The 1,153,433-nt window shown below is 37.9% G+C and overlaps 3 protein-coding genes across 14 annotated transcripts; 1 reads left to right on the plus strand and 2 right to left on the minus strand.

Annotated features, from left to right (window-relative positions):
* Positions 1-735: 735 nt before the first annotated feature.
* PRMT9 (protein arginine methyltransferase 9) lies at positions 736-54,790 on the minus strand. Of its 2 annotated transcripts, XM_072621200.1 has the most exons (12): positions 54,485-54,790; positions 51,945-52,093; positions 49,421-49,657; positions 48,869-49,036; positions 44,184-44,286; positions 39,865-39,971; positions 35,231-35,423; positions 34,135-34,318; positions 26,867-27,581; positions 13,118-13,271; positions 2,551-2,673; positions 736-1,465 (listed from the first exon to the last, which is right to left on the minus strand). In XM_072621200.1, exons 1-12 carry the CDS (start codon positions 54,656-54,658, stop codon positions 1,250-1,252), a joined length of 2,523 nt encoding a protein of 840 aa, XP_072477301.1. In that variant the 5' UTR covers positions 54,659-54,790; the 3' UTR covers positions 736-1,249. The 2 variants fall into 2 exon arrangements, with proteins under 2 accessions (XP_072477301.1, XP_072477302.1); XM_072621201.1 differs by lacking the exons at positions 49,421-49,657; positions 51,945-52,093; positions 54,485-54,790 and having other exon boundaries at positions 44,184-44,251; positions 48,869-49,021.
* A 44,465-nt stretch (positions 54,791-99,255) lies between these two features.
* ARHGAP10 (Rho GTPase activating protein 10) lies at positions 99,256-464,243 on the plus strand. Of its 3 annotated transcripts, none has more exons than XM_072621216.1 (23): positions 99,256-99,936; positions 207,952-208,047; positions 208,739-208,800; positions 240,164-240,235; positions 253,995-254,096; positions 261,548-261,658; positions 265,088-265,192; positions 272,235-272,364; positions 275,536-275,642; positions 277,222-277,316; positions 293,313-293,394; positions 299,875-299,917; positions 301,918-301,983; positions 326,159-326,233; positions 334,939-335,026; positions 342,679-342,737; positions 349,669-349,774; positions 351,765-351,924; positions 391,163-391,313; positions 427,092-427,251; positions 454,508-454,660; positions 456,368-456,459; positions 463,371-464,243. In XM_072621216.1, exons 1-23 carry the CDS (start codon positions 99,783-99,785, stop codon positions 463,457-463,459), a joined length of 2,358 nt encoding a protein of 785 aa, XP_072477317.1. In that variant the 5' UTR covers positions 99,256-99,782; the 3' UTR covers positions 463,460-464,243. The 3 variants fall into 3 exon arrangements, with proteins under 3 accessions (XP_072477317.1, XP_072477318.1, XP_072477319.1); XM_072621217.1 differs by lacking the exon at positions 99,256-99,936 and adding an exon at positions 100,100-100,560; XM_072621218.1 differs by lacking the exons at positions 99,256-99,936; positions 207,952-208,047; positions 208,739-208,800; positions 240,164-240,235; positions 253,995-254,096 and adding an exon at positions 261,140-261,363.
* Positions 464,244-474,224: 9,981 nt separating this feature from the next.
* NR3C2 (nuclear receptor subfamily 3 group C member 2) lies at positions 474,225-873,748 on the minus strand. 9 transcript variants are annotated; one of them, XM_072621209.1, is made up of 9 exons: positions 873,662-873,748; positions 865,121-866,906; positions 653,447-653,598; positions 581,430-581,546; positions 547,677-548,021; positions 545,965-546,109; positions 519,285-519,415; positions 514,732-514,889; positions 474,225-475,366 (listed from the first exon to the last, which is right to left on the minus strand). In XM_072621209.1, exons 2-9 carry the CDS (start codon positions 866,902-866,904, stop codon positions 475,211-475,213), a joined length of 2,988 nt encoding a protein of 995 aa, XP_072477310.1. In that variant the 5' UTR covers positions 866,905-866,906; positions 873,662-873,748; the 3' UTR covers positions 474,225-475,210. The 9 variants fall into 9 exon arrangements, with proteins under 9 accessions (XP_072477310.1, XP_072477312.1, XP_072477307.1 ...); XM_072621211.1 differs by lacking the exon at positions 873,662-873,748 and adding an exon at positions 873,517-873,587; XM_072621206.1 differs by lacking the exon at positions 873,662-873,748 and adding an exon at positions 872,919-873,139.
* Positions 873,749-1,153,433: the final 279,685 nt, after the last annotated feature.

The following is a 1,153,433-nucleotide window of genomic DNA, read 5'->3' on the forward strand; positions in this document are numbered from 1 at the left end:
CTTGTGGTAGAACTTTCTAAACTCACATTGAACTGATCAGCCAATCGAACACATTGTACCTTGACCCCAACATCATGATATAATTGGTCCTCTCTGAGTATGAAAGATGAACAAGAACATATTCACATTAAACCATCCACTTCAAGAAATGGACCTATCCTTTTATTGTTCTTCTTGGTTTGGACCTACATAAATCCTTTTTTCCACATGTCAATATGCCTGAATCTATTTTTTTTTCAGATCAATATAACCCAGTTCCTTCCATTGCTTTTTGGCTGTTTTTCAGAAGTTTCTGTTCATTCTGGTTCATGGTTATTATGTTCAGTATATTTTTATATATTTTTGACAGTGCTGCTGTAAGTCTTACATGAAAGAAAGTGGCTACATGTATAATAATGCCTTCTCCAGAAGTTAGGGATTTAAAAATTAAATCCTATTATCAACTTGCTTTGTATATTATCTCTTTCTCTATAAACTGAGAAATGTAGAAATAGTTCCAGTTGAGTCTTTCATTTACTTGGGACCTGACTTATTGCTTTGTTTCCTCAAAGATTTCTTTCCCCAAATGGATCTGGCTTGAATTATAATAATTAAAATTAATTTGCAACTCTCCACACACACTTTCAGAAGTAGGCTGAAAGAGACAAGGAAACCAATGTGGGAGTTACACATTGCTACAGATACTGAGAATGTCAAAGAGAAGATGGCAATTGAACTTGACTTGCAATGTATCACTTTTCTTCTTTAGAAAATGTCTTTATTAAAAAAGATAAATGATAACCCTCTCCTTGATATCTAACAGATTCAAAATCATAAAGGATAAAGATGCTTCAAAATGCTAACGGGTTTTTTTTTGCTGTTCATAAATATATTGAGATAAATGATGATGTTTTATACAGATACCTTCTCATTTTTATAGGTTTTAGATAAAATCAATCTAAGGAGAAAAATGCTTACAAATGCAGTTCACACAAACTGAAAGGTAGTAAAATCAAACAATAGAAAAATGAACAGTTTCCTTTAGTCCTAACAAGGTTTACTAATTAGGCAAGACTCAACTGACAGGAAGCAAGGCAGCAGCAATACTTTATAACAACGTTACCCTATAATCCAAAAGCTTTTAAATAAAAAGAATTTATTTCTGTGTATTTTTCTAAAAACATATTAGATGGGCTATTACAATGAATGATTTTTTTCAATCATTTTTATGAAATACAAACTCACTAATAACTGCTTAACTATAGGCTTTTCACTGTTTCACTGTGATGCTAATATTGCTTTTGTGGTGCTGAATGCTGAGGACAACCTCTTGTCCAATTTCAACTGAGATGGGGTTATCTAATACAACAGCAGCTTGTTTCCAGTGTGAGGTTTCACTTGATGTATCCAGGCTAATCTCTTCATCAAGATACACATGATACCAGAATGGAATGGCAGTCACTTGTCCAGATTTACAAATCTGCACCTAAAAAGTTTAAATTTTAAAAAATTGTAATAGTTTAAGAAATGAAAAGTCCTAATATATAATTCTCAGGATATCAAAAATAATTTTGAATTGGTATACTTTGATTTTTTCTTAGTTATCAACTTAAAAATACAAAAGTCATTAAAATGCTTACAATTTTAATGAGTTACAAGAATGAAAAATGAACTAAGCCATAGTTATTGGCTAGATGAGGAAGGCAATCAGCTAGAGGGAAAGAGAGTGACTGCAATAAGGGCAAAGTTCTTTACATTTTTAAAATTAATACACATTTTCAATGCAAGAAAATTCTACCCTTCATGGCAGGCTAGAAATTTACTTTCTATAATTCTCACAGGTCATAGTGAAAGTTCAAAGCCTACAGTAGTAGACAAGTGAACAGTAAACATACTATGCAGCCACTTCTAAAATCAATTAGGATGGGGTAGGGATGGGAGAAGGGATACAATTTTCAGACCTTAATAATATATACAGATGTCTATGACAAAGAATATACTGCATCATTAATTAAGATTAATATCAGTACAAATTGTATGTTCATAATTATATTTTCAATTAGGCTTGTAACAGAAGAAATAACATCAATCACCTGTAAAATATATAAAATGTATATTCTCCCTTGGAGGGCAGGGGAAGAAGCCAGAAAGGGATATGATAAGGACTGAATTTCCCTATTTCACATGGCCAGAAGTGTGGCAGCTATTCACAGGCCCAATCCCAATGCTAATCCAGTAAGGTAGTTTTAATCTGTTCCATTTTTCTGCCCCTCCCCAGAGAGCTTGGTTGGCCCTCCATGCCCAGAGTGTCAGTGATTTTAGCAAGGATATCCAATTGGCTTTAACCCTATTCCAGCTCAAGAACTGAGTTCAAATGACCCACCAGCCTCACAGCCTCCTCTAGCAGTACAGTTTTGTGCCACCACACTCAGTACATTTCCCCCCACACAGAAAACAATACTATCCAATAGAGATGCTTTTTAAGATATTATTCTGCAAAGCAACTAAACCTGGAAAATGAAATCAAGTTTCTGAACAAAACAAGCAGTGACTTAGTTATGCTGTCCTTACCTTCACTTCTCTGTTAGAATTGTTCAAATACGGATTCATCAGATCTAATCTTAGCAGTTCAGTTGGCTTGCTTAAAGGAATACAGGGCAAAGTAGAAAGGTCCAAAAATACCCGTACAGGAACCTATAAAAAGAATATTGAAATTCCAAGAAATGAACATAATAGCCTTCAGTTATGAGAAAGATTTACTATTACCTTAAAGAAATTTAAAGATTTGGAGGGCAAAGCCAAGACAGTGGAGTAGAAGCATTGACCTGCTCCAGCTCTCCCCCCAAAGCCCTTAAAATACCTATAAAAAATGACTCTAAACAAATTCTAGAAGCAGAAGTCACAAAATGATGCCAAGGACAGCTTCAAAGGTCAGTGAGAAAGCTCTTTCCCCTGGGTGAGAGGGGAAAGTGGTCTGGTCCCAGCCCCAGGGCAGCAGCAGCCATTGGCACAGCAGGTATGTATGTATGTATGTATGTATGTATGTATGTATGTATGTATGTATGTATATGTGTGTTGTGCATATGTGTAGGCATGTATATGTATATTTGTATATGTATGTGTGTATATATATGTGTGTGTATACACACACACACACACACACACATACACATAGAGGGCACAGGGTGAGCTGAATATGAAGGGAGAATACCTAAAAAATAAAATTTACTGGTGAGTGGAATGTACTAGGAGTAATAGAAAGGGAGAGGTAGAACGTAGTAAAGCATCTCACATACGAGAGGCATGAATGCGTTTTACAATGTGGAAGGCGGGGAGATGAAATTGAATAAGTGAACCTTACTCTCATGGGATTTGGCTTAAGGAGGGAAAAATACACACTCAATTGAGTATAGAAATCTATCTAACTCTGTAGGAAGGCAAGGGGGAAAGGGATAGGAGAGAGAAGATAACAGAAGGGACAGCAAATTGGGGAAAGGGATAATCAGAAGCAAATACTATTGTGGGGGGACAGGCCAAGGGAGAGAATGGAATAAATGGAAGGCAGGACAGGACAGAGGGAAATGTGGTTGGTCTTTCGTAACCTAACTATTATAGAAGTGTTTTGCATGGCTACACATGTATGACCTATGTAGAATTGCTTGCTTTCTCAATGAAAGTGGGTAGAAAGGGAGGAATGAGAAAATATAGAATTCAAAACTTTAAAAATGCATGTTAAAAATTGGTTTTGCATGCAATTAGAAAATAAGATGTACAGGCAATGGGGTATAGAAATATATTTTGCCCTACAGGAAAAAGGAGAGGAAGGGAATGAAAGAAGGGTGTTGATGGGAGGACAGACTGGGGGAAGAGGAAGATGGAGTGCATGCTGTCCTGGGGTGGGGGATGGGGAGAGATGGGCAGAAAATTTGGAATTCAAATTCTTGTGTAAGTGAATGTTGAAAACTGAAAAATAAACTATATATTAAAATTAAGAAACTTAAACACTTGGATAAAAGGGTATAATTTGGCAATCAATAGCACCAAAACTTGGTATCCATAAACTCTGCTGGTCTGGCATGCATACTTTAAAGGAAGCCAACTTTATAATTAGAAGGCCAAGCAAAGAGGATAATTTTATACCAATAAGATATATTGCCAAATGTTTATCAATTAAACATTTCTTCAGAAGGTAAAAATCAATAGGTGGCTGTCACTACCCTGAACCTATTCCTTTAAAAAAAAATTAACAGCCTTGGAAATCCACTATTTATTGTCCCAGGCTTCCTTTTCAATCCAATTTCCTAGGTCCACTAAGACAATGAAGAAAAGGAACAGATGGGTAAAAAGGAATATTTTCTATTAATTTACTCCCTATGTAGCCCTTAGTAAAGTAACTTACATCTATTTCCCAAAGGGAATATTAATATTAACCTATTGCAAAATTAGCATCATACTGTAAATTATTGGTACCTTTTTAAGCAATGTTAAGATTGGGGATGAAGGGAGTGGAAGAGAATCTTTCTATTTTGGCTTGAAGAAATAGTATACCATCTCTCTACTTTAGCTACCATAACCTCCTTCCTTCTCACCCAATTATGGGGCACCATCAACAACAATGCGGTAAACATTTATTAGGGACCCACTATGATAAGTGCTCCATAAGATGCAAAGATAAGGAATACACTAGGTCTACCTCCACAGAATCTAGAAGTACGAAATATGTAAAATAACTACAAACCAGCAGGACTAATCTCCAGATTCAAGTGAAAAGTCAAGTTCTGATCCAAAGACTTGCCTATCCTAACCTCTTTCATTCTCCTTCAAGGAGACACAAAAATAGCATTTTGGGCCTTCCCTATTACACTTCTCAAAATCCACTTAAATAAACACTACAAGGAATCCTCCCTCCTCCCACAGAACAGCAGTCTCTTTCACCATTTCCCCCCTTTCTTATAACCCTAGCTCAGTTATCTCAAGAGAATCATTTAATTTCCTTCACTTTATTTTTACAAGACTGTAAAAGACCATGGTTAATGAAGGGTAAGAGTGATGCCTGTGAAGGATATCTGCAACAAGAAAAAGGAAAGCCAGACATTTTGCAGTGGGCCTTAGATAACAGTAAAGAACTAGAATGCCCTCAATCTCTAAAAACCCTTGAGTGTCCTGAAGGGCTTCTTGGAATCAAAGTCTGCATCTTCTTTCTTCTCATATTCCTGATTAAGCATGTTTTTCCTTCACTTATTAATAATGTGATAACATTAACTTCTATAATTTTTCACTGTTGACATATATTTGGTTAAAATATTACTTTTTGTGGCTGGTATGGGCCTTTTATGATCACTTTTTTTTAATGATTGTTGATTGATTCTTAATAGTATTGTATTTTTTTCCAATTATATATAAAAACAATTAACATTTATTTGTAACAAATTTTGCATTCCAAATTTTCTCCCTCCTTTCTTTCCCTACTCCCTCCCTAAAAAGGGGGTAAGAATTTTAAATAAGTTATATATGCATAACATAACAAATATGTAAAGCATATTTCCACATTAGTCATATTGTGAAAGAAGCAAACTAAAATAAAAAAAGTAGAAAAGATAAAGCAAATGAAAACTGTACGCTTTCATCTGCATTCCGACGCCATCAGCACTGTCTTCAGATAGGGATAGCATTTTCCATCATGAATCCTCTTGGAATTCTCTTGGATAATTGTATTGCTGAGAAGAGTTAGGTGTATCAAAACTGATCATCACACAATGTTGCTGCTACCATGTACAATGTTCTCCTGGTTCTGCTCACTTTACTTTGCATCAGTTCACGTAAGTCTTTCCAGGTTTTTCTGAAATCCGCCTGCTCATCATTTTTTAACAGCATTCCATTACATTCATATACCACAACTTGCTTATTCATTCCTCAATGGATGGGCATTCCCTTGATTACCAATTCTTGGTCGTTAAAAAGAGCTGCTATAAATACTTTTGTGCATATAGGTCCTTTTTCCCTTTTTATGATCTCTTTGGGATACAGACCTAGTAGTGGTATTGCTGGATCAAAGGGTATGCACAGTTTGATTGACCTTTGGGCATAGTTCCAAATTGTTCTTCAGAGTGGCGGGATTATATTAGTGTCCCAATTTTCCCACATCCTCTCCAATATTTATCATTTCCCTTTCCTGTCATGTTAGCCAATCTGATAGGTGTGAGGTGATACCTCAGAATTGTTTCAAATTGCATTTCTCTAATCACTAGTAATTTAGAGTATTTTTTTCATATGACTATAGATAGCTTTAATTTCTTCCTCTGAAAACTGCTCATTTACATCCACTGATCATTTATCAATTGGGAAATGACTCTTATAAATTTGACTCAGTTCTCTATGTATCTGAGATATGAGGTCTTTATCAGAAAAATTTGCTGTAAAAATTGTTTCTCAGCTTTCTATTTTCCTTCTAATCTTGCATGTATTACTTTTGCTTATGTAAAACCTTTTAAATTTAATATAATCAAAATTATCCATTTTAAATCCTATAATGCTCTCTATCTCGTTTGGAGACAAATTCTTCCTTTATCCATTGTTCTAACAGGCAAATTATTCTTTGTTCTCCTAATTTACTTATGTTATCCCTCTTTATGTCTAAATCATGTATCCATTTTGACCTTACCTTGGTATACAGTGCAAGATACTGGTCTATACATAGTTTCTACCATACTGTTTTCCAATGTTCCCAACAACTTTTTGTCAAATAGTGAGTTCTTATCCCAAAAGCTGAGGTCTTTGGGTTTATCAAATACTAGATTACTGTGGTCATTTACTGTGTTTTGTGTACCTAATCTACTCCACTCATCTACCACTCTGTTTTTTAGTCAGTATCAGTTTTGATGGTTGCTGTTTTATAATAGTTTGATATCTGGTACAGCTAAGCCACATTTCTTGGCATTTTTTCCCCATTAATTCCCTTGAGATGTTCTTGATCTTTTGTTCTTTCAGATGAATTTTGTTATGATTTTTTCTAGTTCCATAGTTTTTTGGTAGTTTAATATGGCACTGAATAAATTAATTTAGGTAGAATTGTCATTTTCATTATATTGGCTCAATCTACTTATAAGCAACTTATATTTTTCCAATTGTTTAGAGCGTGGACTTGCGTAAAGCGTTTTGTAATTGTGTTCATATAGTTCCTGGGTTTCTCTTGGCAGGTAGACTCCCAAGTATTTTATATTTTATATTGTCTACAGTTATTTTAAACAAAATTTCTCCTATCTTTTGCTGCTGGGCTTTGTTGGTATTATAGGGAAATACTGATGATTTATTTAGTTTTATTTTATATTCTGCAACTTTGCTAAAATTGTTAATTATTTCAAGTGGCACAGTAGTAGATCCTGGTGACATATTGTTGTAATCTCCTTGCTGGTACTTCATTTCAAATTTTTGCATCAGCACTCATTAGGGAAACTGTTCTATAGTTTTCTTTGTTTTGGCTCTTCCTGCTTTAGGTATCAATACCATATTTGTGTTGTAAAAGGAATTTGGTAGGCCTCCTTCCTCACATATTTTCCCAAAGAGTTTATATGGTATTGGATTGTTCTTTAAATGTTTGGTAGAATTCATGAATCCATCTGGATAGGGGGATTTTTTCTTATAGAGCTCATTGATAGTTTTGTTCAATTTCTTTTTCTAAAATGGGGTTAAGTATTCCACTTCCTCTTCTGTTAATCTGGGGAATTAATATTTTTGTAAATATTTGTCCATTTCATTTAGATTGTCAGATTTATTGGAATATGGTTGGTCAAAATAGCTTTTATTGTTTTTAATTTCCTCTTTGGTCATGAATTTACCCTTTTAATTTCTGATACTGGCAAATTGGTGTTCTTTTTCAAAACCAAATTAACCAGTGGTTTATCTGTTTTGTTGTGTTTCTTTTTCATAAAACCAGCTTTGTTTGGTGTGGTTTTCTTCAATTTTATTAATCTCTCCCTTGATTTTTCACGACTTTTAATTTGGTATTTAATTAAGAGATTTTTAATTTCTTCTTTTTCTAGCTTTTTTAGATGCATGCCCAAATCACTGATGTGGTCTTTTTCTATTTTATAGAGGTAAGCATTTAAAAATATAAAATTTCCACTAAGTACTGCTTAGGCTGCATTGTATGAATTGTGGTATGTTGTCTCATTATTTTTGTATGTATTACGTATATGTAATTTATATTGCATCTCAATATAAAATGGATGCATTAATATTTCTACCTTTGACTGTGAGGTTTTTATGCCCTAATACATGGTCAATTTTTGTGCAGGTGCCATATGCCACTGAAAAAAGGCATATTCCTTCATATCTCCATTCAATTTTCTCCAAGGGTGTATCGTATCTTACTTTTCTGAAATTCCGTTCATCTCAACTTCTTTCTTGTTTCTTTTGTGTTTTTTTTTGTGTGATTTATCTAGTTCTAAGAAAGTGAAGTTGAGGTCCCCCACTAGTATAGCTTTACTATTTCCTCCTATAACTCATTTAACTTCTTTAGAAACTTGGTTGCTATACCATTTGGTTCATATACGTTTAGTATTACTACTAATTCATTGTCTTATGGAACATTTTAGCAAGATGTAGTTTACTTCTTTGTCTGTTTTAATTAGATCTACTTTTGTTTTTGCTTTGTCTGAGGTCATGATTGCTACCCCTGCCCTTTTTATTTTAGCTGAAGCATTATATATTCTGCTTCTTTCACCTTTACTATGTATGTGTCTCTCTCTACCACAAATGTATTTCTTATAAATAACATATTGTAGGATTCTGGTTTTTAATCCACTCTGCTATACTCTTTCATTTTATGGGTGAATTTATCCCATTCATACTGACAGGATTACTATATATTTCCCTCCATCCTATTTTTCCCATTTATATTTTTCTGTCTCCTTTCACCCTGTCTATCCTAACCCGTATTTTGCTTCTGACCACCACCCTCCCTCAATGTGCCCTCCCCTTTTTCCTTGTCCCTCTCCCCTCCTACTTACCTATATGGTTACATAGACTTCTATAAGCAATTAAGTGTGTTATATTATTCTCTTTGAGCCAAATCCAATGACAGTAAGATTCGGCAATATTAATAACTACCACCCCCCATTTCTTTTTCTAGTTTTTTTCTACTTCTCTTTTTTTAAAATCCTTTTTGAGTTCTTCCAGGAAGACTGGTCTGAGATCAATTCATATTTCTTTTTGAGGCTTCACATGTAGATAATTTAACAGTGTTATCATCTTCTAAGTTTGTTTTGATCTTCCCTGTTACCACAGTAGCTTTCTACAGTCATGGCTTTTTTTGTTTCTTGCTTATTTTCCTATTAAAGTTGAACTCTGCGCTTGGGATACAGAAGGCACTGTCCAAGGCTTCTTGTGCTTGGGGTGGGACAAGAGGTGGGGGGCTACAGGGTCTCAGTTGCTGATCTGTGCTGAGGCCTCCTCCTGGCTTGCTCAGACACTGCCTGCATTGGGCTGCACTCTCCTTATACCTAAATGAGACAGACCTTTCCTTCAATTTAAGTTATCTTGGGCTGGAAAGCTGTTTCACCCTGTCTTTTTATGGGTTCTGTCACTCCAGAATTCATTCTGAGGCATGATTTAAAGTTGTTTCAAGCGAAATTGGGAAGAGCTCAGGTAACTTCCTGCCTTTTCTCTGCCATTGTGGTTCCACTCCCTCCCCTTGCCATTACTTGTAGCACTGTTTCTTTAGAAAAATACACTTAAGTACTGAGCACCTGATTAGCAACGTTTGGCAACACAAAACCTTTGTCAAATTTGGAAACTGCTAATTAAAGAGCAAACAGCAACGTATACACAGTGACTATAAACGTGTCAACAAGGAGAGCAGCAGCAAAATCTGGTGCAATAAACACATTAAAGGAAAACATTCAGAAGGGAAAAGGTTACAAAAGGGGAGGTCTATGTATTGTCTTATCAAAGTTACTTGCTGTTTTTGTTAATTAACTATAAAAAAACAAGTTTATAGTTTCAAGAATAATTTTTAAATTCTTGTGCATCTGAATTTAGGGTTTTTTTGTATTTTTTACACTGACTTTAGTTGTAAAATTATTCAGTGCACGAGGTCATTTAAACAGAAATGGGAAATAATCTATAAGCAAAACACTCAAAAAATTATTTTCTTTGGGAAAACATTCTGGTTAACTGAGTAGTAGGTGTTTTCCATAAAAACAAAAGCTTTTAAGCTATGAAATGGGATCCCAGTTCTTATGTGGGTGTATATACACACACACACACACACACGTTTCTTTCATTTTTTCATTCATTAGATTCTATTTGATTGATTCTTGATGTCTCACAGAGTTATTAGTTTCTATTCGCCCAATTCTAATTTTTAATAGATTGTTTTCTTCAGTTAACTTTCACATCTCCTTTTCCATCTGTCCAATTGTTCCTTTTAAAGTTATTTTCTCTAGTTAGTTTTTGTACTTCCTTTTCCATTTGTCCAGTTTTCCAAGATAGGTTTTGTGCTTCCTTTCCCATTTGTCCAATTTTCCTTTTAAATTCTTCCGTCATTTCTTTATTCATATTTTTAAAATCATTGGTCAATTTTTCTTCTACTTTTCTAATATGACTTTCAAAATCCTTCTTGAGCTCTTCCAAGAATGCTTTTTGGGCTTGAGACCAGTTCATATTCCCTGCTCAAGTTTCAGATGGGAGTACACTCTCAATGCCAATGACCTCTTTGGTTTTCATGTTTTGGTCCTTGTCCCAGTATTAAGGTTCTACGGTCTTTTCTTTCCTGATTTGCTTCTTGCTTATGATGATCACCCTTTTCCTGGCTTTTAAAGTGGATCTCTGCTTCAAGGGCAGAGGGAGCTCTTTCACAGTTCTTCTGCTTAGAACTTGAGGCTTTTTGTATTGTAGTCTCTGGTTCTTTCATCTAGAAGCTAAAATGCTGCACCTTACCTGGTGCTGAGATGGCTGGTGTGTCAAAGCAGAGGCCAAGAGAAGTCTTTCTGAGTTTCGTCAGAATTACCCTGGAGCTCACTGCATTAAGTGTGGGGGAAGGGTGATCTGGCCACAGCAAGTCTCCTCTCCTGAGCTAGAGCATAGGCAAGCTCCCCAGGGTTGGTGAACCCCTTCTGCGCTACTATCTTCCTGATTCCCCTGGCTGTGCTGAGGCACATCTGGGGTCTTGGTGTTGGTGATTATGTGCTCCACCCCCCAGGGGACTCAGGATCTCCTCCCAGTTCCCTGAGGTGGGGCTGTCGGGGACAGCTACAGTCCTACACCAGTTCCCTTCAGCCACAGCAAGAGGGACCCCCACTTTGCAATTTTCCTAGCCTCACGGGCTAAAAGACTGTTTATCCCTTCAGCTGCTCCCACTGTTCCAGGATTTTTCTTGGGGAAATGTTCTCTGGGTTTTTCAAACACAACAATGGGAGGGGGATAGCATTTACAGATTACTCTGACATCTTGGTTCCTGGAAGCTCAAGTAGGTGACTTACAGACATTTTATCTGAGGTCTGATAGTCTCAGGAGCGGCTGCTGAAGTTACTTGGGGTTCTGCGGTTCTCTCTCACTCAGTTCCACTGGACTTCCATCCTAGGCTGATATGTTTGAGAATCTGCAGTGCTGTTGCTTCTTCAGATTGCCCAGGGCTTCCTGTTCAGCTTTGCTATGGAAAGGTCTGCGCTGGTACAGCCTGTGTGCTGTGCACTCCTCTAGCCCCATGCAACAGATCATTTCCATCGACCTTGCAGGCTCTTATGCACTGGAAATCTGCCACACTCTGCCTCCCATCATATTCTGCCACTCTAAAATTTGTTCAGGTTCTCTTTTTAGAGGTATCTGAAGGTGTTTGCCTTAGAGCTAAGGTGAATACTTGCTCTCACTCCACCATCGTGGCTCCACCCCAACACACATTTGTGCATGTGTATGTGTGCGCACGCGTGTGTGTCTGTGGCTTATTTCACTTTTTTTAATCAACTAAAAATAAATGAGCCACACTGGTATAGAGGGTAGAGAGCCAGGAAGGCTTGAGTTCAAGATTCACCTCTGACACATCATGGCTAAGCATGACCCTCATCAAATCACCTAACCTTTCAGTACCACAGGGAAATTCTCTAAAATTCTAACTTACAAAGCAAGTATAGAGCAGGTACAGATCTGTATTGATAAAGTGTTCCTCCAATAAGTTCCTAACAATGATGAAATCAAAAGTCAAGTGAAAAAAGATGAAAAAGGGTCATAGATTTTGAGCTGGAAGGGACCTCCCAGTCATTTGAGTCCAACCCCCTTCATTTTGCACCTATGAGGAAGCAGAGGCCCAAAGATGCAAGTTGAGAGGTGGAGTTGAAAGTTCTCTGACTGCAGAGCCAACACTTTCTTCATACTCAGTACACTTTGCAATGAGCTTGTAGGACTTGTTTCCCAAAATTTTTTTTATACATCAGATCAATAGTAACTTGCTCTAGTAATTCAGATCCCTGGGTCTAAAGGATAAACTGGTTAAATGAAACCAGAGACAGTAACACAAATTGAAATTAGTTAATGGAAATTTTCTATGTATGTTTACCAACTAAGTTAACCTGCACCATTTCATAATAATTTCATAGTTTGCAAAATCACAATGTTAAAAAAAAAAAGACAACAATAAAACCCTATAGAACCTGAGTTAATTAGTTAGAACCTTAATTAAAAAGTTGTATGTTGTTTTTTTTCCCTGATATTATGCTGTCACAGGAACCCCGATTGTTCTACACTCAAAAATGGACTGAGTGAAATCTTTGGAAAAAAAAATAAAAGCTTCAGAAATTACTTTAAAGTGCTTTACCTGTGGGGATTGTATTTTAATGACCTTGAAGCTAGAAATTTCACAGAACCTCCAGGTACAAAGTTACGGTTGAAAGCAAAACCAGAAAACTAAGTTTGCTACTGTGTCTCCTTGTTCTCTCTTCTCAGTCTTGTTCAAATACCAACAAAAATTCTCTTTCCTGTAGGAAACATGTTGTTTCCTTAAAACAGATGATCCATAGAGCACCTAAATGGTTTCTAAGGAATACTGATGTTGATGACTGGGAGCTGACAGTATCTTTTTTCTCAAGTCCTGATTTATCAGAAATCTAGGTTTTAAAATTTAAAAAAAAAATAACAAGAATCCTACCTGGAACTGGTTAATAAAAGGTGCAATATTCAATCCAAGAGTTGGCTCAGTCCCTTGAACAGCATTCTCTTCAACCAGAGTCTGTGATTCCACAAGCATCCCCAACATTAGGACATACTGAGGAAAGATTTTGCCTCCAGACTGTAATAAGCATCTATAAAAGGTAGAAATTTTGAAAGCATAATTGAACTACTGACATATATTTGTAAAAACAACAAGGAAGCATGAGTGTGTGAACTTCAGAACTGTCTGCTGTTCAATGTGGAAGAAAAACAGTACAAGTCAGTCCTATATCTACATCTAAGAGCGGATACAAAGAACATCACCAGGTAACTTCAGCCTGCCTGAATTCTACACTAACATCAACTGTGTAACCATGGAACTAAAATTAGCACCGAGTGCCTCAAGTATTAATATCCTGCTCAATAAACTCTGGGCCAATCACCAAGGTATTCCAATCAGCTCTAGAGACAATGTACCCCAAATTGTGGGGCGTAATGAATTTGCATGGAGGAGGGAGAGGAAGGCCCTTGCCTGACCAAGTTTCCTAGGCCCATCCACAAGGATGAAAGAGGGTTATGTGACCGGAACAGGTGAGCCAATTTAAGGTGAGAGTAGAAACTGAGGAAATGCAGACTTACTAGATGCTAGAAGAAATAATAATGGGAATAATATATATTTCTTTAAATAGGAATTACCTAAATTGGATGGGAACTTCCTTCAAACTCTCCAAATTAAGGATGATTTTATTCTATTTAGAAATTAGCATTGTTTTATAGTCTCTTACATGCTAAATTTCTTCTGAAAGAAAAATTGCCAGTGACCAAAATCTTTGACTAATGAAATACAGAACAATTATAACAAAAGCAAATTTTGAAGAAAATTATAAACAGTCTAACAGAACTATCACCTCATTGCTAGTGGCTAGAAGATAATCCCAAAACATTTATTTTGCTATTTGTATAATACAAATAGGATGGAGGTCATTCTGGGTTTCCTACAGCTATGCCAGTTTGCAGGTCTTTCACCAAGCTAAAAAGGCTTCAAATAGGCTGAGCCAAAGCCTGTGTATCTCTGTCAACTGCTAAGAAATTTAGTGAGGTTTTGGTGAGATACTTCATCAGAATCTCAGCTGGTGGGTAATGAATTTTATTTATGCTACAACAAATCATTAAGGCCACTGGCAAAAGAAAACTAGACTGATGAAATCAAATATTTAGTTCTTATAAGTATAATACAATGGCAGAAAGAAGATGGTCCTAACTTCACATCATTATGAATTAAGTTTTACATATGCAGTGGCAAGTGGTGATGGTTCTTGGAATGAAGATGGGAATTTGATTTAAAAAAACAGCTTGTACAGAAGTCTTTTCATTTATTTATTTATTTATTTTCAGTGTTCTGCAATCACTATCATATAACTTAGACATTTTCCCCCCTCCCTGAGACGGCATATAATTTTATATAGGTTCTACACTTATATTCCTATTAAATACATTTTCACTATAGTCATGTTGTGTAGAAGAATTAAAATGAATGGGCAAAATCATATAACAAACCAAAACATAATACAAAAGAAAATGATCTGTTACATTCTGCAATTGAATTCCATAGTTCTTTCTCTGGATGTGGAAGGCATTTTGCCTTAAAAGACCATTGGGGATTTTTTTTAAGTCCTTGATTGTAATGAAGTTCCAAGTCTACCAGAAAAAACTCTCGCACACTGTGGTCATTGCTGTGCACAAAGTTCTCCTGGTTCTGTTCCTTTCACTCAGCATCAAATCATATAAGTCCTTCCAGGCCTCTCTGAAGTCTTCCTGTTCATCATTTCTTATAGCACAACAGTATTCCATTACATTCATATACCACAACTTGTTCAGTCATTCCCCAATTGATGGGCATCCCCTTGACTTCCAGTTTTTGGCCACCACAAAGAGTGCAGCTATAATTACTTTTGTACAGGTGGGACCCTTTCTCATTTTTATGATCTCTTGGAGATACAGTACTAGAAGTGATATTGCTGGGTCAAAGGGCATGCATATTTTTGTAGTCCTTTGGGCATGGTTCCAAATTGCTCTCCAGAATGGCTGGATCAGCTCACAGCTCCACCAACAATGAATCAGTGTTCCAACTCTCCCACATCCTCGCCAACATTTATCATCTTCCTGTTCTGTAATATTTGCCAATCTGATAGGTGTGATGTGGTACCTCAGAGTTGTTTTGATATGCATCTCTTTAATCAATAGTGATTTAGAGTATTTTTTCAGATGACTATAGATATCTTTAATTTCTTCCTCTGAAAACTGCCTGTTCAAATCCTTTGACCATTTATCAATTGGGGAATGACTTGTATTTTTGTACATTTGACTCAGTTCTCTATGTATTTTAGAAATGAGGTCTTCATCATAGAAACAAGCTGCAAAAATTCTTTCCCAGTTTTCTGCATCCCTCCTACTCTTGGTTGCATTGGGTTTGGTTGTGCAAAAACTTTTCAATTTAATGTAATCAAAATTATTAATCTTGAACTTCATAATGCTATCTCTTCTTTAGTCAAAAATTCTTCCTTTCTCCATAAATCCGATACACTATTCCTTGCTCCATCAACTTGTCCATAGTTTCAATCTTTATACCTAGATCATGTACCCATTTGGACTTTATTCTTGTGGACAGTGTCAGGAATTGGTCTATGCCTAGTTTCCACCATAACGTTATCCAGTTTTTCCAGCAAGTTTTGTCAAACATTGAGTTCTTATCCCAGAAGCTGGGGTCCTTGGGTTTTTCAAACAGTAGATTGCTAAATTCATTGCTTATGTGTCTTGAGTCCCTAGCCTATTCCATTTGTCTACCCTTCTGTTTCTTAGTACCAAGTGGTTTTGATAACTACTGCTTTATAATACAATTTGAGATCTTGTAGCACTAGGTCACCTTCCCTAGCATTTCTTTTCATTAGTCCCCTTGATATTATGGACCTTTTGTTCTTTCAGATGAATTTTGATATTAATTTTTCCAGCTCTAGAAAATAACTATCTGATAATTTTGATTGGTATAGCACTTAATAACTAAATTAATTTAGGTAGAATTGTCATTTTTATTATATTAGCTCAGCCTACCCATGAGCAACTGATGTTTTTCCACTTACTTAGATCTGACTTTATTTGTGTGAAGTGTTTTGTAATTGTGTTCATATAGTCCCTGGGTTTGTTTTGGCAGGTAAACTCCCAAGTATCTTATAGTATCTACCCTAGCTTTAAATGGGATTTCTCTTTCCATCTCTTGCTGTTGGGCTTTGAAATGCAGATTTGTGTGGGTTTATTTTGTAACCTGCAACTCTGCCAAAGTTGTTTATTATTTCAAGTAGTTTTTTCCTTGAATCTCTGGGATTCTCTAAGTATATCATCATATCATCTGCAAAGAGTGATAACTTAGTTTCTTTTCTGCCTATTCTACTTTCTTCAATTTCTTTATCTTCTCTAATTGCTAAAGCTAACATTTCTAATACCATATAGAATAACAGTGGTGATAATGGACATCTGTGTTTCACCCCTGATCTTATTGTTAATACATCTAGCTTATCTTCATTGCTTATAATGGTTGCTGAAAGTTTTAAGTAGATACTGCTTAATATTTTATGGAAAGTTCCCTTTATTCCTATGCTCTCCAGTGTTTTTAATAGGAATGAGCGTTCTATTTTGTCAAAAGCTTTTTCTACAGTTATTGAGATAATCATGCGGTTTCTGTTAGTTTTGTACTTGATATGATCGATAATGCTAATAGCTTTCCTAATATTGAACCAGCCCTGCATTCTTGGTATGAATCCTATCTGATCATAATGTATTATTCTCATGATGAGCTGCTGTAGTCTTTTTGCTAAAATCTTATTTAAAATTTTTGCAACTATATTCATTAGACAAACTGGTCTATAATTTTCATTCGCTGCTTTTTCTCTTCCTGGTTTAGGTACCAAAACTATATCTTTATCACAAAAAGAATTTGGGAGGACTCCTTCCCCAATTTTCCCAAATAGTCTATATAATGTTGGAATTAACTGTTGTTTAAATGTCTGATAGAATTCACTTGTAAATCCATCAGGCCCTGGAGACTTTTTCCCAAGGAATTCACTGATGGCTTGCTCAATTTCTTTCTCTGAGATGGGGTTAAGTATTCAACTTTCTCTTCTGTTAATCTGGGCAACTTATATTTTTTAAAATACTCATCCATCTCATTTAGATTGTCGAATTTATGGGCATAAGTTGGGAAAAGTAATTTCTAATTATTGTTTTAATTTCCCCCTCATTGGAGGTGAGTGCACCCCTTTCATTTTTGATATTGGTAATTTGGTTTTTTTTTTTAATCAAATTGACCAAAGGTTTATCAATTTTATTAGTTTTTTCATTAAACCAACTATTAGTTTTATTTATTAGTTCAATAGTTTTCTTAATTTCAATTTTATTAATCTCTCCTTTGCTTTCCCGTATTTCTAATTTGGTATTTACTTGGGAGATTTTCAATTTGTTCTTTTTCTAGCTTTTTCTGCTGCATGCCCAATTCATGGATCTCTTCTTTCTCTATTTTATTCATGTAGGCACTCGAAGATATAAAACTTCCCCTAAGAACTGCTTTTGCAGTATCCCATAAGATTTGGTACGTTGTCTCATTATCATTCTCTTGAATGAAGTTGCTGATTGTTTCTCTGATTTGTTGTTTAACCCACTCCTTTAGGATTAGATTATTCAGTTTCCAATTTTTGGTTTATCTTTCCATGGCCTTTTATTCCATATAATTTTTACTGCATTATGATCTGAGAAGGATGCATTCACTATCTCTGCCTTTCTGCACTAGAGTATGAGGTTTTTATGCCCTAGAACATGGTCCATTTTTGTATACATGCCATGTACCACTGAGAAAAAGGTATATTCCTTTCTACCCCCATTCAATTTTCTCCAGAGATCTATCATATCTACCTTATCCAGAGTTTTATTCACCTCCTTAAATTCTTTCTTGTTTAAGGTTAGATTTATCAAGTTCAAAGAGGGGGAGGTTGAGGTCTCCCACTAGTATAGCTTTACTGTCTACTTCTTCCTGCAACTCCCCCAACCTCTCCTCTAAGAATCTGGATGCTATGCCACTTGGAGCATACATGTTTAGTAATGATATTGCTTCATTGTCTATGGTGCCTTTTAGCAGGATATAGTTTCCTTCCTTATCTGTTTTGATTAGATCTATTTCTGTTTTTGCTTTGTCTGAGATTAGGATTGCTACCCCTGCTTTTCTAACATCAGCTGAAGTACAATATATTCTGCTCCAACCTTTTGCCTTTACCCTGTGCATATCCCCGTTTCAAATGTGTTTCTTATAAACAACATATTGTTGGATTATGGCTTTTAATCCATTCTGCTATCCATCTCCATTTTATGGAAGAGTTCATTCCATTCACAGTTATGATTACAATCTGTGTCTTTCCCTCCATCCTCTTTCCTACCGTTTGTGCTTTTAGTTCTCTCATCTCCCTTCCCCTCCTCAATAGTTTTCACTTTTGACTACCTCCTGCAGTCTTTCCTTCCTTCTTTCAGCCCCTCTCCCTTTTACTCCCATCTACCCTTACTATTTTTTCCCTTCCTTTTAGCTTCCCCTCCTCTTTCTTCCCCCTTCTCTTCCTACTGCCTATAGAACTAGTCAGCTTTGCATACTTGTTTATTGTTCCCTCCTTAAACCAAATCAGACAAGAGTACCTTCTCAAACAATGCTCATCTCCCTCCCCCTCTATTATAATTTTGTACTTCTTCCTGTGATGTAATTTACCATTTTCTGCTTCCTCCTTTTCACATCTCCTGTTACAATCCCTTCGCATGCTTGAATCACATTATCACATCATTACTTTATTCCTGTTCTCTCCATCTACGTATATCCCTTTTATATTTCATAATAGCTGTACAATTCTCAAGATTAGCAAGTATCATCTTCCCTTATATGGAGGTAAACAGGTTGCCCAAACTGTTTAACAAATTTTTCTTTTCCCCTCTTTACCTTTTTAAGCCTCTTTTGAGACCTGTGTTTGAAGACTGAATTTTCTATTGAGTTCTGGCCTTTTTTGTCAGGAAGGTCTGGAAATCCCTTATTTCATTGAATGTCCAATCTCCTTGCCTGAAATGTTATGCTGAACTTTGCTGGGTAATTGATTCTTGGTTGTAATTCCAGCTCCTTTGCCTTATGGAATACTAATTCTAATCCCTCCGATCTTTTTATGTAGAAGCTGCAACGTCCTGTATGATCCTGACTGTAGCTCCTCGATATTTGAATGGTTTCTTTCTGGCTGCCTGTAGTATTTCCTCCTTCACTTGATAGTTCTGGAATTTGGCAACCATACTTCTTGGTGTTTTTAGTTTGGGATCGTTTTCAGGAGGTGAATGGTGGATTCTTTCGATGACTATTTTGCCCTCGGTATCTAGCACTTCTGGGCAGTTTTCCTTGATAATTTCTTGGAAGATATTGTCCAGAGTCTTTTTTTCATCATGGTTTTCTGGCAGGCCAGTAATTCTTAAATTTTCTCTCCTGGATCTATTTTCCAGTTCAGTTGTTTTTCCAATGAGATATTTTACATTTTCTTCTAACTTTTCATTCTTTAGATTTTTGTCTGACTCTTCATGTTTCATAGAATCACTAGTTTCTACTTGCCCAATTCTAATTTTTATCAAGTTGTTTTCTTCAGTTAACTTTTACATCTCCTTTTCCATTTGTCCAGTTATTCCTTTTAAGGAATTATTTTCTCCAGTTAGTGTTTGTACTTCCTTTTCCATTTGTCCAAGTTTCCCAGTTAGGTTTTGTGCTTCCTTTTCCATTTGCTCAATTTTCCTTTTTAAAGAGCTGTTCTCTTCACAGAATTCCTTTTTCATACTTTTAAAATCATTGCCCAATTTCTCTTCTATTTCCTTCTTCAGTTGTTCCAGGAGAGCTCTTTGTCCCTGCAAGCAGTTCATAGTCCATTCTGAAGTTTCAGATGGGAGTACAGTCTCAATACTGACCTCTCTGGTATTCATGTTTTGGTCCTTGTCCTCATAGGAAGATTCTATGGTCTTTTTCCTTCTTGCTTTGCTTCTTCTTACTCGTAATGATGACACTTTGTGTATTGTGGTCTCTGGTTCTTTCAGCTAGAAGTTGGAGAACCTGGTGTTGAGCTGGCTGGTGTAAGAAAGCAAAGAGCAGGTATCTTTTTTTTCTTTTTGTGTCTCTACGGATTAGCCCTGGGGCTAGCTTGCTAAGTGTGGGGGAGGGATGGTCTGGTCATGGGAGATCCCCTCAGCTGAGCTGGAGCAAAGGCAAGCTCAGTGCTTGGTGATCCTGGCTGCCTTCCCGTTTCCCCTGGAGTGCTGTGGCACACCTGGGTCCTAGTGCAAGGCTCCACCCCCCTGGATTCCAGATCTCCTCTAGGTTGGTATGCAAAGGTACGGCTGTTGCCACAGTAAGAGGAATATTTCTAGCCTCAGGTACTGTGAGACTGTTTGCCCTTTCTGCTGATCCCAGCAATTCACGATTTTTCTGGGGAAATATTTTATGATTCTTTCAAGGTCAACAAGGGGAGGGGAAAGAGAGCATTTACTGATCACTCCACCATTTTGGCTCCCAGAAGTTCAAGTAGCTGACTTACTAACAGTTAATCTGCAAGCTGATAGTCTCAGGAGCAGCTGAGGCTGATACCTGGGACTCAGCAGCTGTCACTCACTCAGCTCCTCTGGTCTCCCACCCTGGGCTGCCACTCTGTCTTTCCGCTGTGCTGCCCTGCTGGTGCCTCAGGCCTCCCCGGGACTTTCCTGCTTGACTGTGCCATGGGCAGGACGCACTGTGCTGTATGCTGTGGGTTCTTCCACACCAGTGGAACAGATCCTTCCTGTCAACCTTCCAGTCTATCCTGGTCTGTGAATCTGCCACATCTGGTCTCCTATTGGATTCTGCACCTCCAAAATTTGGTCAGATTCTCTTTTTAGAGGTATCTGAAGGAGTCTGTCTAAGAGCTTAGGCGAGTAGTTGCTCTCACTCCACCATCTTGGCTCCCCAAAAGTCTTTTTTTTTAGCTTAACTAAGGAAGTCTAGGCAAGGAAATGGAACTCTGATAAAAGAATAAAGTAAGAAAATAAAAGTAATGGGTACAGAGAACTATGGAAAGATTTGTATGAACTAATAGAGAGTAATGTCACGGGAAAAATTTATACAATGACTACAACACAGTAAGCCACAAACAATTGGCTGACTTAAAAACTCTAATCAATGCAATGACCAATCATGACTTCAGGAGATAGTTGATAATGAAGCATGGTACCCGAATCCTGACATAAAGATGATGGACGAATGGTACAAAATAAGATACACATTTTTAGACATGGCCAACTGGGTATTTGTTTGCTTCACTAGGATCATTTGTCACAAAGGATGGTTTTGGTAGTTTTGTCTTTTTGGTAAATAGTGAAATGGTGGAGAGTAAGTAAGAAAGGGGGAGAAGTGATAATGGATCAAAAAAGTTTCAAATTACAAAAAATGTTAAAAAGATAAAAATAAATAAGATTAAAATCCCCCCCACCCTAATCAATCTTTACATATATAGAGGAAAAAAAGGTTGGGTAAGTTTTTATTTCCATGAATAGTCTCAAGTTTTTTGCATATAAAGTCACATCCCAGTTAATAGGTATATTTACCTAATGGTGGGGATCCTATGGCCTCAAGGCCACATGTCACCCTCTAGGTCCTCAAGTACGGCCCTTTGACTGAATCTAAACTTCTTCAGTCATCCACCCGAGTCCTAGACACTAGTCCCTCCAACCAGATGATGTCAACTCAAAATTTGCCTACCAATCATCAGATAAAAGAAAAGATATAGATAAATTCAAAATAATTGTATACATATTAATTATTGCTAACAGGTTGTTACTTCAACTCTACTAAGTAATTCTGTTTCTAATGACTACACTGTTTTTCACCTAAATGTCTAATTTCAGGGGACTCTGAAGTTCTCTATCTGTCTGATACTATGGAAAAAGTCCTGATAGGCAGTTTAACATTTTATTTTATGATATCTCTTTCAAAATGTGTTGACACTGCTTGCTAGATTAAAGATGTGGTATTCATAAAATTCCCAGATCCTAAAAATGTAGAATTGGGAGATCAAACAAAACACACTTTAAGATAATTGACACAAGTGCCAAGAAATTTGTTTTGAGCAGTTTCACTCTATAAATACTTTAATTTCCAGTCAGCTAGAAAAATTTATTAAACCACAATGCTGCATTTCCCTAAACAGGCATTTTCATGGCACAGATATATTAAATTTTCAATGATTAATCCTCCTGGCTCCTTACAAAACTGAGAATCTCACCTTCTTACTCATTAAATAAACATAAGCAAAAGACATCTTACACCTGAGTATTTTTCTGAACTGAGCTGACAAAAGTTCTGAATCTCTAGATAGGTAACACTCAAGATGTAATTTTAATACCCTCATAAATCACTAGCATGGCCAAGCCAATTTAGTGAAAGAACTGTTTGATTTCTTGAAACAGAACCAGTATAATACAATATGCTAAAACTTCACTAAATGCATCAGAACAAATAAAAGTATCTGCTAAAATGTAATGATTCATTTTATGGGGGAAAAAAATCAATCTAACTTTTCTTGGGAGTACAGACAGCATTGAAATAGACTATCCTCAAAGCTTCCTGTGGTTTATCTACATCTAAAGATATAACTCACGACTGCCACAAGAGGGTGCCATTCCATGAATTTAAGGAAAGAAAGCATAAAAGGAGAATGACCCACTTAAATATTCTGTAACAAGAAAGAGAACTGTAAATCAGCTAACCCACAAATAATTGGCTGAAGCTGTTGTCAAAGACTGAACTGACAGAAAGATCTCCATAAAAAACTCTAAGCACTGAAACAAAAAATGAATGAAGAACTAGTAAATATGTCTAGCCATAGTTCTACCCAGGAAGTCGATAGAAAATCCTTAAAATGTGCATTCCACATTATTTCCAAGTTAAAATATCCCAGAAGCCATTCACGGTCTCAATGTTCTACTAAGCTAAGTAATGTTCTTTAGCTGTGTCCAGATGATATAATCTAAAAAAAACTTCCATGTCTGTTTAGTTTTGCTGGCATCAAGAGTGTTTTGTTGCTGCTCATACCACTGCTGTTGCCAGACTCCTCAAAGGAATCCTTTGCAAGGCCAAATGTTGCTTCAGAGCCATCTGTGCCTTTGATGGTGAAAATATGTTCTAACTCCGAAGTCTACCCATAAATGGCCAAAGTTTGAAAAAAGAGAAACTCTTTTATGGAAGTGGAGGGAGGCTGGATTTGTACCATCACTTCTCCCTAAATATAATGCCATTCTTCCCCCTTCCCTTTTTCAGAAAGCTTAAGTAAGGCAACTGAGAATCTTAAGTGAGAAAATCTTTCACTTCACTGCACACAAAATCCATGAGAAGATAAGAAGGCAGGGGAGGACAGGGCCAGAAAGTGATCAGGGCACTCAGGAAACAATGTAATGGATAATGGATATGAAACATACCTCTGAGGATAGTTGGTTATGAACTACCTTGGTTCCTCATACATTCATTCCCTTTTATCTGGTTTCTTCCATATGCCAAACTCTGACCTTTATAAAATCTTTATGAGAATGATCTATACACATATCAAGATTATTCTGGGTGAAAATACAAGAAGTGAACAAATGAAGGCTTTTCGCAAACAATTTTATACAACAGACCATAGCTTCACAGTCACACAATGCTCTGAAAAATGTTAATGAAGGTAAGACCCTACTGTGTTTACTGCTGGCTGATAATAGAAAAAGCACTCTTACTAAGTCGAATCTTGAGTGTTCTCCACCAAGCGTATCCTAGATGTATCTGAAGATCATACAGGATTCCCTGACAGACACACCCAGAGAAATTGCTTTATTCAACTGACCCCTGACTTTCAATATCAAACAAAACAGCAAAGAGGAAGATGTAAACTTGCCAACACAGAAGATGTTGCCACAGTAATGGAGAACACTCTGTGCAGAGTCCAAACCAAAGAGGGGTTAGGTCCTCCAGATGCTTCTCTTTGCCATACAGATTGCTGCAAGACAGAATACTATACAACCTTCTCAATGAGATTCACAACCTTTCAAAAGAGATTAAGCTAACAATCCACAAAAGAAAATAAAAATGAATCAAGAATATATATTATCCATACTACGATACACAATTAGACTGTAACCCATTTAGGCAATCTACTGTGATATTTATCTATATTTACAGGCACTGACTATTAGCTAAGCCCCTAAATGAACAGGAAGAAGAGCGCAGGCTGAGCTGAACTTGCAAAATTGCACAGCATTCTCAACGATTCCAAGCTGCTCCCTTTTTAACACTGTTATTCTTCCAGTGACACTACACAGCAACAAATCATGCAGCGTCACATGCACAAGGATGGAAACTGCAGGTGACCCAAAGAACAGTGAAGGAACGTACACTGAATCGCATCAACGACCATGTAAATATGCACGTACAAGATGGCATAAGAGTTCGTTCTAGTTCCTTCTGATCAGAAAAGGAAGAGAGCCAGCTATAAAAAGAGTAAGAGAGAGAAGAGAGAGCCAGTCAAGTGCTGCATTTTTGCCCAGAGATTTTGAGAAGATGGAGGAAGGCCTCCTCCAAAACTTTGGTTACATCTTCTACACAGGATTTACAAAAGGACAAGAATCATACAGAACGAAAAGCATGGATGTGTGGTGACTTGTCTGTATTACTAAAAAAAAAAACCAATCCATAGAATCCTGAATTTACTAAATTAATGAAATATCTTGTTTCCATGACTATTACTGGGTCATTTATTTTATTAAGGTATGATTTTCAAACACTAACGTGTCATTCAATTTGACAAGTATTTACTGAGCATGTAAGATGTGTGAAACCAGAAAAGGCATTTTTGGGAACTGCCCTCGAGGAACAGTCATGGGAAGTAAGACAGGTAACTGAAAGTTAAAATACGACAAGTGAAAAGGAGAACTACAAACCCCATACCATGACAGATCGGAGGAGAATACTCAAAAAATGGTCCTTAATTAAGGAAAACATTAACTTTACTAACATCTGGTAGATTAAATTTATTTTATACACCCTCTCAGGTCCAGAAGCAAACATTATTTACCCAAGACCCTGCAATGAAAAATTTACAAGGTAAAAAACAACAAACATATCTACAAGTAGCAGAGAAAACCATCAAGTTGTACTCTATCTACTGTAGCCAACCACACAAACTGTACTTTCTCCTAGCATAATCAATCACTCATACAGGACAACCCACCTGCTTCAAAATTCTCCCTCTATCCCCACCCTCACCCCCATAATATCTAACCTGTAGAAATTCCTTTCCAATATTTTTTATTATATTACTTAATGCAAGACATGACTAAAAAATGAAGATACTAATAAACATACCAGAACTTATGTGTTCCAACAAGTGCTACACTGGCTGAGTAGTCAACTTGGAGACTATATTTATAATAATAGTATTGTTCACTAACATTTTGAGAGCTACCTTCAATGCTAAGTTTATGGGGCCACCAAAAAAAAATCAGTCTCACAAAGCTTATTAATAGTGAATATTAGAAATTCAAATTTGTATTTATGGTGCTTTACAATTAACAAAGCTCTCTCAATCCGCTATGAGATAAGTAGTACACCAAACTATCTAGTTTGACTATCTATTTTCACCAGTCTTCACTCTGAATGACTTTCGGCTAGTTCCAAAAAAATCAAGCCCACTATCAGAATCTTGAAATTTGCAACACCAACAATCACCACTAGATTGTGTTGCAGTCTTCCGAAGGCAACTACAAAAGAAGAGTTCCAAAATGTCTCACAGCATAACTGGAGTAACCATATGGCTTGGTAAGGCAACTACACTGAAGGGTACAGTATATTTTGAGGGGTTTTTTTCTGGCACTTTCACCATTTCTTCCTTCCTTCAATTCATCTGTCTTTTGCTAATCAAAGTCATTTCTCCAACCTGTACTCTACATTTTCTGCAAGAATTCCAAGTGACTATGAAATCCTTACATTTTAAACATATTTCCTCCTATTATACCTTGTCCAAAAGAAATTGCCCAAATTAAGTATTCCTGTTCTTTCAAATCTAACTAAAAGAACTCTAGGACCTAAAGGTTTACTCAACTTTCTATTTTCAATGCCAGAAAGGAAAGTCAAGTTTTCTTTAAGTGATTAGCCTTCCTCCTCCCCCACATAAGACAAATCATGGTCACAACAGAGCAGCCCTTAAGACCTTGGACTGTACTACAGCCTAGCAAAGAGGGATTTTCACCCCTTAATACAGCTTTAAGTGGGTTTTTTACACATCTGAAGTATAGAAAAAAAAATCAGATCATCGCTACACGCTCTGCACTTTGAACCTACATTCCAACACTGTCACTAGAGACTATCCAACTGCTATTCTCTTCTATGGACTTTCCCATCTACCAATAAGAAGTTTCCTTCAAAAGAGAATTTCTGTTTAACAAAAGATATTACCTTAGTAGGGAAAGCAAAGATAAGAACCCTGTCAAAGAGAAAAACATGATAAGAGTCTGTAATTTTCCATGTACACAAAACATTAAGACTCATTTTCATGGTCAACAAAAGTGCTCTGTTAGTTGTTGAGGATCACATGTGCAGACAAAAGTGCTTTCTTAGGAAAATATCACCTATGTTGTACACTACCTGGATATTGCTGCTTTTTCCATCATATCCTGTTGAATAAGGCCAGATGTCTCAATGACATCCAAGATGATAATGCTCCAGAGTTTGTCTGATTTTGGTCTCTGCAGAACTGCACAGTCATCTTCCACACGTCTCAACCAAAATTCAAGTGTGTCTCTAGGAAAGTGGTTGGCTTCAGAAATGAGGTCAAGAGTGAGACGGTGCTGTTCTTTCTCCACAGAACTGTATGGCTTTACCAGCCCCAGTGTCCCGGCAATTATGGGCAGAATAGAAAAGCCCTCAGACACATCTAACACATAAAAAGGGTCAGGGGTGATGTCGAGGGAATTTCTATCTTGTGAATTTCCAGAGTTCATCTGACCACCAAGCCCTTCAACATCCATCTGCTTATTTGGGGTCAATGATGTCAGCACTTTGCTCATGGCAGCTTTAAATCCTTCATGATAGGGAACATTGTTAAGCAAAGCTATTTCTGTGGATTCCAATGTGCATGTCTGCCTGATTTCATCTGGTTTACTGGTTTGAAGGCTAGCCAGGGCACTACAGAGTTCAGCTTCACTGCCTAAAACAAGAGATTCTTCCTCATTTTTGTTGGAACCTCTCTCAACATCCATTCCATGATCAGCATTTAAAATATGAATATTCTGGATTCTCAGGTAACAGTCCTGGCAGGAAACTTCCATCATCACATGGTCTCCAGGCTTCACAAAATAATCTTCAATAGGATCAGGAGTGGGAGGGAAGAGGGTGGAGAGAGAGAAATGTATTAATAATTTAAATTAAAAAGTCTATGTGAGGTTGATAGAATTTGAAAATAAAATTAGAGGATATTATGCATTATCATATTACTTTAAAGCAGAACGAAACAGATGTATCTACCTTCAACGGGCTTATAATTTACCTGGCAAATATGCTTTATAAATTGTAAAGTACCAAACATATGAGACTTTAATGATCAACAGGAAGATATAAAAGAGTTAAATAACGAGAGGAGAATAGGTTAGGTTCTCGGAAGAGGCAGAATCTGAGTCTGACCTTCACTTCAACAAACATTAAGTGATTACTGCATACAAGGCACTGCAGCAGACTCTAACAAAAGAAACAAATATCCTCTGGCCTCAAAGAGCTTCTATTCCACTGGGAAGGTACACCAGGTAGATGGATAAATAAATATTAAATACCTCCAAAGCATATGAATATACATACAAAGTAATTTCAAGAGACAACAAGCAGTCTCCTGTAGGATGTAAAGCCTGAACTGTGCTCTGAAGAAAGTCAAGGTGAGGAGGTAGGGTTTCCTGGATGTAGGGAACTAACTGTAAAAGTGCAGAGGAAAGAGATGCAATGCCAAGAATGGAAAACTGCAAGAAGGATGGTTTGACTAAGACAGAAAGCTTGTGGCTCAGAACTGGAAAGGTGGGAGCCAATCTAAAAGCTCTACAATTCATCCAAGAGCCAACAGGCAGCCACTAAGAATTCTTTAGTAGAAGAAATGCAGAAATTGATGATTTCAGGGAGACTTGAAAGAATGCTATGAACTAATGCAGAGTGGAGTGAACAGAAACAACGATTTATATAATAACATCAATCTTATTAAAATGAACAATTCTGAGAACTTTTAACGAACTGAGCAGAAACAGAACATTTTATATGATAACAATACTAAAAAGAAATAACTACAAAAGCTGTACAAACTATGATCAATACCACGATCATTCCTGATTCCAGCTTTCAGAGGAAAATGGAGAGGGAGAGGGGAAGCAATGCCTGCCCCTTAAGTCACTAAACAGAGGCTTCTACCAGAAATTGGCTATACACAGGGGGAAGAAAGACCTTATTTTCTTTGAGTATCTCTACTTATTGTGATATGCCCTAGAGGCCACGAGTCCCACAGAACAAAAGTGAAGAGGCTTCTCAAAGGGATGTGGCAGATAAGGCTAAAAAGGTATTTTGGTGTCTGATTCTGAAGGAATCAAATACCAGGCTAAGAAGCCTGACTTTTTGTTTTTCCTACATGCACCAAGGAACATTTCTGAGTAGGAAAATCACATGATAAAAATTTACTGAAAGCATATTAAGCAGATGAGAATGAATTGAAAAGAAAAGAAAATGGATAAAGACTAATTAAGAGGCTACTTTTTAAAAGCCTGTGCTAAAGTAGTGGCACTGGGAAGTGCAAGAAAGGGATAAATGAAAAAAAGAAATATGGGCTGACTAGAAAATGAGTGAGGGTAAAGACTGAAAAAAGAATCCAAGATACCCAGTCTGAATGACAGAGAATGGTAGTAACAAATTGAGTTTAAAGTAATGGTAGGACAGCTAAATGGAAATGTCTAGCAGATAGGAGATGCTGGGTTAAAGCTCAGGACAAAGTTAAGGGTGAGAGATACAAATTCAGGAAGCACTCTCCTCTAAGTGTTATTTGAAGCCACGAGCACGGAGATAAAGTCTCACAAAGAGAAACATAGAGAAGAACCAAGGACCAATGGTTAAGCCTCAAGGAACACTCATTTTAAAGGAACCTAATAAAAAAAAAACCAGTTACCAAAAGGAAAACTAGGATGTTAAAGAATTACTAAAGCTGAGGAGGCAGGAAAGACTCTCAAGAAGGGATTGATAATACATAAAAAACATGGTCCTTTAGTGGAGGTGTTTAGAACCCAGTTAACGAGTCACAGCCCCAGTCAATCACACTTCCAATCCAAACCTCTAGAAAATCTGAGCCCTTGGTCAATGATTTGATCATGTGATGACTGTGCAGATGATTCCACTCAACCAATTAACATCTGACTAGCAGCCACTGAATCAGTAGCATATTCATATATGAAAGATAGCACCTACCTAAATGTGGTTCAGAATTTACTATAAACCACTCAAAATAGTCCCTCATTTACTACACTCACTCTAGAGAAGCAGGAAAGGCTAATCACTTTCTGAGTTTATTCTCAGTCCCTAGAGTTTGCCCTATTCTTTTCCCACCAAAAAGCTTGTTACTTGGTGACAGGGTAGATGACATTTGGAGTCAGGTTGTCCTGAACGAATTCAGGGGGCTGAGGTTCTCCTAGTCAAGAGGGTTTTATTGACTAAAAACAGTGGGCTAGTACTCAGAAGCACCAGCAGTTTAAGAAAAGATAGAGGCTTGCTTTTATACCTATGTTTTGCACACTCAGCTCGAGGTAGGGTATGCTCCTAGTGGGCAGTTAACCACAGGGAAGGTTGTCAAGATGGGGGAAGCAGGTGTGTAAAGGCAGGCAGAAAAGGGGAAGTAGGTGTGTTGGGTATTTACAAAACAGTTGAGGGATGAGGTCACATAACAGAGAACTTAACTTGCAACATTCAAGAATATAGGCACAAACTATAAGGGTTAGCAATTTACACAAAAAATAACAAGATTTTCTTGTCGACAGATAGAGCCCACTGTCACTAGGCAGATTTAGATTTAGGCAAAGCTCTCATTGTTTCCAGGCAGAAGTCAGCCTCATCACATGGCACTTGTTTTGAGTCATGTTGACTTGAGTCTGTTCTTATAATAAAAATGCCAATATTATCTAAATTAATTTGTAGACTAAACCAATCAAATACCAAAAAGACACTTTAGAGAGCTATAAAAAAAGAACAAATGATTCACTTCAAGGAATAAAATGTCTAGCATCTGTAAGTTAGAATGTAAGTTCCGGAGGGTGGGAGTTTTTTGCCCTTCTTTGTTTCAAAAGGCTTAGCATGGTACTTGTCTCACAATAAAACTTGCTTGTTGAGTAACTTGTTGAGTATCAGGGAAAATAATGAAAAAGAATGGCTTCAAATTATACTGTAAAACAATGATCATCAAAACTATTTGGTACTGGTTAGAAAAGTAGATGAGTGGGACAAACATCTTTCCCAAACCCTACAAAAATCTGAATCTGACAGGGAAATAAATAAGTTAACATTTATATTATTCCACATCAAGGTTGAGATACTGAACTTTGCAAGGCAGGTATGTAACTGATGATTTTATGTACCATATATTTTATGTAGAATCAAAATAACAGACCTAAAAGGGAACTTTTGAGATGATGGACGGTTTGAGATGAATATTCTCCTAACATTCTAGGAGACCAGAGGTAGGATGAAAGAGAGTCTCACTCAAACAAGAAGTCCTCTTCCTCAAATCAGGACCATCAACACGAACTAAATCACTGATACCTTCTTTCTCCACTCAGTTTCTTTGGGCTACAACTCCATTTATCCTACAAGTATTTATTAAGTATCTACTATATAGTTAGAACTGGGGCTATACATATGGGTGGGTGGAGACTAGAGATCCTTTGCTCAGAGCTTACATGGGAGGGGAAGGAAAGGGGTGGGCACCACTGGACAAGCCTGGAAAGGTAGGCTGGAGCCAGGGATCTAAATGTCAAACAGAAGAGTTTGTTTCTTTTCCGAAAGCATAGGTTCTTCACCAGAAGAAACCCAAAGGGTCTACGTATAGATTTCAGGATATTCTTGAACTTGGATGGAAAAAAACACAAAACAAAACCTTTAACTGAGATTTTCTAATTTCTTCAATTATAATTTTTAAAAAACAATAAGAACCATTATTCCATGGAGTCTATAGGTTTCACCAGGCTGCCAAAGGGCTCCAGAACACACACACACACAAGAAGATTAAGCAACTTTGTCCTAGAGGGATGGTCTGATGGGGAAGTATAAACTAGAAAACCTAGCTGATGAAAAAAAAAAAAAAGATTTAAAAAAAAATTTTAAGTTAAAAAATTCAGGTTGAAAAATTTCCAAGTTCCATACTGTTTATTATTTATGAATTTATTATAATGCTTTATTTATTGACAGCATATTAATTCAAGAAAGATTAGTTTATTTTTAAATGTTTTCCAGCAAAACTACTGGGAAATGGATATTAGTCCACAAAAAGTTAATTTGTTCTTAAATATGCTTTATTGTGTAAACAATGGTAAATATTAATTTACAATTTATAAGAAGAAAAAAGATGTTAGTAAAACTGAAACAAACTCATATAAAAACTTAATTTCAACAGAACTATGCAGTTTTGCTGATTATTGCCAATAAAGGGATCATCTTTCATAGGCGAAACTTTTAAGAAAACAACGCAAGGAGCAAGTAAGGTGATGCAGTGGATAGAGCACTGGCCCTGGAGTCTGGAGGACATGAGTTCAAATCGAGCCTCAGAAGCTTGACACTTACTAGATGTGTGACTCTTGGCAAGTCACTTAATCCTAAATACCTCACCAAAAAAAAAGATTTCAGGTAAAGAAAATAAAAAGAACCATTAAAAGACTTTTTACTCTGGCTCTTAAAATGTCTTTCCCTAAGACTGAAAAAATTAGGAAAATAAAAATAGAAAAAGGAGTCTACATAATATAATTTATCAATCTATCTTTTACTAAGATTAAGGTCTTCAGCTGTGTCCAATTTCCCTCTTTTGTCCTCCTTCAAATCTTAAACTTCTCTATCTTTACCTATTACTTTTTTTAACCTTTATCTTTATTCTTCTCCAGTCTGAAAAGGAGGGGGCAGGGACGGGGTGTAATGGTAATTTAAATGGGAAGATCTTTCCCATTCATTAATAGGCCCATGTGATCTGCTTAAATCACAAAGAAGCCTAAGTCACATATGGTGGGAAGAGCTTGCTGAATGAGTGGAACAGGAAGGGCGAAGCAGAACTGAGAGGAAGTTATTGAGAGCAAGCAGAACTGAGGGAGAGAGAGGAGGCAGACAGCTAGGCTCCTGAGTGTGTGGGTGTTTGTTTGTTTGTGGGAAGGGGGGGTGAAGCTTGGAAATGCTTTTATCTCCTGCTGTGATGATGTGTATTGACTTCTAGGCTACTATGACAGATTTGGCTTTCTGGTGTCTGAATAAATGTTTTTCTTCTGCCTTCTATAAGTAAAGTCTGTTATACTTCGTGATTCTGAACTACACCAACATATTCATAGTTGCCCCTCAGTGCTGTGAATATTGCCTGGGCGACATAGGACAAATGCAACCTGGTGTTCTAGCCAAGGGAAGGTACACTCCATGGCCAAAAGCTACCTTTTTTTCCTTTGGGTTTACTGGCTACATTTCTTGCTCAAAAATCAAGGCTTAAACCCAATTCACACTGGAGCTCATAGACTGGACAACAAGTCCCTAGCACAGAGTAAATGTAATAACTAAATAGTAATTGTTTCTCTTTCACCCAGGAACCCTGAGGGTCTTTCCCTCCCAGTTTGAATTTTTTTTTTTAAAGGGGCAATCCCTTGAGTAACTTAAAGAAGACTGTTCACTGAATGGGTGTATCTCACTCAAAGTGAAAATGTGGTAAGACCTTAGGCTGAAAAGGTCAGGGTCTCCCAGTGCATCCTGGGCCATCTCCAGTTGTCCTGATGAATATCAGGCCACTGGACCCAGATGGCTCAGGGGACGAAAGTGAGGCTGGTGACCTTGCACAGCCCTCCCTCACTCAAATCAAAGTCAAGTGCAAGTCATGTCATCATCTTGATGTCATGGTCCTCTTCGACAACAAAGGGTAAACACAACAACAATTGCTTGGGCGATGGGGGGGTGAATCTTCTCACCAAAGCCCTCTTCCACTTCTGTTCTTGATCATACCTCATTCTCCTCCTCCCCCTCTAGCATACTCCCTCAGTCATTCCCATCTTTAATCTCTCCTGCTTATAATTATGTTCAGATCTCCCTTACGTCCCCCTAACCTTCCCTTAACTTATCATAATTAAAAGGGGGAAAAAACCTAGGGGAAAGGTAGGCAAACTGGAGAAGTGAAGAGAGGCTGTGGGAAAAGAGTATCATCAAAGCAATTTATGCAAAACCACCACTGAGGACAAAGCACTGAATTAAAAGAAGAAAGAAAGAAAAGGACTTTTAAAGAAATAAAGAAATATAAAATTATTAAACTCATGAATTTACACATGAACAGACTAAACAATCCAATAAAACAAAAAAGAAGGCAGCAGGTTTCAGACAGGACTTGAACCCAAGTCCTCCTGTCTTTGCAGCTAATTGTTTATCAACTAGCTGTCCTTAAAATGAAACGTCATAACTCACTGAAAGCCAGAGTGCTTCAACTTTACTTTTAGTACACAGGTGAAAATAAAATTGTATAAACTGCTGAAAGGTAAAATAAAACTCCCTCTCCTGAGTGAGGTTACATTAAACTATGACTTTCCTCTTCTTCCAACTCCTCCCTTCTCCCCTGCCATCATCAAAGGATCCAGACTAAAGCAAACCCATCATAAAGCAAACTAAACACACACCTGGGAGGTTCTGCACAGGGTAGACAGCTTGTTCCCAACATGTCTCTTCATGAGGACTTGTTGATAAACTGTGTTCATCATCAAGTTGAAGCACAAACCAAACTATGATGGCATCTAGCACTCCTTCCTGAATAACAGGAATACTTATCTGATGAGACTTTTTGGTTGCAAGGCTTTTTAGTTCCTAATTAAGAAAAGGAATAAAAAAGCTATTAGATTTACTATGTACACAAATATATGGAAGTTTACATATATTCACACACTTATAACTAAGTCCACCCAAGTATTATTTCACTATCTTCACACTCATTTTATCAGCATGTCCTGATCAAGCATTAAATTCTCTAAATTTTAAGGTAGTATATTCAGTATATGTGAATACAGACAGGAACTAGGATTCTGCTAATATTCCCAGTGTCGGAACATTTCCCCCCAACATCCATCACAACCCATTCACAGCCTAGGAAACCCACTGAGTTGCCTAACATATGAAGAGTAAAACCTGCCCATAGTCATTTAGCTACTAACGTCTCAGAATATGAAAACAAAGCTCCCTAATTAAGGTCAGCACTACATTATGATGCCTCACCAAAACACAGCATAATGCAAAAGAAAGAGCACTAGAATAGGAATCGAAACCTGAGTTCTTAGTCTTAACTTTCCATACACTATTTTCAGCCTACAGTGAGGTAATGTCAGAAGAAATCACTAAAATAATGGCTGTGATTTATGTGCAGAATATAAATCAATAATGAGTAAATACATAGAAAAAAATATAAAGAGATTTATTCTTCATTATGGAGCCTGGGATATGTATATAGTTTCAGAGTAAAAAGAAACAGGAAATGAGAGAAATTGATATAATAATCAGAACATATCTTTCTCAGCTCTACTCTTAAACTAGGATTAAAAAATGCATCAAATTTAGTGTTGTTTAATCACAAAATTATTTTAAATGGATCAAATTTATAAGACCACACTATATATTTATTATTTGATAATCTCTAGAACTTTAGATGATAACATAAAATTTTAGTGACTATAAAGTAAATTTTAAAATAGCAATAATAATCTAATAATCCAAGGAGTTGTTTACCTGAAGATTATTGAAATCTACTGTCATAGTTTCAAAGGACTGTGTTAGAGGTAAATAGCCCCCAGGAACTCGACTCATTTTTTCAGTTGTATAAGGTTCAACTGTTTCTTCAGAATCTACAGAAGAATATGCTGGACTCTGAAATTTCACAGATGCTGGTAAATGAACACCAGCAACATCCTGAACACCTAGCCTGGTGAGGAGAGGGGGAAAAAGGCAACATTTATATTTTTGTAACCCATCAGGCAAATCCAGCACTGAGTCTTAAAAAATAACCCAACAACAACTGTTGACAAGACCATATGATGAAATCAATTGAAAAGCTTTTAAAAAACAGGCATCTTGTATCAGACCTTAAAACTGTATTATAAGATGAGAGCATTGTTGAGGGATAAAAAGGGTAATTTCAATCATTTCAATTTAAAATTTTCTTGTTTAAATAAAACCTGTGTAACCAAGAATAAAAGGAATACAGAAAACTGGGTTTTATTAACAAGGCAAAATTAAGCAAATATAAAACTACCTGTTTCACAAATAACACACAGGAGGCACTGGAGTTCTCTGTCTCCAGCCTCTAAAAGGTTCATTCTTGATCTGGTCAGTCAGGTAGACAGCTTCGGAGGGGTTAAATCTTAGTTTATTCTAGTTTAGTCTTCTCAAATGGTTGCTGGGAGAACCAGCTCCTAGAGCATTCCCTAATCACCCTTCTTGTAGGGGCCAGCGAGAAGGAGAGACAACTATCCCTACACCTCGATGCGGTCATTCGAGACAGGCACAGCTTGCACGCTCCCCTCAATCCTCTCAAGCCTCAATGGAGACCAGCTGAGGAACACACAGATTCCCCTATGGGTTTGTGGTTTTCCCCATGGATTTCCCTCTCACTGCCCAAAGCCCACTTGCTTTTATAGAGCAATGAGATAAAGAAGGCATCTTGCCAACAATTAACCTCACAGGTTAACTTTAGCAATATCATCATTCTACACAAGTGTATTAAGTATTACGTTATGTCACCTCTTCTCTCACAGCACAGCCTCAGTAGGATTGTCTACTATCTAGAATCCTTGAGATTATTCTGGGAGTTGTTATCAAACACTTGGAAACTAGACATTCCTATGGCCACGGATCCTGAGAAACTATGGAAAGGATAACAAAATCCTCCTTACATACATAAAAACCTAATGTAAGGTAAAATGACTTTATCAGAGGCAGTTAGTGTTAAGGGGAAATGTCATAAATATGCCATTGGTCAAATGATTTTATAATACTTTACAAGGGAATTTGACTGTAATGTACCACAATGGGTCCAAATATGGAACATACATTTTCCCACTGCACTCATGCAGTTTGCCCTTTCTCATCCTTAATATAAGACTAGCCCATTTCCCTTTTTGGTCATACAAGTCCTTAATAATTTATTTTATTCAATCTCCTGATGCCTAGTCACTGGTGGCAATATATTTGACTCCTTTCATTGCCCTTTGGATCAATTTTAATTCTGATTCTTCCAAAATAAGGATGGTGCATATTCTGCAGCATAAAGTATCAATGAGGAATATTGGTTTTTAAAAATGGGATTTCATGGCAATATGTAGTCTGGTATCACTGAAAAGCACTATAAATTTTCTGTAATGCAATGCAGCTTGATTTCTTCCCCTTACTTAATTTTGCCTCATACACACATACACTATCTGGTTATGAATGACAGAGTAACTAACTCAATAGGCTTCTCATATGGCTAAAAAGTTCATAGAACTCTGGAGGTCCTTCAGTCTACATCCCCTCCCGTTTACAGATGAAGAAATGACTTGTCCAAGGTAACACAGGTAAGCAGTAAAGCTGAGATTTGAATAGCTTCAATTTCTCTAATATTCAATCTAGTACCTCGGGGAAAACTTTTTTTCCACATATTTCTTTTTTTCCAGAGTGGATAATTAAGACATCTCTATTACATTACTATGGAAATCTGATAATGGTCCCAGGGTTTAATGTATATAATACAATGAACAAGTATTTAGAGCCCCTTACTCTTGATCTGAACTATGAAGGAGGAATTTTCCACATTAGTGAATGTACATGTGCATGTGTGTGTATTCCTACTACACACCTTGTTACATCTGTAGTTGCAATTGTCAGTCATGTGATTTTAATGTCTGTGTGACATAAATATTCTTTGAAGAGAGATTTTAAGACTGAATTTTAAGTTGAAATCTTTTGAAACTGAATAATAAACAACATAAAAAGTAAGATTTTTATCTTCCCTACACAATTCAGTTTTGTGACAATAAAAAGATATCATCTGTGAAACCATTTGTTGCCTATTTTCTACTCTGGAGGTAGGCACTGCCCGTTGGCATAAAACACTGAGAGAAATGAGAAAGCAGGAATACAGACCAATCATTTCTGATGCCTCCCTAATCAGAGCCTTGGACCTGCAGTTAGAAGATCAAATCCTGGTTCTGATATTTACCTTGTATGGCCTTGGGTAAGTCACTTGCCCTCAGGGCCTGAAAGTCTATACAATAAGGAAGTTGTGCCAGACGATCTTTAAGGGCCATCCCAGCTATCCCTAGTGGCTATAAAAACCGTAGTGTTTTCAGCAGACTTCTTCCTTACATCAGATCCAGCTCCTCTTCCATACTTCTTAACAACCACTGTTAATTCCTCACATCAGGTAACTGAAGTACTAATTCTAAAAATAGGGTGTTCTCCACTACTGTTTATAATTAAAATTTATTAATACAGAAATATTGGCAGATGCTTTGCATTTGACACACTAGGAATATATTCCATTTTTATCCCCTCCTAAGTTTCTTTCAAGACTTGGTTCCAATGTCACCTCCTAGACCAGACCTATCTAGACCCCTCCAGGTGCTAGCCCCATTCTGAAAATTACTCTGTGTATATACACACACTTGTGTATATTTTGTACTTACTTGTGTACAAGTTGTTTTCCCCAAGAGAACATAAGCTTTTTGAGGTCAGGGTCTATTCTGCTTTGGTATTAGCACTCGCAGTGACTGGAATACAGTTGGCATTTGATAAAGGCTTGCTGAATGAACAAATCTAAAATGCTCTCGAGTTGATCTGTGTTAACTAAATTTTACGGAAGCTCTCTGCAGGCTCATTTTCCCAACTACTTTTCAACATGCTGTGAAGTGACATTGATTAGTCTTTCATTCCCACCCCAATAAATATTTTGCAAGAGTTTTTTCTCTAAACTGACCCTGCCTTAGTTTGCCACGTTTCTCCATCAGATAGGGAGATTCAATGTTTGTTGCCTTAGGCAGCTGTGGATTCTTTCGGCCTTTTCATGTTTCGCATTGGTTAAACTTCTCTAAGGAACAGTGTTAGCAATTTTATCTATTTTCCATTTTTTTCAGTTGACAGCTTGCTTCAGTACAACGTCCTTTCATATCTCTTTTTTTTCTCCTATTTTGGCACTTTTTTTTACTTTTGCTCTTATTAATGATCTTTCTGTACACAGACAGCCAATTCTGAAAAAATTATTAAGTTATTAACCAACTATTTGCTACATATTTGAAGAAAAAGGCAATTTGTATGTTGCTTTTGGTGCTTCCTGTATCCAGCACCTTCAGATTCTAATCTTGAAAAGGAAGTATTCATATTATGCAAGCATGATACTTCTAGGTGGTCTATAAGCCTTTAGCACTAACAACCACACATTTCAGATTAACACAACTATCATGAAAAGGCCATAAACCAAATATACAGAAAGTTAACACAGAAAGGTGAAAAAAGGGTTTGAGTCACGTTCATTTTTAAAATATTTTTAACTTTTACAGTGAAAATCTGCTAAGAAGCTAACTAAGAGAGCTGAGGCAACTTGTACAATATCACACAAGAAGCAAGTGACTGAAGAAGTAAAGGCTGGTCTTTCTGATTCCCAAGACTGTAAATACACTAACAACTACAGCTTCCTCTATGAAAAGAAAGAAAAAAAACCAAGCCAAAACTCACAAGAGAACTTCTCTCAGTGCTTGGGGCCCTCAGCACCCTTCGGCTACGTTTCTTTTGGGTTCTCCATTTTAGGGAAGGGCCTAAGCTGGCCATCCTTCATTCCTCTGCAGGCTCTGCTTCCAATTCTCCAGACTTTTCCACCATAACACCTTCTTCTCTCCTATCCCACCCTCCCCTTTTTCAGCTCCCAGGTGTGTTGTCTTCCCGAGCGAGAATGTAAGCTCCTTGGGGGCAGGGAACAGCTTTCTTTTTGCTTATATTTGTATCCTTTATCCCTCAGCACAGTGCTTGACACATAATAATAAATGCTTAATAAATATTTGTTGCCTGCCTGCTAAACACAGTAGAACTTCAGACAACCTTGGAATAAAACACAGAGAAAATCCATGTCTTCAAAAATCTAAATTTTGCTCTATCCTGATAAATGATAAGGATTTTAAGTAAGACCCTAGTCTTCATTATAGATGCTTGGTTGTCTATTTATCTTTGTTGAATGTTATTTATCATAATTTTTTAAAAATCTTGGGTAAAGCAAACATGGAAACTGGAAGTTCACATAAGAATCATATTTACAGGCACAGGGAATTATTAATTTTTAAAGTATATATTTAAATGACTCATTTTTTCCCTAAACCAACTCAAAAAAAATCATTCACCTGTGATGTCTTCGTATCTCTGCACACTGTACTGCCATCCCAAATACAACGGCACCTGCAGGTATGACTTGTCCATATTCTTCACAATTACCATCTTTACCCTTAGGCTGAAAATGTAAATAAAACTTTTAGTCTATGAATACATATCAGAACACAAGTATCATTAGTTTATCTTATATTGTGAATACTAATTTTATTACTCATGATGAATATTGCAATGAATTCTCAATCTTTCATTAAACATTTTCAAGCCAAATTATACCCGTCTATCAATAAAACTTGGTCAATTTTTTTACAGAATGTAAAATTTTGGATTCCTACTACTCTATTCATAACCTGCAGACCTAGACTCTAAGTAATCATCATTTCAACTCCACTCTCCACCTACAGCTCTGGTTGGGAACATGACACCCCTCCCAGGACAAGCTGATTATATCTAATCTCATCACCTGGTTGCTAACTCCAGCTTTGACTACCACTTCCCTCAACCCCTTCTCCCCTCAGACAGGAGAGCTGAAGAGGGGAATACTAGATTCTGTCCAAAGTTGTCCTTTATAAAGGGCAGAAATGGACTACTAGGTCACTCCACTTTCCATCTGCATCTCTGTCTGGTTTTAAAAGCACAGAACAGAATGTCCCTTCTGCCCCATGCCAGGTACCCTTTGGCATTCCCTGTTTCCCCCCTACTGCTTTCCAGCTTCCTTTTATGTGCTGTCTTCCCCCATTAGATCGTAAGGGCCTAGAGACTACCTTTCTTTTTATTATTTGTATCTCCAGCACTTAGCACAGTGACTGGCACTTATTAGGCCCTTAAATAAAGGTTTATTGAATTGAACTGAATTTAAACCAGATCCAAAGCTGAGAGGGTAGGAGACCTCTGAAAAATGAATATAACTCTGGCAACTGCAACGGAGGCTACCAGGACAAAGGTGTCTAAACAGTACTTTGGGATCTGAAGTATTCCTTGATCAATCTCAAGTTGATACCAACCATGCCTTCCTCATCATTTTGCTGGGATCCTTAGCAGGGAAGGGAGCTATGTTTTGAAGTCTCCACATTTCTTGCCCCTTATCCCCTCCTCTTACTATTCCATAGATGGGATGATCTCAAGACTTTAAAAAAATAAACAATTTCTCTTCATAATAAAGTCAGACATCTTTGGTTTAGGAAATAACATCATTCGTAAATCTGTCATATGACATGAAAGATGGCAAAGTATGGTCTTTCTGAATTAGGAGCCAAAAAACCAAACCATTTCAGTCCTGAATCATCCATTCAATAGCTGTGACCTTTGGCATGTCACAACCCCTCTGGGGGACATCTGTTTCCTTATCAAACAGGGATGACATCAATTCTCATTACCTAATATACAGGGGTTGTTAGAAGAACAAATAAGTTAATCCCCACATGAGTACATTGGATCTAAAAGGAGCTATAAGTTTAAGCTATCATTTTCATTCATAAACTAAAAACTCACGCACCTCATAGAACAAGGGGTCTCTGAGTAAGTGTTTTCTGAAATTAAAACACACACAAACACACAACTACTGGGTTTGGATTTGTAAGGACTTTTTCAGACTTAATTTTCTTAATTTTAAAACCATATTGAATTATATGATATATATATATATATATATATATATACATTTTAGTTTATGCTTTGCAATTAATAAAACTATTAACAAGTAACCAAGTCATTCTACTTTGTAACAACAAAGTCTTAGTCTTGTACAGAAAAAAAAAATTAAGCACATGAGGTAAATATTTATGCTTAGCAAGGGAAATGCTAATACTTAAAAGAGTACAGCACAAGGGTGAAAGATTATTTTGACAAGTAGAATTTTTGAAAATTCAAATGAATATCTTATAATTTTCAAGAATATAAGCTATAAGGGCCATAGATACTTTAATAAAACAGGGAAAAACTAGATCAAAATGGTTAAAAAGTCAGAAGGAAGCAGAAACAACCTCTACCTTCAGTTGATAATTTCCCAAGACTTTTTTTTTTTATTATTATAAAAAATTTGCCAGAGGCAGAAAAGATAGGATAGTATTATATCAGATTATCTAAAACAGTCAAATTGTCCTTTAAGATGAAAGTAGGGAACTTACAGATCCAAAACACTTTAGAACCTAAGCTTAATTTAATTTAATTCTGCTCTGGCCCAGAAAATCAGTTTCTCCTAAGGCAATTTATTGTAGTTATCTCAGTCAAGACAAAACTTAAAAGGTCTAAAAACAACAGGTAGTTGAATGAAATAGCGGTTAACCAACAAATTATACTTTCATAGGGTGGTGACCACACTCTGAAAACTATTGCTCATGTGACAAGAATAGTTTTCTAGCAATTCAATATCTATTATAATATTCTCTGTCCCTTTGTCACTCTTAAGTGCTACCTATGTGTTTTTCTTTCCCTCTCTGTGGGTACAATGACTGTGGCATGCAGCTATAAACCTCTTTATCCCCTTTCCTTTATCACTCTTTATATCCTTTCCCTCTCCTTCAATTAGTATAGATATAGAATCAAAATATGCTTTGTAATATTAACTTGTATTTGAAAATAGTTTCATGTTCCCTGTCATAATTTTAACATGAACTTCGACTTTTTACATGTCTCTTCTCACTTTATCTTTCTGTCCAGCCCTACAAAAGAAAATACAGTAAGCTGCTTTGCTTCCATGTGACCCTCATGGAAAGAAGGTCCTTCTCTGCCCCTACCTGAAGATCATACTTTAAGGTCACTGCTCAGTGATCAACATTCCCAATCACACTTCCAGACACCAAGTCTAAACACCCTTAGCTCATAAATTCTAGACAACATTACTTTTTGTTTCTGTAATTTCAAAATGGAAACTACGGTTATTTCAACAAATACATTTATATAACTCCCTTCATTCATACAAATGGATCTGAACAAAATTTTTCACCCTAACATCCTTCATGGTAGAGAAATGACAACTATGAACAGTGCAGAGACATTCTTTCACTTACGCAGAAACAAATCATTCTTGCCAAGGTCCAAATCACATAAAGAGGTGAAGTTAAATTCATTTAAACTAGCCTCAACACTTCTATACCTCCAAGATCTCACTGATGTGAGTACTTCCTCCAAAAGCATACCTTGCATCCTATCCAGTGACCTACAACAGTAGTTCTCAAAGTTCTGGATCTCAGTACTCCTTTACACTCTTAAAAATTAAAAATCCCTCCCCCCAAGAGTTCTTGTTTATGTGGGATATATATATATTAATATTTACTATATTTGAAACTAAAACATCTTAATATTTTGTGAAAATAGTTTTAACCTTGTGGATCCCCTGAAAGGGTTTATCCCCAGGCCACACTTTGGGAATCACTGATCAGAGCACTAAAACCAACACCAAAAAAGTACCCACAATCTTTAAAAGCTGATGCTGAATATACAGTGTACTGAAATATGGGAATATCCTGCAAAATGTTGCCGTGACTGATGCTGTTTCATATCATTAATATCATTAACATGTTATATTCAAACTCCATATTGTCAAGACTTCACTCAGTCAATCAACTAAGATGCCAATCAGATAGCTGGTGACTATCACCCCTGTGTAAATTACCAACTGATTGTGACTGATTAATGTTCCATACATAACACTGTTCCTATGAGACTAACTTCTCCCTATCAATAGTTTTTTGCCTAGCGTATTGCTCTTATAGAACCAACTAAAGGTTAGGCAATGTAGGCCTATGATGAATTATAATAAGCAATGCTACCAGAATTTAAATATTCCCTTTGTTTACGTGTGTGTGTGTGTGTGTGTGTGTGTGTGTGTGTGAACACTTCCATAGCATGGAAGTGTTCTAGCTATTCCAAAACAAAATAAAGTGTTCAGTCAATCAACAAGCATTTATTAACTGCCTACTATGTGCCAGGCACTGTGAGAGACTCCAGAGGCTTTTAGACAAAATGTTTTTAAATTACAGTGTTCCCTCATTCAAGTTTTTAGGACAATTAAGTCTTACACAAGTGTTTTTTAGAATGTGGAATCCTAATACTTATCTGTGTGCTTACATATTGACATATATGTACATATGTAAAAAAATATATACATATAAAGACACACATATATACAAATAAACATTTAAAATAATATTTTGAAGTACCTAGCCACTTTAAGTTTTAACAAAACAATGCGAACACAGAAAGAAAATGATCTGAATTTTAAATTAAATTTTTAAAAGTTCTCACCATAAATTTAAAAAAATCTAAATATGCATACATATGCTTACATAAGTCTATCATTTCTAACCTATTCAAGAATTTTCATGCTGCTTACCTTTGGTTGCAAAAGTAAACGTTCCCAGGCATGAATCAAGCTCTCCACAATCCCTTCTCCAAACAAACCTGCATCGACAGTTTCTGTTACAACTAGGGAAACTCTATAGAATGATTTTTTAAAGATACATGTAAGTTTTTTAAATGATACATTTAAAATATATGTGTGTGCTTATCTATCTTAAATTAAGTGCCATTACTGCTACAAATTAAGAATGAATTTCTTTCGTTAAAAATTGTATAATTTTTTTTATAATTAAGGCACTTAAACATTTCTCTAAAATTTGGTTTAATACTTTAAAATATGCTTCCAAAGTAGCACTAATGACATAGAATGTATGCCCCATTCCCAAATACACATTTTAATATTGACAGTACAATTAAGAAATCAATCACCACCCAACATTTTCCAATTATTAATGGAATTATCCAATTTAATACTATAAATTGAAGAAATCACATTGACATTATTATTATACTGACCAAAAGAATTTCTTAAATCCTTGAGAAATGTGATAAGTTCTATTCCTAGATATTTTTCTGAAACTCAGAATAATCATCATAGCTATTTATAATAACATTTTAAGATTTATAAAGCCACAACAATCCTGTGAGGTGGTAACACCTTTTTATTATTCCATTTTATAAATAAAGAAACTGGCTCAAAGAGCATGACAGTCATACATTCAGTAACGGCCAGTGCTATATATATAAATATGTTTATGTTTATAGATGTAAATGTTTCTCCCCCAAAACAGAAGTCTTTCAGAGCCAGGGTCATTACTTCTTTTATCCTTGGCACACAGGAGACACTCAATATTTGTTCATTGACTCAATGGCTTTATTGTACCTTTCCAACCTTACTTCACCTTACTCTTCTTAGAACACACTAAAATACAGCCCCCTGGCTTTCTTTCTGTTCCTTACTAGAACTAGCAATCTTCACCCCACCTCTCTGAGGGCCCTTCAAGGCTTGGCTCCAACACCATCTTCTACACAAATCTTTTCCTGATAACCCAGCGGCCTAGTGTATCACTCTCAAAATCACCTTGCATTGATCATATAAATATCTATGTACTTGTTATCTCGTTTTTCTTTGTATTTCCAATACCTAACAGTGCCTGGCACATAGGTGGCACTTGACAAATGCCTGTTAACTGACTGATGTGCCCCAAAGCAACAAGAACTAGCATTTCATAGGATATTGGGCTATTGAGTAGTGAAGTGTTTGTAACAAGTATATGCAAAAATGCTGCCTGAAAATAGCTGCATCTTATACACCAATATGAATAGTTAGAAAAATTGTATGAAGAAATTGCAAAGGCCTTCCAAATTAAATCAACAAACATATACTGAGACATTTAGTTACTTTATTGCAAAGGTAGGAATAAGTTAAAGATTACAAGAAAGATACTAGAAAACATAGGACAGGAATAAGAGATAAAAGAGGGAGCCATTCCACAACTGCATTGTCAGAGGACATGACAGCAAGTTTTCAAAGAAACTGAAGCTATCACTAGCCATGTAAAATTTCCCCCCCAACTCACGAATAATTATGGAAATGCAAATCAAAGCAATTCCAAGATTCAACCTCACACCCTTAGATTGGCAATGATGACAAAACTGGAAAATTAAAAATGTTGGAGAAGCTGTGGGAAAACAGGCATATTACTAAACTTTTATTAGAGCTGTGAATTGATATAACCATTCAGGAAAGCAATCTACAGCTATGCCCCCCAAATCATTAAACTTTGCATACCTGTAGGCCTAGCAATACCACTACTAGGCCTATACCTTAGAGATCAAAGAGAAAAAAGAGACACACCACACACATCCACACCCACACACACACACACCCACACACACACACACCAGCTACTTTGTTAGTAAGAAACAACTGAAATTAAGGGGACACCTATCAAATGAGGAATAGTCCCACCCTGATCAACAAATCATCCATACATCTGTCAATTCAAGGGCCCTGTAAGAACAGCACTAGAAGAGAAAAAGACCTGGGAGGGCATAGGATCCAACACCCTCATATTACAGAAGAGAAAAGTGAGCGACAACGCAGTTAAATGACCTGCCCAGTCACACAGCTGGTGAGATCTGAACTCAGGTCTTCCTGATTCCAGGCCTGGTGCCCTATCTACCCCACCAGTGGTTTTCAAACTTTTTGGTTTCAGGACTCATTCAGACTCTGAAAAATTACTGAGGACCTACCCCTACTCCCAAAGAGCTTTTGTCTACATGGATTACAGGTATGCACATTTACCATATTGGAAACTAAAATGTCTTTATATTGTTATGAAAACAGTTTTTACCTCAAAGACTCCCTGAAAGATCCCCTGAGGCTCCAGGGGCCTCACGGGTCAAGAAGCCACTTACTGAAAACCTTTGCACTACACCATGTTACCTCTCATGTCTGTAGACTTGTTTTAAAGAACACTAAAAGTGAAAGGCAGCTAGGTGGTACAGTGGATGGGAAGATTCATCTTCCTGAGTTCAAAGCTGGTTTCAGACGTTAACTAGCTATGTGACCCTGAACAAACCACTCAATCCTGTTTCCCTCAGTTTCCTCATCTGTAAAATGACCTAGCATCTTTGCTACTCTAGTGAAAGAATCCACCAAATTGGGTCACAAAGAGTCAGAAAAACTAAACTAAAATAATAAACTAAACTAACCAACAATAACAAAAAGAGAAATAATATCTCCCCACCAAACACATACAGGGAATGATTAAGGGTCTGAGAGGAAACATGATCCAGTTGAAAGAGGGACTATCTTAAAGATCTGGGTTTAAGTCCTTCCTCTGACACATATGAGATGAATGACCATGTGTAAGTCCTCTGAGTGTTCTGGTATACTCTCTAAGGCTGTAAGTTACAAATGAGTTGATCTGAATTATCAGTGGAGGCAATTTTCAAACCAGGAATTATCTCAACAGATAAAATCATAGATCTCGACCCTGATTCGTTCCCCAAATCCCTCCCCCCAAATTAGGGTCCTAAAACTATGCTAAAAATTACAACATGCTTGAACCTACCTTTCCAAGTTTATCATATATTACTCCCCTTCACATATTAGAAAGCCTTGTCAAACTGAACTTCTTTTTATTCCTCATACATAATGTTCCATCTCCAATCTCCAGGCCTTCACACAACCTGTTCCTCACATCAAGAACAAATGCCCTCCAAGGACAACTCCCTCTCTTCAGACCCCAGCTTAAACATCACATTCCCTGATCTCCCTAGTTGCCTCTTCCTCAAGTTGTGATGTATTTGTGTATGTTTTGCACATATATAGACAAGAACAACAAAATGTAAGCTCCCTGAAGGCAGGGACTATTTCCTAAGTGTTTTAGTTTTCCCAGCACCAAGCCTAGTTCCTGGTATGTACCAGGTACTAAATAAATATTTGAGGATTGATATCACAAAGTATGTATCTCTTTTACTAGGTAAGATGACCTTTATAATTCACATACGACAAAGAATCAATACTCTATCTACCCAAATGTTTTCCACAACTATTCAAACCAATACGTGCTTTAAAACTTCCTTTACGGAACAACTACTGGCAATGCAGAGACAATGAAGGACATTAATTTACACAAAGGATATAAGAAACTTTCATCAGATTTTTATTAATAGTTACCAAAGGTTATCAAATTTTATAATAATTTTTTAACTAAATATTTAGGAAGATGCTCAATCAGGATATACAAAGCCAAATCGAATAAAATTATATGATTGAATATAAATTCCTCAAGTGCTAGGTCTTAGTGCTTCAGCAGCAATAAGAATGGACACATTAGTCAAAAATTCACTTCTCTACTTCCTCTAGGATAAAACAGAGGTGAGGCTACAGTTTAACAGCAAGAACCCTAACGGACAGCTCTGACAGACTACCTAGAGTCCTAGAACCTCACCTCCAGCAACTGCACAGTGCCTAGTACGTAGTAGGCATTTAATAAATGCTTACCGACTGACTCATCTGAAAAATATAGTGGCAGGACGCTATAGGAAGACTAATGGCTGAATGGACCATAATAGCAATCATCTAGTCTAACTCTCTCATTTTTCCAAATGAGAAAACTGAGGTGAGAAATTTTAGCTCACGTTTACAAAGCAATTCCCTCACAATAATCTTGTGAAGGAGGTAAAACCTATGAGGACCTATGAAAGTAAAAGAGTAAAGACTAAAACTCAAAACTCATGACTCCCACTACACTAAATCTTATATGTATAGATCAAAGCAAGTTAATGTATGACCAGGACAGGATTACAACGGACAGTTAGGCTAAAACTAGGCTATTTTCAAAGGACCCAGAAGACCTAGATTAGAAAGCAATCACATCTTCCTCTAAGGTCACTCTAGAAGTGACCTTAGGAATTTACAAGATTTCATCAGTTTTCCCATTCAGAGCTTGTTCTTAGATAAACAAGACGGGAGGTGTTAATTCACACGACTTTAAAAAAGAAAGATAAGATTTCTCCTCAAAACCTTTACACAACAATCCAATGAACTTGTTCTCATAAAGCACAGCTTTCTACCTATATTGTTCTTTCTTTTCTTAAATAGTTATTTCTGTTTACTCGGAACTTAAACCAAGATTATTTTCACAACTTAACTTTCAAAAATCAGATCGTGATTTAAAAGGTGTTACAGAACATGCAAGACAATACCTCTCAGGAATGTGCTTAGGAACATCTATATCCAGAGACTTCATATGTAATAGTGTGATCCCTGTTTCCATCTTATTTGCTGCTACTATGTCACGAGAGAGCTCATACATGGTCTTGGACAGCTCACAAGCATAGACACGGTGTGCACCAGCATTTTTAGCAAACATGCTGTAAGGGAAGAAAAAAATCAAGCAACAAAAATTAGTTTTCTTTTCAAAATAAGGGAATTACACTATTTAAGAAGAGGACATGACTGCTTCTCCTTTAATTTTGAGCTTATTTTATAAACTTGGCTTTATTTTGTATTTTTTAAATAAAATCTCTGGCCATCAATGATAATAATTAAACAAGTCAGTTTGAAACCATGAAAGTTAGGACAACAATATATCAGAGATAATAACTAGGTAACACAAAAGAAATGTTCTTAAGATGATAATTCCAAAATCCAAAAGCAGTTAACAATAGTATTTTTCTAAAGAAAAAATAGATCTCATTCTTGATTGAACATAAAGTTTAAAGGATAACAAGAATCTACACGTACTGATGACAAACCTTAGTATTCCAGTTCCTGCTCCAATATCCAGGACAGTTTTGCACCCCAAGCGAACAACCTTCTGGATTGCTGAACGGTAAGTCATATTCCTCTTGATGTCATTAAGCATGATAAAGTGCCAGCGTTCCACCAGCCAATTTGCAACACGATAAAAATTCTCTTTTGCATCAGTGTAGTCAGGATTTAGCTTTACTGCTTTGTGGAAGTAGCCAGCTGCTTCATCTCTAAAGCCCATTCTACCAATAAAAAATGATAAACAGAAAATATTTAGCTATCTACTTTTAGCTCTACACTCATACCCCCTCGGTATCTGGAAAGCCCTCCCTACTCCATTCCAAATCCTACCCTTCAAGGCCTACCTTCTTCATGAAACTTTCCCTGGCTCCTACAAGCCCTAGCTATCTATCCCTTTGCTAATTCTTCCAATCATACTTAAATTTATACCAAAAATTTAAAATTAGATTTTATGATGCTATTTATTGCTATTTCACATATTAATCTTGTCTCCACAAGTAGTTAGCCATTAATATCAAGGCCTACATCATTGTCTCTCATGTTATCCTCAGTACCCAAGCACAATTCTAAGAAACCAGTATTGTACAATTGAGTAATCAATACTCACTGACTGCTGGATAAGGCAAATGATATGAATAAACACCACCCCCAAACAACCATGACTGAAGTGGAAACGATCCCCTTCTCAATAACTCCATATCTCTGCTTCAATTAACCTTGATAAAGTAACCAAATCATCACTCAGTTTTATGATGTAGCTGCAAAGTTAATTAAAAATAAAAAGGAACCTACATCAGAGCTGTAAAAAACAACATTAAGTTTATAGTAGACTATAATATTACAGCTTTGGGGAAAAAATAATTTATTAAGTTGTGGCACAGAATCATGGAACTTTAGGCAGAACTACAAGAGACCTTAGAGATCATGTAGTCCAAGAGGGTTCTTAACCTGGAATCTATAAACTTAAAAAAATATTTTTTACAACCACTTCAATATAATTAGTTTCTCTTTTAATATTATGGATTTCATTTTATGCATCTAAAAACACTATTCTGAAGAGTTGGTCACCAACCAGATTGCCAAAAGAGTCCATGCCACACAAAAAGGTACACTCTAATGTAGTTCAATGTCTTCTTTTACAGAAAAAGACACTGACATTCAGAGTCACTGATTTACCCATGCAATACAACAATGTCTTCAATTCAGGTTTTCTGCCTCCAAGTACAGGAGAATGCCACAGATACTTCTTTTTAAATTAAATCCACCCAAACTCTGCTTGACAACTAGAGAGATCCTTTAGATAATAATGCTACTGGCATGTGAGTAAACTAAATATTTCTAAACTGTTTTAAAAAGCATTTCCTTTCATATCTTCTTTGCACTATTAATTTTCTGGCTTAACAAATCCTTTTCTTCCAGAAAAAAGCTAAGGCAAACTTCAGCTAAGATAATCATCAATTACTACAAATTCTAAATTAGTGAAGCATAAATAATGGATTTTTGGGGGGGGGGGGAAGTCACAATAAAATTCTTGAAACCAGCACAAAAATTTTATTCCTCTTTAATTCTTATGGTGGCTGTGACAATTCACACTAACAAAAACTGACAATTAGGAGCCTGTGCTTCTATTCTAGTTTTCAAAGATTAATTGATCTTGGAATTTAACAGAATCACGTGATTATACCATCATTACATGTTTACAATATAGAATAATATGTTTAAAACTTCAATTTTAAATAAAGTCAGAAGGGCAAAAATATAATCTTAAGTGAACTTAAAATGAGTCCAATTTAGTTTAAAATACATATATTTAAAATTTTTAATAATTCAATCTCATTTAAATGGAAAACTATTCCAACAGCTATAGGGTAAGATATTGTTTATTGGTGCATACTTTATTTACTTAATGGCTTATTTCGGCCAACAATTCAGTTTTACTTAATGGTTTGTTCCTAATAAGAAATCTTACTCAGTGTTCTTAGCCCTTTCTACCTCCCTCAGACCACTCTCTACCCTAAGAAGGAAGTACTGTTTAACAATCCCTCGCCCACCCTACTCCCAAAATAACCAAACATCAACATGTAATTCCTGGATAGATGAAAGAAGGTTTCCCTTCCTTGGAAGTGTTCAAGTGCTGTGGGGTAAATTAGAGAGGTAATTCCATTGCATAGGTTAGACTAGATGAGGGTTGTAATTCCTTCCTACTCTAATTATGTGATTCTGGTTCTCATCCCTCCCCCACTCCCCATCGAGAGAATCAGGCAATTACCTTCCCACACCTCCACGTCCCCATGTACTCTCAAATCTTTCAAATTCAAAAGTAGTAAGTTAATTTTTTTTTTTAACTCCTGGACCAAAAGTTAAAGGTCTCAGTGAAACCACAAGTGGAAAAACAGTAATCATTATACTACACCCAAAGCATTCTCTTCTTCAGCTGTTTTGACTACATTAATAATTCAACAAAACTTCTATACATCTGAACAAAGCCATGCTTTTGAAATAACAAACCTGAACAGATGTTCCCCTATGCTGTTACATATCACTTCGTCATCAGGAAAAAGTTCCAAGGCCTGCTCATAGCAACCAAATAAGTCTTGTACTCGATTCAGAGAATCCAGTTCTTCTGCCCATCTGAGGAGGGTATACTGAAAAGTTTCCTTTTCAAAAGAGGAAAAATATACATCAGTAAAAGAAAGACCATGTATAATGTCAAATCTAGAATTTCAGGGAATTCAAATATAATTAATGAAAGCACCACCTTAAATTCCACTCCCTCAAAAAGCTTCTCACAAATAAATGGAAATATGATTCAGTTCTCTAACTACAGTTATGAATGTACACCCCACACAGATTACAACAATGGAAACTGGAAAACTACACAGAGGTACAAGTGTTACATGTGTATTCCATTTCCTTAGTCTCATGTCTATCTAAGATAAAATCATAGATTTAGAGTTCAAAGAAACTGCAGAGGCCATCTAATCCAGCCCCTCATTTTGAAGCAGAGGAATTAAGGCCCAGAGACAGTTAAGTGATATTTACCCAGGTTACACAGGTAGTAAAATAGTAGAACCAGCATTTGTGTTACCACTAAATACCAAACATAAATATTAACTATTGTCTGCCCAGATGAGAGTATTTAAAATAATTTTGTTATTCTGTACTTTGCAAAAAACACTATCACTTGCCCCACCTAACCCCTCTGAAATTTAAAAAACAACAAATCCTCTCGTTTCAAATGAGTATACTCAAGCAAAATAAATCCAAATAAATCCACACATTAGACTTGACTCAAACTTATTCTGCATCTAACGTCCACCACTTCTTTCAAAATGCAAGTAAAGTAGCCTGCATTACCATCAGTCCTCTGGGGTGGGGTTGCTATTGATCAGTGTTCTTAAACTTTTCAAAGTTGTTTTTCTTTACAATGTTAAGAAATACCGTATAAATTATTTTCCTACTTCTGCTCACATAACTCTATGTTGGTTTATACCAGACTTTCCGTTTCTCTATATCCATCCCTTCTATAATTTCTTACGACAAAGTAATATTCCACTACATTCTAAAATTCTACATTCTAAAATTTGTTCAGTCACTCCCCAAATGAAGGGCAACTCCTTACTGTTCAGTGAAAACTACCCTATTAATGAATCAGTGTTCCATTTTTATACTTCAGTGGTCTTCACAGAATCATTTGTATTTTAAGACATGAAAAGTGATTTCGCATGTTTTGTATTTACCTGTGTATGCTTTCCCCAGGCAAAACGTAATCCACCTGAGAACAGGGCCTCTCATTTTTGTCTTTGTACCTCTATTACCTGGCACACAGCACTTAATAAACACTTGCTAAATTGAACTGAAAGTTCTACCCTCTGCCTTATAATATCACATAATATATATTACATATAAAATTTATATAATATTATATAAATTCTAAAAGATTAAGCCAACAGACCTCAAAAGGTCTTCCAAGCTGGAAAAGCTTTCAAGACAGACCTAGCAACTGATTGTGTACCTCATCTTAGGACCAACCTAGCTAAGTTGCAAGTGCATTCCCTGGAGGCTGGGGACCATATGATGAAACTTTCTGGCCACAAATCAGGGTAAGGTATGAAGTGCACACATAGGTGAGATGACAGATCTGTTTAATTACCAAATTTGTGTTCAATGTTTTTAATCAAGGCTAAATCTTAAAAAACTTTAAATTTTATATCACACAAAGACATCTGCTTTTATGTTCATGATGAGGAACCAAATTTGTTTTTAGGGAGAAATCTCTTATTTTTTACTATGCTTTGTTTCATCCACTCAAGGTGGATTTTTCACTGCAGATGTGGGAAAAAATGAACGTGTATGTATCTTATTGAACCAGATCTTACTACAGAAACTGTTACAGTAGGAGGTGACAGTTTGCTCTGTGTCAGTTTCACAAAACAGTGTATAACCCAGAAGCGCACTCTGCGTGGCTGCCAGTTTTAAAACTGGGGCTACGGTGTACACCCGAAATAACCGTGTGAATGTGCATTTTTGATTCTTTTTAGTGAGCATGGTACAGCAGACCAGTGGAGGGCAGGCTTGGGGTTGAAGTCTTCTCTCAGACACACACTTGCTGTGTTATATAACCCTACCAGACTTAAAACTTCATGAGGGCAAAGACAAGAGGCTATCCCAAGATGACTGGGGGAGGGGGTGTCTGCGCTGCGGACATGGACGACCCCTCCAGCAAAGGCAAAGTGGGAGACGTAACTAGTAATGGATCCGTTCAAACGGATCTATTACGGGAGCGGAGAAGGGCCTTGGGCCGTCTAATACAATCCTCTGCCTTTTACATCTAAGGAAGCCGAGGCCCAGCGGCGTGAAGTCACTTGTCCACGGTCTCAGGCCAGCACGACTCTAACTCCAGTAGGCAGAGAACGCTTCCTCGGCCCCCCGGCACCGGGAGAGGGACGGAGGGAGGGCCCTGAGGCCTCCGAGGCCCGGGGGGCGCCCCGAGGGCTGGCAGCACCACGAGCAGGCCCGGCGGGCGGAGCGGCCGGCCCGGCGCTCACCTTGACGTCGTCCCGCAGCTCGGGGGCCAGGCTGAGCACGAGCAGGTAGTGCGCGTAGGCCGTGCCGAAGTCCTGGCCGGCCACGCAGTGCTGCGCGCTCTGCAGCGAGCGGGACACCAGCTCGGCCCTGCCGGTCTCCCGCCCGCCCCGGCCCCCGCCCCGCGAGCGCGGCATGCTCGGAATCCCACGGAGAGGAGGTCGGGGTCAAGGTCGAGGTCGAGGCCCTTCTGGTCCTCCGCGGAGACCTTCCGACTTCCGGCTGGCCCAGAAGAAAGGGACAGAGCGAAAACGGAAAACGCAAAACAGAGGCACTTCCGGCGTCGGCGCCAACGTCCGTTTCGCTTACGTAATACGCACGCTACGCTCCCACAACGCGGAGGGGGCGTGTGTTGCTTCCCAGCTCTGGCGAGGCGGCCGGCCGACCCCTTCAGGACGGTCGCGCTTGCGCGTTGCACAGGCAGCCGCCGCGGCCTCTCCTTTCCCAAAGCCTCTCCCCGTCTTCCAGTGCGCATGCTCCCCTCCAGAGTCTGGCAGGTTCCTCGTGCCTTTGCCCCTGGTCTAGGAACATCCTCACTGCGCATGCGTAGCTCCAGTGTTTAGGTACGGCACGTGCCTCTGACTCCTTACCCCGCCCCTCTGCCTTTACTGGTCATACAGGCTCCGCCCAGGCGTCTTGTTGGAGTCTTGGCTGGACTCCAGCTCTCTGGCTTCCTTTGGGGGCTAATAAGGCGTGAATATGGATGGCCACTTTGGAGGACCGAGGGCAGGAGTGTGCTGGAGCTGGCGATTACGGTTCCGAGAAATCCGGTTGTAAAATTGTCAGTTTCAGCATTTACACCTAGGAACCGAGGAAGAGTTACAAATCAGGGCGTGACGTATTATTTTGTCACTTACCTAGGTTTATCTAGGTAAGGAAAATGTTAATCATGAAAATTGAACTTCAAGGTGTGTCAGGAGAGCTGGTGGTTAACCATGCATCACCTGACAGCTCTGAAGACCTAACTGTGTGCTGAGCGCCGTTGCCTCAGGGAAGTTTTGCACATTTGAGTTTGGTGCCTGAAAGAAAGTTACTAGTTAACTAGTTACAGTATGGCATGTAACTGTAACAGAATACTCTAAGAAACGATCAGGGAGACAATTTCATAGAAATTTGGGAAGGCTTGTAAGAACTGAGAAGTGAGCAGAAAAGGAGCATTTTATACATTGTATCTATATGTGTGTGTATTTATATGCATTGTATATGTGTGTATATTTATATACATGTATGTACACACGCACATATATACACGTTATAAAGACAATTAGAAATAAACTTAAGAACTCCTGAAATTCCTCGTTGGCTTATACCCTGAAGGAAACTGACAGATACTTAGCAACATCTGCAGAAAGTCCGTTTCTGGGCTAGCAACCACTGGAAAGGAGGTGGCTCATCAGTGGGGGACAGCTGGACAAGTGGGACGTACAGTTATGGTAGACTACTATTGTGCTGTACGAAATAAGAAAGGAGATGGTTCAGAGAAATCTGGGAAGACCTGTATAAACTGATGCAAAGTCAAGACAATGAAATATTTTTTGCAGAAATGGACCTAAATAATTGGACAAACATTAATTGCTCATGTGTAAGTTGAACTAATAAAATAGTATGATACTACTACCTATGTTAATTTACTTTTTCAATGCTGTACCAATTCAACACCCAAATAATATTTTATAGAACAGAAGTATTTTAAAACAATTATAAAGCAGTAGTCATTAACATTTTAAAACTGGTTTTAAAAATTGGTCATTAGGAAGATTAGGTATACAACAGACAAAAGTAAACACAGTAGCATCATGCTTGATAAATTTAAAGACCCCAGTTACTGAGGGAAGGACTCACTCTTTGACAAAAATTATCAGGAAAACTTGACAGCAGCCTGGTGGAAATTAGATTTACACTAACATCTCCTACCATATATTTCCAAATGGTAACATGACTTAAGCATTAAAAAAAAAACACATTATCATATCATGAGATATATCATAAACAAATTAGAGGAAAAAGGAAGAAATTATCTTTCAGATTTATACCCAGAAGAAGAGTTAATGACTAAACAAGTGATAGAAAGGATCATACAAGGTAAAATAGTCAATTGTGATTATATAATATTAAAAGGTTTGCACAAACCCAGTGCAGCTAAAATTAGGGTAACAAGTTACTAGGAAAAAAATACAGGAAGTGTCTCTGATAAAGGTATTATTTTCAAAATGTACAGGGAACTGATTTAAATTTATAAGAACAACAGCCATTACCTAGTTATTAAAGACTATGAACAAGCAGTTTTCTGAGTAGGAAATTCAAGTTTTCAGCATCTATGTGAAAAAAAAATTCCAAATCACTATTAAGTAGATGAATGCAAATTAAAGCAACTTATATCTCTCAGATTGGCAAACTTGACAAAAATGGAAAATAACAGTTTAGAGAGATTGTGGGAGAAATGGCACATTAATACACTGTTGGTGGAGCTATGAAATTGGTCTAACTATTCAAGAAAGCAATTTGGAACCATACCCAAAAACTGTAAATGATACCCCACAATGCCACTACTCTGTATCTGTGATATACTGATATAGGGAAATTACCTTGACCTTTCTGTGGTTCTATAACTGGAGACTTAAGAACTCTAAACAACATAATGACAGATCACAATTCCAGAGGACCCATGATGCTCACCTATTAATAAAGAGGTTATAGATTCAAGGTACAGATTAAGAAATATTTTTTAGGCATAACCAATGCAGAAATTTGTTTTACTTGCCAATGTATATTTGTTACAAGGAATTTTGTTTTCTTTTTTTCATTGCAGGCAAGGGCAAATGGTATCAGACTTTTGTTAATTAAAAAAAATACTCTTTAATTTTAAAAAGGGAAAAAATAGATCCTGAACTCAAGGAATTTACATTCTAATGTGGGACAACCACATGTAAATAATTAGGTAAACACGAGATATGTATATGCATTGAAAAAGAAGGCAGTCTGAGAGGGGAAAGGACTAGCAGCCAGGAAAAATAGGAAAGACCTGCTTGAGCTGGGTCTTGAAAGAAACCAGTGAAACTAAGAAGAGGAGATGCAGGACCAGAATATTCTTAGTATGGCAGACAGCCAGTGCAGACAGTTACAGAGAAAGGAGATAATGTGTTATAGTCAGAGAATTGGAAATAGGCCACTGGGATCACAGAGGAATTAAAGAAGGGGTGGGGAACCTGCAGCCTCCAGGCCACATGTGGCCCTCTGTAATGTTAATGGAATGGTAAGATCTTTCCTGCCCATTAATAAGCCTATGTGATCTGCTTTGAGCTCGGGTTCTCCTGACTGCTACGATGGAGCCTGAGTCACATGGAGCCCATGGTGGGAGGAGTTTGCTGATTGGGTAGAGCAGAAAGTAAGAGTAAGCAGAGCTGGGAGAGAGTGAGGCAGAGGTGAGGCAGAGCAGCTAGTGTGAGTGAGAGAGGGAAGAATTTTGCCTAGGAGAGCTTGTTTGTGGGGAGGCCTAATGAAAGGAAGGCGTGGTGATGTTGGTGCTTACTGGATTGGTGATGTATATAAACTTCTTTCTTACCATGATGGCTTTGGCTTTCTGGTATCTGAATAAATATCTTGGTTTGATCTTTGAGGAAGAGAGTTATTTATATTTTGGAATTTACGTGCATATTCATAGTGACTGCTATAAGTATCGCATTGGCATTGTACCCTCTATGTCCTTGGGCACAGCCTTTAGATTGAGTCCAAGTTTTACAAAACAAATGCTTTTATTAAGGAGATTTGTTCTGTGAAGTTTGGATTCAGTCAAAGGGCTGTACTTCAGAATCTAGAGACCTTGAAGTGACAAGTTCCCTACCCCTAGATTAAGGCATAAGAAAATAGGAAAAGTAGTAAGAGGCCAGGTGATAAAGAACTTTAAATGTTAAAAAAAAGAGAGAGGGAGGTTATGTTTGATTCTAGAAGTAACGGAACCACTGGATATCACTGAACAGGGACAAAGCATAGGCAGACATATGCTTTAGAAAAATTGCCTTGATGTTTTACATGACTGCACATGTATAACCTTTATCAAATTGCTTGCCTTCTCAATGATAGGGGAAGAAAGAGAGAATGAGAATGAATTTGGAACTCAAAATTGTAAAAAAAATGAAGGTTAAAGATTGTTTTTACATGTAATTGGGGAAAAATGTTAAAAAATTTTTAAAAGAAAAGAAAAAAGTTACTTTGACAGGTAAGTGGAGAATGAATTGGAGTGAAGAGAGACTTGGTTAAGGAGATTAATTAGAAAACTATTAGAAGTCAAGACATGATGAGGATATATATACAAGACGTTATAAAGATTGAAATAACAAGATTTTGCAGTGTATCAGGGATGTGGATGAGTAGAAGTGAGGAATTAAAGGACCCAAGTGATTGAGGATGGTGATCCCCAACTGTTCAGAGATGCTTGAGGATCATAGTTCACATAATAAACACTTAATAAATGTTTACCATTTGAATGTGGGAAAAGTATTTTGAAAAACTTAAGGCTGCCATACAAACATGGCTGTACTTGTGGTATATATCTTAGTGAAATAGTTTATACTCATTCACTTTCTAAGCATGATTAAGAACAGCTTATTGTTAATAACCATGAATCTATCTTTGGTATGGGTTTTTCAATAAAGTTTTTCAGTAATGTAGTAGAAAAAAATAAGAAGAAAAATATTAGCTCATTTCTCTGGCAGCTAGTTGAGGCAGTGGAAAGATTATTAGACTTGGAGTCAGGAAGACTTGAATTCCAAACTTTCCTCAGATACTTACTAGCTTTATGGCCCTGGACAAGTTACTTAACTTTTGTCTGCCTCAGTTTCCTCATCTGTAAAATGAGGATAATAATAGCACCTAGTTAATAAGATTAGAGGGATTAAATGAGATAATACACACAAAGCATTTATGTAAAATCTATTTATATTAATATATTTCTCTAGTGCTTTAAGATTTACAAAGCATTTTCCAAACAGGACCCTAGTGAGACAGGTAGCAATTTGTAGGGCATGAAAGTGTGTGGTGAGAGGAAGAGATTAAATTAGACTGCTCAAGTTCAAATTTTTCATCAACTCAATATTTATGTGCCAGCTGCCCTATTTTTTCCTGCCTGGAGAAAACAAGATTATGTTGTTTACTTACTACTCCTCTGATTTAAGAAGATGAGTATTCTCAAGGAAAATTATGTTCACAGCAATCAGAACTGACAGGAACAAAATGAGAACACCATGATTTAAGCATTGTGCAAGTGTAGGAGGCAGCAACATAAGTGTAGTGCAGGAATTCAGGATAATTCAACCCTTAACTTGAAGTATTGCAAAGTAAAGGTTCAGGGTAATCCACAGGGCACTAGGACTAACTGCCAGAGACATGAAAGTAGTTAAAAGGCATCTGTTTTAGTTTGCTCCCTCTCCCTCCCTGGATCCCTGCCTTGTTGTGGCAGAGGGGCTTGCATAGCTTAATGAAACTATGAGCTATACCATGCAGGGTTACCCAAGACAGATCTTAGTGGGAAGTTCTGACAAAAGGTGATCCCCTGGAGAAGGAAATGGCAAATCATTCCAATACCTTTGCTCAAGAAAATCCCATGGATAATACTAAAATGATGAAAGAGATGACATTGTAAGATGAGCCGCTTAGGTCAGGTGTCCAATATACTACTAGTGAAGAGGGGAGGACAACTACTAGTTGCTCTAGTACTAATGAAGCAGTTGAGCCAAAGTGAAAACGTAACTCAATTGCAGATACTTCTACTGATGAAAGGAAAGTTCAGTGCTGGATGTGGTCAAAAAGGAGATGGGAAGATCAAAAGCCAATATCTTGACTGTCAGTGAACTTAAATGGAAGGGAATGGGTGAATTTAATTCAGATGGGCATTACATATACAAGAATCCCTTAGAAGATATGGAGTAATCTTCAGTCAGTAAAAGGGTGAGAAAAGCAGTACTGGGGTATAATCTTAAAAATGACAAATGATATTGGTTCAAATACCAGGCAAACCATTCAACATCATAATAACAGAAGTCTGTCCTTCAACCACTGATACTGATGAGACCAAAGTTGGTCAATTCTATGAAGACCTAAAACATCTTCCAGAAATTATACCAAAAAAAGATGTCACATTCAACATAGAGGACTAAAATGCTAAAGTGGGAAATCAAAAGATAATTGGAATAACAATTCTAATGGAAGGCAAGTTTGGCCTTTGAGTACAAAATGAAGCAGAGCAGAGACTAATAGAGCTTTGTCAAGGTAACTTGCAGGTCATGACCCCTTTTTTTTCAATAACCTCAAACTCTACACATGGACATCACCAGATGGATGGTAGGTAGAGGGGAAAAGAAATAGAAGGACTATCCAGTTTTATATTCTTGGGCTCAAAGATCACCACAGATAACTTCAGCCATGATATTTAAAAAGATGCCTGCTCTTTGGAAGGAAGACTATGGCAAGTTTGGGCAGCATACTGAAAAACAGAAACAGCCTCTTGCCAACAAAGGTCCCAATGGTCAAAGCTATCATTTTTCCAGTGTGATGTATGGTTGGGAGAGCTGGACTATACAGAAATCTGAGTGCCACAGAATTGATGCTTTCGAATTGTGATGCTGGAGAAGACTTTTGAGAGTTCATCAGTCAGCAAAGTCAAATCAATCAGTAAATTGACTTCAGGAAATCAATATATGCCATTTATTAGAAAGTCAAATACTGAAACTGAAACTTAAATACTTTGACCACATAATGAGAAGACAGGATTCATTGGAAAAGACCCTGGTGTTGGGAAGATTGAAGACAGAAGGAAAAGGGAAAGGCAGAGGGTGAGATGGATAGATAATATTATGAAATAAATGAAGATGAACTTGGACAGACTTTGAGAGATAGCAGAGGATAGAAAGACCTGGTGTGCTATGGTCCTTGGAGTCATGAAGAATCAGATGAAACTGAAGGACAACATATTGTAGTCCAAGTATCAAGTAAGCCTGGGAGAGTTCCTGCTTAAAGAAAACCAAATAACATTCTTAAGACATATTTATCTGAGGAACTCATGCCAGGTGTGGCTGTGATTCACAGAAGAACTCAAATACTCCTTAGATAGTGGTCTGACTCACAAAAGTGCTATTAACACTCTATTAGAGTCAGAGGTCACCTTGCAGCAATAATTCAGCATAATTTCATAATAATTTCAGTTAAAGTAGATTAGTAAAGAAAGCTCACAGCTCTGGAAAATGAAGGCCAGAAGATTACATCAGCAGATCTGTATAGATATAGCAAGTAGCTGCTTTAGAATTAGGGAGATATTTCATCTGAGATGCAACCCTAGGACTGTGAGTTGCCTGGGAGGCACAAGTTTCATTTTCCATCTTTTCCTGGGAATAGTATGTATGAGAAGGAATACTCCTGTGTATAAGGGGTGGGTGGGCAGGGGAGAGAAGTCCCATGCTATTTAACTTGCTGAAAGACAGTATGGTATAGTGGATAGAGCTTTGGAGTCAAAAAACGTGGGTTCAAGTTCCCTCTATCTCTGTCACCAAGGACAAATCACTTAACCTCCCAGGCAACTCTAAGTTAAAGATGAGTTGGGAATTTCCATATTGGTAGTTCTTAACATTAGTGAAATCACAAGTGCAGATTAAAACAATTTTTTTAACCTTGTTATCCTATTTAATTAAATGTCTTTGCTTTGAATTGGTTGATTGGTCTGTGTTAAAGGGAAACCACAGATGAAGGCTTGGATGCTACCATTTTGAATAAATGCTAACCCAAAAAGTGCCCTGAGTTAAATATCTGCTGTATTGTGTTTATTATATCCATAGCAAAAATGTTGAGAGGCAGCATGGCATAGTGAATAGAACACCAACCTTGGAGCCAGGAAGATCTGGATTCAAGTCTACCTCTGCTGAAAGAACCATTTGATTTTTCAGTACTCTGGGCAGTTTTCTAAGACTTGTAGTTGCTAAACCATCTTAGTAGAAGGAGCTTCCTAATTGGAGACTAATCTGTAACAAGTAAGTCACAGATCCAGTCCCAATCCCTGTCCTACTACATGCTCTGGATTAACGCAAAAATGAACAAGACACAGTACAGTCACTATCCTCAAGATGCTGCTGTCATACACTTACAATACCCATGTAAGAAGTGTCCTCATGAGTGACATTCTCTTTGAGTGAGTTAGGAGTCACTACTTCATAAATACATCCTATCCTGGCTCTTAGGAAACCAAACAACGTCTTAGGAAACTAAACCAGATGTGATGAAGCTAGCAGAGTAGCATAGAGAAAACCAGCTATTTGGAATCCTTGGCTGCCTTAGCCTTTTTCCAAAGGCAGGCAGCCCTCTTCTGGCTCTGTTCACTTGAAGTGATTTCCCTACTTTTCTAATGCAGAGAAAGAAAAGTCAAAGCTTAATATGTGGTTTCTTACATTTCATTGACATCATTCTTTGTGTCAGTGGCATAACTTTACATTTCTAAGTTTTTTGTTTTTTGTTCATATAATGGCGGACTGGCCAAGGAGGGCCCATTCCTAGGAACACTTACAAAGGACCCACCTAAGTGTTTGGTGAGCCTGCCTCTGAGAGTTCGTGATGATGTGGAGTGGAGGGGCCCAAATCTTCACGTTGGAGTATATGTACGTAATCTCTATTTGCTATCCACTTAATGATGGTTCACATAGTCGGTTTTCAAGTCCACAAAGCCCTGAAGAGTGACTCACTTGAACCAGCACAACACTGGATCAATTCTGAGATGACATGCTGTAAAAGCACTTACCCTGACATACACAGGAGGGCTGCTGTACAGGTTCTTAGATCTGCTTTTCTAAAAGGAAAGCAGATTTGAGGGGTCAATAATCTACTTTAATCAAACACATATATCATTCACTTAGTTCAGGGGAAAAAGTCAGCACCCTGGACTTCAGAGAAAGTACAAAGGAATAATAATCAACAAACAGGGCTTCCAGCTGTCTGATCGTAAGCAATACATACATCACAGATCAACAGAGAGATCCAACTGTATGACCATTACATATATAGTGACCAGAGAGAGAAACACCAACGTCTGGGTTTTCAAGACCAGGGAACTCCATAGCAGCTGCCCAGAGTCTCCTCTGGCCAAACAAACACTTTCAACAAGTAATACTCTGAGGTAAGGTTTTACTTTGGGTCTTACTGGCTCTGATTGGTTCCAGAAGGGGCTGTTTTGTAAACGACTCACCCTGCATGAACAGGTTTTGCCTACTTATCCCGACGTAACTGATCTTGAACTGAATGGCTCTCTCCCTTGTATTCAAACTCAGTAAGCATTTATTTAGTACCTACTGTGTGCCAGCCACTGTACTAAGCACAGGGGATATGAAAGGCAAAAAATGAAAAGAATCCCCTTCAAGGTGCTTGCTTACATTTTAGGGGAGAAATAATATGTATGTATGTGTGCATATATATACACAGAATATTCAAAATATATAAAAAATCAATACATAAATACAAGATAATTCTTTCAAGGAGGAAGACACTGGAAGCAGGGGAGAGTATTAGGAAAGGCCTCATACAGAAGGTGGCCTTTTACCTGAGATTTGAAGGCAATTAAGCATTCTAAGAGGCGGAGCTGGGAAGGTGGTACATTCTAGATATCATGAAATTGTATGAGGAACAACAATGAGGACGTTTTTGGTTGAACTACAGAGTCCATGAAAGAAGAAAACAAGCATTTATTAAAGCCCCTGCTATGTGCCAGGCACTGTGCTAGGCATATCTCATCTGCTCCTCACAACAGCCCTGGGAAGTAGGTGCTATTATTATCCCCATTTTACAGATGAGGAAACTGAGACAGACAGGGATGAAGTGACTTGCCCAGAGTCACACAGCTAGCAAGTGTCTGAGGGCACATTTGAACTCAGACTTCCTGATCACCATTGTGCTACCTACTGGTTTTCTTTATGTTTCCATTTAACTTTAAATTTTCTTGATGTTAAATTGGGTTTTCTTTATGTTTAAATTAAACTTGTAATGCTTTGTTGGTTGAAATAATCATGCAATCTTTCCAATTGAAAAAATGTACTATATTTTCAATTATTTCAAGTTTTCTCGCTTAATTTTTCCATCTCATCTCCACTTCTTAATTTTGAGGAGGAAACATAACTGTTTTCCTCTGGGGACTACAATTGTCAACAGCAACGATCTCACTCAAATTCTGTCGAAGTTTACTCATTTCTATTAGCTAGAGGGTTGTTTCCATTTCCTGCAGTTCTTTGTAAAGCAAAACAAAACAAAATGTGGTGTGGTGCTCCTGGGGCTTTCACAAACAAAGAAAAGCCTTATTGCCACAGTCAGCCAGAAGGATTACTCTTCTTCCCTGACACCTTTTAAATCCCTGGTAATGATGCATTTGAAGTGTTTTCCAATAGGTAATAAAGGCTAAGTGGAATATTCCATTGTACTCTCCCACTTCCGGAGAAAGTTTGGTTTTTTTGTCTTTGTTAGAGGAAATAAAGCAGATTCTAAATAGATTAGGTGCTCATACAAGTCTGAGCTAATTACTGGGGGATGGGGGAGGTAAACAAATAACAGCCTGATTGACCCAATAAGCATGGTCCTCAGACTGAGGCAGTCAGTCAGCTGATCAGGTGGGCTTCTACTTTCTTTCCCCATTCCTAGGCCTGTCTGAAACTAGCTGGAGTTTCTGTCCTTTCTTCTGGTTTGATTTGGAAACCTAGAGACATGGATACGGCAAGTCATAGCTCATTTGCTCCCACCCGTTGTGTCCAGGCTCTTCCCCTGCCTTCTCCCATAGATGAAGACAAGTACTCTCAGTTTGTTCTCAGTTTCCCACTTGGAGACAAATTTCCTCCACTGGGGCAAAGTCTCTACTGCCTGTTCCTAGTTCTAGCTCTACCTCCCATCAAGTTTCAGTGACACCTCTTAGGGCTAAATTGGCTAACTTGTAGGACCTCTGCTTCCCCCTGCTTGTTACCCGTATATTGTTCGATCAGTCAATTTGGCCTACTATGTGCCAGGTACAGTGCAGAGCACTCTACATTTGGGTATAGATCTCTGAGACCATAAACTGCATTTTTTAGTCCTTTATTGAAATGTTTTTCCCTTGAGAATTTCTGACCATCTCTGTCTATTAAAGCTGCTCTTTCTTTGTATCTAGCCTTGACGCTCCAAGAACCTTCTTGAAGAGGATGCATTTGCATGCAGCTCTGTTCACCAGTGCTCACCTAAGGCTGCCATGGTTCTCTTGGTCCCAGTTTTGTTCCTTGTTTCTGTAGGCCACTACTTCCAGTGGGCCTTGTCACTGAAACCCAAATATCTTCTGCAAGCTCTGAGAGGAGAGAATTCTCACGACCTTCTAACCAGGCTGATAGAAACAAGAAAAGAATCCAGGAGCACTTGAATCAAATGAAATCAGGAGACGTGGCTGTGCAAAGTAAAGCTAGATGACTGGGTCGTGCTTTAGTGCCCTTTTATCCAGGGACCCATTAGGAAGGGTCAGAACACAGACCTATACCCATGTGTAAGAAACAAGTGTCTCACCAGGAACTCCACATGGCTGATAGTGAATTCAGCAAGAACTTTTATTTAATGTTCTTTTACAAGTAGGCACACCCTTGCAGTGCAAAAACAGTCTTTTATCTTCCTGCCCCAAATGCAAATCCCTCTCCTGGTTCCCCATTGGTTGGGTGCTGCAGGGTTTACAGACTATCTGAAAGGCCTAAGCTCCCCCCAACATCTCTGCCCTGTTTACATTTCCCACATTTCAGTGCCCCCTCATCCTTATTTTCTTTCTTTATTTGGTAAAAGAATGACATACCCTAAATACTTTTTAGAGCAATCCCAACTCAGGATGTCTGCATCTCTTAGATTTATGATCTCCATGTGTTTAACCGTAGCATGAAAAAGGAATTTTCTCGGTTGATACTAGAGTTGAGAAAGTGTCCATTGAAAATACAACCCAAGTTATCTCTGTTTCCTTTACCATTCATACTAACATTAGAAAAGTCCCATGTGCCTCATCCTAATGGAGCTTCACCTGGCCTTGTAGCTGTTGACATAGGAAAAGATATTCTCTGGATTTATTCAGAGAACTAAAAAAGGAATGTCTGCTCTCAAGTGTGCTGATAAGTCAGAAGCAACATGCCCAACTACATTTTCTACAACCAGTTTATTTTCTGCACTAGCCTTAAGTAACCAATAAATGACTTTCTGACAGGGATGACTCCTTAGGCTTTGCAAATCAGGTATCACATGACTTCTGTGGAAACAAAAATTTAATCATTCCTTACACATGCATGCTCCACGCTGATTAGTTAGCTGTAATAATTCACAAAGTCAATCAAAATACTTCATATTAAATTAATCAGTTTTGTTATACTCAGACATCCACATTTGAATTGCACAGAAAGCTAAGAAAAACATTCTTCTCAATGGATTTTAAAGGTAGAGACAACTGCTCTCCACTTGCTCTCTTCTGAACACATGGTATGGGATTATGACAGCTTTCACATCAATATCCTGCTAAAAAAGAATAGTATTTCTCTCACTTCCTTCTGCTAACTATACTGACTGCTCACACATGGCACCAAGATCATGTGTTTGGCTAGGTAAATTGGAGACTGGTTCTCAAGGCTTTATCAGCCTCTTCTGCTGTCTGTTTCTTTCTCTGAATACAGGTGACTGAACAGTGATTCAGAGATGGACATTTTGTCCTTGGCAACAATCTCATACATCAAGAGGTTGTGACTCTTCTACCTCAGTGTTGGTTGCCCAGGAAGAGGTGATCTATGAAATAGCTTCCCAGAGGAGAAGATGATGAACCCAAGCTATGCTGTGCCTTGCCAGAAGATATGAACATTGAGGTTAGTCTCAGTAACGGAATAATGGCCAATGCGATACCCATAGTAGCCTCTATGAATATGAATGCATATTTCCAGGGTAAATTCGCAAAGTATAATAAACTCTCTTCCTCAAAGGCAAAACCCATATATTTATTTGGGACATCATTAGAATACCAAGAGATAAGATTTAACAGGGTACTTATCACTAATTCAGGGAGGGCCAACATCTTAAACCTTCCTTCTGTTAGGCCTCTCCACAAAAACAAGTTCCCCTAAACTAATTCCTCCTTCCACCCACTCACAGGTTGCTTTTCTCTCTCTCTGTTCTGCCTGCTCTCTCTCTCTGTTCTGCCTGCTCTCACTCTCTGCTCCTACTCTCTCTCTTTCTCCTCCTTGGGCAAGCTCCTCCCAGTCTGAGCTCCATGTGACCACAGGCTCCATGTAATCACAGATTCCACATCTTAGACTGATTAACAGGCAGGGAAGATCTTCCTATTCTATGAACATTACAGATGGGTGGTCCTGTTTTATGCCTGTAGGTCACCAAGAAGCTTCTTTAATGACCAAAAGATTTCATCCGTACCTCTGTGGGGATGGTTTTGCCTTTTAGGGAAAGCACCAGCCTAATCTACATGGGGCTAGGGACAAACCCCAGCAGATGGTGATTGTTCTACACCATGATTGTTCACCTTTAAGGTAATCAGCCTTTTTCTTAAGCCCCAAATTCCATCACAGAGATTTTGGTGTATTAGAGTCCTGGATTTGGAGTCAGGAGACCTTACCAATTATGTAATCCTGGGCAAGTCACTTCCTTTCTCTGAACCTCAATTTTGCCACCTGTATGGACATGATACATTCACTGGGTTCCTTTTACATTGTTGTGAAGAAAGCACCTTTTAAAGCATTTTTGTAAAGCAAACAGGAGTGCCTGCTGTACAGATTCTTAGATCTGATTTTCTAAAAGTAAAGGAGCTTTTGAGGGGTCAGCAATCACTTTAATCAAGCACATATATCATTCACTTAATTCAGGGGGAAAAGTCAGCACTGTAGACTTCAGAGAAAATACAAAGAAATAATCAATAGACATGGCTTCCAACTTCTGATTGTAAGCAATACATACATCACAGATCAACAGACAGATTCAACTATATGATCATTCCATACATACATAGTTACCAGAGAGAGAAGCACCAACATCTGGGTTTTCAAAGCCAGGGGCTCCTTAAGGGCTGCCCAGAGTCTCATCTGGCCAAACAAACTCTTCCAATGAGTAAGCCTCAAAGTAAAACCTCACCTCAGAGGATTCATACACTTTTTCAGAGCCAGGGGGCATCACAATCCTTGAGAATCAGTATCTCATTAGATATACTTGAGGCCTATTAATGGGCCTAGATCTAATTGATATTACATGATCTTAGGCTTTATTGACAGGCATGGTGTTCAGAACATAAGAAGTAATATTAATTCCCTTGTGCTATTCCCTGGTTTAAGACAAGGGTCCCAAAAACTAGAACTCTAACTTAGGAACACTTTGCTACTTTGTCCAGGTTTAGTGTAGCCTAGTTTGGGTAATTAATTCTCCCAGCCACAGTTCTAAGTCAACCAGTGAAATACTCTTTATTTACAGACTATGTCAGCTACAACAATTCAATAGTAAAAGCATTTAATTAGCACTTAAAACAATGTGAATTATGAGGGAATTAAACTGTAGAGTTACTGTTTGCCATCATACACAAATGAGTACTATCCCTGTATCAAATCCAAGGGGATCATACTTTAATTTTCTCCTTCCCTCCTCCTTAATTCCCATTAACCTACAGCAGAGAGGATGAAGTAGCTTTAGAACTCAAGGCTTAATGATAAAAAGCTTCGAATTCAGTGCTATCTGCTTCATATAATCCTGTGGTCTTCTCTGGGATAATTTGGGATCTGCTGAAACCTTTCCATTTGACCCTAGTATCATATAGCTTTTATTGGGACTTCTGGGTTTAAAGAGGACATGACCACAGCACTCCAGGTATTCCTTCTACTATCTCTACTCTGATCTGGGTCTTCTACAGCCTTCTTCCCTATTTGGGTCGTTCCCATGGTTCTGGCAGTCCCTCTTTGTAAACTTCCATCAATCAAAATCTTTTTTACCTAGTGATGCCACCACTCTGAGGCCATATGCAGGTGTTTTGGGAGATCTTCCCTTGGGAATTTCTCCCAAAGATCTATGTTCTCAGGTTACTTAAGCATCATTGGAAATTAAGTCCTGGAGATATTTTTTCCCCTCAGGCTACTATATACTTGAATTATCATATTCAGTTCTGGTTGCCACATTTTAGAAAGGACTTTAACCAGCTGAAAACCAGAGGAGGCTAACCAGGATAATTGGAAAAGGGACTCCAAGCCCTACACACATCAGTACAATGGAAGCTGTTTGAGGACAGTGACTGTTTTTTTCTTTTGTACCCACAGCACCTGGTCCAGTCCTCTCCACATTTCAGGTGCTTAGTAAATGGCAATAGAAAGGAATTTAAATGAAAGAATTGTTTAGCCTGGAAAAGAGATAAGATACCTTTCTTCAAGTACCTGAAGATCTTTCCTGTGGAAGACAGATGAGATTTGCTCTCTTTGAGAATAGCTGGATGGCAAATCATTGAACATGCTGTAAAGGGAATTCCTGTTCAGTTATGGGTTGGACTAGGTCATCTCCAATATTCCTTTCTATTTCTGATGAAATTCTACAATTCTGCAATCTCTCAGCCTTAAAGCACTAGAGGAATGCTAGGTATTACAATATAGAATTCCAGTGATAAATGCCAAGAATACCCAATCTTTAAGCAAACATTCATGGTGATATTTAGGAATCGTATTTATGATACTTTTTATCTCTCATGCGGAGCCAATAGAGGTGGCAGCTGGGTGTAGTGGATGGAGTATTAATTAAGATTTGTAGGCACGAAGACTTCAGTTCAAATCTTTCCTCTTAACACTAGTTGTATGACCTTGGATGAGTCATTTTCTCTGAGCCTCAGTACCTTGCTTACAAAGTGAGGAAGGTAGACCAGATGATCTCTGGGGTATCTTTCAGTTCTGTGAGAAACGTACTTATTCTAAAAAGGACAACATCTGTTGTGAAGTCAGGAAAGGTTTTATTAATTTTTACATTCATTCCTGAGTGAATGAACAGGTAGTTCCTAATGGACTACTATGCCTGCTTTAGACAAATGTGAGGTTTATATGCCCTGCTTTCAATTCAAATTTCCCACCTGCTTCCCATTGGCCAGCATTCTAGGGTTCACTAAACACCCCCCATGGGTCTACACTGCTGCCACATTCCTCATTTTCTTTATAGAATTACATGATATAAATTCTTTTAAAGGAATTCATTTAATTGATGTACAATCTTTCTAGTGTCGACCTGAAAGTTTGGTTAAAGAGGCAAACAAGCTAGGTGATATCATAACTGAATAGATGGTAAATAGAATAAGATAAAGAGAGTTGACAAAGTGTCAACTGAAATTACAACTGTGTGTTTTCTTTACCATTAACATGCCATAGCATAGCATGTGTCCATAAAATATTAGGATTTGGAAAAAGTGCCATTATTCAAGATAGTATCTTGGATTAAGAGTCTCATCCTTAATGGTCATAAACAGAAGAAAATCTTTTTAAGTCAGGCCTTGTTGACATAGGACATGAGTTTACTCAGAGAACAAAGAAGCTGTTAGGTCCAGACTGTCCACAGATATTATAGATATTACATATTTTCTGTGGAAACATAAGTTCAATTCATCTCTTACAATCCTCAGTCTATTATCAACTGAGACTAAAGCTTTTATTTAACTATCTTAGTATTCCAGTTCCCTTTTCACATGATTTTCAGCATATACTTTTTGTATTCTGAGGAACAAGAAAACCTCATGGCTGTGGGGAACCACAGATGACTAGAAATTAGATGTCACTGTGGTTGTCTTTCATCATATTCTTGCTGGTTTGTCAAGGGACCACACATACTACACAAGGAAGAAAAACCAACTGAAGTGTCTTCTTGGGCACATTCCCAGCCTGTAGAAGTTGGAGGCAAAGCAGGACTGATCCTCAGGCTCTGGGGAGAGAACTAGCCAATGAACGGGAGTATTCTGAGAATAAGTGAAGGATGAGATCCCTTCCTTCTTCCAAGAATCTTTCACTGTGTGCTTAGTTTTAGGGAAATGGACCATTTGTCTGTTCCCCATTCTCATTCTGCTCTGTCCTGTCTCCTTGCTTTTGTTCACAATGTCCTCTATGACTGGAATGTGCTCCTTCCAATCTCTCTTTGATGAAGTCCCTGCATTTCTTCAAGGTTTTCTTCTGGTGATTCTTCCTTTCAATCTCTCCAAGGCAGATCAACCCTGATCCAGTGCCTTCTCTTCCTCTGGCCAAGGAGTACAGAAAAGGTGCAATAAAAAACTTGAGAGAAAAAAATCCCACCTAGTAGAAGGATGGGTGAGGATCAAGGAAGGTTTCATGGAGAAAGTGTCAGCTAGTTGTGTTTTAAAATGTGACCCATGGTCCAGAATCCCAATCCTGGATTTAACATGGATTGAGGTAACTCTTGGAAAACTCACAGATCAATTCTTGCTTCCTTTGCCCCATCTATATAGTTTTTCAGACCTTACCAAAATGAAATACACAAATTTAGATTTTTAAAAGCATATTTAATCAAAGCAGGATGCATAAAATCAAAACAGTGACTTAAATAGCAACATTTTCATTACCTAAATGGCTGTCCTCCTCTTCATGTCTCACTAGCCAGCTCTCTAGTTAATCCCCACCCCAGTGTAGAGGAAGTTACTCAGTTTCACAGCCCAGAAATTGCAAGTCAGCATCATGCTTTACCTGTCTATATGTAGAACACAGTCTAGAAACTGCTAGTATTATCCCCATTGTGGCTCCCTGGAGTATATGGTCTAGCAAGCACTAATATTTCTTCAAACACTCCAACATTTGCCCCCTGGTCTCCAGTTGCCTCAGCCATGTTTCCACCACCAGGCACATGCCTTTCCTCTTCACCCCAATTCTCCAAGACTTTTAAAAATATAGTAGTACCTCATTCTGGGAGACATTTCAATCCTGTGGGATCACAATATACTCTTAGCCAAGAAACCTTCAGTAGATTGAGCTCTCCTCAGCCCTGACGTATTCTGAGATCACTGAGGTCTTGTGCAGAGTATAGTTACAAAAAGAAAGGAGGAACTACAACACGCTAGGTTAAAGTCCATTCCAGATTCTCATCTGTGAATGAGAGTACTGGACTGGGTGATCTGTGAAGGGGGCATCTAGCTCTAAATCCATGATCTTCTAGGGAATAGTGCTTACCCAAAGATATGGAAACAGCAAAGGGAAGGATGAGAAAAGGGAATGGAGAATTGATCTATTTTGACTAGAATGGATAAAATAGTATGAAATATATTGGAAACATTGCACATAAAGGAATAAACATTTATATAGCACTTACTGTATGCTAGGCACTATGCTGAGCACTTTAGAAATATCTCATTTAATCTTCCCAACATATTCCAGACACAAGGCTGAGCACTTTAGAAATATTTGATCCTTGAAGGTTAATGGTGTCATTATCCCCATTTTATAGTTGAGGAAACTGAGACAGAAGTTAAAGTGATGTGGCCAGGTGTCTGAGGATAGATTTAAACTCGAGTCTTCCTGACTACCCCATGGCCTGACACTAGGTACTGGGTCACCTACCTGCCTTGGCAACTGAACTTGAATGCCAGATTCAGGAGTTTATACTTTACTTGGTAAGCAATTATTGTATGGAATAGCTATTTTTGTACATATCAAGTTTTATAAGCTTTATGTAAGCTTTATAAAAGACTCCTGTCTTTTATAAACTTTTATACACCCCCCCTTCTCTCCCAATCACCAGGCTTGGCACACAATTGGTACTTAATAAATGTTAGTTAAATTGAATTGATAAAGTCTTTAGGATAACCAGCATGAATTTTGAAATGAATTGAATTCAAATGTAATTTGAAGGTAGCATGAATAATAATAATATAAAAAAGCTTGGAGAAAGAAGCAAAGAAGATTATTTGTATTTTAGTGAGTTCTTTTGAACAGAATATTTCAGAGCTTCCTCTTATCTAGCGTTCGGATTCAGACCATATGTTTGGTTATAGTGACAGAAGGGAGGACCAGACCGGATGTTGTTTTGAGGCAGATGGGAATAGCACAGAGTGATTCAATGGCAAATTATTTTGTTTCTCGTTGATGTACAATAATAACGTAAATATGTCATTTAAATCCATTTTTTCCCTAGGGCTTGCAAGTAAGTGTTCACATCACTTACCTTCAGGGATAAAGCAAAGTTAACTGACATTTTTATAGAACCCCTAAGTTTTCAGTGCTTTTTACATATGTCATCTCTTTTGAAGTCTCACAACTACCCTTGGAAGTGTAAGCATTATCATGTCCATTGCAGACATGAGGAAACTGGGGTAAAGAGAGTAATGTGTCCCGAGTCATACAAATATTAAGTGTCAGAGGTGGGATGGATTCCAACCTAGATCTTCAAGAATTCAAGGCCAGCATATTCCCTAAAGTACCTAATAATCAGAAAAAGTCTAGCGAATTGGCCCCCTGACAGAGAAAACTCAAAGGCCAAATATTTGTCTGGTAACACCTCATGACTTGTTTTTCTCTCGAGAGTAACAGAGTGCAGCACTAAAAATGAGATATCAGAGGAATGGTATGAAATGAATTACGTTATAGCAACGTTAACTGCCCTCTAAAGAGAACAGTCCGGCAGAGGAAAATCCAGTGGGATTTGTGCTATTACACCATATCAGGATGTTTTTATTAGACAGTGCATTCTGTTTTAGCCATAACATTCCTTAATAATAAGACCCGATATTTACATGGTGCTTGAAGGCTTCAAAATTGCCCCACAGAGTAGGTGTTGTTATTATTCCCATTTTGTACATGAAGAAACTGAGATGGAGAAATGTTTAGGAACTTGTCCATGGTCTAGTAAACATTACTACTAGTGAGGATTTGAGGTGGGATTTGAATATAGGGCTTCCTGACTCCAAGTCCAATGTCTGATCCACTGGTTTCATTGCCTTTCACTGAGGAACATCCATTCAGCAGTTTATACATGTCATATTTTGTCATAATATTTATGAGTTTTATTTTTATTAATAATAAGCATTTATAATACTTGCAAAATGTTTCACAGTAAATTGGTCTTCAAGATATCTCACTGATGGATGACAGTACAGATGAGGGAACAGATTAAGAGATTTGTTTTAGGTCACACCGTAACCTGTTGGCAGCCAGAAGAACAGAAGCCATATGGGCATATAAAAAATAACATCTTAAAAGTGACATACTTTTTGTTTTCTCTAGCCTATCTGATATCATCATGTGCCAAACTAATAAACACATTGAAATATGTTACAGAATAGTATGGTATTCTTGAATCTTTTAAAGCATTTTTTAATAGAAATTCTTCACTGATTTCTAAGGATATGAAAAAGGATTAAGAGATTTATGGGAACGAGAACAATCAAATGATCTCAGAATACTATTTAAAAAATCCTAAATATTTTCATAGAATGTAAAAGTAGAGGAGCCTTAGAGGCTAACTAGTCTAATTCTTTTTTACACAGAGGCAGGTAGGTGGTGCGGTAGATAGAGGAAAGCACTTGAAAGCCTGAAGACCTCAGTAAAAATCTTGCCTCAGTTAATTAACTGTGTAACCCTGGGTAAGTCACTTAGCCACTGTCTGCCTCAGTTTCCTACTCTGTAAAAAAGAGATAAAAATTGCACCCAATTCCCTGGGTGGTTCTGAGGATAAAATGAGGTAATATTTATAACGCATTTTGTAAACCTTAGGATGCATTATATACGTGTTAACTGTTATATGAAGAAGCTAGAGTGGAATAGGACAGATAACTTGCCTACAGTCTTACAACTAGATAGTGTCAGAGATGGAACTAAATTCATCTCTTCTGATTCCTAAGCGAGTGCTTTTTCCACTGGATACAGCATTGTATTAGCTTTACCCACGCTACGTACTTGTAATAAGGCATTCCCAATGAGGTGTAGCTGTCAGTGTCTGAGTCCAGGAAAGTTCTGGAAGACCTTCCAGAGACTTAAGAAAGGCACAACACCTGACTATTTACGTGCATATAAGAGAACCTCAGGTTTTTCTATTTTCCAGTGACCCTGAGGAAAAACTTTTGCTAAGAAACCACTCAAGCTGGAGATGAAGAATGAAAAAGGTCCTCGACTCCAGGTTTCCTGGAACATGTTAGAGAGTAATAGTGCATGAGGGCTGTCCACCTGGCACCCGTGGGCAGGGAACACAACAGAGGTAATCAGATCAGGGGGGCAGCTATGTGGTGCAGTGGATAGAGCACCAGTGCAGGAGTTAGCAGGACCTGAGTTCAAACCTCACCTCAGACACTTGACACTCTCTAGCTGTGTGACCTTGCGCAAGTCACTTAATCCCAATTGCCTCATCGTGGGTCATCTTCAGTCATCCAGATGAATATCTGCTCACTGGATTCAGATGGCTCTGGAGGAGAAGTGAGGCTGGTGACCTGCACAGCCCTCCCTCATTCAAAACTAAGTCAAGTGCAAGTCACGTCATCATTTCTCTGATGACATGGTCTTCTTTGGCAATGAAGGACGAACACACACAAGCAGATCAGGAGCAGAAGCAAGGTGTTAAATAGGGGAGAATGAGGGCTGAGAGTGGATATGCACCCAGGAGCAGAATGGGGCAGGCCAGAGGGATGGAGAGATAGCAGGTTGGGTTGAACTAGCAGACTCTGTGTTATGGAGGTGAGCAAAGTCCAGGCCACAGCTACTTTCTCCTCCTTTGCTTCTCTGGAGCCCTATTTATCTGACCTCTTTACCTCCCATTTTGGTAGATGGGAGGAGGTATGAGGGATGAGGAGGAAAGGAAAAATTCCACTTTAGAAACAATTTTCATGACAACCTGCTATATTTTGAGCATTTATTTTTTCTTGCTACTGTTACTAATGCCTTATATGACCATCAATAGTGATTTTGTCTAAGAAGGTTGGGAGAGAAAAGCTTGCCCATAGAAGAAGAGATTTCCCCACTTTTCTCTGGAGTTAGGGTAAGCTCATTAGAGAAAGTTCTTGTACTTTTTGTAATTTCTAAGAATTTTCCAGAATATGTTCCTTAGACTGTATTTGAACTCAGAGAGGCAGCTAAGAAGGAAATGAACCTTTGAGCAGAGAGGGTAAGAACTGGTTTGACTCTCCTCTGGCATTTTGCTGGCTATCTTGCTAGGTATTAAATAATCTCCAACACACTTCTTCATTCTACCTTTTAAATGGTGCCTTCTCCTTTCCCTTACAAATTCTAATAATGTCTGAGGCCAGGTAGCTGATCCTCATTGGTAGAAGCCCCAGGATGTCAGAATTCTGTGAGATTCAAAGATTGATCCAGGAGGGGCAGGTTACTTTGAAATAGAAGACAGCATCGAAGTTGGGGGGGCGGGGTACAGAACAGAAGGAAGCATTAATACTAGTGCCAGAACAAGGCAGTGAAAGAAAGCCTGCTTGCTAATTTCAGAGAATAAGCCAACAGAGACAAGCTTCTGTTACGACTGGAAAGAGGCCTTTTGGTTGGGTTAGGAAAACAATAGAGGCCACGTGTGCGAGTCTGTGGTAGCCTCCACAAACCCCGAATCTTGTTAGAATCCTGATGATTCTGAGCCAACGGTGCAAAGCCTTCACCTACGAACCAATGCCCTTGTTAGTTACTGACACTAAACTGAGAACAGGCAGGAGAATAAAAGATTCCCTCTTTCCTCACCTCATCGTCCCAGATCCCACAGGAATAGTTTTCCAACCTTCATGAGTTGGAGCTGCACTGATCCCTGTGGAAGTTTGTACTTACGTTGTGCATGGGGTGAAGGAAGCAGAAAAAAAATTTGTGGTATGTGTTTTTTTTTTCCCTATGAGTTACATTGCTATTCTAACTCAGCTAAATTGGCTTCTATTTTATTTGTGGATCTTTTAGGGTTTGTAAATAGAGCTCATTTGATGGTGGCTTAATTTGTGACATCTTCTGCTATGAATTTAACATATTTTATATATACATATATACATTTATATATGTGTATATATATGTATACACATGCACACACAATATATATATTGTGTATAACATATTTGGTTATATAGAATATATGTGTTATGTTATATATAATATATATGTATAATATATATAATATATATTGTGTGTAATATGTATTATATGTGTGTGTATATATATATATATATATATATACATAAACCCAAGTGGGTCACAAAGTGTCAGATATAACCACTTAACAATAACAACAACAAACTTGTTTTAGTGAAGTTAATAATGTAGTGTAGTTGGAATCAGAAGACTTGGTTCAAATCCTACCTTAGATACATATTAGCTGTACGACTCTGTACAAACCCTTTTTCCTTCTGCCTCAGTTTCCTCATCTGTAAAATGAGGATCCTTCCAATTCTGAGATCCTTTGAGATTAACAATGAAGGCATGGTAGTGGAATTGCCCCTGATTTCCACTAATTCAATATTAGATGTTTAACCTTGGACCTATAAACTATCAGAAAACTTGGCAATTAGAATGTTTAACTGAAGTTAAAAAACAATGGCAACCAGTTACTTACTGAAGATAAATTATTCTGCTTAATCTTGCTTCTTTATTTATTGGCTGTGGTGTGTGGGGGCATGGAAGGGAGGGGGCTGAGTGGAGAAGGGATAAGTGGAATGTTTCAGTGGAAAGAAAGCTTCAGTCAAGTAAAAAAAAAAAGCTTGCAGCCTCTTGCTCCTCTATAGAGTGTAAATAGAGACCGAGCATTTATTGAAGAAGCTAGAGATCTGTTTATTTTGCAATTATCAAAGAGGGAGAGGGACCTATTTCACTAGAGTAAGGCCTTGTTTTTTGTTTGTTTGTTGTTTCAATCAGTAAAGAATATTCATTAACCACCTACTCTGGGCAAGGAAATATTTGGAGTTGTGCCCCTGAGCAGGGCTGTTTACTGATGACTAGCCATTGTTATAGTCTGAGCATCATTTGTATAGCTTGCCCAGATTTTGGACTAATTTCCTTAAAACTCTCATGTATGACCTCAAAAGGTCACCTTCCCTAGTTTAACAGCTATTGATACGATTCAACATGAAAAATTTAAGCTGTTTAGATTTGACTCAAAATCTTGGTAGAAACCAAGCAATTTCAGTTCAAGGCATTGGACATTTGCTTTGTATCTACTTACCCATACTACAAAAATTATGCTCAAAAACTGATTAAATAAAGCGTTTTACCGTATTTCTTTTATGAGACAAATAGCATATTAATACCTAAACCTGAGAAGTGTAATACCTAAATCAGAGACAGAGAACTATATGCCACAGAATATGCAGAAATGTTCAATAAAATCGTTGCAAAAAGATTGGAGCTAATATGCCTCCCCCAAAGTCAATATGACCAAGATGAATTTATACCAAGTATTCAAAGATGTTTCAACATTAGAAAAAAGTAAAATAATCATTTCAACATTAGAAAAAAGTAAAATAATCAGTCATTGTACAAGTCTCCATGCTTTCAGGTTCTAGGAATAATAGAATAGGTTTCTAGACTTAACAAAATACCATTTCTGCTTTCAAGGAGTTTATATTCTAATAGAGAGATCCAGTTAAGTACAGAAATAAGGAAATCCACGGTAAGGTAAAGAGGAAAGAGGATACTCACAACTAGAAAATAACTTTCCATATTCCTGAGGGGATAGCTTTTTAATTTGAATATCTTAAGTATTTAAATTATGGGAGTAATCAAAAAGGACAGAGTTTGTCTGAAATTAGGGAATCATACCTTTTCTATAGTGGTGTAATAGAATAAAGAATTGCAATATTTCCTTCTTTTTGAGCACATTTATCCAGGTAAATCTAGGATTTATCTGTTAATTCTGTTATTGGTCATAATATTTCAAGCTGATAGCTTCCATTCCTTTTCTCCAATACCACATTTCCCTATTCCCACCAAAAGGGCAAGGGAACTTCAATTTGTTCTTAGTGAAAGCTCAGCTAGTCTGAGTGAACTAGTCTGAGTTCCTAAGACCTCGTTTGCAGAGGTTGCACTTTGGTAATACTGCTTATGTTACGTAAGCCAGGTCATTGGTTTTGTACTCTTAATTTTGTAACTGATGTCCCACTAAATTTACACGATCCCATCCATCGAATGTGTGGGTTTTTAATGGCAGACTCATGCTACATGGCAGCACTGTGTAATCAAAGCTGTATGTGTCACTACAAAGCTGCCATTTTTATTTATGGCCAATTAATGTTAGTTGCTTTTTTCCTCCAAGTTTTCAAATGTATTTACATATTTTAAAAATATATATTCCTAAAAATTAAAAACAGAACAAGAAAAACAACAAGATAGTACCCTCATGACTTGCATTTTGTAGTTTTCCAGGACCTTGGTGCTGCATTCCATTTCACTGTCTGTTAACTAGGTTTCCTGTCATTTCAACCCAGCTTCTTTTCTCCTCATCTTGTAAGCTCTTTTAATGCCACTAAATAAAAAATTATAATCAGATGGAAAGAAAGACACCCTTCATTCAGTGTCAATGACTTTCTTATAATACCCTTTTGATGTTAAATGGAACAACATAGTCATTTAAACTTACTTCTTGGCTTCTTACAAAGTGAAACAATTCAAAGAAGTAAAATAAGAAGGCATTGGTCCTGGGAAGAACAAGATATATTGCAGGGCAGATCTTTTTTATTTGTCTCCTATTCAGTGACTTTGTTTATTCAGAGAAACCTGGAAAGACTTGTATGAACTGATGCAAAATGAAATGAGCAGAACCAGAAGAACAGTTTGTACAATAACAACAACATAGAAAAAGAAAACTTTGCAAGACTTAAGAACTCTGAACAACACAATAGCCAACCATAGTTTCAGAGTCAGAACATGGTATTATTCCTTTCTAAGTGAAGGACTCAGACTGAGAGTGAGACATATAATTTTGGAGATGACTGTATGTCAGTGTTTTTGCTTAACTATATGTGTACATAGGACATACATGTATATATAACATATAAAATGTCTTGTATATTATGTATGCATATGTTTTTATTTGCTTATTTGTTTTTATTTGTTTTCCAACAGCATAGGGGGAGAAGAAAATATGGATTTTTATTAACTGAAAAAATAAAATAATTTTTTAATTCATCAAAATTGGAAAAAAATCAGTTATCTTTTTTGAACCTTGATCATATCTGGTTTGTCAGATATTTTTTCAGATTCTTCAGAGAAGGTGCTGACCTGAATGGCTAGAAAGAGTCTCCTCATCTGGGAGGTGCCAATGAAGGTGCAACCATAGGTCCAGCGCCTATGCCAATTGCACGAAAGGTGACATCATACAATGATTATTATCAAGTTTGTGTTTTAAGACACTTCAGATAAGCTACTGTTTTATTTATTTGCTTAGGGTTTGTCTTATATTTTGCCTTTTCTTCTCAGAGAGGATGCTTTGATACTCTGGGTGGGACCAAAGTGCATGGTACAGGGCACAGGGTAGGCACTCAATCCTCTACCCAGAATTTTGTGCTCTACATCTAAAGTAGAGTGGATTTTTTTTCATTGTCATCATCATAGAAGTGACTTAGAAGGAAAGAAAGAATTAAGAAATGCAGGTGGCATGGAGAATGGTCATTTTTTTCTTTTCTCGCTCTTCACCTTTGCCTCTTGACTCCCCTGGCCTCCTTCAAGTCTCAGTTCAACTCACTCCTTCTTCTAGGAGACTTTTCCTGGTCCTCTTTACAGCTAGTGCCTTCCCCCAAAGATGACTTTCTGTTTACGCGATATCTATCTTTCACATAGAGAGCTGTATGCATATTGTCTCTTCATCAGATTGTGAGCCCCTTGAGGGACAGTGTTGTCCAAGGTCACACAGCTATCAGGTATCTGAGAGGAGATTTAAACCAGGGTCTTCCAGGCTTCACGTCTCATTCTCCATCTTTACCACATCCTTGCTTCCTCCCATTTTAATGGAATCCCAGAGGTAAAAGTGTAGAAAGAAAAAAAATGGAAACACGTAGAATGCCTTGAACAGATCTTGAAATGTGACTTTCAAGCCTTCCTCTTCAATCCACCACCATATGGCTTAAAAACGGAATATTTGGAGCCGACCCTACGCAGTGACTTGATATCTTTTCAGTTTAAACAAAGAAAAGGAGGTCTTGGGAAATTCTTAACAGTCACTGTGTAATTGCCTCAACTCAATCTAATCTGATGGCAGTTTAAGAGGCCTAGATTCCTGAACGAATTAAGGGATCATGTCTCCATTTAGAAAATGAACTGTGAAAGAGGTGCTTTTTGGCCACTGCATATTCATGATTAGAATGACCTATTTTACAAATGGGTAGGCTAAATGATTTTTACAGTCTTATAAAGGAGCAGGCCAAATTTACCAGTCTGCTCATATCCGGTCACTCTTGACACTGCTGGCTGTCAGGAGGAAGCAAGGGCTGGGCATCTTACAATCAACCAGCCCTAAGCTGGAGTTACCATGCCTAGAGGATGTCACCTCCCATTTACCCTGTATATGTCCGGTATGTACAGATGCTTGGGTGCCCTCTCCTTCATTAGACTTTGAACTCAGTGAGGGCAGAGACTTTCTTTGTATTTCTAGTTCCTGGTACACAGTAAGCACTTACTAAGTGCTGGTTGACAGGGATCACTTCTAGTTAGACAGCAGAAGATACATAATTTGGGAACCAGACTAACAGGCCAGTGCTATCAGAGAATTTTGAGAGAGGAATAACTTCAGAAATGATCAAACCTGCCACCTCTCTCTCTCCCAGATGTAGAGAAGTAGCTAATGGTGACCAATTTTGTCAAGGGCTGCTCTCTCAACAATAAATTTAGCAGTATGAAAGTTTCTTAATAAAATGCCACCATGGCAAGAATAAAACACAGGGCGAATAAGTCCTTGACTCGTTAGCAGTTTTTATGTAACGTGCTGGGATAGTTTCCAAGCTGGTCTTTCTGATGCCACTTTCTTACTATGGCACGACTGAAGGAATCTTCCTAATACATCACCATACTTCAGATAGTTAAATAGTACTTCAGAGGTTTATAAAGTGATTTACATCTCTTGTATTTCTTCATTATTTGATCTGCTAAGAAGTCCAACAGCGAGAGAGCTGGTCTCAGAGTCAGGACATGTACTGGCTGTGTGATCCTGGGTGATTTACTTTAACCTCTCAGTGTTCCCATCAATTCTCTCAGAATACAAATGGTAGCCAGTATGCCCATCTGTATTTATTTGAGAAAGTTCCTCATGGAGAGTTTGTTATAACAATGAAGTCACAAGTTTTGAGGAAAAAAATTGGACCTCACAGGACTGGCCAAAGAGGTCCCAGTCCTTTGAGTATGCTTGGGTTTGCTGTTTCTAATAGGTTTTACAGAAGGCAATCTTCCCTGCCTGTTTCCAATCCAACGTGTGGTAGGATATCTACTTCTAGCTATGAGTGACTGAGGAGTTGGCATTATTAGGAGCTGACAGAGTCTTCTAATTGGTTGAAGAGCTAGAAGGACTGATGACTGACAAGCTGCTAAGATGGAACTGAATGTGCATTCAAAGGTTAGAATGGAAGATCTCTCTGGTATTTTCCTTGGCTGCTTTTGAGGGAGGAAGATTTCTTTGAGTAGCTGGGAGTGGAAGGGTAGGGATCTGCTAGCTACCCTCCATCCCGCCATTAGTGCCCTGTTTCTTTTGGGTTTATTCTTTTCTGATCTTCAATATATGAGTATTCAGAGATAGGAGTGTTCAGGTCACATAAAATCCATCAAAGTCTATCAAAACATTACAGGGCTGTGATGTAATCCTTGAAAGGAGTCAGCCCGGCTGAGTGATCACTGATACTATGCCCAAAAGTGAACTTGGTGAACTCTACAAAGGCAGAAAGGAGGCTGGATCTAGAAGTCCCATTGAATCCCTTCACCTTACTTCTTCACTTCATGGATACTTCACTACTTTTGTACCTTAAATTTGTTTCCACTCTCCCCAAGGACTGTGTACAAGGGGAGAATATGTTCCCTCCCTCAATTTTTTGGGGGGATTATTTAATAACTATGGTTCATGCTATGCCATCTTAGTAACTATCCTCCTGTTGATGTCAAATGGTTGATGGGTATTGAGGAGCTTGTAAGTCATAGAAAACACAGCCTGGCAGAATTAACACCGGTCCTTGGGAGGAGAAATACTATTCTCCTGTCTGGGAATAGGTTCATAATAACTTAAAATCTGTAGCCAGTGCAAGTTGAAAGAGTGAACTGAGGGAAGTGGAGGAGGAAGAAGCTGGTACAGTGGAAAGGACATTGCCACTTCCTACTTGCAGGACTCTAATCTTACTGATAAATTAGTTTAACTCCTATGGGAATCACTTTCTTGTAAAATGACTGGGTTAGACTAGAGTGGAGTGGGGAACCTGCAGCCTTGGGGCCACATGTGGCCCTTTAGGTCCTCAAGTGCTGCCCTTTGACTGAATCCAAACTTCACAGAATAAATCCCCTTAATGAAAGGATTTGTTCTGTAAAACCTACACTCAGTCAAAAGGCCACACCTGAGGACCTAGAAGGACCCCCTCCCTGGAATGGTTGCTGAGGTTCATTTCAGCTCTAAAGTCTGTGATTCTGTGACACAAGTCATTTGCCATAGGTCAAGAGGTAGCAAATGGAAAGAACTTTCAAGACAGAGGACCTGGGCTTTCTTTTTCTTATGCTACCACTGTGACCTTTGGTAAGTCATTTAATTTTGCTGGCCCTCATTTCCCTCATCTGTATCAGGATGGGGTTGGACCAGCTGGCTTCCATGGTTTCTTCTAGTTCTTGATGCTCTAAGTACACAGTTTCAGTCAGAAGCTTTTGTGGTAGGATTCAAGGTAGACAATCCCAATTCCAAATCTACCATGATGTCTTTGCTCAAAAATGTTCACTGTTTCCCGTTATCTGCTGAATGAAGTATAAACACTTAGAAATGTAAAGCCTTTCACAATTTGACTCCATCTTGCATTTTCAACGTTGTTCACATTCCAAGATGGCTTGTGATAGCTACCCTCTCCCCATCTCTTTCCTTTTGCTTGGAAGCACCAATGGGCAGCTTGAAGCCAGTCTTGTTCATTTTGGCAAGTTTTCTTGAAAGATATTCTGGAATGTGATGTTATTTTTATCTTTTTTCCCCTTTAATTTCATTTAGTATTTTATTTTTCCCCAGTTATATGTAAAAACAATTTTTAATATTCATTTTTAAAGCTTTGAGTTCCAAATTCTCTCTCTGTCTCTTTTAAAAATAGTTGTAGTTTGTCAGTAATCTGGAGGTTTTTCTGTTCCAACAAGCTCCAGGTCTGTTGGGCTACATATTTCCCAGTTTTCTCAATAGTTCAGTTATTTTGCTATTACGCATATTCCAGGTTGTCTGCATTGTCTATAGTTCTATTTGACACTGTAGCCAATCTGTTATTGCTTTTTCTATTGATTCTCTCAAATGTTTCCATTATCATTCCTTATGGAGAATTGTCAGCTGATATTGGTATTTTTCTTTGTCGTTTCATCCTGATCTTTAAAAAAATAGTATTTAACTGTATTCGTTCTACCTTCAATATCTTCTGTGACTTTTTTTTGTCTCTTTATGAACTCTTTTATTTGCTCTTGTGACTTTATCAGTGTTAAGTTTTACTTGATTTTTTTAAAAAATATGTCACAAGAGGCAATGTAGTACAATGTGGAAAGATTTAGTACGATGGATTTGTAGTCAAAGGATCAGGATTTAAATTCTAGCTTTGCTATTTACTACCTACGTGACCTTGGACAAGTCACTTACACTTTCTGGGCCTCAGTTTCCTAATCTGCAAAATGATAGAGGAAGGGGAGACTAGATGACTTCTGAGGTTCATTCTTAAATCTTATATCCCAATTGCCTGGAAAATAGTAGGCATTTAAGAAATCTGTATTAATTGAAATCTAAGATCATTTATTTTTAGGATATCTCTTGGATATCATATATTGTTTTTTTCCCCTCCTTTTTGTTGCCTCTTGTTAATCCTTTAAGTTGATCTGTAGGATATTTGAAACATTGGTACCCTGCTTTGCTGATTTTCTGTTTTGATTTTTATTTTCTTTTTTTTTTTCCTGGTATTTTAATTTCCCTTTGATGTTTTCTGTTTCTATTTTCCTGAGGGACATGTGAAAAGCCTGGTTTTCTATGAGCCTTTCTATCATCATGTCTAGAAAAACCATATGCTTTGACTGTTACCATCATATTGTATTCCTATTTACACTGCAGTCAGTCACTTTTTAATATTGTTTTACTTCTTTTCCTTTTTAGTAGTGTTTATGTTGAAAGTTCTTTGTGTGTGTGTGTGTGTGTGTGTGTGTGTGTGTGTGTGTGTGCGCGCGCTCGCGCGGGTGGGTGTCATAGACTCCTTTTGGCAGTTTGAGAAAGCCTATGGAACTCTTGTCAGAACAATGCCTGTCATCTGACAGGCAAAATATTCCATGTTCCCTTAATTTGCTTATAATATCGCCATTTATGTCTAAATCACGTACCCATTTTGACCTTATCTTAATTTAGGGTGTGAGATGTTGGTCTATACCTAGTTTGTGCCAAATTGCTTTCCAGTATTTTTGCCCAGTGTTGAATTCTTACCAAAACCTTGGATCTTTAGGTTTATGAAACACTAGATTGCTGTGGTCATTCACTACTGTGTATTGTATACCTAACCATCTGTTTCATAGCCAATACCAGATTTTAATACAGTTGTATTTGTTGCTGTTGTTGTGTTCATCCTTCATTGCCAAAGAAGACCATGCCATCAGAGCAGTGATGATATGACTTGCACTTGACTTTGTTTTTGAGGGAGGGAGGGCTGTGCAGGTCAGCAGTCTCACTTCTCCATAGCCATCTGAATCCAGTGACCAGATATTCATCAGGATGACTGGAGATGACTCAGGATGCACTGGGAGACCTTGGCCCCTTTAGGGGAAGATCTATGCAGGTACTCACTTAGGGTGAGGTAATGCTCATTCAGTGAATAGGACTGTTTAAGAAGTAGCCAGGGCATGGCCCTTTTATTGAGGCAAAGAAAAAGGAAGACATTACAGTGCAGTTGATTTAAGGTTTTGGGAAAGGAAAGGAAAGGAAAGGAAAGGAAAGGAAAGGAAAGGAAAGGAAAGGAAAGGAAAGGAAAGGAAAGGAAAGGAAAGGAAAGGAAAGGAAAGGAAGGGAAAGGAGAAAGGAGAAAGGAATCTAGACAGTAAAACCCAAGTCAACTGGGCATCTTCTGGTCATCCAAATTTACTTTCATTTGGAGAGGAGAAGGACGAGGAGGGGGAGACAGACAGGAGAGGAGCAGCTGAGGTACCCTGCTAGCTGGGTCCCCATTCAGGCAGCTGCGTCTACTCACAGGTTGTGTTCATCCCTCGTTGCCAAAGAAGACCATGCCACCAGAGAAATAATGACATGAATTATACTTGACTTCATTTTGAGTGAGGGAGGGCTATGCAAGGTTACCAGCCTCACTTCTCCTCCAGAGTCATTTGAATTCAGTTGTATTTGTAATACAGTTGGAGACCTAGTACTGCTAGACCACCTTCCTTTACCTGTACAGCCTTCTTGGTCTGATACTTCTTGGCTTTGACATCCATGATAGACACCAAGATATTTTATTTCATCTTCTTCAAAACTGACTGAATGATCTGGGATCATTTATTTATTCTAACAGCATTCTCATGAGGCCAAAGTCTCTCAGGTCCCCCAAAGGAGAAGGATGTTTAGATTTTCTTCTTTTCATGTCTTTGGATACCCTTCTTGACTTTTAGAGCCTTGAACTTGAACTTTTCTCTTGAGGTGCAGTCAGGGGTGGGGAGGAATACCATTTTCCTTCTTTGGCTTTTGGATCATTTTGGTGAAGCTTAGTTATTTCTTTTTCTTTTTTTATTCTTGATCCTATATTTGAATGCATTTATGGATGGTAAGCAGTTAACACAAAGTTCACTCATTTTTTTAAAGAAAATCAATGGATAGGTTGTCTTGTAGAAGAAGGATGTTGTTCTTTGGGGTCCCAAAGGGCAGGATTGGAAGCAACAGTTCTTGCAGTTGAGGCTTGATCTCAGAAAAAAAACTTGCAAACAATTAGAGATATCTGAAAGCTGGGCTGCCTCATGAAGTGTCCAGAAACTTGGTCCACATATTACTCTTGAATCCTAAAGGCAACTAAGTTGGCAATGGAGCTGGCCAGGAGTATGACAGCAAAGAAGGCCCACACTGACACCATGATTTTGCTGGTTGTGCCTTTTGGGTTCTGAACTGGTACAGAGTTGTTAAATACCAGCCCCCATAGCAACCAAACAGAGAAGTTTGAGAAGTTGTCAGTGGGACTCTCATAGTCTGGTTCTACTAATACATGCAAGAAGATTGGAGTAAGTCCTGTGTGTAACTTCCCTGAAACAATGTCATCCCCAAGTAAGAAAGATGACTCTCCTCTAATGACTATGAAATCCTTTCCTCCTCCTGCTTTGTGGATCTCAGAACCTCCAAAGTCAGGAGCATAGGGCTCCTCTCTTCTGATTCTTAATGAGAGAATGAAGCCTCCCTAAAGCATCTTCTCCTAGCATTCATAGGCATCAGCTAGAGAATCCTCTACATAAATACTTACCCCTCTTTTTGCCTGTGGTACTTTTCAGAAGACAGAATAGAGAGGAGAACAGAAACTGAGTACAGAAAGTGGTGGGGATTGATATGGGAAGAATGATTCCCTGATCAATGAGTTTTGACCCCAGAAGCTGAAGGAGGAACCTTACTACCCAGTTTATCATGGGCAGATGTAAAAAAATACATATTTTAAAAAATTATTCATGTTAATAATAAACACAATAATAATAAAGAGCTTCCTATTGCTCCATCCTCATAATGGCTTATACTGACATAGATAAAATAAATTATCTCACTGAAGGCTCAGAGTAGGTCTGTAAGGTGTGTAAGTCATGTATTAATATCTTCATTTTATCAGTATCAATCAACAAAATGAAACTCAAGATCACATGAAGTATAAACTTTAGACTTAGCTCTTGTGACTAAGTCCCATGTTCTTTATGCTACCCCACACTATCTGTTGTATTTACTTTCTTATTTGTTTTGTTTCTGAAATGTTATTATCATATGCCAGGAAAACACTGAAAACTTGTTTTTAAGTTAGTATATGTTCTTTGCTATTAGCTTTTTCACAATTTGTTTTTGATAACTAATTCTATTTATAGTACCTAGCTTGACTGCAAGGGACTAGTCCCTAGAGGTAGGGGGGAGGCTAATGGCCTTCTTTTGTTTGTTTTTTAAATTTATTTATTTTATCTTTATTTTGTGGAATAAAACAGGTATTTATATAACATAATTTTTTAAAAGATGATTGCTCATGAAACTGCAAATCTATTATGTACAACTTGCTATTCTCTTAAATATATAATAAAGTTATGTAAATTAAAAAAAAGAAAATCCATGTAATTTACTAGAGACAGTTAAGCAGTTATCAACTTTAACTGGTTTCCCCCACACATCAAATACATGCTCTGTTGAATATTTTTAGAGAATAGCCTAGTTTAGTAGTGTCAAACAAATAGAAATGAGCGCCACTAAAGCATATATAAAGATCTTGGTGGACCACATGTTGACTTAGAAAACCATATATTTATATATGTTTTTACTATTATGAACACATCAGCATTAAAATTAGATAACATTTCATTTTGATCTAGTTTGGACCATAGTTGGGAGTACTGTAGGTCACCTGTTTGACAACTCAGGCCTATTATGTCTATCCTTGAGCTGGGTTGAATCCTTGCCAGAAAAAACTCTGGGAAGAAACCCTAGTGTTCCAGTGATATAAGCCATCTCCCTGTGGAACCCTGTCTAGAAGAAGACAGAAACTGCCAGGGGGTTGGGGAGAGGCTCTTGGAATTGTGGTGGGCTCCTCTGCATAGAATGACTGTCCTTTGAATGAAAGACTTTAAAATATTAACTAGGGTACTCAGGACACCTTACTTTTCTTATCTTTTCCTATATGGCAGCTTTTGGCTTTTGTTTATCTAGATTTGCCTAGTCAAGGTTTGTTGGAGCTTCTTTTCGCATATTCACCTTTGAGCTTTCTCCCAATTGGTCTCACATACTTTTACTTTCTCATGTGATATTGCTTTTCCTCCATTATACCAAATTAATTATCTCCCAGCATTTAAATATCACATGAAATCCTACCATAGTCATGGAGTCTTTTTGGATTGATCAAAGAAAATCAGTTTGATTGCTGTCATTTCTATACAGGCAGCCTATTGTTTTCTTTTCTCCTTATTCCTACTCAATTATGTATTAATCCTTCTCCCCAGTCTCTTACTTAAAATCACTTACCGGTGACCTGCATATAAGTCCAATAAAAAGTTCAGTGGTTATTCATGCATTTTTATTGCATGGCTGTATGCCATTTATTTTCTTTTATAAGACACAATGTTGGTGTAGTTGATAGTGAGTTGACATTGAAGATAGGAAGGGTTGGGTTCAAGTTCGGCCTTTGATAAATACTAGTTGTGTGACCTTAGGTAAACTATTTAATATCTAGATTTCCTAGGTAACTGTCTATGACAAGACACTGATGAATTGCAAGTAGAATGACCTGGGAGTAATCTCTACACTCTGTTCTTAGGTTAGCACAGATGAGTGGCTTCTGTCATAAGAGTTCATATTCCCAAGAGTCCATCCTTGGGATGGAGAAGCCTTCATTCAGCAAAACTGCACCCTCAGACAGAGAGTCATATATGTATGTGTGTGTGTGAGTGTGTGTAGATAGATAGATAGTGCCATATATCAAATAACTAGGTAATATCAATTAGCTTTTACAAAGGTATACTTACTGAGATGATATAGCATGAGCTAAAGTATAAAAATCTTCCAAAAATAGAAGTAACCCCTCCCCCAAAAAGAACAAATATAAGGCAGGGATAGGGAACCTGGTGCCTCAAGGCCACATGTGACCCTTTAGGTCCTCAAATGCATTCATTCCTAGAGGGCCACATGTGGCCTTGAGGTCACAAGTTCCCCACCTCTGGCTAAACATAGGGGAAAACCTCCTAAAAGTTAAGTTTATGGAAAAGAGAAACGTGCTACCTGGGAAGGAAACACACGACCCTCACTTGGGGGTCTCCAAGCAAAATCTAGATGAACATTTGTCAGTCATGTTGCAAAGGAGGTTTGCTGTTCAGATATAAATAGGGATTGCATGGATTTGAAGGCCTACAAGGTCCTGTCAAACTCTGAAATTCATTCATTCTGTATTTAAACTTTGCTTGCTTTTTTGCGTCTGACTATTTGGTTCCTACAGTCCTGAAGTTTAAAGTGGAAGGATCTCTCCTTCGCTTCAGGGACCGGATTATTGGGTTAGTTTGCTGCTCGGCTGGCTCAAACAGGTTACTCCTCAGGGCTATCTCCTCACAAGAAGATTCTGCTGTAGAATCTAACTTGCTGAACCTTCACTGTATCTTCCGATGTTTAGAATCTCACGCTGTCATACCTTCTCTTGTTCCATCTCCAGATCATTCACCAAGGATCAGGAAAGAATACAGAGCCAGAAATAGGAATAGTGCCATATATTCCTGCCTGGTAGGAAGATAAGGCGGCTGACTGGTAACTCTGTCCTTCAGTTTTGTGCAGCTCTGACTCAGATCCAATTCACATCAAGCCAAGACATCACCCCTTGATGTCACTGGTCCTCTTTGAAAGGTGAACACCAACTAGGAGAGAGAGTTCTTTGGTTCATTTGAGCCTTTTGTATGCATACTCAGTTCTGGCTTAGCAGCCAGTCACAAGGCTTTTCATTATCATGCAGTAACCAATAGAAACAGTCATAGAATACCTGTGCATGCTCTGAGCCTGTCAAGTCAAGTCAAGAATTTACCTGCCTACTATGTTGCAGGCACTGTGCCAGGAGAGAAAGGGCCTTTTCCTCACACAGTTTTGGAAATACCCTCACCAAACCTCCACATGCAGGCAGAGTATGTGATCTAAGGACGAGGCTGATCCCCCATGACACATCAGATTTCAGTGCTCATAAGTGTTTCAAAACTTGTGTTATACTATAGAATTGGATTGCAGAATGAAGCAGAATATTTTCTTTTGTGTTATGTTTTATTCTATTTTGTTTTGTTTTATGGTTTCTCCCATTCATTTTAATTCTTCTTGTAACATGACTAAGGTGAAAATGTATTCAATAGAATGTATGTGTAGAATCTATATAAGGTTGCACATTGTCGGGGAGGGAGTGGGAAGGAAGGGGAAAAAAATCTAAAGATATATGAAAGTGATTGTAAAAAATTGAAAACAAATAAAATAATTTAAAATAAAAAAAACCTCATGTTCAAAAAAGAATTCCTGATCTTTCCTCTCAAAATTCATACCTCTTAGACATCTCTCTCTTACTATCAAGGGCACTATCATCCTTTCAGATACACAGGCTTATAACCTTGGTGTAATCCTTAACTCTACTCTCACTTAACTCATGCGTTTAATCTTTTTATTTATACATCCACAATATTTCACATAGCTATACCCTCCTTTCTACTCACACAACCACCATGATAGCTCAGGCCCTCGTCACTTTTTTTAAAATAAGTTTTAATTGAGATTTTCTGTCTCTTATTCTTATTTTCTGTTTCTTATCCCATATATCCTTTTCCTCCCTTAGAAGAGGATTTCTTCCCTCAGAGAGCCATCCCATATAACAAACAGTATTTTTATAGAGAAAAAGAAGTCAACACAACCGACTGACACATCCAAAAATATGTGCAGTGGATCTCTCACCTCCACGAAGGGGGAAGTTGAGGATGTCTTCTCATATGTCTTCATCTACATTTTCCATATTTTTTGGTGTGTCACTGTTCTCTCCATGGACATTGACATATTGTTTTCTTGGCTCTGTTTACTTCACTTGGCATCATTTTGTGTAGATCTTTCCATGTTTCTCTCTATTCATCACACACAACTTTTCTTAAATCACAGTGTATTCCATTACCTTCATGTGCTGTTTAGCCATTCCCTGTCTGATCCTCATCACTTCTTGTCTGAATATTATAATGCCCTCTCTGCTCTAAGTCTCTCCCTATTACAATCTATCCTCCACACAGTCACCAAAGCGATTTGCCTTTAGTACAGTTCTGACCATGTTATCCAATAATTCATTGTGCTCCAGTGACTTCCTATTACTTGTAGGACCAATGATAAATTCCTTTGGCATTTCAAACCCTCCTCAACCCGGCTTTTTCCTGACTTTTCTGTCTTTTTACATATTATTTGCTTCTAAGCACTCTATGGTTTAGCCATTATGACTTATTTGCTGCTTCTCCAACATAGCCCTCTAGCTTCCATTTTTGTACCTTTGCATTGACTCTCCCTTGCCTGAAATACACTCTCTTCTCACTACCAGCTGTTGGAAAATCTGGTTTATGTCAAATAGCCGGCTTAAATGCCATTTTGTCCATGAAGTCTTTCTATGATTCCCCCCAGTGCCTACTGCCTTCCCTTGAAGAACTGCGCCCAGCAGATGGTAGTAGAGAGTAGTTCAGTGACCAGATATGCTTGGCAGAGACAACACGCTATTCAGACAGGACACTTTGCACAAAGATAACTTGCCCTTAAGAGACAATACATCCATTGAAAAGCTATAAAGAGCAAGGTGATGATATGGTCATTTAACAGTCCTGAAGCTCATAAGGCATAAGTGGCCCTGTTGTGGGTATGCCCTGTCCTACGTGGTCTTTGGTCATTCATTCTCTACTTGTGTGCCCCCATTGATGGGTTTCATTCATGTCTGTTCAGTGTTTGTGTTTTATCTTTCATTGGTGGCATGAGAACCTGTGGCAGAGTATCATTCTTGCATGCATGCAGGGTTCTTTTCTTATTATGGTTGGTTAAATATCTTGTTTTGAACCAATATAAGTATATTGATGGTAGTGTGATATTGGTCAGAAGCTGTGGTTTTGAGTGGCCACTAACCCACAGAGTGCCTGAAACAGGTGATAGGTTTGTTAGAGTCAACATATGAAGACGAGTATATCAAGTCATGTGTCACTCAGGGGTTCCCTTTACCAATGAAATCACAGGTCTAGTTATTCCTTGAAATTAGATACTGCTCATTAACATTTATTTCTACTTTTTTTCTCCCACGGTTGCTCCAGAGATTCTACACTTTTTGTTCTTCTAAATGAATTTTAAAATGATTTTGCCATATCCTATAAAGCAACTTTTTGGCAATCTTATTGGCATAACAGTAAATTTACAAGTTAAATACTACTATAATTGTTATTATATTGGCTTTGTCCAAACATGAATAATGAATATTTCTCCAATAATCAGTCTTCTTTTGTTACAGTAAAGATTTTCATAGCTATATTTATTCCTACTTTCACCCCAATCAAACCAATATATTACTTTTCATTCAAATCACTACATAAAATTTTAATATTAAATACAAGGGGTCAGGAAAGTATCCCATTTCTGTATTAGACTTTACAAATTAACATATATCTGTGATTACACGATTATGAATATTCCCTTCACTGGCACAGATTGCAATTTCTTTCATTTCTGCAAATGTTGTCCATATGCTTTTCTAGTAGGCAGGCACAAAGGGAGCAATTTTTAGGATTTCATTTCCGAAGATTCTTACATTTGGAGAGCATTGCTTGTGGGAGAAATTCCCAGAATTCTGTTTCCTAAGAGTCTGTGCATTTTGATACAAGGGGATTGCATCATGAGGCAAGGAGTCTTCCCTGATGTAGGAGTCTTCTCAGAGGTAGGTTTACTAAGTAGAGAGGGAAGGGGGTGGGTATGAAAGAGAGAACCACAAACTTCAATATCTCTGTGACATTAAGCAAGGGAACTCAGAAGACAACCAAAGTGTTTCTGAACCCATGGGTGTTGGTACTATCTTGATGACCCTATGAAGCAAGCCAAAATGAATGCCTACACCAGAAAGGCTTTAACAGACTCTCATGTGAGTTATGAGAAGTAGAGAGTGAGATGGAGTAGTGAATGAATGAAAAAACATTTATTAAGCACTTATTTGCTAAGCATTGTGTTAAGTGATGGGCATACAGATACAAAAGTGGGCAACAAAAATACCCTTAAGAAATCTATATTCTAATAGTGATAAGGAATAAATTTGTGATTTCATTGATATAGGGAACTCCCAGGTGAGGAAACTCCCTGTAGCAGCGCAGGTTGGTATCTTCTCCAGCAACTTAGTTTTAGAGTTGTCTGGCGCACTGAAAGGTTGAGACTTACCCAGTTATGTTGACTCTGCTTGACCCCATTAGGTGAAGATACTGGAGTGGTTTGCCATTTCCTTCCCCAGCTGATTTTACAGATGAGGAATTGAGGCAAATAGGGTAAAGTGACTTGCCCAAGATCACACAGCTAGTGTCTGAGGCCAGATTTGAACTCAGATGAGTTTTACTGACTTCAGGCCTGGCACACTAGCAACTATGTTGCCAAGCTGCCCAAAGGTTACATATCCTGTGTGTATTAGTAGCAAGACTTGAACGCAGATCTTTTTCAGTTTAAGGTTAACTCAACATTCACTATGCAATGATGCTCCCATACACTGTATTAGTGGGATACAATATAAATAGGTGACCAGGGAAAGGCATTTGGTCCAGAACATTACAGGAATGGTGAATGAGGCCATGAGTGGGAAGTCACTACCCTACTTCCAGGAACAATGGCAGAGTTGATTTTATCATGCTTGTACCACTGAGGCCTTCTTGAAATAGTTGGTCATGTGAGACACATGCCAATCAGGACAGCAGCACCCCACAGTCAAAGTTGTGGAGATGGAAGGGTTCAAAGTTCTGGGGAATGACTGCAGACCTGGACAGCTGGTCAGAGAATGGCCAGAGAGGAAAGAAAGGCTGCGGCTCTTACAGGTGAAAATGTTTAACTTTGATGCAAATCAGGCTACAGATGATCAATCAATAAACTTTTATTAAGAACCTACTGTGAGCCAGATGTTTCATTAGGCACTGGGGTTAAAAAAGACAGGAAACAGTTCCTGTCCTCAAGAAGCTTATAGTCTATCTGGGGAAACAACATAGAAATCCTTTCCCAGTGATGCTTGAATGATGTGAAAAAGATTATATTCGTTTGGGTATGGGAGATTACATGCCCCTATTACTTCACTTTCCCATGTTTAATACCTTACGATTTGACTTATGGGCCCTGTCTCATCTTTCAGTACAATGACCACAAGGCCTGAGTTTAGGAATTCCAAGTCTGTTCTGAAAAGTGGGACTTGGGCCAAATGGAAATAGTTTTAAATTTTTATTGATGTCTTTTGCTTTTATACCATCTATTTTTTCAAATCAGAATAGTTATTGTTATGCAACTACCCCATATGGAAACTGGTTATACTCTTTGACTATATAATCCAGCTATTGGGCATATACCTCAAAAGTTAAAGACACAAATTAAAAAGTCCCATGTATACCAAAATATTAATAACAGCACTTTTTAGGGAGTAGCGAAAATTGGAAGCAAAGTAGGTATTCATTGACTGGGGAATGATTGTTCAAATTGTTTTACAAAAATGTAATGGAAGATTGGTTGGTTAGGTGGTGCAGGGGATAGAGCACCAGACCTGGTGTCAAGACTTGATTTCAAATATGCTCTCAGATATTTAATTAGATGTGTGACCCTGGGTAAGGCAGTTAACCCAGTTGACCTCAGTTTCCTCATCTGTAAAATGAGCTGGAGAAGGAAATGGCAAACTACTCTAGTATCTTCGTCAAGAAAAACTCACATGGGGTTATGAAGAATCAGACACAACTGAACATTTCCTCTCTAGTCTTGGCTTTTATGTATCTTTCTTTCCCTCTTTGTTTCTTTTCACATTAGTGACAGATCACATAGCAGCTAACATTTACATAGCACTTTTCATGTGCCAAGCACATTTTACAAACCATTTTACAATTATTATCTCACTTGATCCTCCTGATAACCCTAAGAAGTAGTTTTTGTTATCCTCAGTTTACATATGAGGAAACTGAGGCAAAAAATGTTTGAGCAACTTGCCCTGGATCACACACTTAGTATGTCTAAGGCTAGATTTGAACTGAGGTCTTCTTGACTGCAGGCCCAGCTCTCTGTGCACTATGGAACCACCTAGTTACCAAGTCACACTGTTGTGCTTTCAGTCTACTAAAATTCTTGAATCTTTTTTTTCAGATTAACTGCCGTTTAGCCATAGCCATAGTCATACGTTTCTAATTGTATAATTTTGACCATGATTTTTGAGCCCTTGTAAGATTTTAACCTCAATCTTTACTGAATTTCTTTTTATTATGTTCTAGTCTCTTGTTCTAGCCTGTAGAAATCATGTTGGAGTCTGACTTTGTCACATCTAATATATTGTTCCTTTTCATAGCTTTGTGTCATCTATGCCTTTCTACCTTGTCTCTGATTAAAAAAGAAAGTTCAATGAGACAGAGCAAAGCACAAATCCCTGGAGCACTCCACAGAGACCTCCTGGACAGCTGAAAAGTTGAAATTGAAATATTGCTAATTGCTCTTTGGTATTTGGCCATTCAACTGGTTCCAAAGCACCTAAATGTGAAATTTTGTTAAAGTGCTTTGCTATCTTCATGTACAGGTTAGGATCTAACTTCAGTATTTTCCTTTTCTACCTTCTAGTAATCCTGTCCAACAGGAAATGAGTTTAGTCTGTCATATCCTAATCTTTTTGATCTCAACAGAAAAACCATTTCATCAAGATATAAAAGCCATAAGAAATGGGTAGAAGTCCCGCATTGGAGTCAGTCATTCAGTGAGTAAGCGGCTTTCAAAAATATTGGTCCAATGTCTTTATTTTTCCATTTTAATTATGATAAATAGTATTTTATTTTTTCTAATTACATGTAAAGATAGTTTTCAATATTCATCTTTTATAAGATTTTGAGTTCCAATTTTTTCTCCCTCCCATATCCTTCCCCAAGATGGCAAGCATGTAAACATATTTCCACATTAGTCATTTTGTGAAAAAAGAAACAGAATAAAGGGGAAAGACATAAAAAAAATCATATGCTTTGATCTGCATTCAGACTCCATAGATCTTTTTCTGGATGTGGATAACATTTTCTGCCATGAGTCCTTTGGAATTGTCTTGGATCATTGTTCAATAAGTATTTATTAAGTGCCTACACCACGGCACTACACCATAGTGTAAGCACTACAGACACAAAAAGAGGCAAAAGGTAATCTCTGCCCATAAGTGAGGCCCTCATAAAGTTAGGAAACCCTGAATTCAGATCTTGCTGGAGACATACCAGCTGTGTAACCCTGTTTTGTGACAGGCAAATCTATAAGACTACAAATTATAGAAGACTTCCCATTCTATGGAGTTCCCCACTCTGATGAAATCATTAGTCCAGAAAAAAAAATATGCTTCTGGTGATAGTTTGGTTTTAAGTCATGACACACTGCAGGCTCTGAAGAAGTGAAGTTGGAAGTCATTCAAAATGCAGTGGAAAGTTACATGGTAGGAATGGGTGAGCTACTTTGTTGGTGAATTTCACTGGAGTAGAGGATGATGTGGCCCTTGTTTTCCTAGTACCTAGTACAAGGTCTGGGTCATAGTAGGTGCTTCAGAAATGCTTGTTAATTGATGGATGGATCAGAGAAATACATGATTGATAAAGGAGTTGGGCTAAATCATGTAACAAGAATGACGAATAGCCAGTATGAGGTCTATGTGCTCCACGAGTGTCCATCAATGTCAAGAGGTTCAAAGGAAAAGCCTCCAAGCTGGTTTTTCCACGGAGGAGTTAAGGAAAGACATGGACAAGACTCATGTGGAATGGGAAATCAAGGATCCGGTTGCTTTCTGTGTCCTAAGTAGGGAAACCCACATAAATGACACCACAGATCCATGTGCAAGCACAGGGGATACCAGGTCAAAAATGAAACTCAGACTTCAAGGAGATTATAGTCTAGTGAGAAACATCAGAAAAGTAAATGCAGGAAAATTTCAGGAGTGGGAGAGCAGCAAGAATTGGGGGAACCTGAGAAAGGCTTCTTTGGGATAGGAGGTGGTTTCTAAGTTGTGGAGTTGAGGGAGTGCATTTCAGATAGCTGTGCCGAGGCAGGAGACGCAGCAGTTCAGGGAACATCCAGGTGGTCAGTTTTTCTATAATTTATGATGTGTGTACTCGTAGGCACCTTAGTTTCCCCATAAAAAGAATGAGCGGGTTCCATGTTATCTCTAAGGTTCCTTTCAGTTCCAAATTTTAGGATCATAAGTCACAAAACAAAACAGGTACAGGTCTCTGCCCTGAAGAGCTTGCAGTTCAACAAAATGGAGATTGAAGAAAGAAATGCAATTTTAAAAATGGTTAAAAATGTAAATAGTAATAATAATATAATAAAAACAAGACAAAGGAGTCCACGTTCAGCCCCAAGATGAATCCAGCAGTGTTTTCCTTTCGCATATTAGGCAGCTTCCAAGCTCTGCAGAGCATTGGCCAGGGATCAGTTACTGCTAGCAGACTCATCTTTCCTCTTTCCCCATTCCCTTTATCAGGGGTTGAGTCTGGGTGAGGCACCATAAAGGGAACAGACTGAGAAGACAGGACTCGGGGGGAGGGAGGCGAGTACCTCGCCAGGAGGGGAGGAGTAGGGCGGAGGGGGCTCAGTTTGTACTAGGAAAGGAATGAAGAGGAAGGATCGGAAGGAAGGGGAGGAGCAGACAGCAGGCTCCAAAGGGAGAAGGTTTGGGCAGCTGGAGGAGGGCGGGGAGAGAGAGAGACAGAGAGAGTGAGCAAAGCCCGGAGGAGAAGAACGCCAGGAGCCAGGAGTCAGGAGCGCCGAGCTCTCCAGAGGTGGGCGGAGCCCTGCTGCTGGAGAAGAGGCGGTGTCTGGGGGGTGAGGTGGAGCTAAGAGGGCTGGAGGTTCTGGCGGAGGCTGACGGGATCTGGCCAGTGTATTTCTCTCCCTCCTTCCTTTGCCTCCTTTTTGCTTTCTTGACTTGGTGTCGGAGTTTTCCGCGGGAGATGCCCCGGCTGGGCGCGCAGCGCGGACCAGGGTGCTAGCAGCGCGCTCGCCCTCCCGCTCGTCTGGGGCGAGGTGCCCACGGACGGGGCTGTCTCTCCGCCCGTGGTCCTTTCTCCTCTGCTCAGCCGCACATACCTGGCCGCGGCCTCGGAGCTGCAAGTCCCCACGAGGGGAGTCCCAGGGGCTGAGCTCGGCACCAGTTAGCCAGCTTTCCCGGGCACCCCGCGTGCCGGGGCAAGCGTCTGCATCATGGGGCTGCAACCCTTGGAGTTCAGTGACTGCTACCTGGACAGCCCGTGGTTCCGGGAGAGGATTCGTGCCCATGAAGCGGAGCTGGAGAAGACCAACAAGTTCATTAAAGAGTTGCTCAAGGACGGGAAAAACCTCATAGCTGCCACCAAAAGTAAGCCTTGGGGAACGCCTGTGGTCCCAGAGGACGGGAGGGGAGAGGGCTTTGTCCGGCGTCTTCGAGGCTTGGCTTGTGGACTCCTTAGCACTCTTTGCACCGAGTCCTGCCAGGGGCGCCCCGGCTTTGCCAGTCAGTGCCCTGGAGAGGCCGCGTAGAGCTCCAAGGTGGAAGCTGCGGGACCCGGAGCGGGGCCGGGGCGGGCGGACACGTACGCACAGTTGTTCATACAGATCCCGCGGCTGCGGATCGGGGTTTGTCGGGACTCGGCAGCCAGGCAGAAAGTGAGGCCCGGGGATAGGGCTGATGTGCGCTGCTGCCAGCGATTGCTCTGCATTTTTTCTTCCAGCAGCCCAAAGGAGCGACTTCTTCTCTCTGAGTTGTTTTTTTTTTCCAGCAGAAGTGAGGAAACCTTCCCCTTTATCTCCTCCACCCACTCGGCTTGGTATGAATGTGTGGCCCCGTCCGGAGCCAGCATCCGCCTGGCCTCCTCGGGGCCTCGGCCGCTTTCACTGTCTAAATTTCAAATCCAAGTTGAGTGTCTTCTGCTTTTTGAATGGAGACAGAAACGTGAAGAGTGTGCTGTGGCCCTGTCCGCCACCTCGTTGTATGTTACACACGGTGCGTTTTGTTACAGTGTAGCAGAGCTTCAGGAGCTCTGGAATGGGGGATTCCGTATTTGCTTCCTTTCCTTCTTCTCCCTGATCTTCCTTCTCCTTTTCCTTCTTCCAGTAGTTCTGTATTGGCCCAATACTGATGTCTAAACAAGAAGACGCCGCAACCAACTTTCATTTCTCCTCCCACTGTCTTTTTTCTTCCTATGCTTATTCTGTTAGAACAGTGTAAGGGCTCTGAGGTTCTAGAAGCGAGAGCAGTGCATGTTCAATGGCCATTCCAGATTTCAATTGCAAGTACGGAATTCTCTTTCTCCTCCCCCTCAGTTTTATCGCTCTTAAATTTTCAGACCTAAGTGGTAGTAGGGCAGCAGTGGGATCACATTTAAAGTCGGAAGGAACCTTCAGATGGTCCAAGACAATCCCTTCATTTTACAAATTGGGAAGTTGAGGCACAAAGAGATGAAAGTGATTGCCTAAGAGGATTTTTAGAAAGTCTTCTGTGGCAATTCAGTTCAATTCAAGAAGGATTTATTGAGTTTTCCATAAGCTCAGAAAAATGATTTGGACTCTAATGGGACATACCATGGTTGTTTGGGGAGCCTGCCCTCCAGGTCAGCAGCTAGTTCCCTGTAGAGCAGACAAAAAACTCCTACCCAAATAACTATAATACAAAATAGAATAAAATAAGTGCACAAGAAATGGGCTAGGAGATTTCAGAGGCTGGTTCCTTCCAACTCCTGATCTCTACTCAGACACTTAAGAAACATTTATTAAGTGCCTGCTACATTTCAGGAACTTTACTGGGTAGGGGGGAGGAAGAGGGGCCTGTTGGGAATACACATACACAAGTGAGAATCCATGCCCTAAAATTTTTCATTTTACTAGGGGAATAACTGTTTACAGATAACTGTTTTGTTCAGTCCCTTTTTGTTCAGATAGCTTCATGACCTCATTGGGGGATTTCTTGGCAGAAGTGTTTTGCCTTTTTCTTCTCCAATTCATTTTACAGATGAGGAAACTGAGGCAGACAGGGTTAAGTAACTTGTTTAGGGTCACACATGTAGAAAATGTCTGGGGACAGATTTGAACTGGGGTCTTCTTGACTCCAGGCCTGGAACTCTGTCCACTTTGCCACCTAGCTGCACATGGGTGAGTAAATGCAGGTTATTTACAGAATAAATACTTAGTGATTGGTTAGTGCTGATAACTGGGGAAATCGGTGAAAACTACCAGAAGGAGGTGATACTTGAGTAAGCCTTGAGGTAGATAAGGGTTTCAGGAGGCAGAGATGTGGAAGGAGACATCTGTGCAAAGGACTGGAGGTGCAAAATGGAAATATGTGTAAGGAAGAACAGTAGACCAGTTTGACTGGATTAGAAAGTGTGTGAGGGAGAGTTATGTTTAATCTTCCTGGAAGGATAGACTGGAACCAGGTTGTGATGGGCTTTAAATGCCCATCTGAAAGAGTTTGCATTTTATCCTGGAGACAAGGAAGAGCCATTGAAGATTCTTGAGCAGAGGAGGAATGTGACCAAGCCTATAATTTAGGAATATCAAGCTTGCAGCTGTGGGTAGGAGAGATTGGATATAGGTAGACCAGTGGAGGCTATTGGAGTAATCTAAGTGAGAGATGATAAGGACCAGGACTAGGGAGGTTGTGGTATGAGTAAGGAAGGTGTGATGCAGCAGATATTGAGAAGGTGGAACCCACAAGACTTAGACATTGTTTGGCTTTGGGGTGAGGGAGAGTTGAGGATGACTCCTAGTTTAAGAACCTGGGTGCCTGGAAAAAAGTGTTGCTGCAGCAAAACAGGGAAGATAAGAAGCTGAATGGACATATAGGGGAAGACTTCATGGAAGAGAGTCGTTGAGCTAGCTTTGGAAGGAAGGGTGGGTAGAATTTCAGCTGGGGTGGATGGGGAAGGCATTCCAGAAGTAAAGAACATTTGGAACAAAGCAGCTAGATAAAACACTAGGCCTGGATTCAGGAACACCTCAGACACTAACTATATGACCCTGGACAAATCACTTAATCTCTCTATGCCTCAGTTTCCTCATCTGTAAAGTGGGGCTAAATAATAGCACCTACTGCCTAGGAGCAAATGAAATAATATTTATAAAGTGCTTGGCACTAGTAAGGGCTATATAAACGTTAGTAGTTATTATTAACCAAGGCTCAGAGACAAAAAAGCACAGAACTTAAGGGACTGGACACAATCTAAAGGGAGGAATAAGATGCTAAATCCGATAAGGTAGGTTGGGGCCAGGTTGTAACCTGGCTAAGGAGTTTGAGCTGCAGAGATAATGGCGGAATCTGTGAAAAGTTTCTGAGCGACTGAATCAACTATAAATGAGGAAGATTTGCTCTGGTAGCTCTCTGTAGGATAGATTAGAGTGGGCAGAGGCCAGGTTCTATAGCAGTGGTAGTACGTAGGCCAGGTTTGAGGGAGAGAAGCTTGTGAGTGCACGACCAGAGGTGATGTTAGTTGCCATGTAAAGGCAGAGAATGAGAATGATAATGCTGAGTGTACATTAAAGAGGAGGATCCCCTAACTTCTAGACCTGGCACACCTGGGAGCACTCACAAGAAATAACAAGGATGTTAGGAGGCAGGTTTTATTTTGGGGTAAGGACAGTGACTGTGAATGTGTTGAACTTGAGGTGCTAGTCTAGAAATGTGGGCTTGGACCTTAGGCAGCTAGGTGACAGCAGTGGATAAAGCACTGGGTTTGGAATCAATAAGACTCATGTTCATGAGTTCAAATCTAACCTTAGACACGTACTGGCTGTGTGACCCTGGACATGTCACTTCACCCTGTTTGTCTCAGTTCCTCATCTGTAAAATGAGAAGGAAATGGCAAACTACTCCCAAATGGGGTCACAAGGGATCAGACATGACTGAACAACAGCAAATCTCAGGAGAGGTCTGAGCTGGAAACTGTGGAGGTGATAGAAACATTTCCTAAGTGTTTCTTGACTCCATCTTCTTTTTGGGGGGCAGTAGGGGGGAAGGCAAGACAATTGGGGTTAAGTGACTTGCCCAAGGTCACACAGCTAGTAAGTGTCAAGTATCTGAGGCTGAATTTGAACTCGGGTTCTCCTGACTCCAGGGCAGATACTCTCCATCTTTTTATTTCCATTGCAACCAACCCCAAATAGACTCTTGTTACCACCCATCTGTGTTATTTTAGAACCTGTGTTATTTTAGAACCTTCATTTTCAAGTCTTCTCTCCTTTTACTTTTATCTCCTTTCATCCATGTTTCACAGTTTTTTTGCCAGAAAAATCTTCCTTAGATCTAGGCATGTTACTCTTCAGAAATTTTCTGTGGCTCCTTATTATCTAGTAAGTAACACTTACAGTCTTCTGCCTGGCATGAGAGTTTCCCTAAGATTGGAGGGTTGCTATTATTGCCTGAACTACCCTTAGGGAATGTGGTGCTGCGACTTAATGTGGTAACTTTTGATCACCTCAAACTCATTATTATCCTTGTCAAACTCAGTGGTGATGAGAGGGGACAGGTGTACAGATAGTGGTAAAACTGAGAGGCAGCAGAAAAGGAACTTGGTCTGCAGAAAGGTGTTGAGGAAAGCGCAGAGCCCAGTGTGGGAAGTCCCTTGGGAGGTGAGACAGGAGCAGGGCAGCTCCTGAGGAGGTGTGAAGTAGGCACACGGCAAAGCCAGTTTGGCCAGGGAGAGGCAGGTATTTGTGAGGGCACATCGGTACTCCTGCCAACAGGATGCACACCTCTTTATGACTTCAGCAGCCTGTGTGGCTCTGGCTGGACAGCTGTCAGGATTCCCCAGTAGGATGTGATTTTGGTTGAAATCATCAGCTCACACAGCTCATGCTCTTGGCATCTACATTCCTTACTATAAGAACCATTACTTTCAAGGGATTATGTTTAGGGTCCCAACCCTGAAGCAGTTTCCTCTCTTCCTGTTGAACTTCTCTGTAATTGAGACAGAAGCACATCCTTAGCATAGAAGCCTTTGGGGACTATTAGGCTGGACTCACTTGGGTCCACCCCTGTGTAAAAGGTATCCATACCTACAGTGTTTACTTCTGATTCCCAAGCAAGTGGAAAGAGTATGAAACTGTAAGACAGGAGACCAGCACCCCCTTAACTCTTTCCTCAGAACTAGCTGTGTGATCTTGGGCAGCAGCTGCTTAAATCTTTTCTGACCCTAGGGTCATAGATGTAGGTCTGGAAGGATCGATCCTTGTAGATCATCTAGTTCAGTCTCCTTCATTTTACAGAGCTGGAAACTAAGACCTAGAGAGGGAATGTAAACTTGGCTAAGGTCTCCTAGGCAGCAGAATTTGAACTCCAGACTCTCATTCATTCTAATACTTTGCTGCTGCTACTTTCCAGTTTCTTCTGATCTGCCTTAAGGGATGATAAAGGAGCAGAGAATTTGAAACCACTTGTTGCATGGGGGGAACATGGCCCATTGGAAATTGGTTAAGTCTAAAGGTCAGCAAGCCAGCAGATTCTTTTTGTAATTTGTGGGAGTTGAGGGAATAGATTTCTGAGAGGCCTGAGGAGGCAGAATAAATTAGTTGTCATTGGTTATTAAGTTCTATCATTAAAGCATACCCTTACTATAACCTTTAATATTTGGCATTTCCTTTTTTGCAAAGGAAAATGGTATATTATGCATATTTATCTATTATCTATTACTTTGATATAAAGTGCCCAACAATTAGTATCTTCTGATTTGGGGGTTATTCATTTACTTTTGACTTGGTACTTCTTCATTCAAAAAGGCAGTGAGCTGGAAGGGAAGGAATACTGTGTTAGTTGGAAGATGTGACTTCGAATCCTGATTCTGACACCTAGTATTTGTATGACACTGGACAGGTTATTTAATCCTTTTAACTCCTTTGGGCTCCAGTTTCCTCATCTCTAAAATCTGGAGCTTGCAATAGATGAAGTGAAAGCTCCTTCTGAGCTCTAAATTTGTCCCTCTGTCACCTCTATGAGAAACCTTTCTTGATTCTCTCCACCCCTTCCCGTCACCTGTTAGTATTCTGTCCCACCAACTGTGTCCAAAGTGCTCTCTGTTCAGGGAGATGAGAAGTTGGGCCTTGACCTCATTGAGTTTTACAGTTTTATTAGGGAACAGGAGGAGGGGGAGAAACCACAGAAACATAGCCACCCTTGGAATAGAGAGGCAGTATGGTGTAGTGGGTGTAGCATCTGCTGCAAAGCCAGGAAGCCCCCCTCTGAGCCACGCTGGCTGACTGGATGATCCTGGGTGAGTTGTTTAAATTCTGGGTGTTCTAAGGAACTCCAACAGGACTAGAAATTGCAGTGAAGATCATGACCCGAATGGGTAGAGACTCCCTTCACCTGAAAGGCCCCCCCAAATCAGTGTAATTATAGGCCCACTACTCATCCCTATTGTAATATGTGTAACATAGCTTTGTGAGACTAGAGGGAGGATAATCACATGTATGTATATATTCTTAGACAGGTTCAGAATCAGGAGACCTGGATATAAGAAAGAAGGGAAAACTCAACTGTCTGATTAAAAAACTGCAAACTCCTTTAGTTACTTTGGCTTCTACTAGACTTACCACTCCCCGCTCTGGTGGCTTCCTGCTGAAATATGTTTTAAAAATTAGCCAGTACCTAATTGATTTTGAATGTGTGCTGGAGAAAATGGTTTGTCACAGGTGTCTGAGGAAATTTGAAGCCCCATTATCCTCCCAGCTGATCTGATTGGATAGGAAAACCAATTAGCCAGATAAAAGTCCATCAGTCAGCACATTTATTGAGCACCTGTTATCAGCAAAGTACAGTACTGTGCTAGGAACACAAGACAGGGGCCTGACCCTTGAGGTTGTCATCTAGCTGAGGAGACAAGACTTAGGCTTACAATTTAAACTCCAATTCAAGACCATAAATGGTTATAGTTAAATAAATGCCTTAGGAGTTTCATGAGGACTGGACTGCTTGAGAAAGGGTTCATGGAAATGCTGGATCTTGAAACCATGGATGGAGAGGAGATTCCAGCTGGTAGGAGGATATATGGGGATGAACCAAGGATCTTAGTCCAGATCTGGAATGGAAGGTTGAGGTTGGATGCACTTGGGATAGAACAGGAGAGGGAGGATGGTGGATGATACAAGTTGTGGGGGTAGGTTTGGTGTAGGTCATGCAGGTCCTTGAACAACTAAAGATTTTGGACTCTGATATTCTTCAGTAGCTCCCCACAGCCTAAAGGTGGATGTTTTTATTTATTTTTTCTTCAGATCAGAAATTGACATGGTGAAATAACTCCTAATCAAATGATTAAGTACCTTCTATGTGCCAGGCACTGTGCTAAGTACCAGGGATATAAAAAGAGGCAAAAGACAGTCCAAATACCATAGAAAGAGAGACAGAGAGATTCAGGATAAATAGGAAGTAATTAAAAGAAGGAAAGCACTGAAATGAGAAGTCTTCCTTTTAGGGAAGGCTTTCTGTATGATTTAAACAACTCCTATGGTACTTAGTAAGTTAGTTTGGGCACATATGTGATCGAGACCCCCTTTGCACTGCCACTATTCTGGTCCAGTTCTCACCATCTCACACCTGAATTTCTGCTTGGTCATCTTGCAGCAAGTCTTTCCTCCGCTCCACTCACTTGTCTGCTACCTTCTAAAGTGTAGGCGTGACCATGTTCTACTCTAGTCAGTAAACTCTGTCTGGCTCCTTATTACTGCCAGGATCAAATATAAAATTATCTGCCTGCCTTTTAAAACCCTTCCTCCCTTTCCATGTTTTCTACTTTACTTTCCTTAATATACTTTATAATTCAGGGCCACTGACCCTGGTCCTTGTTCCTCATTGTTTCATTTCCTGACAGTGGACATTTTCATTGGCTGTCCCTCATGCCTAGGATTCTTTATTTCTTTGTTTTCTGCCTTCTAACTTCCTTTAAGTCTCAGCCAAAATCCCACTTTCTGCAAGAAGCCTTTCAAGGGCCTCCCTAATCTTTTTTTTAAAATAATTATTTTATTTGTTTTCAGTGTTCTACAGTCACTTCCATATCGCTTAGACTTTTTCTCTCCCTCCCCCTCCTTTCCCCCTCCCTCCCTACTCCCACCCTGAGACGGTGTGCAATCTACACATACATTCCTATTAAATACAATTTCACCTTAGTGCTATTGAATAGAAAAATTAAAATGAATGGGAGAAACCATAAAACAAAACAAAACATAACACAAAAGAAAATGGTCTACTTCATTCTGCGATCCAATTCCATAGTTCTTTCTCTGGATGTGGAAGGCATTTTGTCTCAAAAGACCATTGGGAATTTTTTAGGTCTTTGCATTGCTATGAAGGACTGAGTCTACCAGAAAAATTCCTCACACACTGTGGTTGTTGGTGTACAAAGTTCTCCTGACTTTGCTCCCTTCACTCAGCATCGATTCATATATGCCCTTCCAGGCCTCTCTAAAGTCTTCCTATTCATCATTTCTTATAGCATGGTAGTATTCAGTTACATTCATATACCACAACTTGTTCAGTCATTCCCCAATTGATGGGCATCCCCTTGATTTCCAGTTTTTGGCCACCACAAAGAGAGCTACTATAAATATTTTTGTACATGTGGGACTCTTTCCCATTTCTATGATCTCTTTGGGATACAGTCTTAGAAGTGATATTGCTGGGTCAAAGGGTATGCACATTTTTGTAACCCTTTGGACATAGTTCCAAATTGCTCTCCAGAATGGTTGGATCAGCTCACAGCTCTACCAGCAGTGAATTAGTGTTCCCGCTCTCCCATACCCTCTCCAGCATTGATCATCTACCTGTTTTGTCATGTTAACCAATCTGATAGGTGTGATGTGGTACCTCAGAGTTGTTTTGATTTGCATCTCTCTAATCAATAGTGATTTAGAGCGTTTTTTCATATGACTATAGATAGCTTTAATTTCTTCCTCTGAAAACTGCCTGTTCATATCCTTTGACCATTTATCAATTGGGGAATGACTTGTATTCTTGTACATTTGACTCAGGGGCCTCCTTAAACTTTGAGTCTTCTTTCTGAGATTATCTCCTATTTTTCCTTTCTCATACAGGAAGGAAGGAGGGAAGGAAGGAAGGACATCTAATCTGAAATTGGGCAGGATTCAACAGAAAGAATGCTGTCTGGATATTATGAGAAAATAAGAATACAAAGAAAGACATAGGAAAATCAATGAAAACCAGAACTGATGAGATTTAGAGATTGATTTTGTCTACTACAACCTAAGTACGCAAAGACTAGAGCCTTGAACAAATCAACAAGCATCTATTAAGCTCCTACTAAGTGCACCTATGAAGTGCTGGCCATAGGAAAAAAAAACAGTCCCTACTCTCAAGGGTCTCATAATACAACACAGGAGACAATATGTTAAAAAAAAAAAACTACGTACAAATACAGTATGAGAAAGGATTCCTTCCTTCCTTCCTTCTTTCTTTCCCTTCCTCCCTCCCTCCTTCCCTCTTTTCCCCCTTCCCTCCTTCCCAGGAAGGGAGGGTGTTACTTCCCTCTGAGTATGTCAAAAGGCCTAGCCTAAAAGGGCCAAGGTCTCCCATTGCCTCCTAGACTATCTTCAGTCATCCTGATGAATATCTGCTAACTGGATCCAGATGGCTCAGGAGGAGAAGTGAGGCTGATGACCTGCGCAGCCCTCCCTCACTCAAAACTGAAGTCAAGAGCAAGTCATGTCGTCATTTCTGTGATGTCATGGTCCTCTTCAAAAAGGAAGGGTACACGCGACAACAATAAGTTCAATTACAGATCCTTGTGCAAATATGACATTACAAAAACATAAGGCATGAGATGGAATTTTCTGGTAACTTAGTTGTTCCTGAAGGACAATGTTTTCTGTCCCTATTGAAGGAAAAAAAATTTGATTCATGATCTTAATACTTTAGTACCTATGTTAGACTTTTTCTTGGAATGATTTTTTGATCCCATTCTGTCAAATGAAGATTTTTGTTTGGCACTGTCCCTTTTTGTCTTTATATCCTCAGCAGTTAGCACAGGGTTTGGCACATAGTAGGCACTTAATGAATATTTGCTGGTTGTTTATCTGCCTTTCAGTTTTAATTGTTTTAAAAAAAGGCACTTGGGTGCTTCTGGAAATCCTTGTGAAGAAGTTTTTTAAAATTTGTTTTTGCTTTGGAATTAAGTGGGATTTAAGAGCTCTAAGATTCTAAAGAAACTATTTCTTTTTCCATGAGGGTGACCTATTTCACTTTTTGGACAGCTTCTACTAGGTTTTTTCTTTTCCTTAAATATACCTTACAGTAAATAACCCTTCTCTCCTTTTTTTTAAAATCAAAACAGAAGAACGTGGGAGTCTTTGAGAAATCCTTAGTTTATAATCCAAGGTAAGAAGCATTCCCCTGATCTGCTAGTATAGTGACTCAAACAAGCATGGCTTGTTGTTGCTGAAGTCATGCAGGCTTTTGGTGATTGTTATTTCATTTTCGAGGTTTGTTTACTAGCAATCTGTTTAATAATATGTTCAAGAATTGTGCCAGGAACCAAAAGTCAGTCACTGGCCTATAGTGAATTCCATTCTCTCCCCTTTTTTTGAAAATGGGATACTGTTTGTCTCTTTCCAGGCTTGTAGCAACTTTCCCACACCCATCATCCCCCATTCCCCAACACCTCTCAGATGACTTAGTACACGTCTACCATTGATTTTAGTTCCTGGGTCAGATAACCTGAACTAGCCATGGGCAGCTGGATTCTGTCTTACAGTCTCCTCTGCTTATCTTGATGGCAGTTAGAGATTCTTGTTTTGCCTTTCCAATACAGAAATTATTATAATGGGCAAAGAAAACAGAAGTGAAAGAAGAGATGAGAAATTCTATGCTCAGTTTTGCCATCTCTGCTGCCGGCTATCATGGTTCCATCCACCTTGGATTCTGGACCTTGCTTTTCACCCTGGTATCTCAAGCAAACAGAACCCCAACAAAAACCAAATCGTTGTGTTGTCCTTGGCTTCCTAGCCTTCTTCATTTTAAACTTTAGTACTTGTGGACGTTATTCTTTCAGGAAAATGCTATGCTTTCTCTGTCATTTTCCATTCCCTACTCATTCTTGTACCTTTTTAAAAATGGAAATTGATGAACAGAATTCTCTTCATAATATGGTGCTGATGAGAAACTGGGCTGTTGCTACATGTGTATATTCATTCTGTAATAAGCATATTTTAAGTACCAGTGCTGTGTGCAGTATAATTAAAGATGGCACCACCACATCTTTATCATTTGTATTGCCAGTGGATGTTGAATAAATTAAGTGAATAAATTAAAAACTCATATGAAGCAAATCCAATAAAATTCTATTTAAGAGTCATTTATAGATGGAACTTTTCTCTAGATGGAAAACAATGATTGTGTTAATTCTGTTGATAATGTCATGTTCGCCTAGTACTTTTTGGTTATCTCTGCTTCTTAGATAAGGCAACTGAGGCTTTCTGATTTGCCCCTATTCCCACAACTAGGAAGGCAGTAAAGCATAGCGGATTTCTCAGATTTCTCTGAGGCTCAGTTTTCTCATCTATAAAATCGGAGAATTAGTTTAGATGCTCTACCAGGATTTTTTCCAGATCTAGGTTCTATAATTATAGTAGCAAAGCCTCAATTCAAACCCAGGATTTATGACTTCACGGCCACTACCATCACACATCTCATCCTTGGTAATGAGGTGTTATTATAGTATTTAGAGCTGGAAGGGGTCTTAGAGGTTACTTCGTTCCAACTCCCTCATCTCATGGATGAGAAAACAGACCAAGAAAGGGTAAATGTGTAAAGCCTCAAGGTCACTCAGAGGTTCCTAAGGCCAGAGTTACTGGCCCAGTTTCTGGAAGCAAGTAGAAAGCTATTTTTTGGCATCACTAAAGGGAATAAGAAGTAAACAGAGGATTCACACTCTGGTCCTCTGACTCCAGATCTAGGACCCTTTCTATTATATCATGTAATAGGCAATTTCAGTTATATGAAATTAAAGAGCCTTTGTATATACTAGGCATTTGAAATGAGATTTTTTTGTGGGTGTAACCATTGCATTAAATAATTGATTAAAGACAGATATCTAAGATACGTAGGGAATCCATACAATTGGATAAGGCTAAGAGTCATTCTCTAGTAGCTAGGTGAGCAGAAGATGTGAATAAACAATTTTTAGAAGATAAAATGCAATTGATCAACACCATATTGAAAGATTGCTCCAAATCACTAATAATAAGAGAATGTGGGGTCATCTAGCTCCAAATTCTACATTCTTTCCATAATATCACAGAGAAAATTAAATACCCAACTGCTCTTTTGTTTCTTAACACTTTTTTTACCCAAGGAAATAATTGCAAACCTCCACCATGTATCTCCTGATTACCTGGAATCTTGGACTGTGTGGACCTCCTCTAGGTAAGATGGTTTTGTTTTGAAGTATCAGGTCTGGTATGAACATGCTCTTTGCTGTTATATGATGATGGAGGAAATGCCAGTTTTGAAGACTTTGTACTATAGGTAGTTTCCATTTTAAAGTGATTTTATTTAGTGATTCATACAGCATTCTGTCAGTTACACCCATTTACCAGTACTTTTTTCAGGGGACTGGGCTGAACACAAATTTTGGAGGTCAATAGCTTGACTAACTGACTTGCCATCATTTTTCTTACTTGGTTTTGTTTTGTTTTCAGTGAGTTCCTTGTCTCTTCCTCCATCTTTCTATCCCTCCTTTCTCTCAGACTCTATCTGACTTCTTTGCTTTGCAAACTGAATTCCCAGGGTTCATTATGACTTCTGGTTTCTATCTTGCCTCACACGCCCACTTTTGGGGAATCTTCGAAATTTGTAAACTTTCTATGATGTGACTGGGTTGTCTAGGTGATTGGAATATACTTGCAACTACTGTGAAAGATGATGGAGGGGAAAAAAATCAAGGGGGGATATCCGAAGAAGCATTGAGTCCTTTCATTCCCTGGTTAATGAATGTTTGAGTACCTCAATAAATGTTGGTTTAGTTGGAACATGTTTGTTGAGTGAATACCTTGTACATGTAGTCTGTAATATCAAGGACATTTTGTGGACACCAGCCAGATGCATGAGCTTGTTGACCCAATTTGGGTGCATGTGTGTGGGAAAAGTTATCTTTTGAGACTTACTACCCTAAGCTAATATTTAAGCCTAGCTATGAGTAGTACTACAGGGCAAAGAAGTAGACAAATCATTGGGAATTTTTGAAGGCTCTTGGATGAAATCATTGGAGAATCCTGAAGGGAGAATCATTTGTTCTGGGGGAGGTTGTCCCTAGAATTCAACGCTGATTTCTAAGGATAGCTCAATCTGAATGGAATCATGACTGATATTAAAATTAGCTAATTCCAGGGAGCTGTTGAAGCCAGTCTGTGAGCTGATCAGCAACGGCCTGTCCTTAAAGAACAGAGTGAAGGTTAATCCTTGTTTTGAGGTGCCTTGATAAAAAATTAAATTCGCTGAGCAAACGGTGCTTACTCTGTCCCTTGTATCACATAAGAACAAATGAGTAAAACTGTCCCACATTTTTTCAGAGGCAGGATTTAAGGAAATGGATGTCACGGTGGTATGAATTGGGCAGGGTAAGCACCTGTACTGATGCTTACTGGAGAGGACAGTGACATTGAGGAAAAAGGTCAGTGAAGCAACAGCTTTGTATCAGGTTCTCAAAAAAGCCACCAGGCCCCTCCTAAGTCACCCAAAAGGCTACTCGGGCACTTGTGAGAGTCTCCTTCCAAGATAAAGCTTTCTGAGTTTTGTCTTTACGGTAAGTAGACAGGATTAATGAAGATGATGAAATGTGGATGTAGTTTGCACTGGAAAGATTGTAGGAAGTTTATTCCATTAATACATTGTTGGCAGAGTTGTGAATAGGTTTGTCTCTTCTGGAAATCAATTTGTAATTTATGTATGTGTGTGTGTGTGTGTGCGCGCTTGCGCGTGTGTATGTGACGGTACTTTTCAAACCCTTTATTGAACTTATAAATATATAGTCCGAGGAAGTTAAAAAGAGAAAGGTCCCGTATATACCAAAGTGTTCACAGCAGCATTTTTTGGTGGTAGTAAAAACACATTGAAAATAAAGTAGGAACCTAATGATATGTTTTGTGTGAAGCAGGGGCTTCTTTATATCAGTCATGACTGTGTTCATATTGAGGGTGATTGCATTGTAAGAAATGGTGATTATGAGGAATTCAGAGAAACACAAGAAGTCTGCATGAACTGATTTAGACCCAAGAAAGCAGAGCCACAGGAACAATGTGTCTAGTCACTGTTGTTCAGTCGTATCTTAACTCTTTGTGACTCCATTCTCATGTAGCACACCTCCACTGTCCATGGGGTTTTCTTGGCAAAGATAACAGGAGTGGTTTCAAGGCAAGCTGAGGTTAAATGACTTGCCCAAGGTCATACAGCTAGTAAAGGCCTGAGACCTGGTTTGAACTCTGGTCTTCCTGACTCCATGACCGGCGCTCTGGGCACTAAGCCATATAGCTGTCCCATGTTATCACTACAGTAATGTAAATGAAAAAGTTAATCTTGAGGCCTGGGTCTCTGGTTAAATATGGTGACCAGTCTTGGTTCCAGCTGACAGATAATTAAAACCCTGTTTCCTCATCTCGGTAGAGATTGCCTTTTCAGAATTTTGCACTTACTGGATCCTACTGGGTCCATGCTCAGTTTGGCTTTGTTTCATTGTTTTTCATTGTCTCGAGGAGGATCCTGTGAGTTTGAATGAGGGGTATGTAATTGGGAAATGACTAGTATGAGAAAATCAGAATAAATAATGATACCTACTTTCTGTATTCAGGACTTGAATAAAATTGATGGTCTAGAATCCTGAAGTAAGAGAACCTTTGACTTGGCATTATTTTAGTTTTTATGGGATTGGTTATTGTACTTACACTTAATGTGTATATATACTTAATGTGTATACAGGCTTTAGAAAGCTTTACGCCGGCAAGCCCACAGTTTTATAGTCCATTACAATGTGTGCAGCCATTTCCATAAAATTTTGGGCCTTTCTTGAGTAGCATAACCCTCTATTACAATATTGTTTGGAAAATCACCTCACTTCATTCTAAAGCGTCTGTTTCAGGAATCTAAATTGTCTGAAAGATTTGTGGCTTAGGGATTTCTAGAAGGACTAGCACTGTTGTTAACATTTGCAAATATGCTGACGATGGACAGCCAAGAAGCATCAGAGATTTGGTGTCAGACCTGAATTCAAATCCCTCCTCAGATCTTGCTGGCTGTGAGTCTTTGGGCAACCCGCTTAAGTTTATTTTCTCCAGCTGTCAAATGGGAATAAATAATAACACCTACTTCCCATGGGGATTGAGAGGAGCAACTGAGATAATTTATGGAAAGGGGCTAGTAAAGGATGGTGTCATATAACCGTTCCAATCTAAAAAGTCTTTCCTAGGATAAATAATTCAATTTAACCTGATGGTGGTGTGTATTTTTTCTAATAGTCTATTTGTCTCTGAAGTATGGTTATTTTGCTGTCTCTCACATGCCCCTGGGTATTCGCATGTGTCCAAATAAATGTTCAACCTCTTCACTTTCAACTCGTGGAATCCCTCACTCCCTTTAAAGGGTCAGGCTAGTTTTCTACATGAAAATGATCCTGTTTCTCAAGTTATTAGTGCCCCCCCCCCCCTCCCCCAGTTACTCTGAAGTAATAATAGCTAGCATTTATATAGCACCTACCATGTGCCAGACTCTGCTCTGAATACTTTACAAATATTATCTCAGTTCATCCTCACATCTCTGGGAGGTCAGTGCTTCTAATGATCCCCATTTTGCAGATGAGGAAATTGAAGCAATTACTCTGGGTTCTCACAACTGAGGTGGAATTTGACTTTGGGTGTTCTTGACTCCAAACCCAGTTCTCTTTCTACTGTGCCTTCTAGCTATAATCTGTGTACATCGTTATGTTCCTCCTGGACAATGTAAACTTGAGTGTAGAGACTGATTTCTTCTTTCTCTTCATAGCTCCAGTGCCTGGCATACAGTAGGTGCTTAATAAATGCCTAACAAAATGAATGAAAAATTTTACTTTATGTAAGCTTGTTGTCTAGAAGTTTAAGTAATAGATGCAACCCACCTCTTCATTTGGCGGAGAAGATTTGTGTAGGAGTCATTTGTTGTTATTTTGTTGTTTTCAGTTGTGTCCAACTCTTCTTGACCTCATGTGGGGTTTTCTTGGCAGAGATAATGGACTGGTTTGCTGTTTCCTTTCTTCAACTCATTTGAGGGACTTGCCCAGGGTTGCCCAGCTGGTAAGTGTATGAGGCTGGGTTTGAATTTAGGAAAATGAGTTCTCTTGATTCCATGCCTGGCTTTCTATCTACTTGCACTAGTAGGATTCATATCCTTTACTATTGTGTGAGCAACATATATCATATCTTGTATATCATGTCTTAATTCATCTTTGTTTGTGTTTGTGTCCAGAATCTACTTCTGGTCTGACCAAGGTTCTCTACTGGAGACACTTATGCTCCCTTCATAAGAACATGATTACATCAAATTAATTAAAGAAACATAGGTTAAGTTCTGGGGTGGGCTGTGGGGGATATACAGATAAAATCATCTATTCTCAAGGGTTTATAATCTGCCAGGAGAAATAAAATGCAAATAATTCATGGAAAATAGAATATGAGAAACATACGTAGGGAAGACACGATGTGCCAGGAAAAAGTAGGGGAAGGAGAGATTGTTTTTGCTGTTCATTCACGGCTGATTCTTCATGATCCCTCTTTCTTGGCAAAGGTACTAGAATAGTTTGCCAGTTCCTCCTCTAGCTCATTTTACAGCTGAGAAAATGAGGCAGAAAGGGTTAAGTAACTTGCCCAGGATTACACAGCTGTAAGTGTCTGGGGTGAGATTTGAACTCGGGTCTTCTTTCCTAAGGTCTGATACCCACAACTGAATGCACCTTTCTTTTTTTTTCCATTGAAACCTCTTAGTTCCAAAAAGTTTTAGCATTTGAAGGGGAGGGTGAAGATGATGTTCATAAGGACAGAATTATGTTATGTTACCTGGTGGCGTCCTTATGTTAGATAAAAATCTTTTTCTGTCAGTGGTTGGCATCTCTTAACTGGCTGCTTTTTAAACCACTTAAAAGCCATGGCCTATTTTATTTAATTACCCTGACAGGATGATATTTATATGCTTAGCAAGGTGGTGCTTCGTGTTGGGAAAGTTTTGGCATGTGGTTCTTCCTTTCTAAACAAACAAATTCACCCCCCTCTTTTTGTGTGATGGGAATGCCATCTTTGTATGGTGTGGTTGCCATTGCTAGAAGGAACTGTCAAGGTTGAATTCTTTTGTTCTCGGCCTGCCTTTTGCTTCCTGAGAAAGCTGTTTTTCTCGCTTGCCACTTGAAGATTTCAACAGGAAAGGGTCCTTTCTGCTCCCTCGTTGACTCATTCTCATCCTTGTTGGAGCAGGGATTTGAACCCTGGTGGTCAAACTCTGACCCAGAGGGGCAGCTGCCCAGCCTGTTTTGGCTTTCGTTTGGCTCATTTAGGAGGAGGAGTGAAGGATGTGTGGACGGGAGACAAATCATGGGAATCAGCGCCATCCATCCATGGTCTGAGTACCTGACTCCTCACTTTCTGTCCTCATAGTTCTCAGTGAGTCCTTAGTGCTTACTTTCCAAATTAACTTCTTCTTACCTATCTTTCAAATGAGATAATACGATGTAAAAGTGCTTTGCAAACCTTCAGATGCTGCATAAATGCTAGCTGTTATTAGGTTATATATATTTTATGTATTGTTATTTAGCTTTGTCTTGAGGCAGCAAGGTGGTACATTAGATAGTGTTGGATTGGGAATCAAGAAGATTTGAGTTCACTCAGTAGTTGTGCGACCCTGGGCAAGTCATTTAACCTCTGCTTGCTTGTTTCCTTAGTTGTAAAATGAGGATAGTAATAGTAGCCTATCTCCCAGAGTTGTGATGATTAAGTGAGATAATATTTGTAAAAGGTTTAATACAATGCCTGGCACTTAGTAGGAATAATACTTATTATTATCCTTGATGTTCCTATGCATATCCTTCCCTACCCCCACGCATCCAAATAAGACAGGCTTGATGAGCACTGGGAGCAGGGATGTTTGTTTCTTGCCTTGCAACATTCAAAGCAACACAACTGAATTTGTGATTTAGTTGACTTAGGGAGCTCCCAGTAAGGAAGCCTTCTTTCAGTACAGAGTGACACCTGCTCTGCCAGCAGCCTGACTGGCCTGGGGCATTGGGAAGTTAAGCAACTTGCTTAGGGGCCCCTGCCAAGTATGTGTCAGAGGCAGGACTCCAACCAATGCGTTTCTGTCTCTAAGGCCAGCTCTTCTCCTCTCTGCTATGCTGTCTCTCACATATCTGCCTTGCCCATGGTCGGGTTGAATTGCCCATCGTTGGGCACTTAGTAAGTGTTGAACAGAGCTGTGGACCTTATCTGCAGTGGGACCGGGAAGGGACTGCTGTCTTTCAGTTAAGTAGCCTTATCTTTGTGCTGAGAAGCCTGCTCATCATGAGGTTTTGAAGTCATGAGTAGTTACTGAATTGATCAACATTCCGAAGCCTTTCTGTATTTCAAATTTAAAATTCAATATTCTGGTGTTGTTTTCCTTTATATTGCTTTTCTGGTTCTGCTTTCTTTGCTTGCATCCATTCACACAAGCCTCTCTAAGATTCTTGGACTTGTTCCTTGTGACTATAATGTGACATTGCTGGCCTATTTTACAGTTTCTTCATCTGTTCTCCAGCCTTTGGGCACCCTCCAGTTCTTTACTGCCATAAAAGTTGAGTGTTGTTTGTACTAGAGCATGCTAAACATTCCCAGAGATGTTTCCTTCATTGTAAACTAAACACTTTAGTTCTCATGTGATCCAAGGGAGGAAAAAAACCAATAAAGAAGCTTGGCTTTTAGGGTAAGATTGTCTTCTTTTAAAATCATCCTTTTAAAATTCACAAACAAACAAAAACTGTCAAGAAAAGGCAGCTTGAGCCCTGCCCTCAAGGGGCTCACCTTGTGCTAGGGCAAGAACTCCTTTGTTCTTGAACAGGACGAAAATGACCTCACTGTGTTAGAGTCAAGGTGTGGTATGTGTCTGTGGCTGCTCAGACTACTGTGAGCTTTACCACAGGCCAGGCATAAACAGTCCACATGAACGTTTGGGATGGATTCTCTAAATTTGGGCATCTCACATTTCTTTGGAGCTACTATTCTGCTTTGCTCATAGAGCACAGCCCCTTACAAGAACTGAAAGAGACCTTCTAATAGAAGGATCTAGAGTAGATCATCTCATCTCATCTAATCTAATCTAGTCTTACTTCTGTGATGGGGGAGTTGATGTCTAGAGACAGGAAGCACCTCGTCCGAGATCTCACAGTCTGTTAAATGTTCTCCATCTACTTCTGTGAGCTCTTCCACCCCCTGGCAACATTCTCAAAAGATGCATCCGCAGTGATCCAAAACCCACGTTGCTTAGCTGCCAATAAAGGAGTGACTCTGCCAGAGGGATGGGGATGGGCTGCTGTGTTTTAGGCCTGGGGCTGATCATTGCAAGGCCACAAGCAGTTAGAACCTGACTCTGCTTCCTTTTACTTTTGGCCGTTTGGTTCTCATTTACTGCTTGAGGGAAATGTACCAGAGATGAAAGAAGGAAATCAAAGTGAAAAGTCCTTACAAGGAACATTAATGATAAGATTCTCTGTTGTGAGACCTTTGCTCAGCTACCAAGACGCATGTTTGTTTAGTTTCTTTGTTTTTCACTTTGCATAATGTAGCAGATTTAAATTTTTATGTTCTTTTTTAAAAGATAAAAATAACTTCATCAGTGTACGATGTAGTAACATTTTATTTTAAAAATTCTTCTAAGAGTTCTCTGGGAGGGGGAGGGATATGGGGAGAAATCTAGGGGATTAAAAAAGATAGCGGTATGAATCTATTAAAACAATTTTTATTGATATCTTGTTTCTACATTATCATCATTTCGCAATATAAATCCTCCCCTCTCTCACACAGAAAGGGATCCCTTATGTCAAAGCATTCCTCCTATTGTGCCTCTGGTCATATTTACAATATAAATGGGGACCTCCCTGCCAGGATTGTTGTGAGGACCGGAGGTGATAATTGAATAGCACTTGACTCAGTTTCCTCATGAGTTGGGCTGACTCATAGTTGCCAGAAGAATTAAATGTAAACCTTGTTTTGCTTTTACATCTTGTTAAAATAGCAATTCAATCAAAGCTGCTTGGTTCCTTAGTACGTTTTAATAAATTTCAAAGAATAAAGCAGAGTGATAATTAATAATACTAAAACCAGCAGTGATCTTGCCTAATGCTACTTCTAGTTTTGGCCAAATGAAGCCTGAAGATCGCAAATCAGATGCCTGTACCCTGAGGGAGAAGCAGGCAGCAGAATGTGCTAGGCAGGTCAAAGCAGCATCACCATGATGACCACAGTCTGCCCTCAGAACCCAGCCCACAAAAGAAAGCCTTGGCACTAAAGACTTTGGCATCATCCAGTGATTCAGTATCAGAAACTGACATGCTTTTGTCAGTAGAGATAACGTTAAAGAAGATGCGTTACCATCTGTTTTGTCCCTGCCCTCTAAAGACCATGGGATCTTTGTACCTGACTTGAGACTTAAACCTCTTTTATGTGTTGTTGAGAATGTTAGAGCCTTGAGAGCAAAGACTGGTGTGTTTTTTCTCCTTGTATCCCAGGGTTTTGCAGAATGCTTTGCTCTTTGTGTTTAATACATGCTTTTTCATTCATTATTTTTGGGGGGAGGGTTTGGATGTGGGTCAGTCAAACAATTCAATTTTTTGTTGTTGTTCCCCTCTCTTCTACTTTTTGACACCAGTAAGTTTGAAACAGTGAAGAAACGCTAACATTCAAATCACTCACTACTTGTTAGCTATAATTTAAAAAGGTTGGTTAGCAAGGTGATAAGGTAGGTGGTTGGTGGTTCGGTGGATAGAAGCAGCAAAACTCATCTCCCTGAGTTCAAATCCAGCCTTAGACACTTACTAGTTGTGTGACCCTGGGCAAGTCACTTACTCTTGTTTGCCTTACTTTTTTCATCTGTAAAATGAGCTGGGCCAGGGAATGGCAAACCATTTCACTTTCTTTGCTAAGAAAACCCCAAATGGGGTCATGAAGAGTTGGACATGACTGAAAACGATTGAAGAACAGCAGGATGATGAGAACTGCTGATGGAATAGGCAGAAATCTGTTATCTGTGCTATTTTATCCCCACTGCCTCAGATCCATAAGACTGACACAATGGTAATGAGGAAATGCTATGGAAAAGGAAAATGAGATTAATTGCATTTCATTAAAGAAAACAGTATTTCAGTCATTCTAGCATGAATTTTTATAATTCAAAGGAGTATGAAAAACCAATATGAGAGGAGTATGTGTGATTTGAGAATATGTAAATCTTTTTAGAGGGATTTTAGAGGTCCACAGTGGCATAGTGGAGAGAGAACTGGCCTTAGAGTCAGAACTGGGTCCAGATCCTGTTTCTGTCCCATATTAGCTGTGTGACCATGGGCAAGCTCCTTATCCTTTTCATGCCCCACGGTCTAGGCCATGAGGGAACTCTTATGTTACAGAGCAGCTGGTGATCTACATTTATGAAGACAGTCTCCATAACATAAATTCCCTGGGCAAATAAAATCATAGGTTAGGACTGAAAACAATTAGAGGATGTCTCTAATTCTAAACTTTTGTTTAGAATTAAACTAACTCTGGATTAGTACTCTCTGGGTTCATCAACAAAATTTCCAACCCAGAAAGTGGGTGTTGTTATTTTCTAGAAAGAAAACCAGTACCCAAGTTCTAGATGTGGTTCTCTCTATTGGCTGTGTGACCTTGGGCAGTTTGAATTCTCTGAGCCAGAAGAATTAAATGTAAACCTTGTTTTGCTTTTATTTCTTGTTAAAATATTTAAATATTAAACTCTTAACACTGAGCATCAGTACAATCAACCAAAGTTGCATGGTACTTTATTACATTTTAATTAATTTCAAAATATAAAGTATAACATTTTAGTGACTACTTTTGAGTACCTGTTTTGGTTCTTTGTCCATTCTCATTCATTTTTTCCTCTTAGACAGTCATTGTGTATACTTTATCTCCTGGTTCTGCTTTATTTCACTTTGCTTTATTTCATAAAAGCCTTTCCAGATTTCCTTGTACTTCTCATACTTTTCCAGCTTTCATGTACTGTGAATACATCATTGTACAACAACTTATTAAGCCATTCTCCTATTGGACATTTAGGTTGACATAAGGACTTTTTTTTTGACTATTAAAAGTAATGTTGCTATAATACTCTTTGAATAGATGATTGTTTCTGATAGTATTTCAAAAGTGTAATCCCATCTACAGAATTATTTGGGGAAAGGGCATGATTTTTGTTCTACTGCCAGATTTTTGCCAAAAAGATTCTACAAGATTGTTATTCTACAGGTAGTAAATGAATGTGCCTGCTTTTCCACAACCCACCAGCATCGCCTTTTACTTTTGCCTGTTTGATGATTGTGAGTCATTTTAGCTAAGCAGTAAGTCTGTCCTGATATTGAAGGCTCACCACAGTCTGGGCCCACCTACGTTACTAGCTTTCCTTTATACTGAGTCCCTTTAAGAATAGCTGGTCTTTTATTTTTTTCCCCAACCTATTTTCTTTAATTTCCCCCACACTCCTCCATTTGCACCACTGAAAATACTCCCTTCAGAGTCTAACTGAAGTCTTATCTTCTTCATGAAGCCATCCGTGTCTACTTATAAATAATTATAAGAAATAATTTATTGATAAATCTTACTCTCTATCCCATCCCCCCATTTAATATAGCATTTTGAATCTTCTTGTCATTATGACTGTCTTGGACCATGATGGTCCACTTACATGTCTTATCCCCCCCTATTAGATTACTAGTTCTTTGAGGATAGGGCAGTGCATTATGGGCAGTGCATTATTGCATTTTTATCCCCTTAATGCCTAGCCCATTGCCTTGAAAATATTAAATGCCTAATAAATGTTTGAATTGAAATGACTACTAAGGTCCTGTCTAGTTCTAAAATTCTAAAATACTCTATAGGAAATACATTGGGAACTGGGGTGTGGTTGGGATGTTTCTTCTTTTGTACAAGATCATCTCCAGTTTAGATTGGATTGTCCATTAGATCATGAGCTCTTTGAAGGCAGGGACAGGTTTTATTTTACCTCTTTTTGAATTCCCGGCTAGATCTATAGAGCTGGCACATAGTAGGTGCTTAATAAATGTTTATTGATTAAGGTTAATGACACTTAAAAAATACTCTTCTGTAGGCAGCAAAGGAACCCTGGACTCTGTAATCCTGAGGTCTCATCCTGGCTCCGCCAATTCTTCTACTAACTATGACAACCTAGATTAAGAATTTCATTGTCTTGCTCTCTTTTCTTAGAATAGGAAATTGGGTTAGAATGAACAAGACTTTGAAATAATTCCAGTTTTCATTTTCCGTAGCTTTGAAGTATACATAGTGCTTTCCCTCCCTCACAGCTGTATGGCAGATAAGTAAGGCAAGTATTAATTGTCTTCATTTTACAAATGAGGAAACTGAGACTGCATGATTTACCTGTGATCACACAGTGGATTGGTGTCAGAGGTAGAATCTGAACCCAAGTCTCCTGACTGTAAGCCTAGTACTCTATCCCCTGGACCACACTGTTCTGGAATAGTGTTTTTAAGTAACGTTAGATTGGAGTTCTTCTGGTTTAAAAAAAAAAAAAGACTAGAACAAAAGTTAACTATTTACTAATGCTTTTCCTTTTTTCTAGGTAATAATAAATAAACATTATTCTGAGAAGAAATTCTTAGATAGGAAAAGGTTTGATTTTTACATATGAGAATAAATCTTAAAATGCTCTGCTGTATAGTTCAATTTACTGTAGGTCTTAGCTGGAAGAAAGTAAGTATTAATCAAACACCTACAATGTGCCAGGAATTTTGCTAAATACTTTTACAACTATTATATCAGCTATTTCATTTTATCCTTACAACAAACCCTAAAAAGTAAATATTATTATTACCTGAATTTTATAGTTAAGGAAACTGAGAGGAGTCACCCAGCCAGTGACTGAACCAGAACTGATCCATTTCCATACAGGATTGCATAGGATAATAGATGTAGTGCTAGACAGGGACTTCAGAGGGTGTCCAATCCAGCAACCTCATATTTATAGATGAGGAAGCTGAGACCTGAGAAGGGTCAGTTACTTGAGGCTGAGTGGTCTGTAATTACTGTCCTTCTATTCCAGAGCCTGTGAGGTTTCCATTACACTGAACCATGGCTTCCTTCCAAGCTGTTTAGTAAATTATTGAATTAATGAAAGTTAATTATTGAATTAATGAAAGAACTGGCAATCTCTGGGGTATTTTATGGAATCCTTGATGGCTTGACAATTACTCTTATACCCCTGAAGTGTTGACCCTGGGTAAAAGTTCTGTGTTGTTGTTGAGTTGCGTCTGACTCTTTGTCACCCCACTTGGGGTTTTCTTGGCAGAGATACTGGAGTTTTCAATTTCATTTTTTAGCTCATTTTACAGATGAGGAAACTGAGGCAAACAGGGTTAAGTGACTTGCCTGCTAGGATCATATAGCAAGTGCGGGTCTAAGGCCAGATTTGAACTCAAGAAGATGAGTGAGTCTGCCAGACTCTAGACCTGTTGTTCTATCTTCTGTACCATCTAGCTGCCCAAGGAGAGACATATCTCATTCTAAAATGTTGGTGTTTAATTTGATGGTCTCTAAGATCACTTCCAACTCTAAATCTGATACTATGCCTTATTGGGAATTTCTGCTGCTTTGAATGTGAATTTCTTTACTTGATCTTGGAGAGATGAAATGACCTTTGGGAATTGAATCTTTTTTTTCCTTTTAATTTTTATTGACATCACCTTCATTTCTGAATATATCCCCACCCTCTTCTCTTGTAAACAAAGAATGAGAAAAGAAAGGCAGCCAAGGCCTGGGAGTCAGGTAGAGCTGGGTTCAAATCCCACCACTGGCACCCATGGTTGTATGACCTTGGACAACTCACTTAACTTCTCAGAGACCCAGGAAACACTCTAAGACCTGGATTCTTAACCTTTGCTTGTCATGGACCCCTGTGGCAGTCTGTTGAGACCTGTGACCTCTTCTCAGAATGATTTGAAATGCATAAAATAAATAGGGTTACGAAAGAGCTCAATTATATTGAAATGCAGTTAACAAAATATGTTAGTCGAATCTTTTAGTAGAGGAGGTTGAAATATTAATTTTATCTTTATCCAGGCTTTTTAAAGAAATGGTTTTCTTTTTTTTTTGCTTTTTATTTTTTTAAAAAAGCTTCCTTTAGAAGAACTAAAGTCTGTTTCTATTAAGGAGGCAGTCTTGGTATGGTAAAAGCAATTCTGGTTCTGAAGTCAAAGGTCCTGGATTCAAATCCCACCTCTGACACTTAATGATCCATGTGACCTTGGACAAGCAATTGACGTTCCAGTTTCTTCATCTATAAAATGAGGGAGTTTGTCTAAATAGCTTCTGAGATTCCTTCCAGCCATAGTTCTCCCTTTAGATTTTACAACATATATTGAAAGGCTTTTGTAGTAAAGGTTTTAATAAAATATTTGAATGTATTGATTTTTGTTGCAAGAGGAGTGATCTCATTTCTGGGAGTCATTGTTCATTAATCAGTTAGCCAATAAGCATTTATTGTCTTTAGTTTGTTCAAAGTACTCTGCTAAGTGCTAGGGATACAAGGAAAAAATGGGTTTGTATCTGTGAAGCTCTGAAATGGATGATCTTACTAACTGAAAGAAGTGATTGAAGTTTTCTGAGAAACTGGCTTAGTTTATGCAAATGAGGCAGGTGATGAACATCCCCCAGCTAACAGGATGTATCTCTTAACCACAGTTAACAGTTTCTCCTATCATATAAGAAGGATCAGGGGCAATGTCTGTTTTCAGCGTCTACGTGACTACTTTATCTTCAAAAATTCTCCCTTATAACTTGTACTCTGCTAGCCTTGTTCCTCCCTAAGATACTTCTGAAGTATGAGATTATTAGATTATGTAGAGTCATGGTACCGTAGTTAAAAAAAAAAAAGACTGAATTTGGATTGAAGAGAGGCTTGGGTTTGAATATTATTTTCTAACACTTATTAGTTGTGTAACAACCGTGGGTGTATGGGGTGTTCCAGGGACTAGCAGTTCGTAAGGGCTGCTGAGCCTTTTTCAGGGCTGCTCATTCACTTTTGATGTACACTTTCACCCAACTTTCACTTGTGGCTCTAAGAGGCTGTGGCATGCACAGTGGCCACGCTGAAGTAAACCATCTTTGCCATTGGGTTAAACCAGGTTGACAGGCCTGAAACTCATCAGTTAGTGAGTGGGGGGGGGGGGTCTACCTCAAGCATGTGAAGACTTACCCTGGTGGAGTGGGTGGATAAGAACTGTTTGTTCCAGCAGCCAAGAAGGTGGCTGAAGCAGGTGCTATCCAGTACTTAGTGCTTGGTCAGACACCGAAGACACCAATGTAACCCACTTGATCCCCCCCCATTGCCATTTGTCTTGAGAAAATGAAGCTGATGACTGTGTAATTTTGCCTCACTTGAATCCAGTTCACAAGAAAGTCAAGACATCACCTGTGATGCCATTGGATCTCTTTGAAAAATCAGGATGAACAAACTTGGATGACCTCTTTGACCCTCCGTTTTGTCATCTGTAAAATGGAGAAAATACATGTAGTTTTTCCCTCATAGACATGTGAAACTCATGTGTAAAGAATATATTTAAAATGCTTTGTAAACCTTAAAATGCTATATGTAGGTCAGTTATTATTTAACCTAACTGCTATAGAAGGGAAAAATATTATTCTGATTTGATTGCATTTCTTGTTTACATGTGTTTTGGTAAAAAAAGAGGACTTTGTTAGCTTGAAATTAGAGCATTAAATTTAAATGAGTGGCTTTTGATCTGTTTTCCATTACTTTGCTAAGGAATTAGAGACATGAAGTTTTAAATGAGGTCTTCTCTTTTTTATTTTAATGTTTATTTGTATGAATCAAGTAATTTTGTAATCTAAGACTTGTTTCAGTTGTATTGGGTCTGTGGGAAGATAGCTCAAGTCTTCCTTGAAGCTTTCTGAGAGGTGAAAATCTTATTTCAGAATGTTCCAGGCATACCTTGTTTTGCATTATGAGACAGAGCCCCTGAGTCCAAATCCTGACTTGCTGCAGACTCTCTACTTGTGTGTCTCTGGGCTAGCTTCCCTGGCCCTCGGCATCCCTACCCGTAAAATGAGGGAGTTGGATCTGGTGCTTTCCAAAGATCCTTTCCTTAAAATCTTTTGATCTGCAAGTTGGAAAATTAAGGGATGGAAGGATGCTTTTTTCTTAGTAAATGCTGAAGTGTTTTTTTTTTTTTACTTGCTGTTTCTATGGAGTTATTTGCCTCTACAATCATCTGACATGTACCAAGATACTGATTTGTCATGAAAGTAAGCTACCTGACTTTGAAAGCTCATTTACTTGATTCTTCTTCTATTCCTAACCCTTAATACATTGTTGGTTATTGTTCAGTTGTGTCTGACTCTTTGTGGCCCCATTTGGGGTTTTTTTGGCAGAGATACTGTAGTGGTTTGCCCTTTCCTTCCCTAGCTCATTTTGCAGATGAAGAAACTGAGGCAAACAGGGTTAAGTGACCTCCCCAAGGTCACACTGCTAGTAAGTGTCTGAGGCTGAATTTGAACTCAGGTCTTCTTGATTCCAGACCTAGCATTCTATCTATGGTACCACCTAGCTTGTCCCTCCTGCATAGCAGGCACTTAGCAAATGTCTGTGGCAGGCGTCTTTAACCTTTTGGACCCCTTTTGCAGCTTGGTGAATCTCATGTTCCCCTTCTTAGAATAATGTTTTTTAATGCATAAGATATGTTACATAGGTTTGTAAAGGAAACCAATTATATTGAAATACAATTGTCATCCGTATATATTCTTGTAATCTCTTCTACCAGAGAGACTAAGTCAAGTGGTTCGCTTGAGCTCAGGAGTTTTAAGCTTCAGTAGTACTACCAATGAGGTGTCCTTATGATGTCTGGTACCAATATGGGGGCGATTGGGAATGAGTGGCTACTCAGTTGCTAGGGATGGATGAGTTGGCCTGGCTTGGAAATGGAGCAGGTCAAAGCTGCTGGGCTGATCAGTAGTGTGATTGAGCCCATGAGCAGCCACTGTACTTCTGGCCAGGAGAGATAGGGAGGCTTGATCTCCAAAATAAACAAACAATAATGATAATTTAAAAAAAATTCACAGACCCCTTGATCTTTGGGATGTAGACCATATCTGCCAATAAATAGGGCCAGAGCTGTTTTGCATTTTGTGTGACTTAGTTTTTAGATATTAACCTCTCATGTAAATGTGTGTATACATATATGAATATATACATATATATATAAATCTACATCCATATATGTATAAGGCATTCTGACATTCTAGAATCTGCAAAACTCTTTTAAGGAAATTCTGTATTTATTTTCCAGGAATCATGAGAAAATTAAAGTTTTCCTTTAAGCTATTAGAAGGACATAGGAAAGGAAGTAATTTCCAAGTGACTTGGAATAGTATAACCTCAGGCCTGTAATATGATTTTTCAGTAAGAAAATGTTGGACAGGATGGTTCTTTTAGTTAAAACAGAATTTTAAAAGGGGTTATGATTATTTAAACAGCTGTTTTTTAAATTTCTGGCCCCTGGGGCCAAGTGACTTGGATCTGTACCTAGAGTCTTTATGATTTACCGCTACCCTATGCAACTTGGATAACTAGCCCAACTCTTGCATGATTTATATCATTTTACTGACTCCATTGAAATGGTTAAGTCTGTCTTTGCCCGAGGAATGGCAGTGCGACGGGTCGGGTTTGTAGTGAGGCCGGGGAAGGTGTTTGCTTCAGTCATTATTCTTATTACTGGCTCGGTCTACTTTACAATCTTTTTGTAACTTTATTCTTCTTTGGGGAACTTTTTGGCATCTGGATAATTCTTCTCCCTACCCCCTTCAGCAGTGATATTCACTTTATTATTTGTATTTATCACATCCAGTTGACATTTCTGGCTAACATACTCCTAAGTGACAAAGATCTATAGTTATGATAGAGAGATTTGGTCCTAGGTAACGGAGTCTCTGATGCTGGCCGAGTGCTTGTAGAAGGATATGAGTATCTCTTTTCCAATGGACATCAGACTCACATGGAAGGGAGAGACCTTTCTGCTGAGTTATGTAAACCAAAGGGCAGATTTGGCATCCTGGCAGCAGAACCACAGTGGTTTCCTTTCTTTGCCATAAGATTGTAGCATTTGGCTAATCAAAAGAAAGTCTTATGCCTTTTCAGTAAACCTTTGTGCCCTCTCTCTCTCCCCAGTGGAATCCTCCCTTGTGAAAGGAATAAGCATTTTTATAATGTCTACTATGTACTTCGTGCTGGAAGCAGGGGCTATTATTATCCCCATTTTACACTGAGTGCAGGGAAGTCTTTCATATAACATCTTTTGTAGTGACTTTTTTTCACAATATCAATTCATGCATCTGAAGCGAAACTTGGACTTTTTTGTAAACTTTCCACTAACCAGTGTGGACATAAAAGTAATATAATATTTTTAAAAGTGTCTTTCTCTTGATTTTTGAAACTCTGGTGCATTCACACTATTTTGAAAAAAGCTGGTACATGTCAATTATTTACCATGAGAGAAATGTATCATTTTATGGTTATATGAGTGGCATGGTTTAATGAAATACAAACTCTTTAAGCCAGATTTTGGAGTGGAAACAACTGCATATAGAAGAGGGTTAGAGCATGCGTTATATTTTTTAAATAGCATTTTGAATATTAGTCCTCCTGCCCAGCACCAGCCCATAAATGGATTCCACAGGGGGTGCTAGTATGGCTTCTGATTGCCTTCATATGTCTAGAAGCTTGTTAGCTTCTCACAGCTGTTCATCTGCCTCATAAAGGTTTTCTCTGTTACACTGCAGACTTCCACAAGGGAAGGGCTGTCTAATTCGCTTTTTACCAGATAGTGTCTAACTCATAATACCACCTGCAGAGTATTACTTTTAAAAATATGCGTATTTGTAATGAAGAAGATAAAGGCCTTAAACACAGGGCAGAGAACCAGGGGATATTGGGCTCTGTACACTTAAGTTGATCATATGGGGAGAAGCATGATCTTAAGGGAGGGCGAGGTTTGAAAGCTTGTAACTTCGTTCAAAGACAGTGAGAGCCTGTGACAACCAGCGGTAGAGAAAGCAGAGTGATTCGTTAATTGTCCTTCAGGTGTCTTGCAGCTCTTAAGTCGTTATGCTCTTTGTGACCCGATGGACCATAGCACACCAGTATTGTCCATGGGGTTCTCGTGGCAAAGATACTGGAGTGGTTTGTCATTTCCTTGATTAAGGCAAATGGAAGTTTAGTGACTTGCCTTGGGCTACTCAGCCTAACTGTCTCAGATCAGATTTGAGCTCAAGCCTTTGTGACTCCAAACCCAGGGCTTTGTCCACTGAGCCGTCTAGCTACCTCTTAGGCAAGCAGAAGTTCAATGACTTGCCCAGGGTCACACAGCTAGTAAATGTCGGAGGATGGATCTGAACTCAGGCCTTTGTGACTCTAAGCCTTATGCTCTACCCACTGAACCATCCAGCTACCCCTTTTGAGGGACTTAGTCTTACATATTTTACTAATGGTAAACTTAGTTACTTCAGAGTGATTCAGTTCAGTATAGTATGCTGTACCAGGCAGGGAGTCTTCTAAGATAAAGATAACCACAGCCTCTGTCCTCAAGGAGGTCGGAGTGTAGCAAGGGAGGTTACAAGAAAATCATGGATACTGTATAAACTAAACTGTATATAAACTCTGTTGCTAAACTATCACAGTGATTTCCATAAAGAACTAGTTACCTCCCGTACTCCATAAACTCCAGCGGTTCCATATCAGCCCTAGGATCAAATATGAAATCCTCTCAAAGCCTTTTATGACCTGCCCCCTCCTCCATTTTTCCAGTCTTCTGATACTGTCTCACATCCTCTTCAGTTCCGAAACTCCAGCCTCCTTCTTGTTCCCTGCTCAAAACATTTCACCTCATTCTGATCATCTTGTGCCTGGAATACTCTCCCTCCTCATCTCTGCCTCCTGACTTCCTTCAAGTCCCAGCTAAACTCCCACCTTCTACAGAAAGCCTTTCCCCATTCCTCTTAATTCTAGTGCCTTTCCTCTGCTGATTATTTCCAAGGATTTATCCTGTATGTCGTTTATTTATTTGGACATTGTTGTTGGCACATTATTATCCCCCAACACTCCTGAGCAGAGATTTCAGTTTTCTTCGTATTCTTGGGGCTTAGGAAGTTCTTGGCACGTGGTAGTAAGCTTAATGTTGATTGAATTCCTGACACAGGTGGAAAGCATAAGTGATGGTATTTGAAGCCATGGTCTCTGACTTTCAACTCCGGGTATTTTCTTGCTCAACCATGATGCCTCCTATACGCTTTGATTTCATTGCTGGAAATATAACATGAGAATATTGACAAAAATAATAACAAAAATGTTTTTACATATCATATTTAAGCATTTTTGTAATTCCTCAAACCCTAAGAGCAATTAAATACCCAATAACATGGGATTGGTTGAGTAATGTGATAGATGAATGGAATGGAGCGCTGTAATATAATTAAGCTATGGAGGCATAAGAAATATAGAAAGGATTGGAAAGGTCATTATGAAATAATGCTAATATGAAGAAAGTGGGATCAGAGAAAGTGAGGATGGTCTAACAATGATCACGTAAGAGAAAAAGAAGAGAAACGAATGGACAAACAAGGAAATTTGGATGGGGACTTACGGGAGAATGACTGAAAAGGCATTAAAAGCAATTCATTTAAATAGTTGCAAGTAAATCTAATTTGTGGTATTGCTTTTTACTATTAAATATGTATTTAATAAGACAAAGGCACAAGGTAGGGTAATATGGAGGATCATCACTATTGTTCTTAGATAAGGAAGGATGTCAGTTTTTATATGTCTCATAGAAAAATAAATACTAGAAGCAGAGAGAATTTGCCGACTTATAGATATCTGAGAAACTCAGGACTGAAGAAGCGACAGAAATTTCTTAAGACAAAAGAATATAAGAAAAATCCTCATGTAGTATTAGTAATTTCAGAAACAACCCTCTTCTTAAATTTAAAACAACAAAACCCATAACAAGCTAATTCTATTTTAGGAACTAGTTCCTCTGAAAAGAATGATGTGTCAAGATTTTCCTTCTGTAGCATGCATATATTTATTTATGCCTGAGTTGGGTGGGAATATCAGTCCAGAGACTTCTTGTTTCTTTGTAAATCTTTGGTTGATTTTTTTTTTTTTTTTAGAAATTGCAAGAAATGAGCATTTGTAAGCAGAAGGACCTCTGGCCTTAGGAACATTGCAATGTAATAAGCTTAGGGAAAGGAGAGGATTCTATTGGAAATTATATTATGGCTTAGTGCATTTCCTATCCATTGATGGTTTTCATTTTAGTTATTTATATGAATGTAGGATGTTTAAGCCCTTCATCGTAAGAATCAGAGTTCTTCGAGGGAAGGGATTCTTTAATGTACTCTCTATAGAGCCTGATTCCATCACTTAAATGCAGGCTTAACAACCATTTTTAAAAAATTATGTGTTAAAATCTAGTTAGATCTAGGCTGGAGACCGTTTTGACATGAATAGTTGTGTTACTGGGTGACTGTCTCAGCTTCAGTTTCCATATCTGTAAAATGAACGTGGTGACATTTATGTTACCTACTCCATAGGACTTTTATGTGGAAATGGCTTATCATTAAAGGAATATGTGAATGTTTCTACAGAGTCTTAGTCCAACATCTGTGGCATGGAGGTGATGCTAAGACTAGAGAATCTTCACGTGTGGCACCAGTAACCAGCCGAGGGCCAGACTAGATAATGATAGAGAGGCACATCACCATAGACTGGCCACCAGATGATGGGGATGATTTTTTTTTTTGCCGTGGCAACCCATGAAATGAAGAAAAATAAAAACGGCCCTCTCACCTGTTTGACTCTCTTGCTTTTCTGAAGTAATGGTGGCTGGTAGGAAATAGGATAGTGTGTGCTTAGAATCAAACAATTTTTAGCTAATCAGTAAACTTTAATTATTGGTAGTCTAAATTCTTCTCCATTGACCCAGTGGACATATTATTGAAGGAACTGAATCCTATCCATCTTGATGTTCTTTTTTTAAAAATTAATTTATTTGTTTTCAATTTTCTATAGTCACTTCCATAATTCTTAATTTTTCTCCCCTTTCCCCTCCCTTCCTGAGACAGCATGCAATCTTATGTGGGTTCTACACATACATTCTTATTAAACACATTTTCACATTAGTCATGCTGTATAGAAGAATTGAAATGCATCTTGACCTTCTTACTCTTAACCAAACCAGAAGGAAGTTACAACTAAAGAGAAAGATAGCTCATATCTTCATCCCTAAAGAAGAAAAAAAAGGCATTAGAGGGACTTTAATCATATACACAGAAGATGGAAAGAACATTATTTTATGGCACATTTGGTCATCATTTATTGCTGTGCTCTTAAGTATTTGCTGTGATGCTGCAAGTGGTAGAGAAAGTCTAGGAAGAATTTAGAAGAGACTCCAAATCATAGTACCGTATATTGTGATACTTGGTGACTTCCTTACAAAGGAGGAAAAAGATGGGGGAAGCGTGGTTCAAGAAGAAAAGAAATGAGAGATCAAAAAGTTGTAGATTGCACAGAAACTTTGTCTCTATATCAAGAACACTTTTATCAAGAACGAAGTGCTTAGTAGAGGGCCTGATAATGTTGTTGTTGTGTTTGTTCTTAGCAGAGGGCCTTGTATTCACCCTTCAAAGAATACCATGCCAGCAGACAAATGATGACATGACTTGCACTTTACTTTGTTTTAAGTGAGGGAGGGCTGTGCAGGTCACCAGCCTCACTTCTACCCCAGAGCCATCTGAATCCAGTGACCAGATATTCATCAGGATGACTGGAGATGGCCCAGGATGCAGTGGGAGAGCTTGGCCACTTTAGGCCAAGGTCTATTTAGGTATTGACTTAGGGTGAGTTAATGCCCATTCAGTGAATAGGTCTATTTAAGAAGTAGTCAGAGGATGGCCGCTTTAATGAGGCAAAGGAAAATAAACCTAATACCGACATAAGGCACTTAATAATTGCATGTTGATTTGGTGGGAGCTTTGGTGAAACACCCAATAATTCCATAAAAAAATGAATATTGGTTATATTTTAAAAGATAAGAGAAGAGTTTTATTATTGAAATGTGTATTATCTCTCATTTGGCTATCTTTGTACAATCAGACAGTATAGATGGGACAAAAAATTGAGCCCAGAATTGAACAGGATGAGGAGAACATGCTGAATTGTTTCTGGAAAATAGCAGAGCTCCTTCATTGATCCAAATATGGACAAAGGCCATTATTTTAAACACTAACATGCTGTGTATTAGACCATGGAACACCTTGACTTCTAAAGAATTATAAAAGAATTATCAAGCAGAGGAGAAGACATCTCCAGGCGTCCTCGTCTGTATTTTGCAGATGGAACCAGATGGCTCCAGGGGACAAAGTGAGGCTGATGACTTTGCACAGTCCTCTTTCACTTAAATCCAGTTCACTTGCCAGTCATGGCATCACCTTCCTGATGTCATGGTCCTCTTTGAGAATGAAGGATAGGCAACAGCAAGCAGATGAAAATGGATAGGTACATGGTACATGTGTGTAGGCTACAACACATAACCATCGAGGATCTCTGAGGAAAGGGAGTAAAAGATTCCATCAAGAAAATGTGTGAGAAGAAGAGAAAATGGTCTGGTCATATGGCAAGAATGAGGAACGATGGATGGACCCACCAGCCTTAGTGATATAAGCACAAATGGAGGATAGGAATAGGCAGACATGTCTGTGTGGTTGGAGGGAACTCTTGTGTGGGATGGCTCGGATCCCTACTTAAATTAATTACTCAGAGGCCTCTCAAAGTGATGACAGAAAGCTTATTTATTCGATTCTCAAGAAGCGGGACAATCCTGCACCAGTTCACCTGGAGTAGGAAAGCCGAAGACAAAGGAGAAGCAGTGACATTTATAGACCCTAACGCAAGACCCACCTCCCTTCGCTGACCATTATCCTCATTGGCTGAGAATATGATCTTACATTCTAGACGTCAAATCTAAGACATTGAAGAATTATGTAAGTTTCATCCAATCATTGAGACCCTAATGTACTACACAGTTTTATATCCTTATATGGAATTATTCCACTCTAAAAATATTGTAACCTTGAGCCTCTCGGTCTTACCTCACCCCTGGGAGAAGAATTACAATCTGAGAAGTCTTCACTAAACCTATCCCACTCACTCTCAAATCAATGAGTTCATAAATATCCACTTGATTGAGTATATGATTTTGAACTGCATTATTTCAAGTTCTCATTATTCATACCACTGTCATGCCTTCCAACCAGAAGGAAATAGACTGTATGGGCTTTATCCCTTTATCCCTTTATCCCTTTTATTCCTCTTCCCCCTAAGGCTAAATAGAGGCCATGGACTTTTTTGTTTTACAAATCATTTCCCCCAGACTTTGGGAGGAACTTCAGTCACTGAACCACACACATCTTCCTTGTTAATGACTCAGGGCCTTACTCATCTGGAATGACTTCCCTCTTATATATATATACACACACACACACACACATATATATATATATATATATATATATATATATATATATATGTGTGTGTATACATATATATGTATATATATACACACATAAATACATGTGTCTCTGTGTGTGTATATATATGTATGTATATACACACATAAATACATATGTGTCTGTATGTGTGTGTATATATATGTATGTATATATATAAATTCATGTCTCTGTTTCTTTCTTCACAACTTATCTCTTCTAAGAAGGCTTCATTGAGTAACTCCCTAAGTAGCCTGATGGCCCAGTTAGCAAAAAACAAAAGAGAAATATATAAACCCCTCCCCAAAGCATTGGAAGAAGCAAATTCTTAAGTTGTTCATTAATTGATAATCAGGTGATTTAGGTGTTTAGCAAGTCCCCCTTTTCCTATCATTCATGGACTGTTCACTGATACCATCTTTGGACTGGCTGTTTCACTTAGATCTTGGAGGAATAGGGAAGTGCTGTTTTTACGCATAATGGGTGGGACTCTCCATACCAGAGATGTGATAGTTCCTGGGTGGCTGCTAGCCCTTTGTGGAAACTATATGAAACAGAAAAGAATGCAGTAGAGTCTGTCAGGCTTAAGCTGTTTAGCCTGAAATTGGGAGCCATGTTGCTTGTCTCTGTGTGTTCTACAATATTCCTGTTTGGACAGTGCAGAGATTCACCCCACCCCAGTACCTTTGGGTTGTTTGTTTCATTTTTGTGTGTTCAAGTGGTTGATTGTACACACTTGGGTGTGGTAAGTAACCAAATTAAATTAAAACCGAGTGAGATGATGGCAACATAGTTTTCCCTGGAAATTTCTCCAGTTGTAAATATGAGGTCTTAACTATCTGTGACAGGCAGTGGGAGGGTATTACAGTTGCAGTCAGAGAGAGATGGTTGTTCAAACATGCACTCTTTTTTTTTCTAGCTGTACGATCTTGGGCAAGTCACTTGAATTCTCTGTGCCTCAGTTTCCTCATCTGTCTTATGAACATCATAACACTTGGCCTATCTCACAGAACTGCTGTGAGAAAAACACTTGGAAAACTTTTAAAGCTTTGTAGCGATGAATTGTTTTTCCTCTGCCTTATCCAAGGACCAAGTAGAAGAGGCAGTGCTGGGCTGTGTAAGGAGTGTTCTAATCTCAGTCTTGGGTGAGTGACCTTGAACTGGCTACTTATGTGCCTCAATTTCCCCATCTGTAAAATGAGGTTAGACTAGCTGATCTACAAAGCCGTTTCCTGCTCTGAAATTCTATGATTCATCAGATGATGGGAATTCATAGTAGAAGCTGGAATCATTTTATAATCATTTTTCTATGTAATTGGGTTCCTTTTTGTTTCAGGTTTAACTTCAACCTCTATAAAGTACAGTTATACAAGTTCTAGATGCAAATATGCTGCAGTATCTGGGAAAATCTCTCATGTGGACTGTGATAACTGGATCTTGGGTTACCTAATTAAGAGATACTTTTTAAGCTCTATGAAGACATCATTGAGACATCAATTCCACACAAACAATTGATATGCAAACTACAAATCATTCTTCTGTATGCCTTTAAGCAGGAGATTTCTAGAAATATTTCTCCACAGTTGTAGTCATCATAAATGCAATGATAATGAAAGACATCTTAGTTTACACTAATTCCTGTAAGCTTCTGCTTAGTTTGAATGTGATTCTAACACCTCCAGGAAACCTTTCCTGGGCTGCCCATCCTGACTCAGTTTTTCATAGCATTTTGCTTGAGTCTCTTCACTGGTACTTAACACAGGCTGCTTTCTCTCCTGGCTATTTGTTTAATGTGATGATGTATTTAGTGCTAGAAGGGATCTTTTAGAGGTTATCTAGTTCAGCCCTGTCATTTAATTTAATTAATTTCCTTAAAAGATTGGGTCTCTTCATGCCCACCTGGCTGGGAATTCAGAAGTCCTCACAAACCCTGTCCCTTTTTAGTCAGCATAGGCCCTTTGACCTGCTCTATTTCTGACCTGGACCCTAACCCCCCTCCCATCCTGAGATGCCCTCTTTGGGGGCTCATCATATACTTAGTATGAACATTCCATTAGCTTAGCTCAGAACTCCTGAGCTCAAGAGTTCCACCAACCTCATCTTCCTGATTATCAGGGACTACAAGTGTGGGTAACCACACTGACCCCCATTTTCTGAGCCCAGAGACCTTGGATGTCTTGACCAAGGATTAGGTAGCAGAGCTGATATTTGAACTCAGGTCCCTAGACTTCCAATCTATCCCTCTTTCCATTGCATTATAAGGCTTTTGAGTGGACTCTGTGATTCTGAGCCTATCATGATGCCTTGTTATCTAGTGGGCTGTATGTAACAGGAGGATTTTGTATCCATTTTAGAGTTTAGTTTCTCAGGATCCACAGTGATGGCAATGTCTAATTTCCAGGTGTTAGGTAACTCCCAGAATAACTCCAAGGATTCTAGAGATTAATTCCTAGAATCATAGTGACAGACAGTCCTATTGCCACTGCACCGTGAGATATGGGAGTGATGTAACTGATATTTACTATGCTTGCACAGAATGACGATATTGCTTAAGTTAACCTGTGAGGCCATTGTTGGCAAGATGCCTTCTTTATCTGTTGCCCTATAAAAGCAAGTGGGTACTGGTCAGTGAGTGGGCAGTCCATAGGGGAACTTATTTGGAATTTGGGTTATGCATAGAGGAATGCATATACCTGCCTCAGTCAGCCCCCATTGAAGCTTGAAGGGATTTAAGGGAGTACACAAGCTGTGCCAATCTAAATTAATCCCATGGAGATGTAGGGGTAGTTGCTACCTCCTCCCCTTCTTCACACTGACCCCTACAAGAAGGGGTTAGGGAATGGTGTAGGAGTTGGTGCTCCCATTATCAACTAATCCTCTTGAGAAGACTAGACTAGAATAAAGTAAGATTACTAACCTCTTGGAAGCTGTCTGTCTTCCTGTCCTTCTGTCTGACCAGATCAAGAATGAACCTGTTAGAGGCTGGAGTCCATAAACTCCAGTGCTTCCTGTGTGTGAAACATGGACATTCCATAAATGTTTGTGGAATGATACATACTTATGATTATGGAATTAGATATACTTATATATATGTGTCTCTGTGGTTCAGCGGTGGTGGTGGTGTAGTAGTAGTGGTGTAGTAGTAGTGGTGTATAGTAGTAGTAGTGGTGTAGTAGTAGTAGTAGTTGTTAGCACAAATTATCTATCATCACTGAGGCTCATAAATGCTGGGAGGCTCATAGAATGAGTGCTAGAAGGCACCTTTTGGAGGAGATCTAATTTAACCTTCATAATTTACTGAGGAAGAAACAGGCCCAGAGACATGAAGTTACCTGCCCAAGGTAACTTAAATCTAGTTCTGCATAAACTCTAAGGTGTTTATTAAGGATGAATTATTGTTATTCTAGCCTTTCCTTCTAAATGTTTGTATGTGACTCTGTGGACTTGGCATCTTATTTCTGGCCTGGATCATGAAGTTTTGCTTTAACTTCTAAATACTGTCATGCTGAAGGTCTAAGAAGGTGAGCATCCTTGCATCTGCAAAAACAGAGGGAGTCAATGGTGATGTTGTGGTTGCTTTGTCTGTGTCCCTGTTGGTGTCTTCCTCCTGTGTGCTCCCAACCTCCCCCTTCTTTTCCCCACAGTTCTGACTTAGAGATTGGCTTGGGTGATTACAGGCTTCTGTCTCCAGGCTTGTTTACTCTTAGGCACTTACTTGTGAAGGTGGGGCCTCAGTCAGTTCAACAAACAATTTTTGAGTACTATTATGTATAAAGCATTGGACTTAGCATTTATAGGGGACAGAGAGGTGACTTAATCCCTTCTCTAAAGGAATTTAGGATCTGAGGTTAGCAGGGCTAGGGGAGAAGAGAGGAAAATAAACTAAATATACATAAAACTCTAAAACAAATGATTTTAATATTTATTTGGTGCTTTTTTGATACCATATTCATTTTCCAATATTGCTCTTTTCCCCTCCATAGAACTCTCACCTTATAACAAAGAAAAGCCATCAAGTAAAATTAGCTGCTAAGTGCGTGCAACATTCTGTGTCTACAATATGCCTACACTCTACCAAGAGGAATGTTTCATCTTGGGTTCTTTGGCCTAAAGTTGGCCATTCATTCAGTTGGATTTATTTTGCCCGTGAGTGTTGTTTCTGTTTCCATTATTGTGGTCATTGTGTATATTCTCCTTTCTTTGCTCATATAAATCTTTTGGTCCTTTGAATTCTTTGACTTCTTGTATTGAAATGATAGTTCTTCATATCTACAAACTTTTATTAAGCACTGATTATGTGTAACGAATTGTGCTGGATGCTAGGAACAGATTTCAAGTGCAAAACCATCCCTGTCCAAACGGATTCCTGTTCCAGTTTGTTCAGCCACCCTCCAAAGGATGGGCACCCTTTCTTCTTCTTTTTCTTATTCTCTGTCTTTTTCTTCCTTCCTTCTTATTCCTTCCTCCTCCTCCTTCCTTCCTCCTTCTTTTGCTAATACAGCAGTTGTTGCCAACAATACAGATTTTGTTGCCAGGGCAAAGGAAAGATCCAGAGGAAATACCATTAGAAATTCTAAATGGAAATGATGGCTGCCAGCTGGAGAAGATTCAGGGAGGGCTTAGGGCAGGAGGTAATATCAAGAGTTATGTCTCGAAAGAGCAGGAGGATGTCTAAGAGGAAACTAAGACCTAGAGAGATGTAGTGACCTGTCCGAGGTAACTGACGTTCTGCATAAACTCTATAAAGTGCTTAATAAATGGGAGCTGTTGTTCTTGCGTCTTTTCATTCTAGCTGTTTACATGTTCATTGGACCTTTGCTTTCTGGGCTAGATCCCCATGACTTCTGTTTTCCCTCCTGAAAGAACACCATCTTGAGGGTCTGTGGAGATGAGCATCCTTGTGTCTGCAGAAATAGATGTTTGGGTGAGGTGGATGTTGTCTTACGGTTTTCTTTGTGTGAAAAGCAGAGATGAATAAGATGTAATCCCTTATAATCTATTAGGTAGAATAAGATTAAGAAACAAGTAATGGAATCCAGTTCATAAAGGGGAAAAGATTCAGTTATGAAATAATTGTTCTGATGTTCTGGTTCTGGTTGTGAAAAGGGGAAAAAGACTGAGCAAAGATGGCTTCCTTTTTCCTCCTGTGATCTTCTTCCCTTACTTGGATTGCCCTGTCCTGCCTCATATCCGGCTTTTAAGGTCCAACTCAAATACCACCTCTTCCATCAGACCTTTTCTCACTACTTTAACTAGCACCGATTGTTCAATTCTCTGGTTTCTGGGGAAACACATTTGTACTTAAATGGTCATTGTGACTTCATTTTGTCTTCTGGTCATCCTGGGCCATCTCCAGTCATCCTGATGAACATCTGGCCACTGGACCTAGATGACCCTGGAGGAGAAAGTGAGGCTGGCAACCTTGCACAGCCCTCCCTCACTCAAATCAAAGTCAACTGCGAATCATGTCATCATTTCCCTGATGTCACGGTCCTCTTTGAAAATGAAGGACTAACCTAAGAACACAACTTTTTGGTCAATAGCTGTGTCCACTTCTCTGTCTTCCATCATGCCTGTCAACTTCTAGGCATTTGCTAGTCTCTCTAACAGCTTCTTGAGTTAGTTTATCAGAACAAGCTCAATGAGTTGGTGTTAGTCAACAGCTTTCCTGGCACTTTGACATCCTGATTGAGACAGTGCTGAACTGAGTTTTGGGTGTGGTTAAGTGAGACTGACTAGTGACAGAGACAGGAAGATCTGGTTTTGAATCCACCTCTGAAACTCACTAGAGGTTTTCACACTTATTAGAGGTTTAGACAGGTGTGTGGGGCAACCATTTGGGCAGTAAGACCCTAAGTTATTGGTGGCTGCTGAAATCACTGGTTCTTGAAAGGATGGAGGGAATATCTTCCTAAGGCCCTATAGCAGAGAATAGATTCAGAGGAAAAAAAGCATGTCCATGAAGATTGGCAGAGCTCTACCACATATTCTTATGGGAGAAATCAGTATTGTCTTTTAAAAATGCTTTCAATAAGTTTTCTTGATAGGCTCTGGTTGTCCCTGCCCCCATCCAATAGAGCCCTCCTTGTAACAAACAAAGATGGTTAAGTAAAGCCAGCTGATGGCATGTCTGGCAGTACAGCCCCCATGGTCTCCCAGCCTCTCCACTGCCAGGAGGGACATGCTGATCCATTTTTTCTCCAGCGTGGATTGGAACAGTTCTTTTGCCTTACTCTGCATTTTAGTGTTGATATTGTGGCCACTGTCATGTCATTCTCTGTTGCCCCTCTTTGCACAAGAGCACCGGAAGTTTTTCCGCAGGTGAGGAAGGGGGCTCCTGGCTAGAAGAGGTATGGGCCAGTTCTCCAGTCTTTTCTGGCTTGGGAATTCTGATGTTAGTTGTTGATTATTCCAACCAAAAGAATTGCAGGTCCTAAGTCCAGGGTCACATGGGGTTGAATGAAGAGTGAGGAGAAGGCACAGAAGCTGTGGGAATCCTGTTGTTATTCGACCTGCAGGTTGGGTGCCAGGTAGCCTTGCCAAGGCTTGTGTGTTAGCGGGGATTTTGGCTTTTGGCTTTTTGTCCCCGGCAGCTAACATGGTACCTAGCACATAGCAGCTCCTCTGTGTGTCATTTCAAGCCCTTTACAAGCTGACTCCATCCTAGCTTTCCACCCTTGTTAAACATTACCCCCTTCCTGTCTTCTGTGGTCTAGCTTCCTTTAATGTTCAGCTCAAGCACCACCCTCTTTCTGCACTGAGGTCTTTAATGGGACCCCTAACAGGTGTAATGCCTTCTCTCCAAGGTGACCTTGTATTTGCTTTGTGTAGACCTATATATGGGACAGCTAGGTGGTGTGGTGGATGGGGCACTGGTGCTAAAGTCAGGAGGACCTGAGTTCAAGTCCAACTTCAGACACTTAGTAGTTTGTGACCCTGGACAAGTCACCTAACCTTCTTTGCCTCAGTTCTTCTGTTAAATGAACTGGGAAGGAAATGGAAAACCACTCCAGTATCTCTACCAAGAAAACCCCAAATGGGGTCAAGAACAGGATTAAAACAACTCAACCACAGAAACATGTACCCACATAGATGTGTGTTATATTCTCTCACATAATACAAATTCCTTGAGGGTAGGGACTGTTTTGCTTTTATTTTCTTGGAGCTAATAAATGCTTGTTGACCCAATGAACGAAAAAACATTTAAGTGATTAGTAGGAGACTGAACTCTGAAGATACAAATAGAAAAACTAAATGATTCCTGTTGTTAGGAATGTAATTCCAGGAGTTAACATATGGGTTATTAGGTTCATCATCAAGGCAGATGGCAGTGCCCAGGGGTGGGAAGGGTGTAGTGGTACAATAAAGGTTCTTAATTGGATTGAAGAGTAGACGGTGAGACAGTACAACTCCATCGAACTTGAATGTGTTAGGGATTCACTGTTCCTCCTTGAATTGACTAGGTGGTTATTATTTTGAGAGACTGGAGCGGGAGTTCTTAATCTTTTTTGGTATAATGGAGCCTTTGGACCTTCTGGTGAAATCTATGGACTCTTTCTCAAATTCATGTTTTTAAATGCATTACAAAATATATAGGATTGCAAAGGAAAGACATTGAAATATTGTTATAAAAATAATTTGAAAAACTAAGTTCCCACATTCCAGGTTAAGAATCCCGGGGTCAGATGAAAGGCTTTTGACCAAACAAATTTTCTCCTTAGCCTTTCCTGCCAGAATTTTCCAGCATTAGAGATTCTCTTCTTGCTCTGGAAGATCTGCTGCCGCATCCCAACCTGCTAGTAGAAATCTTTTGAGTTGCTATACCTTTAAAAAAATAAAGTGAAATTATCACTTAGTATCGCAACCTTTTGGTAATGACCCTTTTCAAAGGAGATATAGGGACGCTGGTATTTGTAGGACAGGCCTGTACTGAAGGCCTTGCAGCTTCTGGGTACTTGGCAGCACTCCTACACTGTTGGCTTAGCCTTGGAAAACCCAGGGTCACCTCTGCAGCACATGAATGAAAGCATTAGAGAGTCTTTTCTCCAGAAGTGAAATCCCTATTAAAATACATCTCTCACCCCAAAGAGGAGCACAAAGCACCACCATGAGGGAGGTGGGGGCTTAGTTGGGCTTCAGAGACTAGTCTTTCCCACTTGTTAGTTTTGCCTGACAGAATTTCCCATTGAAGATTGGAGTGCTGGCTACTGGTCAGTTAATCAATATTTGTTGTGTGTTCTTCCTTCATGGCTGAAGAAGACCATGCCATCAGAGAAATAATGACATGACTTGCTCTTGACTTTGTTTTGAGTGAGGGAGGGCTGTGCAGGTCACCACTCTTACTTCTCCTCCAGAAGCATCTGAATCCAGTGACCAGATATTCATCAGGATGACTGGAGATGACCCAGGATGGGGCAATGAGGATTAAGTAACTTGCCCAAGGTCACACAGCTAGTGAATGTCGAGTGTCTGAGGTGAGATTTGAACTCAGGTCCTCCTGACTCCTGCAATGCTGCTCTATCCACTGCACCACCTAGCTGCCCCAATATTTGTTGACTACCTGCTGGGTATAAAACTGGGTGCTTGACATTTGGTATGGGAATATTGAGAAAGAGAAGAGGATGGCAGACAGGGAAAAACATCAGAAATATGTGAATAGTTAGATCATAGTTAACTAATGGTATAAGATGATAGAGGTGATTACACAGGGCGATGTGTGAGTAATTGCTAAGTAAGTCCATGCAATAAGATCATAGGATCATGGTTCTGAGCCAAAAGGGGTCTGAGGCCATCTAGTCCAACCCCTTTCTTTATTTTTTAAAAATTTTGCATTTAATAAAGCCCAAAAAAAGAAAAGGATCCATATACATAAAATTTAAAAAGAGAATTACATACACAAATGAGAATCCTTATTAGATATGTGTGTATACATATGCACATGTATAAATGTGTGTACACTCACATATATGTGTATGTATGCATGTTATGAAGTCTTTCCCATCATGTCCTACTCTTCTTGATGCCATCTTGGCAGAGATACTGGAGTGGTTTGCCATTTCTTTCTCTAGCTCATCTGCTAGATGAGGAAATGCAATTAAACAGAGTTAAGTGACTTATTCAGGGTCACATAGCTAAAGCGTGTCTGAGACTGGATTTGAACACAATTCTTCTAGACTCCAGTCTCCCAGCATTCTACCCAGTGTGACACCCATATGTATAATATGTGTGTATATATATATATAAAATGCATGTATACACATATATTCTCTCTTTCAATTCATCATATTATTTAAAAGCTACCCTGCTGGTTTCTTTATGAACTTAATTTGTTCTCCTCTGTGCATTTAAAAAAGTACTTCAACGACCTCCTTTCTTTTCTTTTTCTTTCTTTTTTGATAACTTTACCCGATGCTTCCAGCTCCCCTGTAAATCTCCTTTTACCCCACTTTAAAACAACAGCCCAGTCCTTGTAACCAACAAGCACATTCAAGCAAAACAAATTCACACATTTGCTGTAGCTAATTCTCAGCCTTGAGCCCACCATTGTCTGTGCGGAAGTGGGTAGCATGCTTCCTCGTGGCTGCTCATTGCATTAATCAGTGTTCTTCAGCCTGTCAGAGTTACTTTTCTTTACAGTGTTGCTACTGTAAAAATTATTTCTTTATTCTCCTCACTTCACTCTGCATCACTTCATAGGACTCTTCCCAGGTTTCTCCGAAGCCATTACCTTTAGTCATTTCTTGCAGCAGAGTTTATACACTTATAATTCGTATATTATGGAATTATGGAATTCACATTCCATTCATTCTGCAATTCATGAGCACTCTCTTTGTTTCCAGTTATTTGCTACAACAAAAAGAGCTGATGTAAATATTTTTGTACAAAAGAATCCCTTTCCTTTTTCTTTCTTAGTTTCTCTTTGATATGGTCCCAAATTGCTTTCCAGAGTGTCTGCAAGAATTCACAGCTTCATCAACAATGCTCCAGCGTGCCTACAACCCTCTCATTTTACAGGAGAGGAGGCCTAATTGCTGAGACTTTTAGTAACTCACCAGTCTTCATGCAGGTAATGAGTTTTGGAGATGGAATTACTGTCCCAGTCTTTTGATTTCAATTAAGTGGATTCCCTCCTCCCATTCTCCATTGCCTCTTTCATTTTGAAGGATGTGGAGAATTTATTGGGGAAAAAAGGAAGATGGACAGAGAAGAAGAAAAAGCATTCTAGGGTGGACAATGACATTAACAGAATCATAGATTTATAGTTGGAAGGGACCTCACAAATTATCTAATTATGTCATCTAAAAGATCAAGAAACTTGTCTAGTTAACTTAAGTGACAGTATGAACAAAGGAATAAAAAGTATGACATTTTGGGAGGGTCATTGAGTCAACAGTTTGGCCAGAGTGGATGGTTTGTGTAAAGCCATGATGCTAAATTAAGTTGAAACCAGATTGAGGAGGTTCTGAAATACTAGAGAAAGGTTTGAATTTTCTCCTTGGCCAGTGAATTGAACCATTGAAGGTTGACTACCTTAGAAACTTTAGTATCCAAGGACTCATAACTGGTCCTGGAAACAAGGTCAGCAAGCAAGGTCAAGAGTAGATGAAGCCTCATAGGTATATGGAAAAATGGTCATTTTTATTATGAACTTGTTTTGGGCCATCTTTCAGGGCTTGTGGATGCTTGTGAGACAGCAGCCCTGCAGGTGTGGCACTGAATTCAGAGCTAAGAACATTTGATTGAAATACCTCCGTGGAATAGATGATCATTTTGGTTAATTTTTTAAGCACTTTATGACCCAGACACACATTGTGTGTGTTACCATGTCTTAAAGAAGACCTCAACCCAACTCCAGTTGCACAAGAAATATGTTCCACTGTGGGGTGTATGAAGACACTTTGGATCCTATGTAGCTGGTGTTGCTTTTGTGCTGCTTGTTGATCCTGCTTTCAAAAGTTTTGACAATTAGGCTTGAGCAGAGAATCTTATAGTTGAAGTCATCATCTGATATCAATTCCTAGACCTCTCAGCTGTATATCACTGTGATGTCAGTGTTACGTCACATTTCAAGATAATTCTAACATGTAGATGTCTCTTTACAGTTTGCAGAGTGCCTTCCAGACATTTCGTTTGAAGTAGCTAAGCTCCAGATGTGTTATCCCCATTTCACAGATGGGTGGCAACTGAAGTTTTGAGTTGCTACTGTTGTTTTTGTGGCTTTGAGAAGGCAAACTTCAGAACTGACATGAATCAATCCAAAAGTATTTATTAAGCACCTTCTATGTGCCAGGCATCAGGGACATAAGTGCACAGGATGAGGAACTTAAATTCTGGTGGAGGAGGCAAGAGGTGCATATAAAATTATATACAGCATAAATATAAAATGAACGAATATAAATATGCATCATGGAATCTTAAGGTAAACCTTCAAAACCTCCGGGACAGTCAGGAAAGATTTTTGAAATGCCTCCAATGTGCTAAGTGATTGGGGATGCAAAGAAAGGTCAGAGATACTAGTTAAGTACATGGTTGTTTGAGAAGGGAGGGCATTAGCAGTTGGGAGGCTCAGAAGAACATGGTGCTAGACATGACTGCCCTTTGTTTTGGAGATTAGCAGTAGCTCTCCATAATACGAATAATTATTCAATATCATTGAACAGAGATGCTAGGATAAGGGCAGGATTATAGCCTAGGAAGTATGTCATCATTTCCCCATAAAATAGGGGTGCAAGCCGCAGATGAATATGGGTATTGTGCTTTTCAATGTATCCCTTATAGGCAACAGAGATGTCATTTCTAGCAGCTGAAATGAAATATTATAAATGTTCTGATTTCATGTGATTTGATCAAAATTTGTTGCTTGGAGGAAAATAAAGCCTTAGTTTGAATGAGCTGTTGCCTTTCATTTTTGTTAATTCACACATGCACACAAATTATGAAGGTTCTCCTTATGTGAAGACTATGACTTTGATAAAACAAAAACAAAACGTCACTCAATCCAGAGTGTATAAGAGTGTATAAGTGTATAAGAGTATAAGGGCAAAGTTACAGCTGTGCCTGGCAGTTTGAGACTGACCTAGATCTCCTTACATTCTTAGAATATATCCCAGGTTGTGAGAGACAACATAGAGGGTCGGATGGATCTGCGGTTTGACTTCCTGGGATAATTCTTATAGTCTTAGGTTGCTATGGAAAAATACATGATCCAAGTCAAAGATAAAAGTGGTTTTGAAAACAATTATTCTGTGTACTTGGAAGCTCATCCACTTTGCTCTTCTCTAAGGTTGGAGTAGGTCATAGGATCATAGATTTAGAACTGGGAGGGACCTTAAAGATTATCTTGTCTGGCGAGTGACTTGCCCAAGAGCACATACTAAGTGACAGTAAGGATTTGTGCTCAGCTCCATCTCTTAAAATGATTTTTCCATGACATTCTGTGACTTCAGGAGAATTTTTTTTTAAAAAGGTACTAATTAAAAATTCAGTTCATAGGTATTCAAAAGACTTGTTAGTTTATTTGATAAAAAAAAAACACACCATATTTTTCTCACAAGAGCATTGCTAGTTCTCTTGTCTGTAGGGGTTTCTCTTAGTAATCATCAGGCCTTTCCAATAGCTTCCCCCTGTGTCATGGGGTTACTAAGTGTGGCTGCCAATGGGAGCATGGTTTCCTGAAACCTATTCTTAGTGTGGTGAAGTGCAGCTGTTGCCATCACTTAGGCTTGGGAGGCGCAGGGTGGGCGGAACTGATTAGGATTCCAGAATCAGTAAGGAGAGGCAGTTTGGTGGAGCACATGTGGAATTTGCTTGAACAGGTTTCTCCAGCCCTGTTTTAATGTTGGTGATTTCCCCATAGTGTTTCCTTCAGCCCTCCATTCAAATGAAGATTCTAAAGTCTAGTTTGCAGCCATGAGAGGCACTTCATATGCAAATTAAGACAGGACAAAAAAATGTTCCTTCCATATTAAAATCTTTTTTTAGTTATAATTATTTTGTCATTTCCCCCTCCCCCCTTTAAGCTACAAAACATATTTCTTTTTATTCACTCAGTTTAGACAGGTTCTTTACCTTCCCCCTGCCCCATGGCTTTTATAGGAATTTGCCAAATATCTGAAACATTTTACAGTAGAATTATCTCCTAGAAATTAAAAAAAAATCTGTATGGGGGTAGTCTGCTGTTCGATAGTTATATTTTGAGGATGTTTTACATTCAAAAATTCAGTTGGACAACAAACGTCTTACTGTGTGCTGTGCACTATGCTAAACACTGGGAATACAGATAAGGCAATAATGTGGTTCTTTCCCCTTAAAAGAGATCATATTCTTTTAGGGGTTGCTAAAAAAAAAACTGCTTCCCTCAGTTTCCCCAGTTGTAAAATGGAATAATAATGACACCTCTCTGAGCTCTTATGAGGACAGAGAACATCTGTTTAGGTTAGGACTGGATATATGCATATGGGAATGATCTGCCTCAAGATGATCGCTGAACCCATGGAAACTTGCCAAGTTAGATAGTGTATATTAAAGAGAACAGAGGGTCCAGGATTCACCTTGAATTAGAGGACCTGGTTTTGAATCCCCTTTCTTCTGCCCACTCCCTATGTAACAGTGGGCAAGTCACAGGCAAATAACCTCTCTGGGAGTCAGTTTCCTCATTTGTAAAATGAAGTGGACTAGATGACCTACAGGGACTTTTCCCATGATGTGCAGCCATGCAGACTGTCACATCGATACTTGCATGCAAGTCCTATTCTATGACCCCTCATGGTGTGGATGAAGCCAAGCTCCTGAAGGCTGTGCCAATGGAGTAGGAGCTTCATATCTTTACTTTGTGGCATCTGCTGCCCTCTTTCCCCTACTGGGACAGAATTGCCTTCTGTTCTCTGATCTGAAATTTGAGGACCATTGGCTAATTCCTAGGGATAGAGCAATAGATGGATTTTTTTCTTCTTCAAGTAGTCCATCTTGTGTGATAGAATGTGTTTGTGTGCATCAAAACTTAGGTAGAGAGAGTAGTCTGGGATTAAGATGCCAACAGGGCCCTTTGTGGACCCTCCTAGCTTTAGAGTGATTATCAATAGTAACTAACTGTCGCTGTTTCCCTCCCAACCTGATATCTATGTGGGGTGGTTTGCATGAATCTCAGACTGGAAGATAAAAATTCTGAAATGGTTCAGACTGAAAAAAAAAAAACCCAAACCCAGTCCTTTCCTCTTTTCTTCTCTCTCTCTTAACTTTGCTTTCTCCATTTTATAGTAAATATGTTTAGCTTTTGAACTCAGTACCTTCTCTCCATCCTCCTCCTGTATTTGCTAAGTTTTTTTTCCATATTTGCTTAGTTTTAGGGAATTACTGTACTACCCATGAGTTAGAGTGCTTTTTATTTCTTGTACAACATTGTTCTCCTTTCAAATAATACTTTCCCATGACATTTCTAATTTATTTTTGTTAGAGTTTAGGGAAGAAGCAGAGATGAAATGCATATTTGACTATTATGTAGCCATAATAAGTTGTACAAATGTGAGAGAAGAGATCCACAGTGCATGAAAGACAATATGATAAAAAGCTGGTCTTGGAGTCTTTAAAATCTCCATTCAAGTCATATTGGCTGTGTGACCTTGGGCAAGTCACTTGATCTCTTAATGCTATGTGGTACTTTTAGTAGTACAAAGCAGATGGGTGAATAGAGCATTGGGCTTGGAGTCAGGAAGGAAATGGCAAACCACTCCATTATCTCTGCCAAGAAAACCACAGATGGGGTCATGAAGAGTCGCACCACTGAAAAGCTGAATAACAACGACATAAGTAGTAGTTGTAGTAATAGTTGTGGTAATAATAATCATAATTATAGCCAGCCTGTATATCTAGTTTAATTCATTTGATCCTCACAACAACCCAATGAGGTACACATCATTATTATGTCTGTTTTACAGATGAAGAGACTTAGGCTGCCAGAGGTTCAGTGACTTGGCCAGAATCACTTGTAAGTGTCTAAGGCAGGATTTGCACTTAGATTTTCCTGACTCTAGGTCCAATGCTCTATCTACTACTCCACATAGCTGCTTCTAGTCAACTGTAGTGAGGTCTAAACCTACAAACTGCAGAGAAGGTGTTGACTTGCATAAGTAGAAGGAATGTCCCCATTTAGGAGTTCCTTGTGTCAGTGCAATCAAAGATCCAGTCCATCTGTGTCCTACTTTAATCAGATCATGTCTCGAGTAGTGGGTTCAGGTGTAGGCACCAAAATGAATGTTGATAAACTGGAGAACATTCAGTGAAGGGTAATTGGAATGTCACAGAATAAGGATTATTGTGAGGTATCCTGGGAGTCAGGAAGACCTGGGTACTTTGACTCTGTAACCCAGGGCAAATTTTAACCTAAGTGCTCTAGACCACTCTCTGCGTTGGTAGAGAATGTTCCTGTCTTGGGATTTCCTCTTATGGAAGTTGCAGATACAGTTAAAACAGCAACAACCCACTATCCTTCCAAAACCTGTATCAGAGCTGAGACAAGACATCTGTGTTCTTCAGTCTCCTTTTCATCCTTCATATTTGCTGCTAGCTTCTTCCCAAGGATCTCCAGTTAGTTGTCTTTATATAGAGGAGGTGAGAAGTCTGGTGGGGAATCTAAACTCTTTTTTCCCCATTCGTCTTAATTTCTGTGGATATATATGTTGAGTTTATGAGTGCATGTGTGGCATTACTAGAAGGAGAATTAGGAGAGGTGGCAGAGGGAGAAGGGTTAATATGGGCTAATAGCAGGAATTCCTGCCCCTTCCTTTTGTGAAACTCACTCCAAGGGATCGCTTTTTACCCATTATTTTTAAGTGTCTTTGTGTCTGGGTTTAAGATCCATTGAGGGGACTGGTGCTAACAATCAGTTGTTGACTCCAAACTGATTAATTACTTTCAGAAATCAACAAGGGTTGTTGAGTTGGCAGTAGGGTTCTGAGCATCCCAGTCATGCTATTGCCATGCATTCACATCTCCAACTCACACATTCTAAAAGAGTGGAGAAGGAGCGAGGGAGCTCCCTCCATTAGTCTTTCGAGGATGGGGTAGATTTTATTTAGAGATGTTGTCTTTCTGGACTTATCTGCAACCTGCCTGGCCACTACACTCTACTGCTTGGAAGTTCAGGGATAGAGATCATTCAGAAGTCAGCTGGGTTGGTCCCCATGCCTGATCTGTTGAAGACATTTGAAGTCTGTTCAGTTGCCCCAGAAGAGAAGCTTATTCTGACCCTGATTTCCAGGTCCCTTGTGCTGTTTTACTGCTTGATCTGAGTCCAGTTCTATATAAAAGTATAAAAGTTCTATATAAAACTACTTTGATGCATCAGATTAGGAGAGAGGTCCATTTTTGCTAAGAGGCAAAAATGCTTCTGAGTTAGGCTTGGTAATAGATTCTTGTTATATCCCTACTCAAAAATTTTCAGTGTCTCTCTCTAGCCTCTAGGATAAATGATAGATTCCTCAACCCGATTCTTATAGCCCTCCTTAGGCTGATTATTACCAACCTTTCTGATCTAACTTTATATGATTTTCCCTCATGTACTCTATATTGTAGCTAAACTGGAATGCTGTTCCTGGATATGCCATCTACATAGTGTACTACGTTTTTGCCTATATCTTTGCTGTGTGCCTGGAATGTAACCCTCTTTAACCTTTTAGGATACTTACTGCACACCTCAGTTCATTATACTACATATTTCTGCTGCGTATGGAATGTCTGCTTTCACATTCTCTTGAGACTGTAGCCACATGGAGATTTTTTTCTTTCCGTGGTCAGACCAGGTTGCTCCTTGAGGACAAAGACTGCCTTTCTTTTTATTAATTGTATCCCAGTGCTTAGTACATAGTAAGTGCTTAATAAATACCAACTGGATTGAAATAGATCTCACTGGCAGCGGAAGATGTTGGAATAAGGATGGTGAATAATTTTCTCATTGAAGATTTTTATGACAGTCTGAGCCTTCTTCCCTTTCTCTTCCCCTCCCATTAACAGGAAAGAGGAAAGAGACTGACATTTTGTAGGTTCAGTGAATGAGAAAGCCTGTCACTACATAGTGTGTGTGGGGTTACAAAAAAGAGGACCTCCCCAGTCAGAAGGAGATATCATATGTTAAGAGAGTGGTAGTCAGGGAGGGGAGCCTCTGTCTGGAATTGTGAGCAGAACCTTGGGCAAACTAATTTTTTTTCTCTTTCCTTTGGCAGTATTGATTAGATTAATGTTTCCAGAGCAAGAAGTAGAAAGTGGATGGAGAGGAAAGGGGAGGTTATATTTGCTTGGGCAGATGGCAAGATATCTGGGGTATGTGCTTGTGAAGCAAGCTCTGGGGATAGTTGAATATCATGTTAGTTGAGTTTACGCTCACCAGTTAGGACATTTCAGCTCCAGGCTATTTTGCCATAGTTGCTGGAGATTTCTGAAAAGTGCTGTTCTGGGTGGCGCCAGCAGTAGTGATGGAGGTTCTGGGGGGAGAGGGCAACAGTAGGGCAGATATCTTGGGTAAATAAATGTTTCTTTATTAAACCCCAGTTATGAGTCAGACACTGCTCTAGGAGCTGAGGATACAGAGATAAGAAGCAATTTGTGCCCTCAAGGAATTTGTCCCCTTTTGGGAAAAATAGAACACTCTGTTAGCTCAGATCTCTTACTCTATATGAAATTGTTGCATTTTTGGTAGACACTTCTCCCCTATCTCACCACCCTCCCTAAGTTTCAGTGGTTTGTGAAGGATAACCTTTTAGGGGAAAATGAGACAGTTTCATAGATATTTAAGGGTCCCTCACTGTTGGGAAATTGTGATGTTTTGCATTGACAATTGAATTAAGATCATTTTAGTTAGGCAGAAATGTTAGGTTACAGTTTCTTTTTCTTTCTGTTTTTAAACTCGTCCCACATGTAGAACCTAAATGTTGCCTGACATAAGACTGCTTCTTGCCAGAAATACTAATAGTATTGCTCTGAATCACTGTGCTTCTATGCCGGGTCATGTGTTTGGGGAAGTCTTTCAAATGCCTGCCTTGAACTTTACTTTTTTCTTTTAAAAAGATTTTTCAACATTCATTTAAAAATTCTGAGTTTCAAATTCTCCTTCCTTTGAGCTCCTCCCCTACGCATTGAGAAGGCAAGCAGTACTATAACGTCATCGTTATGCATTCGAAGTCTTGCAGTACGTTTCCTTATTAGCCATGTTGCCAAAAAGAGTAAGAAAAATAAAAGTGGAAAAATATGCTTTAATCTGCACTCAGAGTTCATCAGTAGTCTGAATGTGGATGGTATTTTTCATCACAAATCCTTTGGAATTGTCTTGGGTCATTGACTTGATCAGAGTAGCCAAGTCTTTCACAGTTGACCATCATTACAATACTGTTGTTACTGTGTACAGTGTTCTCCTCATTTCACTCTGCATCATTCCAGTCTTCCCAGGTTTTTCTGAAACCATTCACTTCATAGTATCCTATCATAATCACATACCACAACTTGTTCAGCTGTTTCCCAATTGATGAGCATCCCCTCAGTTTCTAGTTCTTTGCCACCACAAAGAGCTATTATATTTTTTGTATATATGGGTCCTTTTCCTTTTTCTTTGATCTCTTTGACATGTGGACCCAGTAGCGGTATTGCTGGGTCAAGTTTTACAACCCTTTGGGTTGTAAATTTCTTGAACATGTATGAATGACAAAGAAGGGGATTCACCTAACTGATCTTTGAGATCCTGTCCAGCTTTAACTCTATACTCCTATAAGTTTTATACACTTGTCATTGAAACTACCAAACTACTAAACAATAACTCTTTTTAAAATTTACATAAACAAGGAAATAATGCACAGAACAAGTCCTTCCCATTCTATCTTACATGCATTTCCTAAGTAAGTACAGTTGCCTTTAAAAGTGATGTTCAAGCAATTTGGTATTGTGTCAGCCTCTTGGAGTACAGGAACACAAACCAAACAGATCTCATCCAAAAGGTGCTTGCATTCTGCTGAGAAAAATTGGCTCAGAAAAGTAAAATGACTTACCTAAGGTCACACTGCTAGTATTAAGCAAAGGTGAGATTGGAACAAAGGCTTTCTGACTGAAAAACCAGCACTTTGTCCTGGGAATCCTTTTCTAAGGATGATTTTTTTAAATCTTTTTTTTTTTAATGCTAAGGATTATTTGATGATCAGGTTAATTCTAAGCATGTTGAGAATGATATGATTATCTACTGATGTGTTTCCAGAGAAATTTTGAAAAACAAAACTAGAAAAGAAGCTGGCAGGCCATGTTTGGGCAGCTAATTGGTTCAGTAGAAAGAGAGCTGGACCTGGAGTCTGCAAGATTCATCTTCCTGAATTTAAATCTGGCCTCAGTCACTTAGTAGCTGTGTGACCCTGGACAAGTCACTCAACCCTGTTTGTCTCAGTTTCCTCATCTGTAAAATGAGCTGGAGAAGGAAATGACAAATCATTCTAGCATCTCTGCCTGGAAAACCTCAAATGGGTTCACAGAGAGTTGGACATGACTGAACAACAATAACCAAAAGCCGTATCTAGGGGACAAAAGCAAACCTAAGTTATCTGAAACAAGTTAATCCCACAGCTATTTACCTAGCACCATTTTTGGATGTGGAGATTTTGAGCAGAGATCCCAGTTGTAGGGAATATGCAGAAGGATCACATGTTGAGGTTCATAATCTATGGGGGAAATAAGGTCATTTCATGTGAATAATGAATGACAGGTAAGTGGTATATATGAGGGGGTAGGAGATCATATGAGGGTGATATCCTTTTGGGGCTTGGAAGGTTGTGTAGGATTTAGAGAGTTGAAGAAGACAGCTTTCCACTTTAAGAAATTACATAATTCCTCACAAAGGTGAGAAAGTATTATGCCTGTATGGAGGAACTTGGCAGCTGGATGCATTTTTGTTGTAGATGTAGGTGATGTAAGGTTGGAAAAGAAAGTTAAGGAAAGGCTTTGAATAGTCAAGTAACAGTCTGGATTTCATCACAAATTGAAGCTTCAGTGTCTCCCTGTCTCCTGCATGGTAAAACACAAAATCTTCCGTTGGATGGCTATTTAGTCCTCTTTACAGTCAGGAAGCAGGATTAGATTAGATTAGAAAAGTTAATATGGCAGAACAGTTAGTATGGCAGGGAAGTATACTACTCTATATATACTGAATTTGAGGTTGGTTGAGTATAGCTTTTATCAGGGAAGATGTTTGAAGGACATCCCATGTATTTCTCAGATGTAGAATCATAGGGTCCAATTCTGGAAGGGATGGTAGAGGTCATTGAATCCCACCCCCTCATTTTGCTAGTGACGAAAGTGAGGACCAGAATTCCTTGCTTGCACATGGTCTCACAAGCACTAGTTTAAGGAGCTAGTGATAGACCTGCATCTTCTCCACGTGTCCTATTCTTTGCATTTCAGCACCCTGCTTGAGAAGTTGAAGGATCTTGAAGCAGTCTGGTTCAGCCCCCCCTTTTATAGCTAAGAAACTGAAGTCAAGAAAGATTGAATGATTTCCTCCAGGCCAACACAGATAGTGAAAGCCTTGATACCAGCATTTTTCACATTCTTTATTTCTGCTGTTTCTGTCAGTTGCTTCTTATGTAAAACGGTGAGCTCCTAGAGCAGGGTAGGGAACCTGTGGCCTTCTAGGTCCTCTGGTGTGGCCTTTTTACTGAGTTTCACAGATGAAATTTTGATTCAGCCAAAGGGCCACACTGGAGGACCTAGAGGACCACATTGTGGCCTTGAGGCAGTAGATTCCCTACCCCTTTCTAGAGTGTAGGGACTGTTTTTTACCTTTCTTTGTATTCCCACTACTTAACACAATATCTGGCATATAGTAAATAGACCTATATCCCAAAGAGATTTTTTAAAAAAAGGACCATTACATGCACATGTGTGTGCATGTGTTTGTGCATCTGAATATCTACATATCTCTATATAGCTATATGTATCTCAGCTCTTTTTGTAGTGGCAAAGAATTCAAAACTAAGGGGGTATCTATCATTGTTTGAGTAAGTGAACACATTACGGTATAAGAGTATAATAATAGAATACTGTTGTGCTATAAGGAATAATGCAAGGAATATTTCAGAGAAATCTAGGAAGATTTGTGAGAACTGATGCAGAGTAAAGAGAGCAGAATTGGGGGAACAATTTAGTTAACAACACTGTAAAGACAAACGACTTTGAAGATCTAAAAACGCTATAATCAGTGCAGTGACCAATCACAATTACCTATTACTGATGACAAAGCATGCTGCCCACTTGACTGAAAGGTGGATTTGGCCAACACAGAAATTTGTTTTGCTTGTTTATGCATGTGTGTTGCAAGGTTTGTTTTCTTTTTTTCTTTTCCAGTTCGGGAAGAGAAAATAAATGCTTGTTAAGTTGGAAAAAACAAACAAACAAACAAACCCCAAACAACTTTATCAACTGATCATTATTGCTTGAACTTAAAATCACCAGTAGACTCTTTGGTGAATCTACAAGGTTTGTGCCTTTTGATCAAGAAACGATGAAGAAAGCAAAAAGCTATTTATAACCATCAGTGGTAAATCTGCCATATGTTGGTATAGCCCCTTGGAAGTCCTATATGGATAAGATCAGGTATGATAAATTTGTTGTTTAGAGGAGGAAAAAAATTGAGCTCTGTATCCTGAGGAAGTCCCTGGTAGCTTGTTGCCCAAGAGAGTTGTAAAGTTCAAATATCAGGTGTGTTTTACTAGATGGAGCTTGCATGAATGGATTCATCTGTTAGTGATTCAGAAAACCTGTGTTGTTGTTGAAATGACAATTATAGTTGTTTCTTAATGGAATGCCTGGGATGTTTTTCAGTTCATTTCAAGTATTTATCACGTTGTTATTGTGCTTCAAGGACAAAAAAAAGCAAAACTCTCTGGCCTCAGGGAGCTTACCTGGAGGAGATAAGCCAATACAATCAAGAAGTGACAAGTGCTAACAACTGGGAGGAATGAGGAAAGGTTTCTTGTAAGAGGTGGCACTGAATTATTCTTTGAAGGGAGTTGAGATGGCAGTGTATTCTAGGCATAAGTTATGAGAAATATTTCATAAACCACAAACGTTTTTATCATCCATAAGTCTTAGAGAATCCTTCAATAGAGGTCAGCTTTACCACTTAACAGTCATCATTGCTACAGAATGCCATTTTGTGGAAATAGTTTTGTGTCAAAAAAAATGTAGCTTTCCCACCTCAGCAATAACATCTAAGACTGCTTTAAGAATGGCAGGAGTGGATTATTCAGCACATGTATTCAGGGAGCTTGTGTTACCTTTCTGTGGTAACTGGCTCAGCCGCTAGTAATAGCTGAATCCAGCATGCTAGTCATATGTCTGAGAAGGGGATTACCAGCTGTGAATGTGCTCCAACATGCTTGGAGGGCCAGTCCTGTTGGCTCATTAGGAAAGAAGAAAGCTTCGTGGTTAGTGCAAAAGCACACCTGGCCCTTAACAGCTCTGCTCTGCTGTTGTGATAAAAAGAACAAAGTGAGACTTATTTTTGTTCTGCTAAATTAACACTACCCACTAGACAGCTATGAATGGCAGCGCATCTTAAATTCTAGATAGCCCCTAGTTTGTGAAAAAGATATCCTAGTTTTTCCATATTGATTATGACCCAGAAACAAATCAGAGTTGATTCATTTAGCTCCTAAATTGTTTGTGACAGAGAAAATTATCCAGGTTGATGGATAAGAGTGTCTGCATTTTGGAGCAGACATATATAATAGTGGTCAATTTAAAAATAGAATAGCAGTGTTAGACTTTGATTTCAGGTTTCCTCATCTTCCAGCCACAGCTTAGAGAGCCATCTCTTGGTCTGCCCTAATTTCAGGCATTCTTCCTTTTTTATATCTTGGTGTCTCCTTTCTCTTCTCTAGTATTGTAATTAGCATACCTTAACCCAGTCTCCTGGTGTCCTATCCAAGGCACTGGGGGAATGAATGTTAGCTCCCTTTGGATACCAGTTCTTTAAGATTTAGTCATGGATTCTTTCAGATAACTGGCCCTCTGTGACCCCAAGTATCCAGTATATCCTCAGCGCGATTCCCATTTCCATTTAGAGAGAGATAGGGTGTGTGTATATGTGTGTGTGTGTGTGTGTGTGTGTCTGTGTGTATATGACAAAATAAGAAACTATGTTATTGCCCCACGAAAGACCTTTCTCAAAGAGTTGCCTTGTGTTCTTGAGAAGGGCTTCTTATCCTGAGATCCAGGTAGTCCCAAGGGGTCTTTGACTACTATGCTAAATCATTTTTGATGTTAAAGATTTTAAAACAAAAAATCTCAGTATAAACAAGGTGATTATCTTGTCAGATATCACTTATTTCACAGGAAGACCAAGGGGTCTCTGGATAGATTTCAATGGAGTTTTATAAACTTGGATAGGAAAGAGATTACATATTTGCTTTTATTAATTCCTTAAGTTAGGAATGTTGGTGACAGTCAATGGTGGTATTTAGCAGTACCTGTGACTCTATAGATGTCTTCTTATCATATTGCCCTCAACTGCAAAGCGAGCATCTAGGGGTGCAGTGGATAGAGCACCAGGCCTGGAGTGAGGGAAAACTCATCTTTCTGAATTCAAATTTGACTTCAGGCACTTACTAGCTGTGTGACCCTGGGCAAGTCACTTAACCCTGTTTGCCTCAGTTTCCTCATCTGTGAAATGAGTTGGAGAAGGAAATGGGACATCACTCTAATGTCTTTGCCAAGAAAACCCCATGTAGGCTCACAAAGAGTTAGACATGACTGAAAGGAGTGAATAGCAGCAAAAATTGTATGTGACCAATCTTCCTGCCTGCAAATTGTATTTCTATCTAATTGGTTTCCTTGGTAATCCTCGTATTTTATGTACCCCTTCTGAAAATGGGTCCAATGGCTCCATCAAGATAGTCAAAGAGGTCCGTTACACCAAAAGGTCAAGAACCTCTGATCTAGAGAAAAGGTATCAGACATACTCTACCCCACACCCCTACCTTAAACTAGATTAAAATGTAATTGGGGGGGTGGAGCCAAGATGGCGGAGTAGAAAGATGCACATACACGTAGCTCTGAACCCACAACCCATAGAACAACTAAAAAGAAGTAACTCATAGCAAATTCTGCACCCAGAGGCCATAGAACATTGGAGCGAGGGAGATTTCTGTTCCGGAGAGACCTGCAAACCTCTTGCAAAAGGTCCTTCGTGCTGCGGACTGGGCGCCGGGACTGGGAGCTGAGTACAGCCCTGCCACAGCCGCGGCACCGAGAGGAACAGATCCGAGCGGGCTTCAGGGACGGGATCTCCAGCGGCCGCACAAGTCCCTCCACCCACAGGTGACGGGGGTCGGTGAGAGAGTCTCTTTGGCGGGTCGAGGGGGGAGTGGGGTGCCCCCATGGCTCGGGCCCCCTCGGGAGACAGAAGCTGAGGGGCAGCGGCAGACCGGGGCTCCCCAAGCAGGCAGGAGCCTGGATCCATTGTTGAAGGTCTGTGCATAAACTCCCTGAGGGAACTGAGCCTGAGAGGTGGCCCTGCCCCGACCTGACCACCTGAACTTAATCTCACACTGAATAGCAGCCCTGCCCCCGCCAAAAGCCCTAAGGCTGGGAAGCAGCATTTGAATCTCAGACCCCAAACGCTGGCTGGGAGGATCAGGAGGCGAGGTGGGTGTGAGGAAAATATTCAGAGGTCAAGTCACTGGCTGGGAAAATGCCCAGAAAAGGGAAAAGAAATAAGACTATAGAAGGTTACTTTCTTGGTGAACAGGCATTTCCTCCCTTCCTTTCTGATGAGGAAGAACAATGCTTACCATCAGGCAAAGACACAGAAATAAAGGCTTCTGTGTCCCAGCCCACCCAATGGGCTCAGGCCATGGAAGAGCTCAAAAAGAATTTTGAAAATCAAGTTAGAGAGGTGGAGGAAAAGCTGGGAAGAGAAATGAGAGACATGAAGTCAAAGCATGAACAGCAAATCAGCTCCCTGCTAAAGGAGACCCAAAAAAATGTTGAAGAAAATAACATCTTGAAAACTAGCCTAACTCAATTGGCAAAAGAGGTTCAAAAAGCCAACGAGGAGAAGAATGCTTTCAAAAGCAGAATTAGCCAAATGGAAAAGGAGATTCAAAAGCTCACTGAAGAAAATAGTTCTTTCAAAATTAGAATGGCACAGATGGAGGCTAAGGACTTTATGAGAAAGCAAGGAATCACAGAACAAAGCCAGAAGAATGGAAAAATGGAAGATAATGTGAAATATCTCACTGGAAAAACAACTGACCTGGAAAATAGATCCAGGAGAGACAATTTAAAAATTATGGGACTACCTGAAAGCCATGATCAAAAGAAGAGCCTAGACATCATCTTTCATGAAATTATCAAGGAAAACTGCCCCGAGATTCTAGAACCAGAGGGCAAAATAAATATTCAAGGAATCCACAGAACACCCCCTGAAAGAGATCCAAAAAGAGAAACTCCTAGGAACATTGTGGCCAAATTCCAGAGTTCCCAGGTCAAGGAGAAAATATTGCAAGCAGCTAGAAAGAAACAATTCAAGTATTGTGGAAATGCAATCAGGATAACACAAGACCTAGCAGCTTCTACATTAAGGGATCAAAGGGCATGGAATAGGATATTCCAGAAGTCAAAGGAACTAGGACTAAAACCAAGAATCACCTACCCAGCAAAACTGAGTATAATACTTCAGGGGAAAAATTGGTCTTTCAATGAAAGAGAGGATTTCCAAGCATTCTTGATGAAAAGACCAGAGCTGAAAAGAAAATTTGACTTTCAAACACAAGAATGAAGAGAACCATGAAAAGGTGAACAGCAAGGAGAAGTCAAAAGGGACTTACTAAAGTTGAACTGTTTACATTCCTACATGGAAAGACAATATTTGTAACTCTTGAAACATTTCAGTATCTGGGTACTGGGTGGGATTACACACACACACATGCACACACGCACACATACATAGAGACGGAGTGCACAGAATGAATTGAAGAGGATGGGATCATATCTTAAAAAAAAATGAAATCAAGCAGTGAGAGAGAAAGATATTGGGAGGAGAAAGGGAGAAATTGAATGGGGCAAATTATCTCTCATAAAAGAGGCAAGCAAAAGACTCATTAGTGGAGGGAAAAAGAGGGGAGGTGAGAGAAAAACATGAAGTCTACTCGCATCACATTCCACTAAAGGAAAGAATAAAATGCACACTCATTTTGGTATGAAAACCTATCTTACAATACAGGAAAGTGGGGGATAAGGGGATAAGCAGGGTGGGGGGGATGATAGAAGGGAGGGCATGGGGAGGAGAGTGCAATTTGAGGTCGACACTCATGGGGAGGGATAGGATCAAAAGAGAATAGAAGTAATGGGGGACAGGATAGGATGGAGGGAAATACAGTTAGTCCTATACAACACAACTATTATGGAAATCATTTGCAAAACTACACAGATTTGGCCTATATTGAATTGCTTGCCTTCCAAAGGGAAGGGGTGGAGAGGGAGGGAGGTAAAGAAGTTGGAACTCAAAGTGTTAGGATCAACTGTCGAGTAATGTTCTTGCCACTAGGAAATAAGAAATACAGGTAAAGGGGTATAGAAAGCTATCTGGCCCTATAGGACAAAAGAGAAGACAGAGACAAGGGCAGAGAGGGATGATGGAAGAGAGAGCAGATTGGTCATAGCGGCAATTAGAATGCTTGGTGTTTGGGGTGGGGGGAGGGGATAAAAGGGGAGAAAATTTGTAACCCAAAATTTTGTGAAAATGAATGTTAAAAGTTAAATTAAAAAAAATGTAATTGGGAAATATTTAACAAACAAAAGACAATATAATAGAACATCCATAATTTTAATCCATAATTTCTAAAACAATATGCAGCCACAGGAATTCTTCTGTAGGGTTTTGTGGCTGTTTCTCTTTGAATTTTTCACCAGTGCTGTAGAGGTGGCAATGCCTACTCTTTAAAGAAGACACAAAATACACAGTATCCCAAGAGTCTTAGTATATTTTAAGCTTTAGTTGCTTAAAATAGCTTACTCTGCTAAGAATTTGGAACGCTTTCTATATGGTAGCCATTGATAGATACCTTTTCCCTTAATACTATGTTGAGTAAGTCATGACTTGTCAGTGAATGATTGATTCTCAGTGACCTTTTGGCATTAGTAACACTATTATGCAAAATAATTTTTGACCTTAAAGTTTCTAAAACAAAAAATATCTTGGTTAAGGGAGAATATTCTCTTGTTGGATATCAGTTGTCTCATAGGAATATAAGACATAGAGCTGGAAAGAACCTTAGAAATCACCTACTTCATGGGTTCCCTTTAAATGAAAAAATATGCTGTGAACCACCAGGGTAATTTATTAAGCTGGCAATGATACTCTGCAGTTTTTTACTGCTTAAGGTGCTATTAAAAGATTTTTTTTTTTAGTACCAACTCCTTAAATCAGAATTAGGGTTAGAAACCCCCTGCAAGTTCACCAACCACTAAGTGGAAATTTCTGATCTGCCTTAAACATGTCATTTTATAGATGAAGAAACCAATGCTTGGAAAACTTAAGTGACTTGCTGACCATCAGAGAACTAGAGAATTCAAGGGTCACTGTAAGAACCCAAATGCAGTTTCCAAATCCAGTGCTTTTTATTTTGTTGCCAAAAAATTGTTATTTTGTTGCCTTTTTTGTATCTCCATTGCTGAACACAGTGTGTGGCACCTAGTAGGAGCTCAGTAAACAGTTATTGAGTGATTTTTACTTAATCCTTTTGGAGTCCATATCTCTATGTATTTAAGAATTTGTGAGTAAGGCTTTATAAAAGAATCATGAATAACATTTGTAGAAAACACTTTTAAATTTGTAAAGAGCTTTATCTCTACTGAGCCTTTCAATAACCTTGTAAAATAGCCACTTAGAAATATAATTATCCTCTTTTTCATTTGGGGAAACAGAGGCTCAGAGAGGTGAAATCACTTATCTGTGATCACGGAGAGGCTAAGCATCCATGCTGGTACTCCAGTCAAGCTTTCTGAATCTAAGTTTAGAACTATACCTCTTCTCCATTTTCCTGCTTTCAACATTTTACCCCTAATTTTATCCTATCGAAGGAACTTCTGAAAAACAGGATGAACTCTTACAGGCTGAGTGAGGAACCTGTGGAGATGTATACTATATCAGCTGGATTAATTGTAATCATAGTTGACTTCTAGTATTTCATAGTTTCCAAAACACTTTACATTGTCTCATTTTGTCCTCGTGAAAACCCCCTGAAGTAGGTAGTGCAGTTCTTGTTATACCTAACGTCCAAGCCCAGAGAGGTTAAAAGACTGTTTTGTTCTCAAGGTTTCATGGATAGAAAGAGGCAGAGGCAGATTTTGAGCCCATGGCTTCTGGCTCTAAAATGAAAGCTGTTCATCATTCTCCCAAGCGCATTCCTTTGAATTGGGTGGAGTTGGAGTAATTCAAACTGAGATATGTGGAGTTTGAAAAGTGGTCGGAGCATATGTTATTAAAAAAAAAACTTTAGGCTGTGAGGGGCATGATGAGGCTAGCCTTCAGGGAGCATCATTTTAGCAGCTGCATACTATGAAATGATAACCAAGTCCTGGATTAATATTGTGATTCCTAAAGAAACCTGAGTAGACCAAGTCAGGGAGACCGCATTTGAAAAGAATAACCTTTGTGGAGGCCTGGGAAATTGGAAGGGCTGAGATTCCGGGGAAAAGAGGGCAAACTTCTGCCTGAGAGCAGCATTATGAGAACTGGACATTTCAACTCCAGTTAAATGGCTTTCTAGGACCCCTGAGTGATTCTTCAAAAGAAACAAAAGCCTGAAAAAATGAACTCAAAAGGCAATTGGTCACAAACATTTCTAGGCTAGTTTTTCTCCTCCTTTTTTCCCATTATCATCTTATTCCCTTAGGCCAAATAGTTTCCATGCATTGTAGCAAGAGGAAAACACCCTTAGAATAGTTTGGTCCCATGGGAGATGGAAAGAAGGCAAACATGGGGAATGTTACAGAAGGAAAATTAAGGGAAAGATAGTGTTGACTGCAAAACATGGTTTGGGTAGGCTTAAATTAGTTGTGTGTATTATGGGATGACACAAATGGGGAGTTTGTTTATTCTTTGGTTGTGTCTGTGTGTCAGGGTGTCTCTTCTGTACTTTCATACTCCATTTTGAAAGGTCAAGAGAGTGACGTCCAAATCTTATTTGGTTGGAGTGGGAAGAACTCTGTGGGCAACTGATCTCCTGGAATCTTATGTTTTCACTGTGACCTTTCTCTATGTCTAATAGGTTTTTTTTTGGCCATTGCTGTTGATGATTTCCCGCTTGAGTTCCTTACTGTTTAAAGTTTCTTATGTGATTTCTCCTTTTCCACTCTTTGGCACCACTTTACCTGAAACCCTTGTTACTTTCATAGTCTCTTTTTCAGCTGAGCTCCTCACGTCCAGTCCTTTTGTCTCTTTCAGTCCATTCTATGGGCAGCTGCCACCAGATGCACCAGATGAATCTTTTTTCTTTTTTTTTTTTTAGTGAGACTTTTTAATACCCTGGTCACTTCTCCAAACCCTTCTCTTTATCAAAAAACAAGACAAAATTAAAAAAACACCCTTCTTTCATAACCAAGAAAATCATTTAAGTAAGACAAATTAATTTAGCCACTGAATCTGACATCACATGTAGCTCTGTGTGCCAGTAGACACTCTCTATTGAAAAGAGGAAAATGTGTTCCTTCAGTAGTCTGGAACTAAGATTAGACATTGTGAATCATCTGAATTCTGATGTTTCCTAGTAACATTTCTATATACATTATTATGATTGTGTATATTTTACTTCATGAGCTTCCTGCTTCACAGAGTTTGTCACTTATTTGCTTAGAAAATAAAATAAAAAAAAATGGGTAGATTCTCCCAGCCCGAGTGATGGAGCTCAGGTTCCTTTACCTGGCATTTGCGGTCCTCGGGGATTTGTCCACCTGATATTTTTTTTCAGGTTCTTCTGCCTGTGCCCTCCCCCCGACCAAGTTAAGTTTAGGAAATATGGAGAAGCTGGAAAATGGTGTTTTTTGTTTTTAATCTCACAGTCCTTACCATCATAGCATCATAGCCGTACCCACGTAGGGTTATACCTGCAGGATAGTTCAAAGCCTGGGATAAATCTCAGGGGATGCTTGGGTCTAGGTGCAGGGGTGGGGAACCTTTGTCATCTAGGTCCTCATGTGAGGCCATTTGACAAAGATTTGTTCTATTAAGTTTGGATTTGATCAGAGGGCTGCACTTGAGGACCTAGCAGGCCACATGTGGCCTTGAGGCTGCAGGTTGCCCACCCCTGCGCCTTTTTCTCAGCCTCCAGATCCTTTGAGTCTTGTCTTTGAAAATTGTCTTTTTCCTGGTCCATATTCTGCATTTCTGTATTTGTGACTGGCAGCGAGCCCTCCAGGCTTTGAGCTGCCCTATATGCATATAAACGTTCAAGGCTCTAACTGCATGGTAATATTCATTAAGTATTAAAAAAAACTGCAGGAAAAATCTGTGGAAGCATCAGCACAGACATTTATTACATATAATGTCATCTTCATTGCATTAGAGCTGGAAGAGACGTCAAGGATTATCTGCACCGATGACCTTTATGATGGTGGTCACAGATGAGAGGGAGTAGGATAGGAGAAGGAGCAGAGACAGAATGAATATGATTATGTCTGTAAACGTACCCATGAATAGATCTGTTTGTCTTAATTACCCAAAACTATTGATTGCGCCGTTGCTTCCTGAATGCAATTCAGATTCCATGGGCAGCATTTCAGACTCCCTGTAATCTGTTACTGCCTACACACTCTCTGCTTCAATCAAAGTGATTATTCCAGTATGTTCCATACACACCCTACACTCACATTTTTGGGTATTTTTTTACTTGAATCCAAAGTCCTTAGTTTATTTGGTTCCTTCAGGCAGATTTCCAGCATTCTAACTGTGCAGTCCAATATAAATTAACGTTTCCTGGGTCAGCTTGTTGCTGTGTGGGTGCAGATATGTTCTCTATCCCATTTTCAAGATACCTAGATGTTATATTTGTTTCTATCTGTATTGCCTGTGTTCAACCGTCTCCTTCAGTTTGTTTCACATAGTTCCCTTGCCTTGGAATATATTCCCCAACCTTTCTTCCTTCCCACATCAGTCCTGACCTTTCTCCAAGACCTTTGTACTTGGATCCTTAGGTGTCTAGTACAAGGCTTGGTAGCATTCAGCCAGCATTTAAGCGCTGTTGGACATGCTTTTTTTTTGGAATAGAAAGACAAATAAAGAGTCCCTGCTCCCCAGGAGCTCACATTCTAATGGGGGGGAGGGAGGTACGTAATAACTATGTACACTCATACAAGATATACAGGAAAGATGAAATGTATTCTCAGAGGGAAGGTACTACCAGGTGAGGGGGGGAGAAGGGAATGGGAAGACCCAACCAGAAGGATCTCCTGCTAAAAGGTAAAACTTGAGCTGAGTTTTTGAAGGAATTCAGGGAAGCCAATAGGGGAAGTTGAGAAGGAGAGCGATATTCCAAGAATGGGTGACTGTGAAAAACCTTGGAAGGAGTAGGGAAATGGAAAGCTGTGTTTAAGGTATAAAAAGTGGGTCAATATAGCTGGATCTTAGAGTGCATGGAGGGCAATAAAGTGTAAGGCAACTGGAAAGGTAGATTGTGAAGGGCTTTTAAGGCACTTAATAATTATTATTTGAATTCATCCTTTATGTATACGTGTGTGCTGGCATATATAATGGGTGTACATATGCTAGAGTTCCAAGTTTAAATTGTCAGAAGACTATTCCCCAAAGAACTGACACAATTAAGTCTTTATCATAAAGGTGGGTTTCGATGTCAAGATTATTTTCTGCTGCTTTCTGATTACTTTTAAGCATCTCTTGCACCCTCTTCCTCAGTGACCCTGTGACCAACAACAGGAGACAGCAGAGAGCAGTGATCCACTCTCAGTTCTGTGTATTGGAGAAGGTCCATCCTGGGGAGTTAACGATCAGTTAGGGACCAGCATCTAAAAAAGCATCATTTCAGAGTCAAGCCTTTTGTTTTCTCTGTTTCATTGGCAAGAATGAGGAAGGGTAAATAGTGCCATTGTGAAATATTTGTAAGGAGGTATAATTACCAGTGCTGGGGTAATTTCTCCTGCCAGCAGAGTAGCTCTGATACCTTTTTTTTAAAACCATGCTTGAAAAATCATTATTCATTCACTGAAAATGACATCTTGAAAGTCATTCTATAAGACTATTTGCTTCTATTATCAAGAAACTGATTAAATTGCCACATATCAGTTCCTAGAAAGCATGGACCTCATTATGTTCTCTATGTCCTGTACAGGACTTTGGTCATTTTTCTGGATGATTGATCAATAATGCCAATATTTGTAGATATTAATGCATGGAAAACATTTTATGTAGGCTGTTGAATTTGAGCCTCATGCAAATTGAAATAGATTCTACAGGTAGTATTTATCCTTATTTTACACGTGGGGATGTTAAGAAGTCACACACTTTTAGCCACAAGTAAAATCCTAGAGTAGGTAGGATTTGAAAGTAGGTCTTCTGGATTCTATGTTTACTGTTCCTGCTACCCCTCCTTAATACATAGTGACACCATATAATCCTTCCAGCTTCCACTAACTTTTTGCCATTTATGATATGCAAGCCTAGCTGAGACCAGTGAAAACTGCAAGGTGGTGACTGAAAAATTGATACTTCAGAGAGACCAATTTCACTGTTCTTGGGGAGGTGCCATTATATATATAAAAAAAATATGCACACACATATATGTGTGTATATGTACATACCTATATTATAATACAATCACATACAACCTTTATATATACATATATACATACTATATACATGTATACATGCATGAATATATGTATCTTTTCTCTTCCAGTCTTGAGAATCTTAAGATAGTTTTGGTAGACAAACCCAAATCTGGCATAGTAACATTAGACAAAATGATCGTCAGTCTATAGCACTGAGGAAGGGGACCAGTTTTGAAATAAAAATGAAAAGATACATGTGAGCCATTGTTGAAAGGTGTTAAATTCCAGACCAATTAGTCTGTATGTCATCCTTGTCAATAGGGAGTCATTAAAACTTTTTGATTGGGGAAGGGATGTGGTCAGATGGTTTTGGCTGTTCCTTTGGGGAATGGGTTGGAAAGGGTAGAGACTGGAAGTAGAGGAACCAGTAAATACAAGTAAGATATTGGGGAGAGTGACTTCGTAATGGTTATCAGAAGTTTTTGGTAGAAAACGTTTGCCTTTGCTGGTATTCCAAAGATGAATTGTAGGATTTTGGAGCTTTGTGGGGTTTGGAAATTAGTTCCACTTTCTCATTTTATGGATGAAGTAATTGAAGCAAAGTGATTTGTCCAAAGTTACCTAGTTAGTTAGAGGAAAAAGCAGGACTGGAACCAGATCTCTTCAGTTTCACTACAGTGTTTTTTTACTGTGCTGAAGTGATTTACCAGTATACCTGGGGTTTTTTTGTGCTTGTTGACAAAACTATCAGTTGGGAATTGTCTGTATGGTCATTTGCTGTCTGGTCTTTTCACTCCTGTTAGACTCTTTCTGATCTCATTTGGGGTTTTCTTGGCAAAGATACTGGAGTGATTTCCCATTTCCATCTCCAGCTCATTTTACAGATGAGGAAACTGAGGCAAACAGTTAAGTGACTTGCCCAGGGTCACATAGCTGGATTTAAACTCAGGCCTTCCTGATTCTAGGCCTGGCACTTACGCCATCTGGCTTGATGATGTGGTAGTAGATATTTTTTAAGTACCTACTATGTGTTGAACATTATATGAAGCATTGAAAAAATTATAGTATATGAAGCATATGGTAAATGCTTCCATCCTGTCTCTCCCTCATGGTGCCTTGTTGATTCAGCTATGTTCTATGGTTGACAAATGGTTGTAGAGTGAAGGAGGGCTAGTTAATACTGGTAAGTAGTGTGAGGAAGGGCGAATTCATAATGGTGGCCAGAGATTTTTGGCAGAAAATGTTTGGGTCCAATTGATTAGTTCCCAAAGTTAAATAATGGGTAAGGAAAGAATTTTGAAGATATATATCAATATTTATCTGTATCTACATAATTATAGATATATAACTCTTTACCTATATATAAACACGCACAATACTACACATAGTACAATCTACAAGAAATTTGAAGTTATATGTTTTGAGAAAGTCAAATATATGTTTATGATAAACTTCTTTACTTGCCAATGAAAATTAAAATTTATTTGAAAAAAAGAAAGACAGAAGTTCTTGAAAATTTGGGCTCTCTTGTCAGCTCAGAGGAGTCATGATTCAAAGATCTGCAAGTTAGCAAGGAAGTGCCAATGAGACTGTGTCTAATATTAGGGATTTATGAATGGTAACAAGAGATACTTGTTGGTAGCAATTAAAAGGGTGTTCTCTTAATCGGCAGAAAGTCTGCTTATCCCAGTAATGCAGCATCCGATGGGTTATCTAGATGTCCATTATATCATCAGTTATTACTCATACTCAAAGATATTCTAATGAGAGATTACATACATACACAGGCTTAAAATATTTAAAGAGGAACAGCTTAATGATTTGACTTTTGTTTCCCTTGGCCCCCTACGCAGGTTTAAGATTTTTCTCATTTGAATATTTTGTAAAGTTATTTCTAGGCTTGAATGATTCATTAAAATAATGTTGCTACAGTAATAGCATAGGGAAGGAGAGCATTGGAATAGGAGAAAGAAGAATAAGTAATATAATATATATTAAGTAATAAATATATGTAAGTAATAAATATAAAGTTCCAGGAGAGTGTATTTTAATGCACTTAGAATTTTTTAGTAGTTCCATGTTCTAAATTGTACTTTTAAAAAAATATCCTTGAATTCTGGGCAGTTTATTTATTCTTCCATTCATAGGTGAATAAAAATACTGTATATGTTTGAAAAGATATCAAACCAGAAATCTTTTTTGGAATGAAGAGGGTAATTAATACAGAAACATTTTTATAAAGTGAGTCATTGTTACTCAGTTAACATTTCAGTGGTTGTAGTTTTGTAATTATAGCTATCCTATTAACAGGATTGCCTATTTGCATCTGAGAAGACTTTTCTTCCCAGGTGATGTATGAATTCTGCTGGCATACTTCTCAGTTCCCTTTAGGAAATCCACAGCATAACCATCCATGTGTTGTTCCCTTCCCCGAAGATTATGCTCCAAACCAAAAACACATAATAGAGTCATTTCTGAATCAGCTGTCTATGTATAGTTAGACCCCACACTGGTTTTAGCAACTATCAAAAATCAATACTCATTTCAAATTCTAATCTGACTCATTAAAGTATTGTCAAAAAGTGGGAAATGGATAAAAGAATGGATGACAACACAGATTATCACCGCTGTAATTTTTTAAAAAAGAAGCAAGGATGAGGAGACCGAAAGAACATAGAAACTACCCTAGCCAAAAACCAGTTGATCTCCTTGCCAAAGATAGATCTGTGGCCACCAAGGGCTGCACTGGTTTAGGATAAAAATGGGAGGAATTTTTTTTTAAAACTAGTATTATGACATAAACAAGGTTACATAGGTGATGGAAAAGGAAAATGAAAGAAAGTTGAGGGAATGATCCAACTGAATCAGATTGTCTTAAGGGCATTTAAGAATGAAACTGTCAGGGGCAGCTAGGTGGCACATTACGTCAGATAGAGCACCAGCCTAGAGTCAGGAGAACCTGAGTTCAAATCCAGCCTCAGACATTAGCAGTGTCACCAAATCGCTTAACCTTGAATTCCCTCCCCCACCCCAAAATGAAACTGGCAGGAAGACAACAGACAAAAATCTATAAATATCTCTATTTTTGCTCCTTAAGATTCACAAATTGAAATATTATAAGACATCACCTGGAATCACTTAATTGGAGGGATATTTTTCAAAGGAATGTGTCTGTTTAAAAAGTCCTTTTGAGAAGTAAAAGCATCTTTCAGAGGAGGGAATGAAATGTACAACTCCACTTAGACTGAGAGATAGGGAGTGCGTTTAGGGATGGGGTGGCGGTAAGGATCTCAAAAAGTTACCCATGCCTTCCGTTCCCTTCATCCCTCCCAAAATACCTTCAAAGGCTCATTACTGTCTCTAGGATAAAATAAAAAATTCTTGCTCTGGTATTTAGAGCTGGCTGCAATTCCCTTCCCACTTGCTTTCTTAGTATTATTTTATATTAGTGACCTTCATTTATTCTTCATTTCACACTGTTCTCTAGTAATATATTTCATCTCCATCTTCTAGGTTTTAGACTTTTCCCCCCTTTATATTACAAACCTATTTCCCTCCCCACTTTTCAGAGATTCCTTGTAACAAAATACCTAAGGAAAGCAAACAGTTTATTGACCTTATCTGAAAGTTCATGCAACATTTTACCTCTGTAGCACCCCCCCCATTTATTTTTTTTTAAAATTAAAGGAAATCTATTTTTCTCCACCCCCTCACCTCATTAAAAAAGGAAAAAAAACCAGATTCTTTGTGACAAATATACAGTCAAGGAAAGCAAATTCCTTCATTGCTTGTGTAGAAGACTATATGTTTAATACACGCACATATATTTACGTATGTAGGTGTCATTCTGTACTCTGATTCTGTCCTCTCTCTGTCAGAGGTTAGATATTAAGTTTAATGATCAATCCTCTGGAATCATGTGTAATCACTGGATTGATCAGAGTTCTTACAGTTTTCAAAAATTGTTTTTGCAGTGTTTGTTACTATATACATTGTTCTGTTTCTGCTTATTTCATTCCTTATCAGTTCATGAAAGTCTTCAGAATTGTTCATTTTTATAATATTGTTATTGTATAAATTATTCTTATGTGTTTGCTCACTTTACTCTGTGTTAGTTCACATAAGTCTTTTCATGTCCCTTTGAAATTATTTATGTGTTTCTTACAGTATAATAGTAGTCCATGACATTCATAGACCACAGTTCAGTTAGCCATTCCTCAGTGGCTAAATGTCCCTTCTTACGTTTTTGTACGGATGAGATCTTTTCCTATTTCTTTGAACTGTTTTGGGATGTAGATGTGCCTGTGGCTTCTCTAGTTCCAAGGGCATGTAATGTTAAGTAACTCTTTGGGAATAATTCCAGATTGCTTTCCAGAATGGTTATTCCTATTTACAGGTCTGCCATCAGTGCATCAAAAAGTGCCTGTTTTCCCATTGCTTCTCTAGCATTTATCATTATCTTTTTTTTCATTTTTGCCACCTGGATGAGTATGAGGTAAACTCTTACATTTATTTTAATATGTACTTTTTTGAAAATTAATGATTTGGAGCATTTTAAAAAATATGACTGTAGATAGGATGGGTTTCTTTCCTTAAGAACTACCTGTTCATATTCTTAGGCCATGTATATGCACTTTTAGGTGATGACTTATTTTTTAAAAAAACAAATTTGAATCAATTTCTTATATATTTTAGAAATAAGATCTTTGTCAGAGAAATTTACTGATTTCCCCACTTGTTTTCCCTTTTAATCTTAGCTTGATTGGATTTTTTTGGTACAATTTTGTAATTTGATGTAATCACTTTATATTCTGTGGTACTCTTTGTTCTGTGTTTGGGTTATGAACATTTCTCCTTTGTAAACCTTATAGGTTATTTTTCCATGCTCTTCTTATTTGTTTATGATGGCGCCTTTTTATGTAGGTCATATATTCATTTGGAGCTTATCTTGGTACATGGTGTGAGTTATTGCTTCAAATCTAATTTTTTCACATTAGTTTTTGTTACATAGTAAGCCCATATCTTGGTAGCTGAGGTGATTGTATTTATAGAACAGTAGACTGTGTGATGCCTTTGTTTCTTCATATGTTGTATGAACAATCCATTCCACAAATTAATCTGTTTTTCCTAACCAGTATCACATTGTTTTGAGAATTACTGACTTGTAGTATAGTTTAAGATCTGAAACTGTTAGACTCCTTTTTTTCTACTTGTTTTCATTATTTACCTTCAGATTTTTTTCACCTTTTTGGCTTTTGAATAAATTTACTTTTTATTCTGTCTAGTTCTATAAAGTCATTCTTCATTTGTTTGGCATGGCATTGAATAAAAAAAAATAAGTGTTATTATGCTAATTGATCCTACCCATCAGTAATGAATATTTTCCCAATGCATCTATTAAATTTAATCTAGTATTAATTTATTAGAGACATCTAGTAAAAATAACTACTTTTCCCTGTGGCCCTCACATTTAATGCATTTAATAGATGCATTAGTTTCTAATTTGCCTTTATTTCTGTAAAGGGTGGTTTGGAGTTATATTTATATAATTCTTATGTGGACCTTGGTTAGGAGCGTGTGTGCGTGTGCGTGCACATGTGTGCGCATGTGTACGTATGTATATATGTGCGTATATACATACAAATATATACATATGTCTTCTATAGTAATTTTAAATGGAATTTCTCTATCTTTTCTTGCTGAATTTTATTGATATTTTATATAGAAATGTTGATGATTTTTGTGGATTTTATATTTCACAAATTTATTGAAGTTATTGTTTCAGCTAATTGTTTGGTTGACCCTTGAGGATACTTTAAGTATTTTGTCTTTCACAAAAAATGATAGTTTTGTTTTTTCTTTACCCCTGCTTATTCCATTATTTTTTTTTCTTATCTTATTGCTACATCCCACAATTTTGGTGTCATGTCAGATAGAAGTGACATATCCTTGTTTTTACCCCCTGACTTTCTTGGAATCTGTTTTATCTCTTACTACATAAAATGACTGGTTTAGTTTTAGATATATGCTACTTACTATTTTAAGGAAAGGTCCATCTTTTATGTTTTTTCATGTTTTTTTGTTTTACAAATGGGTGTTGTATTTTCTCAAAAGCTTTTTTCTGCATCTGTTGACATAGACTTTTTTAAATAAGTGGCTTCTCATTAATGCAGCACAGAATGTAAGTGGCAATACACAAATGTTTTCAGAATCCCTGCCATTAATTAGCACCTTGTACCCCCTTCAGATTTCTTGCATTACTTAGTAGTTACCTACTTTTCTAAATATTGCATCCCCTTTTAACTGATTGTAAGTTTTTTTGAAGGCAAGAATTATTATTTAGCATAGTGCTTTCCACATAGTAGAAACTTACGTGTTGGTTGAATTGAATTGAACAAGATCTTGTCAGACAAAGGGAAGAAAGCAGGTGTCCTGGCATATTCTAAAGATGTACTTTTGTGAGGTTGAATAAATCATATATGACATTAGTGAAGCCAAACTTGATTAGCAGGTTATTTTTAATTGTGAGGGCCCCTGGGAAAAGTAGTTATTTTTACTAGATGCCTCTAGTAAATTAATACTAGATTAATTTTAATAGATGCATTAGTTTCTAATTTTAAAGCAGATGTGTTAAACATTAGAATTTAATTTTTAATTTTAGGGTGAAATGTCCTTTTCCTCATTCTGGTAAAAGCTGTTTTGTTTTCATTCTGTCTGACTCAGAAGGTCAGAGTGTTTTTGTAGACTAAAAAATAATCCTATCTGTTCAACACTCTAATGGGATAATTAGCAAGGCTGGATTATCTTAAAGGAAGACTGGTAGAAAATTCCAGTAGTCTGTCACTGTGACTAGCCCCAGAAAGCCTCCCTCCTCTTATTATGTTCTTTTTGTTCCTCCTATTTTATTTAGTTTTCCTCTCTTAAAAATAATCTTGAAAAGTGGCATTTAAATTTTACAAGTGCAATCAATCTTTCTATTATCTTTTTTACTTATCAATCTTTCTTATACGGATTCCTTCTGTTTACTCTATCGATCTTTTCTTTATGTATCACCTCATCTGACATCATATATCAAAAATAAGTTAAGCAAAAAGGACTGGCAGTGCCCTTCTCTGACAGTGTCCCCCACCCGTGGCCTGAGAGGAGGCAGGGAGCATGTGTTTCTGGAACCAAGCTTGTTCATTGCAGCTATTCTGAGTTTAAGTGCTGTTTTTCTTACTCCTTTTATAGTTATTATGTATCTTATTCTTGCAGTTCTGGTTATATTGTACTTCATCGATTCATATGAGTTACCATGTCTCTTTGAACTAATATATGTTATTTCCTGTGTCAAAATAATATTCCGTTGCATTCATCTGCCACCATTTGTTAAGTTAATTCTTCAATTAATGGACACTCACTCCCCCTCTTTCCCCTTTTCGAACTTCTGTACGGAATGCTGCTATGATGATTTTACTATATCTGTAGGACCGTTGTTTCTGTCGTTGATCTCCTTGTCTCCAGTAATAGGACAATCGATTATTTTTTCCTTTCTGCTCTAGCAGGAAACAAAGCAGTTTTCTACCAAGTTAATAATAATGACGATGATAATAATAATAGCTAGCATTTACATAGCATTTTAAAGTTTGTAAAGCACTTTACAAATATTGTCTCAGTGGATGCTCACATCAACATGGGAGGTAGCTGCCATTATTATCCCCTTTTTATACAAGAAGAAACTGAGACCGATGGAGTTCCAGTTATTTTTTTCCCCCTGGGCCACATAGCTAATAAGTATTTGAGGTTGGATTTGAACTCTGGACTTCTTGACTCTAGGTTGAGCCATCTAAACTACAAGTGTCATCATGTTATAAAAGGAGCATGTAAGTCTAAAATATCCACTTTTGTGTCCTTAATCAAACTTGAAACTCAAAACTTAAGCCTACCCAGCAGTTAATCCACATTTGTTCATCAAGCATTTATTAAAACACAATATTTGAGGTATGTTGCTAAGTGCTGGAGATACAGAGAAAAAGACAAAGTATTCCTTATCCACATCAAGTTTAACATTCTACTGGAATAATGAACACATTGCTTGGCACATGGTGGGTTATTTAGTTCATTGGATCATAGAATTATAGCTTTAGAGCTTGAAGGGATGTTGGAAGTAAAGTAGGCCAATCCTCTCATTTTACCGATGAGGATATGGAAAGCTAGATGGTCGGTCCTTATTGTTTCCTAAACAAATCAAGTTTCATGCTCCCAAATACAGAGGAATGGATTGGAAGTCATAGAATGTTAATTAGAAGGGAACTTTAGAAGTCCTTTGGTCTAGCCTCCTCATTTTATAGGTGAGAAAACTGAGGTGGAGAAAGGTCAGGTGATTTGTCCAGGGCTGCAAAGCAGAAAGTGAACTGGAACTCAAGTCTCTTGATTCTTACTCTAATAAAATATTTACTGTTCCTTGCCAAGTCAAGTTCATGAGAAATCACAGATATGTTTCTGTTATAGGTAGGATGGCACTACTCTTGAGTTTCAGGTAATGTTGGTAACAATTGGAGATCTGCCCTCCAGATTCAAAGTATTTTATCAGAGAACAGAAAGAAATGCAGCCTTCCATAAAACTGACTAGTAGGGGTGGGATGTCTCTTTCTTAACTGTGCCGCAAAGCTTTGAGTAATGAATCTTAACTGGAGAGAGAAATAAATGTATGTTCCAAATAGGTTTGGTAGGTGTAGTGGCTTAGAATCAGTAATACTTGTCTTCAAATCAGATAATTACTAGCTGTGTGACCCTATTTGCCTCAGTTTCCTCATTTGTAAAATGAGCTGGGGAAATGGCAAACACCTCTGGTATTTTTGCCAAGAAAACCCCAAATGGGGTTACAAAGAGTTGGGCATGACTGAGAAAAGACTGAACAGCAATAAATTGTAGGAAGTTTTCCCTTGCCCAAAGAAAGTTATAGCTATCACTGGTTATTATCATAGAGGGGTGTTTCTTTGACACTCCTCTTTATGTGACATCAAAGGGAAGTAGAGAGTGTAATTAAGATTGGTAGCCCCACCTGCACAAATAAAATCACTACCTGGCATTCATACAGAGCCTTCCTTTTCATCATTGAATCTTGGTGTGCTCCATAGACATCAGTTAATTCCCCCAACATTGCTTTGTGAAGAAACTGAGAAACCCAGAAGTTAACTGCTTCTTATGTGCTTTTGTTTTTTTTATTTCTTTGTCAAGGGTTGCACACTAAAAAAGGAATGTCAGAATCAGGTCTGAATCTGAACACCTTGGGAAATGTGGGATCAAAGTCAATAGCTTTTAGGCAGGACAGAAGGTTCTGTTGGCCCTGTGCGACAGGAAGCCCGTTACTGCTTGTTGCATGGATAAATAAGAGAGGTTTTTATGGAGCTGGATACGTCTTCAGTGGCATTGCCCAAGGTTCACATGGAAGACTGCAAAAGAGAAGGAATCTGTTTTTGCAGTAGCGCTGTCCCTTCTTCTATCCCATATTATGGTTTTTATACTTAGATCCTTGAGTGTTTCTCTAGCACTTGCAGTGTACTTAAGCACCTTCATAACAATTCTTCTCTTCCATATTTCTTTCTTAAACTCACTTTCATGTGAAAATGAGGGATTCTCTTAGTTACTTTGGACACAGACATTCTCTTCCATTTTACTCCTGTGGGATCTTAAGCAAGTCATGTAAACCCTGTGGGTCATATTCTCTCATGTGTGAAATTAGGGGCTTGGCCTGGGTGGCCTAAAAGGTCCTTTCTGGTTCAGTCTATGGTCCTTCAGTCCTCAGATGGTGCTTATGGAAATGTATTTCTTGGAAGTTTTCCTGCATAATTTCACATTGTTTCTCAGAATTGTAGGACTAATTCACAACTTCATTAAAAATGTATCAATATACTTGTCTTCCCATAGTATCTCTATCAGGAATGATTTTTATTTTTTGTCTTCTTTGACAGTTGATGGGTGTGAGGTAAAACCTCACTTGTTTTGATTTGCATTTCTTCTATCAATGCTTTGGAACATTTCCTTTCCCATCCTCCATAGTTGGTGAAACTTTGCATTTTCTTTTGGAAAACAATTTATTTGTATCTTTTGACTACTTTTCTATTGTGCTATCTCTCTATTTGGGCACTTAGCTATTGACCACTATCTGTTGGGTTATCTGTCTCGTGCATTTATCTATAAAAGTGTGATCTTCTATATTTGCATAAATTTTCTCCGAACTTTAACTATCAGATTTTTGGGGGAGGCAATCCGGGTTAAGTGACTTGCTTACTGGTCACGTAGCTATTAAGTGTCTGAGGCTGATATCAGACTTTTATCAGAGATATTTTCTAGAAAGTTTTTACCCCATTTAAAGTTTTAAGTTTTAATTATTTCTCTTCTAACTTCATTGACTTTGTTTTTAGAAAACCTTATAAATTTTGTATAATTAAATGGTCTATTTTATCTTTCTTTTATGATTCTTTATTTGGTTAATAATTTTCCTTCACATACCACATCACACCTATCAGATTCACTAACATCATAAAACAGGAAAATGATAAATGTTGGAGAAGATGTGGAATAGCCGGAACACTAATTCATTGTTGATGGACCTGAGAGCTGATCCAACCATTCTGGAGAGCAATTTGGAACTATGCCCAAAGAGCTACAAAAATGTGCATACCCTTTGACCCAGCAATACTGTTTCTAGGGCTTTATCCCAAAGAGATCATAAAAATGGGAAAAGGACCCACATGTACAAAAATATTTATAGTAGCTCTTTTTTGTGGTGGCCAAGAACTGGAAAGTGAGGGGATGCCCATCAATGGGGGAATGACTGAGCAAATTGTGGTATATGAATATAATGGAATATCATTGTACTATAAGAAATGGTGAACAGTTAGACTTCAGAAAAACCTGAAAAGTCTTATATGAACTGATGCTGAGGGAAGTGAGCAGAACCAGGAGAACATTATCACAGTAACAGCCACAGTGTGCAAGGACTGATCTTGATGGACTTAGCAATGCAAGGACCTAAAACATTTACAAAGAACTCATGATGCGAAATGCCATTCACATCCAGAAAAGGAACTATGGAGTTGAAACACAGAATGAAGCTAGATTATTTTCTTTTTTGTTATGTTGTATTTTGTTTTTCTCATTGTTTCTCCCATTCGTTCTAATTCTTCTATGCAACATAACTAATGTGAAAATGTTTTTAATGGGAATGTATGTATAGAGCCCATATAAGATTGCATGCTGTCTTGGGGAAGGAGGAAGGATGGAGGGGCAAAAAAACTTACGGAAGTGAATGTTGAAAACTGAAAACTAATAAATTTGGGAAAAAATAAAAAAAAATATAAAAAAAGAATTTTCCTTCACCCATGGATCTGAAAAGTACTTCCTTTGGTTCTCTAACTGTTGAAATTGATGTGACCTTTTTTTACAATTAAGTTTTTTTTTTTATATATTTAGAAGTTTGTGTTTAGGTTTATCAAGCGCTGGGCTTCTGTGTTTGATTGACTTTGAGTCTTGCTTACCCAATCTTTCACCTTGAAGTTTTAATGAAGGAAAAGTAGTAGCCTTAAGGAGGTCACACAGGTGTAATACAAGACACTGAAATTATTAATAATAGGAGCACAAAGCAGCCTAACCTGCTGTCTGGAATCTGGGCTTCAGAAATTAGCGCTAATTAGATCACCTTTTCCAACTTCTCTTCTTTTAGTTGCTCTAATTTAAATAATTCAGTAAATGTGGAGACCAGGGCCACAGGTTTCTCATCCCTGGTGTAGACTAACCAAAAGTACAGTTGACAGTGGAATGTTTTCTTCTCTAACATCAATGTTTGTTGTTTAGTTAAACCCGTGTTCTCTGATTGCTTCTGAAATCAGTGTCTGTGTCTTGACTGCTGTTCAGTCCCGAGACTTTTTCATTTTCCGTTCTCTTGTTTGGTCCCTTTCACTTACTGAGATTGGGTAAGGTCAAGGCGTGGTATACATCTCTCTTGTTTTTAAGCGTGTAATTTATAGGAATTCTCCCTTGTAGTTCCTCCGGGCTTTGGCAGACCATGCTATTTTAACATCAACAGTGTGGATGGGGAGGAAAATGTGTCTTTGCCTTATCAGGCTCTGGAAAAATAAACTAAAACTTAACTGTGCCTTTGGAAACATGCCAGCTGCTCTTGTGCTCCAAGCAGTCTGACTCTTTTCTTTCCTTCCTTTTACTGACTCTTTGCTTTCTGAGGACTTCAGGTGTTGTAGCTTGGTGAACAGTTGAAGTATGTTAACAAATTCCTTGGAAAGGAATCTTTGGACTGGTGTTCATAAGACTTTAATGGCCCACCCAGATTTATGGTGGTCATCACCTGTTATTTAGTTCTCTGTATTTCCCTGACTGTTGTGTGTTTCTGGATTTGGAACAAAAGATACTGATATTTATCTTGATAAGAACAATAATAAAAGTTTTGGTTTTTTTTTTTTAAGGCAGCGTTGTATAGTGGGGGAAAAACAACCTACTGTCTGTAAAGTCAGAGTGTTTGGGTTCAAATCCTACCCCTGACTTTGGTCGTCTCTTAATTTTATAGACCCTCAGTTTCCTCTACCATAAAATAAAGAACTTAGAATAGGTGGACCTCTGAAGGTGTATCTAGTTTCAGATTTATGGTCCTGTGAACTTGGATGTTTAATTTACAATCTGTGGACACATTTGAGGAATAATAATGATACTGCTACCACCAACTGCTAATGTTTAAGTGGCTCTTTAAAATTTGAAAAGTCTTTAACATGATCTCATCTCAGCGTCACAACAGCCTGGTGAGGTGGCCTTTTTATTATTGTATAGGTAGCAGGACTAAAGCTTAGAGAAGTGACAATAACAATACCTAGCATTTGTCCTTTTATCCTTTCAATTTTGCAAAGCACCTTTCAAACATTTTCTCAGCTGACCTTCATTAAAAACATCGTGAAGTCAGTACTCTTATTATCCTCACTTTACAGATAGGAAAACTGAGACCGAGAGTGACCTAGGGGTCATATAGCTAGTAAGTATCTGGGGAAGCGTTGAAACTAAGATTTTCTTGACTGCAAGTCTGACCCTCTGATCCCTGGGCTATAACAGAGTTGTCTCTAGGTGTGACCTTGGCTTTGGTACCACAGCTAGCAAGTGACAGAAGCAGGATTGGAATCCAGGTTTCCCTGATTACAAGTCCAGCACTCTTTCCCCTGTGCCATGATGTCACCATCATTTGATATTATAGCATTTGGGGGCCTTCTGAATTATTTTTCATGCACATGAATGTAGGCTTTATGGATAACTTGGAGAAAACTTTTTATGGATTGAGAGGGTGAACTTCTTCATTCATTCATACATGTGTTCAGCATCCAATCAACCAGTGTTTATTAGATGCTTAACATATGCAGCTAGGTGACACAGTGGATAGAGTGCTGGGCCTAGAATCAGGAAGACTCATCTTTACAAGTTCAAATATGGCCTCAGACATTTACTAGCTGTGTGATCCTGGGTTTGCCTCAGTTATTCCATTTGTAAAATGAGCTGGAGAAGAAAATGGTAAACCACTCTTGTCTCCGACAAGAAAATCCCAAATGGTGTCATGAAGAAGCAAACGTGACTGAAAACCATCAGGAAAAACATCATATGTAAAGCATTTTGTTAGACACTGAGAAGAAAAAAGTTTAGAGAAGACATAGTCTCCGCCCTCATAAAGCTTCCTTCATGAAACCTTGAGATATGTTTTATATTAGCTGCCTTTCCACACTTAAACACATTGGAGATCCTTGGACCTAGTCAAAGAAGTAGTAATATATTAAATCCCCATGGTACTGTAGAGTGATGCCTGGACCTGGAGTCAGAGGATCTGGGTTTAAATTTTGATTCTGCTACTTGCTAGTATTATAACCTTGGACAAGTCACAGAAACCCTTATGGGTCTTGGTTTCTTGATTTCTGTTTGTTTGTTTTTTAATCACCCAGTCCTTGTACATAATGGGACTTAATAAATGTTCATTGTCTTGGGACTATTGAAGGTGCTTGTGAGCATAAAGAAAATTCATTTGGCTTGTGTGTGTGCTCGTGTGTGCATGTACATGTGTGCATGTGTGTGTTTCTTCCAAGGAAGGAAATGTATTACATACACACACACACACACACACACACACACACACACACACACACACACACACACACACACACACACACCCACCCCTCCACATCTGCATTTATTTACTAAGATATTTCTTTCACTGGATTATTTCTCCCTGCTAGTTTGGAAGAGAAAAAAATTTCCCAATCCTGCCTTCCGGTAACTCTTTTTGGCTATTAGGCAGCAAACAAATGGTACATTGGAAGTGACTCCTGTATTTTACTGAAATCTGACAGTACAGCAACTGAGTTGAATCTATCTGATGTAGTATTCTGTGAGAATCTCCCAGTAGCATCTTCTTATGGACAGTGGATAAATACTGTCATTCATTCCTAAAAATAACGTTTAAAAGATCACCAAAGATCTCCTTTTGAAGTGAGATGCTAACTTCTCAGTCCTTTTTCTCTGTTAAAAAAATATATTTTTGAGGTTTCAGCACTGTTAACCTGTTTCAGTTGCTTCTGTGATGCTCACTTTGAGACCTCTCCTCTCTTCTTAGATGTCCTGTGACCATTTGTCAAAGCTTCCTTCTCTGTCTGCTGCTCTTCTCTGTCTAAACATGGTTTCTTAGAAAGCAGGTAATTTCTTTGTCATGGCTTTAGTCATTACTTCTATATTGGTAACACCCACATTTATATCTCAAATCCAGCAACTTGGTTGTATTTCGTTCTGATGTTGCCAGCTTCCTGCTTGACATTCCCACCTCTGTGTCCCCAGCTCCCTCAGACTCAACATGGTGAAAGATGTACCCATTATTTTCCCCTCTATTATAGGCTTTATTTCCTGACTTCCCTATTTTTTTTCTGGTCACCCAGACTGGAAACCTTGTAATCATCTTTGACTCATTTTTCTCTTTCATTTCCTTTATTGTGGGTGTTCTTATCTGGGGTCCATGAACTTTTAAAATAATTGTAGTTTGATAACTATATTTCAATAACCGGTCCTTCTTAGTCTTTTTTATTTTATTGTGTGCATTTCACAACATTATTCTGAAGTTTCACTTCACTACCAAAGGGGAATCCAGGCACACAAAAGATGAAGAATGCCAGCTCTTTCATTAGTCCATCCCTAGGTTTTGGAATTGCTCTCATCTCTCTTTTCTGTCTTCTCCTTTCTACATCTTATGCCTGGATTATTTTGCAAAACCATAGGATTTAGAGGTATAGGGACCTAGAGAGCTACTAGTTTAGCTTCCCCCCACTCCAGATGAGAAAAGTGAAACTGAGATTGAAGTGACTTGCTTAGGAGCTGGGGACTTGAATTAGGATCTAATGGCTTAAAACACAATTCTTTATTGTACTTCTAGGCTGTGGGGTATGTATGTGTATATATATGTTTCTTTTTATTTTTTGCTTCATTTTAATAGCATTGAAGAATTTCCAGTTTTTAGCTTTTTTTTCTTTTTTCTTTTTACTTTGTAAATTTCTGGTTCCTTAAAGAAGTTGAATATAATTAGTTCCTGGGTGTCACCTATAACACCAGCCCGCTGGAGAGGCTGAAACTAGTGGATCACTAGAGCTTGGGAGTTCCATTGGAATAAGCAAATCAAGTGTCCTTATAAATTCTAGGAGCAATATGGTGGTGGGGTTAGGGGATGGGGAAGGGAACCAGGATGCTTAAGTAAGGACAAAACCGTCCAGGTTGGAATTGGAATAAGAGGCCAAAACTTCCATGCAATGGGATGCTATTACCTGTGAGTGACTGTTGAACTAATAGGACAGGATAGAGAAATCCAGTCTCCAAAATATAGATTATACTAGTTTTACATTTTGTCATCTAAGTGGTGCAGTGGATAGAATGCTGGGCTGGAATCAGGAAGATCTGAGTTCAGTTCTGCCATCAGACATTTACTAGCTGTATGATCATGGGCAAGTCACCTAACCCTGTTTGCCTCATTTTCCTCATCTGTAAAATAAGCTGAAGTAGGAAATAGCAAACCACACCAGTAACTTTGCCAAGAAAACTCCAAATGGAATCAGGAAGAGTCTGATACAACTGAATGATAGGAAATTTTATGTTTGCCTTTGCTGACTACTCAATGTCTCCTGGAGCATGGTGGGACTGAACCTTATTTATCAGTTTAGTCTGTATAAAAGAGAAGTCAGACTTTCAGTGCTGCCAGGAGGGATTATTATCCTTGAAGGCTTCTGACTGGAGGCCTTGGGTGGAAAGGACAAAGGGGCACTTGGATCTGATAGCAGGCATACCTGGCAGCTAACAGTTGGAGCTGCCTGAAAAGGGAATGGACCCTTGTACTGAAGTCCTCAAGCCAAGACTGGATTACCTGTTGACCATGTTTTAGAGGGAATTCCTATTCAGGTACAGGTGGGACTAAATCACAGGCTCTTAACGCATGTGTGTGCATGTTTGTGTGTGTGTGCGTGCGCATGTGTGTGTGTGTGGAGGGGGTGTGTGTGTGTGTGGATGTAACTCATACCTCTTCCATTTTGGGGGAAGGGCTAGGGGAGAGGGCTTTGAAAAAACAATCTTGGTCTTATCAGAAACTCCTTTCAAGACTCTGGACTTTTTCCTGGTCAAGCGAAAAGAATGAAAGACATTGCTCATTGTGTTTGGGATAGAGAAGCTGTTTAGAATCTCTTTTCCACCCTTGCTGACCTCCCTCCCCAAGCTTCATTTCAGTCCTTTTCCTCATCTTTCTCCCTCTTCTATTCTGGGATCAGGGATTGTTGGATGTCCCCTGCTGATGGATGGTAAGGGGAACAGTTAATCGTCCAGCAGCTGCCTAGTCCTTCTTCCCCTGGGCTAATAAGGGTCCCAAGCCCCAAGTTGAAATGTGAAGGGAATAGAAATCCTAGGTCTAAAAATCACTTTCTCTTTGACTTTAGCAGATACAGACTCAGTCTAGCAAATATACAGTGAAGACTTCATTGAGATATCTTTTCTAAGGAAACTTAGAGGTCATCCTGCAACCTTTGATCCAATGTTGGAATTTGATGCCTCATGTCCTGGGCAGATGCTTGAGTACAGGCTAGTTGACCTCTCCCAGTGAGAGGAAACTCACCGTCTCATAAGGCAGTTTGTATGCAGGAGGAATGGTTATTTCTTCCCCATATTGAACAGAAATGTGCCTTCATCTGTTGTGGAGGTCTTTCTGTGTAGCATAGGTTTTGAACCCTTTCTTTAAATGCTGGCTCTCCTATTCTAACTAAATATTTCATTCAGTTTGACACTTGGGGTTCAAGCCTCATCTTTGCCATGTAGATTCTGGACCAAATGCTTAACTTCTCAGCCCTCTACACTAGAGGGATTCAGTCTCCTCCTTACTCCTAGTAAGTACTATTAAACCAGATTACAGTGTAATTGGGAGATATTTAGCAAAATAAATAAAAATATAGAAGAGCAAAGATGAGTAGCAAAGTGGTACCTGGCAGGGTGGAGTGGTGGGGCCTGGAGTGAGGAGAACTCATCTTCCTGAGTTTGGTTCTGGCTTCAGAGGCTTATTAGCTCTAACACCCTGGGCAAGTCACTTAACCTTGTTTTCCTCAGTTTCCTTATCTGTCTAATGAGCTGGAGTAGGAAATGGCAAACCACTCCAGTATTTTTGCCAAGAAATTCCCAGATGGGGTCACAAAGAGTCAGACATGACAGAAACAATTCAACAAGAAGAAAGATAATATTAATATGTGCTTTCCTAAATCAATATGTGTCCTGCACAGATCCTTATGTAAGGTTTGGTGGCCCCTATTTCTGTTAGAGTTTGCCACCTACTGCTTTAGGCAGCAGTAAAACTCAGTTTCAGAAAAGGTACCACCCTGCATTAATAGAGGGAGTTTCCTCACCTGAGAGTTCCCTGTACCAGTGAAATCACAGGTCCAGCTCCTAATCCTAGCCTATAATTTTCTCTTTATTTTTTATAAGCCTTTATTATGTTCTAATAATAAGGTAGTATGAATGGCTTATTTTTATTACAATCTTAAAATATAAATTAAAATATTAAAACCACCTGTCACTAAAATAATAAAATAAGACTTTTATACTATAAAAAGTATTGTGATATGTTTAAAAAAAGTTTTTCATTTTATCATTAGTTTCTTATTTGCCTTTTTAGAGATGTTAGATTTTTATAAAATTGCAGACTAAGAGGACAATCTTCTTTAATCTTGGTGCCTAGAGGCTGTACGATTTGACCCATCACTGAGGGCAAGAGCCTGAATGGACTCTGCTTTGCTCCTGTTTGGTAAGAAAGGTCTTTGACAGTTTCACTTTGTTCCCAGAGGCATTGCTGATGCATTTCTTTGTAAATCACAGGTAGTGGAAAGGTGTGGCATGGCCTTCTTAGACTGTAAGCTCTAGGGCAAGGACAGTCTCTTATTTAAACTTTGTCTCCTCATATTCCCTAGCACAGTGCTCAGTGTAAAAGTAAGTACCTAGTAACTTACTTTGGCCCCCACACCTTTGGGTGTTACAATGGCTCATTCTTAGAGACTATCTCAAGACCTCATTCCTTCCTGAATTTCTTTAATGGTCCTAGATTATCACAGGCAGCCCCTATAAATGCGTACAAGTGGACTTTATAAGGAAGGGAACCTGTGCTCTGAAGTTCCATATCCCTGGCATGCAGATAGATACACTCTGGTAGCTAGCTCATGACTTCTAGCTGAAGGCTGTGTGCTAAAGCAGACAGCAAAATGAGAAGCTCCTAGTCAGACCATTTCAGAACACTAGATATATTCTAACTCTGTTGAATTGTATTCTTTTATTTTTAAAACCCTTAATATAACATATTAGTCTCGATTTTTGAAATTGTACATATTTGTGACTTAAAAATGTGTAAACTAATACTAGAGACCCCACGATCTATGAGGATAATGTCTTTGAACTGCTAGCATCATTTTATGCGTAGTCCAGATTTCACCTTCCCTGGGAAGCTTTTCCTGACCCCTCCAGTATCTGACACTCCCTCCTCCTGTAATTACTTTGTGTTCATATCAAAATGATCTTAAACACATGATAACCCCCACACACCACCTGATCTTCTTCTCAAAGGACGGTTCTGGCTGCCCTCCCTTGGACTTGTCAATGTCCTGCTTAGCTATGATGCTCAGAACTGAATCCAGTACTCCAAATGAAGTTGTGTGAGGGTGCTGTATGATACTGGGAGTGTATTATCTCCTTATGCCTTGTAGATAGTCTTCTCTTAATGTAGGCCAGTATTGAGTTAGTGTTCCTGGAGCCTACGTCACACTGTTGATGCATGTTAAGCACTCTGTTCCTCAAAGTCCATCTTTTTTCAGAACTACTGTGTAACCACTTCTCCCTTGCCTTATGTTCGTGAAATTGATTTTTCTTTTGTACCCAAGCATAAGACTTACATTCACTGGTGATGAATTTCATTTTATTAGTTTCAACTCCTTATTATTATATCACCTCCTTTATTAGTTTTAACTACCTTAGCCAGATGGTTTTGGATCCCAACTGTGTCATTGATTGTGCTACACAATCCAGCTACACCTCCTTGCTGTGTCATCTGCAGATTTGGTGTTTACGCCATGCATGCCTTGTCCAAAAACTATATCACACACAGCTCAGCCTAGATCCCAGGGATATTGAAAAGGGGCCATCCCGCCATGCTGACATTGAGCCATTAAGAACTATACTTTGAGTCTGTCCTTCCAACTAATTCTAAATTCAGCCATGTTACTGTCAAATCCATATTCTCCTCAAGAATAGGAAAATATGCTTTGTCAAATGCTTTCCTCAGATCCAGTCAAACTATATCCAGAGTATTCCACTCCTTTACTAGTTTAGTAATCCTGTCAAAAAAGGAGATGAGTTTAGTCTGGCGGCGTGACCTATTCTTGATGTAGCTGACATGCTTATATTTCCTTTTCTAGATTTTTTCCAGTCATTTTTTTAATGGTCCATTTCAGAATGGAAGCCAAGTTTACTGGTTCTGTAGTTTGGAGACCTTTTTCTTCCATTAAAAAAAACAACTAGGAGATATACATTTGACCATCTTCAGTCTTGTGGTACCTCTCATTTCCATGATCTTTTCAGAAACCTCTTGGTATGGCTCAAAAGTCACATCTGTCAGTTCTTTCCCTATCTGGGATGTTGTTCATCTGGGTCAGGTGTTTCCCTCAATAGACTGTAAGTTCCTTAAGGGTGGATATGGTTTCATATTATATCTTTTTAAATACCCAGTGCCTAACCCCTAGTAAGCACTTTATAAATGCTTTTTGAATGAATGGATGCTTCATTGAAAACTACTTTTAGCCTTCAGATGACACGAGATACCAGCTCCTGTGATTTCTGAGTCCTTGAACTTCATATTCAGTGTTTCCTTCCCTCCCTCATTGTGTGTACGGCACTAAGTCCACATGACCTCGCCTTATGTTGTTTTCCATGCTGGGAATGTCCTCCCTTTCCTCTTTGCCAGTCCAAACCTAACCCATTCTTTAAGGCTTAGGTCAGTTCTTGACTCCTAAGTGATATCTTTCCTGACTGCTTCAGTCCACACTGTTCTTTCCCTTTGTGAACTCTTGTAGAATTTACAGTTGGTGCCACATAGTTCAAATTTAATTATATTTATATAGGAAGCATCAAACAGGGTGGCTTGAGAGCTTTCAGGAGATCAGCATCACACCTGGTGTGGGCAGCTTGGTAGCAGGAGTATTGGATTTGGAGTGAAGGGACCTAGGTCTGCATCCTTCTTCATAACTCCGTGTAACTTTGGGCAAATCACTTATCTCCTGGGGCCTCAATTTTCCCATCTGTAAAATGAAGGGAGTTGGAGGAGAGAACCTCTAACATTCCTTTCCAGCTTTAAATCTCCAAAGGTATCACCTGAACTAAGTCTGTTTTCTTCAGTTGTTGATGCATTACTTCTACTCTTGCTACATAGGCATGTACCTGTTTGGTGGGAGAGGACATACCATGCCTCCTCAGAGAGAGTTGCTTTAGTGACTGATTGATTCACTTTACAGAATGAAGGCTTTTGCTCTGGAGTTACTCAGTTCCCTGTCCATGTAGGGCTTTGAGAGGATGCTAGGTGACCCTTGGGGCTTTTGTGGAGAGGATTCTTTCTAGGTATAGGTTGGAGTCGATGGCCTTAGAGGTCTCTTCCAACTTTGAGATTCTGTGATTCTGTTCCAGGAAAATAAATCTAAAAACTCTAGGGAGAGATGAGCAGAGTTGTTTTTTCCTTTTGTTAGCAACTGTAAGTCCCTACTAATATTTACTCTGGGCTTTAAGTGTATACTTGTGGTTAACCCCAGAGTTCCTCCTGTCAGTGTCCCTCTGTGGGTGGTTTTGTTTCCTCCCCACCCCACTCCCCTTCATCTCTCTCTCTCTCTCTCTGCCTGGTTATTTGGGAGACCACTTTGTTTGCCAGGTTACTCACCCTGTTCAGTGGCAACATACTCAAATAATAGAATGTATTGATCAATTGGCTTAGTGTCACTAACGGATTTATGGAAGCTTGGGATTCTTTTATGCCCATGACTTCTAGCTCTGAGATTACCCAACTGTTCCCTCGTCATAAAGAGGAACAGGAACCAGAACCCTGCTCATTCCCCAGAGATTTGTAAGCTGGACTTTCTCAGCATCCATGCCAAGAGGCTCCAAAGGTGAATGCTGGGGATGGGAAAGGCTTAACCTTAGAGACCTGAAGAAATTTTCATTGGGGATCTTGTGTTTTGCTCAGTGTCAATGAGCATTCCAAGTATTGAGTAGGGGCCCATACTGAAGAATGAATGTGGCCAGAAGGTATTATTGTTATCCCAGCTTCTACTGAAAAAATGACTCATCTATTATATTTACGTATGTGTATATGAAGGAGTAAAAAGTGACAATTGCTATTTTTTTACTTTGTGTCTTCTGAGAGAGCCTAAAGAACTGTGAAATCTTGGTATTTTGTATTAAAAATGGAGAACTGCTTTACACTGTATCTAGGAATCAAAGTGAAATTTGGTGTGAATATGTGTGCATGTGTATTTATATGTAATATATCTCAGCTAAAATCCCGTCTTCTACTGGAAGCCTTCTCTGATTCCTCTTAATTCTTGTGCCTTTCCTTTGATGATTACTTTTCTATTTATCCCATAAAAATCTTTTTTGTACATATTTGTTTCCTGCTTGTCTCCTGCATCAGATTGTGAATTCCTCAGGTGCAGGGACTGTCTTTTACCTCTCTTTGTATCTCCATCACTTAGCAGAGTGCCTGACTGATGTGTGTGTATATGTGTGTGCGCGCATGTGTGTGTATACACGTGCATATATAGATAGAATAATTATAGATGGTATTTATATAACATATATATATGTTTATATATATTTGCTAGCCATTGTGCTATTTTAAAGATATTATTTAATTCTCACAACCCTGAGAGGCTGGTGCTATTATTATCCCAATTTTGTAGCTGAGGAAAATGAGGCCAGCAGGTTGAGTGACTTGCCTCAGTTTCCCCGCCAGTGGCCTTGAGTCACACAGCTAGTGTGTGTCTGAGGCTGGATTTGAACTCAGGTTTTCCTGCCTCCAGGCACAGTGCTGTCCATTTGCTGCAGCACCTAGCAGCAGAGATGCTGGGGACCTTCCTTGTTTCATCACAACAATTCTATCAGTGAAACTCTGGTTGTCTGTGATTATCCTTTGCTCATCCCATGTGACCAGCTCATCTTTAAAAAACAGATAAATCATTAAGTTCTTTGATGTCATCCATAACTGGCCCTCCCTTTGCCTTCTCAATGAGCCTAATTTTCAGTTCTTTGGAGACTGTCAGCCATAAAGCATTTCTTTGCAAATCTTGCCTCTTTCAATCAATCCCACCTCCCTGCTGCCCCCACCCCTCACCTCCTCACCACTGACTTAATTCTGAACTCCAGACTTGAGTCAGCCCAGAGGTAGACTGAGCACTGATTTTTGTGCCCCTAAGCTGGTTAATCTTTAAGAGGGTGAGGGGTTACTGGTTCAGTGTTTGGCCATTCATCAAATTCAGTTTTTGGTCCCAAGATTATTTGTTTAGTTCTGTGGTGAAATCTACCAAGACAGTTAGTTATTTGCTCACTTTGGAGCTGGATTGCTTCCTTCCCTCCTCTGAGTATGGCCCTTTCTGTTTGGATAATTGTCACACATCACAGGACAGCATTGTACCATTTTATGTTGGAGGATTTTTGATTTGTGTCCAAGAGACTTGGATTAGTGTAACTGCTATTTCTTTAGCTTGAGTCTTGATCAAAAGATTTAAAGGTCTTAGAGTCTGTACCATGTGATGAACTGCAGTGTTGAGGAATGTCAGGGGCAGGTTTGGATGTGTAGAAATGAGCAGCGGGTTGGGATGAGCTGGTTGATTAGGTTTCTACATGCAAAAACGATGATCATCTGTGTTCTGGAATTTCTGAATTTGGCAGTCACACTTTGCAAAGAGGTAAAGTATTCAGATTTTTTTGAATGATGGTAGTGTTTACATATATATGCATATATATATATATATATATATATATATATATGATTTATCACTTTTCTTTTCTAATTGAGCCTAATGTCATAGGTGACGGGATTGTTTCATGACTATTTTGCTTTGAGAAGCTGGAGTGAGGAGCTCTCGGCAAGAGCTAGCCTGCCCTTTTGGTCTTACGGGTTCTGGAGTCATCTTTGTACTGAAGGGATTGATCCTTAAGATTGTTTTATGTATGAGTTAAATACCATGGCTGATTTGAGTGTATATGTAGTTCAAAAAAGTTTGTAGGCCAGAGATCATCTTTTTTTTTTTTAAACAGTGGAGGAAATTGAGACTTATAGAGGCTCTGTGATTTACCCAAGATTACACAGCTAATAAATAGAAAAGCCAAGATTTGAAACCAGATTTAATTGCACACTGGTAATGAATTCAAAATCTGAACTCAGAACTATTAGTAGGAGGAAGCTTTGGTTTTCTGAATTGAAGTGAAGAGGGAGGGGAAGGCAGTTAATTGGGAGAAATAGGAAGAACCATTTAAAAAAATTTTACAGGGAATCTGCCATCCCCATTATGCTAGCAAATTGGTGTGGACCTGCCAGAATACTTGTAATTTTCCTTTTAGTGTGAATTTGTGAAAATAGTGAGGGAATTTGGGTTAGGAGGAGCTGGCTTATCAGAGTCTATTTCCATGTCTTTCTCCCTGTGTGACTTTGGGCAAATCAGCTAACCTCACTCAGCCTCAGTTGCTGACTTGTAAAATGAGATAACGGTACCTAGGGATAACCATATCATACTCTTCAGGGTCATTGTCAGCATCATAGGACCATAGGTTTTGATCTGGATGGACCAGGTTGAGTCGATCAAGTCTAAACCCCTCATTTTCAGATGAGGTGACTGAGACCCAGACTTTCCCAAGGTCACATAGCTACTACCATGTCTAAAGTAGAATCCAACCTCAGATCTTCCTGACTCTAATCACATGCTTTTCCCACCACAACACTCTTCCTTTCTAGTCTTTGAGAGCCGGGAGACACCTTTGTGACTAATAAGATAAAATATGTACTGATTTTAAACTTTAGATTGTGATTTCTGCCAATGCAGGGTCTGTAATCAGTCTACCAACCACTACTTATTAAGTAGTTCCTAAGTGCCAGGTTACAGGTATAAAGAAAGAAGCCCTGAACTCTAGAAGTTTCCATTCAACAAAGATAGAATAGAAACGTATATATCATAAATATAAAATGATAGAGACAAATTATATTCAAGGTGGTTTGGGAGGAGGGCACTAGCAGTTGGGAGAATGGGATCAGATGGTATTTGATTTGCATCAAAGGAAGAGAAGGGACCCTGTGCAATGAATGGAAAAGAGTGAGAACATTCCAGACATGGGGGTTGGCCATTGTGAAGGTACAGAGTGTCACCAATGGCGAACAGAGAGGGAGAAGGCCAGTTTGGCTGGATTATAGAATGTGTGAGTCTAGAAAGAGAAGTTGAGATGGAGTTGGGTCAGATTTTAACCTCTAGACATAGTTCATATTTTATCCTAGAGGCAATTGAAAGACACGAGTTGAATCTCTAGGATCAGCATGTTTCCCCTAGTAGAATATAAACTTCTTGAGGACAAATACTGTTATTTATTTTTTGGCTCACAGCTATATGCTGTGCCCAACGTATAGAGTAGGTAGGCACTTAATAAATGCTTATTTAATTCATTTAAATTGAAAAAGATTATGGGAAACAGCATTTTTTGAATGCTTCTGCCTTTGTTATGTATTAAACGCTCAAAGGACTTTTTTGTTTTGTGATACAAAAGAAACAGAAATAATTGCCTTGTCCTCAAAGGAGAAACAGACAGAAGAGTCCTGGAAAGTAGATAAACAATAGATAGAATAGTCAGCAAGTGCAGATGCATGTCTAGTGCAAGCTCCATTCTGCCCTAGGAGATGAGTGACTGGTTGTGTGGCACAAGCACTGATGTGTAAGTCACAGAACCATGAGCCATGATTAATCTAGATGTCGGTTGGCATCTAGCTATTAAAATTTATAATCTTAGTTTTGCTACTTGGCAGTGCCTCTCACTTGAAGAAATTCACTCGTCTTTCTTACCCATATTTTCTGGGTACCATTTTTGAAGGATTTACTCCAGTTCTAAAAATGCAAAGGTATATTTAAATGGATTTTGAAATCCCCACAATTTTTAGCATTGCAAGCAAATGTGTTTGTTTAGACCTGGAGCAGTTTTCACTGGATTTTGCTCCCCTCTCCCCCCATCCAGAGCCTGTAGAAGGAAATAGCAAACTCAAAGGTCCTTTTTGAGAGAAATAAATCTCTGAGGTCCCGGAGATCCTCAGATGAGAGAGGACAATTTTAATTCAGATGTAGTATTTTTCTAATTAATTAGCATTTTATCAGTCTATAGTTTTGAATTTTAGAATATCATAATATATTGCAATGTTTTTCTTAATATATTTAATGATCCTATTTCACATTAGAGTTTTTAAATTATGAACTTGTTTTCTAAATATTTTGATAATTATATTTCAGTATAATTGGTTTGCTTTATCATCCTATGTATATTGTTGTATTCATTTTATTTTATTTTATTTATTTATTTTTTTTTAAATTTAACTTTTAACATTTATTTTCACAAAATTTTGGGTTACAAATTTTCTCCCCTTTTATCCCCTCCTCCCCCAAACACCAAGCATTCTAATTGCCCCTATGACCAATCTGCTCTCTCTTCTATCCTCCCTCTCTGCCCTTGTCTCCGTCTTCTCTTTTGTCCTGTAGGGCCAGATAGCTTTCTTTACCCCTTAACCTGTATTTCTTATTTCCTAGTGGTAAGAACATTACAGTTGATCCTAACACTTTGAGTTCCAACTTCTTTAGCTCCCTCCCTCTCCATCCCTTCCCTTTGGAGGACAAGCAATTCAATATAGGCCAAATCTGTGTAGTTTTGCAAATGATTTCCATACTAGTTGTGTTGTATAGGACTAACTATATTTCCTCCATCCTATCCTGTCCCCCATTACTTCTATTCTCTTTTGATCCTTTCCCTCCCCATGAGTGTCGACCTCGGATTGCATGCCCTCCCCATGCCCTCCCCTCTATCCTCCCCCCCACCCTGCTTGTGCCCTTGTCCCCCACTCTCCTGTATTGTGAGATAAGTTTTCCTATCAAAATGAGTGTGCATTTTATTCTTTCCTTTAGTGGAATGTGATGAGAGTAGACCTCATGTTTTTCTCTTGCCTCCCCTCTTTATCCCTCCACTAATAAGTCTTTTGCTTGCCTCTTTTATGAGAGATAATTTGCCCCATTCAATTTCTCCCTTTCTCCTCCCAATATTTCTCTCTCACTGCTTGATTTCATTTTTTTTTTTAAGATATGATCCCATCCTCTTCAATTCACTCTGTGCACTCTGTCTCTATGTATGTGTGCGTGTGTGCATGTGTGTGTGTGTACTCCCACCCAGTACCCAGATACTGAAATGTTTCAAGAGTTACAAATATTGTCTTTCCATGTAGGAATGTAAACAGTTCAACTTTAGTAAGTCCCTTATGACTTCTCTTTGCTGTTCACCTTTTCATGGTTCTCTTCATTCTTGTGTTTGAAAGTCAAATTTTCTTTTCAGCTCTGGTCTTTTCATCAAGAAAATTTGAAAGTCCTCTATTTCATTGAAAGACCATTTTTTCCCCTGAAGTATTATACTCAGTTTTGCTGGGTAGGTGATTCTTGGTTTTAGTCCTAGTTCCTTTGACTTCTGGAATATCCTATTCCATTCCCTTCGATCCCTTAATGTAGAAGCTGCTAGGTCTTGTGTTATCCTGATTGCATTTCCACAATACTTGAATTGTTTCTTTCTAGCTGCTTGCAATATTTTCTCCTTGACCTGGGAACTCTGGAATTTGGCCACAATGTTCCTAGGAGTTTCTCTTTTTGGATCTCTTTCATGCGGTGTTCTGTGGATTCCTTGAATATTTATTTTGCCCTCTGGTTCTAGAATCTCAGGGCAGTTTTCCTTGATAATTTCATGGAAGATGATGTCTAGGCTCTTCTTTTGATCATGGTTTTCAGGTAGTCCCATAATTTTTACATTGTCTCTCCTGAATCTATTTTCCAGGTCAGTTGTTTTTCCAATAAGATATTTCACATTATCTTCCATTTTTCGAATCTGCGCGGTATGTTCTGTGATATCTGTCTTTCTCACAAAGTCCTTAGCGTCCATCTGTACCATTCCAGTTTTGAAAGATCTATTTTCTTCAGTGAGCTTTTGAATCTCTTTTTCCATTTGGCTAATTCTGCTTTTGAAAGCATTCTTCTCCTCATTGGCCTTTTGCACCTCTTTTGCCAATTGAGTTAGGCTAGTTTTCAAAGTGTTAATTTCTTCAACATTTTTTTGGTTCTCCTTTAGCAGGGAGCTGATCTGCTTTTCATGCTTCTCTTTCATCCCTCTCATTTCTCTTCCCAGTTTTTCCTCCACCTCTCTAACTTGATTTTCAAAATTCTTTTTGAGCTCTTCCATGGCCTGAGCCCATTGGGTGGGCTGGGACACAGAAGCCTTGATTTCTGTGTCTTTGCCTGATGGTAAGCATTGTTCTTCCTCATCAGAAAGGAAGGGAGGAAATGTCTGTTCTCCAAGAAAGTAGCCTTCAATAGTTTTATTTCTTTTCCCTTTTCTGGGCATTCTCCCCAGCCAGTGACTTGACCTCTGAATATTCTCCTCATACCCACCTCGCCTCCTGGTCCTCCCAGCCAGCGTTTGGGGACTGAGATTCAAATGCTGCTTCCCGCCTTAGGGCTTTTGGCGGGGGCAGGGCTGCTATTCAGTGTGAGAATTAAGTTCAGGTGGTCAGGTCAGGGCAGGGCCGCCTCTCAGGCTCAGTTCCCTCAGGGGGTTTATGTACAGACCTTCCACAATGGATCCAGGCTCCTGCCTGCTTGGGGAGCCCCTGTCTGCAGCCGCCTCTCAGCTTCTATCTCCCGGGGGGACCCGAGCCATGGGGGCACCCCACTCCCCTCTCGACCTGCCAAAGAGACTCTCTCACCGACCCCAGTCACCTGTGGGTGGAGGTGCCGCCACTGGAGATCCCGTCCCTGAAGCCTGCTCGGATCTGTACCTCTCGGAGCCACGGCCGCCGCAGGTCTGGGCTGGGCTCCGCATCTGCAGGGCGACGGACCTTTTGCGAGAGGTTTGCAGGTCCCTCTGTGGGTGGAGGGACCCGCGTGGCCGCTGGAGATCCCGTCCCCGTAGCCAGCTCAGATCTTTTCCTCACGGTGTCGCGGCCGCTGCAGGGCTGCCCTCTGCGCCCAGTCCGCAGCACGAAGGACCCCCCCGAGAGGTTTGCAGGTCTCTCCGGAACAGAAATCTCCCTCGCTCCAATATTCTGTGGCCTCTGGGTGCAGAATTCACCGTGAGTTGGTCCCCTCTAGCTGTTCTGTGGGTTGTGGGTTCAGAGCTATGTGTATGTACGTCTTTCTACTCTGCCATCTTTATTATTTTATTCATTTAAATGCCTTATTCTTGAAGGCATTTGAAGGCATCATCAGACTGCCAAAGGGGGTCTATGCTGTAAAAAAAGTTTAAGAATCCCTACATACTATTGATTCCAAATTGCTGGATCCATTGTCTTTTTCTTAATTCTCATTTTCTTGACTCCCCTGTAGCATTGTTACTCTTCCTACTTAACCCTTTTTCCTCCCTTTGCTTCTGGTGCTTTCTGTACCTCATTTGATCACCGCTTTGCTTCCCTGGACCTTCTCCTCATCGCTTAATATGGGAATTCCCCAAGGTTCTGTCCTTGGCCTTCTTTCCTGCTTTCTCTCACTGGACATTCTAATTCGTTTTTCAGCCAATTCAGCCAATCTCTCCATGTGAATGATTTCCCATCCATATCTCCAATCCTGACTACTTTTGAGGGGGTATCCAGACATATGTCTTTACCTTTCTGAAAGGCATTTCCACCTGGATGTTCCACCAACATTTTAAGTGGTGGAACCTTATCCGAAAGTGAACTTGAGGCACCTTATTGCAGTGGAAAGGTTATTGAATTTGGAATTGGGAGCAACCTGGGCTGTAACTTTGCCTTTGACATGTATCTGCGTGACCACAGGTAATTCAGTTCAATATGACAAACATTTTTTAGGATTCTGTTACCTGCCATGCAGAGACATAAATGATAATGATTCCTGGCCCCAAGGAGCACGCATTCTATCAAGAAGGGGTACATATAGGCACAAAAATAGAATATGCTCAAAGCAAAGGTAAGGTCCTTCTGTGAAAGGACAATGTTGATCAGTGGTAAGATCAAGAAGGGCCTTTCAAAGGGGCTACATGTAGGATAAGCCTTTAACGGACCTAGTGATTATAAGAGGCCAAAATGAGGAGAGAGGGCATACAAAGCAGAGGAATGGTCTGTGCAAAGACATGAAAATAGGAGATTGAGCGTTGCATATAGTGAGCATCATATCGGTTAGTTTGTGCATGAGTTGGAAATGGAAAGTCAATTTGGAGCCAGATTGTGAAAAAGTGGTGGAATTCCAGAAAATTTTTAATCTGATGGGCATTAGGGAGCCCTGAAGCAAGCCTCTTGAGCAAGAGAGTAACATGGTCAGACCTGTTCTGTAGAAATCAGATATCGTTTGAGCAGCACTGTGGAGGATCATCTCTCTGAGTTTGTTTCTTTTTCTCATAAAATGGGCTAATCATAACTGTACAACTTACCTTGGCAGGGTTGTGGTAAGAATCCAGTAGGTATATATAATGTACAAAAGTCCTGGGATTGGCAGCATCCTTCAGATATGTGATCCTGCTTCTAGCCCAGTCCTCATAGTCATCATCTGGGGGAGCAGCCCCTGTTGAAAAAGAATCAGTCCTTCCCACCAAAAATTGCCTCACATGCGGTGGGGTTAGGTAAGCCAGCCTGTTTAAAACAGCAAACAGAACTCCCTGAGGGAGAGAAAGCAGGCAGCTTGGGCTAGGGAAATCAAATCCCCATCACTGTCTTGACCACAGTCTCTCTTTAGATTTAGATAGAGACAATCTGGGACCTGGAACCCTGGAACTTTGGGAAGAACTGTACTTCCAGTCCAGTGCCCATAGTCATTCTCCTGGAAAGCAAATCCTATGGATTGTACAACCTGACAGCCACTCCCATTGGTGCAACAGCTATAGCTGCGGAAGACCTGGAAAAATTCTGGTCACTTAAGTCCCTGTCCCTGTCGAATATTCAGTATTGGAAATCTGGATGATCTTATATAGTATCTGTGCAAATGGTATTAAAGAAGAGGTATTCTTACCTGCTTTGCTGCTGCACTCTAACCCTGGGATCTTTCCATGTGATTTGAGCTGAAATTTCCTGTCTGTGTTATCTTCCCAGTTAGGATGTGAGCAACTTGACAGGAAGGGGGCTGCCTTTCTACTTGGTATCTGTGGTGCTTAGCACATCAAAAGCACTTAATAGATGCTTTATTAATTTTTTTATTTGTAAAATCTTAACATGGTATATATCCATCTCCAGTTGTCCTGACCTAGGGCTTGCCACTGGACTCAGATGACTCTGGAGGAGTGAGGCTGATAACTTTAAATCCTGCCTCACTTAAATCCAATTCACTTGCAAGTTAATACGTTGCCCTTCTGAAGTCATTGGTCCTCTTTGAGAAGGAAGGATGAACCACAATGACAGTTGCCATGACCATTATTGTCCTCAGTCTCTTGCACAGTGCTAAATACACCGTTAAGCATTTGTTAATAGTATATTGAATTTTAATCCCAAATATGTTCTTGTGAGTAGGTGGAATATATTCCATGATATTGCCCATTTTCTCCTTGTTAACTGAATCAGTAGCAAGATCCCTGATCTTTGTTATTCAGTTCTGGGGCCAAAGTACCATGTCACTAGGGCTAGCTGAAGCCATGTTTTCCAATGCCCAAAAAGCATGCAGAGAAGCTAGAGAGAGAAATTTTTTTTCTTATTTCCAACACCCAGTCTCAGGAATTTTGGTTCCTTTAAAGGTGTCTTTCAAAAGCCTGTCTTCTCCGCAAAGCTTCCTTTGTTTCAAGGCTGGAAATCAATATCCACACGTTTGCCTGTTTTACCTCACTGCAGCGTCTTCAGTTGGTTGATATCTGAGTGATAATGGCCTCCCATACTACCTTTATGTTCAGCAATTCCACTGAAGCAATTATTGATCTTTATTCAGTGCACTGTTAGACATTGGGAATATACTCAGAAGAGCCCATGGTCTCATCACTTTAGATATTCTGTCCAGTAAGCTTAGTTACAGCACATCCATACTTCAAGGGAGCTCCCCAGCCCCCGAACTTAAGTCCTGCTTCATATTAGATGGTGATGGCATTGTTATTGAGAGGACACATAGCACGGTTTTCCAGGAGTTGAGATGGGCTTCCATGATTAATGGTCTTTGTGATCATGAAGACAATTCTAAATCATGATGAAAATGAGCAGTTTCAGTTCTTGGAACTGTGCCCTACAGATCAAAAGTGCCAGGTTAGATTAAATCATGGTGATAGACATTATTTTAAAAAATACAATAGCTTTGTGAGTTGCTTTGAATATCTTCCTGGGTAAAGATTTGCACAGCTAAGATCCAGTAAAATATTGGTGGTGGTTATTGTCCTGGCTATAAGATGGTAAAACATGTGGAGACATAATTTCGATAGTAGATCTTCCCAACTGCCAGAGAAGCATTCGGTTTTTGCTGGAGCAGAAGACAGAGGGTGACACATCATAGCGTAGTGAAGAGAGGACTGAAATCCTTTTCCATGTGTGAACCTCTCAGTCTCAGTGTCTTCATCTATAAAATGGATCATTCTTGCACTTCTGTTTTATAGAGTCATTGTGAGAGTCAAATGAGGTCATGTCTCTGAAGCTCTGTGTACATCTTAAAGTGCGATCAGTTAGTGGTTTTTGTTTGTTATTAGCAATAACATGACATATCTCCTGAGATAGCATATCCTCAGAAAATCAGAATTGAAGGTTAGTTACCGAAGTGTATACTTTGTATATCTTAAGTAAATTTTGAGATTAATACAGTTATAGGGATTGTAGTCACACTTACTTATTAGATTTATCTTTCATGGAGAGAAGCTTATCTGAAGATAATAGAGAGCCATACCTTATAATTATTACCCCTATTATCAAGAATTTATATTTTTAAGATAATTTTTACTACCTTGCTCTATTACTTATTCCCTATTAAAAAACAATTTTGAATCTTTATACACTTTGTTGCCCTCATGTTAGAGAAATTGTATGAGAGAAGTTGAGAAACTTGTTTTGGGTCACTGAGAATCTGGAACAGAGGTGTCAAAACTCCCTAGTGCAAACTGAGCTGAATTAAAATATAATTGGGAAATATTTAGCAAAATAAATAATAATATAGAACAACCTAGATGATATTAATTTGTGTTCTAATTTGGTCTAAATTGGTATTAAACTCTTAGAAACAGGGCCCACTAAACCACTATACCTAATGATTCCTGTGGGCCGCATATTGACTTTGCAAACTGCATGTTAATATTATCTGTGTTTTATTGTGTCTTTGTTTTGTCAGATATTTTCCCGTTTACATTTTGGTTTGGGCAGCATGTACAACGAACACATTAATGTTCCCTCAGGGACTTTTTTCAGGACTTAATATAGTGGGGTGGCTGGCATTTATGAGATGGTCCAACAAGCAGTTGTCCAGAGCTAGGCTAGGCCCTCCTCCACAGAAGAGGAAGAAGTGGGTTCGGCCCTGATCCTATAGAGCAGAGGTCAACAAACAATGGCCCGTGGGCCCAGTCTGGCCTGTTGACTCTTTCTATATGGCCAATGGGCTGTGAATGGTATTCTCTTTCCGACTCCAAGCCCAAGCCCCCAGCTGCCTACATAAAATGCAAATGAATTCAGAATTGTGGAACACAAATAAAGTTGTAAAACCATTATCTTCCTCTTGTACAGATAGAATCTTGGAATGAAATGTAGTTTGGGCCTTACCCTGTGGAGCTTTCTTAGTTGTTCATGTTCTTAGAACTGTCAGTTTTCCTTTAACTAAGGATATTGTATATTGATTAGGCCTCCTTGGAGGAAAGAGCAAATTAAAAAAGGTGAGAGAAGAGAAAGATGGAGGATGTAAAAATTTGGTCAAAGTAGTTATAAGATCAGTATAATAACTAGGAATTTTTGTATGTGGAGCCAGTGGCATGAAAGGTGCCATTAGGGGTGTGTGTGTGTGTGTGTGTATGTGTGTGTATGTGGTTGTGGGTGTGTAGGCAGGCCCTTTGTGGGGGGGAGGCAGAGACAAGGGTACACCACAACATTATTTTTTGGAAGATTACCTGTCTGCCAGGAGCCCAACCCTTTTTCAACTAAGCCATTTGTCAACATTCTACTTTAGCTATTATTCTGGATCATTGGGTGCTGAAATCAGGGGATCCTTCACATATGGCATTGAAAGCATCTGACTGCAGGAGAATGGGGCTGGAATTAGTAACTCTTAAAATAAACAAATGCTTTTGGGTAGGGGAATGGCTGAAAGAGAGCTTAAGCTAATTTACTTCCTTTCCTCCCCCCCAAAAAAATCACCTTAAAATATGTTACAATTGCAAAGGACCCTTAGGAATCATCTTGTCCAACTCTTTAATTTTACAGCCTCAGGGGCCCTCTAATTACTGTCTTTAGAATTAATAAAGGTTGAATGAGAATAAAGAGAGTAATGAGAGAAATAGTAGAAGGTATTATGAGGGGAAGGAACTTGTTCTAAAAAGCAAAGGTGGGGGGAACAGTTGAAAATTCTTGATTTTTTAAAAATCACCCCAAGGATAGAAGAATGCTGGATTTGAGGTCAGAAAGACCTGGGTTCAAATCCTACATCAGACATTTACTAGATCATGACTAAGTAATTCACTTACCAGTGCTTTTGTTTCCTTATCTATAAAACAGAGGGTTTTGACCTAATATAAATAACAGCTAATAATAATTTGTCCTAAGGTACTTTGAGACTCTCCATCTATGATTCTGTAATCCCCCCTTTCTAATTTCATGTAATCAGAATTAGCTGTTTTATTTTTTGTAAATTTAATATGTAAATTTACCCATTGGGATTGATTGATATTAGCATCAGTCCAACCATAACTATGAAAGGTACCTTGCGGTTTTCTTCTATTTTTTTTTTTATGGTCTGACCTTCAGTTTTCATGTTGAGTATCTGTTTTGAGCTTATTGTGGTATATGGTAGAAGATGTTGGTCTAAATCTAATTTCTGCCAGTCAGTATTTACCTAAGCACCTACTATGTGTCAAGCACTGTGATACTGTTCTGGGGATACACAGGAAGGCAAAAGAGTGTCCCTGCTTTCATGGGGTTTCCAGTCTGCTTTCCAGTTTTCCTTGCAGATAAGAGATAGGAGAAGGAGTTCTTCTCCCAATAAACATGTAGTGTCAGGTTGATCCAACACTGGGCTATTGAGGTCAGTGCCTTCTGATTCTGGCTCCAGTCTGCTCCAGTAACTTACTTTGCTTTTTATTGTTTTATCCAGGACCAAATATTTTTGATGTTCACTGCGTATAGTATATTTGATGTCTGCATTTCTTTCTCTTAGTTACGTTGTTTAAAGAAGAGGTGGTGTAATGATGTAAAGTTACTATGTTTTCTAGTGTAACGTAATGAATGTTTTATTACTTCCCCCTTCTTTTTCATTTGGGTATTTGGGGCAGTCATTGTTTTCAGTTTTTTTAAAAGCCTTCTCAGTCACATGAAGTATTAGTAAAACAAAACCAAATACGAGTCATACAAGACTTCCTTGTGCTGTGCTGTGAGAGGAGGCGTTGGGCTTTCGTCTCCACTTAGAGAAGGTGGGAGATGGCAGCATTTGCTTGAGCCTGGCATTTGTGATTTATCAAGTTCCTCCTCTGTAAAATAAAGGCTTTGGAGGCTAGAGAGCACTTCCAGCTGTAAATCCATGGTCCTCTGCTTATGGACGCAGCATCCGAAGTAGCTTTCAGCTGTATATCTCAGCTGAAAGATCCAGCAACCAGCAACCGCAGAGCTCCCATGGGAGTAAGGGAAAGGAAGGAATAAGTAGTTATTTAGCACCTCCTATGACAGGTACTGTGCTAATTAAGCACTTTATAAATATTTTCTCATTTGATCCTCACAACAGCTCTTGAGGTGGGTGCTGTTATTATCATTTTATATTTGAGAAAGCTGAAGCAAACGAGGTTAATCTACTTTCCTGGAGTCACATGACTGGGACGTGTCAGAGAACAGATTTGAACTCAGGTCTTGTGCTGGCTAGCTGCCATATTCTTCTAAGATCAGTAGACTGTTGAGCTTTTGTTGTTCAGTAGTGTCCAACTCTTTGAAACCCCATTTGGGATTTTCTTGGAAACGATACTGGAGTGGTTTACCATTTCCTTCTCTAGTTGGTTTTACAGATGAGGAAACTGAGGCAAACAGGTTAAAGTGACTTGCCCAGCTTACATAGCTAGTAAGTGACTCAGTCCAGATTTGAACTCAGTAAAATGAATCTTCCTGATTCCAGGCTCAGTACTCTATCCACTTTGCCATCTGGCTGATCCTGATGGTTCCTGAAAACTCAAGGTTACTTTGCTTTGTTAAAAGGTTATGAAGTAAAGACCTCTGGTTGATTGAGTTGGAGCTTTTTCTGTCTCCAGTAATGGTGTGTTGTGTAGTACACACTACAATTCAAACTCTTCCTTGGTTTTCATGAAAAAGAAAACTTGACAGTCATGGGACTGAATGAAACATGTAACAGAATCTCAACTTGGCATGTCTTCACTCCTGACCTTTATACTTGATTTTAAGGGACTGACCCACGAGGATGGTGGGTGATTCCTTCCAAGATATTTCCTCTTCTTTGTAAATCAGATAGATTGTTTTCTGAAGCACTCGATTATGTTTCTTTTTTTAATAATTAATTTGCTTTCAGTTTTCAACAATCACTTCCATAAGTTTTAAATTTTTCTCCCTCTCCCTCTCCATGACAGCATGCAATCTTTTGTATGTTCTCCACATACATTCTTTTTTTTTTTTTAATTTTTAACATTTATTTTCACACAATTTTGGGTTACAAATTTTCTCCCCTTTTATCCCCTCCCCCCCCCCAAACCCGAGCTTTCTAATTGCCCCTGTGACCTATCTGCTCTCTCCTCTATCCTCCCTCCCTGCCCTTGTCTCCGTCTTCTCTTTTGTCCTGTAGGGCCAGATAGCTTTCTTGACCCCTTAACCTGTATTTCTTGTTACCCAGTGGTAAGAACATTACATTTGGTCCTAACACTTTGAGTTCCAACTTCTTTAGCTCCCTCCCTCTCCACCCCTTCCCCTTGGAAGGCAGGCAATTCAATATAGGCCATATCTGTTTAGTTTTGCAAATGATTTCCATACTAGTTGTGTTGTTCAGGACTAACTATTATTTCCCTCCATCCTATCCTGTCCCCCTTTACTTCTATTTTCTTATGGTCCTTTCCCTCCCCATGAGTGTCGACCTCGGATTGCATTCCCTCCCCATGCCCTCCCCTCCATCCTCCCCCCACCCTGCTTGTGCCCCTGTCCCCCACTCTTCTGTATTATGAGATAGGTTTTCCTATCAAAATGAGTGTGCATTATATTCTTTCCTTTAGTGGAATGTGATGAGAGTAGACCTCATGTTTTTCTCTTGCCTCCCCTCTTTATCCCACCACTAATAAGTCTTTTGCTTGCCTCTTTTATGAGAGATAATTTGCCCCATATAACTTCTCCCTTTCTCCTCCCAATATTTCTCTCTCACTGCTTGATTTCATTTTTTTTTAAGATATGATCCCATCCTCTTCAATTCACTCTGTGCACTCTGTCTCTATGTATGTGTGCGTGTGTGCATGTGTGTGTGTGTGTACTCCCACCCAGTGCCCAGATACTGAAATGTTTCAAGAGTTATAAATATTGTCTTTCCATGTAGGAATGTAAACAGTTCAACTTTAGTAAGTCCCTTATGACTTCTCTTTGCTGTTCACCTTTTCATGGTTCTCTTCATTCTTGTGTTAGAAAGTCAAATTTTCTTTCCAGCTCTGGTCTTTTCATCAGGAAAATTTAAAAGTCCTCTATTTCATTGAAGACCATTTTTTCTCCTGAAGTATTATACTCAGTTTTGCTGGGTAGGTGATTCTTGGCTTCAGTCCTAGTTCCTTTGACTTCTGGAATATCCTATTCCATTCCCTTCTATCCCTCAATGTAGAGGGTGCCAGATCTTGTGCTATCCTGATTGTATTTCCACAATACTTGAATTGTTTCTTTCTAGCTGCTTGCAATATTTTCTCTTTCACCTGGGAATTCTGGAATTTGGCCACAATGCTCCTAGGAGTTTCTCTTTTTGGATCTCTTTCATGCGGTGTTCTGCGGATTCCTTGAATATTTATTTTGCCTTCTGGTTCTAGAATCTCAGGGCAGTTTTCCTTGATAATTTCATGGAAGATGATGTCTAGGCTCTTCTTTTGATCATGGTTTTCAGGTAGTCCCAGAATTTTTACATTGTCTCTCCTGATTCTATTTTCCAGGTCAGTTGTTTTTCCAATAAGATATTTCACATTATCTTCCATTTTTCGAATCTGCGCGGTATGTTCTGAGATATCTGTCTTTCTCATAAAGTCCTTAGCGTCCATCCGTACCATTCCAGTTTTGAAAGATCTATTTTCTTCAGTGAGCTTTTGAATCTCCTTTTCCATTTGGTTAATTCTGCTTTTGAAAGCATTCTTCTCCTCATTGGCCCCTTGCACCTCCCTTGCCAACTGAGTTAGGCTAGTTCTCAAGGTGCCAATTTCTTCAAGATTTTTCTGGTTCTCCTTTAGCAGGGAGCTGATCTGCTTTTCATGCTTCTCCCTCATCCCTCTCATTTCCCTTCCCAGTCTTTCCTCCACCTCTCTAACTTGATTTTCAAAATTCCTCTTGAGCTCTTCCATGGCCCGAGCCCATTGGGTGGGCTGGGACACAGAATCCTCGATTTCTGTGTCTTTGCCTGATGGCAAGCATTGTTCCTCCCCATCAGAAAGGAAGGGAGGAAGTGTCTTTTCTCCGATAAAGTACCCTTCAATAGTTTTATTTCTTTTCCCTTTTCTTGGCATTTTCTCCAACCAGTGGCCTGACCTCTGAATGTTCTCCTCACACCCACCTCGCCTCCTGGTCCTCCCAGCCAGCGTTTGAGGACTGAGATTCAAATGCTGCTTCCCGCCTTAGGGTTTTTGGCGGGGGCAGGGCTGTTATTCAGTGTTAAATTAGGCTCAGGTGTTGAGGTCAGGGGCAGGGCCGCCTCTCTGGCTCAGTTCCCTCAGGGGGTTTATGCACAGACCTTCCACAATGGATCCAGGTTCCTGCCTGCTTGGGGAGCCCCCCGTCCGCAGCCGCCTCTCAGCCCCCACCTCCCAGAGGGGCCCGAGCCATGGAGGCACCCCGCTCCCCTCTCAACCTGCCAAAGAGACTCTCTCACCCACCCCCGTCAGTCACCTGTTGGTGGGGGGGCTTGTGCCACCGCTGAAGATCCCGCCTCTGGAGCCCTCTCAGATCTGTGCCTCTCGGAGCTGTGACCGCCGCCGCAGGTCCGGGCTGGGCTCCGCGTCTGCAGCGCAACGGACCTTTTGCGAGAGGTTTGCAGGTCCCTCTGTGGGTGGGGGGACCCGCGTGGCCGCTGGAGATCCCGTCCCCATAGCCCTCTCGGATCTCCTCCCCTCGGTGTCGCGGCAGTGGCAGGGCCGCACTCCGCTCCCCGTCCCAGCGCCCAGTCCGCGGCGCGAAGGACCCCCTGCGAGAGGTCCGCAGGTCTCTCCGGAGCAGAAATCTCCCTCGCTCCAATACTCCGTGGTCTCTGGGTGCAGAATTCGCCCTGGCTTGGTCCCCTCTAGCCGTTCTGTGGTTTGTGGGTTCGGAGCTATGTGTATGTGCGTCTTTCTACTTCGCCATCTTCTCCACATACATTCTTAATAAACAAACACATTTTCACATTTCAGTTATGTTTCTTAAGCATACTTTCTGGTACATAGCAAATGTTTAATACATGCATATGGTCTGACTTATTCTTTATGTGGAAGGTCTCAGTGGTGCTCCATGTTTCTGGTATAATAAATTTGCTAAAGACCTGGATTTGAATTGAGTATCAATCATAATTTTTTCTTCTTTTAGATCTGTCTTTGGCCCAGAGGAAATTTGCCCATTCACTAAGAGACTTCAAATTTGAGTTCATTGGTGATGCTGAGACTGATGATGAGCGATGTATAGGTATGTCAGCACAGTAGGGGAATAGTTAAATTGTGTACTCATGTTAATTGGTACATGTCATTAATTGATGCTTGATTAATGCAGTGGAATACTACTATGCAGTTAGAATTGAGAAATATAAGTAATATAGGAAAATATAGAGAAAACTGGATTAGGTAATGGTGAATGAAAAAAAGCCAGCCTGGGAGATATATCAATCATATGAACTACAAACATACGAGAGGAAATATGAATAAGAGTAATGGACAAAGAATCCTTACGTAAAACACAATAAAATAGAATTCAGACTGTTTTATGGTATCAGTTTCATTTTTTAATTGTGAATAGTTACAAAATGAGGAGCTACTGTTGCATAGTGTCTAGAGAGTTAGTCTTGGAATCAGGAAGACCAAGGTTCCAGTCCTTTCTCTGACCCATAATGACTTGGTGGCCCTTAGCAAATCACTGCCTCCTAGCAGCTGTCTGTGACTGCTAAGTTTTAGAGCACATCTCCATCTGTATTGGTAGGAGGTGTTCCCCTTATTAGGAGTTTCAGTACCAGTGATATCACAGGTCCAAGGCCCAGAAGAAAGTTACAAAGTAAGTTTAGTCAATCATATTTGTGTTCAATTTTGTTTGCAATATTGTGTTGACAAATTCTCTTGTTTTTTTCTTTCTTAATTAAACAAGCTGCTTCTCTTTACCTTTGTAGATGCTTCACTCCGAGAGTTTTCAAACTTCCTAAGGAATTTGGAAGAACAGAGAGAAATCATGGTGAGTTAGAGATGAGAGTGATCAGTCAGGATGCTAAATGTTGGAGATTTGGGTTTCAATTTTTTTTTTAACAGAAATAATTTGCTTCATTTTATTATCAGAGAGTCAGTATACCTATGTAGTGGGGCAGAAACAAGAAAGATCTAGGTTCTAGTTTTGGGGGGCTTGTCAGGAATGACTTGCTGTGTGACTTTGGTCTGGTCACTTACCCTCTCTGAGGCTCCAGGGTCTCATCTGTAAAATAAGAGGGTCTGAAGTAATGTTTATTGTATTATTAATACTATCAAATATAATATATACATATAAATAAAATATAAAAATAATTTTAAAGATAGTAGGAGCTGCTGCTGAGACATGACTTTGAATAGTTGGGATTTTTTTCCCCATGTGTCCTTTGTTCTTTCTGTTCCTTGAGGAACTGGATGTTCTTATCCTGTTCTAATAGAATTACCTTAACTTACGTTTATGTAACAATTCAAGGTTTATAAAGTGGTTTATTATTAGAAGTAGTTGTAAAGGGAGGCATGTGTGTGTGTGTGTGTGTGTATGTGTGTGTGTGTGATGCCTTTGCAAAGACTATAAATGGCAATGATACTGTAATGGGCAGTTCTGTTCTTTAGCATTGAGGCAGAGGATAAACAATGGAGATGTGTGGTAGAAGACTGATAGAAACAAAAAGGGCCTTTTTGGAACAATGCAAAGAACGCTGGTGGGAGGGGGAACAAGCTAGGATAGAATACTGGATCTGGAGTCAGGAAGACGGGAGTTCAAATTTGACCTTGGATTCTTACCAGCTGTGTGACCCCGGGAAAGTCATTTAACTGTTTGCCTCTGTTTCTTCATCTGTAAAATGAGCTGGAGAAGGAAATGGCAGACCACTCCAGTATGTCTGCCAAGAAAACCTGAAGTGGGGTCACAAAGAGTCAACAACAACAAAAAAGAACATTGGATTTGGAGTCATAGGGTCTGGGTTCAAATCCTGACTCTACCATTCATTACCTGTTTGACTTTTGGCAAATTGTTCCACATTTCTGAGCTAGTTTTCTCATTTGTAAGGGTCTTTCCACCCTAACTGTATGACCTTATCATCCTGAGTTTCCAAAGGAATAGGAGGCACATAGTCTTGGTGTGGGTCTTTATGTAATTACAAAATTATTTTACCTTTCTTTTTTTTTTTTCTGGGTAGAAATGATTCCTTTATCTAGATTACTATTTTTAAAAAAAATTTCTTTATTTATTTTTTAATGTTCTACAATCACTACCAAAAAACTTAGATTTTTACTCCCCCACGTACCCCGCACCACCCCCCTCCCTCCCCTAGACGCCATACAATTCTATATAGGATCTACATATACTTTCCTATTGAATACGTTTTCACTATAGTCTTGCTATGTAGACGAACTAAAATAAATGGAAGAAATCATATAACAAGTCAAAACATAATACACACACACATATACAAACATGATCTGCTACATTCTGCAGATGAATTCCATATTTCTTTCTCTGAGTGTGGAAGACATTTTGTCTTAGAAAACCATTGGGAATAATTATTTTTTTTAAGTTCTTGCATTATTACGAAGTTCCAAGTCTACCAGAAAAAACTCTCGCACACTGTGGTCGTTGCTGTGCGCAAAGTTCTCCTGGTTCTGCTCCTTTCGCTCAGCATGAGATCATATAAGTCCTTCCAGGCCTCTCTGAAGTCTTCTTGTTCATCATTTCTTATGGCACAATAGTACTCCATTACATTCATATTCCACAACTTATTCAGCCTTTCCCCAGTTGATGGGCATCCCCTTGATTTCCAGTTCTTGGCCACCACAGAGAGTACTGCTATAAATAGTTTTGTATATGTGGGACCCTTTACCATTTTTATGATCTCTTGGGGATACAGTCCTAGTAGCAATATTGCTGGGTCAAAGGGTATGCACATTTTTGTTGCCCTTTGGGCATAGTTCCAAATTGCTCTCCAGAATGGTTGGATTGAGCTCACAGCTCCACCAACAATGAATTAGTGTTCCAACTCTCCCACATCCTCTCCAACATTTATCATTTTCCTGTTCTGTCATGTTTGCCAATCTTATAGGTGTGATGTGGTATCTCAGAGTTGTTTTGATTTGCATCTCTCTAATCAAAAGTAATTTAGAGCATTTTTTCATATGATTATAGATATTTTTAATTTCCTCCTCTGAAAATTGCCTATTTATATCCTTTGACCATTTTATCAATTGGGGAATGACTTGTATTGTTATACATTTGACTGAGTTCTCTATATATTCCAGAAATGAGGCCTTTATTCCCAAGATTAGCTGTAAAAATTCTTTCCCAATTTACTACATCCCTCTGAATTTTGGTTGCATTGGGTTTGGTTGTGCAAAACTTTTCAGTTTAAGGTAATCAAAGTTATCCATCTTGCTTTTCATAATGCTTTCTATCTCTTCTTTAGTAAAAAATTCTTCCCTTCTCCATAAATCTGATAAATACACTGTTTCTTGCTCCTCCAGTTTGTTCATGGTATCAATCTTTATACTTGGATCGTGTACCCATTTGGACTTTATTCTTGTGTATGATGTCTTTACCTTTCTTTAATAAAAGCATCTGCTATCTTGTAGATACTCTGTAAGCATGAGGGATGCAAAACACAAAAATGAGAGTCCCTGCCCTCAAGGATATTAGATTCTGTTGGTAGAAACAACATGTGCACATGCAATTAATATGGATATGAATTGGACCTGTGGATTTCCCTTGCATAGGGAATTTTTGGTGGGGAAACTCTACCAATGCAGGTTGGCACCTCGGCAATTTATAGTCTTAGTGAGCTGTGCATGGTCTTTAGAGATTAAGTAAGTGACATGCTCAGGGTCACCCAGATAGCGTGTCAGACATGGGACTTGAATCCCAGGCTTCCATGCTTCAGGACATTCAAGATAATTTTATGGGGAAGGAAGGTACTTACAAAGAGGGATCAGAGAAAGGCTTCATGTAGAAGTTGTTTGAGTTGAGCTTTAAAGGAAACAAGGGATTCTGAGAGGTGGAGATGATAAGGAAGGGTGTTCTAGGCCAGAGGGGTAGCTTGACCAAAGGTCTAGAGGCTGGAGAGGGATCATCAATGGTGAAGAACAGTGGGAAGGTCAGTTTAACTGTCCTGAAGAGTGCATGAGGGGGAGTAATACCTAAGTTAGAAAAGATCGTTTGGAGTTTGTGAGGGACTTTACATTTCAAACAGCTGGTTTTTTTGTTTTTTTTTGTTTTAATCTAATACAGAATCACTGGAGTTTATCGATCTGAGGAGTGAAGTGGTTAAACTTATATTTTAGGAAAATAATGTTGGTAGCCATGAGGAGGATAAACTGGAATGAAGAGAGACTTAACACTAGGGAAACTGTTAATAGGATCTCCTAATCTCTCTGGTGAGAGATCGTAGCCTGAAGTAGGGTGTGGTTGTGGAGAGAGTAGAGAAGAGACCAATGGATTATTATTTCTCTTTGGGTTAGTGAAAGCAAGTGATTAGGAACCAGAATGAATTGTAAAATTCCATTAGTGCGTGTGTAGCTTCTCAGTTAATCTCCAGTTCCTTTCTTAGAAACTTGGACACACAGACAAATGTTTGTCTGTCAGACTGCAAAATCACAGGACTCTTTGGCTGTGCAAAAATACTATTCTGTTGTTGTCTTTCTTGACTTTACCTGTTTTTAATTTTATGTTTCTTGAGGTGAATGAGCTAGGTCAAGAAATTAGAAAGGGAAGAACAAGCCTGCAGGGTTACTTCTGGTCTATCTGATATGGCCAGGTGGATGGAATTATTGTTAGCTTACGTACCTATTTACATCCTGGCTATGAAGGTTGCTGGCCTGGTTTTCTGATTTCGAGACATCTGGGTGAGAAGTTCAGGGATTTAGTTACAGAAGTGATGTGATCCATCAAAAGATGATGCCTACAGAATGTCATGAGCTTCTAGAGAGGGATGGCATAGCCTACATGGGGCTCATAAAGTACAAAGGGATCTCAAAGGTCAACTTGTACCAAGCCAACTTGTACCTGAAGCATCCATCCCAGACAAGTCAACATCACAATGGCGTGTCGGGGTGAAGGTCCTAGCAGTTGGAGCAGGGAGGGGAAATCAGGAAAGACTTCACGTAGAGGGTGACCCTTCAACTGAATTTTCATAGTGATTCTATTAGATGGAGGTGAGTGGGGAGGATATTCTAGGAATCGTGGTTAAACTTGTACAAAAACATGGAGATTTGGGGGACAGGTTCACAAGGCCTGTAAGTGTCTTAAGGCCAAATTTGAACTCAGGTCTTACTGACGTCAGATCCAGCTGTCCATTCACCATACTAATTATGCTTTTAAAAAGGAGTCTGCAGCAAAACATGCTGAGGAGGAAGATGAGAGTATTATAGCATGAGGGTCCAGGGAGAAGAGGTCCAGAAATGGTCAGCTCAAAGGCTGCACATGTCAAAGAGGATAAAGATGGAGAAAAGGCAGTTCAGTGATGATTCTTCTCATGGAATTTGCTTTTAGTGCCATTATCAACAAAAACTACTGTCTTAAGAAGGTTGCTTCCTCCCCACCTCTCAGCCACTCTGATAATGCTAAAATCCCAGACCAAGTTTATTTCTGTTTTGACACGTTCCCACTAAGTTACCATTTTGTTTCTGCAAATCATCAGCATTTAGTTAAGGCTGATCAGACCACGCATTCCCCATGGCCAAAATCAGTTTTCAACTTTTATAGGAGGATGCAAAACACCTTGTAACATAAATGTCATTGATGACAACACAAACGAGCATTGATGAAACATTTGTGCTTGGTTCTTAGGATAAAAGTACAAGGAATGGGAAACAATCTTTCCTCTCCAGGAATTCACATCCTCTCAGTAGATACAGCATGAACATATATAACTATGTGCAGAAGACATAGAAAATAAATGCAAAGTGGACCAAAGAAATGCCCATTAAATAGAAGTCCCAAATCTCCCATTTCCATGCTTTGCCAGTTTACATCTAAGGGAAGTAATGAGTGAGGTTAGTCATACAAGAGTACATACTGTACTCTTGAACTTGGGCGACAGTCCAAGAATTTAAGGACTTCCAAAATAGTACTCTGGTGATTCGGATGCTATTTTAAAAGAACTTCATTGGGTATTCCTCTACCCCCTTTCATAAGGCTATTTTTTCCCTGCTGAAAAGATTGTTGGAAGTTTTTGATCAGCTATTTCTGGGATATGGCAAATAGCGATCCTTGCCTGGGAACCAGGGAGCTAGAAATTCCTAGGCATTTACATGAGGAGGAGGGAGAAGGCAGTAAACAGGAAAAAAAAATTGTCAGGAGAGAGAAGTAGAGATTGAAGTCCTCATGTATTTCTGCACACACTATCCTTTCCTCCCTCTCACTCTCTTCACTTCCCCCAACTCTTTCCATAACCAGGATATAGATGTAGTGATCTGAGGACTGGCCACTGACTGCCCCTATTCTCACACAGCGTTCAGGCTTCACAATATCCTTTGGAGAATGTATTCCCTTGCTTTTCCAGAAATTCTTTCCCTCCACCAAACCCTCCTACCCAACATCAAGGCTGCCCTTGGCCTTAAATTAATATAATGAAATGATTATTATTTGCCAGTATTAAAAGTCCGAGAGAAGTCACACAGAATACAGCCCCTTGGCATTTTCTAAAAATTAATTAATTAATTTGTTTTCCATTTTCTACAGTCACTTCCATATAGCTTAGATTTTTCCCCCCTTCCTCCCACACTTTCCCCCTCCCTCCCTCTTCCTCCCTCCTCCCTCCCTGAGATGATATGCTTCATTCTGTGATCCAATTCCATAGTTCTTTCATTGGATATGGAAGGCCACGGGGCTAGACGCAGGGATGCAGATGTTAAAAACAACTCCAAAACAAACTAGGCCTTTCCAGGCTCTCCCAACTGCTAATGCCTCTCCCCTCCAAGATCAGCTTATGTTTTCTGTATGTGTCTGGTATATACTTGTCAATGGGTGCTTTGTATCCTCCAATTCCAATATAAGCTTCTTGAGGGCAGGGAATAAAATTTTTTTCCTTTATATTTATGTAGTCTATCATAAGAACTAATAAATGCTTATTACTTGAAAGGGATAAAATCTTAAAAATGTTTGCTGTGACAGCAGATACACAGAGGCCGTGTTCAGTGCTTCTGAGTAGTGTTGAAGCTGATTAAGATGCTCTTGGGAGATATTTAACAAAATAAAAATATGATGGAACAGATTACATTTGAAAGCTAAGTCAACATGCAGCCTTCACATTTGTGTCCTTCTTTCTATAAAGATCATAGATCTAGAGCTGCAAAGGGCCTCAAAGGCCATCTGGTCCAGTCCCTTTATTTTACAGCTGAGGAAATGGAAGCCCGCAGAGGTTAACTGATTTGTCCAAGGTCATATAAGAAGTAAGTGTGGCAGGTGAGCCTTGAGTTCAGATCGTCTTACTCCTGGTTGATGTGATTTCCCTTCTTTATTTCAAGTCTCTGGTGGACTGGGATATCCCCATCTTAGGAGGGAAGGAAATGAGCATTTATTAAGTGCCTCCTGTGTACTGGGCCTTGTACTAAGAACTTTTACATATATCTCATTTGATGAGACAGGTGCTGTTATGGTCTCTGTTGTATAGATGAAGACACTGAGGCGGGCAGGTCAGTGGCTTTGCCGAGGTTTGTGCAGCTAGTAATGCTTAGGATAGCTGACATTTAAATAGCTCTTTGTAATGACTATCTCATTTGACTCTCACAACAGCTCTAAAGGAGGTGCTCTTATTATCTCCGTTTTACAGATGGGAAAAATGAGACAAAAGGGGTTACCTGACGTTCCCGGGGCCACACAGCTAGTGTCTGAGGCCAAATTTGAACTTGCGTCTGCTTGATTCCAGCTCTATCCGTTGCCTCCTCTAGCTGCCTCCAAAGGGCAGTGATTGTCCACTTTTCCTGAGTTTCTATAATCTTAGTTTTTGTCCCTCCCCACCCCCAAACACCTCTCTTACTTCCAAAATGTTGAAAGACATTGATTTTTAAAATGAAAGTGAACTTTAAAAGTTCATTTGTAAATTTGTGAATTTTACAATTTTATAATATTCTTTAAGATAATGAAAGATAGATAAGGTGATCCAATATAGAAGCACGTGTGTATATAATGCGTTAATGTTTACGAAGTGTTTTATTTGCATAATCTCCTTGGTTCTGCAGAATATCATAGTAACAACAGTACATGTATATAGTGCTTATTATAGGTGCTATGCATTTACATGTTTATGTAACATATTAGTATATTTATTTTCTATTTACATATTTTATATATAACAAATATATACTATAAGACAAATAATAAAATAAATCTATTATATAACATATAATTTATATATTTATACATTTCTCTCATTTGTGAGATATTACTATAATACTGTAATATATAATGCAATATTATTGTTGCAGTTTTACAGGTGAGGAAATTAAAACTGAGAGAGATGAATGACTTGGCCGGGGTCACATAGCTAGAAAGTGGTATGTGTATTCTTGACTGTTCTGGTCTCCATGTGTAATGGTTACTTTAGGGCTAACTTCCTTCACCTTTAAGATGTATCCTTTGAAATTTCCTGTCCCTTTAAATTTAACAGTGACTCTTGGCTAATTACAAGGCAGGCATCTCTTTAAATTCTTGAAAGGTTTGAGCTTTTCTTTCTAAAGGGGCTTCCGTTTGTGATGTCTTGGTGGTTAATTAAATCTGCTTGCATTGGGCTCCGTTCGTGCCTGTTATTTATTTAATGTCTGTCAAATTTAAGTCTCCAGTTGCATTAAAGGATCATACTTGTAGTTTAGTTTTTCCACAAGTGTGAATTTCCACTCGATGCAAAGTACAAGTGTGAGCGTCCGTAGAATAGACTGAAAGCATCACTAGTCTTGCATCTGGAAAGGCCCTTAGAGGGTCATCTAACCCAGCCTTTCTGAATACAGACGAGGAAGCAGAGGCCTGGAGATCAGTGCCTTGACCGAGGTCAGCTGTGACCCAAGACTCCTACTTCCAATTCAGCAGTCTCACCATTGCACCATGTAGTTACTCTGTTTCTTCAACGGATATATTTTTAAATGATTTTTTTCTTCAATTAAGAAACATTTTCTTTCCCTCTAGCCTCTCATTCTTGAGATAAAATATTATAAAATCAAAACCCTTATTCCAAGCAAAACATTGGAGGGGGTGCTAGCAGACAGGCATATTAACACACTAAGGTATGTCCTTCCATTTGGATTCTGGAAAACAATTTCTAACTCCTCTCTCAAAGGCACTAAAGCTGTGCACAACATTATCACTGCTAGGCTTCTCAAAACTAGTTAGTTTAGTTTTGTCTAGTCATTAATTTGTCTTCTTTAGTACTGTGTTAATCACTAGGGTTACTAAAAAATATCAGAGGAAGAGGACTTATATGCATAAAAGTAATTATTCCAGTTCTTTTAGTAGTTGTAAAGAACTGGATTTTAAGAGGATGATCAATTGGGAAATGGTATTGTGCTAGAAGAAATGATGAAAGGAATAGTTTCAAAGAAACCTGGAAAGCATCTGCAAATCGTGTGTGAAGTAAGCAGAACCCATATGTACAATCACAGTTTAATAAAGACAACTAACTTTGAAAGACTTAAGAACACTCATCAGTGCAATACCCTGCCGTGGTTACTGGGGACCAGATATGAGACACACACTCATCTTTTAACAGACAGGTGTTAGATTCTGGATGCAGAATTTCATGCACACACACATACATATATATACACACACACATATATACATACATATATATACACATACTATATATATATACACACACACACATATACATATACACATATGAATATGGATATGGACATGACCAATAAGAGATGTACTTTGCACGTTTGTTACAAGGGTGGTTGTTGAGGGAAATGAGATAGAGAGAAAGCAAATTAAATTTGAAAAACCTTCAAGTTAGCTGGAATGCAAGACATATTTTCACCAGTGTTATACCTGGTGACTACATTCCCCATATCATGTTATCTCTTAGCCTTTGCACTGGGTGTTTCCCATGCCTGGAATGCTCTTCCTCCTCAGTTCTGCCTTTTGGAATCCATAGTTTCCTTTTAAACAAATTATAAATCAGAGCAGTTTTTTTTTTTTTAGTAATGAGCCATTTTGAATTTTTTCAGCAGTTTTCCACATTTTATGTTGAGTTTCATTGACTTAAATGTCCAGCAGCCATCAATGGAGACTTCCTTTCTTGAACTGACACTTAAATTGTGATAAAATAGTTTTTCTATTAAAAATTTAGATAGTATTTTTGGGGGGGATGTTTTTTCAGTTCTTTAATTTAAAAAAATCACCTGAATTTGGAACTGTGCCCAAAGGGCTACAAAACTGTATACCTTTTGATCCAGAGATACCACTGCTAGGTCTGTATCCCAAAGAGAGCATAAAAAAAGGGAAAAGGACCCACATGTGCAAACATCTTTGTAGCAGTTGTTTTTTTTTTTTTGTGGTAACCAAGAACTTTGAGGGGATGCCCATCAATTGAGGAATGGCTGAGCAAATTGTAGTATATGAATGTAATGGAATACTGTTGTGCTCTAAGAAATGATGAGCAGACAGACCAGAAAAACTTGGGAAGGCTTATATGAACTGATGCTGAGTAAAATGAGCCGAACCGGGAGAGCATTGTTCACATTAACAGCAACGTTGTGTGATGACCAACTTTGATAGACTTTTCAGCAATGCAGGTCTACACAATATATGGCTTGGGGGCCACTTCAGGGGGCCAGGGAAAAATGTAGGGTTGTCTCTTCGAACTTGCCTGTTTGTCATATAAATCTGTTTCTAGTCTAACCTACCAAGGCTGGAAGAATTTTGACTGCTACCTACTGCCAAATTTTGTTCAAAAGTCTCATGAGTCCAAAAGACTCATGATAGAAAATGCTGTCCACATCCAGAGAAAGAGCTGTGGCGTCTGAATGCAGATCAAAGTAGATACTATTTTCTCTCTCTCTTTTGTTTTTTTCTTTCTTGTGGTTTTTCCCCTTTGCTCTGATTCTTCTTTCACAACATGACTAATGAGGAAATATATTTAATATGATTGTACATATATAGCTTATATCAGATTGCATGCTGTCTTGGGGAGGAGAGAGAGCTGGGAGGAGGAAAAATTTAGAACTTAAATTCTTATAAAAATGAATGTTGAAAACGAAAAGTAAATAAATTGGGGGAAATTTTTTTTTAAATCACCTCCCTAAAACCCCAGAGATAATTGTTACCATCAACCTGAGAGGGTTCCCAGGAGGTTGTTTGTCTCTGACATCCTGCTGAACAGACAGACAGACATCTTACCCTCCCATGGTCCATCAAGTTCATGTCACTGGGCTTCCAAGGACCCTTCACCTACTTCTGTCATCCTTTTGGTAGCTCCTCAGTTTCTTCCTGCCGTGTTCCACTTTCCTCCTGCTAGTGAAACTTACCTTTCCTGTTTTTCATTCTCTCAGGGCCTTTTTCTCTGGGCCTTCCAAGCCAACTAATCTGTTAGCTTTATCTGTACCAGTGGGACGAGAAGAGATCTTTCTCCTCTCCCAGCTGACGTGCAATACAAGGTGGTGTAGAAGAAACTGAATCGCTTGTACATTACTTTGCTCCACCTACCCTGAGATCCAGCTCAGCTGACCTTAGCAGTTCTTCTACATACAGCTTCCCTTCCCTCCTCAATAACTATTCACCAACTGTCTCCTATGCAGGAAAAATGCTTTCCCTCTTCGCCTTCATCACTGAGAATGTCTGGCTTGTTTCATGGCCCAGTTCTGGTGCAATCAGTCCTTCACGTGAAACCTTTGCTGCCTTTCCAAGTTGCTAGTGCCTTCTCTTCCAAATCATCCCACATCTCCTTTATGTATATCTCTATATGGTGTCCTGAAAAGCTTCAGTGCAGTTTTAAGCTTAAAATGGCACTGAGACTTTTGGGACACACATTGTTCTCTCCCCAATCCCTTTGTCTTGCTATACACCAACCTCCTTGAGGACTCAGGAGTTGTTTCCTCCATGCCTAACGCGATATCTGGCACAGAACATGGGCTTAATAAATACTTGCTGGCGGATTGATAGGGCATTGTAGGAGGTAGAAGATATGAGAATGAGATGGAGAGGGATATAGCTCTACTAAGCCCTTAAGCGTGGTGCTGAGGACAAAGTAGGTGCTTAATAAATGCTGAGACAGCGGGATCTGCTATCTTGTGTGGAGTTGATTTTCAGTCTTGCCTGACTCCTTGTGGCTCCTGTTGGAGTTTTCTTGGCAAAGACGCTGGAGTGTTGGCTGTTCCCCTTTCCAGCTCCTTTTACAGCTGAAGAAGAAACTGAAACAGAGGGAGGTTAAGTGATTTTTCTGGAGTCAGTGTCAGAGGCTGGATTTTAATTTGGGTCTTCCACACTCCAGGTCCAGTGCTCCATGTCATCTAGCTATCTACAGTGATATTCGCATTACCTTCCCGACTGGGTTATCAGGAGGGAATTTTATAAATCTTAAAGTGCCTGTATAAACATACATTTCACCTGGATGTATATATATGTACATGCGTGTGTGTATGTTGCTGTATGTGTGTATATATATATGTATATATATGTATATGTGTGTGTGGTGGGAGATAGGGACCAGACCTGGTATTTCTTTGGTATAGGGAACTCCCAGAGGAGGAAAATCCCTCTACCAATGCAGTGGCAACTTTTTTTTTTCAATTTATGGTCATGGAGAGTTGCAATTGACTTACTCAGGGTTATGAAGCCGCAAAATGTCTGAAGTGGGACGGGCAATTCAAGAGCTGTAAATAATAAAGGGATTTGAGTTACCAAACAGATGAGATATTAGGGGGAAAGGTGGCATTTGAATTGGGGAGGGCATTTCAGACATGCATAGGGAAGCCTTTGAAAAAGGCTATTGAGGGTGCAGCTACATGGTGCAGTGGATTGGATAGAGCCACTGGCCCTAGAGTCAGGAAGACCTGAGTTCAAATCTGGTCTCAGACACTAGCTTTGTGACCCTGGGTAAATCACTTAACCACAATTATCTCAAAAAATGAGGAAAAAAACACTCCAGAGGCTGGAGGACTCATTTTGTGTTCAGGCTGTAGAATTTGACCTGAGCATTGCATTTATTAAGGGTAGTAGTAGGAGTTGAGGCTAGGTTGGATGGCTTCAGGTTGGAGAGGCCTTTGACAGCGGTTAGAACTTAATTTGGTAAGTGATAAGGAACCACTGAGGATAGTTAAATGAGAAAGGACTGAATGGGATGGAGAGACTTCTGACATCCGTATGAAAGAGAAGAGTGAAGCATTTATTTATCGAGCTCACATGGGCTAAATTCTAATTTTCAGAAGGAACCTGATTTTCAAAAAATAAGTTTTGTTAGTGTGTGGGTGCTGGTGTGTGGGGGTGAGGTGGGGAGATGTTGTGGAGATCAACTGCCTCCTTTTTCTCATTCCTGCATGTAAATATTGTCTGCCTAGCTCCCCCTTCGCAGAGGGATTAGGAGAAGTATATTTTAGAGTTAGAAAAGACAATTTTGCCTTTTTTCTGATTGTTGACCTTGGGAACTCAGATGTTTCAGTCAATAGTGATTTATTGGGTAACTACTTATATGTATGTATGTAGTAGGGTATAATTTCCATGCTTCTCTTTTAATCTAAAATGAAACATATACTTTAATAAGTGTGATATAATAAGGAATATCATTTTTATAGGCACTGTAAGGTTTGCAAAACACTTGACAAATAGTATCTCATTTTCCCCACATAGTTCTTATATGTGGCCGTTGTTACTCTCATTTTATAAGCAGGGAAGTTGAATAGACGCATGTTAAATACCTTTTCAAAGGTGACATAGCTAATAAGCATTTGAGGTTCCAATGTGAACTTCGGTCCCCCTGACTGCAGGCCCAGTGCTTTGTCTACCATACCCCCTTGCTGCCTTACAGTAAACGGACTTCTCACTTCGGAAATCTTATTGAACTATTTATCCCTTCTTCCTCCACGCTCTTAAATTGTTATTCATTTTTAACAAAAGAAATCCAAATTTGGTAAGGAAGCAGATTGTAATAGGATTTCCTTAGAACTTTCCCCCCATAGTTCAATTTTAAAACTGAAGAACAGTACGCTGACATGGAGACTGAAAACCTGGGATGGAGCTTTATAATGGTGGGAAAGTCTTGCTCTTTGAGCCTCAATCTCCTTACCTGTAAAATGGGGGAAATAATATCATCTGCTTTGTCATAGCGTAGTGGATAGGGGCCTTAGAATCAGGAACCCTGGATTCTAATCCTACCTTTGGTCCATACTGCCTTTGGCTCCCTGACTTAACCTCCCGGGTTATTCTCTCAAGAACAGGTGCCAACCTGCATTGATAGAGGGAGTTACCTCATTGGGAGTTCCTTGTTATAGACCAATAAAAACTTAAATCTGGCTAAAAACACTCACCTACTTCAAAGGGTTGTTGTGAAGAGAGTGCTTTGTTAATTCATGTCCAGAGTTAAGACTTCTAAGTAATGATAATAGTAGGTCTGATAGTAATAAATAGTAGAGGGGTTGAGGAGTCATGTAGTAAAATACTTACTGTTGACAAAGCTTTAAATAAAGAGGTTGAGAATATTACAGAATTTAATCTATAGCTAGGGAATTTTTTCTTCTCTCTCTCTCTCTCTCTCTCTCTCCCTCTCTCTCTCTCTCCCTCTCTCTCTCTCCCTCTCTCTCTCTCTCCCTCTCTCTCTCTCTCTCTCTCTCTTCTCCCCTCTTCCCCACCTTTCCCATTCCCTCCCTCCCTCAGTGTTCTGTATTTGACAAACATTATCTAACATGAGTATTTCTGTATACCCAGAAATATAGAAAAAAGGGTTGTACCTGCAAATCTATATTATGTACAACTTACATCTTAAAAGAATGTTATAAATTAAATGGTTTTGTTTCAATGTTATCTTTATCTTTCTCCACAGAACCTTCTGTTCTTTTCTAGCATTAAAAACATGCCACAATAACTCTTTTTTCCATTTTTGGGAAAATATCCTTCTGTCTAGTCTCTTACTTTCTCACCCCCACCCCCACCATTTTTTTCCATAGAAACTTCAAGGGTCTGACCCAACCTTTTAGAAGTATAGTTTATGGCCCTACTCTCCATAGGGCTTAAATAAATCTCAATGTTCTAATGACAAATTTGTCCCCAAAATGGAATCTAGACCCTTTGTAAAGCTTGACCAAGGTTCACGTCTTGGGATAGATCCACTTTGAGAGTATAGCACTACTTCCACTTGGTTAGTTAAGTTACATTTTGATTTCAGAATTATTGAAGGGGAGGGTGCAGAGTTAGTGCAGCTTTTCATAATGTTTTTATGAGAGTTAGGACAAAAATTGAAGTTCAGGGCAGGGGGAGACCAGATGCTAGAAGATGCTGCCTGATCATGAGCCATGGCTATTACTTTAGTAGAGGGAGAAGGATAGAATGAAAATAGACCTTTATTTGGTGTTTGAGACTACATTTACATTCTGATCCTGCCACTTTGGGAAAGACATTTAACTTCTGAGGATCCCGGTTTCTTCCCTGGTAAAATGAAGACTGGTTCTAAGGTTTCTTCTAGCTCTAAATAAATTCTTTCTAGTCACAGACTGGAAGATCAGAGCAGACTCTTAAGACCTTGCATTGCTGGGGCCACTGGAATGAAAACCAGAAGTGGGTCTTTTTAAAGAGTAAAATCTCTTAAAGGAGATGATGATCTGAATCAGGGAGAGAGAAGATGTATTATTCATCGACTGGATACATTTAGGACTAAATTCTACAGCAATAAATTTGGCACTTCTCATTGGATGTTATTAAGACTCTCTTAAGATTTTATCAGAAACTTCTCTGCTGATATTTATGGATTATAGGTACATTATTAAATCTTAAACTCCAGTCTATTTGGTTTTATAAAATGGATTAACACTTCTGTATTATGTTAAAGCTAAAAATAATCTAATAGTGGAATTTATTTATCCTCCTCTAAAGAACTCTGTCCTCACCTAAATCCAGTATGTTTCTTTTCTTTTCATATTAATGATGGGAAAATTGTCATCAGTTGTGTCCAACTCTCTGTGACCCATTTGGGGTTTTATTGGCAGAGATACTGGAGTGGTTTGCCATTTCCTTCTCCAGCTTATTTTGCAGATGAGGAAACTGAGGCAAACAGGGTTAAGTGACTTACCCAGGGTCACAAACCAGTCAGTAAGTGTCTGAGACCAGATTTGAGCTTGGGTCCTCCTGACTCTAGGTCTAACACTCTATCCACTGTGCCCCCTTGCTGTCCTCTTATTTTTATAGATGAAGAAAACAAAGCCTAGGGAGGTTACGAGACTTTGTATGAGGTCATAAAGGTAGTAAGTATCAGAGGTAAGATTTGAACCTAGTACCTGTGATTTGAGATGCAACACACTTTCCCATGGTTATTATAGTAGAGGTCGACTTTCTGAGTTCTGAACTTTCCTTGTAATTCTTTGGCTGTTATTATAGAGACCCTGCCCTGTTATTCAGGGAACATTTGGAGTAGATGAATTTGCCTCTTCTCATTCCTTTTTAGAAGAAATTATTATCTTGAGTATAACTTTAGCCTGGATTAGAATGGGAACTGTCATGGGGACCGTGAGAATTCTTCTTAGCTCTCAGGTTACACATTCATTAGGGATCTGGAGGATTCTATTCTAATGGATGCTTTAAGTTTTGAACTACTTGGAGGTTAGCCATAGTTCCTTAAATTCAGGAGGAGGATTGATGTGGTTAAATTGTAACCCCTCCTGAATATTTCTAAACATGTATTTGGTACAAATCATAGCTAGTTAAATGATTGTTGTTCAGTTGTGTCTGACTCTTTGTGACCCCAAAGATACTGGAATGGCTTGTCATTTCCTTCTCCAGCTTATTTTACAGATGAGGAAACTGAGGCAATCAGGATTAAGTGACTTGGCCAGGGTCACACATATGTGTGATATTTGGAGACTTTTCTTTCAATTACTTGGTCACTGAAGTAGAATGAGTTAATGTGTACAAAATATTTAGTAAATCTAGCACTTTGAATATATTTTTTCTCATTTGACCTTTATAGTAACCCTGTGAAACTTAAGTGTTAGGGGTATTGTTCTCCCTATTTTATAGATGAATGAATAAGCACTTGTCAACCACTTATTGTATGCCAGGTACTGTCATAAGAAAGCAAGATGCAAATAGAAAAGCTGCAGAGTTCAGTCTGTCTCTCAAGGAGCTCACAGTCGGTACATAATAAGTGTTTGTTGATTGAGATAAGGTTTTAATTTAAAATTTATATATTCCTTGTTTTCTGTTGATATGTGTCCCAAAAGTTTTAATGCAATTTTGAACTATTAAACATAAATTAATAGAACGTAAAAAACAGATTGTTCATAAAGTTGCAGTTGTCTCTTACATAACAGCTTTCTTTTCTTTTTAAAACATGTGATGAATTCAACATATAACTTTCTGAACTCACATTGCTAGAAGCATTCAACCAGAGGTGAGAGGATTCATTAGATTGTAGAAGAGAAGACTTCTGCGTTGTGGCTATAAAGAGAGAACTCCTTATCTGTGATTCTCTCTGGTCCTGCTTCACTTTTGTGTACTTTAAAATCAATACTTCAATGACTCTCTTTTATTTCTCTTTTTTCCTGAACTATCCTATCTCCTAGTACAGGGTGTAGAACCTGGGACCTTAAGGCCACATTTGGCCTTTTACGTCCTTGGGTGCGTCTTTTTGATTGAGTCCAAGTTTTGCAGAACAAATCTGTTGTTTGTTTGTTTTTTAACTTTCTTTAACCCTTTAATGTTTTTTCAAATTGACATCATTTCTTTTTTTTTTAGTTTTCAACATTCACTTCCATAAGATTTTTGAGTTCCCAATTTTTTCACCTCCCTGCACCCCAAGACGGTGTGTAATTTGAATAAATCTTTTTGTTAAGGGGATTCTGTGAAGTTTGGATTCAGTCAAAGGGCCCCACTTGAGGACCACATGGGGCCTTGAGGTGGCAGGTTCCCCACGCCTGCCCTGGTACCTCTCATCTTCTCTACCTCCTCACCCCACCACTGGAAAAAGAAAAAGAAAAAGAAAAGAAAGCCCTTGTGTCAGTTAGTGCATAGCAAAACAAATGTTCACGTTGTCCATGTCCGGAATGTGTGCCTCTCTCTGTATCTCAATACCATTGCATTTCAGGCAGGAGGTGGGGAACGTGTTGATTGGTCATCAATTGATCAAAATTTGCTATAATACTTAAAATGGCCTATATAATTAGTGGTTATTATTAGATTAGGATATTTTCTTATTCTTTTAATTCATAAAAACATAATATTTTTATTTTCTCCCATTCTCATGCTTACACCCTGCCCCCCCCCCCAAATGTTGTACCATATAGGGGGGAAAAAACTCATGGGCTATATCATTCATATATGCTATTGGGGTCCCTGAATCATGAGTTATTCTTGAATTAAAGGTGGTACAGTGACTAGATCACCAGCTCTGGCATCAGGACAAACTGTATTCAAATTTGACCTCAGACATTTACTGGCTGTGTGATCCTGGGCAAGTCCCTTAACTTTTGTTTACCTCTGTTTCCCAAGGTGTAAAATGGGAAATATAATAGCACCTACCTCCCAGGGTTGTTGTGAGAAACCAATAAGAGAACAATTGTAAAGCACTTAGTGCAGGGCCTGACACATAGTAGGTGCTTAATAAATGCATGTTTTCTTTCTTTCATGAACTCTCCGGTTCAACCCAAATGCACTTACTTGTTGTTCCTCATAAGTGACAACTCCACCTTACATATTTGTGGTGTCCAGATTGCACCCCCTTCTCAGCCCCACCTCTCAGAATGCTTAGTTGCCTTGAAATCTCAGGGAAAAGGCCACATTCTACATGAGGCCTCTTCTCTTTCTCCTCTTCCAGCACTGATCCCCACACACATACCTGGAATCATACAACCTTAGCGTTGCAGTGGGCCAGAGAGGTGCTGTAGTCTACCCTCCTTCCTAAAACAGGAGTCCCCTCATTTCCATTCTGCCAATGGAGTCACCTGTGGTTGACTGCTTCCAGCAGTGGAAGCTTGCTGTGCACACAGGGTCGCCCGCTGCATTGTGGTACTCCCTTCTTCTCAAAGGTCCGCCCCTCATTCAGCTGGATGTTCTGCCGTTCTTTTGCCCATCTTCAGCCTTGAACTTCCCTGCGCCGTACCTATTTTCTGCTACTGCTTTCTACTGTGTCTTCCTGAATTCCTCCAACCTACCTTCCAGTCTTATGTCGGATGACTCTCCCTTTGCATTTTCTCCATTCCAGCCTAACTGAACTACTAACTTCTCTCTACATTCAGTATTCTCCCACTTTGGTGCGTTTATCCGAGCTGTCCCCATGCCTGGACTGTACTCTGTCTTCACCTCTGCTTCCTAGGTGGCTTACTCAGCCCAGTTGCCAGGCATCACACTAAGGTACTTCTGGTGCAAAGATAACAATGAAGTGCTCCCTGCAGTCAAGGAGCTTATAGTTGAATAGAGGGGCAATGTGTGTATATAGATAGGCATATACAGAATAGATGTAAGATAACTTTGCAAGGGAAGGCTCTAGGAGCTGGAGGGAGTAAGATAGGATTAAGGGAAAAGGGGGTGCTTCTGCTAAGTCTGGACAGAAACCAGGGATTTTAAACTGTGGAAGAGGGGAGGCGAGAGGGCAGCCCAGACTTGAGCAGCAGCTTGGCAAAGGCAAGCAGATCTCGAAGCCTTTTTCACATGAACTGTTAAAACAGGTCCTTCCTATCCTCTACTTGTACAGTTGAGCCTTTGGACCCAATTGTAGGACATTCCATGAATCTCCATTAAATTTCTTTTTGTTAGTTTTGTCCTGTTGTCCCAGACTATTGAGGTTTAAAAAAATGTTGATTGTGACATCTAAAGTATTTGCTATCCCTACTAGCTTTTTTTCCCTTCCATTCTTCTTTCTTTTCTTTTCAGCCTGTACATTTGATGTGTATCTCTCTTAGGTCTTCATTCAAGTTGTTGATCTGTTGACTAGGACAGAGTTTATTGGTACAGAGCCCTGGACTACTAGAAACCTCTCCAGGTTGACATTAATCCTTTAATCCTATTTGGGTTAGGTTTCTCATCCAGTCACCTCTTAATTTCCTGGAGGCTGGTCCCCGCCAAAAGAAGAACTGAAGAATTTCCAGGATGGAGATCCACAGCTTTTACAAGGTCATATCTAAAGACTTCTAAAGAGATCATTTTTGGCTTCTACCAATTTGAAATCATTGATTGACAATGTTCCAATGTTAGATGAATGCTTTTCTCAACATCGATCCATATTTCTTTGAAGTTAGATGATTATATGGCAACTTTGTGAAATTAGGTAACCATTATTCCTGTGTGTAAGAGTTTTTGCTATTTCACCCTTCTCTCCACACCAGGCATTTTCTCTGGCTATCCCCTGTACTTGTACTGCTCTCTCTCTCTACTCCAGCTACTGACCTTCTTGGTGTCCTTTAAATCCCAGGTAAAACCCCACCTTCTATTGGAAAGCTTCTCCAACTCCTCTTAATTTTAATGCCTTCCTTCTGTTAATTATTTCCCATTTATCTTGTGCCTATGCATATTTTCTCCCTCATTAGATTGCAAGTTTCTTGAGGACAGGGATTGTTTCCTGACATACCCTCCCCCTTTTTATCACCAGCACTTAGCACAGTACCTGGCACATAGTTAGAATTGATAGATATTGATTAATTGGTCTTCACTCTTGTGTGATGAGCATGAATTTGCTTCTGATGAAGAAGACAATTGTTTAGGTGTTTTTTTAAAAAAAGCTCTTAGAGAATCATTCTCCAAGTCAGATCTGAACAACTGAAAAAAATATTAATTGCTCATGGATAGGCCAAGCCAACATAATAAAAGTGATGGTTCTGCAAAAATTAATTTACTTATTTAGTGCCATGTCAATCAAACTATTCAAAATTACTTTTAACTGGAAAAAATAATAAAATTCATCTTGAAGAGCAAAAGGTGAAGAACATCAAGGGAATAAATGAAAAAAACAGATGAAGGGAGGTGTCCTCACCACACCAAATCACAAACTATATTATAAAGTGGTAATCATCTGATACTGACTGAGAAATAGAATGGTGGATCAGTGGAGTAGATTAGGTACACAGTAGTCAATGACCATAGTAATTTAGTGTTTGATAAACCTGAAGAGCCAAGCTTTTGGGACAAGAACTCACTATTTGACAAAAACTACTAGGAAAACTGAAAAGCAGTTTGACAGAAAGTAGTTATAGAGCAATATCTCAAACTGCATAGTAAGATAGGGTCAAAATGGGTGCATTATTTAGACATAAAGGGTGATACCATAGAAAAGTTAGGGTAGCATGGAATAGTATGCCTGTCAGATCTATGGAGAAGGGAAGAATTTATTACATAACAAAAGACAGAGAGCTTAACAACATGTAAAATGGATAAGCTTGATAGCATTTGCACAAACAAAACCAGTGCAGCCAAGGTTAGAAGGAAATCAGAAAACTGTGGTGAAAATTTATAGCAAGTTTCTCTTCTAAATTTTTAATTTCTCAAATATGTGGAGAACTGATTCAAATTTATGAGAATACAAGTCATTCCTCAATTGATAAATGGTCAAAGGATATTAAGAGGAAGTTTTTAGATGAAGAAATCAAAGACATGCATAGTCATATGAAAAGATGTTCTAAATCAATATTGCTTGGAGAAATACAGATTAAAACAACTCCGAGGTACCACTTTGGACCTATCAGATTGGATAATATAATAGAAAAGGAAAATGACAAATATTGAAGGGAATGTGGGAAAATTGGGACACTGGTAGAGTTGTGAACTGATCCAGTCATTCTGGAGAGCAATTTGGAACTATGCTCACTTTGACTCAGCAATACCACTACTAGGTTTGTATCCTAAAGAAGTAAAAAAGGAAAAAGGACGTACTTGTATAAAAATATTTATAGCAGTTCTTTTTGTGGTGGCAAAGAATTGGAAATTGAGGGAATGTCCATCAGTTGGGGAATGACTGGACAAGTTATGGTATATGATTGTGATGGAGTACTGTTGTTCTATAAGAAACAGTAAGCAGAGTGGTTTCAGAAAAATCTGGAAGGTCTTATGTGAACTGATATAAAGTGAACTTGTACATAGTACAAAGAGAGCTGTACAGAGTAATAACAATATTGTATGATGCTTAACTGAATGAGTTAGCTATTCTCAGCCATATAGTGATCTAAGACTGAAGTATTTCTGATGAAAAATGCTGTTCACCTCCAGAGAAACAACTGATGGAGGCAGATCGAAGCATACTTTTAAAAAATTTTAGTTTTTGTCTGTTTTCTTTTACAACATGACTATTATGAAATACATTTTTTCATGACTGCCCATATATAATCTGTATCAAATTACTTATCTCTTCAAATAGGGGGGAGTGTTGTGAGGGAGGGAGAGAATTTGGAACTCACAATTTTAAAAAAGGCTAAAAATGGTTTACACATGAAATTGGAAAAAATAATATTAAAAAAGGAAAACTCATTCCCAATGCATTTTATAATTCTTTTTTGGTGTGTATATATACACATATATACACATGTATGTCTATATACACACACATATATATAATATGCATAATATGTATTAGATATTATATATGTGTGTACATTTTTTCTTATATGAAATGAGGGATTTTATGGATTCTACTATTTTGACAGAAATACAAGGAAAAATCATCATGGGTGTTCATGTGTCATGTTGGCTTCAACATCATTTACCTGGGTGATAGATTTATTACTTATTAAATTACTATGGTCATGTGTGGAATAAAGTGTGTAGAAATATAATTCTATTTAAGAATAGTGAGGTAATCACAAAAAAGAGCTCATGTGAGAAGTGTTACTCATGTAATTACTCATTCTAACAATATGTAATTTTGTAGCTAATTAGAGTATGATAATAAAGCATACATATAAAGCAAAAAAGTTATAATTCCTAAAAGACAGTGGAATTGAATTAACTTGCTCAAGGTCATAGACACAATTAATGATTGCTTTTAATATCAGTTTTTTCCCTCTGTCCGACCTAGTTCTTGAGCTTGTTATTACATAGCACAACTTTATCTTATCTACAGTGTAAATATGTGCTGAGTTATTCTCAACTTTTTATGCATTTAAAAAGTTATTAAAGTTGTTTTTACCCTCGTCTACTCTGAGCTTGTAGAGCAAGCTAATATGATCTTTGTTTTTTGTGTAGGAGAAATAGTGTGAAAAGGAGCTTCTAGATTGTTTGGCAGTAAGTATTATCTCTTGTTCTATAATTGGCCATGTTAAAGAGAAGCTCCAAGATAGTCTTAACTCTTTGACCTTCCTGTAACAGTTCTTGGTTTTTAGACATTTGATCATTTTGTTTACATGACAGATTTCTGTGTATCTCTTCTGAGTCATAGAATGGCAGGTTTTGCTTTGGTGGAAGCTTTGTGACGGAGCTGTCCAGAATCCGACTTGGTTGGTGGTGGGTTCTCCCTCATTGGATGTCTTCAGATAGAGACTGGATATCCACTTGTTGGAGATGTTATAGAGGATTTTTGATCACGTTGAACTATATGACTTCTCAATAATCTTCTAAGCCTTTCAGAATTTTACAGTGATTGATAAGAAGGCACATAAGGTTGAGTTTTAATGTTTTTGTTTTTTTTCCCCTTAATGTAGTGAAGGCTAATTGATTCGTGGTCTTTCTGTTTTCCCACTTTTCTGTTTCTTTATGTAAACCTGTTATTTAAGATACAATGTATGTATCAGAAATTTCTTTTACTCCTTTCCCACACCAGTTGTATCCCTCTGGGTAGACAAAAATAGCATTAAATTATTTCTGTATACCAGACAAGTGTAATGACCTATAATTGCTCTTGTGTAATACTGGGTCTTTGTGGAAAGGCCATGTATAATTTTGTGAGCCATTGTTTAAAAAGCATGGTTTAGGATAGAGAACTCTTTCTGAAGAGAGGAGTTCCAAGGTTCCTGTGCATGAGACACAATTGTGGACTTTATCTCCTTCCAGCTGTGGACTGCATCTCACTTATGTATAATGGATGCATTTCACTTAAAGAACATTTGGAGTTCTAGGTCAGGCATTTTAGGCACTTTTGCCCATCCTTTATAACAAACAAACAAAAGTCACCCCTCTTTTCTCCTGTTGTTTCCTTGGTCCTGTCCTAAACTGATTTTTTCTCACCTTCTCCTTTCCTCCTCCCCCGTTCAACTCAGTTCATCTCTGGTTTCCACAAGGTTCAAGTTCATGGAAATCGAAGATAGAACACGTTAGCTTTCTCTTCTCCGTCTGCTTTCCCTCCTTTGGAGATATTGTCACTCTCATTTCACCGTCATGTGAAATGATTTTTACATCATTTTAACAAATACTTATTAAGTGACTGTTGTTTGTACTTTACTTGCCACTGCAGGAGATATAAAGTTTAAATTAACTTGACCCTTGTGCTCCCAGAATTTGTAATGTAGTATGTGTGTATAGGGGGCGGCTAGGTGGCACGGTGGATGTAAAGCACTAGTCCTGGAATCAGGAAGACCTGAGTTCAAATCTGGCCTCAGATACTAGCTATGCAGTCCTGGGCAAGTTACTTAAACTTGTCTCCCTCAGTTTCCTCATCTGTAAAGTGAATTGGAGAAGGAAATGGCAAACTACTCCAGTGTCTTTGTCAAGAAAACCTCAAATGGGGTCATGGAGAGTCAGACAGGACTGAAACAGCTGAACCACAAAAGTGTGTGTATAGGATATGACACATACATGATTAACTGTAGTCCAAAATAATGTATGACAGATGAGTACGACAGGCACAGGCTAAATGCTGTGTGTGGCTTGAGGGAATGTGTCATCAGTTCAATGGTCCAGCATTTATTAAGAACTGGGGAGTGTGGTAGATGAGCAGGATACAAATATAGAATTGAGAGCCTCTTCCTCTAAGCAGTTCAGATTCTAATAAAACAAGGGTTCCTAACATTTTTTTGGGACATTCTGATGAGTTCTAATGCTCTTTTTGTTTGTTACCAAATTCATAATTCAAGGAAATGCTCATTTAGAGGTTAGTGAAGATTAGGATGTACATTTTTCCCACATCTAAGTGTATATATCCATAACACCAATCTCTAAGGATATCCCTCCAATATTAAGATCCCCTGTAGTAGAGGGAGATAATACATTCAGATATATGAAATATAAAAAAAAAAACCACAGTGATTGAGAAGGGCACTAAATCTGGGGTAATTAGAAAAACCAAGAAATGGGACTGGGCCAGAACTTTGAAGCGATCTAAAAGTTCCATGAAACTGTGAGGCGATGAGAAAGAGCATTCCACACGTAGGAGACAGCCTGTGCAAAAACTCCAGGTCAGGAATGGAAGGTCAGGTCCAGGTATGACTGCAGCCTAGTCAGGTATAATCAACCTGTAATAGCTAGCATTTACAAAGTTTTTTAAGGTTTGTAAAGCACTTTACAGATATCTCATTTGACCCTAACAACAACCCTGGCAAGTAGGTGCAGTTATCATCTCCATTTTACAGATGAGGAACATAAGGCAGACAGAGGCTAAGTGAGGTTGCTTATGGTCACAGAATATATCAGAATCAGGGTCTGAACTCAGGTCTTCCTGACTCCAGGTTCATCGCTCCACTCACTGTGCCATCCAAGTGACTGATGAGGCTGATCGTGAAGGTCTATAAATGAGGAGGAAGACTTTGAATAAAGGAGTTTGGTTTAACCTAACGGCCAATTGGGAGCCACTGAATCATCTTAAAAGGAGAGTGGCACCAGACCTATGTTTTAGGAATATCACTTTGGCAACTATAGGGCACATGGTTTGGAGAAGGGAGAAACTGGATGCAGGGAGATCAATTTGGAGGTTACTGACTCATGGGTCAGGGAAGGATTTGAGGGACATGACATTTGTTTTGGGCTTTAAAAGTAAATTACTCATTGAAAAAGTTGGAATCAGGGACTAGTACAGATAGGGAATAGGGGGAGCTGAGGTTTGGACAAGTAGGATGCCACTAGATTTTGGAGAACCTAGAATGCTAATAGCAAGCCTTCCAGCATGGGAAAGGTGAGGGGTTAGCAACAGAAATGGAGAAGGAGCAGTATGAGTGGTCATTTCACTTAGTTATATAACTTAAGGAAGTCTAGACCTTTCTACATGCTATGCAGAATTTCTGACCCTTTCCATCTGCTTTGCAGCTGAACTTTCTTTTATGAGCCGCAGGTCCCCATTTGTACTGTGAGCTGCTTGAGAACTTGTCTCATTGTTTTCAATTTGTATTTGCAGAGTTTGGCACAAAATAAATGCTTAATAAGTGTTCATTCATTCATTCATTCATTCAGAACCAGTAGAGGGTGGTGGAGAACCAGTAGAGGCCAAGGAAAGTAAGAGATCTAGAAATGGAGAACAGTCATCACTGTAACTTTTTTACAGAAGAAAAATAGGATAAGGATTGAGAAAATAAGTCATTAGATTTGATGATTAGAAAAGGCTAGTCTTTAGAGAGCTATTTCACTAAAAAGGTGTGGAAAGAAGCCCCAGTTGTTCAGGGCATAAGGAGAGAGTGAAAGGAACATGAAATGGAAGCCTGGAGTATGGACAACTTTTTAAGCAAGTATGGTACCAGAGAAATGTGGACAGTGGCTGTATAAGTTTGAAAGATCAACATAAAGCTTTTAAAAAATAATTATTGGGGATACCTGAGCGTATGCACACATACATACACAGGAAAGGAGAGGTTGAAGATGCATGAGAAGAAAGTGATGATGGCTAGAAAGTTTTATTGGAGACAGGTAGAGCATGGATAGAATGATTAGCCTTATGAGGCTTTTTTAAAATTTTAAAATAATAATATTTTATTTTTTCCCCAGTTACATGTAAAAACAATTTTTAACATTTCTTTTTTTAGTTTTGAGTTCCAAATTCCACTCTTTCTCCTCTCCCCCCCTACTTGAGATGATTAACATTCTGATATAAGTTATACAAGTATAGTCTGTAAAACATTTCCATATCAGTCATTTTGTGCAAGAAAGCAAAAGAACAAAGAATGTGAAAAGTAATTATGCTTCCATCTATATTCAGACGGCATCAGTTCTTTCTCTAGGGGTGGATAGCATTTTTCATCATGAGCTGTTTGGGATTGTCTTGGATCATTGTAGATTAGCTAAATCATTCACAGTTGATTATTGTGCAGTATTGCTGTTACCGTATACAGTGTTCTTCTGGTTCTGCTCACTTCACTCTGTATCAGTTCATGTAAGTCTTACCAGGTTTTTCTGAAATCATAGTGCTCACCATTTCTTATAGCACAATAATATTCCATTCCAATCATATATCACAACTAGTTCAGCCATTCACCATTTGATGGACATCCTCTCAATTTCTAATTCTTAGCTACTACAAAAAGAGCTGCTTAGCAGTCTTTTTATTTTTCTCTCTCTGTAAAAGACAGAAAGGAAGAGATAATGGGTATGCATAAATTTGGAATTGTTTATTGTCTTGGGTTCAGTCCTTGAGATAGTTAATTCTCCTGGATGGAAGAAAGTGGTAAGAAGTATATATAGACAGTTCTTACTTTTCATAAATTCACATTATGTGAATTTCTTCATGTGAAGAATTCTGAAAAAAATCCAAATGAACATTCTGAATGAGGATCTGAATGAGCTACAAAGATTGCAGAACAAAAAAAGGAAACTTCTGAGTTCAAGGTTGATCCAGAAAGCTTCACAATGAAAACAGTTGGCAGAAGCCATTTCATCGAGTGAATACTTTTTTTTGTATTGACAAGATGGATCCAAATATTTTAAGAGTTTTAAAAGTTCAGTGACTAGTTGAAGGTAATATTGTTTGCAATTTTCAGATTTATGAGGAAACAAAGAGAACCACTGTCCAAACATCTCTTGATAGCTACAGAAAAAAAAGTGGCATTGCCAACTACTAGTGATAAAGACTAGGTGCCGTCACACTCTTGTTAAGGTGACTCAGTGGCTCCCCATTGTCTTTAGATTAAAACAGACTCCCTTGTTTAAAGTCTTCCTCCTCATTTAAAGCGCATCACAATCAGTCTTCAAATAGTTGGGTGTCACAGTGGATGGAACACTGGATCTGGAGTCAGGAAGACCTGAGTTTAAATCCTGCTTCTGATACATCTTAGTAGCTATGTGACCCTTTCTTCCCTTCTCCTCTTCTTCCTTCCTTCCTTCCTTCCTTCCTTCCTTCCTTCCTTCCTTCCTTCCTTCCTTCCTTCCTTCCTTCCTTCCTTCCTTCCTTCCTTCCTTCTCTTTCCATTCTTTTCACCTTCTTTTTCTTCTTTCTTTTCTGTCCTTCCTTCCACCCTTTTCCTCCTTTTCTCCTTTCCTTCCTCCCCCTCTCTCCACCCCTCCATGATTTCGTTGGTTGAGGGTACTGTTGATGAGGAATTCCCCTCTGCAAATGCATCTTGGCTCCTGTTCTGTAACCTCTATCCTTAGAGAGTCTCTTGGTGCCCTGAGAGATTGTATCATTTGCCCAGGGTCACACAGCTGCCATGTGTCAGACGGCAGGAAATGAACCCAGGACTTCCTGACTTCCCTATCCACTCCACTAGGCTACCTCTGTGCTCAGAATGGAGGGGGTGGTGGAAGCTGTCACAGCCCTTAAGGAACTTTAATTTGTTAGTAATAGGCAGATTTTTAAGTACTTCAAGGACTTGTGGTTTCATTAGGGAGGGCAATCTTCCCCAACCCAAGATCCAAAACTGTCTTCACTTCAGTAGATTTGCCCCAGCTGCCAACATGATAGGTTTTTCCAAACATAGCTGGGGAGAGGGGGTGGTACTTGGATGACAGGCAGACGCCCTGGGACCTGCCAGAGCTGATGCTGTACAGGTACAGTCTTCAAGAACTCTGGCTCATGTGCGTGCCACAAGGAACTTGCTGAGCTCTTTACTGGAGGAAGAGGAAGATGAAAATGGCTTAAACATAAAGATGATGAGTCCTTCAGATATTAAGCATTCTAAGAATTGTCATTCATTGTATCAGAGCTGGAAGGGAATGCAGAGGCCATCTGGTTCAACTCCCTTATTTTACAAGTTAGGAAACTGAGACCCAGGGAGGACAGGTGACTTGTGAAAATTCCCTCAGTAGTGAGGGCTGTTGGTGAGAGCTGGTCAGCATTCCTTTTTCTCATCTTTTCTGGCCCTACTGTTGCCTCTCTGCTTAACGTCGTTATCACTTACTCCCTTCCTTAACTGTGCTTTTTTTGCTCTCTCCTCTTTTTAAATCATTATGTAATTTTTGCAATAGTTTTATTGTGATTTAAAAAAAAACAGTCATTTCTGATATGCTGCATCCCACACACAGGGCTGAACAAAGTTCGTGTAACAAAGAAACACACTATAACAAAGCCAGCTAACTTATGCAATATCCTAACAGCACATGCAATGTTCTGTAGCCTTAGCCCTTCCTACTAACTCCTGTCAAGAGGACAGCAGCTAAGGTTGTCAGAGCCTGGACCAAAATCCAGGTCTGCTGAATCGTAATACAAAGTGTGTGTGTGTGTGTGTGTGTGTGTGTGTGTGTGTGTGTGTGTGTGTGTGTGTGTGTGTGTGTGGTATACTGCAACATTTCAGAGACATTGTGAACAATTCAGTGTGTGTGTATGTGTATCTTTACATACACACACTCATATATCCAAGTGGGGAAAATTAGACTTTCAAGTTTTTAATTCTTGCAGATGAATCTGAGGCAGGATTCCAATTTGAATCTGCCCGACTTCATCCGTATTCACTGTGCTACTTATCTGCCCCTAGATATTGGGATTTACTGGGGGACTTAGCACCCCTCTCATTGTGAGAGGCACTGTAGTTGAGGTGATAGGGTGTTTGGTCTTGGAGTCAGGATGACCCAAGTTCAAATCTCACTTTTGACATTAGCAGTATGACCATAGGCAAGCTGCCTAACTTGTGGAAGTCTTCCTTTATTGGTTAATGATTACACCTTAGAGTTTAGCACAGTGCCTGGGGCATTTTTGTTCAGTTGTGTCTGACTCTTTCATTTGGTGAAAACAGCCATTTGGTGTTTTCTTGGCAAAGATACTGGAGTGGTTTGTCATTTCCTTCTCCAGCTCATTGAGGAAACCGAGGCATAAAAGGTTAAGTGACTTGCTCAGGGACACACAGCTAATAAGTATCTGAGGCTGGATTAGAACTCTTGAAGATGAGTCTTCCTGCCTCCAGGCCTGGCACTCTATCCACTGTGTCACCTTGATGACTGGAGCATAGTAAGTACTTAATAAATGCTCCTTGATTTGACATGATGGTACCTTACTTCATAAGTTTGAGGGGCTTGTATGAGATGAGGTTTGTTTGATGCTTTGCAAACTTTAAGGTGCTGTATGGTGTAAGTAATAGTATTAATATTAATGACGTTAATGATAATTTTAATCTCATCTGCCTCAGCTGCTTGAATGGTAAAAATAACATTTAATTTTAAAATTGATTTTGTTAATGTTATTAGTTCAGCAACTTGGCAGCAAGTCAGTCATGGTCCAAGGAAGGTACGTTACTGGCAGCATCCAACAGGCAAGGTTCCTATCTTTCTAGAGTGCTGTGACCTCCACAGAAGTTTTATTATCTTTCTGGTTTTCTGAGAAAACCACCAAAAAACAAAAACAAGCCCTCTGCTAAATTAGGACTCGAGAATCTAGGAAAGGTTACAGAGAGCAAGGATAGGTATAAATCATTGTTCACATGAGGATGAATTTCTGATAAGTTTTGTTTGTAAATTGAATCATATCTTAAGTATCTAACAGGATCTGGCTCTGCCTTTGTCCCTTTAATTCTCTGGGTGATGCGCATCATTTTGGGCAAGGTCCACAAGTTGAGATTACTGGGAGATGCTATTCTGGGGCCAACCTTTTTCCCATATAAGTTTTTTCCTTTTGATGTTGTAAGCTGAGGGTGCAGTGTGACATAACCCTCCTCTCCCCACCAACCACATAATGTTTTTGGTGTATTAATATCTTCTGCTAACCTTAGAAATAGCCATGCTTTGGTAATAGGCATAAGGAATGGCCATGTGATTTTATTGTAGGAAATTCTCTAAGACTGTTAAGTTACCGAGAAGATGATGACTTGCATTGTTAGAAGGTGTTTACTCTTTGGGAGAGTTTGCTTACACCAAAGAAACCCGCAGTCCAGTGCTGATAATACATACTTTTCTAGTACTTGGGAGTTTGCCAAGTACTTTACACATGTTCTCATACGAGCCTTACCACAGTCCTGTTGGTACTGCAGCTCCTGTTTATCATCTGCACTTTCAAAGACGAGGAAACTGAGTTACTTGGGGCTACTTGCCCAAGGTTATCCAGGTAGTAAGTCTCAGAGCTGGAATTTGAATTCAGGTCTTCCTGACTCCTGGTTCAGCCCTCAATGCACCATGCTAGATTCTTTCTTGATATATTATAAAGTATTTATTGGTCAAAAACTAGTTGTGCTACTTATTGTCTGTGTGACCTTGGGCAAGTCACTAAACTTCTGGGTTCAGTTTCTTCATCTGCAAAATGTCTAGATCAGTGGAGTCAAACTCAAATAGAAAGGAGGCCACTAATCTGTGCATGAGGATCCCTAAAGGCCACACGTTGACTTAGTTTTTAAATGTAATATTCTGTTTTACTTTTTTCTTAATTTTTTATTTTGTTATTCATTTTGTATCTTTGTTCATTTGTTAAATATTTCTCAATTATATTTTAATCTGATATGGGCCATAAAAAATAAAATACAATAGAATATTTGTTGGGTAGAATGGGCAGTTGTATTAACCAATGAATCTTGTGGGTTCCGACTTCAGCCACAATTATAGGCCTATAGATAATTTAATCTGATTACCAAAAAAGGAATGTGGTAAATTTAAATTTTGGGGGGGAGAAAATCTCAAACAGAAGTGTTTTGTTGATATAGGTGATAGACCCCTTTGTTATGAGAGAGATGGCTCTCTGAGTCCTCCCTTGAAGAAAGGAGAGAGAAATATTGCATATTTTAGTCAAGTTTCCCCCCACTCTTGTCTTCCTTCACCACTCTTAAAAAAGTTCTGGTGCTTTCTGAAGTGGAGAAGGGATCAGTTTGTTGGCAGGATGAGATGAAGCTTTAATTATGTTACTCACTTGAGCTTGGGGTGGGGTGGATGGAAATGTAATGCTCACTTTTTCCTCCGTGGGAATCTAACACTCTGCCCTTTTGTTATCACCCTTGTTCTCTAGGCATTAAGTGTAACGGAGACCCTGATTAAGCCTTTGGAAAAATTCAGGAAAGAGAAGCTTGGAGCTGTAAAGGTTTGTTCCTTGTTGGAGTGTACTTGTAAACAGAACTTGTCTTGCTGTTTCATAATGCTGGTTTACCTACGTTTGGAAACTTGGAGAGCTCCTCCTTTACAGTTTGTGGGAATTTCCTTCCTTTGGGGTAAATATGAGTGCAAATGCAGATTCCTGGGAAGGATGGTCAAAATCTCTATTGTTTAGAGCCCTGTGCATTTGCTTTAAACTGAACACTTAAACCTGGAGTTGGGTGTTTTGGTTAAATTCTCAATGTACGGCACTGTAGTCATGTAGAGGACTGGACTTGGAGCTGAGAGGACCTTGTTTTAACTTGTCTGACCCTTACCAGCTGTGTGGCTTTAGATGTTATTTAACCCTGTTAGGGCAAGTGCCTTTTTTCGACTTACCCTTCTAAAGTTATGCCCCATAAACTCTGTGGGTAAAGAGAATTTCCATACGGACAGTACCTCCACACTAATGTGTATGTATATGTATATGTAGACGTAGACGCAGACATATATGTATGTATATGTTGTGTATGTGTATATGTATATATGTGTATATATACACACATTTATCTCACATATTTTAAAATTACATACATGCATCTCTAGATCCATTATATATTTGGCTTTCATGGGATAACATTGTTTTTTACACCATAATGATTTCTCATGTTCATTTCCCCAGATTTTATAATCAGGTTTTATACAGGTAGATTTTATGTATAGATCTCTTCATTCACAACAGGTATTCTTATTTCAGTCTATGAATTGAATTTTTTCTTCTTTTTAAATTAGAACTTAAATGAAAAGTTCTGTTTCAAAACTGAAGACTCAAGAGTGACTTTTAAAAGATGAATGTATCTCATTATGTCTGTCATTCATTTAATTAACTTCTTTTTTTCTGTACTTTCATTTATAGGATCATAGGTTAGATTTAGAGCTAGAAAGAATGGTGGAGGGTATTCAGTCCAATCCTTTCATTTTACTGAAATGATGCCCAGTAGAGGTAAAGGGACTTGCCCAAGGTCCCATAGATGGTAAGTGGAACAGATAGGATTTGTACTCATAACTTGTTTCCAAGTTGGTTGTTTTTTTTCCACAATAATATCTCTGATATATTTGTCTTCTGTCTTTCACTCCTTTTGCCAAATACGCCTGGTCTCCCTTCACTGAGAAAGTTAATACTTGTCAAGAAGTATCACAGAGCCCTTTACAAAATAAACAATTCTGTTTGGATGCTACACCTGGCTCCCTGTTTTCTCCCTTACTTATTTACTTACTTACTCAGTTTTCCCTCTGACTGCCTTCCTCCACAGGTTAGAGCTAGTTCACAGAGCCCTTTTGTCTACTTTGGCCTCTGAGTGAATAGTGAGTCTCCTCATTGATTCTTTCTCCAGTAAGAAAGCTAGTTTACCAGGGGAGTTGATGATGGGGTGAGAATGGGGGTACTTTATTGCTAAAATACCCTACAGTAATTCTCACATTAGAACCTCTGTGGAATTGTTGTTTACCTTCTTAAAGTAAATAAGATTGTTCCCGGGAACCAGAGATAGCCTGAGAATTCGGATATTGAATTGCTTTGTGAAGCCAAATACCTTTTCATTTGTTTAGAAAAAAAATCTTGTTTTGTTTCTGGCTAATTGACCTGTTTTGAACCCTTAAAACCTGACTTAGAACTGAGAGGTACTTTAGAGGACATATAGCCAAAACTTCGATTTGACAGATGAGGAAATTGAGGTCTAGAGAGGGCATGTGTCTTGGCCAAGCTCACATAGGTCATGTCAGAACCAGAACAAACTAATGTTTCCTGGTCCCAGTTCATTGCTGCACCCATTTCTTTCCATCACATCCCAAAATATCTGACCAAACATTCAATTTTCACATGAGGATTAAATGATTTTGGCAACGGAAGAGGGATGGAGGGTAGGTAAACAGATGATCTTATTGGAGTTTTTCCACACAAGAATATCAGCATTTCTAGTCATCCCCTTCCCTCCCCTTTGTCCCATCTAGTATCGTTATTCCCTTTTTTAGACTAAGGCTATTTTCTACCATCTGTTTCAGTTCTGTTTAATCATGATTTCTTCCATTCCTGGAGCCACAGTCATGTACATAAGCTTGGCTTTTTCTGACTTTGAATTGCTAAGTGATTTCTGTTAATGGGATATTGTCAAGATTTAAAAAAAAGCCATTAAACACAAAAGCAGAAATCTCTAAATCCCTCCACCCTTTAAACTCATTTCAGCAAACATTTATTAAATGTCTGTTATGTGGAGAACATCATGCCAAGTCCTGGAGGGAATAGAAATTCTAGACAAGTTAATAGTGCCTACCCTCATGGAACTTACAATCTTATTAGGAGAATGTATAAATCTACCCAAAGAAATATGATACAGAATAATGTAAGATAAGCACACAAGAAGGGAATAAATAACTCACATTTGAATAGAGTTCTAAGGTCATGGGATCCTCGGTCAGTCTAGAGGTGGACATCTAGGTCAGCCCCCTCATTTTACAAGTGAGGAAGTTTATATTCAAGGAAAAGTGTCTCATAGTAGATATTAGAGGCCAGACTTGAGTCTGGTTTTGCTGACATCAGGGTCAATGCCGTCCCCACTGTATGACATTTACCTTTTCTCAAAACAACACTGGGAGATAGATATGGAAGTCCTATTTTGCTTATTTTATGGATGAGAAAATAGACTGGACTAAATGATTTGTCTGGGGTTCCATAGTTACTAATTGTTTAATCGTGGGTTGGAGTCGATGTCTCCAAGTCCAGTTCTCTTTCCATTATGCCATGATGTGTACATAAGATCCTTTGAAAGATTTGTAAGGGAGAAAGATTGTTACCAAGATGGCATAGGGATCAGGGATTGCCTTGAAGAAGCAGTATTCAGGCCTTAAAGAATGGATAGGATTTTGACAGGTATAGGTAGAAGGTTATTCTAGGCATGGGGAAACAGCATGCCAGAAGCATAGGGTTGATGAAACTTGGACTCTATATGTTGGGATGAGAACAGGATTATAGTATGTGCTAGACCAAGTAAAAGGAGGAGGAGGATGAGAGAGGTAGATTGTGGAAGTCTTTGAATGCCAGGTTAGCTGGTCTGAATTTTGTTCCATGGACCTTAGGGAACCATCAAAAGGTTTTGAGAGAGGGGTGACTTCCCAATATCTGTCAGTCATCAAGCTTTATTATGTACTTACTTTGTGCTGGGCTCTGTGCTGAAGCATGAGGATCTAAGAGAAGTCAAAACAGCAGGCCCTACCTTCTGGGAGCTCACATCCTGATGGAGGAGACAACATAGAAGCCACCACATATGTAAAGATGCAGTGTAAATGGGAAATAATTTCCAAAGGAAGGCCCCAGCAGTGGGGTGACATAGGTCTAGGAAAGGCCTCTTGCAGAAGGTGGGATTTGAGCTGAGTGTTGGAGGAAGTCATGAGGTGTGGAGGTGAGGAGGGAAGATATTCCAGGCATGGGACACAGCTAGTTGGGAGATGGAGAGCAAGAGAGGACCCCTGGTCACTGGATCATTTTATTATTTATTTACACTTACATACATACATACATACATACACACACACACATATATACATATGCATATATAGAACATACATTTATATGAATACATATGAATAAACTACATCTGTGCATAATAAAACCTAATCTTCTAGTGCTATAAGGAATATGTTAGGTTTTAAGTTTCTGTAAGATATCTAACGGGCAGCTAGATGGTGCAGTGGATAGAGCACCAGTGCAGGAGTCAGGAGGACCTGAGTTCAAATCTCACCTCAGACACCTGACACTCACTAGCTGTGTGACCTTAGGCAAGTCACTTAATCCCAGTTGTCCCATCTTGGGTCATCTTCAGTCATCCTGATGAATATCTGGTCACTGGATTCAGATGGCTCTGGAGAAGTGAGGCTGGTGACCTGCACAGCCCTCCCTCATTCAAAACAAAATCAAGTGCAGGTCATGTCATTATTTCTCTGATGGCATGGTCTTCTTCGGCAATGAAGGACGAACACACACACAAGACATCTAATGTGAAGCTATCTAGTAGGCAGACAGAAATTTGGAGTCATAGCTCAGTTTGAAGCTTTTGATAGGATTTTGGGAGGAGTTATCTACGTAGAAGTGATGATTGAAATCAGAGGAATGGATAGGCTTGCCAAGGAAGACAATTCAAGGGAGGTACGGAACATGGAAGTGTTGATGGTCACTTGGCTTGTGTAAATTGTTCCCCCATACACCACCACCAGGAGACATTGACCAGAGCCTGTCGAGCTTTCCAAGTGACACATCATCTTTAAACACTTGAGTTAGAACCGTAAGGTCGATTGGTCCTCTCCATTCCTTCAGTAGCTGTTTTCCTCCTGGGCTTATTGTGTCTCTGTCAGCCTCTCACATGCCTCATTTTGGTCATCTCTAAGTACTATACATGACACAGTATACAGCCCTATCCTTTCCTCATCTGGGAGTCTCATCTCTGACCAGTGTAGATAGAGTCCTGCCCAGGATTTGGTCCTCAGTCCTGACCCATTGAAGTATTGTAGAAAGATCTCTGGATTTGAAGTCAGTTTAAACCCTAGCTCTCTCATTAACCTAATTGCATCTATCACTTTGACCTTTAAGCCTTTTTCTTCTCATCTGTAAAATGGGAGTAAAATAAATCTTGTACTGTATGCCTTACAAGGATATTATACATTTGTAAGATAGGATATAAATGGTTTTTTTTTTCAATCAAACCAGTGCTTTATGGAACATCCATTCTGGCACAGGCAAACTCCCTTATATTCTCAACTTTCTTCACAAGCTTTGTGTCCATTTCTTATTGTTTCTTTGATGATAATTCTTTCTTTGTAAGTTACTCCAATATAGGAGGCTACCCCCTTACCTCACATCCTGAGGACTAGGGACTTGTTCACTCATGCTGCTTGTAGACAGTCTCCTTTCCTCCAGGACATTCACCCGCCTTCCTCTTCTGACATCATCCTTGGGCAGTTATCATCTACTTTGATTATCCATCTCGGACCCTGACTTCATATCTCCTTAGCCAGCACAGTAATATAATTCAAAAGTGTTAGATTTGGAGTCAGGAAGTACAGTTCTGCCTCAGACATTTACTGGTTGTGTGACTTTGGGCAGGTCATCTAACCCTTCTTTGCCTCAGTTTCCTCATCTGTAAAATGTGGATAATAATAGCACCAATCTCCCTGTTTTGAGGATCAGATGAGATTAGAATTGCAAAGTTCCTAGCACAGTGCTTGGCACATAGTAAGCACTATATAAATTTTAGTTATCATCATCATCTCCCAGTACTCTAACACTGACCATGCCTTGGAACTCACTATCATAGGCCTGTAGATTTAGAATTTTGAGAGGTACCCTAGGAGTCATCCTGTCCAGTCTTCTCATTTTACAGATGAGAATTTTAAGTGACTTGTTTAGGATTGCACAGTGTGGCAGAATTTGTATCTTGTTCTTCATGCTCTAGATCCAGCATTTTGACTCATGGTGCCATGTTGTTTTCCCTTGGATTTGTTCTACCTTTTAATGTTTCCATCTGAAATTTTCCTCTCTGACCACAGTCCCTGTAGTGCTACCTATCACAGTAAGTTTAATTCAGTAGACATTCTAGTGTGGAAGACTCTATGCTTAGTATTGGGGATATAAGGACTGAATCAATGAAAGCCAGTTTCTGCCTTCTTTATCTTCATCCCTGCCTCTAGCTTTTACCTTTTGGTCCTCCCTTCTCTCACTAGTCTTGAGGTTTTCCTGGGCATGATTCTAAAGAATCAGCTATTTCAGTACTTTTGTTCATATCCTATAACATTAGTCCCCTTTGACTTCCTCCATGTCAGTTAAACATATTACAACTAGAGCTGGAAGGAAACTTGGAGATCACTAACCTGACCTCTTCATTTTACAGAAGAGGAAACTGAGGCCCAGGGAGATTAAGTGACTTTGCCAAGGTGACATAGGTAAGAAGTGGCCTATGTCTAGAGTCAGCACTGATTACTGCCTTTCCCTGTTTGAGGATGCTCATGCCAGCTGCTTTTTCTTTTTCTTTCATTTTTTAAATGAATTTATTTTTAGTTTTTAACATTCACTTCTGTAAGTTTTAAATTTTCTCGGACTCCCTTCCTTCCCCCCTCCACAAGATGGCCTGCAATGAATTTGTTGTACAGAAGAATTAGAATGGATGGAAGAACCCATGAAAAAGAAAAAACAAAACAGACAATACAAAAAAAAGAGAGGGAGCAAATAGTCTATTTTGATCTTCCTTCAGACTGCATGGTTCTTTCTCTGGGTGTGGATGGCATTTTCCACCACGAGTCCCTTGCAGTTGTTTTAGGTCCTTGCATTGCTGAGAAAAGCTAAGTCTCCAGCTTCTCTTTCTGCTCCAGGCTTGCCCAGCGTTGCTGGGGAAAAATCATGAAGCCGTCCCCATCGGCCCCACTACTAATGTATGCTGTTGTCACCAGTGACATTTACATTTGCTTGCTGTTTAACCTCTGCTGGGCCCTCACTGCTGCTCAGCAAACTGTGTCCCATCACTGCATGAAGTGCAGATGGAAAGAAGGAGTAATTATATCTCAGACTTTGGAACCCTGTGCCAAAACACAGTGGCATTTGTCCTATAGCATTCCATGGGTGAGAGCAAGTATTTCTGCTTCACTTAGTGGGCGGGATATTGTCCCTTGGCTAAATTCTTTGTTTCCAAAGACTTGATGTCATCGGTTACTTTCCCAATCCTACCCTTATTAATTTCATTTTCATGCATACATAATACTTTCATTGAATTGGTCAAGTGTTTTGTTTGCTGATGTCAGTGTCCCTGGGTTCTCCGATTCTGTGCTACACCGGAAATTGACTGAGAGAATACACATCTTTAAATGATTTCCACTAATTACTGAGCTATAGGGGTCATGAATTTGCTTAGAAAGTCATGCTAAGTCTTGCTAATTTTATTTACTTTTAAATTTTGTTTTTTCAATTAACAGAAATCTGTTTATTCCTACTCCTCTCCTATTGGGAAAAGAAAAAAACAAAGGGAAATCAAGACCCTCGTAACAAATGTGCTTAACCAAGAGAAACTAATTCCTACATTAGCCATATTCAATAAATAATGTTACATTCTGTAGCTTGAGTTCATTATCTGTCTGTTAGAAGGTGGATAGCATGTTACCTCATCCATCCTTTAGAATCCCAGTTGGTTAGACAATTTTATTTTACTCAGGTGAGCAGCCATGAGAGAAAACTTACCTTTATGTCAATTTTTAATGTGTGCTTGATAAAGTTGACAAAGACAGTGACATTAAAAAAGGTAGTAAGATATTTATGATGATGGTAACAATAGCGAGCATTCATGCAGCACTTTAAAGTCTGCAGAGTATATTGCGTACATGATCTCATTTCATCCTAACAGCAACCTTGGGTGGTGGGTGTTATGTTATCCTCATTTACAGATGAGGAAACTGAGGCAGAGAAAGGTGAAGTGATTTGCCCAGCATCACAGACATCAGGTCAGCAAGTATTTATTAAGAGCTTATTATGTATCTGGCAGAGTGCTGAGCACTGGGAATGTAAATTCAGGTATTGCAAGGGGGTGTCATGTGTGGCTCAAAGGGAGACAGGAATAGATCCATCTGTAGTATCTCATCTCCACTACCTTCTCCAAGTGTGACTTTAATTACTGCAGGGAGAGCCAATAGGAGGTTGGAATGGTCATTGGCTAGCCATTTTGCACTCCTCAGAAAGAGGGGGTACAGGGCTAGAATTTTATCTATATGTTCACTTATGTACTGCTAGTCTAGGGATATAGTGTTCGGGTTCAAATTACACTCCTAACAGTGAAATACTTATTAAGAAGGACCCAAGCGTAATGTCCATAAAATGGTTCAAGTTGTGTCTTGTTAATGTTAAGTGGCAGGAGGTCAGAGAGACCCCATTCCATCACCTGTCTGTCCCCTTCACTAGCTTCTTTCCTTTTGCACAGGACCCTGCCTACAGGGGTAGGGAGATGCCACTCCTTCCTCCTTTGTCCTCTCCCAGCCTGGCATGCCTTCAGGGATAGGAGAGAAATGATACTCCATCAGCTTCCTTCACTAGTCTGGTGTCTGAGCTTCTGAAAACCCTGAGAGGACACCACCCTGAGGCCAAACTTGCAGAGATGTTAACCTTCTTGAAGTCATTAGGAAATGATTAACAAACTCCTACTTGGTTACAGCCCAGAGATTCTGAACCCCATCTGTCATTATACAAATTCCCTTTTCTTCCCTCACTGCCCATTCCTTTCAAGCCCCTGCAGGCTTAATGTCCCACTCTAAAGATGCCTAGGCTTTCCATTTGGAATATGAGCTCCATGGGTAACAAAGTTGCTTTCATTTTACATCTTTTCCTTTTTCACTCCTTTCATATTTTGGCTTTCACCAAGACCTGACTCCCTCCTGATGACAGAGCCTGTCTAGTCAAACTCTTTAGCCCTAGTTGCACTTTCATAAATGTTCCCCATTTCCCTGGTTGAGGTGGAAAAGTTGGAGTATTCTTTGCTCCCCATTGTTAGCTCAGGCTCTCCCTCTACCACAGCCCTCCCTCCCTCAAATCAAAGTCAAGTGCAAGTCATGTCATCATCTTGATGTCATTGTCCTCTTGGAGAGCAAAGGACAAACACAGCAAGAGAAACCTCTCCTGATTTGAGGTTCGCTCTTTCTATATCTCTGCTTCTCAGTCAGAATTTTGGTAGTTGTTGTCTACTGATTGGCAAGACACTCCCCTTTCTTTATTAATATATTTTTATTTATTTCATTAAATATTTCCCAATTACATGTAAAGTTTTCTAACCTTTTTAAAATTTTGAGATCCATATTATGTCTCTGCCTCCTTTCCTTCTTTGAGAAGACAAGCAATTTGATACTGATTATATATATGTAAAACATTTCCATATTAAGTCATGATGTAAAATAAAATGTAGACCGAAAAAGAAAATAAAAAAGTCAGCTTCAATTGGCTTTCAGAGTTCATTAGTTCTCTTTCTGGAGGTGGTTAGCATTTTTCATTGTGGGTCTTTTGGAATTGTTTTGGATCGTTATCTTGATTGTAGTAGCTAAGTCTCTTGCAGTTGATCATCCTTATAATATTGCTGTTACTGTGTACAGTGTTTTCCTGGTTCTGCTCATTTCACTTTGCATGAGTTCATATAAATTATCCCAGATTTTTCTGAAACCAGCCTGCTCATCATTTCTTTTTTTCTTTTTTGGGGAGAAGGAGGAAAGACTCAGTGAAAGTCATTTATTCTTCCTTCCATCCATCCATCCATCCATCCATCCATCCATCCATCCATCCATCCATGTTACTTTTTGAGTTCTGAACTGTCTCCCTCCCAAGCCTGCATTAGAGAAGTCCAACATTTGACATAGATATATATGTAAAACCATACAATAGGTACTTCCATGTATCAGTTCTTTCTCTGGAGGTGGATAGCAGCTTCCTTTATGAATCCTTTGTAGTTGATTTGAATATTCATATATATTACTCAGAATGGCTTAGTCATTCACAGTTACTCTTTAAATGATTCACTTTTCATTATTTTATGCAAGTTTTCTCATATTTTTGTAAAGTCAGTCTGTTTATCATTTCTTATAGTGCCATAGTATTCCATCACAATCGTGTATCACAACTTGTTCAGCCGTTTCCCAATTGATGGGTATCTCCTCAATTTACAATTCTTTGCCACTACCAAAAAAACCTTACTATAAATATTTTTGTACCAACAGGTCCATTCCCCTTTTCTTTGTTATCTTTGGGATACACACCTAGTAGTGCTATTTTTGAGTCAAAGAGTATGCATCGTTTTGTTTTATAGCCCCTTGGGCTTAGTTCCAAATTGTTCTCCAGAATGGTAGGGCCAGTTCACAACTCCACCAGCAGTGCATTAGTGTCCCAATTTTCCCATATCCCCTCCAGCATTTGTCATTTACCTTTTCTGTCATGTTAGCCAATATGATGAAACAATACAAGTAGAGAAATAAAGACCAACAGACAGGACTCTGGTTGCCTGAATCAAAGCAGTATTGCTATACACTTTACATACATCCCTGAATCGAGAGAACCTTTGCATCTGAGCAATCTGGGATCTGAACATACAGCTACTCAGAGTTGGAATCACAAGGTCCTCTCATAAATGAGCCCCAAAGCAAATATACTCACCTGAGAGTATTTGTACACTTCTCAGAGTATATTTCCACTTCTGAGAGCCAGAAGGCATCACAGCCTTCTTGACTCAGTGCTTAATTAGAAGTTGGCGAAAGATGTGAAAGCCTTCCTTACAAGCAAGTCTCCCCTAGGCAAGTTTCCCTTAAGCTCCAGATGAGGCCTATTAATAGGCGGGGAAGATCTTAAATCCCATTATCATTACAATGTCCTATAGATATCTTAAACTCAGCATGTCCAAAATTGAACTCATTATCCTTTTCCTCAAATCTTGCTTTCTTCCTAATCTCTCTTGTTATTTTTCAGGCTTGTGGCTTAGGTGACATTCTAAATTCCCCATTCTTATCTTCCTGCATATCCAGTCTCTTGCTGAGGTCTATCAGTTTTACCTTAGTAATATCTATTGTCCAAGCCCCCTTCTCTGTTCTGATGCTGTGACCACTCTGATACAGGCTCTCGTTCCCTTATGCCTGGACTGTTTCAGTAGCTTGCCGGTCATCCTGTCTACCCCAAGTCTTTTCTCTCTTTAATTCATCTCTCACCCGTGTCGTCCTAAAATGTAGATCTGACCTTGTCACCTCCCTTCCATTTAGCACAGTGCCTGTCGCATCGTAGGAGCTTAATAAATGCTTTTCCCCCTTATTTCCTTCCCTATTCCTCTCCTTCCCCATTGTTAGATAAAGAAATAAAGAGAAAAAATAGGACTAAAATCCAGAAATTGGCTAGCACACGAAAGAGAAATCAATCCAGGAAAGGTTGGAATAGCTTTTTATTTTGAGTTAGGAAAGTAGAAGATTGAAAATAAGGAAGAGAATGTTCTGTATTCCTGGAAATGTTATAAGATGGGTTAAAGTCAAAGGAATGTTTTGAAAACATGAGGAACACAACACCCTCCTTGGTGTTTGATAAATGTTTATTAAAACTAATAATAAGTTGTACAGAGCAAGCAACTGTAGGGAAGGCCTGTCTGTGTATTTTAACAGTTCACTTTCTTATTCTGTTTTCCCTTAAAGGGGTCACATTTAACTAAAATCCTAATGCTGTCTCTGGGCAATACCTGGATAATTTTTGTAACTGTATCAATAGTCAGTACACATTTGGAAGTGTCACTAAACATTTGGACATTCTGTCCTCTGGCTTCACGTATTGCAGAAAATATCAAAGGCGAGATCAAGAGGGAAGGATGGCTTAGGGTTCATCAATCAAGAGACTGTGCATCCTGCAGTCCTCAGGATCTTTACACATGACCTAGAGCTGCTCACACTTCTAGGGCCTGTTGTCTGAGCTGCTGGTGCACCAGACAGACCTCTGCTGAATTCTTGAGACTAACGAGCCTTTTCCCTTGCTCTACAACTGATCTGTTTCATGTCGTCTCCCTCAATTAGAGAGGGAGTTTTTTGAGAATATGGCTTGTCCTTTTTTTTTTTTTTTTAAATTTCCTAATTGTATTTTAGGTACTTGGCACAGCTCTTGCTCACAGTAAGCACTTTATAAATGCTTTTTAATTTATTCATTAATTCACTTGTTCCTATATTTGGGTGTACTGTTAACTGTATTGCAAGGACATTTCAGGGCTAGTAGCCTCAGAGGCAAGATTCCTTCCTTAACACTTCTTAGAACAGGATGCTCAGTCTGAATATCGGGCAACAAGGTAAGATTGAATTGCTAAATTATAAGTTGTAAGTGGAAGGAGATCTGAGGAAATTGTGGACCCTTTGTATGTTTGTATGCAGTTGTGGTGTCTCAGTGGATAGAACACCTAACCTAACATCTTCCTGAATTCAAATCTGGTCTCAGACACAAGTTGTGGGACCCTGAGCAAGTCACTTAACCCTATTTGCCTGTTTCCTCATCTATAAAATGAGCTGGACAACTGCCCCAATATCTCTGCCAAGAAAACCTCAAATGGGATCACACAGAATCAGATGTAACTGAAAAAACAACTGAACAACATCAACTGTGTTCTCACCTGACTTTTATGAGAGTAATTTTTAAAAAATGTTTCCTATAACTTTTTCACTTTTTTGAAACATATCTGTACGGTGCTTTATTTTTTGTTAAATATTTAATTTATATTATTTCATTTGAACTTCATAGCAGCTTTGGAAAGTTAGGGACTTGAGGTATTAATCATCATCCCTTTTGTGTAAATGAGGAAGTGAGAGAGGACAGGTCACACGTAACCAATAAAATCACTTTTCATTTTAAATCAATCTTATTTTTGTTTCCTATCTGCACAAAGTTTGTTTTTGTTAATGTAAGGTCCAGGGCAGGGTCTTTGAATCCCCAGTGTTCAGTACTTAATAAATAGTGTTGATTGACTGTTGATTATAATGTACAGTAAATTCATTTTTACATGGTGTGAGGACCATAAGAGCAGAGGAGGCACTGTGGGGTTCAGAGTCTAAGAAACGTTGAGTCCAAATTCTATCTCTGCTTATTACTTCTTGCATGACCCTTGAACAATCATGACTCTCTATGGTCTCCAGTTTCTTAATCTGTAAATTGAAAGGGCTGCACTATATGGCCCCTAGGGTCTAGTCTTGTCTGTCCTGAATTTTGTGATTTTGTAAGTAGAACAGAACCTCATTTTTTTGTTCGTATTTGAAGTTATCTGTAATTTTGTTGGTGTTGGAACATTCATGTCTCCAATAACAGAATGTGAGCCCACTGTATTTTCAAAACTGGTCTTTAGTAGTTATTTGGCATCTACATATCACTTTAAAGTTTATTAAATGCTTTAAAAATATTATCTTAATTGATTCACACAATAACTCATTGGGGTAGGTACTGTTCTTATCCACATTTTACAGATGAGCAAACAGAGGCAAAGAGGTTACGTCGCTTTCCTAGAGCCACACAGTTTGTAGGTATCTGAGGCAGGATTTAAGCTCAGATCTTCCTGAGTCCAGGCCCATTGTTCTTTCTATTACAACCCATGGCTACCTAAATTGATAATGCCCTAAAATTTCTTCATCCCATTCGCTGAGGCAAGTTTGGTAGCAATCCTTTCTGACTTAGCTAAACAGGTCCTTGGATGATGGATATACAACTTGTCACCTGGTCCGTTCTCTGAAAGCCCTTTGAGCTTTGGTAGCTCCTGTGAAATCTTAGACTCTATTGCCAAATCTTGAAGAATTTAGTGTCACCTCTATGCCACACTGAAATATCATGGTCAGGTTTAAGTGGAAGGAAGGTGAACTGATAAACACCATTGGTTAACATGTAAAAAGAAGCCTCCTTAAAGAATAGTAAGACATTCAGTTCTAGAGTTGTTGGTGATAGATTATCCAAGACTTCAGTAAAAATAAATATTCTCCAAATGATTTGCAGCAACCTTCATCATCTTTGGTCATGCTTTATTTTTAGATATTTTACATTTCTAGTTCTGTGGTGGATTGGATTGTTTTTTTTTAAAATTACTTATTTGTCCTCATCTCTCTCTCTCTCTCTCTCTCTCTCTCTCTCTCTCTCTCTCTCTCTCTCTCTCTCTCTCTCTCTCTCTCCCCCTCCCTCTCCTCTTTCTCTCTCTCTCTCTTCTTATTTATAGGAGGAAAAAAAGAAGTTTGACAAAGAGACAGAAAAGAACTATAGCCTTTTGGATAAGCATTTGAACCTTTCAGCTAAAAAGAAAGATGCTCATTTGCAAGAGGTATTTATTTCTTCATTTCTTTCCCAGGGTATTCCGAGAACTAAACAAACTTTATGAGTCTGTTATTTCTGTGTGTGATTTTTCTTTTCAAAATAAAATAAACCTTTCCCAGTGCTTAGAACTATAAATGTGTAGATGATACGAAAACTTCAGGCTGTCATTAATGAGTCATCACCAGGGACAGAAAAAGAGGAATGTCTTTTTCAGGGGAAAGAGGACGCCACATAAATCTGTAGAACATTTTGTGCTTAACCCTGCCAGTACTTATGTACGTTTACAAAGAAGGAAAATACTGGTTATGCTGGGTGTTTTTCAAAATAAAAATAAATTTAGAGGCCATTAGGTTGAAAGAAAAGATACAATGATGTTTTATGAAATGGCCCAGTAAACAGCCTCTCAAGATGTGTTTATAAGGAAATCAACCTAAAATGCTCCAAATTCCAGTGCCTTCCTTCAGCTAATTATTTCTTATTTATCTTATATTTAGCTTGTCTTGTGTATATTGGTTGGCATGTTATCTCCCCTGTTAGAGTGTAAGCTCCTTGAGGGCAGGGAGATGTCTTTTGTGTCTTTTTATATCCCTAGTGCTTAGCACAATGCCTGACCCATAGTACGTACTTAATAAATGTTTATTGATTGATTAATAGAATGATTTTTAGGATTCAAGAGCTATAGCCACTAAGAAAAAATATTCTTTTTAAAAAATTTAAGAGTTATATGAATATTCTTTTGTATATCATGTACCAGTCATGGCACAGCTGTCGATTTTCTCTAGCTTTCAAGACACTCCTTCCATCGCTGATGGCTTACGTCTGTTTTTGGGTGAAGCTCTAACCCAGAGGATATTTCTCTTTGCATTTCTTGATGCTCATGTGACCTGATGCCCTTTTTGGATCATTGCTGGAGTCTGTGTGATAGAGCTGGGCTTGTCTGTATTAATTGTCGTGGTGCCATCTTTACCTGAAGTCTCTGAGAACATTCGTCTTTCATGATTAACTAGAACAGGAGGAGCAATAACTAGTATTTCGGGTGCTAGTCATGAGAAATTCTCCATGACCTGAAGCCCAAGGCAGCAGCCAGAATTAAGTGAAGCTTTTAGGGGAATAAAAACTAACCTCTGTTTTTGTTTCTACCATTTTCTTTTCATCTTCCAAGTCATCTCTATTTTCTCTTTTCATGTTTTAGTGTTTGACTTTGAAATCTGGGGAGCTGCCAAAGGGTTCAAAGATAGTTCCCCATTAAGAGATAAAGCTAAAACAATTTCCATCATCTGGAGGGAGTTTTTGTGTTTCTCCCCTCCTCCTTCCCTTTGGAAAGATTTGGTAAGGGTATGTATTAGAAGTATGTTTTTAAAAAGTTTTTAGTACTTATATAGAAAAAAATTTGCTCATAGTTTTTGTTTCTTCCTTTTCCCCTTTGAAAGATTGTTAGAGCATGTATTGGAAATACTTTTTAAAAACGTTTTTTCCACTTAAATGGAAAAAGAAAAAAAATACTAATGCTTTTGATTTCTTACCTGATCATTGTTTCCCACTGCCTCTTTGACAGATTTGGTTAGAATGTGTATTGGAAATATTTTTCTTAAATTTTTGAATACTTCAATGGGAAAAAACAGAAGATATTTTACTAATGTTTTTGATTTCTTGCTCAATAATTGTTTCCCCTGTCACTTAAGATTTGGTTAGAATGTGCATCATAAATATTTTTCTTAAACCTTTCAAACACTTAAATAAACATTTTTTGTACTAATACCTTTTAATTTTTTTCTATTAATTGCTTCCTCATTTCATGCTTCATTTTTTTGTGTGGGGATCGAACTCGAGATTTCACTGGTATGGAGAACCAATTCCCAGTGAAGAAATTCCTTCTCTTTGAATTTCTTAATCATAGAGAATTTCCTGGGGGCACCAAGAGGGGAAGCGACTTGCTCACTGTCACATGACTCCTATGTGTCAGAAATGGCATTGGAAGCCAATTTTTCCTGACTCTGAAGCCAACTGGTGAGCATCAATTCCATAACAACCAAGTTGTTTTGCTTCCCTAAGGGGAAATTTTTTTTCTTTTGGAATTTCCAGAAAGACATCGAGAACGAATCTCAGCTCTCCCAGTTATTGCCAGTTACATAACCTCTCTGTCCTTCCAGGTAAAATGAAAGGGTTGGAGCGTCCTTGACTAAAGTCCCTTTCAACTCTCAGTGTAGCCTTGTTTGATCCTGTCCCCACTGTAGGTGCACCTAAGTGTTATTTGTCAAGTGGTGCTCTTTGTGTTTGTATAAAACTCAGTTGTAACTTGAATTTTAGAAAATCTATCAAATGAGGAAATCCAGTGAGCTGTCAAATCTCCAGCTTCTTCACCAGCAATTTTTTTCTAAAGGGGTGCAAAACCTTGTATCATATGATTCTCCAGAAAATGTAGAGAAGTTGCTGGTTGTCATCATTTACAGCTTAAATATCGGGCTTTAAGTTTCTTGGCAGACTTTCAAGTCCCCCTCAGGGGTTCTTTCTAACTTTTGTCAGCTCTTTTTTTTTTTTTTGAAAGCACCATAAATAATGTATGAGAAGATGTAGACTAGATGTTTCTTAGACTTGTTGGAGACAAAGGCCATATTTAAAGACTAAGGAAATAACTCTTAGTTTTCTTCCTTTTGATATGTATCATTTTTATATTTATACATACACATTCCATCAACACGCTTTCTTTTAAAATACCAAGATGATAAGATGTATTTAGGCATACTCGGCCTAATTTCTCAAGGTTTCATTTTTGTGACATAAGTGACTTCCTTGGAATGAAGGACCTCAGAGGGTATTGAATAATCTGCTTGTTTGACGGAAACCTGGAAAGGTTTGTTAACTTCCCTCATGGGATGAGGGGAGATGAAGTGGCATGGCCAGAATTTAAACCTAAATCCTGACTCAGTTAATCCCTGGTTTGTTCCAGGGAATGAAGTGCACAGCACTTCCCAACTCTCAACATACACTGTGTAAACCAAATGTATATGTATACCTTAATTTGGGAAAGAAAAAATTCATGTCTGTGTTTATATAGATGCTTAGATCAGAATTCTGAAGTTCTATCATGGGAGTATAAAGCACCAAGAGCCTGTGCCCAGACATTCTCATTTTGAAAAGTTTCTATGCCCATTCTACAGACATTGGAAACTATTTGTAGTCATTCAATTGAGTTTTAGAATTGTATTTTAATCATCTTCAATACAATATAATTTAGTCGTACTGCCAAAGAAATTCTGACTATTATTACCTGTGTGCAATTTAATTCTTATAAATTATAATGTGAAAAAATATCTTCACCCACAGTAACAAAAGAGATGATTACAAAAAGATTTTAAAACAAATGAGTTAATAGCTTTCCTCACCTTAGTCTCAGCAGTATTTTCACTCCCCTCCCCCTGCCATGCTTCCTCAATAACGTAAGTTGATTTACTTGAAATGAGTTGAACAAGAACAGGAATAACTTGGATTAAAAGTGAAAAAGCCCATTCTCTTTATCCTGTTATTTTCATTAGTGCATTTTAAAGTAGATGCTTATTATTTCATAACTCAGATATTGTCTCCCATAATAATTTGTGCTTTATGAAAAAATATTATTATTGATCAGTCTCTTTTCAGCATCATACAATATACACTCTTTGCACATGCCTAGCCAACTAGTCCCTAATGACTTAAATGACTTGTGTTTTAAAAGTTAATGTGAGTCATTTGAGACTGAGAATGTATTTTCTCAAGGAAGCAGTGTTGTAGGTGGGGTTAATAGCCTCATCATTATTAGCATTTTGTTTTTGTCAGGAAATATCGAGAGCCCGTCTCCTACTTTCTGCCTTGGCCTCAGCTTCTACTTTCCTCTCCCTGCACATCAGATAGTGGCAACAAGACTTTTCCTCTGTTTTAAGCCTGTTTTGGTGGTTCCTTTGGCAGGATCTCTGACTGAGTTGAACTGGACTTGGGAGGTGGTTTGTTCCAGGGAATGAAGAACTGTGTGTGTGTTGGGCTGGTATCACTACCAGGGATATGGCTTAGTCAGCTAAGTGGCTCAGTGGATAAAGTTGGACTTAGACTAAGGAAGACCTGAGTTCACATCCTGTCTTAGACGCTTACTAGGTGTTTGGCCCTGGATAGGTCAGTTAGCCTCTCTCTACCTCAGTTTCCTCGCTGTGAAATGGGGATAAAATACGAACCTCCCTCACAGTGTTTGTGGGAAGATTAAATGAGGTATGTAAAGTGCTTTATAAACCTTAAAGCATAAATAAATGCTTAGTATTAGTTTTTGTTCATATATCAGTCACTTCTTTGGTATATCCAGAGAAGCTAAAGGACAGGCAGATTGATCAAGAGGAATTGGGAGAGTATTAGATGGAAGAAGAGGAAAAAAGAAGGGTCAGACCTATTGCTCAGGGCAGAGAGATTAATGGCAGCTGATGGATAAGAGAAAGAAAACATCTGTTCACATGCTATTATGCTTCCATCTTCTCTGTCAGGAGCAATATCCTCCATACTAGGAAGGGCAATGCTGGCACTCAGAATGGTTGCCGACGATGGCAAGAGAGAACCTGGCCACTTGTTGGATAGAGGGCTGAACTGGAGTCAGGAAAACCTCAGTCAGTAGCCTTAGGCAAGTCCCTTAGCATTTGTCTGCCTCGGTTTCCTCACCTGTGCAATGGGGATAATAATAAAAACACTCCTTTTGTAGGGTCCTTGAGGGGATGAAATGAGATATTATTTGTTAAAGGTTTTGTAGTTAATGCATGCTTGTTGAATCAGTGAGTCAGAGAAATGTCTATAATCAGAGAAATATTTATTAAGCACCTCCTGTATGCCCGGCACCGTGCTAAGTACTTTACTAATAATCCCTCATTTTATTCTCACAACAGCCCTGGGAGTTAGATTATTATTGTATTATTTTGTATCAGTATCAAATTATATATTATGCTATGCTATATTATACTATGCTGTACTATAGTATACATTATACTGTACCATACCATTATCATATTATACTGTATTATACTATATTATACTATATAATTCTGTGTTATACTACACTATATTATACTATACTGTACTTTATGATACTGTACTGTATTATACTGTATTGTATTGTACCTCCATTGTACAGCTGAAAAAACTGAGGTAGGCACAGGGTGAGTGTTCTGCCCAGAGTCCCACAGGTAACAGATGTCTGAGGCCAGATTTGAACTCTGGCCCTCGTGTCTCCAGGTCAGAGCTCTGTCCACTGTAGCCACCAAGGTGCTTTGGCAGTAGCATCATCATCTGACTCCAAAGGTCTGCAGCGTGATGTGGCTGTCTAAAACATGAATGTGATCCCTGGATGCACTGAATTGGAGAATGGTGTCTAGAACAGTCAGTTGACATTGGAGGGGCCCAGGTCAGACTAACCCTGGAATACTGGATTTTGTTTTGGGTATCACTTTGCATTTCAGTTTAGCATTTACTAAGAGCCAATTATGGGCAAGGTACTGTACTCATATATATATATATAAGATATATTCAGAATAATAACCATCAAAGCTATCTGATACTGGCTAAGAGACAGAATGGTGGATCAGTGGAATAGATTAGGTGCACAAGACACAGTGGTAAATGACCATAGTAATCTAGTGTTTGATAAACCCAAAGACTCCAGCTTCTGGGATAGAAACTCACTATTTGACAAAAACTGCTGGGAAAACAGTATGACAAAGAAGGTTTGGATCAACATGCGCCATATACCAAAATAAGGTCAAAATGGGTCAAAATGATTTAGACATGAAGGGTGATAGCATAAGCAAATTAGGAAGAAATTACCTGTCAGATCTATGGAGGAGGGAAGAATTTATGAGCAAATGAGATAAAGAGCATTATGAAATGTAAACTGGATAATTTGATTATGTCAAATGAAAAAGATTTTGCACAAACATAACCAATATAATGAATATTAGAAGGAAATCAGAAAGCTGGGAAACAATTTTTACAGCAGACCTCTCTGATAAAGGCCTCAGTATTCAAATATATAGAGAACTGAATCAAATTTGTAAGAATACAAGTCATTCTCCAATTGATAGATGGTCAAAGGATATATGCAGGAAGTTTTCAGACAAAGAAATAATAGCTGTCTAGAGTTATATGAAAAAATGTTACAAATCATTATTGATTAGAGAAATTCAAATTAAAACAACTCTGAGATACCACCTCCTTCCTATCAGATTGAGTAATTGACAGAAAAGGAAAATGAACATTGGAGGGGATGTGAGAAAATTGGAAGATTAATGCATTGTTGGAGTTGTGAACTGATCCAGCCATTCTGGAAAGCAATGTGGAGCTGTGCTCAGAGGGCAAGCAAACTCTGCATACCCTTTGACTCAGCAATAGCGCTACTAGGTCTGTATCCCAAAGAAATTTTAAAAAGGGGAAGAGGGAGTAGAAAGGACCTGTATATATGAAAATATTTATAGCAGCTCTTTTTGTGGCAAAGAATTGGAGGGGATGGATTTCAATTGGAGAGTGGCTGAATGGTATATGAATGGAATATTATTGTGCTATAAGAAATGATGAGCAGGTAGATTTCAGGAAAACATGGAAAGACTTACATGAATTGATACAAAGTGAAATGAGCATTGTACACACCGTCATAGCAGTATTGTAAAAGGATCACCTATGGATGACTTAGCTATTCCCAGCAATAGAACGGTCTAAGACAATTCCAAAAGACTCGAGGAAAAATACTTTTCATATCCAGAGAAGAACTGATGCAACCTGAATGCAAATTGCAGCATATTATTTTCACTTTATTTGTGTGGATGTATTTTTCTTTGTGTCTGTTTCTTCTTTCACAATGTGACTAATATGGAAATATGTTTTACATGATTGCTTACATACGGCCTATTTCAAATTCCTTACCATCTTAGGGAGGGAGAGGGAAGGAAGGGAAGGAGAAAATGTGGAACTCAAAAAATTTTCAAATGAGTGTTAGAATTTATCTTTATATGCAATTAGAAAAATAAAATACTATGAAAATGATATGTGCAGACTAGAAGGGAAATAATCTCCCAAGTCAGTCACAGCAGGGGGGAGTGAAGGAGGACCAGATGTCTGGGAGTTCACTCATCCTTCGGCAGAGCCTTATTTGCCCACAAGTGGATTATAACTGGGACAGTGCCATCGCAACCACTCCCTGGCATCCCTCACTCTTTTCCACACCCAGGCTAGCTTTGCTAAAAGAAGCTTTGTCTTCAGAGCATTGGTTAATTGAGGTATGTGATTTTCACGTTTACAGAAGGACTGGGTGTTTTATTTATAAGACTGTTTCTCTGATGCCTGGAGGCTTCTTGTTCAGTCTTTAAGAAAAAAAAGCCCCGTATAGTCAGTCCACCTTATCATATGGAGAACATCTTTCCAGCGCCTGTAATTTTACCCATCTGCATTCTTTGAATACAGGCAGACATCCAAGTGGAACAGAATCGAAAACACTTCTATGAGTTGTCTCTCGAATATGTGTGCAAGCTTCAAGAAATCCAAGAAAGAAAAAAGTTTGAGTTTGTGGAACCGGTAAGCATATGTAAATATATGTATATATATATACATATATGCATGTATATTTACATTTTGGTAAATTAATTTTTATTGCTATCTTAATTTTACATTATCTACATTTTCCAGTATGGGTAGCTAGGTGGCATAGTGGATAGAGTGCTAAGCCTGGAGTCAGTCATCTTCCTAAATTCAAATCTGGCCTCAGATACGCACTAGCTGTGTGACCCTAGGCATGTCATTTAACTCTATTTGCCTCAGTTGTAAAATGTAAAATGAACTGGAGAAAGATGGCAAATCACTCCAGTATCTGTCAAGAAAACCCCAAATGGGGTCACAAAGAGGTGGACAGAATTGAAACAGCTGGACAAGAGCAAAAGAGAGAAATAATATCCCTCCTGTCCTCCTCCCCACTCCATTCTCCTCCTCTTCCCCCTTCCTTGCCTCCCCTCCCATTCTCTGTTTGAGTTTTGACATCACTATTCTAGGCAGCTCTCTCAAATTGTAAGCTGATGGAGCTTCCTTACCATGGAGTTCCCTGCACCAGTGACATCACAGGTTCTATTCCTATCACCATCCCTCCTCACGTGATAGTAACACTAGGATCCCAACTGTATAGCAGGAAGGGATCTTTGGGGACATTGATTCCAGCACCTTAATTTTTCAGATTAAGGAGAGTGAGACCCAGAGAAATTAAGTGAGCTGCCCCTGGGACATACAGGTAAAAGTGGCAGAGCCAGGCAGAGCCTCCTCCCTGATTCTCCCCACTGCACCATTTTGTGTCATTGAGAGATTGTCACATTGAGAAAAATCCTAATTGTTGATTATATGTTGACATTAGACTCTGGTCAGCGCAGGGACCAAAACTAATTTTGACCTTGTTTGTCCCATTGGGAGCAAATGTGTACGTCATTGATAGGAGCAACAAGGACGCTCCTATGTGCCAGGGTTGATCACCTTGAGCCAGGTGAAATCATTGGCTCTCAATCAGATCTGACTTTCCTTTGCTTCCCAAACATAGGCTTCCTTCAAGAGTCCTTGACTGATTTCAAATGGGGCAGATCACTGCCTGAATCTTACTGCCCTGCGTGCGCTTTGGACAGTGTTTCCAAAGTCAAGGTCCAATCAAATAAATGCCTAATATGCACTTGCTGTGTGCCAGGCATTGTGGCAAACCCTGGGCATACAGTTAATAATTTAAAAAAAGACAGTCCTTGCCCTCAAGAATCTTACAATGGAAAAAGAGATAGCATTTAAAAGGAGGCAGGAAAGGAGTGAGAGGAATACCGGGAAGTACCCTGGTGTGTTGTTATAAGTTGTTTTCAGTCCTCTCTGTGACCCCATTTAGGGTTTTCTTGGCAAAGATCCTGTGGTAGCTTGCCATTTTATTCTCCAACTCGTTCTACAGATGAGGAAACAGAGGCAAACAGATTAAAGTGACTTTCCCAGGGTCCCATAGTGTCTGAGGCTGGATTTGAACTCAGTCCTTCCTAGCTCTAGGTCCGTTTTGCCATCTAGCTGCCCTGGTGTGGCTGCATCTGTTTTTGTGGAGTTGAAACCAAGTGGGGCAGCAGGTGCAAAGTGGAACGGAAGGTAGGTAAGAGTTTTCATAGTGCCATTGGTCTACATTTGGAAGGGACCTTGCCAAGGTTAAGTGGCCTGCCTGACTTTCTGACAGGCAGTAAGCAAGCATCATAGGAAAGGTTTAAGCCCAGAGTATCTGACTCAAGAGTTTGTATTCTTTGGACTGTATTTGACTGGAGATGGAACTGGCTGAATTACCTTTCACAGGAGAGACCATGATCCATGGAAGGAACAGAAAAGAGTGTAGAGGAGAAGGGGAAGGTAGCAGCACTATTAGTGGAAGTAGCATTGAAGTACCTTGGAAATCTAGAGGGTTTAAGTCCTGGCTTTGCCACTAACTGATTTATGACATAGAAGGGGCAACTTGGTGGTGCCACAGCACGCAGAGTGCTAGGTCTGGTGTTGGAAAGATTCATCTTACCAAGTTCAAATCTGGCCTCAGACACTAGCTGTGTGACCCTGGCAAGTCACTTAGTCCTGTTTGCCTCAGCTTCCTCATCTGTAAAATGAACTGGAGAAGGAAATGGCAAACCACTCCAGTATCTTTGCCAAGAAAACCCTAAATGGGGTCATGAAGAGTTGGACATGACTGAAATGACTGAACAATAACTGAAATTTATGACTTTGAGCAAGTAATTTAAACTCCTGGGGCCTCAGTTTCTTTATCTGTAAAATTATAGTATTGGGTCATCGAATTTATAGAGCTCCTTTCACATTTAAGGTCTGTGATCTCTTCTAGCCCCCTCATTTTACAAATGAAGGCATTGAGGTTCAAGACAGGTGATGGCTTCTTCAAGGTCTAGGACTAGATTTCAGATTTTCTGACCTTCTGTGACTCTCTGTCCTTTTTATCATTGACTTAGCATTCTGAAGATTTGACAAGTCCAATAGAAGTTAGAGGTATGAATAGTTCATAGCCTTAAAACAACTTTTCCAGGCAGTTTCCATAGGTATTATCCCAGTTTTTTAGGTGAGGGAAATGTTATTATATTCAAAGATGATGAATGACTTGCTAGTTAGCTTCATATGGTTGGTAAATGTTGGAGGCAGGGTTAGTATTCAGGTATTCCTAACTCTTCAAGAACCCCATCTGAGACTATCCTTTGGACAATAAGGAGTTTTTAGGTCTGGTCCAATTATTTTCAGCTAGAGGTAGCTTGGCCCAATGTCTAGAGAGCAGACCTCAATGCTAGGAGGACATGAATTTCAGTCCCGCTCAGAATCCAGTGGATGTGACCCTAAGCATATCCTTTAAGCCATTTCCATGCCCTCTAAGGCTATAAGTTGCAGACAAGGTACAGAGCTATGGTGGTAGAGAGTTACTTTAACAGGGAGATCTCTGCCAATAAAACCTCAGGATAAGTCCCCATTCCTTTTTTGAAAAAAATAAAATAATGGGTCAGTTGGGGATGGTAGAAGGAAACAAAAGGATTTGAGAGAGGAAATCTGATTCTTCTATGCAATGTCTTTATTTCTTGATAACTTTAAAAAATATAGGTTTGTTTTTGTTTTTTTTTTTACTATTTCTTTCCCCTCACTCCCTTTGAACTCTGTCTTCAACTCTAATCAGAAGAACTCAAAACATGATCACATCTGGCAGGGTATGTGGCATTCTGTAACTGTATTCCCCCTCTTCTCAGGTGGCTTGTTTTATCATTAATTTTAGCATTAGCATTGTTTTCCTGCATGTCCTTGGATGTATCTTCTTTAGTAAAAAGCCAATTTTACTAAAATTCCCAAATTGTGTGGGTTTCCTTCCTGTGCTAATGAAGCCTGGTTTTTTTTTTTTGGGGTGTGTGTGTGTGTGTGTGTGTGTGTGTGTGTGTGTGTGTGTGTGTGTGTGTGTGTGTGTGTTTGCCACAGATGCTGTCATTCTTCCAAGGAATGTTCACCTTCTATCATCAGGGCCATGAACTTGCTAAAGACTTCAACCACTACAAGATGGAGCTTCAGATCAACATTCAGAATGTAAGCCTTATCCATTAAATAGATGCTTGGAATTTTCACTAATAAGACATGCATGGCTTCTTAAAAATGTGTATTTGTGCCATTTTATTGTATAAATATGAATGTAATGTCAACGCACTGGCCTAGACTATTTCTAAGTACTATGTGGAAATTTTGAGGACACACTGCCATCTTCTGGGTAGTCCGTGGTATAACATAAAGCTGTTGTATAGTAGCTGAGGGTTAAGCAAACTCTGACACCTAGTGGTGTCCAGTAATATTCCTAGGAATACTTTGAACTTTAAATGGTTGCCCTGGTTTTATATTTAGTGTTATGAAAAAAATTGCCTGTTAGTTGGCCCATTTATTTGGAGATCATTAAAATATATTGAGCTACTTCCCAGTCTCTTTAGACTATCTGTCTATCCCAAGTACAGTCTTTTTATTCAATTTTCAATTCAAATTAATGAGATGCTGGGGATGGAAATGTAAATAATGAAGCAGTCCTTATTCCTAAGGAGACAACAGGTACAGACATAAGTATATGCAGATTAATTGTGAAGAGTGTGAATACTTGTAAATAGTTGTAAGGACAGTAAAATACAAAGTAGTTAATTTTAAAGTAGAGAGGGAGGATGCACTCTAGTAAGTGAGGGGATTAGGAGAAGCTTCATGTAAAAAGCAGTATGTGGGCTGCATCTTTTTAAAAAATAATTTATTTATTTCAACATCTACTTCCATAAGTTTTAAATTGGCCTCCCTCCCCTTCTCCATCCCCAAGGTTGCATCCAATCTGATATAGGCTCTACGTATACATTCTTATTAAACATATTTTCACATTAGTCATGTTATGTATTAGAATTAGAATGAGTGGGAGGAGCCATGAGAAAGGAAAAACAAAAAAAGAGCAAATAGCCTGCTTAGATCTGCATTCAGACTCTCTGGATATGGATGGCATTTCTCATTACGAGTTGCTTTAGGTCATTTCATTGCTAAGAAGAGCTAAGTCATTGTACAACATGGCTCTTACTATGCACAATGTTCTACCCATTCTGCTCCAGTCACTCAGCATCAGTTCATTAAAGTCTTTTCAGGATTTTCTGAAGTTTTCCTGTTCATCATTTCTAATAGCACAATAGTATTCCATCACATTCATATACATGACTTATTGAGCCATTCCCCAACAGATAGGCATTCCCTTAATTTCTAGGTCTTGGCCACCACCAGAAGAGCTGCTATAACTATTTTTTTATATGTGGGTCCTTTCCCCATTTTTATGATCTCTTTGGGATACAGCTATGGGCTGTATCTAAACAAAAGAGAGGTACTCTGTAAGGTGGAGGTAAGGAAAAATAGGCATTGTAAAAGGAGATTTTACATGAGGGACAGAGGGAAGTTCGGTTTGGTTGGCTTGGAGTAATGTCCAGCAAGGCTGGAATGATGGTTTGAATATAGATTTGTTTTTTAGCTAATCCTAAGGCAATAGGAAAATTGATCAGGAGAGTAACGGAGTCAGATCTGCCCTTAAGGAACATGACCTTGGTAGCAGTGTGTAGGAAGGATGGGAACTGGGAGAGACTTAAGGCAGGGAACCCAGTTGGTAAGCTGTGTTCCAGAATTAAGGTGGTAGCTTTGTGGATACAGAGAAGGGTTTGGGTGCTAGAGATGTTATGAGAAAATAGAAAGTAGCGAGATTTGGCAACTGATTAGATGGATGGGGTGAGGGAAAGGGAGGTAATGCAAGGTCATGTCAAGAGCGTGGATATGGGAAACTGGAGGCATAATCATAACTTTGAAAACTTAAAAGAGGATTTGGGGAGAAAATAATGAGTTTAATTTTGGACTTTTGAGTTTAAACTGTCTAATATTTATAGTTTGAATGCCTAATGGGACTAGATATTCAAATTTGGGAGTCATCCATATCGAGATGAAAGTTAAGCCTGTGGGACCTGATGGAAGTTATTTCATGAGAGCATTGGATCAACGAGTAGGCATTTGAGCAGGGGAAGGTCACTTTCATTTTTTAAATTTAAGATGTAACTTCATATGAAATATGATCATAAAGGAATGTGACCTTTAAAAAATCCCCAGCAACACTGTAACTGAGATACTTCAGGGGAGTTATGATTTCATTGATGGTGGGTATCTCTTCTGGTCATGTACATCCTGACTCATTCATGCCTGTCTGTCTTGTGCAACTCTTACCCACGCACTCTTCTCTGAGTCCCTAAATGACCCCCTGAGGATCCATCTTACGCTGTAGTTAAACCAAGATGCTGAGTACCATTCTTGTTTGCTTTTGACTTAGGAAGCATTTATTTAGCACTTACTGTATCCTGGTACTACTAGCTGCTGGGTACAAAGAAAGGTAAACAAGGTGGCCAACTCATCTTCTTTCTTCAATTTAAATCTTACCTTTGATACCTGTTAGATGTGTGAACTGAGGACAAGTCATTTAATCCCCTCTAAAATGGGTCTGAGAATAAATACCTTTATGATGTAGTGGATCATGTCAGCTTTTTAGTTAGGAAGTCCCAGGTTCAAACCCTCATCCTGACCTGTTAACTGTGTATCTCTGGGCAAGACATTTAATTTCTTTATGCTCCCAGGCAGCTTTCAAAGACTATTGGTTGGAGAGTTCAACTGATAACGTAAAACCCCACCCCCCTGGAGCCCCTACGAACCTCCCTCATAGAGTTTTTATGAGGATCGGTGAAGAGATATAAAATACTTTCAAACTTTAAGATATTTGAGGTGATGTTATTGTAATTCCTAGAACATAATTTGCAGCCTACGTAATTATGGACTTTTCCCTTTAAGATACGTTGGCATGGCAGGGAAAACTGTGCTGTGTCATGGACTCTAGGCCACGGTTGTATCCATCCAGAGTGATATGGAACTTCTCAGGCGGTGAAGTGGTAGATAGACAGGGAGATGTGTCAGGAGAATCTCAGTTCAAATCCTGCTTTAGATACTAGCTGTGTGACTCTGAGCAAGTCGCTTGACCTCTCTCAGCCTTGGTTTCCTCATCCGTCAAAGGAGTGTGTTAGACTCAGTGGCATCTAAGTTCCCTTCCAGCTTCTCTCACTTGTAGGCCAGCTACTGATTTTTGTATAATCTAGCAAGGTGATTAAATTTCAGCGTGTGACAGATGCATGGTTTATGTCATCCTCCATTTTCAAAGCTGTTGAAAGGCATTGCAGAGGAATTAGTAACTAGACAGTTGCTCGGTGGTAGTAAATCTGGTGTTTTTTGAGCTTCCGTTGCAATATTGCTTGGGTGTGGGCTGCTAGTTATGTAAGGTGGGTTAAGGTGAGTAGTGAAGTTGAGGAAAGGAGAGGAGGGTAAGAAATTGGAAGGTCCTGGGGTTGGAGAAACAAAGAGGGAAATGGGTTGAAAAATGGAGAGAGGTCAGGAGGGAAAGATTGGGGAGAGAAAGGAAGAAGAATAAGAAAGGGAGGGTGGTGCTGCATTCTGGCCTTCTTTGTGACCAGAGGAACTTAGTCCTTTTTTTTTTTTTTTTAAAGTTAGGAATTGATTTAAAATCCCCTTACATAGGTTGTTCATTTGTTTTATAATAGGCCTTTACAAATTAGTTTCCTTTCCAATATTGCTTTTATCAGGCCTATAGAAATGTACCATTCCTGTGATAAGCTTCCTGTGACAGTCTACTGTGGGAGGAGGGAGGGGAAAATGCATAGTAGTAATTTTTCACTTGAAGTTTGTCACAGTTTTTTATCAGCGGTTCTTCCATGAATTAAATTTAACTCAACAAACCTTTGTTAAATGACTGATGTACAATGCATTAGGCTTCCTGCTAAGGATACAGAGATTAAAAAACAGCCAAGTCCCTGCCCTCAAGGAATCTCAAATTTATGAAGGAAAACCGTTTGATCCAACAAGCATTGTGAAGTGCCTGTGATGTACTGAGGAGAATACAAAAAGAATTCCTGCCTTTAAAGATATTAGAGCTGTAGAACCAGGACCCACCGAGACTCTGAACTTGTAGCAGATTGGTCGGATCTAGAAGTATGACCCAAGAAGAGACCTTGTCTTTCTCTTGACTAATTTTGTCCCAACCCTGGAGTTTATTTAAAGGGGAATGTTTAAAATACACACAAGCTATCCCTCAATTTGTCGCTTCCTCAGATCTAAAGAACAGGGAAAGGCCCTATGTGGGAGTTACTTGTTAAACTGAGTCTTAGTATGGGGATCGCTGGCTTCCAAGGGGCAGAGAGGTAAGGAGTGAGGGATTCTGTAGGTATGGGAATGGGGACGGGGACAGTGATACAGATGAATGGGGGCACTGAGGCAAGAGATGAAATATAATATATTAGAAATAGCAAAGAAGTCAGTTTTCTGAAACAAGGAATTTGTGAGGTGTTAGTATGGTAGAGTTAGTCAGGAAAGATGGGTTAAAGCCAGATTGTGAAGGGCTTTCAATGCCAAAGTGAGGCTAGTGTTTGTTGCTAGGACTTACTAGAGCTTCTTGAGTAGTTCGGACCGACTTGTATCTTATGTTGACAGCTGTGTGGAGGATAGAATGAGAGATTAATACAAATAAATAAAATCTGAGGTAGCATGTGATAAGTGCAGAGGAGAGGTCTTGGCATGGCCAGCCTTGTAAGAAATTTGAGGAGGTAAGGGAATCACTGAGTTTTGGAGATTATGGAAGACAGACATACAGAGTAAGAGACAGACAGAGAATATATATGTCTGTATATACATATACATAATATATGCTGTGTACACACACACACACACACACACACACACACACACTTCAGTTAAGTCTTAAACGATGAGAAACATTTCTGAAGGTGGTGCTGAGGACATAGGATGTGGGGATAATAGCCTGTAATAATTCATAGAGGTCGGAAGTGATAGGACAAGAACTCAAAGTCTAGCTTAGGAGCCACATTGGGGAAGGGGGTATTAATAAGGTTCTTATAATTTCCTGCCAGACTTCAGAGGTAATTCTTTTATCCTATAGGCAATACTTTTATCCTATCCTATAGGCAGAGAGGTACCATTGAAAATCAGGGTTGACATGACATATTTAAGCTTGTTTAAATAAGAGGACTGTTTTTTTTAGCTGTGAAAAGGATTGGATAGTAAAGAGACTTGAGGTAGGATAGATGGGTTGGGAAACTATTATAATGGTCTGGTTGAGAAGTAGTGTGGGTCTGGGCTAGGAATGAGACCAATGAATGGGTAAGAGGGAGTGGAGGTGAGAGGTAATATAGGATCCACCTGCCCTGACAATCAGTTCAAATGTGGAAAGTGATAGAGGAGAGAGATTCAAAAATAATTGATTGCCTTGGGATAGTGCTATTAACAGAAATAGAGAAGTTTTGAGGAATGGATCCATTTAAAGAATAAGATAATGAACCCAATTTTGAACGTACTATGTTTGAAGTATTGTCAGGATGTCTAGGTGGACATGTCCCTCAGGCAATTGAAAATGTGTTACTAGCACTGAAAAGATAACTTGTGACTGGATACATAGATTGGTTAATCCTCTGCATAAAGGTAATGAATGAAACTATGGGAATACATGAACTTGTCAGAAGAGAGTGTATAGAGAAGGAAAGGGATGAAGGCTGAGGACCATACTTTGGGGGATATTTTCATGTGGATAGATAAAGGAGGGAGATGAGCCCATGGAGAAAAATGAGAAAAAGTGGTCAGTCCTCTCTTCTTGTAAGAGGATAAGAAGGATGTGGTATCATGGAAACCAATTTACATTTTTCTCTGGTTCTTTGCTTATAGCTGTTTTAGCAACTTTGTTTTCTTTTGAGTTTGTATATTTATTTTTACTGTCACCATAGTAGCTTTTTATGGTCAAGTTCTTTTGTTTTTTGTGGTTGTTTGGTCATTTTTCTTCCCTGTTTCTTGATTTGGAACTTTATGTTAATATTAGACTTTCTTCTCAGCTTGGGTGGCAGGGGAAAGAGGCTCTCTCAAGCCACAGGGTTTTTTTTCACTGCTGTTTTCAGAGCTAGTTCTGGGAGTTTGGAAGTTTTTGGTTCTCCCAAGGTGACCTGATTTGAGGAGAGGTGTGGTCACTGCTTTCTTGGTCTGTAATCTGGTCCTTACCCAGAAAAGGCCTTTGATCCCTTGGAATTGCAATCAGCACTTCTCCTTGAGCCCCTCTTCCCTTGGGACCAGAAAGGGTACTGCCCCTCTGGGCTTTCTCTCCCTCTTAACCAAAAGGGTTCCCTTCTTGAACCATGACCCAGAAGTGGAGTAGCCAAACAATGTCTGGTCCTGTGTCCAGTGCTAGCACAGGATTCCCCTGTAATCAGTTGCCAGGGCTCCTGACTTGAGAGCTCCCAAAGCTGCTGCTGTTTCTCTCACCATCACCCAGTTCCACCACTGATATTTCATCCACATGGGCTCCAGGCCAACCTTCTCCCCCTGTCACAGATAACCTTTCTAACCTCCTAAGTTTTCTTGGTCTGGAAGAATGTCTCACTCTGACCTTTCATTGACTCTGCCACTCCAGAATTCAATTTGAAGTGTTATTTTCAAAGTTGTTTGTAAGGGAAGGTTGGGAGAACTCAGTTTTCTCTCCTCCGCCATCTTGCATTTTTATATTCCTTGCATTTAAACTCAACTTATTATTTCCATGTTTGCAAATACCCCTTTATTCCATATCCCACATGAACTAAATATAATCTATTTTTTTTTGAGTGGGTGGAAACATTTGTATGTGGGCTTTGTGGCTTAACTATTGGCTTAAGACTTGATTGATTTTTACTGTGTCTGGCACCTAATGCTAGTGACTATGCATTTGGCAATACAGCCATATACAGCTTTAAAAAACCTTACGACCGTTAGTTTTTGGCTTCCTTTCCTCTGTTATTTAGCTTTCAGATTTTTTTTTCCTTTCAACAAGAAACACCATAAAGATGATCTAAAAGATGAAGGATAGATGAATAAATGTACAGAGGACCTGATTAAAACCTTTGCTTTTCCAGAGAATTGATCTTGGTTTTTCCGTTTTGCTCCAAATGCCAACATTTAAAGTCTCTTAATGTTTGCCTTTCCTTCATTTTAGACAAGGAATCGTTTTGAAGGCACCAGGTCTGAAGTGGAAGATCTCATGAATAAAATCAGACAGAATCCCAAGGAGCATAAGAGAGCAAGCCAGTTTGCGGTGGAAGGCTACCTCTATGTCCAGGAAAAGAGTAAGAGGATCGCCAAGCTGAACTTTAATATGATGAGTTCTTGTGGAATTCTCTTTTACCCATCTCTGCCCCCAATACCAGCTTACCTAAAAAAAGTCTCTGATCTAGTCACATAAAGGGTAGGATGAGAGGCTTTCCAAGGTACCTTCGGGCTCTGTCCAATGATCGAGTGACTTGTTTTTATAGGTAATGTGTTTGAATATTTGAGCCTTTCTCTCTATCGTTTGTCTTTACCCCCTTCCTATCCTAGTAGTACGAAAAATAGCCCAAGGATAAATCGGTTAATAGATTGATAGAACATTTATTGAGCACACACTCTTTGTTTTTTAGGCATTAGAGATATGAAAACAAGTAAACAAGAGAGCCTCTAGGCTCCAGAACTTACATTCTGAGCTAGGAGGAGGTGGCAAGTGGGATGGGTTAGTGGATGTGGGTGTGCTCCATGTGCTAGGATGACTCAGAAGTCGTTTGGAAGTAACCTCCCTTTCCCTTTTTTTGGAGACTGAGTCCCCCTACCTTACCTAGGTTGAGGACCATTATGGGTCCAACCCCATTCTTGATCATCTAGGGAGCTTTGACCTGCTCTGTTTGTGATGTGGGTCAGTTTGCCTTACCTAAGGCATTCTGTCCATTCCTGTGGGCTTACCATGTTGATACCAGATTTGGTGAGAATGTTTGATTTGCCTAGCCAACTTCAGCTAAGAACTCCTGAGCTCAAGCAGTCCACCAGCCTGTCACCTACTCCCAGGATGTGTTACCATTCCAGGCATTCTGTTCCAAATAGCATCCTACCTTATTTCCCACGAAATGGCAAGACTGTACTCACTATACCTGTGTTTCTGTGATGTGGTTCGTTTATGAGTTGGAGATTCAGAAATCTCCAGATCCAATCAGATCTTAACTGCTGAGTATCATTTAACTGCTGAGATCAGAGCCTTCCTTCTTCACCTATGAAACTGATTGCTGGTGGTACAAGACAAATGAGGGAAGCATGAGAATGTTCCTTATTTACAGTCTCTCCCTCTCCTCCTGTTGACTGTAATCAGAGCAGCTCACAAACCTTCCTTTCACTTACCATTTATGACTGATTTGTAGCACTTCAGTTTAACTGACCAATTTAACAGCGTAGAAGACTCCAGAGGCAGTTAAATATCCACCACACTTTGGATGAAATATCAAACTGATGTAGGGAAACTATCTCATCAACTAGCAAGTGCCACTTTTCTTTCATTTGCAGATATTTAGATTCAGATTGAGTTTTGCAGTCAGGTTGGCCGAGTTGTGCAGTTTTTGGGGAAAAAAGTCTCCAAGGAATCAATCACAGTCTTTTGAAAAGCCATTGATGATCTATCTTGATGAAGCTGTCATGTCTAGTGAATTTATGTGAAGAGTCTGAAAATCCAGGGTGTGTAAATCAGAACTTTTAAAACTTTTAGAAGCAAGGGACCAGATGATCAAGAGTGAGAAAAGTTCTTGTAGGTTCCCTTTGGCCTTAAAAGACTTAATAGGAATTAGACTAAAATGATGTTCTAAGTGCCTTATTCTTAGATTTTCTTTTGTAGTGGGGAGAGAGCATCACCAGTTCCTAGCTGTCATTGGTCTACATATGGCCTCTTAGGTGCTCTGATGTATGTGCTGTATTAGAGTGTGAAAGTATTGTTTTCAGAAGGCACAAAAAAGGACGCTGGGTTCCAGAAGGAACCAGTTCAGTCTCATGATGATTTTTATTTTTTTCTTATACTTGCCACATTATCCTTCATCTTTAGTTCTGGATTTTTTTAATATGTAGAGGTAGTTGTTGATGTTCATCCTTCATTTTTGAGAGTGGCATTATTGGTGATGTCTTGACTTGCTCTTGAATTAAATTTAAGCAAGGTGGAATTGGGCAAAATCATCATCCTTTCTCTTCCTGAATCATCAAAGTCCAACAGCAGGACAAAAGTCAGGATGACTTGTCCAAAATGCGGTGGATGACCTTAGTGTCTTAGATGCCTGCTTCAGCCATCTTTATGGCTGTTGGAAAAATTTGTTCTTATCCAGTGTATATCTTACCCAGATCAGAAACTGTTAAATATGTATGTGTTAAAGCTATATATGTGTGTACAATATATATGTGTTAAAGATAAAATGAGATAATATTTGTAAAATGCTTTGCAAACTTTTTTCCCTCTGAGGCAGTTGGGGTTAAGTGACTTGCCCAGAGTCACACAACTAGTAAGTGTCAAGTGTTTGAGGCTGGTTTGAATGCAGGTCCTCCTGACTCCAGGGCTGGAGTTCTATCCATTGTGCCTCCTTGATAACCTTAAAATACTGTATAGATGCTGGTGGTTATTACTTTTATCATTCTAGATTTAAAACTCTGATCCATATAATTTCACAATAAAGACCACACATTATAAAATCATCCAGTTGAAATATTCATAGACCTCAAGAACTCAAGGCAAAGAGAAGAGAACTACTTTCAGTTTATATAAAGTATTTGATTAATAGTTATTAAATTATTTTTAAACCTGGTCCTTAAATGAATATATGTTGCTGAACGAATACCTAATGAGGTGTGCTCTACTGCTGTTATTTTCTTAGTGTAGGATATTCCTACAATTGAACTTCTCTCCAGTGGTACAGATTGACCCTTCATCTGTATCTTAGCAACGAAAGGTTTAAGTGATTCACCCATAGCCACACCGCCTGGGATGCATCAGTATATATTGAATCCTGGCCCTCTGGACTCCAAGGCCCTCCATTTGTATTCACCATATCTAGTTCCCTCTCCTTCTGATGGTTTTTGGCATTATTCACTGTCAAGTCAAGTCCTTGCATGGTCCTACACTTGCCTGGTAGTGTTGGGGTTAAAGAGAACAATGTTACATTTACTGTAAATATTTTTTCCCCTCAAAGATATCAAATATAAATGAGAATAAAATCCAGAGTGCATTTCAAAGGAGAAGAGCTTGACTCATTCACTTGTATGGGCAATATTGCTGACATATTTGAGAATGCTCCTTCCCCTCCCTTCCTTCCCCTCCCTTCCTTTCCCTTCCTTTCCCTTCCCTTCCCTTCCCTTCCCTTCCCTTCCCTTCCCTTCCCTTCCCTTCCCTTCCCTTCCCTTCCCTTCCCTTCCCTTGTTTTCTTTCATCATTTTAAAAGGATAAAACTGTTCTTTTGCTTCAGGGCCTGCTCCATTTGGCTCCAGCTGGGTTAAACACTACTGCATGTATAGGAAAGCGGCAAAGAAGTTTACCATGATTCCATTTGAACATCGATCAGGGGGCAAGATTGTAAGTATATTGTTATACTTCACAAAGAAAAGTGAAACGTGTGGGGAGGGTGATACAACCCATCTGTAATCCCTTTCTAGTTGGCATTGGTAAGCGATGCCCGATGCATTGTCGTCACTGGAATACAATGTAGGGAAAAATTTTGAAGGCCTAAGGAGAAGAGAGCTGATTGTGTTTTTGGGTAATGAATCCTGAGTGGTAGTGGGGAACACTAAAGGAACTGTATTCTGACTCTTAAAAAAAAGACTAGGTTGAGAAGAATGGATTTTAGTTTACCAGATATTTAAGCAGCTAATGTGTGGCAGCAGTTTTGAAAGGTGTGAGGGAGACAGAGGTGAAAAATGATACCATTCCTCACAATCGAGGAACCTAAAGCCTAAAAAAGGAATATAAGATGTAAGTAAATACATATAATCGAAAATAGTGTGATAGAAGTGAAGGAGAGATCTGTGTAAAGTCCTATAAGAAAATTTTAGGTGGAAGATTCTGTGTGTGTTTGTCCTTCGTTGCTGAAGAAGACCATGGTTTTCATCATCAGAGATCAGAGAAATAATGACATAACTTGCACTTGACTTTGTTTTAAGTGAGGGAGGTCACTGTGCAGGTCACCAGCCTCACTTCTCCTCCAGAGCCATCTGAATCCAGTGACCAGATATTCATCAGGATGACTGGAGATGACCCAGGATGAGGCAATTGGGGTTAAGTGACTTGCCAAAGATCACACAGCTAGTGACTGTCAGGTGTCTGAGATGAGATTTGAACTCAAGTCCTCCTGATTCCTGCACTGGGCCTCTATCCACTGCACCACCTAGCTACCCCAGGTGGAAGATTTCCTTTAGATAGAAGAATCAGGAAATACTTCGTAGAGATAAGGATACCTGAAGGCTGGACTTAGAAGGAAAATCAGGGTTTCAGTAGGTGGAGAGAAAGACAGAGTACTCCAGGCAAAAGGAGAGCCTTGCAAGAAGGCAGTAGAATGTAGGATGGGAGTAGGGAAATCCTAATAGTCCAGTTTTGAGAGAGAGAAAATGAGAACTGGGGGAAAAAAATCAGTTCATGCTAAATTGGGGTGGCCCTTAAATGCCAAGCTAAGGGAACCCCTAAAATTTTTGAGCAGGGGTTGAAATTGTTTATACATTAAGCAGCTTTATCAAAGGAGGCATTGGAGAAGGGAGAGTATAGAGGCAGATAGGTCAATAAGGTGGTGATTGGAATGCTCTAGAGAGAGGTAGGGTGCTGAACTAGGGTAGTGGTTTTAAGAATAGATAGAAAGAGTTGAAGAATGTTTCCGAGGTAGAATCTCATAGGATTTGGCATCTCATTGGATGTTGGTCAGATTAAAATGGAAAGAGTTCAAGATGAGGTGAGATTGGGAATCTAAGTGAGTGGGAAGGAGGGAGGGACACTAAGAGAAATAGCCACATTGGACAGAAGTGATTTTTGAGAGGATGGGGAAGACATGTTCAGGAAAAATGTGTAGCTTTGTTTTCTGATATAGGTCATTGTCTTAGTTATAGTTGGTTTCTTTTGAAATTTCATATTTTGATTCTAAGAATACTTTCCCTCCTCATTATAACAGGGTGATGGAGAAGTCTTCTCTTTGAAAGAATGTACCAAAAGGCATACTGACTCCATTGACAGACGGTTCTGTTTTGATGTGGAAGCAGCAGACAAGTAAGTTATCTAAATTACAGGACATGCTAAAAAGAGCATTTCACTTTCTTTGATACCAGAGAAACATCCATGATTGTGTCATTTTTATTCTTAATAGTTATGTATGAGAGAGAGCCTGCTCTGGGGGATAGAGAACCTCATCCAGAAATGGGGTCAAGTGCTACTTTTGGATATTTACTGGTTGTGTGACCCTAGACAAATCATGTCACTTTTCACTGTTCCAGACAGCACACCATAATTGTAGAGTTGATGCCAGTCTGCTTTGGTAAAGGGGGGGTGATTCATTGAGAATTCTCTAGACTAGAGGTATCAAACACATGGCCCATGCCCTACATGTGATCTTCAGTATTCCCTACTTTTGTCTGAACCAAACTAAAATGTAATTGAGAAATATTTAACCAATTAAATAAAAATACAATAAAATACACACATTCTAAAACTTGGTCAATATATGGACTGCACAGATCCTTATGTGTCTCCAGAGTAGTGGTTCTCATTTCTCCTTTCATTTGACATCATTGCTATAAACTAGAGATTCTTAACCAGGAATGCATAGAATATGGATCTTTTGCAGGGGATCTGAGAACTTGCATGGGGAAAAAATACATCTTCATTTTCACTAACATCTAACTGAAATTTAGCATTTCTTTAATTTTTGAAAAGCATTACTCTGAGAGGGGGTTCATAGCTTTCCCCAGATTTCCAAAGGAGTTAAGTTAATAGTCCAGTGAATCGCACATCTGTTCCAATATGGTTTTTTTTCTCTCTGGTTGTAACATTGGATCTAACCTTACTGTGGACCTGGATGGAACGTGTTGTCCTGGATGCCCTTCTAGCTGAGGAAGGAGAGCCTAGTCCCCAGCTTTGCCATAGGGTTACTGCTTTTCCAGCCACTGTCTGAGACCATCCGATTATCTTTTAGAGAGTTTATAATTTCTATCAATTAAGGGGAATTCCCACCTTGGCTTCATCACTGCCCCTTGAAATATAAAACATACATTGTAGCCCAATCCCTTTGGCTGTGAAAAACCATTAGGAACTTCCACTTGAGACATATGCATTCATTTCCCAGCATCTCTGTATTCACAGTGATGTTGATTAGCAGGAGATCAATTTAGGCAAAGTTTGGAGCTGTCCCTTTGTGGATTTTAATGCGTGTTCCTATGTAGGAAGCTTTTGATATTGGCAGGATTGTGATTGCTGGTGCATCATGTTACTAAACCAGCCTGTGCTTCCTTTCCAGCTAATGTGGTATATACTTTGCTACTACACGCTTGTGACTTTTACATGTGGTAACTTAAAATAGTTCCCTGCTAATTTATACCCTTGATTTTAGCCCTTTTATCAGTGCATATAAGGCAGCACTTGGTCTTCTGGCTATGAAGAGCCTCTTTTCCAGTACATAGACTTGCCAAATTCTTAGGGTGCTCTTATATCGTAAACTCTTAGCCACTGGAAATGAGACCATTCAATTTATATTTTGCTCTCAGAAGAGACCTTAGCTTCAACAGGAGACTGTTGTCTAGTTTTGGGACATTTGATTGCTCATAGTACCTTTTATAAAAAGGATAGAGGAAGTGAAAACTGAACTAAATCTGGCTGCTTTGGAATTCACTTGTAGTTATTGTCAATATCGTGTACTTGGATGTCATTACTGGACAATTTGCTTCTCCAAGACATTCCCATTAGTGATGGATGAACAGGGTTATCTTTAGATACAGATGACAGTGTGTTAGTAGAATCACAGATTTTAGAATTACACAAGCTCCAAGAGACTGCTCTGATCGTCTGAGTTCATTTTATTTATATTTAATTTGATTTGAACTTATAACCTCAGCCGACCAAGGAACTATTAACCTCATTTATAATTCAGTTAAATTCAACAGGCATTTATTCTAAAGATGTGTAGATTAAAATTGAATATCATTATGTAGTTGTCTACACCTTGTCAGTGATTCATCCTTTTCCCTTTTGTTCATTGTTTGCTCTCCTATCTCCCATATCTATATATACTTTCCCATTGATATGGTTGTAAACAATATGTATGGGGATCTAGGTAGCACAGTGGATAGATTGCTGGGCCTGGAGTTGAGAAGGCTCATCTTCCTGAGTTCAAATCTGGCCTCAGACACTTACTAGCTGTGTGACCTTGGGCAAATCCCTTAAGCTGTAGAAGAAAATGGCAAACCACCCCAGTGTCTTTGCTAAGAAGACCCCAGATGGGGTCATGAAGAGTCAGACACAACTGAAAAAAGGTACAGCAACAACAAATTCAACATGTATACAAACCTCTTCCTTTCATAGATGAGGAAAAAGAGTTCTAGGAATATGACGTGGTTTTCCAAAGATCACATAGCTAGTGAGTAGCCTAGCCATGGCTGGGTCTGAGGCTTTCTGACTCATCCTTTGTATCTTTTTATTTGCTTGAAAGACAGTGTCCCCTAATGGATAGAGAGTTAAAGTCAGATGTGAGAAGGTCAAGGTTCACATTCTACTTCTGATGCTGTGTAAAGCTGGGCAGGCCATTTCCTTTCTGTTGGCTTCATTTTCCCCTCTGTAAAATCTGGATAATAATATCCATAGCAGAAGCAGTCCGATATAGAATTGATCACACACACACACACACACACACAATCACATATGTGTGCACATGTGTGTATATATACACACACATATCTCTCTATATGACAGATTATATATATAATATATAATTATAATATTACATTATAATATATGTTATATATAATATATTATATTATAATAATATATTATCACATATTTATATATTATATACATATTATATGCATATTATATGCATATAATATATAATAATATATTATATATAATTATAAATAATAGATAATTATTTATATTATATAGAATTATAATATGATATAGTATATCATATATTATGTATAATACATGTAATTATTATATATATGTATATAAAATCTGTCATATACAGAGATGACCTTGGAGTCAAGATGACTTGTATCTGAGGTCTTACTTCCAAAAAAATACTTTCTATACAACTCGCTTGACCTCAGCGTCCCAGGCATCTAAAACACCCATCTTGATTGAAAGAGGGAGAGGGAGTTTCTTCACTGGCATTTTTGTATGCCAGTGAAATTAAAGGTCCAATGCTCTGTAAAAACACACCTGTAGCACTTCGTTCTTGGGGTCATTGGACAGCAGTAACAAATGAGATAATTCAAAGTGCTTTAGAAACCTTGAAATGTAATAAAAAGGGTCTGCTGTTACTATCATCCATATACCTGGTGGTTTTTGGTAACAGAATTGTGGGGAGAGGGGAGGTTGGATTTTAGCTATTCATGTGGTTCTTATTCCAAGTTACTCAGAGTAATTAAGAGTCACAGGATCATAAAACTGAGACTTGGAAGAGACTTTGGAGACCATCTCATCTAATATTCCAATTCTGTGGATGAGGACAATGGTGTCCATTCATTCAGTCCATTCAGTGACCATTTGTCATGTACCTGTTATGTGGTAGATACTGTGGGAAGCATTGGAGACAAAGATAAAAGCAACTTCCTGTAGTCTTACCCATCCAGGTGCTGACAGTGCCATGTTTTGTTTACGTGAATAAATGCCTTGCCCATTGTCTCCATTGTTCTGTGGTCACAAGACTGCAGATTTAGAGCTGGCAGTGACTTTAGAGGTCATCTCATCTCCCCATTCTCTCCCCCCGCCATTTTACTGTTGAAAAATTGGAGGACTGGAGAATGGAAGTGACTTTTCCCAAGGCTACAGAAGTAGAAAAGCAAGCTGGAATTGAAGCTTAAATTCTAAGACATCAGGAATCTCTTCCACATATCCTCTCGAGGTCATTGTCATGTGATCATTGGGATGTGCTTAAATAAGAGCAAAATTAGTACATAGCGTCTGCACAGTCAGATTTACACATCCATCTGTTAAGCCTTGAAACAGCTGACTGTTTCATAGATATAATTTTTAAGTAAGTGTGCCTCGCCTTCCTTTTTTTTTTTGCTTGTCTTCAGTTTTTGTTCTCAAGTTCTTGGTGTTGGTGAACATTTCAGTCTATTGCTGTAAGAAGGATTTATTTTTGTTTTGTTTTTAACCTGAAAAATGTGAACAAGACGTGGAGTTAGTGGCTAATGTTTGGTTTATCTTACTGTAAGTTCCACAAAGCCAGGGATTGTGTCCCATATCATTCTCTCCCAGTGTCTTGTACTCTGTAAATACCATACTTGAATACTTGGAAAAATCACTTTGATTCTGTAACATTTGCCCACATGTCATATTCAGATACTGCTCAGAAAAAAAGACTAAACTTGTTGCATTAATACAGGGAACTCTCTCTACCAATTTTTACCTTCTCTTCAACTTACTGATCTCAAGTGTTGTTTCATGGACACAGAGAAGTTAAGTGACTTTTCTAGGGTAACACTGCCAGTAGATATCAGCTCGATGATCAACTAGGATGATTAAATGTGAATGGAGGTAGCAGCAGTCAAAGGTGAAAGATGCTATGGAAGCAATAAGGAAGAAAAGAAATGTTTATTACCTGGCTGTTCTGTGCCAGGCACTGTGCTAAACACCTTACAAATAGTACATAACATATAACAACTCTGGGAGGACTTTACCATTATTATCTGCGTTTTTCAGTTGAGAAAGCTGAGATAAACATAAGTTAGGTGACTTGCCCAGGCTCACATAGTAGCAATGTCTCAGGCTAGATTTAAATTCTCATCTTCCTGATTCCAAGCCCAGCAGTCTATCCACTAAGAGTTGACTAGACTTGATCACTGATTAGACCTAAAATGGAAAGAGAGTGATGAGTTTGAGATGATTCTTAAGTTATGATCCCGTGTGATTGGAATAATGGCTGTCCTGCCCTTGACAGAAGAAGGGAAGTTTTGGAAAGAAAGATACTAAAAATGGTTTTGGATTTAAATCCAGTTTTTTTGTGTGCTGCGTTATTCCTCCATCTCCCAGTGAGATCTTGCGTAATGCTTGTGACCCAGATGTGTAGTTAGTGTAGTAGATTTTAAGACATAAAGGATCTTGGGATTTGTTTAGTCCAGAAGTTTGTGCCAGATACTCCTTTGGCAATCTTCCCACAAAGATGTTTTAAAATGCACAAAACAAAGTGCATAAGATTACAAAGTAAACGCAGGTAGATTGAAAGAGTTAACTAAATACTTTTGTAAAAGAATTTATAGACCACAGGTTAGGAGCCTCTCATCTAGCCTAATCCCTTCAATTGAGATGTGAAGAAAATGAGATCCACAGACATAAAGTAATTTTTTTTTTCAGATGCAAACCAAAGATTTAAACTCGGTCTTCTGACTTCACATGCTGTGCTGTTTCCACTATACCATGCTGCTCCTTCTTGTTAGTTAATATTATTTTTTGAAATTTCCAAGTTGCCTGCCTTCCTCCCAGTTCTCTCAACAGCTGATCACATTTCTCCTTATTTTATTACAACGGTGGCTGCCAGCTGCTACTCAACGCTCCTTGCTTGTACTTGACTTCTTTTCATTTCAGAGTACCCAACCTTCTCGAGAAGGCCTCTGGAGTCGTGTCATCTTTCTGTGTATTTTCTTGACTGCAATTCTCTGCTAACTCTTTGAGTCTCCCTTTGAATATTCATGGATCCTCTCCCACTGATTCCCTTCTGTGGGGCTGTATCCAGCACATATTGCCCTTTTGCCATATTTTGTTAGCGTAATAATTTTCAGCAACAACCAAAAAAGCTCATTGGTTATTATTGCAAGATGAGTACCCAGAGCAAATGTGAGACATGGAAAAGACGCTCCAAAAGCAGATTAGAGTGAGAATATTTGTTTCCCTGGGTATTGTAGGATTTCTTTAGTGGATTTTTCTTCCTTCAGAGTTTGTCTAATAGCAAGCATTTGTTAGATAGTAATGATTAGCTTCTATTTCATTTTAGGGTTTGCAGAATGCTTTACATGTTATCTCATTTGATTATCACTAACTACCCTAGGAAGTAGCTGTAATTTTCATCTGCACTTTACCAATGTGGAAATTGAGGCACATGGAGGTTAAGTCTGTTGTCCAGAGTCCTGGTGCTTAGGTGTTTAGGCAGGATGTGAACTCTTATCTTTCTTACTCCAAGAACAGTTCTGGGTCTAATATGCTACCTGGCTGTCTTAATGGATAGGTAGCTAAGGAATGCAGTTTTGGAGGGCCAAGACTATATGACTTAATTGTCTTTGTAACCTCCCAGTGCTCACCCAGTGCTAATGAATAAATGGAGTTTATGAATGAGTGAATACCTAAGTATTTAAATTGATATGCAGTCTCTTGTGTAAGGTTCTCCCTTGTGCATGGAAATCTCACCTTTTCATCTCGGATGAGTTTGTTCATATTCTCTGATAAATCTTCCACTGGGGACCTGTCATTTCTTGTGGGCACTAGGGCAGTGCTCAGAATTTGCAACTGTTATCTTTTCCTTGACCAGCTCACCTGTCATAGGCTTAAGCACTGAACCTGTGATCTCATAAGATTGGGAACTCCAGATGGAGGAAACTCCCTTTACCATTCAGATTGCCACCTTTTTGCAACTCATCCTCTCAGATAGTTGCTTAGAGGTTACATGACTTGCCTAGGGTCATACAGTCAGTAGGTGTCAGAGACTTGAACCACTCTTTCCTGTTGGATACACTCTCCCTTCAGGGATATTCTGTTAAACTCCTCTTGGGTTTCTTACTTTTCAGATTCCTCTCCTTTGCTAAATCATCATCTAAATCACGACCCTGAATTACGGCTTTATGCCAAGCCTTTGCCCTTGTCCATAGCGCCAGTGGTAAAATGCTCATGGAATTGCGAGAATTGTGTGATTCTTATAAATGTGATAAAATATCTTATGTGTGATTCTTAACACTTCTGCCTTCCTTTCCACCAACATGCATCCTTCATGGCAGAAAGAAAGGTGGGCTGCAAAGGACCAAAGATTATTTCTCCTATGAGGGTGTGTGTGTTGTGTGTGTGTGCATGTGTGTGTTTTATACCTAGCTCCTTTCCTTCATGGAAATAATAGGGGTAATTACATTATTAGAACCAACATTCTTTACTACTGAACCCAGAATAAATTGTGGCCCTGAGGGCTTAGTATTTTCGGACAAGGACAAACCTTCCCAGGCTGATCCTATGTAACGATTTGTCAAGGCAGCATAGCTCAGTCTGTATTTCTGAATTCTAAGCACAGGCACATGAGTGGATTTGATGGTTGTTTGGGCTATCACTAATATCTTTCCACATTATCAACACCATAAGACAAGGTATACTCTCCATTCTTTTCAGTCCTCAGAAATGAGAGTACTTCTCCCTCCCGTTACCCCATTCTGCTCCAGGGAGAATTACTATTTAGATTCTCAGATTGTTTACACTTTTCAAACAGTATTCCCTGCACAGCTGGGAATGCTGTGGTGCAGGCTATGGGCGCACTGTACTGTGTTGTCTTACATGAGCAGAGAGTTGCGTTAATGGAATATGCCTCATATTAGGAATATCAGCTCAAATATCTGTAAATTGGATTTTCATCAAGATAATATCAGTGCTGAATTTCCAAATGTGCCTCCCCTTCCATACACACAGTTATAATTTTGCATAATAATGATTCCCATGGGATTGATTTTTTTTTAATAAAATGTCTAAAAAGTTGGAGACTTCAAAGGATGAATTTTTCCTTAGGGTAATTCATTTTGATGAATAATTCTGCACTCTTCTTTCTTCCCCACTCATTTCCTTTGAAGTGTGAATTCCACAGTCAACAGGTTAAGTACAAAGTCTCAATAGAATGGACTACTGAGGTTGTTGGATCTCAATACAATTGACTATTCTTGGTCAAGTCACTTTAACTCATCTGTAAAATGGGGGTTTTGGACAAAGATCCCCTGCACTTCAAGATTTCTGATCCTGTGATGATATTCCAGGTTACTAAGCCACTCTCATAACAAGTTCTAATTAAGAAAATTGTGATCACATATTGCTCAGTTTCAAGATTTCAAGGACTGTGTCACAATTTTTTTCCATCAAGTAGATGGTAACTTCTCTAAATGTTAAATGACAGTCTTTAGAGAGATCCTGTGGCTGGAATATTGATCGCTATGGCCAACCTCTTTAAATTTAGTTTTGTTCTTATTGAGCCATCTTTCAGTCACTTCCAACTCTTCATGACCCCATTTAGGGTTTTCTTAGCAAAGATACTGGAGTGATTGCCATTCACTTTTCCAACTCGTTTTATAGGTGAGGAAAGTGAGGCAAACCCAGGATCACACGGTACGTGTGTGTAGTACATTTCTGAGTCTGGAGATGAACTCAGGAAGATGAGTCTTCCTGACTCTAAACCCAGTGTTCTATCCACCGTACCACCTTGCTGCCCATTAAATTTAGTTAGGCTTGGCCTTTTGGGCCAGACATACAGTTAGTTACCATGCCTATACTTAGAGCATTTCTGGCCCAGTGCAGGTCCTTTTAGAGCCTGCAAATCATTTTGATGACCTTTGAGAATGCAGGGCCACCTCCACGCGACAAGGAGGCATCAATGGGAGACTTTAGAGAATGTGATCTAAATTAAAAAGTGAACACTCAGACCTCTTCTTCCCATGATTCATTTATTTTGAATAGATTACAAATTGTAGTTGTCATAGTAGAGCTAAATTGTACTTGTTTCCACATCAAAGATGGATTTCTGTTGCATAATCAGACTGTATTACATATACACTTGTATGATTTATTTCATCAACTCATACTGTGTCATTGGCTTTCATCTGAGTACTGGCTGTGTCCTCATCATCGTCGTCATCATCGTCATCCGGTTTTTGTCTTGCTTTGATATTTAACTACTGCCACATATGGTGGTAACTTTATCCCAAATTACTAGCTGTAGTTCCTTCTCTCCCCACCTCCCTACACCAGGGAGAATTAGTATTTAGAGCGGGCTTTTTAAACTTTTTCCACTCTTGATCCCTTCAGTGCCTTTTAAACTGTAGACTGAGACCATATGGGGTCTCGATCCACAGTTTAAGAAGCACTGATTAGAGTCCCAGATCCTTTACACTTTTCTTTTTTTTTTTTTCATGGAATAAAAGGATTTATATAACTGGAAATATTTTAGTCCAGAGAAAAGAAGATTTAGGGGTGAGGATGGGATATGATGGCTAGAGCAACAAGTCCTGAAGAGTTATCATTAGCAGTTCTCCAAAAAAAATGCACCTAGGACACACTTTTAAGTTTAATCTCCATTTTAAACATTTTCTCCATCACTTTATTGTCTACAAATCAATAATCAACAAAATAATAAATCAATCCCTCCCCAATTTGTAAGTTTGTTGATTTCTAAGATGTGAATGCTCCTGCTGAAGATTTAACAGTTGGCTCTCACAAGCTGGGTCGATCTGGCTTCAGCACACCCCAGTTCTCATGCAGTCACAGGATTAGATCTATTTTGTTTTTGTGAAGCCTTCTCCCTCTCCATCTCCTCATAGAAACAGAAGCAATAAGTGGAAATTAAAGAGAGGCAGATTTAGGACTGACATAAGGAAAAACTTCCTAATAAATAGTGTTGTGCAAGGCAGGATGAACTAACTGCCTTGAGAGATACTCAATTTCCCAATGCTGACAATCTTAAAGCAGAGGCAAGTGGAGCACTCTGAAGGGAACATGGCAGATAAGATTCCTGTTCAGCTACATCTAGATAAAATAATTTCTCAGGCCCTTCCAACTCAGAGATATTACGGTTCTTTGATTCCTATTTATGCTCTGTTTGAGAGATGACTTATTCTTCAAAATTATAGGAAATTGACAGCAATAGAAAAACATTGCATAATTAGTGTAAATAAACACTAAAAGTTAAACGGGTACCATGGGTACCAAATCACTGGTATTCTTTAAAGACTTTGAGAGGTTTATTAACCCTTATTGTCCTTGGTTAAGGCTATTTATGCCAACTTGGAGTTCTCTGTTCAGTATCAAGTAGATTTATCCCCTTGGCAGGGATTTATTGGAGTGGTTTTGGTATGGTAGAACTATGTGGGCCTCAGAGTTAGAAGACTCATGTTAGCATCCCTTATTGTGGAGCAGTCACAAATTCTTTTTTTTTTTTGTTATTAATTTATTTAACTTTTAATATTCATTTCCACAAAATTTTGGGTTCCACATTTTCTCCCCTTTTGTCCCCTCCCCCCACCCCAAAACACCGAGCGTTCTAATTGTCCCTGTCTGCCAATCTGCCCTCCCTCCCTCCCCACCCCTTCCCTTTGGAAGGCAAGCAATTCAGTATAGGCCAGATCTGTGTAGTTTTGCAAATGACTTCCATAATAGTAGTGTTGTGTAAGAACTAATTATATTTCCCTCCATCCTATCCTGTCCCCCATTACTTCTGTTCTCTCTTTTGATCCTGTCCCTCCCCATGAGTGCTGACCTCAAATTGCTCCCTCCTCCCCATGCCCCCCCCCCCCGCCCTGCTTATCCCCTTATCCCCCACTTTCCTGTATTGTAAGATAGGTTTTCATACCAAAATGACTGTGCATTTTATTCCTTCCTTTAGTGGAATGTGATGAGAGTAAACTTCATGTTTTTCTCTCACCTCCCTTCTTTTTCCCTTCACTAAAAAGTCTTTTGCTTGCCTCTTTTATGAGAGATAATTTGCCCCATTCCATTTCTCCCTTTCTCCTCCCAATATATTTCTCTCTCACTGCTTGATTTCATTTTTTTTTTTTAAGATATGATCCCCTCCTCTTCAGTTCACTCTGTGCACTCTGTCTCTATGTGTGTGAGCGTGTGTGTGTGCATGTGTGTGTGTGTTATCCCACCCTGTACCCAGATGCTGAATAGTTTCAAGAGTTACAAATATTGTCTTTCCATGTAGGAATGTAAACAGTTCAACTTTTGCAAAGTCCCTTATGACTTCTCTTTGCTATTTACTTTTTCATGCTTCTCTTCATTCTTGTGTTTGAAAGTCAAATTTTCTTTTCAGCTCTGGTCTTTTCATCAAGAATGCTTGAAAGTCCTCTATTTCATTGAAAGACCAATTTTTCCCCTGAAGTATTATATTCAGTTTTGCTGGGTAGGTAATTCTTGGTTTTAGTCCTAGTTCCTTTGACTTCTGGAATATCCTATTCCATGCCCTTCGATTCCTTAATGTGGAAGCTGCTAGATCTTGTGTTATCCTGATTGTATTTCCACAATACTTGAATTGTTTCTTTCTAGCTGCTTGCAATATTTTCTCCTTGATCTGGGAACTCTGGAATTTGGCCACAATGTTCCTAGGAGTTTCTCTTTTTGGATCTCTTTCAGGCGGCGATCTGTGGATTCCTTGAATATTTATTTTGCCCTCTGGTTCTAGAATCTCAGGGCAGTTTTCCTTGATAATTTTGTGAAAGATGATGTCTAGGCTCTTTTTTTGATCCTGGCTTTCAGGTAGGCCCATAATTTTTAAATTGTCTCTCCTGGATTTATTCTCCAGGTCAGTTGTTTTTCCAATGAGATATTTCACATTATCTTCCATTTTTTTCATTCTTTTTGTTTTGTTTTGTGATTTCTTGCTTTCTCATAAAGTCATTAGCCTCCATCTGTTCCATTCTAATTTTGAAAGAACTATTTTCTTCAGTGAGCTTTTGATTCTCCTTTTCCATTTGGCTAATTCTGCTTTTGAAAGCATTCTTCTCCTCCTTGGCTTATTGAACCTCCTTTGCCAATTGAGTAAGCCTATTTTTCAGGGTGTTATTTTCTTCCGCATTTTTTGGGTCTCCTTTAGCAGGGTGCTGATTTGTTGTTCATACTTTGCTTGCAAGTCTTTTATTACTCTTCCCAGTTTTTCCTCCACCTCTCTATCATGATTTTGAAAATTGTTTGGGCTCTTTAAGACCTTTTCCCAGAACTGATCCCATTGAGTGGGCTGGGATGTAGAAGCACTGACTTCCGTGTCTTCCCCTGATGGTGAGCACCGCTCTTCCTCATCAGAAGGGAGGGGAGGAGAAACCTGCTCACCGAGAAAGTAACCCTCAATAGTCTTGGTTTTTTTCCCTTTTCTGGGCATTTTCCCAGCCAGTGACTTGAGCTCTGAATATTCTCCTCACCCCCACCTCGCCTCCGGATCCTCCCAGCCCGTGCTTGGGGGTCTGAGAATCAAATGCTGCTCCCAGCCTTGGGGCTTCAGCAGGGGCAGGGCTGCTATTCAGTGTGAGATCAAGTTCAGCTGCCCGGGTCGGGGCAGGGCCGCCTCACGGGCTCAGTTCCCTCAGGGGGTTTATGCAGAGACCTTCAACAATGGATCCGGGCTCCTGCCTGCTTGGGGAGCCCCGGTATGCTCCCGCCTCTGCTGTTGCCTTCCGAGGGGGCCTGAGTATGGGGGCACCCCACTCCCCTCTCGACCCACCAAAGAGACCTTCTCACCCACCCCAGTCACCTGTGGGTGGAGAGACCCGCGTGGCCGCTGGAGATCCCGTCCCTGAAGCCCGCTCGGATCTTTTCCTCTCAGTGCCACAGCCGCGGCAGGGCTGTACTCAGCTCCCAGTCCCGGCGCCCAGTCCGCGGTGCGAAGGACCTTTTGAGAGAGATTTGCAGGTCTCTCTGGAACAGAAATCTCCCTCGCTCCAATTTTCTGTGGCCTCTGGGTGCAGAATTCGCCGTGAGTTACTTATTTGTAGATGTTCTATGGGTTGTGGGTTCGGAGCTATGTGTATGTGCGTCTTTCTACTCCGCCTTCTTGGCTCCACCCCCCTCCTTTACACTTTTCAAAATTAGTACCTCCCAAATTTTAAATGACGAGGTTACCCTCTTTTCTTCTAACCAATCCCATCTTGTATTTATGTTTGTCCCGTCAGTGGCCATAATCCAGGACATTCACTTATCACAAATTTCTTAAGTTTTAAGTTTGTCTTTAGGTCAGAGAGTGACCTTTATGTATGTAAAAAACACATTTACACCAACCACCATGGGCATCTTCTTCAGGGAGCAGAGAGTGGAAATAAAAATTGTGGGCAGTCAGGAAAGTTGAAAATTAAAGAAAGCCACATTGAAACTCTGATGCTCATTCTTCAGCTATCCTTGATTAACTTGTGGAAATTCCTCCTTTGTGAACATTAGAATTTCAGGCCAGCCTCCACCTTAGCCTGCTCTATGTTACCTGTACCATTTCATCACAAAAATGTGAATGGAAAACCAATCTCATGGGATATAAAAAAGGGATATGAAATTTCTTTGGCACGCTTTCTTATTTTTTTCTAATAATTTTTGGAATTGACCTGATATCCAGAGTCTGTCAATCTGTGTATCTTGTCATCATTTTCTTTTGGTACTCAATCCTGTTTCGATTTGCTGGGTGCCAGTTGCTATATTTTGCTCATTTTAAAGTTCCTTTGGACAAAAAAAAATGTATTCTAGACCTAATTTTCTTTTGTAATTTTCATTTTGCCAAGAGCCACTACAACGGTGGGGGTAATTAGGGTATTACTCTAGGTTGCTGAATTCAGAGGGCATTGATAACACTTGGAGTCCTTGAGTACAGTGGGAACAAATGAGCTTAATACACCTAATTAGCAAGATTATTATTATAGCAAGATATATTAATTAGTTAAAAGAAGAAGCTATTGGAGCACATTTCCTCTACCCCCTAATGCATCCTCACAGGGGCCATAGTATTCCTTCCACACTACTGGGAAGCTTCCTGGGGCCTCTCCAACTCTGTCTGAATTGAATTTGTATTTGAAGTCCTGTGGACATTTTGTACTATCTGCCCAGCACGTTTTGTACTGTTTGTCCAATCACATGTCACCAGAGAATCTGACTAAAATGCCATCTCTCATCCTTTATTTTACTATGCTTTGAAGTCTGATTCAGTCCTATATGGGGAAGAAAATCATAACGTTTTGGGGAAATTTCCTTTCTAGATTAATTTATCTGCCATCCAAGATGCTATATGGTAACATTCTCTGCACTATGAGTCTCCACATGTAAATAGTCTAATTTCATGTTCTCATTTAATTGACGTGAAGAAAAATGTTCTTTCCTGTAATTATAATGAACTCCCCTGAGCCTGGTGTGGCTTACTCTGAATAAGGGCCAGAATTTAAAAATCTAAGGCAAGTGCTTTTTAGCCTAGTTTGATGGGCTAAATATTTTGCTTTCCTGCTATCTTCCCAAAGGACCCTATGAGCTACAGAACTGGAGGTGGTTAAACTCTCTATTTTCAGATGTATGATGCCAAAGTAATGTTTTGAGTAGAGTCCAAACAATTTGAGAAATTTTTTAAAAAGTAGGTGTGAGTCTAAAAAAGTGAGAGAAATGAAAACAGCAATAACGACTAAAAATCTGTAATGTCTTTAAAGGATTTTATTTGTATTTACTCACTTGATCTTTTCAACAGTCCTATGAGGTTGGCACTACAGGCTTTATCACCCATTTTATAGATGAGTCAAGTTAGGGTAAAGGTCTTTGCTTGTGGCCACACAGCTATTAAATATAAGAGACAATTCGAACCCTGCCCTTTTCTGACTCTGTCTTATTATACTGCAAAAACATTCCCTATTGGTGAATGATGTTTGGCATGGACAAATGGAGATCTGCAAATAGATGTTGCTGTGCGGTCTGGAGTCACAAAATTATATAACAATTCCTAATACTGGTTTCTTAATTAACCTTGCACCAATAACTTAACCTTTTTATACTTCAGCATCATTGTCTGTGATATGTGGATGAGTATTGATAGAACAACTTGAAAATCCAGTTGAAGAGATTTTCAAGATTAAAATCATTCTCTGAGAATGTCTGTGATTATTGGCCCACAGTGCCATTCGCAAAATTCACCTTTATTGTGGTATTATTCAGAATTGAAAAGGGACTGAAGCAGTATTACATAAATAGGAACTTTGTGAAGAGCCAGGAGGGCAGAACTGATAAAGGGCCTGATTTGGTGTTGGAAAGACTTGACTTCTAAGTCCTGTCTCTGACACATACTCACTTAGTAACCCTGAGTAAATCACTTAAAACTTCCAGTGCTCCAGGAAGCCATGTTAAAGATGAACTATGTCTCTACATTGGTGGAAGCAACTTCCACCCAAAGGAAAGGAAAAAACACAGCTAAAACATAGTCTTTATCAATGGAAAATCAGTTTAGTTTCACCATCTTTCATCTTAATTTGGCATTTTCTCTTGTCCTTTTATTGTAGATTTCTTTGTTACTACTATTGGTAACTCAGCTCCTCCTCTGCTGTCTGCTCCCCCTCCCCTTCCTTCTCCTCTCCAAAGGAAGGTAAATTTGAATGACCAGAAGATGCCCAGTTAACTTGGGTTTTACTGGCTAGATTCCTTCCCTTCCCTTCCCTTCCCTTCCCTTCCCTTCCCTTCCCTTCCCTTCCCTTCCCTTCCCTTCCCTTCCCTTCCCTTCCCTTCCCCTTCCCCTTCCCCTTCCCCTTCCCCTTCCCTTTCCCCTTCCCCTTCCCCTTCCCCTTTCCCTTTCCTTTTCCTTTTTCCTTTCCCTTTCCTTTGTCTTCCATTGCATCCTGGGTGTCATCTCCAGTCATCTTGATGAATATCTGGTCACTGGATTCAGATGACTCTGGAGGAGAAGTGAGGCTGGTGACCTGCACAGCCCTCCCTCACTCAAAACAAAGTCAAGTACAAGTCATGTCATCATTTCTCTGATGGCGTGGTCTTCTTTGGCAACAAAGGACGAACACAACAACAACAAAACAAGATTTCTTTGTGAGATAGTTTCATTTTTCTCTTTTGATAAAGTAAACAAAAAAGATGTCTCATTATTTGAAAAGTAAATCATAAGTGATGATAAGGATTCTCCTCACCTCCCACTCCTCAGCCTTTTCCAATCACTGGAATCACCAGGCAGACTTTCCTTCCATTTGTGGATGGACTTGGTCTAGAAGAAAGCAGTTTGACTTGGCCGTGGTGACCAGGGGCTGTGAGGACGGCTCTTTTTACTTCTCAGTGACTAATATGCTTTTGTTCCTTTTTTTCCTTCTTCATTTTCAGACCTGGAATTCCTGTGACTATGCAGGCATTTTCAGAAGAAGAAAGGAAGCAGTGGATGGAAGCTCTGGGAGGAAAAGAAGCTGTAAGGATTTATCAGTGGCTCCGTGAAAAATACTTCCAAGTGCTAGAGAGTTACCTCTAGTTACTTTTACTTTATTCTTATTTCTCTATTTTTCTTTCTCTCTCTCTCTCTCTCTCTCTCTCTCTCTCTCTCTCTCTCTCTCCTCTCCTCTCCTCTCCTCTCCTCTCCTCTCCTCTCCTCTCCTCTCTTCTTCTCTCTCTCTCTCTCTCTCTCTCTGTATGTGTCCTGTTTGAAGACTATAACTGAGTCTTGGGGGGGATGGGCATTATTCCTAGTTATGTGTGAGTGCTGTTGATGTGATGGGCTTGGCTCAGTCATCCACCTTTTCCTTGCTAGATTTGGGTTGTACGCTCCATTTTAGGAAGAACACAATAAAACTGGAGAGCGTGTAGAAGTGGGCAACCAGGATGGCAAAGGGTCTGAAGTTTGTCAATTGAGGATAGATTGAAGGAACTGAAGGGGCACAGCTAGGTGGCACAATGGATAGAGCACCAGGCTGAAGTCAGGAAGACTCCTCTTCTTGAATTCAAATTCAAATTCAGCCTCAGACACAATTAGCTGTGACCCTGGGCAAGTCACTTCACCTCTTGCCTCATTTTCTTCATCTCTAAAGTGAATTGGGAAGGAAATGGCAAACCACTCCAGTATCTTTGCCAAAAAAAATCCCAAATGGGGTTATGAAGAGTTGGACATGACTGAAATATGACTCAACAGTGCAACAGTGAACGAAACTAAGAATGATGAGCTTATTTTTTTCTGCTCAGCTTCTGGGGGTAGAACTAGGAAAAGTGGGTATAAGTTACAAAGAGACAAATTTTGGTTTGATGTAAGGAAGAGACCAATTAAATGATAAAATAATTTAAAAGGGGAATGAGCTGCTTTGGTTAGAGCAGGTTCTCCCTCCTAAGAGAGCTTGAAGGGAAAGCTGAAGGACCACGGGTGACTGCTGTCATTATGTAGAATGATTTATTAGAAACAAGCCCGATAGAATGTGTTATGGCTTTATATAATTCACATGACTTTAGAAATTCACGTGGTCTGAACTTGAGGTTATCCATAAAATTACCAGTTCAACACAGCTATCACCTGTGAATATTACTATTATTGTTGTTATCATTAACGCCATCATTATTACCAATATCTCAACTGATTCTTACTCGTTCATGTGACATTATATACTGTGTATAACCTCTAAGATTCTCAGCTCAGGTCCTGATTCTGTAGTCTATGAGAGTGGATAAATCAGTTGATAGCTTCATGCTGTCTTCACATCTCCCATTGCAGTTTTCTGTGGACTTATAAAGAATGGATTTTGGGATAGATAGACTGGCAGAGTTTAGAAATGAGAAAGGAGCATCGTTTAGTGTTAAGAAAGTGGAGTATGCAGAAATGACCTGTTGAATTAATGTGGCATTTCTTATCTCAGGCATGGGGAAAAAGACAGCTGGATAAAAGAGAGCAGAGAGTGATTAGTAGGATGAGCTCCTTGAAAACTGTGAACAGGACCTTAGTGTTACGTATGAGTTGACTGCTGCCCTGTGTAGCATCTTAGGAGGAGAGTGCCATGACCAAGACAATAAAGAAGAAGAATTCTTGTTATTTTTTGTGTTATTGGATGGAAGAGGCTGATCAGGGAGAAAGGTTCTGCAGAACCAGTCGAAAGCCTTCGGATCCTGGACCAGTGTGATTATTATGGATGGACATGGTCAATTTTAGGAAATATCTGGAGGGAGGGCTACCGTCAACAGATTTTGATACATAGGAGATATATTAGAAAGGGTCGAGAGCACCCCCAAGTTTATAACTAGGTGGCTTAGTAAATCGAATGCTAAATTTAGAGTCAGGAAAACATGATTTCAAATCCTGTCTCAGACACTGCCTAGTTGTTTAACTCTGGTCCCATCACTCCGTCTCTCTTAGTTTCTTCATCTGTGAATTGGGAATACTAAAAGCACTTGATTCACAGGATTGTTATGAGGATCAAATGGGATAACACATGTAAGGTTTTTACAAACCTTATAGTGTTATATAAATAACACTCCATCATCATTTAGAGGACGAAATGCATAGTGACACCATTGAACTTTTCATCAAGGAGGAGATAACTGGTCAAGTCAGCAAGCATTGATTAAGCACTGACTGAGTGCCAGGCCCTCTGCTAAGTACTGGGTAGATGTGACAGGGGAGAGATTTACCTGCCTCTGAGCAGTTTTATCCTTGTATGGCTTATTTTCATAGGAGCCTTACTTATTATAGCTATTTCTGATGTCTGTGCTTTATTTCTTCATGCAGAAGATGTTTATTAATTACATTGTTAAAAAAGTTCATTCCCACCAATCTACTTCGCCCTATCTTTGTAAATGTACTGGAAGTGATCACTAATTTACTAAAACAAAGGCCACCACCAGCATACAACAAACAGAGAAAATTCATACTGTTCCCACTTTCTGTCATTTGTTCAGTAGGAATATATTAGTTATGACTCTGGGCAATCACATTCACTTCTCTACCAATATTGATTAGCTCTTTCTCTGAAATTTATTAGTCAGTTGCTGTCCATAGCATGGTAAGGTTAAGAAGCTTGCTCAGGGTCACACAGCTAACACATGTTGAAGGTGCTTTGTACTTTGTTGTTGAGTTGTTTCAGTTGTATCTGAGTCTTTGTGATCCATTTTGATGTTTTCTTGGCAAAGTTACTGGAGTGGTTTGCCATTTCCTTCTCCAGCTCATTTTACAGATGAGGAAACTGAGGCAGACAGGGTGAAATGACTTGCTCAGTGTCCACAGGTAGTAGGTGTCTGAGAACAGATTTGAACTCATGAGGATGAATCTTCATAATTCCAAATCCAGTGCTGTATTAGTGTTATAGGATTTAGAGATGGAAGAGGACAGTCTAGTTCTCCTTCTCCTTTTACAGATAAAAAAACTAAGTCCTATGGACACAGAGTGGTTGGCCTATTTTTTAGTGCTTGTGGGTATTATCTGAAAATAATGGAAAATGTAAGTGGAAAAAGCTCTGGTCATTAAGAATAGTGGAATGTCATCCTGGATCAATATGAAGACAACAGGGTGTGGTAGAAGGGGCCAGACCTGGAACCCACATCTCCTAAGTACTGTATTTGTTGGATTTTGGGGAATTCCCTTCCCCTCCTGAATCCTTAGTCTTCTCATCTGGAGAATGATGGCATTAGAGGAATTACAGGATCAGAGAGCTATAACTTTTAGGGACCCTGGAGGCTGTCAAGTTCAGACTTTTCATCTTATAGGTGAGGACCTGAGGGTCAGGGCGGTTACACATGTAGTCAGTGTCAGAGGTGAGATTTGGAACCTCATTCTCTGATTCCAGAGCCAGTGTTGTTTCCCCATTACCAGGCTGGTAGAAAGTGGAAAGAACATGGAAATTGAAATCAGAAGGCCTGGTTGAACTTGAGCAAGTGTCTTCTCCCCTATGGTCCTCAGATCCCTCATTTCTAAAATGGGGTCTTGGACTGGATCATTCCTGCTCATAGTCCTATGACTAGATTCATTCATTGATATGTGTACTTGAGAACTTCAGTGTTAGCATTGGTAAATGAGTCCTCTCTCCACTGTCTGTTTGTTCTTAATATGCCCTTGAGGTTTTTAGTGAGGTCGAGAGGGACTGATCTTTTCTTTGACAACACCACATGTAACTGAGATTCCAAAGCAAGCCACTAATCCTCTATTGTCAAGGTAAAGCTAAGACTATGGGCATCTCTCCCCAGTGAATAAAGAGGTCTATTTAAAAGTCATTTTACATAGAGAAGCTTACCTGCTGCATCCCTGGGAAATCAATTTGTCACCAGTGGCACTGTGACCTTGAGATACCTAGCCTGACTTTTCTTTCAGAGTAAATAGTAAAGCCCAGAGATAAGCGAACATCAGCAAGACCTCCAAATATTAAAAGTCCTGCTAGCTATTTGTGTGAGGAAGCATAGGCAGGGCATGTTTGTAAAGGTAGTGTGCCTGTAGAATAATGAGCCAGTGGCCAAAGATCTTTAAGTTGCTTCCTAGAGTCAGAATTCTCCTATTTCAGATGGAATTATATAAATTATGTTGTCCTTGGGTGAGAGATACCATTCCATTCTTGGTGTAGCCAGAAAAAGAGCTCTGTTCTAGGACTCCAGTGAGAATTTTCTTGATCACACTTCTGCCAGACTACTTGATGATAGCCCAGTTCTGTTGTCAGGAGATGTTTCTGCCTTCGCTGTTCAGGGTAGGAAGAATAACTGGACCTGGAGCAGAGAAAATGCTGAAGGACAGTGTGAAGGAGGGAAAGGAAAATTGGATGCACTTATGGGATCAGAATCATAGGCTTAAAAGGTTTAGAGCTGGGAGCAACCTAAGTGAAGTAACACAGCTGGTGTTACTGAGCCTGAGATGAGATTTGAATAAACAACTTTCAGACTCCGGTTCTGATGCCCTGTCTACTCTGTTCTTGCGTCTTCTAATTCTAGAAAATCAGAGGTGAGAAGGACCCCAGGCCTTCTAGTCAAGCGCTTATTTGGGGAAAAGATCCCTTCTACAAAAGACTTGAGAAGTTATATTTTAGCTACTTTTTGCTCCAAGGGGAAGGAATCTACTATCTCCTGAGGCCGTCCATTCTACTTACAGTGAGATAAGGATGGGGACTGGACCTTGGATTTTCATTGGTATTGGAAGTTCCTTACATGAAAAAACTCCCTCTACTAATATAGATTAGCCCCTTCTCTGCAATTTATCAGTCAGTCATTTGCTGTCCTTAGCATGGTAAGGTTAAGAAATTTGCTCAGGGTCATACAGCCAACACATGTTGAAGGTGCTTTGTACTTTATTGTTGTTGAGTTGTTTCAGTTGTATCTGACTCTTTGGGACTGTTTTGAGGTTTTCTTGCCATTTCCTCCTCCAGCTCATTTAACAGATGAGAAAACTGAGGCAGACAGGGTGAAGTGACTTGCCCAGGGTCCACAGCTAGAAGGTATCTGAGAACAGATTTGAATTCATGAGGATGAGTCTTCCTGATTCCAAATCCAGTGCTGTATGCACTGTGGCACCACCTTGCTGCTCCACTTTGCACTTAGTAGGTACGAAATAAATGCTTAGTGATAGGTTGACCTTTGCAAGAGATGCCATCCAGCTGTTTGAGCCATGGTCAATCAGTCAGCAAGTATTTATTATGTTCTAGAACCTGTGTTAAGTGCTGGAGATAGAAAAAAAAGACCAAAAAAAAAAAAATCCCTGCCCTTAAGGAGCTTACATTGGGGAAAGAAACACACAACAACTTGTAAATAAATAGACACAACCAATGATGAAGATCACTGCCTATCTCCAAACAGAGATGTGAGAATTAATTTTACCAAATGAAACACACCTTTTTGGATGTATCCAAAAAGAGAATTTGTTTTGACTATGCATTTGTTACGAGGGTTTTGTTTTTGATTTTTTAATGCCAGTGGTGTGTGTGTGTAGTGCCAACACAATATTCACAGTGCCTATGGTGGCTATGAATATGCCAGTATAATTCTGAATCACAAAATATAATAGACTCTGCACATGGAAGACAGAACCAATACATTTCTTCAAACACCAATAAGCCAAATCCAAACACCAGAAAGCCAAATCCATCATAGCAACAAAGAAATTGATACACATTAACAATGCAGGAGGCACCACTATCCCCAAGCCTTCCTACAAACGAACACTCACAGCTCACTGCTTGCTTCCTCTCTCTCCCTCAGCTCTAGCTGCTGTATCCAACTTCTTCTCAGCTCTGTTCCACCCATTCGGCAAGCTCCTCCTACCACAGACTCATGTATCTCAGTCTTCCATGTGACTCAAGAAGGTCACATGGGTCTATTAATGGAGGGGACAGATCTTCCCATTATGCAAAAAAAAAAATACATTAGTAATACATGATGAGTGAAAGAATACAATGCATATAAACTGAAAGAAAATACTTGAAAATGACTATTTACATACTAGACATATGCATGTTATCTTAGAGGGGAAGGCACTAGCAGTGCAGGGAACTGGGAAAGTGATCTCAGAGGGGAAGACACTAGGCCCCTTGCAGACAGAAGCTGAGACCTGAAGAAAGTCAATGAAAGTAAGAGGTGGGAGTTAAAGGCTCTTTGCATGAATATTTCAGATTTGCAAAACCTTTGACTTGGTCTGTAAGATTCATTATCAAATCCCACACTACCCACCTTTCTCTCAGGTCTTGTTGCTGCTTGCTTTATGTGGAGATCAAAGTGAGGGTTATAAAGCTGCCTTACATAGAGCTGTATGCTGTCTAAAGCATTGACTAAAGCAATTTGCCTTTTTGTGCATGGTTTTGGCTCTGTTGACCTTCTGCTGCTTCATCTGTAGCCATCCTTACTGATAAAAAAAGGAGCTATGTCTTTATTGTGTTTGCTCAATATGGACCCATGACTGAAGTATTTTTCCTGTTTCTTTTTCTTTTTTTTTTAAATATATGTTTAGCTGCTTCCCAGTTTGAACCGAGCCAACTTAAGACGGGAAGGAGGTAAGTGCTAAATCTTGTTTGCTCTTCATTGTCTGAATACACAGGGCTCATTATTGCCTCTAAAATGTGGCTCATGCTCTTCTCCTTTCCTCTTTACTTACCTGGTTTCTACCCAAGTTGCTAGGGCTTGACTCAGGTTCTTATTGGCTACTATTTCCCACTTGGACCTCCTTTGCCTCTGAAATAGTACTCACTGTCTGGACCAACCATTTTGACATTTCATTATATTCTGTTTTGCATTATTCCTTCACAGTCAGAAGTGTATCTGTTTTAAATGTTATCTTCTCAAAGAGAATTATCAGCTCCCAGATGACCAAGGTCCATGAGTAAGACTTTTTTGGTATCTTTTTCCACTCCCCACACAGAGTCTAGGCACAGAGTGGATATTCAGATATCTTGAGGAAGAGGGAATGTGTCTTTCAATTAAAATAACAACAAACCACCAAACTAAAAATGAATATTATACTAAACCATGTCATCTAGAATGGGACGTCTCCATACAAACAGTGTGCTCAGCTGAGAGAGAGAAATGTGAACAGTGATATTGATTGATTGTGTACTCTTGATTTAGCAACTGGGAATTGTTTGCAGATTTCATTTTAAATATGATTGTTGTAAGATTGGAAGGTGTTTAAAGTGTGAATGACTGAATTTTGAACTTGGAGAGTTTCCATGTTCTGCTGCATAATCAACATAAAAAGTTCCATGTTCAGATGAGCCTTCCACCCTGAACGGGATTGAGATGCATCAAATTGCTTCAGTTCACAGGTTTATTATAGTGGGTTCTCTGATCGTTATATCACTTATTCATTCAACAGCTCTGTATTCTGTATCTTCTAGGGATTGGTTTGAGGGGATGGGGCCACATACAAAGATGAATAAAACGCAGTGTTTTCCAGTTATGAACTTAAGAATCTCTGTGACATGAACATTTCTAATTGTCATTTTGAAGAACAGAGCCTTCTCATGTGAATGGGATAGTAATGGTTCATGACCAATTTATATGTTTTGGCACTCTGAAATGATAGTAGACAATGGGTGGGCTAATTATCCCTGCTGACCCCCTCATTAAATCCCCAGCCAGGTCTGCATGGTGGAGAAACCTACAATGAAAACCCCACATGGATCCCGACCCATGTGCCAGGCTTTGATTTTTAAGTACTGAGATGAAATGCTGATGCCTTATTGTATTACTGTCTTATTATCTATTTAATAGATGGGGAGTGGCTGCCCATACCCACCTGTGCTGATTTGCTCAGAATCTTTAGGACTGATCTCAGTTGGGACACAAAATGTACTCTCCTTTGTAAAGACAAATGCTTATGTTGAAGGAAAGGAGATTATTGGCATATTCTAGATTATCCATATATCTAGATATACTTGTCATATTTAGATTATTGTAACCTGCCTATCAAATGATTTTTAGATTTAGTATTAAAATGATTTAAAAAATTTAGAAAAGTGATATGAAACATGACTTCCATAACATGAGCTTTTATTTAAAAAAATTCAGACAACTTGCTTTTCTGAGCCAACTTTATGATTTGCAAAATTGAGAAAAAAGATGAATGATATTTGCCCCTGAACCACATTGAGGGCATGGCTTTTTTTTTTAGGAACATTTAACATGCTCATTTTCTTCTCCTAATTTTCTCCAGAGCTCTTGTTGGAATTTTGTACAAAATATACTCAGCCATTCGGGGATAAGTTTTTCTTGAAGAGTTTTTTATCTATTTGTTTTTCAGTGTGGAAGAAGATGGATGCTCAGTTAACAACCTTCTTTAGCATTTTAAGTTGTTGTTAACAGTAAATATACTGTTATTCTGAATGTGTGCTTCAGTGAATATACTAAGATCATCAGCGTAGATCACTGTTGTAGCTCAACATGTGGCCTTTAAAAAAGAAATGGTTCCGTCAAAATGAGCCCAGATGTTATTTTTCCAGCTTTGTAGGGAGGAAAATGTGTATAATTCATGATGTGCTTAACATTTTCCTTTTAGGTGCACAACTGGATAAGATTGGATTCACAATTCTCAGAAAATGCATCCGTGCAGTTGAAACCCGAGGTAACATGACTGTGTGCCTGATTCTTTTATTCATTAAAGGATATGCGTATTTAAAAGATCTGATATGCATTGAGAATGCACTCTGTTTTTGTAAAGGACAGGGAATATTGATTTAAATGCGTCAGAGTAGATGGAATAAATAGGCAAGTGTCCTTGACTGCAAGGCTGAGAGTCATGGGGGACTATACTCTCCCAAGACCACTGAATCTGATTCAGTGAACAGTGGAAATACATATGGTGGGGGGTCATCAGGCAATATATAACAAATGAGGGGCTGCAAAGCATCCAAGTGAAGATGTCATCAAAGAAATGTCAGATCAGAAAAGAAGATGGACTGATCTTGGGATGAGAGTGAAGACTTGGCATTTGACCTTGATGAAAGAAAAGGATTTTAAAAGGTGGTGATGATGGAAGAACCATTCTCAGGTTTAGGACCTGTTGTGTGCACATGTGTAGAGACTAGAGAGGCAGAATGGGACTGGGGCATGGTGAGCAATATGAAGGGAAACCAAATAAGTAGTGTTGAAAGATTATTTTGGGTCACCATAGTTTTTAGCTACCAGTATGTAATCTGCTTTTATACTCCTCCCTGTACTCTTAAAAAAAAAAAAAAAACACTCTCTCCCACCATCCATGGGAACGCCTGGATTCTCTACGCTATAAGAAGGTCCTTGTACTTTGTCCACCATGTAAGCAAACTGAGGGAATCCAAACATTTGGCCATTGTGAAATTGACTGTTTTGGAAAGGCCTGCTTCATTAGAGGTTGAAGTCCTATTTGTCCAGAGACTTTGCAGGGTAGGGATAAGCAGAATGTTTGACTTACTCCCGTATTGTACATCCCTGTTCCTCTGGACTTAGAAAACATCACAGGGGACAGGCAGACAGTCAGATTTTCTGTGAAACCAAGCCTTTGTCATAAAGCCAAGACTGCCACCTGTGAAATTAGAATGCTGATAATGGACATACAAGTTGCTTTGTGATTTGGGTACATGCCCATTCACAAGAAAACCCCAAATTTCAGAAAGCCTTTTCTTTCTGACTCTTTAAGGAGCGATACAGGCTGAAGAATTTTCATTCATTTCTGGCTGCATAGGATAGGACAATACAACTTTCCTTTCCTTTCCCTGGTCTTATCAGATTTCTGTAAAGTTTTAAACCAGTTTTCAGATGCTAATCACAATGCAGTCTTCATTTCTGTTGTTGTGGTTCACAGCTAGTAAATGGACAGATTTTCATCTTCTCCTTTGTATGTGTTTGTTTTTCAGTTAAAAATGAAAAGGACATCCTTCTCCAAAGGGGACTTTTATACTTTCTAGTTAAAAGTTTATGTATATAGAGATAAAGTACCTCCTTCTCTTGCGCCTCCTTATGGGTGTGTACATTTTATCAGAGGACAGTATGTCTTGCAATGACTAGACATAAGTAAGTTTGTGTACCATTTGGGGATTTTTTTTTTTAGAGAAAAATACATTTTTACAAATCTCTTATGAGATGTTTATTTTTTTAAAAAACAAATATGTTTTCCTTCTCCATCCTTCTGATTCCAAAGTTTTTTTTTCTTGTTACAATAAGCTGTTGCTTTTGATAGAAAGAGAGGGAACAATGGGTAACAAGGGAAGGAATTAAACCCCTACTATGTGCCAGGCACTGTGCTAGGTATTTTACAAGCATTATCTTACTGAATCCTCAAAATTATTGTGAGTACGGATGTAGTAAGAAGATGGGAGAGAAGAGTTCATGACTAGGTAGTAATCCCTTTTAAAATGTGAAAGACCTTAAAGGACAGCCAGTCATTCACTTGTCCTACAACTTTGAAATGTCTTTCTGGTGTCCCCATTCCCCCCACCCTGTTCAGCAGTGTCATGGCCATTCTCCATCGTGTGTTATGCTTCTGTAAATTTCATTCTCGGCCTCAGTCCTAGTGCGCCCTTTTTCTTTCATCACCAGAGTCGTTTATTGAGTGTCACCTGTATGCTGTTCTGTGCATGCTAGCCCTGTGTATTGAAATAATTCTAATTCTAATTACCCTGATTATTCCCTTTCCTAGTACTTTTTTATAATAATATGGCATCATAGAGCCATAGATTTACTGAGGTGCAGGGGTCCTCAGAGGCTCTCTAGTCTAAGCTTACTTTACAGATGAAGTCTCTAAATGCCCAGAGAAGTTAGGTGATTTGCCCATGGTTGCATAGGAGACAACGCTTAATTTATTAAATTCTTACTATTTAGCTTCTTCTATCAGTGCAATGAAATATAGTCTGATGGATTGGGGGATGATAGCCTTTGTAGTCAGGGACACCTGGATTTAAGTCCTGCCTTTGATTCACATTTGTTGTATATGACTAGGCAAGTCCCTTAAACTCGATGCCACAGACATCTCTCTAATAGAAGTTATAGACAAATTTTTCATTTGCATCAAAAGAAGGAGTTCAGTATTAAAATGTATGTTACAAAACTGTGTTAAGAACAGTGAATTGGATTGTTGTCAGATTGGAGGATAGCTGGGGCCAGCTGGAGAAAGCTGTTAGGTAAGCCTTGATTGAACAGAAAAGAAGAGTAGGGTTTGGCAGGAGGGAGGAAGGAGGTCATCCCTTTTATTTTCAGATAGTATTGGACAAGTCACTTGATCTCTATAGGTCTCTGTTTATCTACTAAATGTTTGGAGTAGTGGAAAGAACATTGGATCTGGAGACAAAGGATCTGAGTTTAGATTTTAACATTGCAATTTATTAATTTTGTACCTATGAATGAATGAACAACTTATTAAGTACTTTCTATATGTCACGCTCTGTACTGGGGATACAAATAGGACAAGCTAGCTTGTGTTTTGTAACCCTCATTTCACCCTTGCTTTGACATTGCTGTGGGTCTAGACCCACAGAGCTTGTGGTAGGGGAGGAGGGGAGAGAAAAGGGAGAAATGTGGAGGAAAGGGGCTACCTATGAAGAGTAATGGGAAGAGGAAAAAAATGTGGGAGTCACAAAAAGTGTGGTTAGATGTGGGTGAACCATGGTTTGAAGGTCCAAGAAACCAAGGACATTCATGTCAACAAGGAACCAGTATTTATCAAGCATTATATTATACTGGTCATTGTTCTAAGAACTGGGAATACAAAGAAAGGCAAACTAACTTCTGCCATCAAGAAGCTCACAGTTTTATGAAGGGAACAACATGCAAACAACTATGTATAAATATCAATAAATTGGAGATAATCTCAGTGGGAAGGTACTAATGTTATGGAAGGCTCCTTGCAGAAGGTAGGCTTATAGTGGAAGCTTGAAAGAAGGCAGAGGTGAGGTGGGAACAAATTCCAGTGAAAATGCCTGGAATCCGAAGATGGAGTGTCTTGTTTGAAGGACAATAAGACCATTGTCTCTGTATTGTAGATCACGTGCAGGTGAATAAGGTGTAAGAAGACTGGAAAGAGCCATGTTATGCAGGGCTTTAAAAGATTGGATCCTGGAGTCAATAGGGAGCCACTGGAGTTTATTGAGCTGGGTTGGGGGCTGAAGAGGTCAAACCTACACGTTGACAGCTTTGTGGAGGTTGTACTGGACTGGAGGGAGACCAACAGGCAGACTATTGTAATAGTTAAGATGTAAAGTCATGAGGGTCAGCACCAGAGTTGAGGCAGTGCTGAAGGAGACTATGGAATATATTTACAGAGGAGTTTTTCAAGATGGAATCAACAGGACTTAGCAGCAGATTGAGTTGAGGATGACACCTAGGTTGCAAGTGGGCTGACTGCGAGGATGGTGGTGCTCTTGACAGTAACTCGAAAGTTTGAAAGAGGGATAGGGTTTTGGGGGAAAGATAAATGAGTTTGAGCCTGTTGAATTTAAAATGTGTACAAGTATTAAGATATTTTTGTTTCATGTTAGAGTTCATGAGGCAAATTTCAAGCCACTCTGGTTATTCTAACTCTCTTCCACTTCTACCATACTTATTCACTCCCTTGTCTTTCATCAACTCCTTTCTTTAAATGTACCTCTTAGTACTCACAGTCTGCTTTGTCCTAAGTGGTTTTTCCTTTTGTGTTTTATTTTCCTCTTTTACATAATTAGATTTTACTTTATCTTAAAGACACCCAATCCTCTGCAGCCTTCCTCCTTCTAAGCCTTGTGTATGTTGTTCCTTCAGACTCTGGGAGGAGCGTGTGGTGTCCGTGGTGTCTGCCTTCTCCTAGTTCTTGATTGTTCCATCTTTCTTGGACACTATCCCCAGCCTCAACTGCTTAGATGCTTCATTGTTATTCGTACTGCTAGCCGAGATCCCTTGTCCTGGTAACCTTTAGCTGCATCTGCCCTGTTGAGTTAAGACTGTGAATCACCCTCATGCTTGCCTTTACCACTTTCCTTCCTCTATATCTCATCAGGCATGAGTTTCCCTTCCCTGTTGTCCTTCCTCTATTTCCCTAAATATAGATCTTCAAATCTATCTTCTCTTTTTTCTTCCTTCTTTCAGAGGAATTTTTTTTTCCTTCTCCTTTCCATAGCCCATAAATTTGTGTTTTGGTCTTACCCTCTCCCACTTATATCAGAAAATCAAAAAATTCTTTGTCTTTTTTCAGTTTCATTCTCTTCTCCATCACCTGTTTCTTTGTTTTTTAAAGATGATACAAGGTCCTCTGTCTTTGAAAAAAAATTATGTCCCTGTAGCACTCTCCAGACAGTATTCAGTTTCTGTTTTCTTCTTTTGGTCAAGATTTTTGAATGAGGTTTTCATTTTCTCATCACATTTAACTTGCTATACTCTGCCTCCTCCCCCATTCAGTTTGCTGAACATTCTCTTTCACATGTTAATTGACACATGTTAGTTTTTCCTTGGTCTTCTCTCTCCTTGATCTTTCAGCATACAAAACTATTAATTGTCCCTTCCTTCTTTGAAACTCCTTCTTCCTTTAGCTTATATGAAAATACGTTTCTGTTTTTCCTTCTGTTTTTCTGACCAGTCCTATCTTCTTTGTGTTCCTTTTTTCCTTCTCACTCTCTACACATGAGCTTCTCCCAAGGTTCAGTTCTCTGCTCCTTGTTTATCCCTCTCAGGTATCTTGGCCATTCCAGTGACCTGACATAGATAATTGATGCCCAGTTCTCTGTCTCTAAGCTTCAGATTTTTCCTAAGTTTTTGTCCTCTATTTCTAACTTCCATTTTTGCATGATTGGTTTGCTTTAATATGAAATTGAGCATATCTCAAACTGAACTTATCTCCCATCTCCCCATCTTCCCATTTCTTTTGGAAAATCACATTAGACTCCTTTCTATTGCTTCATTTGCCGTGTCCAGTAGGATCCAGTAAACACTGACCAAGTATTTGATATGTGGAAAGCATTGTGCTGAGAGATAGGAATACAAAGATGAAACCAGAAATCAGAAATGTAAGCTACTGCCTCCCTCCAGTAGCGTACATTGTCTTCAGGAGATGCAACATGGAAATGTGTGTGTGTGTGTGCATGTGCATGTGTGTGTTGTGGAGAGAGAGAACATGTAGCAATTAGAGAGATGAACAGAGATATCCCTAAAGAAATGAAGGAAGAAACGAGGTCATGGGGGCTGATTCCTTTCATTCCACAGTAGGAAATTAAAGACCCAGAGACATTAAACAGTTTGCACAGAGTTTCACAGGCACTTAAATGGTGGAGCTAGTAGTTGAACCTGAGTCCTGTAATTCCGTATCCTACACACTGAGAGGCAAGTCTGGGAAGAAATGTGACTCATACTTAATTAAAGCTACAGATTCTAAGGTGAGGAGAAAGTATATTTCAGGCAAATGGAATACCTTGGCACCAGTTTGGAGGTGGGAAATGGAATGTCATGTATAAAGAATATTAAGTAGGCCACTTTGGCTGGACTCTGAAATATATAAAGGGAAGTAATGTTTAATAAACCTGCAAAGGCCTTCTGTAGTCAGATCATACATGGCTTTCTATGGCAAACACAAGGGTTTATATTTTGTTCTAGAGGCAACAGGGAGTCATTGAAGGAGAGTGTGTGTGTGTGTGTGTGTGTGTGTGTGTGTGTGTGCGTGTGTGTGTGTGTGCGTGTGTGTATACAGAAAGACCACTTGGCTACCTCAGTAACCCAGGCATAAGGTGATACATATGAAGATATATAATATTTTAAATATATATAATATATATATTATAAAATAATATATTATAGAGATATACATTATATAATAACATATTAAGGGACATAAGTATATAATATATTCCATAAATACACATATTTTATATAGCCTAGGCTATAAGGTGCTACATAGAAACATATATAATATATATTTATATAATAAATGCAAACTTATACATTCATGTAATAAATGTATATTTATATAATAGATATTTTGTATCATGTTTATACATTTTATGTTATGAGGTGGTATCGAGAAATAGATTATACAATACATGCAGTATTAAATATCTATCCTATATATGTGTACACACATATATACACATGTATACACATATAGACACACATGTATGTACCCATGTACATATGAGCTATTGCAGTGGCCTTCGGATTGGTCTTTCTGCATCCAATCTCTTCTTCCAATTCATATTACTCTACTACTACTTTAACTATTTTTAAAAAGAGTGATTGTGTAAGAAAGAACGACAGTATTCTGTCAAATATTTCTTAAGCTCCTCCCTTCCTGCTCAGAATCTGCATTGCTTGCTAGATCAAGTTAAAAAGCCTTAGCATTCAAGGCTCATCCCGCTCTGAGCCTGTTCGTACCTCTCAGCTTTCCTTCCATGACCTTTCAGAAGTCTCCTGATGTCCTCCTTTCTTTACAGGCATGCCTCCCAGGGTGTAAGAGTTGGAATTATAGGGCCCACATTCAGCTACTGGCTCTACCATTTATTTAATTGCCTGTGTAACTTTGGGCAAATCATTTAATGTCTCCGGTGAATTCCCTATTGTAGAATAAAAGGAGTCAGACCTCATGACCTTCAAGGTACCTTCTGGCTCTGTGGGTCATCCTATCATCCCATTCCATGTGCTTCCTCCAGCCTTGTCTTCCCCTTTTCAAGTCCTACCCATGTTGCAAGACCCAGCTCACACCCTTCTCCTCTAGGGAAGCATTTATTGTCCAAATTGCTCCTTTGATATTGAAGTTAGCCTTTTTGGAATTGTTTAATTATTCATATTGTGAAAGACAAACAAGCTACGTATTTAGCTAGAGTGTGTGAGACACAAACAAGCCCTGGATTTAGTTAGAGTCTGTGAGACACAGTTATTAACATAGCTGCAGTTTGCTCAGAAACAGATTTTGACCAACAGTTTCTCCTGCTAACCAGAAAACCCTCCTACTTAAGCCATATTCAGGTCATCCGTAGTAGTCTTTGCTTGGCAATCAATCTATCAACAAACATATTTAGCACCTCCTATGTGCTAAGCCCTTGAGATAAAAAAATAAAATGTGAAGCATTCCTTAACCTCAAGGCATTTATATTCTAACAGAAACAAAAATAATCATGGAACAGAAGATGCAGAAATTCTCCAGCAACAACCTCCCCACCTCCCCCCCAAAATACAGCTTTCAGTAAAGATTTTTGAATTCTTTTGCAGGGTGAATGGTGGTCATGTGGGCATGCCCTTGAGGGAAATTTGTCTTCTCAAAAACTGAAGCTACTGCCTTTCTTGCTGTGGTCAGTCAAACTGTGAGCAAAAGATACTCTCTGAATTTTGACAACCATAAAACTAAGGTTGAGTCTGAGATTCAAGTGGAGACCAAGGACACCGTGACAGCATTAGTCCTCAATTTTAAATACACAACAGATACCTTAGTAATTTAGGTTTCCCACTTTTCATAGGCCTGCCTTATTTTTACTTTTTGGTGGTGGTGATGGTATTTAATTGTATCAAACTGTTTTGGATCTCATTTGCGGTTTTCTTGGCAGAGATACTAGGGTGGTTTGCCATGTCCTTATCCTGCTCATTTTACAAATGAGAAACGGAGGCAAGCAAGGTTAAGTGATTTGCCTGGGGTCACACAGTAAGTATCTGAGGCTGGATTTGAACTCACAAAGATCAGTCTCCCTGACTCCAAGACCAGCGGTGTATTACTTTGCCACCTAGCTGCCCCTTAATTTTACTCCTAAGTTTTAAACTGCCCGCTAGGGAGCCAGGGATCCAATCTTGTCATTGATTCTATCTTCCTTAGCAAGTAGTGTTGAAATCTTGTTCAATAAAGACTTGTTTTTTGAGTAATTATTCAGATTGTTGTGTAATAATATGTAGCACACCCAATTATAATATAGAAATGATTTCCAGATCCAGTTCCAGTCCAAACCACCCCCCCATCAAGAAATTGGCTTGTAAATATCTTCCCTTGTGATGTATAATTTTTGTTATGAAATATATAAATATGTAAATGTTATGAAATATACAAATTTTATATATAAATATATAAAATATAAATCAATGCAATTGATATGTATATACTATATATGATAATAGCTATACTTTTGATATTATATTCATATAGCACTTGAGTAAATTCATTATCCATATTGAATAATTCATGGTTAATTATTCAGTAATTGATATTGAATTGTTCAGTTATTCAGTATTCAATTATTTAATATTCATAGCATTTGAGTGAGATGGGAACGTGAGTATTATTATCCCCATTATACAGATTAGGATGCAGAGGCTCCAGAGAGTATGACTTTATTACTTGGGGTCACGTGGCACCCAACTTATTAGTGGCAGGGCTAAAATTCAAACCTTCACAAGGTCTTTCAGTTACACCAGAAGTGAAACCCATCAAATAGTGAAGTCAGTAACTGTCTCTCTACTTCCAGACCCAGCAATCACCAGGCTTTATAAAAAGTGTATCTGGGACTGGGTTTGAGCTCTTTCGATCTTTATTTTGTGATCTTTCCATGATAATGATAAAACGTAATGTCTCTGGGGAAGTTTCAGGATTTGGAGGGCATTCTCGATATTTCTAGGCATACCCCTCCTGCCCTACCTCCAAGACCAGGAAATTGTAGTCGCCTGGAAGTGCAGGCACCTGGTCAATTTGATGTGCATTCATTGGAAAGTATGCAAAAATACGTCTCTTTATGGCTGTTAAAACAAACAAACAAATGCACATCTTCACAGAAATTAAATTTGTTATGCCTCTTGTTTATGAAGTTTATCTCTTTTAGAAAATCTTCCATATGTAAAGAATTTGAATATCCACTTTCATTTCTAGGGTATGGAATTAAAATGTTTGTCTGGGCAAGCTGTCAACTATCAAATGCAGAATTTAAATTAAATTCAAATGAATTGATGAGATAAGACTAGAAAGTCCCATAACAGTAGAAGTTAGGATGATCTTTGCGTACCCTAAGTCTCCAGAGCTAGGCTTCCTTCTTTTTTCAAAAGGAGAGCCTTCAGTAATTTTTAAAAATATTTTGGAATTTGCTTACAGACTTGTCTCCCTCTCAAATACTTCTGTCCTGGGTAGAAGCTCAAGGTGAATGCTGATGGAGAATTATCTCTTAGTCTCAATATTTATCATTTTTTTAAAAGACATTTAAACTGAACTTGTAACATATTTTACTATGATTACACATTAATCTTAAGTTGCCCAAGGGCAAATTACATGCGAAATCAGGAAAATAAAGGACAGCTGTCTCCTGAGATTCACTGTCTCTGGAGTCCATTTTCCCTCTATAAGTCTTTTTAAAAAATCATCAGACTAGGTGTGAGGTGAGTGTGGGTGGAAATAGAGGACAGTCTTATGTGGGTGGAAACTGAGAAGAGTCTTATAGTGTCTGCAAAAATGCAAATGTAAAACAGATAACCAATCCTGGCAAGTCATGAAGTGAATATTCATTTTCTCTGGTAGTTTTGCTTTCTTTAAAAAAAAAAAAAAGTCTGAAAAGCCTTTAACTTTCATACAGGTTCCTGCGGCAAATTGACAGCAAAGAAACCTTCTCTATTGTTGTAATTCTCTGACAATCCCTGAGATTGTGGTTTGTGATTACAGTCAACTCTGATGTGTGGGGGCTGGTTTTATTTGGGTGTGGATTTTCTAGGCTCCATCCTAAGTCCCTTTTCTGTCTCCTACTGCTTCCCATTTTTTTCTACCTCTTGAGTTCTTTAGAAGGTGTATAAGGAGAGAGAAAGATAATAGGGCTGCATGTAGTCATTACATGAAACTATCTTGTTACTTGGTGTGATTGAAGTGGGAGGAGGATGACAACTGTATGATTTCAGAAAGCTCTAGTTCTGTATTTAGAAAGGAAAAAAAGTGCCGATTTCACATGCCACTGAATTCCAGGATTTAGAAACTGGGTGTGTAACCAGAAAAAGGTGCTTTCAAACTCTGGTATTGAGAGGCCAAAGGAGGTAAACCTGTCCATTGAGGTGAGCCGTGACAGAAAAATCAGTGTTATTTTTAAATTGCCAATATTGGTTACTAACCTGGGTATAGCTAAATTCTTCTTTCACAATCGTTTATGTTACTGGTGGTGCTGGAATTGTGTAAGGAAATAACCCAAGTCTCTCATTTACCTGTTGCTTAAAAGTTTTACTGAAGCCTTTTCATACTTTGCTGTTACTTTATCAATACATCTTTCTCCTCCTGCCATCCCAAATGGAATCCTCTCTTGTTAGTGTCTGCAAAACAAGAACTCAACTAAGCAAAACAACTCGACCTAACTCTGTAGTGGAAAAGAGTGCTGGATTTTCAACTTGACCGAGGAGAATTTCCTTAACTATCCTCAATTATTCATCCTACTCAGTGGCCTCTAAGTTACCTTTCACCCTTGAATTGATGATCCTGTAAGAACATCAGTAATTATCTTCATCTGTCCTTCATGACCTCCCTAATGAAGGAAATGCATTTTACTATCGGTTTTCTGGGATACAGAATAAACATTATATATAATCTGTGATCTGATGGACTTTGATGTGGTTTTAATTCTATTATATTCATTTTGTTTTGTGGTTCTCCTGGTTCTTATTTCTTCACTATGTTAGTTCATACACAGTTGATCATGTTTCTCTCAATTCTTCATATTTAGAAATTTGTCTAACTTTAGAGCTGATTCCTATCCAATATTTCATTGTATTTGATACCACCCTTCGTTCAGTCATTCCTTAATTAATAAACATCCACTCTCACCACCATTGTTTTTGCTACCATAGAGAATATTTTAGCCTGTGTAGGACCTTTCTGCCCCCAGCTTCCTTGAGGTATATACCTAGGAGTGAAATCACTAGGTCAAAGAGAATAGACAATTAAGCAACTTTTCTTGTTCATTTCAAAGCAATTTCTAAAATATCTGGGCCAGCTCACAGGGCATCAGTGCAGCAGTGTATTTTCAAAGCCAAAATCCAGTCAACATTTCTCACCCATTACCTTGATCATTTCCCCAGCCTGAGATACTAAACAAACAGTAGCATTAAGTGGTTTATTTGAAACTCAGCATTCCCTTTCTCAGCTTCCAATTGAAGTGTTCTTGAGCATTGAAATAATCAAAAGGCAATTAACAAAAGGGGGAGACCAAAGAAAAGTAGTAAATGGTATATGTAATCTCGGTGTGTATAACCTGTGCTTTTATAACTCAAGGTGAAGTGTACCATACAAAATTGTTTTTCAGTACTTGACTGATGCTGCTGGCTTTAGGCAGACATGGAGACAGATGGCAGCAGTGAGACATGGTTCTAGAGTTCCTCATTTGTAACTGGTATGGTCTTAATAGAACTAATGGAAAGAAATCCTAAGAAGGGCAGCAGTTTGGGTTTACCCTGAGGTTGGGACAGGCTCATGTTGGCTTCTCTTAGCTTTGTTTCCTGGTAAAGTGTATTTGTCAAGTTTTGTTGACTGCTTTACAAACACAAATGGAAAAGATTGACCTCAGTCATAGAAATCCTCCTCTTTCCCACCATTGATCTGATTTGACGGGTGATCCCTTCTTTCTCTGCTCCCATATATTGGATGGAAGCATTTCTTGATGGCGCCCTTCCTCAGACATCTGCCTTACTCATTCAACCTCACATTCCCTAAACCATGAGAAGTCAGCCTCAAGACTCTTGGCTTACGAAGCATCTAGTCTCTGTTCCTTCCTCATTCCTGTTTTGATTTCTATAGCTGGACAAAGCAGTCTGACGTGAAGATTATAGGATCATATTTCTGTAGTTAAAGGACTTAGTCCTTCCCTTTGACCCTCTAAAGTGAGGATGCTTAACCAGAAGTCCATAGACCCCAGCTAGATCTGTGGAGATTTCAGGTTGTTTCTCAAGTCAAATGGAAAAAAAAAAGATTTTTACTTTATTTACTTATTCATTCATTCATTCATTCACTCACTCATTCATTTTTTTATGCCATTTATTTATTTGTTTGCTTATTTCACTAAACTCTATTGAAACTGAGCATTTCCTTTAGCTATTTATAATCATTATTTGATGAAAGATCCATAGGCTTCCCTAGATTGCCAAAGGCTACATGGAAGGAAGAAAGAATTTATTAAGAACTACTACAATTCAGAAACTGTGCTAAGCACTCTACAAACATCTTAATTGATCATCATGAGAAATAGATGCTTTCATTATCCCCATTTTACAGTTGAGGAAACTGAGGCATACAGTCTAAATGACTTGCTCATAGTCATGAGGCAGGATTTGAAATCAGTTCTTTCTGACTCTAGCCTCATCAGTTTATCCACTCAGCCAGGGGTGGGGAACCTGTGGCCTTGGGGCTGTAGGTTCCCCACCCCTGCCTAAGCCATCTCACTCTAAACCTTGGGAATATCTTGACTCCTTCTAACACATCTTCCATGTGCCAAATTCTGTTGATGTTTCCCTCCAGGGACACTATCCAGTTGCCTCGTGGCTTAAACAAGTTAGAAGTCTCTCATCTGTGTAATCACCAACCACAACTATATTAATGTGTTTAGAATCTTATAGCTTAAAAGAAGCTTATAGTTCTGTTGCATCCTTTGAAGAAAGAAATGAGGAAGCTAAGATATTAAACAGATGGAGATCACTTGGGATGGCAATAAGATGATGCACTCTGTATTTAGATCTAGAACCTGTGGGATAGGTAAGTAGATTGACCACATAACTTTACAGATGAGGAAACTGAGGCCAAAAGAAATTATGCAAATTTCCTAAGGTTGCACAGATAATGCATGGATTGAACACAAAGATTCAAAACAGGTTTTGCTTAATTTAAGATTGAAACTGTTTTGAGGGCAGTGACTAGTAATTTTTATGCCTGAGATAAAAAAAAAAAACCAAACTTAAATTATGTCCCTAATTCTTTTTTTCGGTCTCGGGGTGGGGGATAGTAGAGACCCTGGAACACTTCATGGTTATTTTTGAAAGTAACTACTCTTTGAGTAGATGCCAGGGGCAAAGCCGGCCCTGTAAGAAGTTCACTAAGGTTTCTTGTCTCCAGAGTCCGAGGTAACAGAGGAAGTCACCACCTAGAGGCATTGGTAGATTCATATTTTAACTAATTTTTGCTAAGTAGGTATTAAGCTCAATTGATTTTCCTTTTCCTGAAGAACTGGAAGTGTGATTACAAATTGTCCAAATTTTGGCATCCTTGGTAAGAGCTTTGATCACTCCACCTACTTAGAACTATTTACAAGCTCCTACTATTTAATAATGCTTATATTTTTAGTAATCTTCCTTCCTTCCTTCCTTCCTTCCTTCCTTCCTTCCTTCCTTCCTTCCTTCCTTCCTTCCTTCCTTCCTTCCTTCCTTCTCTTCTTCCTCTTTCCTCTTTTTTTAAAAATAGTGCTTAGTATGCTATCAGTGCTAAATAAAAAGAACTGATTCTCTTTCCTAACTACAGAGATGGTTCAAATAAAATAGGGTGTTCATAAGGATGAGTGATAGCTCTTTTGATCTGTCAAAAGTTAATCATTTTTGGTTTCAGTGCCTTACCATTACTGCTGATTTAATCTCATTGTACTTTTTTTTTTAACCTAAAATTTGAAAAGCTGTAAAGTGTTAATGAAAATGGAAGGGCATGTGTGCTCTATGTACCTGTATTAATATTTATTTTTCTATATCCTAGTGATGCCAAATCATCTGTGAAATCTGTAACATATACATTCAAAACCAAAAATATACTGCAGTTTTTGTTATATTTATTTTTAATTAATCTTCACTATCATTATATTAGTTCAGCCTGTGACCTGATCAGAATAATTAAAATTTCTTTTCTATTCATTGAGTTATCACTTTTATATGATATAGTATTCTTGGCTTCTCTTTTATAGCTGTTCCTCAACTCTTTTCCTACAGTGATTACTTATCATCCTTTTCCGTTTTATCTTACTTTCAAAAATCTTTCCAGCAATTAAATCAGTTAATTTTATAATTACAAACAGATACTTTGAATGCTGATTAATATTTATATATGCATGCATATTTGTGTGTTTGTACATTGCATAGGCCGTAGGGGAGGGGTTGTCTTTGCAATGCCTATGAAACGTGTAAAACTATATATGTATATCTGTATATGTGTGTACATATACATATACACACATACATATATATATACATGTGTGTACACACACCAGTGTTATATCTATAGTCCAAATATACAATGGATATATGCATATGCATACATTTAAGTACTTATTTTAAATGTCAGATTTTTCTCAAGAACATGAATATTTCTTTAATTAGTATGAATATTAATGCTCTTAAAATGTTGACATGGATTTGGAAGGAAAGGCAAAGTGCTGACCTAAAGTAAAACTGGTGTAAGTTTCAGTTTTACGAAATCATAGAATGTAATGCTTTATTTCTAGTACAGTGCTGCAAAAATCCTTTACCATAACTTTATTGGTGTCAAAACCAAAAAAAATTATGACCTTTAGGCCAACTTCATTTCCTTATTAACTTTTCAGACATTTCTTCCCCTTTATTCCTTAATTGTACACGTATCATTCTGATGGTGTCGTTTCTCAGTGACTCCTCATCCCTCTTTAGTCAACTTCCCTCCTGGCTAAGCAGTCCTACTCATATTTTCTAAATATTCTCTGCCTGGTATTTTCCTTTGGGTTTGGGCATTTCCCCAAATTAGGGGGAGGCTGCCCCTCCCCCTAATCTCCCCATTGAAATTAATTTATTTTTACAACTGAGGCAGAGAAGAGGCTTCTGCTCTAGCAACATTTTTGGAGCTCAGGAGTTCAGGTCCTTTGACTGCCAAGTCCAGTACTCATCATAGTGCATTGTGATATCAGTCTGTTTGGATTTGGGCCACTTCTCTCTCTGTTTGGGACCTGTTTGGAGGCAGGCAATGCAGACCACAGCAGTTTCAAAGATTGAGGGTATAGGCAAGTAGGGTAGGAGCTAAGGAGTTCGTGAGATGAAGGGCTCTTGACTTTCTCACCTCTCCCACCAATTCTCCTTTCCAGCCTCTTCCCACACCCAAGCCTATCGCACTTAACAACTTATCTCTTTTTCAAAGAGCAGCAAAGTCTTTCTGGTCATCCTACCTTGCATCATGTAGCAAGTCATGTCAGTTTGTCTAGTCGGTTTCAGTCCATTGCCCTTTAAGTATTTTTGCCGTTTTGCTTATTTCTAGTGTTTTTAGTAATTATTGAAGTAGAGTTCTATGGAAGACTTTTTCAGTTCTAACTTGTCTAGAATCTCCTTCCTGAAACCCAATCCAATTTCTTCAGACCTTGTTCTTATAGTTCTAAACTACTAAATCCTTGTTATTTTGATTTGGTTTGAAATTAATTTTAGCAATGTGTGCTTAGCACTCTGTGGTAGGCCAAAAAAAAAAATCCAAAATGTTGAAGACCAGAATCTTTGTGCTTAATGTAGCTTTTACTGTCATAGGAAGGACGCAATGAGAATTAGAAACAGCAGGGTGCAATTGAGAATGATATTGACAGTTTGAGATAGTGGATAAAAATATAGGACTTGATGTCAGGAAAAATCCGGGTTTATATTCAATCTGTGACATTTACTAACTGTGCATGGGCAAGTCACTCTCCAAGCTTCTGTTAACTTATGTTTAAAATTGGGATTAATAGTTGTAATATCTGTCCCCAAAGGACTATGGCAAGTGTCAAGGGAGATAATGTATGCAAACTGCTTTGCAAACTTGCAAGCATTGTGCATGTATCAGTTGTTGTTATGTGGTATATTGTAGATGATAAGTTCCATAGGAATTCAGAGAAGAAAATCAGGGACTCAGGGAAGGCTTTTTTTGGTGGGGTAGGGCAGTGGTTAAGGGTAGGATTTGAATGAATGGGCAGTTAGGTGGCTCAGTGAATAGAGCTCTGGCCTGAAGTCAGAAGTTCACCTTTGAGTTCAAATCTGACCCTGGACAAGTCACTTTACCTTCTTTGCCTCAGTTTCCTCATCTGTAAAAATGAGCTGGAGAAGGAAATGTCAAATCACTCCAGTATCTCTGCCAAGAAAACCCCAAATGGAATCATGAAGAGTCAGATGCAAGTGAAACAATTTACAACAAAAACAAAAAAGGACTTGAATGAAGTCCACTTAGGTTGGTGGACATTCTTGGGAGGATATACAGCAAGAAGAGAGGTTAGACTGGAGTGTTTTTTTATATCTGGGGCAGGGGTGGGGAAGAGGGAGTATGGAAGATCTGACTGGGTAGAGGGCTTGTGTTAGAGAAGAGTGTTAGCTGGGTAAGATGGAACCTATGGCTGACAGGGGTCCTAAATGATCAATTGCTCTCTCCATAATTACCAGTGATCTCTAATTACCAAATCTGATGGCTCGTTTTCAGCTCTCCTCCTTCTCAACTTCTCTGCAGTGTTTGAAACTGTTGACCTTTCCTTTTTGCTTTCTGGGTTTTTGTGACACTGATTTTTCTTAATTCTCCTCCTACTTACCGACCACTCTTTTCAGTGTTTGTTGATTCATCATTCATATGATGACCCCTGACTTTGAGTGTGTCCCAGGGCTCAGTTTTGAGCCTTCTAATCTCTCTACATTCTTTCACTTGGTGACTAAATCAGCTCCCAAGGGTTTAATTATTTCTATGAAGAGGACTCTCAAGTCTATGAATCCAAGCCTAGCCTCTCTCCTGAGCTCCAGTCACATATCTCCAACTGCCTATTAAATATTTCAAATTGGATGTCCCATAGGTATATCCAAACCATTATATCCACACTGAATTCATTCTGTTTACATCCTCTTTAATGTTTCCTAACTGTCTAGTCACCAGGTTTTCAACCTTGGCTTATTTCCCTTCTCTCATTCTTCTCACCCTACATATCCAATTTATTGCCAACTCTTGCCATTTTTACCCTCATGAACCCCTCTCTTTTCTCACCTGCCCACAACTCTCATTCAGGTATTTATCACCTCTCACGTGGTGATGGCCATCACCTTCTAAATTGGTCCCTTTGTCTCAAGTCTGTGCTTTGCTTGGAGCTATCCTGAACACATCTGTCAGAATGAATTTTTTTAAAGTTTACACCTGCCCATGTCACTCTCCTACTCCATAAACTCCAGAGGTTCTCTGTTGCCTCTGGGATCAGATATAAGCTATGCTCTTTGACTTTTAAAACCCTTCCCTACTTGCCCACAATTTTCTTTATATATTTCTCCCTTTCCTGCGTGCTGCCCATCTAACCAAACTGAATTTCTTGTTTATTGAACAGGATGCTCCATCTTCGGCCTGAGTACCTTTACACAGTTTGTCACCTAGGCCTCCCTCTTTACCTCTGTTTCTTAGAATCCCTTGTTTTCCTTCGTTACAGGCAGCTAGGTGGCTCAGTGGATAGAGCACTGAACTTGAAGTCAGGAAGACCTGAAGTTCCAATCTGGCCTCACATACTTAACTAGCTCACCCTACTGCCTCCATACTATATTTGAGTGTTGTAGAACTTTCAATCTTCCTGTGTTATCAAAGAACCTCAAACCAAGAAACTGTAGAGGAAAGCATACTTTCTGTAGCTGGGCAAGTGACCCTGGGCAATCCCCTTAAGTCTGTTTGCCTCAGTTTTCTCCACCGTAAAATGAGCTGGAGGAGGAAATGGCAAACCACTCCAGTATCTGCCCAGAAAACCCCAAATGAGGTCAGGAAAAGTTAGACAAAACCACGCAGCAAAACAGCAAATGACCCTGGGCAAACTTATAACCTCTATCCATCTTAATTTCCTTATCTGTAAAATCGGGATAATAACAATGCTTATCTCAAAAGGTTCTTGTGAGGATCATTTGACTGCCTTGACTTCCTTTAAGTCTCCACTAAAACTCTATCTCCCTTACCCAACCTCACTTAATTGCCTTGCCTTCCCTCTTGTTAATCATTTAGCTTGCTTTGTATATATTGTTTACATTTCCTTCTCCATTAGATTATAAGCTCCTTGAGGGAAGGGACTGTCTTTTGCCTCTTTTTGCACAGTACTTACACATAGTTGACACTTAATTGAATTGAATTGGAGGTATTTGTAAAATACTTAGTACAGTGCCTGGCACATAGTAGGCCCACATAAATGTTAAATCCTTTCCCTTCTCCCTTCCCTGTAAAACTCTGATCAAATGCTAGCTTCTATATGAAAACTTTCCTGAACTTCAACTTTTCACACCCCCTTCCTCCCAAGCTGCTAGTGTTTCTTCCTCTCCAAAATTTACATTTTTATTTTGTGTAACATATGCACATGCAGTTTCCCCTGATTGAGTACAAACTCCTTGAGAGCAGAGATCTTTTCATTTGAAAAAATTTTTTTTGTATCTCCAGTGTTTTGCAAGTAATAGGTGCTTAATAAATGCTGATTGATCAGTGGCTCCAGGATTTTAGATTTTTATTCAATAGGTGATAAAGAATGATTGTCAGTTCATGTTCAGGAAGATTACATATTGTCGCAGTATCTTAGCATGCTTATTTTGGTAGTGCTGTGCAGGTCTGGAGAAGCTGGGAGAAATGGGTTGGTGTTGGAGGATGTTGTCAGGACTTCTGTGGCATATATCTATGGGCCTGTAGTTCTCCTTGTCCAGGTTCTGGATCTGTACATTCATAGCTACAGAAAGTATGCTTTCCTCTATAGTTTCTTGGTCCGAGGTTCTTTGATAATACAGGAAGACTGAAAGTTCTATAACACTCAAATATAGTATGGAGGCAGTGTGGTTCAGTGGAAAGAGCTTTGGACTGTGCCTCCGTTTCATTATCTGGAAAATGACTGAGTTGGACTACATGACCTCCAGTGTAGTTCCCAGTTCTTTGATCCTGTGCTTTTTAAATAACATTTCCAGATTGCTGTTGTAAGTGGTTTATTTAAATTTCATTAAAAAGTAAAAACCATGTTGAGCTGCATTAATTCCCCCCAGCACCTCTCATTATGCATTAGCAATTAACTTTGCTTCTCTCAGCCTGATGAATTTGAACTTGATCAATTATCTGATAGTAATTACCAGCACAGTGATTATTATTGCAAAAGTAACATCCTTGTTTCAATAATACAGGTATTTTAGATGTTTTTTCACAGCAGCGCAATTTGTTTGACTGTGCAACGTGACTTAGAGATTTGACTTCTTTCATTCTGATCAAGTTATTTTAAGTTCCTCATGTTGGGGGCCCCTTTCTCTAAATTTTCTCAAAAGCACTTTAAGACTTTTAAAATTTTAAACTGTCAACAAATTGTATCTATAGGAATAAATTAGGGTCCTTTGTTTTCTCTTCTTTTTACAAAATGGATGTCTTAAAAAAAAAAAAACCCTGGCCTTCCCTGATAGGCTCCTGTCCTTCATTCAACACTCTCTTGTAATTTAGAAAAAGCGAAGTAAAAAAAGTTCAGAGCAGCTGTATTGGACGGTGTATGTGTCATCCTCTAATCCCTCCTCCTGTCTCCTGAGAGATTTTCATCATTTGTTCTCTTAGAACCAGGACAATTGCAGGTAGTCTTAGCTTGTCTACACTTGTGTTCTCTTCCTGTACTTTAGTGTAGACGTTGCGTATTTTGTTCTTCCGGGTCTCACTCTGCATCTGTTTGTAGAAGTCTTCTCATGTTTCTCTGAATTCCTCGTGTTTGTTATGTCTTCCTACACACAGTGTTATTCCATTGCATTCCTATACCACCATTTATTCATTAATATTCAGTTACTTGGTGCTCATTTGGTTTCTAGTTGTTGTTTTTTTTTTTTTTACCACAGGATGTGATGCCACAAATATTTTGTTGTATTCTCCACTCTTAACCTAGTTTCCGAAAGCTTAATCTCCTGCCCATTGACCATCTGTTTGTATTTAAAACAAAACAAAACTCTTAGCTTGTCCTGGCTTGCACATCATTTCAGAGACTCTGACTTTTTTCAGAGACATAAGCAGAGCAATAGATTAGCTTCCTTTGTCCTGGTTCTGTGAATTTTAGTGAAGTAATTGAAAGAGATAGAGGGGAAAAAAACCCAGTTGTGACCCTGGAGAAATGGGAGCTTGTGTGACATGGACACGCTCAGTAAAACGTAAGAAAAGAAGACAATAGTTATGTTTGTAAGGAAGTAACACAAGGGAGGAGAAATTATCTAAATTACCTAAACCAATTCTTCTTATTTTGGAAAGGTTAAGGGTTAAATGTACCATCACCTACCTTGCCAGGCAGCCTTGGTGTTTTTGTTAGAGATGACATCAGCCTCTTAGAAAATAAATGTGCTGCTTAAAAGCTGCCAATCTTTAGAAAAGTAAAAATAGGAAGTTATTTTTGACTTTAATTTTTTTTCCAGTTGCCTCTTTTTTTTCCCTGTTGTACTTTGAGTTGCTTGCTTTTTGGTTAGAGATGGTGGCAGCTTCCATGATGTGGTTCAGTTAAGCCGAAATTTGAGGTGTCTTTAAAGTGTTAGCATTTCTCAGTGGGAATGTTGTGTAAATATTCTTGAAGAAGCATTATGGCTCCTTTTTGGACTTGAAAGAATTTGTGTTTGGGTGTTCTTGGGAGGTGACTTTGATTCTTCTCTGTTCTACTCTGTGGATATTCTCGTGGGAGTTATCCATACAATGACTTCTCCTAGTTCACTAGTTTATAAATCCCAACATCCCCTCAACTTTTTCAAAATCAGATTTTATTTACAAGAGAGCGTAGTAACAAATTGTCTATAGATTGTGTGTGATCTGAGATATTAATAATCCTTGCCTATGGGCCTTGGTTTAGTTTTTGATATAACATGTGGGATGACATGGGAAAAGTGGGATGTTATAAAGGACAGAGAAGGTTGGCCTCAGAATTGGGATAAATGAGATGAATTCCTTCTCTGGCACATGTGACTGAGCAAACGCAGTCACCCCTTCAATCTTTTCAGGCACTTAAGTTGTAGAGCAGGGTCTGATCTGCACTGGTAGAGGTGATGAGGTTCAGGGGTATGCTGGGGACTCCGAAATACTGACACACTGAGTCCTGTTCAAATGAATTCCACACAAGCTTTCTTAAAGCCAGAGAAAAACAAAGTTCATTAAAGATTCGCCATACTGGGTTGACTCTTAAAGGAGCCTAAGCATTTGTAACGCTTGTATTCACAAGGGGGCCAGATAGAATCTCAGCTAGACAGTGTGTGCTGGATTGAATCTGAGTGCCTTCATGGAGGTGAGGTGGACCTTAAATACAGAAAAAGACTGAGGGAAGAATCCAGGTACTACCAACTAGTCTGGGGCCCCAGGAATGGTCTTGATGGGGCAGTATGGGAATGACTGATACCCTGGGGTGAATACAGATAGACTCTATGGGACTGGCTGGTAATAGGATCAAAGGGAGGAATATCAAAAGAATGCTAAATAGGAGATGGGGAGTATCTGGCCTGACAGAAATGGAAGGGGAATCCAAGGAGTTCTCTGAAAAGCTAGACTTTCCGCGAATCCTTCAGACAAATGGGACAAAAGCCCTCCTGATCCAAGGGGAGAAGGTCTTAGCTTGGGCTTGTACCTCATCAGAAGTAGTTTTCACATGCAGAGCTTGGCACATAATAGGTGCTTAGTAAATGATTTTTGAGTGTCTGACATCAGGGATTCTATCTACATCCTAATGAAATTGTAGGTCCAGTCTCCTTCCCAAAGTAGTAGACATATTATTACCCGTTGGATAGAGGGCTAGCTTCATTGTCAGGAAGACCTGTTCCAAAGTCTTACCTTATATTGACTTTGTGATCATGGACATATCAATGAACCTTTTAAGGGCCCCAAAGAACTCTTTAAGGTAGCACTTGAACTGAGGCATGAAGGAAACCAGAGATCCTATGACAGCGAGGGGAGGAGGAATTTCAAACATAAAGGACAACTGGTCCCAAGGCTAGAGAAGGAAGATGAAAAGTTGTATGGTTTGATTGCAGAGTATATGTATGGAGGAGGATGAGAGAACTAAAGAACCAGGCTGCAGAGAGATTTAAATGCCAAACAAAGGAGCTTTTATTTGTTGTTAGAGGTAATAGGGAGCCCCTGGAGGTCACGGAATATGGGAGTGACTCTTTCAAACCTTCATTTTAGTAAATCACTTTGGCAGCTGTGTGGAAGCTGAATTAGGGTTGAGAGGGGCTTGAGCTAAAAATAGGGAGAGAGAAGAAGAGAGCTGATTATTGCAGGAGTCCAGGTGAGAAGTGATGAGGTTCTGAACTAGGGTGTTAGCTGGAAGGAGGTGGACGTGAAATGCAGGTAGAAATGACAAGCTTTGGCAGCTGGCTGAATATCTGGGGGTGGGGGGGAGTTAAGAGTTGAGAATGACACCAATTTTCAGACCTGCTTGACAGGAAGTATGAAGTGCCCTTGACAGTAATATAGAAATGGAGTGGGTTTGGGGTAAACAATAATGAATTCTGTTTCAGTTATGTTGAGTTTGAGATGCCTACAGGATGATCACTTTGGAATGGGCAGTTGACATTTGGTGATATGGGACTGAGGTCATGAGACATACTAGGGTCGATCTATGGATCTGGAAGTTGTTGGCATAAAGAGGGGAGGGACCAGAGATGAACCTAGGGTATTCCCCTGTTTAGTGGGAATGATCTCTATAATGAGGGAGCAAAGAAGATGAAAGATAGGAAAACCAAGAGAGGGAGAGTGTCCCCAAAACTCAGAGAGGAGAGTATCTCAGAGGGTAGGATCATCACCAGTGTTATATAATGCAGAGGTCAAGAAGGATGAGGATTTAGAAGAGGCCATTAGATTGATCAGGTAAGAGATCATTGATAACTATAAAGCGAGAAGTTTAATTTGAGTGATGTGGTTGTAAATTAGACTACTGTTGGTCAGAAGGGAGTGAGAGGAGAGGAAGTGAAGGTAGTGACGATAGATTTTTCAAAGAATTTGTCCTAAAGAAGGGAGGAGAGCTCAAGCAAACGTGGTAAGAATTTAGTAGTAAGAATTTTTAAAAGTTGAGGAGATGTGGTCTAATGGTAGGGACCATCTGTTGGAGAATACAGGATGGCTGTTGATTACACTATCCTCAGGAGTGCACATTCACTTTAGCAAGAAGAGCCATGTACTCCTTAGAAACAAAAGAGGAGGAAATGGTGTGGGATAATATCAAGGGGGTTTGTTGTTGTTCTTGTGTTCGCCCTTCATTGCCGAAGAAGACCATGCCATCAGAGAGATAATGACATGACTTGCACTTGACTTTGGTTTGAGTGAGGGAGGGCTGTGCAGGTCACCAGCCTCACTTCTCCTCCTGAGCCATCTGAATCCAGTGACCAGATATTCATCAGGATGACTGGAGATGACCCAGGATGCACTGGGAGACCTTGGCCCCTTTAGGCCAAGGCCTATTGAGGCACTCACTTAGGGTGAGGTAATACCCATTCAGTGAATAGACCTGTTTAAGAAGTAGTCAAGGGACAGCCCCTTTAATGAGGCAAAGAAAAATACCTCAGGCTGGGAGGGAAACCACAACAGTTACTATTGATAATCACTCTTAAGCCAGGAGGGTCCCTGAAAACAGCCCTTAAGTGGAGCTTGGGCAGGAGCCTAATGTTGTCCAATCTATGGGCTTATGATATCAAGGAGGAAGATGAGGAGAAAGGATGAATCATTTTTTAAAAATAGGAGGTGATTTTCCTATCACAGTTTATGGCCCAGTACTATTGCTAGACAGCTGTTTTCATCACATGCCTTGTTTTCAGAGACTTGACAAAGTTTTGCTAGTGTTTGATGTTCTGGAATTAATTATTTAGCGATGGAAGTGTTTTGGTCTTTTAAAAATGTAGAGAGATTATATAATATATTCTTGCTAACTTGTTTTTTGTCTCCCATTTAGGTATAAATGATCAAGGACTGTACAGAGTTGTGGGGGTGAGTTCAAAGGTCCAGAGACTTCTGAGTGTGTTGATGGGTATGCCTCTTTTATAATCCTTTTTTTTTTTTTTTTACCATGCATTATTTGTTTCTATTCATTTAATTTTGTAATATCTTCTATGGTCATAGAATTTGTATTTGCAAAGTCATTCATTACTCCTAGAGTCTAGGCACATTTATTCCTGATCAGTGATGTATTGGTTACTAGAGGGAAGTATTAATGTTTATATCAATGGAGTATTTTCCCTGCTCCTTCACCTTTTAGGTTAGAAGACTAATTTGGGTCCATGGGTTAGGTGCCTTCCTTCCCTTCCCTGTTGTACCAAAATAACAGGATCTTAGGATTCTAGATTTCAGGTTGATAGGGACGTTAAGGAGCCATGTAGTCTAGTTCTTCATTTTACAGAGGAAGAGCTAAAGGCCAAAGTGTTCCAAGGTTTTTTGGTAAGGGACAGGAGTGCCATTTGAACTCGGTACCTTGACTCTAAATCTGTTACTCTCTAGTGCACCATGCTTTCTCTCTGAGTTGGTAGCCTTAGATCCAGAAGGTCCAACCTTCTCATTTCACAGATGAGGAAAGTGAAGGCTAGAGGCGTTAAACAACCTGTCCAAGGTCACACAGTAGTAGAGGTGGGATCTGAACCCAGGACTCTGACCTTCCATATGGAAATTCATTGCTGCCCAGCATCCCAGGCTCTAATATCTGCCTGGTTTCCAGATTGCCTGGCCAGAGTCCTCACAGTACATGAAGTTCGACAAGACCTCTGGGATTAGTTCATTTTTATGGAGCTTCCAAACCTGTCACTCCGACAGCAAGGGGCTGATTCTTGGGGCTTCATTGGTATTCAGAGTGGCTTGTATGCAGTTTGCACCAGGCTCTTCTCCAGATCCAAGCACGCTCCATCTGTGCTGATAACACGGTGTTCTTTGGCACGGTAGGCTAGAGGAAACCAGAAAGTGAATTCATTTTATTACCTAAGACATTATGTGAATGACAAAGTGCTTTTTATATTAGATGCCACTGTCAATTCAATGCCACCTGTACGACCACCCTCCTGCCCACCCTCCCCCTTCCCCACCTCCTTAAACAGGCTGTCTCTTCTGGAGTGATGATAAGGCATAAGGCTTGAGGGCCTATGTGTCACATCAATCTGTCATAATGACCTTGCTAAATATTAATTTATATGATATCTCACTTTAATTAATCAATATTAACAACGCCCTCAGGTATTCTGTCAGTGCATTTAAATCTGCCTGCATTGTACAGACTTGTAGCAAAGATTCTGTGGGAGGATGCTTCACCCAAGAGGAGTGAAAAAGTACCCAGCACCTTATAGATAACGTTGGTCGTGTTGCATGAAAAATATCATAAGCAACAGTCTTTTTTTTTCCCCTGAGGCTTTCAACACAAGGTAGACTTACTTGTCCTCCAGTTGGACAGTTGTGTTACAATAATGTGCTGTCTGCTTTCGGGGGCTGTTTTCATTTTTGGATTCTCTGGTCTGACTTGGGCATACGGTTTTGGCAGGCTGGTGTTCCCCGTTTACCATCAGCGGTCTCCAAATTAAATAGAACTCAGGTTGCCAGTGGTTCAGTAGCAGCTGGAAGAGTTTAATGGGGATTTCAGCATCTGCTTTTGCTTAATTTTAAAATTAGAAACACTTTTTCCTCATTTCTAAGATTTGTGTTCTAAGGATTCAAAGTGGAAGATTATACTGGTATCAAAACAGAAAGAAATGTTGGACAAAAAACATGCCACTGAGACCCAGAGGTTCCTAGTCTCCCCCTGTTTTCGGTTTGGCCAGCATTTATTAAGCACCATCTGTATGCAAGTCGCTCTCTGCCTAGGCAGTGGATTAAATCCGTCACAATAACCTCAGCAGGTTTTATTACTTAGTTCCTCATGTTCAAGTATGGTCTGAACAAAGATTTCTTTTCAGTCTCCCAGGAGTGTCAAGTTGTCACAAAATCTGTGATTAATTTCTCTCTGTCTCCCTAACCTCCCTTGGCCATATCATTTCCTCATATGAAGCACCCTCAAGAGCAGTGTGTAGCTTATCAGGTATTTTGGTGTGGTAGTGGGCAGTGTTAGTGTGTGTATGCCTTTGCCATCCCTAATAATCCTCCACAAATTGGGTAAGTGAAGAAACTTTATTGTTTTTGAGCTACAGAGTTGTGAAGCCAGAAACCAAAGGGATGACACAAGACTCCGTCATGCTATTGGAGAAACTTTTCGTTAACCTCATTCTTCAAATGGCAAAGATGTTAGGGAGTCAGTGTAGTAACAGGAAGCAGGCTAGATTAGGTTGCTTTTAGTTGACATTATGTGTCTCTTTAAAATTTACAAAGTTTATCACATAGATTATCTTCATTGAGCCTCATAGTGACTCTGGGAGTCACCATTTTTCAGATGAGGAAACCAAGGCTAAGATAAGTTAAGCACCTTGCTCAGGGTTACATAGCTAGTGAGTATCAAAGACAGGATTTAAAAGTTGTTGCTGGTGTTGGATCCTTTTTGACTGTGTGACCTGTGGGTCATAGCATGTCAAGGAAGTCTCTGGAGTATTCTTGGCAAAGATACAGGGTTGGTTTGCTATTTTATTCTCTAATGGATTAAGACAAACAGAGGTTAAGTGACTTGCCCAGGATCACACAGCTAGTAAGTGTCCGAGGTGGATCTGAACTCAGGTTCCAGGCTCAGCACGCTATCCACTGTGCCACCTTGCAGCCTCCAAGGACTTGTAAATAGGTCTTCCTAAATCCAGATTCACTGGGCAACACAGTTACATTGGACATTTCCATACTTCTTTAAGGTTTGGAAAGTGCTTTCCATGTATTATCTGACTTAATCTTCATAACAGACCTGTGAGATATGTGCTACTATTATCCCATTTTACAGATGAGGAAATTAGGACCCAAAGGCTTAAATGTCTTGTTTATTGTCACAAAACTAGCACATATCTAAAATGGGACTTAAATAAGATCTCCTACTTCTAAGTCCAATGTTTTTGCCACTTTGCTATTCTGTTTTCATTTAGGACTGTGGGAAAAATATAGGTTCCTTAGTATTTGGGAAGCATTAACATTAGAAGAATTTGTTTTCAGGTTGAACTAAAGTCCTTACCATTGTATTGATTAAGAATTCTTGTTCAGTTGTTTTTCAATCATATCCAACTTTTCTTGAACCCGATTTGGGGTTTTCTTGGCAAAGATACTAGAGTGGTTTGCCATTTCCTTCTCCACTTAATTTTACAGATGAGGAAACTGAGGCAAATGGTTAAATGGCTTGCCCAGGGTCACACAGCTAGTAAGTGTCTAAGGGCAGATTTGAACTCAGGAATTTCTGACTCCAGGCTCAGCGCTCTATCCACTGAGCCATCTAGCTGCCTCTCAAAATAAACTCATGTATTAATATATCTGCTATCTAATTTCAGTTCCTTAGGATTTCTTTTCCCTTTTACTTCTCTCCAGTAGATATTAGTGGATTTATTTTCTCCTTGACTCCCACTGATTCCCACCAATTCCCTTCATCATGTGCATCTTTTTGAATTTATTTTATTTTAAGTAAAAAGTTGTGGAGAGGAGTACCAGTCAGATTATTGGCTTTTAACCCTAAACTAAGCAAAGAATTATACACTGACCAAATTAATCTTGATGAATTTGTCTGTGATCTTTATGACACTATGCCATTGTATTTTTGGACATTTCTTCCTTTAAAATATGATTTCAAGTTTGCATTTTCACAGTGGATATTATTTGTTTGTTGTTAGAATGTTTTTTTTTTCTTTGAAGAAACACACAGTTTTCACCAGTTATTTAATGAGACATAGATAAACCACATGGCCGTATGCATCTCATAAAAGTGAAGTATTTTATTTAGTTTCCTTTTTATTCCTAATAACCAGCTTATACCCATTGAGAGTGCTTACCATTTTACTTAGGTCTGACTCCTGACTCTTTCAGCATAAGTTATTGTATTTGCATATAGCTTAGTTTAAATGTTTTAGGTGCCTTGGGTACCATATATGAATACTTACAGTAATTTATAGATGGAGAGGAATGCTGAATTTACTTATATGTCCCTGATGGCCCTTGTATATGTTTCCTCATTTACATTTTTAGAATAAAATCAGGAGAAATATCTGTTTCTCTCATCTCCACTTTATTTTTTAACTGCCCCTTTCTCCCCTATTTAAAACAGCAATTGCTGTTCTTGGTAGCCTTCTATAAAGGTAAAGTTGTCGAACTGCTTGCCAGTAGTTGGGGAGAAGGATAGAAGTGAGGGGAGGGAAAGGAGAAAAGTAGCTGGACCCCATTCATTACTCAATTTCTACCCAACTTACTCAGTACTCTCTCCCACTTTGTCTTTGTTCCTTCTTCTCCTGAATAGGCTGTTCCATTCCCTTGGTTGCTACCACAAACAATTCTGTTGTCATGAGTAAGACTGGGGGTGGCAGTAACTGCCTGGTCCTTCATCTCTCTCATTGAAGACGACTGAGCCTTAGATATGAACATCCCCTTCTATTTGCTTTCACATCATCCCCTGTTCCCTTTTCCCTCACATCTGCTTCTCCTACATCCTCACTTGAAACCCATGTTTATTCTAAATACTGAACCATTTGCCGAGAAAAGAAATATTAGCTCTTTGTAGCTCTCAGTGAGTCACCATTTTTGGTAAATGTGAAAATGAGAAGAATGATAAAGTAGAGTAAGAATAAGATGCTTGAGTAATAAATATATTTCTTCCTCTTCATTTCTCTTCTCCTCTTCCTCCCTTTGGCTTGAAAAAAAATCAAGGAAGAGTTTTGGTGAGAAGGTACAAACTTATGTGACAAAATAAAATAATAGCATGCATCCTGGTGAATTCTGTGTGTTTCTAAAACTGAGGGGCAGAAAGTTTAGGATGGATTTTTTTTTGGAGGGGGGAATAGAAAAGATGCTATAAAGAAAAGCCAAAGTAATTTAGCGGAGGTTCTTTATTTAAAAAGAATGACCCTGCTTACTTTTAAAAATCCCAGCCCCAGATATAGCAGAGGTGAAATATAGCAGTGGGCTTTGGAAGAAACCCCAGCTGACTCATATCTGAGGTTTTGGATCATAAAGCTTGTTTTTCTAATACCTCAAGTCAGTGGCCTTCTTGAGTTCTTCAGGATGGGATAAATGTCAATGGTGGCTGTGATCGGAGACGGCTACATAGGCAGAGTAATCATACAATCTCCACATCCCTTGGAATGATCATGTTAATTACAAGCATGGAACTAGTTCTCAGATATGCTCAGTTTGAGGACCTGCAAATTGATTTGTCGTGCGTATTATTTTAGTTTCCTCCTTCTTCTTTTAAGTTGGGGTTCTCTTCAAGAAATGGAATGAGATCATTTTTCTCTCTTTTTTTTGAAAAAGCAAAACATACTTTCTGAGTGATTGCTTAGAATGTATTTCAAAGCTTCCAAATATGTTATCAACAAATTCCACCTAGCCAAATGCAGCCTCTTACTGTAAAGGAGAGATGGTAATGATTGAGTTATTTGAAAACAGTGAAAATTTAATAGTGGATTAGCAGCATAGATACCATGTAGTCATTAGCTGCTGATGTGACAGCTGCTTTTTATTCCAGGAAGTCAAGAGGAAGGCTTATTTTTTCCATAGAAATACCATGGTTCTCAAAACCAAACAGAAAGATAACTTCTTAGCTGAACATCATATAAAAGATTCCTTTTTAGAAACTTTTTTGGACCTTGAGATGGTGATTTGCTGGTAGCTAGCTGATTGAAAGTGTTATCTGACTTGTATGTTAAAATGAGATTTAAATAATTGATTTAATGAGAGGGAGAATATTCAGTTACAGAAGTAATTGGTTGGCAAAGCCTTTAGAACAGAATTATTTAGTCCTAGTTATAAAGGACTGCACCTTCAATCAGGGGGCTTAATTTGATTTTTTAAATGTATCTCTGGTGTGTCTGACAAGCTCAGTAACAAATGAGTTCTGAATTGTATGAACTGATCAAAGATGTAATCAGTGTCAATTACCATTGTTGTATTTTATTGCATATTGCTTGTCAGTTGCTGGAATCCAGAAAGGCTGAAGTGCTTTAAACAGTCACTGGAGTCATGAGCAGTTGACCTTATGTGTATGATATTTTGGCTGTAAAACAATCATCACTTCCTGTTTCATTTCACTTTCGAAATGCCAAGGCATGACATTGAGTGGGTATCCTTTCAGTTTTGCCCCAAGACCAAAACCCTCTTCCATTTCTGTAGTATTCTTTCTTTACCCTGCAGAAGTCTTGTTTTCCCTATATTCCATCAGTTAAAAAAAACATATAAAATGATTTGGTTTCTTTGAAACCAAAAATATTGTCAAAAAAAAATCAAAAAGTTAATATTTTTGTTAGCTCATCAGATTGTGTGAAGCACTTGATAGATCTCTCATTTCATCCTCACAACAACTTTTTGAGGTGGATATTATAAGGAATTATTATTACTCCTTTTTTACAGATGAGGACCCTAAGGCTAACTGAGGTTAATGAGTTCCTTATGGCCGCACAGCTAATAAATGTCAAAGACAGGTTTTGAACCCTGGTCCTCCTAAGTACAAGTCCAGCAGTCTTTAGGGGAAAAATGTCATTTCTTTCATGGAATTCTGTTTCCCTCGATGAGACAACAATGTAGGAGATAAGTTTGCTGGTTCTCAGTAGGCTACTTGTCATCTCTCCCCGTGGCTCAGTTAATATTCACTTTCAGCTTTATCTACACACCCAGTAGCGTGACGACAGCCTGGTATAATTTGTACTTACACATTTTAATGAAAAAAATTACTGCTATGGAGTTGTGACATTCTCTTTTGTCCTCCTTCATTTCTACCTTTATTTTCATTTGCTGTTGGGTTATTTTCCCCCAGACTTAATTTATTTGTGTTGTTTATTGCCATGGATGTCTTTTTATTCAAAACTCAAAAGGTTTATATAAAAGAACATTTATTTTTTTGGGGGGGGGTGATGGGTCGAGCACACACTTCATTAAAGTTCATTAAAGGAAGAGCCAGTTTAATCATGCCACTCATAAAACAAATTAGATAATGAATGATGACAAAATGTGATGTAGGGTGGGGAGGAATATAAATTTGATTTCCAGTGTGGTAGGTACTCAAAAATGTTTATTGCATGAACGAGTAGCAGTAACATTAATATGGAAATAACAGGTATGGTGGTGCATGCCTGTAATTGCTGTTACCAGGGGAGACTGAGCCTGGTGAGTCACTTGAGGAGTTCAGAGCTGCCCAAAGAGCTAAAGCAAACAGGTGTTGTCATTAAGTCCAGAGCCAAATATGGTGAGCTCCTGGGAGTAGGGGGCAATCAGATGGCCCAAGAAAAGGTAAACTGATGCAGGTCAGTCATAATTTCTGTACCAGTCAGTGGTAGGGTCCTGGAATGCTGGGTGAGGTAGGAAGACCTATTTTCATAAGAAAAAAATGGAAATAGCAACACTTGTAAAAACTGTTTTGGGTGATGTCCAGATCTCTGATAGATTTAGTTCTAGAAAGGACCTCAGATGTTTGATCACCTCATTTCATCAAGATCACCCTCTCATTTTACTGATGAGGAAACTAAGCCCCAAAGAGATTAAGGGTTACATAGATAATGAATGATTGAGCAAGGATATGGAGCCAGGTTCTCTGGCATCAAATCCAGTGCTTTGTGTACTGTCCCATGTTACTTCATCCCTCACGCAGTACATATCAGCAACTTGTCTGTTACGGTGGGTCTCAGAGAATTGCCTGGGGAAAGGTGGAGATAAGGCAGGTCACCCAACCAGTAAATGTCAGAGGGGTTTTGCACCCTGGTTTTCCTGATTCTAATGTTGGCACACTATGATGCCATACTGTCTCTTGTTACAGGGACTTTATTGGCTTATATATAGATGGAAGCATTGCCTTATCTACGATCCATTTGTCTTAAAGTCCTCAAAAAAGAAGAGTGGTCTATGGAATGGGTTGTGCTCTAAACTACAGAATCAAGTTCTCCTCATGTGTTTGCTGTTGAGTAGATGACGTACAGAAAGGCTGTGTTCTCTTTACTTGAGTTTCCCATCAGGTTACCAGGGATGGGAACTTTAATGCCACCTCTCTGAGTGGCTTTCTCAGATAAAAACAGTTCATATAAACACACTATATTCTTTTGGCCACAGTCATTGTTAGTGCATTTCTCCATAAAAGGAAAGTTGCTTTAGTTGACAGTTGTCAGTCTATGAAAGGTCCTAGAGTCATAGATTTAGACTTGAAAAGGACTTTAGAATCCATTCAGTCAGCTCCCTCATTTTACGGATGAAGAACTGGGATCCAGAGAGGTTAATTTAATTCTCTGAGATCTTTGCATAGAATGTAGTAGAGATAGGATTTGAACTTAGGTCTGAAGACTTCTTTATCCATTCTTTTCACTGTAATACAGTGGCTAAATCATTCCTATTTTCCTCTTTCATCTTGTGTTTAGTGTCAGTGACCACCCTCTTCCTTCAGATAACTTGGTAACACTAGTCTAAATTTTACCTGTGATGCTATTACTAAGAGGTTTTTAATAATTCATATCTTATACCCTGTTAAGAATTGATATTTAATGCATTTGTAGTTGAATAGGGAGTTAACTACTATGACTTTAGTCTTATAAGAATTGATGATTTATGCTCTGGTACGGAGTTTCTCTGGTTCTATGAAGTTTAACTTTTTTCATTTCTATTTTTGCTCATTAGATGCCAAAACATGTAATGAAGTGGACCTTGAAAATTCCTTGGATTGGGAAGTGAAGACTATAACGAGTGCTCTAAAACAGTATTTGAGGTAAGCTGGAGATTCGAACTTCAGTTGGAATGGATGGATTTTTTGGGAAATGGAATATTAACTGTGTGGAAGCCAGTGCTGTATGTGGACTTCAAGATGAAATTTAAGAAAAGTTCATGCATATGTTCTGTTTCATGAAACTTTCCTAAGTTAAAATTAAGTTTTGGTCAGGCTTCAAGTGTTCAGAAAGTTGATGGAGAACTCATTCTGGGGAAGACTAAGTCTTGCCTGTCAGTGCTGTGACACTTAGTGATTTATTTTCCTAAAGACAGATGGATATATAAAGTTGAGGTTATAGGAAGTAATGAGGATGGGTCAGTGAATTCACTGAATCTGGGAGAGACTCATGGAGAGTTTAAGAAGAGTTGTGTATTTTCCCTTCATTTATCTAAATTATCCCCCTCTTCCTAGCTATTTTAACATTGGAGTCTATGCCAAGCCTCAACACTTAAGTGTGTCCTCATGGGGGGAAAGAAAACATTGATTTTTTTGCCTGATAATTAAACGGATTTTTCCGCACATAATTGGCTTTTAAATCATTCTTCATGTCAAAATCAGAGCACCTGTCATGTGACTTGAGTTACTGCCAACAACAAGAGTTCAGAAAGGAAGGTGGGACCTCTTGAGATTTTTCAAATGTTGCTTTTAGAACTTGGGAACGCCCAAATTATGTTTGTAAATTAAACATCAAAGCTCAGGGTTTTTACTGACTTAAAACACGGAGAGGAGAACCACGTAACCACCATGGGTGTGTGAAGCCGCTAGAACTTTTCCGCACAAAACTGAGAAGGAACTTTGATTTGATAAGCTTTCTCAACACAGTTGAGCTTCATAGCCTGTGCACAAAATGTCAAAAGAATGGGAAGAAAGGAAAAGAGAGTAGAAATGTGGGATTTAAAGAGGAAAAACTCTATTTTGTTAAATAATTTTTCTAATTGGAGACAAAGTTATGGGGAAAAACACATAAATTTTTTATGAGCTGAGTTGCTTTAAAAAAGAGAGCTGTAATTCAGTAGGATTAGGTTTACGATTATGGAATTAGCCTGTACATATGCAGCCTGGGGCAGAAGGAGAAATAAGAGAATAGAAGGGCTGAGAATTATGATCATGGTCCACACCCTGTGGTCAGAATAGGGCCTCATGATTTTGTAAAAAATAATGTTATTAATGTTATTTTAAAACAGGCTTTATATTTCTCTCCAAGTAGATAGAACTTTTGATTTTGCTAGGCATAGTTTTTTAAAAGACTCAATTATTGAATTCAGATGCCTTAAAAGCATTGATAGTTTAAAGGAGTACAGGTCACGACTATTTTTTGGAGATTTCTCTGTAAGTAACCTGTGAACTAGAGGCTGTTTGGCATACTACTTAAAAGCCTGAGCACAATGGCATCAGGAAACTGTGGGTTCGAATCCATCCTCTTATGTAAATTTGGTAGCTGAATGACCAGAGGCACATCATTTAACCTTGATGTGCCTCAGGTAACACTTTAGAATCTACATCCTGAAACACAGGTTGTAATCTGTATTAGTGGAGGGAATTACCATATTAGGAACTTCTCATACTAACAGAAGCAGTGATACTTTTTTTTCCCCCTTGGATTTCAGTAACCTATGGTCTATGTTATCATTGTTATCACTAAGTTGTAGATAGTTGGCCTTGGACCATACCAACACACCCAGTACTTTCAGGATTCTGTTATACAATCATGTAAGTGCTTCATTTAAATGATAGACATGATCATAATTATTCTGGAGCCATCATCCAGATAATAGCAATGGTAGTGCTGGTGGTGGTGGTGGTGGTGATAGTAGTGGTAGTAATATTACTAATACTAGAAGTACCAGCAGTAATCACAAATAAATAAATAATAAATAACTAAAAGTAATAATAAATAAAAGTAGAAATAATAAATAAATACAGCTTGGGGTAGTTGATAGAGATCCAGCTTCAGTCATAAATAACTTGGCTCAAGTTCTACTTCTGACATATAAATCACAACCTTTTCTGGGAAATTCTCTTATAAGACTACAAATTGAAGAGAAGGTGCCAGTTAGCTTTAGTAGAGGGAGTTTCTTCACCTGGAAATTCCCCATACCAGTAGTCCTGAAAATATTCTTTTCAAGGTCCTATGATGCCTCTTTTTCGATGTTTGTTGCAATGTAATTTTTTTAAAATAAATTTTTATCGATGTTTTTTGTTTTTTACATCACCATAGTTTCCCCTAGTATCCCTTCTCTTCCCAACCTCCCAGAGAGCCATCCTGTCTAGCAAATACTATTTCTTAGAGATGGAAAAAAGAAAAAGAGGAGGAAAAAATTCAGCACAAACCTAACAATAGACTGGAAAAATCCAAAGTAGGATACTGAATGGGCCTGTCATGTCAAACAGCTTATTGGGAGCATCCTCTCCTAGAGTCCCCTGGAGTCCCCAAGATCTTTCCATGGAGTTCATGACATCAAAATTCTTTTCATAATAATATTAGGATGTTTTAATTCCTAGTACAGTAAATATCAGTAAGTATAATCCACATCAAAGTCCCTGGAGTCATTTTTAAGAACCTAAAGGATTTCTGAAACCAAAATGTTTGAGAACTACTGGTACCATGTCAGTGATATCATAACTCTTGTACCTATGCCTATCCCTACGACAGGAAAAAGAGGTTCCTGGTCATGTAAAGCAGGAGCTGGTCCGTGTTGGTAAGAGGGAGCTGGCTTACTCTGAGACTTGGAGTCCCCTGTACCAAAGCAAGCAAAAAGATTGATTAAAAATAATAAGAAATATTTCCATAGTGCCATATGATTTTGCATGAGATTTGACTCCCATTGACCTTGTGGAGCAGATAGTACAGATATTCTCAGCTCCATTTTGTAGGTGAGAATCTTAAGGTCCGAGAATCTTAAACCACATTTATGGTTGTACAGTAAGTGTTGGATTCAAGACTTGATCCCAAGTACTGTGACTTGCCAGTTAAGTACTCTTTCTACTATCCCAGGCTGCCTCTGCTACCAGGGTATATGTGCAAGCATGGCCGAAGATGTAAACAAATAGAAGCAAACTAGCTATTATAATTTTCCAAGTTTACTGGGTGAACGTTTTCAATTATTATTAATTTCCTTGCTCCACTGGTATTAAAAATCCTTTGCTTTTTTGTTTCTCTCCCTTGTTTCTTGTTAGAGAAGATTACAGTTGAAACCAAAGGATCGTTTTAGTTATTGCCACCTATTTGCTGTCTAGCTCATGGTACTCTGTGATATACAGCTTGGCCTCCGACCGTTGTTACTCCTTCCAACATTATTTTCATTATCTTACTTTGACCTGTTAGGTTTCATGTTGTTTTGAACAATTAGCATAGAGGAAGCATTTGTCTGGGTGAGTTTCATCTCTTTTCACTCCTACATATATAGATTACGGATAGTTAGATACAATGAAGTGTTCAGTATAGATATGATGTCTCTCCTTGAGAAGATTGCCCATGTCTTGGTTACTTTGAAAAATCTACTTTCAAAACGCTCTGCTTAGTGTCAGCTCTCTTTTCCTGGCATTATTTATAGCTGAGATAACTGTAGTTAGAATTAGCCATTGCTGACAAGTTTTCTGGTGAGACCCTGCAGAGGACACAGTTGAGTTTGCTTGTCCACTTTCATTTTGCCTGTGGAGTTTTTGCCTAAGAAAATGAGTTCAGCCGATAAAAATGTCGGTGTAGTCATTCAAGGGAATGAATGTGGATTCTGTTGGGAAAGCCATTCCCCCCCAGCCCATGTCACCTCGCCCTCCTCTGATGCCACAAGCATCTCAGCCAGAAAAAGCCCACCTTAACTTGGAAACCACATACCAAAATAAAAGAGAGTCCAAGAGCTCAGAGAAGGAAAAGGATGTGGTTCGTCCTGTGCCTCCTCTTTCCCCTCCTGGGTTCAGAGCCCTTTCCCCACCCCTCTACTCGGTTACAGTCATCAGGTGCCAACTGTTTCATTTCTTATTAGACTATAAATTCCACTTTCAGCAGTGTATAAATTATAAAAGATTTCCACTGTACGGGAAATGGGGGTTTGTAGGAATGAGGGAATGAAAAAGGATTAAGTGACAGGCGTTAGACTAAGTGGGAAATGTACAAATTGGATAGGAGTTCTTACTCTACGAGAGGTTACATTGGAATAGGGATAGGACATGAAGTCTCTTGCTGGGCCAGGCAGTACACATAATGACACAAGGAGGCTCATTTGCAGTTACTCTCACCAGTCATCTGGGTTGAGCTTCTTAGGGCAGGATATCCCCAGATAAGTGGCTTAACTTTTCCAGATGCTGGAGGGACCAGATTCTTAAGGTCCAGCCTGGTTGTGAAGGGTGGGAGCCCAGGTGGAGGATCATAAAGTATTCTTTTCACTGTCCTATAGTGCCTCCCTTTTCATGTTTGTTGTAATGTATTTTTTTAAAATAAGCTTTATGGATGTCTTTTTTTTTTTTTACATCACCATAGTCCCCTAGCATCCCTTTCCTTCCCCACTTCCCAGAGATCCATCCCATATAATAAATACTATTTCTTAAAGATGAAAAAAAAGGAGGAAGATATCAGCACAAACCTAACAATACATTGGAAAAATCCCAAAAGGTGCACCGTGGGACACTCACTGGGCCTGTCATCTCCTCAAAGGGCTTATTTCCTTGCCTAGCTTTTCTTTCTAGCCATGCTTATTCTTTTTAATTGGTTGCAATGGAATTTTACCTGTGGTCTGATTCTGTCTCCCTCATCCCCACTTGTGACTGATAGGATATGTTACCTGTCCTACAAATCAGAGGGTAGATTCTCAGTCTTATTCTACATCCTGTTGTAATAGGATGATGTGATCCAGAAGCATATTGGGAGGGAAGTCGGGGGATGCCGTCAAACAGCAAGTGGAAAGTCTATTTATAACAGTTGGCATTTTGATTTGAGCTGCCCCAGCATTAGAAGTCTTTATTATGCATGATGTAAAAGCGGTTACTGTGATCTTATGTTCTAGGTTGCACACTCTGTGGAAAAAGTGGTGAATATGTTTCATCAGCACTGGAATTAAAACCCTCCTGGTGCTGTCTGCCCCCTGTTTCCCTCAAACCTCCTCGTTTTTTCTGTTAGTATTTTCTAGCTCTTCTTACACAAGAATGTACCTTTTCTTAACTATTTCTTGTCTGCTTATTCTGAAAGAACATAGTATCAGTAGAGTGTGATAGTAATAACAATAATTAATAATAATAATGGCATTTATTTAGCACTTTAAGGTCTCCACTATGCCTTACAAGTATGATCTCATTTGATCCCCATAACCATCTTGTGAGGTAGATGCTTTATTATCCCCATTTTACTGAGGAAGATACAGGTTCAGTGACTTCTCAGGGTCACACAGCCTGATTCGAACTTGACTCTTCCTGACCTCAGGCTCAGTGCTTTATCTGCTGTGTCATGTAGCTGCATGTAATATAAGCTCTTGGGGGGCAAGGATTATGTAATTTCTTTAGATAGCATGATACCTTGCATATAGTAGAGATAGGGATGGGAAATGGACCTGTGATTTCTTTGGCATGAGGGACCCCCAGTTTCCAGGTGAGGAAACTCCTTCTAACATTTTTTTTGGGCACTTTCTCTTTAGCCTCTAGTCTTCATGATTTGCTTAGGGCATTTTGAACCTAAAAACTTGTCTCTAGGGTTACAGTGTGTGTGTGTGTGTGTGTGTGTGTGTGTGTGTGTGTGTGTGTGTGTGTGTGTGTGTGTGTGTGTGTGTAGAAACTTGAACCCAGGTCTTATTTGCCATACCGCTTCTTGCAAATGCCCAGAAGTCAGGGAGACTTCTCTTCCTATGTTCAAATCCAGCCCCAGATACTTACTAGCTGTGTGATCCCGGGAAAATCACTTAACTCTGTTTGCCTCAGTTTCCTCATCTGTAAAATGACCTGGCAAATCACTCCAGTATCTTTGCCAAGAAAACCTCAAATGGGGTCATGAGGAGTTGGACATGACTGAAAAATGACTAATGTTTGTTGATGTGAATTCCAGGGTTTATGAATTTTTTCTCTATGTTTAAACTCTTCCTTTCCTCATGAATTAGAGGCTCTGAATAATGTTTTATAGGCTAAATGAGTAGGCATCATGGTATATAGCTAACATATAGAAAGTGCTCTATGCTTTATTAAAGCACTTGACTCACTTTACATGGTACAGGACTGCCCAACATGGTGTGCCCACATCAAAGAAGGAGAGGTGCTCTGGGAGCAAAGCACAATTTCAGCAGCACAAAAGAAACATGAGATGTACAGATTTAGAGACATCTCCACTCCAGAGGTTCATGTGGACCATTTGTGCCTGACCTGTAATAGAGCCTTCCTGGCTCGTAGTAGTCTGATCAGCCACAGTGGGACACACTGTGTCTAGACCCTGATATGGTGATGTCATTTTGGTCCTCTTTGACAATGAAGGACAACAGTCAACGAGCATCTTTCATATTTGATCCTCACAATATCCCTGTGAGGTATAGGGTAGTTATTATTATTAGCATCGTACCATTTTACAAGTGGGGAAACTGAGGCATAGAACGATTAAATGACTTGTCTGGTGTCACACAGTAAGTTACTGAGTCAGGATTCACACTCAGGTCTTCATGACTTCAGGTCCATTGTGCCTCCTAGAGTCTCCATAGTAGGTATAGCACTGTATTTGGAATGGGTTCAAATCTTGCCTCTCATAGGTGCTAACTGGGTGATACTGGACTTCACTGACCTCTTTCAGCCTCAGTTTTCTTATCTGTAAAAATGAGATGGTTGGATTAGATGACCTTATAGCTTTAAACTAATGGTCTTGTGTCCTATATAATATGTATGTTAAGGTGATGGGCAGGTAGAAGGGACACAGGTGAGAGAGAAGGAGGCAAGAAGCTAGTGGCTTTCCTTTAATAGTGATGTAAGCTTTAGAAGGTGCTCCTAATATTAATGATAAGAGATTCACTGAGGTTTTACATTAGTTTGAAAGAGAAAGAGGAAATGGGGCGGTTTGAGCCCTTTGCCTCCAGCAGAGGGAAAGCCATTCTTGTGGCCATTTTGTATTTTTTGGTTAGGAGTACAGGAAGTGAATGTTTTTGAATTTTTGCCATTACTAGTATTTTTTGCTTTCTTTTATTATTTTAATGCACCCAATTCAAGAATTTTATACGTCTCTTCAAAGCAATTTGTGAAAAGGAAGAAAATACTGCTTCTTTTGATTTCTTTAAACATCTCATTTTTTAATATCTTTGCGTAATTATCTGTAGATAGATTTGAAATGCCATTTCACTATCATTGTCCAGAATGCTCATTTTTTCCTCCTAATTTCTAATCTTTCTAAAAACAGTTTTGGGTTGGTAATCTGTCCTATTTATCAATTTATGCTTTTTTTAAAAAAACAAATCCGTTTATTCTAAATTATCTTCACCAAAATTGATTGTCTGGTATCATTGGTTTAATTTAGGCAGGAATTTGCCAGTCGTTAGCTTTTGTATGGCACTTCACACAAATAACTCTTAATAAGGTGAACCATTTGAATTGGGCATCCTAGCCATTGAAAACCTTTTCTGTAATAAACCCAGAGATATCTGTTGTATGTGAGGTTGCTTTTGGTTACTTGATGTCCTTTTATTTGTTTTTAACAGAAGTCTTCCAGAGCCCCTTATGACATACGATTTGCATGGAGAGTTCATCATTCCTGCCAGTAAGTACTTGTAAGCATTCAGTCATTCAACAGGCATTTATTGAGTAGCTAGTGAGAGCCTTCGAGTCATAGAGACAAAAACCAAAAGAGCAGACCAGTCCCTACCCTCAGTAAGCTTATGTTTTATTGGGCAAAGAAACATTGGCATAGATGAAAATTAGTACAGAGTGTTTTTGTTGGTATGGGAAAGTCTTGCATGGATCAGAAAGAAAGACTCCCTGTAGGAGGTGGTGGTTTACACAAACTGTTTTCCCCATGGATTATGCTCTATGAGCACCTAAAAAAAAGAAGAGCCTAGGTGGAATTTAACAAATGCCCTACGTAGTATATTGAGTGAAGAGTGTTCATGGTTTAAGAAAAATAGTTGATACTTGTGTGGAAGAAATTAGCCTGTTATGATATACTACAGATCAGCATAGGAATCTCCTATTATTTTGTGAGGATTAATTTTATTTTTAAAAAACAGTTGTATGTGTAAAAGCATCTATCAGGGAGAATAATATAGAAGGAGACAGGTGAATTTGCAGGGTTCCATTACTCTATATTCTATTTCCATCCTGGGAATTCTTGGATTAGTTTTTTTTTATTACTTTGCACCCCTCCTGTGGACATTGGATGAGTGCTTAACAGTCACCCTGGCCACTGGAAGAAGATTAGTGTTAATAGCTTCATAGATTAAGGAAACTGAGGCCTAACATAGACAAGTAACAGACCAGATAGCTTAACACTAGCTGTAGAATTCAAGACCCCAGCTCTCCAAGTGCCCTGAAGTTTGAAGGGCACTGAAAAACTCACAAGTGATTGTTCAGGCATGTGGGATTACCCTGGAGATGAAAGGGGGTCATGAGAAATTTTGGAAGAGAAAAGCGAGTAAGTTGAGTGTGTTCTCATACAAAACTTGTCTATCTGTAATTTCATTTCATGTGAAAAATACCAGCAGCATATACACATTTTCCTACCAGGCCCCCTGCTCACAGTATCCGAAACACTAGGGATCCATAGAACTAAATCTGCAGGCTTGCTTTGGTGTTATTTTTGTTTCCTAGCATAATATCCTCCCGAGCTTTTTGACTAAGTCTTCCTGTTACCCAAACCTCACTTCAGAAGAGCTCCTTCAAGTTCTCTTTGTGAGGTTTGCATCCAGGTCAAGCCCCAAGGTTCCTGGTATATTACAGTAGGAAAGGAATTCGCCAGCCTCATTAGAATGTACCACTTAAAATAGATGTTTGAACAAGGTAGGAATATAGTTCTGTTTGGCCATGTGTTTCCACATGGGAATTGAGGGTTTTGGGAGAGAAGTTGTAGGAGGGAGAGGAGGGAGAGTTCTCTTGGAAGAAATTCCAACACATGGTTGGTCGTTTTGATTTTCTACCCTGTGGCACTTTTGGCAAACCAGGCGAATAGAAAATTCAACTTGACTTGGAAGAGAGTGGTTCTGTCTTGTTTGCCTTAGAGACTGGAAAGAGCAGAAGGGCACCAGGTCTGGTCCATCATACTTTGGGAGTTGAAAAAAGAATGGTCACAGGGCAAAGCTTGGAGTTACCAGGAGCTCCATATGTTAATTGTGAGCAAGGCTTGTCCACTTCTTTGTTTTGGGTGACCTCAGAACAGTTAGTTTGCTGTGCTTTCCATAGATAAAGCATCCTCAAAGGTTAGATCCCATGAGGGGTAGTTAAGTGAGGATGATAGTCTAAATGACGGATTACAAGAATTCTCCTGTAGGAGTCTTTGGCATGCTCATAGAGAGACATTATACAAGTGCATCGACCTCCCAGAACTTGATTCAATTCAGCAAGTCCTTGTGAAACACTTACCATGTGTAAGGCTTTGTGCTGGGTGTTGGCAGTATAAAGAACAGAAGAGGAACAGCCTTTGACCTTTATGGAGCTTACTTTCTCTTGGTGGATAAAACATTTACTTGGATGAGCAAGTGTGAGATAATTTGAAGAGCTCGCTTAACTAGGAGAGATCTGGGGAAAAAAAATTCCTCTGTGAGAAGGCTTCTTATCTTTTTATGTGTCATGGCTTCCAGCTTGGCATTCTAGGAAAGCCAACAGACCCCTTCTCAGGAGGATTTTTTTTAATGCATAAAATAAAACACACAAAATGACAAGGAAAGCAATTATATTGAAATACAGTTGTCAAAACATTTGAAAAAAATAAGTCTACAGATCTCAAGTTAAGAACCTTCTGCTTTAGGAGGTGACCCCTTCTTTGAGACATAAATTTTTAAAAAATTGATATCTTTTGACCTGTCCCTGAATCTTAAAAGGAGCTAAATCTTCTAAGAAGTACAGAGGAAAAGGAGTATATTTCTAGTGTTTCAATTTCCTGTGCATACTGGGAGATGGGAAGCCAAGTTCACAGAACAGAAAACAGGCCAGTTTGGCTGAAACATTGCGTGTGAAGGGGAGAGTAATGTGAGAGAAGGTTTAGAGCTGGGTGGGCTAGAAAGATCAAGCTGAAGAGGTTATGTTTTGTCTTAACTGCGATGAGAGCTGCTAGAGGCCCTTGATCTGGCTGGTGACCTGAGCTTTTGGAACATTATTTTAGTTTCTGTGGGAGATCCTTTCCATCTCCCGAAGTTCTGTGATTGTGAGAAAAGCTTCTCCCACCGACTTTTTGGTGACATTTTAAAGGAGACTGCAGGCTGATTGGAAGAGCAATAAGGCCAGGAAATGAAATCTCATTTCCAGTCTCAAAGAAGCACTCTCCCTAGTGTAGTATTTGGCATGGATTTATAACTAAGAGGAGTTATGGTTGGAATGATATCTCTCATAAACTTTTTAACAAGAAAAACCACGCGCGTTAGCAGTATAGTTTAACGGGCGAAATTTAGAAAGCAACCTCTGATTTTAAATGTTGGTGTTCATCTATTTGAATTATTTTTTGTGATAGCCATCTTGTCTCTTCTTACCCTTCATGCTTGTACACTTTTTAAAAAAATTCTTGAGTGTATATATGTATATATATGTATATAATACACATATAATATACAATGTATAATATCGTAATAAGACATATTATACTATATTATGCTATAATATATTATATGTAATATACAAAGTATTATATAATAATGTAATAATTTTCCATATATACATACACATATATTCAGACTGTGTTTACTCAGTGAATGAAACAGTGACTGTCATTGGCTGGGCAAAATTGGCAAGAGCATCATCACCTTTTACAGAGTTTTAAAAAATTTAAAGTTAAGCTTGATCAGTCTTTTTTTCACTTAGTTATGGAGACCATCTTATTGTGCTGAAGGTTCCATTAGCCCAGCCAAGGGAATAGACACTGTCTGATGTCTCCACAGCCTTCTTGGCCATTCGTGGCCACGTCCAGTCAGTTCTTTTGGTGTTGAGATCATGTCCGCTCTCAGAGTTCCAAAAGATTCTCTTGGATCTCTCCCCAAACCTCCTCTTTTCTCCTCTGTCTCCTCAGTACACAGATGCATGCACACACACACATACACACACATGTACATGCATGCACGCCCACACATGCACACACAGAGAAGTCTGGAGCTTTAGATGAGAATCTGAGAATTGCTTTGTGTATCGTTCTTCGTCTCAATATGATCAACATTTCTTTCTGTCTTTTCTGACACCATGAAAAAGAAAATAAATTATCCACTTATTTGTCTTAAAAAATACTGGAACCTAGTGCCAATTGGTGGGGATGAGGAGTAGTTTTGTTTAATTTCACTCTTTTGGGAGGGTGGATCTTGGATGGTGTAGAAACTTCTACGAATATTGGTTAAAGAAATCTACGCAGGTTGTCCCAGAAATCTTGGTTCATTGTTAAGCTTTAATAACTTAAAACCTCACTAAGACTTTTGGAACACCTTGTGTTTGAAAGGTTGGTCATGTGGAATTTCATGGACTTGGGGGAGAGGAAGGAGAGAGGCCCCAAATTAGAACCAGTGAATGGAAGTTACAAAGAGGTAGTTGTTAACTCAAGTAGAAGCTTGACTTGTTCAAATGAATTTCCCTTCCTTGGAAAGGAGTGAGTTTCCTGACACTGGAGATGTTCAAGGAGAAGCTATGTAACCAAAAACTTATTCCTCAGTGGATTAATTAATCTGATGAGGTTCCCTTCTAACTTTGTACTTCTTGGTTAGCTGTGTCCAAATTTCTCTTGAAGGAAGAAAGAAAAGAAACCAACATTTGATAAGTGCCTAATATGTGACAGGAACTCTGCTGAGTGCTTCTAAAATGTCATCTCATTTGAACCTCATTTAAGTGAGGAAGGTGGAGACCATGTATGTCTTAGTATTGGGCAATGCTGGTATCCTGCTCCAAGTTCTCCTTCTCCTCCTTCTCATACACAGATAGAAGCACAATTAATGCTTTGGAAGATTTTATTTTTTTACTATTAAAATAATAAAAACATTACTGGCACAATAAATCTAGGAAGCTCCAGGAATGGAGTCTTCTGGATATGTGTTAGTATAGATGCCATATGTGTATTGTATGCCTTCAAAAAATTGACAAATAAAATAGGTTTAACACTAAACCTATATACTTCACTATTTCAGGAGACACACTGTTTTATTGATTTGTTAATTATATACCATACATGTAATGTGCACCTGCAAAAAATGGACAGATTATATCTGTTTAATGCTAAACCTATATACTTCAGCATTTCAGGAGAGACACAATTTCATTGCTTCACTTTGTCTATCCAGGGAAACAGATGAATACCTCTTCTGTGCCTTGGTTGATAAGTCCTCATGGAGTCAGCTTTTTGTGGTGAACCTCTCTCTGAGACCTGTAACTGTCCTAGGGTGGGCCAAGGTGGTCTTCGTAAGCAACTGCCATCTCTCCCCATCTTTTTTTTTTTTTTTTTTTACCCCAGGCAAAATCAGTGTAGGTTGTGGCTTTGCCTTCCAAGAGTAGTCTAGGTTCACCCCGGGTCCATATTTTAAACCTTTCCAGCTTGGTATGAGCACCTTTGAGAGCCTGTTTCTGCATGACACCCATGAGCCATGTTGAGATAAGATAAAATCAATCTGAAAGGGAAGTCAGGTGCCAGCTATTCATTTTACAAATGAAGCAACTATGTCTCAGGGAGGTTGTCACTCTCTTAAGGTTAAACCAGTGATAAGCAATTAGAATGGAGGGGAAAAGTAGACAGAACATAATTCAGTGCATTTTTGTTTAAGAAGGAGGACCTTTTAGTGACTCAGGTAGCATTGTGAGAATCTTTTATATTGTAATGGCAAGCTCTAGAAACAGAAGGTTAAGGATAATTAAAATGCCAACTTTAAGTCTAAATTGTTTTCCCCAATAGGTGGAAAAAACTGGTATATACGAAAGCATTTCGAGGGAAGGAGGAGGTGACTCTTGTAAAAAGTTAATTTTTAATTATTTTTCAATGAATCATATCCATAGTGTGTATAGTGAATATGTGGGTATTATCCCATCTTATGTTTTTAATGAATAAGTAATTTGAAATTTACATATATCAGATATACATGTAAATTAACAATTGATAAGGAAATATATATGGATGAAATGTACCTTCTTTGCCCAATTTTTCAGATTTGTTTGTAACTGTAGTACATGGAATTTCATATTTCTGTAGTATTTGGGGGGATTTTTTTCAGTCCATCTTATGAGTTCTTTTAAAAAAAAAAAGTCATCACTCTGAAGGACAACAGTTTATAACAGCTGCTTAAGCCTCGCTCCCCTCAGGTTTCTCAACATCTATTTAACATGTGACACTCTTGTGCACAGAGTGGCTGATTTCACTCCAGATTGAGAATTTATTTGTTGATATTTCTTTTTTTAATGACTCAACTGCTCTGTTAATTTTACTGTTGTAGCCAGGGATGAATTAAGCTTATTTCTAAGTTGTATTTATTCATTTGGTGTGTCTTGACATGTTCCATGATAGCCTTACTGGTAGATGCCAAGGAAAAAGAACCTTGGGTTTTTGGAGTCTAGAATCTTGGGTTCAAACTCCCTTCTCTGCAATTTCTTATCCAGTTGCCATCTATGTGATCTGGAGAAGTCATTTGGCCTTCCTCTGCCTTAATTTCCTCACTTGTAAAATGATGGTTTGGACCTGGTTAATTTCTATTTAACTACCATTTACTTGTATTTTAAAAGTTTTTTTCCTACATACTAGGTGGTTGGGATGTAAAGAAAGAAATGAAATAGCTTCTGCCCTCGGGGAGCTTATATTCTTCTCTGAGGAAATAGCATGTTAAAGCACTGATAAACCCCTCAGGGCCCTTCCAGCTCTCAGTCTGTGATCCTCTGAATTGGTTGGTTAATCCATGTATAATGATAGCCCCTACCTTATAGGGCTATTATGAGGCTATAATGAAATGCTTTGGAGAAAGTGCTTTGCAAACCCTCAGGAGCTCTAGAAGTGTCATGTTATTATTATTGACTTTAACCTTCCTGAGACCCAGTGTGATATCCTAGGGGAATTTTGGAAGGGAGTGATGTGCTACGCTGTCAGCAGGTCCTAAGTCTTGGTAGAGGCTGATTAGTGCAGAAGGAGCAAGAGGATATTCCTTTGTTGCTTTTGTCTTTCATATCTTGGACCAGTGATCGAGGCATGAGATTTCAGCCTACTTCTGATCAGAAACTAAGTATGTGCAGCAAAAGGGAAAAAATGGCAGCAGCTGTCTTTTAAAAATATAACCTGGAGGGGGGAAGGCACTGGTTTTCAATTCCTCCCTCCTTCCCCATCACCCTGCATTTACTGCACAGTACAAGGAGGGGCGTGATTTCAACCATGGTAGTAGAAGAGAGCAGGATCAGTTTGAATAGTTAAGAAACAACTTCATATCTTCCCCATTTGGAAATAACCTAATGTGGAAAACAAAACTGGTGCATGCGATGTTGATTTTAGGGGTATTTTTGGTCTGGTATATTTTTACTGACTATCTTATTTATTTTTCAAGAGTGTGGCAGCCCAGAATCTCGAGTCAATGCTATCCATTTCCTGGTCCACAGACTCCCAGAGAAAAATAAAGAAATGTTGGACATTTTGGTGAAACACTTAACCAAGTAAGCCCCTTCTTCTTCTTTTTTAATTTTGAAATTCCTTTTCTCCGTGTGTTGTAGGAGATGGATTGTGATCCTGGTGAGCTGTGTTTGTAGCAAGTAGAACTGTGGCTGATGTACACAGTACCAGGAATCAAACCTGTAAAAGCAGGCTGGAAGTGTGACTCACAGTGTGTGTTTTGGAGAAGAGTGCTGAAATCTAATATTTCATGAATTTGTATAATTATTTACTTAAGGACATTGCCAGCAACATAGGGTTTGGTTTGAAGGTAGGAAAAGGAATAGGATACTTTTTTCCTCCTTGACTGATTCAGACTGACTGAGGCATAAAGACTTCTTAGCAGTTTAGGTTAGTTTTACACCTGCATAAGTACAGGCTGAAGTATATGGCATTGAACATTTCCAGTCCAGTTAGGAAAAGTTTCTCCAAGGGACCCCAGTTTTTCTTTGTCTTATTCTGTTATCATAATTACTACTCCTGCTACTCAATACTCTGAATAAATAAGCTAAATGTAATGTAAATCAGCAAATAAAACCTTTAAATTTGATTAAAATGATGAGAGTATGAAATTTAACATTAGAAGAGTAGTATTAGAAAGTAGCTCAGTATCTGGTTAGACCAGTACATTTGCAATCAGAGATGTGGGCTTTGCACCTTACCCACCTGTGTGACCTTGGGCAAGTCACAATCTACTTCTGTAGGGTCTTTAAAATGAGGGAGTTGGACCAGATCATTTCTTAGATTCCTTCCAGTTATAAATCAGTGGCCGTAAGAAAAATAACACTTCACTTGTTCTCTGTCCTTTCTGAATCTTCTGCAGTCTTAGCAGTTTTCTTCCTTTTGTTCCTTAAAATATGTCTCTAGTCACTATATATATTCTCATCCTGCTAATCTTGTACTATGTTGTTTTAAGTCTTTCCATATGTCTTTGCGTTCTTCACATTTGTTCTTTTTCATTACAAAGGAGTATCTTGTACCATTGTCATCTGTAATTTTTTCACCCCAGTTTTATTTGTCATCTTTAAACAATATAAAATTTGATGGAGATGTTAACGTGAGTGACTTAGAAACATGAATTTTTAGATCTGGAAGAGACCTTAGAAATAATCTGCTCTAGGAATTCTTCATCTTTTTTGTGGGTTCCCTCTGAGAGTTTAGTGAAGCCTCTGGACCCCTTCTCCAAAAGGTTTTTTAAATGTATGAATGAAATAAGACTACAAAGGAAACCGATTATATTGAAATTATAGTTGTCTGTCTGTCCATCTATCTGTCTATCTGTCTATAGATATGTGTATCTATGCATATTATGCTGAAATTATAGTTATCAAATATATATATAAATCATATCTGTATGTATATTGAACTATGTAACATTAAATATGTAACTGAAATTATAGTTATCATAATATGTATAGATACATACATGTATCTATGTTTATATATAGGTACACACATGTATCTGTATGTGTGTGTATATATTATATTTTATATGTGTATATATTGTTCTATTATACATACATTATATATGTGTGTGTGTGTGTATATATATATATGTATATATTTACAAACATACCAAGTTCATGCATCCCAGGTTAAGAACCTCTGATCTCATCCAACTCCCTCATTTTACTGGGAAAGTAATTTTACTCCAATTTGCATAGCCACTTAGTTCAGAATTCAGACTTTTAGATAAATACCCTCTAAAACTTGTATGTGACTCCATTAGATCATAGATATGGGAAGAGATCTTCTGGTCCTGTTCTTACATTTGATCAAAGTGGAATCCCAGTGAGGTTAAGGGGTGTACTTGAGGTTATACAACTTGCAAGGCTCAGAGTGGGGATTTGAACTCATGTTCTTTGCCTCCAGATCAGGCCATTTTCCAAGAGTTCCGTGAATGTTGGTGTTAAATGTGAAAACACATTCTGCATTCCAAGATGATGGCAGCTTGAATTTTTTTTTCTTTTTTCTTTCTCCTTTTGTCACAATAAGTGTTTCAAACCATGCTAAGCAAAATCTCATGACAGTTGCCAACCTGGGAGTGGTGTTTGGACCAACACTGATGAGGCCACAGGAAGAAACGGTTGCTGCCATTATGGACTTGAAGTTTCAGAATATTGTAGTGGAAATCCTTATAGAAAACCATGAAAAGGTAACAAACTTTAATCAATTGTTTTTTCTCCCGGACCAGAGAAATGCAGTTAAATATATTCTAGCTCTTTGGTTAAAAGACGATGCTGAATCATTTTACAATGTAAACACTTTGCACTGGGTACTTGGATTTGTCCTCCATCTCCAGTCACCAGCACTGCATGTGCAGAGGACTTGGCATATTTGTCAGTCATCTAATGGTGATACAAACGGGGGTGATACAAACGGGGCTGGGCTGGAGCCTGCCCCAGTGGGCCTTTTGTTAAATTTTCAGTGCGAGCGTTGACATCTCAGAAATGGACAAATGCTGCAAATCAAGCCTTGATTTCTTGTTTTGTTGATTTCTAGACTTTAAAAAAGTGATGGAGAAAATGTTAATAATGCAGATTAAACCTAGAAGTGTGTTGTGCACATGGAGATTTAGTTGTGAAATCTTTACCAGCACATTCTCGTTCTTACACGTTGTGTAATGTTTATTGGCTTGTGACTATTGTCATATAACCGTATTCTGCCTCAGTTTCCTCATCTGTAAAATGGGGGTACTGATGCTTGCTCTATCTACCTTATAGGTAGTTGTGAAGAAAGTGTTTTACAAACCTTCAAGTGCTGTTTTAAAGAGAACTGGTATTATCATCATTTTTGATGTTATGCTGAGACACTGAGGGAGGTTATAAAAGCTACTTTTGTGTTGACCTCAAAAATTGAATGTCTCTCTTATTATTTTGATATGGTCCTGCCTAAAGTCAGGGAATAGACGAGGTGACCCCCAAGATCCCTTGTGATCCTAAGATGTTAGGATTCCATAATCACACCATTATGGACTGTGCAGTGTTGGCATGGTGGATGGCCTTACTACAGCTCGACCAAATGTTAGCCAACTCAGCTTTCTCATAAGGTTTTTGTTGTTGTTTTTTTTTTTTTTGAGATATCCATGCAAGATTCCTTTCTGACTCAGGAATTTCAGTGGCTAGTGTCCTTGTTTAAATTGGATGACTGTCAGTATAAAATGGGGAGCCAGTGACCATGTCAATGTGTGTCTGTGGTGGTCATTGTAGATTTTCCCATACCCCTCCCTCAAAGGTGACTGTTCTCTTTCCCTCCCCTGCCTTTCCTTTCTTTTTCAAAATAAATTTTGCATCTGTTCATATAGCCGTTGCAGGAGAAAGCACATGGGTAATGGAAAACAATTTATTCTTAAGCAAAATAATGTGGGGTTCTTTTGGTTTTAGAAATTTTTCTTTACATAGATTGAATAAGCTTTTCTATAGACCTACATTTTGCTACTTCTGCTTATACAAATTATGTATAAGTATCCAATAGATTTGTGATTTTGAATGTAGGGAACTTTCTCCAGTGATGCAGGGCTCAACCTGTCCATGAATTAGCCAATAAATTGCAAGAAGTTGCATGAAGAACATGGTGTAGTGATGTGGCTTAGGGTCACCCACTAATAGGTGCCCAAGAAAGAAGTTAAATATAAATTTCTGCCTCTGTGTACCACCATTCTATCTACTATGGCTCACCACTCCAAGAGCTTATTTAATCTTTCATTTCAGAGTAAAGTTTCAAAAGAAAGGGAAAATATAAAGAAACATAAGCAATAAAGTTAAGGCAGCCCATATTGAAGTCTAAAATTAGAACACAAATTAGTCTTATTATATTCACTGCATAACAGTGCCCTTGCTAATAGTTTCTTTTTCTCCTCAGAAGAAACCAGTTTTAAGTAAGTAAAGGAGCAGCCTCACAGGTTCTCTTGTGTCCAGTGGTCTTAGTCACTGCCTGAGTGCCGACCATTTGCACCATTTTCCAGATCAGCACTTCCTTATGTGAATTCTGAATTCTCCTCAGAAAAAATGGAGATGAAAATCTGTACTGTGAAATTTTAGTGGCTAAAGAAGGGCTTTGGTTATTTTCTTTAGCCCAGTTGTAAAAATAGCTTGGTGATCAGCCTAGGAGATTTCACTCCACAACCAGTCATGAATCTCTGCCTCCCTTTATGGTGCTGTCAAACTGTCATTAAACCTCATTAGTGCGCACGAAGCTGTTGAGACAGCTCTGGTGGACGATAGCTGCTATTCATTTGTAGAAAGAGAAATAATTAGGCTACAGGCTTTGAGATGCTGGTACAGTAGCTCAGCCATCATTCGATTAAATCCCAATTAAGGAACTTTAATGCAATATATTTGTGAAAAATATTGGCTCTGGGGCTTGCCCTTGGATAAAAGGATCACAGCTTAATGTAGCACCCTTCTTTCCTTCCTTCGTTCCTTCGTTCCTTCGTTCCTTCGTTCCTTCGTTCCTTCGTTCCTTCCTTCCTTCCTTCCTTCCTTCCTTCCTTCCTTCCTTCCTTCCTTCCTTCCTTCCTTCCTTCCTTCCTTCCTTCCATCCTTCCATCCTTCCTCCCTTCCTTCCTCTCTTTGTTTCTCTTTCTTTCTTCTACCTTCCTCCCTCCTTCCTTTCCCTTCCTTTCCTTCCTCTCTTCCTTTCTTTCCTTCCTCTCCCTTTTTCCTTTCTCTTTTCCTAATTTTATTCTTGGCAGAGAAATCCATATTTTTCAACTAGGAAGTAAATACCACCTTTACCTTTTGACAGATCTTACAAGTGTTTCCAAATGGCAATGAGGAGCTAATTAAATAATCATAGTATATGTGCCAGTAGGCTTGCTCATACAGTCCAGAAACTAAGCAGAGAAATTTCCATTTCGCATCTCTTAACTGCTGTAGCTGTTTATGACTAGAAAATTGATATTAAAGAACTATGGGTTGTAGGAAAAAAAACCAAGTGGAGTGGAGTGTTGTAAATGTAAAGCCTCAAAAGACTGTCAGAACCGATAGGTTCTGTGGATGCTAGTAGGCTGGGAAATATTCCGTATGCTGATGTCTTCAAGAGTTGCTGTATGGAAGAGGGGTTGGCTTCATCAATTTTGCCCCAGAGGGATGAAAAATGGGTAGAAGTTGAAGAGAGGTTGATTGATGTTTTAAGTAAACAAGAACTTGCTAACAGTTAGAGGCATCTAGCAGTGGAATGTATTACTCTGGATAGTGGTGGCTCTCTCTCCCCTTCCTGTCTTCCCCATTAGAGGTCTTTGAGCAGAGGCTGGGGACCATTTGACCAATTGTGTTGTAGAGGGCATTCTTTTGTGGCTATGGGTTTCGTTAGCTGGTCTCAAACAATCATTTAGCTACTAAATTTCTGTGTTTCTGAGTTATAGTCAATTCTATAGGTTTTACTCAATATTTTGTTAGAAGTGAAGATATGAGATCAGGAACTTTTTTTTTTATGTGAGTTGGTAAAAATATAGGGAAATGACTGTGGCATAAAAGTCAAAAGGTAGAAGTAATCCCTTCAATAAAATTAACCAAAACTAATGTGTGTTTGGGGCTGAGAATGGAGAGAGAGAGGGTAACACACTCACCTGGAAGGCCACCGCCATCCTTTTCTAGTCTCAGGTATCTTAGCATTTTTTTCCCTCAGTGTTTCACTGTTCTTAATTCTTTCTCTTCCTTCTTTTTTTTGTTTGTCGTTTCTTTCTTCTCTTCTTCCACCTCCTGTTCTTGCTGTTCTTTTCTCAACAAAGTCTTAACTCTGTGGATTCTTTTGAGAGAAGACAGTTTACTGTGACAATGGTAAGTTGTGAGTATTGTACAAGAAAACTTCTCATGACCTTGGTGACGGGAGGCATGGGTTTCCTTGTACTCCAATTTATAATCAGTGTTACAGGTGCCTTAGACTTTGGATTAAAAGAGAGAGAGAGAACAATGGAGTTTTGTTTATGAACTGTTCAAAGAAAATGAAAAAAATTGCAACAGAGAGGGACAAAATATCAAGGAGAAATGGTAAAAATAAAATGGAGAGAGAACACCCCTTCCCCCCTACCCCTGGAATTAGAAAAGAAAAACCTGAGAGGAGGGAAAGAGGCCAGAGCCCTGCAGAGGCAAAGATGAGGGGAGAGAGAGAGAGAGAAAGAGAGAGAGAGAGAGAGAGAGAGAGAGAGAGAGAGAGAGAGAGAGAGAATGAGAATATGAGAACACAGACAGAAAGAAGGAAGAAGTCTTTCTTTCCTTTTGTTTTTGTTCCTTCCAACAATTATGGAAAATGTGAACTCTAGCTGGGAAAAGCACTAAAGAAAGAGATGGTAATTGAAAAAAATATATAATTAAAAGTAACAACTCTAGATGAATTTTGAGCTTGAAAAAGATCTCAAACTATTTTGCAAATGTTTAAGGTTTGGTAAAATCCAAAGCACAATTTACCCTAACTCCTTTCCCATTTTTATTAAATCCACATGTACTTTGGAAGAAACTTAATCCATATGTTTTGGTTTCATTTATACATAACACATTAAGATCTTGTTTTACAAGAACTATCAGAGGGCCAAAAACATTTTCGAGGTCTTTCTTTCCTTTGCAAACCAGGAAATTGTGTGTGTCCCAGGAGAAAACAATACCTTGAACCCCTAGGGATTTTGAATTTGGCCAGAAACTCAGAATCCATGAAGTTTACATGAGTTCTTTTCTCGGCAGAGTACATCTTGCACACCCTGACTGTGCAGCATAATCAAGTGTCTGATGAACTGAGAATATATTTCTACAGAAGTCAATGACCAGAAAGCTGGACTTGGAATCAGGAAGTTCCAAATTCAGATCTTGTCACCAGCATTACTGGCTGTGTGGTCATAGACACATGATTTAACCTTTATAAGGCTATCTCTGTAAAATAGGAATGATAATACCTATGGGACCTACTGTACAAGGTTTTTGTGAAGATCCAGTGAGGTAGCACATGTCAAGTCCTTCCCATACCTTAAAATGCTGTGTCAATACCAGTTATTGTTATTTTTTATCACACCTGGATTTTTCCTTACACTTTATAAAACAAATGAAAAAGGCAAGCCTTTATTGGGGAGTTAACTTTTTCTATTTATTTTGAGTTACATTGGTTGAGGGCAGTTAGGTGCCATAGTGTCTTTAGCACTGGAGTCAGGAAGACCTGAATTGAAATCCAGACTCAGGGCACCCACTAGCTGCGTGACTCTGGGCAAGTCATTGAACCATGTTTTCCACAGTTTCCTTATCTGTAAAATGAGCTGGAGAAGGAAATGGCAAACCATTCATTCCAGTGTCTTTTCCAAAAAAAATCCAGGGTTGCAGAGAGTTGGACATACTGAAATGACTGAACAGCAAAAAATATCACTTGGTTCCTTTTGTATTTTATACCATGGTTATTTCCTAGTATACTCTGCCCCTACCCCATTCACTAGTAACAAAAAGAAATTCAGACAAATCAACAAAATGACCAAGTTGAACAGTGCATGTGACCCTCCTCTCCCAGAATGCCCTGCCTCTTTACTGGAAGGGAGGATGTTTCATTGTCTGTTCTCCAGATCCAGGTTGCTTTGAGTTGTCACTCTGGAGTGTTGTTTTTGTTTACCGTACTATATTCCTTATATTATCGTTCTCCTGGTTCTGTTTACTTCTCAGTGATGTTTTTAAAAAGCATCGACTGGAGAGTATGATGTCAGATTTAGATTTGGGAGGGATCTTAGATATCTTCTATTCCAAACCCACATTTTAGAGGTGGGGAAACTAGGCACCAGAGAAGGGCTTAAGCAACTTGCCCAGAGTCAAACAGGTGACAAGATAGAAATGTGATCTAAACTTGGGTCTTCTGATTTCAAATCCAGCACTCTTTCACTGAGTTAGTGAGTTAGCACCTTCCTCTCCTTCTTTTTTTGTCTTCAGTGAGAATTAAAGTTCATATCACTGTTCATTAGTGATGATCCCAAGGCTTCCCCCTGAATAGTGAAAGAGAGGATATGAAGCTACATAAACATTGTAATTTATGGAAAGTGTCAGTGTGGTCTTGTTGCTGAAGGGTTGGACCTGGATTCAGATTCTGATACTTACAAGGACAATCAGTTTCCTCATCCTGCTATTTCCTCCAGTTGTTACCCAATGGAAAGATCTCTGAATTGGGAGTCAAAGAGTGGAGGTTCAAACCCTTACTACTTGTGTGAGCTGGAGCAGGTCATCTAACTACTTTGGGTCTAAGCTTCCTTATCTGTAAAATGAGTCAGTATTTTCCACTCATGACCCCTTTAGTGCTTCTTAAACTGGGGCTCATGACCTGCAGTTTAAGAAGTGCTGAATTGTCTCTGAAATTCTGTCTCTTCATCTGTGATCCCACAATCTGGAGTAACGTTTTTCGTAGGGTTGTTGTGAGCACCAAATGAGATAATGTGCATAAAGCCGTTTGCAAACCTTAAAGTACTATCAAAATTATGATTAGGATTATTTATGGTCTATAATTTTTTAAAATAGATACTTCTTATATCATGCGTATATGGTTTCATTAACCAGAAGACCTTATAGGTAAATGGGAGAGGGCTCTTTCTTTCTTCCTTCCTTCCTTCCTTCCTTCCTTCCTTCCTTCCTTCCTTCCTTCCTTCCTTTCTCTCTCTCTTCTTTCCTTCCTTCCTTCCCTCCTTCTTTTCTTGCTTCCTTCCTTCTTCCACTCCCTTCCTTTTTGGGTGCTGTTTTCATGGTCAGATTGTTAGGTATTTAAATATTTTAATTGGATTTTTTGATACAGTATTCAAAATATGGTGCTATAGATTGACCTCAACTTTGGGTAATGAATGTTCCAGGCTGCTTGTCTCCATCTGTCACTGCAGTTTCAGTATTTTTGTGTGATAGTCAGCAGCTTTGGAAATTTCAGTTGTTACAGTTCTTGTGTGCATCTCTCAATCCTGAGATGATAATGAAAGCAGTGCATAATTTTTTCATATTCATTTCAATCTGACAAGCATTTATTTAGTACCTCTCTGTACAGGATATTATGTTAAGCTGCAGAAAGTAGACATGCACATATATGTGCATATGCACACACACTCAATTCTGGACCTCAAGGGACTTACATTCATTTGGAGAGATGAAACTTGTAAATAGATAAGTTTGTTTGCAAATGCATGGTTGTTGGAAGATGAGGAAGGAGCACTGATAACTAGGGAGATGGGAAAGGCTTCCTGAAGGAATCAGTGCATTGATTGATTGAAGAAAACAAGAGGCTTTAGAAGGTGCTGATGTAAGGAGGGCATATATTTCTACATCTCTTGCCGGGGATTCAAAGCACTCTACTAAAATAAACACTATGTGAAGAATGCAGAGGTGGCAAGAAATTATACCATATTAATGATGAGATTTTCAAAATCAAAGCTCTTTTAGAAAAGATTTTGTTGTGGCTCTTCTCCTGTTCCTTCCTCTCCTCTCCCCAATCCTCCCACCCCCTCCCCTATTGCTGTTAGGTTAGACTAGCCTGAATTCTCCTTGATACCACGAAGCAAACACTGGATAGCCAAGAAAGCGTTAAGCCTAAAGAGTATTGACTTGAGCACTTGACCCTGCACTCTCCTTTCTTGCTTGGGAGATGGCAGGCCCCCGAGCAAAAGCCCCAGGAGTGCAGAACGAGAGGAGGCTTCTGCCGGAACTGAAGGAAATCCTTGCTGACTCAGGGTGCAGAAGGAGATAGATGTTTTTTTGTACATGGAGCCATGTGTGAAATTTGTTTTTCTTGACTTTGCATATTTGTTAGCAGGGTTTTGTTTTTCTTTTCTTTTTTTTTTCTAATGAGGAGGGGAGGTAGGAGAGAGAGAAAATAGATTGTTGTTAATTGAAAAAAAATTAAATTAAAAATAAACGTCGCTGTCATTTCCCAGTAACTCCCCCCTCCAAATACCCACACTACTCTTGTGTGACAAAGACATGTCAAGCAAACCGAATCAACTCACTGGCTGTATCTAATGATGTATGCCTCATTCTGCACCTGTACCTGTATTCTGCTACCTCTCTGAAAAGAGGCCAGAGACACGTTAGGCCTCTGTTAGACCTCTGCAGTCACCACTGGTCATTTCATCGATCAGGGTTCTCTTGTCTTCCATCATGATTTCTTTTAAACTACTGTGATGGTCGGGTGAGTTGTTCTCCCGTTTCTACTTCATTTTTTCTGCATACTGAAGGGAAAAATGAGACAATTCCATCCTACAGACATTAATTAGGAAACTTCTTTGGGCTAGGCCCTTGAAATAAAAAGATAAAATGAAAAATAGTCTCTTCCCTCAAAGGGCTTACCTTCTGGCAGATTTTTTTGGCAGCTTAATCAAGGTCTTTCTTAGCAAGAAAGGGTGTTTACAACCCAGGCATCCAGCTTTATTTTACAGTTCTTTTTTCAGCAGATGCTTCTTTGCACACAGTTATGCCTCCTCCTATTATAGAAGGAGGGAAGGTGAGAAAGGGATCTCTGTTTCTAACCATGTGTCCCACACAAGCTCCAGAATATGAAATCACACTCACCTGCAGAGGGCTTAACAACTTGGAATGGCTTGACAATCATTAACCTTTGGAAAGCCTAGTGGAACTATGCTCTGCCCAGCCCTGATGAACGTGAGGGAAAATCTGACTTCACAGAACATGTCATAAATTGCTTATGCCTGTTGTTCAGCAATGTGCAATAGCCCTAAGAGGGGCCAGGTTTGTGTGGGATATTGCAACACCAGGAATTCTGAGTGAGAGTATGTGGAGGTTCCGTCAGAATCCATCACTCCAAACAGCAGAAGGTCCCTGGGCTCAGGGCCCCACTGACAGGAGGAGGGCTGTCATTTTCACACGAGACACAACAGATTTAATTCCTGGGCAAGCTTCTTTCCATCAGGAATCAGCAACTTAGTGCTTTCAAAAGTCTTTTTTTTTTAAAGAGAGAAAGAGAATGGAGAGCAGTTGTCAAATAGACTAGCCTGAATTCTCCTTGATACCACGGAGCAGACACCAGGTTGCCAAGCAACAGCACTGTCGATTTTCAGATGTGGGAAAATAAATCTCTTTTTAAAAAAAATTCAGGAAGCTTTATGTTACCTTAGTGAGCGACTCTGCAGTATAGAAGTCACTGCCCCATAGCCAGTGTTTTGACAAAGGCCCAGCTATTTCCCCCGCCACCCCCCAAGAATTTGCAGGAAAGATGGCTCCTTTGGCCTCTCTCTGTAATCTTCTTTTGCAGTCATGTTCATCTCAGTAAGCCCTTATGTTTTCTGGGGCTTCGAAAAATGGGGCTGTGAGCAGTTAGAAATCGGAAAGCATTCTGAATGTTCTTTAGAGAGAAGCTGAATCATGAGCCAGTAGCATCTTCTTCTTTATTTCTGCATAAAAATAAAAGCAAATTCTTCTCTTTACCAAACCAGGAATCCTACTTTCTCAGAGATGAAGTATTGTGCTCCTGGAGAAGAGAAATCTTAATGGGGGATATTCAGGCAGTCTTCCAGCACTGTTGGATGGACAGTATAGGGTAACAGATTTAAAATCTACTTGAAGAAGAGTTCTTAAATTTTCTAGCTGTTTCATAGAGGTATTAGAGCCAGTTAGGTGGCTCAGTGGATGGAACACTAGACCTGGAGTCAGGAAGATGTGAGTTGAAATCTTGCCTCAGATTCTTATTAGCTATATGACTTGGACAATTCAGTTAACCCCTGACTCCCCCAGTTTCATCATCTGTAAAATGGGGATAATAATAGCATCTATCTCCCAGAGTTGTACTGAGGATCTAATGAAATAATATTTGTAAAGTGCTTTGCAAACCTTAAGACACTATATAAATGCTAACTATTATTATTAGGAATAAGCTGCCTTGGTGTGGTGGAGATCAGATAGTGTTGCTGGAGCTGTTGAGGAAGTGGTTGGTTATTTGATTATTTGTTAAGAATTTTGTAAAGGTTATTCATAAAGGAGCATTATATAATGAAAAGAGTCCTGGTTCTGGAGTTAGAGGATATGGGTTCACTACTTGTGTGACTGAAATTTAACCTCTCTGACCCTCACTTTGCTTACCTCTGAAATCAAGGAGCTATACTTGTTGACTTCTGAAGTCCCTTCCCGCTCTATAAATTTCTGATCCTTTGGTTTGGGCAGAAGTTGACTAAATGGCTTCTGAGGTCACTTCAATTAAAAGCAGTTATCACTTGGTGTGGTGGTGTGTGGTGGTATATGCTGGTAGTCACCGCTGTAGGGAGACTGAGGCTGGTGGATCTCATGAGTTCTGGAGGTCTGAGTTGTGGTAGGGCCGTATACTGTCTAGAGTCTGCACCAAGTCTGTTACCAATATGGTAAGCCTCTGAGAGTGGAACACAACTAGGATGCCTAACAAAGTATTGAGATTGCAGGAACTACATGAACACAACTACAAAACACTTCACACAGATAGCATCAGATCTAAACAAATGGAAAAATATTAATTGCTCGTGGGTAGGCTGAGCCAATATAATAAAATGACAGTTCTACCTAAATTAATCTATTTCTTCAGTGCCATAACAATCAGACTACCAAAGCTAGAAAAAAAATCATTACAAAACTCAACAGGAAGAACAAAAGGTCAAACATATCAAAGGAATTAATGAAAAAAAATGTGAAGGGAGGTGTTGTAGCCCTACCAGATCTCAGACAGTAAAGTGGTCATTACCAAAGCCTTCTAATACTGGCTAAGAAACAGAGTGGTGGATCAGGGGAATAGATTAGTTATACAAAACATTTATAGTAAATGACCATAGTAATCCAGACTTTTGAAACAAAAACTCTCTTGTTTTTGTTACAAAAACTGGGAAAACTAGAAAATATTACTGCAGAAACTAGGTATCGAGCAGCATCTCACACCCTGTACCAAGATAAGGTCAAAATGGGTACATGATTTTACACATAAAGGATTATACTGTAAGCATATTAGTAGTGGAGGGAATAGTTTACCTGTCAGATCTGTGGATAAGGGAAGAATTTGGGACCAAAAATATATAGAGAACATTGCAACATGTAAAATAGATAATATTGATTATATTAAATTTTAAAAATTTTGCACAAACAAAATCAATGCAACCAAAACTAGAACAGAAAAATTAAAAAAGCAATTTTTGCACAAGTATTTCTGATAAAAGCCCCATTTCTCAAAATATATAGAGAATTGATTCAAAATTTATAAGAATCCAAGTCATTCCCCAATTGATAACTGGCCAAAAGATAGGAACAGGTAATTTTCAGACAAAGAAATCAAAACTATCACTATTGATTAGAAAAAAGCAAATTAAAACAACTTTGAGGTACTACCTCACACGTATCAGATTAGCTAATATGACAGAAAAAGAAAATGACATATATTGAAGAGGATGTACAAAAATCCGGACACTAATGAATTGTTGGTGGAGTTGTGAACTAATCCAACCATTCTGGAGAGCAATTTGGAAAGAAGCCCAAAGAACAAATCAAACTGTGCATACCTATTGCTATGTCTGTATCCCAAAGAGATTTTTAAAAATGGGAAAAGGACCTACTCACACAAAAATATTTATAGCATCTCTTTTTTGTGATGACAAGAATTGGAAATTGAAGGGATGCCCATCAATTGGGGAATGGTTGAACAAGTTAAGGTATATGATTGTCATGGAGTATTATTGTGCCATACAAAATGTCAATTAGGATGATTTCATAAAAATCCAGAAACGCTTACATGAAGTGATGTAGAGTGAAGTGAGTAGAACCAGGAGACTCTTGTACACAGAAACAATAGGATTATATGATGAAGAATTAGCGATTCTTAGCAATACATTGATCCTTGACAATCTCAAAGGACCCATGATGAAAAATGCTATCTACCTCCAGAGAAAGAACTGATGTCTGAATACAGACTGAAGCATACTATTTTTCCTTCCTTCCTTCCTTCCTTCCTTCCTTCCTTCCTTCCTTCCTTCCTTCCTTCCTTCCTTCCTTCCTTCCTCCCTTCCTTCCTTCCTTTCTTCCTTTTTTCCTCCTTTCCTTCCTGTCTTCTTGGACAAAATGACTCATGTGGAAATGTTTTACCTAATTGCACATGTGTAACATACATAAGATTGTTTAGCATCTTGTGGGGGGAGGGAAGGAGAGGCAGAATTTGGACCCTCAACACTTTAAAAAATGTTAAAAACTTTTAACATGTAATTGAGTAATAAAATAAAATGCTGAGATTGGCCAGTGAATGGCTGCTGCAGTTAGGACTGGGGCAAGATGGGGAGACTCAGTTAAAAAAAACAAACCACAAACATGAAACAGTTACTGCGTTCCCACTATATTTAAGGATGGTAGATGTAAAGACAAAAATGAAGCCCTTTCTGCCTTCAAAGGTCCTGTGTTCTACTGAAAGAAGCCTTTTGAATATTAAGATCCTATACTTGATTATTTCATCTGATCATAGTGCTGTCTTCTGGGGAAAAGCAGAAAAAGTCTAATTTCCCCCGCCCCTTCTGCATGGAATGGTCTGTAAGAGTTGTCTAGCTGAGCAATCAGAAAATGTGATGAGGTGCTTCAAAAGCAATAGTGAGTTTCCCACAGGATCATAAGGAAAGATAGCTTAGAAATGATCGAGTCTAACTTCCTCTCATTTACATAGAAGGTGTTTAAGCCAGAATCCTGTAGGGAGAATTCTTACTTAGGTGTGGGTCACCCCTCACAAGTCCAGAAATTCTATGCGTCAGTGATCATCCTTATCTTGGACTTGAAGACGTATATCCCTTTCTCAGTTTACTTCCTTTTACATTCTTTTGTAATGGGAGGAGGCTGTGTATATTTGGATGCTAGTCATCTATGTGACCCTTGTGTCACACACACATGTCTGGGGCATGAAGGGTTCATATTTCTTTATGGGGATGTCACATTTCTTCTGGCTCAGGCTACCACCCAGAAACCCGAGAAGATCTCAGCTTTGGACAGTCCATTCAGCTGGCACAGACTCCCATTTATAATGGCAATAGCTGTAGCAACAGGAAGTTTGGTTGATAGAAAAGGAAAAAAACAACAAACATCATATTTTGCAAAAGAAAAAAACAAAAAACTAATTACAGTCACCCAATGGTTTGAGAGCCAGTAGCATAGACTTTGCACATCATAAAACACAATGTAGATGCTAGCTGTACTTTTCTTTCAGAGAGCAGAACTAGGTCAATGAATGGAAGTTATACTTCCTAATAATTAGAATAGTAATGAAGTGGTCTATTTTGTTAGGTAATGAGCTTCTATTGCTAGAGGTATTTAAGCAGAGATTGGATGACTGTCTCTCTGGGGTGCTCTGGAAGGGATGCTTGCTGTACATGGATGTCGGACTAGGTGGCCTTCTAAGAAAACCGCTGATCCCCCAATTCTATGCTACTGTCAGCCACCTTGAGGTTAGCATTACTGAAACCTTATTCTAATCTTGAAGCCCCTTCAACTACTTAGCATGAGGTTTGGAAATCAGTCAATCAAGAAGTTTTTTTTATTAAATGCTTATTATGTCCTAGGTCCTGTGCTAAGCACTGGGGAGAAAAAAAACACAGCAGTTTCTTTCATGCACTCTAATGGAGGAGTCCCTCTCTGTCTTGTCCCTTCTCATCCCTTCTCTTCCAGAGGCCACATAAAAGTAGAAGTCATCCTGCCTTGGAGGCCAGATCTCCAACCACTGCGTTGTGATTTTGATATTGTAGGTGCTTCATAAATGTTTGGCAGGTTGAATTGAATAGTCAAGATGATCCAAGCTCCAGTACTCCTAAGGCAGCTTGGGGAAGGCAGAGTTCAGAATCCTCTGTTCAGGTGAGGCTTTGAAATCTTTGCAGAAAACAGTTCATCAGTAGAGTAGGACCAAATGCCTTCCAGTCACTCTTCCCCATCAGATTCTCCTGTTTTCTGAAGTATAAAATGATGCAGTGACTTCCTGTGGCCTCCCCCTTTAGCAGCATGTTCAGATAATCTTGTCTTGTAGTGGGGATTTGAATCCTCAGAAAAAAAGCCTTATATAGGTAAACAACATGCGGAATTTTTACCATGTTGAAAAGGGAGTAGGCTTCTTTGTTGTTGCAGAGGGTGGAATGAGAGCTAATAGGTGGAATTTATAACCATTCTAACAATTGACTGGACAGACTTCCTGTTCCCAGAAGTGTCCAAGTGGAGTAAACGTGACCATATGTCAGGGAGGTTATAGGAACCAGAATCTTGCCTTGCATGGGAGCTTGGGTTAGGTGACCTCTGCAGTGCCTTCCAAATTCTTTGACCAAGTCTTCTTTGTGAAATAAATCCTAAGACCAGGAAATCAACAAGTCACAAAGTAAAAGTATACCTATGTAGCTTTTTAATTAAAATCGAGAATGTTTACTCTAGTTCTGTAAAATCAATTGAAATGTACTGTACATAATTTACAGAAGGTCCAGTTGATCTATAAAGAATTAATAGTCCCATGGATTACAACTCATTTATCAAAATATGGTCTTTCTAAAACTCATGTGCTTGCTCTAGGGAATATTTAATTAGTAATAATTTCGCATCTCTTCTTAGAATATAGGAGGCCTTCCTTTTCCCATGTGGTTTGAATAGCACATCTCTCTTTTCTTAAAAAATGTTTTTATCAATATCTTTGTTTTTTCGGTAGTTATATTTTACAGCATATCCTTCTCTTTTTGTCCTAGAAAGTCATTCTTTATAACAGAGAATAAAAAGGGAAAAGGTCAGCAAAACTAACTAACATATTGAAAAAGTCTGCAGTATGCAGTGCCCATTACCCATGGTCCTGCAACTGCAAAGAAATGTGAAGGTTAGGGGTCTAGGGAGCTTGAATCAAAAGCTTCATTTTCTCTGGATAAAATTCCCTATAGCAAGCAGAAACATTCATCCTGGTAACCTTGGAATGATGCTCCAATTTTCTCAAATTTGGGGTCATTCTTCCCCACTGTCATTTTTAAAAAATCACCATTGTGGTATAACTACATATTTGAAAAATTTGTAAAAAATTTTTTTTGAAAAAAATATTCGAAGTCCTTTAGTCAGTAGGGTTTTGGAGAGCTGGCATCTTTTGGATTTACTCTTTTTGTGTGTCTTTGATTTGTTCTTTCCATCCTTGGATCATTTCAAGGCGACTCTTGAAGGGCAAAATAACCTATAAAAGGTCACTCTGGAGGATTGGTGCACAAAGATGGAGAAATAGGTTGTTTGTCTCTAGAGCATCCTCAGGACTTGCCCCTCAGCTGATGGTGCCATCTTCCAGTCCCCCTTAACTTGTTTCTCTGCATCAGTATCACATTTGGGTCTCCTTTATGAAAATCAGCATACCTTAATAGGTTGTCTAGAAAAGCAGGATTGCCTGTATAAATGCTCATTGTAATTCTTTCTTCCTCTTCTTTTCCCTCTTCCTTTCCCTTTTAGAAATTCCAATATCCTTTAAGAAAGAGCCTGCCAGTTGATGACTGTTGTCACTCCCGTTGTTGGTATTCAGTGTGTAAGAGAAGAAATAATCAAATGCTTTTTCTACCCTGGTTAATAATAGGGTAGGAGAAATCCTCCAAGGCTGATTGTCTCAAATGACCACTTTTCTTGGGCTCTTTTTGGCTCATGCTTCTCCCTCACATGGTTCACTTTTGACATGGAACCCAAATGGAAACTTTTTTGGAACCTAACTCCTAGTTGAAATGCCTCAAAATACCTGTCTCCACTCTCATCTTCTCGCTGTTCTTTCTTTTTCTTGTTTTTGCCCCACAGTTCTTCCCTCCTTTTTCTTTTTTACTGCCCATCTTTCTCCTCAGTTAACTTTTCATGTTTGAGGCAGCGAGGTGGGGCAATGGTCAGAGTATTGGAATTGGGGTCAGAAATGATGCCTGGGTTCAAATCCTGGCCAAGTCACTTAAACTTTTTTTTGCCACATAACCTTTTTTTATCTGCAAGATGGAGACAGCACCTCCCTCCTAGGGTTTGTTGTGAAGATAAAATGATATAATATATGTAAAACACCAGGCAACCTTAAAGTGTCATATAAATGCTAGCTGCTATCTTTAGCTATTAAGCATTCCAGTCTCCCTGGAGTCCCATAAAGAAACCTATGCTCTCTTGTGCTGTCATTTGGTTATTAGTGTCTAGGTGGCAGTGTGGTGTAGTGGAAAGAACTCTGGATACCAAGGCCCATGATGCAGGATCAGATTCTCATTTACCTATAAAACCTTTGGAAAGTTGCCTTCCTTCTCTCATCTTTAGAGTGCTGAACAACATGATAGTTAAGGTTCCTTGCAACTCTTCTTTGGAATGTTTCTGTTTTGATGATGGTTAGCAGCAGAAGGCCCAGAGATAATGAAATTAAGCTACATAAAGCAAACAGCTGGAGAAGATACAGATTGTAGATAATGTATGGTTCCTGTCACATGGACTTTAGAATCTAGGAGACCAATAAGATACCAAAGAGATAACAATGCATGACATTATCTGGCACACATACGATGAGTGACAAAACAGATGCTGCTCCCAGGTCATAGCTATCCAGTTGGAAGGTCACACGGTCCAGCCCTCTGTATCACCGTCTCTTTCCTTCTGACCCTGCTCCCCACAGCGCTGATGAGTCAGACAGTCAGTCAGTCAGTCATGCATTTTTTAAGGACTCTCTGTGTGCCAGGTACTGTGCTAAGTGCTGGGAATACAAACACAGGCAGGCAGAAAAATAGTCCTTATCCTCTAAATGCTTACTTTTTAATGGGAGAAGACTTGACCAGGATAACCACTCCACATTACCTTGTCCTACCACATCCTTCCCTGCTAGTGCTTAGATGGCTTTGTAGTTGAAGGTGCAGGTATGGGAGATAACATAAATCTTGCCTGACTATTTCATGTAGGTGGCAAACAGTCCCCATGTTAGTCAATAAGCATTTATTAAGTGCCTACTATGTGCCAGGCACTGTGTTGGATTGGGCCTCGTAGGATCATGGAAACAGTTTAGGGTAATCCATGCTGGGCAGGAATCTTCCCTACAATAACTCCAAGTGATCATCCATACCATGAGGTAATGGAGTGCCATGCAAAGAACACCAGCTTTGGAATCAGGAAACTTAAATTCAAATCTCACTTCTGATTGTTACTATTTAAATGACCTTGGGTATTCTGGGCTTCAGCGTCCCCATCTGTAAGAAGAAGGAATTGGACTACATGACCCCTGAAGCCCTTTGGAGTTCTGCATATATAAATTGGCCATATGAGGCGAGACTATAAGGGCTGGATGGTTCTAAATGTATCCAGACTTTACTAAGGAGCAAGAAAGATGGATTTAACAATAGTATGAAGGATTCATGCACCAAAGGAGAGATTAGAGTTGGGAAGACCTCTAAGGGGACAGAGATATTATAATATTTGAGTCATCTGTTAATAAGAACCTATGCCAAGGTGGTGGTATAACTGCCATAGAGGGGGATTTGACAGAAGTTGATGACTGGTTGGCTGTAAGAAGTGAGAAAGAAGGAAGATCTGATAACCTCAAGTTTGGGGTTGAGACAGCTTGAGACAAGGTGGGGTAGGAGAGCCATCACATAGTTATATAGCATATTCATTGAACCCAGCCTGCCTCAATTTAATACATAAATTAATGGACCTCTTGACCAAAAACAAGGTCCTTTCTGAATGAATCTCAGGTGCAGCCATAGTTCTGGGGGAAAAAATGTTCCTCTCAAAGCCACTTAAGACCTGAGTAGGTTGTATTATTCCAAGAATCCCACCAAGAGCTTTGTAAATTCTTTTTCTATCTCATAGTTAGATAGATGAGATGACACCTTATAAAAAACTATTATGGAAGGAGCACTGGCCTTGGTGTCAGGAAATTTGGGTCCAAATCTCAGCTCTGCCACTTAGCTCATATGACCTTGTGAGTGTCACTGTCCTCATCTGTAAAACGAGGATCATATTTGTCCTTACTACGTCAGAGTCATTGTGAGGAAACGTGAGCAGCTTCAGTAGTAGGTCAGATTGATTCCATGTCTTTTCCATGCATTGTCTCTTTGGTCCTCTTGGCAATGTTGTAAATGAGGACCATCATTTCACAGATGAGGAAAATCTAGAACTTAGACACCTAATAAGATTTTCCAGAGGTCACCCAGGGAGTAGATGTTTGAGGTGAGATGCAAACTCCCAGATTTCCTGTGTTCTATCCACTAAGGTCTGCCATGTTGCCAATCCCATTACAGAGCAGAATGAGAAGTTCACAGGAGATAGAGACACTATATACTCTTTGCCTGTTCCTTTGAGCTTGGAGGCAAGGGAGTCATTGCTAGATTTAGAGGTCTTTTCCTCAATATGAATAAACAATGTATAACTGCTGTTTATTCTTTCTTTCGGCATTTACTGGACACCGATCTGCCTTGTGTATCACACTGTGAGAGAACACCGAAGAACAGGGAGCATCTGCCTCCAGAAACTTACTGTTGAGTTGAGGAGATGGACACCCGGGAATCGGATCACAAAGGGACATAGCTTGTCAGTAAATTCTTTATTGCATGACAGCACCGTTGTCTGGGCTACTTACCGCCTTTGCAGGCATGGCGCGGGCAAGCTTTTTACACAAATTCGACACCATGTTTACTTAGTAGCAGCCATTGGCTGGCTCCAGTTAGAAGTAGAATTGGCAGAGAAGTGCTTATGTGTGTCTGTCAGAATCTGTGGGAGTAACGCCGGAAATCCTTGTGTTTGGTTTTTGAAGGTCAGAGGCTTTCTCTAGTCCCCCAAACCACGCATACCAGGGAAGAGTTGTGGGCCTTAGAAAATTCTTCTTATTAATTATTGCACAGCTGGTCTGCTGTTTGTAATTATTATTACTCATTCTTAATTATCCCAAGTGCACATGGGCTACAATCTGTATATTATGCCAGGCCGTGTCTCTGAAGCAATTGGGTGATTAGGCATGTAAATGGTGTCTAATCCTCTATAGATGATAGAGATTCTGTATATGTTTATGTAATGAAGACAAAACAAACGAATTTGCCAGCATGCCTACTTTTCCCTCTTTGTCTGTTTTGCCTTTATAGCTGAAAAATGGAGTTTTCTAGGTTTTAGTTCAATTCAAGAAGCTTTTATAAAGGACCTACCATGTGGGGAGATCTGTGCTAGGGGCTGGAAACACAAAGATCAAAGGTATTGTGCTGGCTGTTGTGGGTTCAGAGACAAAAATGAAATCATCCCTGTTCTTGAGCAGCAGTAGACCAGGAGTTCTCAACACTTCCTGGTTTCTGTACTCTGTGGTTTTCAGTAGATCTTACTGTGCCCCTTTTCAGTGTGAATATGAGCTAAATCCTGGAGTTCACTATGCATGTAAGTGGGAGAAATAAAATAAGGATTAATTATCCATAAAGAAAAATTACTCCTGTGACAAATTTCTTATACCCTGTGTGGTAGTACCTGAGGTTAGAAATCTTTCTCCCAGGAGAATAAAAACATTTAAAGAGATCAATAAAATGTGAGGAGGGAGAGAATACCAGTAACTAAGGGAAGCAGGAAAGACATCCTGTAGGAGTCAGCACTTGAGATGAGTTTTGAAAGCCCATTTGGATATAATTTTTCTTGCTATGTATTTTATTCCTAAGCAGAAAAGAAGAGTGAAAACTTTTTTTCCCACTAGGAAAATGAAATCAACAAACACCTGATTACTATTGAATAGCAATTTCATTTTGCTTGAAGTGGAAGAACAGTTTAGGTGATTAATCAGTACTTCTATAACTTCTAAGTAACTTCTATAATATATAAAAGGTATTAGGATTCCCTGAAAGAGCCGCATTTAGGACACAGAATATATAGTATTATATAGGTATAGTGGAGAGACTGGAGTTTCAAGTCCAGAAGATCTGCATTCAGTCAGACTTCTGCTTTTTACTGCTCTCTGTGTGTCCTTGGGTTACGTACTTGACCTCTCCAGCCTAGAGTTCCCTTAATTGTAAAATAAAGAGGTTTGGACCAGGGTCTGGTGGTTCTCAATGTGTGTTTGAGGACCGCTGAGAGTCTGTGAGGTCAAAACTCTTTTTCACAAGAATACTATGATGTTTTAACATCTAATATGGTCAGTATTAAGAGATACAACCCAAATCAAAGCTCTTTGGGGTCCTTAATAGATTTTTAAGAGTATAAAGGTACTCTACTAGCAAAAAGTTTGAGAACCCCTATACTAGTAGATAGAAGAGATCCAGATGTCCCTCCCAGGTTCACACCTGTGATTCCTATGATCCACAGATTTGGATAGGAAGTTAGGTGGCCCAGTGGATAGAGTGCCATGCCTGGAGTCAGGAAGACCTGAGTTCACATCTGGCCTCACACACTTCCTCGAGACCCCAGACAAGTCACTTAACCCTGTTTGCCTCAGTTTCTTCATCTGTAAAATGAGCTGGAGAAAGAAATGCAAACCACTGCAGTATCTTTGCCAAGAAAACCCTAAATGGGGTCACGACTGAACAACAATTCCTTTCAGTAATGATTGTCTTATTTCAAATCACTGGTGTCAGCATTTCTACGTCTATGTCTCCCAATTGAGGCTTTTTGGGGATCCGCATTCCCAGCATTGAAGTCTGCTGTACTCTAGTAGCAAAAAATAACCAGGAATAGAGAAGTCCCCAGAAAAAAATAAAATGAGGAAAACCTACCTTAACTTCTCTTTGTAGTACTTTTAGGACTAGCCATTAATCTAGGTGAAATAGATTTTAGGATCTTTTCGTGTCCTATAAAAGTATGTGGCATGGAAAAAATTTTGTAAGAGGCAGTCTTCTTCGGGAATATGTAGCTGACAACTGTTTTTGGTTATCAATATAAGTATTGATATAAGTATCCACATAGGTTATTAGAGTCATGTTGAAAAAAAAACAACAGCTCTGTTTAGCATGAAGGAAAGACTTCCAGATTAAGAAATATTTTATTAAGCACCCTTCTAAGAAGCATGATAATAATAACTGTAGTATTCTCGAGACTTAAAGAGGCAGAGAAAACGTGTTTTATTGGCAGAGGCCTGTTATTCTGTGTGCCCTGGTAAACTTCGCATGTATCCCAACCCATTTTGTGAGGAATAATCCCTTTATGTGTACTAACCAATGACTGCTGAGTATCTGGTGAAAGATATCCAGTTGATGAGAAAACCCCTTTCTACCAATCCTTAGTCTTTACTCATTTGGCAAAATAATTTGACCAAAATTAATAAATTTGATGACAGCCTCAGACCTCATGGTGGCTTCTGATTTTTCTAGCTAAGTGATTATTTTCTACTTCCTCTCCAGTCTCTAAATGTGTTGGGTATAGGATATTTGTACAGTTAAAAATATTTAAGGAAGGAATTTGGCATTAATATAAAAAAACTAAAAATGACTATAAATACCTTTAGCAAAGGCTCTTCTTTTGTAGGACGAAGTAACTGGAAACAAAGTACGTGCCCATCGTTTGGGGAATGGCCAAGTAAACTGTGGTACAGGAATGTGGTATACTATTACAGAGCAATAGGAAATGCTAAATATAAAGAATGTTGGAACAGTTAGATGTAAAGTGAATTAAGCAGAACCAGGAAAACAGTTTATACATTGACAATAATAGAAGTGGGAAGAAACAACAACCAAAACTCTAGATACTAGTTAATTAAAAGGAGCAAATTTCTTCCCAAAGAAAAGAGGTTAAAATGTACTTTTCTCTCTTTTTGACTTCAAGTGGGGTACTCTTGGTATAGAACAATGTATATACTATTAGACCCAACTAATATATTGCTTATTATTGATCAGTCATATCTGACTCTTTATGACCCCATTTGGGGTTTTCGTGGTGAAGATACTGAGTTTGTTTGCCATGTCCTTCTCCAGCTTATTTGACAGATGAGAAAACTGAGGCAAACAGGGTTAAGTTTCTTGCCTAGAGTCACAGATAAGCAGTAAATGTCTGACTCTAGATTTGAATTCGAGTCATCCTGCCACCAGGCCCAGCGCACTATCTGCTGCACCACGCAGCTGCCCAGTAATACGTGGCTTAGTTTTGTCAGATTGTTTTATTTTCCCTTCTTTATGAGGCATGACTTCCTGTGAAGGGTGGAAGGAGTAATCATATATCTAGAAGTAAAGGTCCTGTTAAAATACATCCATTTTTTAAAAAGAAAACTAAACCAGAAAAAAACAAAGTAGTGCCCACAGATAAGAAAGGCTGCATAAGTTGGAGAAAAGAGCAGTGGAGCGGAAGTGGAGACAGACTTAAATCCTTATCCTTTAGTGTTTGTGTGCCCACTGGCAAGTCACCTGCCCTCTCTGATCCCCTTCCTCCTTATCTGCAAAATGGGGATAGTAATAGTCCGTACTTGATTGGGTTATTCTGTGCATCGAAACCACATAAATGGCCTTCCTTAAAATGGTCTTCCTTCATAATCCTGGTACTTAATTTAGCACAGTGCCTGGCACATAAGTAGGGCTCAACAAATGTCTGTCATATTATTATTTGTGAAGAGACAGCCAAAGAGAGAGAGATGCACACACACACACACACACATTCTTCTCTTGGCTTCTGAAAAACAAGTATTGGAACAAGGCAAGGGCACAAAGAAGGGGGCAGAGATGCCTTCTTTTACTAGAAAGGCTAACATCATGGAGGAGATACAGACTTGGAGAAGTGGCAGCAAGTCCTGGTGACTAGGGATGCAGCCTCAAAGTCTGGGAAATTTGGGCTCAGGTCATCGTTCTGCTATTGCCCAGTGACCCTCCCTGTGAGTCATGTAACATCTTGCTGCCCCATGCGACTCTGACTAGAAGTCCCAGATGAGTTCCCACACCAAGAATTCCCCCCAGTGAAATCCTAGTCTTGATCCAAATAAAAGAAGAAAATCAACTTGTGCAGGCACTCTGAAGAAATCAGAGACAACCTTCTGGTGTATAAATGATCGCGTTGAGGGATGTACTCCTTGGGGTGTAAGAATGTCCTAAATAGAACTTGATTCCCAGCTTGGTCAGAGTGTCTCTGGCCCTTGCTTAGGGGAAAGGGCGACCTGACCAGCTGAAGGAAGTGTCAGGTCAGCCTACTGGGTGTGTGCCAGTGGGGCTGGGGATGGGTGTGGAGACAATGATTCATTATGCTCATGGAGCTGAGAATAACCCCTTCAACTGCCTTACCTTGTTTGTTCTTGTCAGCCCTCATTGTACAGTACGCACACTAAAGGCCAGACACTTGAGAGTACAGAGAGGTTTATTACTGTCCTTAAATACATCTCAGCTGTCAGTCTCCAAACACTGTCTCTCCCCGCACCATTTGTCTTACCCTCAACAAACTTTTGTTTGTGTGTGTATATTCTGGATGATAATAAATGAGTAGGTTGTACTTGGTTAAGATTCTGTTCCTAAACGACTGGTTTGCTGGTCTGGTTGAAGGCTGCTTTCCTTGTTGGGGGCCATCTGAAATGATTTTTGTTCAGCCTTCAGATCCAGTAATTGCTGTTTAACTGTGCCAGAGTAAGGGCAGCTGACTCTCACTGATACTCCAGACAGTGGCAGTGATGGGCATGAGATCAGGGTGAGAGAAGGACAACACTGCAGAAACTCTAAATGATTTCAACTTAAGCTTAGAGTAATGGAAAGCGGCTGAAAAAGGAGTGAGGAGGAGGTAGTGTGGTACAATAGTAGGGGTGTTGGAAATGAGACAAGAGAAACCTAGGTTCTGACTCCCCTGATGCCAGAAACCTTGGGCAAATCCCCCACAGAATCAGAGTTGGAAGGGACCTCAGAGGATGCCGAGTCCAATGCCTTCATTTTACAGGGAATGAACTTGAAGCCTGGAGTGTTGAAGTGATTTGCCAAAAGCCACATGGGTGGCAAAACCAGGATTTGGACAGGACTTCTACTGGCAGAGTCATGGCTCATTCTACATTGGCAGCTGAGCCTTAGCTTTTCCACCTGTAAAATGGGGATTACTTTAGTAACCTCACAGGACTGCTTGGAGACTCAGATGAGATACTGCATGCAAATCACTTTGTACACCTTGAAGGCTAGCTCTTCCTCCTGTATGGGAGGGCAAGTGCAGCTCCTTGGAATGAATGACTCAGTGAATTTGGAAATTCCATTTTGTGGAGTTGTGTAATATAAGGGAAACTTGAGTTTTGTACAGTTTGGAGAAGAGGAAGATATGGTGCCCCTTGTACTTGGTCAACTAGAGGTGAATTTAAGATTTGTAGGATATCAGCTCCTTGAGAGCAGATCCTATTTTATCTTGTCTTTGTTGTCCCAGAGCCTGATTCAGTAACTGGCTTAGTTAACATTGTTGTTGGTTCAGTTGTGTCCAACTCTTTGTTACCCCTTTGAGGTTTTCTTGGCAGAGATGCAGGAGTGGTTTGCCATTTCCTTCTCCAAGTCATTTTACAGATGAGGAAACTGAGACCAATAGGGTTAAACGTCTTGTCCAGGTTCAAGCAGCTAAAAAGTGTCTGAGGCCAGATTTGAATTCAGGAAGATGAGTTTTCCACACCTTAGGCCTGACATTCTGTCCATTCTGCCACTTAGTTTGCCTCTGTAATAATAAGTAAAGTCTATAAATTCAGCCGCTGGATGGTGCAGAAGACAGAATTTGGGGCCTGGAGTCAGGAAGACTCATTTTCACGACTTCAAATCCAGCCTCAGCCACTTAGTAACTGTGTGACCCTGGGCAAGTCATTTATCCTGTTTGCCTCAGTTTTCTCACCTGTAAAATGAACTTGAGAAAGAAGTGGTAAACCACTCCAGCGTCTTTGCCTAGAAAACCCCAAACATGGTCACAGAGAGTTGGACACTCCTGAAACAACTAAATCACAAAACATTGGCATGGTGCCTACTACGTGTCTCATTTGATCCTCACAATAAGTCTGGGAGGTTGGTGCTATTATTACCCCCATTTTGCAGATGAGGAAACTGAGGCAAACAGGTGTTTTTTTTTTTTTTGTTTGTTTGTTTTAAGTGACTTGCCCAAGGTCATGCAGCTAATAAGTATATGAGGCTGAATTTGAATTCTGCTCTTTTTGACTCCAGGCTCTGTGTTCCTTCTACTGGACCACCTAGCTACCTACTTCCCATCACAATAATCGCACCCACCTTGGAGGGCTCTCCTACAACTCAGCATATGGATGTAGGATGTATGTTCTAGGATAATGTATGTAAACTTTAAAGTGCTGCGTAAATGTCAGTTGTTATTGTCATGACTGTTACGAAGCATACAGGTAAAGTGTGTGCCGAGCATCGCAACAGGATGGTTGAAGTGACTCACTGGGGCAAGGAATAAGTACTTTGTTTCAAGATCTCATTGATGCACGTAGTTTAAAAAAAAAAAGAATTCGTCAGAGTGTCAGAAGGAATTGGATCTTAGGGTTTCTACTCCAGTCTGAGCACCGAGATCTCAGTGTTTTATCCTGACATGTTGATTTTTCTTCCCAGTGAAACAAATGAACCTGAGACAGCTCATCATCTCCCTGTTAGTTGTGATTGGGAACATTTGTGTCAGGAAGTGCTCAGATGCTGGGGCAAGTCCTCCAGAGAGGAAGCCACCTTCTTGGCATGTGGCCTAGAGCTTCCGGAATCAGCCAAATCAGCAAGTTCTAGATTCCCGAGGGAGCCAAGAATCCATGTGTTAACCTTTGGTGCTTGTGCTGTTCATTTGTAGGCTTAGTGGCTGGCACAGCTTCGTGTTTCTTTGGCTTGGACATTCCGGTGTATTCACGGCTTAGAGCCGGTCTGATTCTGCAGAAGGAGCATTAGGGCTCATGATGAATGAACTGTGCCTATGTTGGGCATATCTTGAGTTGGAGAGGGGTGGGGGTGAAAGCTTTGACTGAAGGCTCTAAAAATGTGGGCAGGGATTTTTCTTGAGTCCTGTACTAGAATCGTTTCAACGTGGAGAGTGACAACTAGAAGGGGGTGTGTGGGTGTGATTGGGACCCTGAGAGAAGGGAGAAAGTGACTAAGTATGGAGGAGGAGGAGAGCCTAGCAAATAGGGTCAGGAATGAGCTAGGAATGAGCTAGGAGCTACTGGAATCTGACCTAAGGGGAGGCTTGCACTTATCAGAAGCAGAAGTCACTGCTCAGATTTAGCCGGTAGGGTGACTTGACTCTAGTTAAATCACCAGATGAAAATATCTATATTCTTAATGCTAATAATAGTTGATATTTACATGACGTTTAATGATTTGTAAAATGCATCATGTGCACTGTCATGTGGGTTCCACAACTGACACAAGGTTTTTGAGAGGACGGTGGGAAGGGCAGGGCATGGGCTCTTGAGTATAGGGAATGGTTAGTGTGGAAGTGTCTTCCACCAGATCAGGAACTTATCTTCAGTTAAAAGCCTTAGAGAGTTGTCTCAGCATCTGAGAGCTAAACTGGGACATTTCACGGCCATGTAGTATTTGTCAGAGGCAGGCCCCAAACCCAGCTCCAAGACTGACTGACTATCTACTGGGTTTTTGTACCTCAGCTCCTGCAATAAAGTATAAGTATTTCCAGCCCCCTTTTTTTCCAAATAAAGAAATCAAGACTGAGATAGAGCCAGGCAAATGTCCGAGGCAGAATTTGAACTTGGCTTTGCTTAAATCCAGTTCTGTGCCTCCTATACCAAGATTGTTTAAGTTGGTCTATCCCCCGAAGTTTCATTTAACGTTTTTATCCTCCCTAAGTTCTAACTTTGTATAAAGTGATATCAGCCATGTTTACGGCATAGATAAATTTTTGTCAGTCTCATTTTTTTTGGTGGTTTATAAATTTTCCTTTAATAACTTAAAATCTGTTCTAATATTTTTGGGATAACCTTTATTTTGTTGGATCACCATGGTAACGAATTTCTTAGTGACTAAGCCACAAGTGTTGAACCTTTCTTTAGCTAGACTGGTCAGTAGGCACTGTCTCTATCACCAGGACCACATAAGACATCTTTCTAGGTTGGTTGGACCTACTAGAGCTTGTACTGTCTTGGCATGGACCCCAAGAGCCAGGGCCACCTCCATACCCTGATCTCTAATTCAGAATATCTAAAGAGAAAAAAGTCTCATTCGTCTTCTCGAGTAAGGACCTACGCTTCTTTCTTTTACAGTGAACCAGGCCTTCCCTGTAAGGAGACAGGAATGTTCCTTATCTCATTCCTCCTCTACTGGGATTTTAGTTCAGAACTGATCCTACCTCCCAGAGCTGTTGTAAGGATCAGTGAGGTAATACTTGTAAGGCCGTTAGCACTGGGTCCTTAGAAGACACTCTATAAACGCCAGCAAAATGATTTTTGTTGTTATTACCTAGTAATTACAAAGTATATTTACTGTAGTCATTTTAAGTGGGAGGGAGGATAGTAATAATTAGGCTCATATTTAGGAGGTTCCTGTAGGAAGGCAGGGGGAACAGGAAGTGGGCCATGGAGTGGAGGGAGGGATTCAAAAAGAAAAAGTCAAATACCACCAATTGGGAGAGAGAGAGAAGGTATGAGCCTTGGATTTACATCCTAGTCCTGTCAGCCTTGGGCCAATAACCTGCCTTTTTGGAACCAACGCCCAGCATATAGTAGGCACTTAATAAATAATGGTTTGGCCTTCTTGGATTTGTACAGTCCAGACAGGCAAGTCCTTACAGTGCGGAGAGCAGTTTGAAATAGTCATGACTTTGGAGGCAAAGCAGGGTTTTGAATCATGCCTGGGAGTTTTTAAAAGAGAGAAACATTCTTCTTGGCTCTTAGACTGTGAACTCCTTCCGAGGAGGACCTGGGTTGCTTTGTTGTTTTGGTTTTTGGTGGATTTTTTTTTTTTGCCTCTCTTTGTATTGGCAGCATTTACATAGTAAAGGACACAGATTGAATCTTTAATAAATTCTCGTTGATTGACCAAGAAACAGCCTGTGAGAGAACTGAGAAGAGGTAGGGAGGAGATTCATCCAGAATATAAGGAGTCATCCTAGAAAAGATTCGGGGGGGGGGGGAAGGGAAGAGGGTTCTTAGGTGAAAGGAGAAACTGAGTGAACTAATGCTGCATGTCCTACAGGTGTCTTAGGACAGAGGATTCCAGCCAAAGCTACCCCTTGTGTCTCTTTTTCAAGTACTGAGGGCATTTCCCACAGAAGATCTGTGCTTTCCCCAAATTCCCCTCCATGTCCTTATCCAGTGATAAACATCATCATATACTCCATTCATCTCCTTTAAAAGTTTCCTGTAACCTCATTTTGCTTCAAATAAAGAGAGGCTAGCTAAGGAGGAGCCACAGAAACACAAGAAATTTAAATTGGAGCAGAAAGCCAGACTTCTGTCTTAATGTTTATGAATATTCCTGGGGGCTCCAGGCTACTGTAATTGTAACTTTTCATCTGATATAAACCCCATAAACCAATGGAAAATGAGATCACGTTGACCTGAGGGACATTATATTGCCCAGAGGCTAAAAGTGAGCTGACACCCCTAATAGGGTGTGACTAATTGAATTTACAGTCTGTGAGACTGAAAGTGGGAGGAGTCGGGCAAGGCCTTGGTGTGAGATTCGGCTCCACACCTTTCTCTAAAGAAGCAGAAGGAATTCAGTGCCTTCTGAAGCAGGGCCTGGCAGGTGTTGGAAAGGCTTGTCGATTCATTTTGTAAACTTCTTTAGCTTAAATAGCAAGGATTTGACTAGAAGATTTCTATGGTCCTATATTAAAGTTCCTTTTTTTTTGGTCTTAACCGAAGTCTTAAGTCTTTTTTTGTCTTAACTGAATATATTGCTTAAAAGCAATATATTTTTAAAGTCTGTTCAGTCATTCAGTTGTGTTCAACTCTTTATGACCCTGTTGACCTCTGTCCATGGATTCTTCTTAGCAAAGATGTGGTTTGTCATTCCTTTTCCAGTGAAGAACTAATCCACTGGCAAACATAGGTTAAGGGACTTGCCCAAGGTCACACAGCTAGGAAGATTCTGAGGCTGGATCTGAACTCAGGTCTTTGTGATTCTGAATCCAGGACTTTGTCCAATACTCCACCTAGCTGCCTCCAATTTTAAAGCTATTGAACCAGAAACTCTGCTTACCATTTCTCAAACATTTACCAAATTTTCTACTTTCTGAGGTGGCCCAGTAGATAGAGTGCTGGGCCTAGAGTCAGGAAGTCTCCTCTTCCTGAATTCAAATCCAGCCTCAGACACTTACTAGCTGTGTGATCCTGGGCAAGTGACTCAGCCCTGTTTGCTTCAGTGTTCTCATCTGTCAAATGAGCTGGAGAAGGAAATGGCAGAGCACTCCAGTATCTCTCCCAAGAAAATACCAAATGGAATTACCCAGTTGGATACAACTGAAGCAAAAGCAGCCCATATCATCTACATGGATGGAAGGTGCTTTGGCCCACTGATGCCATTACCTGCCTGTTGGAATCCTATACATCCTTTATGGCAGAGTTCAAATGCTATCTTAATACAATGGAAAGAGCACTGACTTTGGAGTCAGAGAACCTGGGTTCAAATCTAGCCTCTGATACTTCCTATCTATGTGACCTTGGGCAGGCCACTTTCTTAGGCCACAGTTTCCTCATCTGTAACATGAGCAGCTTGGAATATGGCTTCCAACTTTACATCTATGATGTGGCTGTGATACCTGCAAAAGAACCCACTGAAAAGAGACTAGGTTGGCTGTCCAGTGGCCAGCCTAACATGTTTGAAGAGGACTCTCCAACAAGATGGCCCCAGGGTAATGGATTTGATGATGTAGCAATTCATGAAGACCCTTTACTAATTTATAGAGGGATTATAATCTGTGTTGGCAGAGGGACCGCCTATTCAATGGAAATTACCACTGAACCAGAGCAAAATCAGTGTTTTCATTTGCAGTCCAGGTGGTTATTTTAGCTAAACCCTCTTCATCAGATCTGCTGGCAGTCTGATGGAGAATGTGTCCACAGAGCTGCTAATTCAACCAAAGATAATTGTCGAAAGCTCCATAAGAACAATACACACTTTAGCTAAACCCCGAGGTTATCCTGTAGTTCTGAGGTTTGAACTACTAAATGGAATCAGATCATTATTTCTTAAAGTGATTGCCTTGCATCATACTTGGCAAGTCAAAACTTCTCCAAGTGGAGCTGCACAGTGTTGGGGAGTGAGTGGATAGTGACACTGGAGACCCTGGGGCTGAAAATAGTATTCAGTAATTCTTCCATCATTCTTTTCCCTAAAGAAGGCAGACAATTTCACTTCTTGCCTGTTCAATCTCTTCCATTCCCTTCTCTTTCTCTTTTTTCCCCCTTCCCACAGTCAACCAAGAAGAGAAATGCCTGTTGTTGAAAAGGAGATTTTTTTTGTTTGGGCTTTTCACCCTGATTGAGGAGGCAAAACTCAGGGCAAAGGGAGTTAAAAGGAGTTTATCATTAAGTAGATCAAGGTCGACTGGCTAGTTACTGGAGAGCACCAGTGGCTTCAAGGTGGGACCAGCTTTTGTTGATAACTTTCCTAATGAAAGACAGGGTTGGGCCCTTGTATCTCAGGTCTTCCCTTAGGTCACAAGTTTGTGACAGTTTTCAGGTCCATACAAGTAGGGGGTATCTTGACTACGTGACAAATGGCAGAGACTTGGTGAAACATGCCCCCAACACTGATTGACAGGCAGGTCTGGGAACAATGGTTCACCGAGTCAGCATGACTTTCAGTAATTTAATCCAATTTAAGTTAAATCTGTGTTTGGTCACAGTACCTCTCATGTTATTACATAAACCATAGCTAAGGTAGGGGCAGCTCGGTGGCATAGTAGATAGAGGACTAGGACTGGAGTTGGAAGGACTCCTTTTCTTGAGTTCAAATCCAGCCTCTAGCTGTGTGATCCTGGGCAAGTGACTTAACCCTGTTTGCCTCGGTGTTCTCATCTGTCAAATGATCTGGAGAAGGAAATGGCAAAGCACTCCAGTATCTTTCCCAAGAAAACCCCAAACGAGCTCACAAAGAGTTGGACGCAACTGAAAATGACTAAACAGCAGCACCATAGCTGAGGTATACTATTATCAGAGAGAATCAGTTTCTGGGAAGTGATTGAGTATTCCTGGACAAAAATATGATTCAATTGAGCAAAAGGGTATTAAGTACTGATTAAGTGCTAGGTGGGGGATAGAAAGATGAAATTAAATACTCCCTGCTCCAAACAAACATGTTTTACTGGGGGATACAGAATTGGATATAGATAAATATAAAGTAATATCATGATAGAGAAGGCGCTACTGGGTGCCCTAATGAGAAAAGCCTTCTACTGGAAGTGAACCTCGAAGGCAGGAACACTAGGGATTTTTAGAGGCAGATTAAAAGTATTTCAAGCATATGGCCCAACTTCTGCAAGAGGGGGAACGGTCTTAGAGGAAAGGAACCAGTCCAAAGCATTTATTAAGCACCTGATATGTGCTGGGTATTAGACACACCCAAAACAAAGTCCCTGCCCTCAAAGGGCTTACATTTTAATATAAACATCGTTTGGGGGAATTCAGTCAATTAGTAATTATGCAGTATGCTAAGCACTGGGCTAAAATCTGGGAATACAAAGAAAGGCAAAAAATAATCCCTATTAGTGAGTAAAATGGGGATTGTAGAAGGATGCAGAAGTAGGGAATGGTGTTTGAAGGTGCTTTATTATTTTATTTTATTTTTCAAATCTAGCAACTGACTACCCTGATTCCCTGGAGTTGGAAGATGGAGAGGTTGGTAGCCATAGGATAGGATTCCCATATGACTACCATACATGACATACCAGTGATATGCTTGTAAAGTTGGTTTAACAACCAGCTCCTTCAAAGTTTGTGTCACTTTTTAATTTAATATGTAATATTGATATCTTCTCCATTACTTTCTTAAGTTTAGACCAAAGTTTGGGCATGTTGTGGCCTCTAAACCAAATCTAGTCGTCTGATTACTTTTATAATAGTCTGTTAACAAAGACTAATTTTTGTATTTCTTCACTACAATAATATTTATGAATATAAAAAAATCATTTATTTTTGCCTTGCCAGACCTTTCAGAAGCAGACATTAGGCATAACCCTCAACATTGTTTGCTGACCTCTACTCTCAACAGTCACTAAAAGAGTAAATCGTACCTTGATTTGCAATGTTGGTGGATTTATGAGGTGTAAAGGGTTCCATTGAAAATTTAACAATTGGCCTCTCTGGGCCCCACCCTGGATCCAACCCTGCCAGGTCTTCTGAAAGCAGAGGGTAGCATTGAAAGATTGGAGATTGGTCTGAGATTGGAGGCCCTACTCTTCAGCGAGACTCTGATGGCAAGAGATCTGGTGCCTGAGGCATGGTTCTCTTAGAGGTGAGGGCTGAGTGGCTGAGTCTCAGTTCCTGCAGGGGAATGGCATGATCTGAGACTTTGGTCTTGGATGAGTTTGATAATAGAAGTGAGAAACTTGGTGTCTAGTTCTGGGCCTCGATTAGATCTGGACCATTTTTGCTCTACTTCTGTATCAGTACATCATAAGCCAGGAAACAGTACTAGGAGACCTAGGGCCCATATGTTGAGTTGGGGATGGGGATGTGGTGATAGTAACTAGGGTGTCCACTCACAACTGACAGCAGTAACATCCCAGTTCTAACAGTAGTGACAAGCAGAAGCCCCCTTGTTTGCTTCTCTGGGTCTTTGGGCATTTGTCTCATTGGTGGGCACTTTAAACTACAGGACCTGCTTGAAGAAAATGTTAACAATTATGACTGAATCCTATAGATCCTTTCTTGGCCTTATCTAAAGAGATGTTATCTCTTTTGTTGCACTTGTAGAATTTATAGCATCTCACAGTGGTACCAGATTTCTGTTTGTGTTAGCACTGCTAGGAGAACATGTGAATAAGCTCTTCTTCCTCAGTGGATGTCCCGTGGTAGGGCTCTACAAATGTTGTTTGCTTTTTCTTGGCTGCCTGGCTTTATATTTTCTTGCTCTTTAGTATGCTGATGGAGCATAACATTTATACGCAACATGAAAAGATGTGCCTTGATATCCAGTGATGTTTAAGATAAGTATATCCACACAAAGAATATCCAAACCAGTATGAAAGACCAGCTGTCGGAGAGACACAGAGATTCATATGCCTGTGTCCAAAAACGTTTTTTAGAGTGCACAGATCTGTGCCATTTTGAAAGACAGCACAAATCATAGCGATTCCAAGAGCACAGGATGAACTGCAGGTTTGGCTTCCTCTCTCAGGCAGCAGAAGAGAGGTCTTTTCGTAAAAGATTGTGTTGCTTCATCTAATTCAAAATTATGTATGTTTCAAATAAAAAAAGCCAACAAAGGCAGCTCTGGGAGAATAGAGCTGACCCCAAAGCACAATTTTGACTACAAATAAATAACACATGACTTTAGAACTTAGATATCAACCCATGTTAATGATGTCTTAGGCCATTTCTGCCTATGTTACAAAATTCAGTTTAGAATTGCAAACAGCAGTGAGTATTATGTTCTGAAATTCCCATGTATTTAAAGAAGATTGAAAAAAAGAATTTATGTGTAATTCTTGGCTTGACCGTTTGATAATTCTTAGGTCTAAAATAGATGATAGAAATTTATTTTGCCAAGGACTGGCCTTTAAAAAAACCCAGCAACTGCTCATTGACATGTTTACTGTTACTGAAATGAAGAAATGCTTGCTTAAAATTATTTACCACTAGTTGCTCTATTTGGATTGGACTCCTTCATCATCATGCATTCTAGACAGTATTCTCCATTTCCTTATGACCTTTGCCCACTGGTATGGTGAGGGACAGTTGTCCTCAGGATCCTATTTTCATTACCTTTCTCCTGACCCCTGAGGATCAGGACTTCTTCTGGTGAGGTTTTGGCATGATAGGAAGGAACCTTGACTGTGTTAATGGGAAGCCATCCTTGTGGAAATAAGTTGAAGGCTTATTTATGAGCTAAATGAATTATTACTTTCTATCAAAATTTCTGTTTACCTAGTAGAGGAAGGGCAGAACTGTCTGATTTCTTTTTTGCAGTGGGAGTGGGGTGGGAATGTGGAAGGGGAGATGAAGTTCATGTGTGAGCAAAATGGAGAGAAGAAGTGAATTTCTCAACCAACCTGGCATTTGTAATTTGTTATGAGAATTCATCTGGATGCCATCTCAGTCATTTGAGTGACTGATAAAATTTTGTGTTGTGGGAATTGAAAGGGATCCCTGGTAACTAGTATTTTTGGAAAAACTTATACCTAATTAGAGGTTCAGAAGAGAAAGAAGATTATTTCGGTTCTTTGAATATTATTTTTCAGTGTTTTAGCATTGACTTGTGTCAGTGCTAAATGTGGAGGACCTTCAAATGAATGATATTTAAGAGATCCACCCCTTTTAGGCTGAGCCTGGAGCTCTGAGCTAGAGATGACCCAGAAGGCTCTAAGCCCTTGCAGTGAGGCGATGGGTCTCTGAAATAGAACCCAGGTTCCTTCTAATGAGGCAGTTAAACTAGATGGTCTGAGGTCTTTGGCAGCTCTCAATCTGTCATCCTGTGAACTCTGAGGAGGAGTTCATTAGCTTTCTACCTAATCCTCCTGCTCCAGGTGTCTAGCCTTACAGTCTTCAAGGGATCATGAGGTGACTAGAACATGCTTAGGGACTGGTCTCCATGTGGTAACGCCTTTGTTATCATTTTCAGTACTTTAGGACTGCATATACACATACATATTATATATGCATGTGTTGTATAATAATACACATATATTCCTCTCTCTGTATACATACAAATAATGTATAAATATGTTTTCTCTTGTTTCTATACACATATGCATATGTATTGTTTAACACACATATATTCCCCCCTCTGTATGCTGTGATATTTTAAAAGTTTGAGAGACATAGTTTCTAGTTAACTTAATCATTTTATTAATAAGGCTAGCAGGTTATTAATAACAGAAGTCAGTGGCACTCTAGAATGCCAAAAACCCCTCCTGGCAGTAGGCTCAGAGTTCATCTGCCCTTCGAAGGGTGAGTGTTCTTGAAAGTGGTAATCAGCTCTGATTGGTTAACAATTAATGAGAGAATGAATATTACAATGAGAGGTGGCGTATATTTCAATGAGAGTCTTGAGGTAAGTGACTTTGATCACTCAAGGCTTGGTCTAAGAATCTTATCTATTTACATATCAGGTAAGAAAAGGGAGAATCCGCATTTTCCCAGATCTGTCTAAAGAAATAGAATGAGAAGGAATCCATCCATTAGCCTAAACTTAGGATTTCTGGGTAAGTCTTTGAGAAAGATTTCCTGCACTGGTTGGTTTCTGGATGAGGAAATAGTAAAGGGGAAAAGCCTTCATCATAATTCAATAATTAGTTATTAATACAAGGGAGAAATAATAATTTCTCTCAAAACATACATATAATATTTAAATACACAAACATGTTATGTGTATATATACACGTATGTATTGTATAACACACATTCCCCCATATGCACACATAATATATAACTATATAAAACACATGTGTTGAGGTACACAGGGCATCCTGTGTTGTTGGGGTACACGGGGTATCCTGTGTTGTTTGGGTACACCAGAATGATGAGGAATAGATGTGTGGTTTCCAGTGACTTGAATGAAGTAGCTCAGACTGTCTCTAAGTTAAAGGCATTTATTGGGGCGAAGCTCCCTGTGGGAGGCAGAGCACTGAGCCACGTTGTGTGTCTGGTCTGTATATAGTTTAACAAGACTGGGCGAGGGGGGAAGTTTAAGAAAATGGCAGAGGGCACCAGAGAAGGGACGGGGACTGTTGCTCAGGAACGTCAGGTAATTGGGGGTTGCTTTGTAAGAGCTCACAGATAAGTCCATGGTGGGGGGCTTCAGTGTATCGTCTTCTTGATCACTTTTCTGTCTGGTCACATCCTCCATCTTACCTTACATCTCACATCCTGCTTGCTCCATCTGCCTCGAGTGCCCCTTTCTATCTCATCATGTGTATTATATGTATATGTGAATATTCATATACACATACATAGTAATTGTGTAACATTTATTTCTGTATGTATGTATGTGTACATGTATAATATAGACTGTGTAAAATGTACATGTATATGTGCATATTTATATGTACTTATGTATGTGTGATACACACTTCTCCCTCCCTGCACACACACACACATACACACACGTATGCACGCACACATGCACATATGTATGTCAGCACCCTCTTTGTGACTTTTAGGATTCTGTAGTTGTCCTGGGCACTGACAGGTTGACTAACTTGCCTATGCTCATGTGAAAGTGTCAAAGGCAGGACTTGACCTGAAAGCCAGATCTCTCTCTACTCACTGCACCACACTACCTCTTTAAGGATAATTGGTTTCATTGGATGGTTGGTTCTTAGACCACGAAACTCTTCAATGCTTTTGAAGGGGCCCTGTGAGACTCTCTATAGACCTTTGTAGCTCTCCTGGTGATGAGTCTCCCTAGAGGCTCAGTCTTCTGCAGGAGACATTATCACTTTCTCAAAACTTTTCTCATTGGCAGGTTCAACCAGTTTTTGTGCGTTATTAGCATGACTTTTGAAGACTCAGTCACCCCAATTCCCTTGAGTAATATTTTAGTGGAGAATTGTTTTTCTAGGGAGAGAGAATCCAGTGGCAGTTTTTTTGGTTATGATTTTTCTAATGTTTTTAAGTTTTGGGTTATGGATTATTTCATTTCTCCTCAAAACTTTACCCAGGGCATGTTGTCTGATTTGTAGAGGGTCAAAAATAATGAATCAAGGAGATATTTCAAATGTCAACACATCATAGTCCCAGTGAGATTTTCCTTTTAGCGCATCCTTTACCTACCACATCTCCTCCTTCTGATTTCCCAGCTCTCTTCTCTCCACCTAATTACTTTCTTAATTGTTTCTTCTCAAATCTTTTCCAATTTGATCAAAGGCAAAAAGGAATAAATACAGATGTGGACAGCAGCCGAGGCAGCCGAGAACCTTTGAGACTGCTAAGTAGGTTGCTATTTACCAGAGAGCTGAACTGATGCATACGCCAACAGATTCCCTGGAAATCTGGTGTTGGGCTAGCATTTGGAGTCCCAAATTAATTTTTCACCAGCAAATATTTGTCCACAGAAATTTAAACCATTCTTAATGAGTTGACACATAAGGGGGCAGTATGGTACTATTTGCAAATACCTTCTGTTGAAATAATATTTTATATTTATTTGGGTATGATAGATTTTGTGCAAAAACATATAGGCTCTGTTCAATTAAAAGTTTTCCGAGGCGCCAGTTGTTACCTTCGTTATCTGCTGTCTGGAAACAATAGTCCTTCCTTGTTCATTACTGGGCAGCTTTCTTGATTGGCTTGCATAAATTTGTTCTAGTGCAAGAACCTCTCCATTCAGGGCCTTGAATTCGGAGTTCTGCATTTATGACAAGTTAGCCAGCTTCTGCTGCCACCTGAGGCATGTTCACTCTCGAGGAAATGCAGTATCTGTTGTGTGGTCGTTTTAAATATGTGATTATCCAGTGTTTTCCATTGAAGACTGAAGTCTTTTCAAGGCTGTTCTTTGCAAAACTCTGTGGGTCAGAAGGTTTCCCAGCCCTGGTTTCTGGGAGCCATTGATGTTTCATTATCAATCATCTGTGTCTTCTCTTGAGAATACAGCTTTGCTTTTTTCTCCAAAGAATTGCCAGCAAAGAAACACCATGTTTTAATTAATGTTGCTATGCTGAGGAAGGAATGAAATTAGAGATAAATCATGGTGCTAAAATTGTAGAGTTCATAAACATGAGGGAAAATGCTCAAGGAGGAATTTGCTTGATTCTTCTGTGAGTCTTAAATGGATAAATTTTTTTTGGGGGGGAAGGTGCCGTATGGGATGCGAACTGGGCTTGTGAGTTCATTGGCAGTTAAGGAACTTCTGGTGAGGAAAGTCCTAGTGTAGACTGGCACCATCTCTGCAATTTTATAATATTAGAGAATTATCTGGGGCACTGTGAGGTTCTATGTAGCCTGTATGAATTGCAGCTAGTGACCTAATTGGATGGCAGGTGTTCTGTACATTACTGTCTGCTCTCCCTCAAGTGGATTAATGAAGTGTGCAAAATTTAAAATAATGTCTAATACAAATGAAGATGTACTTTAAGTGGGGAAACGTCCTAAAAACAGGCTCATTCAAAATGTGACTAATTTTGAGGAGTAATCCTATAGCTAAAGTCAAGATGGAGGTTCTAATATGGTTGGTTGCTGCCCTTGAAGAGGATCAAAATGACATTGCCTTATAAAGTGAAATTTCAGTGTGTCTGACTGTGGCTGATCAGACCAATACAAGCTCGGAATGCTCTACCACAGGTTGGGCACACATAGTCCCTGTGAAAATTTGGGGTGGATATTCCAGATTTGTACATCCTGCGTGTTCTTTGTGCTGTCATAATTCTGCTTTGCTCAAAGAGCACAGCACCTTTTATTATGTGGGCACGCCATGCTGAGCGGTCCTGTGCCAGTGTCTCCCATGTTGTACAGTCAAATCCAAAGTTCTTGAGAGAGACCTTGAGAGGTTCTAATATATAGTAAGTAAAACGTTGGCATATTGGTGTGTGTAAGTGTAAGGAGTGTTGCACGGGGCAGTTCTGCAATTAACTTTATGATAGAATATAAGCTCTTTGGAAGCAGGAATGCTTTTATTCCTTGTATTTCAATCCATGGTACCTGGCACATAGAAGGTCCTAATATGTGCTTACTGATGGAGCAAGCATCCTTTTACCATAAAGAGAATAGACATACTTGCAGAGTATGGCAATCTCCTAATTGATTGCCAGTTGACTGGTGCCCCTAAAATTGGTTGACTAGGGCTCTCAGTAGGATGGATTTTTTTGTGTGAGAACTCAGCCCTTTGCAATGGCCTGTAAAAATGAACTTTCTAAACTGCTCTCTCCCTCTTCACCTTTTCCCTGTCCAGAGCAAGCAGTAGAATGCATCAGCCTCCTCTGTTAGCTTTCTTTTATAAACAGACACAGAGAGATTCTTCCTCTGACCAGAGGCCTTCTTTCTAATAGTCTACTTAGTCAGTTATCTTATGGGCAGCTCCAAAGAACTTGTCCTTTTAACAAAGAACCAGCAGTCGTGTCCATATTTCATAATGGAGAGAAGTGTAATAGTCAAATTGATTGGTAGTACTCCCCTAATCAACCTGTACAACTGGATTATTCAATTTCTTTTTGGAAAAGGGAAATGGGAGTGACCCATAGATAGCAGAAATATTGTACATATTTGCATTTGGGGTTAATTTCTTTGAAGAACAGTTAATGTACATGTATTGTTTTTGTTTGTTTAATTTTAATTGATTAGGATTTTGATTTTTGTTTCCTTCTTTAAGTAAGACCCAAGGCAAATTCCCAAAACTTGAAGAAATGGATTGTTGGCTCTGCCTCCCCTTGAATGAAATCCAGAACAAATGTTGTTTGATGATGACTTATAGTTGAATTACATACAGGTTTGGGGTAAATAATTAGTGTCTTTTATGTTTTTGATCATAGATTTTCAGGACCACGCCCGATGCCACCCTCCCTGAACCAGTTGCTATGTCAGCATCTCCTCCAAATGCTCCACCAAGGCAATCGAAGAGACAGGGGCAGCGTAATAAAAGACCTGTAGCTGTATACAATCTTTGTCTTGAGCTGGAAGACGGTAAGATGTTCATCACATTACTTGATAGCATTGCAGATTGTATGGTCATCATGACCATCTCAAGTAATTTTCCTTGTATTTTCATTTCTTTCTCCCCCTATCCTACCCTTGTTATATTTAGAAAGCCACTTTAATTGAAAGGATTGGGGAAAATTAGGGGCATCTTATCTCCTTCTTTTCGTCCTCTCCTTTTCTCTTCTTTCCTAACTTCTTTCCTTCCTTCCTAACTTCCTTCCTTTCTAACTTCCTTCTTTCCTTTCTTTTCTTCAGCTATCATTTAGATTTTTTTTTGGAAGATAGGCATGTGATGTCCATTGAGATTACACAACCAAGAAATAAATGGAGAAAGAAGTAGAATGAACAACCTGATTTTTCACTTGGAGCTAGAAGGGACCTGATCTTAGAAATCATATAGTTCATCTTATTTTGCAAATAAGGAAACAGGCACAGAGAAAGTGATTTACCCAGGGACTCCCAATACTCAGTGGTAGAGACAGCTAGAATTCAAGCAGATCTCTATTAGGAAGCCTAATGCTTCATTTCAGGATTCAGGTCATTGTTACCTTTATATGGATGAAGGGAGCTGACCACCCTTATTTGAATACTTTGGGTATTTGATTTCATCAGTGTGGGAGCTCCTTCCATGTGTTCTGCCTGCATCTCCTTATCTTCTCATAAATCTCTCATGGAGAATCCATCCAACCCATAGGAAAACAGTGCTACTATTGTATCTTATTTGCATTAAGCATAACTGAGTAGAGCATTATTGTTCTGGTCTGTTCCGAAGACAGAAGAAGCAGAATCACAGAACTGGAGAGTTAGAAGTGACCTCTTTGACCATCTAGTCTAACTCATACCTTCAAGGTTATCTTTCCAGTAATATATGTCCGATAAATATTCAGAGGTATCTACTGTGACCTCATTGTGAAAGACTCAATGGGTTGCCCCAATGACCTTCTTTGGTTGTCCCTCCCTCTTGCCTCCTTGGATATCTCTAATTAAGCCATGTGGTCTTTCTTTGACTTCTTTTACAAAGCATAGACCCAGGATGAACTCCTTACTGCCATGGGCTGAAGTTCATTGTATCTGACTGTCAGAACTCTGTGGTCAGTGGGGTGTTGCATGCATAGTACCTTATACCTCTTATTCATTTCCAGAAAGGGCTGTGATGGTTTTGTCTGCAGGGCTGTTTTTAGGAGCCCTCTGATGTGTTTTTCTTAGATGGGTAATTAGTCTTCAGTTTCACTGATGTTCTACTTCCTACCTTTTGAATGCTATTTTTCATATTTGCAAGACTCTGAGCTCATGTGACTATGAAAATATTTGATTGCCGTCCATGGGTAGGAAGGGCTGAGGATGAAAACCAGTGTGTTATTATTGGACTTCACAGTAAGGCGCTATTTAATCACCTGTCTCCATTTTACTGAAGATGCAAAGCTCACCACCCCTGCAGCAAACACAAGTTACAAAAGCCTTCAGTATTACTGAATGAGACAGCTGACTCTGTGGCATGTCTTCAAGAGAACTCAACACATCTTCTTTACTTTAGCATCCTGGGGAGATGAGATGTTGTGTTTCAACAGTTAACTTAAGCAAAGATAAATAGAATTTTTTAAAGGGTGTGAGCATTGCTGCAAAGTCTTGATTTTTCAGAAGACTTATACTTACCGTTGTTTATTACTGGATCCATAGTCTAACCAACGTGTGAATTTCCCTCAGTGGATGCTTATCCCAATCCCGATCCATGCCTTCTTGTCCTATGTAACTTTGTTGTTAGATGGGTTTTCCATAGATGGTAAGCCTAGAAGGTTGAAAGCTTTTAAAAGTTAAATTTTTTTTCAAAGAGATAGCATTGGTGGTTGTTATTTAGTTTTAGTCAAGTCTGTCTCTTCATGGCCTCATTTGGGATTTTCTTGGCAGATATAATGGAGTGGCTTGCCATTTTCTTCTTCAGCTCATTTTGTAGATGGGGAAACTGAGGCAAGCAGGATTAAATGATTTGTGCAGGGTCACACAGCTCGTTAGTGTCTAAGGCTGGATTTGAACTCTGATCTTCCTGATTCCAGCATTGAAAATTTGAACTACTTGGTTTTCTTCAATTTTTATTTCCATCCAACACTGGTAAACGTTTTAAAAAAATATTAGCTTTTGAGGGAAAGAGTAGTTTGAATTTACATTTGTGGGGGGTGGGGAAATTTAAGAATCTGAAGTTGGACCGTAGGAGGACTCCAAAGGAATGACAATCTGTAAGTGATTCCGCCTTGAGTAGATATCTTTTTATGAAAGCCGCACCAAACAACAGAAACGTCGAGCAATAAAATGTTATCTGCTCTTAAAGCCATGTGTTTGAAGTATTTTGGAGAATATCGAGCAGGACCTAATCTGATACACACACACACACACACACACACACACACACACATGTATGTGTACCGATGTGCAGATTGACAGATATTGGAAGAAATGGTCCAGCGGCGTGAAGCCAATGCCATCTGGCAGAGCGGGCCAATGTCTTCGTTGCTGAAGCGGTCCGAGCGTTTCCTGTGGCAACATTTCAGATCTGCGTCCAACCACAAATATTCCAATTTTCAGGTGATATCACTTTTCTAACAATAAGGTCATTTTGTTTCAAAGAAAGAAAACTGTTGCCAAATATTTATCTGCTTGAATCTCTCTTGGCATTTTTATTATTTAGCTGGTGTTTGTTCCCTTTTTTTCTTTTGCTTTGCTAAGATCATTTTATTGACTCTTCTTGACAAGCAGTATTAGGAGAGGAGTCATTTGCCAGACGAAGAAATTGAGGCCAGACGGGCACAGTAACTTGCAGCATTATTGCTAGAGCCAGCCTAGCCTGGGATCTCTTTTTCCATTGTTTTGGCAATGGAGTCATCTCTCTCTTTGACATGAAAGGATGCTAACATAAAGTAGTGAATTACATTATGAAATGAAGAGAAATCACTTTCAAACTCTTTCATTTTAGATCACGTAGGCTATCTGTGTATTTACTGTGCCAGAGTTGGTTTGGAGTCATTCAGTAGGACAGTTGATAATCTTGAAATCCTTGATGAGTGTTTGTACTGTCAGTTGTCTTTGATGCCTCTTAATTACAAGAATTACTTATCAAGCGGCTACATGTTATGCTCAGATACGTTTATGGTTCTGTGGCCTAAGTATGAGGGTTGAAGATTGAAATTCTTTTGTAGACCTTTTTTAGGTTTTCTTTGTTCATATCTTTCTGAAATTATTTCTTCCTAAAAGATGCCTCCAGTGTGCTGGAGACCTTCTTTTATTGTGTTTTCTTCTTTTACCTCAGACACTTTTTAGTGACCCCAGGCAGGTCACTTCACCCTTTTTGCCTCAGTTTCCTCATCTGTAAAATGAGCTGGAGAAGGAAGTGGCAAACCACTCCAGTATAGTATCATCTCAGACTATTTTGAGATCCTAGCTTTTGATTAGAAATCCCTTTTTATTTTTTAGACTATCTATAGGACATCTTCTATGACACCAGCCCATGTTAGAATAACGTATATTTACTTGTTTGTGTCCTTGATTGAGGTCTGTATTCAGTGACTGATTAAATAAAATTCTCTGCAGTCAAAAAGGCCCTTGAGGACAGGGATGGTTTTGGCCTTTGCTTGTATTTCCAGCACTTAGTACAGTGCCTAACATGTAGTAGGCACTTAAATTCTTGTTGACTCGATTGTCAGATTTACATACATAGGAGATGCTTTGAGGAGAAGCATATGCCAAGCCAGACTGTTTTTAGGAAATCAATAAGCAGTAGGTATAATACGGTCATAATTAGGTTGTCTGTACGTCTAAGTCGGTTATGTGACTGTGATACGTTGTTTGCCATAGAAAAACTGGTTTCAATTTTTTCACCCAGGTACATAGACCATGCTCAGGTTTTATGAAGGTAAGAAAAGAAGTATTTAGTTCAGTTGTCACTAATGTTTCCTTAAGTCACTTAAAACAATTCTGCAAAGATATCTTCTGTCGTTTCCCCCATTCTTTTGGAGGCCTGTCTCTGAGAAGTTTTGTAAATCGGCTCCCGAGAACCTTTAAACATGGCTTTTTGTGATGTTTGCCTACCATTGTCATTAACTCCAAAGGGCAAGGTCACCAGAAGTGTTCTAACAAGCGCTGTTTTTTATTGGCTTTCTGCTTGTACAGTGTGAACCAATTCCACCACCCCCTTTATCTTCAGCCACCATCTGGTCACTTAGCTACAACCTTTGGTTTCATTTGTAATGATCATGTTAATATAGTTCACTTCTGGGCAGAGATGTCAGCTTCTTGGTTGTTGGAAAAAGATCATCTGCGTTAAAAGGGTCATGGTTGTTTGTGGATGATTTCAAAACCATGGGATCTATTTTTTTTTTTTGCCTTTGTGCAGTTTACTGTAGTGGGATGGAAAGGGATAAGAGAAGACCAAGAGTCTTTTTGTGCTTTTATCTATTTTGCATTATCACAGCCCCCAAATTCTTTACATGGTGGCCAATTTGGTAGTGACCCTCTCTCTTCCTAGTTTGGTTGTGGAACAGCAGAGACATAGTTTGTCTTTGCGGGAGGGAGGAGGCAGTCCTGTATTTGAAGCCATTGTAACCTGGCAAACTCTTATAACAAGGATTGTGTTCCATCTGAACGGTTTTCAGGAACCCCGAGTTGTCTTCACACCACAATGAAATATTGGAATGGGACTTTTATGGAAGGGTAAATGATAAATCATTAAGAGAAGAAAAAAATACGTAAATGAAAATGTCCTCTATTCCCCTCATTATCATTAGGAAGAGATATTAAAAGACCAGTTAGGGGGACAAAAGTATCAAGTGGAGATTTGAAATTTCATCAAGATTTGTTGAGGGAGAGATTAAAAAAAAACTAGCTGAAGCTATCACTTAGCATGACAAAAAACCGGGCTTAGTAGCAGTGAGTCATCAGAGTAGTTAAAAATCTATTTTTGTCAACTGAGCCTTAAATATATATTCTAATAGCCTAATTGTCTACTAATCTAATCAACCCAAAAGTTTCCAACAGCTGTTTTACTATATATGTTTTTAGTTGTTGGTTTTGTTTTTTTTTTTTGGTATTTGGGGCTGGGGAAAATCATTTATTTTATGTTTACTAATTTGGGTTAATTAGCCAATGTGTTATAACTATTTTTATTAGATTGTGTCCATTGTGTACATGAGTATGAAAGACATTTATGCTGGAATACCATCTCTTACTGAAAATAGTCCAAGTTGAGGATTGGGGAGCCTTCTTCAAGGCTTAGATGTGTGAAATCCAAGAAATATATCACAAATATGTTTATAAATAAAATAGTAGTTATATATCCTTCTGTGCTCTGAGGACAAATATGGGGTGACATTTAAAAAATTTGGTATTTATTAAGTGATCTGCTTGTGGAATATATTTCTGTCTTGAAAAGCATGCAAGTGTGCAGAATCTAGTGACAATAGGCCATATTAAAAAGCAACTAGAGTTTCATCTTGGACTGAAAAAAGCTAAAGGATCAGTAGGAAATTTTTGGAGTCAGCTCTTTAACTGTTCACCAGCCAAGGCGAGTAGAAGAGCATGAGCACTACTCTGTGACTTGCAAGTCCCAAAACTGAAATTTTTTATTCTTTTTAAAAATGAAATGTTAGTGTCAATTACTAATACAAACACGTATACTTGCTTAATGACTATATTTAATTTACTTGATTTCAATACATAAATTATCATAACACTTTAAAAAAAAATTATCATAACTTCTCTCTCTCTAAGTCCCCAATTAGATTTTCTGTCCATTCTCTTTCCCCTTTCCTCCTAAAAGTCGTTAGTATATGTTACATTCTTGGGGGTTTTTCCCATAAAGATCTTCTCCGATCTTTTTCTTCCTCCTATTTGTCCATCTTAATTCCTACATAGTGTGCTATGACATTAACACACCCTAGTTAATCGTTCCCATATTGTTAGGCATTTAGATTGTTTCAAGCTTTTTTGTTTTGTTTCTACAGTTTGACTTACTGTCGTATTAGTGACTGTTCCAAACCTTTTCATCTCTCCTCACAAAAACTCAATATATCCCAAATTAAACTCATTGTATTTCTTCCTATCCCTTCTGAATTTCTCTATTACTGATGGTTACTCAGACTTGCAACCAAGACATCATCTTCAATTCCTTCCTTCCCTGTGCCCTCATATTTAATATTTTGCCCAGTTCTCTCAATTTCACCTTTTCTGCATCTCCTATACACGTTTCTCTAGTTATAGGCAGCTGGGTGGCAAGGTTGCTGGGCCTGGAGTCGGAAGGACCTAAGTCAAAATCCTGCCTCATTTATTTTGTGACTTTGGACAAATTGACTAACCTCTGTTTGCCTCAGTTTCTTCAACTGTAAAGATGGATATACTAATAGCAGGGTAGTTGTCAGGATTAGATGAAATAATATTTGCAAAGTACTTAGCACAGTGCCTGGCGCATGGTAAGTATTATATAAATACTGTTGCTGCTGCTGCTGCTGCTACTCAGACCACCGAGTAAAGGAACTCCTCATCTTATTCCTGGACTACTACAATAGCTTTCTTATTGGTTTCCCTGCTCCAAGCCATCTCCCACTTAGCTGCCAAGTTGATCCTCCTAAAAACCAGGTCCTCCTTGGTAACCTCCAGTAGCTCCCTATTATCTCCAGCATCAGACAGAAAATCTGGCTTTTGAAGTCCTTCACTCTGGTGCCTTGCTAGTCAGTTAAGTCAGTTAACATTTATTAAGGACCTACTGTGTGTTATCCACTGTGATAAGGAAATAAATACCAAAGGAGAAAGACAATCTCCATCCTCAAAGTATTTACATTCAAATGTAGGAAGATAGCATACTAAAGAAAGGAGGAAGTGTGGTGCAGCCACCCCAACATGGCAGACATGATGGAGCAGTCAGTCAGAGAAGCCTTAAAGTAGTGCATGCAAGTGAGATACCCTGGCTGATCTCTCTCCTTAAGTAGAGTTCATGTGCCCATCCCCCAGTCAAGAAAGGTAGAGAGTAGTGATGAGGTGGCATACCAAGGCTGATGCATTCTTCTTCTACTTTACTCCTTTCCATAGGGGCAACTAGGTGGTGCAGTAGATAGAGCAGCAGTGCAGGAGTCAGGAGGACCTGAGTTCAAATCTCACCTCAGACACTTGACACTCACTAGCTGTGTGACCTTGGGCAAGTCACTTAACCCCACTTGCCTCATCCTGGGTCATCTCCAGTCATCCTGATGAAGATCTGGTCACTGGATTCAGATGGCTCTGGAGGAGAAGTGAGGCTGGTAACCTGCACAGCCCTCTCTCATTCCAAACAAAGTCAAATACAAGTCATGTCGTTATTTCTTTGATGGCATACTCTTCTTCGGCTATAAAGGACGAACGCACACACATACTCCTTTCCATATATTCTGGCTTTTTTGCTATTCCTATCAAACAATGTTCCATCTCTTGACTTCCTGTCTTTTAACTGGCTGTCCCTGTGTCTAGAAAGCTCTCCCTCCTTGTCTCCACTTCCTGGCTTCCATGGCTTCCTTCAAAACTCAGCTGAAATCCTACCTTCCATAAGAAGCGTTTCCCATAGCCCTTTCCTGCCTTCTCTCTGAGATTGCCTCCAGTTTGCATAGTATATTTACGTGCATGTACTTGGTGTTGGGTCTCTGCCATCAGAACGTAAGCCCCAGCACATACCCTAGTTCTTGGCCCATGGTAAGCACTTAACAAATGCTTGTTGCTTTACTTGCAATTATACTTCACTTGCAATTATGTACAATGCACTGGGGAAAGACATTTTCCTTCGCTATTGTTTCTGAAAACATTGACAGATCATATTTCTAATAATAGAAAAAGTCAAAGGGTATAATCACTTTTATTGGTCTTATTTGTGTAGCCACATTGTCTCCAGAATCTAGAATTTATGACACCAGCACCGAATACATACACCTATTTTTCTCCAATCTTTCAGTCAAATTCCACTGATATTATTTTTTGTCAATTTGATGGATTTGAGATGCTATATTAAAGTTATCTTTATTTTCATCTCTTTGATTATAGGGATGAAGTGGAACATTATTTCATGCGGCTATTAATAAATGAATTTTCCTCCTTTGAAAATGGTCTTCATGTCTTTCAACTATGAGTTGGAAATAGTGAGGTTTCGATTATTCCTTAAAATTTTTAAGTATCAAGTTTTTATTTATTAAACTTACCATAAATACTTTGTTCAAGCATTCTTTTTTTGTCTATTTTTATTTGTGTGAAGTTTAAAAAGTAATACATTTTGGTAACTCTATCTTGTTTCTAATAATTTCTTCTATTTTTAAATTTCAAAAAATTCATTACCCCTGAGTGATAGTGAATGCATTCTATTTTGTACTATTTAATTTTAATTAACTTGAATATATGGCACGTGGTGTGGATCCAAATTCCTTCACTGTCAAAGTGATGTGCGGTGTTCAATAACAATAATAAATAAATAATAATAAATCTTTTCCCTAATTTTTATTTTCCAAACCTTGTCAAACCCTGATTTTTTTTTACTTATTTAGTTGGATGTCTGGTATATCAGTTTCTATCCATTGATCTATTTCTCCCTGTAACAGATGGTTTTGCAGCATGTTTGAAAGCTCATGACCCCCTTCTTCAGTTTTCTGTTTAACCATATCCCTTAGCAGTCTTGCCAGCTTGTTTTTCCATATAAGCTTCAGTATGATTTTGGCTTTCTATGAAGAAGAAATGGAAAAGAAAAGAATGGGGGTAGTTATGATTTTTATTCTTGTATCCAGAACTTTTATTTTTTTTAAAAATGATGTCCAACAACTTGGTTGGGCCAAAGAAATTGTTTCTCTCTCTTTGGTGAGGGTTCTTCATGGATGTTTAAATATTAATTTATGGCACTTTCTGATAGAATATTCATCTTTTTTGTAAATGGAGGTTAGGTGATTATCAAGAATTTAGAAAATATTGTGACTACTCCAGAGATTTTTATTTCTGGTTAATGTGAACTCAGCTACCATAATGAAGTATATTTACCGTGGTATAGCAGTTATTAAATCTTTGGCGTCACTTATATTTTGCTCTGTTTTTTTTTTATTCCCCTGCTCATGAGGCTTCCATGGCTCCTTGTTTTATCTAGGATAAGATACACACCCCTCTGTGGCATTTAAAGCCCTTTACAATCCGACTCCTTACTATTGTGCTAGCTCGATATTCTGTCCTTGTTCTTCATACTTTCTCCATTCCTGCTCACTGTTCCCCATATGCAACATTCCGTCTTCTGCCTCCATGCATTTCTGTTGTCTGTGCCCACTGCCTGCACTGCTGTTCTTTCTCATCTCTGACTCCCTTTAAGATTACTCACGTGCCACTTCTTGGCCAATGCCACTTAACCGCACCATTTATTAATGTTCTACTCCAATCTTTGAATTAAAAAACAATGTATAAACTTTGTGTTATGATTTAAACACTTTGTTTATACTATGTATAAACTTTATAAATTTACAGAGTAACTTTGCATAGTTTTTGTATTTGTTTATCTTTTCCAGTAGAATATAAGCCCCTTGTGAGGCTTGTGTCATTGTGTGTGTGTGTGTGTGTGTGTGTGTGTGTGTGTGTGTGTGTGTGGTGTGTATTGGAATCCCACAGCACCTAGCATAATTCCTTGCTTAAATTGGATGCCAAGGAATTCTGGCTGAATGGAATCCCTTTTTCCGGAGACACCATTCTAGTCAATAGCACTTACTATTCTCCCAAACTCCAGAGCAGAGGAGAAGTTGATTCAATGTATTATTGTAAAATAGTATTTATGGAGGCACCCAAATACATGTTGATAGCGTGTGAGCCACTAACAGAGAGATGATTTAAAAAAAAAAGAAGCTGATTTCTTCACATCCCATTCTCGTTTTACTATTTTATTTTTAATTGGTAAGCGCATGTTGAGGTGACATGACTAGAGGAAAATTTCATATGCATGTAATGTTTATACATATCACAAATGTATATTCCTAGAACCTGTTCCTTTAAAATATAAGCTGCTATATAGTAGTAACTGCAAGTTTCCCCAATACCTAGCAAATTCAAGTGACTAATGGAGGTGGAATGAATTTTTCTTATATTTCAGCCACATAAATCACAAATTCCTGAAGAATCTATGATCTTATCAATGAAGGAAAACTTATTCATCTAGACAGATTGCAGCCTGTCTGTGGTAGAGAACTGAGATAAGGTAGGTTAGCTTGTCGTAGGTCATAAAACTAGTGAGTGGCAGAGATGGCAGTTGAACCCGTTTTCTTGAATCCAGGTCCAGAATTCACTCTATTCACTATACCCTCCAAAGGTGGGGGAAAAGGGAAAACTTAGCTTTTGCATTCTGAAATAAATCCCCCTTCTCTGTAAACATTAACCAAATGGCATAGACATAACAAGAAATTAGCAAGTGAGGTTTTGTTACCATTTTATATTGTGTAGTATGTTGCTTAGAATTGCAGGGTGCTTATCCTCACTTGTATTGATTATTAGAATCACTGAGTTTTGGGGCTCAAAGAACCCTAGATATCATTTAGTTTAAACTAGAGGTAGGGAACCTGTGGTCTCAAGGCCTTCTAGGTCCTTGATTATAACCTTTTGATTGAGTCCAAGTTTTATAGAACAAATCCTTTTATTAAGGGAATTTATACTGTGAAGTTTGGATTCAGTCAAAGAACCACTCTTGAGGACCTAGAGGGTCACACATGACCGTGAGGCCTCAGGTTCCCCATCCCTGGTTAAACCCTTCATTTTAGAAGTAAACAGATTGCCTTGGAATTCAGACTATCCTCTAGTTAGCAAGTCAGATTATTCAAAATTTTATTAAACATCTGAACCAGCTAGGGAATCATAGCTTTCAATTACAACTCCTACAGCTTAAGGATGCAAAAGAAAATTTTAAACAATATGCATCAAACATTAAAAGAAGAGAGTGTGTGGGAAAGGACAGTATGTCCATTAAGTTCAGGCTTTGTAGAAGATCATAACTGGAGCATCTTGTCTTTGCTGAAGCAAGGGAAAAGAACAGGGTGAGACAAAGTCAGACCCTTAAATGTCACCTAACGGTTATTTAGATTAAGATGAGGTCAAGGGAAGGGGAGGTATGGGTCCAGAGTAACTTTAGTAGCTAGTGACATTTCAGGATTAGAACTGAGCTCTCTTATTCTAGACCTGGGAGCTGTTCACACTCACCACACTTAACTCGATTTGGGATGTTATTAAGATTATTAGAGTTGGCTGCTTCAGTGGCCACCTAGTTCAACCCTCATGTAAAAAGAAGGGTTCTATTTATGATGACCCTATAGTATAGCCAGTAATTGATCATCCCCCCTTTGCTTAAAGACCTCCAATGAAAAGGAACTTCAAAGGTTAACTCATTACACATTGGGATAGTTCTAGTGTTGGCTCCCTTTGCATCTGTTCTCTCTGGCTGTCCCCCATTCCTGAAATGCTGTCCCTCCTCCTCTCTAAGTCCCACCTAAAATCCCACCTCCTGCAGGAAGCCTTCTCTACTCTTCTTAATTCTAGTACCTTCCCTCTGTCAGTTATTTTCTATTTATCTTGTATATAGCATACTTTACACACATGTATTTGTTTGTGCATTGTTTCCCCCATTAGAGCATAAGCTCCTTGAAGGCAGGCTCAGGGTCCACCTTTTGCCTCTTTTTGTATCCCCAGTACATAGCACAGTGTCTGACACATAGTAGGCACTTAATAAATATTTATTGAATTGAGTTGAATTAGTTGTGCTCCTTGGGGCCAATCAGAGCAAATGTAATCTTCCTTCTAATTGACTTCCCTTAAAATGCTTGAAAACAATTGTCAAATCTCTCCTTAGCATTCTCTTTTCCAGAATGAATGTTACCTGTTCTATTTTATTTTGTTTTGTTTTAATGTCCTCCAAATTTATTTATTTGTTTTCAGTTTTCAGCCACCACTTCCATAAGTTTTAAATTTTCTCCCCCTCCCTCTCCCCTCCCTTCCCAAGATGGCATGCAGTCTTATGTGGGCTCTACACATGCATTCTTATTAAACACATTTTCACATTAGTCATGTTGCATAGAAGAATTACAATGAATGGGAGAAAGCATGAATAAGACTAAACAAAACCAAACATAACAAAAGAGAAACTGAGTCTGCTTCATTCTGTGTTCTGACTCCATAGTTTTCTTTCTGGATGTGGATGGCATTTTGCATCATGAGTCCTCTGGGAATGTTTTAGGTTCTTGCATTGCTGTGAAGGGCTGAGTGTATCAGAAACAGTCCTCACACACTGTGGTTGTTACTATGTGTGATATTCTCCTGGCTCTGCTCATTTCAGTCAGCATTGGTTCGTATATGTCTTTCCAGGTATTTCTGAAGTCCTCTTGTTCGTCATTTCTTATAGCACAATAGTATCATTACCTGTTTTATAAACTAACTTCTCATGATATGTACCACAAACATGGATCATCTAAAAAAGTTTGACATGAGGTTTACAACTGCTTACGCGAGTTTCTCATACAGTTCAGGAGGCAGCTGGTAGTTGTATTTTTTAAAATTAATTTGACAACATTCATTTCCACAAAATTTTGAGTTCCAAATTTTCTCCCCATCTCTCCCCTCCTCCCACCTCAAAGTGCTGAGCATTCTAATTACCATATTGCCAATCTGCCCTCCCTTGCCTTATCCCTATCTTCTCTTTTGTCCTGTAGGGCAAGATAAATTTCTATACCCCATTATCTGGATTTCTTGTTTCCCAGTTGTATGCAAGAACAATACTCAACAGTTGTTGCTGAAACTTTGAGTTCCAACTTCTCCTCCTTCCTCCCTCCCCACCCATCCCCATTGGGAAGGCAAACAATTCAATATAGGCTATACATGTGTAATTTTGCAAATGATTTCCATAATAGTCATGTTGTGTAAGACTAACTATATTTCCCTCCATCCTATCCTGCCCCCCATTTCTTCTGTTCTCTGATTTGACCTTGTCCCTGCCCAAGAGTGTTGACTTCTAATTGGTCCCTTCTCCCATTGCCCTCCCTTCCATCATCCCCCTCCCCCCCCACTTATCCCCTTCTACCCCACTTTCTTGTATTATAAGATAGGTTTTCATACCAAAATGAGTGTGCATTTTATTCCTTCCTTGAGTCAAATATGATGAGAATAAACTTCATGTTTTCCCTCTCACCTCCCCTCTTTTTCCATCCATTGCAAAGGCTTTTTCTTGCCTCTTTTATGAGAAATAGTTTGCCCCATTCCATTTCTCCCTTTCTCCTCCCAATATATTCCTCTCTTACCCTTTAATTTCATTTTTAAGATATGATCCCTTCCTATTCAACTTGCCCTGTGCTCTGTGTGTGTGTGTGTGTGTGTGTGTGTGTATAATCCCATCAACTACCCAGATAATGAAAAAAATTTCAAGAGTTACAAATATTGTCTTTCCATGTGGAAATGTAAACAGGTCAACTTTAGTAAGTCCCTTATGATTTCTCTTTCCTGTTTACCTTTTCATGCTTTTCTTGATTCTTGTGTTTGAAAGACAAATTTTCTATTCAGCTGTGATCTTTTCATCAAGAATCCTTGAAAGTCCTCTATTTCATTGAAAGACCATTTTTTCCCCTGAAGTATTATATTCAGTTTTGCTGAGTAGGTGATTCTTGGTTTTAGTCCTATTTCCTTTGACTTCTGGAATATCATATTCCACGTCCTTTGATCCCATTAATGTAGAAGCCACTAGATCTTGTGTTATCCTGATTGTATTTCCACAATACTCAAATTGTTTCTTCTAGCTGCTTGCAATATTTTCTCCTTGACCTGGTAACTCTGGAATTTGGCAACAATGTTCCTAGGAGTTTCTCTTTTTGGATCTCTTTCAGGAGGTGATCAGTGAATTCTGTCAGTATTTATTTTACCCTCTGATTCTAGAATATCAGGGCAGTTTTCCTTGATCATTTCATGAAAGATGATGTCTAGGCTCTTTTTTGGTCATGACTTTCAGGTAGCCTATAATTTTTAAATTGTCTCTCTAGGATCTATTTTCCAGGTCAGTTGTTTTTCCAATGAGATATTTCACATTATCTTCCATTTTTTCATTCTTTTGGTTTTGTTTTGTGATTTCCTGGTTTCTCATAAAGTCATTAGCCTCTATCTGTTCTATTCTAATTTTGAAAAAACTGTTTTCTTCAGTGAGCTTTTGAACCTCCTTTTCCATTTGGCTAATTCTGCTTTTGAAAGCATTCTTCTTCTCATTGGCTTTTTGAACCTCTTTTGCCAATTGAGTTAGCCTATTTTTAAAGGTTTTATTTTCTTCAGCATTTTTTTGTGTCTCCTTTAGCAAGTTGTTGACCTGCTTTTCACGCTTTTCTTGCATCTCTCTCATTTGTCTTCCCAATTTTTCCTGCACCTCTCTTACTTGATTTTCAAATCCTTTTTGAGCTCTTCCATGGCCTGAGAGCATTGAATATTTATTTTGGGATATTTAATTTGGGATACAGAAGGCTTGACTTTTATGTCTTTCCATGATGGGTAAGCATTATTCTTCCTTATCTGAAAAGATGGGAGAAGATATCTGTTCACCAAGAAAGTAACTTTCTATAGTCTTATTTTTTTCCCTTTTTTGGGCATTTTCCCAACCAATTACTTGACTTTTGGGTCCTTTGTCAAGAGTAGGGTATACTCTGGGGATCTGTAAGATCTCAGTTCCTCTAAGGTGGCACAGTCAATCATGTACACTGTTCTGGGAGCAACCAGAAACTTTTGTGCCCAGAATCTGTGAGTGGTAGAGTTTCCTCTCCACAACCACATGGCCTCTAGTTCCACCAAGCCAGCACTGGGAGCTGAGATTCAGATAGGCTGCTCAGTTCCCCCAGGAGCTTTAGATAGGGTCAGGGTCAGGGCCAGGGCCACCATTCAGTATGAGATAAAGATCAGCTGCTCAATTCCTCCAGGAGCATTAGGTGGGGGCAGGGCCTCCACACAGGGCTGAAGTAAAAATCAGCTGCTCATTTCCCCCAGAGGTTTTACCATGCAACAATGGATGTGGGCTGCTGTGGGAGCTGCTGTCATCCCATGAGGCCTCTGCTGCCGCCTGAGGCCAGAGCTATGGGAAGATCCTGTTCCCTTCTCGGCCAGCTGAAAAAACCCTCTCACTGACCTTTGGCGCCTATAGGTTGAGGGATCTGCAAACCACCTACTGCTGCTGGGGATTCTGCCTCCAAAGCCTGCTTGTGTCCTTCTCTCAGCACTGTGCTGCTAGGCCAAGGCTGGGCTGGGCTCTGCTCCCCATCTGGTGTGATAGACCTTTCCCATTGGCCTTTCAGGTCACCTTGGGCTGGAAATCTCTTCCACTCCTTTGTTCTGTGACTTTTGCTACTCTAGAATTTGTTGAGGGTCTTTCTTTACAGGTATTTTATGGGCTGTGGGGGAAGAGCATCTCTCTACTCTGCCATCTTGGCTCCGCTCCTGTCTCCCCCCTGGAGTTTTATTAATGTAGTTTGCTGCCAGCTTTCATTCCTGGTTGACATTTCACCTGCAACGCCATGCTTTTTGGTCATTGAGTTAAATGCATAGGAGTAAGCACAGGTTCTGCCTAGCAAATGGTTCCTTTCTGATATATGCTATGACCAGAATGAGCCAGATTAGCCAGGAAGAGCTCATTCCTTCCTGAGGTCATGGACATTTTCTTTGTTTTTGTTGTGTGATTCTGCTCTGATGTAGATCATTTTCTATAGTTTGAGAATTGTAAATGGTACATACTTAGGTTATCTCTGTGAACTAATTCCACTGACTCAATCAGCAAGCATTTATTAAGTTGTTACTCTGTGTTGTATAAAAATGAAAATGTATTTTTAAGGCATGGTACTTTTTTTTTTCCAGGGAAAATATGAATGAGAAATTGGAATAATTAGGAAACAGTGGTAGTACAGTGACTAGCACATACTTTATACGTCTAATGGAGCAAAGCAATGTTTTCGTCTAATTATCTTAGTATTACTAGAAATGAGGAAAAAAATAAATAGAACTCATTTCATTAACATAGGGGATAAGACTTTGTCATCATTAAGAATTTGGTGTTTTCTGCTTTTTTTTTTTTTTAAATATGTATATATTTAGAGGAGAAGGACCTCACTGGACACATAATTACGCCACTCCTGATATTCATACAACATTGGGCACAAGTGTGGGTAATACAGAAATAGATTCTGTTCAGGGTGCTGACTCTGTGCAGGGTGAAACCATTGCTGCCTTCAGGGAGCTGACATTGCACTGAGAAGAGTTAGCTTGTTTAAGAAAACAGAAAGTAATTTGAGGAGAAAGAGAACAAAGACTCAGTGGTCACTAGTGAGGTCTGGGAAGGCTTTCCAAAGGAGCTAGGGACATGAGCTGGGAAATGAAATAAGATGAGGACTCTGTGAGGTAGAAATAAAGGAAGAATGTAATCTAGACGTGGCATATTCACAGTGGCAAGAGATGTAATGTTGAATGTTAGGAACAACTAGTTGCCCAGTTTGGCTGGAACCTAGAGGACTTGCAGGGGAGTAATGTGAGGTAGATAGATTGTAATTAGATTATGGAGGGCTTATGATGCCAGGTTGAAGTTTTATATTTATTCTTAGAGGCGAGATGGAGCCACTGAAGAGTCTTGAGCAGTGCAGTGGTATAATGAAAGGCCCATATGTAGGACGTCTTTATCTGTCAAGAGTATCCAGGATTAATTTTGGACAGCAACCTGGATTCAGAGAGATCTCCCAGAACACTAGAAGAGTAACCTAGGTGTGAAGTAGTAGCAGCAGCTTGATCTGGGTGTGTCATCACTGAAAATAGAGAAAAAGAGATGGACATAACATATAGGAGAAATTGACAGTTGTTTATAGATCAGAGAGAGTTAAAGCAGAATTGACCATTTGAAAGTGACTAGTCAATATGGAGGATTCAGTTTTTCTAATAACCACATAGATAATTCCCCAAATGAAGGCCAGAATACCAAACATTCTTTGTAAGGGCAATAAATAAAATTGTGAACATTTTTAATTCTTAATCTCCTTACTTTTGCCACAGGACCTTTTCTTGAATCTGCAATTATTTGGCGGCTTTAGGGAATAATAATGAAAATTATAATTCACATTTATCTAACCCATTACATAAAATCCTGTGAAGTAGGCATTACAAACATAATTATTCCCCTTATATAGATCAGGAAACCTAAGCTTACAGAAATTACATGACCCAGTGTCAAATGGCTGATAAGTATTTATCTCCAAGTCCTGTGTTATTTGGGTAGTGGCCCTTGATGATGTGACCTTCCCCAATCCCTCCCAGCACATACATGCACACTTTTCTAATTTCAGTCTTCTTATGGCATTGGCTTTTATAACGATCTGGAAGGTAAGTTCAGGAATATATGATTATCAACATGATACATGTTAGTGGAAAGAATGCCTTACAGAGCGGGATGGAGCTGATATCTTAAGAGCTCTTCACTTCTGGTACAAGACCGCTATCCTTTTCAGAAAAGCTGTTCATAAGAAAACTTTTTTCCCGTCCTATCCTAACACATTCTTGCATGGACACATCTCAAACACGGTTTGACAACCTAAAAATCATTAACTCTGGTGGTGAAAATCATTGATATATGCCTCCTTTCATGCCACTTATGGGTGTGTTAACCTCCGTCTGCGAAGAAAATTCTTTGGAAAGCGATTCATGAAAGAGTCTGCTCTGGCCAATGGGTGTTTTCGTTCCCTAACATTATAACAGTGGGGATACAAGATTGGGATTGAGATTAGGGTTCCAGTAATTCTACAAATAATGTATTCAGAATGTCATCTTAGAATAATCCTTTCAATTTGTCATAAAAGCGCCACAGTGAACTGATAAGCTTTCGTCTCTCCCTCTGTCTCCTTTGCTCCCTGTCCCTGACCCCTTTCTTTTTTTTTTTTCTTTTTCCTTTTCTTGGTAGAGGCTCAGAGATACAAGGTCTAGAGCTGGGGTGTGTTAGAGCCAGCTTGAAGCACAGAGCTGATTGATATATCTTCTTAGGAAGCATGTACACTTTGGAAATTGGCAAGTGCTGCAAATTAGTTTGATTTGTTCCTTGTTGATTTCTAGAGTTAAGGAAGTAGAGAATTTACTTAACAAGAGTATACTTGTTAGTATTTCCTGCCTCTTTTCCCCACCTCTCTTTCAGCCCCCCAATCATTGACTAGCATACCTATCTAGTGTAATATAGTCACTTCTTCAACACTAAGGCCTCTAATAATCTCTTCAGAAAAAAACAGGATTATTATTTAATGGATTCATCATTAATAGAGTTGGCAGTAGTTAGTTTAATAGTCTGATATACTGAAAAGAGCAATAGATTTGGAGTCAGAGGTCCTGGGGTCAAATCCTAGTTCTGTTGCTTACTTAAATATACATGACCTTGGACAAGTCATCTCAGTGAACCTACATAAAATGAAGGGGTTAGAATTGATTTCCAAGGTCCAGCCAAGTTTCAAATCTCTGAGTATTTATGGTGCAGTACAAAGTGTGCTGGATAGGGCATCAGAGGCCCTGGATTGGGAACCTGGCTCTGCCATTTACCATCTTGGGTGAACCATCTATCTACTTTCTGCCTCAGTTGTCTCCTTTGTAAAAGGAGGAAGTTAGACTAGATATCAGTGTCAAACTCAAATAGAAGTAAGGATGCTAAACTGTACCTAAAGATCCCTGTGGCTAGAACATTGACTTCGAAATGTGGTTTCCTATATTCTGTTGTATTTTTTTTTGTTAAATATTTCCCAATATTTTAATCTGGTTCCCCTAGACAGTGCTCTTTCAGGCCATGATGTTTGACACCTCTGGAGTAGATGAGCCAAAATCCTTTCTAGCACTAAATTTATGGTCCTATGCAAACACTGATTCAAAAATGAGGAGTCACAGAAGGCTTTAAGGGGAGCTAGGTGGTGCGGTGGATAGAATGCCGGGCCTAGAGTTAGGAAGACTCGTCTTAATGAGTTCAAATCCAGCCTCAGAAATTCAGTAGCTGTATCAAGTCACTGAGTAAGTCACTTAAGCCCATTTGCCTCAGGTTCCTTGTCTGTCAAATGAGTTAGAGAAGGAAATGGAAAATCATTCCAGTATCTTTGCCAAGAAAACCCAAAATGGGTCATGAAGAGTCAGACTCAACTGAAAACAACTGAACCACAAAAGATGACTTCGGTCTTGATGAGTGGAGACAGAATCCACCTTACTGACATCCCAAATGCACCCAAGTCATGAAATCTAGCTCTTTCTAAGTTTGCTTTTGGGATAGTGAGACAAGTGAATTCAAAGGGAATTCTGCTGTTAAAATGGCATCCTAGCATTCCCATGACATCTCACCAGAGGCCTTCTCCAAGGCTTTGTCTCAGTGAGCCACAAGACTCAACTCACATGGGGTGCAACAACACTGTGCGTGTTCTTGACTGAACCTATCCATGTGGGATGAGCTTTTTTTTTGTTTTCTTTTTCAAAAGAAAAAAAAAAGAATCTCACTGAACTCTTTTCAAAACCATAAATATCAACTCTTTTCATGATGAAAAGAAGTTCATGGAATGTAATTAAAATTTAGTACCAGGAAAAAAATCTTGGAAGATTTGATTCCTGTGGCATGTGTATGTTTTCTTCCCTTCCCATAGCATTTATTTTAATTTGTAGTTCAGAATTCAAGCAGCTGTCATTCTCTCTACAGCCCTCTTTGAAACTTTGACTGTGTAGGAGGTAAGCTGGGCTGTCTAAGAAACATTTCACCAAACCAGCTGAAGGGGTGATTTATCCTGAATTCATTGAAATGTTTAAGGCTGTCAGGAGCAAATAGTTTGGTTGGTGGCTTTTGGAAGACAGATTGACAAGTGGCAACATTTAAGAAGGGATGTGATGCCTTAATAAAGCTAATCACAAATTCTGCCCTCTGTGGTATAGAGAAAACTTCCCTGATCATTATGAAAATTATTGCGTCGTTGACATATTGAAATTGCATTTCATTGATTCCACATTCCTGACTAGCTCCTTAATAGTAGATGAATAAGAAAGTAATAAGTTTAGTGCTGGAAAGGAATTTAGATCTCCTCTACTAACCCACATTTATACAGATAAAAGAAGGTGAATCCACAGCAGTGAAATCATTTGACCAAGGTTACAGATTTTGGAAATGACAGATGAAGGAGTTTGAACTTAAGTCTTCAAATTCATAATCCACTGGTGATTCAAAAACTATACAAGATTGATTCAGCATTCGAAATTATGCTTTCTGCATGGTCCTTTCTAAATGGATCTCTGCCCATAATAGGGACAGCTGTTAAGTTACTGCTGTGAGTATGCAGGGCCAGCAGGAAGAGAGTAGATGGTTCTCATCTTTGGTTGAAACATTGCTATATTGGAAATGGCCATGTAATAGGCCACATTTTTCACAAAAAACATCTTAAGTAAAAGATGTGGAAATGTGTAGGGCTAGATAGCCTGGAAAAAGATCTGAGGGGTTTTAGTGGCTCACAAACTTAGCATAAGTTTGCAGTGTGATGAAGTGGCCAAGAAAGAGAATGCATTTTTGATGGTCCAGAGAATCGTCATGTCCAAGAAGAAGGAGGGGGCATAGTCCTGCTATACTGTGTCAGAAAGCATATGACATATTCCATAGTCTCCTTAACTCTGTACCCAGAGAAGGGAAGCTTCATATCATGTCTTCTCCTGGACAAAGATTGGTCAGTGCATTTAATTTGTCTTGTTTTAGTATTCTTTTGATTTACATGATCCTAGTCATTTTCTATTTTGGATTTTTGACTCATGGCTTCATGCTGAATTAATTTATCACCATCTTCCCTTGTTTCTATAAATTCCTCACATTGGTTATTTCTTATGTTGTGATAAGAATATAGGTATCATATATTCTTATCCATTCCATTAATGTTATATACTGCAATTTATTCATCCGTCCCCTGAATGGCAGACATCCATGTGGTTTCCAGTTTGGTTTTTTTTGCTACCACTGAGACTTCTATTTTCAATAAGCATTTATTAAGTTCTTACTATATGCCAGATAATGTGCTAAGCTCTGGGCATACAGCTAATAAAAAGGAAGACAGTCCCTGCCTTTATGGATCTTATCATCTGATAGGGGAGAAAATACACTAAAGGAGGCAAGAAAGCTGTGGTGGGGGAAGAGATGGGACACCAGTTGCTACCTGGCATGGGGGCATCTTGTTTTGTGGAATTCAAACCATGTAGAGTAGCAGGTGCATCCAACCATGCTCACTATAAAGACAGATATTGGGAGAAGTTTGGTACTCCACTTTCCAGCCGGAGGAATGAGTAGTGTCAGTCAAGGCTAGATTTAGTAGCATACTGCTGAGTTTGGCAGTGGTGAGCTTTTCCTAGGAGGGGCATTTTGTTGTGGAAAGGTAAAACTCAGTTCCTTTTTTTTTTTGTAATAAAAAAAGCATATTTCTTTTGGTGGGGGGCGGAGTGAAGATTGAGTTAAACCATAGATTTTGATGAGTTAATGTGCAAATGAATCAATCAGGGATACATCCAATTTCTTTCAAGTCATTATTAGTATTATTATTTTAATCAAGGATCGAGCCTGGAAATTATCCACTCTATAACCAGGATGCTTGAAAAATAGGAGACATTTCTGGAAGTCAAAATAAAGCTGCAGTGACTGTTCCCTAATCGACAGCGGCTGACCTGCCATGATGTACCTTGGCATCTCACTTATTTCTGTGCACAATTTGGTATCTTTTAGGATTGCTTCATCTTTTTTTCTAATTACAAAAGCTAGTTAAGTATTCACAGAATTTTTCTCACCATCCTTTACAAATCCTTTGCATCCATGAATAGTAACATGCCTCATATTTTTATGACATTTATACATTTCAAAGTATGTTGTATCAGTTACTCTCATTTTCCGTTTCTTACAAATTGTGTGCACACATTTTAACATTCTCCCCATCCTGCGGCTCAAAAATTAATTTGTATTTTGTATTTACTTCTGTTATACATGTTGTTTTCCTCAGGTAGAAGGTAAACTCATTGAAGGCAGAAGCTGTTTTTATCTTGGTGTGCACAATGCCAGTAGCATAAAGGAGGCTTAGTAAATTCTTGTGAATATGTTTAATAATTAGTGTTTAATACTTACCTTTTTTTTTGTGCATCAGTATGGGCAGCTGGGTGGTACAGTGGATAGTGCCAGGGCCTGGAGGCAGGAAAGCTCATCTCCCTGAGTTCAAATCTGGCCTCAGACATATATTAACTGTGTGACTTTGGGCAAGTCACTTAATCCTCTTTGCCTCAGTTTCCTTATCTGCAAAATGAGCTGGAGAAGGCAATGACAAACTACTTTAGTATCTTTGCCAAGAAAACACCAAATAGGATCGTAAAGAGTGTGATGCCACTGCATAAGAACTGAACAATGCAAGTGAATTATGCAACTGTTTATTAAGCATTTATGTTAAGTACCAGGCTATACAAAGACAGTAACAGAAGTCTCTGCTTCCTCTGAGTTTATATATCTTACTTGGAGTCAAGAAGATGGGGTGTGTGTATGTGTGTGTGTGTGTGTGTGTGTGTGTGTGTGTGTGTGTATGAATGTGAAACAACGTCAACACAGATAAATAAATACAACGTGATTTCATCAGGGAGAGCTGACTAGAAACTGGGGAGAATCAGGAAATGCAGGAAAGAGGCCATGATCCAAATGAGCTTTGTCATCCACAACTCTGCTGAGCTTGATGCAATCAGAAGGTGGCTGTCTGAAGAGCAAATGTAGAAGTGACACTTTTTCACCTTGTTTGTTTGTACAGTTGCATGATGTGCATTTGAGGGGCAGAAGACTGGATAAATTTCTCTCTGCATTCCATTGCTACCCTTTCGTTCTTGTTTATTGGCATTTCATTGAGATGGATTGACAGATCCTAATGTCAGTGATGATCAGACTTGATAATTAGAAAAATTTCCCTCTGCAGTTGTACTAAATCAGTCTTTGATCTATGGAACTTCTTGAATATATAGTTTCTCTTTTCCTTGAGTTTTCTGATTTGGGAACATTTGAAGCTGCAATGATCTCCCTCTGCTTTCTTTAACTCATTAATGCAAGTTCCTCTTAATAAACATAGCACATAGTTGATGTTTATTTTTTTTCTTTCAGAAATAGTCTAATGGATCTTTGATCTTATCACTGTGGGTACTCCTTCTAGAGGGACAAATCCCAATTCATTCATCCGTGTCCATCTTAGGTGATTCTCATTTGTGTCTTCGCATACATTTTCCATGGGGAAGGGCACCAAAAAATGTTTTGCTTTCTTCACATTTCCAGAATAGCAGTGAAATTTTTGGTCTCTTCCTTATACCCTATCAGGATCATGGGAGCCTAGATTTAGACCTGGCCACAAAGTTCTTTTAGTCCAGCCTCTGAATTTTATAGATAAAGGAACTGAGACCTTTGGAAATTAAAAGACTTTCCCAAGACCACACTGCTAATCAGTAGTAGATCTAGGATTTGAACATAGGTCCTTTAACTGCAAGGTCAACATGTTCCTTTACTTTGTCATCCTGCCTCTTCTTTTCAACTCCTACGTTTTTTTCTAATTAATTATTTTTATAATAAAAACATTTATTTTCTCTCCTTTATTGTGTTGTGTTTGTCCATCATTCTCGAAGAGGACCATGACATCAAGATGATGACATGACTTGCCATTGACTTTGATTTGAGTGAGGGAGGGCCGTGCAAGGTCACCAGCCTCACTTTCTCCTCTGGAGCCATCTTGGTCCAGTGGCCAGATATTCATCAGGGAGACTGGAGATGGCCCAGGATGCAATGGGAGACCCTGGCCATTTTAGGCTATCTCCTTGATACTTACCATTTCAATTGAGTAATAACAGATAAAGAGAAAAGAAAAAGAAAACTCTCAACAAATGTTTGTTGATAAACCAAATTCCTACTTTGGCCATGTCCTGTAGTGTACATTTCATTTAGCGTTTTAAATCTGTCACCTTTCTGACATGCTTGGTCTTTCAGTCCCTGCAGTCATGGTTTGTCATTGCACCAATCTGAGTTCCCAAGTCCTTCAAAGTTATTTTTCTTCACAATATCTGTCACTGTATGAATGATCCCTCTGGTTCTGCTCCCTTCACCTTGACTCTGTTGATATGTATCCTCCCAATTGACTCTGAAAGTGTTTGTTGGGTCATTTCTTATGGCATAACACATTCTATTTCAATCTTATACCACAATTTCTTCAACTATTCCTTAAGAGGTGGATACCTTCTTAATATTTATTTTTCTACAAGGATGAAAAGAGCTGCTCACATATTGTTCATTTTGGTTTTTTTTTTTTTGTACTGATTTTCTTTGTTCAGGGTGTGTTGCAGCTCTGTGTTCCTTACTGGGTGCCATCCCTTTTGGGTGATTCTTGATCTCAGTTCTGTTACTCACAGTGATAGAGTATCTGAAGGCTATTGGTATCAAAATCTGATAGGTCTTTGTTTCAGAGAAAATCTTGAAATGACTAAAACTTTTTAAGGTTTATAATTATAAAAAAAAACCACTTCCAGAATGATTTTAAGTGGCACTCATCTCTTGTGGTAATAACATTTGGTGAATTTTAACATAGGTATCACAGTTTTGTAATACAAAGTAAGAAACTGGGCTTTGGATTCCATGCACTTAGATCAGAATGAGCAAATAATTTCCAAATTGGGTATTACTGATATCAGCAAACTTCTGTTAAGCATCTATGCTGTCCCAGGTGCTCTGTTAGGTTTCAGATACAAGCACAAAAAATGAAGCAATCCATGCTCTTAAGAAGCTAACATTTCTAATGAAGGAGTTGTTGGTGTTGTTTGGTCATGTCTAACTCTTCATTGTTCCATTTGGGGTTTTCTTGGGAAAGATATTGGAGTGGTTTTCCATTTCCTTCTCAAACTAATTTTACAGGTGAGGGAACGGAGGCAAACAGGGTGAAGTGACTTGCCCAGGATCGCACAGCTAGTAAGTGTCTGGGGCTGGATTTGAACTCAGGCCTTCTTGACTTCAGGCCTGGCACTATCCGCTGTATCACCTTCCTGCCCCAATGAAGGAGACAAGGCCACATATGTATGTGTGTGTATGTATATGTGTATCCTTTTGTGTATATATATATATATATATAAAATATATAAATTATATTTTCAAGCACAAAGATACATATATATATGTGCAACATAAATATAAAGTGAATATAAACATATACAAAATAAATACAGAGCAGTTGGGGGGGGGTCCTACCTGGAGTAGGGGGAGAAGATCAGGAAAAGCTTCATACAGAAAATAGTCCCTGAGCTGCACCTTGGAAAAAGACAGGTACTCTATATGTGATGGAGGGAAGGGGAAAGTACACTCTAGGTGTGGGAGCTGAATGTGGCAAAGGCATGGAGTGACCTGTGTGAGGAACAGAGCAGGCCCAGTAACGGGGTTGCAGAGTGTGGGAGTAGGAGTAATACCCTAGGAATCTGGAAAGACAGATTGGAGTCAGGTGTAAAGTGTTTTAAAGCCAAACAGAGGACTTTATGTTGTAACCTAGAGAACATAGGGAGTCTTTAGAGGTGGTGGAGTAGTAGAATCCCATGAAAATCTGTATGTGGAGAAAATAACTTTGCCAGCTCTTTGTTGGATAGACTGGAGTGGGGAGACAACAGGTGAGATAGTTGAGATGGACCGGCATGATTAGTGCAAGGCTTCATTGGTGAAATTTGAGCTATATGTCAAGGACCAGGGATGATTTGGAAAGGCAGAAGAGCAGTCATTTAGGGACCATGGGGTGGTGAGAGGGTATGAGGTGAGGTAAGAGAAACGTCTTAGGGTTAATATGAGTGTGGTGCATGGGTGGAACCCTAGACTGACTGCAGTGGAAGGTGTCTTTTCCCCCTCCTTTTTGTCATTTGTCTTTTAAAAGAATGGGAGAAAATGCATAGATCAATTTGCTTAGCGTCATTTGCTTAGGTCGGAGCCATATTGGGAAGGGCCTTGACTAGCCAAGAAGAGGAAATGATTGAGATGTGCGTGCAATGTAGGAGAAAAACCACCATGCGTAAGCCAGGAGTCTCGGCTCTGTCCCTTTCTAGCTGTTTGTCTCTAGACGATTCATGTAGCTCCTCTGAACTTTTTCCTCAGCTGTAAAAAGGGGATGATACTTGCACTCCCTATTTCATAGGGGTTGACTTTTGGAGGAGGGTTGAGAGCTAGGGGTGTGATGCATCTTTTTCTTTCTGAATAGTTGATCCCATATCCTTTAGGATCAAGCCACATTCCATGACCCCTTCTTTGGAGAACACTGTTATAGTAACAACAACACCAGGTTTGGAGCCAGGGAAACCTGAATTCAAATTCTGCTTCTGACGTTTACTGCCTTTGTGACTCAGTGGGCATCGTTTAATCTCTCCGTTCCCCTAGGCTCTTCCTTAGGACTTAACTACTAAATGGATGGATGACGGAAAGACTTTTCACCTTTTTCCTTTGAAGTGAGTTCTCACTGGGACTTGCTCATGCTGAGGAAATCACAGATCTTTCTAGCATGCCTCCTTGGAGACCATGGACTTGTTAGAATTTCCAGATATTCTGGTCATCATTTCGTAGGACACCCCTCCCCCCACCCCCGTCTGATCTCTGCTGAAGTCTTTAGTCAAAGATTTCCACTACACGATGGAAGGACATGGGACAGAAAAGTTGCAGAAGGGGGTGACTTGAGCAGTGGCCTTCCTGGTTTTAGTTGAATAGCAGTTGTGATGACCATTTTCCAATCGCTCTATCATTAGGGCAAAACATGCTCCTTTACAATGGCTCATTAAATTAAAAAGTACACTTAGATTGCTTGAAATTGTAATGAACGGTCACAGTCTCCACAGGTCAGCTTGGAAAACAGAATTCCTAATTTAATATTTTCTAAGTGGCTTATTATTTCAGAAGGGTATGGAAGATCACCATTTGATTCAGCCTTTGAGTTTCTATTTGGAAACCTAAAGTCCAGTCTTCAAATATATTGACCCTTGACTCTGCTAATGGTATAAATGTTCTGTTTGGCAGTATAAGGAAATTTGCTCTGACTTTTGTTAATGGTGCAACAATATGGCCCCATTCATACCATTATTGAATTGCCAGAGACAGCCATTGCCCTTGGCAGTCAAGGTGGTTTTTGTAGCTGTAATATGTTGTCCATTAGCTGCTACTGATGTAGTAATATGGTCTCTCCATCACATTGCATGATTCTCTTCAACTAAAGTGGTATTATAACCCAACAGATTGACCTGTCATATCTTTTCTTGTAGTCTACTTTAGCTCTTCCTTGTGTTTGCTAGGGATGGTCACCATATTTAATTTTTGCCCATCAAAGGTCACAAGACTGTGTTATGGATCATAGATTTATCACCACCAGTCCTTTTCCTTTGGCAGGAGGGCACTGAGGCCTGCCCCAGTTAAGTGACTTGTCCAAAGTCACACAGGTAGTATTGAACAAGAACAGTTGTTCAATAAGCTACTTTTTTGTTTTCCTTTGAAACATTGTTACTTTCTTTTCATTTCCTTAATCCCCCAAATTGTAATTTATGATTCATCAAGGACTTTTTTTATCTTATTCAATTTGCCCAGGGAGATGTTCTCCTTCAGTTTGGTGTTTGTCTCAATGAGATGAGGGGTTATATGCTTTGAATAGTAAACCTGTAAAATTCAATTTTTAAAAAAAATCATTAAAAAGGAAGAAAAAACTCATGAAATTCAGGCTACCATCTCTTAGGCCAGATTTCAGATAAAAGACATTTTATTTCTAGTTGAAATAGTTTTCTCTTGCATGTGATTGTCTTTAATCTGTTAGCCATTTACCTTCATTATGTGTCTCCTGTTTTGAGAGGGTGAGATGAAATGAGGTGGGCTTTCTTGCCGTACCCCAGCCTCACCCTCCCGTCACTGCCAGTAGAGCTGTGAATTGGGGTAAGTGGGACATGGGGACCTTTTCCTTGCACTTGGTAATTCTATTCTGTTTCCCAGTACACCTCCCACTACTGAGAAACATAATTAGCTTTGTCTCCTTAATGGGCAGTGACAGTTCTAATTTCTTTCCTCCTTTTTCCCTTCTAATATAAGCCAAAGAGAGTGTTTGTCTCTGATTGAAGACTTGAGTCCATTATCAAATAGTTCAGTTTTCCGCATGAACTCCCAGGCTTCCATTGACTGCCCTGTGGGGGACAAAAGGAGCTTCCTTTGCCTTGTAGGATTGCATTGGGAAAAAACCAGAACAATTATACTTAGCACATTATCCTGAGAAAAGTTATGTTATGTTCTCTTTAATTCATTTTTATTCGGTGAGCACTTATTTGCTAGAGTCAGGAAGACTTATCTTCTTGAATTAAAATGTGACCTCAGACACTTACTAGCTGGGTGACCCTGGGCAAGTCACTTTACCCTGTTTGCCTCAGTTTCCTCATCTGCAAAATGAACGAGAAGGAAATGATTTCACAAGCCACCCTGGTATCTTTGCCAAGAAAACCCCAGATGGGGTCACGAAGAGTCAGACAGGACTGAAAAGACTGACCAACAGCAACACATATAGATACTGTATTTGGCACAAAAAAGAGTCCCTGCCTTCTAGGAACCTTTATGCCAGTGGGAGGAGATAACCTGAATACAACTGAGTAAATAGAACATCTCAGGGGAGGAATGCTAGCTAAAAAGTGTGAGAGTTAGAAAGGCTGTTTGTAGAAGGGAGCCTGTGAGCTGAGCCTTGAAGGAAGAATTTTAAAGGACTGGAGTAGGGGAGGGGAGGTCATTCCAGGCATCAGATGGAGATGTAAGGTGGTGTGAGGAACATGAAGATCAAAGTGGGAAAGAAAGCAATGGAGAAGAGGGTGGTTGTGGGAAGGGAGATGGGCACCAGATGACTAAGAGCTAGAAGATTCGTGGAAGGGATGGACTGGTGGCAGCTGTGGGGAGGATAGATTAAGGAAAGGGGAGAAACTAGAAAGAGGGATGTTTATTCTGAAACGTATTAGAGAGACCTGACAAGGATGCCTATGTACTTTTTCAGAGGATAATGAGGGCTTGAACTAGAGAGTGCCATTGTGAATGGAGGAAAAGGGGCAGATGTGAGACATATTGTAGAGATAGAATCAAGCAGATTTGGCAGCTGATCGTGTATGGGGGGTGAAGGAGTAGGAATCTATTAAGTACCTGCTATGTGAAGGGTGCCATCAGTCTTGACCCTGTTTGGTGTTTTCTTGGAAGAGATACTGGAGTGGTTTGGCATTTCCTTCTCCAGCTCATTTTACAGATGAAGAAACTGAGGCAAATAGGGTTAAGTGACTTGCTCAGGGTCACCCAGCTAGTAAGTGTCTTAGACCAGATTTGAACTCAGGAAGATGAGTCTGATTCCAAGCTCAGCACTCTATCCACTCTACCTCTTAGTTGGCCAGGTTACTATGCTAAGTACATTGCAAATATCTCCTTTGATCCTAACACAACCTTGGGAGGTTGGTATTATTTTTATCCCTATTTTACAGTTGAGAAAAATGAGACTGACAGAGGTTAACTTGGCCAGGGTCACACAGCTAGTAAGTGTCGGGAGGCTGCCTTGGGTCTCAGGTCTTCCTGACTCTACGCCCAGTGCTGTATCCACCACCCTATGAGCTTTGAGTTTTCCATTTTTTTTCTCTTTGTAGCCTTAATGTTTCCCACATAGTAGGTACTTAATCAATGTTTGTTGATCATTTAAAGAATGGGAATAGGTTGGGCATTTAACAAAAACTCACCTGGAGTCTTAGGTGGGATTAAAGCCTGGCACATAGTAGTGACTTACTAAATTTTTTATTGAATTGAATTCTCCTCAATCCTGTGAAATGTGTTGGAAATATTACTATACCCATTTTACAAAAGGCAAAATTAATTCTGAAAGAGATTAAGTAGCTTTTCCAAAGTCATGCTGACAGACTCTAGATGTGGAACTTCCTCCCTGATCGTGTGTTCCAGATAGCTCTGTCTGTTCTTCTCTTTGACCCCTCCTGGGAGAAGACTTTGCTTTCCCTTTGTTTCTTTCACAGGTAGTTTCCTTCTGCTGAGTAGATGCTGTGTGATGAATAAGGTTCTGTTTGATGCGCTGAATTCAGTGTTCTCTTTACCATCAACATCTGCAGGGTGTTGGAACTCAAGAGATCCTAATGATGATGGCTGAATGAAAAAAGGGACAGTACTGGGAGTCTCAGTAGCTTTCCTACCCCATATCTGTGGGTTCTTGGGCAGTTCATCGTTGGGCTGTTTATTGGAATTCACAGCTGTGTGACTCTGAGCAAGTCAGCAAACCTGTTTTGGCCTGAGTTTCCTATAAGAAGATGCGTATTAATGGCCTTTAAGGTCTCTTCCAACTCTAGCAGGAAGAGATGATGTGTAGGTACAGAGGATTCATGTAAAAGAGATACTACAAGAGAATTGGGGTGGGGAGGAGAGGGACAACTCAATGAGGCAGTTTTATGGAATAGGAGAAGTCAGGGCACGGGCTGGGTGACCTTGGGCAGGTCACTCCATGTGTTTTAGCCTCACTTTTCTCATGTGTGAAAAAGAGGTCAAAGTCTGTGATTCTGTGATAAACCACTGCTGTGATGTGGAACGCTCTGACAAAATGGAGCAGGCTTTGGAGAGGAGTAAGGCCTTGGGGCCAGGCCTGGAGAGGGACAGCCTATAAAACACCTCCGTTTTTCAGGGCTGGTGTTTGTTAGGAATGGGCTTCCATGCTTGAGACCTGTCCATGACGGGCCAGCCCCCACAACAGCCTTTTCCTTTCCGGAAGCTGAATTTGGCCTTCCATGCCCTGCTGTTGGAGCTGTCAGAAAAGCATCATCAATGCCCTCAGTGGTTGTTAGTGTAGAATGTCAGTAGAATGGAGGATCGGTGTCCTTAAGTCATAGTTCTAGAGCTGGAAGGAACTGTAAAGCTTCATCTTATACATGAGGAAACTAAGGCTGAGTACCCAAGGTCACATAGCCAGTGCCTCGATTCCCCCTATTTCACAAAATTGTGTTGCTGTTTTTAAATCCAGAAATCCCCTAGTGTTCTGAGTGAAATTTTAAAAAAAGACCTATTTAGGTTTTTTTAATTCTAATTTGATTGTTTTTAAAGGACTTAGTACCAGAAATGGTAAATGATTGTCATTATTTTGGGTTTTATGTATACACACACGTATATATATGTATATATGTGTACATATACACACATATATGTGTGTGCTTGCATATATATGTATACATACATACATAACATAGAAATGCACACACATGTATATATATGTGTATATATGTATATATTATATTATATGTGGGCATATAGGTGCATGCATATATGTGTGTATGTATAGGCATGTGTAAGTGTATATATGTATTTGTGTGTATAGTCATGCACACAAATACATGCATCTCCTCACCCCCAAGGATTTTGATGTTTTCTTGGATTCTGTGCCTGTGTCCAGTCTGTATTAATTCCTACACGGCAGAAAGGAAACTACATTGTCTTCACTTAGAAAGTACATTGGGAGCCATCTTTCTGCTTGGTCTGTCTGCATACATCTCTGTACTTCTGCAGATGGCATTTTCACTTGGTGGCTTCTGATGGCTGAGGTTTGGCAGGAGGAGACATCCTCCTAATAGAACATGATTTAAGATGCTGAATGACAGTCAGTGCTGCTGCATCAGTATGCTGGGGAACTGCATGGGGTGGGGGTAGGGGTGGATTGGGCGGGGGAATGTGGAGTAGGACTTAGCATATCTCATTTTTGAAGCATCCAGGCCGCTCTGCTTCCCATGAGCTCCTGTTTGCTTCTGACGGGCTCCTCCTTGGCTGGAATGAGACAGTGACTTAGTAGGTCCTGGCCCTCATGTTCGCTGCTTGTGCTGGGTCGTGCCCTGCAGACAGGGAAGGCAGCATCTAAAGATTAATGGAGGCCGGCTCCCATCCCACTGAAAGCCAGGAGCTGCTGTTGGAAGGCGCAGCATCTGGCTAGATTACGTCTGACTCATACTTGAGGTTAGCACTGCTCTGCCTCAAAAACCCATTGGGTTTTGTTGCATCTGGCCAAGTCATCCCGAGTGGCCTCAGCTGAACAGCTGTACTGCAGGTGAATGTGGAGATTATGTGCTCCTGTTCTGTTCTGTGTCCTGAGGAAGTCCAACTGTCCTGATTCCTGAGGGAGGGGGAGGAGAGGCCTGAGAATGTGATATTTTCTGCCTGTTCCTCTTTGGTGCCCTTTAGTGAGGGAGAGAATTAAAAAAAAAAGACCACTGGCTAAGGCTGAGCTGTCACAAAGCAGAGCAGGATTTTCATTCCCCGCTGGGTGGACCACGTTCAAAAAAGAAAATAAATCAGAAGGAATCCTAGCGGTGGTCAATCAGTGGGTTCTGGTTCATTTGCCTGAAAATTGGCTCTTTTGTTGGGGAGTTGAATTACACCAGTTAGCTAAAGTATCTTGTGGTGAAGGGCTGTGGAAAAAATGACTGTTGTTGGGGGAATCACCCTCTTGTTTCTGCCTGTGGTGGTGATGTCCTGAGATGAATTTCAGGGCTTTTCATGGGTGACTTCCACCAATAATGCCCTTTCCATTCATTGAGTCTTTCTCCTGCACCCTAACTTATTAAAAAAATTACCTCAAGCCATATTCAGCCCTTCTTTCTCCTGGAGTCAATATCACTCTTCAGAGCAGAGCTCATCTAAGCCTTAATCCTTCTCTAGTGTCTTTGGTGATCTCTAGTCTTGAGATCAGTTGGCATATGCTTCATTTCTCTTGTGTGTGTGTTCCCAATGAATGTAAGCTTCTCGAGTAGGGACTGTTTTATTTTGTCTTTGTATCCTTGGCACCCAGTCCCCATGCCCTACAAATTGTGGATGTTTAATAAAATGGTTATTGGATCCAGTTGGGAGCGTTCACCTTGATCCCACTGCCTCACTGTCTCCAGGCAGACTCTATTTTCTTTATCCTCCTCTTCTTTGGACCAGACTTGTAGTTCCATGTGATATAGAGAACTCTCATCCATGCGCATGTGCCCCTGCTACATAACAACAACTTAACAACAAAAAAATGATAATGAAGAGTAACTAGGGTTTATATAATGCCCACTCTGTGTCAGGCATTGTGCTTCATAAAAAGGACCTCCTTTGGTCCTCACAACAATGAGGTATATGCTCTGTTTTATAGTTAAAGAAACTGAGAACAGGCAAGGGTGGAGTAATTTGCCTGAGGCCAAACAGCTAGTGAGTGTCTGAGGCAGAATTTGAATTCGAGTCTCTTTGACTTCAGGACCAGCAATCTCTGTATTCTGCCACCTTAGTGAATGTCCTGAAACAGTGAAAGGTTAAGTGACCTACCCAGGATCACACAGCCAGCGTGTGTCTGAGGCAGAACTGGAATCTGGTTCTTACATGAGCAAGGCTAGATTTCTATCAACCAATGCTACCTGGACACACCAGAACCTTTTTTTCTCCCAGCATGAACCAGTTTAGAAGAGCTAAATGTTAAATTTCAGTTAAATTTCATTTACATCTCAGCCAATGCTAAGTGAAACAAGAGCTTGATTCTTGTCTTTTTCATTTATATATTATATATATACATATATATGTATATATATATATATATATATATATATATATGTGCACACACTGAAAAGAAGATGGAGAGAATGTTAATGTAGATTAAACTTAAAAGTGAATTGCAAGCACATATTTTGGGGGGGGGGTGGTAGAAGAGCCAGCTGTTGAGCATTTACCATCACCCCTTGGCCTGAATTCTACTACTCATCACTTAAAAACGATTCCATGAGTTCTCTTTTCCAAGATTTTCTGTTCTAGTTGTGCATCTAGTGTTAGTTCCGCCATGGTTGGCCATGTGGTGCCTCTGTCATTGATAAGTTAGGTCTTTTCTTGTTTCACTGGTGGTTAGGCTGGGGGAATCTGACAAGTATTAGGGACGTACAGAATTTGAGTCCAGCGCTGGTTGAAACCAGGACAGGAGACTGAGTCAGAGTCCCTTGTGGTCCTTTGGAACATGAGCATGTTAGGATCTAACTTCATTTAGTGTCCAGTATTTTTTTCTTCATCTCATCAGTGAAGTTTGATTCCATGTCTGTTTTTTTGTGGTCATGGGCTTTGCTATTCCTGGATGCTCTGTAACCATGACCCAGGTCTAGGCAGATATGTTTCTCCCTACCTGACTTTGTGGCTTACCAGGTGAGATACTTAGATTGTGAATCAGGCTTAAAACTGATTTCAAACTTATCAAACCTGTGCTGAAAAAGTATTTACATAGTATGACATCATTAACTCAGCACAGTGCTAGTTCTTTGTGTTTTCTGAATAAACAAGAAGGGAGGAGAACTGTGAATTTAGATCAGCGTTCAGAGTCCTGTGAGACTGTTTTAAAGGTTGTGGTGGTTGCAAGAATGTCTGGGAATCAATCTCCAAATTTCCTGGCCAAGTCCCTTTCCCCTCCTTGCAGGATGCTGACTCTCAATATCCTTCTCCTCATCACCCCTGCTAGAGGGACCCCAGAAACTCTTTTCTACCATGACCTGCAGGCCCATTCCCACTTCCCAATGGTTTTCCTGAGAGGCAGACCCCAAGGTGCATTCTGAAGACTCCTGGCCTTGGCATCATCCCTGTTGTTCTCTTTTCGAACTTCCAGGCCTTTCTGTCTACCCTGCAATTCACCTCTTCCACATGTGTCATCACTGAGTCAGTGAACATTAATTAAGCACCTACTATATGCCAGGCAGTATGCTGAGTCCTGAAGATAGAAAGAAAGACAAAAGGCAGTCCTTGAGGAGCTCTTAGTTTAATGGATGATCTTTTCCCCTTTTTGCTTGAGAGCAGAAGCTGACTTCTAAGTATGCAGCAAGCTGTATCCCTCACACTTAGCACTGTGGTTGCCACATAGTACGCGTTTAATAAATGCTTTTTTGTTTATTTAGAGAGCAGAATAGTTGCAATAAAAATAAAGAAAGGAAAACAACTGATTGATTTGTTTCCCATTCTGAGTTCTTTACTCCAGCCCATAGCGTATATAAATAATCCTAAATATTTTTAATACAATGATCCTCTTTGAGCACATGCATCTTGAAAATACTTTTCAGTTTGGATTAAACTTTCCTTCCTAGTCGTTATAGTAGCCTAGACTTTTCTAACATCCTTCCTTAGTGTTCTCAGAGAAATAAGAGATTTACTTTGGAACTTTTCGTGATTGAGAGGTGGATTGAGGGTCTAAGATGAAAACTATGAACATGGCGTGCCTTATGATTTCTTAATGTAATTGTATACATATGTATGATCTGGGAGTAGCTTGGACAGCCATCAGGCAACAAGGAAATGAAGGTCAGGCCGCAAGAATGCTTCTCTCTCCTCTGTTGTCCATGAGGTTTTCATTGGCCTGTAGCTATTGTATTCTTATGAATTGGAGTATCATTGTGGCCACTGAAAAGACCACATTGTTTTTATCTGATTGGATTTTGATTAGCATTTTATCTTGTGAGAGAATACTTCTTCCTTTGCGATTTCAGATGGTTTATTTTAGGAGTCTTTGGTTTCAAAAACAACCACCACCATTTAAGACAGGAGACCCAAATAGTCACAGCCTGAATTATAAATGTAATTTTAAGATGAAGTTTGATTGACTAATCAAGTAACGCTGATTGTTCGTGGTGTGCCTTTTTTTAAAATAGCATTTCTTTAAATCCTCATCTCCCTTTTATTTCTCCTAGCTGACAATCCTAGCCCTCCCAAAGAGGACACCCCAACGGGCAGCCTCGACTCACTTTCTTCACACTCTCCTACACCTGCCATTTTGAGTAGTTCTCCAGGACCAGAAAAAAACCACCTCCTTACAGATGGAGGAGAATTGGTGGACTGGGCATCTAACCAGTAAGTAATAATTTCTCTGTTTGAGGATACGAAAGTGAAGGAAGGATAACCAAGTTTAAATTTGTTCTTTAAATGAGATCAAAGAATGAACAAAAAGTCCTGCATGTATAGAAGTATTTATAAAAGTTCTTTTGGGGGCAACAAAGATATAAAAACTGAAGGGGGATGCCTATGAGTTGGGGCATGGCTAACCAAGTTGTGATATCTGAGTATATTGCAGTATGATTTTGCTCTAAGAAATAATAAAGGGGGCAGTTTCATAAGACTTACATGAATTGGAGCACAGTGAAGTGAGTATATCCAGGAGAACAGTTTATAATATGATGACAGCACTGTCAAAATGAACAGTTCCAAAAGACCTAAAAATTCTGATCAGTGAGACGATCAGCTGTAATTCTAGAGGATTTAGAAATATGCTACCCATTGCTTGACAAAGACGTTAAGGGACCCACGACGCCAAATGAGACACATTTTTGGATAACTTGGAAGCTTATTTTGCATGACTAGGCCTCTTTCTTTCTTCCTTTTTCTTTCTTTTTCTTTCTTTTTCTTTGTTACTTTGTTTCATTCTTTCTTTTTTTCTTTCTTTCTTCCGTCCTTCCTTTCTTCCTTCCTTCCTGTGGATGGGAAAGAAAATAAATGCTTGTTAATTGAAAAAAATATCATTAAAAACAGTCAAAATTTGGGAGTTATCAGACTGAAGATGACTTCATTAGGTTTGTTTTTAACTTTCCTTGGTACCAGTTGTACTCTCCAACAAGGGAGAGAAATTTGAAAAAGAGTTTTTTTGGATGGTTTTCCCAATATCCTTGGGGAGAAAAAGGATCCAAGTCGGTATGAGGTTAGAGTGTGCATGGGAGGTTCGGGTCATAAGAGGAAAACTTTTGTTCTAGTCCGCTTAAGATGTTCTCTTGTCAGATGTGCAAAGTAATTGTGAAAGTAGGATGTATATGTTTCTGACTGAACTGATCCTAAGACACTCATCTTAGGGAGGTTTGTACACTGAGGGCCATCAAGCCCTGTTGATAAATTTTAGGGGTTCCATGAATTTGGATATGAAAAAAAATACATCTTCATTTTTCAACTTCCAACTGAAATTTATTATTTTCTTCAATTACATAAAAAGATTATTCTTAGAAGGGGGCCTTAAACTTCACTAAGACTGCCAAAGCTTCATAACACAGAAAGTGTTAATAGCATGTGCTTTTCATTATTGGTATTTTTAGTGATTGCTGGCTTCTCCCCTGTTTAATCTCTTGTTATAATAGATAGTTGAGAATTGGCTGTTGAAATATCTGATCTAATTTTCAATGACTTGGCTCACTTTTTAGGCCAGACATACAGATGAGCTTAGTTAAGTGAGGGTTATACTATGGGGAATGTCTGACCATTTAGGGGAACTATATTTGCCTAGTGATCTCTTACCTAGGAAACAAGAATCTTTTCTTTTAACAGCTGTTAGAGGAGACCAGAGGGGACCTTGGAAAGTTAACACAAAAAGCCTCATGTTATAAGGCTTTCTCTGGCCTCTTGGAGTTAAATTTCACCTTACCAATGGAAAAGGAGAATGTATCTTATGCTTCTCAAACTTGACTTATTTTTTCCCTCAGATGCTTGCTACATCCATATATGAGCATTGTGGCATAGGTATGTGAGACGCTGGTGAAAATTTGGTAGGCAGATTCATCTACCCATTCAGCATGCAAGCAGCCTTGCCTTCTAGTTAACAGTAGAAAAGCTGGAATGTAAGAAAACTTCAAAAGACCACATGGCATCAATTGCAGTGCATTTTTAAGAAATCTCAATAAACCCTTGATCTTACCATCACCTGCAAATGTTGTACTCATACAATCAAATTCCAGATTTTATCCACTTTTTATCTCACTTTTCTTTGTTGCCTCACCGTTCTTTATTCTTACCGTGACTCTTTTCCTTCCACCTCTCAGTGTCTTTTGGGCCATCTTTCCAGCTATGACTTTGAGATATTCCCTTCCCACTCCTTGGCTTTACACTGTCCTCTACTCTCAAGTCTCTTGTCCTCCTATCCAGTGGTTTGGTCTCGCCTCACCAGACTCCACCCCCTACTTAGGTGTGGCTGAACAGTACCCTAGGAAGCATCAACCAAGTCTGATACAGATGAACGAGATCTCCTCTCAGCTGGCTCCTAAGCTGGCAAGTCAGTTCTTTTCCTCTTTCTTGATTTACTCTTTATCCCATTTCCCACAACAGATATTTTTAAGCCTTTTCTTTTTTCCTTAAGGCTTTTGGACTGTCTTCTAGGACTTCACTATATACTGTAGTGAGAAAAGAGAGAACATCCCCTGTCAAGTCTCAGACCCCCGTCCCCGCTGCCTACAAACAGGTTTACTAACAGGCTTCCCCATCTTCCTTGCTTGACCTTGGCTTCTTGTCCAGAGAGCATTCTGCATCTCTTTTTAATGGCTACATGAGCTCTGTCTGCTTCCTCTCCCCCAGCAGTCTGGATTCTGACCTCATTTCTCTATTGAAGTTACTTGCTCCAAAGCCAGCACTCCTTCATTCTGATGGCTTTTTCTCAATCTGCATACTTCCTGACATTTCTACAGTGTCTGATGCTGTGGTCTGTCTTCCCCTCCTGTTTATTTCTTCTCTGATACTGACTTCTCTTTGTTCTCCTTTCATTGCCTTCTCTTTTTCTTGGAAGGTGTGTTCCTCAAGGCTCTGGCCTGGGCCCTCTTTTCTGCTTTCCAGGATTTTATCTTAATTGAACCTCCCCCAAGTGTAGTTGTCAACAATGTACTGACAGTTCCAAAAAGTCTACTGTAGTCTCTCTCCTGAGTGAGATCTCCAGCCCTGTTATCACCAACTGTCTGCTGGCCCATTTGGGAATGGAATTCCCATAGGCATCTCAAACTCAGCTTGGCCAAAATGGAACTTATTGTCCTCCTTCCTTTTCTCCTAACTTGCCTATTTTTATCAGGTGCCACCAATGTCCTAGTTCCCAAGATTCATAGCTCTCAGTCATATAAAGCCTTCATTCACTCTCTTTTCCTTCCATATCCAGTCTTTTTGATTCTACATTCATATATCCCATCTGCCCTCTTCTCTCTTCCCTCAGCTCTTACAGAGACTGCTGCAGTATTCTCCCTTATTTGCCTTCCTGCTTTGAGCCTCCCCACCCCGAATCCGTCTTTACACAGCTCCCAGAATGCTGTTCCCAAAGCACAGACCTGACTAGATCACTCCTCTGCCCAGGAATCTCATGTGACGCAGGGCAAGTCATTTAACCTCTGTCTTCCTCAGTTTCCTCATCCGTAAAATGGGGGAAATGATGGTACCTACTTCCCAGGGTTGCTGTGAGGATCTAATGAGATAATAATTGTAAAGAGATTATTAACACTGTCTGGCACATAGTTAACCCTAGATAAATGTTAGATAGTGTCATTGTTAGATATTATTATTAGGGATTATTGTTAGATATTGTTAGGTATTATCATTAGATATTATTATCAGGTATTATTGTGAGATATTATTATTAAGTTTTATTGTTAGATATTATTGTTAAGTATTATTGTTAGATATTATTATTAGGTATTTTTGTTATTGATTATTTGTGAGACTCCTGTGACAGGCCATGTGGTATAGTGGTTAGAAGGTTGACCTTCAAGTCTGGAAAACCTAGGTTTGTGGCCTGCTCCAGAAGCAGACGTGCTGTGTGGCAGTGGGTAAGTCATTTAACTTTCTTAATGCCCCATGTGCCTAAGACAATAAACTACAGAGGAGAAGGAAATGCCATTGGTAGAAATTTCTGTAGCAGATCTTCCCTAAACCAGTGAAACCATCGTTCCAGATGTTGCTCCAGTCTCTCCCCCTAGGTTGCTCAGTGGTTAGAGGGTGGGGCCTGGAGTCAGGAAGACTCCCCTTCCTGAGTTCAAATCCAGCCTCACATACTTCTAGCTGGGTAACCTTGAGCAAGTCACTTAACTATGTTTACCTCAGTTTCCTCAACTGGAAAATGAGCTGGAGAAAGAAATGACAACTCCAGTGGCTTTGCCAAAACCTCGAATGGGGTCATGATGAGTTGGGCACAACTGAAAAAGATGGAACAACAGCATATACACACACTCATATACATATACATATGTATATATACATATACATTATTTATAAATATATACACAATCACACACACTTACACATACACATATGCATATGTGTGTAAATATATTGATAGATGAATGATATATAAATATATAACATTTTATGTAAATTTATTTGTAGAAAAATATAGTATTTATCTGTAAATATAATATAGATTTATATGGATAATGAGTAATAGATTTATGGTGGATAACATGTTTGAATCTTATTTCAGATACTTTAAAATATTTCATTTTAATTTTTATTTTCAGTTCCAAATATGCTTATATTTGGAACTGAAATACTCCCACATATTTATAGATGCATGTATTCTGGTGCATGTGGGTGGTGCAGTGGATAGAGGGTCAGGTCTGGAGTCAGGAAAATCTGAGTTCAAATCTAGCCTCACATACTTTCTAGCTGTGTGATGCTGGGCAAGTCTCTTCACCCTGTTTGTCTCAGTTTCTTGGTCTGTAAAATGAGCTGGAGAAAGGAAATGCAAAACCACTCCAGTATCTTTGCCAATAAAACCCCAAATGTGGAGTCACAAAGAATCAGAGACAACTAAAGTGGCTGAACAGTAACAAAATATGTATATACACATGCACATTTATGCTTAAACATACGTGTGTATATATATATATATATATATATATATGTATACACACACACGCATTCAAGTACTGGCCAAAGACAGAATAAGATACAATTTTAACCCCTCAGGGAACCTTTATTTATTGATCTGAAAAATTTAACAGGAATGAATATGGATCTTTTCACGTCTTTTTCTTGATCTCTTGATGTAATCATAAGATTTTGTTGTTTTGTTAAAATATGGTCAGTTATATTAATAATTTTTCCAATATTGAACCAGCCCTTCATTGCCAGTATAAATTCAACTTGGTTATAGTTGACCTGAAAATTAAAAAAAGATCTAACTCTAAGACTAATTTGGATCTAAAATATGTAATTAAACCATCCAGGTAATAATTTTTACTCCAGATTGTTCCTAGATTTAGAGCTGGAAAGGGATTTGGAAGGTCATCTATCCAACCTCTTTACTTTCCTGATAAGAATTTCATCCCTCATTTGAGGACGTATGGGTAGGAATTGGCTGAGTCTGCCTATGAACTGACTCCCAATTCCGTGTCCTTTTCATGAAGCCTCATTGCCTCTTGAATTCTCCAGTGGACCTGTGATCTTACTGTGGTGCATTTTTCCTTTAGTGATGCAGATGGTCACCTATCTATGCCTTAACATCCTATGAGACTGTTGTCTATGTACTGCCCAGGATTCTTCACAGGGGATTCTATTTGATGCACTGGGGACCTTCTTCGCATTCTCTCCATGTTGCCTATGGAATCCCAAGTGGAATCCCAAATCTCTTCATCATTCATCCGCCACTCTTGTTACATATGTTTGTGGGCATTATTGTCACATATCCCGTGTCTACAAAAGTCATGTATCTACTGTACATGTAGATTACACATGATTCATTTAAAACTACATTTGCTGTTCTGAATTTTTTTAAAAAATCTTTCACAGAGATTGTCAGTTGGATAGAGAGTTAGTCAGTTAGGTGGTGTAGAGGATAATATGTTTTATTTGGAGTCAGGAAGACTTGAGTTTGAATCTTAGACATTTTTAAAAAAAATTTCTTAAATTTTCAGTGCCTCCCTCTCTCTCTCTTTCTCTTTTTCTTCCTCCCTCCCTCCCCCCAATTTAGAAGCAAAAAAATGTGATAACCATGTGAAATCATGCAAAATATTTCCATATTAGCCATGTTATAGCAAGAAAAAAAGAGCAAGAAAAATAAACATAGAAAACACATAAGATGTGTCAGTCTGTATACAGAGTCCATCTTCCTCAGGCACTATATAGTCATGCGACCCTGGAAAAATCAACTTAAATTTCTCTCTCAGCCTCAGTTTCTTGGGAATAATAATACGACCTAATTGTAAGGTTTTTTTGAGGCTCGAAGGAGATACTGTGTGCCAAGCCCCTTTTAAGCCTTGAAGCACTGTATAAAGGACTGTTATTATTGTTACCACCCTCTTACACTAAAAGCTCAGTGTAGTAGTACCTGACAACAGGGAGCAGGGTACGAGCATTTTCATCATGGGAGAGAATTTAGCCTCTTTTGGTTTGGAGGTGAAGCCAATAGTGCTTGGTGGTGCTGCGTGTTTTTTCTTCCCCTGCTGTTGGTCAGTGGAGAACACTACTGTTAGGGATCTTCGGACCTTCAGCAGAAGGTGACAAGTGTATTATCACCAGAGTTCAGTTCTCAAAATGTTCACGCCTGAAACAGAGAGATCTCGGTAATTTTTGATCATAAATCAAACTCTAAGTGAATTCTCTGGTTTCCTCTTCATTCACATCTTAAAACGTCATGGAAAACGGCAACCCTGAGAGGCCAGAAGGACTTGGGAGGGGTGAAGAGGAGGGAAAGGTGGATGGAACCAAATCAGACAAGAGAGACTTCATGTATGCTTTGGATACTCTTCCACTATGACAATTGGATTGCTTTTTGTGCTTTGGACATAATTCATCTGAGTCCCTGCGAGTATATATTATTTTTTTGTGTTCTGAAGAATTAGGTATAGGTATATTGGAATCTAGGGCAGCTAGGTGGCACAGTGGATAGAATGCTGGTCCTGGAGTCAGGAAAACTCATCTTTTGAGTTCAAGTCTGGCTTCAGACATTTACCAGCTGTGTGATCCTGGGCAAGTCACTTTACCCTGTTTGCCTCAGTTTCCTCATCTGCCAAATTTCCTTGAGAAAGAAATGGCAAACCACTTCAGTATTTTTGCCATGAAAACCCCAAATGGTGTCACAGAGAGCTGGACAAGAGAGAAAAATGATGAACCGAATGTGTTGGAATCTTGGCTTATCATGGCTCTGGGAAGGGTCTTTCCACTTGAAGATACATAGATATGTTTTCCAGAATGATGTGAGATGATTGCTTTCTTCTAGATCTTGAAGCGGCATCCCGAGGAACATAGCTTGTTAGATGCATTTCTCCTCTGGAGAAAGGCCATATGGACTTTTACAGTGCTACAACAACCCTGGAACATTTAGAAACATTTCCCCATTTAGAAATACCTGGACCTCCTCCCCAACCCCTCTCAGGTATTTCTTTTGGCCTCCCAACATTTCTGGGGTCCCTTAGTAGAAACATTTCCTCAGAAGATCATGCCTTTTTTGTCCCTTTCAGGGAATACTAAAATGGCTTTTTCGTCAAGGTGGTCCATTGCTCCACATCATCTTTTTACTATTTTCTTGTTGGAGGTGAGGAAGGACTTCCAAGGAGAAAAGCCAGTTAATGTGACCATACAAAACTTTGCAATATCTTTTTGAGTCAGCAATAAAGTCTGAATTTAATCCCTTAGCATAACATGGAAGATACAACCCACACGCCTGTGCTAAATTGGAGCATATCCATTTTCCCAAGTCTCCTAGAATTTCTCTGCTGAGGACCCTTCCTTCATTCCTTGATGCTCAGATTCTTTCCATTTACCAACCTCTTGAGTCCCTGGAAAGCCCCATATTATAGATTTCACATTCCAGGCAATCTATACCTATTGCCTGCTCTTACTCAGCACTTATTTCCTTCTTAAGTCTCTCTAATTTGGCATGCATCCTCACTGTGCTGTAAAATCTCCACCCTTCAAGGTCAACTTGACCTCTTTCTTGCTAATTCCCACAGAGTTTTCTCAGTTCTTTTTTTTCCTTCCTTCTGTAGCATTGGACACAAGCCCACCTTAAAATCTCTTTCTTAGGCCTTCCTGAAACTAAACTATCCTGATTTTCCTTCCATCGCTAAGTAATCCTTTTGATTCACCTTAGTTACTTTTCCTTATTCTATAACTAGTTCTCCCTCTCCACCCTCACAATTTTCAGTAGTTTCTTCCTCAGACCACTTTCTCTTACTGCTTCAGCTGTCACCTGTCAGCTCTATGCAGTGGACACCCAGATTTTATCTCCAGCCCTGACCTTACAACTGGACTGCATGACCATTTGGGCATCCTATGGTCATTTCAAGCTTAATGTCTGATACGGAGCTCAGATGCTCCCCCAGACCTCTTCAGACTTTGCTATTTCTGCCAGTAGTAGCAGCATTCTTCTCCTACTCACCCATGTTTGCAACTTTGGTACCAACTTTGAGTCTTTCTACCATATCCCTTCCATTTTTTCTTACTACCTCTTAGACCTACATCACTCTTTAAAGTTCAGCTGCCCCCACTCCAGTTCAGGACACTCTCACTGGTTTCTTTACATTCCCTCTTTTCTCCACTCTGGTTCATCCTATGTTCCACCACCCAATGGATATCTCTAAAGTATTACTTTCATAATGTCACTCCTCTGTTCAGAGAGCTTTCTTAGGGTCCTTAGTCTTGTATTCAAGGCCCTCCCCAACAGGGAATCATCCTGTTTGTTCTCCTAACCTCATTTCTTGGCAATCATTGAACATAAAAGGCACCCTTTTGCATCCACACCTTTGCACTTTGTATTATAAGTTCATTGAGAACAGGGAGAGTCTTTTTCCTTGCTTTGTGTCCCCAACATTTAGTACAGATCCTAACTTTTGATCTATGCTTAATAAATGTTTATTGAATAATACTGCTTCTACTGCCAGCTATGCCCTCCTAGTTTTCTTCCATTTCTACAAATCTCACTTATCCTTCAGGACCCATTACGAGTCCCATATCTTCCATGAAACCTTCAGTGAAAGTCCAGTCCACAGGGAGCTGTCCTTCCTGTGTGACCTTGGGCAGATCACAGCCTCTCTGAGGCCATTTCCATTGCTGTAAAATAGGTAAGTCACAGATTGTTATAATTGAACATGTGATTGATATTCTCATTCTCTCTCTCTCTCTCTCTGTCTCTCTCTCTCTGTCTCTCCCTCTCTCTCCCTCTCCCTCCCTCTCCCTCTGTCTCTCTCTCTCTCAACAGTTGGGCAATTTTTGCTGTTTGATTGGGTATTTTGAGTAGATCTAGGCAGTAAACAGTCATGTTGAGACTATTCCCAAAGTATTTACGAATAATGTTTGCTTTCCTTGTTTATCTAAGACAGTGTCCCATACAGATAATCGCTTTCTGATCTTGAGTATTTACCGTCTCAATTCGGTTGTACTTCTTTCTTGGGTTTCCACAAAAGTTCTTCCCCAGTGCTTTTCTGGGGTGTTGTGGAAATCCTGTGTTCTTTAAGGCTACATCACCGGAGTACAGGCTGATAAAAGGGACCCAGTGACATACTGTGTGTTTACTGAATGAGAAGTCGAGTCTCCAGAGGCTCATCATCAGAAGGCTGAGCACCAGCAGATGGACACTTTGAGCCACTCTGACACACGAAATTGGGCAAACTCCAAATTCCTGTGGAGTAGCTTTTTGCTTTCCCGGTAACAGCGGCAGAGTCGTGTAAAATGGGCCTGAGGAGGAATCCCAGTTTTGTAGATTATCTTCAGGCATTAAGTTAGTCATTGGAACTCTTTTAACGTGATCGTTTTCTGATGATCATATAGATGACACTTTGTTAAAGGCATCAAACTGCATCCGTGTTGACATTCTTATTAGAAATGCAACCAGAAAAAATATGGAAGACAAAAGGAAAGGCAACTCACAGGTAACTCTTGGGAGAAGAGAATAAAAGAAGTTGGTGGACTTGGTTTACCTGGTTAATCCAAAAAAATTCATTTCCTGGGATACTGAGTCACCTCATTTTGCACTATCAGCAAACTCTATCTCCTATAAAGAGACTGAAACTTATACCCAACATCCAGTGCTGAAGATGAGGAAGTAGAGAAGTTCTGTGAAGCACTTGAGAAAACTCATAAGCCAAGTTCACAGATTTTGTATCTTCAATGCAAAAGTAGGTATGGGAAAGGAGAGTAAAAACTGTTGGGGGTAGGAGTTTGGGATCCAGAAATGTAATAGGTCAAAGGCTTGCATGTCATGTAAGAGTATCAGACCTGTATGCTGTGAATAATTTCCAAAAATGGGTGTGAGCTATGAATCATCTGAAGAAGATTGACTAATGACAGGAAATGCCTTGTTATTGACGTTGAGAATGATTTCAAAACCAGCTGCGTATGTGTAGTCATGTCATTGACTGATAAAAGCAAAGGTCAATTAGAAGTAAAGATAAAGATCAGCCAGTAAGCGCCTAATATGTGCCAGATGCAAAGTATCCCTAGGAACCATTGAGAAAAGACAGAAGTGAGACAGTGTCTGCCTTCAACAAGCTTATTTTTCTAATGGGAAAGACAGCATGTACTTGTGTAAGTTTATACAGAATACGTAAAAAGTGAATCCAACATTTGGAGAAAGAATGACCTAGTAGTTGGCTAGATGAGAAAAGACTTTTCTGTAGAAGAATGTGCTTGAGCTAAGAAGTGAAGGAAACCAGGGATTTGGAGAAACAGAGGTGATGAAGAAGGACGTGTGTGTGTGTGTGTGTGTGTGTGTGTGTGTGTGTGTGTGTGTGCAAAGTCATGGAGACAGGACATGATATATTGTGTGTGAAACAGCAGTTAAGGCAGTATGACTGGATCACAGAGTTCTTGGACAGGAGCAGGCTGGTAAGGTAGGAAAGATCCAGGTTATTAAGGATTTTGGTGCTAGAAAAGTTTACATTTGATCCCAGAAGTAATAAGGCACCATTGGAGTTTTAACATGGGAGCAAGGTGGGGTTGACATAGATCTGTGCTTTAGTAGCTCTGTGTGGGATGGATTAGAAAGAATGGAAGCACAGAGAAGGCTGCCACAGCGATCCAGGTGAAAGGGGATGAGGGCTTCGTTTAGACCAATGTCTTTGACTGGAGAGGAGAAGTCTACGAGAAATGTTGGTTTGGTGATTGGACAAATATGTGGGGCGAGTAAGAGAGAGGACCTGAAAATAATTCTGGCATCGTATAAACCTAGGTGATGGGAAGAATGTCAGCAGTTGTGGCAGATGATAAGGACGTTAGGAAGTGAAGTTAGTTAGGGGGTAGGGGGGAAGAATGTAATGAATTCTCTTTTATACATGTTTTATTTGAGATGCCTATGGATCATCTCTTTGGAATGTTGAATGGGAAGTTGGTGGTGCAAGACTGGAGAGAGACTGGGACTGGATATGTAGACTGGGAGATTTTTTTTAGCGTAGACACAGAGACACTACATGTGGGTCCTTACAGCAGCTCCAGACTGTTGACTTAACAGAAGATGGATAAAAGAAAAACCCACTGCAGAGTGAGGGAGGTGATAATCCTTGTATTTGTTGTATTCAGAGAATACTTGAATATTGTATTTTAATATATGGGTACCACATTTTAGGGAAGGTGTGGATAAATTGGAGAATATCAGTAGAAAGGTGAAGAAGATTGTAAAGGACTCAAGATCATTCTGTAAGAGCATCATCCAATAGAACTGAGGATAATTAGGAGTAGAGCAGACAGTGGAAAAGAGGGAAGTGTGATGACTATTCACAAATATGTATAAGACCATAGTTTCAGTGCTGGAAAGGACCTTACGAGGCATCATGTCTAACTTTCCTCCAACCCTTTCCATTTTATAGATGAGGAAACTAAGTTAGAGATTAAGTGACATGTTAACAAGTTTACCCAGGTGTAAGAGTCTGAGGAAGGATTGAAGCTCAGATCTTTCTCACTCCAAGTCTACTGGCCTATCTAGTAGACTATGTGGGCTCTCATTTCAGGACATATCGTGAAGAAATTCTTACTTCTAGATAACAGAACCAGGAACAGTGAGAAGTCACATGGGGGCAAGTAGAGGCTTTTGATATAAAGGTAAAACTTCTTAGAATGAGATTTATCTTAAATGGAATTGGGTTTCCTCAGGACGTAGGAGTCTTCTCCTTACTACACAGGTGCTCAAGCAAAGGCTGGTTGACCACTAGTCAAAGTTTTGTTGTTCAGGTGGGAGCTGTATCTTACCACCTCTGAAATTCTTTACAGCTATGAGATTCTAAAGAAGTTTAACCAAACAAACTACCCAAAATGAGGAGGCCTGGAGAGCCTCAAAACCATTTTAACCAGTTAATACTTGTCTGTTTGACAAACAGACATAGAGAAGCTAAAGAGTACATAGGTTTAGATCACCAGCTAATTTACAAAACTATATGCAGGATGATGACCAATTGAGGAGGGAATGAGCGGACAGTCTTGCTTGAGAAACATTTAAGCCAGGTTGTCTCCAAATATTTGCAGGGGAAGCTGGAAGAAAGATGGTAAAAAAGACATGAAGTAGGACAGACCTGATGTTGTTTCCATGGCAATGTATCTCAGTAATGAAGGTGGACCTACCACCTTGCCACCTAATGTACCACAAGAACAAATGGGAAGGGCCCTTAAGAAGATTTCACCAGTTGCTTTATAGGAGAAATCTGTGCTGGAGGCAACTCCATTTTAAAGCTTTTCTGGGATTGATTTTTCAAAATATCTCATTGAGGGGAAGATTTCAAATTAATAGACTGATTCATTGAACAGATGTTCACTAGGAAAGAAAAGAGAGGTGATTAAGAATAACTATGGACTGATAAACGTATTTTCCCATCCATATAAAACATTTATGTAAGTGATTATATGCATGAATTGATAGGATCTCAGATGAAATTGTGACTATCCACGAGACCATCCCTGATGAAATGGGATTGCATAAGTTTTCATAGACAAAATTCTGCAGCCAACTGTGTCTTCAGTCAAAGAACCAAGAGGTGTAGAATATGTAGGAGTTTACTATATCTTTTGATTTTTTAAATTTAATATAGCAAAATGTATCTTTAATATAAAATATTAAATGATAAAATATTCTCTTACATTTGGAACGACAGAGATAAATTCATTTAACTGTCGGCTGGGTCTCAGCATTAAGTTAAGACGTAAAATAGCTATAGTAAGTCCACGAACAAGCATTTATTAAGTGTTCCAGGTTCCTGCTCTCAGGGAACTTTAGTTCTAATGGGAGAAGGCACATTGTAAAAGGAAGCTGAAAGGGGAGGGAGAAATGTAGCACCCAGGCAAGAGTCCATAACTCAGTCTGGAGAGAAGTGGAAGACATGACTGGCCTGTGCACCTTCTGTAAATGAAGGTGCAGGGAGGAGCAGCCCATCCGAGGGAGAGGCTGCAAGGACAGAGGGGACTTCCAGTGTGTGGATGCCAAGACTGGAGTGAGCTTCCATGGTGTTGATGTTCTGGGGCATGGAGGAAGAAGGTCGCAGTGCAGTCTAGAAGGGAATGAAGATGTCCCCTCAGCTAAGGTGTTGGGGAGTGTCATGGAAGAATACTACCCAGAGTCCAAAAAGGAATTCTCTTTTTATGTTAAGGTTCACCAAGTGTTCTCATTCACCCATGGTATAATTGATCTCTTCCCCAACACTACAGTACTTCTTTGCCTCATTAAAGGGGCCATCCCCTGACTACTTCTTAAACAGGCCTATTCACTGTATGGGCCTTACCTCACCCTAAGTGAGTACCTGAATAGGGCTTGGCCTAAAGGGGCCAAGGTCTCCCACTGCATCCTGGGCCATCACCAGTCATCCTGATGAATATCTGGTCACTGGACCCAAGTGGCTCAGGAGGAGAAAATGAGGCTAGTGACCTTGCACAGCCTCCCTCACTCAAAACAAAGTCAAGTGTAAGTCAAGTCATGCTTTCGGCAGTGAAGGATGAACACAACAACAGCCACCACACAACAATGCTTCCTCAGAGAACAATAATAATGCAAAAAGAAATTGGTCTAACCCTCCACATCAGAAAACCCAAAGTGAATTTTAAGTTGCTTACAGTGCCCAAATTCTAACCTGCAGCTGGGTGTGTAGAGCCTGTGTGCATGGTGGATAAAACACTTGCTTTGGATTCAGAAATGCCATCTCCAATACTGAGTAGCTGTGTGACTCTGAGAAAGTCACATAACTTTTCTGTGCCTCAGGTAGCTCCCTAGAACTCCGTTGTTTCCCTGTCAAGTCCTGGATGGGCTTCAGTCTCTTTTGGTTGTGAAAGTTCCCCACAATGATGAGATCACAGCTCCTTTTCTAATAAGCTAGCATTTTCATAGTGCTTACTAGGTTTATCCTCAAACAACCCTGATAGGTAGGTAATGTTATTATCCCCATTTTGCACATGAGGAAATTGAGGCAAGAAGAGGTTAAATTATTTACCCACTGTCATGTGCTTGAAGATGGACTTTAAATTCTTTGTTCTTAATTTTATGATTAGATTTATCTAGTTCTGAGAGAGGTAAATTAAAGTCCGTATTTAAGTCATTTTACTTTTCCTTTAAGAATTTGGATGCTATGCCATTTTGTGCATATATTTTCTGTTTTCCATATTTTCTTGTAACAAAATGTAGATTCCTTGGTCATTTCTTTTCATTAGGCCTAATTTTGCTTTGTCTAAAATCTTGATTGCTACTGTGTATGTCTGTTTTAAGTGTGTTTCTTGTAAACAACATATTATTGGATTCTGATTTATGATCCATTCTGCTGTTTCTTTTTTATGTGAGTTCATCCCATTCACTTTCACAAGTATGATTCCTAATTGTGTATTTCCCTCCATCTTATTTTCTTCCATCAATCCTTCTCTTTCTCATTCCTGTGGATTCTCTGTCTCTCTTCCATCCCTCCTAAAAAAATCTGTTTTGCTTCTGTCTACTGCCTTCTTTAACATGCCCTTCCTCTCATTCCTCTTGCGCCTATCTCTTCTCCTCTTACCTCTGTCTTGGATAAGATGGATTTCTATACCCAATTGAGTGTGAGAGTGTGTGTGTGTGTGTGTGTGTGTGTGTTTGTGTATTCTTACTTCTCTGAATGAGTACAGATAAGAGTCAGGTTCAACTGTTTATTGCTCCCTCTTTTTTCTCTCCATTGTAACACTCTTCCTTTTACACACCTTTTATTTGAGATAATTTCCCCCATTTTTTCTCTTCCCCCCCTTTTCTCTCACTGCATCTCCGTTTTTCACCCCTCCATTTTTCTTTTGAGATCATCCCAACATAATAGGCTTACTCCTATGCCTCTTTCTAAGTAGACTCCTAACTGCCCTAATGATGATAATGTTCTTGGGAATAATATGTATTATCTGCCCATTTGGAAATGTAAACTATTTAATTTTATTAAATTCTTCATGTTTTCTCACTCTTGTTTACTTTTTATGCCTCACTCAAGTCTTATGCCTAAATGTCAAGTTTTCTATTCAGCTCTGATCTTTTAATCAGGAGTGTCTTGAAGTCTTCTATTTCATTAAATATTCATTTTTCCCCTATAGAATTAGACACAGTTTTTCTCAGTAGGTTATTCTTCGTTTTAATCCTAGCTCCATTACCTTCCAAAATAACATATTCCAAACTCTCTGCTTCTTTAATGTAGTAGCTGCTAAATCTTGTGTGATCCTGACTATGGCACTACAGTATTTGAATAGTTTCTTTTAGGCTGCTTGCAACATTTTCTTCTTGACCTGGGAGCTCTGGAATTTGGCTATAACATTCCTGGGAGTTTTCATTGTGAGATCTCTTTCAGGAAGTTACAAATGAATTCTTTCAGTTTCTATTTTGCGTTCTGATTCTAAGGTATCTGGGAAGTTTTCCTTTATAATTTCTTGAAATATAATACCTAGACTCTTTTTTAAATCATGGATTTCGGGGAATCCAAAAAATTTTAAATTATCCCTCCTTGATCTCATTGATTGTTTTTCCCATGAGATACTTAATATTTTCTTCTAATTTTTTATTCTCTTAATTTTGTTTTATTATTTCTTGATGTCTAATGAAATCATTGGCTTCCACTTTACCAATTTTAATTTTTAATGAATTTTTTTTAGTGAGGTTTTATACCTTTTTTATTCTACTTGGCCAATTCTGCTTTTTAAGGAGTTATTTTCTTCACTGAGGTTTTGTACCTTTTTTTTTTTTTTTTTAACCATTTGTTCAATTCTGTTTTTTAAGGAATTATTCAGTATTTTTGTTCCTCTTTTACCAAGCTATTAATTTTTTTTACAAAATATTCTTGTATTACTCTCATTTCCTTTCCTAAGTTTTCCTCTAATGCTCTTACTTGATTCAAAATTTTTTTTGCTGTTATTTAAAAACAACAACAACAATAACTCTCTTTAGCTCTTCTAGGAATTCTTGTTGGATTTGTGTCCAATCTGTACTTTTTCCTTTGAGGTTTTCCTTTTATTTGTTTTTAATCATTGTCTTTTGAGTTTATGTCTTGAGCTTCTCTGCCACCATAGCAGGTTGTTTTTGTTGCTTTGTTATTTTTCCATCTGCTTTTTGATTTTGAACTTCAGTGTTGTTACCTTGCTGAGGTCCTGACCAGCTCCCATCTCACTGCTGTAGACATCTCTTTCTGCCTTTTCAAGTTGTTCTGGGCTAGAAAAATATCTCACACTTAGACCTTTTGCTGGTTACGCTGCTTTAGAATTTTATTTGGTGCATTATTTTAACATTATTTAGAGGAGAATGTTGGGAAAATTTGACTAGAATGCCCCCTTTACTGTTGGCCTTCACTCTCTTAATGGGAAAACCTGTTGTATTAATTAGAGTATTGTAATTTCCCCAAGAAGATGTTAATGAGGTTTTGTGTAGGGGCTGTAACAGTACATAGAGAGGAAGGTGTAGAAAGAAGAAAAACCAGAAACATCTTTTCATTAGCACAGAGAGGTTTGAGGAAGCATTGTGCTCTGGTGCAAGGAATGCTGGATTTGTAGGCAAGAGGACTGAGTTTAAATCCCAGCTCTCTTACTTACTAGTTTTTTGACTCTGGGCAAGTCACTTGAAGTTTCTCAGCCTTATTCCAATGACTGTGCTTTGCTGAGTATAAGATGGGTCCGGTTCTACCAAGTGGGGAAGGCTCTTCAGCCTTTCTTGGACAGATGATGAAGTGTTGCTTGGCCTATGGCAGTCCAGAGCTGCCTTCAGTACTGTTTGGCCCTTCCTCGAGGATGATGGTTGGAGTGATGGGAAAGGTGGCAGAATGTGTAAAGAATCCTTGTTTTTAGATGGTCTGTGCATGTGAAATGGTACTTTAAATGTGAAATCTTTTTCTAACAACTAGGCAGTTGATATACTCCTCACAGTCCCAAGCTACATCCAGTGACATGGTTGGTATTCATGGAACTAGTAGATTGAAAACAATAAATAGCAAAGATGGCTCTTCCTTCTCTTCTGAGGGGTGAGAAAGGGAGTAGGTGGTGTGTTTCTCATTGTGTGGCATGATGGAAACACTGTTGTGTTAGCGTTAGTAGGACTAGTGTTTGACTCCTGGATCAGGCACTTTGTAGACTCTTTGACCTTGGCTAAAACACTTCCCTGTTTTGTTCTTCATTTCCCGCTCTGTAAAAGGATGGGGCTTGACCTCATGACTTCTAAGGTCCCTTCTAGCTCATTTTCTCATTCACACAAAGGAGATTATCCTATTTGTGCTGCCTACCTCACTGGCTTGTTCTGTTAACGGAAAGTGCTAGACTTTATGTATGCCTTATCCTGATCAGGAACGGTGTAGACTGCTGCTGTTCCATGAGAGGTTTGATTCTCAGCTGTCTCTTGAGTGCTAGCAAAGCTTTCCAAACTTACTGTGGATCACCCACGTGGTGATGTCTTAGAACCGCTGCTTCTTTTCTTTCCCACCTTTTGTTTGTGTTGTGGGAGCCTTCACCCAGTTTGTCCTGTCCACGTGGTCATTGGTTCAAGAGGTGAAAGGCATAGAGCATTCTTATTTCTTATCTCCTGGCACTTGCATCTTGGTGAATGCATGCAGTCTAATTCTGGGTTTGCTTTGCTTGCCTCCCTTTTTTGTCATTCTTAGGAATTTTTTTTTTGGAGGGAGAGGAGTGGAGCAGTGACCCCTCCCCCCAAATATGGCATTTTAAAACTGTGTGTGTGTGTGAGAGAGAGAGGGGGGGAGGGAGGGGGCATAATAATTTACATACTTTGATTGGAATACACACACAAGGTTATCAATAATTTAAAGACCTTGGTTTCAGTGTACACACACACACACGTACACACACACACACACACATTATTAATTGACTTTAGCCTTGGCCTTTTCTCAGTCAACTTTTCATCAATGTAATTTTTTTGGTTGTTTTATTTTGTACTATTTCCCCGTTACCTTTTTCTTTATTCCATGTAATGAAGGAAGAATGTAACTGATCAATTTGTCATCCTGGAATGTCAGTACCACTTCTTACCTGCAGTCCCTCACCTCCCTACTGATGTACTTCATCATTTATGTATCGGAACCAAATTTGATCATGGCGGGACATCTGATTTTGGCTGCTTTTGTGCATTGTTGTCCTTTATTATTGTCATCATTCTATAGAATTTTCCTGGTTCTACTCTCTTCATTTTGCATTACCCCAGCCAAGGTTTTCCACAGTTTTTCTCCCCATTTGTCTCCATTAGGAACCATCTTACTTTGATGCCATTATGTTAAAAAATTAATTAATTAATTTTTAGTTTTTGGTAGTCACTTCCACTTCTCTCAGTTTTAGAGGATCTAAAGAGGCTGGCCAGGGGATTTTCACAGCAGAACTTTATAGACTTTTATAGTTGACCAGTCAGCAGTTAACCATTGAGCACTTGCTGCTTTCCTTGGTTGATTCTTCTGATGCCTGGGAAGTGTGGGCTCCTTCATGGCTGGCAGTTTGTCACTTGTACTTTACAGCCTATTTTTGGTTTATCAGTGACCCTTTCTTAGCACCCACATTCTTTGGGTTATATCCCTCATGTTATTTTTCCCCTTTTGGCATGGATGCTCTTGGACATTTGATAAAGGAGAGCATAAGTTAAATCTGGTACTGCCCGAAGGAAACAGCAGCCAAGGTCTGATTCCTAACCTTTTAGCCCTGTGGTTTTACCATGCTTAGTGCTACCTACTTCTCAAGCATTCTTAAACATGGGAGTCAGAGAGAGAGAATACAATAGAATCAGGGTCTTCTGGGTCACGATGCGGACTGAAAATTCTCCAAAAGAAGAGAGAGGGTCATAGGATCATAGATATAGGGTGACGGGGACTTTAGAAGCCATCATATCTAACACTGCCATTTTATAGATGACGAAACTAAAGCACAGAGAGGAAATGACTTTCCCAAGGCCACACTGCCAGTAGGTGTCTGAATCCAAGTCTTCCCAATTCCAGGTTCTTTCAGAAGTGTCTGATCCACACCACACACTACAGTTGCTCCCTTAGCCCAAGCCCTCACCTTTGCCTTCCAGTCTTTTCATCTCTCATGGAACCAGCATATATTTTGGCCAACAGAACCACTCCTCCCTAGCTGTGGAGGAACTCGCTGATGGCATGCATTTGAGCAGAGGCATGCCATACTATACAGATCCACAATATTTCTTTTTATCTTTTATTGACATTTTCAAACACTTTTGCCGAGGACAGCTGCTCTAGACTTATGCTGCACATTTTCCAGACTGGCATGAAAGATCATTATACTTATATGTTAGCTTCTGCTTAGAGACTTTACAAGGGAGGTTTTAAAAATGTCTATTCTAAGTTCTGGTTTTTTATTTGATGCCCATATCTTCTCACAGTATTTCAATAGTTAGCTTTTTAAAAAATGTGATCAGTCACAATATTTAGGGCATCTCTCTTAAAATATGATGGAGAATTTGAGCCATTCAGTTCATGAAGTGTTAAGTACCAGCTATGTGCTAGGTAATGTGAAACAAAGACAAAAAGGAAACAGGGCCTGCCCTTAAGAAGTTTATGTTCTACTGGGGTTATATGACTTTGTGTTGTTCAGTCATTTTTCAGTCATGTCTGACTCTCTGAGATCCCATTTGGGGTTTTCTTGGCAAAGATTCGGGAGTGGTTTGCCATTTCCTTCTCTAGCTCACTTGACAGATGAGGAAACTAAGGCAAACAGGGTTAAGTGACTTGCCCAGGATCACACAGCCAGGAAGTATCTGAGGCCAGATTTGAAACTCATCAGGATGAGTCTTCCTGACTCCTGGCCAAGGACTCTATCCACTGTACCACTTACAAAAATAATCTAAGGTATTTTCAAGTAGAAGAGATTCTGATAACTGGGGGTATGGACATGGTATGTGATCTTAGCTTTTCTCCCTATCCCTTCTTGAAGTGTATTCCATCCTCCCTCCCCACACCACCACAAATATGGCTGTTGCAGAATTCTTATGTACAACACTGTTGTTGTTGTGTTCGTCCTTTGTTGTGGAAGAAGACCACGCCATCAGAGAAATGATGACATGACTTGCACTTGACTTTGTTTTGAGTGAGGGAGGGCTGTGCAGGTCACCAGCCTCACTTCTCCAGAGACATCTGTACAGAACTGACACCTGCCGCTTAACCTGCCTCCATTGCCAGAAAGTTTGTTCACATTCATGAAGTATGTGGGCAGTGTGATGGAGTGGATGGAAAGCTCTCCTTGATTCCAGGAACAGTTGGGTTCTAGTCCCATCTCTTACATCTACTGATCATGGGCAAGACAGTCAAATGTTTCCATGCTCCAGGGCAGGCAACTGTGTTCAGACTCTAATTTTTGGAGAAAATGCTGAATGTGCATTGGTTAGGGAGAGTTTCCTTTACCAATGAAACCACAAGTCTAGACCTCACCTCTTTCCCTGGAGATCATTGTTTGGATCAGAAGGAACAAATACGTGTGGCTGATGTGTGTGTTTTTTTTCAAAGCAGCTCTGTGAAGTGTGCATAGATGTTGCCCCTTCTGTAATTTCTTTTCTGAAATGAGCTGCTGCCTTTTTTTAGTGTGTACATGCACATGTGTGCACACATACATGTACACACACAGACACAGACACACACACACACCCTTCCTCTTTTACTTTCTCCCTGGAGACAAGCAGCTCTGTTTTAGCCGTGTTACCTTAGGAACGGTCTGATGAATAGACAATAAAATCGTTTCTGGAGTTTGTCTCGGAATATCTGCCCCAAAACCTTAGATTATTTCCCGTGCAGTGCTCTCGTTTGTCTTTTCTGCCCCATATTGATGATGCCATGCGCTGCCATTTCTTCTCAGAGAAGATGCTTATGTCAGGTCTCTGTCCCCTGCCCAGGATGGTTTGTTTTCATTTCAGTCTTTAGGAAAGAGGATTCCTTCAGTCCTTCCAAAATTTGAAAAATGCCGAAGAGCAAATGGATATGTTAACGGTCCCCTTATTTATTTACTTCTTGGTAAATGTGGTTTTGTAATCTTTCTAAAAAAGCACCTCCTTTTTCAGTCAACAGAGCATTGTAGCATGGCTTTTAAGAAGCTTGTGGCCCTTCAGCTGTTATTTTTTTAATTGACCGTCAATTCAGGTTGAAATAAAATCAGTGGGTTTTACCGGTGCCAGCTCTGGTCATTCAAGCATTCTTTATACCTGGGTTCCAGGAAGGCAGTGTGAATATTGATTAAAAGTTGTACATTCAAAGTCCTTTACAAGCTACCCGCCAGTCTCTCTTCTTCTTACACCCTCTTTCCTTCCATGGACTTTGATCTGGTGATGCTGGCTTTATTGTTAAGATTCTCCATCTTCCTGGGCATTTACACCATCTATCACCCAGGCCTGGAATGCCTTGGGCATTTACATCATCTATCACCCAGGCCCAGAATTCCCTCCCTCATCTCTGCCTCCAGGCTTCCTTGACTTCCCTCCTGTCCCAGATAAAATTCCACCTTCTACAAGATGGAGTTTTTCCTGATCCCCTTTAATGCTGGTCCCTTGTCTCCACTGATTACCTCCAGTATGTATCTTGTTTGTACGTAGTGGTCTCCATGTTGTTTCTGCCACTAGACTGTGGGTCCCCTTGAGGACAGGGACTTTCTTTTGCCTTTCTTAAGTGCCTAGAACATGGCAGACACTTTAATAGACACTGATTGACTGGCTGATTAAGGACCTACTGTGTGAAGTGCATAAGATGCTTGGGGGAGGTGCTGTGGAGATGAGTCAAGAATCCCTGACTTCTTAATGCTTCAGTAGCTTAGTAGGAGGATGGCCCTAGGGGCTATACCATATTATATGATACATGCACTGGATACTTTCAAAACAAAGTACTAGGGTAGGTCTGTGAGGGGAGTTGACCACTAAGGGCTCAGAGAAGGCTTGTAGAGAATGTGACATTTGAAAAGGACTTTTTAAAGGAGAGAGAGGAGTTTAAAAACTGAAAATGAGGAGGGAGGGCATTTCAGGTACTGGGTGCTCTTGATTATGTAGAGATTAATTAATATATTTATACTTTATGTTACTTTGTAATAGTGGCATTAAGGTAAGATGATTTACCATTCAAGAAAAATGGAGGAAAAGTATGGGGTGGCAAAGGAGATCACGGGAGATAAAAGCCTTGCATCATGAGGATCCAGGTTGCTAGATGAACTGTGAGGGTGAATATTGAAGCCCCTCAGGATAACACAGGGGATGGAAGGGAAAGGAGGAATATGACCAGGTGTTCAGGGCTTATTGAGAAGGTTGGGAGGAGGCCTCAGAAAGGCTGGGTGACAGCAAGAGAGACAGAGTGAGTGTGGTCTAGGTGAATCAATGGACCACAAGAGGAAGGATGATTTGAGGGATCATGGTAGATCTTGGGGAACAGCTATTATATCTTTGCTTATTTCTGGACTTTGGAGTCTGAGAGTATGGGAAGAGGTGTGAATGTTAGGAGAGCAGATTTCAAGGAAATGGTAAACCCGAGGAGAGCCAGGTTGATGTTAAAAAGGAGGTAGTAGAGGGCATTTTGCTTGAAAAGGTATAGGACATGTGGAGTTTACGGAGACTCGGATAGAGGAGTGATGATTTCTTGGTGAATAAGATTGGATGGGGACTCCTGGAGGGTGAGAGTGAGAATTTGTTTGCCTCTAAATCAGTGAACCAACAGGGCAGGAACATGTCAAGGGATTTTTCCCTGGGCCAGAACTAAGCTTTATGGAAGTGATTGTAGAGCATTAAAAATAAATAAAATGAATATATTAAAAAAAGATTTGCAGATATAACTTCATTTGAGCTTCAGAGAAGTCCTGTGAGGTAGGCATTATTCTTACCCCATTTCACAGACAGGGAAATGGACACAGAAGTCAAATGACTTGAATAAGGTCAGCTAGTAAGTTAGTCTGAGGTGGGATATAAACTTGGTCCTCCCTGACTCCACCATAACACTAACCACTAGGCCACCCAGCTGCCTCCACCAGGATTTGCTCTGAGGTGTTCCATGGCTCCTTGACTGAGGGACGAGGCCCTCTGGGCTCTACATCCTAGGTTTCCAGTCTCTGGAAGAATGGCTTTAGAATAAATGTTAAACTTCACCAGATTGGATGAGAGATGTCTCCTCCAGGGTTCCTTGTGGCTGCTTGAATGAAGGGAGCAAGGTCACAGAATCCCAGCAGTTTAGATTTGGGTGGGGCTTCATTGTCCATCTAGTGTCCCCCTCACTCCATAATGCAAAAGAATTCTTCATGACAGCATATCTGACAGGTGGTCATCTGGCCCCAGCTTAAAGACCTCTGGGGAGGGGAGCCCACTGTCTCTCAAGGCAGCTCACGGTTGGGTAGCACTAATTTATATCCTAGCCCTGATTAGTGTGAATAGTGAATCCCGTGGGCAAAATCCCACCCAAATTATAATTATATAAAATATGGTAACTGGTTCCAGTTGAAGGGAGATATATAGTGTGAATTCAAATAATGTGACCGCTTCAAAGGGATTCACTGTTCGCACCATTTGGGACATATTAATGGAGCACCTAGGTAGCAGAGTAGAGAGAGTGCTGGGTCAGTCATGAGGAAAACCTGACTTTAGTTTTGGCCTCAGACATTTACTAACTGTAACTTTGGGCAAATCACTTCACCCTGTTTGCCTCAGTTTCCTTCTCTGTAAAATGAGCTGGAGAAGGAAATGGCCAACCACTCCAGGATCTTTGCCAAGGAAACCCCAAATGGGGCCATGATGAGCAGGAACGACAAGCTATATTAATTAGATCTTCCTCATATAAAGCCTAGTGAGTATAACCTGTCCTCTTCATATGCTTGTAGACAACTGTCATGTGCTCCTTGAGTCTTCCAAGCTAAACATCCTCATTTCCTTCACTTGATCCTTATATCATGTGGAATCAAGGGCTACTCCTCCCCCTTCCCACTGTTGTGCATTTTCTTTGTCTGTATTATATATTTATTCTCTGCACATGTGTCTCTTTTGCAGCAGAATATAAACTTCTCAAAGACAGGGGAGCTTTTATTTTTAATCTTTGTGTTTCTAGTGTCTGACACAGACTAAGTGATTAGTAAATTCTTGATGAATCCATTGGACCCTCGCTGATGGCCCTGGGAGGGAGCTGTGCTACAAGTATTGGTTCTTCCCATTTGAGAAAGGAAGATACTGCAGTATGATGAAGTGACTTCCCCAAGGTCACTTGGTGGGAGGGACAAAGTGTCAAGGGTCTAATTTCACCTCCAAGCTCTTTCTGTTCTATAAAAGTTGCCTCTCAATGATGGGAAGATTAATCAGGGAATGTAAGGGCAAAACTCCCTAGATCTTTCCTTTGAAAGGCCCTTATAAATATAACCTCTCCTGTTTTATTTTCATGCCTTATCTGTCCTCCCTCCAGGCAGATGGATGGCTGTTATTGAATCCCTGGACTCTTTCTGACTTGGAAAAACAGATAGGAGGTGTGTTAGAACAACTCCTCCTCTTCTCTGAGGAGTGCCTGGGATAACTGCTGGGAGGCATGAGGGCTATTGTTTGACCTGAAATTTCAGCTCAGATCATCCCTTCCTATTTCCACTAATTTAATTTCCTTTTCCTTTTAGTAAGTCAACACTAAGGAATCACTAGCTCTGGCCATCCCAGGATTTAGTAGCTGGTGATACAGCTCACCTTTAAATTAATGGCATTCTTTGCTTTGAGTGAAATCCCTTTTATTGGTTATGAGTGTGTGGCTGAATGGGGAAATAAATAAGGTATTCAAAGAATAAGATGATGGATGGAAGAATACGTTTTGGCTTTTACCTGCCTGCCTCTGTGTAGCAAATGTCCTTTAAGTCTATAAGGAAGGCAGTGTGGAGTTTTGGTTAGTGGGCCAGCTTTAGAGCCAGGAATTTCTGGGTTCAAGTCGAACTTTTCCCATTTTTCCTTTATGACTTTGAGAGAGAAACTAAACTCATGAGACACATTCTTTATCTGTAAAATGAGGTTGGACTACTCCCCATCAGTTGTTGTGGGTGAAAAATCATTCAGTCCCCTGGTCATGAGGCGGTATATGTAAAACACCCTGCATGTGGAGGCCAGCACAGCTTCAATCTGTCTTTCCGAGTTCAGCATTACTCTCTCTGAAGGTGGATACCATTTTTCATCACAGATCCTTTGGCACTGTCTTAGATCATCGTCCTGATCGGAGTAGCTAAGTCTTTGACAGCTGATCGTCTTTACAATATTGCTGAACTGTGTACAGCATTCTCCTGGTTCTTCTCACTTTGCTCTCCATGAGTTCATAAAATTCTTCCTTGGGTTTTCTGAAACCATCCTGCTCATTGTTTCTTACAGCACAGGAACATTCCGTCACAGTCATGTACCACAACTGGTTCAGCCATTCCCCAGGGGATGGCATCCCCTTGATTTTCCAGTTCTTTGCCACTACAAAAAGAGCTGCCATAAATATGTTTATTCAGTTAGCTCTTTTTCTCTTTTCTTTTTTTTTGGGGGGATTGAGACTTGACATTGCTGAGTCAAAGGGTATAGTGTGTTTCATAACTCTTTCAGCGTAGCTCCAAATTATTCTCCAGAATGGTTGGACTACCATCATCCTTATTTTACAGATGAGGAAACCAAGGAATATCAAGCTTCATTACTACTTAATTGATTGGTTTAATTATGGAGGACCTTGAAAGTCTGAAGAAGGAATGTAGACTAGTTTAGTAAATATACAAAGCCATGGTTCTTAAGGAGAGGATTGGCCTAGTAAAAGCTATGTTGAAAGAAGGGCTATGGGCATCAGACTGAATGTAGTAGGGTCTGAAAGACCAGGAGACCAGGTTAAGAGGCTGTCCCAGTAGCTAAGGCATGGAGTAAATGACCTAGGACTCTACGGTGTCATGATAGGGGGAATGTAGGGAAGTGACAAATATATGAGACCATTGGGGAGAGACTTGGTACCATATTGGGCTTAGGGATGGTGGGAAAGGATGAATGCAGAACTCTGAACCTGAAAAAAAATGACCTTTTTTCACCAGGTAAAACGGACAAGTGGGTCTAGGCAGCTGAGTTTGATGGGAAGGTGATGAGTTTGACTGTGACCCTTTGGGGTTGGGTTTGAGGTTAAGGGAAAAGGACAACCAGTCTTGGGTCTTTTAATGCCACCTGGGTAGAGTTTAAGAAAAAAACACTTCCACTTGGTAATTATTTATTGAATGACTGGTGTGCACCGATTGGTTCTCTCGGAGTGGTCAAAAGAATGTCTTTTACAAATTGAACATTCTATGGAATATTTAATTTCTGGTGTTAATTTGTTCCTCCTTTGGGTAATTTTACCATGGGCCCCTCTCAGGCAAATGCCAGTCTTTGTCCTTTTCTAATGGTGATCTAAATGCTCGATCATCAAAAGTGGGAGACCAAGTGAGAAAATAGAGGGGAAAGGATTTGGAAAGTTAACAGTGCTAAACGTTTGACTTCAGGGAACTGTAGATGAGGGCCTGGTCTGGGAAGAGCGGCCTCTGAAATTCTGGTAAATTATTGATTTGTACACTTGAGAAAATTCAGATGGGTTATTTTAAAAACTACATTTTATGGATAGCTATTGTGTTTATATCATCTTAATTTCCCTCTGTATTCCCTCCCCACCCCCTTCCCAAAGGGAAGAGATGTTTCTTAGACCCATGGGATTTTATTTCTTTAAATCACTCCTGGGATGCCACCATCTTTGGCTTACCCAAGCAAGTTCAGTCTTCACTGAGATTCACTGGCATAAGGGAATCTGGTTCTTTAGTGTGGTATCTCAAGGAGAACTCTATGATGTTAGGAAATGCAGAATAAGGAGGATGAGTGGGGCTTGGAAGGCCAGTCAAGTTTTGCCATAGTTGTGCCCCATTTGGAGATAGGCCTGGCATCATTCCAGCCAGGTGGGTTTCTATCATCACCTGTTGAACATTCTGTAAATCCTGCCTTTCACTCTTTTGCCCTTAGACCAAGTCAGGCCCGCCCTCCCATGGTCCAGTGGCTAAACCCACAGTCTCCTACAAGCCTGAGTGCCAACGCAGCTGCAGTCCCTTCATCACCGATGTCACCGTCCTTCTCCTTCTCCCCTTCTGCCACTGTGGCTGACAAGCCAACAGAAAGGTGTGTTGGACAGCCTGTGTTTGGGGCATATTAAAGGGCAGAAATTAATGAATGTGGCTTCATTATGGGTGTTCTGCCAAGTGGTTTCTTCCCAACAAACTCTGAAAGTATGTAGTAGTGTGGGGATTGTTCTCTCCTTTTTACTGGAGCCCAGTTAAGTAACTTAACCAAGGCTAAGTTGACATTCAAAGCCAAACCTTTGACTGTAAGACTTAAGCTTTAGGTTCCCTGGTCCTCCTGTGAGGAAGAGGTAGCCCAAGGTCAGCTTTTCGGACCTGGATCTCTTTCAGCTTCATGCTTAGTACCTATTCAGGAACCCTTTCCTTGAGTTAATCTCCCTCAGATGGGAGTATCCTCATGGTGCTCTGCTAATACTGTGATTCCAAGCTTCTCAGTGACGTGACCTTACTGTGTTTTAGCATCTCATGAATTTTCCCTGCCTCTCATTGTCTCAGATTATTTTTCATATGACTTTCTTACATTGCAAGGCCAGTAAACTTGAGACCCATAGATGGGGGATGAGGGGAGGATGAGAGGGGAAAAAATCCCATTTCTTTAGCAGCAGCTGTGTGCCAGGCAAAGTGTTAAACACTTTACCACTAGTATCTGATTTGATCCTCACAATGAGCCTCAGAAGTAGGTGCTATTATTAGTTAGAGTTTGGAAAACCTGAGGCACACACAGGTTAAGGGAGTTGCCCATGGCCAGTAAGGCTGAATTTGAACTCAGTTCTCCTGATTCCAGGCCCAGCACCCTATCCACTGTGCTGCCTACCTGCCACTGGGAGGGTCGGTGTCTTGCTCGGAGTCCCACAACCATTATGTGTCAGGAGGAAAACTCGAACCCATATCCTACTGCTCCTGAGGCTAGCTGTCTTTTCCCACTATAGCTACGTTGCTTTTTAGTTTTCAAGCACGTAAACTTGAACCCCAGAGAGGGCATCAGTTCCCTCTCCAGCAGAGCCAGCAGTGGAAAGGAAGTCCCTGACCTTTCCTTAAGTGATTTTTCTCCCTCTCTGGTATGCTCACATAGCTGCCCCCTTTGGCTACTTACTATTTAGCCCAGTGAGCTTGGAGCCTGGCCTTCCTCCAGCTCTGTCCCCAGTTTGGAGTCCATCCCCGGGATGCTCTTTTCCCTGGAGATCCCATGGGATGCTCTGTCAGACCATGAAAGGCCATCCTGCCCCTGCCTCCCCCAGCCACTCTGCAAGAAAGTCTTTTGAAATAAGGCAGACCGAGGCAGTAGATGAGGCCCCTTGCTTCTCCTGGGGCTCAGGGAGTAGATTTCCCTCTCAGACAGACCTGCATTAGGGACTCCTCACTGAGAGACTGAAGTGTGTATCAGTCTCTCTCCCTTTCTCTGCCTTCTGTTTCCCTAATAGATAAACTGAAACACTTAAGAAGTCAATCTCCCCTGTGGTTTTCACAATACAGGATGATAGGGGGAGAGCAGCCCACTGAAAGCCAGTGAGGCAAGGAGAGAGGGGAGGGAGGAGCTCCCTGAGGTGAAGGTTTGGGTTTGAAACCCATCATTGACTAGAGAAGCAGACACTGTGGCTTGTCCTGATGTCCCTTCCTTTCCCTTCCCTGCCCTTTTGGTTTGGGAGGAACATGCCTGCTGAAAGCTTTGGGGGGGGGGGGGGGGGAGACTCTGCTTCCCAGGGCCTCCTTGTCTGATCCGTCTGTCCCTCCAATGCTTGCTTTGCAGCGTTTTCAGTCGGAAGGCTCGGGCCGTCTACCCATGCGAGGCAGAGCACAGTTCTGAGTTGTCATTTGAAATCGGAGCAGTTTTTGAAGATGGTAAGTATGAGCAGGAGCTGCTCATTACGGACTCTGTTCTGCTGGCTCAAAACGAGTATAACACCTGGTAAGGAACACAGGCATAGGATGGCAGACTGAAATCTCTGAAAGATCCCCAAAGCCATGGAGGCCAACCTGCTTGTTATACAGAAGAGGAAACTGAAGCCTGGAGGAGTTAAATGACCTGTCTAGAATCACACAGGTAGTAAGCCTCTGAGGTCTCCCTGACTTAAAGTCTGGTACTTCAGTCACTGTCCCACAGTATCTCCACCAGAAAGGCAGGATGGTGAGGTGGAAAACCTGTGGGATTCTGAATTATGGCATGTGGGCTCAAACCTGCCCCTGCCACTTGGGCTAATCCTTTGACTTCCTAAGGACTGAGTTTGCCATCGGACAGTATTAAGGACTTTGGCAGGGAGAACTTTCTTTTCTGGGTCTTTAGGGGCAGGGCCCTTTGCTAGATTGGATTCCCATAAAGGTTGCTTCCCTGGATGAAAGCTACAGGGGCAGCAGCATAGGGGACTGGCAAGCTGCTGCTCTTGGTGTTCTCAGGCTAACCTGCCCACCAGTGGCCACTGGTACGGGGGTGGTGAGCCCCATCTTCACAGGGATGTTCATACGCACATACCCTGAGACAGTCAACATATGGATTCTTTGGAGATTGTGGTTTTCCAGATTATGTACCCATATAGCATCCTTAGGAGGGATGAGGATATTAAAATATTTGGTTTTTTCATATGATGGCAGCACAGAATTTTTGACCTAGAAGGGCCCTCCAGGGACATCTAATCCAACACCTACCTGAGACATATAATTATATTATGTGATTTATAAAGTATAAGTATTAGATATTATATATGGCATATTATTATTTATTAAAATTTGTGAATGTATTCAATCATTAAATAATACTATGATAAAGCAATGATAGTAATTCTGATAGCAATGACTAAACTTGTAAAGGAACCCATTCCACTTTGAGATTTACCTCTAATAGGAAGATTTCCCAACAGACATCAGACGTACATGCACCTCTTTTAACGTTCCCCTCACTGCTCCTAGGATCCATTTGGGACTGTAGAATGCATGTAGCTTCCCAGATAGAATCCAGCCTACTGTCTTCCTCTTACATTCTGGGCCCCATTCAGCGGCCATCTGCAGTACCCAGTCTCAGATCTCTGTTCTGATGGACACTCTGTAGACTGACCATCTTCTGTATTCAGCACAGTGGACCTTTTTTCGTTCATTTAGTTCTTTCTCTGTGGCCCTAGACCAGGCACTTAATACATTTTTGTTGAATTGGATATAACAATACTTTGGTAGTCCTTTTCATGGGTTATTTACTGGAAATGTTCCTCAGTGGTTCAAATCCCTGTGATTTCATTAGTGTGCCTCCTCTGTAGACCGTAGGAGACTCCTGGTCCTTTCAGAAAGCAGTTTCCCTAAATGCTTCGACCAAAAAAGTCACCTGAGGTGGCAAGTCATTTCTTCAACCTCTCTGGTCTTATCCAGCCATGGCTTTAAATGACAGATTGATAATTAATTTCTGTGCCTATTCTTGCCACCCTGTAGGACCTGCTAAGGGTCTGTGGGCACAGGCTTTGAGAGCCCAGGGCTCCCCACTTCAGGCACCCAGAAGCCAGTGGAGTAGCGCGTTAGTGCTGGAGTGAAAATTGTCTACTTTGATCCTTACTGAATCAAACTCCACAAACTCTTTTGGGTTCGAGCCTCTTCATTCAGTGTCTCAAAAAAGGTGAAATGTTCCTGATAGGTTTTAGTGCCTGTCTCTTTAGTTGTGTTGACATGATGTCAGGATACTCAAGTGTCTACAGGTATCCTAGGAACTAATTCCCATTTGCTTGCTTCATTTTTCTGTCTCCATAGTCTTAAGTTAGTATAATCTTAATGGTGTGGGAACCACAAGTGTGAGAACTCCCTTTGCCAATAGAGAACAAAACTGTCCTAAAGCCTTATAGCCTTGCAGAGTAGCCCGAGGCTCAGAAGTGCTAAGTGATCGTCCCCTACTCATAGAACTATGAAGTGGCAGTGGCAGTCTTCCCACCTGAGTCCAATGCTGTCCACTCACTATACCATGCTATATTATATACTGTATATATATATATATATATATATATATGTACTATACCTCACAAGCCTAAATTCCCTTTATTACTTCAGATTTACTTGGTACTGATTTAGCCATGAAAAGTGCCATGCTTCAGGAAATCGAGCTTGAAGGTGATTTCCCACTGTCCTGCATTACGTGTTTCTCACATGTTTGAACAGTGAGCCCAATCCTAGCTACAGGTCATGGCATATTTGGTGCTTTGCCTACAGATGGAGGGCACACATTTTCATGGGAGTGTTTGATCTGATGTTCATGCACAGGAGTCTTCAGAAGGTTCCTTCTCTGGTCCAGTGTGTGCCCTTTAAAAAAAAAAATTCCCTGCACTCATGCAGAAATGCATCTGTTACTGTGGTAACAGTGATGCTGTCTGTGAGTAGCACTTTGGGTAAGAGCAGTAAGTGGCATGAGGATGGTGGTGAGATCAGTTTTCATTGCTTGTGGAAACCATAGGCAGCAAGCATCCTGGTTGACTTGGCCAGCCTGGATGTATTTGGAGAAAGTGTGAGTGTGTGTGTATGAGTGTGTGTGTGAAGTCTATTCAAGAAAATGCAGACACATACCACAGCTGTCTGTGGCAGGCAGGGTTAGCCATGGCAGCATCTAGATGTTTGTTTTTAAGAGCTGTGGATCACACATGCATCCGCCAGGTCATTGTTTGTTGAGTGATGCAGAAAGTAGAGGTCATGGGATCAGAGGTTGAAAGCTGAAAGTGTTTTCAGAGACCACTGAGTCCCGACCCCATTATTTGACAGATGAGGAAACATTAGGTACAGAACGGTCAAGTGCTTTGGCCATCATCACAGTTAGTGTCTGAGGTAGGACTGAACCCAGGTCTTAACCCCCAAGTCCAGTGCTTTACAAGGTTGGTATTTTGGGAGGGATTTTTTGTTTCTAAGGTAGAAGATACATCGTTCATATAAAGGTAGAAAGTGTTGTCAGAAGGTAACTGATTAAGAAGTTCCTTTTTTAGGAGCTAGAGGAAGCTAGAGGCAGCTATCTAGTGGATAGAGCACTAGTCCCAGAATCAGGAGGGCTAGAGTTCAAATCCAACCTCAGATACTTAGTAGTTGTATGACCCTGGGCCAGTCACTTAACCTCTGTTTGCCTGAATTCCCTCAACTGTAAAATGGGAATCATTATGGTACCTTTCTCCCAGGGTTGTTGTAAATGAAATTATATTTGTGAAGCATTTAGCACATAGTAGGTGCTTCAAAAATGAACATTTCCTTTCTTCCTCTACCCATGGAAATTGGTACTGCAGCTAAAATCTTAGAGATTTGCTTGGGGACATTGAGAGGCCATGTGATATACGTAGGACCACACGGTAGGTGTTAGAGGGAAGATCTGAACCCAGGACTGATTCTGAGGCTGGCCCTGTCTTCACTCTTCCAGGCTCTTACAAAGCAGGAGACACTGACAGTGGGGAATTTTGATGTGGTCCTATTGAACTCGTTTGAAAAGTGGTTCATCTTTCATAACTTGTAACACTGGAGACAGGATCATTGGGTTTATTTAGTCAGATCTTTAAATATATGAAATTTCATCATGTAGTAAATGGCCTAAGAAGGGATTTATGTTACTGGAAAGCATTAGTTCTGGGACCTCTGGAGATTGAGTCCCCCTGAGATTCCCAGGATCCTTCCTTCAGAAGGCTAATGGAGTTGCCAGGATTTCAGTATTTTTGAGAGGTAGACAGGAATGGAGAGTGCTTCCATTAGTTTACCTACTAAAGAACTAGCCAAATCCTCTCCCTTGAGGACAGGTGTCTCTAAGCTTGGGATAAGGTAGAAGGGGCAGAGGGGTGCTGGATGGGACCTTAGAGGTCCCATAAACTCTAATACCCTGAATTTATAGATCAGAAAACTGAGGCCCAGGTTTGTGGAGTGACTCACTTTAGGTCACACAAGTATGAAGAAGCAGTGTTGGGACCTTATTCAAAGCCTTTGGACACCAGATAGGTAGAAATAGGCAGAAAATGAGGTGCTAAGAGCAAAGGTTGAGGAAGGACAAGGCAATGACAGGGAACCAAGGAAATTATTTTTGTCAGAGGGGAAAAAACACAGTAAGTGTTAGCGGAAGAGTCTTCCCGTGTTCAGAGTGCTAACCTGGTGTCTCCAGCCTCTACGTTGAGAATCAGGCTTGAGAAAAGACTGTGGCTAAGTTTTAATAAAATGAGGAAGAAATGTACAACTTTACACTTAAATTCCAAAATAATTAAATTCATAAGTACACGATGGAGGATGTTTGGTTAGATATATCTAGCATTTTGTCTGGGGTTAAAAATTTAAAAAAAAATCTGAGGTGCTTTAGTAAACTATAAGGTTGGTAAGATTCAACAGAGCTGTATAAGCTAGAGCCAGAATGGGTTCTAGAGGTCATGCAGTGTAACCCGCTCATTTTAGACATGAGGAAATTGAGGCCTAGCGAAATTAAGTGATTTTCCTTAGGCCCCAGTGACTCCAAATACAGCTCTACGTAATCTCCCTTTAAAACCTGTTGCCATCGTAGGATGCATTAAGTGAGACTCAGTGTCCAGCATTAAGGAAGTGATTGTCCCATCTTCTCTGCTGTTGTTGGGCATCATCTGAGGGACGATGTTCAGTTCTGTGGGATACGGTACTTTGGGAAGGATACTGAGCTGGAGTGTCCAGAGGAGGGCAGTTTGGAAGGCGAAGGTCCTTGGTATCATCCCCTCTGAGCTTCAGTTACTCATCTGATGAATTCTGATGGTTAGGGAACTGCTTCTTGACCTCTCTCTCATCTTCCACCCACTACTTCTGGTTCTGCCCTCGAGCGTCAGACAGAATAAATCCAATCTCTTCCCCATGGCCGCCTATCAGATACTCGCAGACCACCATCATATTCACTTTGCCACAGCCTTCTTTTCTTGAAGCTAACCTCAAGTCCTATCACTGATCCTCCTACAGGTCAGGAGGTCAAGGCCTTGCACTGTCCTGTCCACGTTTCTCTGGATTATCTTCAAGATTATCTATGTTCTTCTTAAACTGTGAGCACAGAGCTTCTGATGGAGTCTAATGTGGGCAGAATACATGGTACTCTCACCTGGAGTCCTGGAAGTGTGCCCCTCTTAGTGTAGCCCCCAATTACATTTCCCTCATTTGGCCACACACTGACTCATACTTAAGTTTGCAGCGTACTTCAGCTCCCAGCTATTCTTCAGGCGAATTATAGTCGTCCCATGCCTCCTACGTCCTATACTTGTCAAGTTGATTTTTAAAAATCATATGTAAGAATTTCATTTTATTAGATTTAGCTGTCCTTCCCTCCCTCCTCCATGTCATCTGTGCCATCTCTACCTTTATCCAGGATTTTAATAAAATATTAAGCAGCATAGGATCAAGTACAGATCTCTGGGGTCCTCCACTGGAGACCTCTCATCATGTTGACCCTGAACCATTAATGATTTTTCTGAGTTTAATCATTCCACAGTTCCAAATTAATCCGATTGTATTATCCGGTCCACATTTCTCCATCTTTTCCATAAAAGTCACTTTGGATGCTTTGTCCAAGGCCTTGTTTTACTTTAGCAACAACGTTGTAAAAATAAATGCCTTTGGAAGATTAATTCTTCCAACTCTGATTAATGTGATGACCAGCTATAATTCCAGGAGACCAATGCTGCAGCTTATTGCCCTCTCCTAACAGAGAGGCGGTGGACTTGATGCAGAGTAAGATGGATGTTTTTGGACAAAGTCAGTGCTGGAATTTGTTTTGCTCGACTACACACTTTTATTATGTTTTTGTTTTCCGTTTGCACCCCCAGTTTATGAGAGGAAGGAGAGAAAATAAGTGCTTGTTAGTTGGAAAAAAAAAATGAAAACCTACCTTAATGGCCGGCGCAGCATCTCTCTGATCTCCCAGCTAAATAAACCCTGTCCAAAGAGCGAATAAGGTCATTCTGGCATGACCTCTTCTTTCCAGAGCCATATTGGCTCCATGTAGTCTAATAACCATTTCTTTCTCTCTTTCCTGATGAAGTACAGAATTTCCCTAGCAATTAAGGTTAAGTTCATTTGCCCATAGTTTGTTGACTTCGTTCTGTTCCCTCTGTTAAAAAAATCAGGATGGTATTTGTGCCCCTCCAGCCTTGTGACATCTCTTGTTTCCCACAATCTTGCAATATTTTGTGCACCAGTCCTTACTGGGCCCCAGCTTGGTGATCATCACACCACTTAATTTATAGCTGTAACTCCTGACTCAGAACTACTAGACTGGGCTGGGGGTTCCCTGCCCATTTTCTGTCCAACTTAATAAATGCACTTGATGTTGACCCACCTGCCACCAATGGCTCTAGGGAACTTTGGATGGCAAGGTCAGGCCCTGGTTCTGCCTTTATGGAATTTTCTGGAGGAATCTTTTAAAGTACCACCACCATGGTAAAGAAGAAAACTTGAAGCTAGCACGTATAGGGAGCATTTATTAAGCACTTACTGTGTGCCCAGCACCATGTTTGAATGTGATCTTTGCCACTTCCTGCGTGCATGACCTTGAGCGAGTTACCCAATGTTTCTGGGCCTCATACTGCTCATCTATAAAATAAATAAGGGGGACTGGATGAGATTTTCTTCTCGACATTCCTAGCAGTTAACCCTGTACCTGACACATAATAGGAACTTAAAACTTATTGAATGAATGACTGGTAAGGTCTTTTCCAGTTTGGAAGCTTTGATGCCATGATCCTCCTACATTAGGGACACAGGAATATGAATGTTTTAGGCATCTTGGTAAAGATGTTCTGTTTTTTTTCCCTCTTCCTTTTCAGTTCAAACTTCAAGGGAACCTGGCTGGCTAGAAGGAACTCTGAATGGCAAGAGAGGACTGATCCCACAAAACTATGTCAAGCTGCTTTAGTTCACAGCCTGCAGACATCGACAAACTGTCCATGGTATCCATGGACTCTCCTTAGGGTTGCTTTGCCCCACTTGGGGTGGGAGGAAGATGCTTATGTGACCAGGAACACGCAGTGAAACTGTCAAGACAAGAATTCAGATCCCTGCTTTGAACTTAATTGGGGTGGGATATTAGTGGGTGGGATAGGGGAGGGAAGGGTAGGTGAGAATGGGACTATTTAGTGTTTTGGATGGGTGAAGAATGACTGCCTGAGTGTCTGGCTGTCCTTATCTGGTCCTGAACCATTATGGCAGTTTGTTTTTAATGACCCTGCCTCTGAATGGGAAGGTAGTGGTCTTGTTGGACTGGGCCTCTTTACACCAACTGCTGGCCACCCCTACCTGGGATGCAGAAGAATCACTTTCTTTACAGTGCCTCTGCAAATTTGCATGGTGGCCATTCGCCATCCTAGGCATGGTCACATTACCAAGACGTCTCTCGGTTCTGCCAAAGAAAGGCTTTGGTCAGTGCGGCCTGAAGCTGGATTTGATGAGCTGCCACCAAGCTGATGAATCCGTGCTGAACCAGGGGAAAGCAGAGAGGGCATCTGCAGGCCTGACTCAGGATCAGGCACCTTTTCCTGATGGAGGCAGGCTTTCTCAATCACTTCCCCTACACAGGGTACACATTTGTTTATGGCAAGCTTCACTATATCTCATGGATCTCATTTGTACACGGAACTGTCCTCCCCCCCACCCCCCCAAAAAATCTCTGTAAATGAAATAAAATTTAATTTACTCTTGGATCTGCCTGTCACGATGTGGAGAGAGAACTTGGAATTCATTATCCTTGTAATGTTTTATGAACCCAAAGCCCTATTGACTGAATTCATTTTTTCTCTGGGATTGGCACTAGCTCCTGCTTAGAAATTGTAAACATGGAGCCCTGCTCCTGCTCCCCAGGGAGTAGGTGGGATGGAAGAATTCCTCAGGAACAGCTGGCATGTTACCGGCAGCCTCCCCCAGTGCTGCTTAACAATTTTCCTGAGCCCCCTGCAGCCCCAGTTTTCCTCCCAGGCTCATTGGCCTGGGAGGAAATAAAGGAGTGGGAACAGATCTGTTTGACCATGCCATTAGCACTTTTCTCCCTGTCTCCTTAATGAGTCCAAAACCAACTTTCCGGATTCGTTTCAGGATGTCTTGTGTTCTTACCAGTCCACCTCCTCTTCCCCCCTCTCCTCTTCATCTTAGATTCTTCCTGTCCTTCCTCAAAGCTAATCTTGTCATCCAGGGTAAGCCAGGGTTGAGCCTGAGAGGGGCAGTTGGGAGACACTGTCCAGTAGCTCATGCGCTTTCACCTTTACCTTGACTCTCCGCGTACCACGTGGTAAGGGGCTTGAAGAGTCACACTTCTAACCATGGCAGTGAGAGCAACAAGTCGGAATCTAAACACCTCAGACGCATGTGAAACCACGGTGGAAATGGCTCTTCCACCTGTGTCCCTAACTCCTCAGGAACATTCCTTTCCTGTTGGGCCTCTGAAGCCACTGATGCTCACTGAACCTGAACCCTTCCCCCATTCATGTCTGAAAGCCTTTCGTTGCAAAGGCAGAGTCAGATCTGAAATGTCTTCTGTTCAGCTTAGCCTTACAGAGCCGGCACAAATGATCTCCAGATGCTTTCAGCAGCGGCTGCCTCGGTCTAGCTCCCAGAGTCCAAGTGGACCACTTCCAAGCCCCAAGCTTACTCTCTGCGAGGTAGTGAGCGTCTCCCATCCTCCAGCCACCCCAGGACAAAAGTACTCATGCGCTTCATGGTGTGGCTTCATCTCTTGGGGTTTCCGAACCTTCAGATCCTACAACAGGGTCTAAGCCTTGGACGCAGGTAAGTTTAGCTGTTTAACAGTTTCATTCTGCCCTAAAACGTGGTTGGAACAGCCTTTCCTGAAAGGCTGGGCTGTTCTGCTGGAGTCATGATTTATCAGCTTTGCAGTCACTTCATATATACTGTGAAGGTTTTGTAATACAGGCCAATTCACAGGAGAGGAAAGAAACATATCAAAAAGAATTGAATAACAGAGAAATTCTGTGTAACTTATTTTCTTTTAAATGCTTTCCAGTTGTCAGGAAGAGAAGCCAATCAGCATTTTACTGTAAGTATAAGCAGCGCTGTGGAACCAGGAAGGACTGCCTGGCTTCATGGAGTTAGTATTGTAGACAGCCAGGACAGCAGAGTCATAATACGGCTGCCACATTGGGGGAACTGAGCCATGGTAGTGATCTTAACTTATAATCGCCTTCTTTTCGACGTTGGTGAATTTCAGCCCATACCCCCATCTCAGAGAAGTTGGAAACTATGATTTGTTGTCCTACAGCCTGTGCCCTGCTTTAGAGGATGCTACTAGAGTAAGTTGGATTTTTTGTGTCATGGATCCCTTTGGCAATCTGATGAAGTCTATGAATGCTCAGAATTAATGTATAAAATAATCTATGTAGAATTACAAAGGAAACCCACTTACTGAAAGGGAGTCATCAGAATATTAAAAATCCAGGTTCAGAACCCCATTTCTGGAGTTCTTGTCCTGCACTGGATAAGAAGACACCTGAGACTATCTAGACCAAACTCTTCCTACCCAATGTATTCTAGAAAATCTCTAAGAATTGTTCAGTCAAATTCTGATTGAACAGTCTGCTCAGCAATGGGGGAAGCTCACCGAATGGCTTGGCATATGATGACCTTCCCAGTATTTTTTGACAATAATCATCTCATCCTTTGTTTTCTGTTCCCTAGGCGAAACAACAGTTTCTTCAATTTTTCATCATAGAATGTGGCTTCTGGATGGCTCTCCATCACTCTCCTCTGGATGCATTTCAGTTGGTCAAGTGTCTTTCAAGCATGGCACCCAGCACCATACACAGTCATCTGACTAGCCCAGACTATATGACCCTCGGTTTCTGTTACTAAACTTTAAGATTGCACTAATTTTTTTAAACATCTTCAAAATGCTATTTTCTTATTTTGAGCTCGTAGATACCCACAAATCCCAGGTCTTTTTTTACACATAAAACCATCCCTGTGATCTCCTACAATCCTTAATAGATTATGAATTTCTTGAGGGTGAGAACTATGTTTTTCATATTTGTCTCTTCGGACCCAAGCATGGTACCTTAGATGTGACAGGCCCTCAAATATTTGAATTTAATCTTATTTTTGTTGAATTGGTTTTTTCACCCCAAATGTGACTATTCCTAGTCAACATTTTTTTGTTAGCTTCAGTCCAGACTTGGAGCCTATCTGTTTGAATGTAGCTTATCATCTGTATTAATGACCCTCTGTCTCACCCTTGTGCCTGGGAGTGTGCTAGTAAATGTTTAACAACCAGTTTTCCAGGAAAAATGCATAGGATACCCTTTTCTGTTTAATCTTCATTATTAACAATTTCCCCATCACTTCAAAACAATAAATCAAGGTCTGATTTTGTTCCCTTTTTCTGATTTTTTACTGAAAACCTAACAATGAGTTTTATTCCAGCTGGCTAGAGTACATCCCTGCTTATGTCACCTCTAGATAAATTATCGATAAGCTCACTTTCATATGATGAGTCCTTTGGGTATGCAGTGTAGGTGACTCTAGAGAGAGGACAAATACAATTGTCCAATGAAAAGTATTAATTTACATGGTAAAAACAATTCAGTGTAAGGTTTTTAAATTAATGGACAAGTCTAACATTTGTAAAAGAAAATACAAAGTTGGTTTTTGAAATCAACTTCAGGGAATATTAATGTTACAGAGAGTCAAAATTTTTGGATATCATCCATTGCTGGGAAAGGTGATTCTTAGTCCATGATCCATAATATCAATTTATTATGTTGATGAGATTTCCACATGTGACAGTGGAGTGGAAAAGGGCTCAGCTTAATACAGTGGGCAGATCTGAGCCAGAGAACCTAGATTTCCACCCCAACTCTTCCAGTTACTGTTTCTGGGTTGCTTAGGCCTTCTGGACCTCAGTTTCCTCATTTGTAAAAACAGGTTGTGGGACTGCGTGGCTTGAAAGGTTCATTGCAGTTCTACATGTGAGTTAGGTGATGAGTTCCTACGTAAGAGAAGCCAAGAGTAAGAAAAAGGTAGTAATTCAGTGCTTATGGTCGTTACAGCTTCAAACATGGCAGCTCAAGTTGAACTAGCACCTCTCTACCTTTCCTTTCTATGGTCCTAGAAGCTGCATTGCCATTTTGAAATCCCGCAATGTTAGCCAAGTCATGACAAGCCAATAGAGTTGGCCATGATTATCATCTTTTATATGCACCAAGTGCTTCACAGCATACACAGTGCTCCCCTCTGCTCTTTCCTGTGCCTCCAACTCAACAGCTCTGAGAAGTACAGCCCCCAGTATCATTTACATCGGTTTCCTGTTGTATAACATAGCACAAGCTTTGACCTCCATTTCACAAGTGAGGAAATTGAAGCTCAGAGAGGTTACCCCAGTCAGGCAGCTCTAGGAAGTGTTAGAAGCAGTTAAGTTTTTGAAAGTGAGTTAATCATGCTATACGAATTGTTCTTGTGGTCAACCCCATGGTAGAAAGTGTTGGGGGGAGGGAGGAGGGGTTGTTGTTCAGTCACTTTTCAGTCATGTGTGACTCTTTGTGACCTCATTTGGGGTTTTCTTGGCAAAGATACAGTAGTGGTTTACCATTTCCTTCTCCAGCTCATTTTACAGATGAGGAAACTGAGACAGACAGAGTTAAGTGACTTCTCCAGAGTCATACAAGGAGTGAGTGTCTTAGGCCAGATTTGAACTCAGGAAGAGGAGTCTTCCAGACTCCAGGACTAGAATTCTATGCACTGCACCCCCTAGCTGCCCCCATGGGGCCAGTTGGGGGTGGGGAGCCAATAGGGTACTTCAAAACAACAGTAAGAATTACTGAGTCTTATTCTCCTACTTTTCCCTACGTCCCCCACCCCAAACCCCCATTGTGGTCTAGGATATTAATTTTTAGGCAGTGAAAAGATTAGCAGCCACTGAATTCTATATTTTCTTGAACTGAGTGGTCACATTCATTTTTCAAGGATTAGTTTGATGGTGTCTGTGGGGCTAAGTCATTCGAGGTCCATGAGTATTTAGTCGGACCCTGGGCTCTGCTGCCCCAGTCTGGAGTTCCATCTTCCCTCTGTGTTCATTGGATAAGCAGCTAGTACCCTCTGTCCCAGCCTTGTGCGTAAGAGTGTGCTGGGAAATGTTTAACAATCAATCTTCCCAGGGAAAAATGCACACAATACACTTTTCTGTTTGATCTTTTTTTTAAACTTCTTCTGTTTAATTTTTCATTATTAACAATTTCCCCATCACTTTAAGTCTAGAAAAAATTCAAAACAATAAATCAAGGCCTGCTTTTGTTCCCTTTGCTTGATTTCTGAGGTGTAAGTGCTTACACTGAAAATCTAACAATTAACTTGACTGGAGTAAGTGCTGCAGTTAGCAGCAGCTCTGGGCCTGTTTGGAGGCCAGTGGAGCGCTACGGCTCGTTTAGCCTTTCTGTAACAGTGCTGGCCTGGAGTGTCCTGATGGACTGTCTCAATTCTGCGAAACGTTCAAATTCTCCCTCTGTATAGGTCTGTTTACCTGCAAAACAGAACATGCTGCACAACATCCTGACAGAGCTGGGCAGCTGCAGTGTGTGTGTGTGTGTGTGTGTGTGTGTGTGTGTGTGTGTGTGTGTGTGTGTGTGTGTGTGTGTGTGTGTGTGTGTGTGTGTGTGTGTGTGTGTGTGTGTGTGTGTGTGTGTGTGTGTGTGTGTGTCTGTCTGAGACTTGTGCTTGGGGTCATTTTTCACTTTATTAAAACCTTTTACTTATTTTGCTGGGAACCAGACCATCTACATCAATTCTTTCAGTTTTGTTACCACACTACCCCAACACTGGTACCTTTTCCTCTCTTGAGTGCCTTCATCTATTAGAATATAAGTTCCTTGAGAGCAGGCACTGTCTTATTCGCTTTTACTTGTATACCAAGTGTTTCTTTAATGTTCTATTTCTATCTAGTCTTCCTGGTTTTCTCTAGCTGATTTTCTTCTTGTGTAGCCTTCATGTACTCAGTCATTTCCCATGGACTCCAAACATATCTTGGCCCTCCCTATTGAATTTCATAGTTTTCTTTGGCCCTTCAGCCCATCTTCTGAATCTCCTGCTTCTACTTCCTCATATCCATTGCCACCATTTATCATGTGATGCTTCATCCCAGAATGGAGGTGATTCTTGGTTTGATAAAGTTATGTCAATTAAATGCAAGCTCTAACAGATGCTTGTAACCATACTGAAAAAGCTTCTGGGGACAGGGGGAAGTCAGCCATGGGCATTGTCTACTGTCCACGAACCAGACTAGTCTGGGCCAGAGAGCCTGGTTACTGGATAATACATTGTAGCCACAGAAATCCATGAACATTGCCTTCTGTAGAGTAGAGGGAACTCTCTGTATATAAAATCACAGCTTCTCAAAGTCCTGAGTAGGATCCCCTGACTGACATGCTTTTGTTCAGGCATTTTCAGTGATGTCTGACTCTTCGTGACCCCGTTTGAGGTTTTCTTGGCAAAGATACTGGACACAGCTAGAAAACATCTGAGGCCAGATTTGAACTCGGGAAGCGGAGTCTTCCAGTTTTCAGGTCCAGGGCTCTGTGATCTCATCTTAATTGTTCCCTCACTCATGCAAACCCTCTAAGTGATGCTGCTTGGTTGATGTCACGAAAACATTCTTGGGTACCATACCCATGCCTCTTTTCTCATTCTCTTTTGGATCTTCTTCCAGAAGCCTGTTCTTAGCTTGTTCTCTGGCTGGTTCCTCTGGGGTAGGGAGCACTTCCACATGACATACTGAAGCTTCACCACCCTCCTCATAAGGCTACTTTAATTTACTGCTGTCTCAGTTTCTTTGTGTGTAGCTGATATAGAATACTGAAATGGCTGTAGTGATAAAGTATTCAACTTTCTGGTTTAAAGGCTTTGATAGCTAATATTTCTTATAACAAGACCAGGACAACTTTAAAATATTTTTTTCCCTTCCTGGAATAGATTTCAAGGACCTCTCAATTCCTTGACTAGGCTTTAGATAGGTAGCTTCAGAATACATCATTGTGAATGGCTGCAGTTCACATGCTACACTTTGTTGGTGGCAGGAATAATCTCCCTTTCCTTAAATGTTCGGGTAGCATAATGTACATTTAGTGTATAGTATCCTACCCATTGGATACACATGGAAGATGGTGGGGGAGAGTGGTGTCGACATTCTACTCTAGGACCAAAGGACTAGAAGGGTCCCTAGAGTTTAGTGATTTTATAGATAAGGAATATGAGGTTCAGAGATGCCCAAGGTCACATAGAGCCATCAAGTAGGAAAGGCAGAATGTGAACCCACATCCACATAATTTAAAATCCAGCACTCTTTCTAGTATGTTGTCATGTTTCTATCCCTATATTAAAGAGATGTCCAGAAAAGCAGACTCTTTAGTGCCCAACATTTCAAAGCTGACATAATGGGGAAAACTCATCCTCATTGCTAATCTTAATTCTTAATGAGGCTTGATCTGTTCTCCAGACTGAAAACACCACTCCTTTGTCCTCCATTTCCCTCCATCTGCACGCTGAAATTAGTTTACTCACTTCTAATCCTGATGCAGTCAGGCACTCTTCTTTTTTCATCGTCCTGGGGTCCTCTGAAAAGAGGAGCTCTTTAAAGGAGATACGATTGCTACCATCACACAGAACATCTCAGAACCTTGAATGGATAGGTTTTGCATTTCACTTGATTTTTAAGTATGTTCTCCATTTCTCAAATTTAATCCTCTGTACACTGATGGATCTCAATTTGAGGGAAAGCCCAGCAAAATAAGGTAATACTTTTGGCCCTAAAATGGATTTCTTGGGTTAAAAATAATTTCTCCCATTTCCCAGAAATGTCATTTTACAAGGGAAAAAGGTGACTGTGGCTTTAGGTTAAGGGATGGCCTCTTAGAAAAGTCAAGATCAGATCTTTCATGAGAATGACTGTCCAAGTCCTGGCAGAGACAGCACAAGGGATTAAGTTTGAGAGTGACCATACCTTGTATCTTTGGGCATGAAGAACAATGTTGGTGGGATTCCTATGCCCAGTGCTTAAAAAAAGGCATTATTCTGGCTATTTGTATCCAAGGTAATTTTTTAAAACCTGGGTAACTGCCCCAGCCATCCACTTCACTTTGGATATAGAGACACATGCTTGAAGTTCTGATGGCTTGGTCTACCCTGAGGAATGGAAATAAACATAGTTTTAATGACTTAATTTTGCTTAGAATGGCATCCAAAGAAATTATTGTACTAAATATCTGGCTAAGTTCACATTAAAGTGCTAGAAATACTTGTATTTTAATCGAGGTACTTTTTGCACAACTTCTCAAAAAGCATATCCTGGCTAACACGAACGGAAAGGACAAATAATTTCTATTTACTTAAAGAGCTTTAAAGTCTTAATTAGATGTGCATCACTGTGTATATTATGTGTGTCTATACAATGGAATGTAGCTGGCTGTTTCACTGTCAAGGATCCACCATATCACTCCTTCTTAAAACACTCAGTTATCTGGAACTCTGGCTTTTGTATTTAAAAAAAAAAAAACCTTTGTACATGCATGTCCTTTATTTAAAAAAATTTTTTTCTAAAAAAGAAAGCTCAACAACAAAATTATTCTAAAAGGAGCACTAGCTCTGAGAATGCCTTTAATTAAGAAGCTGATGAGGCAACTCCTCTTTAGAAAGGGGCTTTAGCCCTGAGTCTTCCTTTCCCAGCTCCATGGTCTTGTGATTTGTTGGGAGATGGCTGCTGCAGTTCTCATCGAACTACGTGATATTTATTAATTTCTAGGAATCAGATGCCAGTTTCTTCTGTATTTTAATTTGCTTATTGTACTTGAAATGTTCCCTTGTCCATTTTGATGGAAGAAATAGAAGGGAGGGGTCTGAAGAGACACATTTCTTGTCAGTCACAAAAGTTTTTGAGTGAATGCATTGTGGAGAACTCAAAAGTGGCAGGCAGTGTGGGACCCCCAAGCCCTGTTAAGGTAAGTGAATGTGCTACAGCTACATCTTACTGCTTGGAAGATGGCAGCTTCCCAAAATAGAAGATAACATATGGCCTATTATAACTTATTTCAACTTGGGCATATCGCAGGAGATCTGAGAGTCAGAATTCTGCGGGATGTTATATTTGTGTGTTTCCACAAACATCCAAATGAACTCTTTCAAAACAACAGGTGATTAAAGTAAAGGATTTATTGTAATCTGCTTACAGTCGTTTGCAAAGACAGACATACGTTTTTGCATAAAGATATAAATTGCTTTTTTAAACTAATTTAGTGTGTTTTTTTTAATTCTATGAAGAAGTTTCAGTGAATTATGAATTGTACCAAACCAAGATTTTTAAGAGCCATATGGTACAAAAATAAGAGCAAACAGACAATTTGGACTGGGACAAGCATTCAACAGTGAGTTTAGAATATGGCTTTGCTGTTTAATCAAGCAAAGTTACCTGGAGACAGAAAAAGCCAGTAACTTTGTTAATACAAAAAGCTGATGCAGACTGTATTCATCCCAATTCCAATTCTGTAAAAATTAAGTCTGAACTAAAAAGCGGCATTTGTATCCATCTCTTTTCCAGAAATCCCCAGTCTGCATGCTGCGTATTTATCACCTTCCACGGTGGCTTTCATATTGCTGTGCATGTCAGTTTGTAGTTAAAAATCAGTTGATTAAATTAAATTCCTGAAATTGCAAAGTATGTAAGAAGACCCTTCCCTCTTGAGTACAGCTTTCATACGTTTCCCATTGCATAAGGCAGATGTCATCTAAACAGACCAGGGTCATGTTGTCATGGGTGAATGTGCTCCCAGAAGCTTGTGCCTGATGGGCCTGCAGTGAAAGGGTGGTGAGAGTGGAATGCTGCATTCTCAGGGACCTCGGCTCCCTCCCTCGGGTGTTAGCTGGGAGAGTTTGGAGAAATGGATGTGATTTCCATGAGTAAGTTAGTACTTACGTTAATCATTACTCTTGGAAAGATTCCTTTGGCCTCTACTCTCAGCAGTTTATCTTGTGAAATCAGACTGTTACCTCTGACCCCATACATGCTCATGTATACTTCTAGGCTGCAGAGAGACCTGAGCCTGAACCAGATGAATTGAGTTGAACTTTTGGTGTTTTCATTTGTTGGTAGGAGCTGTGGTTTCATTACAGAAGGCTTTAGAAGATTTACATTTTGAAGATGTCAGCCCCACCAGTGATCTACCAGTCTCAACCTCGTGCCAATTCCAATCTGGTGAGATCCTCCCTCTCAGGACGTATGATCCCTTGACCTTCCCCTACATCAGAAGCAGGAAGAGGAACCGATAAGAGGTTGCCTGCATTTTCTCCCAAAGAAACATAAAATAGATGTAAAGCAACCTTTAAACCACGCTTCCCCCGCAGTCCCAACATCATACGACTTACTTTTGCTTGTGGATGAGAAAAGAGGCAGATTCTCCCTACAGCCCTAAAGCTGCCAAGGCTCTTGAGCCCCTTGTCTGATGTGTCTTGTTAAATGAAACCTTCATGAAGCTGTAAACAACTCAACAACGTACCTTGGGGAAGGCGGAAGCTGGAGTCCTAAAGTGTACTCAGCTCACAGGTACTTGCAAATGGCAGACAAAAGGGGAAACAGAATACAGAAGAATAGAAAAGCTTAAAGACAACTGAAAAACTGTGGTTATTTACAACAGACACTGTAAAATGGTAAATCTTCTATGATGCTAAAAAAAGGCACAGCTTTCCCTTTCTTAAATACACTGTAAACGCTTCATTAGGCATGCAGAACATTTCACTTTACAAAAAAAAATTACCTTGTTTGTTTAGACAAAGATAGTACTTAAATAGTCTCCAGCAAAATAGAATTCTTTCAAAAATACTTTCCCATTCATCCTATTAACCATTAAAGATTTTTTTTTATGTGTCTCATTTACAAAAGTTCCTTACACCTTATTTCAGGTCCTTCACAATTTATACATACAGTAATATACAGTACAGCAAAAGACTGCGAAAAATTATTTGTAAAGCCAGCACAATAGATAATATAAATGGAAACTGAGGCATTTGTTTTAACATCTTATCCACTTAATTAAATAATAAATGGACACCGAAGGGTGCATCCACTAGTGATGGAGGATAACATGGGAGAACAAATGCCCCAGGTAGGGAGGCGATTATTCCACACCAAATGTTCCATTATTACACAAGAGGAGTCTGTATATGTTTTTTCTCTTTTTTGTTTTTTTAAATAAGAAAAAGAATATTAATGCCCCATATTTGACTGTACGTTTTATGTGCAAACCAAGGGTAAGCTTTAAAAAGTTCATTAGTCCTTGAACCCTTTTACAACAAGCAAACAATACCAGAAACTACATGGCATATTTAAAACTTCCATCTGTTAAAATATCAAAATCAAAGAGTTATTGACTAGATATGGCTTTTCATCCAGAGGAACGGGATCATTTTCTAAGCACTGAGGGTAAGGAGAAGAGCTCTTAAATCATCCGGTTCTTGCCAAATCCATGTCGAACGGCTTTCCAGTCCCCAAACCCTTGACGTGATTTTAAACTTGAAAAACTGCTGAACTGTGAATCATCGCACATTAAAAATGTGATTTCTTGGGTCCTTCATGGGTGTGGAATAACACAGGGAAACTTAAGGCAAAGTTCTTCCATTAAGACATTTTCTGTCACTTCCTGTGGAAGTACAGGGGCTTGGCATTCCCCGATTCCACCTTTGGTAGCTGGTCACTAATGATCTCTACCAGCATTGCTGGGAACTCCACTTTCAGGGCCTGTGACTCTCGGAAGGTATAGAAGCAGAATTCCAACAAGTCACTCACCAGCTACAATACAAAGACAGAGGAGAAAAGGAAGTAAGCCATACTTCAAGGTAAAATACAAATAGACATCCAGGGATTTTATTTTTAAATGTTACACAATTCCGCCTGATTAAATTTTACCAGTTTGTCCTTGGATGGAGGAAGGACAGCCGGCTACAACCAAACTCAGCAATTTTGTCATGTTTAAAATGGAAAAAAAGCTACAAAATAGATAGAGTATAATTAATTGAAATATAGATTAATAAAGCCAGTAGTTACACAGCTATTATAAACCTCATATTCAAATTTACAATGCAAAAATCAACATATTTCTGAAAAAAGATAAAAGTGTAACAGGAAGATGTTTAAAACATAAATAAAAATATGACAGATATTGTTAATTTGTGATTTTCTCAGTCACTCTGCAGCTTGCAAGGGATCTTTTTATTTGAGTCTGACCCCAATGACATATGTCATCATCATGAGCCCTCTTTGGGTCTCAGTTTCCAAATCTATAAAAGGAGGAGATGGGTTCTCATAGCCTATGATGAGACTCCCATAAAAGTCTAAAATTTCCTAGAAAAAGTATCCTTAAAAGCATCTACTTTATGGCTCTTTATCCTTTTGAGTTCTCAAACTGAGGTTTGGATTTAGGATGAGAGGATACAGGTTTATGTGTAACCTTGAGCCCTTCATGAGGCCTGTTTCTCCATTTACAAAATGCTACCGCTGATTTGATGATGCTATGAATCTTCATGCAGATACGTGCTGGAGTATCACAAGTCATTATTCCCCTCAAGGGCTGATTCACAGGAAATGGTTTCACTTGAACTCAGGCTTGAAACTGGTGTGTGTGAGAAGTAATGGTGCCAAGGTTACTAAGGAAAGTAGTGTGGACAGAAAATGATCTATTCACAACCTGACTTAACCATGTCCAATGGGCAAAACCATTAAGAACTTCCATTTCTGTAAGGAGGCATACGAAAGTGACAATGGCACCATGCTCTGGCTGTTAAGAACCTCGTTAATTTTGGGTTTCCAAAACTGGCTTTTTGGTTAAGGAACCATTCAAGACATATTCCTTTCTTCTAGCTTTAAGGTTCCACTGCTACTCTGCATTGCTGGTGTCTAAGACCTTTTGGATTAGGGACTCCCATCCCCTATATGTCAAGTAAAAAAGCAAAAAAATATAATTAGCAACTCCTAGGAAGAATTTATCACCCAACAGCACTACCCTCCCAGTTCTCCCATACTTTAACTACTACCTTCAGGTAGCAGTGCTAATTAGAGCAGGGCTGAATCCTTTATCAATCAGAAACAATCATCTTTCCACATGCTGGACATTCAGTCATGTTAAATAAAGCCTGTCCCCTTAATGAGTTTATCATTTTAAAGAGACAAAATTATCAAAAAGCAGTTGTTCAAATACTGCTGTCCAATATTATGACAAACATGACCTCTTTCCCCGAATACAAATGGCCAAATTTAATTCCCTCTCAATGATTTCTCAAGAGGTCTATTGACTTTCCTGTAACATGTAAATGAATATGTTTCATACTCATAAGATTCAATTTGAAAAAGCACTTAAGAGAGATCATCTACTTCAGTGTTTCTGAAACTGTGTTCTGTAGAACCTAGGGTATTCACAAAGCAGCCCAGAGGGGTAGCATAAACAAACAGCTTACAAGGTTCATAGATTCTAGAATGTTCATAGCTTCTAGGTAATTTCTGTACTAAAGCTTATTATGGACAGTTGGGTAAAATCGGTGAAGTCTGAAGAGACAAATACATAATAGTGTTAATAACTAAGATTGATGAACCTTAATTCAAGTACCAGATATGGAAGAAATGCAAATTCATGTCCAATGATGCTGATGGTGGGAAAGTATTGAGACAATGATTGTGCTAATAATAAGCACTTCACAAAATTATGTCATGTGATCCTCACAACAATCCTGAGTGATAAATGCTGTTTATCCTTTTTTTACAGTTGTGGAAACTGAGGCAAAAAGTTTAAGTGATTTATCCAAGATCACACAGCTAGTAGGTATCTGAGGACAAATTTAAACTCAGATCTTCTGATTCCCGGCCCAACACTCTATCCCCCTGCATTACCTAGCTGTTGGTGTGCAGTTTATACTACCAAATTTTGGGAAAAGACCATAATTCTAGAAGAATTACAAAATAATATATAACTGGATAATGGGGGAAAACCCTCAAAATTTTAAAATGAATTTTTTGATGGACTGAAATAACTCCCCCCAAATATTGGAAGTCACACTGTGACTGAAAAAGAACTTTGTCATTTTCGAAGCATGTTTCTACCAAGGTACAGTTTTGAAGTTTTCAGTTCTCAACCAGGTCAGAGTTATGCATGTCTAGAGACTATCCCTGTAACTTCAATGAACTACCTCCGGATACGTGCTGTTGGATTGTTTGTGGATGGCTCAAGACAAGTCCATCAACATTATGGGGAATTCTAATTCAGAATACATGTTCTATTAATGATGGATAAAGCCCAAACAAGATTCAAATGTAACTGGGAAATGTTTCACAAAATAAATAAAAATACAACATGGATAATGTTATTTTGTGCTTTTTTTTCTTCAAATAAACAAGTGGCCTGCAGGGATCAGTTTCTATTTGAGCTGGATCCCACTGGTGTAGACAACAGATAATCTATAAAGTTTAAGTTTTCTACTTGGCTCTAAAAGATATCGTGAAGTTTGTCTGAGTAGTCTTTTACTCTTTTGGTCTCACAAATAGGGCACACAGCATCAGCAAGGATCCCATCCTAGCCTGACTCATGTAGAGAGACATCAATGTGCCAATGGATATTGAGTGGGAAGCATCCCTTGTTAGAAGACAGCTATTTGAGCTGTCTGCTTTTCTGGCTCTTTGGTTTTGCCAGAGCTGTTTTACTGCCCTATCTCTTTTGTAGAGTTCTCACTTGTCCTTCAAGACAGCTCCATTGCTTCCACTTCCATATAAGTGGGGCACGGGAGAATGAAGTTTGGACTCAGAAACCCAAAGCCTCTGCTCTCATTCCCCCAGTAGTCATCACTTCAGTTTCCGCTTCTATAAAATGGGGCTAACATTTGAACTCTCCCTGCACACAGAAAGTTGTATTATATAAATGTGAGCTATTGCTCAAGCAGGTCTTCCTTGTGACTTCTCCCTCTTCTCTACCATCACTCATCACATAGCATGTTGGGACATATTTCATGGTAGGAACCAGCTTTCCTTGACTTCGTAGTTGTATCCAAGGGAGTTGCCTGAGGTGGAAAGTGGTTCAGTGACTCGTCTGGGGCTGCACAGCTAATATCTCGTGGGTGGTCCTGACTCCCAGTGCAGCAATCTATCGTGCTTGTTTGATAGTAATTATGGTTTGAATTATTCTTTTTATTTGAATTTTTACTTTACTTAAATAAGATTCATATTGGGATATTTTTCTCTCACATCCATTCCCTTCATACCACAACGGCCCTAAATGCAAATTACTGCAATAGAGGCCTCCTCATGGGTTCCCTAGAGTCAATCTCTCCTTTTTCTAATCATTCTTTCAAACAGCTGCCAGACTGACATTCCTCAAGTACAAGTTGCTCCCCTCTGCCTCTAGAACAAAATCCATATATTTCTGTTTGGGAATTCAAGGACTTCCCACGTTGGCTCCAGCCTTCCTTTCCAGCCTACATCTAGCCCAACTAGCCTCCCTGCTGTTCCTCCTTCACCTCCAGTACCCTTCAAGGTGCATTGCCTAAAAGCCTCCTCTCCACTAAAACCATTTGGAATTTATTTCTACATTTGCATATCTGTAAACAGTGACAATGTGGTATACTGGAAAGAACATTTGCTTTTAAGTCAGAGAACTTGGGTCCACATCTCAGCTTTGCCATCCATTTTTCTGGGCCTCAGCTTCAATATCTGTAACTCTGTTATCCCAGGCTATATCCCTCTGGTAGAATATTTAAGTTTCCCCAGACAAGGGTTCTCACTTTTGCATGTACAACCATACTGTACATTACATTTCTCATGCATGGCATATTTTATGTGCTTAATAAAAAAACCCTGTTGATTAGATGCATTAAAGAATTCAAGGGAGTTAGGTGAATTCTTCTGCTTTAGTGGCATGTAAGTAAATATTCAAAAAATACTTAATGTAAATAAACACTTTCCCCCCGGCCCTTGCTCAGCATTCTCCATCAGTACTAAACCTTGTCCATGTTTAATGCTGTCCATTTATTTAGCGTTTATTCATTTTCCTTCACCACTTACATTATGTCTGCCTTCCTCCTGCCCAAGAACTTAAAACGGGTAATGCTCTGGCCACTTTTCAGATTTTAAAATTTCAAATCATCATGTATTGTAGTGAGGAAGGAGCTGAGGCAGATGGTTCTAGTGCCCCGAACCAAAACCCTTACCCCATCTTCCTGCCACCTGGATGCCTTCAGTGCCATGAGACGAACGGGGGTTGGGCGGGGGGGAGAGTGAAGCAACAGCATTGATTTCCGCAGTCCTTTACAGGCAGATACCAATTTGAGAAGGCAAACAGGAGCGCTAATTATAATCAGCAACGATACAGTATCATTAGACATCATAGAAAGATGTAGATTTCTGTCTTCTAACTCTACAAAACGCATCTGCTTGAATCCAAGGGAAAGTCAGGCAAAGCCCCACGCATGACTTATCTCAGGCTGATGGGCGCCAGCTGGTGCTAAGTCAGAAGAGCCCGGGCAAGGTCACAGTGCAGAGCTGTGGCACTTGGCATGTTCGAACAAATGAGAGTATCGAGGCTCTAATTAGTACATTTCCACCACTGCGATTCATTCAATCATTGCTCCCGATGGCCATGCACAGCTGGCATCCCCCACCCTCCCGTCTGTGGCTGCTGCTGTACTGAAGACACACTGGAGTCTAAATGATAAGCAGGGACCCCCAGGACCCGCGCCTGGGTAGGATGCTGCCAAATGCCACAGATTTGGGGTGAAGGCTGCTCTTTGCTTAACAGTTATGTTGCATAATCATTTAGACCATGACAGATCATCAGACTTCTTAAAACAATCTCACTGAAGCCTGGCCACAAACGTTTGGTATGTTGTACTAATTTCTCTGAAATGATCTGCTATTTCCAAAATCTGCACAAAATTAGGATTGATTCTTTGGATAAGATGAATCAGAGATGGGGAAAGGAAAAGATAGGGGGACAACTTTATTTTTAAAAGGCCAGAAATTTTGCCAGATTTATTTTGGAGGGTTTGGAAGAATTTTTAAAATAGTTCTAATATTCTCCTTTAGCCAGATAAGGCCTAATATTATTCATTCCCACTGGTCCACAAATAGCATTCTGAAACATTTGAAAATGGCTTGCGATAATTAAAGTTTTAATTAATAATCTCATTAATCTCAGAGCTCTACAGTCCAATGTCATATGAAAGTGGTATTTATCTTCTTGGTGAGGTTTGCTTGTCTGTACTAATGAACCAAGGAAGATCTGAGAAGTTCACAAAAAAGCCTACAACCTTATTTTCAGTGTCAGCTATTATTTCCTTTAAACATTTGATCATAAAGATAAACTTGAGCAAGAACCAAGGCCTCAATGGGATCTGACTGGGACCTATTGCTACAACTGTAGACCTGACTGGTTTTTGTTTGTGAGCATGCATTCTAGTGGGGAAACCAGGTGGCGCCATAGAGCACTGGACCTGGACTCAAGAAGACTCTTCTTTCTGAGTTCAAATCTGACCTCAGACACCCACTGGCTGTGTGACACTAGGCAAGTCATTTAACCCTGTGTGCCTCAGTTTCCTCATCTGTAAAATGAACTGGAGAAGGAAATGACAAACTACTGTAGTATCTCTGCAAAGAAAATCCCAAATGGGGTCACAGAGAATCAGACACTACTGAAAAATGACAACATATATTTTAGGAGACAAACTTAAAGTGTCACCATTTCTTCCCAAATGTTGAGGGGAAAAACATACAAGAAAGAATGCTGCTTACTAACAGATATGAAAAAGAGGGAAAGATAAAAATGCTATGACATTTCTTGGTAACATATCCAAAATGGACTATAACGAAGCTGACTGCCTTCAGAGAATAAGCTCCACCTGATCTGTAGTTTCTCTTTAGAAACGTGCCTGAGTTTATGAGTTACCTTGCCTATGTTTAATGCAAGGATGAATTTAAATTAAAACAGTAACTGGGGCTAAAGAGATGGCTAACTAGACACTTGCCTTAATCCCTACTAATTCTTTAAACCAACACACACCTCAAAGAAGCATCATGTACTAAATAAAATATAATACTGCAGATAAATATGGGGGCCAAAAAAAAGAGAAAACCCCAGCTGGGTTAAAAAACAATGGAAAAAAGCTAATTCTTAAATTCAGTCAGCCTCCCTCACACTCCAACCTCCACAGTCCCATCAAAGAGACCCAAAAATACTGAAGTGGAGGGAAATCTCTTGGAAGAAAAGCAAAAGACACTTTTTAAAAACATGATTTCTAATAGTAGCCAACGCCGTTGCTCGAAGTCCAAATGCACACAATTTAAGGATTACAACTTCCCTAAAAGAACATGATCAAACAAACTTGAACACTGCAATGAAGGAAACACACACACACACACACACACACACACACACACACACACACAGTACCTACTGAAAGAATCCAGATAGCCTTCCAAATAAAGCAAAACAAAAATGCTTCAAACTTCAAGATATGGTAGTTAAATATAAGAATTCTAACCGCTAAATTCTGCAAGTGGCCGAGAGAAATGCTTTCACGTATAAGAAAAGGAAATCTGAGTAACAATATTGTTTCACGTCTGCTAGATATGACAGAAGAGAATAAGGATTGCAAACAGCAAAGAAGTTCAAACTGCAACTCAAAGGAGAGATTTGTAGTTTTTTTTCTCCCCAAGAATGCTCTTTTTACACACATCTCAAACAACAGAAGCATAAGAGGGGTAGATAATTGCCAAGGAAATAATAAATATTGAAATATATTACCCCATGTTTATTGGTTATCTCTTTAAAAAAAACAACTAAGAAGTACGAGGTGGAATTAAGATGTAGAAGTGAAAAGTCAAAACCTCTCCTATGGAAGGACCACAGAAAACACCACACAGAATTCTGAGCAGGAAAGCCAAAAACATGTCATAGACAGTTATAGGTTGCCATCTCAGGGCAGCTTAGGAGGACAGAAAGAGAAGTCTGAGGAAGCCAAGGTAGGAGCTGGCTAGAGAGTGGCACAGCAGAAGTGGTAAGGGGCCTGAACACCTGATCTAAAAGAGATCTCAGGGTCTCTACCTGGGTAAGGTACAGAGTGCAAACCAAGAGAGGAGTGAGTGATAAGACTTCTCCCTGGATCACAACACTTTGGAGGCATCCAAAACTTACACTCCTCCAGATCAAACTGTGAAACATAAAAGGACATAACAGAAGCTCAGGCCAGACATCCACCCTCTCCTGCCCCTGATGACATGAGTGGAGCCCAACCAACAGACCAAAATTGTGGGATTCAGTTAATGCAGTCCTTATGGGGAAATTTTATATCTCTAAACACAACTCAATCAAAGGAGAGATTAACAAATTGAAAGTTAAAAAAAGCACTGAATTAATGAATAAAATATGGAGTTGATTTTGTGAAAAAATTAATAAAATAAACAACTGGCTCATTCAATTAAAAGGAAGAAAACAAAATTACCAATATAAAAAAAGTGAAATTAAAGCAATTTTAGGAGCCATTTTGTCCAATTTCATGCCATCAAAACTAATAATCTAAATAAATGAATGAATATCTACAAAAATATTAATTGCCCAGATTAACAGATGAGGAAATAGAGAATATTTAAATAACCCTATCTTAGAAAAAGAAAGTGAATTGGCCATAAATTAGTTCCTTAAGGAAAAATAAAGCAAAACAAACCCAGGACCAGACAGATTTACAGGCAAATTTTATCAAACATTAGAAGAACAATTAATTCAAATACTATACAAACTTTGAAAAAATAGGCAAGGAAGGAGCCCTACCAAATTCCTTCTAAGACATAAATATAGTTTTGATACATAAACCAGGAAGAACAGAATACAGAAACAAAACTATAGACCAATTGCTCTAATAAATCCTGGTGCAAAAATTTTAAATTAAATACTAACAAAGAGATGACAGCAATCTATTACAATAACTATACACTAGGACCAGGTTGGATTTATTCCAGGAATGCAGGGCTGGTTCAAACTCTAAGCATAAGTGATCACATCAATAACTACAACCATCATATTCGTAGATGCATAAAAAGCTTTTGACAAAATACAATGTCCATTTAAAACATCAGAAAGCATAGGAATAAATGGGTCTTTTAAAAATTATAACTAGCATCTGCCTAAAACCAAGAGAAAGCATTATCTAGAATGAGGACAAATTAGAAGCCTTTCCAATAAGATTGGCGCAAAGCAAGGATATCTATTATCAACATCATTATGCAATATTTTACTAGAAATGCTAGCTACAGCAATCAGGTAAGAAACAGGAGATTGAAGGAAGGAGTAGAAGCAAAAAGCTATCCTTTTTGCAGATGATATTACGGTTTACTTAGAGAATCAATTAAAAAATTAGATAAAATAATAAACAACTTTAGCAAATGTTCAGGATATAAAATAAACCTATATAAATTATCAGCAGTTCTGATATTACCAACAAAACCCAGCAGGAACAGATAAATTTAAAATAACTGCAGCCAGTATAAATTACTGGAGATTTTACACATACAAAAACTCTATGAACACAACTACAAAATACTCTTTACACAAAGAGAGATCTACACAACTGAAGAAATGTTCATTGATCAATGGAATGGATTTAGTACACAATATTGCAAAAGCAAATAGCCCAGTAACCCAGTCAACTCTGATAAACTTAAAGAACCCAGCTATTGGGGCAAGAACTCACTATGTGACAAAAACTGCCAGGAAAACTGAAAAGCAGTCTGTCAGTAGTAAGGCATAGACTAAAATATTTCACACCATGCACCAAGATAAGCTCAATGATTTAGGCAAAAATGGTGATGTAGAAAATTGAAAGAGCATGCAACAAAATTATCTTTCAACTCAATGGGAAGAGGTTATGATCCAACAAGAGACAGGGAGGTAAGAAGGTATTTTTATTTCCAATGAAAAAGTTTTTGTACAAACAAATCCAAAGCAGTAAACTGGGGGAAATTTTGACATCAAGTTTCTCTCATAAAGGCCTCATTTCTCAAATATGTAGGGAACTATATAGGGAAGCAAAAATATATAAAAGCAAAATATATAAAAAGAGCCCTTTCCCAAATGACAAGTGGTCAAAGGTTACGAACAGGCAGTATTCATATGAAAAATGCTCTAAATAACTCATAATTAGAGAAATACAAATGAAAACAACTCTAAGGTATTACCCCACACTCCTCAGATTGGCTAATAATAAGTAAAGAAAAATGACAAATGCTGGAGGATAAGGAAAAATATACACACTAATGCAATCTTGGTATGAAGATGTGAACTGATCCAACCATTCTAGAGAAGAATCAGGAACTATGCCCAAAGAGCTATAAAACTAATATACGCTTTGACCCAGCAATACCACCACTGGGTCAGTGCCCCAAAGAAATTTTTTAGAAAAGGAAGAAGACCCATATGTATAATATATTTATGGCAGCTTATTTTTCATGGTGACAAAGACTTAGAAACTAAGAGGATGCTCATTAACTGGGTAATGACTAAACTAGTTATTGTATATTATTGTGATATAATATTAGTATGCTGTAAGAAAGGTATGATTTCAGAAAAATCCTGGAATGAGCTGATGGAAAGTGAAGTAAGAACTAGGCATTGTATAAAGTACCAGAAATAAGGATAATGTGAAATTCTTAGCACTTCTAACTGATCAACAATGATCCAAGATGTTTCCAAAGGATGCAAGACGAAAAATGCTATCCACCTCCAGATAGTGAACTGATGAACTCAGACGGCAGATGGAAGCACATTTTTTCTCTTCTTTTATTTTTCTTGCTCTATTTATTTATTTGCAACAAGGCTCATGTGGATATGTTTTGTATGACTTCATATGTAAAATGGGTATCCTATTTCTTGCCTTCTCAATGAGTTGTGTGTGGAGGAAAGAATGTGGAACTCAAAATAAAATAAAGAAAAATACAAGAAACTGATATATGGAGTAAATAAAACACAAAAGAAAAAAGATATCATTAAGAGAAAAAACACATACCCTCAAACACAACAGATAATTCTGTAAACAGAATTTAAAAAAACAGAAGGTAACATAGAGGCATATAACTGAAGTATCATGGACTCATTGCCCTAATGCCCCAATAGATGAATAAATGAAATTTCAGAGTCAAAAGTGAATTATAGGGATGCAAGTGATTTCTGTGCCCCTTTTAAGTCCATGGGTAAGAAGAATAATTATGAGCATAAGGCGTAGAAACAGGTTTTGTGATTTGGTAAACAGTAGTTCCAACCCTGAGGCATTGCTTCAATCAACATTATTTCCTTGAAGACCTGTTATTTTTAAAGAATGGGGCACAACAATAAAAAAGGAATGAAAGATCTCTAAAGGAAATGATATGGAAATCAGTTAGAAAAGTCATCTTATATCTAGTATTTCTGAAGGTTTAACTCTGAGGAAAACAAAAGAGATTTAAAAAGAAATAAGGATACTGACTACAAATTAGAAAAGAAAATTTGAGAACGGACAGTAAAAAGAGAATTAATGAGAACAAAGCAAGTAATTTTTTAAATAAAAAGGTACAAAAACACTATATCAAAAAAGTAAATAAAACATGTATGCCCTTGGACTCTGTAATGATCAGTATCCGTATGTATCAGTAGGCATCCACCCCAAAGAGATCAAAGAAAGGTGTGAAGGACCTATGCGCACAAAAATATTTATAGTGCCGCTTGTGTTTTTAGCAAAGAATTGAAAACTAAGGGATACCCATCAATCTGGGGAATGGCTAAATAAATTACAGGTAAAAGAAGATAATGCAATATAATGGGCTCTATGAAATGACAAAAAGGACAGATTCAGAGAATCCTGGAAAAATATGCAGGACATAATCCTCAGTGAAATACGCAAAACCAGGAGGACAGTTACGTAATAGTCATAACACTGTAAAGAAACATCAGAGAGAAAAATATGGCAAAAAATGATGCCAGGAAAAAAGAGGTTTGTGATTTTATATGCGATCTTTTTATATGGAAACTCACATTTGTGTTTATCAAGTTCAGAGTCAAAAAATAAAAATTATTTCTAAAAGAGACAAAAAACACAATAAATATAAGAAATTGAAGGGGTGGAGAAGAGAATGCATTTGGAACTGAGATGAGGGGAAAAAGAAAGGCATAATTAAATAACGAAGTAAATAAAAGAAAGAAAAATCATTAATTTAAACAGTGCTCTAGAACTAAGGAAAAGGTTGACAAATGGGAGTGGGGAGCAAAGAGCAAAAGAAAACCTGTGGGAATGGGTTGCATCAAAGTAATTTAAGCAAATTCATATCCCTAAGAGGATCAGATGAGTCAACTGATAAAAATTTTTCTCTTTCTACTATCTTTTATTTTCGTTCACTTACAGATTAAAAAAAATACAATGTGTGAATTTATGTAGCTTATTCCTTCAAGGTATTCTTAAAATTCTGATACTTTTTAAGGATAAAAAAGGAAGGAAATTGAAACAAACTCTAAACTAAAAAAAGAACACTTAGAGACACAGATGGAGAGAAAAACAAACCTAACTCTCATAACTTTAAATGTGAATGGACTAAATGGAAAAGAATCTAAAAGCCCACAATCACTTATTTACAAAAGCAAAAACACTGCATCTAAAAAGCAAAGACTCGAAATTGACAAAAAGACTCAACTGACTCAAAATGAGAGGCTGGAAAACAAAATTTACTATGCATCACGAAAAAATAAAAAAACCCAAACAAACCAGGAATGGTAACCAAGTTATCAAAACAAAACAAAAATAAGCACAGTATCAAGAGATAAGGAAATTAGATTATGTTTAAAAAATAAACAATAAATATAAAAATATATGGCATGCCATCTTAATTCATAAAAGAAAATTTAATAGAAATGTAAAAAGATAAGTAACACGGATGACAGGAGACTTTAATATTTTTCTCAGATATATGCAAACCTAAAAGAAAGGTGAACAAGAAAGAAAATACAGAACTGAATAAACTTGGAGAATTAAGAGCTACAATTTATGGCATTTTCTGAGGGGACCATTAGACAGTATCCATATTTCTAGGCTTTACTTGGCAGTTTCACAAAAAGAAATCACATTTTATGGCACAGAGAATTTGAAGATAAATTTAAAAAAGGAGAAACACTGAACATCCTTTACAGATCATAACATAATAAAACTAGATATCCATAGTGGACATACAAGCAAAAGAAACACATCTAAATGGTGACCTAATAATGAAATCCTAAATAATCACAGAAATGATTACTAGCTATGTGAAACATAATGATGATTATGAGACATATAAAAGGAAGTATCATTCAAAATTGCTGAAAAATACATAAAATATCCTTAATCCACAAAAGCTCACTCAATTCTCACTGCCTAGGTAAAAACGGTTCTTAAAGAAATAAGGAAAAAAGTTAATATCTGAAGAGAAATTCAGAGCTAATAGACGGGGTATGTCAATATCATAAAAATAGCAATACTACTTCTAACTACTGCTAACTAGCAAAGTTAACTTACAGTTTTAATCATACATACTCATCACATTACTGAAGTGGTAACTTTACAGAACTAAAGAAAACAAAACAAAATTCACTTAGAAGGATAAAGGTTCTAGAAAATCAAGATAAATAATAAAAAGTTATTAATGAAATAGAAACTACTTCTAGACCTCAAACTCTGTCATAAAATAATCATCATCTAAGTCATCTGTTACTGGATAAAAAATAAAAAGTAGATAAGTGGAACAGAGTACGTACACAAGGAAGAATCAGAAATAACTGATCTCTATAAGCAAGATATGATAAACCCTAAAACATAAGTTTCTTAGGAAAGAACTCTCCAATTGATAAGACTGACTGGGAAAAGTGGAAACATTCGGCAGAAATTAGGTTTAGAGCATTATCTTATTCCAGACACTACAATGAATAAAAATGACCTAAATATTAAAGCTCATTCTATATAAAATTAAAAGAGAGAATAAGCATTTCACAGTTAGAAACAGAAGCTGAATTCTTAAATAAGAGACAGAGGTGATTATAAAAGTTAACACAGATAACTGTGATTACATGGAATTAAAAAGCCTTTGCAGAAACAAAATTAAGGCGACTAAGGATAAGAAAGGAATTGGTCCAATTGGAAAAAATATTTGAATCATATATCTCTAATAATGGCTTGATATCCAAAGTATATACAGAAAGAAGACATATTTGACCAACATTTTCTAACAGGTAAGTGATGAAAAGATATAAACAACCAGTTCTCAAAAGAATCACAATATTTTAACAGCATTATAAAAAGATGTTCCAGTTCACTCATAATACAAGAAATGCAAATCAAAGCATCCTTGAGGTTTCACCTCACACCCAGCAAATCGGCAAAGATGATAACGGAAGAGAACAGTTAATGTTGGAAGGGTTGTGGAAAGAGTTTCCACTAATGCAGTGTTGATGGATGTGCACATTGGTTTAACCATTCTGAAAAGCAATTCAGCATTAGGTGAAATGACTGACTAAAATTTCCACACCCTCTGACTAAAGACTGCACTTCTAGGCTCCCTATACACCAAAATACTTATAGTAGGATTTTTTTTTGGGGGGGGGGGGTTGCAGCAAGGAAGTGGAAACAAAGTAGATCACCATTAATTGGAGAATGGCTAAACAAATTGTGGTACATAAAAATGAATGAGTATTACTGTGCTGTATAAAACAATGAATATGATGAATACAGAGAAGCAGGAAAAGACTTCTATGAACTGATACAAAATGAAGTAGGAAGAACCAGGAAAAAACATATAGATGTATATATCAGAATACATATGTAACATACATGTATACATCTAAACATATATACAGACATGTATGTAAACACACACACCATAACAATATAGATGGGGAAAAACCAACAAAACAATAAAAAATGAATAGTCCCAAAGAAGAGAAATGAGAAAACGCCTGTAGAGACTGCAAACTATGGGTACATGACAACACATATAACATGAGACTTGTTTGATCTGGCAATTACTTTTGCTGATTCTTTTTTCTTTCTTTTGTTGCTTATTATAATAGATACTTTTCTGGGAGGAGGCAAGAGGGGGACATTGTGGAAAATGTCAATGATGTAAAAACAAAAGATACTGATTAAATTTACTATGAAAAAGACATTTATGTTATAGCAAAAAGCACAATGGATCTGAAGTCAGAGGACCTATGTTTAACCCCTACCTCTGCCACTGTGCAATCTTGGCCAATGCCAATTCACTTCTCTTGGCCTCAGTTTCCTTATGAAGGTGTTAGACTTTGTGGCTTCTGATGGTCCTTCCTAGTATCTTAATACTGTCTTGGTTGTTAACATATTATCACAGTGAAAACACCCATCCTTAATTCATTTGATTAATCAGTAAATTGTAAAAATGGAAAGATAAAAATACCATCAGCCAAAGTTACACTTTTACATCAGTTTGCTTAACTATTCTTAGGAAATATTCTTTTTTAGGGAAGTTTGTTGATGTGTTTGTGGGAAAATGTCCACTGTCAAAACAAAATATATAAATAAAATAAATAAAAACCAAACCAAAAAAAACAATGCTTACTTTCCCCTAATTTGACAGACTGCCTTTGCATAGTATGGGGTTCAGACACTTAGTCAACTGAAGATCACGAGGCTTGACATAATGAAGCCTGACCCCAAGTTTTTGCAAATTATTTCTCAAAAGTTATTTGCTGAGTTCTCAAATCTCATAACCAAAGCAGTCCCTCTTCAAATCTAAGTTTAGTCTACGAAAGGCATCAGAGATGGCACAAGCCTCCAGTGTAGAGAACAACGTCATGCCTAAGAAACAGAACATCTTCACTGCTGCTCTTTAGAAAGATCTGGAATCAGTAGGACTCACCAACTAATTGGATGAAGGAGAGAAGACAGTCAAAGAAGATCCCCTTTCAAGTCTTTCTGGTTGGGAATATGGCAATAGTATCAATAGAAATAGAAAACTTAACTTAGGCTTTTGGTGTTCAGTTGTCGAATTCATTTTTCAACTTATTGCTAGAAGGACATCCAACTAGAGATGTTCACATGCAGGACTGCAATTCAGAGGAGAGCATATGGATTTTGGAATCACTTTGACATCATATAGCATGCAAGCACCTTGAGGATGGGACTCTTTGATCTTTGTATTCTCTATGCCTAGCACGGTGACTGGCACATCACTGGCACTTAATAAATACTAATAGATTGACTGATCTGAACTGTGATGACATGTGAAGTCATGGGAGTGAATGAGATAACCAAGGAAGCGTGAATGAGTTGAAAAGGTGAGGCCAAAGCCTTGGGGAACATCTACCTACATTTGGTGTTAGGTCACAGGACTACAAAACAAAACAAAAAAACAAAACCAAGAACAGCAGCTCTTAACCCTCAGGGAGAATACATTCTAATAGGAAAGATAACATTATAAATATGGGTGGAGGTGTATGATACATACAAGACAACCATAGGGAAGCACCAAGTTTGGGAACTAGGAGAAGCTCCTTGCAGAAGATGGCACTTGAGTTGCCCTAAAGGACATGACAGAGTCCTTGAAGCAGTGATAAGGAGAGAGTGCACCATTCCAGTCTGTGAAAGGGCAGCTAGGGCAAAAGTGTGGTGATAGCGCATGCTACACGAGGAACAATACAGAATACATGGTAGGTGTCCCCTTCTCTGCATCACACAGCTACCATCTTAGTTCAGACTCTCATGTTCTAACTATCTCCCTGTTTTCAGTTTCTTCCTCTCGAATCTATCCTTCTCAAAACAGCCATCCTGATGTTCATATATAATCATGATATTAACCTTTGGTGGTTCGCTATTTCCAACATTAATAACTTATCATGAATGTTCAGATCAATCAATCAGTTTTCAAGATGACTAGAAAGGAAAGAAGTGGTCCGATTATAAAGAGCTTTATATTTCTACCAGAGGAGTTTCTATTTTATTCTAGATTAACAGCAAGGCCACAGAGTTACTAAGGAGGAGATGTGACATGGGTAGACCTATGCTTTGAGAAACTCACTTTGGCAGTTGTGTGGAAGACGGATGAGGAGAGGTGAGACTGTACATGTACAAGACTACTGAAACAGCCCAAGTGATGAGGGCCTGTACTAGGGTGGCGGCTGTGTGAGTAGAGAAGGGAATGGATATGAGGGGTGTTATGGAGACAGAAAAGACAAGATTAATGTCAGGTTACTGTTGTGAGATTTATTTATGAATCATATTTCTCATGCAGGCATAATTCTTAAGAAAATTTAAATGATATAAATCAATTACTGCAACGAGGAAGCCAAGCCTAGGAATCACCCAGCCAGCAAATTCTTGACCTCTTTGCCAGGTGTTGCTATGGGGGAACCAAGGGCAATGCTGGTTTAGAATATAATGTTGTTAGTAAAATCTTTCAGAGAAGGATGATGAAAGATTATGAGCAGCATTGACCTCCCAAAAGAGAAGGAAGTGGTAGAAGGAAACACACTTACAGCTTAGAAAAATACCCTATGAAGTCAGATCATCCTGAATATAAACGACAACAAATAGATAAAAAGCACGTAAAAACAGGTGAAGATTTCTACAACAAAACTGTATTTCCATCAATCATCCCATCTGGACTCTAATATAACCTTTCTCAAAATGCTGCATGAGAAAATACAAATGACCCTTAAGAAAATGAAAATGGGCAAAGCAGACAGATTAGATCAAGCACTCAAAAAGAAAGCTATGTGCTGGAGGGAGACAAATGTATGCCACGGGGCACTGATTCTCAAGATATCTGACAGAGGGCAGGCTCCTCAAAGGCTCAGAAAACAAAAATAAAAAACCCATTAAATCTTATTAATACCCCTCCCCAATAAGCAACTACTGACCCATATGCCTATTCTATAAAATTTTTCTTATGCATCTCTATGTATTTTCCATGAGAAACCTATCCAGGATATCCTTGATGAGGTATGAGAAGGGACAAACATGCTTTCACAAAATACTTCCTATAGCAAATGTGTTTACAGTCATACAACTGATGGAAAGATTCAGAGGATCTAAGATCCCACTGTGCTTATTGACTACACAAAAAGCAGCTGAGTTCTAGAGCAACCTGCTATCTTCATTCCTCCAACAAAGGATTCCATGTCAAAATCACGCAGAATTCTCTAAAAAATGTAACCACAGAAACTGACAACTCTCTAATAATTAAGATTAACAGAAGTACAAAATGACTCAGAGACATGTCCTCACCAAAGGTGTTTGCCTGTGTCATGGGGGATATAGGTCAATAAGCAATGGCTCTATGCGATGTGAATAGCTAGAAGGTAACCGCCAGCATCTCGGGTGCACCCCTATTGAAGAACTCATGGGAGAGATGAACAAGAGTTGCACAGCTGATAAGCAGCCCTCGCTGATCAGATCACAGACCTACTGGGGAACTTTATACAAAGGTGTTGAATTTGGCGCTGGTGATCCGAAGACAGAAATGAATGTTATCTGTCCTCTGGAAGCCTTTATTCTATGGGAGAGTCAACAGTGTCAAATACAGCAGAAAGTCTATGCGAATGAGGAGCACATAAATTTTTAATGCACCTGGTGCTCAGTGTCACAATCACAACTGAAATATGGGGTTTGGTTTTTGATCTGTGATTTCCCTGGCATAAGGAATTCCCAGGGAGGAAACTTCCTTTGCTAATGCTGGTCTCTGGAACTTACAGACATAGAGAGTTGTCTAGAACATGGAATGGTTAAATGACTTGCCCGGGGTCACAGAGCCAGAGGCAAGATTCGAACTCAGATCTTCATGATTTTAAAGTTAGCTCCATCTCTACTATACCATGCTGTTTCTCAATATAGAAGACTCATGCCAAATTTCTTAAAAGTCAACATCAATCTAGGGTGTGTGAAAAGTAAAAATCACTTCTTTCTACAACATGCAATAAGAATGCTGTGCTAAGCAAAATGGATGAAATTTCTTTTTATATGTATCATTTTTGGTAGTTAAATTTATTTAATTTCTACTTGTGTTTCAGTTTCCTTGTATTGCCAGCTTTGCTCGAGATCAGAGCTCCACCTCCTTGTGAATAAGGTCTATTGTACATGTGAAACACACAAAGCAAAATGACAGAATGGAAAAAAAGAAAGCAGAGCTTAAAGATAAAGGGATAATTAGGACAATGCTGAACAAAGAAAACCTAATGAAAGGGTTGGGTTGGAAATGCATTGGCATGTTACCGTATATAGAAGTATGAACTTTCTCTAATTTTGTTTTCAATATTTCTAGATTCTCCCTGGAAACATGCACTGAATTCAGCGCAGTACAAATCTGAACTGATATATGTTTACAGGTTATCACCTTTCAATATCAGGTAAGATTTTACACAGAATCATGAAATCCTTATTTCAACTCACTCCAAAAGCAAAATAACTTACAATTGGCAATGAGTTTAGACACAGTTTATGTCAGAGAAATCTGAGATCCTTTATTGACCCAACGACAGAGAAAACTGACCTTGGTGACCTGGATTTGGGCATGAAAAGGACTTTCAGAAGTATTATAAAAGATGCTTTGATCTTAAATTAAATACAGGGGGGACTCTTGCACAGTGTGGGGAAGCTGTGCAAAATGACCTTTATAACCACTTCCATCTAACATCTTGTTACTTTACAAAATACCAAACATCATTCTTGAAGGACCTCTGCTGTCCCTATCTTTAATGACTTATTCTCAGTGTCTTGACTGATAATTCTCACATTTCAAGTATGGTAAAAAACCCTCAGTTTCTTTCTCTACATCACCTCTTATCCTGGACACTTTCTATCCTCACCACGTTTTTGACAATCTCTCTCATGTCTGGGCTATTGGCCCCTTCAACCAACCTCTTTTACCTTCATCTTAAAACCTCACTATTAAAAGCATCCTTCTAACCTTTTACTTAACCATGTCACTTCTCTTCTCAAAACCTTTCGCTGCCGACTTTCTGCATCAAATTATTCATCAGTGTTGAGGCTCTTTCACCATCTACTTGACTGACACGGTTCCTTATTTCCCTCAATTCTCATCTTCCTTAGCTTCAAAAATAAAACTCTTCCTCTTTCAGTTTCATCTATTGCTTCTTCCCTTCTTTTCTCAGTACCTATATAAGTCTTCATGCTTCTCTTCATTCTCATTGCATTGCAAAACACATGTAAAAGGTTTATTTTACAGTAAAGATGGATACCAGGTGCCATCTCTCTCTCTCAGAGAACATGAGCAAACAGGTATACAAGGAAACATGTTCAAGTGGAACAGGAGGTTAGTAGCCTGAATTTTCTCTGCTACTGTCAAACTCTGAGACCTGAGAAAGCACACTTGAATCAACTACCTTATTTTCTCAATCTCTAAAAAGAGAACACCACCACCTCTATTTCCTACTTCACAGGGATGTTAGAATGATACTAAAGTACTTTAGGTTCTTAAAGGGAGAACACAATTATATAAATCCAAGGTTATATCATGTTATTGTTATGCTAAAGAGACAGAGTTGTTAGACACTGACATGAATTTGTAAAAAGCTTCCTTGCAGATACCTAAAAGAATGTAATTTATAGTGGTGGAGAGTTCCTTATTGGGCATACCAAGAAAGCACAGGTCAGTAGGGAGGGACTATGTATCTACTCTAAGACTGAGCTACATTCTTGTCCAGAGGCTTGGTGCAGATGACCTCAACAGGGCTTTTATGACTCTAATTCTATAATCAGTTTTTTTCTTTCAGGAATTCTTCCCAGTGATATAACTCAAACAGGAATAAAGTACAGATGCTAATTAGGAGTCTATTGATACCACCCACAAAGTAAAGGAAACAAAACCAGCTTCTTAAGTGGTTTTTTCACCCTGTGAATTTCTTCTTAGGGTAGATCTTTTTCATGAATTAGCCATAAGAAGTCTCCCAACATTCTTCTGGTACATGTAGAATTGACATTCACCACCAACAGGAGGGTAAAAAAATGACATGTGAAAGAGGAAGTACAAGACTGCCATTTAAAATACGATATGTACATATGTACATATATGTACAAATGCAACATGCCCATATGTATATGAGTATGTATTTCCCCACTTCAAGAAATGATGTCTAAAAACTCTCTTGAAAATGTTTTAGATAGGTTCAACCAGGCAGCCAGTCCAACTCCCTAGTTAAGTCTGCTAAAGAAGGGTACAGCCATAGGTAGAAGGAAGATTGGAGAATGGTAGTGGTGCAGAGACGCTTAGATGAACATAGAAGTTAATTAGAGCCAAAATTAAATCTATAAGCCAAAATGAAAGGTTAAGAAGGGCTATGAAAATATTAACATTAATGAATAAGACAGGCTCAGCTTTTCATCTATTACTTTCACCACTGACACTGAAGCATTTATTTCAAAGATCTAAAAAGGTATATTAACATCTTTATAGAGATTCCACAAATTCCTTGGCTTGGGGCCATTGTAAAATTTGTCTTTCTACCAATCTATGGAAAGAATTTGTTGGGCAAATTAAAAGTATAAGAATGTTAAGTATTAAACCTGATTAAGAGACACAAAACTGTGTAACAAATCATTACAATTATTTATTCCTTATTCATTATCCCTTAATGGTGAATATCAAGAATTCAGGGGAACATGTAAAGACTTATATGAACAAATAAAGTATGAGAAAGACAGGACCAGGAAAATATTATACACAGTGAGCACAACAACGCTGTAAATGATAACACCACAAGCCATCAGAATTCAGATGAGAAAAAGAGGTTTTACATATATGTATGTATGTGTATGTATGTATGTATGTATGTGTACACACACACACACACACACACACACACACACGGGGTTCCAAAGGTCATCTGATGAAATTTCTCCTCTAGGTAGAGAGATGGCATACTATAGGTATGGAATACTGCATTGTCAGGCAGAGTCACTGTGTTAACTGATTCTGCTCAATTGTTTTATTTATTATAGAGGAAGACAGTGTTGGTGATGGGAGAGGCAGGCAACCACCACTGGAACATGATGACGGTGTAAACAAGCCACTAGTAAAACATTTTAAAATGATTATCTCTCCATTTCAACAAGAATCTTAAAAACAGGTAGTTCTAAATTTTTAAGGCTTTGCCTTCTTACCACTTGGTTCACCGCTGCCAACACTTCAAATCTGATGAGTTTACTCACTGGTTTGTAAGTGTCTATCTATAGCAGGAACCCATGGAGGCGGCAAATCAAGGAGTCAGTAGAAGACAAGAGGTGATTATACATGAGATGGTCCTGCTGGCTGATGTTCAGTTCCTGAGCCTGATATATATCCAACAAGGTGGTAATATCACCAAGGTGAAAGGCTCTGCTTGCACGTCCTCCCCGAACTTCCACACATAATTTGCTACTTGCCCTTTGGCGACTTCTGTTCCCTTTCATGGCTGACCTTAATATTAGTTGGGGATCAGAACACCAGAGAACAGAGATAACATAAATAAGAGGACTAGACTTAAGAAGTTCCTGATCGCTGAATTTGACGAAGAAGTCCTTAGTGATGGCTTCTGATATTTAGACCTTATCACAGCTATTTTTTTTAAAAGAATGATCCTAAATTTGAGTCTGCTCTAATGTCAATGGCACAATGGCCTTTACTAGTTACAAGAAATGTCATTCCAATAAAGAGCATGAGTTGAAACCTCCTTAAACTTTTTATTTAAACAGTTTAGTACTGGAATTTAAAAATGCCTCCAAGGGCCAAGCTGTGACAATTGATATGGTGCATTTCCTAAATCCACAGAGCAAAGAAAATAGAGATAGTAGGATGAAAAATTTTATTTCAGAGCTACTAAAAAACCAAACGCATCAACTGGCACGTCTGGTCCTCTTAGCGTTAAAAAGAAACATAAGTCAGTTGGTCAGTCAGTCACTACACATTTATTAAGCACCTACTTTGTCTTAGGCACTGTACTAGGTGATTGGAGAAAGAAAAAAGGCAGTTTCTACTCTCAAGGACCTCACAATTTTAGTAGAGGAGACAACATGTAAACAACTGTGCACAAAAATCTAAAGACAAGATAAATTGGAGATAATCGATAGAGGGAAGGCACTCGGTAGAATGAAGGGGGGATCAGGAAAGGCTTCCCAAAGAAGGTGGGATTTTAGTTGGGATTAGAAGGAAGCCAGGAGGCAGAGATGAAGGGAGAATTCCAGTCCTGGGGAGAGTCAGTAGAAATGCCTGGAGTCTGGAGATGGGCTGTTGTGTTCAAGGAATGACAAGGGGGCCAGTGTCACTTGATCAGAGACAATGTGAAGGGGAATAAGGTATAGAAGACTGGAGAGGCAGAGAGGGAATAACCAGTTTTATAGTGTCTACTATATGGCAGGCATTGTGCTAAGTACTTTACAATTATTATCTCCTTTGAATCTCACAACAACTCTAGGAGCTGGTGCTATTATTATCCCCATCTCACAGCTGAAGAAACTGAGGCAAATAGAAATTAAGTAGCTTGGCCAGGGTCACATAGCTAGTAAGGGTCTGACACTTGATTTGAACTCAGATCTTCCTGATTCCAGGTCCAGTGTTCTATGCTCTGTGCCATAGAAAAGGGACAATTTGCAAAGGCCTTTGAAAATCAAGCAGAAGTTTTTTACTTTTGATCTTAGAGATAAAAGGGAAACTACTGTAGTTTATTAAGTAGAGAAGTGTGTTATGAGAGAGAGAGAGACAGAGAGACAAAGACAGAGAGACAGAGACAGAGACAGATAGAGACAGAAAGACAGATAAGGGAAGAAAGCTAGAAGGGATAGATGGAGAAAGCATAGGCATGTTTATAGGCTGTAGGGAAGCAATGAGGAAAGACTGAATATAAGTGAGAGAGTGGGTATACTTGAGAGGACAATAAATTCCATCTAAATTCTAAGGAGGCAAAACGATTAAATGTTTAACAGCTATTAACTATAACTGACACAACTGCTTTAGAAAGGTCACATTTAATATATATATTAAGAAGTCCTTAGTGATGGCTTCTGATATTTAGACCTTACATATATGTATATATACATATATATGTATACATATATGTATACATATATATGTAATATGTGCACACCTTATAGAACATTGGGTAGATTCTCTGGGGAAGATTTTGGGGAGAAAATGGATGAGAAGTGGACAGAATGAGAAAGAATATATGGAACATGATTCACACTAGTGGAGGAAAATCTAAATAGTGATGAGGACCTAAATTTCAGGAAGTATTAAAACATATACACATTTTTATTTCATAGATCTGCGGGCAGCAATGTCCTAACATTGCCCCCTCTCCATCCCTCCTGTCCTATGCAAGCTGCACTAGGTTTTACCCAAGGCATGCAATTGTCTTAGAGATGTGGTTCACTGAGGGGACTAATGCCTCGGACTATTGATGTAGCTTCCTGGTCACTTATGTACAAGACAGTCAGGACATAAGGAACTTCCTTTTCCCCTCCATCTGAGGATTCAGGGTAGACCAGCAAAACCAACACGATGGAGTGGGAAGCTGCGCTCACCTGAATCAATATTTTATCCTTGATGAACATACTTCTCCTGCAACTACATTTTGCTAACTAGTAAACGGATTATAAGTGTTTCATCTAATTTTATTCTTGTACTTGAATTACCAGCTTGAATCTGGTCCAGCTATTAAAACTGATCTTGCCCCCAACAGGCTGGGACATCGGGACCCCTTTTATAATCAAATGGACATACTTACATGTACCTTAATATTACTGAGAGGGCAGCTAGATGGCAAAGTGGGTAGAGTGCTGGGCCTAGATTCAGAAGGACTCATTTTCCTAAGTTCAGATCTGGCCTCGGACACTAGCTATGTTTCCTTACTCTGCTTGCCTCAGTTTCCTTATCTGTAAAATGAGTTGGAGAAGGAAATGGCAAACCACTCCAGTATTTTTTCCAAGAAAATCCCAAATGGAGTCGTGAAGAGTCAGACATGACTGAAATGACTGAACAACAAAATTTTTATTGAGATAGTGTAGTACAGTGAAAGGAACATTGAACAAGAAATCCTGAGACCTGGGTACTAATCCTGAATTAGCCAGTAATTAGTCATGGAACCTTGGACAAATAGGAACCTCTCTGGGAGTTTCCTACCTATAAAATGACAGGATGAAACTGTATGATTTCCAATGTTACTTTCAACTTGAGTTCTATAACTCTAAAATTCTATGGCCTAGAGAATAATTTTACTAATTTAAATAGAAGATTATAATTGCAGCTTGGCTTTCATGAAGTATTACTGCTTATATCTATTATGTTTTTGATATGAGTGTTGAAAAGTAAAACCTCCAATTATAATATTGTTCCTATGGGAAACTATGATCTACTTTAAGTCAATTCACTTTGTGAGATCCCAGGAATACATTTTTTTCAAAAAGCACATATTGTCTATATTTGAAGGCAATGAAAGATTTTTTAAAAAATACCCTAAGATTTTATCCTGGTTTGGATAGGCCTTCCCATCATTTGAATTATACTCTATGAATTGAACTAATTTGACTCATAATTAAGCTTAGATCCCTTCCTCCAAACTTCAACAACTTATCTCATATCTGGGTTCTTTCTTTGATTCACAAGGACGTACTTTCAATGTTCAGACCTTCGTTATTCTCAATTTAACTCTTTCTAAAGCCCCCTAAATGATCTCAATTCTAGTTACTCTCTCTCTCCCCTCTTCAAATCTATCCTCCACAAAACTACAAAATTCATATTCCTTAAGACATGATCCTGTTCCTCCTCTGCTTAAAAAATCTGTCGTAGGGAATCCTGAGAACATGGCAAAATGAGACATAATTTAGGATACAGTTATTCCACTAAATCACATAAACAAAGAACCCTAAATGCTGCAAAAATCAGTAATTATATGAAGAAGAAAAATGACAAGACTGTGCAGAAGTGCAGTGTTGGCTATAAGTATTTAGTACTGCATGAGAAGAAAGAGGAAACCAGTAAATATATGAGAAAGATAGCAAAAGCTTCTCAAATCCTCCCTTCTTTAACTCCCAGTAATTATCTTCGGGAACCTTTAGGTAAATTTGCTCCTGAATAGGTTAGACTGTAAATAGAAGGAAAATACTTCATCGAGAAGGGTAGAGTTCACAAAAGTAGGAATGTGAAAGGCAACCAGAATAGCTTTTTGATAGCTTCCTGCAACTGGTCATTCTCACCCCTGGAAGGTCACGGATTTCATCCAAATCTGGTGGTACACATCAACACAACTTCAACAATGACTGGCAGAAGGGCACAATGGGCTGGGTTCATGGAAGAGAAAGTAATGGTGGCACGAAACATGCTGATAGTAAGCAAAACAAGAAAAATAAGTGAAATGATTGCCAAGGACAAATAAAAGTTAACTGAGAAGAAATGAGCATTGGAAGACAAAAACTATCTCAATGAACAAGTACTCTGCAATAAATGAAACACAGTAAAAAAAATCCAAAGGAAGGAATTGCAACAAACTCTGTAAAGCCCCCAGAAATGATAATGGAGCCATTACAAGAAAACTGAGAACAGTTCAGTAGGACAACTGAAGAATTAAATGGAAATGTAAAACAAATAAGGATAGAAATGAGAGCTTTTAAGGAAAATAGCAATAAGGGGGCACCAGAGACAGGAGTATATTCTTTGAATGAATGTCTTCCAGGAAGCTCTACCATACATCAGAATTGATATTCTGATATATTCAGCATAGTATCATTCACAAACAGGAATATCTGGAGTATCCACCCTCAGGAAATTCCTCTTCAACTTAAGCTTTGGGCTGGACCTCCACCATCACAGTAGTGAACACCATGGATCAACAAACATCCCTTCCTTACATATTAATAATTAAAGGGTAATTTAGCAAGTTTATTTCTGTTATTCTTTTTAAAGAAATATTTAATCATTTTAATGCACAGGGGTGAGACTTTGTTGGAAGAAAGCTCTTAAGGCAGCGTTTTATTCTTTCAAATCAAATGCATTTAAGAAAATTAGTAAATAATAAACACACTGGACTTTTGCATTCTCTACATTTTTCAGGCAATTATATGATAGTAAAACTATAGTTTACCATCAGGAATATTACTTGGTAAAGTCTGCATTTTCATCATCGAGGATGGCCTTTAATATGTAATTATTCCCATAAAAATTTATTATGAGAATGTAAAATATAAGTATTGATATTTTTAATCACCTTTTTGATTTAGTATTAATAAAGTCTGAGATTACTTCCATGCCTTCAGCATGATTCTTCTGTATGTAAGCTTGGTCTACTGTGGCTGTTTTTCTCATTTTTGTTTCTTTTAGTGCCACTTCTACTTCTTCTATAAAAAAAGATAAGACTGATGTTAAGAAATGACACTACTGTCCTTGATGGTGAAAAGAATTGATTATAAAAGGCAATCTTTGCAGATCTTTTCCATTTTTGCTGTTTACTGTCTTCCTTCCATTGCATTCTTAAATGCACCTGGGATGACTTAGTTGAGTCTCTCACCAAGATTTCTTTAAATAGGTTTTATCCCCTCTCTCTTATTTCTGTTTTCTGAGATGATAGTTCTTAATCTTTCAACACACTTCTTTATATGATTTTACTAACATATCTATATTTTAAATTCATGCTGTCTTTTGATGATATCTCTCTCCATGTAGTAATTAAGTTATACATTTACTGATTAAGGTGCTTTAGGCTCTTCTGATTTACAGCATTTAGATGTATCTTCAAAATTATGATAATCTATGTCTGTGTCCTTTCTCCTATCCACAATCCATTTTTCATTATCAATAACTTAAGTGAACAGATCAGGATTGAGTTAGTTCAATTACCTGCTATATTCTTTCTTCTTCTTTATTTTTTCCTCAAGTGGCATATGAATTCTGATCTTTGTAAAAAGTGAGATGCCTGAAGTACACAGACAACTGATTTAGGAATGATTTTCACAGTAACAATAAATTGTTTTCTATGTGTTCTTACACATGATTTCACACAAGGGTTACAATTTTCTGCCATACAGGTTTGACATTTTCACTTGTTCCATCTGTTTTACTATATCCTCAAAGTTTTCATTTGGTCATAAGAGCCAACACTGAAGTACAAGAAAAGGCAGAGTCTAAGTATCCTGATTATGATAACCACAGAGACCAGAAGAAAAGAGATATGGAAAGTCTGAAGTCTGGTTACACCTGGCTTAAGTCTTCATGGGTTTTATTCATGTCTGTACCAATTCTCCTACTTGACCCCACATTCTTATTCATACCACCAGATATGGAACTCTACATCTTTTAAATCCTTCCTAATATGGGACATTCCATTTCTTAATGTAAGGTCTACATGCCTGAAATCAATCACTCAGTTATGTGTCATAGTTTCTTCATATTCTAAACAGATTTTCTTTCTATGTGGCTGAGAACAGTACATATATAATAAATGATTTTTGTTTGTTGAAAAAAAGAGAATGGAAAACAAATTAGCAACTCTTAACAGAAATACAAAAGAAAAGATCTGGAAAAATAGAAGGCAAATAGAGAAACAAAAATTTTAAAAACTGTAGAACTAATAAAACTAAGAGATTCTAGGCATTTTTTTAGAAAAACATACCAAACAATAAACCATTAGATAATAATCTTATAATAATCCTAACCCTAACTCTCCATCTTCAAACAGATTGGTATTATATGTTCATTTGTGTGCATGTTGTATACCAACCCAAAAGAATGTAGACTACTTGAGAGTAGGGTCTTTGTTTTTGTCTTTGCATACCAATTTTTATATATGATAGGTGCTTAATAATTTTGATTCCAACTTAATACTTCAAAGTTAGTTGTTAAGCCAATCTGCAATTTCTTTCGGTATTGGGAGAAGTTGTTTGACCTAGTTAGGTGATTTAGGTTCAGCAAGGTCAGCTAAATGTCATTTTAATTTATTGATCAGGTTATGTGTTTAAAACTTCAATTTTAAGGAATCAGACTGAATGAAATGGCAATTAATACAATTTTCTACTATCTAAGGTGCTAAATCACACTAAATACTGCTAAATTTTCATCTCAAAGCCATAATATAGAAAAACAACAAGAATCATAGTAGAAAATAATGTTTATTGCCTATTCTTCCAGGATTCTTAATAAATGCTACTATATAGATTAAATCAAGTGCTTTCAAAGATGTATTTACCCTTTCAAGGTGTATCTGGTGTTGTAAAAGTACTTCTCCTTCTTCTCCAAGAAGACTTTTAGATGGAGAGACGGCAGGGCACTATGCAGAAATACATGTGGAATGTGGCAATTAAATTCAGCAACTATGTACTTCTCAAACTATGTACTTCAGCAACACAGAAGGGCATGATTTCAACTTTCTTAGAACAGGAGACAGCAGATGGAACAAGATCATCCCTGGAGTCCTGTCTAGGTCTGCACCCTAGGATCCTCTAGTCAAAATTTCACAAGATGCTGTAGGTCCAATAACCTTATTTTTGTAATCATTTACTGAAGGGATTTTAATCTCTTTGAAATCTGTTTATTTTATCACAAGGATTTCCATATACTCTTGCGCTGTTAACAGTTCTCCAATAGTTACAGGTCAAAGAAGGGGTCAGAGTAGATTGCACCTGTCAAATGATTGTAGCTGCTGATAAGAAAAGCAGAAATCTGCATGGCCACTGGAAGAGGAAGAATGTTGCAAATGTACAGATCTGTTCGCAGATAGAAAGAAGGATTAAACTGAAATTTTAAAACATCAACAAGGCCATTCCACTGTGGTGCCAATAGTTACATGTTGTTTTGTCCTCAATAGTGTTGATTTCGTATTTATCTATCCATAGTCTTTCACCCAAGTTTACCTTGGAATTAGAGACATCTATTTTAAAGATGAGCTTAGGGATGCAGGGCAGAGCTAAATTGAAGTGAATGGAAAAGAAGCCATGTAGCATTAGAAACACATTCCATGTGGACAAGCCAAAAACCTCATTTTAAATAATCTCTGAGATGGTTCAATGGGGAGGAGGAAGAGAAAGGAAGAACTCAATTACAATATTATGATCACTTCTGCTACCAATAACATGTTAAGCATGAGGTAAAGTAAGAAGCTGGGAGGTAGTCTGGGCAAGACCTGAAGAAGTTGGGATCTGAGATGAGCCTTTGAAGCTCTATAGAAAAACAAAGAGGTCAAGGAAGCAGGGGGGGAGGAACATTCCAGGCATGGGGATTGTACAGCAAGTACAAAAGGCACAAAGACAACAGATGAAGCATTGTGTGGGAGAAATGGCAAATAGGGTGGTATATCTGGCTTATAGAGTATACGAAAAGGAGTAAAGTATAAAACTGCAAAGGTAGAAGGGGTCAGGTTGTGTTGTCATTCAGTTGTTTCAATCATGGCCAAGTCTTTGTGATTCCATTTGGCAAAGATTCTGCAGGGGTCTGCCATTTCCTTCTCCAACTCAAGCTACAGATGAGGAAACCGAGGCAAACAGAGTTAAGTGACTTGCCCAAGGTCACATAGCTGGTTCATGTCTGAAGCCAGATTTGAACTCATGAAGATGAATCTTCCTGACTTCAGGCCCAGCGGTCTATCCACTGCACTATTTAATTGCCTCTAAAGATGGTGGAATTTATATTTGATCCTAGAGCCACAGGAATTGTTTGGTTTTTTTTTTGTGTGTGTATGTGCGTGTGTACGTGCATGTGTGTGACAGAGCAGGGAGACAGAAAGACAGAGAGACAGAGACAGAAAGAGACAGAGAGAGAGGGAAAGAAGCAGACCAATACTTTTAGCAAAATTATTTGGCCATTGGGTGGAGGACAGATTGGAGAAGGGAGAAATGATACAGGGACAGCAATTAGGAGGCCACTTATATGGTCCAGACAAGAGGTGATAAGGACCTAAACTAAGGTAGCATCCCTGTGAGTGATGAAAAAAGAACTTATATGGGAGAAGTTACACAAGTAGAAATGACAAGATTTTGTCAATGGATTAGACATATGGAGTGAGTCCCATAGAGGAGCAAAAGAAGACACCAAGGTTTTGAACACAGAAGACTGTGGGAGGATGGTACTGTCTGGTGGTAGGGAAATTTGAGAGAATTGGGGGAAAAGATAATAAGTTCTATCTTGAAAGTGTCTGACTTGAAATGTGTAAAAGGCATTTGGTGGTGTGAGGCTATAGCTGGGAAACATCTTCATGGAGATGATAACTGAACTGAACAAAGCCATGATACCAGAGGAGATCATCAAATGAACAAGCATAGGGGAAAAAGAGACGAGGCCACAATACAGAGTCTTAGGGGACACCTAGGGTTAGAGGAAGTGATATGGATGAAGATCCTACATAGGAAACTGAGGAAGAGTGGTTGAACAGATAGGAGGAGATCCAGATAGCAGTGACAAGAAAACAGAGAGGAGGAGAGCATGATTAACAGTCTCAAAGGCTGCAAAGAAAAATGAGGGCAGGGAAAAAGCCAATGGATCTGGCAATTAGACAATAAGAGGTGATGCTGACCAAGTCATTTCACCTTGACGAGCTTCAGTTCTCTCATTTATAAAAGAGATCTAAATAAGACTCTGTAAGGCTGCTGTGAGGAAAGCCCTTGGATGTTTCTACAGCACTGGGCAAATGTGAGCTATTTTTCTCATTATCCTTTGGTGATTATTTTTCTTCACTACCCCAAGACTTGTTCTCTCCAAACCTCGGGTTTTAGTCGCTCAGGATAACTTCAGTCACATAATGCTGGAGGATATTTACAACATGTGACTGAGATGACAGACTCCAATACTTTCAGACACTGAAAAATAATCTCTGTTATGAGAAGTGCCAGGTTATTAAAACCATCTCTTCACCAAATATACAGTGAAAAACAATTTAGCTGTTACCAGGATATGAGAATAGATTAGAAGTGAATGGGAAGCACCAGATACAATTAAAGTTACTTATACTTAGCTAAAGGTCTACTAGTTTAATTCTGTGGTGACACTGACAAATTATCAATTTGGTAAAGAGAGTTGAAGTAACTTGAAAAATATCACACTTAACTCTATGGTGAGTCACAGGTTCATCCTCTCCCAGTTGGAGTATTGTCCTAGTTATTTCAACATAAGTGAAATCTGATGAGCTACTGTGGTCCAAGTTTCAAACATTTACACTCAACGCCTTCAATATGGATGACTGTCATCTGGCAAAGCCTGCGGACCCCCTTCTCAGAAAAAAAAGAATGCTTTCAAATGCATCAGAATATACAGGATTACAGAAGAAACCAATTATCTTCAAACACAATTATTAAAAAAAGACACATGCTAGTTCTGACAGGTTTATATCGAGGTGTATAAAAAGGGTCAGTAGTTATTAATACTATCTTGTTTATATTTGGCAATAATAAGATTTTTCAAATATAGTTTTTAAAAAGGAAAACAAATTCATAAACCCAGGGTGAGAACCACTGACCTAACTGTCTGGAAGACCATAATTTGCTAACCAATGCTTTCCCCCCATCCCCACCTTAACATTTTTAAGTGTCAAATAGATTTTCCAACATACTCTTTAGGGGGAAAAAACCCAAAGACATAGAGCCAATTCCTTTCACACATATTTCATTTCTCTCAGATGATAACCTTTTGAAACGAGTTTTTTAAATTTTAAACAGAAACTTCAATGCAGCCTCTACAGTTAGAGTGCAAAGGGTTTTATTATAATTAATCTGTGCTAATGAAAGCACCACTGATTTCATGGACCAAAGAAATGTGACTCTTTGCCAACATTCATTTATTTATTTTAAAAGCCATTATAGACTGAATTGTATCTCTGACACATATTGGCTCTGTGACCCTGGGCAAGTCACTTAGCTTCTCAGTTAAGGAGAGTCAAAGAGTTATTAGTTTCTTAGAAACCTCTTTAAGATGATAAATTGCAGAGAAGGTGCTAACCTGCATTGGTAAATAGAGATTCCTCACCTGGGAGTTCCTTATAGGAATAAAATCATAGTTTCAATCCCTATCCCAATAGACTCATAAAATGTTAGATGTGGAAGAAGTCTACCAAGCAGATCATTTTGTTCAGCACCTTTGTTTTTGTGTTTTGTCCTTTTTTCCCCGAAGAAGGCCACGACATCAAGGTGATGATATGACTTGCAGTTGACTTTGATTTGGGTGAAGGAGGGCTGTGCAAAGTCACCAACCTCACTTTCTTCTCCTGAGCCATCCGGGTGCAGTGACCTGATATTCATCAGGACAACTGGAAATGGCCCAGAATACAAGGTGAGACCCTGGCCCTCTCAGGCTAAGGTCCTATAGCATTCTCACTTTGAGTGAGATACACCCATTCAATGAACAGACTTCTTTAAGTAGTTGCTCAAGGAATGGCTCCTTTAATAAAAAAAATCAAACTGGGAGAAGGCCCTCAGGGTTCCTGGGTAAAAGAGAAACAATTACTGTTTTACAGATGAGGAAACTGAGGTCAGAGAAAATTGACTTTTCCACAATTAGTCAACTAGTTAATGGCACTGGTCTCTTGGCTTCTAATCTAGAGATTTTTTTTCCCAAAGCACCATATTTTTGAAGAGGCAGACTTTCTTAAAGTTATATGTGCCTCAAAAGATATGATTTTTAAAAACTTACTTCATGCTTAAGAATCCTATTTCGTCGCGCATGGTCCTGCAAGGGGAAAAGTTGCAGAGGCCTGCTAACAATTCAGTTCAGCAGAATCTGTATAGTATGACCTTGAACTGTCCTCCATACAGGGGACAGTGCCAGAGCTGGGTATTTTATTACAAAGCACAAAATAATCTTATTTTGATATTACCTGAACAATAAAAAGAGAGAGAAATTTCTCTCCACTCAATGAGTCAGTTTTGCCAACTTTTAAGAAAGGCTTTGATAACCTTCCTAACCAAAAATTCTTAGCTTACCATATCAGTCATCCATGGCTGTCATCTATCTGGCCACCTGCCATTTTCCAAGCATAAAATATTATTTAATCTCCTTATCTAATTAAAAAATAGCTTACATACATCCCCAATTGAATTTTAACTATTTTAGAATATTCTGGTATTTACCAAGTAGGAAGAGTTAAGTGATTTACAAAATCTTCAAATAAAGGTCTAGAAGACCTACAATTTTTTGTGTGTGTGTGTTCAATTATGTTGGATTTATTTCTTCTTAAATGGCTAGTTAATTCTTTGCTGCTCTATACTTGCAAAGTAGAGCTTTATTTCCCATCACTGAACTGACACCTAAATGATATCAGGAAAGAGCATGGCATGGGGCCAAAAGTTCTGAGGTCAAATCGAGATTCTGCTTTCCACATCATCTTGGCCAAGTCATTTGGTCTCTTGGAAACTTTGCTCCCTCATCTGAAAATGGGGTTAACATTTGTACTACCAATCTCATAGGGCTGTTTTGGGTAAAGTGCATAGTTGTGGAAATATGAACTATTATTATTTGAGAGTGTAAAGACCCTGAAAGTGAGAACCACATGTGTGCTGTCCAAGGTAAGGAAGAGGTAGAGGGGAAGAAGCATGGTGAGGTGAACAGAGCTGATTTGGATTCAATATCAGCATTCAAATCTTTGCTCTACTACATAATATTTGTGTGATTTTGGCTGACTCATTTAATTTCATTGTATTTAAATTTCCTCATTTGCAAAATATGAGAGCATTATCAATTCAACTTAAGTGATTTATTAAGTGTCTACCATTTATTCACAAGGTCCTGTCAGATCCTGGGGATTCAAAGACATCACACAGTCCCTGCCTTCAAGGGGTTTTCATGATTCCCAAAGTTATAAGTTACAAGATCTATGATCAGAGGTACTTTGAGATGGCGTAGAGAACACCCCTCTAGAAACTCAGAAGACAGTATTTCCAAGATGAGCTTGCATCTCAACCTAAGGATTTTTTTTTGTTTTTTTACATCACCTAAATTTTCCTTCTTCCCCTTAACCCCAAATTTTAAGAGAGTCATCCCTTAAGGACAAAGAAATTTAAAAAATAAAAATGAGGAAGGAGTGAAAAAAATCATCAAAGTTGATTAAAATAGCAACAAAATAAGACATTATAGTCAATGGTCCACATCCACGGATCTCTCTACCTCCTAACTACGTCTGCAAAGGAACGAGGAAAGGTATCTTCTCATATCTCTTCTTTGAGGTCAAATCCTCAACTACTAATTTTGCAAAATTCATTTTATTGTTTTATTTTCCCACGTATATTGCCATAGTATCTGTGTATGTTGCTTTCCTGGATCTGTTTACTTCACTGTGCATTGCTTTATTGACATTTTCCTATTTCTTTGTATTTATCATGCTCATTGTTTCCTACAGCACAGTAATATTCCCTTACACTTAAGTATCACAATTTATTTAACCATTTCTCAATCAGTGGGCATTTGCTTTGTTTCTGTTTCTTCAATACTACAAAAAGAACTTTAAATATTTTAGTGTATATGAAACCATTCTTTTTGTCATTGACTATACTAGAATATAGGCATAGGAGTTGAATCTACGGATCAAAGAGTGTGGACACATTAGTGACTTTATTTGCATAATTCTAAACTGCTTTTCAGAATAGTTATAGAGAGCCAATAATCATATCTTAAAGTAAACCGACTATAAGGCAGGATGAACCAAACTTGCGACTTAAATTTTTATCATTTGGTATGCAGCAGAAAATTCTTAAAGTAGACTTGTGACTCATCTCAAGTCTACCTGCAGTATAATCATTATTAAAATCATCATACTGCAAGCCACAACTTCATAAGAAACCATTAACCAAATGAGCACTGAGAAATTTCAATAATTGAATAAAGGCTCTGGCTTGCTTACAGCATAAACCTTGAATGACTCTCTCTACTGCTCGCTAACTGTGTCACTGAAACTTACAACTTCATTGTCTCCACGTACATCCATAACTCTTCCCTGCACTCCAGAGGTACTGTGCCAGTTTCCCCTCACCCCCTCCCAGAAGGGACATCCTAACTCAGAGATTTCAGCCTATGGTAAAATTATTTCAGTTGCTAAGTACCGCCTTCAGGAATTATTCAGCAAAAAGATCCTCTCAAGTCAGGCAGAAAATGGCAACTGAGTCAAGCATCAGGCACCAGCGGCTCCTGCCCTGTGGCCTCGGGGTAGGCTAACGGAACTGAATGATAACATGCTGAAACAAAATCCCTCATAAACAAAAATCTGTTCAGAATCAGTTATGTTGAGGCTGACTTAAAATTTTGTTTTGAGAATTGCTAAACATGCATTTAACTTTCATACAAAACCAAGTTTTTGCTGACTTCAAGATGTAGGTTCCCTCCCCCACACGAAACAACACATTCCAGAAGATGTCAGGAAAGATCTGAATGAAGCTTTGGCTAGCATCTGTTTCTAATGTTCCTAACTGTTCATTTTCTGATCACCAGCATAACACAGCCCAACGTAAAGCAAGCAGCTTGTCTCTCCCTCTAGATGTCTACAGTGGGCAAAGTGATAGAGCAGAAAAGAGCATTCTTTACGCCACTGACTAGCTGTGTGACCCTGGGCTAATCATATTACCTCTAGGAGACTCCCACCGGTACATTAGTAAAATGGGGGTGGGAGTGGAATCGCACCTGATGGTCTTTTAGATATAGACTGCTGATAATATTGCCTGAATATACAGTTGCTAGAATGTTGGGCCTCAATCATACATATTCTTTTGCCTTTCTTGTATTATTCTCCATTTTATATAATTCTCCGTAAGTATTGTCTCTACAACCTGAGTGGAAACTCCTAGAGGAGAGAGGTCTGTGTCACCCATTTCATTTTAATCCAATGTTGGATGTATGGTAGCTTTTGTAATAAAACTTACTGAAATGGTTTAAATTATAAGGATATATTTATGGAGGAAAACAATTGTAGTAGAAATAGGATTTATATTTATTATCACTTGATTTTGTTGTTTTTCCTTCATTTTCTAAGGGTACCAATAGACCAAAAGACAGGGTGATGTCTTAATTCAAGAGTGAATTGGATTTAAGTGAAGTAGAGCTGCAAAAAGTTGTCAGCCACACTCTCTCTTCCAGTCATCAAGGTCCAGTGGAAAGACTGAAGTCAGGACAACTGGCGGTGGCCCAGGGTGCTGTGGATGCCTCAACGTCTAACCAAGCTCCAAGGGCTCCACAGAACCTGCTGCAGCTGCCTTCGTGGCTGTTGGAACAAATTGTTCTCATCTGCCCATTCTGCCAGGGGAAGTATTCACATGCTTGGGGTAGATATCCCCCTAACTCACTGACAGGCTTGAGGCCTGTGGGTTACCCTCAACCTGGTTTAGCCAGTTTGCTGAGGCAGTTTTAGCGGGGTGTGGTTGCTGCACATGTGACAGTTTCTTGGGAGTCACATGTGAGAGCTAGGTGAATCAAGTGGACACCAAAGGTGGATAAGCAGTCCTGAAAAAGTTTTGGTGAGCCCTCACATCAGAGGTGTTAGCTCTCCCTGTACCACCCAAACTCCCCTATTACCACTTAGTACTTACTAATTATACTAGCCACTCAACAGAGAATATAAAAGAAATAGAACCTGCCTTCTGTGAAAAAATAAAAGTAGCTAATGGTCTCATTAGAATTGTGATTTTTATAGCCAGGAAAATCAAATCTCATCCCTAGAGTTAGAAAATGGTAACTGTATGTCAGAGGTATTTTACCAAACTAATATTGATGATGTTTTAAACATGATACACACATAGATTATAAATCACGCTTGTGAGAACAACTATTTTCTGCTTTTGAACTTTCGGGAAAAAAAGATGGATATTTAGAGGCTTTGTTACAGCTGTCAGATTTCAAAAGTACTTTGTATAGAGCGTCTCAGACAAGTCTCTAAACAACACTGTGAGATGGGTTCTACAGGGGTATTATATGAGATTTATGGAGGAAGAATTGAGGCTGAGAGAGGTTATGTGACTCATTTATGACCACATAGCTGGATTCCGTGATCATATACAAACCCTAAGGTCTCGCAGATTCTAAGTCTCCTGTTCTATTTAACAAAGCTTTGAGCTGCTGTGACTCAATCAAATCCTTGATCCGGGCTTTTCTGAGAATTTTACCTGTGCTCCCTTGACCACTTTTCTGCACATATAGGTACTTACTATATGGGAAAAGGGATGAAAGTACCAAACTTTGTGTTCAGACACAGCTAGAAAGCCTAAATTTCTTTCTCTTGTATGTTATTTAGGCAGAAACTTGCATAGTCCAAGAACTTTTCATGTTGTGTAGCTCTAAGCTTCCACAGAGACAATTCCACATGTGATGATTCCTATTCTCTTCCAAAGCTGTAAGCAGTTGCAATACTGAGAAAGGAGGATCCTTAGAAAAGTCCCTTTAGGCTTGCACTGTATTTCCCCATACTCCGGCTGTATGGGGAAATAAATAGGGACTCAAGACGTCATCAGGTCACTTAGAAGACCAAATGTATTTTTGTTTCCTTAAAATGACTTGGATTTGAAAATGAGGTAGCTCTCTTTACTTGTCCTAATTCATTTCACAGAAACAGGAATTACGACATGCTAATTCTTGAATACACAAATTCTCTAAGAGCTAGGGTCTAGGAGGGAACTACAATTCTCAACTCCTGTGACTAGTTTAATTAAATGCAAAATTGCCACTGTATATCATTTATTAATATATTAAGTGGCTCTAAGAACACAGTGATATTTAGCTAGAGGTATGTGGTTGACCTTTATGTTACACTTCTGTGCTGACACCAAGAGAGAATCAATTTTTGAACAATGAACTCATTCTAAGATACACTAAAAGGAATGGTAGTGTCATCTACAACCAGAAAACTCCCATAACTAGACAATCTATTGTTTAAACAACATTCTGACTGAACAACATTACTTTTCCCTTTATTGACTTTCATATGAAAACAAAAATGTGCTATGGAGAGAAAAATTTATTTTCTTCCAGAAAGCTGTTTGTCATCATCTAGCCATAAAATCCTCCACAAAATCATATTCTCTAGAAAATAAGACACTCAATAATTATTAAACTTTTTTATTACAGAATACATATTCCTGGCATTGTAATCATGTCATGTACTAAGTTGAGAGGAAGCAAAGATCTACGTGAAGTACCCTTGAATCTCTGGCATAAACCTCTTGAAATGACATGTTTCACCACTCACTGAAATCGTCTCCCTGGCACAAGCAAAGGAAAAACTGCTCTCTAAAGGAAAAACTATTAGTAATAATTCTCCATGCCTTTCTTTAAGCTTATCAATGTTTTAAAGGACAAAAAAACCTCTGTGAAAAAATTCCTTACATAAATAATATTAACAGTTTGTCAAAAGATCTGAAATGAATCTTAAAAAAGATTCCAAGATTTCACCAATAGGAAAAATGAAATGAGTATATCTGTGCACAATTTCAAAAAGTCACAAGCTAAGGATCAGCCCATAAAATAAAACAAAAATCTTATATTTAATGCCACCCTGTTATATAAAGTGAATTATCTTAACCTGTATTCAGCTATTCCAGAAAAATAAAACTCCTGACACCTGCACATGTGACATCAGAAAGGAATCAAAATACACAAATCAACCTTCCTACTTCCAGAAGACAAAGAAAGCAGTCACTCTAACAAGTGAACATAGGATTCAAAATCTGGCAAAAAATTGAGGTGATATAAGTTGGCTCCAAACCATTAACAATGTTTTTTCAAAGATTGAGTTATAAGATTAACAGTTGCCAGAGCATCAACTATTTATTCAATGTTAAAGCAAACATTTTTATTAACAAAATGCTCCCTAAATTGCAAATAAAAAATGTGAAATTTGATCCAACACCTGTAGCAAATGGGAAGGAGGTCCATGACCAAGAGCACTCTGTGGGTCTGAACACTGTGGAGCGTTCTCTGATCTTGTTCTAAAGTGAACAAAACCGCACCCATGCTGTCAACGTGCTTGCTTTCTTCTTCAAATTTACTGAAATGAAAATTTCTTAATCAGCATTTAGCACTTCGGAATAAAAAAGTCTATTCCTACATGAAAATTTTTAAGCTTGATTCTTCTACAAGGGATTCAAATATCTTCAATATTTTAAGATAGCAGTAACAGATCACTACCACATGGTTGTTTTAAAAGTCAATTAATGAACCAAACTTACATCATGCATGGAGTCCAGTAGCTTAGTCAGCTGATAGAATCTTTGCCAGCTTTGCCCAGAGTTACTTGGACATTTTGTCACCATTTTCCGCAGCTCTTTGATGTAATTTGTCCTCATTTCTTCAAAAGCAACTTGGCTTTTGAGGCCATCCTTGGGAACTGTGTTGAAAAAACACGGATATGATAAAACATTACACTACTTTATAATTTAACAAGTTAATGTATATAAAACATTAATTAATGCATATAAATATTCTAAAATCTCTGGGCACTCATTTTAGATGAACTGAATATTATGAATGTTATTTTAGAATAAACATAATTAGATATTTAAAGATTCACATACTGGCAATTATAAATGACATACAAGAGTACTGCACTAAAATCACATCGTTATTCCTTACCTTCAAAGCATTTTACAAATTCTTGCTACTTAACTGTGCCAACACTTCAGAGGTTAAAAATTCTAGTTGACCTATCAAACCCTACCTCCAAGAGACAAGCTTATATTTCCACAGCGTTCCCTTTCCATTTAGTGATTGATCTCATGATGTATGGAAGTGTGCTGCAATCTCTCATAAAGACATATTTTAGCAATCTTAAGAACTGGCAAGAGGTAAAGTCACACGAAGAGGGTTTGGTGGGGTGGGGGTGTGGATGGGGTGAACCAGAAGGTCTTTTTTCTAAGGCAAAATTTAATGATCCAAAAAACTTAAAAATGATAGGATGGTACACCTTTGTCAAAGTTTAGAATATAGTGGTTTTTTGTCTATTTTTACAAAATGGTTTGTATTTAAAGTGAAATGCCTCATTTTAAGTGTGATTTGTTATCATGATGTCATCATTTGGGTGAAGTTCTGAGTTCTAAAAGTGACTCACTGCTGGTTTATACGTATGCACTTACTCAAATTTGAAGACCCATTGCAAATTCACATGTATTCTCAAATATATGCTAAAGACAAGGAGAATTTTTGAACAGACGTGATGGTGGTCAGGCATACCACAAAATTTCCAAATAAAATCAGTATCTTGAATATATACTGCAAATGTATTTATGACACTGTTAATGATTTCATCCTTGTATTTAAGAACACGATGCTTTTGATTGCTGGTTAGGGTTAATTCATATCCTGCCAGTGAGAGGTGGGGAGAAAATGTGGATAAATGCATTATTAGCACCTGCCCATATTGCTGATGGATTTATGATCAATAGTTTTAAAACCTGGCCATAAAAATTCATACTTTCAAAAATAAATTCTCTATTTCTTTAAGTTGTTCAGTCAACAAGCATTTGTTAACAACATATCCATCAGTTTTGCAGTTACTACAGAAAAGTAAAAATGCAGGATGCTGGCTGACTAAAACTGTGAATTCAATTTCTATCCAGAATTATAAAATTAGGTCCAACCTTCAGAAGAGCACTAGGAAGTTGTGCAAATCAAATACTAATATAAAAAGAATCTTTAGGTCTAAATCACACATGTCCATAGTGAAGCTTATTTCTTCATATTATAAAATTCCACTAAGGAACTCCATAGCTTTCCTTCATAGTACATTAAATGTAACATCACCTGGAGCGAAGAGGGAAAACCTTACATTTTATTAGAGGCTTTGTAGTGTCTTTTTGGTCATTAATGCTTGGCAAATCTGCTTAGATCAAATTGGGCAGTCTTCTTAAGCCTTCAGATTCTTATGTTTGTTTTACTCTGATTCTGAAGTTATTAAACTTTATGCCAACTACTCCTACTTATGAAAAGCAGTATGGTATACGGGGACAGAGTGTTCAGTCTCAGGAAGCCCTGCGCTTGAGTCCCGCCTCTGACACATCCTGGCTGACTGACATTTGGGCAGATCACTTGGGTCCCAGGCAACTCTTTATGACTATGAGTTGCAGAGCAGGTGCTGATATGCAGTGGAAAGGAGAGTCTCCTCACTGGGAATTGCCTGTACCCATGAAATCACAGGTCTGGTCTCCCTCCCACTCCCATTATTACTTTTATTTTATTGCTAAAACTAAAATGTATCCTATTTCTCAGCCAGATTTTTCCAAAAATTGAAATAAACCCATAAATAAAGAGGACTCAAGCAAAACATCACACTTTGGATGTCAGCCCAGAGTTCTGATTTTACTTATTAAATGCAGCAGGGCTCGCTCTTGGAAATCTTCCAAAAATCTATGGGCTGGAGAAGAGCAGAGAAGAAAAACTTGAGATGTAAAATCTTTCTTCTACATGCAGAAGGAGCAAAATGATGTCATCATCAATAAAATGCTCCTAAATATATTTTATATTGCCTAGGAGGTATATGATTTCAGTATCCCCAAATCAGGAAAAGTTTTCATGCTTTTGTCCATAGGTTATGATGAGAAACTTAGGGAAACTTTTATTGCCATTTATTTTCCTTTATCTAAAAATTGTGACACTTAAATATTGGAGAAAAGAAAACAAACGCATCATCTATTCTTGACTGAATCAGTTTATATGAGAAAGTAGGACTAGACAACTTGCTGAGACTAAATAGTCTAGGTCAAGGAATAAAGACACATCACGCACACTGAAATTCACTGCAAATTCAGTTAATCTATAATGCTGGCATATTTTTCCAAAACCTGCCTTGTTACCGGAGGTTAAATTAGAAATGAATCAATGAACCAGAGAGGTGGAAGAAGCAGCCTGAGTGAGAGAGGGAGAGAGAGGGAGAGAGAGGGAGAGAGAGAGAGAGAGAGAGAGAGAGAGAGAGAGAGAGAGAGAGAGAGAGAGAGAGAGAGAGAGAGAGAGTTTGTGTCTCAGAGAGGAGGTAATTGGGAGGGTGTAATCTTAAACTCTCTCAAATCAACATGAATCACAGTTTTAAGACTTTAGCAGCACAACTACATATCTTGAAATAAAAAGTCTGCAAGATTACTGCATTACCATGTACAGTCTAAATAACACAAAGTTTGAGTGTAGAAGTCAGAAGACCATCTGTCCTTGAGGTTGATGTGAAAGGGCTGGATTTGGAACCAGAGAATCTGAGTTCAAATGCTAACTGTGCACTTACTGTGACCTTGGGCAAGTCACTTAATCTCTGGGACTCTTTCCCTTCTCTAAAATGAGAGGTTTGGACCAGATGACCTCTCAGGGCGCCTTTTTACTCTAAGTCTATAAAAGAGACCTCAAGGTCAATTTAGTCCCATGGTTCTTAAACTTTTTGGTCTCATGACCCTTTTACAATTTTAAAAGTAATTGAGGAACCCTAGAAAATTTTGTTACCGTGGGTTATTTCTCTTGAGATTTACCATATTAAAAGTTAAAACTGATACATTTAAAAATTTATTGATCCATTAAAATAACTCCATCACATATTAACAAATAACATATTTTTAATGAAAATATTTTTTCCAAAAGAAAAAATGAAAAAAGTGGCAACTTTTTATATCTTTTTGTGAATCCCTTTAATGTCTACCTTAGCAGCTGGATTCTCATATCTACTTCTTCATTTAGTCTATTGTGATATGTAACTTTGGCTGAGGTATATGAAGAAAATCTGACCTCACACAGTTATGTAACTGGAAAAGGGAGGAGTGTTTTAATAGATAAACAATGTCTTAGTACTACGATAATAGGTCTGCCCTCGTTGTTGTTCAGGCATGTCCCACTTTTTGTGACTCTGTGGACCATAGGATGCCATACTGTCCATGGGGTTTTATTGCCAAAGATACTGGATTGGTTTGCCATTTCCTTCTCCAAGGGATTAAGGCAAAGAAAATATTAAGTGACTTGCCCAAGGGCACACAGCTAATAAATGTCTGAGGCTGGTTTTGAACTCTGGTCTTCCTGACTCCAGGTTCAGTGCTCTGTCCACTGAGCCACCTATCTGCCTCAAGATCTCATAGACCCCCGAAAGGATCTCATGGACCCATAAGTGGACCACACCTAGAGAACCACTGATTAAGTCCAATTGTCCATTCTACAGATGAAGAAACTAAGGACCAGAGGGGAAGTGATTGCTCCAAGGTTACAGAGTAAGTGACTGCTATTGGGAGACTGCAACAAGTTACATGAGATGCAGAGAGAGGGTAAGCTGTGGATCCAACTTTGGATCCAACTCAGTGATAAGATCTCTTTTCTGAGCTCTAGTCCAGCAACAATGGCCCACTGAACATCATGAGTTAGATGTACCACAGAGATCTCAAACATAACAAATCCTAAACTGCCCTCATTATCCTTCTAAATTTCCCTATTTCTGTTGAGGATGCCACAATAATAAATCACCCCAAGTCTGCAAGTCTATGTCACCTTCCCCTCCTCACTTTGAAATATGCCACTACTACATGCTGCCTCTCATTTGCCTCTTTATACTTTTAGCTTTTTAAACAAAATTTAATTAAGGGAAATGCCTAGTTCATAAATTTGGTTTCATGCTACTGAAGTTATACAACTCAGTACAAGAGTAACTTAATCCTGGCGCAAATTAAACCTTTTCCCACCTAATTCTTGTAAGCAATTAGAATACTGCATTAAAGTGAAGACAAAAAGAAATTAAGCAAAAGTCCTGGGATGGACATCAATTTACTTGTGCTCAGGAGCAGCAACACTTTCATTATGGTATACTCTTCAAATGTAAGCTGTAGACGAACAAACTGAAGGCTGATTTGGTGCATCCCTTGGCACAGTTCATACATGGCAGACTGACGCATCTTCTCTCTGCAAAAGAAAAGAGGAAAAACGTCCTGGGAATTTAGTCTTCATTATAAAACCCAGAATAGCAGGCCAAAATGTAACTGGCCAAGATAATGTCATAAATGAGATCTGAGTCAGAGTTTCTCTTCCTGTCTCAATATAGAGCAGATGAATCTTTTGCTGACAGGAGCGACATTGTTTAAGAGAAAATTCTTTGCCATCATTCTTTTAAAGACAAAAAATGGTGGTGACATCTCTTCCTAGGCTTTGAGACAGCATTGGAACTCCTAAAATCATTCTTCCTCAACTAATGCAGTTATTTTAGCTTATGTTGAGCACTATTAACTTACTGAGGTTCTCATTAACCATTAAAAGTGGGCTGCTGAGATGGTCTTGTAGGATGAAAATGTTGGGGCAATTGCAACAAGTTTCAGATTGGGTCTAATTAAGCCCCATGTTTTGGATCAAATTAAATAGTAAATTCTCCTTTCTACATTCTAGTCCTACATCAACAATGGTTGGCCCATTGGACATTCTGAAATGGATGTACACAGCATGTCCAAAGCTGACATCGTTTTTCTTTTTCTACTCTTGCCTTGTCCTGAGGAGAGCACCAACACATTAGGGCACCTAGGTTCACAACCTCTGTGTCACTTTCAGATATGCCACATACTCAGTCAAATCATATCATTTCTATCTCCATTACACTTCTCACAAATCATTTTCACCACTGCAGCATCTCTGCAAAGCTCCTTCCCTTTATTCAAATTCAGGCCCTTATCACTGCTCATTTAGAGTCCTGCAATATAATCTCCTAACTGGTTTTCCTGCCTCAGTTCTCTGCCCACACCTACTCATCCTTCACATAGCAAACAGAGATTTTCCTAAAGTGCAAGTCTGATTATGCATTTCAAATCTCTTGACCATCACATCAACTCCAGTGTTTCTGACACTAGCATCAAATAAAAACTGTTTATATCTGTGTCACTTTAAGTTCTTTCCAGCTGGACCACATTCTTCTTTTCCAGTCTTATCAAATGCTACTACCCTCTATGAGCTCAAAAGCACAGCCAAACTAGCTTTCTTCCTATTTATTCCTTCCACTCAACATTCCCAGTTCCATCTCCATGACTTTGCCTTGGCTATCCACCAGGACTAGGATGTATTCCCTTTCTACCTACACTTCCTAATTTTTCCTTTCCTCCACCCTCCTGCCAGGGCCTCTCCTCCAAGATTACCTTGTACTAATCTAAACACATGTACATTCTCACCCCTGATAAATGGAAAGCTTTTTTAAGGGCAGGGGCTATTTTGCTGTTGTCCCTGTAACTCTCAAACTAGAAAAATGACAGATATGGCTGGTCCTTGTTAATAGCTTTGCATGGATTTAAACTGTCTACTCTATTTCTTGTTACTTATATTTAATATCTCCCTAATCCCTTTGATGATCCAAGGTTTCATTGTGAATGGCAGAATAAGGTAAAAGATGCTGACAAGTAAGGAAAGTTGCAATGCAGTAGTTGATGAAAAAGAAAGGAATCAGAAGATCTATGTTTAAGTATTTTAAGAAGTTGTGACATCTTATATAAATCACTTCACATCCCTAGGTCTTAGTTTTCTCATATATAAAATGAAGAAGTTGAACTAGATCAGGTGTTTTTAACCTATTCTGAAATATGAATCCCTCTGGCTCTGCTGTGAAACCTATGAACTTCTCAGAATAGTGTTTTAAAATACGTAAAATAAAAGGCACAGAATTCATAATGGAAATCAAACCTATGAACTTCTCAGAATAGCATTTTTGAATATGTAAAATAAAAGACAGGATTAATATTGGAAATCAAACCTATGGACTTCTCAGAACAGTGTTTTTAAATATGTAAAATAAAAGACACAGGATTAATAATGGAAATCACTTTGTCAGTCTCTCCCTGTATCTCAAACAAGCTCAAAAACTTCAAGTTAAGAACCCTTGGACTAGATGATCTAAACTGAATTCTGGAAAATAGGTAAAATTTTATGGTGCAGTTTATAAAAATAAAACTAAATCTATGACCACAGCAGATTTATGGCCTATATTACAAAGAAATTGAGAGATCAGTGTAGCAAGACATCTGCCTATTAAAGAAAGTAGAAGGTCTGAAAAAGAAAGAAGGCAACTCTCTGCTTCTGAATGATCAACAATGGCTTCCCCCCAACATGGCACCCATTCTTAAATCTGTCATTTTATGCTTTGGAAATACTGTGCTCACTTTTGCTGATTTATGTATATACATCAAGTTATTTGATACATACACAATACAATAAAGATAAATCAGGGAATGAGAATTAATTACTTCTTACTGGATGGATATGTACCACAGCAGCTGGAAATGTACCTCCAAAGAAAAGAGCTGGAGGCACTGGTGAGTGGATATTATTTAGTATTTTAAACTACCCTGCCCCTCATCCTTATTTCACTTTCCTCTTCTTATGTTAATAAAAACTGAAAGCCTGTACTAGCCTGAAGGCATATGTTAACAACAGCTTTAGAATTTAAGCTCCAAGAGTAGAAATTTTATCTTTTTTTCTAATCAATTTTTGAAATAACATACAGGTCCAAGATCATAAAGAATATTTTAAACAGATAATATCTGATGAAATTTTAGGAAAAGCAAAGGAAAGACCAACTGGAAATATGGAAATACACTAATGTCATGTACTTTGATGGTGTTTTTCTTGGTCAGGAAAAAACTGGTCTCTGAAGTCCTTGAAATATTGAGATGGGCTCCTACATAAAGCAGCTTAATAAGTTTGGTGAAAGGCTTTGGTTAACTGTCTTTATGTATTAATGGAAATAACTGAATATATATGCATGTCCAAAATTAGAATTTATGGGCTAAGATCCTTAGCCTTTCCATATGATGCTCCCCACACACAAAATGGACAAGGCTACAAAACCTCAGCCCTTACAGCTGATTCCCACAAACCTCATCGTTATGTCTGAGTAAATGGAACATTGTGTTGCATGGTCAGTAGAACAGATGGTCCCTGTCTCTAGTATGTTATGTTTTTATTTCACTTTTTAGAAAATAGTATGCACATAGTCTCATGGCTTATGATAAAAATGACCTCAATTTAAATGCTGAAGTCAATCCAGCTTACTGCTTCTGACATTTTAAAAAGCAGTCTGCTGGATTTTTCTTTTATTGATGAAGCAAAGCATGTCTGAAGGAGAACCATTACGCTCATTTGAGTTTTTATCATGGTATTATCCCTGATGGTGTTTACTTCATCCATTCACAGCAAGGGCAGGATCCTGGACTTTACTTCCAGGAATCACTTGTGGAGGTAATTTTATATTTCCCTTTACCGGGCTAATACACAAAAAGAAAGATTTGTTATCCAATAGTCTCTATGACATGCACACTATTAACATTGTGCTATATAATTCAACTACTACCTAAAAGCTAATTCAATTTTTGGCAATCACTTTAATTGGGATTTCTTTAAACTAATATTTTTTCCCTGACTACATGTGAAAATAATTTTAAACATTTTTTTAAAAAAAGTTTTGAGTCCAAATTCTATCCCTCTCTCCTCTCCTAACTAAGCCAGTGAGCAACCATTAATGTAGGCTATCTATGTGCTATCATGTAAGGGATATATTTTTAAAGAATTGCAATATATCTTTAGCACCAGAATTTCCATTGACCTTAAAGGGTATGATATATAAAGAAATAACACGTAACAATCTGGAAACCTAAAAGGGGTGAGAATCACAATTACAGGAGAATCATAACATAGGTAGGATAGTGAGTTGAACTTGGAGTCAGGAAAACCTGAGTTTGAATTTTGCTTCAGACACACTTAGCAGTTGTGTGACTCTGGGTAAGTCAATTACCTTCTCTCAGTCTCAGTTTCCTCCTTTGTATATTAAGGATAGCACTTATCCTGCAGGATTGTTGTGAGGATCCAATGAAATGGGTGACGTGCTTTGCAAATCTAACGCTAGATATATGCCATACCATCGACATTGCAGACAGCCTTCATGTATTAATATTAAGGTCTTATCTATATGTTACACCATTTTTGTGAAACAGCTTTTCCTACAGTATGGATCTTTCTAGTATTTATATCTGTAGCATGGGGTATCTGTTCATGTGGATTAGGGTTAGAAGAGAGTTAGCTGTAGCCTCCTTTAACAGGATCATGGGCTTTGAAAGTGGGATAGATCGCAGAGATCATCTACTCTAAACTTCTTATAAACAAACAGGAGCTATAAAACTTCAGGCTTCTAAGATATTTTGTGGGCGAGCAATCATATGACAAACTGATTCTTTGTATTACCAAAATTAGTTTTAAGTTAAAATTGCAAGAACACATCCGTTGCATAAAGAAAGGTGCAACCCATGGATACTAAATAATAAAACAGACATTTAACATCAGTGACTTAGCAACTAACATCTCACTGAGTCCAACTCCCTCATCTTTCAGACAATGAAACTGAGGCCCAGAGAAAAATGAAGTGATCTGCCCGAGGTCACATAAATTGTAAGGAGCAATGCCAGGAATCTCTACCCACTGCTTCTATTAAAAAACTTAATTATCCATGCCAATAATGGGATACCTGGCATGGATGGATGAAAATCATAGGTCACCTACCAGCTGTGTTAGGATGAGGGGCCTATTCTCTATAGCACAATGTCTGGTTTCATGTTCAGTGTCCATGACACCTCAGTACCTTGGGGCTACGGGCTAATAAGGATGTGAAGTTAGAATTATGAATAAAACGAATTGACTTGACTGATTATACTCATGTATTTCTTAGGATTTGCTACACACCCCCATGTAGTTCACATTAACATTTTATAAAACTGATTTTTAAAACTGAACCAACAAGCAGGCTCACGTAAATTTATTTAAAAATACCTTATAAGGATTTTTATAGGGGAAAAGGGGCCACCGCAGGTGTCTGGTGAATAAATACATTATCAAATTAGATAATGTATGTAGGTAGAGGTTTTGTAAATCTTAAAAGTGCTTTATAAATATCATCTATTATCGTCATCATAATGTCTCTCTTTCTCCTGTACCCTGCAGAAAACCACTACTATAAATGATTGTTTTATTTGCCTGTGTTTCCTGAGTGCGTAGGTGGGGTATGCTCGTGCAGGCCTCAGGTGGTCATAGCCTCAGCTGCAAGCTCAGATACCTTTTTATGAATCTTTAGGACACGGGCTGTTGGAACTCATAGTTAGAAGGGGGATGACGGAACAAATAATTAATCCTAAGACTTTTTCTTATAAAATAAGGATCTCTATTATGTTCCTCCAACGGCTTACGCACTAACAAGTAGAGGGGAAGATGACATTCTCTGTTGTTCCAGACTTAGAATTAGGATCAGAGAGTATAAATGGAATTATAAGGGAAAAACTTTTTTAATGTTGGGTTGTTCAAATGCTGGAACAGGCTTCCTTAAAAAGTGGACCGCTTAGAGGGTTCAGGAAGAGGTTGGATGTTACAGAGTTGATTCCTGTATGGAATGAAATGTCAAATTTGATCAGGGCTTCTCCATTGCTTTCATGTCATGGACCCCTTGGGCAGTCTGGTGAGACTAAAGAAACCCTTCTCTCAACAATATTTTTAAATGACTGAAGGAAATGCTAAATTTGTTGGACATTAATGAAGAGAGAATTTCTCCATCCAAGTTCATGGACTCCCTCAACTCTATCCAGAGACACCATGGGGGTACATGGACCTCAGGTTAAGATACCCCACCATTTCAAAGATCCTATGTTTGTCAGGGTAGCTGATGATGCAGTGGATAAAATATCAGGCCTGGAATCAGGAAGACTCATCTTCCTGAGTTCAAATCTGGACTCAAGACACTTAAGAGCTGTGTGACTCTGGGCAAGTCACTTAACCCTATTTACCTTAGTTTCTTTATCTGTCAGATGAACTAGAGAAGGAAATGGCAAATCACTGCAGTATCTTTGCCAAGAAAACCCCAAATGGGTCACAAAGATCACGCAAGACTGAACAACACTTTGGGCACCTAAGCGGCACAGTGCTTAGAGAACTGAGCCTGGAGTCAGGAAGATCTGGTCTCAGATACTTATTAGCTGTGTGACTCTGAGCAAGTCATTTCACTTTGTCTGCCTCAGTTTTCTCATCTGTAAAATCAGCTGGAAAAAGAAATGGCAAACTACTCCTCTATTTTTGCCAAGAAAACCCCAAATGGGGTTATGGAAAGTTGGTCACAACTGAAAAATGACTAAAAGCAAGAATTCAAGACTAGATTAATTTATACCACTTTTTTAATGGGAAAAAACCTAGTTCATTCTTAAAATGTACTGACTGCTAACTTTAAAAGAAATGAATTTTTATTACTTCAGAGAATACTCTCCCACAAAATATATATATATATATATATATATATATATATATATATATATATATGTAAATTCCTCCCTCAGAGAATGCCATTTCTCCCTGTCATACTTTCGGTCTAGAGTTTTACTTCATCTAATACTTGAAGTAGAGAATTTGAGAAACGATGGCAGTTTCCTTTCTGTTTCAGGGGGTAAGTAGCTCATAAGGAGACCTGGGAACATGTAGCTATTCTAAGTCTTGCTTTCTACAACTTTAAGTACATTATTTAATTTCAGTTAACTGTCTCCCTTGTAAAGATGGGCAGTTTGAAGGGTCCTTAACATGGTGTTTCTGAAATAAGCACAAGATTTAACATTGCTTCCTTTGAATAATTCCCTGATCACAGAAAGACAGACTGCTATTATGAGAAGGGGTGGAAGTATATATTTTTCTTCAATTAATTACAAATAATGCCCCAAAATGCAATAGTCAATTTCTTTCCAGTACTAATTCTAATTTACTGGAATTTAATTTGAAATTTGGTTTTAGGTTGTGCCAAAGAAGTGCTTTTGCTCCATCCTTTACTATACCTCAGATGTCAGCAGTTAGTGGGGGGGGGAGAGTGTGGCTATTTTCACAGATTTACAAGTCTTTTTTTTAAGTTCAGATGATTGGTTCATGCTAAGACTATACACAGGGACCACAGTCTCATTAACTACTTTTGATCACGCATAGTTTTTTTGTTTGAGATATGCCTCTTAAAAGCTTTTAAAATCTGAATAACTTAAGAGTATAAATCTACTTTGATCTAGAAAGGATGATTTTATACTCTAATTCGGGACACTCTAAAAAGAACCCTTTGTGTCACAGATTGTGATAATCATTCACCACAAAGCAGACCTCTTTTGGCCCACTGTGAACAATTACATCACTTGCCATTCCTTAGGATCTAAACCATATTATAATTCCTTCCTCACCCCTTCAAGGTGTCTAGTTTCTACCTTTCGATAGTGTTGAAACATCACTACGTCAAACCTCTCCACATGCACAGACATACACTGAGTAATATTTCAAATGAACACCCAAGATATTTGCTCTATTTCCACACTAAACTTTTCTGATACTCCACGTGCTGAGATGAAATAGCCAATAAATGTGGTTGAGGAATAGACTGGATTACCCCACTGCCATCCTGAAATCCTTAGGGAGTCTCATGATCCTAAGGTTGTTGGGTTAGTAACACTAAACTTTTTTTTCTCTAACCAATAAATGTATAATCCTTTCAGCTGTCTGTGCTCACTGCCTAACATTGGCAATTACATTCACAGATCACAGACACAAACATGGAAGGCACCTTAGAATGCTATCAAGTCCAAACATATTATTTTACAGCTTAGGAAATGGAGGCACAGAGAGGATAAATGACTTGCCCAGGGTAAGCAATTGAGTCTATATTTGAACCCAGATAACTCCAGTGCCCTATCTACTATGCCATCTTTCCTCTATAAATGCTGCCTTCACTCATGGCCGGTGTCCCTCCTCCTCCTCATCTTCTTTTTCCTCTCTCTCTCCTGACTTCTCTCTCTCCTCATCTCCTCTATTGGGGTACCCTTCCCGCACTCTTTCCATCTTCCCTTTAACTATTGTCTTTCTCCATTATTATATAAGATTCCTAGGGTTTGGGGGACTGTTTTCTTTGCTTATATGTGTATGAAATGCCCTAAACACAGTAAGTGCTTAATAAATTCATATTTTTCTCTCTCTGTGGTACACATTATGAGTGAATTTTATTCATTCTGAACTTCTATAAACTAATCCTTTGCCAACTATTTTGTTTGTGTCAGAGAAAAAGGAACTAGGAAAAAGAAAATCACTTCAAATACTCAGCTCAAATTCTAGGGATAACATGCCTCCTATCAACAATAGCTGATAGGAAACAAAGGCAGACAAAAGTTTATGACGATAATAAAGTAGTTACTCTTCCAGAGCCTTGCATATGAAACAGAAATTTCAGTAACTACATGTGAAGTAAATAAGAAGAGAAGGGATAGGGGAACTTTTTTTTCTCTAGAAGTTCTTCCCCTAGGCAGTCAAAGGCAACTTTATTTAGTTGTTCTGAAGAGACCAGACTATCTAGTTGTGCTTTTTTTTCCTGGAGAGATATTCAACATGGTGGAAAAGTTCCAAATAAATACAAAAGTCATTTGAAAATACACTAGAATTCCATGTTATGGCCAGAAATAGTCACAGGAAGAAGAAAGCAAAAAAGGGAAAGGTAAAGAAGGGATGGGACATGAAAGAAAAGTCGAATGGGCAGAGAAAGAAGGTCCAAAGAGACCTATAGCCCCAGAGAAGAAGACGCACACAGGAGAAAAAGAGGGAGAATGTAAAAAGAAAAGACCCCTCAAGTTTTAGAGTGAGGTCTATACACACGTACATATGCACATATAGGTATATAATCACATAAACATTTGCTCTCTCTCTGTAGTGTTTATATATCAATATAGCCTGTCACTGCTTCCTGCTTCCTAGGACTAGTCTTCAGTATTACTGGATTTAATTAATCATTTAGGACCTATGATGTGTAATTTGCTTAGCTATCACATTCCTCCTTTCTGGGTGCCACTGCTCATAAGATAGCCTTGCCTAGAAGGCTCTCCCCCTTCCACTCCGCTCATGCAAGCTTTAATCCACCCTGTCCTTGCCTCACCTAACTACTCACACCTGCAGTACTTTCTCCCCTTCTTTTCAACTCCTGAAGCACTTTGAACCTTCACCACATATTTTGCATTCTTAAATAAGATTTTGCCTTAAATAAGACATGCAATTTTACCACGCTACATAGTGTTTAGCTGGAAGGGACCTCAGAGATCATTTCCTTCAGCCTCCTAACTTTAAAGATGAGATACACTGACATTCATAGAGGCTTAATGACTTGCCCAAGGTCACACAGGTAGTAAATAAAAGAGCAGGAATCTGAACCTAGACCTTTTGACTTCAATCCAACATTTTTTTATTGCACCACAAAAATTTCTTCATAGTATTAGGTCCTCAGTCTTTTTGTGAATTGACTTTTGAAATGCTAATTGCATGGTTAACTACTACTCATAGACACTCAGTGGTTCAATAGCTTTAATTCTTTTTGTTGAGTTGTTTAAGTGACGCCCAAATTTTCATGACTCCATTTGGGGTTTTCTTGGCAAAGACACAGGAGTAGTTTGCCATTTCCTTCTCCAGTTCAAGTTACAAATGAGGAAATTGAGGCATCACATGGCTAATAAGCATCTGAGGCTGGATTTGAACTCAGGAAAGACTCATCTTCCTCACTCCAGGCTGGCACTTTATCCACAACACCACCTAGATGTGCCATCTTTAATTCTACAGCAGATTTAGTTATCTATAAGGACTGATGTGTTGGAGGATTGAGGATAGGGGAGAGAGATATAACTTTGACAAACTGTAAATGCCACATAAATGAGCAGTTAGTTATTCAGCTTGATTTCCTTTGATGGCTATAAAGACATAATACTTGTATCATCTTGATCTTAGTTTATAATTATAGTTTATAACTATATAAACCTGTAAGAGACGACATGGTGCAACGGAACATTAGCCTAACAGCTAGGGAGACCTGGGTTCAAGACCTATCTCTGCCACATTCACTGTCTGACTCTGGGCAAGTCTTTTACCCTCTCAGGGCTCTGCTCCAGGCCACACTCCGAGACTATAAATTACAAACATGGTGTCAACTTGCCTTGGTAGACAGAAATTCTGCATCCAGGAGTTGCCTACACCAATGAAATCACAGGTCCAGGCTCAATCCCCATCAGTATATAAGTGGCTGGAGAAATCTTTTTCATAATTGCTTACTCTTTTTTCCACTAAGTTTTTCTTATCTCAGGAAAAACTTGGACAACATGAATAATTTAAGAAAAACAAATTTCTCTCCATCAATTCTCAGCATATTGAGTGATAAATAATGAAACATGTTATGGAAAAGGCATTTGATGGACTCCTTTGATTTACCTTTTAATTCATTTTATCTTTAAGATGAAGAGATCAAGGTCATTGATAACTTAATTACAGTTTCTTTAAAAAGGTATCCTGGCATCAAGGACACATCTTTTAAGGAGAATACATCTTTACTCTTTTCAAATTTTTATTTTTTTCCCCTAAATAGAGTGTTATCTTTGTCTAACTATCCACAATAAAGCTTGGACAGGTTTTCTGAGTGACTGCTATTAAATCTCACAGAATTAAATTCATATGGAGTTAGAGAGCACAGGCCATTTGCAGTATTGTACTTGTTTTTATTTTATTTCATAGGGTACTAAGAGTTATCTAGCATCATTAAATCTTTGGAAGAGCCTCAAGTACACGACTGAACATACCATATGATTAAGAGTTAATCACACATAGCGATACTCTTTGTATCTAATTTTTTCTCTGTTAGCATAAATCTGCAATATTAAATCCATCTTATTAAGCTAAAATGCTGAGCCTCAAAGACATTTTGTGAAAATAACACATATTTGTCTTCCCACAGGGATATGTGTATCACGTGAATCTGTGAACCAATCAATACTTATATATGTTTCAATCCTCTATCTTGTATATAACCACTTTCTCTGAGAAATTTGCTATAAAATTTTTCTTTCCTAACTATTCCCCTTCAAATTCTAACAGCACTGATTTAGTGCAAAAGTTTTTCAATTTTATCTTATCAAATTTGCCCATTTTCTCACTTAGGACCATCTCTATCCCTTGTTTGGTCAAGACTTCTCCCCCTATCCATAGTTATTTCTCTAATTTGTTTATAAGACTTTAAAAAATCTTGTTTATGTGTGCATTTGGAATTTATTACAGACCATGGGATGACATGTTACTTTAAAACTAATTTCTAAAATCTTGCTTTTTAGTGTTCCCCAGTAGTTTAATCAAATATTAAATCCTTACCCCAACAGTTGGGGTCTTTGGGTTTACTGAACACTGTTACCATGGTTTGATTGTTTCTGTGACTTGCTTACCTAATCCATTTCATTGATCAATTAACAGAATTTTTAACCAGTATATCAAATGGTTATTACTACTCTGCAATACCGTCTATGATCTGGTGCTGCTCATTCCCCCTTTCTTTTCCTTTAAATTCTTTAGCTTTTGTTGTTTCAAGTGAATTGGTACTATTCTGTCGAATCCTATCCATGGTTACCACCTGGGATAGCACAACAGCTGGGTCTGCTCCCACCTTGGCTTCTCTTCTCCTCTTTTAGATTATCTATAATTTACTCTGTATACATCTAGTATGTATGTAATTATTTATATCTCATCTCTCTCAAACAGAACATGAGCTCCTTGAGGACAGGGACTATTTTGTTTTGTTTTTGCCTTTCCTTGTATCCATAGCATTTAGCACAGTGCTTGGTAGACTAAACAAAAAGCTGCAGTTCACGGACTGCTGATTGCTTTGAAGTTATTTCAATTTTTAAAATTTAGTTTCCAGAGTTAAGTAAATCATTGTATCAATCAATGGGTCAGGGACTCTTTTCCCCTATGCTTATTCCCTCAATTTCTTAATCTTGTCTTATTGTTAGAGCTGCTATGGCAGCAACGGACATCTTAGTTTCACCTGCGATTTATTTGAAAGGCTTTAACAATTATCCATCACAGATTTATGCAAGCTCTTATTTCTACACACACACACACACACACACACACACACACACACACACACACACACGCACACACACACGCCACTTACTCTATTAAGATCCAATAATTACTATGTTTTAAATTAAACATACATATTGTATTTTTGTGAAGTTTCATGTACGTCTATTAATGCAAACTTTTTTTTTCTTTTTGAATATGGTATTTAATAGTGAACTAAACCTGCATTCTTGGCTTAATTGTTTTTAATATTTTGCAATAGCCTCTTTGCTGATATTTTATGTAAATATTTTTTGCATCAATATTCATGAGAAACATCAGCCTATAGGTTTTTTTCTTTCTTTTTATCTTGCCATGGTTTAGGTATCAAGACCTTATTTGAAAATTGTTCTTTCAATGTTGGACATAATTCACTTGTAAATCCAATTGGTCTTCGAGTTTTGTTTTTCCACTTCAGAGTTCCTTTACAATATCTATTTCTTTTTCTATTCATTTGGATATTTTATATTTTAATAAATATTCATCCACTTCATTGATCAGTTTTATTGGTATATCACAGGACAAAATAACATCTAATAATTTTCAAATTTGAATATGATCATCTGTTTTTCCTTGATATTTCTGTAATTAAATTAACTAGATGTTTTTTATCAGTTTAAAAACCAGTTGCATTTATCAATTCAATATTTTCTCCCAGTTTTGTCATGTTTTTGATTCTCATGATTCCATTTTTCTGATTTTCATAATTCTATATTTGGAATTTACCTGAGTTTTAAATATTTTAGTTTCTTTAGCTTCATATCCAATTCATTTTTTGTTCTTTCTCTGTCTGTCTCTCTCTTTCTCTCTCTCACACACACACATCTTTTTAAATTTCATTTTTCTCTTCATTTCTTGTAGTATTAATCGTTAAGTCATTCTATTTTTCTGAGGTTCTGTTGGTACATATTGTGAAATTACTCTTTTGAATTCACTTCCTCAGCTTCTCTTTAGTATTTCTTCATTATATCTGAAGTTTTCTTTGTTATACATATCCCTACTCTCAATTTCTGTATTGTGACTTTGTGCCAGGGCAAGACTTCCCATCCTCCTATGTTTCTGAATGGGGTGGATAAATCCTATTCATGTTTCCTCTGCAATCTGAAGGTTGCTGTCACTAATTTTGGATGGGTGGCTTCTGCTACTGTGTCTTGGTGGTCCAACAGTCCTCAAATCTGTCTCCATATCTGAGCAATTACCAGCCAGGAGTTGGCTCCATCTTCTGAGAAGCTTGCCTGACTCTGACCAGTTGTTAGAGATCAGCTGATCCGAAGTCTCCCGGAGGAACCTCTGACTTACAGAGAGTGTGCTGCTCTGAGGCCAAGCCAGATCTCTCCTTCTTTGACTCTTACTGGCTTCTAGAAGGCTCCCAGAAGTACATATTTTTCCAAACCCCCCCATTTCTCTTCACAATGACCCATGGAAGACTGACTCTATCCAGCTACCTCCAGGCCTCATTAATTAGACATTGAGTTGGCTTCTGAAAACTTCCCACATACATTCTCACTCACAGCCTTCTGGCTGTCTTCTTATATTGTCTCCTTTTACCTAAGAACCCTAAAGGTCTTCTTCCCCTTCCAGTTTGATTTTTTTCTTTTATTAAAAGGGGCCATCCCTTGAGTAACTACTTAAAGAAGTCTATTTGTTGAATGGTTGTATCTCAGTCAAAGTGAGAATATGATAAGACCTTAGCCTAAAATGACCAAGGTCCCACATTGTATCCTGAGCCTTCTCCAGTTGTCCTGATGAATATCAGGCCACTAGACCCAGATGGCTCAGGAGAAGTAAGCGAGGTTGGTGACCTTGCACAGCCCTCCCTCATTCAAATCAAAATCAACTATAAGTCATGTCATCATCTTGCTGTCATGGTCCTCTTCAAGAATGAAGGACAAACACAACCTGTATTGTCCTGCACCAAATGAATGAATTTATTGTTATTTACTTTTGGCTGTACTGATCACTGTTTCAATTAACATCTCTGTTGGGCTTTTTTGTCTGAGGAAACTGGGCTGGCTACAAAATTTTGCATTTATTAAGCAATAATTAAGTGTCACATAATGTGCTAGGATCTAAGGATACAAATAAAGACACAAAAACCAAAAAACAAACACCGCCCCCCCCCCCCAACAAAACAAACAAAACAAACCAGCCTCGGCTCTTAAGAAGCTCACAGTCTAATGGGGAAGATGCCATGAAAACAAGAAACATACAAGATAAAGTAGACATAATCAACAGCATTTTAGCCAACAGAGTTACCTTTCATAAGGGACTTTGGGTTAACTTTAACGAGATATTGTATTAGTAAATCTATGCACAGTGTGGTAAAGTATTTGTATGTCAACTTAGGAAATAGTTTAAATTTCATAAATTCAAGGTCTGTTTTGACATAACAGAAACCAAAGTGAAGATTGGCTATCAACTGGATTCACTGACACTTTGACAAATTCTGTAATTATATTTAATTAGTGGCATCCTGGGGCAGCTAGATGGCACAGTGGATAGAGTGCTGGGCCTGGAAACAGGACAACAGCTTTGTGAGTTCAAATCCTGCTGGAGTGATCCTGGGCAAGCCACTTAAATTTGTTTGCCTCAGTTGCCTCATTTGTAAAATGAACTTGAAAAGAAAATGGCAAACTACTCCATTATCTTTGTCAAGAAAACACCAAATGGGGTAAAGAAACATCAGACACAACTGAACACACACTGGTATAGTCAGAATGTTAACCTACTGAAAGCAACAATTGTCTGGACAATAATTAATGGCTTTGATTTCTGTAATAGAATTCTGTAACAGAATACATATTCCTTTCATTACATGATGAACTCACTACAAGTTAATACAGTAATAACCGGTTGTAGTAAGAACATGTTAGTAATATAGGATGCTTTAACCATGATACAAAGATCATTAATTCTTATAGTAATTTCCCCTCACCCTGAAATGATTAAATATTCACGTAATTGCAGTACTTTTTCCTTACCACTGTTACTACTGAAATCAGAACGCTGGGAAATAGCTAAATATCTAAGGGTCATACAAAGGTAACTGTGTTCTTATTCTGTATTACATTATTTTAATGGTTTCAGGTTCCATGAAAATCCCATGGAAGAGTGTTGGACACATAAAACAAAGTGGGTGAATTTGCACTGTTTAACTAGGAAAATATACAGTATTCATTAACAGATTCCTTTTACAACTAAGCACAGTAGGGAACCACTTGAACTCAGTTCTATTGTTTTCCTATAGTATGAGGACCAGGTTTGATTTAAGGATCACTAAGCTATAGTGCCTTAAAAAAATTTTTTTTAAAGTTCATAGGAACATAGTCTTAGAGCTAGAAGGTTCCACAGTAGCTATTCATGGCACAAAATCTCTAAATCACAGAACAGGTTTTTTTTTTTCTTTTTTCTTCTTCCCCAAAATAAATCATAGTGAAAGCTAGGGGTCCTGAATGGGGGCGATCAGAACTGAAAAACTTGGATTCAATGCACTTTTAGTACTGAGCTCAGACTTAGGAAGACCTGAATTTGAATTTGGCCTTAGACGCTAATAGGCTTCGTGACCCTGGGCAAGTCATTTAACCTCACCCAGCCTCAGTTTTCTCATCCACAATGAGAGATAATAAAAACACCTCTATTACAGGTTCTTATGAGATGAAAAGAGTGAACTAAAATGCTTTGTGAAACTTATAAATGTTCCCTATAAAGACAATGATTTACTCTGAATTTAGTGTTTGGGGACTCTTAAACATGGCAGCCCTTAGAGAACTTTCTAAAAGCAACCAAGAGCTGAATGAACATTTTGTTTTCAGGATATGTCTACACATTAGTTGGTCAGGCAGAATTCAAATAAAAACTTATTTTTCTTTAAAGACTGAAAATTCCTTGGTTAGGTTGAGTTTTTCCACATTTTATACAGTTGCTTTACCACCACTCAAGAGTATATAAGAAGTGAAATCAACATCCAATAATAGTTAAGTCAGTTATACTATTAAACAAGAACTACCGGGAAAATCGGAAAGCAGTTTAGTGGAAGCAGTTATTTATACTCCCTCCCACAATAAACTTGAAATATAAAAGATCACATTGTTAAAAAAATAGAGAAGACAACATAGTACCTTTTGATTTAATTTAAAAAATTTATCTTTAAGAGCCACAGGTAGGAAGTCAACAAATTTGATATTATTAAAAACGTTTTTACACAAACGTAATAAATGAAAGTATGAGACTGTTAAGTGGAAGAATTTGCTTCAAATCCTCTATAAAAGTCTAAATGACACAAATATATATGACTAACAGCAATTTCCTATGGATAAGTTATCAAAGGATAGAAACAAAAATTTTTATCTTGTTTTTCCTGATGCTGTATTTTTCATCGTCTCAACTGGCTGTATGTTCCTTGGATGTGTTGAGAACAATATCCAAATCCACTCCTCATCCAAATTAGGTTAGCTTCCTTGGAAGTCTCCCTATACCTTAATGGCTCAGGTGGCTAAGGCTCAAAGTCCACCCCCAACCCCAAATTAAGGCCAGATTCCTGGTAGTCTCTAGTCACAGACATAAAATGGCTGGGCCATCTCTAGACATTGACACTGGAACCAGATGGCTCTGGAGAGAGTGAGGCTGGTGACTTTGCACAGCCCTCCCTCCCTCAAATCCAATTCAACTTAAAGTCATGTCATCATCTCCCTGATGTCATGGTCCTCTTCAAGAACTAAGGGCAAACCACAACCACAAAACATTAAATGACTTACCCACATAGAGGAAGGGGCCCTTTAGGCTCAGCAGATGTCCGCTCCCTAGCCTGATGGTCAGATATGTCAAGCGAAAGTTGTTCAGTCATTTCAGTTGTGGCTGACTGTGAACCCATTTGGGTTTTTCATGGCAAAGATACTGACATTTTTCTCTGACTCATTTTACAGAAGACGAAACTGAATTGCACAGAGTTAAGTGACTTGCTCAGGGTCACAAAACTAGTAAGTGTTTGAATCCAGATTAGAACTTGGGAAAATGAGTCTTCCCAACACCCACTGTGGCACTCTATCCACTGCACCACAGAGCTGTCCCCCATATGGAAGTAAAGGGCCAAATATACTCAAGCTAAGTTCTGTGCCATAGTAATAATTATTATTATATGTATGTATATTAAGGTTTATTACATATTCATACACTAAGGTTTACAAAGTGCTTTACAAATATCTCATTTCATCCCTGCTGAATATTTTTTTTCCGTGACATGGCTAAATAAATCTTTGTTTTTAGATTATAGAATGATCCATCAGAGTCCCATTTCATTGTAACACCTAACCTAAACAATCCAAGGACTGCCTTGAATCAGGTCTACTCATTAAACTGGGCAAAACATTTAACCTCTCACTGCTCTAGCAAATTCCTTAAGACTACCTATTGTGAAGTAATTTGAAGGAGATTCCTCATGTTGGGACTCCCCGTATCAGTGAAATTACCAGCCTAGTTTCTATCCTGTTTTTACATCCTATTCATTTCTGAATATATCCCTGTATCTACTGGGGGAGACAAGGAGGGTGGTAGAAATGATTGTGAAACTTCAAGAAAAAGGAATCAATAAAATGTAATAAAAAATAATTAGTTGAGTCAGCCCTTCCATTCCAAAAACTGTAGAAGTCTTTACACTTGGACACCCACAGTAAAGCCTGCAAGTAATCGAACAAGAAAGATTTTAATTTTACCTTTACTCTCCCAACAAGTTCTGGAATCAATGTGGGAATTATGGAAGGCTACTTGAGATTCTAAAAGACTGGTAGACTAAAACACACTTTCAATTTCAAAATACTTAGAATGAGTTAGCAGAAGTACAGTGAAAATGATTTTTAGGGAGAGGTAGGGATTATGTTGGAGAATATAGTTTAAAAAATTAATTATACGCTTATATGAAGATTCTAATATATGTTTTGAATGGATAAGTGAATTGAATACTGTCAGTGATCTCTGACAATCTTTTCAAAGCAAATTTAAATAGTTAATAATTATATGAATGTTAATGATTTTGAGTTTCATAGAAGAAAGGTTCCATATGCTGAAGTGCTCACTATACCCTAATTTGGGGCAAAATATTTAAAGAAAAAAAGGTTTTTTTGTATCGTTCTCCCCAATTTCCCTCTCCTACTTTAATATAATAAATACAGCCCCTAGAGGCACCTTTTTGGGAGTTTTAAAAATATCAACTAGTTTCATCTTTGAAGAAAGACAAAATATCCAGCAATTCCTTGATCATAATACTATTGTGATGTTTTTCAATATACTAATATGTCTATTAACAGAAAGAATGAATTTCAATGACACTTTTTGTTTAGAATTTCATTATTATGGTAGCCATAAAATAAAAGGCGCAAGGATGTGTTCCAGCATGTTAAAGGGTCTTATGATACAAAAATATTACTAAAAACTAACTAAAATGGAATGGAATCCCTAAGGCAAAGGAAGGGAACTTTCACATAAGGACAGGCTGGATTGCAGGCCCTAGCAGAAGGTGGCAACAAGATTCCTTTTTCTTCAGCAATTCCTGGGAACAGGCCAGGACCCCAATAGCTGCAGCCTGGCTAGTTCGTATCTGATCTCCCTTCCCTCTAATGTGAACGGGGGCTATTTGGGGTGAAGTTGTGACTTAAAGGGTCTTTCTGCCCCCTTAAAATCTCCTCCCTGAAATTCTTTTCAAGAACTTTTATTTCACTGTTAGTGACAAAAAGCTTAACATGCTGATTATGTTGCTGGTTGAAACATAATTATCCTAAAAGCTGATATTCAGTCAATAAGGGTAAATGATGAATATTTTTAGTTTCCCTTACTCTGATAGGAGAAGATGCAGGTGAATGTGGAAATATTTGTGGGGAGTAAAGACCTTATATTTGTGGTCCCTACTCACAGGATAAGCCTTGGCACTCAAGCCCTGGGTGAGGAAGCGCTGTTTTCCAAATAGGATGTAGTAGATTTGTTCCTTCAGTATGGATCCAGCAAACATATTGTTAAGCACCTATTATGCATGTAGTCCAGAGCTAGGTGCTGGGCAGGCACATAAAGGTGAAAAATAAAGCAAATTAAAAATAAAAGTTTTATAGTTATCCCAACACCTTCTTTTTCCTGAAGTCTGTACAAAATACTTCATTTGCTGGTAATAAAGTCCTTGAGAGTAGGACTCTATTTATTTTGTCTTTGTGCTTGTGGCACAATGACGCATTAATAATTAAGTACTTAAGAAATCTTTGTTATTTGTATGTTAAATTGGAGTCCCTATAGGGGAGGGGGGGAATGCTCTTGGGTTAACAAACCAGATGTCCCCTAGGAGTTGGAAGAGAAGAAAATAAGAGAAGAAGCAACGTGGAGAATCACCGAGCAATCGATTTTTGTTAGGCTCCAAGCAACATGTGTCAATGGAAAGAACACTGGACAGGAAACCACAAGACCATTCAGGTCTAGTCTTAGCTCCACTGCTAATCAGCCTTTGAACAGTTTACCTTAGATTTCTCTGTCTTCATCTATAAAGTAGGGAAGGATGCTTGCTTAGGTGCTTTCCCTTTCAATGCTAAGATTATGATTCTACGGGGGGCAAGAGAGGAGAAGGGTATAGAGTCTTTAAGGAGAAGAAGATATCACCAGTGGGTAGGGAAGGGTATCGAAATGGGAAACTGTTGACACAGAAAACAAATTTCAAAGATGACAGAACTTTACCTAGTTTCTTTCTTTCTTTCTTTCTTTTTTTGCAGGCAACTGAGGTTAAGTGACTTGTCCAAGGTCACATAACTAGCAAGTGTCTGAATCCAGATTTGAATTCAGGTCCCCTTGACTCTAGGGCCCATCTTCTAGCCATTGCACCATCTGGCTGCCCAAATGGGTAAATAGATGTATTTGAAGATATTTTTGTCATAAGAAGCTTGCCTGTCTTGTAGGATTTATACTACTACCTTGAAAGATTTATGATATCCTCAGTGTGATAAATTCCTTCACAGGTACAAATGAAAATCCCTCCCTACTATTTTATCCTGTTAGATTTTAAATCCCCATTTCCCCCACTAATCCTACTTAAAATAGTTATACAATTAGTGGAAGGTCTTCCTCTTGTTCTTTGGGCATTCCTTCAGTATCTTTTAATACCGTACCTACTTGTAGATTGTCCATGAATCAGAGGGCAATGGGAAGATACCCTGGGAGCATCATCAAACTGAACTACATTGTCCAAGATGATTTGTGTATAAGAAGTGTCATTAAAATATAATTAAAGGATTATTACTAGAAAAGGAGGCAGGATTGTCAAGCTGTAGGAATAGGGATGCGTTTATAAAATTTTGTAGTGTTAGCTGTTTTTAGCATGTATTTCATTATAAAGAAGTTCTCAGAAAGATTTGCTGAGGTATCACTCAGCTCTCTCATTAGCGAAGACTTTTCACAAAAAGTCAAATGCCAGGGCAAACCAAGTACTAAAAGTTCAACAAAGTAGCAGACAGCTGTGTCCCACTGGCCAGAATGGGCAGAGGGGAAAGACAAGCCAGGTCTCACCACTCTCCATCTGCATCCAGCTGTCTCTTGGCTCTTTGTCTCTGCCTTCCCTTCCCCCCACCAAACCACTTTCTCTGGGCTCTGGGTACTGAATTTTGGGTAAGAAATCATGCTCATTATCCAGGTGGCTGGTGGTTTCCTTGAATGTTTTTCTGAGGTTCTTTAGTGAGTCACTGAGGCTGCCCCAGCTTCGTTTTCCTTCTCCTGCAATACACACGCTTTAAACTTTTTTTGAAAGGAAGGACTCTAAGTTTTTGTCATCTTTGTATCCTCAGCAACTAGAATAGGTTCTGGTACACTGTAGGTACTTAGTAAATGTTTGTTGAATTAAAATACAAAACATGAAAAGAAAGGTCTAAATGTAATCTTTGACTTGGCAAAGTAAAGGCTTTGCAAATTATTTTGCATTGGCTCCCTCTCTCAAAAAAGCTGGCACATAGACTTTCACATAGTTTCCATTATAATTCTTTGAATCATTTTACAAAAGCCAAACAAGGGCAAGGGACCAACTCCCAGAGGTCTGCATGGGCTCTCCTTACTCTATTTCAGGATGAAAATATCAAGTACAAACTGGAGGTGGTAATAGACTTGAATGAATATAAAATTTATCAAATCATTTGCCACTGTTAATATGTGAAACAAAAAAGTTTAATTTCACCTGTATGGACTAAATCCTCATTACTATGACATAAATTTAAGTACCAAAAAAATCAGAGAATTCTCAGGTTAAGATTCTTATAGTAACTAAAATATATTAGACTGGACAGAAGGAAGAAACATTTCTTGATCCATTAAAGGGAACCCTGTGAACTTCAAAATTATTAGAAATTTATCTGGCCTTCCTCTTGGTTTCTCACAAAAAGGGTTAAATAATATCACTTTTAATTTCACGATAGAAAATATCATGTTATCATAGTTCCACAGTTGTAAGGGAACTGGATTCCATCACAAACATACCAAAACCCCATTAAAATCATTCTAAACACTGTAGAGAATTTAGTCTTTTGGACTGGAAATTTGTATGGCTGGTTTCTGTCCACAGCTGTATATAGCTGGAAAGGTTGGACAGCTGTTTAGGAATTAAAAGGCTTGTTATTGGTTTTTCTTTTGTTTTGTTTTTACCCTCCAACACACAAAACAAAGTTTCACAAAGGTGTTATTTTAAAAATTACAGATAAGGTATTGTTTCACTTTTAATGTTTGGTTTCCCTGGAGTTCATAACAACTCATGTATTTGTATAGCATTTTCTTCACAATGCTGACGTATGTAATACAAATTTTATTATCTTCATTTTACAGAGGAAAAAACTCAGAGATGTTAAGTGAATTGCTTAAGGTCGTATGGTAACCAAATTTGAACCAAGGTTCCTGCTGTCCCCAAGCTCAATATTCTTTCTCACTACATCAAGATGTTTTATCGTTTTTGAATAATACTTTGTTATTCTAAAATTTGAAATCTAAGTAGAAAACATTTTTAGGATAGACCATCTAAAATTCAAAAGAATTTAAAGAAGAAGAAAGCCAAAGCATAATAGGGCAAAATCATGTACTCTGAAAAATGTCTTAATGAACATGAATGCTTCATCCCATTTAACATTATTTTATATACTCACGTGTTATACATATTTTACATATGTACATATGTATGTATGTGTATGTGTGTATGTATGTATGTATATCTATATCTTGTAAGCCTTTTTTGGACTACAGGATTATGATACCCTTGGAATGTCCCCTCTCAGACAATATCTCATCCAGCTATTTTGTGAGGTATTTCTTTTGTGCTCTGGATGTAGCTTGAAAGAATCCCAGATTTTAACTTCAGAGATCATTTAGTCCAACCCAAGCTAAAAGGTGAATCTCTTTTTATAACATTTTGAACACACAGTCATCCAGTTTCTACTTTAAGAGTCTGTGCATGGAAGAAGTCAGCCACTACAACTCTCAAGAAAGCCCATGCGGCTAATCATCAGGAGATTTTAAAAGTCTGTCTTTTTTGTAGAGTCAATCTATTCCCTAGCACAGCAGTGCTGATTTTTGGAACCAAGAGGAGTAAGTCATATCCTCTTTGGCATGATATCCCTTCAACAGTCTGAAGAAAGTGGTCATATTTCCTTTAAGCCTTCTCTATTCTAGACTAATTTCTACCAGTTCGTTCAAATGATACTTGAATGTAATGAATTCAAATCCCCTAATCATCCTGGTCACCATATCCTTCCTAAAATGTATTGTCAAAAACTAAATGCAGGACTCCAGAAGAGAACCTAACGTCTTTATTCTGGATGTTACATAACTACGAGCACATCCTAAGACTGAGTTAGCTTTTCTGAATGTCTCATCATGCTGCTACCATCACAAGAAAATAGAAAATTCATAAGTTAATTAAATGACTTGCCCAGAGACAAAAAGCCAGTCTTTACCAGAGGTGAGACTTAAACCCACATGAACCTGGCTTTAAAGTTGGATGCTCTAATCCTACACACAGGGCATCTCGTTCCTAGATTCTGCATGTGCTAGATATCATGTCTTTCATATAGTAAATATTCAATAAATATTTGTTGATATGATTTGACCTAAATGAAAGAGATATTGCAGTAAGCAAATATGATCAATGAATACCTCGAACCAAGAAAATCTAGTCAATTAGACTGGGTCACTTTTAGACTTTGTTCTCTTCATCTGAAGACAGAGTTTTGAAAACAGTTTGAAAATCAATAATTTGTTTAAGTTCCAGTGTTTTGAAAATGTCTAAGAATAAAGCTTAATGAGCTCTACTTATATCACATCATACTTTTTTTAAAAAGTTAATTTATTTTTAGTTTTCAACATTCACTTCCATAAGATTTTGAGTTCTAACTTTTCTCCCCCTCCTTACATTACTTTTTTTTTTAAGAGTCATGGACTAAGACAAGAATTCATAACCTTTTTGTACCATGGGTCCCTTTGGTTAATATTGCAAAATGGCAATACTCATTTTCAGAGTACTGCTTTTAATTCATAAAATAAGACACATAAGATTACAAGGAAACCAATTATGTACTGAAATACCAAATTCATGGACCCCTTCCCCCAAATTTATTCATAGATAGACCTGACTGGGGATACTAAGTTAAGATGTCTAATTAGACAATTTTTCTTTTTCTCTGCTTCTACTCGATTTCTATCAGTTGCCAACCAACTACCACCTAGAGCTCTGGCAAGTCAGCCTAGCTGGCAGTGGAACACCCTGGCAGAGACAGGAGGAAACATGTTCTAGACAAGTCAAACCACTACAATTTCCACCCACCACCCTGACCACCATCTCCTTAGACCCTGTGAAGCAGCCTAGGCCCCTGAACCCAAAAGCCTTGGGAATAGCAATGACTCCCAATCCATCATATCTCCTCTCAGTTCAGTATTTGTGGCCATCAAACAGGGGAGAATCTTCCTTATGACCACCAACAATAACTGCTGGTCAATTGCTACCAACCTGTGCATAATCTCAAGGAGCCCTAGAGGTGGTAGAATCCCCCCAGACTACTGGTCCAGCTTTTCTTCCAGTCCTTATGGCCATCATCTGGGGAGGCAACTTCTCTGGGGAATGGGCCAGCAATCTGCACTAACAACCAACTGCCACTCATGGATCAGGTGAACCAGCCTCCCTGGAATAGCAGGGCACCCTGAACAAGGGACAAGTGCCAGCTTGTGTCAGGCAGGTGAAAGCACCACAACCTTGATAAAGTTCTCTCCTCAAACCTCCAACAGCTTGGAAATAGCAATGCCCAGTGCTCATCCATCATCCCAGGGAGCAACTTCTGTGGAGACACAGCCTAGAAACTACTCTTACAGCCATAGCTACTGAAGACCCACAAAAGAAAGTTCCTGTCACCAAAGCGCTTGGCACTGACAAATGGTTCAACATCAGAAACTGATTTTTATCAGTAGAAATGACATTCACGAAGTATCACTACCATCTGCTTTGCTGCGGAACCCTAAGAACCATGGGGCCTTTCCACGTGACTTCTAGCAGAAACCTTCCAGATGAACTGTCTCCCCCATTATAATGTGAGCCATCTGAAAGCAGAGACTGTCTGACTTTCTTTTTTGCTTCCCTGGCACCTGGCATGGTGATTTTACACGGTAAGCACTTAATAAATGCTTATTTCATTTGTTCATTCATTCACTCAATAATCATTTTCTCCACTGATTTTAGAAACAAAAGGATACAGAAAAACCATAACTTTTCATGTCTTTCTGTTTCTCATCTTTTTGTGTTTTCTTCGAGAGGACTTCAACAAGATACTGTCCAGCTACCAAGGTTTGGGAGTTTCTCAACTTCACAAAATTTTAAGCATTTTTTTCAGCTGCTAATAACCCTCCCAAAGATAGCTCTTGCCACAACAGTCCTCACCATTGTCAAATGATATAACATCAGAAATAGATATGACTTTATAAATGGAAAGGATATCACCTAACATACATTATTATCTTTACTACTGCATCCCAATATTCTCAAGCCTTTCCATCCTACATTTAGCTAAAATGTCTTATATATGTTATCTAAACTATTAGAATATGAGCTTCTTGAGAACAGGGATGCTTTTGTATTTGTTATCTCCAGTGCTTGGCACACAGTAAGCATTTAATAAATTTGTTAATAAACTTAATAATACACACTAAACTTTTTATTCTTTCATTGAATACTCTTTAGTTCATGAGTGTCTTTGGCTTTATGAACAATTAAAAAGGAAAACATGTTAATTAAAATCAAAAGAGACATAAAAATAAACCAAATAACATCAAAGGTGACATTTTGATGGCACTGATATCTTACTGTGGGATATAAAGGCATGATAATGATCACTGATAATCACTTTTTCCTTTCAATTTACAGAAGCTATTTAAGAAATTTTACTATTCAATGGCAGTTAATTTGTGCTGTAAGCTAAACAAAACTCAGTGAAAATGTCCATTTCGGCCATCAGCATATGGTTATCTCTTGTTCATTCATTCACCATACAACCAGTGCTGAAGCTGGCTGTCTCTTAATTTTATTTCACATTTTTGAGAACAGGTATATATCATGTAAATAACAGTCATTCTTATCAGTAAGCTCCCAAAAGGCAGGTACAAATAAGAGTAATCAACTGATGGCTGTAATCCTATTCTGATATAAGGGTATAAAATGGTAGAAAATTCAGAATTGATGCTATTTGCTTGTTTTTAATCCTTTGTGTTCTCTTTTATCAACAATCCTTCTCCCTTTAGTTTTCTATCCTAACAAATACACTATTTTCATACCTCTAGAGAAAGCCATCTGTTAGGATAAAGCTGTGGCACTATCATAATTCAAATACTCCTTTTCTTTTTAAGTGTTTCTTGACCCTACAATTATAGAGAAATACCACTGGATATAAACATAAATGAAATTTGCTAATGTGGCATACAAACAATACTAAAATGTGAACTTAAAATAGGAGAAAATGCAAAGCCAAGGAAGAATCCATTATGATTCTTTCAATCTCTTTTAATGCATCATAAAACTGAGAATGTTTCACTACAGAAAAACATTTTGGCTTCTTTTATGATTTCAAAGAAGGATAATTATGATTGTCATGAAAACACATTGAGCAGCTGTATACTGTTAACAAAAGAGCCATTATATGAATGCTTATAAAAACTGGCCATTTAAACATTCAGATTTCCTAGAAATTAGATATTCTTCTCCAATAGAGTAGATACCAAAAAAAGACTGTTTTCTACTAATTGTGGCTGTGTATCAGTCATATTTCAGAGCCAAATAGACCATCCTTATTTTGGGACCACTGCCACATACTTAGAAGTGTACATTATATCATTTTGTTAAAAGTAGTTTCATGTCCTCAATTTAAAAAAAATACCTGGGTCAGTAGAATTTTTCTCAGCTATATTTGCTTAAAAATTACAAAGAGTGTAATGAAGAATTACTGAGTTTGTTATGTGATAGCTAATTAATAGATACTTACTCGTTAAAGACTAGATCTGGGGCGAAATAGAGAAATTGGCTGTTCGTATGTTTGTAAGATCTCCAGCTCAAGGCAAATGATGACAGACACATCCAAGAATACTGGATTAGGGTAATTTGGTCCTCAAGAGGCAAATTTTTGAATCCTGGAGAAAAGAACAATTAATCATAGTACTGCACTTGACAGTTCACATGCTGTCCATGATGAAACAAGATGCCCCAAAGGCTCCTTTACCACTCAATTCAGTTCACCAAGTCTTGAAGAAATATTATCTACGTGGTCAATGCTGAATTGGTTTTTAACATCTTCAGCTATTGTGGGCAGTAAAATCTAAGTGGAACTTAACTGGGGTGGTTCAGTTTGGCTACTGGTTCAAAATACTCTTTTTTCTCCCTACTTTTAAAACTGATAAATCTTGAAAATTCTCTCATACCCTAACTATTTAGTGATGTGTACAATTGCTAAACTCAAAATGCATTTGTGATCAAGATCCCACAAAATTCAATATCACTGTATCCATTTTATACACTAAAAACAAGCCTTACTTATTACTTTTCTCTAAATCTGAACAAGAGATTTGATTCTTGATGGAACTATGAAGTAAAAATCAGTTGTTTTTGGTGTACCCCCTTCTTCTTTGCAGTGCTTCTCTGTCCTTTTTTATTTTCTTGATATCACCTTTCAATCCCACGTTCCACTTCCCCTTTTATAACACACACACACACACACACTTCATGCTGCTTTGACAGGGCAGTACCCCAACCTCTACCTCTGAACCTATCCTGATCCTATTCTTTATTTATCCTACCTCAATTCTGCAGGACACTGTTCTCAGTTTGATGACAACCTGAGCAGAAATGCTTTTGAATAACTGGATGTATTTTTTAATTTAACTTTTATTCCAAACTTAATAAACACTAAATAAAATGAGCATTTACATACATGTTATGGAAGACTAGAGGATTGTACATGGAATTGCATGTCTCTATTACAGAGCTGCTTTTCTTTTTAAGTATAAAATAAAATCAATATATAACTTTCAAAGCTGTTCTGCCTGTCTGTGATTCTTTCTGGCCTTCTTACTGCACTTTTCTCTCTCTTTTTTTGTGGGGGTGGGGGAAGGGGACCCTACCTTTAGTTTCCTTCTCCCTATCACCTCTCCTCTGTTGTAGAAAAAGGAAAACAAAACCCCTGTGACAAACCATGATTCCAGAGTACAAAGAAACAAACATATTATTCACCTTCTGACAGATGATATATTCAAGATGCAGGATGACTCATACATTTCTGGACACGGCCAATTTGGAAATTTGTTTTTCTTGACTATATTTATTTGTTACAGGTGGAACTTTTCATGTTTCTTAATTATACTTTACAAGGCTGCTGCCTGCACAGACTATACATGGAGTTCTTTTTCACCTATGGGCTGTACTTACTCATTGGTAGGATTCTCCATTCTTAAAGTAAATATTTTTTACCTCGTTTATCTTTACAAGAACATACTTTCCATCCATTTTCATCATCAACCCAAGGGGTGTGTCTGTGTATCTCTATGAATGAAGATATCCCATCTTTATTAAGTTGAAATTCACACTAGCTATATCTTTTTCAAAATGAAAATCTGATAGGAATAAAAATAAAACTAAACCCATATCTATGGACAGATATTATGTAGTAAAGACTGAAAATCACATAATAAAGTAAAATCCTACCTGGTAGTACCTTTGCCCACTTTACTACTTGAATCATCTGCTTGCCAGCCAGGCGATTTAAGGTAGAGAGCAAGTTCTCTGCCGTATCTGGTTTGGAGCTGTCATAGCCTGCATATACAACTTCTGGTTCAATGCTTTCAAGGATCATAGAAGGAGAAGGCGTCAGTGCTCGTGATATTGTGGAGAGCTGAGGAACAAGCGCTGTATTAACAGAGGGTTCTTTTACTGGTGCAATATATGTCGTTCCTTCCTCTGGGCTCTGGGGAGGTGGTGGCGGAGCCTGTTGTGGAGGCTGTTGTTCTTCATGGATCCCTTTCAACTTTCCTAATTTCTTTGACTTTCGAGCTGAAAGCAGAAAGATCTTGTTACGAAAGGTAGAGGGGAGTTTCATCTGTAATAATTCTAAGATGCTCAAATTAGGATGTAAGAAATAAAAATATTAAAACAAATAAACCAATGAAGCACATATAATGAGAAAAAGAGGTGAAACATTCGCCTAACAGAGGTAAGGGGTAACAGATGTACCCTAGGTGCTGTATCAGTGCCCACAAAGCACAAAGACCTAGAAGAGAGCCTCCATTATACTGGATAGATCCTCTGTGGAAGATCTAAGGGATTTAATGACAGGTATTTATTTGTGGGTTGCATTCTATATCAGGCAGAGGGAAGTCAAAGATTCGCCAAGTGTCAAAATAACAAGGTGAATCCAATTAATGCTTACTCTAAGACTTACCACTTGAATACAGAGATTTAAAGCATACATCTACCATCAGACCTCACGTTATAACAGTGTGGAAGCTATCTCTTTAAAGTTTAGAGACAATATGTGACAAAGCTGAGAACTATGGGCTTTCAATGACACAGGCTCTTGGGAACGAACTGAGCACAGCATAGAGTTAACAAATTAAATACATGATAAATGAAAGATATAATCAAAACACCTCCTGAGAGCCAACAATTTCTACATTCTCTATTAAACTTAGAATTAAGAACAAAGACAAAAATGGCATATGTTGTGCTTCTTGCTCACTCTGATGAACCTTCCCTAAATCTCCCTTGATTTTCCTGAGTAAAGACACAGACAATTATCAGGATGTACTTGATTAAATCCTGTAGTTATTTTTCTCCCATACTGTTTTTCTTGTTTCCTTGACTACACCAAAAGCTTCTGAAAAGCAGGGATGAAGTGTTCTACTTTTACAAATGCCTCAATCCACCCAGGAAAATATTTTAATCACATCATATAATAAAAAAGTTTTTATCGAGTGGATGACCGTCAAAGGGGTCCAAGCCAGACAACATGCAAGAAGAAGAAATGAATGCAAAGACCTCATAAGGTACAAAATGGAGAGTCCAATTAACGCATCTACAGAAGTTCTTAATGCAGGAGAAAATTAAGGTCCTGTTCAGAGTAATGTATGATACTCAACCTTCTAACTACACTCGAAAATGCATTCTTTAGTCTCTAGGCTTTCCATCTGGGACAATTTAAATACCAAATTCATTTCTATTTACTGAACAGAGTAGATAAATGCTATGCTGAAATGCAATGTCATTTCAGGTATTTTAGAAGGCAAATATTTGAAAACATAGAATCAACACATCTTATGGCATTTCCCCCTTGTTCATACTACTTCAAAGGTTGTACATATGACTCTGGAATCATATGGAGCCAAGGGACCATGGGATACTGTACATTCTTGCTCTAGCTCAGAGTTCTTAACCTGAAGTTGTGGGTTTTTAAAAAATATTTTGATAACTTCATTTCAGTACAATTGGTTTTCTTTGTAATGCATCTGAATGCACGCATTTGAAATCATTATTTTGAGAAGGGGACCATGACACAAAACAAGGTAAGAACCCTGCTTTAGTTATTTATTCTTAGTCAGAGAACCCCAAACTCTTGAGGAACTGTAGAACCTCTGAGTTCACTTCATCCTCTGATGGTGAGCTTGATACATGAGTTCTGTGATCTATGAAGTTCCTTAACTTCCTACGGATTACAGTTACTTGAATAACAATTAGAAAAAAGGGCAGACATATTAGAATTATGGCTATATATATATATTTATGTATATATGTGTATATGTGTGTGTATATATGTATATTAGTATTTTAGTATGTATTTTAGTAATTCAGGAAAACTGGGATTAGTCTGAATTATCAAAAATTCTGAATCATAAAATGTTTTTAAAAGAAAATAAATGATTCCGCTTGAAGATATACTGTAACTGAAATAACAAAAAATGCTTGAAATTGCTATAGGGAACAAAGCAGGGCCTATAATCGGTTTAACAATCTTAAACAATAGGCAGTTTCTAAAATAATAGAAACACGTTTTTGTCAAGTGATTCAACATTCTTACAAATCTTATTTGCACAGTTAATTTGCCTAACAAATCCTTCCCACCTCCAAAAATGAAGTTTACTTTAGTTGCCAACAAATTCCATCACTATTATCATCATCACTCACTTTTATGTAGTGCTTCCTATGTGCCTGGCACTGTGCTAAGCGCTTTAGAATCATTATCTCATCTGATCGTCACGAAAGGCCTAGAAATCAGGAGCTATTATTATGATCCCTATTTTATGTATGAGGAAACTGAGGCAAACATAGGTGAAGTGATTTGACCAGGGTCACTCAGCTACAAAGGATCTGAGGGTATATTTAAACTCAGGTCTGGTGCTCTTGTCTGCTGCGTCATCTGGCTGCCCATATATTAAAGCCTGAATAAATGAGACTGTGCTATATTTATTTTTTAAAACCATAACACTCTCTATTCTTATAAAGATTAAAGAAATCTAGTTCATAAAAATCTCACTCCTTCCAGGATTTACAGCAAATAGCAAAACTGAGTATAACTTGCCTGAAGATAAGTACTTGACAGTAATGTTTTTAAAACTTTCATTTATAATAACTAATATTTATACAGCATCTACTATGTGCCCAGCATCGTGCTACAGGTTAAATTATTTTTCTCACTTGATTATTTCATATCAAATTACATTGGTATTAGTGTATTATAGGATATATACTATATAAATGTTATATTACATTTTATATTAAAATTATTTGCATATAATTTGAATTTGTTTAAGCTGTTTGTTGTGGAAGTTTTTCTTTTTTGTTTTCAACTTGTACATTAGAGGGACCAAGTATGTCATGTGATGCAAAAATTTACCTGGGGCTTTGAGGCATTCTTAAATTCCAGTTTACTTAGATCTTCATTTACATATACACACAAAAAAAGTTTAGAAGATTCTGTGAAGATGAAGCTCATATTTACAAAAGTCTTTATGAGATCTTTTACCTACAGTTGGACTGGACTTCAAAGGTAGGGTCCAACCCTCTCATTTATAGATGAGGAAACTCAGCCCCAAGGAGGTTATACAAGGGTATAAGGGTCAGAGGCAGCATTTGATCCCAGGTCCCTTGACTCCAGAGCCAGTGTTTTTTTTTAATCAATATAATATGCTGCATGTAAAATTTATGACCTATATTTATAGAGCAAACAAAAGAGAAAACTGGGAAGTTTTTAATTTCTCAGTTATATTTAACTTTATGAAATACTTTTCTGAATACAATTGTGGTATTTAATAATGAGGTGATAATCCATATTTATTTATTTATAATTTATTTGTATTTTCTATAGCTCTCTTCTACCATCTCTTATGCTCTCCAGATACTGTTTGCTCCTGAGGGATGAAAAGTACATTAGTAATTATCCTTACACTGTCCCAAGTAGACTTTTAAAAATGCCATTAAATTTATGAACCTCCTCTATTATGAGGATAGTCAGGAATCAAAATTGTGCTGAAATAGGTACGTAGTCAAAGTCTCCTGAACCGACTTGCTATTATGTATGCAAATATAGTAAAATAATCTTATAAATTTTTCATTTTTGTCTAGGGAAATATCTAATTGTAATTCATGGTTCACAGTCTTCCAAAGGCTCTAGACTTACTCAGACAGGGTTTGCCTGGGAGCTGATCCCGAGAGTCAATTTATCTTTTTGGTTCATTGCCCCTACTAATAGTGACCCCAAGATTCAAGATATATAGCAAAGTTTAGGTTTTTTCCAAATGTGGGTAAAATGGATAACCAGCTCCATCTAGTAAAAGCATTTGTAGTACCAAATGTACGTCAAGCATAGGACAGCCTTTGTTTCACAAAAGCCTATTCAAAGAACTCAGGAGTTTACTGAGATATATAAAAACACATAAAGAACTTAAGTAGTCCATCATATTACTAGGGAAGGGAACTATTTTTGGAACTGTCAATAGGTCACATTAGGATAAAACCTCTTTCTCTTACAAACTTATTTCCTGAAGCCTCATTCTACCACCTGGTGGTTTAGAAATCACCCCTTTCCCTCCACCCATCAGCTTGGACATCAAAAATAGTTTGTGTGTGCTGAACAAGTAATCACATTCCCACTGGAAATATAATCTTAGTAGGTCACTGGCTTTGAGCTCCACATAGGAATGTGAAGCTGGACTAACTTCTTTCTCCAAGAGACACAATGCATCAAGAAACCTGTTGCTTTGTCCAAACATCTATATCTTCAAACTCTTATACTTGGGTACCCTCGAATTCTTAAGTTACCTAGGAGATAGCTTCCAACCTGGTGTTTCCTAGGACATCTCCCTTCTTTGTGTAGAAGACTAAATTTCATTATCAAACTGTCCAGAAAATTAAAAATCCCTCCTTCTTTACATAGGAAATTGTTGTTTAGGAACACTGCCTATGATCCTCTCAGGTCACAGGCAACCTCATGTTTACCTCTGCCCTAAGCTATCATCAAATTTTCCTCAAGGGGACTGTGTATGAAGTCATAAACACTCTTAGTTTGAGTCAGCATGGTGCCCACCTCTGCCATGCACTCCTATGACAAGTTAAAACCAAGGGCTCCCAGAGATGAAGCATGGGTCCACTCTGTCCCCATCTCTAAATAAACAACAAACAACCTCATCATCAGTGCTTTGCTGTCCACAGGCAGGGCAGTCAGGGAAAAGTGTAGAGAAAGAGAAAGAGTCAAATAGAAACACAGATGTTAGAGAAGCAGAAGACAGGTGGTTTCTTGGCTTATTTTTAATATACAATGGGGAAGGGGCCACTCCTTGAAGATAGTCCATCACCATGAGCAGCAGTTAGCTTATCATCTTGAGTACCCTGAGTCCTACCAGCAAGGTATTCAGGGCAGGGCTTGCTCACATTCCAAGAGGAAGCGTTTCTATAAAAACCAATCTCCTATGATCTTGTCAAAGAGACTGGGGAATTTCAATAGACCTGATACTCCCCTGAAAGGCTCCATTACATAATGGTCCAAGCACCACAGAATTTGGAGTTTACAGGTGATCTGGGCCAAATTCCTCATTCTGCAGATAAGGAAAGCATGGCCCAGGGAGCCGAAGACACCCATAATCAACCCTGCCAGCAACTGGTACAGCAAGGTCATCAATCTACTGTGACTGTACATCCAGAGTTTTAACTTATTTACATGTTCCTTCTGAACTCTTTTGTGAATTTATTTTGATTTTATTGCTATTATTATCATAGTTTCACTTAGCATGTATATGTACATATATATTATATGTAAGAATCTGTGTATGTACACATACACTATACACACACATATAGGAGGATGAGAGAGAGAAAGAAAGAGAGAAAAAGAGAGAGAGAGAGAGAGAGAGAAAGAGAGAGAGAGAGAGAGAGAAAGAATAGTAATTGAGGTTAAGTGACTTGCCCAGGGTCACACAGCTAGTAAGTATCTGAGGCTAGATTTGAGATCAAGTCCTCCCAGCTCAGAGACAGCGCTCTATCCATTGGGCCAGCGAGCTGGCCCCCACTTAGCATTTATATTTAGCTCACACATGTAGAACTAGAAAAGACCTCAGAGGTTATCATCTAGTCCAGCCCTTTCATTTTTAGATAAGGAAACTGAAGGCCAACATGGTTTAAGTGACCAATTCACAGTCACACAGTGTAAGCAGCAGAGCCAGGATCCTCGGACGCTGGATCCAGCACTTTTCCTTCCTATTGAATCATTTTGTTTTCATTTTACTTTCTTTACTAAGTGCTCTGTATATATGTCTTCCCATATTTCTTTGCATTCTTCATATTTACAATTAAAAATAATTAAATGTTTTACTGGTGTTCTTTTTACACTGTTCTCACTTCCACTGACTCTCCATTCTGCTTAATACCCATTCCTGTACACGAGCCCTCCCTGATAAAAAAGGGAGTTAAAAAGAATAAATCCATCAACTGGCCATGCCTGGCCCCTCTGAGGTCACTCTACACCCACAGTCCATCTCTCTCCATTATAAGAAGGCCTCACCGTCACCTCACTGATAATTTCTTCATTGTTTATGCTAAATTGTTTTTCTAAATTCCCAGTTCTTATGCTTAAAAACAAGTGCATACTAATTCTTTTAAAAGTCTATTCTCTTATTAGTCTCTTTTTTTTGGCTCCTGTTTTAAAAGCTGGATTAGCTTAAAATAAAAATATATAGAGAGAATGACCATCTAGCTACACCTACTTTTCTGGTCACAAATGTCCCAAGAATGCTTATTTTACCTAAAGTATAAAGAAATTCCAGGACTTATCACCATTTGCTGTGTGTCACTAAATTAATACTAAGTGAATCCAAAATTTTATGGAGCAGCTTATTGCTGTTCATTCATTTCAGTTGTATCTGACTCTTCATGACCCCAGTTAGAGGTTTCTTAGCAAAGATGATGAAATGATTTGCCATGCCCTTCTCCAGTGAATTAGGGCAGAGGTTAAATGACAGGGTTACACAGTTATTAAGCACCTGAAGCCATACGTGAACTCCAGTCTTTCTGACTCTTAACTTCTAACATTCTATCCAATTGAGCCAGCGAGCTGCCATCTAATCATGTTCCTGTCCAACTCATTGTCCATTTGTAGCATCTATCCTAGATATGCCTACTATTCCATCCAACTGCATATCATAATATTGTCAATAGATATTTCTTATCCACTTGGTCTTTCTATGTGGATTGTTGGGCCCAACTCTACTGAATGATTACAGATATCTAGGGATTTATGCAATTCGCACAATCTCATCTATAAATAGGAGCAGTCGGAGTGCCTCATAATCTGTAGAGAATTTCTCTTCAAGTTGGACTCTGCGCTGTATCTCCTTCATTATAATGGCAAAATTTTGGGGGGTGCAGGTCTCTTTGTGTTATCCCTCTCTTAAGATCACAATATAAATTATAATACTAATTAAGAAAGCTAGTTAATGAGATAAATTCTTTCATACTATTTACATTTATCATTTAAAATGTTTATATTTATTATCTCAAAGTGTTTAATAAGTAAAAATAATAGTTCAGTTTCATATTTAATATTTCTTGTTCTTTGTATATTGAAATGGTCATGTTTGTTGATATTTAAAGTCATAATAAGCAAGAAAATTAAATGATTTAATTATTAATATGATTAATAACCAGAATGAAACCAAAGGCATCACTTTATTTATGGTAGGACAGCTGAGATAGAATAAGTCAGGAAAACAAAAATAGTTGAATTTCACTTATAAATTGTTATAACTGGTCAAATAGGAAAATCTCACTAATTAAGGAAAACCAAAGGAAATCCTGTCTGAATTTGTAATAAAGAAAAAAAAAAGTTGAAAGCTGCTGACACATCGTCCTAAATTACTGTGCATTTATTTTGCATTCAGTTTGTATTTACTTATATATTACTTACACAATATTTACTTATATATGAATCTTTTCCCAACTACCTGACATAAGCACCTTCAGGTGAATGACTATTTCAGTTTTTTCCTTTATAATCATAGGGCATATCAATGTGTCTGGCAAGAGAAGCATTTAATAAATACTTGTTGATTTACTGATTATTGAATGAAGGATTATAGAGGCTGCTTCCTTTTGTAATTATCCACAAATCCTGGCTTAGGGTTTTGTACACTATCAGTTTGTAACTGTGTGAGAATCTACCCTTTAAAGTTCATGGTGCTCACAATTGTATTATATAGTGCTTTCAGAACTAGGTCTTATACTTGATGGGATACATAAAGCTTAGAGAAAGATAAAAAGTTACCTTAAAAAAACAACAAAACAATTCTCCTATGAGCAAAAGCTGAAGGAACTGTGCTGATTTATTCTAGAGAAGAAGAAATGAGGAATATCATGATAATTTCCTAAAGCATGAAAAGATACAGAACAATTGCTATTATATACTTGTTCCCTATTCCACTTGAGGATATCATGAGAAGTAAAAGATTGAAACTACAGTAAATGGAATTTAGCACAGACATTATGAGAATTTCCTCTAAGTTCTTTGGAATGCAGTATTCTAAGACACTAGAATACATTACCATTAATAAGAAAACTCTCACTGGAAACATTTAAGAAAAACAAAAGGTAGGAAAGATGGTTTGAATGTATTCCTATCTTACAGTAGGGGAATATAAGTAAAAGAGTTTTAGGGAACTGGGATGAATGAATGAATAAGCACTTATTAAGCACCTACTACTATGCTGGTGCCTTCCCTCTGCTACTCATCTCTAGTCTGTCTTGTATATATTCTGTTTGTATAAAGTTGCATGTCGTCTCCCTAGCTAGACTGTGAGCTTATTGTCATCAGGGACTAATTTTTTTTCTTGCTTTCCTTTATTATCTCCAGTGCTTAGCACTGTGCCTGGAATATAAAAAGCATTTAATAAAGGCTTATTGACTCATTGTACAACAGTAGGTTTTAAGAGCTACAAATGCAAAAGTGAGAAAATCCCTTAAAAGAGTTTATTATTGTTGTGATGAAGGATACAACACCTGTGATGGTACTGAGTCAAGGGAAGACATCTTCCATCTGGGGAGTTGTGAACTTTCACAATAGCAGTGGTAGTAAGCGTTTGAGCCAAAGCAAAAGGTGGAAAGTGGGTAATGGGATACTTCTGTGGCAAGATGACTGGACAGGTCCTGGTTTCCTGGTAGATTCCTAGATGTTAAGTGTTGTTTGGGTTGGACAGTTGGGTAGATACAGTAGATTAGGTGAGTTTTCACTTACTCACCCATCGGGATAATTCAGTTCTGGGGCAGGAGTCATGATCTCTGGATGTCTGCCTGAAGACTGGAAAGTCACTGCTCCATTTAAACATAGAGGAGGGAGGGGGGTAATATCAGAGTCGTAGTGGCAAGATAACCAAATAGGATCCCGGTCTTCTGGTGGATGGCATGATATTGGATAAAAAAAAAAGACCAGTTCCAAAACAACAGCGATTTTTTCCAAATAAGAGGGTGTATGCATTGTGTGTGTATGCTATACCCATATAAACTACAGGAGAAGGTATAGTTATATACAATTAGCACAGAGACCTTCCTTTTCAACAGGATAATTATGAAAGATATATAAAATTGGGACTGGAGACCCTGAAAAGTTAAATATGCTGTAATAAAAACCTTGTTCAATAGACAAATCTCACAATCAGGAAGAGATGTCATCATTTGAACATTACTTCTTACATAGTGGGTCCACTTGGTCCACTCTTAATTGGCTGTGGATTTGCAGGGAGGAGAAAGGGAAATTTAAAAAACAACCACTACCCTGAAATAATCCTATCATTTTACTTATAATGGAAATGGAGGTTTTTCCACGTGGTAATTCTTGTGCTGACTATCCTTGGCAAATCATATACCTTTTCCCTACCTCAGCTGTGTCTCTGAATAACAGGAATGAATCTAAAAGTTAAAAAAAAAAATTGATTTGCTTTTATAAGGGAGGATTTTCTGGGAGGCAAGATGGTAGAAGATAAAAGGGGAAATACATACAATATAAAAACAAAAGATATCAATATTAACATAAAAATAAGATATTAATTGATTAAAAGATAAAATCATTTTTTTAAATTTTAATTCATTTCCATGAACCCAGTACAATATAAAAAGATTCAAGATAAAACCATGAATTTCCATTTCACACTTACTTTTTTTGAAAAACTAATAAACAAATACGACACGTTGTCTTCAGCTACCCTATTTTTATGTCTTTCCAAGTTTCCTTCTGTTCTCTGTTGTGTGCTTTTTTCCCCCTCCCTCCTTCCCTCTCTATACCATCCTAGAGAAGGCTATCATTAGATATAATTAAGTGTATGTATGTGTGCGTGTGCATGCATGTGTGTGTGTAAAACCATATCATACATACTTGTATTTATGAGTTCTTTTCTCTGAATGTGGACAGCATCTTCTTTCATAGGTCCTTTGTAGTTGATCCGAGTATTCACAATACTCAAAATGACTCAGCTGTTCAAAGTCGTTCTTAGAACAATCCTGCTGTTACTGTGTTCAACTTTCTCTTGATTCTACTCATTAAAATCTATTTTTTTAAAAAGATTCTTATACTTTTAATAGTGGGTTGAAGAATAAACATAGAAATCAATTTGCAAAATTTAAGTCTTTCCACAATCTGGCTCCAACTTATCTTTATATAATGATTTTACATTATTCACTGTATTTTAGAATTACAAATCTAGATCCTGAAGGGACCTCAGAGAGATCTATTCTAATGCTCCCATTTTATAGGTGGTGGTTTGTCCTTGGTTTCTGAAGAAAACCAGGACACCAGGGAGGTGTTGCCATGACTAGAAAGTGAATTAGATATAAATGAGGCAGGGCTGTGAGGAGTCACCAGCCTCACCTTCTGCTCTGGAGTCGTCTAGATTCAGTGGCGAGATAAAGATCAGGATGAGGAACCTGAAGTCCAGGAAGGTTGATTAGCCTAAGGCCAGGCAGGCAGGAGGTATTAGAGGGGAGATTACAACCCTGGGTCTTAACTGTAGTGGCAGAGCTCCTTCTACTGTACCATGGTGGGCTCTAGCCAAACAGGATTACTAATTGCTTTTTGAAATCTGTATTCCACCTATGTGCATCCTGCAGAGGTTGTAGTAACTCAAGCCTGAAATGCTTTTTGCTGTCTTTTCTCCACCTTGCAGAGTCTGTCTCTCTCTTTAAGGCTTGGCTCTGATGCCTTCTCTTCCACTATATTTTCCCTCCTCACCACAGTTGCTTATACCTACCATGCTCTCCAAAGGCCTTGTGCTTTTTGATGGATGGTGTATCTTCTGGTACCATGTAAGCTCTGTAGGGGCATGGTCTCTTTTGTTTTTTTGTCTTTGTATCTTCATTTCCTAGCACAGTACTTTGCACATAGTAGGCACCTGACAAATATTTGTTCAACCAAATACAACTTCTCAGAATGTAGGTTTTGAAGTGTTTTAACCACATGGACAATCAGACTGAAATAAACTTCTGAAAGCTGAATTAATCTTTCCCCCCACACTAAATATATAACTGGTTTCATACCCTCAAAATTATGTAGAAGTCTGTTTTGCTCAGATTTGGCTAGGGCATACAGATATATAGGAAAATATAAGAATATTATGAGTTAAGAGTCTGAGAAGAAATTTCTTGAAATGGCAAAACATGGGACAGAGTGAGCCTCAGTAAATTACAGATGATAACCCCCTTGGGTGGGGCTTTGAGGATTACAGGAGGCCATGTCTGGACTTTAAGTTGGAAGTGGCAGCTTCCCAGAGCACAAGAGATGCTTACTCTGTCACAACCAATAGAACCATGGCTATCTTCACCAAAAAACATTCAACCCCCTCCTTCTACAGCTCTGTGATTCTTTACTTTGGTAGAAGTCTTAGTCTAGGCCTATTTCTCTCCTTCTTAGACGAATTCTCCGACGTTTTTATATACCCTCCTACCCTCCTTTGTTTTCTGTGATTTTCACTTTCTCCCAAAACAACATTTACCAGGTACACAGCCCACTGTCCTTTCTACTGCAACTGAGCAAAATATGCAATGTAGGAAACCATAATAATCAGCACATTTTGTTATATAAAACTCACCAAGACATAAGAGGTTTTTTTATCTCCAATTTGCTTCTTTTCCCTAAGATAATGCCAGTTTTTTGATTATTTAAATGTTACCCGGTTTGTGGATCATACAGGTCTTTTTCTTCTCCTTGCTAGTTTTGAAAGCAGGGGAATCCAGATTTGTAAACTATCCTGTTTGCAATTATGAAGGGTTTACGGGAAAGAAAGGAAATAGGGAAGGAAAGAGACCTTGCCACTCTGTGCTACTGTAAAGTTTCTGTGTTATTCTTTTTGTCAGATAGCTCTACATCAGTAAACAAACATTTATTAAACACATATTATGTGCCCAGCACTGTGCTAAGTACTAGGGACACATAAAGGATACAACCACTTCCCTCAAGGAGTTCATATTCTAATGTCTCATTAACACAGATAAGTAAATTGTCTAAAAAGAGAAATCAGCACTCTAAAGGGGGAAAAGACACTAAAAAATCAACATGGCACAAACTGCTCCTCCTAGAGAATATTTATTCTCAAGCTTGATCTGTGTATATATGCAAAAGTTCCAGATGTTAACGTGACATTCTTAAAAATTAAAAAACAAGAAATGTGAAAATTGTGTCCACTAAGGGAGGTACCTCTGTTCTAGTCAAAAGGTTAATTCTTCTAAAAGATAATGGGTCTGCTTTCTGAGGAATATGCTAGAGAAGAGAATTTATTATATAAGGTACACTCTCATTAGGTATGCATGGTAAACAGTCTCATTAAGAATGTTGTATGAAGATACATTACTGTTCAAACAAGGTCAAAGGGGTGAATAAGGCAAGAGAAAGAGGCAGTGAACTGGAAAATATATTACCTAGCTTATTTTTACTGTGCCTTTCATGTTCAATCAGTCAGCTTAACAGGGTTAGCTTGTTCAGAACTCACCAAACACCAAGAAAAGCCCTTGACTTGAAGGTATGCAATAATAAAGAGAAACTACATGTGAGTAGCAAATCAGTGTAGAAATGACCTTCTGTAGACAAATATAATATGTGAAAATATTGATTTATATAACAGACAAATTAGGGTATTTAGTCCTTAAAAATAATGTTTATTAAAAACAGCATAAAATCACTCTAACTAATGACTTTTCTAAGTATAATTTATTTTTTAAATTAAGTTCATTTCTTTTCAGTTAACAAATATTAATTATTTTCCCTTCTACCCCTCCACACAAAAGAAGAAATCCTGATAACAAAAAGGTAGAATCAAGCAAAAACCAAGTCATAGCAATTAGGTAGAGTCAAGTAAAGCTCTCCCATTGGCCATGTCCCAAAAATGTATCTCGAGTCCATTACCTCTGTCAGGATGTGGGGAGCACATGTAATTGTCAGTGCTTTGGAGCTGCAGTTTATTATTGAAGGTAGATTTCTCAGGTTTTGGTGTGTTTTATATATAAAATATATTGATAATAACTTCATTTATCCACAGCCTTCAAGGGACATTCCAATGTTTTCCTCCTTTTCCAATCCATTTAATTTTCTCGGCAGCGTGCAGCCTTCATGCTTGGATTTCCCGATTCCCTGTCCAATGGCCCAAATACACTGGCTTTATGTTCAGATGATGTTTTTTCAGACTTAAATCTTGTGGATAAACAAAGGATCAACATCAATCATTAGAAAGGAAAAGTGAAAGGATATTGGTGAAGTAAATGTTTTTGAAAAACTATTTTTCTATATATTTTTTCCACTTACAATATTTCACAAAGTCTCTGAGTTGGAAAATACCTTCAGGGGCCATCTTGTCTAATCACTACCCAAACAAGGATCGCCTCTACAACATGTCTGATAAAGGGTCATTAAGTTTTCAGCTTGGGACAGTGAGTCAGAATTGACAGCCTCCCAAATCAGCCCATTCCACCAGATACAGTAGACTGTTGGGAATCTTGTCTTTCCAATCAAGTTTACATTTGCCTCTTTGCAGCCTCCCCTAGTGCACTGTGCTTTTTCCTCTATGCCCAGCAGAAGTCTAATGCAAGTGACAACCTGTCAAATACTGGAAGACAGTTACCTTCCTTCTACAAGATAAAAATACCTAGTTCCTTCTACCTAGAACGTGATTCTTGAGGCCTTCCACTATCCTCTAGTTATTCTTCAAGCTCATCCACGTCCTTGCTAAAGGAATAATAATTTTTCCCATCTGTAACAGCTTAGATTTCCATCTAAAATTGTTTATTCTTCCAGTTCTGAAATTGCGGTTTAAATGAGCACGTTCAGGCAACACTTAGAAGCAGTTTCATTTTAGTCTGAATCATCAAATGAATCTGTGATGTCACCGATTTGGAAGTTTCTTCTAATGACATTGATCATGTCAGATGCATGACCACTCGTGCGTGATTCTTGTCCATGGCATATTAAGTACACGCAATGTGCCTGATGTCTTCCTTGCTTTCTTCGGACATCCTGAGAATACCAACGAAGCCCACAGGCTATCCACCAATGACCCTGTCTTCTGCATCATTATTTCTGCTCAAACGTTTCTCAGACAGCAACTCTTGCACCAGCTCTTCTTCAAAGTTACCTATCTGTCGAGGGCCAGCTAGGTGGTGCAGTGGATAGAGAACCAGTGCAGGAGTCAGGAGGACCTGAGTTCAAATCTCACCTCAGACACTTGACACTCACTAGCTGTGTGACCTTCGGCAAGTCACTTAACCCCAATTGCCTCATCCTGGGTCATCTCTAGTCATCCTGATGCATATCTGGTCACTGGATGCAGATGGCTCTGGAGGAAAAGTGAGGCTGCTGGCCTACACAGCCCTCCCTCACTCAAAACAAAGTCAAGTGCAAGTCATGTCATCATTTTTCTGATGGTATCGTCTTCTTTGGCAACAAAGAACCAACACACTTATCTGTCATATGTTGTCAACTGATAGCCATTCTGTACATCCACACTGTCTCTGCATGATACTTGGGTGACTCAGAAACTATGAATTTCAATGAATAATTCTTGATTCTTCAGGGACTACAGAGTTCCATGACTCATACCATGCAACAAATATGGTAGAACATTGGTACTAAAAAGATGGAAGAAGTAAATAGATACACAAAGAGCTTAGTCTAACCATCCACAAAGGAAAAACCAAGTGGATGAAGCATGTCTGTTGCCCCAAGTATGCCACACAATTAGATAACCTCTTGAGCTTGTGTGAATGTGTATGTGTGTATGCTGGATTAGTAAGACAAACTAGATTTAATGAGGTAATGGAACCTCAGAATTAAATACAGCGTACTTTCTATATGCTTCCCAGATGAGGAAAGCTTAGGTGCTATTTAGATTTTATCAGAATAAATTTTTAGTATCAGTAAGGTTCTTCTCTTTTAAAACACAACCAGCCATTCTAAATAATGAATTAGACAATTTTTGTGAATGGATCAAAATTTCTGGGAGAAGTTTAGGGTTATTAAAATAACTTCTTTTTCTTGAAGATAATGTAGCCTACCCTTCTACTCCTATTTTAATCTGAGTTCAACTCATTATCCATTTTGTATCATCATAATGCATACATAATGATATATGTGCATGCATACACATGTGGATGTATATATATATGTATATACACAAGCATATATAGATAAGCATATATATTTACAAATATATGTAAAATCAAAAATATTCAAAAGGGAAAAATATATTTATATGTTAACATCAATATATGAAAGAAATTAGTTTAACAAATGAATTACTTAATAGGGTGCCACTATTCAAAAGAAAAATATTTTTTAAAGCCTGAGGAATTGTGAAATATAAAAGTCTGAAGTCTAAATTTAAACAGATACAATTCCAGGATTTTTTTCCACTGATATTATTATAGTCTGAGGCTAAATTCATAACTATTAATAATCATTCATGCACATATTAGTGAATCTAACCCCATCCTACTCTCTCTCACCAAATACAAACCCCATACTGAGATCTCCTCAAGACAGAAATTGAAATGATCTGAAAGTTCCCAAGGACAACTTAACCCCTAAGTTCTCTGAAGGAACATCTAAGAAAACACTTATTTTCTGGGTTTGTTCCTCATTTGCTACCTTGATGCTTCTAGCTTGGGGTGAGTTAAAGTAAAATTTTGTCTACTAATGTGGTGTATTAACTGGATAACCTTCTGATCTCACCTTAATGGATACAGGGTTACTGCTGAAGAATTACACCCTAACTGCCTGGAATCAGAGAAGGCTGTCATCACAGCCAAGTCAAAATAGGTCTAAAAACAAAATAAAGTAAAACATGATTGAGCAGCAAATTTTATTTATAACGTTGGCTTCTACTTTTCATTTGCTATTATGACTTGGGTCACTCAGAAAACAATACAGCACTGAGTTCAAACAACTTCCTGAAAAGACCTTGCCATTTCAATTTTCAAAATTTACTTGACAGTTTTCTTCTTGAATTACATAAAAAGTACAAGTAGAAATATAGCAAAAGTCTGATTAAAAAACCATTTTTTCTTTTTAAATAAAAATGAAATTCTTAATGAAATGCTTTTTAACTTTTAGTCAACACTTGTAACCTTGGTTATCCCATTTTGCTCTTTGAAGTTGAAGTAGCGGCAACCAAAGAATACTCTCCAACAAGTCCTCCGTGTCCAAAGAGATACAGAAGAGTGAAAATAGGAGGTATACAGCAGTGATGTCAAAATCAAATAGAAATAGGGGTCATTAAACCATACATGAGGATCCCTGTGGGTCACATATTGACTTAGAAAACCACATATTCTGTGCTTTATTTGTTTTCTTAAATATTTCCCAATTACATTTTAATCTGTTTTGGGCTATGGGAATGCTGTGAGCTATGTGCCTGACACTTTTGGTCTAAAGGAATGGGGATGGAAATATGCTTATTTTATACTTAACAGATGGCTAAAGGGTCCCTCTTTGAAATTATTGCTATGGAACTCAGAATTTATGTTAATAGCAATAAGGTGAACACTTCAAACCAAAACAAAACATTGACACTGAAGTCAATCAAGTCTAAATAATTAAAGTCCTAATCAAGTCAACTACAGCACGACCAAAGTTGGACCACTATTTTTAAAACAAAGACAAAAATGCCACCCCTATCCCTACTTATCTGTTTATGTTTTAAAAGCAGGTATCCTTTCATTTAAGGCAAGCACTGCTAGATAATCATCACTGTTATAATATTCTCATGTAAGTATCACTACATGAATGGACAATGTCTCTAATCAACAAAGCGAATTGACAGCATTTTTGATAATGAGAATTTCATCCTAGAGGGATGGCTGCCCACAAACAACGCATAAGATATGTGATGACTCAATGCCAATTGTGCATTATTCGCTCTTTGATGGAGCCAGTTTCTGCTATGTTCTTCAAGCTGCTAGAACATATTGTTCTATGTTACATACTACATAAAACATTTTTTGCTGCCAACTCTTATGACTAAGGAGCGATGCTACAGGCTCTTAGCTTGCCCCCTGGAGAATGTTATTTAATATGATTCCGAGATCCACAGAATTAGCCGTACAAACCTCCCCCCAAACCCTGGATAGTAACATACTCCATTCATGATGTAAATGACCCAGAGAAACTATACTATTGGGATGTACTGTATTCTACTTACATATTTCAGTGTTATAATTATATATTGAATGTCAACTTGCAACTTCATGTCATTCATCTTTCAGAGTAACCCACAAAATTTCGATTAAATGCCATAATTATGATGCTGATGGTACATAATCTATGTCTCAGATGTATATTAAGAAGGTGAGTACTACAGAATAAACTAGGATGGTAGTACTTAGAACCTTGAAGAACAACTGTTCAAATCTCATTTTATAAAGAAGAAAATGGGCAGTTGGAGGGGTTAAGTGACAGTACCTAGCTGTTTAGCAGGTACACAGGGCTTGTGCATGTGCTATCTAAATAGTGGCGAGGTGGCACAGTGGATAGAGTACCAAGTGTGAAGTCAGGAAAACTCATCTTCCCCAGTTCAAATCTGGCCTTAGACACTTACTGTGTGACCCTCGACAAGTCACTAAACCCTGTTTGCCAGTTTCTTAATCTGTAAAATCATCTGGAGAAGGAAATAGAAAATCACTCCAGTATCTTTGCCAAGAAAACCCCAAATGGAGTCATGAAGATACAGACACAATTGAAAGGACTGAAAAGGGCTATATCTTTCTGCACTGAGAGGATGCCCTAAGGAAAGAATGGTCTTGAGAAAGGGATCTAACAATTGCTTTATATCACTTTACATAAAAATCCATAAGCATTTAATCATTAAAATTCAGATCTAAAATAACTACCAATAAGATATATTCTTAGGTATCAAAGTATTATAAATTGAATATATTCTGGTGCAACCTAAACAATAGTAGAACCTGATTTTAAAAAAGCACAGCGGATAAGACTTAATAAGTATTGTCTGCCTGACTACAATTTTAGGGCTCCTGCCATCTTAGAAAGGATGCTAGAGTTCAGGTTTGGCATGGTAGAGTGGATAGGAGGCTGCATTGAGGTCTGGAATATCTGAGTTAAGATCTTGCCTCCAACATATATTGGCTGGTAATGCGAGCCTGGAAAAGTTACTACACATCTTGATGCTCAAAGAAGCATATAGATAGAAGATATTGGTAGACATTTCCTTACTTAGTGATTCTCTGTATGATTAAATCACTGGTCCAGTCCTTATTGTTTAGCTATTTTAAATTTATGCCTCTCTAAAGAAATTACTAAAGTTAAATGCATTTAAAACTAGATACAAGGGATATTACGGTTAAACTTGAGATCACTTAGTGAGGTAGCAAAAAAAAAAAAAAACGAGTAAAAAGTTAAAGTATAGACTACAAAAAAACAAACAAAACAATTAGCATAGAATTTCAGAAGGGTAGGGATAGAGAACCTGAAGGAAGAAAGATTTTCTTTTTAAAGAATTAAAATGAATAAAGATGAATTTTAAAAATAGTATATGATAGAGAAAGTCTTTGTTGGTGGTGTGGTGGTTGGTGGTTATAGGAATGAGCAAGAAAAATCATGAATATGCTTTCCAAATAAAGAACAAAAATTACACAGGTATATTAAGAAGCACTGAAATTTATTTTAAGTCCTGAAATACAGTCTCAATATAGAAAAGAAGTTTTTATGCATAATTCCTAGAAGATGCATAGATGTTAAAAAAAATCTACACATACACACACACATGCCCATCTGGACTGCAAAATACTAGAAAATGTTTCTAATGTTACACTTTTAAATTATATGTGTATGTATGTTATGTATGCATATGTACAAAGACACTTTTAAAATATAAATACATATAGAGATATAACATTACACTTTTAAACTCTTAATATATATTTCATAGAATAATAACATCATAAATTCAGGGATAGAAGGGACCTCTGAGGTCATCTAGTCCAAAATTTCTATTTTACTGGTAAAGAAACTGAGGCTCAAACAGGTAAGTAATTTAAATGCATACAATTTGGGCACATTTAAAGAGTACCAGGAGACACAACCAATTTCATAATGTGATATTAGCCTATAAAAGAGAGGCTAGCTTGGAACAGATTATTTCAAAAGCTAAAAGACACAGGCTTACAACCAAGAATTTCTCACTTGGCAAAAGTGAGGATAATCTTATGAGGGTGGCAGGGGAGGGGATAATGGAGATTAAATGAAATAAAACACTTCCAAGTATTCATGGTGAAGAGGCCAGAGTTGAATAGATATTTTCAAATGCAAACAAAGGAGTCAAAAGAAGCCCAGAAATCTAAATACTTTTGAGCAACTAGGAGGATCTTTATGGTGATAAAAGGGGAGAAGAAATGAGTTTCCCCTCAGAATTCTGTCTTTGACGGTCATAAAGGAAATAAATATGACAAGGCCTAGGAAAAGCACTTTTCTTATATTTTGATATTTTTAAGAGAAAAAGAGGGAAGGAAAAAAGCAACATATAAGGGAAGAAAGGAGGAAAGGGAAATTAAACTTACCATCTCATCTAATTAGGACATGTGAACAGACTACGCAAACATTGAGAAGGAGGTTAGGAGGGGCAAAGTAAATAAGAATCATCTGAACTAGATGATTTATTTAAACCAAAGGAAGGTTGAGCACACATACACTTTGGTGTACAAATCTATTAAACTAAAGAGGGAATAAGACAAGGACAGGGAAAAGAGAGAGGGGGTGAGTACAGAATATAGATTTAAGTCATAAGAAAAACAAACTCCATTTTAGAGAGTGGATCATTAAGAGGGGAAAGAATAAATGAAAAAATATTTTTAAAAGATGGAATAGAAGTAAATCACATTAAATATAGATGAATGGGTTAAGAATGTTCCTCTCTTATCACCCTCTTCTTTTTAAAGAGGGATATGGTTTCAAACTAGGGTTATAATACTTTCTCTATACTCTGCCCTCATCAGAACACATAATTGAAAGACAGTGGAAAAGTTATTTCACCTTTCCAAACCACAGTATCCTCACCTATAAAATGGGTTACCATTACATGCACTACCTACTTCACAGGGTTGTTCTGAAGAAAGCATTTTGCAAACCTTAATCAAAGTAAACTCACATTTCTAAAGTGCTCTCCTAAAGGAAAAAGTGGCCCTGTCTTTTGTTATAATTCTACCTTCTCCAGTCTCTATCACGAAAGAGGTGTGTGTTCGTCCTTCATTGCTGAAGAAGACCATGCCATTGGAGAAATGATGACATGACTTGCACTTGACTTTGTTTTGAGTGAGGGAGGGCTGCGTAGGTCACCGGCCTCGCTTGTCCTCCAGAGCCATCTGAATCCAGTGACCAGATACTCATCAGGATGACTGGAGATGACCCAGGATGAGGCAATTGGGGTTAAGTGCCTTGCCCAAGGTCACACAGTTAGTGAGTGTCAAGCATCTGAGGTGAGGTTTGGACTCAAGTCCTTCTGACTCCTGCACTGGTGCTCTATCCACTGCACCACCTAGCTGTCCCTCACAGAAGAGGTATCTAATAGTAGATATCTAATAAATGCTGAGTAGATTAATGAAATATTCTGAGTGGATTAAAATGATAAAAAGTCATTTTTACTTTGAAATTATTTTTATTCTGTTTCCCTGTATTTTAACGAACAATTATATTGTGAAATATTTTGAAGCTCAGTCATAATTTTATTTAATATATAATAATTCAATGGAAGAGTAACAGTGGAATCACTGAACTGAAAAAGAAAGTCTCAGCTTTAATCTTTATTTAATCTAGACTGAAAACTCCTTGAAGACATGGATTACATCTTCATCGTTGATACTTTCTGCCTCTAGGGCATTTGTGACTTTTAAAATGTTTTATTAGCTGTAATGATCATAATAAACGCCACAGTGCTTATCAGTTATATTTAAAGTCATTACTTACAATGACATTTAAAGCTGGTTAGTTTTTTGGGGGATGAATCATGGGTGTCAAATAAAAGCTAATTTCCAAGGACAAATTTATAAAGATGTGTAGGTTGGAAATGAAAATGTAGAATACATTAGCTTATAACAGCTTTCTAGGATACTCCTCCCCCATAAGGAACCATATACCACATGCTAATTAGTGGTTTCCTCTTAAAATCAAAATGAAACTTTTTTGGATAAGGAATTTGAATGAAAAATTGCAAAGTGCATAAAGATTATTTCCTCATTTAGTATTTTAGGAAAAGTAGTGAAAATGACACTGTGATTTGACCATTTCTATTTTTAATATATCAAGCAGCCTGTGAACTTTCATCAATCCCAGGAGAAACTGACTTCTGACAGTATTTTAAATGAACATGCAATATGAAAAGAATTTTTAGCATTAACCAAAGAAATGATACTTCTGCTGGCAGCCAGTCTTCCACAAGGATCTGTGAGATGTTTCTTCACTTTATGTTTCTGTATTTACTATTTTCATATCATTCATTGAAATCAAGTATTTAATGGCTTATAATTGATGTTATGAAGATCATTCTAACTCATATAAAGATGCAGTTTATGATCTTTCTCCCTCTTTTTTTTTTTACGCTCTTAGCAGAAGAAAAGAGGTCTGGTTGATACCCATTCCCTAGTGCCACCCTCCCCTCTCCATCCAGCATGCTACTTCCTCTTAATTGACTTTTCTGTTCCAATTAATTTGAAAATATGAACAATCATTATTTATCAATGTGACCTGGCTGTTAAGAGAGTGAAAAATGATTTGACTGACCAAGGTGAGATTTTTTTCAATTATGCACAAATAAAGGAGATCATATTTGACTGTCTCTGCTGAAGACATTCCATTTAGATCTCTCTCAAAAGAATTTGATCTTATTAGGTTAAGTTAAAAAAAGAAATTAAATACTATGATTTCTGGAATTTGAAAATCTTAGGGTTGAAAGGGACCACAGAGATCATCTAGTTCAATCCAGAGCAAAAACAGGAATCCCTTTGAAAACATTACCTACAATTAGGGGCTCATTCAGTGTTTCATTGAGCATCTCCAGAATACTTTCCCAAGACATTCCCACTCTACTTTTTGATAACTTTAATTAACCATAGTAACAATAATGTAAATAAAAATATTAAAAAAAAATAACAATTTCCATTTCTTTTTCAAAAGTTAAGATCTGAATTAATTACAATAAAAATTCCTTCAACAAAAACAAAAGCCTTATACCTGGAATTTGGAAGAATGAATATAAGATGCTAACTACTAACTAGAGATAATGAACATAATGATTGTGGTACTAAATAAGCAATTAAACCTTAAACCAGAAAATCCAAAACATTAAAAAAAACTCACCTCAAAATGAAAAACCCAAAGCAAATATAACTCTAGCTAGATGATGGTGTTACTCTGACAGTATCATTCCAATAAGTAGAGCAGAGATTCAATAGTTCAACCAATTACATCAGCAATTAATAAAAAGGTAGGAAACTATTCCTTTTTGCTAACTCTATTAACTACTGAAGTGAAATAAAACCACAGTATTTTTTGTCTTGTTTAAAATGCTGGAGTAATACTCATTTGGGGCTGAAAAAAAGAGGGCAAGAAGATTGGATTGGATTGCCTGTAGAAAATGCAATATTCTTTTAATGACCACAAACTTCTCCCAGAAAAAAAGAAAGCCCACTTTTTTAACATCAATATTGTTCACATGTTAAAAGAATAGGTGCAAGACTTGGAATACTATGGTATCCAAAGAACTGAGAATGAATATCACTCACAAGGTGCATGCTGTGTGTGAATATACTGTAATACATTACAAAGTGGGAATTACAGACTTGAAGGGGGATAAAAGATGTCATTAAGGAAATGGATGACCAGAAAATGGTGGTCTGCTGATGTTTTGAATGTGAGGAATAATTGATGGATAGCCCATGTACTCTACTGACTTCCTCAAGCTGTCAAGAACAGGGGGCTTTTTAATTTAATATGTTAAGAAGTCATAATACCAACAGACCAAAACCAGAAGAGAAAATGAGCAGTTTAGAGGAGAACAACCAAATAGTTCAGGAAGCTGAAATCTTTTAGAATGCACTAAAATGCATTTCTAGGACGTGTTCCTTCTTGTATTTTATATATGTACTCAGTAAGTTCTAGCAAAGATGATAATAGTACCTTTTATCTGTATCATATTTTCCAATTTTCAAACTACTTTTATTAAATGCATTATGTCATTTTATTCTCAGCAGAGACTTGTGAAATAATTAAGGCAAATATTTGTCCACCAGAGTGGACTCAGCCATCCCTTGTGATCAGTTCAGAGTTTTCTACTCTCTCCTTATCACACTTCTTGAAGATGCGAGTATAAAAACCTACCAAAAGAGTCAATGTTTTTCATCAAGTAAGTGGACTAGCCTTTTAAAATTTTAAAGTAAAAATAAGTGAGCATACAATCAGATGCAAATTTCCTAAGCTAATTAATGTTAAATTTCTCATTAGTATTTACATTTATTCTGTTTAATTTCCTAATGTAATCTACTTTATGGCTCTAAATTTAAATGGAAGAGATGAAACTATGATCTATTTTTTCACTTGCAAATTAGATCAATTTGAGAAATAAGAAAGATGGTTAAAAATCCAAGTATAAAAATGAACTTTTCCTGAAATAAATCTTGAACAATCATTTAAAAATTCTAGACATTAGTGGCCTTCCTTCCCTGCACTTCCACCCTAACCCTAATTATGACAGTTCTATGAAGTTAATTCTGAGGATTTTCCTGAGGCAACCCTAAAGGAAGTTCTAAGAAAAGACAATGGACAAAACCCTGCTAATAATTTCATTTTTCATAAGATAGAGGACAATCTGTAGAAAATTGCTGACCTGACCAACAAAAAGGAAGTGGCAGTTCAAATTGATAAAATAGCAACCTTGGGAGAAATTGGCTCCAGTGGTGTAGAATTTATATTAAGAGAGATATATCAGGCAAGCCTTTAGGAGAAGAGATCACAAACTCAGAGAAAAAGATAAGCATGATAACACAGCCCAAGTCTTTAATAGCAAAGCTGATTCTATTGATGACACAATTTCAAACTATTTTGATAAAGAAAGGGAGGAGGCATTTAAACGGTCATGCAGAACATCATCTGCTGAGTTCAAATTCTTAGGTACTGAATCCATAGTATTTCCAAACTGCTACAGAAAAGTCAAGTTTGGAATGAGACAAAGCTTGCAAAAAAAAATGCTACGAACAACAACAAAGAGCCTTTAAAAATGTTCTGCATTGTACAATGAGTAAAGTAAGGAGGAGATGTCCACTGCTATGAGAATAAAGAATTTAACTGCGGACATCAGCTGATGTCATTGGATTTATAAATGAGATATTATACAGTTTAGAAAAACAAACCTCAAAACCAGATTGAATACCTCCAAGCATCTGTGGAATATATTGATTGTTCAGAAATTTTTCTGATAGTTATGTCTGGTCATCACTAGTAGAAACAAGTTAATATGCAAAATGAAAAAAAAAGGAGGGATATGTAAAAATAATTCAATCCATAACTCTGTAATAAACATTTTAGGACAATAAGATATGTTGAGCTCCATCCCCATTTCCTAATCCCTTCGATCTGAGAGCATAAGCACGGAACTTGCTGGTGCTGCTTCCTAAGCCATGGAACATAAGTCTGGGCAAGGAGTACCTATCAAACTAGTGATAATTATAATCACAACCTCACCATTTGGCTTCTTTGTTTCTAACAAACTGATTTCATGGAAATGTGGATTCTAGATTTGGCATTTTTCTTCAAATCCTTTCAGATGCACTTGAACATTTCTTAATTACAATCCTCAGGTAACCTGAGTTTTAGAGATTAACTCCTATGACTTTAGTCAAATTGCTAATGTCTTTGGACCCAACTTTCTGCATATAAAAAATGAAGAAACTGTACTAAATGATCTCCAAATTTCCTTCTAGTCCTATGATTTCAACTTCACAAAAATTTATTTGATATCAGTGTAAAAATCACTGTCCTAGGTGCTAGAGATATGGATGTCCTTCCAATGATTCAGATACCATCTATCTCTGTCCATTTGGGAGATAACTTGTTGTAAAAGAGCTTATTATAAGACAGCATTTTGCCTAATTAAGTCAAATGTTTTTTTATGGTCAAACTAAACTAATTAGTTTAGTTTACCAAATTAAAGGTATGGTAAGATTTTATATTCCCTATATTTCTCAGATCACTGTGAAATAGTCAATATGTCTTTTTTTTTTATGGTGCCAATTTTAAATAATTTTTATTCTCCAGGACAAGAATGGCATTTCCGCTTGTTTACAGTACTGATAAAGTGCAATGTTGTTCACTTCTCTCCCTCTATATACATTCAAGTATTCAGAATGCTCAGATTTACACAGTAGCTTAAATATTACTTTTAAACTGCTACTGTCTTGGCTACAGATTTTGAGTCCTTCAATTTTTGGAAAGCTGTGTGGAATGCTCTCTCTTCTGTTGTTTAGCCCACCTCTTCAATGGTGGGTCCAGAAGAAGCACCTCCAGATGGGGCTGCTCCACCACCTGGGAACCCACCAGGCATGCCTCCTGGCATGTGCCCCCTGCACTCTGGTACAGCTTGGTAATGATGGGATTGCAGATTTTCTCCAATTTTTTCTGCCGATGCTCAGATTCTTCCTTCTCAGCAGTCTGGTTCTTATCCAGCCAGTTGACTATTTCATTACATTTGTCAAGGATCTTCTGTTTGTCTTCATCACCAATTTTGCCTTGCAGTCTTTCATCCTCCATGGTAGCCTTCATGTTGAAAGCATAAGATTCAAGAGAATTCTTGGAAGATGCCTTGTCTCTCTGGTTCTCATCCTCAGCCTCCTGGACCTACTGTCAATGTCTTCCTTGCTCAGACATCCTTTATCATTGGTGATGGTGATCTTGTTCTCCTTGCCTGTGCTCTTATCCACAGCAGAAGCATTGAGAATGCCATTTGCATCAATGTCAACTGTGACTTCAATCTGAGTGCTGGGGAGATTCCTGTGAGCTCAAATTTGCCAAGCGGGTTGTTATCCTTTGTCATTGCTCTCTCACCTTCATAAACCTGAATAAGCATACCAGGCTGGTTGTCTGCATAGGTGGTAAAGGTCTGTGTCTGCTTGGTGGGGATGGTGGTATTACATTTGATCAGAACAGTCATAACTCCACCAGCAGTTTCAATTCCAAGGGAAAGAGAAGTGACATCCAACAGCAACAAGTCCTGCACATTCTCAGATATATCTCCAGACAAAATGGTAGCCTGGACAGCTGCACCATAAGCAACAGCCTCATCAGGATTAAAACTCTTGTTGAGCTCATTGCCATTGAAGAAGTCTTGCAGAAGCTTCTGGATTTTGGGAATTTGAGTGGAATCACCCACCAGGACAATGTCATGAATATGTGATTTATCTAGCTTGGCATCTCTTAAAACCTTTTCCACCAGGTCCAGTGTGCTATGGAAGAGATCAGCATTCAGTTCTTTGAAACAGATTTGGGTGGCTGATGTATAGAAGTTGATACCCTCATAGAGGGAGTCAATCTCAATGCTGGCCTGAGTACTAGAGAAAAGGGTGAGTTTTACACATTCACAAGTGGTGTGAAAATGGCAAACAACCCTCTTGTTCTCATTGATGCCCTTCCTGTGCTTTCACTTGAACTCGGCAATGAAATGGTTGACCATTTGGTTGTCAAAGTCCTCCCCACTCAGGTGGGTGTCCCCAGCCGTGGACTTGACCTCAAAGATGTCATCTTCGATGGTAAGAATGAAGACATCAAAAAGTATCACCTCCAAGGTCAAAGATCAACACATTTCTCTCGGCACCAACCTTTTTGTCGAAGCTATAAGCAGTAGCAGCAGGAGTTGGCTCACTGATGATTCAGAGTACACTCAGACCATCGATGGTTCCAGCATCTTTGGTGGCCTGACACTGAGAATTGTTGAAAAAGGCTGGTACTGTGACTATGGCATTTGTGACAGTCTTCCCAAGGTAAGCTTCAGCAATTTCTTTCATCTTGGTCAAGACCATAGAAGATACTTTTTCTGGATAGAAACTTTTGGCATCCCCACTGTACTCCACTTGAACTTTAGGCCTCCCCGTGTCATTAAAAAGGCCAGTGTTTTATATCTGACTGTACAACTGCATCATCAAATCTGCAACCAATCAGACATTTGGCATCAAAAATTGTGTTGATGGGGCTCATTGCAACTTGATTCTTTGCAGCATCACCAATTAAACATTCTGTGTTGGTGAAGGCGACATAGCTAGGGGTGGTCCTGTTTCCTTGGTCATTAGCAATGATCTCCACTTTCCCATGTTGGAGTACCCACACAGAAGTAAGTGGTGCCAAGATCAATGCCAACTATAGGTCCCTTTGACATGGTCCTGGGCAGTCAGAGGTCACAGCTGACCACTGTGGAGAAAGATGGACTGCTGCTGCATAGAGTAGCCAAGACGTCTACTGTTGACTATCACTAGCGAAAGAATACTACTTCTCTACTAATATCCAGGATATGTTTGATTCTTGTATAGATGATTTTCAAAGACTTTGTACAGACAGGATAGAAACATATAGGCCAGCAGATACTAATGTTCTCTAGGTCCCTTTTTCCTAACCTTTGATCAGTAGAAGTAAAAATTTTTAAAAGCCCAATTAGCAAGAATAGTAACAATAAGAAAACAATAAAGATACGCCATTGAATCAAACTAATCTTTAATTATCTAAAGAGTTAACTGAGAATCAAAATTGGGAAAACAGAAATGACAAACCAACTATAATTTCATCCAGAAGATTAACCAAGATAAATTAATTGCTACAGCACTGAACCTAGAACATGCCTTACTCCCTAAACATCTGATTTACTTGCCAAACAGAGGGAGATGGCTGCCAGGGGTAACATTAGATTAGAATACGAACTCATTTATAAAAACTTACCTAGAAGGATAATGGAAAACAATGAGCAGTGTCATCACAACTAAGAAAAGCAGTAAAGAGTAAAACCTACTTAAAGATGTCTTAATAAGATAGCAACTCAACAAAGTCATCTCATGGATTTTCAAGGATGAAAAAGGAAGGACTCCAAACACATTAAAAATGGAGATTTCCAAAAATGATTTCAAACCACTACACTTGGATCCTAATACTACAGGTCCAGATGTACATATGGAGAAAGTAGAAATTTTACACACACACACACACACACACACACACACACACACACACACACACACACAAAGATGAGAAAAACAGCTAGATTGGACCCAGCATAATATAGAGAGGAAATGTGCACTGGCAGTAGCAAAATTGTCAGAACAGGAACCAAAATACGTGGTTTCTCAAGGAGGTGAAAATACAAAAGAAATGGAAAAAAAAATCTTGGACCTCATCTCACTACCAGATTATGTCAAATATGAAGCTAGCTTTGCTTCACAGAGAATATATCATTCTAGGGGGAACAACCTGTATATGGATAAGGAGAATTTAAGGAAATCTGAAGCATGGGAAAATGCTAACAACTATGGGGCTCACGGAAGGCTTCGTAGAGAAAAATGACAATTGAGCTGAAACCTGAATGAGGATGAAGGCTGCGAAGAGGAGACAACAAGGATTACATTTCAGGCATGAAGATTTTTCTGGTCAGTAAATGACACTAATTTGCATGATTAATTTGTATCACTTTGCATTATTTTCAAGATCTTGGAATAATGCTGGAAATGAGCCTACATTATTTAAAATGATAACAATTTAAAAAGTAATCTTTGAAACTTTTTTTCCCATGATTTAAAATAGCAATTACCTTTCTAATGATCTTCTTGATAATCTTAGTCAGAGTAAAGCTTTCCAGAAAGTCATATTGCAAATCACACAGAAAGCCACTACTGGTTGTACTTTGTTGACTTTCACATAGGAGGATAGTTCCCATTTTTATGTATATCAAATCTTGAAGAAATATGTTTGAAAAAATGTAATTTGTATTAATATGGTATTCAATCTTTCTAACATTGCATTTGGAGACTGAAAATTTATAGTTTTCTACTCTTATATAAAAGTTACATTTTCTATTTTGTGCTCTCTATCCTAGACACAATTTAAGCGTGACTACTCTGAGATTTTATTTATTTTAAGCCCACAAGCTTGAGGGTGGGGATAGGAAAGAGGAAACTAAGTAAAGAATAGGGACTTATTCACAAAAATCACTATACTTGGGTTTTTTTAAACACCCACAGATACCACAGACTACTGAAGGATTTCCTTAAGTGAATTTTAAGATAAGAAAAAAAATGTGTCTTTGACTGGCTTTTCAGTATTAAATGAAGTTTCTCCCTAGGGACCAAGCTATGTTTTCTCTTACTAGAATTTTTTTTTTTTGCAAGAACTGGCCACACCAATAATTTCCAGCAAACACAGAGGTACTTTTCTTCAGTTAACAAATTTCTTTCCAATTTGTTGCTTTGCTTACGATACTCCTGTTCTTTTGCCCGTGCTGAATGTTTTGCATGTTCAGTTCTAAGGACCGATAGTATATGAGCCTCCTAAGAGGCAAGTTACTGATGGAGTTATTCAAAATTTATTTGCTAAGTGCTTACTATTGTGCCACGCACCTAATTTAAAACTGGTAGAGATAAGACATGTTCCCTGTCCTCATGGAGATTATAGTCTAACAGAAAGCTATTTAAATAGGTAGTCATAGTGAACAATAATACACGATAAGTATATTAGAAGGGTGCAAAGCAATATCATGTTGAGTCTAAGGATCAAATGAGAGATTATTTGTTAAAAGCACTTAACGAAGTGCCTAATACATTAAAAATGTTTATATCTTCTTTTCCTTTCCCTAAGGGTGAAAAGGTTTTAACCAACAGAGGAAAGATCAGGTTACTGAGGAGATAGGAATTTGAAGTTAGACTTTAAAAAATTGATAGGAATTGGGGAAAAGAGGAAAGTGAAATTCTAATATAGGGAACAGCGTGAACAGAAGCATAGAGAAGAAAAGTACGAGCTATGTTTTGGCAACATTGGTATTTTAATTTGGCTGGAGTACAGAAGACATGGAAGGTATTTAAAAAGATTGGAGAATTGGGGCGTGTGTCAGACTGAGGGGCTTTTACACATGAAAACGCAACGCTTATCTAGATAAGAAGTGAGTATGATGTAGGTAAAGTTTTCATTAGAAGGCTCAATGTCACTCTAAGACAGGGTTTCTTAACTTGGGGTATGTGAACTTTTAAAAAAAAATTTATTTTCCCCCAATTACATGTAAGAGTAAATTTTAACATTCATCTTTTAAAATTTTGAATTCCAAATTCTCTCCCTCTCCTTTCCCCCACCCCTGCTTTCCTGAGATGGTAAATAATCTGATATAGGTTATACATGTGTAATCATGTAAAATATATTTCCATATTAGTCATTTTGTGGAAGAAAAGTAGGATAGAAAGAAAGAAATAATGAAAGAAAGAGAAAAATAGTATGTTTGTCTGTATTCAGACTCCATCAGTTCTTTCTCTGGAAGAGGATATCATTTTTCATCATGAGTTTTTTGGAATTGTCTTGAATCACTGTATTGCTGAGAGTTGATTATCATACAATATTCCTCTTACTGTATACAATGTTCTGCTGGTTTTGCTCAATTCAATCTACATCAGTTGATGTAAGTCTGTCCAGATCTTTCTGAAATCATCCTGATTATCATTTCTTATAGCATAATACTATTCCATTATTATCGTATACCACAACTTGTTCAGTCATTCCTCAACTGATGGACGTCCTACCAGTTTCCAATTCTTAGCCACCACAAAAAGAGCTGTTATAAATACCCTTGTACAAATAGGTTGCTTCTCCCCCCTTTTTTGGGAACTTTTTGGGTCTTATTAGTGGTTATGCTGGATTAAAAGGCATGTACAGTTTAATAGGCCTTTGGGATTTGAGCTTGGTCTTTTAAGAAGATATTCTTAATACTGTTTTTCAATGTAATTGGTTTCCCTTGTAATCTTAAGTATTTTGTTTTATGCATTAAAAATATTCACCTGAGAAGAGGTCTATGACACAAAAATGCTTAACTGCCACTGTTTAAAGAGGCTTCTCCCAATAAATGTTCAATTTAACAAATGTTTATTAAATTTACTTATATAATTCTATTATGAAATAGATGTGCTTATATCTATACATATATAATTAAATAAGCTTCATAATATTGTAATATGTTTCTCTTTTCTCTCTACTTAATTCTTCCTCATTCATCAGAATCAAGGGGATAGACTGTTAAGGGGAACATATTTTGAGTTGGAAGGCAAAGGTGAGCAACGGGAAAGAGTGGTGAGAATAACTTCTCACTGTCCCACTTCAAGCTCTGGAAAGGACATTTTATATTTATCCTGTTCTCTATCTTGCACCACTAGAAAAGCCATGTTAAATAAAATACTCAATTCCCATTCCCCTTTGGCCTATATCCCAAGAGCGATGTGAGCCAGACCAAAGTAAACCTTTGAAGGGGAAAGGCAACCTACAGTAGAGGTTGGGAGGCAATATTCAAATAGAAATAGAAGGGGAATCTAATCTACATTTTTTCATTTTTTCTAAATGGTCAAAAATATTCTGTATTAAAGAAATGAACTTTATTCTACTACTTCCAGCAATTTTTTTCTTCTAGGCACAAACTAAAAATAATAAAAGTGAAGTTACAATATATACCACAAGTTTTCTGTAAAAAATTAAAGAAAAATTACGCTTTTACCCACAAAAGCATATTACTGAATTACTGTCATCAACACATGCAATACGCAAAGGTGAAACAGGTCTTCAATATGATTGAATTTTATTACCATAGACACTACCCAGGAAAACTGCCATAATAGAACTTGTTACTTCTATTTTCAATTTCTAAAGAATTTCTGTATATGATATAAAGTTTAAATAGACTGATACGACCCATAATAAATACAGTGTCTTTTGAAAGCAGCATTTGAAATGTTCTTTCATTTTCAATATTCAGAATAATTCATGTTCATAGGAACAAAGAAAATATTTTTCTTCAATGAGATTGATGACCACTTAAAAATCAAGATAGTTTTATACATATATGTACACACTGTATGTGTATTAAATATATTTCATACATATATGTGTATATATTTGTGTATATGTGTATGTATAGGGAAAATCAAGTAGATGAAGAACTGTCTACTGTTTAGACAGGTAGTGTCAAATTCAAATAAAAATTAATCCCTGAGGGCCATAGACTGACTTCGAAAGCCTTAAATTAATAGCCTTTCTTGGACTCTTAGCTTTTAATATTCTCTCTCTTCAAATTTACTTCTGTTTACTTATATACTTTCTCTTATATTTACTTATATCTACAAATACCATATCTAAATTCCTTGAAGACAGGAACTACTCCATTTTTTTGTCTCTGAATTTCAGACTTAGAAGAGTGCTTTCTATACAAAAAGTGCTTAAAAAATAGATTCAGAATAAATAGATCAGAAAAGTCACAAGAAAAGGTTCTGATATATTTTCTCACCTTCATATTAAGTCTAATTTTTCTTAGCTATCTGTGTCACCATAGGATCATCTTTTAACTTTCATCAACTCTATCCTTTAACTTTTTTTTTTACATCTTTAAGATAAGTACATTGGAATAGATAATATTTAAAGTCCCCCTTTAGCTTTAAATTCAATGATTATAGGATAATTTAAAAAAGAAAACTAAAAGTCTATACCTAGCAAATGTTTGAATTAAAAGACAGACTCTAATATAGATAAGAAAAAATACTTTCTCAGAAATTAATTTCTATGTAGCTCATTTCCCACTCTTTATTTTTAATCGCAGAGTCAAGTGAAATCCTTTCTAGTAGAACCTATTACCCAAACCACAAAACCTAAGCCATGTACAGAAACCAACATCAAATTACATGAATTTTAAATCAAACACTAATCTAAACCCCACTTATTGCTAACTGTAGACGCAAGTTAAAAATCAACCTGCATATTATAGCTGCCACTGATACAATTTGGAAATATAATTCTTAAAATGTGTTTTAAGCATTGTAGAAGTCTTGTGCTATATATGTGTTTGCATTTCTACAAGTAATATATGTGTGTGTACTTTAAAAACTTTCTAGCTTAATTCAGACCATATGAGTTCAAAAAATAGGCTTAGTGTTCATATTATAAACATCAGCAATGTTACTGTGCCAAACATATCTTAAAACTGCCAATCATTTATACTAAACCCTCACTCTACACATTTTTTAAAAACACAAAACACCTATTTCCTCAAAATAATTTAGAATTTAAAAAGAATTATTTAATCTTTGTGTACTTTTTTGCACCTTAAATGTGAAGCACAGAAAAGCACTAGATAATTCTTATTCATTTTTCTTATTAAAATTTAAAATATTAATACTTACCACCTAAATTCATTCCAGCTTGTAGACATTTCTGAAGTCTGCAGGCAGGACAATTCTTCCTTCGAATTTTGTCAATAATACAGTCATTTCTTCCAGCACATAAGTAATTGTGTTGCCCTGAATCAAGAAAATAAAAATCATGAAAATAAATTTTAAAAATTTCCATTGTCATTTGAAAATATATGATTCTCAGTTTAATCAGAAATCAGTTCAATTCAATTCAAATTGTGAATGGAAATTGAAATTGAGATATCTCAATTCCTGAAAACTCTTTCTAAAATAAGCAGAAGTAACAATATAAGGATGGTCTTTTTCATCCAGAATGTGATCTCCAAGGCAGCTTGATAAGCCAGTAGGCTAGTCCTGGAGATAGGAAGACCTGAGTTCAAATCCAGTCTCCAAGACTTATTAGCTCTGTAACCCTGGGCAGGGTCTCCTGTCTGCTTCAGTTTCCCCATCTGCAAAATGTGGATAATAACAGCCTACCTCTAATGGTAGTTGTGAGCATGAAGAGATGCTATCTATAAAGTACTTTGCAAACTTTAAAACGCTATAAAAATTCTAGCTATCATTATTATTATTAGGAATTTATTTTAACATTCATAATAGTATGATATGGATGTAAGATATTTCAACTTTTTCAGTTTTTAATGATAATATAAGTATCAATAATTCTTGAGTATTATAGTAATTCAGATAGAGATGGCACCTAGATCCTCAAAGTTGGAATTCTAGGAAAGCTGCACTGACTCTTTAAGTTCACTACAAAATATTTATTCAGAACCTCCAACAATGTAAATAAAGGTCCAATTGCATTATATATGTATGTGTATCCATTTTATGCAACTATTTTACAAAATTTTAAATTCATGGAATTAAGATGCAACATGATGCCCGGGAAAGAGTAATGGTGGTAATCAGAGGACAAAGGTTCACAGTCTACTAACCAGTCTGGGTTTTAGTTTCCTCATCTAATAGGAGGCAGTATTTGCCAGGAAAACCAAACCACCACTTCCACCTTGATGATCATCTCCCTTCAGATCCTGGTGGACACAGCCCAGGGTCCTAAACCCAAAAGCCTTGGGAATAGTAATGCTTCCCATTTAGTGTATGAGTCTATCATCCTGGCAAGCCATTCTGGTGGAGAGACAGCCTGGCAAACTGTGCCTGCAGGTGCCATAGCCACAGTTACTAAAGAACCGGAAAGGAAAGTTCTTGCTGCCAAAATCCTGATTTTATCAGTGGAAATTACATTGAAGACTCATTAACATCTGCTTTGCCACTCTACCCTAAGGACTATAAGATTTTTCCATCTGACTTACAGATGAAACTTTCCATGTGTTGTTATCTCTCTCATTAGCATGTATTTCAGTGTCAAGGACCTATAGGATAAAGTGTAAAATTTTATTATATATTGCAAATACCTCTGAAAAAAGGAAGAGCTAAGCCACAGAAGCTATAAGGACTGAATTAAGGGGTCTAAAATTTAAAAGAAAAAAAAAGCACAGAATTTCAGAATTGGAAGACCTCAGGAGCATGGTCTTCATTCTGCTTTCTGTATCTATACTGAATACGTTTTAATCCTTCAGCTTTTCAAATACATATGCCTCTTAAATTCACTTCTACAGGTTGAATACTCCCAGTATTCTCAAGTGATATGGTTCCAAGTGTCCTTGCTCTGTAGTTATTTCTATGGACCTGCCATCATTAAAATGTGGCCTTTTGCTACAGAAGATACTCTAAGTTGCGATTAGAATGAGATTATCACCCTGCCGATGTTTCTTGTAGTCAGATCGGACTGCTGATTTCTACTGAGTTTGCAATCACCTCTATGTTTTCTTACAAACTGCTCTCTAACCATATTTTTGGCAGGGCTTTTTGTTTATGCCTACTGCATGGGACTCTTAGATTTGGCTGGTTTTTGCCCAGTCAGGACTGAAGGGACAAGTGAGAAAATGAGAAAGCATCCATTCCTCTCCAGGCTGCACTGCTTACTCATCTCCACAAGACTGTCTTCATCCTACTCCCCTTCTCAGCTCCCTTCTATGTATTATCTTCCCCCACTAAAAAGTAAGCTTCCTGAAGGCAAAGACTATCTTTTTTCTCACAATGCCTGCACATTTAACAAATGCTTCTTGGCTTGTCTTGATTTATTAAGCACCTACTCTACTATGTACCAAGTATATACATGTACATGGTGCCAAGTATATAAGTAAATATAAAAATGAGACAGTACCTGACCTCAAAAAGTTGATATTCTAAGAGAGGGACACAACATGTATCAAGGACTGGTGTATAGGGGAGATTAGTTCTGGGAACAGAGAATGCTGAATGGATCTGTAGAGCAGTGCAAAATGACTGAAAAGCTTCCTTTCTGACCAATACAAGAGGTGAAGGAAGCATGTATAGAAAGGTGGGGGGACAGGAAAGATGGGGATAGTACAGACCAGAAGGCAAGATACTCCTTCCCTCAGCATCCTTACCCTGTCATTCTTCAAAACTCTATACCAATGCCTTCTTAGTTTACTCTCTTTCTTAACTGAGATCATCTACAAATCCCAGAGGGCTACATGGCCAATGTAAGGTTCATCTAGTGGTACACTTAGAAAGCCAACCACAGTATGAAGATAAATCATTTTATTGCTTCATTAAAGCAAAAACACGAAAATAATGACATGTACATGTATGTAGCCTATTTAGTATAGTACATTTGATTATAACAATTTTGGGGGGCGTTTTGTTTTATAAGGTGCTGCTCACCTAACCTAAGTAGGGAATGTGTTTTTGGTGGTGACATAGTGATTCTGATAGAATTGTACTGACCCATACATACTTTCTGGTTTCTTCCTCTATTTGACCAGTAGTCTGAATCTATGAGACAGATAAGAGTAAGGGATGCCATTTGTGAATATGAAGTAAAGTCAAGCTAAGGGACTGAATCTATAATCAGAGCCTCATTAACATTTTTTTCTCCAGGAAACTGAACTAATTGGCTCTACTTCTGTTGTGTAAGAATCCTTCAGTATAATGGTGATGCAGCTGTAATAGGATTCTACCTGTATCATCTTTGATTTTTTTCATCTAAAAACAGCTAAAAACCAACATAGATGGCTCATGAGTTTCAATAGTCTTATTCTAGTGACTTACAGAAGATAGCTGATAATTCTATAGTGTTTTAAGGCATAATACTAGACTGTGCTTATCACTTAAAATGATTATTTCACTTCTAGTTTCTGTTAATTATCTATAATTACAATTGTAGTACTTCAGATAATATTATGCACACTAAATTCTGCACTCTAGCACAGAGTGAATGTAAATACTAAATAGTAACTGCTTCTCTTTTGGCAGGATCCCTAAGGGTCTTCCTTTCCCAGTTAGATTTTTTTTTTTTTATTAAAGTGGCCATCCCTTTAGTAACTACTTAAAGAGGTCTATTCACTGAATGGGCATATCTCACTCTAAGTGAGAATCTGAAAAGACCTTAGCATAAAATGGCCAGGGTGTATCTCATTAGGTGTATCTGTAAGCACCCCAACATACAAAAGGAGACCTGCTATCACAGGTTCTTAGATCTGCATTCATAAAAGAAAAACAACTTTCAAGGGGTTAACAATTACTTTAATCAAGCACATATATCATTCCTTTAGGCAAGTTCATATATCACTCAGTTCAGCACCCTGAATTTCAAAGAAAATACAGAGAAATCAAAAGATCAACAGACATGGCTTCTTTTGCCTGAATTCAACAGACAATTGGGGGTCCAACTGTCTGACCATCTTACCAAAGAGAGAAGCATGACATCTGGGTTCTCAAAGCTGGGGGGGCACCTTAGCGGCTTCCCAGAGTCCTCATCTGGCTTTCAAACCTTCTCAGAAAAACTAAGCCCCAAAGTAAAACCTCACCCTCAGAGTATTTATACCTTTTTTAGAGCCAGAGGGCATCCCAACCCTTGAGAACCAGTGCCTCATTAACAAAAACTGTGGGTGTTCCTGCAAATCTTCCCTAATCAAACTCTCCTTACTGGGTGGGGAAGATCTTTAATCACATTGACAATACAAATACATATACCGTTTCTAGTTAAAGAAACTCTTATTTCTGTACTTTACTCCCAGTAAAGATTCTTGATTGATAAAGGCAAGATTCAGACACTTGATTATACACAAACAAAAAACAACAAAAGATCCTATTTAGATGGCCATTACATTAGGCCACTGGACCCAGATGGCACTGGAGGAAAAAGTGAGGCTGGCGACCTTGCACAGCTCTCCATCACTGAAAAAAAAGTCTACTGCAAGTCATATCACCATCTCCCTGATGTCATGGTCCTCTTTGAGAATGAAGGACAAACACAACAATGTACCTTAAAGCTGTGCTAAAAAGTGGAAAGAATGCTAGATTTATGGTTAGAGGCCTTAGGATTGAGCCCTTTTCCTGTTTGTCACTGTTCAGTCATGTCCAACTCTTTGTGACCCCATCTGGGATTTTTTGGCAAAGATACTGGAGTGGTTTTCTATTTCCTGTTTCTATACCCTTGACTGAATCATTTCTCTTTTAAGTTTCAGTTTTCTCACCTATAAAATTGAATATACTAGTACTACCTTCCTCACAGAGTTGGGAAGATCAAATGATATAATCAATCAATAAGCATTTATCAAGCACCTACTATAAGCCAGCTACTTTGTGGGCTCTGAGGATACACAATAATAATAATAAACAATATATACTTTCAAGGAATTCACAGTCTATCAGGGAAGAATATGTGTACAGATATAAGTATATTTAGCATAAATACAAGGCAGTTAAGGAAGCGAAGGACCCTTGCAGTTGCCAAGATCAGGAAAGTTTCCTGAAGAAGCTCAAATGGCTTTTCAAAAGAAGGAGTTGTCTCAGCTTTGAGTTGGCTATGGAGAAAGGACTCAGGTCTTGAGCACTTATGCCTCTTGCATAATATAGTGAAGGGCAGGGATAGGGAGGGGGAGAAATTTCCTCCCTCCCTAAGCCCCAAATGTGGCAGTGTTGTCCAGTGGTAGAAGCACACGTGGCTATAGGAACTGTGACTGAATTCATCCTGAAGTAGAAAATAATTCAAGTACACTGCTATGAGACCTTCTGGGTTGAGAAATTCAAGAAGAAAAAGATAGCTTGACAACTGGATTTAGGATTCTGCTGCTTGGGAGATAGCAGACATCAGAATAAAGATCTCTTCTGGTTCTCCTACCTATCAGACCACTCTTCTCAAGTCTCCTTTGCTGGATCCTCTTCTAGGTAATACCCATAGCCTCCCTACCCTACAAAGGTTCTATCCTGGAGGTTCTTCTATTTTCTCTATATAGTACTATGCTTGTATCTCACTCAAAATGAGAATCTGATAAGATCTTAGCCTAAAATGACCAAGGTCTCCCATTGCATCCTGGGCTACCTCCAGTCATCCAGTCTGATGAATATCAGGTCACTGGATTCAGATGGCTTTGGAGGAGAAAGTGAAACTGGTGACCTTGCACAGCCCTCCCTCACTCAAATCAAAGTCATCAAGTTGTATCACCATTGTGATTTCATGGTCCTCTTGGAGAACAAAGGACAAATACCTTTGAGTAGCAGCTCCTGCTCCTCCTCTCCTCTCTTTCCTTGCCTGGGGTACTCTACCTAGGGGAAGGTATACTTCCATGGCCAAAAACTGCTTTTTTTCCTTTGGGTTTACTGTTTAGATTCTTGCTCAAAGAAAAAGCCTGAAACCCAATTTACTCTGGAGCTCATACACTGGACAACAGGTCCTCACCCACCCAACAGAGAGTGAACATAAATACTAAATAGTAATGTTTCTCTTCCACCCAGTAACTCTGAGGGTCTTGCTGTCACAGTATGTTTGTTTGTTTGTTTGTTTGTTTTTTATTTAAAAGGGGCCATCCCTTGAGAAACTACTTAAAGAGGCCTATTCATTGAATGGTGTATCTCACTCAAAATGAGAATCTGGTAAGACGTTAGCCTAAAATGGCCAACGTCCCAAATTATATCTTGGGCCATCTCCAGCCATCCTGATGAGTATCAGGCCATTGGACTCAGATGTGTCTGAGGAGAAAGTGAGGCTAGTGACCTTGCACAGCCCTCCTTCACTCAAATCCAAGTCAACTGCAAGTCATGCCATCATCTTGATGTCATGGTCCTCTTCGAAAACAAAGGACAAACACAACAACCAACAACTAACTATTCTTGGTGATCTTATCAGCTTTCATGGACTTAATTAACACCTCTATGTTGATGATTTTCAAACCTACCTATCACCCACTCTACCTAGGACCTCTAGACTCCTATCTCAACAATTTTCAGAAATCTCAAACTGGATGTTCAACAGACATCTTAAAATCAATATGTCTAAAATAGAACTCATTATCTTTTTCCGTAAAACCTCCCCCACAAACTTCCATATTGCTATTAAAGACACCACCATCTTCCCAGTTCCTCAGTTTCACACCTAGGTGTCATCTTAGATTTCTCCTTATGTCTTCTTCCCCCCACACCATTCGGTCTGTTGCCAAGGCTGTGGATTTCATCTTCCAATGTCTCTCATATTCTCCCTTCTCTTCTGCCACTGCCCTTGTGTAGAACATCATCACCTCATACCTGGACTATTGCAACAGTTTGCTGTGGCGGGGGTTGGGTGGGGAGGAGAGAAATTCCTACCTAAGTCTCTTCCCACTCCAACAAATCTTCCATTCAGTCACCAAAGCGACTGCCCTAAAGTGCAGGTCTGATCATGCCATCCCTCTACTCAATAAACTCCAGGGACTCCCAAATGGCTCCAGAATAACATATAAAATGCTCTGCTCAACTGCCTCCTCCGACCTTCTAATCTTCTTACAATTTACTTCTCCCCACTAGGTACTCTGATTTAGTGACACTAGCCTCCTGGCTGTTCCACAAACAAGACACTCCATCCTTCAGCTCTGGGTATTTTCTCTGGCTATCCCCCCTGCCTAGAATGTTCTCCCTCTTTACTCAGACCACTGACCTCCCTGGTGACCTCCCTGGCTTCCTTTCAGTTACAACTAAAGTCCCACCTTTGACAGCAAGCCTCTCCTAACTCTGCTTAATTCCAATGCCCTCTCTCTATCATTTCTTGTTTATTCTGTAGATAATTTGCTTTGTACATATTTATTTGCATGAGTTCCTTAGCTTCTTGAGGACAGGCACTGTCTTTTGTCTCTTTTTGCATCCCCATTGTTTAGCATACAGCATGGCACTGAGTAGGTGCTAAATGCTTATTGAATGATTGATAAGACTCCAAGAGGGCAGAAGTAAAAGGCTTGCAGATTTAAGGTAAGGGTTTGGGGTCTTTCTGAAAAAGCTCGGTCAGAAGCTGGAGGCAGAAGAGACTATTCAGCTGGCAAAGCAATACATACAGCAGAACACCTTTTGCCTGGTGAGAATCAGGTTCATATACCTGCTTGTGCTAAAACTACTGGAAAAAATAAGAGGGAGAGGAGTCTTAAGGACAGGACTGTCTTGTGGATATGGGAAATAATAAGATCACAACCAATGCAACATTTCAAATAATTTACATATTTTCTCATTCAGGAAAATTAAAAGAAAATTACATTTGTACCAAAATGTCAGGAATATACATTAAGTTATTTAAAATTAATTCTTTAAAAAAATGGGGAGAGAAATGCAGTTATCATTATTCTGATTTACAGCCCATCAGTATACACAGCACAATGACTTAAATTTAAGTAGCACTCTAAGATCTAATGTTTTCCTCACAACCATGAAATGAAGCAGCTAGGAGAGACATAGTGGGTAGAGCACTGGACCTGGAATCTGTAAAACTTAAGTTTAACTCAAGTCTCAGACTATTAATAGCTGTGTGATTCTGGACAAGTCAACTACCCACTGCCTGCCTCAGTTTTCTTATCTGTAAAGTGTAAATAATAAAAGTACTTACTTCTTTGGGTTGCTGTGAGGACCAAATGAGATATTTATAAACTTTGCAAACTAGATTCCAAGGAACAGTCTCAAAGAGGTTGACTAAACTGTCCTTGGTGACCCAGAAATTAAGTGCTAAAGCTAGGATTTCCATCTAGTCTCTCTGGCTCCAAGACTCGTAAGATCCATAACTCTGTTTTTTCTCAAACCCTCCAATACTTCTGGTTGGTACTTTAAGAAAAACAGGATTTCACTGGAGAGGGAACTCTCCACATAACTCTAGGTCATAAACTTTCCACCCATTAGAGAATGATATTTATTATTGTTATTATTTATAATGACCTTAAGACAGCCTGGTTCTTAGATGACAGACATACAATCTGAACCTCCTCCATAGCTTCTCAGGGCTGGCCAGGTCTTCTATATGAGTGACATCACTTTTGAGAACCAGAGATCACATCTATGCCATCATAAGGCATTGGGACTTTAGCGGTATATATAACATATATATATATACATAGGTCTCAACCCTGAAAGATACAAATGCCGACTCCATTTTACCAATATACACATGTCAGATGGTTGTAGCCCCTGTCCAAACAACTTGAGTAAAGAGGGAAAAAAGAGTAGACTGCTAAGAACGGAGGTTTAGAGAAAGCCCTGAGTTAGAAAAGGAAAAGAGCAAAGGAAGTCAGGAAGAAAGAAGAAAATCAGTAGGCTACAGAAGTGGGATTATCCTTGTTATACTTGATCCTGGAGGGCAGAACAAGAAGTAATAGGTGGAAATTGCGGAAATCTCATCTGGAGATTTCTACTCAATATGAGAAAAAACTTCTGAACCATGAGAGCTGTCCAAAAGTAAAACGAGCTGCTTTCTGAGGCAGAGTCCCTTATCCCTAAAAAAAACAGAAGTGGAAAATAGATGGTTGTTGCTAAGGACATCATAAGAATATTCTTGCTCAGGTATAGTTTTATTTCAAGAACTTTGATGCTCCTTCTAATCCTGAGTGTCTATGATTCAGGTCCCAACCCTGATCTCTGGCTTCAAGCTGAGACCCCAAAACCTGATCTTGCGCTTGTGCCTTCTAAAAGCTCCTTGAAAGCAGGGATCTTCTCAATATTTTAATTCTCGGCACCTAGCACACAGTGTCTGGCACACAGTAGGAACTTAATAAATGCTGTTAAACTCATTGATTGGTTGGCTGCCCAGGTCCTTGTGGCATCAAAAATCCCTGACCTAGCTCCCTATTATTGGAGTTCCTGGAACTTGTGATCCAGGGAAATGCTATGATCCCAGGAACTGTAGACGTCTAAAACACCACAGCTCATGCCTATTGGTGATATGAAATACCTTTCTAGTGTTTTGTTTTTTTCCTGTTAAAATACTCTACTGTTTTCTTTCCTCCTGGAATAACCTTGCCAAAGAATTTTAATCATTATATCTTATCAACTATCATCTAAAGCCTTACTTTCATGGTTACTAGGTTATGTGAAATGTAATTATTTTCCCAGATCCCTGTTTTGCAAGATGCTAAATGAAAAATAAGCTAACACATTTAAGATTTTACAATCTAATGCTATCTGTATTGTATATTTTGTGAAAGTCATCATACCTTATAAATCTCACGATAACATATAAATGGGGTAGAAAAATATGCTTTTCAGTAAGGAATCAAAAGTTGAGGTTGCTGCTGGTTTTCTTTTTAAGTAGGAACTCTTCACTAGATTATCCATAAGATACTCAGCAAGGTCCACAATTAAAGTGTGGCACAAACATTCTTGTTTCTAAAAGAACTGCGCATTTTTCCGAGTAAGAAATACAGTTTTCCCAACCCTTTTAAAAATTAATTTATATTTCCTTTTCATTTTTAAAGGTCCATTTGTTGTGCTGCTAAAGGACTTTTTTTTAAATAGTTGACAACCGCCCAGCAACAGCAGCCTATGTTTGCAGTCACTATTTTGGGCGACATCACATGTCAATTACATAACCTTGTTTCACTGCTCTTGAACTGGTTGGAGCAACCAGGGGGACAGAGGAAGGCAGTCCTACCAAATTCTGCAGTGCAGATTCTGATAGACAATATTCCGTCATCCGCAACCCAACACCCACCTCCTGCACCCCCTTACCAAGAATACTGCACCTCTAGTAAGTGAGTCTCTGACAAGGAGTAGTTATTCATTGTTAGAGCCAACTAAAACATTTTATAATTAACTTCCTCTGCTCAGTTTAAACCAGTCCAGTCTGCCCATAATAAAAGCAATGAACAATGATCTCTTGCTGCTGAGTTTATGAGTGAGCCTGAGACATGAAAAATGCATCCTTCAGAGGTATACACCACTTTTCTTTAAACAAAAAATCTTTGGCATTTAGGGTTTTAATGATCTCAAGATTCATTTTAGAAGTTAACATCTGATGACGCATTTTTTTTTCTCTAAGTTTTCAAAAGTTCTTTCCAAGTGGGCAAAAATGGAATTTTCATATGGACATTCTTGTTATTTTGATGTGGTGCTGTTTATTTTGACATCTTTTAAATCACTAAAGTTTAAGCTGAAAAAGTCATGATAATTAAATATTCCAAGCCATTCTATATATAAGAGTAAAAGGAAAAGAAAATATTTCACAAAGGCAAGATACCACTAAGGTATTTAACCTTGGAAATATTTATTATGGTATGCAACAAGGAAAAACATCAAGGAACAAGGAAAATTTTTCAGGTGGAAACAGTTAAGCCCTAGAACATTAAATGGTAGTCACTTGTTTAATGTTCTTAGAACATTGTACTTCACTGTAACAAGACCTCAGCTATCTAAGGGAATTCAAGTCACTACTATTAAGAAAACAGAATGCATCAGACAGTCACAAGATGCTTAGACCACCAGAGGCCAACCAACAATGATGAAACCATGACACACCAACAGTTGCGGAAATAAGGAGATCTGTCTCAGGACTGCAGCCCCAGAATGAGAAATAGGAGTCGTAGCTGATGATGTTACTCATTGACCAGAATGAGGTTTCTCTGGAACTCAATTTCTTCATTTACAAAATGGGGGTATATCGGGGTGGGGGACCTGCAGCCTCAGCCACATGTGGCCCTCTAGGTCCTCAAGTGTGACCCTTTGACTGAATCCAAACTTCACAGTTTAGTAAAAGGATTTGTTCAGCAAATTTGGATTCAGTCAAAGGACTGCACTTTAGGACCTAGAGGGTCACATGTGGCTTCAAGGCTGCAGGTTCCCCACCCCTGGTAGATAGTCTATAATGTCCTTTCTAGCTATAATGTTCTGAGACCCAGGAATGAAAAAGCAACCAAGAGGATACTACAGTGATTAATTTCATCTTAAATGAGTCCAAGGTTGTCTAAAATATAATTTCTGGTGGATTAAATGAAACATGGATTAATGACAGACAGGAAAGGTAGCTGTCCTGTGCAGAAATACATCCTTATCCCTATGTAAGATGCTAAGAATTACAAAGCTAGTGTCTTAGCTAGGAAAGACAGTAGCAGATTAAGGAATTTACCTTCCTTAAAATGCTTCTCAGATGACAGCACTGATAAGTGAAGAAAGGAGAATGTCACATATACAATCTATTATGCATGGATACTTCAATGTATTTTAAACTTCAAGCTAATTTTGATATTTCAAATGGCTAAAATACCAACTATCAAGTGGAAAAGAGCTCAAACTATAGAAATCTTGACAAAATGTCCCTCAAAAAAACCCATTTCAACCTCAAAATTTTTCATCAGGCCACAAAAGTCTGTCCAACTATTCTGTACATCTGTTCTTTAGGAAAAAACATCATTTATTTATTTTTAGTTTTCAACAGTCACTTTTATAAGATTTTGAGTTCTAAATTTTCTCCAACCCTCCTCCCCAAAATGGCATACAATCTGATACAGGCTACACATGTATGATCATATTAAACATATTTTCACTTTAGTAATGCTGCAAAAGAAGAATCAGAACAAAAGGGAAAACTATGAAAAAAAAGCAACGAAAAAAAGATAATTTTATGCTTCAATCTGCATTCAGATTACATAGTTCTTTCTCTGGATGTGGATACTTTCCTTTACAAGTCTTTTGGAAGTGATTTAGATCACTGTCTTGCTGAGAAGGGCTAAGTCTAGCAAAATCTGTCATCACACACTGTGGCTGTTACAGCATATGATGTTCTCCTGGTTCTGCTCACTTCACTTATCCTCAGTTCAGCAAGTCTTTAGAAAAAAAAACAAACAACTCTTTACCTGGTTCTGTAAACTTAATTAAAAATATTTTGCTAACTTTCAATGTAATTGAATTCCTTTGTAATCTATGTATTTTATTAGATGTATTTAAAAATATTATTCTGGAAAAGGGTTCACAGACTTCACCAGAAGGGGATCCATGACACAGAAAAGGTTAAGAACTTAGGCTCAAAAAGAATTGTAATAACTTTAATTGTAATAACTGTTTTCAAGCAGATGGAAATTATATGAAAAATCTTCTAGAAAAATAATTTTAAATCCTCTCCTACCCCTAATTTCTAAATATGCTTAATGAAAAATTTTCAGTCTGCTAGAATATGAAATGACTAGGAAATATGGGAAATTATAGCTAACATTTTTATAGCACTTTAAAGTTTGCAGAGTTCTTTGTAAGTTTACTCATCTGATCCTCACAACAACCCTGTGAGGGAGGTACTATTTTTATCGCCATTTTACAGATAAGGAAACTTAGTCACCGAGAGGTCAGTACTTGCCAGGATCACACAGCTAACGAGGGTTTAAAGCAGAATTCAAACTCGGATCTTCCTGATTTCATATCCCATATATTATCCATTATGTCACCTGTGTCTCCCTATGTGTTTATGTGGATGTGTTCTTATTTTTGGTACTAGTCATCAGTGGGATGCAGAGGCAGAATGAAAACAGCTATAATGACAGCTAATATTTACACAGTGCTTCCTATGTGTACTACCTCATGCTAGATGGACAGAAGACCACAACCTAGATCCATATTGGTTTCCTCCCCCCATATATGAATATGGGGGTCCTCATTAAGCCCTTTGGTAGCAGTAGCGGCTAATGGCTAAAAGGTATTCTCCCTTTCCTCAAAGCCTGATGGTAAAAATCCCTCTCTGAAATAGCAACTACTACCAGTAATGTTCAGAAATAATGAGAACTGACAAAGAACAACTACAGAATATCTCATTTGAGCCTCAACAATCTGGTGAGAGGAGTCATACAGGTATCTACATTTTACAGATAAGGAAACTCATGACTTGTCCATGGTCACAAAACTAATAAGTGTCAAAGATAGGATCTAAACCAAGAACTCCTACTCTCAATCCAGTTTGAAGCCCTAAGTAGAAAGCAATATTCATCTTGCCAAGGCACATTATATCTTATAGAAGAGATGAATGATCAGGAAGTTAAAAGTGTTACTCCCCTCCTTATAAGCTTTCAGAATCTTTCTAACAATTATATAAGGGTGGGGAAGCCTGGGTGTGGATCTGGCTCAGACTTGGACCTTTATGTAGATAAATTACTAAGCCTCAGTTTTTTCATTTGTAAAATGGTGATGATTGTTTCACTCCTACATTGTGAGAAAATTAAAATTAAAATGCTGTATCATACCCTTTACCTCAAGGGGATTTTTAAATCACTTTTGCTCACTTATTCTGTTATGTTCCATTCACCTGTCCCTTTTTCCTCTTATTTCACTACCAATTCTTAGAGCTATTCCAGTTTCCCAATGCCACTGTGTTGACTGTGCCAGACTCAATTTAACAGCTTAGAAAGCAGCTGTGCTTACTTATTCCAACATTAAACTAGGTCCAAAGGGCACCCCTTTAAACCTCGTTGACTACAGTGTGAAATATCATATACGTACCTAGTACTCAATAAATAGTTAGTGAATTAATTCAAAGAAAATACAGAAATGATGTGAGAAGATCTGATCGCACTTGTACGAATATGAAGGCAAGAACTGCACTGTAATTAATGCTTTACATCATGACCATATGAAGTAGGATGGGGGTAAACAAAATACAGCTTGTAAGGCCAGAAATAGCCCTGTTTTTCCCAGCTCTGTATTCCATTTGTCAAAATAATGGTGTCTAACATTTGTCAGACACCAGTAATGTCTAGACAGTGAGACTGAACCAACCATTTTTCAGATGATTCAGGGTTTTTTTCACTCACAAAATGGGCAAACATAAAGCAATTTAGCATTGTTTATCTAATTCTATCATTAAAAGGTTTACTTTGAATTAACTGATATTTCAGTCATTTAAATGATAGAATTGGTTTAACCAATTTTAAAGTCATCACTCTAATTTTACTCAGGGATCTTATAATCAGTCATCTTTGTCTTCTTGATAGGACTGTGTATATAGTGGTAATAATTAATTGTTGTGAAGAGAGAAGACAGTCTTCTAAACCTTAAACAGTAAGTTTAAGGTGTTACTGAATAAAGTGACATGTCATGTAGCAACTTCTTCAATTTACTAAAAACAAATAAAGCTATTAATTCTGTCTATACACTAAGGCCAACATCAAACAACATTAAAGGGAAGTCATGGTATAATAGAATACTAATAGTCAAACTCAGAGGGTGGCCACCATACTAGGTTATTTCCAACTTCCAGCACAACACCTTATATATTTCAATATTCGAAGGATCTGTGACTGGCCAATATGAGATTTTCCCTCACCAAAACAGATGACAACTCCATTCTGTCTTAGGAGATTTTTCCCTTAGAATGTGGTGGCTTAAAAAATTAATTTCCCTGTGGCCAACATGGCAATAAGCCTTTCCAATGTTGTTAGCCTAGTCTTCTGACAAAGAAATAGTTGGTCACTGGGAAAGTACACAAAGTATTCCCTGGTTAGTTATGACTAATTAAAGTTTGTACTTAGTTGACAAAGTGAGGGTCATGTTCCATATAATAATGAGACCAGTGAATTCAACTAGCGCAAGAGTAGTTAAACATCCATCAAGATTTTCTAGATTGACAACTTACTCCACTTTTCCTCTAGAATCACTGCCCACCTCCTGAGACTGAGTTAGAAAGCTAAGCAAATACTTTCAGGGTAACATGTGGAAGTCAGAGTTAATCTGCTCTTTGGATCAATCCCACCTTTGGAGAAAATGGCAACTCTGAGCTCAGTGGTTTGCATATTCCAAAATCCAAAGTTTTAAATGCCTTCTCTATATCCCTGAGGTAGAAATTGAGTTTTTAAGGAATGGTAGGACCTGGATGAACTACTGAGATTAGGGAAACTAAGTCAGATACAATTATGAGGAAAGGACAGTACAACAATACTTCTATTAGTGGAGACTCCAAGTTTTGCTTATCCACACTTTATGATCAGAAAACATTACTAAAGAAAAATAATATAGGAAACATAGGACATCTTTGTAGTGTATTCCTAATTTCTTGAAAGAAGCTACCATACTTTAAATTTTTCAAACCATAGGAATCAGCCTGAATGGCATGAAGGATAGGAAAGGGTAGATCAAAGGGGTTGAATAACTCTCATGACAGTTGTCCAGTCCAGTGATTCAAAAGCTATTCACAGACAAGACTGGGAAAACTAATCCCCCCCACCCCCAAATCTTCTTCAACTAGGCAAATTATGCTCACAGAAGTTTTATTTTATGAGGATGTATTCATCAAATCTTTCTGTATAATATTTTTGTATTATATAATTGGCTTTGTGTGGCCAATGGAAAGAATAAGAAAATTAATGAGTCTAGATGTAGAGTCCTTAACATTTTCTGTACCATGGATCCCTTTGGTGGTCTGGTGAATCCTCTGGACCCCTTCTCAAAATAATGGCTTTGAATGCAGAAATAAAATACATAGATTACAAAGGAAACCAATAATACTGAAATTCACAGATTCTCTTATATTTATCCACAGCGCCTTTGGAGGTCCTGGTTATGAACCCTTGGTCTAGATGAAGAAGATAAGCATGGTTTGAAAATATTTTAATAGTACATATTATCAAAAAACCAAATTATGGATACCCACTTATTCCCCTTAAAATGTGACATTTAATAAGTCAATAAAGTAGAAGGATTAATTTGAAGCATCCCATGAAGTCAGAGAAAAGTTAGAAAATTATATTGGTGAGTCATTTTTATTTGCTGAAGTTCATAGGACATCAAAGAGGAAAAAGTATCATTTCAACTTTGATTGACTTAATTGTTCAAAAAAAATGTTAAAGAAAAAGCATAAAACATATGTTTATACTTCTTTGAGAAGTAGGGTAAACTGTAAGGTATACAAACTGACCCTTGATATACTTGATGATGTTTGATATTATATGTTCAATAAAGATTAAAATAAGTTTTCCATTTCAATATTTACAATATCCTATAGTGAATATATCCATCTTATGTAAAATTAAAGCAATGCATTATGCAGTATTTCAAAATCATATGATCTCTCATACATACTCAACCTATAAGTCAATGTAATCTTACAATATAAGGAAAAAAATACATCAAGTTTCAGTCAGTCACTCTGCCTAAAATATCTTAAATTATTTAAAGGGAGTTCTGATTAAAGTTAAAATGAAATCCTCCTCAATAAGGGCATACAAGGTTTCTAGGATTTATGCAAATGAGTTTTTGTAATCCAATTCCAGACTGGTCTCAATGGTATTCATTACATTTCATGAAAGTCCATAGACCCCATGTTCTCGAACTCTAACATGGCAGGGGTGGGGATGAGTAGAAGGCTATTTATTGCTAGATTGGTAGGCAGTGAGTATCTTGACTGATTGAACTGAAATCTTTCTAATAATTAACAAAAGTAAGCTTTAACAACTCTCTGCATCTAACTCATACAGCTTAGTGGTCAAGAATATGAAAGCATTTCAGGACTGGAGGATAAACTTTAAGGAAAGCATAATCAAGTGACAAGTCTTTTTTGTACATAAAGCCATGTGCAAATTACCAAACAAAAGCAAAATAATAAAATATATTCACTTACAAAACAAACCTTTCAACTTTTTATATCTTTAAAAAAAGCTTCAATATTGAATGACTACATCTTCCAATCATTTATTTTACATGTTTTGGCATTCAGTTCATAAGATTTTGAGACATATTCTAAAATATTTTATGAAACCACACTTTCATCACATTGGATATTAAAAGCTCATTTTTCAAAGGCTGTCTTTGATTAGAACCCAAAGGCTTTCAATGGATTTAAAATCAGTAGAGTTCACAAACCATTGATGCACTTTTAAAAAATTTCTACCTCTTAGATAAATTTTATAACCTTTCATAATGCATAGCACTGTAAAATTTGTGTTGTATGGAATACTCTCCATATCCATTTGCGAATTTCTGTAAATTCAAAAAACAATTCTGCTTCTCAGTATGTGGGGTGCATGTTTCCATGAACTCAGAAATAGTTCATCAGTTCTTTATGCTATTTTTTATGTTAGACCAGGCTTTACCTTGTACTTTTTACATCTCATTCCGTTTTGTTATGGGTTTGAACTGCTTTATTTTTCCACACTAATAGTGGCTCTAATATATCTAACAATCATTGAAGTGTACTCTTTAAGAGAGATAATATAAATTGTTTAAAAATACATACATTAAAAACCACAACAGAAGAGAACAATGAATATGCATAATAAAGAATAAATATAAAGAAAAAAAAATAATTGGAGTGGGGGGATACTAAAGTCAGAAAAATTACAAACAGCCTCGTAAAGGAGGTGATTTTTCACTAAAACAACAGAATGCTATAAAACAGGACACTGTTATGCTATTTCAAAAGACGCTTATTCAGCTCTCTATATACCTGGTTCCACATTCTAATGCTGACAAAGATAATCTATTATAAAATGACATCATACCTAAGAAAGATGTCGATGAGGACAAGTTTTCATAGGATAAACTTAGGAAGGAGGAGGAATTGCCCTTAATTTTCTTTAGCTGAAACTGTCAAAGACATGAATTTAGAAAAACACTGAATTTCACTCACATGATCTAATAAATCACATATAAGTTGTGAAAATTCCAGTTTGGCTTCTTGAGATAATTAAGAGTGCTTTTTAAAAAGACTTTCAATGACTGTCCTTTAGAAGTTGCAAACACAGCAAAATATATCAATATAAGCACCATGTGAAAAATCTGATGAACAAAAAGTATCCTATTGAGGAAATGAGATGAACAGCATGACAGTTTAACAGCAGCTTCATCTAGAGCCTGCAATCCTAATGATTTTGAAAGTCAATATTAATTGGCTTTTTAACTTAAACTGGGCCAAATATCTAACACACCGCTGTTGTTTTCTGTATCTCTAACCCTACCCACAGAATGGACATCTATTACTTTGTGAGAAACAAAAATACTGATTTTCCATGAGAATATGTTAAAAATATCTGACGTTTTTAGGTATCTGCAGCTCATTATATTATTGGATTTTAGAATTTGGTTCAAATACAGAGAAAACAGAAGCTCATCAAAGACCAGGTTGATGGAAGGTATCTTGCTCAAAGTCAAAATGGAAGAACAATTCCTAATAGAGGGTGAGGTTTTCCATATACTCTTGTTTTTGATGATTACATCCAGCCCTAAGACATTATAAGACTTTTCATAAAAAAAAAAAATCCATAGCAAGTCAAGAGATCTCCTTTGTCTTCTCCTATTAGCCATTCATGTGGAATAATTTTGATTCAACTCTGATTTCTTGGATAAAAAAATGATTATCTGATTTCATCTGTGAGATCTATGCTTGAAGTACTAATTCATTCATGTAACATTTTAGGATATGTTGCTTTCCATTTTTGGCATTAAAGTGCTTATTAATTTATTTTTAAAAATAACAGTAATGTGACTGGTATAGACTTTTGGAAAGTTTGCAGATATGAGATATTTTGAGATTTGCAAATCAAGGGGGATAATACTTGTAAAGCTCTCAGCACAATGCCTGGAACACAGTTAAGTACTTAATAAATGCTTGCTGCCTTCCTTCCTCTTCTCTTATGTTTAATTATGAATTCTAATTCTTAATTTCCTAGAAACCATCCAGTGTATAGAACAACTTTATTTTGATATTTTGATTGTCTTTGGTAACTCAGAAATACTGCAGATGTTTCCATGAAGGAGAAAGATTGTCAATGTGGTGCACAAATACACTTATGGGTTAAGGGAGATATATCCTATGAGTTGCTTTGTCCAAACAAACTCTGCAATTCAGTGATACTTGCCTCCTGATGTTTCTCACTCAAGATTTCTTATACAAGTTTCTCCCAATCCATCTCTAATCTCTTGGAGTTTTCACTGATCATCCACTCTGTCTGGAATGCTCTCCCTCTTCATCTCTGACTTTGGATTTCCCTTTTTGTTGTCAGTCATTCAGTCATGTCTGGCTCTTTGTGATCTCATGGACCATAGCACTCCAGGCCTTTTTATCTTCCACTATTTCTCAAAGTCTGTCCAAGTTCATGTTTGTTGTTTCAATGACATTATCTATGCATCTCATCTTCTATCCTCTCCTTTTCCTTCTGACTTTAATTTTTCCCAACATCAGGGTCTTTCCCAATGAACCCCATCTTCTCATTATGTGGCCAAAGTATTTAAACTTCAGTTTCAGTATTTGTCCTTCCAATGAATAGCCTGAATTAGTTTAAGCACTGATTGATTTTACCTCCTTGCTGTCCAAGAGACTCTCAAAAGTCTTCTCCAGGACTACAATTCGAAAGGACGGTACTCAGCTTTCCTTATAATCCAACTCTCAGAGCCATACATTACTACTGGAAAAAACATAGTTTTGATTACATGGATCTTTGCTGGCAAGATGATATCTCTGCTTTTTAGTATGCTGTCTGAATCTGCCACAGCTTTCCTTCAAAGGAGAAAATATCTTTTAACTTCATGGCTGCAGTCACTGTCTGCGATGATCTTTGAGCCTGGGAATAAAAAATCTGACACTGCTTCCATTTCTTTTCGATTTGCCAGGAGGTGGTAGAAGGAGACAAGATCTTAGTTGTTTGCCCCTCATGTTAAGTTTCAGGCCAGCTGTTATATTCACCTCTGTGTTTCTGATTTTGGAGGAGGGGGGGTTTCTTAATTAAAATCTTTTTGGGTTTCTCTTCCTCTTTTAAGTCAGTACTTTGTCCCTATTATGAGTTTTACTTAATCTATTTTGAGTCAATCCAATTTCCATAAGCTCTCTTCTCCATTTTCAACTTCTGCCCCACCTGTTTATGAATTCTATCCATAATTTTTTAGTTTTACTTATTTTACTGACTTCTTTTAATTTATTTAGTCAGCTAATTCTTCCTCTCTTTTCCTCCTCCCCTTAGTTAAGTGATTAAGTAAAAATTCCTCCTCTTCTCCCTAACATCATTTTCTTACTATTTTTTAAGTAGTTCATATAAAATCAAGGACTCTGACATACACAGGAGGGCCTGCTATCACAGGTTCTTTGATCTGCTTTTCTAAAAGGAAAGCAACTTGAGGGATCAACAATCACCTTAATCAAGCACATGTATCATTTACTTAGTTCAGGGGAAAAAGTCAGCATCCTGAACTTCAGAGAAAATACAGAGAAATCAAGATCAACAGAGAGTGATTCCAGCTGCCTTACACATAAGCACTACATACATCACAGATCAACAGATAGATAACTGTCTGACTGTACATACAGAGTTACCAGAGACAGAAGCACCAACATCTGGGTTTTCAAAGCCTGGGGACTCCTAAGTGGCTGCCCAGAGTCTCATCTGGCCAGACAAACACTTCCAATCAGTAAGCCCCAAAGTAAAACCTCATCTCATAGTACTTATACAGTTTTCAGAGTCACAGTGCATCACAACCCTTGAGAAGCAGTGCTTTACTACAAAATTAACAAAAGGTATGGACCTCCCCTAACCAAGCTTCCCTTAATGGGCAGGCCCATTAATGGGTGGAGAAGGTCTTTATGTGGGCTTTCATTACTTGATTAATGGTCTGTAGTCTTATTTCTTCCATCTTCAGATTCTTCATGTTCTTCATGGAATTAGTTCTTCCAAAAGCCGATATAAGAGTTCCAATTTCTAATCAATTTCAATATAATTGTCTTTGTAGATCAAGTTTCTGTCATCTTTCTTTTTTTTTTTTTTTGTGCCTCACTCTTGAGTATCATTTCATGATATAAATATAAATGAAGACTCAGTGCCCTATGGTAGAAATTTCTCTTTATATCACTGTCATTTAAGAACATATCCCTTCCCAATCCCTTACCTAGCATGTCATCCTTTGTAACATAAAGTACATATGAAGAAAAAAAGACACCAGTAAAACTAATCAATACATCAACTGAGTCTGATAATATATAGAATACACTCCTCCCTCGCAACAAACAAGCACAGCCAAACAAAACAAATCACACTGTTTAAGACAGAAAATGTATGCCTCATTACACCACTTTACTGCTGAGAGAACAAGAGACATTCTCCATAATCAGTCCTCTGAAGCTACTATGTGGACCAGAGTGCTGAGTTCTTTCAATATCGTTTTACTTTATATCATTAAGGGATTCATGGAGTCTGTTCACTTAGCTGTTCTTGCAAGCCTTCTCAAATTTCTCCACATTCATTATATTCATTACTTTTCATGGCAAAATAATACTGATATTTCATTACTTTCATATACCATGATTTTTACAATTTATTCATCCATTCACCAATCAATGGGAAACCACTTTACTTCCACTTTTTGCTAGTACAGAAAGTTCAGCTTCACATATTTTTTGTGGAATAGGACCTTTCCATCTGTCTCTGACTTTTCTGGCTAATTCCTGAGTCACAGGGTAATTTTACAGTTCAATGATTTTTAAAATATATTTTCACATTGCAAAAAAAAAAAAGAAGCCTTAACATATATCTTAAAATCATACACTTTAAGGGTTGGTTTGATTCTTATACTACTTTGTGCATATTCTTGGAAAAATCAAAAATTCCAACTCTATCCCTCTTTAAATTTCTAACCCAAGTTAGAAGTGCTAGAAAAGTTTTAAACTAGAAAGTAATGACGCATTTTACTCCTAGTTCTGATACGTACCATCATGACTTTCTGGTAAGTTTTTTAAATTCCCTAATCTTTAATATATTATAAATACTATTTGTTCTACTTACATAAATAGATAAAATAAGACATTACACATAAAAGTGCCTTGGACAAAGATGATATATTACGCAAAGCTATTATCATCATTTTACCACAGTCTCTGAAAAAGGTGAGCTGCAATATTCTACTTGACTGATTCTGTACCTATAAATTAATTTCTATTTCCTACACATGGCTGGATGCTAGATCTTTGTACAAATTATGTTTTGGTTTTAATTCAACTGTATTTAAGCCTTGAAGAGTTTTGGAAATATACAGCTTGCATAAAAACACCATATTGTATCAAATAAAGCTGAATTAAAACATTTATTCATATCTTCTATAGATAAAAAGGAAGTTGTTTTAACAGCCAAATCTTACCTGGATAAGATCTTATATCTACACCCAAAAGTGTAATTTACAAATAAACATATGACATCTTTTATTTGAAGATGGTGCTATAAACCTACCATCAAAGGGACATTTGCTATAAATTGTCTACAAGCCCTATTCCCCCTGTACCACAGAACCATCCATAGTCTCATATTCAACTCCAATTTGCATTTGCAAAATGGCTAGCTAAGGCCATGACAGCAGCTTGTTGCCATGGTGAAAAAAGAAAGCTAAATGACCCATATGGGGACTGAACCCATGAGATTAACCGAACTATTATTATACATGGTTGACTTTAACATGAAAAGAACAGAAAGCTTCATTCTTTTTGTAAAGAAAGGCCACTTTTCATTTCCCTAAAGTCTTGAGACTATTTTGGCAGGAAAAGGGGGACAGAAAAGCCTCTGAACTTAGTAAGAATGGGGCATACAAAAACTGGTTTTGAGCTCCTTGAAGTAAGGTTTCAAGATCTCCAGTAGACTAATCTGCTAGTTGAGGGCTTTTTATATAGAATATAATGAGTTTAAGTAAGGCATTAAAGAACTGCCAGAAGAACACTGATGGTAGTATGGTTGAGAAGAGGACTAAGATAAAAGTAAGTAGGAATGGACAGTAATAATAGTAGTTTTTTTTTTTAAACAGTTGCAGAAAATATCAGTTAGATTATATAAATATCCAAGACGTCTTTCTTCTTGGACTCAGTAAGAAACTCCCCTACAGAAGTACTGCTAACTGAGAACATCATAGAGGATTATAATCATTCTGCCTTCTTAAATTCATGCCACAGTATGATATAAAAAGTAAGCCTTGAAAAAGAAAATGTAAAAATATAATAGCTTTAAAGCTTAAATGAATAACGCAGGCTATTTAGAAAACATATCCACTTACAATTCTGGCTGTATCACAATCACTTTTGGTAAAACTCTTTTTTAAAAGAACATTCAAGCAGTCTAAGAAAACTAGGCCCATTCCCAGAGAGGAAGACGGGGATATACAAACTGCCGAAGTACAAATCCTGAAGTGAAACTACTTGACCCAAACATTTTTTGCCAAGCTCTGACTGTGTCATATTTAGCTGCTCAAAAGTCATTAGATACAAAAGTGCCTGGGTTCACTCATGCTAGATAGGGTATGGACCTTTAGGTATTCCCTAGATTCTTCCAGACACAGTAAGGTCAAACCTATTTTCATAACGATACTGAGATATTATCTGCCTATTAAAATAACATCCCTCTTACAATTATATATTTGTGTGAGGTCAAGTTTTCTTCATATACCTCAGCAAAGACAACATATTGCAACAGATTCAATGAAGCAGATATGAGAATCTAGTTGTCTTTTAAGTCAAGAATTAAAGAGATTTACAAAAATATGTAAAAGCAACGCCACTTTTCTAAATCATTTGTAAATATAGTTTTTTCATAAAAATGTCATTTCTGTTATGTAATAGGTTTATTACTGTTAGTTTTCAATTAATTATAATTCATCACTTTCAATTTCTAACATGGTATATACCAAAAGATAGAATCCACATGAACAAAAACTCTTTGGGGTATCGAACAATTTTTATGTGTGCATGAATATATGTGTATATGTGCGTGCGTATGTATGTATGTATGTATGTATACAGAAACTTTTCCACATCTTTACAGCTGACAGATACTAGCAGTGCCTAAAAGTTCTGACGATCTTGGAATTCTTAAAGATGGTTCATTTTGCAAAATTTGAAGGTTACCTTTGAAAAAAATCCAGATATTCAATGACATTTTAAAATAACTTTCTTTACTTAAATTGGTTTGAGGTGAACTACTCTTCCACACCTTTCCAACCCCCAAAATATAAATATATATAATATATGCACATATATCATACACACATTTATAAAACACCTCTCCTTAATCACCACTTTCTAAAATATGTTGTCTCCTCATTAGGATGCAACCTCCTTGAGGAAGGGATTGTCATGCCTTGGTATCCTCAATGCTGGTCACGTAGCAAGAGCTTAATAAATGTTATTCTTTCATTCATACAAAGTTTTTTTTAAGAAGCAGAAAAGAGGGATTATTCTCAGAGGGAAAAATTAAGTCACTATAAAATGTGATAGTACAAAATGAGGGGCAAAAGATGAGAGACACGTCTTTAATACTGACTAATAAATAATTTATTAATTCTTATTAAATTTATAGTTCAACCTAAGAGTTCTTGACTCATGTGCCCTGTCTTATTATCAGAAAATTAGTTATGAATCTTGGAGCATTAGCATCTACCAACAACTTTGCTATTATGAAGTTACAACACAAATTCATACTGTTTCTTCTTATCACACAATCAATACCTCTTCCCCTACCAGATAAAAAAACTATAAAGCTGCCCTTTCTTGCCCCTTTTGCAACAGCTCTCTTGTTGAAAGGCAGTATATATACATAAATAGTCAATGGAGTAGATTTTAATAGACTCTGAGGTTCCTAAGACTAGACTAGTCAGAATTTATTGTTGCTATGCTTCCAAGTACATAGCTGTAAATAATTTCTTTTCTTTTGTGTAAAAAAATCCAAATATTCAATAGCATATTTTGAAATATCTTTATTTACTTATGTTGGTTTGAAGTAAACTAATCTTGTCCTTTCCTCTGTCCTTTCCCCTTCCACACCTTTCCAAGGCCAAATTATCACCTGAGTTGCAGACACTCAAAGCAAGCCATTCCCTTATAGTCACTGTCCTTTGAAATGTATTTTCATGGAAATACCTCTCTACTGAGCATACTAGCTGGCACTGCCTTTTCTTTTCAAAATTCATTTTTGAAACAAGGTTTATTTTTTGATGAAATGTGGAAGCTTTTCGACATCTTTATAGCTGACAGACATTAGTAATGCCTAAAAAGTTCCTAAAATTAAGACATTCCTGGAATTCTTAAGGAAAGACCATTCTGCAATACTTGAAGGTTGCATCTGAAACTAGTACATTAAATATTCTTTTGTTTCTTTCTCTCTAATTGGATCTTAGTGGGTATGTACATAGCTGGCAACTAACAATCACCACCAGTACTACCACCATTATCATCACTGCTAACAAAATAATAACCCAAATGCTCAAAAAATATAAGATTATATAAGTTTAACCACGATTCACAAGACTCAGTCTGAAGACATCTGGTATTTTTAGAAAGCTTCAGTAGCCCAGCAGGGGGCAAGACTATCTAAGTTACATTTATCAAAATAAGAAACTCCTCAGTAATTGCCATTGTTTTGTTTTCTTTTTTTAACCAAATATTTTATCCATGTGAAATTAACATCAAATTTAACATTTAGAACCTTGTAATTTAAGTGTCCAAATATTATTCATTTTGATTTCAGCTAATATTTATTTTCATCACATACAGAACAATCACTATTTGTTGTAGGGGCAACATTCCAATTTACAAAGTTATTAGAAGGTTTCATAACTTATTAAATATTAATAAATAATTCTGAAGATTTAAAAATCCATAATATTATAATGATTTCAATCATGCAATTATTACAAAGTAGCTTTGGGAGTGATGTTTTAAAAAGTTTTAGATAATTTAATGAAGACCTACAACTGAAAAGAACTTGTCACCACAATAAACAACAAATTCTGGATTTCAGAATGCAAACAAATTTAAGAGCGAAGAAAAGAAAATTTTGCTTAAAATCAATTCTTTTTGGAAAATATATTTTATTATAATCTTCTTAGGTATTAAGAGAAAGCCAAATAAACAAGGCATTGCTTTCCATGCCTAGTGGATTTACTCCCAATCTTATACCCATTCATTTCTAATCAACATTTATATTTAAAAGTACCTACCACATTACAATGCACTACAGAGGAGGTTGTCATACAAGGACAAAAAAATGAAGAAAAAATAACAAACCAGTCCCTTCCCTAATGAAACTGATGTTCTACCATTTAACCTACATTTTAGTAAGCAAAGAATCTGTGTAAGGCTTTAAGCTTTTGACTTGTTATTCCATCACCTAGCACTTATTCCTCAACTAGCACATATTAAGTACCTACTATGTACTAAGGCACTATGTTAAATATTACTTAGAACATGTGCATTATGTAAACATAATACTAGGATTGGTTCACTTATTTTCTTTTTTTCCCCCAGGGATCCTCCACTCTTTGAAAAATTACTAGTAAAAAACAGGTATACTGTGCCAACAGTATACTTTGATACATGGATTAAAATGAAATACGTCACAATAGATAGTCCAAACACATGTATTCACAGCCTAAAGCAGTGTAACGATGACCCCACAAAGAGTAAAAATTGCAACAAAACCTAAGGGAAATCTTTTTGTTGTTTTATGTGCAAGGATAGTGATTATTAGCATTTTAAAAGTTAGACTGAAATTCATAATATTAAAATATAGGACATTAATATAAAGAGTTTTAGACTAAGATTTGTGCTTACCAAAAGCACTTCTTAAAACTGCATTATTTACCTCTAATAAATGGAAAAAAATATATTATATTGTATGTTAATAATAAACTAGAGAAATTATACCTGAATGTTTTTAAGACCTAGTTGGGGGGAAAAGTGATATATAAATGCTACAAAAAATGTTTTTTGGCTACTAAACCCAAAGACATTATAGAATTTAGTGAAATAGAGAGGAAAGAACACTCTACTGGGTGTCACAAGACCTCAACTCTATTTCTAGAGTTCATTCATTTATTCATTCAGGATCCATTTGTTAAGTACCTCCTGCCTGCAAAGCCAAGTTCTACCACTGACTAGTTTTGTGATCTTAGGCAAATCAATCTCTAGGCCTTTAACCCCTCATAGGTAAAATAAGGGAATTAAAATAGACATCCAACTTAAAAAAAAAAGGTCAAGAATTCTATTACTGGCATAATATTTTAAATACTGAATGCCAAGGTGTTATACACTAATGCTTATACTTGTATCCACTAGACACAAAGACAAGCTAACCAATTTTTAAGAAAGATGCATAGGTACTTAAATACAATAACTAAATATAACTTTCTTCCCTGATCATTATAACCAGGGTTTGTTGTCCCAAGAATAAAATGTTATTTTCTTCTCTTGATGGATAACTACAACTGTTATTGAAAAGAGCTTTTTATTTTGATTCATTTAGAAAAAATTCTACCATAATTTTAAGTGTCCTACAGGAATCACAAATCAATGACTATGTGAAACAAGGGTGTTAATTTCAGGTACACTGACTAAGGGTGTTCAGTTACTTTTGTGCATAACCTGTATATGAAGGAGAATGCAGAGCTAACGAGTTATCTAAAATTCCACCAAGCACAAAATTTGGTGCAGTCACTGATGGAAATAACCAAGCTTAGATTATTTCTCATAATTCTTCTCCCCAAAGCCAGAAAGTTATTTTCCACTAGTTGATTTTTACCACCAGATTGCAACTATAAATCCAAAACATCTTCTGTTGACTTGGGTCATCTGTAAGAAAGTGGGAAGGTTGACAATAACCATCCATGATGATGTTACTAAAAAGCAAAAATAGTTTTGCCTCCTTCAGAGCAGGAAAGGACTGGGTAGTAAAAGATAGCAAGAGTGAGTTGCCAAAGGTGTCAATTGCTTCCCCTCCCCAATTTACCCTAATCAAAAAGAAACAGAATACAAGACAAAATAAATGGCAATTTCAACACAGTAAAAAAAAAGCAGATGCTCCAAGATTTTTCACACTGTATCAAGGTCATCATCAATGATGAATTATGCCAAATCATGGGACACAATTCAAAAAGTGAAGATAGTCATTCAAAAAAAAAACTATCAAAAATGATTTATTATTATTAGTTAGTTAGTGTGACGAAGGCTTTGTTCAAGAGAATCCATTCTTCCCTTTTCACACTAATAATGGCAAGTTACCTTGCTTACGTGGACCAGTAGATAGAGTACTGCATCTGAAGTCAGGAAGACCCGACATCCAATCTAGTCTTAGATCCATTCTAACCCTGTGACCCTGAGCAAGACGCTCAACCTCTGCTTTTCTGTTTGCTCATCTGTAAAATGGAGACAACAGCTTCTTCATCCCAGTAAATGTGAGAATGAAATGAAAGCTGCAAAGTCCTTGGCAAACCTTAAAGCGCTATATTAATGCTAGCAATCATTATTAAATTAATATGATGAACAAACTCAGCTAAACCGAGGCTCACGTGCCTCAACAGATATTCACTGAGTAGTAGCCATAAGAGGCAAAACAGCTGGATACAATGGTATAAGATGAGGAAGACTCGCTGACAGCTTTCAGGAGACAGAGGACGTAGATAGATTTATTTTTACAGAAAATCATTACTTATAACTTCAGAAGAATAAAGAACGTGTTACTTCTGGCTAGTAGGGCACTGTCCTTGCTTTTAAGATTACATTCTAATGGAATGAAACAACACAGAAAATTAAATTTGAAGGACATACAGAGTCATTTCCAAGGAGAGGGCACTAGCACCTGGAAACAGGCTTCCTGCAACAGGGGAAGATGAGTTGAATTGTGAAGGAAGATAGAGATTCTATGAGGCAGAGGGAAGCAGGGAGGGCATTCCAGTCATGGGAGTGGGGGGAGGCAGTCTGAGGAAAAGTTAAGAGATAAAATGTCATGTGTGAGGAGCCACAAATAGGCCAATTTGGCTGGAAAGTTGTTTCCATGAAAGAAAAAAAAACATACAATAAGCTAAGAGAAGTAAGCTGGAGTCAAACTGTGAACAGCTTTAAAAGACAAAATTTTTATCCTTGATTCAAGAAGGAAATATGAAGCATCTTAGGCATAAGGAGTGACACAGTCAGATCTGTAACTTATAAATATTAATATTACACTTCAGTAGGTGGATTGAGACAAGATAGGAGAGCCATAGGGGCTGGGAAGCCAACTGGGAGGTTATTTTTAACAGTCTTGGTGAGAGGTGATAAACTGGTTGTATGAGTGGAGGAAGAGAAATGGAAGTGAAGTGTATTGTGGAATTAGAAGTGATAAGATCTGGTAACTCTGGATGAGAGGATTGAAGGAATCTGATTATACCCTCTACAGAAATTAAGGGCTACAAAAATATGCATACCCTTTGACCCGGAAATATCGCTTCTAGAACTGTATCCCCAAGAGATTATAAAACTGGGAAAGGGTCCCACATGTACAAAAGTATTTATAGCAACTCTCTTTGTGGTGGCCAAGAACTGGACATCAAGGGGATGCCCATCAATTGGGGAATGACTGAACTAGTTGTGGTACATGAATATAATGGAATACTACGGCACCATAAGAAATGATGAGCAAGATTTCAGAGAAGCCTGGAAGGACCTATATGAACTGATGCTGAGTGAAATGAGCAGAACCAGGAGAACTTTGTACACAGTAACAACCCCAGTGTATGAAGAATTTTTCTGGTAGATTTAGCCCTCCATAGCAATGCAAGGACCTAAAACATTCCGAAAGGACTCTTGAGGCAAAATGCCATCTACATCCAGAGAAAGAACTGTAGAAATGGAACACAGAATGAAGCAGAATATTTTCTCCTGTGATAGGTTTTGGTGTATTTTTTTCTCATAATTTCCTCCATTTTAATTCCTTTATACAACATGACTAATGTGAAAATGTGCTTAATAAGAATGTATGTATAGAAACCATATAAGATTGCATGCTGTCTTGGGGAGGGAGTGGAGAGAGAGAATATCTAAAGCTTATGAAAGTGATTGTAGAAAACAGAAAACAAGTTAACAAAAAAAACAAAAAAAGAACATGCCTTAGATTTATAGGGTAAGGCAGGAATGTTCTATTACACACACACAAACACACGTTACTATTATATTCATTAAATGTTTTTGGTTTGAATTATAAAAAAAAAAATAGGACCAGGGGAGTTTCATCACTGGGTCCTCTGGAATCAAGATCATCATTGTTTTTACAGTTATAAGAAGATATTTTCAAAGGTGTTCGTTTTTAGATTTTATTGTATACTGTATTTCACTGCATAATCATCACCACTGAGTAACTGTCGCACCCTGTCTTTTCCCCAGTCCAAAAACTGATTTATAACCTTTCATTGTATAATCATCACATGGTATAATCCTGTTCATCATGCCACTTAAAAGGTAAACAGAACAGTAATGTATTCATCAGTGGCATATGGATATGCAGTTCTCTCTTTCGCACTGTGAGCTGTGAGCCCAGAATTCTCAGAGCATGAACATTGTCAGTATTCAATTTTAATGTATATTCATTCACAAGTATTCTGTCCATCCTAATCTTGCACCAGACAGTTTAGTAATAAATGATTTTTAAGGAATACTGGCACAATTTTTTAAAAAAATGCTTCATATAATGGTTGTACCACATTTTTTTTTTTTGGCAAAAACTTTGTCATAAAATTTGTGGTGATTCTACAGTGAAATGTGATAATTTGTTCTCCTGGTCCTCCTCATTTCACATCAGTTTATACATCATTAAGCCTGTAAATTTTTATAACATCGATGTTGTAGAATAAATTGTCTGGTTCTACTCCACTCATGCTGCATTAGTTCAAACAACTTTTCAGAAAATCTCTTTGAAATCATCTAATTCTTTATTTCTTAAAGCATAATGGAATTTCATAACAAAAGAGGAAAAGATCTTTTACGTATGTATATGTGTGTGTATGTATATACGAGCATGTGTGTATACATACACACATATGGTGGCACAAAATTTCAAACTAAAGGGAATAACTTTCAGGTGGGTAATACAGTAGATGATTACACTGTGGCGGATGAATGTGCCATAGTTATTGTGTATAAGCAGTGATATATTTAACTTACATGAGGAAAACATGGCTGGAACAGAGTGCAATGTGATAGAAAGAGACCTAGATTTGCAGTCCTGAGACTTTGATCTGAACTTTGGCTCTGTTACTTTCTATGTGATCTTGGACAGATCAATTAAGGTCTCAGAGGCTGTTTCCTCATATGTAAACTGAAGAGTTAGCCCAGCGATTCTGTATATTTCTGTCATTATGTACACAGTTCACATGTAAGCAATTCAATATTAGTAGAACACAAGGGAAGTGATTGTCTGCCATACTGTTTATCAAAAGCCCTTGCATGCTACATTATGTGTATCTATATTAAAAACTAAGTTGACTGATATGATAAATGATGGTAAAATTTTTCAGGTACTATGGTAGGTGACTACTTTGCCAGGAGTATGACATTTATATGTGTTTTTTAATTCTTTCTTTTCCTTAGCCTTCTTTGATCTCTCTCCTTTTCTCAAACATGCCCTCAACTGAAAGCATCCTTTCCTCTATCCAATACACCCAGAGCATTTCATCCAGATCGCCCCTTTGCTTTTATCATAGGAACATAAATCTAGAATTGGGATGGATTTCAGAGGCTCTCTAGTCTAACTCCTATTATTTTATAGATGAAAAATTCATGCCCAAGAAGGATAAGCAACTTGTTCTACTTCATGTTAGACTTATCTTTCCTTGTATCATTGTCATATGTGTGTGCATAACTTCACAAAGCACTTTATATGCATTATTTCATTTGATCTTAAGTAATATCTTACTTTTGTGAGGTAGATACTATTATTATTACCCCTATTTTGCTGATGGAGAAATAGTTGAAAACAGCTTTCTTGAGGAGAGGTGCTGTGTTTTTGCCTTTCTTTGTGTCCATAGTACTTAGAACAATGTCTGACATAGGGTTGGCACTTAGTAAATGCCTGTTGACTGAGTGCCTGCATCTCTCTGCACAAAGATGTACACACGCAGTAGGTGTTTAACAAATGCTTGCTAAATGAATATTAGAAAATTGTATTTTATTTTCTCAAAATGAGTAGAGAAGGCAATAAAATATTCTCAAAAATAACCCCTTTGCCAAGAAACATGACAGTCCATGTGTAACATTTTATAACAAATGCAGCAATTTTGAGTAATGAAAGTAATTGATTATGTAAGAAAAGTAATAATGATAGAATTTGCTGAAATGTAGGTCTGATGCGAAAAGTAAAGGGTTCTTGTTAATTTGGTCATTTGAAAGGTAAGTATTGATAGCTGCTATTAATTATCCTGGACTCAGGGCTGAAGACTATGCCTGGAATGAACTACAAAAGACATGGAAATTTTTCAAAGATGCTATTCCTATTTGGTTGTAGGATTATATTTTTAATGAAGCTTGGGTTCAAAAAAATTACATTTTAATGCTAATTTGTTATTTAAATGAACTTGGTATATCAACAAAGCATATCATCTTGAGTTTGAGCATAAAGAAAAAGTGTAAATTCATTATCTCACTGCCAGATATCAGCTCTATACATGAGTGATTATTTTCACTGATGAACAACCTTTGTGGATGACCACTGAAGCTGCAAAAATCATGCCATGATCTAAATGTGCTAGTCAGAGACTTTGCTAAAGAGATGTCTGAAAGAATTTAGAACAAGAAATTACTAAGAATGAAGCTCTTTTAATAATTACTGATGAACAATAGCAGATAAGAGACAAAAACAGTAATGCAAATGTTGTAGTAAATAGCATTTCTGCAGAAAACTTTAAATATAATTTCATTCATTCACAAAATGGATGTTTAGTAAAATGAATTACTAAATTAGAGAGTTATAATTTTGTAAGATTATAAATTCAAAAATAAGAAAAACATTCGCAGGCTCTGGGTTCAGAAAATGTGGCCACAATGAAAATAGCTTATAATAATAACTGACATATTTAATATAATATGTATTTATGTTTTGCAAAATACTTTAAATATATTTGACATAATTTGATCAAGAAACATAGGCACTGCTTATTTAAAGAAGATGTTGTTTCTCAGCCTGGAGCTCTTTCAAATGCCTTAATAAAGTCTCTTAAGAGGATTTGGCGGCCAAAGGTTCCTCATCTTGCAGCCAGTCTGATGACAAGTTTCTCCATAAAAGAAGAAAGGTCCTTGAAAGAGAAATGTAATTTATTGCCAGTCTTGCATTTGAAACCCTTCTCTCTTGGAGATGCCTGTCAGAACTTGTGCTCTGTTAACTTAATCTTCAAGAACAAAATCACAGATATTCACTCAATAAGCACTTATTTTTAAAATAATTAATTTATTTTTAGCTAACATTCTCTTCCACACAATTCTGAGTTTTGAATTTTATGCCCTGCTTTATTCTCTTCCCTCCCCAAGATGGAGTGTAATCTGATAGAGGCTCTACTTATAAATTTTTATTAAATTTACTTTCACATTAGCCATAATGTAAAGAAGTTAGAATGAATAAGAGGAAACACAAGAAAGAAGAAGGAAAATAATAAAAGAAAAGGAGAGCAAATAGTATGCTTCCATCTGCATTCGACTCCAAAATTCTTTCTCTGGATGTAGATAGCATTTTCCATCATTAGTCTTTTGTAGTTTTCTTAGACCTTTGCATTGCTGGGAAGGGCTAAGTCTGTCAAGGTCACTCATCACAAAATATGGCTGTTACTGTGTGAAATGCTCTCCTGGATCTGCTCATTTCACTCTGCATCAGAACAAGTCTTTCCAAGTTTTTCTGAAGTCCCTCTGGCTCATCATTTTTTATAGCAAAATAGTATTCAATTACATTCATATACAAGAACTTGTTCAGCCATTCCCCAAATGATAGACATCCCCTCAAATTTCCAATTCTTTGCTACTACAAAAAGAGCTGCTATAAATATTTTTTTACATGTCGGTCCTTTTCCCTTTTGTATGATTTCTTTGAGATACAAGTGTAGAAAAGGTATTGCTGGTTCAATGTGTGTGCACAATTTTATAGCCCTTTTGGCATAATTCCAAATTGTTCTCCAGAATGGTTAGATGAATTGACATCTCCAACAATCACTAGTGTTTCAATTTTCCCACATCTTCACCAACATTTACCATTTTCTGCTTTGTCATGTTAGTCAATGTAAAATTGTGATGTGGTATCTCAGTCATTTTAATTTGAATTTCTCTAATTAACAGTGATTTGGGGCATTTTTTCATATAATTAAAGATAGCTTTAATTTTGTCACTTGAAAATTGTCTGTTCATAATCTTTGAGCATTTACCAATTGGGGAATGACTTGTATTCTAATAAATTAGACTCAGTTCTCTATGTATTTTAGAAATGAGGCCTTTATCAGAGACACTGGCTGTAAAAGTTGTTCCCCAGCTTTCTGCTTCCTTTCTTAGTTGCATTGGCTTTGTCTGCCCAAAAACTTTTCAATTTTATATAATCAAAATCATCCATTTTGCACTTCATAATGTTCTCTATCTCTTGTTTGGTCATAAATTCTTCCCTTCTCCATAGATATGGCAGAGAAACTATTCCTTGCTCTCCTAGTTTGCTTATAGTATCAGTCGTTATAACTAACTCATGTACCCATTCTGACTTTATCTTGGTATAGGGTGTAAGATGTTGGTCTCTGCCTAGTTTCTGCCATACTATTTTCCAGTTTTCCCAGCAGTTTTTGTTAAATAGTGAGTTCTTATGCCAGAAGCTGGAGTCTTTGAGTTTATCAAACAGTAGACCACTATAGTCATTAACTGCTGTGTCTTGAATACCTAACCTATTCCACTGATCCACCATTCTATTTCGTAAGTCAGTACCAACTAGCTTTGATGATCGATGCTTTAAAATACAATTTAAGATCTGGTACAGCTAGGCTACCTTCCCTTGCATTTCATTTCACTAATTTCCCTGATATTCTGAACCTTTTGTTCTTTCAGATGAATTCTGTTATTGTTTTCTCTAACTCTATAAAATAATATTTTTTTTTGTTAACTTGATTGGTATGGCACTGAATAAGTCATTTAAGCAGAATTGTCATTTTTATTGTACTCAGCCTACTCATTAGCTACAAATATTTTTCCAATTGTTTAGATCTGACTTTCTTTGTATGAAAATGTTTTGTAATTGTGTTCATATAGTTCCTGCATTCATTTTGGCAGACAGACTTCCAAATATTTTTTAATGTTTATGGTAACTTTAAATGGAATTTCCCTCTTGCTGTTGGACATCGTTAATTATACAGGGAAATGCCAATGATTTATGTGGGTTCACTTTATATCTTGCAACTCTGCTATTGTTTATTATTTAAAGCAATTTTTAACTTGAGTCTCCAAGTATACCATCATATCACCTGCAAGAGTGAGAACTTTGTTTCTTCTTTGCCTATTCTAATTCCTTCAATTTCTTTTTCTTCTCTTATTGCTAAACCTAACATTTCTAGTACAATACTGAATAATAGCGGTGGTAATGGACATCCTTGCTTCACCTCTGATTTTACTGGAAATTCTTCCAGCTTATCCCCATTACATATAATGCTTGCTGATGGTTTTAGATAGATGCTATCATTTTAAGGAAGACTCCACTTATTCCTATTCTCTTGTTTATTAACAGAAATGGGTGTTGTACTTTGTCAAATGCTTTTTCTCCATATACTGAGGCAATCAAATTATGTTAATTTTGTTGTTGATATGGCTAATTATAATGATGATTTTCCTAATACTGAACCAGTCCTGCATTTCCAGTACAAAATCTACTTGGTCATCATGTATTATTCTCATGATAAATTGCTGTAATTTCTTTGCTAATATTATTTTGAAATTTTTTACACTTATATTCATTAGGAAAATTGGTCTATAATTTTCCTTCTCTGATTTTGCTCTTCCTGGTTTAGGTATCAGCACCATATTTGTAACACAGAAATAATTCAGTGGGAGTCCTTCATCTATTTTCCCAAATACTTTCTATAGTATTGGAATTAGTTGTTATTTAAATGTTTGATAGAATTCACTTGTAAATCCATCTGGCCCTGGCTATCTCTTCTTGGGGAGTTCATTGATAGCTTGTTCATTTTCTTTTTCTGAAATGAGGTTATTTAAGTATTTTGTTTACTCTTCTGCTAATCTCAACAATTTACAATTTTTGTAAATATTCATCCATTTCAGTAAGATCGCATCATATTTGTTGGCATACAGTTGTGCAAAATAGCTCCTAATTATTGTTTTGATTTCCTCTTCGTTGGTGGTGAATTCACCCTTTTTATTTCTGATGCTAGTAATTTGGTTTTCTTCATTTTTTAAATCAAATTAACCAAAGGATCATCTATTTTTTTTTCACAAAACCAGCTCTTAGTTTTATTTGTTTGATAGTTTTCTTAATTTCAAATTTATTAATCTCTCCTTTGCTTTTCAGAATTTTTAATTTGGTATTTAGTTGGGGGGGATTTTCAATTTGTTCCTTTTCTAGCTTTTTTAGTTGCATGCCCAATTCATTGATCTCTTCTTTCTCTATTTTATTCATTAAACATTTAGAGATATAAAACTTCCCCTAAGAACCATTTTTACTGCATCCTATAAGTTTTGATATGCTGTCTCATTATTGTCAATCTCCTGGATGAAGTTACTGATTGTTTCTATGATTTGTTGTTTGACCTACTCATTCTTTAGGATTCAATTATTTAGATTCTAATTAAATTTTAGTCTATCTTTTCCATGGCCCTTTATCACATGTAATTTTTATTGCATCATCATCTGAAAAGGATGCATTTAATCTTTCTGCCTTTTTGCACTGAATTGTGAGGTTTTTATGCCCTAATACATAGTCAATTTTTGTGTGGATGCCACTGAGAAAAAGGCATCTTCCTTCCTATCCCCATTCAATTTCTCCAGAGATCAACTATATCTAACTTTTCTAAACTTCTAATCATCTTCTTCTTTCTGGTTTATTTTTATGGTTAGATTTATCTAGTTCTGAGAGGGGGAGGTTGAGGTCCCCCACTAGTTTAGTTTTTTATCTATTTCTTCCTACAGCTCCCTTAAGTTCTCCTCTAAGAATTTGGATGCTATACCACTTGGTGCATATATGTTTAGTATTGATATTACTCCACTGTCTATGGTACCTTTTAGTATGATGTAGTTCCCTTCCTTATGTCTTTTAATTAAATCTATTTTTGCTTCTGCTTTTTCTGAGGTCAGGATTGCTACCTTTATTTTTTTTTTTACTTTAGCTGAAGCATAATACATTCTGCTCCAGCCTTTTACCTTTACTCTCTCTGTATCCCTCTGCTTCAAATGTATTTTTTGTAAACAACATATTGCAGGATTATGGTTCTCAATCCATTCTGCTATCTGTTTCCACTTTATGAGAGAGTTCATCCCATTCACAGTTATGATTACTGTCTCTCTCCATCCTATTTTTCCTGTTTATGCTTTTCTCTCTCCTTTCTCCCTTTCCCTCCTCACTAGAGTTTTGCTTTCAACCACAGCCTCCTTCAGTCTGCCCCTCTTTCTATTAGTTCCCTCCCTTATCTTCCCCTTTACCCTTACTACTTCTTCCCTCCCTTCTATCCACACCCTCCCTTTTCTTTCCCCTTTCCCCTCCTACTTCCTATAGGGTAAGTTGGACTTCTATACCTAAGTGATTATGTTATTTCCTCATTAAGCCAAATCTGATGAGAGTGAAGTTCAAACAATGCTCATCTCCTTTCCTTTTTTCCCTCTACTATAATATGTTTTTGTGCCTTTTCATGTGATGCAATTTACACCAGTCTGCCTCCTTCTTTCCTCTTCTCCCAGTGCAATCCCTTTTCATCACTCAGACTTTTTATCTTCACATCACAGTCAGCTTGTATCTACGCTCTCTGTCTACGTCTCTTTTAAATGGTGCAATAACAATACAGTTCTCAAGAGTTACAAGTGTCATTTTCCCTTTTAGGGATGTAAATAGCTTGTCCTTCTTTCCTGTTTACCTTTTGCATGCCTCTCCTGAGTCCTGTATTTGAAGATCAAATTTCTGCTGAGCTCTGGTCTTTTCATTACTAAGTTTTGATAGTCCCATATTTTCTTCAACGTCCATCTCCTACTCTGAATGATCATGCTCAATTCTGCTCTGTAGTTGATCCTTGGTTGTAATCCAAGCTCTTCTGTGTTATGGAATATTCTGTTTCATGCCTTCTGATTTTTTCATGTAGAAGCTGCAAGATCTTGTGTTGACTGTGGTTCTATTTTAAATGGTTTCTTTTTGGCTGCTTGCAGTATTTTCATTTTGACCTGATAATTTTGGAATTTGGCTAGAATATTCCTTGCTGTTTTCAGCAAGTATATCTTTCAGGAGGTGATTGGTGTATTCTTTCCAGGACTATTTTACCTTCTGGTTCTAGGACCTCAGGGTGACTTTTTTTGATGATTTCCTAAAAGATGCTATCCAGGCTCTTTTTTCATCATGGCTTTGAGGTGATTCAATAATTTTTAAATTGTCTCTCCTGGATCTATTTTCCAGATCAGTTGTTTCACTAATGAGGTATTTTTACATTTTCTTCTATTTTCTCTTTCTTTTATTTCCGTTTGTCTGATTCTTGATGTCTCATAGAGTCATTAGCTTCCATGTGCCAAATTCTAATTTTTAAGGAATTGTTTTCTTCTATTAGGATTTGTATCTCCTTTTCCATTTAACCCATTTTACTCCGTAAGGAGTTCTTCTCTTTAGTGAATTTTTGTGCTTCCTTTCTCATTTGTACAATTCTACTTTTTAAGGACTTGCTTTCTACAGTTAATTTTTGTCCTTCCTTTTCCAAGCTATTTACTCTCTCTTGCATATCTCTCATTTCTTTTCCCATTTTTTCCTTCTACCTCTTATTTATCTTTTAAAATCTTTCTTGAGCTCTTCTAAGAAGGTTTTTTGGCTTGGGACCAGTTCATATTTCCCTTTGAGGTTTCAGATATGGGTATATTGATGATGACGTCCTTTTCCAAATTTGTGTCTTGATTTTCCCTGTCCCGACAATAAAAATCTATGGTCATTGTTCATTTCTGCTTTTTGCTCATGGTATTTGCTTAATTCCTGGCTTTTAGAGTTAAGCCCCCTTGCTGGAGGTGCAGGGGGAACCAACCCACGCTTCTTTTGCTGGTTGCCCAGCACCTGGTGACTGGTTTTGTGTGTTGAGGCCTCACAAGCTGGCAGCCAGAGACTGTAGGGGTCTAGCAGCATACCTGGTACTGAGCTGTGGTCAGCAACACTGGAGCTCTTAGGATGGGATGGGGAGTTTGGCCCCTGGAGGACTCTTGCTCACATCGATCTTGCACTGACTCCTGCTCACCCAGACTTTGCACTCAAACGTTTGACTGCTGGAGGATGTCTGCCTGCTGCCTGGATCTGTGCTTCCTGGAGAACTGGGAGAACACTGGTGGCTTTCCGAGCTGACATCTGCTGGTTCCCTTGCCTGTACTGAGGCACTTGGGTAGTCCTGATGTTGGTACTTGCCTGCTCCACCACCCTGGAACTCAGGATCTCCCCCTGGTTTGCTGAAGTGGGGCTTGCCACTGGTTTGCTGGAATGACTCCCATTCTGTGCTGCTGCTCCCCCTTCCCTAGAGTGAGAGGGGCTTTTCTCATTAGTTCCCCAAGCTTCCTGGGCTACAAGACTGCTGTGCTCTGTCTTTCTCCTGGCTCAGCTATTCCAAGGATATTCCTCTGGCAATGTTTTCTGGGTTTTCAGAGTCAATAGGAAAGGGTGAGAGAAACTTATCTCTTACTCTACCATGTTGGCTCCTAGAAGTGGAACCTCAACAGGCATTTATTAAGCAATTACTATATGTTATATGGGAGCACTGGGCTAGACAATGGTGATGCAAATACAAAGTTCATATACAAAACAGCACCAAAACTGGAACACTAGATTAAGATGGAGAATAACTATAGAACTTAACCACTAAATTCTTAAAACTATCACATAGGAAAAAATGCTGACCATATTAACTTTTTAAATTAGATTATAAGATGTCTGATTGATGATAGCCCTGGTTATAAAATGTGCTATATACTACACTTCTCAATCCACAATAAGGAAAATCAATACATTGTATTTAAACATTTTTATGTTTGAATATTATTAGAAAAGAAAATAAGAAAGAAAGAAATAGATATTAACAAGGGGCTCCCAGTAAGTATTGAACTGTGAAAGGAAGTAAGGCGTTACAAGGAGAAAATGTAAGACAATTCCTTATCATTGGTATTTCCATATCTTGTATGCTTTGTACCTTTTTTACTGGGAGGAAAAGCATGCACCTCCAGCTGGCTAACAAGACACCACATCTCTTGGCTCTGGGCATTCTCTCTGGCTGTCCTTCATGGTGGGAAGACTTTTCCTCCTCTAACTACTGACCTCCAGAATCCCACCTTCTAGAAGAAGCCTCTGCCAACATTCTTATACCATTCAGGTGTTGGGCAGCAAACCCTGGTAAGATAAGGTACCAGACCCTGAGGTTCTCTCTCAAGCTGAACTTCCAAGTGTATGTTTACCTAAAAGCCTATTTTACCAAGAACTCGCAAAAGTGTGCACAAATACTCATAGAGGTAAGAAGTGGTATAAGGACACTCTCAAGGTCTCTCTGAAGAACATCAGTATCAATTTGTGAGATATGGGTGATGCTGGCATTGGATCCCTCAGCATGGTATACCTGTTTCAAAGAAGGTCCTATGCTCTATGAGTAAAGCAAAATCACAGTAGCACAAAGAAAATGTGAGATGTGCAAAGCTAGAGACACCTCCATCCCAAATGTTCAGGCAGACTGTCACACCCAACCTGGGGAAGAGCCTTCTAAGCTCATATTGAACTGTTCAGCTACAGTTAAACACATTATATATTGATCCCAACATTATGATATCATTGGTCCTCTTGGAGTACAAAAGACAAACAATAGCCAACCCTCTTAATTCCAGTTTTTCTTAAAGGAAAGGCTCCCTAAAGGGACCAAGGTCTCCCACTGCATCCTAGGTCATCTCCAGTCATCCTGATGAGTATCTGGTCACTGGATTCAGATGGCTCTGGAGGAGAAGTGAGGCTGGTGACCTGCCCAGCCCTCCCTCACTCAAAACAAAGTCAAGTGCAAGTCATGTCGTCATGTCTCTGATGGTGTGGTCTTCAGCAACGAAGGATGAATACAATCCTTTTTATCCTATACATAGCTTACTTTGTATATATTTATCTGCATTTTCTCTCTCTCATGAGATTATAAATTCCTTGAGGAAAGAGACCGTCTTCTGCTTCTTTTTGTACCTCCGCTCTCTAGCACAACGTCTGGCACACAGCAGGCACTTAATATACGTTTAATGACTGAATGATTAACTGACTGAATTTTTGTTCAATGCTATAAAATGAGACAATAACACGTATTTGACTTGGATGTGGTAATTTATTAAATTTTTATTTGTGGCCATCTTATATAGTAGAGTGAATTATGCTAGATTTGGAAGTCAGAAAGACCTGAATTAAAATGATAGCTCAAGCAATTCCTAGCTGTGAGATGTCAGCCTCAGTTTTTTCATCTACAAAGTGGGAATCATAATAGCAAAAATTTCATTGAGTTGTTACATTACATGAGAGAATGCATGTAAAGAACCATGTAAATGAAAACTGTAATAACTACTATTTCTACCACAATTTAGTATTTAACACACATGATTTATCTTATATCTTCCCCAACGTCTGACAGAGTGCCTTGCACATAAAAGGGATTGAAGAAATGTTTGTGGAAAGGAAGTGATAGGTGATGATGACCTGTGAAGGGATTTTATACTAGTTATAGGATAATGACATGAGTCAAAAGCTCCAAAATTCCTTTTTTCTCTTCATGGTCATAGTATTTTGGTACTGACCCAGAACTCCAATGTTCAGTGTTATCTTTGACAACTCCTTATATCTAATCAGTAGTTATCTTATGATACCACCTTCAAAATCACTTCAAAATAACATCCACCGGAAAAGAATTATTTTAATGTAAATGAGATCTATTTCTTAGAGATCACAGAATCCAACCATTTTGTTTTAAAGAAGGATCCACTGAGACCCTGAAAGATAAAGTGATTTTTACACAGGCTCAAAAAACTGGTTAAAGGCAGAAGTAGCATTTGAACTAGTTGATTTTCAGAGCCAGTCTTTCACTGAGTCATACTGTCTTTCACGCGGGGCTTAAAATTGGTTCTTTACCAAAAAAACTGTAGCAAGTAATTCATACCTGTTGAAGGGAGACAATATGGTGAAGTATAAAGATCACTGGATTTAGAGTTAAGATCTGGGTTTAAAGCTGGCTCTTCACTGGTTAATTGTGTAAGTTTAGGTAAGAATTTCACATTTCTGAGGCAAAATTTCCTTATTGGTAAAATGAAGGGGATTGGACTAGTTAGTCACTAAGACCTTCTGCTGCTTTAAATCTATGGACCTATGATATTTACTGTCAATGAACTACACAACAAAAGAAAAGTCATATGAAAAGTAACTTTCATCTTTATCTTATAAAGTAATTTAAGATTCAAGAACTGTAAGGTCTAAGTGGGTAGAGAGCTAGCCTTAGAGTCTGATTTCTAGTATTGACTTTGAAATATACTAGTTCTGTGACCACAGGACAAGTTATTTAACTTATCAGTGCCTCTATACATTACAAATTTTAGAAGTACATCAGTGAGGGAGTTTCCAACAGGTAATTCCTGTTCCCTAAAATGACTGCATCACACATCCCAACTCTCCACTCTGCTAACCCCAACACATATTCTCTTTTTCTCTGTCAGACTCTGTCTCTGTCACTTCCTCTCTGTCTCTGTCTTTGTCTTTGTCTCTCCCAACAAGTATTTTTAAAGTACCTCTATGTGCTAGGAATATGCTAGAAATGAGGACTCCAACAACAGGAAAAAAAAAAAGAGTTTCTGCCTTCAGTGAGCTTATATTCTATACAAGGGTGACAATATGCACACACACACGATGATATGTATGCATCTATATATATAAATATATTATGGGTGTAAGTGTGTATATATATACATATGTGTATAAAATACAAAGTAACAAAATTAGCAGCTGAAGTGAGGAATGGAGTACGGGAATAGTACATGGAGAGAGGGGCAAGTTCATAAGTAAGCTTCTATGGTATAGCTCCAGCCTCAGCAGAAGAGCACAGCTTAAGTTCCTACTTCTAGCCCAGTCTGAAGCTTACAAAGAAAAATCTAAGGCAGCAATCCCAGGGATTTAAGTTTGAAGTTCTGTCATGGAATCAGCAAAACCTTCTAAGTGGCTGGTAGTGGCTAAGTCCAGCAGCAGTTTACTATTGCTCAGACTCAAATCCATGTCGGGAACTTGCAAAGCTTAGACTATGTTGGCAGTGATCCGATTAGCCCTGGATTAGGCAACTCTGGGAGTACTGATAGCTTGCAGGGACCCCGTCTGAGCTATTCCTAAGATAATGGAATAACACAATACTTAATATACTAAGAAAGCATTCACGGGACCCATTCAGAGAAGGGCACAGAGACCCACCAAACATCAAGACCAAATCAGGAAGTAGGCTGGATGAATGAGCAAACCAAAAAAGAACCTCACCACAAAAAGCTATTATGGTGACATGGATACATAAGACACAAACCCAGAAGATAATAATTTCAAAATGCCTATAAGCAAAATCTCAAAGTAAAATAAAGTTTTGGCACAAATTTAATTAGATTTCCTGGAAGAAATGAAGCAAGAATTTTAAAAAGAATTAAAAATGTGTTTATAAATTCTGTTTGCCTCAGTTTCCTCATTTATCAAATGAGAATAATAATAGCACCTACCTCTCAGGGTTGTTATGAGGATCAAATGAGATAATATTTGTAAAGTGTCTAGCAGTAAGCACTATGTGAATATTAGAGATCATTATATATAAATATATTTTATATATTTATAAATATATATATAAATATGAATATGTTTTTATTTTTCTTCTGTTCTCATTTCTGGGGAATGATGGGATGGAAGAATAACTAAATTTTTGCTGATTGAAAAAAAATTTCATTTTAAAAAGAAAAAGTATTTTTAAAGGCTTACCCCCTGCCCCCCACCAAAAGAGATCACAACTTCTCAGTGCTTCATCTCCTCATCTACAAAATGAATAAACAAATTTGATGGCTTTTAAGGTCTCTTCCAGGTTTCAATCAATGATTCAATGGCTCTAGACCACAGATGATTTGAATATATTTTTGTTGAACCAATGAACATACTAGGTAGAGATAGCTCCTGAAATATTCAAGGGTCCACCCAGTCTTTCACACTGGTGCCTGAGTAACTGTTTGTTTCTGATATTCCAGGAACAATATACATTTACATGTATTTACATATAAATATATTTTTATTTCTTCTTGATTACTACTACACAGTTAAAAGGTCTATATGGTTCTACAATGATTGAGTGGCTGGGGTAGGATGGATAAGAAAGGAAAGTGTTTGGATCCAGGTTTAGGGAAAAAGTGTTTGTCTAGGGGTTAACTCAGCTCTTAATTTTCTGCCAGCTTGGTAAGTAAAGTACATTTGAAACCCGCTGAAGTCTTTTCCTTCAGAGACCACAAGTATCAGTTGTTTAGGCAGCACCTTGCCATGAGGTTCAGGGTTCTCCATTTACTCATCTCTTTTGTCACTTGGGCTGGTTTTTTGTTTCTATATTGGTGACCATCTGAAGGAGAGCAAATAGTTTTCACCTTTGTCTTCCTTCTTCTGAAGATGGGTCAGTCTGCAAACTTAAAGCTTACAAGCTCTTTCTGAAGGGAATAAGCTTTATATATGGATCAGCCAAGGTTTTTCACATGCTTTAGTGGCCACGAATATAGGGATTGGGACTGGACCTGTGATACCACTGGTAGTTCCCAGGTGAAGTAACGACCTTTTATCAAGGCAGGTCAGCACCTAATTCTGTAACTTACATAGAGAGTTTTTTAGAGTACTATAGGTTAACTGACCTGCTCAGGTTCATATAGCCAGTATAAGACTGTCAGCTCTCAGATTCAGGTCTCCTTGGCTGAGAGGCCAGCTCTCTATCCACTAGTTTTCAATTCACCCTGTATTTATCCACATATCTACACATGCACATATATAGTATATATATGTATATATACACATACATACATATATGTATATATACACATACATACATATATGTATATATACATATATATACATATATATATGTATGCATTCTAGAGAGATGAATTTTCTCTAGTGTTTTTGGTATAAACAAAATGCATGTGCCCATATTGCCACTTACTAGTAACACTTTTTAATAACTTTGTAATCAGCTTTTGTGGTATTTTTGTATGGATACATATAACTGTAAGAGGTGATGTGTCATGGGGAATAAACAATCAGCCTTGATGCCAGAAGGACCTGGGGCTGAGTCCTGATTCTGACACGTAGTGGCTGATTAATCCTCGGTAACTTTTGTGCTCCAGGAAACTCTGTAAGACTATAAATTGCAGAGAAGGTGATGCCTGCATGAATAAAGGGAATTTTCTCACTTTGGACTTCCCTATACCAAGGAAACTGCAGGTCCAGTCCCTACACTATTCCGTACATATAATGGTGATGCACCTGCATATAAAATTGTTGCATGTAACATTGTTTCTAAAATTTGTGTTTTGAGGAAAGATAAGAAAAACAACCTTTTTCTTTTTATTTCAGCAGGACATCAAATCCCATATTATGAATTTTTTTGTTTTGTTCTAGAACATCAGATGCAGAGTTGGAAAAAAAATTCTATTTTTCTAGCCATTACACACCAGATATATACTGAGATTACACAAATAAATGCCTTTTACATTGCAATAACTATGCCAACAATACTCTGTAAAATCTCTCCCATATGAGGATAATATCAATTTATTCTTAAAATAGCAGCAACATTCTTAAACACCTCACAAATTATGAAATACAGCATGATTCTTGCTGGTGCACATGAGAAGCCCACAATAAACTGCTCTACTAAAGGAAAAAAGAAACTATTAGTGTCAGTATTTCACAGGATCCCAGTAACCACAGAGATTTATAGTTCAAAAGGACTCTAGAGGCTATCCAGACCAATCTCGTCATTTTAGAGACAAAGAAAATGAGACACAGAAAGATAAGTGAGTTGTCTACAGTCACACAGCCAGTCTGAGACAGCATTTGAATCCAGGTTTTCCTGATTTCAAGTCCAGTGCTCTAATTGCTACAGCATGCTGCCTTTATGACAGGAGGGAATCACTTGTGCGCATGCATATACATACCCTTGTTTTTATTCAGTTGACAAAGTTTATTTACTCACCTTATACTGGAATGTTTAATCGCATGAATGGTAGTCAAATTTTCTCCTTAACCAGGAGGGAACAAGACAGGGAGAGAGGGAGACAAAGGGGGTGGGAGAGAAGGAGGGGAAGAAAAAGGATAGGAGGGGAGGGAAGGGGAAAGGAGGTGGAAAGAGAAAGAGGGAAGGGAGGGAGACAGCTTTGTGAAAAGAGGGAAAGAGTCTAAGAATCAGGCAAAGCTTGATGAGTATACTGGACTAGGACAAGCAGAGTAGATGAGAAGATGAGTAAGGTGTGCTCTGTCAGATGCATCATAGAATCAAAGGTCCACATGGGATTATCTGTTGCAATCCTCTTAACTTTTCTGATAAGAAAGATGAGTGCCAGAGAATTCAGCTGATTTACCCATGTCCACAAAACTACTAAGAAAAGGATCTAGTTAAAACTCAGGTCCTCTGACTCAAGATTCAAACTCTTTCTATTTTATTGGGATGCTACTCATCCAAGCAACCTGAAATAAAGGCATTCTCTACTATGTGGAATAGATTTCATTTCTATAAAGCAAAACTCTGTATATCAACCGCAAATTTCCCCATCTATTTCCATTAAGATATTTGGGATTTATTCTTGGAAGCCGTTAAAAACCTAACGAAGAGAAAAAAGGTAGAAAAGGAAGAGATAAGGAGGTATTAAGGCCATTCCACATTTTTTTCCATTAATTTTCCTGCTACTATTTTCCACTAATAGGAGTAATGATTTCTCCACCACTTTAAGTTAACAAATCATTTTTGGTATGGCAACCCTAGGAAGTAAATGACAGAGGTATTGTCATCATCTCCATTTTCAAGAAGGAACTTAATGGAGACTGCAGAGCGCAATGAAAGATCACAAGTTTTGGAGTCAGGTGATTTGGATTTGAATCCTCAGCTTTGCTACTTCTTACCTATATGATTTTAGTTACCGCTAACAACTTAGTATTCATTCTAAGCCTTAGTTTTCACATTTGTAAAATTAAAGAGTTGAACCAGATAACCTCTAAAGTTCTATCAAGCTCTTCTGAAACCTTGACGCTAGGACTGAAATCAAAAGTGTTCTGACTTCACAGCCAGCACTTCACCCCCACTATACACAGATTCATCCATGGTGGGTGTTATCTAGGGAGTTATTTTTCATCATACAACACTTCTCCTACAAGCATCATTACTCAAGTCAAAACTAAACAGCACTCATTACTGCAATACCCTCCTGGGGATCTGGTTCATGTTTTTCCTTTAAAAAAAAAGCAGAAAATACATTTTTAAAAACAATCCAAGTTAAAAAAAATCAAATGTGCTATGATGTTGTTTCCACATCACATTAAGAGACATGGCTCCTAAAAAGCAACACATGTACATCATTTACTGCATCTGTGAACTGTGAGTAATTCTCCCTTTCATTTATTCTCCAACAAACTTTGCTGCCTGTATAAGCAAATATGTTAACTTCAAGCAGTTGCTCAACAGTTTTGATCTTTTGAACTGTAAGAACACTTAGATAGATGAAGCATTCTATAAAATGCACAAACAAAATCATGCTATTTAAGTGACTGAAACAAAAGAGATGTGATTGAATGAAAGCTGCCACTCAGTCACAGGGCACCACCTCTTACAAGCAAGAGAAAGGTGAGTGAAGGCTGGTATTCATTAATCAATGAACAGGAACCTCACTTTCTCACCCCTACCAAGCACTACCACTAAGCAAATTATTACTACTGCCATGGAGCTGAGAATAAGGCTAATTTTATTTTTATTTCACTGCCATAGCTACTAGCACTTTAAAAAGTGTTTACACCATTGAGCTAAAATTGTTTGAAAGGTTTATGTGAGCAATTCTCTCTCTCTCCTGGGGAGGTACAGCTAAGGCACCTCATTGTATACAATAAGACATTAGCTATCATTTAAAGTTTAAAGAACATAATGTATTACTTCAGCAAATGTAGAGTTCTACCTAGTGGGTGGAACCCACCTCTTTACCATTCAGAGTGACTTTCCTTAACTGATACCCTGCTGACCCCAAAAGGGAAAAGAATGGCCACACAAGTGACCTGGCAGATAATGAAGTTAAGTTTTTCAAGTTTCTTAAGTCAGTGTATGAAGTATCTGAAGGTCAGGAAAAAAGATACATCTATTTTTATTGTTTACTATGTTTATCTTTTGGATCAATTTATGGAAATAATATACTTTTTAATTAACATTTTTCTCTAGATTGAACCATTACCAACTTAGTTTATTTACTCTTGATACAAAATTATAAAGGAGAGGCAGAGTGAAGAGGAGACAGCTATTAAAGAGACTGAATTCTGCCCAATCTATTCAAAAGGCACTTATTTAAGCAACTCTTGAAGGCTAGGCACCAGCTACTGCAAAGACTGACGAAAGGGAAAATAGGTCCTGCCCTCAAGGGGCAGCAACTGATAGAAAAGCAAATGCATGCTAGATGCAAAGTAACAGGGTGGGAAAAAAGCACTAGCAAGTAAGAGGACCAGAAGAGATCTCAAGTAGAATGTGCCACTTCAACGGAAATTTCCAGGTAATAAGGGGTCAACAGTGAGAAGGAATATGGCTCATGCAGAGGAATGCATCTATGAGATGGATTTTCTTGCATTCTTAGAGAATAACAAAAGGTTAGTCTTGGCAGAATGTAAAATGTATTGAAGGAGAAAAATGTTCAATAAGACTAGTTCAAGTTAGTTGGAGACAGGTTTCCAAGGATTTTAAATACTAGAGTAGTTTCTATTTTCTCTAAGAGGTCATAGGAGACATTGGAGCTTCTTGAGCAGGGAAAGTGGCAGAGTCATATCCGTGCTTCAGAAATATCGATTTGATGGCTACATGGAGAATGGACTGGAGAAGGGTCAGGGTTTAAGCTTCTCTATGATTTCCACCCATGGCTCCTAATTCTGCCTTCTGGGGACAGACACATCAAATCTACTCCCTCTTCCACAGAAAGACCCTTCAAATACCCGAAGCCTGTTAGGGCTCTAGTACCCTAGGCTAAACAGCCCTAGTTCTTTCAAGTGATCCTGATGGTAACCCTGCCTTCAGTGTACTCAACATTCTGTTAACCTTCCTTTGGAAGTGCTCCAGCTTAAAATGAGAATGGAGGAGAACTGAGAAGCTAAAATCGCAGAACTGAGGACTATGCTTCCTAGACGGTCTGACTAGGACAGAGCATAACATAATTATTAACTATATTATTTGAGCCTGTGGTATCTCCAAAGATTGCGCTATCTTTTTTTTTTTGCCTATCTTGTTATGCTGTTGACGAATATGGAGTTTATTGCTTGATAAAACCTCCAGATTTTTTTTCCAGAGGAACTATTTTCAAGTATGCCTACCCATCCTATATTTGTCGATATTATTTTTTGAATCCAAATATAAGACTTCACATTTATGCCTCTTAAATATGTTTGATTTGGTACATTTTTATACATAATTCGATCCTTGTGTCTCCAGCATAGTGCCTGGGACATAATAGGTGCTTAATATTTTTTGACTTTGTGTCATTTGTAATTTGATAAACATACTACCTAAGTTTTCACCAAAATTTTTGACAAAAATGTGCTGACAGGTGAGATCTGGAATCACTCCATTAGAGATCCTTTAATCACTATTCATTCTTTGCTTCTGACATTAAAAAAATCCTTAATCCATTTAAACTGTGTGCTATTATCCAACCCAAACTTCTTCAACTTCTCTACAAGATTAGTGTGAAAGAGAGCCAAATTCTTTGCTGAAAACAAGGTATATTAAGTCTACGGCATGTACCTGATCTATCACTTAGGTAATCCTGTGACAAAAGGAATGAAGTTAGTCTGGAATAATTTGATCTTCATGAAGCTTTTTTTTTAATGTTAACCCTTTCTTTAATAAATTGTCACAAATCATCCCTTTAATAATATATTCTAAAAATGTTTCAAGAATCAAAATCAAGTTCATTGATCTATAATTTGAAGACCTTACCTCTCTTCTTTTTTTTTTTTTTGGATAAAGAAAAATTTGGCTGTCTTCGGTCTTGTAGCACTGTCTTTTTTTACCCAACTTTTCAAAGCTGACACAGGTTCAACAGTGACATTTGCTATTCCTTTCAAAGCTCTGGGCTGCTGTTTGTCCAACTGCAGTAGCCTGAATTAGCATAATTCTTTACAACTTTGATTTCTATTCCTTCTTACTGATTTCTGTTTGTTCTTAGCTGTCCAAAGATCATTTTTCTTCAAAGAGAAAACAGAAAAAAATAACATACTTCAAGTTTTTCCTTATCACTGTCATCTGCTATGATTATCTAAGCCATCCCAAGAAGTGAACCTATCCCCTTTTTTAAAAAATCTTTTCTTGCTCTTAACACAAATTTAAAAAATCCAAGTTGGCTGTTATGCATCTACCTAGGAATCGTGGGTCAGAGATATAGAAAAGGAATGGTCTGACCAATGAACCAAGGGAATTGTTGGGTGTCAGGGGGGCAAAGATTCCAGGGCTGCTTGGATAAATTATCTCTTTTCTTGCTAGCATATGCCTATGATTTTTTTTTGAGAGGGTGATAAAAAAAGGACAAAGTATTTTATTTCAAAATGAGAGGAAAAGAGGCCTAAAATGTATTGCCTGCATAAGTTGCTAAATCTCTAACAGACAGTCTTTTAGGTTGGCACCAATTACCATTTGTAAAGCAATACAGCCATAATATGCCAAAAGAAAGCTTTATTAAAGGGAAAACAAGCATTTTGAATCAAGAAAATTATAGTAATCTAGTTAAATAATAATAATTTGCATTCATATATTACTTTAAGGTTTAAAAAGCACTTTAGCAACAGTCTTGGGAAGTAGTAGCGCAAGAGTGTTATCTGCATTTTACAGATAAGAAAACAGGATCAATGACTATATCTAGATATATCAAGATATATCTATACCTCTCTCTCTCTCTCTCTCTCTCTCTCTCTCTCTCTCTCTCTCTCTCTCTCTCTCTCTGTATATATATATAATTTGCTCATGACTACACAGCTAATGTATCTGTGACAGGATTTAAACCTTGATCTCTTTGCTTCCATATCCAGTGAGGCACTGATTGGCTCTGTGTTGTTTAAAAGGCAGAATCAGAGACAACAAATGGAAAATATATAAGGAAACACATTAAGTAAGAAACCGAGTTATCACTAGAATGACAAAGAATCAGCCTTTCTGTCAGGTAGTAGATCCAAGCAGAGGCTGGAAGAACATCTACTGGATATCTAAGAAAAGGAATTTTTCTATTAGGGAAGAATTTGAAACATATGAAATATCTAAAAGAACCCCTTCCATCCCTTTCCACCAGAGAATTATATTATTCTCTATGAATTTTTAAAAAATGAATAGTATAAAATGAGATCAGTAAATTAAGCTTCATTACACTAAGCCTAGAAGTAGAGAAAATTTTACTTTAGACTGGCAAATGGAAAAGGCTAAAATAACCTATTTCACATATCATGACGCTGTTCTATCTTCTCCTTTCTACATAGTCATGTTTCATGAAAGTGAGTTAATGTACCTTATTCTCAAATTACAAATGTATGTGAATAAGCCATACTACAACAAAATTATTTTGTATTACAGAGATGATCATAAATTCTGTTCTGTAAACTACAAATCATTCACTGAAAAGACAATTATTAACTATATATAATCTATACATAAATTTAAAAAATTATCTTGGTATTTTCAGTAAATATTTTGCATTGAATTAATTTCTACAAACTAGGGTTTTAATTTATTATTTGGTTCTTTTAATAATTATTTGGTTCTCTTAAGTCCATGAGGATTTAAAAACTCTATCATCTTATTCAGTTACTTACTGCTCAAAGAAAAAAAATAAAATCTAATTTACATTCAGAAATAAGAAAAGAGATAAACATTTGTTTTTACTTCAGGCACACAAGTAATTGCACAATACTCATTATAAATTGCTCAATGCCTTAAATCAAAAAATGTTCTTCAGAGATATGTTCATTTTCCGATTTTTTCTCTAAGAAAAAAATAAGTTTTTACAGCTTAAATGAATATTAACTATCTGCTTAAGGTGGTTTTTTTCCTGTTTCTGTCTTCTCACTGTTGGTCAAATAGCTCTACTTTCTACTAAAGCAATTTACTAAAAATTCATATTCATATTCAAAATTTAAGAAAAAAACTGAGTTCAACAACGAGAAAGGAAACTGAATTAAGCCAAAAAGACCTTCTAGAGATTTTTTTGAACCTTCAGAGGTGCCTTCCACTTCACTGCAAAGTTTTGATAGCTGAGAAAAACCTCTATTTTCTTTAGTAGATGACCATTAAAATACTACAGAAGACTATAAAAAAAATCAATACTTATGCAAGTTCTATGTAAAATTTATTTTCTTTTCTCCTAGATTTTTACTGTAAGCATTAGGTGCTGTAGCAGAATGGAGAGAGTGCTAGATTGTGAGGAAGGAACACTTTCAGTTGAAATCTTGCCTCAGATCCTTATCAACTGTACAAGTTGTGCAAGTCCCTCAACTGATGTCAGCCTCAGTTTCCTCATCTGTAAAATGGATGGTATAATGATGGCAGCTATCTCTCAGGATTGTTGTCAGGTACGTAGGAGATAATATATGTAAAATACTTTATAAACTTTAAAGCTCTATTAATGTTATTAACAATAATATTAGCTTATTATTTCTTCTTAACTCAGTTCACAAGATTCTAAGATCATAAATTCAGAACCCAAAAAGAACTTAAGAGGAATTTAGTCCAAGGCTTTCTTTCTATGGACGAGGAAACTGAGCCCCAGAGAGGTTAAGTGTTTGCCAAGGTTCTGTGAGAGAAAGAAGACAAGGGCCTGTGCCCATTTTCTGTTACTTATCTCTAATACCATCTCTGGGCCTCTGTTTTCTCATCTATTAAATAAGCAGTTTGGAATAGATGACCTTCGAGGGTATTCCTAATCTAAATCTATGATCCCAGGAATTGAATTTAGTCCTCCTTACTATTAGCTCTGATCTTATTTTTACTATGATTTCTACTTTTACATAACTTCAGGTCATATTTATCAGCACTTATGTCATCTCAGTAATTTATGACCGAAAATGAGAAGATACTATACAGCAAGAAAAGTGAAAGGCAACCGACCATGACTTAATTAGGCATTGGTCTGCAGATGAAGTGCTTCGACAGAAAGGAAAAAAAAGACAGAAAGGGAAAATGTCACATCATCTTGACAACCTAAGCACAACATCCTTCTGATGTTTAAGGGTAGCTATAGAAGAATGAGAAAATGTGCACGCTCTCTCTCCCTCATTCTCACTCTCTCTTCTCTCTCTCTCATTCTTCTCTCTCTCACTCTTCCTCTCCCTCACTCTTTTTTTTTCTCTCTCTCCCTCACTCTCTCTTCTCTCTCTCTCTTTTCTTTTTCTCTCTCCACTCTTTCTCTCACTCTCTTCTCTCTCTCTCTCGCTCTCTCTCTCTCTCTGTCTCTCTCTCTCTCTCCCTCCCCCCACCCCCTTAATTCTCTGCATTGGTAGTTTTGGTACTTAAGTCCAAAGAGCTGCTTCCTATTATTTTTGAGTCTCAAAGAGACAAGAAGAATGAATCCACCTAAATACTGCACCAAAGAGGTTAAATTCCAGGAAAGTTACCATTACTCAGATCCTGGAACTTAACCTCTTTGGTCTAACAATTGTTCTTCAATCATTTCAGTAATATCCAACTACTCCATTTGAAGTTTTCCTGGCAAAGATATTAGAGTGGTCTGCCATTTCCTTATCCAATGTATTTTACAGATGAGGAAACTGAATCAAAAAAGTTAAAGTGACTTGCCCAGGTTCACACAACTAGTAAGTGTGAGGCCAGATTTGAACTCAAAAAGATAAATCATCCTAACTACAGGCCCAGCACTCTATCCACTGCACCACATAGCTGCCCTTGGTCCAACAATTTGTAGCAGTCAAATGAAGAGCAAATATAGAGTCAAAGAACTTGGGTTAAAATCCTGTATCCTGCAATCACTACCTTTGTGATCTTGGTGCACTTATCTCTCTGAGCATCAGAGCTTCTTATCTATCTATCTATCTATCTGTCTATCTATCTATCTATCTATCTATCTACCTATTTATCAATAGCATCCTATCTATAAAATGTGGGGCTTAAAAATAAAGAAAATGAACTAGATCACTTCTGAGATCCTTTTGAACTATAAATGTGTAATCCTGCTAAAGGTTAGTTTATTTCTATGCCATAAGGAAACATCAGAGAAGGCCTTTAGCAAAGAAGATACCACTAATCATATCATTTTTCAACTAAATTAAAAACAAACTTTAATTATGATACTGCTATTTATGACTTGTGTGACCCTCGACAGTGTATCATCTCTCTGGGCTTTAGTTGTTTCATTTATAAAATAAGTATATTGGAAAAAATAATCTAAGATACTTCTATATCTAAATCTTACCATCTCAATATCCATACTCTATTAAGAAATGAGGTCTGTTGATCAAATTACTTCTCGTGCATAATGCAAAAAATGAGTTGTGAATTCAAACCTCAGGCATAACACCTAGACATTTAGCTTAGAACTTAAAATAGTCTAATATCTTGCAAACAGAGGCTAAATAGACAGTCTAGCTCTCTAGCCATTTAAAACTCAATTCTGATGATCTATTAGCTTTCTTCTCTTTCCTCTGATTCCAAACTGGCAGAAGAAATGCAAGAAGATATTACTAGTATATATGAGTGGGAGGAAGAGATTTTTGGCCTGTCTCAAAATATCTATCATTTCAATTAAATTCAACACATATTTATTCTATTTATGTACAGGCCTATCCAGGGCACATCTGATTTCCCAAATACCTCTGATTATAAGACAAAGATCTTATATATAAAATAATTTGATAGGGGGCGGAGCCAACATGGCGGAGTAGAAAGACGCACATACACATAGCTCTGAACCCACAACCCATAGAATGGCTACAAGGAAGTAACTCACGGCGAATTCCGCACCCAGAGGCCACGGAACATTGGAGTGAGGGAGATTTCTGTTCCAGAGAGACCTGCAAACCTCTCGCGGGGGGGTCCTTCACGCTGCGGACTGGGCGCCGGGACTGGGAGCTGAGTGCAGCCCTGCCGCGGCCGCGGCACCGAGAGGAAAAGATCCGAGCAGGCTTCACAGACAGGATCTCCAGCGGCCACGCGGGTCCCTCCACCCACAGAGGGATCTGCAAACCTCTCGCAAAAGGTCCGTCGCGCTGCAGACACAAAGCCCAGCCCAGACCTGCTGCAGCCACGGCTGCGGCACCGAGAGAAACAGATCCGAGCAGGCTTCAGGGACGGGATCACCAGCGGCCGCACAAGTCCCTCCACCCACAGGTGACAGGGGTGGGTGAGAGAGTCTCTTTGGCGGGTCGAGAGGGGAGTGGGGTGCCCCCATAATTCAGGCCCCCCCCCCCCGGGAGGTAGAAGCTGAGAGGCGGCTGCAGACAGGGGCTCCCCAAGCGGGCGGGAGCCTGAATCCATTGCGGAAGGTCTGTGCATAAACCCCCTGAGGGAACTGAGCCTGAGAGGTGGCCCTGCCCCGACCTCAGCACCAGAACATAATCTCATACTGAATAGTAGCCCTGCTCCCGCCAAAAGCCTTGAGGCTGGAAGCAGCATTTGAATCTCAGACCACAAACACGGGCTGGGAGGATCAGGAGGTAAGGTGGGTGTGAGGAAAATATTCAGAGGTCAAGTCACTGGCTGGGAAAATGCCCAGAAAAGGGAAAAGAAATAAGACTATAGAAGGTTACTTTCTTGGCGAACAGGCATTTCCTCCCTTCCTTTCTGATGAGGAAGAACAATGCTTACCATCAGGCAAAGACACAGAAATCAAGGCTTCTGTGTCCCAGCCCACCCAATGGGCTCAGGCCATGGAAGAGCTCAAAAAGAATTTTGAAAATCAAGTTAGAGAGGTGGAGGAAAAGCTGGGAAGAGAAATGAGAAACATGAAGTCAAAGCATGAACAGCAGATCAGCTCCCTGCTAAGGGAGACCCAAAAAAATGTTGAAGAAATTAACACCTTGAAAACTAGCCTAACTCAATTGGCAAAAGAGGTTCAAAAAGCAAATGAGGAGAAGAATGCTTTCAAAAGCAGAATTAGCCAAATGGAAAAGGAGATTCAAAAGCTCACTGAAGAAAATAGTTCTTTCAAAATTAGAATGGCACAGATGGAGGCTAATGACTTTATGCAAAACCAAGAAATCACAGAACAAAGAGAGAAGAATGGAAAAATGGAAGATAATGTGAAATATCTCATTGGAAAAACAACAGACCTGGAAAATAGATCCAGGAGAGACAATTTAAAAATTATGGGACTACCTGAAAGCCATGATCAAAAGAAGAGCCTAGACATCATCTTTCATGAAATTATCAAGGAAAACTGCCCTGAGATTCTAGAACCAGAGGGCAAAATAAATATTCAAGGAATCCACAGAACACCGCCTGAAAGAGATCCAAAAAGAGAAACTCCTAGGAACATTGTGGCCAAATTCCAGAGTTCCCAGGTCAAGGAGAAAATACTGCAGGCAGCTAGAAAGAAACAATTCAAGTATTGTGGAAATACAATCAGGATAACACAAGATCTAGCAGCCTCTACATTAAGGGATCGAAGGGCATGGAACAGTATATTCCAGAAGTCAAAGGAACTAGGACTAAAACCAAGAATCACCTACCCAGAAAAACTGACTATAATACTTCAGGGGAAAAAATGGTCTTTCAATGAAATAGAGGATTTCCAAGCATTCTTGATGAAAAGACCAGAGCTGAAAAGAAAATTTGACTTTCAAACACAAGAATGAAGAGAACCATGAAAAGGTGAACAGCAAAGTGAAGTCATAAGGGACTTACTAAAGCTGAACTATTTACATTCCTACATGGAAAGACAATATTTGTAACTCTTGAAACATTTCAGTATCTGGGTACTGGGTGGGATTACACATGCACACACGCTCACATACATAGAGACAGAGTGCACAGAGTGAATTGAATAGGATGGGATCATATCTTTAAAACAAAATGAAATCAAGCAGTGAGAGAGAAATATATTGGGAAGAGAAAGGGAGAAATTGAATGGGGCAAATTATCTCTCATAAAAGAGGCAATCAAAAGACTCATTAGTGGAGGGATAAAGAGGGGAGGTGAGAGAAAAACATGAAGTCTACTCTCATCACATTCCACTAAAGAAAAGAATAAAGTGCACACTCATTTTGGCAGGAAAACCTATCTCACAATACAGGAAAGTGGGGGATAAGGGGACAAGCAGGGTGGGGGGGATGATAGAAGGGAGGGCATGAGGAGGAGAGTGCAATTCGAGGTCGACACTCATGGGGAGGGATAGGATCAAAAGAGAATAGAAGTAATGGGGGACAGGATAGGATGGAGGGAAATATAGTTAGTCCTATACAACACAACTATTATGGAAGTCATTTGCAAAACTACACAGATATGGCCTATATTGAATTGCTTGCCTTCCAAAGGGAAGGGGTGGGGAGGGAGGGAGGAAGAGAAGTTGGAACTCAAAGTGTTAGGATCAACTGTCGAGTAATGTTCTTGCCACTAGGAAATAAGAAAAACAGGTAAAGGGGTATAGAAAGCTATCTGCCCCTACAGGACAAAAGAGAAGATGGAGACAAGGGCAGAGAGGGATGATAGAAGAGAGAGCAGATTGGTCATAGGGGCAATTAGAATGCTTGGTGTTTGGGGGGGGAGGGGATAAAAGGGGAGAAAATTTGTAACCCAAAATTTTGTGAAAATGAATGTTAAAAGTTAAATAAATAAATTTAATAATAAAAAAAAATAAAAAAAAATAAAATAATTTGATAAAACAAATTTCATAAAATATTTCTTAAAATCTGCTTTAAGATCATATCAATATAAAAAATGACAAAAATCATATGATTACCTCAATAGGTACAGAAAAAGATTTTGAAAAATACAACTCATTCCTATTAAAAACTCCAGAAAGTCTAGGAATAGATGGAGCTTTCCTTAAAATAAGTAGCTTCTATCTAAAACCATCAGCAAGCATTATCTGTAATAGGAATAAGTTAGAAGCCTTCCCAGTAAGATCATGGGTGAAGCGAGGATGTCCATTATCACCACTATTATTTAATATCGTACTAGATATGCTAGCTATAATAATAAGGGAAGAAAAAGAATTTGAAGGTATTAGAATAGGCAATGAGGAATCAATTCTATCACTCTTTGCAGAAGATCTGATGGCATATTTAAAGCATCTTGGAGAATCAACTAAAAAGCTAGTTGAAATAATTAAGAACTTCAGCAAAGTTGCAGGATATGAAATAAACCCACATAAATCATCAGCATTTCTATATACTACAAACAATGTCCAGCAGGAAGAGACAGAAAGAGAAATGCAATTTAAAATGACTGCAGACAATATAAAATACTTGGGAGGTCTAAATACTCAAACACAGAAATTATATGAATACTATTACAAGACACTTGTCACACAAATAAAGTCAGATCTAAATAACTGGAGAAATAGTAATTACTAATGGGTAGGCTGAGCCAATATAATAAAAACTCCAATTTCATCTAAATCAATTTATCTATTCAGTACCATATCAAACTACCCAAAAATTATTTTAAAGAGCTAGAAAAAAATCATTAAAAATTATCTAAAAGAAGAAAAGCTCAGGAATTTTAAGGGAATCAATAAAAAAATTACAAAGGAAGGTAGCCTAGCTGGACCAGATCTCAAACTATATTATATATAGTGATAATCATGAAAACAGTATTGTACCGGCTAAGAAACAGAGTGGTAGACTAGTGGAATAGATTAGGTACATAATACACAGTAGTAAATGACCATTGTAATCTAATGTTTGACAAAATCAAAGAACCAACCTTTGGGGAAAACAATTCACTATTTGATAAAACAACTGCTGGGAAAAATGGTAACAGTTTGGTAGAAACTAGGCAAAGACCATCATCTCATACCATATATCAAGATCATCTCAAAATGGAAACATGATTTAGACATAAAGGGTGATGTCACGAGCAAATCAGGGGAGCATGGAACAGTTTACCTTTGAAATCTATGGCTAAGGGAAGAATTTATGACCAAACAAGAGATAATATTATGAGATGTAAAATGAATAATTTCGAATACTTTTAATTAGAAAGGTTTTGTACAAACAAAAGCAAATTGGCCAAGATTAGAAGGAAAACAGGAAAAGTTTCTCTGATAAAGGTTCATTTCTCAAATATATAGAGACCTGCATCAAATGTATAAGAACATGAGCCATTCCCCAACTGATAAGTGGTCAAAGAATACGAATATACAGTTTTAAGGAGAAATAAATCTATCTATAGTAATGTGAAAAAATGGCCTATATCATTACTGATTAGAGAAACACACATTAAAACAACCCTAAGGTACCACGTCACACCTATCAGACTGGCTGATATGACAAAAACGGAAAATGACAAATGCTGGAGAAGTTGTGGATAAATTGGAACACTAATGTACTTATGGTGAACTTGGAACTGATCCATCCATTCTGGATGGCAACATGGAACAGTGTCCCTTCATCCAGCAACACCACAACTAGGTCTGTGTCCCAAAGAGGTCAAAGAAAAAGAAAAAGGTCCTATATGTATAAAAATACACACAGAAGCTCTTTTTGCGGTGGGCAAGAACTGGAAACTGAGGGATGCCCATCAATTGGGGAATGGCTGAACAAATTGTGGCATATAATTGTAATGGAATATTACCGTGCTCTAAGAAATGATAAGCAGGATGATTTCAGAAAACCTGGAAAGACTTACATCAACTGATGTAAAGTGAAGTAAGAGAAACCAGGAGAACATTGTACACAGTAACAGTAATATTGTACGATGATCCACTGTGAATGACTTTTAGCTCTTCTCAGCAATACAATGATGCAAGACAAAGGACTCATGATGAAAAATGCTATCCACCTCCAGAGAAAGGACTGATGGCATCTGAATGAAGATTGAAGCATAGTATTTGTCACTTTCTCCACTTCTGGCAAGATTTCTTTTTGGTCTTCATTTTCTTTCACAACAAAATTAATATGGAACTATCTTTTGCATGATTGCACATTTATAGCCTATGTAAAATTGCTTATGGCCTCAAGGAGGGAGGGAAAGAATGTGGAAGTAAAAAAAATGAATATCAAAAATCATTTTTACATACAATTTGGAAAAATAATGTGAACTGATGCAAAGTGAAGTGAGCAGAGGTAGGAGATCATTGTACATAGTAACAGCAATACTTTATGATGATCAACTGTGAATGACTTAGCTCTTCTCAGCAATGCAACGATCCAAGACAATTCTGAAGAACTTATGATGAAAAATGCTATCCATCTCCAGAGAAAACTTATGAAATCTGAATGCAGATCAAAGCATACTTTTAAAATTTTCTTTGTTTTTGTTGGTTTTTCTTTTCTTTTTTGTCTTTCTCTTTTGCAATATGGCTTACACGGAAATATGGTTCACATCTATATCAAAGTGCTTGTCTTTTCAAGGGGGAGGACAGGGAAAGAGAGAATTTGGAAAATTTTGAAAAATTATAAAAATCAAATGTTAAAATTGTATTTACACGGAATTGAGAAAAAATAAAATAAAAACATTATTCATAAAATTCTGTCTGATGCACTTCAATGTTATGTAAGTGTTTTAAGAAGATTGATTCTTTTATCTTACATCCGTAAGCAGATAATTTCTCACATTCCTCATTTGTCTTCACTCTCTGAGGTATGTAAGTTCAAAAGTTGATGTCTCTTGACTACAACTTTGTGGTCAATAGTTTCCAAGCAGAAGTGTATATTAAAGATTTTTTCATTAGCGATAGCCTCCCAGCAAAATGAAAACATTGCTATAAGAGAATTGAGAGTTGAATTCAAGTGACAGTCTACTACTGCTCTTTAGATCTGTATTTGGCCCCTGGTACTGGGATTGAGGATGGAGCAGAGAAATTGTGAGTACCTTTTACAATTCTAAATTACACTAGAAAATTTCAGCACTGAATGGATCCAAAGTAGTTTCCCCACCCTCAATCACTAAATAGCAATAACCTTACTATGAAATGTGATGGCAGGAGAGGAGCTCTAGTTAAATTTAGAAGTACACCATGCAAATATCTTTTCTAGGGATGTGTAAAAAAAAAGAACATATTAGATTCCCTCTCCCCCTCAATTACAGCACTTCCTCAGGTATGAGAGCTGAACTTGGAGTCTAAGCTTTGAAATAAAGAAAAAAAATCATTAGAAATGCCTTTCTTGTAAAGAGAAACATCTAATAGTATGCAGGAATTTCTTTGGCTTGGAACACTGGCAGGTTTTTTATTTGCTTCTTGTTAAAACATTAATGCTTTTCAGCTTTTCCAATCATTAACAGTTTCATCTTATGGCTCCCTATGGAGTTACAAGCTGATAAAATTGTTCAGTACTCCTCAAACAAAGAGCTACCATCAGAGAGGCTTCTCAATAAAAGCTGCGGAAGGGGCCTGTTCTATCACCTGATGCTTTCCCCCAATCTTTCAATTGTCTTATGCTTGCTACTTAGAAAGTAATTCCCAGACAGCTATAGCAGTAACAGAAAGCATTCTACCTACAACTAAGACTAAACTACTGTAAAACTTTATTACTTTTAATTAATGCAATCCCCAACTGTGCTAAATCACTCTTCTAACTCTTAAAGGAAATACTTCCATGTAAGGAATTCCTGTTCCAGCATCTGATATCACAGTCCTCAGACTGTTTCTGAACATGCAAGTCAATAGTTTTCTTGCACTCTCCTGCTACAGCCCTTCTGTAGCATGAAACCCTGTCTTCAGGGTATTCTTTCTGGATTTGTGGCCAACACTTCAAATACATGACCAAAACTGACTCCTCTCTTCATTCCCTACATCTTCCATGTCATCATATTCTGTTAGTTCTCCTTTCAGGGTCAGTCTTTTCTTGTCCATTTCCACTACCATCATCCTAGGTCAGGCACTTATTTCACATTAGGACACTGCGACAGCTGTCACTTTGGTCTTCCCACTTTTGTTGATTTGTATTTTTCTAATTCAACTCAACACAGTTGTTCCAGATTGTCCATTCAGTCTTTTTCAGTCATGTCTACTTCTTCATCACCCCATCTGGGGTCTTCTTCACAAAGATACTGGAGTGGTTTTCCATTTCTTTCTCCAGCTCATTGGACAGATTAGGAAACTGAGGCAAACAGGGTGAAGTGACTTGCCCAAGGTCACACAGCTGGTAAGTGTTTGAGGCCAGATTTGAACTCAGGAAGATGTACATTCCTGACTCCAGGCCCTGCACTCTATCCACTGCAGTACCACCTACCTACCTGTTCCAGATTCATTTTCCTAAAATATTACTTTCTTTCTATTACTCCCTTAGGTTTCTACAAAGACTCCTCTCTTTCTAAAAATAAACTGAAAACTTTTCATTCAAACATTCAAGGCCTCTCATAATCTGGATCCTCTTTACCCATACAAAGCTCTCTTTTCAACACCCACTGTTGCTACAGCCAGAATGATTACTATTCAGTCTTACGTACAACCAGACTTTCCCTCAAGGAGTATCACCAAAATCACAAGGACTGGAGGGGTCAGCTACATTGTTGTTACATTATTTCCAATGAATCCTAACTGCATCAAGGCAATCCTTTTACACTGTTCCTCTAATAATTCACTATCTGTCTCACCAGAGTTACTAATCAAAGCATTTCAACCTTCTTTGAACTTTCCAAGCACCCTTCTCCTCAACAAAGTGCATGGCTTCACATTTAATAAAAAAATTGTGACCATTATATTAGAACACCTTCTTCTCTCCTGCTCTGCATCTTATATCACTTGGATGTTCCCCCACTCTGTGCTCCCACTTGGTTTACCCTTGTGTCACAAGAAAAGGTGGTCTTTTTCCTTGCCAAGGCAACCCTCGTCCATCTTCTCAAACATACTGGTCCCTCTATCTTACTCCTCTCATGTTCAAACTTTCCCTTTCTACTGGCTGTCTACAAACATGTTATTCCTATCTTTAAAAAATCCTCACTTGATCCAACCATTGCTGCTAGTTATCACTCTAAATCTTTCTTCCTTCACATAATTAAACTTGAAAAAGCTTCCAACTTCATCATTCAAGTGACTGAAGCTTCTCTCTCTAAAGTTGCCAGTGATCTCCTAATCACCAAATCGAAGGACCTTTTCTCAGTCCTGATTCTTCTTGATCTCTATGCAAGCCTTGAACTCCACAGACCACTCTCTTTCTCCTCTTCTTTTTTTCTCTCTCTTATATTGCTTTCTCCTTGTTCTCCTTCCACGTGTCTGACCACTCTTTTTCACAGCCTCTTTTACAAGATCTTCCTCTACCTCACACTCACTCATCAGAGTATTTCTCCATTGGACCATCCGTTGCCCTTTTATACTCTGCTTTGAGAACGCATCATCTTCCTTGGAGTCAACTGTGATTTTTATGGGGATGACTCAGAGATCTATTGCTCCAACCTCTCTCTTCATCTCTTGTCATGTTCACTGGACTTCTCCAACTGGATGTCCTGTAGCCATTTCAAAATGAACATGTCTAAAATGGAACTCATCTTCTTCTCCCCTCCTCTTAATACTCTCTGTTTTTTAACTTTCCTAATATTATCAAGGACACCATTTCTTCAAGGACTCTGATTTCTTCAAGTTCTCAAACTCATTCTTGACTCTTCACTTTCATTCAACCCACCTATCCATTTTGTTACCCAGAGCTGTCATGGCTACTTTCACAACATCTCTCATAATATTTAATTACAAATTGGTCAACCACGTATAAGCCCTAATCACCTTATGTCTTGAATACTGAAAGAGCCTGCTGGTTGGCCTCCCAGTTGAAAATCTTTCCCCACTCCAGTCCATTTTCCACTTGGCTGATCTTCTTCAAGTGCGGACCTGATTACATCACTACCCTATTCAACAAACTCCATTACCCCCCACTCCCGCCACCAACCCCATTACTTCTATGATAAAGTATAAAATCTTCTATTTGGCTTTTAAAGTCCTTCACAATCTGGCAACTGTTAAATTTTCTAGTCTTATATTTTACACTTATCCAGCTCCAGTGGGCTGCCCATCTTGTTTGAATGCAAACTGTACACTTGCCAAAAAGACTATTTTATGGAGAACTCACACAGAGCAAGCACTCACATAGTGATCAGAAGAAGTGATACAAAGACACTCTCAAAGTCTCTCTTAAGAACTTTGGAACTCATTGTTAGACATGGAAGACACTAGGATAGAAGTGCTCAGCACTGTGTGCCCTCGTCAGAGAAGGTGCCATACTCTATCAGCAAAGCAGGATTGAAGTAGCTCAAAAGAAACAAACGATACACAGATACAGGGAATCCAGCCCAAATGTTCACATGGTCTTATCAGCCATAGTTGACTTGACTCTAGCATAGTGATGTCATTTTGGTCCTATTCAAGAATGAATAACCAATTCACATACTTTAACATCCAATAAATAACACTGGTTTTCTTGCTGCTCATTTCACAAGTCACTCTATCTTTTGACTTGGTATCTTTTCACTAGCTGTCCCCAGTCCTTGCCTTAAGAACTACTCCTAGCAACTGTTAACCTTCCCTCTGTGACTATCTCCCATTTATACTGTATATGCCTTCTATGTATATGGTTGCTGCATAGAGAATGAATTTGGAAGTCTTTATAAAGTCAAGACAAATAGGATTATGCTATAAAGGCCCATTATAGTCATCTAGTCCAACCATTCCCTTCATTTTTACATAGGAGGGCATAACTTTAGAGAGGTAAGGAGACTTAGATGGTCCTGCAAGAATAAATAGCAAAGATAATATTTGATTCCAAGACTTCTGTTTATAAAAATTTTGTTAGCTAAAAAAGGATTTTTATTTACATTACGTATAATATTACAAAAGATAATATTAAGTTGAAGCAGTTGAGAAAAATATTCTTATAAGTAGGAAACAACTTTGTAAATAACTTAATTGTGTTGTTGGTACATCTTTATTAAATTTCAAGCAATGCTTCCCACAGTAAGTGTACATTAATTGAGAGTTTTAAGCTATGGAGAGGCTCTTCAGGAAATAGTAATTTGCTTTAAGCAAATACTTTCTCATTCCAAAGTATTCCCCAATAATTTATTTCCCAAACTTGCTTTATACTTCACAACAGAAAAATTAACTTGACTCCAAAAATCAGGCAAATCCCATGGACAATTATAATCAACAAACATTTCTTGATGTCAGGAGAAAACAAGGGAGAAGCATTCAGCGTGTTGAGTGGATGCCTGGTGGTGAACTGATAAGAGGACACAGATAAAAATGGCACAGGATGGGCTGTGATCTGCTTTATTAAAGGGAACTTCTGACTCCGTAAGATCATTGATCCACTTGACTAGTGGAACGCTTAAGTATTTCTTGAAGTCCTAGATATGGAATCAGAGGACTTGGTTTCAAATGTTCTGCCAATCACTGCCTATATGATACTGGACTATCTTTAGAGTTCTCAGTTTTCTTACCAGCAAAAATGAAGGACTGGACTCAATGATATTTCTGATCCTTTCATGCTTTAAATCTAAGATTCTAAGCACTATTTACATGATACTTTTCCTGACTGGTGCAAAATAAGGCTCAGTAACATCATAATGTTAATGAAATAGCACAATAATCTAGATTATGATCATCTAGAAATATTCCTTAGCTTTGAGGAGGAAGAATCAGATTACAAGAAAATAAGCATATATAAATTCCTTAATTAAAATATTTAAAGTATGAAGTGCTTAAGACATGTAAAGCACCATCACCATGCTGGTCACTAACAACACAAAAATGAAAAATGAAATAGCACATTCTCTCAAAGAGGTTAGACTCATTTGGGGGGAAGGTAGACTGGGTATGTATACACAAATAAATCGAAGGTAAAATGTGATAGGGAAGAGAGAGTGGCAAACTGCTCCAGAAAAAATGTACGAAGGGAGAGACTGCTTCCAGCTAAAGGAAAATTAGAGAAGGATTCATGGAAGATATGGTTTCTTAAAGGAAAAGAAGAATTTCAATAGGCAGAAAAAAGAAAGGGGTGTGTATCCAAGAAACAGCTTGTGCCAATGCAAGAAAGTGACAAAGGAAAAGCTAAATGTTCAATTTGGTTGGGATATAGATTGAAGTATGGTATAATGTGAAAAATAAGATGGACCCAGGCTCTGAAAGGCACTAAATCAAGGATTAGGGATCGATATTATATTATACAGGTAAGAGGTAGTCATTAAAGGTATTTCAGCAAGAGAGTTCCAGAGTTAGACCTGTGCATTAGGAAGATTTTTGGATATTTTTGTGAAGGATAAATTGAGTAGGTAAAGGGCTGGAGGCAGGAAAACAAGTTACAACTCATCCCAGTGACAGTCAGTGAATCAATAAACACTTATTAAGCACCTACTGTGTGCTAGGTACTGTGATAAGACTGGGCACATAAAGAAAGGTAAAAGACAGCCCCTGTTCTCAAGAAGTTTGTAGTCTAATGAGGGTCATAATATCTGAATCACTACGAATTAGCATGTAGGAATATGAGTGAAAATGAAGGAATATATGTGAAAGACACTGGCAACTGATGAAGTATGGGAAGTGAAGGGGAAGAAAGAGTTAAAAATGATATAATGTTAGAGCTCATGTGACAGATAATCGAATCCAATTTCCTTATTTTTCATGGGAAGGAAACTAAGTCTTAGAGATGAAAAATCCTCAAAGTGCCATAGATAATGAGTGGCAGAACTCAGATTTCATCCCCTCTCTTTAAAGTCCAAGTTCAGTGCTCTTTGTACCATACTCCCTCAAGGTTTTTAATACTGGGCCACTGGGAATGAAGATATCATCAATAGAAATGAGAAGCTCGGAGATGGTGCAGAGCAAAGAAAAAGAGGAAGAGTTTTGTTTCAGATATGCCGAGTTAGTAGTATGGATAGGGACACTGAGGTACATGTGCCCAGCAGGCAAATGGAGATGGAGAATTAGTGTTCTGGGCTAATTGGCGCTGGATACATATACATATATTTGAATTTGGTGTTGGCTCTCAGAAGTGACATATAAAAATAACAACTTGCCTGATGTCACTATCCATTCAGGCTAATTTCCTATACCTTTCACATATACAAAGCAATAAAATCATAATTGATGGTCAGAATGTTAACTATGAGGCACTATGAGAGACTTTATGATCAATGTACTTATTAAGGCAGGAAAGTGACTGATGTCTTAGTTAAGGAAAAAATTAAATGAGTCCTGGGGATTCTAGATAATTAATGGTTATGGTTGGAATACCAATTTTATATGATGAAAATCCATCCAAGGACACAAACTTCTTAAAAGATGTGTTGCTCTGGACCACTTAAACAACTAGGCTCTATTTCAACGTCTAAATGCATCCTGCACAATTTATATACTTTGGAGTTACAGAAAGAAGAATAAATGGTCTAAAAAAGAGAATAAAAGTAAACAAAGGATAAAATGTGAGGCTGTAAACCTTAAATCATAAAATCAATAACCTTTGAAATTACAAGGAATACTAACTTAAAACAAAAAAAAAGCTTATCAGAATAAACAATAAAGTTTTATATATAATTAATCCTTTTAAGGAATTAATGACCCAACTGAAGAAGAACGAACTCATGGAGAGAAAAAAGTTCTAAGATACTTCCAAAACTGAAAAACTGACCATATGAAGGGTGTGGCACCAAGTGATGAAGTGTCAGGCTGCTGGAGAAGTCTCAAAATCTCATTAACTTGAAAGTGATTTTCTAGCACAGAGACAAAAACTATACAGAGATTCTAACTATTGAAAAGGTGGCTACTTAAGCTATCAAAGAAGTGAGTAATTAGAAAATATCAGATTCATTCTAGAAAAATTTCTGGTATAAAAAAAACATATCAGAATGTATCACAGATGTTTCAAGTGCAAACTGCAAACACAAATTAATCTTTACTTCATCTGGTCATAATAGAAGGGACAGTGAAAATAACACTTGTAATTTAAATGTGTTAATTGCTGCTGAATGCCCTTGAATCCCAAAGAGGCTATTTGGCCTACTAGAATTGAGATATATAGATACAGATATAATGTATACTCTTAGCATAAGGTTCAGTTTTTCACAATTTGGCCTCAATCTACTTTTCCAGCTTCATTCCTTGCACATGAAGCTCTTTACTGTTTCCATGTTTTTCCAGTAACTGTCCTTCCCCATGAAATGTGCTCCTTCACTTCTATTTGTCCAAATCCCAGACACCCTTCAAGCCTGAGCTAAAAAGACAATGGTCTTCTCCACAAAGCCTTCCTTGACCTTTCCAACCAACAGCAACTTCCTTCCCCTAAGCTATCTTGTATTTATTTTGAATATCTGTCTATGCATATGTGTACATCTATGTGAATATATATATATATATATATATATATATATATATATATATACATGTGTGTGTTGTGCATTTATTCTATATACAGTTTCATATGTATGGGTTACCATCCTTAAGGGAATGTAAGTTCTTCACAAGTAGGGAATAAAGTCATTTTCATCTTTGGTATCACCAGGGCCTAACACATGCCATATAGAAAGAACTTAATCAATTCCTATTGATTGACTGATAAATGTTTAATAAATGTCTGTAGAATTTGAGTCTTGCAGAACTGGTGAGTCATAATGACTCAAAATTCATCAAATCATTTCCCTTTTTTATTTATTCTGTAAAACAGAAATTTATTCTACTGTGTTGTCCATGCGGTTTTTATTAATTAGACCTGGGTTCAAGTTGTGGGGCTGCAACTATGATGCTGAATAAGGCAATTAATAAGAAATTTCTATTAGACTCATGAAACTGAACCCTTTTAGCTCTAAAAACTTATGCCTTAATGATGATCTCATGAGCAGGTACCTACATATTTTTTATCATCACGCAGTACCATTCTGAGTTTTTAAAAATGAATGTCTTAATATGATTTCAATATTTAGTTTCTCTATTTTGCAGAATAATTTTTGTATCTTCAACCTCAAACACCTGTGTGACAACACTACTTATAGTATCTGACTCAAACAGGAAGGGCTTCTCTCTGGATGCATTATGGTCCACAGAATAATCATCTCATCTCATTACTGACATATTAGTCATGTCATCTTATCTACTGAAAAACTCTAGGGTTACATTTAAAAAATTAGACTATTGTGGAATAAATCTTCTAATTCTATAAATGAAGTTGATCTAGAAACAACTGAGGTGGTATTATGGAAAAATTCGAATATAGAGAAGGGGTAGACTTGACTAATACATGACTCTTAAAACTCTGCAACTAAACACATATCTGAGAAAGTCCTTGGATTAATTACATATCTTGATAAAGAAATAGTGACTTCATGTCAGAGCTTTGTAAATTTCTTTCACTCAGTCTCAGAAGAAAGTATCTAAGCATGGAAACTGACATGGAAATATGACACCTTACTGGGATTTGGATACTATAGCCTTTCAGGCCCATGTCATGTAAGCAAATTCATGTGACTTTAAAACACAATGGACTCTCATCTGTCTCCCTATTAAAACTTTTATTTCTAGTGGTGGCTGTATCTGAGAGAGGCTGTATCTGTACAGACTGAGTACAAATGTTGAAAACTGTGCTATAAAATAGAATTTTATATTTATCCAATACCATTCATTCAAGGTGATCAAAGTGAATTTCATATTTAACTTAGCCCAGGATTTGGCTATAAAGTGGACATTAAACAAGCTGGGTTCTGATTATATCATGAACACATATTTGCCTTGTGGCCTGGGGGAAGTCATTTAATCTCTCTGTATTTCATTTTATCTATAAGTATTTTAGGAAAGAATATTTTTCTAGACTAATCAGCTTTTTAAAACATTGGTTAATGCTTTTTCTTTTTATGCCACATTTATTTCCAAACATCTTCCTTCTCTCCAAAAAGCTCTTGTAACAAACATTAGAATAGAAAGATGGCATTTAAGCAAAAGCAACATGTGGACCACATCTGTTGTATATGCCATATTCCACACCATAACCCCCACCTCTGCAATGAAGTGAAGGAGACACATTTTTTTCAAATGTATCCACAGGAACAGGAAACGGAGAAAAAGAAATAGGGTATTGTCAAAGATATACTTTCAACAGAAAATTCAACCTCAAAACACTGGAAAAGTTTCATCATAAATTTTCCTCATGCATCAAAGGGCATCACTGTGTTGCCCCCTCTTTGAACTCAAGATTAAACAAGTAAATTCTGTCTAGTCTCTAAAGAGGCAATGTATTTCCTTGAGAACTCTACGAAAAATAATGATTCAAAAGGTCTTAATGTATATATCTCCTTAGAGAAGACACGCTATAATTGTACAGCCATGCTTCTATTAATCATAATATATGTTTTCATCAACAGTTAGAAACATTATTTGATCATTCTTTTATAAAGATCAGTCATCAATCTTGTGCTAATTATCAAGTAACACCCATGACTTGGAAATGAGAAAATCAGAATAAGCAAACAGGGTTTTAAGAATATTATTTCTCCTTGATAAAATGGAGACAGCTCAGTAATGTGAAGAGTGCCATTTTGGATTCAGAAGAACCTTCATTTGAAGCCCAGCCCTACCACTTGCTGCATGACCATGATGACTTACTAATTTTTTTGGAGCTTAGTTTCCTCCTGCAAAATGAGGGAGTTGGATTAGACCACCTTTCAGGTCCCATCCAGTGATAATTCTATGATACTATCACCTGATTTCCTCTTGTTCTAAATCCAGAATCTAAGATTATTTTCAATACTAACCTATCAGAGTTAGTTCTTACCAGGCATTTTACCTGAGGCAGCCCTTGAAGAAACAACTAGATAATTAAGAAAAAAAGAAATATTTATGATCATCCAAACATGCACTTGGACTCTGGAACTTATCAAACTACTTTATATGAAATATGGGCTTTTATCCATTTTCATTTGCCTCTAAAAAACTTAATAAAGTCTCTTCCACCTTCACTGTCCTGATGATCTCCCAGTTCTTTCAGTGGAGTGGTAGTCACACTCTAGAGAATATGTTTGCTGATTAAATGCAATAAGTTTTGACTTTTAAAATACATGTAGTACAGAAAGAGCAGCTTTAAAACACTATGAGAATTTAATTACTGGCATGGTCATATTCAAATAATATCCCATTCACTCAAGATGTACTTGAAGTGAAATGCATTTCTCAAATTTTTCAAATGGCCTGAGAAAACCAGAAGAAATACTTTTGACTGGCTGATCAAAGTTAACAGTTCAAAAGTTTGTCCTTTATATAAGAACTGTTCAATAGGAAACCTCCAGGTGTATTTCAGATAAGACACTATTATTATTCATTGCTGACAAAACAAAAATATTCTAAAGGCTTTTCAATAATGCTAAAGAATTTCCTGTACAAATATTTTATAAAAGAGAAAAAATAGTAGAAAGGGAACACCCACAGGAACATTTACCTTCCACTGCTCTTTTGAAGAAAACTTTGCAGCTACCACAGGTCACCACTCCATAATGACATCCCGAAGCTTCATCCCCACACACCAAACAAATTTTAGAAGGTCTTGAGGATGTAGTAGAAACACTTCGTAAAGAAGAACTGTAAGAACAAAACAAGATTAAGATTATATGAAATGTAACATTATGGCATAATTGTGTGAAGGAGATAATGTGTACATTAGGTCTAGGAGGGACAATATGATGTTTTGAAAAGAGGTCTAAATACAACCCCTTCAAAGGGGTTGTGAAAACACTGAGCTGTGTTTTCCTCACTTTTTATCATCTAGTTCACAAAATTGTTGTGAGAATCACATGAGAGTAGATAAAAAGTGCTCTGAAAACCTTAAAGTTCTACATAATTGTAAGCTGCTATTATTAGTTGGTAGTTTGGGCTTTCTCAATAGTGAATTATAAAGTCAGAAGCATTCCCCAGTTACTACAGAAGAGAGGAACAGAACCTTGTATTGCCAGGTTTGAGAGAGGTCACTAAAAAGGGCTGGACTATCACTTTCCTGGGGTGGATGGGAGACAGACTGGCAGGAAGGTTTGGAAAGAGAGGAAAATACAGGAAACAAGGCTCAAATTTAAAACAGTATAGAGAAGGTTAAACATTGTGGTCTGTTCACAGTGAACCTAACTGTGGTATGCTCACGCTGAACACACTAAACATTTTGCTTATATTTTAATTTTGTCTAGTCAGTTCAGTCAACAGTAATTTGTTAGGCACTTACTAAGAGCCAATCATTTGTATAATTGTATGAAGCAGATTAAATCATAGTTTTATGAGGTGCTCAACATTTCTCACATTTTCTTCTTATAACATTACAATGTTTAGTTTGCTCAAAGAGGAACTCCTGCACAGGAATTTTATATAAGCATAAATTAAACGTCCAAATTCACAATAGAAATCTCAAATTCACATTTAAAATTCAGCCCATCACACAGTCCATTTGTTCCAGCTTCCTTATTTCTGTTGATGACAAAAGTCTTAAAATCTTAGGAGTCACCCGATTCCCTCTACAGCACTACTTCCATCCAATCAAATCCCAATTCTTGTCAATTCTATGACCACAGTTTTACTTTCATTTTTTTATTTATTTCTACTCATACTACTATTGACTTAGTTCAAACTCTCATTTATCTAGGTTAATTTAATATCCTCCTAACTCATTTCACTGCCTTGAATTTCTCCTTTCTTCAACTTCATTCAGATGCCAAAATAATCTTCTGTCATTCTCTTAATCCTTTAGTGACTTCTCAATGCCAACAGAATGAAAGCTTTAGCTCGGTACTTAAGGTTCTCCACAATCAGGATCAAACCTATCTATTCAGCCTTATTTTATATTCTATATTTCCCTCAAACCTTGGCTGTTATTACACCTCATTCTCTTACACATCTCATTCGCATAGACCATACGTCATGCCTAGCTAGTCCTCCCATCCTCTCTGCCACTTGAAATCTTTTAACTCTCACTTCTAATGCAGATAAACCTATGTATCCAGTACTCAGCTGTCTGCAAAGGCATCTCAATATATCTAAAACAGAAATCAATGCTTTTTCTCTTGCATTCTCACTTACTTAATTTTGTCAAGGATACCACCTCATTTCTACTAGTTGCTATTTCACTTTTTAAATATCCCTCCCCTCCCTCTCTACTCATGCCATAATTATCCTAGTTCAGGCTTTCATCACTTCTCACTTGAACTTCTGCAGTGGTCTCCTAATAATCTCTCAAATGAGATAATATTTATAAAGTGCTAAACATAGCACCTGGTACATAGTAGGCACTATAATAAAAGTTTATTCCATCCCCACAAATACATCTCATGTCAACAATTCTCTCCCTATAATCCATTCTCCAAATGGCTGCCAAATTGATATTTTGAGGGTGTTGGTCTGACAATGTCACTTTGCTGCTAAAGAAGCCTTGGTAGTTTGCTCTCTGTGGCCTTTAGGAAAATATGAAATCCAATGCTGAGCATTTAAGCCCCTTTACAATTTGGCTCTGGACTTGTTTTCTGCCATGATTACATATTATTCCTTCTCACACACTCTGCACTTCCCTAACCTTGCCTAGGTACTGATGAATAGAAGGCTCTCTCTCGTAACCCTTATGTTTCTTCAAGATTAATCTCATGGGATCCATCTTTCAAAAGACCCTTCTTGATTTCCCCAATCATTAGAGCCTCCTCCAATCCATACCCACTTATCTAGTAAATATCTCACAGTAACTCCAGTTTACATAGTATATTCTCTACAACAAAACTAAGTTTCTTCAAAGTATGGAATATGTCACTTTTTAATCTATGCTCTCAGATCCTAGCATAGTAACAAACACATAGGGAGAGATTAATAACAACTCCTTTTTGATTGATTTCTCTTTAAATCCCAGGTTAGGTACTAACTTCAGCCATGAGTCTTCTCAGGTGACCTTCACAGATTCTTAGCACTTTATCTAGATCCTGCCTTTGGCTTTTACCATATTCCACCTGATAGAATACTTTATGTCTTGTCAGACCCATTGGACTATCTGTTTTCTGAAGGTGGAGATTGACCATCTTTTTTTATTTACCTGTAGCACCTAGCCCAGTGACTTGCAGGTGTGGTTACTGAATAAATATGACTGAATTGAATTAAAACGTCACAATTTTACCGTTGACCTTTACTTTGGACTTGGATACTTGAGAATATCAGACTCTGGTTACCAAATAAACCAGTTTATACTGTCTTTACCAAAAAAAAAATTCTACTCCATTAGAGTAATTTTGTTGTTCTACTGGGATAATTGTAATTATAATGGAATCTGACTTATACTTCAATATTATGAGAATAAAAAAACTAGACAACTCATTTCTAAAATATATAGAGAACTCAGTCAAATTTATAAGAATACAAGTAATTCCCCAATTGATAAATGATCAAAGGATATGAACAGGCAATTTTCAGAAGAAAAAATTAAAGCTATCTGTAGTCATATGAAAAAAATACTCTAAATCACTAGTGATTAGAGAAATGCAAATCAAAACAACTCTGAGGTACCACAACACCTCTCTCAGATTGGCAAACATGACAAAATAGGAAAACGATAAATGTTGGAGAAGATGTCAGAAAGTTGGAACACTAATTCATTGTGGAACTGTGAGCTGATCCAACCATTCTGGAGAGCAATTTGGAACTATATTCAAAGGGCTATGAAAATGTGCATACCATTTGACCCAGCAATACCACTTCTAGGGCTGTATCCCAAAGAGATCATAAAAATGGGAAAAGGACCCACATGTACAAAAATATTTATAGTAGTTCTTTCTGTGGTAGCCAAGAACTGGAAATCAAGGGGATCCCCATCAATTGGGGAATGGCTGAACAAGTTGTGATATACGAATATAATGGAATACTATTGTGCCATAAGAAATGCTAACAGGTGGACTTCAGAAAAATCTGGAAAGACTTATATGAACTGAAGTGAAGTGAGCAGAGCCAGGAGAACATTATACACAGTAACAGTCACAGTGTGCAAGGGCTCTTTCTGATACAGTTGGCCCTTCACAGCAATCCGAGCACCTAAGACATTTCCAAAGAACTCTTGAGAAAAACGCCCATCTACATCCAGACAAAGAACTCTGGAGTCAGAACGCAGAATGAAGCATACTATTTTCTCCTTCATTGTGTTTTGTTTTCTTTTTCTCGTGGTTTCTCTCAATTGTTTTAATTCTTCTATGCAACATGACTGATGTGAAAATGTGTTTAATAGGAATGTATGTGTAGAGCCCATATAAGATTTCACACCATCTTAGAGGTGGGGGGGAGATATATTGGAACTTAAGGAAGTGATTGCTGAAAGCTGAAAACAAATAAATTAATAAATCTGGGGGCAAAAATCGAAATGTTTGGCTCCACCAAAAAAAAAAAAAAAAACCAAACCAAACAATTAAACAATTTACTTACAGTGAAGAGATTGTCATATACATTGCATTCAAAGGATGAAACATAAGAAGGTAAAATGAATACTTGTTCAATTAAATAGATTAGGCCATATGAACCGCACCTTCCCACTCCCTCCACCTACTTATAACTTCTAACGACGGAATAGCAGTGTTTGGTTCTTTACTTTGAAATCATACTCCTAATCTAATTATTTTAGAACACAAGTTTATAGAAGGCAGACGGTGCTAATGAGGCCAGGGTTACAGGTTCAATTCCCATATGGTTTATTTAGCTTGGCACAGTAAAAACTGTTCTATGACCACAAACTGTACTCCGAAGCTCAATCAGCTGTCTTACAAATATAAATCATTATTCACAAGGGAGACTGGGCAACAGTGTGACTAGCTCAACACAACCCATCACCATTCTAAAAAACAAAAAATTCAAAAGTATAGTATTTGTTGACACTGAGTCAGGTAAATTGTGCTTACATATGAAGAACAGCATGCATTGTAGGCTGCATGTTTTAAATAAATGTATTTATACATTTTAAGGGAAAATAGGTTTAAAATTTATTAATATATTAGGCATTTCTTTCAAAAATATCATAAACCCTTCATAAGTATTTTATGTATCAACATTAACTATTACATAAAATTCATGGTCTGTTTATAGTGTATTTGGGTCTTGTACTAGAGAAAAGAACAAGCCTAAGATAGAGATGCTAGAAGGTACATTTTAAATGATGTAAGATTTCCTGACAAAAGTTTTATCTGGAGCATAGTTTATATTTTAATGAAAATATACAGTAAAACAATTAACTGGTGATCACTACTTTCTCTGGGACAAAACTTATTACTATAAACATGCCACTCTACCCTCAAATAACTATAGGTTATTACCCTGAATCCTGTTATCAATAACTAAGACTACTGCCTATTTCAAATTTATGTCTATGAAAAAATAACATTCTATTTTAACTATCAGTTTCTAATAACAAATGCTCAAAATTGATGATTTTTCTAATGTTTTCCCCAACAAATATGATTTTATATCAACCTGTTTCTACTTTCCTAGAGTTCCATTGGTACAAGCTCTCCCTTTCCATCAATGCAGATCACAACCTTACAAGGCTACAAAGAGTGTGAAAAGTCATGCCAGCGTTTTTCTTCTTGTGGGTATAGCTGAAAAAGTTGTGTTTTGGTCAGTAGTTTATACAATAAAAATAAAGAACTTTATATTCCATATAAAAGGATCAGGAGAGGCAAAAAAAATGTTATAATGAAGACTGGAAATAACAAAAAAATTCAATTTTTTTTTACACTTTTTCACTTTTAGTCCTGGTTCGGCTACAGATGAACCATTAGGTTGACTCTGATCACTTAGCTGGCCAACCTTCTCTAAACACTAGTTTTTCCATCTGTTTTAATAAGTAACAACAACAATAGCTAAAAATAAATAAATATTTACATAATACTTCAAAGTTTGCAAAGGGTTTTATTTACGTAATAAGTGTGGAATATATCTGATGTGGACCCAAGAACAACTTCTGTCCCATCTTCAGTGTCTCTAGCTTCTTCCCTCCTGTCTACAAATCTCTTTAGGTGTCCCACAGCCCTTCTATCATCTCAAATTATTATCCTACATTTGTTCTTCCTTTCACAGCAAACTTCTAGGAATTGTTACACACTCAGAGTCTCAACTTCCTTATGCCACATACACTTCTCAACCCTTTATTTTTTTTAAATTAATTTGGCCTTAAAAGTCCATTGAGAATTTTTTTAAGTCCTTACATTGCAATAATGCTTCAAGATCCACACCTCTACTGTACTATTCTATCCAAGGTCACCAACAATCTCTTAACTGCAAAGTACAATAAATAGCCTCTACATATCCTGCCACTGCTGACCACCCATTTTCCCTGGATACCTTTTCCTCCCTTTCTTTCTTTCACTCTGTTCTCTCTTGGTTCTTCTACCTGTCTGAACATTCTTCCTATTTTCCTTTGCTGGTCTCTCTCCCTCCTTATCTCCATCTCCTGACTTCCTTCAAATCTCAGCGAAAGTGTTGTTGTTGACTCATCTTTCAGTCATATTTGACTCTTCATGGCCTCTTTTGGCATCTGCTTGGCAAAGACACTGAAATGGTTTGCCATTTCTTTCCCAGCTTGTTTTACAGATGAGAAAACTGAGGCAAGCAGAGTTAAGTGACTTGCCTAGGGATACAGAGCTTCCTGACTCCAGTCAAAGTGCTCTGTTCTCTGCACTACATAGCAGCCCCCATTAAGTTAGGGTCCAATTTTCTTTAAAAAAAAGAAAAAAAAACACCTTTCCCCGGTTTTTCTTAATCTTAATGTCTTCTTTCTGAGATTATCTACAATTTACCCTGTATAGATCCTGTTTAAACATATCTGTTTTCAGAATGTTTCCTCTCAGACTGTTAGGTTGCTTGAGAGTACAGATGTTTTTTTGCCTTTCTTGGCACAATGCCTGGTACGTAGGAGGCGTTTAATGAATGGGAGCTGAGCGACTGACCACTCTGTCTATATGCTCCCCAAAGTGGTTTTATTACTTTCTATGATTTCAATTATCATCGCTACCTTTTTCTTTCATGAATTAGAGTCATCAGTTGCTTGCTATTATTTTATCTGAAGTTCTCATCATCACATCAAGTGTAACATATTCAAAACAAAACTTATTTTCTTCCCCTTTTACCCTTTTACTCCTTCAAACTTCTTCATTCCTACTGGAGGCATAATTTTCCCATTTAGTCAACCAGATAGGAGTCATCTTTAGTTCTTCTCTCTCCCTCTTCTCATACCCAAACTATTGCCAAGTTGTATAAGTTCTACCCTATAATATGTCATTCGTGTAGGTCCCTTTAATTATATTTACACGGCCACTTATCTGTCCTGGACAATTGCTGTAGCCTCCTAATCGGTTTTCCTGCTTAAATTCTACTGGTTTAACAAGGTTTAGAAGCACATTAATTCATTATTGTAAACATCCAGTGAAAGCCACTCACACACTATACTGTATAAACATGTATGGAATACTAAAAAATCAAAAACAGATTCTATGTACAACATACCAATGTTTAAAAGCAACTTAAGTGAAATGCATCCTTCCCAAATCATAAAACTGAAGAACTCTTTTAGCCAATCTTTTTCCTTGTGTTTTAAGTAAACTTGTTTGGCCATATTTAACCTGAAATAACTAGTTCTAATTTTACTATTATGTTATTTAGTGTGTACTATTTTAAAATACAGACACGTCTTTTTCAATGCTAAATGATTCATTAGTGCTTTGAGATAGTTCATCACTAACCAGATTTCTTCTTTTTTCACAGTAATTCATAATGCATATAGGCACTAAATACAGGTTATAACCTCACTTGGATGAATAAAGTCACACCTAAAGTTATCTGGCAGCCACAGAAGATACTTTCTAAGTTGAAAGAGATAAATAGTGCAGGAAATTGAAATTTTAAAGAACAATTACTAGTCATTTCCTTCCTGGGTTACTCTTTTTCATCATTTTTAATATAATAGTAGTAAAACCACAGTTCAGCACAGTTTATGCCATTAATAAAATTTGGCAGAGAAACACTGCTTAATGAAGTACTATCTGGCTATGAGGTATCTAATTTCTAGGCACAAGATCTTACTTAAATAAATCTAATTTACCTCCAAAAGAGAACCATTTTCTTTTAAAACCAAAACACTACCCTATACTTGAAATACAGTTTAAACACAGTAAAAAATTTCTGAAGTAGAACAAAAAAGAAGGGAAAAACAAGAACAAACAGCGTAGGAACTGTTTGTATTTCCAGGGTTAGAAACTAAGACTTCTATGTCCATTACTAGACCTTATTTGAAATGATACCAATCTTCAATAAGTAGGAAGTCTTCATTTAACAACCACAGAAATTCTTTGGTCAAAGATAAAAATCATTTGTTGTGTCTAAGTCAGCATCTGACTGAAATTTTTGCTATTATTAGGATAAAGAGTCAAACAGAGGAGCTAAACAGCTACTATCTATTCAGTAATTATTTCTATAAACACTGAGTGCCTGGTATGTACAAGGAGGTGGTGGGGATGAGAAGTATAGATGCACTTTCTAAAAAATCTCAAAGAGTAGATGGGTGGAGAGAGAGATTTTGGAACTCAAGATTTAGAAAAAAAATGAATGTTAAAAATTGTTTTTACATATAATTGGGGAAAAAATAAGATTATTAAATAAATGTCTAAAAAACCCAAATTCATTATTTATTTATTTAAAGCAATCTTTTCTTTTTATATGTTGAGTTACAAATTCTGTCCCTCCCCAACTCACTGAGAAGCAAGGAATACATCAATTACATGTGTGAAATTATGTAAGATATTTCCATATTAGCCATATTGTCAAAAGAAAAAGAAAACTATACTTTAATTTGTAGTTACTTTATCAGTTTTCTCTCTGGAGGGGGATAGCATTTTTTCTATCATGAGTACCTTAGAACTGTCTTGGATCACTGTATCAAGTAGTCAAGTTTTTCACAAATTGGTCATCATTACAACACTGCTATTTCTGTACACAATGATCCCCTGGTTCTTTTCACTTCACTTTACACCAGTTCATAGAGGTCCTGCTATGTTTTTTATGAAACCACTATCCTTTTATTTCATCTAGGGCAATATTACTCCATCACAATCATATGCCATAAACTCTTCAGCCATTCTCCAAGTGATGAGCATCCCCTCAATTTCTAATTCTTTGTCATCACAAAAAGAGCTGCTATAAATACAATTGTACATATAGGTCCTTTCACTTTTTTACCTTTACGAGGTACAGACCTAATAGTGATATTTCTGGGTATGATAATATGCACAGCTTTATACCCTTAGGGCTTAGTTCTAAATTATTTTCCAGAATGACTGGACCAGTTCACCACTCCACCAACAGTTTGTGGACCTATTTTCCTTCATCCCCTCCAGCATTTGTCATTTATGATAAGTATAAAGTAATACTTCAGAACTGTTTAATTTTCATTTCTCTCATCAACAGTGATTTAGAGCACTCTTTCTTATGACTATAAACAGCCTTGCTTTCTGCAAATTTCTTAATTATATTCTTTGACCATTTATCAACTGGGGAATGATTCTTATTTTTATAAATTTGACTTAATTTTCTCTATATTTGAGAAATGGGGCCTTTATCAGAGAAACCTGTAAAAATTTTTGATATTACTTCATTGTCTATAGGATGTTATAAGCAAAATGTAGTTTCCCTGATTATCTCTTTCAATTTGGTCTATTTTCGCTTTGAGATCATAATTGCTACCCCTGTTTTACAAGTTCAGCTAAAACATATTAAATTCTACTCCAGCCCTTTATTTTAAATCTGTGTATGTGTCTCTTTGTTTCAAGTGCATTCCCTGTGAACCACATATTACTGGATTCTGGCTTCTAATCCATTCCGCTACCTGCTTCCATCTGATGAGTGACCTCATCCCATTCACCTCCATGGTTAAGATTATTATGCATTTCTCTCTATCCTGTTTTATTCTGTTTAATCTTCTCCCTCTTTTCATCTTATTCTTCAAAAGCCTGTTTTGCTTTTGACCACTATCGCCTTTAATCTGGCATCCCTTTTATCAGTCCCCCCCCCCAAAAAAACTCTTATCCTCTTCCCCTACTATCTCCCTATTGGAGAAGAGATTTCCATATGTCGGAGTCTGTGTATTCTTCCTTCTTTGAAGCACTTCTAATGAGAGTGAGCTTTAAACACTGCAAATGTTCAAACTGGAATCTAGATTTCTGCCTTTTGAATATTGTTTTCTCCTATTCTATCACCTGCTCAGAGTGAAGAAGGTAAGAATGGGAACTTGAATATGATAAAAACTTGGGAGACAACTATGATCAAAACCTTTCATAACCTAGCTCTCTGCTACTTTTTCGGTCTTCTTACACTTTAATCGCTGCCATGTACTCTTCCAATCAGTGACTTTGGTCTCCTTGCTGCTCTACCAACAACACTGTCTCTCTGCTCTAGGGACTCTCTCTGCCTGTTTCCTATGCCAACAATATTCTCCCTCCTCATCTTCCCTAGAATTTCCTTGGAATTCCAGCCAAAATCCCATCTTCTACAAGATGCTTTTTTAAACCCGTCTTAATTCTAGTGCCTTCCGTCTTTTAATTATTTCCTATTTATCCAGTATATTTTTATCCAATATATAGCTTATCTACATATATTTGTCTCCCCCACTAGACTATGAACACCTTAAGGACAGTGCCTGTTTTTGTATCTCTAGCGTTTGGGACAGTATCTGGCACATGGTAAACAATATTAAATAATTGTGCTAACTGAATGCAGGGAGTAAAAAAAATGTTATCTAGTAAAAGGAGGAATCAGTTAATATTAGAAACATGTTGTCAGTAGACCTAATCAACACCATTTAACAATTTTCTACAACATTCTATATCTCAGAAAGATTTTTGGCTGATTGATCTGATTTGATTTTCTTTTTGTCACTTAGTCAACAAGCATTTATTAAATGTTTAATATGGACCAGACACTGTGAAAAAGTTTGGGGAAACACAGAAAGACAAAAATGATCCCTGCCTTCAAGAAGTTCCCATTTTAACACAAGAGACAAGTATGAAAAACAAACTGCTATAAAACAAGTTATATCCAGAATAGACAGAATAGAATCTCAAAAGAGAAGATATGAAAAGGACTGGGAAAACACTAAGAGCAAGGTAGATGTTGAGCAGAATTTGGAAGGAAGCCAGGCAAACTAAATGGTGAAGGCAAGTAGAAAGAGCCCTACTAGCCTGGTAGACAACCAGTGTGAAGATGGGAGTGTCTTGTGTGAAGACCAAGGAGGTCAATTATTCAGCATGTTGAGGGGGAAATAAAGAGTATTAAGACATAAAAGGTAAGAAGGGGACAAGTTTTAGAAAGCCAAATAGAGGACTTTATTATTTGTTTTGCTTGACTAAACATAATTTTTTTTTCTCCCAATGTTTTTGGGGAGGTATGGGATTTGGGGGGAGAATAAATTCTTGTTAACTCAAAGTAAAGTATAACACAGAAAGCACTGACTATAGCAGAAGGTTAGGGGCAAAAAGGAGAGTTGCCAAATTCAAAGCAGCTTTATGATACTGAATATTGTTAGCCAACAGATACTAATAAAGATACTACACCATGCTGACCTCCAGTTTTTTAAATACAAAAAAGAGACTTTATTTGAAAATGATGAAAAATATTAATCTAATGAGAGATGAAATAGATTGTGAAACAAAGGAAATGTCATATTTCAAAAAATTAACTAGAGAATATTCAGAAATAGATAAACTATAACTCTTTTCACTGAAGCTTATAATGAAAATATAAAATGTAATCTTCATCTAACTGGTAAAGGAGGTTAAAATAAATTAAGAAAAGGGGGTTGTTTTGCATATGTAAGGTACTGCCCCTCTTGAATGCAAAGTGTTTCCTGAAAGGCGCACAGGAAAACACATTTGTATAAAGAAAAATGATAAAAATCAACTTGTGAAGAAACACAGGCTCTCAGAATAAAATAATGAGAAGAGACACAGGATATTCTGAGGACTAGATTAATAAATGCCTCTCAGATAAAATACTGAAAGGACTTAAAGTCATAGTAAGGAATAGAATAAAAATGTCTACAGGGTATTATGGTCCTAATTATACTGAAATAATTACAATAATAATACTGTTTGTTTCTGGAGCTTTGAAGTTTGTAACTAATAAACGATAACTCAAACAACTATTTGATGACTATGGGAAAATTACATGTAGATTACTGTACTCATTCTTAATAGAAAGATAGATTTCTTGAGTTTTACATCATAAGATAAAGAAGACTAGTGACCACCAGGAAGCCCTGATTTGAAGGACTGGGCAATATAAGAAGCTAGAGAAGAAGATGGAAAGGGATGGGGTTAAAAAAAATAGTTTCAAGAAGGAAGAAGGAGAAGAAAAGAAAAAGAAAAAAGAAGAAAAAGGAAGAGGAAGAGAAAAAAAGAAAGTAAAAGGGGAGGTTAATAAAAGTAAGCTGAACAGAGGAGGAATCACAAGGAACAGCAGAGAAAGTTATACAGCTGACTTTAACTGTACACAGCTATGATGCTGAGAGCCTGCTGACCGGAAGACAGGCATTGCTTTGCCTTCTGGCTGGCAGAAAGGGTTGGTCAGCTGAGAGAATTCTTCAGCTGCTGTGCTAACTGGAGAGAGCTGAACTCTGACGTAATGTACTGAACCATCTAGCTTATTGGTCTGTAAAAGCATCTACAGACTAAGACAGGGTACCCTCTGAGTGACTGGTTGCTTTCTATTCTCTATGTTTAAGAGGAGAAACAGGGGGTGGGGAATAAGCTTTGTATGAGTTTTTTCTGTGAGCCGTGCTTATTAGAAAAGAAATTTTGTACTAGAAGCTCAAGGGAAAAAAAGCAAAATTCTACTGAGTGAAGAAGACCTGGGTGGGCTTCACTGGATTATCCTGAGAGCCAACCTAATGAGCTTTGCATTTCTTTAGCTTAAGGGAGCTACTTGTAACTGAATAAATAAGATATTGATTCTTTTCTAATAGAATACAACACTTTCTCAGCACCTTGTGAAAGGTAACAGTGACCTAAAAGAATTCAGTTTAATTGGCTCAAGAGCATCAGAGCCTTGCGCAGCAAAAGAATGTTTGAGGAGCAGAAGGGGAGCATCTGGAAGAGAAGCAGTTTTGCATGGTCCAATTTGTTTCTGAAGAGACCAATGACATCAAGACATGCTGTCCAGAGTTGAGTTTCCCTTGGCTCATGAATTTTCCCATTCATGTATGTAACTGCTAAGTTTCTACAAGTATATGCTCATTTTCCACCACGTATTCCACATGCATTAATGGGACGGTATAACAAGGTTAATGGTTGAACTACAATGTTCTGATTATTCCTGTTTCTCTTTTTTTGAGTAAATTTTATGATTATAATTGATTTTGCTTTATTATTTAAATATCATTTGAATGAACAAGTAGCGGCACATGATTATGATGGAATATCACCATGCTACAAGAAATGGACTCGATGATCTTAGAAGAACATGGGAAGACTTGCACAAAATAATGAAGAAAGAAATGAGCACAGTCAAGAGAATGCTGTATGCAGTATGCAGTAATAGCAATATTTTAAAAGAATGACTTTGAGCAGGATCTAAGAACTCCAAAAGACTCATGACGGAAAATGCTATCTACGTCCAGAGAAAGAACTCTGGAGTCTGAATGTGGATGGAAGCATAATATTTGCTCTCCTTTTCTTTTGTTGTTTTGTTTTCTTTCTCTTTCTTGTGGTTCCTCCTGTTAGCTCTAATTCCTCTTTACTTCATAACTAATAAGAAAATATGTTTGATATGAATGCATAAGTAGAGCCTATATCAGATTGCATGCCTTCTTGAGATGGGGAGAGAAAATCTGAAACTCAAAACCTTTTGGAATTGAATGTTGAAAACTAGAAATTAATTAATTTTTAAAAAAGAATGATTGAGCAAATAAGTTATTTCTGTCTGTTATAAATATCCAAATTAACTGTAAAGGACACACAAAAAAGGCCTAGCTGCATCCAGAGAAGGAAATGATAAATAGTTATGTACAGAATAATTTTACATACATGTGTATACACACATATGTGTCTAATGGTAGTCATCTGTAGGGTAAGAGGGAGGGCAAAAAGGGGAAAAAAGAAATTTACATGATAATTTTATTGCATATTTGAAAGGAAAAGCAAGTTGTGCGTAGTAGATTTGCAGTTTAATGTGCAATCATTTTTTTATTGTACTATATTATGGAAATGTTTGTTTGATTCCATAAATTAAAAATAAAATGAATTGTTAAAAAGTCATTGCTTCATTTTTATTGATTTTGTTCATACGAGAAGTACTAAGATGGACGCTAAAGATCATAATAATGAGCAGTAGAAATATATCTTCCCTATCCCGTTACACACACCCAAGGCTAACTCTAGAACTCTACAACAGAGTTTAAGTAAGTGCTTTGTGATCTATCCCAATTTGTGACCCCCAGACATACTGATATGAGTTTATATTGGGTGAATAAGTCAGACCACAGAGTGAAATTGAGGGTCCATGCTTGGGCTACATATGGAATTTCTATGGAATGACAAAGATAAAATCAGATGTCACTATTATTACCATTGTCTAAGTGTTTTCATAATGTCCCCTTCTGGAAAGTAGCTATAAAGATGATGATCCAAATATATGCCTTAATAGCAAACCACCATCAAAAAAGAAAAGGGCAGTTTTGCATTTAAAATTAATTTTCAATTATAAGAAGCTACTTAACAAGAGAATTAAGAAAACTCCTAAATTAAGTTGAATATCATAATTAGTTACGTAGGTAGAATGATTTTTTTAAAAATACTACAAAATGAGACAATATATCAAAAGTGTTTTATATTTAAAACCAAACCAACTAAAACAAAGATAGAACAGTAAAGGTTGCCACTCCAGCCCGCAAGATACAGGAAGTAAAATAGGCCTAGAAAAGCTGAGCTTTATTTTGGTATAAAATGAAGGAATATATCCTGAACCTGAGAAAATGAAGTACACGAAAATCAGATGTTAAAACATTGGGACCACACTAGCAAAGGATCAGGAGATGGGGAAGACATCAAAAGAGAAATAAAGTGACACATTGGGTTAAAAGTTACTTTGGATCCAGAGAGTACACAGAGGCAAGGCAAAATATTAGGCAAAGAGCTAAAACATGGAGAAGTAAGAGATCAGAACAAGACAATGAGTCAAGACAAGATAAGCCATCTGGAGCGTAGACACAGAGACAGTGCGTAAGAGGAAACTCAAAACCCTACTGGAAATAGGACCCTCTCATAAGATTTCTTACTGAGCTAAGTGGGGTCCACTCAAGTCCTGCAATGCAGCAGTCTGGTAGATAGAGATAAAAAAGAGCTGAAATATGTAAGTAGTGTGATAGGAACACAGGTTTAAAGAGAATAATTGATCATCTACATAGAGTCAGATAATAAGGAAGGTGAGAAAAAAATAAATCTGTTAAAAAGAAATCAGGTCACTGAAATCAGTAAAACTTTCAGAATATGGTAAGTATTTTGGGGGTAACTTCTGTTAAGAACAGATGGCGTTCAAAAAGACAACTGGCAAATGACTTAGCAGATTACTGGGAAGGTGGCTTGTATAGTCTGGTCAGAAGAGTTATCTAAAAACGGCATACATTGGAAGAAAGATGCTAAAAAAGTTTAAAGAAAGGAACAAGGAAACTGACTACAAATGAATTTTGGGCAGAGGGAAAATAACTCTGAAGTTCAAAGGTTTTTGTTAGAGGATTGTCATTTCATTATGTTTGGGTTTTATGAACAGAAAAATGCTTGTCTAATTATGGGAGGATATGAACACATCAAAATGGAACAGCAGGAGAGATGCTTATGAAGAGGTAGTTGGATGATAAAAATGGACTTAAGGGGATTTAATTAACAGATAATCATTTGAAAATCAATGCTTTCAAATTAAATTAATAAAATTATCTGATAACAATAGAAACCAAAAGTAGGAAAAAGAATTTTTTAGGTCAATTGCTCCATCTCACTAAAGGCATTAAATGTAAAACTTTTTAGAAGGATTTCATTCAAGCAGCCATCATTTTTCAATTAGCAATAAAGAAGTGATCAGCAAGAGCTGAGGCAAACTCAAAAAGAAGTCAAATGCTACCCTAAATGCTATACCAGAATAGAAGGAATAAAATTTCATCTCTTTATTCAGAATCCTCTAAGCAATAAGGGAAAACACAAATTGCAGATTGTAATAGATCATTTACATAATATTTTACAGTCATAAAATCACTTTACATATATTAGTAAGTTTGATCTTCTCAACCACTATGTAAATTAGGTAGAACTAGCATTATATCCTCTTTCCTTTAGATAAGAGAGAGTTAAAGTTCAGAAGAGTTAAGTGAATTATGTAAGGTCCCACATCTAGTCCAGCCTGTCTTCTGTTTCTGAATTGTGTGCTTTTTTCATGCTGCAAAAACTTTACATGAGATTTTTAACAATATTCTAATTTATTTTATAACCAATCAATATAGACAGGAATAGAATTATATCTTCTATGGGTCATTTTGCTCACAGAACCATAGGAACTCTAACCCAGAAAGTAGAAATCATCTAATTCAACCGATACCTGAAGAGTTCTATATACCTGGAGTTCCTTAATTCTCTAATTCTATAACACACCCTTCCTCCCTCAAAGCAAAGTCAAGTGCAAGTCATGTCATCATTTCTCTGATGGCATGGTCTTCTTCGGCAACGAAGGACAAACACACACACAATTCTATAATACACTGAACAAATGACCATGCAGCCTTTGCTTTACTAGAAGGAGCTTCCACTATCCCATTGTATTACCAAGGCAATATTCACAGCAAGGGCCACTATGAATATGTGCGTATAGTTCTGAATCACAAAGTATGACAGACTCTTCATATAGAAGGCAGAGAAAAGTATTTATTCAGACACCAGAAAGCCAAATCCCAACAGGAGAAAGCCAAATCCATCCTAGTAACCAAGAAATCAATACACATTAACACTGCAGGGGGCAAAGTCACTTCCAAGCCTTCCCTAGCCTCCACCTTTCCACAAATAAACACCCAAGAGCTTAGCTGTGCCTGTATCCTCTCTCCTTAGCCCTAACTGCTCTCACCAACTTCCAGGTCTGCTCCTTCTTTCCTGTTCCACCCTTTCAACAAGGTCCTCCCAACACATATGAATTAGGCTTCCATCTGATTTAAGCAGGTCACCTGGGCCTATCAGTGAATGGTAAAGATCTTCCCATTTAAATTACCATCACACCTGTAAAGTTTATTTTCCTTTGGAGAATGCTGTAAAGAAATTTTTTCCGAATATCAAGCCTAAATGTACCTTTTTGCAACTTCTAAAACACTGTTCTGATTTCTGGGGCCATGCAGACATGTCAAACAATAGTCATTCAATTATATGAAATTAGTTATCTTGGCCTTCTGTGTTAAACTTTTGTTTTTCAGTTGTTTGAATCATGTCTGACTATGTGATCCCATCTGGGGTTTTCTTGGCAAAGATACTGGAGTGGTCTGCCATTTCCTTCTCCAGCTCATTTTACAGATGAGGAAACTGAGGCAAACAAGATAAAGTGACTTGCCCAGGGTCACACTGCTAGTAAGTGTCTGAGGCTGGATTTGAACTCACAAAGATGAGTCTTCCTGACTCCAGGCTCAGCACTCCATTTGCTGCATCACCTAGCTGAAACTGGGCCCTCCTTAGATAGAGCTCTGGGTCTGGAGTCAGGAAGACCTGAGTTCAAATCTGCTCTACTCACTGCGCCACCATCCTAGTCACCCATGATAAGGCTAACATTCTCACTTGCTAAAACTTCACACGGGATGTTTGAAGTCATTTTGGTTGTCTCCCTTTAGATATTCTCTAGATAATTAAACAATTCTCTTTCCAATATGTGATGCCCAGAACTGAAAGGGATATTCTAGAAGTGCTTACACCAGAGCACAGATGCATTACTGCCTCCCTAGCGCTGGATATTATGCTTCTCTTAATTCTGCCTACGACTGCATTAACTTTTGTGGTTGTAATATGCACAGATGAATATGCACTGTGAACGTGCAATCCACCTAAATTCCCACATCTTTTTCAAACGAATTATCTAGTCACATCTCCCTCGTGTCATTAATTTTCTGAACCTTTCAAAATTTCACCTTATTGAAATTAGACTAATGTTCAAGCCTGTTAAGATTCCTCCAATGAGGAGTCATTATATACAATGCCATATAAAATGGAGATCTGGGATTCTGGGGCAATTTTCTCTTTGGCTCCTATGACAATATGCTTCTAGTTAGTTTCAAAGTTTCTCTGAATTACGGATCACGTAGATTTACACAAGCTCTTATTAGCCTGGAGGCCTAGCCACCATTTTAACGTGGTTTCCATAGGAAACCATATTCATGAGGCAAGTAGATGGTCTAATAGATAGAGTGCTGGACCTGGACTCAAGTGTTCAGATCTGTCCTGAGACAATTCCTAGATAACTGTGTGACCTTGGGCAGGTCACGTAAACACTGTTTACTTCAGTTTCCTCAACTGCAAAGTAGAAACAGGTAATAGCACTGTCTCCCAGGATTATTGTAAGGATCACGACTTTCCCCATGGCAGTTTTGATATATCGCAGGCTGCCATAAGAAATTAAATGGGAATTTGGAGGGAATTTTGTGGGAGCCACAGCACAGATGGCATGTGAAGGCCAGCAGATGACACAGAGTCAAATAATTCAAATTTGACAATAAGGTACTATAAGGACCCCATAAAAGAAAAAGAAAAAATTCAGACTTCTTCTCCGGCATGAAAGGAGAACCAAACATTTTATGCAGTTTTCCAGACTGCAGGGACACCACATCCTTAACTCCCACAATGTGGAAGGCATAACTGCATTTATAAAGTGTGTAGAGCAGTACTTGGCACATATTAGGAAACAAACGCTAGCTATCATTATTATCATTACTACTGCTTTAAACAATCAACTGATAGATAAATATTTAGCATATAACTTCTTCAAACATTGGGATCTTCCTTTTTGCCAGAAAGGCTTATGAAACTTGAGGGAAAACATAAGCTTATTGGCAACTTCTAGCAACACTGTGCCAGAAGATGAAATTAATAACTTTGATGGATCCTGATTTTGTTAATATCACCATACCTTTCACTAGCAGAAATAGGAACTCATCCACACCTTATCAGCTGGTGTGATTATTGTCCATGTTTTTCCATAAATCATCCACTGATGATATAACCAAAGGCAGAAGGTCATTATAGCCTGGTTGTTTTTCATATGAAAAGAAACAGAAGTTACTTGTATTGAAAGGAAATTATTCCTTCATATCTTTGATGATAACCTGGCTTATCTTTTTTTAAAAATCTATTTGAAGGCAAGGACGATGTTTCATGTAAACTCTGCATCTCACCAATGCCTTGCATACATTCTTTTGCAAGGGCTACTGTGTTTGTATTTACACACACACACACACACACACACACACACACACACGTACACCCTCAGCATTAACCATAAATACAGGCATGATAGGTGCATTGTTCACCTTTTCTTTTGCTACTAATTTTACTCTAAAATTGATAGGTAGATGATGAGAGCCAATAGGAAGAGAGGTTGTACAAATATTTGACTATGTACTTATATTCTCAAGACCAGACCACAGACTTCTGCCTCAGGCGTTCCCAATTATTTGGATATCTATTATTTTATCAACTCAGTCCAGACATTTCTACCCTTTGGGTTCCAACTTCATATATTTTGCAAAACTCCCTTAACCAGCTTAGCTCTGGCCCACCCACAGACCAATAACTATTCTTTATAATTGTAAGAACTGCTCAGATGAATAAAATGTAAAGGTATCTAAGAATGTTACTAAAGTCATAGTAATTAGTTCATCTTGTATTTTCTTAGTGTGTTTGGTTTGGCAAGGTGGAGAGCCTCATCTTCTTTCATTCCTACATATTTCCCAATAAGGGAAAAAGGACTGATACCTACAATTAACTAACAAACAACCCACAGAATGCCTGAATTCACCCTGATACAGAACCCTGATAGAGCATGTGGTAGTACAGAAAGCGGATGTTTCAAAAGGAAACAAAACTTATTTTTCTTTTCTAATTATGTGTACGAAGAGGCAGTGATAGAGAATAGGAAAAAATTCACAATACAACCTCACTAGTTGAAATGGATGTTGGGAAAAAAAGTTTAAGCTTACAAATTAAAGAACTGACTTCCAGAATTTCACTCTAAGAAATGCGGCGTTATTACTACTTTGAAACAGAGAAAATGAGAATTAGAACTTTCCCAATCTACAAGTTATATTTGGACAAAAGAATTATTCTAATGGGTTCAGAAATCCATATTTGTACCAAACATTATTGTTATAAACTTTACTTAGCTCAAAAAATACACAGCAATCAGTACAATAAGCAAAAATATCTTTTACAAATGGAAAAGGTTTTTTATCTTAAGCATATATGAATCACTATTTTGCAAATGTATGTGGATATTGTAACCAAAAAAAAGAGATTCATTTAAAAGCACTGAATAGTAGCATTTTTATCTTGTATTTTGTCAATCAATGGATATTACTTACATTTACAATTATGTACTTACTATACCTATCATTTGAGAGTAAACAAAATTTATTTTTATATTAGAAACAAAAGTTGTCACACTCAGGATCAGAAATATGAGTCCATTATAATACAAATGACTCACTTAACCCTGTTTGCCTCTGTTTCTTCTTCTGTAAAAAATGAGTTCGAGAAGGAAATGGCAAATCACTCCTGTATTTTTGTCAAGAAAAGTCCAAATGGGGTCACAGTCAGACACAACTAAAACAACGGAACAACAAAAACTAACAAATAAAATAAAATTAATTTTAAAAAATTAAGTTCAGCGCACTGAGTTTAGCATTGGGGAATACCAAGATTAAGATAGTACATGTTCTTATGGAAATTAGGAGTGCAAAAAGGTATCATATGTTTTTTAACTGCCACCTTTTAGTGATCACAGCCAAAGCCATTGGCTCAGCCATCGTCTCTTTAATTCCCATGTACACGTATTCATATATACACACACATATATACATATACGCATACGCACACGCACACACACACACACATATATAGAGGCAACATGGCATTGTGGATGGAGAGATGGTCTCAAAGTCAGGAAGATCCAAGTTAAAGTCAGGCTTCTACAATATTCTGGCTATGTGACTTTGGGCAAATAAATAATTTAAACTCTCAATCTAAGACTAAAGCGCAAGTAAGTTAAGAATATTCATTATTAGAAGTTCCTCACACATACCAAATGATACGACCAGTAAAAATACATCTCTAGTCTTCATCTCTCTCAGGGTCTCAGGTCCCACATCACCATCTTCATCTGAATTAACAGGACTCATTTATTGAATTACAGTTTATAAAGAAACTTAGAGAAGATAAAAGCAGAGATAATTAATACGATAACTATGAGAGTATAGTGTCAGGCATGCTAATACTAAAAGCTCACTGTGAGCTAAGATTAAAAAGGAAACTAAGGACAATAAAAAGATTTTGCCCCGTAAAATCTTTATTGGGAGAAAAATAAAGACCAAAAAAAAATGTTAGAGTTGGCTCAGCATTGATGTAATCACAACTGATATTAAACAGAAAAGCAAAGCAGCTCAATTCTAATTTTGATCCTTTGTCTGCCAGAATGGCAGCATTGGAAATGACAGAAAAAACAGGTGTAATAAGAAGACATCAAAGATAAGTAAGGAGACAGTAAGAAAGCATCTAGTTATCCTGGATTAAGTCATACGATCCAGATGAAAAATTTTCTCAGGCACTGAGAAAGGCAAATGTGATTTCTGAATCACAGTCAGTAACAGACAAAAGATTATTTAAAAAAAAAAAACCCAAAAAGTACTACAAGACTAGAAGAGGAGCAAATGTTTTAATTTTCCAAAAAGAAAAGAACAGGGTCTGTAAATTTTAGGCAACTGAACTTAACTGAGTCTTGGAAAAATTCTAGGATCAGTCATTGATGAAATGATTTCTTAAGATCTAAAAAGGGAAGCCAGCATAATTTCATCAAGAACAGACATTGTCTTTTTTGATAAGGTTACTTAATGGGTTAAAGAAGGTAGTGCTGGAGACATGGTTTTCCTACATTGTTTCAGAGCATTGAAACCACAGAATTCTTGTAAAGATGGGGAAATATTCACTAGACAATAAAGCAATCAGTTAGATTCAGAATTAGTTGAATGGTAAGGATTGGAGTAATACTTAAATATGTCATGTCAAAATGGCAGGAGGTTTTCAGTGGACCACTGTGGGGGATCTATAATTGATACAATGTTTTTTTTTTAAATTTTTATTAATATTTTAAAGGCACAGACAGGAAGCTTGTCAAATCTGCCCATAATATGAGATTGGAAAGAGTGGAATGACAGTCAAGATAGAAAAAGTTCTTGACAGGATACAGTACTGAGCTAAATGAATCTAAAAAGGAAAAGTTCAATGAAGATAAGTGAAAACTCTTACACCTGAGTTTAAAAAAAAATTTGGCTACATAAATTCAGGATGTGGGAGGTATGGAGAGACAGCAGTTTGACCACAAAAGTTCTGGAAGATTAAGCAAGATTGCAAACTCCAAATAAGTCAGTAGTGTATTAATGAATTGCTGGGATTTGAACTCACATCTTCAAATTCCAAATCGAGCACACTCTTTCCATTGTACCACTCTGCTTGTTATGGTACCTGTCTTTACTAATAGTGAAGACTGTTAATAGTGCTTACATTTTGATCATGACTGCATAAAAAGTTTAAATGTCTTGAAAGATTGTCAGGACAACCAGAAAAACCTTAAGTTCAAGTGGTTTATTGTTTTTCAGCTGAAATGTATTTGCATTCATACATTGCTTCACCTTCCTCTTAAGATAAGTCAAGCACTAAAAGAAATTTACCTTTTTCTTCTAACAATTATATAAGATTTTCAAAATGTTAGTTTAAAAAATTACAAAACTAAGTCATCTACAAAAAATGAAAATATAATAATCTTATTATTTAGACCGATTAACTCAGTGTGTTTGTGTGTGTGTACATATATATATTTCACATTTTAGCCAATCAGTTTAAATTAAGTCATTAATGTTATGAATAATGATATTCAATCCTAACAAGTAGATTATAACCCATCTATGACTTTTTATCTTATACAATTATTGTCTATACCTTCTCATGAATTCACCATGGGGGATTTCTCCCTTTTTAGGACATCATGATGATATCAGTCAACACCTGGGTTATCTACCTTTCATTCCTCATTGTGTGACTAGCCTGTTTTCCTTCCAATCACACATTTGGTGATGATATGTTTTTTACTCCTACTCTTCTCCAAAGCCATTCACTGGCTGCATTTTGCATTTATTTCACATTCATTACAAACCTATTTTAGGTCTATTGTTCTCTGTGTGATATTCATTTATAATTCTTCAAAGACTAACTGCAAGTGACTGTGTCACCTGCAAGGGCAGGAATGCTGGATTAGCCAAAAGCAAGTCACTCTAAAGGAGAGACAGGAGAGCGGCATGTTGTCAAGCAAGTGGAAACCCCACTTTTCCAGCCAATACCTCCCTTTAGATTCTGATGGAGACAGCCCAGGACCTTGAAGCTAAGAGCCTTGGGAACAGCAATGCTTTCAGCCCAGTGCCCTCAGCCATCATCCTAGGGAGCAACTGCTATGGAAATGTAGCTTGGCTTCTATAGCTGCTGTAGCCAGAGCTACTGAAGACTCTGAAAATAAAATTCTTGTTGCCCCTTGGCTTTGCCAAATGGTTCAACATCAGAAATTGATACGAGTTTATCAGTGGCAAAAACATTCCAATTTCACTTGCAGTGGAAACCTTCCCTATGTACTGTCCCGTTGCATCGTGATGCTTCACCATGAGAGCAGGTATTTACTTTTCTATTTGCATCCCCAGGACTGAGTATAGTGTTTTGCATCACTTAATGAATGTTTTTAAAATTAATTAACTGATCATTTAGAATCTTCATAAAAAGTTGGGCCTTTGTTTCTGAGAGAAACCTGGGGTCATTTAAGGAATTTCATAATTTCCTAAAGGCATTCCAGCTTGCTCATCTCCTGTTCAATGGTCAACTCATTACCTATCTGTATTGTCTGTTCCAAACAAGCTCCCTAAATTGTATGCATGCCACAATCTGGGCAATAGCCAGACAAGTCAGTGAATAAGCATTTATTAAATGTCTATAGTCTTCATCTACATGGTCTGTCTTGAATGGATAATCACAACAAACTTTTAAGTGACTATGTATCACTTCCAGGAGGCTTTGCAGTGTTCTGTAGCTTCATATAACCAATACTATGTCATTCACAAACATGAGCATCTGGAAGATCTCAATATCCATCTTCAGCTTGAACTGGGTTCTATACTGCCTCTATTATACTAGAAAGCACCTCTAGCAAACTTTTATCTTTCTCTTTTATGTTTTGCATGATGTTTGAAAATCAGAAGATTGCTGAAAAGGGTTCTCCCCACCCAATTAAATTTTTTGAGGATTCTTAAATGATTATGATGTATGGATAGATGCCATCTTATTGAAAGTTTTTGATATGATATTTTGCTTTGCTGAATCAAATGTTTTTTGATAATCAATAGGGAATAAGGACAAAGGAATCTTGTATCTCTACATTTTCCAGCTAATTGTGAGAATGGTAAAAATGTAACCCATGGCAGAATGTCACTTATCAAAGCCTGCTTGTTCTCTAATACGCTCATTGAGGATGACCTCAATTTGCATATCAATGATTCTAATAAAGATTATATACAGATGAGAGAATAGATAATTAAGTCAGTAACTGATATTTTCTCAGTCAACTTTTTTTTTTTTTTGCATTAATAAGGTCTGAAGCTTTTTCCTACCGTATGGTATCTTCACCTCCTTTAAGTATTTTGTGACCACATGACTCAATAACATCAAAAATGGGTCACCTACAGTTCAGATTTTCTTTAGGTTGAATCTTGCCATTTCCCCCACTCTCTGTTCTATTTTGGTGTCATCTCCACCTTCCATATAAACACATCTAGGAATAAATTTTTAGAGCCCTAATGTGGTGGGTTTTTTGTCCTTGATGATGAAAATTGTTTGGCAGAAAAATCACTGCAGATCTTTCCATTTTTTGTTCTATTTGTTTTCAACTTTCCATTTCTACGCGAAGGCGTCTTCTGGATAACTCTGCCTAGTTGAATTTCTTGGGAAGTTTTCTTTAAACTTGGCTTTATTCCTCACTATCATAATAATCTTCATGAGATTTTAAAAATGATTTATATAAAATATAAACTAGCCAACTAATGTGGACTTTGGCTTCCACCTCTCTACTTCTCTCTCTCTCTCCCCTGTGTTGGCAAGTGACGTGTTTGCTCACAAAGTTGCCTTTTAGATTCCCTTCATCTCCTTTTCAGAGAAATAGATTTATATTGGTTAATCTTCTGTATTAAAAATTAGACTCTGTTGATGTCACTCCTGCTCTATGTTACCATTTTTATCAATTGCTTCTCTAACATTAGAGAAGCATGAGCTGCATCAATTAATGCAAAAACATAATTTTTCTTCAAAATAAAAACATTTTATTCTACTATCTGTATTCTCCTTACTGTACAGACATAAATGTCTTATGTCTATATACACAAATATGGTCCTTTAAAGTATTCTTAAATTCTGGTCCTTCTAGTGTTCATGATATGGTTGTTTTGATTATATGCTCAATCTTTTCCTCACTATTATTCTTTATTACTGCTTTTCACTAATTTTCACTAATTGACTTTGTTCTAACAAGTCAATGATAAGATTGTACACAAATAGTAGTGTGCAACAATGAGCTATTTCCTGTATGTTAAAATGCAATAAATTTCATTTTTGTAGTATTATTCAGTGTTTGCAATGTCTACTTTTTACAAATTCTTTTCCTGAAAGTGTTCATGATTTAAAGGCAAGAGGCTATAGATAGTCTATGAATCCTCTCTCTTCCCTTCTTCCTGACCAATGTCTTTCCAATGTCTACTTTTCAATATCCTCAAGTATTTCCATCTTTGTAAAGTCACCAAGCATCAAAATGTATGGTTATTTAATTACACAAGCTACAAATATTCATCAAGAGTAGTCTGATAAAAGATAACCAAATTTCCCATGAAATAATGTTTCTAGTTGACTTTCAGTGTAAAGTAAAGCAAACTCTATTACTCCTTTGCCTCTCTCCAAGCAGTACCTGTGACCTATTCTTCCACTTAGCTATAACTTTTTTCCTTTTATAGTTTGATTTAGAAATAATATCCAGATTGATATGACTTATAACCTCCAGCAGTATGTCCATTCACTATTCACTGGCTAAGGATATAAAATTTAGAGTGCCAACAATTATGCTAAAATTTATAGGTGGCCTAAAAAGCTGGATTTCATAACCATCTGTTTTACTATTTCATGCAACCACCATCCATCCCTATAGAAGCAGAAGGGAACCACACAGGACTAAGCACTATTTTACATTTTCCTTAGGTTTAAATAAATTGACATAACAAAATAATTTTTTCACTAAGTGGCCCTCTGATTCAATTTATTATAGAGAAAATAATAATGTTCATAATAATTATACAAACTCAAAATGGCCACATTTGTGGTACATTGAGTTACCTAAAGGACATGTCTATGGCTTATTCAGTCATATGCTATATATTCAACAAGAGAACTTTATAATCTTGATATATGTATATATATATATATATATATATATATATATATATATATATATATATATGGGAGGAAAAAAGGTTAAAGGAATTTCAACACTCAGTTCTTCAAAGGAAAACTCTCTAAAATTTCTGAGACCAGGAAGCAGAGCTAAAGGCAAATTTTTCTGCATTAATATGGTAATTGTCACTGATAACCTCTCCCAATTCTACAAATGCTTTCCTAAATGTTATTTTAAATACAACCTAAATTATAAAATCTTATATTTTCATTTTTTATATTAATTCACATGTTATTTGTGCTAGAAGGATGTTCATTATAGAGGCAACCTAAGATAGGCTACAAAGTTATGCTGCAGCAATGATTCAACAAAAATCTCAGAAACTTAGGTTCTAGTCCAAGACCTTTCACAAGCTAACTGTTGTCATTTGACATCTCCAGTGACTCATCTGCAAAATGAGGCCAATAAGATAATTTTCCAGGTTCAAAATTCCACTTTTCATGTTCCTGTGTAGTAGTTTCTATAGGAAGGATGAATTTAGATAATATAGATTTTCCACAATCCATTCTGCTGGATGGTTAAAGCAGTGAAAATGATGTTTATACGGAAAACTTCAAGAAAACTTCAGATACTATTGTAACTGATAACAGGGAAGATAATGTGAAATCTGCACTATAAATAGGAGAAAATCATATGTTTATTTTTGTCAATAAGAAGAATGGTGTTGCTTGCTTGTTTTTGGACAAATTAGATGAAATATGATACAGTGGGAAAATCAAGAGTCTAAGAGGTTTCATTTCTGTCTTGGCTTTATTATTAACTATGTGCCTTTGGACAGGTCGCTTTACCTGTCTACATCTCAGTTTTCTCACTTGGAAAATGAGAGAGGTTAACTTGATATGTTTGAAGTAACTTCAAACTGAGAAATTCTGTAATCTTGTGAAAGAACTGGGAAACATATTTTGCATATGATCCTTCCACGGTCAAGACATCCTACCTCACTGTCAAAAAGCATCAATGTTTACACTGTTCTTAAAAACTGTCATGCCAGAAGAGATTAGCAAACACCAGAATGCCAAACCTATTTTGGAGCAAGTATGTTCATAGGTGTTATGCAGCCATTAAATCATTTCTAAAGTCTATCTTCATGAGCCCTCTCCTGGGTTACAGCTTAGAACAAAAGCAAATTCAAAGAGTTCATCTCGGGTTATACCCGAGTCCTGAGGTCCTGTATTATCTGGGGTGAGAAGTTCTCTTCCCTTACCTCCACAGGTGATAGCAAAAAAACAGAAGAAAAAAAATGTAGAAGCGCCCATACCAACAATGTGTTAGTATAGATGGTCCAACTCATGATGGGCAGCAAGCAAATCTATAGGCTCACAGGCTCATAGATTTAGTGCTAGAAGGGACTTCAGAGGTCACTGAGTTCAATGTCCTTAGTTTATAAACTGAGGACCAAGGAAGTTAAATAACTTGCCCTAAAACACACAATTATGTGTTAAATCAGAATCCAGTGTCCCATACGTCATACCACACCACAGTGCCTAGAAGTGGGAAGGGAAAGCAGTTGAATCAATTGCTTAACTGAACTGACCAATTAGGTTAACTTACTGGGTAAGGATAGGAGATAGATCTGATATAGGTAGGAATTAAAGATTCACCTAACCTGTTTACACACACACACACACACACACACACACACACACACACAATACCTCAGATCTCAAAAGCATAATACTTTTCCAAAATTAATGTTTTCACAAACTTTAGAATACATTTTTGTTTGGGGGAAGGAAAAAGGGATAGAGAAAGCTATGAATGTGTATCTCCATATATGAAGAGTATAAGAAAGAAGCTATCTCTTTTTATCACCTGATAACCTATCACCTCTAATTTATGGGATGCAGTAAAATCCAACACCACATGATATGTCCATTCTTACTATATATCCTCAACAGAAGTTCAAGGGGTCCAAAGGAAAGAAAGCACTTTTCCAAAATGAAAAGCCTTCACAGAACATTTATTAAGTAGTCAAAATGCTTCTGCTCTATTCAGTGAATTCTTATTCTGCATCTGTATTTCCTCTTGCCTTCATGGCAGAATACTAATTTCAACTCATTTAAATGAAAGAGCCACATAATATGATCTCTCTTGTTTAAATTAAACAAAAAAAATAGATAAGAGCATGTAAAAAGATTCTCACAGAGGGTTCTTAATCATTGCTTTCCATTTTTTAACAAAGAATTACTACATGTGCATAGTCAACAATTTTCTTTTTAACGTTTTTTAGGATTCTGATCATAGCTGTTACTACTATTTCTAACTCTGTACATCTTACGCTAGTTTCCACAAGCCCCTTATTAAAAGAACTGGAAAGGCTTCCTATCTGATGCTTTGCCAAACACTGTCCCATTGGACACAATGCAATAATCCCACATTCAGGTTATTAGCTTGATGCATATCATTCAGCAAGCTGTCTTAGAATTTTACTGATCATCAGCTGGTAATTCTGAATTGCTTCCTTAGCCATGGCTTTTAGAATTACATAATTAACCAACATTAGCTTTATGTTTCAAACACAATGGCAGCCTACTCACTTATTCTTGGAAGTACACTCCAGTGAACAGGAGTGGGCCCAGTGTTAGAATGTCAACTGAAACTGTCAAAGTTTACCCTGTAAAGTTACTATATGTCTTACTACAATTAAAATCTAGAGCAGATGTAAAAAAATATCAATGAAAATCCTGCATAAAAAATTAGTTTAAGCCCCATGACAGTCTTATTTCAAAGCAATATTCCATATACAACTTCTACGTATTACAAAATAAACTTGGACGTCCCTTGAAATTTCTTATAATACTATCTGAGATACAATGAACCATAAAGTGCTTAATGAATTTCAATTAGTTAATTGAGATCATTTATGCAATGCTTGATAATTATAAAACATGATATAGATTAAAGTATATACTATTATGTAGTGGTAACATAAAAATGTAAACCTCTGCATAGCCACGTAATTGATATTGACATGGTATACATCAGTTTAAAAGTTAAAATATACTTCAGAGCAAAAAATGGAAAGACCCTAAGGGACAGGGCTCCTGAGTACAACACATGTCTTTTATAGATGAGGAAACTAAAAAATCATAGAAACAAAATGGCAAATGTCACACAGGTAAAGATGGCAAAATTGAGATTTGAATCTAAATCTTCCAACTTCCAATCTCTCCACCATTATCATGATGTTGGCTAAGAAAATTTTCTCTATTAAATGCAGGTTGGTGCCTTCTCTGCAATTTTTTATCATAGAGAATTGTGGGAGCACAAAATAATCTTCCACAATTACCCTTCCTTCCACAGGTACCTGTGACCAGAAGGGTCACAGGTGGGATTGGAGTACAGGTTTTCCTTCTTCTGCGACTCCTCTCTACTTATTACATCACTTCTCTAATGCTGTTGAAATGACTTAAATGCAATAACTCAAATCCATATACAGTAGGCACTTGATGCTTTTGACTAATGCTTATGTTAGTAAACTTAAAATTGTTTAGCCCCTAGTCATGTTTAATTAATTCATACAATGTGGATTGTGGCAACAATAATGTAGATGGGCCATCCATTCCATGAAAGTAAATTCATTATTTTAGAAATATAATTTCTCATGGCATTAATATATTTATTTACTTTCAAAAAATTCCCATTTTTATCCTGAAATTTTTACTCTTAAAAAGAGGAGAGAATTATCTAACTACCTAGATCTTAGTCTATTCCTGGCCTCTACAACTTCATTAATATCAACAGTCTGACCTACTTAAATGAAAGAAGAGTTAAGTTACCCAGGGTTGCCCAGTAATTAGTTGCAAAGTTAATTTGGCTAGATGTCCTAAAATTTCTTCCTTCCTTTACCAATTCTCTGTTTTTGCTTTTGTTTGCTTTTAAGTGAAAGCATTTTTAAGCTAAGTTTTTACGTACTGGAGAAGGGGGCAGGAAGAGAAATTTGAAAGTAATTGAAGGGTTGTATTTATGTTTGGATATCTTTATATTTCAAGTTCAAGTTTCTGCTTAGTGCCTCTGGTTAAGGTAAAGGAGAATTAAGAGGCTTCTCCTTCACTTGGTGATCTTCCCATATCGCCGACACAGTTGGATAAATATGGAGTGGGGGGTGGATGTAATGAGCAGGTGGTGCAACACACTTAGTGAAGGAGAGGGAAACATGTTGACTGTGGGATGTAAGTCAACTGGTTAAAAAATATAGAAAAGTTTTGATTGTTACATTCCCTCACCCTAGTGAACAGTAACACAGATATTCTTTTAATTTCATTTTTGCCTGCATGGCAAAGATGTGTCCATTTTTAATGAAGGAAACATCTACGACAGTGGTTATTTCTTCAAAGGTTACATGTGATGGTGCACATGTGGGTCTGGGAAGGAAGCAAAGATTATCTGGGAAAACAACATTTCTTAATTTTCTTCTCACAAGGTGGGAGGGGAATCATGAGTATTGCAATTCACAGCCTTGGTTAAGTAATTCCATTTTTTAAAGTGTCTTCACTATCTTAAGGGACACACAACAGCTTTTAGGCACAGAGATGATTTTTGCTGTTTGTTGTTCAGTCGTGTCGGACTCTTTGTGACCTCATTTGGGTTTTTCTTGGCAGAGATACTGGAGTGGCTTGCGCAGAAGATAGAACGCCGTGCCTAGATTCAGAAAGACTCATCTTCCTGAGTTCAAAAGCGCCCTCAGAAATATATAAACTAAGCGACCTTGGGCAAGTGATTTAACCCGGTTTGCCTCAGTTTCCTCATCTTTAAAATAAGCTGGAGAAGGAAATGGCAAAGCATTCCAGTATCTCTGCCAAGAAAAACCCAAATGGGGTCGGGAAGAATAGGACATGGCTGAAATGACAGCAGAAATGATAGTTGTATTTTAATCCAACATTCTCTTCTCCCTATTTTCTCTACTCTCACCCCCAGACCCCTCAGAAAAGGCGGAGAGACAGAACAAAGCAAACAATCTTTTCAACTCGGACTCTTTCTTCGTGGCACTGGAAATATGAAAAAACTTCCATAATCACCCTCCTTCCAACAGGCACCTGTAACCAGCAGGCAGTTTCTCCAAAGGACAAATTCCTAACCTACTTCTTGACTTTCAAAAGATTTCATGAATCTGACTGTGCCTATAGGGAAATAATAAGTAAAATTACATAAATTTATTCTGTTCTCATTACTATTTGCAAAAGACAAAAATATACATAACACACTAATTTTCAGCTCCATTCTTTTTCTTTTCATTCCTGTAATGACCTTCATTACAGGTATACAAATAACCATAATAAAAGGTATAATATGCAAGTATAATTAAAAAGGTAGAAAGTTCAATGTAAGTTCAGGTGTGGAGAGAGGGGACTAGAAAAGGCAAAACTAGGGGGAAAGGGCATGTATTATTTATTTTAGATATTAGATTCTAAGCCATTCTTCTGTCTCGCATTTCAACCTTTTCCATTACCAAAAGTCTTCTTTTTAAAACATTTAATACATTGATGGAGCTAACGTTAGACGTTTGTTATGTGCATTTTACAAAAAAAATTGCACATTTAAGTTTTACTTGAATATATTTAGTAATTATAGTTATATACACTATTGGTAACATCATGGAAAAGTCCTATCATTTTTACTGCTAAATAATATGGAAGTGGCAATGAGGAGTGAATAACACCTGGCTTTAGGACTCTGCTCTGCTGGGACTTCTCTGTGTCACTGGCCAAGTCACTCAGCTCCTTCTGACATTATTTTCATCATAATAGAATGGGAATTCAACAAATTCAATTAGGCAACATTTATTAATATGCAAGGCACTATTCTAGGTACTGAGGATACAAAGATGAAACATGACACCTATCTTGTCTCATAGTGTTGTAAAAGCCAAATGGATCCACAACATGGAAAAGAAACACGTTTTGATATTATGCACAATCTTATAGAACACCTAATCAACAAGGTACAGAAAAGTGATAGACTTAGAGTCTGAACACCTGAGTTAAAATCCTGCCTCTAATACATACTATTAACCATGGATAATCACTTAACTCTCATAGTCTCTCAGTTTCCTCACCTGTAAAATGGAGATAATAATACCTTTTCAGTACAGGGACATTTTAAGGTTTACATGCAATTATTATGTAAAGTGATTTGCAAAGCCTAAAATACTTTATCAGTGGCAAGTATTGTTTATTTATTAATTTCTAGATATCATTTCAATAACTTTTTAATCACATGAAACAGGGTAGCATAGAACAACACTTTGGAGTCAGGAGAGACCTGGGTTGAAATCCTGCCCCTAATCCTGGGTAGCCACGCATGACCATCTGAGCCTTAATTTCCTCCTCTACAAAATGAAGGTAATACTATTTGCAGCTCCTACCCCACAGAGCAGTTACAAAGATCAAGTGAGAATTTATGTACAATCTTTCTAAAACCTACACTATGTAAATGAGTTATCTGTCTATTCCATTTAGCTCTTCAAATTGACCTACTCTTCTTAATTTCATTTTATTAACTACAAACCACTACACAAATTATTATTTAAAATCTCTGTTCTGTAACAGTACAAAAATAATTCAATATTTCTTTAACTTGTTTTTTATTGTTTTGCTAAAAATGTCATTTGTTGTTTCCCTTTTTCTAAATAAAAAAACTTTGGATAACGTTCAAATCTATAGTCTTGTAATTCATTTTTTTCCCAAATGCAGCTGTTTATGTTTAAAGAAATAAAAACTGTAAATGTCTTTCTCCAAATACTTTTAAAATGTATTATAGTTACTAATCTTGTTCTTTGTTTTGACAAACCATTTATATCTCTTATTATTATCAATATTTCAACATGCTATTGAACTTTAGTCAATTAAACTCAATCCCTGCCTATAAGGCACATTTTATTCAGTTCCCACTATTATTTACATATAGTTAAGAGCTTTAGTCTCTCTCCTACCATTTGTTTTCTTTGACCTGTGCTATATAATCTAAGCAATGTTTAGCTACGTTCCTTTTCAATTTCTTAACATTTTAAAAATAAGCTCAAAATACTGGATTTCCATTCAGCAAATGTGGCTGCTCTGACACATTTTGCTTTGCCTTATTTCCTCCTCAATGTATACTAAAATTATTTCATTGACAATTTCCTTTGAAATTTCCCCTATTTTTCTGAATTTTTCTCTTGTTGTCTTAGTTATTTGCCTGGAAGGGTTCCCTACAACATCATGTAGTACCATTGTTTTTCAGTTGAATTTCATTGTATTCAGCCAATAAATGACTTTTTGTATAAAAAAATAGATTTCACCTAGGTACAAATCACAAGAAACTACTTCTGTGTCCAGATTTATTTCTGATAAATTCTTTAAATAAACATGAGTTTAAACACACCAGATATTCAATGAATAATTATGAATTTCGTTCGTATTATAATAACTTGTTAAGGGGTAAAATATGAAGTATAGCATAAATAGTGTGGAAACACTAATGAAAAGTCAAAAAGAAGAATGAAATATACAAAGCCTTCAACTCACAAGACAATACAAAGTATTCATTATTCAATTTCCCCCAGGTTAAGGGACCAAGTTTTGTTTTGGTCCAGACATGTGGTTTCATTTGTTGTAGGAAACTCCCTTCACCAATGCAGATCAGTAACTGTTATGTAACTTACAGTCTCAGCGAGCTGCCTGGAACACAGAATTCAAGGGATTGCCAGAAGTGTCAGAAGTGAGACCTGAATCTAGGTCTTCCTAATTCAAAGCCTGGTTCTCTATCCATTATTCTCCCTTCTTATTACCACTGGGTAGGGAATCTAAAATTCTAATATAATGAAAATATTTACTAACATTCTGACCAATTAAAAATTAATCTAAGCCAAAACATACCACCCACTAACATCCCTCAGGAAAGACGGGTTGTGATCTGAATTATTAGAGGGAACGTCTTACGTTTCTTTTATTATCCTCTTTATTTTTTTTTTTAATCTTGAAATGTGTTTGTTGATGATATCTAAATTCACAATAGAAAAGGATTTTTTTTTTAGGGCTTAAGAAGGACTCTGAGATTGTGAAAAAGGGTTAGCTGATACTGTAGTTCCTTCGGCATAAATAATGAAATTTGTGGGAGTACAAATTTAAGGCAAGTTTCTTTACCCTATTGGAAAAGACTTCCTACCTGGCATCATTTCATTACTTACAATGGCTTTCCAAGTCTTTTCACACTTAGGATACAGTCTTTTGATTGAGTGAGATTTTCTAGCCTAATTAAGACTTAAGATTGAGTAGGGAGGTTTTCACTCCACGCTTTCAAATGTAAGATAACATACTGATTTTTAGTTTCATTTTTTTCAAGATCAAGCCCCAAATTTAATCTTCCTCCCTATTTACTATGAATTATTAGTCCACATTTTGAATTAATTCACTTGAATTAGCTTTTGCCTGGTCCTCTGATAACAAGGACCTACTGTGTATAAACTGTTGTTATACATAAGCAAGGCAAATATTCATGAGTCTATTTAAGACAGCTGCTATCCAGGTTTTTTTTCAGTCGTGTCTGACTCTGTGACCCCTGGGATTGGGATTTTCCTGGTAAAGATACTGAAATGGTTTGCCATTTCCTTTTCCAGTTCATTTTACAGGTGAGGAAACTGAGGCAAACAGCGTTAAGTGATTTGCCCAGGGTCACACAGCTAGTAAGTATCTGAAGCCAGATTTGAACTCAGAAAGATGAGTCTTCCTGCCTCCAGGTCTAGCGCTCTGCGCACTATGGCGTCGTCTAGCTGTCCCTATTTAAGAGTAATGACTACAAAACTTAATGCAACCTTAGGACTGTCATCTTAGTTTTATCAGCCTGGTCTAAACTGAGCAGCAACAAGCTAAGGTGTTCCGCAAAAATGGCCAATGTACCGTTAATTTTGCCACTGGAACAGCCATTGTATCTGTACTTCTTTGGTTCCAAGTCCACTACCTAGTTCCTTTCTCATTTCATTTTTAATTGTTCACCAAGCTATACCATGGATTCCCCCATCATGCCCACCCTTCCTATCTCCCCTCCAGCCACCCACCTTTTTCAGTGTTGACTTTCCCAGAATGTAACATGGATTGTCTTTCTTTTTTATTTGTATTTGTATCTCCAGGTGTTAGCACAGAGCTTGGAACATCCTAAGTCCTTAATGATTAATAAATGCTTGTTGACTACCTGTTAGATCTAGACTATTTTAACAGCCTGCTAATTGGTTTTTCCTGTCTCCATTTTATCTCCTATCAAGTCCATTATTTGCCAAAATAATCTTCTTAAAGCACAGATTTATTCACCAGACATATGAAGTTCCAATAGGTCTCTAAGATAAAATACAAATGCCTTAGCTTAAAATTTAATGCACTTCAGTCTGGTTCTAATCTGTTTTTCCATACTTATACTCCATTTCTCCCCTTAATATGCTCTGTTTTCCAAACAATGATGTTTCCTGAATTCATGTGATTTCCCATTTTTGTGTCTTTGCATAGAATATATATATGTTGTTCTTGGAACATACCCTTTCACCTCTGCCTCTCAGAATCCTTAGCCTCTATCAAGGATCATATGAAGTACTATTTCCAATTAGAAAATCATTCCTGATCCTCAGACTTGCTAGTCCTATCAATCACATTTTATTCACTTATCACTATAAATGTTACATCTTCCCTCCTCACAAGTAAAATGTAAAAATTTTGAATGCAAATACTTTTTTTGTTTTGTATTTGTATTTTTACTTATACAGCTCATAGTAGGTGCTTAATAAATGTTTGTGAATTGAAATGGCTGACATGCTTCAAATGGAAAGGAAGCCTTAGAACTGGGTCTTTTTGATCATACAGCAGAAAATCCCAAATGTCTCTACACAACAGCTCCCGGAAATCTTTGGGCTGCTCAATGCCGTTCCCAGAATTTGGCAAACTGTGCAAGCCTGCATGGTCAATCAATATTAATGATAGGCCATTAAGGGTGTGGACTGAGGAACAGAAGCGATACAATGTGCCAACAAGCACCAAAACTATTCAGGGGATGACAAAAAGCAAACAAGGTAAAAAACTCTCAAACGGAAACTTTTAATGTTCCTATAGTTAAAGTGATTTGAAAAGCACCAAAGCCTGGATAAGATCAATGAAAAGTATACCCAGCACAGCGGGTCAATATCCTAAGATGCAGAAGGAAAAGAATATTAAAAAAAAAAAAAAGATTTTGGTATTTCAATTGTAGGATTTCTGAATCCTTCCACTGCACATTTAATGGAAAATGAAAACTTTTCATGGAAATTTACCACTTCTTGAATTGTGACTTCATTTAGGGCCCAAGTACTTTTAGAGGGATAAAATTTCAATCTTATAGCAAAAATCAAAGGGAAAAGATTTGATAAGCAGAAACTCATTTTATAGGCAGCTTCAAAAATGCATCTATTTTTTTACCCTAAGTAAAATCAGTACTTTAGTAAGATAATCATCTCAACAGTGAACAAAAAATGTATATTGATTTGGAGTTTTGAAAGAATGTATGATATGAAACTAGTTTAATAATTAACTTCTCATTTTCAAATTGTGTCAAGGTCTTCTGACACAATATTTGTTCTCTTGCCATACATTTTTCTTTTATTGGATGTGTACATGTTTTTTTAATAAATAATCATAAATATTTTATTTTCTGCTTTCCTTATACAAATGATCAGATATACAAAGCAATCATGCTATTGAATAACAATGTCAAAACATTATAGGCAGAGAATAAGCATTAAATATTGGCCACAAAAACTTGAATCACATTTGTCAATTTATGGGGACAGAAATTCAGTTATCAACTTAAAAACTCAAATTTCATTCTTTAAGACAATAAATTTCTACCAGATCCACTGTCATTTTAAATAATTTTCTTTTAAATAAGTATTTCTCATCAAAACACATTATGAAAATTCTCAATTTACATAATTGTACATAAAGATTATGACCTAGGAAAGGTTTAAAAAAAATAAGAAAATAAAACTCAGGCTTTATGGTGGTAGCTACCAACTTATTCATTACCAACTTATGATGACCTCAACTGAGTCCTCGTAACTACACAGTCATCTTTTCATTCATCTTTGATTTAATGCTCTTGTTTTGATTTTGTCTTTTCATATCTATCACCACCCATTAATTCACCCCCCTAGAAGAGAAGCCCTTCATTGTAACAAATGAGTCAACACACTGGCCATGTCTAAAAATGTATACTTCATTTTGTACCTCTAGCCTTTTCAGTTCTCTGACAAGATATGGGTTGTCATGTTTTATCATCAGTCTTGTAAAGTTATGATTGGCCAGTGGGTTGATCAGAGTTCTACAATCCAAAGATGTTTCTCTACATTGTATAGTTATTATTAAAGTTTTACCTCTTTTCGGCTCATTTCTTTCTACATTAATTCATACAAGTCTTTAAATGTTCTCAGAATTAATCACATTTTTTGTATCTTACAAGTTGGCCTTTTTTCTTTCAAAACATGACTTGACCATGTAATTTTCTGAAAACCTTAAAACCATTTTGCTGAATTACTTCATTTCCCCCTCCTCTATTAACTCAATAATTCACTATATCCTAACTTATCATCTCATTGTTCTCTCAAATCTCAGAAAATAAGGTAACCTTTCTCCTTGCCAAATGGACATATGTATCAGAGACAAGGGAAAAACCCAAGCCTTCCTTGGTTGGAGGCAGATTACTATCTACTATGCAGCTCTCATAGACATTTTTTGAAAATATATTATTCTTTTCTTTAAAATTTTTTGGGGAGGCAATTAGGGTTTAGTGACTTGCCCAGGGTCAAATGGTTAGTAAGTTTCTGAGGCCGAATTTGAACTCAAGTCCTCCTGACTCTTTATAGCTGCCCATAAAAACACATTTTTCAAGAGAGACAAAAATCTGTGGCCAAAGGAAAGACGATTTATGTTTAAATTTCAAGAATCACTAATCATATGTTTCAGTTCTCATTTTAAGATTTAAGTATCTAGTTTATGAAGGCACAATGGTGTTATGTATGATCTGAGACATTACAGGAAGTACTAATACTAATGAAATCACTGATCATTTGAATTATTTTGATAATTATCTCAACTTTGTTTTACCTGTATGTAGAGAATCAAACAGTTACTTTATTTTGCTTGCTTACTTAAAATGTGTCCAGCGCCGTATTCACCTTGTTTTCACTGCAGTGGTTTTTAAAAACCATAAACAACAGCTACTTCTACCTTTTTCCCTCTGTTTTCTGCTTCAATTTACTATCTAAGCTTTTACTGACTTAACATCTTGAATGCCTCACCAACATGAAGTTTACTTGATTCTCTTCTAAACCCTGCAACTGGAGATAAAAATAGTCATTTGTACCCGTGGTAGACGTTTATTATAGCCTTCCTTACGTTTCCTCCTCCCTTCCCCCAATAACAATAACAAAAAATCAAGACCTAAATATGAATTAGCAGTATGACAAATGGGCAACAGAACTGCAAGTTAGAAATATTACGTATTTGAATAAAAAGTCTAAATCAGTATCAGTGCACAAGCAATTCTCAATATTTCCACTGGAGATAGGGGGTTCACATATACAAATAATTTTCTTTTAAATGAACCATGAAGCTAACAGTTTATGTGAAATGGACTATTTAAGCCTATTTCTACATACCAGACAAATAAGACAACTTTATGTTCTTTTCTCCTTTTAAACACGAATTAATTCTTGTCTTTGAGGGTTTGCCTTTAAGGTGACAATGGAAGTGCTACAAAAGCTACTTTTAGAGAAAGTAGTATTAAAATATATTCATTGTGACCTCTAATTGCATTGCTATGAAATATCTTTATTACGATTAGTACTAATTAGATACTTAGTAACCTGCCATATGCTTTCTCATCTCTATATATGTCGTAGACAACCTTTGGCCTAGAATCTCTTTCTTCTGATCTCTCTCTCTCTCTCTCAAATACTATGTATTCTTACTTATTTATATACTCTCTGGTCTCTGATAGTGCTTTGTACCTGTCTCACATGCAATTTATCTCATCCTCATTTCTCCTGTTGGAGGAGGGTAGATGTACATATGACTGTATCCCATTTATAAATTTAAAGTAAGGGACCACATTAAACTCTGTATCCCTCACAATACCTTGCAGAGAGAATGACAGTCAAAAAGAAAAAAAGCTAAAAATCGGCATCTTCTTTATTCCTATCCTTCGCTTTCCCTATCTTCACCATTACGAACATTTCAGTATTCTCTGAGAATTCAACATGCAACTACCTTACAAATAGATTCTTAAGTCTTCCTCCTGGCCAGAAGAGGAATAATCCATAAAGACAGCAAGTACAGAAGTAGAAAGACCAGCTCAGCTTAGTAGCTTACAAAGTCTTTATTTACAACTGACTATTATAGTAAGAACTGGAAATGTTTATTATCGTCATTCTACAGATGAGGAAAATTATGGCTAAGAGGTTAAACTACTCTGTCTACTTTTATGTAGTGTGTGTCAGAACTGGAACTCAAATTGGAGTCTTCTAACTTCAACTGCTCCTTCCACTCTACCACAAGGGTGTTGTAGAAAATCTTTTATTGGTATAAAAGGTGATACTGGAGAGTGGAGAATAAGACAGAAATTAAATAGATTTGGGGTTGAGAAGAAAAGGATCTTAGAATTTTCCATGTCTTACCAAGTCATATGAAGCCTTTCTAGGGGCCCAGGAAAGTCATAAATCATAATTTAAATCAAATGCCAAAAATTATCTCTTTCCTTAAAAGGATATAGCAAGACATTCTTCATTCCCATTGTTTTGAAACATTACTTTGAAAATTGTCAAGTGACATTTTTCTCTTTAAGAGTATCACCATTTCCCATTTAGCAAATATGCTTTGCTTATCTGTGTGCCAGAGTCTCTTATGATGCTATCACATTTCTGGGAAAAGACCCAGAAAATAGTATTCGCAGTTTTCCACTATTTCTTAAGGCCTATGGAAATTCTAAAATGAGGGATTAAAAAAAACAAAATAAGTTTTTTTTTAAATTACAGATAAGGAGAAACTAGTATTTCACATAAAGAAGGAAAAACTGACAAGCAAATAGCTGGCTTTTTTCTTCAGGTTATGCTACCTGGGAATATTTCATAAAAACTTATATTCTTTCTTTCCCTATACAATGATCATAATCACATAGCAATTTACATCAAATATTTTACTTCATCAGAAAGTTGTATTTTGTTTTTCAATGATTTGACTTCTTTGTATCTTTAATTTACTATAAAATAAGCAAATCAATTAAAAATAAGTATTATTAATAATGACATTTTCCAACAACTGAACCAAGGAAGACTTTGAATCTACTTCTCTTCTTATATTATGCCCAGAAATAACATCATGAAGAAAGATACAACATATTTACAAAACCAATTTTTTGATTCTGAGCTACTTGAAATCTCAAAAAGATTGAAAAATGTGATAAAAGTTTTGTCAGAGGTAGTGACTATACCTAAGAACCACCCTAAATAATTACTTTAATTGATCACAAATATCTATAACAATATTTTCCCCTTGACTATTTGTTCTATTAAACTTTAAGATAAAATACTCCGCTGTTTTAATTTTGGGTGACACTGATAAGGTTCCCACATTAAAAGCCTAAATTCTTACACCAGGGGAAAATAAAGCTAATAGGTAATTAATTTGTCTTTGCATTGTTCAAATATCAATCATATGTGAGTACACACATATATATTCATACAGATACATACTTCCACAGATATATTATTCTCAAGATATTTTTAATAGATCTGAGAAAGTTAGACACATGGCTCTACAGCCTAGAAACTCTCTCAATCAGCAAAAAAAAAAAAAAAAATCATATTTTTGTCAATCAGAGAAGTAGCAGTTAAGGGAAGTACAAACTTATACCATAAATGTCTTCTGAAAATTTATAGAAGACTATGAAATATTTTAAGTATGATGAATTCACAAAATAGTAAAGAGAAGAAAACAAGTCTCTTAAGGAGTCTGGCATGAGATCCAATCAAGTCAGATCACCATAACAGTAGAACTGATGATTTATTAAGAGCCTACTGAGTTCCAGTATGTGCTAAAGAGACAAATAATGAAATAATCCTTACTCTGGGAGAGCTTAAATTCCCATAAATATTTAGATGAAACTTCAAAGATGACAGTAAACAAACTAAAATTGATCCAATACCCTCATTTACAAGTGATGGAATTGAGTCCAGGAGAAGTTAACTGGCCTGTCCACTATTGCATAGTAAGCCACAATTTGATACTAAATCCTTTACCATGATAATGAAAATACCACATTTGGCCTTTATCACGTCAGTTTCCAAGGTGATACATATCTGAACATGTGATAATGGAGCCAAAGATGGCAAAGGCAACTGGACCAGACCTGTGGAGATGAAAAAGCTGTGCTAGATGAAACATGAAACTCAATGAAAGCACCAAGTGACTGAATTCCAAACTATCTGAAAGACTTATGAAAGTTAATAGAATAAAGACAAAAGAAAAATCTAATAAATATAGGGTTTTCTAAGCAAGTTCTATGATTTTTTTTACTGGAGGAAGAGTTGGGGTGACATAAAACTGTATGAGAATAACATGACATAAAACGACTCCCCAACCAAAGATCACAATAGTGCTGGGAAGGGAGGGCAACAGTTTTTAGTCTCAGGAATGTCAAACTCATTACACAGTATGCCTTGTAATTTATTGTTTGGAAAAGGTTATTCTTCAAAAGATAATATTTCCTATTCACTTTTATCTATACCCTATGATATATTCTATGATAAAAAAATACAAATTAAGAATATAGTCCCCACTGTAGAAATGTTTTAAAAAGTTATCTACCCACAAGAAGAAAAGATACTGAATGTTCAGGAAAGATTTGACAATGTTGTTACCCCAAAAAGGGGAGGCTTATTGAGAGAATATTAATAACTATAGGCCCATGTGTATGGTCAGTGTTACTGACATAAGGACACATGTATATTCAATTCAGTAAACATTAAAGTGCTGTCTACGGGCAAGACATTGTACAAACACTGTATAAATACAGATATGGCATAGACGTGGCTCTAAAGGAGCTTATAGCCTAATGGGAAAGGATATATGAAATAACTCTGGTACAAAGGAGAGTAAGAAAAAAGCAAGTTGCTATGAGAAACTTAGAAGAAAGTACCATTTTGGCCTTGGTGAAGAAGGGTTCATGGAGCAGGTAGAGTCTGAGTTGTGCCTTGAAGGAAGTAAATGAATTCAAAGGACTGTTAAGGAGGTGAGAGAGAAGGATGGGATCCACTGCAAGAATGAGGCAGCTCATGAATAAAATTATGGAGATCATCAGAGGGATAAAGAAAGCACACTGTATATCATATATATAATGTAATTTATTTAATATAATAGTACACTTAATGGAATACATAGCATGTATCTATATACTATATATATAGACATGTATATATACATATATGTTTACATGCATTTATATGTAACATATGTTTATATATTCCCACATATTTTTATAGGAATAATATGAAAACATTTTAAAGGTAGGTTAGATTAACATTACAAGAAGCCTTGAATGTCATGATCAGCTGTTTGTATTTTATGCAGATGGTAACTGGGAGTCAGTGAGGAGGAGTGACCTAATCAGGGCAGTACATTAAGAATATTTCCTTCGCAGTCTCATACAAAAGTATGATATAGGATGAGAGACAATACAAAGATAAGAAGATCAGCTAGATGGCTGCTATGGTAGAGGCATGTGAGAAGAAGATGCCAAAAAAGTTGCTTGCAGTGGAAACTAGAAAGAGTATACAAATACAAGAAAGTATTAGAGGCTAAAACCGTAAGACTTGACAACTGATTGGATATAAAGGGCTGGGAGTGAAAGCACAAAGATTAAAGATGGTACTAAATTTATGATTGTGGGTTACTGGGAATATGGTAGTACCGGCAACAGCAATGGTGAGGTTAGAGTCAGCAAACAGGATTAGTGCTAGGGCAAAGAAGCTAGAGCTACAAAAATGCCAATGAATTTAACAATCATTAAGTGATATGTGATCTTTGAGAATGTATTTTCAGAAAAGCATAGGTAGATGAACTAGAATACTACCAATTTTTTTGACTAGATGGTCACTAAGGTACCTTCTGGATCTAAATATATAATCCTAAGAATATAAGGATTTAAGTAGTGGGGAAGTGGAGAAGATGTGTGTAGACTATTCCTTCTACAAGGGGAGTCACTTGCCCTTGCCTCAGTTTCCTCAGTAAAATGACAGGAACTAGAGTGGATAATTTCTATAATCTTTCTGGTTCTTAAATTCTATGACTTAACTTCTTCTGAGGAACAGTAAATACAGAGCCAGGTTCAGAGTAAGGAAGACTGAGGTTCTTTTGACACTTACTGGCTAGGTTACCTTGGGCAAGTAACTTTAACCTCTCAATGACTTAAAAGTCTTAAGTTACAGAATAGTTGTAGGTCTGCACTAGTAGAGGGGAGTTTACTTACTAAGAATTCCCTATATTAATATAATCATAGGTCAGGATAAAAAATAAACATGGTGGCAAAGCTTGTGTGCAATAATGTTACTAATTTTTCTCATAGTACAGTAAGCAAAGGGCAGCAATCTATAGGAAATGGGTCAGGACATTGAGTAACTACAGAATAAAAGTTTCCAGATAGTCTGTGGAGTCAAGGATAAAACTCCACAACTCAAAGAAAACCACTGCCATAGAATAAGATAAATCAGGAGGGTTGAGGTCTATGCAGTCAGCATCCAGGTCCATCAAACAAGAACTGAAAAGGTATCCAAGGTCAGAGAAGCAAGCAGACTGCTAGAAAAGAAAAAACCCAGAGGAACTAAAGGAGGAGGCAAATAAACATAGAAAAATCTTAACACTGAGATATGCTTATTCCTAAGGATAAAAAACCAGCTGGGATAATCTGAAAAGGATGTGCATTCTGGTGAAAGCCTTGAGTGAAAGTGGTCTTTGTATGACACCCTACCGTGTTGGAAAGGAGGAGGCGCAGCAAAGCAAGGTAACCACAAAAGTGAAGGAAGGTGGTATCTCGCTACTGTGGATCAGAGGCCAGGTAAACAGTACAGCTGAGAGAAGAGACATAAACACTGTAGAGGAAGATAAGGTGGGATGTCTAAAGTTCATGCGAGCAGTTAATAACCAAGAAATACACAGGAACTAAAGAAACAGACCAGGGTTCACAGAAACAAAAAGCAAAATGGGACACCACTTTTTACTTCTCATTTATCTTCCTTTCCCCACTCTTAATTTTCTCTCTCCCCAGCTTCTGAACTGTAGAAAGCCAATGCACAGAGGCTGAAGGGAGTGAATCACATTCCAGATGGGGAGTTTAGATAACACACCAGTTTACAGAATAATCTGCATGGCAGCCCTGACATAGGGGCACCATACAACCCATTTTTCCCTTTCTGTTGCTTCCATTGGACAGCTGGCATGCTTCTAGGTAGTGAAAGCTGGAAGACTACTTGTTAAGGATTTGAAGAAAGGATTTTTGGTAAGGTACAGATTATAGTAGATGGCCTTAGAGGTTCCTTCCAAATGAGATTCTGAGATTCCATAATGTAATTAATAAAACAAATGTTTATAAATATCACATCAATCATAGGAGTTAGACTTGAAAGACACTTAAGAAATTAACAAGTCCAGTCCGAAAATGAAGACCAGAGAGGTCAAGTTACATGTCCAAAGCTGAAATTTAAACCCAGGTACTGGACTGCAAATTCCGGGTTCTTTTCATAATACCATACTACAATGCGTTAATATTTCTCAGCATATACTTTTTCTTTGAATTTTATGAACATTTATTAAGGATCAAATATGTCCAATGTGTTATGCTACCACCCAAAAATATTTAAATGATTGATTCCAAATCTAATTTCATTCTTTTCTTTTCTAGTCAATCTCATTATCTCCTAGGGTTTAAAGTGACACTTGTGTAACAAAGAACACTGAAGCTGGTTATTGTAATACTGGAATTAGTGTAATCAGAATGAAGAGGTTCCTCATACTTCTTTCTGTTTACCATTCCTTGCTTTCCTCCCCAAATGGTGGGCCCCACACAAATTAACTAAAGATAAAAACTATTACAGTCACAAAAGAAAATCAAATGGCCTGTTTTACATTTCAGAACATCTGATTTAACTGATCTAATGATTAGATACTTCAAAGTGAGTCAGAATTTCTAAATTTCTCTATGATATCTAATAACAAGAGTTTGGGTACCAGGCATTGCGCTAGGGAGGCAGAAACATATAACTCCTGCCACATTGATTTCAACAAGTTCAAGCATCACCCAGCTGGCAAAACTGCATGTCTAACTGTTCCCCAAACTCAACACTGCCTGCAAGCCATCCCTTATACCAAGGATGCTTTCTTGTACAGAAATAAGTCATCACAAGACATTTCTATGGAATTCTTTTCCTCCTTCAAAAATGTGTTCTCTCATCGTCCAGAAGCCAAAAATTAAACTGCTTTAACAATGTTAGTTGATCACACATCATACAAGCAAAAAAGATATGCTGGTTACCCTACAAATGACAAAGTAAATTACATTAAGAAGTTATGCTAAAGAATGCTCTCAGAAAAACCTAGGCACTTACATGAACTGATGCAGAGTGAAATGAGCAGTACCAGGAAAAAACACTGTGTACAGTAGCAGCAAAATTATATGATGAGCACCTTGTGAATGTTTCAGCTATTTTCAGAAATCCAATGATCCAAGACAATTCTGAAGGATTTATAATGAAAAATGTCATTCACCTCCAAAGAAAAGGATTCTGAATGCAGATCAAAGCATCCTTTTTCTTTATTTTTCTTGGGGTCATTTTGTCTATGTTTTCTTTTACAACATGACTGATATGGAAATATGTTTTGCATAACTGCATGTGTATAACCTATATCAAATTGTCTGCCTTCTCAATAAGGTGATGGAGAGAATTTGGAACTCAAGAATTCTAAAAAAGAATGTTAAAAAATGCATTTACATATAATTGGGGAAAAATAAAATGTTAAATTAAAAAAATTATGCTAATCTTGCATACTATACTGCATATAACAGTCATCAAAAAACAGATATTTTTTCTTCATACTTAACTTCCAGTCTGAGTGATCCACACAACCATGTAATGATTAAACATCCAAAGAAGTTCCATTTCAATGTCTCATCTTGATATAGAAGTGACTCTGGATACTCAAAACCTATGCTAGAGTATGCCAAGTCATAAAGGTTTGTCAAAATATTACCAAGGATTTTAGAGCTTAGAGATCATTCAGTTCAACCCTCAGTTTTAAAAAACAAAAAAACTGAGATCAAGAAAGATAAAGTTATTTGCATAATGTCATATGTGTAAGAAAAAGCAAAGTTGGGATTTCAATCCAGGTCCCTTCATTCCATAAAGCAGCCCTCTTTTTATGACATTATGTTGCTTCTGGGACTATACTACATTTGTAATACATATCCAACATCATACTACATATTTGTTGTCTGTACCTAACCAATCTGGTTAAGTATAGGAAGGTTCAGCACCAGAAAGTTAAACATCAGGTACTGAGTTTTGACCCACTGAGATCAGACACAGCAATTGTTAAGTAAAATTTAATGAAAAAATCAACTTTCCTTCTCCATTTCCAGTGTTCTCTCTTATTATCCACAAGGGAGAGGTTCAGAGTCACTTATATTGACCTAACAGAGTCTTAGACAATATAGTCACCTCAGAGATTCCCTGTGAGGTCACCAGTAATGAGCTGAATGCCAGTGGTAAAATGACCACTCTGGCCCGCATGTGGCAAACCTGTGCAATTGTCCCTTTCTGAGCTGCATCACCTGAAACTGCCTCTTGTTTCTAAAGACACTACTGCTCTTGTTCTAATGTGACTGATGTAGTTTTTAATTACCCATGGACCTTTCACTGAGGTAGTGGTCTTATGGTGGAACTCTAAGGACTTTGATACTTAGTACAAGGACATTTACTTGACAGCCAGTCAGTGATTCCCTTAGCAATATCTTCCTTATACCCAATTTTCCTACTATACAATTGTTTGATTGCTGCTTTTCGTTGAAGTTAGCTTGATTTTAAGACTACATAATTCAAGAAGATATTACTTATTCAAACTGTGCCTTGAGCACTGGGAATGTAGTAAGTAGGGGGAAATCAGTCAACTCTGCATTTTGAGAAACAGGACTGCTTCTACAAGCAGAAAGAATAAAAGGTGACAGAAATTTCATGTTTTCTCTCCTTCTGCTACTCTTGATTTGGTATCAGAAACAGAGAATCTGCATGTGACAGATTCATTCCGTGACATGGTTACTTTTAGCACAGAACTTGCTATTTCTACATAATACCACTTTCCCCTAATTTAAATATTTATATTTGTTTCAAAAAAACCTCTTATCTTCCGACTTCGTAGTTGAATGTGGGTTATGAAGGTAAGACATGGACTTTTTGGCATTTGGAGATATTAACATTATATTAAAGTTCATTGAATGGTTTAAAAAATGAATTCAGTGGCAAAAGCTTTGCTTTGGGTATAATAGTGTGCCAGGCCTAGAGGCCTGTGTGGGCTACCCGAGTCTTCTTACCTCACCTCCGAGGTCTTCGGTTGGCCAAAATCGGATGCTCATATGAGAGAAAGGACGTTCCAGAGTCGAACAAGGGTTGAGCTTTATTTCAGGGTCTCGGTTACAAGTGCAGGGGGTTCTTCCTTAGGAGGAAGAGGGGGAGATTTCCTAAGGAGGCTAAGATCTTAAGGGATTGGAAGTAGAAGTACAAGCAGGGAGAGAGGGGGAGGGGAGAGAGGAAAGAAGAAAAGCGGAGCCTACTGTCCTCTTGGCTCCTCACGTGCTAAGAGAGCTTTCAGGCTTCCTCAATCCTACTTAACCTTCAGCCACACAGTTTGCATCTGAATACCGTGCTGTTAGATAACAATAGTGTGCCCAGATCCGGGATGACCTCGAGGGCAGGGAGACTCCACCCATCACGTATCTCCCGGGGAGAGGTGGAAATACCCAAGCTAGCCGAGCTAGCTCAGTCTGACCTTCTCGAATCCCCGCTGTTCATGGAGGGCCTCGTAAGACTCTAAGATTTAGAAGTCCCACTTTTACCCGCCCGAGACCGTCCACATGGATTTGAACTTCCAATCCCAACAATAGTGTGTATAGTTTATACTAGACATAGGAAAACAGAATTGAAGGGTTTGCTTATGATGATTAGGGAACCATTTCTACTTTCTAGTTTATTCATTTCTGAAATTCTGTGTATATATATGTATACTGAAAATGTATATATCCTTTAAAATATACACATACATATGTATGTGTGCATGTATATATGTGTATATGTGTGTGTGTGTGTGTTTGCACCGAACTCTAAGTTGCCTTTAGCAAAGTTCCTGACTTAATAACTGCTAACTGACAAATAAATATTTTCTTATTTGATTCTCCTAATCCCATAAAGTAAACTGTACAGTCAGTGGTATCCTTATTTTACAGATGAAGAAACTAATTTCTCAAAGATCACAAGCTGAGCTCTGAACACAGGTATCCCACAGGGATGCCTCTCTAGAGACATCTAGACAGGACTTTGTGGGTATGTGGGTGTGACCTGCAACAACTATTTCCCACTTCACTGAAGTCCTATTCAGAATCTTCACTGTCTCAGAGACACAGAGTTTCAGAAGTACTGATCTGAGTCACTGAAAAGGAGTGAGAATGGTGACCCCAGTAGGGGGCACCTGAAGAGATGTAGTGATGAAGAGGGTTACTCCTAAGAACCCAAGAGAAGCTGAATGTAACTGCTTAGGGGTCTTTCTCTGACAATCCAGAGTGAGGGTTAGTGAGCCAGACTAGAGAGTGAGTATCCCAGACCTTGTCCAAATGGTTACGCTGTCGACCCTGTGCACCTTACATTAGCACTATTCTCCTAATCACCTAGACTTGAATCTTTACTCTAATTCCTTCCTCTCCTTTGCTCCCACAATCCAATTAACTGCAAAGTAGTGTTATTTTTTTCTGTCCCATCTTCTCATATCTAACTCTTCCTTTCCATTTCCAAAGCCAATGTCCAAGTTCATGGCTGGGTTAAGTGTTTCTAATTCTTCCTTTCCATCCCTTGTAATGTCAAGTGCAAGTCATGTCATCATATCTCTGATGGCATGGTCTTCTTCGTCAACGAAGGACAAACACCAATGTTAATGTAAGGTTGATGGTGGTTGGGTGGAAGAGGTAAAGATATTCCCTGTCCTTTAATAGGTCTCAAGTGAAGCCCCTTAAGGAACGCTTGATTAGAGGAGACTTGTTTTGTAGGACACCTTTTGTTTCTAATGAGGCACTGGGTCACCAGGGTCCTGCCCTCTGGCTCTGAAAAGTATATATATACTCTGAGAAGAGGTTTTACTTTGGGGCTTACTCTTTGGAAGAAGGTTCATGTGCCAGATGAGACTCTGGGGAGCCATTAAGAAGGCCCCCCAGCTTTGAAAACCCAGATGCTGGTGCTTCTCTGTCTGATAACTATATATGTATGTAATGGTCAGACAGTTGGATCTGTCTGTTGATCTGTGATGCATGTATTGCTTATAGTAAGACAGTTGGAAGCTCTGTCTGTTGGTCTTTATTTCTCTGCTTTTATTTTCTCTGTTGGTGAATATAATTAAAGAAGATTGTTGACCCTTCAAGAGTTGTTTTCCTTTCAGAAAAACAGATTGAAGAACCTGTGCAGCAGGCCGTCCTGTGTATGCCGGGGTGCTTGCTGCTACATTCCTAAAGCCAATGGCATTGTAAATGATATATGATGAGGTTCAGTGTTTCTAACTCTTCCTTTCCGTTCCCAAAGCCAATGGCATAGTCTGTGGCTGGGTTTAGTGTTTCCAGTTTCTCCCTACTCCATTCTGTTCTACACAATGCTGTCAGATTAATGTCCCTAAAACTGTGATCATGTCATTATGAACGGCTTTCATCACCCTAATGAACAAAGTCCAAACACTCAGGCTTCTTCTGAACAATTCTGTACAATTCACCTGTCCCTCTTTGTCTCCCATTACTCTCCCACTTCAACTACATGGTTTAGGCAATCTGGACTATGCATTTCCACCATCCTTTTTCTTGCCTCAATTCCTGTGGTTTAGTTTATTCTGCCTGGTATGGCCTTTTTACCCAATCCTAACCATAAAATTTCTAGCCAGTCTTGATGACTGAGCCCAAACACCATATCTTCCATGATGCTTTACTGGAAATGATCGCTTCTGTCTATTCAAAAAATACTCAGTTTATATCACCTATATGGTGTTTAACACACATTGCCCTGAAGGCACCTTTGAGTCACCCATTCTATATATCTATTGAACCTAGTAGACTACTTTCCCGTAGCAGGTGCTAAAAAACAAATTTGTTAAATGAATAAATAAATCACAGTTTTAAATTAAATAATGAGAAAATGTTTAGAGAGATATTTAGCTTATGTGATATTATGCTACTACTTTTATAAACATGAAAATATGAGTGTAGAATAAGTTCATTTAAAACTACACTGTTTGCTCTTTTTTATTCCTCTTCTCATAAAACTTTTATCCCATAATCTACATTAAGTCTTTAAAAAGATCACACCTCCCCAGCCTTCTCTGAAAGTCTGCAGGATAAATGCATAGGAGTTACAGAAAACAGTCATTTCCAGAGGCATTTGTTCACTTTCACCCAGGGAAGACTATACATGCAAATTCCCTTTGGATTCATGAAGAGAAACAGAACACGATAATGCATGCTTGAAGCTATTAACACATTTTTAAAGAGATTTTAGTATATGGAAAAATGGGAATGCTTCAAATGGCATGTGTCAAATCCAGCAGTAAGGAAAAATTGTTACTGAAAATAAATAGCTAATATAAAATAGTTAAGTTTTCATGTAGAAATATTCATGGGAGGAGAGAGGACAATGATTACAAAATATGTCAGCAAATGAAGACTCATTCTTTGGTCATTTTGTTTTCTTTATGAATTAATTTCATATGATATAAACATACACACACAAGCATATATATGTAGATTTATGTGTATATATATACCTATATACATACATACATACATACATACATATTTAAATCTACACACATACACAAATATGAAGTTAATTTCACACTACTGGGGGAGGGAGGAAGGAAAGGTTTTGTAAAAACAATTATGAAGGATACAAGGATATTCCTTTCCTGATTTTTTTATCTCAAGGAGTTGTAAGAAGTCAATAAACAACATTTATTAAGCAATTACTATGCATTAGGATCTATGCTAAGCACTTGAGATAGAAAGGCAAAAAATTCAGTACCTTTCCTCAAGAGGTGTGTTTTTAAGTCCATTTAGTTAAAATTTTCCAGTCGACTTACCTTAACAAAATGGGAAACAATGAAAGTAACAAAAACAGAAGTATATAACAAGATGTATAGTGTGTAAATAAAAGTTGACCCCAGGGAAAAGGTGTTGTAAATAGGGGGAGGGGAAGAAGGAGAGTGGGAAAGACCTCTTTCAGAAAACAGAATTTGAAATGAGTCTAGAAGGGAGCCAGGAGGTAGAGGTAAAGAATAAGAATCTCCTTCCTAGAAAATTTACTAAAAATCAGCAAAGTAGGAACGCCCCAATTTAATTTTTTTCTTGTTCAGTGACATCCAATTCTTCAAGGACCTACTTATTTGAGGTTTTCTTGGTAAAGATACTGGAGTGGTTTGCATTTCCTTCCCCAGCCCATTTTACAGATAAGGAAACTGAGGAAAACAGGGTGAATTGACTAGCCCAGGGTCACAAAGCTAGTATCTGAAGCTGGATTAGAGCTCAGGTCATCCTAGCTCTAGGTTTGGTACTCTACATTGTGCTATCTAGTGGCCCCATTTAATTTATGATTTAATGTAGTCAGGGTATTAAACGAAACAAAGGAATACCAAAACCTTAAATTTCCTCTTTTGAAATATTTTCCGAATACTTTAAGATAAAGAATTTCAGATCAAATCTCAGATTTATTACTTTGCTTGAATGTAAAGTCATAAATCTCACTTCTGAGACATCACTGGGGCAGCTAGGTGGTGCAGGGGATAGACTGCCCAGCCTAAGTCAGGAAAACTCATCTTTCCGAGTTCAAATCTGGTGTCAGATACTTACTAGCTGTGTGACCCTGGCCAAGTCACTTAACCTTGTCTGCCTCAGTTTCCTCATCTATAAAATGAGCTGGAGGAGGAAATGGAAAACCACTTCAGTATCTTTGCCAAGAAAAGCCCAAATGGGGTCACAAAGAGTTGGACATAAAGCTAATCCTATTCTGGAAAAACTTTCCATTTAAAAAGAGAAAGTGGTGCCATTTTAATATTTAGCTTCTTTCACTTAGAAAGGGTCAGATTACTATTTCTACAACACAGAAAATCAAAACTATTCTTAAATGGGAAGCTGGAAGGAAATTACTTTAAAATTCCTGAGATAGATAATGATCATTTTAATGAAAACTGTAGCAATGGTTTTTTAAAAAATGAAAACATTTTAGATAAATGAATTTTAGTCTTCTGAGAGAAAAATGTGTCTTCTTGGATCTTTTGCTCTAACATGATATATCTGCAGGAAATACTTTTAAACACAGATATTTGCTATTAGGAAAGGCAGTGCTGAATAATAGATCTAGACACACAGCCAGTCTCGAATGTAGGAGAACCTGGGTTCAAATTCACTTTTGAAATATACTGATTACATGACCCTGGGCAAGTCATGTAACCAACTCTCTATGACTTAAATTGCAATATAGTTGCAGATCTGCACTGATAGAGGGAATTCCTTATACCAATGACATTACAGGAAAAAAAGGAAAAATAAAACCCATTCCATGATACGAACTGTACTTAATTTCACTGTTCTATAAATCAATAAATCCAATATACACATTCACACTTACAGATTTAACTTAATTTAATTTAAAATATTAAAAAATCTTGAATTCATGTTACTCTTTGTCACTGCTGCTACCACTACTAAAGCAGTGTCAGTTTTTATAGCTTGTTGTTGCTCATTTGTTTCCAAATAGTGTCCAACTCTTCATGACGCCATCTTGGATTTTATTGGCAAAGATATTGGAGTGGTTTGTCATTTCCTTCTCCAGCTCATTTACAGATAAGGAAACTCATTTACAGATAAGTTAATGACTTACCCACTTCCTTGTAGCTAGTGGCTTACTTATAGCTAGTGTCTGAACCTGGATTTGAACTTGGGTCTTCCTACTACAGGCCCAATGCTCTATCCTCTGAGCCACCTAGCTGCCCAATTATTAAAGTACTTGGAGCCTAAAAAAATGAGAATATGCTCTATTTTTTAAAAAGTAAGTCAACTGGAAAATTTAACACAATATACCGAATTTTGCTTAATGAGTAAATCTGGGGAAATATATTCTCCATAATGAGGAAAATCTATAAAGTTTTCTACTATAAACGAAAAGGCATAAATTATAAACCTTCCTAGTGAACAAAAATGGAAATTTATCATAATTCTGCTGGAGTTAGAAGGAAAATCAAAGCCCTTCATTTGCAAATGAACAAACGAAAGCCCACAATTTAAACTACTTGCTCCAGATCAGTGGCAGACCTCAGACAAGAGCCCCCAACCTACTGGCTTCCAAGAGACAACTGTTCACTTACCACTATCTTAGCATCCTTGGAGCTTTTGCATTATTTTCATTCTATTGATTAGAAGAAAGGAAAAGCAATTCTGCCAACGCAAAAGCTGCAAAGTCACCGTTTAGTACAAATAACACACAGGATGTTTTCCCCAAGAGATTACCGGGACAGTATGGGAAGATGCCATCATTAGGACTTAGAGGAGCTTAGATGCTTAACATATATTCCAATAACACCAAAAATGTATCAGAAGAAAGAAGACCAAAGAGAAATTACTATAAACTCCTCTGTCCAAACCAAGACTGCATGAAAAGACTTCCAGAATCCTGCAGAAGTTCCAAGCAAAGACAAGCTAAGTATACACTTGGCAAAACATGCAAGCAGTGTAAGGCACCTAGTGGGATAAAGGGTTAGAATAGCCCATGGGAAGATGAAGCCATAGGATGCAAGCAGCCCCAAGTGAGGGATAACAGGAGACAAGACCAGACTAGTGCCAAGGTACCAAAGCTCCCAGGCAACCCTGCCTGAAATACAGGGGGAGACATGCGGCTCTACAAAGCTCTTCCCAAGTCACAGATGGAGACAGGTCCACACTGCCCAGGAAGCTCTGCCTAAGAAATAACAGGAGATAGGGCATAATGCCTTACTGGAGCACAGTAGGAGGTAAGGACAGATCAGCACTGAGGCAGCCCAACATTCAGACAGTCCAAGTTCCAGCAGGCGAAAGAGCCAGCGAGGCACTTGAGAGGAGAAGTACAAGGCACCCTGTAAGTGATCAATTATCAGCACAGTCGGCACCTTGTATAGGGCCTTCCAGGATTATAACACAGAAAAGGAGAAACTCAAGATTTGGAACCGTGCAAGGAAAAAACAGAGGAGACTCTAAGGCTAAAAAGAACCTAAGTTGGGCCACAAGGAGATGGAGTCAAAACTCAGGAATTCCTGCAAAAGGTATGACTCAATCTTAGCTGAGAACCAAGCAGGGCCTGCCCAGACCAGCAAAGATTATTTTAAAAATTGCTTTTCTTACATTACTAGATCACAAATCTTTTGAGAGCAAAAGATTGGTTTTTTTAAAAATTCTTCAGTGAATCAGAAGGAAGCAGAGCGTGATCCAAGAGTAAAGCAAAAGTCCAGAAACTGTAATTTAAGGTGTGAATCAGAAGAGGAAAATGAGGAACAAAAGAAGGAAACGCTATAGAATGAGAAATACAAGAGGTAAACGCCAAAGATGAGAGTAAATCTGTAAGTTCAAAGAGAGCTTTAAGTAATAACAACATCAATAAAGAGGAGAATTAGGAAAAGAATTAGAAGAATTAAGAGGAGAAAGAAGATGGAAAGGAGAAGAAGAGAAAAAGGAGAAGGAAATGGCGAAGGAGATGAAGAAGGAGGAGAAGAAGGAAAAAGAGGAGAAGGAGGAGGAGGATTAACTATTATATGTTACTTTTAAAGTGCTTCACAAATATTATCTCAATTTATCCTCATGACAATTTAAGACGCAGGTGCTATTATTACCCTCTTTTTACATATGAAGAAACTGAGGCAGACAAAAGTTAAGTGACTTAGAGTCACAGCTAGTAAATGTCTAAGGCAGGATTTGAATCCACATCTTCCTGTCTCCAAATGCTAGGACTCCATTCACTGCATTAACTCACTGCCTCAGAGAAAAGAACATTCCGGCCACAAGAATTACATGAAAGAACAACTAGGGAGGAAATAATGACAAAGAGAATTAATAACTTATAATAAATGATGATAAACCTTACCTTCAAATTGAAATCCTTCAAAATGAAAACAGAGGCCAAAGAGAAGCAACATAAGCATGGAAGAAGCAAGAATATTGAAATGAAATCAAACAAGGAAAAAAACAGGAGAAAATTTAGTACATATAATATTTAAAAATACACTGATGTCCAAAATTGATCAAAAATTATTAATCTAAAAATCACTGAAGTAATTGAAAAAAATAATAAAAAACAGACAGAAACCTGGATGCCAGATTTTTTAAAAATCATAAATGAAAACTGCCTGTACCAGAGGACAAAAAATACAAAAGAAGGAATTAATTGTATTAATGCAGCCATAAAGAAAGAGTTCAAGTACCAAGAAGTCATGGTATCACATAAAATTTGGCAGCCGCCAGTCAAGAGAAGAGAACTGGAAATGCCATACTCCAAAAGGCAAAATATAAAGGATCACAACCAAAAATAACCCATCAAACAAAACGGAGTATAATCTTAGATGGTGAAAAATGAACCTTTAAAGAAATTGAGGGAACAAACCTCACAGAAGTGAGGGACAGAAGATGCATTAGGAGATACACATTTTTAGATATAGTTAATGAAGGACTCCGTTTTGCTCAACTATGTATAATTGTTTAATGGGTTTTACTCTGATATAGAAAGCTTTACAAAAAAGAGCTTCAAAGTTCTTGTGTAATTTACTTTTTCTATTTTACTATGTATACAGAAATATTTCATTTGGTAAGTTCAAAATTTAGAAATTGGGGGTAGAGAGGAAGGAAAAGAATTTGGAATTCAGAGTTTTAAAAACTATTTTTATAGGTAACTGGAGAAAAAAATACTAAATAAAAATTTTTAAAAATAAAGGCTGCAAATATCTAATAAAAAATTTAGAAATCAAAAAGAAAACTAAGAGATTATCTGAAATTTATCTGCTTACTTACTGAAACATTTCTGCCAGCTAAAAGATATGGTCACCATGCATTCCCTCTAAAGTGGATAACACTTTATTTATACCTCTTGTGTAGAACTTAACCTAAATTACGATTATTTTAAAAATTTCTTTTCTTCCATTACTAGACCATAAATCCTTTGAAACCAAAGGATTGGGTTTTTTTTTTTAATTCTTCAGTGAATCAGAAGCTGAGTATCTATTTGACTGAATGAATCTTTCACCTTTCAAAAGAGTGATAAGTCTATTTAATGGCAGGAAGTTGAACATTAAAGTTGGAATTATCATTAAGCAAGCAAAGTAGTTTCATTTCTTGCTTCATTTTTATAAGTCATAACTTGATAGAATTACAAAATAAAACACAAAAATTAAGTTTACTTTAATTAACTGTATTCTTTCTCCACAGGGAGACCAAAAAGGCTCATCTCAAATAGAGAAACGTCAAGAGAATTTTCTATTTTCCCAAATTCTAAATAGGTGGCTTCTAAACTCATATAAAGTTAATGCATAATTTTGTCCTAAAAAAATCTTCAAAATACTTTTTAAAAAATGGCAGCACATACACTTTTTAAGAAAAACAAAGCAATAGCAACAGCAGAATTATTAGATTTCCCTTCTCTCCACTTTCCATTGGAGTAAATGGACTCAGATAATGGGTAATATTTCTTTACAACTTTGTCCTTCAAAAGTATGAATGAATTAAAGCATTCTTATAAACAATATTTGAAATATTCTTAATTCACATGTTAGTTCCCAAAGGTAGACAACAGAAATAGTTGCAACAACAACAACAAAAAAATCAAAGCCACAGCAATTTTCTTTGTTGACATCTAGCTTTTAAAATTTTCTTTCAAGGCATTTTTTTCCTTGTGGTAAAATGACCTACAATGAATATTTCTGACATTTGAAACAAATTCTCATTATGATTACTGGATTACTGAATAACAAGGCAATTAGAGTTTAAAATACATCTGAAGCTTCCCAAAGAAGAATTAATTATTTAAAATCATAATACTTAATCAAAATACAAAAGGACAAATTTTTAAGAGATGAAAACTTGGAAAAAAGGGAATGGCAACCTTTTTTTTTAAGTCAACATTCTATTTTTAGAGATAAATTTTTGTGTTATGTCTAAGTTCGTTAATGATTTTTTGTTCTATTACAGTTCCTAGCCTACTTGTTTTAATGGGTAGTGAACAAGCTTTCTCTCTAAGAGGTATTGTAGTGTCAATACAGACAATTATTCAGATATTTTAGGCAAATAATTTATGTAAACAAAGAGGAAACTCTCAGATCACGACTTGGGACAACCCAAATTTACCAGGTTATTTAATTATTCAACATTCTACCTCAATTTAAAGTATGCCTTAGATCTTAATATGAACCTTATTTCTAAAGAGTATCAAATATTCTAAACTCTTTTGAAAAGTAGTAAGAGAAATTGCTTAACAATATAAATTAAATCAAAATGAATGCAAAAATGTATTTAATAAATATTACATGTAAAAAGAAAGCCTGTCAGATCTGATTCCTACCCATGAGGAGTTTAATCTATCTTGTGTTAGAGTATGTGTATACAACAAGATAAAAATAAAACAAAATTAAATATGGTAACCGATTACTAGGATTATCCAACTTATGAATGAATGAGTTATATTTGAGAACTATAGTAAGAAACCAATTTAAAGTATATGTTTAGAACTTGAAATATATTGTTTCCCATAGAACAAATATTACAAATGTTGGCAAGATTCTCAAGGCAGACAACAAATCTATTAAATTCATAATAATCCCTGAAGGGGACTATTGTGTTAAATAAGAGTATATGATCTACGTCACCTCTACATAGCATTCCTTCCAACTCAGAGATTTCTATTATTTTATATTCTTACTAATGGCATTATAGAACCCAACTGCTGTGTATAATACTGTTCTTAGAAAAATGTGTTCTGAGTTTCAGTTTGAGATGTCAGAATAACACTTACTTTTTCTTGCCCCCACCCCTCATGCCTCACCTCTAGCATGGATCATTCAACCTTTTTCTTACCTTTTTCATGCACCAGGAATGGGAATGGGGCTGACTCTCCAAGCTGTGGAGAGGAGTTTCAGCAGGACAGAGATTAACACGGGGGACATATACTAATTGTTCAAAAGGTTTGAAAGACAGAGAAGCTCTGAAGGAAATCTGAAGCCCAAACTCCTAAGAGGATTGAGAAATGATAAGATAGCCAGTCTTAGAGAAGAGGTGGTAGATAGGAAAAGAGAAAAGAAAGGGAAAGCCTAAGCTACCACAACAAGGGAGAAAGAGGACTTCTTAAGACCACCTGCTATTCCTTGGTAGCTAATGATGTAAATAAATTGGATGTACCTAAGCCAAGGACAGACTATATTTCAGAGAAGAGCTTTGTATATAGCTTCATTTTATATAAGACTTCAAGGATCTGTGATTTTTTCCTTAATTCCCTCCACTGTGGCCTTGGTTAAAAAAAAAAGGTCTCTTTAAACTTAGGCAGATCTTCAGATGACAGATTGTTATATTTAAACCAGGAAAGACTCCATGTGGAAGCTGGCATTTGAGCTGAGTGCAGGAAATCTCAAGTTCTAAGAGGTGGGAACTTAGAAGTACATTTCAGACAAGTCCAGAGATAACCTGCGCAACGGAGTGCTGTGTGTGAGTGGTAGCAAGACGCTTATTTGGCTGGACCATAAACGACAGGAGAGGGATTAATGCATAAGAAGGCAGGAAACTTAGGTTGAAATTAGGTTTTAAGAGGCTTTCAGTGTAAAATAGAGGAGTTTTCATTAGACTCCTGAGGTAAAAGGGTGCCACTGGAGTTCACTGAGTATCAGAGCCATGCAGTTAGATTTGTTCTTTGGGAAAATGGATTGAGAAAAGACTTATAACAGAAAGACCAATCTGGAGGTCACTGTAATAATCCATTTGATCCATGATAAGGATGTGCATTAGGATTGTAAAACACAGAAATAATATCATTTCTCTAATCACAAACCATCACAAAGTTTACACTTCCAATATTAATCAGAATTAATGCCAGATAAAATATGATGGGCAATCAAATGAAGGCAAACAAGGTCCTTTGGGATCATCAATGAGATTCAAAATAGGAACTGAAGGAAAACACATACCAGCAGAAAACAAAATGAAACAGACCTCACCCTTTCAAGACTCATACCCTTTTCAAGACTTTTTTAGTGCTATAAATACTTCCAAGTTATGGACTATCATTGTATCATAAGATACCTGTTGAGACTTATAAGGTTTGCTGCAGAATGAAGTAAGTATAATCAAGAAAAAAAACCACACACAAACATACGTATATACATGAATACACAATGACTACAATGTCATTGGAACTGAATGCAGAGGAACAATAATAACCAAGTTTGAACTAGAAATTGAAAAAATTTTCCATCCTTCATTGCAGAAATGGGAGCCTAGGAAAGTAGAATACTGCGTATGCTTTTAGATGGGGTTAAAATATTGGCTTTACTAAACTGTTTTCTTCTGTTTAGAAATCTCTGCTACAACAGATCTCATACATTTCAAAATGAACATAATGTAAAAGCAAAAAGGCAACAGTAATAAATAAAATAATTCCAAAGTATTAAGTACAAAGCAGTTAATAGGATTTTCCCCCCTTCCCTTTTTCTTTTTCAGGAAGGGAAAAGGGAGTTGATAGGATCAAAGATTTAGAACTGGAAGAGAGCTGAGAGGTTTTACTGGTCCCCATATAAAACTGTTTACATAGATTTGTGTTGATTTAGCTTTTCTTCTTTCCTACAAGTGTTACATTGTTCAAAAAATAATTTTAAATAATGTCTCTGAAAGATTGGAAACAGCAGGACTACAAGGCATTTCCATTTATTAAATGTTTTGTGTTTTATATGATTTTTATTAAATTCTATATAGCATATGGTATGCTTCTTATTAAATAATGTCACATTAACTTAAGTAAGTTTTCCATGAAGTGAATATAATTCAACATGCTACAACAAGCATTTGTACAGGGCAAAATAATTTAATCATCATACTTTCCAAATTGTTACTTTCTTGCTTCAGGGTTTCATTTAGTACTAAACTTCAAAGAAATCCATAAAAAAGTAGATGAATGGCATATGTCTTTTGTCTGAGATCAGTACAAAAATTTTTTAAAACACATTTTAAAAGATTCATTGTTAGGGTATTGTTGGTTGCAAGGAACAAATGTGTTATTTCCTACAAAATATCAATTTGTAATCATTATCATTTATTAAACACCTAGTGTATACAGAGCACTGGAATGCAAAATGGTATTGAGAGTATCAGCTATTAAAGTTTAAAACTACAGTAAGGACATCTGTATAAGACAGGATAACTGACCTTAAGAGGCTTACGGTCTCCTTGGAAAGAAAAGATACACAGAAGCATTTGTTAAAAAGATAATAAAAGAAACAATACACTATTTGGCAAAAGATAGGTACAAATAAAAAAAATATTTTCCACATCATTGCTTTTTGCTTGAATAGCTCTGTTCATGTTTCTCCTTTTCTCAAAATTCTCTGAAGACTACCTAGTGAAAACAGTTCAAAGTTCTCTGGCGGGCATTGATTGTTCCCCATAATTTGGCAGAAACCTACCTTCCTAGTCTTATCTTCTACCACTCCCTTCCACATAGCTCTACCCACTTCTCAAGGTTGATTACTGTCTCCTTAACACACTTTGTGGCCTCTGTGAATTTCATGACACCACTCAGTAAAGTCAATTCTGCTACAGCATATTTCTAAAAATCACAAATTTGTTCCAACAGGATGATATATTAGGTAACATTTTGAGTAAAACATAAATTTCAAGTTTGCTTCTGAGATTGTTACCTTTTTGTGCGTCACTGATGAGGTTTTTGAGCTCTGTGCCTATAATCTCATTTTCCCCAGTTTTTACATACCACAGTGTTCTGGGAATTCATATGTCACATTACAGGAGATCTGATTATAGAACTGGAATATCCCTGTGCCCAACTCTGGACTTCCTAGTCAGGCTTTAAAGTGCATATCAAAGACCACCAAAGATGTCTTCCCTAACACCTCCCCTTCCCCTTCACATCAGTAACAATCTTTCTTCCCCTTGCATAATTTATACTTTACACCTCTCTAATGAACTAATCTATTTTGGGGTACTAAAATAACCGATGCCAAGGTTATGTTGTCCAAACAGATAATAACCACCATAAGGACTGAATGTATCTTGGCTAAATATTGCATCTCATTCAGTGCCTAATATACGGTAAACATTTAATAAGATGTTTGTTGACTTGGGAGTGAATGCACATTAGAAAAAGCACAACTGTGGTGTAAGAAAGGCAAACGAGTCCTCACTTGGGGCTAAGTAAAGTCTTAAGGGAAGAAAAATATTTCAGGTTGGGGGTGAGGACAAAGATCACATTCTTGGCAGTGGAAACGACTTGTTTACAGATATAGCGGTCAGAAAGAAACGTATCCTGAAAATAATTGGTCCAGTTTATCTGGGAAGTAGACATAGGCAGGGAGAGAAGAATACATGATCTAGAGGTCAAATCCATGTGACTTAGCAATAAACCGCATGCAGGAAGTGAAGGGCAAGGGAAGGTTTGAATGATTTTTCAAAATTGAATGACTAGGAGAATGGTGATTCCCCCAGGAGAAACTGGCAAGTTGGGAAGAGGGAAAGTGGAGGGGAAAGTGAAAGATAATGAGTAACAAGTTAGGTTATTACATGATATCAATCTGAAGATATCCAGTAGAAAGGTGCTTACATCAGAATGGAGCTCAGAAGAGAGGCTGGGAATTATCTGCTTTTGAGACAATGGCAGTCATTAAGATCAAGATCATCAAAAGAGTGAGTGCAGTGAGGAAAGAGAAGCTGAACCAGAACAGAACCTTGGAATATACTTACACTAAAGTCATGTGAGCTGGATGATAATACATCAAAGGAGACTGAGAAGGAAAAGGGAGAACAGGGAGAAAGTATCGAGGAGAAAGTGATATCCAATACAGAATTCAAGAAGAATGAGAAAAAAATCATTTAGTTTAGCAATTAAGAGGCTGTTGGTAACTTTGGAGAAAACATTTGCTATCAAAATTTGGAGTCTGAAGCCAGACTGCAGAAGGTTAAGAAGTGATTGTGAGGTGAGAAAATGTAGAGACCTAACAAGGCCACTTTTCTACAGGAGTCTAGTTGGGAAAAGGAGAGATATAAATGGTCTGAAAGAATAAGTGTTAAGTGAAGGTGTTCCTATTCCTCTCCTGCCCCACAAGCTAGGAGAGACCTAAATATATTCATAAAAAGCAGAAAAGGATCCAGTGGGAAAGGAGAAAGAAAATGTTTAAAAAGAAAGAGAGAATGATCAAAAAGACAAGCTCTTGGAAAACAGAGGTAAAGGAATCCAGGGCACAAAAATAAGGACTTTAGGCTTAGAAAAGGGGAGAGGCATCTTTCAGCAAGAGGTGAGAGCAAAAAAGAGGGAGAGCCAAGGGGAGAATGCAGAGGGAAGGTGAGCATCTACTAAAGCATGTTGTAACTGTTTCTATGTACATGCAAAGCGTATCAGTTATAATTCATTTAGAGTTATAATCCTTAATTTTCCATTCCCTAACATTTGTCACAATGATGCTTACTTTAAAAGTCTGAAAAAGATTAATGCCATTTGGCATGTTTAATATATACAAGTTCATTTCAGCACATGAATGAATTTTAAAGTAGATGCTTAAAATCAGTCACCATATTGCTTCAGTAGCCTTCTGTTTGCCATTTTGTGAAACTAAGCTTTCTTCAGTGTGTTTTATTTTCTAATTTTGTTTCAATGGCATGTTCCTTTGTTCTACCCAACATTCTTCTGTCTTACTTGATATTCATTTTTTCTTTTACTTTTCCTGCTTCATTGAGTAGACCAATAAACAGCATGAGAACTTAAGATCACTGATCTAGAGATAGAAAGGCCCTCAGAAGTCACATTGTACAGCCATAGTCACACTGTATGATGATCAACTATGAATAACTTAGCTTTTCTCAGCAATATCCAAGGCAATTCCAAAGGACTCATAATGAAGAATGCTACCTCCAGAGAAAGAAGTGATAGAGTTAGAATGCAAATCCAACATACTGTTTTCACTGAGTGTGTTTTCTTTTCGTCTGTTTCTTCTTTTACAACGTGACTGATGTAGAAACATATTTTACATGATTGCACATACATAACCTATATCAAATTGCTTACTACCTTAGAGAGTGGTGTGTGAGAGAAGGAGGGAGAAAATTTGGAACTCAAAACTTAAAAAAATGAATGTTAAAATTGCCTTTACATGTAATTGGAAAAATAAAATACTATTTTTAAAAAGTCAGTTAGTCCAAATCCCTTTTTAATGGATGAAGAAATTGAGGCCTAGGGAGGACCAGTGACTTGACCAAGGTAACAGACAGTGTTAGGTGGGATTTAAACCCAGGTCACTGACTCCACGGCAAGTGGTCTGTTCATTGTCCCATGCTCTCAGTATGGATCTACATCTCATCAAAGTGTTAGATAGACACACACACACGCACACATACGCACACACACACATTCCATATACATACACCCACGCACGCACATCATACAAAGACTTTGAAAAACCTGCAAGAACAGCAACTATGAGCCCTTCTTGCTAGCACAACTTAACAATTCTCAGGATAATAGTTACAAGGAATCTGTAATGCATTTCTAACAGAAAAAGGGGATTTAGAGGCAGGTACAGATCCCTCTTTACAGAAACCACCAACATCCATGAATGGACTGATTCACTGTCCTTTTTAAAAATAACAATAATATACTGTACAATCAATGAAAGTGCATGGAACAGCATTATCATTTCCATATAAAATTTTATAATACGTACTAAAGGGAAAGGGACCTATGTTTTTTTTTAAATGGCTACAATGAAGACAAAGAAGAATCTGTTTCAAGCGTCTGTGTGTGTGCGTGGTGGGGGGGGTTAATCATTAACCACAACAACCCCATCTTTAGTAGACTCTGCTCTGATCTATACCTACTGTACTGTTATACAATAATTGTTTTACATGATGACACTGAGATACTTTAAGATCACATGGTGCCTTGGGAATTAAGTTGTGTTAACTGTTGTACTACAGTCTATATAACATGGCATTTGTTCATCAAATATTAATTGAGCACCTCTGAACCCCAGTTTTGTGTTAGTATCTACAACACAGGGCTGTTGTAAGGATCAAATAAAAGAATATAGATTAAGTGTTTTGCAAACTTAAACCACCACATAAATGTTAGCTATTATTACTAGGTGCAAAAGCCTTGGAGCTAAATTCATACATAATATTGGAACAAACTTGAAGGTTTTACTCAAAGCCAAGGTATGTTCTGCTAAATAAGTACTTACTTCTTCAACACTTCAAGGATCTGTGATTTCACGATTTCATGTGGGAGCTGCCTCTAGTGATGGAGATTCCAGTCCTCTACAGCTGAAGGGATGGTCTTTAAGAGTTTGATCACCAAGGAGCCAACTGAACTAGGGTGGGCTCTGCCATGAGATCCAAAGCTTTTCTAACTCAATTTTGAATGTGTATATTATGAATTCTTTGAAAAGTGGTTAGCCATGTATATCCTTGGTTATACAGAGTATTCAACTGACTCAAACTCAAATTCCACAATCTTTTTGGATAAATACTAACATTTAATATGCACAGTACATTGGAATCTTAGTTTACTGATGCATAAGAAACAGCAATATTAAAGTAACTGGAGGTTTTTTTTAATATGGAAATTCCCAAGGTAGCATAATTGCTATCAATGAGAAAACTCAAATACCAGAAATTCTGAAGTCCTTTTCTAAAAAAAAAAAAAACTGCCTACTATAATGTGAAAAAAGTCTCTACCCATCTAAAGTCACACACAAATTCTGAAATTTCAAAAACACATCATCCTACTATCATAGAATTAGAGTTGTAAAGGATCTTAATGGCAATCAGATCCAATATTATTTTACAGATGACAAACTGAGGTCTAAGGAAGTAAAATCACTTGCCCAAGGTCACACAGATATCATTGAATCAAATTAACACTCAATTAGCACTCCAATGAAAAAGTAAGAAGCTAATATAGAAAATCACCAAGCCATAGTACAAACTGGCACTGAGAAAAGAAAAACACAGAAATTAAGACCTTACTTAAAACGTACTTGATTAAGGAAAATACAAACCTTACATTTGTCCATAAAGCAATTAAAAGTCTTAATATTCACAAAAGTTTTGTGAAGCATCAGTTTACTTGTCATCTTGATCTTTTAAAAAATTCAACATTGTAATGTTAGATATGGGTAAACTTTGCCAAATTTGTTATATAAAGGGCTAAAAAAAATCTACGTTGGGGTGCAAACATAGATTTCTGAGAAATCTTGCTTTTTCTCACTTGAACCGAAAGCTCTCCAACAAAAGACTTCCTGCTTTGGAAAATACGTTGCATTTTCATGAAAACTATGTCTGTTTTGTCGATAATGCAAAGGAAAAGAATCCAACAGGCAAGCTGTATTTTCATACCTACAAGAATTAAATGCTTTGTACTACTGAGCTAACCAGAAATTTTAGTTACAGGTATTAAGTATACAAATAAAGTGTTATATGGACATCTTTTGTTCTGACAAATAGAATAATGGTACATAACATCATTTGTAGTAAGAGTTCACATTTGGGGTAAAATTATCTGAGTATTATATCAAACAAACATTGAGTTATATATTTGAATCAATGCAGCAAACATCTATTAAGTGTATATTATATGAAAGGCACCAAAGTAGGGAAAGGGGAATTCAAAAACAATACCAAAATAATGTCTGACTTCAGGGAATTTACATTCTACTGGAGAAAAGTGACATGTACACAGATATTAAATGAATTATACTTTTAAAATGTCAGAACAATAAACAAGCTAAGTTTCTAGATGTGCTAATTTTAAAAATTAAATTTCTTATAAAAATGACTGATCTTCCTTTTAAAATGCACATATACCTATATTTTTAAGTTTTTAAAATAAGTATTCTTACAATATATATTTTTAATAATTCAATTACTTAGGAAGAAAAAAATCTTAAAATATGCTGTATATTTAACCAGTCCAAAGAATCTTCTATACATCAAAGGTTCCTAACTTTTCTTGTGTCATTCATAGACACTGTCTTTAAAAGTACTATTCTGCAAAACAATGTCCAACTACTTTCTTACTATAATGAATTACAGTTTCATGTTCTTAGATGACATTTTCCTTAAAGAAAGAAACTAATGTGATTAGATCCTAGTATTCATATTTTAAAAATAATTTAAAGTTATCAAATTATTCTTTATAAAGGGGTATATATTGCCAGCTGTTGAGGAAAAAAACATTTTATTTTGTTTTCATATAAATCTTAAATTTGTCTCAAATTTATAGTTTGAATATGGATATGCACCCATGTTTTTTAAAAGCAATGGTAGCTGGCAAAGATAAAATTTTTAAAGTTTTTCCTTTTTTAAAAAAAAATAGCTAAATTATATGTTAAAAATCTCTTTTTACAATTTCTAATTTAGGTGGGAGAGTATCTCCAAGGAAGGGACATTTCTACAGTCAGGTATAGATTGGGGACTATTGGCAAATACCTATTTTCCCCACAATTTTGGTTTTTATTTTATTGGGCAAACATTCAGAATACTGAAAAAACTAAGTTGGAAAGTTTGTTTTAGATTTGACTATGATTGGTTAGAACCCAAGGAGATGTTCAATTGTAAGTTTTCTGTTTATGACTCTACCCCATGTAATTGGGATGCTTCACATATGCTAATTATATATGCATATATATGTGTACACACATATATACATACATATACACACTCACAAAGAAAGACTGTTCAACTGCACATAGTAATTTCAGGTTCTAAATGCCCAAACCACTAAATGAAAATCTTTAAAAAAGAAGATTTTTTTAAAAAAGAATTGCTGTCTATGTATAGCAAAGAGGAAAGCGAGGAAGGTCAGGAAGAACAAAAACTTATTTCATACAAAAATACTGCAAATATTTACAAAGTACTATTAGATTCAGACATTTAAAAATATTATTACTCTGACTTTACTGTAAAATGACAAAAACTGTAGATATTGTTTAAGGTCAATTTTTCTGCAGAAAAAGTCATTTTATCACATGAAATAAATTCATCAGTAGGGTAAAAATTTTGAGGTCTATATCATAATCACTAACGAGAAGCAGCTTATTAGTAGTGAGAATTTTTAAGCAGTTTGAAAAGGGAAGGGGTAATGTTCATCTACTAACCTCACTCTAAAGTGATATAAAGGGAAAAAAAATAAAGTTGAGTACTGATCTTGAAATTAAATCTTAACACCAAATAGTTACAATTTCAAAAAATATACCAGCCCTGGCCTTGCCCTCTTTCCCCAAATGGTGTTAATGCCATCAAGGTCATTCTTTTCCACTTTTCAAACTCAGAGCTGGTGACACCACAGGATTGAATGGTATTCCTGGAACTGTAGGACTAGAAAAGACTTCAAAGCCATTTGGTCCAACGCAAACAGTACCATAAGACCCTGGGGAGGGGAAAAACTACACTGAACACAACACACCTTGGAACAATAAGCATTTCCTCAGGACACTATGATGCTGCATTTTGGACCTTGGACTTCTCCAGGGCTCTGCAGTTTGCAAGCAGTTTTCAGAGCCTCGAGTGGCTTAGCTTGAGCTAAATAAAGTCAGAGTACAATGGCAACGTGAAGTTGAGAGGACAGCTACTAGAGAAAGAAAGGGAGATGTGGTGTGATACTAATGTATTTGTTTGGGAGGACAGTAGCTTGGTGGGGAGAAATGCTGCTCAGTTTTCACACTCTTACTGTGAGCACCAACTGGCTACAAAGTTATAGGTCTCTGGCTCAGAAAATTTAGCGGCTAACTAGAAATGTTGCCTAGAAGAAACCTGAGAGGTCATTTAGTCTAAACTACTTGTTTTACAGATTAAGAAACTGAGGCCCAAAGATTGGCAGAGCTGAGATTTAATCCAAGATAACGCATCTGCTTTTCAAACACACATTTGTCTGATAAGTTTTGCTTCTCTATTACATTCATCTCTCAGCCTACACCTCCTACCTCCCAGAAATCCAGTTTTTATATTAAAGAACATAAAGGGGGTGAGGGAGAGACAGAGTTCAGCAAAATTAAGCAACATATAAAAAAGGTCTAGTAATCCATGCAATATTCCTTACTTACAATCTCTCACTTCTGCAAAGAAGATGAGGGAGATTTTCTCATTTTTTTTCTTTGGGACCAACTTGGATCACTATAATTTGGCAGAATTTAGTTTTCCATTGCTTCACTGTTACTGTTCTTTCCACTTATACTATTGGAGTCCCTGAGTACTTTGCTTTCCTGATTCAGCTTATTTCAAGTTGCATCAACTTATCTAAGTTTCCCCATGCTTCTTCATATTCATCAAATTCATAATTTCTGATAGTAAAGAAATATACCATTACATTTATGTACCACAACTTAAGTCATTTCCCAAGGAAGAGGCAACTACTTTGTTTCCTGTTCTTTGCTACTACAAAAAAGTATTACTGCAACAAGTTGGGTATGTGTGGGACTTCTGTTTTTGTCACAGACCTTGGCATATGCATAACAGGATTATCTGATCAGGGTACGGCCATTTTAGCTACTTTTCTTCACATAATTCCGATTGCTTTCTAGAATAACCACACCAGTTCATCCTGCATTAGTGTGCCTGACTTTTCACAACTTCTCCACAACTGACCATTTTCATCTCCTTTTTTAATGTATTATTTCCTTGCCTCCACTTCCTAGACTCCTTGGTTCCTTCAAAGGTCATCTCAAATGCCACTCCTTCATGAAGCAAAGCTCTTTCTGCTCCTCTTAGCTCCCACTGCCTACTCAGTCCCCAAACCCACCAAATTACCTTGCATTTAGTCTTTATACATTTATATCCCTAACAGAAGGCAAGCTTCTAGAGGAGAGGAATTGTTTCACTTTTGCATTCTCAGCCCCTTATAGAGCTTCTGGAACATAGCTGTCACTTATGCTTATGGATGGATAATTCTTGATTTTAAATATGAGAAATAAATTTGTCCCTAAACACTTTTCATATATTATTTAACCCCCTTTTAGTTTTTCCTTAGGAATTCTTAAAAACAGTTCACTATTTTGCAGCAAGGCAGATAATTCTACCGGACTAAATTCAGTTCAAACATTTATTAAAAGTATTAAATTTTGGAGTTGCAAAGAACTGGAAATTGAAGGTGTGCCTATAATGGAGGGAGGGCTAAACAAATTATGTTATGTGAATATAATGGAAAGTCAATGTGTTGTTTTATAAGAAATGAAGAAAAAGATTGTTTCAGAGAAACCATGGAAGACTTGTACGAACTGATTTAGAGTAAAGTAAGCAAAACCAGGAGAACAAGTTATACGTTAATATTATAAAAATAAGACAATTTTACAAGGCTTAAAAGCTCTAATTACTGCAGTGGCCAGCCATGATACCATAGGACTGACGATGAAGAATTCTAGTTATATTTACAGAGACATGATAGACTAAATATGCAAAATAAGATACATATTTTTGGACATGGCCAGTCAAGGTGTTTCATTTGCTTGGTTATGTGTTTTTGTTACAAGAGTTTTATTTTAATTTTCTTTTCATGGGAGGGGGGAGTTATGACAACTATAAAAAAGTTAGGTGACGAAAAAAATTAATCCAAAAGTAAAGAAAAATGCATATATTCACTGTCAAATTGAAAAAAAAATAAATTGGGACATTTAGTTTAAAATGCAATTATGAACTCCAAAAGATACTACTAATCATTAGTGGTAAAATACTAAAAAAACAGAAAAATTACTGAAATAGATCAATAGCACTTAAATAGTGCTTTTCATTTTCAAAGTACAACAATTAACTAATTAATACTAATGAAAGCATGCTAATGAACACAGTGTTGAATTTGCACTCAGTGAACATTTATACACTAGACAGGCTGCGGTCTTTCAGTTTATGAGGGCTCACACACCTGACATGAACTACACTTTAAATTCACCACTGGGCCCTGTATAGTCCCAATGAAGTAACAAGCACTGTTTCATGGATTTATACCTCAGTGTTCCACACATGTTCCAGCAGTCTGAACTCTTTCTCCCTACCCACCAAGTTACGAGGGTCCCTGAGCCTCCTGAGTAAGTCAAATAGATCCCAGTTTACACTCTGAAGCAATTTTTCAATGCAGGCAGTCTTTTTTTAAGATTGCTCTTAGTATTTATCTTTTTTCCCCTGATTTTGCCATTAAAAAAAACTGAATAATTCACATGTACTTTTAAAAATCTCAAGCACTTCTAAAACTCAGAGTAGTGAAGCAGAAAAAGTACTGGGCTTGAAATAAAAAGACCTGAATTCAGGTCATCCCAATTCTATCCCTAATAATTATATTACCTTAAACAAGCCAAACTCATTAAGTAACAGCTTCCATATCCACAAAATGAGCAACTCCTTGGGATGGAGTGATGATATAAGACAGTAGAGAAGTATCCTCAAAGCAGAAATTGGTTCCTTAGCTTAATCAACCTAAAGTATTCCCCTCAAAGTGATAAAACACCCTCAAATTGTCATCACAGGCTAAGGAGAAAAGCAACTATACAATCTGTTTCAAAACAAAATAGAAACAAAGATAAGGCAAAAAACAGCTTTAGCATCTCACAAAGATTTCCAGGCTACTTTGGCCTCAATATTTGCCCTACATCTTTCCTAAAGTTTTGGCTTTTTAGTATGCCTTTGTATGTTCACAATCATGTTCTCCCATGTCACACTGTCTCTCTTAACAACTGTAATCAAATAAATATGGTCAAATGAAGACTGTTTAATAATTATGATAGCCCTAATGTATCTATCTATTCATTTTAAGGAGGAAGAGGTGGAATTTGGGATACAAAACATTTTAGTTTTAATTATCATTAAGTAGTAGGTTCCCCCATCTGAGGAGAAAGAAAGGCAAGAAACAGGAAACTGTTCATCTGTATAGAACTAGGAAATTAATTATCAAAATAAACAGAAGAGTAATTTTACATAACTACTAAAATATACCCATATACCAAGAAATTATTGGGAAAATCTAAAACACCAAAAGCATTTAATACAGACAAAACATTTGTAGAAATCGTAAAAACTGAAATTGATTATCTAAAAGTAAAATGCAATTATCTTTTAGCAAGTCACTTAACTTTGAGCCTTAACTCTATTATCTACAATACAGGAATAAAAACTGTACTACATTAAGTATATGCTATTATTATTTGAGGATAATCATCTGGAAGTTTCTCAAATTATTTGAAACCCTTCTGAAATCTTACCTTGTAAGTTTTTTCATTAAGAGGACTACCTTGCTTTTCACACCCCCTTATTTTCAGCCAGTTTACTTTACCTTACACTTTGTCATCTCTATCAGGACAAACCTTTATTAGAAATAGCCAAACTAATTTTGGATGGTTGTCATGAGTTTACATAAAATCTACTGAAATATGCATTTCAAAACACATTTGACCTTTATAATTTCAATTTTATAATGTTACCTGAGATGAATTTTCCAATAAGTGCATTAACTTGGCATGTGTGAAATTAAAGTTTCATGAAATATAATTTGAAGATTTTATGAAATATCATCTCCAGTGTACTCCTCCATTTTGCTTCCCATCTCAATACACTGGTCACAGAGTTCATCCATATAATCACACAAGATGGTCAGAGCATTCTTCAAATATAAATAGGTCACTTAATAGCAAATGTTAATTCATTCTTACAATGGCTGAGTCGAGATTTTTTTCATTATTTGTTTCTGTACCAATAAATATATAATCTTCAAATGGAATTAGTTGCCAAAAGAAATTTAGAGTTTCAGATTCAAGATAGAAAATTACTGCATATTTTCTTTATGGCAAGATGAAAAATGCATCTTTACCTACATTCTAGAGGATTTGGGATTCTCTTCATTTACAGGCTATTTGCAAATACAGGAGTTTTACACAGAAATACTACTTAAGAGGCTGTCATAAATAAATACCTCTAATGATACTGAGATACATAATTTTCCCCTATTTCCCTCTTGGACTGATTGATACACAAAATTTCAGGGATAGTATGAACCTCAGTGGTAAACAATGCCCAATACAACATATGTAATAAGTAAGCTTCCAGACCCTGCTTTGAAGACCTTTATGGAAGAAACTCATTGCATCTCATAACATTATCACCAATTCCATTTTTATATAGCTCTAATTGTTAGGTATTCCTGACATAAGGACTAAATTTTATTTTTTAGTAACATCTAACAACTGTTTCCAATACTGTCCTCTAGGGTCAGAGAGAACAAGTCATATCTTCTTTCTTGGGATAAAATTCTCAGGTGTCTCATCATGATCAAATCTCTAACTCCATTACACTCATTTGTAAAGTTCTGAAATGCTCTTTTGATTATGCTGAACTTGGGCTTTGTTTAGCCACTTGTTTTGTAACTTTATCTTCCATCAGGACCTCAAAAAATCTACCAAATTAAGATTTTCCATTGAACATTTCAAGTTATTCCTCTTGCAAAGTAGGTTACCAAGAGCTGTCCTTCTCCCTAGAGTAATGGTTCTCAAAGTGTGGTCCACAGATCCTTTGGGTCTCCCAAAACCCTTTCAGGGCATCCATGATGTCAAAACTATTTTCACAATAACACTAAGAGATTGTTTGCCCACTAAAATATTCCTCCCTCTTTCAACTACATCTGTGAGACTGAATTTTCTTCATAAACTTCTTCTTTATTATAAAATTTTATTTTAATTTATGGGGTAAAACAAGCATTTCCATAACAGTATAAAAAATATGATTGTACATGAAACTACAAATGCAAATATGAAACAAAATTATCAGGTAAATTTCCTTTTTCTTCCTTCTCTCACCCTCTCTCCACCCTACAAATGGCCACCATTATAGGTGTGTGTGTGTATGTGTGTAATAAAAACTATTCTAATACATATTTCTATTTATCAGTTATTTCTCTGGATGCAGATGGTGTCTTTCTTCATATGTCCTTTACAGTTAATTTGGATATATAATCATATTTTATAATAATTAAATATTTATATACTATACAATATATTACATAAATATACATATACAAATATTTATGTATATTATATATAAATAACATATATATAAATAACTTATTCATTCAATGTCTTTCTTAAAACAATATTGCTGTTCTCTTGATTCTGCTCGTTTTGCTTGTCATTATTTCATGCAAGTCTTGCCATTTTCTTCTAAAATCATTTGGTTCATAATTTCTTATATCACTCTTCATATAGTTCTTCCAAAACAACATACTGCAATGAACTGAATGAAGAAGTAGATACAAGAATCCAGCTTTCTTCTATGAAGCCAAACTTTAAAGAGATTTGAAAATATGTGTGTGTATGTGTGTGTATACAGACATACATACACACACATATATATATATGTAAAAACGATGTCAGCCTGTATTATTTTGGGGAAAATGGTTATTTTCATAAGAAATATGGGAACATGTATTGCGTTTATTATTTTTAATAAATTAATAGTTTTAAAGATCAGCTAATTTCTAATATAGTAAATATTTATAGATGTAATCGACACAAATATTAGTTCTCTGGATTCTTCTTTTTTTAAGAGTGTAAAAGATTCCAAAAATCAGCAAGTTTCAAACTGTCATCTGTGTATAAAGCTCAAAGTGTTGAGTCTCATGTTAGGTTCTTTTTTGGGGGGGTAGGGTGTCTTCACTTATTTGAATTCCATTTTCATAGAGTTCATATGTTACTTAATAGAATATTCATTTCAATTCATCTTCTAGCCCATTTACTTTTGAGTTAAAATGAGTATTTTTTTAAAAAATCTCTTCATCATTGAATTGTCCCCCACTTTCATCATAATCGTAATTTTAATTTCCTGGGTTCTATACTCTTAAGAGCTATAGAGATAGGTGGTATGGGATCTTTAGCTTTTCTATTTAAGTGGTTTTTCCTTCTTTCTTGTAATGAACTTATTAAATACTGATAATATGACTTACTGTAAATTGCCTAAAATAAGTATCATACTAATTATTGTCGTATCTGAGATCTGATGAGGAAGAACTTTTTATGACTTTGAGACAAAGTGTAACATGTCATGCCTCAACTCAGGGGCAAGGTTACAAGCATGGTCACAGGCAATAAGATGCCCAATGGGGGAGCAGACAGCACTTCTCTCTTGGCCATCTTCCCAGGACAGTTGGCTGACCAAAGAAGCACACAGACAACACAGAAGGTAATATCCAGGTAACCAAGACAACTTCAGTCCCTCTTCTTTGCAATGTGTCACAGCCCTACTTTGGTCCAATTTTACTTTTCTCCCCACAAGTTCTAAAGCAATGCTGCCAGACTAATTTTAATAAGCCAAAAACAAGCAATATTTTCCCAACCTTAAGTATCTCTAGATAGTAGTCAACCTTCATGCAAGTGTAGAATTTAATACTCACTCATGAAATGGCCTTGAATTCTCACTTCCTGCCTTTACAGGCAAGACAGAGATCTGGCTTACTATGTTAACCCAATCTACTTTTTATCTCAGAAATATTTAGAGCTATCTTATTAGATTATTTATATATCTTATCTTATATATCTTATTAGATACTTAGAGCTATCTTACAAAAACCATTTGGCAGAACTTTAGACAAGAACCAGGAAGCAAGCAAAAAAAGCCTCTAAGCAGCATAAAAAAAATATTATAAATGTCATGCACTAATAAATCTCACACATATAACATAAGAAGGTCTTGTGACTCAGAGACTACTTAACTCTCTTCATCTCTTTCATTAGAATGTAAGCTCCTTTAGCTTGATTTTCATTGCATTCCCAGCACTAAGCACAATGTTTGGAACACAGCACTTTGAAAAAATTTATATTTCATCTTTTTTAATCAGCAAAAATACTGCCTTATCTCTCTGCCATTCTGCTACCAATTGAGAACAAAAGAAATATGAAACCCATTTCAAATATGTGTAATCAAGCAAAATAAATTTCTGAATTGGACATGCCCAAAGACAAACATATGTGTATGTACATGTATACATGTGTATGTATGGATAGATTGGTTTCTATCTGTCTTTCTGCAATCCAAGTTTGCTCTCTCTCAGGATGTGGGTTGCACATTTCATGATAAATGCTCCTGAATTACAGTTAAAATATGTATAGTTAATTATGTATAATTAATGATATATAATAGTCAATACACTGATCAGAGTTCCTAAATCTCACAGAGTTGTTTGTCTTTACAATATTGTTGTCCGTATATAAACTGCTCTCCTGGTTCTAGTCACTTCATTTTGCATCACTTCCTACAAGTCTTCCCAGGTTTCTCCCAAACCACTCTCTTCATCATTCTTATAGCACAATAGTATCTTATCATATTTATACAGCAGAATATCTTCAAGTATCACTCAGTTTATTGAACTCTCCCTTGGATTTTTATTCTTTGCTCATTCTAAAAGCTCTCTAACTCTGTTTTCAAGGTCATTTGTTTTTGGTATGAGATACTTTCCATTTTCTTTTAATTTTCCAATCTTTTGACTTTGTTTACTATTTCTTGTTGTCTCATAGAATCAGTGATTTCATTTTCAGAGAGTGGGTTGCACTTGGGCAAATTTTGGAACCTCTTTTACAACACTGTTAAATCCCCTTTCCAATTATTCTGTCCATAGCACTCATTTATTTCAATTTTTTTCTAGCATTCTCATTTTATTTATAATAAAAACATGTTAACTCTTGATTCATCTCTTTCAGGAATTCTAGCTGAATTTGTGCTCCAGCTGTGCTGTATTTTTCTTTAAGAGTGTGCCTGTAGATGTTTTGGAGTCATTCTGTGTTGTCACCAGGTAGCTCTTTATACGGGGATTCACTTTTTATTCGCTTACTCTTCCAGATTATTTCTTGACTTTAGACTTGACATGAAAGGCAGCCTCTGCTCACTTCTGGAGGTCTGAAACAGTCTTGTTGCTGCGTTCTTAGGATAAGAAGTATTGTTACTCAGGGACAGCTCAGGCCAGAGACTTGTAAGCTTTTAATGTTTCCAAAGTGTTCTGATGCAAGGACAAAGTCTAATTGTTGCGCTCTTGGTCTGAGCTTTGCAACTTCTTGACCTGGCTTTGGGTCTAAGCAAGGGCAGAATGCTACTATACTCAGTCACTGTTAACCTGCTGGGAAGTCCTTTTGGTTAAGAGTTACATAACTGAGTTACATAACTACATAAGTTACATAACTCCCCTTTGGTGTAGATTCTTACCCCAGTTAGCTCTACAGGTTTCAAGTGGGCTAGAAGCTGGAATGGAGACTATGTTCTGCTTCCAGAGTCTGAGCCATACTGCTGCTACTTGTTCACAAAATATTTTGTGAGAGCTTAATGCCTGACCATATGGATTCCAGGTCCCTATCAGGAAAGCAGAAAATTGTAAGAGAAAAGCAAACCAAATGGGAGGTTATTGCAATAATCCAGAAAAGAAGCTACAAGAACTTGTACTAGGATAGTGGTCATGAGAATAGAGAAATGGGGAGAAACAAGAGAAATGCTGTTGCAGAATTGACTAGTTTTGGCAACTGATGGATAAGACATGGGGGAGGAAGGATGGAAAGCTAAGGATGACCTCTGGCTTACTACAAAATTAAGAATGTTAGTTCTTTTTCATCATTACAAAGTATTGATTAAGTTTTATCATATCTTGGGTTATCTTGAGATTTAGGAAAGAAGGAACCTTTGGAATCTAATTCATATTTTACTGAGAAAATTGAGGCCCAGACATTTAACCCCACCAAAAAAACCCCATAAAGGTACTAAGTAATAGAGGCAATAGAACTAGAGTTCTGAAATTGAATAATGAACTTGGGTTTTCAGATTTCAAATCCACTACTCTTTCCAGAATGACAAGCATATAAGGATTTTTCCAATTCTAAAATTATTTTCTGCTCTGCTATAGCTAGGGTTTTGAATCAGGGGTCCATGAACTTTATTTTGATAATTATATTTCAATGCAACTAGCTTTCTCAATAGTAGATTTTGATAAATATATTTCAACTTCTATGTAGTGGGTTTTGTGCATTCACAAATTTTATTCTGAGGAGTCCACATACTTAGGACCCTCCTCCCAAGGTGATTCAAAACAAAAAAATCAAGAACTTCAGAGATAAAACTTTCAGCTTATCTAGAGTATATGGCTTTTGCGCACATGCACCTTAATGGCTCTGAACAGTTTTACTGAACTGAGAAAGGTCTATATATACAAGGTTATGTTATAAACATTCTTGCATTTTATGGTTAACAGCAGAACTAGGCAGTTGTGATCTAATCAGGTCCTATTGTGACTTAACACTTATTTGCCTACCTATATTAATATGTAGTACACTGAATGCTGAGCCTGGCATCAGGACTCATCTTTGTGAGTTCAAATCTGGCCACAGACATCTACTAGTTGTCTGACACTCGGCAAGTCACTTAACCCTGTTGTCTCAGTTTCTCATCTGTAAAATGAGCTGAAGAAGGAAATAATAGACTATTCTAATATATTTTTGCCAAGAAAACCCCAAATGGGATCACATTGGATATGACTGAAAAAGACTCAACACTACCACCACGTTAATGTGTAGCAATTCAGAACAATTTAGTGATATTTACATGACTAATTTACTAGGGCAAAAAGGTTTTATTCAATAACAGTAAACGGTTAATAGTTATGATAGTACTTAATTAAATTATAACTATCTGATTCTTCTCACAGCTGGTATTTTCTAATATTAGCACAAGGAGGTGGGGTGGGAGCATGGAAAAGTGGGGGGGAGGTGCAGAGAAAATAAGGTAAATTTACATTTTCACAGACTATCTGTGATAGCTAAACTCATAGCGAATTGCTATTTCTGAATTGGCAATACTAATTTTCTTCACTATAAAGGTGGCAATTTTTCTTCATGATTCTGAAAACAGGTATTATAAAATGTTTGAGTTCACCTTACATATTTACTCCTTAAATGAGGCCAAGTGATAGAAAAGTAAACAGAAAAAAAAAATCTGTGGCCGAATTTTTGGAAATTATTTTTTTAATGATATTCTGTCATAAAACTATATTCCATTTGTTCTGCTGAGTCAGTCAGTCTTATTCTGCTCCCCACCCCCACCCTCACAGAAGTTTGGTGTTTCAGTTAAGAAAAGCATTAAAGAGGGAAACTGGTAGGGGAAGCAGAAAAGAAGAAAGGAGGGAATCTTGCTGTCTCACAGGCTGCATAAAACAATTCCAGGTTTTAGAAATTAAAAATGAGTCCCAATGGATATAAAATAAAACTAAAAAAAAGAATCACTTCTGTAAACACAGCTATCATAAGGTAGTAACAAAAAAGGCAATTGTTGGAAAGTAGAAAACATGATTCAAATGACATGAAGGAACTATAGCAGAGGACTGGGCAAGTAGAAAATGTAAAGAAAACTCAACATATAATTTATTTGATGTACTGTTCTCTGGAAGCACAAGCAAGCAGGAGCTTTGAAATGAAGAAAAAAATCTGTTCTTTCTCCTCCCCTACACCCTCTCAGACTTGATCACATGTAACAGCTTCCAAAATATGTGTTTTGATAGAAGTCAAATATCATCATCTTAAATGGTTCTAAAGAGATACCGTGTATTACAACTCTGGTGAGGCTCTGGTTTGTTGAGCCTTAATAAAACCATTATGATCTTGCACTGTACTTTCACGCTAATCCATTCTTTCATACCTACACCTGCTGTGGGATTTTTTTTTTTTAAAGAGTGCTATTAGCAGTGACTAAAACTTCTAATCCCCTGCTATGCTTTTTTTATTAACACATACAATTATTATGCTCTAGCATTAGAGAACTGTGAAAAACTTTCTTATTTCCAACTCACACCTTTTTTAGACTAACAGTAATGCATTCACTTATATATCCTTTCCATCACTTATCTATGTTTTGATTGTAAATTACTTTAGCTGTAAGGTTAATTGACATTTCTTCTAGGGTCTAAAAAATTTCAAATTACTAAAAATGATTCTATTACTAATGTAATCACTTCAAACATAAAATACTTATTTCTTCATATTAGTAAAGACAAAGGATGGTTTTCAATTTATTCTTGAGGAGTGGGGGAGAGAAACAAATCATACAGGAGATTATTTATATAATAACTAAATACAGACAGATTTCACTTGACTCCATGACAATTTAAAAATAAATATCACAATATTTTACAACTAATCTAACCCAAGAAAAAATTACTATGTGATCCAGACAACAGGAGGGTCTGTGCAAAAAGTAAGCAACCAACAGTTCTTCTAAAAATGACTGGGGTGTGGGACAATCATGGATGGCATTATAGACTCCACTAAAAGTACTTTTTCTCTTTCTCCTGTATTCCCTCTCTCCCCTCTCTCTCCTCTCAGCTTGCCAATGTTCATAATTTTATTCCCTCAAATTTTATTTCTCAACCATTTTACCTTAACGTTTATTTTGTTTAAGCCTGCCACTGTTCTACAAAAATTAGTGGCAAAAATCTGGCTGCTTGAACTTGCTGCAAATATTTAGAGATATAGTCATTGCTATTGTGTGGATGGCTAGCAGTAATGAAAATAGCATGTTCATAACTTATGAAGGTAGAAAGAAAGAGCTTAGATGCTTCCATTCATTTAATGTTTCTGAACCTTCCAAGTGTTATGGCTGATACTGTCTAAATGCAAGAGTTTCAGGAGCAATCCCCCTGATCCATGCTGAATGATTAAGCAAATTCAACAGATTACAAGCAAATTCCAGATGGTCTCTATTCAATTATTCTTGGGGGAGGTAAAGTAGTGTTAAAAACACTGGGTTTCTGAATCCAGAAGAGCTGGGTTAAAATCCCACATCAGTTACTTATGATCTGAGTAATCCCAATTAATGGTAGTAATAGCAATTTAATTTGGGTAACTGTCAGGAAGTTCTTTCTTACATCAAGTTTAAATTTGCTTGAACAGAAAACACTTTGTAAAACTTTAAAATGCTCTATAAAACAATTACAATTATTATTATTATAATTACTTTTAGCTAAAGATATCAGGATGGACCATATTTGGGAAATTTGTAGTGTTTTTCATGTATTAAAAGTACATACAGCTTTAAAAGTCCATCCCTAAACCAAAATATCATCTTGACAACTCTATGTGTTAATTCACCATGATCTTAGAATACCATGATCTCACAAAAATCAAAATTACAAATAACTCAAAATGTAATAAAAAGAGAAATGGTAAGTGCAATCAGTGTTTGAACTTTTGGCAATAAAAACACACAACGGATGCACAATTACAATAGTACCCCACAGATCTTCAAAAGTGTTAAAAGACCAGCAATATGCTAGATCTCTATGGGAGATTTATGAGAAAGAAATGAAAAGAAATTACAAAAGAGGGGTTATGAGGAGTCAGTAAAGGAGAACTGACACAAATAAAAACAAATCTTTAAAATTATTTAAGCATTCTTTTTTTAAATGAATGAAATACAAAGAATGATTCTAATGTATTCCTCAAGCAAAAGTAATAGCCACAAAAATAAATCTTCAGAAATATTAATTCCAAAAAATATATTGTAGTGATTACTTGGAATTCTCTAACTCATTACTTTATCCAGTTCAATAACTTTAGAAAGAACAATATCAGAATTCATAAATAATACCAATATTTCACTGAATATAACTTAAAAGCTAGAAATATAAAAATTTACAAATTACTAAAATAATCAAAACTCATCCATATTACAGGTGACATAGATTTTAAATCTGCTTCCCCACACTCCACTTAATTTCTTTATAATTGTTATCTCATTTTTAAATGTCTAAAACTGCTTTAAACTTTCACGTAACTGAGATCAACTTTTAAAACAGGTTCAGCTGAATCAATGAAATGATGACCTAGGAAGTCCAATAAAGAAAGAACTAAAACAAGTTTACTTGAGGTTGAATTTTTTATCAAGAATGACCAAGATCTGCCTCTCTGTCACATCTGAATCATGCTTCAAGCATTTAGCCAATCTCCTTCAAAATTATTAAAAGGAGAAATGATAAATACAACTAAAAGTAATAAAAAGTAATAAACCTTTAGCTAATCTGAAGAGAGCAGAAAATCAATTAGTAATATAGCAAATAAGCACAGAGAAATCACAGCAAACTAGAAGAAATTTAAAAAATTAACATACTCTACACAGTTATATGGTAACGAAAATTAGAACACAGGAAATAGAGGAATAAATTCAAAAACATAAAATACTCAAAGCTATGAGAAGACTATACATAGACCTTAAATAATCCAATCTAAGTAAAGGAAATAAACAGAGCTATAAAGGAACTGCCAAAGAAAAAAAATCTACTGGTCCTAATGGTTTCACAAGCGATTTATCTCAAACTTTTAAAGAATAGCTGGTACCCATACTTCACAAATGATCCTGAAAATTGAAAAATAAAGCAATCTATCAGAAAACTTTTATGAGACAAATATAGACCTAACACCTCCACCATGAAAAGATAAAATACAGGAAAAAAATATACATGGCAATAGTATTAATGATTACTGACTAAAAAATTCTAAACAAGTACAGTCACATAGACTACAGTGATTTTTCCAAGAAATTATTCATTATGACCATGTGGGATTTATGCCAGAAATGCAAGGATAGTTTAACTTTAGGAAAATAATCAATATAATTAATCATATTAAAATCCAAAAATATCCAAAATCAAATGATCATCTCAACCGGCACAGAAAGACTGTGATGAAGTGCAACATTCTTTTAATGCTAAAAACCCTATAAAGTATAGGCACAGAGACATCTTTTTTAATACCATAAAAAAGAATTTTTTAAAATCAAAAGCAAATACCATTTGCAATGGGCAATACAATGGTATCTTTTTCAGTAAATATAATAAGGAAGCAAGGATGCCCAGACTCCCCACTATTATTTGATATAGTTCTGGAAATGCCAGCAACGTCAATAAGACAAGAAAAAGGAATTAAAGGAATAAAGCTAAAAAGAGATAAAACCATCCCTCTTTATTGATGATAGGATGAGTTACTTGGAAAACCCTAAAGATTCAACAGAAATATTAATACAGACAATAGTTTCAACAAAACTGCAGGCTACAAAATAAATCCTAAAAATCAGTAGCCTTTCTATATGATAATAACAAAACACAAGAAGCAGTAATAGAAAGGGAAATTTCATCCCAAATAACTACAAACTGCATAACATATCTCGGGATCAACCTACCAAAGTATACAAAAGACTTGTATGGAGTCAATTACAAAATGCTCCTTAAACAAATAAAGAACATCTTTAATACTTGGAAGAATAGTCAGGGCTCATGTTCAGGCTATGCCAATTTAACAAAAATTACAATACTACCCAAATTAAATTACACTTTGAATGCTACACAAATCAAATGATCAATATGATACTTTACAGAAATTGATAAAATAATTAAATTCATTTGGAAAAAATAAACAGTGAAGAATATCAAGAGAAATAATGAAAAGAAGTAGGGACAAAGATAGAACAGCACTTTCAGACCTCAAACTATATAATAAAGTAGCAGTCATCAAAGCCATTTTGTAGAACAGACAGATGAATTGAACATACTAAACAATGAGATTCAGAAATATCTCAACATTCTAGTGTTTGATAAAGTATAAAACATAAATTACCTTGAAAAAAACCTTCTTATTTGATAAAAAAAACTTCTGAGAAAACTGGAAACCAGTCCAGCAGAAATTAGACTTCTACCAATACCTTACACCATATTCCACAATACATTGTAAATGAATGTGTCCTTAATATTAAAGGTCATACAATAAAAAAATAGAACAGAAACAGATCATGTATCTTTCACAGCTATGGGTAGGAGGTGTATTCTTAACCAAGGAAGAGATAGAAGCAATTACTAAAGACAAAACACTCTGATTACTTGAAACTGAAAAGCTTCTGCACAGACAAAATTAACGCAGCTAGGCTAAGAAGGGAAGTGATGAAATGGGATTAAAAAAAACTTTTTTATCAAATTTCTCTAATATGAGTTTGGTTCCCAAAAGAAATGCATGGATTTGTGTGTATGCGTGTGTGCACATAATTTATATATAATATATAAACATGGTATGTATTATACAATTATATATATTCATATGTATATGAATTAACACATAGAACTAATATACTTTAGCATTAGAAAACTGAAAAACTTTATTTCTAAAACATCTTTGTTTAGACTAACAGTGTAATATATTCATTGATATATTCTTTCCAATCATTTGTCTATGTGTTGATTATAAGTAAAAATGAATCCATTACTAATGAAATCACTTCAGATATATAATGACTAAAAGCCACTCCCCATAGATAAATAGTCAAAGGATATGAGAACAAATAATTCTCAAATAAACTACAACGTATTCACATGAAAAGGATGCTCTAAATCACTAATAATAAGAGAAATGCAAATCAAAACAAAGGTTTCATCACACACCCTATAAATTGGCAAAAATATAAAAAAATGGCAACAGTCAATGTTGGAGGAATTATGGAAAGAAAGAAACACTGTATGCTGTTGTTGGAGTTAAAAATGGTATGATCATTTTGAAAAGCAATTTGTATGATCATTTTGGAAAGCAATCTGTACCAGCAAATAAAATGAACCAGAGAGACTACCCTTACTGGGCTTATACCTCAAGAAAATCATTGATAAGAAGAAAATCCCCATATATTACTAAATATTTAAAGTAGTATTTTCTGTGATAGCTAAGAATTCGAAAAAAGAAGGTGCCCATCAACTGGAGAATTACTAAACAAATTGGGGTATATATGAATGTATACTGTACTGTAAGAAATGATGTGTGTTGAATATAGAGAAGCATGGAAAGACCTATGTGAATTAATACAGAGTGAAGTAACTATAATGTAAATGAAAAATATGCACCAAAAAAATTAAAAGTAAATTAACTAAATTATAAAGATTGAGCACGTTCAAATGAAGAGATATGAGAAGACACTGCCAATATACTCCCTTGTGGATGTAGGGTGCTCACAACTTTTTTAATGTATCAATCAACTGTGCTGACTTTTTTTCCTCTCTAAAAAAATACTATTTATCATATGGGATGTCTCTGGGATGGCTATTTGGGATAACTATGGGCATGTAAGCAGTAAAAAACAGTGATGAAACTGTTTTTGAAAAATACAATTATTCAAAGTACAGCAGTTAGAAATTCAGTCTATTTGATAAATTATAAAGTATAGATATAACTTTAAAAAATCATATAATTTTTCAGTGCTGAAAGAGACCATAGACATTATGTAAACACATCGATCCCTTTATTTTGTAGCAGAATAAAGTAAAGCCCATAGTTCCTACGTGACTTGCCCGAGATCACAGAGCTACTTAGGGATATAACCATGATTAGAACACAAATCTAATTACTCTCTGTCTAGTGGTCCTTCCACTACATAGTCCTGCTTCACAGGAAAGCATTATTTTCAAAGAAGTCTTTAAAGTACTTGTTGAGAAAAATGTAACATTCACAAAATGTGCATATATGAGGGCTTTTTCCTTTTATTTCTTTCCAAGAGTGCTAAATTTGGAGTATAAGAGTTAAAAGCAAATTCAGGGATCCTTCAGCCCCAACTACTTACTTCACAGATTTTAAGGGTAAAGTGACTTGCCCAGAGGCACGCAATCACCAGCATCAGTCAGAATTGCCTCTAGAACTCAGGTCTTCAGATTCTTAGTCCAGCCACCTTTCCACTACACATGTTAATTCCTGTTGCTTTGTTCTCTGCCTTGAAATACTGTAAATGGCTAATTTCCAGATTTAGTAGCTATCCTCAGATGCCTTCCAGGGAACCCTGCCAGATTCTGTGCTTCAGAGGTAATTTAAAAGTGAAAATCTGTAGCAAATAAGAACTAATGGAAAACACAGAATGTTTAGTTCACTCTTAGCTTTTTTCAGGGCAGAAATAGACCACAATACAAACAGATGTACAAATACACACACTCTACAAAATTCATAATAAAAGCATAAACCAAAATAAAATATCTTCAAAGAAAAATCACAATATATTTCTTTACTACATTCCCTCATCAAATACCTACTTTTTAAATTCTACTTTCTAAATTTGTAGGGACTAAACTAAATACAACTGCTCAGGGCAGAGTGATCACTGACTATTAAATTCAAATGGTTTCTAACGGCTAAAAATAAAAAAGTTTGTTGAGCCGATCAATATCAACATAATAGCTTTTACCTTTGCTGAGTCCTCGCTCTCCCTCCCTTTCATTCCAAGTTCAGGATCTTATGACCTCACTTGGACTACAGTAATAGATATTACAACACTGTAATGCATGTGTCCCTGCCTCTGTCTCTTGCCTCTTGATTCATCCTCAACACAAATGCCAAAATAATTTTAAGGCACAAAACTGACCACATTATTTCCCTATTCAAAAACTTTCATTGATTCCTCACTGCTAAGATAAAGCACAAATTCCTCTACTTTACTCTCAGAACCCTCCACAAGTAAACTCAAATCTACTTTCCATTACTTCAAATTACTCTCTTTTTAACTGCATTGAGTTACACAGGCCTTCTCTCATGCCTAGCCTGCCCTTCCACCTTGCTGTTGTCTTTCAGAATATTTACTCCAACTCACAGGTCACACACACACACACACACACACACACACACACACACATCACAATACAAAGAGAAATTTGAGGAGGGACATGTTTGCAGCCAGGGAGATGTGCCTTGGATTCTAAATCCATTCCTTTCTTCATCATGGGGAAATGTGAGGGGAGAGAACAAATGACCTATTTCAGGTATGAAAGCAAGAACCTCAGAAGACGGCAGGATGATAATTATGACATTTGATAATGATATCTGCCTCCACTGTGCCTGGAATGTACAGTAGATGAAGTCGACTAATGTGAAATAACTATGGAAAGGCAGACTGGAATTGGGATGTCAAGGACATGGAATGCCAAGGTAAATAATTCATATCTAATTTGGTTTGGGCTGTGGGGAACCAATGCAGAGCAACAGTGTTTTAGTTCATCCTGAAAGAAGTCCTAATTTCTTTTTCTAATTTTCTTCATATGCAAGCCCTTTTATTTCATTGACCAATTTAGTAGCAGGGATATTTTTAATGTAAAAAAAATGTTGTAGATTCCCAAGTTAATAAGGAGATGTACTACTTATATGCATTAACTTAAAAAAATATATATAGAACAGAAAAGAATAAATTCGCTAACAGTTTTAAAACAAGTTGTATTTAGTTGATCAAAACCATATACATTTGAAAATATAAATATTCATATGTATAAAATAATTATTCAGTTTATTAGAAAGTACATTTCCTTAGTCATAGATTTCCCAGGCATATTCTTCCTGCTCATATCCAACCTTGGACTCAAATCCCACCTTCTTCAAGAGGCCTTGGTGTTTCTCCTCTCTTTCCCTTTCACTCCAAGTTCAGGATCTCATGACCTCACTTGGACTGCAGTAATAGATATTACAACACTGTAAGGCATGTGTCCCTGCCTCTGTCTCCTGCTTCTAGATTCGTCCTCAACACAAATACCAAAATAATTTAAAGCCTTTCCCAATCACTCTGGCTCTCATTGACTGGTCAACAAGAGGTCCCAGCCTAAGCCTCACTTGGTCATAATTTGGGCCCTCAACGCTCAGAGTGAGTGTAAATCATCATTGTTTCTCTTTTAGTCAGAAACCCTGAGGGTCTTCCCCTCCCAGAAGGATACTGGTTTTTTGGACTAGGTTTAAAAGAGGCCATTCTTACTGAGCCTAAATCACTGAAATGGGCATTTCCACAAGTCAACCTGAGACCTAAGAAAGACCTTAAGCTTAAAAAAGACCAAGATCTCCCACTCTATCCCCAGTCGTCCTGATAGATATCTAGCTACTGGACCCAGATAGTTCTGGAGGAGTGAGGCTGGTGACTTTGCACAGCTCTCCCACACTTAAATCCAATTCATTGGCAAGACATGGCATACCTCCTTGAAATCAAGGTCCTTTTTGAGAATGAGAGGCAAACAACTTTACATTGACATTGTACCTAACTCCTCTGGACACAGCTGTTTTTGCATGCTGTTTCCTCATTTAGGATGGGAGCTCCTTAAGGTCAAAAACAATGTTTCTGCCCTTCTTACTGTCCCCCAAACTTAGCAGAGTGCCTATCACATAGCACCTAATAAGTTCTTGTTGATTAAATGAAACAGGCCACTTGGAAAAATTCTGAGGCCCCCTCCCAAGTGATTTATTAATTTAATTTCAGAAACTAATGCTTTTACCTAACCATAACCCATCATTCCCTCTCTCCTGATGCCTCATTCCTCTTAACCTCTTCTTTGCTCTTATTGAGACCCCTCTTGGAGGGGTCATGGAGAACCCATCATGCTTTCTCAAGTTACACTACCCTTGCTCTGAATTAGGTTTCCTACTTTCCCAGACTCAACCCTATGGTTAGTCATTTAAACTTTATTCTGTCCTCTGATCTCAAACTCCCTGTCCCTTTGTCCTATCTATCATGGTTCATCTCAGTTATCTATTAACCTCCCAGGCTACCTCCTCCATTTTTACTCACTAAATATTTAAAGAAGCTAGAGGAAGCTTCACAACTGTGCTGATTTAACACAATATAAATTCATGTTATCCAGTTTTAAGTGGGCCCTCACTATACCAAGGCAATTCTTTTGTTCATCCCTGATCCCTTAATTCATTCCCCATAAAAACTATTTCAAATTTCTTTTTTCATCAAGCCTCCCACATCTTTTCCTTCCTCTCTCACCAGAGTACTGTGACTTTTATTTTACAGAGAATAGAAGCCCTTTAATATGAGATACCCTTTCTCCTTTTGCTTTATCTTAAGACCCCAGACATTATCGCCTACCTTGTCCTTTTCCTCAGTTTTTGACAAAAAGCTTTGACAAAGCTCTTTTGCTTACCAAAGTGAACTCCTCTAAGTGTACACTTGATCCCATCAACTCTCCTGAACAGTCAAATGTTCCCTATCTACCAGATCACTTGTACTGCCCTCAAAGCTGCCCTAGCCTCCCTCAACTTTAAAAATGTTTCACTTGACCTTAGCATACTCCCTCAAGCTACTGTACCTCTTTTCCTTTCTTAGCCTAACTCTTAGAAAAAGCTAACTATGTTCTCTGCCTCCACTTCCTCTCTTCTCAACCTTTTACAAACTGGTTTGTGCTACATAACTCAACTCAAACTACACTCTCCAAAGTAGCCAATGATATCTCTATTGCCAAATCTTATGGTCTTTGTTTTTTCTTCATCTTTCTTGACATATCTGCTACATTTGACACTGCTGACCCTTTTCCTGGAAACTTTCTTTTTTCTGGGTTTTTGCGACACTACTGTTTTATTCTCCTACCACTCTGCTCTGTTTCCGTTTCCTTTACTATCTCATTTTCCCTCTCATGACCCCTAATAATGATTTCCTAAGGTTTTATACTATATCCTCGTGTCTTCTCCCTCTGCACCCTGTCTTCATAACATCATCAGTCCTCACAAGTTTGATTATCATTGCTTTGCTGATAATGTCCAGATCTATACACCCAGATTCTCTCATGAACTTCAGTACCAACAGACTGCTGGACAATTCAAATTGTAGAAGAGGCATCTCAAACTCTGTATGTCCAAAAGAGACTTCACTCTAGCCCCTGAAACCTTCTTCTCTTCCAAATTTTACAGGTTCGTAACCTTGGCATTATCCTGGATTCCACATCCTGCATATCCATTTTATTGCCAAGTCTTGCCATTTCTATCTTCATAATATTTCTCTCATTGGATTCTTTCTTTCTATACACAGCTACCATCTTAGTTCAGGCTCCTCATTACCTCTCACCTTGCTTATTGCAATGGCTTCCTAACTGGGCTCTCTGCCTGAAGTCTCTCCATATGATCTATAGTTTATCCTTTGCCTACCAAAGTGATCTCCTTTAAGCATATACCTGCCAGGTGACTCTCTTACTCGACCAACTTTAGTGGTTCCTTATTGCCTCTGGGATTTATTATCAACTAATCTATTTAGTTTCTAAATCTATGTATGCACTGTCCCCAACATCAGTCTCATTAGACATTACTCTCTCTATGATCCAGCCAAACTCCCCTTCTTTCTGTTCCTCCATCTCCTATTTCTAAGTCATTGTACTGGCAGTTCATATCCAAGATACATGCCGCCCTCCTCACTGGTGCTTCTTCCTTCAAAAGGCAGCTTCTAGATTCAGATGGCTCTGAAGGAGAAGTGAGGCTGGTGACCTGCATAGCCCTCCTTCACTCAAAACAAGGTCAAGTGCAAGCCATGTCATCATTTCTCTGATGGCGTGGTCTTCTTCAGCAATGAAGAGCGAACACAAGCCCCGTGTATTCCATTAAACCATTCTTGATTTCCACAACTCTCTCTCTCCCCTGTCAAACTACTTGAGATTTAACTATTTTATATTTATTATGCTTTTACTTAAATGTGTACTTATGTCATTCCCATTAGAATGTAAGCTCCTTGTGCACAGGAATTGTTTCATTTCTTGTGCCTTGCATGTAGCAGTCTCTTAAGATGCTTATTGATTGAATTATAACAACTTCAAAGTCACTGATGACTATTTTTAGATAAGCTTTCTGGCCAAGGCAACATCTGAAAACAGTTCAGGGTTATTTATCTTTTGTTGTTTGAAATAAGGAAGATCCGTAATGATTACTTTGCTTGGTCCTTACATTATGCATTCTTGTTGCTGTGCATGTTGAAGTACGATAAGCAGTATACTAATTTCTTCATCTTTATTTCCCATTAGACAATTTTCTATTATTTGTGAATTTCCCTGAGTTCCAGAAAAGTATAAAAGAGTTTTACTATATTTTTATTAATATCAAAAGCAGCTACTGCATATTGTTCCCAAAATAATTCTACCAGGCAGAGGAAAAATATCTGGAAGAACATGAAAAAATAAGAACCATAAAATTAAATGAATATGAAAGAATAAGTCCTACCATATGTCATTCCTAGACTAACCAAGAGTTTCAAATTATAATTTCCCCCTTCCATCAGGAAATGACAAAAAATAATGTGCCAACAATACTGACTGTGGCTGACTATAAGTTAGTGATGACACACATCATTGTAATCTTTAACTAACTTTTTTTATGTAATTTGAGATTTATCACCAATTTAAAAGATGTGTTAAAAATACCCTTGACACTGAAAAGTATCAAGGAAAATTTATTTAAGTAGAGTTCAGAGGAATTTAACTCCTTGGCCAAGATGAACTCCACCCTTCTTCAAAAAGAAGGAGAAAGAGATACGAAAGTGGGGGCATTTTTATAAAGTTAATGCAGGACAAATATTCCCATCTGAGGACAGATTGGTCTGTTCTCTTTCGGGTCGCAATCTTTTGATATGCCCACCGTATGTCATTAAACAAATCCACTTCGATTTTTAGGTGGTCCTTACAATGACTTCAGCTGGTTTAAGCTGAATTAGTTCTGTCTTCTTGGTTTTTTTTTTTAAGCCCCTAACCTTTTTCTGATTGTGTAGGGCTAGTTGATTTGACTGACTATTCTATTTAAATAAATCTACTCTTCTCCCCTAAATCCATAATTTGTCATATTTCTTCTGCACAGTCTCCTACTCCAAATTCATATGTGCTTCCACTTGAACTTTTGGGACCCTACCTTTATTTGTTTAACAAGTCTTTACTAAGCACCTACTATATGCAAAACACTGTGGGGGATACAAAAGTTAAAAGGGGCAACTACTTAAGAGAGGCAACACTTCTTGACATACTGGAGGCACTTAATAAATGCCTGGGCAACTAAAGGGAAAGTTCAATGAAAGGTATATATTAGTGCCATATTAATTTAGAAGAAGATTACTTGTGGACCAAGGGTAGGAATCAAGTAAGAAACGAATAGACAAAGCTACAAGTGGGCATTCTAGTGAATACACAGAGTAGGCATGGGCCCAGAGGCAGAAAATAGCAAATTTTTCTTGAGTTCTTTGCTGAATAATGACTAATGGGAGGCATAGCTTTCTTACACACACACACACACACACACACACACACACACACACACACACACAAAATATATATTGTCAATATATAACATGTTAAAATATGTAACATATATATGTATATTTGCATATATCATATATAATATGTATATATAACATTAACAACATATAATATGTTAACATGTGCTCTTCTAATCTCATTATCCTTTCCTTTTGTTAAAATCATTTTTCTTCAGGCTTTGCATTTTTGTGTTCCCAATACACCCATCCACTTTTCAGAAAATTCATTGTTCTGGTGAATTTTTCCATTATTTGTTCAAAATTCTTTATTCTTATTTGTGTTACTGCTTTTCTTTGAGAGTTCTAATTTCTGCTGCTATTTTGTCTTTTAATTCCTTTACCGCTCTCCTGAACTATTAGTTAGATACATTGTTTCATCGTAATTTCTAAGGGACTTGTAGATTTTATTACAATAATTACTTCTTCTTCCTCACATATTTTTCAACTATTTGCTTCACTGGGAGGTTCTTTTCACTGTACTGGTTCCTTTTCAACTTCTTAACTCTCAGCTTTTCAACTCTCCTAGTCCTTTCATGATGTTCTTTTTGAAATCAGTCTTCTTATAATAAGAGCACTTGGTTGCTAGGAGGAGCAAATAAGATGATATATGCCAAGTTTTTTGCAAAACTTAAGGAGTTACGTAAACGTGTTATTATTACCACTATTCCTGACAACATTCATCTATCAGTAATACCCTTTGGATTTATAAGTTCTTTGTTCTTTGGAAGTGAGATTGTGGCACAAAGGAAAATGAGATGCCTTTTTAAAAAAATCAGTATCTGGAACTACAGAGAGAATCCTTCAGTCAGCTTTAGGGAAGCAGTTTGAATTTGTGGCAAAAGAACTTCTTTATTTTACTTGGGAGCAATCATTTGCTGTGTTTCATATATGTTCCTGATGATACACAGAAGGAATCTGATTTTTATGTTTTTCGTAGGAATAAGATGGTCTTGATATTGCACCTTGAATACAACAGGTGATAAAAATGTATTTAAATGAAAATAAAACTTTATAGCTTTAGCTCTGAGATAAGTCTAAGCTAGTTATGAGATTAAATAACTTTGACTACCTACCCACAGCAATTTCAGACATAATACCACTGCATTTAAATAAGTACCCCTAAAATTCTTATTAGTCAGAGAAATCTAAAATGTAATCATAGACTAACAACAAAATACACAGTTTTTTAAGGGACAAGAGTCATATTGTCATATCAATATCCTAACTTAATAATAAAATATATGTAATAAAGGAAAAAATCTTAGTAAGAGTCATTTTTCTCTAATTGTTTTATCTACTTCTGACAACTACTAGGTATATTGTAACCCTTTAAAATTCTAGTAGAGAGGGGAGCATATTCTGGTGGAAAAGATAAAGAAATGTGAACCAGACAATAATAAATTAGATGGACTAGGAACTGGTTGAATACCTGCACTCAAAAAGAAATCATTTGTAGTGCAATGGTTAGTAAATCAGTGCTTAGCCCTACATGAACATTCTTTAAATTAAGTGACTTGGATACCAACAAAGATGGTGGGCTCATCAAATGGGTAGTTAACACAAAGTTGGGATCTACTAACACACTGAGGAACAAAATCAGAATCCACAAAGTTCCTGATAGGTTGGATCAGTGCACTGAATCTAAAAAGATGAAATTCAGTAGGGATAAATATAAAATCTTATACCTGGATTAAAAAAAAATCAACTTCACAAATTGATAGAGGAGTATAATTATTAGGGAAGATAATTATTAGACAGCAGTACATCTGACAACAATCTGTGGGTTTTAAAGGACCATAAGCTATATGCCAATCAGTAATGTGATGTGGCAGCTGACAAAGCTTGTGTAACTTGGGCTCCTTTAAGAGAGGAAGAGGCTCCAGGAAGGTGATGATCAGTCCCTCAATATTCTTGGTCAACAACACATCTGAAGTATTTTATTAAATTGTGGGCAACACTAATAGGCTAGAGATTATACAGAGAGGGGGCAAATAGGATGTTAAAGATCCTTGAGTCAGGCACATAAGCAGTGGCTGAAGGAAATGAGAATTTTTAGGCTGGAGAAGAGAATCTTGAGATAGAAGAAAGTCAGTATTAGAGGGTTGTCACATGGAAAAGAGCTCTTTCTGTCTTACTCTGTTTCTGAAGAAAAGAGCCAGGTGCAATAGAGAGAAGGTACAGAAAGGCAAATTTAGGTTTAATGTCAGAAAAATTTCTAACACTGGTTGTTCAGTTATTTTTCAGTTGTATCTCACTCCTCATGACCCCAATTTAAGGTTTTCTTGGCAAAGATACTGGAGTGGTTTGCCATTTCCTTCTCCAGCTCATTTTACAGATGACCAAACTGAGGCAAACAAGGTTAAGTAACTTGCCCAGAGTCACAGCTAGTAACTGTATGGGGCCAGATTTGAAAAAGGGTCTTCTGGACTGTGCCACCTTGCTTCCCTCCACATTATCCTGACTTCCTAACAACAGGAGCTATCCAGAAATGGATAAGCTGCTTCAGGAGGTAGTATATTTCCCTTTATTGGAGGTCCTCAAGAACAGTCCCAATGAATACTTCATGGACATGCTATAATGGGGGAGTCTTTTCATGTACAGGTTGGAATAGATAGCCAGTAAGGTCGCTTTTCATCTCTAAACTTCTGAGATTCTGTGATATGATAAAGATGCTATTAAATATTTACAAAATACATAACATATTTAGTGGCCATATCCTTGTTTACACAAAAGAAAGATAATTTAAAGTATTATGTATATTTGAAGTAAAATGTTAAATGACTCAGGTATTTAATTATTAGATACAATAAGTTCTTTTATCTAAATAAAAATGAGTGGCTGCTGGATTTGACAGTGCGACATTCATAACTAGACAGTACTGATGAAAATGAGGTAAAATATTCATTTTGAGGAGGTTTTTCATGCTTTAAAAGCCAATAATATTTCCTACTTAGGGGCAGGACATAGACCTGTGATTTCATTAAGATAAAGAATGCTTGGGTAAGGAAGCGCCTATTGGCACTTTCCCCAAAAACTACCATCTGAGAGAGTTTCCTAGAGTCTTGAGACATTGGCTTGCATAGATTCACAAAGCCCGTATAGGTCAGAGGCAGGCTTAAGGACTCAGGTCTTGCTAGTGTGAAGGCTAATTCTTTAAACAGTATGCTACGCTACCTATTTAACTCACTAGATTTTTTAAAAATAATTTGTGTCCTAGTTCTCAGATCCCAAATAATATAATACTGAGCTATTATGCTAGTGACATGTGTGTATATACAGAATAATTCATCTTCATTTTACAACCTATTAAAGTTAAAGGGGGTGAGACAGCTAGGTGCCTCAGTGGATAGAGCACCAGTCCTGGAGTCAGGAGGACCTGAATTCAAATCAAACCTCAGGCTCTTAACAGTTATCACCTGTGTGATCCTGGGCAAGTTACTTAACTTTGACTGCCTCACCGTCCCCTCCCAAAAAAAGGTCAAAGCTGTTTAAGTATTAACTCAAAGTTTACACTCAGAAGAGCAAAATTTTCATTTAATTGTAAGATTCAAATGTAAAAAGAAAAACAATCAGGAAATATAGTAGAATACTTTTATCCCACTAGTGTTGGGGGTAAGGATTACAGAATAAGCTTAAAGAATCTTATGCAGTATCTTTTTGGAAGACATGGTTTCATCATATACAAATCCTATTGCACAACAGGCATTTATCTGATGATGTTAAATGTCATCTTCAAGTGGAGTATGAAAAAGCTGTTTCACCTTCATTTAAAAATACTATTGCACTTTTAAATATTATCAGAGGTATTAAAAACAATTTAGATGTGAATTACTAGGAGTTATTTTAAACTTTCAGCAATGCCTAGACATCAGTCCTTAATCCACAGCAAGAGAGGAGGAAATCAAAATGAATGCACATTCTACTACATATTGAAATGGGTCTTGTAGACTGAGAAATTTTTCACACTTACTTTTTACAAGGAAATGCTTAGCAATTTTGAATAAACCTATTTAAATCTCTTCCTAAATGGCTCAAAGTGGAAAATGGAAGAGAATTCAAAAAAACAACCTGGATTCAATGCCTATAAAGCCTAAGTTTTTTTCTAAATTAACAAAACTTTCATTATAATGTCATAAATATATATTTTTATAGCATCCATCCATCATTCACCAAGAAACTTATATTCGCTTTAAATAAGGGTCTTTTAAATGAACACAATTCTGCAAATCCTGGAGTTTACTTTTTTAAACAAAGAAAAAAAGATAAATGAAACACACATAAAAAGTTTCAGTAGAATGACACATCTAAAATTAAATATTCTAGTTAATTCATCAAATATTTTGTTACTACTTAATATGCATAAGGTACTGTGTTATGCATTAAAGGTAAGAGACACAACACCTACTAAATTGTAACTGGGTAGGTTAAAGAGTTTGGGAAGCAAGGGGAGGGGAGAGTAAAGAGTATTTATTGTCAACTATGAGCAATCATTACGCCAAATACCCAAAACAATAAAAGAACCAGAGACAAACCTCCAGCACATTGGGTCCATGTCACAAAGACTCCTACACATGCTGGCTGACTGACCCTAGGCAAATCACCTCTCAATGAGTGCTTCTAGGCACACTCCAATTGCAGGGAAAGAGCCAATCTGTACTGGTAGAGGGAAACCCCTTACTTGTAAATTTTCTATCTCAGTGGACTCAGAGGTCCAATTCTTATCTCCTATCCCATAAAGAACATAATCAATACGATAAGAAAAATAGAGAAATACAAAAGTACTGCAGTGATTTCAGGAAGGAAGGAAGGAAGTTGGCTTCAGAGTGATTATCAATAGTAACTGCTGCCATTTCCCTCCCAGCCTGAGGTCTTTCTTTTCTTTGCCTCATTAAAGGGGCCATGCCCTGGCTACCCCTTAAATAGGTCTCTTCAATGAATGGGCGTACTTCACCCTAAGTGAGTACCTGCATAGACCTTGGCCAGAAGTGGCCAAGGTCTCCCAGTGCATCTGTGGTCATCTACAGTCATCCTGATGAATATCCGGTCACTGGACTCAGATGGCTCTGGAGAAGAAGTGAGACTGGTGACCTTGCACAACTCTCCCTCACTCAAAACAAAGTACAAGTCATGTCATCATTTTTCTGATGGCATAGTCTTCTTTGGCAAAGAAGGACGAACACAAGGAAGAATAACGTAAGGTGAAGCATAAGTGAAGTTACTTGAAATGGCCCCAGAAGGAAGAGAATGATGTATAGTTAATAACAAAACACTTTCTTTACTATCAACCCAGGAGAAGTTTAGACAAGTACCACCTCCATTTTTATAGATAAGCAAACAGCCCCAGAAACTTATAAATGATAGAACTGGGACATGAACAAAATTGTTTCCGGACTCAGTATGATGTTCTTTCTGCTATGCTATGTTGTATCCCAACAGGTGAGATTCTGAGAACCAGAGACATGGAGTGGGAGCATCAAGTGGAAGGCAGTGCAAGGGAAAGAAGTTTGGGAAGATCTGTAGAGCCAGATTACATGTAGAAAATGTTGAGTGCCATTCTAAGGCTTAAGCTATATTTTAGGAAGATAAATCTGTCAATGAACTAGGATACATTTGATGAAAAAAGAGACTAGAAACAGGTAAACCAAGAAATTAAAAGGGTCTTAAAGAAGAGTAGCAATGGAAAATTAAAAGAAAGGAGAAAGATGACTGAGCAACTGACTGTGTGAAGAGAAAAAAGGAGGAATTAAAGATGATTCCAAAATGCATCCTGAGAAACATCCTCCCTTGTAACAAAGAAAAAAGAAACCAAATTAAACAATACACTACTGATCTGATGGCAAATTTGATTTTGACACTTAACACTATATTTTTAAAAATTAATCTCCTTTAATCATAATATATCAGGTATTGTTAATTAAATTTTAAAATTTAGAGCAGAAAAGAAGAGAAAAGTGTTCTCATGGGAACTGAACATCTTCCAATTTTTTAAAAAAAGAAATAATGAAATACCAACAATTCCTTTCAAGTGTTCCTATTTTTCATGACAAAGGAGGAAATATTATCTGACTACGAGCCAGGATGACTAGCTTCTGGTTCCAACTCTTCAAAAAATTAGCTTTGCAACTCCGTGCAAACCACTTAACCACATCCAGACTTGGTAATTTTGACTATAAAAGAGAAGTTATATCAGAATATCTCTAAGGATTCACTCTAATCTCTAATTATATAATCCATAGTATAGTCTATAAATTCCCAGTAGTTTTTATTTTGTCCCTTTATTTCAAATTTACTAGTATATTATTTCAAAAGGGTATGAATGCGTTTGTTAATTGATTAATGAAATACTGGTTATCAAGGATACTGCTAAATATCAAAACTAAATTTTAGAAAACAATTTACAAATACCATATAATCAAAAACCCTTGTTAAACCAAATCAAGCCCTTGTCACTTAAAAAGGCATATATTACTAACCCTCCCTTTGCCACTATTCTATGACTCAAGATATCCTTAATGCAACACTATGATTTACATATTGCAACTTTAGAAGCAATACAAGGGCCTTTATATCCTAGAAGGAAAATAAAACAGAGTTTATACTTCAAAACTTTTTTTAAATGTGAAATAGTCATTATGTTGCTCTGATTATATAAGTACAGCCCATGAATATTTGAGGATATTTTATTTTGACAAAATTTCATGAGAATAAACATTGACCATAACGAGAAAATATCTAAATAGAATGAGAAAGTAAAAATAATTTTGAGAAAATGAATATGCAAATTGTATTTTGAGACTCATGTCAGATTTCTCTGCAATAGTCATAGAGAGAAAAAACGGAAAATTGTTCTGATACTTAACATGCTTAAAGAAAGCAAATCTAGGCTGCCACTTAACTTTCAAAGTAGACTTAAAATGGACCTCCTTTTTGGGGTAACAAAAAACTGGACATTAAAGGAGGGTGTCCATCAATTGAGGAATGACTGAACAAATTATAGTACATAAATATAACGGAACACAATTGTGCAATAAGAAATGATGAAGGGGATGGTTTCATAGATGCTTGGGAGGACTTATAGAATCAGAGTGCGCAGGACTCAAGAGAGATTGATACTAATCCCTTTGAAAGACTCAAGAATTTGGATTAATATGATGACCAAACATGCTTCCACAGCTTTGATGATAAAGAACTCTGCCCACCTCTTGACAGAAAGATGACGGACCTGTTTTGTACAGACTAAGACATATTTTTCAGGATATGGCTAATTTGGGAATTTGTTTTACTTGATTATCGCTAGAATGGTTCTGCAATTATTTATTTTCCAGTGGTGGAGGGGAAGGAGATGGGAAAGAGATAAAAAAGGATTTCTTTTGATAAGTAAAAACTTTCAATATATAAGAATACTGGAATAAATATCTAATAACAGTCACTATGAAACAGAATTATAATGGAAGGCATCAGTATTGGCCCATAAGGGTTTATTTACTCAAGTGTAAGAAGCATTAGCATGAAGGGTTCTCTCTTGTGAAAGCAGCATTATAACAAAGCTCCAGCATATTACCTTATTTATAGATAACCCCAAGAAGAGTTTTATCTTTTTCAAAACTACTAAGATGTGGAAAGACTTACATGAACTGATGAAGAATGAAGCAAGCAAAACTAATAATTCAGCATGTCCAAAAATGCCCTATGTCTAAATCAGAATTTATTATTCCCAAACCTCCCACCCCGCCAAAACCTCCCTTCTTAAGTTTGCCATTATTATTGAGGGCACCACCATCCTCCTCGTCCCTGTGGTTCCCAACCCACACACCATTTTTGACTCCTTGCTCTCCCTGACCTCCCACACCCAACCATTTTTCTGAGTCCTGTAGATTATATCTTCCCAACATCACTCATATGTGCTTTTGTCTTTCTGACGCTGCCATAACTCTGGCACAGGGCTTCATCATACCTGGACTATTGCAAAAACTGGGTGGCTGCGCTTCCTGGCTCAAGTATCTCTCTCCCTATTGCAGTCTATCCTCTGCAAAGCTATCAAATTGATCTTCCTTAATAAAGTACTGATGTGACCACATCACTCTTCCCCTCCCCCAATTCAATAAACTCCAGTGGCTCCCTGTTACTTCCAGAATCAAACATAAAACCTTATATTTGGCTGGAAAAGACCTTCCTAACCTGGTACCCTTCCTATGATTCCAGTTTCCTTAAAAGCACCTGTCCTCAAAGACCTTATGTTTTGTGGCACTGTAAACACATAAGTACAATGTGTCTCAAAAATCTTCGTACAGTTCTATGCTACTAAAAAGGCACCAAGATTTTTGGAACACATTGTATAGACAGGATAATTTGAGGAAGAGAGAGTACTAATAACTGAAGGAATCAGGAAAGGTTTCCCATTGGACATAACCCAAGAAGAGAGTCTTGAAAGAAGCTAAGGATTCTAAGCACCCTATTACCATCACCATGACCACCATCACCAAGAACCATTCCTCAATAAACAAGATGTCAAAAATTCAGAACACATTTCCAGAAAAAATTCACAAACTTCAAATAATCACATTAAAACATGCTCATCATTAAACAGTAGGAGAAATAAACAGAAAATAATTCTGAGGTTTCAGCTCATACTATGCAAATCACAAAAGGTGACAACATATGGAAACAATGGTCCTGAGATGTTTAAAGATGGGCACACTGCTACATTCTTCTTGGTGGACTATGTACATATGTAATGGTCAGACAGTTTGGATCTGTCTGTTGAGCTATAATGTATATATTACTTACAGTCAGGTAACTGGGAGCCCTGTCTGTTGATCTTTATTTCTCTGTATTTTCTCTGAAGTTCAGGGTGCTGACTTTTTCCCTAAGTGAATGATATATGTGCTTGATTAAAGTGATTGGTGAGCCCTCAAAAGTTGCTTTCCTTTCAGAAAAGTAGATCAAAGAACTATAGCAGGCCCTCCTGTATATATATAGCTTGCTTTTACAACTCCCTGGTAAGAAAACTCCCCACAACAGTGCAGGTCAGCACCTTCCCTCAAATACAATGTCTTATACTGAATTACTGAGAGATTAAATAACTTATCTAGGATTAATTAGCCTGCATGTGTTGGAGAAGAGACTTAAACCTGACTCTGATGCCTATTTACTACACACCCACCAAATCAATATAAAGTAAAGATGAATTTATTTTTAAAAAGCAAAGGAAGCATCTACAGAAATATTAAAAATTGTGAAACTGAAACGTTAAACCACAATTCAAATATATAGCAAGAGAAATTTTAAAGCAAATACAAAACACTACAAATAGCCTTCACTTTTTATGGTACAAGACTTCAGGAAAAATTGTAAAACCTGATGAAGAATGAAAGGATTAGAGCCAAAGTAATATACACAATAACAACAATGCAAACAGAGACAACAACGGAGGGGCAACAGAACTCAGGTTGGATACAATGGTCAATGGCAGGGCTATATTACCAAAATGAATGGATATTAAGTACAACGATGGAAAATGATGCACATCATGCTACTAATTTCGCATAACTTTTCTGGGAATATAGTTTATAGAGGGTTTCAAAAATTTACTAAGAAAACAGAACATACATATAAACACATAAACATGCACACACATATAAAAAAACATTATATGTGTATGTATGTGTATATATAATGTGTTGTATATGTGTATATACATGCTTATATGCATATTAAAGAACACTCAAGGCCAAAAAAGACCCTTTGTCTAATTAGGGGGTGAGGAGTAGCAGGTGTTCTGAGACAAGTGAGGAAAGAGGAACCTAGATTTTTTTTTTTTGGCTCAAAGAAAATAACTTCCACCACACCTGAGAGGAAAAGGTTACTGCAATCAGGCAAGACTCTGCTTTGCTACCCCATGCCTCTCCCCAGAATCACTAACAGCCTGTCTAATGCAGGCCAGGTAAAAATGAATAACTAGATATAATGGCATTTGCTCTGTAGACAGTATCTTTTGACCTACAATTAATGAAAGAACGAGTTCCTAAGTGCTCAAATTACTTTATTTGGTAATATTTAATACATCCAACACACTTAACTATATTGCTAGCTTTTTTCTCAGGGGCATTGGAATGAATGGTAAGTATTTCTCATGCCCATCTGAGACCCAGAAATCAATTTTTAATGCAATAAATTTTGGAGAAGTACTCCTCTTTGCTTTCATGAATAGCAATGTGATAGGAGGTGAAACTAAACTGCTGAGTAGTTCGTTGGAAAACAGCAGAATTTTGATATATTCTAAATCTTAAAATTCTAGAGCAAAATTGCAACATTTTATGTGCCCGTATATGTGGGCACACACACACGTGTGTGTGTGTGTGTGTGTGTGTGTGTGTGTGTGTGTGTGAGAGAGAGAGAGGGAGAGAGACAGACAGACAGACAGACAGACATAAGGGAGAAGAGAAGGAGAGGGAGATTAAGGAAATGTAGAAGGCAGAGAGGAACGTGGTGGGGGAGAAGGAAATGGTTCCTCTACAATCAAAGGACCCAGTATCAAAATCCACCTCTGACATTTGCTTCTTAAGTTATTTCGAGAAAATCACTTAACCTACCTGGGCCTCAATTTCCTCATCTGAAAACATGAGGGGGTTGACCTGAGCTCTAGTTCTAGGCCCAGCCACCAGATGCAGTTTTTTCTATCCCACTGTGGAACTTCAGAGTTATTTTTCTTTGAGAAGTAGGATAGATAGGGACCCTTAATCCCCTTGGTGTAGGGAACTCTTGATTGGAAAAAATTCCTTCTACCAATGTAGATCTGCAATTAGTTGGGTTTTTTTTAAGCATACAGCCTGGAGTATCGTGACATTAAGTGACTTGCCTGGGATCTTTGACTTATACAGAAGATATGTCCATGGTGAAACTTAAGCCTACTTCTTCCTGACTCCAAAATGAACTCTTTATCTACAATGTACCACTGTCACTTTATGTACCATTTAACTCATTCAGTAAAGTCATTTTTGCATACCAATCCAATTTACTGACTGGAGGAGTGTCAGTTTGGAAATTGTCTCCCCTGAAAAAAAACAACAACTTTCTTCTATGTATTTTCACCCACTAAGGCTCAGAATTACTTTGCTAACTCTGAATCCTGAGCTAAACATTTTAAAACCCCACTGCAATGTTAAAGCTATATTACAAATCATCTTATCATAATTCATCAATCATACTCCAACAAGAAAAGATCCCTGAATTTGTTGGAATCTATACAATACAGACTTCTATTTAACAAATGGTTGACTGTTATAATTTTCCATTAGAATTACATTAGGTCTTTTGGAGAGAGAAGTAACAGTGTTATTTAAACATTCATTGCATTCTTTCAATGACTAAAAAAGACCTTTAGAGGGTTTAGTGAAAGTTATGCTTTTCATATAACCAGAATAAAATATAAATGATAAACTCAAATACAAAGCACTTCTTTCCCTCAAGAAGCTTATATTTTAATGGAAGAAATAATATATGTAAGGGAATGAAGTCAAGGAAGTATATTATGATAGTTGTGTTTTGTTTAAATGGAGAAAGAATGATGTCAAAGAAAAGTAGCCTGGTACACCTCATCTGGGAACAATGGAAGGGTTTATTTGATTACAATTCAAGGTTCTAGTGGGGGGAAAGAAGGAAGAGACTTTAAGGAGGCAAGGAGGAAGAAATGAAGAGAAGTATGACTAATTCCTTGTCTTCCATTTATTCCAGACCCAATAAGCTGAGTTTGAGGTTATATATTATAAAAAAATACAGCAGGTTCTATAACCCGAAAAATTTCGAAAACTTCTGCTCTGAGAAATCAAAAGAATGACTAGTTAAAACAAATCCATAACAAGGTCGGGGTGAGAGGGATGCATTATAAGAACTAAAAGTAGTTTTTAACTAATAACGATTGATGCCCTGAAACAGCCACACAGATCTCAGATAAAATTTGTGGTTTATCTGTCAGTTTAAAATGGCATACACAAAATCATTAAAAAGTAAGTTGTTTATTGTATGTAAATAAAAGCAATTAAAAATATTAATGCTTAATGGCAATTCAAATGGAAAAATTCACTTAAAGTTCAGCTTACATCTGATACGAAAAATGTACAATTCGCAAAATAATTCTAGCTAAGCAATCACATACAAACATATATATCAGGCTAGAATTTAAAGCTGGTGGATTGAATAATGAGACCATCAGTTTGAGCTTTTCAGTCCATTAGCTTAAACATCATCCCAACCTAAAATACATAAAGACATAACTGCAAATATAACATACCTCCTAAGTTTAGGGAACTATACAAATTGTTCACCATCAATATTGTGAATAATTTATACTTAGAATTACTTGAGTATGGAGAACTAGGAGTCTTTAAGAAAGAAAGGAATGTTAAAGAGACTACTACCCTATGAAGTCATTAGATCATTTAACACATAGTTTAAGTGACTGTAAGCACTATGATAATAGATTCTGCTTTTGACATAGAATCAAACAGTATATTCAATACAGAGACAATGTAGCACAGTGAGGCATAAGGTAAAGATACATGGGTTTTGGAAAAAGGTAGATCTGAGTTCATATTTCATCTCTGGCTCTTGCCAGCTATGTGGGCCAGTCACTCTATCTTTACTGAGCTTCATTTCCTCAGCTAAAAAATGGGGATAATAATAACTGTAGAACCTATCCTCAAAGGATGGTAGAACGTAGCAAATGAGATAATGCATGTAAAAGAGTTGGCAAATTTTAAAGGTCTAAATAGGGATAGAGCCCTGGGCCAGTATTAGCAAGCACCCTAGCATACTCAGGATGACCTGCTACCACAGGTTATTTGATCTGTTTTGCTAAAGGAAAGCAACCTTTAAGGAGTCAACAATCATACTTTAATTAGGAAGAAGCAAATACAAGCAGAGAAATTAGCATAGAGATTCAATAGACAGGGGTCTTACCATCTGAACAAAATAATACAACCACCTACATACACCACTGGGCCAGAAAAACACAAAGCTCTGAGTAGTGGTATGGGGGTGTGGGTTAGCAAATGGCACTCAAGAATCTCGTCCAGGGAATCAAACAGTCTTTCTCATAAGCGAACCCCCAAAGCAAAATACCAACCTCTCAGAATATATAGTTTTCAATTAATAGTTTCAGAGCCAGAAGGCATCACAACCCACATAACTCTGGAGAGTGGTGAACTACTGGTGTTCAAAGGAGATTGAACCTTCAGACGGTCACAATTTACCCTGAACCTAGGAAACTGAACTCCAAAAAGAAAATAACAAAAATCCCACTTTGCTTGGGCTTACAGGGCCTGAAGTCAGAAGACTCATCTCTGTGAGTTCAAATCCGCCCTCAGACACTTAACTAGCCGTGTGACCCTGGGCAAGTTAACTTAACCATGGTTTGTCTCTGTTTCCTCATCTGTAAAATGAGCAGGAGAAAGAAATGGCAAAGAAGGAATATCTTTGCCAAGAAACCCTCACGTCGAGTCACAAGGAGTCAAACACAATTAAACAACAACAAAAAAAGATCTAAATTAGAAAAAAAAAAGATATTGATTATTTCTAGACATGTTTTGGTCAATAAGTCTCACAAAAGAAAAGCTGCCTCAGAAGGGAAAAACAGCTGCAGAAAAGGACAGGAATTGAGAGGAGAACGAACATTAGCAGCAAACCTGAGACTTCTCAAGCAAAGAGGAAAGGTGACTGCAGAGGAGTGGAATATCAATTAGGAACATCCAGCTGCTGAGACACGGAATAGTGAAAGGCTTTCCAGTCAACTCTAGAACTGAAGTGTCCAAAGACAGTTCTCTCTGTTATTTGTAGGAACTTGGGCCCCTCTGTGTACGGGAGAGTTTTCCTATGCTAAATCAGTCAATGACTTAGCATTTATTAATAAGCACCTACTACATGTCACATATAATGTTAAGCACTGGGGATACAAAGAAAGGCAAAAAGTCAGTTACTACTCTCAAGAAGCTCACAGTCCAATGAGGGAGAACACATGCAAATGACTATGTACAAACTATACATACATACACACAGTATAAACTAGAGATAATCTTAGAGGGAGAAGACATTAAGGAAGGCTTCTTGCAGAATGTAGGCTAGCTTACTTTATTATTCAGATCTAATTATGTTTCCTGATCTTCTGGTAAAAAAAAAAAAAAAAAAAAAAAGGTTGGGTGGGAGGCAAGGTGGTAAGGCAGAAAGAGCCCTGATTCAGTCTAAAGTTCATCTTCTACCTATAATATCTACTACTAGTGTAACCCTGTCTCTGGAGTTCCTCTCTCCTTCTGGTTGGAGGGTGTGTGTGTGGATATCTGGGAGTTCCCCCATACCCTCCATCAGAAAAGGAGACCCAGAAAATTTACCTCATCATTTCCCATTCGGCTGCTTTCCTGGATTTCCTGATCTCCTGAAATTCATCATTCTGCAACATGAATCTGACTTTTTAACTCTTACCTCCTCAGATCATTTCCCATCTAGTTGCTGGATTTCATCCTGCACCAGGTCCAAACCCTTTTCTGCTTCTTTGTATGTGTTAACTACCTCCCCCCAGCAGATTGTAAGCTCCTTGAAAGCAGAGACTGTCTTAAGTCTTTCTTTCTATCTGTAGCACGGGGCACAGTGTCAGGCACACACAGTAGATGCTTAATAAATGTTTATTTACTTTGACTCAGATCTTGGGTAAATCCTGGAACCTCAGTTTCCTCAAGTGTAAAATTAGAGAGTTGGACTAGACGCCTCTAAGGTCCTTTCCAGCTCTAAATTCTCTAATTTTATAAATATGCTAGTTGATGAGGAGCCATATTTGCATAATTTCGACTGCTCAAGCTATATCAAACTGAACCTGGAGATAAGATTTCAAACTCATATCAGCCATCATTAATTATTTAATTTATTCAGTTCATTCAAGTATTGCCTATACTAGCAAAATATTAAATTTACATGGATGAATATGGATCCAAGTGATGGAGTTGTTCCATTTTTTTCTTTCAAGATGTGCTTAGGTTCACATTGGATATGTATGGCAAATGGTTACAGAAAAGCTGCCTTCTATTTACTTGGCTAAGAACTCCCCCCAAAATAGGAATATCATGAAAAATATAAGGACACGTGGGGTGGGGATACAAGTGCCAATGAGAGACAAAGTGCTTATTACTTCCTAAGAAATTGTGAAGCTTCATGTGTTTTACTTCTGTATTTTAAATCTATAGAAACTACAGTTTTTGTCAGTGTATATAAATCTACTTTTAAAAAGTACTTCAAAGAAATTTTATTATTTTTTCAGTATTACTCCTCGATTCTTATATTTCTAATGAAACTTTACAACATATGTATGATATACATGAATGGATCAAAGCCACACAGCTAGTAGGTGGAAGAAGGGAGTATTTGAGCTCCTGTTCAAATCACAAATTCTATGACAGAAGATGCGCTCTACTGCCTAAACCCAAGTAATTGTTTTAGAAAGCGATTCATACAAATCAAGCAGCACAAAGTAGATTTATTAAAAAGAGAAAGAGAGAGGGAGAAGCTTTGGGATCAAATTAATTTTGATCCTGGTTGCTGTATATCTATAGACAAGCCATGTTCATTAATCAAGTAGAGGTAAATAATGAAGATTACCCAAGTGTGCTGTCTAGAGTTTTTCTAGTTTTAGTCTATTTGCTTGTCTGTTTACCCATTTCATGAGTAAAAGATAGCCTGACCTGAAGCACCAGTACAGGTGGTGAGTGGTTTGCTGTATAGGTCTCAGTTCTCAAACCTGGAGAAAGTTTGAAATTTTCATTCATTGGCATAAAGAATTTCAGAGCGTTAGATAGGTTCTCAAAATAACATCCTACCCTCATTATTCCTACTCCTTTCACCCTTTCTTCAAAACAGCAGTGAAAAGCTCAATTGTGTTTTTTTCTCTTCTCTATATTAAATTTTCTGATTTCAAAGATAATCACCTATAGGGAACGGCTGACAATAGCCTTCATGTTCACTAAGACAAGTGGCTAAGGGGATGACCATCAGCGGCCTTTGTCTGTTTCCAAGACAATCACTAAGAGGGGAGTGGTTGCTTTCATTTTGGCAATAGGAGATTATAGCTGTTGAAATTTATATTTGCATTATCCTAACTTTTAAAATTAAGTATTGGTGATGCTGCTTCTAAAATATATAAATGTGTACAACTTCTCTCACATATGTATCACATATAGAAATGCCTTTTTTCTTTTACCTGCCTCTCCTTCCTCCCATTCACAGCAAGGAAAAGCCAATTACTGGCCATGGCAGGTTGATTTTATCAAAATCTTTAAAAAGGAGTCTAAGTTCAAAGGACAGGAAAAATAAAACTGATGATTCTCTTTCTTTAGCCTTATTTTGCTAGTAGTTACCAGAAGGAGATTCTAGACTTTACATATATGCTTTACTATTTTTAAAATTTTAGTCAGCTAAACCTTTGTGTTAGAATCGTGTGTGTAAAAAACTCTTTGCACTCTAATTGCTGCTTAAAATGCTCCAATTAGTCTTCCCTCTCAGCCTGATTTACTTATTTTTCTTTGCCTCATTAAAGGGGTCATCCCCTGACTACTTATTAAACAGGCCTATTCAATGAATGGGCATTACCTCACCATAAATGAGTTCTTCAATAGATCTTGGCCTAAAGGGGCCAAGGTCTCCCACTGCATCCTGGGCCATCTCCAGTCATCCTGATGAACATCTGGTCACTGGATCCAGATGGCTCTGAAGGAGAAGTGAGGCTGGTGACCTGTATAGCCCTTCCTCCCTCAAAACAAAGTCAAGGACAAGTCATGTCATCATTTCTCTGATGGCATGGTCTTCCTTGGCAATGAAGGACAAACACAACAACAAAATGCTCCAACAGCTCCTTGTTCCATTATGGAGACACTCTTCCCTGACAGAAAGGAAGAAGAGTTGCTTTGTCTGTTCCTGGGCTCTAGAAATGAGTCTTTTGTGTTTTGGTTTGGTGTTTTGTTTTGTTTTTTTTGACAAATCAGAATCAGAGTTGATAGACATTTACTAAGCACCTATGCTAAAGGCTCCAAAGAAAAGCATAAGACAGTCCTGATCTCACAGAGCTCACAATCTGATGAAGGAATAAAGCATATTGCAAACAAAAGAAAACAAAACTGAAAAGGGTGGGGGGAGGTAAGGGGAGAAGAGTCAAGGATGGAGTCCTACAGCCAGGGTGAGAACTAATCTGAGGAGGTAAAGAGTTTGGGAGCTGATTTCATCTTGCAGAATGTGTTTCTGGAGATCATGAAATCCAGATCATCTGGGTAGAAAATGTTAAGGTGAATTTCCTGGGTGACCTCCTTAAATGGTAGAGAATGAGGGAGGAGGTCTCCAACGTCCAACCACCTTCTCCAATTAGAGGGAAGAAAGAACCACAAGAGTAGAGGGTACTGAGAAGGTATGAGTTTCAGTTGATTTCATCAGAATGATGAATGAATGATGAGTTAAAACTATGATGAGTTAAAAATAAGTTAGAACTAAACAAAGATAGTCCTTTGAATGTCTGGGTGCTTGCATGGAAGCTAAAGGCCCTTTTCCCTTTTTTATAGCGAGCAGACACAGACTAAATTCTGATGTTAGTGATGAAAATTCAAAGTCAGGCAAGAGTAGCAAAATAAATCAAACTCTGGCTTTTTCAAGGGAAACAGTTGCGGGTGTGTGTGTGTGTGTGTGTGTGTGTGTGTGTGTCTGTGTGTCTGTGTGTGTGTCTGTGTCTGTGTCTGTGTAGGGGGATGGTGTCAGAAAATGAAGATTTGTGAGAAGTCATCCAAGACTGAATCTAGTCTATATAAACCCATAAATTCAGATAAACACACATCTACAAAAGAATATATTCTGTGTATAAATGCGCACGTTTATGTATATATGCATACATAAACATTCCTCTTTTTATTTTTTATCTTCATAAATTTATATACAGGGATACAAAATATACACAGAGAGTACAGAATTTAAGGACACTAGAAAGGTAAAAAGAATAAAAAATTCCTTACAAGCTATTCTTTTAAATAAATGTCCTTGTTTTTGGAAACTGCTAAAATTTGAATTTCTCTTCTCTCTTAAAGAGTGATAAGGACAGACTGACATACTAAACTTACTTTTTTCCTAGATGACTAGGCTCAAGTTTAAAGAAAACAGACCAAAATCTACCTCAATTCATTCCTTCCACCCCACTTCTTTGCCTCAGCCCACCTGCCCTCACTTGGGTCAAAAGTGGGGGCAGGTGAGGGGAAGAAATGTGAGAAATATTATATAACGTAAATGTATGCCTTGGAAAAATACGAAACAGCTTTTTAAAATACAAATTTATAAAATATCGTAACTGACTTACTTTATTCTACAAATAAAAAAAACCAACAAAAAAAGAAAAAAATAAAGTTCCAATTATGGCAAGAAAAACAAGGAGACTCACAATAAGTTTTCCACATGCCTCAGGAAAGAATAACTCTTTAAATTAGGTTTTAGTATTATTAATACACATTTTATCAAGTTGAGTATTGCTTTTTCCTCACAAGGGAAAAGAAAAAAAACTCAATATGTATTAATGACTCTTCTTTCCGACTAAATTCAATATCTTCCTGTGTTCAGAGTATGATGATGGGAAGCAATATGGCAGGTAGGAAGAATATTGAATTTGCAACCAGAAAAACCTATACTTTGACATTAACTAAGCAAGTGACCAAAGTCAAGTCATCCTCTCTAGGCCTCAGTTTTCTTACATGGAAAAGGGAATAATACAATATCTACCTCACAGGACAGCACTTTTCTAAGTCTTAAAGCATAGAAATATTAATTAGCATAACTTTTATGGTAGACAGAAGAGATTTCAAGTTTGGATGAGACATGATCTCTCCCTTCATGAAGCTTTGAGTCCAATGAGGAGAGGTGGTGAAAAGTTGTTACTAAGGAGAGAAAATAGAGAAGAAAAGCTCTAAATTGTCTTTTTAAGATGAGAAAGATATTTTCCTATTCACCTTAACAACAAACTCCAAGTCCAGTCCAGCTGTACCATGAAGATACCTAACTGCTTCTAGGACAAGCTACTTCAGAAAAGTCAAGTTTTTCCTAAATTTTATTAATAATAATTTAAAGTATAGTTTTCCTTCATTTATGCGATTTTAAGATGTTAGCTTTCATTCACATTTTCATTCCATAGTTCTCATTCCATAGTGCTACTAGGCATTTCTTCCCCTACTTATTCCTTGCCTTACTTCAGGTTTTTTTTTTTTCCATCAACAAGCTCAATAGAAGAAAAACCTCCTGACAGAGTAAAGGAAACACTAAGACCTGAAACTTGGGAGAAAGCTGCAAACCAGATTGAGAACCCTTTCTTAGTGTTTTAGAAGTGTGGAGGAAGACAACAGGATAGCCTTTACTAGTGAATTAAGGGCAAGATGTTAAAAAATGACCAATCCAGGGGCCAATAAGAAAACTCTTGTCTAAACCCAGATATTTTATGAAATACTAGCTAGCTCTGTAGAGCTATAAAAGGTAAACCTTGAAAACCAATACCAGAGTTATGGAACTATAGCTAAGTTCATACCAAGACTCAGACTTGAAATAATTTTATATAGTAGAGAACTAAGGAATGGAGGCAAATGAGTGATTAGATTATAAGAACTATTTATAAAATGAACAGGAATACCTTTTCACTCTTTATTATACCTAATATCAATCTAAACTATAGTTACCCTACCTAGTAGTATTATTTCCTAAGATATAAAGAATATAAAATAATTTTAATAAGTATGGTTGGTTTGCATTATCGTGGATGGGACATAGAGACAGAAGAGTTGGAAGTGAAGGACACCCATTGGTTTTAGGAGATTAGGGAATCCTATTAAAGAAAAAATGATAATTTCTTCAAACCTGAAAAACAACTGAACAAGAAACTTTGCTGGTGGCAAAAATGAAGAGTACGGGGTTACTGGAGCAAGAGGTCATTTGCATCTTGCTCTGAAAACCTACTATATAGCAAAGGGCAAAAAAATGCTAAGGCTGACTCTCCAAGTCATTCCATATTTAAATGTTGGTCTTCTCTCCATCATACAAAGATAAATTAGTGAATTAAATAAAATTAGACTCTTCCTTCAATTATTAAAAAAAACTTTTTTATCCTATAAACAAACTAAAATATAAAAATGGATCAGTAGTTTGCCAAAAACTTCATGAGTCAGTAATAAAGGCAGAAATAGTCATTCTCTCTTGTTTTATCCAACAAATTATGCTTCCTCTCACTTTAATCTCTTGTTACTATATGATTTTCTTAAAACAAAAGCTTACACATTCACTACTGAATTTTATTTATTCTACTCCTAACCTTGAAGATCACATGATTTGTTTTTTAAGTCACCTCCAAAGGCACAGCAGATTAATGTGATAAAGCATTCTCTTTAGCACACTAAACATTCCTCCAAAAGAAATTCCATTAACATCTATGAAATAGTTTTATTTAAGTTTACAACAAAAATATCTTTTCCTTTATTACTACTTGGAAATTTACTTTTCCATAAACAACTGTCTGTTAGCACTGTATAATTAAAGTTATCCTATAAAAGACTATCATTAAAAACATTTATTTCATGGGAGGCAAAATGAGTTATAGTGATAACACTGATGGATTTCATGGGAGGTGGGGAGAAGGAATGACCACAACATGATCTGAAGTACTGACGAAATCAATTTTCATTAAGCATGAAGGTCTAACATGCACTGAAATTATCAAGAGCTAAATATCAAATAAAAGAATCCTTCTATAGCCTAAATATTCTTTAAATATGTTTTAAAACTTTCTGATCATGTCTACTTTGAGTAAAATCAGAATATGGCGTTTAAAGTTTTGTTTTTTTTCAATGTGGTAACAAGTGTACTCATTTTATGATAAAGGCAAGATGTCCCGTGGAACATCTCTAATAACTTACTACAAAAGACTGTTGTCAGTGAAAATTAGAAAAACTAAGTTTCTTAAAAATAAAGCTACATCATGAAGTAAAAAAGCTAAAATCCCATATATTCTGCCAGGTAAAATGAAAACAGTTCCTTTGGTCAGAATCTTAGCTTTGTTATTCACATTACCTCTATGTAAGATGGTACAGCTAGCACTCTGTTGAAAAAGGAACCTGGTTATCACTGAATGAAACACTGATTATCATAGTCTGATCTATGCTAGGACTTCCCTTTTGAAAGGTCATCTTCCTTTTTTTCTTTTTTTTTAATGTTTATTTATTTATTCTTAGTTTTCAATATTCATTTCCACAAAATTTTGAGTTCCAAATTTTCTCCCCATCTCTCCCCTCCCTCCACCCCATAACCCTTGCATTCTGATTACTCCTTCCCTCAATATGCCCTCCCTTCTATCACACCCCTCCCTTCCCTTATCCCATCATCTCTTTTCTTGTAGGGTAAGATAGATTTCTGTACCCTATTACCTGTATTTCTTATTTTCCAGTTGCATGTGAAAGCAATTTTCAGCATTCGTTCCTTAAACTTTGAGTTCCAACTTCTCTCCCTTCCTCCCTCCCTACCCATCCCCACTAGGAAGGCAAGCAATTAAATATGGGCTATATATGTGTAGTTATGCAAAAGACTTCCATAATAGTCATGTTGTGAAAGACTAACTTTATTTCCCTCTATCCTACTCTGCCCCCCATTTATTCTATTCTCTCTTTTGACCTTTTCTCTCCCCAAAAGTGTTTACTTCTAATTACTCCCTCTCAAAAACTTGATCAAAGTTCCACTCCTGATTCAGGTCAACAATGTGGGAATTCTAGGACCTGCTTCCAGCATATGATTAAAAATTTTACTTAATGTTAAAAGTATCCTTGGATCCCAGATGTACAGCTAGAATGGACCTCAGAGGCAATCAAGTTCAGCATCCTTATTTTCACAGGTGAGGAAGTCAAATGGCCTTGATTCTTAAGTCCAAAGTTCTTGAGATGAAAAGTGCCCTTATTGACTGCTGGGAAAAAAGAACTGATGACTAGTCCATTTCAACAGAAGACATGAATCAGGAAATGTCTGTTATAGTACAATAATGAAGTCCAAAATACTGTTTAATATTCTGATAAGATTTACATACCAGCCTTCTGAGGTTGTACAACAGTACTTCTAAGTCATTAATGAACTTGTTTTAAGCTGTTCTTTTAACATACTTTGTGTCTCTTTTATCTAATGGCATTTCTTTTGAATATAATAAATAATTTTTTTCATAGCTTTTACATATTACATTGAGTACTATTCTCCTGTTTTGGGGGAGATATAGACATGAACCAAAATAAAGGTTTTAAATAAATTTTCCCCAGTGTTTTGTGGGGGAAGGAGGGGAAAGATTTAATGAGCTGAAGAAGGGGAGAAAAGGAATCCTAGCCCTCTTACTACAGATGAGGCTTTCTCAGGACTGACCTAGTTCTAAAATATGTGCAGATTCTGAGCAAAGAAGGACCTTAGAAAGAGAGGAGTGCATTCAGTATCTCATCTCCTTAGGTTTACAAGTAGTTTCTTAGTGTTAGACTAGATTAATATTAGCCTAGAATAATTTATATTCTGTTTAAGAGAATAATAATTCACTGTATTAGAATCTGAATAGGCTGAATTCCAGTAAAAAATAAAATCAAGCTAATTATTTAGATTAGTGTTTTAACCTGGAAGAAACCTTCAAGACCATATAAATTCACGCCCCCCTTTCTTTAAAGATGAAACTGTGGCCTCAAGAGATAAAATTATTTATCCAAGGTCAGCACACTAATGGGCAACAGAGCTAGTATTAATTAGCTCCAGGTTTTGTGACTTCCAATCTAATGTTTTTCTTATACTAGCACTCAGTCAATGGTTATGTAAATATCTTCGATAGAAAAATAAAAAAAATATTAATTCTACTCTCTTATTAGGCAGTCAGGCTAGGGACCCTTATAAGATGAGTGAGAAAACATTCAGAGTATTAGACAAACTCACCAAGGTTTCCTAAAAGCAGTATTTTCTTTCAAGCTTAATTAATAGCCTGGATCTTAAAAACACTCGCAAATGGCTTGCATAAAAACTTACTCCTGAACTACAGTATAATCCTTTCCAATTTTACTAAAAATGACCACACACTAGGTATCAAAAGCATTAACCACCTTGGGAAGAGGCCTTTGAATACCCCATGTGGCAATTTATGTCCTTCTTACCTTCTCCATCTTCTTAAATCTTATTTTCCTCTAACTACTTTAACATCCCACTACACTGGCCTAATTAATGTTATGAACAGTCTATCACCACCTCCCTGCATTCACAGTGGCTATCCCCCAGAGAAAGAGAAGGTTGTCCCAACTGAGCTGTGTTTGCTGGCTTTCCTAGCTTCCCTCAAGACTCAGCTACAATCACACCTTCCAAAGAAGACCTTTCTTGGTGACCTTTCCCTTCTCCATGTGGCAACTGAAAAATAAAATGGTAAAAAACAAAAATTTGAGCTTCTGAGCAGATCAGTTTATTAGGCAATGCATGCCAACTGCATAACCTTCCTCAGCTCAGAACTAGACCCTGAAACAGGGAGGAGATAGATTTTTATACATTAAAACAATTAATCAAATGACCAATAAATTAAAAGAGACAATTAGCCAGGATACAAAATTAAGTAATCTGATTTCTAATTGAAGGAAACATTAGAGACTTTCCAAGCTGGGGGTAGAGTGGGTCGGGGAGGGGAGCTAATGGTATAATTCCCTGAAATCTGAAAAAGAGGTGTCTCACCGCTCTCCAAATGTCTGTAAACAGTCAAAGGAACATAGAAATAATAACTGATCACTATGTGGCCAGTTTTCACATAAGACATGTTTGCTTTAAATGTATAATTATGAGGAAACTCCTTGCATCAATCTTCAGATTTAATTGGGTTTCTGATCAGCATAACCTAGGTTTTTAGTTAAAGGTCTCTACCCATAGACACAGGCAGTTCAGCTGCCCAGCCACACAGGGATAGGTTCAAACAATACAATAAAGTTTTCTCCTAATTCCCACAATTAAAAAGTTTTCTCACAAGACAGAAATTAGGCTAGACTCATAATGAACAGAAAGGGAATTGAGCTAGTTCCAGAATTGAGTCTCAAGATGGAGGCACTGTGGTTCACCCAATTCCCACTACCACTTGCTGTTTGAATCCCCTCAATTCCTTCAACCACTGCTGTCTTCCTTCTGAGAGTATTTATCATTTACACTGTACACATCTTGTATTTACATGCTACCTCTCATTATAATAAGATTCCTAGAGAACAGGGGCTGATTTTGACTTTTTTTTACATCTTCAACCCTGATAAATAGTAATTAATAAATGTTTGTGTTAGTCTGATTGACCGACTCTAGATACAGATATGCAGATGTTTCCTTAAAGAAAAGATCTTAAGGAAAGCAAAGGTAATTTAAAATAAACACCAGATATACTCAAAACACTCAATATAATGGAATTGTATAAAGCTATCTCAGGTAATTCTATGAAATGCATGTTGATACATCCTGAACTATATCAGAATTTCCTACCATGATTTAACTGTTCTGGTATAGAATTATCTTCTTGGAAAACATCAACTTTAAGTTACTAAAGGAAAGGACATTTCTGGGATGTTAAGGAAATTGGGAAAGAATATCTTCAGCTTTTTAAAGATTTCTAACTTATTAAGAAAACAAAACAAAATTTTAAAAAAGTTTATTTCCTCAGAAGAAAAGGAGATTGGGATATTCAAAGAACCACACCCTGTATTTAAAAGGAGGAACTCCCCACCCCTTATTTCCCTCTGCTTTTAAAGAGTAAAACCGAAGTAAAAGTCCAGTAGCCAGAAAGATCATTCTACCCTTAAGAAAGCCCCACACTTTAAAGGTGAACTTTAAGAATATCATCTTTTGATAAAGTAAAGACTTGTGGGGAGGAAATTCCTAAGGAGGAAACTGCCTCTACTAACCAGAAAGATAACTGTGGTGAAACTCTGAGTTGCCTAAGTGATTAGTCCAGGGTCACAGAGCCTCTGAGATAGGACTGGAATAAATTCTTCTCGAGTCTCTAATCCTACACTTTGCTGCCTTTAAAAACCAGTTAAGAATGAATCAAAAAATAAAAGTTAATCCATATCAAAGATGTGTCCTAGACTCAAATCAGCTCCCACAAACCTCTAATTGATTACATGGGGAGATACATGATTCTTTAAAAAAAAAAAATTAAGAGAAAAAGAAAACAAGAGAAAGAAAAGCTGTTAATCTGAACAACCCCCTACATGCTTAGTAAGAAATTTCAAAGCAGGGATGGAGTATGTGGGCATTCTCTTCTATAATTTGATCTCTTCCCCATCCCCCTCTTTCTGCTTGGGCTGAAACTCTTCAATACAGAAGGAGAAAGTAAATAAAGAGGAAGAATTGTCATTTTTGAGTCAGTGCCAATTTACAGTATTCAGATCTGCGCCACAGATTGGCAGCCTGCCATATTTACAGTAAGCTATCTAGTGTTTGACTCAACGGGAAGGACAAAGGACTCAGTGTAGTGCTACTGCTTGTGTGTGCTTCAAATATTGTAGTCAGGATGAATGCAGTCCTACATGCAACAAGACCCTGTCCTTTTCCAGCCTCCTTCGCCTTGAATGACTCTCAAAACATGGTCAAAAGTATATACAAAAGGGTACCAGGAAAATCTTACTGCCATGGAGAGCTTAAGCTTGAACTTTAAATAATCGTACATTTTACTTATGAAACCAAAACCTAGCAATTAAGATTATTTTGAGGTTATAAAATACAAAAGTCTAAGCTTGTCTCATGTCCAGCAAATTCGGTAGTTCGAATACACTGCTACAAATTACATAGCTATCTGAAATAGCATCTTTAATTTCAAATTTTCTCTCTAAGCCTGAAAACCTATTCCTTTCATTACATAATCAGTTATTATGATAACTTACAAGAATAAGATGAACTTAACTATAACCCAGAAATCATATCAGAGGGAGCAGCTACTTATTGGCATTGTATTCAATAGTGTTTATATATAAGAGAAGCAAATGAGATATTACACTAATGAAAATGTTCATAGTCACATTTTTAGGATCAACATTCAATAATACAAGTAACATGATGACAAACTTTTTTCCCCTGAAAAACGTTGTATTTCTTTCTGGAAACTATGTCCACACATAAAGAAATAAGAATGTCTGACAATATTCAAAAAACAAAAGGGAATACAAAAGAAAGGAATATGTAATATTAAAATCAGGAACTTCATTGTCTGTACAATTTTTCCAGGAACCGAACTTTATGGAAATATGCAGGTTTTATGATACTACAATATTAAACCTAACTTTTCAAGGTCCTAGTTTCCTCATCTCTAAGATTTGTTCTTAATATCATGAAGAAATTTAATTTCAAATTATATTTAAATTCCAAATTTTTAAAGACTCATCATGGTTGCCTAAAAATGGGCAAAAACTATATTAATTATATTTGTCATAACTAATTAGGTTCTTTTTTATTTGCTTGCCATGCAATCAGCAAAATAGACTGTAATATTTTTGTTTAGACACTGATATAGTCAATAAATACAAATACTATTTTATATGTTTTATCATTAAATATCTAGTCTTATTCTACCAAGTTTTATTATAATGCCTCAGTCACTGTGTAGAGATGACCCTAAGTCTCGGAGGACTTTTTGCCAGAAGATCACAGGATCCTGCAGGTTCTGCAGTGCTGGAAAAGCTTCAAGTGTATAACCAGCAACAGATCGTGTCTGGTTTTTGAGGAAAAGCCTAGCTAAGTACAGAAAGGTTTAGTGCCAGAAGGCTGGTCACTTGGTGATGAATCCTTTGGTCATAGCAAACTCTGAAACAAAAAAAAAAATGGCCCTCATTTATGCTGTATCTTCTTCCACTTCTACATGAAAGATGGCATTTAAAACTATACATATTTAAGATTCATAAATATCAACATGTTGAAACTAATATCAAGCAGTTGGAACTCTAAATGTGAGATCCTAGTCAACGACTACTGAGTGGACATACTTTCAGAAGAAAAGATCTGTAACAGTTTTGACGTTTTCACTATAAATGAAATCAGAAGACATTAGAAGTTACAATTAAATGTAAGAACTCACAGATTCCCCTTGGGAAAGCAAAGAGATAGTGGAATTGCTCTTATGGAGGGTTAACAGATTCTTTGTGGAAAAGGAAAGGAAAGAGACTTTTGAGTTGTATCCGTAGGCACATGAATGCACACGCACACAGACACACATATACCTGCCATTTCGTAGGATATGTGGCTATCTCATAGTGTACTGCTTTTGATAAACAGTGTAAAAACCTCATCACGAAAATCACTGCACCTTATGTGCAACTACTGTTACTGAGAATGAAGAGGTAGAAAAATACCATGTGGAACTGTAAGGACCTCCAAATTAAATTCACATATATTCTGATACTCTCATTTCAAGGCAAAGGTAGCAATACAGAAGTCGATGAAAATACTGAAGAATATCTTTCAGAAGGAGGGAAGGAATGATGTGAAAGACTACAAAGAAGCTTCACACCTATGTATCACAAATATTTTCTTTGAAAAAAGAATTGCAAGGCACTCACCTTGGTGAGCACTGAAAAACATCACAAAAAAGGATGCTGGGTATTTTTGGAATTACTCCTAAATAGGCTGTGTTCAAACCACTGACTAAATGGGCCAAAAGTAAAAAAAAAATAACGCAAAGTTAAAAACATAACAATGAAAGTGATAGGAAGTATAATAAAAAGAACGCTAACTTGATCTATGTAAACAAGTTGCTGAGGCCCCTTAATCTGAAATAAATGGAGCAAAAGATAACCATTACAACATTTTTCTTAAGTTTAATCCATGTTAATTGGGTTACCCCTTTCCATAACAAGAATGAAAGGGGTTTAAATCCACCTCATTTAGCATTTCGTTTACTTACTAAGAGGAAAGATATTGCAGTCAAAAGTAACACCAGCTTAGAAATATAATTTTTTTTTAATCTCAGAGAAGGATAAAAGAAAGTGATCCAAAAAATGGTTTGGTATTCAGAAACTACAAATTGGAAACCAAAGTAGACTACAAAGTAGCCAAGAAAGTTAAAAGGATAGAAGTCAAGAGCAAAGGGAAAACCCTGGTAGAGAGGTGGAATTAAGAATTCAGTAAACTGAGTAAAGGTTTATTATCAGCACAGTCAATACCATAAAATACAAACATCCAGGAACTTGCAGATACCAGTGGGATTGGTGCCTCATAAAACTGCAACAGATAATGGAGGGAAAATCCAATATGAAGAAACCTCAGTGAGAAACCCCAACTAAGCCAACTGCATTGAAGGATAAAAGTAGAATGACAACAAAGATAGAAAAGATCTGCAAATATGAAGGATCAGCAACTTATCACATTTGAACTACTCAGTCACAGAAATGATGCTAAACAAAACTAAGACAGGAAATGCAACTAGATTAGACCAAATATTCCAACTTTTATCCTTAAATATAGTTGACTTTTCTCACTAAGATTTCCTAATTCAACCTTTCTACCAAGATTTCTCCCTTGGTCTTGGAACCGTTATTTCCTCATTAAAAAAAAATCTGAATGAACTTTTAAAACTTTATAACTTACAGTGCCCATAATTAATATTTTTACTATATATTCAATTCATAGCATATAATTATACAAGTAGAGAACTAGATATGGGACAGCTAGGTAGGGTAGTGGCTAGAGTACCAGGTCTGAAGTCAGGAAAATTAATCTTCTTGAATTTAAATTTGATCTCGGACATTAGTAGCTGTGTTATCCTGGGCAAGTCACTTAAGCCTCATTTTCCTCATCTGTATAATAAGCTGGAGAAGGAAATGGCAAATCATTTCAGTCTCTCTGCCAAGAAGACTCCAAATGGGGTCACAGAGAGTCAGACACAACTGAAACAAATGTCTAACAACAACAAAACAGCTAGAAGTGCACTAAATACTTAAAATGCAGATATATATACATGTATACCTATATACACACATAGATCTAACCACTCTTTTTCTACTACCATTAATAAGTATTAAGTGTAATTATTGTTTTCTACTAAAGCATCATCAGATCAGAAACTGAAAAGTAAGTAAACTATTGCTTTTAAAAACAAGACAGGTTTGTCTGGATAAATAAATTGTTAAAAGCAAATGTTTCTAATAAGAAATAGCTATATCATTTGTATCAAAAAATATAAGTAAAGTTAGGTAGCTTTTAAGGTCTGGCAGCCATTTGAAAACAAGTTAAACATTTCTCAGGAGTTTCAAGAAACAAAAAGTTATTTCTGTCTAAAGAGTGAAGAATGAAAAGTACATGAATTATTTATCTTCAGGACTGACAGACATATATGGCAGCTCATCAAACATGAAAAACTGGTGTCCAAGAAACATACACACATCCTAAATTCTAACTTTCCGGCAGCAGCAACAGCAGCAGCAGTAGCAAACCTACTTTTTAACGTCAACGTAGCTGAATAGAAAATACTTAAGATTAAAAAAAATATAAGACCATAATCAAAGATTAAGAAAAAATGTTTGTATTCTCAGTTCAGTTAACTAAGAAACAATAAATATTTGAACCAGTGTGTATATAAAAGTATATATATATGTATATATATATATATAATTCCTATTTTCCTTCAACTTTAAAAATACTTAAAATTTATTACTTATTAATTTTTAACATTATTTTCTTTTTGGGAAGGCAAGTAATATAATATCAATTATACATGTGAAATCATGCGAAACCTATTTCCATATAGCCTTTTTTCAAAATAAGCAAGAAAAACAAAGTGAGAAAATTCTACTTCAATTCTCACTTACAGTTAGTTCTCTCTTTCTAGAGGTTGACAGCATTTTTCATCATGAGTCCTTTGGAATTACCCTGGATCACTGTACTGATCAGAGTAGTCAAGTCTTTCATATTGATTATCACTAGAACATTATCATTACTGTACACAATGATGTCCGTTTTCTTATCACTTCACTTTGCCACAGTTCATATAGTTCTGGCAGTGTTTATTTTTCTGAAACCCTTCCCCATTATTTTTTATAGCACAATAGTACTCTGTAACAATCATATGCCACAACTTGTTCAGCTGTTTCCTAATTAATGAATGTCTCCTTGACTTTCCATTTTTGCAACCACAAAAAAGAGGTGCAATCAATATTTTTGTGCGTATATATCTTTGCCTTTTATCTCTTTGGCGTACAGACCTAGTAGCAGTACAGCTGGGTCAAAGGGTATGCAGAGTTTTATAGCCCTTTGGGCCTATTTCCAAATCATTGTCCAAAATGATTTGGATCAGTTCACTCCTCCGTCAGCAGCTCATTAGCGTACATATTTTACTCCTCATCCCTTCCTGCATTTGTCATTTCTGATAGGTGTGAGCTGTCTCCTCAGAGTTGTTTTAATTTGCATTTCTCTGATTAATAGTGATTTAGAGTATTTTTTTATTGACTATAGATAGCTTTGATTTCTTCCTCTGAAAACTGCTTGTCTGTATCCTTTAGCAATTGGGAAATGGTTCTTATTTCTCTAAATCTGACTCAGTTCTATCGTCAGTACACATTTGAGAAATAACGCCTTTATCAGAGACACTTGCTGTAAAAATTCATGTATTACTTGGTTGTCTATGGTAACTTTTAACATCATATAATTTCTCTGATTATCTCTTTTAATTAGACCTCTTTTTGCTTTTGCTTTGTCTGACATCACGATTGTTACTCCTGCCTTTTTTACTTCAGTTGAAGCATATTAGATTCTTCTCCAACACACTGTTTTTAACTCTGTCTACATCTTTCTGTTTCAAGAGTGTCTCCTGTAAACAAAATATTGCTGGATTCTGGTTTCTAACACATTCTGCTATCTGCTTTTGTTTTATGGTGAATTCATTTCATTCTCGTTCACAGTTATAATGATTAATTGTGTATTCCCCTCAATTCCATTTTTTTTTGTTTTTTCCTCTCTTTTTGTTTTGTCCTTCCTCCAAAGTCTGTCTTGCTTCTAACCACTGCCATCCTCTTCCTTTATCACTGCCCTCTTTTCTCTTATCTCCTTCCCCTCCTATTTCCCTACTGGGTAAGTTACATTTCTATACACAACTGAGTGTATTTATATGCATATATGTATACAAACAAATATATTCTTCCATCTTTGAACCAAGTTCAAATGAGGTTAAAGCACTGCCTACCACTCCCTCATTATTCCTTCATTGAAAAAGAATGGTGGTTGTTGATTTTTATGTGAGGAAAATTATTCCCCATTCTACCACTTCCTTCCCCTTTCTCCCAGTTTCTCATCTCACTTCTTTGGGAGATCATTCTGACATAACTGACCTACAAACATGCCCTCTGTCTATATAAACTCCTTTTGATGTCTCTAATAATGATAAAGTTCTTAGGAGTTACATGTATTATCTTCCTATATAGGAATATAAACAGTTCAGCTTTGGAATTACTCCTTCATATTTACCTTTTTGTGTCTCTCTTGAGTCTTGCGTTTGAAAATCAAATGTTCCATTCAGTTCTGGTCTTTTCACATCAGTCCTCTATTTAAATATCCATTTCCCCCCTAAAGGATTACATACACTCAGTTTTGCTGGGCAGGTTATTCTTGATGGTAATCCTAGCACTTTCACCTTCCAAAATATCATAATCCAAGCCCTCTGCTCCTTTAATGTAGAAGTCACTAATCTTAGGTGATCCTGACTTTGGCTCCATGATATTTTAATGTTTCTTTCTGGGTGCTTGAATTATCTTCTCTTTGACCTGGAAGCTCTGGAATTTGACTATAATATTTCTGGGAGTTTCCTTTTGGGGATATCAGAAGGTAATTGGTGGATTGTTTTCAATTTCTATTTTATCTTCTGGATCTAAGATATCAGGGATGTTTTTCCACATAATTTCTTGAAATATAATGTCTAGACTCATTCTTTGATCATGGCTTTCAGGGATTCCAATAATTCTTAACCTACCTTTCCTCAACCTATTTTCCAGGTCAGTTGTTTTTTTCAATACAATATTTCATATTTTCTTCTGTTTTTAAAATTCTTTTAACTAAGTTTTATTGTTTCTTGATGTCTCATGAAGTCATTACCTTCTACTTGCCAAACTGAAATTTTTAAGGAATTGTTTTCTTCAGTGACTTTTGGTGTCACTTTTACCATTTGGTCAATTCTGTTTTTTTAAGGTATTATTTTCTTTAGTAATTTTTGTGCCTCTTTTATCAATCTTGTAATTCTTTTTTCATAATTTTCTTGTATCACTCACTTATTTTGCCAAATCTTCCTCTTCTACTCTTATCCCTTTAATTCCTCCAGGACTATTTGTTGAGTTTGAGTCCAATTAGCATTTTTCTTTGAGGCTTTTTTTAAAGTTGTGTCATATTGCTGTCTTCTGAGTTTTTGTCTTGGTATTCTCTGCTACCGTAGTAGCTTATTACGGTCAAATTCTTTTTGTTTCTGTTTGCTCATTTTCCAGTCTATTCCTTGACTTTGCACTTTATGTTAAAGTTTGGCTCTGCTAACCTTGGAGTGAGCAGGCATTGTCCAAAGCTTCAGGCTTTTTGGGGCTTCTCTTTTCAGAGCTAGTTCTGGGGTTCTGCAAATTTTTAGTGCTTCCAAGGTGGTGATACTGGGAAAGGTATGGTCACTACTCTCCTGGTCTTTCCCCAGAATGGTTCCCTGGTCCCCTGCAACCACCAGTGCTAGTGCTGTGCTTTGCCCTTCTTCCCTTCTGCCCTGGAAGTGTGACTCAAAACTGCATATGGGCAATGGAGTTGCCAGTCAGAGCCAGCTGTCTGCAAAGTCACTCCTGTAATCTCTTTCTGACCAGTTTTCTGACACCCTTCCTGTCTCTGGGCACCTAAAGCTGCTGTTGCCCCTGCTGTGTGGGCTCTCTGGACTCCACCCTAGTTTCACAAATGTCTTCCACAAACCTCTTATATTTTCTTAGGTCAAAAAAATGGTCTTACCTGGATCTTACACTACCTCTGCCACTCTTAAGTTCTGATTGGAGGTGCTATTTTAAAGTTGTTTGGAGATGAATGCTGAAAAGTTCAGCAGGATGGCTGCCCCTAAATCCATCAGTTTGGTCACACCACGCTACCCCTTCTTTTATAAGAAATATTACAAAGATTCTTATTTTCAAAACAATTTAGTTTCTGAGGACAATGTACACTAAGGAACCATCATTATCATCATTCACAGAAACACTAATAGTAATAGATTTCTATGCAGTAACATTGACATTAAGCTCACTCTTATACTAAAAACCTGTGCCCACATGATCTCTTTGAAAAAATGTTCTCTGAGTTATATCAAGTGTCACCGATCTCATCTAATCTAAACACTCTGATAAGGACTCGAAGCTACATTTAAAAATTCAACCACTGAAAATAAAAGCCCCCTTCCCTCTACTAGAAACTCAAAAGCCAATTATTTTGGATTTATTTCCAAAATTAGATAGGGAATCAACATCATTACTTGGTATTTTATATGCCATTATTATATTTTCTGAAAAAAAAAGACATCTAATAAATGTCTCTGGGGAAAGCAATTGAACACTTATTTTTCCTGAATTCAGACCAAATAATGCACAGACCAAAAACAATATGCTCAGCAGTAAACAACCTTGGCACCAAAGCTCATATCATAAATGTATTTGAGAAGAAATAAAGTAATGGCAGTCCTTCACAGAGAAACTCTGCAACAAATGTTTTATGCTATTTGAGAATGAAAGCCACCTAGCTAACCTAAGGCACTAGGGGCACCAGGGAGGGCAGGGACAGGAAGAACTTCCATAATATTATCCTACGAAACTTCTACTTTTTAGTAGTAGTAATGCCAAAGAGATGCCAGGATAAAATAAATACTATCTGAAGCAATAAAAATTAATTTTAAAAGAAAGAAACTAAATTCAACATTTAACCTGTCTTCTCTTCCTCAGAGTTAGGTGACACAGACTTATAAAGTCCATATTTCAATGTAAAATACTCTTTAATTTATACCTTTCTTAATACTTGGTTGGAGAATTGAAATTGAAAAGCTTACTCACATAACAAGCAAAACCAAGGAGGCTCTGTAAAATATACTACAATTAAATATCATTTATTCTAATGTAAAAAAACAGTCCAAATATCTTGGAATCACAGATTTAGAATCTGAAGGGGCCACAGATCATCAGGTACAACTTCTTCAATTTTCAAGTACATAAACTGATGTTAAGGACTTTTCAAAGGCCACACAAGTATTAAGTGAAATAAAAAGGATGCCAAGCCAAGGGCTCAGATTCTAAATCCCATGTTACACACACAATGTTAGAGACATAAATCAGGCCAATAAGTGCTGTTATTCATTGTACTGGACTGTAAGGAAAGTTCCTTTTTATCAAACCACTGCTTATATAATAAATTCCACTATAGGCAGGCAGAATTTTATGCTGCAGCTGTGCAATGATTTACTCATGATTTTAGGAAATAAAAACTGCCAAGTACAAAAGTACTTTTAAAAGAAAAGCACACACCAAAGCAAATTTACATAAGAGCGTGTAAAGAAAAATATTATTTGCCCATGCGTTACTAAATGTGTATTCTGTCATTACCCAGTATTCAAATCAATAAATGTTTGTTGAATGACACTGAATTAATCATAACAAGTTTTTTAATTCATTATTTGTCTAGAGAACATATACTCTGGATAAGAGAAAAAGCTTCAGACAAAGTTGTTTAAGCTCTTAGAGCAAATCAATCAATCTGTAGATGATAAGAAACTGTCTAAAAATAATTCTGGTTTAATTTTGCGACTAACTTCTTTGAGGACCCTTTCCAGTTCTGAACCTATGACTGTAGGTTTCTACAATCCTATAAACTTCTAACTCCTTATTTCTTTTCACTTCTAATTTCTCAAAGTTCTTTCCTACCAGATAAAATAGTATGAAGGATATCTTGGAGCTAACATTCTTTACTTCTTAAAGTGAAATAGGGATAATTGATCATTATCATTTATTATTGATTATTGATCATTATCAATTGATAATTGACTCAAAGATTTGCACGCTTAAAAAACCCGGCATCGACTGGGAAGGGTCTCCCCACAGAGCTCTGCAAAGTAAACAAGGGCTTAGGAAATAAGAATGATGGATATTTACGTAATATTTTAAGATTTGCAAACTGCTTTATATTTTATCATTTGATCCTTACTTCAGTTCTACAAAACAAGCGTTCTGGTTTCTGTTGTTGTTTTGTCAATCAGACATGTCCAACTTTTCACAATCCCATTTGGGGTTTTCTTGGCAAAGATACTGAAGTGTTTTGCCATCTCTAGCTCATTTGACAGAATGAGAAAGAAACTGAGGCAAACAGAGTTCAGTGACTTGGTCAAGGTCACACACTTAATAAGTGTCAGGTGCCAGATTTGAACTGAGATTCTCCAGACCCCAGAGCCAATTCTCTATCCACTGAACCACCCAGCTGCCCCAAGTGCTCTGGCTAGTTTCCCCCAATTTACAGATAGAGAAACTGGGGCTCAGCATGATTAAATGATTTGCCCAGGGTCATACAGCTAGTATCAGACGGAAATCGAAGTCTCCGTCTAAGTCTAGTACTCTAATTATCATTGAAACTGACCTTCCGCAACACATTTCTTCTTCCTTGCTCACGATGCCTGAGAAGTTATCTAAAGCCATGATGTAGAAATACAGATTTTATACTTAATAACAAAGACAAACCTACGTGTAATGTCATGATTTGTCTCAAATACATGTGATCCTGTCCATGCGGATAATTCACCAAAGTAATGCAGATCACATCAATCTATGCCTGCTAATCCTGTATGATTTTTGTACATTTTCCTTAAGTATGTGAGTCATTAATGTAAAAGTATGATAACTGTATAGAAACTAATAATGACTTCAGCTGCATTTGGAGTTTATGAACTAGCAGGGAAACCTCATCACCACTTATGATATGGCTTCTCCCAGGAAATGTAACGGACTTACAAATCTTGAGAAGGTAACTCATTAGTAAGTTAGACTGCCCATGGAGCACAATATTCACTACGAGAGAATAAGTTATAGATCTGATGACAACTGAAACAGTATGAAATAGTAGTTAAGCAGCTAGAACTAAATGTAGAATTCAGCAAAGCCAAGTTTTCTTATTCATGTCATCTTTGGCTTTTTCTTCCTCCAAAATAAAAAAGGAAAAAACATTTATTCTCAAATGAAACAAAATGGCTATAGAATCCATTTATTTTGAAAAACTATTTGCAAACAGGATTAAAATCACATAATTTTAACCAGGCTTATGAATGAAAAAATATGAACAGGGAATGTTTAGAATAATGTCACAATTTAGATCGCAATAAAAGCATTTTCAAAGTTTTTTAGTAATATACTACTCTATATATTCTATTATGTTGCCTAAAATTTCCCTATGAACAATAAAAAATTGAAACATCAATTATAAGTGATTTTGGGGGGTATTCTGGAAGGCAAAAACTGCACTCCTTTTTTTGATAAGAAAAAAAGCTTTAGACAAAACAAAAAAACTTGTGATCAGTAAAATGGAAGTTTCTTTCCAAAAGTGTCTACATATTTCTCATACATTAGTTTATGGTGTCATAGAAACATATAAAACCTCTTTAAAAGCAAAATCTTACCCAATCATTATTGGTTTTCTGTATGTTAAATGTATCTTTAATGGAAACATGCCAGATAGGTCATGAATTTATGAAGTCACATGCTTCTAAAACAACTGCTGTCTATTGACTAAACATGAAAACGAACTAATTGTTGGAGTCAACAGCATTGTGATATTCTATTTACAAATCTGTCACTACAAAGAATAGGGACAAAAGTAATTTGACTTTTTAAGGCCCTTTTAAATCAGAATCTCTTAAAATGAGTGATGGAACCAAAAAGGAAGGGTTATTCCCCTTAACTGTCACACTGAAAACAAGTCCTTAAACACTAATAATAGGCTTTATGAATTTTTACCAAATTTGATCTCTGTTGATTATAAATTTAAAAAAAATTAAAATGAATATTCATGCTTAATAATTTATGTTTTCTATTACTTCACAGTATTAATATTCAGAGCAAGATGTAGACATCTTCTACAACTAATAATAGGAACCAATTATTTCACATCAATGTAAGCCATTTGGTCATTTCATTTCTTGTCAATGCTTCATGCAAATCTTTTGATTTAAAGAACACACGCTTCAGGTATATTTTGTGTAAATAAATTTAATTTTAACTGAATTGCTACTTTGCTATATTTCTTTTACATGAGTTATTGAAAATTCATATGTAGGAGCCATAATTCTTTCCATTTCAAATACAGATCACGAAACCAACACCCATACTTGGTGAATAAGTTGGCTTTAGCAAAAACCTCAAAAATAATCCATGTGAAACCTGCCAGCACATCCTATAACACAAAATGAAGATTTCTAAGAAAACTCCCAAAGTAGGAAACATAAATAGTTATATTACCCTAACAGAGGCAGTTTATTATAGAAAGAGTATATATTTAGAAATTAGAAGATATGGGCTTAAATCTCCACGTTAGCATAAACTAACCATATGATTGATCATAAGAAAGTCACTCAGAGTGCTCACGTGTAAAAATACAAACATTAATGTTTGTAGTACCTGTCTCATAGGATTTGCATAAAAAAGCATTCTGTCACTCTTAAAAGACATGAACAACTTAGTAAAATAAAGAAATTAAAATCTTGACATATCATAGGTTTCTGGTTAAGTGTGATGAAGAGCTATACATTTTCCTGTTTGAATGTTTTCATCAATTCGCCAACTAAGAAGCTTCCAAAATATATTCACTATCTTACATATACATATTAAGAATTAAGAACCAATTTGTCAGTTTAATATGGATTTTAATATAATTTCATAGAGCTCTTTAAAATCAGTTGTAAAGGAATGATCTTAATGGGTGCCATTCCACTCACTATATCTGATCAAAAACAGTAAAGAAACAAAGTGGGAAAAGCCTACACACAACTTTGCTATCAGGACAATACCTGCATAATTCAATTTCAGGATAAAATTCTATCACAAGTCCTAGTTCTGAATCCAAGATTCAGAAGAATCAAAAAACAACGAAGATTAAGGAGAACTGTCCAGCAATTTCAGAAAAGCAGCTGGAATTTTGCCTGTAGACAATCAATAAGCTATGCAAGTTCTTTAACCTGACTTGATGCTGCCACAGTCACGTGGGGGTTCTGATTGCCTCCAATCCTTCTTTTGCTACAGGGAGAGGGACAGCATCTTCTAGTAGTCCTCTTTTATCTAAATCAAATCAGAAGGAAGGGCCATGCAAACTCCTATACACTAGGGATCCTAAAGCACATGAACATGATAGCTAGCTAGCTAGATGATAGATAGATAAATAGATAAAAAGATGGAGAGATGGAACATTTAACAGTTATAAGAGCACAGACAAGGGAGGTTGCCCTGAATGCTTCTAAAAAAAAACAAAGACATTATCTGAGAAAAAGACTGCCACCCGAATATGGAGAACAAATTCCTAACAAAATAAAACTCTTACCACATCAACATTATATAAAATGAATAAACTATTTGCATTATGCAGCTTATGCTAAAATACTTAGTGATCTCATCCTTATCATAACAAATTATCTGCCAGAAAAGACCTTCAAGGTCAACACTGGCAACAATTAAAAAGTAATGAAAAACATTTATCCCAAAGGCAGAGTTACAATTTCTTACTTTGAAGCAATGTGCTGTATATTTTATTAGCTGTCACTTGTTTAATTATTCATTTCAACTCTTATATTCCATACAGAAACCTCAGGTTGATCAGATTTCTATCTGAATCCTTTTTTATTTCAAAGGCAAATAACGTTATTTAGAATGTTAGCAAATGAAAATTTCTAGCACCACTTTGGTATGGAAACAACCATTTTGAATTGAGCGAACTCTCAAATTTTCACATCGAAAAACATAATACATATATTTAACTTTTACTTTTTTAAATAATTTATTTTCCTAGAATTTCTGCTCCCATATTTAAGGTTTTACTAAAGTTTCCACTATACTTTTCTATATTCCTAATCTTAATTCAGACATCAAGGATTTTTTTTTCAATAACCTAGTCAATGAAGACTATTTGTTTTAGGACAAAGGCACATTTGAGCATTACTATGATACTTTAAAAAAGCCCTTTATTTGTATCTCTCCTCTATATTTCCTCTGCTCTTTAAATTTTTATTCTTATGCTGTTAAACTGATCACTTTTCCTATCTCCCTAAAGTCTTTTTTTTTTTTTTTTTGGCATATTGCACTTCTGCAGACACCCTTATTGTCATCAGCTTAATCTGTCCATCTATTCCAGACACACAAAATAATTCCAAATGTGTGGAATAGATAGTACTTATGCAAAAGGATTTTGCGGCACTCGTGTACCAGTACCACAATACCTGCCCCTCCTCCCCAAGGAGGTCATCCAGTTTTTTTTTTTTAAAATACATTTTAGAGATAAGAAAATTGTGGCCCAGAAACGTTAAATAACTTACGTGAGGTCACACATGTAGTTAATGAGAGTCTGGAGTAGAATCCACTCAAACTATAATACCCTCTCCTTTACAAAAAGGACATACAGACATGCTCCCTCCACTATTAATGATACCAAAGAGAAATCAAAGGGATCTGCTATACTTAGCAGGTTTGAAATGGATGATTCATGTCTCTCTGCCCCATTTGGTGGTCTGAGGCAACACATCACAGGCATTCTTCCATGAGAAAGGATTAATGGAAAAGGAAAAAAAAAAACAACCAACCACCACCTTTCCTTGACCTTCCCACACCATCTGGCCAACAACCACTTCTCCTCTTTATTTCCAAACTTCCTGAAAAACTTACAATATGTTTTCACTTCCCCATTACTCACTCTTTACTTTTTCAAGGGGGCATCCCTTGAATAACTACTTAAAGAGGTCTATTCATTGAAAGGGTATATCTCACTCAAAGTAAGAATGTGATAGAGACCTTAGCCTAAAATGGCCAGGGTCCCACATTGCATTCTGGGCCATCTCCAGTCATCCCGATGCATATCAGGCCACTGGACCCAGATGACTGGAGGAGAAAGTGAGCTGGTGCCCTTGCACAGCCCTCCTTCCCTCAAATCAAAGTCAGCTGCAAGTCATGTCATCATCTTGATGTCATGCTTCTCTTCGACAACAAAGGACAAACACAACAACAGCAACCCACTCCTTAACCCTTCGCAATGTTTTCCATAACCATTCTACTGTAACTGCTTTCCAAAGGTCAACACATGCAAAATCTCTCATTCCATTAGTCTTTCCTTTACATTATCATCTTGTATGACTTCTTTGTGCAGTCTATAAACTGACTGCTCCCTCTCCTTGGGTTCTGAAATAACATACACCCCTGGTTCTCTCACCTGCTTTTACAACAGATTCCTTTCCTTCCCACCTTCAGTAGCTCCTTCCTTGCTTCCTAAACCTGTAAAGTGAATGTTCTTTCCCAAGGATCTATCCTGAGTCTCTCTCCCTTGGCAATACTACTTCCTCCCAAAGCTTTAACTATCAATTCTGTGAAGACTTCCAAATCTATGCCGTCTAACAGTGTCTTCTCTTGTAAGGTACATTCTCATCCTTGGGGCTACTAGGTGGTGCAGTGGATAGAGCACCAGTGCAGGAGTCAGGAGGACCTGAGTTTCAAATCTCACCTCAGACACTTGACACTCACCAGCTGTGTGACCTTGGGCAAGTCATTGCCTCATCCTGGGTCATCTCTGGTCATCCTGATGAATATCTGATCACTGGATTCAGATGGCTTTGGATGAGAAGTGAGGCTGGTGACCTGCACAGCCCTCCCTCACTCAAAACAAAGTCAAAGGCAAGTTATGTCATTCATTATTTCTCTGATGGCATGGTCTTCTTTGTCAACAAAGGACGAACACACATTCTCATCCTCAAATACCAAGAGGACACACTTTAAAAAATATGTTCCTCTGGTGTGTAAAATTCAACATTTTCTAAAAAGCTGAGTTAAATAGCTTTCCTCAAAACTTGCTCCAATTTCTTGGTTAAGTATTTCTGTCTGTGGCAGTAGCATTAGCCCAACATCACATCTTTAGAACTTTTTGGATTATCTATGATTCATCCCTCATCCTTAGATACAAGGAATTGAAATGACCAAATTCTCTTCAATAAATCTACAAGACAACTCACATCCATACCTTCCTCTCTATTCCCACTGTCTCCACTATATAGGAAAAAGGCATAGTTGGAATAGTCATAAAATTTGCAAAAAATAAAATTATTTGATATGTTACAGCATCAATATGCCATAGAAATCTCTGATTCTTGCCCGAATTGCTGCCTTGCTTTTACTGTAATTAATCAGCAAGTGGAAGAGGTCAAGTGTGAAATGTGGCAGAGAAATCAAGAAAGATGAGAATTAAGTGATCATTGATTCCTTTGGAGAGAGCAGCTGGAAGTCAGACAGCAATAAGTTTGGAAAATGGTAAGATGAGAAGAAGTTCATAGTATAGATAACTTTTCTAAAGGAGTTCATCCCAGAAAAGATGGAAAAATACAGACTCAGGGAAAAAACTGATTCAAATAAACCACTGTTTGGTAAACCCAAAAACATGAATTACTTTGTGGGAAAGAACTCTACAACTGAAAAACATAACCAGAAAAATGGGAAAATAGTTTGGCAGAAATTAAGTTTAGATCAGTTTCTCATCTCATACACTACAAGAAGCTCAAAAGATGTGACCCAGGTATTAAAAATCAAATCATTATTAAATCTGACTTAGAAGTTTTCTCTTGCTTGTCATCTTACTTTTCCCTTGTTACTTTCCCTGTAGCAACAAACGTAGATGTCACTCACCGTATTATACCATATTATATATTTGAGGATGGGACCCATTTCCTCAAAATTTAGCCCTGCAGCTAAAAGTTTTACTCATCTACTGTAATCATGCTGCCTTGTTCATTCAATTATTTATTTCAGTTTATGGCAAAATATCCTAAATCTGCTAACTTTGATTTTTACCTATAGTTATCTTCTCTTGACTTTTTTTAAAAATCACTACTTTTAATGCCACTAACATTAAAGTAAGATTTTTTTCTCCCTTTATCAGATATCCTTAAAAAGACACTAATGGATTGAGAATAGGACACTTTCCTTTGTTCAATCCCTTCCTTCAATTTTATCTACTGTGTTACTCCAGGTGATCATTCACATGTTTCTCTGCTATTAGGTCACCTAGGTAACAGCCCAAGGAACTCCTTAAACTGCTGAAGGCTATTCCTAGGAATGGAATGGAGCTGGGTAGCAGTCCACATAGAAGCCCAGAAAACCTTCCCCTATTTCCCAGAAGAGAGGCTATAATAAGCAGAAAGGTAGTAAAAGAGGAAAGAGGACAAGGGACCAGGCCGGGAGTTGGAAAATATATAAGCACATAAGAGCATGAACCCTGAGACTGTGTGTGCTACCTATTCTAAAGGTATGTTATTGTAACAACTGGAATAGCTATACTTTGTAAGCACATATTATTCTAAAATGTCTCAGGTTCTTAAGAGTCCATGAACTGTTTTTAAAACTTCAATAACTATATTTTCATATATTGTTTTTCTTTATAATTCTATATATTTTACTTGATGCATTTAAAAATATTCCAAGAAGGGATCCATAAGTGTCACTGCCAAAGGGGTCCAGGAAACAAACAAAAAGGTTAAGGACTTCCCCCCAGCATAAAGTTTGGAACTCAAATTGAATTTGGAGATTATCTAATCAAATCCTTTCATTATAGAGGGATAAATAGAGACCTGGAAAATTTAAGTGACTTACTCAAAGCCATACAAGTAGTTAGTGCCAAAGCTAGACCTTCTTCAAGTTCTCTTGAATCCCAATCTAATGTTAATTTTTAATTGCTGTAAACTGAGGACAACCTCTGATCAATTTTAACAAAGGAGGAGGATTTCTCTCTTATTCTTCAGAGCTGTGAGCAGAATATTCTTTAATCTGTTACAGATGATAAAATGGAGAAAAAGAAAGGGGGTGGAGACTTCTGACTTTGGAAGGGCAACAAAACATCTTTAATGGTCACTGACCATTATCCTAACTTTATCTTGGGCCCAAACTACTATGTTGGGGAAAATAATTAAGAAAGCTTCTGATATCTAAACTGAATGTATCAAATCAATAAAGGAGGTTCTTTTACTCACACTAAGGGAACAAGAGTTCTACCTCTTTCAGATCTGAATAGAAAGCCCCAGTTTTTTATTTTGCTTGGTTTTTGTTTTAATGAAGTTCTAACAAACACCACCACCACTGAAGCTGTTAAACAGAGTTGTCCCCTGGACTACAATAAGACTGATGGCCTCTTGCAGCACTTCTTAAGAATTTCAGAGCTGGACTTCAATCCTCTCCCTGTTGTTAGGAGATGGACCATTCAGAAGACTCCAATGTTTTGTTTTGATTTTGGGTTTGTTTTTTTGTTTGTTTTTTTTTTAACATGACTTCATTAGCTCAATTCTAAGATTCATGGCAAGGAGAAGTTCTATGGGTGTTAAATACAGGAAAGAATATTTAAACAATCCAGTATATCTCCACAGATCATTTTTGTAGCTAGGAAAATGAACAAACTGCCAAAAGTCTAGGGACCCAACGCTCCACATGCTAACAAAGCTATTTTCTGTGTCCACATTAATCCCTGAAAAAACACAGGATTTTTAACCTTCTACCTCTTCCTCTGCCAGATACATTCATTTTTATTCTTGTCTCATTTGCAGTAGCAGCTCACACTAGTAAAGTTTTTTTTAAAGACAAGTTCAAATGAGGAAGTGATTTCATAAAATAACATTATTATTTTTATTTTCTGTATCATAAGAATAAATGAAATTCTTTTCCAATTTGAGCAGCATATATGAGTGACTACCTTAGGCTTAGGTTGTCATCTTAACTTTTTGTTTGACTTTAAAAAAGACTAATTTCTTCATGGGTAAAATGAGGAATTGGCCTAGAATAGATGATCTTTAAGGTAATTCCTAATTCTAACACCGTGATTCCATGAGTTTATAACATCACAACAGTACATTTCAAAAATTAATAATCTGAAATACAAATTAAGGGAAAAAAATCTCATTTTCATCTTACAAAATTTATACTGCTTTAGATTTTTAAGGGGAAAAATGCCACCTATACACTTGCGGCCAGGCTTGGAAGAGTACAAAGCTAGTTTTTTAGTAATACAATATTCAAAAAATACAAGATGAGAAACTGAGTGTTCACCCAACCGTCAGAAAAAACTTGAGGGTATAATTCAAGAGCATGCAGGTAGAAATAGCTATAAACGGTTAGTAAGTGCCTAGTGCCCTATTGTCTAGTTTAAAATAGACAACTTAGAAGTGAAGGAAATATTTACAACGGGCAGTGAATTTCTTATTTTTCTGGTTGCATCCTGTAATTTCAAGAACATAGGGAATTTACCCTCTAGAAACAATCAACCAATCCAATCTAGATTGGCAAATCATCTGCACATTGTAGTCTCAGAGAGTAGTTTAAGGCTCTGAAAGGTCAGGATGCTTGACCATGGTCAAACCACCAAAGGCAGGATCTGAACCCAAGTATTTTTGATTCTAAGGTGAGAATTCCCCTAGATCACAGTGTTTATAGTCTTCCATGGGACAAGCGGCAGGAGAAAGGGAAAGACTGTTGGAGAAAAAGGAGACATTGACAATAGTGTTATTTTGCCCTATTATTTTGGTAATTTTTTTCTTTATGATCACTGTTTTAGAACTTTTTAAAAAATAATACGTAGTTTTATAGCTTTAGAAGTCTATAGGAAGTGTGAGAGCATGGAAAAGGCATGGATTTGGAATCGGAATCTTTGGGATTCCTTTTTTTTTTAACTCTGAGACTTATGAATTATGTCACTGGGCAAGTTATGTCACTGCTTCCTGCCTTCAGCTTCCACATCTGTGAAATAGGGAGAATACAGAAACTATCTGCCTCACAGGGTTGTTGTAAGGAATGTTTTGTAAAAATAATGTGCTAAATAAATATTTATATCCCTAGCATATCCTTTATGCTATACTGGGATTTTCCCTTTATGACTTTAGGGAGCAAATGCTCTCTACGACTAGAGAAGTAGGAATCAATTTAACCCTGCACTGGGCCTCCTCTGAATAACTGTGCTAAAGATCCAGATTTCTTTTTTCATTGGGAAAAAAGAAAATCATTTTTTAAAGTCTCTATTTCAGGGATCCTGGTGAACCAAAAGTCAATATCAAAAGGGAGTAAATAACTTTATTCCCTTAACAATAAGAAGTCTCTTACATATTATGTAGAAGGAGATAATTTCCCAATGAGTAATTCATGTACAATTGTCATTCTTTATATTGCATAAGTGACAACTCAGTATTGTATATTTAAAAATTACATTGGGTAAATGCTGCTCCTAATGATCAAGTTACAGAAAATGCAGAATGATAACTCCTTGTGCATATGGACAGTTTTGCTTTGTTTTTATATCCTCAGCAACTCCCATGGTACCTTTCAATTAGCAGGCATTCATGTTTTTGTCATTTATTCAAGTTTTTTTTAGTTGAATTATGAACCTGCATCAAAACAGTAAAGATGCCTTTTGAAACACTGAAAGTTGAATTAAAAAACTACATTTTAAAATCACTTGCTGTGTAAACATCAGATTTGAGAAATCTGTTTATAAAATACCATATTTATTTTTTAGCAAGCTATATCTTTATGGCTATTATTTTCCATTTTTTTTTCCCAGGGAACAGCTGATCCCAAAAGTTGTCTTACCTATATGTACAAAAATATTTATAGCAGCTCTTTTTGTAGTAGCAAGGAACTGGAAATTGAGAGCATGTTCATGAATGAGGTGAAAAATGGCCAAACAAGTTGTGGCCAAACATGACTGTGATAAAATATATTCTGCTGTAAGAAATGAGGAGGAGAAATTTTAGAAAATCCTGGGAACACTTATATGAACTGATGCAAGGTGAAGTGAGCAGAACCAGCAGAACACTGTCCACAGTAACAAAATATTCTAAGGATGATCAACTATGAAAAATTTAGCTACTCTGATTTAGATAATTATCCAAGGCAGTTCTGAAGGACTCGTGATGAAAAATGCTGTCTACATCCAGAGAGAGAACTGATCAACTCTGAATACAGATTGAAGCATAATTTTCACTTTATTTCTCCTTGCTTTTTTTGCAACACAGTTTATGTAGAAATATTTTTGCATGATTTCACATATCCCACTGCTTGTCTTCTCAATGGGTGGAGGGGGAAGGAATGAAATTCAGAACTTAAGATTTTTTAAATGAATGATTAAAATAAATAAATGTATTTTAAAAATAAACAAAACATTTTGTCTTTACAATATCTTCAAAGTTAAAATATCTAAACAGAAATGGTTTTTATAAATTAAAATTTTTCTTTTATTCAGTTTTGATTTTCAGGATAAAACTAATTATCATTTAAATAACAGGGCACTAAATGCTTAATATTCCCTATAAATGATCATTATAGCCTCAGAGCTAGAACAGAACCTTTTCCTTTCTCATTTCAGAGATTAGCAGTAACTGAAGCAACTTACGCCTGCTCTAACCAGTCTATTCTTCATAACAAAACCTAATCAGTGTTTAAATGCAGAGCTGCTCTTTCCATTCTACTATGCTGCCTCAAATATCTACAATATTAATTTGACTGGAAAGGGACTAAAAAAAGTGATCACATTAGTTTAACATTTGTAAAATTTAACACAAAATGATGAAATTAAAGATGTAAGCAAACAAATTATTGCTTCCCATATAGACAGTATCTAATTAGACACATTTTTCACTTAGGTAAGGTTTTTTATTAAAAACAGGTAAATTCAGATCATCTATTATAAAAGTAGAGTTTAAAATTTTTTGCATTACTTAGAAACTACAAACTTTGACTTATAATACCATAATTAGCATTATTTTTCTTACTTTCATCTGAATTGATTGTATCTAATTTCTTAACTAAACTCAGGATTATTCTTAGCTATAAAGTAACCTCATCATCCTTCACATAATTATTTTCATCTCACAGTTCACAGTCCAGGCAGCACTAAAAACGTTTATTGGTGTTGTTTTAATTGTTTTTGTAACTATGAATGTATTTTTCCTTTTTAAAAATAAATGTTTAATTGATAGTTTTTTATACTGCTGTCTCTTCCTCAAACCTAACCTTTTCCCACACCTAAACAAAACCCTGTCTCCCTTATAACTAACAAAGTTAGTAAAAACAAAGAAACATTGAGACCAAGTCTGAAACCATATCCCTTATTCCACAGCTACAGTATTCTTCAGCTCACTACCAAGAATATGATCAGTCTTCTGAAGTCAAGACACAATGATGGATCAGAATTCTATTTCTTCACTGGTGGGGTTATTTTATTGCAATTTTTGTATTAATTGTTATCTTGGCTCTACTTACTTCACTCTGCATCAGTTTATATGAGTCTTCCAGAGCTTTCTGGATGAATTCATTTATAGCACTGGACTTGGAGTTAAGAAGATGTGAGATCAGGTCTTGCCTCAGACATTTTTATTTAGGTGTGCAACACTATCACTTAACTTCTAGCCTCAATTTCCTCATCTGAAAAATAAGGATAATAATAGCACCTACCTCACAAGATTGTTATGAGGATCAAATGAAATGATGAATAAAGTGCTTTGCAAAACTTGTAAAGTAAGTTATTGTTATTATTAGATAAAATGTTGTGCATGCCACATTCTTAGGCCACAAAAACATTTAATAGGATGAAACATTTAGGTGTGAAAGAAGCATTATAGTTAATCAAGCCCAAATGTCTCTTTTTACAAATGAGGAAAATGAAGCCTCAAGACGTTAAGTGACTTTTCCAAGGCCATGCAGGTCCTATACTAAAGTAAGACTCTGGATTCATATGAAAGTTTTATAACTCCTGGACCAGTTCTCAAGCTCAACCCCAAACTATTTACTCTATTAATGCTCCATTAATAACAGAACCACACATATAACAAAATGTATATGCTCAACTGCTCCATTTGGGGCTGACAATTTTCACTGTCCCTTAATGAAGGCAGGAATAAAACTCCCACATTCTCCTCTCCCTTTCCTGCCCAGTAATTCAAGTTGGGTTTGAACTTCGTACACCTAAACAGATTTCTGCTTTACATATCAACAGCTAGAATCATTGGCAGCTGCAGTCTCCACTAACCCTTTCTTTGACTCTAAAGTATTTGAAAACTGTTGACAGTATGGGAAGAGTATATACAAATTCTGGTTATAAAATAAATAGGCGCTAACACCACGTCTGCCACAGCTGACCCTATTCTGGACTGGCACTGGGGTGAAAGTAAGAAGTGACAACTAGGTGAGAATAATGGAATTGTCCCATGCAGTAAAAGCAGGAACCAAATAGGAAGGATTTAGGGAAATTCCAGAAGCAAAAAAAGAAGAGTGACCACTAGCCTTAATAAAGGAATAAGACCACTTAGAGGGAGGCAAAGGGAGGATGGCAGTCATAGAAGTGGGAAGAAGATATGGGTAGCTCCCATGTCCTCTCTCCTTTCTGCCATTTCTACTACTTCACCTTCAATGTTAGGACATACAATTCAAGGACTGTTTGCACTGTCAGTTGTCAAATTAAGCTAATATAATACTGAACTATTATATGTGCGAATGACACAGAATTCTCACATTCCAAAGTTGGTATAACATTTATTAACAAAGTGAAAAAAAGGAAGTTATGATTCCAAATTCTATCATAATAAAGTTTTCAAATCATCACAAACCTTTTAAAAAAACTGTTATAATACATATGAACCAAAAGTAAATAGTCAAAGGTGATGAGTAGTTTTCAAAATAAGAAATATATAGTTGCTATCAATTTAAAAATTTCTTATCCTCACTAATAAAAAGATTAACAATAGGTTTTGATCATTGTTTAAAATTTCTTATCTGTTGGAATTTCACTTTTATTTTGAGAATTTGATTTACTCCACCTTTTCATCAAGTTAGGTAAAGGGCTATTTTTTAATTGTTACTCATTTCAAACAAACAGATTTTAGCGTTTTAATCACTTCTATAATCCTTTCATTTTCCATTTTGTCCTCTTCTTTTAATTTTCAGAATTTCCTCTTCTGCACTTATTTGCAGTTTATTTATTAATAGACTTTTTCCAGTTTTTAAAACTATACTCTTGACGCATTCATCCTCTCCATTTCTACTTAAGATATGTTTCTAGAGAAATAGTTTTTCTGCTTAGGACTGCTTTACCTGAATTCCAAAAACTCTGGCATACTGGCTCATTATTGTTTTTCACATACTAATTGTTTCTAGGATTTAGTCTTTGAAGAAGAAGGTGACTATCAGAGCACAATATTGTTTGTACTGTGTGACATGTTTATATTAGTGATTTTGCTGAACTAATGCTCTTTCCCACTTTCTTTTTAAAACTCTGCAACCCAAGATGGCTGTGAGTGGGAGCTAGGGGTGAATTAAAGTAAATTATGTGATTAAAAAATACATAAAAAGAAGACAAAATTTTTCAAAAATAGACGAGGGGTGGAAAAAGTCAGGAGACAACTAATTGTTATAATAAATTCATTAAATTCTTCACCAGAGAGTTTAAATATTTAAAAAAGTTTTAATTTAAAAACAACTTTTGAGGTACCACTTTGTACCTATCAAATGAGGAAAGACAATTAAAAGCAATGAAAACTCAGTGCTGGCATGGTTGAGGAGAAATGGGTGAATTCATTTAAATGTAGTACAATTGCACATTATAAAATCTCTCTGGGGAGAACCTGAAAGGCAACAGTAAGAGTTAAAAAAAATATTTGTAGTCTTTGAGCCAATAATTCCACTGTTGTGAATATTTTCTAAATCATATGTTTAAAAAAAACGAAGTTATTTGTGTAAAGATTTTTCTAGCAGCATTATGTGTAACTGCCAACGGTCCAGGATCACACAATCATACCTGTCAGAGGCCAGACCTGAAACCAGAGCTTCCTGAGCAACAGTCAGTTCTCCATTGAATACAATACCTTGCTATTTTTTTTAAAACACAATTTTCCTTAAGTCCTAATTCTGCTCATTACCTAATTTTAGCATTTGTAAGTATCACAGAAAGGCAGAGGCTAAAAAGATATCAAGTATGGAGGAACTCTACTAACAACAAGGAGTCTTTGTCATGTAAATGACATTTCTTCAGTTCATATTCTATGTGTAATAAGCACCATATGATAATCCTTATGGGGTTCTTAGAGAAAAGTCACTAACTTTGATAAGCTTCTCATCCCAGAGCAAACAAATCTATTTTATACCTGTAAGAATATTATCCAAATCTAAATTTATGTTTTTATATTACATGTCTTCTGACTCCAAACCTGCTATTTGTTCCACTATACAGGAGACTTAACTTTCTGAGTCTGTTTATCTGTAATCAAACTCATACTGCATGTTTCACAGGCTTGTAGGAATCAAAATAGAATGATGGATGTGAACATTAAGGAAACCTGAATTAATATATAAATATAAGCCATTTTTATAGTGTCTTAAATTGTTACAGCATCAAGACAGTAAATTCAAGGAAACTGAGAACAGGCATAATTCTTTTATATCCTCCACAGGTTCCTATTACACAGGAGTTTTCAACACCCACAATTAAATTGAGTTATTCAAGAAAGCACAACGGCCCATCTTGGATTATTTCAGATGTTTTCCAGTTGTGTTCAACTCTTTGTGACCCCATTTAGGGTCTTCTTGGCAGAGATAAAGGAACTGTTTGCCATTTCCTTCTCCAGCTCATTTTAAAACATAAGGAAACAAAGGTTTGCTTGTTATAATATGTTTATTATAACTTGTTATAATAATTATATTATGATAATATACCATATATAATATATGTTATAATATATTATAACAAGTATAAACAATGTTTATTATAAACAAGCAAAAAGGGTTAACTGACTTGACCATGGTCACACCACTAGTGTCTAAGCCCAGATCTGAACTCACAAAGATGGATCTTCTTAACTTGAGGACCTTTACTCTATCCACTGTGCCACCTAACTGCTCTACTTCATTTAGAAATGTATAATTTTATAATTGTGATCCTAAATCATCACAAAATTACTAAATTATTTTGAATATATATTTAAAAGGTAGTGTGTATGATATCCTAGGTTTTCATCAAAAAGCGTTAATAAGTTTAGTCATCTAGAGCATTTGTCTCCAAGGTGGATCCTGGATTAACAACAAGCAGTAGGTTTTCAACCAGAGTGAAAAAAGGGGGGAAAGCCTATTGCCAACATAGCTAGAGAGTTGGGTTTGTCTCCAACGTAGTAATACCACCTATTTAGACACTTCTCTCCTTACTTCTTCCTCCCTGCTCCCCCTCCCACAGATGGGATTCGTGGGTAATCCATGTATAGAGAAGGGTATAATTCCCAGGGTAGTTCTAACCTAATCTGACCAAGGAACCTATAGCAGTCGGTGGGTAAATTTTCAGTAGCAGTGAGCTTTGTTTTTCTGAACAATGTCTCGATGAGCAAGCTCTATTCTCCCACCCTACCCCCAGACATACAATTTTTATTTTCTGGTAGTAAAAAGTACAATATCAGTGGATGGGGAGAGAACAGGTTGCAATTAAATTATCTACCCCACTCATTCTCTCTTGCAACTCTCCTATTTCCATGGAGGGGGGCCACTATCCCTCTAATCAGTATGGCTGTCATGCTCCTCGTTATCCCTGACTCCGCACAAAATTGAAACTGCTCTTTGAAGCTACCAATGATTTCTTAATTGTCAAATCTGGTCTGTTCCCAATCTTCATTCTTGAGCTCTCTGTATGTAGCATTTGACAGCTGGTCACTCAGCTCTCTCTGAGGTGTGTATTACTCTTTCACTTCTCCCCCTACCTGCTTCACCAGCTCCTTATCAACCTTCTTTGCTTTATTATCAACCATATTATATACTCAACTCAAGAATGTATCCCAAGGGTCTGTCCTGTGCCCTTTTCTCTCTCTTTACTCTCTCAACTGGTAATTTCATCAACTCTCAATGGTTTAATTATCTCCATGTAGATAACTCCCAGGTCTATATATCAAACCCTAGTCTCTCTCTTTTGCTCCAGTCCTCCATGATGAATTGCCCATTGAACACTTCCAAATGTACATGGTAGGCATCTCAAACTCAGAATGTGCAGAACAGGAATCTCTATCTTTTCCCCAAAACCCACCCTTCTTCTGCACTTCCCATCTTCTGTTGGGCATATCAACACCATTCTGGTCGGTCAGATTTTCAAATACAGCGTCATTCCAATTCCTTATTCTCATCTTATACATTCAGGCACTTGCCAAATTTTGTCCTTTCTATCTTCACAACATTACTAGCATAGGTTCCTCTTCTCTCCACCAATGGTCACTACTCTAGAACAAGCACTCATAATCTCTCTTTTTTTGGCAAGGTATTTGGGGTTAAGTGACTTGCCCAAGGTCACACAAGCTAATAAGTGTCAAGTGTCTGAGGCCAGATTTGAACTGAGGTCCTCCTGACTTCAGGGATGGTGCTCTGATCACTTCCAATAGACTCCGAATTAGTTTGCAATCCTTCCTTCACAAAGCAGCCAATGTGATTTTCTTCAAGTTCAGACCTGATCATGTCACTTTCCTATTCAATAAACTCTAGTGACTACCTACTGACTCTAGGATCAAATATTTTATCTCATCCTTTTGTAATTTCTATCTTTTGTTACAATATACATAATTATTAGTACAGAACTACATATATATCTAGAGCTATATCCATAGGTAAATACATTTATATTGGGAGTTAGTACATAAAAAATTTTTTACTAGTAGAACACTACCAATGTATGTATACTTATTTTAAAAATTATTAGGACTTAATTGTTCAACTAATATGATTAATGTATCTAGTAGCTGACAAATTTGTTTTTCTAAAGATCTTTTTTTCTTGAAAGAAATGCAATACAAGAATCGACTATTAAGTCAATGTCAGTGAACAAGGTAGCTTTTCAGCTTTAGTTGTGTTTTTCTGAGTGAAGATACCATGAACAATACAAAACAAGCAAAACTAAATTATTTTTGCTTTCAACTTGGTAGAAAGTTTTTAACATAAATTCATTTCTGTTTATCATATGATTCTGCCTACTAAATAATATACAATACCTTACTTTCCTATTCATATTTGGATGTTTAGGTCTGCTTTTTAATGAGTGTTAGGAATGACAAGGTCATTATGTTTGGACTGGGGAGTATAGGAGGGGTAACAGAGTCTTCAAAGACAGGTTGGGGCCAGGTTGTAAAGGGTTTTAATGTTAAACAGAGAAGTCTATATTTTACTCTAAAGCCTACTGGAGTGCTACTGGAATTTACTGAATGGAGGAAAGATGGAAGGACAGGTAAAAACAGAGTGAAAGGAAGGGAGAGTGGAGAAGGGAGAGGCTTGAGGCAGGCAGACCAATGCAACAATCTCAGTGAGAGATAGGTTAATGGTTGTACGAGTAGAAAGAATTGGACAAATGATGCCATGGATATACAAATGAGATGTGGCAACTACGTTAATTAATATGCGTAGTGGTCCTGATAGAGAGCCGATGGGCTCAGAAATGCAGAATGAGATGTATTTTTGCACATGGCCAAATATGGAAGATTTGTTTTACTTGATGACTCATATTTGTTACAAGGATTTTATTTTTTTTTCTTTCTCAATGGGGGGAGGGGCAAGAAAGAAAATAAATACATAATTGCAAGAATAATTAAAATATGTGTGGTGAGGGAGACTGACAAATAAAGAAAGACACTGATGTTGCAAACCTGGGTGAATGGAAAGATAGGTCACCATGCTTTCTGCTCACCCAGCGGGATTCCCTTTGTTCCACTCATAACAATAAAGGGTGGTGGTAGTATAATAGATAACTGGCCTTGAGCAGAGCAAAGAGCCTGCCCTTGGAGGAACACCTATTACAGTCATGAGATGACCTCAGGATTAGGAATGAGTTGGGGATAAATTGTGGGGGAGGATTTTCCAATGGCACCTGTGCATCTGCTGCTGTGGATATCCTGTTGTGGTTAGATTACAACTGCTCTGAGGAGTCAATACCCAAGCAGTGATAGGAAAGGGCAGAGTGGCAAGTGGTAGGTATGGCTATATAGAGACAAGTTCAATGATTGGGTATCCCAGAGGGAGTGGGATTGAGTCTATCAGTTGGCTGATCACACTACCTCTGAGATCATGCCAGGCCACCCAGGGAGCTGAAGTCCCAACTTAGGAATCCTAAACCAGAGGAGTCAAACAACTGTGGCCTATAACACTCCTGAGTATGGGGGAATCAAATTAAAATGTACCTGGTAAATACTGAACAAAATAAATGAAAATAAAATAAAACATAGATAATGTTAATGTGTCAACAGGTAACCTGCAAGTATCCTCATACATATCCCTTGGTTCTATTTGAATTAGACACCAATGATTTAAACTACCAGTTACTTCATCAGTTACTTCACCTTTTTAAAAATATATGTGTTGAAGAGCCTCTCTACCCACTCCTTGACCATCTTCTTGAGTTGGTATGGCCATATGCATTACATTACACACAAACACATGAACATACAAACATCACAAAACAAAAACTCACCCCACAAATCTTTCTAAATTTAGACAGCCTGGTTCTCGGATGATAGTTATTGACAGACCATACTTGAACATATTTTTGGTAGACTTGCCAGAATTCACATTGGACTTGCACAGTCTTTGAGAACCCAGGGCCACCTCCATACCATGTCATGATGAGGCATTACTTTGTATAATTATTTGAGCAATAAGCTATAAAGGTATTTATTGATCAATGGCAATGTATACTGCCATTACCAGCTAATATAAAGTTATCTGTTGCATTAATGTCCACACCAGGGAAGCGGAATTAACAAATTCATTAATTTGCTTCACAGTTATGCTCTTATCTGCTTAATTTAGCCTTTCTACATAAGTTAGAAGTATTATTCAGGAAAAGGATTCAATACAACTAGCTTCCATCTGCAAAATTCATGATTTGTGAAATTCAGGCATACTTGGAAAATGCAAATAGCTCTTATTTTAATCAAGTTACAACCTCTTACCTAAACCAACAAACAATTTGCTCTCCTAATAGAAATGCACACACAAAAAGACACACAAATCTCACCATTGTCCTTTTCCGTCTTATTTATGAGTCTTTGGCCATATTTCTCACATAAAAATTAAAACACCTACATAAATACTTAAGCACAATTTGCGGGAGGAATTCCTACTCAGTTTTCTAGGTGCATCCAGACTTTATTCCTCTCCCAAGGAGGCTTTGATAAGGGGACATTCAAGTATAATTTTTTTTTAAAGATAAGACTAATATGCCTTCTAAATTTGTGCATCTTTTCTCCTTGCTTTACAAATAGGATCTATGCTGTATCTCTCAGGCAAAAAAAGAAGTGCCACTCTTTTCCTTGCTCCAGCAATTCCCAAAGCTCAATTTTCTCTTCCCTTTGGACAGCAAAAAAGTTTTAGGGGTGTTTTTAAAGAGGACATTAGCAGCTGAACATTCTAAAAAGTGGAGTAGGGGTTAATTAGGGAAGAGGGTGCTGAGGTAAGACTGCTGGAAACACCTGAAAAGAGAAGCAATGCACCATTGCCTAAAGAGTATACTAAAGGCACTGTGTGAAGCAAGGATAAAACAAGGTCCTATTCAATTCAATACTGTTTACTTTGTGATGTGTTGACCACAGAATTTAGTACCATATATCAACTTACCAAGAACTAAATAGGCACAAGATGTCTTATTCTTTGTCAAAATGAACTCAATCTTAAATACAGGGGGAAGTTTTGAAAAATCTGAGCCAGCACTTTGACCAAAAGAAGTGTACAAATGGTTATTAAAAGATATATTTACTTATAAAAGTTCTTTTTAATCCAACTACTCAGAATATGACTTTCAAGAATGAAGTGAGGAGTTGATTTTATTTGGTACACCACAGTAATTTGCTATAAAGGTTTATGAAACAGCTAAAATAGTGTTACAGCCAGAAACCAATTGTTGCTAAAATGCATTCAGCTAAAATGGAAAATACAGAGAAATAAAACACTATAATTGTCTCTCATCCCACATTGTATATTATGTTGCTAAATTATATACTATTACATCTTCTACTTTTTAATATACTTTCCCATAGAGGAATTGATAACATAAGGAAATGATTCTCTGGTCTTTCATCTCTGAAGACCTAAATAATATCCCACGCAGATTTATAAACCAAACAGGGCTACAGCCTCTTATTAGATCCCAAGGGTTATAAAATCTGTTTGACAAAACCACCATATGTAACAATGCATGAAATAGCTAATGCAAATAGTTTTCTATGCCATTTCTTACTTGCTTCACAATTGCGAATTATGCCTTCAAATTTATCTGTAATACTATACAAAAGAAAGAGAGAATCACTTTTTTTAGGGTTAGAAAAATCTGTAGCAAGTTACATAATTTCTTTGCACATATTCTGTACCCATTATTACTCCTTTACCTCTCCTCAACATTGGGTCTATAAAAAGCAAAAATTTTTGTTCCCTAAATATAGCCAAGTATTTTGTGGGCCTGATCCAAATTTAGTAAGATATTGACAAGCCACATGTTTACCAATTAAGAGATTTGTGTAGTTGGATAAGAGGTAAAATGACTCCTCCACAAGAGACCTTATAGAAATTAATAAATGATTTATATTATTACTATTAGTCAAAAAATAATTACTTGAATCAATACTTTGGGGAGAAATATGATTTATAAAAAATTTTAATGTTTAAGCAAAATCCTCAAATTAAACTTAACCAAGTTCCTGAAAATGATCAGTTTTCAAAAGAATACTAAATGCCTAAATGTAGAAAGAATTTGATCTTTAAGAATTTGAAATCTGATATGGAAGAAAAGACTCTGCAATGCAGATCATAACCCATCCACACCTGCTCATCTATCCTATCCAAAACAAAAAAGGATGAGGTTCTAATTAAAAAATCACCATCTCTGAGTTAGCATCTCACATCCTTAGGGGATGGATACCTGTCACAGCCACACAATGATCTAGGGGAAAGGATGAGAGAGTTTTCCCAGTGTCTCTTTTGTGGCTCCTGCTGTGGCCATCAATACTAGAATAAATTTATTTCAGCAAACATTTACTAAGCACCTAAGTACAAGGCACTTCTCTGGACCATGAAGATAGAGATGCAAAAACCAGATGTCCCCTGACATCAAAAAGCTTACAATATTCTGGAGAAAAGAGAGAATACTGCATGTACATTGGTAAGTAAACACAACAAAAATGAAGGAGGGAGACTAAGGAAAAGAGGAAGATTAAGAAAGTCTTTTTACAGGAAGTATTAACTCTGCTGAGGCTAGAGATTCTAAAAAAGAAGGAATAAGGAAGGGATGCATTCCAATTATGGTGAAAGGCTACAGATTCTGAGAATGGCCAAAAAGGTCAGTTTATGTTCACAGAATACATGAATAGGAGTGATATAAAATGTCTGGAAAGGTAGGTGGAAGACTGGTCTTGATCCTTCCTCATTCCTCTTTTTCTAACTCTCTCTCTCTGCCAGAATGACAAGTTTGCATTTTATCCTAGTGGTCACAGGAAGTCACTGAAGGCCATTCAATAGGAAAGTGCTGTGGTTAGACCTTTTATCTTGTGTTCAGTAGTTTTTAGCCGTGTCCTACTCTTTGTAATCCCAATTGGGGTTTTCTTGGCAAAGATACTGGAGTGGTTTGCCATTTCTTTCTCCAGCTCATTTTAAAGATAAGGAAACTGAGGTAAACAGTGTTATATGACTAAGGCCACATTTGAGCTCCACTTTTCTGGACTCCAGGGCCAGTACTCTATCCAGAAATATTTAACTGACTGATGTGAGGCAGACCAAATATAGAGTGGAAGATATTATAATGACAAAGTTCAATAAGGAGACTATTGCAGTGGTCTTAGTAACTGAACTTGGGAGGTATGATCTTACAAGCATAGAGAAGGAAATGTGTGAGACACTGTAAAGTTTGAATCAGGAAAATATGGCAAGTGATGAGGGACAGGGAAGGATAAAGAATGTCTCTGAGGTTGCAGACCTGGAAGAATGTAAGGTAAAGATGAAGCTAAGATGATGGATTTTTTGGAGGTGTTGAGTTAGAGATACCCAGGTGAAGATATCCAGAAGGAGGATGTGAGTGAGATTGGAGTTCAGGAGAGATATAGGGATAGGTATGTTGTTTTAATAACCAACTGAATAAGATGAGACCACCAATAGCAAAGATCCCAGGATAAAACCTTAAGAGGCATCCCTGCCAAATGGGAATAAAAATGATAATCCGACAAAAGAGACTGAGAAGGCACCACTGGATAGGTATGAAGAATACCAGGAGAAAGTAATGTCTTGGAAGCCAAGTGAGGAGGAAGTATTCAGGAGGATGAAATAGATGACAGTATCATTACTTTCAGGAGCTGACAACAGGATAAAGACTGAGAAAAGGACGTTGTTATTTCCAAAACAGTAACTTTAAAAAGAAAGGTTTCTCTGGTGGGGTCAGAAGTCATATTACAAGAATAAGAAGATAATACATTTAGGGATAAATGAGACTTACAGTTCATCTAGTCAAACACTTTCATTTTAAAGCTAAGAAAACCAAGCCCCAAAGAGGTGAAGCCACTTGTTCAAGGTTACCCAGATAATAAGTGACATAGCCAGGATTCATTTAGTAAGCTCCTACTGTGTTCCAAACAAGACAACTGAAATGATCTTAGCTCTCACAGAGTTTACATTCTACTGAATAGAACAATGTACATAATTACTAAAAATGAAATATATATATACATATGTGTGCGTATGCACACACATATAAATATGACATAACTGACAGGCAACACTAACACCTAAGGGAAATCACAAAAGGTCTCTTGAAGGTCAGCCATAAATGGCACCTGTGATTCCACAACGCAGAAGTGAGGACAGCAAGCATTCCAGGGATGGGGGAGAGCTTGTGCAAACAGAACAGAATGGGGTGTACGGCAGTGGTCCAGTCTGGCTGGAAGACATATTCCGTATGTACCAGTAGAGCATAATAGCTATTCATCTCACACTCCTCCATGACTGGCACATTTCCTTGTCTAATCATATAGGGAAGGGAAGAGGATAAGCATTTACATAGAGCTGCTAAATTCTAGACACTGTGCTAAGAGCTTTACAAATACTATCTCATTTTACCTTCACATTTTGAAAGGCAGGTGCTGTTATTACCCCATTTTATGGTTGAAGAATTTGAGGCAAACAGAGGTTAAGTGACTTGCCTAGGATCATCTAAGTGTCTGGGGGTGGATGTGAGCTCAGGTTTTCCTGACTCCTGGCCCAATGCTCTATCTACTGTACAACACCTGCCTCAACACGTACAAAAAGTGGCATTAAACATGTATCACTCAGAAGACATATGATCATTGCTAACTACACATCTCTCTTCTGCTCCCAGATCACCCAGAACTGGATTATTCAGTAATTATGCTGCTTCATGACTCACTGCCATACAACACCACAAAAACTGTTAAACAGACAGGTTTTTCTTTCAGGAAAAAGTTTGCTATCCATGAAACATGGCACAATTACCCAAATATAATCAAGCTTAATTTCTCTCCTCCTATTCAACTCTGTGCATAGCTTATCCACCTGCAATACTGATCCAACACGGTAGCATAACCTAGATGATAGGCATTCCTCATTCACTAGGCTAAACTCTTTAGATTGCCTACTTATCTCATTAAGGAAGCCCTGTAATATTCCAGGATTTAATACAGTCAGGTAAACACCATATGTGAAGAAGGAGCATTTAGAGGCTTCTAGCATCCTCTTCCACTCAGACACTCCACCAAACATCTGCCCTGACAAAGGCAAACACTCTTCGCACACAAATATGTCCCTGTCCTATGTTGCACTTAATATTAATAATCAGAGCATGGAACAAAATTATCTCTACCGTTGCATCTATGAAGGAATCATATATGATCCCAAAATATGCTGCAAGAAAGCCTTTAAGGATGCTCTTCTCTTTGGCAATCAAATGAATATAGTGAGATTGTGTATTCTTTATAACTTTAAATCATTTTGTGTGACTGAAACAATAGCGTTTCAGGAGAAGCCTATTATATTCTCCCATGCGCAACAAAGATACTCTAAACACATGCCTACAAATATGAGATCATTCTTACAAAGAGTCTAAATAGATGGAAAAGTAGATATATGGGTTCATAGTTATTGACATCCTTTCAATTACCTTTTCTGGTCATAATAACATCTATGATTTTTTTAATCTTAAGAATCAATCCTTCACCTCCTTCAAATTTTGTGTCATCTTCTAAAAGAGATTTCCTCTGTGTATTTTTGGACTGTCCAAGTTATTTCTCCCATATGTGTGCATATGCACACATACATATATACATGCATACATATACACATATGTATATATTAGTGCTATTTACACAATTATTCTTAAATACACTGGACCAGAAAATAGTCCATTGGTGTCACCTGACCCTTTCATTCTAGTCTAAAGTTTCACAACCACCATAACCCACCCTTCAAAAAAAAACAAAAAACACCCAAACAGCTACCACCGACCGTTAATTGCCTAATCCCAATACAAGCATATTCCTTTGAAAACGCTAAGTACCTAAACATTCGCTCTCAGAAGGGGCTGACCTGTGTAATTTTGGTTGTCTATTTCTTTTTAAGCTGATACTGTTTCTAAGCCTTTGTTAGTCTTTATGAGATAGGACATCTTTTCTTTCCAAAGGTAAGAGTTTGTCTCAAGGACATTAAAAGAACATCACCAAACATTTCCATAAGTAGATATTTCTGTTTATTTCATTAAGTGACCTATAGCTATAATTGTGATCAATTCAAGTTAAAACACACACACACACACACACACACACACACACACACAGAGGAAAAGACTAATTACCCCTCAAAATGTATAAAGTAAATGGCAACAATTTCCTTTTCTTTCTGTTCTTTATATTCCCCATCCTGATTTTTCTTCATAGACCTTTCACAGAGGTAATAAATGCAAAGATGAATGAAACAAATGAAAAATGCTTTACATTTCGCAGAAGCTAAACTAAATAAATTCAAAGTACAGTTAACTCTCGATTATTCATGCTAATAAATGGGATTGTTATTTTAGATACTCAAAAACATCAGATAAGCCACCCATCTGGTTTGGTGTTGAATCCACAACTCCCCAGGGCCTGGAAACTTGGCATAGGAAGAACAAAGAAGTTTCAAACCAGATGGAGGGCTCGGCGGTTTAGAATAAGGGAAAGGAGAGTGAGCAACATGGCAAGTTCCTTCTTTCACTAAACTCTCAGAGAACTGGGACCAAGAGTAACTTGGAAGAAAGAGAGACAATTTTTCTCTCTAACCCACTTACACATTCCCTTTAAGAGAGATAAATTTCCAAAGAGAAAAATTATTCTAAAAAAGAGACTTTGGTCCACCTTTATAATCCATGTCCAAGGCAGCTTATAGTTCAAAAATAAAGATGGAAACTGGTCTAATTCCTTCATAGGTCAAGAATTCTTCAGTAAATGCCTCCTTTAAAGAAAACAGCATCTTTTGAAAGAGTATCCCAAATACCCCTAGCCACTGTAGATATTCTGGTACCCAGGGCAAGAAGTACAAAATGAATCCTTAAAACCATGTTTTTGTTGTTGTTTTTACTCAATACATGTTAAATAAATTTCTATTGGTATCTTTTGTTTTTATATCACCTACATTTTTCAACATAACCCTCCTCATTCCCAAAGGGTGTCATTCAATAAACTTTTAATAAAAGAAAAAAAAGTTCAGAAAAACCAAGATATATTTTTTAAAAATCTGACTATATTATATACAAATACACATATAAACACATATATATGCATACATATATATTTCCTATACATATTACACACACATATGAAATACCCGCTTGTACATCTTCTTTGTGCCCAAGCTTAGCCACTGTAGCTTTGTAGCATTCAGTTGCTCTTCAGTTTCCCAATTACATTGTGGTAATAAATGACCAGAATGCTATCACTTAGTATTCCTACTTCCTGGTTTTGCTGATTTCAATTGGTATCCATTTGTTTAAGACTTCCCTTGCTTGTACTGCTCCTCAGTTTTTAACAGCACAACAATATTCTATTACATTCATGTCCTAGTTTAGTCATTTCCCAAGTGCTGGCGTCCCTTTGTTTCCAGTTCTTTGCCAGTCAGTCAGCAAGTGTATTAAGTACTCATTACTGCCAGCAATTGAGCTAAGTGTTGGTGATAACAGGGGAAGGCAAAAACAAAGTCCCTACTTCTTAAGGAGCTCATATCCTAATGGGAAGAACACATGCAAGACATAGGCATGCAAGATCGACACAGTGTAAAAACAGAATAATATCAGAGAAAAGTCAGAGGGGGAAGACGAGACTGGAAGGTGGGATTTAAGCACAGTCCCAAACAAGTCTAGAGGCAGAAGTGAAGATGGAGAGCATTTATGCCTTGGGGAGAGACACTGAAAAAGCAAAAAGTTAGGTGAAAAGAGTGCAGCATTCAAGGAAGAGTAAAAAGTACAATCAAAAAGTACTGCCTCACTTAAATTCAATTCACCGCAAATTATCACATTCCTGGTGTCTCTGGTCCTCTTAGAGAACAAAGGACAAATAAAAACAACACATAAACAACAATCTATAATTATTTTAGCATGTAGAAAGCCTTCCTTTTTGTGTATGTGGAAAAAACCCATTATCACCTATCTCTCATATATATATTCCTATACATATTCTTATCTCTCAACCTGTTTGCAGACAACGTTTTGTAGGTTAGGAATAAAGGTCAAAGAGCATAGGTCCTAGAATCAGATGACCACGACAGCTTCATTTTCCTTGGATAGAAAATGAAGGAGTTTGACTCAATTGCTCTTGCTCTATGATCCCACAAGCCATGTGAGTATCATGGAACTCCTAAAAATGCTCACATATTCTGTAACTCACACTTCAGGGGTGTTATTTTAGGATGGGATTTACAGGTATAAGAAACAAAGTTTGACCCTCACACTTTACAGATGAGAAAACTGAAATGCAGAGAGAAAATATTCTCCTCAAGGTCAAACATATATTAAATAATTTGGGTCTTCTACCCATAAATCTGGTGTTCTTTTTTCATTTCCCTACTCTTACTTATTGTTGGACTTATGTATTTTTAATATTAGCTCCCCACAAAACCCATTATAATGTAGCAGTTGACACTTAAAATTAGGGAGAAAAGACAAAACACGTTTCCACCACAAAGCCAATATTCACTGTACCATACAGTACAAAAATTTCAGACAGCACATCACCCACTGACATTTGCACCACTCCCAAATGCCCATACATCTTACTACAAATGAAAATAGCCATATTTAAAACTGAAGATAGAAACAACTACCTTCTATTTCCACAAGATTATCAGGATTTGTTTGCATATTATCCCTATTCCTCAGAACCCTACAATACCTACTTTCATCCCATTCTATTATATATTATAGCCTATAGTGACATAACTTAGTGTCTCATATTTGGGATCTATAAAAAGATAATCGTCAGGAAATGCTGGGTCTTTCTTTGAATTCCTATCAAAATGCTATTCTTTTAAAGCCTATGGTTGAAATGTCCTAAACTAAAATGGTACAGTACTTAATAATAAGGGGCAGCTGGGTGGATGGAGTGCCAGGACTGGGGTCAGGAAGACTCATCTTCCTGAGTTCAAATCCAGCCCCAGATACTTATTAGTTGTATGACCCTGAGCATGTCATTTAACCCTGTTTGCCTCAGTTTCCTCATCTGTAATGACAAATCATTGCCTGGAGCTGGAGAAGGAAATGACAAATCACTCTAGCCTCTGCCAAGAAAACTTCAAATGGGGTCACGAAGAGTAGGAAACAATTGAAATAACCAAATAAAACTTAATAATGTTACATTATCATGTTCCTAAATTTTTTTCCTCCTCCACCTTCACACAAATTGACATCAGATTTGCATGTGACCTAAAACCTAGGAGCCAAGTTCAGAGATTACAGCATCCCAACTCAGAACTTCTCTCAACTGCTTAAAAAGAGCCACTACCACACAGTCTCTTTGGTTAGTAGCCTTACTGCTTTGTCGACCAAAGACAAAAAAACCACAACTCCCACACCTTTAGTTTCTTCTGGTTCTACAATCTACTATTATAGAGTAATATGTTACACAGTCCTCAATGACAGCTGTTCATAGAAGCATACAGAAAATTTTATCAAGTATTTTCTCTCAACTCTTAACAAGAAAATCTCTAGTGCACCTTCACAATTTCCCCCTAGGTCTCAAAACGCCACTTTGGATCATTTAATTATCATAATTAAATAAAAACAGGAGCAGAAATAATTCAGTTATATGTCACTTTATAGTTTACAAAATACCTTATTCACAACAATGTGACAAGGAGTAAAATTCTTTTCTCCATTTTACATAGGAAAACAACAGGTTTAGATAGTCAGCCATATTAGGCTATATTAATGAAGGAGCTGATAGTTCTGCTGTCTTCTGCCCTTGTCAAACCACATTTGGTTTAATTAAACCACGTGTTTATTTCAATGTATCCCCTTTAAAGGATACTGACCAAGCGCTGAGAGAAAACAAAAATGGTTAGAGGTCTAACACCCATGCCCGCTGAGAATCAAGTGAAGAAGCTGGGAACATTTCACTCAGATAATTGCCAAGCAAGCATTTATTAAGTGCCTAATATATTGCAGACACTCTGAATACAAAGGAAAAAAAATCTTTGCATTCAAAGAGTTTATATTCTTTAGAATTAGAAAAAACAACTGAAGCAATCTTCAGGTAGTCTGAGAGCTCCCCTATCAAAGAATGCTTAGTCTTGCTCTGCTTGGCACCACAGGACTGAATTAAGAATGATATAGTTCAATGAAGAAGAATTTCCTAAAAATCAGTACTGTCCAAAAGTGAAATGGGCTGTCTCAGAAGAGTTTTCCTATCACTAGAGATTTTCAAATGGAGACTAACTGCTTAGGATGGTTCAGAAGGGATGCTTGGGTTAGCCTTTAGGTTATTTATAGCTTCTTAGGTCTTTTCCAATGATAAAGCAAAAGTTAATATCTGACAATAATTAGCAAAGTTGTAGGCTACATCTCTGTTGACTATTACTTTCCTAAACCTGATGCTTTGTCCATGTACCTGATGGCGTATGTCTTCATTATTAGGGGATTAAACATAAAAACAGTAGCAAAGTTTAGCTGGAAAACATAATAGGAGTATATATTCTAGATAAAGATAAATGAGAGAACTACCAAAAGTGTGAAAAATGTTTATAATCAATGTATGAGTTCCTTAAACAAAGTTACATTTATTGAGGATGTCATTTCATCTTTCTTGGATTTCAATTTTTTCATCTGTATAATGAGACAATAAGGTGATCTCAGGTCCCTTTCAGGTATTAAGAGCCTACGTTGTTTTTTTTTTTAAAGTGAACTTCTGTCAAGTGTGGAATGACTATCTGCAAAATACATTTATTCTCCTGCTATTTTGTATGCCTAGTTACTCAACCTATGAGAAGTGCCTAGTGTAGACACCATTAACCTATTTTTTAATTTCATTATATGTTCACTTGAGTTAAAACTCAAACATTAACATTTCAATAATTAAGAAGTTTAAATCCTCTGAAAGATATATTAGCATAAGCTTTTTAAAATGAATTTATCATTTTCTTCTAAAGAAGATATAAGAGAAAAACTTCAACAAGTCATCTACTGCACCAAGGGAAGATTTTATGGAATGATAATAAAGGTAAACAATTCTGAAGGACTTCAGAATCCTAATAAGTTATTTATCATAACTTATTAGTTATCTCATATATAATTATATATGTTTCATATAGTTATCTATCATAAATTTGGGGACAGCTACACAATGGATAGAGTGCAGACCTGGTGGAGTCAAGAAGACATCTTCATGAGTTCAAATCTGGCCTCAGCCACTTATAAGCTGTGTGACCCTGGGCAAGTCACTGAACCCTGTTTTCCTCAGTTCCTCATCTGCAAAATGAGCTGGAGAAGGAAATGACAAAGCATTCCAATATCTTTGGCAAACAAACAAAAAAAACCCAAACAGGATCACAAAGAATCAGTCATGATTGAAAAAACAACTGAATAACAATCATCATAACTTTAGGAGACAAATGGTGAAGCAGTCCTCCTCCCAACAAAGAGGTAATGGACAACAGGGACACAACAGGATATATATTTTTCAAAGATGGAAAAGTATTGCTATTGGAGGGGGTAGAGAAAGTTACTGAGTAGTCCTGGAGAGAAGAAAGAAAAGAAAAGGGAAATGAGAAGAAGAAGGAAAGAGAGAAGCCTCAACAAAATAACACAAAACTTAAAAGGTAACAAAAAGGGCAATTTTGTTTGATCCTTGTTAAATTTCATATATACTTTAAAAATACTCAATAGAGATTAATGGGTTCATGTAAAACTGATTTTTATTCCTTGTATTTTGAAATGTCTTTGATGCTTGCTAATTTTATAATTAAGTTACCTTCTAAAAAGGAAAGAATTGGGACTGTGCCTATGTGTATATTCTCAGGATTACAGTGATATGAATAAATATAGTGGTGGTGCCCAAGCTCACTAATCCAGTATGTTTCAGGGTTGGGAGACATGAATCCAGGTTTTCATGATTTCCAGGTTGGCTCTTTCTGAATATAATAGCAAAATTATAAATCCACAAGACAAAATTACAAAAGTAATCAGAAACTCAAACGTTTATGAGCATTCAAACTTCAAACTTCATTTTTCCTAGGGAGAGAGGTCTTTATATGTCAACAACTAAATGTGGTTTTAGGAGAAACTTGAAAATATACCTTAATCACACACACATACACAGAAACACACACACACACATATATACATTCTCTTCAACATGGTACAATGATTTCTAAGATTTCTTGGTCTAAAGACCAAGTTAGAAGTTTTAAAAGTAATTCACTTTTGAGGTACTGAAACACAAAGTTAATATTGACTGCAAAGAGACTTTTTAAATATTCAAGTAACTAAATTAGAAAAATAGTTTCATTAATCTATGAAAAATAACTACTTCTGCTTTTTTTCTATGAATTACCATGAGTAATCTGACTAAAATGAAAAAAAAAATGAGGAATAAATGTAAGTTCCTAGAAACATATTTTTATAAAAGTACTTCTTAGGCACCTTGATAATGACCTGGAGATTTTGTTAAGACATTCAAGAATTATTTTTAAACTGGGGCAGCTCAGATAGCGTAGTGGACAGAGCACCAGCTCCAGGGTCAGGGGAACTGAGTTCAAATAGGACTTCTGATAGTTGACACTTAACTGTGTGACTCTGGGCAAATCACTTAGCCCCAATTGTTTTGCAACAACAAAAAAAGAATTATTAAAAAAGTTTGCTTTAATGTACTCAGGAAAAAGGGAAGCTTATTCTACCTATATACAGTGTCCCAAAAGTTTTAGTGAAGTTTTAAAGCCAGAGAACAATTAGTTAAAAACAATATATACACCTTCGAGTAATTCTGAAGAGATCTGGGGGATCTTTTCATTAACTTTATTATCTAAGCACTTTATTTCTAAACATTTTCTAACCAGAAGGGATTCAAGTTCTTTCTAAGTGTATTGGGCATTTAAAACACAAATATTTCATCTTCTTTTTAAACTTTTTTTTTATCATTTCCCCTTAAGGTTTTTGGGCTTCTACTGATGGATCATCGGGAAAGAAACAGTTAAAATTCTAGTAAATGTAAAAATGATGCTTTCTATAGTTGCTCTCTAAATGACTAATTCTCAAACTGAATTTTATATCTATCCTTGAGTGAAAGATGTAGTCTTATAGGCCTTATTTAAACCCAAAGTTCTGCACTCTTTTCTGAATTTTTCCTAAGTGGATTATATGCTATGCTGTTGATGCAGCTGTTCCTCACTAAACATCCAACATAAAAATTAAATAGTCGAGCATTCCTAAATTGGGACTCAAATCTCAGTTTTCTACTTTCTTCACTCTGTTGGTCTCAGTCACTAGATTTTCAATAGGCCTCCTATCACACATTTTCCCCCCTTACTCTGGGAGCGTAGCCAATCCCCAGTACTGCAGCTGACTTTCCCCACATCTAACTAGAAATATGCTAAGGATGCTATTTATAGATGCTTAGAAACTCAGTCTGGAACTAGCCAACCAAATTTTTCCATTCTTTGCTCCCTCAGTACTCTTATTTCCCTGTATCCTCATACATACACTCTAGCTCCTCTAAGTTAAGCTAAGAGTCTGAGTTACATGCTTCTCCAGGGAAGTAAGAATGCACATGAACATTTAAGACACTGGATCCACAGTTGTTTCTAAAATACCAAACTTGCCCACAGAAAACCTAATACAAAATTTATAATGTATGCTAACATACTTTCATCTTTCAACCTATTTCAGAACACACTGCTACTGACAAGGGAGATTTCTTCATGTCTACATTGGTAACATGACATTCTCACTGCTAAAACCACTTATAAAGTTTAACTCTCTTCCCCATCTATTAGCTTGTACTGTCCCTAAATGAAAATTCCTATCCTATCTTCTTTGTAGAATGTATGAGTAGCAATTTCTTGCTTAAAGTTTAAATTATAAATAAACATCTTCTAGATCCAAACTACTAACTCCAAGATAGGAATAATTCCTTTTCTCAGTTTGTTCCTTTTTTAAGTGATAAGATTAGTTGTTTAGGATAGAGCTCCAAAAAATCCCCAATTTTCCTTAAAAATTTGTTATTATTTGCAATTGTTTATTTCATTCACATCCTTCAAAGTCTATTTATATTACCTCTTACGGTTATAAATTGTTGACTATTCACAGATATAGAAGAATATAGTACTTTATACATTTGTCCTATATGTACCTCTTTCAATGGATGCTCCCTCTAATAGGATTCTAGAATTGATTTTTGTAAAATGTTTCTTATACTTTTCTTATCCATGCCCCTCTCAAGAATATTTTTATTGACTTTGATTCCTACTCTGCTCCAACTTCCATCTTTCCATACTACTATATCAGAAAAAACTAACAAAAATCAGCCTCCTGAGCCTTCCCCTAACAAGAGCTAGCATTCACATAGCACTTTAAAGTCTACAAAGTGCTTTAGAAATATTCATCTCACTTTGTCCTCACAGCAACCCTGGGAGCTAGGTGCTGTTATTAGCCTCATTTTTACAAATGAAGACAATGCGGTAGACAGGGGCTAAGTGACTTGCCCAGTGTCAAACAGAGAGCTAGCAGGTATCTCAGGCCATATTTAAACTCAGGGCCCTTACAACTCAAGCTCCAGTGCTCTTGGCTGTAACACCCAGAACTAAACACAGTATTATCATAGGTGAAGAGAAACATCATCACTGAGTATAAAATTAATTTCCTTTTTCCCCTTGTTAATTTCTGGTATCCTCCCAGCATGGTGTTTGGTCTTTTGGCTGAAGAAGTATTAAAAGCCAATCTTTTCAAGCAATATATTAAGGTGACTCTTTTAAATGCATCTCCAGACTGCTCCTCACTTTAAAAGTATATGTTAAAATAATATTTTTGGAATCCCTCAATTTTTTCTAAGTTCTATTTTGCATAAAATTTCTCAATTTTACAGGTTTCCTTGTTTTTATTTGAATATTTTTTTCTCTTGAAATTAAAAAATTTTGACCTTTTCTTTAAGCTCATCTCTTTTTTTATCAGTCATTCAGGAAATTTTTCAAGAAAGGCAGCATACTGGAAAGGGAGCAGGCCTTGAAGTCAGAAGTTAAAAGGTTAAGTTTTGCCTCTCACATACACTGGTTATGTGACCACAGACTATCACCTGATCTTTCTTCTATGAGCTTCAAGCATCTGTCAAACACACATTTTTCTTGGTCTTTCTAATCCTGTATATCCAGGCTTCCTAAGGGTTACTTTTGTTTTACCAACTTCTCTCTCCCTTGTTTCTCTCTTTTTCTCTGTCTCTCCCCACTCCCTCCCTTTAACTGAATAACCGCATGATGAACATTTTTTTTCCTGTAAGAATGTTGCAGTTAATCTTTTACATTATAATAATGTATTACCTAATGTTTCACCCACAAATACTGCCTGCACTAATCCTATAGAATATTTACACATTAGGCTTTGTCTGTGGCACATTTCCTTGCTCTCTAGGTTCTAAAAGTATAAAGCACACGTTAATTAGAGAATAACTAAAACATAGTAAGATACAGGAATGTCATTGAATATTACTGCACATTAAGAAAGTATGAATTTGAGAGAGTTCGGATTAAGATGAAATTTTTTAAACGGTCATAGAGGAGCTCAGCTCTCCCACATATGATCAAGTAATCCAAAAAAAAGAGTAACTTCCTTCAACTAGCCTAAGATGGCACAAAAAGTCAACCAGAAGCCTGCAGGGTCTGGGAACCAGTCCCATAAGGAAAGTCAGGGACAGAGAGCTCCAGGGGCATCTAAGATCTGCATATCCTGGTTGGGGAAGTAGCACTCCAGGCTGGGACAGAAATGCTGAGACAGAAGGGTAGGGGAAAGGGAACAGTATGAGATGGTAGTGATGGTGGTGGTGAAACCCTCAACATTCTAACCATGGATGCTGACTAGGAATTAGCCGTGGTCTGAGAACTGCCCCAGACACGGCTGAAGAAAACTCCTTTTTTGAAGTCCTTAGTATTCCTCAGCAGACTTAGCTCATTTTGGGCAGGCATTATTCTCATCAGACTGTGGTACTTTTGTATTCACCCTCAGTAACTTGCCCACCACATTGGCTCCAGTTTACCCTGTTTATGCAAATGTACAAAGTATGGGTAATATAGACATCTGAGGTCACTGGCTTTATTATTAACTGTTTTCTTGGGCTTTGCCTCCTCTGAATTACGAATCCTCTTTTCTGCTATTTTTCCTGTGTTTGTAATCTCTATAACATAAAGCTTGCAGATCAATAGGGTCAATTTTCCCCCGGATCAATTTATTGTTCTCTTAACAAAAAAATCTCATACTTGAGGAAAGGCATAAAATTTTAAAATCTTCTACACAAAGAACAGATATGAAGCTCTAATAACTATACTAAGAGAAACATGATGTGCTATTTTTCCCTGCATTAAACTTAGTCAGAATATGACAAAAATGAGTCAAAACAGGATCAAAAGCATATACAAAATATGTGCCAGAAACTGAGGGTACCAAAATTAAAGACCTTTAAAAATGTGTTCTTGGTGACACAATTGATACTTCTTTCAAATATTTAACATGAAAGCTTTTAAAACATTTTTACCTTAATAAATTCTGAGATTAGTGAGATCTATTTTATCTAAAAGATAATAGCTTACCATTTTATTTTCATAAATGTATATATAATGTATATACATAGATATTAATTTGTAACAACAGACAAAGCAGAGAATTCAAAATTATAATTAGGATATTCTTTCCTATTATTGATAGAGTACAAAAGAAGTAACACTTTATAAATGGGATTCCCAAACTTTTGGGATCCCAATATCCTTGGGGTTTTAGTAAACTTTTGAGTGGTCCCTATACAGTATAGAAGTAAATAAATTGCATAGTTTATCATATATATATATACACACACATTAGGAAAAAAAGAGATTAATTTCAATAGAATAGTTATCTGCCAAATAGATGCTGTACTTCCTTAACAAGTTTCTCATTCTCCAGGCTGGGAACCTTTGCTTTATAGAATAGGTCTAGTCCTAAAATGTTATTTGTAAACAGAATCATGTTTAAATGTGCTAAGAGAATTTTCTATTTTGATACAATCTGTTTTGAATGATTTTTGTAAAGTGGATGTCTCCCAATTTATCTTGTATAAATCTATTTTCTTATGCTAGGGTTGCATGTTGTGAAACGAACATGCAATGAGTCTTAAATGAACAGGGGCTTTGTACACATCAGTACTTTAAAAATCTACATTTATAAAACAGATAAATTAGAAGTGGATCATCTGCATTATCAAATGGTTATTCACTTTTAAAAAAGGATTCATGAGAAAATTCATTTAAGCAGAAAGGTCCCCTGATGTATTTAAAATATGACTCAGTTAACAGAAATTCTAGCACAAAATTGTTCAAGAATGTGTCTACTCTTAAAAGAATGACTAATTTCATTTTAAATGGTCAGAATTATAATTTTGGGGCTAAAGAGTTCTTAAGTCACAAACCTTAAATAGCAATTTTCAGTTACAGAAAAACAGATTCTCAATTTTATGGGATTAAGTCTCATACACAGAATGAGAGTTGTCATACAATGTTAATATAGTACAACATACTGATTGTTAAAATTACCCATTTCCCAGGACTCACAAGCATAATGTAAATAGAGAATTAAAAAGTTAATATTGTGCATATGAACCTTAGTGAATTTATTTTTTCTTTTATTTTTGAAGGAAAATAATATCTGAAGACACCACAATATTGAAACAACAAACATAACAGACAGGCTAGCATACTTAAGTGAAAACCTACAGCAGTAATGACAAAATTCTAAGTACTATTTTCTATTTACACTCAATTTATCTGCAGCATCTATTCATCAGAATGTATTACCTGGAGAAAAAAATATTATAATCAAATTTAGCTGATTTGAGAGTAACCCACAGGAGGAAAAAGTACAGTTAGGAGAATCTTCCAAGTATACTAATTGAAATGCCCACAAGGAGTTAACAGATACACAATCATAATTTCTTAAAAACAAACTAACATGTACACATATAACATAAACTTTAAACTCAAGTGCATTTTATACTTAAGATAACCTTTCGAGCAAACAGAATCTATACCTATTTAGGTAGATTAAAAGAAACTCACTACATAGAAATGCTTCAAAGTAAAGGTATTAAATGGAATCGAATGCTCCAATATACAATGTCTTCATTTCCCAATAAAAAATGTCTACAAAAGATATTAAGCTAAAGTTCTTTCCTCCTACTGTGAGATGAAAAAAGTAAAAGCCACCTAAACTTATAAACCACATCAAAATAATATGTATAAAGAGATAAAAGAGCTTAGGAGAGGGTTTAGGTGGTATGTTTATGACATACTTTTCTCCTCTTGGCAACACACTGATTCTTTTCACTTAGTAATTCATTCCAAAGAGGTTGGTTACCTGTTCTTTCAGCTAAAGAGTACAACTTGTAGGACTGTGTGAATTATAATAAAACTACATTATAACAAATTTTGAGTGGTCCATTTAGTTACTTACATTGCTGCTTTACTAAGAGTGTGGAGTCTTTCTGCCTTGGATTCTTTATGCTGGGAATAACTGAAATTTAGAGAAGTAGAAGGGAAAATCAAAGGTCTCTGTGGTATTCAGGGAAAGAAAGAGGGTAATGCCAAGGTTTAACTTGAGTAATCTGTCGATTGCAACAAAGCACACAACTGTATTTTGGAGCTACTGAAAACAAGTTATTCTTATGCACTACGGCCTACATTTCTGACTACTGAGAACCCTAGCCCTTATCACTAGAAACAAAGATGGCTAAGAATGAATTTGGTCCATGAGGCCCACCTGGTCTCCAGTTGCCGAGGGAATTCTGTGAAACCAAGGCTTACCCAGAAATATAAATGTGTAGGGTTCTAAGAGGAAAAGAGGAGTCTTGTTCAAGTTATTCCTACTCAAAGGGTTTGGGGTGTTAGTTTTTCCAATTTCAGATTCAAGTCTACTTGGCACAGGGGATAAGCCATTTAGGATCATAGATTTAGAGGAGAAGAGACCCTAAAGGTTATTTAGGCCAAGCTCACTTCCTTCTGACCTTGTATTTCAAGAAACAGGCCCAGAGGCATTATGTGACACGTCCAAAGTCACAAGGGTAAGTAAAGGGCAGAACTGGGACTGTAACCCAGATCCTCTGCCCCGAAATATGGTGTTATTCCCATTCATCACATTTTTCATACACGCCATCAGGGTTTCAGAACATGATGAAATCATTCAGAATCTACTGATGATCAAAAGTAGATTCAATACAAAAATGGACCTGACCTCTAGGAAACTGCTTGGCCAACATTTTACAGTAAGATCCTTTCCAGTAAGAACTCCTATAGCATAGCTACACTATTACTGATTTTTTTTTATGATTAGCATTAATGCATTTCACTAATTAGCTTCATGCACTCTGAAATCGTAAGGCTGATCTAAGATAGAAAAGTAAGTAGTAAGAAAGTGATTTCATAATGGGTGTTCCAAGGATTCAGATTTATTGCTAGGATGTCACCATTTTAAGAGTTATTGAAAACAATTAACACAAATAATAATATTAAAAACAAAATGTCTCAAACCACCTAAGTAAATCAAGAGATACTGAAAGTACGTGTAGGCTAGGGTATACAGTGCTGGGCTTGGGCTTGGGCTGAGCTTAGAGTCAAGAAGAACTAAACTCAAATCATGCATCATGATCTGGGATAAGTTACTTAACCTCTCTAGGTCTCAATCTCCTTATCTGTAAAATGGCGATAAAAATAGCACTATCCCCAGGATTATTGAGATAACAAGCAAATTGCTTTGCAAATCTTAAAGCACTAAATATTAGCTATTGTTATTATTATTTTAAAAGTCTTTGACCAAGTACACACCCATTTATGCAAAAAAAATCATTAAGTATAGGTATAAAATTATTTTTCTTTGAAATGACAAAATACTAGTAGTATATCCAAAGGGAAAACAGTGGAGACTTTCATTCAAACTAGCAATCCCACTAAAGAGCTATGTATATATAATCAAAAAATGCTTTTAAAATAGAGACTGACTTAAAGTAACTAGAGAAATATTCAGTGCTCATGGCTGGGTCATTCCAATATAATAAAAAATGGAAGTACTATCAAAATTAAAGTACAGATTTAGTCATATACCAATCAAATTACCAAAAGGATACTTTACTTTGCTAGGCAAAACAACAAAATGCAGTTGAAGGAACAAAAGATCTAAATTATTAATAGTGAAAAAGGAATAGGAATGAAGAGGTGTTTCAAAGTGTATTATAAAGCATTAATCATCAAAATTCTTTAGTGCTGATTAAAAAAAGGAAAATAAAATTAAATTGATGGAATATACTTGATGAAAAAATCAGAAATAATTTAACTCAACTAATCAATAAGCATATTAGGTACCTATTACTGGTTGATTTGATTATGGTTTAAAAACTGAGAGGGGCATAGGCAGGAAAAGATAGGCGGCAAGTGAAATGACATATTGCTGGATGAAATGTTATAGTAGCTGACTAAGGCAACCACTAATCAGTTAGGAGTCCCTGATAGGAGCCTGAGAATAATATTAAAATGGTTAAGCCCTATACATCATGGCACTTGAGCTGATTTTTGAAAGAAATCAAGGATTCTAAGAGGTGAGAGTGAAGAGGAAAGAATACTCCAGATAATCGTGCAAATCTATAATTTAATTCTGATAGTGTTTCTAGACCAGCATGGACGAACTATTGAGTGCATAGAATTCAATGGGAATATTCCCTTCATTGGGATAGGTCATAATCCATCTATTGCCTTCCATCTTGGGTGACTCATCACCTATTATAAATCCTTTCCAAGTGAACCTACCTAACATACTGAGGGCCTTTATAACCTGACATAGTTAGATACCATTATAGCATAAGGCTGTGACTTGGTTATCTCTTGTGCTACATGAGAGACTTGTGTGGCATAGCTGATAGGTTACCCCACTTGGCATAAGAAAAACTTGAGATCAAAGTCTGCCTCAGACATTTACTGCCTATGTGAACCTATGGAAGTTACTTAACTTTTCTGTTCATTAGTTTTCTCATCTGTAAAAATAAGATTAGACCCAAATGGCATATAAAGTCCCTTTCGGCCCCATATTTATGATACTCTGAACCTACTCATTTTGTCCAGTACCTACGTATCTGATGTCATCTTTAGCATTATTTCTCCTGCAAGAATCTTTACGTCTAAGCCTACTCACCTACCACATGCATCTTTGCACAGCTCACAACTTTGATTCTTCTGAGACTGTAGCATCACATGATTTATAGTTATATAACATTATCAGAAAAATATTAGTGCTGAAAGGATGAACCTTTATTTCATGGTAAAGTTTGGTACCATTAAAACACTGTACAATTTTTCAAAGGCGAGCTGCTCTGGTTCACTACTTGTTCAATTATTAGCCCAGCTCGATCACAATAAATTTAAATGAGAAATGTTCTTATGAAACAACACTAGTTACCCACCTAATTGCAAATGATTGCCTGAACAACAGGCATTCGTCTTCCACCTAGTGAAGCCTCCATTCCCTCTGTGAGCAGTTACATTAAAAATGTTTTTAAAATGTAAAGTTTCAGTGTTCAATATTAAAGTGCCAAAATAAAAAAAAATACAACAAATACATTTCTAACATTTTCCCTCAATGGTTCCATTTTTCATAGAAGTACAATTCTGAAATAAAAGCTAATGGATATTTTCTCCATTTGGCAACTTCAGGACACTAGAGTCAAGACAAAGATTACTGTATCCTCTACTTAAGTTAAATAACCACAAAATATCTCAGTTTTCTTTTTCTTTTGAAGAGATGTGAATCAGATACATGGTTACAGTATGGTGTACTTGATAGAGAAAGACAGCCTCTGAGGAGGGAAGATAAGAATTCAAACCTGAGATGGGACTGTGTTACCTTGGGCAAGTCACTTAATTTTTCAGGGCTCCCTGTCAACTTCCTAATATTATATGTTGCAAAATAGTTACCAATCTGCATTGTGTAGAGGAAGGATCCTCACGTTCCCTACCCAAATAGGAAATCATCACAGGACAGAAGAGGGCAGAAAGTCATAATATGCTGGAAGACCTATGCTCAGGTTCTTATAATGCCAGTACATATAATAACATTACCATACAAACAGTGGTTTATAGAACACCATTATAACATTCGACAAAGAACTATGAAAAACATTCCATGTTAATAAAAATAACTTTATTACTTTACATATCACCAATTATATTTCATTTAAATAGATTAAGAGCTTTGCATTTAGACTCTCTGGCCATAAACTGCTTACAAGGTCATAAAAAGGCATTCTTTCTTGAAGGCAGTTCATCTCATATTTAAATGAGTTGATCATGCCTCCCAAACATATAATCAGTTTTGACTGAATGAGTTTACTTTTGTGAAACTTTATTGATTCATTAAATAGCTTATTCTCCAAATAAAACAGGGCTAAAGACTGAATAAATTACTACTGATAGGACTTCACTCAAGTTCCAAGAATACCAAATCACCATTTTTCCCTCTCTTAGCTCTCAAATATGATTTGCAAGCATATGCACACAATAAATTTAAATGAATGTAAATCACTCAAATTTACCACAGTCCTTACTTCACTAGTATTTCATCCTTCTGAAAAAAGATAATTAACCAGCACATTTTACCATTAGTTAACAACCTTTTTAATTTAACAACCTTTTTTATTTCTAGGATTTTTTTCCCCTAGTCCTTTAAAAACATCCATTTTATATTCTGTAAGTAATCTTCCATATCCCCAAATCATCTGCAACTAGGGAAATGGTGCCCAATTTTTAAAATTATGTAATACTGGTATCGTAACATTTTCTTCCAATAAGAACAATTCTTCCAATAAGAATTCCTGGTGACAAAACCTACAAGTCTATGCACTTACAGCATACATATTTCATCATAAATTTCAAGCGGGAAAAGGTTGGTTCTGAAAACAAAAACTAAATGTAATTTTCATTACAAAACTATGAAATGTAGTATAGTATTTTTTTTAAACGCAACCAAATGTAACCCATGTAACACTATCATTTCTTACTACATACGAAGTAATATGTTGTTATTCCGCAATTTACAGAAACTCACGTTTAAAGCATGCATTTATACTTTTTATTAAATTTACAGTATTCAATTAATCATCCCCAAAGTCCCACTGCAGTGATTCCTTGTGGTGTGGAATTGACCCTGAGTTCTGGAGGCTCCACCAGTGCAGGCAAAGTGCTGGGAGGGTCTACCACTCTGGAAAAGCCAGCCAAAATAACAAACTTTGTGTCTGCTTTCTGAGGGCTAGCCTAGCTAAGGACAGAGGGGGTTGTCACCACTAGGCTCCCACATCAGCGAGCTAGGCCAACTCAGGACACAAAGAAAAATTCTGAGTGGCTTTCAGTCCTGTGTGGGCCCTCTTCTGTTTCAGCAGTGACTTGCAGAATGAGAAGAAAAAGGAGACTGTTAAAAATCACCCAATGTTTAGATAATTTGTCAATATTAACTTACTTGTTGATACTACAAACAAATGCAAGATGTTTGTCCAATGACCAGTGAAGCAACATACAAGAACTGAATCAGAATCTGTACATTTTTTCTATGAAAACAAATAAACAGAAGACAGAAGGAAGTTGCAGCTAGATGAAAGGAGAGTTCACATATTCTGATTAAAGAGGCAAATATGTAGGAGAGTTGGTTTCATCCTCAGTTCAAAGGCAAGAACAAAGTCCATTTCCAGGATGTCACCTAAATTAATTTACAAATTTAATTCTACATCAAACTATCAAGGAGGGTAATTTAAAGAGATGGTCAAAATAATAGCAAAATTCATTGGGAGGAACAAAATGTCCAGAAACTTAAAAGAACTAACAGAAAGAAGAATGGAGAATAGAATTTCTATACCTCAAATTAAATTAGAAAGCAATTGCCACTAAAACTGTTTAGTCCTGGCCTTTAAAAAAAGTATCAGTGACACTTTTATTCTTATATCCTTAGCACTAGATAAGGAAGTCTCACAAGCAACTGAATTAGAGAAGAATTTGCTGTCTAAGAACTGCTACAAAAACCAGTAAGCAATTTGGTAAAAGTTAGTATGTAGTATATAGTATAGTGTATATAGTATAGTATAATATAGTATATAGTATAAAAAGTTAGGTATAAATTTTTATGCCACATGGTACAATAAGGGCAAATGGATGTACAATGTGAACATAAATGTTATATCTGGGGAAATCCTTAACCAAACACGGCATAAAGGCAATTACAAAAAATAAAAATATATTTTCAATTGTATGTAATTGAACATACAATTGAAAAGCTTTTTTAATCATTAGCATGAAAAGCTTTTGCATTAACAAAATTAATGGAGTTAGGATAACAAGGGAAAATGTCAATTAGGAAAAACAATCTGTGCATCGAATACCTCTATTAGAGGTCTGATTTCCAATACTTTTAGAAAATGAACTCATTTACAAAAATCTTATGGAAAAGGCTGGACAAAAAATGATGAGAGTATCGTCTCAAAAGGTGCGATGAAATGAAAAAAGTAGGTTAATATGGAGGCTGGTAAAAAAAAGAATTTATGCAAACATAAAATAAAAAAAACTATTCCCCAATGGATATAGTCAAAAGATATTAAAAATATCTTCTACAAAAGAATTTCAGACTATTAACAATGTATAAAAGATTGCTCTATATTTTTATGTAATAGAAATGCAAATCAAAACCCCTTCAAAGTTTGCACTTACAAAACTGGCAAAAGTCACTAAAGACACAAATAATAAATACTAGAGGGGTGATGGGAAGACAGGAACACTGACACACTATTGGTGGGGCTGTGACATTTTTGTCCAAACATTCCAGAAAGTAACTGGAATTCTGCTTTTCAAAAATTCAATTCAGATCTCATGACTAAATAGGACCCAAAAGAGGCTAAAGGCAAAAACAAAGAACTCATAAACACCATAATACAGGAGAGTATGTGCATGTGCATGCTTGTGTGTATGTGCATGTGCAAGTGTGTTAGACAAGAACTGGAGACAAACAGACAAACCAGATATCTTTCAATAGAAGAATGCCCAAACACATTATGATATGAAAATAATGGAATATTACCATGCCATGAAAAATGATGTATTTTAAGAAACATGGGGAAGACATAAGGATGATGCAAGCAAAATCCAGAAAGCAATATATATGTCTACAAAAACATTAAGAGGAAAACAACAGCAACTGCAACAACAGAAAAAAATAACCACAGTGCAATTATAAAGATCAAGCGTGGCTCCTAGGAAGAGCTAGAGAAATTCACCTCTCTGCTTTGTCTCTGCAAGGGAAATGGAAGGGTCTAGAACCACAGAACATTGCAAACACCTCCACGCCTGACTGAAGGTCATTGGTTTTACTGAACATTTTTCTCTTTCTTTTTTAATCTTCTGTAAGTAAGGAATGATATGCTATGTAGGGAGGGGAAAGAGACATATTTAGAAATGAGGGTGATGTAAAATCTTTATATATTAATAAAACAAGATGAAAATTTCACAAGGGCAATGAGTTGCTTCATACTGCAAGACTGCTCATAAGTATTTGCAAAAACATCATCATGAAAATAATGGCAGTTTATGTGCCAACATCTATTGTAGGAGATAAATGACCTTCCAAACTAAATCAACATATACTTTGATGTACATATGTTCTCAGTGAGGACAATGCAAAGATGGGAATGGTTAAGCAAGGTCAACTTTTTTAAAATGTGGGGAAATGTGGTTCAGGCTTAAAGAATTAAATTAACTTGTAGATCTACCTCTAAAACATCTCTCAAGTAAGTCCCTTTTTCTCCACAACCACCACTATATACTTCAGACTGGATGACTACAACACTCTAATGTATATCTTCCTGCATCAAATTTCTTTTCTCCCAAATTCATTCATCCACACAGCTGCCAACATGACACTCCTAAAGCACAGGTCTGGCTATGTCATTCCTGTTACTCTGAAGTTCCAGTGGCTCCCTACAGCCTCTAGGATAAAAGGCAAACACTTCAGCTTACTTTTCCACACTTATCACATATACCAGTCCCCTTGGCACCCTCTGTGTTTCAGGCAGATCATTCTTCTTCCTAGTTTTCCCACTACTATTACTTCTTTGCTTTGGCATCATTTGGCTTTTATTCCTGGAATGTGCTTTCTCCTCACCTTGGTCTCTCAGAAGCCCTAGATTACTTCAAAATTCAGCTCAAGTGCCACCATGCCCTACATGACACTTGTCCTGCTCTTCCTGCTGCCAGTACCTCCATTCAACTGAAATGCTTTTGTAACATTTTCTATCTACTTATATATGTTGTTTCCCCACAAAAAAGTTCAGCCAGGAAAGAAGCTTTTCATTTATCCATTTTTAACACTAGTACCCAGAAAACTGGCTGGCACATAACAGGCATTTAATAAATATGTGTTGATTGAACGAATGGAAGTTGATAGACATGGCAACACCAAATATCACCACAGATAAGAAATTCAGGGGGAAAACATCACCTGTTACATCTATGAATAGGAGAAAAATTCATGACCATATGAAGGAGTAAAACAGACAATTTTGATTACATAAAGTTTTTTTTTAAAAACTGCACAAACACAATCAATGCAACTAAAATTAGAAGAGAAACATGAAAGTGGGAAAAAAATCTTTGCAGCAAGTTTTTCTGATTAAAGGTCTCATCTCTAAAATACATAGGGAACTGAGCCAAATTTGCAAGAATAAGAGTCATTCTTCAATTGATAAAAATATGAATAGGCAACACGTATGAAATGACACACGTAAGCAGTTTTCAGAGGAAGAAGTCTAAGCTATCAAGAACCATATAAAAATTTTCTACCTCACAAATAATTAGAGAAATGCAAATTAGAACAATTCTGAGGTAGCACTTTGCCCCAATCAAATTGACAAAGTTGACAAAAAAGGAGAATAATAAATGCTGGAGGGCTGTGGGAAAACAGGTACATTAATGCATTGCTGGTGGAGGTGTGAACTAATTCCAGGCATTCAGGAAAACAATTTGGAATTATGCCAAAAAAGCTATTAAACTATGCATACCCTGTGACTGAGTAATACTGCTACTTGGTCTATACCTCAAAGAGATCAAAGAAAGAGAAAAACACCATATGTACAAAAATATTGTTTATAGCAGCTCTTTATCATGATGGCAAAGAATCAGAAACTAAAGTAAAGGATGGCTGAGTAAGTTAAATTACATAAATGTGAGAATAATATTGTGCTGCAAGAAATGATGAAGGGACAGGTTTCAGAGAAATCTGGGGAGACCATATCAGTCTGAAATGACGCAAAGAAAAGTGAACAGAACCAGAAGTAAAATTATACAATAACAACAATACATAAACAACTTCGAAAGAAACAAATTCTAATCAAGACTTTGGAACTCTAATCAAACAATGACCAACCACAATTCCAAAAAATTCGTGATGTATCATGTTATCTGCTCCCAGATAGAGAACTACCTGATGGACTGAGAGTGCAGACTGAAGGAGTTTTTTTCTGGATGAGGATAAATGGGAAATTTGTTTGCTTGATTAACATATTTATAATGAGTTTTGGGTTGTTTTTGTCTTCTCAATGTGTGGAGGAGGGAGTGTTGGGAAGAAATTTGAAACTGAAAATAAAATAAAAATCAAATTTTAAAAAGAGGGGAAAAAGATTAAAAACTATTCATTGTTGATTTGAGAATTATTCCTGAGTCAGTCATCAATATGGTCAGATCACTGACTTAATGAAGCAAGGACCAAAATATAATGCTAGAAAAATAAAATATGAAAAAGATAAGGTGTACAAGCTGACTTAAATTATTGATATAAAAATAGCAAGTGGGTAGAGGAAAAGACATCAACACTAATAACAAAAGTAACACAATGGATATAAAACAATTGCCAAAAAATGGAGAACAAAAAACCCCTTAGTCAAACACCAGATTTATCTTACCAAGGTAGGTAGGGAGACATGTTGCAAAAGAATGTGTGTGTTCGTCCTTCATTGCCAAAGAAGACCATGTCATCAGAGAAATGATGACATGACTTGCACTTGACTTTGTTTTGAGTGAGGGAGGGCTGTGCAGGTCACCAGCCTCTCTTCTCCAGAGCCATCTGAATCCAGTGACCAGATATTCCTCAGGATGACTGGAGATGACCCAGGATGAGGCAGTTGGGGTTAAGTGACTTGCCCAAGGTCACATAGCTAGTGAGTGTCAAGTGTTTGAGGTGAGATTTGAACTCAGGTCCTCCTGACTCCTGCACTGGTACTCTATCCACTGCACCACCTAGCTGTCCCTGTAAAAGAATAGCTACTTGGAAACATGAACTCACATAAAATCTCATAAAGAATGGTAGATTATGGGTAGTAGCACCTCAAAAAACAGTGATGAACAGTAGAATGAAAAAAACTGCTTAAAGGAAGCTGTGTAGAGAGACTACACTACACGTCATTCCAGGGGCATTTAAATATGAAATGTGAAGTAGGACAAACAGACTAAAAATGTAAAGGATCCATGAAATATTTTTTATAAAAAATTTATTTTACCACCCAAGGCAGAGAATCAAACATCAGAGTGCCAGATGTGTGTGTCTAGAAGCAGAAATAGAACTGGAGAAAATAAAGATAGGAAAAGCGGATGAACCAGAACAAATACACACAAAAGAAGTTCATGCTAGAGTCAAAACAGCTCTTTGGAGACTTGGGAATACACTCTGAAAGTATCTGGAGAATGGGAAGATGCCAAATGGTGTGTGGAAAAATTTCAAACCTTCTATATAGATCTACAAGTGACAAGTGCTAGACCACTGTGAACCTGCTTCAGGACCCCAGACTCCCCACTCCTATGTGAAGACATGGAATGCCTTTTCCCTCTATTTCTCACAAAACATATTTCTTTTTCCTTTCTGAACATGCCTTGCCCAAAAACCTGTTGCTTTTTAATTTTTAAGTGTTTCCCTTAGATTCTGCTTTCTATATATGCCTCCTACACAAAACAAAAGCATACAGAATGTTCTGAAAGACAAAATTGAGATAATCGTCATTTAATGACCAGATCTGATAATTAATATCAAACAGAGCATAAAACAAGTTAGCTGTATGCTCACCAGTTTCAAGAAGGAGACTCCATGCAGAGCCCTAGACAAAGGGAGATTTCCTATTGATGCCCTTTGAACATTACTACTTGTAAATGACAAGGTAATGACTATATCAAGTCCTGGAATACTGAAAAGCATAATCTATAAGCAATCTGAAGAGACTGTATTAATCATATTGGAAAAAGTGGATGAAGAATGTCTGCTCTCTTGACTGCAGCATGTTGTTGACTAGACAATCAGTAGAGCTCATCCAAAAATTTTTGGTTTTAGACCAAAAAATGAACAATAAGTTATGGGAGGAAGAAAAGTGGGGTTGAACATTTTTAGGATAACTGCAAACCTTTCAATGATCTCAGAATCTCCATTAAGCAAAGGCCTAACTACTCTTCTATTATTTTTGTTATGTATTCTATTTTTTTATTATTTTCATATTATTTATTCAATATTACACTTCTAGCACTGGCATATGGCTGAGACATAGGACATCACAGTCTCTAACGAAAGGAATAACAGGATCAACCAAAGGAAAATGGAGAATCATTTGAGAGTTGCAATAGAACATGGAATCATTAAGAAGAAGCAGGTAAAGGATGTCATAAAAGAAATGTGTGTGTATGTATATACATATATATATATATATATGTAAAAGGTGGGTCAGTAGACAGTACAAAATAATAATGACAGCAATAACAGCAAACATTTTATAGAACTATGCGCTAATTACTTTACAATTATTGTCTCATTTAATCCTCACAATAATCCTGGGGGAGGGAGAAGGTAACATGACTATCCCCATTTTACAGATGAGGAAAATGAGTCAAAAATGGGGTAAATGAATCAGCCAGGGTCACACAACTAGTATGTGCCTAAGGCCAAATTTGATGTCAGGTTTTCCTGACTCCAGGCCTGGTGCTGTATCCACTGCACCACCCAGCTGTCTCCATGTCCACGATGACATCATATAACCACTGGCATATCTGGGCATTCAGTTTCAATGCATTAAAAAATGCACAGCAATTGATTGTTCAGGAATGCTATTTTATGGCACTCTGATCTATGATAAAAACTTTGTATGATTTTTTAAATTAGTCATGACCTTTTTTTGTAAACACATTCACTAGAGAATGTTGTTCTATCAAATCTTTTTTAAATGATTAACTTTTAAAAGCTCTGTCCTTCCAGAAAGACTGCATTAAATGTTTAAAATTTAAGCAATAAAATCCGATTCCTATGACTTCATTTACCATAGAAAGTATGACTGCAGTTACTATCTTTAGAAAGATAAATGATAAACCAAAAATCTAGAGAAATTTAAATTAAACATTTGCCAGTCCAAACTCTGGCAGTTTAATAGGCTCATACCTCACTTCATGTAATATATGTGATACTTAAAAAAAAAGTTGCGTGACAAATATCTGTAATCTTTTCTCACTAACTCAATTTCAGAGACTCTGTATCTCTTCATTTCTTACTGATCCCTAGTTAACAATGGCTCTTAGAAATTTCCCTGCCTCTCAGCCTCTTAATCAAGTAGTTAATGTCATAAACAAACATGCAAATGCACCAAGGGACCCACTATGAAAACAAACTGTTGGTTGAATCATTTTGTAAATCAAAGAATCATTTTGTAATGTAAATAACATCTGTTTTTTAAATGTAGATTTTTATATGTTGGATTTTCACAGAGGTCACATTTTCATTTTCTAGGCTTTTTTTTTTTTTGTTCAGTCAATCATGTTTGACTCCTCATGATCCTGTTTGAGGTTTTCTTGTCAAAGTTACTGGAATGGTTTGCCACTTCCTTCCCCAGCTCATTTTACAGATGAGGAAACTGAGGCAAACAGGGTTAAGTAACTTGCTCAGGGTTACATGATAGTTTCTGACATATACATACCTAAATATATATAATTTTGGTTGGTATAAAACTTAGGGTATCTTTCAGTACTAATTTTCAAAAATAGTACCAGAACTGTCCATATCTATCCTAAACGATGTGGATACAACCTAGCCTTCAAATATGTAATCTGTCATTGCTGTAATATTTTCTCATTCTGGACATAGCAATGCCACAGTAACCAACATGGCATATGAAACTATGTTCTAATTAACTTCTACAACTTCAGGATCACTGTGGTGCTGATTATCTGAATCCTACTTTGCTAGGTACTAGATAGCTCAGGTTTATCATAATATCCTTACAAGTTTTTGTGGTTGGGTGAAATGAACCTTAAAGACCCTTTAAGAACCAGGCAGGTGTGAAGGGAAGCTTCTTTGGGAACATCTGCTTAAGTTCCTGGCCAGCAACCAACCACACAAGTAGCTGCAACTCACTTAGCAGCTCTGGATTCATGCCTTAAAGCAGGGCTAAAAGACTAGGAAGGGCCCGGTGCCAGGGGCAAGACAGAGATAGAGAGACAGAAAAGGAGAGAAGGCAAGAGGGAATCGGAGGGGGAGAGAGAGAATACATACATTTATGTGCATATTTAAATGTATATTTATGCATATGAATCACCATTTTAAATTGATTCATAAATATTAGGAAGGAGATAAGGGTCCTACAGTTGTCCATCCCACCACAGGAACATTAATCTGACCCTATGTAGAAAAGCAATACAAGTAAGTTTGGCTAACAGTCAGTTTTTATCCTCAGTTCTCTTTCTAGAATTCCTTTCCATAAGATTTCATCTCCTCTCAAAGCTTCTTACCACTAAGCAGATGTGTCTCAAATTTACATCCTGACTTGAGCCCAGTTCTCTCTCTCTCTCTCTCTCTCTCCCCCCCTTCCTCCTTCTCTCCTTCCCTCTCTCTCTCCAGAATTCTAGCTCTAAATTTTCCGTTACCAGTCAGACTTTTTACATTTGTACATCCTGCTGTCACTCTCAACTTCTAAGGTCACTCAACCATTACTGTCCTGCCTCAATCCAGAAAAAGATTCACCTACAGGCCTCTGACTTGTTTCTGGCTATATTTAACTTTTTGCTCAAATCCACCTAAATAGGGCAAGAAGAATACTGAAGAAGTATTAAAGCAGACCACTTGAGAAACAATGGGTCCAGAGCTCACCAACTTCATTCTCTAGCACCTATGACGCTGACCTTCTCACCTCTCAGATTCAGGAACACAGACAGCCTGAATTGTCACACAACTTCAGTGTCTGCCAGACTTTTCTTCCTTAACTCAACTCCCATCGTGGCCAACTCCTGGTCACTCGTATCCTAATGATGCTCACTTCTCAGTATGACAAGGTTCAACACAGGATCATGGATGTAGAGCAGGCAGGTAACTGAGAGTTCATGCAGTCTAATCTGCTGAGAAACTGAGCCCCACAAGATTAAAGTACTTAGTGGCAGAGCAAAATTCCAACTCAGATCCCATGACTCCAAAGTCAGCCCTTTCCACTGTACAAGGTTCTCTCCTGCACAAATCTTTTCCTCCAAACTAGTTTCCTCTTGAAAATTTTTCATTTCTATCAAGTCACCAAATTCTTCAAATTACTCAGATTTAGAACCTGTGTCACCTCAGACAACTCCACCCAAGACCTTAGCCTGAAAGGGCCAGGGTCTCACATTGCATCCTGGGCCATTTTCAGTCATCCTGATGAATGTCAGGGCACTGGACCCAGATGTCTCAGGAGAAGAAGGTGAGGTTGGTGACCTTGCACAGACCTCCCTCACTCAAATCAAGGTCAACTGCAAGTCCTGTCATCATCTTGATGCCATGGTCCTATTGGAGAACTACTTCCACCATGCCACATGGTCACAGGCTCCTCCTCCAGGGCAAAATCCAAGCTCCTTTACCTCCTATTAAAGACTTTATTCTTTGAACTCCAACCTACGGAGCTTACCTTGTTTCTAAACAAAACCCCTCCCCTGTTCAGTCACCTTCCCAAGAGCATGCATTGTGCTGATTTCCATGCTTTCTGTTTATGATTAACTTCCCCCCCCCCCCACATATTCCCTCACCATTATTTTCTGCTTTTCTAATTTTTGCAAACAGGAGGCACATTCTTCCTTAAACACCCCTAGTCCATGGTAGTCATTCCTTCTGAATCTCAGACTCAATATATTTAAAGCTTAGTTCATGCTTTCAAAATCAAATCTTCCTCTCAATTTCACTGTTTCTTGGTCCATCCCCTAGTTAAACCCTTCACTGGCTTCTCATTGGCTACAGAATAAAATCAAAATTCTTCAGCATTGCTTTCAGGATCTGCACAATCTGGCCACAGGCAATGCCTAAAACTTTATCTCCCACTGTTTCCCCACATTCATCACACTGCTCCCTGAATAACCCTGGCAAAATCAGTTACACACAATAAGACTGCTTACTTTTGCTTGTGACATTTCACCTGCTTGAAATCCCTGTCCTGATATACTTAATCTGAATTCTACCCTTTTTTACAAGATCTAACATACGCTAACATAGACATTTCCTCTGGAAAGCCTTCCTTGAAAACATGAATCCATAGTAGTCAGTCTCTCCACCACATTCCTGTAGTATTTGTTCCTTCTTCTCCTTAATACATCATAGACTCAGAATTTAAAGGGACTCCTGTAGGCCACCTATAGTCTAACCCATACCCGAATGAGAAAATCCCTTTTACAACATACATGACAAGTAGTCATCCAGTTTTTTCCTTGAATACCTCTAGTTATGGGGAAATGACCACACCTTTCAAAGCAGCCCATTCCATCTCTTTCAATAATTTTAACTGTTGGGAAGTTTCTTAATTTGCCTCTGGAAAACTTCTACCCCTTGCTCTGAGTTCTGTCTTCTAAGATCATAAAGAACAAATTTAATATCTCTTTCATGTGACAGCGCATCAAATAGCTTAATACAAGCTATGGTGTCTTTCAAAGTCTACCCTTTTCCAGGCTAAATATTCTAAGATTCTTACTTTACTTATAGATCCTGTCTCTCCAAGTAGAATTTAATCTCTGAGGAACACAAACAATACCTTGTACCACGCTGAGGTCTCAGTGCCCAAAGCATCATTGTAGATGCCCAGTGTTGGCAGGTTGGCTGACTTAAGAAGAAACTATGAGTGAATGGCACTGCATGTAAATTTGAAAATCAGGAAGAGCTAATACCAGAAGGCACTGACAAATCATATTCAATATGGAACTCAGTCTAGGGTGCCAATATTTTGAGAAGATGTATAAGAAAACTTCTTGGCCATGGAGAGGGGAAGAGTAGACCAAGGAAGATCCGGAGAAGTTATAGCCTGGCCAAGACTACATAAGAGAGATGGATGTTTTCTTTTCCCCTAATCTCTTATCCTTCCTCAGTGTCTCTGAGAGTATAAGCATAAAACATTGTGAGGGAGAGCTCAGGCAGGAGAGCAAGAGTTTGGTCCTGCATATAGTAGGGGAATGATTTGGGAGCATCAACGTTTTTTTTTTTTAATCAAAGGCTTCATTTACTGGATCACAGATTCATCAATCTGGAGCTGAATGGGACTTTAGAGGACACCAAGTCCAACATTTTTGTTTTACACATGAATAAACTGGTGAGAAAAAGAAGGGAGAGAAAGGAGGATGAGAGAGGGAAAGCAAAAGGAGGAAAAAAGAAAATGAGGGACAGAGGAGGGGAGGACAAAAAGAAGAGAGAAGGATGCGAGAGAAAGAGGGAAGGAAAGAGAAGGAAAGATAAAGAAGGAGGGAGCAAGAGACAGAAAAGGGAGGCAAAGAAAGGGACAGATCAATGGGGAAGGGGAGAGGGCTAAGGGGAAAGAGAAAAAGAGAAGGGATAGAGAGAATGTGAGAAGGGAAAGAGGGGAAGAAAAAAGGGGAGATAAATACCGGAGTGGAATAGAGAGAGAAGTGAAGCAAAGGTGGAATGAAAGAAGGATGGAAAGGAGAGGAAGAAGGAAAAAGAAAGAAGAGACAATGAAGAGGGAGGGAGAAAAAAGGGAGAAGAGAAATGAAGGGGGAGAGGAAGGGAAGAGGAATGGGGAATGAAGAGGGAAAGAGGGGGAAAGAAGGGAGGAGGAAGGAGTATAGGTGGGGGAAGGAAAGGAATTGGGTAGGCATTGAGCATTACCAAAATTTTTTCAAAGAAAAAGATCTAGCATTTCAAGTGAAACAATGAAAAAACTAGAAATGAAGGAGGCCAACAGATTTCAAACAATATTATAAAGCAGGAATCACCAAAACCACTAGGTATTGGTCAGAAAAACTGAAAAGCAGATCATTAGAACAGAGTAAATAATTAATACAAAGAAGTAAATATACACAGTAGCTCCTGCTTTCAATTAATCCAAGAGCACAAATTACTGGGGGAAAGACTACTCAAAAAGGACTCTAGCAGAACTAGAGGGAGAACTAGAAAGCTATGCTACTACTCACTGCTTTATCCAATGTTAGCAATACTCTTCTACTGGATAGATCCAAATGGCCATTTCTCATCTTAATTCTTGACATCTATGGTTTCTAACATGGTCTATCAACCACTTGTGGACACTTTTCTCCCCCTCCGGCTTCTGTGAAATTACTCTCTCCATTCTGATTCTGCATGCCTAATTTCGGTCTTTTCCAGACATTTTTGGTAGATCCAGTCCTCCTGCCCACTAAGTGTGGGCATCTTGAAACCTCTTCTCCCTATATATTTCCTTAGTGATCTCATCAGCTTCAAGAGATTCAGTTATAATTTCAATGCAGATGACTCCCAAATCCATATATCTGGTACCCCAGACCCATGTTACCAAATACCTGGTTGATGTTCCTGTAGGTAGTTCAAAATAGAACTACTTCCTACCAAACCCACTTTACCCCTTCCCTGTTTCTGCTGTTAGGACCATCATTCCTTTCCAATATATTATATCACTGCTGTATGTCAGATGCCTTAGTAACTCTTCCTTATACTAAAAGATCATAAACTTGAAAGGATCTTAATAGTTTACTTAACTCCTATCCATCTACCAAGATTATGGATATAACTGAATTTCCTCCTTCCTCAATCTCTCTTTCTCCTCCAATCTTATCCTCCTGTGACTGAGAGGGGAAATGTAGGAAAACTAAAAAATAATGCAGTTTTTTTGAAGTACAAAGAGGGGATCTGGAGACCAAAATTTTAGTTCCAGTTCTGTCCCTAACTAGCTAGATGACTTTGGAAGAGTCACTTAACAAGGCGATGGACTAAAGACTTTTTTAAGATCCTCTGCAGCTATAAATATCCTGTGATTCCATGAACTCAAAAGTCACTTTCTGACTTGAGGAACAGTAAGATATGTGACCTGGATTGTTTGATATATTAAAAGTTTAGTTAAGGAAAAAGTAACATATTAGCTGATTTGACATATAAATGTTTAAATTTTTAATATAAGAATCATGAGAGCTAGCAACACTTTCAAAGTAGAATCATAAGGATGAAACCTTCTTCTTATGATTATTTAACATTATTCTAGAATTATACTAGAAATTCTCTTGTATCAATGAGAGAACAAATTTAATGGCACAATGATGAAAGAAAGTATTCCTCCATACAAAGAACATGATGACATACTTAGAAAACCCCAGAAAATCAACAACGAAACGAATTTAAATAGCTGCAGTCAAACAGAAGGATACAAAATAAAACTACAAACATTATCAGCTTGTTGATACAATACTAAGAAAAACCAAGATGAAACAATAAGACAAATCCCCTTTGAAATAACTACAAAACATAAAAAATAACCTCCCAAGACACATACAAAGATTAAGTAAATAAACCTAGAAAACACTTTACAGAAAAAAAAGTAAATAAATAATCGGAGAGATTTTTCACTCCTTATGCTCAGGCCATATATCATAATTATTACATTGACTAGAGTTACAGCTAATATAATAAAAATGATAATACTAAATCAATGTAATGATTAAGTGTTACACCAAATTAAGGAGATTTTTTTTTTTTTTACTACTTGGCAAAATAACATAATTCATTTGGAAAAACAAAGGATCTAGAATCCATGAAAATAAGAGGGGAAAAGAGCAAAGGAAAGGGGGCACAGCATTACCAGAACTCAAACTGTATTATAAAGCAATACTCATGGAAACTATTTGATACTGGTTAAAAGACAGAAAAGTTGATCAGTGAAACAGATTAGAAAAAAAAGCAGCTACTACATTAGTGTCGGAACAAAAATCTTTGGAGGAAAAGGCTCCCTGTTTGGCAAGAACTATTAGGGAAAACTGAAAAGTAGATGGGCAGAACTTAGGTTTGGACCAACATCTTAGACCATTACGCTAAGAAAATAAGCTAACATGGCTATATAATGTGCACATCCAAGACCACATCACACACACACACACACACACACACACATACATACAACACGCAAACAGAACAGCACGAAATCAGGGAATTTTGACAACAATGGAGAAAAGAGAAAAGAAAAATTCTTAACAAGGAAGAGTAGGCATCGTAAAAGGAAAATCAGAAAACTTTGCCACACAAAATTCAAAAGCTTTTGCAAAGTCAATTAGGACAAAAAAAATTGTAAAGTGATGGAAATTATTAACATTAAATATTACCAAAATATCTGATATTAAAAAGATGCACTGCTCCAACTCTTAGCACAATTATATAAGCTCTAATAGCTTACACCACTAAGATTCTGGGGAGTCTTGAATATACATATGGATATATATACACTCACACACATATATGTATGCATACATTTGTGTGTATATATTCACACATACATGTATGTACATATATGCATGTATATATACATTGTTGTGTTCGTCCCTCCTTGCCAAAGAAGACCGACCATGCCATCAGAGTAACGATGATATGATTTGCACCTGATTTTGCTTTGAATAAGGGAGGGCTGTGCGGGTCACCAGCCTCACTCTGTCCTCCTGAGCCATCTGGATCCAGTGACCAGATATTCATCAGGATGACTGGAGATGGCCCAGGATGCAGTGGGAGACCTTGGGCCTTTTAGGCCAAGGCCTATTCAGGTGAGGTAACTTCACTTAGGGTGAGGTAACTCCCATTCAGTGAATAGGCCTGTTTAAGAAGTAGTCAGGGGATGGCCCCTTTAATGAGCCAAATAAAAAAAAAACTAAATCAAGCCATGAGGGAAACCCCAACAGTTACTATTGATAATCACGCTTAAGCCAGGAGAGTCCAGAAAACAGCCCTTAGGTGGAGCCTAGTGTTGTCTCATCTATGGGCTTCAGAATGCAGTAGGTTTAAGGTTTTGGGAAAGGAAAGAAAAGGAGTATATATATATATTCACATCCACACCCTACCACCATCAGGGGGCAGCTAAGTGGATAGAGCACCAGTGCAGGAGTCAGGAGGACCTGAGTTCAAATCTCACCCCAGACACTTGACACTTACCAGCTGTGTGACCTTGGGCAAGTCACTTAACCCCAATTGCCCCATCCTGGGTCATTACCAAGAACCATTCCCCAATAAACAAGAGATCAAAAGTTCAGAAAACATTTCCAGGAAAAAGTCACAAACTGCAAATAATCACATTAAAACATGCTCATCATTAAATAGTAGGAGAAATAAACAGAAAATAATTGTGAGGTTTCAGCTCATACTATGTAAATCACAAAGGGTGACAACCTATGGAAACAATCAGTGTTGGGAGATGTTTAAAGATGGGCACACTGCTACATTCTTCTTGGTGGAGTGCTGAAGAGGTGTACGTGGTTCAGGAACCAAGAAAGCAAAAAGTGTCAGTTTTGGAGTCAAAGGATCAGCGAAGTTTAAATCCTGGCTCTGGTATTTATTTCCTTTGTAACCTCAGGTAGGTCACTATGCAAAATTTAAGGGAATATTTTACACAATTTATACTCAGTTTGACTCCATGTGACCTCCTTAGGCCTCAGTTCCTCATGTGTAAAATGAAGGAGTTGGACTAGATGGCATCGAAGATGCCTTCCAACTTTAAGTCTATTATTTGATGAACTGTTTCAGGTGTCAATTTGGAATTATGCAAGAATATCTATGCCCCATATCTATTGACCCAGGGAGACCACTATTGGCCACAATCCCCAAAGAACTAAAAAAAGAAATCCAGCTTCAATACATACTGAGACAGTTATAGCAGAATCATTTTTTTGGTAAGGAAAAACTGAAAACAAGGTGAGTGCAAAATGTATGTAAAATGGCTGGGAAAAAAACACAAAAAAAATGGCACATAAATATGATAGAATGCCATTGTGTAGTAATAAGTTATGAATATGGGAAATTAATATGGGAAGGTGTTTTATGAACTGATACAAAGTGAAATAAGGAGAACAAAGAGAATGATATTTGTTATGGCTCTGTGGTTATTTAGTGGTTTTAGTCACATTCAACTCTTCATGACCCCATCTGAGGTTTTTTTGGCAAAGATATTGAAGTGATTTGCCATTTTCCAGCTCATTTTACAGATGAGGAAACTGAAGCAAACAGGGCTGAGTGACTTACCCAGGGTCACACAGCTAATGAGTCTGAGGCCAGATTTGAACTCAGGAAGATGAATCTTCCTGATACCAGCCCCAGCATTCTATCCACTATATCAACTAGCTTCCCCCATGTAGTTATCATGACTACAATAATGTAAATAGAACCAAGAAGAAAGCTGAACTGTGAGTGACTGATAAACCAATGAAAGTCCTAGAGAAGAGATGATAAAACAAACCCTGCTCCTCACAACAGAGGCAAAGGACTAATAAAACAGAGTATTGTAAGCACTGTAACACTAGGGCTACATCATCAGATTATTATCATTCATCATTATGAAATGGGGCTATAATCTACCGAATTTTACATGTAATAGCAAAGCCCAATTAGTGGATACAATGGGCAGAGGTGTTACATTTAGGAATTAGGGTTCTGTTTCACTACAAAAGTTGGGTTTTGCTTTTCTCTACAAGTTTTTGTCTGTTCTCATATATCAGTAACAACAAACCCCTCATACACAACTATGTACTACTCTCCCCATCATCTGGGGTCTACTTAGCAGTTCAGTTAAGAAACCCATAAACTTTTAGATCAAATGTTATGAGATGAAGTCAATAAGTAAAGGCACTGAATATTTCTATTTTATAAAAATGGTCATGTCCCCTAGAGGCAGACAGGTATACAATTTCTATTACTACTGCCCAGCCTGGCAAAATTCTGACCTATACACTAAAAAATTAACCATTTAATACCACAGCAACTTAGCCATATTGCAAAGTTTTAAAAATAATTTTGGAGGAATTAGGGTTGAGCATAAACATGCTCATTAGAAGGAGAACAACATGGTAGGAAAAACAAGGGTCTACTCTGAGTTCAAGCTCTAACTCCAGTATTTAATATTTACATGACCTTTGGAAAATCACTTAGCATCAGTTTTCTCATTTATTACTTGTGGATGATACTTGGTAGTACTCACTTCACAAGTTTGTTGTGGAGTAAATGCTTTGTAACTCTTAAAATGCTATATAAATATGAGTTATTCATACTCTCCCTCGAAAAATCACACAGCCAAATTTTTCAAGAAGAAGCCACTGTGCAGCAGTCAAAAAGTGTTCAGCAAAATAATTCTCTCAGTTCCCCCTTCCTTTTATCTCTAGACAAGAGCTTATATGAAGCATCCTAAACGATGAGAATAATTTCTATTTTTAAAGTTCTTCAAAGTAAAACATCCCTTGGGCTCTCCTTGAATAACATATCCCAATGTTTAGCAGTTTTGTCAGGACACGCTTCATATATAACCTAAACCCTCTTGTCCTATAATAAAAGAAGGCTGTATCTTGTTCTCTCCTCAATAGAGAGGAACAGCTGGTCACCATCATCTATATAAAAGTCCTTCATGTTTTTGAAGATCACTATTAAATTGCCCTAAAGATATTATTTTACAGGCTTTTATTCATATTTGTGGTTTTCCTTTCAACCATCTTTAAGTTTCTCATAGTTGTAAAATCTAGAACTGAACACAATATTTTAAGGATCTGGCCAGTGCTCAGTATAGCAGAAAGATTTCTTCATGGAGGCCAGGACTGAAGTTTGACATAGCCATCAATTCTATTGTTGACTGATGGTCAAAGTATAAAATGCTATGAGCCTCATTCTTTTCTGTTATGTTTTTCTTTTCTTGTATCTGGGCAACCTTTCTACACCAGTATTAGATGAAGCATATTCTCTTATTGCCTTATGTCTGCTCCTTTAATACATCCATTTGAATTGTCATCTCCTTTTCAAAAGTGTCATCTTTTATAATTTGTCATTCACAAACTTAATGATAATGCTCTTGAGCTATACAGTTCACTCACCTAAAGAACTTGCAAAAACAATGTCAAGCATATCCTGTTTGTTTCAGTTTCAATTAATCCAACACCTTATGGCCAACTAGTCATTTAACATAAGTATGTGCTTATGGGGGTCATTAAAGGACAAGATTTCAAGGATTAAGGAAGATCTATCACCATTACAGGATACACAGCTCAAAATCTACTGTCTTAAAGGATGGTAGCACTGTCTTCATTTCAAAGTTGACATTACCTTTCAATAACTACAAGTATAATGCAGCTATTAAACACCAAAGGGCCCCAAACTGCCTGTTGCATGTAGTACACAACTGGTTACCTGCTCATAGGCATACAACGATAACCATGATTTAGATGGCCATTAGGCAGGTCATACAGCACCAAATCAGAAGCATCATTAGAGTCAGGGTGCCAACTATCCTTTGATTACACAGAATAGGATGAAATTACTTTAATAGAACTTGTTCTAAAGATTTCAATTCTGTTTACCAAGTACTATTATCTCTAAACCATTTACAAACTGACTTCATGATAAACTTTTTTACTATTTTCTCCAGAAATTTATGATAAACTTAAAGGTATTTGCCATAACTCTTTCCTTCTTAAAAATATAGGTACTTCGGGGGGCGGAGCCAAGATGGTGGAGTAGAAAGACGCACATACACATAGCTCTGAACCCACAACCCACAGAACAGCTAGAGGGGACAAACCCACTGTGAATTCTGCACCCAGAGGCCACGAAATATTGGAGCGAGGGAGATTTCTGTTCCGGAGAGACCCGCGCTGTGGACTGGGCGCCGGGACTGGGAGCTGAGTGCAGCCCTGCAGCGGCCACGACGCCGTGAGGAAAAGATCCGAACGGGCTACGGGGATGACATATCCTGCGGCCACGAGGGTCTCTCCACCCACAGAGGGACCTGCAAACCTCTCGCAAAAGGTCCGTCGCGTTGCGGACGCGGAGCCCAGCCCGGACCTGCGAAGCCCAGCCCGGACCTGCGGCGGCCACGGCTCCGAGAGGTACAGATCCGAGCAGGCTTTGGGGACGGGATTTCCAGTGGCGGCACAAGCCCCTCCACCCACAGGTGAGGGTCGGTGAGAGAGTCTCTTTGGCGGGTCGAGAGGGGAGTGGGGTGCCCCCATGGCTTGGGCCCCCCCCCCCCGGAGATAGAAGCTGAGAGGCGGCTGCAGACAGGGGCTCCCCAAGCGGGCGGGAGCCTGGATCCATTGTGGAAGGTCTGTGCATAAACCCCCTGAGGGAACTGGGCCTGAGAGGCGGCCCTGCCCTGACCTGACCACCTGAACTTAATTCTCACACTGAATAGCAGCCCTGCCCCCACCAAAAGCCCTAAGGCGGGAAGCAGCATTTGAATCTCAGTCCCCAAACGCTGGCTGGGAGGACCAGGAGGCGAGGTGGGTGTGAGGAGAATATTCAGAGGTCAAGCCACTGACTGGGGAGAATGCCCAGAAAAGGGAAAAGAAATAAAACTATTGAAGGGTACTTTCTCGGAGAAAAGACACCTCCTCCCTTCCTTTCTGACGAGGAAGAACAATGCTTACCATCAGGCAAAGACACAGAAATCAAGGATTCTGTGTCCCAGCCCACCCAATGGGCTTAGGCCATGGAAGAACTCAAAAAGAATTTTGAAAATCAAGTTAGAGAGGTGGAGGAAAAACTGGGAAGAGAAATGAGAGGGATGAAAGAGAAGCATGAAAAGCAGATCAGCTCCCTGCTAAAGGAGAACCAAAAAAATGTTGAAGAAATTAACACCTTGAAAACTAGCCTAACTCAATTGGCAAAAGAGGTTCAAAAGGCCAATGAGGAGAAGAATGCTTTCAAAAGCAGAATTAGCCAAATGGAAAAGGAGATTCAAAAGCTCACTGAAGAAAATAGATCTTTCAAAACTGGAATGGTACAGATGGACGCTAAGGACTTTATGAGAAAGACAGATATCACAGAACATAGCGTGCAGATTCGAAAAATGGAAGATAATGTGAAATATCTTATTGGAAAAACAACTGACCTGGAAAACAGAATCAGGAGAGACAATGTAAAAATTCTGGGACTACCTGAAAACCATGATTAAAAGAAGAGCCTAGACATCATCTTCCATGAAATTGTCAAGGAAAACTGCCCTGAGATTCTAGAACCAGAGGGCAAAATAAATATTCAAGGAATCTGCAGAACACCGCATGAAAGAGATCCAAAAAGAGAAACTCCTAGGAACATTGTGGCCAAATTCCAGAACTCCCAGGTGAAAGAGAAAATATTGCAAGCAGCTAGAAAGAAACAATTCAAGTATTGTGGAAATACAATCAGGATAACACAAGCTCTAGCACCCTCTACATTAAGGGATCGAAGGGAATGGAATAGGATATTCCAGAAGTCAAAGGAACTAGGACTAAAACCAAGAATCACCTATCCAGCAAAACTGAGTATAATACTTCAGGAGAAAAAATGGTCTTTCAATGAAATAGAGGATTTTCAAATTTTCTTGCTGAAAAGACCAGAGCTGAAAAGAAAATTTGACTTTCTAACACAAGAATGAAGAGAACCATGAAAAGGTGAACAGCAAAGAGAAGTCATAAGGGACTTACTAAAGTTGAACTGTTTACATTCCTACATGGAAAGACAATATTTGTAACTCTTGAAACATTTAAGTATCTGGGTACTGGGTGGGAGTACATACACACACACACACATGCACACACGCACACATACATAGAGACAGAGTGCACAGAGTGAATTGAAGAGGATGGGACCATATCTTTAAAAAAAAATGAAATCAAGCAGTGAGAGAGAAATATTGGGAGGAGAAAGGGAGAAGCTGAATGGGGCAAATTATCTCTCATAAAAGAGGCAAGCAAAAGACTTATTAGTGGAGGGATAAAGAGGGGAGGCAAGAGAAAAACATGAGGTCTACTCTCATCACATTCCACTAAAGGAAAGAATAAAATGCATACTCATTTTGATAGGAAAACCTATCTCATAATACAGGAGAGTGGGGGACAGGGGCACAAGCAGGGTGGGGGGGAGGATGGAGGGGAGGGCATGGGAGGAGAATGCAATCCGAGGTCGACACTCATGGGGAGGGAAAGGATCATAAGAGAATAGAAGTAATGGGGGTCGGGATAGGAGGGAGGGAAATATAATTAGTCCTATACAACACAACTAGTATGGAAATCATTTGCAAAACTACACAGATTTGGCCTATATTGAATTGCTTGCCTTCCAAAGGGAAGGGGTGGGGAGGGAGGGAGCTAAAGAAGTTGGAACTCAAAGTGTTAGGATCAAAAGTAATGTTCTTACCACTGGGAAATAAGAAATACAGGGTAAGGGGTCAAGAAAGCTATCTGGCCCTACAGGACAAAAGAGAAGACGGAGACAAGGGCAGGGAGGAAGGATAGAGGAGAGAGTAGATTGGTCACAGGGGCAATTAGAATGCTTGGGTTTGGGGGGGGAGGGGATAAAAGGGGAGAAAATTTGTAACCCAAAATTTTATGAAAATAAATGTTAAAAGTTAAATAAAAAAAAAAAATAGGTACTTCCTCTGGTCACTTCTAATCTTCAGGTATTTTCTCCAGAGGTCTACAAGCTTTTTTTAAAAATAATAATTAGTTTTATTATGATTTCTGCAATTACAGTTAAAATCTCAGTAATATTAAGGGGAATGAGATGGTTGAGCTAGGCTTTCTGGTTAACTGATGTTTAACGTTTCAGGTACTAAACTGTTAAAAATCTTTCTACTAATTTCTGTGAACCACAAGCACCACACACACACATATACAAACACAACTTAGTCTAGAAATAAAAGTAGATTAATGAAGACAGTGATTGTTCTGATATTAGGAACACAATACAGCACCCATTTCTAGTGAGCTAAGAAATTATATCTGTTTAAAAATCAAAGGAAGAATGCTGAACACCAACACCCAATAAAGCGGCAGTTTTTCAACTGTTGCAAATGTCTCTTGCAATATGCTCACTTAGTTTCTGCAAATACAGAGCTATTTTTTCTTCATGAGAGTTCTCTCTGTAACAATAAGATGGTAGCCTAAACTGTAAAGTGAACTTTAAAAGAATATGGAAATACTTAGTTTAGGCTATATAGTTTATTCAAAAGTAATTAACTCCTTTAAAATTATTGTGAGGAATACATGAAAAAGCAAGAAGCTGAAACAGATCCCATTTCCTTTGGGCAAAGATTACATAACTACATTTCCTTGTTCTACTAAAAAACTACTGGAAATATTTTAATATTTGATGAAGCCAGATCTTCTAATAACTCAGTTATACACAATTATTCTAATATAGTCCTAAAGATGTAGAAGGTGATCAACTGGGCTGAAGCAGTGTTGATCAGGCAACATCACAGTATCACTTTAAAAATGATGATCTGACAGAGGCTGCCCCCACACAGCCCATAAAACACCTGTAGAGAGGGACTCTCAACAAATTTTGGAGCAGCAGAAGTGGAGAACAGCAGAGTGGAGGAGATTTCCAGCCTAGGGTAACCTGAAAGACCCACAGGAAACATCAGTTTCACCAGACATGGAGTGGAGCCCAGCCCAGCCTTGGCCCCAAGCACACGACTGGTTAACAGCCCTCCAGGGCAAAATCTCCAGTCGAGGAATCCCCAGTCCCAGCAGAGGGTCCAAAGATTCCTCAACCTAGAGGTGCCAAAAGTCAGTGACAGGATTTATTCAGCTGGCACATCCAGCAGGCAGCAGAAGTTCTCAGGGCAGCCCCTATAGCAGCCTGAGACCATAGCTGGATCGTAAAAACCCCTGGGGGCACTGAAGACCTGAGTCTTAACTCAGCCCTGTAGAGACATCCTGAGGCAGCTGGTCTTTGTCACACACTGAATGGAGGCCCTGTCCCCAAAGCTTGACTGAATCCCAATCCCAATCCCACGCCCACCCCCCAGTGTTAGCTTGGTGGAACTGGAGGTCAGGTGCCTGTGGAGAGGAAACTTTGCTAAGATTCTGGGCACGAAAATCCTTTCCTGCGCCCAAACCAGCAAACACTTGATTGTGCCACCTTAGAGGAACTGATATCTTACAGGTCCCCAGAGTAGACCCTACTCTTGACAAAGGACCCAAAAGTCAAGTAACTGGTTGGGAAAATGCCCAAATAAGGGAAAAAAAAATAAGACTATAGAAGGTTACTTTCTTGGTGAACCGGTATCTCTTCCCATCCTTTTGGATGAGGAAGAACAATGCTTACCATCAGGGAAAGACATAAAAGTCAAGGCTTTTGTATACCAAACATCCAAAATAAATATTCAGTGGGCTCAGGCCATGGAAGCACTCAAAAAGGATTTTGAAAATCAAGTTAGAGAGGTGGAGGAAAAACTGAGAAGAGAAATGAGAGAGATGCCAGAAAAGCATGAAAAGCAGGTCAACGCCTTGCTAAAGGAGACACAAAAAAATGCTGAAGAAAATAACACCATGAAAAATAGGCTAACTCAATTGGCAAAAGAGGTTCAAAAAACCAATGAGGAGAAGAATGCTTTAAAAAAGCAGAATTAGCCAAATGGAAAAGGAGGTCTAAAAACTCACTGAAGAAAATAGTTCTTTCAAAATTAGAATGGAACAGATGGAGGCTAATGACTTTATGAGAAACCAAGAAATCACAAAACAAAACCAAAAGGATGAAAAAATGGAAGATAATGTGAAATATCTCACTGGAAAAACGATTGACCTGGAAAATAGATCCAGGAGAGACAATTTAAAAATTATGGGACTACCTGAAAGCCGTGATCAAAAAAAGAGCCTAGACATCATCTTTCATGAAATTATCAAGGAAAACTGCCCTGAGATTCTAGAACCAGAGGGCAAAATAAGTATTCAAGGAATCCACCAATCACCTCCTGAAAGAGATCCAAAAAGAGAAACTCCTAGGAACATTGTGGCCAAATTCCATAGTTCCCTGGTCAAGGAGAAAATATTGCAAGCAGCTAGAAAGAAACAATTCAAGTATTGTGGAAATACAATCAGGATAACACAAGATCTAGCAGCTTCTACATTAAGGGACTGAAGAGCATGGAATATGATATTCCAGAAGTCAAAGGAACTAGGACTAAAACCAAGAATCACCTACCCAGCAAAACTGAGTATAATACTTCAGGGGAAAAAAATGGTCTTTCAATGAAATTGAGGACTTTTAAGCATTCTTGATGAAAAGACTAGAGCTGAAAAGAAAATTTGACCCTCAAACACAAGAATCAAGAGAAGCATGAAAAGGTAACCAGCAAAGAGGAGTCATAAGCGACTTTACTAAAGTTGAACTATTTACATTCCTATATGGAAAGACAATATTTGTAACTCTTGAAACTTTTTTCAGTATCTGGGTAGTTGGTGGGATTACACACACACACGCACACACACACACAGAGACAGAGAGCACAGAGTGAACCGAATAGGATGGGATCATATCTTAAAAAAATGAAATTAAGTGGTGAGAGAGAAATATATTGGGAGGAGAAAGGGAGAAATTGAATGGGGCAAATTATCTCTCATAAAAGAGGCAAGCAAAAGACTTTTTAGTGGAGGGAAAAAGAGGGGAGGTGAGAGAAAAACATGAAGTTTACTCTCATCACATTCGACTAAAGGAAGGAATAAAATGCACACTCATTTTGGTGTGAAAACTTATCTTACAATACAGGAAAGTGGGGGAGAAGGGGATAAGCAGGGTGGGGGGGATGATGGAAGGGAGGGCAGTGGGAGGAGGAAGCAATTAGAAGTCAACACTCTTGGGGAGGGACAGGATCAAAAGAGAGAATAGAAGCAATGGGGGGCAGGATAGGATGGAGGGAATTAGAGTTAGTCTTACATAACATGACTATTATGGAAATCATTTGCAAAACTACACAGATATGGCCTATATCTAACTGCCTGCCTTCCCAAAGGGAATGGGTGGGGAGGGAGGGATGAAGAAAAGTTGGAACTCAAAGTTTTAGGAACAACTGTCGAATTCTGTTCTTGCTACTAGGAAATAAGAAATACAGGCAAAGGGGTATAGAAAGTTATGTGGCCTTACAGGACAAAAGAGAAGATGAGGACAATGGACAGGAGGGATGATAGAAGAGAGGGCAGATTGGTGATAGGGGCAATTAAAATGCTAGTGTTTTGGGATGGGGGGAGGGGAGAAATGGGGAAAAAATTTGGAACCCAAAATTTTGTGGAAATGAATGCTAAAAAGTTAAATAAATTAATGAATTAAAAAAAAAGAAAAACAAAAATGATGATCCTATTTTTGTGGGGTTTTTGTTTAATGAGGAGCAGTGGGGCGACCAGATTATAAATGCATGTAAAACAAATGAATCTATATATTAAAGCAATTTTAAAATTTTAAAATTTAAAAATAAATCAAATAGATGCCCTATATTCCTTTCCTTATTCATCTTGTTTCTTCTGCTGCTTAAAAATCAGTCTTTCAATTCATTTGTGCACAATCAAGTAGAAAAACTTGGTCCCTACACTCCAGGAGCCCACATTCTAAAGCAAAAGGCAATATGAATATAATATACAAGTATATAGGTATTATATATATTTGTGTATCCATATGATACATATGTAAAAACATTCCTACATATACATACATATATAGATATAGATATCTTGTGTGACAGTTGGATGGCTGGGCAAGTTGAGCACTAGGCCTGTAGTCAGGAAGACCTGAATTCAGACCCAGCCTCAAACACTTAGTAGCTGTGTGACCCTGGGCAAATCACTTAACTCTGTTTGCCTATGGGAGTGCCATAGCACACAAGTCACTTAACCTGTCTTAGTCCACTGGAGATAGAAATGGCAAATCACTCCAGTATCTTTGCCATGATAACCCCATGGACAGTATGGTCCACAAAGTCCCAAAGAGTTGGACATGGTTCAACAACAAAATCTTGTGTAAACAGAAAGTAATCTTAGAGAGAAGATACTAAGCAGTGAAGAGAAGAGGACTCTGGGAAAGGCCTCTTATACAAGGCTGAGCTACAGGAAGGTTTTTACAGAAGCTGGGGATTCTAAGATGTGACGGTGAAAGATCAGCAAAAATAGATACAATTTTATTACAGTTGATCATAAAAATCTTCTCTTTTCTATGAATACTGTAAGTTAAATGCTTCACATATCCAATATAAATGCAGAAAAGAACTGAGTTTTAGGATGTCACAATGTAGCTAGTGCTGGGTTCCTTAAAAATACTACCTCATTTGATCCTCACAACAATCCTGAGAGATAAGTGCTAGAAAAAAAAATAACTCCTTCCAGGCTTCTGCCCTTGTCTCAGTTCCTTGAGATAACAATTCTGAGCAAAACAAACAAAAAAAAGCTTGCTAAATTCATTTAAGTTCTAGACAACCAAATGCAGGACACAGCATTTTTATATACCTGCAGAAAACAAACTAGCCAAATTCTTTTCAGATGTTTCAAAGCAATATTTCATCTATACATTTACTGAAGGGCAGAGGGAAAAGGAATTGTTGCCTTTAATATATTTTCCTACAACTTTATAGCACTTTTGTACTATATATAAAGCACCTGATTCATTTCCAGTGGATTAAGACAGAGGTTAAATGGCTTGTGCACTATGGCGCCCCCAGCTGCCTCCTAGGCAAAGAGATCAAATGAGATAATATATGTTAGCTATTATATAATTGTCAGTTACCATTGTTATAATTAATTGATAATACCACTTTGAAATTACCGGGGGGAGTGTTCTGAAATATACTCAGCATTTATTTTCTTATTTCTGCCAATTTCTTGTCTCTTTTTTAAGATAGTGAGTTCTGATTTATAATCACTTTCCTCAAGGTCACCCTGGGAAATTAAAAAAGGATGCTCATCCTAGTTAGCTGCACTGCTTTCTGCACCATAAAATTATCCCCAATGTGCTGCTAAGAACTTGCATATGACTTGTGGTAGAGGCTTTCCAACAGACATCTGTGTAGTTACAAGTCCATCACCTCTGAAGCATTTCTAAAATTCAGTTGCTTACTAGATAATTATTGGATATCACTACCTGAATGTCCCCTTATCACCTCAAACTCATCATGTACAAAAATGAATATACTATTTTCCTGTCCAAATAGGGTACCCCTTTCAACTTTCATGTTTTGGATCCTATAATTACCTTTTTTCCAATCACTGATAGCTTACAACCTTGACTCAACACCCTTCTTTACTCCTTAAGTTTACCACTCCACAAATCCTGCTGCTCCAGCTTCTCCATTCTTATTTCCTCCACATAATCTCAGGCTTTGAGGCTCAGTTTACAATAGACTTTTTGCCAACGGTTTGCCCTGCCTCTAGTCTCTCTCTCCCCCTCATGCAAACCACAAAGCATACCAATGCTAGATGAAGTATCCCTATTTTACATAATTCTAAAGTGAAAACCTTTCCCCTTCTGCCCAGGCTGGTCCAAACTCATTTAAGCACTCAAAGAATTCCAAAATCTAGCCTTTCCACTCTTATCCAAAACTTCTCTCAGTACTGCCCAACACAAGTAAGTGACTTCAGACAGATCGGCCTCCTTACCTTCCCCAAATCTGAGCAGGCACCTGAAGGCCAAAGAGCATTCCAAGGCAAGGAAAGATCATAAAGTCCTAACTCTTTATAACCATTCCTTGACTACCCTGGCTCCCCTACTAAACTGAGATAGCCATTATCACCAATATCACATCATCTAGTATTTGATTAAATAGTTTGGTTCTTCTCACTGTAAAAGTTGTAAAGAAGAGTTCAACCAGAACGTTGAAAAGTTTTAAGCTCATGTCACCTGAAGATGTGAGTGCTATAAGCCTAGAGAAGACAATACTTAGGAGAGTTTCATAGCCATGGCCAAGAATATGAAACACTGTCACAGGAAAGAGGGATTAACCTGTTTTTCTTGGTAGTGGAGGAAAGTCAAAGGAAGTAACATTAGGCTGCATGTAAAGAATGCCTAAATAACAACTATAGCTATTCAAAAGTGAAATGGATGGACTTGGGAGGTAGTGATTTCTTGTCTTACTGGATGTTTACAAAGGCTTTATAAACACATGTGACATAGGATGCATAAGGGCTCCTTGTTTAGATAGGGGTTGGACCAGATAGACTCTGAAATCCTTTAAAACTGAGATATTTCTATTGTTTAAGCATATAGGAAAGGAGAAGATATCCTCAGATCTTCATATCCCTGGTACTCAACAAGTACTTCTTTTTTTTTTTTATTTTTTAATGTTTAACAATCACTGCCATACAATTGAGATTTTATCCCCCCCACACCTACCCCCCACTACCCCTCTCCCTCCCCACGACTGCATACAATTCTGTATGGGTTCTACATATACTTTCCTACTGAGTATATTTTCACTATAGTCATGCTATGTAGTCAGACTAAAATAAATGAAAGAAATCATATAACAAATCAAAACATGATACACAAACACATACACATACACAAACATGATCTGCTACATTTTGTGAATGACTTCCATATTTCTTTCTCTGAGTGTGGAAGGCATTTTGCCTTGAGAACCACCTTTGGGATTTTTTTTTTTATAAGAAGTTTTTGTGTTATTACAAAATTCCAAGTCTACCAGAAAAAACTCTCACACACTGGGGTCGTTGCTGTGCACAAAGTTCTCCTGGTTCTGCTCCTTTCACTCAGCATCAGGTCATATAAGTCCTTCCAGGCCTCTCTGAAGTCTTCTTGTTCATCATTTTTTATGGCACAATAGTACTCCATTACATTCATATACCATAATTTATTCAGCCATTCCCCAACTGATGGACATCCCCTTGACTTCCAGTTTTTGGCAACTACATAGAGTGCTGCTATAAATATTTTTGTACATGTGGGATCCTTTCCCATTTTTATGATCTCTTGGGGATACAGTCCTAGTAGCGATATTGCTGGGTCAAAGGGTATGCACATTTTTGTAGCCCTTTGGGCATAGTTCCAAATTGCTCTCCAGAATGGTTGGATGCGCTCGCAGCTCCACCAACAATGAATTAGCGTTCCAACTCTCCCACATCCTCTCCAGCATTTACCATTCTCTTGTTCTGTCATGTTTGCCAATCTTATAGGTGTGACGTGGTACCTCAGAGTTGTTTTGATTTGCATCTCTCTAATCAATAGTGATTTAGAGCATTTTTTCATATGATTATAGATATCTTTAATTTCTACCTCTGAAAATTGCCTGTTCATATCCTTTGACCATTTATCAATTGGGGAATGACTTGTATGATTATACATTTGGGTCAGTTCTCTATATATTCTAGAAATGAGGCCTTTATCCCCAAGCTTAGCTGTAAAAATTCTTTCCCAATTTACTACATCCCTCCGGATTTTGGTTGCATTGGGTTTGGTTGTGCAAAAACTTCTCAGTTTAATGTAATCAAAGTTATCCATTTTGCATTTCATAATGCTTTCTATCTCTCCTTTAGTAAAGAATTCTTCCCTTCTCCATAGATCTGATAAATACACTATTCCTTGCTTCTCCAGTTTATTCATGGTATCAATCTTTATACCTAAATCATGTACCCATTTGGACTTTATTCTTGTGTACGGTGTCAGGTATGGGTCTATGCCTAATTTCCGCCACACTGTTATCCAGTTTTCCCAGCAATTTTTGTCAAACAATGAGTTTTTATCCCAGAAGCTGGGGTCCTTGGGTTTATCAAACAGAAGGTTGCTATATTCCTTGCCTACTGCATCTTGAGTGCCAAGTCTATTCCACTTGTCTACCTCTCTGTTTCTTAGCCAATACCAAGTGGTTTTGATAATTGCTGCTTTATAGTACAGTTTGAGGTCTGGTAGCGCTAGGCCACCTTCCCAAGCATTTCTTTTCATTAGTCCCTTTGATATTCTGGACCTTTTTTTTTCCAAATGAATTTTGATATTATTTTATCCAGCTCTAGAAAATAATTGTCTGATAGTTTAATTGGTATGGCACTAAATAAGTATATTAATTTAGGTAGAATTGTCATTTTTATTATATTAGCATGGCCTACCCATGAGCAACTAATGTTTTTCCACTTACTTAAATCTGACTTTATTTGTGCAAAAAGTGTCTTGTAATTGTGTTCATATAATCCCTGGGTTTGTTTTGGCAGGTAGACTCCTAAGTATTTTATACTGTCTACCCTAGTTTTAAATGGGATTTCTCTTTCTATCTCTTGCTGTTGGACTTTGTTGCTAATATATAGGAATGCAGAAGATTTGTGCGGGTTTATTTTGTAACCTGCAACTTTGCCAAAGTTGTTTATTAATTCAAGTAATTTTTTACTTGAATCTCTGGGATTCTCTAGGTAAATCATCATATCGTCTGCAAAGAGTGATAACTTAGTTTCTTCTTTGGCTATTCTTATTCCTTGAATATCTTTATCTTGTCTAATTGCTACAGCTAACATTTCTAGTACCATATTGAATAATAGTGGTGATAATGGACAACCTTGTTTCACCCCTGATCTTATTGGGAATGCATCTAGCTTATCCCCATTGCATATAATGCTTGCTGAAGGTTTTAGATAGATACTGCTTATTATTTTATGGAAAGTTCCCTTTATTCCCACGTTCTCCAGTGTTTTTAGTAGGAATGGGTGTTGTATTTTGTCAAAAGCTTTTTCTGCATCTACTGAGATAATCATGTGGTTTTTGTTAGCTTTGTTGTTGATGTGATCGATAATGCTAATAGTTTTCCTAATATTGAACCAGTCCTGTAATCCTGGTATGAATCCTACCGGATCATAATGTATTAATCTCGTGATAAGATGCTGTATTCGTTTTGCTAAAATCTTATTTAAAATTTTTGCATCTATATTCATTAAGGAAATTGGTCTATAATTTTCTTTCTCTGTTTTGTCTCTTCCTGGTTTGGGTATCAAAACCATATTTGTATCATAGAAAGAATTTGGGAGGACTCCTTCTTGCCCAATTTTCAAAAATAGTCTATACAGTATTGGAATTAACTGTTCTTTAAATGTTTGATAGAATTCACTTGTGAATCCATCTGGCCCTGGAGATTTTTTCCTAGGGAGTTCACTGATGGCTTGTTCAATTTCTTTTTCTGAGATGGGGTTGTTTAAGTATTCAACTTCCTCTTCTGTTAATCTGGGCAATTTGTATTTTTTAAAATATTCATCCATCTCGTTTAGATTATCGAATTTGTGGGCATAAAGTTGGGCAAAGTAGTTTCTAATTATTGTTTTAATTTCCTCCTCATTGGAGGTGAGTTCACCCCTTTCATTTTTAATATTAGTAATTTGGTTTTCTTCTTTCTTTTTTTAAATCAGATTGACCAAAGGTTTATCAATTTTATTAGTTTTTTCATAAAACCAACTATTGGTTTTATTTATTAATTCAATAGTTTTCTTAATTTCAATTTTATTAATCTCTCCTTTGGTTTTCAGTATTTCTAATTTGGTATTTACTTGGGGATTTTCAATTTGTTCTTTTTCTAGCTTTTTCAACTGCAAGCCCAAGTCATTGATCTCCTCTTTCTCTATTTTATTTATGTAAGCATTCAAAGATATAAAACTTCCCCTAATAACTGCTTTTGCAGTATCCCATAAGTTTTGGTATATTGTCTCACTATTGTCATTCTCTTGAATGAAATTGTTGATTGTTTCTATGATTTCTTCTTTAACCCAACCCTTCTTTAGAATTAGATTATTTAGTTTCCAATTGATTTTTGGTTTCTCTTTCCATGGCCTTTTATTACATGTAATTTTTAATGCATTATGATCTGAAAAGGATGCATTGATTATCTCTACCTTTCTGCACTGGATTGTGAGATTTTTATGTCCTAGTACATGGTCAATTTTTGTAAATGTTCCATGTACCGCTGAGAAAAAGGTATATTCCTTTCTATTCCCATTTAATTTTCTCCAAAGATCTATCATATCTACCTTATCCAGAGTTTTATTTACCTCCTTAACCTCTTTCTTGTTTATTTTAAGGTTGGATTTATCGAGTTCAGAGAGGGGGAGGTTGAGGTCCCCCACTAGTATAGTTTTGCTATCAATTTCTTCCTTCAACTCCCCCAACCTCTCCTCTAAGAATCTGGATGCTATACCACTTGGAGCATACATGTTTAGTAATGATATTGCTTCATTGTCTATGGTGCCTTTTAGTAGGATATAGTTTCCATCCTTATCCCTTTTGATTAGATCTATTTCTGCTTTTGCTTTGTCTGAGAATAGGATTGCTACTCCTGCCTTTCTTACATGAGCTGAAGCACAATATATTCTGCTCCATCCTTTGACCTTTATCCTATGTATATCCCCCCGTTTCAAATGTGTTTCTTGTAAGCAGCATATTGTTGGATTATGGCTTTTAATCCATTCTGCTATCCGTCTCTGTTTTATGGGAGAGTTCATTCCATTCACATTCACAGTTATGATTACAATCTGTGTATTTCCCTCCAACCTCTTTCCCACCATTTGTGCTTTTAGCTCTCCCGTCTCCCTACCCCTCCTCAATAGTATTCACTTTTCTCCCCCTCCTCCTGCAGCCTTCCCCTCCTTCTTTTAGCCCCCCTCCCTTTTACTCCCCTTTACTCTTATTGCTTCTTTCCTCTCTTTTAGCCACCCTCCCTTTTCTTCCCCCTTCCCCTCCTACTACCTATAGAGCTAGTTAGGATTATCTACTTAAGATTACTGTTCCCTCCTTTAAACAAATCAGATGAGAGTACCTCTCAGACAATGCTCATCTCCCTCCCGTCCTTCCCTCTACTATAGTTTTGTACTTCTTCCTGTGATATAATTTGCCATTTTCTGTTTCCCCCTTTTCACACCTCCTATTACATTCCCTTCTCATACTTAAATCATATTTTTTACATGACATCATTTACTTTATGCCCATTCCCTCTACATATATCCCTTTTATCATAATAGCTGCACAGTTCTCAAGATTAACAGGTATCATCTTCCCTTATAGGGAGGTAAACAGTTTGCCCTAATTGAGTAGCAAGTTTTTGTTTTTGTTTTTTCCCCACTGTTTACCTTTCTATGATTCTCTGGAGAGCTGCATTTGAAGATCAAATTGTCTATTGAGTTCTGGTGTTTTGGTCAGGAAGCTCTGGAATCCCTTATTTCGTTGAATGACTTTCTCCTTGCCTGAAATGTTATGCTGAACTTTGCTGGGTAGTTGATCCTTGGTTGAAGTCCCAACTCCTTTGCCTTACGGAATATTGCGTTCCAATTCTTTCGATCTTTCAATGTAGAAGCTGCAAGGTCCTGTGTGATCCTGACTGTATGTCCTTGATATTTGAATTGTTTCTTTCTGGCTGCTTGTAGTATTTTCTCCTTCACTTGATAGCTCTGGAATTTGGCAACGATATTTCTTGGGGTTTTGAGTTTGGGATCCCTTTCGGGAGGGGAACGGTGGATTCTTTCGATGACTATTTTGCCCTCTGGGTCTAGTACTTCTGGGCAGTTTTCCTTGATGATTTCCTGGAAGATATTGTCCAAACTCTTTTCTTCATCATGGGTTTCTGGCAGGCCAATAATTCTTAAATTTTCTCTCCTGGATCTATTTTCCAGGTCAGTTGTTTTTCCAATTAAATATTTTACATTTTCTTCTATCTTTTCATTCTTTAGATTTTGTTTGACTGATTCTTGTTGCCTCATTGAGTCATTAGTTTCTACTTGCCCAATTCTAATCTTCATCGTATTGTTTTCTTCAGTTAACTTTTGCATCTCCTTTTCCATCTGACCAATTTTTCCCTTTAAGGAGCTATTTTCTCCATTTAATTTTTGTACTTCTTTTTCCATTCGACCAATTTTCCCAGTTAGGTTTTGTGTTTCCTTTTCCATTTGATCAATTTTCCCAATTAGGTTTTGGGTTTCCTTTTCCATTTGATTAACTATTCCTTTTAGGGAATTATTCTCTCCAGTTCATTTTTGAACTTCCTTTTCCATTTGTTCAATTTTCCTTTTCAGAGTGATGTTCTCATCAGTGAATTCTTTTTTTATAATTTTAAAATCATTGGCCAGTTTTTCTTTTATTTCCTTCTTCAGCTGTTCCAGGTAATCTAGTTGAGCTTGCGAGAAATTCATAGTCCCTTCTGAGGTTTCAGATGGAAGTACAGTCTCAGCTCTGACCTCTTTGGTGTTTGTGTTTTGGTTCTTATCCCCATAGAAAGATTCTATGTTTTTTTCACTTTTCGTCTGCTTTTTCCGATTCATGATGTTGGCTGAGTGTTGTAGCTTCTGGTTCTTTCAGTCAGAAGGTACAGATCTTTGTGTTGAGCTGATGTGTGTCGAGGCTAAAAGCAGGTTTTTGTTTTTTGTTTCCCAGATCAACCCTGGGGTTAGCTTGTTAGGTGTGTGGGAGGGGTGGTCTGGTCTCAGGAGATCTCCTCAGCTGACCTGAGGCAAAGGCAAGGTCAGGGGATGGTGATCCCAGCTTCCCTATTGTCTTCCCTTTTCCCCTGAAGGGCTGGGGCATGCCTAGATGCTAATGCGTGTTCCCGCCCCTCCTGGGGCTCGTCTCCCGGCGCTGAGGCTTGCCTGGGTCTCAGTGCGAATTTTCTCTGCCCTGGGTCGTCTGTCCTTCCAGATCGCCTCCGCCACAGTAGGAAGAATCCCCCTTTGCTATTTTTCTAGCCTCTGGTGTTATAAGACTATTTGCCCCCTTCTGCTGTTCCCGCTGATCCAGGATTTATCTGGGGAAATATTTTATGGTTCTTTCACGTTCATCAGGGGGGAGGAGAGAGCATTTACTGATCACTTCGCCATCCTGGCTCCCGGAAGTTCAAGTAGGTGACTTACCGAAGTTTAGTCTTCAGGCTGAAGGTTTCAAGGGCTGCTGCGCTGATATCTGGCGCTCAGCGGCTCTCACCGGCTCGGTTTGGCTTGTCTCCTGCTCCGCTGGTTTCGCCCGCCACTCTCGGGCTTCTCAGGTCCCTTCCGCCCTGCTGCGCTAACCGCGCTGCGCTGTGCACTGGGGGCTTACCCCCATGGAAAAGATCCTTCCCGTGGACCTTCCAGTCTAACCTGGGCTCTGAATCTGTCAAAGTCCGTCACCCACTGGATTCCACACCTCCAAAGTTTGGTCAGATTCTCCTTTCAGAGATATCCAGAGGAATTTGTCCAGGAGCTTAGGTGAGTCGTTGCTTTCACTCCGCCATCTTGGCTCTGCCCCCACAAGTACTTCTTAAATTGGAAAAATAGGCACATATCGGTCTTTTCTTTCAGATAAAAGAGACTTTTTTTTAAAAAACAGAGAGAGCACTAAAGTAAGAACTTTCAACAATACTTAAAGAATTTTGGACTTTATATTCTTAGACTTCTTCCAGGTCTCTGGGCAACAAGGTGGCAGAATGAATAGACCCCTGGATATAAGATAGGAAAACCAGAGTTCAAACCATACTTGTGATAGTTACTAGCTGAAGGTCCCTAGGCTAAGCCTTCTCCCAGCTTCAGTTTCTGTAAAATAGAGTGCTGTTGCGAGGATATAATAACTTTGCAAATCTTAGAGTTCTATGTAAATGTTAATTACTATTTTAACAGAACAAAATGTTGCTTTGTTTTTTTAAAGAGGCAAAGAAAATGAAAACATGAAAGATAAAATTTGTTTCCTTTTTCCTGAAAGTATTCTTAAATTTACACTCCTCCTACCACATGCAGTAATCAAAGTTTCTCATCAGTGATCTCACTTAATTCATGACCCTAGCCATGAAATACTGCCAGTCTTCTCTTCTCATACTCAATTACATTTGTTTTAAAACAATACAGCTTTAGTTTAATATTCTTTACCTGTTTCATAATTTCTTATCCTAAAAAGAGGGTAGTCTTCTAGTTTCTTTCAAGACTGTTTTAACTTGAGGTGGTTTTGGTTTTTTGGTCTGGACTACAACCTAATTTTAAACTCCCTAAAGACATAAATACTAAAGTCCTAGTTTAAGCAATACCTACTTAAAGCACTAATATTTAAAATTATCTATTACTTTACAATGAAAAAGTATGTTGAATATATATTGAAATCTCTAAAGTTAAATAAGCATACTGACATGTTTCTCAGTGTGTATATATATGTATATATACACACATGCATAGGATAAACAGAAATATATGTATGCTGTATGTGTGTGTTTAGATATCCAGATATCTAGATATTTGTATGCAGAGATTTAGATGATAAGTCAGAAATCCGAGTTTAAAATGATGAGTGAATAATATACAAAGATTTGCTTCTATGGTTTTGCACTCCCAGTTCTTTTTAATTCTTAATTCATTCTCAATGAAACTAAATAATATAATCATTAAATATTGTTTCTTTTCTAAATTTGATTTTGGCAAATGGAGATCAAAACTTGATTCTGCATTTTGATAACAGCTAATTAAAGGGTAACTAATCAGTATGTTACAAAAAAAATTTAAAAATAGAAAATTTCATTGAACTTACCAAAAAGAAAGTTAATGACATTAAAAATAAAGGTCAGAGTAGGAAGAACAAAGAAACTGAAGAATCTCTATTTTATAAATTACTGATGACTAGGTTAATTTAGGCACTACACTGAAGAGCTAAAGGCTAGATATCATTAAAATTTCCTGCATGTCACTAACAATGAAATTTATTCTAAGTTCTGAATTCATCTATAGGAAACAAATGGTCTTACCTTGATTTTTTTATAGGTTGAGCATTTAAAATCAGAATCACAGAAGTTAAGTTAGAAGGTACCTTGGAGTCCAATCTATTTAGGAGTAAAAATTCAATCTATAACATACCTTACAAATAATCTTTGCTTGAAAACCCTCCAGTGAGGAGAAATTTTATATACCTCCTATAATGGTCTATTCCACATTTGGGTAAAAATTTTTAGGAATTTTATTTTTTTTAACACGATGCTTGAATAAACCTCTTCTACTCATTGCTCAGTCAACTTGTAAAATGTTTGTGGATCAAGACTATTACAAACATACTTGCATATGACATTTTGGTTTTGATTTTTAAGTAATGTTTATCACAATTTGTATGTATCTGAAGGGCTTAGAGTTTTCAATATAAAAACTACCACTAGTTTTACTACAAATAATGAATGAATATCAGGAGAAACAAGTCTCATTTTAAAATCTTTTCTAAAAATATTCTTCTAAAACACAAGTCTTAAAAAATAAATGCATTCAACCAGACCTGAGTTCAAGTTCTTCCTCTGACATAGTATAGTATTAGTGTGGATGTGTGACAATGAGCAATTCATTTAGACTCTCAGGTGTCTAAGTAGCTCCTTTAAGACTCTAAAAGTTGCAATGAAGATACCGGCTTGCCTTGGAAAGGGAGTTTCCTCACTGAGAAGTTTCCTATGCCAATAAATTCATCAGTCCAGAACTTAAACCTCCTTCCCCCTGCAACAAATGCAAACATATATGTGCCAAATTTCATTAATTTAGAATGAAAAAAAGCCTGCACTGAAGACAGAGATCCCTTGAAAAGTTATGATTCTCCTTATGACACCCTGACTTGCTACATTAGTTGAGTTTAAAAAAAATGAAGGAAGAATACTAAATTAATAACTAAGATTAAGACCACCATAATGTAATAGTCTTGCAAACTTTCTTGAATACGCCCTTTGAAACAGTAAACTTTTGAATTTGCAGTATGACTCAATGTGAGTACCTTATTGTGACCCTATGAAAATTACTATTTCCACAAACATCTAATGTTATGAAAAGAGTAATACTTTGTTTCCATGAGGAATACTGTAAAGAAAAAGAACAAGTAAAACGTATTCATTGTGTGTCATAAGAGTTTCTATAAAAAGGTATATCTGATGGAAAACTTCAGTGCTTTTCCACAAAAAAAAAAGGGAGGGGGCTGAAATTCCTCTTTCATGGTTAAGCAGCAAGGACATTTTCCTACAAAGACAACACATAGCTAATCATGAAACTAATACTATATTTGAATTCAGAAGAGTAAATCTTAAAATTTGAGAGGTATCACATTTTGATTCTTCTACAGATGACTATCTCAGCAATGCAATAACCAAATTTTAGAACCTAACACCTTGAAAAAGTGACTTGTCCAGGGTCACATAGCTATGACAATTTTTAATGCTGTACTATGCTGACATCAAAATTTAACAACAATCCAAGGGCTTTAAACTTAGCTTTGACATGATGTCCTTGACAAACTGGGATTCAGATAGTCTGTTCAATGAAGATCCCTACTAAAAATTGGTCACTTTCTTAGAATACACTGAAATTGAAAGAAAGGCACACTGTACTACACACATAAACACACCTACAAAAGCAAAATATCTTGAACATCCTTTACTCCACACTTACTTCCCTCCTTCCCTTCATGTTTTGTAATACTACTACAACATAACGTATATTTATTATGGTCTTTCTATTTTGGAATACAATTTAGAGTTGAAAAGAAACTGACTCTCCATAAACTGCAATTATTATTTAACTTGCAAAACCTTTAAAGATACTAAAACTTATCCTTGCTATAAAGGGAGAAAAAGGAAGATTGACTCTTAATGAAAGATCACAAAGTACTTGTAGTTACTTGTTTAAAAATAAGGATCAAATTTTAATCCCTATGTTTCAGGCCACAATACTTAAGGATCAAAACATCCCAAATGCTTCAAGGAATATGTTCATTGAAAGTCAAAAACTTGGCAAGTTTCAACAATGTCCAGTACAATCAGGAAAAATAATTAAATTTTATGAGATTGCCAATAATAGTAATGCTACAGCTTTGAAAAACTTAAGAAAGCATGCTCTGGGATATTACTATGCTAATGTAAAATCGTTTTCACCACCTTGTGACCTTGGGGAAGTCACAGCTTTCCTGAACTTCAGTTTTCTCATGAGTAAAATTAGAAGGTTGGATTGCATGACCTCTGAGGTTCCTACCACCTCTACATCTACGATCTGATGACATACTTAGACTACTAGCAACAGCTAGCATTTATCTAGCACTTTAAGGTCAAAAAATGCTTCACAAATATTATCTTATTTTATCCTTATAACAACCCTGGGAAGGAAACATTATCATTATCTATATTTTACAAATGAGGAAACTAAGGCAGACAAAGGTGAGGTCATTTGCCCAAGTTCACATAGCTAGTGAGTATGTGAAGGTGAATTTGAACTCAGGTCTCCCTTATTCCAAGTTCAGAACTCTATCATCTACGTGTGACACCTAGCTGCCAATAACTGCCAACAACGAAGATCAGAAGGCCAACTCTAAGTGGTGCCTAGATAGACCAAAGGAAGTATAAGGCAGACATTCATCAGAAATTTATACATGTAATACACATGGATAAAGGTTAATGATATGAAATGATTTATACAACCAATCCTGTAAATCATATTGCATATACTGGACCAGAATTTCCATGAACTGAGTCTATTGTTTAAAATAGGTGAAGCAGAATACAAAAAAACCAAAACACAAGAGAAATTTACTATTGATCAGCTATTTAAAAGTAAGTTTATAGTAGCTAAGTTTTCTATTACAACGTGACAGTTCCACTGACTCTCAATATCAAAGATACTTTAAATAGAAAAAGTACTGCCGAATTCCTTTTATCACACTAACCATTATGAAGGTTAAAAAAAACCAAACGAGACCAGTCCTATTTGACAATGATCCCTCCCGAACGTTGTCTTTAAACATAAATAAAAACGCCCCTAAACACGATCAAACATTTCATTTTTAAGTTATCCTTTCTCAATTCCATGCAAGGTAATGAGCTAATGATATTAGGAAATGATATTTTAAAAATTATATATATGTATGTATATATATTACACACATATATCTAAACACACATACATTATACTTCTGAAAATATTACCCAAGTTTTAAGATGAGTTTGCACTGATGAAAGCACCTAATTCTAAACACATATAATCATACCCATCTCACAACTTCTACCTGAAATTGGCATTTAGGGAATAGAGGCAGTTTTGGAATATGAATCAATAATCCATAATGAAATTTATCCACACTGTAACTTATTATGATGTACATGTTATACTATGAGAACATGCTAGCTACCACTCAAAAAACAAACAAGGAACACATTATAGCCCAGAAAATAAAGGATGGATGGGCAAGAAACACTTCCAAACATTTAGTAGGTTGTATCTGAATACATGTGAAACAAACTAAATGGAAATATTGATCAACTCTAAAACTGACTTATAGAAGTAATGTATTTTTCCACAATGGGAAAACAAAATATATTTGTATAAGCAAATTAGGAAAAAATCCCCCTTTTCATAAAATACATGAAAGAACTATATAATAACAAAGATACATATTATATATTCAGTTAAGAGGCCATTTATCATGACCACATAATAAAAATCCAGTATTGAAGCAAAGTCCAATGCAACTATCCCATGAAGAATTCAGAACCACCCTTTATAGGCATATTTTAAACCTCTTCCTTGTTTTTCTAAATATATACACACTGCTATCTGGAGCAGGGAAAAGCCAAGAGATATTCTTACTGTAAATAAGGCACGTCTTATGAAACTGAGAAGTTATAAATACACCAATTCAAAACTGCCCTGACACATTTCATTTCCAATATAAGTAAAACAAGTTGCCTATTTGGTAACTTCAGATATGTCAAGTCTGTAAAAGTCTCTTAACAATTACAAAAGTGGTTAGTTTTTAATATGAAAAACCACAATGCCACTCCCCCCCCATAAAACTTGTGGGTAATAGATCCTTAGATTCAATTTTGCTTTTCAAAGAAAAAAATCCCTAATTTTTTGAATTAAAAGTAACATATATACATGTATATTTATATACTACTCTATATAGAGGATATTTAAACACTACTCTAATTAACTTAGAGAAACCATCAAATTGACAAGGAAGGAATCCTGGCACTGGACAATTAAAAGTAAATGTAGTGAGTTGATAAGTATAAAATAAACAACACTTACTGAACAAAAACACAAAATCGAAAACAGGAACTACTGCAAAATGAAAGCAGTACTCTTTGTTCAAAATTTTTGAAGTAATTTTCAAAGAGTTGCTTAGGGATTTTTTTTTTTTTGCTCCTCATTCAAAAGTAAGCAGCAACCTACTAAACAGAATCCAGGCACATCAAATGACAAACTTTGAAACAAAATTAAAACCACAGGTCAGAACATATATAAATTTAACAGCTGAAAGGACAATGCAAAGGTAAACTTGAAGATTTTAGAAGCAAATTTTGAAATCGAGATGCAATTTTAAAAAATAATAGACAACAACTCACCTTGACACATTTTCTGGAATGTATTCTAGAACTGGATACCCATCGTTTCTTCTGGATGATAAGTCACTGTGTGATTTCCAGGACTCAACTAATGTATTGACTGGAGGAAATGAGCTCAAATGTGAAAAGGACTGATCTCTTCCAATAGGTCTGGATAGAGATATTGTGCCTTGAGCTCCAATCCTGTAGTGAAAAGACTGTCCACCTGAATTTACACCAACAATGGCAGAGGAAGGCAGGCTGTTTTCTTGGTAATAGCTACCATCATCAAGCTCTTGTTTAATTCCCATAGGCAGGCCCGGATTTGGAAATCCACTGCCTTCACAACTGCCATCAAATGATGAAACAGGTGGTCCTAAAATTCCAGATAGAGAATAATAGTCTTTATCATCCATGAAGGAAAAATAGGAACCATCCATAAATGGAAATGGATTTACTGTTTGATTCCCTTTAAAAGAAGTACCTGAGCATGAATGCTTGGCTGACTCTTGTTTTACTGGTACTGAGAATTGGGAATCAGAATTGACTTTGCTATTTGCTCCAAGACATGAGCTACTGAAAGCTCCATCTGGTTCAGATTTTATATACTGTACGATGTTTAGTTGACTAGCCACACCATTATTAGAGATGGAATTTTCTATTTCCTCTGTTTTAGGAAATGTCACTTCTTGAGCACCTCTCTCATTTGTTTCTGGGCTAGGAACAACATCCTGGGTTGTACTGGATCCAACCGATGTGGCAGAAGCAGCAAAGCTGAAGGCATTGTTTCCTGGGCTGCAGATAGACGATCCCACAGTGCTAGCAGCTGGACTAGAAAGAGTAGACCTGTTATTTGTATTGGAAGGGCTGGAAACAGAGCACCTTGAGTTGTTGATATTTGCAGGACTGGACACAGAGGATCGCATGGTGACATTACTAGGGCTAGAGACAGGAGATTTCACACTACAATGACTAGGAGGGCTTGAAATTGGGGATTTCATGCTACTTATTGGACTAGACAGAGGAGAACCTACATTGCTAGCATGTGCAGGGCTATGCGACACAGAGCTTCGATTTTCAACATTCGGGGAACATGGCAAAGGAGTTCCCTGGGTAATCGGACTGTGCACTGTGAAACTGCCAAAGCTGGCTGTAGTTGATGACACTGAGTTGATCCCAGCAGGACTGCAAACTGAAGAAGTCATGTTCAGAGGGCTGCAAACAGAAGGACTTTTCTCATGACACAGGATGGGGCTTTTAACAATAGAGCGCATGATATTACCATTCACAGAATTTCCAGAGTCAGATATAAATGATCTCAAGGACCTGTTCACACTGTTTAAAGTAGAAGGGCGATGGCCATTTTCTTTGTAAAATTTTACCAGCTGTTCGACATTTTGATAAATTTTTGCTGGACTTATGCTTCTTCCTTGCTGATTCTGCGGATCATAGGCAAAATCAGCATCTCTTATTGAGTCCATGTATAAACCCATAGATTCAGCTACAGTTGCTGACAGTTCCTTAGATTCCAACTCTGTTTTAATATCAGATGTTAAAATCCCAGACTGATTACTGTCTTGCTGAAGGCAAGGGAGTAGTTCATGTTTTTCTTTGCTGTTTCCTTGAGTACTGTTGTTTGGAATAGCACCGGAAACACAGCTCACATTTATAATCTCCATATAGCTATTCTGATCACTCTGTTCTCCAGACCCCAAAGAAGAATGTTCCGCAGACTGAGAAACTGGACCCCAGCGTCGTTCCATATCTAGGCCTTCAGGAAAACTGTGGTAGCCTTTGGTCTCCATAACTAGCAAATAAATTTGTTAAATAAAAGAAGTTAATGCAAGTAACATGAATTCTAAATGAAATATATTATAAAATTCCATATATAAAGCAAAAGATATGCATCATACCATTTTAGGAATATGCAGTAATTTTGAAGAGGTTAAGAAACACAGATTTTCTAGCCTATTAAACTTTGTATTTTAACTGTTCTCCAAATTAAAAGAAAATTACAGATTAACTCTATAGATGCTAACAAATAATGCTGATTATTCTAAAATATGACATACTGGAAGTATACATCACAATATTAAAAATTAGAATTTTAGGTGTCTTTTAAAATGTAACTTCATACATACATAGGAAATAAGGGCCTTTTTGAGTGGCAATTTCATAATGCACAGTTAAATGCCAATATTGACAATTATTATACAACCTCTTGTAACCTGATTAATTAGAATGAGACATAACACAAAACGCATTAAAAAATCCATATCGTCTGCTAAGACATTTCGTGACCCTGCTCCCAGGTATTTTTATACAATAACATATTTGGATGTGATGCCATCACAAAAGGACCACACAAATCCCTTTCTTGAGAGAGCTTCAAATAGGTATGGAAAGACAAATTGCTCAAGATGGTATATTTATAAATTGTGACAGTTCCTATATAGGAGAGAATTTGTGGAAACCATGAAAATTAACAGAGATAAAGCAAACAATTTTGAAAGAGAGTAGGAGGGGGAGAGTTGTACTATATTTATTTGTGTTAAGTATCTAAAGAAATGATTTGAAGAAACTCATTTGATGCTTATGTTTTACACCTAAGAAAAGCTATACGACTTAAGGAACTGCTCCCCTACTGTTCTTAATATTACATTTATTGGTACAACATTTACTGAGAGGGAGATAATACTACTGCATTTATATATTGCTTTGCAGTTTATAAAATGTGTAACCTGAATCATCTCATTTCATACAACAATTCTGAGATAAGAAGCGTAAACATTAGTATCCTTATTTTATAAATAAGGAAATTGAGTCTCAAATAGGTTAAATAACTTGTCTAAGGAAACACTGCTAATAAGTGGTTAACCCTGTAATTGAACTCAGAGGTCAGATTCTTAGTTCAGGGCTCAATTTGTTTCATTACATCAGAGTTCTATGTTGAAACACTGTTTTGGAGACCCTTTCCCCACAAAAAATATAGAGTGTCATTTCACAGGTTTCCTAAATATAAACCAGAGAGTTGACATAAAATGGCTTAGAAAAAAAATCTCTTAATAGTACTCCTAATCTCTTGGCATGAAAGCACTGGCACAGCAATGGGATTTAATGACTTTAAAAGTTTTTTTTAAGCTGAAATAATTGAAGGACAACTAATTTACTGACATTAACATTCATACTTACACACTGTAATAGCACAAGGGACACTATTAGTTTTTTTAATAGAGATATTCTATGAATCAGAGTAAAAGGAAGAAAATTTTTAAATGAAGTAGATCTTGTTAACTATTCAAAATTTAATAACTTCAAACAAAATGCTGAAGGTAATATGACCAAAAAACAGAAAGCTGAATAAATGTGCTGATAATTCACTACAAAAATGTGACAAGGATAGGGATAAGGACTAGAGGGCTTTAGCTGAAAAGAGCTGGCTGGGAAAACAGAAGGCCTTGGAATATCTTCACTGAATATTATTCAGATTAAGCTAAATAGCCAATGAATAGTTGCTGTATTTGTAGAAAGTCTAAGGATATAGTAATTTTTTCTCAAATACTAAACTAGAAATAATATACTTATGACAAATGTTTCACATTCCAACAGATCAAAAAACAGCAGCCCATCATCACACTATCAACAGTTATATATCATGTTATCCAGCTTTCCCACAAACAAGTTCATCATTAAGAGAGTCATCCACCCTTTGCATGAATACTTCAGGTGACAAGGTAGAGTCACCCACCTCAAGTTCCCTTACCCAATCACAGGGAGGCTCCAATTGCTGGTTTACTGTTTTATTTTGCTTATTAAATTCTTTCTTATGGTGTGCCAAAATCTGACTCTGTATAAACTTTCACCAGTTTGTTCTACCTTGGTCTTCTAAAGCAGCACAGAATAAACCTGTTCCTGCTATGCATTTACGTTATCCTTTAAATACATGAATACTCCCCTGGAGTCTTCTCTAGATTCTATACCAAGGTTCTTTAATTTTTCTACACTTTGCATTTATCTCAGTTAATTTAGGCCTAGTCTTGCAGCTTGTGAAGATCATTTTAAATCTTTTTAAATCATTTGTGATGGTATATCTTTCCCAGCTTTGTGTTATCTTTAAATTTTAAAGAATTCTTATTTTTATGTCTTTAATGAAGCCTCTCAAATTCACGTGTGTGTGAGAAAAAGAGAGAGAGAGAGAGAGAGACAGAGAAAGACAGAGACAGAGAGAAAGAGCAAGAGAGAGAGAGAGAGAGAGAGAGAGAGAGAGAGAGAGAGAGAGAGAGAGAGAGAGCGCGCGCACCTTTTGACACTCCACTAAAGATTTCTATCCAAGTTCTCAGCAACTCTTAATAAACACTATATTGGAAAATTTACTTAAGTATCTGTGAAAATCACCTTTAAACATCACACACACCAATCTGAGGTTATCCTGGGAGGGTTTCAAAAGTTGTAGCATATGTCATAGGTAAAGCAATCTCCTAATATGCAAAACTAATATCCCTACCAAAAGAGGCAACGAGATTTATTTGGTAATAAGTCTAACCAAACCATACCATAGAGAGCATTATTCTGATAATGATCTCTTAAGTCTATTAAAATGTCAATAAAAATATAAGGTTAATTGAAGATTATTTTCAGGTGTCCATGACTATTTCAGGGTAATTCTAGCCTAATGAATCAAGTTAGTAGTTTATTTCCAAAACTACTCAAGGGACCCCAGACTATACACTCAGAGCTGGCACATAAACCTTGGCAGAGATGGTACTGTACACCAGTGCATTTTTTTTTTTTACAAAATCCAATAAACATTTAAAACATATTAGCTGATGAACAGGGTGACCATGGCAGGATGAAGGGGAAAGAAAAGCTTTCTATTACTCAAAAGTAAGCTCTACTAGATGTTGATATGGAGACCCAGTCTTCAGAATGGAAACTGCAACGCAAGTCCCCTTGGGATAAAGGTAAAAGCAATACTTTTCTTTAATTTTCATGCAATAATCTACCTAATACTAAAAGTTTATTCAGAATGAGGGATCAGTGGATAAGAAATGGCAGGGCCACTGTTAGGATGGCTAAAACCTATGTCTCTCTCCTTTTCTCTATTAGGTAGGAGTTTACTTAAAACATCCTAACTACTTACATTCTTCTCAAAAACCATTTTCACTCATAGTCGAAACACAATTATGCTATTTTACTATTAATTTTCAGACTCCTCAGAATTTATAGATCATAATATGTAACAATTATAAAATTCAATTACTATTCTTTCATCATTTTAACAGTAGATCAGCGTTATTTTCTGATCTTTTATAGACAAGATAAGTAACAGGTACTAGCCCAAGGTCATCCAAGGAAGCCTGTGGTGAAACCAGTTAGAACTGAGCAGAGTTGATTCCTATTTCCCTGCTTATTTCATTGAGCCACCTAGCCTCTAGGAAAAAAAAAAGTTTTCTCCTTAAAGGAAAAATCAAGTTCCTCTCCTTGTAAAATAATAATTTTCTCAAGCGGCATTTTCATTACATGCTATGATGTTCATCATTAGTAAGGATATCACCCTCAATGTATCTATAATAACAATTATAAGTCAATACAAAAACATTTAAAAGTTCATACATTTAAAGGTATTCTCTTGTTCTTTACCTTAAGAATAACCTGATGCAACAGAAACAGTAAAATACATGTTTGCAGGATTAGGTGACTACTGAGATAGGGTACAGTATGAATTTTTACAAGTTCTCTTCTACGGAGCAATCTCTATTTAACCTGCCCTTGGCTTACTCTCCCCATGTAATCTCGGGGCTTCCTCAATTGCTACCTTAAAGGATTAAATGGCAAAAATAAAAACCAAGAAATCAGTTTTTAGGGGGAACTGCCGAAAGAGAAAGATGGTCGAACTTCGGAGGCCACAGGCATCCACAAGCTGTCTGCTCAGGGCATTTTGCGAAAGTGGCCAAAACTTTTTTTTCCTCCAAAATAGTCCTCTGGTGGCCGAAGCATAAAAAGTGGAAAACCCAAAACACAAACACACACGCACACATACACGCACATACCATCCTGCCTGTGCCTCCGGATTACGCAGCTCTTTCTGCCTCCTCACCGCGGAGCGGCCACAGCAGCCCCGCGGCAGCCCCTACACACCTGCCTCCTCCCTGCGCGGGGGTCTCGGGCTCTTCTACCTGTTGCTAGCCCACCTCCTCCACCGCCACCGGGTCGCCGCTGGGCTGCAGCCCCCCTAAGTCCAGCCGCATCCAGGCGGGCGAGTGCCGCTCTCCGCGCACGGAGAGAACATGAAACAGCACAGCCTCCTCGCCCAGGTGACTCCACGGCTTTCCTCTGCAGAGCCTGGAGCCTCTATCTCTCCAGCCCAATGACACCCGGGGCGCGGAGAGAGACGGAGAGGGAGAGAAGCAGGGGGCAGGGCCAGGGCGGCCAGCGAGTGGGAGGGGAGATGGGAGGGAGGGGGGGGGAGCCAGAGGGCCGATCCTTTTAAAAGCAGGTCACATGTCCAGATATAAAGTTCAGATGGAGCTCCCGCCTCTCAAAGCCCTTCCCATTGGCCCGGAGAAAAGCGAAGAGCCACGCTACAGGGAGCAGGCCGGCAGCTCATTGGACAAACGGGATTGTCAGTCACCGGGCGGGCGACATGACTGATACAAAGTTGCTGCGACACAGCCTGGAATATGTGGCTTCCCCCTTAAAGCCACAGAAGGGGCAAGAGCGCTGGAAACCAGACTACGACACTGAGGCATGCATGCCATCTAGGACTCTTTTGCCCAGTTCCTTATCGCCTCTCGTGCAAATGCATTGCATTCAAACTTACTCTTTCCTCTTCCTTAACAAGTCTGCCCCTGATTTGGAAGGGGCGGGGAGGGGAGAAGTTAAAAGGGGTCGGGGTCCTGGCTCTCCCTTCAGAGAATTTAGCCATCTGGGTGTTTCCTCACATGCTCTACCTGCAGCACCAGGTGAGCTGCCGCTATCCGTGCCACTGGCCTTCCCTAAGGAGTACGGTGGAGTGGAGTGGGCTTTAATGGGCAACAGCAAAGCTTCTTCCCTCCGCCCCCTTCCCTCGGATTTTCAGTTATCTCTCAGCAAAGGAGCCGTCGCCCCTACGGATGTTTAAGCGCTAGATGATTACGTTCCCATCAGATTTTCCTTGCCTATACCATTCGGGAGGAGCAGAAGGTTGTCAGTGCAGTAAAATCCTTTAAATACAACCTTACTCCTCCCTCCCTTCCCCCCACCCCAAAGGGTCAAGGACTGGAGCTGTTCTGCCTTACATTTTTTTTTCCCCTACTAGTTTAGCTTTGGGGTTTCTGCCAGGCCTAATTTACCATCGAGGATTTTCACTTCTTTAAAACTGTGTTAGGAGACAATTGGGAGAAATAAATGAGTAGAGGAGAAGGAATAAAACTATTAAACTAAAAAGTGTCTGCAATAAGATTTCCGTTTCCCTTTGGCTTCCCCCCACCTCAACTCAGCTATCTCCTCCCTCCCACCCAAACTCTACAGTTACTAAGCAAACGATACGACTTCATAACTTCGATTTCTAAAGACTTTTTATGCACAACGTAGACACCCGTACAAAGCTTTGGCTCTAAGTCTGCAGCAGTGACGTACACACCTAAATCTAGTCTCCCCCCACCCCCCCCCAAGCTTCCTAGACTCAGAGCCCCGCGGACAGCAGCAGCAGCAGCAGCTGTGTGCCATAATTCCCCTCCCCCGCCTCACCTCCTCATCCGCCAAAGCCAGAGACAGAGGCACCCCTCACTCACACCTCCTCCTGTCCTTAGCCTTTGGGAACCCAGGCCAGAACACCTACCCTGCTGCCTCCAATCCGCTGAGGGCCGGTTAAATCCCCTGCACAAACGCTTCCCAAGCGGGAAGTGCGGACAGCGAATGCGTTTGCCGTTGCTCCCTACTTTCACACACAAATGTCCCGGACAACAACCTATAAGTCCATTCCTTGTCATCTAGAGTCCCAGAGACTTCAGCACCCGGGGAACAACTTTGGCCGCAGGGTTCGCCGTCACGCGTACTTTCCGATTTAATAAGCCGCCAAACATTGATCCGCACTCTCAGACTTAGCGGGCATTCTAGAGCTAAGGAGCGAGAGAGGATCCCCAAACCGAGCTAGCTTACCCGATTGGGAGAGGAGAGGAGACAGCGGGGGAGCCGCCGTATGCTGAGTTATTTATTATTTAAAGAAATGGACGTGTCTCTTTTACTAAGTTTTTAGCTCATGTGAGGGGAAAGCTGGTCTGGATCGAGATCTTGGTTTCTTTGCAAAGACCAGGGTTAAAACTCTGTAGGGGCAGTAACGCCTTCCACCCACCCCCATTCCCACCACCCGACAGAACACTTCAGGCCTCCCCCCCGTCACAGGCTCCCAGCGCCCATTCCCTTCCACCTTGGCTTACTTTCCCTTCAGCGCTCCACCCGCGGCCCCCTGCCCCCAAACTCTTCCGTCTAGCTCGCTCGGCTGGCGGCTGCTCTCCGCAAGGACAGGGTCTCCGGCCGCCGCCAGCACCGCCGTCTGCACAAAGTGATTTTCGCTGCACTCACCTTTTCTAGGACATGGTGAGGTGGTTGTGGAGGAGCCGCCGAGACTCCCGCTATCGCTGCCGCCGCCGCCAGCAAGTCCAATAACAGCAGAATGGTGATAAGGATGGGGATGAGGATGAGGATGATGATACTAATTGTAATGACAGTGGTTATGCTAATAAGGTTGTCAAGACGCAGAAGGCGACAGCCTTAAATCCTGGTAGAAGGGTTATCAACACGCAATCCACACTCACCTAACACGCGCACCCCCAACTGCGCCCGCGGCGGCCGCTCCTCCAGTCCCTATCGCCAAGCCCCCCCTCCCCCCGCCGCCTTACACACAAACACACACAACACACACAACACACACACAACCCCCCCCCCCCCCCACACACACACACACACACTCCCCTTCCTGAAGGCTGTTTGATGCCGCTGCCGGTAGGGAGAGTAGGTGCAGAGAGAGACAGGAGGCAGGGAAGTCCAGCCGGATGATCCCTCTCTCCTTCTCCTTCTCTGTTTCTCTCCCTCCCTCCAGTTCAGCTTTGGCTCCCTCTCCTTCCCCCTCCCCCTCGGCCCCCTCTGGGGGACTGGTGACAGCTTTACCGAAGGGGTGTGTGCGCGCGCGCGCGTGTGTGTGTGTGTGTGCGCGCGAGCGAGGTGTGTGTGTGTGTGTGTGTGTGTGTGTGTGTGTGTGTGTGTGTGTGTGTGTGTGTGTGTGTGTATGGGGGGGGCTGGGAACACCCCTCCCGCCCCCACCCCCGTCACACCCTCCCCGGTGGAGACCTTGGGGAGGGCTACTAGGGCACCAGACAGACACGCAGACCGGAGCGGGGAGGGGGGAGGAGAGGGAGGATGGAGGCGGACAGGGACCCGCAGCAGCACCCGCCGGGTCTCTCCCAAAGGCAACACGCACACCCCACTCCCAAAAATAAGAACGGCCCGATGAAAACTCGGGCCCAGCCCCGGGCGCCTGGCCCGGGGGGTTCTTCAGGTGCGCCTCGCACCTGCCCGCGGAGGGAGGGAGGGAGGACGAGGCTGGGGACCACAGCCCACGCTCTGGGAGGAGGAGGGAGGGGGAGGACGCCAGAGGAAGGAAAGGAAAAGTTTCTTTTCCTCCACCTCCTCCCTCCAGCTCTCCCGCTGGCCTCCTCCCACCCCGGGTTTCCCCCCTCCCGCAAGGGCTTCCCCCCTCCCCCTCTCCCCTCTCGGCTGGCTCCCCTCCCTCACTCCCACGAAGGGGGAGGGCGTGTTGGTGAACGTGCGTGTGCGTCGTGGGCTCGGCCGGCTTCTGCGGCCGGTGCCCCGGCTCTGGACCGCGGCCGGAGCCCAAGTGGGCGAGCGCCCGGGGCTCCCCCTCCCGCAAACACGGCCGGGAGGCGCGCGCGGCCAGCCTGCGGCGCGCGCGGCGCGCGCCCGGCCGGACACGCACTTACACTCGCACACACGCGCGCCCCACGCCGACGGGAAAGCGAAAGAGGGAGCGGGGCGGGCCGGGGAGGGTCTGGCGGCGGCTGCGGGAGCAGCTGCTCGGCCGCGCGGGCCCTGGGCGTCCACGGAGGAGCGGGGGAGGGGGAGCCCTGGCCGCGGCGGCGCGTGGGAGGAGGCGCGGGGGGCCCTGCGCGCGCCCGCGTCCTTTCGGGGGCCCTGGGGGCGCTGTGCGCGCGTTAAGGTGCCTGGTCCCCCTTCTCCCCGCCCTCGTCCTTCCCATGGACGACCCCTCTCCCACGGGTCCCCCCTCCCGGACAAATCCCAGTTTCCAGTCCCCCCCCGCTGGACATTGCTCCCCGCGCTGTATTGCTGTAGCCCCCCCCAAGTGTTAGGGCACCCCGCGCCCACCAAGGAAGCGTCACCGCCCGCTGTAGGAAAACTTCTGCAGCATCTCATGAACACTTCACTGTTGCCGGTCCTCGCTACCAAGGAGGACTTCAGACTCGGGCACCACAGCTTTTTGCCCCGGCGTTTCTATTTCTAAAATAAGAGTGGTTTGGGAGAGCCTTGGAGTCTGTAAAGTCCTTAAAGATCTTAAAGTATTAAGTGTTGCACCAGTGGTATTCATGGGGAAAATTCCATTTAAACTAAATATCCTAGAAGATTTTAAAGTGTTGAGAAATGTTGCAGGGATGTTATGTTACTGGGGAAAATAACATTTAAAGAAAATATTTTAGACATAAAGGCGTACAAATATGCAATAAAGTAGAACAAAAACCCAATGGTTTACCTGTATATGAAGATCCGAGTTACAAAAATGAATTGTGAGGTGATTATATAGACAGATTCACCTCAAAGGATTTCCTTAAATGGTTAATTCTTCTAGTGCATTTAAACTACAATTTAATTTACAGGACTTTGCTTTATATAATTTTCAAGAATCAGTGCTTTTTTAATTGAACTGCATTAAATTGAAGATAATTTGTACAAAGGGAGGTTTACCTCTACTATCTTAGAAATTTAGCCAGGAACAGAATTATTGCCCAATATGATTGTCCTTTTCACGTGTAACTCTTCTCACATTTTAAAATTATGTTTGTTTTTCCTCCTTTTAAAGAATCCTTGTTATTATATAAATAGCAGGTTAAGGTTGAGCTTTTAAAAACACATCAAAATTCTCTTGTGAGGTTTCCACACCAACAGCACTGTTACTGCCAGACTGTCTAATACAAAACAGTACAAAGGAAGCAGGTATTTGGAATACAAGTGGAGGTCCATAAACAGTTTATCTAATCGCAACACTTGGGATGGATATTAGGTGATCCTTCAGTTAAGGGTGGGCAAATTGTGAAATGGTTTCACTTGTACAAGCATATGTTTAAATGTTTACTCAAAATATTTCCACAGTTTCTCTCCCATCAATGTCATTGTGTAGTACCCTATCTTTTTCTCTGTTCTAGCTGGCCATGGAACAGGTGGTCCTAAACTAATACAGCTCAGAGGTAAGTTCTGTGGTTCCCTCTTGTAAAGAGGTGACACTGGTTATGCTTGGAACCATCCCAGAAGTAATGCCTCTGAAAGGTTTCATAGTGTGAGGTTTCAGGGCTTCCTGGCCATTATGAATACTGTTCATTCCAGTGTACTTCCAATAAAGAGCTTCATCAACATAGCAACTGAAAGAAAGGAAAAAAACCCCCACCACTTAGCAATATCTGACTCATTTGTGCTTTTATTGTCTATCTTAACAAAATTTGTGTGTTTTTTCTTTTTCTTTTTCTTTTTCTTTTCTCCCCCAGTGGGTGATAAAGAAAGGAAGAAAAGAGATTTTTAAAAGCACAAAAATTAAATTGATCTCTGAACAGCTACCAAACCCTCTTATATCTCCCAGCAGCTACAGAGAAATCTTCCATTTTGACAACTGTTCACCCTCTACCCGGAGCAGCTGGAACCTCAGGATAGCTCCCTCCTCCCTTTTGGTTTTTTAGTGTCACATTCCCTAATGTATGCAGCTATAAAGTGCACGCCTCAGCTTTTGCAAATTTGTGACATCACATCCTCTATTATATAACTTCAAATACAAACCCTAAGGTCTTGAATTTATACTGTAAAAAGCCTTCCTTGCTTTCTTGCAGTTTTCTGTAAGCCACCTTTTGGCTACCAATGCTATTGTCAAGAGTTGAGGCTGGAAAAAATTTTATTTCTTTAAACTACAAAATCTGAAGGTGAAAAAGGAAATAAGCTTGATGTCATGTTTCAAAATGCAATGCCTACCATCCTTTGGAACTATATTTACTCAATAAAAAGGGAAGTTCACTGAGCATCTCTTAATTTGATTTCACCTAATTTCTAAAAAGTATCAAACTAAATAGTTGATCATAGAGCATATTATAAGAGTTTTAGCTATGCTGACTTTTTCTTTTTGAAAAGCAGTGCTTTTTTTTTCTCTCTCCTTTTTACCAGCTGTTGGAAGGAAAGAGTTGAGCTAGAGAGAGAAGGGGGATAGAGGAGGAGAGGAGAGAGAGGAAGAAGACAAATAGAGGAATGGGATTAAGATAGAACTTATTTGTTTATTGCAAAACACACATGTTACAGTTTATAAACACTTCAAGCAAATAAGAAATTGTGGACAAGAAGGTAAATACAGAGTTTTGGTAATCTCCAAAAAGAGACACAGTTACAGTTTGGGCTTCTTGGAATTTTTTGTTGTTCTCTGTTGGTTATTTATGAATATCTGTATTTTTTTTAAACCTAAGTACTTAATTTTTCATCCATCCAGCTACATTTCATGGTAATGATTTAAAACACAAAATATGCCAGAATAAAGTATTTATATGGCCAAATTTTGAGATGACAGAGCCCTAAACAGAATATGCATCACAATTAGTATGCCATATTATTAGAAGCAAATCAGATTTCACTGTGCCTACACTATTTCTCTATATTTAGAAATAATGTACAGTGGTTGAAAGGGGGAGGAGGAAGCCAGAGAAAAGGGTTTTAATAAGAAACAAGAGATTTTTCATTTTCTCTTTTCATGCAGACTTGATTTAGAACACAGAAATTCATTCATCACCGATAAATAGCAATTCTTTATCTTACATAAATAGCCACATGACCTGTGTGTGCACTAAGTTTATGCATTGAACAGGTTGCCGTTATATTATATGTCATCAGAGCAACAGAAATGTGACATAGTCCAATGGGTCAGCTAAATAAAACTTAGAATTTTTCTATTAAGGTTAATGGAAAATTCTCTTACTATTTTTTTTTTTTGCTAGTGCCTCAAATAAGCAGTTCCTTTTCAATGTGAGTGTATACAGATACAGGTATGTGCATATAGATATAAATGTACATGCACACACATGTATCAGCTTTTAATAGCTGTAACAACTAAGATAACATTTTGACCATCAAAAATGTTTGAATAATTATGAAAGATAATTACAAATGAATAAAATGCTACAGGAATCAGAATTTTTATCTATGATAAGCAACAACAAGAAGATATATTTTATTCTGAAGCAAAAATTATCTGTTGGTTCCAAGCAGTTCGGTGATTGAGTAAAATCAAGTGGAGCCAGTTTTATTTAGAAAGTGTAATTTTTCAATGTCCACAGGCAAACAATACATATTATTTCATTTTTTTTTAAGGAATGTGCTGGTGTCATGAGCAGTAACATGGGAGTCAGAGAATGCCCAGTCTATCTTGTCACAAATTTGCAAGTAGGTCAAGAATAACTATGTGGGCACCTCAGAGGAGAAATTCTCTTCCCCAACATTAGATTTTCTAAAGGCAGGTTAACACATGTCAAATACATGACACTGAAAACAGCAGAGAGAGAAAAGTATAAGCCCCTTCATAGCAGATGTCATCTTTACTCCTAAAGATAGAGGTAAATTTGCTCTGGGCAGTGCATTATGAAGCACACTAAAGAGGAAAGTCTGCAAGTATCAAATTTCCCTTCCACCTGCAGTCACCCCAAATTGAGTGATTTTGCACTAGAGGGAGTAAGGGTAATGGTATAGTGCAAAAGCTGCCTACTGTGTCCATATTATTTAGAGGTCATATGCTCTATTTTGAGAACTGAATCAAAGTGGATGGAGTTTTGAGTCTGTTCCAGATAAGGCAGCTGGGTATTTCCCATTTCACTCAAGCTAGTACAATGGAGAATTTATATAATCTTACAGTAAATCATAATTTTATTTAATGGTATTTAGTATATGCCTAATTTGGGAGCATCAGGTCATTACTTCTCTCATTGGGTGAGGGGATCTTAACATTTGGTAAGATTTTGAATAAAAAACATATTTGATTCTATTAAATACTTTGATGAATTAAAATGTGCTCTCCTTTCCCTCTTCTAGATCCCCTTGACAGGTGCAATCCTTCTCATGTGGACGTATAGTTTTCCACAGATCACTACATAATTTTATTAATACCTAACATTGTGACATATAATCAATTTTTAAAGCTTTATGCAAAAATTAAGCATGTGTAAATAGTTTCTATATGGAAGGCTTATGCCACACCAATTATTAATATTTAAACCAGAGACTATTTTCAACCATTTCATGCTAATTATAGACATACTTTAATATTTTATCAGAGCGAATGGACAAGTCCTCTTTTAATATGGATCATTTCTTTTAAAAAACACATGCAACAAAAATGCTTTTTAATGGTTTTAACCATAAATGTGGATGAACAACAGCTAAGTGTGACACCCTTGCCTGCCTTTCTAATGCCTACTGACAATATCAATAACTTGCTTAGGTAAAGGGGCAGTGCATGCATTTTCAAAACAGAGTGTTTTGCATAGGTTTTAATCTTGTCTTTACTTTTAGCTACTTTTATTTGTTTCAGTTTTGCGTTTTCATGGCAATTTGTATCTATGTCATATCTTGATACTAGATTTTAAACTGAGTCTTTAGCACAGTGCTCTACTCACAGTAGGTACTTAATAAATGTCTCGAGTGAAATGGAGTTGAATCAAATATATATATATATATATACACACATAAATATGTGTATATAAATGTGTATATGTATACACACATGTGTGTATGTACACACACAGCTTTTAAAAACTTACTTATGATAAGTAATGCTTCAAAAGATCTATGTTCTCATTCATGTATAATTCTCTCCACAATGCAGATAGCAATCCACCCATATCTGCCTATCCTACACAACTCTGATCTATGTCCTCCCATAAATTCTAAATAGAAGGTCCTTCCTCAAGTTTACTTGAGGAAGTTGCCTGGATACCGGTGGAACACAACAGCTAGTCATCAGTTATCCCTTGCTCTGCCTGTATGATGGGCTCATCATTTTTCCCCCATCACACATTTCTCCAGTGACATTCTTTATGCCACTTCTGCACCATTCCTAGTTCATAATACATTTTAGTCTGCTTAGGTCCACCATGCAACTCTATTGTCCTTCAGGTGATTCTCAACCCCATTCTTATTCAAACATACCCACCAATCCTATAAACAATAACCACTGACAAAAATACATAAATAAACCTATAAAACAAGGATGCAAATCCTACTTGGTTCTTATAATTTTATTTATCTTGTGATCTTATTGATTCTAATAATTGTATTGATTTTTTAATCTTATTGGGAGGTTCCCTTCTGATATCAAAAAATCAGCTACCAACTCCTCAACTTCATCTAACCAATGATTAACACCCCAATAAAATTTAACCCAGTTTTGTGAATTAGCCTTTTCAAAAGTATATTTATCTAGATCTCAATTCCTACAGAGAGGGCTCAAACTTAAAGTATTTGACAAAAATCATTACTTTTACCAAATTCTTTCCATTTACCAAGTTTCACCCAAGTGTTGCATAGCAAAAAGACAAAGAGTTCCCTTGTTCGTGACTTGACCGCTGGATTGATCCACTGCTGGACTGGGGTGAGCTCCTCAGGGATAGCTTCTTTCTTGACTTAACTTCCAGCAAACTCTGCCATGGATTCCACTTTCTAAAGCTCTATGGACCCTTCCAAGTCTCTGAGGTTCGCACGGTCATGGAAGAGTTTGTTTCATTTCTTACATTTGCTTACCTAGGAGCAGGAAAGACTGAAACACAACAGAGACATAAAAGAGGACCATGAATTCACAACTTCATGGTGACTGGGTGGGAGAGGCAAGGCTCCTCCCCCACTCTAAGGCCCACAGCAATTCATCCTTCTCAGTCAAAGCCATCAGAGAGTGACAGAATTCAAATTCCTGCCTTGGAACTTTCTGTATGCATAATCAGTTGTGGTTCAGCAGCCAATTAAAAGACTGTTCTTCACCATCCAAATAAATAGTCAGAGACTGCTTGTGCATGCTCTGAATTAGGGACAAGGACCTTTCATTACTCATCATCACATACTTTTCCAGAAGCAGGTTCACTCATCCTACATGTGGTTTGATATCAGGGAGAAGATATTGCACACTCTTGAAAGACTGACCTCTCATTGGCTAGTGACTATAGTTGTTTTTGTCTTAAATGTTAAGGATTATCTTACACTGACATATCAGGGAATCTTTAGAACCAGATACTTCAATGAAAAAGTTCAGCAGATATTTTAAGGGTATATGGAGTGGAAAAAAATTCTCCATTATTTCATTATTGGATGCGTATCTTATAATGAAAGAGGGAACCTGATGCAATTCTTAAGGTATAGCAAATCACAGCAAGTATCCCAGTTCTAATACTTTGAGTTTCAGATTTCTTATCTATAAAATGGAGATAATAATGTAATATGTACTACTACTGCCAACTTCATGAGATTGTTATAAAAGATGAAATGTGAAATGATGTGAAAAATCATATTTTGTAATCACAAATTACAATAAAACATAGGCTATTATTATTATAATTGTGTCCCATGATCCAGGGACCCTCAAGATCCTGGGTTGGAATGACCTGTATTCTATTTAATTTTCTTTCACTCGCTTATTGTTACCACTTGGTGATACTCCAAAAAAATCTGTTTCCCAGAATGTGGATAACATGGTAGCCACCCACGTACATACTCTCAAGATAGCAATACAATTGGACAAGACTCTTTTTATTTTTCCATCCCTTAGAAAATATAGAAGATATAAAGTACTCACATGAGCCCATAAACATATAAAAAAACCATAAGGCCCACAGGATCCTACACGGTCCTTCATAGACTTGTAGTGTTACTTGTGGTTTGTATTTTCCCATAGATGGCGAGTATAATCTAGGACTGGTGAATATTCAATCTTCTTTCTATCTGACTGATACTATCTAAATAGCTCACTGATTTTGGTCTCAAAGTAGGATGCAGCTCTGTATTTATATAGGTAATGATCTGATTTCTCTAGAGCACAGCTTCTTTTTGTAGAAGGCCTGATCTCTAAACTCTCAAACTTGAGAACTCTTGAACTTTGGGTAACCTGTGAGGCATCCTCCAAAACTGGCCTTGACAAGTTAATCTTCCTTCTCTAGCTAGAATACTAAATTCCTAGATTACTCTGCATAAATAATTCAGAATCCCTTGCCCTTCACCCAGATATTTGGGATTCACAAACACTGTCTCTGAACTATACTCTTGAGCTCTGTGGGCACACATTTCTGCCATGTGCTTTTGGAGGAAATTCAGTGTTTACTTAATTTGCTCCCATTTCTTGCCTGGGAAAGTCCATTCTCAGATCTCTCCTATCAGATCACCTGTAAGTAGTGTTAATGTATTTTTGCTTAATTTGAAGATGTTTCCCACCCATTAATAGGTCCATGTGACCTGCTTAAATCACATGAAAGCTTAAGTCACATATAGTGGGAAGAGCTTGCTGAACAGGTGATGGAACAGTGTGGAACAGACCTGGAAGGAAGTTGGTGAGAGTGGTTAGGGCAGAAGAGAGAGGACACAGGCAGGCACAGCTAGTCTTGTGAGTGCTTGTGGGAAGGCCCCAGCAGGGGCAGGGAAGCCTTGGTAATGGCATTGTCCCCTGCAGTGCTAACCAGTACTGACTTCTCAGTTACTATGATAGATTCGGCTTTCTGCTGTTGGGATTTGGCTTTCTGGTGTCTGAATGAATGTTTTTTTCCTGCCTTCTATCTGGAGAGTCTGTTTTACTTTGTGATTCAGAACTCCACCAGCATTTTCATAGTTGCCATTGGGGCTGTGAATATTGCCTTGGCGATTCAAGTAGATAGATAGGTAGACAGACAGACAGATGGATAGACAGGCAGACACTTTATGTGTGCATATAAATATATGTAGTATGTGTGTATGTATGTGTGTGTGTGTGTATGTTCTCCAGTGCAGCCATTTCTGGATCCTAGTGAGAGGACCTCTCCAAATACACACACACATACACACACACACACACACACACACACACACCTTCACAGAACACATGTACACTCTTTCACACTCTGGTTTGTCTTCTGAATGCAGAAAGGCAAAAGGAAGTCTAAATGAGACTGAACTGTCCTTTCAATGCACTTTTTTATATTTCAGAAAGGGACAGCTCCATTGACCAGAGTTCATCATCCCATGTGCTAATCTGCCAGTCATCTTGGAGGCAGACCTAGTGACTGGAAACCACTTGGTTTCTTATCCTCTCAGCAAGGTTTGAGTGGATGCACACACGTGCTCTATTGCAAGGATACCCTTGACATGCTTTGGAGCCAGAAAACTCATCAAATTGGTAAGGACCTCCCCTGATAAGCAGCTTTGCTTTATCATTGTTGTTGCTGCTATTATTTCAAGGAACAGTCTGCTGGACAGTTCAGATGTTTGGGAGTAAGGAATACAGATGTGCAGGTAGAAAACAGTGGGGAAGAATAAAAGATATGTGGCTAGACAGTATGAAAAATAGACCTTCATATCTTTATATGCCTACAACCAATGCTATATTGGCCAAACAACTTAGAAACTACACTTCACTACCCTATTCTATACATATCTGTAGGAAGAATATATACTGTCCACTTATTTTTTTCCATTAAAAAAAAATCACACTTCAAGGCTACCTTTATTGTTCACTTTGACCAGATCTCTTGTGGGGGCAGGGAATTGAAGTGTGATTGGTCTCAGTCTCGCTTCCTCCTAGAAATGACACCATTTGTAGGTGCCATGCTGAGGATTCTCACAGCTTCCTTCCTTTCTCTACTGAGATACCAGGCATAGGCATGGGATTCTCATTATGATTCCTTCCCTTGAATTACTTACTTGAGAATTTCTATACCTTGATTTATTTACTTGATTTACAAAAAATTCCCTACCTTTTTCAGTGTGATAAAGTACAATTAAGCCCATTATTTTATTTTCCTAAGAACACAATTTAGCATCAATTCTTTGCTATCAGTTTCCTCAGTGAGGGCTGTATCTCCTTTAAAAAAAGATTAGTTTACTCTGACAGAATATTCTCTTTAACAGATGCTAGTGATCATTCCCTAACTCTGCTGTTCTCTTCTGAGTGCTGGCCAATTGATTTAGTGGAAGAAATTTCCAAATATTTTCTTATGTACAAAAAGGTAATATTTTATGCTTGTAGCCTTTTGTTTCCTTAAAAAACCAACCATAGAGGTGCTATGCTGACCTTGGAAGATAGAATTAAAATTAAAAATTTCATGAGTAAGTTGAAAAGATGAAGCAAGATTTCATGGCAAAAAAGAAAGACTTAAAGATGGGCAAAAATTAGAATCCAATGGCAAAAACTAGATCCCCTCAAAATAAAGTAAGCTAGAATTAAGGCTAAATGCAAAACCTGTAATAAGGTTCAAAGCTTCAACTTCCCAAATGCTATATGAGCAAGATATAACAGCATCAGTTTACAAAAAAGACCCTTAGTTAACTGTAAGTAGTTCTATTTGGGTGATTAAGTTGATACAGCTTCCCCCAAAGCTCATACAACTGATTTGATTGGTGAACAGGGAGAGTTAGAATAATAAGGAGATGAGGCCTGGAAGTCTGACAATATGATTCCTAATTCTCCTTTTCCATTCCTAAATAAAATTTAAAGGGTCGATATTCCCAAAGAAATTCTGCCTGTTGATCTTCAGTCAAAGCTGTCCAGTAAGTGATCTGAGTGGCAGAAGGTGTTCCCTCTTCACTCCCCCAAGGACATAAATCTCCCAGGATGTCCTGTCCTGCTAATAGGCAAATGAGGAAAATATTCTTCTAAGTAAGGCAGAGCCTCAGTTTTAGCAGTTATCACCCACATGAGCATTTCCCTGGGGAATTCACTCACGAGGGTCACATGGTTAACTCCAGAATAAGGGTGACTAGCTCTGAGATAATATCTATAGACTTGGCTCTCTCCTGGGCATCTATGATTATTCCCTTCTACTGTATGACAACTTCACTTGAACAGCTGCACAAGGATGCCCTGAAGCATGCAGAGCGCAGGCAATGATGCGTTTATGGCACCTTCACTATTCAATCTCCTGACAAAACAGAACTGAGCCCTCCTTACTCATTGGTCTCAGGAAGACCATGACACTCAGCACAATTTGCATTCCTCCTCTTAGAGTGTAAAACCACATTATTAGCATGAACATCAGACATCTCATGTGCCTTATGATTGGATAACAAAATTAGTAGTAGACTCCACAGGCTCTGGGTTAATCTCTGATGGATACAATTTAAGAATCACTCTCCATTACCTATTGAGCCCCTTGGGATTTTCTATCCCAGTTCACCTCTTACCCTCAGACATCTTAGCCAAGCATATTTCTATAGATAAAAGCCTTGTGGTTCCATAAGTATGCTAACTTCCCTATATCAATAGGTCAAATTGATCTTTAGCCTGAATATTGCTTCATCCAACCGTACTCCAATTTTCTGCCTCCTCCTCCTCAAGTGAGCTGATTCCAAAACTTCCCTTTTTCTCAGTACTCTCAGCCTGATTTCATCATTTGTCATTGGTATCTGAGTCCACATTTCCAAACCTAGTAACCATACTCTTACATGATCTTGGACTATGATGTAATGCCTCATCACCTGCATGAATAGGAGGAGATTGGGTCAGTTTCCAATATTTCCCCAAACAAGAAATGGTCCAAAGAATCTAGGACAAAACTAGGTCCTTTGAGGATAACCAAACAGGAATGAAAACAATAGGAATAGACTTGGAACAGCTTCATTATCCTTGGTCTCAGGACTGGAAGAGTCTAGAGACTAAGGTTACTTCTACCAGACAACATATCCACCTACAAAGGCCCAAATAATATACGGACCATTTCGAAAAATGCCTCAATGGCTATTGTCTTTACAATTTCTGGCCTTTCAGTTTACTGGATTATTTCCAGTGCAGGTGCACTGAATCTCAGACTGCCTCAGGCAGAGTGGCCATTCTTAACAGAACTTCTAGATCACAGTGACATAGCTTTAAATCACTTTAATTGTTCTGCTCCACATGATTTCCACCCCTGACCCATGTGTCTTTCCCAGGGATAGAAGTTTCAGTCCCTATTGCTAAGCAGACTTTTTCCCCCTGAGTTCCTTGGAGAGATGAGTTTTTATTATGGAAATTTGTTGGTTTCTGTGTGATGCAAAAGGTAAGAAGTCTTTTTAGGGAAGCACTGACCAGTGGTCCAGGATGAAGTTGGACGCACAAAATGTTTCTGCAGTAGGCAGAACCAAAGGAAGAATATTGACCAACTGGTGCCAATAATAAATTAGTGTAAAGTATAAAATAATTGGAGTAATATGCCCCTAATCCAACTTACCTTGATTCTAAGTTCTGCCATGTGTGAACTTCGGCAAATCACCTGTGTGCGCAAAACTCATCTTTGAAAAAATGAGGGGGTTGAATCCAATATCTCTATGGTCATTGACTAGAATTTGCTCTATACTCTATACTTAGAAACTATAATCCTATGAACTTCCCTATACTATGCTGCATACAATGTCCTTTTATTTGACTTCTATCCTTCACTAAAATAATGATGGATATTTACTTTTATCCAGGTTTCAAACCAGTAGTTGAGTGTATTTGATCTGAGAATGATGTCATGTTGGAAACCTGGGTTTGTCATAGCAAAAATTCACTGCAGAATAATCTTTCAGTAATCTAGACTGGACCTTAATGATTTCCCTAGTGTCTCTTTCCAACATACCTAAAACATTCCAGATAGATAGAGATCTTCCTATTTTTATGGACCTCTAGAGAGAAGGTTATAAAGCTGCTTTGATAATGCCTGGATAGAAGAGGAAGTGGTGACTATAGCTATGATTTCATTGATAGAGAGAATTTTCAGCTGAGGAAACTGTCTCTAACAATGCAGTTCAGCACCTTTTCACACCTTAAAGTCTTACAGAGTTGCCAAGAGACCACTAAGAGGTTAAGTGATTTGCCCAGAGTAACATAGACAATGTGTGTCAGAGATGGAACATGAACCCAGGTCTTCCAGGCTTTGAGACCAACTCTCTAAGTACTAAGCCATGCTACCTATGAACTGATAATCTGTACCAATGCTTAACTACCTATACTCAAAAGATTAGGAAGTAAATTATGACATTTGGAAATTACTTCTAGAATACTGGGAATTTTGAATAAATTTGCAGGAAGCCAAATCATTCCTGGGTATGGATTATGGACCTAAAGGAGAGAAATCATGTCTTCTAAGGAGACTCCCAAACATCTCAACAAGATGTCTAAGTGTCAATTCTGCTCTTCTTTCTTTATTTTCTTTATCATTTCCCCAAAGTTAGAATTAATTGGCTGAGAAGAAACTGCCTCTTTCCTCTCAAGTACCTTTTACAGAATTTCTGTTTCTCTTGGTCCTTTCTGATACACTTGACTCATTGTGGCTAAGTTCATTGCCCATCCCTTTCTTTCTAGGTATAACTAAAATATATAAAGTATGATATTCTTTCGTTTTTCACCTAAATAAGATTGTTTTTCTTTCAGGTCTTTCTAGTTTACCTCATACAGCTGAAACTCCTGTCATTTTTTTTTATTAATTGCTGAAATTGGATTCAATCTCGCAAATACATTCTCAGACTTTAAAGAATACATTTAAAATTTTATTTATTTATTTTTAGTTTTCAACATTTACTTCCAAAAGATTTTGAGTTCCAAATTTTCTCCCCATCTCTCTCTTCTGCCCATGCAAAGACATCGTGCATTTCAATTACCCCTTCCCCCAATCTGCCATCCCTTCTATCACACCTCTCCCTTTTCTCATCCCCTTCCTTTCTATTTTCTTCTAGGACAAACTAGATTTCTATACCCCATTGCCTGTATGTCTTATTTCCCAGTTGCATGTAAAAACAATTTTTAACATTTGTTTTTAAAACTTTGAGTTTCAATTTTTCTCCCTCTGCACCCATCTCCACTGAATAGGAATGCAATTTGATATAGATTATATATGTGTAGTCATGCAAAACACTTCCATAACAGTCATGCTGGGAAAGGCTAACTATATTTCCCTCCATGCTATCCTTCCCCCCATTTATTCTATTCACTCTTTTGACCCTGTACCTCTTCAAAAGTATTTACTTCTAATTACCCCCTCCTCCCATTTGCCCTCCCTTCTATCATCCCCCCTTATCTCCTTCCCCCACTTTCCTGTGGTGTAAGATATAATTTCCTACCAAATTGAGTGTGCATTTTATTCCCTCCTTAAGCCAAATCTGATGAGAGTAAGGTTCATTCTTTCCCTCTCACCTTCCCCTTCTTCCCCTTCATTGAAAAAGCTTTTTCGTGTCTCTTTTATGTGAGACAATTTGCCCCATTCTATTTCTCCCTTTCTCCTTCTCCCACTATATTACTCTCACCCCTTAATTTTATAGTTTCATATTCAACTCACCCTGTGCCCTGTCTCTATAAGGATATAATCCCTCCAACTACCCTAATACTGAGAAAAGTCTCAAGAGTTACAAATGTTATCTTTCAATGTAAACAGTTCAACTTTAGTAAATCTCTTATGATTTGTCTCTTGTTTACCTTTTTCATGTTTCTCTTGATTCTTGTGTTTGAAAGTCAAATTTTCTATTTAACTCCGGTCTTTTCATCAAGAATGCTTGAAAGTCCTGTGTTTTATTCAATGACCATTTTTACCCCTGAAGTATTATACTCAGTTTTTCTGGGTAGGTGATTCTTGATTTTAATCCTAGGTCCTTTGACGTCTGGAATATCATATTTCAAGACCTCTGATCCCTTAATGGAGAACCTGCTAGACCTTGTGTTATCCATTTCCATAATACTAAAATTACCGAATTCTTGCAATATTTTCTCCTTGACCTGGGAGCTCTGGAATTTGGCTAAAATATCCCTAGGAGTTTTCCTTTGGGGATCTCTTTCAGGAGGTGATCAATGGATCCTTTCAATATCTATTTTACCCTCTGGTTCCAGAATATTAGGGCAGTTTTCCTTGATAATTTCTTGAAAGATGATGTCTACTCTTTTTTTTTTTTTATCATGGCTTTCAGGTAGTCCAATAATTTTTAAATTGCCTCTCCTGGATCTATTTTCCAGGTCAGTTGTTTTTCCAATGAGATATTTCACATTGTCTGCTATTGTTTCATTCATTTGGTTTTGTTTTATAATTTCTTGACTCTTCATAAAGTCATTAGCTTCCATCTGCTCCATTCTTATCTTTAAGGAATTATGTTCTTCAGTGAACTTTTGGATCTCCTTTTCCATCTGGCCAATTCTGCTTTTTAAGTTGTTCTTTTTCTCATTGAATTTATGGATCTCTTTTGCCATTTGGGTTAGTCTATTTTTTAAAATGTTATTTTCTTCAGCATTTTTTTGGGTCCCCTTTAGCAAGCAGTGGACTCGTTCATCATTTTCTCCCATCACTCTCATTTCTTTTCCCAATTTTTCCTGTACTTTTCTTACTTGATTTTCAAAATATTTTTTGAGCTCTTCCATGGCCTGAGACTGATATTTTTCTTGGAGGCTTTGGATGTAGGAGCTTTGACTTTCTTGTCTTCTTCTGTTTGTATATTTTGGTTTTCCTTGTCACCAAAGTAAGATCCTATAGTCTGATTCTTTTTCTAGTTTTTGCTCATTTCTCCCGCCATTTACTTGACTCTTGAGCTCTTTGTCAAAGTAGCTCTCTGCCTCCAATGGGGACATGGGGGGGTATACTGTCATCTGCATGATCCCCTCACAATCTGTGGGCCTAGAGTTCCAGAAACAGTCACTGCTTCTGTCCCTGCTGTGAGCTTTTCCACCCCTTCTGCCACCGTGGGGCTGGGGCCAGACCACTCTACTCTCTTATACAGGTCAGACAGGCTTTTTCCACTGACCTTCTAATTTGTCCTTGGTATTTTGGGGTTGTGATGTTTGGAGACTGCCACAGGTACCAGAGATTCATTCCCTCCAAGGCAAGTTCAGGTCCCATCTGTGCTGGCATGGCCATGCTGTACTGCCCTCTGCTCCTGGCATGGCATGATAGATGCTTTCCATCAACTTTCCAGGCTGTCTTGGGCTGGAGATTTACTTCACTCCATCATTCTGTGGGCTCTACGCTTCCAGATTTTGTTGAGAGCCATTTTTTTTACAAGTATTTGGCTGGTCTTGGGGTGAGAACTCTAGGAGGTCTCTGCTTCTACTCTGCCATCTTGGTTCCACCCCTCTTAGTACTTATTTTCTCTGCTTTAACTTCTATCTTCTTATTAAATTCTTTCAAGGAGGAAACAAGACAGAGCACCTTAGATACTGAAGCCACAGAAGGCATGGTGAACAGTATTTACTTCCACCCTTTCAAAACAGGTGAAATGTCTTTAATAGCAGCTCTTTTCACTGGGGTGCAGGTGGGTATGGGAGCAGAGGTTTCTGAAGGCTTTAAAGAATATTAAGAAAGTATTTATAGATGGAGTGCATTCTCTCCTCTAGATTTACTGTGTTCCTCAATTTATTTCAGCAAACAGAAGGTTATTTCATAGTAAAGGAAGCACTAGATCAGAAGTCAGAGGTTCTGGGCTCAAGTGTCAGTTCTGTTCCTTACTGCTTGTGTGACTTCAAGCAAGCCATTTAATTTGAGGGGAGAAGGAGACTTAGTGTCCTCATGTACAAATGAAGAAAGTGGATTAAAGGACCTCTCAAGTCCTTCCTAACCCCCAAAGTAGCGTTCTAATGCTAAATTAATCTTATTTGGATAGTTACCTGGTTCATTTCATCTAGATGTGACAGGAGCAATATCTGCTATGTAGATGAGGTTAATGAGAGAAATGATTATTAATGACCAATGATCTGGGGAGATCTAGAGTTCCTCCTTTTTCTGAAGTCCTCATTTCAAAAACCCAGTCTCTGAAGGTTGAACTAACTTTCTCCTCCCTACCCAACCTTAATTAGGAATCTCTAAACTAAGATGAATTCCACTCAATTAAGCTTAGGTGGGGGTAGATCTTTTGAATAGATTGCCTAAGGCTGGGGGTAGTCTGGGTAATAAGGAAAGTCTCTCTGTCAAAGAGTGACAAGATGTCACTCTTAGCCCCTTATTGTAATATTTCTTCTCTCTCATTACTTATTAATGAATCAGAGTTGATTGCCACCCATTGGAAAACCTACTTTTCTAAGACCATATAAACCTTGAACCTGTCACCATGAGAGCCTTTGGCATTTGAGAGTGCATTGATCTCATTGATTTCTTTTATTAAAATGCTAGAATTATTAATAACATAATTAAATTACCCAGAATTATGTCTTTTGAACTTTTTAAACATCATAATTATTTTTCATTCAATGGTATTGAAGTTATCTTTGAGTCTCAGGGAAGTAAGGCTTGGACTAATGCCATAACTTCTAAGTGACCTAAATAAAGCCAATAAATGAGGAGTCAGCAATTCCTTCATTGAGTTTCTAACTGGAGAACCAACAGAGCCAACACAGAGCTGTGGTCCACCGATTCCATTCCATACCACATCCTCTTTGAATATTCTTTCCCTGGTATGAGTAATTAAACATCTTTTTGGTAACAGATACTGGTGTTTTATCTCATTCTAATTCCTAACCTGAAGCATGAGACACCCTGAATCAGGGCTAATATTACATCTGATTTAATTGATTTACCAACACTAAACTCAGGATCTGCAAACCTCCAGTTTTAGATTCTAGTTCCTAATTCTCAACTAGTAAATCCTCCCTATAAAATATCTTACACTACTTTATACGAAATGTCTTCCAATATAAAACATTTGTTTTGTAATTTGTGTTCATATAGTTTCTGGGTTTGTCTTGGGAGGTAGACTTCCAAATATTGTACAAACATATTTAAAACAGCTTTTTGTGGTGACAGAGAATTAGAAATTAAGGGACTGTCCATCAATTGAGGAATGACTGAAGAAGTTGTGGTATATGGATATAACGAAAATCCTATTGTGATCTAAGAAATGATGAGCAGGCAGATTTCAGAAAAACCTGGAAAGACTTACATGAACTGATGCTGAGTGAAGTGAGCAAAACTAGGAGAACATTGTACACCACAACAGCAACATTGTGTGATGATCAGCTTTGATAGACTTAGCTTTTCTCAGCAATACAATGATCTAAGACAATTCCAAAAGATTCATGATGGAAAATGTTATCCACATCCAGAGGAAGAACGAAGGAGTCTGAATGCAGATCAAAGCAGACTATTTTCTCAGTTGTTGTTTTCTTCTTTCTCATGATTTCCCCCTTTTGTTCTGATTCTTCTTTTACAGCATGACTAATGTGGAAATATGTTTAATATGATTGTATATGTATAGCCTATATTAAATTGGTTGCAAACTCAGGGAAGGGGCAGGGGAGGGAAGGGGAGAAGGGCAGGGAAGAAAAAAATTGGAATTTAAAATCTTATATAAAAGTGAATGTTGAAAATTATCTTTACATGTAATTGGAAAAAAATAAAATACTATTTAGTGGAAAAATAGGAAATGTCTTCCTCTGCTTCTCTTTAAACTTCCTTTCCTCTTCTACACAGGATATAGACTCTATCTGGTCACCATCTTTTATGTGATAATTAGGATAAAGATCAACACATAACCAAATATACTGAGCTAAGCAATAATTCAACTTAATGAACTTCTGACAGTCATTTGGCTGTAGTTGAAACCTTTGGTTGAGAGGAAAGTTAAAAGAATTGTAGGATGCATTAGGTTTAAGAAAAATAGCATATCTAAACAGTGCCATATTTAAGAGCCATTTGACTTCCAAGGACATGGATGGAAAATCATGGTTCCCACCCAAATTTTCCTCATGTATACATGCTCATAGAAAGGGAAAATAGAGAATAGAATAACAAACAGTTACAAAAATGGGGTCAGAACAGTCCTGAAATCTTCTCAGTTTGCCACTTGATTAGAGGAGACCCAAGACACAATGCATCTGCGCTGGAAATCATCTGGGAAACCTAGGGGTGGGGATGAGGAAGTAAAGGTCTGTTCAACTACACTATAGTGAATAGTGCTATAATGAGTTTATTTTGTCTGTACAATAGAGAATAACTCTGCATTGGCTATTGAGATAGTGTATTAGAGGATGCTGTGAAATAAACTTAAAATACTTTATAAATAAATATCTATCATTATTGCTATTCTCTTTGTCATTATTAAAGTGTGAACTTGTCAACTTAGCCAGCTTTTTATCTTCAATTTCTACAATTCTAGGCTATAAATTGATTTTTGGATAGTTGCATTGAACTTTTATGAAGCATTGATATTACTGTGTCTTGGTTACAATGGTCCACAATTTGGTCTAGAGAGAATCTAATCCCTCAATTTGGGCTAAAATGAAAGAAAATCATTACAGAATCTTATGCACTGACTATAGTACTTGGGAGAAGTTCCTCCCTTCTCCGCTTCATTTAGTGAGCTATTCTGAAAGTTCCTGTGTTGGAAACTATTTGCTATGAACTATAGTATACATCTGAAAATATAATATTTAATTAAAATTGGAAATTTTGAAATTACTCCTGCTAGCATTTATCTTACCAAACCTCCCATAAAAATTTGACCCATTCAATATTTATGAGTCAATTTCCCATTTTCCATCTGGCCTGGACAACTGGGAAAATGGTTTAAGTGTCAAGCTATCCAAGATGGGTCCCTGAAAAAGTTCTACCCATGTATATAGAGCTGTTTGAAGACTACCCGTTTGTGACTACTCTGTTTGCATACTTTTCACCATGTACATATAAATTTTAAAAACAGTATTTGAAAGCACACCTGCTATAGCTGCCTTTGTCCTTTGCTGCTTAATATCTAAGCAAAATGTTTGAAATTTACAGTACATATTACTTGGTTTTGGAGAAAACAATCACCAAGTTAATATACTGCTTAAAACCTACAAGGCAGAGAAGGTGAATTTATGAAAAAACTTATGTTGGTCTCCCAAAAGACTACAGAAACTAGACAGACTAGTACTAAATTCTTAGTCAGAAGAACTTTCCACTTTCCAGTTCTGTATTTTAATGACATGTAATATAAACTTAGACAAATCTCCTAAACCGTGTGTGACTTTTTTCGCTCATTTACAAAATGAATAATTTTTTCCTCTATCACACACAACTGTCTGACAATTAATGAAACTATGGAGTGACACTATGTTTTCTTGATATTCTCTGAAGCCATGTAGTATTGCCTCTAGACTCCAAGAACCTGAGTTTGAAAATCTCACCTCTAATGCTTGCTACATATGTGACTTTAAGAGAAATCAATTAATATGCTTGTGTCTCAATTTTCTTAACTGTAAAATTGGGAGGTTGAACTAGAAGATGGCTTTTGAGGTCCATTTTAGTTCTAAGTGTATGATCTTGGTACAGTAGGAGAGGGAGAGTACTAGGATGGAAGTTTCTGCTGATAGAAGGCAGGATGAAAATAATAATAACTGACGTTTATATGGCACTTGGCAAAGCTGGCACAGTGCTTTACCAAGCATTGTCACGTTTGAGCCTCACAAGAACTTTGGGAGATAGATACTATAGGTTCTCTTTTTTTATAGGCTCAAGAGAGGATAAGCAAATCACCCAGGTTCATGCTCCTGGTACAGTAAGTCGCTGACAAGTCCAAGTCTCCCTCATTCTATGTCCAGCATCCTCCCCATCATACAAAAACAAGATCCTAGGATCATAGATTTAGAGTTAAAGGTGATCTTAGAGGTTATTGAGTCCAACTCCTTTATTTTACAGATGAGGAAACTAGAGCTATAATGGTTAAGTGACTTACCCATGGTCACATAGCTATTAAATGTCAGAGGCAAGATCTGAACTCAGATCTCTTTTCCTAATGCCAAATCAAGTAGCACTCTCTTTACTATACTTTTTATCTACCTGTTCAGTAAGCAGAGAAGACAGATCTTGGAATTAAAGGACTAGAGAGAGAAAGCATGTTCCAGGTGAAAACTAGAATGAGAACAGAGTCTGAGGGAACTAATGAAAGGAGCTGTCTAGAGTTGAGCTGCAATAACTCTTACTCAAGTGAGCATGCCAAGTGCAAAATTTGCTGAGTTATCTCATTTGGGTTCAGTGGCTCTGCTGAAGCCAAGAGAGAGGCAGATGGAAAGTACCTCTCCTTTTAAAAAATTTATTTATCGTTGTATTTACATTCTTTTTTAAAGTTTTGAGTTCCAAATTCCCTTCCTCAAGCCCCTTTTCCATCCCTTTAAAAGTCAAGCAATATAATACATATGACATTATACAAGACATACTTGGATTTTAGTCATGTTGCAAAAAACCCCAAGAAATAAAGAAAGTGAAAAAATATGCTTTAATCTGTGCTCAGAATTCATCAGTTCTTTCTTTGGAGGTGGATAGCATTTTTTATCATGAGCCCTTTGGAATTGTCTTGTATCATTGTATTAATCAGAGTACATAAATCTTTCACAGTTGATCATTATAATATTGCCATTTTTGCGTACAATGCTCTTCTGGTTCTGCTCACTTCACTTTCTATCAGTTCATATAAATCATCCCAGGCTTTTCGGAAACCTTTCTGTTCATCATTTCTTCTATACAATAATATTCCATCATGATCATATACCAGAACTTATTCAGCTCTTCTCCAATTAATAGGCATTCCTTCAATTTCCAATCCTTTACCACCTTAAAATAGAGGTACTATAAATATTTTGTCCAAAAGTTCCTTTTCCTTTGATCTTTTTGGGAGACAGAACTAGTAACAGTATTGCTGGGTCAAAGGACATGCACAGTTTTATAGCCCTTTGAGCATAGTTCCAAATTGTTCTCCAGAATAGTTGGACAAGTTCACAATTCCACCAACTGTGCATTAGTGTACCTATTTTTCCACATTCCTTTCAGGATTTATCATTTTCCTTTCCTATCATGTTAACCAATCTGATAGGTATGATATGGTACCTTAGAACTGTTTTAATGGAAAGTACTTTTTGTTTTACCAGCTGCGGCACCCCAAGTCATCAGCTTTTCTAGCTCAGCAGTCAATTACAAGACCTTCAGTGATGAATCTCACACATGACCAAATGTGGGCCTCTAGAGATTCCAAAGTAGTAAAGTTGTCAGGTCTCATATAAACCTTCCAGCATCTAGCTGTTATGGCCCTTAATGTAATAACCACATAATAGGGACTCATTATGTAATCACAAGAATAGGTCACATTTTTGGTTACAAAGCTAATTATCTGTATTTGAAAATGGAAAGAATGGGATAAAGCATTATAACACAGAAGTGTCAAAAGGAAACTCAGAGATTATCTCTTTTCATTTTACAGATGAGAAAACTGAGGACCATCATCACATAGTGAACTATTAACAGAGTTGGAACTAGAATCCTTGAGTTCTTAGAATAATCCTGCAATTAGAATGTTTCCTGACTACAGATCTGGTTCATCTGAGAATCAGAGAAGTAGTGCCCTTGAAATTAAACTTTCTGCCTTATACTTTTGTGAACTGAAGTTTGATGAATAAGAATCCAAACATCAGATAAAAACATGACAATTAACATTTTGATTCTTTGCACCAAGTAAGGAAATGATGATAACCCTTTCTTCCTGCACATTTCCCTGTTGAGAAAAGATTTGTTTTAAAATGCCTACCTGCCCTATGATATACCAACCAACACATCTGCCTTCACTAGCTAAGTAAATGAATTAGCCACTAGAATAGGTAGGGCAAATTTTTTCATCCTTTATATTTATTTAGGCAAGTTTCAGACAAGTGTTAGTAGATAGCTAGTATTGAAATGAAAAACATCTTATTTCAGTAAATCAAACTGCTATTCCCTACTTTGACTTTGGTAAGTCACTCATCCTTTTTTCTTCTTGATGGGTTCAGAGAGTACAGAGAACTATGTTGGTGGGCACAGAATAAAGGAAGATCAGGTTTGTTGGTTTTTTTTCTTAATTGTTGAAGTCTTATCTTTGCCTTCATACATCAAGGTTTAAGGTAGAAATGAAACCCATAGTGTAATGTGTCAGTGTCCCAGAATCCAGATATTTTGGGAGTAGATAGCTCAGCAAAAAACACAAATTACTTTTAGACTCAATCTATTATTTATTATTTCAATTTATAAAAATGTACCCAGTGCGTCTTTGGGATGAAGAGTTCAAAGACAGTTACTACTGTTGAGTTGGTTTAGTTATGGGGTTACAGAAATCTGCAAATTTTATATTGGTTCAATGTTGTATAAAAAGGTGAGGCCATGAAAATAAAAGATTTAAAGACTTAAAAGGCCACGCTAATTTAAATGTATAGCAATCTTTTGTGTGTAGCAATGACTTTCGGCTGAATTGTCAAGAGCAGTAGAAATGAATTTCAGACAAGATGTATGTTTTTTTCAATACTGGTTAATATTTACTAACATCTCTAAGTCAGAATGAGAATCACATTACAGAGTTAAAAGCATGAACCCCATAATTTGTATTTTGCAATAAATAAATTTGCTTATACGTCACCTATACCTTTTTTTTTTCAATTCCCAAACATTTTTAGACTATTATTTAGACATAATTTTGCACTTTGAGAAGAGGAAAGTGGTCACCTAGGAACCTCATAATCTTGTACAATACTCTGGTTCTACCCAGATAACAATTCATGAAAATATGCTAATTTTGACTCTGTGATTCCTTCTCTGTATCTTAACAAGTTAACACTCATGAAAAATAGATTTTCTTTTATTCTAAAATGCTTTTTCTAAAGTACTGGATATAATTGGAATAAATATTTCACTTAACATCCATTTTCCAACTTTTCATATAAATATACCTTATGCAATTAGGTAAAAACGATAGCACAATAAACTGTCTTTTTAAGACTGAATTTAGAGAAATGCTATTCACATGCACATATATAAATGTTCAAGCTATATTTTTCTTTACTTTCTTATGTAGCATTGAATAACTGATATTTGACTATTTTCAAATAAAGTAAAAGCAATCAAAGTTCATTTGTGCCACAAATGCAGTTTGTTATTCTTTTTATTACAGAAAAATAGATTAATACATTCATAAATTCATAAATCAGCAGCCGGTTTGGCAGGCATCCTCAAATTAAATTAGGAGGCGTTTAATTATTAAGACAACCAGTCAGATGAATGGGATGGCCAATTAGAGCCTGGGCAAATGGCCATTCTCCATTCCTAATTTGTGATTCATTGTTGCTCAAAAAGAAGCTAAATAAATGTCACCAGTTTTCCTCCTGTCTGTCCATTTAGGTCAGAGGATCTTAACCTTTTTTGAGTGTCATGGTTACCTTTGGCAGTTTGGTGACATGTATAGATCCCTTCTCTGAATAAAATTTTAAATGCATAAAAAATACATAGGATTATGATGAAAAACAATTATAGTTGTACTATCAAAATATATTTTTAAAAATTTCATGGATTATAGATTAAGAACCTTATGGGTAATGAAACTAGTTGCTAGTTAAAGAATAATTAGGTTTTAGATCTGTTTTTTAAAAGACAGATAACTAAAAATTCTACGTATTAAGACCAACCACATTACATGAGTATATTTTTGAGTTGACACACAAATAATTAAACCAATGCAGCAGTTTTAAGGAGTATATAAATAGATGCATATCGTTGATCATCACCAGTTCAGAATTACTTTATGCACAGAGGGGAATGGATGAAAATACAAGACAGAGATTTACTATTTAAAGAAAAGCATGAGGTCAGCTTTTTTTTTTAATTGAGTAAATGAATGAAGAATGAAAATAATCCAAAATTTTTAATTGAATGAGCTACAGTGGGAGACTATCTAATGAAAAATTGGCTCCCAGATGCTTTTTAGGCTGTGAATTAGAGAAAGAAGAATCAATGGTCCCAGGGCCTGTCACCTCCTTTTTGGCAGGCAGAGATGTTTCTGTAGGGACCTTAACTCTTGCAGGTCACTCATTGACCACTAGGATTGGCTAATCTCCAAAGACCAGGCTGGACAAATGCCTGTGATACAATTCCAATTGGCAGAATTTCCAAGGACAGTCACATATCATATTCCATGCTGTTGTCCCTCCTCTGCATAGTTCCCAGAAAAGAGCAAAAAAAAGAAAAAAAAATTCAAGCAGACAATTGGGTAAGTGCCCAATTGTCCTCTCTATTAGAATATCTCTAAAGAAATGAAATGGACCATTTCAAATTTCTCTAAAAAGATTACAACTAGCAAATACACAGGGATCAGAGACTGTGTCTAGACAACAGAGTCTAATAGGACTGAAAAATTTAGTCAGTCTGATTCATCATGGCTCATTAAATATGCCCTTTTCCATGCTTTTCTAGCCATTTTCCTCTTAGACCATCCCTGTCAGAAAATCATACAGGTGAATTTTGCCACTTCTTTATAGAACTAATTACAAATTTCCTAGGATGGCATTAAAATATTTGTTATAGTTTAGGTTAAAGGATTATTAAGCATTGGGACAGTCACTATAAAATCATATACTCTTTGCAGCACCAGTTGCATCTAGATGGATAGAGTGCTGGGCCTCTAGCCAGGAAGACTCATCTTCCTGAATTCCAATCTGGCCTCAGACACTTAATAGCTATGTGACCCTGGGCAAGTCTTTTAATCTTGTTTGCCTCAGTTTCCTTATCTGTAAAATGAGCTGGAGAAGGAAATGGCAAATTCCCCAGTATCTTTGCCAAGAAAACCTCAAATGGAGTCATGAGGAGTCAGACATGACTGAAAAACAACTGAACACATGGTATATATGAGATATAAGATGTAATCTTTCACCAAAGTCCTATTCTGATACCCCAATGTACCATGAAGGAAACTCTAATTCTTAAAAACTGTATCAGTATAGGAAAAGCTCTGGTAGATTCCACCAATCTGGTTGGTTATGGGGCCACAGATTGATTATATATGTTTGCCATACAAATATTTTAGGCTAGTACCAGCCTAGCTAAGTTCAAAAAAGTTTATTATTAGAGGGAAGAATACCAGCTAATGAAAAATGTTTTCCCCTACAGCAACTAATTAAATTGTACACTAAAAAGACTAAGTGCAATATGTATAGTACAGTGATCAAGTACTCAGGTGAAGTCACAGATTCTTGAGTAACTGAAATATGAGGTATATGTAGCCTCTAAGTCCAATTTTGATACTTCATGTGACTATGGCATCTTGATAGTTTTATTGGCCAAATACAAGCCCAAGCAGGACCTATCAAACTGGAAAACTTTTGACTACAGCCTGATATCAAACTGCATGTCTGTTTTCTGAGGTCTTGAACATACATATTAATTCTTCTTCAAACAACCTAGCCACTAAGTTCTTCAGCCCATTGCTTTCCAAGTAAAAGTAGGGAAAATTATGTAATCATTCTTATAGTTTCACTACAAATTTATTACACAACCTCAACTGGGCCCTCACTGCTGCTAGGCAATCCTACTATACTTCCCTTATCAACTCACTATTCCACTTTCCACAGTAGCTCTTCCAGACTTTTTCACATCCTTCCTCAAACCTCCCATGACTTCCACTTTACTTCCCTCTCAGCTGACAAATTTGTGTTATTTTATAAGAAAAATTGACCTCCACTCTGTTCTTTATCTTCAACCTATTTCTGTCTATTGACTCTTTCCCTATTGGCTACAAACATGCCTTTGTCTTCCTTATCCTCAATACTAGATTCTTTCAAGCTTACTATCATTCTCTCTCTCTTCTGCCCTTTGTGCAAAAACTTGAAAAGGTAGTCTGCCACAGATTCCTCCACTATCTCTCTTCTCACTTTTTAACCTCTTATAATCGGGCTTCTGACCTCATCATTCCACCAAAACTACTCTTGTCAAAGTTTCCAATGATTTCTTTATTGTTAAATTCTCATTCTTCTTAAACTCTTTGACCATCCTCTTCTCCTTGATACTTTTCTCTTGGTTTTCAGGACACCACTCTCTCTTGGATCTTCTACCAATCAGGTAGGAGAACAACCTTCTCCATAATCTGTGCTAGATCCTCCTCCATATCATAACCTCTAAATGTAGACATCCTGCAAGGTTTTCTCCTTGACCTTTTTCTCTTCTCCCTTTATACTACTTCACTTGGTGATCTCATCAACTCCCACGGATTTAATTATCAGCTCTAAGCTGATGATCTACCTAACCTCTCTGATGACCTATACTCTTGAACCTTCAATTGTCTTTTGGACATCTCAAAGTGTTTGATTCAGTAGATATCTTCAACTTATCATGTCCAAAACTGAACTAATTGTGTTCCCTCTAAGTTCACCCCCTCTTACCTTCCTTTACTTATTCTTCAATCCATTGATACTGGTTTCCTTGCTGTTCCATAAATAAGACATCTTTTGGCTCAGGAATTTTCTCTACTTGCGTCCCATGCCTGGAATGCTCTTCCTACTAATCTCTGCCTACTGGATTGTCTGACTTCCTTTAAGCCTTAACTAAAATCTTATTTTATACAGGAAGTCTTTTTTCTTTTAATTATTTCCTATTTATATGTCATATGTAGCATCTTTGTACATATTTGTTTTCTTGTTGTCTTCCCCATTAGATTGTGAGCTCCGCAGAGTAAGAGATCTTCTTTTGTCTCATTTTGTATCCCCAGCATTATAGTAGATGGTTAATAGTAGATGGCTTATAGTAGATGCTTAATACTTGACCATTGATTATTAAGGATAAGTCTAGCAGAAGCTAGCCACCACCTTATGATTTTTTAACCATATAAACCTGTGAAAATATGCCATGAAGAAAAGTGGGCTTTTGATCTGCCTCCTAGAAAAAGTACCCACATGTATGAAATAATGGTTCCTTAAATTATTAAAGTATGAGATATGATCATGTTCTATCATTGCTATGGTTTAAGCTAAACTAATAGATAGCTCACTCTCAAAATAGTATGTAGGATAAGATTATAAGGTAATCAGAATAATTACTACTAGCCATAAGAAAATGATTCATACGATCATCAGTTATAAATGTGTCAGAATATGCCAAATGCTTGTTTCTTAAATCAGTCAGTCAATCAGAATTTTAAAGCACCTGTTATGTACTAGGGACTATGCCAAGAGCTGAGGATGCAAAGAAAGGCAAAAAATAAGCAGCCTCTGCTCTCAAGATTAATTTAAATACATGTTTGGGCAGTCGGCAGTGCAGTGGATAAAGCACTGGGTCTAGAGTCCAAAAGGACATAGGTTCAAATTTGACCTCAGACACTTACTTTCTGCATGACTCTGGGTAAATTATATAACCCTGCTTGCCTGTTTCCTTCACTGTAAAATGAGGATCTGCAACTCTTCTTGGTTTTAACTCTATGGACCAGTTTGTTTTGGTGCTATATCATCTGCCTGCCTACTAATGTCATTGTTTTTTTAAAAAAAATTAACAATGGTGACTTGATTCATATTACATAAGTTTCTGGGAGAGAACTTTTGTTAAAAGTTAGTCATAATCTTAATATCTATTGTGGGAGTTGGGGATCTTGGGGTGTTATGCTCATCTTGACTGCCCCTGTTTGAGGACAGTATAATTCATCTTGATGTTTCCAAGCCAAAGTGACATCACACTGAGTTGGCAAACTGATAGAGCAATAAATATTCTTTTATAGATTGCTAGGTGGCACAGTGTAGTGAATGTTGGACTTTTAGTCAGGAAGCCCCAAGTTCAAATTCAGCATCACTTGCTAGTTGTGTGACCTTGGGCAAATCACTTAACATCGCTATGAGAGGTTATGTATCACCTCTTATGTAAAAAGTGAAAAATAATAGCACATAACTCTCAGGGTTGCTGTGAAGATAAAATGAGATAATACTTGTAAGGCCCTTTGCGAACCTTCAAGTGCTATGTAAATGTTATTATTATTATAGTATTCCCTTTCCAGAAATAGAACATTTTTACCATCTGAAAGCAAATGAATTCCATGGCACGGAGCAGGAACCATCAGAGAAGGACTGAAGATGTCAAGCTGACCTTTGGACTGGGGTCTCTTCAAGAATATTAGGACCTTAGAAGTTAAAGGAAAATTCTTCTGTGTTTAAAAAAGACTCTTCCTTTAATGTATATCAATAAACATTTATTAAGCACATATTGTGTGCAAAGCACTGGAAATTAAAAAATGAAAGAACTTTAGTCCCTACCCTCAAGGTAGATTGGGGCAGCTAGGTGGTGCAGTGGATAAAGCACCAGTGCAGGAGTCAGAAGGACCTGAGTTCAAATCTCACCTCAGACACTTGACACTCTCTAGCTGTATGACCTTGGGCAAGTCACTTAACCCCAATTGTCTCATCCTGGGTCATCTCTAGTCGTCGTGATGAATATCTGGTCACTGAATTCAGATGACTCTGGAGGAGAAGTGAGGCTGGTGACCTGCACAGCCCTCCCTCTCTCAAAATAAAATCAAGTGCAAGTCATGTCATTATTTCTCCGATGGCATGGTCTTCTTCAGCAACGAAGGATGAACACACAAGGTAGATTATGATCCAGTAGTAAGGCCACCATCCCTTAACTACTGTGAGTACTTTTTCCAAACAAATTATATTTGATAAACTATAACATCAAAATAGGAAATGACGGAAGCACTTACAATTTTTCCCTTTTTATTATTATGAACTTAGTATACATCAACACAACCAATTTCCTATACAAAAAATAAAAGGAGAAAAAAGACTGCATATGAAACTGAGGAGGTACAAGCCCAAGAAAGACCTTTTTTCCCTTGGATTGGGAGGGCTTTTGTCCCATTAGTCTGAAGGGTCTGACCTTTGAGGGGGGCTCCTTGGATTCCCATTCCATTTCTCCTAGGCCAGATATTCCCTATCTTGTATTTAGCATTCTTTTCCTGTTCCTCCTTTTGATCATATTACTAGCCACTCCCATCAGGATCCTTCCTGGGTTTGATCTATGGAGACCATTCCTGGGACCCAGACTACCTGAGGACATCTGCTTCTGGCCCAGGCCCTCCATTGTCTGATATCTCCTGATTGCCTCCAGCTGTTTCCAACACTTAACCAGTCACCCCCTCCTTAGACTTCTCCTCAAGATGCTCCCTAAACCCATCCTCCCATCGCCTTAGACTACCAGAACACCCCCAGATCCCTCCTACAGTCATTTTGTTACTTAAGTTCCATCTTGCCTCTATGAAGTCATTCAGATTCAATCCAGCTCAGAGTCTGTCTAGTTGAGATTCTATCTGGCCTGCTCATAACAGTCCTAGGAACCTAGTGCTACAGATATTATTCCTGTTTTATGGATAGGAAAATGAGGCTCTGAGAAGGCAAAATCAATTTTTTCTGGGCGACAATGACAGGCTTTATGAAAAGTCAAGGAAACTGAAGTTAGGAGTTTAAATTCTAGACTTTGAATGGTGGCTTCACCATTCTCTGTACTGTGTTTTCCCATCTATCTTACCTTTTCAGAGTCTGATGATAGTGTACAGTAAGGAGGAGGATCCATCACTTTAATAATGTTAGGAGTTGCCTCCCCATCTGAGAGGGAATGAGGTGCCTTTATTCATTGTTTGGCCAATATCACCCCTATTTCAAATTATATCCACTGTCCAGTTCTGACCCAGCATCCTAGAAAACTGCTCCTTGGGAAACTTCTCCTTCTCCTTATTTGCTCAATATATCTTCAGGCATCAACTGATTTCTATAATTTAAACATTCAATGTAATTCATTTCAACTCTGCCAATATTTAATAAATGCCACCTGTGTGGAGAGCACCAGGTAGGTACAGGAGCATTGACTTAGGCTTGGAGGGTGCTTAGCAGAGCATAGATTCATGTGTTAAATAACCAGACACTAAAAGTTTAAATTCAAATAAGTTGGTCACCGTCTGTCCTGCTTAGATATTTTACCTCTTCCTTCCAACGTCTTTATAAGGCAGGACAGATTCATCTTGACACTAGTCTAGTGATTCCATATTGAGGCTTTTGATAATATAGGGGAATACCACCTTCTACCTACTGTATATTATTTTGTCAAATCAAATGAATACTTCATTTGAATTTGACTTGAAATCTTTGTATGTGGGAATTCCTCTTACCGATTTATACAAATCCTAATCTCACCATCTCACCTTCTATTCAATTAAAAAAGCCAGGAACTGTGCTAGATTGGGAGAACAAAGAAAACAATGAAAATAATCCTTGCTCTCAAGAAGCTAATGTTCTTCTGGGAGAAAGAGCATGTATACAGTTTCATAAATATAAGATTTGTATAAAATAATTGAGTGAAAGTTTTGATTACGGGAAGGAAAGAGTTCTGGGAAGGTCTTTAAATTGAACCTTGAAAGGAGCTTAGAATTCTATAAATGAAAGTGAGGAGAGAGAACATTTCAGGCAGGGGGGTAGCCTGTGCAAAGACATGGAGGTAGGAGATTAAAAATCTGTTAAGGGCAAGGAGGCAAATTTTATGATTTGCTGAGGTTAACAAATTCTTCATCTTGTGATCTACATTTTGGTAGAGAGAATCCTTAAATTGAATGACTCTGATCTTTGGCTAACAGTCCATTGCCAAACATGTACTCCTAGGCTTTCATAAGAGTGTGTGCCAGCTAATGCCAGGCGTACTGAGACATCTGAGAGTAAGCATTATCATTGATAGAAGTGTAATTGCCTATTCTTGAAATCTTTCTAATATTTTTAGGTCCTACCAGAGCTTAGGCTACATCTGACATGCCCTCTCAAAACCCAGTCACCTCAAAACCATAGTGAAGGAATGAAGCCAGAATTAATTATCATTGCTGGTTTAGAAAGATTTTATCTCTTTTTGGTTTCCTTTGTCAAAGGAAAAAAAAGTACCCTTCTATTTTTATACTGAAAAAGAGGGGGGAAATTCTGAATAGTGAATTTAGTGCTCCCTCAAAAAATATAAAGAGCACTAATAAAATGATAGAAAGTTAAACTTTGGAATTTTCAAGAAAACCTGGGCCTGGGTCAGGCTCAGTCAGAAAACTTTTGCTACTTCCCCAGTAAAGATATTCAGAAGCTACAAGGAAACTTATCTCTTTTGTCTTCTGTCACCCTCTTGGAAATGGATATATCTGTCACTGCCCCCCCCCCCCCAAAGTAATGCTTTACCAATGACATTGCAGTGTTAGCTAATAGCCAAATGACCTGATTGCATGAGTCTCTAAGGTGCTGTCATTCAGAAGCAGTGTTTCCGAAAGATAGATAATACAATTCTGCCTAGCATCTTCTTCTGTCAACATTCTTGCGAAAGTCCAGGGTGTGTTGATTCTTCTCTTTTGACTTCCGTTTCATGACAATGGTCCTTCTTCTTCCAGAAGGGCAAATGGAATGAGTAGAAATGTAACTGCAAAATTGAGGCTGAAGCATTTAAGGAGCAGGAAGTCAAATATTTTGAGTACAACCAGGGATTCCTGTAAGGGACTGGGAGATAAGCTTTGGGAAACGAAATTAGGGACAAGTTCTACAAAGTCTCAAATGCCAGGTCAAGGATTTTGGAAATCATCTGTAAGCAGTTAGAAGATATTCAAGATTTTTTTCTGTTTATTTTTTTTCTTTGGGAAAGAGCATTATGAAAATAGTATATCATATATGTTATGCAGTCATGTGAAGCCCAAAATTGACATGACAGTGAAAAAACCAACTGAAACAGTCCTGCCCTCAAGAAGCTCCCATTCTACTAAGGAAGACTATAGGTATATGCACACATACGATGGACAACTGGTGATTGAGAACTTAGTCCTTGGAACTTTATGCATTTGCTTTATTTATGGGAAACATCACATTAACATGAAGTTCCCTGCTTAGTTTCAATCCAGCATGTGAAACTTTGAGGAACCCTCAAAAAACCAAAACAAAGACACTAAACAAGTGACTGGGAAGCTGGTATGGTGGGGATGAAGCACCTTCTAATTAACTGAGAAGTCAGAACCGAGGGAACATACAAAGTGTTCAAGAAGAAAATTTCTCATTCTCTTCCTGGGCATTTGAATTGAATTGAGAAGGAAACTTGGAATTCTAAAAGGCAGAGATATAGGAGAAACATATTCCATGAATATAAGATGATCTCTGCAAAGGCACAGAGGAGGGAGATTGAATGCTATGTGCAAGGACCAGCCAGGTGACCAATATTACTGGACCAAAGAATATGTAAAGGGGAGGAATGTGTAATACGGTTAGACTGCTATGTTGGGGATAGGTTGTGAAAGGCTTTAAATGTCAAAGAAAGGAGTGTGTTATTTGATTCTAGAAGAAGTAAGGAGCCACTGGAGCTTACTGAGTTTATTGACTGACTTGGTCAGACCTCAAGTTTAGGAAAATTATTTTTTGCAGCAGTTTGAAGGTTGGATTGGAGTGGGGTAGGTAAGAATTGAGGCAAGGAAACCAGTTAGAAATTTACTGCAATAGTCCAGGAGGACAGTGATAAGTGCCTGAACTAGAATGGTAGTCATGTGTGGAGAAAAAGGGATGGACATGAGAGATGTTGTGGAGGTAGAGATGATAAAATTCAACAATTTATTGTACAGATGGCTGATGGGGAGTTAGGAGGTAAGGATAACACCAAAGTGGCAAGCAAGGTTAATCTAGGGGAGTACTGCCCTCAGACAAAACAGGAAAGTTCAGAACAGGGGTGAGTCTTTGGGGAAAAATAATTTTAGTTGGCCTTGGAAGTCTCTTTTTGCACTAAATCTATGAAGTTATGAAAGGGCCTATCATTGTCCTGTTACAGTCTGTGAGTCAGTGGTAGGAGTTGTGCATGTATTCTCTGGAGAATCCTTAGAAGGACTCTATGGAACTAACAGGTATAAGAAATCAAATCAAAATCTTCATGAATTTTCAGTCTTCTAAGTCTTCATGGGCGTTGACCTTCATGCAACATCTAACACCATTGACAACCTTCTTCTTTCAGATATTCTTCCTCTTTTGTTCTTCCTTCTTTAGAATTAGTTGAGTTTTAGGGGCCTACAGGAAATGCAGTCCGAATACTTAATAGGGAGTTTCTGATGCTGCCTAGATCTTGGGAGAAAGACAAGAATTGGATGTAGAGTTGAGGAGGTCACCAAGAAAGTAAAGAGACAGAATGGAGGAGGACCTACAATAGGACCTTAACATATGATCACAGCTAGGAGGTGTCATGTGAATGATGATCTTTGATAGGGTAGTCAGACATTTAGAAGGATAAACAAAGAAGAACGAGAGAGAGAGAGAGAGAGAGAGAGAGAGAAAATATCCAGAAGGAGAAGGCTCTCAATGGGTATTAAATGCTGCATAGAGGTCAAGGCACATTAAAACTTAGAAAAGGACTGAAAATTTATAAATACTTTGATCTGATTTTTTTATCCCTGTTAGTTCCATAGAATCCTTCAAAGGATTCTCCAGAGAATATTTGCACAACTCCTCCCATTTACTCACAGATTATAGGAGAATGAGGGACCCTTTCATAGCTTCATAGATTTAGAGCTAAAAGAGACTTCCGAGGCCATGAGTCCAACTCCTTTGGAGAACAAGGTCACACAGGTAGTAGGCATCAGAAGCAGAATTTGAACATAGATCCTTTCACTCCAGAGTCAGTGAACTTTCTATTGTATCACACTGCCTCTACCTTGGCAGTCACATTGACCATACCCCGCATTTTATACCTGAGGATACAGAGGCTGAGAGGTAGAGAAATTTGCTTAGGGCCACATATATTTAAGAAAGCGTAGACCTAGAATGCAAACCCAGATCCTCTGACTCCAAATGCAGCCCTTTCTTGCACACCATGTTGCACAATACTAGAAAGTATGAATCTCTTGAGTTATCTCCATAACCTTCCCTTGGAATGCTGTCCTTGAAGAAGAAATTTTTAGACTGACAGAAAAAAATGTTTCTGGATAGCCAACTTTGGATTTGATACATAGTAATTACTGTATCCAAAGTTAAAGGATCATAGATTTAGAACTGCGAAAGAATTTGGAAGTTGTTGAGTTCAAACCCCACATTTTATAAAAGAGTAAAGTGAACTCCCTAGAGGCAAAATGATTTGCCCAATTTCACATAGGTAGCAAAGATTAGAGCCAGGATTTTAATCCAGGTCTTTTGACTCCAGATTGGGCACTTGTCCTACTGTACTATACATAGTTCCATGATCTCTACTTCACTATCTGGCTATGAGTCTTGGATTTCATTTCTGTCACATGAGAGAGCCTAGCCAGCTGGATTTGCACTGAATACTTACAATAATCCATATGACTTGGCATGCAGAGATTCCAAATGATGTATGCTCATCCATCCAATGATGGTTGCTCCAGAGTTGTGATATCATAGTGTTAAGCATGATGGTAACATGTTTTTGAGACTCTGTTCATGTCTCATGACTATAGTGTGCTAGAAGTCCCATTGACTTCTTAACTATAGTCAAGCCATTCAGTAAAGGGCTGCTCTCAGTAAAGCTCAGTAAAGGAAACAAAGATTCTCTGGTACAGAGGTTAGAGCCACACATTATCTGCCCTAATCACAAGAGGTTGATAACAATCATTCTGGTCACTATCATTTTCAGAATGCCAAAATGTGGCTTGCTTGTTTGAAGAAATATCATATAAATTAATCAATACACCCGACTCATGTTGCAACACTGAGAGGGAAGCTTTGACTCCTTAGATGGATTATTCTTAGGTCAAAAGAAGCATTCATGTGATCTGTTAAGAGTTTCACACAGGGGAATTTCGAAATAAGCATTCGAAACCTTCATCAAGTACTACAACTGAGCTGGTCTCTCAAGGATAGTTAGGTCATTTCTAAATAAGTTAAGACAGTGAACATATTTTACTCTCTTGTTAAAGGTTTACTCTGTACCACTTTGGAGAAAAGCTGAAGAAAAAAGAGTCCTTTCCCCCTTTTCCCCTCCTCTCCTGGAAGGGCTTGAGCGTGAGATTTTGCTATCTGTGCTTATTGATTCCTGATTGTAGCAGCAGATGGATGGATTAGATAAATGATAACAAGCATGTCCAAGGGATAAAACACTCAGGAGAGAGGTGACTACCATTTAGTTTGAAAAAAACTGTTTTTGATGAGTCATCTTATCATGGTTGGCTGCAAGGGGCTGGATTTCTCAGCCCGAGTAAATCTTGAAGATTGCCAACTGAGTAGATCTTTCTTTGTTGGTGGACATGTGCACATTGACAAATTTATAGCATCGTTGAAGCAATACTTTAATGACCGAAGAAAGGTGAATTGAATAACATCTTGCTGTGTGTGTATATGTAAATAAAACATTTTGCTCCATATGTGTACAATAAGGATTAGTATTTATTATAGCTTTGAAGAAAATAGTTAAACCTACTGATGAGAGAGATTGATAAATAAATAAATATGCTTTACAAGTGTTTTTTAGCTATTTGCTATGCATCCATAACTGTACTAGGAGAGAGTCCTCACATTTGAGGGGTTTATATAATCTACTGGGTTAGAGAAAATAATAATAGTATTAAAGTTCACAAAGTACTGTCATAGGTTATCTCATCTGACACTTACAACAACCCTGTGAGGCAGATGCTATTATTAATCCCATTTTACAGATGAGGAAACTGAAGCTGAGAAGTCAAGTGACGTGCCCAAGGTAATAGATTAAGTGCATGAGGTAGGATTTGAACTTAGTTCTTCCTGATTCCAAGTCTAGCATTCCAAATGGATAAATGACTTGGATATATAATATCATATCACAAACAGATTAGAGGAAGAAGGAATACAGAACATTTTGGATCTATGGAAAAATGAAGACTTTGCAATAAAGAACAGAGATGATCACAAAAGATGAAATGAACAATTTTGATTACATAAAATCAAGAACATTCTGCACAAACAAAATCAACATAACCAAAATTAAAAGAGAAGCAAGTATCTAGGGGAAAATCTTTGCAGCAAGTTTTTATGATAAACACTGTATTTCCAAGATATATATGTAACTGATCCAAAATTATAAGAATAAGAACTATTCTTCAATTAACAAATGGTCAAAGGATATGAATAGTCATTCTCAAGAGAGAAATGGAAACTTTCTAAACCCTAAGAAAAATATGCCAAATCACTAATAATTAGAGAAATATGAATTAAGGCACCCATCAGATTAGTAAAATTGACAAAAAAAAGGAAAATGGAAATATTGGAGGACTGTAGGAAAACAGGCACATCAGTGTACTATTGGTGGAACTGTAAATTGGTTTAGCCATTCTGCAAAGCAATTTTCTCATGCTTGTTACAAATTAAAATTCTGCCCCCTTTCCCATATATGTTTGGTAATATTTTTCATGCTGTCTTTTGCCTATAAGCCATTATTTGTTGAATTCTGCAGCAGCCCACTTAACAATTTGCATTTCCACTCTACCTTGAATTATTGGGAATTTTACATCATCTGGAGAGGCAACATGGTTAAGTTAGTGGAAGAAGCACTGGTCTCAGAATTAGAAGAATATTTGGAACCCTGGTTCTACTGCTTGTTAAGAATGTGACTTTATTGGGCACATTGCTCAACCTTTTTTTGTCCTCAGTTTCCACATCTGTAAAATGAAAATGTGGGACTAAATGATTTCTAACATTTCCAACATTCTATGATTCTGTGATCATGCTGTCCTAATCACAACCCATAGGTTCAACAACTAGACAATAGTTATCAGGCTTCCACAAAGCAACAAAAAGAATTTAGAAGTGGGAGGGATCTTTTTTTATCACATAGTCCAACCTCCTCGTTTTACAGATGATGAGAATGAGAATAGTAGTGGCTGGTTATACAGCTAAGAAGTAGCAGAGCCTAGATTAAAATCTACAGTCTGTGACTCAAAGCCTATATATTCTTCTTTCAATGACAACACATTGGCTGTCTCTGTTGAGTAATTTCAAGAAGTTGTTATCTGTGTAAGTGATGAAGTTCAGAGCAAGGTAGATATTAATATATGCTGGGGTTAATTAGGAAAGACTTCCTGAGGGGGATCTTGAATTATGTCATGTAGAGTTGAAGTCTGTTCTTTTAGTTACCCAGTCTTCTGGACTTTTCCCAATTTCCTCATTATTTAATAGTCACCAAATTCTGTTGTTTGCTCTTGTGTAATGGGCTCCATGCTCATCCCTTTCTTTCTATTCTGACTGTTAATAAAGCAAGCATTTATTAAATGTCTACTATAAGCCAAGTGGCACAACTACATGGTACAGTGGATAGAGTGCCAAGTCTGGAGTCAGAAGACTCATCTTCCTGAGTTCAAATCTGACCACAGACACTTACTAGCTGTGTGACCCTGGCCAAGTCACTTAATCCTGTTTGTCTCAGTTCCTCATTTGTAAAATTCTCTAGAAATGGAAATGGCAATCCATACCAGTATCTTTGCCAACAAAACCACAAATAGGGTTACAAAAGAGTCAGACTCAACTGGAATGATTGAACAACAAAAATGTTCCAAGTACTGTGCTAGATGCTAAGGGGAAAAACAGACAAAATTGAAACAGTTTCTGCCTTCAAGGGGCTTGTTGAAACATCCTTTCAACTGGTTTCTGTTTCAATTCCACTTATCCCACGTCTAGCACCCTTTCTCTTATACTGGATTGCCTTTTAAAATTGTGCTGAGTGTGGTTTTAAGATCAAGCTTATTTTAATATAATCTGTGTCTTGGGACACTGGAAAACCATTACAGACTACATAATGTAACTATCTTTTAGAATATTTGATTAACCAAAACTCCCTAGTCCCTGATCTTGCTAAACAACAAAAAATTTACGGTATCAGAATCATAGTTTTCCAAGGCAATAGAAAGCCCTACCCTTTAAAAGATAATAATTGTGAGCTAAAACTACTTCCCAAAAAAAATCAGAAATAATTGAAATTAGCTAATACGCTAAAATCAGCTAATATCAAATATTATAATTAACTAAATCATTATTATAATTAACTAAAATATTAAATAATGTTGGATGGCTGATAGTTGGTTGCATGGGTCACTTAATCTTCTTGTACCCTTATTTTTGTAGCTAGATAATGGGTAGAAATATGTCAGCTCACAGAATTGTTATTGGATCAATGTGAAATAATGTGAAAACACCTTGAAAAGCTCTTTAGAAATAAATGCCAGTTATTATTTGAAGTGCCTCAGGGATACTTAATAAGGGTCTTTTGATTGTGGTTTCCTTTTTACTCTCAAGGACAAAAAATTAAATTCAAAGATTTTTTTTAAAAAATTACTTTATGATGGCATTGTTTCTGATACATCATCATTCATCTACTTTTAGGTTTTTTCTGTATATACAAATGGCCACATTAAATGTAAAAATAACTCTTTAGAATCTGAAATTTTATTTGTTATTTATATTTTATTTATATTATTATATTTGACTGTTAACAGTCAAACATCCATGTTGCTTGTTTAGCAAACACCCTTGAATGATCAATTAAAGAGTTCTCATCTCACAGGACTGCCTAAGTTCTGTAATAATTGGAGCTAATTTACTAATTCCCATAATCAGATTGTTATATTATTAAAGCACGTATAAGACATACTTTAAAAAATGCAACTCCTTATGGCTGACAAAGGAAAGAAAACAAAATTTCAGATAAAGGTTATTAGCTAATTCGACTTATTCTTTCTAATATGGATTATGAAGAGAACTTTATAGTCATATATTGGCTGAAAGGTGCACTGAATACAAGATCCTGCTATGTATATTGTCTGTTGATTATTGGGGAGAAAAGGCATCTGATTTGATAGAGCACAACTGAAGCCTTAAGGCATCTCCTCCAACAAGTTTCTCATCTATATGTTAGCATAATCTAAGGCTTTTCATTAAATATGATTATGAGATATAACTGTATTCAAAGATCCTCTAATAGTTAGCCAAATGAGATAGAAAACTGATAACTGTATTCTCTCTAAAAGAGTTTTCCACTGTTAGGAAGATTCTCTGAGCAAAGATGAGTCAAAGAGACTGCCTATAAATGGTTGAGTCCTCCAGATTCTTCTCTTTGCAAGTGATAATGTATTCATTACATCATGAACTTCATGAAGTCTATGTTTACTCAGAGATTGAACTAATAATCCATACAAGAAAAACAAAATGGATGAAAAATAGCTATTCCTGACTATGGAATGGTCAATCCATTGAGTTAGTTAATTCATCTGTCTCTCTCTGTGTGTCTGTGCTCTGTCTCTGTCTCTCTGTGTACTTAATATTCAGTACAGAGTATGTTTACTATTATTTTATTGCATAAAATATTTAATAATACCTTTAAAAATACTGTGATTCTAGAGACATTTAGCAAAGTGGAGAGGGAGAGCAAAGCATTATGAGAATGTAACAAAAGATTCTAGACAGAAGGCCAGTCAGGCAGGCAGATGGAATTTTTATTCAGCAGGCTAGAACCAGGGAAGGACAAAGTGATGTGGAGCCTAGACAACTGCCCATTGTTTCAGGGTCCAGTTGATCCTAGGATCTGCAGCAGTATTAAGTGAAATTTAAGTGGTTTCAGCTAAGGAAAGCAGAGGAAGAGAGTTAAGCAGACCATTCATTACAGACAGGCTACAACTACTCTTAAAAATGTCAGGATGTATTTAAGAATCTCTTAATTAATCTTGCCTTAGGCATTTTATTGAGTCTTTTAAAATTAGATGAAACTGCCACATTGAAATAAATGATTTATTGCTTTCCCCCTCTTCTTCCACTCTTCTCCATTTCTCTTCTTCCTTCTCTCTTTCCCTCCCTTCCTTCTTTTCTTCTTCCTTCCTTTCTTTTTCTTTCTTTCTTTCTCTCTCTCTTTCTTTCTTTTTCTTTCTTTCTTTCTTTCTTTCTTTCTTTCTTTCTTTCTTTCTTTCTTTCTTTCTTTCTTCCCTTCTTTCCTTCTTTCCTTCCTTCCTCTTCTTTTCCTCTCTCTTCCTTCCTTTCCTTCTCTTCCTCTCCTTTTCTCTTTGTCTCTATTTCCCCTCTCTTTTTTCTTATAGACATACATTTATAGATCTTATTTAAGATAGTATTTGTTTATGGATACCACAACCCTCTTGATTACTGAAATGTAAAAAATAGTAAACATTAATAGCATATAGCTTTGTTGAATGCATCGAACAGGTGAAGTAGCTTGATCATTTGATGCCTCTATTTGTCATAAATTTATAAATAGAACTATAAAGAAGGTCATTCCTCCCACACTCCATACCAGTATGAGATTCCCTCTCTGGAGTCAGCAGGTTTCCACATAGAAAGTAAAGGTTAATATACTGAGAGAGTGTTTGGGTAACAAAGAAACAGAAAAAAAAATCAAATTAGTGTTTTTGTCTGATTTAATAACAGAGCTAGATCAACTTCATGACATTATTTAAATGAATTTTTATATTTTTTCTTTAGATCATAGAATCTAGAGCATAAAGGGACACTAGAGAATCATTGAGTCCAAACTCCTCATTTTACATATCTAGAAACTTATATCCAGAGAAATGAAGTGACTTGCCCAAGATATTACAGATAGGGAGTAGAAGAGCCAGAACTGGAACCTGTATCTCCTGAACCCCAAGCTGATATATACTAATCATATGTGGTCACATTCTGAATGAATAGTTTCCTGGAAGAGGTCCTATGGAATCTACTTTAATAGATATAGGATTAATTTATAATCACCTACACGTACTTGTAAATAAATAATGTGGTCAAATCCTTAAAAAACAGGTTAACCATGTCTTCTGTAATCTTACTACTTCGTCATTTACTCTACAAAACTTCTTTGTAAATAAATATAAATTTCAGCCCAGCCCAAGATCAGTGGACTCTTAATTAATGAGGTTTTTCTATCAACTTCTTAGCATTTCTACAAAGCAGCAACCATTAAATTTATGTGGGAATATTTCAGTGATAGCATAGACAGAGATGTTCCATATCTGGCTGAATTAGATTATAAATTCTTGACATCTGTTGAATCACCAAGTCTCCAAAACTTAGCCCTGGCTATTCAAGTCTAGACCTAATACATGGCCCCATCTACAGCATTCCTGACAAAAATGGTCATTAGCTTCCTCTGAAAACCTTCAGTGATGGAGAAATCATTTTGAGAAAAAAATCATCTTACCAAAAAAACTCCTCATGACTCTCAGTGAATTAAGGAAAGATTTTATTAATTGTTCTCTTTCCAGGGATGGCAGAAAACCTGGTGACTCATAAGGAGACACAGCTTTTCAATTACAAAGCTTTTAAAGACTCATCCTGATTTGCATTTCCCTCCTTGTATTCCATTGGTCAGGAATTCCTAGGTTTGCAGTCTATCCAAAAGCATCTATGTGGGTCTATACCCCGGCTTACATCTCTCATTTCCACATTTCAGTTCTCCCCCCTTTCATTCTTATTTTCTTTATACTTTACTTAATAAAGGAAATGCCAATCCATAAAATGCTGTTAATCTCATCCCAGGTTGTCTACATCAGATTTCATGAGCTCCATAACACGAGAAAGGAATTTTCTCAGTTGCTAAGAGAATTGACAAAAGTTGTGAGTTGAAGATTCAGCCCCAGGATAGCCATAAGAAGGAGTCCCATTATTCAAGACAGTGTCTGGGTCAATGGACCTCATCCTTGGTGAGCCACATCTGGTCTGGCAGTTTTTTTTTTTTGGATACCATGGAAAGAGGCCTTCTCAGAATAAAAGAAGAGCAGTCTGCTTTTAGATATGCTGACTAACAGGCGGACACCATCCCCCACTGCCCTCCATTACAAATCAGTTTGCCATCAGTGTGACTTCTTAGGTTTCACAAATTATGCTTCATATAATTTCTGTGGAAACAAAATTCAATCATCCCTTATACTCATTGCCTTCTGTGGCAGTCTATTTCATTTTGGAACAGGTTTCATTATTAGAAAGATTTTCCTTATATTGAGTTAAAGTATCTCTGCCCTGTATATTTAACTTAACAAACTCTATTTCCTCTTTTGGACAATTCAAGCACTGCTGAGGAAAACAACCACAGGAACTTTACAGTCACTTTATGATGATACCCTGTGTTCTGTGGAAGGAGTTTCTGTAGTTTGTAGACTTTGTGACAAACACACAATATTCTAAATCTATACTACATTTGAGGGACAGCTAGGTGGCAGAGTGGATAGAACACTAGCCCTGATATCAGGAAGGTTTGACTTCAAATTCAGCCTCAGACACTTACTAATTATGTAATCCTGGGTAAGTCACAACCCTGATTGCTTTCAAACAAACAAACAAACAAACAAACTATACTACCTCTGAGGTTATTGTAAGTTACTGCTATTTCTTATTGCCAGTGAAACCAGGAATGGTAATGGGGGTATTGAATAGAAGACTGGTTTTACAATCAGGAAGACTTGGGTTCAAGGCTTGCCTCTGAAACCTACTAGATGTGGTCACCATTCAGTGGCCCAGGCAACTCTCTACAATGATAAGTGACAAATGAGTTGTTGATCTCTTCTGGTCCGGAGAATTCCTGCACAAGTCTACACAATGATGAAATCACAATTCTACATCAGTAAATATATAAAAGTCAAGCTTGAATATGATTTGGATAATCTTTCATTCAACAAAGTAAGCACTTATGACGTAGTTCCAGGTAGCATATGGCATGACGGAACTAGTCACTATTGGTCAAATCAAATCATGAAAAGTCATTCCATCTCTTTTCTTTTCTTTTCTTTCTTATAGTCTGCATGATATTTTTCTCGACTTTAACTTGATTCTCCAGAGAGAGCCCTAACTTCTTTCAATTAACTCAGAAATGTTGAAACATGAGAGAAACATGCAAAGAGTAGCTATATAACATTTTCATTGACTAGCTTATGTTTAAAAGGTTATGGAACTCCAATCTTAGAATCATAAGAATTGGGTTTGAATTCTAACTCTGTTGCTTCCTTGATGTGTGATCCTGAAGAGGTCAAAGTCTATTAATTATGTGATGACTGAGTTATGTGCATGAGGGAGCTGACTTCAGCTAATCTGGATGCTACAGCATCCAGAGTTAGGCAACTATACAAGCTTTTATTAAAATACTCACTGTGTATCTGGCACTGTGATAAGCACTGGGAATGCAAGTTCAAGAAAAAAAGAAAGACAATCCCTGTCCTCAAGGGAGAAGGAGAAGTTGGAGGTATTTGCTTGAGGGTACAGTGACAAGGTCTGGTCTGGAGAGTTAGAAGCAGAGCTGGGAGGACAGAGAAAGACAATTGAAAATGATAAAAGGCCAGGATGCCATTCATTCAATTCAATTCAACAGATATTTATTAACTGCCTATTATGTGCAAGGCACTTAACCCTGTCTGCCTCAGTTTCCTCATCTGTAAAATGAGCTGGAGAAGGAAATGGCAAACCATTCCAGTATCCTTGCCAAGAAAACCCCAAATGGGCTCAGGAAGAGTCAGACACTGGACAAGAAAATCAACAACCATCTGCAAAGCACTGGAAAAACAAATATAAAAATAAAATTTTGTCTACTCATGCCCAGCATGTGCTACCTCCATGTTCATGTTTTTCATATATTCTCCATATGGGATCTACTTAACATACTGGAGATCTTCATTTGGTTCTTTGAGCATTCTGTGTATAGTAGTACAGCACTTGGGTCATCCATCTGGTGCACCTTGTTCTTGCAACATACCTGATCAGTCTCATGTATATGTTTGATAATGCTATTAGCAACTCTCCACATATTAAGATCCTGACTAGTATGTGCTGCATCCCACTTAATACACCAGACAGTTGTCAGGATCAAATGAGATTGTGTTGAAAATATGGTGTCAACTCAATTTCTTCTACAAATGTAAGTCACAGAGTCACAATTCCTGGGTGATAGTTTAACTTGGTGTTTAGCAATTCCTTTAATGTTGCTTAGACAGGATGACTGAACCTCTGGGTGTTAATTCCACTGAGGGAGTTCCAAACCAGTCTCATCAAATGGTGTCAATTTTTGAGGAAGGATACAGAGAGGTATATTTGAGTAAGGAAAGGATTGGACAGTTCAGGGGAAAGTACTGACAAGTGGCAACTTACTGTTGAGGTAGGTGGTGTAGGAGGTACAAATCTTTTAGCAGGAAATTTTTGGCTTCATGATCTCTTGTATCCTACTCTCCTCATCAATGATCTTGTTTTCATGCAATTTTTTCTGAAACCTGTGTTGGTATATGTGAGGGGGATAGGGAAGAGAGAGAGAGAGAGAGAGAATTGTCGGTTATAATAGATAAATGAGACCCCATTGAGCAGAGGGGTAGGATGTCATACTTTATTTATAAATATGAGGGTTTTTGTTCCCCATATTATATTTACATAATACATAAATAATTTTATTCTTTTCTTATATTCTCATTCTTATATATAATATAATTACAAATATTTCTCATTCACACACACACATATAGCCATTCACAGGAGGCATGTCAAAATTTGGGGAGCCATTGTTAACCTGAAACTTTGAAATTTGAAAAAAAAATTGGCTTCCAAATTCTAGGACTTGGTACTGTATTCAAAACGAATTGGTTGAGATGCAAGTAAGGTATTGTACTGTTTATTAATAATGTAGTAGGGGTGAGTTAAATACCCTTGAACTCACAGTGTAGACACTGAGGTTAGAAACTTCCATCTCTCAGGTTCATGATTCAGTGACTTGGGTTAAGGGACAGTAGCGCAAATAAAAGATAACATGGGATTAAGATCCAGGCTTAGACTCACCTAAGCAAGCACATATTCTCTTTGCTGTGTGCATGCAGTCATCACTGAGTAATCCTTTCCTCTTAGTCAGAGGTTTAAGAGAGAGTTAGCAGAGTCCCAAAATGGTACCCTCAAAATAAAGGAAGATGGGCAGAACTTTTCTCCTCAGTTTCTCTTAAAGTCAGCTGATTGGATAGCTCCTCCTGGCTCAGTCATCAATCCTCCTTGAAGTCATTCTCTCAGCATGGAGACTGATCAAGTTGCTGTGTTGCTCATGTCCTTTGGTAAGTGGCTGAAGCACTCGTGCCTCTTGGTGCCAGAGTGCTTGGCTGCCTCCATTAAACTCATAATGATAATAATTATACAGGTAGAGATAAAGTCAGTTATTTTTGCATAAGCTCACAAGACTTTCCTCTGAAGATTTTTTGCTTAGTTATAAAATTGGGCTACTGAATAAGAGTATCTTTGATTTCCTTTTCAATTCTAAAATGTTTGGATTTTATGACTTTAGCTCAATTCAATAAACATTTATATATAATCAACTTCAATGGCTTGTGTTCTCCAGAGGGGGAAGAGAGAATTTGGAACTCAAAATTTAAATAAATGATTGCTAAAATTTTTACATGTAATTGGGAAATGTTTAACAAAATAAATAAAAACATTTAAAAGTAGAAGAAAATAAACATTTATAAAGTCCCTATTATGTGCAAGGACCAGAGAATGCTTTTTAATGTGTGTGTATATGATGGGGTGGAGTTGGGGGTGGTGTCCAGACTCACAATATTATTGGTGGTATGGTATAAAAGCTGCCACTTCCCACTCAGGATGTTTCAGGGTTAAGTCTTGAACCAAAGTTTTTCTGACTCCAAGGCAGTCTTCTTCCTGTACTGTAGTATTACATGCCCTAACCTTGAGGAGCTTACATTCTAGTGAAAGACACAACTTATACTCAATAAGTAAATATAGATATCAAGAGGTCTTTGGAGTATGCCTAATTTGGCTAACATACCTAGGAAAGCTTGCCTGATTGACAGGATGGAATAACTTTTTTGTCCCTTATCATGTGGATGGGTGTAATCTCCTTTGGTTTTGTAACTAGAATAGTCTGAGTCTTTAAAACTGGTAAGAATGAGGTGGTCACTTTTTTTCTGCCACTTTTTCTGGCTTAACTCTTTCCTATATGCTCACCCCTCCTTGCTGATTCTAGAGAGTGAAGATCATAGTTCACCTGCAACTCAGGTGCCATGAACTTAATTGATGAGAAGGAAAGGACTTCCTTCCCCAGCTTCTGCTTCTCTCCCCCTGTTTTTTACCTTGTAGTCCAAGATATGAGCTTGGGAAAGGAGGAATGCTTGTATCTGTCTTTTATGGTTTGCCTTCAATTTCAAGTGCCAGAGATGATCCCATCTAAATGAGGGATTTAAGCCACTTTGGATCTGGGATTCCAAGTGGGATGTTGTATTCAGCCTGGCCAGGATGACCAGAGAAGCCAGGATGCTTTGGGATTCAAACCTAATTGGAATTTGGACTTGGGACTTGGATTGTGTGTTCTATAGAAACTGAGCTAAGATGTGAATCTAAACTTCTTCCCCTCTCCAAAGACTGAAGTGGTGCAAAGAACACATGTATGTAGATGCATGCAGGCATGTTTGTAGTGTGTGTAAGTATAAGTAGAGTTGGATTTTTGTTGTTTTTTCCTTGGAGTTTAGTTTCCCATATTAAATTGTAAATTTAATTGTAAATTTCCCATGCTAAATTGTAAACATCTGAAGGATCAATCTCCTTTGAAGCACAGTAATTCACAGCTGTGCTGAGTCACATAGGTTTGATGCCTTCTGGCTCTGAGCCTATTAGTTGAAAACTATATATACTGGAAGATTGTTATTTTACTATGGGGGCTCACTCATGGGAAGAATGTTTCTTTGTGATGTGGCCAGACAAGACTCTGAGTAGTTGTTGTTAAGGGGCCTGGTCTGGTTATATATGTACCTTTACCTTGTTTAAACAGTTGGATCCCTGTCTATTGGATTCTTTCTTGGATACTCACTTCTCTATCTTTCTCACTGTTTAATTAAAGTAAGATCATTAACCCCTTTGAAGCTGTCTTTCCTTTAGAAAAGCAGATCAAGAACCTGTGTTAGCAGCCCTCCTATGTTCTGGTGCTATTGGTCTTGCACCTCCACAGCTGCTAGCAGTTTTCCCATTACAGTGTGTGTGTGTGTGTGTGTGTGTGTGTGTGTGTGTGTGTGTGTGTGTGTGACAGAGAGAGAGAGAGAGAAATTATGCCTCCCATGTGTTGGAGTAAGTTTGTATATTTAGGATTAATTATGATGAATTAAATATTTATTTGTAAAAAGATAATGTGAATGTTAGTGATGAAACAGAACTGGAGTACAAGGGGTCTCCACTACACTAGGGAGAGAAACCATCAGTGGGGACTGGAACCATTTGCAGAGAGCCTAGACAACCTAACCCCCCCTTAAGGCTACTGAAACATGCTGCGAGTGGCGTGAAAATCTAACCTAGCTGGCTATTCCTAGAGTAGGCCACAGTAGTCAATATTAAATATGATGACTTGAGGAAGGAGAGAGTACTACCTAAAAGGATTAAGGCAGAACTCCTTGCAGGAGATGATACCTGAGTTGAACATTAAATGAAGCTAGGGATTCTGAAAAGTGGAAGTGAGGAGGTTAAAGATTCACAATGAATAACTCCAAGGAGTGTTACTAAATCTAAAATTCATTATAAAATAATTGTAGTGATTTCCATCTTTGTAATGTATGCATTTTCTGTAAACAAAAGTAGTAAGTACCACAGATATAAAACCATCTATTTATCAGGAATTGGCTTTCCCTGGCTAACAATTCTTACACTCTGATACCAGTTGGTTGAATAAACAAAAGTTATTCTTCAATGTTAACCTTGGGAAATGGAAATGAGAAGTGAAGCAACTTGAGGATAACATTCACATCTGTAATTTATACAGGGTGTTGCGGTCCCTCTCCAATACACAGAAGTTTTCTTTCATTATACAAATATAATATGACTATCCTATACCATTTTATTGTCCAAGGGTATAAACTAATGAGATTCTTTCTGGCACTTAATCTATCCTCGATAGGGTGTCCCACACTGTCAGCATCTCTAGCTTGCTTGTGCTAAATTTGGTCAGATCTAGACTCCAACTGTCACTGCATTTTCTCCCCATTCATTACTACCCCCAACCTGTCTTTGATGCACCTGTTCCCTATTACATATGGATCTGGAAGTGAAAGATAATTGTGGGATTGTAAATCATATTCAATTTCCACTGTTCCTGATCTTGGAAAGCTTGCAGTAAAGTCCAGGGCTTTGCTGTTGAAATTTCCAATCTTCATAAGACTGAAAACTTATAACTATACTTAACCAAAAAATGTCCTGGAAAAGTAATATGATGAAAGGAAAAGCTGATAATAAAGGCATTAATGAAGCCAGGGATAGTTGTTATTTGCTCTTACGTCATAGATTTAAAAAAACCCATTGATAGGCATTGACAGACATCTTTCCTTGACAATGGAATACTTCAAAGTTAATTCAATATATTGACATGATTATGTGAAGATGTATTTATTCTGTCGAACATATCGATAATACCTAAGCCAAAATAAAAAATAGCCTGGAAAACTATGACCTAATATTTCTTGAAGCTTTGTAGCTAATAAAACAAGGTGATTTAAATGAATTTTTGACTCAGATGTGATAGATCTTTCTTTCATTCTTCTTGATGTTACTATCTAGTCTTCTTAAGTCCTTTGTGAATGTTTGGCTCCATGATGTTATGACTTTCTCTGACTGTCCAAATCATGTTGATGATTAGGGCCCATTAAAGTGACCCGAGGGAGAAAGCAGTTTTCTGAGAAAGGGGCTTACGGTCCCAGTGATGATCAAGAAATGGTAATGGAAGGTGCAGTTCAAAGCCAAAAGGGAACTCACAAAGGTAAGCAATACAGTGGACTTAGTCAGAAAGCATTTAGGAGAGTTCAGAAAGACTGTTCCAAAGAGAGAGGAGGGATATGATAAGGGAGGCACCAAGGAAGAGGACCTGGTATATGATGGTCTGTCTCATTTCATGACTTGATGATATTTAGTTAATTGTTTCCTCACTGGTAAAATAAAGGGGTTTGATTAGATAGTTTCTAAGGTCTTTTCAGCACAAACTCTCTTATTGAGGTGCTTCACTTCCATGGTATTGATGTGCACAGGCATAAAAGACATATAATTAAAACTCACATTGAGAAAATTCACCTGGTGAGAAAGTTGAGACCGATGCATTAGAAAAGTTTGTGACTCTCTTTGCATATTTCTTGTTCCCTCTGAATATACCAGAGTTTATCGTTAGCTCAAATGAGTTAGCAAGTGCAGAGCTTTGCAGATCTTCAAGTGCCATAGACATCTGAGCTCTTATTGCTATTGTTGTCACTTTCACAGCATGAATCGTAGAGTTTTTAAAGATCACATTTCCAAAATCATAACTGAAGATAGTAAGAAAATAGGATCCCATATAGTAAAATCATTTAGCTTTACACAAACACTTTTCACATCTCATTCACAAAGCAAGACAATAGTATAAACAACTAAAGAAGCATTGACAAGGAATAAATCAAATAAGAAAAAGTCTTCAGTACATACAAATCAAGAGGGATTGTGATTATATTTATGGAGTGGTAAGTGAAAGAGAGTCACTGGAATTTATTTTGGTTTATATTAGGCTTACGTTGTAATGAATTTCTGGGCTTGTTAGATGACTGACCCTAATCACTTAGACCCTCTTTTATTTCTAGTAGTTGTCTATGTCAGTATGTTAAAGTTTGTGATTAAGATAAAAATAGATATGATTTTAGCAATTGTATTAAAGAAAATGCATTACCATCTGTTTTGCCACTGTGTCCTAAGGACCATGGAACCTTTCTGTGGCTGACCACTCATAGGTTGTCTCAGAAGTCTCAGTACAGTTTTCAGCTATGAAAGTTATTTAAGCTACTAAAGTTTAAATCTGTACTAAGATTTTTGGGACACCCTGTGTGTATATATATATATATATATATATATATATATATATATATATATATATATATATATATATATACGTTAGTTCCTTGAGAGCAGGGCTTGTATTGTTTCTGTATTTGTATATCTGGTACATAGTAAGTACGTAGTAAATGTTTTCTTCATTCATCTGTTCATTTCCTGGATATAGGAAATCTCTCTATCAGTGCTAAGCTATAACTCAATAGACGCATCTTTGAGAATTGCTTCAGTCCCAGAGGAGCTAAAGTGATCACAGGATCAGCTAGCTAGTAATTGCCAGAGACAAAATTTGAACTCAGGTCATCTTGACTTAGACTATCACTCTTTCCCTTATGCTACAGTATCTCTCTAAGTTGGTAGACTAAGATAAATATTCTCCTTTTGCAGCTATATTCAGGATATTGCATCTTTCCTCACACTCCTCTCCCTATCCCTGGTACACTGACAATGTGATATAACACATTGGGACATAACACATTGGAACTAGAAAAGAGAGTCTGAGTATTTGAAACCTGATGTTTCAGGCAAACTGCCTGGCTTTATGAGTGGGTGCTTATTTTCATGGTTGCTATATTGTATGTTCTATTTCTTAGTATTCACACCTTCTTCTGCCAATGAAAATACTAATGTATGTTTCCCACAGTACCAGTGAGCTTGAAATGTGTGTGGCCTTGCCATGAATGGTTGTTTTTAGTTCTACTAATAAAAGATATTGCTTCCATTTTATAGCACTTTATGTGACATAGCATTCCACTTCCATCGTCTCACGTGATCATTAGAATCAAGCTCTGAGAGAAGTTCTGTAATTTGATGGCCCAGATTTGGCAGATGAGGAAACTGAGATTCTATGAAGTGGAGTGACTTGTCTGATGTTACATAACTTAATAGTGATGCAGAAAGTAGGAGAAATAGGGCTAAACCACAGATCCAGTGCCCTTTCCACTAAGCTCTGTCCTTCCTTGGCAAAATACACCTTGGTGTGATGTTCTCTCCTCCCCTCCCCTCCCCATCCATTCCATTCATTCAGTTACATTGTCTCCAGGCTTCACTAATTTATGCTTGATTGTCTCATGGTTAGAAAATGACACCAACCAAGAGCAGCAGCATCCCAGGATGCCCTTTTCCCCTCCAGAGGAGTGGTCCTCCACCTTGTCCCATGCACAAAAATTCCTAGTTGACATTCTGTAGCTAGGGATAGCTGAGTTTCCTTTGGCCTCTTGATAGGATGACAACAGCAACAGTTAACATTTATATGGTATTTACAATGTTCCGGGTACTGTGCTAAGCACTTTACAATTATTATCTCTAACTATAATGCTAGGAGGTAGGTGCTATTATTATCTCCACTTTACAGATGAGGAAACTGAGGCAAACAGAGGTTAAATGACTTGCCCAGGGTCCTACAAACAATAACTATCTGAGAATGAATTTTAACTCAAGTCTTTTTGACTCTACACTTTCTGAGATGAGCATAGCAGCTGTTTGGATACAGTATTTGTGTTCTGACAGTCAAAATGTCATATCTGCAATGATAATAATAACTGATATTTTTAAAAAGCACTTTACACACTATTTCATTGGAATCTTATTGAGAAGCTTACTACAGGTATTAATTTCCCCATTTTAAAGAGGAGGAAAGTGATACTGAGACATTGGCTCATGTTACAATACAATACAATGATACAAATAAGTATCACAGCTAGGATTTAAACGTCTTGTCATCTTGACTCCAAGTCAAATAATCTATCCACTATGCCATGCTCTCTATCTATCTGCAGGCTGCTATATCAAACAGATTTCTGAATTTTATTGGATTTTTTGCATCTAGTTTTCATCCATATAATTTTTAGTACATATTTATAACCCGAAGAGTCATTACAAAGAGTAAACCACTCATTCATTTCCCCAGCATAGGAGATTTGGATGATGCGGACAACACCAATTCAGAGCATGCTTTGTCCTCTGTCCCACTCTGGTCCAATTCTTGATGGTGGTGGTGGTAAGATCCTCTTGGGACAGATTTTTTTTCCCCTCTGGGCTTCATACCCTGGTGAGTATCCCTTCCTCCTCCTCCTCATCTACTGCTACGGGTATCAGAATTACTAGTTATAGCTACAATAAATCTACTCCAGATCCCAGAGTGGTTACATATGATTTAAGCACCACATGTTTGTCATGTGCTGGCTTACTGTACTCATCACTCTGAGTAATGTAGTGAATCTTGTCGGGGATAACAGGCAGTTACAATGTTACACCTCCATCTAAATATACAAGGTCTGCCTTTTTGAAAGTAGGAACACAGAGGAGTCAGGATAACTTTATGACACTTTTGCATAACACATTAATACCCAGGTACCTTATGAATTGCTACTCAGACTTTATTGAGACTTACTTTCTAGATTATATGTTTAACAGTTTCTTTTGCTCCTGGTACCTCTTCTAATGTCGAGACATTCCAAAGTCATTTCCTTCCCCTGTTTCCCATAAGCTGAGATGGAAAATGGCTTAGTTGTCTATCCATGATGTTTTATTAATACTTAGATTCCCTAGAATCACATGCTCAGGGCCTTACATCCATTTTAGGCTTACATCCATTTATTAGATCTCTACATACTATTCATCTCATAGTGTTGAGAGATCTCAAATTAAAGTTTAAAAAATGAGTTTCCTGAATGCTTTATATATTCTAAATGCTGTGGAAACCTTTATAAAGTTTAGCTTCGACCCTAACATTCTTGTCTCAGATTTCAGTGACCATGCTGACTGCCACAAGAAATCTAAAAACTATAGTTCATTTATCTTTGTGAGCATATTTAAAATCTCTGCATTTAAAAAATGTAATGAAGAATTAAAGATGATTCATTTAATAGAAAAAGCTAAAAATATTCTTGATGGTAGATAAAATGTATACATGGGCATATATGGCTTTGGGGCCACAACTATGGCCTTAATAGGTTGAATATGCATTAAAATTTTGAAAATTTAAGAACATTTTTCTGTATCTGAATTTATAATTTCTGAGTTAATCATAAAATGAGCTTGAAGCCACATGAAAAATCTGTGTTGGTTCAATAGCTGTCACTTTGTAGATGAGAAAACAGATCCAGAGAAAATAAGTGACTCATCCAAAGTCATTCAAATAGTTGCAAGAATCATCTAGCAGAGGTGAGGAATCCGTGGACTCAAGGCCACATGTGGCCCTCTAGGTTCTCAAGTACAGCTCTTTGATTGAATCCAAACTTCACAGAACTTTTGTTCTTGAGGACCTAAAGGATCACATATGGTCTCCTGGCTGCAAGCTTCAGACCTCTGATAGAGTCATCAGTCAATAAACCTTTATTAAAAGCTTATTCTTGGCCACATACTATGCTAAGAAATAAGAATACAAAGAAAGACAAATATGTGGTCCCTGCCCTCCAGGAGCTCACATTCTAATGGCAGAGTCAAAGCAAGTCATTAACAATATACCAAGACAGAGACAAGATGAATGGGAGATGTTCTCATAGGGAAGACCCTGGCAGTAAGGGATGGGATGGGTACAGGGAAAGGCTCCTTTGTAGGAGGTGGGATAGGAGTTGAGTTTTGGAAGCCAAGAGCTAAAGATGATGGAGAGCATTTTAGGCATGGGAGATGGCTAGTGAAAAAGCATGCTGTATATAAGGAACAAGAGGAGGGTCAGAGTTGGCAGATAATAGAATAAGAGATTGGATATGTGGGGTAAGCGCTAGTGGAGAGTTGTGTATGGTGTAAAGGCAGCAGACCTGTGTGGCTGGGAGAATAGTGATAACTTTCATAGTAACAGGAAAGTTACAAAGAAGGGATAGTTTTCAGGGAAAGATACTGAGTTTCAATTGGGATATGTTGAGTTGGGGATCAAACAATTAAGTATTTGTTAAGTGAAATATTTATGAGACATCCAGCTTGAGATGTCCAATAGGTGATTGAGACTGGAGGTCAGGAGAGAGGTAAGGGATGGATAAACAAATCTGGGATTCCAAATTTTTGAAGCCCAGGCTAATTATCCTTCTATTAGTTCACAATGTCTTCCATACCAAAGGGAAATAAATTCTAAGAAATACAGGGGCAACCAGTTAAAATACAGCCAGTTTTCTAATTGTCAAAAAGTATAGCATGTCCCAAAGATTTCATAGCTTTAAACTGCACTAAGCATTCTGAAATACCCTGTGTATTTCTCATTGTCTCTGTCTCTGTCTCTGTCTCTGTCTCTGTCTTTCTCTGTAATGCTAATGAAATGGGAAGATCTTTTCTGCCCATTAATAGGCCTCTGTGACCTGCTTTGAGCTCAAGCCCAGCTGACTGCTGTGGTGGAGACTGAGTCACATATCATAGTGGCAGGAGCTTGCTGAATAGGTGGAGTGAGAAGTGAGAATGAGGGAGAGCTTGGAGAGAGTGAGGCAGAGCTGAGGCAGAGGAGCTAGTCTGAGTGAGAGAGGAAGAAATTTTGCCTAGGAGAGCTTGTCTGTGGGGAAACCTAACAGAGGAAAGGCTTGGGGCTGGTGGTGCTCCCTGGATTGGTGGTGTGTATAAATTTCTTTGTTACCATGGTGGATTTGGCTTTGTGGTATCTGAATAAATATCTTGGTTTCATCTTTAAGGAAGAGAGTTATTTATATTTTGTGAATTTACCCTGAAAATATGTATGCATATTCATAGTGGCTGCTGTGGGTATCACACTGGCATTACACTATCTGTATACACATGTCTATATACATATATATGACGTTGATATTAATAATTCCTAACATTATGCATTATAATGAACACAACTTTCTAATGACTAATACATCAAAATTGTAAGAACATTATAATGATATTAACATCTTGCATTTATGCAGTACTTTGTAGTTTCTAAAGAGTTTTCATGTACAATTTTGTATCATATCAGACTGTACCATTTGCCACTGATCCATGATAAAGAAGAAACCTCATCTTAGTAGAGGAATACTAAAAGTTCACGTAAGAGGGAAAAACCCAGATAACTCTTCTGTATAGCTGCCACTTTCCTTTTACTTGATGGCTACTTTTCAGACTGTTTTTTCTTTCTTTCTTTGTTGGTTTTTGTTTTTAGTACTGGAGGTGATGATGTTGTATGAAAGTATCTTGTGCACTTGTACCAACAATAAAGATTTGTTGAATACTTAAAAGTGACAGTGGGTACAAGTGAGCTGAGAATTCTGCAGCTACGTAAAATATCTAGTGTCCCTCTTCCCCCTTCCCTCCATCTCAGTTCCTGCTAGAATTCCAGGACAGATTTTGTGGAACAGGCACTTGTGTCATGATTCTGGATCATAGAGAGCTACAGCCAAAGGGGATTTTTCTAGTTGTCTTGTTCAACTTCTTTTAACTTAGATCTGAGAAAAAAATTGAGGCTCAGAGAGTTTGTGTGACTTGCCAAAGTTGATACAGCCAATAGCAAGGGACAGAAAGATGATGGGATGCCAGTTCCTTGATTCCCAGAACACCTTTCTATCTACTGATGTCTTCCCAGGCTGAAAAATCACATGGTATAAGACAAAGGGCCAGCCTGGGATTGTGGAGAGCTAGCCTTGACTCTCCAGGTAGAGATGTACACTAGGCAGTCAGAAAAGTAGAACTGGAGTTCAAGAGGAGATAATTCCTGGGATGCAGATTTATTAGCAATCTACCCTAAGGAGGATAATTATATGTGTGTGTATGTGTGTATATATATGTATATGTATGTATATGTATATATATTATATATATGTATATATGTAACATGACCCACACAAACAGATGAAATCTATAAGATTAGAGAAAAATCACAGATACAAGACACAGAAGAAATTTTATGTTAGCTACATGGTGCTTGGAAGGAAAATGAATTTAGCCACATGCGATGCAATGCAATGTAATATGACAAAATACAGTATAATACACATTTATTAAGTATATGCTGTATGTCAGGTACTGTGTGCAGCACTGGAGTTACAAATAAGAAGATAACCCCTGCCCTCTGGGAACTTACAATCTGATGGGGCAAACAACACACAAAATTAAGCTGAGAAGGGTGGGGCAGAGGTTACCTTGTGTGATGGCATGGTGAAGGTGGAATTGCAAGAAGTGCAGGTGGAGGGAAATGAAGAGTTGAGTGACCTTTTGCGCTCTCTTTAAATAGAGGTTTGTGGAAGGTTTATTTTGCTCCACCCACCCCAGACTTCTAATCAGAGGGACAGAGATAACTGAGGGTGCTGATGAGGCATGAGTACCAAAGCTGAGGCAATTTTTGTGATAATGAGTTTTCTGGTAATGAGCTTTTTTCTGGAGGGATATGATAATGGTTGGGTCAAAACCAAGCAGTGCAGCTGCAGAGAAATGAGGAAGGCCTCAACATAAGCTGTAAACAAGAGGTTGATACAAAGGGAAATGGAAGCAATCTCAACCAGAATGGAGAACAGGGAACATTTTGCAAACTTGCATTGAGTGTATGACATTTTTGCATTTCTGCCTAAGCCCTATGATTGTTGTCTGTGTTCCAATGAAGGCTGATTTCCCTCCTGGAGGAAAAGGTGAAGAGACTCAAGGGATATTTTGCCACACTTCAGGTTATTAGGGATAATGTAGAGTCCTTAAGGAAATAGAAACAAGGCTTCAATGGGGTTGTAGTGTGTGAAGAGGTGTAGGAGGGGAGATTTGACTTCCCTTGGGAAGCTGGAGAGTAGAAAACTTACATAGAAAAGGAAGGAAATGAAAAGGACAGCTAACTGGGCATGAAAATAAAGCAACTTAGGTTTGAGGTTCTTCCTGAAAAAGGAGCCAGGTACTCTGAGGAGGAAGCATCTCCTTGTCCTCTAAGGAATGACATAGTAGAGCCACAGAAATTTTGAGGTGAGATATCATTCAGTAAGGGCCAGGGTACTGGACTTCTGATTTAGTGAAGGATTAAAGTGTAGTGGTGTTTGGCCATTCCCTGCTCAAGGGTTCTGAGGCAAGCTGTCAATCTGACAGTAGAGAGGTCTTTGTCTTTCTAGGCATCTCCTCAAGACATAGCAGAGAACCTTCTAAGAATTAACGAAACAGATGGATATTACTCATGTCTGGTGATTCTCATGTGCACATCTGATACTGACAGAATTAACCTTAGAAGGATTGATGAAGACTCTGAAGTCTTGGATAAGGAACTTCCGATAATGAGCACAGGTGATGTTTTCCTCACTCTTGTTCATTGAAGCCATGTGGTGTTGAAGGGAAAAATTTACTTTGGAGGTGAACATGCTTTCTGAGAGCAGTACAAGTGCACAAGATACTTGATGCTCTAGTATAACTTTATGCAAAAAAATGTCTGGAAAGTGACCCTCAGAAAACACCTTAAGAAGGTGGTTTCTGAGAATGATATTTGGGTTTCTGGACCATGGTCTAAAATGTAAAAATGACATATTCCTGACCAGGGATGGAGTATAAGTAACACAGGCTGATTATGTGTGTGTAGGTGTACACACACACATTTATATGTATATATATACATACAGATATGTGTATATGTGTGTATATATGTATATTTATTTGCCATGTGCTTTACAAATCTGATTTTAAAAAAGGTTTAAACTCAAATGTAATGGGAAGGCAGAGGACTATCTATACATTTATATATCACCAAGCTAGATAACCCTAGAGAATAGCTACAATAAACAAAGAATAGCAGTTGAGACACTCATTGTCTCCATCCATCAGAGTTTCCTAATGATCTGCTCTTGGTCCTGAGCTTCTTAACACTTTGCAAGTAAGTCAGACGAATGTATAAATAGAATGCTTGTCAAACTGGAAGATGACCCAAAGCTTGGGAAAAATAGCTAAAATGTTGGGTGATAGATCTAGGATCCAAAAAGATCTTGGCAGGCTAAAACACTGAGCTAATCTAATAAAATTAAATTTAGTTGGGACAATTATAAAGTTTGACAGTCAGTTTCAAAAATTAACTTCACCAATACAAGAAGGGGGATCTGTGGTTAGAAAGCAATTGGACTAAAAAATTAATGACTTAAATGAACCAAAAGATCAACAGTGTGATGTGACAGCCACAAAGGCAAATGTAGTCTTAGGCTTTAAAGGGTTGTGGCTGGGAGCCATTCAGAAATAAGGAGGAGATAGTTCCTCTGTACTTTGTCACATTTTTTTTCTGGTTGCCAAAAGACAGAAAGTACATTATAACCTTGAGAATATCCAGGATGATTCAGTCTTGATTCTAATTCATGTGAGGATCATTTGAAGGAGTTTTGGCTGTTTTACCTGAAGAAGACTTGGGGTGGGGGAGATGAGGCAGCTGTGTTCACATATTTGCTGGGCCATTGTATGAAAGTGTGGTATACTTATTCTGTTTCATCTCAGAGGACAGAACTAGGAACAACATGAAAGTGGCAAAGGGATAAGCTTAAGCTCTATATCAGAGAAAAATAGAAACTTCTTAAAAATTAGAGCTTGCTAAAAGCAGTGGTGACATAAGTGATTCTGCTACAACAAAGCTATGCAAAATTGTGTATAAAATCACAGGCCTGGGGAAATGGTATTAGAGCCACAACACTCAAAACTTCAATGATAAGTTTAAAAAAGTGATAGGAATTTAATAAAATGGCAGTGCAGTTTTATATCTGTCCAATTGTTAAGAAATGCATAAATACTATGAAAAATGATGGTGTCCTCAGCTTTGAGCTACTATTTGTCTTGTACCTCAGTTCCTACAACCAAGGAAGATGGACTGGGGATAGCATGAGTGTTACCACCCAAAGCTCCTACTTCATTAGAAGATAGACAATCAATATGGCACTTTACCTTGATAAAGAAGTTGGAAGTAGGCACCTGCACTCAGTCCCAAGAGAAGACATGGCAACCACATTGAAGATACCAGTTGTGGGATCTGGGTCACTGATCATACCAGTCCCAGAGAGGGGCATTGGTAGAATCATCCTATGACAAGAAAAGGATGCCTTTGGGGTCTCTTCCTGAGGTACCCCTGAGGAACCTCTCCCATACAAGAATGAGTCCATTTCTATTTTACCATCTCTAACTATGCAGCTTGTTGGAGTGTGGAGTCGTGGGTTAAAGGGGTCAGATGATCATCCCTTCTTTTCTGGGGTGAGTAGGGGAATGCATTGGAGGCCTGCCTATCTTTCCATTCCCAAGGCCCTACTTTTCACTCCCCCAAGTGTTTGCCACCCTTCCCGTCTCTCAGTAGCTCTCACTATATCATGGGTAGAACGCATTTAGGGTTAGAATCTAAATGCACTCCCCAAGTTGGAGCCTGGTATCTCTTCTTCCCACAGGCCCTATGGTTTGCTGATAGCATCCCTACTATCCATAGAGGTCACCCTCCTGCTGCATACCTGGGCCACAGTGGTCCAGTTTTCCTCAATGGCAAAATTCCCTTATGCTCAAAACTAATCCCTAATATATCAATCACATTGGAATAAATTAGTATTTTCAAAACAAGTGATATAGCAGAATTGACTGTATATACCTCCTCACCAGAGACTTTCAAACAGATTGAATGACCTCTTCACAAATATATTAGTTTTTTTTTTTTAAGGGGTGGAATATGTCCATTTGGATTGGTTGATGGCAAATGAAGTCTTCCAACTATAAAGTCATGTTATTCTGGGAAAGGAGAAGCTTTGAAATCCCTCAAGTGTTACATAAAATTAAGTTGTCTTAACTCTGCAATTAGTCACCTGTGTGACCTTGGGCAACCAACTTCATCTGTCAAATGAGTGTGTTACATGAGATGATTTTATCTGAAGTTCCCTTCCAGCTCTAGAATTCTATGAACCCATGAGTCATCTGGTGCATAAGTTGAGTCATAGGTATGTTTCATTTGTCAAAGTAATTCTGCACCTAGCAAACAGGTGTTAAATGAAATTATCCTGTATTGCAAAAATGCTGGTTTTGACTAGTTTACATGCTCAGTGTTGTAAATGACTAGAACATCTATTCTTTACTGTGTACTCAACTACAAGATATGACTTGCAAAAAGTACCCAGTGGAGAGGTAAGTTGAAATCCACAAAAGGTTTTGAAATATAAAATATGCAAAGGCTAACTTTCAGATGCCAAAGAACTATGTCAACACAAACCACTTCTAAAGTGAGAACCTGCAAGACGAGTTTCCCTCCAGAGAAACTAGTTATCGTTCTTTAAGGTCCTTGGGGAGGGAGACAATGGGATAAAGAGGGTACCAATTTTCACTTTTAGTTTCAATATTCATTAGATCAGAAGAAGAAGAAATGGGTTGTTTTATTTCAGTAATCTGGAAGGTATGACCAAAAGGATTTCAGGTTGCTAATTAATGCTAGGTAGCATGCATAGCAGAAAGAGTATTGGATCAGAAATGGAAGATCTTGGAACAGAGTCCTAGAATTGGCTACTCACTACTTGTGTGACCTTGGGTAAGTTGCTCATCTTTTCTGGGCCTAAGTTTCCTCATCTATAAACTGAGAGAATTAGTTGACCGGCATTTATTAAGCACCTAGTATGTGCCAGGCATTGTGCTAAGGACTGGGGATACAAAGAAAGGTAAAGCACCACCCATGCTTTTAAAGAGCTCACAACCTAAAAAGGGAGAGAACATGCAAACAGCTATGAATAACCAAGCTATGCCCAGGATAAATTGGGAATATTACCAGAGGGAAGAACTAAGTCATGTTAAGAACTCCTCAGAAAGATTTCTTGCAGAAGGTGGGACTTTAGCTGAGATTTGAAGGAAGCTAGGGAAGCTAGAAGGTAGACATGAGGAGGGTGAGCCCTCCAGGCATGGTGGACAACCAGTGAAAATCCCTGGAGTTAGGAGATGGTGTTTTTTTTGAAGAGCAAGCAAGGAGGGCAATGTCACTTAGATCAGAGGTTCTTAACCTTTTTTGTGTGTCACGGACCTTCTTGGGCAGACTGGTGGGACCCTTATTAGAATAAGGTTTTTAATAATGTTTTTAAATAAATAGTTGGTTGATCTTTCATGCTTGAAGAAGACCAAAATCACTGTCATCACTATGTTGGAGTCAAGGTACAGTGTGTCTGACTGTGGCTGATCAGCCCAATAAGAGCTTGGAAGGCTCTACCATAGATTGGGCAGAAATAGTCCATGTCAACACTTGGAGTGGAGATGTCTCTAAATTAAATGCATAAAATAAAATATGTAAAATTAAAAAAGGAAACCAATTGAAAGATAGTTAACAAAAGATTAAAAAGAACAAGTGGTTTGGACTTTAGGTTAAGAACCCCTGCGTTCGTTGTTATTCAGTTGAATCTGATCTGCATGACCCTGTGAACCATACTGTTCATGGGGCTTTCTTGACAAAGATACTAGAGTGGTTTTTCATTTTCTTCTTCAGTGGATTAAGGCAAACAGAGGTTAAGAGACTTGCACAGGATCACACAGCTGGTAAGTAAGGCTGAATTTGAATTCAGGTCTTCCTGATTTGGGGGCCCACATTCTACCCACTGAGCTACCTAGCTGCCTCATAGGCAAACAAGAGTTAATGCTGGAGTAGTCTGCCATTTCCTTCCCCAGATCATTTTACAGAACCTGCCAGAATTTGCTTGCCATTGATATTATTTTCAAGAGTCACAATGAGGAATCAGAGGAGGACTTTCATGGAACCATTGAAGTAAATCTTCTCAAAATATAAATTGTTTCCTTTTTTAAGGTTTTGCTTGGAGAGGTATTCCATATTTTGTTTGCTCACTCAATCAATTGTATTTATTGAAAGCATGACGTTAAAAATTATAAAAAACAACTAAAATTTAAATTTGTGAAAGTGCCCAAAACATTGCATAAATTGCCCTCTTTCAACTTAATCATTTTAGCTCTGGCAATGGGCACTTAGCTATGTCACAGAAAATCACCTGACCAAAGAGGGTGCTTATTCTTGTTAAAATATACCAGTTTATGTTTATAGTGCCTTTGCATGTGGGTATACAGGTATGTAATATGTGCATATGGGTGTGTGTGTATGCATATATGCATGTATATGTATGTGCAGGTGCCTATGTGTATGTGCATGTTTGTGTGAATGAGTAGGCATGCATGTCCATGTGCATATGTATGTGCATGTAGGTGTGTGCATAAATTTGTTTTTTAAAGGCTCTCTTTAGAATTATCTTCAACTTCAATAAAAAAGAATTATTTCTTGACAAAGCCATGACTACATCAAACAAACCTTATCCTACCATAAATTTAGAGCTAGAAGAGATTTTAGAAATCAAGTCCAAAGATTCCATTTCCCAGATGAGAAAACTAAAGCACTCATAGAGTGGTTAAATAATTTGCCCAGAGTCATAAAGGTGATGTATGAAGTGAGATTTGAACTTAGGTCTTCCTAATTCTGCATTTAGTGACCTAGTAACTATTTTCTGATGCCCAGTGTCATCATAGATGTGTGAAAGAGCAAGCCAAATGCTCATGTATCACCCAAACTGTTTCTTTGAGGTGCTCAGGACTAGAAATGAACTCCAACTGGTCCAGTCCTTCTGAGACCGAAGATAATTATTGGCCTTAAGTTACCTGGAATGGTACAAAGAGGCACGGCTGGAAGAAGTTCCTCATTTTGAACAGTCCTAACAGGGCTGAAAATTGTGATGCTCAAGTGACAAAACATAGGAAAGTACTTCACAACCAATCAGTGAATCAACAAGTATTGGTTAAATCCTACTATGGGTCAAGTACTGTGCTAGACTCTGAGGATGCAAAGACAAAATCTTTATTTTAAAGGTGCCACACAAATTGAGGGGATTAGGGGAAAATTAAGAAGATTCTTTGGGTACATTTTGCACTGAACTGCTCTGGACCTGCTTTACGAGGAATGAGTTCACATCCAATCATATTAGTTTCAGTTTTGGAGTAACATGAATAAGAGTTCTTTTTGCCTCTCAAGACTTGGCTTGAGATTGCATTGCATAGGTTCACAGTGTTGTAATGATGGAGTAGGCAAGCTACCATCTATGGGAACTGATGTGTGTGTGTGTGTGTGTGTGTGTGTGTGTGTGTGTGTGTGTGTGTACCTAAAGGAAAAACAGCTGGAGCAAATGTCATTGGCTGATCAATCAATCAACAAGCATTTTTAAGCATCTATTAAATGTGAGGCACTGTGTGGATGCAAACACAAAGAATGAAACATTTCCCTTTCTCAAGGAGCTTACATCCTAATAGAAACTTAGATTCTCACAGAGTGAGTAGTAGGAGGAATTTTCTTTTAATAGAAATAGAAATGGTGTTTTAAATAGAAAGCGCTGATGCTGTTATAACCCAGAGTTCCTAATTTTCCTCTGGGTTCTCATCCTCCTTTGTCTATGAAACATCAAACATCTCCCAGTCCATACTGTCCCCGGTGGGAGAAACCGAATTGTAGTGAGACTCTTCTATTATTGACCCAGAAGATGGGACATGAGCCCTCAGAGGTGGAAGCATCCAAGTCAATTCAATCCTTGTGGGTCAGAATTAAAAAATTCCTTTAGCCATGTGTTTTCTGTTGGTAGTTTCTCCATTAAAATGCTTTTGTTCTATCAGTCTACTGATGTAAATTCTATATATCCCTTTATTCATTCAACAACATTTTTTGGATATTTTATTAAATTATATTTTAAAAGCCAATGAAAATTTGCCTTCTCACTCTCCCACATCCCTTCAACTCTAATCCCATTAAGAAAGAAAGAAAAACAAAACCTCTATTACAAATATGTAAAGTGAAGCAAAACATATTCCCACATTGGCCATGTCCCCCCAAAATGTCTCAGTATATATTGAGTGCATCACCTATCAGAAGAGGGGAGTGGGTTTTGTCATGAGTACTCTTGGATTGTGACTGGTCATTGTGTTGAAAAGAGTTCTTCAGTCTTTCAAAAGTGTTTGCCTTTCCAATTTCAATAAATATTTTCAGGCAACCACTAATCCCCATTAATATCCTGTGCTAGATGCTACAGGGAAATGCTAGGATACTACCCTACTCATTCAAGAAATACACACCCTGGTTGGAGTTCATCTCCAGGATGAAATCTTCTGGTGTTACTTTAGTCAATGTTGCTTTCTTATTTATTTGTAAATGTATTTTGTTTTGCACCATGGATACTTCCCAACAGTCCCACACAAAGCATTTCCCCCCAAAACAGTTAAGGAAAATCTCCAAATAGAGTTATTCCAACATTGCTTTATAATTTTTAAACTCCTGAACTTCCCTAGCTTTGGAAAAAAAATTATTATCCCCTTTTGTTAAGGGGAATTTGTTCTGTGAAGTTTGGATACAGTCAAAGGGCTGCACTTGAGGACTTAGAGAACCATGTGTGGCCTCAAGGTGGCAGGTTTCCCACCCCTGGTCTAGACTATCACCATTCTCCTAGTGATCTCGGTTTGCACCCCAAGTCATCTTTAATTCCTCACTCACACTTAACCCACATACTCATTCAGTTGCATATCAACTCAAATCAAATTAGATATTTGGAAAGTGCTTACCACAGCACCTGGCACACAGTAGATAATTAATAAATGTTTGTTCTCGCCCTTTCCTCCCTTGCCAAGTTTTGTTGGTAGCTTCACAATATTTCTTGCCTCTGTCCCCTTCTTTTCCCTCATGCAGTAGCCATGTTAGTTCAGGCCATCATTACCTTTTGCCTAGATTATTGTACTAATTGGTCTCCCTGCCTCAGTTCTCTCCCCATTCTAACTCATCCTTCCCATGTCTGCTAAAGTGATATTCTGAAAGAACAAGAATGGCAAAGGTAGCTCAATAACCTCAGGTGGCTCCCTATGACCTCCAGGATTAAACAAAGACTCCTCTGTTTGGTATTTAAAGCCCTTCAGAATGTGGCTCCAGAGGGGCTGTCCAGGCTCATTATACATCATGCCTCCTTACATCCTGTCTGCTCTAGCTTTCTTACTGCTTCCCACACACAACATTCTGTCTCTCAGCTCTCTGCCTTTGTTCATGTTCATGCTGCTCCAGATGCCTAGACTGCTCCATCTCCTCGACTCTGCCTCTTAGAATCCCTGTCCTTCAAAGCTCAGCTCCAATGTTGCTGCCTAAAAGAGGCTGTCCCTGATGCCTTCCATTGCCAGTGCCTCCCACTAAAATTAACCTATATTAACTTATATGAATATATATACATATATGTCTGTCAGTATGTGTATGTGTGTGTGCGTCTGTGTGTATGCATATGCAGGCATACATGGACACATACATAGACACACATTCTCTCCCCGCCAAAAATTCAAGCTCTTTGATGGCAGGTACTACTCTATTTTTGTTTTTGTGTCCATGTAGATAACCTACATGGAGTACCTTTGTTTTAGTAGAAAGAGCCATGAATTTGATGTCAAAATTCTTGGGTTTGAGTTGTGACTTTGGCACCTTCTAGCATCGTGACATTGGGCATATAATAACTTCTTCAGCTTTCCTCTCTGCTGAGTTCAGAATGATGCTACCTGCCCTACCTATCTGGCAATGCTGTTGTCAGGATCCAAGGAGATAATAACGTATGTTGCTATATCAGTCCATTGGGACCTCATTATCATGGACCATATAAGTCTATGTGAATGATGTGTCAGGCTGTCATTGTTTGTTGGCCTGGTCCATAGCAGGTACATTTATTAAGCCCTTACAAAGGTACCATGTTAAGTGCTGTGAATACAAATACAATAAAAAAGGAAGATAGCCCCTGCCCTCAATGAGCTTACATTCTAAGGGAGGAAGACAAGACAGGTAGAGGAGCTGAAAAGGAGGTAGAGTTTGGAGGGAGGAAGGGGAATGAAAACACTTGGGGGAAGGGGCATGGTAGAGAAAGATCTGTGAAGATGAGTCAGCAGTCCAGCCTGGAGACTAATGAAGACAAGGTTAGCCCAGATTTCCTGCTTACAATGAAAGTTCCGGGAGGAACCAACCAATCAGAGGGAGAATTCACAGGGCTTGGGGGAGCTTCCAATGTAAGAAGTGGTTCAGGGGTGCAGAGAGTTTCCAGGGTGAAGAGGTTTCTGTGGCATGGTAGAAAAAGTCCTTTGAAGATGAGTCAGGAGTGCAGCCTATATGGAAATGAAGACCCTTAATAGATTCTTGTTCACTGGTTAGCTCATATTTCTATGCACTTAGAATGTGACAAAATACTTTCCTTACTACAACTCCGTGAAATAGGCAATACAGAATTAAAATATAATATAGATATGACATGATATGACACAATATAACTCATACATGTCAGAATTGTACTTCAACCATGGATTCTGCTGGGCACATAGGAGTTTTTGAATGAAAAGTGATGCAAATAGGTCAGTGGATAGGAAGTAAACACTCTCAATGAGAAAGCATGGTTGCAAAGAAGCTGAGCTTTAAAGGATGTAACATACATAAGTGCATTTAATACAAATCACTGATTGGCTAATTATCTCCCCTTGTGAAAGACTCACACATTCAGATCAGAATGTAGGGAACTGGATGCTAACTGAGCTAAAGGAACTTGAGAGGAAGAGAAAGGAAAGGCTATGAGAGGGAGAAGGGAGAGCATCCCAACAAGTAGGGACTTCCACAGTCTGAAGGGGCAACATATGTTAACGGCTAATTATTTTAACTTAGGAGATGTTTTATGTATGCCCAGAGGTGGGAGCATCAGCAAAGAAAGCTCAGAGGTGGTGGTGGGGGTATATACCTCCATATGTTTGTGGGAGGTGTTCACCGGCATTAAATATTCTCACTATTACCAGCAAAGTTCAAATGGGTTTTGTGGTTCATGCTGCCCAACTTCCTTAGTGGGCACTTAAAGAAAAATGTAGCAAGAAGAAGTGCTTACATCAGAAGTCAAAATTTCATATGCATACACACATGTATATATACATACATGCACATGCACACATACTATTATATATATTCCCCACTTACTTATAGCCTTCTTGGGGGAGGAGAGAAGGAAGGAGGGAAAAAAAGAAGAAAGCAAAAAGTGCTTAACAGAGAACAAAAGAAAACTTACAAGGAAGCAAAGAAAAGATAGACACTGAACACAATGTGTAGTATTTATTATATAGCCTTTCTTGAAATGGAAATTTATTTCTGTATATTTTGAATACTCCCTGACATTCTGCTGTGTACATGGAAATGCTTTTTTTCTTTTCTTATTTTGAATTTAAGTTTATAATATGTTTCTTTTTGTTTCTTATTTTGCACTTAAGTTTAAAATAAATTAATGAAAAAAAAATTAAAAAAATAAAAAAGAAGTCACAATTACTCTCTCCAGTCACAACTATAGGAAGTCTGCTGGTGGGAGTGTGGAAGAGACAATGTGATTATGTATTGCTTTCTATTGTTTCTTGTGTTTAGGCTTAGAGATAATGTCTCATATTGCTTCTGTAGTATCCCACTATACCTAGGAAACACCCTGCTAGGCACTGAGTAGGTGCTGAGTATGTACCTGTTTGTTGATTGAGCCTTTTTGGATGACAGAATGAAAGGTCAAGTACTACTGCTTAAATGCTTTCACAAAGACACTACTCTACTGGCCACCTTATAAAGCAGTTTAAATAAATTTAGAAATATAGATTGGAGCTGGGATTTTATTGGTATGAAAACCAATGAGGAGGTGAGGAAACTCCCTTGTAGGTTTGCTTCTCTCTGCACCTTAGAGAACTATCGAACATTGAGAGTGTAAATGACTTACTGTGGGTTACCCAGCTACTAACTGCATCAGGCTGCCTTTGAACTCTGGTCTTCCTGAATCCATGTCTGTTGTTATCTAGTCAGAGATACAAATATAAAAACAAACTAGTTCCTGCCCTAAAGAAGCTTACAGTTTTAATTCAATTTAGCCTTTGTTTCATCTTCTTTCTTTGCAAAGCTCCACCTTCTTAGGTGACAGGGAGAAGGGAACAGGAAAGATAACCTACATGGAGTACCTTTGTTTTAGTAGAAAGAGCCATGAATTTGATGTCAAAATTCTTGGGTTTGAGTTGTGACTTTGGCACCTTCTAGCATCGTGACATTGGGCATATAATAACTTCTTCAGCTTTCCTCATCTGCTGAGTTCAGAATGATGCTACCTGCCCTACCTATCTGGCAATGCTGTTGTCAGGATCCAAGGAGATAATAACGTATGTTGCTATATCAGTCCATTGGGACCTCATTATCATGGACCATATAAGTCTATGTGAACGATGTGTCAGGCTGTCATTGTTTGTTGGCTTTTGAATTATTGTGTGCCTTACCTTGTAACTTCCATGCTTATATAATGCAGGTCTAATAATCCCCAATTCCCCTGCTGCAATTAGTTAAGTCTTGACACTGCCTTTGCTCTAATGGTTGATTCCTATTGGTTTATTCTTCTTTGCTGTGATTAATTGCCTCCTGGTTCTTACTCAATAGAATGCTTAAATCAGTAGTTACTTTCCAGGTTGCTCCAATCTAGGGCCATGTATTCTACAGGTATTTTCCAGCTGGAAACTTCACATGCCTTCTGCCTGCTATGTATCCCAGGTCTGGGGAGTGCTGGGACCTTAGGGATGACTTCTTGGGCAGGAAATGACATAGGATCTGCATTGCCTTGGGCAAGTCACTTTATTTCTCAGTTTTTATTCATTTGTAGAATGATAATCTCTAAAGCTCCTTCTAATTTCATATCCTATATGAACATGCAACAAATATACATCATATTTAATGCAGTAATATGTACTTAAAATAAGTCCCCATATGAGACTCCTATCCCAGCTTGTAGAAGAGAAGTCAAAGATTTTAATTGGCAATCTGGAGCTATCAGTCATCATGCTTCTGCTCCTTGAGCAAAACTCTGTCCAATTATGCCAAAATGAGCTGAAACAGAAAGTGGAGACCACAGTGTCCTTTGGGAGTCCAACAGATAAAGTTGTGATGCCAATATAATATCAGACTTCAGGACAAACAAGTCTACAAAATGATGTTCACACAATGAAAGTTCAAAAAAATCCACAAAATGATGTTCACACAATGAAAGTCCAAACAGGTCCACAAAATGATGTTCACACAATGCAAGAGTATTGATTTATTTTTTCTTTTTTTTTAAAATTTATTTATTTAACTTTTAACATTCATTTTCACAAAATTTTGGGTTCCAAATTTTCTCCCCATTTTCCCCCTCCCCCTCCCCAAAACACTGAGCATTCTAATTGCCCCTATCACCAATCTGCCCTCTCTTCTATCATCCCTCCCTTCCTTTGTCCCCATCTTCTCTTTTGTCCTGTAGGGCAAGATAACTTTCTATACCCCATTACCTGTATTTCTTATTTCCTAGTAGCAAGAACAGTACCCAACGGTTGTTCCTAAAACTTTGAGTTCCAACTTTTCTTCATCCCTCACTCCCCACCCATTCCCTTTGGGAAGGCAGGCAATTCAATATGGGCCATATCTGTGTAGTTTTGCAATTGACTTCCATAATAGTCGTGTTGTGTAAGACTAACTATATTTCTCTCCATCCTATCCTGCCCCTCATTGCTTCTATTCTCTCTTTTGATCCTGTCCCTCCCCAAGAGTGTTGACTTCAAATTGCTCCTTCCTCCCATTGCCCTCCCTTCCATCATCCCCCCACCCTGCTTATCCTCTTCTCCCCCACTTTCCTGTGTTGTAAGATAGGTTTTCATATCAAAATGAGTGTACATTTTATTCCTTCCTTTAGTAGAATGTGATGAGAGTAAACTTCATGTTTTTCTCTCACTTCCCCTCTTTTTCCCTCCACTAAAAAGTCTTTTGCTTGCCTCTTTTATGAGAGATAATTTGCCCCATTCCATTTCTCCCTTTCTCCTCCCAATATATTTCTCTCTCACTGCTTAATTTCATTTTTTTAAGATATGATCCCATCCTATTCAATTCACTCTGGGCTGTGTGTGTGTGTGTGTGTGTGTGTGTGTGTGTGTGTGTGTGTAATCCCACCAACTACCCAGACACTGAAAAGTTTCAAGAGTTACAAATATTGTCTTTCCATGTAGGATCTCTTTCAGGTGGTGATCGGTGGATTCCTTGAATACTTATTTTGTCCTCTGGTTCTAGAATATCAGGGCAGTTTTCCTTGATCATTTCCTGAAAGATGATGTCTAGGCTCTTTTTTTGGTCATGGCTTTCAGGTAGTCCCATAATTTTTAAATTGTCTCTCCTGGATCTGTTTTCCAGGTCAGTTGTTTTTCCAATGAGATATTTCACATTATCTTCCATTTTTTCATTCTTTTGGTTTTGTTTTGTGATTTCTTGGTTTCTCATAAAGTCATTAGCCTCCATCTGTTCCATTCTAAATTTGAAAGAACTATTTTTTTCAGTGAGCTTTTGAACCTGCTTTTCCATTCGGCTAACTCTGCTTTTTAAAGCATTCTTCTCCTCATTGGCTTTTTGAACCTCTTTTGCCACTTGAGTTAGCCTATTTTTCAAGGTGTTATTTTCTTCAGCATATTTTTGTGTCTCCTTTAGCAAGGCGTTGACCTTATTTTCATGCTTTTCTTGCATCTGTCTTCCCAGTTTTTCCTCCACTTCTCTAACTTGATTTTCAAAATCCTTTTTGAGCTCTTCCATGGCCTGAGCCCATTGAATATTTATTTTGGATGTGTGGGATACAGAAGCCTTGACTTCTATGTCTTTCTCTGATGGTAAGCATTGTTCTTCCTCATCTGAAAGGATGGGAGGAGATATCTGTTCACCAAGAAAGTAGACTTCTATGGTCTTATTTTTTTTCCCTTTTCTGGGCATTTTCACAGCCCGTGACTTGACTTCTGAGTTTCTTCTCCAGACCCATCTTGCCTCCAGATCTGCCCAGCCAATTCTTGGGGTCTGAGATTCAAATGCTGCTTCCCAGCCTCAGAGCTTTTGGTGGGGGCAGGGCTGCTATTCAGTGCGAGATTAAGTTCAGGTGCTCTGGCAGGGGCAGGGCCGCCACATGGGGCTCAGTTCCCTCAGGGGGTTTATGTGGAGATGTTCAACCATGGATCTGGGCTCTTGCCTGCTTTGGGAGCCCCTGTCAGCTGTTGCCTCCGCTGCTGCCTCCCGAGGGGGCCTGGGTTATGGAGACACTCCACTCCCCTCTCAGCAAGCTGAAAAGACCCTCTCACTGACCTTTGGTGCCTGTGGGTGGAGGGACCTGCGCTGCTGCTGGAGATTCTGTCCCTGAAGCCTGCTCTGATCTGCTCCCCTCGGTGCCATGCAGCCAAGGCAGGGCTGGGCTCTGCTCTGGGTCTGGTGCACGACGGACCTTTCGTGTCAGTTTTTCAGGTCTCTCTGGAACAGAAATCTCTTCTGCTCCATTTTTCTGTGACTTCCGCTGCTCCAGAACTTGTTGGGAGTTCTTCTTTACAGGTATTTTATGGGCTGTGGGTTAGGAGCTAGCATATGTGTATCTTTATACTCTGCTATCTTGGCTCCTCCCTGCAAGAGTATTTATTAAGCAGTTACAGGGTACACAGCAGTGTATTAAGTATCAGGTGACTGGAACAATATCAAGATGGGAGAGGAGCCCAGAAAAAATAGGTATATTGGGAGGGATATTTTCTGCAGCATTTGCCACTAAAGGAGCAGCTATCAAAGGGACTGATTGACTGTTCTGGCTAGTGGTGTCAGTGAGTAAATAAGAAGGAAGGAAGGAAATAAGTATTTATTAAGCACTTACTATGTTCCAGGCACTGTGCTAAGTACTGTACAAATATTATCTCATTTGATCCTCATGAGAACCCTGAAAAGTAGGTCAAATTATTGTCCGCATTGTAGAGTTGAAGGCAGAGAGATGTGAAATAATTTGACGAGGGTCATACAGCTAGTAAATGTCTGAGGTCAGATTTGTTCTCATGTCTTCCTGATCCCAAGCTCCATCTACAGTGCCATCTAACTTGTGGATGAGTAATATGATGGATGCAGGACAAGTCTTGGTGTTGTGAGAATGTATGGTGATAGGGTGTTTGGGGAGAGTCAGAGGATGTGATGGTGAGAGTGAGGAATGCTCGTATGGAACAGCGATCTGAAGGGTACTTTTGGCTTTGGATTGGAACATCCCTCTTTTTGGTTGTTTGTTGTCGTTATTACCATTTCGACAAGTGTAGTCACATCAGGGATCCCAATTCATTGTTTGAATGCTTACGTACCATTAGGGGAGGGGGGAAGCAAATGATCATGAAGCTGTCTTGTACTGTTTCAATTTTACAAGCTAAGTTTACTTCATATTTTCTGTTCTTAGAGGAGGATGGCCAAGTGCACTGGACAAGGCTTGAGATGCCTTTTTTTTAACCTTTGACATCTTAAAAACTTTTTTTTCAATTGATAAAATCAACTTTCTTTCTCTCCCCACCCCCACTATTGGAGGAAAACAAAGAAAAAAGAAAATGCTTGTTGCAAACATCCATAGTCAAGCCAAACAAATTCCTTGGGATACATATTAAGGCATATTCACAGTCTTGGTCCTTAAATGGGCTTACTATCTAATTGGGGTGCTCTTTGCAGTTTTCTGCCTGGCTTTAGGACTGTCATGTGGACCATACATCAATGTTGGCTTCTTGAACTATTTTCCTCAATGTCCCTTCTGAGTCATATTTTATCTCCAATGTGAAAGTAGACTAGCTAGTTACAGGCTCCAGGAATCCAACCCCCTCATAATCTTGTGGCAAAGTAACTCCACAGGGATGGACAGAAGTGGAGGATGAAAACTATAGCTTTCCCGCACACTGCAGCAACAACTTATGGTGCTGAAGGGAGGAAGCTGAAAAGAAAGACAAGCCAAAGAATAAAGTCACAACAATGAGGTACAACCTGAAATGGGACGTTTCTGGAGTCATGCCATGGAGTATTGCTATTGGGATTCTGGGTAATAATGATGGTTGTCAGGGCAACTTGACTTGCATCAATCAGAGCAAGAATATCACTCTTTATTAAAAAAAATAGTAAATGCTCATGTGTATATTGTGCTTTATATTCCAAGGAGCATCCAGAACACTTTGTATGAGTTATTTCATTTTGCTACTTAACTATCCTGTGAGAGAGGTAGTTTTAAAAGTATTATTATCCTCATTTTACCAGTGAGGAAACTGAGTAATAGGACATTTAAGTAACCTATTGAACATCACAAAGCTCATAAAAGGAGAAGTGTGACCCTCTTGAACTCAAGTCTTGAAATGTCAGGTATTGTGTTGGACAGAGAAGAATAAAATAATATGTAGCAGTTATATTGCAATTATAATAGCAATTGACAAATGTTATCATGCACATCTATCTCATTTATATCTCTCTCTCTCTTACACACACATATATATGTGTAGGATATGTATATATATATATGTATGTATATATGTAGGATCTTTCATGCATATTATCTTATGTTTCTTTATGATCCCTTCACTAGATTGACCACAGGGTCATTAAATCTTTGACCACAGTAACTTTGGAAGACTATCCTATTAGGTAGCTGGGTTCAGTGGTTAGAGTGCTGGTCCAGGAGTTAGGAAGACCTGAGTTCAAATCTCTCTTGGACACTTAGTAACTGTGTGACCCTGCACAAGTCATTTAACTTTTGTCTGCCTCAGTTTCCTCATCTGTAAAATGGGAGTAAGAATAGCACCTACCTTCAGGGAGTGATATGAGGATCAAGTAAGAGAGTGCTATAAGGATTAGCTATTAGCTATGAATATTACTAAATTATAGAGGGGTTTATAAAACTTTAGACACCTGTAATTTTGAAGCATTTCTCACAATAATCTTATGAGACAGGCGAGAATGTGCGTGTGTGTGTGTGTATGTGTGTGTGTGTGTGTGTATGTGTGTGTATGCTTTCCCTAGATGGAGAAATGAGGACTCAGAAATGGCTTTCCCAATTGTTATTCAATCATATTTGACTCTCTGTGACCTGCTTGGGGTTTTCTTGGCAGAGATACTGGGGTGGTTGCCATTTCCTTCTCCAGCTCATTGAATAGATGAAAAACTGAAGCAAAATAAGTTGACTTGTACAGCATCACACGGATAGTAAGTGTCTGAGGCCAGATTTGAGCTCTGGGAAGAGCAGTCTATCTGATTCCAGGCCTGGAACTCTAACCAATGCCCTGACTTCCCCAATAGCTCAAAGTCAATGGAGAGACAGGAAGGGGGTAGTGGATAGTATGTTGGACCTGGAGCCAGGAGCCTCCACTGAAATCTTGCCTCAGATACTTACTAGCTTTATGATAATGGACAAGTCAATTAAGCTCTCCCATACCTTAGTATCCTTCATCTGTAAAATCATGTAATAGTACTGGCCTGATAGCCTCAAAGGACTGCTTGAAGAAAATGCTTAGTAAACTTTAAAGCAATTTCTAAATGTAAGTTTTTATTATTAAGTGAAAGAGATGACAGGAATTCTGGGCTACTGACTCCAAGTTCAGCGTTCTTTTTTATTGCACAGTCTGCCTACCTGAAACGTTCAATGGGGATGAGATCAGCAGCCACACTCTATAATGTGGGACTTCAGACACACAAATAATTTTTCTTTGTGCACAGTGTAAAAAAGAACAGCTGGCCACAGTGTTTTTTTTTTTTTTGAGATCTACCAGTTCATTCAGATAATATTGTTACTAATAATTTCATCTTTCAATCAATCAGTTCATTGATCTACAGGAATTTTATTAAACATCTCCTCTGTGCCAGATGCTGAGCTGGACACAGAGAATATAAAATGAAAATGAAATAGTCTCTGCCCTCAGGGTACTTCCAGTCTATCAGGGCAAACAATATGTACATAAGGATATGTATAACAAGGAATTCTATACATGTGCACTCTTAGGATCTCTACTTGCAAGGGAAGTTAGCACAATTCTTTTGAACCAAGAGCACTACTTAAATAGATCCTGGGTAGAAATTGACAAGTCTAACTTGAACAAAGCAATATCATAGTTTGAATAATTCTTTGAATGTCATTAAAATGGTTTCATTTATGAACATAAAACTAATAATACCTTCTTATAGTATGGCTCGTTCTTTATGTGGATTTTGATGTACCATAGGCCATATAAATCTCTTAAAATGTAGAAAATACACAAAATAAAAATTTGAAATAACACAATTAGTCCTCCCTTCCACCTTTTACCCCTTCCTTCCCTCTCTCCTTCCCTCCTTTCCTTTTTTTTATATTGTCTTTGTTAGAAGCATGCGTGGATGAATATCACTCTGTAATTTGTATAGGAGGCGAGATAATGGGACCACATTTAAATTATGAAATTTGAGAATGTATAGCTTCAGGGAGAAAATTTGTCAGAGCTACTTATCACTCAAATCAAACTCAACTGAAGTTGTTAATAGTGATTATAAGCCAAATGGTATAATTGGCATGATTTCCCTATGTGCTCCAGCCCTTGAGATCGGTTCCTTGGTACCATTACATTTTACCTGCTAAAACAGGACAATGTGTGGAGGTTTTTTTCTCCTTATTGGTATTTTCCATATCAATGGCTTTCCATATACCAATATCAATTGAAATCAGCTCAGTATTTTCTAATCTAGCTATAGAAAATCACTTTCTGCATGAACAAGGACCATGTGACTATATTCATTAACCTCTGGATCATTTTAGAAACATTGAAATTTCATGACTTGGTACTAATAAATCAGAAAAAGCAAGTACACCCATGACACCAACCTCCTTCCCATTCCTTTTCTGATGCATATTACCCACATGCACTGGGAACAAATAACTTAATCTCCCTGGACCTCAATTTTCTCATCTGTAAAATGAGGGATTTGGACTAGATCAATGATATGAAACTCATATAGAAGCGGGAGCCACTCAGCCATCCATAAGGATCCCCATGGACTGCAAATTGACTTAGAAAACCTCATATGGGGGCATATCTTTTTTTAAAGTTAATACATTAGCATATTGAAATCAGATAGGAAATATATTTAACATGGTTCAGGATGCATTTGACAGTATTGTGGATGGCATGCAGCCTGCTGGCCATGTGTTAATGCCTAAGTTCCCCTTGAGCTCAAAAACTGTAATCCTGTGATCTGATCCAGCTATGATACCATCTTCATGTGAGATCTTGTTCAAGTCGCTGAGCTTCAGTGGGGCTCAGATTCTTCATCTATAAAATAAAGAGGATGGTCAAAAAGGGCTCTTCAGTCTCTTTTTGATCTTGGTCTATGATTGTATGATTCCTATGACTAAAATTATTGAAAAGAGGAAGTTATAGGCATCATTGAATTGTAATTTTAGAAATTAAGATGCTTTAATTTTGAGAAAACAGAAAAATTTAAACAAATTTCTCTCCCTATCTCAACATACCCCGTGGGTAGAGTAGATTGCATAAGGCTGCTGTCCTGAAATTTAGCAGCTGTAATAGAATCTGAGTTGACCCCACCCCCCATGTCATGTTAGTTAGCTTTCTCATTGGAGAGAAGTCCAGCTCTTTATTTGATAAAGCACATTTGCAAGTTCCAAGATCTCTTTCTTTTGCTCTCTTTTTTTCCCTTCCCTTCTCTTTCTTTCGCCTGTTCCTATTGGTTCAACATACAGATTCTATCTTTTTTTGCCACACCTGCCCAGTGTACACTAGTTCCTTCTCCCCTTCTATTACTTTACACCTACCCCACTTGGTCATACTTGCTTTTGGTTTTGAGATACTGTTAAAATTTACTTCATATTTTATTTTCCCCCAATTACATGTAAAAACAGTTTTTAACATTTATTTTTAAAGCTTTGAGTTCTCTTTCTCCTTCTCTACCCCATCCTCTTTGAGAAGACAAGCAATTTGAAATAGGTTATATATGCACAGTCATGTAAAACATTGACTGAGATACTGCTCGATGGAACTTACATCAGCCGGTTAAACAGAAGGTGGAGTTTGGTTCAGGGGTGACCAGCTCTTTTGTTGCTTTGTTGTGGGTTAGGGGACTGGCTCTTTTGTTACTTTGTTGCTATTTTTACCCCAGTCCCAGTTTTATATATTGTGCCTCACCTACAGGCATTGCAACCTATATTGGTCAAATCCTCAAGTAGAGTTGCTTCTAAACTCCCAGTGTTGGGGGAAAGTGTTGGTAGAAGGAATGTATATTTGGGATGAGAGTTGTTGTTGTCCTTCATTTCTGAAGAGGACCAATAACATCACAGTATCATCTTGACTTGCACAAGAATTAGATTTAAGTGAAGCAGGGTTGCACGAATTCATCACCCTCAATCTCTTTTTCATCAGTTCCATCCAAACAAAGTCTAGTGGCAAGACAGAAGTCAGGACTACTGGAGATGGCTGGGGATGCAGTGGATGACCTTAGTATTTTTGGTATCTTACCAAGCCCTAAGTGCTCCACGGTGCTTCAACCATCTCCGTGACTATTGGAACAAATGGTTCTCTCTCCATTCTGCAAGGAGACGTCTTCACATGAATGGGGCAAACATTCCCCTAACTCATGTGTGTAGGTCTGATGGGTTACCCTCAACCTGGTTTAGCTTGTCTACTGAGACAGTTTTACTAGGGTGTGACCACTGAGAGCAGGGGTGCTGTCCTGGATGTGAAAATATTGAGTTAGGTGTGTTTCAGAATAAAATAATTACATGATTATGGACCTGTACACAATGCTTTCAGGTTTATAAGGTGCTTTCTTCCCAACAACCCTGTGAGCTTTGAGGTGTATCATTATCTCCTTTTCCAGATGAGGAAACCAAGGCTCAAACAGGCTAAGAGGCTTAAGATCAAAGGCAAGATTTGAATCCAGGTTCACTGATTACACGTCGATTACAATTGCCATTGCAAAACCCTGCCTCTCAATTATTTTTCTATTTCTTTTCTTCTTTTTTTTTGAAAAGTAACTTTTCTAAAGGCTCATTTATATACAGTCACCTTGTGGTTATCTACTTTCTGTGTCACTGTCTGTGGTCAGTTTTAAATTCTAATCTGTTTTGTTTCTCTATTCTCATGCATTTTTTTGGCTTTCTACAACACCATCACTTGGTATGGACTTGGGGAATGCAAACTAATTACATTTGTTAAAGCTAAACATAACATAATAATGGGGGGAAAGCTATATACATTTGTAAACCCAATAGAAATTATTTTTTAAAAATGATGTAATTTTTTAGATTATTCAGATAACTGGTCCTTCTTACCTTCATTAATATGGATGATGGTTTAAAAAAAAGTAGGACTTTATTTCCCTTGCAGTAGGTTAGTAGTGACGTACTTTACTAAGGTGGAATGGAAGAAAAATAACAACTTTCTCCATTTGCCCCTCATGAATTCTTTCCATTTGAGGAAAGAGTGATTACTAGAGGAGAAACTACATGACAAAATCATTCGAGTAGTAAGTAGCAGAAAACATAATTCAAACCCAGAACCTCTGATCTCAGGCTCAGGGCTTGTCTATTAAGTGATACATTTTGGCAGTATAGACACAGTTTCTTTTGACTAATGTAGAAATGATATTTTTATGATTTGTTTTTAGAAGAAAAGTTTTGCTTCATCCATCTATTGCTTTCTCAACATATAACTTTCTAGCAACATTTTGATCTGGTTTCACTGCTGCTGCTAATTCCAGGTTCTGGGAAGAGGAATGGAGAGTAACTTCCATGTTCTTAACATTCATATGGAGTTGGATACACACACACATGCACACACACACACACACATATCTGTTTGGAACTTCTGTGCCTCCCCAGATAATTCACTAGGTTTGTTTCTTTTCTTTTTTTAAGATTTAAATTTATTTTAGTTTTCAACATTCATCTCCACAAGACTGAGTTCCAAATTTTCCCCCCATCTTTCCCCTCCCCCCACCCAATTCTTTTCTTTTGCATGAATATCACTGACACCAATATGGCGGCCACATTGAATGCTGGGCTTGGCAGCTGCTGATCTTTCCCAGCTGTAACAGCTTGAGATGCCACTGATGCTCTTTCATTTGAGTATTCATGGTGCAACAAGTCTGTCCAGTATAAAGTTTCCCATAATAACAGGGAATATTATAGACCAGAGGCATCTGGATTCAATTATCTTCTTTGACTGGCTCAGATGTGTGAAATCTTGATGGGAGACTGGAGTATTGTTTTCATGTTTTATTTCCTGATCTACCTATGGAAGTCTAAACCCTCCACAATGGACAGAAAAATATGATGAAAACAGACTAAGGAAAAAAAGGGATTTAAGCTTCCAAGACCCCAAAATGTCTTTTCCATTGCTCACATGGGTCTTTTTCGAATTCTGCTGATTTTCACCTATTTGCCAAAAGAAGGAAAGAATAGTCCATCATTAGTCCTCTGGAATAAAGATTGTTCATTACATTTCATTTAAATTCTTGTGTTTTTTAGGGTTGTTTTCTTTTACGTTATTGTGGTCATTGTGGTTTACTTGTTCATTCATTCAATCTCTGAGGCAACAGGTAAAAATAAAACAGTCCATTGTACCAGTGGATCGAGCTTTTTGACGCTTGAAATTACCTGGTATAACTTTGTGCTGCACTTTGCATTTACTTGCCTGCGTGTGTCTTGCATTCTCCAGGTCCAATGCAAATACCCTGAAGGCAGGAACTGATTTGTTTCTGTGTTTGTATTGTCAGGGCATAGTATGGCACTTTGCAAATAGTGGGTGCTTAATGGATGTGTGTTGAATTGAATTGCATGGACCTTTGGGAGAAGGTGAGCACCTGAAAAATGAATGTTGATCTCAGTACTTTAGAAGGCCTTAATTATACCTTAAACAGTGATTTCTCAGTTCTAGTTTCAGAAAACCTCAGCTCTCCAATTACTTCAAAGGGTGTGACAACATTTTTCCTTTTAAAAATATTTTGTTGATTTCAAAATTTTTGACACTACTATGACTCCTCCTTCCTCTCATCCAAGAATCTTCCCCTGTAACAAAGAAAAGCAGTTAAATAAAACAAAACTGCTGCATAACATGATTTGACATTGTCAGCCATATTCTGCACCAGTATTCCATCACTTGTCTGAAAAGAGGAGGGAAGAGTATTTCATCAGTGGTTCTCTGGAACAAAGATTGTTTATTACATTTCAACTGAATTCTGGTGTCTTTTAGGATTGCTGTCGTTTACATGATCCTGGTCCTCGTGGGCATCGTTATTCACATATTCAATTTATATTTATCAAACACCTAATGTGTGCCAGGCTCTGAGGAAATAGAGACAAAACTCTACTGGGGGAGGCAACATGGACACATCTAAGAAAATAGACAGAAACAAATACAAAATAATTTGGGAGGGGGGGTTACTAACCACAGTGGGCTGAGAAAAGGCCCCATGTAGGAGGTAGTGCTTGTGAGAAACAAGCCCCTAACACCTCCCAACTGGGAGAAACATGCTCACCTTAAGCAAAGAACAATACTTGTGAAATCATGAAAGCTTTTATGAATTTTTACATTCATTCCGCCTGGGTAACTCCTAGGGGAGTGCTACAATTTGTTCAGACCAAGGCAAATCCATTTATACTGTTCCAAACTGGACATGCCACCACACCATCTATTGACCAAGTGACTTCATGTTCTCCTCTGTGATAGGTTTCCCTTCAAATAGCTCCTCAAGCCTGTGCACAAGTTTCTGACCTTTTGCCTGACCATGCTAGGTCACAACTCTGATGAACTGCAGTCACTTAAAGCTGTGAGGAGTTTTAACTCTGTGGAAACAGAACTCCTTCTTTTGTTTCCCACATGCTTAAGTTCAGTTGTCAAGGAGGCAAAGGATTCTAAGAGATGAAAATGAGAACATTCTAGATATTGAGGACAGCCTGTGCAAAAGCATGGAGATGAAGTGGTGTATTCTCTTGGTTTTGCTTTCTTTACTTTGGATCAATTCATAAGAATCCTGCTTTTCTGAATCCCTTGTGCTCATTATTATGGTACCATAATATTACACTAAATTCATGCGTCATTCAGATCAAATTACTAAACCAAAACTGATTTAAATTCATCCTAAATTTATTTAAAAATATGCCATGCTGGTGCCTTTAGGGGTGAAGGTCAGACATTGTAAATAAACAGAGTAGTGCTAGGATAGGATAGTTTCCTAAAAGCTGAGAAATACTGTTCTAATCTGTTGATCTATGAAACTAATTGATATATTACTTACCAAATGTTTTGTTGCATCATATTTTCATTTTTCATTGTGTTTATTTTTCCATCAATGCAGATGGAAATCACTCATCACTGTGTGATTCTGGTGTACATCCTCTCGTAAGACCTCCATAGGTAATAATAATAATAATAATAGCTAACATGTGTATGATGTTTTAGGCTTACAAAGTACTATTCATGTCTTAGCTTACTTTCTGCTCACAATGTCCCTGTGAGGGAGATGATATTATATCCTCATTTTTCAGATAAGAAAACCTAGACAGAAAGATGTTAAATGACTAACTTAAAGCTGCTCAGTGAGTGAAGACTTGAAGCAGGATTGAAATTCAGGTCTTCCTGACACCAAGTCCAGTGCTCTTTCTATGATGTCATCTAATTACCTCAAAAAGGATCTACCTAGCACACTGAAGTTCTTCCTCTGGCTTAGCTAGTTCTCACAAAGGCAAACAAACAAAAACCCTAAACTCTTTTGAGCCTTATTGCTTAATTGGTTTTTAGTGTTTTGTGAATCTATACTGCTTATAATGTTTCATCTGACAATTCCATGCTATGTTCCAAATAAGTTTGTATACTAAAACAGTGTTACTTTTTGACTCCCTTCTCTCTCCTTCCCCATCACTTAGAAAGAAATCAATGTTTTGGAGGCTGAAGTGGTTTCTGGGGTCTTTTGACCTCCTTGTTCTGGCCACTCTTTTGCAATCATTAAACCTTTCGCCCAAAATGGTGAGAATTATGTTAGGTATGATGGTGTATGACTATAATCCCTACCACTGGGAAGGCTGAGGCTGGTTGTGTCACTTGATTTCTGGAGTTTCTGAGACACAATAGGACAAAAGCTTGTTAAACACTTATACCAATTCTGCCACCAGTTTGATGAGACTTCAAGAGCTGGGGGTCCAGAGGTTGCATAAGGAGGGGTGAACCAGGACAAATCAGAAATGAACCATAAATAAACTAGGTTAAAGTTTCCATGCCAATTAGCTGTGGTTGCTAATACTTCCAGCCATAACAAGATAGGGGGACCCAATTTACAAATAAACAAACAAAAAATGGTGATAGAGTCCATTTCTTCACTTTTATCCAACTCCCATTTTTTCGTAATCAATAGCTCTTTCAGAAAGGTTGGACTAGAGTGGTTCTGATCAAATGTAGTGTCTTTTTATGGTTAGCCTTCTCATTTCATATTGGTTTTGGCCACTGGTCCAGTCAATGAATTTATTATGTAGAAATAATTTATTCTAAAACGATCTCCTCATCAAGAACTTGTCATTTCCTGTCTTAAGAATGTCAAATTTATGGGGTGTGTGTGTGTGTGTGTGTGTGTGTGTGTGTGTATGTGTACCATTCAGAGCTTGCCCTTTGTGCAGCACTTACTGATTCTCTTGAAGAATATATTTCTTTTACACTGATATGAGACTTTTGAATAATCTACAGTCTTTTGGTCTTTTTCATTTCTTGATTCCAAAACATATTTTTCAATATCCCTTTGCTCTTCTCTCCTGTGCTCACCTTTTTATTGAAGTAATAGTGTACAAAAGTAGACATTTCCTTTGATTAAATAGGCTACCATAAAGCTGTCGTGACAGCTTGTAGGGTTTTCTTGTTTAGCTTTTTTCCTAATCTGATTTAATTTTGACCTTTGATTTAACTAGTCTAAATGATTCAACTGAGTAAGAAATTATTCCCACATCATTAAGTAATCTTTTCTTGTTTGTTTGGTAACAGGTACCTAGTTGTTACATTAGATAGAACGCTGGATTTAGAAACAGAAAGATCAAGTTTGAATCTTGCTTCAAACACTTACTAACTGTGTGACCTTGGTTAAGTCACTTAATTTCTCTCAGTCTCAGGTGCCTCATCTGTAAAAGGGGATAATAACAGCCCCTCCCTCTCAGGTTGGTTGCAGTATCAAATGAGCTAACCCCATGTACTGTGCTTTGCAAACATTGCACCACTATATAAATACTAGCTATTATTACTAATTTCAATTTTTGGTGTTGGTCAAGGATCATCATTGCCTGAGGTTACTAATTATTCTCTTGAGAAAAATAATGATAAGGTTTCTGGTTAATCTAAAAGCCTGTGCCCTTTGACATTTCTTAATCCTTAACCACAGAATCCAAGATGCTTTTCTCATCTATCCCTGTGCCCATCTTTGTAATGAGGTCATTGGACATAAAGGTATATATTAGCTCAGTTTGGGCAATCATGTCAACTGATTAGTAGAATCTCTCTACCACTTTATCGCCTTCCATGAAAGTTGCACATATTCAGTCTTGGTAAATATTCAACAACTGACTCTTTAAAGAACAATGTCCACATGACAGACACATTTTTAAAGTTTAATCTGCATTACCTACATTCTCTCCATCTCTTTCTTAAGTTTGGCCAATCAACAAAACAATCATTCAAACCCTGATTTGTAGCATTTGCCAATTTCCAAGGTGCAAATGCTCACACTGAAAATTTAACCAGCAGTTCTTGTAAGCTATTTCAAGCTAGCCACCAGCCCACCTCTGGCTGTAATTATCTTCCCCGTGGTCTACTTGGTTATGCTAATGGAGAACACTGTAAGATATGATGACCCCATGTCTCATGAAATGATATTTCTTGTTGCCTCTGGGCATACAATAAAGCCAATTCTGACAACTCCTTTATTTGACTCTCTAAGGAGAAGTTATGAGTCATCATCCTATTGAGCTGCCACTTCCTTCTTTCTTTTGGTTTCAATTATAACAAGAGTGTCAAGATTGATATGCTCTAAATTCTCCATTCGTGTGTTAACTTGATGATCATTGGGAAAAGGATCACACCTTTAGAATGCTGACTGTAAAATGAATGTTTATAATGGTTCTAAAGTGGTGAGTTTCAGAACTTCCTGCTCTCTTTCCTGGCACCTTGTTAGTATTGCTGGAAAAATAAGATGTACAAGACTAAGAGCATGTTGGTCTTTTCTTTATTTCATGAAATACTGTGTCCAGGAATCATAAAATCAGAGCTACAGAAATGAAAGAGACTTCAGAGATTTCCTACTACAACCCTCTCATTTTACAGATGAAGATATGAGGGCCCAGCAAAGCCTAAGGTCATATGGGTAGCATAAGTGGACTGAGACAGGATTTGAACTCAGAATCTCTTATTCCAAGTCCAGTGTTCCTCCCACTGGCCCATGCAATTTATCACCTAGTGACCAAATTACTGGTGCTGTGTCTCCCTTTACTTAGCTAGGTTTGTCCTTGGATAGCTATTTGTTGCCTGAATCATCCTTTAAGTCCTTCTAGCTTGGTAGACCTGAGTTTGCACTCCATCGATAGCCTAGCATCAACTCTATGACATGATAATGTATTACAGTGGAGCTTTTGTGAGTGTTCCTTATTTTGTCTTACATAATAGACAATAAATACTTATTGAATTGAAATGCTGGTTATAGTTTTTTTGGGCCACTAAAATCCTTTTGAAAAAAATCACATTGTAGAGACTGAAAAAAGCCCCCAAACCCCCAAAAAACCCTACCTGAGATTCTTGAAATGCCTCTGTGATTTGGAAGGCTTATGGAGAGAGAGGTGGAGGAAAACTCAGTGATTTTTCCCCCTGAAATTATGGATAATTTCCATATTTTTCCCTTTTACCCCCTTTGTGGAGTATCTTGTCATGCTGTGTATTAATAGCTGAGAATGGCCAGGGTGGAGGGAGTGGCATCGCTAGTCTCCCTGTTCTGTATCTTACCACTGGTCCCAGATGACTCCAGAGGAGTGAGGTTGGTGACTTGGTACCTCCCTCACTCAAATCCAATTCACTTGCAAGTCAAGGCAACACCTGCCTGTTGCCATGGTCCTTTTTGAGAATGAAAGACAAACAACATCTGAGAATGAGTGAATGAATGAATGAATGAAAATGCATTATTAAGCACTTCCTACATGACAAGCACCATGCTCCAAGCCCTTAATCTACAAAGAGCTGTGAAGAAAGCCCCTGCCCTCAAGGAGCTCACATTCTTCTAGCAGGGGGAGATAAGAGATATTTTGATTGTGAAAATCACAGTAATGGTGATTGGAACCATAGAAGATTAGAATGGCACACTCTTTACTCGATCAATAATATAATTTATTTGATTATGCCTTAAGAATTGGGTTTAAGAACTGGGAAGGGGTATAGGGTAAAGAAGGTAGAGATGTCCTGAGTAGAGTGAAGCGTGGCTGTGGTTAGATCAAATGTAGTGGATTTTTTAGGTCACTGCTAGTCAGGATAGCAAGGATTTCCAGGGGGTGACAGAGTTAAATCCCCTTGGACATCTGAACCAGAGGGTAAAATGACTGTGAAGAAGATAGTGAGTTAAGTGAACAGCATGGGCATAGCCTAGTATTTATGTCAGATTTCCCTTCAACATCCCAGTGTGATAGAGCAAGCTGACAGTATTTAGTAGTCTTCTCGTTTCACTTGCTCTTTGTTGTGTGATGGTGTTATTTTCTGCATCTTGGCTTATGAATATCCAAAGTGTGCTTTATGTCCCCATCAGACCAAGAATGTGTGATGCTGGAGCCCAGAGTAAGAATGTAGGCACAAATGAAGTGAAACCCATCATGAACTGTAAAAAAGGGAGCTGAAAATGGAGCCACCAGCATGGGGACCTAGTCACTTTCTTAATTTAATGTAATGAATGAATGGAAAAGCATTTATTAAGTACTATGTGAGGTGCTGGGGACACAGAAAAGACAATGAAGTCCCTGCTCTAAAGGGCTTATATTAGTGAAAGACACCATGTGTAGGGGAATGGTGGGAATGGGTACATATTGCCAGCTGGAAAAGTCACAAGGATGGTTAGTGAAATCATTGCTTGACATGAAACTGGGATCAGTGGAGAACTGTCCCTGGTGCTTTCTTTTTCCTTTCATGGTAATTAATAGCACATTAGATAGCTGGAAGAGTTCATCTAGGGGAAGAGAAAACCAACTGAGGGCAGGATTGGCATAGAGAAATATGTAAAGAACATTTGAAAAATGCAAATGATGGATAAGGAATATTTTAAAGTCTATGATGATGAGATGAGAAGAAGAGGGAACAATGAAAATAAAGATAGCTGGGACCTGAATAAAGTTTTATCTTTTCTGAAGAGCTTGATGTACAACTGTACTGGAGAGAACAGAATCCACAGACCACCAGAACTTCTTGGTAGAGTGCTTTAATCAGCTAACATGGATCAAGCACATTGCTTTGTGCTGAGAACATTTTCAGAATCAAACAGTAGACTTTCAATGTTTTCCATGTTATATAGTCATTTCAAGTCAGTTGTCAAAAGAATGAAGACTTGTGTAACTGAATATTCATGAAATGCAGGATGACATTTGACATGGTGTGGTGCAGGGCAAAGGACTGAATTTGGAGTCAGAGGACCTGCATTTGAATCCTGACTTTCCCACCACGAGACTCTGGACAAATCATTTCCCCTATAAGAGGCTTGGCTTTCTTATCTGTAAAAGGAAGCAATTAGATTAAACGATCTCTAAGATCCTTTTCAGCTCTAAAAACCTATGATATACATAAACTATATCAAATTGCTTGCAATCTCAGGGAGGGAAAATGAGAGGGAGGGAGGGAAACATTTTTAAAACAGAATGTTAAGTTATTTTAGCAAGTAAATGGGAAAAATGTTATTTAAAAAAAAAAAAACAACCGATGACCATGAGCTAAAACAATTGGAGATATGGATTTCAAGTGATGGGATGGAAAAATTAGAAATGAAAAATCATGAATAAAAACACAGATGTTAGGTAAAGGCCAAAGGGACAAAATCATTAAAGAGCCATGGAAAACAGCAGAAAGGAATGCTTTAAAGAAATGAAAGACAATAAAAGTATGGAACAATAACCAAGACATCAGTAGGGGGCAAGCTTGGAAGGTAGAAATAAACATTTTCATGTTTTGTGATAATGTTGTTATAGTCATAGATACGAGCTTTTGTCTATTGCAGTTGAGTTCTCAATCCTTTCCACAATTGTTTGAGAGGGAGTAGATATGTTAATGTCAAATAATTTTCCATTAGTGCGGTAGCTGATCTTGAGGTTGTTCCTGTCCTCATTGAAGGTGTTTGATTATATCCCTGAAAATATCACACTAAAAAGCATGGGAGCAAGCATGATGAACTTCTCCTGGCAACCAAATTTTGCCATGATCTTCCACAAGACTTCATGACTGACAGTATCAAAGACTTTGGTCAGTTCAACAAATGTTGTGTACAGACCTCTGTCCTGCTCTTGGCATTTTTTCTGGACTTGTTGGGCAGCAAACCCCATATCAACCTTTTCTTGGCCCTTTCTCAAGCCACATTGGCTCTCAGGTAGATGATCATCTTTCAGGTGAAGGATCAACCTATGAAAGAGGACTCTGGCAAGAGCTGGCAGCAGTGACTATATGTGGCATAGTGTCTGCTGGCAGAGATTGTGGCATAGTGGACAATCATGGCTGTGTTTTCATACTTCCAAAAAATGAGCTATTTTGTAGAGGGTGGAAGGGAAGGTCTGTTTGTGATGGTAAGAGAGGTTGGGATGGAAGGGGAGGAGTCTGTGGCAATCCTTCTGAAGTCATCCCACATGGCAATGAAGCAGCCACAGAATCATGGCTCCCTTCTCACCTCAAGACTCTACCATTTGAGAATATAATACTTTGATATAATATTCCTTACTGTAATCCTTTGTCTTAGTGTTGTACTGCACTGGTAAGTGTAAGAACCACCATGGTGTTGCAAGTTTCTTTGACTATTCTGTCTTAGAGCCATAGTTACAAATATCACAACCAAAGGTCTCTAAATACCTCTGGTTCCATTAAACATAGCCTTAAAAAATACCTTTATAAATTACCTTGGATTGCCACTGGAGCATAGATATTGAGCTAGAAGAGACTTCAGAGATCATCTGGGCCAACCCTCTCATTTTACAAATGAGGAAACTGAGACCCAGAAAAATTTAGTGGTTTGCCAATGCTCACATAGCTAGTCAATACAAGAGTCAAAATGTTCACCTAAGTCCCTTCACTTTAAATCCAGTATTCCTTTTGCTCCTGAGGTTGATTTAGATCTGGAAGGAATCTTAGAGGTCATGTATGTCAATCATTTCTTTTTAAAGATGAAGAAACTGACGCCCAGAGCATTTGTGACTTGGCCCAAGGCACCACAACAGGCAGGGCCCAGATTCAAATATTTGAACTCAGTCTCTCAAGCCTCCAGTTCTAATACTTCTTCTACCATGTCATACTCTTTTTGCTATGGTGGATCTGAACAATTCTCTTTCTCGTACGAAATTTGTGCAAACACTTGTAATTTTTTTCTTTGCATCAAAGTAAAGAGCTGTTAGTGCTTTTTCATCTCTGTTTTTGTACCAAAGGATTGAAGTACGTGGATTTTTACTACATGGTACTACTTGTGCTTTTGCTTTGACAAAAATCACTTTGAGTGAAGAATTACTTGCAATATGGGTAATACTTTCAGGAGATGGCAAATAGAAAAATGACCAAAAAATTGCTGCTGTTTAGCTTTCTACTTATCTCATATGCATAGTGAATAATTAGAAACAACCCAGCGTGCTCTTTTCATTTGATGAATTGATGCTGGGAAGTTTTACCCTGGAAGTTCAACCAGAGCAGGTTTGACCTTATTCCATAAATCAGCTGAGTCAATTCAGTGATTTCATAGCCAGTCACTAACGAAATCTTTTTCCTTCTTTTAATTATCTGCATATAGGTTGCACACATACATGCATGTTCTATTTACATATCGAATCAAAATCAAAGCTATCTGGGAGGATTTGACATATTTTTTATTGATACCCTTTGGATGATCTGGATAAAAATTTCATTTACTTATCGTCACTTTGTATGTGATAGTCCAAAACCAGAAGTTGTTATGTAGGACAAGAAACAGGTAAATTGGCATTTATTCTCTACAGACTCACCTAACAGATTGGTTGGTTGTTGTCCTTCATTCTCGAAGAGGACCAAAATGACATCACTATGACAAAGTCAAGTTTCAATGTGTCCTACTGTGATCTGACCAATATGAGCTCAGAATGCTCTACCACAGATCGGGCACAAATAGTCCACGTGAATATTTTATGGGTGATATCTTTTGACTTATGCATAAATTGGAATTAAGTGAGGCAGAGCTGCATGAAGTCCTCAGCCTCACTCTCTCCTCCAGAGTCATCACAATCCAGTGGCAGGACAGAATCAAGATGACTTGTGATAGCTCAAGATGCAGTGGATGACTTTGGCATCTTCAGTGTCTAACCAAGCTCTAAGCACTCCACATCGCCTGCTTCAGCTGCCTTCATGACTGTTGGAACGAATTGTTCTAATGTGCCCATTCCACCAGGGGAAGTCTTCATATGCTTGGGTAAGCAATCCTCTAACTCACCAATGAGTGCCCTTGGTTTTCCTCAACCTGGTTTAGCCCATGTGCTGAAATGGTTTAATTCCTGGAGTATGGCCACTGTGCATGCTACTGCTTCTTGGAGCCATGGGTGAGAGTTGGGTGGAACAGGTGGACACCAAAGGTGGGAAGCAGTCCTGAAAAGGACTTGGCAGCCATCACCCCAGAGGTACTAGTCTTCCCGGAACACATCCTACATCCCACCTAACAGATAGTTAGGGGAAGTGTCCCTTGAGAACACATTAAGTATATTGTCATTTAGATGTGTGCACCAGACAAAAATTTTCTCACTTCTGACCATTGTAAATATATTGTTAATGATGAGATCTGTTTTTTCAAAGGCACATTATTATTAAAAAGATAAAAACGGATGCCTCAATTTATGTTGAACCTCTTTCCATTGTTTTCTAATGCATCTATAAATGAAGATGTCTTTATAGAAGGTAGGTCAATTAATCAACCAATGTTTACTGATTGCCCACACAAGACAGTGTGGTTCATTGGAACAAGTATTGTCTTCGTAGACAGGAGATTTGATTTCAAATCCAGCCTTTAGTATTTGCAATGTGACGTATTTGTCACAATCTTTTGGGGGCATCAGTTCCTTCTTTTGTAAAATGAGGGGGGTAGTGGACCAAGGCATTTTATAGGCATCATGGTGGACACGGACATGTAAAATATTTGGTTCCTGCCTGTAGGAGCTTACTGGGAGGTGAGGCAATTACATGTGAAAAGTGACTTTATAGAGACAATATTGGATTAGTGGTACAGATAATAGTGTTACAGTCCAGAGGGAGAAGTGATCGTTGTAGGTTTTGGTAGTGACAGATCCTAAAAAAGGGGGTAGAACTTAAGCTGAGCCTTTAAGGATATGTAGGGCATCTAGGTGATGCAATAGATAGAGCATCAGGCCTGGAGTCAGGAAGACTCATTTTTGGCAGTTCAAATCTGGCCTCAGATACTTACTAGCTATGTGACCCTGGGCACGTCACTTCACCTTGTTTGTCTCAGTTTTCTCATCTGTAAAATTAACTAGAGAATGAAATGGCAAACCACTTCAGTATCTTTGCCAAGAAAAACCCAAATGGGGTCACCAAGAGTCAAACATGACTGAACAAACAAATAGAATTTGAATAGATATAGACAGAGCAAAGGCCATAGTATTTTAGGTGAGGGAAAAGCATAAATGAGGCAGTAGTTGGAATGCACAAAGTCCTGTTTGAATGACAGAACATGAACATCAAGCTCTTTGTAGAACAGAAAAGAGTTACTGGTGGGAGGTAGCAGGCAATACATTAAAAAATTAGGTTAGGTTTAGAGCATGGACTTCCTTTAATTCATGTAGAAGGATCTTAGATTTTAGTTTTTAGGCTTTGAGGAGTCATTGCAGATTTTTGAGCAAGTAAGTCTCATGAGGGAAGTGTTTAGGAGGACATGTCTGGTGGTAGTGTTTAGAATGACTTGGAGACTAGAGAGACCAGAGGCAGAAAGATCTGTTAAAAGGTTATTGTAACAGTTCATGTATGTAGTGATGAGCGTCTGAGTTAGGGTGTTGGAAGGGGAAATGGAAAGGAAGAGGTACCCAGAGATGATACAAAGTAAAAAACAAACAGGAAATTAGTGGCAAGGGAGAAATAGGGCTCCAAAATCACTAAATATTTGAATAGATGATAAAGATGGTCAATTCAATTTTAGACATATTGCTGTAACTGCGAGATGTATAGAGTAAAATAGCAATGGGAGGGTATTTGGAAATGAGAAACTGGAAGGTCAGACCTGGAGATAAAGAGTTGTGTCACTGGCACAGAGGTGGTAGTTGAGAATGGATGGGCTCTCTGAGATCATCCTGAAGATAGAATATGTGTATACAGAGAGAGAGCAGCAGGGAGCTAAAAAGAGACTCTGGGCAATGCATGTTGTTAGAGGTGAGAGGTACAAGAGGAACCCCTGAAAAAGCCAGAGAATGAGGGATTTGGAAAACCAGAGTGTGTTAAAAGGGAAGTCTAGGGAGGATAGAGTTTAGGAAGAAAGAGGGTGGCTAACAGTGTTCAGTGCTGCAGACAGACGAGTAATACAGCCCTCAATTTCTCAATTTTGCCCCACTGACAGGGATAGGCATCTGCTTTCTAATTTACAACATCCTTTCTGAGAAACCTATCATCTTCCACATTCAGATATTGTTACTGTGTGTAATTTTCAAGAGGCAGTGTTGAAGAGAAGACAGAAGTTCAGCTTTGGAGTCAATAAAACTTGGGTTCAAGTCCTTGGTTGACTATGTGACTATAAGCAGTTCATTCAACTCTTGATGTTATATGCAACAATGTTACATTTCTGTGTGTAGGTATGTATGTATGTATATATCTTTGTATCTAGATATTGGTTTCATTATATATTACATATATGCACACACAGCTATCCACCTATTATCTATTTTCTATGTATCTATCATGTATGTATCTGTTTATTTAAAATCTACCTTTCCTTTTCGTCACTCCCAATATGTATTATAATCTCCCAAGAGAACATAAGATCTTTAAGGGCAGGAAAAATCTCACTTTAGTATTTTGTGCTCTCAGTACAGTGTGTACCAGTAAGCACCCCAACAAACACAGGGGGGCCTACTATCACAAGTTCTTAGATCTGCATTCATAAAAAGAAAGGCAACTTTTGAGGGGTTAACAATCACTTTAGTCAAGCACATATATCAGTCCTTTAACCAAGCACATATATCATTCACCTATTTCAGGGGACTCAACAACCCAAATTTCAAAGAAAATGCAGAGAAATTGAAGATCAACAGACATAGCTTCCTCTCCCTGAATTCTGCAGATAGTTTCCCAGCTATCAGAGAGGGATGTACGACATCTGGGTTCTCAAAGCTGGGGGGCTCCTTAGCAGCTTTCCAGAGTCTTCATCTGGTCAAAGAAACACTTCCAGCCAGTAAGCCCCAAAGTAATCAACAGTAAATCAAAGTATTCAATTTCTCTGCCTGACCATAATTCAACAGACAGGTACAACTGTCTGACCATACCACAGAGGGAAGCACGACATCTGAGTTCTCAAAGTCGGGGAGGGAGAGTGTGGGGCTCAGCAGCTTCCCAGAGTCCTCATCTGGTACTCAAACCTTCTAGCCAAAAATAAGCCCCAGAGTAAAACCTCACCCTCAGAGTTTTTATATACTTTTTAGAGCCAGAGGGCATCATATCCCTTGAGAACCAGTATCTCATTAACAAAAAGTGTGAACCTATTTACAAATCTTCCCAGGTCCAACAATGGATAGGAAATCACATTCAAACAGAGGCATTATCCTTCTTGATTCTACTAAAGCAAAAATAGTAAAAGATCCTACTTTACTTGCCATTACACAGGGCCTGGGCTTAGGTTCATAATAAATATCTAATATATGCATATATAGTGATATATTAGATATATGTATATATATGCATATATGTATATATACATGCATATATATACACATGTGCATATACATGTGTGCATATATGTATGTGTGTGTCAATGTGGCACAGTGGAAGGAATCCATTCTGAATTCAGCATTCTTACTGAATGTGCAGTCAATGGACTTGGATTCAAACAATCAGTCTAATAACACATTTATATAGCTCTGAGAGGTTTGGAAAGCACGTTGCAAATATTAACTCATTTGGCCCTCACAATGACCCTGGGAATTAGGTATTACAATCATTCCCATTTCACAGATGAGGAAACTGAGGTTGATAGTGGTTATGTAACTTGTCCAGGGTCACACAGCTAGTAAGTGTCTGAGGCTGGATTTGAATTCACATTTTTCTGGCTCAAAGTCTAGTACTGTAACCACTGTACCACCACTCACCTCTTAGCTGATTTTTATTACTTGCTACCTACGTAAGCTTGAGCGAATTGCTTCACCTCTTAGTTTCTTCATCCGTATAATGAGAAGACCGAGCTAAAGGGCCTCTAATGTCCTTTCTCTCTTATGATTACCAGAGAACCACAGAAACACATCTTTGCTAACATTGACTGCCAATGGACAGGAACTTACAAATACATCTGTTGCATAGGAGGTTCCTACATAAAAGAAATTGTTGCATCTGCTTCAATAAAGCTATAGCAGTATGGGTTGATGGCTGGAACATAGAAACCATTTATATAGACCTGGACAATACAGCACAATTTATTAAAACCAGCTTCTACTTGTAGTCTCTTCTTGCTTTGCCAATTCTCCTGCCACTGTGATTGAAATCTCTGTATTTGCCAGCTATTATCAAGAGGCCATTAGGAGACCTTTAGGGATTTCAGTAAGTAATTGAAAATCATAAATTTCTAGAATATCTTCAAAAGAGTGAAATCGCATACCACCAAAAGAAAAAAATCTGGGCTCTGATGGGAAGCAAATTGAGTTTTCTTTAGGTAAGAATCACGCAGGGAGAGAGAACTCCCTGACACTATTAGACTAGACTGAATATTTGAGCATGTCATATCTCTGAGGTTCAATGGGGCAGTACTATCTAATTACTTCAGTGCTTAATGGCTGATTGTTTGTTGTCCTTCATTCTCAAAGAGGGCCAGAATGACATCACAATGATAAATTCAAGTTTCAGTGTGTCCGACTGTGACTGTTCAGACCAATGTAAGCTCAGAATGCTCTACCACAGATTGAGCACAGATAATCCACATGAACATTTGGGGTGGATACACCAAATTTGTGCATCCTATGTTTATTTTGTGCTGTCTCAATTCTGTTTTGCTCATAGAGCACAGCACCCTTTCTGATGTGGGCATGCCATGCTGAACCAAATCCAAAGTTCTTGAGGGAGACCTTGAGAGTGTCCTTGCATCATTTCTTCTGACCACCATGTGATCACCTGCCCCATGCAAGTTCTCCATAAAATAGTCTTTTTGGCAAGTGTACATTTTGCATTTAAATAACACGGCCAGTCCATTGGAGTTGCGCTCTTTGAAGCATAGTTCCAATGCCTGGCAGTTTAGTTCAAGTAAGGACCTCAATGTCTGTTACCTTACCCCATCAGGTGATCTTCAGAATATTCCTAAGGTTATGTGGCCAGAGGAGATTATCCCCCAGGAGTTCAAGGATGCCTCCATTGTCCATCTTATAAAGGTAAAGGAAATAGATTGTCCTGTGACAATCACAGTGGGGGTCTCTCTTTTAGTCATTGCTGGCAAGATTCTTGCTGGAGTCTTCCTTAATAGGCTAATCCTTCACCTGAAAGATGATCATCTACCTGAGAGCCAGTGTGGCTTTAGAAAGGACTGAGAAACAGTTGATATGGTGTTTGTTGCCTGACACCTCCAGGAGAAATGCCAGGAGCAGAACAGAGGTCTGTATATAATGTTTGTAGATCTGACCAAGGCCTTTGACACTGTTAGTCATGAGGGCTTATTCAAAATTATGTTAAAATCTGGTTGCCCAGAGAAGTTCATCAATATTGTATATCAATTTCATGATGGCATGGTTGACCGGATTTTGGATAGTGGACAATGCTCTTGTGCCTTCCCAGTCACTAATAGAGTGAAACAAGACTGTGTGTTTGCTCCCATGCTTTATAGCATGATGTTTTCAGTCATGTTGCCAAATGCTTTCAGTGAGGATGAACAAGGCATCAAGGTCAGCTACCGCATGGCAAATTCTTCAATTTGAAAAGGCTAGACCAAGTGGAGGGAGTTTTGGTGCATGATTTTCTGTTTGCAGATGATTATGCACTCAGAGAAGCCTCTGAAGTTGAGATGCAATGAAGTATGGATCAATTCTCTGCTTCCTGTGCTAATTTTGGACTAATAAATAACACTAAGAAAACACAGGTGCTCCATCAGCCACCACCACACCATCCATATGTGGAACTATCAGTTACAACAAATGGAGAAGTTTTGAATGTTCACTTACCTTAATAGTGTACTTTCCAGGGATGTACACATTGACAATGAGGTTGACGCACGTATTGCCAGAGCTAGCTCAGTGTCTGGGAGGCTCTGAAGAAAAGTATGGGAGAGAAGAGGTATTAGACTAACTGCCAAACTGAAGATCTACATGTGCTTATCTCATTGTTGTATGCCTGTGAAACATGAACAGTCTACCAGCACCATGCCAGAAAAGTCATACAAAAGCTGACTGAAATTTCAATGCTTAATGCATGATTGTTGAAAGAATGATCCTACAATTCTCTCTTTAAATATTTTGTTAACACTGGGATTTAAAGTTAAATAACCCAAAGAAGTTTTAAAATATCCCACCTAATTACTTTAGCACTTAATACATGATTGTTGAATGAATGAATAACCCTACAAATGCATTCTATTGGTAAAATGAGAGCTAAAGTTAAATAAAAGATATTTCCAAGTGTCCCTCTCAAAAAGAGGGCAGATTCCCTCCATCCATATCCCATTCATTATTTTGTCCCATATTTTTGCTCCCAATTTTAATTCCCCTTTTCTGCTACTCATTTCTCAGATTCTACATACTTAGAAATTACTTGGCAGTTCAAGTTTTACCTTCCATACAGCCGCTCATTGGCTTCTTGGCAGATTGTCAAATCTGTCCAGGCAATACGTCAGCCCAGTCCAGATTAGACTAGTTGATCTAAGAAACAAGCCAGTGCAAAACAGCAAGATCCTCGTTAATTTTAATTAACAGTTCCAAACAGAGTTGCACAACAAGGTCATTTTCCCTAAATGAATTATTAGCGCTGTAAGGAACAGACTTCAAGGGGCATTTTAAAACCTGGGCTGTGAGCAAAACTTGTCTCTGATTATGTATTCTTTCCCAAACCGTTCCACTTTTGCAGGGTTTAAATGGGTATTACTTAGAAATATTGAAATTGAAAGTTGCTATTGATTTTCTTTTCTAACTTCCAAAATGGTCTGATTCAACTTTTGGGAGATATAATCCAGCAATAAAGACTGGAGCTGATTTAATTCAGCAGACATCTGGGTTCTAAGTACTGTGTTCAATAGGACCTGGAATGTGAAGCCAGCCTTTGCCCTCAGGGAGGCCATATTCTACACATGGAATCCTGGTCAAATTGCTTCACTTGCTTGGGCCTCAGTGGTCCCATCTAGAAAATAAGGGGGTGGGCTCTAGGGTCCCTACAAGTTCTGCATCTATGATTCTGTGATTTCACTGGGGGAGGTGGGCAAAAGGACAGAATACTACGTACAGACAGACAGACAAGCAAGGAAAAAGTAGATATGAGAAACTGCAGAGCAATGTCACTAAGTAAACACATTAATAATAACTAGACTGAGGGAGGGTGGGCCTGAGTGTGATAAAGGATCAGGAAAGACCTCATGAAGGAGGTGGTGTCAGAGCAGTGTTCTGGAAGACACTAGACCATCTAAAAGGGAGAGGGTAGGAGGGAGTGCATTCTAGGCATGGTGGAACAGCTTGCGCAAAGGCCCGAAGGTAGGAGATGTCATATTGCCCATGGTGGACAATTAGGAGGCCAGCTTGACAGGAATGAGTGATGTATGAAGTCAAGTTAATATGAACCGATGTGAAATAATTTTTACCTCCTAATAATTTTTTTTGGTCTAGACTTATGACACCATCTATGGACAACTCCAGGCTGGTAAAACTCTCTCCTTTGTCCTGGATCTGTAAATCCTTTTATTAAGGAGGTCTAGAGAATGGCCTGGGGGCCAATGAAAGGTTAAATGCCTTGCTCTCAGTGAAACCATTAGCATGTGTCTACAATAGTTCTTAGTGAGCCCAAGGCTGGTTCCCTGACCTGCTACGCCATGCTACCTCAAGTTGGCAATTTCATACGATGGAAAATATCTACCAGATAACTTCCTTTTAAAAGGTCCATTTGAACCAACCAGAACTTTTTGAATCCATGTAACACATTTCTTACTCATTGTTCTCTTACATATGACATCACAATCCTCTCCAAAGGAGTTAATAATGCTGCTGTGAAGAGGATCTAATTCTGTTGGAAATATAGAGTATTAGATTTACCTAACCAGTTGGGATCCTCCTTTGATGGACATGTTTATTGTCCAAAACCCTACTTTCCTAAGCACTATAGGAGTGACAAAGAAAATGATGAAAAACACAATTGTGGCTGTTTTTCAGATTTTTGTTCACTTTTTGGGAGATTGCAAAACATTCTATTCACAAATCAGAATACAACAAAAGCTATGGGGATGCTGTTGCGCAACCCCCCCCCCCCCCCCATACCTTCTCCTGCCTTCTTTAGCCATCTGAATTCCCAAGGAAGAAACATCCCTCTCAGCTGAGAAACTGTTATATTCCTAGTTACAGTAACAGCTCTTATGAAAAATCACATCATTGCCAAAAGCAGCTACAGCCACTGACCTAGCAGTTCAAGTCTGAAAGAGGCTAGCATGGAAAGCTGTGGGGGTTGAGCTAAACATATGGTATTGGGTTACCATTAATCTGGAGAAACAGACTATCAGCAAATTGAGAAAAGACTCTTATTACAGTGATTTGTCAAGCCTCTAAACTATTGCTTTCACTCTCTCTTTCTGATTTGTCTTCCTGTGCTGTGCTTTTCTGCCGACTCATGGGTAGTGGCCGTATAACTGGACAGTGTCCACATGCGAAACTTAGAGATAAGAACTCACCAGTGATTTGCCAAGTGAACAGTGACATTGCAAATACTGCACAAAGTAAATGAAATTAGTCTTTCTTCTGTGTTTATAGAAGGGGAATGTCAGGTCATTGGCTGAAGATGGCTTTTTGCCAATCTGTTTTGATTATCTACATGCCCACCCAAGGACAGGGAGGGTGAATGCAGACACAGCGACCTGGTCATAGTTATCTTGCTGCCCAAGCTGGTTCATGGACGCATGCCTAGAACACACTCCTATTGTCCTGTCCCTGGCATTCTAATACTAGTGTTGGCAACATTTTGGGTCAATTTGTGACACTGTGAGATATAGCTGCATGGTGTAGTGGGCAGATTTAGATGTGGAGGGGACCTTAGAGGTCCTTGAGTCCAACCCCTCATTGTACAACTGAGGAAACTTAGGTCCAGAGAGGTTAAGTAATTTGTCCAAAGTCGCTTCTGTGGTGGGGATTTGAACCCAAGTGTTTTGGCTCCAAATTCTTTTCTTCCCACTAAAAAACTTTTTTTTTAAGCATGGCCCCTTCTACATTTTTTATCCAAGAATATTCAAAGAGAAGGGAAGCAGTGTGTGCTTAAATCCAAAATACCAAGCCTATTCAGTGAGCGGTCAACTTGGGTGGGGAGGGAGAAACACTAAACCATTTATCTCATCAAATTGATGGGTCAGTTGAGTCAGAATACTTGAAGGAGTAATGCCTTAGAATTTATTATGCTTGAAATAGTAACTCCTTAGAGTAGTCACTACTTAAAGCATTTCATTTATATGAAGTCCATTAATAGTTGGAAGCTGTCAGCCTGACTGGCCAATAGGAAGGTTCTAATGAGACTTACCAGTAATTGGACCTTTTCCCACAGCAATAGTATAGAATGTCTCAACTATTACATTTTCTTGAAATGCCTTTAGTTCTTTTTATTGAGAAAACAATGCCTTTAATTTTTCTCCTCCTTCTCCCCCTCTAAAACTCCCGAACCAAATCAAAACAACATGACTATGAAACATCTGAGTAAAAATGGAAGATTTTGCTCAAATAACTAACTGAATCATCTGTTGACCTTACTCTAAACACCCGGATAATTGAGAAAGTCCTTGTACTCTGGATATTTGATGTAAGTGTTTATTGTTTGGGTTTTCTACTCCATGTCAGACTTAACAGAAGTAGCAGCCATCTCTGCTTCATGCAGGTACAGCCTTCCATAGGTGAAGAAATCTCAGTCTTACAGAGAATGTAGCACAGAATCAGGAATTTCAAGCTTGAAGGTTCCTTAGAGATCATTTATTCCAACTTCCTCAAAAGTCATATATACTTTATTTCACTTTCTATTAAGCTACCAACCTTGGGGCTCATAGAGAACAGTCCAGGAATGGATTTCCAATTTACACTTATTACCACCATGTCTCACTATCTGACCCAAATGATATTTCAGGATTTTGCTGTTTTGTGGCTGCCTCTCAAGTTCAGATGGCATTTGGGACCATATACAGTCTTGGTCCATATGTCCAATTTTCTTTGACATTAATGGGCCATCACTATAGACCAAGAATGGGCTATATGGCCTTTTGTCTCTAGTTGAAGTCAATCAGAATGCAATTATTCCCTAAGATGACTGCAAGGAGCCAGGCTAACATTCATCAAACTAAAGGCCAGGAGGCATGACTGCCAAGGGGCAGGTCTCACATGAGCATCAAAGTCTTTATCTCAGTTGCATTGCAGCACTACACTTTCTTTCTTGGTAACCATACTCTCAGCAAGGAACTACAGTGTCCTTGACTTGGAGCATTGGAATTGGGTCCACTCTGGAGGTGGGGGTACCCTGAGAGAAGTGAAACACTAATCCAGACTTGATGGGTTTTGACATTTCTGAGAGCTAATGGAAAAGCTGGCCTGCTCCTTGAAGGATTGATTAATAGACCCAGAAAAAGCCAGAACCAGAGAAGCAGGGCAGTTTGCTGTTTTGTGGACAAGACACCCATATGATTAAATTTTTCATTCTTCATTTGGAAGCTTTGGCATCATGTCGGCAGGTGTCAGGAGGGGTGGAATCATGTTGTTTATAGTTGGATACAGCGTGAAATGCACAAAGCAAATGTTAGTAATAGAGAATATAGAATTGATCATGAGAACTCCCTGGAGAATTCTTAGCTCCCATGTGGCTCATTATGAAGTTGAGAAAAAAAAATGCATACTTCTCACACAAGCTTGTAGAAATGTCTAACTCTCACTTGTCAGCATGGAGACAACCAGGATCATTGTGAGAAACAAATGGTGCTTTTAAAAGCCTGGGATGTTTTGACAGGGCAGAAAATGACGAGCATCAGGGTTTTTAGTAATCCTCATCTAACTATAGGATTTCTTTTTATTAGCAATGAGAAGAAGAGTACTGAAACAGCAGAACTCCACTCGGCTTTCTTTCCTCAAGAATTAAATACAATGTTAATTGCTGGACATTACATTATATCATTATAGAAAGTTGTTGCATGTGGGATAGAAGGCTAACCTTGGAGTGAGCAAGACCAGAGTTCAAATTCTTCTTCTGATACAAACTAGCTATGTGACTAGGGGCTAGTCACTGGACCTCTTAGTGTACTTGGCTGACCTCTAAGACAGTAAGCTGTGGGCATGTTCCCAATTGGCACAGGTAGAGGGACTTTCAATTCAATTCTATAATTCTATTCAACAAGCATTTACTATGTAACAGGCACTGTGCCCTGAAGCATTGGGAATGCAAAAGCGAAAATAAAAAAGTTGCTGCCCCCTAACAACTCATTCTGCTGTGTAGCTTGCTTGATCATTTCCCCTATCCACGAAATCCCAGGTCCAGACTAAAAACAACAACAAAGCAGCATTATATAATGGTCTTGTGGCTACTATTATTAACATACTTTGTTTCTCTCACCTCTCTCTCCTCTCTCTCTCTCTCTCTCTCTCTCTCTCTCTCTCTCTCTCTCTCTCTCTCTCTCTCTCTCTCTCTCTCATCTCTGTCTCTCTGTCTCTGTCTCTTTCTGTCTCTGTCTCTCTCTATCTCTCTCTTCTTCCCTCTTTCTGTCTCTCTGGGTCTCACCCTCACCCTCCCTCCTTCCTTTCCTCCCTGCCTCCCCACCCCTTTCTCTCTCCATCATGATCTCCCACACTAAAAAGCAAGCACTTTATATGCATTAGTTAGTGGCAAGTGAATATGCATCATCTCGGAAATATTCCCATCCCAGGGAGAATGCAGTGTGAGATGAGAGTCTGTTTGTCACTCTGTGTGTGAGGGAAGCCCAAAGCACATACAAGCCCTGATGTGACAGTTTCCTATTTCACTTCAGAGCCTATGGCACGTAAGTCAGCCAGTTCTGGTATGTATGACTCTATGGACCTGGAATCAGAGGGATGCTTCATGTGCTACGCTTGACGTTACTGTACGGCATATGGCCACAGTGTTACTGAGAGACATAATTTGTTTTCCCGTTGCTGGGATTCCCACTTGTGATTTCATACAGGCCTGTTACATAGCTAATGCCTGTGGTGTGGTCTAATTCTGTACCTAGAGACTGGCTGCCAGGGAGCCAGCCTCCCTCAAATTGTCAGAGTGGTATTTTTGTTACATAACCCTAGTCTCTTTGAGGAGAAGGTTAAGGGATAAAAGAAATCTTCCATTAGAAAGTGAGGACATTTCAAATGGTGCCATGAAGCCTTGGCATTATAGGCTCATAGAGCTCCAGCTGAAGAGGACCTTGGAGGTCACCTGGGCCATCTCCCCTTGTTTGTCCACATGAGGATCAGGGAAATTAGATGACCTGCTAAAGTCACCCACGTTGATAAGCATTCATCTTAAGTATGCCATTTCTACTGCAAAGACTCTGGCCATAGACTTTCCTTCTGTCATGTTTCTGGCCATTTGGCACCCCAAGCTTTGACCTAAGTCAAGAGTAGTATGTATAAAAGAGGGAGGACACTGAAGACGATGAAAGAGTTAGGTCTGTGGGCCAGTCATGATGGCAGCTTTTACCTTGGGCTTTTGACTTTGGGTATTATTTTTACTGGCCATCTCTCATATCTGGGTCCCTTCAAGTCTCCACTAAAGTCCCTCCTTCTACAAAAAGCCTTTCCTCATCTCCCTTAATGGGAGTGCCTTCTCTCTGTTGATTATTTCCAATTTATCCTATGCACAGAAGGTGTCCCAAAAGTTCCAGTGCAGTTTTAAGCAATAAAGCTTAAATTTGAGCTTAAAGCCATTAGTTATTATTAGCTATTGTTGCTTAAGCTACAAATGTTACCTTCTCCATTCTTCAAATAAGGAAACTGAGGCACTGAGATATTAAGTGGCTTGCTCATCATCATACAGCCGGGAAGGCTGTGAAGCACTTTTGTACACTGACTCTGATTCCAGCATTAACCACAGCACTATATTTATAGAATTATTATGTATGTATAATATGATTAAAAATTTTTCTTGGTCTGTATTTAATCCAGACTTGATCTGGACTTAAGTTTATAACTTAGAACTATTGCCTATTAAAGCTTAAAAATTCACTGGGATCTTTGGGATACACAATATTTCATGTTTATACATGGGACATGTCTTGTTTGCATGCTGTCTCCTTGGTAGACTGTGAGCTCCCTGAGAGCAGGGACTGTCGTTTATCTCTCATTGTATCCCAAGTACTTAAGACAGGACCTGGCATGTAGCAGACATAAATGCTGGATGACTGTCTTGCTCCCACATTTCTTATTCCCTGGCTGGCGGTATTACTGGGGTAGCTCTGATAGCTCTTATTTATGTCATCAACCAGCTCAGCCTGGCAACCAGAAAGTTCAGGATCACTGTCCTGTCTAATCTGGTAGGTATTTCTCCCTGATGGAGTGGGGGTAGGGCATCCAAAATAATCAGAACTTCATCACCCTAGAGCAGGTCCCTGAAATAGAAAATTACCACAATTGTCCTTGTCTGCTGGCCTGTAAAGGATGGTAAATGTATTAATTCTGTGCTGGGATATCTCCTTTTATACGTCAAGGACAGTAAGAGGAAACTGAGGTCCTTTTACTTTCTGATTTCTTTCTTCTTGCCTTCTGAGTCTTCTTTTTCTCTCCTAACCTCTAAGACCTCTGTCCAGCATTCTAAGTCATCTATACTACTATAGGTTAGGATGATATTGATGCCAACTATGATGATTGATAATAATTGACATTTAAGTAACACTTCAGAGTTTTAAAAGAGCATATATATGTATGTGTATATATATGTATGTATATATATACACACATACACACACATATGTGTATATATGTACACATTATTGTTAACCAAATGGGCAGATGGTCTTTTTCTTTCCCACCATGCCTGCCCATTTCTGAGCCTGCTAAGGCTTGACATGGACCTCAGAGACAGAGGAGGGGAGTGGTGCAGGGGAGGGAGGCTGTTTTTGTTTGGATGACATCAGTGTGATGGTTATAGAGGGAGAAGACATTGAAAGAAGAGTGTGGGATACAGGACTGTGGCTTGTTGAAAAGGGAAATTCTTTGGTGAACACACTAAGATTCCTCATGAATTAGTAGTAGAAAAAAAAAAACTATCAAGGTATGATAAAGACCAGAGAGTAATTAGATAAATGCTAGGAAAAAAACCAAATAAACAAAAAAAATCCAATGGCCCAACAACAAAGGAAAATAGAATAGACTTTAACCAAATAGTCTTAAACCCACACTCTAGTCATTAAAAACTTTCCGCAGGAGAGGTAGCCTAGAGGCAAGTTCATTATAGTTGTTACCATCAGCACCTCTCACAAGTATGCATTTAATTTTATTGTCACACTTGACTTTTAAGATTTGTAAAGAGCAGCATTTACAAAGTTGTTAACAGAGTCTCCCTAAAGGTATGAGATGGAATTGATTATTTGATGTTTACCAGGCCCTCTGGAAGAGTGTACTCCCAGGGAGGAAAATGGGAGTTTAGGGATTGTAATTCCAGTGTGAGAGAAACCCGACTTCATAGCTCCAAAGATAGATTTCTGTTTCTGTCCCACTGTCTCACTGACAACCCTCGGTGACCACAAGTTGTGGTAAAAGGTGAAACTAAACTATCCGGAATGAGAACACTGGGCCAGAATTTGAAAGTTGGCTGAGCATATCACACTTCCTCATAAAACCAAGATCCCGTAGTTTTTGAAGCTAGTGTATGGTTCATTAACTAATAATAATGATAGCTAGCATTCCTTATGGAGCTTTAAGTTTGCAAATCACTTTACAAATATTATCTTCTTTAATCCTTGCAGAAATCCTGGGAGGGAGGTACTGTTATTATCCTCATTTTACAGATGAAGAAATTGAGGCAGACAGAGGTTGAGTGACTTAACCTCAGACAGAAACTAATAAGTGTCTGAGGCCTCATTTGAACTCAGATCTTCGTAACTCCAGGCCTAACAACATATCCACTGTACCACCTATTTGTGTTGCTTTTGGGGAAGGGTGGGGGAAATTTTGCCTTTTTATTCTCTTTCCATATTTGTGAAATAATACTTATAGTTTTCAAGGACTGGGAAAAACTTTGGAGATTCTTAAATTCAGCTGTATCATTTGATATTTAGACATTTTGGAGTTTCCCTTTTAAAATGTCTTCTATTCACTTCTTCCTTATTCATAACAAACAAATAGAGGAAATTAAAACAAATCAAAACATTGGCCATATCTGACTACATGTGCTTCATTCTGAACCTACAATTCTTTACTTTTCCATTGAAATGAGGGTATATGTTTCCTCATTAGCCCATTGGAAACACAATTATTCATTGCATTTATGAGTGTTATGATGGTTTTTTAGTCTTTATATTTTATTCATCATTAGGTATATAATTGCTGCATTCTGTTTACTTTTGCATCAGTCAATACAAATTTCCCCAGATTTCTCTGAATTTTTTATATTCGCTACTTCTTGCAGTATGAATTGCATTCATATTTCACAGTTTGTTCAGATGTGCTCCAACTGATGGCCACCTACAATGTTTCTGGCTATTATTTTTTTTTCCTATCACAAAAGTACCCTTTCTTATTTGTTAAGTGACCAAAGTGTATGAGAAGACGGTTTTCAAAAGAAGAAATGCTCTCAGCAATTACATGAAGAGAAATGATACAAACAAGTACAACATTTCTCTTTATGCCCATCAGATTGCTAAAGATCACAAGACATGAACATTTTAAATGTTGGAGTGACTGTATGATGATAGACACTTTAATTACCAATTTGTAGTGAACCAAAGGTCCAGGGCCCCAGGAAAACAATTTGGAACTATACAAAAAAGTATAATTATAGACCTGAAATGTACTTCTTATGGGACCTAAGACACCAAAGATCACATAAGACAGTAGTAAAACCTAGACTGGAATTCAAGAATCATGACTTGTTTTATGTCATATGCAAATACAATATACAGACCATCTATGTCTTCAACCAAGTAAGTGAAAAAAACTATAGAAATGCATAGGACTAAGACCAGATACTTGGGTCATTCCATTAGGGATTTTTTTCCAAGTTGCCAATAATTTTGATCATTAAGAGCTGTCATGGCTACCTAATCAATAAGTCATTCCAAAATAACTTCATTTCTTTTTACTGTATTTATTTTAAAATTAAAATTATTTTTTACAATCATTTAAAAACATTTTTCACTTCCAAACTCTTTCCGTCCATCCAGCACCTCTCCCATCCATTGAGAAGGGAAACAATATGATACCCATTCTACATGTAAAGTCATGAAAAACATATTTCCATATTAATCATGTTGCAAAAAAAAAAATTGCTTCAATTTGCACTCAGCGCTTTTCAGATCTCTCCATGGAGGTGGACAGTATTTTTCATCATGATTCTCTTGTAATTGTTGTGGATCATTGTACTGATGAGAGTAGCTAAGTCTTTCACAGATGATCATAATTATAACATTTTGGTTATTGGGTACAACTTTCTCCTGGTTCTGTCCACTTTACTTTGTATCAATTCATATAAGTTTTCTTAGGTTTTTCAGAATCTATCCTCCTTGTTGCTGGCACAGCAATATTCCATCACAATCATATATCACAACTTGTTCAGTCATTCCCCATTTGATGGACATCCCTTCAATTTCAAATTCTTTGCCACCATAAAAAGAGGGGCTATTAATATTTTTATACATATAGGTCCTTTCCCTTTTTCTTCAATCTTTTTTGTGACACATACCCAATAGTAGTTTTGCTGGATCAAAGGGTTATGTACTGTTTTATATCCCTTTGAACGTAGCTTCAAATTGTTCTCCAAAATGGAGAATTCAAATAATTCATAACTCTACCAACAGTGTCCCTACTTATTTCCACATCCACTCAAGTATTTGCCATTTTCCTTTTCTGTTATGTTAGCCATTCTGATAGATGTGAGACAGAACCTCAAAGGTGTTTTTAATTTATATTTATCTAGTTATCAGTGATCTGGAGCATTTTTTCATATTACTATTGACAACTTTGAAATCTTCTTCTGGAAACTACCTGTTCAAATCTTTTGACCATTTGTTAGTTTGAGAATGGTTTTTATATATAGATTTGGCTCAGTTCCCTACGTATTTAAGAACTGATTTTAGCTTCTTACAGTATAATAATATTCCATTACATTCATATACCACAATTTGTTCAGCCATTCCCCAACTGATGGGCATCCATTCAATTTCCAATTCTTTGCCACCACAAAAAGAGCTGCTATATATATTTTTGTACATATGGGTATTTTCCTCTTTGTAATGATCTCTTTGGGATATAGACCTAGTAGCAGTATTGCTGGATTGAAGGGTATGCAGTTTTATAGCCCTTTGGGCATATGTATAGCTGAGGCAATATTCACAGCACCAACGGTTTCTATGAATATGTCAGCACACTTCTGAATTGCAAAGTATAACAGGCTTTCCATGTAGAAGGCAGAAGAAGAACATTTATTCAGACACCAAAAAACCAAATCCATCATAGTAACAAAGAAATCAGTATACATTAACACTGCAAGGCTCACCCAAGCCTCCCCCTCCTTAGCTCCCTGGCCTTCCCACAAGCAAACAATTACAATCTTAGCTGTCTGCCTGCCTGTGTCCTTTCTCCTCCTCACTAACTTCTGTCATCACCTTCCTCCCATTCTTGTCTCATACATTCAGCAAGCTCCTCCCACCATATGTGACTTAGGTTTCCATGTGATTTAATCAGATTACATGGATCTAGTAATGGGTGGAAAAGATATTCAAATTAAACAAAAACATCTTAACAATACATTTGGCCCCAAGATCTTTCTTATCAATTACATAGGTCAATGGGGCAACTGGTTTCAACAGAACTTTATAACAATATAACAGGGATCACACAAAAAAACCACATGAAGCAATATCTTAGGGTGGGACTTGAGCACAAGCACCCCTTTGAACAAATGAGGCCCAAAATCTTGAGGTAAGGGGTGAAGGTCTCTTCTTCCATAGCTATTTTCTGCTGAAATTGGATGTAGAGCTGTCCCTGCTCCAAGAGGTCCCATTTGAGAAGTCAGTTCTTTAGCTGGCATCTGGAGCTTGGTTAATACCAAGGCCAGTGGTGACACATCATAGCTGTAGACAGGGGTGACATCTGGCTTAAGTGATCAGGTATCTGCAGGTGAACAGCACTAAGCCTGCAGGAAACAAATCTAGCAAACAAGTTTAATAAACAAAAAGTCAGAATGAAACAAGAAGACAATAACCAGAAGCAGAGTAGATATAAGGTCAATTGTGTTTCTGGAGTTCATAAACTCACTATCATAGCCTCATTCACAGTAAAATATATGAGCTAAGGGTGCAATTCAGTAATCATTTTCTCCTGAATAAACAAGTTATGATATTATCTTTGATACGCTATGATTTCCACAGCCTTTGGACCATCATCTGGCTTCCATCTTATCCATACTTTAGCTCCCAATTTTATTCTATTGATAGAACCCAATCCTTCAGTTCCTTTGATAGTTATTTCAGAAGAAGGGTCAGTTTTCACAAGGGTTATTGTTTCACAAGGAGTAATAATCACTTGAACTATCCTATCATTTTTACAAACTTTATGGGCTCTTCACCTAAGTTTTGGAATGTCACAATAATTTCTCCTTGATAATTAGAATCTATCACTCCAGCCAATGCATGTATTTCTAATCCTGAGTTAGGTAACATCTGCCCAAAATGATTTTTAGGGATTCTCATACATATTCCAGTAGAGATTTTTCTTATTTCTTTTCTATCTAACCAGAAGTCCTCTAAACAATGCAAATCATATCCTGCTGAACCAGGTATCTCTGGATACAGTGCTGGGACATCTGGCTTCACAACCCAATTCTCAATATTTGGGATCTTATGTGTTTGTTGTTTTCTGATTTGAAGATTTGGGGTCATCATTCTTACTAGGAGTGTACTTCATCCCAATGGTCTATGATTAAAATTACATAAAGCAGTAAACAAATTATCTTTCCAATATTGATAAGATTAGAACTTAACTTCTTTAACAGTTCTTTCAATAATCCATTCATTCTTTCAATTAACCAATATGCTTGTGGATAATATGGAATATGATACATCCATCCTTTACTGTTTGTACAATATCTCTTCATTTCATTACCTTTGAAATGTGATCTGTTGTTCCTTTGAATCTTCATTGGGGTTCCATAATACAGACTTTTGATATCTAGAGCTCTAGAGGTGTTTTTCTGGGTTGGATTCTTACAGGGACAAGCCACTAGTACACCCAAATAGGTGTTTACACAAGTACACATAAATTTGCATCCTTTATCTTGGGGTAGGGGTCCAATATAATCTATTTGCCAAATTTGGGCTGGTACTTCTCCCCCCACTATCTCTCCAGTTACTACTCAAGGAATAGTTCTTTCCTTTTCCAATTGACATATATACCATTCTTCTGCTACTTGTTTTAACAATGAATGAGAGATACTAATATCTCGGTCTTGTGCCCACTGGTGTATCACCTGGCCCCCTAAATGGCTGGCTGTTTGATGGACCCATTTTGCTAATACTGGATCATCATTTGGTGTTAGAGTAGGGACAATATGTTGAGTAGTAATCTTTGCTGGTTGACCAGCATGTGCATTGTATTCACACTCTGGTGTGGTGAAAACCACATGAGCATCTACATGAAAAACTGACTAATTAGTAACCAAAGATATATCCCATATATCTTCCCATAATTCTTTGCCCCAGACCTGTTTTCCATGAATTTTCCAATTTTGATTTTTCCACATGGGCATTCATGTAGCTAACCCATTGGTTACTGCCTATGAATCAGTGAATATATGACACTGTCCTTGTTCTGTTTTGATAGCTTGAAGTACTACCATAAGTTCAGTATACTTCCACCTCTCCCAGGACTTTCCAAAGTCTATGTTGTACCCCACGTTCCATTGTCTTTTGTGGCCTAAATATTTTGCTGTCCCATCAGTAAACCATGCATGTCTCTTTTGTTCTTCAGTTAATCCATCATATCCCTCATTCCCTTTTATCAAGGACTGTAGCAACTGTTGCTTTGGTTTAGGGGGTGTATCATTTCCCTCAGCTTCTATGTTTGCTATAGATTCATGTAAAGCAGAAATTCCTCTTTTTCCTGTTTTAGATCTATTTTGAATATACCATTTCCATTTAATTATGCTAGTCTCTTGTGCATGTCCAATTCTATGAGAAGATAGGTTACTCATTACCCAGGTCATAATTGGGATTCCAGGTCTTATTATTACTTCATGGCCCCGAGTCAGTTGTTCAGTCTCTTCTAAAACCCAATATTCAGTGAACGACAGCTTTTTAAATGAAGTATATTGAGCTCCAGATGAAGGGAGTTTCCTAGACCAAAATCCTAAGGGTACATTTTGGCTTTGTTGTTTTTGCCATAATCTCCAGTTTGTATATTCATCCCATACAGTCACTTGTAATTCCACTGGATCACTTTGCATAGACAATAAATCTAGGGCCAATTGTATAGCAGCCTGTGCTTCTTCAACAGCTTTATGATGCTCAGATCCTCGATCAAATTCATATTTTTTTCCTCATAACTTTATATAAAGGTTTCTAAATTTGTCCTACATGCTGTATGTGATGTTGCCAATATCAAAATAATCCTATAAACTTTTGGGCCTCTTTCTTATTGGTAGGGATAGGAAAATCCTGAATCTTTCACTGGGCTTGCAAGAGAATCTCTCGCAGCCCCTTATTGCATTGTACATCCCAAACTTTTACAGCTTGAGCTGGCCCTTGAATCTTTGTAGGGTTAATTTCCCATCCTTTGCTTTTCATATGCTCAATTAAAAGCTTCAAACTGTTCTCCACTTCTTTTACATTTTTCCCCTGTATCATAATATCATCTATGTTATGGGTAAGCTGTACACCAGATAGCTCTAATCTACCTAAATGTTCAAAGACAATCCTATGACAAATAGTGGGGCTATGCAGATATCTTTGTGGCCAAGTGAAAGCAAATTGGCCCTATTGTTTAGAATCTACTGGGATAACAAAGAAAGCATTGGCTAAATCAATAACTGCCTTCCAAGTCCCATCATATTTCTGGACCCTTTCTGTTAAGGTAATGGTGTCTGAAACAGCAGCATGCAAGGGAGGAGTCACTTTATTCAATTGTGTATAATCCACTGTCATCCTCCATGTCCCTTCTGACTTTAATACTGGCCAGACAGAATTATTCCATGATGTGATTGTAGGGATTAACATTCCTGCCTCAACATTGGTAATTTCATCTTGCCCACCTGGAACACAATACTGCTTTAGAGTAATTATTTCAGAAGGTTCAGGTAAAGTGATTGGGTCCATTTTTATTTTTACCCACTGAAACTATTAATTCTTATCATCTTTACTACAAATTGGTATCTCCCCTTAGATAAATTCAAAGTCCTACCTTTCAAATAGCCATTGCAATGATGTATTCAGAAATGGGTACAATTACCATGGCATATTCTTTCTAAGGTAATTGTCCAATTTTTATCATTAGTTTGGCTTGTCTGACTGATATTTCAGTCCATCTCAGTCCTGTGATGGTGATAGGAGTTCCATATTTAAACTTAGCAGGATTTCCATATATAAAGCAGGCCTCTATCCCAGTATCGATTAATGTCCTAGTTACAGTATTTGATCCATTTTTCCAAACAAATGGTCAAATTGATATGGGGTCTATAATCCTGTGTATGTATTTCTTTAATTTGAGGTGCGGATGAGCCATTTCCTATTCTCCCTGAAGGTGTGACAAACTTGTATACAAGGATTCAGGAGGATCTGTAGGGATAGTTTTTACTTTTCTATTCCATCTAGTGTCAAACCCCTTTTCTTGGTTCATTTTATTTAGTTCATTAGTTGGAATACCATCTATGCTTCCAAAATCTACCCATGCTCTCAGCAGAGCAGTAAACAATTCTTTTCTTGTCAGCCTATTCTGACTTTGAATCCACTGGCTATTTACTCTTCTCTTTTGAGGAAATTTATCTTTTCCTCAGTTCCCTAAGTCACTTAACTGTGAAATCTTGTCCAGCACCACTGAAAGAGGGTACCCTATTTCCCCAATTAGTAAAGTCAGAAGTAGTGGCTTGTAAGTAGGAGGAGCCATTTTCACTGTTTCCTATGGGAAACTGTTAAGGGGGTATGATAGTATACATCTGTGTTTCTGATCATTATGGCAGTCTTCATTACCTCCTCCTTTAACTTTCTCACAGTCTCTAAGTGAATATCAGGGTCTATCTCCACTAGGCCACATAGAGTCAGTAGGATACTACTTACTGCATACTTCTGTGCCAAAGCTAACAGATTTGACCATATTGCTGTCTCCTTGCACACTGTAATCTCTAAGTTTGTTGTACAAAAGGATTCTGACTAATACTAGTCAATTTCAAATAATCCATGCCATCTATTGACATACCTCTGGCCCTTTCATCTCTGATTCTCACCATCCAAGATATTAATGATTCTGCCACCCTTTGGGTGAACTGAATCAAAATATCTGTGACTTCCTGCTGTGTAAAATCCTAATTATCTGCCTACACACTGTTGGCTCCCTGGTTCTCCTGTTTTTGTCTTAGTATTGGGTGTGCTTCTGCCTGAAAAGCCTCCCCCTCTATCATTATTTCATTTTCCTCCTCTGACTTTGTTACATTTTCCTCCAATACACTCTCCTGGCAGTTGTTGCCATGGCAACTAGGCTGGGTACACTTCTTTTGCCAGCTTTTCACTTCTTCTCCTGAGCTAAATGACCTTCCACCCTTTCACCTATGACCCTCCAGCTTGTTCTTCTAAAGGAGAACCCCAAAGCTGAGAATTTCCATGCAAACTAGGTAACTCTTTTTTCCATTGGAATTATTTCCTTCAGCAGCTCATCTCTTCCTTTACATATAATATGGTAATCTGTTGATAAAATCCATCTCTTCTACACACCCCTGGTTCTATCAGCATTCCTTGCAAATATCTTTCCAAATCTCTAGGTTCTCCCTCCTATAACCTTGGTTCCTAGTTTTCACAGGTTCCAGTGCTTTTAGCCCATTCCCATCTTGGGATATCCATTTATTCCTCTAAATCCCTTCCATTTCCAAGTAGAGATTTTATATCCTGCAATCCTTTTTTTGATGCCAAGTATATTTCCAAGGCAATATTCACAGCACTAACAGAGACTATGAATATGTTGGTGGAGTTCTGAATTGCAGAGTGTAACAGACACTCCATACAGAAGGCAGAAGAAAAACATTTATTTAGACACCAGACAGCCAAACTCGAACACCAGAAAGCCAAATTCATCATAGTAACCAACAAGTCAATACACATTAGCATTGCAGGAGACAGCACCATTCCCAAGCCTCCCCAATCGCCGGTCCCTCCCACCCCCCCCCTGCCACTGCTGGGGCCATTCCACAAGCAAACACTCACAATCCTAACTGTCTACCTGCCTGTCCTCTCTCCTCTGTACTAACTGCTCTCATTCACTTCCTCCCAGCTTTGCTCCACCCTTCCTGTTCCACTTATTCAGTAAACTCCTCTCACCCTGTGTGACTTAGGCTTATATGTGATTTAAGCAGGTCACATGGGCCTATTAATGGGTGAGAAAAATCTTCAAATTAAGCAAAAATGCATTAACAATACAGCATAGTTTCAAACTGCTGTCCAGAATATTTGGATCAGTTTACAATTTCACTAACAATGCTTTCGTGTTCCAGTTTCTCATCTTCTCCAATATTTATCTTTTCCCCTTTTGGTCACATTAGCCAATCTGTTAGGTATGAGGTGATACCTTAGAGTTGGTTTAATTTGCATTTCTCTAATCAATAGTGATTTACAGAATTTTTTTCATGTGAGTATAGATAGTTTTAATTTCCTCATCTGAAACCTGCTTGTTCATATCCCTTGACTTTTTATCTATTGGGAAATGACTTGTATTCCTATAAATTTGATTCAGTTCTCTATATATTTTAGAAATGAGGCCTTTATCAGAGACACTGGCACTAAAAATTCTTTCTCAGCTTCCTGCTTTCCTTCTAATCACGGTTGCATTGGTTTTGTTTTTGCAAAACTTTAAAATTTAATGTAATCAAAATTATTCATTTTGCATTTCATAATGTTCTCTATCTCTTCTTTGGTCATAAATTCTTCTACTCTTCATAGATCTGACAGGTAAACTATTCCTTACTTTCCTAATTAGCTTATGGTATCACACTTCATATCTAAATCATTTTGACCTTATCTTGGTATGCAGTGTGATATGATGCTCTATGCCTGCTTTCTTCCACACTATTTTCCACATTTCACAGCAGTTTTTGTCAAATATTGAGTTCTTATCCCAGAATCTGGAGTCTTTGTGTTCATCAAATAGTAGATTACTATAGTTGTTGACTATTATCTTGTGTACCTAACCTATTCCACTAATCCACTACTGTATTTCTTAGCCAGTACCAAATAATTTTGATGATTGCCACTCTATAATATAGTTTTAGATCTGTTATGGCTAGGTTACCTTCTTTTGCTTTTTTTTTTCATTAATTCCCTTGATTCTTGATATTTTGTTCATTCAGATGAATTTTGTTATATTTTTTGTAGCCCTATAAAATAATTTTTGTTAGTTTGATTGGCATGGCACTGAATGAATAAATTAATTTAGGTAGAATTGTCATTTTAATTATATTTGCTCAGTCTACCTATGAGCAGCTGATGTTTTCCAGTTGTTTAGCTCTTACTTTATTTGTGTGAAAAGTGTTATGTAATTGTATTCATATAGTCCCTGGGTTTGTCTTAGTGTATACAGTGTATATGTTATAGTGTATATAGATTGTTTTAAATGAAATTTCTCTTTCTATTTCTTGCTGCTGAGCTTTGTTGGTAATATATAGAAATTCTGATAATTTATGTTGGATTATTTTATGTTCTACAACTTTACTAAAGTTGTTAGTTATTTCAAGTAGTTTTCAAATTGATTCTTTAGGATTCTCTATACCATCATGTCATTTGCAAAGAGTGATAGTTTTGTTTCCTTATTGCCTATTCTAATTCATTTGTTTGCTTTTTCTTCTCATTACTTAAGTTAACATTTCTAGTACAATATTGAATTATAGTAGTTAAAATGGACATTCTTGTTTCACCTCTGATCTTATTGGAAATGCTTCTAGCTGATCTCCATTACTTATAATGCTACCTGATCATTTTAGATGGATACTACTTATCATTTTAAGGAAAACCCCATTAATTCCTATGCTCTCTATAGTATTTTCAATAGGGAAGGGTGTTGTATGTTTCAAAAGCTTTTTCTGTATCTTTTGAGATAATCATATGATTTTTTGTTAGTTATCTTATTGATATGATCAATTATGCTCATTGTTTTCCCAGTATTGAACCACCTTTGCATTTCTGGTATAAATCTCACTTGGTCATAGCATATTATCTTAATGATAAATTGTTCTAATTTCTTTGCTAATATTTTGTTGAAAATTGTTCATCAATATTAATTAGGGAAATTGTTCTATAATTTTCTTTTTCTGTTTTGGCTCTTCCTGGTTTGGGTATCAACACCATATTTGTATCATAAAAGAAATTTGGTAGGACTCCTTCTTAACCAGTTTTTCTAAATGCTTTACATAACATTGGAATTAATTGCTCTTTAAAAGTTTAGTAGAATTCACTTGGAAATACATATGGTCCAGGAGATTTTTTTTTCTTAAGGAGTTCATTGATGGCTTGTTCAATTCCTCCCCCACCCCCCAAAGGGGTCATTTAAGAATTCTATTTCCTCTTCTGTTAATCTGGGCAATTAACATTTTTGGTAAATGTTCATCCATTTCACTTAGATGGTCAGATTTTTTGGCATACAGTTGTGCAAAGTGGCTCCTAATTATTGCTTTAATTTGTTCTTCACTGGTGGTGAACTCAACCTTTTTATTATTGATACTGGCAATTTGATTTCTCCTTTCTTTTTTAAAAACAAATTAGCCAAAAGTTTATCTGTTTCAGTGTTTTTTTTTTTTAAATAAAACCAGCTCTGAATTTTACTAGTTTAATAATTTTCTTGCTTCCATTTGTTATTAATATCTCCTTTGATTTTGAGTATTTCTCATTTGGTATTTTTAATTTGTTCTTTTTCTAGCTTTTTTAGTTGCATTCCCAATTAATTTATCTCCTTCTTTTTCTTTTTTATTCATGCAAACACTTAGAGATATAAAAATTTCCCTAAAAACTGCTTCAGCTGCATCCCATAAATTTTAGTACATTGTCTCATTATTTTTGTTCTCTTTGATGAAATTATTGGTTATTCCTATCATGTTTGACCTACTCAGTTTTTCAGGTTAGATAATTTAGTTTCCAATTAATTTTAATCTGTCTTTCTATGATTTTTATTAAACTGTACTTTTATTGCATCATGATCTGGAAAGGATGCATTTAATATTTATTCCTTTCTTCATTTGATTGTGAGGTTTCTTTCTGTAATACATGATCAATTTTTTTTCTAGGTGCCATATCCTACTGATAAAAATTATATTCCTTTCTATCTCCATTCAGTTTTCTCCAGATGTTTATCATATCTAACTTTTCTAAAATATATTCACCTACTTAACTTCTTTCTTGTTTATTTTGTGGTTAGATTTATCTAGTTCTGAGAGGGGGTGGTTGAAATCCTCCACTAGTATAATTTTACTGTCTATTTTTTCCTGTAACTCCTTTAACTTCTACTCTAAGAATTTGCATGCTATATCACTTGGAGCACATATGTTAATATTGATATTGCTTCATTGTCTTTATTAACTTTTAGCAAGATGTGGTTTCCTTCTTTATCTCTTTTATTTGGATCTATATTTGCTTCTGCTTTGTCTGAGATCATCATTGTGACCCCTGCTTTTTTTACATCAACTGAAGCATAATATATTCTGCTCTAGTCTTTTGCCTTTATTTTGTGTGTATTCTTGTAAGCAACATATTGTAGGATTATGGATTATTTTAATCCATTTTGCTAATTGCTTCCATTTTATGGGAGTTTTCATTCATCCCATTCACAGTTATGATTATTGTGTATTTCCATCCATCCTATTTTTTTCCCAGTTTATACTTTTCTCTCTTCTTTCATCCTTTCATTCCTCACCAGTATTTTGCTTCTGACCAGTGCCTTCTTCAATCTTCCCTTCCCTTCTACCAGTCCCTTCCTCCTTTTTCCTTCCCCTTTCTTCTCCTACTTGCCTGTATAGTATGATAAACTTCTACACTTGACTGTGTATGTTTTTCCCTCTGAGACAAATCTGATGAGACTCAGATTCAAACAATGTTCACTCCCTCCCTTCTTTCCCTCTATAATCAGAGGTCTTTTATGCCTCTTCATGTGATACAATTTACCTCATTCTGCTTCTACCTTTCCTCTACTCCTTTTCACCCCTTAATTTTTTATATCATCACATCAAAGCCAACTTATACCCATACCTTCTATGTATACTCCTAACTGCCCTAACAGAGATATAGTTTTCAAGAGTTACACATATCAGCTTCCTATGTAGGAATGTAAACAGTTTAACCTTATTGAATAACATTATTTTTCTTTCCTGTTTACATTTTTATGCTTCTCTTGAGTCTTGCATTGAAAAATTGAATTTTCTGCCAAGTTCTGGTTTTTTCATCACAAAAGTTTGAAAGTCCACTATTTCATTAAATGTTCATTATTTCCCCTGAAAAATTATGCTCAATTGTGCTTGATAGTTAATTCTCAGTTGTAATCCAAACTCCTTTGCCTTCCAGAATATCATATTTCAAGCCCTCAGATCCTTTAAAGTAGAAGCTGCTAAGTCTTGTGTGATCATGGCTGTGTTCCCTTGATATTTGAATTGTTTCTTTCTGGCTACTTGCAGCATTTTCTCCTTGACATGATAATTCTGGAATTTGGCTACAATATTCCTTGGAGTTTTCATTTTGGGAAATCTTTCAGGAGGAGATCAGTGGATTCTTTCAATGTTTATTTTATTCTCAGGTTCTAGGATATCAGGGCAATTTTCCTTTATAATTTCTTGAAAGATACTATCCAGGTTCTTTTTTTTCATCATGCCTTTCAGTAGTTTAGTAATTCTTTTTTTTTTTAAAGGTCAAAATAGAAATAGAATTCATCATCAGTCACCTCCTAAAAGAAACTCCAAAATGACAACAACCAGGAATACTACAGCAAAAATCCAGTTTCCAAGTCAAAGAAAAACATTGCAAACAAGCAAAAAGGAAGAATTCAAGTGTTGAGGTACCATTGTCAGAAACACACAAAATCTAGCAGCCACAAAATAAGCAGAAAGCTTGAAATAACAATATTCCCAAAGGCTTACAACTAAGAATAATTTACCCAGCAAAACTAAATACAATCCTGGATTTTACTCAGCAAATCCTAAATTATACTCAGCAACTGAATATAATTGGAGGAAAATGGATTTTCAATGAAACAAGAGACTTCCAAGCATTCCGAATGAAAAGACGAGAGTTACATAGAAATTTTAAAATGCAAACACAAACGTTAAGAGAAAAATAAAAATGCAAATATGGGCAAACAATAATAAGGCACTAAACAAGGTTATACTTTTTACACATTCTAACACGGGAAGATTATACATTTGTCATCTCAGAACCCTATCATCATCAGGGATCACAAAAGGGTCTAATTAGAGAGAGGGCCTGGTAGTGATTCTGTTATGCTCTGATTATCTTTTTTTTTTTTTTTAAATTTATTTATTTAGGTTTCAACATTCATTTCCAAAAAATTTTTGGGTTCCAAATTTTCTCCCCATTTCTCCCCACCCCAAAATGCCAAGCATTCTAATTACCCCTATCACCAATCTGCCCTCCCTTCTAACATCCCTCCCTTCCCTTATCCCCATCTTCTCTTTTGTCCTGTAGGGCAATATAACTTTCTATACCCCATTATCTGTATTTCTTATTTCCTAGTTGCAAGAACAATACTCAAGAGTTCCTAAAACTTTGAGTTATAACTTCTCCCCATCCCTCCCTCCCCACCCATTCCCTTTGGAAAGGCCAGCAATTCAATATAGGCCATATCTGTGAAGTTTTGCAAATGACTTCCATAATAGTCATGTTGTGTAAGACTAACTATATTTCCCTCCATCCTGTCCTGCCCCCCATTTATTCTATTCTCTCTTTTGATCCTATCTCTACCCAAGAATGTTGACTTCTAATTGCTCCCTCCTCCCATTGCCCTCCCTTCCATCATCACTCCCACCCTGCTTATCCCCTTCTCCCCCACTTTCCTGTATTGTAAGATAGGTTTTCATACCAAAATGAGTGTGCATTTTATTCCTTCCTTTAGTCGAATGTGATGAGAGTAAGCTTCATGTTTTTTCTCTCACCTCCCTACTTTGTTCCTCCTCTGAAAAGTCATTTACTTGCCTCTTTTACGAGAGATAATTTGCCCCTTTCCATTTCTCCCTTTGCCCTCCCAATATGTTTCTCTCTCATCGCTTAATTTCATTTTTTTAAAGATATGATCCCATCTTATTCAATTCACCCTGTGCTCTCAGTTTCTCTGTCTCCCTGTCTCTGTGTCTCTGTCTCTCTCTGTCTCTCTGTCTCTCTCTGTAATCCCACCAACTACCCAGATACTGAAAAAATTTTTCAAGAGTTACAAATATTGTCTTTCCATGTAGGAATGTAAATAGTTCAACTTTAGTAAGGCCCTTATGATTTCTCTTTGCTGTTTACCTTTTCATGCTTCTTTTGATGCTTGTATTTGAAAGTCAAATCCTCTTTTTAGCTCCGGAACTTTCATCAAGAATACCTGAAAGTCCTCTATCTCATTGAAAGACCATTTTTTTCCCTGAAGTATTATACTCAGTTTTGCTGGGTAGGTGATTCTTGGTTTTAGTCCTAGTTCCTTTGACTTCTGGAATATCATATTCCATGCCCTTTGATCCCCTAATGTAGAAACTGCTAGATCCTGTGTTATCCTGATTGTATTTCCACAATACTTGAATTGTTTCCTTCTAGCTGCTTGCAATATTTTCTCCTTGACCAGGGAACTCTGGAATTTGGCCACAATGTTCCTAGGAGTTTCTCTTTTTGGATCTCTTTCAGAAGGTGATTGGTGGATTCTTTCAATATTGATTTTGCCCTCTGGTTCTAGAATATCAGGGCAGTTTTCCTTGATAATTTCATGAAAGATGATGTCTAGGCTCTTTTTTTGATCATGGCTTTCAGGTAGGCCCATATTTTTTAAATTGTCTCTCCTGGATCTATTTTCCAGGTCAGTTGTTTTTCCAGTGAGATATTTCACATTATCTTCCATTTTTTCATTCTTTTGGTTTTATTTTGTGATTTCTTGGTTTCTCATAAAGTCATTAGCTTCCATCTGTTCCATTCTAATTTTGAAAGAACTATTTTCTTCAGTGAGCTTTTGAACCTGCTTTTCCATTTGGCTATTTCTGCTTTTGAAAGTATTCTTCTCCTCATTGGCTTTTTGAACCTCTTTTGCCAGTTGAGTTAACCTATTTTTAAAGGTGTTATTTTCTTCAGTATTTTTTTGGGTCTCCTTTAGCAAGATGTTAACCCACTTTTCATGCTTTTCTTGCATCTCTCTCATTTCTCTTCCCAGTTTTTCCTTCCCCTCTCTTACTTGATTTTCAAAATCCTTTTTGAGCTCTTCAATGGCGTGAGACCACTGAATATTTACTTTGGATGTTTGGGATACAGAAGCCTTGACTTTTATGTCTTTCCCTGTTGGTAAACATTGTTCTTCCTCATCTGAAAGGATGGGAGAAGATATCTGTTCACCAAGAAAGTAACCTTCTATGGTCTTATTTTTTTTTCCCTTTTTTGGGCATTTTCCCAACCAGTTACTTGACTTTTGGGTCCTTTGTCAAGAGTAGGGTATACTCTGGGAATCTGTAATATCTCAGATCCTCCAAGGTGGCACAATCCAGTGTGTTCACTGATCTGGAAGCAGGAAGAGATTTTTGTTTCCACAATGTTCGCAGTTTACTCTCCCCAGTCACCTGGCCTCCAGTTCCACCAAGTCAGCACTGGGGGTTGATTTTCAGATAAGCTGGATGAGCAGGGCCTCCATTCAGTGTGAGACAAAGACCAGCTCCCTCAGGGCATTTACAAAGTGCTGAGATAAGACTCAGCTCCTCAGTGCTCCCAGGGGTTTTGCGATCCAACAATGTATGCGGGCTGATATAGGGGCTGCCCTGAGAAGTGCTGCCACCTGCCCAATGTGGCCTCTGTGGGCCACTGGTTGAGGCCAAAGCTATGGAAGGCCCTTCTCCCTTCCTGGCCAGCTGAAAAATACCTTGTCACTGACCTTTGGCACCTGTGGGTTGAGGGATCTGTGGACCTGTTGCTGCTGTGACAGGATTCCACAACTGGAGATTCCGCCCCTGAGGGCTGTTCATAAGCCCTGCCCCATGCGGATAAGGTTGGGCTGCATTCTGAGCTCTGCTCCGAGTCCAGTGCAACTGACCTTTCCTGTGGGCCTTTCAGGTCACCCTGGGTTGGAAATCTCCTCCACTCTGTTGTTCTCCACTTCTGCTGCTCCAGAATTTCTTGTGAGTTCCTCTCTACAGGTATTTTATGAGCTGTGTGGGGAGACCCTGCATATGTGTGTCTTTCTACTCCAGCATCTTGGCTCTGCCAAGTTTAGTAATTCTTAAATTATCCCTCCTGGATCTATTTTCCAGGTTAGTTGTTTTTCCAATGAGATTTTTAAAAACATTTTCTTCTATTTTTTTCCTTCTTTTGATTTTGTTTGATTGATTCTTCATGTCTCATAGAATCACTAGCTTCCACTTTACCAATTCTAATTTTTAAGAAATTATTTTCTTCAGTTAGCTTTTGTGCCTTCTTTTCCATTTGGTCAGTCCTACTTTTTAATTAGTTATTTTCTTCACTGGATCCCCCCCCCCCCCATTTTTCTATTGTATTTTTTAATTTTTTAATTTAATTTTTCATTTTTAACAGTTTGTAACAGATAAAACAATTCAAACTTTTGGTCAGGTGATACTTCTTTTTAAAGCATTTACAATATGGACCACAAAAGAATTTTTAAAAAAAATATTAACCAACTGAGACACAAATAATATTTATGTTGCTAACTTCACAAGCTCTTGACCTAATTGTTTCCACAGTATTACTAAGAATTAAAGGACCCTAACACTGTTGTTAGTCTAAAGTCCTATGCCTAATAGCTTAATTTTAGACTTAACCTCCTGTGTTCCCCTACCAACAATCTATAATTTAATAGATCTGGTATTAAACTTACAGACTTTTGACTATAGGAAATTGCCACCAGGGACATTGCAGGGATACAATATCTCCCCAACTTCATCTCAGTTCCAGGCAGGATTAGATTGTCCACTTGCATTCAGTCAGGCTTAAAGTCTGCCAGGTGTCAGTGGGGAAATTGAGTCAGGAGAATCCTACCTCAGCCCAGGCTGAACAGCCACTCTCCCACCCTTCCCATGAGATGAACTTTTGCAGTTCATACCAGCATCTCACAGGCTTACTGACATCATGGATTGGAGGCTTAGACCACCTTTCTTGTTATCCATACCTGGTGTTAGACTCAGAAGAACAGTCTCTTAATAGTCCCATAGCTTCTAAAAATGGCAAGTTTCAATAACCAGGTTTCAAATATGATTATAATTTCACTTTGGCTAAGGAACATCTTTTGAGGCAAGTCTTAAGTGGCTTACATGCCTTTCTATACATGTTCCTGATTACATGCCTTTTTATACTAGTTCCTGATTAAATAGCAATCATAAAATCAAATTTACCATTAAAACCTTAACTTTTCCATCCATGCCAAATTTTATCCAAGGTTACCTTCCTCTAAGAAATTTAGACTAAAATTCTTTCCCCCAAACTAAAAATGTCTTTGATTTATTTTCGGTAATTAATTCAGTCAATTGTTTTAATACTAATTGCTTTTACCTCACTTTGTAACATGTCCAGTTTTTCTCCCCATCATTCCCCTCCCCCTGCTTTCTAATACCTTGTATTTTGATTACTCCTTCCCTCAATTTACCCTTCCTTGTATCACACCCTATCCTTCCCTTATCCCCATCTTCTCTCTTTTCTTGTAGGGCAAGATAAATTTCTATACCCCATCCCCTATATTTCTTATTACCCAAATATATGCCATAAAAAATTCTCAACATTTGTTGCTAATACTTTGAATTCCAACTTCTCTCCCTCCCCCCCCTCCCTACCCAGCCCCACTGAGAAGGCAAACAGTTCAATACAAACTAAATATGTGTTGTTTTGCAAAAGACTTCCATAATAATCATGTTGTGTAATACTAATTATGTTGCCCTCTGTCCTACTCTATCCCCTCTTATTTTTTTTTGCCCCACAATTGACCTTGTGCCTTCTTGAAAGTGTTTATTTCTAGTGATTCCCTTTTCCCCTTTGCTTTCTCTTCTAACATTCCCCTCACTCCACTTGTTGCCTCCTCTCTTACTTTCATGTGGTGTGATATAAATTTTCATATCAAATTTAGTGAGCATATTATTCCCTCCTTCAACCACGTGTGGAGAGAGTAGCTTCATTTTTCCCCCTCTCCCTTCTCTTCCATTAAACAAGATTTTTCTTATTTCTTTTATGAGTTATAGCCTGCCCTGTTCCATTTCTCCCTTTCTCTTCCCAGTATTTTCCTCCTTCACCCCTTAATTTTCATTTTATTTTATTTTTGTATATCATCTCCTCTGATTCAACACACCTGTACTCTCTATCTATATTTGTGTATGTGTGGGTGTGTGTATGTACAATCTCTGCATCTATCCAAAGACTGAGAAAAAATTCAAGAGTTATAAATATTTTCTTTCCATGTAGTAAGGTAAACAGTTCAGCTGCAGAGTCTTTTATGATTTTTCTTTCCTGTTTACCTTTTCATGGTTCTCTTGACTCTTGTCTTGAGAAGTCAAATTTTCTATACAGATCTTGTCTTTTCCTCAATATGAATGATTGAAAGTCCTCTATATCGTTGAATGACCATTTATTCCCTTGAAGTATTATACTCAGATTTGCTGAGTAGGTGATTCTTGGTTTCAATCCCATTTCCTTTGACCTCTGAAATATCCCATTCTAAGCCCTTTGATCCCTTAATGTTGAAACTACCAGATCCTGTGTTATCCTGATTGTATTTCCTGAATACTCAAACTATTTCTTTCTAGCTTCTTGCAGTATTTTCTCCTTGATTTGGAAACTCTGAAATTTGGCCACAATATTCCTAGGAGTTTCTCTTTTTGGGTCTCTTTCATGAGGTGATTTGTGTATTCTTTCAATATTTATTTTACCCTCTGATTCTAGAACATCAGGACAGTTTTCCTTGATAATTTCATGGAAGATAATGTCTAGGTTCTTTTTTTTTTATCATGGCTTTCAGGTAGTCCCATAATTTTTAAATTGTTTCTCCTGGATGTATTTTCCAGGTCAGTTGTTTTTCCAATGAGATGTTTCACATTATCTTCTGTTTTTCAAAGTTTTGGTTTGTTTACTAACTGCTTGGTTTAACTCATAGTCATTCATTTCCCTGAACTCAGTTCTCTCTTTCAATCAATTATTTTGTTCAGTGAGCTTTTAAACTCTCTCCTCCATTTGGCTAATTCTGCTTTCTAAAGCCTCCTTGTCCTCATTGGCTTTTTGGACCTCTTTTTCCAATTGAGTTAGCGTCTTTTTAAAGGTTTTATTTTCCTCAGCATTTTTTTGGTTCTCCTTTAGTAAACTTCTAACTCTCTTCTCAAGCTCTTCTATTGCCTGAGCCCAGTTTAAGATTCCTTTGGAGGCCCTGGAGGGAGGCGCCTTGACTTCCTCTGACAGTATGCCTTGTTCTTCCTTGTTCAAAAGGATGGGAGGAGACACCTGTTCATCAAGAAAGTAACCTTCTATGGTCTTATTTTTTTCCCCTTTTCTGGGCATTTTCCCAGCCAGTTACTTGACTTCTGAGTTTCCTCTCTGCAACCACCTTGTGTCCAGTTCTGCCAAGCCAGCACTGGGAGCTGATATTCAGATGAGCTGCTCCAAAGCCTCAGGGACTTTAGGTGGGGACAGGGCTGCAATTCAGTGTGAGATTAAGATCAACTGCTTAGGTGTGGGCATGGCAGACACACAGGGCTCAGTTCCCTCAGGGGTTTACAATGAGACCTTCAATAATGGATGCGGGATGCTGCCTGCTTTGGGATCCCCATGCACTGCTGCCTCCACTGCTTGCACTTGAGGAGGTCTGAGTTATATGGACATCCTGCTCCCTTCTCAGCCAGCTGATCTTTGGTGCCTGTGGGTTGAGGGATCTGCAATTCTGCTAGAGATTCTGTCCCTGACGCCTGCTCAGTCCTGCTCCTTTTGGTGCCATGTGGCCAAGGCTGGGCTGGGCTCTGCTCTGTGTCCATTGTGTGACAGACTTTTCCTGTTGGTCTTTCAGGTCACTCTGGGATAGAAATCTCCTCCACTCTGTTTTTCTGTGACTTCTGCTGCTATAGAATTTGTTGAGAGTTCTTCTTTACAGGTATTTTATGGGCTGTGGGGTTACAGTTAGCATATGTGCATCTTTCTACTCTGCCATCTTGGCTCCGCCCCCCTTCTATTGTATTTTTTAAGAAGTTGTTTTCTTAAGTCAATTTTTGTGCTTTCTTTTCCAAGCTGTCAATTATCTGTTGATAATTCTCAATTCGTAATTTTTCCAATTTTTCTTTTACCTTTCTTATTTTACTTTCAAAATACTTTTTAGTTCTTTGTAGAAGGCTTTTTGGTCCTGAGATCAATTTGTATTTCCCTTTGAGGCTTTGCATATGAGCTTTTTGACACTGTTGTTCTTTTTTGAGTTTGTGTTTTGATCTTTCCTGTTGCCTTAGTAACTTTGTATGGTCAGGTCTCTTTTCTGTTTTTTGGTCCATTTTTTAAGCCCTTTAAGTCACTTTTAAAGTTAAGCTCTGCCCCTGGGAAACAGGGGCCACTGTCCCAAATTCCTTGTGCTGGTTCCCAGGGGACTGATCCCTGGCTTTCTATGCCCAATGGCCCCAGGTGCTGGTAGCTTGCCCATTTGCCCCAGTCTAGTCATTCCTGTTGGGCTAAGGGTTCTATGGCTTGTAGTTCAATTGGGCTTGAAGCTGCACAGCTGCCCTATTTTGCCACTAGTCTGCTGAGTCAGGACTGAGATGGTTACTGATCTGTGCTGTGACTAAGAGCCTCGTGCTGGTTTGTCTGGACACTGTCTGCACTGGACTGTGTTCCTCTTTTACTGAAGTGGGACAGACTTTTCCTGAAGTCCTTCTGAGTTATCTTAAGCTGGAAAACTGTTACTCTCTGTCTTTTGATAGGTTCTGTTGCTCTAGAGTCTGTTTCCAAAGGAAACTGGGGAGAGCTCAGGCAACTTCTTAGTTTTTCTCTGCCACCTTAGCTCTACCTCTCCATTTGGACAATTGTAACTAGTTATTTTCTTCAGTATCTTTTGTGCCTCCTTTATCAAAATGCTAATTCTCAGTTCATAATTTTATTGCATTGTGTTCACTTATTTTTTCAATTTTCCTCTATCACTCTTACTTAACTTTCAAAACAATTTTGCTTTTTTTAAAAAAAAAACAAAACAAACCACAACTCTGTTTAGGAATTCTTGTTGGGATTTGTATCCAATCTGCAGTTTTCTTTGAGACTTAGCTTGCATCTCTTTTCATGTCATTGTCTCCTTCTAAATTTGTCTTGATCTTCCCTTTTACCACAGTAGTTGATTATGGTTTGTTTCTTGTTGCTGTTGTTTGCTCATTTTTTTCCTTGCTATTTCTTGATTTTGAACTTTATTTTAGAGTTGAGCTCTGCTCACCTGGCATATGGGGTATGCCACTGCCCCAAGCTTTAGCTCATTTTCTGCTCTTTTCAGAGCTAGTTTTGTAGGGATCTGAAAGTTTTCAGTGCTTCAATGGTGGATTGATCCAGAGAGAGCTGTAGTCTCTGCTCATCTGGTCTGCATTCTGTTCCTTAGCCAGGAAGGCCTTGTGCTCTCTTGCAACTCCAAGTACTAGTACTGGATTTCCTTGGAACTGCCACCTAGAATTAGGGTTATTCCTTCCGTGCAACTGCAAACACTCCAGGTCTTTACCCAGAGTCTGAACAGGGGTTCTTTGAATATGGGTTCCCTATATTCTCTTTTTTTATCAGTTGTCCAATACCCTTATCTTCTCTGAGTGGGAAAAGCTCTGGGAACTGTTGATTCTGCTGCTCTTGTCACCACTGTGGCTCAAAAGGTCCCCAGGTAGAGTTTCTCCAGGCAAGCCCCCACCCCAGTGTCACAGAGAGTCCCATTATGACCATCTAAGTTGTCTTGGGGCAGAAAAATATCTCAACCTGACCTTTTATTGATTATGCCACTTCAGAATTCGATTTAAGTCATTACTTTAAAGTTGTTTGGAGGGGAATGTTGGGAGAGCTTGTCTAGAATGTTCCCTCTATTCCACCATTGTGACTCCACTTTTCATTTCTTTTTTAAATGGACTAGCTAAATTAATAAATCAGGGAAGTTTTCTAGATGTAAAATATTTATATTTTGTAGAAAAAGACTCTCATGGTGTTGTCAATAAGACAGAAAGCTATGGACCTGATGAGATATATTTGGAATTATTTGAATGTCTGGATTTAGTTGCAATGAGGTAAATTTAAACTTATTGCATGAAAATTTTTTTGAGGGGAGGAAAGGAAGGTAATTGGGATTAAGCAACTTCCCAAGGTCATGCAGCTAGTTAAGTGTCAAGTGTCTGCAGTCAGATTTGAACTCAGATCCTCCTGACTCCAGGGCCAGTGCTCTATCTACTGTGCCACCTAGCTGCCCCATGAAAATTTGTTGTTTTGTCATTTTCTGTTATGTCTGATACTCTGTGACCCCATTTAGGGTTTTCTTGGCAAAGATACTGGAGTGATTTGCCATTCCCTTCTGTAGCTCATTTTACAGATGAAGAAATTGAGGCAAATAGGGTTGATTCTTTCCTTGGGTCATACAACTATTATGTGTCTGAGGCCACATTTGAACCCAGAAGAGGAGTCCTCCAAATTCTAATCCCAGTGCTCTGTCCACTGCTTCATCTACCTGCCCTTTGGATGACACCCTCACTAGCTAATAGAACTGCCTCAATATAGTATTGGTTGCCTTGGAAGGTTAGTTAGTGTTCCCTCTCTCATTGGGAATTTTCAAGACACGGTTGGGAGATCACTTCCTTGTTGAACTAAATGAGCTCTGAGGCCCCTTTCAGATCTGTGATTCTCTGATCAGAGTAGGTGAGAAACCCATATATAAAGAAGGCATAATAGCAATAAATTAGTGGATTACTGGTTTGTATTATTCAGTTTTGTCTCTTATCCCTGTAATATTAATGAAATAGTAAATATAGTCAATCTTGAAGATTCACGCATTTAATTTTCATGACTTTAAGCATTCATATAATTCTATTAGTAACTTCATTTTCACTTTTGCATTGGCATCTGTGCATATTTGTTGCTATATACAACAGAGAAAAGAATGAGAGACATCATGTGTGCAAGTTTGTGGAGCAGCTGGTATCCTACTAGGTGCCTCATTGGTCTTGTTGACACTACATTGTAAAGATCTTCCTGTGAATTTCTTGCATATTTTCATTGTTTACTTCATTTGTAGTGTAAGTCCTTCAGGTTCTAAGGCCAAAACTATAAAGTCAATGATGTGACTTAGTGAAAAAATAAAGGAGTTAGATAAAGTTTTTACTGGAATCTCTGCCCCTGCTGTCAGCCATGAGTTTGGTGTTAATGAATCCATGCAAGAAGCAGGTGTTGCTGACAGATTATTTCAAGCTGGTGCATTCTTCACCATCTCCAACACCATCCACCAGCCATGAAGGACAGAGTGTTGGAGGTGATGTTGAGACCTTGCCGCTCTTGGCATCTTCCAACAGCAGTGATTAAAGTTCCAACATCCTTTCCCTTGGTTTGCAGAGGGTTGCCAAGATAAAGAGGCTTACAACAGAATATTATATAGTGCAACATCTTTATACCAGCATCTGACACAGTGGAAGATAAGATTCAGTTTAAAAAAAAAGTTTCAGTTTAAGAATTTTATTTACTGTACAATATTTATGGTACTATAGATTTCATATGTTAAGAAAAGTGGATATTGTCTGAAACAAGTTTTTATTAAAATTAAGATGTTAACACAAAAGGTCACAGAATTCCAGGGAATTGATAATGAGAAAAAATGTTTTGCATGTTACCAATTTTATTTTGTGTGCATTTTGTAGGTCGTTTCATGGTTACTGTGTTAGAAAAAATGAATATTTTTAAGAACTAATTATATTTAGAAAGGTCTATTTTCATCAGTCTCTAGTGAAAGATTATAGTTTTCAGGGGTTGTGGGAACCTAGTTCCCTATTTCCCCTAGGTTCAATATATCAACATTTGTTTTTGACTTTTATGCCATTTTCTAGGAATGTCATGCCAGTGAAAGTTGAGGATTGATTTTACCTAACGTGTAGAGACGGAACCTATAATTTTGCTGTTGCAGGGGGCCCCCAGGTGAAATTCCTCTACAAAAGTGAGTTAGTACCTTCTCTGAAATGAACTTATTCTTATTGTGCTGTCCAGAGTACTGAGAGGTAAAGTGATGAGGATAGTATGGTCAGTATATGTCAGATAGGATGTGAACCTGAGTATTCCTTGTTTCGAGGGTGGCATTCTATTCGCTACACCAAGCTGACTATACCTATCATTACATTGGGAATATGCTTGCTGTATCTTAGTGGTAAAGGGAAGTTCTATGCTATGGAGAACTCAGTAACAGAATAGCTAGATAATATTATGGAATTGGAATTTGCAGTGTACATGAGAGAAAATTGAGACTCTGAGGAGAATTGTTATGATGAAATCAATAATATACTGCAATCAACAGATAGTCACTTAACCTCTCTGAAACTTGATTTCCTCATATATAAAAGGAGAGTATTGGATTAGGTAATCTCTGCGGTTCTTCTTAGCTCTAAATCTTTATCTTATGACCCCCTTCTCTCAAACCTGGAATACTTAGCTATGCAAAATAATGTTAACAAGCTGTAGAGTGCTGCAATTTATTTTTTTTGGAAAAGGGAAGATGGAGATGATGCTTTCATCAAAATGTCTGAAAATTGCTGCACCTCAAAATAAAATCCCCTATCTGAGCTCTACCTGTTTAGCATCTGTAAGTCAAAACCATGAAGGATTTGAGTGATTTATAACTGATCTGTGGCAAGTTTTGGCTCAGATACTAACATTCTACTCATGGATAAAAGTACAGAGGTATAGGAGATTCAAAAGGATAAGATCATCATACAAAGACAACTGACAGGATCACCAAATACCAAGTTGTTTCATGATCTATTGTCATATTAGCAAGCATTTGAGAAAACATAGGGGCTTTATTACCAATACTTCTTGGAAATGGTCTAGAGGTCAGTTTGCACCATGAAGCATCCCAATTTTCTAATGACATTAAACTATTCGGGGACAAGAAATTGAAGGCTGATGAAAATAAGTTACCATAGAATCTAATGAGTTTGTGTAAGAGGCAGAAAAGTGGCAGATGAGTTTCAATGAAATGGGTGGAAAGGAATGCATTTTTGTAAAAACACCTCAGTACTTGGATACATCTTAACTGTTTTCAATGTGAGGACTTCCTCCAATGATATCAAAAGCAACCCATCTGTGCCTCCTCATACTGGTTGACTTTTGTCCATATCCTTCCATAAATCATCACTAGAGGGTCTACACAGCCTGCTAGGCATCTCCCTCCAGATATCTTGATATTATGTGAACACCAATGGAGCATCCATCTTCCCACCTACCACTGTGGCATCTCTCTTGTCCCAATGGCAAACTCCTCAAAGAGTCTCCATTTTAGGAAGATACCGAGGTCATCCATTCTTTATTCCCCTCCCAGCTTAGCTTCTAACTGTCTGGACTTAGAAACTGTGCCCCTGAGTACCTCGAGTGTCTTCTTCCCTCCTTCCGCACACATTGTCTGGTTTTCAGTCCTGCTTTCTATATCATCTTCCTCCATTAGAATATAAGCATTTCCCAGTCTGAGTCTGTCATTATTTTTGTTTGTATCTGTATTTCCAGTGCTCATCACTGTTCCTGGCACAGAGAAAGCACTTAATAAATGTATATTTACAAAAATATTTATAGCAGCTCTTTTTTGGTGGCAAAGAATTGGAAATTGAGAGGATGCCATCAACTGGGGAATTGTTGAACAACTATATGAATGTAGTGGAATATTATTGTTTCATAAGACATAATGAGCAGGCAGACTTCAAAAAGACCTGGAAAGAGTTACATGAACTGATGCTGGTGGGTGAAGTAAGCAGAACCAGGAGAACATTGTATACAGTAACAGCAGCATTGTGTGATGACCAAATTTGTTAGAGTTAGCTCTTATGAGCAATGCAGTGATCTAAGACACTTTCAAAAGTCTCATCCAGAGAAAGAACTATGGAGTTTGAATGCAGATCAAAGGACACTATTTTCTCTTTTTTTTTCTTTCTCAAGATTTTTCCCTTTCTCTCTGATCCTTCTTTCACAACATGATTAATGTGGAAATATGTTTAATATGATTGTACATGTGTAGCCTATGTCAGATTGCTTGCCATCTTGGGGAGAGGAAAGTGGAAGGAGGGGAGAAAAATTAGAACTCAAAATCTTATAAAAGTGAATCTTGAAAACTAAAACTAAAAATAAATTAATTAAAAAATAAATGCATGTTGTCCGCTATATGGTTTGCCAACAGATTGTGGGTCTTTTTCAATATATGACTGACCCAGACTTTTATTGTGGTTTTATTATCTTTCTTAAGATGTCCTTTATTCAATTTTTGTGCAAAGTTTTATCTGGTAATATGCTGTTTTCTTTTCATGCGCATCACATGTCTCTCTATTGTCATTTGGATGATCAGAAACTTTAGTTCTTTGAAGATTGTGATATTTCATGACATTGTTAGATATTATCACTAGAAAATTTTTTCTTTGTCTAAACCTATGATTTCATTAGTGTAGGAAACACTCATTGAGAAATTACTTCAATAACTTTCCTTCAGTTTAGTCCTGGAAAGTTGCAGGAGCAGTTTGGTTAAGTGGCTCCACCATGGTAGCACAACTAGCGTGTCAGAGGCAGAATCTGAATCTGGCTCTCCCTGGCTTCAAAGTTAGACCTCTATATGCCAAGATACCTCATTGGAAAACATTGCGTCTTTAAAAAGATGGGCCTTTGTTTAAGAAGAAACTTTAGGTCATTCTACGTAATTTTACAATCTTTGGGTCTCTTCTTTTTTTTTTTTTACTCCTGAACTATTTTTCAACATATACATTTAACTCATGAATATTCAAATGTATGTTGATTTAATTTTGAGTTTCTGATCTAGTTATTTGTAGAATTATTCTCCTTTTTTCCATCCTCTACAACAGATATCATAGGACGCAATTATTTTCATGTTTATTTCTAAGAATTCTCATGATGAACATTCGAATATAAGATGGCTAAGTATTCTTTGAAACAATGTTTTTTATTGCCTATAGTGATATGACAAATTCAATGTCACAAGCTTTCTTCATTCACTTCTTAAATTGAATTAAACCAACATTTACTGACCTTCGGTATTTCATTCAGTAAGTATTTTACAATTCTCACTATGTTCTAGCCAACATGTAAAGGAAAGGGATTGGGAATACAAAGGACAAAAATGAAATAGTTCATACTCTCAAGGAACTTACTCTCTACCTGGGGGAAAATAACATATAAACAGTCAAGTATAAAGAGACAGGGTGGCATAATGGTTAGAAAGCCATCACTGGACTCAGGAAGACCAACGTTCAAGTAAAACCTGACAAATGCTTTCTGCGTGCCCTTCCCAAGGAAAAGTGAGTAATGTGGTCCCAGGAGTGAGGAGAGGAGTGGCTTTAACTCCAGTGCCTTCCTTAGTTCAGTTCAGAATTGGGAACAAAGGGGTGAACTCAAGCTATTGAAGATTTAACAAAGGATGTCTATATTGCCAGAACACAGGAAGAATATTCACCAAAGAAATAGTGGAACTTAGCTTCTCTGGAAATGGTCCCCCTCCTCTCCATCTGGAAATAGTTTGGTCAGCTTGCATGGTCTTTGGCACCCACCAAGTCTGATGGTCCCAGAATCCACATAGCTAGGATTTTACATGCCCTTAAATGACTAAGAGGCAATTCTAGGAAAGCAGGGGCCAATCAGGTTCTAAGAACCACTTTGCCCTGGGCCTATCCCTTGTTGGCTGGGGGCGAGGAAGGAATTTGTCTGAGGGATACTAAGGCTAATCAGGCTAGGGGACAGCTTGGTCTTCTTTTAGGTAAAGCCTCTCCATGATTGGGCTGGGAGGGAAAAAAGTTGCATCATGGAAATGCGATTCAATCATACTACGAAACAAGGACAGAGAAAAAGATGATTAGAACTCAGCCTGAAGGAATGAAGGCCAGGGGAGAAGGTGGAATAGGATTGAACTCTATAAAATAATAAACAGTGTAGATGAAACAGACTTACTAAGTCCTATAATACCTCACTAAGGAAGCTCCTTTTGAAGTTTGTATGCATTTAATACATATTTTTGAAATACGTCTACTAAAATAATTATAGCCATCTGCTTTATATGACAGATTTATGGAACCTGGAAACAGATTGGGAGACAAAGATTCTGTGTTCAAATCTTGATCCTCATTTGAGCTTGGTCTTGAACAAATTACCTCACAGCCCTGGATCTCAGGTTTCTAAACTGAAAAATGGCAGTATTAGACTCAATGATCTTGAAGGTCCATCCCAAATCTAATTCCTTTGCTCCTATGGAATTCTGTATCTCAAGATGTATTATAGTCTGGTAATATATCAATTAAAATCATGTTTTTGTAACACCAGTGGTTGGTTCTGATTTTTTCTTTTGTAGGTGAAGGATATTAGAAACTCCAACCTTGTGAATTTACAAAGGTCAAGAGGGACCTCCAGTGACCCAGAATTCTGGAGACCAGTGCAGCAGTGATGCCTTGAGAAGTTCCATGTCACCTTTTAAACTCAGTCTATTGGAAGCAAAGAAGAGGACATATCTGGCATCTGGATGTGAATTTGGTGGGACCAATGAATGCTATATATTAAATAATGGGGGGAAATGTTTGTTCTGTCTAAATGTTTGAAGTAAATGCTTCTTTAAAAAACTAGTTGATATTACGAGGAAATTTAGGTGGTTTAGTGTATAGAGTGATGGGCCTGGTGTCAGGAAGATCTAAGTTCAAATGTGGTCTCAGACACTGACTAGTTGTATGACCCTGGGCAAGTCATTTAACCCTGTTTGCCTTAGTTTCCTTGTCTATAAAATGAATGGGGGAAGGAAATGGCAAACCACTCCTTTATTTTTGCCAAGAAAACCCTCAATGGGGTCATGATGAGTTGAATATTACTGAAAACAACTGAACAATAAATTGACATTAAGATGTTAAAAAGACCTGGGTGCTACTCACTGATGTTTAATAATAAGGTCCACACAGCCAGTGGAGGCAGTAGAGAAGGAACTCCCCAGAAGATCCCTGAGTGGTAAGGGTTCCCTGGCTTTGGAAGATAGGCTCTCTACATTTGTGTTCTAGGACCTAGGACAGTGCTTTCACCATTGATGGTGTTTAATAAATGCTTGTTCAATTGACTTGAGTTAAACCACTTTATAATGACAGAAGCCCAATAATTGGCTGAGTCTCCATAGCACCACAAGGCAAACACAGCTGACTCAACAAAACAGCTAGAGAAAATGGACTCTATTTTTCCCCCCTGACATTTCTGGCAGACTCATTTAACTAATGGCCGTCAGATCATGCTAACAGGCTCCAGACAACACCTACCTCCAGGATATTCTGCTCCTTCAGTTATCCCTCAACTTTCTTATTAATGTGAGAATTTTCAGTTTCCTTTCTTTCCTGTGTGGTTCATTTCAAATTAAGTCATATTTTGTATAGAATTGTTTCTCTTTGGTTAAAGTCCTCATATCGAAAACACTGATGAAGATTAAACTCGGGGGTAAATTCTAGAAGCATTTCATCTTCAGGAATTAATTTCTTGGATGTTGGAGTAGAATGTTTGCTCTGTACTCTTTATCATACAAGAATTTACTTTAAAGTGGTATTGATTAGACACACACCAAGGTTTCAAATACACATGAATACAAATTCTATGCCTGAGAAAACATTGAAAAAATTGTTTATGCTTATGTTTCAACCTGCTTGGGACAAATAAACCATCAATGTTCTCTCTTCTTCAGGACTGTGTTTGAAAGTGAATGGAGAAGGTCTTGGAGAAATATGTTCACAGCTCCCCATCCACTTTCAGTTCAGGCTGCTGGGAGTGGGGTTATAGTAGGGGATGGGGGAGATAGAGCAGGAAGAAAAAATGACCCTGCTTGCTTTCCTTCTGCATACGAGGCTTTCATGGCATTTTAGAATTTCTAAGGAGCTTAAGGAACAGCTGCTGGACGGTAGCTTATAATATGTCCTCCTGACATGTCGTATGCCAGGCGATGCCCCTCTGGGAGGGCTACAGAACTCAGGTCTTCAGTGGCAGCCTTCACTGGCCAATGGGGACAGAATACTGGAGTTGGCTATTGAGTGGGATGAGCCTCTGCATTTATGAGGTGGTAGTGTTTGGCCTGGAGAGAGAAGACTGAGGATAAGGGTGCATATAGATACATTCAAGGAACTAGAGTACTATGATTCTGTTTGGTTCTGGAGAACAGCAGTATCAGCAATGGGTTGAAGTGGCAAAGAGACAAATTTAAGTTAAATATTGGGAGAAAACCTCTCAAAAATTAGGGTTATCTAAAAGTGAAATAGTCTCCCTTTATTTGTATCCCCAGAATTTAGCATAGTGCCTGACACATAATCAACCCTTAATAAATGCTCGTTAACTGATGACTGATGGCAGGGTCTTCAAGCAAAAGTTTAAAGGAGGGTCACTTGGTGATGTTGCAAATTCTCAACCTAGAGCCCATTGAATTGTTTTTTAAAAAATATTTTACAGGCACATTTCCATACAATTAGTTTTCATTGTAATCTTAAATATTTTAAGTCTTTAACAAAATCATATAAGCTTCATCAGACTACCAAAAGGGAGTTGCACACACACACACACACGTACACACACAAGCACACACACACACAGAACTCTTGCACCTACAATATAGGGATACTTTTAGGTTAGGCATGGGTCAGACGAGGTGACCCCTATGGTCTCTCTGAAATTCTGTGTTTCCAAACATGAAATAATAACGGGCATTTCAAACCATCTGGTTCAATCTCCTCATGTTATAACTGGAAAAGCCAGAAAAGGAGTAATGACTTTCCCAAGGTCATAAAGTATGAGCAGCATCTGATTTTGAACCCACATGTCCTCTGACTTCAAATCTAGTCCTCTTTATACTATGGTATGCTACATGATGGCCGAATGATGGATTTATTCTGCTGTGATCGATAGAGGAATAGGTGGCTATAGATCTGATCTGATTTAAAGGGAGCCTGTCCACAAATGACTTCCTCACTGGCCAAATGAGAAATCAGAAATTTCCGTTATTCTATTGATAAAGAACATTATATAGTGTCTTAAAGTTTGTAAAACACCTTATAGAGATGGGACTCATTTGAGCTTCCCAGTAACTGCTGTATAAATACTAAGGTGATTATTTTCCCTGTTTTTATAGTACTTGGTACAGTGAGATGTAGGGATTCATTTCTAGTCACAAGTCTAATAAGCGTCAGAGGCAGAATTTGAACCCAAATATTCCTGACCCTGAACATTCTAGACACTCAGTGGATTAGCATGGTGGAAAGAATGCTAGGTTTGAATTCAAGGGACCTGGGTTTGAATCCTGCCTCTGACACATTACTGATTTAACTGGAAGAATTATGTCACCCCTCTGAGCCTCAATTTCTATTTCTGAAAAATGAGAAGGGACTTGATGACTTCTGAAATCCCTTCTAGCCCTGGATCTATGAACCTTTGATTTAAGACTACTCTACCCTCTAAGTAGCAGCTAATAATCAGAGTAGTTAAAATTTTCAAGCTCCTGCCCCAAGCAGAAAGCACTGATGGGGAGCCATGTAGGATAAGCTAGCTTTTAAGTGGAAAGGGGTGGGGAGCATTTGGCAAATATCCAAGTGGAAACATTGGCTTCTACCAGGGGAAGGAAGATTGAAAGTGGGTGGGATTCTGCTTCGTGGTAGGGAGTAAGAATGGGAAGGTTACCAGAGCACTCCTTGGGAAGATGGGAAAAAAAGGAGGTGTGTGAGAAGGTACGTTGCTGAAGGCATCACTTCATCTTTCTGCCTAGGGCTGACAAGCAAACACAGCACATGTCACTCAAGAAAAAGGAATCATCCTAACAGCAATGATTTGTTACAAGGGGTATTATGCTTCACAGTTTTCACATCCTTAATCTCTAGCCCTGTGAGACAGGTTGGAGAGTAATGTTTGTTTTATTAAAGAGCATATGGAAGCTCAGAGATATGAAGTGAATTGGCCAAAGTCACACAGCAAATTAGCAACAAATTCAACAGTCAAATCTAGATCTGCCATCTCAAAGTCTAGAATTCTTCCTGCTACACCATGCCATTCCTTTGAAATGGAAAATTATTGAAGATTGCAAGTAACTGAAGCCCTCCTAAATAATTGACCTGTGAGTTTCCTACCTGCCTCAGATCTCTGATCCTACAATCGTGCCAAGTTCATGAGCCCTGTCAGAAAGACCCATATTTCCTTACACTTGGCAGGACTTCATCATGGACCCACCCCCCCTAGGATATTACTTCCTTTCTTTTCAGTTTCTTTCTGTGTATTGTCTTCCCCCGTGAGATTGTAAGCTCCCTGTGGGCAGGGGCTGCCTTCTGCCTTTTTTTTTTATCACTAGAGTATGGCACAGTGCTCAGCATACAGTAGGTGCTTAATAAATATTTACTGACGGCCCACATACTGCTTATTTGATAGAGTCATGGGGGGTAACAATAACTCACATAGAACTTTCTCTGCCAGAATTCCCTGAACTAAGGAGTGCAAAGGCTGTTATCCTCATTTTGCCCAGAAAGACCCTAAGTCTCAGAGGAATTAAATGACTCACCCAGGGTCACACAGGCAGCAGGAGATTTTGAAGCTGGAATTCAAACCCACATTTCTGATTCTCAGTCCAGTGTGCTCTTTTCACTAGATTTTGTAGTCTTTAGAGGTGCTTCATCTGGGGTCCACAGGTGGGGTCCATAGAGAGATATTTTGGGGGGGTGTCTATGAAAAAACCTTTATTTTTCCCTAACTTCTAATTAGAAGGTAACATTTCTTTCAATTATGAATATAGGCATTAAGAATTATTCAGAGGAGGATTCCATAGATTCACAACCTACTAAAGGGGTCCATGACACAAAAAAATGACTATGAACTCTTGGGCTACATGAAATCTTCCGGGATCATGAACAAAAAAAATCCATGTGTTAACCCCAGTGATCAGGATAACATAACCTTTTGTAGTAATCCAATCTAATGTTTTCAGTTGCGAAAAATGTGGATATACATAGTGGGTGCTTTAAAAATGGTTGTGAAATAGAATACAGAGTATTTTACAAAAATGTGGCTTGCCCTTTAAAGTGAAAAAAAATTTTTCAAATCATTTCTGAATATAGTCATCTCTTGTAACAAAAGAGAAAAAAGCAACAAATAATAACAAAAGAGAAAAACAGCAGTTCAGCAAAATTAACCAACTTATTGACTGAATATGAGAAGACATTGAGTACTCCTTACCCATAGTCCTTTACTTCTCCAAAGAAGGTAGGGAATCCCATTTTCTTGTCTCTCCTTCAGGACAAGCTTTGGGGAATATAGTCTTTTATGTAAGAATTAAATTTAATCTCTGTCTTTCTGTCTGTCTATAGAAACATAAAATGCTGGACCTAGAATGGACTTTCTAACTCATCTAGTCCCACAGTCTAGTGTTCATTAGGGAACAAAGACTCAGAGAGTAGGTGATTCTTCTAAAGTCAATCAGCATTAGAGCTGATGTTAGAAGCTCAGTCTATCAACTAAACTCAGAATCATACATGAGTAGGTAGGGTGACATTTGCTATGTCCTGCCCTGGAGGCACTGAGTTGAGGGTATGAGGATAGTTTGCCCTAGACCTCTAACACAATATAGAACTTAGCCCTTAGGTGGAATGGATATTTATTTCAAATGGGAAACTATTTGATCGGTGACTGGAGTAAGCTATTTCCTTGTCTTGCCTTGCTTCCCATTCTCCTTCCGCACCCCATGATTGCTGTTCTAGGTTCTCTGGGTATTCATACTCCTTCAAATGAGGACATAATTTGTGTTGCTTGCCACTGTTGTAGTTCATGGTATTTACCTCTGGGGTAAAAATTCCCAATTATTGCCCTTTCTACCCTAATTGTTCCCATAATATAATGGATGAAAACAGCCATTGTGTGGCAAGTTGAAATAAGGAAGACAGAAACAGGGTCCTTCAGAAGAGACATTCTATGGCTACACTGAAGCATGTTTTAGAATATCATAGTCAAGCTGAGAAATTCTGGAAACCAGCAGTAGCCAGAAGGTCAGCTTGCCATGTGATAATGCCTTGGATATTTGAGGGTATACATCAGTAACTCATTAGGTAAAGAGTCAGAGCCAGGAGCAGTAGTGTGACAGGTTTTTGAAGCAGTGATGGGGTCCACAAACAAAAAGCTGACCTTCACATGAGTCCAGTTTGGCAGACTCATGGGTCATGCTATAGATCAGGAAGTTGTTCTCTCTTTCAGTGGTACCTTTGTCAGTCTGATGAAGGCTATGGACTATTTCTCAGAATAATATTTTAAATACATAAAATGAGATACATAGAATTATAAATGAAACCAATTAAAATGAAACAAAGCTATAATTTTTCTCCCATCTAAGGTCATGGGTCCCCTGAAATCTAGCCAAGACCTCTTGGAGATCTGCGAACCTCAGGCTAAGAACCTCTGCGTTAGATGTTTTGGTGACATCTCTACAAGTGGAAAATAACTTCATCAGAAGGTTATCTTTGAATACAAATGTGTACAAGCTTATTTGTGGAATATAAGAGCATATTGCAATAGGGTTAATTGGAGTAAGGCTGTTGTTCATAAGCTATATCACAAAATAGGAGGAAATAAAAATTTGAACCCTCATAAGAAATGAAGAACAGATGATCTAAGGATGAACATTTGCTGAGATGAGTTCTGAGCTTCCATATTTGTTTTCTCTCTTTTTTCTTTATAAAGTACTATATTCTCCAAAATCTATGACATGCAACTATGGAAAGTTTATGACAAAAATCTTGCTGTCACCTTAAATTGCTACCATAAATTATTACCTCCTACGTCGTCTTTTGCTCGCAATATGCAATTAATCAAGGAAACAGGTTATTCTTTCTAATTATGGCGCTAGTTTTGAGATCCCTATTTTTGGTATGAGAAGGGGTGTCATAGATCTGGAAATGAAATATGAGTTTGTGATAATGTGATGAAGCATTCTGTACTATCCCTAGGGGACTTTGATTTAGGGCACCTGCCCCAGCCGCGTACCACCTCCTCAGAGGTCCTTTCTCTCCCTACTTCAAATATTGATAGCAGTGTCATATGCCCATATATTCCAAAACAAAGGGCATCTGGAAGAGAGAGGATCAAATTATCCAGCTCTGTGCAGGATTCTTACCCATAGTGACATCTGTACTTTATCAAAGGAGGTTAAGTCCCTTGCTAAAGGTCACATGACTAGTAACTGACAGAGACATGGTATTTGAACCAATGTGGTCTGATAAGTTATATACTGGACTTGAAGTCAGAAAGATCTGGTGGATTCAGATCCAATTTCAGAATTTGCTATGTGGCCCTGGGCAATTCACTTAACCCTTCTGTGCCTGGGTTTCCTTATCTGCAAGATGAAAGTATTAGATTTTATGGCCTCTAAAGTTCCTTCCAGCTCTAAATCTATGATCCTATGAAACTAAGGCTCCAAGAGGTTAATGGTCACAAGCTACTAAGTGTCAAAACCTATTTGAAATAGGCCTTTTGACTGAAGGTCCCACATTATTTGCCTTGTACCATTCTCTTTTTTTCAGGACTGTTCATATAAATAACTATCCAAAGTTCTTTAATTAAAATTTTCCTTGCTCCTGTGGTCTATAGTAGTGCTCTGAATCTTTAATCTTTTGTTCTCTTGTTTGCAGAGCCAATGAAATTTATCTCAGCTTGCTACAAATGAGACTTTGGGGAATTTCCCTTTGCCTAAGCTCTAGGATGCTCACCCTTGTTTGAGCTGTTACATTGCTCTCAATGGGAGAACTTTTTCACTTTATTCTCTGGTATATATTCTCCTATGTACCATCTCCCTGATTTCTGTTTGCTAGGATTTGGATGAATGGGTTTTTTTGGCTAAAAAATAAAATAAGAAGGAGGCTTTGTATATGAAGAAATGTAGTTTCTGGTTTCAATCCAAGTTGGACAGTATTTATTAAGCACCTATTATTTGTAAGACATTGGGAAAGCAAAGATAAAAAAGAAACTTACCATCCTAAAGGCAATGGCACCCTAAAGCTGGCTCCTATGGCCTTGAGAACCATTGACTAAATTTTCAGTGTGAGTATTTACACCTTGAAAATTGGCAAGTACTGCAAATCAAGGTTTCATTTATTGTTTTATTAATTTATAGGCTGAGGAAGTAATGGATAAAATGTAAATGATGCAGATGAAACTTAACAGTGTGCCATGAATGATTTTCTTTTTGAGAACTGATTGTTAAACATTTACTAACAAATCCCTATCTAGGGAGGAATGCAACATATTCAAGCGAATGCCAAGTATATACAAAGTGATATAAAATTGTTCCAAGAGGTAAAAAAAAAAAAATGAGCAAAGGAGGGGACAAGGCAAGTCTCATGATTTTCCTACCATCTGAGCAACACTATGTAGGAAGTTGGGATCCTATAAGAAAGGTGAGGAATGGGTGTGCATTACAAGCATATGAGACTACGGATGCCAAGTCATGGACATGGAAGATGGAATGCTGTGTCTGGGAACAACAAGGCCAGATTGACTTGAGTGACAAGTGTGTGAAATGAAGATAAGTGGGTCAGGGAGGTGTCTGTCTGTAGACTTTAAATGCTAGTCTGAGTTCCTGAGATACATTTCCTCGATCCTTAGGAAATGTTTCTTGAAACTCTCAAGTTTCCTGATTCTCAATTCTTCCAGGGAAGTTTTCTGGATGATCTTAATGGTGGGAAATAGTGTTCTTTCTTCTCTGTTGTCCATAGCCACACTATGCGCCTAAATGTGATTTAAGGAGCCCCATCAAGCCTGGTCTCAAAAGCTTAACCCTTTGCTTGTCTCCAAAATGTGAAATTCCCAGTAGCAGCAGCACGAGTGGGACACTTCATTTTTTAAAATCTCCCATAGCCTATTATATTATATATTATTATATAATGTTATATATTATTATATTTTAACATAATAATAATATAGATGTTATATATTATATATGTTATATATTATAGATAGTAAAGTGTTTACTAGATATTTGCTGCATGAATGAACAATTGTGATCATCTCTTAATTAATCACACCTAGCTCCAATCTTGCCCTCAGTGCTCTACTAAAATACCACTTTGCCCATGGTATTTCCCTGCTTGAAACACCTTCAATAGTTTTCCCCATTGCCCAATAGTATAAAATTCAAACTTATCTGACTTCAAGCCCTGCAAAAGGGCATGACCCCATGCTGTTAAACTGGGAAGCTAGGTGGTCTAGTGGATAGAGTGCGGGACTATGAATAAGGAATATTTACTAGCTGTGTGACCCTGAGCAAGTCCTTTAACTTCTGCCTGCCTCAGTTTCCTCATCCATGTTATCCCCATTTATGTTATTATTATAGAGCATCTATCCGAGGGTCAAAGCTTTACAGACTGTAAAATGCTATGTAAATGCTAGCTATTATTATTATTGAACATGTAGTTAATGATTTGGATAAACCATACGTGGCATGCTTATTGCAATTACAGATGACAAAAAGTTGGGAAGGATAGGTAATGTAATGGATGATAGAATCAGGATTTGCTGAAGATCTTGATGGGCTAGAAACCTGAGTTGAATATAATAAGATGAAATTTAATATTTATATTAAATAGTGATAAAGATGGGGAGGTATCATTAAATGTGTTTTTTGAAAAAACATACCTGGGCGTTTTATTGCATTGCAAGCTCAGTATGGTGCAGCTTGGTGGCACAATGGATGGAGCACTGGGGCTTGAATCAGGAAACTTATCTTCATGAGTTCAAATCTGGCCTCAGACATTCACTAGCTGTGTGACCCTGGGCAAGTCACTTAACCCTGTTTGCCTCAGTTTCCTCATCCACAAAAATGAGCTGGAGAAGGAAATGGCAAAGCACCCCAGTGTGTCTGTCAAGGAAGCCCCAAAGGGGTACACAAAGAATTGGACACAACTGAAACAATTGAACAACAATGGCAAGCTTAATATGAATCAAACAGTATAATAGGGTAGCCAAAAAAGTTTGATCTTGGGCTACGCTCAGAATCATAACTCCTAGGGAAAAGGAGCTCTTCTATACTGTACCCTGTTCAGGCCACATTTAGAGTATTGTGTTCAATAATTGGTGTCAGAGTTTTATTTAAAAAGTGCATTGATAAGAGTGTACAATGAAGGGCAATTAGAAAGGTGAAGAGCCAAATGTCCACATCATATCAGGAATGACTAAAGAAACTGGGTATATTGAATCAGAAGAGATAGTTTGGAATGGTGGGGAGTACAGTAGTTTTCTTCAGGTACTTGAAAGACTGTCATCTGGAACATGACTTTCATTATTACATTTGACCTCAGGAGTTTGAACTAGAAATGATATGTGGGAGTTGCAAAGAGGCAAACTTCCTGACAACCAGAACTATCTGAAATAACACACATCAGGAGCTTAATAAATGTTTATTGATTGACTTATTGATTAACTTATTCCCCATTGGGGAACTTTTCAAGCAAACGTCAGATGACCACCCATTGACTGAGTTGTAGCGGGGATTTTTTCTCCCAGATACGGTTTAGATTGAGTGACCTTTGAAGTCTTTTCTAAGTTTAAAATTGTGTGATTCGATGTTCATCTAGTCCCATCCTCCCCATATTTTTCTTTCATTTTTTCTATTATTCTCCTGGAGTGATACTGTAGCCAAGCAGGTCTCCCAATTATGCCTGAGTCTTACTGTATTTCCCTACCGTCCTAACTCTTTCCGCCCCTCCACCATCTAATTATTTTAATTGTATTTTTTCAAGGAAAAAACATTTATTTTCTTTCCTCCCTCTCATTAGAAAATAAAAGAAAAAAAGAAAAACAAAACATTTGTAACAAATGCACATAATCACGCAAAACAATTTTCTTCACTGACCGTGTTCCAAAGTGTATGTCTCACTTCTCATCTGATTACATCTTCTCTTCAAGGCTCTTTCCTTGACCCTCAGAAATTCTTTCTTTTCCTGAACTCTGGTAGCCCTCCTTTGATACATCCTGTGCTATCTTGTATTGTTTATTTATCTGTTTGGGAGAAGCTGTGTTACATAGCAAAAAGTATGTTGGCCTTGGAGGCAAAAGACTGGGATGAGCCCCTGCTCTGACAATACTGGCTGTGAAACTCTGGATAGATCCATTAACCTTTTAATTTCCTCATCCGTAAAGTAGCCACGATGATATTTGCACTACCTACGACAAAGTTGTAATGAGAAAAGTGCAATAGAAATGTGTTATTGAATTCATTAACTAATGAACTAATAAGGATCCTAAAAAGATTTGTAATTTTGTTAGGGTAAATACTTATTCCCTCCAGTTTAGGTCTTAGGAGACAGCTCTTAAGTGTTGCTGCAGCTAAAAAATTCCTGACCCCCAGTCCATAGTGGTGAGTAACTTCTCTGAATCAATCTAAGCTGTTTCTTGGACAAAAGGCAAGTGATCAGTCACTGGGCCCATGCTTGAAACCCTCTGAGTTCAGTAGGTCCTATCTCATACTGTGCTAGAAGAATCTAGCATCACCTTCACTCTATCATAGGTCAACAACAATTATTATTATAATCGTTACATGAAATACATATAAAATAGATAGCATATACATATAATTTTATGCATGATGCAAAAATAATTAATATTATTGTTCTTTGTTATAATATTAATATCAATGTTATATAGTATGTAATAATTAATCAAAACCTGTCCTTGCTATAATATTAATATATAATAATTAACCAAATTAATATACAATAATTATTATCTAATAATTAACCAAAATATATAATAATTAATCAAAGACTATAAGTCCCTCAAGCTTTTGTTTTTGTATTTTTGTGTTTTTGTGTCTCATGTTCTTAGCATAGTGTTTGGTACAAAGTGGGTGCTTATAAATTGTGTTGAATGAATGAGTGAGTAAAGGAATAATTATATCTTAATAGCCCCATGTATTTAGCACAATATGTAGTAAGTACTATTAAAAAAAAATCAGAACTGTGATTTAATCCGTGCAGCGCTGTTCTTCTGGGGGAAACTGTTCTCTGATGCATCTAGGACGTCACTTTGGAATGTACAGTCTTAGAGAAGTAACTCAATAAAAGCGTGTTCATGTTAATAGTGGTGATGTGAAAGTTCCAAACATCTTTTCAATGGCAAGTAGATTGCGAACAGCAAAATGACCCTTTTGGAATTTGAAGGAAGCTCACTCATTTCCCCTCAGTGTTCAGGTTTTGCATTATTTTGTCCCATAATCCTTGAGTCAAGGCCTGAAAAGATGTCCAAATAGAGCCATAAGCTGAAGCAACTGCACAGCCACACACTGAGTGAATGTGTACTGCTAAGAACTTGCAAGTGTGTGTTAACAGTGTTTACTATAGTTATGTAGATACTTCAATGTACCTTAAAACCACATGGATCCATGTGGGCATTCCTTCCAGCGGTGCAGATAGCAGTTCATCCCTCTCTGTCCATTTTGTGTGACTTTTTATGCACGTCTTCTCCTATACTTATCATGAAAGATTCACTCCTCAATGTTTTTACATCACCTGACCTTAGTGGATGCCAGTGGAGCATGTGGGCTTTCTGCCTGTTTTCTTACTCTTGCCACATGTTTGCCCACCTTCCTTTGTAGGCAGATACTGTTATGGTGTCATTTGGTATGCGACTTCTACATTGTGCTTCACTGCTGATGTGCATCTTATTCAGCCTTCTCCTGGGGGCATTGAGGCCGTAGGCACCTGTGAAGTCGAAGTCTTTATGGATTCATTCTTAATTTGGAGACAGAAGGAGAATCCAAGGTGGGGGGAGGGGACATATATTTCCATTTTGAATTTTTTTGAAGGCCTATCTTTAATGAATGCAAAGCAGAATCTGGATGTAAGAGTATAAATGGTACAACACAGATGGTGATTGGCTTTCATTTTATTTTTTCCTTTCAACTAATATCAACTCTGGGTTAGCAGATAGAATGTTGAGCCTAGAGTCAGGAGGACTAGGTAAGAAGCCAGAAAGACTGGGTCTGTAGTCAGGAAGGTGAGATTCAGATAATTTCTTATGACATCTTTTAAATCACAGAAAGGTTGTAATTTCTGTTGATGGAGAGAGTTTTCTATACTAAGGATTTCATGGCTCTTTCAGGTAGAAGCTTCACTATAATATATATATGAAGCATAATATAGAGAATAGTTACATTGTAATTTATGTTTAATTGTTATCAATATTCAGCCTGTAAGCTGCAGTCTTACTGTGACCAAATTTATCTGAAAAATGACGGGGGTGGCTAGCGTACTGCATGAGGCTCTACCCACATTGACACAATGTAGGATACCTCCCTCCTATCCCTAGTGATGCCTCTGTATTGCTTCTTTGTTTCCCTACATGATACACCAGAAATGTCATATTAATATCAAGTCGACTGCTGAGAAAGTTCGCACCACAGACAGAAAGCTGTTCCAGTATGAAGGAGCTGAACTGTTAGGCTAATTTGCTGACAGATTTTGCATGATAACACTCCAACCAAATGCTAATCGTTGCCTGAATCACTGAAATCTATCATTTGGCTAAGGTTTGTTGCAGAGAGGAACATTTTCATAGTACTGCATAGATAATGACTTCTCAAGAACAGTTAACTCCGATTCATGACTGTGCATATATGTGCTGAGAGAAAGGGAAGGGTGAGAAAGGGAAGGGGAAGAAAGAAAGGGAGATAGAGGAATAGAGAGAATGAAGGAGGAGAGAGACACACACATTGAGAGAGAGACAGACAGATACGAAGAGACAGAAAAAGACAGAGACAGAGACAGAAGGAAAGGATAGAAGGGTAGAAAGGGGGGAAAGAAGAAGGAAGAAGGGGGAGATGGGGGAGAGGAGGAAAAGGGAGAGAGAGAGAGAGAAGACAGTGTAAATGGAAGGGAGATAGCATGCAATTCTGACTTTGAGAATTATAGATTTAGAGAAGGGACCTTAAAAGCCATCTAATCTAATCTCTTATTTAACAGATGAGGAACCCGAGATCCAGGAAACTGTGAAGATCATCCAAGGGCATACTAAGTAACGACTGTGATTTGAATTCAACACTTTCTTGGGTTTTTGTATTTCTCTGTTATGAGTTGATCTAGGCTGGGAAGATGAGGTTAGACAGAGATAGCTACCCATTTTTCTTTTCACAAGCGAGAACAGCTCCACAGCTCTCATTAATTGTGATTATGGAATGTATCTGTGAAAATGGACCACTTACAGTCTGTGTTTGGTGGAAAATAATTCAGAGGCCTTCAGCTTCAAAAACCACAGATTTGAACTCATTAACAGCTACTATTTCTGAAATCCAGGTGCTGGAAAACCCTCTTTGTCATCCTTACTTGGCTGTTCAGTCACAGAAAGGTTTTCCAGGCTAAAGATTAAGTTGTTCTACCTCTAAATTCTGCTTCTCAGTTTGATTTATTCTGGATGCGAATAGCCAAGACCCAGGCACTATTTGTTTAAATTTGAAAATTAATCTAGTTCAAAGAGAAATTAAAGCCTTTGGAAGGCTGTGATTACTTTGCCTGGTTGGCAGATTTCTGGTAGTTGTATATTTTCCCTTCTGCCCAGCCCCCTATAAATCAATATGCTCGTCTTTATATCTGAAGGGGAAATATCTTTTAATATGTTTTTGCTTTTGATTTTCAGCATGTTTAAAGGATTTACTTGTGTTTCTACCAATAAGTGAAATTTATTAAGTGACATTCCAGTCAGGAAGAGCAGAATTCAGGTTCTTTCTCAGACACATATAAGTTGTGTGACCCTGGGCAGGTCACTTAACTGTTTAGTGCTCCCAGGAACCTTCTAAGATCTTAACTTGAAAAACACTTAATGATGTACACTAGTAGAGGGAATTTTCTCATTTTGTTTTCTCACCATTGATATAAAGTTGCTCTTTATATCCATGGTATCACAAGTACAAAGAGGAAGGAAGGGATGGGTAAATGCTTAAACAAGATGACCCCAAACATCCCATTCCAGATATGTGCACTATTTCTATGAATGACAGATGCTCTGAGAACCTACATGTCTTAATCAATCTCTCTAGTACATGCTGGTTCAATAGTCAAAATATTTTTCTGCAGTTTATGGTATTGTAGACTATTCGTTGTTCTTGATACTCCAATTTTCTTCCACTTAGGTGATACTTTGTGACATTGATTTTATATAATTGTAGGGATCTTAGAACTTTCCCATTTTACACAGATCAGGAAATTGAGCCCCTATGAAACTTGCACAAGGTCACAAAAGTAGTAATTAGCCCTGTAGGATTTGAAACCCAGATCCTTTTGTTCCAAAGCCAGTTGACTTTCCATTATTCTGTGTTTTCATCCACCTTGCTTCCCTTCCTCCATGTCTAACTGCTACTTTCAAGTTCCATTCTTGGTCTATCTTCATTTTCCTACTCCCAAATGCTGGTGCCTTTCAAGGAGTGGCTTTTTCTCTTTCTTTCTCTTTCTTGTGGTAGTCATATCCACTTTTATGGCTTCAATGATCATTTCTATGTCAATTAATACCTCTGGCTCACTTTTGCTATGGAAATCTTTCTATACTCCTAACTACTTGCTGGACAATGTTCCCTTGATCATCTACCACTCTGTCTAAATTTCAACATGGCCCAAACCAAACTCATTCTTGTTCCTGTAAAAACTGTTTCTCTTTCCAACTGTTTCTTGGTTCAAAACACAGGAGTCATCTCTGCTCCTTTCCTCTCTTTTATCTGTATATCTAATTACTTGCCAAGTACTGTTGACTATACCTTCCTAATAAATAGATCTGATCATGTACAAAACCCTCTAGTTAGTGTATATTCCCTACAAAATAAATATAAACTTCCTAGCCATCCTTCACTAGCTTAAACCCCAGACTAATTTCACCTCACTCGCTTTCATTCTATGTTCTGGAGAAACTAGGCTACTGGCTGGTTCTCTGTCTTGTCCTATTGTCTCTCATATTCATATATTCATGCAAGCCATCCCCTTATGCCTTGGGATGCATTCCTTTCTCTGAGCTGCTTGTTGAAATATAGTTCTTCCCTCTAGATGCAGTTCATGTTCCATCACTTTCAGGAAGCCTTCTCTAGTCCCTTCTGTTCAAAGTGAAGCCCCTTGCACCCCTTTTCTAGCTCCTCTTTATGTATTGTCTTCCCTCAGAATGTAAATTCCTTGAAGGCAGGAACTACTTTACTTACTTGTATCTTTGTATCTTACCTATTTAGCACAGTGCCTGATACATACATACATACATACATACATACATACATATATATACACATATATATAGTAAAAGCTTAATAAATCTTCCTTCCTTCCTTCCTTCCTTCCTTCCTTCCTTCCTTCCTTCCTTCCTTCCTTCCTTCCTTCCTTCTTCCTCCCCTCCCTCCCTCCTTCCTTTCTTCCATTTCTTATAGAATTTTGTTGAGATCTCTCTCTTTTGCCTTTGTCTTTATCTGTGTATCTGTCACTTCCTTCACAGTGGAATGTAAGCTACTCGAATACTTAGCATAATGCCTGGCACATAGTAGGTGCTTAATAAATGTGTATTGACTATTAATTGAAATGATCACACAATTTTAGTATTAGCTATATGACATTACCTTTTAGAGAAAACAATAAGAATCTACTTGAAATAGCAAGGATTTCAGTATCAACAAAATGTCTCATTAGCTAGCTCTCCTGATACAATGGTTCCAAGCAAATCAAACTGCCTCCAACCACCAAACCCTCTAAGAGTGGAAGGTTGGTGAATCTAGCCTGCCTGATGCAAAGTCAGGGTAGGCAAATTGGGAACCTTAGGATAGCAATGTGCCTCCTAAAAAGTGTATTGTTTTGGAGTCTGGGTCACTGGAGTTGTTTTCCTTTTGGATTTTGGAGAAATTAGGAATTAATTCCTTCTCCTCCTAGTAAAGTGATATCTACCTGGGTGGCCCGGAAAGGTACAACTAAGCAAGGCAAAGGGATAAAACACATTTATCTGCTTTGCCAGGGCAAAAGAAAAGCTTCCTTTGATGTCAACAAACTTTAGCGAGGGAGCATCTTGATGTGATTATTATCTTCTCTCTGTGTTTTCTGGTCTAGAACTTCACTGTCTTTTCACAGCATCTCCCAGGTGGAACCTTCCTGGAATGCTGAAGTGAAAGTTTCACAGGATTGCCAGTGTGTAACCCACCTCTGGTACAGCAGAGGATCAGAGAGACTATCAGTAATTATCATATCCTATCAGCGTGAGATTCAACCCAGGAGTGCTCAGATCATAACAGCCATGGTTTCCTTTGCCCGTTTCCCTCTCTTTTCCCTCTTCTTTTATAAAATTCCACAGTTTTCTCAATTGAGAAGTGGTCAAAGCACGTGAACAGGTAGTTTTTGGATGAAGAAATTAAAGCTATCTATAGTCATAAGAAAAAAATGCTCTAAATCACTATTGATTAGAGAAATGCAAATTAAAATAACCCTAAGATACCATCTTATACCTTTCAGACCGGCAAATATGACAGGAAAGGAAAATGATAAATATTGGAGAAGATGTGGGAAAATTGGAACACTAATGCATTGTTGGTGAAGTTGTGAACTGATGCAAATATTCTGGAGAGCAATTTGGAACTACCAAGCTACCAAAGAGCTGTAAAATGGTGCCTACTCTTTGACCCAACAATACCACTTCTAGGGTTGTATCCCAAAGAGATCATAAAAAAATTGGAAAAGGGTACACATGCACAAAAATATTTAAAGCAGCTTTTTTTTGTGATGGCCAAAAATTGGAAATTAAGGGGCTGCCTATGAATTGGGAATGGCTGAACAAATCATGGTATATGAATGTAATAGAATGCTATTGTTCCATAAAAAATGATGGGCAGGCAGATTTCAGAAAAACCTGGAAAGACTCTTATGAACTGATGCTGTGAACAGAACCTGGAGAACACTATACACAATTAACAGCAACATTGGGCAATGACCATCTTTGATAGACTTAGCTCTTCTCAGCAAAGCAGTGATCTAAGAAAATTCCAAAAGACTCATGATGGAAAATGTTACCCACATCCAGAAAAAGAACTATGAAGTCTGAATACAGATTGAAGCACACTATTTGCTCTCTCTCTCTCTCTTCTTTCTCATGGATTTTCTTTTTTTTACTTTTGTTCTGATTCTTCTTTCACAAGACGACTAATATGAAAATATGCTTAATATGATTATACATGTATAGCCTATATCAGATTGCATGCCATCTTGGAAAGTGGGGAGGGGCAGAGGGGGGATATTTAGAACTCAAAATCTTGTAAAAGTGAATGTTGAAAACTAAAAATAAATAAATTAAAAAAAAGAAAATCCTACATCTGTGCAATTCTATATGCACATGTATGTCACAAGTCAGAGGCCACATTTTGGCTATCCTCAGTTGCTATCCTCCTCACAAATATTTGTTGAACTCAACAACAATTTCTATTATTGCATGTATATTGATTTATTAGTTCTTGGATGAATCACCATTGCACTCAATTAATTAATTAATCCATCAGAGACTTTAAAAAATATCTTCCAAAATAACTGCTCATTCCTTGAATCTGGTGTCTCTTACCCTCATTATTTACATATTCTAAATAAAACTTTGTTATTGAAATACGGATTGTACAAGGACCTTGAAAGGGCAAATAGAGACCTACCTAAAATAGCTCCTGTCTTTCCCCTAAAATCTTTAGGGCAGAAGATGGCACAATCTCCTTGGGTAAATAGTGTCTTTGTTATCCAATCAGAGCTTTAGGTGTGGGGTGGGCTGAGTAGCAGTGATGTTTGGGAATTAAAGATCCTGAGTTTAGATCTTGGTTGTGTTACTCATTATTTCTGTGAATTTGAGAAGTATCTTAAACCTGTTTGGATCTCAGTTTCCTCACTTGTAAAATGAATAGATTGGATTATAAAATTTCTAAGATCCCTTCCATCTCAACATCCTGCATTCTATTTTTTCCTAAGAAATAATTATACCTATTTTTTCCTACTCTTAATTTGAAGCCTGACTTTTGTATGTCATATGATTCATATAGCATACTTTTCACTTTTTTTTTTGCACTATTGGGATGGGGAAGTGGAGAAGAATAGAGACCAATGGCATCTGCAGAGATTTCACAAATCCCATTTAGACTTCAAGTTTGAAAGATTCATTCATTTGCCCTTCAGTGAAGGTCATGATGACCATTGAGTTGTATAGAACTGTCCAAGAATGGAATGAGCTGCCTTGGAAAGAATTTGATTCCTTCTCACTGGAGCTCATCAAAGCAGCCTTGGATCACTGTCTTTTGACAGCAGCTCCCAGGTGGAACCTTCCTGGAATGCTGGAGTGAAGATCTCACAGGATTGCCAGTACGTAACCATCCCTGGTGTAGCAGAGGATCAGAGAGTGTCAATAATTAGCATATCCTGTCAGGGTGAGATGCATCCAAGGACTGTTCATTCCAGAGCAACCGCAGTTTTGTTTTCCCTTCTCCCTCTCTTCTCTAACCTGTGGGTGATGTTGTGGAGAGGGTTTACATTTTCTGGGAGAGGACAAGGCGACCTCTGTGATTCTTTGATTCTGGGAGTTTCCACAAGACAGAGAGGAGTTGGGAGATTATAAATGCATGATTATAATGCTTCGATAGATGAATTCATCATTCCATTCTCAGATAGCTCTATACAACTCAGTGATCATTATCATGCTATCCAGAAGACAAATGATAAAGCCATTCAGAGGTATGGCAGAGAAGGTCAAGCTTGGTAACTAAAATGAGGTGGGGGGATTTTGAAGATTCCATTTATTTATGGTTTTTCCCACCCCTCTCCATTAGCACAGATCATTATGTTTGTCACATTATTGTAATACACCTAATAGTGATGTTCATTTGAAATTTTAAAACCTCTGGATTTTTGGATTACAGAGATGCCCTTTCCAATTGCTTGGTAAAATTATTCACCTTCTTTGTAAATTTTGGCAGCTTTGTGTATCCTATTGATGAGTGTACAAAATGCATATACTTTGGGAGAATCTACTATTTTTTCAGTGGTGAAGTTACTAGTTTAAACTCAAAATACAATGAGTTCACAATTAAGCTTTGTTTAAGGGGCCTGTTTTTTTATTTTTTACAAAAAAAGGTATAATATTAAATTCATTCAGTTTGATTCAGCAGACATATATGATGCAGCTATTATGCACAAGTCATAGTACTGATTTTTTGGAGATATTCACAATGATTAAGATTACTAGTTTTGCTCATGATCCTCATGAGATCAAGCAAATATAACAAATGATAATTCTGCCTAAATTAATGTATTTATTCAGTGTCATAAAAATCAAACTACCAAAAATTATTTTACAGAGCTAGAAAAAATAATAACAAAAGTCACCTGTAAGAACAAAAGGTTCAGAATATGAAGGAAATTAATGAAAAGAAGTGTAAGGGGGTGGAATCAAGATGGTGGAGCCAAGAGCATGTACTCACTTAAGTTCTACCACAAATTCCTTCAGATACTTCTGAAAAGAGAATCTGAACAGATTTTAGAGTGACAGAATCCACTAGGAGATAGAGTGTGGTAGATTTCCAGCCCAGGACAGCATGGAAGGTCAATGGGATGGATCTGTTACATGGGGCTGGTAGAGTGCAGAGAGCACATGTTGTACCAGCACAGACCCTGCCGTAGTGGAGCCTAGCAGGAACCACTGGACAGACTGAAGCAGAAGCAGCAGTAGGGATTCTCAAACATATCAGCCTAGGACAGCAGTCCAGAGGAACTGAGTGAGAGGGAAGCACAGATCCCCCAGTAACAGCAGCTGCCACTCCTGAGACTATCAGCCTGCAGATTAAATGTCTATAAGTCACTTACTTGAACTTCCAGGAGCCAAGATGGTAGAGTGATCTGTAAGTGCTCTCCTCCTCCTCTTGTTGACCTTGAAAAACCCAGAGAATATTCCCCCTGGAAAAATCCTTGAACAGTGGGATCAGCTAAAGAGGTATGCAGTCTTTTAGCTTGAAAGGCTGGGAAAATCATTAAGGAGATACTCTCTTGCTGTGGCTGAAGGAGACCAGTGCAGGACTGGAGCTATCCCAGACAGCCACACCTCGGTGAGCCAGGAGGATATACTGAGCCCCAGGGAGGTGGAGCCCATAAGTGCCAACACCAGGATCACAAGTGTGCCTTATCAAAGCCATGAGAATCAAAAAGACACTAGCAGAAATGGGGGCTCACCAACTGCTGAGTCAGCCTGTGGTCTAGCTCAGGAGAGAAAACCACTTGTGCTCAGACAACCCCTCCCCCACACTGCACATAGCAAGCTCCAGGGTAACTCCAGGGAAACAGAAAGACTTCACCCGGCCTCTACCTTGGCATACCAATCAACTCAGCACCAGGTAACCTGTAGCATTCTATAGCATCTGTAGAATGTAGCCTTCTGTAGCATCTATCTGAAAGAACCAGAAGCCACAATACACAAAGCCTAAAGTTCTCAGCATAAGAACTGTGGGACAGAGCCCACTGTGCCCCAGAAGCAAAAATCCACTCTAAAAGCCAGGAATAAAGGCCATCATCATGAGCAAGAAGAAAACCAGAAAAGACCATAGAATCTTACTATGAGGACAAATTCTGAAACATGAATACAGAAGAGGTCAGCATTGAGACTGTACTTCCATTTTAAACCTCAGAAAGGAATATAAGCTGGTCTCAAGCCCAAAGAGCATTCTGGGAAGAGCTCAAGAAGGATTTCAAAAGCCAAATTAGAGAGGTAGAAGAAAAATTGGCCAATGATTTTTAAAATATGAAAAAAGAATTCACTGAAGAGAACAGCTCCTTAAAAAGGAAAATTGAAAAATTGGAAAAGGAAGTACAAAACCTAACTGGAGAAAATAACTCCTTAAAAGGAACAATTGGACAAATGGAAATAGGAAATTCAAAAGTTAACCGAAGAAAACAATCTATTAAAAATTAGAATTGGACAAGTAGAAGCTAATGACTCTATGAGACATCAAGAATCAGTCAAACAGAATCTAAAGAATGAAAAAATAGGAGAAAATGTAAAACATCTCATTGGAAAAAACAACTGACTTTGAAAATAGATCCAGGAGAGAAAATCTAAGAATTATTGGTCTACTAGAAAGCTGTGGTGGAAAAAAGAGCCTGGACAATATCTTCCAAGATGTCATCAAGGAAAACTTCCCTGAGGTCTTAGATCCATACGGCTAAATAGTCATTGAAAGAATCCACTGATCACCTCCTGAAAGAGATCACAAACTAAAAACCCCAAGGAACATTGCTGCCAAATTCCAGAACTATCATAACAAAGAGAAAATACAGCAAGCAGCCAGAAAGAAACAATTCAAATATCGAGCAGCTACAGTCAGGAACACATGGGACCTTTCAGCTTCTACTTTAAATGATCAGAGGGATTGGAATATGATATGCTATAAGGCAAAGGAGCTGGGACTACAACCAAGGATCAATTACCCAGCAAAGTTGAGCATAATATTTCAGGCAAAAAGATGGACATTCAGTGAAATAAGGGATTTCCAGACCTTCCTGATGAAAAGGCCAGAGCTAAATAGAAAATCTGATCTTCAAATACAAGTCTCAAGAGATGCATAAAAAGGTAAACAAGGAAAAAAACCTTGCTATTCAATGTGGGCAAACTGTTTACATTCCTATAAGGGAAGATGATACTTGCCAATCTTGAGAATTATATATTTATTATGATATCTAAATGTAATATACATAGACAGATAGAATGGGTATAAATTAACTAAGGTGATGATAAAAAAATGTGATTTAAGGGTGCAAAGGGATCGTAACCAGAGACGTGAAATAGAGGGGGCAGAAAAAAGATAAATTACATCACAGGAAGAGGCACAAAAACATATTATAGTAGAGAGAAAGAGGGGAAGTAGATGAGCACTGTTTGAAATTTTCTCTCATCTGATTTGGTTCAAGGAAGTAACAGCAAACTCAGTTCAATATAGAAATCTAGCTTGCCCTATAGGCAATAGGAGAGGCAAGGGGAAAGAAAAGGAAGGGGGGCTGATAAAAGGGAGGAAAGACTGAGGGAGGAAGTGGCCAAAAATTAAAACTCCTTTGTGGAGGGAAAGGGAGAACTAAAAGCATAAACAGGGGGAAATAGGATGGAGGGAAAGACACAGAAAGTAATCGTAACTGTGAATGTGAATTGGATGAACTCTCCCATAAAATGGAGGTAGATAGTAGAATGGATTAAAAACCATAATCCAACAATATGTTGTTTACAAGAAACACATTTGAAATAGGGGGATACACACAGGGTAAAGGTAAAGAGTTGGAGCAAAATATATTATGCTTCAGCTGTTGTAAAAAAAAGCAAGGGTAGCAATTCTAATCTCAGACAAAGCCAAAGCAGAAGTAGATCTAATCAGAAGAGATAAGGAAGGAAACTATATCCTGCTAAAAGACACCATAGACAATGAAGCAATATCATTACTAAACAAATGTGCACCAAGTGGTATAGCATCCACATTCTTAGAGGAGAAGTTAAGAGAGTTACGGGGAGAAATAGACAGCAAAATTATACTAGTGGGGAACCTCAATATCCCCTTTTTTGAATTTGATAAATCTAACCTCAAAAAACAAGAAAGAAGTTAAGGAAATGAATAAAGCTCTAGATAAGGTAGATATGATAGATCTCTGGAGAAAATTGAATGGGGATAAAAAGGAATATATCTTTTTCTCAGTGGTACATGGCACATATACAAAAATTGACCATGTATTACTAGGGAAAAACCTCACAATCCAGGGGAGAAAAGCAGAAATAGTCAATGCATCCTTCTCAGATAATAATACAATAAAAATTATAGGTTTGACTGGTAACAGCCCAGGGAGATTTACATCTCTGAGCTGGCTAAAGGAGTTTTTTGGAATTTAGAGATAATTAAGGAGTATTTCGGATAACTCATCATCTGAATGGGTGGAAGCTACTTCAGCTTTCAAGGGGGCAGTTTGTAGTCATTGTATAAGAGTCTGAAGTTGGTGACAGGAATTCAAAAGTAGAGAGGTGGGTTGTGCCACCTGAGGAAGGTTTTGTGAAGCTAATAGTTAGCAATAGTTGTCAAGTGGAATCACCACCATGAGAAGTGATACTTTGTCTGTCCTTGCATCTGTATTAACTATGACATGGGGAGAGCAGTGTCTCCTACAAATGAGAACTCTAGACACCTTTTCTTTGGTGTGAGAGATTGTATGCAACAACAGAGAAAGATCTGCTCTAGTAAGTTGTCTACCTGGAGACCATTCTCCTTATAAGAGTTTTCAGGCTTTCACTGAATAATAAAAATTTGATATATTGTTTCCTTAGAGCAAAGAGAAAATAATGAATTCCAATCTAATCCAGAAGTAGTTTAGAATAGAGAGAGAGAGAGAGAGAGAGAGAGAGAGAGAGAGAGAGAGAGAGAGAGAGAGAGAGAGAGAGAGAGAGAGAGCTGGCTTCTGTGTTGAGAAGACCTGGGTTCAAGTTTAGCTTTCCATGCAGACTGTGTAACCAGAAGCAAATCACTTAAACTTTCACTGTCCCAGACAACTCTCTAAAATTTCCATAGCAGTTGGTTAAAATTTATTCTTTGAAAACTCCCTAAAGCCATGATATCATAGATCTGGCCTCTCCTATGTCCCTAATCCATTCCAACATGACCACACAGGTTTGCAGTAATCGAGCTAGGATTCTCTGTAAACAGGTAAGAAATTATCATTAAATGTTTGAACTCTCTCAGACACTTAGGGTCATTTGGTCCAATCCTTCTATATTACATATGTGGAAACTGAGGCTGAAGGAGGCAACTCATTCAATATTGAACAGATGGCATCATTGGCACTTAAAGAGGAATATTCTGCTCCCAAAGTCCAGCATTCTTTCATGATGTTGTGCTTCCTCTAAGTATCAAATACAGCAGTGTAATAATGTACGTGTACAAAGCTCATTTAATGCATTCAAGTTAAATTTTATGGAGTGGATCTTGCAGGAGTGGTGGCATAAAAGATACTGTCAAATAAATACATGACTGAAAGAAACAACAATCTAGTTATGTGATGAGAGGAAGGCATAACCAAAGACAGGTCCTGTGTTCCCCCAGCATCCTTGTAGCACAAAAGAGCAAGAAGAAGGCCCCTATCAAGTTGAATGGACCCCAAATGGTAAGCTTATGGGAAGAGATAGAAAAAAAATTGCTGTCCAGAATGAGTAGGCATGGATGGGTTGTGATTCCGTTTACTGGAGGGAATTTCTCATATTTATTGGATTATTCGATGATCTTATCCCCCACATTCATTCATATTTTTTTTGGTGAAAACCCACGTGACATTGGAAGTCTTGTGCATTTGCCACTTGGGATTTATTCACAACTAGGAATAAGCATTCGCAACAATGTAGTACTGCTTTGGTAGTTTTTAAACAGCTGGAGCAATTTTTTTTAAAAGTAATTTTTTCAGCTGTACGCTAATATGAAGCATTGAAAATTTTAGTGCTAAAGTAGATGATTGAGAAGTGAAAGAAGAAAAGAATTCTAGGTGAAGAGTTTTCAGAACATCCAGGGGTGGGAACCTGTGACCTTGAGGTCACATGTTGCTCTCTAGGCCTTCAAGTGTGTCCCTTTGACTGAATCCAGACTTCAGAGAACAAATCCGCTTAATGAAAGGATTTATTCTGTAAACTTGGATTCAGCCAAAAAGCCACACTCAAGGACCTAGGAGGCCATATGTGGCCTCAAGGCCACAGGTTCCTCACTCCTGAATAGGCTATTGCCTGTGTCAGAGGGTTGAAGCTTCTTCTTTCCCCCACTGTTTGACTAGCTCATTTTAGCATTCTCCCTTACCATACACATAATGTAGGCCTGTGGCAATGGGGTGATGGTTTTCCTTTCCCTCTCTGCTATAGGACTTTGCTTAACTATAAAACTGCATACAGTCGGAGCATGGAAACTGTGTGGGGATGGTTTCCATCAAGAAATGAGCTAGACCAAGTGACTGACCCCAAACCTTCTTGCTTCCTGCCCTGGCTCATTCTTCTGATGGGGATGACTTCAGCAAAACTCTAGGCCTTATAATCACCAATCTAAAGCTAATACTAATATACTATTCCATACCTCCAATCCCGCTACCCACCCAGATTGTAGTGGGAAGGCAATTGATGTCTTTCTATTTGTAGGGTTTCAAAGGATTAAGTAAAATGAGATTTGAGTATGTGTGGGAGCCAGACATTTAGTTTATGTGAATATTTGTCTACAAAGTGGTGACTAACACCATGAATGTTTTAGGTATATTTCAAATAAATGGCACACCCTGTGAAACCAATATATTTTTCCAGAAAGTAGTAACTGTGAACTTGCACAATTTCCCATATATTTGAGAGGTCATTATGGGCAAAGGAAGAAGAATGGGATATCAGAAACATGAATGAAAAATTGAGATATGAATATATCCATGAAAAATATAAGCTGACTCACCCCTAGATAGAGAGTAGACTCAGAGCACACATTGAAACAATAATTTTTTGGGACATGATCAATACAAGACTTTTTTTTGTTTGACTATACATGTTTATGATATGTTGTTTTTCTTGCTTTTTCAAGTTAATGGTGACTTTCAGGAAGAAACATGTAGGGGAAGTACATGGTTTTCCCCACATGGCCTGAGAAGGAAGTTCATGACTGCCTTTGCTGTTCTTTGTGCCTTCCTGAACAAGGGTTAGAGAGTCCTCAAGAATGGATTTTTCCTGTCCAGGAAGGATCAACATCTGGGGTGCTCATAACATTTCTTCAGAAGTCTATGGCAGACATAGACATATGTTTGTACTTGACTGGAGAGGAGAGATCCTGAGAGCGAATTTTCCTATTCTTTAGAGTTACCTCCTGAGTAATTGTAAATCCAAGGTCCCTTCCAAATCTACAGTCTTAGGATCGTAAGATTGAGAGTTTGGACAACAACATCCTATAGCAGGAGGTACATGATAATAGTAATTTTTATATTGTATGATATTATAGTTATAATGATAGGACTTCAATACAAAGTCATTTAGGCTAAATGGGCCTAATATCCACAAAGCATATAGGCAAAGACAGGCAAGTTAATTTTTTATTATTCTGACCAATGTTAACACTGTTTCAAATAGTTAATTCTTACAAGTTCTGACTGGATAAAACTTCTGATTGACTGCAGGTGTTCTCTGAGTCACTTCTCTCTCTTTTTTTTCTTATTTACTATTTTATTTTTTCCCAATTGCAGGTAAAAACAATTTTAACATTTTTTTCAGATTTTGAGTTCCAAATTCTCTCCTTTCTTCCTTTCCCCACCATTAAGAATGTGACATAGGTTATATATGTATAGTCATGCAAAACACATTTCTATGTCATTCCTTTCTTACTGCTGTAGATAGTCATCCCAGACCCTCTGCCAGTTTCTAGTCTCAGTAAAGAAACTCTCCTTACCTGAGCCTCACCTAAACCTTATATCAATTGACAAGTGATCCCAAGAGCTTCCCTAACACATCTGGGTCTGATTAGAACTGCCCCTCACCCCACCCCGCACATCTGCCCCTGGTTACCTAGTCCATTTTTATATAGTTTTACTTTTCATTGAACTCCAACTTTGAGTGTGTTTCCTCTGTCTCCCTCCCACTGGATGAATTTCTTGTATCTGTGGGGATGAATCTCTGTCTGTTTATATGCTTTATTTTTGATTACTTGCTATACCTTATAATAATAAATCTCTTGTTTATACCAGCTTCCTGAATGCTGATATTCTGCAAATTCCCAAATCAAAATTGCTTTCATTGAATCTATGAGGTCAAATAAAGGAGGGTGGCTTTTAACCTGCAGTCCACTAACCTGTTCTTTTGAAATTTTTGATAATTGTTTCAATATAGTTAGTTTCCTTTGTAATCCTATGTGTTTTATTTTATGCATTCAAAAGCATTATTCTGAGAAGGGGTGCATACACTTCACTGGACTGCTAAAGTGGTGCAGTGGATAGAGTGCCAGACCAGGAGTCATGAAGATCTGAATTCAAATCCAGTCTCAGACATTTACTAGCTGTGTGATCTTGGGCAAGTCACTTAACCCTGTGTGTCTCAGTTCCCTCATCTGTAAAATGAGCTGGAAAAGGAAACGGCAAACCCAAATCTGGTCACAAAAAGTCAGACACAACTGAAATGACTGCACAACAATAACCCATAAAGGTTTGATCCCCTTGTCCTAGAAGACTTCTTTAACAATATATCTTTTGTGTTGAAGGAAGATAATCTTCAAATACATATGAAAGTGTGTGTACTCTGGACCTTACCACACCTTCCATTATTATCATGAGTTGTTCAGACAACATAAGTCCAATGCTAAGAGCATTGTTTATTCAATGGCTTCCTCCTTTTAAGTGGGTTTGCCTGGGGGAGACAAGAGTACTAAAGGGTTATCTGAGGGCTTGATGTATTTCTATAGTTAGTGCTTGGTGCCTCTGTGTCCTTTGTGTCCTCTGATTTTGCTGTGAAGTGAAATTAAAGCAGTCCTATACCTGATACCCGTTTAGCTCTTTGGGTGTCTTAGAAGAATTAGTGACTCTGTTACCCAGATTTGGGGAAACCTACATATGAGCTATGTCTTGACTATATTTAGAGATTTCTCTGGAGTACTTCAGGTAGGGTAAACAAGTCAAAGAGAGAAAATAACCTCTTTAAGGATCAGACCTCAAAGCTAAAGCTGGTCTGATATATGCTTTTTTCTGATGCCACTGGTATTAGCAAATCCTTTAAAACTGACAGACACATTAAAATATGTTCCATGTCATGGATATAAGAACAATAGAAAATATCTACTTGAAATATCAAGCTTAAAGTAGTGAGAGCATAAGGGTTATTAGGCAGATCTGCAGTCAAGACACAGTCTATTTTAAAAATTCCCTGAAAAGGTACAATAAGACCACTTGTGATAGACAGATCCACATTCTTTCTCAATGCATAAAAAGAACTCAGTTTAATGGTGCCCCTTCACTAGACTTGATTTATAATAAATTGAATGCAACTCTAGTCACTGAAAGCTATTGGTTCCGAAGGACACATGCAGTATTATCCTCAAATTCAAAATAAAAAAAATGTTAAAAACTATTTTTACATATTATTGGGAAAAAATAAAATACTATTTTTAGAAAAGAAATCTTAGTATTCTGAGGGAAGGAGGATGAGCAACTCTTAAAAGTTTTCAGAGATAATGATGAAAAAGTCCATAAGGATAATTGTAATGTGTCTAGGAATATCAGAAAAATATATTCCTTGTATTATTTTCAACCGTGCAGTACAGTTCTCTGTACTGTTGACTGTTTTTGTCATAAAGCTGGAGGGAGTCTTAGGAGACACCTGGTCCTTCCCCTTATTTTATAGATGTGGAAAAATGAGACCTGAAGAGGCTTCACACTCAAGGCAGTGAGTAGCAGAGGCTGGGATTCATACCTGGGTCCTTTTATCATGAATCATGCAAGCTTTACAAGTTGTTCCCACATTGTGGTCTGTGGATCTCTAAGGGTCCCTAAGATCCAGTCAGGAGATCTACAAGGTCAGAACTGTTTTCATCTTATTTGGCTAATAAAATATGTCTTCCTTTTCCAACTTCAAATCTGTGTGAGGCTGGATTTTATTTGTATGCTTCAACTTTTTAACGTTGTCACAACAGATTCAAAGAAGAAACAAGAGAGAATTCATCTGTCTCCTATTAAGATATATGAAAAAATATGTAAAATAATGTCACTCTTCCTGATTTTTTAAAGTTTTGGAAAATATAGTTATTTTTCATTAAAACATGATATTTTTGCTAATATGCAATGATTTATTGTTTTAGTAAATTGATATTTTAGAATGATCAGTTTAAATTTCTAATGCAGTAAATATTGATAAATGTAACTCAATAACAAAAACTCTTTAGAGTCTTCTATGATTTTTAAATGAATAAAGGGATCTTGAGACCAAAAAGTTCGAGACGCACTACGCTACAACATGCAGAATCAATCATAGTTATTTTAGGTGTACTGCCTGATTTCTTATAGAACTTCCCTGGTTTCCTCATTTGACTGGAGAGTGACGACTGTTTTTTGCCTTTCTTTGTATCCCTGGCACTTAGCATGGTACCTGACACATAGTAGGAAGTTAATAAATGCCAGCTGACTGAATGCTTGCCTAATCGGTTTCTTCTGGTCATCAGGCTATCACATATATGACTGTTTCATAGCTAAATATAGAATAGGATTTTCAGATAACATTGAGGCCCACTTTCAATATCTAAATTTGGACTTAAATTTTTTTTTTTTGCTTTGGTGGCCCACATGTGTGATGACTTGTAAATTGGGAAGATTAGGTAAAAAGCAGAATTAGGCTACATAGGCTCAATCTGTTTGGGAGCAATCCTCAATGATAGACTCATTTTCCAACTCTTTTTAAGAAAAATGAAGAGACACTTCAGAACTTCCCCAGAGAAAAGAAACTGAGGAGAATGAAAGTTGAATGACAAGATCCCTTCCCAAACTTTCCCTTTGTTACAGAATTTGGGTTCATTCTAAGCAAACATCCCTAATATGCACTAATTGGAAAGAAAAGCTATAGAAATGAACAGATAATTTAAGTGGTGGAATACTTTGTAAAGAAATAGCATTCCGTGACTTTTAAGAATGGCACATGAATAGGAATTCAACAAAATATCACCAAAAAGCATTTTTAGCAGTGTATAAGTATAAATAAGATTCATCTGTTCAGCTTAATCATTTCAATCAATTTAATTTAAGGAATTGAATTGTCTACAAAGGGATGGTGATAAAGCACTGGAAGATAGTTTATTATCTTAACTGATCAAATGTTCTCCCTAACCTAGGCTCCTTTATGAATTTGTTTAGAAGACCTCTTCTCTAGATTTGGAGACATAGGATCTGGGTTTAAATTCTGGCTCTATTATTGCTGAGTAACTTTATCCTACTTTTCTCCATTAGTTTCTCCATGAATAAAATGAAGGAATTGGACTAGGTGATCTCCAAGGTCCCTTCTGGCTTTAAATGTAATATTCTATGGTGATCTACATGAAGATAGCATTTTATTTGCCATATTGAAGTTTACCAAGGTTGAAATACTTATCTGTTTAAGTATCAGTTTCACTGGGCACCATCCCATTGTTTCTGTTAGCACCCAGTGTCTTACACATTTTAGCCTAGATTAGGATTGACCAGTATAAAGAGCTCCCATTATATTACTCTACTCTGCTGCTGTTCAGCTCGATCACTTTTAACAATAACAAAGAGCTGACTAGGGCACTGAAAGTTTAAATGATTTGCACATGGTTAGACAACCATTTTGTGTTAGAGGCAAGTCTTGAGACCAGGTCTTCCTGATGTAAAGCTGGCTCTTTATCCAACACAGGCTGTTTATAAAAGATGGGACTTGAGGAATGTTGTGTCATTTCACATTGACATTTCTGGTATGCCTTTATTATTGTATTTTTCCTCAGTAGATGATGGAATTCCTGGACCTAAGTAACTACTTGTACAGTTGTGGAATTCTAGCAGACAAGCTATTAGATGTACTTGGAGAGTATTTAACGAAATGGGAAATCTTTAACAAACAGAGGAGTCCGCTTGTTGTATGGAGAATCTAAGCTTCTGGGTTAAGCAACTTAATTCCATAAGTATCTATTAAATGTCCTACTATATGTCAGGCACTGTCCTAGGTTCTGGGGATAAACATGAAAATAGTGCTTGCCTTTCCACATGAGTTTACATTTTACTGGAAGAGGAGATAGTAATTATTTACAATAAATATTTGCAAAATAATACAATTTTTTCTTAATTGAATAGCAAGAAAAATGGTCATCGTGATATAACTTTGGGTTTCACCATATCCCACTTTGTTTTCAATCTTTGTGCTCCGAGCCATAGATTTAGCTGACTCAATCTAGCGGATGCCAAAGAAGAATAAGGGACAATTGAGGTCGCATAAGTGAAAGACCACAAATTTGCTTGACATCACTTTAGAAATACAAGATATTGATCCAACAGGAAATCCATAATGTTTCCTGTTTAAACATATGAAATACGGTAGACATCTGTCCGGTTTGCTTCTTTAGTGCCATTTAGTGATAAGCACTCCCTAAGGTATAAAGATTTTTAGGTTTCCCAGTCTGTAGTAGAGAAAATTCAATCAATTTACTTGTATGCATATCTTTGCTTACGGAACAATCATAAAAATTAGACATATCTATTTAGAGTTAACCTGAGCAATTGGGGTTTAGTACTGTGGGGGAAAGTTACTGGAAAGAATCAGAACATGATAAAAGACTCACTGTGGATTTTAGCTCTCTGTGTGTGGATTGTATAAGTAATTTACATAAATAATTTTAATGATGAGCATATGGGAAGTGTATGTCCTTCTCCTAAGGCCCCCCTCCATTGTTATATAGACAGTCCTTGACCTACACCATCCAAACTTTTATATAAATGACTATCCCAAACTGAAACTCAGCTCTTCACTGAAGCTGTTCAAGGAATTTCTACCGATAATGAACCTCCATTGTAAGGGACCTCAAAGGCATTCTAGTTCAACCCACACCTGACCAAGATTCTCTTTGACAAGACTCCCAATAGTGGGAGTCCAGTCTTTCATTAAAAACATCAAGTGAAGAGGAAGTTGCTTGTTCCCTAGGCAACCCATTGCACTTTTGGATAACTAATTTTTAAGAAGTTTTCCTGGACATGGAACCTATATTAATTTCTCTGAAACCTCCACCCCTCCCTTTTTAGTTCTGCTTCCTGGGACCAAGTCTAATCCTTCTTTCGTGCCTTTCAAATGTCTGAAGGTAGTTAGAATGTTCTCTTATGTTTTTCCTTCTCTAGGCTAAACAACCCTTATTATTTCAACAAAACCTCTAATGCAAAGGTCTCCTATTTCTTTACTGGTCCTTGCACCTTGGCCACCCCAGATCATGTCAATGTAGTCACTAAAATGTGGTATCCAGAAATGAACACAGTACTTCCTTTTTTTTTTCTCTCAGTCTTCAATTTCCTTTCTTATTTCTTTCCCATAACTGCTCTGGCAACAAAAGAAAATCTTTTCTTTGAGAATTCTCTCCTTCCCTTCTTCTTCTGCTTCTTTTTCTGCCCTAACCATTCACAATACCATCCCTGCCAGTACCCTGTGAGTTGCTGAGGACTTGTTGAATTCTCTCCCTTCACCTTTCCTGGTTCTTTTCCCTTCTCTGCAGCTGCTGCTTATTGGGAACCCAGGTTTTTGGTACAATTCTGTTTCTTGTGTTGGATCTCACTTGGCTCCTCAGTTGGATAGCAGTTTAGCTATCTCCTTGACTGACAGTATAGACCAGAATTTCTTAAACTTTTTCCATCTTTTCATCTTTCAGCCATGTTAGTTGCTGTTACATGACCTGAGGGCATGTACAGTGCAAAGTGCACATGCTTTGTATTCAGAACCCCCAGATTACCCTGAAGTTGCTCAATGCAACATGGACAAGTGTAGCCAGAAATATTTTGGATTCATTACATGCTTGATTTTAAATTAATTTTTGGTTATTGCATATTCATAAACCTTTTACTGTTGCCAAATTTTTTATTAGCCTGTATAGAGTGGTGACCCATAATTTAAGAAGCACTGGACTTATCTCCCCGTTTTAGTGAAATCAATTCCACCCTTCCGTACTCCATTCTCTTCAGTGGGAGGAGCAGAAACTTGGCTCTTTCCTGAGCAGGAAGGTTTGGGACTAGAACCCCTTGCCTAAAGGGCCCATCCTCTTTCCTGACCTTTCCTCACAAACTGTGATGTTCTGTGGAATTAAGTAGTGGAGGAGATCCAATAATCATTGTTCACAGTTCTATACATAAGGCATGATTTGGGGCCAGGCTGTGAAGCCAAAAGCACTGTGGGCTATACATCTGTTTTGAAGTATTGTGCTGTTTTTGAACATAATGGTTGGCACCCTGACTAGAGCTAGGAAAACCTATTTAAATTTAGTCTCCCAAGCTTGCTAGCTGTGTGACCCTGGGCAAGTCAAACTTGCTTGCCTCAGTTTCTGCCTAATCTGTAAAATGAGAATGATAACTAACATTTGCCTCCCAGGGTTGCTATGAGAATGAAAAAAAGTGATAGTTGTAAAGGGTATTGCAAATCTTAAAGTGCTATATAAATGCAAGCTATTATTGTGACGTTAGTATTTTCTATTAGTTCAAAGAAAAATGATTCCACAGTATTTTATAGCAATTCATAATTATATACTTCTTAAGGTTTATAAAGTACTCTTCTAATAAGAATCCTGTGAGTTAGATGATGCAGACATTCTTATTTCCATTTTATTTATGAGAAAATGAGTTACAGAAAGATTTAAGTAACTTACCCAGCATCGCAAAGTACAAGGTCAGAGCTGGATTCAAACTCAGAGCTCCTCGGTCCAGCTCTTACATTGCTCTTCTATACTATTTTTATGATTTTATTTCAAATACATAGAATATTATTCAGTTGTATTATAGAGCCAATAGTGGGTTTTTAGCTAGCAGGTTTAAGGGGTTATAACTAGAATATATATCTATATTTATATGTCTATACACACATATATACATAAATACATGCACATATACATACATATATGTGTATGTGTATCTTTAAGATTTGCAAAGTGTTTTAGATATATTATATAATTTGTTGGCAAACACACATCAATACTGGAAAATAGGTGCTCTGACTATCCTGATTTTACAGATAAAGAAGTCAAGATATAGACTTGCTGAGGGTCACAGAGCTAGTTAGTTTCTTTCTGATTCTAAGTCCAAGTCCCATATTCTCATCAACTACACTGACTAGCTACCTAGTTACTTTGGGAAAACAAGAATTTCGTGGGAAATTGTGTTTTAAATTCCAAACACCTGGCTTTTAAATGGCTGTTGTAATTTCAGCCCATTCATGAATTGGAGATTGCTTGTATCAGGAAAGAATATTTGTATTTTTTTCTTAAAGAAAAAGGAAATTGGATTTAAATGAAAAGATATATTATTTAATTAGAGAAGTAGAACAATTATAGAAAACTGCAATCACTGAAAAGCTAAAGTTAAGAGTCAACCAGAAGGCAATGGATAGGTTCATGGTAGGTACATGAAAACCGAAGCTCTCTTTGAATAAATAATTGGCTATGAGCAGCCATGTAATGGATTCCATCTGGGAGATGTTGGCTAGGAAACAGATAGGCAGGTTGTGAAGTAACAGTAAGGGACAGACAACTGGTGGGTTCTGACCTATATGAAACATCAAGAATTCTAGGGGAAGGTCCTCAACATGTTGGATGGACCCTCTGTGGAGGATTTCTGGGAGACAACTCCAAAGGGTCATAAACTGGGCAGCCAGAGTCATCTTGTAATCTACATTATTCAAGGACATCATGGATTCCCTGAAGAAAGTCATTAGTTCATATCCAGACATAATTTAGACCATTGACTTTTAAGACAATTATGTTCCATAAGTATATGAGTAGCAAGTATTTCTTTCATCTATTTTTTCTTTAACATCTTAATAACGTCAATTGCTTAGTTCATAGACTAGTGATTACTATTTTGGTTACAACACTTCAGAATAGTAGACTAGCAGCCCTCTGCTGGTTTTGCAGATATAAGGGACAGGTCCTGAATATGTGACTTCCTTAGGAGAGGGAATTCCCAAATGAGGGAGTTCCTTCTACCAATGCACCTTGTCTTTTCATAACTTTTGGTCTTTAAAGAGTTGACTAGAGTAGTAGTATCAAACTTAAATAGAAACAGAACTTGGAGGCTGAATATTGATCCAGAAAATGAAAAGCTAATGTTATCTATGTTGTATCATAATTTTATTTATTCTGTTAAACACTTCCTAACTACATGTTAATCTGGCCTCCCTGCCTTCCTTTAATTCCCAACTAAAATCCCATTTTCTATAGGAAGGTTTTCACATTCCTTCTTAATTCTATTGCCTTCCCTCTTATATTATTCTGTTTCTCCTGTATATAATTTTGATACATATTTTTTAGCTTGTTGTCTCCCCCATTAGATTGTTTGCTCCTTAAGGACGGTTGTCTTTTGCCTTTTTAAAAAAAATGTACAATGCTTGCACAGTACTTGGCACATAGTAAATGCAATATGTTTGTTGTTATTGTAGTAGCTGTTGTAGGTCTCCTTCTCCTTCTCATCTTCCTCCTTCTCTCCTTTTGGTCCTCCTCTTCTTAATAAATGTTGATTGATTGATGATTCTGGCTTCACTGAGGAATTTTGCTTGATGCTTGCAGCAGTGAATTTAATACCTTTAGCCTTGAGCACTGAGAAGTGGAATGATTTGTCCTAGGACAGATGCTTCTATCTCCACTCAGAGTCCATCAGTTCTCTCTCTGGAGGTGGACAGAATTTTTCATCATAGGTCCCTTGGAATTGTCTTGGATCACTGTTTTGATCAGAGTAGCCAAGTCTTTCATGATTGATCATCATTACAATGTTGCTGTTGCTGTGTACAGTGTTCTTCTGGCTCTACCCACTTCATTTTACATCAGTTCATATAAAAGAATTTTGTCTTAATGTAGATTGAGTTACATTTGGAATTGTGAGGAAGGATGGAGTGCCGCAAGACATAACATAGGGTCAGAAAGGAGAAAGTTTAGAGAAAGTCAAGCAAACTAGCTTTATTGAAAGAATATACAATAAGGAGCAGACAGGATGGATGGAATCAGGGTTCCCATTGGAAGCCCAGTGGAGGAGACCCTCCAAGCCAAAGTTCAGTGGGTTTTTATGAGGTTCTTACTGGATCAAGCAGGGGACTGGGACCTGGGGCCAAGTACTAATTGTTTCTGGGAACTGAATAGCCTGAGGAAGTGGGACCAAGTTGATATTCAAACTCTCAGCTGGGGGAAAAAGAGGTGGGCTACTATGGAGGCAGGTTTTAGTGCCTGCCACAGTGACTCGAGGATCTGAGCCTTCCCTCATCCCCTTTGACTTCTCCTTTTACTGGAGTGAGGAGGCAATTGAAGTCCTCATCAACTTTCACCCAAATCTTCCTGGCTCCGAGTCTACTCCTATTAAGTACATCCTGCTGCCTATGGGTGAAGTTAGAGTTCTCACAAAAGGCTACCAGTGGTCACTGTTGGGGAACAATACTGAGCTCAGCTTTGTTGATTCTTGGCCCACTTAACTTCAACTGCTTTCTGAAGAGCAAACACCAATTTAACTCAACTGCTTGGTGGAGAACATGGTAAGGGAAAATTTGGATTGAGTGAGCTTCATCTACCCTAAGGAAGCAACTTCGAAAAAGTTGTTCTGGCCTTACTGATGGAAGCCCTAAGACAGAATTGACAGGTCGAGTGAGGGCATCCCAGCAGTGATAATAACTGACATTTGTACTTGGGTTGGAACCTCCCCACTACCACACGGGAGAGACTGCAGGTATCATTATCACACTTTGTAGATAAGGAAGCTGAGGTTCAAAGAACTGAAAGAATTTCCTCATGTTACTGGCCCTTCTGTGGGAGGTCCATGCCTCCCCACAGTCAGGTTAGGAAGTCCTTTGAATTCTTCTATCCCTGGAGGCCAGAAGCTGGAAAATGGCCTCGACATTTCAACAAGTGTCAAGGAAAGACAATGTTTAGTAACCTTGGGCAGAGCTGGCAACCTTTGCCTTGACTTTCTGTCATGATGGCAAATTCTCTGTTCCCTTTATAAATGCATAAACACATATTCTACCTGCTTTTCTGCCTCAGTACCTTTACTCAACATAGTTCCACCTGCTTAGACCCTTCCTTCCCTTGCATCTTAATGATCTGAATATGATTTTCACAGGTCAATGGTCCTGTTTCCTCTTCCAAGGAAGCCTCCCTCAGCATGGCAGCCCATTGACCTCTCCTGCTACTGAGAGGCTCTAGCTCCCACAGTTTCTATCAATTGTCCAACACTCAGCATATCCTGTTTCCCATTTATTAGTCATTTTTTATGTTTATATCTTGACTCTTTGGCTAGATTGTAAGCTCTTAGAGGGCAGGTACCATGTCCTAATCATTCATGAATAACTCACACTGCCTGGCAGAGAGTAGACATTCAATAGCTACTCATTAAATATGGATGATTGAATAGCAAGAGGCTGATGTACAGAGAGACTTATTAGCTCTATGATCATGTCTTATTTCTCCTTTTTTGGTTTCATTTGGGGTAATATTATGCACCTCTTCATGTAATTTATATGTTGATCTTTTCTGTTTCACAATTAAAGAGGTCAATTTGCTAACTTTAAGATGGTAACTTCCATTTTTTTTTTGGTCTCTTTCTGTCAACTTTTGTTTTCCTTTCATTTTTATAACTAATTAATTTATTTTTAGTTTTCAGAATTCACTTTCACAAGATTTTGAGTTCCAAATTTTCTCTCCACTCTCCCCTCCTCCCACCAAAAACATCATGCATTCCAATTACCCCTTTCCCCAATCTTCCCTCTCTTCTGTCACACCTCTCCCTTCTCTCATCCCCTTCCCCTCTATTTTCTTCTATGGCAAGATAGATTTCTATACCTCATTGCCTGTATGTCTTATTTCCCTGTTGCATGTAAAAACAATTTTCAACATTCATTTTTAAAACTTTGAGTTCCATTCTCTCCCTCCATTGAGAAGTCAAGCAATTCAATATAGGTTATACATGTGTAGTTATGCAAAACACTTCCATAAGAGTCATGATGTGAAAGACTAACTAAATTCCCTCCATCTTATCCTGCCCCCCATTTATTCTGTTCTCTCTTTTGACCCTGTCTCTCTTCAAAAGTATTTATTTCATATTATACCTCCTCCCATTTGCTCTCCCTTCTATCATCCGCCCCTGCTTATCCCCTTCCCTGCTACTTTCCCGATCTTTGTAAGATAGATTTTCATACAAATTGAGTATGCCTGTTATACCCTCCTTACACCAAATCTGATGAGAGCAAGGTTCACTCTTTCCCTCTTACTTCCCCCCTTGGTCCCTCTATTGAAAAAGCTTTTTCTTGACTCTTTTATGTGAGATATAATTTACCCCACTCTATTTTCCCTTTCTCCCCCCAATATATTCCTCTCTCATGCCTTAATTTTATTTTTTAGATATCATCCCTTCATATTTAACTTACCCTGTGCCCTCAGTCTATATGTATGTAATCTCTCCAACTACCCAAATACTAAGAAAAGTCTCAAACAGTTCAAATTTAGTAAGTCCCTTATGATTTCTCTTTCCTGTTTACCTTTTCATGCTTCTCTTGATTCTTGTGTTTCAAAGTCAAATTTTCTATTCAGCTGTGGTCTTTTCAACAAAACTGCTTCAAAGTTCTCTATTTCATTGAATTACCATTTCCTCCCTGAATATTATATTCAGTTTTGCTGAGCAGGTGATTCTTGGTTTTAATCCTAGCTTCTTCGACCTCTGGAATATCATATTCCAAGCATTCTGATCCCTTAATGTAGAAGCTGCTAGATCTTGTTAATCCTGATTGTGTTTCCACAGTAGTTGAATTGTTTCTTTCTGGCTGCTTGCAATATTTTCTTCTTGACCTGGGAACTCTGGAGTTTGGTTACAATATTCCTAGGAGTTGTCCTTTTGGGATCTCTTTCAGAAGATGATAGGTGGATTCTTTCAATATCTATTTTACCCTCTGGTTCTAGAATATCAGGGCAGTTTTCCTTGATAATTTCTTGAAAGATGATGCCTAGGATATTTTTTGGATCATGGCTTTCAGGTAATCCAATAGTTTTAAAATTATCTCTTCTGGATCTATTTTCCAGGCCAGTTGTTTTTCCAATGAGATATTTCACATTGTCTGCTATTTTTTCATTCCTTTGGTTTTGTTTTTTAATTTCTTGATTTTTTTCATTAAAGTGATTAACTTCCATCTGCTCCAATCTAATCTTTAAGGAATAATTTTCTTCAGTGAGCTTTTGGACCCCCTGGCCAATTCTGCTTTTTGAGACATTCTTTTCCTCATTGACTTTTTGGATCTATTTTGCCATTTGGGTTAGTCTATTTTTTAAGAAAGATATTTATTTATTTTAAATTTTCAACATTCATTTCCACAAAATTTTGAGTTCCAAATTTTCTCCCCATCTCTTCCCTCCCCCACCCCAAAACACTGAGAATTCTGATTACCCCTACTACCAGTCTGCCCTCCCTTCTAACACCCTCTCCTTCCATTATCCCCATCTTCTCTTTTGTCTTGTAGGGCAAGATAAATTTCTTTACCCCATTATCTGTATTTCTTATTTCCCAGTTGCATGCAAGAATAATACTCAGTATTTGTTCCTAAAACTTTGAGTTCCACCTTCTCTTTCTTCCTCTCTGCCCATCCATTTCCACTGAGAAGGCAAGCAATTCAATATAGGCTATATAGGTATAGTTTTGCAAATGACTTCCATTATAGTAATGTTGTATAAGACTAACTATATTTCCTTCCATCCTATCCTGTCCTCAATTTTTTCTAGTCTCTCTTTTGATCTTGTCCCTTCCCAAGAGTGTTTACTTCTAATTGCTCCCTCTTCTCATTTGCCCTCCTTTCCATCATCCCCCACCCTACTTTTCCCCTTCTCCCCTACTTTCCTGTATTGTAAGATAGGTTTTTATACCAAATTGAGTGTGTATTTTATTCCTTTCTTGAGCCAGATGTGATGAGAGTAAGTTTGACTTTTTCCCTCTCACCTCCTTCCTTTTCCCTCCATTGAAAAGGCTTTTTCTTGCCTCTTTTATGAGTAATAATTTGCCCCATTCCATTTTTCCCTTTCTCCTCCCAATATATTCCTTTCTTACCCCTTGATTATTATTTTTTAGATATGATCCCTTCCTATTCAACTCACCCTGTGTTCTGTGTGTGTGTATGTGTGTGTGTGTGTGTGTGTGTGTGTGTGTGTGTGTGTGTGTATAATCCCTCCAACTATGCAGATGCTGAGAAAACTTTCAAGAGTTACATATATTGTCTTTCCATGTAGGAATGTAAACAGTTCAACTTTAGTAAGTCCCTTATGATTTTTCTTTTCTCTTTAGCTTTTCATACTTCTCTTGATTTTTGTGTTTGCAAGACAAATTTTCTTTTCAGTTCTGGTCTTTTCATCAAGAATGCTGGAAAGTCCTCTATTTCATTGAAAGACCATTTTTTCCCCTGTAGTATTATACTCAGTTTTGCTGGGTAGGTGATTCTTGGTTTTAATCTTAGTTTCTTTGACTTCTGGAATATCATATTCCTTGCCCTTCTATCCCTTAATGCAAAAGATGCTAGATCTTATATTATCTTGATTGTATTTCCACACTACTTGAATTGTTTCCTTCTAGCTGCTTGCAATATTTTCTCCTTCACCTGCTAACTCTGGAATTTGGCTACAATGTTCCTAAGAGTTTCTCTTTTTGGATCTCTTTCAAGAGGTGATTGGTGGATTCTTTCAATATTTACTTTGCCTCTGGTTCTAGAATATCAGGACAGTTTTTCTTGATAATTTCATGAAAGATGATGTCTAGGCTCTTTTTTTGATCATGGTTTTCAGGTAGTCCCATAATTTTTAAATTGTCTCTCCTGGATCTATTTTCCTGGTTAGTTGTTTTACCATTAAGATATTTTACATTATCTTCCATTTTTTCATTCTTTTGGTTTTGCTTTATGATTTCTTGGTTTCTTATAAAGTTATTAACTTTCATCTGTTTCATTCTAATTTTTAAAGAACTATTTTCTTCAGTGACCTTTTGAACCTACTTTTTTATTTGGCTAATTCTGCTTTTTAAAGCATTCCTCTCTCATTGGCTTTTTGTCCCTCTTTTGCCAATTGAGTTAGCCTATTTTCAAAGGTATTATTTTCTTCAGTACTCTTTGGGTCTCCTTTAGCAAGCTATTGACTTGCTTTTCATGATTTTCTTGCATCATTCTCATTTCTCTTTCCAATTTTTCCTCTACTTCCCTTACTTGATTTTCAAAATCCTTTTTGAGCTCTTCCATGGCCTGAGACCATTTCATATTCTTCCTGGAGGCTTTGTATGTAGGAGCTGTGACTTTGTTGTCTTCTTCTGTTTGTATATTTTGGTCTTCCTTTGTCACCCAAGTAAGATTCTATAGTCTGATCCTTTTTCTGTGTTTCTTTTTCTTATTTTCTTAGCCATTTATTTGATTATTAAGCTCTTTGTTAAGCTAGTTCTCTGCTTCCAGTGGGGCTGTGTGAAGGGGTACTCTCAGTGGCTTGATCTCCCCACAAGTGGGCTGACAGCTCCAGAAACAGCCACAGCCTCTGCCCTTGCTACATCTGCCATGGGCATGTCAGACAGAGGTCTGACAGGTTTTTTCCACTGACCTTCCAATTTGTCCTTAGCATTTTGGAGTTGTGAAGTACGGAAATCTCCAAAAGTGCCAGTCCCCCCAGGCCTGCTCAGGTCCCATCTATACAGGCGTGGCCCACACTGGACTGCATTCTGCTCCCAGCCTGGCACAATAGATATTTCTTGTTGACCTGTCAGGCTGTCTTGGGGTGGAGATTTGCTATACTCCCTCATTCTGTGGGCTCTGCAACTCCAGAATTTATTTAGTCTTTTTTTTTTTTTACAGGTATTTGGCTTGAGTTGGGTGAGAGCTCTAGCAACTCCCTGCTTCTACTCCACCATCCTTGCTCCACTCCCCATTATGTAGCTTTTTTGCTCTTTTGTTTTCTTTTTACAATTAAACTTAATTCAATTCAATTTAGCAAGCACTAATTGCCTGCAGTGTTCAAAGATAACATAAGGTCCTTGTTCCCATAAACCATACATTCCAGTAGTAAAACATAGGCATACAAATAATTAGAATTCAAAATAATGCACAAGAACATTTTTGAATCCAGCCATAAGATGCAACAGTACAAATAAAGTGTTAGAAGTGATCACCAGAAAGGCTTCCTGGAGGAGGTGACATCTGAGTTGCACTTGAAAGGATGCATAGTAATTCATTCTGGGGGGTGGGGAGAGAGCAATGGGAAAAAGAGAGAGAAAGAATTGTATGAAAGAAGGCATGCTGTCTAATGCAGGGCATATATAGGGGCAACTGAAGAAATACAGTGTGGGTGGAGCATGGGGCAGGTGGAGGAGAGGAAGATGATATAAGATAAGGCTGAGGAGACAAACTGGTGCCTAAGTATGGAATTCTTTGAATACCAAGCAAAGGACTTTGAAATCTACTTGGTAGGCTGTTCAAAAGATCTAGAGACAAAAGGGATCTTAAAGATCATTTGTTAGAACCTTTCCACTTTACAGAGGAAGTAGCTGAAGTTAAGAATATTTACATGATTTATTCAGTCTCACATAGGTAGAGGAAACTGAGTCTCGAGAGGAAATGACTTGCACCAGTTACAAAACTGGTAAGTGCCCATGATAGGACTCTCTCCAGATTTCAAGTTCAATAATCTTTCCACAATTGCCTCCTGCTATGATCTAGAACATGTTCACTCTTTTGCTATTGCTCAATGTCTTTGCCTTGACAGATTTATGAGAGAGGTAACTTACATAGGTCTTTGATTCCTAGATAGGGATTTGAGTAGACAGTAACAAGTCAACTCATTTGATAAATCTTTATGCAGTGTATGCTGCATATGAAGTACTGTGTTTGTTGTTTGCTACACCACAGCAGACAGTCCATCTTTCTAGGATGTTATTACTTATCCCTCTTTTTATGGGGAAAGCAGCAAAAAGGAAGTTTTTTTTTTCATAGACTACTGGGCAAATAGTCAATTATTCCTAAGGTCATGTGACTGTGATAGCTAATGGATGAACAGACCCATATTTAAAAACTATGTTTCTCGATTTTAACAGGTTAACTTTTTGATGGCACTTCTGTTCTCCAAAGAAACTACTTAGAGGAATGAAATTGTTTGACCTGTATGAAACGGTAGAAAGAGCACTCACTGGCTCTGAAGGCAGAGGAGCTGGGTGACAATATAGGATTGAAAGATTCCTGGCCAGGTATGTAGTATATAAAACAAAGGCTAATAAGAATGTATTTTCCAGGTGTTTTCAGGTTTAACTAGAAGGTTTTAAACTAAAAAAAATGATTAGAAAAGGGGAAACTTCTTGGTTACATCTCCAAAGATAGATACTATAGAGAATAGCCACAGAAAAGGAAAAAAAAGGAAATAACCTGGAACACTCAGAAATTTGAAAGAGGCAAAATTCACGAAAAGAGCTAGTGAATGACCCTAAATGTCTAATCATAAATGCCTAAAACTGAGATAACAAAGAGCTAGAGGTCCTAATGTTGGGTCAGGGGGAAGTATGTGCAAATTTGACCTAAAAGGTATCACTGAGACTTGGTGGGATGAAACTCATGACTGAATTGTGGTTCTGGATAGGTATACTTTATTCAAAAGATTCAGGAAAGTTTTAAAAAAAGGTTTGGGGGTAGTCTTGTATGTTAATAAGATTTACTCAGGAAATCCTGGAACAGGAAAGGAATGGATGTCAAGCACTATTTGGGTGAAAGTCAAAGGAAGGAAAAAGCAGAGATGATTTTTTTTCATCAGAGTATACTACTTCCACCTGGATAGAGGGAGGAACTAGATGAGGAATTTGGGAAATAGATTAAAAGCCAAGCATAGAGGCTCAGTACTATGGTGATACGGAACTTTTGTTATCAAGATATCTGCTGAAACTCTTTCTTTGTTGAAAGCTAAACAGCTAACAATCTCTTAATTCATCCTAGTGATTCTTTCATCTTTCAAGAACCTGCGGAACCAACAAGGGGGCTATCTATTCTAGATATGATTCTCATGAACAAGAAATAACTGGTTGCTTGGAGGTACTGGTGTACTTGATAACAACCAAGGAGGATGGGAATTACTATTCTATCCTATAGTTTGTGGTAGAGGAGAGGAATCTGGCCATTATTTGACATGTACTTTAGACTTTGGGAAAGCAGATTTCAAAGGGTTCAGAGGTAATATAGTTCAGATACAATGGATGAAAATATTTCAGGAGAAGTCTGCCAAGGTGGGATGGGAGATGTTCAGGAATGAAATTCTTAAGACACAAAAAGGAAGTCATTACAATGGGGGAAATGGAGGTATCTATAGAGACTCAGGGAGATGGACAGGGAACTAACAAACTATTTCACTTTGAGTTTGTTTTGCATAGTTTTCTTACATTTAAATTTTTATTTGTTTTGTTAAATATTTTCCAAATACATGCAAAATTTTTTAACATTCACTTTTTAAAATTTTGAATCCCAAATTCTCTCCTTCCTTCCCACTCTTCTCCCACACTTTGAAAAGACAAACAATATGATATCAGTTATATGTGTGCATTTATGCAAAACATATTTCCATATTAGCCATGTCACAAAAGAAAACATAAAACCCAAGGAAAATAATGTAGGCTTCAATCTGCTCTCAGAGTTCATCACATCTCTCTTTAGAGGTGGATAGCATTTTTCATCATGGTTCTTTGGAATTGTTTTGGATCACTGTGTTGATTAGAGTAATTAAGTCTTTCCCAGTTGATCATTCTTATAATATTGGTGTTACTGTGTACCGTGTTCTCCTGATTCTGCTCACTTCATTTTGTATCAGTTCATGAAAGTCTTCCCAGGTTTTTCTGAAACTCTCCTATTCATCATTTTTTATAGCACCATAGTATTCAGTCACAATCATATGCCACAACCTGTTTGTCATTCCCCAATTGATGGACATCCCCTCAATTTCCAAATCTTTACCACTGCAAAAAGAACTACGATAAATATTATTTGTGCAAATAAGTCCCTTTCTCTTTTCTATGATCTCTTTGGAATACAGAGCTAATAACAGTATTGCTAAGTCAAAGGGTATGTACAGTTCCAAATTGTTCTCCAGAATGGTTGGACCGGTTCATTACTCTACCAACAATTCATTAGTGTCCCAATTGTTCCACATCCTCTCTAGCATTTGTCATTTTCCTTTTCTGTCATGTTAGTTGATCTGATAGGTATGAGATAGTACCTCAGAGTTGTTTTCATTTGCATGTCTCTAATTAATTCTCATTTTGATTTTTAAAAGAAGTATACTGAAGATAGAACTAAGGCCAGACAAATAAGATGAATATGAGTTTTGTGCAGTGCTGTAGAAAATAGTGTCTGGAATGCTAAAGCTCAGAATGAGATAAGAATAATGTAAGCTAAGGACAACAAGGAAGTTTTCTAAAGATATTTAGGGAAATAAAGAAAAAACAAGGACTAAAAACAGGATGGGACTTGTTTCTGAGGTGGATGGGACAATTTGACAACTGAGAGAAGGCAGAATGTTTTAATTTTAATTTTTCTGCTTTCTCTACAAAGGGAATATTCTTTACAGTGGAAATGACCAATTAAAAAAAATGACTAACATGGAATTGACAACCAAGACAAGTAAAGAGTCAAGTGAATAAGAATTTATTAAGAACTTACTATATGCCAGACACTGTGCTAACCACTGGTAATACGAGCAGAAAAAAATAGAGACAGTCCTTGCCCTCAAGGAACTTATCCAAAAGCCAGTTTAAAATAGTGGTGGTGGTGTAAGGTTGAAGAGTGCAACCTGAAGAGGGATGAAGATGCATTGGCCTGGGCCTCTTCTTTAAAATGGAAATTCTGTGGGAACCAGCCAATCAGAAGGTGAGACCTGAGGGGCAGGAAAAGTAGTCCAGAAGTGGAGACACCATCCAAAGTGACAGAGTACCAAAAGTCTTGTGGAAATGTACCCTAGCTGCTCTTGGTGAATTCCAATCACTTGGCTTAGATGAACTATTCTATCTAATCCAGAAAGAACTAGTAGATGCAATTATTGAGCTCCCACTAGTGACAGGGACAGGTAGGCAATGTAGTGGATAGAGTACCCACCTGTAGGCAGGAAGACTTTTCTTTCTGAGCTCAAACTTTGCTTCAGACATTTATTTACTGTGTGACCCTGGGTAAGTCACTTAAACTTGTTTGCCTCAGTTTCCTCATTTGTCAAAATGAGGCAAATGGCAAATCACCATAGTATCTTTGCCAAGAGAACCTCAAATGGGGTCACAAAGAGTTGGACACAACTGAACAAGAACAAGAACAAACTGTGATATTTGATTTAGTGATATTTGAAAAATCAAGGAAAATGATGGAGACGTTACAATATTAGAGATGGGCAACTCTCCTGGTTTTCAAGAAAGGGCAAAAATAGACTAATAACTATAGGTCAGTGAGCTTGACTTGAATTCCTGGGAAAATTTCAGAATGTATCATTGAAGAGATGGTTGACAGAGATAGATTAAGGATGTAGTGATTACAAAGAACAAGCATGACTTCATCAAGAACAGTTCATACCAGACTTCATTGGCTTTTTTTTTTTTTTTGTCTAGGATGGTAGACTAGTAAATGAAAGGGAATGGTGTGCATACAGTTTACCCAGATTTTTGATGAAATGTCTCTTAGAGAAGATGTAGAGAGGTGAATTAGATCATAATACAGTCACTTAGATTTAGAACTGATTGGGTGGCTGGACTCAAATTTGTTAATGATTTGTTGTCAAAGTGACAGGAAATTTTCAGTGAAACACCCTAAGAATCTTGTCTCAATGCCTGTTTATTAATGTTTTGGATAAAGCTATAACATAGTGCTTGACACATAGTAGGTGCTTAACAAATGTTTATTGAATGACTGATAAAATCATAGATGGTATCCTCATCAAATTTGCAAATTACATAAAGTGGAGAGGGATAGTGAATATAGTGGTGATAGAGTTAGCATTCAAAAGGATCCTGACAGGCTAGAACACCGAGCCAACCTATTAAGAAATCATTGGTGATTTATGTTAAGACCTACATTTGGGTAGGAAAAAAAATCAACTTCACAAGTATAAGATGGGGAAGGCATGGACAGAGAATAGTGGCTCTGAAAAAAAAGAAAAACACCCAGGGATTTTAATGGACTAGAAGCTTAATACGTAGAGAAGGAAATGACAAACTACTCCAGTATTTTTGCCAAGAAAACCCCAAATGGGGTCATGAAGAGTGGGGCATGACTTAAATGGACAATAAAAAAGCTTAATACATGAGTTAGTGATGTGAAATGGTAGATAAATAGGTGTAATCTTGGGCTTCAGTCAGTCAATAAACGTTTATTACACACCTACTATGTGCCAGCCACTGTGCTGAGTGTTTTAGGAATATTGTCTCATTTGGTCCTCATAAAAACCCTGTAAAGTAGCTGCTATTGTCACCCCCATTTTACAGTTGAGGAAAATGAGGCAAACAGAGGCTTAGTGTCTAGCCCAGCGTCACCCAGCTAGGAAGAATGTGAATCTGCATGGGAATTCAGGTCTTCCTGACTCCAGTCAGCAGTCTGCTGCCTAAAAAAGGGGGCCAGAATGAAGACTTGGGAAATGATAATAGCTCATGTATATAGTGCCTTACATACAAATTTCCTTTGATCCCCCATACCAGCTGTATGTGGGAGGGGCTACTGTGTAAATATTATTATATTTTACAGAGGAAAAAACTGAGAATCAGATACATTTTATGTATGAAAAAAAGTCTTAAACAGCTGAAGTGATTTTTTAGTACTCTCCCTACTGTACCATGTTGCCTCACTTATTTTGGTACCTTGATGGATTCATGATCTCAGTGACGTGGGCATCACTCCATTGGTGTGATCCATCCTCTGTTTCCTATTCTGTAAGATTTTTGTATATGTCCGGAACAGTGCCTGGCACATAAAATGCTACATAAATACTTTTTTCTCTCCATTCCTTCCTTCCTTTCTTCCTTCCTTCCTGCCTTCCTGCCTTCCTCTCTTCCTCTCTCCCTTCTTTCCTTCCTTCCTCCTTTTTTCCTTCTTTCCTTCCCTTATTCCTCCCTTCTCTTCCTTCTTCCCAATGTCTTTCTTTACAATCTTCATACAGGATCCATGGATCCCTCTTGGGTTTTCCTCTATTTCTTCTAACATTCCATGGGCATCAGGAAAACTCAGGCTATTTGGTATCCCTTGTTCGTCCTGCGTGAATGGCTCGCTTCTTTTTCTGGTTATACACGTCCTCAGTAATGTCATTTCTACTGCTTCTTACTCTCCAATCATGGTTAGCAGTATAATACAGTCTAATTATTCACATTCTCCCATTAAAAGGAATCATCAATATTGAACATCCTTATGGTGCAGGGCACTGATCTGGCCTTGCTCAGTAACCTTGGTGATGCCTCAACCCTGGGCAAGCACATGCTGCTTCCATCCTCCAATTCAGTCTCAGTTGTACATAGGACTGCTTATTATTCTGAATGTAACCCATACAGATATGGACACTTCTTAGTTTCCCTATAAAAAAAGACTCAACTAATTTGAAAAGAGCATGATCATTTTTTCCTAATTTAAAGAAAAAAGCAATATTCTGGTTGAAACAGACTATCCCCTCTCATCATTTTGAAATAAATGGTCTATTGAGTATTAGACAATGGAAGATGGAAAAGCATACACATAATTTCCTATGTCATCAAAAGTATGTTCCTTTTGACCTTTACAAGTTAAATTCAAAAGTTAATTCAATTTTCAGTCTAAAGGCTATTAAGGTATGAGAGGAAAGGACTTAGGCTTCAGAAAGATTTTAATGAGTTGGAAGTGTGTCAAAAAACATTTACTACTCATTAAAAAAATGTCTCTGATTTATCATGACTTTCTCCTCACACTTTCCTAGTCTATCTTCTAGCTGGATTAAATCCTATTAGCTGATCAACCAATATATTAATTTGAAAGTCATCAAATCTTTTCCAAGGGACCTGAAGAGGCTTTCTAAAGGTGATTTGGAAAAACCTTTAAATGTCCCTCAAGAGGTATTTGCTTTTAAACTGTCTTTTTGAATGAAGAAATTTTCACAATGAAAAAAATGAATCAAAATAAGATAAAAGCTTATTAATAGGTATGCCTCTAATTTGGAATTTGTGATAACCCCAATCTGGATGAGGCTGCTGTTTACCTCTATACTCCTCTGGAAGGGAAGGTTTGATAAGCAAATTATTAGCCTTTACAAGGTGGCAAGAGATAGTTAAGCTAATTAAGAGAATAAACAGTTTTAAAGTACATTAATTGTTACCATGCAAATGGTACTGCTAATTACAGATGATTCTTATCTACATAGTAAAGCAAGGCCAGAAAAGGCCCTTTACTTACAATCACTTTGTTAGCACTTAATTTGAGTTATTTTATGCCTTGAAAGTAATAAAGCTGCATTTCTAGGAAACATTAAGAGTTTTTACTAACTTGAACAGGCCTTCTGCCCCATTAGTCCTAATTAATGATGTTTCTCAGGATCTGCTTGTAGTAACATTCATTGCCAAGCTCGATTTTATTTCTTTTTTCTTTATAAACAAGAGAAGCTAGAAATGCATTTGGAGATTCACTGTGTAGTCCCTAAAACAAAGGATTTAGACTCCTAAGTCTGCTACTTGCTATGTGATATCTAGCAAATTCAATTTACCATGTTCAAAAACAGAACTCTTCGTTTTGCCTCATAAACCCACCTTTCTTCCAAACTTCCCTGTTTCTTTTGGAGAGTGTTCTGGCATCTTGGGAGTCACCTAATTTTGTTTCTTTGGCATTGTCCTTGAAACTTGTCTTTGCTCTCCTTCCTTCACCTCCAGATTCTATCCATTGTCAAGTTTTATTAATTCTACTTCCTCAACATTTAGATTGTGTGCTCCTTGAAGGCAAGGGCTACTTTTGTCTTTCTTCGTAATTCCAGAGCTTAATACAGGGACTGGCACATAGTAGGTACTTTATAAATGGTTGTTGAATTATTGTAACAGCAAAGACCCCAGCATAACCAAGAGGGCCTGTTGTACAGGTTCTTAGACCTGCTTTTCTAAAAGGAAAGGGACTTTTGAGGGGTCAGCAATCACTTTAATCACATTTACCAACAGAGAAAATGCAAGCAGAGAAATAAAGACCAACAGACAGGGCTTCCAACTGTCTGACCATAAGCAATACATATATCACAGATCAACCGATCTGACTGTCTGACCTTTACATACACAGTTACCACAGAGAGAGAAGCACCAGTATTTGGGCTTTCAAAACTGGGTCCCTTCAGAGTCTCATCTGGTTAAACACTTCCAATAAGTAAGCCCCAAAACAAAACCTCACCTCAGACTATATAAACACTTTTCAGAGCCAGGGGTTATCACAACTCTTGAGAACCAGAACCTCATTAGAAATTAAGAAAAGGAGTAGGCCTTCCTACAAAACAAATCTCCCCTAATCAAGCTTCCTTTAACAGGTTCCTTAATGGATGGGGAGGATCTTTAACTCTCATTAACATAATTAACATTACACTTATCCCTTGCAACTCTTAAATTTGTTCACTTTTCTCTGTTCACATGGTCCTAGCTGTAGATTAGACCCTTATCACCTCTTAGTTAATCATTCCAATAGCCTTCTAATTAGTCTTCCAGGTTTAGTTTCTCCTCTATCCAATGTATTCTCCACACAACCTTCACATCAAAATTTCTAACACAGAAATCTGACCACGCCACTATTTTACTTAAAAAAAAAACCAAACAACTCTCTACCCCCAAAACCCCTTCTGTATGTAGCTTCTTATTTCTGTCATCTTAAAAGAGATGTATTGACATTTAAAGCTCTCTAAAAAACTGGCTCCTACCAACTGTTTTAGTCATTTTTAAATTTTTTCCTTTCACATATTTTCCATTATAGCCTACCTTGTCTCTTGGTTGTTCCTAATACATGAAATTTTACCTCCTACCTCCATGACTCTGCATAAGTGGTCCCCTATATCTGGAATATCTTCCCTCTTCCTTCCCACCTCTTAGAATACCTAGCTTTCTTCAAAGCATATCAAAGGTGCTTCCAACTGAAACCTTTCCTCATTCCCCGGGGCTTTTAGTATTCTACCTCTTGAAACAACTGTATGTAGTCAGTATGTCATAATCAAATGGGGAAGCAAGGTGGTGGCTATAGTGCACAGAGTGCTGAGCCTGGAATCAGGAAGATTCATTTCCCTGAGTTCAAATCTGGCCTTAGACACTTACTAGCTGTGTGACCCTGGGCAAATTACTTAACTCTGCCTCAGTTTCCATACGCGTAGAATGAGCTGGAGAAGGACATGACAATCTATTCCAGTACCTTGACCAAGAAAACTCCAAAGGAGGTCACGAACAGTTGGACATGACTGAAAAAAGACTCACCATGACAACAACAACAAATGGCTTGTTCAATAGAGGGCAGGCCTTGATATCAGGAAGACCTAACACATGCTAACTTTATGGCTATGGGCAAAGAATACCAAGCAGCTCTCTAAGATTATCAGTTAGAGAAAATTGTTGGCTCTTCATCAGTGGGACAAGTCTCCACAATGGAAATTCCCAACACAAATGAACCCACAAGTCTATCCTCCTCTCCTTCTCAGCAAAACAAAACATATACTTTGCATACAAACTTCATATTCACTTATATATGTAGCAGAACATATATTCCTTGAAGACTAGCAGTATATCTTTTTTGTATTTTCTATCTTCAGTGCCCGTCATAATGCTTTGCATATATTGGGTGCTTAATCAATGCTCACTGAATTGAAGTCTTTTTCTCTCTGGGGTCTCAGTTTCTTCATTCATTATATTGATTAATTAGTAGAGATAAACTTTAATGTCCCTGTCAGATCTAAATGCTATGATCCAATGAATCTCTATCACAACTGCTTTATGCCACTTCCAAGGTACACAATAAAGAGATAAAACCTTCCCACATAAAAGCAAATCCATCCATAGATAGGGCCTCCTTCTTGAGAAAGAAAGACCTGCTGTTTGGCTAACATTCATTTACCAAGAGTTTCTTATTCCCTTTGATCTCACGGAGAACCTTTCCAAGGGTACAGATTTTTCCAAACCCAGAGAAGAATTGGTATGTCAGTGATCATGTTCCTTTTCTTTGTAAGATGAGGCTATCTTGTTAACTTTATTAAAGTTGTAAAGTCATTGGAGTGTGATTCAACAATGCTACAAAACAGTTGTTAGTGTACTAATTTCTCCTCCTTGTAGTGTGACAATTTAATTGGTCTAAAAATTCTGGCTTGCATCAAGTCACTGTCAAAGTAGTAATATTAGTGGTTCTTGTGCTTTCTTCTCCTTGGGGGAAGGAAGAGAGAGAACAAGCATTTATTGTGTGCATACTGGACACTGTGCTAAGTGGTTTTACAAATAGCATTTGAATATTTTACAGTTGAGGAAACTGAGGCAGACAGAATCTAAGGGTGTGTGACCCAAAGTCACACAACTAGTAAATATCTGAAGCAAGATTTCAACTCAGGTCTTTCAGACTGCAAAAGCAGTGCTCCATCTACAATGCTACCTCTATGCTTTTAGGGAGCGGTATGATGCTCTAAGCTCTTAAAAAGTTTATTTTTTGACTATCCATGACCAAATGAGAAACTTTTCTTCCTTTGCCCTCCTCTACTGACAGATAATGAAGAAAATAATAGCATTCACCAAAACCTGGAGAAATTTACATGAACTGATACATAGTGAAATGAGCAGAACCAGGATTACATTGTACACAGTAACAGCCACATTGTGCAAGGAACAACTGTGAATGACTTAGCCATGCTTAGTAATACAGAGATTCAAGACAATCCCAAAAGAGTCCTGATTAAAAATGATACCTACCCCAAGGGAAAGAACTGATGGAGTCTGAACACAGACTGAAGCATGCTGTTTTCACTTTCTTCTCCTTTTTTATGGTTGAATTTTCTTCCACAAAATGACCAATATGGAAATATGTTTTATATGACTGCACATGTATAACTTATATCAGATTGCTAACCATCTCAGGGAGTTGGAAGGGGAAGAAGGGAGAGAATTTTGAACTCAAAGTTTTAAAAATTAAATTAAATTAATTTATTTGTTTTCAGTTTTCAAAAATCACTTCCATAAGTTTTAAATTTTCACTCCCTTCATTTCTCCTCCCTCCCCAAGATGGCATGCAATCTTATATGGGTTCTACACATACATTCTTATTAAACACATTTTCACATTAGTCATGTTTCATAGAAGAATTAAAACAAATTGAGAAACCATGAGAAAAACAAAACAAAACAAAACATAACACAGCACAAGAGAAAATATTCTGTGTTCCAATTCCATAGTTCTTTCTCTGGATGTGGATGGCATTTTGCCTCAAGAGTCCTTTGGGAATGCTTTAGGTCCTTGCAGTGCTGTGAAGGGCTAAGTCTGTTAGAAATAGTTCTTGCACATTATGGATGTCAGTGTGTATAATGTTCTCCTGGTTCTGCTCATTTCACTCAGCATCAGTTCATATAAGTCTTTCCAGGATGTTCTGAAGTCTGCAATAGTATTTCACTATGTTCCTGTATCACAACTTATTCATCCATTCCCCAGTTGATGGACATGCTCTCCATTTCCAGTTCTTGGCTACCACAAAAAGAGCTGCTATAAATATTTTTGTACATGTGAGACCTCTTGCCATTTTTATGATCTCTTTAGCATACAGTCCTAGAAGTCTTATTGCCGAGACAAAGGGTGTGCACATTTTTGTAGCCCTTTGGGCATATGAACTCAAAATTTAAAAAAATGATAAAAATTTTGTTACATGCAATAAAGGAAAAAAATGTTATTAACAATAATAGCATTCACCTCTCAGGGTTGTTGTGAGAGAAAAAATGAGACAATATTTGAAAAGTGCTTTGTCAGCCTTAAAGTACTATGTGAAAGCTATCATTAATACTATTATTTAGAATTTCACATCACAAAATCAGCAAAAGTTGCTTCCTTGATTATAGCCTCTGAACCAACAGACAGAATGACTTAGTGTAAAGGGCACTTGACTTGGAGTCAGGAGAATATTGGTTCAAATCCTGCCTCAGAAACTTACCACCTATGTGTCCTGGGAGGAACCACTTAGTCCTTCTAGGACTCAGTTACCCCACTTGGAAAAATGAGAGGGTTGGGCTTGTTGATATCTAAGGCCTCTTCCAGCCTAGCCTTAAATCTGTGATCTTCTAGACTTTTCCAATTCTTTTTGGCATGTATATATCAGAGGTTTTGATATCTTTTCGTCAGTGACCATGGGACTTCATCAAGGTGTTTCAGGTCTCATCACTTTTATGTTTCTTTTTTGGTCTTGCCTTTATCTCTGTCTGGTGGAATTCTTTCTTTCTTTAAGGCCTGACTCAGGTGCCACTTCCTACAGAGTCTGTTTGAATGCTCCCAAATAAAAGTGGTCAGATTTCTACCAAAATTTCTCTTACCAGATTATTCTAGTGGCTCCTTTATTTCTCCTTACATTCTGCCTCATATCACAGTAATTTGTTTTTCAGTTTTAACTTTTGATTTTTTTTACCATTAATAATATTTTATTTTTTCAGCAGTTATATATAAAGACAATTTTTGTCATTCATTTAAAAAACCTTTTGAGTTCCTCAAAGTTTTAAAAATGAATGTTAAAAATTGTTTTTGCATGCAACTGGGAAATAAGATGTATAGGCAATGAGTTATAGAAATCTATTGTGGCCTATAGGAAAATAGAAGAGAGGGGGAGGGAAAGAGAGGAGGGGAGGTGATAGACGGAAAGACAGACTGGAAGAAGGTGTGGATGAGGTACATGCTGTCCTGGGGTGGTGGTGGGAGAGATGAGGACAAAATTTGGAATTCACATTCTTGTGGAAGTGAATGTTGAATATTGAAAAAAAATTAATTCTTTATTAAAAAAATAAATACACTAAAAACAAAACAAAAATATTTTGAATTCCAAATTTTCTCCTTCCCTTCCTCACCTCCCTTCTTCCTAAGATGGCAAGCAATTTGACATAGGTTATACATTTTCAATTATACAAAACATATTAGTATGTTAGTTATGTTGTGAAAGAAGACCCAGACCCAAAGGGAAAAAAGACACAAAAAATATAGAAAGTGAAAAATAATATGCTTTGATCAACATTCAGCCTCCTTTATTTCTTTCTCTAGAAGTAGAGGGCATTTTTCATCCTGAATCTTTGGAATTGTCTTGGATTATTGTATTGCTGAGAATAGTTTTCATTCACAGGTGATCATCATACAGTACTCTTGTTACTATCTACAACACTCTCTTGGTTCTGCTCATTTCACTTTGCATCAGTTCACATAAGCCTTTCCTGGTTTGTTTCTGAAATCTGCCTGTTCATCATTTCTTATAGCACAGTAATATTACATTGCCATCATATATCACAACTTGTTCAGTCATTCCCCAATTGATGGGCATCTCCTCAATTTCTAAATCTTTGCTTCTACAAAAAGTGCTGCTATAGAGGAGCCAAGAAGGCAGAGTAGAAAGAAACACATATGCTAGCTCCAAACCCACAGCCCATAAAATACCTGTAAAGAAGAACTCCCAACAAATTCGGGAGCAGCAGAAGCCACAGAACAATGGAGTGGAGGAGAGTTCTGTTCCAGAGAGACCTGAAAAACTGATCTGAAAGGTCCGTCGCGCACTGGACCCAGAGCAGAGCCCAGCCCTGTCTCAGCCGTTGGTGGCACCGAGAGGAGCAGATCTGAGCAGTCTCCACAGACAGAATCTACAGTGGCAGCACAGGTCCCTCCACCTACAGGTGCTAAAGGTCAGTGAGAGAGTCTTTTTGGCTGGCCGAGAGGGGAGCAGGGTGTCCCCATAACTCAGGCCCCCTCCGGAGGCAGCAGCAGAGGCAGCGGAGGACAAGGGCTCCCAAAGCAGGCAGGAACTCAGGTCCATTGTTGAAGGTCTCCTCATAAACCACCTGAGGGAATTGAGCCCTGTGTGGTGGCCCTGCCCCGACCTGAGCAGCTGAACTTAATCTCATACTGAATTCAGCCAAAAGCCCTGAGGCTGAGAAGCAGCATTTGAATCTCAACCCCTAACAGCTGGCTGGGTGGATTTGGAGGCATGGTGGGTATGGAGAGGACACTCAGAAGTCAAGTAACTGGCTGGGAAAATGCCCAGAAAAGGGGGAAAAAAAAAGAAGATCATGGAAGGTTGCTTTCTTGGTGAACAGATATCTCCTCCCTTACTTTCAGATGAGGAAGAACAATGCTTACCATCAGGGAAAGACATAGAAATCAAGGCTTCTGTATCCCAAACATCCAAAATAAATATTCAATGGGTTCAGGCCATGGAAGAGCTCAAAAAGGATTTTGAAAATCAAGTAAGAGAGGTGGAGGAAAAACTGGGAAGAGAAATGAGAGAGATGCAAGAAAAGCATGAAAAGCAGGTCAACACCTTGCTAAAAGAGACCCAGAAAAATGCTGAAGAAAATAACACCTTGAAAAATAAGCTAACTCAATTGGCAAAAGAGGTTCAAAAAGCCAATGAGGAGAAGAATGCTTTAAAAAGCAGAATTAGCCAAATGGAAAAGGAGGTCCAAAAGCTCACTGAAGAAAATAGTTCTTTAAAAATTAGAATGGAACAGATGGAGGCTAATGACTTTATGAGAAACCAAGAAATCACAAAACAAAACCAAAAGAATGAAAAAATGGAAGATAATGTGAAATATCTCACTGGAAAAACAACTGACCTGGAAAATAGATCCAGGAGAGACAATTTAAAAATTATGGGACTCCCTGAACGCCATGATCAAAAAAAGAGCCTAGACATCATCTTTCATGAAATTATCAAAAAGTGCTGCTATAAATATTTTTGTACAAATAAGTCCTTTCCCCTTTCCATTATAATTTGTATATTCTTTATTGCCCAGCTACACACTACTTGAAGTTAAGGACTGTGCCTTATTTCTTTTTAAAAAATAATCTTCTAGGTTTAACATATAGTAGGTGACTAACAAATATTTGTTGAATGGAACTCAATAAAGTGGCTACTCCTGTTCTTTTCCCATTCCCAAGTAGTATTTCCTTCTCACTATCAATAGCTGAATTTTTATAAGTCATTGCTAGTTTTCAAAAGAAGTAAAGCTTTCCAAAAAAAATTAAGAATTTTACATTCTTTATTTCTAAGAGGATTTGAGGAAGCTTATAGGTTTAAGAATTCACAAGAAGACATGGATAAAACAGAATAGAGGCCATGAACCTTAAATCTCAAGGAACCTCATATTGCTCATTTCATAGATGAGGGCAATGAAGGTCAGAAAGGTTACCAGATTTACTTATGTGACCGTGAGTTAGTGGCCAAGTTATTACAACAGAACTCAGGTTTGCTGACTCTCAGTTCAACATTCCTGTCAGTAGGTACCTGTATTATGGCACTTGGGCACTAGATTTAGCTCTGAGCTAACTGGAAGTTAAGACAGAGAGGGAAATACATCTGGGTTACAGAATTTTCATTTCCTTACTAGAAAATTATCTCCAGACATTAAATGTCTCCTAGAGACTTCCTTAGCTATTGAAAACTACTTATTAGTCAAGGGACAGGAGTTAGGGGGCATTCTGACAAAACAACCCAGAAAATGTAGATAACTTTGGCTTTGTTTTTATTCTCTCCTTATTTGCCCTCAGTGTTGAATATTTTGACCCAGGAAATCCAGTAAGAAATTCCCAGGATGTGGAACCAATGGGTAGAACCCAACCCAGCTTGTTCCTGCCAGTTCTGTCCTTTTTCTTTTCAAATTCTAGCAAATTTCTTATAACCACTCTCTTTCCAACCCTTTCTATCCTACTCAGTTTTTAAGTTGGGTCAGGGCAGTGAAAAAACTGATGGGATCCAGGGAAATCTTTGGAGGAATGTTTGGATCACAGATGAAACGTAACTGATCCACTAAAGTACTTATAACAGTGAGTGTGTGTCTGTGTGTGTGTGTGTGTGTGTGTGTGTGTGTGTGTGTGTGATAAAACAGGATTGGAAATAAAGTAGATGTCCATAGATTGGGGAAGGATTAATTAAATTATGGCACATGAATGTACTGGAATATTATTTTGTTGTAAGAAACAATGAATGTGATGAATACAGAGAAGCATGGAAAGGATATACATGAACTGATGTCAAGTGAAGTGAGCAGGATGAAGAGAATGCTATATACAATAACCATGTACCCAGTGAAAATGGAAAAAGCAGCCATAGGGGAAAAAAGTCAGTGTCTCAAAATTATAAAGAACTATAGCCGTTATTCTTGCTTGTCCTTCATTCTTGAAGAGAACCATGAGATCAGGAAAGTGATGCCATGATTTTCGAGTGAGGCATAGCTGTGCAGTCACCAGCCTCACTTTCTCCTCTGGCGTCATCTGCCTCTAGTGGCAAGATATAGATCAGGACCATTGGAAATGGCTCTGGACACAGTGGAAGACCTTGACCTTCTTAAGCTAAGGTCTTTCAGAGTTCCCTCTTTGACTGAGGCAACACCCACTCAATGATTAAGGTTAGGTAAGAAAAGAGTCAGGGAAAGACTTCTTTTACCTAATCCAAAAAAAAAAAAAAATCAATTTGAGACAGAAAGACCCTCAGGGTTTCTGGCCAAAACAGAAACAATTACTACTTACATTCACTCTGAATCACCAGGACCCAACCATTGACCACGAAATGAGGCTTGGACTGGGAGCTATTGTTAGTCAATCAACAAAAGCCAGAGTAATTTGGGTTTAAAGCATGGTTTTTAAGAAAGAAATCTAGGCCTTAAATCCCAAGATACTTGCTAGGTCTCAGTCATCCAAATCTACATTCCTTGGGCAGAGCACCTGAAGGTAAGCATATGATACTCTATGTGGAGGAAGAGAAAAAAAGGGAAGGGAAGGAAAGAGGAGGGGAGGGGAGGAGAAGGGAGGGGAGGGAAAGGGAGAGGAGGGGAGGGGAGGAGAGGGAAAGGAAAGGAAGGGAAGGGAAGAATTCCTCTCTAGGTCTGAGTTTACTTCAGGGTTTGTCTTAATCCAAGATTTTTTTTTTTTAATTTGTGCCTAGTATGTTTTACTATTCACTCATATCTTTTGTCTCGGTTTCTGGGTTGGGACTTTGTGCGAAGGCCAGACTTGCCTTGCTCCCACACTCTTAGATGAGACATATAGACCTGCTTGGTTCTGTGCTGTCTGTGGTGAGGATGCATCCACCTCTGCAAATCTGGATTAGGCAGCAAGATTCTAGACTCTGCCAGAATCCCTAGCTTCTGACTGTATCTCCTTCTGGGCCAACATGGGTTTTGCCCCAGCCATTCTTTGTCTCCTCTTTCCACAAATCATGAAAAGGAATTGGTTTAATTCATTGCTATAGTTCTGACAGACAAGTTCTATTGTGCTGGTTGTAGAACTTGCACAAAGCCTCGGGTATCGGCACAGCCCAGTCACTGCCCTGGTTGCAAACCTCTTGAGAGTTCCCTGATGCTAGGGCTGTCTGGGTGCCACTCTGGCTCCCTCTCACATGTAGCTCCACTGTGGGTTACTTGGGTGCTGGTTTCTGGTCTCTTGGAACGCCCCAGGTGAGCACAATGCCTGGCCCTGTCTTTTGTGTTGTAGGCACTGGCTCTGTCCCCTGTTTCTCTGACAAGCCAGGGCTGAGAGCCCTCTGGCTTTAGCTCCTTGTTCCTAGCACTGGCTTCTCTCTCCACCTCTTGTCTCTGCTCAACATGCCTTCAGGATTCTGGCGATCTTTTTGTGCAGTCCTGGACTAGAGGGGAGAGTTTATTCTTATTTCTTTGTCTCTCTTTTTTATTCTTCCTTCTGGTACAATTTTAATTGCTTTGCTGGAGTGTTTGTGGGAGAGCTGGGCTCCTCTAGAACCTTTTTTTGTTGCCATCTTACGCGGAAGTGTTTTATTGATTTTTTTTATATTATAATAATTTCCCCCTGCAACAGTTACCTCCTTCCTCATAACCATTAAAAAAAAAAAGCATTTAAGCAAAGGCAACTGACATAATGTAGGCATCTGCCAGTGTATGTTTCATTCTACATCCATAGCCCCCATCTCTCTACTGAAATTTCCACATCTACTTATTTTGAAGTTTTTGTCATTATATTTGCAGGACCTGGCACTATACCTTACACACAGTAAGTACTTAATAAATATTTATTGAATGAAATGGAAATGAAATACTGGGATGAGATGTGCTTTGAAACCCATGGAAGAACAGTAATTTACAAATTCTAGTTTTTATCATAGGATTCTATGATCCTATGACTTAGATTTGAAAAGGACCTCCGTTGGGGCTTATCTAATTCAACACCCTCCTTTTACACAGGACTGAGTCCCATAGTTGTTAAGAGGCTTGCTCAAGATCACACAGGTAGTAAGCTTCTGAGCCAAGATTTAAATGTAGGTTCTCTGATTTCTGATCCAGTGATCTCTCTTCTTTTCACCTCATGTAAACACTCAGGCCAACACACCTGGCTTTATTTATACCAACAGCAAACCAACCCCACCACAAAGCCCACAAAAGACTTGTACCCAATACAAGCAGTCAAGAGTTAAGACACCTCTCTTTCCCTCTGTGTTCATTCAATTCCTCCAAGGAAGATTCTACTGTTTTTCAGACACATAGGTTCATTGCTCTTTCCAATGGTCAACAAGATACTTCTTTTCCTTCTTCTTCTTCTTCTTCTTCTTCTTCTTCTTCTTCTTCTTCTTCTTCTCTGTGTTCTCCTTCTTCTTCATCTTCTTCTTCTATGTCTTCTCCTTCTTCATCCCCTCCTCTTTCCCTTTGTCATCTTCCTACTCTCCCTCCTCCTTCTCCTCTTCCTCTCCCATCAAATAAACTTGATGGGTACAAAAGTAATCCTTCTGTGTATTCCATAGGGCATAGTATCAGACATCCAGAGCTAAAGGGAGTATAGAGGTAACAGTTAAATCTCCTTATTTTATATGTAAGGAAGCTGAGGTCCAGAGAGATGCAGTGATTTAGTCAGATGATATGAGTTGTAAGGAGCAAAGTCAACATTTGAACACAGTCCTTCTGACTTTAAATTCATCACTCTTTCCCATTGTACCATGCTGCCCCTACAATTTATAGAATTTCAATAACATTTGATGATGAAAAGATCTAAGAGTTCTGTTGCTATGCCCACCCCTCCCTCTCTAAGTTCCTCTAGAATTCCCTGTGGGGAAGTTGGCAGCACCATCCTCTTTCCTGTTCTGTTTAGAGACCTCCCTGTGAGCTCTACCCCTATTCCCATGCCCACCCCCATGCCTCATTTAAGAATTGCCATTATCACTTTTCTCTTTTCATCTCCCTCTCCCACACCACAGAAAGCCAGGGCTAAGGGTCTAGCTTGAGACAAATGTAAAGGAGTGGTCCCTTTCAAAAGTTTCAGGACCCTTTAACTTATGGAAAAGGAATCTGATACTTAGAGGAGTAAAGTCACTTTCTGAGTGTCATCCTGTTATCTCGTAACCATGTATGAAACTGCAACCCAGATCTTCCAGGGTCAGGTTGTTTTAAAGTTGCCTTGCTACCCTCCTGACTGAGTTCAATTTTACCTGTGAGACTCAGAGGACAGAGCTACATATGAGTAAGAAAGGACAGGTTTTATGTTATAATATAATTCTGTATTATAAGGTGCAAGTCATTTCCATTATAATTCTTCCCTTTGAGTTGCTCAACCTTCTTAAATAATTCCTTTTAGATTTAAATTGTCCATGCTTGAAAAATGTGTGGTCTCAGCCCAGAGGTGATTTTCTTTTGCAAAATTTGACAGAATCTTTTCAGCTGCTTTGGATTAGTGTGAAGTTAAGAAAAAAAATATCTGGTGGAAAACCTATTTCTGCAGTTTCCTCTTAGCCCTTATTTAACTCCAAATCTGCTGAATTTATAACATTAAACTTTGGCTAAATTAAATCCATCATTTGTTGAAAGAATATCAGGAAATAGTTAAGTACTTCAAGATGTGAACCATTGCACTGTGTCTATGAACAGGCACAGGAGAAGAAGGTTTTCTATAGGACTGAGTCAGTCACTGTAGGGAAAAAGAAATAAAAAAACCAGAAAACCCCAAACATAACCATTTTTTTTTTTTTTGCAGTGGCAACAACCAGAACTGTCACTAGGGTGGGCACAGCTGGAACTCTATCCTCAGGTGCTGACCATCTGGGGTGAGAGTGTGTGTGTGTGTGTGTGTGTGTGTGTGTGTGTGTGTGTGTGTGTGTGTGTGTGTGACAGAGAGAGAGAGGGACAGAGACAGAGACAGACAGAGAGGCAGAGACAGAAACAGAGAGCACTTCTCTGTGGTGGTCTCTTCCTCCCTCACCTGGCTCCAGAATGCCACCCCTGGGATTTTGTCACCACTGTATTCATCATCTGGGACCCTCCTCCCCTTCTCTTTTGTTCTCTTCTACCTCCTCCTGTGGGAGGGCATTAGGACAATTGGATATGGTGAGAGGGCATGACCTAGATTCTCACAGGACAAGGCCACCTCCATTCTGCCTAATGTATCACTTGTGTTGAACTGTTCCTTAGACTGTCTACTCAACTCCACATTTACCTCTAGTGCAAGAATTTGATTCAATCATAATTTATTCAATACTTACAGTATAACAGGCACTGTCCTAAGTACTAATGATATAAACACAAAAAGGAAGCAATCATTTCCTTCAAGGATTTTACATTCTTAGTTACAGACAGCTAGGTAGTACAATAGATAGGATGCTGGGCCGGGAGTTAGGAACACCTGAGTTCAGATCCAACTCAGACATACTAGTTGCATGTCTCTTAGCCTCAGTCTGCCTCAGTTTCTTCAGCTGTAAAATGGTTATAATAATAGCAACTACCTCATAGGATTGTTGTGAGGATCAGAAAGTGTTTAGAAAGCACAGTGTCTGGTCCATAGCCACTGCCTCTGGTAACCAATAAATTAGCCTATTACTATCATCAGGTCAGTTTGATCCTCCTTGGTGAAAGACATTGGTTATTTTTTTTTTCCAATACATACACCCATATGGTTAGGAATACTTCAGCAAGAGAGCCTAAAATTTTTTACTTTCACCTCTTTTGTGTTAAATTTGCACTTCAAAGTAGTTACATATTTAACTAAGACTGTGATATGTTAGAAAGTGCAAGCAGAGTTAAGATGATGGATTAAAGGCAATCCATCTAAACTTTTTCAATAAACCCCTACAAACAACTTTCAAATAATGCTTCAAATATAATTTTGAAGCAGTAGAGCCAGCAAAAGGTCAAGGTGAGAGTTTTTTTCTGGCCTATGAGCACTAAGAAGGTTAGCAGCAGTTTGTAACACCAGAATGGAAACCTGTTTTGGAACTTACACATACTGTGGCAGCAATAGTAACTGTCACAGCAGCAGCAGATCCAGGGAATTTCAAGATAAGAGGGTTGGGCAACTGGTCAGAAAGATATTAAAAGGGACCTTTTGGTGGCATTGCATACAACTTGCACTGACAGACAACTGTATTACCTATATGCAGATATCCTGGTTGCAGTTCCAGGGTGGAGAGTTCACTGATGATCAGTCACAAGGAAGTCAGAGCCCTGATCACAGTTCCAGGCAAAGACACTAGCATTGGTGGTTTCAGGGGATCACAGGCCCTTCCTGTAAAGATTTCCTGTAAAGACCGGAGTGTAGATCAAGAGAGCAGTGACCACACCTCTCCCAGGATCGCAGCACACAAAAAGCACCAGAAATTTGCAGACTCTTAGATCTAGCTCTGCAAACAGTAGCACAGAAAAATCTGACTCTTGAGACAGTGCCTCCCCATCCTGAGGTGAACAGAGCCCAACTTTAACATAAAATTTGAAGTCAGGAAGAAAAGACTGGAAAAATGAGCAAATAACAAAAAAAAGCTTCACCATAAAAAGCAGCAACAAGGTCAAGGAAGACCAAGACATGAATAAAGGTAGAAGAGGACAACAATGTGAAAGCAGCTACAAAAAAGTGTCCAAAGAAAAATGTCAATTGCACCCAACTCAACAAGAATTCCTGGAAGAGTTAAAGAAAGAGATAAAGGTGATAGAGAAAAAAATGGGAAAAGAAATGAGAATGATGTAAAAAATTTATGAAAGAGAATTAGTAGCTTGGTAAAAGAGGCACAAAAATACTGAATAATATCTTAAAAACACAATTGATCTAATGGTAAAAGAGGCATAAAAATTAACTGAAGAAAAGAGCTTCTCAAAAGCAGAATAAGCCACATAGAAAAGGAGGTACAAAAATTCACCAAAGAAAAGAATTCCTTAAAAAATAGAATTGACCAAATGAAAAAGGAGGTACAAAAGTTCACTGAAGAAAGAAATTGGAATTGGGCAAATGGAAACTAATGATTCCATGAGACATCAAGAAACAATAAGACAAAGTCAAAAGAATTGAATTGAATTGAAAAAATAGAAGAAAATGTGAAATACTTCAGTGAAAAGGCAACTGACCAGGAATATAGATCAAGAAGAGATAATTGAAGAATTATTGTTCTACCTAAAAGCCATGGTCAAAGAAAGAGCCTAATCATTTCAAGAAATTATTGAGCAAAACTGTCCCAATGTCTTAGATCCAGAGGGCACATTAGAAATTGAAATCAATTAGCTCCAAAAAGAGATTTCAAAATGAAAACTCCCGAGAATTTTATATTTAAATTATAGAACTCCTATATCAAAGAGAAAAAAAAAAGTACTTCAAGCATCCAGAAAGAAACAATTCAAATATCATGGAGTCTCAGTTAGGATCATACAAGATTGAGTGGTTTCCATATTAAAGGAGTGAAGAGCTTGGAATGTGCTATTACAGAGGGCAAAGGAGCTAAGATTACAACCAAGAATCACTTACCCAGCAAAACTGAGTATAATCCTTCAGAGGAAAAATGGATATTTAACAAAATAGAAGACTTTCATGCATTCCTGATGGAAAGACTAGAGCTGAATAGAAAATCTGACACTCAAATACAAGACTCAAGAGAAGTATAAAAAAGTAAATGTAAAAGAGTAATCATAAGGCTTTCAGTAAAGTTAAATTGTTTACATTTTTGGGAAAGATGACACATATAATTCCTAAGAAATTTTTTTTATTATTAGAGCAGTTTAAAGGAGTATACATAGACAGAGGGCACAGGTGTGAGTTGAATATGATGAGATATCTAAAAAAAAATCAAGGAGTTAGAAAGAGGAATGTGCTGGGAGAAAGGGAAAGAGAGAGGTTGAATGGGGTAAATTATCTCATAAAATAAACGCACAAGAAAGAACTTTTACAATGGAGAGGAAAATGGAGCAGTCAATGCTTATACTTCACTCTCATCAGAATTGGTTCAAAGAGGGCAAATATATATACACATTCAGCTGTGTATGGAGATATAACTTACCCAATAGGGAAATAATCAAGGAAGGAGATAAGAGAAAGGGAGGAGGAATACTAAAAGGGAGAACAGATTAAGGAAAGCAGTGTTTAGAAGCAAAATTGACTTGGAGGAGGAACAGGATAAAAAGAAGAAGATACAGAAGAAAATGGAATAGAGGGAAAAATACAGAAAATAATTAAAAATATGAATGTGAATGGGATAAGCTCACCAATAAAATGGAAGTGGACAATAGAATGAATTAGAAATGACAGTTTAACAATCTGTTGTTTATAAGGGACACTCTTGAAACAAAAAGACCTACAGAGTTAAAATAAAGGGCTGGAGCAGAATCTAATATGCTCCAGTTGAAATAAAAAAAGACAAAGCAAAAGCAAAAACAAACCTCATTAAAAGAGATAATCAGGGAAACTATGTTTTGCTAAAAGAAACCAGAGACCATGAAGTAAAATCAACATTTTTTATAGTAAGTTTCTCTGTTAAAGGCCTCATTTCTCAAATATATAGTGAATATACAATTGAAACAAAAATATAAAAATAAGATCCATTTCCCAGTTGATAAACGGTTAAAGGATATTGTCAGTTTTCAAGAGAAGAAGTCAAAGCCAATGCTCTAAATCACTATTGAATAGAGAAAGGCAAATTAAAACACTGCTACCTCAAATTTATCAGAAATGACAAATGCTGGAGAACATGAAAGAAAAATCAGTACACTAATGAGCTGTTGGTGGAGAAGTAAACTGGTCCAACCATTCTGAAGAACAATTTGGAACTAGGCTCAAAGAGCTATAACGTTGTTCAGACCTTTTGACCCACCAATACCACTAGTGGGTCTGTATCCCAAAGAGATCAAAGAGAAAGGAAAAGGATCTATGTGTACAAAAATATTTATAGCAGCTTTTTTTTTTTTGTGGTAGCAAAGAATTGGAAATCCAAGAGATGCTCATCCATTGGGGAATAGCTGAACAAGTTGTGGCATATGATTAGATGAAGTGCTATTGAGCTCTAGGAAATGGCAAGGGTGGTGCTTTCTTTTTTATTTTTTTTATTTAATTTTTTAATTTTTTTAATTTTAATTTTTTGATTTTTTAATTTATTTAACTTTTAACAAGGGGTGGTGTTTTCAGAAAAAAATGTAAACCTGACAAGGACTTTGTGAATTGATACAAAGAGAAGTGGGAAGAACTGAGCGATGACTGTTCACAGTAACAGCCATGTTGTAATGATGACCAGCTATGAAAGACTTGTCTGCTCTGATTAATACAATTATCCAAGACAATTCCAAAGGACTCATGACTAAAAAAATGCTCTTGATCTTCATAGAGAGAACTGATGAACTCTTGAGTGCAAATTAAAGTATAATTTTCTCACTTTATTTTTCTTGCTTTTTTTTTTTTTTTTGCAATTTGCCAATATGGAAATATCTTTTTCATGATTTCACTTGTATAATTGATACCATACCATTTGCTTTCTCAGTGGATGTGGAAGGGGGTGGGGGAAGGAGGGAATTTGGAATTCAAATTTTCGAAAGAAAAGAATGTTAAAAATAAATAATAAATTTGAAAAGTAAAAAAAAATAAAAAAAATTTCCTAAATATTATCATGACTTGTCTGGGGAATTTTCCCATCAGTGCAGGAGTCTGGGAGACTGTATTTCTTTGTATAAGGGGTTGGAAAATGATTCTACTGCTTGAGTTTCTTTTATTATTTACTCTTCTATTCCTACTTTTAAAAATGGTTTGCTATTAAAAAAAGGAAAAAGCAAATGCATTATACTTGGCATCAGGGAATCAAGGCTTGTTTACGCTGTGAAGGACTGTGGGTATGTTATTTCGTTTACTAGATTCAGTTTCTCATCTTTACCATGGGGTTAATAATACCTGCCATATATATGTGTGCATGTATATGTACATATAATTCACAGGTTTGCAAAACATTTTACATGTTATGCCATTTGATCCTCACTACAATCCTCTGAAGTAGGCACTATTATTACTCCCATTTTGTAGATGAAAAATTACATGGTTTACCCAGTTAGTAAGTGATAGATGCAGGATTTGAACTCAGATTCAATTCAATTCAATTTAATAAACATTTATCAAGTGCCTACTATGTATCATGCACTATGCAAAGCACTGGGGATACAAGGAGACAAAAGATGATACCTGACCTCAAGGCGCTCAAACACCAGGTGTTAAACCCAATTTACGCTGGAGCTCATAGACTGGACAACAAGTCCCCACTCACCTAGCACAGAGTGAATATAATTACTAAATAGTAACTATTTCTCTTTTACCCAGGAGCCCTGAGGGTCTTCCCCTCCCAGTTTCATTTCTTTCCTTTTTTATTAAAAAGGACCATTTCTTTAGTAACTACTTAAAGAGGCATATTCATTGAATGAGTGTATCTCACTCAAAGTGAGAATGTGATAAGACTTTAGACTAAAATGGCAAGGGTCTTCCATTGCATCCTGGGCCATCTCCAGTTGTTTTGATGAATATCAGGCCACTGGACCCAGATGGCCCTTGAGGAGAAAGTGTGACTGGTGACCTTACGCATCCCTCCCTCCCTCAAATCAGAGTCAACTGCAAGTCATGTCATCGTCTTGATGTCATGGTCCTCTTGGAAAATGAAGGACGAACACAGCAGTCAAATGGGGAAGGGATATTCCTTAGTTGGTCCAGTGTTCTATCTATACACACACACACACACACACACGTATGCATGCATACATACATATAGGTATATATAAATATATAGGTACATATATGTAAGCATATATGTGTATATATGTATGTATGTGTATCTAATCTATACGCCACTTATCTGCCTGTGGACTTTCTGTCTGGATTTCTATTCATTATAAAAGATTGCCTACACAAATCAATGTTATTTATATAATTATTAAATTAATCCACAATAATTATTATCACATATTCTTCAAGGATCTCATTATGCCACAAATTCACCTTTAATCCAAGTTCAAAGCATAGAATCCAAAGATAAAGTCAGAGGGAGGATTCAATTCATTTATTATATATTACTCCAAGACTGCGGTAGCTACTTTTATGGTTACTGATATAAGTAGTTTTAACACAATTCTACCAATACCCAAAAGAATGACTGAATGTGATGAATGGATAAAAAAGAGTTGGATCAGGAAGCAGAAGATCTGAGTACAATATATCTGTATCTCTACCTATCTGCATATATACGTACATATATATACACATATATTTATTATTTTCTGCATGATGCTGGACAAGACTTTACTCTTCTAGTTTCTCTAATTCAATTTAATTCAATTCAATTCCATCTAGTTCAAGTCTATTCAACTCAAGTCATCAAAGCATCTATTAAAAAGTTCTTAGGTGTCAGGCACAGCGCTAGGTGCTTGAGACATACAACCAACAATGAACACTGCCATCAACAAGTTTAGACCCTGTTTGTACGTGTGTGTGTGTGTTTGTTGGAATCACAACCTGTATACAAATGAACAAATACAATGTATAGGTGAAGCAAAGTAACATTGAAATTAATAACAGGGTAGAGAGAGAGCCTTACTGGGCTTAGGGAGGCAGTGGTTAGAGCATAGGACTTGGAGGCAGGAAGACTTAAACTGAAAGCCCATCTCTGACATTGGCTAGCTGTGAGACCCTGGGCAAATCACTTAACATCTCTCAGCCTCAGTTTCCTCATCTGTAAAATGAAGGTAATAATAGCACTTCCCTTACTGGTTGTTGTAAGGATTGAATACGTAAAAGGCTTTGCAAACCTTAAAGCACTATATGAAAACTCTTTGTTGCTATTAGTATTATCATCATTATTGTGGTGACTGAGCTGAATCTTGAAGGATAGTAGAGAATTCAAAAAGTAGAGGTGAGAAGGAAAGCCTTTGCAAAGGTTTGGGGGCAGGAAATGGGATGTTACATGGGGAATGAAGAGCGTGAAAGGGGAGATAGAAGTCAGTTTGAAAAGACAAGTTAGAGGCAAATTCTGAAAGGCCTTAAATGCCAAACTTTGTATTTATCCCGGAGGCAACAGGGAGTCCCTGAAGCTCCTTGGGCCGGTCAGATTTAAGCTTTAGGAATATCATTTTGGCTGTTGTGTGGAGGAGAAATGCTTGTGGGCAGAAAATGGAAGTAGTGTGATGAGTGAGAATTCCAGGGAGAAGTAAAATGGCTCAATGAGTATTCTGTACCTCATAGTCTGTTGGGAGGTAAACTCTTTGTAAGCCTTAAATTAATTTGGAAATGTATTTATCATTATTAATAAATCTGAATGAGATGAAACAGAGAGACCAAGTGAAGCAATCTTCAACCAATACATATAAACAGAGAGTAACCACCAGGGTACAGTTTTCCTGTTGGGCTCTGAGGGTTGGGAGTCCTCCACTGACCCCTGGTGATTTCTGTTCTCCATCCTCTTCCACAAGTTGCCTTTTGAGACTGAGTTCCTCGAAGCAGGCAGGCAATAGGACCTGGGCAAGCAGGGATTGCAGGATTTAGGAGGTGGGGTCCTCTTAGCAGCTGTCTTGCTACCCCTCACTTGCTCCATCCCAGGCACCTGCTGTCATGAAGATTCAATGCTCTGTTGGCTGCTGGCCAGGGAAGCTGGGCATGCAGGCAGCTGTTAGGGGAATCTGGTTTTCATGCCCAGTTCTACCTTGGGCTCAGCTCTACAATGCCAGGTAGAAATGAGCAAGTTGGGGGGAACATGTTCCTTTCTTTTCTTGCCATTTCCTGAGGTACTTCTCTGTCATCTTTTACAAAATTAATTTTGAATAGTTTATTTCTGCCTTTTGTTTCATATAACATTCATTTTTGTATTTATGCCTAGTCCTCACAGTGACCCCTCCTTTGTTACAAAGAAAAACTATTAAGTAAACCCAACCAACCCTGCCTCAGTGCGATGGTAGTAGATAGATTGCTAGGTCTGGAGTCAGGAAGATTCAACATCTTGGGAAAATTTAACATTGTTTGCCTCAATTTTCTCATCTGTAAAATGAACTGGAGAAGGAAATGGCAAAATATTCCAGTATCTCTGCCAAAAATTCCTGAATGGGGTCATGAGGAGTTGGACAGAAATGTAAGATAACTGACTAAATCTAAGCAACACAGAAACCTAATGACTTAGGTAACATGATAAACCCATACCTCTTAACTTTTCAGTAAAAAGTTTCCAGTATAGCCATAAAGAAAGCTCTAAGGATTTTTATCCTAACACCTACTCCCACTGATGATTTGGGTCCCCAGAGCTTGTTTACATCTCATCCTCAGGAGGGGTCAGGGATGATTCTCTAATGCCACCAATTCAAAGTCTCACCAGTGTGCTTCCCCCAGTCTTATCAGTTGAGACCATTTAGTCAGCCAGCCCTAAGAAGCCTTTTTTAAAAAGGGGGTGTTGACTAAGGTGGTGCGATAATGTTAGAAAACATGTCCTCCCAAAATCTAGGACACATTCTCCCACAAGTACATATAAAGCCCAGGGGAAAGTGGGCTCAAGTTTAGATACTGCATGTGGGAAAGCTGTAACTCACATTTCTTCGTTACTGAAAGTCCTTTTCTCCCATTTATGTAGAACTCAAAAGTGGCTCTTAACAAGACATCATCCCTTTGCTGAGTAACTTGTGTAATTGTGAGGCCAGTCTATCCTTGGCTTGATGATGAAGACACTGCCACCAGCTGATCTGGGGACTCTGCTTAGGATACCAATGAGAAGAAGGGAAGCCCAAGAAGAACTCTGAGGATCTCTGCCAGTCAGAGAAAGAAGGGGTAGAAGTCTTGACTAAGGCTGAAGCTTCCCTTCAGGCAGTCCTCTTGGATGTGCCGCAAAAGCCCCACTTGCCCCAATTTTGGGAGAAGCTTCTCATTTCAGCTAATTTGATGCATTTATACAGGACCATAGTACATCGGAACAGATTTCTTATTGAGTGTCATTTCACTTAAAGGACTTAGTCTTTGAAAGGTACTTAGTCTAAGGTCTCTGATTGACTGAGACTTATTTTCCCTTAGTTAAGATATCAGATAAGGGAGTGGTGGTGGTTTTGACCCCACCTTTATGAGAGGATCTTAGATCAGGAGCTGGAACAGACCTCAAGATCTTTTAGTACAACCCCAGTGTTTTATAAAAAAGGAAACTGAGGTCAGCTGCCTGAAAGAAGTCACCTAGGCTTTTGTGTCAGGGGCAGGGTTAGCATCCAGTTTCTTTGATTCTAGAGCTAGAGAGATACATTTCTTATTTCTTCTCCTGGCTAAGATTTCTCATTCTAATTGCACAGCCTTCTCAGAATCCGTAGCTTCCTTCAGGCTCAGTTCAGGGCCCTTCTTAGATCCATAAACAGCTAGCACCTCTCCCTGGAAATTCATATTTGCTTTAAGACTTGAGTTCAAATCTGCTCTTAGACAATTACTGGCTGTGTATCTCTGGATAAGTCACTTAATTTCTTTTTGCCTCAGTTTCCTCATCTGTAAAATGGGGAAAATAATAACACCTACCTTCCCAGAATTATTGTGAGGATCAAATGAGATAACATTTGTAAACTGTTTAGCACAGTATCTGGCACAGAGGAAGTGCTACATAAATGTTACTGTTGCTGTTTTTATTATTATCTTATCAGCTAGTGCTTCTCCCTGGAAATTATTTCATGGTTACTTTGCATATATTTTATATTTATGTAGATATATCTATCTATACATGTTTTCCTGTAATGTTAATGCAAGGTTAATGGTAGGTGGGGAAAAAGTTAAAGACCTTCCCTGCCCATTAATAGGCCTCAATATCTTGTATTAATTTCTATTGAGGCTGCAGAGGAGACTCTGGGCAACCGCAAGGGAGGCCCCCTGGCTTTGAAAACACAGATGATGGTGCTTCTCTCTCTGGTAACTATGTATGTATTGCTTATGGTTAGACAGTTGGAAACCCTTTCTGTTGGTCCTTATTTCTCTGTATTTTCTCTGAAGCTTAGGGTGTGGACTTTTTTCCCTGAACTAAGCAAATGATATATGTGCTTGATTAAAGAAGATTGCTGACCTCTCAAAAGCTGCTTTCCTTTTAGAAAGGCAGATCAAAGAACCCGTACAGCAGCCCTCCTGTGTATGCCAGGGCCCTTGCTGTTTTCAAGGACAGGAGCTGTTGTATTTTATCCCCTCTATACCCCCCAAAGCTAGCCCATAGTAGACACTAAGAAATGCTTGTTGATTGATTATACTGAATGATTATAATAGTGATGGGGAGGGGCTTTAAAGGTCTGGAATCTTCTGGAACTCTTTTTGGAGAAGTCCTTAATCATTGTAAGGATAATTTAATTTTTCAAAAAGTAGAGAATAATCACAGTATAAGAATGTGATGGAATACTATCATGCCGTTCTTATTGCGGTTTTTCCTTCATTCTCCTGGAGGACCATGACATCAGGAAGGTGACTTACAAGTGAATTGGATTTAGCTGAGGAGGGCTGTGCAAGGTCAATAGCCTCACTTTCCCTTCTGGAGCCATCTGGGTTCAGTGGCAAAATATAGATCAGGATGACCGGAGATGGTCCTGGATGCAGTGGCAGACCTGGTCTTTTTAAGCAGGGTCTTTCAGAGTTCTCACTTTGACTGAGATAACCCACTCAGTGATTAAGACTAGGTGAGAAATGAGGCAAGGAATGGCCTCCTTTACCTAATAAAAAAAATTAATCTGGGAGGGGGAAGACTCTCAGGGTTTCTGGCGAAAACAGAAACAATTACTTTGTACATTTGATCTGAGCCATCAGGGCCCAAACAAAGACCACTAAGTGGGGCTTGGGCTGGGACTTATTGTTGGCTGGTCAATGAGAGCCAGAGTGAATTGGGGTTAAGGCATGGTTTTTAAGAAAGAAATCTAGGTCATAAATCCCAAGATATCTTGCAAAGTTTCAGTCATTAAAATCTATATTCCTGTGGGCAGAGCATATGAGGGTGAGAGTATGTTCTGTTACCCCATGTAGACAGGAAGGAGAGGATGAAAGTGAATAGAAGAGAACGGAAAGGAGGTGATGGGAAGGTAAGGTAAGGGAAGGGAAGGAAAGTCCTTTTCTCAAAAAGGAACATGACATCAGGAAGGTGATACCATGACTTGCAAGTGACTTGGATTTAAGTGAGACAAGAATATGTAAGGTCGTCAGTCTCACTTTCTACTCCAGAGCCATCTGGGTCCAGTGGCAAGATATAGATCAGGATGGCTGGAAATGGCCCTCCTATTGTGCTGTAAGATATGAAGAAATAGGTGATTTCAAAGACACATGGAAAAGAATTACATAGAATGAAATAAGAATGAAGAATGAAATAAGCAGAACCAGGAGAACAAATTATGTAATAACAACATTATCAAGACAAACAACTTTGAAAGCTCTAAGAACTATGATCAAATAAATGACTATATATGATTCTGGAGAAATGATGATTAAGTATACATAATCTACTTTCCAACAGAAGTGGTAGATTTAGGAAGCAGAACTTAACATACATATGTTTAAACATGGGCAAGGAGGAAATCAGTTTTGCTTGGCTATGTATATTTGTTATAAGAAATATTTCTTTTTTTTTCAATGTGGTGGTAAAGAAGAGAGAGAAGGAGGATTTCAGTTCATTAAAAACATAAAATTTTAAAATAAAATTGGAGTAAGTAATAAGAGAAGCCTCTACTCTGGACTTGATTCTAAATAATAAGGAGCAAGAAATGAATGGTGACATAGGAATTCTGGCAGTCAGAAGGGAAAGGGACCATTTAATTTTTGAATACGTTGTGAAAAATGAGTGAAAAGTTGAGTATAGTTTAGTAGACTCTAGATTTTGCGATGCTGAGTTTCAAAGTGTTGAAAGAGGATAGAGAAAGATAGAATCTCATGGCTTAAAATTCTAAAGTCAGTCTAGGAATGATGAGCTTACAAAAAGAAAATTAGCTAACATTTATAAAATGCTTTTAAAGTCTACAAAGCACTTTGAATAAATTATCTCATTTGAATCACAATAATCCAGAGAAGGAAGTACAACAGATATGATTTTAGCAACATGAAGACCAAAACAATTTTATCGAGGAGAAAAATGTGGAGCTATTTAGAGAGGTTGAAATGGCTTAATAGGGAGTTTATCAACTTGTATTTTCAAAAAGATACAGATAGATAGATAGATATACATATACATATCTATCTGTTTCTATCTATCTATCTATCTATCTATCTATCTATCTATCTATCTATCTATCTACCTATCTATGGCAAGTAACAAGGAATGAGTACAAAAGTATCATATGGATTCATAATACTGTCTTGAATACTAAAGTTTGGAATGAATTGAAGGTTACAGCAGTAGTCATAATAGTAGATAAGGCATTTATTAAAAAACTACGAAGACTGAAGAATCTTGATCAACTAAATTATCAATAATGATTTCGGAGCTCTGATAAAGCTCTCACTTCATAGATAATGGACTAATATGAAGAATAATAAATGAGTTTTTAGATATAACCAATGTGAGAATATTTTTTGCTTAACTGTGTTTTTGTGATACCTACATGTATTTTTTCCTTCCTTCCTTCCTTCCTTCCTTCCTTCCTTCCTTCCTTCCTTCCTTCCTTCCTTCCTTCCTTCCTTCCCTCCTTTTCTGCTTCTGGCACACTAGCCATGTAACACTGGGCAAGTCACTTAACCTCACTGTTCTAGGTCAGTGGTGTCCCAGGTAGAACTCTATCAGGGGGACCACTAAGGTGTATCTATATCTATATAATATATATCTAATATATGAAGATTATCTATTTTCTCTTGCATTTTTATTTATTTTGCTAAATATTTCCCAACTGCATTTTAATGTGGCTCCCCTGCATTCTGGGTGTAGTCCTCTAGGAAGCAATGCTGTGTGTTTGGCACCTCTGTATCTAGGCCATTGTCTAGGTCTAGAAGTTGCAGAGAAGGTGCTGAATTGCCTCCCCCTGGGATTCCCTTAGCAATGAAATCACAAGTCCAGTACCTATTCCTGTCTATTAACCTGGGAGAGATAATATACATTGGATGACAAAATCAGGGTAGAAAAAGATATTGACAGGTAGAATAATGGGCTGAGGCCAATATAATGAAATGTAATAGAGATAAATGCAAAATCTTATACTCAGGTTAAAAAAGGTCAGTTGTGCAAGTACAAGCAGGGAGATGCACAGCCAGAGATGCAGCATGGCATAGTAGGTACAATGCTAGACTCGTAAGCAGGGAGACTTGGCTTTGAATATTGCCTCTGACAACCAGGAATAATTAATCTCTCTGAGGCTCAATTTTCTCATCTGTAAAATGGAAATAATAATGCCTGTAATACTGACCTCACAAGATTGTTGTAAGAAAAATGAGATGATGAATATAAACTTTGCATCTGAGTTATCATGACATTACTAAAAGTATTTTATGTGACAAAGACCTAGGAAATTTACTCTCTTACAGGCTCCATACAGGTTGACAGCATAAAATGGAGATCAAGTCAAACCAAACCAAAACAACAATAAAAAAACCAAACAAACCTGGCAGTCTTAGATTGCATTGAGAGGCAGTGTTCAGAAAGGAAACAATGAAGGAATGGATGAAAAAGCATTCATTTAGCACTTTTGATATGCCAAGTTCTGAGGATGTAAATATTTTTAGAAAGAGTTCCTGCCCTTAAGGGGATTCCATTCAGATAAAAGCAGCCAACAGGTAATGAGATGTAGGGCTCAGGGAAGCATGCCTAAAGGTAAGGGGGAAAGAGTAGTGTACTTAGGCTGGTTATGAGGGCAGTGCCTAAGGTATTTATTTAGGACTGACTGAACTGAACTCTGCCCATGGTCCTTGGCTGGATGTTGAGCAGGAATTTGAATTTTTACTAAGTTTATACTTAATTCTATTATAACTCTCCAAGACCTCAGCATTTCTATTCTGCTGCTGAAGTTTTCTTTCTGCCAATAGGGAAACTGATAAAGATTCTGTTTGATTGATGCATGGTGATGAAAGTCTGGTACTGTTAAATTTTCACTGGGCTTATATTAGATAAGATTTTCAGACTAAATTCCCTCAAGTAGAAGGAGCTAGGGAAAATATTTTTGGCTGGTATAGTAAGAGTCACAATTTTTTTTCTTTTTTAAGAGAATTAATATTCTAAAACACAAAGACCCAAGTGAGAATTAGTTTATTTACAATAGCAGATCAATTGACTTTGGAGTCAGGTGAACTGAGTTAGAATTCTGCCTTTTCTGTTTACTTTGTGACGGACGTTGCGCAAATTACTCAAATTCTTTGGCCCTTAGTTTCTTCATCTGTAAAATAAAGGAGTTGGATTACATCATCTGTGAGGTTTCTTTCTGATGGGGTAAGTCTTCACATGCTTGGGATAGACATCCCCCTAATTCAGTGACATGGTTGAGGCCCTTTCGTTACCCTCAACTCATGGCATTGGCCCTCTTTGAAAATGATGGGTGAACAGCCACAACTGCTTTGGGTTTCTTTCAGCCTTAAATCCTAAATAAAATAATTTTAAAGTTTCAGGGGACTTTAGAGATCACCTAGTATGATCTAAAGAGAAGTTGAGACACAGAAAATTTAAGGGACTTTCTCAAGGTCATACTGTCATCTAGGCCTCTTGACACCCAGACCAGTGCTGTGCTTTTTTTTTTTCTGCTCTACCTTGATTCCAATAAGGTTTGGTATATTGTATAACATATAGTAGTTATAATGCAAATTGTGAAATTTCTGAGTATTAAAGCTTAAATGAAACACTGATCTAATATTTGTCCAGACTGGAATCAAGTCTTGAAATTCTCTGTAAAACTTCTGAAAATATGTAGAATTTTGTCTTGAATTTATTTTCTTACAGAGAGGGGTATATGTGGTATAATGGATAGAACACTGCTCAGTGATACCATTATGAGGTCCGTGCCCCAAAGAGATTAAAGAAAAATTTAAAAAGACCAATATGTACACAGTTAGAGAAATTCCTATTGTGGTGGCAAAGAATTTGGGGTATTAAAGAACTGAAGGGGAGATCACCAAGTTATGGTGCATGAATGTCATGGAATACAAGATAAGGAATGACGAAGGGGATGATTTTCAGAGAAACCTGGGAAGACTTGTATGAGCTGATACAAAGAGAAGTGAGAAGTACCAAGAGAACAACTTATACAATATTAATAATATTGTAAAGACAATTAACTTTGAAAGTCTTGGGAATACTGACCAATACTATGACTAACCATAATTCCAGAGGATTCATGATGAAATAGGCTAACATTTCCTGGAGAGGTAATGGGTGTAGAGTGCAGAATGAGAGATATATACATATACACAATCATATACATATTCACATATAATTTCATATTCATTTACATGTATATATACATAATAGACATATATACATGCATGTACACATATGTGTATACATATATACATGTACACACACACACACATATATATATATATATACTTGTGTGCATGTGTGTGTGTTTGTGTGTCTACCTACTCTCTATTTGTTTATATCTGGTTATGGCCAATGGGGAAATTTGTTTTCCTTTACTGTACATGTTTGTAATGGGATTTTTATTTTAGCTTTCTCAATGAGAGGTAGAAAGAAGAGAAGGCATATCTTCCTTAGAAGAAAAGTTTAATTAAAAAAAAAGACACCTGATATCCTATCTTTTGCAAGAAGCCTTTCCTGGTCCCTCCTAATTACTACTAGTACTTTCACTCCTGAGATTATTATCCATCTCCTTTGTACTTAGTTATCTCCCTGACTAGAATATAAATTTCTTGAGGACAAAGATCGTTTTTGCCTTTCTTTGTATTACCAGTGCTTAGCACAGTTCTTTACAAATAGTAAGAACCTCATAAATGCTTGTTTACTGACCAAAAAAAAGAGTATATTGGGAATCCAGTGGTCTGGATTCTGATCTTGGTTGTGCTTTACTATCCAGTGGCCTTAGTCAAGTCACTTGGTGTTTTGAGTCTCATCTTAAGTCCTCATCTGAAGGATATGAAAATGTACTGAAGTCATGGGTGATGCCTTCACACAGTGGGTGCTGAATATCTGCTGAACTGAATTGATTGATTTATGGAAGGATGATTTTATTCTCTGCCTCAGGTATAAGACTTTTAGCTCAGTCTCTCTTGCTAGAGGAATCTAGAAGCAGCGCATTAAAGAAGGAGTTTTGGGGAAATAAAAACATCCAAATCGTCCTCAGACACACTTCTACATCAAGTGAGTCTAAAAAGAATGCCTGCTCTGTTTGGGAATTCTGTACGCCTAGGAAGAGAGAGTTGTTCAATGCATCATCTCACAGAGAGAACAATATTCTTTTAATGGCTGTATTAATTTCTGAAATGCCCCTGGAGAAATTTTTCATTGTTTTATGTACAGTAGGAGGGTGAACGACTGAATTTTTGTAGCAAACGTGTTAATCCATCACACAGTAGATCCTGGGCTTGACAGGTGGAGGCTATTGCAATTTTTCCGTTCAATAAACGGAAAGTTCATTCTTTCCGTTGAAAGGTTCTGACACACAGACATTTGAAAGGGCACAATTCCTGTGTCTGTGCAGGTTGATGCTCCAAACAGGAGTTCACATGAGCAGCCCATGCTAAGAAGGGCAGCATTTTGTATTACGTCTAGAGGCCGCTCTACAGGGAATCAATTACGTGAAAACATCCGTGCAGCCAGGAAAAGGGTGAGGCTATTGTTTGACTTGCAATTATGTTCAACTTTATTTTTTAGCAGCTGCTATGCTTTCTGGGATGGGCAAAGATAGCCATTGTTTGGGAAGGATTGCGGTGAGGGAAAGCTTTGTGTTATGCTTCTCTAAGAAGATTCTTGACCTAATTCCAGTGAGTCCCTTTAAATCTCTGCCTGCTCTGACCCCTTCTTAGCAAATTTTAATTCTGCCTCTGATACTTGCTACCTGTGTGACCTTGGACAACCTCATTTCCCCATCTGTGAAAGGAGGGGGCTGGATTAGGTCATGCCTTCCAACTCATGAACGATCCCATGATCTCTAGCGAGTCAGTAGAGGTTTCTCAGTCCCATGGGCAATGCTTCCTCTTTTAGGGCACAGCAAGCTGGGGAAGAGCTTTTTAGACTATTTGGATCCCCTCCATTCCACCCCTTCTCGTTTGGAAGCTGCTGGGGCTTGAGGTTTAGAGGTGGTCTGTGTTGCTTCCTAGAATGGTTTGGGGGTCTCCTTCACTATACTGGGGGATCCTGTTCCCCACAGTGGCTCTAGGTTGTGGTGGGGGAAGGGAGGAGGGACATATTTCAGAGTTTCTCTTCATCATCGACCCCATAAACCCTCTCTCTCAGTAGAATTTTTCCCCTTTCTTTCCTCAATAAAAATACTTAAAAAAATTATACACATCCACTAAATGTACCATACACTATCAAATACATAAATGTAGTCACACTTTTTAGTATATTCATATACACGTATGTCTGCGTGTGTATGTGTATACGTGTGCGTGCGTGTGTGTGTGTGTGTGTGTGTGTGTGTGTGTGTGTAGCTCTGCTTCTGTCGAAACCTAGGAAGGTTTTGCTGAGGGACAACCTTGACCTTCTTGCTGTGTACCCAGAGGGAGACGTGACTACACTTTGGCTTCCAGACTGCTGAATTCCATGTGGTGCTTATTATATGTAAGAGACTTCAGTTGGTTGCAGCAACTCGGGAGAAAGTGTTCAGAGACACACACGAGGAGAGGAATGCCAGCAGGACCCTACTCACAGCTTCCCATTGGCCTGGGTGGAAAGGTGGAAATGGATGAAAGGTGCTGGATTTCCCTATCTAGAGGTTTACAGCTGTACTTCTCTCAATCCTCCCTCTCACTTTTCTTTTGATTGCTTTTTGAGTTAGAAGGAAAGAACTACAGTGATAGCTAAGAGGCAGAGTGATAGAGCACTGGGCCTGAAGTCAGGAAGACTTGAGTTCAAAACCAAGAGTTTCTTGGCTGTAGGATCTCAAGCTCACCTGTAAAAATGAGCACCTGCCTCTCATAGTTGTGAGGTTCAAATGAGATAATGTGTGTAAAGTGCTTAGAACAGTGCATGACTGACTAAGTTTCTCTGAGGAGATTCTTGACTTGGTTCCAGTGAGTCCCGTTAAATGACTTCTTAGCAAACCCCTTCTTACCAAATTCCAATCTGACCTCTGATGCTTGCTATCTGTATGACCTTGGAAAACTTCATTTCTTCATCTGTGAAAGAAGGGGGCTGGATTAGGTCGTACCTTCCAACTCATCTATGATCCAATGAGCTCTATGGAGTCATGAAGCTCCATTTACTGCAGCAACTACCTAATTTTTATATTTGTATCCACATTGCTTGGCAGTTAAGCACTTAATAATAAATACATATTCCCTTCTCTTTCCTCTCTGGGTGAGGAGAGAGATTTCACACTAGCAAACTATTCTACTTACCAAGGTAGACATAAAGCCATGAACACATTCTGCTTTCTTCAAAGGTGAGAACTCTTTCTTCCAAGTCTCTGCAACAAACTGGAGTCCCTTCTACAGGTTGTTACTTATACTCGACATTTTCTCAGCCATTAGAAGTCATGTTTCCCTCCAGCTAAGAAACAGTGAGAAGGTCAGGGTTGTCCCTCCTCCAACTTCCTCAGGCTTGGACTGAAGCAGGTTTATATATAAATTAGAAAAAAAGATGTCCAGTATATTTATCATAGAATCATGGAATTTTAGAGTTGAAAAGGACTTCAGAAGTCATCTAGTCTGATTCATGCTTCGAGAAGAATCCTCATTGCAACATAACATCCTAGAATCCAGTTTCTGTCTGAAGAATTCCAGTGAGGACAGGTAAGGTCAGGTGGCCTGTCCTTTTCTGTTGTGCTGCCCCAGCTCTATTTTGTGTTTTAATCATAAATTAACACTAAATTCAGTTAAATTCATTTGAATTCTGTCCCTTTGTTGAGCTGCCCTCTATGTCTACCAGGACCCAAACCATCTGACCACACCATACTTTATATTCCACCTTGACATCCTCCCTGACCTTCAAGTCATCCTGCTCCTTGCATGTATACTAAACCCCTCCCCACTCCTACTTTTTGCTTTAAGCTAAGTAATCAAATCAACACCACCATACTATCATTGTTCCTAAAAAAAAGCATGTCAATTTGATTGCCCTATGGATCAACTCACAGGGCCTGTGACTCTCTAGGCATATCTTTCTATGGCCACCAATTCATTCTCTCCTTTTCTTTCTCTCTCTTTCTCTTTCTCTCTGTCTCTCTCTGTCTCTCTGTTTCTCTGTCTGTCTGTCTGTCTGTCTCTCCCTTTCTTTTTTCCTCTCTCTTCCTCTCCTGCCCTCCTCTTTTTCCTCCTTTCTCACTGTCTTGGATCCACTTGCTAAAATGCATAAATCCTTGAAGGTAGTGTCTTTGTACCTACACTGTTTGGCATTCATTAAGCACTTAATAAATCTTGTATCAATTTATTCAAGTCAACCCATTCAAGTCAACAAACACGTTTTTAAGCACCTATTCTGTGCCAGACACCTTTCTGGGCTTTGTAGATGCAATAATTAAAATGACAAGACGAAGCAGCTTGTGTTCTATGGGTGGCCAGAGGTTCAGTTCATCCTCCTGTTCTGGCTGTGCCCTTCTCCCAGTCACCTTAGAAGACTGAATGGTTTTTGTGTTTGGTGAAGAGCCATTCAACCCACTGCAGAGGCAACACAGGGATCCTTTCCCTTTGTGTGTATGTGTGTTTGTCCTTCATTGCCAAAGAAGACCATGCCATCAGAGAAATGATGACATGACTTGCACTTGACTTTGTTTTGAGTGAGGGAGGGCTGTGCAGGTCACCAGCCTCACTTCTCCTCCAGAGCCATCTGAATCCAGTGACCAGATATTCATCAGGATGACTGGAGATGACCCAGGATGAGGCAAATTGGCGTGAAGTGACTTGCCCAAGGTCACACAGCTAGTGAGTGTCAAGTGTCTGAGGTGAGATTTGAACTCAGGTCCTCTTGACTCCTGCACTGGTGCTCTATCCACTGTACCACCTAGCTGCCCCTCCTTTCCCTTTAGATAGAGTCAAAAGACCCCTTAAAGGTGATATGTAACTATCCAGATGATTTCACTGTAAAATTGTTGAGCTGCAAATTGAAGACTTTGTTTCTGCTGTAATTTCCCTATACAACCCCTTGGTTGGACTCATCACTATGTCATATTTATAGTTATTAAGAGATCAAGAGAATGAAGTTATCCAGAAACAGTTTGGCAAAGTGGAAAGAGCTCTGAGTTTTGAGCCAGAAGATGCAGATTCAAGTTTCTGTTCTTTCACTTACAACCTGTGTGACCTTGGGCAAGTCATAGCGCCTTTGGTGGTTAGTTTCCTCATCTGTAAAATAAATGGACTAAACTAGATGGCAACTTCAACTTTAAATATCCATCAGTCATTTTTCAGTCTTTCTGACTTTTTTGACCCATTTGGGTTTTTTTTGGCAAAGATACTACAGTGACTAGTCATCTTCTCTCCAGCTCATTTTATAGATGAAGAAACTGAGTCAAACAGGATTCAGTGACTTGTCAAAGGTCATACAGTTAGTAAGCATGTGAGGCCACATTTGAATTCAGGTCTTCCTGACTCCATGCCCAGTGCTCTACTCAATGAGTCACCTAGCTGCTCTTCTCCTAAGGTAGTGTTATAATCATCTGGCCATTGGGCAAAAGGGATAATTTCACAGATCTTTTTATTGTCTGTGTGATTCTATTTTCCTCTTTGGCCTTTCATCCTTATTGCTCCTGCCGGAGAATCTATACCCTGGGTCCCTTACCTAGTGAATGTCCTCAATAAATTGTCTTCTTTCACTCTCCCCACACAAAGGCACCTATTGGTTCACAGACCACCCAGATTCCAAGTAGGCTAGTTTTCTGTGTTGTCCTTTTCCTATTCATGCTTGACTCATCCACTGACACTTTACCAACAAGGAAAGCTCAAGAAAGCAATGTACTTGGGCCTGCTTATCTATCAATACAAATTTTCAGGATTATAACCACATTCTAGTGTCAACATGCTTTGAGAGTGACCTTGTAAAGTAAAAACACAAAGTTTTCAAAGCTGCATTTTCTGACTTTAACCAAGTGGAATAAACCTGGAGAATCAAATAAAACCTTTTGAGAGAAGTTCACACACAGAACAGGGAGCTTCAGGAGTCCATGAGAAGATCTTTTAAAAATGTAGTTTAATTAGAATTATAGGAAGCTAGAGGTTGTTCAGTGGGGAGGTGGGGGATCAATGAGGCTAATGGAAAGTGCTTATTCAAATAATCAGACTTAGAAAGGTAGTCATAGAAATGCCAGTCAGTCAATAAGCATTCATTAAGCACCAACCACTTGTGCCAGTCACTGAACTAAGTGATGGGGATACAAAGGAAGACACAAGTCATCATTCCTGCCCTTAAGTAGCTCACATTGCAATGGGGGAGACAATACATGTAAATAGATGTGTGCATTCAAGATATATTCATGGCTATATATAATGACATGCACACATATGTATGTGTATGTACATATACACAGGTACAGGTGTGTATATTATGCAGGTAAATCCCATAAACATAGGCCTGCACAGATACATGTGCCTATATGCAGACATGCAGACACACAGGTATAGACAGGTTTGTACAACATATTTATATGTATATGCCTATAAATGTATGCCTTGTATAGTACATTCATGTGTATATATACAATTCATATGTATATATGAACACTATAGGTATATGTTTATGCGTATGCATAAGTACATGAGGTGCATATGTATTTATTTGTGTATATATACATACATATATATTTATATATATATATATCTAGCTAAGTGACACAGTATATAAAGGGACTAACTTGGAGTCAGGAGGACCTGAGTTCAAATCTCACCTCAGACATTTACTAGCTCTGTGACCCTGGGCAAATCACTTAATACTATTTGCCTCAGTTTCCCCATCTGTAAAATGAGCTGGAGAAAGAATTGGGTAACCATTCCGGTATCTTTGCCAAGAAAACCTGAAATGGGGTTACAGAGAGTAGGACACTACTTAATGACAAAACAGCAAAAATAATGGCAGTTTTGTGTGGTATGACATTCTATTTTTTTAGGCTGAACTCTGAGCTTTTCATATATTTATCATACAGATCCAAGGTCAAAATCATGAATTACTCTCAGTAAGGCTTGACCTCTATCTTGGCTCTAGCTGATTCCCTCAGGATACTTGGTAAGTGGACCTTGATTTCTGGTTATCCTAGGGTCATAAGGGACCTTAGAAATCTAGGCTCTGCCTTCCCCTTATTTTATAAATGAGAAGACTAAAGCCCAGTGAAAGCAGTGACTTCTTTGAGATCTCACAGGTGGGATAGTAGAGCTGAGAATTCAAATGCATCTCTTCTGAATCCAAATTTAATGCTTGTTTCATGACATCTAGCCATCTTCTAGTTAAAGACTTGGACCAACTTTGGTATGTTTGGGGAGTTTAGTATTCCCTGAGCTGGGCTGCATCTTGACATTACTGGTACAATGGTACATTTTCACCATATAGCTAGGCCGTTGATTGGAAAAGAAACTTGAATGGGGTTGGATGAAATGGAAATAGTTAATTCGTTATGTAAATTTAATTTGATTTGAATTTTGTTTTCCTTTCCAGTTGGAAAAATGAAGACATGCATACATTTACCCAGGAGACAGAGGGGAAGATGATGTCCTGCTGAAAGACCCAACTACTTATGTCAAGTTATGGGAACTAAAAACAAGAAAGGATAATTTTCCCCAAGGAAATAAATGCAAGAGGAAAACTGAAATATTATTTATTTGTTTGCTTTTAAAAGGGGGAAGAATACAACAGAATTTTGGAACTAAAAGGACACCTGAGATCATCTTGTACAATATCCTTATTTGGATTTTCCCAGCATCCCAGGTATTAGAAAGGTTATTTTTTTCTTTCTTCAGACAAAAAAATAAAATAAATGAAAGGTGATGATTGTGTTTGGAGTGTTCTCTGAAATGCAATCATTTTGTCAATTGTAGAGGCAGATAATAGAATACAGAAAATGGGAGGGAAATCCCCAAATCAATCTTTTCCTCCATGTTGGTGATTTCATAGAAGTTCTAGAATCTCAAGAGTTGGAAGGATCCTAAGAGATCATCCAGTCCAGGCTCATCATTTTGTTCTTCAAATAGAGGACTCTGCACCTTTTCCCTTGTGTCAATTTAGTGCTAATGTTAAACTCTGCTCCTTTAAGGTCAGATTAATAGTAAAGGAAAACTCAGGATTCTTTCCAACTGAAAGAAGCTTTTGTTTTGCTCTTTGTATTCGTCCTTCGTTGCTGAGGAAGACCGTGCCATCAGAGAAGTGATGACATGACTTGCACTTGACTTTGTTTTGAGTGAGGGAGGGCTGTGCAGGACACCAGCCTTACTTCTCCAGAGCCATCTGGATCCAGTGACCAGATACTCATCAGGATGATTGGAGATGACCCAGGCCCCAGGTCTCTGGGGCCCTTTAGGTACCCACTTAGGGTGAGGCCATTCACTGAATAGGCCCGTTTAAGCAGTAACTAGGGCATGGCCCCTTTAATGAGACCAAGAAAAAGAAAGGCATCAGGTTGGGAGGGAAACAGCAACAGCTACTATTGATAGTCACTGAAAAGGTAGAACGACCCAGAAGAGTCCTTAGGCGGGGACCCACTGGTGTCCCAGCTTCAGAGTACAGTAGGTTCAAGGTTTGGGGAAAGGAAAGGAAGGAAGGAAAGGAAAGGTAAGAAAACTGATCAGTCAAACCCAAGTCAACTGAGCATCTTTTGGCCATCCAAATTTACTTTCCTTTGAAGAGGAGAAGGAAGGGGAGGGGGAGGCAGACAGGAGATGAGTCATGATTATGGTGGTAATATGGTACAATGGAAAGAGTATTGAATTTGGACTCTGAGGACCTGGGTGCAATTCCTAGCCCTGTCAGGTAAAGGTTGTGTGACCTTGGTCGAATCACTTAGCCTCTATTTTGTCATCTGTAGTCCTTGGGAGTTGCCTGAGGCACAGAAAGGTTAAGCTTTGTCCAGGATCAATTGTTGCTGTTGTCGAGTCATTTCAGTGAAGTCTGACTCTTTGTGCCCCCTATTTGGGGTTTTCTTGGCAAAGATACTGGAATGGCTTGCTATTTCCTTATCCAGTTCATTTTACAGATGAGGAAACTGAGGCAAACGTGGCTAAGTAACTTGCCCAGGGTCATGTGGATAGGAAGTATCTGAGGTCTGACTTAAAACTCAGGGATACTCATGTTCCTTAATATCTATCTATCTATGTATCTATCTATCTATACACGTACCCATAGATGATAGATTGATATAGACATATAGTTATTGTATAGTTAATTAGTTTTGAGTAGTAATATACCTTCATATTCCAGAATACAAATCTGGCCTATTATCTCTTTTTACCAGGTTGCTTCTTTATTCATTTATTATCCTATCAATTAGTTAATAAGTCTTCTGCATAGTGCCAAGTACGTAGCAGACATTTAATAGACTTTTTCTCAATTGAATGGACTTGGACCTTGGAGCATGATGGCCTTGTTTCGTCATGAAAGTACCCCAGGAAAGTAAAAGAACCGTGAACCATTTCTATCTAGCAATTCCTAAATGTTCCTAGAAAGACTTAAGATTGGGCTCAAGTGAAATTTCAAAGAAATATTCTAGATTTTCTATTATCCTATTCCAAAATTTGTTATAAAGTGGGCACTCCTTCCAGGGTCCATTTTTCACAGTGTCGATGCTGGGTCAACTGTAGAACGTAGCCTTGTATCATCACTGCTGCTTGCATCGCTCTTGGTCCTCTGGTCATCATTTGCCTATTTTTGTATCAGTTTTTTTTGTCTAGCTTTGAAGCCTTACTGGATCTTGCTGGCCCCCAAGTGCTTTTTCCTGGCCTTCTTTGCCCTTAGATTCTGTTTCCTTTTTTTCCTTCTCTTTCAATGTCTCATAGTCTTTGCCTTTAATGTTGTCTTGCACTATGTGCCTTCAATTCTAGACAGATGAGATTGGTAGAATGTCTGGTACTAGATGAATGCTGAAGGGTACAAGGAGGAGGAAGTTATTTAACATTTAGCTTTTGAGAGGATTAGGAAAGTAAGTGGTCAATGGTGTGAACCACGCTGACTCCATCTTGCGACTCAATTCTGGAGCTAGCTCAGTTCCATTTCTATCAATTATGGGCCTAGCCCAATTTCTGTGTTGTGAAAACACTTTTATTCAACTGTAAGAATTGGGAGAAAATCTTATTGTATTGTTTGAAGTTAGTGTTGCATGACTGGGAAGCTGGACCACTTCTAACTGCTACTTAGAGACCTTTAATTAAGGACTTGAGATATACTGACCAGAAACTCAGTCATATCCAAAGATTGATGCTAGGAGTTTTGCTAAATTTGTCCCATACGGGTCATTCAGGTATTGTTTCCACGTTCCTTTGATTGTTTACATGCACTTGGGGGGAGTGGGACACCTTTTTTTCATTTTTCAGGGAATCGTACCTGTTTGTTCTCCCTCTCCCAACTTGGAAAATCCTTAATCTCTCACTCAATTAGAAATCACATCACCTAATGTTTCCTTTAATTAATTGTTTCCTTTAATCAATTAGTTTTATTTGATAAATTACTTTTAATGTATAAAAGTTTGTCTCTCTCTGTATTGTGCCAAGCTGAGAAAGTTTGGTCCCACTTTGTTAGACAATTGGCAATCAATATGCTTGGAAGATTGAACTTTTGTTTCCTCAGTAATTTCATCTTTTGCCCGCCATACTTTTCTCATGCTCATTTGTGACCCAGTGGCATGGAGAAAGATATAGTTAGTTCACCACTTCATAAGTTAAATTAGAATTCATCCCCTCTTCCTCTTGACCTCTTAGACTTCCTTTTTATTCAAGGTACATTTATGCAACATGTTTTACATGAAGGCTTTCTTGGTACCCCCAACAACTAGGATCCTCTGTCCCAAACCACTATATTTATTATGTTTATATAATACAGATTAGAGAGTAAGCTCCTCATGAATAAAGATTGTTTCATTTCATTCCTTATACTTATATCCCTGGCGTAGGACCTGGCAAACACTTTTATCAGTAGCTAATATTGCTACAACTCATTAAGGTTTGCAAAGCACTTTACACATATTGTCTCATTTAATCCTCACAATACCCCTATGAGATTGGTGATATTATCCTTATTTTATGGACAAGGAAACTGAGGCATGGAGAAATGGAGTGACTTGTCCCGGGTCATATAGGGGTGAGTGCCTATGATATCACTCGAACTCATCTTCTCGGCTTCAAATCTGACACTATCCACTTCACCACCTGCCTGCTTAAAGAAATGCTTATTGATGGATTCACAGCTGGCTCAGTTATAAATTACAGTAGGAACTTCAAGGACCTGTATTTTCTTTCACGTGGGTATTCCTTCCACTGACTCAGATTAAGGAATTTAGTGGATGGCCTTTTTTTGTTCCAGTGACTGAAAAATTAATCACAATGTAGTCAACCTGGTTATAAAGCTCTCTAGACTTAGCTAGGCATGTTTTCAGATGGCAGGTAGATACATCATCAAATTCTGGGCCCATACTTAGAAACTTTGCAGCCTAGAATATCCTGCCAAAACTTATGTTCTGCTGGTAGAGCTTTCAAGAATTCAGAGTCCCTTTTCTATCATGATAAGGCATCAGAGCAAGAGTTTAGTGAAGAAGGAATTAAGTATAGTATAAAGGTAAAACAAAAATAAAGAGATGGATAAGAGGGGTAGCCAATGGTACAAAACAAAAATATATAGGCATTGTGGATGGGACAATGAGAATGAATTATTTCATCCCATAGAATGCAGAAGACACAAAGAATTCACAGGAACCATTTGGTTGTTATGGAAAACAAATGGAGCACTCAAGTAGCTCTAAACTCCTCTGAGAAGGCAGAGCTTTTAGAAAAGCAATACTTCTTTCAATTGGACATGGAATGTCTGAATTACCTCCAGATTTAGGGAATGAGGATGGCAGTTAGATCAAGATCCCAAGTTTGCACAGCATAGGATCTTTCTGCTAATTCTCCTGTCTTAGGGACCACATAGGTGATCCTCTTCTTTTTTCCAGAGGCAGTGGTGCTCAGAAGATTCCTTTTTGTCTCTGTCAAATAAAGAGGTTGAACTCCATGACTTCTAAGAATCCTTCCAGTTATAAGTCTATGATCTTTTGGTTTTCTCAGGGAGTAAATGTCTGATGTGGGAATTCTCTCCATGACAGCAATTCATCTATGAATTAGAAGGTCTGATACCCAAACTCTAGTACATGGCAACCTCAAAGGCCATCAAATTTCCCTTCTTTGGCTAGAGGATTGGATTCTGGGATCCCAGTATATAATGAAATTATTGTTTCTGGTCTTCTACATAGGAAGTTGGAGTTCAATGGATCATAGCTGAAAAGGGCTTCACAGATCATCCCAGTCCAAACTCTTCATTTTTACAGATGAGGAAACTGAGACCTAAGTCAGATAAAGTGACTTGAACAAGCTCATATGTATTAACATTATAGGTGGGAATCGAAGGCCTCATTGATTTGCACCTATTGGCTTTTGCTATGTACTTCTGCAGGGACTCTATTACTGCCCCAACTGCAGCCATCTCTTGGACATAGAAAGTTCATTCTAAGGAATTCTCATCTGAGGTTGAGTGACTAAAAAAGCTGTGAGCCTTTGCATAGTTTTTCCTCCCTAGGTAACCATAGTCAGTTCTTGGACAGAAGAAACTTTGAGAATGTACAGCTTTCCTTCCCCTTTCCCAGAGCACTGGTATGATTTACTGCCTTTTCTTCTGTCTTATGAACATGGAAAAGTGAAGAGGAGAGGAGTTCATAGGACTGATGGCAGCCTATTGTCCCTTGCCTCTGTAAGGCAGTACAAACTCTCTGTTGTTTAGTTCCTACAATAAGAATTCAAGCTGATTCCCAGCCATTTTGCCATCTTGGGGGCAGCCCTATTCACTGGAAATTAATAGGGAGCCATCAATTGCCCTTTAAACAAGGTAGAAATATGTGCATGCTCATTCTCTATAGAGGGAGACAGATACCTAAGTCCATCGGGTGAGTGGGACACTCATCTCCTCTTCCTCACTCTAGGACTTGGATCACACTTTCTCAACTTGTAGAGTCTGTCTGTCTTTGGGCAGCTTTGAATTTGTGAATTACCTTTAGAACTCCCTGTAAATAAAGATCACTTTTAGAGACTCTTTGAGCTCAGCTGTGAAAACAGTCACTAATGAGGCGAAGAGCAAAGAAAAATATTAGCCTGTGACTCAGGAAATTTTGCTTTTATTCCTGTCCTGATTCTATCCCTACTTCTATGACCTTGGACAAATAGAGACTTCACTTCTGGGTGCCTCAGTCACTCCAGCTGTAAAATGGTGCTAATTACATGTGTCTCAACCTACCTTATGGGGACTTGTAATTATAAAAACTGATAGCAACTATAAAAATGTCATATGAACGCAGGGCGGTATTAACTCAGTTATGACTCCACTCCAGTACTCAATCTGGGCATGGCCTGAAGTTTATAGTGGCAGCTCCTACCATTGACCTTAGGTGGGGCACTCCCAGCTGGCAAATGTAAAATTCCCTTCAGCTTTCTAACTTGTAGCCTTGGATAACCTTCTTCCTGTTCAACCCATATGTCTATCCCTTTCTGCCAATGCCTCTTCTTCTCATTCTTATCTTCTCTAGGAGCTTTTTATGCATAATACAGTATACACGGTTCCATAAGTAGCAAAAGACAGGAAGTGGCCACTTGAATTTAGAGGCTGAGTATGTGGCCTCCATCCCTGATCCATCTAGTAACCAGGAAGTCTTTCCAGAAGCTTGGACTCCAAGGAGCCTCAGAGCCAATGGCTGAGATGCCTGGACAACAGCCAATGGGCTTTTTGCTTTGGCACTTTGCTTTACTATATATGTCAGTGTTGCCCTGAGCTGTATTATAGCTATTCAGATCCTGCCCTTCCTGTTTCTTCAACCTGGCTCACTGGCCACTGCTACCTTTTACTTCCTGACAGTATTTTGCTGGGCCATATGCCTGCTTGGTCCTTCCTTCCAGGTCCTCAGAGGACACAGTTATCATCACTTGCCATGAGCTAACAACAACGAAAAAAGCTAATGTCTGTCTGTCTGTCTGTCTGTCTGTCTGTCTGTCTGTCTGTCTGTCTGTCTGTCTGTCTATCTATCTATCTATCTATCTATCTATCTATCTATCTATCTATCTATCTATCTATCTATCTATCTATCATGTATATCTACTTACATGCCAGACACTATGCTAAGCACTTTACAAATACTATCTCATTTGATCTTCAGAACAGTCCTGGGTAGTAGGTGCTTCAATTATGCCATGAGGTCCCTACCCTGACAAACTCCAGCCTTGATTTCTTCAACCGTTATCATTCTTCCAGTGACTGTCTCTCCCTCTCCCTCCTTCTGTCTCCTCTTCCCTCTTTTCCTTTCATCCATCTCTCTCTCTTTCCTTTTTCTTCTTGCTCTCCCTTTCTGTCTCTCCTCCCTGACTTCCTTTAAGCCTCAATTAAAATCTCATTTTCTACAGAAATCCTTCCCCAAGTTCTCTTCATTCTAGTTCCTTCCCTCTGTTAATAATTTCCTATTTGATCTTTACACAGCTTGTTTTGTATGTATTCTTTTGCAAGTTGTCTCCCCCATCCCAAGACTGTAATCTCCTCCAGGGCAGGGACTTCCTTTGTTCTCTTTTTGGATATCCAACGTTTAGCACAGTGCCTAGCTGGCACTTAATAAACGTTTCTGTCTTTCTCACTTCATCCATCTCCCTAATTGATTGTTGTAGACTTAAATAAACATTAGGACACAATTAAATAAATGATAAAAAACAAAGACATCAATAATTATTTACAGCCTATTTGCTGTGAGAAGCATCCTAACCAGAGCCCCATCTAACCATCATGGTAACTGCCGACTTCTCCATTCTGGAAACACCCATCTATCATTTAGATCTCAGGATGCTAAGTAAAGGTTCTTCTCAAGAATTCTCTCCATAATGTTTATTTGCAAGATGAGAGTTAAAACATTTCTTTCAGGAAAAATGTTTTCTTTGCCCTTTTCCAGTCTCTCTAGATTGACAGGTAAGCTTCTAATTGCTCCAGATTTGAACCTCCCTTAAACACGTAGCAACACCATCCAGTGTGTGTGTGTGTGTTTGTGTGTGTCTGTGTGTGCATGTGCACGCGCACCTGTGTGTGCATGTGTGCGTGTGTGTGCATGTGTGTCTCTGTGTTTGTGTGTCTGTGCGTGTGTGTGTCTCTCTGTGTGTGTTTGTGTCTGTGTGTGTGTCTGTGTGTGCGTGCGTGTGTGTGCATGCATGTGTGTGTGTCTGCGTCTCTGTGTGTGTGTCTGCATCTCTGTGTGTGTGTGTCTGTGTCTGTGTGTGTGTATGTCTGTGTGTGTGTCTGTGTATATGTGTGTGTATGTGTGTGTGTCTGTGTGCGTGCGTGTGTGTATATGTGTGTGTGTATGTCTGTGTGGTGTGTATGTCTGTGTATATATGTGTGTGTGTATATATGTGTGTGTGTCTGTGTCTGTGTGTCTGTGTGTGTGTGTCTGTGTCTGTGTGTGTGCGTGTGTGTGTGTTTGCAGGAAAGGTCCTGTGGAAGCTGGTATTACAGATGCCCTTTGGCATTTTGCCTGAAGCAGTGATTTCATCAGGTGAGGAGCTTTTGCTGCAGAAACTCCCTTCATTGATGCCACTTCTCTTCACAGCCTTGGATAGCAATCTGGATCACTGAGTTGTTACATGAATTAGCCCCGGTCATACACAGCTAACTTCCAACAGACTTAGGACTCCAAGGCTGCTTGGCTCCCTTTTTAGTACCATGCTACCTTTCTAGGCTAAATAGAGTTGGTCTAATTTGACCGCAATGGTACAGGGATTACACTGAGTTGTCATTGTCTGTGCTGGGGAGCATAATCTCTGGCAGGTCCAAGAATGGGCCTGATCAATCAAATCAATCCACAAATATTTATTAGGCACCTAATACGTGCCAGACCCTGTTCTGACATCCACTGAGGACACAAGTACAAAGAAGGAAATGAGCTCGTATCCTGATGGTCGTAGAGTTAGAGATGTAGAGTTAGAAGGGTACTTTGTGAATTTCTAGCTTAACTCTCTCATTTTGAAGCTGAGGAAAATGAGACCCAGAAAGGATGCTTGTCTAAGGTCACACGGGTAGTGAGTGGTAGAGTGGATTCCAACTTGCATCTTCTGAATCTTTCTGCTTACCCATGCTAGCTGCCTCTTGACATATATACTTTGTCTTTTTGCCTGACTAAATTGAGAGGAGCTTCTCACCAGATTGGCTAGAAGTTGACATTTTTGTTTTGATCCCAACAGCTCATGAAGATCATCTAAGGCAGAGGAGGCTGCTGTTTTCACCATCAGAGAGGGTATCCCCATATCTAAAATCAGGAATATTTCAAGGCTTGAAGTAGGTTAAACATAGGTAATTTTTGATGGATAGAAATACGCCAATCTCAATGATCTTGACTAAAAATAATTTGCATTAACTTGGTAGGTGTTGAATGTGGTAGCACTGACACAACAATCAACATGGATGAGAAAATACATGTATCTCTAGGTAGAACTGCTCTAGGAATCTAAATGACTTCCAAATCTAGGCCTCCCTCCATCCTTTTCTTGTCCCTGTGGCATGGTCATTCATAGGATAATAGATGTAGAGATGGAAGGAATCTTAGAGGTCATCCAGTTGAACTCCATCCTTTTCCTGATAATGGAAATTTTAGAATAAAGTTTGTGTTAGTGTCTTGTTCCAAGTATGGTAATAATTTCTAAAAGGAAATGATAATGGTATTTCTATGGAAGGATGTCCAGAGATGTGAAATACTTGGATTCTATAAAAATCTCTGAACTTTGAGAGGGTTGTTCTGGAGTAAGCCAAGCAAAACTCATGCCTTTCAGTGAAATCACCAATGAAGAAAGAGGATAATGGACACTGACAACTAATTTTCTTTTTTTCCCATTATTACAAACATAATTGTTTAAGAAGAGAACAGTAAATTAGCCTTCTTTATTGAAATGGACATGTAAGTGGATTTGATAATCATTTCCTCTTCATAGTAAGGGCATATGTTTTCCAAAACTGTATCAATTCATTTAAACAATTCTGACTCCAACCTGCCCTTCCACACTGACTTTATATTATTCTACCATATACTCTCTATGTTCTAGCCAAAAGAGAATTCTTGTTGCTCCCAGTAGATAACATCCCTTCTCTCCCCTCTGAGCCTTTGTCCGGTCAGGCCTTCACTTCTGGAATGTACTCTCTCCTCATATGCCTTTTATTTCTCCTTCTTCCCTTCAAAAATGAGCTGTGGCAATGCTTTCTACACAAGTCTTTTCCAGATCCATTCCCATTCCCTTTTCCCCACTGTGCTAGAAATTAGTTCTCCCCTTACCTTGAAATCACTTCCTGTTAGCTTTGTATGTATTTGTACTTCCTTGTCCTCTCAATAGAATGGAAAGTCCTTGAGGGGGGGAGCTGTCCATGTCTTTGCCTTTGCATCCTCAATGCACAGTACAGCATCTTACACATAAAGATGCTTTTTGCATGGATTTGAATGATATAAAGGCAATAAATTGAGCATCGTAAAGCATAAGGGATCCTTATAATGATGTTTTGTGGTAGTAATGGTTACCTCTCATTTAACTGAGAGAGCTTTTTTTTTTCCTTGCCCTGCCTTAGAGCAAATGAGGTCAGCTGCGGTACCCAGCGTTGAGGGAGGGAATGCTTATTTAGGGACCTTTTTCCTGGTGTGGTAAAGTATGAGTGTCCTATTTCAACAATAGATACTCATTGCTCCCTCCTGGTTCTCAGGCCCAGAGAATTACCAAAGTGCACCATTGACCTCAAGTCAAAAGAATTCTGAAACCAAAGCAAGAGGATATTTTTAAAAAAGCAATGGGTTCTTTTTCGAAATCACTCCACTTATCTCCCAGTTTCCCCCATGATATTCAGCCTGACCTCTGTGTGACATAGTTGGGTAGAGGACTGGACTTGGAATGAGGAAGACCTGGATTTCTTGAACACAGTCTTAGAATCTACTAGTTGTTTGACCTTGGGCAAAGGTCGCTCAGTCTTTCTGAGTTTACATTTCCTTATCTGTAATACAGAGGACAATGAGAGCCTCTCTCTGTGAAGCAATGCTTCCTAATGGATAGACAAAGCCAGCCTTAGAACCAAGATAGATCTGGGTTCAAGTCCTTCCTAAAATACACCCTGGGTCTGGGACCCCAGGCAAGTTATTTAATCTCTCAGTGGCCCAGACAACTCTTGAAACTATAGGAAACAGAACAGATGATTACCTGTCTTGTTTAGAGGAAGTTCCCTCTCTGGGAATCCCCTAAGTCGAAGATATGAAATCACAGATTCAGTATATAAAACAGCAACCCCTTCCCTGGGTTCTTTTAAAAGTCAAATAAGATAATGTATGTGAAGATTTTACAAACCTTAAACATTTAATAAATGTTATTATTGTTATCTTAAGTATTTGAGGAGGTACAGGAAAAAGGGCTTTGTTTTATTGCTTTGTTAGGGAAAATTTACTCCTCAGAGTGAACCTTGGCTCCAAGCCCACCATAAGAAGCTGATGGGCTGGTGACACATTTTATGCCTGTTGCCTCAACACCAATCTTGTTTGTCTCAGAGAGAGTAGGTTCAATTTCATTCAATTTAACAAGCATTTGTTAAACAACTATGTCAGGGCATGGTGATACAAGCCAATAATCTGTGTTCCTGGGGAGGCTGAGTCTGTTGGATCACTTGAGCTTGAAAATTCTGAGTTGTAGTAGGACTAGCCTGATTGGATGTCTGAGGCAAATATGGCACTAATATGGTGAGTGCTCTGAAGCAGAGGGCCACCAGGCTGCTTAAGGAAGAACACACTGGCCCAGGTCAGGAACAGAGCAGGGCAAAGCTTTCATGCCAATCAGAAGACTAAGAGTGGTGGCTATTGAACTTCTAATCTGGGTGAACAGAGATCCAGCTCACAAGCAAACATAAAAAAAAAAGAGAGAAAAATAGAAATGACTACATGTAACGATACTTTATTAGATGTTAGGGATAAAAAGACATTCAAAAGTCCCTCCCCTCAAGATGCTTATATTCTATTGGAGGATACAAAATATACAAAGAAAATGAGATAAAAAGTATGTACAAAATAAAAAAGGTTGATCTCATGAGATGACTTGCCCCTTCCTTTTTTGGTCAGGCACAGTAACTCTGAAGTTCATGTAGTAAAGAATAATAGAATTATGCTTTGTCAGTGGGAGAACCTGCACTGAGGAAGTTAAAGACTTGAAATATCAATGTGAATTATGGGAAGATCCACTTTATGGGTATCTGAACTGAAGTGTTAATGGGCTGTATGTCTGCATCATCCATCAGACATGAGGGAACATATGTTACTTATGGTGACCTGGCATGAATGGTTCATATGGCATGGAATCTGAAATGCACATGTACCTTATAGGTGCCTTGCTCCTCCAGTGCAACATGACCTTTCACTCGTAGTGCAGTCAAGATTTTACTAAGAGACATTAACCTCTCCTTCCAAAGCAATAGAGCTTAAGTTGCTCATTCCCTGGCCCAGGAACTATGCCAGAGAACTTTCCCTGGGATAACTCCTGGGCTCATCAGGGACTCTTAAAGTTCCACTCCCTTGCATGCAAAAGATTCCCCCCTAAATCTGACAGATGGTGAGACTTTTCATTGCCTGTCACAGATCAGGGACATTGGGAGAGCAGCCAATATCCAGCTTTAAATCTATGATACTATGAATATATTTTGCTTAAGGCCAAAGTGCTCTCCCTAATAATGCATGTCTGAAATTTTAAATCTATAGGTACATGGTTTGCCACACAAAAATGCCTTTTAAATACATTATTCTTATGAAAATATCTGTTAATTGAGGTATAGTTCTTCCTAGTATACAATATGGTAGCATGCTTGACAACTGAATAAAAATTAGGAAAATTTGGTTACTAGATGACTGATTACCCAGTTTGTAGCTTTTCTTTTCCTGTTCTTCCTCCCCACCTGTTTTTGGTCATTTCAATGAATGTTATCACTTCTGCCAGAGAGTAGATGAGAAAATGAAAGAAGGAAGACTTCAAACTAGTTCAGTTTACAAATGAATTCTATCCAACATGAAAAAAAGTGATTCATACCTCTGCTACAAAAAATCATTTTCTATAATTGAGAAAGAAAGCATTCATTAACCTTTTTTTGTGAGAGAAATATTGTCTTGCTAGTCCAGCCAGAGAGGAATAAAGCAGAGAATCACAGACCAAATTCACTTATGACTATTAATGCACTAATATTAAATAAAATCTTAGCAAAAGACCATAGCAATATATTAAAAAAAGTTATTCACAATGACCAGTATAAAGTTCTGTTATGGTTCCAAAAATGGATGAACTAAGTCATTCAGTTTCCTACTTGTTAGAAGTTTGCTTAAAATGGTTGAAGGGACTGAAATATAATGATGAAGACAGAAATGAGCAGAGTCAAGAAGACAACATACACGCTGACTATGAAAATGTTAAGGAAAGGACAAGAACCACAAAACAACTGAATTACTCAGAATAAGCCCCAGAGAAGAGATATGAGAAGGTACTTTCCTTCATTATTTTGCAGAAACGGGAATTTCATGGATGTAGAACATTGCATATATTTGGAGATTTTTTCAATGCATTATTCTTCTCTGAGTTTTTTTCTTCTTTCTCTTTTAAAAAAATTCTTCATGATAGGCATGGTTCTTTGGGAGAAGGAAGGAGAAAGACTGTGGGAGAAATTTGGGAAATGTAAAACCAAAAGATATCAATAAAATGTATTTATTTTTAGAAAGGATTAAAAGACTATTGGGAAGGAAGTTAAAACTATTGCCCTAAATTAGATCTAATATGTATGTATGTATGTATGTATATATATATATATATATATATATATATATATATATATATATATATATATATATATACACACACACATATATATATATGTACACACACACACACATATATATAATGAAACATCATGGAGCAAATATTTCTAAAGTTCTCACAGGTACAAGTGACAACCTTATCCCTGACCTCAAGGAAGTAATATAGATTACATTTTACAGGGGAATACAGTATTTCCATAGATAATCAAATGCAATATAATTTGAAAGAGAAAAATAACTGTAAGAAATAGATCATGACAATTTTCTAAGATGAAAGCTGAGCCTTGAAGGAAGCTAAAGATCCTAAGGGAGAGAAGGCATCCATTCTAGGCATGGGGTCAACTTAAGTTAAGGAGGAATGATGGGAGGTGAGATATGAAATTAAATAAATAGCAAGCAGTACAGTTTAGTCAGAGTGTAGAATTTGTTAAGGGAAGTCATATGAAATCAGTCTTCAAAGGTAGCCTGGAGCCAGACTGAGGGAAACTCTAAATGCCGAGCATTTGAATTTTGTCCTTGAATCAACAGAAAGCCCCCAAAGATTTTTGAACAAGGGAGTGCCCTAGTCAGACCTGTGTTTTAGGGAGATTATTTTGGTGGCTATGAGGGGGATAGGTTGGATAGGTGAAAGTAGCAACAAGGGGACCCATTAGAAGCCTATTGGAATAGCCTGTGAGAGGTGATGATGGCTCCAGTGAAGGTATTTGCTGAGTGGAGAAAGGGCCAGATGCCATAGATACCATGCAGGTAAAATCAACAAGACTTGGGATATCTGACTGGATAAAGAGAAGTGAAAGAGAGTTTGGGGGATGAGTAATGTTGTTGCTAACAGTTGTTCCTACAATTTCTCCTAGTTTTCAGTGGTCCTGTTTTGTCACCCTCCAGGTACAAATGTCCCAGGTGATGCCTCATCACTCAGCTAATGTAGTGTGGATCTGGAGACCTTTTTAAAACTTGTGTTACAGCTCTGCCATGGTGTGAGGTAGGATGCATTTGGAAGGTCTTTTTTGGTCAACTTGCATTCAGAATAAGATGTCTTCCCCACCCCTTCCCCCACTCCTTTACGTCTCCCAAAAGCAAAAAATCCAGGACCTCATTGCTTAGCCTTGCAGTCCCTGGAAGGTATGAATCTTTCAACTCCAGGTATGTCTGTTGAGTGGCTAAAACAACACCCACTTAAACCTGTGGTTTCTTGAGAAATCCCAATGAAGCTGTTTTGAAAATCCCCTTGGGTGATTGGATCGTGCTCATTGTTGTCCATTCATTCTTTTTATTTTGGTATGGGAGGACCACACATTTCTTGTATTTATTTCCAGTTTTGCCAATTAGCTGAAGTTGTTAGTGCAAATTTATATGTCCTGGTTCAACTAAGTCCTTGCCAATTACTTTGGAACATCGCTTGTGTAACTGAGCCTGCTCTGGGGGTACAAGCAATGAAACAGTAATTAAGGAAGATAGCTGCACTTTTCCTTAAAAGCTAGAAAATAGGATTAGACTCTTTGATAAACTAATAGGCTTAAAGCAATTTCATGGTAACTCTTTTGATAACAAGGCCTTAATCATAGTTTAATCCTGATTCCCCTCCCCAATCCCATCCCCCCTCCTTTACTTTAGTTAAATGCTATTAAAATGAAAGAAAGAAAACAAATCAAATTAAAGTTGTTGGATGTAATAAAATGGTAGCAGCTTCTGCTCTATGATGCATCACAATTTATAGGATGCTTTAAATGACTTATGAGATGTTAATCAAGCAAATATGTTGATTCAGTTCAGACAACTGGAGCTGACATTTTTGTGACTCTTTAAGACTTGCAAAGGGCTTTGACATGTATAATCTCATTTGATCCCCAAAACAACCCAATAGGGATTCTTATCTCTTTTTACACAAGGGAGAAAACGGTCTCAGAGAAGTTGAATTCCTTGACCGTAGTCAGTTGTTCTTTGGTCATCACTTTTGAAGAAGACCAATGATGACATCACTGATGATGTCATCACTTGCAGCATGAATTGGGTTTAAGTGAGGTAGAGTGGCATAAAGGCATAAGCCTCACTCTTCTCTTCCAAAGTCATCAAAGTCCAGTGGCAGGACAAAAGTCAGAGTGACTGGTGATGGCCCAGGGTGCAGTGGATGACTTTGGCATCTTTGATGCCAAACCAAGCTAAGCACTCTAAAGATCCTGCTTCAGCTACTCTCATGGCCATTGGAACAAATTGTTCTCATCTATGCACTTCAGAGGAAGTCCTTACATGCCTGGGGCAGACATCCCCTAAGTTACCGATGGGTTTGAGGCCTATAAGTTAACCTTTAACCTGGACTAGTGTCAGAGAAGGAATATGAACACAGGTTTCATCTAGTTCCAAGTCCAGCATGTGATGTCACACCGCCCTTCTAATAATCTGGACTGAGGGAGGGGGGAAAATCTTATAAAAGTGAATGTTGAAAATGAAAAATAAATCAATGAATAAAAAAATCTGGACCAAACAATAGCAAGAAACGGCATTAACTACGATCATAAAAATGATAATGTATTTATATAGTGCTTTTTGCTTTATGAAGATCTCATTTGATTTATGTTTAAATTTTGCAAAGGGTTTTACACATATTATCTTGTGTCTGCGAGATAATCGTGGCAAGCCTGTAAGACAGGCATTGATATTATCACCCTCATTTTACAGATGAGGAAACTAAGCTTCTGAGAAGTTGTGACTGGCCCACAGTCACATTGCTAAGGAGTATCAGAGGCTGCACTGGCACCACCTGCCGTAAGTCTGGTTTCTAGACGAGCCACGCAACATTGCCATGTCTTAGCACCTGCTGAAGTTACAAGAGACCTCTTAATCACCTTATCTGATAGCCTGTTCTCAGTCTTCACAATTCTTGTTCTCTTTGTAGCATTTAACCTCATTGACCCCCTTATCTTTCAATGTAGTTTCTCCTCTTTGGATTTTTCTTAACTCCGTTCTCCTGGTTCTCCTACTGCCCTTTCTTTGTATCTGTAGCACTCAGGGCAGTGTCTGGCCCACAATGGGTAGATAATAAATGTTTGTTGGCCAACTGATTGACCCTATCAATCCTTTTCAGTCTCCTTTGCTGGGTCTTCATCCATATCACTCTTGCATGTATATGCCAAAAATCGATCATAGATCCACTTCCCTTTTCTCTTGATACTCTTTTGCGTACTAATCTCATCAGTTCCCTTGGGTTCAGATATCATTTCTATGCAGATAACTCCCAGATCACTTTCTGAGGGACTTTTGGACATTTCAAACTAGATGCCTTTTAAACATCTCAAACTCACGATGCTCAAAATAGAACTCATGATCTTTCATAATAACTGCCTCTCTTCTGAACTTCTTTATTATGGTTGAAGATGTTACAATCCTCCCAGTCACCTGAGTTCATAATGTAAGTGTCATCCTGGTCCCCTCATTCGCACTCAGCCCATATATACAATCAGTTGCCAAATCTCATCATTTCTTTCTCAGATATATTCCCTTCTCTCTACTCACAGGGTCACCTCCCTCTTTAGGACTTCATCAGGTCTCACTGAGATTATAGCAATAACCTTCTAATCACTTCTCCCTGACCTTAAGCCTATCTCCACTTCAATTCATTTATCTACTCAGTTGCAAAAGTGATTTTTTCCAAAATGAAAGTCTGACCCTGTCACTCCCTATTCAGTTAACTTATTATCTTTACTTGGCATTTAAAGTTCTCTACAACCCAACACCTTCCTGTCTTTTCAGTCTTTCTTCACCTTACTTCCCTCCACACTCTCTACAATCCAGCCATACTGGCATACTTGAAGTTCTGGACACAATATACACCCCATCTCTCATTTCTGTGCTTTTTCACTGGTTATCCTGCATGCTTGAATTGCTATCCTCTCTCCTAAGTCTTCTAGAATCCCAGACTTCCTTCAAGATTCAGCTCAACCTCTCCCTTCTGCAGGAGGTCTTCCCTCCAAATTTACCTTCTGTCTATTCTGTAGGTACTTGTATATATGTGTATCAATTAATGTCAATATCAGCATCAACAACTATATAACATCTGTCTTCACCTCTATCTCTATCTCTATATCACTTTAGTTTTTCCTATTAGAATGTAGGCCTCTGGAGGGCAGGAACCATTTTTGCTTTTTCTTTGAAACTCTGGTGCAGGTTCCCAAACCTGGCCCTAGTGGTTATCACAGTTCTTGGCACATAGCAGGTAATTAATAAGAACTTGCTGATTGATTCCTGACTCCAGGCCCATCAGTATCCATCATACTATGACTAGGCTACTTTACTGTATGGAATGATGTTTCCTTTTCTTAATTTTAATACATTTTTCAATTTTTGTTGGATTTAGATGTTGCTTGAGGAACAGGTAAAACCCACCCCTATATATCCAGCTCCTTCACTTGCCTTCCCAATTGTCCATTCTTCCCCTTTCAAAAAATGCTGTGGGAATTGGGAAAGGAAGGTCCCTAACTTCTTACTTACAACTCAAGAATATTTTTCTGATGGCTGGAGATAATCACTTGAATTCTTTGGGGCCAATTAATTGTCAAGTATTTATTAAGGATGATGGAACCCAATGCACCTAGCATAGAACTATGTAATATTGATCATAAAAAAATGAAAGATATGGTCCCTGCTCAAAGTAATAATATAATATCAATTATTACTCTTGATATAGTGCTTTAAGTTTGCAAAACTGCTTTATACGTTATCTCATTTGATTCTCTCAACAATCCAATGGCTATTTTTATGCCTTCCTTTTTTTTCTTTTTTTTTTTTTACAATGAGTACACTGAGTCTCAGAGAAGTTAGGGGACTTGCTTAGGGTTATAAGCTAAGAAGTGTCTGAGGAAGGATCTGAGCTCAGGGCTGCCTCACTTCAAGTTCATTCTGCCTCCTAGATGCCTCATCTATGTCCAATTAGTGCACAGAATAAATTGCTGTCTGAGATTTCCCCCATCAAGTAAAATTCTAGGAATATTTTTGAATTTGGGAGCTTAACAACATTACTGCAGACATTCCCAGTCATCAGGGGGTGCATTTGATTCATTGGAGTAAGGAAGATCAGTGAGAGAAGATAATAGAAAGAAAACCTGACTCTGGATTCAGAGGAATAGGGCTTACATTCTGCCTCAGACATTTAATAGATGTGTGATGTTGGTCAAATCGTACGATCTCTCAGCATTGATTTCCTCATCAGCAAAATGGGATTCAAGAACTCTGGATTGCTTCCATATCCCATCAAGAAAGCAGAGGGGAATTCTTTCCACTGTCTCCCTATAATCATCCATCCTCCCATCTTTCAAATCCAAATTCTTATGACTGAAGCTGTCTACAATCATGTCTACAACATAGTGGAGGTGACAGTCTACTGACTGAGAGACATCTCTCCCTCCCTCTCTCTCTCTGTGTGTTTCTCTCTCCCTCTCCCTCTCTCTCTGTCTCTGTCTCTCATGTATTTGTGGGAGCATTTCTCTAATTGTATAATGATAATGAATAGAAATAGAATTTCTTTATAGATACTCATTTTACAGTCAACTTTGGTAGGATACTCCTGCTATTTTATCATAGAGGGAGGGATTCCTAAGAGGTTATTTTAATCTACTCCCTTCCTCTCCTACATTCAACAGTATTGACTTCAAGGCAGGGCATTGTGGTTTTGCCCATTGCCCGAATTCCCTCAGGTCTGGCTTAATTTCTTTCAGGATCTGGGCCTTTAGGTCAATGTGAATTTATATGACTGCATTAGGAAAAGCACTTTGCTCTAATTCATTGCATATCCCAGAAGAAAGCTCAGTTTTTTCCTGATTGTAGAATGTTCCCAAATGTTTTATAACCCTTGTTCCTTAAAGATCTAAGTACCTATTTAGAATGAAGTTCATTACATCTTTGTGAGGAAAGACTACTGCACCTACTATTCCGATAAGTAAGATCTAGGACTAGCTAGAAAGCTTTTGACCCAATTCTTATCAAGTTCTAAGACACTCAGTTCAAAAGGTATTTACTAAGAGCAGAGCACTGTACCAGACACTGGAGTAGAGAAGGCATAGTTCTTGCCCTCTTGCAGCTTACAGGTTACAAATAGATGGACACATAGATAGATAATTGTAGTTATCCATTCCACATCATGATTTTCCCCATCATGGGTTTGATATGACATACAAAAGGAAATGGGAATTTTTGGGGAGTTTTGCAGAAGATGCAAAGGACATGCAAAGGCCAGAAGACAACCCAGAGCCTATGGTCAAATACTTAATCCAAATTTTCCAGTAACACAATTTATTTACAAAATAAATTCTACAATTTTACAATACTGTAAACATCTGTGAAAGAAAAAGAAAACAAATAGACTTCTCTGGTATGAAAGGAAGGCCAAAAAAATTTATGCAGATTTTGCAGATCGCTGGAAGGTGATGGTGGGGTATCACACCTCTAACCCCTGTGATGTGGAAGGAACTGTAATATGAAATGATACATAACTGCATTAGAAAGGCAAAACAGAGTGCTCAGTGATGTCTGGGATGGCAGAAGGGAGGGAAGGTGGCTACCCAGGTTACTGATAAGGAGGGTCAGGGAAGATTTCAACAAGGACATTGAGAGATTTTCCATTCAGCTCTGGTCTTTTCATCAAGAATGCTTGAAAGTCCTCTATTTCATTGATTGCCCATTTTTCCCCCTGAAGGATTATACTCAGTTTTGTTGGATAGGCTATTCTTGGTTTTAATCCTAGCTCCTTTGACTTCCAGAATATCATATTCTAACCTGTTCAGTCCCTTAATGAAGAAACTACTAAATTGCGTGTTTTCCTGATTGTGTTTCCATAATACTTGAAATATCTCTTTCTGGCTGCTTGCAACATTTTCTCCTTGACCTGGGAACTCTGGAATTTGGCTACAATATTCCAAGGAGTTTTTCTTTTGGGATCTTTCAGGAGGGGATTGGTGGATTCTTTCTGGTTCTGTTTTACCTTCTGGTTCTAGAATATCTGGGCAGTTTTCTTTGATAATTTCTTGAAAGATGATGTCCACACTCTTTTTTTTTTTGATTATGGCTTTCAGAAAGTACATTAATTTTTAAATTATCTCTCCTGGACCTATTTTCTAGTTCAGTTGTTTTTTCCAATTAGGTATTTCATATTGTCTTCTATTTTTTCATTGTTTTGTTTTTGTTTTATACTTTGTTACTTTTTCATAAAATCATTAGCTTCCATGTGCTCCATTTCAATTTTTAAGAAATTATTTTCTTCAGTCAACTTTTGGACTTTCTTTGCCATTTGACCAATTGTATTTTTTAAGCCATTCTTCTCCTTCATTGGCTTTTTGGACCTCTTTTGTCATTTGGGTTAGTCTGTTTTTAAAGGTGTCATTTTTGTCAGCATTTTAGCAAGATGTTGACTTGTTTTTCATGATTTTCTTGTATCACTCTCATTGCTCTTCCCAATTTTCCCTCTAATTTTCTTGCTTGATTTTCAAAATCCTTTTTGAGCTCTTTCATGGCCTAGGACAAATTAATATTTTTCTTGAATGTAGGAGCTTCATCTTTGTTTTCTTATTCTGGTTGTATATTTTGGTCTTCCTTGTCACCAAAGTAAGACTCTATAGTTTGATTATTTTCCCCACTGTTTGCTCCTTTTTCCAGCCAATTACTTGACTTTTGAGCTCTTTGTTAAATGGAGGGTGTATTGTCTCAAGCTTCAGGGATTTCGTCCAGCTATTTTCAGACATATTTCTAAGGACCTGTAAATTTTCAGTTTTTCTAAGGTGGTATGATCAAAAGAGAGGTGTTTACTCCTCTCTTGATCTGTGAGCAAACACAAGCACTCTTTTCTGTCTTGGAACTGTGAGGAGAGTTTTCTCTCCATCATTGCCACAAACTCCACCACATCAGTGCTCCTCCTCAGCCCAGGACCACTATTCAGGTCTGTGACCCAAATCCAAGCATGGACAAAACAAAAGAATCATGCCTTAGAGCCAGCAAAGTGATCCCTGAAATCTCCCTCTGATTAGCTACTCAATTCCCCTACTGTCTGTGGGCTGAAAGTTCCAGAAGCAACCACTGCTGCTGCTACTGCTGCTATGGCTGTCACCACCCTGGGGCTGGGGCTGCGGTTGGGACTGGACCATGCTCCTCTCTCACCAGGTCCTGCAGACCTTTCCTACTGATCTTCAAAGTTGTCTTTGGCATTTGTGTGTTGATAAATCTGGAAACTACCACAGCTGCCTCTGATTCAATCCCCTGAGGCCTGCTCCAGCCCTCTCTGTGCTGGTATTGTCCATGCTGGACTGTGTTCCTCTCCCAATCTGGCACAACAGACCTTTCCTGTCAACCTTCCAGGTTATCTTCAGCTGAAAATTTGTTTCAGTCTATCATTTTGTGGTTTCTGCTAGAATTCTTCTAGAATTTGTTTAGAATGATTTTTATAGGTATTTTGAGGGAATTGGGAAAGAGCTCAAGCAAGTCCCTGCTTTTAATCTGCCATCTTGGCTCCATCCCTTGTTTCTTAAGATCTTTCAGATCTAGGGTCCCAATAGATACTCCATGGCCATCTTATTTGCTAAGCAGATTCCTAGGGTTAGGGAACAAGATGCCCTTTGTCTTGTTGGATTCTGAACCTTATAGATGGTCCATATGTTAAATCTGGAGAATTATTTCTCACTTCTAGGGTAGTTATAGAGATGGACTATTTGTCTAGGAAAATGCAATTAATATCTTGCCCTATTTTTAAAGTCCCATTTGCTCAAGGAAACTGACTCTAACACTGATAATCTTTTGAAGCAATGCAGACAATGTATTATTCCAGTCTTGGCTGGTGCGTTCAATCTAGTGACAGTGGTTGGAATTTGGTAGTTTTGTATTTTGTCTTCAGGTATAGTAAAAGGACATAGCATGATTTCCCCTAAAGACTTTTTGGTATATAAGAACACAACATAAACAAAGGCATTGTTGGTTACCTCCTTTCTCTTTTTTGTCACAGGATATTACACAAAGAACTATGTATTTTATCTTAAAAATTGTATGAGTAGAGTTCCAAAATAGCAAAAAAAAGTATAACTACTGCTTCATTTTGTTATGGAAAGGCCAGATTTAAATCTATTAGTTAAATTAAAATCATTCCCCTTAAAATGAATCTCAATTAAATCCTACTGTAATGTCTCAGAGTGGCTCGGATATTATGGATTCTTAATGGCTATGCCAGGAAAAGCAAGTTTTAGCAGCTTTGAGTATGGTCTTGGCAATAGACAAGGTCTATTTTCTAGATACTTGCCTAGCTTAGTATGGAGAGACCCATCACCAGGTGCAGGCCAGCCAATTGGTGATAAATTATTTGGTCATGTCTAGCCATAAAACAAAGAAAAATACAAAATGATGTTTGATGTTTTACCATATTCTCTCACTCCCACAGTGATGTGGGAAACAAAACATAGCACTAAAAAATCAGCTTTTTTGACAATTAATTAACATTAATATCTATTGGTACTCTAAATATGAGAATCTTGTCTGATGTTGAATGAATAGGCACAAGACTAAAGAAACTGAATCATATTAATCTTGGCATTCTAACTCTAGTCTAAAGGAAAATAGAATGCAAAAAAAATTTCTGTCAAATGGAAAGGTGGTTTATATGTTATCTTTGAACATGTAAATAGTAGAATTGAAAGAGTTAGTTTTATTTTGAGGCCAAGGCAACAGGAAGTGTTATTTCATAGGCCATTTGGTTATCTTGTCTTGCAATGCACATTTTGAGCATTTGAAAAAAAAAAAGAAGACCCACCATGAAGATAATTACAGCATATGTCTAACATCTGTTACAGAAGACAAGGAAGTGGAGAAGTTCTATGAGGAACTTAAAAAAAAAAACCCTACCAATTAAATAAACTTCATTTTGAAAAACTTTATTTTGAAAAAAATTTTAAATATTTGGTTGGCATATTTGATTTATGTCATAGAAATTTCCTTCTCCCCATTTCCAAGAGAAACCTTACTCATAAGAAAGAAAAACACTTAAATAAAACAAACATCAGTCATATCTGACAGCATATGCAAAATCCCATAATTGTTTTCTACCATTTCTTTACTAAGAAGAGGGAAGTGTTTCATCTACAATGCAATCAAAATTGGATACTACATTTCATCTCATTTCTTATGTTTTTAATGTTATTGTTATAATGGTTTCTCCTTGATCTGCTTGATCAGTTTTGTATTAGTATATATGGGTTTTCCTACGTTTCTATTAATTCCTCATGTTCATCATTCGTTATGATTAATAATAGTTTCTTATCATATTACATTTTGTTCAACTATTTTCCAATCAATGATTACCCTCATATCCCCAGATTTTTGCTAATTCATATAAAGCTGTGCTGGTTGCTTTGGTGTTGGGGGTGTATGCTCAGTAGTGGGACCACAGGGTGAAAAAGTATAAAGAGTTTATTAATTTTTCTCACAGATTTTAAATTGTTTTCAAAAACTGTTGGAGTAATTCATAGCTCCAAAAACAATGTATTCATGTGTTCAAATTTCTGCAACTCCTCCAATGTTGACTATATTTTTATTTTCTTTTCCAATTTTATGAATGTGAGATGAAACCTTAGAGTTATTTTATGTTTCACTTAATATTAGTGACATGGAGAACTGTTCCATGTGATTGTGAATAGTTTGCACATCTTTGCAAAACTATTCATTTCATTTTGTCACTTATCTATTGATTCTGTCACACATTTACATCAATTATGTCTATGTTTTGAATATTAGACTTTTAATTGAGATGTTTGATGGATTTCATCCCTTTAAATTCTTCCTGCTTATTTTAGATTTATTCATTTCACTTATAAAAAGGTTTTTAATTTCATATAATTGAAATCAAAACATATCTCACATATGTGTGTGTGTGTGTGTGTGTGTGTGTGTGTGTGTGTGTGTAAACACTCCATCTTGAATGAGCATCTTCACCAGTTTCTTCCATTCATGGAATGCTCCCCATTCTTGTCAACTGCTCATTTCCCTGATTTCTGTTAAGTTTCAGCTAAAGTCTTACCATCTACAGAAGCCTTTCCTAAGCCTCCTTAATATCAGTTCCTTCTTTGTGAGATTACTCCAAATTTATTCCATATATATCTTGTTGTACATAGTTGTTCGCATGTTATATCCTCCATATGAATGCAACCTGCTGGAGAACAGGAACCCTTTTTTACCTTTATCTGTACACCAATGCTTAGTGCAATGGCTGAGACGTAGTAAATGCTTGTTCATTTGGCTGGACTTGAATTCAAGGGTGGGTGGAATTGGGGAGGATGGGAGAGTGTGTTGGAAAATATAATTTAGGAGAAAGAAATGAAGGAAGTCAAAGGGTTTTATACTATCCAGAAACCTCACACCTATCTATCATAAATAAAGTCAAGAACAGTGTTAAGCGGTATAAGACATGGTGAGTGCCAAATGACATCACATGACATCACATGACAATGAACTTGATTATTTTCTAAAGGACTAGTTACTGAATTAGGCCACCTTTGTACCACAGTATCATTAACAGGTTTGAACAAAAAGTAATACTCAATATCAAAATACAAATTTAGGGATCTGGAGTAGAAGACTTCCAAAGTCTCTTCCAACTTGAAATATTGATCCTACAATCCTAGAAGAAAGAATAAAGGTGAGAAGTACACACAATGTACAATTGAAACAAACCCATTCTGACCTATCTAAATAAGCTTTACACACACCAGGAATTTTATAAATGTTTGTTTTATTGAAATGATGATAAAAATGGGAAATAGGTAAAAGAAAACAACACACACTGTCATCATGTCCTAAGAAATATAACCAATGTGAATCAATCACCAGAATGTGAAGTACAAAAGATCTCAAAAATCACCTCCACCAGAAAACATTTGATCCTCTTAACAAGTGTTGGAATATGACAGCCCAAAGCAATTTGAATTTAGAATACACTTAGAATATAAACAATTTGGTCAAATCTTATGAAGAAGAAGTGAGAGATCATGAGAAGTATTTCCCCCCAAAATAGTGAGAAGCAAGGGAGTTTGGGGGGGAAGTTTACCAAATGTTTGATGAGAGATTCACTGGAAGGAGGATAGACAACAAAGAAAAATGGAAAAGATTTGTAAAGAATTCTGTAACAAACTTTTTTATCAATGATGGTAAATTCACTGCATTTGCACTCACATTCCTAATGACCCATATCAGGAAGGAAGATGGCACTGAAGATTTGCTTATGGCTAGACAGTATTTGGTCAGCATAAGTTATGCATATGTGAAAATTATACAAAATTCTTTGAAAGACACGACAGCAGAGAATTTTGCTGGACAACTCTTTCATTAGTAATATCAAATAAAGCATAAAAAGGGAAGAAATTTGTTGACTAAGGTGATTAGTTCACATGGAAGAATAATTCTTTATAGGAGGCAAAATCCTACAGATTTTCTTATTGGTGTATAAAATGGTGCTTGATTAAATTAAGCCTGACAATATCATGATGCTTCCCCCGTCTATCAACCAATAGGTATTTATGCAGCAGATCAATCAATAAATTATTAATGATTGAAAAATTGAGAAATATAATTATGTTCTGAGGATTAAAAGAAATATTATAAAAAATTTTCACCTTCAAGGAACTTACATTTGAATGAAAGGAGACATCAAATAAATAGCTAGGTATGTGTGTGTGTGTGTGTATACATATATATGTTATATATATACATATATATGCATATATGTGTATGTGTTTACACACATATATTATTTATTGAGTATATTTTTACTATTTCATTCTGGGATATCTAGACATGAGACAAAAACCGCAAATGAATGAATGAACAAACATTTATTAAACATCAGTTGCCAGGTACTGTGATAGATGCTGGGGATACAAACAGAAAGAATGGAAAAACTCCTACTCTTAAGGAGCTTACATTATACTGGTAGAAAAATTGTGTGTGTGTGTGCGTGTATGTATACACATGCATACACATATATGAATATATATGTGTATATGCATATATAGACATATATGCATATGTTTATGTACGTATGTACACAAATATATGGTGCGTTGTTGTTTAGTTATTCAGTCATGTCCAACTTTTTGCGACTCCATAGACCATAGCATTACAGGTCCTTCTATTTCCTACTATCTCTCAGTCTGTTCAAATTCATGTTCATTGTTTCCATAACACTATCTATTTATCTCATCTTCTGTACTACCCTTTCCCTTTTTCCTTCTGTCTATTCCAACATCAGAGTCTTTTCCAACGAGTCTCATCTTCTCATTATGTGATCAAACTTTAGCTTCAGAATTTGTGTGTTTATCCTTCGTTGCCAAAGAAGACCATGTCATCAGAGCCTAGCAGCAATTCTTAATGTTAGATTGAAATAGAATTTGAGGGTATCATAAAGTCTACTTCAGACTTCAGATGACCAGATGTCAGGACCCAGGTGGATGGCAGAGTTTGGCCTGGTTAAGAAGCAGAGCAACAGGGCCCTAAGTGAAGCCTTTGAAGTTTCACTGGTCCTGAAAAGAATCATTGTAGGTATCACTTGTCTCTGATTGCTCCCACCTCCTGGGTTTCTTGTTTCAGTCTTTTCTGTAGTAACTTATGACCTACTTCCCTGGACTTCTCCATTTTTTTAACTTCAGATCTGTTTTCTTCAGAAAGATAGGACCTACAGAGCTGGATTTATAGTCAGGATGGCCTGGATTCAAATCTTGCTTCAGACACTAATGAAGTCACATCTTCTTTCTGCTCCTTGCTGTACTCATTTATATGATAGGTCTAATAATGTCCTTCGGTACCAGCTGCAAGATTGTTGGGAAGCTCAAATGAAATAATTCAATTCAATTCAATAAATGTTTGTTAAGCGACCATTATAATCAAGGGATCTCTCTATGACAAAGTTGCAGGATTATAGATCCAGAGCTAGAAGGAACCTTAGGGTCATCTAGACCAAGGCTTCTAAAGTTTTTCTACTCATGACCCCTTTTCACACTTTGGCAGCATTGGTTGGAGTTGCATGACCTGAGGGCATGTGTGGTGCAAGGTGTGAATGCTTTGTGTTCAGAACCAAGGCTGCTGGGAAGTCAAGTACTGCCAGAAACATCTCCAATTCATTATGTATTTGATTTTGAATTAATTTTTGGTCATTGCATATTGAGAGACCTTTCAGTGTTGCCAAATTATTCATGATCCCATACGGAGTTTTGACCCACAGTTTAAGAAGTGCTGATCTAGATGAATGGAGTCAAACTCAAAGAGAAATGAGAGTAATTAAACTATATAAGGATCCCTGTGGTCCTCATATCAACTTGTTGAGCTTAAGATGTCTAAAGGACATCCAGTTTAAGATGCAAAACAAAAACCTTTAAGTGTAAGAGATAGGACTTGACCTGAGGCGTCTTCATGACTCCAAGATTGGCCCTCTACCCATTGCCCCACACTGCCTTGTAGGTGTTGGGGATATCACTACAAAATGAATAAGTCTCTTCCCTAAGGGAGCTTACATTATATTTTATATATAACATACAAAGTGCTTCGCAATGTGCAATATAAATCTCAGTTCCAATTATTTTCTTTTTTCATGGATTTCCTATCCACTTCCCTCCCAAAATTTTGACTTCTCAGGTCTTCCCTCATAAATATCTAATAATCAGTTTCACTTTCTGTCTGGAAGAAGTAGTAGTAGCCCTACATGAAACTCATAGCTGACTACCCTCAGCTAGCTCCCTTTATTTGTATCTCCTCTGATATTATCCATAACAGTAGCAATAAGTCCTTAATTGTCCAATTTTCACTCCTAACTCCTGGACTTGTTTTTAATTAAAATTTTTTAAATGTATTTTATGTATTTTATTAGGTATTTCTCAGATGCATGTGAACTTTTTTTAAAATAATTTTTTAAAAATTGAGTTCTGGGGGGGGGCAGAGCCAAGGTGGCAGAGTAGAAAGATGCACATACACTAGCTCTTCCCCCATAGCCTATAAAATACATGTAAAGAAAGACTCTTAACAAATTCTAGAGCAGCAGAAGCCACAAAACAAGGGAGTGATGGAGATTTCTAGCCTGGAAAGACCTGAAAGACCATCTGACGCACCAGATGTGGAGCAGAGCCCAGTCCAGCCTTGGCTGAGAGGCACTGGGAAGAGCAGGACCAAGCAGGCTTCAGGGATATAATCTCCAGTGGCAGCACATATCCCTCAACCCACAGGCACCAAAAGTTAGTGAGAAGGTATTTTTCAGCTGGCCGAGAAGGAAGCAGGGTGTCCCTATAACTCAGGCAAGCAGTGGAGGCAGCATTGGACTGGTGCTCACAAGGCAGGCAGCAGACCACATCCATTGTTGAAGGCCTTATTGTAAAGCCCTTGAGGGAACTGAGCCCTGTGTGATGGCCCTTTCTCTGTGCAGCTGATCTTAATCTCACACTGAATAGTGGCCCTGCCCTTACCTAAAGCCCCTGGGGGATTGGAGCAGTTCATCTGAATCTTAGCCCCCAGTGCTGGCTTGGCAGAACTAGACACAAGGTGGTTGTGGAGAGGAAACTCAGAAGTCAAGTAACTGGCTGGGAAAATGCCCAAAAAAGGGAAAAAAAATAAGATCATAGAAGGTTGCTTTCTTAATGAACAGGAACTGGGATTAAAACTGAGAATCACCTACCCAGCAAAACTGAGTATAATACTTCAAAGGAATAAATGATCATTCAATGATATAGAGGACTATGAAGTATTCATATTGAGGAAGAGACCAGAACTGTATAGAAAATTTGACTTTCCAACACAAGAATCAAGAGAAACATGAAAAGATAAACAGGAAAGAGAAACCATAAAAAACTTTCTAAAGCTGAACTGTTTACATTCCTACATGGAAAGAAATTTATAACTCTTGAATCTTTTCTCAGTATTTGGGTAGGTGGAGGCATTGTACATACACACACACACACACACACATATAGACGGAGTACAGGTTGTGTTGAATCAGAAGAGATGATATCCACACAAATAAAATAAAATAAAATAAAATAAAATAAAAATTAAGGTGTGAGGGAGGAAAAGACTGGGTGGAGAAAGGGAGAAATGGAATGGGGCAGGCTATAACTCATAAAAGAGATAAGAAAAATCTTGTTCAATGGAGGCAAAAAGGGAGAAAGGGAGAGGGGAAAAGTGAAGCTACTCTCTTCACATGTGGCTGAAGGAGGGAATAACATGCTCACTAAATTTGATATGAAAATCTATCTTACACCACAGGAAAGTAGGGGAGGAGGCAACAAATGGGGTGAGGAGAATGATAGAAGGGAGGGCCAATGGGAGAAGGGAGTAACTAGAAATAAATACTTTTGGGAAGGGACAAGGTCAAATGAGGGAATAAAAAAATAAAAAAAATAAGAGGGGATAGAGTAGGATAGAGGGCAATATAGTTAGCATTACACAACATGATTATTATGGAAGTCTTTTGCAAAATAACACATATTTAGTTTGTATTTAATTGCTTGCCTGTTCAGTGGGAATGGTTAGAGAGGGAGGGAGGGAGAGAAGTTGGAATTCAAAGGATTAGTAATGAATGTTGAGAATTTTTATTGCATATAACTGGGAAATAAGAAATACAGGGAATAGGGTATAGAATTTATCTTGCCCTACAAGAAAAGAGAGAAGATGGGGATAAGGGAAGGGTGGGGTGTGATACAAGGGAGGGGACACTGAGGGGAGGAATAATCAGAATGCAACGTATTAGGAACTGGGGGGAGAGGAGTGATGGGGAGAAAAATTGGACATGTTACAAAGTGAGCTAAAAGCAATTAGTATTAAAGCAATTGACTGAATTAATTACTGAGAATAAATCAAAGACATTTTTAGTTTGGGGAAAAGAATTTTAGTCTTAATTTCCTAGAGGAAGGTAACTTCAGTTAAAATTTGGCATTGATGGAAAAGTTAAGGTTTTAATGGCAAATTTGATTTTATGATTGCTATTTAATCAGGAACTAGAACATGTGTAGAAAGGCATATAAGCCACTTAAGACTTGCCTCAAAAGATGTTCCTTAGCCAAAGTGAAATTATAATCATATTTGAAACCTGGTTATTGAAACTTGCCATTTTTAGAAGCTATGGGACTATTAAGTGACTGTTCTTCTGAGTGTAACTCCAGGTATGGATAACAAGAAAGGTGGTCTGAGCCTCCAATTCATGATGTCAGTAAGCCTGTGAGATGCTGGTATGAACTGCAAAAGGTGATCTCATGGGAAGGGTGGGAGAGTGGCTGTTCAGCCTGGGCTGAGGTAGGATTCTTTTGACTCAATTTCCCCGCTGATGCCTGGCAGACTTTAAGCCTGACTTAATGCAAGTTAACAATCTACTCCTACCTGGAACTGACATGAAGTTGGGGAGATAGTGTATCCCTGCAATGTCCCTACTCTTGGTGGTAATTTCCTATAGCCAAAAGATTTGTAACCTTAATATCAGATCTATTAAATTATAGATAGTTGGTAGGGGAACCTCGGAGGTTAAGTCTAAAATTAAGCTATTAGGCATAGGACTTTAGACCAACAACAATAAGTTAGGGTCCTTTAATTCTTAGTAATACTGTGGAGACAATTAGGTCAAGGGCTTGTGAAGCTAGCATACGTGCATATTACTTGTGTCTCACTTGGCTAATGTTTTTAAAAAAAATTCTTTTGTGGTCTATATTGTAAATGTTTTAAAAAGAATTACCACCCGACCAAAAGTTGGAATTGTTTTATGTGATATGAATTGAGTTAAAAATGAAAAATAAAATAAAATAAAAAGCAACAAATGAGCATAATGAAGAAAAATAAATGCCAGTAGCTGACATGTCAAAAAAAAAACCCAACCAATTGAGTTCTGAATTCATTCCCTCCTGCTTCTTCCTCCTTCTTGAGAAGGCAAGCAATTTGATATTGGTTATTCATGTGAATTCATGCAAAACATATTTCTAAATTAGTCATATCACAAAAGAAAACAAACAATAAAGAAGAAAAATAATAAAAATGTATGTTTTAGTCTGCATTCCGAGCTCATCAGTTCTCTCTCTGGAGGTAGATATTGATTTTCATCATGGGTCCTTTGGAATTGTTGTTGTATTGATTACAGTAATTAAGTCTTTTGTTGTTGATCATCATTATGATATTTGTTACTGTGTACAATGGTCTCCTGGTTTTGCCTACTTCACTTTGCATCAGATCATATAAATCTTCCCAAGTTCTTCTGAAACCATCTTGTTCATCATTTCTTATAGCACAATAGTATTCAGTCAAAATCATATACCACAACTGCCATTTCCCAATGGGTGGATATCTCCTCAATTTCCCATTCTTTGCCATCACTAAAAAGAGGTGCTGTAATATTTTTAGAAATAGGTCTTTTTTTCCTCTCTCCATTTTTGGGAGGGGGAGTAGGGTGGAAATCTCTTTGAGATATAGACCTAGTAATGATAATGATATGTCAAAGGTTATGCAAAATTTTATGGCCCTTTTGGTGGAGTTCCAAATTGTTCTCCAGAATGGTTGGAGCAGTTCACAACTTCACTGTGCGTTAGTGCCTTTGTGTTCCAATTTTTCACATCCTTCCAGCATTTATCATTTTCCTTTTCTGTCATGTTAGACAATCCTATGGATGTAAGGTAGTGCTCAGAGTTTTTTATTTGCATTTTTCTTATCAGTTGTGATTTAGAACATTTTACATGTTAGTACTGATAGTTTTGGCTTCTCCTGAAAATTGCCTGTCTATGTCCTTTGACCATTTATCAACTGGGGAATGTTTTTTTTTTTTTTTGACTAAATTTGGCTCAGTTACCTATATATTGAGAAATGAGGCCTTTATAAGAGACATTTACTGCAAAATTTTCTCCCAGCTTCTATTTTCCTTCTAATTTGAACTGCTTTTGCTTTGTTTGTGAACAATTTTTTAATTTTGTGCAATCAAAATTATCTATTTTCTCCCTGTGATTCTCTCTACCTCTTGTTTGGTCATAAACTCTCAACTTATCTATGAAGCTGGAAGGTACATTTATCCATGTTTCCTTAGTTTGTTTATGATATCACTCTTTATGTCAAAATCATTTATCCCTTTTGATTTTGTCTTGGTATATGGAGTGAGATGTTGGTCCATGCCTAGTTTTTTGCCAAATTTATCTTGAGCTTTCCCAGAAATTTTTGTCAAGTAGTGAATGCTTACCATATTTCATCGCATAATCATTGCAGATTTTGTGCCAATTTTTTTGGCAAAAAAAGTGGTGTATGAGCATTATGTAAAGCTTTAAAATAAAACATTGTGCTGGTATTACTTAAAATAAGTTATTACTAAACTATATCACTGCAGACAAACTGTACAGTTTAGTTAGCATGGGAAGATATGTGTTGCCATATCACATGACTTATTCATGGCATCTTCTCCAGCCCACCCACTTTCCTTGCCTCTAAGGCCCTCCACTGGGTTGAGTGACAATACAGTTAGTACTATAGCACTCTAAATAAACCTTGCAAGTCAGCTTTCAAGTTGTATGCTTGCTGAGAATTCTAGGTTCACAGCTTGCAATGCTCAAGAGATAAATGCATATCCATATGCCATTGGTGAATATATTGCTACTCTGTTTACCTTTTAAGAGACTTGAGAAACAGAATTATACCGTAAAACAGTTATGCCATAGAACATTACAAACCAATTTTTGGACTGAAAAAAAAAAAAAAACCAGGTAGGAGGATTATGCAGTGAAGTACAGTATCTCCAAATCATGGATCTTTGGGTTTATCAAACACTAGTAATTTACTACTGTATATTGTGTACCTAATCTATTCCACTGACCCATCCCTCTGTTTCTTAGCCAGTACCAGACTGTTTTAATGATTAAAGCTTTGTAATATAGTTTGAAATCTAGTACTGCTGCAATGCTTTTCTTCCCTTTTAAAATAATAGATTCCCTTGATATCCTTGATCTTTTGCTTTTCCAGATGAATTTTGTTGTTATCTTTTTCTAATTCTCTAAAATAATTCTTTGGTAATTTAATTTGTATAGTACTGAATAAGTAAACTAAAAGAATTGTCATTTTTACTATATTTACTCAGGTTATCCATGAGCAATTAATATGTCTCCAATTATTTAGATTTGTCTTTATTTGTGTAAAAAGTATTTTGCAATTGTGTTCATAATGTCCTTGGGTTTTTTTGGCAGTTAGACTCCCTAGTATTTTATTTTGTCAGCAGCTATTTTAAATGGAATTTCTTTTTTCTATCTCTTGCTTTGAGGTTTTGTTAGTAGTAGAAAAGAATGCTAATGAAATATATGGGTTTATTTTACATAGTGCAATTTTTCTAAAGTTGTTCATTGTTTCAACTAGTTTTTAGTTGATTTTCTAGAATTTGGTAAGTATACCTTCATATCACCTACAAAGAATGATAGTTTTGTTTCCCTGTTGCCTATTTTTAATTCCTGCAATTTCTTTTTCTTATTTTGTTGCTAAAGCTAGCACTTCTAGTACAATGCTAAATAATAATGGTGATGGTGGACATTCTTGCTTCCCCTGTGATCTTATTGGGAAGGTTTCACATTTATCTCCATTACCGATAATGTGGGATCATGTTTTTAGATACTATTCATCATTTTAATAAATGTTCCATTGCTTTCTGTGATTTCCAGGATTTTTAATTGGAGTGGATAGCTCCTTTCTGTCAAAAACCATTTCCCATATCTATTGCTAGAATCAAATGATTTTTTAATTATTTTATTATTGATATGATCAATTATGCTGATATTGAAATGGTCTTGCATTTTCTGGTAAAAATCTCATCTGGTCATTGCACCATGATCATTGTGATATATCGCTGTAATTTCCTTGCTAACATTTTATTCAAAAATTTTACATTGATATTTGTTAGAGAAATTAGTTTATAGTTTTCTGTATTTGTTATTTTCCTGGTTTAAGTATCAAAACCATATTTGTGACATAGAAAGACTTTGCTAGAATTCCTTATTTTTTTTCAAGTAGCTTATATAATATTTGGATTCATTGTCTCTTAAACATTTGGTAGGATTCACTTGTAAATCCATCTGTCCTGGGGATTTTTTTCTTGGGGAAAGCATTGATGACTTGTTCAATAAATAAGGGATGAGCACTGACGAACTCTGGGTGCAGAAAGTTGTTGTTGTTGTTGTTGTGTTTGTCCTTCATTGCTGAAGAAGACCATGCCATCAGAGAAATGATGACATGAATTGCACTTCACTTTGTTTTGAGTGACAGACAGCTGTGCAAGGTCACCAGCCTCACTTATTCTCTGGAGTAATCTAGTCAGTGACCAGATATTCATCAGGATGACTGAAAATGGCTCAGGATGCAAGGGGAGACCTTGGCCCCTTGAGGTCATGGCCTATTCAGTACTCATTTAGGGTGAGATAATGCCAATTCAGTGAATAGGCCTGTTTAGGAAATAGTCAGGGGACGGCCCCTTTAATAAGGCAAAGAAAAAGAATCAGGTTGGGAGGGAAATAGCAACAGTTACTAGTGATAATCACTCTTAAGCTAGGAGGGTCCAGAAAAGAGCCTTTAGGTGGAACTTGGGCAGGGGTCTAGTGTGGTACAACCTATGGGCTTCAGAGTACAGAAGGTTTAAGGTGTTGGGAAATGAAAGGAGAAGGAAGGGAAAGATAAAATGGTATAAATTATTTCACATGAATAGGTAAGAAAAACCCATTACAATGTGAGGGTGGCTGATGGGCATTGCTTAAACCTTATCAGTATTGGCTCAAAGAGGGAATAATAGACATGATCAGTTGAATATAGAAATCTATTTTACCTGACATTAAAGTAGGAGGGGAGGAGATTAAGGGAAGCAGCAGGGGGTGAGAGTGGAGAGACTGACAGAAGATAGAGCAGGCAGGGAAGTTGTAGACAGAAGCAGAACACTGTTGAGGAGGGAAATGGTGAAAGGAGAGAGGATAAACAGGAGGAAAAATAGAATGGAGGGAAATACACAGTTAGTAATCATAATTGTGAATATAAATGGGATGGACTCTACCATAAAACAGAAATGAATAGCACAGTGGAAAAAAAACCAGAATCCCACAAAATATGTTGTTTACAAGAAACACACTTGAAACGGATGGACACACATGGAGTAAAGGTAAGGGGCTGAAGCAGAATCTATTGTGTTTCAGCTGAATTAAAAAAAAAAAGCAGGGGTGGCAATCTTGATCTCAGACAAAGCAAAAAGCAAAAGCAGAACTAACTAAAAGAGATAAGGAGCAAAACTACAACTTGCTAAAAGGTGTCATTGACAATGAAGCAATATCAGTACTAAAAGTATGTGCATGAAGTGGTATAACATCCAGATTCTTAAAGGAGAAGTAAAATAAGTTACAGGTCTATGACTAAACAAGGGATAGAGAGAGCATAACAAAATGTAATATTGACAACTTTGATTACATTAAACTAAAACCCTTTTGCCCAGACAAAACCAATGCAACCAAGATTAGAAGGAAAGTAGAAGGCTAGAAAACAATCTTTATAGCAATTATGTCTCATAAAGACTTCATTTCTAAAACATATAGATAACTGAGTCAAATTTATAAGAATACAAGCCAATTCTCAATTGATAAATGGTCAAAGGATATAAACAGACAGTTTTCAGATGAAGATATCAAACCTACCTATAAGCATATGAAGAAGAGTTCTAAATCTCTATTGGTTAAAGAAATGCAAAGTATAACAACTCTGAGGTACTACATCACACCTATCAGATTGGCTAAAATGACAAAAAAGGAAAATGATACATGTTGGAGATGTTGGAAAATTGGGATACTACTGTACTGTTGGTGAAGTTTTGAACTGATCCAACCATTCCAAAGAACAATTTGGAACTTTGCCCAAAGAGCAACCAAACTGTGCATAGCCTATGATCCAGCAAAACCACTATTAGGTCCATATCCCAAAGAGATCATAAAAAAGGGAAAAGTACTTACATATGCAAACATGTTCATAGCAGCCTTTTTGTGGTGGCAAAATACTGGAAATTGAGGGGATGCCTAACAATTGGGGAATGGCTGAACAAACTGTGGTATATTAATGTAATGGAATACTATTGTGCAGTAAGAAATGATGAACAGGCAGATTTCAGAAAAACCTAGAAAGACTTGTATGAACTGATGGAAAGTGAAATGAGCAGAACTAGGAAAACATTGTACACAGTATCAGCAACACTGTGATGATCAACTATGAATGACTCAGCTCTTCTCAGCAATACAATAATTCAAGATAAGAACAAAGCACTCAGAAAGGAAAATTCTATCCACATCCAGATAATGAATTGATGGGCTCTGAATGCAAATTGAAGCATACTTTTTTTTCATATTTTATTCTTTTCTTTTCTTCATATTTTATTCTTTTTCATTTTTTTCTTTTGATCTGTTTCTTTTTTCAAAGGTTTACATTTTCAAAACTAAGACTAATTTGGAAATATGTATTACATTACAGAACATGCATAATGTATATCAAATTGTCTACATTGTAGAAAGAGGAGATAAGAGGAAGAAAAATTTGGAACTCAAAGTCATGTAAAAATGAAAGCTAAAAATTATCTTGATATGCAAGAATTGGGAAAAAGTAAGATACTATTAAAAAAAACAACAACAAAATCAAATTAACCAAAGGCTTGTCTGTTTTACTTTTTCCCATAAAATTAGTACCTAATTTATTTATTAATTTAATAATTTATTTATTTAATAATTTTATTAATCCCAAATTAAACACCAAAATTTCTGAATGAAATTCCAGAATTTCCATTTTTGTGTTTAATTTAGGATTTTTAATTTGTTCTTTTTCAAGATTCTTTTTAGTTACATGCCCAATTAATTGAGCTGTACTTTCTTGTACTGATGTATACATTTAGAGATATGTTTTCCCCCCAATACTGTGTTGTCTAAACCTCACAAATTTTTACTCCCCAATTTTGTAATCTGTGATAAATAATAAAAAATACAGAGAATGATAGAATTTTGAAACTGGAAGGGGTATTAGAGATCTTTTTTTGTTTTTTTCTTATGAGGGAGAGAGCTTGGGGGGAAGAAAATGTGTGATGTTAAGCCTGGCTGATTGCCAATTTTTCAGTGCAGGTATTTACGCCTCAGAAATGTCAAATCCAAATTGAGAGCTTGAGTTATTATTTTGTTGATTGCCTAGACTTAAGAAAGTGATGGATAAAATATTCATAATGCAGATTAAATCATCCAACACTTTTATTTTGACAATTGAGGGATATTCACTAGCACATCACCTGTGGTGAGAGGAGAATGTGATTCTTTCCTCCTCTATCCCACTTTAGTTTATATAATTACAGAATGAATACGCACACTATGAGGTTTTATTGTGTAAACAAGTTGCCCTGTTTTCCCTGAATGATGGGTGAAATGTGTTAGTTGGGACAAGAACTACATGATTGCCTTAGAAAACAAGCTAGCCATTCCTCTGGGGAGGTTAAAAAGCTAGATGAAGTACTAGATGAATTCCATCTGAGCAGTCTAAGTTCTAGAAAGCTTGGTGGGGAAGAATACTTTAGGAGGAAAAGGTAATCCTTCCTTTCCCCATCAGTCATGTTATTGGAGCTACTCTACCAGTATGAGCAAATCTACCCACAAGGAATAGAAGCACATACATGAAAACAAACATGGATTCAGGGGGTCTTTCCAGGGAAGAGAAATCTCTAAGGAGCATTGCTCCTCATGGCAAAGAGGAGTGCCAGCATTTCAACAGATGTAGAAAAAGCTTTTGACAAAATGCAACATCAATTCCTATTAATAAACACTAGAGAACATAGGAATAAATGGAGTCTTCCTTAAAATGGTAAGTAGCATCTACCTAAAATCTTCAGCAAGCATTATACACAATGCAGATAAGCTAAATGCATTTCCAATAAGATCAGGGGTGAAACAGGGATGTCCTTTATTACCACTGTCATTCAATATGGTACTAGAAATGTTAGCTTTAACAATAAGAGAAGAAAAAGAAATTGGAGGAATTAGAATAGGCAAAGAAGAAATCAAGTTATCACTCTTTGCAAATGATATGATGATATGCTTAGAGAATCCTAGAGAATAAAGTAAAAAACTACTTGAAATAATACACAAATTAAACAAAGTTGCAGGATACAAGGTAAACCCACATAAATTATCTGCATTTCTATATATATTCCTAACAAAGTCTAATAGCAAGAGACAGAAAGAAAAATTCCATTTAAAGTTACTGTAGACATTATAAAATATTTGGGAATCTACCTGCCAAAACAAACCCAGGAACTATACGAACACAATTAGAAAATACTTTTCACATAAATAAGTCAGATCTAAATATTTGGAAAAACAACAGTTGCTTATGGGTAGGCCAAGCTAATACAATAAAAATGATAATTCTACATAAATTAATTTAGTGTCCTACCAATCAAACTATCAAAAATTATTTTATAGAGCTAGAAAAAATAATATCAAAATTCATGTGGAATAACAAAAAGTCCAGACTATCAAAGGAATTAATGAAAAGAAATTCTAGAGAAGACGACCTAACCATACCAGATCTTAAATTGTATATAAAACAGCAATCATCAAAACTGCTTGATACTGGCTAAGAAATAGATGTGTAGGTAAGTGGAATATGTTAGGTACTCAAGACACAGTAGTCAGTGATTATACTATTTGATAAAACTACTATTTGATAAATCCAAAGACCCCAGCTTCTGGGATAAAAACTCACTATTTGACAAAAATTGCTCAGAAAACTGGAAAATACTATGGCAGAAACTGGGCATAGACCAATATTTGACAGCATGCACCAGAATAAAGTCCAAATGAATAAACAGTTTAGATATAAAGGCTGATACTATAAACAAATTAGGAATTGTTTATTTATCATATTTATGGAGAATGGAGGAATTTATGACCAAACAAGAGACAGAGAACATTATGAAATGTGAAATGAAATAATTTTGATTATATTAAATTGAAAAGTTTTTGCACAAACAAAGCCAATGCCACCAAGATTAGGAGGGAAGCAGAAAACTGGGAAATAATTTTTGCAAGGAGTTGCTGTGATAAAAGCTTCATTTCTAGACATGTATAGAGAATTGTGTCAAATTAACAAGAATACAAGTCATTCCCCAATTGATAAATGGTCAAAGGACATGAACAGGCAGTTTTCAGAGGAAGAAATTAAAGCTATCTGTAGTCATATGAAAAAATGCTCTAAATCACTATGGATTAGAGAGATGAAAATCAAAACAACTCTGAGATACCACATCACATATCAGACTGGCTAACATGACAAAACAGGAAAATGACAAATGTTGGAAAAGATGTGAGAAAGTTGGAACACTAATTCATTGTTGGTGGAGCTACAAGCTGATCCAATCGCTTGGGGGAGCAATTTAGAACTATGCCCAAAGGGCTATAAAAATGTGCATACCCTTTGACCCAGCAATACTGCTTCTAGGACTGTATCCCAAAGAGATTATAAAAATGGGAAAAGGACCTATGGTCAAAAATATTTATAGTAGCTCTTTGTGTGATAGCCAGGAATTGAGGGCATGCTCATCAACTAGGGAATGGCTGTATAAGTTGTGGTATATTAATGTAATAGAACACTATTGTGCTATAAGAAATCATGAACAGGCAGACTTCAGAACATCCTGGAAAGACTTCTATGAACTGATGGTGAATGAAGTGAGCAGGACCAGGAAAACATTTTTCACAAAAACAGCCACAGTGTGTGATGACTGGTTTTGATAGTCTTAGCCTTTCTCAGCAATGCAAGGACCTAAAACAATTTCAAAGAACTCATGATGGGAAATGCCATCCACATCCAGAGAAAGACCTATGGATTGGAATCCAGAGTAAAGCAGACTATTTTCTGTTTTGTATTCTTTTCTTTCTCATGGTTTCTCCCATTCATTATAATTCTTCTATGAAACATGATTAATGTGAAAAATGTGTTTGATAGGAATGTGTGTGAAGAGCCCATATCAGATTGCATGTTGTCTTCGGAATGGGGTGGTGGTGGAGAGAATTTAATTTGCAGAAGTGAATGTTGAAAACTAAAAATAAATAAATTGGAAAAAATGAAAGGAAAATAAGAGTAGTGCCAGTTATGGAACTCAAGAAAAGAGTGAACCCTGGGACTACAGCTTGGTAGCTTATCCAGTAAAGACTCTCTACTCAAGGGGAGCTACAGGAGAATGCTACAAAGAAATAAAGAGCTCCAAAGCTATCTATCTATCTATCTATCTATCTATCTATCTATCTATCTATCTATCATCTATCTATCTATCTATCTATCTATACCTCAATTGTGTACATTCCTTACATGTATGCCTCACTGCTATTGTACTCTAAGTTTGAGCCCACTTTTCCTTGTAATTGTAGGTTATGGGGGATGGGGTGGACTATGAGGGGATGTTTTTGTGCCAACTTCTTACAATATTATATTTGTAAACAGTTTTTTATCTTTGTTAAAAACTAATTAGAAGTCTAATGACTGATTTTTAATGGGAAGCACAATGGTGGGGGCTTTTGAGCTGCAGTAGTTATAGCAGCAGTAGTAACTCATTCAGTTGCTCCTCTGATGACCCAATCTGCAAGTGAAAGTTGGGATAACATCCCAGAGGGGTTGTTACACTTATTTTATAGAAGAGAAAACCAAGGCCCCAAGAGTTTAGGAAATTTCTCCAGGGATATTCATCTAGTGAGTAGCAGAGACAGGTCTCTTAACTCACTGTATAATTCTCTCTTATAACTTGCAGTTTGGTTCAATTGTTAGACATTTTTATCCTAAATTTCAGTTTTGTTTCTTCTTGTTACTATGTTTGAACTTCAATCCTACATGCTTATAGAAATAACATTTATTTCTGATGTTTAGAAAATAGAACATTTAATTTAAAATGAAACTAATGATTTACTCTCCAATTTTCTTATCCCTTTTCTAAAAAGAGAGCATCTTTTCTAGAAAGGTTCCATTGTCCTTTAAAATTTCTACTTTACAAAAAGTGGCATTCTGTACTATAACAATCATCTAAAGTTCTTAATTTGATGTTAACTTTTCTTTTCTGGTAAAATTTCTCTTCCGAGTAAAAATATTGTTTATGTAGCACCTTCAGCCCAACAAAGCACTTTTCTCATGTAAAGGTGGGGATCACCAAGAGATTTCAATAGTATCTCTCAGATAGAAATGTGAATTAGGTACAAACAAGGCCTATCTATCTCCTTGGAATTGATCAGCTCACCCAACTTTAAACCTTAAATAGGTGACAGTACCTTAATTTATCTTTTATATCTTATTTAATATTTTATTTTTCCAATTACACATAAAAACAATTTTAACAACTTTTTTTTCAAATTTTGAGTTCCAAATTCTCTCCTTTCCTCTCCTCCCCCTCCTCAATGATAAGGAAAGCAATTTGACATAGTGTGTACATGTGTAGTCATGCAAAATACATTTCCATATATTTCATTTTGTGAAAGAAAACGCAGACAAAAAAACAAAGGAAAGTAAAGAAAAAGTAACTTTGATCTGCATTTAGGCTCCATCAGTTTTTTCTCTGGAGATGGACAGTATCTTTTATCATAAGTCCTACAGAATTGTTTTGGATCGTTGTGTTGCTGAGACAAGCTAAGTTATTCATACTAGATCATCATAAAATACTGCTAATACTGTATACAGTGTTCTCCTGATTCTGCCCATTCCACTTTGCATCAGTTCATGTAAGACTTCCCAGGTTTTTCTGAAGTCTGCCTGCACATAATTTGTTATTACACTATAGCATCCATGACATTCATATACTACAATTGTTCAGTCATTCTCCAATTGATGGGCCTCCCCTTAATTTCCTATTGGCCACCATAAAAAGGGCTATAATAAATATTTTTATTACAACATGTATTTTTTTCTTTCTGTTTTTAAAAAATTTCTTTGGGACATAGATCTAGTAGTGGTAATGCTTGGTCAAAAGGTAAGCATGGCTTTATTGCCCTTTGGGCATAGTTCTAAATTGCTCTCCAGAATGGTTGAATCAATATACAACTTCACCGATAGTATGTTAGTGTTTTAATTTTTGCATTTCTCCCCCAATATTTGTCATTTTCCTTTTCTGTCATATTAGTCATTCTGACAGGTGTGAGGTTACTATCTCTCAGAGCTGTTTTAATTTGCATTTCTCTCATTGATAGTGATTTAGAGCATGTTTATATGATTATAGATAGCACTGATTACTTTATCTGAAAACTGAGTGTTCATAACCTTTGACTGTTTATCAGTTAAGGTATACCTCTTATTTCTATAAATTTTGACTCAATTTTATGTGTGTGTGTTCATCCTTCATTGCCAAAGAAGACCATGCCATCAGAGAAATAATGACATGACGTGCACTTGACTTTGTTTTTTTTGAGTGAGGGAGGGCTGTGCAGGTCACCAGCCTCACTTCTCCTCCAGAGCCATCTGAATCCCGTGACCAGATATTCCTCAGGATGACTGGAGATGACCCAGGATGAGGCAGTTGGGGTTAAGTGACTTCCCCAAGGTCACATAGCTAGTGAGTGTCAAATGTCTGAGGTGAGATGTGAACTCAGATCCTCCTGACTCTTGTACTGGTGCTCTATCCACTGCACCACCTCGCTACCCCACTCAATTTTATATATGCTTGAGAAATGAAGTCTTTTTCAGAGAAACTCACTGTAGCATTTTTTTCACAGTAATGATAACCAGCTATGCATTTCCCTGCATTCTGTTTTCCCCGTTGAATTCTACTGTCTCTTTCCTTTTACCCTGTCCATTCTCAAAAGTGTTTTGCTTCTGACACTTACCCCCTACTCCCACAAACTGTATTCCTTTCTATCAGCTCCTCCACCCTTCTCTTATCCCCTTCCTTTCCTACTCTCCCATATAGTAAGATCAATTTCTACACCTGAGTGTGTTTATTATTCCATCTTTGAACCAATTTCTATGAGAGTAAGGTTCATGTGCTCCCCTCCCTACTTATTCCATTTCCACCTCCACTGTAAAATCTCTTTCAGGACTCTTTTATGTCAGATAATCTATCACATTCTATCTCTCCCTTTCCTCTTCTCTCAGTTCACTCTTCTTTTTCATTCTTTAATTTTATTATTTTAGATAATCATACCATCAAATTCAACTTTCACCTCTGCTTTCTGTCTATGTATAATCCCTCTAACTCCCATAATAATGAGAAAGCTTTTAGGAGTTATAAATATCATTTTCCCATGTAGAAATATTAAAAGTTTAGCTTTATTGACTTCTATGATTTTTCTTTTACCTTTTTATGCTGCTTTTGTGCCTGGTGTTTGAAAGCCAAGCTTTCTATTCAGCACTGACCTTTTCATCAGGAATGCTTGAAAGAGATCTATTTCATTGAATGTTCATTTTTCTCCCTGAAGGACTATATTCAGTTTTGCTGGGTAGGTAATTTCTTGGTTGTAATCCTAGTTCTTTTGCCTTCTGGAATATCTCATTCCAAGCCCTCCAATTCTTTAATGTAGAAGCTGCTAAAGCTTGTGTCATCCTGATTATGTTTCTACAATATCTGAATTGTTTCTTTTTGGCTGCTTGCAGTATTTTCTCCTTGACCTGGGAGGTCTGGAATTTGGCTACAATATTCCTGGGAGCTTTCCTTTTAGGATCTCTTTCAGGAGGTGACAGGTGGATTCTGTCAATTTTTATTTTAGCCTCTGGATATAGGATAATAGGGCCATTTTCCTTGATAAAAGATGATGTCAGGGTGGAGTCAAGATGGTAGAGTAATAGCACTGACTTTTTAGAGCGGTCCCATCCAGCCCAGTCAAATACCTGTAAAAATGGCTCTAAACAAATTCTGAACCTGCAGAACCCAGAAAATTATGGAGTGAAGCTAATCTCCAGTCCAAGACAGCCTGGAAGGTCACTGGGAAGTGTCTATTACACCATGCTGGGAGCATAGTCTAGTCTAGTGTGGGCCATGAGTTCAAAGAAGGGACCTGAGCAGACCTTGGGGGCACTGAATCTCTTACACCTGTGGTATTTTCCAGACTGCATGACCCCAAAACACTGGGGATAAATTGGAAGGTCACTGGAAAAAGCCTGTGGGACCAACGCACAAGAGTGGACTGGTCTGGCCCCAGCCCCAGGACAGCAGAGGGAGGAGAGGGGGGAGAAACCTACAGTAGGCACAGCAGCAACAAGGACAGCTAGAGCTGGAGCTCTAGGCCCACAGATTGTGGGGGGAATCAGCGGCTGACAGTACACCCCCCACCGTCACTGAAAGAAGAGAACTACCTTGACAAAGAGCTCAAAAGTCTAGTAAATGGCTGGGGAAATGAACAAAAAGTCAAAAAAGAATCACACTATAGAATCTTACTTTGGTAACACAGAAGACCAAAGAAGATGCAAACAGAAGAAAACAAAGTCAAAGCTCCTTCCTCCGAAGTCCACAAGAAAAATATGAATTGGTGTCAGAAAGAGCTCAAAAAAGATTTTGAAAATCAAGTAAGAGAAGTAGAGCAAAAATTGGGAAGAGAAATGAGAGTGATGCAAGAAAATCATGCAAAACTGGTCAACTGTTTGCTAAAGGAGATCCAAAAAATGCTAAAGAAAACAACACTTTAAAAAGTAGACTAACCCAAAAGGCAAAAGAGATAAAAAAAAGCCCATGAAGAGAAGAACGACCTAAAAAGCAGAATTGGCCAGATAGAAAAGGATATCCAAAAGCTCACTGAAGAAAATAATTGCTTGAAGATTAGAATGGAGCAGATGGAAGCTAATGACTTTATGAAAAATCAAGAAATTATACAACAAAACCAAAGGGAAGAAAAAAATAGCAGACTGTGTAAAATATCTCATTGGAAAAACAACTGACCTGAAAAATAGATCCAGGAGAGACAATTTAAAAATTATGGGACTACTTAAAAATCATGACCAAAAAAGAACCTATACATCAACTTTCATGAAATTATCAAGGAAAAGTGCCCTGATATTCTAGAACCAGAGGGTAAAATAAATATTAAAAGAATCCTCTGATCTCTGTCTGAAAAAAGATCCCAAAAGAAAAACTCTTAGGAATATTGTAGCCAAATTCCAGAGTTCCCAGGTCAAGGAGGAAATCTTGCATGCAGCCAGAAAGAAACAATTCAAGTATTGTGGAAATACAATCAGGACAACATAAGATCTAGCAGCTTCTACATTAAGGGAACAGAGGGCTTGGAATATGATATTCCAGAGGTCAAAGGAACTAGAATTAAAACCAAGAAACACCTACACAGCAAAATTGAGTATAGTAATTCAGGGGAAAAAATGGTCATTCAATGTAACAGACGACTTGCAAGCATTCCTGATGAAAAGACCAGAGTTGAATAGAAAGTTTGACTTTCAAACACAAGAATCAAGAGAAGCATGCAAAGGTAAACAGGAAAGAGAAATCATAGGGGACTTACTAAAGTTGACCTGCTTACATTACTACATGGAAAGATAATATTTGTAACTCTTGAGACTTTTCTCAGTATTTGTGTAGTTGGAGGGATTTTATATATATATTATATATATAATCCCTCCAACTATGCATATATATATATATATATATATATATATATATATATATATATATATATATATATATATATATATATATATATATATATATATATATATATATATATATATATATATACTGAAGGCACAAGGTGAGTTGAATATGAAGGGATTATATCTAAAAAAATAAAATTAATGGGTGAGAGAGGAGTATATTGGGAGGAGAAAGGGAGAAATGAAATGTGGCAAATTATCTTTCATAAAAGAGAGAAGAAAAAGCCTTTTCAATGGAGGGGAAAATTGGGGAGGTGAGAGGGAAAACATGAAGCTTGTTCTCATTAAATTTGGCTTAAGGAGAGAATAACATGCACACTCAATATGGTATGAAAATCTATCTTATACTACAGGAAAGTAGGGGAGAAGGGGGTAAGTGAGGTATAGGAGGGACGATAGAAGGAAGGACAAATGGAAGGTGGGTATAATTAGAAGTAAACATTTTTGGGGATGAATAAGGTTAAAAGAGAGAAAAGAATAAATGGAGCCAGGGTAGGATGGAGGGAAATATAGTTAGTCTTTCACAATATGACTTTTATGGAAGTCTTTTGCATAACTACACATGTATAACCTATATTAAATTCCTTGCTTTCTCAGTAGGGATGACTGGAGAGGGAGGAAAGGAGAGAAGTTGGAACTCAAAGTTTTAAAAATGAATGTTAAAAATTGTTTTTACATGCAACTGGGAAATAAGATATATAGGTAATGGGGTATAGAAATCTATCTTGCCCTAGAAGAAAATAGAGGAGATAGGGATAAGAGAGGGGAGGGGTGTGATAGAAGGGAGGTCAGTTTGGGGGAAGGGCTAATCAAAATTCATGGTGTCTTGGGTTGGGGGAGGGGAAAGATGTGGAGACAATTTGGAACTCAAAATCTTGTGAAAATAAATGTTAAAAATTAAAAATAAAAAAATTTTAAAAAAATAAAAATTTTTTTTTTAAAAAGATGATGTCTAGGCTCTTTTTTTGATTATGACTTCCAGGTAGTCCAATAATTCTTGAATTATCTCCCTTGGACTTCTTTTCTAGGTCAATTGTTCTTCCAGTGAGATATTTCACATTTTCTTCTTTTTATTCTTTTGATTTTGTTTGATTGTTTTTTGATGTCTCCACTTGCCCAATTCTAACTTTTAAGGAATTATCTTCCTCACTGAGCTTTTGTGCCTACTTTTCCATTTGGCCAGTTCTAGTTTTTGAGGAGCTCTTCTTTTCAGTGAATTTTCATACATCTCTTTCCATTTGGCCAATTCTGCTTTTCAAGGCATTCTTCTCTTTTTGGGATTTTTGATGCCTGTTTTACCATTTGGGCTATTCTTTTTGTTATGGTGTTATTTTATTCAGGTTTTTTTTCTGTGTGTGTGCCTCCTTTACTAAGCTGTTGACTCCTTTTTCATGATTTTTTTGCATCACTCTCACTTCTCTTCCCAAGTTTCCCTATACCTCTCTTATTTGATTTTTATCATTCTTTTTGAGTCCTTTCATGGCGTGAGGCCAATTCATATTTTTCTTTGAGGTTTTGGATGAAGGAGTTTTGACTTTGTTGTCTTTTTCAGAGTGTTTGTTATATAGATCTGTTTTTGTCATCATAGTAACTTTGCTTCCAGGTTTTTTTGTACAGCTGTTTTCAGAGGTAACTCTGGGGACCTGTAAGTTTTTGACTCTTCCAATGTGGTATGATCTAGGGAGAGATGTGTTTACTACTCTCCCGTACTGTGCATTGGTTTGTGAGGGACCACAAGCACATGTTTCAATCCAGGAACTGTTATCAGGGTCCCTTCTCCCTTTCAGCCACAATCTCTACTGTAGTAGTGTTCCTCCTTGCCCTGGGATTAAGACTTAGGACTGTGATCCAGATCCAAGTATAGGCAATGCAATGGAGTCCTGCCCCTGGTGCCAGCAAAGGGAACCCTATAAATCTCCTTCTGACCTGTCACTCGATCCCCTCATGATCTGTGAATTGAGAAGCCTGGAAACTGCCACTGCTACCACTGATTCAGTCTCCCCATGGCCTGCTTCTGGTTTGCTGGGGCCCAGTCTGCTCTGGCCTGTCCTGGACTGAGGTCCTCTCTCATCTTGATGCAACACATCTTTTCTGCCAACCTTCTAGGTTGTCTTGGGCTAGAAAATTGTTTCATTTAGTTCTGCTACTCTAGAATTTGTTTAGAGTCATTACTCAAGGATATTTAGAGGGGTTTGGGGGAGAGGTCAAGCGAATCTTTGCCTTTACTCTTCCATCTTGGCTCCTCCTTGAGAATAAATTGATCTATTCGAATAATCAGCCAATCAACCAAGGACATTATATTAGGTTTGAGAAGTGTTTTTAAGCCGTTGATTGAAATGGAATGGCAGTACATAGGTGGTGTATTTGATTTGGCTAAAAATACCCCATCATTTCTTTGGGATTTCTATAAAAGGACAAACCAGTTGAAAGCCATCCTTCCAGTGTCTGGAAGCCTAGAGGAGACACCCATTGCAGTTGACTCCTAAGAGATAACTGTTAGTGGGAGAGAAGAGCTTCTGTCTTTCCCTCCTGCTCTTTTCTCATCCCTCTGCCCTCTCCCAGCTTCTGAGCATCAGAGAATTTGGATTCATCATTAGCATCCTAACAGTGACTCTGGAACAGGAGTAACTAGCTTTAGTGTATGCATTGCAAACTAGGACAAACAGGAAATACACACTGAGCAACGGCAACCTCAGAACTCTACAAGGAGCCTGACACAATACTGAATACCCATACCGAAGGGGAGCCTCTGGAGGACTCCAGCTAAGAGACTTCCAGGAGCTGTGAATTATCCAGGTTTTCCTGGCTCGGAAGTCTGTTCTCTGGCCATTAAGCTATGTTGCTTCCCCAGTTTTATAGATGTCTTTTATTTTTATGTTCCTGTCATTTCAGGAAGGCAGGTCTATATAAGAAAAGCATCATGTTCTTCTGTATCTCACTGCTTTCTCAGTAATGTTCAGTTTGGAAAATAATTTTGTTCTTTGGAAGTCGCTTTTTTAAATACTCTATCTCTCCATCTATAATTGTATATATATTATGTACATGGATAATTTGATGGTATATTAAAATGATATATATGCATATCTCTTAAGATAACCATTATTTGAAAATCATACCCATTTTAAGAACAGCTATTAAAGGTACTTGTCATTCAAAGAGAAAGTTGTCAAAATACCTTGCTTTCTTTGAGCTTTTAAAAATATTAGTTAAACTAATGAGTCTGAGTTCCTCAAGTGAAACCTGTGTCTTCAAGCTGCTGGTCTCTTTCATTCTGTTCCCTTATACTACTCATTTCCAAAATTATTCCACAGGAACTTGTGAACTGACCCATTTCTCATGGTTAGGTTTCTCCCCATCCTTTGCATGTGTAGTCACACAAACAGACACTAACACATCCCGTCTGACTCCTCTACAGCCATATGACAGCAGGAAGCCATGATGGGTAGAAGGCCAAGATGGGGAATAAAGCTGGAATGGGAGAGATACAAGGTGAAATGTACCTTCAAATGGTCCTTTCTGCAAAGGGGTTGGAGACAGATGACTGAAAGGTGTCTACAACAGTAGCTGTCTGGACTCCGATGAGCTTTAAATCAAAATGGATTTGGAATTTTCCCTCAGCCTATTGATCTGGGATTCAGGGGTTCTGGGTTCTACTCCTGACTTTGCCACATTTGCTAGATGTGGGACTGGGAAAGTCGCATTATCTTTCTCAGACTCATTTCATCTCATCTGTATAATTGGAATGCTACTTATACTCCTTCCCTACTAGGTGGTTATAAGAATGTAGTGGAATAATCTATGTAAAGTACTTTATAAAGGCAAACTACAATGTATGTGTGAGTTTAAAAAGGAATAAAACCCCAACAAAAACCAGAGACAGCCCCTTTTTGCTTCAGTTTCTTTGTCGCAGAAATGGGGGAAGGGTGTGTGTCAACCTCATAAAAATGTGAATATTTACATAGATAGTTCTTCTGGAAATAGTTTTAAAAGTCTAAAGTGCTGGACAAAATCATGTTTTAATATTCATGAGAGGTACAGGTAATAGAGAATCAGTGGTCTTGAAGCCAGAAAGACCTGACTTTCAGTCTTACCTCTGACACATATTGGCTGTGTGACCCAGGGTGGGTCACTTACCTTCAGTGCCCTTGGCAGTTTTGGGAGTGGCAGAGATGGTGCTAACCTTCACTGGTGATGGCTATGGTAGTAGCAGAGGGGTTGGGCTCCTCCCCTGAGAGTTACTTACTAAAATGAAATCACAGGTTCAGTGACCATCCTTATCAATTTGTCAGTCAGTCATTTAGTTTTCCAGTCTTGTCCAATTCTTCATGATCCTTATTTGAGGCTTTCTTGGCAAAGATCCTGGGGTGGTTTGCCATGCCCATCTGCAGCTCATTTTACAAATGAAGAAACTGAGACAAACAGGGTTAAATGATTTTCCCAGGGTCACACAGCTAATAAGTGTCCGAGGCCAGATTGGAACTTAGGAAGATGAGTCTTTTGACTCCAGGCCAAGCACTCTATCCACCAAGGTTCCTACCTGTCCTATTTTTATTAATACCAACAACAATTGGAACTTAAAATATCTCCTAATTGCCTCAGATAACACACAGGATCACATATTTATAGTTGGGAGGGACCTTAGAATTCATCTAGTTAAACCCCTTCATTTTTCTAATGAGTAGCAGAAGTAGAAACTGGATAAATAAATGCCTTACTTCGGGTAACACAGGAAGCTGGAATTTGAATCCAGTGCCATTCACTTAAAATACAGTAATCTTTCTGCCCTACCAAGCTCTCTCCCATTTTATTGATATTAGTGGGGGCATAGGTGCAATTAGAATTAAAAGTGAGTTTTTGCTTTATGTTCTGTTGAAGTACTTCCTGATTTTACAGTCCCAAGTATGATTTATAAAATAAAAATGTTCTGGTAAGCACATTCCACCTGGGCATGAAGGCCACTTATTATGCTGATCATGTGGAAATTAAGTTTTGAAATATATGATGAAATCAACTTTTGCTGAGGAGGATCTTGGCACAGGCCATGAGGAATCAGCTGACGATCGTACCTAGGGAAAGACCTGTGGTGGCTAAAGTCTTCAGCAGTCACTGAGCACCAACAAATGAGAGAGCTTGTCAGGAACCAGTCCATCAGGTGGAGGGCCCATAAAACAAGGCCTGAAAGGACACAGTGTTCCCAGGGATGGTAGTAAATCTATTTCAAATAAAACGAACTGTTTGTTTAAAGTTTCCTATGTTCTGTTACACCTTTGACGTGAAGAGCCCAACACACTTAAGAAATTAGCCTGATGCGGCCGGAACCAGGGGAGAGAGACTCACACAATGTACACGGTTCCCTCATCAAAATCTTATTAGGAAATGCGTCTCCAATGTCATTTTTGGCATATCGTTCTTTAGATGTCACTGGTGATAAACAGAAATCGCTCCTTATACAACTGATTATGCTTTATCTGTTATTTAGAATGACAAAGTTGAGCAGTAATACTTATCTGGAGATGGACCCACTGATCCACCTCTCCTCCAAATTTGCAAAAGTCTCTGTTCTCATAATTTTTCTATTAATCGTGCAATACAATATTTATTTGACTTCCCCATAACATAGTTGCTTATTAGTGTTCATAGACAGCACATTGCTATAGTACATTTAATTTTTTAGCAAGAGTTTTTCCCACCTTTTCATTTCTCTAGTGAAGTTCCTCCCCTCTCCCTCATGAAACTGTCTAGTATAGAAAGAGTTGGTTGCTAGGAAGCCACTATCAGGATAGCTGAAGGTACCAGTGAGGCATACAGAGGTGAATTCCTGATAATAGAAGAGATCCATTTTTCATTCTCATTGAAAATGAGCCTCCTTTCTATACAGATGACAAGTTCACCAACTCTATAGGAAAAAAGACTTCAGAAAAAAAGAGGGGATTTTAATACTTTCAAGACAGACTTAAAGAAATTGCCTAAAGGTACTAAATGTGGATGGATGTGGTGGGGCAGGACCGTCTAGTTCTTAATTTAGAGAGGATGCTTTATAGGAGACAGTGATAGAGAAGGATTTGGGGTTCATAAAATCAGGCAAGACACTTCATTTCTCAGCACCTTAATTTTTGCATCTATAAGAAGAAGGGGTTTGTCTAGCCAACCTCTGTCAATCCTTTTCAGTTTTAACATTTGGTGATTTAAGAATCTGTGAACATTGATGGGCAGACTAAATAATGACGCCACAGACTTTCAAACAGCTACTTCCACTTTACTTCGGCCATCTTTACTTGTATTAGTAAGAAATCCAAAAAAATACCAGTTTTTTTGGCTAAATATCTTTTAGGTATTAATCCTGGATTTCACCATAATTGAACCATTGGAGTTTGGGGAGCAATACCTAATCTTGCTCAAGTTTCTCAAGAACAATTTGATTATGGCTTGGGCTCCCTGTATGGTGATTTAAAGGTTCTTTACATGACCCTTTTTCATCCTGGAGGAGAGGTAATGAAACATATTTCCTTCTCTCAATAGACAGGAGAGGGACTATGGGGGTTTAATTCTGTGTATATGATTACTTAGTTGGTTGGTATGACTTCTCCATTTTTCTTTGTGAGGAGGTAGATTTTGATATTAGAAAGTTCACTTCTTGAGGGAAGGAACTGTTTAATTTTTGCCTTTGTATCTTCAATGACTTATAGTGCTATTTTTTCTGGACCTGTGATTTTTTTGTTATAGGGAACTTCTGAGTGTAGAAACTCCCTTCAAAATAATGATAATAATACTTAGCATGTAAGTAGTGATTTTTAAGGTGGGCAAAGAACTTTAAAATTTTATTTCATTCCATCACACAATAACCATGGGAGGTAGGGGTTACTATTATCCTCATTTTACAGATGAAGAAACTGAGACAGATAGATTTACAGATGTGTCCAGGATCACATAGCTAGTTTCTGAAGCTGGATTTTAACTTAAATCTTCCTTACTCAAGGTCCAGCTCTCTATCCACCCCATCCAGGCAGATTATCATTTCATCTCTAATTTGTCAGCTCTGAGAAGAGCTGGATATAACTGGCTCGTTGTCACATTGCCCATATGTATGAGAAGTATTGTCCATCTTCTCTGGAAGCTGGAAGCAAGAAAAGCCCAAAGCTGAGCACTGCTGAGCACTGGAGAAAAGAGTCTGGAGAGAAGTGGATCTTTGCTCCCACTGTGGCCAGTTCCAGGCTACCCATCATACATGTCAGGGCACTGATCACCATCGATGAGGAGAAAGTCCCATACTGATGGGCTGTGGTACTTAGGCTACACAGAATTACAGATTCACAGGATTATAGAGTTAGAGCTGGCAGGGACTTCTGGGGTCATATTCTTCATCCCCTTTCCTTTTAGACCTGTTGAGACTCCATGAGTTGCCTAAGAGAACAGTGGAAGAAAGTGGCTGCACTAGGATCTAAACCTAGATGCTACCACTCTCCTTCCCTGTCCTTTCCCATTATTTGAACTTTTTCCATATATATATTTTGTATATAGAGAGGTAGCTAGAAGATGCAGTGATAGAATACTGTAGCTGAGAGATCTGAGTTCAGTTCTAACTTTAGATACTTCCAGAGTACGTGATATCACTTAACAAATCACTTAAGTTCTATCTCAGTTTCCCCATGTAAAATGGGGATAGTAATAGCCACTACCACTCAGGATTGCTGTGAGATCAAATGAGATCATAAATATACAGTACTTTGCAAATCATAGAGCATTATATGCATTTTATTTTTTGCATATTTTTTTTGGGTATGTTGTATACACACATGTATGGGTGTAAGTATATGTGTTTACATATATGTGTATGTGTATATATATAAGTATGTGTGTATATATACATGTACACATACATATTTATTATTCAGTCTTTTTCAGTCATGTCTGAATCTTTGTGACCCCATTTGGGGTTTTCTTGGCAGAGATATTGAAGTGGTTTGTCATTTCCTTCTCCAGCTCATTTAACAGTTGAGGAAACTGAGGCAGTGTTAAGTGACTTGCCCAGGATCATACAGCTAGTGAGTGTTTTAGGTCAGATTTAAACTTACATCATCCTGACTCCAGGACCAGTGCTCTATTAACTGTTCTCTAAGTTTCCTATCTTATTCTATCTTCATTCTGCTCCCAAAGTACTGGTGCCTTCCAAGGAGCTGCTCTTTCTCTCTTCCTCCTTTCCTCCTCCCCCTACATATATATGTGTGTATGTATGTATGTATATATATGTATGTATATGTACACACACACAGCATATATGTATATGCACTCACATTTATATGTACACACATGTGTATATATGCATACACACATGCACATATACACATATGGATATACACATGTATATATGCATATATACACACATATATATGTATTATGTATGTATATATGTATATTGTTTCCCCTGAGAAGACTGTAATCGCCTTGAGGACCAGCACTATCTCATTTTTATCTTTATTTCCGGTACACAACCCCTTGCACACTCAATAAATACTTTTGAAGTTGAATTTTGAATTCATAGTTCTTGCAGCTTCATGGTGCTGGCTCTGATCAGACTAACATACCCAATGAGAGGATCTGATCAGGGGGACCAAGGAATCAGAAATCAGAAATTCCCTCATTCAACACTTTGAAAAATGGAATTTCAATTCCTGAGTCCCACATGAAAGAAAACCCGCCCCATTCTGGGATAATAAGTGAGTCCCCTATTTACCTTAGAAGTCACATCCTATAATCCAGACTCTTCTTTTAGAAAGCCAAAATGGATTTTACAAAGGAGAGAGAGAAAGAAATGTTCTTGTTGGTGAGCAAGTTGTTTGACCTGAGTGAGATTTATTGAGGCAATTATTGTGTCTGGGTTTTCAAAAGTGCTGGATAATTGTATGATCACTGCTAGCATCTGTAGGCTGGTCAGTGGAGGCATAAGGGAAAGGTTATTCAGATCTTCTGCTTTGGAGCCCCGACTCCACAGGGTTGGTTCAAGACAGAGAACTCTTTTTGTTAAAGCAGGTTCTTCTGCATTTACATGATTATTCTTTTAAAGGTGGTTTCATCTAGGGGAGATGCTATTTTCTGAATGCCTTGTAGCTGGCTACTTCAGGGAACAAATAAATGTCTAGATAAAACCCTGGTTAGTTGGATTCTAACAGACCCTCCCTTCCCCTGACTTTCCCATACAGTTGCTTGGTAACTCAGTGTTTGAGTACTACTAACAATGACTATCTTTACATTTAACACTGGTTAATCTCTCTTCTAAGGAGAGGCGTGGGCAAACATGTAAATGACTCCAATTCTAGAGATTGTGACACTGAATATGAGACATCTGCCTCTGGGTCAGATCTGAGCCCAGAACACTGAAGGAGATAAGAGATTTATTTCAAAGACAAGGTTGTTTCTCCAACCACTTGGTACTCATAAAACAAGGCAATCAAATAAAGATCTGCCTTGGTTTGAAACCTGGGAAGGGAAAGGAAATGTTCCCTCATCTTTCAAATAAGATCAGTGGTTTTCTACCTTTTTGAGTATGGGGTCCCCCTCTTAATGTTCAAAAGTTGAATCCATCTTCCACACAATAGTACTACTATTCATATCTATTGATTAAGAAACAATTATATAATGCTCTGGTTACTTAGTTTGGTGAAGCTTGGAAATGAATTTATATGTTCTTAATCCTATTCATTTCATTGTGAAACAGTGTAGTGGATATAGGGTCATCCTTGGAGTCAGGAAGTTCTGGGTTCAAGTGTTGCCTTTGATACATATAAGCTGTGTGACTCTGACTAATTCATTTAATCCAAGCCCTAAGTGAGTTAAAACTACAAAGGGGTTGATCTTCCGGAGGATGTGACCCCAAAGGGTACATGATCAACCAACCAGAGGGTGAGAAGGGGAATCACATCTCACCATTCTTTCAGATAGCCAGTTGTGAGTATTGTCTCCTAGAAAAGCACACTGCTACCTTCACATGGCCAACACTCTCCAGCTAGGTCCCTTCAAGTAGTTGTGTGAGTCTCTCCCATTCTGTCTTAGACTAGTGACCTTATAGATATTACTAGCTAACTTTGACCAGCTCCAACACCCTCCTCTTTGAACGGTTGTACAGGTATAGCTATTCAGAAATTCAGACAGACCTCTTCTCTTTCTCCTGTCCCTTCCCCAGCAAGGCAACATTGAAGAGGGTTGGGTTGGTTGCAGCGTGCATTGTAGATCTCATATGATCTTTCCCTTCCAAGCTCATACTCCTCCAGATTTCCTTATTTCTGGCTCATTCCCAGTTACCCAGGTTTACAACCTTGCTTTCTGCTTTGACACCTAATTTTTAGATGCCCCACATATGAGTCAGTTGCCAAACCTTGTCATTTTTACAACCACAACATCTCCCACATCTGTCTCTTTCTCTCCACTCACACAGCCCTCACGCTAACTCAGACTCTCATCACCCCTCATCTGGTCAGATTGCAACAGTAGCCACACTGATCTCCCTGTGTTGTTTCTTTCTTTGCTGCTTTATTCTCCACGTACCTGCCTAAGTGATTTTCCTAAAGCTCATTTCCCTCCTCATTAAATTTCAGACACTCCCCTGTTCACTCTATGATCAATGACTATTTCATTTTTAAAATTTTTAAAATTTCTATTTTATGCACAAGGAAGCAAAGAAAAGCTGGGTAGATTTGAAAAAAATGTGTAGCATTTATTATATAGGTTTTCTTGAAATGAAATTAATGATTTTATATTGCATCCTCTCTTATGGTCTGCCATGTAAATGGCAATGCTTTTTTTCCCTTTTCTTGTCTTGTATTTAAGTTTAAAATAAATTTTACAATATTTACACAAAAATTAAAAAACTATTTTACATATGTTTTATAGTGCACACAATAGTATAGGAGAATATATATTGGGGAGAAGGATGTAAGACAGATTTGTGATTTTATAGGTGGAAGAAATTCTCTCTAGAAGTACAGGTTAGTCAGTTAGAGGTAGAGAACCTGCGGTCTCGAGGCCACATGTGGCCCTCTAGGTCCTCCAGTGCAGCCCTTTGACTGAAACCAAACTTCACAGAACAAATGGGTTAGTCAAAGGGCTGCACTGGAGGACCTAGAGGGCCACATGTGGCCTCGAGACTGCAGGTTCACCACTCCTGGTTTAGGATGTGTGTCGCACACACACATATATGTATATATGCATGTGTATATGTATGTATATCTATATGTAAGTATACACACATGCATATATATGCATATCTATGCACACACATAAAATACACACATTATCTTTTGAACATTTATATATATGTATGTATATGTATATGTAGATATATCTATATTTATTTACATTTATATCTATCTACCTATATATATAAAAACACACATCTATATTTTACTGATGGGGTATGTAATCAAAAAAGTTTTGAGCCAATTGCCCTAGGCATCACTCAAATAACATTAAGTGGAAAGAGCACTGGTTTTGGGGTCAAAGGGCCTGCATTCAAATCCTACCTTTGCTACCCACTAGTTATGTGATCCTGGGTGTCACCTTCTCTGAACTTCAGTTTCTTCACCTGTAAAATAAGAGGGTGGGACTAGATGATATGAGATGCCATTCAGCTCTAGCATTCTATGATGTCAAGTTTCTAAGCAATTGTTCCCCTGCATCTGGAGAGAGAACTTCTATACTGGCTGTTCTCTATACAGGTGAAGTCATAGGTTCAGAACATAAGAGAGGATTCAATATAAAACAATAAATTTCCATTTCAAGAAAGCTTATATAATAAACACTGCACATTGTTTCCTAAGGTACCCAGCTTTCTTTGCTTCCTTGTATACAAAATAGACATTTAAAAATTTTTAAAGATGAAATAGTCATGAATCACAGAGTCAATAGGGGGCCTCTGACATTTATACACACATGCACACACGCAATAGTATGCCTCCATACAGTTACTACTGTATGTACATACATACATACACAGTATTTATTTAGTCTGTGGAAGGTATTTGCTTTGTTTTGGATCGGCATGAGAATTCGTAGGCACCTTGTAATAGCTCTGCAGAGCTCTTCAGAGACTCTAATTCCACACATTGGAACCACTGGACTTGATGCTTCTAGGGGTTTCCATACTTGTCCTCCATCAGCTTTTCAGGAAAAAGCTCAAACAATCCAAGTCAGACTTTTAAAAATCAATTTAGTTTCATGAAGGACAAATAAGAACAGTCAACGCAGAGTATCTACACAGACAAACCAAGGTGATTGCTTGACTGGTTTGATTAATGTAGACAATCAAAACAGTCCATCTGGTCTGTACGTGTAGCTGTAACTATAGGTACTGGCAAAACAAAGCACAGAGAGTGTATGGGAAAATGAAATCCAAAATGGTGCACTGAATCAATTTCAACCATTTGTTTTGATCTCTGACATCAGACCAAAGTTGCTAAAAATAAAATTGCTTGGTTTGAGCCCTAATCCATTTTACTCTTCCAATTGAATAGCAGAATGGATAAGGATCAAGGCAGTAGGAGAAAGAAAAATCATAAATGTGAATGATTTACAAATTTTTGAATAGGAATCACCTCTTCAATACTTTGACAAGGTGTCAGCCAGCCTCCACTTACTAGCTTCCAATAATGGGGAACTCACTACCTCCTGAGCCATCTCTGTCCATTTTCAAGTAGATGTACATATAAAAAGGTTTTCCTTGCATTGTGCACATTTTTGCCTCTTGCAGAAACTTCCTGTTAGTTTTAGATGTTTTGTGGACTTATGAGACAAATGTTGTATTTGTAAAGCAGGTCCTGTAGTTCCTAGTCAACAACACAGACTCCTGGAGTATTTTAGGGATAACAGACTGAATAGAAGGGAATTGACTTAGATGATCCCTCCCAATTCCACTTACTCCTGATTAATGAGACATGAAAATGAAAAGAGCTTTGCATACTGCCTATCATGTTGGCAATAAATAAAATAATAACCTGGAACCACATAATAACACTGCTAGCTATAGAGTGAAATTTAGCATATCATGTCTATGATGGACTCCACCCAAAAGGAAATTCAGTTAATGATATGCCAGAAAGACCAGAGGTGAAGCAATCGTCATTCTGCTGTAGACTGAGCTAGTCTACAAACTTTTTTTTTAAATTTTGGTTAGGCATTTGGGTTTAAATGACTTGCCAGAGTCACACTGCCAGTAAGTGTCAAGTGTCTGGGGCTAGATTGTGAACTCAGGTCCTCCTGACTGCAAGGGTCAAGTGCTCTGTACCCTGTGCCACCTAGTCTATAGACTCGTATAAAGCACTTATTATGTTCCAGACACTGCTAAGTGAAAGGGATA

Source organism: Notamacropus eugenii, chromosome 6 (genome assembly GCF_028372415.1).
Source record: "Notamacropus eugenii isolate mMacEug1 chromosome 6, mMacEug1.pri_v2, whole genome shotgun sequence".
In the NCBI taxonomy this organism is placed as follows: Eukaryota; Metazoa; Chordata; class Mammalia; order Diprotodontia; family Macropodidae; genus Notamacropus; species Notamacropus eugenii.

What these genes read in the sequence shown, in the direction of transcription:
- ARHGAP10 (XM_072621216.1), top strand. Translation starts at nt 99,783, where the DNA reads ATGGGGCTGCAACCCTTGGAGTTCAGTGACTGCTACCTGGACAGCCCG. An exon ending in TTCAGATCAACATTCAGAAT is followed by an intron (nt 265,193 to 272,234) that starts GTAAGCCTTATC and finishes CCTTCATTTTAG; the next exon opens with ACAAGGAATCGTTTTGAAGG. An exon ending in TTGTCTTGAGCTGGAAGACG is followed by an intron (nt 391,314 to 427,091) that starts GTAAGATGTTCA and finishes TATTTCTCCTAG; the next exon opens with CTGACAATCCTAGCCCTCCC.
- PRMT9 (XM_072621200.1), bottom strand. Translation starts at nt 54,658, where the DNA reads ATGCCGCGCTCGCGGGGCGGGGGCCGGGGCGGGCGGGAGACCGGCAGG. An exon ending in GTTTACTTTTGCAACCAAAG is followed by an intron (nt 39,972 to 44,183) that starts GTAAGCAGCATG and finishes TTACATTTTCAG; the next exon opens with CCTAAGGGTAAAGATGGTAA. An exon ending in GAAAAAGCAGCAATATCCAG is followed by an intron (nt 13,272 to 26,866) that starts GTAGTGTACAAC and finishes TACCTTTTATAG; the next exon opens with ATGCTTATTACAGTCTGGAG.
- NR3C2 (XM_072621206.1), bottom strand. Translation starts at nt 873,069, where the DNA reads ATGACAAGGAATGGACTTATAGGTTGTTGTCCGGGACATTTGTGTGTG. An exon ending in AGTGGAAGGTAAATGTTCCT is followed by an intron (nt 581,547 to 653,446) that starts GTGGGTGTTCCC and finishes TTCTTGATTCAG; the next exon opens with GGCAACACAATTACTTATGT. An exon ending in TACTGGACTCCATGCATGAT is followed by an intron (nt 475,367 to 514,731) that starts GTAAGTTTGGTT and finishes TTTGTATTGTAG; the next exon opens with CTGGTGAGTGACTTGTTGGA.